This window comes from Epinephelus lanceolatus, chromosome 6 (assembly GCF_041903045.1).
Source record: "Epinephelus lanceolatus isolate andai-2023 chromosome 6, ASM4190304v1, whole genome shotgun sequence".
In the NCBI taxonomy this organism is placed as follows: Eukaryota; Metazoa; Chordata; class Actinopteri; order Perciformes; family Serranidae; genus Epinephelus; species Epinephelus lanceolatus.
In genome coordinates, this window is record NC_135739.1 from 47,482,983 (window position 1) to 48,477,221 (window position 994,239).

Consider the following 994,239-nt stretch of genomic DNA (forward strand, 5'->3'; position numbering starts at 1 on the left):
TAGAATGTAAATTGATGACCTTCAGTTCCTTACAGGACAGTTTCAAAACACCTTAATATGTGACTGAGTCAATTCAGTAAAAATGTCAAATTCCAATAAAATATTCACCCATTATTCATAACAATCTACACCTCCTACGACACACTATTTCTTTGAGTTAGTGGGTATTTGATAACTCCCTCCACTTATTTAAGACATTTTGCATTTTAATAGGCTTTTAACTATGGCAAGAGAGGGTACAATACACCAGTAAAATTAACTTTATTTCACGAATTGCTGCATTTTTAACTGACATAATTAGACCATGTTGTGTACACCATCACTGATGAATACAAACAACAAATACAATACCACAGTGATTTATAATGACTTCATTTTCTGGGACCAGTATGAGCTACTGTACATGTTTCATGTGGGCACTGTACAAAGATTAACCATCTCTTCTAATCATCCAGTAAATTAAAAGACAGTTGTTAAATACAAAACTGAATCAATGTACTCTTACTTAATGTGTATTTAATACACTCAGAACTCAAAGTGCCTTGGATTTCTTACTTCTTGTTTACAATTGTTTGTACTGATATCACATATCTTGTCATGCTTTGATAAGACATCTGGCATCAAGCTGTGTGGTGCCTCTTTGGATCTCTGCATCCTTTCTTACAGAAGAATTAAGCAAGGCTGTGTTCTAAACTCATTTATTATAATTTTTTCAATATCTGTAAAGACCCAGCACCATGTGTGTCTTAGTCCTTTCCTTTGCACTGAAAAGCTAGCTGTGTTTCACTGTGAAAGCCACTCTTAGTAGGTACAGTTTGGGACTCAGAAAGCAGACATGTTGAAACTCCTTCACTCCTTCTGAGGTGAGCGACACTCCATCCACATCTGCCTCTCCTAGTGTCTCACAAGCTCTCTACTCTGGTCCTCTGGAAACTCTGTAATAAAAGAAAATGTTTTGTTAGGTTTAAAACAGATGTTTTACATAAAGACTGCATAAAGAAAATATATGACCGAGGTTCATCTTTCCTCTTTACTTTGATGGTGTTTACTGTACATCCGCAGATGACCAGTGTATTAATTTTAGCTTAAGTTTTTACCAAAGTCCCCCAATTTTAGTGGACCAAAGATCATTTGACCAATTAAAACAAACTTTAATCATGATATCTAATATTTGGTGTCAAATTGTTTTCAGTCATCGACTGTCTGAACTCTGTGATCCCAGAGGACATGTATATCTCCCCTGCCCTGGTGATAAACAGGAAAAAACCATTTACAATAAGAAACAGTGTGTGTAGTATATACAGAATATGCAGAATATTATTGTTTTACCATGGGTGACAGAGCTGTACATTGTGCAGGGTTATATGCACAATTATAGGGACACATGACATTTATTATATTATCTCGAACATTTCTTTACTTTGCAGTCTGCATGCACAAACACTGGTAATATACACATTTGTGAACACAGACCACACTAGAGTTTAATAAATCAAAAATGCATATCAAAACACTCCTATGTCCTTACTTATATGACCAGTAAGGTCTACCATAAATGTAGACATTAAACACAGACTTATGAGCAAATGTTCAAATGAGGTGCAAAACAGCTGATAATAACAAACGAGTAAGTTAAAAGTTGATTATGTAGAATAATTATTAAAAGCTATAATTTTTAAAAAATAATACATGCACAGTGCGTTTAGAGGGGTGCAGAATAAAAGCATAGCATTTCCTTGAAAAATTATATTTTGTCTCAATTTAATAATTTTATAAATTTTGACGGGTTCGACAATGACGTCATGTTTACATCGTACCAGCCAATAGCGGCCGGGCATTGCCGGTTGCCAAGTACGGTCTCTATGCTCGGCATGATGGAGTCTGCCTGTCCAGCAGCTGCTTTCGAGCCCCGGAGAACGGTGCGTTATCCATCCCAGCAACAGAGTGACCGGAGAAGGGCAAAGACGAGAGTTAATATTGGCAAAGCATTTGCTCGATGGACTCAAATAAAGGATTCCCACGGCATAAGAACGCACGCGGAAATGACGACTTTTCTCCTCGATCGGTAAGCTAACTCACTTGCTAACTTAACTAATGTTACCTGTCGGCACTGATGGTCAATTTACTTTTTCAAGATAGATTTACCGCAAGCAGGCTGCGATACTGCTTTATAAACCGTGATTATGTGAGACTGTCTCATATATGTCTCATATATATACATATATAATATGTATACATATTATATATACTTGTGTGTATGTATGTATATATATGTATATATATACAGTACAGGCCAAAAGTTTGGACACACCTTCTCATTCAATGCGTTTTCTTTATTTTCATGACTATTTACATTGTAGATTCTCACTGAAGGCATCAAAACTATGAATGAACACATGTGGAGTTATGTACTTAACAAAAAAAGGTGAAATAACTGAAAACATGTTTTATATTCTAGTTTCTTCAAAATAGCCACCCTTTGCTCTGATTACTGCTTTGCACACTCTTGGCATTCTCTCCATGAGCTTCAAGAGGTAGTCACCTGAAATGGTTTCCACTTCACAGGTGTGCCTTATCAGGGTTAATTAGTGGAATTTCTTGCTTTATCAATGGGGTTGGGACCATCAGTTGTGTTGTGCAGAAGTCAGGTTAATACACAGCCGACAGCCCTATTGGACAACTGTTAAAATTCATATTATGGCAAGAACCAATCAGCTAACTAAAGAAAAACCAGTGGCCATCATTACTTTAAGAAATGAAGGTCAGTCAGTCCGGAAAATTGCAAAAACTTTAAATGTGTCCCCAAGTGGAGTCGCAAAAACCATCAAGCGCTACAACCAAACTGGCGCACATGAGGACCGACCCAGGAAAGGAAGACCAAGAGTCACCTCTGCTTCTGAGGATAAGTTCATCCGAGTCACCAGCCTCAGAAATGGCAAGTTAACAGCAGCTCAGATCAGAGACCAGATGAATGCCACACAGAGTTCTAGCAGCAGACCCATCTCTAGAACAACTGTTAAGAGGAGACTGCGCCAATCAGGCCTTCATGGTCAAATAGCTGCTAGGAAACCACTGCTAAGGAGAGGCAACAAGCAGAAGAGATTTGTTTGGGCCAAGAAACACAAGGAATGGACATTAGACCAGTGGAAATCTGTGCTTTGGTCTGATGAGTCCAAATTTGAGATCTTTGGTTCCAACCGCCGTGTCTTTGTGAGACGCAGAAAAGGTGAACGGATGGATTCCACATGCCTGGTTCCCACTGTGAAGCATGGAGGAGGAGGTGTGATGGTGTGGGGGTGTTTTGCTGGTGACACTGTTGGGGATTTATTCAAAATTGAAGGCACACTGAACCAGCATGGCTACCACAGCATCCTGCAGCGACATGCCATCCCATCCGGTTTGCGTTTAGTTGGACGATCATTTATTTTTCAACAGGACAATGACCCCAAACACACCTCCAGGCTGTGTAAGGGCTATTTGACCAAGAAGGAGAGTGATGGAGTGCTGCGGCAGATGACCTGGCCTCCACAGTCACCGGACCTGAACCCAATCCAGATGGTTTGGGGTGAGCTGGACCGCAGAGTGAAGGCAAAAGGGCCAACAAGTGCTAAACACCTCTGGGAACTCCTTCAAGACTGTTGGAAAACCATTTCAGGTGACTACCTCTTGAAGCTCATGGAGAGAATGCCAAGAGTGTGCAAAGCAGTAATCAGAGCAAAGGGTGGCTATTTTGAAGAAACTAGAATATAAAACATGTTTTCAGTTATTTCACCTTTTTTTGTTAAGTACATAACTCCACATGTGTTCATTCATAGTTTTGATGCCTTCAGTGAGAATCTACAATGTAAATAGTCATGAAAATAAAGAAAACGCATTGAATGAGAAGGTGTGTCCAAACTTTTGGCCTGTACTGTATATATATATATATATATATATATATATATATATATATATGTACGTGTGTATATCTATCTATATCTATCTATCTATCTATCTATCTATCTATATATATATATATATATATATATATATATATATATATATATATATATATGTATGCCTATCACATTTTTCACCGTGACCACATTTCTCTGTTTACACTAATCTGATGTTTGTAAAGTCTATAAACACAATGACTGAACAAACATTATTATTTCTGTGTGCACATTTTTGTAATTATGGTTATTTATTAGGTCTGATGTCGTCCTTTCCTTGGTTATCATAGATTAGCTGGTAGCGGTGTTTGTAATAGGTAACTCAGTAACTCTAAACAGACCGTGAAAAAAAATTCCAGCGGATTTCTTAATTACAACATGATTGAGTTTAATGAAGTAGTCGCCAACCCTACGTGGCCCGCAGCAGAACGGGGGCTTGAGCCCGCTTCATGCAGCCACTGATGCCTTCTAGACATCGTGATTTCCCAAAACTGAATAAATACCACACATAACATCATATATATATATATATATATATATATATATATATATATATATAGACCTATAGCTAGGCTAATGTTAAATACTGTTGTAAAATGAACTGATTAGTCGAAATTAGTCGTTACCCTGTATGATTCATAACTTGACATGGTGCAGGCTGATGGCTTCACACACTTGGCATCGAACCTGGCAACCTGACTGCTGGAATTATTTTTTGTAGTTGCGGCTACGATCTAGACACACTAGATGGCGGTATTCTGCTCATTCTACATAATCAACCTTTAAGGTTAGCATACAACGGCTGTTTATTAGCTACAACAGCTAGCTAGTTTACCTGCAAACAAATTAGCATTGTTAGCGTTGGTTATCTTCTGAAGCTAGCAGTTAGCTACACTGCTGGCAGGTCAACAATTTAAACAGTGTTGGGTTGGAGACGTTTAGTGGATAAGATCAACAACAACAACAAAGTTTGACTTACTTCATGACTGCAGCTGCAGTGCGTCTCAAACACGATGTGTTTACTTTGAAAATCCCCGGTGGTCATCTCTCTCAGTTGTGAGAAAGTGGCAGAAATATCACTGTATAACAGTTATGAATGATGTTAATTATTTAGGCTATTTGTTGTTGTATTTATTTCGTTTCGCTCTCCCTAAATTGACTGCTGCAGCCAACACGCTTAAAAACAACGCGCAACTTTTAATTTGAAGTTTGTTTCCGGCTCTCGACTTCCTTTTTCAATTTTCATTGTAGCCTACAAGTTGGGTAAAGGAACAAGCGGACGCTTTGACGCGCTGAATTGCATTACATGTCTTACGACAATGAAATAAGAAATACCCCCAAAAGTGGGATTTTTCATTATACAGCGTGAACAATGCAGATGAAGTATACTTCATGCACAGACCCTGCAACCGCACAGAACATGGCTTGAACTATTATTATTACTATACATTTTTGTCTCTAAATTTATGTATCAATTATACTACCTGTCTTTTTCAGGACAAAGAACTCACAGCAATATTTACAGTTATCTAGTATAAAAGCCATAGAACAATTAAACATTATAGTTGAGCACTGATTGTTGGATGTTTGTTTTGAAATATAGACTGTGAGTAAGCCGAGAGACAATACATATATCTTTTTTCTTTCTTTGTTTTTTCTTAAAATCATTTATTTATTTATTTATTTATTCTTTTTTTTGGATTACATTAAGACAAGTTAATTCCCTTGGCCTTGGGTGGGCTAAATCTCTGTTCATGTTTCCTTTATTTCTTTATGATGTGTTGACACCCTTTCATTTAAAAAAAAAGTTAAATCTTTAATTTAAAATTAAAGAGAGCGGGTTGGACAAGTGTTTTCTGCTTCCTGTAACAGTAGAAGTAGGGGAGTTGCTATCCTAATTCACTAAAAGTTGAGCATTATGAATCTGACTCAGAGGGTTGCTTTGTTTTTTTGCATGTTTTTATATGATAAATTGATAAGCATTTTAAATGTTTATGCACCCCAAATATTCAGTTGAATCTTTTTACAAAATTAACTTCCCTACTGGTGAAGTATGATTGCCCTAATATAATCACTGGTGGTGACAGGAATTGTGTATTAGATGGAAGATTGGATAGGAATACCACTACTACATCAACTATACCAAGTCCTAAACAAAAAGCTATTCATCAAATGCTAGACTAAGTGGGTCTGATTGATGTTTAACGACTGCTGAATCCAGGCAATAGAGACTATACATTTTATTCTAATGCACATAGGTCTTACTCCAGAATTGACTTTTTTCTGGTCCCACGAATTTCTGTTGAACTAGTTGAGAAATGTTACTATTACTATTACTATTCAGACCACGCTCCTGTTTTCTTAGGTTTAGCCATTTTTAATTATAATTCAAAGAAATGTAACTGGACATGTAATAGTTCTATAATATCTGTTCCAGATTTCTTCTGTTCCATGGCCAAAATAGAACTATTGCTTTTCATTCAGGAGAAAGATAATGAAGATACAGATCCCTCTAAATTATGGGAAACAACCAAAGCCTTTTTAAGGGGTATAATTATATCATACTGTTCAACTAAAAAAAAAAAGAAAGGAGGAACAGAGATGACTTCAAGTACAGCTACAGGAAGCAATATGGACACAAATGTAATGGGTGCAAGGCCAGCTGGGATAAAGTCATAAAAACTAGAACTGCTCTAAATACACTCCTATCTCAGAATGCAGAAATGGTTTTGTTTAAGCAAAAACATAAGATATATGAATATGTTAATAGATCAGGTGATATTTATCTAATTTAATATGTAACAAATCTGAAAATAAATCTTTTATGCTTTAGTGGTAACTCTTGATGTGGAAAAAGCATTAGATTGTATAGAGTGGAAGTAGCTATTTAGGACATTAAGTGACTTTTCTTTTGGAGAGGACTTTATTGATTGGGTCAAATTGTTATATTCTGCACCACAAGCAACAGTTTCTATCAATGGGACAATATATTCTTCCTTCTCATTAAGTAAAGGTACAAAACAAGATGCCTTTTTTCTCCTTTATTATTTGCATTGGTGATGGAGCCTTTAGCAGAAACATCACAACAACACCTGTTCTTTTATTTTTGAGTAATCCCACATCCTCTGTCCCTGCTGTTATTAAGATAATCAATGAGTTTGGAGTGTTTTCTGGTTACAAGATTAACTATGGGAAATCCCTGGCTTTACCACTAGGGAATTTAAGAAGCTCGGATTTACTGAAATCCATTCCATTTCAGTTGTCTTCTAATGGGCATTTTTTTGGTCTCTTTTACTTTTGACAATATGATAAAAATGAATTTAGATCCTGTAGTGAAAGAAATAAGAAAAGATCTTCAAAGATGGAACCCTTTATCAATTTCACTACTTGGACAGGTTGCCATTATATGAATGTTTTACCGAGATTATTATATCCACTGCAAATGTTGCCTAATTATGTTCCACTTGGGTTTTTTAATTCACTACATAATATTATTTCTAAATTTGTATGGAAGTGTAAGCAACACAGGCTTAAGCTGGAGAAATTACAGTTACCTGTGGACAAAGGGGGATTAGCACTTCCCAATATAATGGGGCTTCACAAATTAAATATGTTACAGAATGGATAAAAATGACCCTAATTCCGCATTCCTTGATTTGGAATCTACTGGATGTGAGCCTGTCCTTTCAGACATGCTGTTTAAAAAAAATGTATGCTCACTACAGGAGATGAAGGAAAATGCTATTGTTAGAAATACTCTCAAATCCTGGAACCAGGTACGTAGACATTTTTGGAAAACAAATCAGTAATCTGCTTTGGCACTTCAGAATCAGAATCAGAATCAGAAATACTTTATTGATCCCCGAGGGGAAATTATTTATGTTACAGGTGCTCCTTGCAAGAGAGGAAAGATACATGAAAATATAAGAAATTTAAACAATAGTATTAACAAATATATAGTTAAATAAACAGGAATTATTAACAAACATAAACGTAAATTATATATGTATATATATATATATATATATATATATATATATATATATATATATATATATATATATACACACATACATATATATATATTGTAAACAAAATTTACACAAACAATATATACAGTCAGGGTGAAATGGGGTTATTGCACAAGTTAAATTAAGTTATTGCAGTGTGTGAAAAAGTCTCAGGGCCACTCAGAGGGAGGAGTTGTACAGTTTGATGACCACAGGCAGGAATGATTTCCTGTGGCGCTCAGTGGTACATCTTGGTGGTATGAGTCTCCCACTGAAAGTACTCTTGTGCCTGACCAGCACATGGTGGAGTGGGTGTGAGACATTGTCCAAGACAGTTCGTAGCTTAGACAGCATCCTCCTCTCTGACACCACCATCAGAGAGTCACACTCCGTTCCCACAATGTCACTGGCCTGTCTGTTGGCGTCCGCCACCCTCAGCCTGCTGCCCCAGCACACAACAGCATAGAGGATAGCACTGGCCACCACAGACTCATAGAAAATCCTCAGCATAGTCCGGCAGATATTGAAGGACCTCAGTCGCCTCAGAAAATAGAGACGGCTCTGGCCCTTCCTGTAGAGAGCGTTAGTGTTCTTAACCCAGTCCAGTTTACTGTCAATGTGTACCCCCAGGTTCTCATAGTCCTCCACAATGTCCACACTGACCCCCTGGATGGAAATAGGGGTCACCGGTGTCTTGGTCCTCCTCAGATCCACAGCCAGTTCCTTTGTCTTTGCCACGTTGAGCTGCAGATGGTTCTTATTGTACGTAATCCTGATTTTGCACAGTCTTGTTTAGATCTGGGTTTCAAAACATGGAAGGAAGCTAGTATCTCTAAAATACAGGATCTCTTTTTAGGTGGGACTCTGAAATCATTTTCGCAACGTATGACTGAATTTAATCTTCCTCAAACACAATTTTTCTGCTATTTACAATGGAGAAGTTACATCCAGTCCATACCAGTCTATAAGAGTGGCTTATGTATAAGTTTAAGTTTATTTAATTTATTAATCCCCTGAGGGGAAATTCAGTGTTTTCACTCTTGCTTGTCAATTACACACAGGTCCGAAAGACACACACATGCACAAACAGGACCCATACATGCAAGTGGAGAGATGTCAGAGTGAGGGGGCTGCCCTTGGTGAGGCGCCCAGAGCGGTTGGGGGGTTCGGTGCCTTGCTCAAGGGCACCTCGGAAGTGCCCAGGAGGTGAACTGGCACCTCTCCAGCCACCAGTCCACGATCCATATTTGGTCCGGTCGGGGACTCGAACTGGTGACCCTCTGGTTCCCAACCCAAGTCCCTATGGACTGAGCTACTGCCGCCCCCATATAAAACAATTGGAAAAAATTACTACTGAAAGCTTCTTCTTTAATGAAGAAAATTATGAGTTATGTATATAAACAAATATTTGTCAGTATCCCTACTATCAATAGTAAAACATCTTGTGTGGAAGATTTTGGGTCACACGAGGATGATGAGATGTGGTGAAACATATTAAAATTACATGTTCTAATAAATCCTATGAAACCCAGTACAATATTATCTATAAAATACAAGTAACCCCAGATATTCTATGTAAATATGATCCTATGTGCTCCTCTTTATGTCTGTAATGTAAAAATAGCTGTGGTACATACAGTCATCTTATGTGGACATGCCCCAAAATTGAAAATTATTGGAAGTCAATCCAAGCCAAAATCTATAAAGTATTTGGGATAGACATAGGCCTACCTCTAAATCCATATAATTTTGTGCTGGGATTAGATTTAGGTTTTTAAAGCCCGTCCGTGGAACGCTTGCCTTTTGGATGTCCGTGCAGAAGGACGTCTTGGCCTGTGTGTGTCAGTTAGGGATTCCGACGTGGTTTTGCTCGTTTTCGTCTGCAGATCTGCGCTGGCAGAATCTCCTGACCAGCATCCTGAAGCAGGAAGGCAGAACACAGACGGTAGAGGATTTGGAGTGGGCAGACAGGTGTCAGTTGTTGCGTGGTAACCCGGTTACAGCAGCGAGGATGTTTGATTACAGATGGCATTGTTTTCTGAAAGAGGTTCTCATGTCTCCTTCTCAACCAATTGGCAAAATCATAGATTACTTTTATAGGGTTGAGTTTCAGCAGTGCGGTTTTCCTTATGTTCACTGTCTGTTTTGGATTGAGGGTGCTCCCCAAATTGATAAGAATACAGACGAGGAGGTTGTAGAGTTTATTGATAAGTACGTATCGTGTGAGTTACCCTCAGATGATGACGCATTATTGGACATTGTGTCATCAGTGCAAACACATTCCAAACGACATTCAAAGTCATGCAGGAAGAAGAAGACGGTATGTTGTTTTAATTTCCCAAAACTTGTTTCTGAGCGTACATTTATTTGTAAAATAGAAGGAAAAAAATGCACGTGTGACAAGAAGGAGGCAAAGAAGACAGAGGAGGATCCTCAGTCAGAAGACAAACCAGTCTGCAGGTGTTTTGAACGTAAGAATAACATGAGAAAAGACACAGCGAAATCTATTTTGAAGTCTGTTAAGAAAGCAGTGGAAAGTGAATTGTATGGTAGTGTAGAGAAGTTATTTATGAGTGTGGGCATTAATCAGGAGATCTTTGAAATGGTATATAGGAGTATGGAAAACAAGACCAAGGTAGTTTATAAGAGAGGAGTAAATGAAGTTTGGGTAAATCAGTATAGCAAGCAGTTGCTGAAGTGTTGGAACGCTAATATTGACGTGAGCTTTGTAACTGATGCTTATGCAGTCATTGTGTATATAATATCATATATTACAAAAGTCAGAGAGAGAAATTGGCCTGTTATTGAGTAATGCCCAAAAAGAAGCTAAAAACAAAGGAAATGTCTCTGCTAAAGATGCGTTGAAGAAGTTAGGTAGTGTGTATTTGCATAATAGGGACGTTAGTGCTCAGGAGGCAGTGTATAGGTTAACAAACTTGCATTTTTGAGGGAGTTCTCTAGGAAGGTTGTGTTTGTGCCAACAGGGAGTAATATAGTGAAGATGAGTTTACCCCTCAGTGTTTTGAAGCAGAGGGCATCTGCACATGATCTTAGGACAGAAGATATGTGGATGACGAGCTTCGTGGATAGATATAGGAACAGGCCCGACAGTGATGTGTTTGAAAATATGTGTATGGCGACATTTGCGTCGGAGTATCGTGTTCTTTCCAAAAACGAAAAGTCATGACATGATTCGATTGAAAAATTATTTGGGCTTCATTTTGAGGAGAACATGTACTCAGTTTGCGGTTGTTCGGTACATGCACATTAGTTTGGAAAAACATCCGGAGGCGCATTTTCAGAGTTTGCTGCAGTTGTTCCTTCCTTATAGAACTGACTCAGACCTCAAACCTGAAGGCTTTGAGCTGTTTGAACAGTTCCATGAGGATGGAAGTGTGACATTTAGTGACGGGTCAGTACATGCGGTTAAGGACGTGGTGAAGGATAATAGAGCAGTGTTTGATGTAGATAACCCAGATTTAGAGCGTGCGCAGGAGATTGCAGAGCAGCATGGAGTAGATGAGGAGGATGCCTGGGGGGAGCTGTGTCCTGAACAGGAAGCTGAATGCCTTGAGTGTTTAGAGGAGAGAAGGCAGCAGCAGGGATCTGAGATAGCAGAGGAGCAGTTACAAGAACATCTGGAGAATGTGCCAGATTTGGTTGTTGGTAGTAGACAGGTAGTGCAGTTGGAGAGGAAGAGGAATGTGATGTGTAGAAGTGAGGGCTTAGCTTTAGTTAGGTCTCTGAATGAGACACAGATGGCTGTGTTTCATAAGGTCAGACAGTGGTGTTTGCAGAAGGTGATGGGTAAAAACCCAGAACCTCTGCATGTGTTTGTGACAGGTGGTGCAGGGACGGGGAAAAGTCATTTAATTAGGGCTATTCAGTATGAGGTAGGGAGGTTGTTGTCCACACTTTCTGATCAACCAGACGATATTTGTGTTTTTTTTACCGCACCTACAGGCATAGCTGCATACAGTTTAAATGCAGCAACAATTCATCACACATTCAGTATTGGCACACATGCCAGTTTGCCTTACATCCCTTTGGGTGAGGACAAAGTAAACTCTTTGAGAGCCAAATTTAGTCACCTCCAAATTGTAATCATAGATGAAATCAGTATGGTTGATCACAATCTGTTGGCATATGTTCATGGTAGGTTAAGGCAGGTGAAGCAGACGGGCGACTTTTCCCCATTTGGTAATGTCAGTGTGATAGCTGTTGGAGACTTCTATCAGTTGCCTCCCGTTAAAGGGAAGCCTCTGTATAGTTGTCAGCTTGGTGTGGACCTGTGGTGTGGCTTTAGTGTAGTGGAGTTGAAAACCATAGTTAGGCAGAAGGATAGTGTGTTTGCAGCGTTGCTGAACAGGTTAGGAGTGCGTTCAAAGGCCACCCCCATGTTAGCTAGTGATGTTGGAATATTAAAGGCTCGCGAGACAGGGGAAGAGAGCTCTGCTTTGCATATTTTTCCAACCAATATGCAAGTAAGTGAGCATAATTTTATGCAGTTGATTAACATGTGTCCAGATTATGTTAAGATAGAAGCCAAAGATTTCAAACATAACAGGAAAACAGGCCAATTGGAATGTACAGCAGGGCATCATAGTAATGCGGCGGACACATGTTTACCGGAGAGGTTGTGTTTGGCAAGGAACGCGCGTGTTATGTTATGTAAGAACGTAGATGTTGAGGACGGTCTGGTCAATGGTGCATGTGGCACGGTAACTCAGATAGATTTTGGTGATGATGAAAGTTTTCCTAAAACAGTTTAGGTCAGATTTGATGATGAGAAAATTGGCTCACAGAGGAGGAAAACACGTGCACATGCGGCAGTAGAATGCAGCTATTCTACTGCTATTGATCCCGAGGAGGACAGGGCAACTAAAGCAGGTGGTCTGCAATTTCAGTTTCCTCTTAGGCTAGAATGAGCGTGTACAGTGCATAAAGTGCAGGGATTAACGGTAGATGAGGCTATCGTGTCTTTGAAGACGGTGTTTGCACCTGGGCAGGCGTATGTAGCTCTGAGTCGTGTTAGAGCTTTGTCTGGATTGATCATCAGGGATTTTGAAAAGAAGACCATTTACTGCAAGGATGCCATAAAGGAGGCCTTAGACAGCATGCCTCCATTTTTGATTGAGCAGCCTAAACCTTCATTAAGTGCACACAGTTTCTGTGTGTATTTAATGAACGTTCAAAATTTAAGTCGCCTGGCGGATTTGGTGTCTTGCACACAGCATTTACAGCTCAACGGTATTGCTGTCACAGAAACGTGGCTCACTGCACAGTCCTCGTTAGACAGTGTCCAAATTGATGGATATACTTTCCACAGTCGTCCGCGAGGTTTGTGTTACAGCAGCAGTCACCCCAAATTGTTAGAGCTCCAGGATCTAGAACATGGTGGAGTTGGTTTGTACAATGTAGGCAATTTGGACTGTAGCATCCTGCAGGCACCTGATTTGAATCTGGAGTGTTTGGTGTGCCTGTGTAGCAAATTTAACATTCTGATGGCAGTAATTTATCGTCCACCGTGTTATCCAAATTCTTTATTTAAACAAAATCTGGGGAAATTACTTGATTGGTTGAATCCAATTAGTGACACAACTGTAGTAATGGGAGATTAATGAAAACATTTTGAAAAAATCATCAATTTGTAAATTCATGGGGCAAAAAGGATTTCATCAGCATGTAACACAGGAGACAACAGAAAAGGGGACATTAATTGATCACGTTTATGTTAAAACAGCACAGTATGATGTGGAATGTGCAGTGATGCCCACGTACTTCAGTGATCATGAAGGTATTCTGTGTAGTTTTAGTGTGAGAGATGATCAGGGTGAGCTAGAGGACTTAGACAGGTTGTTTAAGGATGTAGAGGTGGACGTGTAGTGTTAATAGATGTGGATTAGATCAGGTTGGTTTGTGTAGTCTTTGCGATGTAGCTTCATGTGACTCATACAAAGTCCCAGTGCAAATGTAGGTAGTGGTGGTGTTATTGTTGTCATTGTGTTTATCTGTAGGGTTCTAGGAGGAAACTGACTTGTAGTTTGTTGTTGTGTTGACATTATGTAGGTTTGCACTCACGTGAATTTGTGTTAGTATAGAGTCTGTCCCACTCCATCGTGTGAAGATTGTGTATTGTAGGGAGATTTGAGTGTATTGTGTGGAAATGTTTTTAGTATGTGGATATGATTATTGTGTAGAGATGTTAGATGAAACAAATCATCTGTTACAGGTGGAATGAGTGGAGTGTTAGCTGTTGTGAACAGTGTAGTGTGTAGAGAGTTAATTAATATAATCATGGTTTTCACAGCTGTTAGTGATTGTTGATGTGTTGGTCTCTGTCTGTCACATGTTGGTTGTTGGTCTCTGTTACGACTGTGAATGTATGTATTTATGCATGTTAGAGTTTGTGGTTCTTTCACTCATGAAAATATGAAAAGGGTGATTTGAATAAAACACATCTCTAAAGAAAATAGACAGGCTTGATGCATGTTTTCTGTATCCCTCTAGTGTTCAAAATTCTGATCAGTAACTTAGAAAAGATGCAACAGTTAAATTATGATGTTACATATGAACACAACAGGAAATGATTGATTTAATAAGTGAGCAGTTAATATTATGATTGTTGTTATTATTATGTATTCATGTATTTATTTATCAATCAATCAATCAATTTTATTTATAAAGCCCAATATCACAAATCACAATTTGCCTCACAGGGCTTTACAGCATACGACATCCCTCTGTCCTTAGGACCCTCACAGCGGATAAGGAAAAACTCCCCCAAAAACCCCTTTAACGGGGAAAAAAACGGTAGAGACCTCAGGAAGAGCAACTGAGGAGGGATCCCTCTTCCAGGACGGACAGACGTGCAATAGATGTCGTACAGAACAGATCAACGTGATAAATTAACAGTAATCCGTATGACACAATGAGACAGAAAGAGATGCAGGACGGTAACGATTATCGCTTACAACAACATTAATGAAAGTAATAATATTATAATTATGATTCTGGCTATTGTAGTACAGTATGTTCAAAGTATGTATTAATAACTGATAGTATACATATGTGACAATAGTCATATGTGTATAATAACAGTAGAGGTATGACTAATGATAACAGCAGCAGCAGGAGGCATCTGGCAGGACCACGGCAGCAGCATTAGCTTTTAATACAGGAAGTGCAGTCAGTAGTTCAGATAAGAAATGCTCTTGTTTGTGTACATGACCTTACAGCAAATCTGACCTTACAGCAAATCTGTTCTGGCATCACAAGGCACAGACTCTTCATTCTGTACGCTGAGTTGCCGAACAGGACACTTGTAAACAAAAAATGTTGTTGCTGCTGCTGCTGCTGCTGTTGTTGTTGTTGTTGTTGTTGTTGTTGTTGGTTTCCATGATTTCTCCTCTCCCTTTGTTTGTGCGTGTTCTGCCTAAGATGTACTGTAGTCTGAGTAGTCTATGTGAGGGACATGACAAAAGTTCAAAAAGTAATCCTATCTTAATTGTTGTTTGAGAGCATAGACAGGAAGAGAATGTAGGACTGTTAATTGGTAATTTTCTGTACATGAACTATAAAATGAAACAATGAGTTATGTAAATGAATGTCCTATATATGTGCCATATTTTCAACCGATGTATTAACTAAAATGTGATATAAGCATCCACATTGAAATGAAATACACTATAATTATAAATAAATTATATGATAACTACAAAATGGTGTCTGTCATACTGTTAAGAGTTGAAGTATTTCCCATGTATTGTAAAAAAACAAAGGTCTGTGGTGACAGTACTCCTGGTTTGTTATGTAACACATTATGATGTAAATACATGAATATATACATAATTATATAAAATAAATAAATAATAATTTTAACAGGATTAAAAAAAACATCATGGATAAAGCATGAATGATAAAGGAGAGTAAATCATAAAAGAACAGTGAAAGTGGTGATTAAACAAAGGAGCTTGTAATTTTAGAGTAACATTTCCTCAAAGATGTGTATACTTTCCTGATGTTTGTAACACTCAGAAAAGAATTACAGGAAGGTGTAAAGACATTGGATTTGTTCCTGTTACGGGCTTGTACTTGAAATGGGTTAATTGCTCTCAGCCTCCAGGTCATTCAGTTTGGTTTGGAGAAATAAGTGATTTAAAATGTAAAACCTCTTGACTTGTTGAAGAGCTTGTGTGTACAACAAATGAATCCGGTCATTTTCAAGTTCATTTAAAAATAAAGGGTTCTTAAGAAGGTGCTGTGAGCTTATATTTTGAAAGTTGTAGACATAAGCCATGTCACCTGGGGCCTGTATCAGGAAGCAGGATTAATGTCTCAGCGAGGTAACTTCAGGGTTAACCCTGGGTTTTCGGTCTCACGAAGCCGGTTCAGTTCTTATCGGGGTAGATCACCATGGTAACTTACTCTGAACGACTATCCTGCTCCGGAGCAGGGTAAGTTCAGGGTTGAATCTGATCCTATAAAAAGCACCACCCACTGGCCAATCAGCTGTTGATGGCTGACAGAAATGCAGCCCAGTCATGACGGGAAGTTTAATTCATTTGATTGATTTTGATTTGAAAGTTTATTTTGAACATTAAAAAAGAAAAGAAAGCAACAACAACAGACAATGAAAAAAATGTTCAAAAAGGAGTGGAAAGAAGTGGAAATTTCATCCCACGCTTTCATAAGAAAGAAACTGATCATTTGCAGACACTTAATAGCGCCATTAATTAGTGCCAACATTTTGTTTTGTTGGAGGAAATGATCCCTGTTAAAGATAATGGGCCTAATTGCCAGCTTTGCTGCTGGAAATGTGGAAAGTAGCCTATCATGTCTACACTTCATGGTGTTTGAGGGACTTTCCTTTTTGTTTTTTAAAGAGGGACACTAGCTATATTTTTGTGCAGCTGTTAATTTCTAACACAGCTCAATATCAGGATGATTTTATTCAGACTATCAATTTGGTGTTGATATGATTTAATTGTGGCGTCAGCTTTAAGCTTTATTGTAGCATATATAACGTTATGACAAAGAAGACCAATTTATCAGACGCAATGATGTTAGACGATAATTGTAATACACGCAATTCATCTGCGCAGCATTGATTTCATGGGATTCAAGGGTGTGATCAGTGTCAGATGTACAGGTACAGGTACTGTAGCTACTTGAACCAGTGATGAGTCATTTAACCTGCACATCATTTTATTTGCTGCCTTGTTTTGTCTTGATTTTTCCCTCTCTCCTCCTCTATTTCTTCTTTCCTTACCCATTTTTTTTTTCTCTATTATGTGATTTCATTGATGTTTTGACAGGGGAATTTCTTTAGATTAGTTTATTTGCACATAATAACATAAACAGACAGTTAAAAATTTACAAGATTAAAAAAAGAAAAGTGCCTGAGAGGTTAGAAGCCACTAAAAGCTTATCAAACTAAAACTAAACATTATTCATCCCGTTATGTGTTGCCACGCATGTTTCCTCCTCCTGCAGCTGCCACGGTGTTGGCCTTTTCTCTAATGTTGCTTTTCTCCTCCTCATATTTTAGTAGAATTAATCTCTGATCCTCACGAGAAATACTTTTTTCCCCTCACATACGGCGCTCTGTGATGCTCAGTGACGCTGCGCTTCTCTCATGATTGTGATTGGTCCGCTGTGTGCGCGTTCACAGCTCTTGATAAAGCAACTCTGGGTTGAGTTACCGAGTTGATATCCAGCGTCATGATGCCGATTATCCTGATTGCCATTGTTAGGGTTAGTCAACCCAGGATAGGTCTGGGTAACCCAGGAAAGGTTGATCTCGCTTCGTGATACAGGCCCCTGGTGAAACTTTGACGTGGGTGATCAAACAGATCCATATTCATTTGAAATCATGTGACCTAGTGAAAGCTTGATTGATGTGTACTGGCTGCTGTGAGGATATAAGTAACAGCAGGCAGACACAATATGCAAATTAGATGAGTGAATTTACTCCCATCAGATTCCTGTTCCTTTATTTCAAGGATGAGATGACAAAAACAACACAAAACAAAAGACATCTACTGTGTAAATATGTTCAAAATGCTGTTTTACTGAGATTTATGAAATCCAATATGGCCGCCACCTAGTGATGCCACAATATGCAAATTAGATGAGTGAATTTACTCCCATCAGATTCCTGTTCCTTTATTTTGAGGATGAGATGACAAAAACAACATAAAACAAAAGAAATCTACTGTGTAAATATGTTTGAAATGTTGTTTTACTGAGATTTATTAAATCCAATATGGCCGCCGCCTAGTGACGCCACAATATGCAAATTAGATGAGTTAATTTACTCCCATGACAAACTTTGGGTCATGATGAATAGTTTTCTCATTTACAGTATGCCTTTATCTCTCACCACTTTCATGCGAAAGCCTTTTGAAATGTTGAAATGAAAATGGAATATTTTCCTCAAATAACTCTGGCACCTAAAGGGTTAAAATGGAGATTGTGCCCCTGTCATGTCTGCATGTAACATGTAGACACACACACACACACATCATGTTTCTGTGAGTTTGTGTGGCACAGTGGTTGCCATGGTAATAAACTAGGTGCACCTGGCAGAAGAGCAGAGAGAGACAGACAGAACACAGAGAAGAGAGCTCTTTTAGAGGAGATGAATGGTGTGGAGATGGTATAAATTGTGTATGTTCAGCGAAAATTGTGGCCGTATGAGCGAGTTGAATAGAAAATTCAAGTATGAGTACAGAGGGCTGTGTGTGTGTGTGTGTGTGTGTGTCTCTGTGTGTGTGTGTCTGTGTGTGCAGCCGTTGTCATGGCGATTAATGACTTGCCTGCACTTGAGGGGCACACAGAGAGCTCATGAGAGAGCAGATCAGCAAAGGCTGTTTATAAAGGGATTTGAAATTTCTTGAACAAGTTCTTCCCATACCCAAACCGTTGGTCCAATTATGAAAATAAAGTGATGGTGAGAGACAGCCACTTCTCGTGAACACACGTGTCATGTTTTATATCTCTAGAGTCAAAAATGTGGTCACACGACCGAGTTTAAAATGTGTTGCACCTCAGCAGTTTTCCAGAAATTTCTCCTCTCAGTTTACATGGGAGTGAATGAGAAAAAAAATCGGGGCTCCCTTCGCTTTGGAGCCGCTCAGCAAAAATGTGTACGTGTGAGAGATTCCATGTCAACATTTCTGTGACCAGGACAAATTTTCCTACGTTTTGTGGTATAAATTGTGTCTGTACAGTGAAAATTGTGGCCATATGAGCGAGTTGAAGAGAAAATTTCTTGATGAGTTTACAGCTGCTCTCCACTCTAGCGATGACATCACTCACTCTAGCTCACGCAATACACACCCATTATAAAGTCTGAGAAGGGCTGAAAACTTCATGTATTTTAAACTGACTTTGTAGAAAAACTAAAAGAGATATTGAAAATTTGAATTAGTTCCTGAAAGTCAACGACAGCGTCAACGTTTGAGAGTTGGAATGGAGTTTCTACGTCAATGTATGAATTCGTGATGTGTGGGTGAAGATGAGTGAGTTTGAAGGATTTTCTCATTGACTTCCATTATAACAAAGTTCCAGAAAACGCTGAATATTTTTGAAAGTTTGAATGGGATTGAAAAGTTGAATCATATGTAAAATGTCAGCAAAATGATGAATATTTTCCATTTTGAATGGAGTTTCTAGCTGAAAGTATGAATCGGTAGTTACAGTTTGAAAAAATTGAAATTTTTAGATTTTTGAGGATTCCGTAATGCATTCCCAATGGGAAAAGGATTTGGGAAAAATAAGGAATATCTGGGAAAGTATGAATGTTAGGAATGTGAAGAGTCGTTCCTGTCTTGTCCTAATTCAGCTGAACGTTTTCATGTTTGAATGGTTTGAATCGGTTGAAGTTTGTGGAACTAGTAGCGGTCAAACCGTTTTCATTGAATGGGATTTAATGGGAATTGGAATTTTAACGTTGAATTGAAAGTATGAACATTATGGAAAAATTTGGAAGTTTCCGATAATGTCCTAATGAAGCTGAATCAGAAGAAGTTTGAATGGTTTGAATCGGTTGAAGTATGTTGAAGATAATCGATGTTGAAAAACGTGGCGGAAGAATAATAATAAGAAAAATAAAGAATTTTGGTAACAGAAGAACATTGGGTGTGAATGCTTTCAGCATTCACACCCAATAATAAACGCAACAAAAACAATAGGGTCCTCGCCTTTGGTGAGGACTGCTCTGTTAGCAGTCCTCTGCCTTCGGGCTCGGCCCCTAATAATAATAAACGCACCAGAAACAAGAGGGACTTCGTCCTTCGGCCGAGGTCCCTAATAATAATAAACGCAGCAAAAACAGAGGACTCCTCTGCCTTCGGGCTTGGTCCCTAATAAATTCACCAAAAACAAGAGGGTCCTCGCCTTTCAGCCGAGGTCCCTAATAAGGCAGTGTTCAACATAACATTTTTTCCCCACTGGCCCCCCGGGCCAGTAGTTCAGAGTTTTACTGGCCCCTTGTATATTCCTACTGGCCCAAGTAATAAAGAGAGAAAGAGAGAAAAAATGAATATAAAACTTTAAACTTTAATTTAACTTCATTTCATTTAACTCCATTATACCTCACCGTAGTGCGTGATGGTATATACAGCCGTCCTTGCAGAAGCTGATGTATGATGTCACAGCCTCTGTGTACTCATCCACTTCTTAGATGACCTCACAACAGGTTTACAGAGCTTTAACTTCTGCCTGTATGAGGGAATCAGGTGGACGGTGTTGTGGTCAGAGTGGCCCAGTGCAGCGCGGGGGACGGCGTGATAGGCGTTGTGTAACAGTGATCCAGGATATTCTTCTCTTTGGTTGGACATTTTATAAACTGTTTGTATTTGGGGAGTTCATGGGTGAGGTTACCTTTGTTAAAGTCGCCAAGGACAATAACTACGAAGTCTGGGTAAAGTCTGCTCCACACACAGTGCGTGTACAGCGTGCGCTGTAGCCTACATCCTGCACGTTGGCGTGCGGTGGGATGTAAACACCGACCAGAATGAATGAAGCAAACTCACGGGGGGAGTAAAAAGGTTTGCAGTTGATGAAAAAAAGACTCCAGATCAGGAGAGCAGTGCTGCTGGATCACTGTCACGTCATTACACCAGCCACTGTTAATGTAAAAACAGATACCTCCACCTTTAGTTTTGCCGGAGAGTTCCGTGTTACGATCCGCTCAAGAGTTGAAAGCCTGCCAGCTGCAGCGCCGGCATCGATCCACACAGCCATGTCTCCGTGAAGCACAAAACTGCAGATGTAGAAAAGTCTCCGTTTTTCACCATCAGTAGCTGAAGTTCAATCAGTTTACTGGCCAGTGAACGCATTTTGGAGAGAAATATACCTGCATGGCAGCGGTGTGCGGTGTCCGCGTTGGCAGAGACACACGAGCACACCGGCACGTTTCCCCCTCCTCCGGTGTTTCACTGCACGAGCAAAGGTGAGGGCACCTTTAGCCAAAAAGCCCAATAAATCCACTGAAGGCTCGAGAAAAGTGGGATAAAAATCCGCTGGAGTTGTTCCCCTGACAAAAAAAAGCCTTACAGCGTCACTGGCCTGAGCGGGCCTGTGACCTGTCAGTCAACTTGCCCGACATACTTTTTGATTGGCCCCGGGCCATCGGGCCATGGGTTATGTCGAGCCCTGAATAAGGTAAAGAGGAATACAAATTTCTATATCCTCTCCATTAATCCAGTGTCCCTTAGATATTTCATTAGATGCTTAGATGTTTTGCCTTCTGCTTCTGCCCCAATGAGGTTTCCTATGCTGAGTTTAAGCTTAGCTTTTTCCAGTGTTGCTGCCAGTGTCTTCCTCTCCTCCAAATAACCCCTGCAATCAAGCGACACATGTTGCACAGTTTCTGGACAACTACATTTTGCACAGAGACCAGTTGAATGTCTCCCTATCCTCCACAATGACTGGTTAAGCCCAGTGTGCCCTATCCTTAGATAGGTGACGACCGTCTCCTCTTTCCGGCTCCCACTCAGCCTTCTTCCCAAACCAACATGATTTTGGATGCTGAACAAATGCCTCCCAGTTTCCTTCAGTTCCCAGTACTCCTGCCATATTTTGTGCATCTGTTTTTTGATAAATGTTTTGCTTTCAGCTTTACTTAATGGCTATTTTCATGTTGGAATGTAAATGGTAGCTGCTGTCCTTCCGGTCTCAGGGTCTTTTGAGCCGTCAGTGAAAATCATAGTTTTGTCATTAAAATGCTGTTCTGTATACACATCTACAATCCTCTCAGCCTGTGGTTGCTTTGAATTCCTTTTAAGCTCCTGTCGGATATTCAAATCAACAGATGGAGTCACAAATAACCATGGAGGGATGTCTGGATATGAGACTTTTGGGCTATATGTTATGTTGCACAGACCAAGGCTCTCTGCTTTAGCATTTCTTACCCATCCGAAACTGAAACACCTACTTTCATTGTGTTCCCAGCAGTCCTCTAAGATTGCTTTAGCAGGGTGTGAGCTACAGTGTCCCTGAAGATTGACCCAATATGTTAACATTATTGCGGTTCTTCTTATTCTTAATGGTTGTTCTCCGATCTCCACTTGCATGGCAGCCATTGGGGAGGTTCCAAAGGCTCCACTGCAGACCCTTAATGCCTGTGCCTGCTCCACCTCCATTCTATTAAGGTGACTGTCTGCTGCTGACATATATGCTATACATCCATCATCAAATACTGATCTCATTAATGCTTGATATACTTTTAATAGTGCTGTTCTGGTAGCTCCCCAGTCCCTTCCCGACAGACATCTTAATTTCTTACATTTCTCTGTGACTTTGTTATGGGCTGAAATATGTGCCACCAGAAACTGAATTTGAATCATTTATATTTGAATTTGAATTTCTAAACGTGAATAATTGCACTGAAAAACTGAATTTGAATCACATAATTTGAAATTGTATTGTTAATTTGAATCATTGCATTGAAAAACTGAATCTGAATAGTATAATTTGAAATTGAATTTATTTCTATATATCTTCACATTCAGTTCTCACAATTCACATTCAGTTCTCAAAATTCAATTTCAATTTACTGTGACAGACATCCGGGTAGTTACACTACCCTGCACCGCCTGGCTCTCACCTGATCTAACAGCTGATTGGTTTAGATGTCGACTCAGCAATATGACGTTTTAGATAAACTACTCATTTTTGTTGAATTTTAGAGATTAAGATTGTATTTGTCTGATCTGAAGGTTTATTCTGTGAACAGAAAACATGTTGTGTGACTGATGGTGAAGTTTAGTTGTCAAAGACTAAATACATTCATCATAAACTATAATATTGGACGGTTTAATTATTGAAGTATTTAGCAACACAGAGACTTGTGGTCAGTGGGATGTGAGGATTCTTATAATAACATCTGTACAGATGTGAAGCCCTGACTGTATCTGACTGAAAGCTGTTGTCTTGTATTTTTTTTCCTCTGAAAATATTAACCTTATAGTCAAACACAGTGTATTCAGCCTGTGTAGTTGAGGGGACAGGTCAAACTGATATGATGCTGATTTACATGAAAATACATGTAAAATGGAGGATAAACATGAATATGAACCACAGATCACCTGTAAAGCATTTTAATAAATTAATCTATCATAATTAAAACAACTGGAGACTGAAAACAAATTGATATATGGGTCTGATCCCTTTTATTAACGAATTGACATCATTCCAGACAGGATGTTAGTGTGTCTGTGACTTCCTGTACGGACTGAAGGCTGCTGGAAACTGTTGGGAAACTGTCCAACGTCTCCGCAGCTTTTTGTCACCGCCTCCCACTGCAGCCGCCTGCTCTCGTCTACTTTTCAGGCGAGGCGCAGTTCATCTCGAACGAGCCTATTGTCTATGGTCTATGGATCAAGGCGAGCGCTTCTTCCTACGTGCTCAAAAACATAGGTGCTGATTGGCCGAAGAGGAGTCCTGTGTATTTGCGCTTGATTGCTCTTCTTTCTTCCTTAAACTACCCGGATGTCTGTCACAGTAAATTGAAATTGAATTTTGAGAACTGAATTTGAATTGTGAGAACTGAATGTGAAGTTTTTCAATGCAATGATTCAAATTAACAATACACTTTCAAATTATGTGATTCAAATTCAGTTTTTCAGTGCAATTATTCAAATTTAGAAATTCAAATTCAAATATAAATGATTCAAATTCAGTTTCTGGTGGCACATATTTCAGCCCATACTTTGTTAATATGCTGTTTCCAGGTCAGCTTTTCATCAAATATCACCCCTAGGAATTTAACTACCTTGACCTGCTCGAGTGTTTGACCATATAATTTTACAGTCACGTCTTTATGTCTTCTGGAAAAGCATATCACTTGTGGCTTTGCAGCAGACATCATAAAGCCCCAGTCGTTCGTCCACTGCTCCACTGCCATAATTGCATTTTTTTCTGGATAAATGTTAAATTTCGTTCTCTTACCCATAAGGCCCCATCATCTGCATATAAGGACTTCCCTACATTTCTTTCAACTTTTCCAAAGATGTCATTAATCATAATATTGAATAGTACTGGACTGCAAACAATGCCTTGCGGGGTTCAATTTTCAACTTTATATAACTTTGAGTACTGTGTACCCACCCTGACCTCTATTATCCTATCTAACAAGCAGTCCATCACCCAGTTATAGAGCCTACCACCCACACCTAATTTATTTAAATTGATCAGCAGTCCCTCCTTCCACAATTTGTCAATCAAAAAAGACAGCTTTCACCATCTCCCCATTTGTTTGAGCTTTTTTGATTTCTGACTCCAGGCATAACATTGAATCCATGGTGCTCCTCCATTTACGAAAACCCACTTTGATATGGTGAATATAAATTTTTACTTTCAAGAAAGAAAGTTAGTCTGCCTGTCACCATACGCTCCATGGTTTTCCCTAACTGTGATGTGAGTGCTATTGGTCTGAAACTTGATGGGTCCGATGGATCTTTCCCAGGCTTTACTATTGGCACTATGGTTGCTTGTTTCCATGCTACTGGTATTTTGCCAGTTTGCCAGACCCTGTCTTCCACGTGGGCTTGCATACTATAACAGATACTATCCTTTCCTGGAGATGATTGCTGTGTCTTTAAGAGTGCCCTCTTTAACTCAAATAAATTAAACGGTACATCTAAATCATCTATTGTGGTGATTCTCCATACATTCACATCTGGACTCATGGCATGGTGTTGTCACTGCACCGTCTGGCTCTGACTGATAAATTATTTGAATTGTGTACTTTCTGCCAAAAGTTCACTTTTATCCCTATTACTTTATTGCCACTAATTAATACTGGAATTGTATACTGTCTCTTGATTCCGCTCATTCGTCTAAGCATCCCCCTGACGTCTCTCTTCCAATTTTATTACAGTATTGCCTCCAGTATTCATGTTTAGTTGCTCTTATGGTCCTCCGGACAACCGCCTGTAACGTTTTATAGTTATTTAGAGTTTCCAGTGAATTATGCTTTTTTAACTGCCTGAAAGCCCTGTTTCTTCTTTTAACAGCCTCCCCACAGTTTGTATCCCACCATGGCACAGTCTTTTTACCTCAGCTTCCAGCTCCTCTTGGTATAGTTTCCTCTGCTGCTTGTTCTATGACTGCTACCAGCTTGTTATGGAATTCATCCCCATCTGAGAAATCTTCTTTGTTTAACAGCTCACATTTATCCTTACATAGCTTTTGATACACCTCCCAATTTGCTTTATCTAATTTCCATCTTGGTAGTCTTAGATCCTCATCTTGGTGAACTTCTACTCCAATCTTAATTATTACAGGGTAATGATCACTACCTATTGTTGATTTACTTAACATTCCATATGGTAACACCAGCGACTTCTTCTGATACAAATGTTAAATCAATTGCACTTTCTGTGTGTTGCACACTATTATACCTGGTACCACTCCCATCATTCATACATACTAAGCTTTTATCCACAATAAATTCCTCTATGACTTGCCCGTTAAAGTCTGTGTTTTCACTCCCCCATAGTGCACTATGTGCATTAAAGTCCCTGCACCATACCACTTTATCCTGTGTCTCACCACTCACAATGTTCAATGTGTCTGTACTCAATCTATTGCAAGGGTTATAATAATTAATTATTGTTAGTGTATCTCTTTTTGTCCAGATGTTGACTGTTACTGATTCATGTTCTTTTCCAAAACCTATCACACTAAACCTTGTTCCCACCTGCACAAATTGTGCTACCCCACCACCTTTACCATTCACCCAATCGTTTCTAATCTCTGTGTAATCCTGCAGTACAAAATCCCACTGTGGTTTTAACCATGTCTCCTGGATACACAGGATATTAGGTTTGTCTTGTATGCTTGAAATAAACTTTTTAAATTCCTGTCCATTGGCGATTAGACTTCTTGCATTCCACTGTAGTATAGTTATGACCATGAAGAGCCACCACCCCATGATAGCGCTTGTAAACTTGGTGCTCCCCCACTTAACATTTCCTCAACTTCCTCCCAACCTAAATCCTTGATTCCCAGGTACTTCTCAGCTGACTTAACAATTATTTTGATCTTTTCTGTTTTCCTTTCCGTTTGTGCAGAACAGTTTATTACCTCAACCATAAAAATCATTTTTCCCCACAATCAGACTGTTTTCCTTGACCTTGTTACATCCCTCACATGATCTTGGTTTCTTATTCTCTGCCACAATCTGGTTATTGCTTGTTCTGCCTGATCGTAAACTTACTTTCTTGACTGCTTCAGCATACGTGATTCCTTCTGACATTTTGATCCGTTGTACTTCTACTGCTCTCTTACTTGCTTCACACCCCCTGTAAGCAGAGCTGTGTTCCCCTCCACAGTTGCTGCACTTCAGCTTAGCCCCATCTGCACATTTCCCGTACTCATGCTCCCCAGCACACCTTCCACATCTTTGTTTGCCTTTACTGCCTTGACTGCTGCTACAAGTCCATATTTTTGACACTTAAAGCACCTGAAAGGCGGGGGAATGTATGGTCTGACCTCGTAGTAAATGTATACTTTGGATGGAAGTGTTTCCTGGTCAAACACAATCATAACTGCCAAGCTATCACATTTCTTGCCATTACACATTGTCTTTAAGCGTCTTGCCTCAGCAACCCTTGCTCCTACCACATTGTCCTTCACTTGGTGTACCGACATGTTTGTGGGTATTCCCGAAATTACACCTGGAAGTTTCCTTTTGTTATTGATCAGTGACCCTTGCACCCGCTTACCTTCAATCTTGTTAAAGGGATAGTGCACCCAAAAATGAAAATTCAGCCATTATCTACTCATCCTCATGCTGAGGAAGGCCCTGGTGAAGTTTTAGAGTCCTCACATCCCTTGCGGAGATCGGCGGGGAGAGCAGCTAGCACACCTAATGGCTGACGGCGCCCCAGACTAACGTCCAAGAGCACAAAATTGAATCCACAGAGTATCTCCATACTGCTCATCCATAGTGATCCAAGTGTGCTGCAGCTCCGACATAAAAAAGTTGTTTTGAAAAACGTCATATGAACTCTGTTTTTAGCCTCACTGTAGCCTGTAGCTCTGACTGCTTCTCTGTGCTCCGCGCTCATGTGTGCGCGCTCAGGGTGATCGGTGATGCACGGTCTCTGAAGAGCAGCAGTCTCGTCAGTACTGATGTCCAGATTCTCAAGTGCAGGCATCGCCAATTCCCAGTCTGAGCAGCAAAGACTTTCCTCATCCATTGGCATTGCTTTGCATTTGAAACAACTACACGACCAGGTTTCCAGTGCTCAACTCCGGTATTCTGCGGCTGGCTGAGGCTCATGAGCTGCGGCGGCTGCTTCGTCCAGTAGCCCAGGGGCGGACTGGGACTAAAAAACAGCCCTGGACTTTGACTCGGCCCAGCCCACAACAACCGGTGCGCATACAGTATGCGCTTCCTTCTTCTTCAATTTGATTGGCGGCCGGCTGGCTCATAGATATCTATGGGCCGGCTGGCATCCAATTTAAAGGCTGCCACCTAGCGGACTGGACGTGGAACAGTAGATTATCAGGGAGAAAAAAGAAAAAAACAAACAAAAAAAATAACGGTGATGACTGCGTGGCGGCTGCCGGCCGTCCTGGAGTAGTGGCCGTTCTGTGATTCTCCAGAACCTCCAGATGGCCAGTCCGCCCCTGCAGTAGCCTGAGTTCCGTCTGTATACTCGGGCTCAAACAAATACGGCTCAACAAAGAAATGCTGTTCCTCCTCAGTTTCAAAATCTTAAGACATGTTGGGCTGTCCTTTGCTAAAAGACTGTAGTGCAAATTATCTTTTAGCTACTGTGGTTACTGTTGTCTCCCCCTGCGGTGCACGTGTCACGTGATGTAAACACGGGTAAGCAAAGCTCATGCTTTCGCTGGTCTCGTGCAAGCACGCACACATGAGCGCGGAGCACAGAGAAGCAGTCAGAGCTACAGGCTACAGTGAGACTAAAAACAGAGTTCATATGACATTTTTCAATACAACTTTTTAATGTCAGGGCTTCAGCACACTTGGATCACTATGGACGAGCAGTAAGAAGATATTTTATGGATTCAATTTTGTGTTCTTGGACGTTAGTCTGGGGCGCTCCCCCCGCTGATCTCCGTAAGGGATGTGAGGACTCTAAAACTTCACCAGAGCCTTCCTCTGCATGAGGGTGAGTAGGTAATGGCTGAATTTTCATTTTTGGGTGCACTATCCCTTTAAGTTGGATAGCTTTCCCCTGCTGATCAGCGTTCCTGCAAATGACCAACAATGCTCCATTTCTCAATATTCGTACACTTTTCACCTCTCTGATCAACTTGTTTATGGCTTTCGTTAACTGAACTGGGTTCCACTCACCGAATGATGGACCTTCCTGGACCAGTTTAATAATTACTTTGCATTCCTCATCCCCATCACTCTCCATCACACGACGTTGCTTATTCTCAGTTTCCTCAGAGTGAGAAGTTCCGTTATACTGTCTTTGTTTTTTGTGTTTTCGCCTGCTACTACCTTTCTCCACAGCTTCCCAGTTTTCATTTCTCCGGCTACCTGCTACCATTCTTCTTAACTCATTTCCTGATCCATCATGTCCTTCTGCCATCTCTTGTCCATTCACAGCCCGGTCATGCCAATCCTCCACCCACCAGTTCAGTGATGCTCTGCGAAAAACTCACCAACTCCTGCTGTGGGGGAAAGTGTTTGTCAACATCTGATTTTAATCTGACGGTTGGAAACTCATTTGCTACTTACAGACATATGTTTCCTGTGCTCTATTAAACTTTGACCTTGTTGTTGTGCACTACTGCAAGTCTGCATATTCTTCTTCTAACACTACTCAACACTGAAAAGGTATAACAACTTAAACTCAACTCGTTGCTGCATCAAAAGAGGCGGCACATTAATTTTTAATATATATATATATATATATATATATATATATATATATATATATATATATATACATACACACAGTACAGGCCAAAAGTTTGGACACACCTTCTCATTCAATGCATTTTCTTTATTTTCATGACTATTTACATTGTAGATTCTCACTGAAGGCATCAAAACTATGAATGAACACATGTGGAGTTATGTACTTAACAAAAAAAGGTGAAATAACTGAAAACATGTTTTATATTCTAGTTTCTTCAAAATAGCCACCCTTTGCTCTGATTACTGCTTTGCACACTCTTGGCATTCTCTCCATGAGCTTCAAGAGGTAGTCACCTGAAATGGTTTCCACTTCACAGGTGTGCCTTATCAGGGTTAATTAGTGGAATTTCTTGCTTTATCAATGGGGTTGGGACCATCAGTTGTGTTGTGCAGAAGTCAGGTTAATACACAGCCGACAGCCCTATTGGACAACTGTTAAAATTCATATTATGGCAAGAACCAATCAGCTAACTAAAGAAAAACCAGTGGCCATCATTACTTTAAGAAATGAAGGTCAGTCAGTCCGCAAAATTGCAAAAACTTTAAATGTGTCCCCAAGTGGAGTCGCAAAAACCATCAAGCGCTACAACCAAACTGGCACACATGAGGACCGACCCAGGAAAGGAAGACCAAGAGTCACCTCTGCTTCTGAGGATAAGTTCATCCGAGTCACCAGCCTCAGAAATGGCAAGTTAACAGCAGCTCAGATCAGAGACCAGATGAATGCCACACAGAGTTCTAGCAGCAGACCCATCTCTAGAACAACTGTTAAGAGGAGACTGCGCCAATCAGGCCTTCATGGTCAAATAGCTGCTAGGAAACCACTGCTAAGGAGAGGCAACAAGCAGAAGAGATTTGTTTGGGCCAGGAAACACAAGGAATGGACATTAGACCAGTGGAAATCTGTGCTTTGGTCTGATGAGTCCAAATTTGAGATCTTTGGTTCCAACCGCCGTGTCTTTGTGAGACGCAGAAAAGGTGAACGGATGGATTCCACATGCCTGGTTCCCACTGTGAAGCATGGAGGAGGAGGTGTGATGGTGTGGGGGTGTTTTGCTGGTGACACTGTTGGGGATTTATTCAAAATTGAAGGCACACTGAACCAGCATGGCTACCACAGCATCCTGCAGCGACATGCCATCCCATCCGGTTTGCGTTTAGTTGGACCATCATTTATTTTTCAACAGGACAATGACCCCAAACACACCTCCAGGCTGTGTAAGGGCTATTTGACCAAGAAGGAGAGTGATGGAGTGCTGCGGCAGATGACCTGGCCTCCACAGTCACCGGACCTGAACCCAATCCAGATGGTTTGGGGTGAGCTGGACCGCAGAGTGAAGGCAAAGGGGCCAACAAGTGCTAAACACCTCTGGGAACTCCTTCAAGACTGTTGGAAAACCATTTCAGGTGACTACCTCTTGAAGCTCATGGAGAGAATGCCAAGAGTGTGCAAAGCAGTAATCAGAGCAAAGGGTGGCTATTTTGAAGAAACTAGAATATAAAACATGTTTTCAGTTATTTCACCTTTTTTTGTTAAGTACATAACTCCACATGTGTTCATTCATAGTTTTGATGCCTTCAGTGAGAATCTACAATGTAAATAGTCATGAAAATAAAGAAAATGCATTGAATGAGAAGGTGTGTCCAAACTTTTGGCCTGTACTGTGTGTATATATATATATATATATATATATATATATATATATATATATATATACACTTACGACATCAAGCCTGCACTGCTTCATTTTAAATCTTCATTTAAGTGTGGACACACTTTGGGTTTTACACACTTCAGGAAAGGCAGAGTGTAAACTTTGTCACAGACAGTTATATCGAATCGCGATACTTTAAAAATTGAATCGCAATTCTTGTAAAATCGCAATTATTCAGAATCGCAATATAAATGGAAGCGGGACCCAAGAATCGTGATAGAATCGAATCGGGACAAAAGCATATCGTTCCAGCTCTAGTAGAAACCTCAGGAAGAGCAACTGAGGAGGGATCCCTCTTCCAGGACAGACAGACATGCAATAGATGTCGTACAGAACAGATCAACATAATAAATTAACAGTAATCCATATGACACAATGAGACAGAGAGAGAGACAGGACAGATGGTAATGACAGTAGCTTACAACAACATTAATGAAAGTAATAATATTATAATTATAATTACGGCTATTGTGGTACAGTATTAAAACAGCATAAAACACAGACATAAGCACTATTCGGACGGGATTAGTTTTACATGGGCACGTGGGGTAATGTCACTTTACCACAGGACGTCGGTAATATTAATGGCCAATCGCACGGGAAAAGAAATATCAGTAAATCCCCCCCCCCCCCCCCCCCCGTCGTCATGTGCGTATGATAGGACTGTCAAAAGCACCATGAAATTGAGTTCGAATATTTTCGAATTAATTTAGTAGAGTTCGAATGATATTCAAATTTATTATTATTTTAATTTTATTTTTTACGGAAAAAAAAAAAAACACACAAAATAAGATGCTTATTGCTGACTCAATATGAACGTGACACTCGGATGAAAACACCCGTTCTGACCTCACTGAAGTGCCAGGCATGATCAACTTCTGCCTCGCTATCTGAGCAATGTTTGGATACTTCAGTGCGTAGTTTTCCACCACAAGAGTGGATCCTGGTCGGCTCGTAGTGGTGTCTCATTCTGGTAACGTTTCATCTCTTCTTCAAAAAGGGTAGGCAGGGAGGCAGCAGGTGCACCACTCTCCCTGTATGTCTCCCCGAACAGGTCACACATCGCGGACAGCGCAGTGGGTGGTGTTGGTGCAGCGGGCTCCTCCGTCGGCGCCTCTCCCTCCGTCGCTGCGTCCCTCTCTGGCCCGGCTTGTGCGCGAGCCATCTCCGCCCGAACGGGATTCGCCGTGATATACAACATTATTGATAGTATTGATTAATTATTAATGATATTTGAATTATCAAATTTAGGTTCGAACTTATAACAAATATATATATTTGAATATATTTCGAACTTAATTTTTTTTTTTTGACAGCCCTAACGCACATATTTACTGCAGGTCTATTCGCATGGGATTAGTATTACCTGAGGTAATTTTCCGGGACCCTTTTGCAGAAGGTAAAAGTCGTGGTAATCTTTACTGACATCGTGCGGTAATGATTACTGACATGGCACATTCGGACGGGACTAAAATCTCTGGTAATTATTACTTTACCCCACGTCCCTATGTAAATCTAATCCCGTCCGAACAGGGCTATAGACAGGCACTCACAGGCTCACTGATCAGGATTAAAAGCAGAATGAATAAGAACCACTAAAATGCCAATATATAGACCTGTTAAGAGCACGATATAAAAGGACAATAAATAAGTAAGACCAGGTCGGGCTTCTGTTAAATAGAAATAAATAATGAGATAGACCTAAAAGTAAAGTGCACTAAGAGAAACAGCAGCAGGAGCAAAGCTGTTGCTATAGCGTGAGGTCTTAGATTTTAGGACTTCAAATCTCTGTCCAGATGGCAGGAGCTGGAACTCACTCGCTAGGGGATGAGAGTCATCATTAGAAATGGAGCTGGCCAGCCGCTGCAACTGCCTGGTATACAGCAACTGTAGGCACAGCTGTGACTCCCCAATCAGCCAACTAGCCCATATGGTTATCTGGTTGAGAGAGTTCCTTTCTTTTAAGGGAAGGTTTCCAAACCATGACACAAGTGAAAAAGATAAAACAGATTCAGTAAAAGCATGATAAAAAAAAGTGTCATCATGGTTCTGTCAATGTGGAAACGGGACAACTTCTGCAGACAAAACAAACGCTGGTGTCCCTTCCTGCTCACCGCTTCACAGTTTTCTTTAAAATTTAGCGTGGAGTCAATGATAGTCCCGAGATATTTATAAGATTGCACTTGTTCAAAAGTTTGTCCCTTGGTAATAATGGACTCAGGTGTATTGGCATTCTTTCTAAAATCAATGGCCATGTCTTTGTTCTTAGATATGTTGAGTTGTAAGTGTGAGTCCTCACACCACTTGAAAGTTCTCAATGACAGGGCCATGACTATTTTAATTTCCCTGAAGCAGGTTAACGATCACAGAATCATCAGCATACTTTAAAATGAACCGATCTTTAAAAGCGCTCTGACACATATTGGTGTAAGGAATAAATAAGGGTGAGAGCACGCACCCTTGTGGTGAGCCGGTGGAGGAGCACACTTTGTCAGATAAAAACCTATTAACTCTGACCCTCTGTGTCCTGTTTGTTGAAAAATCTAAAATCCAGCCCACAAATTACTCATATTAAAATATTCTAAAAGTCATACAACATTAATAGTGTCCCCCCTTTAGGCCCGGAATTGTTCCCTACACTAATGGTGCTCCTTGGTGAGGCCTAATATTGTTGTTCCCAACATCAGTCATACCCAAGGGAGGGAAAGATGAATTAAATTGTGCAAACTAGAGACCAATTAGTGTCCTTAGTCTGGATTATAAACTGTTTTTTTGTCAAAAGACTTGAAAAACTTTTGCCCATAATAATAAATATGGACCAAACAGGACTTGTTCCCTTACATCAGACTAATGATATCATTAGAAGATCTTTGCAAATTATTTGACATATAAATCAAAATAAAATACAGGCTATGCTACCAGGAACTATGGGCTGTTGCACAAACTAAAACTATCACATGGCATGAGGCGGCTGTGGCTCAGAGGTAGAGCGTCCACTAATTGGAGGATTGGCAGTTCGATCCCCGGCTCCTCCAATCCGCATGTATCCCTGAGCAAGATACTGATCCCCAAATTGCTGTGTGAGTGCATTTGAATGGTTACTTAGTAGCAGGTGGCACCTTGTATGGTAGCCTCAGCAACCAGTGTGTGAATGTGTGTGTGAATATGGGTAAAAGTGTAAAAGCACTTTGAGTGGTTGGAAGACTAGAAAGGTGTTATACAAGTGCAGTCCATTTACCATGACTAGTGTGAGCTGTGACAGCCCTCTTACCTTCCAGCTTGGGCTGTTTTTCCCTTTAAGGAGGGGAGCAGGAAGGGCATCACTTGTAACAGCTGTGACTGAACCCAAATGCAGCACTCAGTGACACTCGGTAATGACCTTTATTCATACATGGAGTAAACAGGAGCATGAGCTGACGGAGATATTCTGGTGACAGTTCATTCTTCAGCCCACACAGTCTGAGTTCAGGGTCCAGGGAATGGACCGGGCCGAACTCGGAAGTGGGACAGAGAACAAGGACGCGAGTCCTTGGACCCGAACAGTTCAGTCTGCCAGTAGGCAGAGGTAACAAAGAGCGGCTTACTGATGGCATGGTCAAGAAGGGGAGGGGTCCGGAACCAGAAGAGCAATCCAGCGATGCAGCAGAGCCGACGAGGGATGAGCAGCAGGGACGTAGAGGCCAGGCGATGAATCGAGGAGCTGACAGGTAGGTGAAAGGAGGACACACACACACAACCACAGGCAGACAGAAACCAGGGATGCTGAGGCAGAACTCGTGATCGGGGACAGAAGGCTGGTGAGTTTACCGGGAAACAGACAATGTAGACAGGCCAGAGGCAGGCAGGGTCGGTAACAGGAGATCCGCCAGGTAAGAAGTGCTGGAAAGTCTTGTATGTGGGTGAAGAACAATCTGACAGAGTGTGTGTGCTGGAGAGCCTTATATACTGTACCAGACTGATTGGGCGATGAGCTGCAGCTGTGGAGGCAGGTAAGTGGAATGGGGTGATCAGGTGGAAGTGGCTAGCAGAGTGGAAAATTACTGGGAGAGCAGGGGAGCAGAATGCAGACTGTGACATCACTGATTAACTCATACCAGGTGTGCTGCTGCTCCTCAGCTATATAAGCTGCTGGAGTCAGTCAGTCTGTCTCTCTCACCCTGGGCATATGGTTTGTTGACTTCCTTAGGTTGTATTCTTTTGTGTTTATTGTTATTTGTTGTTACACTTCACCCTACACTCAAACAACACACAACACACCAATGAAGTTACTGATTTACATATTAAATTTGCATTTTTGTTAAATAAATGTTAAGTTAAAAGTCATGTGTGTCCTCTCCTCTTGTTCCCTCCCTTGAGTCGGACTGTGACAAAGTGGGGGCTTGTCCTAAAGGTTGTGATTTGGTATTTTTTAAGTTCCTAAAAACTGTTTACTCATTTGGTTAATTTGTACAAAATAACAGATTGTTGGAGAGCTTTGGTGTAGTCATTTTTGTTGAACCACTGGGTTTTTGGATCAATTGTTTGTTTGAGTTCTAACCCAACTGTTTGTGGCTTTGTTTAACTGGGGTTTCTCCTGGTAGGCTTAGCAAGAAGTTCTACCAGAGGGCTTGTTGCAGCTTTGTGGGTTTAATGTAGCAGTAAAAGTGAGTAGAGCTATATGCCCGGGATCCCGTCCATGGGATTTTTAGAAGTGGCTACATAGCAGGTGCTTTCCAATCCCACTGATTTACAGTGAATAAATACCCCTCACAGGTAACTGCACGAAGACTAGGGTTGAGTGTACTTAGTCAGGTAGATAGATATATTGGATAGTTTAGGGAGGAGAAACTCCAGTGTGTTGGCCAACTGCAATTGTTTCATTCAGGAGCCCTCGGACACATTGTTGCAACAATGTACTAAAGAACAATTGTTGAAAATTGCTGACGAAGATAACATTCAAATTGGGGCAAATTTTCTGAAGGACACTGTGACAAGTATTCTGAAAGCCAATCTGGTGGAAGACAGGGTTTTGGTAAGTGAAAAACTTAAGCAGTTGCATAGTGTGTCTGTGTGTCTTCAATGACATTCCAACATTTGAGCAGCAAAAATAACTGATGATGCAGATACGGCCTGAAAAATTTATACAGCAGAGAGGGTGTTTCTAAAAGTCAAGGATCCTTCCTTGGGAGGACAGGAAGGATCCTGCAGGGACAAGGCAAGAGTCCTTTTTAGCATTCAGTGAACACACACTGTAGCAGGCTAATGAGTGTCCCAAGGTGTGCGTCATTAACCCTCAGCAGACTGAGGAGGTTTCAGTGTACTGTGATGATTTTGGCACTCTCTAATGCTCAACTTTAAACAAATGCACCAGGCTCGGAGTTTGTTGAGCCTAATTTCTTTTTTAAGATTATTTTTGGGGCTTTTTGCCTTTAATGTACAGGACAGTGTGAGATGGAGAGAGAGAAGGGGGGATGACATGCAGCAAAGGGTTGCAAGCTGGAGTTGAACCCGCGACCGCATCCATGGCCATATGAGCAGTTAAGGATGCCCAACGTGGCATCTGCTAAAAGGCATTAGGTTTTTGACGCAACAAATCAGACAGCATCTTCAGTTTGCACAGTGACAAGGTCCATGACTGCCTCTGTTAGTTAGGTGAAATCTGATATACACAAAGGCAATGTCAAATATGCTTTGTCCTTACCTGCTGACCTTTTGTCTGTATCCCATAAAGAACTAGTGGGGGCACAAAAGTTGGATACCACTTTGGGGCAACTGGTTGACTGTGTGGTGCCAATGTCTGAGTGCTTTTCCAGTGCTAAGGGTACTGGTGACACTATTGTCCAAGGGATGGGTTTGGTCCCTACCCTGGCTCCATTTCACAAAATACAGCTGGTTTCAGGTTTGGTGTACGATGAAGTCGCAGTTGATGTTCGGCCTAAGTTTACAGTTGAGGGGGTTGACATGATCCTAGGAAATGATTTAGCTGAAGGCCATGTGGGTAACAGGGCTAAACATTTTCCAGCCAGTGCAGTTACAGTATCAGTGCCATGACCGGTGCTGACTTTGACATTACTCAGGAAAAAGAGAGAGAGAAAAAAAAAGTCACCTGTTATGTTCATACCTGTACCGGGGTCAGCCCTATGTTCCCACAGCCCAATGGTCCCACAGCCCTATGTTCCCACAGTTCCCAAGATTTTTCTCAAAATTAAACCCTATGTTCCCACATTTCTAGGACATTTTCAAAATTAGGTCTCGTGTTCCTACACTTACCTTCAATTTAAGCCCTATCCTCCCACAAGGGTTAGGTTAAGAGGGTTAGGGGTTAGGGGTTAGGGGGGATAACAGGTTGGGTGTAATTGGCTACCAAATTGGAAGAAAGGGGGATAAAATCTGATACAAATGTATGAAAAAGGAAATGTGGGAACATAGGGCTGTGGGAACATAAGGCTGTTTTCTGAGAGGACCTCTCTGCCGAAGGATGGCTCTAAACTTGACCATGTTGATCTGCTATACATTTCATCTGTTCTTTGTATTGGTATTTTTGCTGGTAGCTTCCTTTCTTCTCCTGGGGGAGAAGGGAGGGATGTCACCTGATGTCAGCGATTTGCAGGACTACCTTGGAAATTTCAAAGAAGTTGGAGCCATGCTGGCCTGTTTATGACATTTGGATGAGGTTGGATGTGTTGGAGTCAGTTAGGTTAAGTTGGTTTCAGTTATCCTGAGGTGACATGTCATTATGCATAGGTTTATGCATTTTTCGTAATTGTACAGTCCTTTCAAAAAGTTAATGCCCTGTTTCTTTCACGCATTTGCTCCCTGCCTTACTATTCTTAAAAAAGCTCCCATGAACCAGGTTGCGGCATGGTGAGTGGGGAGACGCAATCTGGTGAGTTGGAGACTGGGGCATGTTCATTTGTAGTCTGGTCTGCATCAGTATTTCAAATGTTAAACAGCTTACTTATATTGCAGTTGCTCTTTTTCAGTGTATTGTTAATGGGGAAAAAAGATGACGTTTAAACTGGTAAGATCAAAAAATGTTTTGGTATGACTTGGTTGGGGTTTAGTTGGTGTAAAACCATTTGGTAAAGTGAGTCTGTATTCTCCACCCAGTGATGGACGCTTTAACTTTGAGGACTAATGATAGTATATTGAAATATTTTCATGTTTCACGTTGCTGATATATCTATGGTAAAAAGTTGAGTGAAACTGGCGTTGGCAGTACAGGAAAGTTCTTGAAGTACACAGTGCATAATGAAAAGAGGTCATTCTCTGAAAAGCATGAATGCGTTAGTGAATTTGGTGTACTGCCAAGTAGATTTGAATATTTCTTGCGCACTAAGAAATATTTTAGTCTGATAGCAGTACTAGGAGAAGACGAAATGTCAGTCTGTTTGTCTGGCAACTATTTGCAGAAATGTCTTTAAAGCAAAATTAATGCTTTTTTGTTTGCCAACATAAAACAATGTGTGGTTAGATTTCATCCACATTGTGCTGTGAGTCAAAGATGCTTTCAAGCCATCTGTCAGTGGTACCATGAGACATGCTATAATATGTCTAATATTAGCTGCTTTTTTTTTTTTTTTTTTACAAGTGTACATCCCCTTAGTAGATGCATTCAGGGGGGGAGACCATCTGGTCACTTGTTTGTACAATGGGGGGGGGGGCTTGGAGGGATGGAGCAACACTAAGCCTCTATAGCATGCATACTGTGGTGCATACACAATCTAAATTGCCTACTAAAAATCCTTTTCTTCCTAGGGTTTCTGGAGAAAACCAAGCGTATTCTGTTTTTGTCTGCATGTAGGAGAAACTTTATATTTGTTCCTGCATTTGAATCCATTCATCTACATGCTGAGCACTAAATGACATGAGTAATGTGACGGTTACAAAACATCACAGTTTTTGCTCAACAGTCCCAGTCAGGCAAAAGTACACTAAGCGTACAATGTTTTTTTTATTATTTGAATTTTGTCTTACAACCATTTAAAACATTCAGAACAATTAAAGCCCATATTTGTAGGATTTGAATATTTCTGACTTCACTGACACCCTCTAGTGGTAATAGTTTTTTATAAAGTGTCAGAAGGCAATGCAGGCTGACCGACAGACCCCAACAATGAATGGGCACAAAGACTGCAGTATAATCTAATTTTTCTTCAAACAAGAAGTTATGACATCAGAATAATTTGAATGGTACTATAATCACATAAATAATTCTAAAAATTATGTTGCTAAATACCATTTTGAATATTTCATTGTCATGTGTCACATAGGGGAGACTAACCTGTCAGAGTGTTCTTTAAGACTGTGTCAGAGTGTCCTTTAAGACTGTGCAATTTTGTGCTGTCCCAGACGCAAGATAACCAACTTGAAAGAAACGAGGCAATATATCTGATCATGGCTTTAAAACGGTGGTCCTACGTCGCACAGTGAGAGAGGTTCAAGGATGGCCATTGTCACAGTCTTGCGATCAGAGACAGCCTGAGATAAATTTCTGACAATGTCAGAAATTTGGGATGACCATCTCATTGTGTGACTGCTGTTGCGATCTACGCTTACAAACCAACCAACAGAAATGCAGCATGAAGTGGCGCACTGGCACTAAACCCAAACAGACAGCAGCTCGCCATGAAGGCAATCTCGCTGCAACCCGAACTGACAGTCATTGTATCAGCAGAGGATACAATACACATTTGTTTAGCCAATGAGCTCCAAGTGGGCTGCACTCAAAACCCAACTTCACAGAGTCATACTGTAAAATTATAGTTGATAGAGTAATCAGAGTTCTGAGAATACACAAATTTTTCCTGGCAAAACTCACAGTAATTGAACTGACACATATAATTAACATGAGAAACACTACAGTGAGATGTAATGATGAAATCAGTGCACAAATACAAAAAAGAAGTAACAAAGCAAATATTTATTACAGTGCAGTTACAGTATATCTTCAGCTGACTGATCTGACAGCAAAAAAAAAAAAAAAAGTTTTCATGGGCCAACAAAAAAACAACAACCCACAAACAACAACAACTACAACAACAACAAAGGACAATGCTGAATAGAATTCTTCGACTGGATTATGAAACTGGGAATATAGTGGGAGGTAGAGTACTAAAAAATATACGTTGTTAGTTAACCAGTTGTGGACTACAGCAGCCTGGTGGAGACTTACATTATCGCAAGTGTCAATGTAGTTGGGCTGCTCTACTCTCTCTTCCTGTGGGGGCATAAGGATATTGTTTAGTTCATCAAGGGAGGTTAGCAGATGGTCAGTGTTGTAGGGACCAAGTTGGGCATGGTAACAGATGACCCCATGGTGACGAATAGCTGCACACATGGTCACATTTTCTCCATGCTGCCCAGGGACATTGATGTCGGCACAGTTGCCAATGATGTTCCTGCCCTGCCGCCTGGTCCTGGCAAGGTTGAACCCTTTGTCGTCAATGAATGTGTATTGATATGGAGCAGCACTGGCATCGAGTTCAAGCACTCTGAAAAACAGAAAATGACCATATCAGACAACAAGTCTACAGACAAGACCAGCTATAGGCCTACATACAGGAACATCGAGGTGTGACATGACTACAGTATAGAGAGTACTGAAAGCATGTGGTCAGTTACAGTAACCTGCTCTACTCACCTGGGCACACTGGTAATGCAGGTCCTTCAGTCTGTCAGAGGTGAACTCAAATGGTAATTAATATATCTGTTTCATTTAAAGCTTAAGGACAGGATCTAATGTGGACATGCTGACCAGTACTATCAATAATTTCACTGTAAAATAACAGTAAAGAGCTGGCTGCACAGACACCAGCAATATACTGTAGTTTTACAGTATTTATAGTGTGAAATGACTTTACAATGTATTATTATAAAATAGAAATATGGTATATGTCTACAATATACAGTAAAATACTGGTAGTACAGATGGTAATTTTACAGTATCCAGACTATTTAGCTTTTTACACTTTATTACTGTAAACATTAAATGCAGCATATTTCTGACGTAAGACATCCGCTATTCAATCAATATGACCTCATGAGATCGGGAAGACGGTTTACTGTACCTAGGCTACAAGCCCGAGTGCAGAGGTCGTTTGTCCCCACTAGTATTGCGCTCCTGAACAAGCACCTCAGCTCTGCGTGTAAATGTAATTTCTGTTTATTCATTAAATCAGTGTTTTAATAGGACTCACCTAAACAACCCTACTGTGTTCATGATGCTGGCACGATGCTTGATGGTATGTGCTGCTGTGTTGGTTGATGATATGTGTTGCTTTTTGTTTATATTGTATTGTATTGTGTTGTGTTGGTGCTCCTGATGACTGTGGGACGCAAGTCAAATTTCCCCATTGGGGACAAATACACTATCTATCTATCTATCTATCTATCTATATACAGTACACTGAAGAAATCCATGAAAACCCTAAATTACTAAATTACTGTACCGTGATTACTTTAGAGAGTACTGAAAACTACTGAAGCCATTACTGACTAATTCTCATCTCTGAATGATCAGATAACTGAGGTTAATGTGAAGTAGCTCAAATTCAGCTGGACCCGCTGCCCAGCTTCAGTCATTGTTAGGCCATGATTGAGTCAAACAAAATTGCACAGATTATATTGGAAATATTGGCTCGCCTCCCTCTTCCTCTTCCGCCTCCTTCTTCCACTCTCACTCTTCTCTGGTCTCCAAGCCGCTCCATTTTTCACTTAACACAGTAGAAGTCACCTGAGGCCTGTCTTATACTCTAACACATGATTGGCGTGTTTTGCCAAAGTTTAAACTAAGATTAACTAAGTGTGTAAAATGAAGCTCAGCGTAGGTTGAATCAGGAAGACTTTCTTTGTGCTCATTCATTCACAACTCTCTCCATCCCACTCCCACTGCTTCCTGACTATGGGTGTTCACTCTTTTACTTATCCAATCAAACTTTGCCACGATCTTTATCAGCCAATCAGGATGCCACTGCAGAATTTTAAATCTGCTCTCTCTTCTGTTGCTGTCAGCCATCATTTTAGGCAGAATCTTTGCACTGGCAATCGCTCACCTTACCTTTTCTTTCAGTCTCTTGTTGATTTTAACACGCCGATGTGCGGTTCCTCGGCAGAAGCAGAATCATCTCTCACTCATCATGTCCAGGCGATCTTGCCTGTTATAAGTCAGTATAGTCAATACAAATTCAAAATATGGGCCCAAAACTACATGTAACATGATCTGTTTCCTTGGGACACTTTGCATACGTACACCCGGATTGCCACGCGCAGTCCCTGGCTACCAGGGGCGTAGCCATCATTTCAGAAGTGAGGGGGACAAATTGTTCAGAGGTCTATTGAGTGATTTATCATCCTCTCACATTCAATTGCACCTCTCCTTAGCGGCTAAAGAACCACATAACCACAAACAGCCACAGTACCAGCACCAAATTATATACTATCAAAATCTAAAGTTTTAGCTGCCAAACTCTAGTTGAGTTGACACAGAATGACTCTCGAGCATCTACAGGGTAAGTAGCCAGATAATTAAGTGCCAAATGACAACACTGAACATGAAAAGTTCAGTAAAACACCATTCCTGTTAGCAAGTTATTAGCTAGACTCACACATCAATCTTTAGATGCTTTGCTTAACTAAAAATTGATGTCTTTCTCCCTGATTTTGTGTTTAGATGGGCGGATACAATTTCAGAGTTTAAAAAAACTCCCTACGTTGCAGAAACAATAGTAAATCCACAGGGCGGTCCTTTGGTGGCTCGCTGAACTCTTGTGCTCTTAAACATAGTCCGACTGCGTTAAAAGTTTTAAACAACGTCGCTTTAAGTCCTTCATTTCCACAATCTTGTGGACTGGGCACACGTTTGATAAAACAGAGTTAAATCTCTCGGCATCCATTTTCAAGCTCGGACGAGAAAAGGGGGAGTGCACATTTCCGGGAGGGCGTGTCCTTTTAAAAAATGCAAGAGGCGTTGCTTTGTTGCCAGCCGTTTTCTCCGGTGTGTTAAACACACTTTAGAAAGGAGTGTCCCCAGAAAATCAGAATGCAGAGATCTCTGATTGTCTGGTGGTGAGACTACTTATTAGCACACAAAATGGAATGGCAGTGACAAGGTAACAGGGTAATAAGCCACATAATTTAAGATAGACATAGACATAACATAAGCCTGGTCTCTGTCCTGACACGTCCTTCTCCCTGTGCTACCTATTGCAATACAGACAAAAAAAACATTTTAGAGTATAAATAACAGTAGTTCTGAAGTAACTGTGAAAATTAATCTTAGAGTGACTCTTATCCTATAGACTTTTCCTTAGCCAGTTATAATTTCTCCTTACCTGTGAAGCCTTGGGCTAATTGGTGCTGCTGTCAGGTCCCTGTCCTGATACCTGCCTGGTTTCTCCCTGTCCCCAGTGCTTAATTTGAGCCGGAACATGCTGGAACGCATACCAGGATCTTTTCAGAAAAGGGCCTGGTGCGTTCCGGAACTAATTTGCATGGGTCTAGAACTTTTCACATCTAAAAACTACATACACTATTGGCTGATGTCACTAGTGTGCAGGGTGGAGTACCGTAGTACTACGGTGCCTCACGTACCACTACTGTGGGATAAGTTCAAAGTCCAATCGCAAGAGGGTGAGTGTCCATGCGCCGTTCAATAACGGCGTGCACTGGTCAATAACGGCGCGCGCTGGCCATCTGGCACTCAATATGCTGCTGGAGTGGTTTGTTTTCCAGACATATGAGTATCTTTGAGCAGTGAAAGTTATTTATTTCTTTTTACTTGTTGGCAGTGATTTGTTTTCCACAGAGCTCTACGTGCGAGCATTTTACTCGCATTTGCAACTAAAAATAGTTTTGTGCCAGCAAAATAAATCATTCAGCACGCTGTGCGAGTACAGATTTCACCAGCAGCAGAAACGAAAGGCGAGTCCTGCCGGTTGTGGGTTGAACGGGGGTCACAGACAGGAATACAGCGGTCAAATAGCCTACGGCGGCTCCGCGGCGCAAGATAACGGCTTACCGGCGACAAAGAAGTCCGACTCCAGGTCCAGTATCCTAATTTCCTCTTTCGTTGGCGTCATGACTGCCCAGTAGTACCTGGACAACCGAGCCGTGGCGGCACACAGGTATGTGGCGTGTCAGAGGAGAAACGAGCTGTTCACATTTCTCTCTTTGTGGCAGGTAACGGTCCCCTATCCCCCCTATGTTAATCACTTATTGATGCTGTTTTTGAAGTATAAATAAGTCAGTAAGTAATTTACTCCATTGTCTTCATTCATAAAAAAAATTAATTCACGTACGTATCATGCCGTTACCACACACATCATTATCTTACCACACTTCCTGTATCATTTAAAATTAAAAGCCCCTCAGCCACTTTTCGGTGTGGGTCTTATAGGTGAGCGCCATAGAATATACTGTTATCTAGCACAAACAATTAAAACACACTCATTTACAGATTCGTACTAACTCACTTCCTCTACTTTTACGTACCTCAGTGTAGTTTGCATGCGTGTCTATGTATGTGCTCTCACATCAGCTGTTCATCAGGTGGCAGTTCTTTAAATCTGCTAATATTTTATGTTAATTCGCTGAGTTATAGCATTCAGCTAGTCTCTATGAATAAGTAATTAAATGAATGTTTTAAATGGGGAAAAAGGTATACATGTATACTGAAAATAAAATAAGGATTAAAGATAAACATATGAATAGATAATATAACGTGGGCAATAACTGATAATATGTGTATAGTTAAAGCAGAATGAACAGAGTTCACATTCAAGTGAGTCAAGGACAGAGGGATGCTGTGTGCTGGAAGCCCTCTAAAGTAATTGAGATCGTGTTATCTGCATTCATAGATCATAGATCATAGACCTTCTAATTGAATAAACATTACTAATCGTTTAGCCCTTCCTGGATTGCCCTGTAGACCAATCAGTCTACAATGATCTTGTCTGACTAATCTGTAAAGCACTTTGGGTTGCCTTTGGGTCTGAAATGTGCTATAAATAAATTTGCGTTGCCTTCTCTAGACAGGTTCGACAAGTAAATAAAATAAATAAATAAATAAATAAATAGGAAAAATAAGAAGAAAAAAATTTTTAAATTAAAGAAATAAAAATAATAAATAAATAAGTAAATAAACAACAACCTGTTTTACTCCCATAATCCCCTCACAGCAGGGCTTGTATATCTCATGCGGCGTCAGAGAGGGAATTTTCTCAGTTCTCAGTTTCGCAACTATCTGCTTGACTTCAAATTACCCAAAGGATAACTCTCGCAGCCTCTATTGCAGTGTCATCCTACCTCCATCTGCCTGCTGCGTTGTCATTTATCATATGCACAGTAATACAGAAGCAGCTATTGGCTTGGGCTCCCTCCACAATGGTGTATTCAGAATTTAGTCAGAACATTTCAGTCAGTGTCAAGCAATAAACTCAAGAATACGACAATTCATGACCTGCAGATGAAGCCGTCCTTAGTGGTGTGAGACCGGATGCAGGCACATTGTGTTGTGACGGCTGGGACTTGATCATCCTGCTTGCTCTCTTCTATGCCACTGATTGAAGAGGTCCTCGCAATGGCAGCTCTGTCCTGGCGGCACTCTGGGCCTTTTTCTCTGCCCTCACGCTGTTTCATAATTGTCACATTTTCAGACTGACTGCAGTTCAGTGGTAATGACACAACGCTCAGTTCTGGTAATCACAGTTCCCACTTGTAAATAGTTTGATGTAATTTGAGCTGTCTTTCACAATTATATCCATCACAGATTCACTAATTCTATGATGTCATCCATGAATCAGTGCCCGGAACGTGCCGCAATCCGTGTCATGTAGAGTAGACCGTAGGGCAGCCTCTAATCAGCATAACCATTTCCTGATTTGTCACACATTAAGGGCATGTATAGTAGTTGGTAACTCATTTTGAGCTCAGCAAGATGGCCGTGTGGGGCGACCACGCATATGTGGATGGCGCAGTGACCGTAGATGTTCCATTCATTATAGCAGTGATCAAGAGCATCATTTGTCTACTGCCTACAGGGGAAATCCAGCTGGTCAGTATACTCTCGAAGTTGCCATGTTAACTCTAATCCTCTTCGTGACACTTGTCCTGTACAGTGGTAGGGCATTTATCGTAAAAGACCCATTACATGTAATTGGGCAATATACCTGGCAATACATCATATTTGTCTCGGTATTTTCAGTTGCAAGTTGAACCATATCTGTGATGTCACAAGCATTTAAAAAAAACAAAACAGACTGTGATCAAAATGAAATGCAAAGACAGGGATCTTATTCCCATTTGAAAACATGCAGCTGCACAATATTACTCCTCAAAAACACTAGTCAGTGGCAGGGATTTATGGAGTGCTGTAAGTTTAATTCAAAACACACCTAAATTATATTAACCACGGCTTAATAGTGCCAATTTCAAACACAATTACACAATCGTCTTCACTATAACTCGCAGCATTCACAGACAAAGTATCTGTCTTCCACTGGACACATTTTCCCCACAAATACTACATGCTAATGTTTTTGAACAAGCCTATGACATTCTAAATTTTGTATAAATGGCTAGCAGACTCTCCTCTACTCATATGAAGCCAGGGCCAACAACAATATTTAACATAGTCATTTCTACCAAATAAAACTAGTAGCATGGCCATGGCGACCCTATCTCAGTCATCATAAATCTCAACTGCCACAATAATTGCCAGGGCAGCAAAGTACCCACTGTTGGTTTTTGAGGGGAGCCAGGTATGGCCCTATATTAGCACTGGTTCATAAATCAAGTTTCTGTGCCCGTTTTTCTTGCTAAGTCATTCATATTGCTGGCAGTGGTCTTTTGTGGTCTTCTCATCTGCTACCTCTCTATCAAGTCTTGGTCATAGTTGTCCTATTGCTCACCTTAATACACTGCTCAAAAAAAGGGAACACTTAAATCACACATCCCAGATCTCGATGAATGAAATATTCCAGATGAAAGTCTTTATTGATTACATAGTGTAATTCGTTGAGAACAAAATAATGTAAGAACAATCCTTGGAAACCAAAATCATTAACTCATTAGGACTGGATTCAGAATCATACCCAAAATCAAAGTGGAAAAATCAGATCACAGGCTGATCCAACTTCTGTGAATTTCCTCAGGACAACTCATAATGTGGCTCAGTAATGTGTATGGCCTCCATGTGCCTGCACTGTAAACCCTAATAAGTTCACAGAACTCAAAAATTATTTTGTAGTAGATTACACAAAAATATTTTAGTTATGTTTTTAAATGTTTTAAGTTTATATAAAATAAAATTTACATTTACAGTTGACTTAAATTATCTTAATATTATCTTATAAAAATTGATATTCCACAACTTATAATTTGGGAGAAATACACTCAAAATTTTCAATATTCCTCAACTCATACTATGTGGGAAACACACTCAAAATTTCCAATATTCCACAGCTCATAGTCTGTGGGTAATACACTCAAAATTTTTAATATTCCTCAACTCATAATCTGGGGGACATGCACTCAAAATTCATTCTATACTGAAATACTGATGCTGGCCCACTGCACAATTATAAGTTTATTTACTTTACTTTATTAATCCCCCTGAGGGGAAATTCAATGTTTTCACTCTTGCTTGTCAATTACACACAGGTCCGAAAGACACACACATGCACAAACAGGACCTATACATGCACAAAGTGGAGAGATGTCAGAGTGAGGGGGCTGCCCTTGGTGAGATGTCCCGTGCGGTTGGGGGGTTCGGTGCCTTGCTCATAATCAGCTAATAATGTTAGAAAACATGAAAGCGACACCACAGTTACAATTCAACATTTTTTTTTATTCAACACAATGTGGCTTTTAAAAGGCACAAATCAAACCAAAGTGCTTGTCATAAATTAAAACAAATATATAATATTTTATATTAATATATATAATAAATTATATTAAAAAAAGTTTTACTGAAGAGATTGAGACCCAAAATAATGAATCCATCCTCAACAGCAATGACAACTATTAGAATATGGAGCCATTTAACACTGTTTAAAAACGTTTCGGCACTTACTGTACCTTGAAGGGTGCAACTCACTTTTTTAAAATAAAACATTCAAATAAGGTACTGGCTTCTACTGTGCTGTACTTCAACTGGAAACAGGCAACATAACATTACACATGTATAGTGCATGAATTGAACAGTCATTTTCCACAAGTTATTCAGTGCATAAACTTGGGCTGGGCCATACATCGGTGTTGTATTAACAATCAGTGCTACATCTTAAATCTGAGGTAGAAGAGGAAATTGATTACATTTGTAAAGAGGGGAAAAAAACAAAAAACTTCCTCAATACTCGGCTCAACATATAGTCCACTCTGTGTGATTCACTCATTGAACAAATCATTCTTCAGCGTCATTAGATGCCCTTTCAGTGGTTTGTTATCCTCAAGACACATCACAACTTTTTGGATAAATGTGAATGTAAGCTCAAGTTTCTTTGGGTACTGTAGGTCTAGCGCATAGATGTATCCAAAGAGCAGGAGAAATGAGTCAGCCAGATTCGTGGGACCACTCACAAGTATTTCATCCTCCACGACAATAGAGATGCTCTCAGGGCGGAAGAGGGCTGCATAAGTAGTGTCATCCGAGACGACTGTCAGGAGAGCCACTGGAGTGTCTGTGAGGTCTGGACCATCTGCTGACCACAAAACACAAATAATACAAGAATGAGTTTAGCCCCTCAAGGATACAAATCATGCTAATGATGTCTAGAAGTGACATTACTGTCACTTAGCACTTTGCACTTAGACTGCAACTAAGCTACATGTTTAAACTATTTTCTTTACTTATGCTAATATCTTATGTTAGTTTCACACTTACCTGTTAGCATACTTTTTGTTAAATACTTACCTTTTCATTTATGTAATTTCTGCATGTCAGTTTTGCAGTTTTACAAAGAATAACTCAAGTAAACTTCATAAACGGATCCTGGTTCTCCTGGAGTTATTTGAGTGATGTTATATATTTAAGCTGACTGAATAGCTAGGCAAAAGGATTGATAGTAAGGCCAGTACACTTACATTACAGATCTTGAAGAACTTGGAGGCATCTTCACGCAGGTACACAGGAAGCACACGAAGGACGAGGGCCCGTCTCTTATTTACATCACGTTGTTCCTAGATGGACAAAAAATAGCCATTACAATAGTTACTACACAAATACAGTGCAAACACTTTTTTTTTTAAAATCAAAGTGTTAAATAGCGTTATATTCTGATAGTGGTCATTGCTATAGATGGTAGATTCAGTATTTTGGGTCACCATTTCTTCAGTAAAACATTTTTCAAATTAATAACTATTTATTATAAAAACTTTAATAACTCACAAAGGATAAAACTTTATAAAATTGTAAATCTAATTTTACGAAAATAGTAGTTATTTGGACTTCCTCAAATTGAAGCTGATAAAGTATCTTTTTAGGGTACTTCTTTCTGATAGGATACATCTTGTCACGACGTCTATCTCTGATGAGACGACAATGTTGTGTTCGATAGTGATATGACACTTTTTTACTACATACGAGGCAATTCACACTATGGCTTAGTTACAGTTGTCTGCAAATAATCTGTTAATAATCTGTTTCTGAATCATGCTAAGTTACAAATTCACCCGAAGGTCATAAATCCTCATGAGCTTGCCTAGCTCCTCCGCTATCTTGCCAGTCTTGGCGGCCTTCTCTCTGAACAAGGTGATGAGTTTAGGTGTGTGTCTGTCCAGGTCCTTGTAGAATTGATTGCGCAGGTTAACGCTGTTGATTCGGTGGAACTCGGCAAACACCTGTATATGGACAGAATTACACAGAAATGTACAAAGATGAATTAAGAGCAGAAGTGTGCAGGTATTTTAAGAAGTTTTCAGTTGGCAGGTAGCAAAACCAAGGGTAATTCTATTAGGGATGAGTCTGAACCAAGGTCAAAATAGAAAGTTAATTATCATTAATTAATTTAAAAACAGGCTATATAATGTTATCTAAAGGAAATTAAAATAATAAACCTCTGTATACTTTGTTTACTGTGAATGGCAAAAATACGTCACAGTGCGACGTGTTGTCAACTTTTACATCCGCTGTTTGCTTTTTGGGGAATTTTTGAAAATTTAGATTTAGAAAAAAATCATTTAAATATTGGAAAAAATCAAAACAGACATGTTCAAAGTGGGCATGCCAGGGCTAAAGAGTCATGTTGATTAATTGCTCTCAACAGGGAGAACAGTAAAATAATTAAAGTGAATTTGATTCACATCCCTAAATTCTATATACATGACCATTTATGGAGATGTATAGTTCTTTCCCTACCAGTGGTTACACATGTATAAATCAACTGGTGTTATCAACCCAGCAGGAAGGTAGGGGAGAGGAGACTAGTGGAGAAAAGCATGTATATAGATGACTACATGCCATGCCATTTAAAGAACAGGATCTAGGCTGGGATGTTTGTTTTTTTACCTGTGACTCCATAAGTAGGGCTGGCCATCTGTCCACAACGTCTCTCACCCGTGGAGCTACAAGAGCTCCAACGATTTCTTGGCAACGAAGGGCATAGGTTGTGTTCATGAGCTTGCCTATGACCTCTTGCATGATTTCTTCTCTCATCCATTGGGCCAACTTCACCCTGCAATTTAAATAATTTCAATTAAAGTCTAAACCATTTCAGCCCTGTTTTGCACTTTTCGCTATTAAAAAATAGCATTTGTACAAGTTAAAATATGTGTAAAATTTTGAATGGGGGAAAAATGATTATGCCAACCAGTCGACAACACTTTAGTAATTTGATTAAGTCTGTTCTTCTGCTGCAAAAAAATCTTAACACTGTGAATAATTCAGGGTGAAAAATTATAGTTTTTTTATTCAAATTAGTATACAATTTACATAACTCACCTATTGGCACCTGTCTGATGGCGAAACACTAACTCTCTGTAGCACTCTCTGTAGTCCGATATCTGTACACAACATGATCACAAAGATGATTTATTAATGTTCAAAAACATTTTAAAAAATACATAATGATTAATAAAAAAAAAGTGAATATACAGATAAAATTTTTTCTGGGAAACTCTGGGTTTTCAGTTCCAGAAAGAGAGGTAAATCAAACTCTGAGTCAATCACCATGGCAACAGACTCTGTGAACCTAACCTGCTCGCTGACAGGTTTTCTTCAATAAACCCTGAGTGTTTCTCTGTCTCCTCCCTCTTACACGCTGTTTCATTTCCTCATTCATTCAGTCCGTGTCAAAGCTTGTATGGAAGCGCAATAATTAGCGGAGATTTACCGTCTGTCACAGTCTAAATCCTGCTGGATATTAGTTTGTTACTCAGGACTGTCTTAAGTTACTGAATTTATGCACATCAATCATTTCTTTGGACATCAGCTTTTGTCTTAACATTCAAATATTACACAGCGAGAATTCACCCTCAGCTCAGAATCAAACCTCTGTCCTTTTTATATTTATTATTTTTATAACACTGTGCACAAGGATCAGACTGTCAGTCTGTTAGAGCAGCTCCCAAATGTTTATTGCACATAATGTGTAGGTCTAATTATTTAAATGTTAAAATCAGTATGAAGCTTTAGACACGTAGTATCAATGACTAATGATCTCTATCACTGATGTCACTGGTCGCACTGATGGAACATAATTCCTATAGCCTAATATTGGGGATTATATGTTTATATGTTAATATTTCTGAGTGAGCAATGGTGCAGTATTTCAGTATCTAAGTATTTAAGTTTACTACATTTGTAGCTGAAATAAAGTCACTGAATGCTGTTGAGTCAAGATACAAATAGATGTGCAACATTTTAAAATCTACTGTATTTTAACCTCAACGTCTTTTCAAGTGCAAATCACCAAACATATTATTACTGGGTCAGACTGTGAGTTTACAGTCATGTCTTTATGTCTTTGATCTATAGCCTAGCCTATATGTTTTAAATCTTCTGCCTCCTGTGTTTTTCCCCATCAGATTAAATCTGAACAAATATATTATTATATATTATTAATATAATGTAATGTATCTACAGCCTGATACACAGTCAGATTCCACCACTTTATCTTCATTAAGGAAATGTAAGTCTGATAAATGATGAATCAACTTTTTTATTAACTTTATGGTTAACTTATTTACACTTTCCTCGCTCTGACTCAGGCTCTTCTTTTAAAGATAAACGTGCACCATCTGCTACACATGCATTAATATCTCTGCATCCACTGGATTAAAATGGAGGCGCTGTCTTTTATTTACCTGTTGCCATGGTGAATCGTGGAGTCGGAGCTCCATTGATGATGGCTTTTTATTGTCGGCTTAACTCAGAGTGAACATACTCAGAGTTGACTGAACTAACTCAGATCAGCTGTTCTGGAACCGGATACTCAGAGTTTCCCATCTCAGGGTAAATCAACTCAGAGTTCAGGGTTAGACTCAGAGTTTGTTGAACCTCCTACCTGGAATACCCCTCTGGTATTTCTGTTGTTGATGCTTTTGTTTTTAACAAAGTATTAATAAAGGGTTCAAGTGGTCAAACTATTTTTCTGTGGACCCCACAGTTGAGATAAAAACATTAAAAGAAATAGTAATTTGCAAAAGAATAACTGTGGAAACACATAAAATAAAACCACTTATTAATGACACTATTTCATAATACATCCTACCTGTAACTGTTAAAAGGATTTGGAGATGATCTCTGAACCACACACTTGAGCCTACGAAGAAATACATACACAGGCCTGGTTAGCATCATGCTAACACACTCATTATGCTGTTTAGTTTCACGCTAACACACACATACACACAGCAGGTTGGCTATGGTGGTTACCTGACAACGTAAAACACTGACTGTGTGACGCTAACGCTTACTGAAATAAGTATACTCACAGTAAGCACGTGCATAACCGGCAGCCAGGGAAACCTAAACAACCGCCTGGCAGAAACCGGAAAGAAGGGATAACGTTATGCTTTCTGCCTCCGCCACCGTTAACCTGGGAAATGTAGTTCATCCAGGAAATCCGCCAATAACTTACAATTATTTACTTTGACACAAGTTTCGACATTCAGTTTAAAAATGCAACGTCGCCGAAATACATTATCTATAAGATCAGAGAGATGTTTTATCTCTAGCGATGTAAGTTAACGTCACACCATTGTAAGATGAAGTAACGTACATTTGTCACATTCACCAACTTCTAAAGTTACCATTACTTGGATTTGGGTTAAGGGTTAAACTGTTTTACAACAAATCTTCACTGTGCACATTGTACAAATGCATTCCCAGTTCCAAATTTAGAATATGTATCTTAAAAATGTATCTACATTTTAGACTATTTATCGAAATACAATTCAAAACAAAACTGTTAACGTTACTTACCAAATCAGGGCTGATGATAAAACGGCGCTAAAGGAAACGAGGGCAATAAAACTGAGGTGGTGGTGGATTGAAGTCGGGGGATAAAAGTACGCATTGCAAACAAATAAAAACAAATTAAACTGTGTACCATATCCACACCGGCTGGCTTTAGCTGCAGGTCCGCAACTCTGCATCAAGGCAAATTCAAGATGGCTGATTCAGCTTTTGCGAAAGAGAGATGAGACCCACCCACCAGAACGTCGTGACATTGATGATGCCATGACACTACTGTATGGTTCCTAAACCTTTTGAGTGTTCCACACAAATTACCTATAAAATATTGAGCCTTATTCAATTAAAGTGGCATAAATCTTAACAGAGATCAACACTTTATTGTTTGACCAACTGCATACCGACATTTGACTGTTACACCCTTATTAATTATGAGCTAGTACAGCTGTTTGGGATTACAGTGTGTATACATTCCCTACAATGTGTGGGAATGCTCCTGATGAGACGAAGGATGTTCTCCTGGGGGATCTCCTCCCAGACCTGGATCAGGGCATCAGTAAGCTCCTTGACAGTCTGTGGTGCGATGTGGCGGCGGTGGATGCTACGTTATATGATGTCCCAAAGGTGCTTGATTGGATCCAGGTCTGGGGAACGGGAGGGCCAGTCAATAGCATCAATGCCTTCATCATCCAGGAACTGCTGACACACTCCAGCTACATGAGGCATTGTCATGCATCAGAAGGAACCCAGGGCCCACTGCACCAGCATATGGTCTAACAATGGGTCTGAGGATCTCATCCTGGTACCTAACAGCAGTCAGGGTACCTCTGGCTAGCACGTGGAGGTCTCCGCGGCCCTCCAAGCATATGCCTCCCCAGACCATCACTAACCCACCACCAAACCAGTCATGCTGGAGGATGTTGCAGGCAGCAGAACATTCACCATGGCGTCTCCAGACTCTGTCACGTCTGTCACATGTGCTCAGTGTAAACCTGCTCTCATTTGTGAAGAGAACAGGGCGCCAGTGGCGAATTGGTCCTGCTGCTGGGTTGTTGCCCACCTAAGGCCCCCCTCCACCTCTCCTGGTGTACTGGCCTGTCTCCTGGTATCTTCTCCATGCTCTTGACATTGTGCTGGGAGACACAGCAAACCTTCTGGCCACTGTGCGTATGGATGTGCCATCCTGGAGTACCTACACTACCTGACCAACTTCTGTGGGCTGCAGATACTGCCTCATGATACCACTAGTGGTGAGGGACTGGAAAAATGCAAAACTAGCCAAGAATCAATCAGAAAAGGACGCAGAGAGGGAAATGGTCTGTGGCCACCATCTGCAAAACCATTCCTAAATAGGGGTTGTCTTGGTAATTACCTCTCCTTTCCACCTGTTGTCTGTCCAATTTGCATAACAACAGAAACCGATTCACAATCAGTATGGCTTCCTAACTGGACAGGTTGATATCCCAGGACCCAAGACTGACTTTGAGTTACACTGTGATGATTTTGTGTTCCCTTTATTTTTTTGAGCAGTGTGCAGTGTAGATGGACATCATGCTGAGTATAATAAGACATACACTGATGCTTTAAAAGCAGACAATAATAGAGTAGGGATTTCATTCATAACTCCAGATTTCAAGAGTAAGCAACAGCCTATCAGTATTACAGAGGAACTGTTGGCTATTCTTCTTTAGATAGAAAATGAGAAGGGAAAGGAAAAGGACATAGCTATGCCAAGTTCCGGACCAAGGACTCAACTCTATGCTTCTTGCTGTTTTTTTTAGGACAAATAGACTCTTTTGTATTGGATTTCTTTTGACTCCAGACTTTTTCTTCAGAGAGATTTTAAAACTCTAAGGAGTTTTAACAAAGAGCTGATCCGTGTATATTTTTGACCCAGGCTAGGACAATTTGGCCACAACAATGTGGCCAAATCACAATTTGTAATTTTCTGCCTGTATTCCTCTCCCACCTTAACGGAAGAACAGTGTTGCTTTTGTTGGGATTCACTGGATCACAGATGATTTGTCATTTGTTTAAATCTAAACTGGACATGTGAAGGCTTCTTCTCTGGGTCTTGCCATCTGAAATGGTGGCTGAGACTGCATGTTCTTTGTTCTTCAAACAAAGGACACCGATTTCTCTACAGGGTGCCTCATTGTCACACCTAAGTGAGAGACCAGTCTCAAACTTGACTGGGCAGTACTTTCACAGTGACTTGTGACTCTGGGATGCCACCAAGCAAAAAGTTCTGCTCTCCATCACTCACTCTCTCTTGCTCCTGGACCTTGACTGAGGTAGGACGTAGGCAGTAGGACCTGCTATGCCCTTCCCCTTTTTTCTGACCTTTGCATACCTGCAGCAGGACCTGCAGTTTTGCGCTGAATGTGGTCTGCTTACAGCAGAAGCAGAACCTGGAGAACAAAAAAGTTAGTGCGCCAAACACAAGGTTTGCAACTAACTGCCCACTAACAAGGAGAACCAAGTTGAGTTAACTTTGCAAGGACACCGAGCGACTGGCCTTCTCTGACCTGCAACTTCAGAACAAGGACACAGCAAGAACTGCACCTAAAATCACAGCTCTTTCCAGCCTTCATCTGCCGCTAACAAAAGCAGCAGGCCACAAAGCAACTCTTTCCTCCATCCATTCAAGGATTGGTAATGGAAGACTGGCTAAATTTGTCAGTTGTGATCTAATGCTATTATCGAGTTATTGTTGTGATTGTTTGCAGTGAGGTTATTGGTTAGTTGGGTTCACCAAAGCTAAGTGATGTCAGTTTGCCAATGCTTTTCACGGACAGTCTTGCATGCAACTAAACGTCCTCTGGACTAACCCAAACACTTTGCAACACATATTGCATACACATATTCACTCACAAATTGGCTTTCAACATATCTACACCTAAAGAGCGAACTGAAAGTGGTTCTCTGTTGTCTTTCTCTCTGTCTCTCTGTCTCTGTCTCTGTCTCTGTCTCTGTCTCTCTCACACACACACACACACACACACACACACACACACACACGCACATATACACACCCATGCCTGTATATAGTTAGTTAGAATTGTTGTTGTTGTTTTTTTTTTGCTTTGCTTTCTTTATGAATAAATAATTTATATTTGGAATGGTACCTGTTGTCTATTTAATATTGCACAAGAGTGAGTGATCCTTCAGCCTTTACTATTAATATGGTAATTTTGGTTATAGTTATTAATCTAATGATTAATCATAATTCCAATCTATAGTTTAGTGAACTTCATGAGACTGATATCATTAACTGGCTACCATTTTTCCCATTTCAGGAATGATGCCCTATGAGGCAATTTAATGTAAATTAAGTCACATTAGTTAATATCATTAATAATTATGATATTGGATCTAGAATTTTTTAAGAGTCAGCTGACTCTCTTTATGTGAACACGTATAGAGCCTCAGAAAGAAAGCCTGTGTTAACAGAACAAGTTGATAGCCACCTTTGTGGTACTTGTTATCTCTGACTGAGGCTTTATGGTTTATTGAATCAGCTGAGGCTCTGTTAAACTTGCCTCACGGTACACCCCTCAGGTATTTGAACAGTCAGTATTTCTCCTAAGTTTGAGTTCCTAAGGGATATTTTAAGTGTGTGCTTTGTAGAAATCTACTTATGCATCTTTAAACTAAAAGTCGAATACCAATATGAAACCAGTCTTTGAACAGAATAGACCCAACTGAAAGTTTAATATTTAATTGGAAATATAGCCAGAGTCATAAATTATTTACTGTAGTGTGTGAGTGTAACCTAATGATATTTGCCGAATTAATAATCTGTGGGTTGTGTGCAGGTCGGAGGCTGAATGCTGAGGACATCTATCCTGCTCAGATGTTTATTGAGTTAATGTATGAAAGTTCAGAATTTGAGAGTCACGGAGGGCCTATGTAAGAGATTTCATACCTTCAGAGGTACATTTCTCTCAATGACTTAAAATAATAATAATACTGGCCATGTGCAATGTAGGCTGACAATTTCTGGAATGTTCCAGCTGAGATGTTGTTGATAATAAATTGCACCTTCCAAGAACAAAGAGGGTTTTTTTCACTGCATGTTGTCTTGTGCAGGCTCAACAATAAGCAGCAGAGAAGTGAAAGTTATTGATAAAACAACTAGATGTGACTCTTTCTAAGTGGTCACATGTTGAAGGTTGAGTGCTGTATTGCATGTATGAGGTGAGCCTGGGAGCCTGCGGCCTATGTAGGACTCTTCCTGGTCTGGACCGCATGTTCCCAGGGTTTGTACTTAAACATTGCTTACATTAAGTGCAGAAACTAAAAATAATTTCTATTATCAGTTTTAGCAAGTAATTTTTTCCCTACATTTACAAATTCGTAATTTAAAAGTGGGGTAGTGCATGTCTGACTGGCAATCAAATGATGCTCCAAGAGTTTATTCTCTAGTGACATGAAGAGAAGGTCCATCCATCCATCCATCCATGGATGCCACACAGAGACTCAAAATAGGCAGGGTACTCTAGACTGCTGTTTGGTGCATAAACACAAACAACAGTCAGAGATCTCCACTCAGCAACTTGCAGTGGCATATAGGTGACCCTCTTGTTCCTAGGGGAGAAATCCAACACAGCGGCGCTCAGCTAGGGGCCTGTAAGTATGCCCAACACATCTGGCGCCTGTCACACTGGGCAACTCCTGAAAAGTCCAGTCCCTCCAGGAGTTTGGTTCCAAACCTTATGCCATGCTTAGACATAAACCCAACTATATCTAGTTGGTACCACTCTCCCTTCTGTTCCATCAAAGAGGTGATGTTCCACATCCCTAGAACCAGTCTGCTATATCAGGGGTGCATGCCTTGGCCTTCCTGCTAGCTTAAAATCCCCCCAGTCCCAAAACCTATGATGACTAGTGCTCCACAGTGGTTTAGTGACCTACAATCAGCCTGTTTGCTGCGTCCAGTGGAATAACACAGAGAAAATGGAAAACCCTGTCATGATCGAGTGTGATGACGGGGAGAGGATTGCTGTGGTCATGTTACGCCCCTTTCCCACTGCACAAAATCCCACTAACACCTGCTAATGTCTGGCTTTTGTATATAATGGGACAGGTTACAATTGGCATTCACACATGGCTCAAATGACCCTGCAGTAGCATCTGGTATTTATAAGCTCGGGCTCCAATCGGCAGTGATGGAAATACAACGCCATGGTGAGCGTGCTACTTTTATCGGGCGGGAGGCTTATTATATTCTACAGGCAGTTAGTTCAGCACCGATCAGCTCACGAAAACCTAAATCTGCACATTTTACAGAAAACTGCATCCTTACACTGTTCTATCAAGAAAAGTATCGATACTGCTGTGATGGTTGATTTTTCATTCTTGATTGTGCAGGGAAATACATTTGGTTGTAAATGTGGTTCATAAATGGCGCATAAATTAGTGGGTGAACCCATAGCTGCGAGAACATGATTTCAGTTTGAGTTGCTGCGAGAACATGATTTCAGTTTGAGGTGCGGGAGTGCTGACTACTAAACACCCCCTCCCCATAAGATGTTTGAGTTTATTAAATACCTGCAGAGATGCAACCGCAGTAGAAACGATAAGTGCGTCTCCCCACTGAGAGAGACGCTGTGCGCATTTACGCACGAGACACAGCAGCCTAACTTCATTAATTAGCCTATCTGGATCTAATGTATCAGGATCTAATGTTAATTAATGTTCTGTGTTCTTCTACACATCCAAAAGGCCACACACAGTTCAGGTTCATACAGTGAAATTGTTTGGAGTAAAACAGCAGCCTCCTGATAAATCCTGAGCTCTATCAGAGCTGTCTAAATAAATACTTTAGAAGCTAAAAGTTTAATTTCATGTTTCATAATACGGATGGTTGGTTTAAATATCATAGTATAAATGTCCTTTATGAAATTAAGACTGTGTAACGAGTTAGTATACTGTACAGGTCCGGTAGAAAATATAACAGTACTGCTAATTCTCAAACAGTTTCAGTTGGACGCTGCATCTCAACTGCTCACATGTGCCACCTGCTGGTTGTTGTGGCGCACTGCAGCTACACCTGGATCAATTATTTCACCCCCTTCACTGTGGCTGTGGCATTGAAATGAGTAACATCTGTATGTGAAATGGTTAACAAAGGATGACACAAGCTATTTCCACATATGTAATTAATTAGGCTATTAATTGTGTAATTACGAGATCATTTCTCGTAATTACGAGATAAGGTGTCTAATTTTTTTTTATCCAGTGAATGCAATGTGCTTCCGTAGAAAATAGTTCTGGGTCATGCAAGTTGGATCAAATGAAAAATCAAAATCAAATTTTAATTGTGGCCCATTTTTTGATTTGCTATTTTTGATGTGAACATAAAATCAAAAATAAGAAAAACAAACCAAACCGTTTTTTGATTTTTGATTTAAAATTGAAAATGCAAGGAACGAATGATACACGGACCAAACAGTTTTTTGTATTTTTGAATTTGATTATTAAATGAATAATGAAAAGACAAACTGTTTTTTTGTTTTTGCGTTTTTCACGAAAACTCACCTCCTGCAGCTGTGGGGCAAAAACGGGTAAGTTTTTAAATTAAATAAATGTTATTATTAGGAGAATCAGAAGTTACTTTGTGCTATCTATTAATGCAATATATTAAAACATCTATTCATACATTATCTACAGGCTCTAATTTCTTTATAATGTTTCTGTGTTACAGATGACTGCAGTTAAACGTCCGCCAGCATCATCTTTGCAGCCTTGCACAGCTAAGTGTCTCGTCACAAAAAAGGCGATAAGTGTTATTGTGTAGCCTACAAGTGTAAGTCTACATAAGGTAGGCATCCTTGCTTAACTAACCCATGACTCATGACTTATCTCCATTTAAAATTACAGGCAGCTGTTACAAAGGTGGTTCTGCGCTGACGAGCAGTGCGATGATAAGGCCACGGTGGTGCGTTTGGAAAGCCTTCTAGCCCGGAGAACGGCGGAGCTTGCAGCAGAGAAACATCGAGTAGCGCCACTGCTTGCTGAGAAAGAGACACTGCTTGCTGAGAAAGACGCTGAGATTGCAAGTCTGAAAGCTGACCTGGCAGCCATGACAGCGGAGAAGGACAACCTCAGACAGGAGAACCAAAGAGTCAGAGAGACCAGCCACTTGGAGAGCCAGAGAGGGGGACTGGACATTTTGCAAGAGGTGAGAGCTGGGTTGGGAGAACTGCAGGCGGCTCTACGTGAGCAGTGAACTCATTAGAATGTCTCTGCTACGCCTGTGAGACCAATCCCCAGATGCACCTCAACACCTGCACCAGAATGATCTTCTTCAGAAGCGCCGATGTCTCCATTGGCACTTTCCGTCACCCTTAACGACAGCATCCAAATTCCCCGTCAACACACAGACGTGAGCTTGTGTGATGTTGGACCAGAAGACGATGCTAGACTCCACCAACAGAGCTACGGCCAAGTGGGCAGATATGGGGTACGTCCCAAGTCTCTTATTTTATACTGCTAACTCCTAAGTCCTTACTTGAACCGGAAGTCGTTCGAGGTCCGCCATCTTTAAGGCCGTCTCACGTCTCTTACTCCTGCCAGTAAGGAGTTAGCGTTAGGCGTTAGGAGGGATCTGTTAGGTGCGATGAGTAAGGTAACACGAGAGGTTCCTAACAGGAAGTCCTTTTCAGCTTGAGGCCATGACGTATAAATACCCGCCCCCTTCCTCTGTCTCATTTGAACGAGATGGCGGAGAAACAGCTCAAGTGTACCCGTTACATGCATTCTTTGCAATGACACGCTGTAATTCACATGCCTACGTGACTACAAAGAGTAACGTTGATGATATTTTCTGCAAGACTGTCATGTTGTAATTAAGTTTATTTCATTCACAACCCGTTGCGTTGTTCAGCGGACTGTCTGTGATGCGTGGCTGTTAAATGTGCAGCTGCTCGAGTGATATAACACCACGCACACACACATACACAAACACATTTGCCCATCATTAATTGACCTGCATGTCATGTGAGTGGAATGTTTAATAGCTTGTAGGTAATATGAATTAGCCTATTAATATTGATTAATATTATTACTTTCATTAATGTTGTTGTAAGCTACTGTCATTACCGTCTGTCCTGCATCTGTCTCTCTCTCTCTCTCTCTCTCTCTCTGTCTCATTGTGTCATACAGATTACTGTTAATTTATTATGCTGATCTGTTCTGTACGACATCTATTGCACGTCTGTCCGTCCTGGAAGAGGGATCCCTCCTCAGTTGCTCTTCCTGAGGTTTCTACCATTTTTTTTTCCCCGTTAAAGGGTTTTTTTGGGGAGTTTTTCCTGATCAGCTGTGAGGGTCATAAGGACAGAGGGATGTCGTATGCTGTAAAGCCCTGTGAGGCAAATTGTGATTTGTGATATTGGGCTTTATAAATAAAATTGAATTGATTGAGGCAGACTGACAGGTCTGATATGTCTTATTCACTCAGCAGCTGACTTGTTGAATGATGGCGAGTGGATTTAATAATAGCGATAATAATGATGATAATAATAATGTTAATGATGCTCATCACAGTGACAGTGGCAGGGCTACAGGTTCTTTAATTGCACAAACTTCGGCAAATGACTCAATAACAATGGGAATACATGCAAAACTGTGTGACCAAATTCATGACGGCGGGGGGTGAGGGTTGCGGCTTTGATCAGTGAATATAATGTGACTTGGGATGTACGCCAAACGCTGGCTCCTTATGCAGCAGATCCAGCTGTCCTGCCGTCACCAGGAAAGGACGTCGCTTTACGTGACGCTTCAGAGTAAGGCCGTCTCATGTCTCTTATCAGCAATCCTCGCTCCTCACTCCTAACTCCTGACTCCTTAAATGTTTTCCTAAGTGGGAGGGACTAAACAGTTAGGTAAGGTGGCTAGGTTAGGTGGTTAGCAGTAAATTTAAGGGACTTGGGACGTACCCAGAGATGCCTGCTCTTCAGGAAGATCATCTCAGAGGAGAACTACAAAGCCTGGAGCAAAACCACCAACTGGGATGGATCAAGGGGCAAACAAGAACTGCCACAAAATGTGAAAGACTTCGTGGTTGAAACACTTAAGTGAAAATTTCCTGGTATGGAAAGGAAGGACCTGAAAGACTGTATTGATAAGATAAATGAATTCCCGTGTACACCACGCAAATCTTCCCAGGGACTCACTCTGTTTTAAATAGCCTATATAGCCTACTGCTGCTGGATATTCCAACACTATTTTTACATTCACTTTAAGTCATTTACCATATGCCAATAAAGCCTCTTTGAATTGAATTGAAATCCAAATAAAAACGTTTTCTCTGAAGGACTTTCCTGACTTTATCTTTCTCTAGGCCTGTTTAGAAAATGTAAAGAGTAGAAAGTACAAATAGGTTATTTGTGTTAAACTGTAATAAGCATAATATCTGACATCACAACATAGTAATCGTCGCAGATTATGATGTATATATATTTTTGCGGAGCAACAAGACAGTCTGAATTCCATGAGATTCTGATTCTGAATGTGTCAGAAAAATCAGCAAGGAGACTGACTGTGCAGCATAACATCTAACATCATAACAATATCTAATATCAATAAATGAAAACCAGAAAAAAAACAAAACTGCAATCTCACTTTTTCCAAATAACTTTGAGCAAATTACTTGCAATTATTCAGAATTGTATTGTTTTGTTTTTTTGCTGCCTGTAGGCTAATGGTTGTTTACTCTATGTTCCCCCTCCTCGGCTGTATTGAAAGTAATGAGCTTAATAGACACATTAGCACTTCCATTTATCTCTGACTGAACAGGTGTGTTTGTGCATATGTATTTAGATCCATCACTTAAGTAGCCTTCTGTAAACTGTCAGACTAAAGGCGAGCCCTGCCCCCTTCTTTCACAGCAGTTCAGCTTTCTGAATGGGTTGCAAAGAGCCCATTTCGGTTGATTGCGCTGATGACGTGTGAATGTGCTGAAAGAATGTAACATGTCAAGTGCGCTACACAAACAGTATGGACAGAGGAAGAATTGGGAGACAAAAATGTAATTTGTGAGATTGTTTACAATTGTGTAATTAGTTTATAAAAACTTGTTTTGATTTTTTCTAAACTTAAGCTTCTAACCAAGCTGACATAGCAGTATTGAAAAATGCTTCACTAAAGACGTGCCTTTCGGAGCATCTTGAATTAATAACATGACAAAATGCGCAACAAACTGCTGCTGTCACTTGAATAGAATGCTGAAGACTAAACTCAAATGAGAGAACCAAATTATCAATGTCTACACAAATTAGTGCTATAGGCTAGTTATTTTATTATTATTTTTAACTCTGAATCGGTGGAAATATTCTGATCCAATCACTACGACAGCGTACAGTATTAGGGCCACACAAAGAGAATAAAATGAGAGGAGGGAAAAAAAATTAAGTTCCTATTTCAAGAATGAACTCGAAATTTTGTGATTAAAGTCGAAATGTTGAGAATAAAGTCGAAATGTCGAGAATAAAGTCGTATCTTAATGACAAACGTAATAAACCACAGGCCGTGATATATGCTCATTATATCACAGCTAAGGGGCATTGTTCGGCCCGTATGTATTACGGTGTATTATTATAGGCTACTTATTGGTAACTGTTTTCTAAAAGTAATACGTCACTTCAGTCCGTGATATACACTCATTATATCACACTAACCCTTTCATTAAATTATCAGTTTCTACACAATTTTTTTTTTAACTCTGAATCGGTGGAAATATTCTGATCCAATTACAGTAGGCCCTATGTAGGTTATAATTCCTGCTTTTAGTCATTAAAAATGTCGGTATGTTTTTGTTAAATGTGTAAGAATATTATGTGTTTTCACTTGTCTGTTGCACTGATTAGTCTATCATTAATAACAGATTGTTGATTTTAAACAAGATGGAATGCGGCCGCCACTGTGAAAAATATGTAAAACTTGTGTTTAATGACAATCTTATCTGTTAAAAATGCATTTAAAATGACAAACATATCAGTCACCTGTGTGTAATGGTTCATGCAACACAGTATCATCCTAGACGAATATTTTTTTTTTTTAAGATATTTTTTAGGGCATTTTTCGCCTTCAGTTGATAGGATAGTGAAGTGTGAAAGGGGGAGAGGGAGAGACATGCAGCAAGGGGCCACAGGCTGGAGTCTAACCCGGGCCGCTGCGGCGACAGCCTTGTACATGGGGCGCCTGCTCTACCACTAAGCCACCGACGCCCCCTAGACGAATAATCACTGTGTGTCGCTAATGTATTAAAAAGGTATGACTGAGTTTGAACGGCTTTTCTCAACCAGTAAATGGAGCCGTTTCCAGATAAATTACTGTAGCCTACATGAATGACAAGTGATGCCTGTTATCACATATCACTAACACAACACACATACGTACATATGAAACAAGGTTTATGGTTTTACCTTGTAGTTTTTGGTCTTTGTTATCGATGCCTATCGACAGTATCAGTCATCAGGACGGTAGTGGTCCGCCTGCTATCTGTTGAGTTTCTATGTAAAATAATTTAATAATAGCCTATTGGACATTACAGAATAAATGCTGTTTTGATTTTCACAAGCTACTAGGTCAATTTAATAGGTTATCATCTATCATACAGACCATTGTTACAACAGAAACAGATTCAGATCAGATCTATCAGGATGTAAATATTTCTGTGACTTCCTAAATAGTGTATTTTGCTTTGAAGGCTGCTGGAAACTGTCCGACTTGACTGCAGTTTTTTTTATCACTGGTCCGTGCTGCTGCCGTATGGTTATGGTGGCATCCTCCTGCTCACACATGCCTCCCAGTGAACCCCAACACAGTGGCACTAAGCCAGGGGCTTGTGAGTATCCCCACAGCCGCCCGGCGCCTCTCACCATGGGCAACTCCGGACAAAGCGAGAATCCTGCCCCTCTCCAGGAGTTTGGTTCCAAAACCACGTGGAGGTGAGCCCAACTATATCTATAACTATATCTATAACTATATCTATCTATATCTAATGCTCCACCTCCTGCACCAGCTCCGACTCCTTCCCCACCAGAGAGGTGACATTCCACGTTCCCAGAGCCAGTCTGTGACACCAGGGATCAGGGATTAGTTAAAGTATTTTACTGGAAAACCCAAAGAAATATAGTAAGGTATGGAGTGTTTCCGTAGTCAGCTACTCAGAATGTAGCAAACACAGAGAAATAGTCTGACATGCTGTCAGTGATAAGCTGCTAGTCATCACAGTCCATGATATCAACTAATAACAGGAGATGTCAGATTCTGTCCCTACATTGCATGTTATTATTTTATTCTGCTTTATGTTTATATTGTACAGCGTTATGATAAACTTTATTCCAGACTCAAGTCCATATAAGATACATACAAAAACACAGACAATGTGTGATTTTGTTGTTGTTTGTCTTTTTATTTTATTTTTGCCAGTGCCATACAGCAACAATGCTTGGGGATGTGGTCTTTAACAAATTTGAAAATACTGTAAGAACGTCACTTTTATAGAACTGGCTTCTTTATTTTATAATATATGATAATGTCTACATCAACAAATATTAACCGTAGAATCGTATCAAATCATATCGAATCCTAACGTTCCTACACTGTATCGAATGGTATCGAATCGTTCTGTATTAAAAATATATCGTTTTTGAATCGTATCGTAACCCGTGTATCTAGATACGTATCGAATCGTCTATCACAGAGAGATTCCCAACCCTACCATTTTCTGCCATCACTGCGTTCCAAGACACAATCCGGTACTTTTTCAGCATAACCTTTGGCTAACAAGTCAGACACGAAGCTGGTGTAATCAGAGTGAAAAGATGGATCTCTTCTAAATCTTTTCTTTAAGTTTAGTGTGCATTGTTCAGCAACACTTCTGTTGTCAGGCATACATATTTCCTTTTCTTTTAAAGGTAAATGAATGCAATAATTGCCATCAACTAGTGTGGTAGATTGTGAGACCAAATCCTGTTGAAATTGACTGTTGGCTGTTCCTGAGCATCATCATCCCTTTTTCCCAGTGGTCCATTAACTGTCCATCCAAGCATGGTTTTAACAGCATAAGGTCAATTTCCCACCCTCCTTATAACATCAAGTGGCTCCAGAGCCTTTGGTACATCCGAGCCAATCAGCAGTTCTATCTTAGACTCAATTTCAGGCAGATGCACATTATTCAGATGAGACCACTGTTCAATATCTTTCTGATGTGGGATGTTTCCTTGATGAACAGGCATAGTATTCTGGGTGTATACACCTGGAAGATCACAAAAATGGCTATCCAGTCCAGCAACTTCAAGACCTGAAACAATGTTGGTTCCAACGACCTTTCTTTGACCCATGGTTCTCAACAGAATACTTGACCTTCTTCCTTGGAGCCTAAGCTTGGTCATTAGGCCCACTGTACAAAATGATGCAGTGCTACTTGGGTCAAGAAATTCATAAGTATGTACTACTGCACTCTCCTTCTTGGCTTTCACTTGCACAGGCATGATTGAAAGTTTGCAGTTATCCTCACCGGCCCCAGTAAGACCACTGGTTTGAACCGAAGCTACAGCACTCCTTTTAGCTGTGTCCTTCGTCTCTGTTTGTTGTGTGTCCATCTCATTTTTCTTCTGGTGAATATGCAACATCCTGGGATGCTTTAAACCATATATGTCACAGGTGATACGCTTTCTGCAGTCTCTGCTGAGGTGTCCTTTACACAAACAGCCAAAACATATTCTGTTTTCTCTCAAGAAAGCAATTTTCTCGTTGTGTGTCCTCTTTTCCAATTTTGAACACATATCCAAACCACGTCCACCTTCACAAAACAAACAGCTTTTCAAGTCAAACAAACATTCTTTTTCCTTCATGCCTTTTCCATTTTTGTCTTTAAGTGTCACTGTGGTGGCAAAGATACTTCCTTTTATCCTTGGTTGAGGTTGTGACTTGGGCCTCCTTACATCTTTGCTAACTGCTAGAGTGTCTTTGATGTCTCCGAACACTGGGTCTGTCAAAATCCTCACTTGTCTTTCCAGGAAATTCACCACATCCATGAAGGTAACTCTTTGTTTGTATTTTTCCTGGAAATCACAAGCCACAGTTCTCCATTTATCCCTCAGCCGATAGGGCAATTTCTTTACGATGATTCAATTCAGTTCAATTCAATTTTATTTATAAAGCCCAATATCACAAATCACAATTTGCCTCACAGGGCTTTACAGCATACGACATCCCTCTGTCCTTATGACCCTCACAGCTGATCAGGAAAGACTCCCCAAAAAACCCTTTAACAGGGAAAAAAAACAGTAGAAACCTCAGGAAGAGCAACTGAGGAGGGATCCCTCTTCCAGGACGGACAGACATGCAATAGATGTCGTACAGAACAGATCAGCATAATAAATTAACAGTAATCCACATGACACAATGAGACAGAGAGAGAGAGAGACAGAGAGAGAGAGAGAGAGAGACAGAGAGAGAGAGAGAGAGAGAGAGAGAGAGAGAGAGAGATGCAGGTAATGACAGTAGCTTACAACAACATTATTGAAAGTAATAATATTAGAGTTATAGTTCTGGCTACTGTGGTACAATATGTTGAAAGTATGTATTAATATCTGACAGTATACATGTGCGACAATAGTCATATGTGTATAATAACAGTAGAAGTATGACTAATGACTAATGATGGCAGCAGCAGCAGGAGGCATCTGGCAGGACCACGGCAGCAGCACAACCACACACGTCACGCTGTCCAGGCACCGCTGTGATATGAGTTAATCTGAGAGACAGTGGAGCACAAAGGCTCCGGAGAAGAAGCCGAGTTAGTGACATCCAGAATGGCCGAGTTAGCAAGATGCAGTAATAGAATACGAGAGAGAGAGAGAGAGAGAGAGAGAGAGAGAGAGAAGGAGAGAAGGTGCCCGGTGTATTATAGGGGGTCCTCCGGCAGACTAGGCCTAAGTCAGCCTAACTAGGGGCTGGTACAAGGCAAGCCTGAGCCAGCCCTAACTATAAGCTTTATCAAAGAGGAAAGTCTTAAGTCTAGTCTTAAATGTGGAGACGGTGTCTGCCTCCCGGACCGTAACAGGAAGATGATTCCACAGGAGAGGAGCCTGATAGCTGAAGGCTCTGGCTCCTGATCTGCTTTTGGAGACTTTAGGGACCACGAGTAACCCTGCGTTCTCAGAGCGCAGTGTTCTGGTGGGATAATATGGCACTATGAGCTCTCTAAGATATGATGGAGCTTGACCATTTAGAGCTTTATAAGTTAACAGTAGGATTTTAAATTCAATTCTGGATTTTACAGGGAGCCAGTGCAGAGAAGCTAAAACAGGAGAAATATGATCTTGTTTCTTAGTTCCTGTTAGTACACGTGCTGCTGCATTCTGAATTAGCTGGAGAGTTTTTAAGGACTTACTAGAGCTACCTGATAATAGAGAGTTACAGTAATCCAGCCTTGAGGTAACAAAAGCGTGGACCAATTTTTCTGCATCTTTTCGGGTCAGGATAGGCCTAATTTTCACAATATTACGCAGATGAAAAAATGCAGTCCGTGAGGTTTGTTTTAAATGAGAATTAAAAGACAAATCTTGATCAAATATTACTCCGAGGTTTCTTACGGTAGTACTAGAGGCCAGAGCAATGCCATCTAGAGAAACTATGTCATCAGATAAAGAGTCTCTGAGTTGTTTGGGGCCAAGAACAATAACTTCAGTTTTGTCTGAATTTAACATCAGGAAATTGGTGCTCATCCAAGTTTTTATGTCTTTAAGGCGTTTTATGGAGTTTAGTTAATTGATTACTTTCTTCTGGTTTCATCGATAAATACAACTGTGTATCATCCGCATAACAATGGAAATTTACAGAGTGATTTCTAATGATGTTACCTAAAGGAAGCATATATAGAGTAAATAGGATTGGTCCGAACACAGAACCTTGGGGAACTCCAAAACAAACTTTGGTACATAAGGATGATTCATTATGAACGTCAACAAACTGAAAACGATCAGATAAATAAGATTTAAACCAGCTCAGTGCAGAACCTTTTAGGCCAATACTACTGATGAGCATGTTCAAAGGCATGTCAAGCTCCCTCATGTAGTTGACATCCTCCATGGCGTTGCAACATCCTTGAAGAAAGAGAGCGTATGCTTGAAGGGATTTTGTGTCATCAGGTTTTATTGATGGCCATGCACGAGCCTTGTCCATGTAAGCTCTAGCAATTTTATGCTCGTTGCCAAAATGCTCCTGAAGTAAAGACTTAGCCTTCCTGTATCCTCTGTCTGAGTCCATGTGTAGGCAACTCCTTACTATTTCCCTCGGCTGTCCTCTTGTGTATTGCTCCAAGTAATATGAACGGTCTCTGTAGTTTTCATTCTTGCTTTCAATACTGTGTTCAAAGGACTTAATGAACGTTTGGTACTGAAGGGGATCACCCTGAAAAACTTGAATTTCCCTCTTTGGCATAGAAGAATGGCATTGTTGATGAATTAACAGTGCAGTGATTAAACTTTGTTTTTCCATAACTGAGTACCAATATATTGTTCTGTTCACCATTGTTCGAGGTAGGTAAGATGGCTGGAGTTGTCACATGTGCATGATCAACTGCATTCCTGATGCTTGAGTTGAGTGTCTTGGGATCTGTAATGGAAGGTTGGGTGTGAGTTGCAGCTGTGTGTGTGGTTGCAGGTCCTTTAATCGTTTGTGGATTGGTGATGTTTTGCTCTGGGAGACTTTGTCCATGTGGATGATGCATGTTTTGTGAATTTGGCACAAAAGATTTTGTCCTTTCTTTCTTTGTCGCTTTTCAAAATATGACATCATACCATCAGACCTTTTAGTTTGATGACTTCTTACACTGGATCCTTAAGCTCCAAGTACATGCACTTTTGACATAGTAGCAGCAATGCCTGCTTCCAGCTCCTGCTGCGCTTTTTACCTCCTTAACAACTCCTCCTGTTCCTCCAGAGCATGTTTATCTTTCAGCAGTTTTTGTCATACAACAAGAGCAGCTACTTCAGCCTCAGCTTTAATGCATGCAGATGCAGTACTTGATGCTTTAGAGCCTGGCCTGAAACTGTGTTTGCTTCTCCTGCTGCTTGCAATATTAGACACACCGTCACCCGGTTGAATTAGTTCCTGCACGTCAGATGTTGCTTTTGGGTTTGCCTGAGGGGGAGGATTTTCATGTTGAGGAATTTCCTCTTGTGATTCAACAGGTGCTTTCCCAGGTGAGGTGGGAGAAGTGTCTGCGTCTGCAGCAGTTGGTAGGTCCACAGTCACATGACCCGTTTGCAAAGATTGTCTTTCATTCTCAAAAAGCCATTGTTTCACATCCTCCACAAAATCCGTGTTGCATTTGGTTATACGTGCAAACCAGTCACTTCGAGTTCCTTGATCCTCCTTAGGAAGTGTGATGGCCGCTCTTGCAGCCACACAGCTGCATTAAAGTCTGTATCCCAGCTGGCACTCACACTTTGGTTTCTTTTACATTTGTAGTTCATTTTTTCGTCATTTAGCTTTAGAGCTTCTAGTCCCCTCTGTGTTCAAAACTCCCGCCACCACACACAATAAGTAAAAGAAATAACCACACCCCCACAGTGTGTCAATGCAATGATGTCATCAACGCAGTGACGTAAAACCTATGTAAAGAAAACAGGCAAAAATATATTTTGGCTTCTACAGTGGACAAGACACTAAACCTCCCTAACTGGGCAACAACTGTGTGTGGATCTCCCTCTAACATTTGTGTTTAAACTGGCAGTTCTAACAAAACAGAGAAAGAAATGCTGACATCACAGCAGTGAAAGCACAAAACCCATGCAACACTTTGGTTTGTTAATTATTATTTGTAAGTGACTACCTACAAGTGAAAAAAACATCTACAAAAAAAAAAACACTGAAGGGATTCCTAAGGATCCCGGACGAGCCGCCCCCCTCCCCCCCCCCCCCCCCCCCCCCGTTTTTTTTTTTTTAATTTTTTAAATTTTTAATTTTATATACTTTATTAATCCCCGAGGGGAAAATTCAATTTTTTCACTCTGTTGTCAATTACACACAGGTCCGAACACACACACACATGCAGACACAGGACCTATACATGCACTAAGTGGAGAGATGTCAGAGTGGGCTGCCCATGACAGGCGCTCCGAGCGGTGGGGGGGTTCGGTGCCTTGCTCAAGGGCACCTCAGCAGTGCCCAGGAGGTGAACTGGCACTTCTCCAGCTACCAGTCCACGCTCCATATTTTGGTCCGGACGGGGACTTGAACAGGCGACCCTCCGGTTCCCAACCCAAGTCCCTATGGACTAAGCTACTGCCGCCCAAAACTTGTTACAACCTGGCAGAATTGCAACAAATGAAGGAGTCCACACACAATAAAGTCAATAGTTGAAGTATTTTACTGGAAAACCCAAAGAAACAAAGTAAGGTATGGAGTTTTTCTTTAGTCAGTCTTGTAATGCGTGTGTGAGTGACTCAATGTGTATGAATGGTGAGATAGGAGTGCAAACCCAAAACTGAGGTAGTGAGAAGGCCATGAGGAGTAGTTGCAGCACCCCAGCCAGAGAGAGAGCAGCTCTCAGGTGCAACTAGTCCCACTGACGACCCACCCAGTCTCTGGGTAAACAAAGATAGACAACTCATGGATGAGCCGTAACATGGGTAAACGTCCATGTTTGCTATGTTTCATCCTTGTCCCGCCGCGTTTCCCCCTGATGCTGTCAGGCGCCGTTAAACTATAACGGCAACTGCCGATGTTAAAGGATACCTTTTTTCATTGGTTTCTGACCCTGCAAGTCACTGTCCAAGCACCAGATTTTGATGACTTCAGAGTAAGACTGTGCTCTTTTGGTGAGGGAAATGCAAGTCCTGCACTGAGAGCCCTGTAACGTCCACCAAGTGCCACTCCCCAGAAACAAGTGCGGACAGTTATCTCTGCCCCTCTAAAGCCCTCAGTCAGTCACAGAGCTCTCCTCCACAGCTGCAGCTACTTGCTCTAATCAGCTTCCACACTCCTGCCTGGCAAACAGTTCCTCCCTTTACAATACTTAGTGTTACAACTAAGTTCAAATATGATTTCTTAGGACTGAACTAGCTTTACATCTGACTTTATTGATTCATTAACATTTACTTTTTACATAGACCCTCAGTCTCAGTGTTTAAAGCAGTTCATTTTGAAAAATATATGGAGGTTAAGTTTTGTCAGTTTCATTTAGTTGGACTAGTTATGGTATTGGCAGCATTTCTGATACTGGTATCGGAAACGGAACTGCTCAGGCAGACATTTTATATAACATGTACTTTTTGTTTTCTGAATGTTATGAAAACCTCAATTTTTATGGTTTAAAACAGTTCATTTTGCAAAAGATGTGGAGGTAAAATTGTCCACCTTATTTAGTTGGACTGGTTACAATGAAAGCAGTTGGTCTCAACTGCTGTCTGCTCAGACCGACATTTGTCTTAATACAACTTGTATGTTTTGTGAATGTTAAATGCATTTATGCAAATGTTCAGCGCTGTCTCAGGATTTAAAGCAGCTTGTTTTTTTGACTGGGTATCATAAGAGCTGATGAGGCCAGCTTCTGTTTAGGTGGATGATTTACTTTTTTAACGTTTCTGCTGCCTGCTGTACACAAGTAAACAGATGGGTGTGTATGAGTGAGATTGGTTGCATGTATTAATGTTTTCATTTAAAAAAAGGGAGATTTTTGCCTCAAAAATGGTCTTTTGTTATAAATCAAATTTGTAAGTTAAAACAATGCATTCTTGTAGGTTATCATAACTCAAAAAGTATTGCCAAGCATAGGCGTTTCTAGCCCATTTTTGGCGGTGCTGAAGCACCCCTAAATTGAATCCCAGCACCCCTAAAATTTGAGAGATTTTTTTAAATTATTTTTTTACTGTATGTCCTTTTTTAACAAGCCAGAAAAGTGTCAAAACCATACAGTACTTGGTTGAAACGTAATATTTTAACAACACAAAATACCGCATTTTTTCTAGCTAGGAAACGTTACAGGTGGTCAGTATCACTGTCCTCTGTTTGAATTGGAATGAGAGAAGCTAGCTGTTGTGTCATGTGCATGTGTTAATATTAAAGCCAAGGTGCTACTGACTAGCTAACTGACTGGATGCCCATTAACATTATAACTGCTATTGTGTGTGTGTGTGTGTGTGTGTGCGTGCGTGTGCGTGTGTGTACTGACAGACGGACAGCCTCATCATGAATATAAGATTGTTTTTTCAAAAAAAGAGCCAGGTTCAGGTAAGAGTGTAAGATCAAATGGTCTGTCTAGCTAGAATGATGCTGTAAGTTGGATCAATGTATCAGTTTATATCTCTTATTAGATATAAAATGCATTGTTTGGTTATTTGCCTTTTGGTTAATAGTACAAAGAGAGAGAGGACTTTATTTATTAGTATTCTTATTAGTATTTTTGGTATTTTTGGTACTCACTATAGGGGGATGGTTTACTCCAAAAACATACATACTGTTTATGTGTATGTTGAGGAGTTGCTGTATCAAAATGAGTTATCCTCCCCCAGAAATTAGGGTTACGATATGTTTCTTTTATGATTCCAATCCATTCCTCTTTTTCTGTGGCTCAGCATTTAAATAACCTTTATCAGATTTGATGGTTTAGTCACAGACTTTCCCAAAAAGGTGTTGTGCTTTTCTTTCACAAATGTGGGAATGAAATTGCGTTAAAATGTACAAAACAGTAAAATTTTATCTTGCCTGGCCGGGCAGCTCTCTGGGTGCTCAGCACCCCTAAACCTCTGATCCTAGAATTGCCCCTGTTGCCAAGACTTTATAAAACAAATGAAATTAAGTTGACATCACTTATTGGCAGAAGTGAACAAAATGCATGTTAAGAAGTTATCCATATTTTGAACTTGCATTGTTAAATTGAAAAAGCAAGTACGACACAATCAATTTCTGGCAATCAATCCAAAGCTAAACAAAACTCAGCAGAATAAGTTCAAACAACTAATAATGCAAGTTGATTTGACTTAGATATTTAAGGCAGCACTTGAGCTTAGGTATTTAAGTTGAACCACCTGATTTATTTTTGCAGTCTAACAACTTAAGGCTTGTAGGCCTGAAAGAAGGTAGCGGGTAATATTTATACTGTATTGAACGAGATCCTACGTAACATACCAGAATGACTAAGTGAACAGCCAGTATGCACACTGCACCCTAAGACCAATGCCAAATCTGGACCAGCATCCCTGTCCCATCATCCTCTGTCTGCTGAGGTGGAGAGCAAACAAGACATCAGAGCAGTCACCCACCATGCATTTACAGGCATTCCAAGCCAGATGGTCTAGTTTACTTACAACCTAGCTTTACAGCTTTTGTTCTGACTTTGCCTGCCTGGTCCGTGGCCTGACTGTTGGATTGAAGATTCAGTGCATATAGACCCTTCTCCGTTGCCTGTTGTTGCCTGCAGACTACAGTAAATGTGAACTTTTATTTTAACCTGCCTGTCTTTGTGTCATAGTTACGGGTTCAAGCTTCTCTATTCAATCACAGAACAGTTTTGTAAAAGTGAACTCAGTATGGAGAAATGCATGTTACAAACTGTAAAAAACAGCAGACAGCATCCATGATACTTTAACAAAGCCACTGCTATGCTAAAGTTAAATAACAGAAATGGTGAGTAAGACAAGTAAAAGCCACAAAAGAGATCCAACTAAATCAGAAGTTCCTAAAGCTGGATTTCACTTGACACAAGGGCTTGCTGTGATGGTTGCAGCATTCCTACTATGGATACTTACAACACAGGTTTTGATTTCACCTGTTGAAAGCATCACCCCCAATGCCAGAATGTATTGTACGTGATCAGGCTATATCCTGCTTTCATATATTCCCCACAGTGCCAATGATTAATTTCTTTCATTTACTCTGTGATACAGAGTGACATTGGGGTTTGCCCAGTCTCATTACTGAATAGTAGACCACTGTTGTGCAATTGTGTTTCATTTACTGTTATAGAAAGTTATGATTCTGGTGAGCAGGATTGCAATGGAGATGTCTTTGCTTGATGTGTATTACCGGAAAGCAGCAGATTACTATGCTTAACTAAATAACCAATAACTCAAGTAATTTGAAATAAAAAATTGTAGGAGACCGATTACAGTTTGTGCAGTCTTGACATGGCATCTTTGTAGCTGCCTTAGTCACCAAGTACACTGGTTCCTTAGCTACACCATAACCCCTTAACGCACATCTATGAATCCATCTCAGTGTCTGGGCTGTACAAAACAATGACTGAAAAGATGTCTGTAGAGCTGATGATCATTTTCGTAATTTATCACTGCAAACACCACTTTTCATATTACACATAATCATTTGATCCATTGTTCATATACGTGAGGGATAATGTATAATGAGCCGGTGAATACTAGGAAAATAACTGAACTGAACTGAATAGAACTGAACCCTAACCCTGAAGGGTGTTGTTTTCCCAGTATTCACCGGCTCATTATACATTATCCCGCTTATTACATGGCTAATTATCAGTTAAATAAATAATTTGAGACAGAATATTGATTAATTATATGATTTTTATTGATTTGTAAATTAAATCGGGAGGAGAGAAAAAAAACTGCCGGCAACGGCTGAATCTGTGCTACAATAGCTACAGGGAATCAAGATCAATGATCAACCTCCCTGTCATCCACAATCTTGTGTCTCCTCTCTTTCCCGTGCGCCTCTGAGCATCCCTCTTCTCCTGCATTCTTCTCATCTTCAGCCAGTAACCATGTCTCAAGATTTTCATGCTCACCAAATATGTTAAAAGTTATATCATGAAAATAGTCCATCTTTGTATCTTGTAAATTATTATTTTGAAGCGGTAACGGCTATGTTAGCCCGATAAAAAAGTTACTGTTGTCAGGGCAGCGTCCCTAGCAACGCTGGGCTACATAGCAACGGTCATTACACAGTAATATCAGACCTCTGAATGCCTTGACTGACCAATTAGAATACAGCATTTAATAGAGCCGTGTAATAAATATATATATATGTTGGTAACATAAATTTGGGCATCACACGGAGGCACCAAATATGTTGGGATCAACATATATATTTTGGGAACATAATTTTAGGTCTCACACGGCGGCACCAAATATGTTGGGATCAATATATTAGGTCTCACCAAGGGGCACCAAATATGTAGGGATTTAATAGGCTATCGGAAATAATTAATAATTATTAATAACCTTAAAACCTAATATATATTTAGATTGCTTCTCCCCAATTTCTCTTCAAGAATTGACCGCAGTGATTTCTTCATCTAAATCATCAACGTGTCTCTTAGACCCCATCCCAACTAGGCTACTTAAGGAGGTCTTTCCTTTAGTTAACACTCATATATTAGATATGATCAATATATCCTTATTAACAGGCTATGTACCACAGTCTTTTAAGGTAGCTGTAATTAACCCTCTACTAAAAAAGCCCACCCTGGATCCAGAGGTGTTAGCCAACTATAGACCAATATCTAATCTTCCCTTTATGTCAAAGATCCTTGAGAAAGTAGTCGCAGACCAGCTGTGTGATTTTCTCCATGATAATAATTTATTTGATGAATTTCAGTCAGGATTTAGAGTGCATCATAGCACTGAGACAGCACTAGTTAAAATTACAAATGACCTTCTGATTGCTTCAGACAAAGGACTTGTCTCTGTTCTTGTTTTATTAGATCTTAGTGCGGCGTTTGACACAATTGACCATCAAATTCTACTGCAGAGACTGGATCACTTAATTGGCCTAAAAGGTTCTGCACTAAGCTGGTTTAAATCTTATTTATCTGATCGTTTTCAGTTTGTTCACGTTCATAATGAATCATCCTTACGTACCAAAGTTTGTTTTGGAGTTCCCCAAGGTTCTGTGTTCGGACCAATCCTATTTACTCTATATATGCTTCCTTTAGGTAACATCATTAGAAATCACTCTATAAATTTCCATTGTTATGCGGATGATACTCAGTTGTATTTATCGATGAAGCCAGAAGAAAGTAATCAATTAACTAAACTCCATAACTGCCTTAAAGACATAAAAACTTGGATGAGCACCAATTTCCTGATGTTAAATTCAGACAAAACTGAAGTTATTGTTCTTGGCCCCAAACAACTCAGAGACTCTTTATCTGATGACATAGTTTCTCTAGATGGCATTGCTCTGGCCTCTACCACTACCGTAAGAAACCTCGGAATAATATTTGATCAAGATTTGTCTATTAATTCTCATTTAAAACAAAGCTCACAGACTGCATTTTTTCATCTGCGTAATATTGCAAAAATTAGGCCTATCCTGACCCGAAAAGATGCAGAAAAATTGGTCCACGCTTTTGTTACCTCAAGGCTGGATTACTGTAACTCTATTATCAGGTAGCTCTAGTAAGTCCTTAAAAACTCTCCAGCTAATTCAGAATGCAGCAGCACGTGTACTAACAGGAACTAAGAAACGAGATCATATTTCTCCTGTTTTAGCTTCTCTGCACTGGCTCCCTGTAAAATCCAGAATTGAATTTAAAATCCTACTGTTAACTTATAAAGCTCTAAATGGTCAAGCTCCATCATATCTTAGTGAGCTCATAGTGCCATATTATCCCACCAGAACACTGCGCTCTGAGAACGCAGGGTTACTCGTGGTCCCTAAAGTCTCCAAAAGTAGATCAGGAGCCAGAGCCTTCAGCTATCAGGCTCCTCTCCTGTGGAATCATCTTCCTGTTACGGTCCGGGAGGCAGACACCGTCTCCACATTTAAGACTAGACTTAAGACTTTCCTCTTTGATAAAGCTTATAGTTAGGGCTGGCTCAGGCTTGCCCTGTACCAGCCCCTAGTTAGGCTGACTTAGGCCTAGTCTGCCGGGGGACCCCCTATAATACACCGGGCACCTTCTCTCCTTCTCTCTCTCTCACTCTCATCCTATTACTGCATCTTGCTAACTCAGCTATTCTGGATGTCACTAACTCGGCTTCTTCTCCGGAGCCTTTGTGCTCCACTGTCTCTCAGATTAACTCATATCACAGCGGTGCCTGGACAGCGTGACGTGTGTGGTTGTGCTGCTGCCGTGGTCCTGCCAGATGCCTCCTGCTGCTGCTGCCATCATTAGTCATTAGTCATACTTCTACTGTTATTATACACATATGACTATTGTCACACATGTATACTGCCAGATATTAATACATACTTTCAACATATTGTACCACAGTAGCCAGAACTATAATATTATTACATTCAATAATGTTGTTGTAAGCTACTGTCATTGCCTGCATCTCTCTCTCTCTCTCTCTCTCTCTCTCTCTCTCTCTCTCTCTCTCTCTCTCTCTGTCTCATTGTGTCATATGGATTACTGTTAATTTATTATGCTGATCTGTTCTGTACGACATCTATTGCACGTCTGTCCGTCCTGGAAGAGGGATCCCTCCTGAGTTGCTCTTCCTGAGGTTTCTACCGTTTTTTTTTCCCTGTTAAAGGGTTTTTTTGGGGAGTTTTTCCTGATCAGCTGTGAGGGTCATAAGGACAGAGGGATGTTGTATGCTGTAAAGCCCTGTGAGGCAAATTATGATTTGTGATATTGGGCTTTATAAATAAAATTGATTGAACTGATTGATTAATAATAATTAATAATTATGTTAAATAATGTGACTTAATTAACATTAAATCACCTCGTGGGGCACCATTCCCGTAAAGGGAAAAATGATAGCCAGTTAAAGATATCAGTCTCATAAAATATGCTAAACTATTAATTTGGAGTTTTGATTAATAATTAAATTAATGACAACCAAAATTAACAGTAACGCCTGAAGGATCTCGGAGTTCTTGACGCAGCAGAGGCTGACTATTCATTCACTGTTGTACAATCTAGCAAAGCAAACCAAAACAAACAAATTCTAACTAACTATATACAAGCTTGGTGTGTGTGTGTGTGTGTGTGTGTGTGTGCGAGAGAGAGAGAGAGAGAGAGAGAGAGAGAGAGAGAGACAAAGGCGGGTGTGATCATCAAAGAGCCGTTTGGCCTACAAAACAAAATAGCTCACGACAGAGGACTACAAATGGCCGCATCAAGGCTTGCTTCAGGGGAAGGTGTTTGTCTGACCGTGTGGTCAGGACAAAGACAAAGGAAAAGAAGCGGGAACTTTGAGATGCCTGTTTGGATGTAGCTCTGTTGAAAGCCTATTTGTTAATGAGTCTATGTGAATGTGACGTGTGTTGCAAACAGTCTGGATTAGTGCAGAGATTGTTTAGTTGTGTGCAAGAATCTGTTTGTGAACAGTATTAGCAAACTAAACACTTAGCTTTGGTGAAGCCAACTAATCAATGACCTAACTGCAATCAATCACAACAATAACTCAATGACAGCATTAAATCATATACAACAAGTTAAACAGTCTTGCTTAGCCTGTAAAGCTGTGATAAACTATGCCCAGCTGTTACATTACCGATCCTTGAATGGATGAAAGAAAGAGTCACTTGTTGGTGTGCTGCTCTGTTAGCTGGCAGAAGAAGGCTGGGGAGAGTTGTGGTTCCAGATGCAGCCTTTGCTGTGTCCTTGTTACAAAGGTTCTGATCCGAGGAAGCCAGTTGCTCGGGGTCCTTGCAGACTTAGACGCTGGGTGCTAACTCACTTAGTTCCTTGTTGCTGGAAAGCCAGTTGCAAACCTTGTGCTTGCACCTCTACCTTTCTGGTTCAGGTTAGAGAGTCTGTGATCAATTGCCCTCCCTTTGATGGTTCAGGGCAAGAAGCAAGGGTCTGAGCATCTGGGCTGGTCCAGGCCCAGCCAGAAATAAGTGTGTGCTGCTCCACAGTTGGAGCAAGAGCAGGATCTGTTAGAAGGGAGCAGACCTTCTACAGGCCTGTGACATTACAGAGTCACATGTCACTGTAAAAGTCCTGTCCAATCAAGTTGTGAGACTTGTGTCTCACTGAGGTGTGAGGTGAGACCTCCTGTGGAGATGGGTGTCAAATAGCTGTCTTTGTTTGAAGACAAAGAGCATGCAGAGAGGGAAGCCTTTAAATCTCCAGTTTAGACTTTACCAAATGACAAATAATCACATGTGGTTCTGTGAATCACAACATATATATATACATATATATATATATATATATATATATATATATTTATATATATATATATAAATATATATATATATGTATATATATATGTATTTCACATGTCATCTTTACAGGAAGAAATAAACAGTGTTTATATTTATTGAATAGCCTAATTGATTTTATGTCCCTGCCCACAGTAGTGAGTAAGGGGGATCTGCTGCACACAGACAGACTGGGAGCTGATCAATCAGTGCAGATATGGTTTGTAAGTTAAAAACGTATACAGCAGGATATTTTTTTCATTGAAACAGCTGTCTGTCCAGATTATACTTTATTAAAGGTGACACAAATAGACTCAGAGAGTAAAAGAAAACGCAGGTGACTTCTGGTTACCATGGACATTTTTTTTTTTTGCTTAAGCACAGGTTGAAAGTAGTGGACTGTTCTGGAAATTCTGTCAAATGACATGTATTCGAAGTGTTGAGTGCCCATGAATCAGGCTTTAGGCCTAGCTTACACAAAGTAGCTAACTAATGCTAATGTGCACAAATGTTTATGCGTGCCAGGCAACATTTCAGTCCCATCAATGGATTAACTATTTGTGTAGTCGGAGCCAAATAAATGATTATGTAAATAAAATAATATCTAAATGAGCAAACAAATCATAATCTGTAGCTGACTATTACTGTTAAGCACATGGTGCTCGTGGAACTGTTGTGTAAAAACAATATCAAGTTTGAGATTGTGCTATTGTAGTGAATATCAGCACAACTGGGAATACCTGGTGTTTTCCAGATGCATATATACAGTACGCACACACACACACACACACTCGTACATATATACATAAAATAGAATCTCAAATATACATATATATTTATAATTAATTCGTTAAATCCTACATTTCATGTCTGAACATATTTAAGACTTTTGAATGACATTTTAATAACAATTAAGGTCTTACTTTTTAGATTAATGAACTCAGTGCTTTTTAATACTTTTTAAGGATCTGCAGGAACCCTGTGTATTGTTAAAATTAGATAAATAGAAGCATAAATCCCAGGGAAGCTAAATGTAAGACCTCAGTGGGGTGAAAACCCGTTTCTAGGACTTAGCCCAGACCTCTGTTTTTTATGAACAATGAACAAGCTCTATTTTGATGTTGTTGTTGTTGTTGTTTATATAGGCCTACTTTGCCATCTTATTTACCCTTAAAACTGTTTTTTAAATTGTATTTAATGATTAATTATGAATTGTGGCTTTAGTAGTAGTCATTAGTAATTAGTATTAAGTAAGAACAGAATACTTTGCAACTGCTATAATTAAAATTTAGAGGATTTTGAGGTGCTTGTACTTGAGTATTTGTGTATCTATATATACATATATATATATATATATATAGAGAGAGAGAGAGAGAGAGAGGGAGAGAGAGAGAGAGAGAGAGAGAGAGAGAGGCTACATAGGCTACATTTAGATCCGGGGGTATTCATAAAACATTTGGGGCTGAAACCTCAGATGTCCTGAAAAGTTTAACTTGTAGCCTACTCAGTGTCGCAACCTTGTATCTTTATTTGCACCATTTGATCTCATTACAATATTGTTAATCGGATTAGAAATAAGATTTATAGAGACTCGGAAATTTGCAACAGAAGCACGGGCGTCATTGACAGCGTTACACTACGCTTTAGTTTTTCCGGAAACTGCCGAATGTGGCCGATAGCTCTCGAGGGTGTATATGGAGGAAATCTTAGGGATGCTGCGCTGTCAGAGAGGAGCCACCGCGGACTGACAGGGAGCGGACGGATACAGCGATCAGAACGGGAACACTAACCGACACTGAGAGAGAAAAAAACTCCACAGTCCCGGCAGCTGAGAGATATACCGGACGGTCCTCACGGACCGCTTCTCCTTTCCACCTCGGGAGATCAGAGCAAGTGATGTGGGACTGGAGGACCTAGCAGACTCGTTCCTTTACTGTGTCTAATTTGGGGACCTCCTTGATTTTCTTGTCTTCATCATCTTTTCGGAAATGCAAACGTCCAAGAAAGCCTAGAAATGGTGAGTGATGATGTTGAGTGCATCATGTTTCTAAGTGCTCTGCTGTGCAAAGTGTCAGAGATGCAGTTGTGACAGCTGTACGGTCAAAGGAGCGTCCTGCAGACTGGACATGCTGCATGCTAGACTCTGTGACATATTCACACAAGTCCGTCAACACTCACATCTGACATTGCAGCCTCCACTGAGAGAACATAACACCCAAATCTTTTCAAAATCAATACATTAATAGCCCGCAAAAGTATATAGCCATTCCGCTTGGATCCACAGTTCGCCATATAATCCCAGATAGGGATTATGTTTTTTTTTTTTAATAAACTTTTATAGGCTAAATTCGTCACCAGATAAACATTAAGTTGTAAAAGTTTTATTGAAAAATGTGCTCTTTCATACGTTTAAAGAGTTTGTCATAATGAGTTAAACCGGCATGGGACACACACACACACACACACATGAATACATTCATGCTTTCAAAATGCAAGCCTACACCAGCCCACTTTAATGATGTTTTATTGTAGTCCATGTAATAAACTCATAAAGCTAGAATGCATTATTTGTGTATAGAGTGGGCCTCTTGCTGCCATGTAAAATATATGTGTAGTTTCAGGAGTGTCAGGAGTGTTTCTGTCCTGGACTGGAGTCAGGAGTGTTTCTGTCCTGGACTGGAGGTTTTGCTCAGCTCTGTTGTGTTGTCTGTGTGGCAGCCCATTTGTTTGCATGCTTATCATTAGCTAGATATACTGCATGACTTAGCACTCAATATTTAATTCTTTTGGCAGTTTTTTAAGGCAAGAATAAACAAAGCAAGAGCTGCCCCAGATGCAACAATTAAAAAATGTCTCAATAAAGCAGAAGAAGAAGATGAAGAGGAAGAAGAAAGACAGTTTACCTGGATTTGACAGAGCCCTAGTGAGGTAGGCAGACTGAATGAGTGTAACAGATAGAGAGAAAAGAAGTGAGGGCGAAGTTTATTTCTATAGCACATTTCAGCAACAAAGCACTTCCAAGTGCTTTACATAAAACATAAAAAGCATTGAGAAAAATCGCAAAAGAAACAAAATGAAAGGACATTTAAATACAATTAAAAACACCATTAAAGAGCTAGAAAATAGAAAAGAAAAACGAGCTAAAATATGCTAACACAGGTATGATAAAAGCTACAAGGCACTTGTGATTTAATAAAAGGCAGCAACAAACAGATAAGTATTTTGTTCCAGATATGTAGTGCATGGAAACTAAATGCTGCTTCTCCATGTTTAGGGGACACAAAGCAGACCTATCCCTGAAGACCTGAGAGGTCTTGATGGTTCAAAGTGTAGCACAAGGTCAGAAATGTGTTTGGGCCCGACACCATACAGTGCTCTGTAAACCAACCGTAGTATTTTGGAATCGATTCTCTGACAGACAGGAAGTCAGTGCAAAGACCTCAGAACTTTCTTGGTCTTAATGAGGACTCAAACAGCAGTGTTCTAAATCAGCTGCAGCTGTGATCGATCGACAGGATTGGTCTGGAGAGACACTGTTACAGTAGTCGAGTCTACTGAAGATAAGCACACGGACAAGTTTTTCCAAATCCTGCTGACACATGAGTCCTTTTATCCTTGATAATATACCCTTGATGTTCTTAAGGTGATAGTAGGATTTCTGGCTTGGTCTGTACTTTGTAACATTGCCAGTTGAAGCCAAAGCCTTACTTTTAATTGTTCCTCATTGGCTCCAAAAACAAGGCTGGGAGGCTGGAAAGCAGGTGGAATCACGACAAGATGCTGACAGAGGAGGTTGTGTTGTGCATGTTGTAAATCCACTTTCATAAATGCATCAGCTGAATACCAAAACTGGGAACGTATGATGGCAGTTTGTGCATGTGTGTGTTTGTATGTGTGAGTGTACTTGTGTGCATGTTCTGTTCTTCTCATCCTAATTAGTCGGGCAGGAGAAATAGGTTCCCATGCACCCGCATGGCATGTTTTTGTAACCTGTTTTTTTAGGACCCTAATGGTGTCTAGTTAAGAATTTTTCATGTTGCCAAGGTCAACTAATGGCCCATGGGGTTCATTTGGCGGCAATCTTGAATTGATGTCCGCGCCAGTGATGAAAGACGCCGATTTTCATAACTCCTGAACCAGATGACATACAAAGATAAATTAACCCACTTTTTCATAAACCAAGGTTACGAGCCAGGGAAGCTCAGACACCAAGTGTCCTTGTTAGTCTCAAGAGATGTTGTGTCTTAGGAATGTCAAGGCATGTAAAGACAGAAATGACATAAGATAAATAACATAGGCTCTTTAGCTAATATAATGGTAGGGGAAATACTAATGATTCAATAAATGTTAATGTTAATAAACAATGTTTTGGTTTCCATTTTGTTTAAATTGCCTCATTAATCAAATAATGGAAAAATAATGGACAATCGAAAAAATAATCGTTAAATTAATTGAAAAATTAATCGTAGATTAGTCGATTATTCGAAAAAAATAATCGCCAGATTAATCGTTAGAAAAATACTCGTTTGGGACATCCCTACAGTTAACAGTGAAGTCTTGGCATCATCCAGCATAACAGAGACTGTCTCTGGAAAGAGATGCTTTTAATTGTAACACCACAAACAAATAAATAAAAAAAGGAAAAAACAGTACACCCTTACTTACGTGATGGAGGCAGAAATCTGAGAGACAGATATCTCCAAACATGGACAAGTCAAACCAAAACTTTCTACCTGGATACATATAACTAGAGGGAAATGCAAAAACATTTAAGGTTATTCTTTGGGTGAGCCAACCATTTAACTAATGCCAGAATGTCTTAAAATGTTTGTTGAAAGTTTTTGGTGCAGAGATATGACAGAAATATGATGCAAAAGAGTCTTGTCAAAATACTCTGTGTGTGTGTGTGCGTGTGTGTGTGTGTGTGTGTGTGCGTGCGTGTGTGTGTGTGCGCGCGTGCGTGCATGCGTGTGTTGGTGTGGGTGGGCAGTGATGCATTTAGCATTTAGGTCTGAGTCTCATGAAGCCTTCATTTAGTCGGGCAGGAGAAATAGGTTCCCATGCACCCGCATGGCATTTTTTTGTAACCTGTTTTTTAGGACCCTAATGGTGTCTAGTTAAGAATTTTTCATGTTGCCAAGGTCAACTAATGGCCCATGGGGTTCATTTGGCGGCCATCTTGAATTGATGTACGCGCCAGTGGCGAAAGACACTGATTTTCATAACTCCTGAACCAGACGATATACAAAGATAAATTAACCCACTTTTTCATATAATTTTGACACAAGGAATCACATGGAAAGGTCACTGACATGGTACAACCCCTCTTTATTGGTGAAAAACAGGAAAATAACACATTTTAGGCTAATAACAATATAACTTTTGCTTTTTTGTTTTGCAGTAGTTTCCTGCAAAATCCTCTTATCCAATGCAAGGTCATCAAATGGATGGCAATCACACTAACTGACATAGATTGAAATCTGATAATACTAGCTAATTAAAGGCAAAAGTAATCAAAACCCTGTTTCACTGATTATCATCGTCATCAGTCTCATCAGTCTCCACCTCATCCACTTCCCTCTCATCATCATCACTGATGACACCAGCAGCCAACAGGTCAATGAGAGATGGGGGCAGGATTGGTCCACAAGACCAGACAGGCTCCAAAATCCCTCCCTCTTTCTTCTCCCACCCCTGACCCTCATCATATGGCTTAGGCCTCCAAAAGATCGGCTCAGCTGCCTGTCTGTAACAGGCCATAGTTTACTCTCTGAATGTGGGGGATGAGTGAGTCTTGGCAGGGGGGCAGGCGAGCAAAATCGACTCTCGACTTGCAGCTGAGGGTCTCGTCTTCTTCCGCAATCTTCTTGAGCATCTTGCTCCTGACCAGGTTAACTGATGTCTCACGTGCTTGACTGTACATCATGCATGTGAAGCCCTCCAGCAGCTCCTGCACTTTCGGCCTCACCACTGAATACATAATAGCCGACCTCATCGCTGAGCTGACTGTGAAAAGATTGCTGGGATAAGTGCAAAGTTTGCTCTTTCTAAATCTTGCATTTTATTCAATATACATAACATGCCAAATTATCTAAAAATTCATTCACCAACCTGAAAGCCTATTGGAATTTGGGATTCTTCTGGAGCTTTTTGAGTGGTGCCTCCTTGCCCTTGCCCTTGAAGGTGCTGGTACAGTCCTCATCACTGAATACATAATAGCCGAGCAGGGTGCTGCAGTACGGCTGCCCAAGAGAGGTGGCCAACTCTGTGACGTTGACCAGCTGATGGTGCCTGCCTGTGTGTCAAGGTAGATGACAAGGTTGATGGTGTCAGCCTGATGCAGGAGGATGAAGAAGATGTCGGAGTCCGGGGTCCTCACTACTGCCGACTTGAAGCCCAGCTTGACAGCATGATGCAGATAGAGCACAACCCGGCTGTCTGTCTCCTCCTGGTCTGACTGGAGGGCATGGATCTCAATGACCTCAACCTGAAATAGCACAGAACACCTCAAATGTATGGTAGCTTATATTATTGGCAAACAATTTGCTAACACAGGACCTCATTGAAGTTTCCTAGGTATGGATCAATCAACTTACTTCTCCATCTAATGACGTTAGCTGATAAGCTGTTCCCTCCACGATGAGAACAGCTGTCTCGCACTTCGCCAGCCCGGATGTTGCTTCCTCACTCCCCCAGACCTTGAGCATCAACTGGCAGAGCTGCCGATTGTTTTCCTCATTGTCCAGAAAGTCCTGGGGTTTCCTAGTGGCCGTACCCTTCACTATGAATTTCTCAGAGAAGTCACGCCTCAGCCTCTCTTGTGCCTTGATAGAGTCAGGCTGGTAGGAATCAGTAGAGAAGATGAACTGCTTCTTGGCCACCATTTGGTCCAGGACATGCAGGCAGATTGCTCCAAATGTAGGAGGCAGGTTTGTGAGGGAATGAAAGAGGGCGTTCCCATCTTGGATGAAGATGGCATTCTTGGGGTAGGTTACTTCATCTGTCCTGTCATTCAAGAGGAAGTGCAGCATGGTGGCTTTGTTGGTCTTGGCAAAGAACCACCATGCTGCACTTCCTCTTGAATGACAGGACAGATGAAGTAACCATTCCCTCACAAAGGGCGTGGCTGCCATTTTTGATCCATCGCCATGCTTATTCAAGCAGCTCTCTCTCCCACATAATTCATCCAAACTGCTTCAAAATTTCTGTACATGATAAGAGCCCCGCCCTCAACGCCTCCATATGCTCGTAGGCAATCTTGCTCATGGCACTCCCTTGTAGAAACAGGAAATGCCATCTTTTACACTGACAAACGCCAACCTCAAGCTCCTGACCTGATCAACTCCATTTTGTGGCCACATGACGATCAAGTTGATGAATCTCCACAGTGACACACGTGTTCTGTCATGTTGCAGGCTGCCGTGGCGGTGGTGGCGACTTTTCATCCTTCGCCACGGAACATCAACTTGGTATAAATCATTCATGCATTGTCCGATTTCCTCAAAATTTCACATGTGTGATGAGGGTCCACCCCTGAATGCACCTGGCCACATCTGGTTACGCTCGTAGCGCCACCTGGTGGATGAACGAAACATTGCGTTTTTTCGCTCCTGCCAGGTTGTTTCTCCCTTCTTGCTTCGCGCCACAGCCCCCACGTGCCTCAGGCCCCCACGGTTGCATGGGAGAGCGAGGGCCCGATCACAGCTGCTTGCAGCTTTAATTAGGGCCCGAGGGATGACGAAGTCATCCGTGAGGACCTTTTTGTTATTGCGCTGTTTATTATGAGGGCCCGAGCGACGATGAAGTCGTCCGTAGGACCCTATTGTAATCGTGCTGTTTATTATCATTATTATTATTAGGGCCCGAGCGACGACAAAGTCGTCCGTGAGAACCTTTTTGTTATTGCGCTGTTTTATTATTAGGGCCCGAGCGACAATGAAGTCGTCCGTAGGACCCTATTGTAATCGTGCTGTTTATTAGGGCCCGAGCGATGACGAAGTCGTCCGAGGACCCTATTGAAATCGCGCTGTTTATTATTATTATTATTATTCTTGCGACATTTCGTGCCCCAATTTCGCCCCTTTCCCAAATTTGAAAATGCTTTTGGGCGGTTGCACACGGTCGGCGTGAAATGCCAAAATAGCGCCCCCTACAAATTTTCAAAGCTTTTTCAAAAATACCCTCCCCATTGGGGTTAGTTTGTCGTAGGCAAACGAAATTTGGTACTCACATATATCATACCCAGACGCACAAAAAAGTCTCTTGACGTCATGGTAAAATCCCAACAGGAAGTCGGCCATTTTGTTTTGAATTTTTTCGTTGAGGCGATTTCCACAACTTACATTTGAACGAACTTGTCCTAGGGATTTCGTCCGATCGACTTCAAAGTTGGTACAGATCATCCTGAGAACATGCTGATCAAAAGTTATTAAAAGCTTTTCTCTATGTCAAGGGGCGTGGCCGCTAGGGCATGACAAATTTTGGCGACTTTTTGTTTTCTTGCCATCGAATTTCGAACGGCTCTCCCGCCCACATACTTGATCTCAGCAGCTTCAAACTTGCTGGACATGATGATGGCTCCGCCCCGAACACCCCGATATGTTAATATCCCACCTTACTCATAGCGCCCCCCGGTGGTAACAGGAAGTGACCAGTTTTTACTTTAACATGTACTAATGCCACAAACTTGACCACATCAACTTTATTCCACTTCTAATGCATGCAGAACAAGTTGGTGAAGCTACCTTTTGAACGCTGTGAAGCTGTCTAATGGTGTCCATGTGGCGGCGTGGTGACTATCGATCCCTCGTCCGTGAGGACCCTATTATAATCGCGCTGTTTATTAGGGCCCGAGCAGGAGACCTGTGAGGTCCCTATTGTTTTTCTCCTGATTATTTATATATATATATATATATATATATATATTTTTTTTTTTTTTAATTTTTTTTTATTTTTTTTTTCTTCTGCCCATATGATCGCATTTTTCACTGTCTGAACATACCCCAAAACTCACCAAACTTGGAATATAAGTGACACCTGGCGAAAAATTTTATAATCTAATGTCGTCCTGAATTTCCACCACTAGGTGCCGCTATTATTAAGGAAAGTGCGTTTTGGATCATAACTCCCATATACTTTGTCACACATTTAAAAATATACATCCATGCGTTCAGTGAATTGTGCTGAATCTGGTGATATAGGCCACGCCCATTTCCGCCTACAATTTGTTTGCGCAAATTTGCGAAATGTTGCAAACCTACTTTTTCGAACTCCTCCCAGGCAACTTCATCGATTGGCATGAAACTTTGCACACAGCATCTGTGGACCCTCCCGACAAAAAGTTATTAAAAGAATTTTGATATTCCAAAGAATACTCAAGTTATTAAATAGCAACTTCCTGCAGATTTCATTCTAAACAGGAAGTGCTGCATATCTCCACATTGGTGTATCCGAATGACATGAAACTCAGGTTACCACTTCCCCATTAGCCCCTGAGGCTCTGTGCAAAATTTCGGATGATGACCACAAGGTGGCGCTCTTTAAATTGAAGTATTTTATATCTCAACATTGGTTGGGCAGATTAACACAAAACTTGGTATAATTATTGTCAATGCCCTCCTGAGGATATCTGACGAAGGACTTACCAATCCGCCACTAGGTGGCGCTCTGGTGGCAGTCTAATTTAATATTTGGCACTGTGCCAACACCATAACACTTATGGAAATAAAATTGATAGGGGTGGTAAAGACTGGCCCCTGTAACTCACACACCAAAAATGACCAGCAGGTGGTGCTATTTTCAATGCAAAAGCGTTTTTGGCTAGTAACTCCCACATAATATGTCGCACATTGTTAAACCTTCTATTTACGTGTTCTCTGAATTCAGCTGAATTGTGTGGTGTAAGCCAAACCCACTTTCGCGGTAACTTTACATTGGCCAAATCGCGAAAAATGAAAAACATACTTTTTCGAACTCCTCCTAGGCGATTTGACCGATTTGCACCAAACTTTGCATGTAGCATCTGTGGACGCTCCTGACAAAAAGTTATTAAAAGAATTTTGATCATCCATTAAACGGCCAAAATATAAAACAACAAATTCCTGCACATTGTTTTCAAAACAGACAGTCTTTCGTATCTTGACCAAATACAGTCGGATTACCACAACACTTTTACTAACTGTGTTCCATGGCCCGATGAGGGTTTGTGCAAAATTCAGTGCAAATCGGCCAATAGGTGGCGCTCTGGTGGCAGTCTAATTAGTGTGAATGGAAGTAAATTGGAAAATCTTCAAATCCTCTTCAAAACTCATGGACTTTCAACCTCTTCTTGTCCCTCATACTTTGAGCTAGAGACACCATGTCAACTTTTAAAGAGTCAGAAGACCTTGAACTATTGGGCATGTATTCAGCTTCTACTTTTTGGAAAAATACATACGTGGGTTGGGTGCCTACCTGTATACTGGAAATGTAAGTAAGAGATAACGTTTATTTTTTTATTTATTACAGCTGACAAGACCTCTAGGTGCACGCCCCCCGACGGCAGCATGCCCCGACGTGCGTGGACTGCGAGGGCCCGTTCATCGCTGCTTGCAGCTTTAATTATTAGGGGGCCAAGCCCGAGGGGCCGAGGGAACGCGTAGGCAAGCAGACGCGTTTCCTAGGACCAGCGGTGCTAGGAACCCTATTGTTTTTGTAAAGATTTTTATTTTAATTCTTCCATAGGTAAAAGTGGTGCTGCAGGCTAAACCGTGCAAGGGAGGGCGGTGCAATTTGGAGGGGTGGTCCACACCCCTGCACATACCTCAGACGCAAAAAACTATATATATCTGCCTGCAGGGGGCGCGATAACCTAGGCCAATGCGTTTTTGTCTGTAGCTCCCACACTGTATGTCGCACATTCAAAAATCTTGTATCCCCAGCTTCCCTGAATAGAGCTGAATCACTTTGCCATGGGCCACGCCCACTTGCGCCTAGGAAGTTTTTTCGCAAAATCGCGAAAACTGGTAAACCTACTTTTTCAAACTTCTCCTTGGGATTTTGTCCAATCTGCGTGAAACTTGACATATAAACTCTTCTACTGGACCTGATCTAAAGTTATCAAAAGAATGTTATTCGGTCCAAAAATGCGCAAATTATTAACAAACAAACTTCTTTAGCTAGCTATAAAAATGCAAACTGTTGGATATCTTGGTCAAACTAAATGCTATTAACACCAAATTTGAGATCATTGGTTGGCATAAGACTGTGAGGGTATGGGCCGAATTTGGCGAATTTTGGCAACTAGGGGGCGCTACAAATATGGTAAGTTTATATCTCTTGAACGGCTGCACCGATTTCTATGAAATTCTGTTGGTATGATGTAGGGCCAATTCTGAGGTCATATCTTGAAGGTGGTCATGACTGGTCAGTGTGGGCGTGGCTTAATACAAGATAAACAACAAACATTAATTTCAGCCAAGGGTACATAAGGGTACATATAGAATAGGACACAGATCTTCCGTACCAAAAATTGCACACGTACTCCACTAGGTGGCGCTATAACGGATGAAAACGCGTTTTTGCCTGCAACTTACACATTTTAAATGACACTTTCTCAAACATTATATCCATGTGTTCCCTGGATAGACCTGGGTTTTCTGACACAGGCCCCGCCCACTTCTGCTGCACATTCTCTTTGCTAATTCGCCACATGTCCAAAACCTACTTTTTCGAACTCCTCCTACATTTTAAGTACCACCTGCCTGAAACTTTGCACATAGAATCTCCAGATGTGTCTGATGAAAAGTTATCAAAAGAATTTTGGTACTCCAAAAAATGCGCTTGTTACAACCACACAATCTTTTTTGCTAGCTAAAAAACACACATTGTTTCATATTTCGCTCAAAGTAGATGCTTTCAACATCAAACTTAAGTCACTCGTTCCTGAGGTCATCCAGAGGCTTTGTGCCAAATTGCAAATCCGTGTATAGGTGCCGCTATAACGGATGCAAAGGCAGTATTGCCTGTAACTTCCACATTTTAAATGACACACCCCAGAGCCCGCCGTCCTCCGCGGACAGCTTCCATGGGCTCCGCGTGACGCGGGGGCCGAGTCACATGGGGGGGCTTGGCCCCCGTTCATAACTGCTTGCAGTTCTAGTTATTATTATTATTCTTCAGAGAATATAATCCCCAATTTGGCCCCTTTCCCAAATTCAAAAACTCACCAAATTTGGCACACGCGTTTGGTCTGGCGAAAAATTTTATAATCTATTGTCGTCCTGAATTTCCACCACTAGGTGGCACTGTAATCAAGGAAAGTGCGTTTTGGGTCATAACTCCCACATACTTTATGGCACATTCAAAAACCTTATATCCATGCATTCAGTGAATTGTGTTGAATCTCGTGATATAGGCCACGCCCATTTGCACCTCCGTTTTTTTTTTGGCAAATGCACAAAATGACGCAGACCTACTTTTTCGAACTCCTCCTAGGCAATTTCACTGATTTGCATGAAACTTTGCACACATCATCTGTGGACTCTTCTGACAAAAAGTTATTAAAAGAATTTTGATATTCCAAAGAATACTCAAGTTATTAAATAGGAGGTTCCTGCAGATTTGGTACAAAACAGGAAGTGTTGCATATCTCCACAATGGTGTGTCCGAATGACATGAAACTCAGTGAACTACTTCCCCATGAGCCCCTGAGGCTCTGTGCAAAATGTCAGGCGATGATCACAAGGTGGCGCTCTTTAAATTGAAATATTTTATGTCTCCACATTGGTTGTTCGGATTAACACGAAACTTAGAACAGTTATTGTCAATGCCCTCCTGAGGATATCTGAAAAAGAAGTTACCGATCTGCAACTAGGTGGCGCTGTGGTGGCAGTCTAACTTAATATTTGGCACTGTGCCAACACCATAACACTTATGGAAATGAAATTGATAGGGGTGGTATAGACTGGCCCCTGTAACTCACACACCAAAAATGACCAGCAGGTGGCACTATTTTCAATGCAAAAGCATTTCTGGCCCACAACTCCCACATAACATGTCACACGTTTTGAAACTTTACATCTCAGTGTTCCCTGAATTCAGCTGAATTGTGTGATGTAAGCCACGCCCACTTTTACATTAAATTTCCATTTGCAAAATTGCGAAAAATGAAAAACCTATTTTTTCAAACTCCTCCTAGGCGATTTGACTGATTTGCACCAAACTTTGCATGAAGCATCTGTGGACCGTCTTGACCAAAAGTTATTATAAGAATTTTGTTTGTCCAAAAAATACCCAAAATATAAAACAACAAATTCCTGCATATTGTTTTCAAAACAGACAGTCTTTCATATCTGGAGCAAATACAGTCAGATTACCACAACACTTTCGCTAATTATGTTCCATGGCCCGATGAGGGTTTGTGCAAAATTCGGTGCAAATCGGCCAATAGGTGGCGCTCTGGTGGCAGTCTAATTAGTGTGAATGGAAATAAATTGGAAAATCTTCAAATCTTCTTCAAAACTCATCAACTTTCAACCTCTTCTTGTACCTCATACTTTGAGCTACAGACACCATGTCAACTTTTAAAGAGTCAGAAGACCTTGAACGCATTAACTGTACATTATCTATCTTTATCTTTATTTTGGCCATGACCAATATTCTTTTGTTTATAAACGCTGGTAGATAACTATCTTGCCACCAGGTGGTCTTTGGCTGCCCCTGACGCTACCGACATAAAAACAAGAGACTGCACATGCACAGTTGCGCACTCTCAGCTGATTGTAAACAGATAAGATGGCGACAAGACACAACTTCAGTGTTCATTTAAAGGTAGACGTTTTGAAATATTCTGAACAAATGTCGGGGGAATACGCTGCGGGGCATATGACGCCTGGTATGCAGAGGACGGCAACAATACCTTCACAAAAGGAGGGAACATGACAAACGCAAGATAACGGCTTACCGTCTCCAGGTCCAGTAATTTCCTCTTTCGTTGGTGTCATGACTGCCCAGTACCTGGACAACCGAGCCGTGGCGGAACACAGGTATGTGGCGTGTCAGAGAAGAAATGAGCCGTTGACATTTCTCTTTGTGTTAGGTAACGTTAACGGCGTCAGGCTGACCAAACGTCCTCTTTTGCCCGGACATGTCCACTTCTCACATCCCGTCCGGGGCGTCCAGGTTTTTTTTATAAACTGATAATGTCCGGTTTTCCATGTGTTTGTGTGTGTGAGTTAGAGTGTGGCACAGCCGCATATTTCTGTTCAAACCTGAACCGAGCCCGACATAATTTATAACCAAAGCACTGAGTTTGTGACGACGCATAGTCCGTCCAAATTCACACCTGTTCTTCTCTGTGGATTTTCTCCGTGACCGTGTGTCATAGCGAGAAGCCACGCATATCACGTGAAACAGTGGAATCATAGCTTTCCTACAAGACCATAAAGTTACACTAAAATGATGTATAACAGAGCTTTCATACAGCTCTGCACACACATTACTCTTGGATGGATTACTCGCGAATGCAGCATTGCACAGAAATACCACGCATATCACATGAAAGCGCAGGAGCAGAGCTTTCCAATGATACCACACATCATTGTGCTGTCATCCCATCATGCTATAAATATAGATTAATTGTCTACAAAATAAAAACCTGATGAATTTCTTTACAATCCATTATACAGATCTTCTTATCAGTCACTTCATATAGTGAGGAATATTGTATCTTACCACGTCTTAGGGTTGCATGTGTTTCTCCCTGTCTATCCACATTTGTAGTCCAGCTTTCAAGATGCAAATATCTCCATATTGTCCAGTTGACACTCCATTAAACTTTGTATGACAAGACCAGCCACTTCACCTTTGCGCACCCAGACAACTGCAGCCTAATTATGCATGAATGACAGGGCCGTAGTCACCATATACATTGAGGGGGACATGTGCCCCCCCCCCCCCCCCCCCCCCCCGCAAACAAAGTGGCAAATATTATCTTGAAGGACATCATTGCACTTGGTTGACTATTTTTCTATGATCTTAGATGTGAATATTGCATGTTTCTTTCAGATAAAACACATGTTTGACTTGTGAATGAGTCAATGGAATTTCTTGCAATAATGAAAAAATACTGGCAATCATGTCCGCCTGGCACAAACCACATGTTTTGGACAGCTGTGAAGTGACAGAATGTCCCAGCATCATGGTTCTTATATATATATACATTTTTTTTTTTTTTCCTTTTCTACCTGTCTGCATTGGTCTTCGTAGCTTAGCGCCAAAAAAGGGTGTAAGCTTCTTATGAAGACTGATGCACTGTTAATCTTGCAGTCAAGTATTTTATACCTATACTGTGCGTGGTTGTGACCGTCACCCACCCTCCCTGGAGACTAGCCTATCAGCCTTTATTGGAAAAAACTTCCTAATATGAGCCAGAGAAGGCCGTGATACACCAAAGTGTGTCAGGGGGAAAGTAAGGAACAAGCAGGGGGGATTGAGGGGCAGGTGCTTAACTCCTGAGTTATATAGCGACAGTGAATGCGGAGAAGAAGGAAGAAAAACAAACAAACAAACAGAGGAGAAACAGGCAGTGTAGCTGATGTATTGTGGCCTTGAGGTGGTTGTGCTCCATACAGATTATCAAAAATAAAAATAAACATATACATGTCTACTGTACTGTACTGAAAAACAAAAACAAAAGAGAAGTCTATACTGAACACCAAAAATATGAGAGTCTTGGCGGAGGGGGAAAGCCCGATTGCAGAGAAGAGTTGCCAGCGCGGTGTGGTAGGTTTGAGAAGCAAGTGGGCCCCTTTGGAGTGATCCCATCGGTTCTTTGCGATGCGTCACAGAGCTGAAGTATCGAACATGCATGTGTGTATTTGAACCCTCCCAATGTGTTCATGAAAACCATCACCAGGGTCCAGGGCCAGCCCTGCGGGGGAAGGGGGGTGGTATGGCACCCCAAGACCGCAGGAGCGCCCAGACCCCAAGACCAGGGAGCCGCAGAGGCCGCAGGACACCACGCAGGCCCAAGGACCCAGGGCAGCGAAGGCCGGCACCCCCAGAGAGCCAGAGACACACCCCAGACGGGCGGGGCAGGAGGGCCCGCCCACCCACCGCCCGACGCGGACCCCCCCCCGCCCCCCCCAACCACCACCCACCCCCGACCACCAGAGGCAGGCAAGGAGGCCCCAGCGCACCGGGATCCAGGGGACTGCGAAGGGCCCCCCGCCCGAACCCCCCAGGATGGGCCCCCACCAACACACAGGAGAGAGCGGACCGCCACGAGCAGTCAATCCCCCATCGGGACCCCCTAGCAGAGGGCCCAAAAACCACAGCTGATCAGGAGGCAGAACTCTGGCAGGAACCCACAGAGCCCCCAGGGCGCCACCCGGCCCACCCGCCACAGGGCCACGGGACCCCCCAGACACCGGAAACCCAGCCAAACCACCATGATGTAAATGGGCTCCCTGGCTCTGATCCCTGACGGAGAAACATTAACTCTACACCGTGAGTGTGAATGTGAGTGCCCATAAATGTGATGTGGTGCATTAAAATTGAGGGACATAGGAGACAGGTGGGGGCAAGGCTGATGGCTACAGCACACTGCTGTCCTGCAGCCCGTGCAGCCATAAGGCACCTGGAACCTGTTCCCATCTGTCCCACAAGATGTGGGTGTATGTGGTACTTTAAAATTGGAGGACAGATAAGGATGGGCTGGGGGGCAGCATGGAGGGCTACAGGACACCACTGTCCCATAGCCTGCCCCATTATGAAGCCCCCCAATCCATCAGTGGTCTGCACTTCGAAGAGTGATCATGGTTCTTATATTGCCAGATTCCAGAGAGTCTCCCCTCTTCAGATATGGCAGAATATGTCATTTTCCAACTTGCTATGCTGAGATACATGTAAAAATGTAAGAATTTAGTAACACGGATTTGTTTTTTTTTTCATTGATATAAAAATTAATATAAAATACAGGCACATAGAAGGACATGAAATGATGGCAAATCTGGATAGCCCACATTGTCCTGAAAAAAAAACAACAAGATATTGCATGTGTATGTAGCCTTTATAATGACTGTGATATGAGCTTAAAAGTAAAGGCAGTAAAAATACCCCAAAAACTCCTAGGGCCCATAGAGTTAATCACTTATTGATGCTGTTTTTGAAGTATGAATAAGTCAATAAGTAATTTATTCCATTGAAATATCAGTTATGTATTATAGAAAAGTGATTTATCTTTTTATAAATGACAAAAGGCACATCTGCCTCATTCTTACCGTGGTTTCGTGATACTACTCAGAACCGTGATACTTTCACTGGTATCGTACCGTGGGGGGTGGGGAGAGGTGGGGGGTTGGGGAGTTGGGGGGGCGCCGAGGGATGGTTCGCCCAGGGCGTAAAACTAGCCAGGACCGCCTCTGGCACTGATATTTTTACCGTAACCATCTTTTTATCTATGGAAGCCCATTTTTGCCAGTAATGGAAAAAAATCGCCATTCCTAATCAAAAATGTGAGATAGAAGTCATAATTACGAATGTAGCTTAGTTTTCAAATTAATTTGTGGCATGTTGTCTTCTAACATGTGTGGCATCACGGTGGCTGCAGATGGGACAGAGAATGAGATGATTCACTGATTCAAGGCAGGACAACTAGTACACTGTGCTGTAGTAAATAGTAAATAGTGGTGATTTACAAAAACACCAAAAACTATTTTTACTGTTAAAGGAAAGTTTGTTATTGTAAATAATACAGTACTTTATTTGTAATACTAGAAAAAAAAATTACTGTAAAGACAAGTTTACATAAATATTTCTGCTGTTTCAATTTTAAAAAAAATACAGTATTTGTATTTTCAAATTTGGCTGTGATTTTTTTTTTCTTTTATTAAAAGCCTCCTTCAAACAGTAGCCTGCCCCTATTTGTAGCCTGGTCCCAAATTATTTTTTTGTTAATAGTGGAACACTTTTAAATATATTGCACTCCAGTACACCAACACCACCCACTACGACCTAAATAATAAAGTAGAATAATCACCTTTCTGACAAAAGCTGAAAATGTAAAAGCTTTGTAAACGTACAATGTGTGGCAGAGCTGTTGTATTGGATTGTATTAGATTGCACAGGTGTACCTAATAAAGTGGCCAGTAAGCCCCACATTTACACCACCAATGCCTGCTCTGGGTCTCCCCGCAGCCCCTGGTTGCTCAGCAGCCTCAGCCCCTGAGACCATGCTGATCAAAAGTTATTAAAAGCTTTTCTCTATGTCAAGGGGTGTGGCGGCTATGACGCCGCCCTCGCCACCAAATCAGTTGGCTTTTTGATGGCTTCAACGACCTCATATCCTCACGAAATTGATACACAGGTCAAGAATGGCGAGCTCTTACATCTGATAGGGCCGTTGCCCATGGGGGGGACAAAATGCCTCTATAGTCCCCCTTGAAATTTTAGTACGAAGATGAAACGTCACACCACGTCAGGGTTAACTTACTCTGAGTTTTCACATAACCGCTTCAGTGATGCGTGCTGCTGGCCCCCCGTGGTGGCGCGGGAGAGTGAGGGCCCGGTCACAGCTGCTTGCAGCTTTAATTAGGGCCCGAGCGACGACGAAGTCGTCCGAGGACCCTATTGAAATCGTGCTGTTTATTATTATTATTCTTGCGACATTTCGTGTCCCAATTTCGGCCTTTTCCCAAATTTGAAAATGCTTCTAACTTTCCACATTCGTCCGGCCACATCCGAAATTCGATATTTTTGGGCGGTTGCACATGGTCGGCGCGAAATGCCGAAATAGCGCCCCCTACAAATTTTCAAAATACCCTCCCCATTGGGCTTAATTTGTCATAGGCAAACGAAATTTGGTACACACATGTATCATACCGAGACGCACAAAAAAGTCTCTTAACGTCATGGTAAAATCCCAGCAGGAAGTCTGCCATTTTGTTTTGAATTTTTTCATTACGACGATTTCCACAACTTACATTTGAACGAACTCCTCCTAGGGATTTCGTCCAATCGACTTCAAAGTTGGTACAGATCATCCTGAGAACATGCTGATCAAAAGGTATTAAAAGCTTTTCTCTACGTCAAGGGGCGTGGCCGCTAGGGCGTGACAAATTTTGGCAACTTTTCGTTTTCGTACCATCGAATTTCGTACGGGCCTTACGCCCACATACTTGATCTCAGCAGCTTCAGGTGGTAACAGGAAGTGACCAGTTTTTACTTTAACATGTAGTAATGCCACAAACTTGACCACATCAACTTCATTCCACTTCTAATGCATGCAGAACAAGTTGGTGAAGCTACCTTATGAACGCTGTGAAGCTACGTCTAATGGTGTCCATGTGGCAGCGTGGTGACTATCGATCCCTCGCCACTAAATACATTTGGCTTTTTGATGGCTTCAACGACCTCATATCCTCAAGAACATTGATACACAGGTCAAGAATGGCGAGCTGTTACATCTGATAGGGGCGTCGCCCATGGGGGCGACAAAATGCCTTTATAGCTCCCCTTTCAAATTTTCAAAAAACCCTCCCCATAGGGTTTTTTTTGGAGAAGGAAGATGAAAATTTGTATATGTGTAAGTTGCCCAGACACACAAAAAAGTCTGCCACCAATGGTCTACTCCAAACAGGAAGTCGCCCATTTTGATTTTGGCCGCGCTGTTGTGATTTCCACACCTTGTATTTTAACAAACTCCTACAGATTTTGTCCAATCAACTTCTGATTCGGTACAGATCACCCTGAGTCCATGCGGATCAAAAGTTATTGAAAGCTTTTTTTGTACGTCAAGGGGCGTGGCCGCTATGGCGACGCCATATTTGATGCATCGCCATGCATATTCCAGCAACTCTCTCTGCCACATACTTCATCCTAACTGCTTCAAAATTTCTGTACATGGCAAAGAGCCCCGCCCTGCACGCCTCCTAGACTCACTCTAACTCATAGCGCCCCCGTGTGGAAACAGGGAATGCCATATTTTTATATTGATAAACACCAACATCATGGTAACTGACCCAGAGTTTAAGTTAGCTCTCAATCTGGAATGGACAACCCAGAGTGTCCCTCATCTCACGGTTAACTTACTCTAAGTTTTCACATGTCCACTTCAGTTATGCATGCTGCTGGCCCCTGCGGTGGCGCGGGAGAGCGAGGGCCCTATCACAGCTGCTTGCAGCTTTAATTATTGTTATTATTTTTCCGTAAGTAAAAGTATTGCTGCAGGATACACCGTGCAAGGGAGGGAGGTGCAGTTTGGAGGGTTGGTCCAGACCCCTGCAGGGACCTCAGATGCAAAAAACGTACGTATGTTCACCTGCAGGGGGCGCTACAAGCAAGGTCAGTGTGTTTTGGCATGTAAATTATGTCTCACATTCAAATGCCTTATATCCGTGTATTCCGTGAATAGAGCTGCCTCACGTGTCCCTGGCCACGCCCACTTCTGCTTAACTTTTTTCCCACAAAAAATGGCAAAAACTGCAAAATCTATTTTTTCGAACTTCTCCTACAGATTTTGTCCAAACTGCATGAAACTTGGCAGGTCAACTCTCAAGATGGACCTGATGTAAAGTTATCAAAAGTATTTTGCCCGGTCAAAAAATGTGCGAATTATTAATGACAAAAAAAAAGGTAAAATACACATATTGTTGCATATTTTTGTCAGACTAAATTATATTAATATGACACTTAACACACTTGTTCCAGAAGTCGTTTAGAGGCTCTGTGCCAAATGTGGCCCAAATTGGCCACTAGTGGACGCTGTAAACCCAGAAATATCACGTTTCATAAAAGTTGATTGGATTTGTACAAAAATTGGTGAGCATGATGTGGGGACAGTCCTGAAGCCAGCTGCAAAGTTTGGTAATGATTGGTCAAAGTTGGCGTGACTTATTGCAGCAAACGCATTCAGTCTTTAGTACTTCCAATGCACTTCCCATTACGGTGAATACTGCCCTGAGCCCATTGTCCTTTGGGGCCGACTATCATGGGCTCCATGGGGCGTGGAGGCCGAGTTGCGCGGGGTTGATTGGACCCCGTTCATAACTGATTGCAGTTCTAGTTATTATTATACATCTTATTATTATTTTTCCGTAAGTAAAAGTGGTGCTGCAGGCTACATCGTGCAAGGGAGGGTGGTGCAATTTGGAGGGTTGGTCCAGACCCCTGCAGCGACCTCAGACGCAAAAAAAAAGTCTGAGGCAATTTTTTTATATCTTTACAATAATGTACTACACACCATGTGTGCATCTCAGTTGTCCTGTGCAGCTATCAATCATGGACATACAGTATCTCTTTAAATGAAAGGTGTACATAGTGTATATACATTTTAGATTATTTTATTTTTATTTGATCTTATTTGTATTTTTGTAATGTTTTTATCCCTTTTAAGCACTCAGACATTTTTATGGCTTTTTGTATCTTGCCTCTTAAAGGGGATTTATGGTCGTGCATTGACCCTACGCACGTTGCCTACACATGTCGCCTATGCCGTTGTGAGCATTTTTAATTCTGAAGTGGTGTGTCTGCGTCACTCTGCAGTTACACCTCCAAAGCACTAGTCGGCGGCAGAGGTTTCTGTGAAGTGCTGTTAAGTTTGGTTGATTCAAAACATACATTAAACATGGCTTAATAGTAACAATTTGAAAAACGAGTACACAAATTAGCTTCACTACCACTCGCAGCATTCACAGACAAGCACTTGTGTTAATCCGGACGCATTTTCCCCACAAATACAACATGCTAACGTTATTAGCACAAGCCTATGGCATTTTACATTGTATAAATTAGCCTAGCAACTAGCATTCTTTTCCTCTTGTCATATAAAACCAGGGACAACAGCAACATTTAACGAAGGTAACGGCACACAGTTTGGCTCCATAACAACTCACAAGGTTCACCGACAAAACAACTGTCCTGTACTAAACACAGTTTTTAAACAAATACAACATGCTAACGTTATTAGCACAAGCCTATGGCATTTTACATTGTATTGATTAACCTAGCGGCCGGCAATCTTTCCCTCTTCTCATATGAAACCTGGATAAATCCTGAAGTAGAAATCCCTGAAGGATAAATCACACACAAGACTTTAAATGCTATTTTAGTGGAGGTTTTACTGTTTTCACAATTTATTGTTTCTTATCTGTGAACTAAACTGGTGTCAGTATACAGCAACAAACCAGAGGTCTGCGTCACCGCGACGATTCTGGGGAGGTGCCTACACCGTAACCTACGACGTAGCCTCCAAATCGACGTGCAGCCTACGTCGTAGGCTCCAAATCGTCGTACAGCTTACACCGTAACCTACGCATCGATTCAACGCAGAACTATAAATTACGTGTTACTCTTGAGCTACTGCAATGTGTGAATTTTCCTGGTGTGGGATTAATGAAGTCTTATATTATCTTGATATTATTAATGCAATAAAACAAGACACAAAGTACAAAGTGGTGAACAGACTTTCTCCATTTTAAAGCCATACGGTTTAAAAAAAAATTAAGGGACATCAGTACACATAAATAGCCAAATTTACAAAATAAGTGTACCTTGAAGAATTTTCATATTGAATTCTACAGCCCACAATTTATGTCTGTGCCAAAATCAGTGAGTACAATCTGAGGTTTTACAGAGTAATCCAATATTCAGTTTGTCAGTAGGGTTGAATATGATGGCATTATATTTAGTGGCAATCCTTCTCACTGTAATTACTCTTAATGGAATATAAAGTAACTCTACATGCCAGTTACATAATTTCAAATGGTTTTGTGGAAAACTATGTATAAAAATATATTAGTATACAGTAGACAGTGATATGAAAAGTCTTCAGCTATTTGTTGTATGTTAAAGTTCCAACTGTTTAACTCAGATCAATGTTATATGCTCCTCATTTATCAGTTTAGATTATTATACAGAAATACATACACACACAATAATCATACAATATGTTAAAGCAATTATTTTTTATTGTAAAGGATGCTGTATTTACTTTAAAAATAACTCAGTAAATGTGCAAATAGTGGTACGAATTAACTTGTATTTTGATTTAACTTTCCCTCCACACTTTTCAACCTCAGAGTCCTACATCAGTAGGATTTCCATTGTCAGAAGCAGATGAGTTCAATAGGTATAATGTTCTGACTGCAGCTATCTGAATGACTCTGACTGCAAACTTGTGCTTCTTTGTCAGGATCACAGTTCCATCTAACTGTGCATTCACACCAAAAGCGTCATGAGCGTTATAAGCGGCCGGCAGCCATTCATTTTCAATGTACGCTTGCTACGAAGGGCATCAGGGGCGTCGGCTGCAGCGAGTGGCGTGATACCAGTGACCAGAGCGTCAAGTAGAAGTTGAGAGAAGCTGAACTTTATGCAAATGAGCAGCGCCGCTGCCGAAGCAGCAGCCAATTGCAGACCGGGATTCGGGTACGGAGGTCCTGAGCCGGTGAAATTCACTGTGGAGTTGCCGGGTTTGCAGGACTCTGTGGACGCAGACGGCCCGATGTTTCCTCAGCAAATACGCCGATGCAGTACAAAGGAGGCTTCCGAAAGTGCGATCAGTGAGCTCCCGCTTATTTACCACCAATTACATTTCTCAGTGGTCCTACGTGCCAACAGGAGAGTAAAATCATAATTATAAAAGACTCATAAAGGCTATATTGACTGTGTTTATTTGCATTATTTTAATTGTGCAATGAAAGTCATGGATAATACAAAGTGAAGACATATATGATATATTTGTTCATCCTTGTAAAGTGAACAGCCTGGACACATCTGCAGCAGCCGGCCCCGCCCCTTTGGCCGCTACAAGCGCCTGCTGGAGCTGCTGCCAGGCAGCGCGATGCCAGCGACCTGAGCGACAGCTGGCGCTCATGACGCTTTTGGTGTGAATGCACAGTAAGGCTCTGGCTGCTGGCTTCACAGCTGCATGTGGGCTGGCTACCCTCCATCTCTGCTCACACTCAGCAGTCCTTATCACATTGATAAATAGTGTGTAATTTCAGGGAACAAGCATGAAAACATATGGGTGGCCAGTGCTGCTGTATTTTGGCATTCTGCATAAACAGCATTTTCATCCAGGTTATGCTGAGACAAAGGGACTACAGAACCAGTCCCATGCTTAGATGGTTCTAGGCAGAAATGGTTTTTATGGTTTTACAGTTAGCCCTTTTGAATGTATCTACAGTATCACATGGATGGTGTTTTGAGGCTGATACCCACAGCTGAGAAGAATAAAAATCTTATAACAATATATCAGTGAAATTATATTCTTTTTCATGTCAACATAATATAAATACGGAGCCCATAAAGGGACATGGAGAAAAGAAAAAAACCCTTTGGTTTCCTGTGAGCACGAGAAACAGTTCTCGTGAGCACGAGATACTTTCTGGTGAGCACGAGAAATGTTTCTCTTTTCTCCAAACGCGGAATATACCAGATTGTGTCATCAACAAATTAAAAGATGATAAGGTGAAGATAAATGTTAACTTTAGTCACATAGCATGTATAGCCTAATGTTGCTTGTTTCTCTACCTGGTATGTTAATGTATTTTTTTGATGTTTGCCTTGCTTCTTACAGATCGACATCAACGTCATAGGTCTTATGACAGATGAGGAGTTAGGACAGTATATCGTAAGATATGGGGACCGACTTGCACTCAGAGCATTTTGTTGTCAAAGAACTGTAACAAACGAAATGTCAGGGGGAGTGGAGACAGTGAAGTCCACTCTCATGCAGAAAGTAAGAGACAGGCTTGGGGAACAACGAAAAACTCCTGCCAACAGAGACACAGAAGGCCCCGGTATTGGCAATAAACATGCAGTCAAAGTCACCCGGCGGGTTGAAATGGGATGGCTCCACTTTGAGAGCGGCACTTATCACCAAATCAGGACAAGAAATGGAGGTGGAACACGGCACCTGTCGGTCCAGAAATCAGTAACTATGGGTGAACTGCTGGAGACGGGCAAATCCTTGTTTTTTCCAAATGGTATTCATCCAAAGGACCGATGGAAGACTTTGAGTTTGATATTCGTGATTACAGTCACAATGCAGTATCCCCAGAAGTCACAGTGGGCCAGCTGTACGAGCAGACTAAACTACAAATGCTGCGCATCTACACAACCTCCAAGGCTAAAGACGTAATACAAGTTCTCTCTGATGCATCATCTGACTTCGAGCCCACAGATGAGAGGCCAGTTAAGGTAATTTATCTTCTGCCACATGATACGTGATATACTGTAGATACTGAATTCATATTTATTAATATTAAGGGTGAATTCTGGGGATTATGGACTAGCATGCATTTCAGATTTTAAAATAAAAATAACAGATGTGAGGCTCAGAATTGATCCATAAGGTCTGTCTAGATATAATTTAACTGTATAAACCTGGAAACAGTGTGTAACAGCTGACCTCTATAAATGTATAGTGGAACACGGAATATTAATTATAATCAAATCCTGGCTTTGTTTGTGCACACTTCTGCTAATTAAAGACATTCAGTGTATGTATGTATGTAATGCATTTGCACTCTTTGCAGTGTTCATTATTGACCAATCTGTGTTCCTAAATATGGGGGCTGAGGACATCAGTCCTCAGTGATTGTACAGTACACATATTTTATTTTGAGGATATATCTATTGTCTTAATTCAATGTCAAATTTATTAGGATCATGAAGCCTGCAAAAAAACCCAAAACAAAACAAAACAAAAAAAACATCTGCTGAATCACGGGTGATAGTTGAGTTGCAAGAGGTCAAGAGATGTAAATACAATTTCCAAACATATTTGCTGCACTGCTCTCTCCACTTATGTGTATGTTCAGTCACAATATGTTCAGAAAGACTTGTTTTGAACAGCTGGACAATCATGACTGTATAAGCCTATAATTTGCTGATCTGCTGACTTCTTTATAGACTAGGACAACGCAGAGACGATCCTTGAGGAACAAAACCAGGAGACGTCATCACTTGAGGACTGGAACTGATCATCAAGTGGATCATCCAGAGAGCTCCTCTGATTTAGATCCAGCATCCAGTGGCTCAATGCAGGAAAACCATGAAAAAGTAAGCCCCAGTATTGCATTTTTATGGACCCAGTCTGTGATATACAGTATGGAACTTGTATGGAGATTAATTCTAGCCAAAATGTTCAAACAAAACTTTTTAAAATTCAAACAAGAACTGATTAATCAAAAGTTACAGTTTGTAGTGACATTTAGGTTACGTCTGCATGACACAGCAGCTATGTTTAAAATAAATCACAGGTGAAGTCTATGAGGACACAGACATGGAGTTTAAGAGACCGTGATTGTTGCAAAACAAAACAACCAAATGTAAATCCCTCTTAAATTTTAACTGCAGCTAAGATGATGACAGTGGGAAAAGGGTTTTGGGTTTAATGCTACATTAACTCAATATGCATATACCAAAAAAATCTGCTCAGGTGCAAGGTGTTTTAATTGCACAAATGTGATAATATACATGACAGCTTGGATCAGATGATGCAAAAACAAAGATTTTTTATTTTTTTTTATTTAATTATCAACAGAGAGGAGAACCAATCAGCCAATCAAGATTAGCAACTCCTGAGATGAGTAACACAGAGGTCTTGCATCCCCCATCTTCGGATGATGTTGGCAGTCATACTTGGCAATCAACAAGCAGGCATGAATCTGAAGATGACTGTGTCAAATCAAGATGCAGACCAGTTATTAAGTGACGAGTTGGATTCCCCTCTTGCCCTTGCCATCCAAGCATCTCTTGAGGACTTTGAAGTACACTTTGGACCCGTTACTGGTGATGATGGTGATAATCAAGACTCCACCCTTCCCTGGAATCCACATGACTTGAACAGTATTCAGGTATAGTGTAGATCTAAGTTCTGTCAGTGCTGCAAAAACACTATTATTACTGCCATTATTGATTCTTTTAAAAAGTTTTTCCTATTCATTTTTCTGTCTATAAAATATACAAAAACAGTGACAAATTGTCATCCCAAATTCTCTCACCCCAAGCTGATGTTTTTGGATTACTTTTTCATCCAAACATTCCAAAACCAAAAGATATTCCATGTATTGTGATATAAAATAGAAAAGCAGCAAATCTAGAACCACAGCATAATCACTATTTTTTGTGCATATTAATTGATATATTGATTGTCAAAGTTCATTTTCTGTTCACTAAGTGATTAATTGATCAATAATCACACCTAATGATCTTTTTTTTTTTTTTTTTTTTAATCTTTCAGCACTCTATACTGAATGACGGTCCTGTATCATCAAGCAGTCTTCCAGCATCACCAGACCCATTTGAAAAAGAACTCCTCCTTGTGAAATTAAGACGAGTAAACATAATTGATGATGTCCTTAATGTCTTCATGGAACCAAAATTACTGAATGCTAATCTAAAATTTGAGTTTACAAATGAGAAAGCTATGGACAGTGATGGTGTGTCAAGACAGGCATACTCTGCGTTCTGGGAACATTTCTTGGAACAGTGTGAGGGGGAAGATGACAGAGTACCCAGACTACGACCAGACTATTCTGAGAAGAAATGGCAAGCTCTTGGAAGAGTGTGGTTGAAAGGATACCTGGACCACAAAATCATACCAATCAGACTGTCACCAGCTTTTGTTCTTGCCTGTTGTCAAGGAGTTAGTTCAGTGGATGAAGAACTCTTGATGATGTCATTTGCCAGATTTCTTTCAGAGAATGAGTGTGCATCACTTGAAAAAGCACTACAGGGCAACACTGATGAAAATGTTGAGGAGGACTTACTTGATGTCTTCTCAAGAATGGGCTCACACTGCCTGCCCTCCAAAGACAACTTACAGGGTGCCATTTTAACAATGGCACACAAAGCTCTTCTTCAAGAGCCAAAGTTCATAATTGACTGTTTCCACTCCAGTATTCACAATGCTGTGCCAACACTCATAACCAAAGACAGCCTAATGGAGCTGTACGAATCTAAGAGGCCAACTAACAAGAAAGTCACCCAGATGATAAAGCCATCAACTGAAAGCCTAAATCCACAAGAGCAGACAGCTCTTAACCACCTGCTACGGTATGTGAGAAGCATTGACCAAACAAAACTGGAGATCTTCTTGCGCTTCTGCACAGGATCCACTGTACTGTGCAAAGACACAATTGAAGTAACTTTAAATAGATTGTGTGGTTTAAGTCGCAGGCCTGTAGCACACACATGTGGAGCTGTTCTTGAGTTACCATACACCTACAGCTCATACCCCGAGTTTCGTAAAGAGTTTGATAATGTCCTGTCTGGAGACTGCTTTACAATGGATATTGTGTAGTGAATGTAAGGGATCTTACACATGTCCCTCTTCTACTGAGATTGTTATGGCATTTGTCTGAAACAAACAGTTTCTGCAGATTTAAATTTGTTTACATTTAAAACACTTTATTTGTTCATTCATGTATTACAACTAAGAACACATTGCTGCATTACACTTAAAACTGAATCAAACAGTTTTAACATTTTTTGTTTTTCTTATTTTCTTATTGTAAATGATTTGGCTGTAATATGTGTCAGCATACTGAGTTTGAAATTTTGCTTAAGTCCAAAAGACAGTTTAAGTTTAATAATTTTGATAAGTCAGAAAGGTCTGCTTTCATAGGTGAACATCCCTTTTTTCCACATTATCATGTGCATATTTTATGTAATTGTTATTCAGAAACAAAATAATACCTGTTTGATGCACATACAGTACCATTTCAAATGGCTACTCATGGCTGTTTTTGTTGAAGCCTCATATGGTATACTGACAGTTACTGTCAAGAGCACAATATTCTTCAATAATATTCTTCAATAAAGATTCAATTCCTCTTTCATGTCCTGCCTTGTTGTTTTTCTTTGTTGTGGTTTTGTTCGTTTCCTGTTCTATGACAATGCTCCTCCTATATGCTGTACAACAAATTTAAGGGTGTCTACTTCGAGCACAAATTACTGAGAAGACCTAATACCCTGTCATTTACAAAATGTACAGTTCTGTGTTTCATTGAATCTTACCTGAAGAGACAGAAGCAACTGAGACAGCCTAAATCCACATAAGAACTGCTCATATCCATGATAGGCACAACCTATGTGCCAAGTACCTTGAAAAACTACGTGCAGGTGTACCAAGGAGAATGGGTGTTCTTTTAAAGGCAAAGGGTGGACACACTTAATATGAATTTAATTTTGTTTTTTCTCTTTATTGCACTTTTTATGAAGTTAATTAAAAACAATTTATAGCATTATTTTTGTAAGCGTCCTCACTTTACTTTTAGTGCCTAAAAATTTTGTACAGTACTGTTTCTTCTTTCTTGACAAGCAACTACTGGAAGATTTAATTGCCCCTCAATATCACTGCAAACATTCTTAATGTCTGTGACATAGCATTGTTCTAGTGTAGTCAGTGTGCACATAGTGACAGATCAATCCTTTTTCCAAGGAGAAATAATCCAGAGTTCCAAATACAGTGTCTACAGAATTCCTGGGAAAACATTACAACTTAACTGAGAATGTTTGGTGAATTAAGCATGGTGGACTGCAGAAGAACCGTCTAATCACGTGTTCAGTTTAGATGGATAGTAAATGTTGTTCCATCTCAAATTAGAGAGCAGATGTATCTCATTCCTCAAATGCAGGTACAAATTCAATGCTTGATAAGCATCAGCTGGAAGATGCAGCTGTGACTCCACCATCAGAATGTTGCAGATGTTGTAGATGTCTGTGTCACATGGCACCGCTGGTCGAAATGTGCAGTTACTCTGACACAACTGTACATCAGCTCTGTCCACTGGGGAAATGCAGTCATCACTTGCGTAGAGTTCTGGGAACACGTACGTGATTCGGGGTCGACCACTGGGTACCCTGTCATTCTTCGATGGTCTGATGACATGTGAATCCCACACATAGATGGTCTCATCTAATTCGTCCTGGAAAAATGGTATATTAGAAAGTAAGAAAACAAGTTAATTGATGTGCAATTTGTCATTCTCATGTGGGCCTTACAGTGATTAAGACAGGTGGACATGATGAGACACATGAGTCTCACGCAGTATTCACAACCATGCATTCACACCCCATTAGTCTGACCTCCCAAAAATCCGACCGCAGTAAAGTTATATTTCAGGGGGGACCAGGCAACTTTCCCCTTTCAGTAAACACAGAGCAGCGGTACCACTAAACAGCTGCAATGTATCTATGCGCGGACTGTGAGGACAGTTGCGTTTATCTCATCGACGGGAAATCACATCAATCAATCAATCAATTTTATTTATAAAGCCCAATATCACAAATCACAATTTGCCTCACAGGGCTTTACAGCATACAACATCCCTCTGTCCTTAGGACCCTCACAGCTGATCAGGAAAAACTCCCCAAAAAAAAACCTTTAACGGGGGAAAAGAATGGTAGAAACCTCAGGAAGAGCAACTGAGGAGGGATCCCTCTTCCAGGACGGACAGACGTGCAATAGATGTCGTACAGAACAGATCAGCATAATAAATTAACAGTAATCCATATGACACAATGAGACAGAGAGAGAGAGACAGAGAGAGAGATGCAGGATAGACGGTAATGACAGTAGCTTACAACAACATTATTGAAAGTAATAATATTATAGTTATAGTTCTGGCTACTGTGGTACAATATGTTGAAAGTATATATTAATATCTGGCAGTATACATGTGTGACAATAGTCATATGTGTATAATAACAGTAGAAGTATGACTAATGACTAATGATGGCAGCAGCAGCAGCAGGAGGCATCTGGCAGGACCACGGCAGCAGCACAACCACACACGTCACGCTGTCCAGGCACCGCTGTGATATGAGTTAATCTGAGAGACAGTGGAGCACAAAGGCTCCGGAGAAGAAGCCGAGTTAGTGACATCCAGAATGGCCGAGTTAGCAAGATGCAGTAATAGAATACGAGAGAGAGAGAGAAGGAGAGAAGGTGCCCGGTGTATTATAGGGGGTCCTCCGGCAGACTAGGCCTAAGTCAGCCTAACTAGGGGCATCTGCTATATGTGACGTACATGCCCTTATTTGGATAACACATCCTGGTATTCCCCACACACGGGAAGATATTTTAAGTGGGGGGGGGTCTGCCAACTGAATGAATGAATGACATCATTGTATTTTTTTCCTGCTGTATAGTGCATGCACATCGCCACTCACTAGGCTGCTGACTGGCTGCCATAAGCTACACACAAATAAAACATTAAGAAGTTCTAACAAATGCAAATTTTATTACATTTTTTCCATAAGGAGGCCAACAGTAGAATTCACTACATGACAAAAGTAGACGAGAACTACCGTAGTTTGAGCGAAGATGTCCCCGAGCCTGTTACAGGCAGTGGTTATAACAAAATCACTTTAAGCACTGTCCTTGGTGCTGAAGATGCAAAAACAAACAAATGTCTATACTCCAAAACTCACTACTTCTGACATGATGAACCAAGACAGTGTACATAGATACAAAACAACATCAGCAGAAAAACAGAAGTCCTGCAAACCAACAGCAAGCGGCGATCACCATGGCCAAATAACGTCGCATATCTGTAATAAAGAAATAAAAACAAGACAGCTGTTGGCAACTAACACTGTTGCTGCTGCAGCTACTATTAGGCTACTAGGCTACTGTTATCTAAACTAAATTAAAGGAAGCAAAGATTGTTTAACCTATATTTCCACATTGTGTTACCTTCTTTCCACAGCAAATAAATTATTTCCTTTTAACGAATGGCTCAGGGAAATGCCGTCCAGCAAAGTTAAATATTTTCACCACCATTTTAGTTACGAAACAGCCTAACATATGCTATTCAAGGTGCGCGCACACACAAGCAGGATCTCACACACATAAAACATGACTGGAATTAATAGACAAGCAGTAAATGCACAGTGGGGGTTATTTGTTTTCTGTATCGGCGTGATGCGCTGTGTTAATTGAAGTTTAATTTAATTTAATTACACTAAAGTTGTTGAGTTAAACTAACCATATGAGTCCTTTTCGTTTTTATACAATTTATTACTGCATTTTGAAAACAAAAAGAGTTACGTTTTTTGGGGGTTTCATGTTATATCAGGGGTTTCAGCTTGGCACTGTGAACCTGTGCCTTCCGTGACCTGTAAAAGTAGTGCTGTGACATAAGCCTCAGTTTCTGTTGTTGGCGAATTGTTACAAGCTGATGAATTGGCTGGTCAAGGCTAGGCAAAACGTTAGTACAGGTGGGATGACAGACAGATGGATGGTTTGTCTCTAACAAAATACTTTCTGTATATACATTTGTAGCTTACCTGAATTATACTCAAGAAGCAGAACTGAATTAGACTTCTGTCCAAATATGTACCATCGAACAAACCACGGTCCTTCAGGTCAGTAAACAGAGAGATGTAGAATTCCATTAATTCCCTTCTGAGGAAGCCCCACCAACTCTCAATGCGCTGATTTGCTGTGCTTGCCCCTTCGATGTAGCTGTCAATACCAGAGCCGTCGTGAATGTTGCGATGGAGAAAACGCTGAAAGTCTCTGTCTTTAACATTCTCTGTGCCCCGGTTGCCTCTGACAATCCTTGGACAACCAACTAATCTCTGCACTGCCTCCATGTGGTAGCCTCCAATTATTTTTGGGTCACTGCTGGTAGTAAATGCATTCATCCAGATAATTTTCCTGGAAAACCCGTCGATGCAGCCGTTAATACAGATACCAAATGGTTTCAGTTTGTCGTAAGAATCCAAGTGCCAAATATAATTGGGCCCTTTTGCAAAATAGTTTCGGCGATGGAGCCGTCTCCTTCCTCTGAGTTCAACACCCCTTGGGTCAAGTTCTTTTAAAATTAAGCGTACTTCTTCTTTCTTGACGTGTAATCCATTCTCCTTGCATTTTGTGTACATCCACCTATATCCACAGAGCTGGCCAGATGTTTGTAACTGTTCATTAATGAAATCAACTACGTGATCCAAGGTGGTGTATCCCTTGCGCCGAAACAGACCACAAGATTTCAAAATTCGTTTTAAATGTCTTTCAGACACAACATGATGGTGACGACTTGCAAGTAAAGCAGCAATGTCCTTATAATGAAGTCCCATGTCAAAATATAGCCGAACTAACTCCAACTCAAAGGTCGGTTAGCTCCTATATTAGGAAGTGGTTGGGCGCTTCTAGGTGCCTAAGTAGTGTTGCATTGTATGGAAAAGGGATACTTCAGCTGCCAGTATCTAGTTTAACAGAGGAATTTAAATGTACCAAGGTCAGGACAGAGCTCTTGTTATCTGGGAGTAAGGACGTGGTAGTTAGGAGTGTGGTTCCAAATCCAACCAAGGGGAGGAAGTGGAACCCAAGATCGGCAGTTCAGGAGGCAGAGGCAGCTCTTAGACATGCAGAGATTGTAGGTAATGTTCAGTCTTGCCGGGGAGGCCTGGGGCTTGGCTCAGGTAAACTGGTATGGAATACAGCAGGTCTCAAAGATAAAAGAAAGCTGGTTGTGGAACAGATACGCAGACAGAAGGAGATAGTAAGGGGTGCAAAGGTAGTGGCCCAGGCTAAATAGGGACAGTGGTTGAATTGGGAAAGTGTAGAGAAGAGGAAGCTTAGTTGGAGGGACCTGTGCAGTATGGAGGAGAATCGTATTAGATTCCTGGTAGGGGCTACATACGATGTGTTACCAACCCCCCAGAACCTAAAACTGGGGGTAAATGAGGACCCATCATGCCCATTGTGTTCACGTACCGCAACCTTAAAGCATATTTTGTCAGACTGTAAAGTTAGCTTGTCACAAGGCTGATATACATGGCGACATAATCAGGTGTTGAAATGTTTAGCTGCAGGAATCGAAGGGAAATGAAGACAAGTGAATTCAGAAGGTGTTAAGAAGAGGAGTTTAGCAATTCAGTTTGTCCGTGAGGGAGAGAAATACAGAAGGGATAAGTTAGTGAGGAGGCAAGGGTGTGGCCGCCTAGAAGGTGCTTGTGATTGGGAAATGCAAGTAGATTTAGGGGGAAAGCTTGTTGTTCCCCAGGAAATAGTTTGTACCAGGCAGAGGCCTGACTTAGTGTTGTGGTCAGTGAGTCAAGGGATAGTTTATTTCATTGAGCTGACAGTTCCTTGGGAAGACTCAGTGGAAGAAGCCTATGAAAGAAAAATGCTTAGATATGCAGACTTAGGAGCAGAAGCTGAGCAGCGAGGATGGAAGACTAGGATTTGTCCAGTGGAAGTGGGGTGTAGGGGATTCATAGCAAGATCAACTGTCTCACTCCTGGGGGAACTTGGAGTGCAGGGACAGAGTTTGAGGAAGACAGTGAGGGAAATGTCAGATGAAGCAGTAAGAACCAGCCAGTTTATCTATTACAGAAGAAATCATGTCAGTTGGGGGCCAGCAGGGGAACTACTAAGCAGGGTAGTTATGCTATGTAGCGTGTGAAATAGAGTATGGTGAATGTGCTAGGAAAGGTAGTATCAGCACTACTTCTACCTGGAGCTCGCAAGTACGGAGCCTGGGTTTGGTTGAAGGTGGCAGTGCTGTTTGGGCTGAGAAAGCCATGTGTAAGTAAGGTAAAGGAGGTTATTGGGTCGGTGCGGGGAGCAATGAGAGCTGGCATTAGGGGAGTGTCTCTGGGACGTCAGAGTCTAGCCTCCTGGAGGTGTCGTGGGACTAACTAGACGAAACACCGGTGAAAGGAGGTTCCCACCTGATGACCCCAAAGACATGTTAGTTATCACTGCTCACTGGTCTGTATAGTTAAGCCTTGCCATAATAGCTTATCATAGGGCTTAGGAGGTTACTCACTGAGTGCTGATCCTTTTCTAGAGCACAAACTTCTTGTGTTTATTTGAATTCCTGTACTGTCATTCTCACACAAAAACAAAAACTGAAATGCAGGGGATGGTCTTTCAGACATCATGCGCGCATGCAATACTTTCTCATGCTCACAAGATACTTTCTCATGAGCGCGAGAAAAGTTTCTCGTGCTCACGAGAAAGTATCTTGTGCTCACCAGAAAGTTTCTTGTGCTCACGAGAAACTTTTTTTTTTTTTTTCTTTTCTCCATGTCCTTTTACGGGCTCCGTATTTAAACATGATATGATATGATATATAAAAATGTGTATATATATATATATATATGTACAGTTGCAATCAAATTTATTCAACCCCCATTGCATAGTAGGACTATTGGCAAAATATACAATTTCTCAGCTGTTTGCAACAAACAAATTACACAAGAACTGTTTAAGTAGTTCAATGAAACTAATATTACAAGGGTTTTGATCCAAATTCAACACAAAATGCTACTTTTAATAACTACTGTAGTCTCAAAATTATTCAACCCCTTCATGACAAGCATCTTCAGTACTTAGCAGAACACCCTTTTGCTGTTATGACCTGCTGCAAACGTGATGCATAGCCAGACACCAGCTTCAGACAGCGTTCCTGAGGAATCTCAGCCCATTCCTCATGGGCAATGGCCTCCAGTTCAGTAATATTCTTGGGTGTGCGTTTTGCAACCGCCTTCTTCAAATCCCACCAGAGATTTTCTATGGGGTTCAAGTCAGGCGACTGTGACGGCCACTCTAGAATCTTCCATTTCTTCTTCTGAAACCAAGCCTTGGTGGACTTTGACGTATGCTTGGGATCATTATCCTGTTGGAAGGTCCAATGACGCCCAAGCTTCAGCTTCCTCACAGACGGCATGATGTTTTTACCTAAGATTTCCTGATACTTGACTGAATCCATCGTGCCCTCCACACGCTGCAGGCTTCCAGTGCCAGAGGCAGCAAAGCAGCCCCAGAGCATCACTGAGCCACCGCCATGCTTCACTGTAGGCAGGGTGTTCTTTTCAGCATATGCTTCATTCTTCTTCCTCCAGACATACTGCTGTTCCATAGGCCCGAAAAGTTCCAGTTTTGTTTCATCGCTCCACAGAACAGAAATCCAAAACTTCTGTGCTTATTTATATGGTTTTGAGCATATTGGAGCCGACTTTTCTTGTGCTTTTGGGTCAGTAGTGATGTACGTCTTGGAGTCCGGGCATGGAGCCCTTCAGTGTTTAGTATGCACCTTATTGTACAAACTGAAACCTCAGTGCCTGCTGCCACCAAGTCTTGCTGCAGGTATTTTGCAGTCACTCGAGGGTTTTTGACCACTTGCCTCCTCAGGAATCTGGTGGCAGCTGCTGATAGTTTCCTCTTTCTGCCACGTCCAGATAGTGTAGCCACTGTTCCTTTAACTTTGAACTTGCGAACTATGCTACAAACTGTATCTCTAGGAACATTCAAAGCTTTTGCTATTGTTTTGTATCCTTTTCCTTGTTTGTGCAAGGCAATGATTTCTTCTCTGAACTTTTTGGACAATTCTTTTGACTTAGCCATATTTCTAACATGCAATCAAATGTCACTCTCAACAAAACCCTAGCCAGTCCAGGTATTTATGTGTTCTGTCTCAAGCACACCTGAACTAATGAAGCCCTTGATTAGTTGCACCAGGTGTGCTTGAAACAGGGGGTTGAATAATTGTGATTAGTTGCATCAGGTGTGCTTGAGACAGGGGTTGAATAATTTTGAGACTGCAGTAGTGATTAAAAGTAGCATTTTGTGTTGAATTTGGATAAAAACCATGGTAATATTAGTTTTATTAAACTATTTCAACTGTTCTTGTTTACTTTGTTTATTGCAAACAGCTGAAAAATTGTACATTTTGCCAATAAGCCTAATATGCAATGGGGGTTGAATAATTTTGATTGCAACTGTATATATGTGGTGTAGTCTAGTTTTTTGTAGTGGGTATACTGTAGGGCTGTACCCAAATATTCAGATATTCGAATATTCGTTTCTATGGGTAGGTATTCGTTATGAAAATTTGGTATTCAAGACTTCTTGATTGATTGCGGTCATGTTTTTTATCAATCTTGTTCATATATGATAAAATTGTGTCCATCCCAAAATACTGCATATCAAAGTGCTGATACAATCAAAATAAAAAAAGTAGATTCCATGTTATTTTTCACATTATGCAAATTAGCAAGAAAACAAAAATCCATGACAGTTGCCTTAATTGTCCAAGAGGCTTTTTTAGTTGAGGACATTGAGCTGTAAAGGTGTGTCAAATTTCAAGTAATTAAGGGGCGTGGCCTCCAAACTATTCTTTTTTTTTTTGGCTTATCATTATAGTGTCACCATCAGGCCAGTTGGGATCAAATTTGATGTGAGGCATTAGAGCATCATTTCCAGTTATGGTGCTAAGTTACATGTCTATATTTATAGCACAACTGTAACTCTCTGTCCCACTAGGCCGTGTCAGATAGTCTATTTTAATGTGCAAATTACCAAAAAAAAATCCATCTTGGTGGACTTAAATGGTCAAAGACACTATTTGTAGGGTATATTCAGCTGGATATGTGTCTCAAAATTAAAAGTCAATTGGATTTATGGTTTGAGGGGTGTGGCATTTCCGAAGTTGTGTTTTTGGGCTTTAATTACAGCTCCACCATGTTGCTGATTGGGGTCGTATTTCTTGGAATGCATTTGCACATTAATTTCAGTTATTGGGCCAAGTTTAAAATTCTTAGCTCTTTCCGGCTCATGGCAATTCGAGCTACAGTGGAAGACAATGAATAATTATAATAATCCAATCATAATATCAACAGGGTTCTACCCCTTCAGGGCTTAAACCCTAACTAAAGCTGCAAGCAGCAAAGACTGGGCCCTTGAACCTTCTCCAACAGTTGGAGCACAAGAGTTAGATGGTATTCCCTACATGGAGTGCGTGGCTCTGGAAATGACCTATTGCAAATTGTGTACCAGTTCCTGTGTCTACTAAAGGACACATACAGATTATATGTCATGTTGCTGTATATCATGCAGACCACCGGTGCAAATTTCATATATCTGATGACCTTTGTCACATAGGCTTGACTTTCTGTTACCAGTAGATGGCACTACTGACTATCAGTCACAATGGATATTTAGATTCCTTCAGGCATGTGAACTTTGAGATTGGACTGTGTCAATTCAAGTTACAACAGGTTTCTGTGCCAAATCCAAACAACTCTGGCCCAAAAAAACACCAAAGCTTCACAATTTAGTTGTTGTGAAGGTCTTGAGATGGGTCTGTTGAATCCTTTGAGAGAGTTTTATAAAATTCCATACCTGTAAAGTGACTAAAATGCAACGTTCTCACATGAATTATGACAAAATCATCAATCAATACACATGTATGGGGCAGCAATAGCTCAGTCCATAGGGACCTGGATTGGGAACCGGAGGGTCCCCGTCCGAACCAAATATGGAGCGTGAACTGGTGGCTGGAGAGGTGCCAGTTCACCTCCTGGGCACTGCCGAGGTGCCCTTGAGCAAGGCACCAACCCCCCAACCGCTCGGGGCGCCTGACCAAGGCAGCCCCCCTCACCCTGACATCTCTCCACTTTGTGCATGTATAGGTCCTGTTTGTGCATGTGTCGGACCTGTGTGTTAGAGCTTAGATCGGGCCCAAAAAATCCAGCCCGACCCGGCCCGAGCCCGTGCACGTTATGTCCGGGACCGGCCCGGCCCGTCCAATTAACAGTAATTATGGGTCCTAGCCCGATTTAAACTCGACATTTTTCAATAAGTTGGCTGTTATAAGTAAGAGTATTAAACCACAAGTCTTTGTTATTTGCATGACAGAAACATAGGATCTTAATGAATGGCGCAACACGGAAGCATGATTATGTAATAAAACAGGTGTTTATTTTAGGATCCAGGTGGTGAAGGGCTGTGCGCGCACAACGTTGCAACATTGTAACTGATTTGAGGTAATATGCAAATATTACCTTTCTTTCTTTTACCTTTCTATGCAAATGAGCCTCATTGATAAACAACGTCTAATTCACTAACACCAGCGCTAACAGCCAGACGCAGTTTGAGTGAAGTAAATAACGTCTTTAGAAAGCTGGTGCAAACTGGGCGCTCCTCTGTGGAAGCCTCTCGCCCAGACTTTCCAGTGATCGTGGCAGCAGTGATCGTCTGTTAAATCAGTCTGTAAATAATATTTTGACATTATTATTATAATCATTATTACTTTAATGGCATCCGAAGATATTGATGCGTTGAACAGGTGACAGTCTGCGGTCGTTCTCAAAACGTACTTCTGTCACGCACTTCAAAAGCAATTTTCAATAATTTATTTTACGAAACAGGGAAACAAACGTGAACAAAAACGGTTCCATAATTCATATTAAATTCAAAAGATAACGAAAAAACAGCTACAAGTGAGAGGGAATAGTGATAAAGTGGTCAAACTTGGTCAAATCCACAGCCTCAACCCATCCGACACTGTTAGACTGACTCACCAGCAGACATCACTACATGAGGGTACAGTATTCAGTACTTTGCCAAACAAAGTCTGCCATTGTTCTGCCATGGTGTTCTTGGCGCAAAGCCAGCATTTATACTTTGCCATGTGGCTAATTGCAATCAGGGGCAAATCAGGGACAAACTGCACTCAGCTGCCAAACTTTGTGGGCGTGTTTGCGCTGGTATATCATTAGCGCAATATCCTTTGTGAATAGGATGTTAAGACGGAGCAAACTGCGGGTGCAAGTGAAGTGCAATTCAAGGTGCTATCAGCGGCCGCAGTTTATTCTTTGTGAATTCAGCCCTAAGTTTGTTGTAACTTTATGTGTCATACAAAGTGTGGTTTAATTTTATTTTTTATAATACTGTAGCGTCCGCCAGGACGTGTGGAAAGGATGACGCAGTTATTCGGCAAACCACCGTTTATTACTGAACAGTACAGGTTACTGTTGGCCGTAACCACGCCAAAACAACCAACAAACAACAACTTAGCTGTAACTCCATCTGTGCACTCCTGCTCTCTCCTCCAGCTCGCTCATACACACACCAGCACGCGCACTCACACAGCCCTCCTCATCCCCGTCACACTCGCACCTCATTCAATCCCAAATATGCCATTAACTCACAGAACATTGACATTATAACAGAACATTTACTGCAGGGTCACTACAATACATAGCCTATAACATTATCAAATCATAGCTTTAACAAAAAAAAAAAAAAAAAAAGTCATATCTGACCAGGCCCGGCTTGGAAAAAAACTGAATTTCCCCTCACGGGGATTAATAAAAGTATATTCTGTATATAAAAAATGTATATCTCAAGACAGTATTGATAGGGCATTCCATTTTATTTCAATGAATGTACTCTGTGGTTGTCAGTAATGACGAGAATCTGTAGTTTTTGGATAAACAGGCTGTCTCTCTGTGAAGAAGGGAACTAATTTGATAACCCCTTTGTACTGTTTCCTGTGGGCATGATTGGGTGGGAATGTTCAGTTTGTCTGCATGTCGTGGTATTGTTCTTGGGCTGATTGACCGATCTATAAAACGGTCAAGCTCATCTCCTTTCATTCCCACCATGGAACAGGACCACAATAGCCAGGCTTTTCAATGAGACTCTCTTGTCTTCTGTTGAGCTAAAGTGTGACTGGCAGTAGTGTTTCTTCATCCTACCTCAGAGCAAGGCCAAGATCTTATCAGCGCTGACAGGCCTGTAATTTCTCCACTGTGACACAGGACCAATACTGGAATAAAAAATGATCTCAGCATTGGCTGGATTTTTAGTCTGTGCAGGTTTTCATAGTGTCCTACTTGCATAATATAATGTGTTCATGGTTAAAACCAAAAGTTTGGGTGGGAAACAACCTGCTGAGGGACTGTTCAGTAACAGACAGGCATTTGACTGGAACACAGTGCTATTACACAGGTAGTTCAGCCCTGTGTAATCTGGATGCACTTACATAGCAGTCAGAAATGTAATGACTTGGTCATTAAAACTACCTCTATATAGTTAAACTAATGTGACAGGCATGGCTGCATTATCCTGTTAAATTAAGATGAGCTTGAAAATTGAAGTCCAAATGTAATATACATATGTATTCATATATGTTATAGTTTACCTTAAAAGATAAGGAGTACATATTTGAACATTCTACATGGTAGAAATGAATAATAGAAATAAGAATGAGAGGGGTTTTAACAGTTAGAAAATACCACAGTCTGTAAAAATAATTGACGTGACTACCATTGGTTTATGGACTCATGTTTGAAAACCTTCAACATTTCGGCTGTCACCATCTTGTATTTTTGGTGCCAGAAGTGATCATATTTGGACGAGAGGTTGGAGCTGTAGAGGGGCAAGGGAGGCATCTGACAGAGCAATCCAGTCTCACTCTGAAGTTGTTGAATACCAGTGCTTGGTCAGTGACTTTCGCCGTTTGACACAGATGATAAAAGCCATCTTCTCATGTTGGCATGATGTGCGGCTGGTCGCCGCTATTTAGTAATGGTGCCTGGCGGTGTCAGGGGGAATTGTGGTCAGGCAACAACAAGGCAAGTTAAGGGAGAAAAAGTCTGACTAGGACAGGTGGGAGGGGAGATGGGTGGATCCAACGACCACAGACTTTCATCCAGGAGGCTGGTGTTTGCGTTCATGTGTGTGTGCTTGCGCGCGAGACCAGTGAAAGCACATGAACACACATGAACGCGGTGCCCATGTCTCACAGTCTCGCGCAAGTGTGCACACGTGAACGCAGTGCACAGAGAGGCAGTTAGAGCTACAGGCTACAATGAGGCTAAAAACAGAGTTCAAATGACGTTTTTCCAAACAACTTTTTATGTCGGGGCTTCAGGACACTTGGATCACTACGGATGAGCAGCATGCAGATATTTTGTGGTTTCAGTTATGTGTTTTTGGACTTTTAAATTTGGGGCGAGTTGTGATGCTACCTCCTCTCCCCTTGAATCTCCGCAAGTGTTGTGAGGACTCTAAAACTTCACCTGAGCCTCCATTGGCATATGGGTGAGTAGATAATGGGTGAATTTTCATTTTTGGGTGCACTATCCCTTTAACACCACATTCCGTAGTGGTGGCATGTAATGGGTTAAAATTACATGCCAGTGTCACGGAAACAATGCCAATGTAAAGTCAATTAGGATCCTTTGGTGTGGTGGACACACAAATTTCCTGGTTCGACAATGTCCCGCAATGGATGGTGGTTAATTTTGTTTTCTAGTTTAGAAAACTTTATTTTATCGCTATTTTTTATTGTCATTTGACTGAATTTATTATAGTGCATTCGTTATGATTGTTTGTTCTCTAAAAACATTGAATGCGTGTGATATAACTGTCATTTTGTTGTAATGAGGTAGTTAGATTATAGTTATATATATAGAGGATAAATTGGTCCCCTTACGTTATTAAAACGGCAAATATATTCCTCTTTTATAATTTCCCCTCAACAATAATAATAATAATAATAACATGATAGTTCGGCTGTACTAGATATTTGATATATTCAGTAGATTTACTTTTTTACGACCCTATTTGACAACTCTACAACCGGAAGAACTACCATCCCAAAAATGCCATTTCTACAGTACTAGATAAAATATCTGAACAACATCTTTACTATTTCTTAACATAGCTCATCTAGATAGAGTGTAATTATTAGTTGGGCTGTACTAGATATTTGATATATATATTAGATATACCTTTTTACAACCCTATTTTACATCTCTACTTTACGAGCCGGAAGAACTACCATCCTAAAAACGCCATTTCTGGAGTAGTAGCTAAAGTATCTGAAATTAAACAACATCCTTACTTTTTCTTAACATAGTTCATCTAGGTGCAGTGTAATTACTAGTTTGGCTTTACTAGTTATTTGATATATTCAATAGATATATCTATGAATCTATAGATATAACTGTGTTGCTGATATGTATCACGCTGCATGGCATCCTAGGATCCTAGGGAACTGTAGTTTTTAAAAAATCTTAGTGTTTTTCCTAGATTTGGAAGTAGTAAATACTGAATTGAGAATACACTGTGGACTTTAAGGAGATGGTAAACACATTTCTGTAATCAGATTTTAAATATCTATTTTTTAAATGGGTGAAAATTAATTTTAACCATATTTTACCCATATCTGACAGCACCCCCAGTTGTTGACTACACTCACATGATAGTTGAGGTCAAGAGCTTTCTATAACAGTTGTTGCTGAACCATAAGCCTTCACACATGCACTGAGGTCAAGGTTCAAAGGTCAATATTTTAAAGCAGGAGCCATGTAGAATCTTCATACTGACATATGTTACTCTCCAGGTTGAGACCTTTCCAATGATGTATTTGGTTTAGCTCTACGACAAAGTTTTGATTTTCTAGTCTAGTTTCAGAGAGCACTTTGAAGGCCCAGTGTATAAAATGATTTTTTGTTTGTTTGCTTGTTTTTTCTGTTTTACTGTAAATAGTTACTAAAATGAGTCACCCTCAGACAATACAATACTACTGACAATCTAGTACATTACTACAGGCTTGGAGGAAGGTTTAAAGTGCTTGGGTTATGGTTAGGGCTGATAAGACCAACCCGTTCTCATTCACACATAGGTTACTATTTACACAACCCTGGAGATTTTTTGTATCTTTATGATTCTTGGTGCTGCTCTTAGGAAATATTAACCCAATAAGGACTGAGTGAAAAAGAGCATATAATAATGTTGTAGATACTATGTAACTATATATAACCATACTATAAGTATAAGTAAGTATACATATATGTATACATATATGTATATATATATATATATATGTATATATGTATATATATATACATATGTATATATATATACATATATATATATATATATACAGTACAGGCCAAAAGTTTGGACACACCTTCTCATTCAATGCGTTTTCTTTATTTTCATGACTATTTACATTGTAGATTCTCACTGAAGGCATCAAAACTATGAATGAACACATGTGGAGTTATGTACTTAACAAAAAAAGGTGAAATAACTGAAAACATGTTTTATATTCTAGTTTCTTCAAAATAGCCACCCTTTGCTCTGATTACTGCTTTGCACACTCTTGGCATTCTCTCCATGAGCTTCAAGAGGTAGTCACCTGAAATGGTTTTCCAACAGTCTTGAAGGAGTTCCCAGAGGTGTTTAGCACTTGTTGGCCCCTTTGCCTTCACTCTGCGGTCCAGCTCACCCCAAACCATCTGGATTGGGTTCAGGTCCGGTGACTGTGGAGGCCAGGTCATCTGCCGCAGCACTCCATCACTCTCCTTCTTGGTCAAATAGCCCTTACACAGCCTGGAGGTGTGTTTGGGGTCATTGTCCTGTTGAAAAATAAATGATCGTCCAACTAAACGCAAACCGGATGGGATGGCATGTCGCTGCAGGATGCTGTGGTAGCCATGCTGGTTCAGTGTGCCTTCAATTTTGAATAAATCCCCAACAGTGTCACCAGCAAAACACCCCCACACCATCACACCTCCTCCTCCATGCTTCACAGTGGGAACCAGGCATGTGGAATCCATCCGTTCACCTTTTCTGCGTCTCACAAAGACACGGCGGTTGGAACCAAAGATCTCAAATTTGGACTCATCAGACCAAAGCACAGATTTCCACTGGTCTAATGTCCATTCCTTGTGTTTCTTGGCCCAAACAAATCTCTTCTGCTTGTTGCCTCTCCTTAGCAGTGGTTTCCTAGCAGCTATTTGACCATGAAGGCCTGATTGGCGCAGTCTCCTCTTAACAGTTGTTCTAGAGATGGGTCTGCTGCTAGAACTCTGTGTGGCATTCATCTGGTCTCTGATCTGAGCTGCTGTTAACTTGCCATTTCTGAGGCTGGTGACGCGGATGAACTTATCCTCAGAAGCAGAGGTGACTCTTGGTCTTCCTTTCCTGGGTCGGTCCTCATGTGTGCCAGTTTCGTTGTAGCGCTTGATGGTTTTTGCGACTCCACTTGGGGACACATTTAAAGTTTTTGCAATTTTCCGGACTGACTGACCTTCATTTCTTAAAGTAATGATGGCCACTGGTTTTTCTTTAGTTAGCTGATTGGTTCTTGCCATAATATGAATTTTAACAGTTGTCCAATAGGGCTGTCGGCTGTGTATTAACCTGACTTCTGCACAACACAACTGATGGTCCCAACCCCATTGATAAAGCAAGAAATTCCACTAATTAACCCTGATTAGGCACACCTGTGAAGTGGAAACCATTTCAGGTGACTACCTCTTGAAGCTCATGGAGAGAATGCCAAGAGTGTGCAAAGCAGTAATCAGAGCAAAGGGTGGCTATTTTGAAGAAACTAGAATATAAAACATGTTTTCAGTTATTTCACCTTTTTTTGTTAAGTACATAACTCCACATGTGTTCATTCATAGTTTTGATGCCTTCAGTGAGAATCTACAATGTAAATAGTCATGAAAATAAAGAAAACGCATTGAATGAGAAGGTGCGTCCAAACTTTTGGCCTGTACTGTATATATATATATATATATATATATATATATGTATATATATATATATACTGAACAAAAATATGCAATTGGCATGCTGACTGCAGGAATGTCCACCAGAGCTGTTGCCCGTGAATTGAATGTTCATTTCTCTACCATAAGCCGTCTCCAAAGGCGTTTCAGACAGTTTGGCAGTACATCCAACCAGCCTCACAACCGCAGACCACGTGTAACCACACCAGCCCAGGACATCCACATCCAGCATGTTCACCTCCAAGATCGTCTGAGACCAGCCACCCGGACAGCTGCTGCAACAATGGGTTTGCATAACCAAACCCATTGTTCTGCACAAACTGTCAGAAACCGTCTCAGGGAAGCTCATCTGCATGCTCGTCGTCCTCATTGGTGTCTCTAACCTGACTGCAGTTCGTCATCGTAACCGACTTGAGTGGGCAAATGCTCACATTCGATGGCGTCTGGCATGTTGGAGAGGTGTTCTCTTCACGGATGAATCCCAGTTTTCACTGTTCAGGGCAGATGGCAGACAGCGTGTGTGGCGGCGTGTGGGTGAGCGGTTTGCTGATGTCAACGTTGTGGATCGAGTGGCCCATGGTGGCGGTGGGGTTATGGTATGGGTAGGCGTATGTTATGAGGCCCGTTTCCACCGCAGGAACTTCGGGGTAATTTTACGGTGCCGGGGCCGTTGTTGCGTGTCTCCAACGCAGGAACCACCCCCGAAGGACAGAGTTCCGGAACTTTTACGGGGGCTAAACAAGTCCCTGCCTCGGAGTAGGTACTCAGAACGGCCCAGAAAGGTTGGGGCTTGGGGTTTACTTGGTGCTGATTGGATATACTCAAAGAGGGATGTGATGTCAACAGAAAGCAACAAAATAGCCGGCATTTTTAAAACTTAGCGGCCAAGGTTAGCCCGTTCATATAGCTTCCGCCACCATGTAAAAAAAACCTCACTAAATGGCCCGTGAAAAAAATATTTTTTCCAGCGGATATCTTAGTTACAATGTGATTGAGCTAGCAAAGCAGTTTTGTGTTGCTATGTGTAGTATTTATTCAGTTTTGGGAAATCACGATGTCTAGAAAGCATCAGTGGCTGCAGCTGACAACGCGGCTATGATTTAAGGCCCGCCCACTAAATTCAGAACACAGAAACCTAGAAACACAGTTTGTGAAGCCTAGCTCCACAATTCCATTGTAAATGGTTGAAAGGCTTTTTCACACATTTTGAGGAATACTTTTGTGACCTATTTAATGTGTTCAGAAGAAATTAGAAGAATTTGCTTTACACGGACTTCAAAAGTCTGTGGTACATAGCCTGTTAATAGAGATATATTGATCATGTCTAATAAGTGAGTGTTAACTAAAGGTAAGACTTCCTTAAGTAGCCTAGTTGGGATGGGGTCTAAGAGACACGTTGATGATTTAGATGAAGAAATCATTACGGCCAATTGTTGAGGAGAAATCGGGGAGAAGCAACCTAAATATATATATTCATATAAATATATATATATATATATATATATATATATATATATATATATATATATATATATATATAGGTCTTACGGCTGTGTTTGAGGGCAGATAGGTACTATCTGAGGACAGGAGGTCATGAATTTTGCCTCTAATAGTTAGAATTTTATTATTAAAAAAGCTCATAAAATCATTACTGCTAAGGGCTAAAGGAATACAAGGCTCAATAGAGCTGTGACTCTCAGTCAGCCTGGCTACAGTGCTGAAAAGAAATCGGGTTATTCTTATTTTCTTCTATTTAAGCTGAGTAATAGTTTGCTTTGGCATTGCGGAGGCCCCTCTTATACGTTTTGAGACTGTCTGCCCAGTGGTCTGGTGTCTGTGCATGTAATTTAATAAAAGGAAACACAGCGGATGATGGGGCGTAATGCTACTGCACTCTTGTGCGGCACCTCAACTCAGAGGCTGCAGATTTATCAACATACAGTATGTCTGCCTACAGATGGCTGATGGCTGAGCAAATGCTAATGTCATCATGCTAACATACTCGCAATTACAATGCTAACACAGTGATGTCTGGGTTTATCGTTTTCACCAATCCCCATACTACATCTTGTTGCACTGATTGAACAGACTGAGCTGCTCTGTGTCAATAGAAAGCTGGACTGGAGGCTAGATGGCACAGCAGACAACTGCCCCAGCCCCCCAAAGCCTTAGGTTCACTGTCTGTCTGCTAGTTGTACATACAATGTGAATTTTGCACCTCTAACGTACCACTACTACTGAGGTGGATCCTGTATTGTTAACTGATCTTGGGGCCCTGGATTGTAGAAGGGCCCTGTGTCAAAATATAGTTTTAACTTATATATTATTTTAGTTGATATTGTGCTCACATGGCATGTATAACCACAGATTGAGAAATTGTGTTTAATCCCACAGAAAACCAGGGACCAGGCATTACTTCATAGGAGAACTGGTTGGTTCATGGACCAATAACCATGTCAGTTTGTGTTAGAACTTTTTTCTAAATTGCTAAGACTCATTTCTTGAAATTATGCTCTATTTCTCAAAACTCTAAACTCAAATCCATAACTGCATACTCATCTTCACAAACATCAAATTTCAATGTCACAACCAAACTCTTCATAACATAATAATCTTCCATCTAAATCTTCCATCAAGCTTGCCTTCAGACATCACACACAAGCTGTCAGTAACACAGTACATGCCTGTTTGTTACACACTGGTGGGATCAATTTAAAACACTGCTGCCAAAAGGTTTAGAATATGTTTTCGTGTAGCTAATTTGGAACTTCACAGCACAACTCTTTCAGGAACATCTCTGTGAGACAAATTCAAAACAGTACTGTAATATACTGTACAGATCTTACAATGGAGAAGGGACTACTACTATATGCTGCTGACCTTTAAAATGTCATGTCACTATCAATATTTTGATGGAAAGAGAAATGGGATTTTAATATGTGTACTGAAACAAACTAAACACCACAGCCTGGATGTGAGATGAATGTAAATACCAGGTTTATACACTAACTAATGTTTTTGTAGCTGAGCAACAAAGGGATTGATGGATGGATCAGTATCAAAAGCTTTAGTACAATAATTGTTATTTTGTAAAATAAGAGACACACACAAACACACAGTGACAGGGCTAACTGTTAGCATCACATAGCAAATGTTACCCAGCGGTTTTGAACAGATTAATGGAGATTAATGGCTCGGTGTCAGATGTTTACAGCTGCCGTGTGGCTTCTGTCTAAGTGGAAAAATATGTCAAACAGGGACAAGAGCAAGTTGTGATTGTTAGGTCATGCTGACCAGACAGAGAGAACTGGTGGCTCATGGAGATGGTCCTTGAGTGCTGTGTCGAATGGCACCTCCTCTACAATTTTACAATTACAAATTGAAAACACTGAATACTCATGATAGTAAGCTCCGAATCTAGCATTCCAATTGTTTTTGCAATTTTCACTTGCTCCCACAGTTTTGTTGCAAAAAATACACCTAAAAACATCTCAACATGCATTACAATTTGTCAGAAAAGCTGCCATGAAATCGGACATTATGGGTGGCAACAATCCCAAAAACAGTCTGAAAAATCCTAGGGGTGTAGTCATCCAATCCATCAATCTGGATCAATGTATCAATTCAATTCTGCTAGGAGAACGATGTTTACTCAAGAATAAATCAGCATTGTGGAAATATTTTAGATTGCAGAGAAAATGTGGGTCAAAGACAACACACAAACTGAATGTGAGCAATGCCATTACCAGATAAGACATGACATCCCGTTACCTGCCTGGAATCATACTCTGCTAACTTCTTGCAGCAACACAGCAACATTAGCTGCTCAGTTGTAATGATGTTTGGCTGAAAAAAATGTCCATTAAACCAACAGTAAGAAAAAGTATGAATAATACAATTTGTAATTTCTTAAACTGTAAGAAGAGGAAACTCCATTAGCCACATACATTAGCTGCCAGGCTAATTTATGCACCATAAAAGTGCCTAATAATAGTGACTAGCAAAAAACAATTGCTGTATCTATGAACCTTGACAGTTGTTTTTGAGCTGAATTTTATACTTGCTGTCAATCCATGTTTTCTGGCTGATTGGGCTTTCCTGCAAATTTGCACAATTCCTGTCTAAAAGGGCCTTTGTCTCGCGAGCTTATCTCAGTCACCATTGTCTTGTCCCTACTTGTCTTTATTTTGAGGTTTTACAACTTATTTTGTCACATGAGTGATTCCTTTGGTGGGTATGAATCATGCCCATATGTCTAGTACGTGATGTACCCATACAGTCAGCTGTGAGCTGAATAAGGAGAGGACTGGCAGGGTGCTGGCCCTGTTTCTTTGGGAGCATGACGTTCCCGGTGGCAGGAGGTGTGGCATTTGGCTTTGATGGCAGGTTGGGACAGGCTCTGAGGGGATGTGACCCACTGAGCCTGGCAAAGCCACAGTCCCCGGCAATGTGCTGCTCTCCTGGATTCTGCGGAGCAGGGCTGTGGAGCAACACCTTGTTTGTCACAGGGGAATATCATGCCATGAAAACAAAACCCCTGACAAATAAAGCATTAGCCTACATTACAGTTCCCATATTAGTCTAATTCTGAGGTTATTCATATCTTTATTCACATTATATACTGCTCAAAAAAACCCCAAGAGAACACTTAAATCACACATCAGATCTTGATGAATGAATTATTTAAATCAAATCTTTACTAATGTACTATGTTTAATTTGTTGAGAACAAAATGACGTACCAACGGTCAATGGAAACCAAAATCATCAACCCACTGAGGGCTAGATTCAAAATCACATTGAAAAGTAAAACATTAAATCACACGCTGATCCAACTTGTGTGAATTTTATCAAGGCAACCAACAACGTCTGGGTGTGCTCCTGATGAGTTGGTGGATTGTGTCCTGGGGCTATCCTCCCAGACCTGGATTAGGGCATCAGTGAGCTCCTGCAGCAGTATGTGGCAGCATCTGTAGGTGCTCAGTTGGATTTAGGGATGAGAGGGCCATTCGATGAGATCAATGCGTTTGTCATCCAGGAACTGCCTACACACTGTGGCCACATGAGGCTCGGCATTGTCCTGAACCAGGAGGAACCCAGGGCTCACTACACCAGCATAAGGTCTGACAATTGCTCTGAGATTTCATTTTTCCCAGACCATCACTGACCCACCACCAAACCAGTTATGCTGGATTTATTTATTTATTTTTTAATTTTATATACCTTATTAATCCCCCTGCGGGGAAATTCAATGTTTTCACTCTTTTTGTCATTAACACACAGGTCCGAAATACACACACATGCACAAACAGGACCTATACATGCACAAAGTGGAGAGATGTCAGAGTGAGGGGGCTGCCTTGGTCAGGTGCCCCGAACGGTTGGGGGGTTTGGTGCCTTGCTCAAGGGCACCTCGGCAGTGCCCAGGAGGTAAACTGAATGAATGAATTATTTAAGTCAAATCTTTACTGATGTACTATGTTTAATTTGTTGAGAACAAAATGATGTACCAACGGTCAATGGAAACAAAAATCATCAACCCACTGAGGGCTGGATTCAAAATCACACTGTCCACGCTCCATAGTCTGCACTCCATATTTGGTCCAGACGGGTGCCTCAAGACTCTTTCACGCCTGTCACATGTGTTCAGTGTGAACCTGCTCTCATCTGTAAAGAGAACAGGGCGCCAGTAGCGGACCTGCCAATTTTTGGTGTTCTCTGGTGAATGTCAATTAAGATGCATGGTGCTGGGTTGTGAGCACAGGCCCCACAAGAGGACGTTGGACCCTCATTCCTCCCTAATGGAGTCTGTTTCTGACAGTTTGGTCAGAAACATGCTAGGGATGTAACAATATGGAAAATTTGATATCTCGATTATAGTGACCAAATTATCACGGTAAACGATAATATCACAATATTTTTTCAAGTGCTGTAAAATGTTCAAAAAATAGATACTGTATATTGAAATAACTTCACTAAATCTTGTAACTTCCTTATCATACTAAAATGTTAACAGCCAAAATCTTATATTAAAATGAAACTTTCACATTAAAGGGGCAAGGGATTGGCACAGCAACAGAAAATTTTATTTTAAATGAACAAAATATCTAAACAAATTACAGGAACAAAGCTTATTTGTCTGGTGCATTTTAACAGTCAGCAAAATATGTAAACAATTTATATATTATTTATTTATTAGCACAAGAGGAAAAATATATATTAAACAAAACAATGCAAGAGTAGAACAAAAAACATACAATATATAGAACAGATATCACAAATGTGCAGGAGAAACCAAAAAAACCCTAAGGGCAATGGTCATCATTACACAGAATAATTCACACATTAGAAGTGTGCATGTGAGTGAGAGGATTACCTGTATGAGAAAAGGAGTGCATGTTCTCGTGTGTGTGTGTGTGTGTGTGTGTGTGTGTGTGTGTGTTAGGTCAAGACTGGGAGCAGTGAATTTGATTAACCTTTAACCGAGAGCCTCATTAAGGCTCTTGGTTAAAGGTTAACACGGCAGCGTTTTATGTTGTTTCCTTGAGCTTATGTCGAGAAAGCATAACTGGACGTCTATATCGATTCTAGCTCGCCATACAATAACCATAATCATAGTGATTCAATCATATTTGGTCTCAATTAGCGTTACATCTGTTTATATTCTGTCAGCTCCGCTCAGTGTTTTCAGCTCCGTTTCGTTTTGAAACATTTAGCAACATAGCTGCTAATACGGCTATTAGCTACTCAGCTAGTATTAGCTCCTAAGTGTCTTAAATGAAAACAGAAAATCTAGTCGCCGTTTAGGAGGACAGATACTGCTCAAATGTCCCGTATACGTCGAGAGTTACACATTATGACAATCTTAGTAAAACTGAAGTCCCTCACACAATAACTGACGTTTGCATAGCATAACTTGCATTGGCTGTAAAGCTGTGGATGATGGTCACGGAGATGAGCCAGCAGATTTGTAGTGTTGCTACCCTTCGCAGCAACTTTCTTTCTGCATGTTCTGCATACAGGATAGTTGTCCTCCACCAGCTGTTGTAGAAGCGAAAATTGGTGCCTGGAATGGGGCCAGATGGCACCCGACTTCGTCCTCCACTTCTCTTCAAGATAGTCCTCTGTGTTGATTTAGTATCTTAGATTCAGCTGGCTGACACTTAGAGAAACACTGGAGTCAGGTAGAATCAGGTGCAATCGAGTTTAATGTGTTCACAAGCATTAACACATACAACTCATGAGTCAGCTCCGGAGCAAGACTGAAGTTTCACTTTCTGCGCTCTCCCTTTTATGCTGGTGAAGGTTCGACAGAATCTCCACCCTTTTTCTTTAGTCCATCCTACCTGCGTTCGAATTTATTGGTGGCAGGTCTTTTTCTTTTTGGCCCTTTTTCATCTGGTCCAAATCTTTTGGTGGCAGGCCCCTTGGGCCCTTGTCCAATCATGACCTAATGGTGTAATCCCTGGGCCTGGAAATCCCCAAATTCTCCCACCATTAGATTCGAGCCTGGTTTCACTTTATTTTTTAAAAACATATGAAACCTGGGGACTTTCTCTATACAGTCCCCTGTGCTTTTATGCAATATCAACTTTGAAGTGTGTGTCATGCAATACAAACGTAAAGAGTGTGTGTGTCATTATTAAACAGTGCATGGTGTGGTGTATGTGTGCTCTTTAATTGTGAATACATAATCTTGTGTCATGATTACATAGACTTGTATAACAGTGCTTTATCACACATAGATGCATAACAAACAGTTTTATCGGACCTTATACATAAACATGGTTATATAACCTTCACCCTTAATCAACTTATGCAGTATAACACCTTTACGTAATTAAAAATTAAATCTTACACTACACTGTCCCTTGGCATTCTTCAGAAACCCAAAGTACGCCCAGACCTCAGACTTTGTGCGTTTAGTTGGGGGGAAAATGTCTTGAGTGCTGCTATCACCACCTTCTGCCATGTTTTCATTCTTTGTGTTTACACATGCTACGCATTCACGCAGCGCCTGCATCGCGAGACTTGAATGAGGCTGTTATTACATATCCTGATAATCCACCCTGATAATGCAGTTAATTTAAACATAAAAGATAATTCTTACCATGTAAAAATTAACCGAGATTTACCGTAATATTGGTAATAGTTAGATCCCTAAAACATGCACACCAGTAGCCTGTTGGAGGTCATTTTGTAGAGCTCTGGCAGTGCTCCTTCTGTTCCCTCTCACACAAAGGAGCAAATACCAGTGCTGCTGCTGGGTTGATGCCCTTCTACGGCCCTGTCCAGCCCTTCCTGTGTAACAGCCGGTCTTCTGGTATCTCCTCAATGCTCTTGAGACTGTGCTGGAAGACACAGTAAATGTTTTTGTGACTGCAGGTATTGATGTGTCATCCTTGAGTAGCTGGACTACCTGTGAAACCTGACTGGGCTGCATGCACTGCCTCATGCTACCAGTAGTGACAAGTGACAAAAAAAAAAACTGCTCCATAATTAAGTATCTGCAGCAACTGACAGAACTGTATTGTTTCTATGTTTCCCAGAGTAACTTCAAAATCATGGGTATGTTAAACTTTCAAAATTCTGCAGAGAAAGCCTTTGTGAAAGAACATTATATTTCTGTAACACCAAGTCAAGTCAATTTATTTATATAGCACTAAATCATAAGAATCTAAGGACACTTTTCCCAGACCACAGGGAAGGCCATTGAGAGTAATCCCTTCCATACAAGGACGTCCTGATTACAGTACATATAAAACAATAGAAGCACACAAGTTACAGTTTACATCAACACATTATAAAACAATAGAAGAATCCAAAGGTTACATTAATTAAAGACAAATACATTAGCAGAGGGGACAATAGACAGAAAACACATGCATTTGCACTGCTATAAGTCAGTCAAAAGGGATTTAAATTGGTTAAAAAGGATTAGTTTATCTAATTTTACAAGCTTCCACTTGTGTGGTGCATAGTATTTTAGAGCCAGTTTCCTGGTCTCAGTATTAACATGACAACGTTCCGCAGCAGGTGGCCATTCAACATTGGACAGATCCTCTAATAACTTTTGGTCACAAGGTGGTCAGGCTCACATAAACCAAGTTTGGAGCCAAACCGATCAAATCTGTAGGACAAGTTTGTTAAAACACAACACGTGCGAAACGCCAAAAATGACCACGGAATTCAAAATGGCCGACTTCCTGTTGGGTTTAGGCAATGGGTCCAAGAGACTTTTTTGTGCATCTGGGCATTATACAGATATGTACCGATTTTGGTACATGTCGGTGAAACATGCTGCAGGGGCTAATGTTTAAGGGGAATGGCATGTCATTTCGACCTGCCCACCAACAAAAGCAAAATAACACTAAAATTTTCATGGGCTTAAAGCGCACACATAAATTGTTTTTGAGTATGTTAAAGCCCCCAAAGAGGCACTACATTTGTCAAAAAAATAATAACAATAATAATTAAAGCTGCAAGCAGCTGTGATCGGGCCCCCGCTCTCCCGCGGCACCGCGGGGGGCCAGCAGCACGCATAACTGAAGCGGTTATGTGAAAACTCAGAGTAAGTTAACCCTGAGATGAGGGAAACTCTGGGTTGTCCGTTCCAGACTGAAAGCTAACTTAAACTCTGGGTCAGTTACCATGGTGTTGGTGTTTGGCATTTCCTTTTTCCACAAGGGGGCGCTATGAGTTAGAGTGAGTATGAGAATAGGAGGCATGCATGGCGGTGCTCTTGTCATGTACAGAAATTTTGAAACAGTTTGGATGAAGTATGTGGGAGAGAGACTTGCTCTAATATGCATGGCGATGCAATAAATATGGCAACGCTATAGCGGCCACGCCCTTTGACGTAGAGAAAAGCTTTTAATACCTTTTGATAAGCATGGTCTCAGGATGATTTGTACCAAATCTGAAGTTGACTGGACAAAATCTGCAGGAGGAGTGGTTAAAATACAAGGTATGGAAATCACAAAATCGCTGCCAAAACGAAACGTTTAAATCAAAATGGCCGACTTCCTGTTCAGAGTAGACCATTGGTGGCAAAGACTTTTTTGTGCATCTGGGCAACTTACACACATGTACACATTTTCATCTTCCTTCTCCAAAAAAAAAAAAAAAAAAAAAAAACCTATAGGAAGGGTTTTTTGAAAATTTCAAGGGTGGCCCTTTCAGGCATTTTGTCCCCCCCATGGGAAACGCCCCTATCAAATGTAAGAGCTTGCCATTCTTAATCAAAATCAAATCAACTTTATTTATATGGCACTTTTCATACAACAGTAACACAAATTGCCTCACAGAGGTTAAAAACAACAAAGATCCAAACAGAAAACAAAAAGAAAAGAGAAAACCCAACCCTCCCACCCAACAAAAAGCTATTTAGCTCATAAAATTGAGTTAGTAGCTAGGTAAGAATGATCTAAATCAGAGACATAAAATGCATCAAAACTAAAACCTATAGGCTAACTAAAATAACAAAAGATAAAGGTTAAAGAACGATAAGAACGTAAAAAGAGGAAGGGTAAGAATATAAAAAATAAATAAAAAATAGATAATAGATGGATAAATCGGTTATAAGAGGAATTTAAAATAGATAAATGAAGAGATCAGTTAAAAGCCTGATTAAAAAGATGAGTCTTGAGCCTCTTTTTAAAAACATCAACAGTCTCTGCAGCTCTGATGTTCTCCAGCAGGCTGTTCCACAATCGGGGGCCATAATAACTAAATGCCGCCTCCCCGTGTGTTTTAGTCCTAACTTGTGGTATGGTTAGGGCCAGTGCTGGAGGACCTCAGGGTCCGCGATGGTTGATATGATAAAAGCAGGTCAGATAAATAAGTAGGCTCAAGACCGTTAAGACATTTAAAAACTAATAAAAGAACCTTAAAATCGATCCTGAAGCACACAGGGAGCCAATGCAGCAATTTTAAAACTGGTGTAATGTGCTCCTGCCCTCTGGTCCTCATCAGCACACGTGCAGCTGAATTCTGTAATAATTGTAGATTTGAGATACTCTTTTTGGGAAGACCAGAGAGCAGGGCATTACAATAATCTAACCTACAGGAGATAAAAGCATGCATCAGCACCTCCATGCTGGCCTGAGAGAGAAACGGGCGGACTCTGGCTATATTCTTAAGGTGGTAGAAACCTGCCTTTGTTATGTTTTTAATATGTAGAATAAAACAGAGTTCAGAGTCAAAAATCACACCCAGATTTTTTACAGATTGTGTTGGTTTAAAATCCTGTAGCTTTGGTAAAAGTTTCTCTCTCTGGCCTTCAGGACCTCTCAAAAACCTCTGTTTTGTCCTGGTTGAGCTGCAGGAAGTTCGCTGCCATCCATGACTTGATATCTAAAATGCATTTAAGAAGGGCATCAATTGGCCCTGTGTCATCAGGAGACACAGCGATGTACAGTTGCGTATCATCAGCATAACTATGAAAGCTGATGCCGTGCCTCCTGATGACGTCCCCCAGAGGAAGCATGTAGAGATTAAAAAGAGTTGGACCTAAAATTGATCCCTGGGGGACCCCACACTTTATCTCATGTGTTCTGGAGGAACATGTATCCATACTTACAAAGAAGTGTCGATCAGTAAGGTAAGAGACGAACCAGTTAAAAACAGTACCAGAGAGGCCGACCAGGTGCCTCAGTCTATTTAATAAAATGTGATGGTCTACTGTATCGAAGGCGGTGGTTAGATCCAGTAGTACCAAGACTGTGAGTTTATGGTTATCTAAATTGCACCTGATGTCATTTAAAATCTTTAAAAGGGCTGTCTCGGTACTGTGGTTCATCCTAAAACCAGACTGATACTTCTCTAAAGTGTTGTTTGTATTTAAAAAAGCATTTACTTGGTTAAAAACCAGTTTTTCTAAAATTTTGCTTAAAAATGGTAAGTTGGATACAGGTCGATAATTATTAAGAATGTTGGGGTCTAAATTGCTCTTCTTCAGAAGGGGCTTCACCACTGCCGTTTTTAAGGAGGCTGGGAAGACACCTGTCTGAAGAGAGCAATTCACCATGTACAGTAGCTATTCCTCAAAGAATCCATAAAATGTTTTAAAAAATGGTGTGGGACTTGGGTCTGAAGGGCAGGTTGTGGGCTTTACTTGGGAGAAAACTCGACCAAGTGTCCTCGCATCAACCAGGGCAAAACTCTCCAGTGTTTCCTCAGGTAAAAGCAATGATCCAGGTGTGTCGACAGTTAAAATCTGTTGAGATAAGAGACTGGATCTGATGTCATTGATTTTACTTCTGAAGTGGTCTGCAAAGTCCTCACAAAGGGCACTGGTTGTTGTCTTAGGTGATCTGTTAAAATTACTGTTTGTTAAAATATCAATTGTGGAGAAGAGGAATTTGGGATTGTTTTTATTGTCAGAGATTAGTTTTTTGAAGTGGGAAATTCTTGCCTGTTTGACTGCGTTATTGTAGGTTTTGAGATGTTGATGTAATATTTCGTAGTGGACTGTTAGGTTTGATTTTCTCCACCTTCTCTCAGCACTCCTGCAGTATCTTTTCAGTTGTTTGATTTCCTGATTTCTCCACGGGGGTGTAGGTTTTGTTCTAATTGTTTTGATTAAAAGTGGAGCCACTGAGTCCAGCGTTGACTTGAGTTTGTTGTTAAAATTGTCCACAATAAAATCACAGGGTGCTGGAAAATCTCTGCAGGAGTGCTCTGTAAAATCTGGATAAAATTTGCAGCCACTTCAGAAGTTAGGTAGCGTTTCCTCACTGTTCTCACCGGGGCCTCCTGTTGGTTAAAACTGGTGATGTTAAAAAACACACAAAAGTGGTGTGCCGTGATCCCTCCTGGTCTGGGTGGAGGCCGTCCCGTTTAAAAAGGTGGGGTCTGTTTAAAAAAGCTATAAAATTGTCCACAAAAGGGATACTTTTGGACAGGCAGTGTCCCTTCTGCCACAGGTGCAGCTGACGAAGGCGGCTGGTGGTGACGTCACCATAACGAGGTGGGGGAAGCGGGTCGGTAATAATTAGCCGCTTCCCCGTGTCCAGCAAGCGGTCCACCAGGGAGATGAAGTCCTGCTTGAGGACCTCTGACTGCTGGTTCCTGAGGTCATTGATACTGGCCTCCAGGACCAGCGTGGAGGCCGAGCTGTGCCGTGCAGTCAGCTGGAGGGCGGAGGATGCAACCTCATTGACACGGGCACCAGGGTGGCAGAAGGTGCGGCCGTTGTGCACTTCCACGTGCCTGACCATGGAGGTCCCAGTCACCAGCACAGAGGGGGTGCGCTGCTCCCGAGTGTGCGCCTCCGGCTGCCTGGAGGTTCGACAGTGACGGGATGGAGCCCGATGTTTGTGGCGCCGGGCCGCGGTTCCTCCTGAACGGGATGGAGGGGAGGGGTCAGGCTGGACAAGCAGACGCCGATTCCTGGACTGGTGAGAGCCACGGCCAGCTGGATGTAGGCCTACAGGTTCCACAGGTGAGCTAGACGAAGCATCCACGGGAGGGAAGAACTGCAGGCTTAGGATGTCATACCTGTTAAGAGCAGTTCGAAATTTGATGGCGAGAAAACAAAATGATGCCAAAATTTGTCACATCCTAGCGGCCACGCCCCTTGACATAGAGAAAAGCTTTTAATAACTTTTGATCAGCATGTTCTCAGGATGATCTGTACCAACTTTGAAGTTGATAGGACGAAATCCCTAGGAGGAGTTCGTTCAAATGTAAGTTGTGGAAATCGCCGTAACGAAAAAATTCAAAACAAAATGGCTGACTTCCTGTTGGGATTTCACCATAACGTTAAGAGACTTTTTTGTGCGTCTCGGTATGATACATGTGTGTACCAAATTTCATTTGCCTACGGCAAACTAACCCCAATAGGGAGGGTATTTTGAAAATTTGTAGGGGGCGCTATTTCGGCATTTTGCGCCGACCATGTGCAACCGCCCAAAAATATCGAATTTCGGATGTGGCCGGACGAGTGTGGAAAGTTAGAAGCATTTTCAAATTTGGGAAAGGGTCGAAATTGGGACACGAAATGTCTCAAGAATAATAATAATAATAAACAGCACCATTTCAATAGGGTCCTCGGACGACTTCGTCGTCGCTCGGGCCCTAACTAATGCTGCAAGCAGCGATGAGCGGGCCCTCGCACCTTCACGCAACTCAGGGGGGCTGGCAGGACGTCTTCTGACGTGTCAATTCATTTCTGTCAAAGTTAGATATCGCATGCAGGAGTGACTTTGCATATCTTTGATACAGTGCTGGAATGACATATTTCACATTTTGTATCACTTCCTCTTTCCACTAGAGGGAGTTGGAGAGCGCAGTAATTATACATCATGTTTTTATACATCAAATATACACCACAGCATTTAACTTTCAGATAAATCAAAAGATAAGTGTTTGAGACCTACTTCCTGTCACCACTAGTTAACACTATGAGTATCAGGAAATATGGTCATATAAATGTTTTCAGGGCAGAACTAATATGAATCATCTGAAGTTTGATGGAGATCAGAACATTTATGGCAAAAATATATAGCAATTTCCTGTTTCATGGCGAGACCTCAAAATTAAACCCTCTGCAGCACGTATAGACACTAATGATACGTCATGTTTGTGTACATCAAATACACACCACAGCACTGAAATTTCAGGTAAATCCAAAGATAAGTGTCTGGTAAGAAGTACTTCCTTTCACTACTAGGTGGCGCTATGACTATCACGGAATATTGTCATATAAATGTGTTCAGGGTGGGACAAATATGAATCGTGTCAAGTTTGGTGGACAACGGACCATTTACTCCAAATTTATAGCAATTTCCTGTTTCATGGCGAGACATCAAAATTAAACCCTCTGCAGCACACGTAGACACTAATGATATGTCATGTTTGTGAACATCAAATATAGACCACAGCATTGAAATTTCAGGTTAATCCAAAGATAAGTGTCTGATAAGAAGTACTTCCTTTCGACACTAGGTGGCGCTATGATTATCAGGCAATATGGTAATGAAAATGTGTTCAGGGTGGGACTAATATGAATCGTGTGAAGTTTGGTGGAGATTGGACCATTTATGCCAAAGCTACAGCAATTCATGGTGAGACCTCAAGATTCAACGCTCGGCAGCCGGCGCGCCATTCAACATTGGGCAGATCCTGTGATAACTTTTGGTCACAACATAGTCATGCTTACATACACCAAGTTTTATGATTTATGACAGATAGCGACAGATCAATAAGGTGAAGCCATGCTGTGTGCGGCAGGCAGAGCGTGTGCAGAGCGTTGTACAGTCCGAACCTCAAAATACAGTAATAATTAAAAAAGAAAAGATCTATGTAATCATTTCCAATATTCACAAGCTGTTTCATCTAACAAAAGATTCTGCTTCAGTCCATATCTTTTGACACATTTTCGGTGTTTCAGGTTAAAAAAACCTCGTCTCCTGCAAATTCTGTAAACGGAGAGGGGTGGTCTAACAGCGTCACGGGAGATCTCATTAGAGCTACGAGCCCGGCCAGGTGACAACAGGGACCTGTCACGGATCGGTCAGGGCTCCACCACGGACCAAACGGAAATTTGAATTGGCTGCATTTGTATGTGTGTGTCACCATTAAATCAGACTGAGTATGCCACCTTGAAAAGGTGTGTTTTCAGATGAGAGTTGAAAGTGGAAAGGTAGTCAATATTGCAAACGCTGTGGGGGAGAGAATTCCAGGGGCAGAATGGTTGAAGGCTCTAAAACTCAGGGTAGTCAAGCAGGCAGATGGTGATGTGAGTTGGAGTGCAGAAGAGGATCTAAGAGTACAGGAGGGTGTGTAGATATTAAGGAGTTCAGACAGGTAGGAAGGGGCTTGATTATGAAGGGCCTTGAATGTGAGAAGCAGAATCTTGAAATTGATGCGATATGTAACAGGAAGCCAGTTAAATTGCTGCAGAACAGGAGTGATATGATCTGTGGAGGGTGTTCTGGTAATGATACAGGTGGCTGAATTCTGAACCAACTGTAGTTTATGAAGACACTTGAGAGGAAGACCAAAGAGGACAGAGTTGCAATACTCAACCAATCTGTAACCAAAGAATGAACGAGGATGGCTGTGCTCTCAGGTGTGAGTGAGGGGCGAAGACAATTAATGTTTCGTAGATCAAAGTATGCAGACCAAGTAACATTATTGATGTGGGCCTCAAAGGACAATGTACTGTCTAGAATGACACCCAGACTCTTAACCTAAGAGAAGGGATGGACTTTGGAGTTATCAATGGTTAGAGTGAAACTCTGAGATTTAGCCAAAGTAGATTTATTACCCACCAGGAGAACTTAATTTTTATCACTGTTAAGTTTGAGGAAGATGCATGAAAACCAAAATTTAATTTCCAATAAGCAATCAGAAAGGGATTTGGGGGGACGAGTGGAAGTAGGCCTAGTGGAAAGATAGCACTGGGTGTCATCAGGATAACAATGGAACTGAATACCAAATTTTCTGAAGATATGGACAAGAGGTAGAAGGTAGATAATACATAAAAGGGGACCTAGGACAGAGCCCTGAGGAACACCACCAGTAACTGGAAAAGAGTTGCATCTGAAATTTCTAATTTAAACAAAATGAGTGCGGCCAGAGAGATATGACCTAAACCAGTTTAGAGCAGTGATACCAATGGTAACTAATCTTTCTAGGAGGATGATATGTGAAATGCTATCAAAGGCTGCACTTAGATCAAGAAGAACGAGAATAGTAAAAAGCCCAGAGTCAACTGCCATTAGGAGATCATTAGTGATTTTTACCAGATCTGTTTCAGTGCTGTCACAGGAGTGAATACCAGACTGAAATTGTTCAGATTGTTGTGACTAAGGTGAGTGTGGACCTGAGCTGCAACTGATCTTTCGCTTTAGAGAAGAACACTAAATTTGAAATTGGTCGGAAGCTGCTCAAATTGTTAGGATCTTCAACAGGTTTCTTTAGTATTGGAGTTATAGCAGCAGTTTTGAGAGATGTGGGCACAAGACCAGAGGTAAGGGAGGAGGAGAGAGAAGGAAGACAGATTTTAACTAGATGAGTTGGAAGGGGGTCTAACAGGCAGGTAGATGATTTGTATTTACAAATAAGACCAGACTAGATAGGGGAGGCAGGGGGAGCACAGAAAAGCAAATCAGGTGAACTGTAGCTAGTATTGCTAGATGTGGTCAGTTGCTGGTGAATATTTTCAATTTTGGCATTTAAAAAGTTCAGAAATATGTTACACTGGGCAGTAGAAAACAGGTGAGGAGCAAGAGTATCTGGTGGCTGAAGATTGTTAACAGTGGAGAGAAGAGATCGAGTGTTACCTTCACCTGATTCGATTACATGTGCATAATGTATTGATTTAGCTTTAGATAGAGCATCCTTATAATGAAGTAAGTGCCATGTCTTTATGCAACACAAGGCCAGTTTTAGCATGAAGGTATTCCAGGTGACGGCCTTTAGCTTTAAGCTGGCATAATTGGGGTGTAAACCAGGGGCAGAGTGGGTGAAAGAGACAGACCAGGTTTTCAGAGGAGCAATAACATTGAAAAGACTATGAAGTCCATTACTGTAATACGAAACCAGTTCATCAGGGGTGGAGACATTATCTCTGCTGGGGAAGTTAGCAGTTCCACTGGAAAGAGCTGATACATCAGTGTTCTAAGTGTTACAGAAAGGTTTGTTTTTCATAGTGTGAAGTTGACATTGAAATATATTAACATATATAAACAGAAATGGGAAAATTAGATGCTGTGCAGCTGAGGGGAGTTACACCAGAGTCCTTTGTCCAGACAAGTTGTAAAGTCCTGTGTGAGAACACAGTTGACATTGTCCATGTGTATATTAAAATTACCCAGCAGTATTAAATTAGGGGACAGTGAGCATAAAAAGGTTAAAAAAGCAGCAAGTTCATTCAAAAAATCAGTATTGGGCTTGGGTGGTCGGTAAACAGTGGGTTGTATGGTAGGAATGGGACCATTGATTAGTAGGGCAATGGATTCAAATGACACATACACAGGCACAGTAACAGATGACACTTTCCACTTAACCCTGTGGAGTATCACGAGACCACCCTCTCTGCCAGAGGCACAGGGTTGACAGGTGAAAACAAACCCAGGAGGAATAGTTTGGTTGAGCTGAGAAAAGTCATTGGGATGCTGCCACGTCTCAGCCAGACACAGAAAATCAAATTTAGGATCTGACAGAAGATCATAAAGTAGAGGTCCCTTATTAGTCAACGAGGGGACGTTAAACAACCCAAAGGTGAGGTTGTTATTGCTGGGGTTGTTGCTAGCCAACCTGGCTAGGTTAGTTAGCACACTGGGCTAAACAGTCCGCAGGGACTTTCTTGAAGGACGAGAGGTGAAAGACCAGAAAGACCATATTGGTTTTGTGTCATCATCAATTAAGCTCCGTCAGGATCCACGGTGTATGTATTTCCAACGAAAATGAGAAACAATGTCCAGGTGGAGATGTAACACTCATGGTGGGTCAGAGATGTGGAAACATAGCTGGAAAAGTTCCACTGCCATTTACTGAAGGATCAGAGTTCCTGGATGGAAGATTTGAGACAGGTTAATCCAGATTAACACAATCCATACAAGCAGCCTGTTAATCCACATCGTTGCCGGTGATTTGCTGCAGTCTCCGGAATGGAACATAGGCAGCTGGGGGAGGCAGGTGATCTGGCAGCTGGTCGCAAAATTGATGAGTTGTTAAGTCAAAACACATATGTTTATCAGTACAAGGCACATGGGACTATCAATTAATTTAACTAAAAGGACAAGGGAGGCAACGGCAGTGCCCCAATTCAATCAATAAAAGATCCCGGAGAGCAGCGACAGCTAGCGCGCCACTGTACACTCCCAGAAGTGTCCAGAAGTGTTTGCCAGACATCACTGCTTTACCACTGATTGTCACCATCATTTTGGCAAGGTATGAATCAGTCAGATTACTGTAAACATAAATGCTGTGGTGGCACTGTGTGTTACTAATTTACTGTGAAGAACTACACACAGAAAAATACAGGTGCTTACTGGAACCGATAATGGTTCCTCAGAGTGATGCCATGCCAAAAGAACCATCTCTGGTTCCACAAAGAACCTTTCAGGCCAAGGTTCTTTAAAGAACAATTTCCTTACATGGCTCTTTGAAGATCCCATCAAAAACCATCAAAAATGGTTCTTTATGGCACCATTTCTGGTTCTTTGAAGAACTTTAACACTACTAACATGGCACCCCCTGTGGCGGACGTGTTTGCGACGTGCTCCCGACACAGACTTTGTTTACTGTTTATTTTAGTGTTAATGAGTGTAGTTAATATGCAGTGCTTGTACTCAAGGGTCACATACAGCAGAGAAACACTTCTGGACATTGGAAAAGTTTACCATGGGCCCAACCCAGACATTTTGGACTGCAGCCTTCTCCTGTGTTTGGATTCTACCATCTCCAGCCAGCGGGCTCGTGTGGGCACAGCAGCGGACGTCCAGTGCGCCGAAGACAGAGGCGGGCTACATGCTAGGCTAAAGGCTAGAGCTACATGACCACCGCTACGTAGCCTTCCTTTAGCTAATGTCCACTCTCTTGAAAACAAGATGGATGAGCTGAAAACCAGGATAACATTGCAACGTGAAATCAGAGAGTGCTGTGCTCTGATTTTTACGAAAACTTGGACTACTGCAAGTATGCCAGACTCCACCATTCAGCTACAGACCCACTCCGTGCACCACGGAGACCGCACATCTGCATCAGGTAAAAACAAAGCTGGCGGTGTGTGTGTTTATGTCACAACAGATGGTGTGCGGATGTTCAGGTGGTGGAGAAACGCTGCTGCACGGACATCGAAGTACTGATGGTAAAATGCAGACCCTTTTATTTACCGAGGGACTTCAGTGTTGTGTTTATGTTGGCTGTTTACATCCCACAGAGCGCAGATCAGACCACCGCCCTGGGACTACTGCACGACATGACTGGCAGAGACCACACACCCAGATGCCGTGTTTGTTGTTGCTGGGGATTTTAACCACCGTAACCTCAGGACTGTGTTCCCAAAGTTCCATCAACACGTGGGCCTTCTGACAAGGAACAACATCCTGGACCACGTCTACAGCAAGGTGAGGGGCACATACAAGGCTGTGCCCCACCCCCAGTTTGGACAGTCTGACCATATTTCTGTGTTCCTTTACCCAGCATACAGGCAACCCCTCAAACAAGCCCCCCTAGTAAGTAAAATTATAAAATTTTGGAATGGAGAGACTGATTTGGTGCTTCAGGACTGCTTTAATGCTACAAACTGGAATGTGTTTAAGACCGCTGCTTTGAGAGAGGATGGCTCTGTAGGTCTAGAGGAATATGCATCAGTTACTAGCTACATCAGCATGTGCATTGATAATATTGTCCCCACCAAGTGTTGCAGAATGCATCCAAACCAGAAACCATGGATGAATCGTGAGGTATGTTCCATGCTGCGTGTACCCTCCACTGCATTCACCTCCGGTGACGCAGCAGGGGTACAAAAAGGCCAGATATGACCTGTGTCAATCCATCAGGGAAGCCAAGAGGCAGTACAGATTGAGGATGGAGGGATACTACAACAACTCAGATTCCCGATGCATGTGGCAGGGTCTGCATCGCCGACTTCCAGCAGAGGAGCACTAGGGTCACAGCCAGCCACAACGCGCTACCGCTCAGCACCAACCAATGCAGAGGGATTCTACCAGCAGAGACAGCACAGAGCTCTTCGCTAACTGTGACTCAGACTGAGGTGTGTAAGATTCTGAAAAGGACTAACCCCCAGAAAGCAGCTGGCCCCGACATCATCCCCGGCCACCACAATACTGCCCATGCCCAACAAAAACAATATAACCTGTCTGAATGACTATCGCCCCATAGCACTCACTTCAATTGTAATGAAGTGTTTTTAGAGAATAGTTATGTCACACATTAAACAGGTCATCCTGAATACACTAGACCCACTGCAATTTGCATATCGCAAGAACCGTTCCACTGACGACACCCTTAATGCAGCCATTGACACAATCCTTTCACACCTCGAACACAAAAACACTTATGCTCAAATGCTGTTTGTAGATTACAGTTCAGCTTTCAACACAGTCATCCCAGACAGGCTGGCTGACAAGCTCTTCACCCTGGACTGACAACCCCCCTCTGCCGCTGGGTCCTGGACTTCCTTACAGACAGACCCCAGGTAGTCAGAGTTGGTACCAGGACATCAGGTACAAAGACAGTGAGCACAGGGACCCCCCAAGACTGCATGCTGAGTCCACTCCTGTACACCTACGACTGCGTCCCTCCCAGAGCAACACCGCCATCATGAAGTTCGCTGATGACACAACTGTCGTTAGCTGATCACCGATGGAAAAGAGGCAGCCTACAGGGAAGAGGTGGCTCAGCTGGTGTCCTGGTACCAGGAAAATAATCTCTCCTTAAATGCGGAGAAGACTAAGGAGATGATTATTGACCCAAGGAAGAGCAGAGACCAGCATGCCCCACTATGCATCAATGAGACACAGGTGGACAGGGTGAAAACCTTCAAACTCTTTGGCACCCACATCAGCGAGGATCTCGCCCAGACTCACAACACACAGCAGATCATCAAGAAGTCTCAACAGAGACTCTTCTTGAGGAAGCTGAGGAAATTTGGACTATCCTCCAAACTACTTACAGATGCACTCTTACAGATGCACAGTGGAGAGCATCCTGACAAACTCCATCACAGTGTGGTATGGAAACTGCACTGTCCAGGACAGAAAGGCTCCCCAGTCATGAAAATGGCACAATTTGTCTGTGGAGTAACCCTCCCCCCATTACAGGACATCTACGACACCCGGGTCACAAAAACGGCACTCAACATCATTAAGGACCACACCCACCCACAGCACACACTGTTCACACTCCAGCCGTCTGGTAGATGCTACAGAAGTGTGAAAGCAAGGGCAACCAGACTTAAAAATAGTTTCTATCCACAGGCCATCAGACTACTAAACCAGTGATTATCTGTCTCTCTGTACATATACATATTGGACAATGTGACAATACCTTGAATGTTTATACAGTATAAACATTTTTTGCACATTTGAAACTGTGACAATATTAATACTATTTGCACAATAATAGTCAACAAATCTGACTGTACATAATACTTGCTTTTTTTCTAAATTTATTTTTATTTATTTTAGTCAGTGTATTTTTGTGGTGTCAGGGCAACTCACAAAGTAAGAATTTCATTGCCTGTAACCATGTTTATGTTTGCTGTGCACATTATAATAAACCTCTTGAATCTTGAAAAGGAAGCTTCTCGTAAGAACCATTTTCAAGTTCTTTGTGGGTGCAAATAGTTCAATAAAGAACTTTTTTCAAATGGTTCGTCAGCAAAAAATGTTTTTTTCCAAAGAATTAATGGTTTATTGAGTAATAAATATTGGAATATTGAGTACAATGGAGACAAAAATGAAAATAGTAGTTTATTCTCATTTCATTTAATTAAAAATTTGCCTACTACGACTGCTCTTTGTCACATGAAAGCCTTGACATCCTCTAAATTTCAAGGTGGTCACGTTTAAAACATTGCTATTTTTCTCACTTTATGAAACATTTTTGAGTTGCATGGTTCTCACTGGACAATAATTAGACACCAGATTTCTAGGAAACTAAAAAAGGCTATGCATTTAAACAGTGTAACAATGGAATCGTACAAAAAATAAAAAAGTGTTCAGGAGAAAACTGTCCTTCTGTAAAATTGGAACCACAGAGCAACTGGATAATGGCACCTCTGGCCTTCAGACTTTGCTCTTCAGACACTGAGATAACATATTGCTGTTACAGCGAAATACCTTGCAACAGCTTATCTCACATCGGCAACTCTTGATAGGGACGAACTGAAGCAGATGCCGACAGGTGCTGCAGTTGCAGCAGGTGCCACAAATGCGAAGGCAGGGTGGAAAAAGACGCTGGAGGTGGGCTGGGTTAACAGATATTTCATTATAGTGATTTGTGCTTTATAACTGTGGATATTTTTTTTTAGAAACCACAGCAATAAATATGGGAGGAAGCGTTTTTATTGATATTTTTATCTTTGTTTTAATTTTTTGTTTACATCACCTAATGCAAGCCAATCATGACTGACTCGTCCAACCCATTGGTCTGACCACTTTACCCAGATGTTGCTGTATATGTGTATGTGCGCATACGTGTGTGTGCGAGTGAGTATGTCTGTCTCTTGGGGCACATTCTAGAACTCAGTAAACAGTAGTGCACTGATTGTTGCAAGTTTATTTTCTCATTTATATATAAAAGAACAGAAAAAAGTAAATAAAAACAGTTAACACATGCAGGTGGTTAGAAACCTAGAAAGGGCTTATGTTGGTATGTCACCCAAAGGAAAGAGTAAATATACCTAGATTTAAAAATACAACATGATGCACAGTAAAAATGTCAATAAAGATACATGTTTTCCACACAATCCACAGAGAGAAATAACCAGAACATCAAATAAATCAGTACTTTGGAGAAACACGGCAGCCACACAACACAGTAAGGATCCATACAGTACTGTACTCTGTACCATTAACATTAACATTAACATATCGCTGTCTAAAATAAACATAATGACTGGGTCATTTCAGATTAGAAACATGAAATCCCTATCTGTGCAGTTTTACAGGTAATATATCATGGTTGACAGCACCAAACACTTTGTAGAGATTCAGGTAAATACCACATGCAAACTCTTTCTTTTCTAAGGCAGTATTGACCCTATCTCCCAGTTCATAAGGTGCTGTGCTTTGACCACTTATGGCTGAATGTGGGTATGTAGAAGATATGAGGCTTATCCATGTACAAACAATTCCAAGCTGATTTGGGATTTATAAAAGGAAACTACGCACTGGCAGGCGTTTGCATGGTTTTATAAATCAGAATATTTTTTGGGTACATGCCATTTTCAGCTTTTGCCTGCATTCACAGTTTTAGTATGGATCCTACGCACTGTTTTATAGACCTTGGAGACCTCAGGACTATATGGTTGTTTCAACTAGACGCAAATAAAAGTCAGACTATCCTCACATCAGTTCTCTTGTCTCGTTGCAGGTGTCATTCTATAACTGTGTGAGGTTGTAGCCAATCAGCGCAGCGTCAGCACTGGAGGAGAGTGTACCAACAGTCATGGACCTAAGATTCAGATGGCTGTCGCCTCTTGCCACGGGAGGTTTTCATATCCTGCTGCTGGCCAGACTGGTGCTGCCTTCTTACACAGAGAGTGAGTGCTAATATTCCACACACAGCTTAGGGGTCTGCCCATATGTCATGAGTTTTACAGACAGGTAAGATTTCTTAGCTGCCATGGAGTCTGCAGAGACCTTTTGAAACATTTTAACCTTAATACATTATTATTATCATTGCATCAGTTTTAAGATTAAGTATTGTTTACTGATTACAACAGTATTACTACAGAAGCGTCAGGTAATAGCGTAAAAAGATACACTATCAGACATATGCTATGACGTGATAACATAATGTTATAACATAAAGGTCATATTTAAATGAAAAATTGGTGTTGGAAAACAGCTAAATTGAGAAATATAACTCGTCTACACAGCTTGATGAAGTTCTCCTTCATGCTGGGGTTGAGACATGATAAGATTTTGCCGTTATTAAAGGTGGTGGGTGATATGACTACAGTACTCATCCTTATCACAATATCATTCACTGCACTCAAAAGCAAAATCTTGCCATGTCAAAAAGCGCTCTGCAAGTGACACCTTCATATGTGAGTGTTCTGATTAATAAATGTATCCAATCAGTAGACGATTTAAGGGGGAAAGAGCAAGTGTACCCCTCTCAATAACCTGCAACCTTCTCTCAATCCCTTTGTAGCAGAGAGTGCAGGGGCATAGGCCATGACACTGTGGTAATGAAGTGTCTTCCTACTCTCTTTTTCCAGCTGACTGGGAGTAGCCATAGAACTAGTCAGAACTGATGTGCGATAACTAGCCTTCACCTGATGACACCTCTCTTATCCACCACACCCAAAGTCACCATTGAGACAATTGTTTATTCTTCGTCCATAAGGAAAATGTCAGTAGCTTGTTTTTAAGCCTCTTTGCCATTGCAATATTACTGTTGCAAATCAGTTAAAGGGATTAATAGATCAAATATCCAATGGGTAGTTCCAACAGCTGACCATTAAATATGGTCAGACCAAATTTAAATTCAATAAATCTACTCTGAGGTAAAAGATATATTAGTTTCATTTCTCCATACTGAATCTTTTAATTATCACATTTAATCCTCAAATTATGCAGGATGGCAACGGGGAGTATTGTAGTGCATATCGTTCGCACACTTGGCACAAAGTCAAACATGTTTTCAGTGTGTGTTGTCCCCTGCCAGGGTTGTCCCTTGTTACCGATTTTGTTTACAAAATTCATGGACAGGTTGCCAAGGCACAGCCCAGAGATGAAGGGGTCCAGTTTGGTGACCTAAGAATTGCATCTCTGCTCTTTGCAGATGATGTGGTTCCGTTGACTTAATCACACCATGACCTCCAGCATGCACTGGGGATGTTTGCAGCCGAGTGTAAAGCAGCTGCAGTGAGAGTCAGCACCTCCAATTCTGAGGAAATGGTTCTCTCTCAGAAAATGGTATATTGCCACCTCTTGGTTGGGAGAGAGTTACTGCCTGAAGTGAAGGAGTTCAATTATCTCAGGGTTTTGTTCGTGAATGAGGGTAAACATGGAGCATTAGATGGATAGCAGTTTGGTGCTGTGTCAGTGATACAGGTGCTGCGCTGGACTGTCGTGGCGAAGAGGTAGCTGAGCTTTCAATTTACTGGTCCATCTATGTCCCAGCCCCCACTTATGGTTATGAGCTCTGGGTAGTGACTGACAGTATGAGACTACACATACAAGAGGTCAAAATGAGTTTCCTCTGTGGGGTGTCTGGGCTCAGTTATCAATACAGGGTGAGAAGCACAAACAGGAGTAGAGCCACTGATCCTTTGCAGAGAAAGGGGGCAGCTGAGGTGGTCTGGGCATGTGATTTGGATTCCTCCTGGGCGCCTCTTGTTACAGGGGTTCCAACTGGATAGAGGATCCTGGGCAGACCCACAACATGCTGGAGAGATTATATATCTCACTTGCCTGGGAACACCTGTGGATCCCCCAAGAAGAGCTGGAGAGCATTGCTGGGGAGAGGTACATCTGGAGTACACTGCACAGCCTCCTGTCGCTGCAACCTGGCCCCAGATAAGCAGATGAAAATGGATGGATGGATGGATGACAAATCTCTCTGTTTACTCTCATTCTCTCTCAGAAAATGGGCAACATGTACCTTCTTCTGCATTGATGATTCAAAGATGTGTTTAGAAGATTTGTCAAATCCAAAGTGGAAATTCAGAGGTTTACAGAGGTGTTTGTTGCGCCAATAGTGCACATTTTATCTGAAAGGTTTGCAGAGAATTCCTGTGCGTCTCATTGGTTTGTATTGTTCATTAGATTGCAGTGGCTCCAGAGGAATCCCATTCACAGACAAAAGCTCCTCATCACACTGATGTCTTACTGCATTGTCAGTTGTTTGTGTAAGAACACAAGTAAACTTCTATTAAATATTAGATATTGAGATCTTTTTCTGACCATGTCCACTTTACAAGGCTCTTATATAATTGGGGGTGACTTCAATTGCGTTCTAAACCCAGTACAAGATCGATCTACAGGCTGCGATACTTATATTATTTAAACAGTATATTGTGGATTTAAATTTGGTTGAAGTATGGAGAGAACATAATCCTGGTAAGATAGAATACTCCTGTCACTCAAGTGTTTGTAAATCCCGCTCTCTTATTGACTATTTTCTTGTTTCAAGAGAGCTTTTATGAAGGATTAAAAGTTGCTGGTATGATAGTATCGTAATTAGCGATCATGCTGCTATTTAATTAAGTATTCATATAACAAAACTCATTCACAGTCCCCCTAGCTGGAGATTGCAGGTTTGGTGGCTACATAACCCTGACTTTGTTAAACATCTAGGAACTAAAATAGATAGCTACTTTGAATTCAGTACAGATCAAACTAGTGCTAGCACAAGGTGGGAAGCTTTCAAATCATACATTAGGGGGGAAATTATTAGCTACACAAGCTCCAAAGCCAAACAACAAAGAATAGAGATGGAAAATTTGGAAAAACAAATAAAATCTGTAGAGACAGATTTAAATAAAAGAGACAATCCAACAAAACAAGGAGAACTGTTAGTCCTGAGAACCAACTACAATAAATTATCTGCAGATAAAGCTGCAAAAAGCCTATTGTGGCTGAAGCAATCCTACTACGATCAACGAAAAAAGCAGGGAAACCTTTGGCATGGAGAATCAAAAAAATGCAGTCGGATAGAGCAATTAACAGTGATCAGGAAGCCTAACAGTAGATCCAACGGAAATAAGTAACTGTTTTAGAGAATTCTACGAACGTTTATATAGATCAGAATGCTGTCAAGCCTGGGAACAACGGGACAAATTTCTTGATAAGTTACAATTTCAGACACTGACAGAGGATGTAAAAGAAAAGCTAGATAGCAGTCTTACAATTGAAGAGGTATCACAGGCTATCCAAAATATTAACAGTGGTAAAGTATCAGGGCCTGACGGCCTACCAATAGAATTTTACAAGATGTTTCGAGAAAAACTGCTTGTCCCACTCTTAAATATGTTCAACGAGTCCTATCAAAATGAAATTCTTCCACCCTCTTTAAGGTTAGCAATGACAACTCTGATCCTGAAACCAGGCAAGCCATCTACAGAGTGTTCCTCATTTAGACCAATAAGCCGTCTCGGAGTCGATACAAAAATCCTCTGTAAAGCGCTTGCCATGAGATTAGATCCTCATACTCCACACTTGATTCATAATGATCAAAACGGTTTTGTACAAATATGGCAAGGATTCTACAATATTCGAAGAGTTCTTAACATAATACACGAAAATTTGACACTAAGGATGTGGCAGTACTATCACTGGATGCTCAGCAGGCCTTTGACCGAACAGAATGGCCATATCTGTTTAATGTTTTACCTAGGTTTGGATTTGGAAATAACTTTTTGAAATGGATTAAAATTTTATATACTAACCCAACAGCCAGTGTCTTAACAAATGGTATAGTCTCTAAACCAGTTACCTTAGAACGGTCTACTCGCCAGGGATGTCCTTTGTCACCAATGCTATTTGTGTTGGCCATAGAGCCCCTGGCCAGGAACACAGACAGGCCTGTCGGGCATCCAGTTAGGGGGACAAGAACATCGAATTTCCCTGTACACTGACGACGTTATTGTTTTTTTAACAAACCTATCTGTTAGTATCCCAAACTTAATGCAACAGATTGAAATGTTTGGGAGATTCTCCGGTTACACTATTAACCACTCAAAATCATCAATATTATTTCTGAACAGGGAACAAAGATTGAAACCAGTCATAAGAATTTTTTGACAAGATGAATAGCAGTTTTAGTAAATTCATCTGGAATAATAAAAAACCCAGACTGAGACTTAGGCTGCTATACCTACCTTATGAGCGGGGAGGGTTAAGGCTCCCAAACTTGAAACTGTACTATTGGTCGGCTCAATTGCGTTCTGCAATGTTTTACTTTTCAACGGAGGCTTCTCCCTCCTGGATAAATATCGAACAGGCATCAATACTAAATCTCCCATTAAAGCTGTATCTATACTCTGCAGACCCAAAAAGACTGAAAAGAACAATGAAGAACCCTTTCCTCAAAAATACTATTGACATCTGGTATAAAGCGCATCAGCATATTCAAGACACTCCTCCCATATCCTATTTTTCTCCCATATGGGGTAATACATATTTCAGGGCAGGAAGAGCAGATGGCGGTTTTAGAATGTGGGCAGATAAAGGTGTTGGGAAAATAGGGGACCTTTATATGAATGGTAATTTTCTCACATTTGATCAGATGTGTCAGATTTATAACATTCCAAAGAAACATTTCTTCAAACATTTACAATTAAAACATTTCATACAATCAAACTATAAGCAAATGTTATCTAAACCGCCACCGCTATCGCATCTTGAAAATCTTACAATTTCACATTTGTGTGGGAGAGGTCAGATTTCTCTATTCTATACAGCTTTGATGTCATATGATAAGGAGTCTAGTATTGACAGGCTAGAGGCATGGAGACTTGATGTTCAAGAAGATATACATGAAACTGAATGGGAAATGGCATGCTTAAAAGCTCAAAAACAATCAATCAATACTAGAATGAAGTTAGTGCAATACAAGTGGTTAATGAGAACTTACATTACCCCAGTCAAATTGAATCGTTGGTGCCCTGACATTCAAGACACTTGTATTAAATGTTTAGAGGGGAAAGGCACCCTATACCATTGTGTATGGGAGTGTCCAAAATTAAATAACTACTGGGAGGAAGTCGTTGAGAGTATATCTAAGGTTGTAGGAGTGAAGGTGCCCCACCAAGCAAAGCTGTGCATACTAGGTATATATCCAGACAACTTAACAGTCAGGTCAAAACTTTCAACTTTGATTGACTTTGGACTCCTGCAGGCCAGGAGAATGATAGCTCTATTTTGGAAAAAAAATGAAAGAAATGACATCCTGTGTGGTACTGGAAAGACTGACTTATATAACCAGATGAAAGGCAGAAGAATTTGAAAAAGTGTGGAGACTCTTATTGGACTTTCTTGCAAATCAGAGTGCACAATCATCTTGACTTTGTTGTGAGGTGCTGAGTCGTTACTATTTACTTTTACTTTTATTCTTTTTTGTTTTTTTGTCTGTGTCAATTTACTTTTCTAAGTATGTGGAACGTGAAATGTAATGGAGGTTTTTATGAGAAATGTAACTCAGTGATCATATTCCACTTATGTCTGTATGTGTAAAATTCAATAAAAATGTTGTTGAAAAAAAAATTAGATATTGGTGTAAATATTCACATGTAATAGTGGGAGTTTCTTGTATTTAACATTTTGATTTTCAAAATCACATTAACATTCAAAATAACACAAACCACTAAAAATCCAGTCCTACAACATAACCTTATTCAGAACCATGTCTTACAGTTCACTCGATCCACCTAGACCAGGGGTAGGCAACTTGCGGCTCAGGAGCCACATGCAGCTCTTTTTCTTTACCTTTTTCATTTTAAATGATCATTGTTGTAGAACTAAAGTAACTCATTCCCCAGCTGTAAAAATTTGTACCACATACGCCGAATAACAAAAATGTTTTTACATTTCTTCAAGTGTGTGTGTGTGTGTGTGTGTGTGTGATTCCTGACACTGGTAGCTTAGCTCTACATTTTCCAAGTAGCTTGCCCAACACTTCGGGGTTGTCATACTGCTTTCATGTTAAGTAATCCTCTCAGAAAGATGCTTGAGATCCCAAAAGCCTGTTCTTGACCAGGTACCATTCCCTTCGAATAGCACACAGGAGAAGCAAAAAAAGTGCATTCTCTGACAGGCTAGAAGTAGAATAGAAAAGAATAGAATTTGAAAGAACTGTATTAATCCCAGAAGGGAAAGTCAGCTGTCCAGCAGCTCATAATAAAATAGACATAAAATAAAGTACGTTAAAATAAAATAAGTGCACAAATAGACATTAAATTACAATAAAACTGTCCATTACACAGTCCAACCAGTTGTGGATAATGTGATGTTTTTAAGTGTGTGTGACTGGATTCAGGAGGTGTTAAACAGTCTTATTGCCGTTTGGACAAAGGATCTCCTGAAACACTCTGTTCTGCAACGCAGTGAGATGAGCTGACTGCTGCAGCTGCTCCTCTGTTGCTCCAGTAGGCTGTGGAGAGGGTGTCTGCTATTGTCCATTATAGCTTTAAGTTTGTTCAATGTGCCTCTCTCCACCAAAGTTCTTACTGGGTCCAGTCTCCTGCCAAGAACTGAGTCAGCTTTTTTAACCAGCTTGCCCAATCGCTTGGTGTTTTTGTCTGTCAAGCTGCTTCCCCGACGCACTGCAGCGTAAAAAAAAGTGCACTAGCCACTACTGTGTGATAGAACATGGTCAACATCTCCACACTCACATCAAAGCACCTCAGTGTCAGCAGGAAGAACAGGCTGCTCTGCCCTTCCTGTAGAGGGTGTCACTATTTGAGGACCAGTCCAGTTTATCATCCAAGGGGACCCCCAGATATTTGTAAGTGTGCACCACCTCAATGTCCTCCCCCTGTATGGAGACTGGTTGATGGTGTGACCTCTTTCTTCTGAAATCCACCACCATCTGCTTGGTTTTGGCTGTGTTCAGGTTGTTATGCCCAGTCTAGGGGTGTCTGAGACATAACATGAAAGGCCCCATCTTCCCCAAGTCCCAAGTTGCCACAATGACACAAACATGTGGAACGATCAATAGTGTTAATTTATTACAATATTTATATATATAACAGAATTAAGAGAAATAATAATGTCAGGGTGGACTAAGGCCAAAATAACAAACGAAACAATCCTGTCCAGGGAGTAAGTAAATAACCTAACCAAATAATAAGAAACAAATGACAAAAAGCTTACCTCCCTAACTAAATAAACAGGAGAAAAATTGTTAGTAACAAAACTGGCAGTCCACCACTACTATTTAACAATCTATACAAAATGATGGTTCAGGACAATACTACAATACTACAACACTACAACACTACAATGTGTGGCCAGTTGGGAGAGGAGGAAGGTGAGGAATGCCTGCTAGCTCACCGGCAACCGCCATCTTGGCCCTTTAACAGCCGAATGCCCTCGGCTGCAGCCAATCAGGAGCCAGGACCTAACCGATCTGCCAATCACCGCCGGGCTGTGGCACACACCTATTTACATACACACAACAGAACACGCAGAGAGAACACATGCAGGAAAAACACAAACTTACATAAATTACAGTTGTAACAAGGTGGAGACAACAATTACTGCACCAGTCCCTGAAGGCATCCACAAGGTCCCTGTACTCCCGCTCCTGATCGCTCCTGATACAAGCCACAATAGCTGTATTGTCAGAGTATTTTTGTATATAGCAGGACTTTGTACTTAAAGTCGTCTGTGTAGAGTGTGAACAGGAACGGCACTAAAACATTTCCCTGTGGAGCACCAGCGCTGCTCCTGACCATCCCAGAGACACAGCTTCCAAGCCTGACATACTGAGGCCGTTCTGTCAGGTAGTCTGTTATCCAGGAGGTCAGGAAGCAATCTACTCCCATCCCCTCCAACCGGTCTCTCAGTATGGGGGGCTGGATTGTATTAAATGCACTTGAAAAGTCAACAAAAAGGATCCTCACACAAGATCCCGGCTCCTCCAAGTAGATGTAGGTGTAAAGAACCGCATCTTCCACTCCCATGTGCTCCTGATAGGCATACTGGAGGGGTCCACACCATCAGTGACCTCTGACTTCAGGAAACGGAGGACCGGTCCGGTGAGCGGTTGCACAAGATGGCTGCATAGATTTCAGCTCCTCAATCCATCGCTTACAATTTTGTTTATAAAGATCGTTTGAGTGATTTTTTCTTGGACAGCAAGCAATTTTTTGTGTTGAGTAAGGAGCCGTCTTAATACAGGATAGACTTTGCCTGATGGTGATTTTGAGATCGGGGAAGGGCGCAATGGCAGAGTTGGAAGCTAACATGGACACTGTGCTATCGAGGCTAACCAGCGTGGACAGCGTGCTGGGAAAAATAGACACTCGTATTGCTAGTATGGACACCCGTTTGGTTGGCTTTGATGCACGCCTCGACAATCTTCAAGGCGAGGTGTCTGGTATTTGAGCGGACTTTACGTCGCAAAAGCAGGAAATTGGCAAAATCAGAAACGAGGTTAGCACAATGCAAGCTAATGTGGGAGCTAACTCCAGCAAACTGGCTGAGCATGATACCGGTTTGGAAGCAATGCGCGCTAAGTTAGCAGACATGGAGGACCAGAGCAGACGCTGCAATGTGAGGATCAATGGACTGCCGGAAGGGACGGAGGGCTCTAATGCCATCCAGTTTCTCACTCAAAACCTGCCGAAGTGTTTTCCCTCTCTTGGCAACCTCCAGGGAGAGATTATAAGGGCGCAAGATTAAGTCCAAAGCTGGCACTGTGGAAGCCTTTCAATCTCTGAGGAAAGCTGAGGAATATATCACGTCGTGGCTGAGAGGACAGCCGGGGCGGAGGGTGATGATGCGGATAACTAGTTGATAACTATATCCACAGCCAGCTTTAACGGCTACACGTCACTCAGTATCAATCAATCAATCAATTTTACTTATAAAGCCCAATATCACAAATCACAATTTGCCTCACAGGGCTTTACAGCATACGACATCCCTCTGTCCTTATGACCCTCACATGTTTTCACTATGTCTTTACTCCACAACGCTACTTGTTTGTTGACAAGTTGCTAGCCATGGTAGAACTGCAAGCTAATCCTAGCTGCTAATTCCATATCGGCTTCCTTCACTAACGTTATGAGGCAAGTTAACCGGCTCATGGTTACTGATATGTGGACAGTTTTCTTGGATTTGAAGTCTCAAATGATCCACTGGATACATCTTTATTTTATTCCCTGTTTGTCTCATCCACTGACTGAATTACTGCCTCTCATGCAGATTCATAGCCCAATGCCCGGATTGCATTTTTTGTTTTTCGCTATGGATGTGAGATTGGGATGTTCTTTCTCCCTCTGTTTTTGTTTATTTTATTAAGTCAACATTTAGGGGCTGGTCTGATATATTTGATTTTGGTAAGGAAGATTATTGCTGTTTTATTTTTTTTTTTGGTCTATTATATTTACTCAACGGTTTACTGTGTCAGTTAAGTATTGGGTTGGTTCCTGCTCTTTCGCGGCCCTATGTTCATACCAATCGCAGATCAACATAAAAGCGTTTGTTTTCTTTACTGTTTTGTATGTGTTAATATTTTGTTTTTGGGTGTATTTGTTCTGTCATTGGGGTTACGGTGCCACCTTCAGGTTTTTAAGAACATTGTGAGGGATGTGTTTTTTTTATGTTTCGGGGAACATGCACAGAAATTGATGTTGGTTAGTATGAGGAGATCCTGTCTATGCCGACTACTTACCACTCTGTCTAGATCAGTGAGCAGTATTTTGAGTATAATGCAATTTAATGGGTGAATTATCAATCCTAGTGTGGAATTGTGATGGTTTGAATATACCCCACAAACGAGCTAGTGTCCTTACTTTCCTTAAAGGAAGGAGAATAGACATAGCTTTATTTTAAGAAACACACCTATTAAAGAAGGACTCAGCTCGCCTGGCCAACAGATTTTATCACACCATAGCATCTTCCTCAGCGGATTCGAAAAGCAAGGGAGTGGCCATTGTTTATAAATGTAATTTGAAACTTAAAGTTTTGGATACATGGGCAGACAATAATGGGAGGGTGACAATTGCCAAAGTAGAAATGTACGGGAGGAAGATAGCTATTATCTCAGCCTATGCCCCCAACAAATTTGATAGGGAATTGTATAGCACGCTCACTCAGGAAATGTTGCAACTGACTGAATATTCATTTATTATTGGTGTTGATATGAATGCTGTCTGGCAGGCATCTGAAAGGTCTAGTACGACTGCTAATACAGGGCTCGACAGTGCGAGCGTTTCACTTGCATTTGCGACTAAAAATAGCTGTGTGCGAACTGTAAAAAATATTTAGGGGCACATGTGCGCATAAAAAAATCAGCCGAAGCAGCCTATATTTTTGTCAATAAAAAAAACATGATAATCTAACCGCAAACGTTGGATGAACTCCAGCCGCCTTCCCTCTTCCCCGTGTGACACGGTTAAGAACCACACCACCCGCGGAAGCGCCGCGAATAGCCTCGAAGCGCCGAGAAGTGAAGCCAGTTTCCTTTCGGCGCCCATGTTAACCGATTGTGTCATCCACACCGGCCGCGCTGCGCAGCTCCGCCGCTGGCCCTGCAATGATCATTTCGGCATCTGGTCTATTTTCTGCGCGAGCCGCGAGCGAATGTGTCAAGCTGGGTAGTTACCCATAATGGAAAAACAGCCCCAAATGTGACGGAGACAACAGCTGGGAGCAGAACCGCTTGTCGACCAGCGTGGAGAAATGCGCGTCTGATGTGAACGGAAGTGCTCTGGCTCGCGGGAGAATTTCGGTGCGCTGCGCTTCGCAGGCAGGGCAGGCCCTGGCGTTATGGGCGGTTTTCCAAGCCACTGTCGGCACAGTGAATATAAGTCCCACTGTCGGCAGGGTGGAAATAAGTCAAAGTGTGGAGGAGACGGACCGGGAAAAGCGGCGGACCTCCGGGGAGGCCTGCTCCGTTCTCCCCGCAGTTAGGGACCGTTCGCCACTGTACCGCTGCTGGGCAGAGTGGAAGTCCTGCAGAGTCACAGAGGACCTGGAGAATGTTTTAGGATAGTAATAACATCAGTGTTTCCACTACATTCATTTAAATTATTGCCGCCGCTGCCGCAATAATCCTTCAAAACATTTTTGCAAATGCACCACCACTCTGAAACATCTGTGCACTTGCACAGCGCAGCAGCCAGTATAGTGAGGAGAGCAGCAGTGAGGGGAGTGGGGAGTGGGGGAAGGCTCCTATGTAGGGATGCACCGAATATATTCGGCCGAATATTGCAAAAAAAACACACATTCGGTATTCGGTGGAATAAGTGAAAAGCAAGGCCGAATAATAGCGGCGTGTTTTGATAACGCAATCAAACAGCGTACGGTGACGGACAGAGTAAAATGTCGGCAGTGTGGTGATAAACAGTAACGGCGAATCCCGCCGGTTGTGGGTTGAATGGGGGTCACAGACACGGACAGGAATACATGTTCCTGTCAAATACGGCGGCGCATTATAATGGCTTACCAGCGAAGAAGTCCGGCTCCAGGTGAATAACTTGTTGTCATGACTGTCCAAAAGTAGCTGAACAGCTAAGCCATGGCGGCATGTGGCATATCAGAGGAGAAACTTTAGGGACTGTTCGTTACTTATGAAGGGACTTGTCAGGGGAGGAGGGTGGCTGGCTGATTTTTATTTCATTTATTTTGATCCCCCCTATGTTAATCACTTATTGATGCTGTTTTTGAAGTATGAATAAGTCAATAAGTAATTTATACCATTGAAATATCATTGATGTATTATAGAAAAGTGATTTATCTTTTCATAAATGACAAAAGGCACATCTGCCTCAGAACCATGATACTTTCACTGGTATTGTACCATGGGTCCCAACTGAGGGATGCCCCCCCCCCCCAAACACTGAACATTATATAAGATAATCATATTATAAAGATAATATATATAAGACAACATTACAAACACAATTAAATTGCAATACTTTTTCAAAACTTTCTGTATATTTTGTATACAAATTCATTCAATTTTGTTTTTCATTTACAAGCAAAATTAATTAAAATTCATTAAATAATTTTGCTTGTAAATGTCTATTTGCATCACGTTTATTACGGAAAACACATTATTTGATCAGTTTACATTGTGCGCTCCTTACTTTTTCAATTTAGGAGCACATGTGCTCCTTGGGAAAAAAGTTAGCGTCAAGCCCTGTAATAAGGACCAGGAGTTGGCGACTGCAGCCTTACAGGCCTGGGTGGAGTGTTTAGGATTGATGGATGTCTGGCATACTTTTAATCCTACTTTGACAGATTACAGCTTCTTTTCAACCAGGCACAAAACCTCTTCGAGGATAGATTTTCTTTTTTCTTCACCTCAGCTGTTTCAGAATATTAATAATGTCACTCTTCTTCCTATGGCGCTTTCGGATCATAAAGGGATCTTCGGCAATGGTTTAATGGTGGTTTATCTAAAAAAGCAGCTAGATGGCGCTTCAACTCTTCATTATTGGGGAATGAGGCTTATAAATCACAGTTTAAAGCTCAATTACAAGATTTTCTAGATATTAATGTGGGCTCAGTAGAAGATCCCAGAGTTCTCTGGAACGCTGTTAAGGGATTCATCAGAAGTAATGCCATTCTGTTTTCTTCGAACATGTGCAAGGCTAGAGCTGCTACATTACAAAACTTAGAGGCAGACTTTGCTAGATTAGATTCGCAAACAAATTATTCCAGACAGATTGAAACACAACGCAACATTATTAAGAAGGAAATAAATAATATTATAAAACAACAATCAGAGTTCTTAATACACAGGACTAGACAACGATATTATTTTCATGGCTCGAGGCCCAGCCATCTTTTGGCTTCTAGAATCAGAACCAATGAATCCTTTGCAGATATTCCATCCATTAGGTCGTGTACGGGTAATGTCACAACTGACCCTAAACAAATAAATGAAACCTTCAGAACCTTTTATTCTAACCTATATCAGTCAGAGATTCAAGCGGATAGTGATAAGTGTGCTAACTTCCTTGATCAGATAGACCTTCCAAGGCTCTCAGAAGATGATGCTGCAAATCTGGATGCTCCAATCTCTTTAGAAGAACTGAAAGGGGCAGCACTTACTATGCAAAGGAATAAATCTCCAGGTTTTGATGGGATACCTCCCAAGCTTTATGTAACGTTTTGGGACAAACTTGGCCCACTAATGTTAGATATGGTGAGAACATCAATAGACGAAGGAGGTTTTTCAAGAGATGTTAACCTTGCACTAATTTCTTTATTGTTAAAGAAAGATAAGGACCCAGTTGATTGCGCCAGCTATAGACCTCTCAGTTTGCTGAACACTGATCTTAAGATTTATGCAAAAGTGCTTGCCAGACTTATCCAAGACCACATGCCCACGTTAGTTCATTGCGACCAGACAGGGTCTATTAAGGGCAGGATGGCTGCTGATAATGTTAGACGCCTCCTACATATAGTAGATGCAGCAGCAGGTAAGAACACACCATCTGCAGTTCTTTCATTGGATGCCATGAAGGCCTTTGATAGGCTGGAATGGCCTTTTTGTGGGCTGTGTTAGAAAAAATGGGTTTTGGTGGGAATTTTGTACATATGGTCAAGGTTCTGTACTCTAAGCCTTCTGCTCTAGTTCTCACTGGTCAATTGTCATCTGCTTTGTTTCCTGTCTCCAGGTCCTCTCGGGAAGGTTGCCCCTTGAGTCCAGCGTTGTATGCGCTTTCTCTAGAACCCTTAGCCCAGATGATCCGTCAATCTGCTACCATGCAGCCCATTTCAGTTGGCCGTACCTCCCATCATCTGGCGTTATATGCTGATGATGTGCTTGTATTTATGGAGAACGCGGTCCAATCCCTTCATACTCTGCTCTCCATCTGCAGTGAGTTTAGTGATCTATCTGGTTTCAAAATTAATTGGAATAAGTCTGCCTTATTACCCATTAATGACACAGCTAAAGCACTACAATTTCCACGTAATATTCCTGTTGTACAACAATTTAAATATCTTGGAGTACATATTTTCCCAACCCTGAATTGCATTGTTTCCCACAACTACTTAGAAATTTGGAATAAAGTTTAATCAGATTTAGATAGATGGACCAACTCTCTTCAAGCCCATATCTCCATTGTGAAAATGAATATTTTACCTAGAATTAATTTTGTGTGCTCTATGATTCCCCTTGCGCCCCCTGTCAATTATTGGAAGAAAATTCATTCTAGTATTTCACAATTTATTTGGAATAAAAAGCAGCCTCGCTTAAAACTGGTAACCTTGCAGAGAGGTAAAGGAGATGGAGGACTGGCAGTTCCTGATTTTAAGTTGTACTTTTATATATTTGTCCTTAGACCTCTTTTTGTGTGGGCTAATGCTGATATATCTGTTTCTTGGCATGAATTGGAGGAAGATATCGTTCGACCAATGACGTTGCAAGGGGTACTCTTTTCCAACATGTCCAATTCACAATGCAAGCTCCGTTTTGGTCCAATGGTCTCCTTTCTTATCCAGACCTGGCGCACAGTTGAATCTCTGTTTAAAATATCCTGTAAATGGCACACGTTCTCTCCGCTATTTCACAACAAGAATCTTATGATTGCAGGCAGACCCATCACAGCATCTCCTTGGAGTAACAGTAGCATCCGCTATCTAGGTAACATTTTTAATGATTCAGGTTTACGCTCCTTTCAGGATGTGAGAGACACGTTTGCCTTGCTGCCCTTTTCATTCATTTTTATTTACAACTTAGACATGCTCTTAATGCACACAGTATTCCCCTACAGCAAGCTTTATCTATTCACCCTCTTTATAATTTGGTTACTACACAAAGGGATAATAGTGGCTTGGTTTCCAAACTATACTCTTTTTTCCAGAGATCTTCTTATTATGACTTACCACTGGATAGGTTATGGAGAAGGGATCGCCCCGGTCTAGATCCGGATTTTGAGTGGGAGCAGGTGTGGACGAATATCAGGGAGGCTTTCCACAACCCGAATTACCAACAGATTCACTTTAATTATGTCCATAGAACCTATCTCACTCCACGTAGACTACATGCTATGAAACTGATAAACGATCCGTCTTGCAGCCTCTGCAATTTGAATTCTTCAGGTACTTTCATTCATATGATGTGGGAGTATTCACCAGTTGAACAGTTCTGGGCTAAGGTGGCCACTCAACTATCAGACTTGACATCCGTAACTGTCCCAGTGACTGTTCCTGTTCTGTTACTGAATGACTTATCTGCGTTGGGTCTGTCGAGGGCTGCAAGGCGGTTAGTACTTGCTGGTATCACAGCTGCTAAGAAGCTGATTGCGTTGCGGTGGAAGCCTCCCCACTCTCTTGCCTTCAAACACTGGATTTTCACTTTTTTAGATGTTGTATTCATGGAGATGTCGACTACCAGAATCAATGGTGCAATCCACCTTGAACAGTTGCGGCCAACTCACTAAAGGATTTATTAGAATGATCATATCCTGAACCTGTGCAGTTATTTTTGTTCCCTGTGTATGTGAGTGTGTGATTGTAGAGTTTTCCTCTACACTACGGTGTATGATATTTGGGTTTTGGGTGGGTGGGGGGAGGGGAGGTGGCACACCTCGTGCTTATTTTTCTTTCTTGTTTGTTTTTCAGTTAATGTTTTGGCTTATGTTTTTGGTTAATTCAGCAGCTTTTGTGACTAAGGAAATATTGCAGGTCAGAGATTTTATGTAATATATGGTGCTTGTGACGGATACAACTGTAAAGTTGAAGGTGTGGTCTAGCTCCTGAGGGGAGTCGTGGGAAATGCTGAGGCTGGTCCTGGCATTCCTACATGCTCTAGTAAATATGTGCTTGTTTTCACCATGTGCTGCTGAATCCAACACTTTTTGTCTTGCATATGTTTTTGTATCTGCGTTGGTGCCTCTCTTGCTTTTTATTTCTGTGTTATATAAAATATGTGTTGTATTCTGTTAAATCAAGTTAAATCAAGATTCAGTTAATCAATAAATAAAAAATTTGATCACAAAAAAAGGAAACGGAGGACCAGGAGCTCCAGGGTCCTCATAATTCGTGATGTTAAGGCCACCAGTTGGTAGTCATTTAACTCGGCCGGGCATCTCACTTTGGGGACCGGTATGAGACAACAGGCTCTAGTTTTGCAGACCGGGCGAGGTGGGGGCGCAGCGCACCTGCGCTTTGCCAACTGGATGTGGCCAGGCGGATTTTGCAAGCTTGGCACACTGTGCACGCTGGCACAGCTACTCCTCTTTCCCACCACCGTCCCTCCTACCTGCGCAAGTTGGAAAGAGGAAGGAGAGAAGGCGTGCAGTGGGGTTTACACACATCACACCAATCAAATGAGCCCCTCTCCTCGCCCTTAAATGCGCCGCGCGAAGGCGTAATGAGAGTTTACTCAATTCGCCATGGCAGAAGAGAGCAGCAGCGTCAGACGGCCAAACTTCTCCAAGGAGGAAACTGATGTTTTGGTCCGGGAGGTCCAAGCTCGCAGTGTCTGAATATACGGAACTGCGAGCAGACCTCCACGGGCTGGTGATGCAAAGGTAGCCTGGGAGGAGGTCACCACAATTGTAAATCAATGTTGCGTTATTCTCGTGCGCGTGCGCTCTCTTTTTCTCTCTCGCAGTCTCACTGTGTGTCTTTTCTTTTCACTTTTCTAAGATGACAGATGCTGAATATATACTCCCTATCTGAGGCTGTGGCTGTTTGGGGTTGGCTGAGAGGGATGTGAACTCATTAGTTTGCAGCTGTGTTAATCAAATCAGGTTGGGTTTCCATTACACGTGCCAAACGTGCCAAACGGTGCCAATCCTCTTTGATCTGACATCACATGTGACGGGACAGTCGATATAGAGATACATTTATGTACTGATTGCAGATAGCTGCATTGAATAGTGGTTTTTGGGGTATTTATTGCATTATTAATATGCCTGATATTCTGGAAACCTGCCTGTGAGGTTTTGGTGCCGTGTGTGCACTGTCCGCCGGTCAGCCAAACTTCGGCTTACACCGGCTGCACTCTGCCCCCTCCATCAAACCTGTTAAAGAACAGGTTGAATTTGTTGGCTTTGTCCACATCATCCATAGCCTGGCTATTCCTCTTTGAATAGCCTGTGATATTCTTCATTCCCTTCCACACCTCTCTGATGTTTTTGTGCTGCGGCTTACTCTCCACCTTTCTTTTGTAGTTCACCTTTGCCTGTCTCAGTCTCCAGGGTTTTCCCTGGGTTTTTTCGAGACCAAGGTGGCAAAGGCCTGTGGCAGGGGGCATGTTGACAACTGTACTTTTAGATACAGTCCCCCCCTCGATTAAATATGAAAGGAGGCCCCCACATGCTTGAGCTTTACACTGCTGACTTGTATAATCAGAACAGACACGACTTTTCAAAAAATCTTGGAGTGAAATTCAGCGGGGCTGACCACAATTTCGTCATTTTATAAAATTTTTGTTTGTCAACTGATTTGGTAGATGCGATCCTGATCCCCCACATCCGAACGGGTTTTTGGGGCACCTGCTGGAGATGGATAGGGCCTAATACCTTACATACAAATACCATACAGTGGTGGTATAGTAAGGGGTCGGGGGGTCCTCCCCTAGAAAATTTTGGATGTGGTAGAAGTGATTTTCTGCATTCCGGTGGGTTTAGGGGTAGCATTCTGGAGATGGGCAATACCTACATTCATTCAAAGCCACCCTGACTTGCAGGGCCTTCACAAGTGAATCTGCATTAAGCTCAGAGTGACTGAACTAGATAAAACCAGAAAGTAGGACTTGTTTATGTGGCATATAGCCTATTACTTAAAAGACACAAGACCCATTTTGGATTTAAAACAAAATTCATGGTTGAATTGGTTGAATATATTTTGATTAAGATCTAACTAAAATATTATTTTGGGAATAATAATATATTTTGTGTATTATTGTCGTCTAAAGAGGATTTCATGATGTATTTTTAGGCTATGCAAGTCGAAGAGTACCTAGACCTAAGCCATTTCATTTCATTTTTGACATTTACAAAGCTCTCCAAATGCCTTTTGTCATAGCTGTGGAAATTAATTGCAATGTCACTTTTATGCTACAGATATTTTCTCTCAGCCAGTTATAATCTCTCCTCACCTGTGCAGACCCTGCGTGATCATCCTTGCTGGCCTCTCCTCCCTGACCCTGCTCTTTCTATTGTGGCAATAAAGATTAAAAAAATGTGCAAAGCAATAGTGAGCACAAGTTTTGTGCAAAAATTTAGGGTTTATTCCTAGCATGACACTAGCTAGCAAGCGATTTAACATAGGTAACAATAACAAGTATTCTTGTTAACTAGCTTAACTTGACATATTGGCATCTTTGTTTAGGTTAAAATGCTATTAATAAGCTGATGGCACACTAAAATGTAGGTGAATTCCACCAGAAATAAAAACTCATAATTATACCATTCTCATATGGTAGTTTTCTCCTGTCCTGTCTGTCTTCCCCACGTGGAGGCCTCCGAGTGACATAACCGCTCATGTATCCCCAGCCGGCGAAGTAAACACTGTGCAACAAGAAGTAAATTCTTCAGTGCAATACAGTTGCGAGTTTCTAACAGACATTAGAAACCGCTGCAGAGATATAATGCTACAACTGAGAGAGTTCAGGACGTGTAGCAAGCTTGGCCTGGCCTTTTCTTTAAAAAAGAAAAATGTATCAGAGATAAGGAAGGAAGGTATGTTTTTGTAATAGGAGAAATAGAAGAACAACACATAACTCTCATTAATGTATATAATCCACCTGGAAAAGAAGTTGACCTGCTGAAAAGAATTCTAAATCTGCTAATGACCGAAGCGAAGGGAATAACTATAATGGGGGGAGATTTCAACCTGGTGATGAACCAGAAGGTAGACACTCAGAGTAGAATAAAACATAAATCACAACAAGCAGCAGGTTTAATGAGAAAAGCTCAAATAGAGTTGGGGCTTTTAGATGTCTGGCGTTGTCTACACCCGCAGGAGAAGGCCTTCACCTTTTACTCTGATGCACATAAGGTTTATTCTAGATTAGATTTTTTTTTTATGTTCAAAGATGAAATCTCAAAGGTTACAAAATGCGAAATATTACCTATAACTCTAGCTGACCATGCACCAGTTATAATGGAATTAAATTTGAAGAGGGAACGAGAAGAAACGGTATGGAGGTTAAACAACTCCTTACTTGGGGATGAGTGTTTTAAGGAGAAAATAAAAAGTAGTATTTGGAGATAAGTCTTATTTGGAGATAAATGATAATGGGGGAGTAACATCTATAATACTGTGGGAAGCTGCAAAAGCAACATTACGAGGAGAAATAGCATATTCTAACTGGAAAAAGAGGCAAAGAGAAAAAGAAAAGAGAGTGTTGCAAAATAAAGTAAATAAACTACAAGAAGAGCATGAAAAAAGGATGAATAAAGATATATACAAACACAATTACAAGCAGCAAAAAAAGCTTTGGAAACAATAGAAATACAAGAAATTAAAAAGAAACTCATGCTCTGTAGACAAACATACTGTGATGGGGGATGCGCATGCCTGGCGTCACTGGTTTCCCCGTCACTTCGGTCCGGTAAAACACAGCTCTTAATCCAGTTTCTTAGCTTTTTTTTTTTAACGAACCATTTGTTCTTAGTTTTTATTGTATGTACTTTTGACCTTGGACTAAGGTTTTAAGCCATCGGGCCTGTGGTTGTCACGGATCATAGACGAACGCAGAAGTGAATGCAGAAGTCGCCAGGCGCCAACTTTTAAAAAATCTTTTAACTGTGGGAGACCTACAGCTCACCACCTGAAGCGGACTGCCCCCCTTAAAACTGGGGAAGGTCCCCTTGGACATTTCGGCCCTACGACCAAAGGTAAATTTTAACTCACCTCTGTGTGTTGATACTGTGTCCCGGGGAACAGATCTCCAGCACAGGCCGCAGGTATGTTGGCGGTGTGCGAGTCCTGCCTCCCAACCCTGTCAAAACTGAGGGAGAGCATCTCCGGACTGCAGGCCGACCTCAAGGAGAGGGACAAGATCCTCCTGGATTTTACCACCGTCGCCACGACCCAGGCAAAACATATTGCTCACCTGACGGCATCAGGCGCTGGTGACCAGAGCATGACAGCCATGAACAACACCACCCTGCCGTGGACTGGCTCCATCACCACCAGAACTCTGACACCAGCACTAGCCTAGTCCCGCTGGCACCGCCAGGGAGCCAAGCCCAAATCATCGGCACTCTCCACCTCCTGCCTTCGCCCCGCGGAGCCGCAGCGCTTCATCACGGAGGGTGGAGCGGGAGCATCGGTGAGCTCAACTCCACTCAAGCCGAGGGAGCCCTGGTCGGTGGTGGCCAGGGGCTCGTCCATCTCCTCCTCCTCCGCCTCTGGAGCTGCCGCTGGATAACAGGTATGACATCCTAAGCCTGCAGGTCTTCCCTCCCATGGATGCTTCGTCCAGCTCGTCTGTGGAACCTGTAGGCCTACATCCAGCTGGCCGTGGCTCTCACCAGTCCAGGAATTGGCGTCTGCTCATCCAGCCTGACCCCTCCCCTCCATCCCGGTCAGGAGGAACCGCAGCCCGGCGCCACAAACCTTGGGCTCCATCCTGTTACCGTCGTACCTCCAGGCAGTCGGAGGCGCGCACTCAGGAGCAGCGCACCCCCTCTGTGCTGGTGACTGGGACCTCCATGGTCAGGCACGTGGAAGTTCACAACGGCCGCACCTTCTGCAACCCTGGTACCCGTGTCAGTGAGGTTGCATCCTCCGCCCTCCTGCTGATTGCACGGCACAGCTCGGCCTCCACACTGGTCCTGGAGGCCAGTATCAACGACCTCAGGAACCAACAGTCAGAGATCCTCAAGCAGGACTTCATCTCCCTGGTGGACCGCCTGCTGGACACAGGGAAACAGCTAATTATTTCCGGCCCGCTTCCCCCACCTCGTTATGGTGACGTTACCACCAGCCGCCTTCGTCAGCTGCACCTGTGGCTGAAGGGATACTGCTTGGCCAAAAGTATCCCTTTTGTGGACAATTTTATAGCTTTTTTAAACAGACCCCACCTTTTTAAACGGGACGGCCTCCACCCAAACCAGGAGGGATCACAGCTTTTATCATCATTTTTATGACCTGACCATCCAATCCTCCACCACAGCCACCTCCTGACTCACTGCTCACCCACCTCCACCCTCCTCCACTACACACTGCACCACACACACTTCTCCCTCGGTAGCACCTTCTCTGCAACCGGAAACACAGGACATTCACACCATAAAAACCATCATTACACTTAGAAAGTTGAAACCCAGGAATGTTTTTAGACCTAACCGTTGAAAAGTCACGAAGAGTGCACGTTCAGCACAAACATTAAAATGGCAGTGCTGAACATGCGCGCCCTTTTAAACAAATCTTTTATCATAAATGATTTAATTTTAGACAATAACCTTGACAGTATTCTCCTTACAGAGACATGGCTTGGCACCGACACACCTGTTCTCACCGAGGCTTCCCCACCAAATTTTAACTTTTTATATTCTATTAGGGAAGGTAAAAGAGGAGGCGGAACTGCATCAGTAACAAAAACCACAATGTCCTCAAATGAAGTTTCTTTTAGCAGTTACACGTCATTTAAGCATCATGCCTTTGTTTTTAGCAGCCCTCCCATCCTTTGCATAACGGTTTACAGACCACCCCAGTACTCCACTTCTTTTATCAGTGATTTCTCTGAATTATTATCAATCATTCACTCCACCTACAACAGGATTTTAATAACTGGTGATTTTAATCTACACATTAACACCTCGGACCCAGTATCCAGAGAATTTTTAAACCTCTTAAACTGTTTAGATTTTAAACAACATATCACACAGCCGACCCACAGCAGAGGGCACATCCTGGACCTGGTCATAACCTATGGCCTGTCCATGGGTGTGTCCTCTGTTGTGGATCTGGTTGTGTCCGACCACTTTTGTGTGTTTTTTAACATCACCAGTTTTAACTAACAGGAGGCCCCGGTGAGAACAGTGAGGAAATGCTACCTAACTTCTGAAGTGGCTGCAAATTTTATCCAGATTTTACAGAGCACTCCTGCAGAGATTTTACCAGCACCCTGTGATTTTATTGTGGACAATTTTAACAACAAACTCAAGTCAACGCTGGACTCAGTGGCTCCAATTTTAACCAAAACAATTAGAACAAAACCTACACCCCCGTGGAGAAATTAGGAAATCAAACAACTGAAAAGATACTGCAGGAGTGCTGAGAGAAGGTGGAGAAAATCAAACCTAACAGTCCACTACGAAATATTACGTCAACATCTCAAAACCTACAATAACGCAGTCAAACAGGCAAGAATTTCCCACTTCAAAAAACTAATCTCTGACAATAAAAACAATCCCAAATTCCTCTTCTCCACAACTGATATTTTACCAAACAGTAATTTTAACAGATCACTTAAGACAATGCCAATTAACCAATTAGCCAATTAACCAGTGCCCTTTGTGAGGACTTTGCAGACCACTTCAGAAGTAAAATCAATGACATCAGATCCAGTCTTTTATCTCAACAGATTTTAACTGTCGACACACCTGGATCATTGCTTTTACCTGAGGAAACACTGGAGAGTTTTGCCCTGGTTGATGCGAGGACACTTGGTCGAGTTTTCTCCCAAGTAAAGCCCACAACCTGCCCTTCAGACCCAAGTCCCACACCATTTTTTAAAACATTTTATGGATTCTTTGAGGAACAGCTACTGTACATGGTGAATTGCTCTCTTCAGACAGGTGTCTTCCCGGCCTCCTTGAAAATGGTGGTGGTGAGGCCCCTTCTGAAGAAGAGCAATTTAGACCCCAACATTCTTAATAATTATCGACCTGTATCCAAATTACCATTTTTAAGCAAAATTTTAGAAAAACTGGTTTTTACCCAAGTAAGTGATTTTTTAAATACAAACAACACTTTAGAGAAGTATCAGTCTGGTTTTAGGATGAACCACAGTACCGAGACAGCCCTTTTAAAGATTTTAAACGACATCAGGTGCAATTTAGATAACCATAAACTCACAGTCTTGGTAATACTGGATCTAACCACCGCCTTCGATACAGTAGACCATTACATTTTATTAAATAGACTGAGGCACCTGGTCAGCCTCTCTGGTACTGTTTTTAACTGGTTCGTCTCTTACCTTACTGATCGACACTTCTTTGTAAGTATGGATACATGTTCCTCAGGAACCCATGAGATAAAGTGTGGGGTCCCCCAGGGCCAATTTTAGGTCCCGTTCTTTTTAATCTCTACATGTTTCTTCTGGGGGACGTCATCAGGAGGCACGGCATCAGCTTTCATAGTTATGCTGATGATACGCAACTGTACATCGCCGTGTCTCCTGATGACACAGGGCCAATTGATGCCCTTTTTAACTGCATTTTAGACATAAAGTCATGGATGGCAGCGAATTTCCTGCAGCTCAACCAGGACAAAACAGAGGTTTTAGTCATTGGTCCTGGAGGCCAGAGAGAGAAACTTTTACCAAAACTACAAGATTTTAAACCAACACAACGTCGCCTTCTTAAAATAATTGCCTAAGTCATTTTTTCAGATTTTTCAGAAAACACAAAAAACTTATATTTTTGATATATATTTGATATTTTTTTTATAATTCCACTCTAAAGGGTCATGACAAAGGATGACTATTGACATACTAATACCAATTTTTGTCAATTTTGTAACATAAGAGGAATAAATGACTTAGGCACATTTTTGAACATGCCTTTGTTACTTAGGCAATTTTAAACCTTAAACCTGTCAACAATAAAGCACTAAAGAGCTAAGTAAACATAATGCTGAGGTGGCATTTGCATCGCTTTACTTCTCCTTCCACGAGGGGGCCCCAAATATGGATGGAACATTATGTCTGACCACCCATGTTACCCACCCATTTTTCTTTAATTGCATTAATGATTTGAAATCAATCGTGATGACACCAGTTTTGATATCTATGACAACAGTTTTTATTGAAGTATTTTAAGAAGAGAAAAACTTCATGATGTTTTAACAAGAATTCAAACCTTTCCAATACTTTTCTGAATTGTTTTAACAAGAAAAAAATGTATAACTTCCCAAAACTTTCCCACTACTCCGACCCCCCATTCTACTCTGGACCCTGACCCTACTCTGGACACTTTTCCCCCTTCTATGATGCCCCTCCCTTCCAGCTCCCTTCCAGCTCCTATTTGCTGGGTTCTTGACTGATGCCTACTCATGAAGCAAATTGTCAAAGTAGTGATGACACTCAATAGGCATGATGTGTTTCATGGACTGTAGGTCCTGGAACTTCCTCTCCTTGATTGACAGAGCACTCGGGAACATTCTTATCCATGCTATGGGCTTGTTTGGCACCTGAACCCTCTGTGGCAGTTCTTCCCACACAGAGTCCTCCGAAAAGGACAGCTTGAAATGGATGTTGCCTTCACTACTGAACTGAAGAGCCCGCAAGTGATGCACAGTTGGATCTCCAGCTTTTCGGCTTGGTCTAATGCTTGTGAAGTAAGATCCATTCATTTTCAGGAACTCATCATGCTTGAGCACCTTCACATGGTAAGGCGATGGCCTGATTCTTGCTGTCTGTGGTATGATGACGTAATCTCTTGGGGTGAAGACATCCGTTACTATTTTGTGCTCAATAGTGCTATGCATGCTGTCACACTCCATTTGTGTGTGTCCCGCAACAAGGAATTTCTGTGTTATAAGTACCCCATATTTCCTTGCAAGCTCAGAGAATGCATTTGCCACACATGCATTACGGTTCTGGTAACCACAGCTGTCGCCCCACACTATGATCTCCTTCAGTTCTGGATGGTCTCTGATCACACCTTCAAAATGGTGATATTGAAGGTGTGCAAATATGTCACTACTTAGGTCACCCTCCGATTCATCCCAAATGTAGCAGTATCCTTCCTTTGATCTCAAGTCGAAGAGGGTAAAGTTATGGACCTGCAGTTTTGTTTTGTAGTACAGGCTGCTGGCTTGGGTTTTTGGACACAGCAGCACAGGTTGCAAGTCCATTGTCCAAACGGACTTCTCATTATTCGCAGAATCCTTGTCAGCGGATTTCTCGTCTCGCTTTATCTTTCTGGATGATATGTGCATCATATTCAGCCTGACTGATATTCCAGTGTTTGAATGAAACACAAACATCATACTGATCTTTTCGCGGAATGAATACAGAGTAGTTTTCTTCATGGAACACATCTGTGAAATAAGTTATCCCAACAGCCCCCACTCCAGCAGTTGCAGCTGCCTGTAGATATCCCCGATGTAGCATGGAGATGGTTGTGCCTGGGTGAAGGAACTTCTTGTCCTTGTAGGTCTCTGTGCTTCTGCAGTAGTGTGAATCAACAGTAGGCAGGTCCTTCAACCAGTTCTTAAGGAAATCCTTGACATCAATTTCAAGCTTTGCATGTTTGCCACTCTTGGGTCCAGATTTAGATGGAGCTGCTGCTGTTTGGTCCAAGGTGTCTTTGTTCAGCCAATCAGTAATGGTTCTCTCACACTCTAAAAAATGATATGCTGGCTCAACTTAAAAAAATTGAGGTAACAATTTGCATGGATCTTTTTAAGTTATTTCAACTTAGCCATTATTCAGTAAATGCCACAAGACATCTCTAGTAAGGCAAACTCAATTACTTTAGTACAAACAACTTGATTTTCTTTGTCATCTACATGCTTAATTAAGTTAAACCAACTTAATTTAAATTGTGTACAAAGTACTCCATTTAAGTTATTCTAACTTACTAAGTTACTATCATTCTACTCAGAAATGTCCATGCAAATTGTTACCTTAATTTATTTGAGTAGTAGTAACTTATTTATCTTAAGTCAGAATAAATTACACATAGACATTCCAGTTTTACGATCACTGTTTATTAGAACATCAGTCAATGTCTCATTTACTGACAACATTTGAATGGCATACATTGTGCCTGTAGCCTCCATAACATACATAACGCTAAACACCCCTGTATAACTGTCTCAAAAAGACTGAACATTTTGACAGCCACGCTGGTCAGAGTGACTGTGCTGAAGTGCGCTCAAGTGTACTTTAACAAGTGTACTCAATGAACTGTCAACAGTACACCTGCTGTACAGTATGTTACACAACAAAACATTGTAAACAACAGGATAACAACAGTATAACATTTCTTATCCATTTGGATAGCCAAACTCTTCACATTTTTTAGTACAGCAGTTTACTTTTTAGAGACATTACCTTCGGACTGGCTTTCAGATCATCCAGCTGGAGGAATATCTTTTGAAACACTTCAAAAGTGTTTTTCAGTTCTTTTGGGTAGCTGAGGTTGAGTGCGTATATCAGCCCCATTAGCATGGTACAGGCTCTGGGTACATCCAGGTCTGCTAGGACTTCTGTTCCCTCAAGTATGATCCTTGCGCTGGCTGGAACAGACGTTATGGCACCTCTCGTTGTGACAATCTTCATCACTTCATTAGTAACATCCCCGCCATCATCCTGGTAGATCAGAATCAATATTAATGTTTTAAGTAATCATATTTAAATATGAAAGTAATACAAAGGTGGTGTCTGATTTACCTGCTCTTTGAAGAGGTCCTCCTCCTATTCCCTCAGATACACGACTAAGCCACGGATAGCAACCTCTCGCCTTCTCTCCACAGAATCGTCCTGTGAATAAGAAAAAGAATGTTGAACTGCTCTTCCAGGAGGATGGGTTTTTGATAATTACATCCAAAACTGTACCAATTATAGATTTTACAGTGATAATCAAAATAATGAATTGCTCATTTTAAAGAAAACTAATATAACTCGCTTAAGTAGTGTTAGAATTTTCAATTTCAAATATGCATCATAAAAATGCAGATAAAAAATAAAAATAAAAGTAAATAAAAAGAAAAAATGCAAAATCCTACAATTACTCTGCCTATCATGTTCCATCTTACCTGTAATGTATTTTTTTATTTAGTATTTATAGTTCCTATTGATATTTTTGTCTTAGACTAAGCCCTAAACAATAATCTGACATATTATTCCCTTATAAGAATTAGGGTTGTAAACAGCTGCCTTTTAATACATCCTAGAGATAATGGACAATATTATAGTTGATTTTAAATTGCATTTCTGGCCACCTGTAAAATGTAGGTCCGTTATTCACTATCTAGTTACACTGAACAGCACAGCACTACCAATAGCCCGAGATGTATAACGCCCATTTCACACCTGAGGCATGAGCAGCGCATGATGGCAGCGTGGTGTGACTGCTGTGTCTCTCACGCTTGTGTGTTTCAGACTTTTCATTGATATATTTGCTGTGAGCAGCCTCCACCTGCTCGTGGAGAAAATAGGCGAGACTCCTGAGCTCAACAAAAACAGCGCCACTCATGCAGCCGGTCTGAAAGCTCTAACCTGTTAACATGGACGCCTAATTGAAAACCAACACGTTCCACAACACACATGTACTGCTCATGCCACCAGTGTGAAATGGGTAAATCATGATCAAAAACCTAACATCACCTATTGGGAAAAAAAGTAGATTGTCCCATATGAAATTAACTATATTTAATTTATTCATACCTCAAGCAGCATGTTCTGTATGCGCTGGATATTCATTTTTGCAGCCCCTCCCCTTGAGGACAGCAAGGACATTATTTTCGGGGAGAACTGGTCCAGCTTTGCCATGAATGTAGTCTCCAGACTAACAGTGGTGATCCTTCTGAATTCTTGGCTTATCTGTATAAAAACAAAGGCACAGATAGGCACAACATGTTATTGTGTACAGTCTATTCCAAAATAACACATACTGCAAATTATCTTATGCAAAAATATTTACCTGGGCTACGTCAAAAAGAGCAGGCCATCTTTCTTTCAGGTCACTGACTGATGGTTCTTGATTGACTACTTCCTGCCTGCGAATTGAGAATGTCTTTGCCATTTTTGCACTGATGATCTGACAGTTGTCCTTTTTCCTCACTTCATTAAGGAGCTCCCCTCTTTCAGACTCCAAACTTTCTTCTGTTTCTCCTTGCGGGTGAGCGGGTAAATAGTTCACTTCTGACTTTTTTGGCTTTTTGACATTCTTTGCAGGTGCTTTCTCATGTGGTTGCTTCTTTCTGAGAGAGTTGACATCAAGTTCAGGGCATCCAAGCCCTCTCAACTTGTTTCTATAGTTGCCCATTTTGTATTTTAGTCTCTGTTGCCATCCATAGCATCCATTATATGATCCCGGTTCTTTGAGGCAAGGATGCTTCTGAATCAGCGCCTCAGCAACATCCGAAAACTGTGCACTTGTTGGGTAGGCAACATACTGAAAGATGCTTTCAGCCAGTCTCTCAAGGATGTCTGGTAGGATTGAGGTAAAGCTTAGTGGAATTCCATCCTTCTTGAAAGCTTCATTTCCTGAGGCAAGCATAAGCTCTGTGTCATAGGCAAAGCGAGGTACAAGAAATTCAGTTGGCCAACGCTGTGATCGCTGAATCCCATGTTCAGGTGATGAAAGCATCAGTGTATCCTGGGATCCGGAAGAGCAACTGCTTTTGGGAGGATGGATGGAAGTCACTGAAGAACTGACTGAGGTTGCTGAGGTATGGATGGAGGTTTCTGATTCACTTTCAAAGGTATTGTCCACATCAGTTAAGGTCAGAGTAAATGTGTGAGGTTCAACAATGTCAACCACTTTTATTGTGTCCTTGTCCTTGATGTCACTTGTTGAGGTAAGACTGAAATATTCGTCTCCAAAATCAGCATCCTTGTAATCCAAAGTGAAGTTCCTTTGAAGCCCAAATGTCTCTCTAACAAGGGACTCAAGTTCACCCACAGTCCCAGGGAGGCCATGAGGTAAGTCAAGTTTGCGAATGTCATGGTCCTGAAGAATGATCCTAAGTTTGGCTTGATGAGACATTGCAGCATCTGTAAGAGAACCACATCACTTCAGTTTGATTTATAAAACACATCCAGTTTCATTCTCTAAACATTAAGTATCAGAGAATATTGGCAATGATCATTTTAACTATAACTTTGCGATATTAACTTGCATGGAGAGAGGAACTATGCTGGTGATTATGTCTGTAATTATTAGGTTTCACATTACACTGTGGCATTTTATTTCTTCTTTTTGTCAAATCTGGAAAACTGAAAAACTGAGTGTCCATTTATATATCCTCTTTTAGTATGACTGAAAGTTTGAAACATATTTTCTTTTTTCATCTTTTTAATGTTTTCCATTGAAGCCTAATGTACTAAAAGCAAAACTGCAAAGATCAGAAAAGTTTAAAGAAATGTTGTGATTTCACATAAATGCTCCAACAATGACATTGTCAGTTGCATGCCAGTCATATTTACAACCCTTTACTCAGATTTACTTTTTTGCATGTGCATACTGGTGGAGACATCTCCTCTTGCAGTGAGAAATGGCATGATCTGGGATTAAAAGGCATTCCAGGCTTTTTTTTTGGCTAAGCCAGACACTATTATTGTCCAGTGTCTGATGATAGATAAATGCCTTCTAGCAGCAAATTAAAATGATTATTTGAACTCAAGTGTGAGGTACATTAATGTAAAAAGCTTTTTCTACATGAAACCGTAACCTCATATCTAAAGGGGGTGATACCATTTTTGAGTATGCATTTTATTTTATAACAAATGAGAAGGCGCTAATTACCACTACATATCTACACAAATGTAGCGCCTCTGGGTTACCATACGCTTGCCTGCAACAGCGTATGCTGCCATTGGGAGGATGTCAGACAACTGACTTGGCTCAATCACCTTAACACTTCTTGTGTTTTCAAGCTCATAGCTTCTAAGATGTTCAATATACCATGCATTTAAACATTTCACAATGAAGCCAACCTTCCCATTTACAACAGCTGAATCAACTCCACAAAATCTGGAAGACAACCGGTTGAACCATGTGCCAAGATCATTCCAGCGGAGTAACTAGTTCCACTGCAATACACTGTGGTTGCCATCTGGACAAACGACTCGCCAGGAAATTTGATTTGCAGTGCTTTTTTTATGCCTTCCCTTAGCACAGTCAAATCCACCATTGACAGTTTTGTTGCCTGGAGAGCCAGTGAAACAATTGCACCGCCATGGAGATGGTGTGCAACCATTAACTGATGCTTCACTGCAAGAGACAACAGAATGTTTCGGAAGCTGTGGGTATGCCTGACCACACGCTTAAAAAAGCTGTGTTTAGCTTCAAAGCGCATAGTCCACAGAGATACAAATGGACCAAAAGCCTTTATTAGCTGTGGGTAGTGCTCCAGAAAATGATGCTTCGGAATAAGTCTTTCCTGAGGGAAAGTCTCCAGGAATCTGTGTCGATGCTCAGAAATCTTGCTTTCAAGGAAACAAATAGTTAAGTCTGTATGGACAGGAGAAAGGACAAGTTCAACTATGTCCTTAAGGTTCAGAAGGACCAGCCACATTGGTTCACTCTCTGGTATTCTTTCTCCAACTATCAGGGGAAGGAGGCGAAGCAAAGCCCAATTTTCATGGGCATTCCCACCAACAGTTTTTCTCGTAGCAAAAGTCAATGGAACTACTTGTGGTGCGTCAGATTTATCTGCCCATCTGTATGGGAATTCTTTGATTAATATATTTAGTTCATCAAGTGTGAAATATTTCTTTTTGATAAAGGCATTTAGGCACAGTGCTAACTCAAAAGGTACAATGCCTTCAAAGAGGTCGTGGAGCAAATCAGATGGGTAGCCAGATAAAACATCAAAATGTTTTAGTTTTTCAGTCAGTGGGCATTGTCTCTTTACTCCATAACAATGAGACCCACTTTCATGTCCCTGTGCAGTTTGAACATGAGCCCTGTGATCTTGTATTGTCCTAGGATAAAATGCTCCAGTTCTAACTTCTCTTACTTGGAACTGGGATCTTTCTCCAAGACAGAACCTGCAGATGTGTGTACTTGAGAAGCTCTCCACAAATCCTCCAATGGAGTGGGCGCCAAGGTTATCTGCAACAACACAATACACAGTACCTTTGACTCGAATGCCTAATGAAGGAATGTAAAGGCCTTCTTCTTCAAGGCTGGCAAGATCTTTTAGCAGTGGCTCTAACACAGCACTATAGCCAAACTTTTTGATATCATCAGCCTTGCAGAGTATTGCAAGGTATATCGATGTCAGTGATGATCTGAGCAGTGGTGGCACATTCGCTAAAACCCAATACACAGCAGTAATTTTGTGCTTTTTTCTTGAAGTGCCAAGTGGATTACACACTTCAAAATCATCCACATACAGAATGAGAGAAATAGCTGGATTATTTTCTGACAGCAATGTGTTGTTTTTAAAATGTGTGCCATCCTGAAATTACTTGTATTTATGTTCAGAACTGCTGTCTGCTTCACAACTGTGTGTGAGCAAATCTTGGATCTCTTTTTTCTTCAAAACCTCATGCAAGGACTTCAAAATAGGTACATATTGGAAACTTCTCCGATCCCTGGCACTGAGCATATACTCTATGGGTTCCACCACGGAAAAATGCTTCTTGAAATACTCTCTTCTTTTGTAGGAGGTGGAAAGAGAACCATTACACCCTAGAGTTAATGTAATTGGGTTGCACTCACATAGGTCTGTCACCATCTCTGAGATGATCAAATCATCAACCTCACAATCATGCTTCTTTAAGCTTGACTGTAAAATCTCTTTTAAAATAGGACCTGAAGCTGATGAGGAAATAAAGTGTAGTTCTTCAACTAACTCATCAATACATTGTTGTGGTACATTGAATATGCTTTCCAACTTAAGCACCAGGTGGGCTACATGCTCTTCTATTAAATTAGGCAATTCTCTCACTTCATTATCGTCAGGATCTTCACTCACTGCACCTTCAGTATCGTCCTCAACCACAGGATCGTCCCCTGCATTTAGAGGATTGACATACCTCTGCAAAAGCTCAGGCTTGAAGTCATCAAGAGTGTGAGGAGTGTGTTTCCGGCTCCTATGAGAGGCAAAAGTTCCATGAATGTTTGTTTTGAAAGGACAGTTTTCAAAAACACAAGACACCGTTTCCTGTTTCTTTAAATGATGGCCAATGTGCTCAAAGTATTCTCTTTCTGTGGAGATAGTGTTTAAAGAGCAACATGGACATTTAAATGACAGGACAGTGGACAGTGTCACTGTCTCACGGGTCAAGTGACTTCTTGACAGATGGGTTCGCAGGCTGCCCCATGTTTTAAATGAGCAGTAGCATTCCCAATAAAGACAAGGGAGCAATTCTCCACCATGGCCATGTCTAAGTCTGTAATGCTTTAAGAGATCAGTTTTTCTTGGCGTTTCAAATTTGCAGATTTTACAGATCCAATTCATTTTAAATACTAACAAAGGACCTGTTTAAATTACTTGAACTTGGGTGATTCAGAAGGATGTAGTGTCTACAACTTGTGCCACATCAGCATTACAGTAAATTTTATTTTACTGTTTCTGAATATTCAGCATGAAAAACAAGAAGAAAAAGAATGCTTGCAAACTACTACAAAGATATGGGCGAACTACACTGCAATCAATGTTCAAACCTTAACTATACAGTCTTATCATTATCTGATAGAACATCCATTCAAAATGAAATCTATGTATAGATTTTATCAATATAGTTGTCTTTATGTGCAGCTGACCAAGTTATCTTTCCAAATATCTCGCAAATTGTGTTACCAAAAATGTGAAACTCAGGAGAAAAACATCAACAGAAATGTAAACAGAAGTTTTGGTGACTAAAGACTTATTGTACTGATTGCCTGTTGCTTCATGATGCCAAATGTATTAATTATTTTCTCTAAAATGATACAACTGTGCTAATATATCTGCAGTTACCAACACCCAAAATAACAAAATTATATTTTATGTGCTAATACACCCTCTCTGTAATGCCAACAACTAGCTTTGACAGACTGTTCTTCAGCTATGGCTCAAATAACAAACTTTAACTTCACATATAAATAACTCTAGAACTTAAACATCAAAATGCATCAATGTCAAACTGAATGTATGTTCAGTAACCTACATTTGTTACGTGTTTAGTCACGGTCACGGATATAAAACGCCCCAGCCATGCAGCTTTTGCTGGTCAAATCGACATCAACACTGCAACAATTTTAAATTAGGAAGAAGCCAAACGTGTGTTATTTTACCTTTGCAGGGTTAAAACTAATGCTACTAATGCTGCCATTTGGCTTCCACCATAAAACAAAACTTAAAAAAGACTAATGTTGAAGCCGAATTACTACACCAATTAGCTAAAAGTCTCCTTGCTTAAACATTACTAATGTTACTGCTAGCTGAGGAAAAGCCTTTAGTGTTGTGTAAAAACGATTTCTTGCACTGTGTGCTGATGGAGTTATTAACTGTTGTGAATAAAACTAGGCAAAAATTGTACTCACCACGCCTTAAAATTAAGAAAAGTTGCTGCAAAATCGCATGTCTCTTTCTCCTTCTCCTCTCCGTTTCCCTCCGTTTCTTGTTGCTGATGGTCCGGCAGCAAAACGTCTCCGGGCAAGTCAGCCTTGTAGTACTCAGCTTTTAAAGGATGTTTAGGAGATTTTTAAGTTGTACTTACTGAAAACACTTCTATGTTAAGATAAGGCAGAAATGTCTGTTCAAAATCGATATAGTTTTGAGTTAAGTCTGTTTTCTGTATTTTCATTTAGACCAACTTATTAAAATAAGTTATAAACTGATTATAATGTGTATAAGTAACAAACTTAATTTTTAATGCAGAAAAGGCTCTTGATTTTAAGCTTTACTTACTAACCCCATGAATCCTTTTTTAGAGTGCAGGGAGACCAAGTGTAGAGGAAAAAAGTGCCTTGCACACTTTGACACTTGTTCCATCTTCAAGCCTGAGTTGGTAGGACAATGATGAATTGCATCTGGATCCCTCAGCAACTTTCTTATGTTTGATGTTAACCTTTGTAATCAATCAGAGGTTAAATTGGGGGTGGGGGTGGGGGTGGGGGGGGCACAGGAGCTGAGCTCCCCCTCCTGACATTCCCTATAGCCTACTGTCCACGGTCTGGTTCTGACCGAAACAGACAAGGGCTCCCCCTCTTCACCAATCCCAATCTAACCCCTGATAATACTGATTCTCTTACTATTATTATGAATAATGTTATGGTTATGTTCACGTGAGATTCTCTTTAAATGAAACCACTAAAGCATCAAGTACAGAAGAGAGAAGGTAAAGACAGAAAAGAGTTAACAGAAAGCCTTTTGTAGCATCCAGATTGTGAAGCGTTTCCATTCTTTGCTAACGGCTAGCTTCATGAACTTAACTTTTCGGCTAATGTAAATTCTGACTAAAAAGACTCAATAAAAGACGAAATAACTGCACACTATTTATAGCCATGCCATTATTATAGTAAAGCTCATCACTTACCAATAGGGGATGATCCTTGAATCATGGAAATTACTTCATTGGCTGAGTAGATTTTCTGTCTTCTTGATGCTGCTGCCATCTTGCGGAGCTTGTAAAATTGCCTAAGTAACACAATCTTTTGACTTAGGCAAAATAAAACTGCCTAAGTTACACCCTTGACATAGGCAATTGTCTTACAGGGGTAGAATCACATGATCTGTTCAACTGCGAACATAGGTGATCTTGCCAGCGGTGGCCAGCATCATAAGGAGAAGATTTAGACAAAAAAATATTTTTTGTCAAAAAATGACTTAGGCAATTATTTTAAGAAGGTGACGACAATCTGTAAAAAATCTGGGTGTGATTTTTGACTCTGAACTCTGTTTTATTCCACATATTAAAAACATAACAAAGGCAGGTTTCTACCACCTTAAGAATATAGCCAGAGTCCGCCCGTTTCTCTCTCAGGCCAGCATGGAGGTGCTGATGCATGCTTTTATCTCCTGTAGGTTAGATTATTGTAATGCCCTGCTCTCTGGTCTTCCCAAAAAGAGTATCTCAAATCTACAATTATTACAGAATTCAGCTGCACGTGTGCTGATGAGGACCAGAGGGCAGGAGCACATTACAACAGTTTTAAAATCGCTGCATTGGCTCCCCGTGCGCTTCAGGATCGATTTTAAGGTTCTTTTATTAGTTTTTAAATGTCTTAACGGTCTTGGGCCTTCTTATTTATCTGACCTGCTTTTACCATATCAACCCTCGCGGACCCTGAGGTCCTCCAGCACCGGCCTTTTAACCATACCACAACATCAGAGCTGCAGAGACTGTTGATGTTTTTAAAAAGAGGCTCAAGACTCATCTCTTTAATCAGGCTTTTAACTGATCTCTTTATTTATCTATTTTAAATTCCTCTTATAACCGATTTATCCATCTATTATCTATTTTTTATTATTTTATTTATTTATTTTTTATTTTCTTACCCTTCCTCTTTTTCACGTTCTGATCTCATTTAACCTTTATCTTTTGTTATTTTAGTTAGCCTATAGGTTTTAGTTTTGATGCATTTTATGTCTCTGTTTTAGATCATTCTTATCTAGCTACTAACTCAATTTTATGAGCTAAATAGCTTTTTGTTTATTTGGTTCTTTTTATACCTTTTATCCTATCTTCCTGTTTTAGTCCCTCAGTTTTTAGCTCCAGTGTTTCCTCATGGGGGCCTCCCACACTGAGAGTTGTTCCTGGTCTCCCGATGGGGGTGCCGTCGGGAGACCGCTCTGACCTGGGTGGCTGTAGGGCACTGCACCTCGGTGTGGAGCCTCATGTCTGCCCGGGTCGGGGAGGTCTCTATGGCGGCGCTCCCTGTGGCTGTGGACCATGGGCCCTCTCAGTGTGGACGGCCCCCAGAGGTGGCTTTTTCCTTGCCTCGGGTCTCGGTGCTCGGCCATGTCTCTTTAGTGATAGCTAGTGTGTGTGTGTGTGTGTGTGTGTGTGCATATGTGTATATTTATGTATCTCTATGTGGGGTGGGAGGGTTGGGTTTTGTCTTTTCTTTTTGTTTTCTGTTTTGGATCTTTGTTGTTTTTAACCTCTGTGAGGCACTTTGTGTTACTGTCGTATGAAAAGTGCCATATAAATAAAGTTGATTTGATTTGATTTGATTTGATTTGTGGAAATCGCCGTAACGAAAAAATTGAAAACAAAATGGCCGACTTCCTGTTGGGATTTTACCATGACGTGAAGAGACTTTTTTGTGTGTCTCGGTATGATACATGTGTGTACCAAATTTCGTTTGCCTATGACAAACTAACCCCAATGGGGAGGGGTTTTTGAAAATTTGTAGGGGGCGCTATTTCGGCATTTCGCGTCGACAGTGTGCAACTGCCCAAAAATATCGAATTTCAGATGCGACCGGACAGATGTGGAAAGTTAGAAGCATTTTCAAATTTGGGAAAGGGGCGAAATTGGGGCACGAAATGTCACAATAATAATAATCATAATAAACAGCGCAATTTCAATAGGGTCCTCGGACGACTTCGTCGTCGCTTGGGCCCTAATAATAATAAACAGCGCGATTACAATAGGGTCCTACGCGGACGACTCCGTCATCGCTCGGGCCCTAATAATAAACAGCGTGATTACAATAGGGTCCTCACGGACAACTTCTTCGTCCCTCGGGCCCTAATAATAAACAGCGTGATTACAATAGGGTCCTCACGGACAACTTCTTCGTCGCTCGGGCCCTAATAATAAACAGCGCGATTACAATAGGGTCCACACGGACGACTTTGTCGTCGCTTGGGCCCTAATAAACAGCGCAATTACGATAGGGTCCTCACGGACGACTTCGTCATTGCTCGGACCCTAATAATAATAAACAGTGCGATTACAATAGGGTCCTCATGGACGACTTCATTGTCGCTCGGGCCCTAATAAACAGCGCAATTACGATAGGGTCCTCACGGACGACTTCGTCATTGCTCGGACCCTAATAATAATAAACAGCGTGATTACAATAGGGTCCTCATGGACGACTTCATCGTCGCTCGGGCCCTAATAATAATCTTAATAAACAGCGTGATTACAATAGGGTCCTCATGGACGACTTCATCGTCGCTCGGGCCCTAATAAACAGCGCAATTACGATAGGGTCCTCACGGACGACTTCGTCATTGCTCGGACCCTAATAATAATAAACAGCGTGATTACAATAGGGTCCTCATGGACGACTTCATCGTCGCTCGGGCCCTAATAATAATCTTAATAAACAGCGTGATTACAATAGGGTCCTCATGGACGACTTCATCGTCGCTCGGGCCCTAATAAACAGCGCAATTACGATAGGGTCCTCACGGACGACTTTGTTGTCGCTCGGGCCCTAATAAACAGCACAATTACAATAGGGTCCTCACGGACGACTTCGTCATTGCTCGGACCCTAATAATAATAAACAGCGTGATTACAATAGGGTCCTCACGGACGACTTTGTCGTCGCTCGGGCCCTAATAAACAGCACAATTACAATAGGGTCCTCACGGACGACTTCGTCATTGCTCGGGCCCTAATAATAATAAACAGCGCGATTGCAATAGGGTCCTCACGGACGACTTCGTCGTCGCGCGGGCCCTAATAATAATAATAATGATCTTTGTAGTGCAAATTAAAAATGTCAAGCTGTCGCTCAACTTCACAAACGTTAGACATACTGTAGCCTACTTCAAGTACTTTCTTCATCACAAAAGTAAACAGTTTAACCATACATCTTGCTCTCAATAAACCAATGAAAAATGTAATGAATAAATAAATAAATAGCGTATAAAAATATACACTCCATTAATTGTGCAATTTAAATGTGAAAAGTCTGATTGACCGACCGTCAGCTGTGTGTATGCGTAGAAGGAGAGGGGCGGAGGGAGCAGAGCTGTGGAAACATCCTGCAGTCATACCATCATGCATTTAAATAACTTATTAGACGGATAGAAAGGCGACATTTAGAGTCCAAAAGTCCAAATAAGCAACCCCCCAATGGAAACAAGCCCAAAAAAATGAAACCTGCGACTACCAATATTTGTAAGCGAAAAAATAAGCCCACAGTTGCAGTTAATAAGCGGACCTGACAACCCTGCTTGTGTGCTTATATGCTACTGTTACTGTTCTCTTCTCAGTCTTGTTTTTCGTTTCTTCTTCCTCCTGTCGGAAAGTCCGTCTACTTGTTCTCTTGGTGCAAAATCGTTAGGTTGCAGCCACTGACCCGGGGCAAAGACGGCCTGCCCCCTGGCTCCGTGATTGGATAGTAAAGCTATATTCCTGATTCGATAGTCAAATGATATGTTAATCTCAGCGTCCCGATTGGCAATTCCTTCTAATGTGTCAAATGACAGTCGAAACTACTTGTACCGACTTGTACTTGCAGCTCTGATTTGTACCTGTAGGTCTGATCTGTAACTGTGGACTCAGTGCATTGTAAAACTTTTTTGTATTTGTGAAAATTTGTTGTGTAACTGTAAAACTTTTTTGTACTTGTGAAAATTTGATACGTAACTGTAAAACAAAATTGTAAGTGTAAAAAACATTTTTAACTGTGAAACTCAATCAATCAATCAATCAATCAAACAATTTTATTTATAAAGCCCACAATCACAAATCATAATTTGCCTCACAGGGCGTTACAGCATACAACATCCCTCTGTCCTTATGACCCTCACAGCTGATCAGGAAAAACTCCCCAAAAAACCCTTTAACGGGGAAAAACACGGTAGAAACCTCAGAAAGAGCAACTGAGGAGGGATCCCTCTTCCAGGACGGACAGACGTGCAATAGATGTCGTACAGAACAGATAAACACAATAAATTAACAGTAATCCGAATGACACAATGAGACAGAAAGAGAGACAGAGAGAGAGAGACAGAGACAGAGAGAGATGCAGGACAGACGGTGATGACAGTAGCTTACAACAACATTAATGAAAATAATGATATTATAATAATATTATAATTATAATTCTGGTTATTGTGGTACAATATGTTGAAAGTATATATTAATGTCTGATAGTATACATATGTGACAATACTCATATGTGTATAAAAACAGTAGAAGTATGACTAATGACTAATGATGGCAGCAGCAGCAGGAGGCATCTGGCAGGACCACGGCAGCAGCACAACCACACACGTCACACTATCCAGTTAACCTGCGAGACAGTGGAGCACAAAGGCTCCGGAGAAGAAGCTGAGTTAGTGACATGCAGTACGGCCGAGTTAGCAAGATGTAGTAACAGGACATGAGAGAGAGAGAGAGAGAGAGAGAGAGAAGGAGAGAAGGTGCCCGGTGTATTATAGGGGGGTCCTCCGGCAGACTAGGCCTAAGTCAGCCTAACTAGGGGCTGGTACAGGGCAAGCCTGAGCCAGCCCTAACTATAAGCTTTATCAAAGAGGAAAGTCTTAAGTCTAGTCTTAAATGTGGAGACGGTGTCTGCCTCCCGGACCGTAACAGGAAGATGATTCCACAGGAGAGGAGCCTGATAGCTGAAGGCTCTGGCTCCTGATCTACTTTTGGAGACTTTAGGGACCACGAGTAACCCTGCGTTCTCAGAGCGCAGTGTTCTGGTGGGATAATATGGCAGTATGAGCTCACTAAGATATGATGGAGCTTGACCATTTAGAGCTTTATAAGTTAACAGTAGGATTTTAAATTCAATTCTGGATTTTACAGGGAGCCAGTGCAGAGAAGCTAAAACAGGAGAATTATGATGTCAGTTTGTGCACACCCAAGCTGTTGCGAAACTGGTCGGTCAGCCAATCAGGGACTGGAGCTGGTCCTTATGAGGAGTTGGGCATGAGATAGTTGAGTCACGAGCACAATAGCAGACGGACAAAGTTTGGAAACAAGTGAAAAACGGCCTAGTGAAAGAAAACGAGCTCCTTTGTCTGAGGAGGCAAAGAAGAGCAAAGGGGAGAGTGATAGAAGAGGAAAAACAAGAGTAAACCTCAGTCAGGCGTTCAAGAGATGGAGGGAGCTCCGTGAACAAAGAGGCTTCAAACCGATGTCCAGCTAGCTTTCTTTCTAATGGATCAGTAAGTAACATGGCTACATGTTAGCTAGATGAGTGATATCCCCCCCTCCACCTTCAAGGAAACACAAACATTCAGGCCAACATTTGTTACAGCATGGACTGATTTAACTGATGAATTATATTTCAATAATAAAAAAAAAAAAAACTTTAATGGATTTTTTTTTCATATGATTGTGATCATGCATAATTAGGTAAACAGAGTTTAAGTGTTTAAAAAAATAATACTAAAAAAAAAACAAAAAAACAAAATCAACAAAAATGTATAAGATTGCAATGCCCCTACAGGCACATGAGCCTGTGCGAACACACAGCTAGCGAACACATCTGCTTGTTCAGTCAGTCCAGCCAATGTACCTATATTATTACTCTCATGGACTGTATAAAAATAAAAATTGTGACATTGTGAGGTCACCCATTGGTTTGTGGACCTGCATTTTGAAGCTCAAGTTTGCCATTTTGGCCATCATCATCTTGGATTTTTGGAGCCAAAAGAGAACACATTTGGACGAGAGGGTGGAGGTGTGGAGGAGCAAGGGATAGATCTGACTCATAGACTGTGATGACACCTTGCAGACAGCCTGTCATTCAAGTGGCCACAACCTTAATTATGCCATATGTAACTTTAAGCCTTAATAAAATTTAAATGGATACATTAGCAACAGAGACCAAAACAGTTTATTTCTGCTGTAAAGTTGGGCATTTTAACATGGGGATTTGCTGGGACTGACTCTCTTTTGGAACCAGCATCAAGTGGCCAATCAAGAAACTGCAGTTTTTGGCACGTCTGCATTGGTTTCATTTTTCAGCCCCGGAGGTAGGTGCTTGGTTACTCTACACAGTCTTTTTGCTTTACCCTGCATCTGCTAATGTGAAGAGGAGAAACTCTGAAAATGTCAACAACAGCTCTCATTATGAGCACTGACTCAGAAAGTGGGGTCATGGCTGGGTTTAGAGACAAAAAAATTTATCCGAATGCATTGACCAGACCCTGGCTAATGCAGTGATGGTTCTTTGGTTCTCTGATGAGAATCCCAATGAACCAAGTCAGCTCTGTGAAACTCAACATCAACATTAGGAAAATGGATTTTCATGTAAGTCAGCTGTCAGGAGTTAGTAAACCATGTCTGGCCTTGAGACAAAAATTCAAACATGACCAGTGATGCCTGGAAGTCAAAGAAATGTTAGATTACTTCTACTACTCAAATCACATACATTCCATACAGCAACAACACCTGGGCTGGTTGCACCAACAGGGCTTAAGACTTCCTTTTACTAAAGTCTAACGTAAGACTTACAGCTAATCAGGAGCAGGTGTAACTTTGAAAATCAGCCCACATTAGCTTTCCTGATAGAGCCTACTCCGTTTTTTTAATCTAGCTTACTTACAAACATGACATCTTGTCCTTTACCTCAGCTTGTTAAATAAATGACTAAATGTTTAGCGGGGAAATATGCACTGCTAATGTAAGTTATCGATGTAGATAGCTAGCTAATTAGTTGGTCAGCAGCAGCACATTAAACAGCAGCACATGGGGCAGCTGTAAATCAGGAGATAGAGCAGGTCGTCCACTGACCACTAAGACTGGCTGTTCACTTTCCTCGGGAAGACACTGAACCCAGAGCCGTAGCACAGAACAGAGTCGCGACAATGGAAGTCCAAAATGCTTGTGCGTCACGTGACTCATGTAATACTGAGAGACAGAACTCCAATTTTTGGTAAGTAGCTGTCAATAACTGCATTGATTTACAATATATGTGTAGCACGTCATATGCAGTTACATTTTTATGTTGTTTCTAAACAAAAATTTGCTAATATTTGAGGATTAGTGTTAACAACTAGGGTTAGATAAGACTTGATTAATTCCACGCCTGGAAATTCACGTTACAGCAGCTCAGAGCAAAAAAAGGATAAAAGTGATTGATTGCTAAATAAGGATCAAAATATTTTTTAAATACAAATTAGATATAATGAAAATATCGAAAATCTATATACACCTCTCACTGAAACAGATACTGTATGCTCATGATTGATAGTTGCACAGGATGATTGGAGTACACATGATGTGTAGTATTTTTACTGTAAAAATGAAGAAATGTCTAAATATTATTCCACAGGAAGTGGCAAAATATTGCACACTGGAATATTACACAGTATGTACACAGTATAAACATAACAAACATGTGGATAAGGATATGTATTTATTACACAGTATAACTATGTGTAATGTGTATAACATATATGGTTATCTGCCTTGTTGCCTTTCCTTACCCTGTTGAAAGTGCATGTTGCTTTTAATGGTTTAAATTATTTTTTCAATTCTGTCCTTAGTCTTGTATGGTAGTCAAGATCAATCAAATCCTAATATTTATTGATAATGTAATGATTGTAATGATTTAATAACTAATGTTATCTTAATTACTTTCAGTGGGAAAGGAGACCGACAGTGACAGCACAATGGGTCAATGGACTAGCAGCAGCAGCAGTTTATAGACATATATTTATGTATTTGTATATAAATGTACTTATTTAATGCAATGAATTAATTTCTAATAAACTCAGAAACGTGACTAGGATGTCAAGCAGTTTGTCTGTGCCCTTCCTTCCGTGTCATCCTCTCAAAAAAGCTCTACCACAGTGCTGTGTGGGGATGTTCCAATCGTTTAGAGAGAGAGAAACGTATGCACAATTTCTTCATTGTCATGAAGATGAGAATTTTTTTTTTTTTTTTTGGATTAAGTCAGCAGGAGTAACCTTAGACTCGCAACAGACTACAACAACAAAAATATATGAGGTTATCATTCTCAAATACTGCATTAGCACATTTTCCACAAATAAAGACCACAGCATTGGGAAGCTCGGTGTTTGGTTTATTAAAAATTAGGAACAGGGAAAGGCTTGCAAAACCCAGGGAGTTGAGACTCAGGGTAAGGGGGTCATCTCATTGTAGGGTGAGTTCAGGCTTTATTGCATCCCCCTGTTGTTCTTGTGCTGAAAGAGAGAAAGGAAAATTAAAGAGGAGAAATGGTTAGGCCCACCTATATAGGCCTGGGTCTGACGTTGCCTTGTGAGATAAGGTGTGGTCTTTGTTCCCCAACTTAAGGTACTTCATTAGCTGTGAATGTTTAACAAAGTATGACAAGCGGCATCAGTTTGAATTGAATTTGTTTGAAGTTGTCTCATGTATCTGGTTGTCTGTGTATACATGTCCAGTAAGTATAAAGTGTTCCCTAATACTGTATGCATTCAACCACTATGGGATATGTCTGTGGGTAGACAAAAGTGAGTTGTTATGTGTGGGATGTAAACTCAGTCACTGTAGGCACATTTTGGTGCAGACCAGTTTGCCAAGACCAGACCATATTTAATCCCCACCATGTTTGTGCATCACGCCGTGAGTGCCACTGCACCATAATGTACCCCTGGACCTGCAGCATCATTGTTATCGCCACTCCTGGACTGTAACATTAATGGTCCTCAACCTGCAGCATTCCTGACATGAGGCATGCAGCATCACTGCAGTATAATTCCTTGAAATGTTTACTTATATTTCAGTGTTGGGTGCTGTTGTAACTGATCAGCACACCCGAAACCAGCAGGTGGGTCTACCAGCTCTGGTGTATTGGTTTTAGCTTGTCATAGTGACTGACTGGCAAGCCAATTCGCTTTTGTTGTGCTAACCTCAGCATTTGCCTTACTGTGTTTCATATGACAGGCCCTCAAATATTTATCCTCATCTCATCTCTCTTATCAGACTTTGATCCTGTGTCTGCTTGTCCCTGTGTCCACAGCTATCTGTTTATTCAAAAAGGTCTGGACTATTCATTTGTTTTATATCACGCAATTATTGATATGAGCAGGGGATTTTAATACAAAGTTGTAACCACTGTATGTGAATGATCTGCAGCATTCCCCTATCACAGAGTGGTCCTGCAGCATCGCTGCTCCTCCACCACCCAGTGCTCCTACAGTAGGTTACAAATATACAAGATTACATATCTAATACTGTTATAGAATATATGTTTAGCATGATCATTTGTATAATACAGTAATATAGCGCATTTGGTACTTAGAATCATTCCTCATTTAGCCTGGTATGTTTCATTTATCAGAATTACTTAGCTTGTGTTTTAAATCTCATTCAGGTCCTCAAACTTCCCTCTCCCTTCACTATCAATGCAAAATCAGCTGAGCTGTAACATATTATAGTCAGGTATAGTCAACAGAATCACAAAGCCGAAAAAACACACACACATAAGTTATGTTTTTGTTTCATTTCACTTCCACCACAAGATTCCCGTTACAATGTTGTATTTAATTGAGCTAATATTTAAAGAGGCAACAGATAGGATTCGTTTTTTTAGCTTGGCGCCACCTAGCGTCAGTGGTGTTGCGTCGCATTGTCGCAAGGACCAAATTGACCGTCAGAGATAATCAATAATATGATTCTATTAGACTCTCTAAATGAAAGAAAATGTAGGCTGTAAAGCCACCGGTATACCTCTGTGTATACTGTATGTAGAATGAGAAGGTGTGTGGACATTCTACTAAATAAATGAGTAAAGAGACCGAGCAACAATCATCAGATTTATCTGAAGAAGAAACAAATAGTAATGCAAATAATTATACCAGAATGCACAGTACTAGTACAAACAACTCACAGTAAATTATACGAATATGTACAGTATCAGTACAAACAACAGTAGACACAGTGGAATTATACCAATATGCACATGTAAACAGTCCCCATTCTAGAATAAATGGTACCGTATGGAAACGATGCGGCCGGTTGGAGCTCAAATTGAATGGGAAACAAAGTTCAGTGCTCACTTAGCTGGGCGTAACTTAGCTGGGCGATATCCGTCAATAGCTGCCTCCATGAGAAGAGAACAGAAGGAAGGGAGGGGGGTATCACTGTCTGAGGGCTGCCGTAGAATGGCAACCAGGATGTCAGCCGACCAACACTCGCTACCCGCTCCCTGGTTGTGGTGATTTGCGATGCTGACCAGCTAGGAATGAACTAGCAGCCAGTACAGTACAGTCCTCTCTGGTCTAGCTAACATTTAGCCGTGTTACTTACTGATCCATTAGAAAGAAAGCTAGCTGGACATGGGTTTTGAAGCTTCTTTGGTCACGGAGCTCCCTCCATCTCTTGAACACCTGACTGAGGTTTACTCTTGTTTTTCCTCTTCTTTTATCACTCTCCTTTTTACTCTTCATTGCCTCCTCAGACAGAGGAGCTCGTTTTCTTTTGTTAGGCCGTTTTTCACTTGTCTCCAAACTTTGTCCATCTGCCATTGTACTTGTGACTCAACTATCTCATGCTCAATTCCTCATAAGGACCAGCTCCAGTCCCTGATTGGCTGACCGACCAATTTCGTAATACATGACGTGTTTCCTGCCGTAAAGCAGATTTTTTTCCATGAAATTTCGGCACCGGTGGCAGAAGCTTCTTGCAAAGCCACTAAGTAACCTATGTAAACGCTGATAGTCTGATTTTACTGTGGCCACTATCCTGTGCAACCCACATTATTTTCATAATGATATATTTAGGAAAAGATGCTCTCTGTTGCCTCTTTAACACATACTGGCTCGCAAAAAAACAGGACTGGAAGCACTTTTTCCTTTAACTTCCCAATGTTAGATAAAATGGTTTAGGAGAAGACAATTTAAAACTAATAGGCTGTTCATGGTTAGCATTATTATTTTGTTTTTGTTTTTATTTAATCTTTATTTTACCAGGCAGATTTGCTTGAGATCAAATGATCTCTTTTACGAGCAAGGCCTGGGCAAAATGGCAGCATTAGAGAATAAAACACAATAAGACACACATAAAGAAAAAGCACAGACATGAGAAAAAGAGAGAAAGGCCCAGAGTCCTGTGGAGGGGTTATGCCCTACAAATACAGTCCGGTGGGGGAAGGGGGAGGAGGAGAGGGCTGGATGGGGGCATAGAAGGTGGTAACAGGGGATCCTGTGGAGGAAAAGTACATGTTAAACAAAAACAATGAAAAAACAGTGCACCACAATACACACTAAAAGAACACTTATGTGATGATGATAAAATACTGTGCAGTAAAACATTTACACACTCCAAAATTTGCCATTATAAAGCCTGTAAGCCAAGTTTTAAAATCATTAATGGTGATAAGTTCCTGCAATTTTAGTGATTTTTGAAGACTGTTCCAGGCGAAGAGAGGAGAGTACATGAATGCCCTCTTCCCAAACTCAGTACGAGTTCTGGGGACAGAGGCAGATAGAAAGTCCAGAGAGCGCAAATTGTATGATGGATTTGATGTAAAAGTGAGGTAGGTGCAGAGGTATGAGGGGAGTAGTCCAATAATTGCTTTATAGATGAAGGTGTACCAGTGGAGAAGCCTGCGAGCAGACAAGGACAGCCAGCCTACTTTAGAATACAGAGTACAATGATGGGTGAGTGTTTTACAGCTGGTAATGAACCTTAAGGCACAATGATACGTGGCATCCAGCATATGCAATGAGGTAGAGCAAGCATTCATGTACAGTACATCACCATAATCTAATTATGGAATAAAAGTAGCAGCAACAAGCCTTTTTTTTTTTTTTTTTTTTTTAGAAAAGCCCAATCTCACCTTTAGTTTCTTTGCCAGGTTCTCAGTATGGGGTTTAAAAGACAAATTGTCATCAAGGATGATACCTAGGTATTTAAAAGTGGAAACGATCTCCATAAGTGTACCTTGAGATGTATATAGAGTATGACGACAATTAGTTTTGTCTCTGGATTTAGTAAAGATCATCATTTTAGTTTTATCTGCATTAAGCACAAGTCTCAGAAACAGGAGCTGGGTTTCTATTTCTTAAAAAGCAGCTTGCAAGTGATCAACAGCCATCAACACAGTGCCTCCAAAACAATAAATAACAGTATCATCTGCATAAAAAATGGAAATTTGCATTTTGGACATGTTTCCCCAAATCATTGATATAAATGGTAAACAGCAAGGGATCTGATATAGAGCCTTGTGGCACCCCCTTGTGGACAGCCAGGGTATCAGAGGAGCAACCATAAATTTTAACACATTGAGTCCTACCTGAAAGATAGTTAGAAAACCAACCAACAGCAGAATTAGACAGTCCTATATTAGTCAGTCTGTGCCTTAATACATCATGGTCCACCGTATTGAAGGCCTTGGAAAAATCAATAAAAAGAGAAGCACAGTGTTGATTGCTATCCAGGGCCTTAAAAATATCATTCACTACTTTAGTAGCTGCACTGACTGTACTGTGTGATTTTCTAAAGCCAGATTGATAACAGGATAAAATTTCATTAAGACACAAGAAATCCTTCAACTGATCACTTACCAGGCTTTCCAATATCTTGACTAAAGGAGACAGATTTGAAATAGGGCTGTAGCTATTGAGGCTCGACGGTTCACCACCTTTTAAGAAGGGAAGAACGTGAGCCATTTTCCAGATTTTGGGGATTTTCTTTTTTTGTGAACAATTATTTATTGTTGTAAGGAAAGTTCAACAAGTAAAGAAAACAGTAGATCACCTTTTGGAAGCTGCAATCTGAGAGAAATAATTACATCACAAAGAAACAAACACACACAAAATAATAAGAATAACAACAACAACAACAACAACAACAACAGGAAAAAAAAACTAACAAAAACAAAACATACAGAAATATTGCCACTGGCTAGTGTACGTATCAAAAATATATATATATAGATATCATACACAGGAATCATGGCACTGAATTTGCAGTGATGCAATAATAGAGATGGTGGTTGGTACCATATTGGGTTTCCTCCCACAACCCTCTTAAATAGCAGTCCGTAACAATCCAATGTAAGTATAAGCAAACCAAATAAATGAGTAAATAAATGGATAAATATACTCTGTTTATTTTTTAACAGTCAAAAGTCATTCAGAAATTCCTGAATTAACTCAACAGCATTGTTCCAATTGAGTACAGTATCAGCTCTAGCATTGTTAATTCTGGCCGTTGACCTTTCCAGAAGACAAACATTGAAAAAGAAAGTAAGCCAGGTTCTCTTCATGTCTATTGTAGATTCAAGATTCAGTTAGTGCATTTGGTGCACAAATTGCTGTCACTCATTTTTAATTTGAATCTACATTCTGGAGTAAAATAAAATTTATGTATAAATTTATAATGAATAATCTGATGAGCCATATTTTTAGAAGAAGAAAATACCGTGTTCCAAATGACTGACCAGTTCCACTCAAACTTGAGAGATTTAAAATAAAAAAATTCTCCCAACTAGCAGTTATTGGAAGAGCTTTGTAGTCATGTGAGGAGAGTTTTCTATAGATTGAGGCTACCAATTTCGTACTGTTAGTTAGGACTGCTACCAAAGGGTGATGAGGTAGAGATGTACTCCAGGGGACGCCATATGTTTCAAGTACTGTGCAGAGCTTAAGATAAAAAAAACTAAGAAGTGCCTGGAAGTGAAAAAGAATCCTTTAAATCTTGAAAAGAACGAAAGCCTTGATGATTAAAAACGTCACCCAACACATGAATACCTTGTTTAGACCACTGTGAAAAACTTAAGGGTGCTGATCCAGATAACAGGACATTATTATGCCAAATAGGTGAGAAATCATGATACTTGCAATCTATAGAAAAATATCTCTCTATACAACGCCACACAGATAAAGTGTTGGAGATAATAAGGCCCATGTGTAACTCCACATATTTTTGTTTGATAGCAGAAAATGGTAAATCTTGAATTCTGATGGGAGAGGACAAGGCATTTTCTAAAGAGTGTTGATCGCTCTTAGTTGAAATGACCAGTAATAATGTTTAAACTGAGGGAAGTAAAGGCCACCTAAGGATTTCGGACGAGTAAGGGTGGAGAGACTAATCCTAGGAGGTTTGTTATTCCAAATAAATTTTCTACACTCGGACTCAAGTTCTTTAAAGAAATAAGGGGGGGGGGGGGGGGGGGCATGTTTAGACATGTTTATATGTTATACAAATGACACATTAATTAGCCTTAAAACAGACTAACTAGACAGACTACTCAAGTTAGTTTGTAGTTAGGATCAGTATCCACGAGAACTGTGTAGATTCAACATTGGACTGTGAAGAACACACAGAGACATGGATGTATGAAGGAAATAAATCCCTGGGGGGGTCTGGGGGTCCTCCCCCAGAACATTTTCAATTAAGTAGATGCCATTTCCTCTATTCTAGTGCATTTTAACACCATATTAGCACCAGATAATCCAAACTGGTTCTGTGAGATATAGTTCTGGCTCAATATAGATCAAAAAAGGGTCCAACATAAAAATCATTGCAACAGTAATGTTTCATAGTATTTCTTGGTCCTAATAGTCTTCTGGAGGTTAGTGTGTTTTTCCACCCAAGAGAGCAGTTGTGTTTTGGCAACCAGAAGGGCACTTAAGCACGCGTTTTTACCACCCAAGAGGGCAGTTTTGTGTGTTTTTTCCACCCAAGAAGGCAGTTTAGTGTGTTTTGCCAACCAGGAGGGCACTTTAGCACACGTTTTGGCTCCCAAGAGGGCACATCAGCGTGCGTTTTGGCTCCAAAGAGGGCACTTTAGCGTGCGTTTTGGCTGCCTCAAATATATGTAGTAAACGGTGGATGTTATCACATGCCAAACGGCTCTTCACAGAACCAGTCTGGTCAGGGGGGCACTTTAGCGTGCATTTTGGCTCCTGGGAGGGCACTTTAGCGCGCGTTTTGGCTCCCAGGAGGGCACTTTAGCGCTCGTTTTGGCTGCCTCAATTATATGTAGTAAACGACGGACGTTATCACATGCCAAACGGCTCTTCACAAAACCAGTCTGGTTAGGATGAATCAGATAAGTTATACAGGAATCTTACCTCCTTGAAAGTACTTTAGCAAATAGTTTGAGATCACAATTAATAATAGATATAGGACGGTAACTGGAGCACTCAAATGGATTCTTATCCTTTTTTAAAAGAAGAGAGATAAGAGCAATATTTTGATCCCTGTGGAAAGAGCCAATCATAAGAGAGTAATTAATAGACCCAAGGAGGATGGGACCTACTATATGCCATAGCTCAGAAAGCAATTCTGGAGGGATTCCATCCAGACCAGGCGATTTGTTTTTTGGCATTGCATCAAGAGAATCCTTGAGCTCTTTTAAAGTAATTGGAGCATCTAATTGTGAAGATTGCAAAGGTGAGAGGGAGGGTAAATTTAAAGAGTTAAGGAACTCCACCATATCCTGCCTCTCACCATGCTTCGGACGAATATAAATTGGAATAAAAGGATGTGAAAGCATGATTGATGTCTGATGGATTAGTACACAGTACACCATCTTTATCATTAACACACTCCACAGTAGTCTAGTAGGGGGGGGGGGGGGGGGTCCCCATGGTCACGGTGGATTTCTAAATGAAACCTATATTTTTGGAATCGTGAAGGTCTGTAGATAATGAATTTTGATGTTCCCATCGCGAAAAAGGGTAGTCCTCGGAATTCCGGTGGAATTTCAAATTCTTTCAATCGGAATATATGGAAAAAATTAAAAATTAAATGTATCCACAACTTTTGAACCATATATTGTACAGAGACAAATAAACCATCTTTTTTGCATAAATTAGGTATGAGAAATCAATTAAAATGGTTATTTTAATGATTTAAAATGTATGTCTATGCGTAATTGGCTTTTTTCTTTGCAAAATTTAGCAGAAAAAATATGAAAAAAGCTATGACCTATAGAAAATCTTCCCAGTTTGTCGGTATTTGGTGAGAAACATCAGCTTTTTAATAGCTATAGAAAACTGCCCAGCACTCCAAGCTTTCATTTGATTGGTTACATGTTGCTGTAACTAAAACAATAAAGTCTGGGAGACTGTTAGAGCTATGTCTACTCCCAAATTTGTGATAGACAGGTCAAAATGAGGGATAACCATAACTCCAATTAACCATAACCATAACCGACGATCGGCGCACAATGCATGCCGGTTAGTTTTGTGTCCGACTTCATCCCGACTTGCTCTGACATAATACAAAAGTGGATGGCGATAAAACCACGAGAGCGAGGCGGCTGCAGTTTTTAGAGCCAGGTGCTGCAGTTGCTCTCCACCAACTGCATGGCCTGGCTCTCACCTGATCTAACAGCTGATTGGTTCAGATGTCGACTCAACAATATGACGTTTTAGATAAACTACTCATTTTTGTTGAATTTTAGAGATTAAGATTGTATTTGTCTGATCTGAAGGTTTATTCTGTGAACAGAAAACATGTTGTGGTGAAGTTTAGTTGTCAGAGACTGAATACATTCATCATGAACTATACAGAGTCTACTGTACTATACTAATATTGGACGGTTTAATTATTGAAGTATTTAGCAACACAGAGACTTGTGGTCAGCAGGATGTGAGGATTCTTAAAATAACGTCAGATGTGAAGCTCTGACCGCAAAGGGATCCAGAAGGGATCGGTGCTATGTGGATTGGGCAGCAGACCAAGGCGGGGGCCTTGGCGGTCCGATCCTCGGCTACAGAAGTTGGCTCTTGGGACATGGAATGTCACCTCTCTGGCGAGGAAGGAGCCGGAGCTCGTGGAAGAGGTTGAGCACTATCAGCTAGATATAGTCGGCCTCACCTCGACACATAGTTCCGGCTCTGGAACCCAAGTCCTTGAGAGGGGTTGGACTCTTTCCTTTGCTGGAGTTGCTCCGGGTGAGAGGCGGAGGGCCGGGGTGGGCTTTCTGATAGCCCCCAGACTCTCTGCCTGTACATTGGGGTTCAGCCCGGTAGACGAAAGGGTTGCTTCCCTGCGCCTTCAGGTCGGGTAACGGGTCCTGACTGTTGTCTGCGCTTATGCGCCGAACAACAGTTCAGAGTACCCGCCCTTTTTGGAGTCCCTGGGACGAGTGCTGGACAGTGCCCCGACCGGGGACTCCATTGTTCTGCTGGGGGACTTCAACGCTCATGTGGGCAATGACAGCAGGACCTGGAGGGGCATGATTGGGAGGAACGGCCTGCCCGACCTGAACCCGAGTGGTGTTCAGATATTGGACTTCTGTGCAGGTCGCAGTTTGGCCATAACTAACACCATGTTCGAGCATAAGGATGTCCATTGGTGCACGTGGCACCAGGACAGCCTAGGTCGCAGGTCAATGATTGACTTTGTAGTCATATCATTTGACCTGCGGCCATATGTTCTGGACACTCGGGTGAAGAGAGGAGCAGAGCTGTCAGCTGATCACCACTTGGTGGTGAGTTGGATCAGATGGCAGGGGAGGTCGCTGCGCAGACCTGGCAGGCCCAAACGAACAGTGAGGGTCTGCTGGAAACGCCTGGTGGAAGAACCTGTCCAGATGATCTTCAACTCCCACCTCCGGGAGAGCTTCGACCGCGTCCCGAGGGCAGAGGTGGACATTGAGTCCGAATGGGCCTTGTTCCGCTCTGCCATTGTCAAAGCAGCGGCTGCGAGCTGTGGCCGCAAGGCCGCTGGGGCCAGTCGCGGCGGTAATCCCCGAGTCCGCTGGTAGACACCAGAAGTGAGGAGAGCCGTCAGGCTGAAGAAGGAGGCCTACAGGGCATGGTTGGTCTGTGGGTCTCTGGAAGCAGCTGATGGGTACCGGCGGGCCAAGCAGAGCGCAGCAGCAGCAGTCGTGGAGGCAAAAACTCGGGCGTTCGGTGAGGCCATGGAGGAAGACTATCGATCGGCTCCAAAGAGGTTCTGGCAAACCGTCTGCTGCCTCAGGGGGGAAGGCGGCAACTTGCTCACACTGTTTACAGTGGGGGCGGGGAGCTGCTGACGTCAACTGGGGACATTGTCGGGCGGTGGAAGGAATACTTTGAGGAGCTCCTCAATCCCACCAACACATATTCCAGTGAGGAAACAGAGACGGGGGTCTCGGGGGCGGGTCGTCCAATTTCTGGGGCAGAAGTCGCTGAGGTAGTGAAGCAACTCCGAGGCGGCGGAGCCCCGGGGGTGGATGAGATTCGCCCTGGATATATCTCAAGGCTCTGGATGTTGTAGGGCTGTCCTGGCTGACATGCCTCTGCAACACTGCGTGGACATCAAGGGCAGTGCCTCTGGAGTGGCAGACCGGGGTGGTGGTCCCCATTTTCAAGAAAGGGGACCAGAGGGTGTGCTCCAACTACAGGGGGATCACACTCCTCAGCCTACCCGGTAAGGTCTACTCCAGGGTGCTGGAGAAGAGGGTCCGGTCGATAGTTGAACCTCAGATTGAGGAGGAGCAATGTGGTTTTCGTCCTGGACGTGGAACCGTGGACCAGCTCTTTACCCTCGCCAGGATGCTGGAGGGTCATGGGAGTGTGCCCAACCAGTCCACATGTGTTTTGTGGATTTGGAGAAGGCTTACGACCGTGTCCCCAGGGGCATCCTGTGGGGGGTGCTCCGGGAGTATGGGGTTGGTGGCCCCTTGCTAAGAGCCATCCAGTCCCTGTACCAAAGGAGCATGAGTCTGGTTCGTGTGGCCAGCAGTAAGTTGGACCTGTTCCTGGTGAGGGTTGGACTCTGCCAGAGCTGCCCTTTGTCACCGGTTCTGTTCATAACTTTCATGGACAGAATTTCTAGGCGCAGCCGAGTGGTGAAGGGTGTCAGGTTCGGTGACGGGAGGATCTCGTCCCTGCTTTTTGCAGATGACGTGGTCCTCCTAGCTCCAGTGACCTCCGGCTCTTGCTGGGATGGTTCGCAGCCGAGTGTGAAGCGGCTGGGATGAGAATCAGCACCTCCAAGTCTGAGACCATGGTCCTCAGCTGGAAAAGGGTGGATTGCCCACTCCAGGTCGGAGGGGAGGTCCTTCCTCAGGTGGAGGAGTTTAAGTATCTCGGGATCTTGTTCACGAGTGAGGGTAGGATGGAGCGGGAGATTGACAGGCGGATTGGGGCAGCGTCAGCAGTGATGCAGGCGCTTAACCGGTCTGTTGTGGTGAAAAGGGAGCTTAGCCAAAAAGCAAAGCTCTCAATGTACTGGTCAATCTACGTTCCAACCCTCACCTATGGTCACGAGCTCTGGGTAGTGACCGAAAGAACGAGATCGCGAGTACAAGTGGCCGAAATGAGTTTCCTCCGCAGGGTGGCTGGGCTCAGCCTTAGGGATAGGGTGAAGAGCTCAGACATCCGGGAGGGACTCGGAGTAGAGCCGCTGCTCCTCCACATCGAGAGGAGCCAGTTGAGGTGGTTTTGGCATCTGGTAAGGATGCCTTCCGGACGCCTCCCTTGGGAGGTGTTTCGGGCGTGTCCAACCGGGAGGAGACCTCGGGGCTGCCCCAGGACACGCTGGAGGGACTACATCACCCGGCTGGCCTGGGAACGCCTCGGGGTTCCTGCGGAACAGCTGACGGAAGTGGCTGGGGAGAGGACTGTCTGGGCCTTTTTGCTGAGGCTGCTGCCCCCGCAACCCGGACCCGGATAAGCGGAGGACGACGAGACGAGACGAGATAAAGTACAGATCACCTGTAAAGCATTTTAATAAATTAATCTAACATAATTAAAACAACTGAAGACTGAAAACAAATTGATATATGGGTCTGATCCCTTTTATTAACGAATTGACATCATTCCAGGCAGGATGTTAGTGTGTCTGTGACTTCCTGTACGGACTGAAGGCTGCTGGAAACTGTCGGGAAACTGTCCAACGTCTCCGCAGCTTTTTGTCATTGCCCCCCACTGCAGCCGCCTGCTCTCGTCTACTTTTCAGGCGAGGTGCAGTTCATCTCGAACAAGCCTACTGTCTATGGTCTATGGATCAAGGCGAGCGCTTCTTCCTACGTGCTCAAAATCCTCATCAAAGGTGCTGATTGGCCGAAGAGGAGTCCTGTGTATCTGCGCTTGATTGCTCTTCCTTCATCCTTAGACTACCCGGATGTCTGTCACAGTAAATTGAAACTGAATTTTGAGAAATGAATTTGAATTGTGAGAATTGAATGTGAAGATATAGAAATAAATTCAATTTCAAATCATATTATTCAGATTCAGTTTTTCAATGCAATGATTCAAATTAACAATGCAATTTCAAATTATGTGATTTAAATTCAGTTTTTGAATGCAATTATTCAAGTTTAGAAATTCAAATTCAAATATAAATGATTCAAATTCAGTTTCTGGTGGCACATATTTCAGCCCATAGAAATACTATTTGGACTAAATACATAAAAACTATTTCAGTCATCAAGAGAACACCATAATCAATTTGTAAAATTAAAAATTACATTAAAAAATTGGTTCATTTATATATGTATGATGTATGATTCAAGAGTTATGGTTATCCCTCATTTTGACCTGTCTATCACAAATTTGGGAGTAGACATAGCTCTAACAGTCTCCCAGACTTTATTGTTTTAGTTACAGCAACATGTAACCAATCAAATGAAAGTTTGGAGTGCTGGGCAGTTTTCTATAGCTATTAAAAAGCTGATGTTTCTCACCAAATACCGACAAACTGGGAAGATTTTCTATAGGTCATAGCTTTTTTCATATTTTTCCTGCTAAATTTTGCAAAGAAAAGCCAATTACGCATAGACATACATTTTAAATCATTAAAATAACCATTTTAATTGATTTCTCATACTTAATTTATGCAAAAAAGATGGTTTATTTGTCTCTGTACAATATATGGTTCAAAAGTTGTGGATACATTTAATTTTTAATTTCTTCCCATATATTCTGATTGATGGAATTCGAAATTCTGCCGGAATTCCGAGGACTACCCTTTTTCGCAATGGGAACATCAAAATTCATTATCTACGGACCTTCACGATTCCAAAAATATAGGTTTCATTTAGAAATCCACCGTGACCATGGGGACCCTCCCTTCCTCCTAGACTACAGAGGCTAATTGTTCTGATTGTTGCCATCTCTTAAATTTAGCCAAGCCTGAAATATTTTCTAAAGAGAGTATAATTGGAGAATGGTCAGAGAGTAGCATGGGAAGTATGGATACATAGGAGGTGCACTTTAATATAATGGGAGAAATTAAAAAAATAATTGATGCGCGAAAATGAGCGATGTCGTGCAGAAAAAATGTGTAATCCTTAGCTGCAGGGTTTAAAAGATGCCATATATCGACCAAATTTAAGTCCTTTAAAAAAAGATCTTATATAGGCAGATGAGGCTCTTTGTGAATCCTGTTTAGGACTAGAAGAATCAATATCAGGATCAACTAACACATTGAAGTCCCCACCCAAAATTAGAATAGTATCAGGAAACGACAGCAGGGTGGATTTGATAGAGTCAAAAAAAATCAGAGTTTAAGACATTAGGGGCATAAACTGAAGTCAGACAGATCTTAGAATTGTTGAAAGTCACAATCATACAGCAAAATCTTCCTTCACCATCGGAACCAGATAATTTTAGGGATAAATTTAATTTCCTTCTAACTAAAATCAGCACCCCCTTTGTCTTATTTGGGGCAGAAGAAAAAGCTAAGACTTTATATATTTTATTCTGAAATCTATTGACATCTGCAGATTTCAGGTGCGTTTCTTGCATAAGAGCGATATCCACATTGTTCTGCTTTAGATACTGCAGGCACTTCAATCTTTTTACTGGAGAGTTTAAGCCTTGCACATTCAGAGTTAGAAGGTTAAGACCCACCATAATTCTCTTTAAACAATAGAGTTTGCCAGTGCAACCTGATTTCTGAAGGACATGTACACAGATAAGACAAAAAGACAGATCATAAAACACAGAGTGAAGTTCCTAAGCTTCCAACATAAAATAACCTACAGTATACCAACATAATAGAGCCAGTGTGCCAGGGGGCAATCAGATGGACCCTTAAAATATAACCGGCGAGAAAAATCTTATTAGTGCCCCGCGAGCACAGTGACATAAGGTGGGGATGCAGAGCCAGAGCCTACTTTGCATTATATAATTTCAGAACGAGGAAGGGGGGAAAAGGAAGATAAAAAAATAAGTAAATAAAAAAGATTTAAAAAAAAATAATAATAATAAAAAAAATTCAGATAGACTTTCTTAAATTCTTCCTTTATTATTATTGATCACTTGTTTAAATCAAAACTTAATTCATTTTCTTAAATCTGCCCCCCTTTTCCCCTCCTTCCCCTTAAAAATAAATCTATAAGTAAAGATACTCCCTAATATGAAGTGTGGTAAAACCACAAGGGGGGGAAACCACTATTCCACCTATCCATCTGTACATGAGGGCTCACATACAAGTAAGTGCACAGGTACAAAAACATGGAGCGATACCAAAAACAATCAGAACAGGGATCAGGACATGAATGATCAGAGTACCCCAGGGGCCAAAGTGGTTATTTAACCATTTGTTGAAGCTAAAACCTGCTGATTCAGAGGGACCAAATGCATTGCAAATTTTTTCAAGTGCTGTGATCACATTGGTAATGTTATCTGAATTATCTGGAATGATCGTCACACATGCCTCTCCTGTTAAATTTATGTCTTGCATAAACCTCCAGTTTTTGCTAAAATATAATCAAGAGCCATCTCATGCAGCTAAGTACTGAAAACCTTTTATTGTTTCATTTGCAAAAGCAGACATTGAATACGTAATGTTATCTACCTGATCAGCCATGAACGTGACGCCATACCAAGGAAGCAGGCCAATACCCCATTTTTCACCTAAGGAAATGCGCCAGTGGCAAGATTCAAGATTAGGAAACTGTGCCATTTCCCTTTTATGAATGTGGTCATGCTTGGTATTTTGGGTCAGAGTTATAAGGAGTAGTGCCAGATTAGTAATGGTAAGATTAGCAAAATAACAGCAACTAGACCACGTTGGAGGCAAGAAACCAAATAAAAATGACCAAAAGGTGGTATGCCTTTATATGCAGGAGCATTAAGAAACATATTAACTGTGATTGTTTCTCCATTTCTAAAAGTGATCTTAGTGGGGTCAGAAGTTGGTTTAAATTTGAGTAAACAGGCAATAGGGTTTGGGCAATATGACATCCCCATAAATTGACCTGCGCCATTTGAACATAAACAAATGTGGTGTGAAATGCTTCTGTTTATGGGGACCTCAGTTGGCTCTACAGTATCTGAGTTGAAAGGGATGGTTTGTGGAAGCATGTGATCACAGAACCAGTTTAAACAAGACAAATATACCTTTGATTGCTCTGTTGTATGATTATATATATATTCCTAGTAGCATTATACCACATATTTCCATGTGTCATCATTCATGTATGGATTATTTGCAAAATACTGAACTAAATTAACAACTGGATTTAAGCACGGACAATCTTTTACCTCAAGTTGGAATAAGGAATGCCAGTTTGCTGGAGGACTCTGAATGGATACAACAGTGGTATTGGGGCAATACATTCTAGTTTTCATCCACTGGATGAAAGAATACCAACTATTTTGTTGCCTGAAAATATCAATTAGGTTACCATCATCAAGCCCCCAGGGTTTGCAATCATTTTGTCCACTCAACTGTCTTTTGTTTCTGATCAACTGTTGTTCCATAACGGCTCTGCTACTGTCTTCTTCTGGGATGTCTTATGTCCGTGTTGGTGACATGCCAATGCCACGTCTCCTCTCTGTGTCTTCTTGCACCCTCGATGATATCAGTTTATTCTTAAGCATCTTTGACGGATCAGGTGTGAATATTTGAGAATGTTTTAAGCCCAGTTCTTGTCAGGCTTTACCTTTGCCAAGATGCCTGTCATCTTTTTGTCAGTTGCAGACCCTGGTAATCTCAGCTGTGGTTACCAGGCCAACAATGAAAATCACAGTCACAATACTGGGATGCATGGATCCAGGTGTCTCTCTCAGCTATCCAGATGCAGTCATCAACAGTACCTGGTTTGGCCCAATCCACTGTGGCTGCTACCAGTGTTGTCTTCTGAGGTCCTTTATCACCACCCAGTCTCCCGGCTGGAAGTTGTGAAGTTGTTCCGCTGTGGCTCGGGAAGGGCAGTTTTGACCTTAGAAAAGATGTACTTCAAAAAACATGGTTAATTGCACAACAGTGTTAAACAATGCATCAGGTGGATTTGATGCCTTGTCAACCAGTTCCAGACAGAGATGTCGTTCTTCATCTTCAGCTGTTGGGAGTAATGTTGATTAGTTAATGAAATGACACTGCTTTAAGGTAACAGTGGACATGGTCAGTAATATACTTGCCAGTGTAGTCATCCTGCAGTAGTCAGGTGAGCAGTTTTTGTCAGTAGAAGTCAAAGTCAATATGTCAGTCATGGTCAAATGTCTCCCCCCTGAGTGATGTCATACAAGGGTTGGGAGATCTCCACAAAATCACAAATCCATGGATGGCAATAGTCTACTAAGCCCAAAAAGGACATCATTTGTTTGTTCGTTTGTTTTTTTTAGTGCACAGCTTTGGAACATCCAAGATCTTCTGGACGCGGTCCGGACCCAATTTACAACCCTCCAGAGTGATATTATGGTGCTATTACTTTTATGATAACGCGCTGAATGGTACACTAGCTGCAGCTTATTTTTAAAAACTTTGTGACCATTGTCAGCCTAAAAGCCGAGTAGAGACACTGTGTCAGCTTTACAATTCTCTTGTGTGGTGGAACACACCAAGTGATCACCACCATACTGCACAAGTGTACTGCCATGCATTGGCTGCCATGGTGTAATGTTTACCATTGAAAGTGAAAGCAAACCAAAACTGTGAGTCAGGATGAACAGGAATACTAAAATATGCATTTACCAAATCAATGACAGAAAACCAACGGGAGTCTGCTGGCACCTGTGAAAGCAGTGTTGCTACATTTGGGACAGTGGGGGCTGGGTGTTGCAAAGCCTCATTTATTGCCCTGAGGTCTTTAACTGGTCTCCAATCACCATTTGGTTTCTTTACAGGTAGGATGAGGGTGTTACATGATGAATTAGGACATTCCACAATGGAATCTGATTTATGAGTGACTGAATGACAGGAGCAATGCTTTGAATAGCCTCTGGGCTAAGTGGATAATGTCTTTTACATGGTCTAACAGTTGATTTTAGCTGAACAATAACAGAGTCGTCTCCTGTATATTCCCAAAATCAAACTTGCTTCCAGTGCACAAGTTATCAGGCATTGTTGATATTATTGCCTCCCCTTCAACAGTCAATAACATAAATGTAATTGCGTCAGTGTGTGTGCATGTGTGTGTGTGTGTGTGTGTGTGTGTGTGTGTTCTGCTCTATGCTCTGACCTGCCTCCACTGTCTCCTATGGCTGCGTCAATGGTAATCCTGGAGAATAACCAGAGAGCCCCTGAGCTGGTGCATATGTCCAGTAGTCCCCCTTAACTTGTCTTTCATGCTTCTCAGTCCAAGAAGTGGCACAATCATGTGAAATATGCCCAAAGATTTCACATCTGTAGCACCTCAACTTGTGGCTGTCAGTACTGCTGTACATTTCTTGGTGTGTACTGCATCATACAACCTGTCCATCATTGTGAAATCTTTTGATCCAACTGCTGGGCTGGTGGACCAGTTGGCAGGTCGAATGTTGCCCCATCACAGCTTGAAACATCTGGGACAGACAGCCTTCACTTCCTGCAGGGTTGGATTATACATGGCCAATAATTGTTGCATGGCTGTGACTCATTTCTCACCTCCAGTCTTTTGTGGATCAGGCAACTCCTCTGCAACTTCCTTCAGCTGATCTGGCTGCTATGGCCTGTACACAAGCGCTCTGGATCCCAGTGGCTGTGTGCTTGGTCCCCTGTTGGTCGTGGCTGAGGGTTGGGAAAAAACCATCATAGGCATTTCTGGAAGGAGTAAGGTTAGGTTTTGCTTCCTTGGGGGTCAGATGGAGAGCAGAAAGGTCAGGGTACAACGATGCCTCTTCCCCCTCCCTTTCAGAGTCTTTTTCAAGTTGCTCAGCATCAGGGCCATGTGCCTCTTGGGGAGGAGGGGCTGCAGCAGTGGAGGCAGCATATGGAGGAGGTAGAGCCCTCTCTCTTGCCCTACGTTTCTGTTTTTCCTTCCTTTGTCACTTACTCTTATCTTTCATTTCTTGCTTTAACATCAAACCTGCCAAGGATTTAGCTTCCTTTACTTCAGCTTCTCTTTAGGAAAGCTTGCCAATTCATCCTTCTGTACATATATATACATATATATGATATATATATATATATATATATATATATATATATATATATATATATATATAATTATATGCTATTATATACTATTCTAGGATTTGTCCTGCCACAAATACTTATTCCTATGAGGATTATCTAGAACTCCTCCACCCTCTTTCAAACTCCTTTTTTTTTTTTTTTTCTTTGTTTTGCTTTCCCCAAGTCAGTTCTAAAAACCTTTTTTCCAGAATTACATAGACCTGGTCTACAATACCACGAAGGATTTATATGCCAACGAGCTCCACTCTCACAAAGGGAATACCATGGAGATAGGCCTACACACATGCTCATGAGTTGAGTTTCACTACCGCTTGTCTGGAATTATGTGACAACTCGTTTCCAACACCAACCAGTTTAGGATTTACATGGAAACAGGTACCTTACTACAAAATAAATAAATAACTACAGAGAAAAATGATTCATAACACCGTACTCACTTTTTAAAAGTAGATGGAGCGTCCGCTGTCCGCCACCCGTTCCTGACGTCAGGCGGGATCCTGTCCTCTGTTTGTCAGAGCGGAACTTTCCCTGAGTCTCCTAGAGACTCCTGCCGGCAGTTTAACCCTCAGTCAAGGCACAGGTTTGTCGCCAGAAGCTCTGGTATAAATCCTATGGGCCCGTTCCATCTCCATGGAGCCTCTTGCAGCCAAGGTGGGAAACCAGATGGGAATGTGGCACTGGAGGAAACTGACCATGTCACTGTCCTCCTCGCCCTCAGGGAGGAAGATGAGTCAGAGGTTTGATCTGCGGGAGTAATCCTCCTGTTCAGCGAGGTGCTCCTCTATGTTCTGTATCTTCCCTTCATTGCACTGGGTCACATCACGCTGTGCGTGTAGGTCGGACTGGATGATGTTCGTTCTGGATGAGAGCGCAGAAAGCGAGTTGGAGAGCCCAAGAAAATCAGCCTCCATTCTGGAGACAGTGTCCTTTAAACCGCACATATCCGATTGAATAGAATTAACAGCCACCCCAGTGGTGTTTACCTGAAGTCGGATTTCAGTCAGTGAACTTTTTAGGTCAGAAATAGACCGGGAAATGTCAATCAGGAGTGTGGTAACAGGAGTGGAAATGGCATCCGCTGTAAACACCGGCAGGTGTGCGTAATTGGTGGGGAGTCTTTCTCCTACAGCATGATCCAATTCCAGTGGAGAGAACTTTGATTTTTTTATCTTCTTGCACTAATGTAGGAGACGGTGTAGAAGGCTCCATCATATCATTCGACAGATTAAGGGGGATATCCATTAATCTCCGATCAGAAAAAAGTTGAATACAGGAGCACCGTTCAATAATAAAAGTTGCAAAGCGGGAGTTCCAAACTTATGCAGCCATCTGACTCAGTGACCCGGAAGATTTGGGGGATTTTCTTACTAGTTAGAGTTAATTTAAAAATGTAGGTCAGTGCTTCTGCAATAAAGTCTGTGACGAAAGAAACAAAATGCTTGTTAAAACAATTGAGCATCTCAGCTCTGTCATAGATAGTGGCCGACTCTGACACAATGCAAGTTAGTTGACTAGAGGAGTTATTTGGAGATAGGAATTTAATTGTCTGCCAGAATTTCGGAGGGTTATTTAAATTTTCTGCTGTGTAAGGGCAAGATAATAGCTAGATTTGGCCTTCTTAAAGATACTACTGATAAAAACACTGAATAAAAAAGATCCTGGTACGGGTGCAAGGAACAAGTATGTAGACACTAAAACACTTTAAAATGAAACAAACACTCGATAGTCGCCACTGCACACAACAGGCTGCCGCCTCCTAAGATGTATGTATATGTTAAATTTTGTAGTCCTTTTTGTGTCCTGGTTCCTACCTGAACCCTGAAACTGCATAGTGCCAGTGCAAGCAAAACAGACACTCTCATGCAATGACGGAGGTGTCATCCAACCAATTGTGAGTTGATGTACCATCACAAGGATCTTGGATATATATTTTGAAGGCTAAAAAACTCTGTTGTGTTGCTTTAAGACTATTACTTTTATCACAGTTAAATAAATTAAAGTAATGCTCACTCCACAGCTCAGCTATTTTATGTTGACCACATACACCTTCCATATTAGTAGGTAAAGAAGTTCTAGAGTTATTTATGGTTTTAACCTCTTTCCAGAATTCTCTATTATTATTAAATTGAAGCTTTCTAGCGAGGGAGTCAGCCCGCATGGTGTTCTCATGATTTTTAATATAGCGTAGGGCGTATTTGAACCTTGCATTAACATACTTTTTATATTCAAACACTTGACCCTGTTTAGGTTTTCCTGCTTCCAGCCATCTTAAAAATGCCTGTCTGGCTTGAGCATGCAGTTCAGCAACAAATTCATTCCAGCCAGGTTTATACTCTATGTTTCTGAAGAGGAACACTGGAGTCCCTAAGAGATTTAGCAATATTTTCATACATATCACACAGCTCTGTATGATGTACCAAATTATCATAATTCACATCGAGGCACGTCAGAGCATTCTTAGGTAGATGTATCACACTTAAAAGGGAGTCACATACAAAGTTATAATTATTAATTTCATCTATGGATAGCTTAGACCAGTCCAACTTGCCTGTATTGAGTGAGTTAATATTAGAAGTAGTTGTCGGTACATTATCAACATTGACAGAGAGTGCAACTGGTATGTGGTCAGAGGTGGCAAGCCCATAACATATCTCTATATTGCTAAGTGCAGCATGGGCATCGGCTGTACAGATGCAATGGTCTAACCAGGAGGTTGTATGCCATGCTTTGCTTATGTAAGTGAAACTCTTCTCAGGCAAGAGGATTTTATTGGACAGCATAAAGTTGTTTTCATTACAAAACTGCACAAGATGATTATCAAGATAGAATCAGGATCAGACACATCAGCGTTAAAATCCTCTACAACATATACACAAGTTGAATCATTGTCTTCAAGATAGGAGCTGATAAAAGACAGTCTATTCAAAAATTCATCTTCATGCAAATATGACTCATAGGGTGTATAAATATTTTAAATGATGAACTTCTTATCATTGGCCTACATCTCAAGCCCAATAGCGCAGTTAACATTAATTCTCAACACTTTAACCAGAGTCATATTTAATGTTCCACAACACAGCCACACCCCCAGGTATCCTACCACGGACTATCCCAGAGTTTAAGAGCAAAGATGTGCCCGACCCCGGGTAAATCACTGCGTAGAGATACCTGCGGCCAGGAGGCACTTGTGTTGACGTATGCCCGGCAGGACCTGCTAGACCTGGCACAGCACTCAAAACTTGGGACCAGGCACAAAATCCTGGAGGAATTACTACGGAGGAGATGCCGTGGGATCTGCGCAGGGGTGAAGAGAAATAGGAGACAAAGAGAGAGAACATGGAGAGAGACTTTTGGTGTGTTGCCTTGTTCTGTCCCAAGCCCTAACTGTTCCCTCATCCCAGCCCTCCTCCCCCTCCCCCACCAGCATCCCTGCCTATAGCTTTCCACCCAGCTCAGGTGAGGAGGCAACTGGACCACCTGAAGCTGGGGAAGGCAGCTGGGCCAGATGGAATCTGCCCCAGACTGCTGAAGACCTGCTCTGCACAGGTGTGTGGCGTCTTCACAAGGCTTTTCTGTGCCTGCAGAAGGTCCCCAGCATCTGGAAGACATCGTACTTGGTCCCTGTTCCCGAAAGGGACACTCCACCGACCACAATGACTATGGGCCAGTTGCACTCATGTTGCACATCATGAAGACGTTTGAGAGACTGGTCTTAGTCCATATCAGGGAGGGTGTGGCAGCCCATATAGATCTACATGCTGCAGAGGATCCATACACACCTGGACAAGCCCAACACATCAGCAAGGATCACATTCTTCTACTTCTCAAGCGCCTCCAATACCATCCAGCTGCGACAGTTGGGTGAGAAGATGGAGGAGATGGGAGTGGATCCTTTGCTGATTGGGTGGTGCATGGACTATCTGCCCTGTAGACCGCAGTAAGTGCATCTGCAGTACAGCGTGTCTAGCACCCTACTGAGCAGCACAGGGGCGCCCCAGGGTACGGTGCATGATACAGTGCAGTGGGTTGGAGAGAAACGCTCTCTCAAAAAATTGAGAGTGATCATCTCCAACCCCTCACACCCCCTTCATGCCCTGGGGGTTATTAATTAGAACACCTTCTCCCACAGGCTGATGGCGCCGAGGTGCACAGGAGGTCCTTCATTCTGGCTGCCATCAGACTTTTTAATGCCCTGTAATGTACTGTAATTTAGTTATTTATTTATTTATTGATCACCTGGTATGTCTGTGGCTTTAAGATATTTGATCATCAATTACTTTTAACTACCATGCCTGGTATTTTAGTATGTTAGTATTTTCTTAGTGATTTTTTCTGTGGTGCATTGAACAAGTATTGTGTTGTCTTTTTGGTTGCATGTTGTTGTGGCTGTTGTGTCATTGCTGCAGCAACAAATCAGTTTCCCTATTAAGTTGATTCGATTTGATTTGAAAATTTGTCTGCTTTATGGCATATGTCATATCCCCCTCCTCTCTTTAGAGTAGTGTAGCTGAACCAAGGTGAACAAAGTTAGACGTAGTTGTCATGGCTGAAGCGACAAAGAAAAGGAAGAAGGTGAAGGTGTTGTCCGAGGAGACAAAGAAAAGAAAACGGGAGAGCAATAAGACGAGAGATCGAACAAGGATTCATATTGGCCTGGCTTTCACACGCTGGCGAGAGCTGAAAGAGGAGGAGGGATGCCCGACCGATGGTGACCTGGCACTGTTACTGCTGTTACCCTCTACTGAGGACACTCACTGTCTGCAGGTCGGCTGCCTCAGGTACATTTTAAGAGAAAGTGTAGGGGTGACCCCGAATAGTCGATGATTCAGTGATTCGATTCGGAGAAGTCTGATTCGACTGCCAGTCTCGCCGTCGAATCGTGGTTATGAAACAAGACCGTACCATTCTGACTATATGGGGGTGCTCACTGCTGCTGAACATCTTGATTTGACATAGAATGTATTTGTTTTCTAGCAATTCATGATATATAGCCCATTTTTATACAAATTTCAGCCTAATTTCTGTTAATAAAAAATTGAAAATGACGCATGTGTTTAATCAGTAGGCATAATCATTACTACGCATGAATAAATCATCCAGTTGCTCGATCCAAATAAGCTGAGGTGAGTGAGTGCGCTGCAGGACCACCAGAGCAGCATCGAGGCCTACGGTGATTTACGGTGGCGGAGCGCATAAACAAAGACTTTGGAGGAGGTATGTGCTCTCAAATCAAACTTTTTTGAAGGATTATTCGTTTACCTGAAGTGTCTTCGAACGAATTTCACCTCTTGGGAATCAACATATATTTAGCTCACTCGGCAGCACCAAATATGTTGGGAATCAACATATATTTACCTCACGCAGTGGCACCAAATATGTTGGGGTCAACACCTTAGGCTTCACACAGAGGTATCAAATACGTTGGGGTTTAATTGGCTATCGGAAATAATTAATAATTATTATTAATAATTAATAATCATGTTAAATAATGTGACTTAATTAACATTAAATCACCTCATGGGGCACCATTCCCGTAAAGGGAAAAATGATAGCCAGTTAAAGATATCAGTCTCATAAAATATGCTAAACTATTAATTTGGAGTTTGATTAATAATTAAATTAATGACAACAACGGGGCGGCACGGTGGTGTGGTGGTTAGCACTCTCGCCTCACAGCAAGAGGGTTGCCGGTTCGATCCTGGGCGTGGGAGCCCTTCTGTGTGGAGTTTGCATGTTCTCCCCGTGTCAGCCCTGCGACCTTCAAGAGGATGAAGCGGTTAGAAGATGAATGAATGACAACAACCAGAATTAACAGTAACGCCTGAAGGATTTCGGAGTTCTTGACGCAGCAGAGGTTGACTATTCATTCACTCTTGTGCAACATTAAACAGACAGCAGACATGATTCCAAAGAATTATATTTATTCACAAATTAGCAAAGCAAACCAAAACACACAAATTCTAACTAACTATATACAAGCTTGGTGTGTATGTGTGTGTGTGTGTGTGTGTGTGTGTGTGTGCGAGAGAGAAAGAAGAGAAAGACAAAGGCGGGTGTGGCGATCAAGTAGCCGTTTGGCCTACAAAACGAAATGGCTGACAACAGAGAACTACCAAAATGGCCGCATCAAGGCTGGCTTCAGGGGAAGGTGTTTGTCTGACCGTGTGGTCAGGACAAAGACAAAGGAAGAGAACTTTGAGATGCCTGTTTGGATGTAGCTCTGTTGAAAGCCTATTTGTTAATGAGTCTATGTGAATGTGACGTGTGTTGCAAACGGTCTGGATTAGTGCAGAGATTGTTTAGTTGTGTGCAAGAATCTGTTTGTGAACAGTATTAGCAAACTAAACACTTAGCTTTGGTGAAGCCAACTAATCAATGACCCAACTGCAAACTATCATAACAATAACTCAGTAAACAGCATCAAATCACACACAACAAGTTAAACAGTCTTGCTTAGCCTGTAAAGCTGTGATAAGCTATGCCCAGCTGTTACATTACCGATCCTTGAATGGATGAAAGAAAGAGTCACTTGGTGGTGTACTGCTGTTAGCCGGCAGAAGAAGGCTGGGAAGATGATTCCAGGTGCAGTTTTTGTTGTCCTTTGTTCCAAAGGTTCTGATCCGAGGAAGCTGGTCACTCGGGGTCCTTGCAGAGTTAGACGCTGGGTGCTAACTCACTTAGTTCCTTGTTGCTGGAAAGCTAGTTTGCAAACCTTGTGTTTGCCAGAGAGTCTGTGATCAATTGCCCTCCCTTTAGTGGTTTGGGCTATGGAGCAGGGGTTCGGGCCTCTGCTGTCCAGGCCCAAATGGGAAGAGGTGTTAGCTGCTGAAGCAGCTGGAGTAAAAAGAGCTCTGCTCCACGGTTGGAGCAGAGAAGAGTTCTGTGGAAGGGAGCAGATCTGGTACAGATGCCTGTGACATCACAGAGTCACGTGTCACTGTAAAAGGTCTTGTCCAATCAAGTTTTGGGACTTGAGTCTCACTGAGGTGTGAGGTGAGACCTCCTGTGGAGATGGGTGTCACCTAGCTCTCTTTGTTTGAAGACAAAGAGCATGCAGAGGAAAAAGCCTTGAAATCAGTGATGATTTTACCAAATGATAAATCATCTGTGGTCCTGTGAGTCCCAACACACTGCTGATTGTTTTCTTGATAGACTGTTTTTTTATTTGGCTACTTTTTGTCCGACGTGGCCAAACAATTGAGAGCAGTGATGCATGATCCGTGTGGATGAACTTGTGTGAACCTGAGTTGATTAATGAAGTAACTTGAAGTCAGAAAGAAGGAAAACTGTTTCTAAACCTTTTGATAATGTTTTTGGATGTTTATTTGTGAATGAAATGGCAAGTTCTGACGAGTCAGAAACGACTCCTGTTAAAGCCATGGATGAGGCTGCAGCACGTCTGCGCTCATCTAGAGCATCATACCTTGATGAAGTGAAAGGATTAAGATAAAGATAAAATGATAACCCTTTTACTTTTATTATTATTATCTTATTATGCCAACTGAAGAATTAAATTTGTTTATTTGGGTGTTTAGCTCTTTTCTCTGGAGCAGAAACTGATGCAAATGAGTTCATTAATCAATGAGGGGGAAAACAACATGATTCGACGATTAGTCGCCAGCCAAGCCAAATCAGATTTGACTATGAAAATTCTTAGTTGGGGACACCCCTAATAAAGTGTTAACCTACATACAGACAGCTTTCATTTAGTTTGTCTTTAACAGTTTGCTGTTAGCACCGCAAGCGTGATGTGCTTGTGTCGACCATGATTGTAAATCATACTAGCAGTGAATGAGAGACTGGGACAGAGCAGATTGAAATATGGCTTTCTACATGCTGATCACATGTATTGATGAAGTATTGGCTTGGCTGGCAGACTTTTTATCACACTTACATTAACAAGCGTAGTTGTCATCAACTAGAGTAATCTTGAAGTTGTAATGCAAAGAAAAGTAACATCATGATTGTCAGGAGCAAGGACAAGAGATTAATTTTCCCTGTTTTTCGCTTGAGTGGAAATATTCTTAAGGTGTGTAAAGAAACAAAATATCTTGGACATTACATATCTGAGGACATTACATATCTGATGAATGATGATAGAGACATGTATAGACAGTGCTGCAAATTACATGGCCAAGCAGACTTATTGCTGCGTAAATTTAGTATGTACTCTCGCAGTGTTAAATGTTCTCTGTTCAGGGCCTACTGCACTACTATGTATAGTACACATCTGTGGTGGCGATATAAGAACAGTAGCATGCGTAAGCTCACTGTGGCATTCACTGATGCCATGAGACTTTTACTTGGTGTCCCCAGGTGGCACAGTGCAAGCCAGCTGTTTGTGAACTGTGATGTTCCTACTCTTGGAGCTCTACTAAGACAACTGATGTATAAATTCATGTCTCGTCTGGACATGTCCAAGAACGCTATTATAGAGGCTTAAACTAGCCCTAAGCAAAGCTGCTTTCAATATACACCTGGACTTTGTAAACATTGGCATAAGAGCCTCTATAGGAGCTTTTAAAATTGCTTGATTGTATGATTGTTTTTTATTGTATGTTTTTTGTCTTGTCTTGTAGCTCTATGGACCTATACATATATATATATATATATATATATATGTATATATATATATATATATATATATATACATATATATATATATATATATATATACATATATATATATATATATATATATATATATATATACATATATATATATATATATATATGTATATATATATATGTATATATATATATATATATACTTATACATACATACAGTACCAGTCAAAAGTTTGCACACACCTTCTCATTCAGTGGTTTTACTTTATTTTTTTATTTTCTACATTGTAGATTAATACTGAAGACATCCAAACTATGAAAGAACACGCATGGAATTATGTAGCAAACAAAAAAGTGTTAAGCAAACCAGAATATGTATTATATTTTAGAGTCTTCAAAGTAGCCACCTTTTGCTTTGATGACAGCTTTGCACACTCTTGGCATTCTCTCCATGAGCTTCAAGAGGTAGTCACCTGAAATGGTTTTCCAACAGTCTTGAAGGAGTTCCCAGAGGTGTTTAGCACTTGTTGGCCCCTTTGCCTTCACTCTGCGGTCCAGCTCACCCCAAACCATCTGGATTGGGTTCAGGTCCGGTGACTGTGGAGGCCAGGTCATCTGCCGCAGCACTCCATCACTCTCCTTCTTGGTCAAATAGCCCTTACACAGCCTGGAGGTGTGTTTGGGGTCATTGTCCTGTTGAAAAATAAATGATGGTCCAACTAAACGCAAACCGGATGGGATGGCATGTCGCTGCAGGATGCTGTGGTAGCCATGCTGGTTCAGTGTGCCTTCAATTTTGAATAAATCCCCAACAGTGTCACCAGCAAAACACCCCCACACCATCACACCTCCTCCTCCATGCTTCACAGTGGGAACCAGGCATGTGGAATCCATCCGTTCACCTTTTCTGCGTCTCACAAAGACACGGCGGTTGGAACCAAAGATCTCAAATTTGGACTCATCAGACCAAAGCACAGATTTCCACTGGTCTAATGTCCATTCCTTGTGTTTCTTGGCCCAAACAAATCTCTTCTGCTTGTTGCCTCTCCTTAGCAGTGGTTTCCTAGCAGCTATTTGACCATGAAGGCCTGATTGGCGCAGTCTCCTCTTAACAGTTGTTCTAGAGATGGGTCTGCTGCTAGAACTCTGTGTGGCATTCATCTGGTCTCTGATCTGAGGTGCTGTTAACTTGCCATTTCTGAGGCTGGTGACTCTGATGAACTTATCCTCTGCAGCAGAGGTGACTCTTGGTCTTCCTTTCCTGGGTCGGTCCTCATGTGTGCCAGTTTCTTCATAACGTTTGATGGTCTTTGTGACTGCACTTGAGGATACCTTCAAAGTTCTTGAAATTTTCCGGATTGACTGACCTTCATGTCTTAAAGTAATGATGGACTGTTGTTTCTCTTTACTTAGTTGAGTTGTTCTTGCCATAATATGGATAAGAACAGTAGTCAAATAGGGCTATTCACTGTATAGACCTTTGTACCAACCCTACCTCTGCACAACACAACTGATGGTCTCAAACACATTAAGAAGGCAAGACATTCCAGAAATTAACTCTTGACAAGGCACACCTGTTAATTGAAAACCATTCCAGGTGACCTTATGAAGCTGATTGAGAGAATGCCAAGAGTGTGCAAAGCTGTCAAAGCTGTCATCAAAGCAAAAGGTGGCTACTTTGAAGAATCTAAAATATAATACATATTCTGGTTTGTTTAACACTTTTTTGTTTGCTACATAATTCCATGCGTGTTCCTTCATAGTTTGGATGTCCTCGGTATTAATCAACAATGTAGAAAATAAAAAAAATAAAGATAAACCATTGAATGAGAAGGTGTGTGCAAACTTTTGACTGGTACTGATACATATATATTATCAATGGTGCATGGAACACTACATAATGCCAGCCAAGGAGGAGGGATTGATTAAATATCTGACTTGAGTTCCTATGATGTCATTATGCATAATAAGTAGCCATATGTTTCTGTTTGTTTGAGAAGCAATGGAACATACAGTGTTAACAATGGACAGATAAAGAAGGATTAATCTGGCTCTGAGTAGATTCATGTCATTATAATTATTATTTTGAATGCATGTTTAAATTATAGTTAACCTAATATGTTAACTTGTTACTCATAATAATGATCTGAGGACAAAGGATATGATTTATTTCATTTTATTTGTTTAGGATAATTCCTCAGTATTGATTTACTTTTTCTGTTTATCTCCAGCACATTGGAATGACTTGTAAATAAATTGCAATATTATTGGTAAAATAGAAATCTGCCACTGTGCTCAATCAGCCTTCTGACTGTGGCTTACCTGCTCACTATTACTCACAACATGCCTTTGCATTTTTACATAGAACTTAACAACAGCGGCATCAAAGTGTTCCAGTGTATGATTTTAGACAGCATGCCGATCAAAATAGGTATGATGGGTCTGACGTTTGATATGACTGTGTCAGCCTCTGTGACATAAACGTATGTGTCAGCAGTGTTGTATAAACAATAACAGTGGCATGAACATGGCAATAACAATAATTTACTGTCTCTGTTATATGGTGGCTAGGGATGGTTATGTTAAAAATACTACTTCTCTTACTAATACTGCTTATCAGTCCAGTACTTTTACTATACTCTTATTGGTTCTTTTGGGGTTTGTTTTAAGAGAAAAACATGAAACAAATTAAGACCAGCATTAATGTTGCTTTATTTTCTAGGTATGTGTGTACAGTACATAAGTTCAATGGCATCGTTTAGAATTCAATTTCAATTTACAATTTGATTAAGTCCATATCAAAAATCACATTTTGCCATTTTCCCTCACTTTTGTCTTGCTGTCTCTCATCCTTAGGCATGCCCAGCTTCATCAAGTCCCCTGACGATCAGACAGGGATTTCAGGAGGAGCAGCATCGTTTATATGCCAGGCAGTGGGTGAGCCCAAACCTCGTATTACCTGGATGAAGAAGGGGAAGAAAGTCAGTTCTCAGCGCTTTGAGGTATGACTTAGGAGCAGGCCTCCAAGCTTCTTGTCTGATGTGTTAGAATGTGTAGCACTTCCCTGTCCCACATCCTTGCTGATCATTAAGCTCTCTGCATTCATGTGCGTCTAGGACCTGCACAGCAGCTTCCCTGTATGTAGTGCATGTTTGCTGAATGTCAATCAATGTAGTTGCAATATTCTAATGAGAATACCTGAGGCTCAGCATCACAGGGAGTATAAGACTCAGTGTCTGCACATTAAATAGTGGCATTGACAGGTTAGAGAGCAGAACTGTAACCCACTGTAGCTGAGCCAGCACATATGGTGGCCTGTTTATTCAGTGTGTGTGTAATGCCAAAACTATGACACCTCTTACGTCAGACCTTTAAGATTCCAACAGTTATCATTGATATTTAAGATCTGATATATTGACTCATCTGCTAAATGAATAAATTATGATTCGGCAAAATTACCTCAGAGCACCAAATACTTTAGTCTTTTTTTTACTTTTGCTATTTACTCTTTAAACTTTCAATATAGTACCTTTGGAACCAACAGTAAGGCCCAATCCCAATACCCCCCCTTGTCCACTACATCTTAGCCCTTGGCCTTACCCCTAGTCCTTGCCCACTACCCCTTGGCCCTCAAAATGAAGCAACCTTGGCCCTCAAAATGAAGCAACCAGGGGTAGGGGTAGGGGTAGGGGTAGGAATCTTTCCCTAGGAATTGGGACACCACTCACTACGTCACCGCGTCGGTTACATTCACGCATACGTAACTATTTTAAACAGGAAGCTGTGAGCCATCTACATTTCCAACTGGCATCTACAATGGAGTCTCATTCATCCTACCGATCACGTTTGCCGCATTCATCATGCTTTGTTTGATAAACGACAGACGACAGGGGGCTTCTGCTAGCTAGCTAACCAGCTGACATTATGAGGCAGCATAGTTATACTAGCTGACGTGTTATCGTAATATGAAAATATTGGGACGGGCCCTAACCCTTCAGACATGGACCCTAGGTCTGTTTAGGGTTTTCCACTGCAAACAGTAATCTTAAACGTGGGTGGGGTTGTTGTCACTCACTGCTCCGTCCAGCACTCGCTGTATTTCCTCATCACCGGTGACCCAGAGGGAAGTCTGCATTTCAACACATGCCGATATTTTCAGAACAAAATACAATAGGCTGGAGTGAGAGGTTTGTTCATTTTGTCCTTCTCAGGCAAATGCAGGGATTTAGTTTCATAGTAGCCCACAGGAACAACACTCCGTAAACGCTTTTTTGTTTTGTACAAGTGAGGATTAGAATATATGCAATTCACATAATCCGGGCAAAATGAATATATATTTTTAAACACTTGAAGAACCTGTCATGACTAAAAGTGTATGACTTCCTACTATGGAAGTATGGAATGGTCAAACTTGTCATATTAAAATTTAAGCTGTGTTGATGGATTCATGTTGTCAACTTATTAAATGAGAAACATTACAAGTAAATGTTCCACCTTAAAAGTTGCCGGCTGTCGGCCCAGTGAATTAATTAATTTTTTTTCTCAGTCTACAGCTGCTGTGAGAGGTAGCAAAACATCCTTTAATTTTATAGTCATAGTTTACTAATATGTAGGCTTGCCACAGTATGAACAGTGTTACATAAGCCTAGAAAACCAGCCACAACTCAGCCCTGAGCAAGAGTGACCATCCTCTATTGACCAGTCAACAGACTGCCATGTTTTTAGCGTCACCTTTTAGTACCAGATCTGTGTGTTAGGTACCCCAACAGAGGAGGGACAAAAAATGAGGACTTAAAGAGGACATGAAACAATGGAACAGACACCAGCATAGGAGATGTGTGCATTATTAAGACATACTGACGAAATAAAAAGTCAGAAAAGTAAAAATGCATTTACGATATGTTTTGGGCCGTGCTCAGCGCCATCTTTATTTTACGTCACCTCCTACATCATCGGAGTGGTTGGTTGGTTTCACGATACTGTGTCTGTAGGCGAAAGAAGAAGAAGAAGCAGTAGTTTAGGAAATTTACGGAGTGAAAAGATGTCAGAGGACGAAGCTGAAAGATATATTGATCTATCATCAAACCCGATGGCCTATGCTTTTGAGCCAGTGACGAGGAGGAGGGTGGAAAGTCACAATTTTGCGGAGGAGGAGGCAGCTGCAGCTGCTCCGGACGAGGATGGCAGCCAGGAGAGGGTCGGCAAGACTGCATGCTGCATGTGCCAAAATTACTGTCCGAAACTAAAAATGAACCACAATCCATATAAACATCCGGGCCTGAGAGTTTTCACCTAAAACTCATGTTATCCCACACCATACAGTCAGTGGTCATCACAGTTGATGCAAACCACTAAAGAAATACTACTTACCGTGACGCCACGTTTTCCAAAGCAGTCAGTCAGGAATCCAAACGTAATAAAATCCCCATACATTAACTCCAATCCTGTTATCTTCCTCACCGTCATCCTGTTTATTCCTCTTGCCATGCATGCACCAAAGTTTTTTCTAGCTAGCTTTTCCTTCACATGGCTCGGCTGCCGAAAAGCTGTCACATGCGTCTAGTGGCAAATTAAAAAGTAAATATAGGCTACATATACACATACAGTACAGGCCAAAAGTTTGGACACACCTTCTCATTCAATGCATTTTCTTTATTTTCATGACTATTTACATTGTAGATTCTCACTGAAGGCATCAAAACTATGAATGAACACATGTGGAGTTATGTACTTAACAAAAAAAGGTGAAATAACTGAAAACATGTTTTATATTCTAGTTTCTTCAAAATAGCCACCCTTTGCTCTGATTACTGCTTTGCACACTCTTGGCATTCTCTCCATGAGCTTCAAGAGGTAGTCACCTGAAATGGTTTCCACTTCACAGGTGTGCCTTATCAGGGTTAATTAGTGGAATTTCTTGCTTTATCAATGGGGTTGGGACCATCAGTTGTGTTGTGCAGAAGTCAGGTTAATACACAGCCGACAGCCCTATTGGACAACTGTTAAAATTCATATTATGGCAAGAACCAATCAGCTAACTAAAGAAAAACGAGTGGCCATCATTACTTTAAGAAATGAAGGTCAGTCAGTCCGCAAAATTGCAAAAACTTTAAATGTGTCCCCAAGTGGAGTCGCAAAAACCATCAAGCGCTACAACGAAACTGGCACACATGAGGACCGACCCAGGAAAGGAAGACCAAGAGTCACCTCTGCTTCTGAGGATAAGTTCATCCGAGTCACCAGCCTCAGAAATGGCAAGTTAACAGCAGCTCAGATCAGAGACCAGATGAATGCCACACAGAGTTCTAGCAGCAGACCCATCTCTAGAACAACTGTTAAGAGGAGACTGCGCCAATCAGGCCTTCATGGTCAAATAGCTGCTAGGAAACCACTGCTAAGGAGAGGCAACAAGCAGAAGAGATTTGTTTGGGCCAAGAAACACAAGGAATGGACATTAGACCAGTGGAAATCTGTGCTTTGGTCTGATGAGTCCAAATTTGAGATCTTTGGTTCCAACCGCCGTGTCTTTGTGAGACGCAGAAAAGGTGAACGGATGGATTCCACATGCCTGGTTCCCACTGTGAAGCATGGAGGAGGAGGTGTGATGGTGTGGGGGTGTTTTGCTGGTGACACTGTTGGGGATTTATTCAAAATTGAAGGCACACTGAACCAGCATGGCTACCACAGCATCCTGCAGCGACATGCCATCCCATCCGGTTTGCGTTTAGTTGGACCATCATTTATTTTTCAACAGGACAATGACCCCAAACACACCTCCAGGCTGTGTAAGGGCTATTTGACCAAGAAGGAGAGTGATGGAGTGCTGCGGCAGATGACCTGGCCTCCACAGTCACCGGACCTGAACCCAATCCAGATGGTTTGGGGTGAGCTGGACTGCAGAGTGAAGGCAAAGGGGCCAACAAGTGCTAAACACCTCTGGGAACTCCTTCAAGACTGTTGGAAAACCATTTCAGGTGACTACCTCTTGAAGCTCATGGAGAGAATGCCAAGAGTGTGCAAAGCAGTAATCAGAGCAAAGGGTGGCTATTTTGAAGAAACTAGAATATAAAACATGTTTTCAGTTATTTCACCTTTTTTTGTTGAGTACATAACTCCACGTGTCCATTCATAGTTTTGATGCCTTCAGTGAGAATCTACAATGTAAATAGTCATGAAAATAAAGAAAACGCATTGAATGAGAAGGTGTGTCCAAACTTTTGGCCTTTACTGTATATGTCAGAGCCATCACGACACAACGTAAGGCACAATAATTTACCTTTTCAACCCAAAGTGTTGACTGTCCGTCCAGCAACCCGCCTGAGGCCTCACTTGATGTTGTGTTTACCACCGGACTGGAATTGGCTCACAACAAAATTAGCATTTTTGATTGGCCGATGTTAGCGCTATCCGCTCGCCACTGCTAATGTTTAGTCATGACCAACATTACCATAACACTAAAAAGTCAACAAGAATAGTCGCAGTGGCAGGCCTAATAATATATTGATGCATTTGGCAGTTATTCAGCATTTCAATCTAGTCTAGCTTTTACCTTTTACTGAACATACATTGTAGATATTTATGCAAATAGCACTGGAACTTTGTATTGGTCCTGAACTGCAGTGACACACAACAGACACTTCATGACAGATACTATCAGTCTCTAAAAACTAGTACTAGTAACTATTACCTACTACAGCACCTAGTAAAAACACATTGTACATTAGTGCAATCAGGAGGACATTGCTAATGTAGTGAGGTGCATGATTCTCCATGGACATTAGAAATAACTGTATATTGATACTTTTGATAGTCACAAAATAATAATAACTAGTAGAACTGTAGAAAAGAAAATAAGTCAGTGAGGAAAAGAACTGGTGGCATTATGACATATGATTCTGGCTGCTACATTCTGTACCCAGGCTCCTACAAGAAATGCGATATTAACATTGTAATTTTGTTAATTTTGTTTATTGTCCCTCAAAAGCAAAGCAAACATCCCCAGTGTTTACACACATTAATCTTATGATAAAAAAACACCAAATAATTATACTGATTCAACAAGCACTACAGCCAAAACTGGTATGGACATTGAACCAAAACCAATTACACCCAACCATCACTGAAACAAAACAGAGGATACATTGGATAGTTTTCTATGCATGGTTATCGAAAGAATAACAACACAACAAAAAGTGTTTAGGTATATGATTCTTTAATAAATCAGTAGTCAGGATGTAAGTACAAAGTCTTTCATGTTAAGGCTGATAACATCATTTGGGTACCTAAAAAGTGTACATTTGTGTTAACAGGTTAGGCAGGCATGCATGCAACTGGTGGCCAGCAGCAAATTCCCAGAGGCTGACATCAGTGAGAAGATAGAGCAGGTGACAGGCAGTGTGCACACCCTGACAGTCAGTGTCGGCACCCAGACCGATCCATTTCAATAGGATCCAGAAGAGGGAGACAATAAGCAGTACATTTGCACAGGCACTTTGACAGATGACATACTTACCAACCAGGTCATAAACAATGACCACTCATACTGTACATCTGTGGAAGACCTCTCCCCAGCTAGGGCCACATCATCTCTGCAAGATCTTGACCTTATCAGTGAGGGTTGTGAAGAGTCTGAGGAAGAAAGCTCAATGGAAGAGTCAAGATAATGAGTTTGAGTTGGGTTGTGAGGGAAGCATCAGTGATGAGGATCATAGTGATAATAATAATAATAAAATAAATAATTATTTGTTTGATGATAAACTTTTAAACGTGTAGTAGAGCAACATAACTACTACTAAATAGCATTTAAATGCACATCAACCACTTCATTAAATTTAAACAGTAAATCATATTTAATTGCAAACACTGAACAAAAAACTTAAAATTCATCATACATGTCTGCATATTCAAATCCATAGTACTCCGGGGAGGGGAAAACTGCCCTGATGGAGTGGACCACACAGGCTGGAATCGGGACCCGGTTCTTCCTTCCCAATTGGCCCCTGGCCCAGAGCGTAAACTGCCTGTAGGCAGTCAACCTAAAGAGACTGATGGAAAAAAAATGTATTGGTTAGATTTAGTAAACAATATTTGAACATAGGTGATGTACATTCTGACAGGATGATGACTCTGATATAATGTATAAGATTAGATTAGATTAGATAGAACTTTATTAATCCCTCAGGGAAATTAAGAAAGATGATATAAGATGTATGTTTGATATTGTTAAGTATGGCTGTTGTATTACTGCTTTTTCTATATACTTTATTGAATTGTTAATTGTTTTTGGATGTTTATCACCCTGGGCAGTTTGGATGGATAACCACACCTGCCATCATAGAGCTTATCAGCCTTATCATTATTATACTTTTGTGGCTTGGAGTAAGTGTGCAGAAGTTACCTTTTTTCATAGTGTTAATACAACCACATGTTTCCATTAATTTCCTCTCCAGAACTATCTGCTATTCATGCAGTCTCAATTTTTTAAGCTCATAAACAAGTTGTTTGTTGTCAGGAACGATATAACAGGGCGTCTTTTTTCTTTTATATGTGTCCACTTGTTAGAGTGTGAGAGTGGAAATCCATTTGGTAATTTATGTTAACTTGAGCCTTGCTTCATATCCACTTCTATGTATTATTCTATATCACCTACAAAGTACAAAATACTGAATCATTCCTTTCAGATTCCAGAATATACGTCAACTGTGTATTGCTAATCTCACTCAAACGTTATTGAGGATGAACCCGTCTGAATGTCTGACATCAAACTGTCTGTGTCACAATGTTTTGACAGCGGTTTCCCAAACGTTGGTTTCATAACGTGCTGCACAACACGATGTAAACAAACTACATATAGAAAGCATTCATGTGGCATTATATTGTTATGTCAGGCCTCTCAGACATGTTCCGCATCTAACTGGCTCATTCACCAGTAGCAGTATGTAATATAGTCAGCGATGTGAACCGGCGAACTAACGTTAGGTACCAGCATTGATAGCTAATAGCTGTTAGCGTCAACTAGCTAACGCTAAGGGTTAGCTAACAATTAGTACCGGAGAAACGACATAAACAAAGACGTTTCAGTCAGACAACAACTGTATGTAAACAAACAGCACGTGGAAACATTGTTCATATTCCTGGCCAACACCGTAGAGCATGCATTTGTTTTCTTTACTGTATACGGTTAGAGTCATTCGCCCGCGGTTACAGCTAGCTTGACTTACCTGACGCTGCAGCGTCTCAGCTCTGACATCCCTCAGCGAAAGCATCGCTACCTCCAACACGTCCACCTCCCAGCACAGGATGCTGAATGAGCGCACCATGGTGATGCAGGGGTGGTCATGGAGAAGATGGTCCAGACCAGCTTCCTGGCAGCAAATGGACTCTGGCACAGTGGGCATCGCCACACTGACACCACGTAATGTTGCCGACACGCCCTTGACCCCAAATCACCGGCTCAACCACTTCTTCCTCCCGTACCACTGCTCGACTCCCACGCCTTATAGGCTCATATGCGTAGGCAATGGGGCTTGCCACAGACTCAACAGGCCTCTCCAGTTCATCTTCCTCCATTGTCAAAAAGTGTGGCGCTCAACCCGGTTCAGAAATGCTCCACTGTCTTCACTTCACTGTGATCGCTAGCTTGACAACCACTCCGCTGACGTCACGTCCGCCGACACAACAGACATGGCGCCGCCCTTTGTTTTGACAGCTGAACTTAAATGACAGGATTCTGAGATTCCTTTCATTTTCAGTGTTTAAACTAAAATTATCTTTTTAGGGTGAGAGATCCTCTTTAAATTATGATAACTATGTTTAGTGTTTCATGTCCTCTTTAAGGAATGGTACCATTGGTACCATCCACAGTGGAAACATAAATAATGCATACAGAACTGAACTAAACTGTACCATACTGTTGGTGGGAACATGGCTTTGGTAATGCTTGGAAATAGTAAGGCCTCTATAGTTTCGAGGCAATGGGCACTATGGAAACAGCTGTGAATGAATGTGCAGTGTTTAATAAAAGACTGAAAAGGGCTGCAACCAATGGTATTGTTTAATATTGATTTATTTGTTGATTTCTTTTGTTCACTGATGGACCGATTGTTTAGTCTGTAAAATATCTAAATGTAGCTGGGTGGGAAAAAGTAGCTGGTTACTAATGCCACCAGAGGGCACTGTCTCATGTGGGGGAACTGTTTTAGAGAGCGGTCCGGAAAACGGAAGTCGCCATCTTGTTTACTGCGGTGCGGACACGCTATGTTTTCCAATGTTTCTGGACTGTTTTGGAAGATGCTGACAGATAAACAGGCTGTGTCTCATGATAGCCTTGAGAGAAACCACACAATAACCTGAAACTGGCCTGAGTTAGGTAGACATGCTGCTTTTGTTTTTGACAGTACATGTTCTTGTGCAGTGAAACCGGGGAGAGCAGGGGCTATTTTGAAGCTTAAAGGCAAAACCAGGCACTATGTTCTTTTTAATATCAACAGTTTTCCTTGGAAGATCAATGTATTCTATTTATAAGTATCTATCAGAACACATGAATAAAAACACAGACTATTGCTTAAATGTGACATATTCCAGTGGTGTCTGCTTGACAGCTACACTCATGAGATAGAAAAGGCTGCCATAGAATGATGTAGAATAAACTACAGACAATATATATTTCAATCAGAAGAGACTTGTTTTAATAGTAAAAGAATAATTATTAAAATGTGCACATAAGGACAAAAATGTGGATGGTATGATATAAGCTGGGTGATGAATCCATAGTTGAATAGGGAACTCCCCTGGGGCCTGGACAATGGTGGTGGTAGAGGAGGTGAAGACGAGATGAGGAGAAGGAGAAGTGCTGATGATCTGGATGAATAGAGGAATGAGCCTTTATTGAGCTTGTCCTGGACTCTGGATACGATGGCTGGAGATGAACGGGGTGGAGGAGGGTGCAAAGATTCTGCCTAAAATGATGGCTGACAGCCGCAGAAGAGAGAGCAGATTTGATTGATTGTGGCAAAGTTTGGTTGGATAACTAGAGGAGTAAACACCCATAGTAAGCTGATTAGAGGGAGTAGTGAGAGTGGGATGGAGAGAAATGTGAAAGGATGAGCACAAAGAAAGTCTTCCTGATTGAACTTACGCTGAACTTCATTAGTGGCATATATGTATTTTTAGCTTTGTGATGACACCAGCTTTATCTTTTAGATGTACATTGTTGTTGCTTCCAAGAATGAATATCTAATGCTTGTAGAAAAAAAAAAAAATCAGCTGAGCTGTGTGTTTTTCAGGATGCGGAGTAAATAAGATATCCTACAGTGTGGCAGATTATATTTTCTAACCTCCTTCAAAAGAAGCTAATTTTAAAACACTGGATAAAAAACAGAGGCCCCTGCTGTACGTATATGTAAAGAATTGATGGGATATTACTTTACCAGGGAAAAGACACTGCATGATCACAATACAAGTAAGCAATTTAATGAGTAATGGTAGTACATTAAGGACATAAAACTAAAATGGAAAAAAGTGTTTGTGTGTGTGTGTGTGTGTGTGTGTGTGTGTGTGTGTGTGTGTGTGTTGTGTTTGTGGGAGGTGCGGGGGTTCATGTAAGATGAATAAATGTGATATGAATGTAACCTACCTGTATATTGTGTCTCATGTCTTGTGTAGGTGAATGTACTGATGTTTCATGTTAGCATGACACCACCCGTGGATTATATATTGTTTCTTATTTTATACGTCAATACGTAATATATGTTTGTTGGGAAAAAAACCCTCATGGTGGAAAGCATTAAATCAAATACCTCAGCAAAAAAGCCGCAGGAAGAGCAACTGGACAAACAGATGTGCAATGGATGTTGTGTGTACTGAACAGATCAGCATAATACAGTGATCCATATGACGAAATGATGCATAATGAGAGGGAGAGACAGAGAGAAAGTGAGACGGAGAGAGATGCATGGCAAACAGTTATGACAATGGCTACAATAAAATTAGGCTTAGTAATAATAATAATAACAATAATAATAATTAAAGCTGTGATTGGGCCCTCGCTCTCCCGCACCACCACGGGGGCCAACAGCACGCATAACTGAAACGGTTATATGAGTAAGACCAATACATTGCCATGCAGATGTGTTCAGGGGCAGACCATGATCACACATATCAAATTGTGGCCAATCAGAGCAATGCATGATGGAGTTATAAGGACTTGATATTTCATGACGAAGGATCGAAAGTCACCATGGGCAAGCCTGGTATATGACAGCACACGTGTGCCACTGTGGAGATTCATCAAGTTGATAAATACGTGGCCACAAAATGTAGTTGAGTATGGAGTTGGTGTTTATCAATATAAAATTATGGCATTTGCTGTTTCCACAAGGGAGTCGCTATGAGTGAGAGTGAGAATGAGAATAGGAGGTGTGCAGGGTGGTGCTCTTGTCATGTACAGAAACTTTGAAGCAGTTAGGATGAAGTATGTGGGGGAGAGAGTCGCTCGAATATTCATGGCGATGCATCAAATATGGCCGCGCCATAGCGGCCACGCCCCTTGACATAGAGAAAAGCTTTTAATAACTTTTGATCAGCATGGTCTCAGAATGATCTGTACCAAATCTGAAGCTGATTGGACAAAAACTGTAGGAGGAGTTTGTTAAAATACAAGTTGTGGAAATCACCAAATCGACGCCAAAATGAAAAGTTTAAATCAAAATGGGGACTTCCTGTTTAGAGTAGATCGTCCCTCGCTCCCCCTCGCTGCAACCGTGGGGGCCTGAGGCACATGGGGGCTGTGGTGCGAAGCGAGAAGGGAGAAAAAACCTGGCAGGAGTGAAAAAACGCAATGTTTCGTTTATCCACCAGGTGGTGGTACGAGCGTAACCAGATGTGGCCAGGTGCGTTGAGGGGTGGACCCTCATCACACATGTGAAATTTTGAGCAAATTGGACAATGCATGAAGGATTTATACCAAGTTGATGTTCAGTGGCGAACGATGAAAAGTCGCCACCGCCGACGCGGCAGCCTGCAACATGACAGGACACGTGTGTCACTGTGTGGAGATTCATCAGCTTGATCGTCATGTGGCCACAAAATGGAGTTGATCAGGTCAGGAGCTTGAGGTTGGCGTTTGTCAGTGTAAAAGATGGCATTTCCTGTTTCCACAAGGGGGCAGCATGAGCAAGATTGCCTTCGAGCATATGGAGGCGTTGAGGGCGGGGCTCTTATCATGTACAGAAATTTTGAAGCAGTTTGGATGAATTATGTGGGAGAGAGAGCTACTTGAATATGCATGGCGATGGATCAAAAATGGCAGCGCCATAGCAGCCACGCCCTTTGACCTACAGACATGCAGAGCACAACTTTTGATCAGCATGGTCTCTGGATGATCTGTAAAAAATTTGAAGTCGATTGGATGAAATCCCTAGGACTAGTTCGTTAAAGTAAAACATGTGGAAATCACGCCAAAATGACAAGTCAAAATCAAAATGGCCGACAGTTTTTGAAAAATTCAAGGGGGCACTATAGAGGCATTTTGTCCTCCCCATGGGCGATGCCCCTATCAGATGCAAGAGCTCGCCATTCTTGACCTGTGTATCAATTTTCATGAGGATATGAGGTCGCTGAAGCCATCAAAATGCCAAACGTATTTAGTGGTGAGGGATCAATAGTCGTCACGCCGCCACATGGACACCATTAGACGTAGCTTCACAGCGTTCATAAGGTAGCTTCACCAACTTGTTCTGCATGTATTAGAAGTGGAATAAAGTTGATGTGGTCAAGTTTGTGGCATCAGTACATGTTAAAGTAAAAACTGGTCACTTCCTGTTACCACCGGGGGGCTCTATGAGTAAGGTGGGACATTAACACATAGGGGCGTTCGGGGCGGAGCCATCATCATGTCCAGCAAGTTTGAAGCTGCTGAGATCAAGTATGTGGGCAGGAGAGCTGTTCGAAATTCGATGGCAAGAAAACAAAAAGTCGCCAGAATTTGTCACGTCCTAGCGGCCACGCCCCTTGACATAGAGAAAAGCTTTTAATAACTTTTGATCAGCATGTTCTCAGGATGATCTGTACCAACTTTGAAGTCGATAGGACGAAATTCGTAGGAGGAGTTCGTTCAAATGTAAGTTGTGGAAATCATTGAAACGAAAAAATTCAAAACAAAATGGCCGACTTTCTGTTGGGATTTCACCATGACGTTAAGAGACTTTTTTGTGCGTCTCGGTATGATACTTGTGTGTACCAAATTTCATTTACCTACGACAAACTAACCCCAATGGGAAGGGTATTTTGAAAATTTGTAGGGGGCGCTATTTTAGCATTTCGCGCCGACCATGTGCAACCGCCCAAAAATATCGAATTTCGGATGTGGCCGGACGAATGTGGAGAGTTAGAAGCATTTTCAAATTTGGGAAAGGGGCGAAATAGGGACCTGCGAGAGACCGTCCACCGTCACACAGCCGCCACATATACAGACAACATATAAATTAAGAAGACAAATATATACCCCCCGCCCCAACATCCCCAAGTATTGCACATTGCCCCTAAGTTTAAAAAGTTGACCTTCATTTCCTGCTGTTAAGTAGCTTGATTGACAGTGGGATAAATGAAAATTTGTACCTGTTCAACTTATAGTTGGGTAACCTGTACCTTCTGCCTGAGGGCATCAATTCATACTCCTTATGGAGGATATGATTCAGATCTGTAGTAATTTTTTGGCCTTGCTTCATGACTGTCTGCTCAAATATGTCCTGTACTGAAGATGGGGGCAGCATGCCGATTATTTTACCTGCCCTCTTAATCAAGTTTTGAAGTTGTGATCTGGCTTTGACGGTCAGGTTACCAAACCATGTTGTGATGCCATAACGGATAATAGTTTCAATGGATGCTCTATAAAACAATAACAATACATTTTTATCTACTCCATGTACCCTGAGCCTACGCAGAAAATAGAGACGTTGACTGATTCTTGAACACACATCGTCAACATGATAAGCCCACTGTAATTGAAAATCAAAATGAATGCTTAAGTACTTGTGTACTGTAACCTGATCAACTCTTTCCTCATTAATAAAAACTGCACTATGATCACCAATGGACCTGGTCACATGATTTTAATAAAATATTACTGTGTTCCTCAGCACCATCACCCACCGCACAATCAAACCTTTTGTAAAAGTTGTAGAGTTCATTTGCTTTATCCATTTCATTTAATACATGCATAGTCCCTTTGTTGGAATTCAGGTCCATCACTTCTTTCATAGCATCCCATAGTTGCTTAGAGTTTTTGTTTGAAAAGGTTGTTGTTCCCGTACTTCCTTTAATTTAATCTTAAGCTCTTTCTGCACTGCTTTCAGTTCAGTTGTGTTGTTGTCCCGGAAAGCTTGCTTTTTTCGTTTGAGGCAGTGTCTGATGTCAGGTGTAATGTAGTCTTTATTATTTGGGTATATTTTGATGGTTTTCTTAGAGACTACAGTGTCCACACAAAAATGTATATACCCAGTTATTGCCTCTGCAATTTTGTCAATGCAACTGTCCTGAAAGAAGACATCCCAATCTGTGGCCAGGAAACAACCGCTTAATTCCTCCTTATTCCCCTCCTGCCACACACTGACAGTCTTCTCAGTAGGTTTGCTTCTTTTGAGAGCAGACTGAAAGGTGGGAATTAACTGTATGGTGTTATGATCAGAATTTGCAAGGGGTGGTTTGAGTTTAGCGGCATATGCCTCCTTGATATTGCTGTAACATTTGTCTAGCATCTTGTTTTTGCGTGTGCTGTTGTTAACGTACTGATAAAAACCTGGAAGAGCGTGTTCCATATTGCAGTGATTGAAATCCCCCAATACAAATATAGGTGCATCAGGTTTGTTTTCTATTTGCTGGTGGACATAGTCAGCTACACGTGAGGCAGCTTTTTCTGCATTCCCACTAAGTGGAACATAGACAGCACAAATAAAAATGTTCCCATAGTCTCTCGGTAGATAAAAAGGTCGTAAACTCAGACATAAAAGTTCAAGATCAGGGGTACATACAGTCTCTTTAACTGTGATGTTTGTGCACCAGGAGTTCTTAACGTATATGCAAATGCCACCACCCCTCAATTTCCCGTTATTATTCCTGTCCATGCGCACATTAGAGAATCCCTGTACCTGGACCAGGGGGTCGGGAAAGTCTCCTTGAAGCCAGGTTTCTTTGTAAATCATGAGGCAAGACTCACGGTATTCATTGCAGACTTTTGTGTTCAGGCGTAGCTCCTCTATTTTGTTCCTCAGGGACCGAGCGTTGCTGAAGAGTATTGATGGTAGTGGTGGTTTGTTGCACCTTCAGCGGAGTCGCTGTAAAATTCCGCCCCTCTTCCCCCGTTTCCGCGGGTGCCTGCCTCCACGCCGTCTCAATACTCCTCCGGCACGCCGTCCAGCAGGCCCGGCGCTGGTGCAGCTCCTCTCCGTAGGGACAGCAGCTGTTCCCTACTGCTCACCTGCAGCACCTGGTCATATCTCCCAGGGAGCACAGTGTTGGCGTCGTGCTGTGTGTAGACGCTGGATGTAATCAGCACCAGCAATAGTAGCAGTGCAATAGCCTTTGTCTTTCCCATCGTGACACATTCAGCACACTCTGACAAACTTAAACAAACTTGACAAACAAACTTAACAGACTAAGAAAACAAAATACAACAGGACGCCCGTCTCTCATGTCCGTGTTGCAGCCGCATCCTGTCCGCAGTACGCATCCTGTCCGTATACGTCACTCTGCTCCACGTCTCCGGCTTGTAACCGCAATCTTTTACAATACATGTGTTAACCGTGATTTACAACAGCACTCTGTACATTTTTCTCAAACTATCTGCTGCGTCCAGCTGACAATACCGCAAATGCAAGGCTGCAAGCAATAACTACGGCACTGTCTCAGGTACGAACTGTGTCACTCCGCCCAGTGTTTACTGAAAAAAGTAGTTCCGAGTATTTGCTTCATGTGTCGTAATGTTATTTAATCATACATTATTATTCTCTCCGGGCACCCCGGCTTCCTCCCACAGTCCAAAGACATGCAGATTGGGGACTAGGTTAATTGATAACTCTAAATTGTCCATAGGTGTGAATGTGAGTGTGAATGGTTGTCTGTCTCTATGTGTCAGCTCTGCGATAGTCTGGCGACCTGTCCAGGATGTACCCTGCCTCTCGCCCGATGTCAGCTGGGATAGGCTCCAGCCCCCCGCGACCCTCAAGAGGATGAAGCGGTTAGAAGAAGAAGATTATTTCATAGCGTGGGGAATGCGCAAGCCGAGTGTTTTCCACTAGAGCATTTTGGAGTCATTTGATGGTGTAATTGATTAGTTTTGAGGGAGAGAGGTGGCTGTATCACCTCCATTTCAGCTGGCAGCTCTGTCCCACCGATCTAAAAACAGCAGGCACTGACATTTAAAGGTATCAGAATCAAGAGCTCTTCATTCTTGACCTGTGTATCAATTTTCAATCAGATACTCAGATTTCTTCGTCTCTTGTTTTTATGTCGGTAGCGTCAGGAGCAGCCAAAGACCACCTGGTGGCAAGATAGTTATCTACCAGCGTTTATAAACAAAAGAATATTGGTCATGGCCAAAATAAAGATAAAGATAGATAATGTACAGTTAATGCGTTCAAGGTCTTCTGACTCTTTAAAAGTTGACATGGTGTCTCTAGCTCAAAGTATGAGGGACAAGAAGAGGTTGAAAGTCCATGAGTTTTGAAGAGGATTTGAAGATTTTCCAATTTACTTCCATTCACACTAATTAGACTGCCACCAGAGCGCCACCTATTGGCCGATTTGCACTGAATTTTGCACAAACCCTCATCGGGCCATGGAAGACAATTAGCAAAAGTGTTGTGGTAATCCGACTGTATTTGTTCCAGATATGAAAGACTGTCTGTTTTTAAAACAATGTGCAGGAATTTGTTGTTTTATATTTTGGGCGTTTTTTGGATGATCAAAATTTTTTTAATAACTTTTTGTCAGGAGCGTCCACAGATGCTACATGCAAAGTTTGGTGCAAATCAGTCAAATTGCCTAGGAGGAGTTCGAAAAAGTATGTTTTTCATTTGTTGCGATTTAGCAAATGGAAAGTTACCGCAAAAGTGGACGTGGCTTACACCACACAATTCAGCTGAATTCAGAGAACACGAAAATAGAAAGTTTAACAATGTGCGACATATTATGTGGGAGATATTAGCCAAAAACGCTTTTGCATTGAAAATAGCGCCACCTGCTGGTCATTTTTGTGTGTGAGTTACAGGGGTCAGTCTATACCACCCCTATCAATTTTATTTCCATGAGTGTTATGGTGTTGGCACAGTGCCAAATATTAAATTAGACTGCCACCAGAGCGCCACCTAGTGGCGAATCGGTAAGTTGTTCGTCAGATATCCTCAGGAGGGCACTGACAATAATTATACCAAGTTACCAAGTTTCGTGTTAATCCGCCCAACCAATGTTGAGATATAAAATACTTCAATTTAAAGAGCGCCACCTTGTGGTCATCACCCGAAACTTTGCACAGAGCCTCAGGGGCTAATGGGGAAGTGGTAACCTGAGTTTCATGTCATTCGGATACACCAATGTGGAGATATGCAACACTTCCTGTTTAGAACGAAATCTGCAGGAAGTTGTTATTTAATAACTTGAGTATTCTTTGGAATATCAAAATTATTTTAAGAACTTTTTGTCAGGAGAGTCCACAGATGCTGTGTGCAAAGTTTCATGCCAATCAGTGAAATTGCCTGGGAGGAGTTCGAAAAAGTAGGTTTGCGACATTTTGGCAGAAATGGGCGTGGCCTATACCACAAGATTCAGCCCAATTCACTAAACGTGTGGATATAAGATTTTTGAATGTGCGATAAAGTATATGGGAGTTATGACCCAAAAAGCACTTTCCTTAATAATACCGCCACCTAGTGGTGGAAATTCAGGACGACAATAGATTATAAAATTTTTCGCCAGGTGTGACTTATATTCCAAGTTTGGTGAGTTTTGGGGTATGTTCAGACAGTGAAAAATGCGATCATATCGGCGGAAGAAAAAAAAATATATACAGTACAGGCCAAAAGTTTGCACACACCTTCTCATTCAATGCATTTTCTTTATTTTCATGACTATTTACATTGTAGATTCTCACTGAAGGCATCAAAACTATGAATGAACACATGTGGAGTTATGTACTTAACAAAAAAAGGTGAAATAACTGAAAACATGTTTTATATTCTAGTTTCTTCAAAATAGCCACCCTTTGCTCTGATTACTACTTTGCACACTCTTGGCATTCTCTCCATGAGCTTCAAGAGGTAGTCACCTGAAATGGTTTTCCAACAGTCTTGAAGGAGTTCCCAGAGGTGTTTAGCACTTGTTGGCCCCTTTGCCTTCACTCTGCGGTCCAGCTCACCCCAAACCATCTGGATTGGGTTCAGGTCCGGTGACTGTGGAGGCCAGGTCATCTGCCGCAGCACTCCATCACTCTCCTTCTTGGTCAAATAGCCCTTACACAGCCTGGAGGTGTGTTTGGGGTCATTGTCCTGTTGAAAAATAAATGATCGTCCAACTAAACGCAAACCGGATGGGATGGCATGTCGCTGCAGGATGCTGTGGTAGCCATGCTGGTTCAGTGTGCCTTCAATTTTGAATAAATCCCCAACAGTGTCACCAGCAAAACACCCCCACACCATCACACCTCCTCCTCCATGCTTCACAGTGGGAACCAGGCATGTGGAATCCATCCGTTCACCTTTTCTGCGTCTCACAAAGACACGGCGGTTGGAACCAAAGATCTCAAATTTGGACTCATCAGACCAAAGCACAGATTTCCACTGGTCTAATGTCCATTCCTTGTGTTTCTTGGCCCAAACAAATCTCTTCTGCTTGTTGCCTCTCCTTAGCAGTGGTTTCCTAGCAGCTATTTGACCATGAAGGCCTGATTGGCGCAGTCTCCTCTTAACAGTTGTTCTAGAGATGGGTCTGCTGCTAGAACTCTGTGTGGCATTCATCTGGTCTCTGATCTGAGCTGCTGTTAACTTGCCATTTCTGAGGCTGGTGACTCGGATGAACTTATCCTCAGAAGCAGAGGTGACTCTTGGTCTTCCTTTCCTGGGTCGGTCCTCATGTGTGCCAGTTTCGTTGTAGCGCTTGATGGTTTTTGCGACTCCACTTGGGGACACATTTAAAGTTTTTGCAATTTTGCGGACTGACTGACCTTCATTTCTTAAAGTAATGATGGCCACTCGTTTTTCTTTAGTTAGCTGATTGGTTCTTGCCATAATATGAATTTTAACAGTTGTCCAATAGGGCTGTCGGCTGTGTATTAACCTGACTTCTGCACAACACAACTGATGGTCCCAACCCCATTGATAAAGCAAGAAATTCCACTAATTAACCCTGATAAGGCACACCTGTGAAGTGGAAACCATTTCAGGTGACTACCTCTTGAAGCTCATGGAGAGAATGCCAAGAGTGTGCAAAGCAGTAATCAGAGCAAAGGGTGGCTATTTTGAAGAAACTAGAATATAAAACATGTTTTCAGTTATTTCACCTTTTTTTGTTAAGTACATAACTCCACATGTGTTCATTCATAGTTTTGATGCCTTCAGTGAGAATCTACAATATAAATAGTCATGAAAATAAAGAAAACGCATTGAATGAGAAGGTGTGTCCAAACTTTTGGCCTGTACTGTATATATATAAATAATCGGGAGAAAAACAACAGGTCTCCTGCTCGGGCCCTAATAAATCCTTGCATTTCAATAGGGTCCTTGCACCGCTAGGTGCTCGGCCCTAATAATAATAATAATAATAATAATAATAATAATAATAATAATAAACAGCGCGATTTCAATAGGGTCCTCGGATGACTTTGTCGTCACTTGGGCCCTAAGAATAATAATAATAATAATAAACAGTGCGATTTCAATAGGGTCCTTGGACGACTTTGTCGTCGCTCGGGCCCTAATAATAAGAATAATAATAATAATAATAATGAACAGCGCGATTTCAATAGGGTCTTCCGCAGACGAGTTCGTCGTCGCTCAGGCCCTAATAATAAACAGCGTGAATACAATATGGTCCTATGGACGACTTCGTCGTCGTTCGGGCCCTAATAAACAGCGCGATTACAATAGGGTCTTCATGGACGATTTTGTCGTCGCTCGGGCCCTAATAATAATAAATAATCATAATAATAAACAACGCGATTGCAATAGGGTCCTCACGGACGACTCGTCGTCCCTCGTGCCCTATTAAACAGTACGATTACAATAGGGTCCTACGTGGACGACTTCATCGTCGCTCAGGCCCCAATAATAAACAGCGCGATTACAATAGGGTCATACGTGGCCGACTGGCAGTCGCTGCTCAGGCCCTAATAAACAGCGCGATTTCAGTAGGGTCCTACGTGGACGACTTGCAGTCGTCGCTTCGGCCCTGATAATAAACACCTCTGCCTTCAGCTGAGGTTCCTTATAATAATAAACCCACCATAAACAATAGGGACCTCTGTCTTCAACCGAAATCCCTAATAATAAACGCACCAAAAACAATAGGGTCCTCGCCCTTCAGCCGAGGTCCCTAATAATGAAAGTCTAAGTGAGCCTTGATCATTATTGAACTACAATGGTGCAACTGGGCTTTAACCCTTTAATACCGTGGGAGTGCCTGCGATCCCATTTGCATATTGATTTTTAAATGCCGGTAGAATTGAAACCAAATAAGATAGAGCAATAATTCTTTTTGCATTTAAAACCAGAGGAGTTACTCTAACTTACCATGCATTCATCATGTCCCAGCGTGCTGTTTCCTTGCACTGACAGGTTTGTAGAAAAACAGTAAAAAGCGCTAAGAACAAAAACAGTTTAATCCTGATCGCGGGTATTCACAGCACTTGCTATGTTGGACTAAATGTCATCACGTTGTGAGCATGAACTGTCACGTTATTTTCTTGCGTGTCTTTCTCGCGACACTACCCGCGGCAACAACGAGTGACGTCATTTCCCGGGAAATTCCTCTCTTTCATCCGCAGTAAATATTTCTCTCAGCTTGCAGTCACACACTCGTTCTCGCTTCCATTTTGTATTTTACTCTTTCACAACAACACTTAGACACACACAGATACTCACCACACACACACACACACACACACACACACACACCAGACACTCACCACACACTCGCACACATATATTTATGGAACCGCAACAACCTGGACGCGCGAAACGGCTTTTCTCCCGGTGTGAAGCTTTCGAGCTAATTACAGCGTCGGATGAAGATTCAGTCCACTCATCTGGTCCGGATTCTGCCGACAGTGGAGATGAAGCTGACATTATCCAAGGGAGAGATCCCTCCTACTGTTAACTTATAAAGCTCTAAATGGTCAGGCTCCGTCATATCTTAGAGAGCTCATAGTGCCATATTATCCCACCAGAACACTGCGCTCTGAGAACGCAGGGTTACTCGTGGTCCCTAAAGTCTCCAAAAGTAGATCAGGAGCCAGAGCCTTCAGCTATCAGGCTCCTCTCCTGTGGAATCATCTTCCTGTTACGGTCCGGGAGGCAGACACCGTCTCCACATTTAAGACTAGACTTAAGACTTTCCTCTTTGATAAAGCTTATAGTTAGGGCTGGCTCAGGCTTGCCCTGTACCAGCCCCTAGTTAGGCTGACTTAGGCCTAGTCTGCCGGAGGACCCCCTATAATACACCGGGCACCTTCTCTCCTTCTCTCTCTCTCTCACTCTCTCTCTCTTTCTCTCTCTCTCTCACTCTCACTCTCACACTCACTCACTCACTGCATCTTGCTAACTCGGCCATTCTGGATGTCACTAACTCGGCTTCTTCTCCGGAGCCTTTGTGCTCCACTGTCTCTCAGATTAACTCATATCACAGCGGTGCCTGGACAGCGTGACGTGTGTGGTTGTGCTGCTGCCGTGGTCCTGCCAGATGCCTCCTGCTGCTGCTGCCATCATTAGTCATTAGTCATACTTCTACTGTTATTATACACATATGACTATTGTCACACATGTATACTGCCAGATATTAATATATACTTTCAACATATTGTACCACAGTAGCCAGAACTATAACTATAATATTATTACTTTCATTAATGTTGTTGTAAGCTACTGTCATTACCTGCATCTCTCTCTCTCTCTCTCTCTCTCTCTCTCTCTGTCTCATTGTGTCATACGGATTACTGTTAATTTATTATGCTGATCTGTTCTGTACGACATCTATTGCACGTCTGTCCGTCCTGGAAGAGGGATCCCTCCTCAGTTGCTCTTCCTGAGGTTTCTACCGTTTTTTTTTTCCCCGTTAAAGGGGTTTTTTTTGGGGAGTTTTTCCTGATCAGCTGTGAGGGTCTTAAGGACAGAGGGATGTCGTATGCTGTAAAGCCCTGTGAGGCAAATTGTGATTTGTGATATTGGGCTTTATAAATAAAATTGAAAATTGAAATTGAATATTTGATCAAGATTTGTCTTTTAATTCTCATTTAAAACAAACCTCACGGACTGCATTTTTTCATCTGCGTAATATTGCGAAAATTCGGCCTATCCTGACCCGAAAAGATGCAGAAAAATTGGTCCACGCTTTTGTTACCTCAAGGCTGGATTACTGTAACTCTCTATTATCAGGTAGCTCTAGTAAGTCCTTAAAAACTCTCCAGCTAATTCAGAATGCAGCAGCTCGTGTACTAACAGGAACTAAGAAACAAGATCATATTTCTCCTGTTTTAGCTTCTCTGCACTGGCTCCCTGTAAAATCCAGAATTGAATTTAAAATCCTACTGTTAACTTATAAAGCTCTAAATGGTCAAGCTCCGTCATATCTTAGAGAGCTCATAGTGCCATATTATCCCACCAGAACACTGCGCTCTGAGAACGCAGGGTTACTCGTGGTCCCTAAAGTCTCCAAAAGTAGATCAGGAGCCAGAGCCTTCAGCTATCAGGCTCCTCTCCTGTGGAATCATCTTCCTGTTACGGTCCGGGAGGCAGACACCGTCTCCACATTTAAGACTAGACTTAAGACTTTCCTCTTTGATAAAGCTTATAGTTAGGGCTGGCTCAGGCTTGCCTTGCACCTAGTTAGGCTGACTTAGGCCTAGTCTGCCGGAGAACCCCCTATAATACACCGGGCACCTTCTCTCCTTCTCTCTCTCTCTCACTCTCTCTCTCTTTCTCTCTCTCTCTCACTCTCACTCTCACACTCACTCACTCACTGCATCTTGCTAACTCGGCCATTCTGGATGTCACTAACTCGGCTTCTTCTCCGGAGCCTTTGTGCTCCACTGTCTCTCAGATTAACTCATATCACAGCGGTGCCTGGACAGCGTGACGTGTGTGGTTGTGCTGCTGCCGTGGTCCTGCCAGATGCCTCCTGCTGCTGCTGCCATCATTAGTCATTAGTCATACTTCTACTGTTATTATACACATATGACTATTGTCACACATGTATACTGCCAGATATTAATATATACTTTCAACATATTGTACCACAGTAGCCAGAACTATAACTATAATATTATTACTTTCATTAATGTTGTTGTAAGCTACTGTCATTACCTGCATCTCTCTCTCTCTCTCTCTCTCTCTCTCTCTCTCTGTCTCTCTGTCTCATTGTGTCATACGGATTACTGTTAATTTATTATGTTGATCTGTTCTGTACGACATCTATTGCACGTCTGTCCGTCCTGGAAGAGGGATCCCTTCTCAATTGCTCTTCCTGAGGTTTCGACCATTTTTTTGGGGGAGTTTTTCCTGATCAGCTGTGAGGGTCATAAGGACAGAGGAATGTCGTATGCTGTAAAGCCCTGTGAGGCAAATTGTGATTTGTGATATTGGGCTTTATAAATAAAATTGATTGATTGATATGTCCACACATTTTATTAAAATTTGGGATTTAAGGGTTGTATTGATGTGTAGCATATTAAAATACTCCAAAAAATGGCCCTACAGCAGGTTAAATTGTAAAGATATGCTCTGGCAGACTTGTTCTATGGTAGGTCATAAAGGGTTAAATATTGAGTTAGTCCGTCTTTCTTTGGGCCCTCTACAGATAACTCACTCATTAGACTGAATAGTTTTGGACTGTGGTTTATCAATCCATACCTGATATTCCCTGATTCACTTCCAGCAGTGCTAAACCTGGACTAACCTATTTTTTCTCTTGTGAAGTTTCATAAATAGCTTTGTTAAAGCAACATGTTGCTTGCTAACGTAAGCTTGTTATAGGCATCATTTTTATTCTACAAATGAGTGCTGATTTTGTCTGTTCATATACAACTGCTGCTCAGAGGGATTGTTGACCTTGTTCATGTCAAATGTTAAAATGCACATATTGTGATCTGATTCCTCAAACCACTTGCAAAGGTGATCTTGGATACATTACACAGTGTAAACACAAATGCATCCCAATTCTTCCCCAACAAACACTATAACACTATAACATGTCGAATAAACATGCCTACCTTTGAAAATCCCACCACACAGAGCCCTCATGTCTAGAGTGACTTTTTTTAATTACTTACTTCCTGTAGGAGGCAAACTGAAAAGGATTGTTATTTAAAGACACAACAACATCAAGTGTATTTTTTTACATAACATACCTAAACCTAAACTTCACTCAATCAGGTTGACTTAAGTTTAAAACATTTTTATAACGATACAGTGACTAAGAATGTGCTCTACCAAATGGGTGAGCAGAATGCTAAAGGGCTAATCCTCCTCTTTTGTCGTCTGTCCAGGTGATTGAGTTTGATGACGGCTCAGGCTCTGTGCTGCGTATCCAGCCTCTGAGGACCCACCGTGATGAAGCTATCTATGAATGTACAGCAACCAACAGCATGGGAGAGATCAACACCAGTGCCAAGCTCACTGTCTTAGAGGGTAAGACCTGACTACCAGTCTTTTGTCTTCCCTGTGTCACTAATGTTTCATACATGTCATGTCTCCTAGCTGATGTCTCCTACTCATGCCTTCTCTCAGCCTGTCCTCCCTGACTCTGACAATTGACACTGTGTTGCCCTTGTATGCTGGTCATCATGTGTACAGACAACACATTAAGCTCTCATACTGACTCTTTTTCACATGCCTGTTTGTTTTTAGTTTTAACTATTTTGGTCACCTCAATTCAGTTAGAGTGCAAAAGAGACCTTTAACAACCAAATGAAGGGAAAAAGATAAGGTACCTCTGACTGCATCTTTTACGGCAACATGGCTTTTTAGTTTATGATGATAAATTAGGAAAATGAAGGCATCTCGAGAAGAGTGATCTGCGACCAGGAGAGCCCGATAGACACCCTTAATGATGAGCAATGAATTTTGCACTAAAAATTGACTGGAGGTCAATTTATAATTGTCTCAACATCTGAAGTTGGAACACGCAACTTTCCGAAGCTGCCCCCTTCCAGCCCGTTACAATGAATGATTGCTATGCAACAGGATCTTTCCAATCAGTTTATTGTCAAGGCATTTCAAGTACACATGTCAACGGTGTGCTGCGTCATTCACTGAGTTTCAAATGCACTCACCTGTCTGCCTAACACTGTGGTGAAGTTCTCTTCCAAACATTGCAATTCTCTCCCACATTTGTTGCTTCATGTTGACTGTTATTTTTGACTCAAATGTATTTTTCCAGTATGTTCTTAGGTTCACTTAGGTGCGACAACAGGTAGTCTGGGTTATCACAAAGCACACGTTCAAGCAAACACAAGGTCTCTACGGAAACAGTAGAATTTTAATGCTGTAAAATTTCTTCAAGTGTAGTACATGCCTTAGTGTCTTTCTTTGACTCAGGAAACCTTTTAAGAGTTTCTGTCCCTTAAGTAATTTCCTCAGCTGAGTAAAAAGTAAACATTTAGTGTCATACTTTGTCATACTGTGCAACTGGCTGTTGGGGTCAACACATTAGGCTTCACACGAAGGCACAAAAATGTTGGGAACATAAATTCGGGCTTTACACGGTGGCACCAAATATGTTAGGATCAATATATTAGGTCTCACCAAGAGGCACCAAATATGTAGGGATTTAATTGGCTATCAGAAATAATTAATAATTATTGTTAATAATTAATAATCATGTTAAATAATGTGACTTAATTAACATTAAATCACCTCGTGGGGCACCATTCCCGTAAAGGGAAAAATGATAGCCAGTTAAAGATATCAGTCTCATAAAATAGGCTAAACTATTAATTTGGAGTTTGATTAATAATTAAATTAATGACAACAACCAAAATTAACAGTAACGCCTGACGCAGCAGAGGTTGACTATTCATTCACTCTTGTGCAACATTAAACAGACAGCAGGTATGATTCCAAAGAATTATATTTATTCACAAACTAGCAAAGCAAACCAAAACACACAAATTCTAACCAACTATATACAAGCTCGGTGTGTATATGTGTGTGTGTGTGTGTGTGTGTGTGTGCAAGAGAGAAAAGAGAAAGACTAAGGCGGGTGTGGTGATCAAGGAGCCGTTTGGCCTACAAAACAAAATGGCTGACAACAGAGAACTACCAAAATAGCTGAATCAAGGCTGGCTTCCGGTCGGACGAGGTGTTTGTCTGACCGTGTGGTCAGGACAAAGACAAAGGAAGAGAACTTTGAGATGCCTGTTTGGATGTAGCTCTGTTGAAAGCCTATTTGTTAATGAGTCTATGTGACTGTGATTTGTGTTGCAAACAGTCTGGATTAGTGCAGAGATTGTTTAGTTGTGTGCAAGAATCTGTTTGTGAACAGTATTCGCAAACTAAACACTTAGCTTTGGCAAAGCCAACTAATCAGTGACCCAACTGCAATCTATCACAACAATAACTCAGTGAACAGCATCAAATCACGTACAACAAGTTAAACAGTCTTGCTTAGCCTGTAAAGCTGTGATAAGCTATGCCCAGTTGTTACGTTACCGATCCTTGAATGGATGAAAGAAAGAGTCACTTGGTGGTGTGCTGCTTTTAAGCTGACAGAAAAGGCTGGGAAGATGGTTCCAGGTGCAGTCTTTGTTGGGTCCTTTGTTCCAAAGGTGAAACTCTGAGGAAGCTGGTCGCTCAGGGTCCTTGCAGAGTTAGACGCTGGGTGCTAACTCACTTAGTTCCTTGTTGCTGGAAAGCTAGTTGCAAACCTTGTGTTTGCAAGAGAGTCTATGATCAGTTGCCCTCCCTTTAGTGGTTTGGGCTATGGAGCAGGGGTCTGGGCCTCTGCTGTTCCAGGCCCAGCCGGAAAAAAGGTGTCCACTGTTCAACAGCTGGAGCAAGAGAGATCTGTTGGAAGGGAGCAGATCTTTGCAGGCCTGTGACATCACAGAGTCACATGTCACTGTAAAAGGTCTTGTCCAATCAAGTTGTGAGACTTGTGTCTCACTGAGGTGTGAGGTGAGACCTCCTGTGGAGATGGGTGTCACCTAGCTGTCTTTGTTTGGAGAACAAAGAGCATGCAGAGGAAAAAGCCTTTAAATCTCCAGTTTAGATTTTACCAAATGACAAAACATCTGTGGTCCTGTGAATCCCAACATGGCCCAGGTCCTTATGTATATAGAAGATACATTAAGGACTCATCTCCACTCATTCCCACATGCCTGTTTGAACTGACTTGACCTAAGGGGTTTTAATAGAACTCAGTCAGAGTCATGATACATAATTCATTTGATTTAATAACTAATGTAGCTCCCTCAAGTAGTAGACAAGAGGCCCGAGGTCGTGGTTAAAAAACTGGGTTTATTCCAAGAACAGACCAATCAGTGAGAACTGGGTAAAAGGAAAATAAATTAAAATACAATAAACAAAAATACATGTACGTACGTCCTTGCAGCTATAACAGGTGCTATATATCTTTGCATGAGATAACAGACAGACTCACACACATCACAGCACAGCCTGCAGCTTAACCCTGAGTTTTCACTTGTATGACATATCTTTGCACACACACTACATTCACATGACATGTAAATTATATACTTCATTGTATATTGTAGAAAGATGTAGTTGCAACGTTATGCTCATATAATTATCACAGTACTTCATATGAAAATGAACTTAAACCAAAACACACCTCGTAGGCTGCTTACTACTAGCAAGGGGCTAAATCTTGCCTGCTTCTTCCGTATCTTCGTCTTCCTTCTTCTTCTGTACATTTACATATTTAATATTTAAGCTTAAGTAGAGCGCTCATATAATGTTTTGCATCTTTTGGCGCTATGCTGGCAAGATGCGTTGATTAATTATAACATGCGGAGCGCTAGGTCTGCAGTAATTAGTTCCACCCTGGAAATACTGCATACCAAAAAACAGGAGGATAAACAAGCCAGTTATACTCCCACCAAATCACATGTGATTTCTTAGAACACTTAAAGAGACATACATACTGTGTAATAAACATTAATTCAAATGCTAGCTATGAACCAACTAATGAACTGATAATGAGTACAAGATGCTGAGGTCATTAGCCTGCCTCCAGCAATGTAACTATTTGGTGAATAGGCCTCTCCAGATGCACAGGTTTGGAGGTGCGCCTTCCCTTCTCATCTCGGTTGGAGTCTCTGATAAGCAACTTGAGTCTCTTTTCCTGGATAGACTTCGACAACCTTTGCCAACTTCCACTGGTTCCTTGGCATAGATTCATCTTTCAGCAGAACGACATCATTGACCTTTGCGTTTCTGCAGGCTTTGATCCACTTCTGTCTGTACTGGAGATTTAGGAGATACTCCTTCTTCCATCGTAACCAGAAGTTGTTGGCTAGGAGTTGGAGTCTAGCGGAGGAAAAGATCTTCATTTACAAACTTCCTGGGGGGAGGGGATATGATCGTAGACTAATTGGTCAGGATGTGGTCCAGTGTCAAGGGCTCTGGACTGGATGGATCGTTCAGGTGATCAGTGGTCAGGGGTCTGCTATTTACAACTGACATGACTTCGTAAAGGAACATTCGTAGGGAGGAGCAGTGAAGTTGCTTGGCTGACTGTTCTAGGATGGATGTCAAGACACTTCCAATGGTGCGAATTTGTCTCTCCCAGACTCCGTCCATATGACTTGAGGCAGACTTATTGTCCGAGTAGAATCCTCTTAATTGTAGACCAGTCAGTTTCCTGCATGACATGACTGTGTTTCTGGATGCCACTGTGGAAAGCTTTAGCTGGACCAGTTCATTTTTGGTGTATGGAGCCTCTGCTGTTTCTTAAAGGATAAAAGGTTTGTCACTTTGTGTATCAAAGAGAGCGTACACAAGATCTTCATGATCAGGCTGACTTGTGTCTGATACCCACACTGGGAGGACTGTGGACGTAGTGTTGCGTGTCTTTGACATTCTGGACAACTCTATTTGATGTTGCTTCACTGGATGTTCTTGCTGCCTTGTCTTGTGGCCGATTCATCTTCCTGTCTCTCAACCTTTCAGTGTTCTTTGCTCCATCAGACCGTGTTGATATCCTTCCTTCCTTAGTGCGATTATTGTGGAGGCAAGTCGGATGTTTTTTCTCACATGTTTCACAGATCTTTCTGTTTTCACAGTCCTTTGAGCGATGGCCAGACTTCAGACAGAACAAGTAAAAAGCACGCACATCCCAAACAAATTAGTGCTGGGTGCTGGACCAAGAGGCAGGTGCAAAAATGAACATGAAGTCTGCACACCAGGAACTGCTCCTTCAACTCACTTTAATGGTATATCACCACATGTAACGTTTCGGGCACCTGCCCTTCATCAGACATGAAATGAGTGTGGAGACACACCTCCATATATACAACCCCTAGGGTCACCTGACAAATCATGTGATCAACCACAAGTGTAAAAATGTTTAGTCTTTACAGCTGATTATATATGCACACATAACTAAAAGACATCTGTACAAAAGCATAGGAAAATTAAAGCTGCAAGCAGTGTTGGGCAGGACCTCGGACTCACGCAGACGGTAGAATTATTCGTAAGAATCGAAATGTCGATAAAACAAGCAATGTCAAGGGTACGCAAGGTCATTTTTGGCAATAGAGGGACTTTATATTACAGTATGTTACAATATGTATTTAACAGTCATAATCACAAAAGATTCTGCTGCTTCAAGCTGTCCTTTACAGATTGTGAGTCACACACACACACACACACACACACACACAGAGGGCTGGGTGTGTCAGAGTGAATGTGTTGTCATGGTGATTCCTGACTTGCATGCAGCAGAGGGAGAGACAAGCTGTGTGACAGCAGGCAGAATCTGAGCATTCCAGCAGAGAGGTAAACTTGTCCCAAATGCAGCCACATAGTTTTTATGTTTGTGGAGTCAAAAATGCGATCTTGGTCGCGAAATAGCTCACTTACTGTTGGATTTAGCTCAAGGGTGTCACTGCGTGATTTGTAGGTCTTGATGAGATGAACAAGCCAGTTTTGGTTTGATCTTTCTACGACATTCCTACGGGCCACAGTGGCCATTTTAAGGCAGATGGAGATGGCTTTAAAATGTCTCAAACTCCTCCCTTGAATTCCCAAACCGTGGGTCCAATCGTCAATCTGATTACACCAGCAGAGAGATACACTCGTCTCGAACGCAGCCATATAGGCTTTATGTTTGTGGAGTAAAAAATAGGATCATGGTCACAAGTTTCAACGACATTACCACGGACCACAGTGGCCATTTTAGTGTGTCTAGGTGGCTCGAAGATCGTCAGGAGGTTTTTTGGCACGTCACCTTGAAGAGACCATAAAATCCAAACTGTTAGAGTAATGACAAAGTTTTACAGAAGATCAGTTCAGCAGGGGTTGGCGTGGCATGTGTGCGTGTTTGAAGCCAATACGATAAATGGTCTAGGAGAAGATAATTTCCAAAAAAAGGGCATTTTGAGGTATCTTACTTTGAAAGGGCAAATATCTCACTTCCTGTTGGATTTAGGTCAGGGGTGTCAGGACGTGATTTGTAGAGCTCGATGAGACAAACAAGCCAGTTTTGGTTTGATCTTTCTATGGCATTCCTATGGGCCCCGGCAGCCATTTTAGTGTGCCTAGGTAGCACTAGAGAGCCCATTTTGACACTTTTGGGCTTAATCATCATCATTTATGTTTGTGGAGTCAAAAAATGTGATCTTGGTCGCAGGTTTAAGATGTCTAGCTCACAGCTGACAATTTCTCCACATTTGCTCATGTTGCTTTCAGAGGCACTAGCTCATTTTCTGTTGGATTTACATTTTTGACATTTTTCTGTTGGGGTGTCGGTGCGTGATTTGTAGGTCTTGATGAGACGAACAAGCCAGTTTTGGTTTGATGTTTCCACGACATTCCTACGGGCCACAGTGGCCATTTTAGTGTGTCTAGGTGGTGCAAAGATGGTCAGGTTTTGTGTCACGTCACCTTTAACCCTTTATGACCTACCATAGAACAAGTCCGCCAGAGCATATCTTTACAATTTTACCTGCTGTTTGGAGTATTTTAATATGCTATACATCAATACAACCCTTAAATCCCAAATTTTAATATGTGTGGACATATGTCCATACTAATGAAAGAAATTGCTAAAAAGTGCAATAAATCACTAAAAAAAAAGAAAATTGTTTTTGTTTTTACACATATTTTCCTAAATACAGAAATATCATGGCTGTATCTCTCAAAATTGTAAATGTGAAAAAGTTGCACAAAATCCTTTTAAACCACAGAAAATTTATTTTGAATGTTTTCATAACTTAATTTTTGAGATACACTAATTTTTATAAAATGTGACATAAACAAAAGTTAAATGCACATTATACACAATTAGCAAAAATACAACATGTACATCAAAATAAACTATTTACAGTAGAACAACCAAAGTTCCAAGTTCAAAGTCAAACATTACTTTTCAATAGCATCGGGGGAGCTGTGATAGGTCTTGTGACAGTTCCTGTCCACGATGAGCAATATTTTTGCTGCATTTTTATTGGTGTTGGTACACACTGTTTTGATGAAAGTACATCCTGAACAGCTCAGATGGAGAGGGATTGTCCACATACTGTGATAGGGGTGGCTGCACACCTGGCCTCCTTTTGGGCAAAAAATGTGGTAGGGCATGTGGCAAGATGTCAGGCTCCTTTTCGGTTCTCCAGCCAGCTGCATCACCAGGGAGTGTCTCTGACCTGGAGCCTCTGTTTGCTGGAGACCGACTCCTTCCTCCCCCTCTGCCTCCCTCCGGGGTGCAGGGCGAGGAGACCCCCACTTCCTCCTCCTCGTCAGCACTGCCTACAGATGTTACACAGTGTGTTAGATGTGTTCAACATGAGAGTAATACAATAATGGTGCGTTTTTAGTGCAAAATGCTTTCAGTTGTGTTACATATATTTTCTTTACTTTACTATAACTCAAAAACAAACAATATTTCATGAATATATACATACATGTCATAGGAGGGATCTCTCCCTTAGATGAGGTCGGCGTCATCTCCACTGTCAGCAGAATCCGGACCAGATGAGTGGACTGAATCTTCATCCGATGCTGTAATTAGCTCGAAAGCTTCGCGCCAGGAGAAAAGCCATTTCGTGCGTCCGGGTTGTTGCGGTTCCATCAATACATGTTTGCAAGTGTGTGGTGAGTGTCTGGTGTGTGTGTGTGTGTGTGTGTGTGTGTGTGCGGTGAGTATCTGTGTGTGTGTCTCAGTGTTGTTGTGAAAGAGTAAAATACAAAACGGGAGCGAGAACGAGTGTGTGACTGCAAGCTGAGAGAAATATTTACTGCGGAAGAAAGAGAGGAATTTCCCGGGAAATGACGTCACTCCTTATTGCCGCGGGTAGTGTCGCGAGAAAGACACGCAAGAAAATAACGTGACAGTTCATGCTCACAACGTGATGACGTTTAGTCCAACATAGCAAGTGCTGGGAATACCCACAATTAGGATTATAATGTTTTTGTTCTTCGCGCTTTTTACTTTTTTTCTACAAACCTGTCAGTGCAAGAAAACAGCACTCTGGGACATGATGAATGCATGGTAAGTTAGAGTAACTCCTCTGGTTTTAAATGCAAAAAGAATTATTGCTCTGTCTTATTTGGTTGCAATTCTACAGGCATTTAAAAATCAATATGCAAATGGGATCGCGGGCGCTCCCGCCGGTATTAAAGGGTTAAGTGGGCAAAAAATCCAAACCGTGACAAAGTTATTCAGAAGATCTGTTCAGCAGGAGTTGGCCTGTGTGACGTGTGCATGTTTTAAGCCGATATGATAAACGGTGTAGGAGTAGATATTTTTTGAGAAAGAAAATTTTTGAAAAATGACATCTTACTTTGAAAGGGCAAATAGCTCACTTCCTGTTTGATTTAGGTCAGGGGTGTCAGCGTTTACCTAGATGGCTAGGTGGCGCTAGAGAGCCCATTTTTGCACTTTAGGGGTTAATTTTTTCATTTTATGAAATCTTTTGCCAGTCCTGACATGCGTGCAAATTTTGGTGAGTTTTTGAGCATGTTTAGGGGGTCAAATTTCAGCTCAAAGAGGCAGTGAGAGAAAGACTATAGAAAGAAATAAAGAATAATAATAATTAAAGCTGCAAGCAGTAGCGGGAGACACGCTCGTCCCAAATGCAGACATGTAGTTTTTATGTTTGTGGAGTCAAAAATGATATCTTGGTCACAAGCTTATGATGCCTAGCTCACAGCTGACAATTTCTCCACATTTGCTCATGTTACTTTCAGAGGCAATGGCTCACTTCCTGTTGGATTTAGGTCAGGGTTGTCAGCGTGTGATTTGTAGGTCTCGAGGAAATGAACAAGCCAGTTTTGGTTTGATCTTTCTACGACATTCCTATAGGCAGCAGAAAGTCAAAGCCATGGGCAGCCTGTTACATGACAGCACACGTGTGTCACTGTGGAGATTCATCAACTTAAGAAATACGTGGCCACAAAATGTAGTTGAGTATGAGGTTGGTGTTTATCAATATAAAAATATGGCATTTCCTGTTTCCACAAGGGGAGCACTATGGGTTAGAGTGAGGATGAGAATAGGAGGCGTGCAGGGCTGGGCTCTTGCCATGTACAGAAATTTTGAAGCAGTTTGGATGAAGTATGTGGGAGAGAGAGTTGCTCTAATATGCATGGTGATGCAGCAAATATGGCAACGCCATAGCGGCCACGCCCCTTGACATAGAGAAAAGCTTTTAATAACTTTTGATCAGCATGTTCTCAGGATGATCTGTAGCCAATTTGAAGTCGATCAGGCAAAATCCCTAGGACAAGTTCGTTTAAATTTAAGTTGTGGAAATTGCCGAAATGAAAAAATTCAAAACAAAATGGCCGACTTCCTGTTGGGATTTTACCATGATGTCAAGAGACTTTTTTGTGCGTCTGGGTATGATACATGTGTGTACCAAATTTTGTTTGCCTACGACAATCTAACCCCAATGGGGAGGGTATTTTCAAAATTTGTAAGGCGCGCTATTTCTGCATTTCGCGCCAACCATGTGGAACCGCCCAAAAAAATCTAATTTCGGATGTCGCTGGACGAATGTGGAAAGTTTGGAGCATTTTTAAATTTGGGAAAAGGGCGAAATTGGGACAGGAAATGTCGGAAAAATAATAATAATAAACAACGCGATTTCAATAGGGTCCTCCACGGACGACTTCGTCGTCGCTCGGGCCCTAATAATAATTGAAGCTGCAAGCAGCGATGAACGGGCCCTCGCAGTCCACGCGCTTCAGTGCATGCTGCTGTTGGGGGGCGTGCACCTAGAAGTCTTGTCAGCTGTAATAAATAAAAAAAATAAACGTTATCTTTTACTTACATTTCCAGTATGCAGGTAGGCACCCAACCCACGTATGTATTTTTCCAAAAAGTAGAAGCTGAATACATGCCCAATAGTTCAAGGTCTTCTGACTCTTTAAAAGTTGACATGGTGTCTCTAGCTCAAAGTATGAGGGACAAGAAGAGGTTGAAAGTCGATGAGTTTTGAAGAGGATTTGAAGATTTTCTAATTTACTTCCATTCACACTAATTAGACTGCCACCAGAGCGCCACCTATTGGCCGATTTGCACTGAATTTTGCACAAACCCTCATCGGGCCATGGAACACAATTAGCAAAAGTGTTGTGGTAATCCGACTGTATTTGTTCCAGATATGAAAGACTGTCTGTTTTGAAAACAATGTGCAGGAATTTGTTGTTTTATATTTTGGCCGTTTAATGGATGATCAAAATTATTTAATAACTTTTTGTCAGGAGCGTCCACAGATGCTACATGCAAAGTTTGGTGCAAATCGGTCAAATCGCCTGGGAGGAGTTCGAAAAAGTATGTTTTCATTTGTCACGATTTAGCGAATGGAAAGTTACCACAAAAGCGGGCTTGGCTTACACCACACAATTCAGCCGAATTCAGAGAACACGTAAATAGAAGGTTTAATAGTGTGTGACATATTATGTGGGAGTTATGAGCCAAAAACGCTTTTGCATTGAAAATAGCGCCACCTGCTGGTCATTTTTGGTGTGTGAGTTACAGGCACCAGTCTTTACCACCCCTATCAATTTTATTTCCATAAGTGTTATGGTGTTGGCACAGTGCCAAATATTAAATTAGACTGCCACCAGAGCGCCACCTAGTGGCAGATCGGTAAGTCCATCATCAGATATCCTCAGGAGGGCACTGACAATAATTATACGACAATAATTATAAGTTTCGTGTTAATCCGCCCAACCGATGTTGAGATATAAAATACTTCAATTTAAAGAGCGCCACCTTGTGGTCATCACCCAAAATTTTGCACAGAGCCTCAGGGGCTAATGGGGAAGTGGCAACCTGAGTTTCATGTCATTCGGATACACCAATGTGGAGATATGCAGCACTTCCTATTTAGAACAAAATCTGCAGGAAGTTGCTATTTAATAACTTGAGTATTGTTTGGAATATCAAAATTCTTTTAAGAACTTTTTTTCGGGAGGGTCCACAGATGCTGTGTGCAAAGTTTCATGCCAATCGGTGAAATTGCCTTGGAGGATTTCAAAAAAATAGGTTTGCAACATTTTGCGAATTTGCGGAAAAAACCGTAGGCAGAAATGGGCGTGGCCTATATCAGGAGATTCAGCACAATTCACTGAACGCGTGGATATAAGGTTTTTGAATGTGCGACAAAGTATATGGGAATTATGACCCAAAACGCACTGTCCTTGATTATAGCGCCACCTAGTGCTGGAAATTCAGGACGACAATAGGTTATAAAATTTTTCGCCAGGTGTCACTTATATTCCAAGTTTGGTGAGTTTTGGGGTATGTTCAGGCAGTGAAAAATGCGATCATATGGGCGGAAGAAAAAAAAAATTTAAAAAAATAATGGGGAGAAAAACAATAGGGACCTCGCAGGTCTCCTGCTCGGGCCCTAATAATAATAATAATAATAATAATAATAATAATAATAATAAACAGCGCGATTTCAATAGGGTCGTTCGTGGAGGACTTCATCGTCGCTCAGGCCCTAATAATAATAATAAACAGTACGATTTCAATAGGGTCCTCGGACGACCTAATTAAAGCTGCAAGCAGCGATGAACGGGCCCTACACCTTCACGCAACTCGGGGGGGCTGGCAGGACACCTTCTGACGCGTCGGATCATTTCTGTCAAAGTTAGACATCGCATGGCGGAGTGACTTGGCATATCCTTGATACAGCGTTGGAATGACATATTTCGCATATTGGATCACTTCCCTTTTCCACTAGAGGGAGCTGGAGAGCACACTATTATAGATCATGTTTTTGTACATCAAATATACACCACAGCATTAAATTTTCAGATAAATCAAAAGATAAGTGTTTAATTGAGGCCTACTACCTGTTGCCACAAGGTGGTATATAAGTATCAGGAAATACAGTCATATCAATGTTTTCAGGAAAGGACTAATATGAATCATCTGAAGTTTGATGGAGATTGGACCATTTACTCCAAAGTTATAGCAATTTCCTGTTTCATGGCGAGACATCAAAATAAAACCCTCTGCAGCACACGTAGACACTAATGATATGTCATGTTGGTGAACATCATATACACACCACAGCACTGAAATTTCAGGTTAATCCAAAGAAAAGTGTCTCATAAGAAATACTTCCTTTCGACACTAGGTGGCGCTATGATTATCAGGAAATATGGTAATGAAAATGTGTTCAGGGCAGGACTAATATGAATCATGTGAAGTTTGGTGGAGGTTAGACCATTTATGCCAAAGTTATAGCACTTTCGTTTTTCATGGCGAGACCTCAAGATTCAACGCTCGGCAGCGGGTGCACCATTCAACATTGGGCAAATCCTGTGATAACTTTTGGTCACAAAGTAGTCACGCTTACATACACCAAGTTTGGAGCCAATCTGATTAAATCTATAGGACAAGTTCATTAATTTACAAGCCCTGGAAATGGGCAAAAATGCACAAAAGTGGCACAAGTAGATCCAAAATGGCGGACTTCCTGTTGGGTTTGGAGCATGGCTCCAAGAGGCTTTTTTGTACGTGATAGAGTGTTAAAGGTGCCCTCCAAGTTTCATACATGCAGGTCAAACCAGCTTTGGGGGCTGCGTAATTGAAATTTTCTAGGGGGCACTGTTGAGCCATCTTGGTGCATCAAAGCACAAAAATCACATCAGACAACAGGACTTGCGACCTGTGATGTGTATGCTATGTTTGGTGAGTTTTCAAGCATCCCTTGTCCCTTCAAAACAACATCGTGTTTGATGGCGAACAAGGCGGCACCACGGTGACAGCGTTTGATGAAAACTCAAAAGGTCATTTTTAAGAATCATCAAGGTCTAAGGACTTAGACCAGCAAGTTTGAGGTGGGTCTGATTAACCTGCAAGAAGAGGGACATCAAAGAATGTATAAAGTAACTTTCTGTTGCCAGAAGGTGGCGCTATGGCAGTGATTCAAATTTCCTCTGTAGATGTGTTCAGGGCTGGACTGTCATCATATGTGTGAAGTTTTGCCAAGATATTCCCACATGGAGTCAAGTTACAGCAATGTTTATCATCACGGCACAACATCAAAGTTCGCCACCAGGCCGTGGCCACGCCCTTCGATGAAAACTCACAGTTTCCACAATAAAGCATCATCAACGTCTTATGACTTTTTTGACCAAGTTTGAGATGGATCTGGTCAAGTCTGTAGGAGATGTACATTAAAGTCTAAAACATGACATTTCCTGTTGCCAGTAGGGGGCGCTATATTTATCTCTAATTATTGACATGTAGATGTGTTCAGGGCGGGACTGGCATCAATCCTGTGAAGTTTGGCCAAAATTGGACCATGTATGCTGGAGTTATAAACTACTTCCTGTTTAGTGGCGAGACCCCTAACTTTGACGCCATCCCACGGTCACACGCATTGATGAAAACTCAAGCTTTTGATAACTTTTCATCTTCAAGGTCTTGGGATGGGACAGACCAAGGTTTGAAGTCGATTGGATGAAATCTCTAGGACTAGTTCGTTCATTTATGTCCCCTGGAAATGGCCAAAAATGCATCAAAATTGCACAGTAAATTCAAAATGGCCGACTTCCTGTTGGGTTTAGAGCATGCCTCCAAGAGGCTTTTTTGTACGTCTCTGAGCATTACATAAGCCTGCCAAGTTTCATACATGTAGGTTAAACTAGCTTCAGGGGCTGTTACCTCAAACTTTTGTAGGGGGCGCTACTGAGCCATTTTTTGGAACCCACACACGAGACCCGTAAAATATCAAATTTTTCACCAGTTCTGATATATCTGCAAAGTTATATTGAGTTTTCAGGTATGTTAAGCCTCCCAATAAGGCAATTCATTTGGAGGAATAAGGAGAAGAAGAAGAAGAAGAAGAAATTCTTGCATTTCAGTAGGGTCCTCTCACTGCTAGGTGCTCGGGCCCTAATAATAATAATAATAAACAGCGCAATTTCAATAGGGTCCTCCGCGGACAACTTCGTCATCACTCGGGCCCAAATAATAATAATAAACAGCGCGATTTCAATAGGGTCCTCGGACAACTTAGTCGTCGCTCAGGCCCTAATAATAATAATAATAATAATAATAATAATAATAATGAACAGCATGATTAATGAGAGAGTGGGTGTCACGTGACGGGTTGACGAGTATGGCTGCCTGAGTGAGAGTGGAGTCCACACCTGCTCGCTTTTAAATTACTGTCTTAACAAAGAACCCAAGTCTAATCAAGTGACTTTGCAGAAACTTGAAACTAATATGCCGAACGCGACTAGAAGTACCACAAATCTGCCAAAAAATGGCACTAGTGGACCGAGGGCTAATGAACCGGCGACCACGAGCCAAACAAATCAGTGCGACTCACTGCCATCTGAAGTGTCTGCTCTCGGTGAACCCGCTAATGGCAATATCTCCGGTGAAGTGGCTAAAGAATTTGCAAAACTCACGGCACTGATTCTAGAGAAGTCAGAGGCCCACGATAAGAAATTAGAGGCTATAGTGGCGACAACAAGGGCCACAGACAGCAATTAGCCGATATTGCTTACCGTATAACACAAGTTGAGAGTCGCCTGGAATTTCTGGAGGACGCCAATGAGCTGCAACAAGCAAATCCTGCAGCCACAGCTGCTGAAGTGGAGGCCCTCCGACAGAAGCTGGACGATCTGGAGAACCGAGACAGACGGAACAACCTCTGCTTCATTGGGTTTCCAGAGTCCTGCGAAGGCGGCGACACCCTGGCGTTTCTGAGCACAGTTCTGCCGGAGATTCTGAACCTGGACTTCCCAATGGGTCTGGAACTGGAAAGGGCGCATAGGATTGGAACGGCACCAAGTTCAGGTCCTGTCCCCCCATCAAGGAGACCAATCATCGCTAGATTCCTGAGATTCCAGGACCGGAACCGCATCGCAGCAGCGGCACACAAAATGGACAGAGTCACTTGGAAAGATCACCACATCATGGTTTTTGCAGATTACTCCAAACTGGTGACTGATAAACGCATCAAGTTCAATGCGTCCAAGAAGATGCTCCACGAAAAGCGCATTAAATTCTCCTTGGACTATCCAGCAGTGCTCACCATAAGATCGTCGCAAGGTCCCCGCCACTTTGATGACTGTAAAGAGGCACTGTCTTACATTTGCTCCCTAGGCTAACCTGCTTTGGTATGACTTCCCTTTTTTTTTTTTTTTTCATAAACTATTCAGTGCAGGCACCTAGCCTATATTATTTGACTTTTCATTCGGGGTAAGGTTATAAGCCACTACTTTATTTTGATGTTGATGTTTTGGATGAGGAGGGGCAAGCTGCTTTTTGATTGTTGGCATCCCTATCATAAAACATTCTAGTTCTCCTTTTTTATTTTTTTATTTTTCCTTTTAATCTTGCTCAGGATAGTTGATTATCTAATGGATCTGCCTGCTTATTGTATGAGATGATTATTCTAAAGTCTTGGTTTAATAAACTACTGTTAACTCAGTCTATATATTATAGACTAAGGAGTAAACCTATACAAACGGTATATATTCTGGGGAACCTAATGGGTTTTTTTTGTTTTTGTTTTTTTTTTTTGGATGAGATTAAGGGTGTTTTCTCCTCCCCCCCCCCCCCCCTTTTTTTATTTTCTCTTGCCACATAAATTGTGGACTAACAAATTTATTCACAATATGGTATAGTTTATTCACTCAAATGCCAACATGTTATATTCTTAAAAATGGGGGGTTCTTTGTAGGTTAATTGCATTTTCTATGCCTATGCCGGGAGCTAGCTGTGACATCACATGCACTCCTGTGCATTAGGCATCAGCTGGAGGGTTGGGCGAGTGGGTGGTGGGACCCTGTTCTCAGCAGCCTCAAGTTAGAGCGTCACAGACCGAGTTGAGGCTTGTTTAGGCGTCTGGTTCATTGGACGCATGTTTGTAGTTTTTATTTTAATTCTTTGGAGTCTCTTGTTTGTTTATGTTTGTGATTATGTTTCTTATGGGTTGTTGTTGTGCAATACTGGGTCAATATGCAGGGTGCAGCAAGACTTACATAGTACTCAACTTATATTATTTCACTTAGCAGTAACAAAGGATTAAAACTTATGAGCTGGAACGTCAGGGGCCTTAATAATATAGTAAAGAAAAATAAAGTACTGACATTTATTAATTTTAAGAAGTGTGATATAGTATTTATGCAGGAAACTCATTTGTTAGCACAAGATTCCTATAAACTACGCAGAGATTGGGTTGGGTTTGTGGAGGCTTCATGTGGCAGTAACAAAAGCAGAGGAGTAGCAACTTTAATCAATAAACACCTGCAATTTAAATGTCTAAGGAAGAGTACTGATGAAGAGGGGAGAATTTTAATCATGTTATGTGAGATTCAGGGTAGCAGCATTATTCTAGCCAATATATATGCCCCAAATATAGATGACCCTACCTTTTTCGGTTTACTTAAAAAAAAATTAAATGAGATGGGGAATTATCCTGTTATTTAGGGGGGGGGGGGTTTAATGAGGTCATGGACAGTGTACTAGATCGTAGTTCTGCCTCAGCCCGCACTTCAAGAGCACAAATGGTGTTAAAGGACATGTCCAAAGCAGCCGGACTAGTGGATATATGGCATATACAAAACCCAACATTAAAGGACTATACATTTTTTTCTTCACCCCACAGTTCATTTTCCAGGATAGACTTTTTTTTAGTTTGTCACTCCCTTATACCTGCTATTCATACTAGTGACATTGGTAATAGAATTCTCTCAGATCATAGTCCTGTATTTCTCCAAATGATGTTATCTAGTAAGCCAGAAAAGTCGACTAGATGGAGACTTAATTCTAGCCTCTTGCTAAACGTGGCCTTCAAGGAATTTATTAGAATACAAATCAGTCTATATATTGAAACTAATTGGGCTACAGCTCCCTCAGCAGGGGTGGCCTGGGAGGCTTTGAAAGCCTTTTTAAGAGGCCACATAATACAGTACTCTTCATATAAAAAAAGAGAAAATCATGCTAAACTGCAGGAGCTTGAGAAGCAGATTGAAATTGCAGAATCAAATCTTAGAAAGAGCACATCCTCTGAAAATCTCACTAGGCTGACAAGGTTGAAATATGAGTATAATTTAATTATGACCCGGAAGGTGGAGTTTTCTCTCTTCCGTGCAAGACAAAATTATTTTGAGGAAGGTGAGAAGGCGGGGAGATTACTTGCTAGCTACATCAAACAAAAAGAAGCAGTGAGTGCTATCTCTGTAATTAGAAGGGATGATGGACATCTCCTGACTGACCCCAGGGAGATAAATCTAGCCTTTAGAAACTACTATGTTAATCTTTATACTTCTGAATCAAAGGTGGACAGGAGTGACATTTCTGCTTTTTTGTCTGCTCTTAATTTGCCTAAGTTGTCTGTAGACCAACTTGAATGCCTGGATTCACCCATTACTATATGGGAGATAGCTGAGGCCATTAAACAACTTCCCTCAAATAAGGCCCCTGGCTTAGATGGGTTTACGGCAGAATTTTTTAAGGTCTTTGCAGAGGAGATGGCACCATTGCTTCTAGATACCTATAATAAGGCTTTTGTGGAGAAAAGGCTCCCTCCCTCTCTAACTGAGGCTGTTATTACTCTCATTCCAAAAGAAGGAAAGGACCTATTGGACTGCAAAAATTACAGACCTATTAGTTTAACCTCATGCGATAGTAAAATTTTATCAAAAATTTTAGCTAACCGCCTGAACAAGGTTATAACCTCCCTGATCCATCCAGATCAGGTTGGTTTTATAAGGTCTCGTTCATATGTAGATAACATTAGAAGATTCATAAACATTATGTGGGCAGCTCAAAATGAAACGTCTCCTATGGCTGCAATCTCACTAGACGCTGAAAAGGCGTTTGACAGGGTGGAATGGCAGTATCTGCTCTCCACCCTGGAAAGCTTTGGTTTTAGTAAGAAATTTATGCAATGGATTAGCCTTATATATACACATCCTACAGCATCTGTGTTAACTAATGGTATCATATCATCATAGTTTGGCTTGGGAAGAGGGACAAGACAGGGTGATCCAATATCACCATTACTCTTTGCCATTGTACTTGAAGCCTTGGCGGCTGCCATCCATAGGGAGCAAACATTTCCAGGCATTCAAGTTGGTGAAAAATGTCATAAATTGATGTTACATGACATTCTTTTGCTGGTCTCCGACCCTGATCACTCACTTCCTTCCCTATTTAAAATTATTGGTACATTCTCCTCTATCTCTGCAGGCTCTTCCAATCAGAATCCCACCTCATTATTTTAAACAATTTGATCAAATCTGTAATAAATTCATATGGAATAATAAATGCCCCAGGTTGAGCCTGAAAAAACTACAGAGACCAGTAGAAAGAGGTGGCCTTGGTGTGCCTAATCTACTACTTTACCACTATGCATTTACTATTAAACATATGGCACAATGGGCTTTGCCCCCAGAAAGAGCCCCACCATGGTTTCATCTCGAGAGCACCATTTGTGCACCTCTTGAACCTATAAACTGTATATCAGCTGAACTGACCCAGCAAAGTTGTTTACATCCCATTATTTCTTATATCAAATGGGTGTGGAATAAAATAGCCAAGATATTTAAATTTGACCCCTATTTTCACAGGTCTGCTGGGATCTGGCTAAATCCCAAGTTTTGTATAGACAAAAAACCCTTTCTCTGGAAATCTTGGTACCAAAAGGGCATTGTAGTTCTGGGGGACCTATACCAGGAGGACACACTAAAATCCTTTGAAACACTTCAAAAAGAATTCAACCTACCACAGAATCAATATTGGCATTATCTACAGTTAAGACACCTGCTAGGGAAAGTCTTTGGCTCGTCCTCATCAGCACCACCTAGTGTCGAAACTCTTTGAACATCTCTGGTCAGGGTCATGAAGCCTCCTCTTATATGCAATGATTCTCAAGGCCTCTGATTCTAAAATAACTATTAAAATTATGTTGGGAAACTGATTTAAAGGTATCTTATACAGAGGAGGAATGGTTGAAAATTCTCAGCAACGGGAAGAAATTATCAAGAGAATTACGAACAAGATTGATTCAATTCAAAATTTTAAATAGAACTTATTGGACACCAGCCAAGCTCCACAGAGCGGGTTTGGCTGATAGCCCTGAGTGTTGGAGGTGTCATGACAAGGATGGCGGTTTAGTGCACATGCTCTGGAACTGTTCAAAAGTTCAGGAATATTGGTCTGTAATACACACTACAGTGGAAAACATTACTGGCATCAATATTCCATTTTCTCCCAAGTTATTTATTTTGGGAGATCCTTCCGTACTAAAAGATCTGAATCCTCCCTTAGCGGAGTGGATCCAAACTGCCTTTATGTTAGGGAGGAAACTGCTGGTTAAAGACTGGAAAGCATCTGTTGCACCTGCGCCATCCTTGTGGTATACATCTCTTGGGCAGTTGGCTGCTTTTGAGCGCCTATCATACAGACTGTTGGATAAGGTGGAGAAATATGATTTGAAATGGGGAAAGTACCACACCTATACATTGGGGTCTAAAGCGTGTCCAGCTCATAAATAATTGTATATTCTACGGTGTAAACTTTTAAAATGTACACATGAATGATGTATGATATTGCTGCAAACTAATTCACTATGTACTCTGCACAACTTAGCACTAACCTGTTTTTTTTTTTTTAAATTTATTTATTTAGTTTTGTTCTTATTGGCTGTAGTACATTTTTTGCTCTTTTTTTTCCCCGCCTGTGTTTTGTAATGTTTCTTTTAATTTGATTTCTCGGTTTTTATAATATTATTTCAATGGGTAGCAACTTAACTGAAATCTATGCATTACTGCATTAAATGTTAAATGTATGCCCTATAAAAAGAAAATACAATAAAAAAAATTTAAATCATAAAAAAAATAAACAGTGCGATTACAATAGGGTCCTCACGGACGACTTCATCGTCGCTTGGGCCCTAATAATAATCGATAGTCGCCACGCCGCCACATGGACGCCATTAGATGTAGCTTCACAGTGTTCATAAGGTAGCTTCACCAACTTGTTCTGTATGCATTAGAAGTGGAATGAAGTTGATATGGTCAAGTTTGTGGCATCAGTACATGTTAAAGTAAAAACTGGTCACTTCCTGTTTCCAACGGGGGGCGCTATGAGTAAGGTGGGATATTAACATATTGGGGAATTCAGGGCGGAGCCATCATCATCATGTCCAGCAAGTTTGAAGCTGCTACGATCAAGTATGTGGGCGTGAGAGCTGTACTGTTCTCTTCATGTGTTCTACTTCCAAAGCGTTAACATAAATAAACAGCCAGCCAAACTCCTTTTCAAGAGCCAGGAAGTGAGCGCACCTGCTCCTTTAATGACTCCTTTCACAGCAGGTTAAGTCAGGATGACACGTTGAATCGGAATAAAAAGCCATTGCTTTCTGAGGGATTCATACACAGGATTACGTTGGATTCAACATGGGAAATTGTTCAGCTGCTGACATGCTCTTGTCTTTTTACAGTTCATCTCAATACTTCCTACTTCCTGTTACCTGTTTCCTGTTTCCTCTATTTTACAGCCTTCCAAATAAAAGCTCCACAGTCTCATTTTAAGAATAACAATACAAACACATTTTAACAGTAAACTTAGTCTTTTTAACATATTAAACACACTCAGGGCAGAACACTCCCCATCTGGCATTTGCTGGTGCCACTCAACTGTCTATACTTGAACTTTGACTTTCATTTGGCAGGAGCAAGACAACATCAGAGATAGGCCTCAAGAATGTGTTTACTTTGTCTTGTGACATCGTTCTGATCTGAACTTTGCAGACCTGTCCATCACTGCTCGGGAAGGCAGAGGTGATAAGGCCCATTGGCCACTCATTGCAATGTGCTTGGCTCTGTTTAAGCAGCACTATGTCTCCAACTTGCAGATTCTGACGTGCTGTGCGCCACTTGCATCTTGGCTGAAGAGTGTGGAGATACTCATTTCTCCATCGAGACCAGAACTCGTTTGCTAGTGCCTGCACTTGTTTCCACTGACACTTGAAGAGATCCTTTTCATTGAAGCTGCCAGCTGGAGCAGGTACACCTGGTTTTTGGTTAGGAGCATAGCAGGCATCAGCAGCACTGGAGAAGAGGGATCAGAAGACACAGGGACCAAAGGCCTCGCATTGATGATAGCAGATACCTCTGCCATCAAGGTACAAAGCACTTCATGAGTCAGATGAGTATGTCTGGTTTGCAGCAACATGGAGTCGAGAATCCTTTGGGTTATGCCAATCATGCGCTCCCAGACTCCTCCCATGTGAGATGCATGCGGGGGATTGAATTCCCAGGTACAACCGTTCTCGTGAAGGAACTTAAAAATGGGGACTTGGCTTGGATCATCTTGTTTCATGGCCAGTTCAGAGCTGGCTCCCACAAAGTTCGTTCCTCTATCCGATCTCAGCTGTTTAGCCGGCCCTCTTAATGCAAAGAACCTGAGCCCTGGTGCTCATGCATGTAAAAAGTAAGGCCCATCGCTTACTTTGAGCAGCTCCACCTCTTGTGCGTCGGGTGACCACGTTCAAGGGCCCAAAAACATCTAAGCCTACATACGTGAATGGTGGAGATGAGCTCAGACGTTCCGGAGGGAGGTCTGCCATCTTTTTTGTCTCGAGTTTTCCTCTCAGTTTGCGGCATGTGACACAGTGATGAAGAACTGAACCTATCAGTCTCTTGCCAGCAATGATCCACAGGCCAGCAGCCCTGACTGCTCTCTCTGTGAACTGCCATCCTTGGTATTTCACCTTTGCATGGTAATGACTCACCAGCAATCTTGTGACATGACTTTGTTTTGGGAGAATGATTGGGTTTTTTACCTCAGGATTTACTGATGCATGTCTCAGACGTCCTCCTGTCCGCAGGAGACCATCACACATGAAAGGATCGAGATCCAGGATTGCACTTGATCTTGGGATGGTCCTGTTCTCTCGTAGGGCAGCATACTCTTCTGGATAAGCATCCCTCTGGACGGACTTGAGTATGACTAGCTTTGCTGCTCCCAACTCTTCTGGAGTGCGAGGTTTGTTGCACTGATGCCATCCTTTACATATAACTGGTGAGTCTGTCTTGTGTGAACGAATCTGATGGATCAAGAAGGAAACTGCTCTCAGCAGGGACTCCCAGGTCAAGAAGCGCTGGAACCGTTCTGAGGTAAGTTTACCTTCGCTCAGGTAAGTAGCAAGAGTGGTCAGCTGAGGTCTCACATCCACATCTTTTTCAGGATCCACTAGCTCAAAAGACTCGGGTGTTTCAGGCTGGTGTGGTTTGTGAAGGAACTCTGGCCCCGTAAACCACGTGGTGTCAGTGAGCGGTGATGCAGGTACAGACCTGGTGGCCAGATCAGCTGGATTCTGATCTGTAGGCACGTAGTGCCACTGTTGTGGAGAGGTTGTCCAGCGTATATGGTGAACACAATTGTGCACATATACAAAGAATCGCTTGGAGTCGTTGTGAATATATCCAAGGACAACTTTGCTGTCACAGTAAAACTTGACAGCATCTGGCTTGTGGTCAAGCTCGTCGAGAATCAGCTTGGCCATTTCGACAGCCAGCACAGCTCCGCACAGTTCGAGGCATGGGATAGTGGGCCCTGACTGAGGAGCTAGCTTTGCCTTCACTAAGCACTAAGCCAACTTTGCACTGTCCATCTGCGGTGATGACCCTCAGGTAGGCTACTGCTCCGATGGCCCAATTGGAAGTATCAGAGAACAAACACAGCTCAGTGTATGCAGCACTGGAGAGGGACTGATGTATGTAAGAGCAAGGAAGATGGAGGCTGCACAGATCCTGTAGTGATTTTTTCCATATCTCCCACTTGATAAACTTGTCTGCAGGAAGCTCTGTGTCCCAGTCATGAACGTCAGCAGAAAGTTCTCTGAGTAAAGCTCGTCCCTGAATGGTCACTGGTGCGACCAAGCCCAACGGGTCAAAAAGGCTATTGACTGTGGATAACACCCCACGCCGGGTGAACGGCTTGTCACTGACTGCTACTCGGAATGTAAAGGTGTCACAATCTATGTTCCAGCACAAACCAAGGCTTCTTTGCACAGGGAGAGCCTCTTTGTCGAGGCCTAAGACTTTAATGCCTGCAGCCAGGTCACCAGGCGCGAAGGCTTGCATCACTGTGATGCTGTTTGAGGCAATCTTATGCAGTTTCAGGTTTGATTCTGCCAGTGAAGCTTGAGTGCACTTGAGCAGGTCAATTGCCTCGGCCTCAGTTGGGAGGGCGATGAGCCCATCATCTACGTAAAAGTGCCTGTCAATGAACTGGTGTGTGTCAGCTCCATACTTCTGCTCACCTGCTTGGGATGCTCTTCGAAGGCCATATATAGCCACTGCAGGGGAGGGGCTGTTCCCAAACACATGCACTTGCATTCGGCACTCTGTTTTCTCCTTAGTCAAGTCATTATTCTTGTACCAGAGGAATCTTAAGAAGTTTCTGTGGTCCTCTCTCACCAGGAAACCATAGAACATTTGTTGAATGTCAGCTGTTAGTGCAATGACTTCCTTTCTGAACCTAAGCAGTACTCCCAGTAGGGAGTTGTTCAGGTCAGGGCCTGAAAGCAGGACACTGTTGAGAGAGATGCCATCTTCTTGGGCACTCAAGTCGAACACTACGCGTATTGCACCCGGCTTTTGGGGATGGTACACCCCAAATATGGGTAGGTACCAACACTCTTCATTTTCAAGGAGAGGGGGTGCTTCCTCTGCATGTCCGTTGTCGAAGAGTTTCTCCATGAAGGCAACAAACTGTTCTTTCATTGTAGGATTTTTGTTCAATGTACATTGCAAGGAGTGGAGACGGGAGAGGGCTTGAGCACGGTTGTTTGGGAGGCGTGGTCTTGGTGACCTGAATGGTAAAGGAGCAATCCAACTGTTTTGCTCTTCTCTCTGGAACTCTGCCTGCATGATCTCCAGAAAGGTCTCGTCCTCGAAATACAAGGCAGGTTTGTTATCATTCTCCGTTCTCACATCTTGTCCGAGTTTGTCTTTTGCAGGGGCACCAGAAGCAGGATAGTGAGACAGATGTGTGGAGGTACAGTGTCTGTGCTCCCCGCCGTAGCCTACTCTCTCTCTCACACTGATGTGATTCTGACAGGGCGTCAGAAAAGATGGATGTCCATTCTGTAGGACATTGGTCTTGAAAACAGATACAGTGGGCTTGTATGCACTGTCGATGCAAACCTCCCCCACTATCACCCACCCTAAGTCCAAACGCTGGGCAAAGGGGGCGTTGTGGGGCCCATTAATTTGATGTCTCACTTTGTGAACTCATATGAGGTCTCTCCCCAGTAGGATTAAGATCTGGGCTTCAGGGTCAATCTCTGGGATGTAAGGCACCACGGATCTCAAGTGAGCATGGGAGCGAGTGACCTCTGGTGAAGGGATTTCTGATCTGTTGCTCATGATTTCATTACATTCAATGAGTGGAGGTAAGTCCAAACACATTTCACCATTCATTGCTTCGATCTGAAAACCGACTGCCTTTCTTCCAGTTATTTCAGTGGTTCCAGCGCAGGTCCTCATCAGGTAAGGTGCAAGGCTGCCATGGATGTCAAAGAGCTGGAAAAACTCAGATCTGGCCAGCGAGCGATTGCTCTGATCGTCGAGGATGGCATACATCTTGACAGAGCGTTCTCGCTGCCCTTTTGGGAAAACTTGCACCAAACATATCTTTGCGCAAGATCGTGCTGGGAAACCTTCGCCGCAGACCTCGGTGCACCTGGAGGTCACCTCTGGAGGAGAGTTGTTTTGCTGTTCTACGTCTGATTCAGTTGCAGGAGATGATGCGGGTGAGATGGTAGTGTCTGGGTGCATGGCTGTGCAGTGTTGATTACTCTCGCACTCACTGCATTTCAGCTCCACTGGACATTCTCTGGCCACATGAGCAGCAGAACAGCACTTGAAACAACGTCTGTGTTCCTTTAACAGTTTTTTGCGTTCTGTCAGTGGCTTCATTCTAAAGGCTCTACATTTTTCCAGAGGATGAGATTTATTGTGAACTGGACAGTACTTGGCTGGGTCAGCACTATTTTTCTTGTCTATTGATGTTCTGTGCAGCGAGCCTGAATCTGTTGTCGCCAACACATCTGTCTTATGCACAGACACAGCTGTCTTACCACCATCATGCTTGGTTGTGGGCCTTTCACTACGGTAATAACTGCGATTGCTGCTCGTCAAGACAAAGCTGGGGTCATTTCTGGCTTTTGCCTGACTTCTGACAAAGTCAGCAAAGAAGGAGAAAGGAGGAAAGCACACTCTGTATTGTTCTTTGTAGTGTGAGCCAGCAGACAACCATTTCTCTTGTAAGTTTGGTGGCAGCTTTTCAACGATGGGGTTAATTCCTCGAGGGGTGTCAAGGTAGCTCAGTCCTGGTAGGTAGCCATGCTCTTTGGCTGAGAGTAGCTCCAAGAGCAGGTCGCTAAGTTCTCTTAGTTTAATATTATCTTCTGCAGTGAGACAAGGAAAGCCATCCAATCGCTTGAATCGCGCTCTGTATCACTTCAGGGGTAGCATAGCATTCTTGGAGTCTTGTCCAGGCTAACTCGAGTGCAGCTTGAGGGTTGGTTATATGGACAGCGCGTATTCTTTTCACATGTTCAGATGACTCCTTTCCAAGCCATTTTACAAGTAGATCCAACTCCTCACTTGCTGTTAACTCTAAGTCCTGGGTGGCATTAAGGAAGGAAGACTCCCATGCTCTGTAGCTCTCAGGCTGGTCATCAAATTTAGTGAGCCCTGTGGTTACCAACTCCCTGCGGGCGAGGTACTTAGCAAAGTCTATCATGTTAGCAGCTGGAAGAAGAATCCCTTGGGTTGTTCCTTATAAAATGATTCGAATAGCTAGCATGTCTGAGTGAAGGAGAACTCTGCTCCTGATAGGCTTTAAAGGAAGACTGGGGGTTCTGAAGGTGTGAGCTGGGATGCTTAGACAGGTGTGTCCGATGCTCAGTTGCTGGTAAGTACTCACTCTGCTCTGTGTCTCTTGTGGGCGTGGCCTCACAGTCATATGCAGGGGTTAACTCGCCTTTTCCAATTCTAGTGCTTCCAAATCTGCTTCTAATGTAGCTTTTTCCAAATCCAATTTGGCTCTCTGTTTTTTCAGTTCTATCTCCTTTTGTGAAAATGTGACCCTGCTGCGTGCAGCTTCAGCTTTAGCTCTAGTTTTAGCAGCAGTGCTAGCCACTGAAGACTTGGAGGAGGATTTGGAGCTGGACACTAATGCCGCTTTCTCCTCTTTTTCTGTTCTTTGTGCTTCCATAACTGTGGTGGATGAATCCTTCTGATTCACTGGCTTTTTACTGTACTGTTCTCTTCATGTGTTCTACTTCCAAAGTGTTAACATAAATAAACAGCCAGCCAAACTCCTTTTCAAGAGCCAGGAAGTGAGCGCACCTGCTCCTTTAATGACTCCTTTCACAGCAGGTTAAGTCAGGATGACACATTGAATCGGAATAAAAAGCCATTGCTTTCTGAGGGATTCATACACAGGATTACGCTGGATTCAACATGGGAAATTGTTCAGCTGCTGACATGCTCTTCTCTGTTTATAGGTCTTCTCAATACTTCCTACTTACTGTTACCTGTTTCCTCTATTTTACAGTCTTCCAAATAAAAGCTCCACAGTCTTGTTTAATACAAACACATTTTAACAGTAAACTTAGTCTTTTTAACATATTAAACACACTCAGGGCAGAACAAGAGCCGCTCGAAATTCGATGGCGAGAAACTGAAACGTCGCCAAAATTTGTTGCGCCCTAGCAGCCATGCCCTCTGACCTACAGACATGCAGAGCACAACTTTTGATCAGCATTGTCTCTGGATGGTCTGTAGCCAATTTGAAGTCGATCGGACGAAGTCTCTAGGAGGAGTTCATTCAAATTTAAGTTGTGGAAAAAATTCAATTTTACCATGACTTTTTTGTGTGTCTCGGTATGATACATGTGCGTACCAAATTTCATTTGCCTGCGACAAATAAACCCCAATGGGGAGGGTATTTTGAAAATTTGTAGGGGGCGCTATTTTGGCATTTCGCGTCAACCATGTGCAACCGCCAAAAAATATCAAATTTCGGATGTGGTCAGACGAATGTGGAAAGTTAGAAGCATTTTGAAATTTGGGAAAGGGGCAAAATTGGGACACGCAATGTCGGAATAATCATAATAATAATAATGATAACAATAATAATAATAATAATAATAAACAGCGTGATTTCGATAGCGTCCTCCGTGGACGACTTCGTCATCGCTCGGGCCCTAATAAACAGCACGATTTCAATAGGGTTGTCGGATGACTTCGTCGTTGCTCGGGCCCTAATAATAATAATAAACAGCGCAATATCAATAGGGTCCTCCGTGGACGACTTCGTTGTCGCGCGGACCCTAATGATAATAATTATAGCTGCTGCGCAGCGATGGGTCGGGTCCAGGCATTTTTAGGCAATTCTGAGCAACCTCTGGAACCTAAGACGGTCATCTACCGCTCTGAGCTAATTGGCAAGTAGCAACTCAACAGTGGCTTCACAAATTGAGTAAGCCATTCACTGTTGTGTAGGAAAGCAGCCATCCGTGCATGGAAGGGCAGATTTGAAACCACTGTAAAAAATTCAGTTATTAAGACAAAAATCTGAAAATACACATATTGCATCTAGACAGCATGGAGATGTTGGTAATTTGTTTGTAACAATGATTGATTTGCTCCATAACAATTTTTGATAAATAAAAAATCTGAGAAACATAGTTTTTGTACGACAGTCTGAAGATGCTCTGTAGCAAGTTTGGTGTCAATTGAGCAAAAATTGTGGGAGGAGATAGGATTAAGAAGTTTTACAGTTTTTGAAAAAAACAGAGTGATGAACTTCATAATTTTTAATAGGTTTAAATGTACAAAAGTTTGATGAAAGTTGTGAAGTTGTAGCATGTATGGTTGATTTGTTATGAATTTTCAAGATTTTGAAATTTAGATTTAGCTTGCTTTAGCGCCACCATCAGGACTATTAGCTTGAGTTCACAGCTGAGGATATCTGGCATGAGACTGGACCTTTGTGCAAAGTTTGGTGAGTTTTCACCCATGGGAAGTATGATTTCCTTGGAAGAAGAAAGAAGAAAGAAGAATACCTAGGATTACAATAGTGTCCTGGCAGCTTAGCTGCCCGGACCCTAATAATAAATAATAATAAACAGCGCGATTACAATAGGGTCCTCACGGACGACTTCGTCGTCGCTCGGGCCCTAATAATAATAAATAATAATAAAGATTACAATAGGGTCTTCACGGATGACTTCATCGTCCCTAATAATAATAAATAATAATAATAAACAGCACAATTACAATAGGGTCCTCACGGACGACTTCATCGTCGCTCGGGCCCTAATAATAAACAGCACGATTACAATAGGGTCCTCACAGACGACTTCGTTGTTGCGCGGGCCTTAATAAACAGCACAATTACAATAGGGTCCTCACGGACGACTTTGTCGTCGCTCAGGCCCTAATAAACAGCACAATTACAATAGGGTCCTCACAGACGACTTCGTCATCGCACGGGCCCTAATAAATAATAATAATAACCAGCGTGATTACAATAGGGTCCTCACAGACGACTTCGTCTTCGCTCGGGCCCTAATAATTCGCACTGTCTACGTGAGCTGGAGGCCGAGATAGTGAGAGTCTGAGGTCCCGCAAAACGCTGCTCGCAGCTTTAATTATTAGGGACGTCAGCTGAAGGGTGCGGACCCTATTGTTTTTGGTGCGTTTATTATTATTCTTTCTTTCTTTCTTTCTTTCTTTCTTTCTTTCTTTCTTTCTTTCTTCTCTTTGAGGTTGAATTTGACCCCTGAACATGCTCAAAAACTCACCAAAATTGGCATGCATGTCAGGACTGGTGAAAAATTTAATAAAATGAAAAAAGTAACCCCAAAAGTGCCAAAATGGCCTCTCTAGTGTCACCTAGCCACCTAGGCATATTAAAATGGCCGCTGCGGCTTGTAGAAATGACATAGAAAGATCAAACCAAAACTGGTTTGTTCGTCTCATCGAGACCTACAAATCACGCACAGACACCCCTGACCTAAACCCAACAGGAAGTGAGCTATTTGCCCTTTCAAAGTAAGACTTCGCCTCAAAAATTCTCTTTTCCAAAATGTTTCAAAAATCATCTTCTCCTACACCATTTATCGTATTGGCTTGAAATCTTCTGAACAAGTTTTTCATTACTTGAATGGTTGGAATTTTATGGACTCCTAAATATGGCGTTCCAAAAAACCTCCTGACGAATTTTGCGCCACCTAGACACACTAAAATGGCTGATGCAGCCCGTAGGAATCACGTAGAAAGACCAAACCAAAACTATCTTGTTTGTCTCATCAAGACCTACAAATCACGCACTGACACCCCTGGCCTAAATCCAACAGGAAGCGCGGTATTGCCCTTTTAATGTAAGATGTCATTTTTCAAAAATTCTCTCTCTCAAAAAATATTTCCTCCTACACCGTTTATCGTATCGGCTTCAGCTCTACCCACGGTGAACAAAACTTCTGAATGACTTTCTCTGGTGATGTCATCAGATTGACGATCGGACCCACGGTTTGGGAATAGGAAGGACTAGTTCGAGAAATTTGCAACCCATCTTAAAGTGCTTGAGCTGTCACCTTGTCTCACTCAACTACATGCTGCTCATTAATTAGCATAACAATGGCTTCACTCTGACAGACACAACCTTGTGTGTGTGTGTGTGTGTGTGTGTGTGTGTGTGTGTGGTTACAATCTTTAAATGACAGATTACAGCAGCAGAATCTCCATTTGAAGCAGCATCTACACATTATATATCAGTGTTTGCCATCTCCCACATACTACTACTAGTCTTTATTACTGATAATACTGTTGCTACTTTTGTGATTATGACTGTTAAATACATATTGTAACGTTCTGTAATCTATTTGTGTCTGCTGCTGTTACTTATATCCTCACAGCAGCCAGTACACATCAATCAAGCTTTCACTAGGTCACATGATTTCAAATGAATATGGATGTGTCATTTGATCATCACACGTCAAAGTTTCATGATGTCACATGGCTTATGTCTGCAACTTATAAGTATAAGCTCACACCACCTTCATAAGAACCCTTTACTTTTTTAAAAATGAACTTGAAAATGAGCGCATTCGTTTGTTGTAAACCCAAGCTCTTCAACAGGTCAAGAGGTTTTAAATTACTTAAAAAATGACCTTAAAAGTATTTCCATTTATTTTCATCAATATTATTTCTCTGAACCCAACTGAATGACCTGGAGGGTTACAACACATTACCTCATTTCAAGTACAAGTCCATAACAGAGTGTTACAGACATTAGAAAAGTATACACATCTTTGAGGAAATGTTACACTCCAAAACTACAAGCTCCTTTGTTTAATCACCACTTTATTCTTTGTAAAAATCATTTTCTTTTATGATGATTTACTCTCCTTTATAATTCATGTTTTATCCATGTTAATGTTTGTTATCCTGTTAAAATGGATATTATGTATTTATATATTCATGTACTTACACCACAATGTGTTACACAACAAACCTGGAGTACTTTCACCACAGACCTTGTCGCACATTATATAATTTCTTAATCATTACAGTGTATTTCATTTCAGTGTGGATGTTTTGCAGGAGACATTTTGTTTCCATAGCTGACATATCACAGTTAAATTTTAGTTAATACATCGGTTGAAAATTAAATACATATTGTAATGTACTGTAATATAAAGTCCCTCTATTGCCAAAAATGACCTTGCGTTCTATTGACATTGCTTGTTTTATCAACATTTCGACTCTTACGAATAATTCGCACTGTCTACGTGAGCTGGAGGCCAACAGCGAGAGTCCGAGGTCCTGCCCAACGCTGCTCGCAGCTTTAATTATTCTTTCTTTCTTTAGTCTTTCTCCCGCCGCCTCTTTGAGCTGGGATTGGACCCCCTAAACATGCTCAAAAACTCACGAAAAATTTAATAAAATGAAAAAATTAACCCCTAAAGTGCCAAAATTGCCTCTCTAGCACCACCTAGGCACACTAAACTGGCCACTGCTGCTCGTAGGAATGTTGTAGAAAGATCAGACCAAAACTGGCTTGTTCTCCCATCAAGACCTACAAATCACGCCCTCTGAAAGTAACATGAGCAAACGTGTCAGCTGTGAGCTAGACATCTTAAAGTTGCGACCAAGATCGAATTTTTGACTCCACAAACATGAAACCTATATGTCTGCGTTCGGGACAAGTGTATCTCTCTGAAGTAACATGAGCAAATGTGGAGAAATTATCAGCTGTGAGCTAGAGTGGAGAGGGGTCTAAAATCATCTGTCTTTAACTGTCTACATGAGCTGGAGGTCGAAACGGCGTGAGTCCAAGGTCCCGCCCAACGCTGCTTGCAGCTTTAATTTACTATTTTGACAATATGCTATTTTATGTGTGTGCAAAGAAAACTATAATAATAGTAATGTTGGAAATAACAACATGCTCTCATCCTCAGTCATCACATATCACTATGTCAGTGGCCTGTCATGTCTACATATTACGTGCAAGGTATCCTCGCAAACAAAAGCACATGGTTAGGTTTAGAAAAAAATATCATGGTTGAAAAGAGTGAAAGTCTGAGGTTTGTTGGACCCATCTGCCCTATAGAAACTTTCCAGCTCTTTATAGAATGTTGTTACTGGTAGCGTTTCACACTGATGCCATCCAGCAGCGTATCAAACCAATGCGAAAGGTGGCTTTTGGTGTCAGGTGTGACGCCAAATTACTAATAAAATAGTGGTATATGATAACTTTGGAATAAGAATGAGCTGCAAACAATGTTCTTACTATAACATGTTATTCCTGAGATCCAGTGTGGTCACCAGTGTAGGCTAGCATCATGGTACACCCCTCAAGATATTTTCTGACATCATTCCATCATTATATTCTGATTGCCTTAGGCCATCGCCAGTAATGATGAATCCTGAATCAGGGCCATTCCTACTGTGGAGGCCCAAACTCCTTGACAAAAATATTAATTTTATGGAAATCTTGTATTGTATATTTAAATAATATGTCTCTAAAATGCTGAAGAAAGTCATGAATGACATTAATGCTGAAAATGTGATCCTTTAGTTACCCAAAAGTCTGCATGTACTTAACAGATCCATAGCAGCAACAAATACATACAGGCACGTAACTGTAAATAGCACGTCCTGATTTTAATTTAGAGGTAAAATTACTGCCTTGCAGTTGCATGCCTTTGCAAAACAGTCAAGTAGCAGTTAGAGTTTATATCGATGTCTGTCAAAACTCATATGTAGCCATGACAGTTGACAATGCTTCATATATTGTTGTTTCTGCAAAAGCTACAAACCCTAAAACATGGATGCTTCACACACAACTTCAACCAGGCAGCACCCAAGAGTAAAGTCACTAATTCAGTATCTGACCAAATGTCTCCCCTTGTGCTCCTGAGATATGATGTTGAATAATGGCCAGAAACTTATTTTGCAGAACATGATGTCACAGTGAAGTTGACCTTTGACCTTTTGGACATAAAATGTCACTTCATCATTGTATCCTATAAGACATCTGTGTGAAATTAAAAATTCATTTCTGAAGAGGGAAGGTGGATCATAATTGTAGTAAAACAAGACAGTTCTCTTTTCTTAATATGTAACGTATATGGTCAAAATGAGATAGCCCAAGCTAAAACTATGTTTAATCAAATTTATTCCAAATTAAATAGTTTACAGGAAAAATATAAAGATGCACATCTGATCCTTGGAGGGGACTTCAGTGATGCTCCAGATGATACGGTAGACAGAATCCCGGAAAAAGTTTTCTACAATTCACAATTTAAAGCCATTCTTTATCTAAGTGAAAAATTATCAGTTACAGATGCTTGGCGTTTTTTTTAACCCAAATTATGAAGAATTTACCTGGAGTAATTCAAGATGTACACAGCAGTCTAGAATAGATTTGTGGTTAACCTCCCCCTCCTGCCTGCAATACATATCTGAAGTTTCACACTGTTTCGCTCATTTATCAGACCATAAAATGATCACTATACTTCTGGTGGATTCAAAAGAAAATAATAAATTGCGCGGATACTGGAAACGAAATAATAATTTACTTAAAGATAAAACCTTTCAGGATTCAGTTAAATTAATGGCACAAGATATTTTTAATCAAAAGGATTTGAATGGTATCCAGAAATGGGAATATTTCAAATTTAAGATTAGAGAAAAGGCTATTAAACGAAGTAAAGACATAAAAAACGATAGTAATGAACAAGAAAAGGCAATCATGGATAACTTGAATGTTTTATTGAACAAAGAAAATCTTTCAGAAGATGAAAAAGTAAAATTAATGCAACTCCAGAGTGAAATAGATAAACTGTATGTAGATGCTGCTAAAGGAGCCTTTATACGATCCAGGGCCAGATGGTTAGAAAATGGCGAAAAAAAACACCAGCTATTTCTTTGCATTGGAAAAACGTAACTATAAAAGAAACAATATTTCCTCTCTACAAATCAACAACTATGTTAGTACTAATCCCAAGGAAATAGCTGAACATGCACAGTCTTTCTATAAAGAATTGTATACATCCAAATTTGAACCATTATCCTGTAATGAATTCTTAGATAAAGTCAAAGAATATATTCCTACCATCTCTGATTTTATACTGAATCTCTGAATTTAAATCCAATTGTGAAAAACCATTTTTGAATTGTGAAGTTGTGGTGGCTTTGAAACATGAAAATCAGAAAATCCCCTGGGATTGATGGTTTAACTACTGAATTTTACTTATGCTTCTGGGATATTATTGAAGCCCCACTGGAAATGTATAGAGAATGTATCGATAAGGAAGAAATGTCAACAACAATGAAACAAGGAATAATTAGCTTGATACCCAAGTCTAACAAAGATCCTTTATCAATAGAAAACTGGAGACCGATCACCCTTTTAAATGTAGATTATAAGCTGTTTGCACTTGTTTTTGCTAAACGCTTGAAAAGTAATCTAGCGGAAATTATAAATGAAACCCAAACAGGTTTTATGGCTAATCGCCATATTAGTAACAATATAAGACTAGATCTTCTAGATTATTCAGAATATGTAGAATCACAAGCAATTATTGTATTTCTCGACTTCTATAAAGCATTTGATATAGTCAAACACCCATTTATATATAAAGCTTTGAACTTATTTGGCTTTGGGGAAAAATTCATTTCAGTAGTTAAAATGTTATACAAGGACATCAATAGTAACTTAACTAATAGATTTCCTGTTAATAGATCAGTGCGTCAAGGCTGTCCAATTTCTCCTTTTTTATTTTTAACTGTTGTGGAATTATTGTCATTACAGGTTTTGAACAGTCCCAATATACAAGGTCTTTCTATTTTTCAAAAAGAAATTCGAGTTTCACAACTGGCAGATGACACAGCCTTGTTTTTAAGAGACAAAAATCAAATTGGACCAGCTTTACATTTAATTAATGTGCTCTCTAGAGCTTCAGGCTTACATCTCAATATAAGAAAATGTGAAATTTTAAGTCTATTTGATACAGATGATGAACACATTTGCAACATACCAGTAAAGAAAACTGTTAAATATTTGGGTATTGATGTAACTAAAGATATGCTTACCAGACAACAACTTAATTTCCTTCCTAGACTAAAAAAGACAAAAAATATTATGAATATGTGGCTACAACGTGATTTATCCATTTTTGGAAGAATTCTCTTAACTAAAGCTGAAGGCATCTCTAGACTTGTTTATCCCGCCTTGTCTTTGTATGTCCAAGATTCAACAGCTAAAGAAATTAACACCGTACTTTCTAATTTTGCTTGGAAAAACCGACACCATTACCTAAAAAAAGATATACTTTCTGGGCCCAGAAAAGAAGGAGGATTTGAATGACTGAATTTTATTGACTTAAACAATACATTCAAAATAAAGTGGATTAAACATGGTCTTACAACACCAAACTCCATCTGGTATTTTATTCCACATAATATTGCTAAAAAATTGGGAGGCCTTCATTTTCTACTCACCTGTAATTACAAGTATTACCAATAACGTTATCTAAATTTTTTCAACAGGCTCTCCTTGCATGGAAATTATGTTACACACATAACTTTTCCCCACACAAAACTATCATATGGAATAATGGTGATATAACTGTGGGGAAAAAATCTATTTTCAAGCAGAATTGGTTTGACAAAGGTATAACATTTGTAAATGATTTATTCGACACCAGCGGTTTACTGCTTAGTTATGAGCGTTTCCTTCTCATCAAATCCATTCCTGTAACAAGTAAAGAATTTAACTCGGCCTGTCTCACCTAATGAAGTGTCACCTACAATTCCAAGAAGTACTTAGGATAGAATCTCTGTTATTTGTAAATGGTCTAGATTTTATGGATCGTAAGTGTAACAATAAACACAAACGTAATGCACTCTATGAAAAAAGGAAAATTAGTCCCAGAGGGAAAGCTTTTTGGAATAACAACTTAACTGACATTGACTGGCAGAGAGCTTGGCTTTTACCATACAAATTCTGCATTAACAATAAAATTAAACAAGTGCACATCAAAATTTTACACAATATATACGTAACTAACTCTTACCTATCTGAATTTTTAGACATTGAAAACAATTGTACCTTCTGTAATAATGAGGTTGAATCCATATCCCATTTATTTTATCAATGTTCATACTCGCTTAACTTCTGGTCTCAGATTGAGAGATATGTACTGTGTAAAACTAAAAATATTATCAAAATTGACTGTAAAAGTGTCATTGTTTATTTTGACCACAAGAATGATAAAACAGAATTTATTGTTAATGTACTGATTTTGTTTGGTAAATTTCATATCCACAAATGTAGATTCTTGAAAGTAATCCTTAATTTCATCAGATATTTGCTGGAATTTGTTGAATATATTAAAATGCTAGATTTTATTAATGCAACAAAAAGTAACAAAACTGTCAATATATATAGAGAACTTTTTGAAGAAGAATAATGTAACCCTTTTCCTTTTGCAATGATAAAGTTTTGTTTTTAATGCATTTTATATGTGAGTCCCACTTTTTATTTATTTTTGTTCTTAAATTTTACGTTTTTATTACTGCATTCGATCTTGAATTGTTTTCTTGTACCCCTTGATTGAACTGCTTGTTGAGCACTTGTCTGCTTGTTTTGTACATGCAGTTTTCTGAAATAAAGTTTGTTTAAAAAAAAAAAAAACATTTGTGTGAAATTTGATTGTAAATCCATAATTGATCATGCCTCTCGGGGCCTTATCATCTCTCAAAACATTACTTCACTGTCTCAATCATCTACGGATTTCTTTCAAGCGGACTACTGGCAGCCTTGCAGCTGACTAGCCTAGCCCAGTCTGCTTTAGCTTGGTGGCTAAGCTAACAGATCACTTCAACAACAAATAATCATGGCTGTGTGTGGATAATATCAGGAAGCATTCTCACAGCTGAAAGACAAAATCAGTTGGCTGAGGATGGAACTCGCGAAAAAGGATAAACCAATTCAGGGTTTCTCCGCTATTGCCACAGTGCAGGCCAAACATATCTTGGCCTTGGGCTCTTCCTGCTGTGGCAACCACAGTACTGTCTTGCCTCTGTCACCTGAGTGCCCATCCACTATCCCCTACCATGATGAAACCCTTCCATACACAGCTCAGCCAGCCCCATGTCATCACTGCTCCCTATGTCAATCACGATTGAACACTAACTCTGAAACTTTTGTCCATCATCAAAGTTTAGAAACAGGTTCGATTTTCTACGTTTTTTGCATCCATCAGACACATTTAGAGAGCTGTTTGACCAAGAATCAGTGAAGAAAATGTGCCGACATTCATAACAAGACCGAGGAATGGGTCAAACAGTATTGTTTCATAACTCAGATAGCTTATGTTCAACAGCTATATTCAGGTGGATGATGATGACGAGGAGGAGGAGGAAGTGGACCGCACACACAGACAGAGACAAATCAGTGTGGAGACAGAGAGACAGACAGAGGACAGCTCAGCCCCCTCATGCAACTGCGGTACCAAATACCAGACACGGGGAGAGAGAGTGGTGACAGATAAATAACTCCAGGGGAGAGAAGCAAGAGAGAATATTTCGAATTTTTGCAACACATAGAACAATAAAACACATTAGACTCAATGTGCAAGGTTTCTGTGTGTTAGTTAGTGTGTTTCTGATTTAAAAAATGTATCCAAAATAAAGGGACTCAGTGTGCAAAGGCCTTTATAACAAGCCAGGACCCCTCACCAATCAGCTGCAAGGACTTCAAAAAAATTATTTTTAGACAACGCTGAAAATATCAGACTGAATATATTTCCCTCTAATAAGGCTACTGCTGCTCCACACAAGTTCAACAGCATTTGGTATTTTTCTGCCCATTTCTCTGTCCCAACTTGATAAAATCATTATTTATTTATTTATTTATTAATTCTGTTACACTATACTCGGTACACGTACACATAACTTTAAACTGTTGATTATATGAATTTCTGAATTCTCTGTAGGCCATAAACATAGCACAAAGGGAATTTACAGTACAAGAGCCACAAGGAAGGTTGTAGTGGAGAAATAAAATGTAGGTATGTAGATTCTTAGTGGACAGGTATTGTGGTTTCTGTTCATCAAACTTCAATTTTATCTTGACCATCAGTAAATCTATACTGTCTAATCTGGCGATCTGTACCAAATTTCATGGCAATCCATCCCAGTCTCACTACAAAGTCAACGAAAAGTGGTGCTTGGTGAGTGACTTCTCATGTCAGACAGACGAAAAAAGCCCTCTTTTATTTTAGTTTTATTTTTTATTTATTGTTTATTTTTACAGGGACAGCGCACAATTAAAAGTAATTGCACCAGAGTTAGTTGGCAGCTAGTTTACATCTGTTGTCCCTGGGCAGGTAGACAAAAAATACAACAACCTCAAAACAACAAATCCATAAATACAATAACAAAACAATTATGTAAAAATCCATCGGGGTGAGATAAAATCAGTATGATAAATACAATGAATGCATTCAAGGCAACCATTGGTGGTGACATTTTTGTGCTGACTTTAGCCAGAGCTTGATGCCGGTCTTAAACACTGCAAGGCTTCCTGAGTCTTTGATGTTTGTGGGCATGGAATTCCACTTCCTTATTACTTTAACCAAGAAAGCTGATTGACCAAAAGCTGTCCTTCTGAACTGCGGCACCCAGTCATCCCAAGTAGATGCTCTAGTCCTGCTGGCACTGCCACTGCTGGGGTAGGACAGGCATCCTTTTAAGGGCAGGGGGTGCGAGATTATGAATAATTTTAAACATCAGGCATGCGTCAGAGTAAAATAAGAAGTTATCAAAGTCAAGAAAATTATATTATTTCAGGATATTACAGTGATGATAATCCTTTGGTTTTTTTATCTATTACTTTTAGGATTTGTTTATAAAGTGAGTACATGGGCTTCAGTGTAGTCACACCGGTCTGTGACCAAGTTGTTATGCAGTAAGACAGATGGGGAAAGATCATAGTATGTACAAAAAGTTTTGCAGTCGACGGAGACAACTGGTGCCTAATGCTCTTAAAATTATTCAGATTAAACTTAACATTTATGATGACCCTACTAACTTGTTTTTTGAAGGACAAGTTTGTGTCAATTACAATGCCTAGATATTTAACATGTGTCACACATTTGATGACCTCACCATTAATTAAAATATCAGGGTTAACTAAATTATTGATTCTCGCTGTGAAATACATACAAACTGTTTTGCTTACATTGAGGGTTAAGCATGAATTTGCGAGCCAGTCTGACACCTTGCTCATTGCAGCTCTCAGCTTGGTTGCAGCATCCTCTTTAGATCTTGCATGGGTGAAATTCACAGTATCATCAGCATGCATTTGGGTGCTAACATCTGGACATACTTAAGGAAGATCATTAATATATAAACTAAATAAGATTGGTCCTAAAACAGACCCTTGGGGGACCCCTACTGTACAATTAGCAAATGAGGAACACATATCACACACTCTTGTACATTGTTTCCTCTGATTTAAGTAGGACTCCAGCCAGGTCAAGGTACTGACAGACAAATTGAATTTAGAAAGTTTAGAAAGTAAAATGTTATAGTTAACTGTGTCAAATGCCTTCTTAAAATCTAAAAACACGGCTCCAACAACACCACCTTTATCGAGATAACTGATTTGTTCGACAAAAAAAACAATTTTCTGTTTCTGCCGAATGATACTTTTGGAAACCAAATTGCATTGGGTGTAGAGTAAGTTCACCTTCATTTAAATGACAGACTAACTGATCACAAACAACCTTTTCTGCAATTTTAGAAGCTATTGGGAGGATACTAATGGGTCTATAATTTGATGGGATAGTCCTTTCACCAGATTTAAAAACTGGAGTCACTACTGCAGTCTTCCAGGAGGAAGGAAAATATGAATTTGTTATTGATAAATTTATTAGATGAGTTAAAGGCTTACACAGCATTGATTTATAGTTTTTAAAGAACCTTGCATCAATATCAAAGACATCGGTCCGTGTATCATTAGTTCATTTCATTTTCAATTTAAAATCAAAAATCAAAAAACGAAAAAAACTGTTTGTTTTTCATTATTTGTTTAATAATCAAATTCAAAAATACAAAAAAACGGTTTGTTTTTCTTATTTTTGATTTTATGCTCACATCAAAAATAGCAAATCGAAAAATGGGCCACGATTTAAATTTGATTTTGATTTTTCATTTGATCCAACTTGCGTGACCCAGAACTATTTTCTACGGAAGCGCATTGCATTCACTGGATAAAAAAACAAACAAACAAAAAACATCTACAACGTTACAGCAGCCTACAAGCATGCTGTGTCAATAAATCAGCTCAGACACTGTTAGAAATGTAGTATTTAACCTAATAACATCATGCTACAGCAGCAATAACATCAGGGTTAGTCAAATGGCTCTAGCTCTCCCGGTAAATGTCATAAACTCTGGACACATTTTCCCTGTATGTTGGCATGATAATGGCCGCATTTCCCAGATTGCTCTTAGCTTAAGAAGATCTTTCACTAAGAAGGAGTTGTAAGATCGAGCTGACCCACTCCAGACTGTCATATGTAACTTCATTATTTATGCTGCTCAGAAGCACACAAAAAATGCATTTTTGATTAATTTCCGAGAAGTTATGATAAAATAAAAAAATATTACAGACTATAGTATACTAGTGGAAACTTTTTTTATTGATACTCCTCCTCTCTGACATACTAACAACACACACACACACACACACACACACACACACACGCATACACACATTGAACACGCGATTGAATGAATGAACATTGGAAGCGGTTCAGCCGCAGTCCCGCCGGCTGGCGCGGTCACTGTTGAGATTATTGACCGTATGAATGTTTTTTTTTTTTCAAATAAATATTTGGAAATGAAAATGTATGCTTTGGTGTACTTTTACAGAGTTTTGCGATATGTATAGCCTACCTGTATGTATCAAAATGTATAATTTTCAGCAGCAGTCTGTGTGACCGCTGCCGCAGTCAGAAGTCTAGTGTGTTTCATTTTTGTAACTTAAAGGCCTCAGAAAACATACAAGTAGTTACTTTCAAGAAAAGTCATAGGAAGAGAAGCTTATAGGTCTTATCTAAACAGAGGTATTTGCATTATAAAAACCCAAACGGTCTGTCAGACCGTTGTGGCAGTTCTAGTGTTAACAGTCTTCTTAGCACCAAACATTCACAGATCCAGCCGCGGCAGGCACATTAATATTACTAAGCAAGGAGATGTTAAAACAGTGCGCACTGTATATATTTTGATCTATTTTATACTTCAGATTTATATTGTTTGGCATTAATTGGTGACAGAAAAGAACGAATTTCATTCTGCAGGGAAACGCGTGTCCTTACTGTGCAACCTGAATCTTGAATCTATGTTTTATGAAGACCCTGTGTGCGCTCAGAGCTGTGGCACAAGTTACGCACCGAAATCTGGCGGAAGAAAAATAGCCTAATAATAAGACGAAAAATAAGTATGCGTGTGACTTATGCGCTGAGGAAGTGGTGAGTGATCGATATGCCTGACATCGATTGATTTAGTCTCAGCACCGCGGTAGTGGCCAGCTCCTGTTAAGAGCTTCTGAAAGAGAGATCTCAAGTAAAATTTTAAATGGATGCAGAAAGTGAAAAGAAAGCCATAGCCTAATTTAAAAAGTTGAAAATGCATTTAATCTCTGATTCAATTTGAAAGCTATTTCTCAAGACAAGTTCTGTAATTACCTTGTCCGCTTTCATTCTGTGTATATCTTAACAGGAGCTGGCCACTACCGCGGTGCTGAAACTAAATCAATCGATGTTAGGCAAATCAATCGCCCACCACTTAATCAGCGCATAAGTCTTTATAATTATTTTTCTTCCGCCAGATTTCGGTGCATAACTTGTGCCACAGCTCTGAGTGCACATAGGGTCTTCATAAAACATAGATTCAAGATTCAAAATACACAGTAAGGACATGTGTTTCCCTGCAGAATGAAATCTTTTCTGTCACCAATTAATGCTAAACAATATAAATCTGAAGTATGAAATAGATCAAAATATATACGTTGCGCACTGTTGTAACATCTCCTTGTTTAGTGTAAATACTCTGTCGTAATTTACAATATATACACATTATAATAAAGATATATAAGGTGTCTAATTTTTTTTTTATCCAGTGAATGCAATGTGCTTTCATAGAAAATAGTTCCGGGTCACGCAAGTTGGATCAAATGAAAAATCAAAATCAAATTTAAATCGTGGCCCATTTTTCGATTTGCTATTTTTGATGTGAGCATAAAATCAAAAATAAGAAAAACAAACCGTTTTTTGTATTTTTGAATTTGATTATTAAACGAATAGTGAAAAAACAAACCATTTTTTCATTTTTTCATTTTTGATTTTAAATTGAAAACACAGACCGACATCCTTAGACTTTGATGCTTTTAAGCAATCAAGCACTTTACATTACTGAAGATTCTGAGACGTTTTCAATTGTGAAAACAGGAGATTCATTATTTGCAGGTTCAAGAGCTCTTGATCTTACATCAAAATTCTTGGCCAAACACTGTACTGAATTCACAAAGAATGAATTAAAGATTGTAGCTATTTGTTCTTTATCTTCAATCACTTTTGATTGTTCCTTTATTGCCCAATTTTGAATTGATTTTCCCTCCTTTGTGATTTTATTGATATTTTCCCAAATTAATTTACTATTTCCTTTAGACTCATTGATTAGTTTAATAAAATAATCAGCTTTGGCCAGTCTCAGTTTTTTTTACTACTTTGTTTCGCAATTCCTGAAATTTTCTCTTATCATGTGGTAATCCAGATTTAAGGGCTGCCTTTAATTTATCCTCAAATGAGCTAACTAAGTTTTTGGGTATAACAATGAAAAATCTTTTACCCCCTTGTCTGTATAAGAATTGATGTTTTGTCAGTTTTCTTACATTTAAGGTCAGATTATAATCTGACATACCAGTTACCAGATTAAAAGATTTTGTGATTCTTTCAGGTTTGTTACAAAAAATAAGATCTATCTGTGTTTGTGATAACTGAGTAACCCTGGTTGGTCCTTGAATTATTTGTGTGAGATTATACTGATCTAATATACTTTTGAGTTTTTTCCTGTTTGCTTTCTCAGCCCAATTTATATTAAAATCACCTAATACAATTAACTCAGTTTTGGTACCAATTTCCTTTAATAAGGATTTCAGTTTGTCAAAGAAAGTGTTATTAGAGTTAGGGGGTCGGTACAGGCCAGCATCAGTGAAAGACATTTAGGGGACAATATAATAGAGATGGCAATGCTTTCCATGTCTTGTAAAGAATTGAGATATACTTCTTCACATTTAAAATGATCTCAAACATACATGAGGACGACTCCTCCTCTGCCTAATTTCCTATCTTTTCTAAAAACATGATACCGAGATATAGCAAAAGTAGTTCTTGGTGATGACTCAGTTAACCATGATTCTGAAAGGAAAAGAAAGTCCAAGTTCGATTCAGTCAGCAAACTTTCAAGCTGCTCAGTCTTTGACATAATGCTTCTAATATTCAAATGTCCACCAAGCAATCCTTTTGACTTTTTTCTTTTGTCTTTTGACTTTAGCCTGATTTACTGGTTGAAAGAGTTCAAATTTCCTCTTTACTGTTGTTATATGTAGCCTGGTCATAAAATGAGACGACCTGACACAGAAACTACTTTTTGTGGGTCTTTACTCCCCAACTGCCAGAAATCAGCAGCTTTAATTTATTTAATTTTGGAGACAACAGACAAAACAAAAAAAACAGCTTTGGGCTTGTTTTTCTAACATAAAGCAAATATGTCTCACCACACTTTCCCTAACAAGAGCTTAATGCCGTCTCTCAACGCTAAACCATTTTAACAACAGTGTCAGCAACATCAAAAAGTGCTATCAAGGCAACAGTGGTATCCAAAGACAACAGTAGTGGCTCAGTCCTGAGTAAAAGTAAATAAAAAGAATAAACACAAATAAATACTCTTCTTGAACCACATAACACACAGTCACTTTCAATCAGGAACATACACAATACACAGTCGGTTGAAATAATCAGCATACAAGGACATGACCACATCTATCATACATGCGTACATTAACAGCACTCACGCTGTCCCGCTGTTCAGTTTTCCCTAGGCGCAGTGGGGTTCACACACACACATTAAGGACACATTCGGCGGACTACAGACATCGGCAAAAATACAAAATTATCCTCCATCAGTTATAGGCTACAACATAGTTACACTCTTATCCATAGGTACAAGTGACTATTTCTGTATCTTAGCTGTGTTTACCTGGATATTTCCTTATAAAAGTGCAGGAACACACACACACAAACTACCGGTAACCTCCCAATTTTCTTGTTCTAGTCCCGCGACAGCTACGCCAGGTACGAGATCTGCCAGGAAGCAGCTCTTAAAGCAACAGTGAGCATGGTTACATGCGCACAATAATCAGATAACTGGGAATAATCAGGTAATGGTAATAATCTGATCTGACGTGTTTACATGCACTTTAGTAATGCGATAATCAGAAAACCCTGGTTGACATGATTCAGTCCGTTAGTCGGATTTCTGTCCAAGTACATGACGTAAAACTCAAATGTCCTGTTACAGTAGGTGGTCGTAATGCACCTTAACGCTGGTTGCCACTCGCCACAACACCGAAAAGAAGAACAAGAAGAAGAAACTTCCTGTTAATTTCAAAACATCCTGTCTTCTTCACCATGGCAACGCTACAGAAAGAAGAATATGGAGGCGACGCTAACGGCCAGGGTTGTCCTTATGTGGGAGCTGTTAAGCCTGCAAAATAGGCTACACACTGCTGCTCCATGAGGAGAAAACGACGATGGGCTGTCATTCAGCAAGCATCTGCCCTTGGTCTCAGTGTGATGGGTCCTCCACTCCTACCAAAACACCGTGCTTGCTGGATGCGCGTCCAGAGCAAGGACTGGTGGGAGAGAGTGGTCCTCAAGGAATTCTCAGATCCAGAATGGAGAGAGAATTTCAGGATGTCTCGGAGAGCATTTGTGAAACTGTGTGATCTGATGAAGGATGTCATGAGCCCCGATGAGACGACAGTACGTCCCCCTGTACCTCTGGAAATGCGAGTGGCAATTGCTCTGTACAAACTCGGTAGCTGCGGCTGGTGGCGAATCAGTTTGGTGTCCACAAGTCGACCGTCATGAAGTTTGTGTACATGTTTTGTAAAGGCATGGTGACACAACTCATACAACACTTCATCAAAGTCCCAACCCTCGAAGAAGCCTGCGCCATAGCCCAGCGGTTTGAAGACAAGTTCCACATCCCTCAAATAATCGGATGTGTTGATGGAACCCACATCCCTATCCTGGCGCCCAGTGATGGTTACAGGGACTTTGTCAACAGAAAAGGATGGGCATCTTATGTACTGCAGGGCATCGTTGATGACAAGTATTGGTAAGTTTAGATAGTCACTATGCTGTTTTTATGCTTTCATTTTCATTTTCATTTCTATTGGATCTCCATTAGCAGCAGCACAGTAGCATAGCTATACTTCCTGGAGTCCATAAATACAGTTATATTAGCAACACATTCCGAGTCTCATATAAACATAAACACCTATTAATCTAATCACATACATTATATAATCACACACATACTCACAACACCAAAACAAAACAAGACGTACAAAAAATATACATAATTAAATCAAAATCAGTATTAGATGCAAAGGAAGACAATATTTCCTACAGTAACATACAAAGTATTCAAAAATAATATCACACATAAACAGAGGCAAGGCAAGAAAACAGGCAAGTAGTATATTAAATTAAATTACTGCTCCTGCAACATTTGTAAATACTGTTTATGTATTTATATATAGTGGTGTACGAGGTACTCGAATCCTTTACTTAAGTAAAAGGACTGAAAATACTCAATTACAAGTTAAAGTCCAGCATGAAAACATCTACTTAAGTTAAAGTACAGAAGTATTATCAGCAAAATGTACTTAAAGTATCAGATGTAAAAGTACTCATTATGTAGACACAGCAATAAATGTCAATAAATATTGAAGTAGTTTAGTAGGTAATATTATTCTGTGTTGTTCTTATGACAGCTTTTGGAGTGCTAGCTGCAAGGTCCCTGGAAGTGCCCATGATGCTACGGTGCTCAGGGAATCTCAGTTGTTCAAGAAGGCACACCTTCTTCCCAAGGTATGTATGGGCACACAGTGAGTGCATACATCCCACATAATCATGGTTAATGTGCTGGAGTAGAGCTACAAAAGAAAAAATCAATCTGTCCAAATGTTTTGTATTTACTTATCATATCTGTGAAAACAAATCCAAGCCCTGTGGAAAAAAGTAACTGAAACTACCTTGCTCTTTCCGAAAGGAAGCTGTTATAGTTATCCTCAACTCACTGTACTGTGTCTGTCATGCTTTACAGCATGTTCGGGACATCAGTGGAACACCTGTCAATTTTTTTGTGCTTGGTGACCCAGCTTACCCCCTGTTGGAATGGCTCATGAAAGGGTATACCCACACTTCTGCTCTCACCCCTCAGGAAGAGTCCTTCAACATCTACCTCAGTGCTGCTAGGATAGCAGTCGAGATTGCATTTGGGAGGTTGAAGTCAAGATGGCGGGTTCTTCTTAAGTGGAGTGTGCTCTGCACAATTTCTGTGAGAGAGAAGATGAGATTCTCAACCCAACCTGGATGGAAGAGGCAGCTTCCATGGAGAGAACCAGGCCCCAGCCTGCAGCACGGCCACACCTTCCATCACGCAGTGCAGATGAAGCTGTTAGGAGAGTCCTCACACAGTATGATGGCCAGCAATTTCCCACTTCGTATGCAAGAACTATGAGAAGTGACTGGCCTACTGTTTTTGCTTTGACTTGACACTTTTGACACTGCTATTAGTTTGAACACAATTGTGTGTTATTTATTAAAACATATTATTATTATTATTTAGTAAAACAGTAAAACATTTGTTTAGTATTTACAAACATGTGACATGTAATAAACAATGCTCACTGAGCACATGTCTAACTTGAATGAACAAGTGTCATTGGTTTGCAAAACTTTTATTTACCTCTGTAGTACATATTTATACATAATATATAATGAAAACAAAATATACATGCTACCAACTGCTTTCATAATAGTAAAAAAATATATATATGTATAAGAAAACTTCCTGTGCACTCAGTGTAAACAGAGGTTCTCTGTGCAATACGGCTGTCACAGTTTAAACAGTGCTAACAGTAACGCACTGTGCTTTTTAAAGTATGAAAAGTCCTGTGTACTCACAGTGTAAACAAAAGTCATCTGTGCAATAGCACTTTTAGTGTAAACAGAGGTACTGTGTGATGTAGGTAAACAGAAGTATTCATAAAACTGAAACTACAGGGACTGGTAGAACATTGCATCACCTGAGTCGTCATTATTTGGTGGCTTTGGGGTAGATGTGTAGTTTGGAAGACGATATAACGTTGTGTAAGGATGGGGGCTGTACATTTGTGGGGGTATCGGAGGCATCAATCGCTGGAGACCATCCAGCATAAGGGTTACAGCCTGTTCTGTGGTCTGTGCATTGGACTCCATCAGGGATGACATGAACTGGTCGTCCCGCTCTTGTTGTTGTCTCATCTGGTTTGCCATCCACGCTTGGTGCTGGTGCTGCAGCCTCTCAAGGTTCTCACTGTGTTGTTGAGCACTCCTTCTGGGCCTTTTAACCTGTCTGGTTGTCGGACCTGGCACAAGGAAAGTAAGTTAGGCTGGCAGGCTTATTACTATAAGAAAGAAGCATCACACTAACAGTTACACACACTCTCTCTCTCTCTCTCTCTCTCTTTCCCCCTCTCCCCCCCCCCCCCTTTCTCTTCCCTCTCTCTCTGTCTCTCTTTCCCTGTATTTTTAAACTTTGAAACAGGTTAATTTGACCCACAACATAACAGGAGGGTCAATAGCAATTTGTATACCTGGTTGCTGGGGTGCTGAGTGTGGCTGGTCAGCTTCTTGAGTCTTGAATGACTCGCTATTCTCCATTTCATCCTCTGGGTCCTCTGTGACTACTGTATCACTTGTTGCTGAAAGGGAAACACAAACGTTCTTACACTTCTTATGTGCGGATGACACACACACACACATATATATATATATATATATATGTCTTATGACATTAACGTTAACATAATTCAATGTGTGAGTCTGTTCTCTCCATCGAGGGGAGACAAAATTAACCGCGGCTATTCATGCCTACCTGGTGATGATATGGACGAAGCTGCATTGTCCCCTTGGCCTGGAGTAGGGTCGTCAGCAAAGCCCACATCTACTCCACTGTCTGTGGTTGATAAGGGTCTGTGACCCAAAAGTTCGTCCAGAGCATCAAAAAACACGCATGTCCCGGGATCGGACCCACTGCTGCTGTTCTGTCGTATAGCTTTGTAGTAAGATAGCCTGAGTGATTTCCAATGGCAGCGTATTTGTTCAACGGTTCTTGTGAAACCCATCTCTGCCATTTTCGCCGACACCTTCTTTAGTGTGTCACAGTTTTGATATTTTCTCCCGTTGAGGAGTTGGAGAATGTTGGGTTTTGACTTTTGTTAATTTTGCTGATACTCCCATCTCCGCTGCTGCTGCTACTAGCCATTTTTGTTGTCATCTGTTGTACGTCACATCCGTTTTCTACAACTGTTCACACATGCGCAGATGTAAAAGAACGAAAGATACCAGATTAATGGTATACATGCACCGAATAGAACGGATTATTGGGGAAAAAAGATAGGTGTGTTTATCCAATTTCTCATAATCCGATAATGGCTTTTATCTGATAAAGCCTATCGGATTATGCTGTTTACATGACCACTTGCATAATCAGGTAACTCCAGAAATCAGATAATGATTGGTTTATTTGTGTGCATATAAACAGGCTCAGTGTCACCTCAGCAGGATAACCAGTTTCCTACATATGAAATGATGTGACAGATAAAATAGGATGAAAACAAAAATAAACAGTCACTATAACACTTCAGCATCAGTTATGCGACGGGAACAGCTCAAAACACTGTCTGCCTATAGTTCACCTGGCTACATATATTTAAATGTTTTTTGTGTGTATAGTCACTCGGGTTAAGTATTGCATTTTGTGGGGTTTTCACGTAGGCATGATACACGGCCTGTCATCGTTATTGTTTAATGGTGCCCGGCGGTTTCAGGGGAAAAGCAGCAGGACAACAATGAAAGTTAGGGGGCAGAAGTCCAAGTAGGGTGGGCGGGAGTGGTGGTGGATCCACTGACTTACACCCAGGAGGCCGGTGTTTGTTTCCCGTGTGATTGTAAAAAGCCAAACCCTGTTCTTTTTTCCTATACCCAACCACTTGCTTTTGTTGTCTTAACCCAACCACGTGCATGTGTTGGCAAAACGTAACCACACGTTGTTAACGCAAAAAACAAACATCAGTTTCGCAGTTTTGTACTGATGTAGTATTTATTTTGAAAGAGACTGAATGCAAAGTGTACATTTCCTGTGAAAACGGATAAATATGGAAAGTTCATAACCAAACATTGATATGTGACGAAGTCGGAATGAGAATGTTGGGCAATTAGTCCAGCAGTTGTTGAGATATTTCAGTACAAGCCAAAAATGTCAGCCTGCTGCTGGGGTGAGATGAGAATTCAGGGGATCATCTGTATCACATTAGCAGTGATGCTGAATTTACCACAAGTAGTTCCTGTCTGTACTGTAACCAAAGACAGCAATCACTATCAGGATTACCTTTAATGCCAAAAAAAGTCTAAATCTGATGAACATGAGAAGATGTGCGTAAAGCCATGACTGTTGCTGTCTGTCCTTAGCAGCATGGACAGAGGTGTGGAATGGGATTTTTAGCCCATGATTTTATAATTTTTCATATATAATTTGTTAGGACTGGCATTTGACTGCACTAAGTGTTTCAGATTATGTGAGCCTGGTAGGAGCCTTTCTCTTTCAGAATATGTTCCACTAGTTAAATTGCATCGCCCTCGCTCTTGTCCTCACAGAATCATGACAAGTAATTCCATAGATGGATCAGTCATGCAGTGTACTTACATAAGAGGTGGATTTTACTATGTTTGAATTTCAAGGAGGGATCCTCACAAGATCAAGGTTGTTGGATGAGCAGGGGAATCTCACACCGCAGGGTCCAGGCTTAAGAACATATCCAGTGACTGCCTAAGGACTTAACTGGTATCATCCACTTATTGTTTCCTCTCTTTGTCACAGAGGACCAGATCCCTCATGACTTCCCCACCATAGACATGGGGCCCCAGCTTAAGGTCGTAGAGAAAACCCGTACTGCTACGATGCTGTGTGCAGCCAGCGGCAACCCTGACCCAGAGATTTACTGGTTCAAGGACTTCCTGCCTGTAGACATTGGCAGCAGCAACGGGCGCATAAAACAGCTGCGTTCAGGTAAAGTACTCATCTCAACATATTCACACACAGCGTGCAGTTCGCTTTACCTCCAGATGTTGGTAAGTGAAGAAATTGACCTTTGATACCTTGTAGGCTTTGGTCATATATGCAGCTCTTGGAAAAAGGCAAACATAGCAGAGAACATTTAGTGTACAAAATCATGACCCCTACGAAACCCTCATCATGTTTTTATGCTGCACATGAGATCATACACTCACTTGACAGGTTGAGAGGTATCAATTCACAAAAAATGAATGATATCTCTAAGATCAAAATAACAATGATCAGATGAATTGTAAAGGATCTCAAGGTTGGTGTTGCTTTTAATTTTCTGAAAGTAAACCACACAGTAAGCTTATTATGGGCATGAAAGCTGGATATTGTAGACTGCAGTAATTGCCTGAGCGGCACCTGTATTGGATGAGTGGCATGCCAACAGTGCTTAACACTCCACAGACAGTGATAAATGTTCAATCTGAAGCAGCCATGTGACGATGATCTGTAAGGAGGTGGCCAGGATCCAGAGGGGCAGATAGGGCATCTATCCTCATGAAAGCAGCCCCAGCAGCTGGTGGCAGAGCTGGACAGCTGCTGGCTGATTAACTGAGCTCCATACACCCTGTCAGTTGCCCTCTCTCTCACTTTCTGTGAGAAAATAGAAATGCTTGCCCCTTGCCAAAAGTTGCAAGCACCTACACAACACTGGGCAGCTGTCCAAGGCCAAACTATCTTGCCAGGCCTTCTAACAGGAAATAGAGCCAGATTTTTCATCACTAAGGGGCTGGGGCCCCTCCTATGACTGTTCCCATCTCAGCACAGGCAGAGAAGAAAGGCTGAGAGACAGGGTCTAGGATATCATTAACTTTCAAGTCCACTGTGAGGATTTTCCAAGTCACAGTCTGGCCCTTATGTAAGGATAAACACGCCATGTATTATTAACCAAATAGCATGGCAATTTGTTTCAGGGCCACATCGTCACATGCAGTCTAACAGCAGCAATGCACAGATGGCTGACTTCATTTAATGAAAAAGCTGAAGTTGTGAAGTTCTGTGTCACACAAGACAAGTGAAATATATGTGTAAAGTCAGCACTTCATAAGTATTCAATTTATTTATTTCAATAGAACTGATCATATACAGGAGTAATTTGATTTGCTCATGAATTAGTCAGTCCTATTACATGACTTTAACCCATTAAGAAACACTAATAGCTTCATATTCAGTTTGGGACCTTTGCTCTCTTCCTATCACTGACTGAGTAATTACAACTAAAGTTTGTCCATCAAAGAGGGATGTGAACGACACCAGCAATCGACTGTCTGGATGCTGGACCAGTGAGCACTGTGACTGCTGGTTCCGGCATCTCAACGCCAGGGGGGACTTGGAAAGAAGAAGATTAAAGTGACAGGACAAAGCTCTTCTGTGGTAAACAAGACACAAGTGAAACAGATTCTCAAACACAGTGTTTGCTGTGTGTTTGAACTAGCTTAAACACCACCAGTCACTGAAAACTATTCATATTCAAGATTTTTCTTTTTTTTTTCATGCAGAAAGCAGAAAACTTCAGTGTCCAATGTGTGGACAAGGCTAGACAAAAATTCCCCAGCTGAATTATTTTGCAGTCATTGGCTATTTAAGTACTCCACTGATGTAGTATTGCAACTTCAGAATGTTAGGACACTAGCAAGAGATACTATTTAAAAAAAAAAAAAAAAGGTCAAAATAGAAGCAGATATTCCGACTTTTATTTCCTACTTTTTCTTAAGCTTGGTGTTAGATGCAGCCATCCAGAATATTCCCTCCCAACCAAAGACATTTCGGCTACCAGCCGGCAGCCATTGAGTTTCCAGACAGTGAGTCTTTAGTTAACAATAAACATTATATTGTTGAAATGGTGGTTGCTATCAGTGCTACTATATCATCACTTGCTCATTATCTGAATTGGGTGTTTATGTTTACATTGACATGAGTATCCTTGTTTTGAGGCTTATCCTGGTTTTGATCATATTCGGGAGGTGATGTTTACATGGATCATAAAGAAATCGTGTTATTCATATCCATGTATCGACTGACAGATTACTGCATGCTATTTGTGCCGGTGCTGTTATGTTTACAAAAACAAACTGACAATAGGGTATGACAGCAACAGCAACTTCACTGTACATTTCCTACCACTTGACAACTTAGCTAAAAGATGCCAACACTGAGGAAAAAAACATTATGTGGACACAGACCCTTAGAAGGAAACTTTATGAACTTTGTGAAACTGTGTCTACAACATATTTGTTATTAAATGTGCCTTGTTGTAAATTTTGTAAATGTAATACCTTAAGTTATTTTTTTCTTTGTATATAAAACCTTGTGTCAGCTTGTCCTGGTCTGTTAAGGTATCACTGTAGATAAAGTCAGTTGCTAAAATGAACACCACACAGTGAGTTATTTTTTACTGTATATCAATAATTTTCCACCTGTATGGCTTTCACTGACATGCACTCTTATTGAATAACACATCTCTTTTAGCTTTCATTGACAAACTAGAAGGTAATGCATTTAGTAACTCCATTAGCCATCTCACTACCGTAGGTAACTTAACATAAAAACAATCTGTATAAGGCTTTTACTAAATGCTTCAGCATAATATTGTCACAACCTGATCACCATGATATGATCCTGATTTGACAATAATTATGAAATGAATGCTCTGTGTGGAAAGCATGCTCACTCTTCTAAAATAAAATAAAAACAGCAGAATTCTCATCTGATTTTAGGTGCAGTAAACTGCCTCATCTTCCATATCCATACTCAGTACGTTTGCACAGCTACAGTTATAGCTCAACTAGGCCATCAACTGGACTACTGTCCTTGTCCCACTCTACAAGCACGTAAAGGGGAATCAATTTATTGACCAAAGTATGTCAGCCTCTGCTACATTAGGTGGCGATACACCCCCTTTTAGCTTGTAAGTATTGGACCGTTTTCTGGTTGACCTATTACGTTACAGGTCAAACAGTCGACAAATGAGTTAGCTACGGTTAGCTAGCTGCAAACTGGCTCCATGGTAGACAGCTTTACAGCTCTGTACATTTCATCCATCCAAAAATGCACAACTCTGGATGTAGATTTCGCCATGTTGTTACCCACTTCCTGATCTGATACGCATTTAATGATTTTGACTTTTGGGTCAAAGCATGGGGTTGAAACTGTGGCGCATGCGCAGTGCGACGAGGCCAATTTGGGTCCGATTGACTGTTTACATGCATGAGTAATTCAACACCCAATCACATTATCAGGTTGTGTTAGTCAGACTTTGAGAAATTAGATTTAGTATGATTTCAGTTGGACTAACATGTTTACATGTATTTCAAAAGTCTTAGTGAACGCCAATGTTCTTTGGCCTCAGTCTGCTTGATACTGAGTAGGGCCTTTTGTGCAGTGTCACTAAGCAGTTTAATGTTCTCCCCCTGCTGGTTAATAGTGGCCACTACAGCCACAGAGGAGTCAGTTATGAGCTCATCAGTGATGGACATATCAACCTCACACACACAAAGATGATAGCAGGCTAACATGCAAGGTGCTGGCCAACCATCAGGAGTAATTTGGGTATCAGTGTCCTACCTATAGACACTGCAACATGTGGACAGGAAGAGTTGGGTAAAAGCCAACCCTGTGATCCATGTGATGGGATTTTGTTTTGAGTTCCTTTGTTTTTCTTGGTAAAAGGTAAAATGGACAAAAGCTGGATGCAACTGGTGCATTTCACACCATGTTGATACTCATGTTCAAAGTTGCTGTGACTCAACAAACACATGAGGACTGCAAATATATTACTACATTTTTCTTTGATTGACACTACTACAGAAAAAAAATCCTCCCAATTCAGACGTTGTGAAAATATAATAAAATCCTGTTATTCTTCACAATGAAACTCCAAAACCTGTCATGACACCCTGATTTCATGGTGAAATGCTGTGGACTTCTTCTAGCTGTGAGGAAGCCGTGGTGGGAAGTCATGGCAGGTCTAAGTATTGCCTAGCCCAGCCCACTGAAAGCTGCTGATGTCCCCCTCATCAAACCCCAGGGGCCACACAGCTTCATGACCCCCCCCCCCCCCCCCCCACACACACACACACACACACACACACACACACACACACTCTTCTCTATCTTTCATCATCTATCTGACACTTTACTGGCATCTGCATTATAACCATCACTCTCTCTTCGATTTGATGCATATAAACTGACATTCCCAAAAGGTGCCACTCCCTAAAGATTACTTACACCAGGTTTATGATAGATTAAAGAGACCAAGAACTTCCCTCAGCTATAATTACAACTGCTGCCAGTAAATTTACTCAACTGTAGCTAATTAAAGTTAATTCTGTAAGATTATCAAATTATATAGGAACTCCAGGCTGTTGTTTTGAAATATATAATCATAATGTGCTCTCTGAATGCCAGTGTCTGCATCATTTAGATGGAAGCCAACTCTATGTAACTTTAATGTTAAAAACGTAGACTTTTTTTTATTGTAAAAACACCAAAGGGTTGGGTCTTGCTTCTCATAAATGATCAAGGTAATTGCCTCACATTTGAGTTGGTTGTGGAAGTGTTGATTATTTAAACTTTTCTCAGAAAGTCTGTAAAAAATGAAATGATACAATAACCATGAGGCGTTGCAGCTGTTACCATGGAGAAGAGGCCAGTCAGAGTTAGGGTTAAAACACTCGTCTGTGCAATCAAGAGCAAAAACTGGGCTTTAGTTGCTGAATTTATCCAACATTGAACCAGAATTCAAAAGTAAACTGATTTAAGCTGCAGGTTGTCTCATAAATTTCCTCAACACACTCAACCCAAAATGCACCTAGGGAGTCATAGGTCACTTCTTCCCCAAACTATTTATGTACGCAAGCTTGTACCTTGGCTTTTTATAAAAAAAAAAAAAGAAAAAAAACAGAAAGAAATGATAATATCCTGTAGATGTTCATCTTTTGTAAGGACATTTAACAAGGGGAGTTCAATGCCCATCAAGGTTAGAATCTCAAACCTCAGAGAACTAGTAGCAACGAAGGCCCCCTGCTGCACCACCTGACATTGCTGTTTCTCTGCCAGAAAGTTGTACATGAACACACCGCAAAGACTAAAGCTGACTGCAAACCAGCATCTATGTTCTGCAACTGCTTGAGAGAAAATAGCTCTCCACACCAGCAGACGGTGGTAGTCTGTATTCATCATTCAAAAAGGGAAACAGAAAGGCCATCCTTACACTGGTTAGCCAGTTAGCACATTAAATGGTAAATGGACCTGCAGTTGTATAGGCCGTTTCTAGTCATCTGACCACTCAAAGCTGAACCACTTTCCCCCATTCACACACATATTCACACACTGCTGGCTGAGACTGCCATACAAGGTGCCACCTGCTACTCAGATTTTAACACACACACACACACACACACACACACACACACACACACCAATGGTACAGCCATCGGGAGCAACTCAGGGTTCAGTATCTTAATACTTCAACATACGGACTGGAGGAGCCGGGGATCGACCGCTGATCTTCCAATTAGAGGACGACCCGCTCTACCTCCTGAGCCACAGCTGCCTTTTAACAACACAATACAATGTAGAAAGAACAGAGCATATTCACCATGCACCAGTGAACAATAAAACAAACCATCAAGAAACGTTCTTCGAAAGAGATCAGTGGTAATCTGACCTCATGCAACAAGTTTTGGTCTCACTCCCTCTCGACCTTTGCTGTTTTTCTACTTTCCTCTTGTCCGTCATTCTTCTCATGCGCTGAGCTGAAGTGCCAGTCAGTGTGATTTCATTCACCGTCAGACTGTGCTGTTGCCAAGCCAACATGCTCAATCAGCCCAAAAAAAAGCCAACAGGGGCTGACAAGGGGCAACCGTGTGGGACACACAACACCGACTAGGGGCGACAGACGCTCACTGACAGCCCAACATTGACTGACAGCCAACTGTCCACTTGGCCAACCCAGTCTCACTCTGAAGTCATCGAATAGCAGCACTTGGTCAGTGACTTCAGGTGTCAGACACCAACAAAAAAAGCTGTCCATGTTAGCATGATTTGTGGCCGGTTGCCATTATTGTTTAATGGTTCCCTCAGGGGGAAACGCAGCAGGACAACAACATAAATTAAGGGGGCAGAGGTATGAGTAGGGCAGGCAGGAGAGGTGGTGGATGGGTCCAACACCGACTTGCACCTGGGAGGCTGGTGTTTGCTTCCTGTAAGATTGTAAAGCCAAACCCTTTTCTGTTTTTCTGAATCTAATCACATGCAAGGTAAAAAAACATCAATCCTGCTGTACCGACATAGTGCTTTTTTTTTTCAAACAGACTGTATGCAAACATTTACTGTAAACAGAAGTGTATTTTGAAATCAGACAATGCACATCACAAGCTGAAGTTGAAACTGCATTCCAGACGAGAGGCTGCTCACTGCAGACCAGGTCCAGCACCCCCTCTGGACAACTCAACCTCTCTGGACCTAGTGAGTGCCCCGCCCACTCCTCTGTACTTCCATGCTGCCACCAAGATATAGGCTGTTTGTGAATTAATTTCAGTCATATCAGATTAATTAATTTAATCACATTTGACCTAGGTTACCTAGATTTATGTATGGAAAACCACATCTCAACCGAGAAAGTCTGCTAATGCAGAGCTTTCTAAGCTAAGTTTAGATAAAAACTAAGCTAGTAGCAAGGTTAGCATATTATACAAGTCCTTGCTCGCCGGCCTCGAAAAGCCTGCCTGCCTCCTGCCTGCCAACCGAAAAAAGCGAGCAGGGAGCCGGCCTCGGTCCAGCGGGGAGAGGGGCTCAGTCTGTATCCGCGGGGAGAGGGGAGAGGGGAGAGGGACTCGGTCCACAGAGGCTGGCTGAAAAAGTGTGGTCAAGCGGGGAGCCGGCCTCGGTCAAGCAGGGAGAGGGGCTCCGTCCGCAGTGCTGCTGTCCCCCTTGCTTTCTCCCCGCTCCCGCAGCCGACAAGAGAGCCGGGTCTCCCACTCTTTCGGATAAATATTTTAAGCTTATTTGTCTTCAGGATCTCTTCGTCTGTCTGTTCTGCTCTGTGTGTGTGTGTATATATATGTATGTAGCAAAATATACCGCAAAATGGGAAATTGAACCCTGATCTCTCCATTCACAGGCAACTGAATAGACCACTCAGACAACAGTCACAGCGCTTTATAATATATTGCCATGCAGTTATTTATAGAGTCAACAAACGGCGACACGAATGACTTTTGAAATATTTATCCGAAACAAACTAGCAGGATTTATTAACACAGCTGAACAAGATTTGATATTGATTTGATTTGATGATCTTTATTTCGAACATAAAACAACAAAGTTTTAAAAGAAAAAGAAAACATATCAATATAACAGCTGAACAAGAATTTCAGAAAATAATTAATTCATCAGTTCAAACCATGGATGTTTTATAACAGTGGTTCCCAACCTGGTGGACTTGGTCCAGCTTCACCCATTGGACTTGGAGGCCCATTGGCTCTACAGTGAGCACCACTTGTCCCAGACTGCAACAACCAACGCACCATGGGTATCTTGCACCTCATAACTCGAGGTGGAAAGTCCAATCGTCAATATGTGAAGGTTGGAGTGAGAATGTGTTGGCCAATCAGGGTGATTTCTTTCACCGACAGGCTCCACCGCAGTCAATTCAATATGTTGAAACTGACAAAATATAGCCAACGAGGGCTGACAAGGGACAATGGTGCAGAACAAACCGCACAGACTAGGGCAACAGATGCTCATCGACGGCCCAGCATTGACTGACGACCGACCATCAGCTTAGTATGTCAGAGCCTTAAAAGCTATAGTTGGTAATCCAGTTCAGAAACACTTCTTGTTATATTGGGTGAAATGGTCCTTCCATCCTGAGAGTAGTCAATACATAATGTGTTCAGAAAAAGGAATGAAAAAAATCCGACCTCTGTGGCAGCTGCAGGCCTGTAAAAACTCTGACCAATCCCTGCCATTCGGTGCAAATGGAAAGAACCAATCAGATGCCTTCATGTCTTGTCCTGCCCGAGCCCCCCTCTGTCCCTCCCTCCCTCCTCCCTGCGTGCACTCATTCCATGTCATCGTTGCCGGAAATAATCATCACACTCCTTAGTAGAAATACCGAGTTAGCCTGAGTTTGCTGAACAATGGCAGAGAAAATGCAGCCAAAAGTACCACTTCCAGCGTTACTTGTAACGGCTCGCCCCGCTAAACAGGCTGAGAAAAGAAAGTCTGAGGCAGAAAAGGCTGCAACAAAAAAGGCTTCGGATAAAGCGTGAGGACAAACCAGATGTCAACATCGGTGCAGCTTTTGAACAGTAGAGACAACTGAGGGAGCTGAAGGGCCTGAAAAGTGATGCAGAGGTTGCTGTCTTTCTGTTGGACAGGTAATTATTTGTTTGCTTTGGGGGGATTTGTTATTTTACTCAGCTCTCCTCTGCCCTGCTGAGTCTGACTCCTACTGCAGGATGCGCGTTCAAGGTTGTGGGGCCGTGGCTTTGGGTGGAGTACTGACGGGAGGGGGAGGAGGGGTGGAGCTTAGAGGAGGTGCGGCTTTCAAATCTTGCTAGCTCTCCAACATTACCAACTATAGCTTTAAGGGGAAACCAAAAGAGCTCCTCCCAATTCACAACTCCATTTCAGACAAGTTGCATTAAATTTCAAGATTAATTGGTACATTTTTCTGTATAAAAAATGCAATGTGAAATTGAAATATTAGTTTGCAATTAGATATTTTCCGCTAATCGTTGTCCTAAATAGTACACAGGAAAAATGCTGGCAGAAGATCAGATGTCCCAAATGATATGACAGCTGTTATTAAAATACATCTACAGTACACTAATTTTGGAGCTTGATAATTAATTTAATTTAAATTTAATTTTTTAATCTTTAATTTATATACTTTATCAATCCCCCTGTGGGGAAATTAAATTTTTTCACTCCGTTGTCATTAACACACAGGTCCGAAATACACACACATGCACAAACAGGACCTATACATGCACAAGTGGAGAGATGTCAGAGTCAGAGGGCTGCTGTGGACAGGTGCCCCGAGCGGTTGGGGGGTTCGGTGCCTAGCTCAAGGGCACCTCGTCAGTGCCCAGGAGGGGAACTGGCACCTCTGGTCCGGACGGGGACTTGAACAGAGTACAGTTCTCCACTACTGAGGAAGCAACATCACAGTGTAGGTGACACAAGTGCAGGATTCTTTGAACTGCATCAGAGAGTAGGCAGCCTGTGTTCATATCTGCCTTGTCATGACAGGATGTAGGAGGAAAAAAAAAAACACCTTCGGGATAGAACCAAAACAGGCCTGCTGTTAGTGAAAGAGGGTCACATGCTTGATAGTCAGGTGCTGTCAGGAAAAATAGCAGGTATGAAGAATAAGGAGCTTTATGATCATCACAGGATGGCAGCTCTGTGGAGCCAATGGCCAGGTGTATAGCACAAATTAGCAAGAATGACAGACTGGCAGTAGTAGCTGGGGCATAAATGAATACATTATTGAAATAACTCTGTGCTTATCAAGAGCTTGTGAGAAAAATAACACATTACCAAGAGTGCATTTTTCAAAGTTGTCATTTATGAAATTTATTAAGATAGAAAATTATCAGTTAACGTATTTCTCACAAACTGCTTGCACTTTGACAGGGTGAAAATAGCAGTCACTCTTATCTCTGCTGTTTGTCCTCTCTTTGCTCTTCTGCCATTATTGTCTTTCTTTGTTACACCTTTTCTCTTCTCTCTATGCTAATGGTTATCTCTAATCTTATTTGCATTCAAATTACCTCACCAGGTGGTACACCAATCAGAGGTAAGAATGCTGGGTACAGAAAACATCTGCCTTATCCCCTTTTCCTCTTCACTGCCCCATTTTCTCATCGCCTTTGTCCTCCTTACATCTCATTGTGTCCCATTTCCAGCTCTCTGTCCACTATCTTTGCCTTCCAGCATCCTTGCGTGTATGTTCTTGGTAGAGATTAAAACAAGCAACAAGTACACACTTGCTAGTGACTATCTTTTCAAATAAAATCACATATAATGATAATCATCCATGATGGTAGTTTACTTCGACAGCTTACCTACTGATGTTCCTACTGATTTACAGGCAGCAGTGGGCTAACATAGAGTTAGGACTATGCTAACATACCACTTACAATCAAGTCCAAAAATCAATGTGCAAACTTTGGATCATAAAGTCATGTTGGAAAATTATGTCATAAGGAAACCAGGGTGCACAAATGATGTCTACTAGCTAGCCAGTTTTAGTTGTGCTCACACCTGCTGTAAAATGTTTGGTGCAGTTTGTTCAGTCTGTCAAAATCAGCCATCCAATACTGAAACTAACATGATTTTGCTTAATTTCATAGCATTTATTATATCCAACAATACTTACCATACACATACAGTATCTATATAAGTTTACACACACTACAAAGCCTCACTTTGAAATGAAGAGCTTACCATTACAGTGTGAATGCAGCACTGAATACAAAGGGTGCAGCCCATGTTTCTTTATAACCGACATTGCTATGAACAGCTTTGAAAGACAAACTGCTGCTGCATTACGATCAGTGCTGGGCAGTAATGCATTACAGTAATAATATTACTTTTTGCCATTAACAAGTAGTGTAACCTATTACTGATAAAATTTCAGTAATAATACACTGCTCAAAAAATAAAGGGAACAAATAAACATCATAGTGTAACTCAAAGTCAGTCAAACTCCTGGGATATCAACCTGTCCAGTTAGGAAGCAATACTGATTGTGAATCAATCTCACCTGCTGTTGTGCAAATTGGACAGACAACTGGTGGAAAGAAGAGGCAATTACCAAGACAACCCCTATTTAGGAATGGTTTTGCAGGTGGTGGCCACAGACCATTTCCCTCTCTGCGCCCTTTCTGGTTGATTCTTGGCTAGTTTTGCATTTTTCCAGTGCTCTCACCACTAGTGGTATCATGAGGCAGTATCTGCAGCCCACAGAAGTTGGTCAGGTAGTGTAGGTACTCCAGGATGGCACATCCATACGCACAGTGGCCAGAAGGTTTGCTGTGTCTCCCAGCACAATGTCAAGAGCCTGGAGGAGATACCAGGAGACAGGCCAGTACACCAGGAGAGGTCGAGGGGGCTGTGGGAGGGCAACAACCCAGCAGCAGGACCGCTATCTGCTTCTTTGTGCAAGGAGGAACAGGAGAAGCACTGCCAGAGCCCTCCAAAATGACCTCCAGCAGGCCAGTATTGTGCATGTTTCTGCCCAGACTGTCAGAAACAGACTCCATGATGGTAGCATGAGGGCCCGACATCCACAAGTGGTGCTCGATTGACATTTGTAAGAGAACACCAAAATTGGCAGATTTGCCACTGGCACCCTGTTCTCTTCACAGATGAGAGCAGGTTCACACTGAGCACATGTGACAGACGTGACAGAGTCTGGAGACGCCATGGAGAACGTTCTGCTGCCTGCAACATCTTCCAGCATGACTGGTTTGGTGGTGGGTCAGTGATGGTCTGGGGAGGCATATACTTGAAGGGTGGCACAGACCTCCATGTGCTAGCCAGAGGTACCCTGACTGCTGTTAGGTACCAGGATGAGATCCTCAGACCCATTGTTAGACCATATGCTGGTGCAGTGGGCCCTGGGTTCCTTCTGATGCATGACAATGCCTCATGTAGCTGGAGTGTGTCAGCAGTTCCTGGATGATGAAGGCATTGATGCTATTGACTGGCCCTCCCGTTCCCCAGACCTGGATCCAATCAAGCACCTTTGGGACATCATGTATAGTGGCATCCACCGCCGCCACACCGCACCACAGACTGTCCAGGAGCTGACTGATGCCCTGATCCAGGTCTGGGAGGAGATCCCCCAGGAGAACATCCTTCGTCTCATCAGGAGCATTCCCAGACATTGTAGGGAATGTATACAGGCATGTGGAGGCCATACACACTACTGAGCCACATTATGAGTTGTCCTGAGAAAATTCACAGAAGTTGGATCAGCCCGTGATCTGATTTTTCCACTTTGATTTTGGGTATGATTCTGAATCCAGTCCTAAATTAGTTAATGATTTTGGTTTCCAAGGATTATTCTTACATTATTTTGTTCTCAACGAATTACACTATGTAATCAATAAAGATTTTCATCTGGAATATTTCATTCATCGAGATCTGGGATGTGTGATTTAAGTGTTCCCTTTATTTTTTTGAGCAGTGTATTACAGTTGATCCAAAACCAAAGAACTTGTTACAAAATTACTTTTGTTATTACATCACTACTTGAAATACAACATCACATCAGCGATCTCACTGTGCTGCTCAGGTACTCCACAAAGCAGCAAGCTAGTTTGGAAGATGGAAAAACTTGCCTTAGCCGATGGAAATATTCCCATTACTTTGATTTTGTCAGGAGGAAAGATGACAAGAACACTATTGCTGCAGGTAGTAGAACTAAAACTCTTTCCACTGTAAAAACCATGTCCTCAAACCTCTGGTCTGAAACACCTCAGCTACTACGACCAAACGGCACAACAACGTGAAGCTTTTCACCAAAGGTGAACCCTCCTTGACCACAGACGCTGGCTGGCTAAACAACCAGAACTGGATTTTACTCACGGACAATTGCAGGATACAAAAATGTAATGAAGCTTGTGGCAGGATATGTTATGGATGAAATGTTGCTCCACGAGTGACCTACCATCTTTCAGGCAGAACCTTGGGAAAATACCAGTCACAGATAACTGAAGACCCCCAAGTAGAAAAAAATAAATAATTTGCAAATGATCTAGCCTTAGCTACACTTGCCGTCGCATTTTGGGGAGAAGCACAATTACCAATTTCATGGGGTGTAAGGAAAAAGTAATATAACGAGTAGCGTAACAAATTATTGTTGGCAGGGAGTAATAAGTAATAAGTAATATTGTTACTTTTGAAAACAGTAACAAGATGAGTAATATATTACATTTTTAAACTAGCGAGCCCAACACTGAGCCCAAAACTGCTCATATGATATCCTACGAAAAATAATGCACCCAAATTCATAAATATTCCACATATTTTGAAAGGCTGTGATCATGTGACCAATGTGCTGACGAGAATAAATAAGAAAGCTGTCCTGAGCAGTCTTCTTAAGAGGTTGGAGTGGTGGATGGGTCTCAAAAAAGCAGACTTTACCCACAGGACTTTCCCTTGGAGACTCATGCCTGGAACCATGTGAACTTTGAGTGAATTCTGAGTAATTTTAAGGTACATCCTAACCATGTTTCTTTCTTAACCAAACTTCCTTAGCTTTATGTTAATTACATACCTGTACGTTAAGGATGTAATGTCATTTGTGGGGAAGTAATTTGTAGAATATCATACAAACTGTTGTGCATGCATTTTTGTAGGATATCATATGAACTGCTCACTGAGAATATGACCCTTAATGCATGGTATTGGGACAAATGCAACAACTATGGAAGAATGAGACAAGAGCATCTTAGGTTCTACTTGTTTACAAAAAGTGTGTTTTAAGAACGGTATCTAACAGTTATATTAACTCCCCAAAACAATTGAAGGCATGGACCTAGGTCTGGATTCAAGTACTTGGGTCAAGACTGAAATCTGAACTGGGGCAAAATTGACTCTTTATGCAGTTTTGCTTGATGAAGTCAATCAAATCATTGTCTTGCATAATTACATAAGTTGCCTGTACAAATTCCTTTGTCAACAGTTTAAATGATCAGCAGATGAATGGTAGCTTAGCCCTTGAATTCCCTCTAAATCCATGCTTTATAGGGGTCATGGTTTTACATTTCATAGGGAATTCAACCATAGAATTCTGCTACTCGGTCCTGTAGTTGATCTGCTTTGCTTTCACACTGTAAAGGAAATATACCAAGTCTGATGTGAAGTGGCCCCAGACCCAACTTTTCAGGTGGTCTCAGTCCATTTATTTGGTCTGGACCAGAGTTTGATTGATGTTGAACTATCAGTCAGCCTTAACAAATCAAATCAAATGAGCAAACTGCACCAGACAGGTCAGGTGTGAATACACCCTAAACCAAACCATGTAACATGTATTAATGTTTAGCCCAGCATCTTACTGTCAGTTCTCCCAGATTTCACTACCTAGGTCATGCTAGTAAGCCAGGTCATGGAAGTAAGTCTGTTAGCATATGTAATAACTTGCCTTCTGAATAATTAATGATCTGCAAAGTGCCTGTCATTCAGGTATAAAGGTTTGACATCCATCTGCAAAGAGAGGGAACACATATTCCATTGTTGGTGGCTGAAGGACAGAGGACGTTTTATCAGTTTGTAGCATTTTGTAAGGGCTTTATAGGCCTCATCAGTAAGAAGTCACAGCTTCACACTCACATCCATCAGCATCCAATTGCAATCCTCAGGAGAGAATGAAGCAGTGTCTTCTAAAAAGCCTCTGCCATGTAGAGGTGCTGAATCTGCAATGAGATAGACGATCATCACAAATTGAACGTTGGAAATAAATAAATATATTCAGCAGCTCCTGCACATACTGCTTCACACTTCAACACACAGTAGTGTGAGGGTTGGTTTATGGTCTCCTGGACTGAATCTCAGTGGGAGAAAGTTAATATACACAGTTCTTTAATTCTTTAATTCCAATTTTGACATGATGTTCTGTGACATGTAGGGGAAAGACTTACAGCGCACGCGTGCAAAACAGAGAGACAGAGAGAGTAGTTTAAGGACATGCATCCCAGATGAAGGCTGTTGCTCCTCCATCTCTGGGCTCATCGTCTGCACCAGATCCACCAGAAATGTGGCTACATACACATTATTTGAAATGATCCCATCCCATGTTGCATTTCAGGATTATATTCTGAAATATGTACATTTGTAACATTTTGTTTCACACATTTCTTATTGTCCACTGCAAAACTGCATGATGTATGTCACATTCACAGACAATTTATAGTGTTCAGTTGCTAAAAATACATTCATGCTTTCTGTCTCAAACCTAACCTCTCTACTGATAACTGAATGTTTAATATATGTATAAATGCTATGAAATTATTATGAAATGAATGGATTTAAATCAGGGTAATCATCATCATGGTAAATCAGGTAAGTTTCATCATTGACTTCCCAAAAATGAAAGCTGTTAATGAGATCTTTTGTATTCTCTGCTTTTAGAGCAGTCCTAAGACATCTGAGAGTATATATTTAAGCAATATCACACAAGAGGGAGTGATGTTGTACTGTGATATCGTCACGGCTGTGATTCGGTCGAAGGCACAAGGCCGCAGGCCTGCGGCCTCGTGCACAGTTTAACAGTTAAATAAGCAAGGCTGATTAAGAAATGTTGAAAAATGAGGACAAAATAGATAATTTAAACATTTTATTTGTCTTCCGCCAACAAAAATAGTTCCCTCAGGACTCCGCTGTCACCGTTGCTATGTAATGCAGACATGGTGCGCCAGGCACTTACTCTTTATACACATTTATCTGCACATTTCCATTAATTGTGCAGCCAGTGAAATAAGTCTGTGGTGACTGCATGGTGGACTGTGGCTTCACAGGCACAGCCTACTCTGCCTTCTGATCTGACAGTATGTTGCTTTTCTCCAAGTCATTGAGCTCCGCTGATGAAACACTGACAGACCTGGATGTGTGCTCAGATGGATTCAGCTTCTTCTCTCCCTCATCTTCCTCTGATGACCATTCATAGTTCAATTCAAAACTTATTTTAGGACTTTATCTCCATCTTTAATATGGGAAACTGGGAAGGCAGTAATCAGAGGAAAAATTATATCAGACTCCTCCTACAAGAAGAAAAAGGAATTGCAAGCAGAAAAAAACATTGAGGAAAAAATTAAACAACTAACACAGGAATATGCAAACAATCCAAGTGATCAAGTATGGACCCAATTACAGTGTACAAAATCGCAACTGGACAATATTCTATCAAAGAAAACTGAATTTATCATACAGCAACTAAGATATAATAATTTTGAACACAGTAACAAATCAGGAAAATTTTTGGCTAATCAGCTCCAACGCAATAAAGAACAATCTCTGATACCAACAATCCAGGGGCCGTCCGGAAATTATACAAAATCTCCTCAGGAGATCAATCAGATTTTCTATTCTTTCTACCATAACTTATATTCAACAGTAAACAATCCAAACCCAGAAGATATTCAGGCTTTTCTCGATAACCTAAATTTACCTCAGTTATCCACGGAACACAGAAATATGTTAGACGCCCCCCTGACTATTAATGACCTGCAGAGCGCATTAGACAAAATGCCAACAGGTAAGGCTCCAGGTCCAGACGGCTTTCCTGCCGAATTTATAAAACATTTCTGGACAATATTAGCACCACTTTTCTTCAGGACAGTGACAGAGATCAAAAAGAACGGAGGTATAAGACCTCACATGAATACAGCAGCAATCAAATTATTACTAAAGCCAGACAAAGACCCCACACTTCCTTCTAGCTACCGTCCTCTATCACTAATCAACAGCGATATCAAAATTATCTCAAAGGCACTTGCTTCTAGACTGGAGAAAATAATCGCATCAATAATTCATAATGATCAAACGGGCTTCATTAATGGCAGACACTCAAGCAATAATGTCAGAAGAGTTCTTAATCTGATAAGTAAAGCACAACGCGTTAATACAAAAGCAATTATTTTGTCACTTGATGCAGAAAAAGCCTTCGACAAGGTCAACTGGTCCTTCCTATTTGCCACCCTGAGTGGATTTGGCTTTGGAGAGTCATTTATCCAGTGGGTATCAGCCTTATACAATTCCCCTAAGGCCACGGTCACCACCAACGGGATCACATCTAAAAGCTTCATTTTGCAGAGAGGAACCAGACAAGGGTGCCCACTCTCGCCTCTACTGTTTGCAATATTCATTGAACCATTGGCTATGGCAGTCCGTCAGAACAGCAAGATCATAGGTATCCATTCCGCCAATTCAGAGCATAAAATTAATCTATATGCCGACGACATTTTACTTTATCTACAAGAACCGAAATCGTCTTTACATGAAGTATTTAATCTCATAACACATTTTTCTAAACTCTCGGACTACTCCATCAACTGGTCCAAATCGACAATAATGCCAATAACGGAGAACTCTTGGAATCCTGCAGACCAAAAATTTTCTCTCCCTGCGGGCAACATAAGATATCTTGGCATAAATATTTCACCCAAACTATCAGACCTGGTCCACCTGAACTTTAGCCCGCTGCTAGATAAGATCTGTGGTGACCTGAAGCGCTGGAATAATCTTCCCATCTCCCTCCTGGGACGAATAGCCACAGTTAAGATGAAAATTCTACCCCAAATTAACTATTTTTTTTCCATGATTCCATTCACACCCACATCAAAATGGTTCCTGTCATTAGATTCTGCAATTATAAAATTCTACTCAAAGAACAAAAGGACGCTCCTAACTTTAAACATTACTATTTAGCTAACCAGTTACAGTACCTATTGAAATGGTTATATCCTAACGAAGACTACAACTCCTGGCTCGAACTAGAACAGGCGGACTGCAACAATATAAAACTCTCTGACCTCCTGTTTATCACCACTACACTCAGACGTCATAACTGTTTTAAGAACCCAATGATTGCTTCCACCTTATCAGCCTGGTGGAAAACACTAGAAATCACAAACTCTCAGATAGAACCTTGCTTGCTCTCTCCAATTTGGCACAACCCGGATTTTGAAATTAACAAAAGACCTCTCCATTTTAGCACATGGGAGATGAAGGGAGTAACTCATCTCCATCACCTTTTCCAAGACAATATACAAACTTATTTTAAACTTTTGAAATAAGAAATGGCAATTTTCTACAATATTTACAATTGATAAAAACAATCAAGAGGAGAATTCCAGCGCCTCAGGACACTTTGCAGCCACCAGAATTTGCCAAACATATTACAAAGCTTTCTCCGAGTAATAAGAAGAACCTTTCTAAGATTTATAAATTACTGTCAAAGACCAGTTCTATACATTTACCAACTTTAAAATGGGAAAAAGAACTGGTTGTATCACCGGACCCTGACTTCTGGACTCAGATATGCAAAAATACATTTAAGATGACAAGACACACTAATATACAACTTATCCAATTTAAAGTACTCCACAGAACACACATCACCCAACAAAAGATGAATAGAATGGGCTTTAGTCAATCTGACACATGCACTCAGTGTACTCAGAACACTGCAGACACCTACTTTCATGCACTCGGCCGCACACCAACGGGCGGGTCGGATGGGCTGGTCGGGGGGGCGGGTTGGATGGGCTGGGGGTCCGGCTTTGGGTCTGTGGCGGTCTGGGGGGGTACTGGCGGGGTTGCGGGTTGGTCTGTGCTCCTGCGCGTCGGGATTCGGGGGGGCTGGGTGGGGCCCGTCGTCCGTGCACCCTGGTGGCGCGCCTTGTCCTTCTGCTGGGGGCCGATTTGCTGCGGGCGGTGTGGCCCAGGTCGGGACCACTGCGGGGGACCGACGCTGCAGTTGCCAGGGGGGCAGGGTTAGGTGGGGGCCCGTTGGGTTTCCTTGGGGCCCGCCTGGCCCGCTGTCCATGGGTGCTGGGGGCCTCGCGGCGCCGGGGTCTGGTTGGCGCCACCTCCTGGCCCCTCCCATCCATCCCTCCAGCCCTTGGGCCGGGCCTACACTGGCCTGGCCTCCTAAACCACATTTAGTTCACTCACCACACATTACACAGTTTTAATGCACCACATACACTCACTCTTCGGGGTGCAGACCACGGATGGATTGGGGGGCTTCATAATGGGGCAGGCTATGGGACAGTGGTGTCCGGTAGCCCTCCATGCTGCCCCCCAGCCCATCCTCATCTGTTCTCCAATTTTAAAGCACCACATACACCTACATCTTGGGGGACAGATGGGAACAGGTTCCAGGTGCCTTATGGCTGCACGGGCTGCAGGACAGCAGTGTGCTGTAGCCATCAGCCTTGCCCCCACCTGTCTCCTATGTCCCTCAATTTTAATGCACCACATCACACTTATGGGCACTCACATTCCCATTCACGGTGTAGGGTTAATGTTTCTCCGTCAGGGATTGGAGAATCATAGTAAGAGGGGGGGTGGTGGGTTTACACACACTGTAGATACGCATGGCGTGGCTAGTGGGGCCCGGCCCTCCTGGGCTGAGGGTTGGAGCCAGGGAGCCCATTTACATCATGGTGGTTTGGCTGGGTTCCCGGTGTCTGGGGGGTCCCGTGGCCCTGTGGCGGGTGGGCCGGGTGGCGCCCTGGGGGCTCTGTGGGTTCCTGCCAGGGTTCTGCCTCCTGACCGGCTGTGGTTTATGGGCCCTCTGCTATGGGGTCCCGATGGGGGATTGACTGCTCGTGGCGGTCCGCTCTCTCCTGTGTGTTGGTGGGGGCCCGTCCTGGGGGGTTCGGGTGGGTGGCCCTTCGCGGTCCCCTGGTTCCCGATGCGCCGGGGACATATGCCTTGCAGTATCACCGCCTCCTTGCCTCCCTCGTCCGCCCGGGCCTGGGTGGGCTCTCGTTACTGTCCGGTCCGGCATCTGCTGGTGGCCGGCGCCTGGTGCGGGCCCGTCCGGTGCGGTGCTGGTTCTCTCCCCGGGGGCGGTGCCGGGCCCCCGCGCCTGGCTCCTTGGGTTGGGGGCGGTCCCTGGGTGCGTCCGTGGGTGGGGGATGGGGGTGGGGGCGGGCGGGTGGTCGGGGGCGGGTGGTGGTTGGTGGGGGGTGGGGGCGGTCCGCGTCGGGCGGTGGGTGGGCGGGCCCTCCTGCCCCGCCTGTCTGGGGTGTGTCTCTGGCTCTCTGGGGGTGCCGGCCTTCGCTGCCCCGGGTCCTTGGGCCTGCGTGGTGTCCTGCAGCCTCTGTGGCTCCATGGTCTTGGGGTCTGGGCGCTCCTGCGGTCTTGGGGTGCCATACCGCCCCCCTTCCCCCGCAGGGCTGGCCCTGGACCCTGGTGATGGTTTTCATGAACACATTGGGAGGGTTCAAATACACACATGCATGTTCGATACTTCAGCTCCGTGACGCATCGCAAAGAACCGATGGGATCACTCCAAAGGGGCCCACTTGCTTCTCAAACCTACCACACCGCGCTGGCAACTCTTCTCTGCAATCGGGCTTTCCCCCTCCGCCAAGACTCTCACATTTTTGGTGTTCAGTATAGACTTCTCTTTTGTTTTTGTTTTTCAGTACAGTATAGTAGACATGTATATGTTTATTTTCGATAATCTGCATGGAGCACAACCACCTCAAGGCCACAATACATCAGCTACACTGCCTGTTTCTCCCCTGTTTTTTTTCCGTTTGTTTGTTTATTTGTTTGTTTTTCCTCCTTCTTCTCCGCATGCACTGTCGCTATATAACTCAGGACTTAAGCACCTGCCCCTCAATCCCCCCTTGCTTGTTTCCTTACTTTCCCCCTGACACACTTTGGTGTATCACGGCCCTCTCTGACTCATATTAGGAAGTTTTTCCAATAAAGGCTGATAGGCTAGTCTCCAGGGAGGGTGGGTGACGGTCACAACTACGCATTATGGGTATTAAATACTTGACTGCAAGATTAACAGTGCATCAATCTTCACAAGAAGCTTACACCCTTTAGTGGCGCTAAGCTATGAAGACCAATGCAGACAAGTATAAAAAAAAAACAAACAAAAACTTATTTTAGGAAATAAATCCATATTTTTGGCTATTTTACAGTGGATGAATTATTTAGCCTACAACGCAACTGCTGACCTAACTGACACTAACCGTCAGTTTTGATTTGATTGTTGATTGCAATCAGCTGTGAGGTGGAGTGATACATACACAGTGAAATAACCGTGATGTTGTACTCCAATATCATCACAGTTTTACTGTCTCTCGACCAATCAGATTGCAGGGCCGGAACTAACTGTTGTATAAATATATATATATATATATATATACAGTACAGGCCAAAAGTTTGGACACACCTTCTCATTCAATGCGTTTTCTTTATTTTCATGACTATTTACATTGTAGATTCTCACTGAAGGCATCAAAACTATGAATGAACACATGTGGAGTTATGTACTTAACAAAAAAAGGTGAAATAACTGAAAACGTTTTATATTCTAGTTTCTTCAAAATAGCCACCCTTTGCTCTGATTACTGCTTTGCACACTCTTGGCATTCTCTCCATGAGCTTCAAGAGGTAGTCACCTGAAATGGTTTTCCAACAGTCTTGAAGGAGTTCCCAGAGGTGTTTAGCACTTGTTGGCCCCTTTGCCTTCACTCTGCGGTCCAGCTCACCCCAAACCATCTGGATTGGGTTCAGGTCCGGTGACTGTGGAGGCCAGGTCATCTGCCGCAGCACTCCATCACTCTCCTTCTTGGTCAAATAGTCCTTACACAGCCTGGAGGTGTGTTTGGGGTCATTGTCCTGTTGAAAAATAAATGATGGTCCAACTAAACGCAAACCGGATGGGATGGCATGTCGCTGCAGGATGCTGTGGTAGCCATGCTGGTTCAGTGTGCCTTCAATTTTGAATAAATCCCCAACAGTGTCACCAGCAAAACACCCCCACACCATCACACCTCCTCCTCCATGCTTCACAGTGGGAACCAGGCATGTGGAATCCATCCGTTCACCTTTTCTGCGTCTCACAAAGACACGGCGGTTGGAACCAAAGATCTCAAATTTGGACTCATCAGACCAAAGCACAGATTTCCACTGGTCTAATGTCCATACCTTGTGTTTCTTGGCCCAAACAAATCTCTTCTGCTTGTTGCCTCTCCTTAGCAGTGGTTTCCTAGCAGCTATTTGACCATGAAGGCCTGATTGGCGCAGTCTCCTCTTAACAGTTGTTCTAGAGATGGGTCTGCTGCTAGAACTCTGTGTGGCATTCATCTGGTCTCTGATCTGAGCTGCTGTTAACTTGCCATTTCTGAGGCTGGTGACTCGGATGAACTTATCCTCAGAAGCAGAGGTGACTCTTGGTCTTCCTTTCCTGGGTCGGTCCTCATGTGTGCCAGTTTCGTTGTAGCGCTTGATGGTTTTTGCGACTCCACTTGGGGACACATTTAAAGTTTTTGCAATTTTCCGGACTGACTGACCTTCATTTCTTAAAGTAATGATGGCCACTCGTTTTTCTTTAGTTAGCTGATTGGTTCTTGCCATAATATGAATTTTAACAGTTGTCCAATAGGGCTGTCGGCTGTGTATTAACCTGACTTCTGCACAACACAACTGATGGTCCCAACCCCATTGATAAAGCAAGAAATTCCACTAATTAACCCTGATAAGGCACACCTGTGAAGTGGAAACCATTTCAGGTGACTACCTCTTGAAGCTCATGGAGAGAATGCCAAGAGTGTGCAAAGCAGTAATCAGAGCAAAGGGTGGCTATTTTGAAGAAACTAGAATATAAAACATGTTTTCAGTTATTTCACCTTTTTTTGTTAAGTACATAACTCCACATGTGTTCATTCATAGTTTTGATGCCTTCAGTGAGAATCTACAATGTAAATAGTCATGAAAATAAAGAAAACGCATTGAATGAGAAGGTGTGTCCAAACTTTTGGCCTGTACTGTATATTCTGTGCTTCTAGCCTGAAAGGCTGAAACCGTGTTGTTTTTTTCTTTGACTTTTTTTTCTTCAGAAATGTTTTCACAAATTCCTGGGAGATGTCACATTGTAGACACATAAAGTTGCCACTTATGATTGGAAGTTGTGTGCAATGCTGCTCAAGAAATATAACGCCAATCAGCCACATGTGGGTGCTAAAATGAGGGCCCCAAAATTTATTTTGAAAGGCAGCATCTCTCACACTGTAAGTCTTATTGACTTGAAATTCAACACATATGTGCAGCTCAGTGTGCTCTGCCAAAAACACACAAGAACCATGAAAGTCCTACTTGAAATTTTCTGCCATTATGAACACATTTTTTAACATCTCCTCCTGTAATTCCGATTGGTACCAACCTGTCTGATCAAGCTTTATCAAAAACATGGACGTAGCATAACACAAATCAGACTACAAATCAGAAACTGACTGTCCAGTCATTATAAAGCTTGTAGAATAACTTCAACAATAATGTTTAACCATGTGTAACATTTAGATTTTTATGAAAAACACATTTTTGACTTCTGCTCCTAAACTATAGGTCCGGTTTGTACCACATTTACTGTGAATCATTATTGGACCAACCTTATCAAGATTAATTGAAAGCTTGTTGATATCTCACTGGGTTTTGAGGATATTGACAAATGGGCCTCTAGTTTCCTGGCACGGCGCAGGGTGGCTAACCCCGCGCAGAGCTAGTTTCGAGCAGCGCAACCCAGGCGCGCTCAGTTTGGTAGTTTGGCAGACCGAGGTGTGCTGAGACAGGTGTGGCGGCGCAGCAGGGGGAGGTGTCGGCAGATCCAGCTTGGCGCAGTGACAGTTTTGTGCCAAAAGGCTTCGCCGAAGGTGCGCTAAAAGCTCACCAGCTGAAACCAGGTCTACTGTCAGCGCAGGCGGAGCGCAGCCGGTGTAAGTGGAAGTTTGGCTGACCGGCAGACAGTGCGCACGCGTCACCAAAACCTCACAGGCAGGTTTCCAGAATGTCAGGCTCATTAAAAATGCAATAAATACCCCCAAAAAACACTATTCAATGCAACTATCTGCAATCAGCACATAAATGTATCTCTATATCGACTGTCCCGTCACATCTGATGTCAGATCAAAGGGGATTGGCACCGTTTGGCAAGTTTGGCACACATAGTGGAAACCCAACCTGATTTGATTAACACAGCTGCAAAGTAATGAGTTTACATCCCTCTCAGCCAACCACAAACAGCCACAGAATCAGATAGGGAGTATATATTCAGCATCTGTCATCTTAGAAAAGTCAAAAGAAAAGAAACAGAGTGAGACTGCGAGAGAGAAAGCACTGGGCAATGGTTCTCAATGTATCCGGGCAACATTGATTTACAATTGTGGTGACCTCCTCCCAGGCTACCTTTGCATCATCAGCCCGTGGAGGTCTGCTCGCAGTTCCGTATATTCGGACACTGCGAGCTTGGACCTCCCGGACCAAAACATCAGTTTCCTCCTGGGAGAAGTTTGGCCGTCTGACGCTGCTGCTCTCTTCCGCCATGGCGAATTGAATAAACTCTCATTACGCCTTCGCGCAGCATTTTTAAGGGCGAGGAGAGGGGCTCATTTGATTGGTGTGATATGAATTGGCTGTGTAAAACCCAGGTGCGCTGCGCCTCCGCCTCGCCCGGTCTGCGAAACTAGAGGCCCTGAACAAAGGGACCTGGCTAAGCATATAAGTAGACCTAACGCCATAACCATTGGGCCAGTCGTGGTGAAACTTGTAGGCTAAGTCCACATACAGTATATACCTCAAACATACCCTGATAGATTCATCAAAATCAACTACTAGAGGGCACTACAAATGTAAAACATTGGCATGTTATAACACAAATCAGACTATAAATCAGAAACTGTTTGTGTAATCAATCCAAACCTTACAGAATATATATATATATATATATATATATATATATATATATATATTACATACAATAATAATGTTGAATCAAATGTTTAAAATTATTTTGAAATTGCTCAATGGGGGTGTCACCACTTCCAAACACGTTTTTTTTTTTTGCCTGGCATGAAACGACAGTTTGTCCATCATCAAACATTATCATTTAATGGAGATGTTAAAACATGTCTCAAAAATGTTTTTGCAAATGACCAATAGAGGGTCATAACATTGCTAAAGGAGTCGGTGGCTTAGTGGATAGAGCAGACACCCCACGTACAAGGCTGTTGCCGCAGCGGCCCAGGTTCGACTCCAGCCTGTGGCCCTTTGCTGCATGTCACTCCCTCTCTCTCCCCCTTTCATACTTGTCTGTCCTATCAATTGAAGGCTTAAAAATGCCCAAACAAAAAAAGAAGAAGTGCACGACCCAGCACAGATTAAATGAATAACCTTTGTCCAATCAATCTGTTATCTTTAAGCTATCTTTATTTTTTTCAATTCAGTTCATTCATCTTCTAACCGCTTCATCCTCTTGAGGGTCGCGGGAGGGCTGGAGCCTATCCCAGCTGACATCGGGCGAGAGGCAGGGTACACCCTGGACAGGTCACCAGACTATCGCAGGGCTGACACATAGAGACAAACAACCATTCACGCTCACATTCACACCTACGGACAATTTATCAATTAACCTAGTCCCCAATCTGCATGTCTTTGGACTGTGGGAGGAAGCCGGAGTGCCCGGAGAGAACCCACGCTGACACGGGGAGAACATGCAAACTCCGCACAGAAGGGCTCCCACGCCCAGGATCGAACCGGCAACCCTCTTGCTGTGAGGCGACAGTGCTAACCACCACACCACCGTGCCGCCCTCAGTTCAATTCAGTTTTACTTATAAAGCCCAGTATCACAAATCACAATTTGCCTCACAGGGCTTTACAGCATACGACATCCCTCTGTCCTTTGGACCCTCACAGCGAATAAGGAAAAACTCCCCCCAAAAAAAACTTTAACAAGGAAAAAAAATGGTAGAAACCTCAGGAGGAGCAACTGAGGAGGGATCCCTCTTCCAGGACGGACAGATGTGCAATAGATGTCGTACAGAACAGATAAACATAATAAATTAACAGTAATCCGTATACTAAGAGAGACAGAGAGAGATGCAGGACAGGTGTCATAAACTGAGATTAAAGATCTTAATCCTTCACAGCTTTCAAATTCTAATGGTCCATGCTGGCTTGAATCCCGGAACTGTCGCTTACGGCTATATTTTGCATTGTATTCATCATCAAGATTCAAAATATCTTTAATTTCTCAAGTATTTCCAGAAAATATTATGGTGAAAACCTCATGAGATAAAATGCATTATAAGCTGACTGTTTCATAGAAAATCACATCAATCTATGCTTTGGCTGGAGTCAGTAATAATAGATTTAGGCATCCAACTGTAGAAAAGTTAAGTGCATTTGAATGGACGGGGGAACTGAACGAGTTATTCTACTGCTGAAAACAGCCTCACAGAGCCACCTGCAGTGCTGTATAATATTTGTATTGTTGGGCATTATTTATCTTTGTTGGATTTAAGTTGACTTAATATTTGTAAACAGAACCACAGAACCACTGTGCTTGGGGCTGAGAGCCATGGAACGAGTAGGGCAATTGAAGGGTATTGAGACACATACATAGTTGTTGACATGGAAATTGCTGACATTAAGAATAGCACCAGCTATTATCCTTTAATGTGTGATGGAAATGACTGATCTAAGAGCCCGACGTTGTGCTAGACTTTTTCGTCGCCGGTCATTTTGACCGACAGGGTCATAAAAATCCGGTCATAATCTATTTTTACTGGTCATTTTAATTTTCGTTTTTAAATGATAATAAAGATATTCAAAGACATTTAGTTTTCATTCGTTCGTTTTTAATAAATCCAACAAGCAAGTTATAAAGTGTGCATTAATAAGGACATGAACGAAAAGATGAACAGACATCCACACACTCGTGCCATTAGGCTTCGCCCTGGACACACCGGACGGCACTAACGCGTCCAATATGTCCAGGGCGTTATGTAGTTATGCCTGTAGGCTCGGTGACACAAAATTAAAATTGTAATGAAGTGATTAGGGTATTGAAAAATGTGTTTGGTTATGCACTGTTGTGTTTTTTTTAAAATATAAACACGGTATTTTCTCCTCACGTTCCACAGTGCTCGCTGTTGTTATTTTATTGTGAAAATTGGCCGGATTCTCTCGTCTTTTCTGTGTCCGACTTTCTGTTTGGTACGATCTGCTTTATCCAGGTTGACAGAAGCGCTCGCGGCTCGCGTGAAAAATAGACGAGACGCCAAACTGAAGCGCTGCCTCCGCGGGCGCTCTGCTCTGCTCAGCGGCCTGTGTGGACAGTCAGATAGGTTAACATGGGCGCTGATTGAAAACTGCCTCCGCTGCTGGGCGCTGCGCTTCGGTTCTGCGTCCGGTGTATCCAGGGCGTTATGTCAACAACGCTACATAAAGCAGATGAATGACTTTTTCTGTGCAGTGTGAAAACGGCAGCCACTTAAACCACTGACTGTGCACTCTGCCGCCAAGTGGGCAGGGGTGGTAATTGCAACCGGTCAAAATGACCGACGGCCTTCAGATTTTCCAGTCATTGTTGTGAAAAAAACAGTCAATGACCGAGAATATCCGGTTAACGCGACCCCTGCTAAAAGCTCACTGGCTCAAATAAAGCATTGCATTTTATATACACTGTATAAAACAGTTAGGAGTTGCCATATGTGATACTGTGATACAGACATCCAACCCATTCACATTCCCAGAGCATTGTTTGTCACGCCCCTCATTGTTTCATACCAATGCCAGAGGCACTCTTTGGCATCTCTATTGTCCCTTTTCAACACTTTTACGCAGGTTTTTTAAACATGGGTTAAGAATCCTTTCTCATTGGGGTGTCGGTAGCATAGTGGATAGTGCCAGCACCCCATGTACAAAGGCATTGCCTCGCTGCAGCGGTCGCAGGTTCGAGTCCGGCCTGCGACCCTTTGCTGTGTGTCAGTCCCCACCCTCTCTCTGTCTCCCCATTTCACACACTGTCCTATCCATTAGAGGCAAAAGCCCACAAAAATAATCTTTAAAAAAAAAAAAGAATCCTTTCTCATTGTAAATGCCTTTGCATTACACAAGTATGTCTTTCTGTTTTTTTTATTGGTGTGTCATGTTCAGTGTCATGGAACACTCCAGGTAGGAGGTTCAACAAACTCCTAACCCTAATCCTGAACTCTGACTTGACTAACCCTGAGATGGGAAACTCTGAGTATCCGGTTCCAGAACAGCTGATTTGAATTAGTTCAATCAACTCTGAGTAGGTACACCTTGAGTTAAGCGCGTGCACAACCACAATAAAAAGCCATTATCAATGGAGCCCCGATACCCCGATTCACCATGGCAACCGGAGGAAAACAGCGATCAACTTATTTTACACCTGTGGAATTGGAGGTGCTCATGAATGCCTACAACGAATATGAGCATATATTTCATAAAAAAAGTAACACTGCTTAAGCTGCCAAGGAGAGAGAGGCGGCATGGGAGAAAATTGCTGCCCTAGTCAACGTGTAAGTTTGAATGCACTAGTCCATTAATTTAACATTTAACCACACTTAATTAAAATCGTAGCATACAGGTGAAAAAGTGGTGGAGTGGTTTTGAATAAAATCTGATTTTCATGTAGGTACAATCTCACAGGGGAAAAATGCATTTGGAAGCAGCTTAAAATGAAATATAAAAACATAATTCAAACAGGTAAGGCATATTTGACACACTGCAGACGTGCACTCTCATCAGAGCAGCAGATGCTTTTTTGTGAACGGTAGATATGTGTGTAGCTATATATATATATATATATATATATATGTACATATATATATATATACACACACAAATATATATATATATATATATATATATATATATACATACATACACACACACACACACACACACACACATATATATACAGTACAGGCCAAAAGTTTGGACACACCTTCTCCATTCAATGCGTTTTCTTTATTTTCATGACTATTTACATTGTAGATTCTCACTGAAGGCATCAAAACTATGAATGAACACATGTGGAGTTATGTACTTAACAAAAAAAGGTGAAATAACTGAAAACATGTTTTATATTCTAGTTTCTTCAAAATAGCCACCCTTTGCTCTGATTACTGCTTTGCACACTCTTGGCATTCTCTCCATGAGCTTCAAGAGGTAGTCACCTGAAATGGTTTCCACTTCACAGGTGTGCCTTATCAGGGTTAATTAGTGGAATTTCTTGCTTTATCAATGGGGTTGGGACCATCAGTTGTGTTGTGCAGAAGTCAGGTTAATACACAGCCGACAGCCCTATTGGACAACTGTTAAAATTCATATTATGGCAAGAACCAATCAGCTAACTAAAGAAAAACGAGTGGCCATCATTACTTTAAGAAATGAAGGTCAGTCAGTCCGGAAAATTGCAAAAACTTTAAATGTGTCCCCAAGTGGAGTCGCAAAAACCATCAAGCGCTACAACGAAACTGGCACACATGAGGACCGACCCAGGAAAGGAAGACCAAGAGTCACCTCTGCTTCTGAGGATAAGTTCATCCGAGTCACCAGCCTCAGAAATGGCAAGTTAACAGCAGCTCAGATCAGAGACCAGATGAATGCCACACAGAGTTCTAGCAGCAGACCCATCTCTAGAACAACTGTTAAGAGGAGACTGCGCCAATCAGGCCTTCATGGTCAAATAGCTGCTAGGAAACCACTGCTAAGGAGAGGCAACAAGCAGAAGAGATTTGTTTGGGCCAAGAAACACAAGGTATGGACATTAGACCAGTGGAAATCTGTGCTTTGGTCTGATGAGTCCAAATTTGAGATCTTTGGTTCCAACCGCCGTGTCTTTGTGAGACGCAGAAAAGGTGAACGGATGGATTCCACATGCCTGGTTCCCACTGTGAAGCATGGAGGAGGAGGTGTGATGGTGTGGGGGTGTTTTGCTGGTGACACTGTTGGGGATTTATTCAAAATTGAAGGCACACTGAACCAGCATGGCTACCACAGCATCCTGCAGCGACATGCCATCCCATCCGGTTTGCGTTTAGTTGGACGATCATTTATTTTTCAACAGGACAATGACCCCAAACACACCTCCAGGCTGTGTAAGGGCTATTTGACCAAGAAGGAGAGTGATGGAGTGCTGCGGCAGATGACCTGGCCTCCACAGTCACCGGACCTGAACCCAATCGAGATGGTTTGGGGTGAGCTGGACCGCAGAGTGAAGGCAAAGGGGCCAACAAGTGCTAAACACCTCTGGGAACTCCTTCAAGACTGTTGGAAAACCATTTCAGGTGACTACCTCTTGAAGCGCATGGAGAGAATGCCAAGAGTGTGCAAAGCAGTAATCAGAGCAAAGGGTGGCTATTTTGAAGAAACTAGAATATAAAACATGTTTTCAGTTATTTCACCTTTTTTTGTTAAGTACATAACTCCACATGTGTTCATTCATAGTTTTGATGCCTTCAGTGAGAATCTACAATGTAAATAGTCATGAAAATAAAGAAAATGCATTGAATGAGAAGGTGTGTCCAAACTTTTGGCCTGTACTGTACATGCAGTGTGTTTTCAGGTAGGGGTGTCCCCGACTAAGAATTTTCATAGTCGAATCTGATTTGACAGATTTTTCCTTTAGCCGACTAATTGTCGAATCATGTTGTTTTCCCCCTCATTGATTAATGAGCTCATTTGCGTCAGTTTCCACACCAGAGAAAAGAGCTAAAACACCCAAATAAACAAATTTAATTTTTCAGTTGGCATAATAAGATAATAATAATAAAAGTAAAAGGGTTATCATTTTATCTTTATCTTTATTCCTTTCACTTCATCAAGGCATGATGCTCTAGATGAGCGCAGATGCGCTGCAGCCTCATCCATGGCTTTAACAGGAGTCGTTTCTGACTCGTCTGAACTTGCCATTTCATTCACAAATAAACATCCAAAAACATCTTCAAAAGGTTTAGAAACAGTTTTCCTTCTTTCTGACTTTAAGTTACTTCATTAATCAACTCAGGTTCACACAAGTTCATCCACACGGATCATGCGTCACCGCTCTCAATTGTTTGGCCACGTCGGACATAAAGTAGCCAAATAAATAATCAGAGTCTATCAATCAATCAATCAATCAATTTTATTTATAAAGCCCAATATCACAAATCACAATTTGCCTCACAGGGCTTTACAGCATACAACATCCCTCTGTCCTTATGACCCTCACAGCTGATCAGGAAAAACTCCACAAAAAAAAACCCTTTAACGGGGAAAAAAAAAACGGTAGAAACCTCAGGAAGAGCAACTGAGGAGGGATCCCTCTTCCAGGACGGACAGACGTGCAATAGATGTCGTACAGAACAGATCAGCATAATAAATTAACAGTAATCCGTATGACACAATGAGACAGAGAGAGAGAGAGAGAGAGAGAGAGAGAGATGCAGGTAATGACAGTAGGTTACAACAACATTATTGAAAGTAATAATATTATAGTTATAGTTCTGGCTACTGTGGTACAATATGTTGAAAGTATGTATTAATATCTGGCAGTATACATGCGTGACAATAGTCATATGTGTATAATAACAGTAGAAGTATGACTAATGACTAATGATGGCAGCAGCAGCAGGAGGCATCTGGCAGGACCACGGCAGCAGCACAACCACACACGTCACGCTGTCCAGGCACCGCTGTGATATGAGTTAATCTGAGAGACAGTGGAGCACAAAGGCTCCGGAGAAGAAGCCGAGTTAGTGACATCCAGAATGGCCGAGTTAGCAAGATGCAGTAATAGAATACGAGAGAGAGAGAGAGAAAGAGAGAGAGAAGGAGAGAAGGTGCCCGGTGTATTATAGGGGGTCCTCCGGCAGACTAGGCCTAAGTCAGCCTAACTAGGGGCTGGTACAGGGCAAGCCTGAGCCAGCCCTAACTATAAGCTTTATCAAAGAGGAAAGTCTTAAGTCTAGTCTTAAATGTGGAGACGGTGTCTGCCTCCCGGACCGTAACAGGAAGATGATTCCACAGGAGAGGAGCCTGATAGCTGAAGGCTCTGGCTCCTGATCTACTTTTGGAAAAGAAAACAACCAGCAGTGAAATTAGTTTCAAGACACTTCAGGTAAACGAATAATCCTTAAAAAAGTTTGATTTGAGAGCACATACCTCCTCCAAAGTGTTTGTTTATGCGCTCCGCCACCGTAAATCATCACCACATGATTCCCGAGTGCGGCACCACTGCTGCTCACCGCTCCCTCAGGGGATGGGTCAAATGCGGCTCACAAATTTCACACACTACCATAAATTAGTAGCTATACTGTAGGCCTCTGGATTTTTAACAAAAAGAGGAAAAGTTAAGCCTGAATACTTTTTTTATAGGTATGGAATGAAAACATTAGATTATCATATTTGGGTTCATTTGGGCAGGGACATGGCCAGCCAAGGATTAGTGTTTGTGTGTCTGAATCAGATTAATCCACCACCATGTATGTGTGTGTGTGTGTGTGTGCGTGTGTGTGTGTGTGTGTGTGTGTGTGTGGGTGTGTGTGTGTGTGTGTGTGTGTGTTGAAGACCTGAAACATGACATTTGGCCTCCCCTCCTCAGGAGCGCTTCAGATTGAGAACAGCGAGGAGTCGGACCAGGGCAAATACGAGTGCATGGCAGTGAACAACGCCGGGACTCGCTACTCTGCTCCAGCTAACCTTTATGTTCGAGGTAAGATCCCTCTTGACCCTGACTGACCCCTCCCTGCCACTGAGGTCACCACCTTTAACAGTAAGGTCCTCTCTCATCAACATCTGCACCGTTGCTCTGACTGCTGACTGCTAATTGGAAATCTAGCTCCCTTGATTCAGCTGTATTCAGCAGTAAAAGTCAGGCTTGTTGATGCCCGTTCAGTCTCTGCTGTCCCACTGTCATTTCCTGCTCTTTCTGTCTCCCTTTCTGTAATGCCTTTGTCTCTTGGATAGTAATTTGTGTATTTTGCTCCAGTGTCCTGTTAGTTTGCTTGCTTGACCTGCTTAACCTCATAATTTTTGCCATACTACCTTCTATGTTGAACAACACAGACAGGAAATTCCCCAGAAAGCTGGCTCCAGTTGACTGGATGTGCTGCAACAAAAGCCAGCAGAGTGAATTGAAGCCTTCTCATAAGTAGGACCTGTCAATAAACAACTCAATTTCCCTCAACTAATATGAGGTTCTCAAAGGCAGTTATCAAAGCAAAGGGTTTATTAATTACTGCTTTACTCTCTTTATTTGATGTTCAATCATTCCTTATGTCCATACGAGACAAGAAGCATTACCCGTAAGGAGCAATGACGCTTTATAAACAAGGGACAAAATCTGCTTAAGAGATTAATTTTAAATTTGAACCTTTAATTGCTTCAACTATTGGTTGTATACAGTAATGTTCTTCATCCTAGCTGCTGTTAATTGCTGGTCCTGCCACCAGCCTACATGCCATTGGCAACTGGTGAGGCAAGGGAAAATCACATCTAGCACTGAGGCCATCAGCACTGGTGCCCCTCAGTGGTGTGTCCTCTCACCACTGCTCTTCTCCTTCTATACCAATGACTGCACCTCAGGAGACCTGTTTATTTCCTAAAGTTTGCAAATGACATAGTGGTAATTGGCCTCATTCAGGACAGTGACAAGTCTGCACACAGATGGGTGGTTAAACAGCTGGCTTTGTTCTTTTCCTACGAGCAGGTTTAACAAATGCTGAGACTAACCCTGAACTCTGAGTTGATGAACACCTAGATGGAAAACTCTTGAGTTTTCAGTTTCAGAACAGTTGATTAGAATTAGCTCAGTTAACTTTGAGTATGTTCACTCTGAGTTAAGCTCATGCAAGGTGAATGAAAATGCCATCATCAATGAAGCTCCAATACTATGATTGACCATGGCAACAGGCAGTAGCGTAAGGTAGTTGCAACGGACCCCAGTAAATGCTTTTATGATGTGCTCGATAGTGTACGCTGTTGTGCAGGTATTGTCTCACCACATAATCAGAGACTTGACATTGGATAACATTAACATACATGTTACCCAGCAATCGTCATTGTATAACAATATATCACAAAAAATACCAAAGAAAAATTATGAATTTAATTTAACAATTTTAATAGTTTATGATAGTTTATTTGGAGCACATCATTTTGTTATAGATGCTACTGACTTTTTTTTTTACTAAAAAAGAAAAACAACATGACAGAGATGGGTTTGCCTTTTTCAAGGGCATATATAGCAAATGGTACTGTTTTTAATGGAATAAGAGTTGTTCTTTGCTAACAAGCATATTTCCAAGGTGGCAATCACTCATGAGGGCCCATTCTCCACCCAATACATTGCCCACTGCCTGCACTGTCTATATTTATATCTCTGGCAACAGGCAATGAAAAGCAGAGCCTCCATTCTAATCCAGTGGACAAGGAAATGATAATGCATGTACATGCTGGCTGTGAGTCTGAGTCAGAGCTGGGATAAGTGTGATTAAGTTAATCAGTCAATCAATCAATTTTATTTGTAAAGCCCAATATCACAAATAACAATTTGCCTCACAGGGCTTTACAGCATACAACATCCTTCTGTCCTTTGGACCCTCACAGCTGATAAGGAAAAACTCCCCAAAAGAACGCTTTAACGGGGGGAGAAAATGTTAGAAACCTCAGGAAGAGGAGGGATCCCTCTTCCAGGACGGACAGACGTGCAATAGATGTCGTACAGAACAGATCAACATGATAAATTAACAGTAATCCGTATGACAAAATGATACAGAAAAAGAGACAGAGACAGAAAGAGACCGAGAGAGATGCAGGACAGACAGTAATGACAGCTTACAACAACATTAATTTAAGTAATAATATTTTAATAATAATTATGTCAATTGTGGTATAATATGTTGTAGGTATATATATGATAGTATATGTATGTGACAATAATCATATGTGTATAATGACAGTAGAAGTATGACTAATGATAACAGCAGCAGCAGGAGGCATCAGGCAGGACCACGGCAGCAGCACAACCAGGTCACACGATCCAGGCACAGCTGCAATATAAGTTAACCTGCCACACAGTGGCACACAAAAGCTCCTGAGAAGAAGCCGAGTTAGTGACATGCAGTTATAGGCCGTGAATGTTAGCAAAGGAGAGAGAGAGAGAAGGAGAGAAGGTGCTCGATAAATCTATCTAAAAATTTATTGATAAATACAACTGTGTATCATCCGCATAGCAATGGAAATTTACAGAGTGAGCGAGCGAGGGACAATCTTCACTCCACCGCTTCCTCAGCCGCTCGCCTGCCCCCCCCCTCCCTCAGCTCCGCCTATCTTTTCTGAATTTTTTTAAATCAAGCTGTGGGCGGTGTAATGCCCAGAGAGGGGGGGGTTAGTTCCCCTTTAAGAACTAAACTGGATAAAAACAAATTCAGAATACGGGCCAGGAGCACGGTACACTATAACAAATAAATGTGGCTGTGAGGTTTTCCAGGTCGGATGTAAAAGACTAAGAACAAGGCTTTCAAAGGAATTATAATCTAGTTTAGGTTTAGGGCTGATTAACAGACTAGAGTTAAAAATGGCTGCAACTCCCACTCCTCAGCCGCTGCCTCGAGGAATGTGGGTATTATTATGACTGGGAGGAGTGGACTCATTTAGACTAACATATTCATCTTGACACAGCCAGGTTTCAGTGAGACTGAGTAAATCAATATGATTATGTGATATTAATTTGTTTACTAACACTGCTTTAGACGATAGAGACCTGATATTTAACAGTCCGCATTTAATTCTCCTGTTTTGTCTTTCTGTCACAGAAGAGGTTTTAATTTTTATTAGGTTGTTTTGCACAACTCCTCTTTGTTTAATTTTAGATTTAGATAATTTAGATGGTCAGGGGGCAGACACCATTTGTATAACTCTATGGGTGGGTAACTGCACTAGAAGCTGAGAGAAGCATGTAAGACTATGACTCTGATTCCTGGTCTCAACTCTGGGTTGTCAGGGTTTTGAATTACTAATAAACTTGGCCAGGTTTCTAGATATGAGAGTGGCTCCATCCAAAGTGGGATGAATGCCGTCTCTCCTAATCAGACCAGGTTTTCCCCAGAAAGTTTTCCAATTAAGTTAACACAACTGAGTTTCATTCAGTGTTGTCTGTCAATTCATTAATAGGCCATAGCCTACATTACATATTAAAATTTGTTTGGCTTTTATCTGAAGTGGAAAAACACATTCATATCAAAGACAAGGACATGATGAAAAGCTCACAATAATAAGTAATAATGTGTTTGGTGATTTGCACTTGCAAAGGCATCAAGGTTAAAATACAATAGATTTAACAATTTAGATCTATTTCGATCTTTGCTCAACAGGATTCAGTGTTTTTATTTCAGCTACTTCAACAAAAGTGTAACAAGTGCATTTAAACATGATCATTAAAATGTTATTAAAACATGTTCAGACTATGCAGCCTATTTAAAGAACTCACTTTCATTCTGCATCTGCACCACCGTCCTGCTCACTCAGTACTTATATCCGGTATTTAGGACTCAGTCCTGGGGCACTCTATTGCCACCAGCCAACTAACAAGAGTAAGTATCGAAAGTAGAGCATTCAAAAATTAAATTTAAGTTTTTAAAAAGTAAGATAATGATCTTACACTTTGTGGGTTCCCACAATCCATAATTACTTTGTGTCCTTGACTGACCGCTGTTTTCTGCTGTATTGTTTTGGCTTTGTTTTTCTTGAAACAGATATGACGTCACATGACTCTCACTCTCAGAATAAAAGGAGAAACTTTGTTTCACCTCATCATCCTATATTCAATTAATTACAGTACAGAGACAAAAAGTACTTGATATTCAAACTAATAAACCTAATTGTTTTTTGTAAATATACAGTCATTCTGAATTTGGTGCCTTCAGCACATTACAGAAAAGCTGGGACAGGAACACTTTGGAAAACCATTGTCAGTAACTCCAGTTATTGCTGCATTTACAAATACAGGTAAAGACTCGAAAACACAAAGTGAAAGCCATATATTAACAACATCAAGAAACACTGCCCAGTTCTCTGGACCCAAGCTTATCTGGAATGGACTGACACAAAGTAGAAAAGTCTGCTGCGGTCTGAGACTGACCAGTCCATATTTCAAACTGTTTTGGGAAATCATGGACATGGTGTCCTACGGGCTAAGGAGTAAAAGGACCATCCACACAATTACCAGCTCAAAGTTCAAAGCCAGCATCTGTGATGGGATGGAGGTGTGTTTGTGCCCATGGCATCATGGGTAACTTGCACATCTGTGAAGGCACCATGAATGCTGAAAGGTATGTACAGGTTTTGGAGCAACATATGCTGCCCTCCAGACAACGCTTTTTCAGGGACATCCCAGCTTATTCAAGCAAGACAATGAGACACATTCTGCATGTGTTTCAACAGCATGGCTTTGTAGTAAAAGAGCGCAGGCACTAGACTGACCTGCCTGACATCCAGACCTGAAACCTTTTGAACATGTGTGGCACATTTTGAAGCACATAACATGACAACAGATACCCTGGACTGTTGAGCAACTGAAGTTGTATATTAAGCAATAATGGAAGTTATTCAGTTTGTTTATCAGTTTGAACATTAAATAACTTGTCTTTGGACTGTATTCAATTCAACACAGCATCCCAACTGTTTAGAAATTGGGGTTGTTAATTAAATGTATTTGATCAGAATCAGAATCAGAAATACTTCATTGATCCTGAGAGGAAATTCTGATTTATTACAGTTGCTCCAATGTAAAGAATAGTAAAATCATAAGAAGTAAGAATAAAAGTTTGAAATAAAGTATGTAAATATAAAGCAATAAAATAAAATATCCAGTTGAAAAATATATATATATATAAAGGTAATGTGCATTAAAATAAAAAATAAAATGTGCATTATTTTACCATGTTTATAAAAAATTAAAATATTAAATAAATATCATTACTGTGCCAGGGCTGTAACTGTGAAAATTTAACTACTAATATACATCAATAATATTGCACTGCTAAATAATTGCACAGAATATTGTGGCAGTTAAATTATTGCACCCAATAGATAATTATCAATTATAAATGCTGTAGGTTAAAAAGGTCCAAATGCCAGTCTACTGACTCAGAGCTGCTGACACTATGAGGGAGGAAGTTGTACAGGTTGATGGAAACCAGCAGGAATGACTTGTATGTAAATACAGCACAATACTGGCATAGTTAAAGTAGATGACTGCAAGATCACACATGGAATACTTTGATGGCTTTGTTGTCATTAGGTAGTGGGTAAGTGGACCAACAGGACAGTCTCAGTGTTCTACTTTAATGCAGTATTAGCTTACAATGTGTTCTTCCATAGAAATGAATCTGTACTTAGTTAGGACTGGGCACCTGGCAAAAGAATTTCCAAGGTGAGTGTTTGACTAATCCTATCAGGCACCATGTTTATGTGTTCATTGATTACAAGGCTCACAGGCTGAGCTCGCTCAGAGTCAATAGGCAGAATAAATGTAGGCAGTAACACACTGTCACTTTGTGTGCTTAATGAAGTCTGGTTGTCAGCAAGCCTCAGCCTCCTTAATGCTGCCTTAATTCACAGGCTCAGGACAGGAAGGGCAATGTGAATGTATGCAATTTTATGTGTTTGTTTGCTTCTGTGTGTCCATGTGTGAGGGTGCTGACTAGAAAAACTCGAATAGTGCTGTTTTTTTTAGTCAGAGTTAAATTAGCAATGATCTTACTGTGTCTCCTTGCGCTTATTTGAGATACACCTTATGCTTTGTGTGTGATGGGTTCGCATTATGTACCGTGTGTGTGTGTGTGTGTGTGTGTGTGTGTGTGTGCTTGTTACCTCACTGCAAAGGCTTTTGTCTCTACTGTGATTTTCTCACTCATTAAAGGATAAGCAGATATTTGCCTGTTTTACTCTCTGTGTTTCTCCTTGTCTTCCTTCTCCTACTCCTTATTTTGCCCCTCTCGTTTGTTTTTTCTTTTTCACTTTATCTTAAATCCCTTCATCATCATTGCACCCTGCCATCCAAAAATACAATCCAAATCTCACCACTCAGATCAACGGGAAGGTTGGTTTTTTCACTCTTTACCCCCCTAAAGCCAAGGCCTGGCAGACTGGAGCTGTGCTGCGCCAGCATTTTGCTAGGCGCCTCAGGCCCGTCCCGGCCTCCCTCTCAGGATACCAGCCCCACAATGCAACACTCCTGTTACCCCCTCACCCTACTCCTCCACACCACCCTGCCCCCCCAGCCACCCATGCTACAGTTTATGCTGCATTTTACCACATCACATAATGTTCCATGCAGCTTCTTCCTCCAAAATTTTGTGAGATGTGCATCTAGAGCTGCCAATACTGTGCTTTTGCACATAAAAATGACATTTCCCCACCGGGAAAGGATTCCTTGAGGGATTTGGCACTGACATGGCATTGTAGAGAGTAATAACTGTGTGAGGTGAAATATCTTCTTTGCTTTTTTCCCCTCTACCCTTTCTTAACTTAAAGAGTAACCAAACCCAAAATGAGAGGTGGGAAAGAAATTCCAGGTGTCCAGGGTTCCCGTGTAATTCCTCATGTTTTTTTTTTCTATACAGGCAATAGGCCTTTCTCAACACAGACTACAGCATATTTTCAATGAATGATATGAACTTGCAGAAAAGGGAGGACAATTAACGTTTAGTTTCCGATTGGGGCAACAGTGTTTTTGCTGATATCATCAGGTGATCAGACCTCAACACAACCAACTCGGTCTCACTCCGAAGTCATCAAAAAAGGGCAGTTGGTCAGTGTCTTCTGGCATTAGACACCAACAAAAAAAAAAGCTGGCCCTTCACACTGGCATGATATGCAGCCAGTCACCGTTATTATTACAATACAGTGAAGTGAGGTGTTTTTTCCTTCAACAACAAATGCACTTGGTTACGTTTAGCCAACACACGCATGTGGTTGGGTTTCAGTAAAAAGGGCTTGGCTTTACAATCATATGGGAAGCAATCACCGGCATCCTGGGTGAAAGTTGGTTGTTGTTGGACCCATCCACCACCCTCCTGCCCGCCTTACTCACACTTCATAACTACTACTACTTCATAACACTTATTAACTTTCATTTTGTCCGCGTATCATGCCGACATGAAAGGATGGTTTTGTTGTTGGTGTCTCGATGCCAGAAGTCACTGACCAAGTCCTGGTTTTCATTGACTTCACGATGAGACCAGGTTGCCTGGTTCCAGACTTTTTAGTTGTCCTTGCATCAAGCGTGAAGGAGATTGATGCAGCTGCATAGACTATTTTAATTCAACTTGAAGAAACAAATCTTTAATCGGCATATATCTTTATCATCATGAAAAACTGTTAATAGCAATCACAACCACAGCTTCTGTGTTGACTGACAGTGATCTCAGTGGGATAGTTTAGTCACTTGATGCTTGCTACCAGTTAAGGACCTGGATAGGACTGAAAAAAATAGTTCCAAAACCAAATTCTCCTCCAACGTTGCAACATTATAGGCAGCCTCAAGAACCATTATGGTGTGGGCAGTTCAGCATCCTGTTTTGACTGTTATACGTAAGGTCTTCCATGGATTTGTTGAGATGGTTACTCTTTAACAGAACCTTAGCCTAAATTCGACAAAGGCTTTGTTACTTGCTCACAGAAAATCTGTTTACTTACGAGTGACAAAGAAATGTGCCCAGTATGTGCTGTTGTCACACACTTCACCTTTGTTGGTGAAGGAACATAACCATTACATAATTTGTGCCAACAACATAATTTGAATTTGGAGTTTGTTCACTTCACAAAATTTTGTGACTGTCTCCCATAATGTCCTCTCCAGCATGCTGTTTAGGTTTTTATTGTCTTGGCTAATTGAAAAGCATGGCTTGTTGCAGCTCTCATCTGCTGTCTGACCATCACTATGCTGAGCAGTTGCCTCTGAGTTCAAACTGCTTTTACAATGCTCTTCTCTTATCTGTGTCTTCCAGAAAACTAGACTCTGCAAGAGAAAAAATAGCCTCAAACATGCAGCTTACAGCTTTTTTCAAGAATGTCATTGCTGGATCATTAAAATTAAAATGCTGAGGAGCTAAGATATTGAGGGGGAGCGAAATAGTACAAGAGAAAATTGCAGCCCTGGCTGCCAAGTTTGTGTTTGATATGTGTATTGGCAGACTTGTGGTTAGGGTTGGGACTCGTTAGGATTTTAACGATTCCGATTCCTTACCGATTCCTTCTTAACGGTCCGATTCCTTACCGATTCCTCTTACCCATTCCTATATTATATTCATTATACTTGCTATACTTAAACAAGTATATACTAAACACAAATGCAATCATACAAATACAAAAACTTTATTCTAACTGTTGCACAGTACAATGAGATGAAAATACACATTTGTGTGTGGTGTGTATTTCAGATTTAGAGCTTGTATCATCTCCCTGAGAATATATAACAACAAAAAGTGATTCTCTGATTTCTACGGTAACACTATTACCTCAAATTAACCACAGCAATGTAATAAAAAAAAATACTTATATGCATACATGCTTGGGCACTGTTATTTACGTGACAACACCTGAACACAACACACACACACACACATTGGCTGTTTGTTTCTACCGCTCCCCTCGCTGGAAGCGTCGGACCTCCCGCCGCCTGCCTCCGCCTTGATTAAACGCTGAAAATTAAATAAAAGAGGGAGACAGGTTTCTCCTATTTTATCTTATTTTGTTATATATCTCCATCTCCCCTCGCTGGAAGCCGGCTCGAACCTCCCACCGCCCGCTCCCGTCTCAAACATGGAGGTCTCCCTCTCCGCAGAGCACCCACAGTGCACGTCTGGCCTGTTAAATAGCCTGTAACCTGTGCTTTAGTAATTAGATAATGTCGGGCTCGGTCGGGTTCGGACAGAAATATGCGGCCCGTGCCACGCTCTTATGGAAATGCACGTGACGTTGTTTTTTTTGTTTTTTTTTTACAATCTAGGAACCGTTTGCAGGAACCGTTACTCCAAATGTGATGGAACAGGTTTCGGAACCGGAACTTTGGACCCGGTTCCAAAAAAGAACCGGATCCGGATCCCAACCCTACTTGTGCTGCAGCTTTTTGGTCATATTTTGTTCCACAGTAACTATTTTTTTCTTGTTTCTTTGTGGCTTTATGTCTGAGGTCAGAGTAACTGTGTAGCTATGCTGATGACACAGCTTTCCAGTGTGGAGGCATGAGAAATAGAGGTCTAACATTTATTATATATGCGTCTGTCCATGGGCTATTGTTTTCCATCAATCAATCAATCAATTTATTTGTCACAGGAAATCTTAAAAATATGATTTCAGTGAGATGCTATCTGCCATTCCATCACTTTGTATTTATTTATTTATTTATTAAAAGGATCCCCATTAACTGCCACCTAGGTGACGAGCTAGTCTTCCTGGGGTCCAAAACAGATAAAACAAAACATAATTATCAAAAATGCATGTACATTCACGGATTACATTACATATACATTAGCAGATTATTATACATTATACATTATTAAAAATTAGCATACAGTACATTCAAATAATGGAATAATAATAATAAATATAGGTCTATGGGGGGTGGGGTGTCTTAAGCAGTGTCTTTATTTAGGTCCTTGTGTCCTGAGGGTAGAAGCCCTTCCTCACCCTCTCAGTGCTGGCCTGATGTATCCAGTACCTTCTTATCAACATAGAGGAGAAAATGTTAGGTAATTTCCTGCTTTTTCCTAAAGTCCTCTATCAACTCATTAGCCATGCTGATGTTCAAGGGTAGGTTGTTGTCCTGACACCAGCGGGTCAGGTCCTCTACTTCTTTCAGGTAGGAATTTCATTGTTATCTGTGATAAGGCCCACCGCAGCTGTGTCATCAGCAAACTTGATGGTGTTGGAGTCTGAAGTGGCTGCACAATGGTGTGTGTACAGGAAGCAGGAGACTCAAAATGCAGCCCTGGGGTGCTACTGTGTGAGGGGTAAGGGTGAAAGAGGTGTGTCCGCCCACTCTCACCACCTGGGGTCTGCCTGTTAGAAAGTCGAGGATCCAAATGCACAGTGAGGTGTTTAATCCTAGCTCTTTGAGCTTTGTGACCAGTCTGGAGGGAACTATGGTGTTAAACACTGAGCTGTAGTCAATGAACAGTGAACTCACATAGCTCTCTTTCTTTTCTAGGTGAAACAGGGTGTTGTGGAAGATGATTGCTGTGGCGTCCCATCCCTGTAGATCGGTTGGGATGGTAGTCAAACTGTGGTGGGGCCACTGTGCTGGTTAGTGAGGATCAGATGTAATCCTTAACCATCTTTTCAAAGCACTGTCTATCTCTACAGAGCTGAGAGCCACTGGGCGGTCGTCATTCAGGCAGGTTGGTTTTGGCTTTTTAGGCACATGAATGATGGTGAACTTCTTAAAGCTTGTGGGTATGACAGACTGAGCCAGTGACCAGTTGAATATTGTTGTGAACACTGGTCAGCACATAGTTTGAAGATCCACCCACTGATAGCATCTGTTGCTGCTGCTTTTTTGCTGTTCACATGCTTGAAAGCCCTCCTGAAAGCATGCTCAGACAGGGTTATAGGTAATCTGGAAATCCAGATGCCTCGCCCCTAGCAAATTCGAATTTGATCTGCATGGGGATCTGGCCCTGACGAGCAGAGCCCGGTGAATCGCCATGGGACCAATCAGATCAGTCTATCTGACAGAGGCGGGCTCTGGGCGGGCGTAACATGATGAGGACAGCGCTGCGCTGTAGGAGTCGAAAAATAAACAGCCAAGTTGGCAGCTGCCAAAGGACCATGTCCATTTAATTTAGCTTTGGAAGGAACTGTGGGGGCAAAATAACTATTCAATAAACAATTCAAAGAAAAAGTCTTCACACGTCGACTGTCTTTCTTGAGTTTTATTAAACATTCGCGAATGGAGTCTCACACACAATACAAACGGCATGAACAGTCAGTAAAAGTGAGCACTGCTAGATGTCCTCTAGCCCCCTATCTTTATAGTTCCCAAAACACATGCCCATCCATAGTCAAAATATATGGCGCTCAGGAATTTGTCATCCCAAGACCCAAAATCTTTTGAGACTAGCAAGGACACCTCTTTGAAGGCCTCTTTGGAGGTCTCACCTTTGACCTGTTTTGCATTAGGCCTCTGCTATATGTCTTACTGCTGTCACCACAGGGTTGACAGATCACAAAATCATTTGCAAGTCGCCTTGTAAAAGAAAACCCAAACAGGACACGCTATAGGTGAAAGAAGGGTCAGATACCCATAACTGGTCAGATACCCATAATTTTCCATCACAAAACGCTAAGCCAATCTTTTTCCTTGAGAGAGGAACAGAAGACTGTCCTGGAAGCCTTCACTTCCAGGAAGAACGTTTTTGGCTTTTTACCGACGGGATATGGCAACAGCATAATATATCAGTTAGCCCCACTGGTCAGCAAACCAATGGGGCTTACTGCAGTGAATACGTCACCTTGTGTTTTGCTCGGCATATAATATGCCTCAGTTAGTGCCGCCCCTTGGGTAGGAAGGGTGTATCAGTGAGGACCAGACTCAAAATATTTCTAAATTTGAGTCTGGATTTCCAGGCTAGGTTATAGGTGTCAAAGTTGCACTTGTTGACTACTGATGGCCTAAAAGTGAGCATAGAAATAGTTTAGCTCACCTGTTATGGACGCATCAGCACTTGACAAAGAGGGGGTCTTGCATTCTATCGTACTTCTTAAACAATGAGGGCAGTGTCAGGATTAGCGGTCTGTGAGCAGTTCAGGTCTTTGCAGAGATCTGACAGGGCAGTCTCTGTATTGTAGTGGAATGTAGACCACTGCATTAATGATCAGTGTGAAATCCCTCAGTAGAAAGTGTGGACTGCATTTGATTGACAGCAACTCCAGATCAGGTGAGCAGGAAAAGGATAGCATTTTTGCATTCCTACTGTCACACCAGCTCTTATTCACCATAAAGCACACACCTCCTCCATTTATTCCTGGAGTCCTCTGTTCTGTTACATCAAAGCAACCTGATTGAATAGTGCAGTCGGGTGTTTGAGGATGTCACTAAGGTTGGTGAAGCAAAGCAAATTACAGTTCCTGATAACATGCTGGAAACTGATATTGACATCGAGATATTCCAGTTTTTTATCCAACATCTGCACGTTAGCTAGCAGGATGCTCAGCAAAGAGCATTGAGATGGCCATGATTTTAGCTGGTGTTTGATCTCTCCAAGCTACCTCTTCCAATGCTGAGATGATCTTGCTTTTCCATGCAGTTGGGATTGTAGTTGGAGCTCATCCTTTCCACTTTTCCCTTGATGTTGTCTCTGATGTTTACATAAAACCCTCCAACATCCAGTTAGCAGAGTCAGCAGGAGGAGAGTTCAAAAAGTGGTGAGTTGATTTCCTTATCCTGATGAGTGACTTAAAGTAATATGTAAATATTGTTGTCCAATATTAATTAAAAAAGGTATGGCCGATATTTGTTAATCAACTTAAAGAGAATACGGAGCTAGAACAGTCTCAAAATGAATAAATGCAATAAAATATTTCTTGTTTTAAATATGTGCAATTGAAATTCACAAATTTACGCATGTAAAAGTATTTGCAATTTTCATCAAATATATATTTGGAGGTTGTTACATTGATATATGAACTGTCAAACCTGCATTTACAAAGTGATTTTAATTTGTAAACTTCCCTGCATTTTTGTGTGCGAGTTTTGAGACTCCCCTGATGTGACTCGATTCACAAATGCATTTTTTCTAAGAGGGATTGTTTGCAGCCAATCAGATGTCTCACTCCTTTACAGCCAATCACATGAGTGCCTCCCCACGAGGGGCGTTATAGGACGTCATTAAAGCGCACGCAGGTGGCCAGAGGCTGGAGGAGGTTTGTAGCCCGCCAGTATTCAAAGAACAAGAAGGCTGGACTGCAGCAACATGGCATCTGGTACGGGAACTGTGGCAATTTAAGTGTAAGCAGTGTTACCCCTATGTGCAACCAGCAGTGACACAACGCTGCTGCTGAAATATGACCGCCGCTGCTGATTTTTTTTTTTTTTTTTTTCCTGTCTTAGCTCTTTAGAAACTACCGTTATATTATGTGGCGCTACGGATGCTTCATATCCAGGTCAATTCACACACTTGTGAGTAAAGCATATTAGAAGAGAGGAGAGAGCTCCATACTATCTCTTCATAAACTAAAGTTATATTATTTTGCGCGACGGACGCTTCATATAATAACATAACAATATACTATTTTTCATGTTATGTCATCGTGTCATTTCTGTCTCTACATGGTCACGCGTTAACAATTCTCCTCTGCTCTCTGTATCGCGCACAATGGAGTTCCGCCACACACACAGGTGAACTAGCTAGAGCATTTTCCTGACCAAACAGTTTGTTACCTGACGTGGTTATTGTTATGGACAGTGTGTAAATAACCATCACAAGACTGCTGTTATGCACAGACAAACACGCTGCTCGTACAGCAGCGCAGCACGGCACTGTACACACACTCAGTTGGAGCGGAGCCTGTGTTGAGTTCAGGCGTTGTCACGTAAATAACAACTTCCAGCACTTAAATAGGTCATAGCACAAAACAGCAGCATGTCAAGTGACTTTTTACTTTTATTATGTTCAATAAAATTGTATTTTCCTAAACTGTGAGACACCTCATATGTAAGCTAGACAGACATTTCACCTGCTTATTACTGTGCACAAATGTACTGTATGTACTTAGTCCTGCAGAGCCCTTCTGGTGTCAGTAGATACATAGAAACATCCCAGCAGACTGTGCTTTGCAAGCGTACAAATAAGTTTCGGGTATGTGAAAAAAAATTCTGTGCGTGTGCTTCACCTCCGCTGCTACAACTCCATCCTAGGGGGAACGCTGGTCAGTGAAACATAACATGTTTTAATGAATCTTTTGCGTTAAGTCATGTTCTAGGATTATGAATGATTGTTTTTCCTAAATTGTGACGTTAACTCAGGTTGTTAGATTCATCCCATTCATCCAGAGTTCATCCACAGTCTTATGGCCAGTGGAAAAAAAGCTGTTATAGAAGCTGGTGGTCCTGCACTGGATGCTGCAGAACCGCTTTCCGGAGGCCAGCTGGATAATGGAAACGACCTCCAGAGTAGTACCTCGTACCAAAGCTGAGTCAAGTCGAGTCGAGTTGGTACCACATAGTAGAAACGCCGCATTATAATGAAAACATGTTGAAAACCCCTTTGCCTAATAACTGCACAAAAGCCTGCACTATTACACAACACACTTAAACCGTCTGAACAGGTTTCAAATAATTTTCTAACAACCTGAGTTAACGTCACAATTTAGGAAAAACAATCATTCATAATTCTAGAAAATGACTTACGTAAAAGATTCATTAAAACATGTTATGTTTCACTTACACTTAAATTGCCACGGTTCCCGTTACCAGACGCCATGTTGCTGCAGTCCAGCCTTCTTTTTCTTTGAATACTGGCGGGCTACAAACCTCCTCCAGCCTCTGGCCACCTGTGTGCACTTTAATGACCTCATATAACACTCCTCTTGGGGAGGCACTCATGTGATTGGCTGTAAAAGTGAATGAAAAGTTTATTTCAGTTACAATATACAATACTTAAATTGTGTGCAATCAACTGACAAAACATTTACATACATATTTGCACTACACATTTTCTCACAACAAAATTTAACAAGCTCTGCAACCGAAAAAGGAATAGGCTGAAGCCGAGGCTTATTTTTGCCTATCCTGTACAATCCATAAGATAACCCAGAATATCAGTAATACAAAAAAAAAAACACAACAAAATTTACTCTAAATTCTTCTTCTTAATCATTTCACAATTCAGTCATTTCACATTGTAATCCTTAATTATTTTACCTTTCAATGTTTTTTGAAACTCAACAGAGATCTACACAATTTCAACTCATCACTAAGCCCATTCCATAATTTAACTCCCAAAAATGAAACACATCTGTATTTAACATTAGTTCTCACATTACTAATTTCAAAGACACTCAACCCTCTTAAATTATATTTTTTTCTCTTAATTTAAAAAATTGTTGAATACAGGTGGGAAGACTTTTATTCTTTACTCAAAATAGTATTTCTAATGTTTTCAAGTATACAATATCTAAGAATTTTAAGATGCGAGACTCTATAAATAATTTGTTAGTGGTTTCACGATAGGAAGCTTTATTTATTATTCTGATAACTCTTTTCTGGAGTATACGCAGACATTCCTTGTTCAACAAATCCCTAGTTTTATAAATAATACCAATAAATTTAGATATTTTCTGTTTAATATATTCTATATGTGGCTTCCAACTGTTTTCTGTTTAATATATTCTATATGTGGCTTCCAACTGAATTTATGATCTAAAATTACTCCCAGGAATTTAGTTTCATTAACTCTTTCAATTTCAACTCCATTTAGGATTAATTTCATTTCACAATTAGGCCCAACACCACCAAAGACCATAAATTTTGTTTTATTTTCATTTAATGATAACTTATTGATATCAAACCATTCTTTTAACATGATCATCTCCTTTTCTACAGTTGTCAACAATTCTTTAATGTCTGGTCCTGAACAAAATAAATTTGTATCATCCGCAAATGTAATAAATTTCAACTTATTAAATACAGTACAAATATCATTCAAATAAAGTATAAATAACTTAGGTCCCAATACCGAACCTTGTGGAACACCACAAGTTACTTTTCTAAAATGTGATGCAGTATTATTAATTTTTACATACTGAAACCTATTATTTAAATAATTTCTTATCCAATTTAGTGTAACACTTCTTATGCCATAATGCTCCAATTTCTGCAGAAGTAAGGAATGATTAATTGTGTCAAACGCTTTACATAAATCAACAAAAACACCTACAGCATATTGTTTCTTATCCATAGCTGCTGCAATATTTTCTACAAATTCCATCACTGCTAAAGATGTTGATCGGTTGCTCCTAAACCCATATTAATGGTCACTCAATAACTCATATTTATCCATAACATCATCCAGTCTATTTACAAACAATTTTTCAAGTATTTTTGAAAACTGAGGTAGCAATGACACAGGTCTATAATTTGATATAATGTGTTTGTCACCATTTTTATAAATTGGAACCACCTTAGCCATTTTCATCTTATCAGGAAAAATACCTGTTTGAAAGGATTTATTACATATATAGGTAAATGGTTTGAGGACACAGTCCATTACTTCCTTTATAAGTGACATATCAATAGTATTATCATCTGTGGATTTTTTATTCTTAAACTTTCGGACCACTTCTAATACATCACTCTCACAAATTCCACCAAGGAACATTGAATTGTTACTATTGAATGCAAAATCATAATTATGGTCTACATCTCTAATTTCCCTTGCTAAATTTGGGCCCACATTAACAAAAAAATCATTAAACTCACGAGCATTTTCCTCTGCATTTTCAATAATTGAATTGTCATCATTTACAAAACATGTTGGAAAGTCATTTTTACTACGGTTTTTAATCATACAATTGAGCACACTCCAGCCCTAATGGTAGCCTTAATGTTATTTTTGTGTTTTTGCAGCAATTGATCATAATAGTCTTTTTTGCACAATCTCATAATAGATGTCAATTTATTTTTATATTTTTTGTACTTGTCCTCCTTTTCCTTTGTTCTGTATTTGATAAATTCCCTATAGAGCCTATTTTTCTTTTTACAAGCTTTTTCCAACCCTTCTGTAAACCATGGTTTTCCCTTCTTTTTGGGATTTTGTCTATATTCTTTCAATGGACAATGGACAATCATAAAATAACAAAAATGTATCTAGAAATGCATCATATGATTGATTAGTATCGTCTACATAAACCTCCTGCCAATCGTAATTCATAAGGTCTGCCTTGAGTGCCATAATTGCCTCTGGTGATTTTGTTCTAACTAAATTACTAGTCTGTGTATTTGTTCCTACTTTTAACTTGTTGTTCATTTCTAACACAACAAAAACAGGCAAATGATCACTTACATCAGTCAGTAATAATCCACTAACTAGTTTCCCGTCAGTTACATTTATGAAAATATTATCAATCAATGTTGCAGCATCTTTGGTTATTCTGCTAGGTTTTACAATTAACAGATGGAAACTCAAACTCAACATAATGTTAACAAACTCTGCTGTTTTCATCATTAGATTTCAGCAAATCAGTGTTAAAGTCACCACAAACCAAAATAGTCTTACCATTATGTTTTTCATATAATTCAGAAATCTTCTTATTAAATTGATCAATACATGACCCCGGTGTTCTATAAATGCAACTAATTAATATGTTTTTGGATCTTTCAACCTCAGTTTCAATGGTTATACATTCCATCAAATTGTCAATAACAATGGTCATATCCCTAATAACTTTGCATTTAAAAACAGTCATCACAAACAGAGCAACACCCCCTCCCCTTTTATTGCCCCTGTTTTGCCAAAACATTTCATAACCCTCTAATTCATCTTGTTGGTCTTTTTCATCGCTCAACCAAGTCTCTGAAATTGCTATTATACTAAACTTATGTTGAAGCTGTTGAAGGTAATCTTTAATTTTAGAGAAGTTACTGTAGAGACTCATACTATTAAAATGAATCACTGAAAACCCCTCCATCTTCATACTGGAATTAAACTTATCTTCAGAATAATATTCACAGTTCATGTCAATGTTCTGGTAAAAGTGGATCTCTGGATCAATGTCATTATCTAACTCATAAAGCTTATGATCTTGAAAGTCCAAAGACTTAAAATCTGTATATTCACACATTTTTACCATATTTGTCACTCACAAGCAGTATTTCGCCATGTACCTGTATTTCATAACACAAAATAAATGTTTGACATTTCCCCACTATTCCACCTCTCTACCATGTGATTCATCATTTTCATTTGTATCGATCTAGCTCTTTAATGTCTCTGACGGCTATCAATTTAGCCTGTTCCGGTGTGCCATTTAGTCGTATCATTATTTTGCAGTTCCTTGTCCAAGTGTCTTGAATCCGCTTTTCCTTTTTCAGGATTCTAACTTGTCTTGCAATGTCACCATTTCTTTTTGTGAGATGCTCATTTACGTATACCCCTGTGCCCTTTAATTTTTTTGCCTGCTTTTGCACCTCAGTTTTGTGTTTTCTACTCACAAATCGAATGATGATGTTGGACCTGTTGGGCCTGTTGTCTCGTCTTTGTGGTATAGTGTGGCAAGCAGCATTATTTTGACTGTCTATAGGAATGTCTTTGCTGCTGAAGAAGTTGATGACTTGCTGCTCAAGTGTGTGTAGTTCAGCCCTTGGTGCATCCTCACCCTCCTTGTCACCTGCTGTAATCCATGCATAGGTACGATGGGTTGTCTCAAGTCCAGATATCACGAGGTTGTCCATCCTTGTGTACTGCTCCAAGTCATCTATTCTTATTTCAAGCTCTTCAATTTTCTTGTCTTTATCTTTGATCACAGCCTTCAGTTGTTTCACTTCTTCAATTAAGTCCAGTAGGCCCATCTGTTGCTCTGTGACCTTACTTAGCTCCTCTGACATGAAGTTCAAAGATTTTTTAACCTCCTCCATGTCTTCTGCTAATTTCTTTGTAGTCATGTCTTTAGTTGATTAAGACATGACTTAGGAAGGCAAAAGACACACACTCACCAGCTTTCTTGCTGAGATTCCAGGTAGTCCAATTTTGCTGGTATGTCAGCACACTGCGGCCTGCCACCAAAAGCGGCCTTCCTCCAAAAACATCCAAAACTTCAAAAATGGCAAAAGGAGTGAGACACCTGATTGGCTGCAGACAATCCCCTCCTAGTAAAAATGCATTTGTGAATTGAGTCACGTCAGGGGAGTCTCAAAACTCGCACACACAAATGCAAGGAAGTTTACAAATTAAAAGCACTTTGTAATGCAGGTTCAACAGTTCATATATCAATGTAACAACCTCCAAATATGTATTTGATGAAAATTACAAACACTTTTACATGTGTACATATGTGAATTTCAATTGCACATATTTAAAACAAGAAATATTTGTGTGTGCATCACAAGTATGTTTATAAATCTTATTTTTTATCTGTGGATTTTATTTTACTTATATATGGAATGAAACATATTTTTGTGTGCATTGAAAATGTGTTTGTGTTTTGAGTCATATACATACATATAAATCCCCAAATGCATTTGTGAATCCTTTTTTTGTGCATTTATTAATTACTGTGTGCATTTATTCATTTTGAGACTGTTCTAGCTCCACAGAATAGGTTAGAATTGATTAATTAAGAATAAAATTCTGCAGAGCTGACAGAGAGGCTCCTGGAGATTTCATGCCTAGCAACTTTATACCACAGCGCTCTGCTTGGAGCGGCATTGATTCTACTCAGCACTTCTGTACTCTGGATTTGATGTTGCAGCATTTCATGTGGACTTTTTTGTGTCCAGACTTTCTAAAATCAATCTACATACAGTCTGTATATGCCAAAAAATGATCTAAGCTGATGAAACTAAAGAAAAACTTTTTTTTATTAATTTCCAAATTAAAGTCAGTTTCTGTGGAATTGCACTGGAAGGTTTTTTGTTTTGTTTTGTTTTTTTCAACCAAAAGCTACAGTGCAGGATAGGATAAAGGCTCATTCTTTCTCCTGTTGGCTTCAGCATGTAATGTTTCACTCATAAAATAGACATGAAAATTCTCAGAATAAGAAGTCATTCTGAAATTATTTTTGCCTTCAGTGAGTTACAGTATTGTGTTAAAAAATCCTACTTCCTGTGTCTTTTTTACCTGATGACAAAGGGGTGGAAAATAATTAAAATGATGAACTCTTTACTGCCATGATGTATTAATAGCTCAGTGTAAGGTAACACTTGAAATGCTGGCTCAACAACTGCTATGACATAATTACAATATCCCTGGCATGTTCCAAAGCCCCTGTTTGAGGTTACAGGCTGAACTCAGATGCTTTCAGTCTAAGACTCTATCGGCTCAATGCTTTATGTTGATAGCACAATTATCATCACATTTTGTCTTTTCTATTTTTATTGATGCTCTCAATGGCATGAAGTGGCTGGATGTTATGTACAGCAGCAAAATCTGTACATCGGCACATATTTATTCCCATGTCTGCTTTTCAATTTGAGTTGCTTAACAAAGAGATCCTCATTTGTATGGAGCTTTTTTTCTATTTTTATTCAAGAGAGTGGTGTATCAGTTTGAGAGCATTATTCATTTATTTCACATTCAGATTTTGCAATATTATCACTCAAAACTCTGCCCTCGCACTCAAATAGCCTCTGCTTCACTGTTCCCTCTAAAAGCTGTTCTACTGCGCAATTGTGCACTGCTCCCCACCTCTTTGTGCAGATGACAAAAAAGTTGTGCGCTCAAATATGCCCGACCAGTTTTTACTGTTTTTATTTTCATTTTTTTTCTCATATGCGCTGTCCTGTGACTTGAACAGTAAATGCGTACTCCACTGTGGGCGTTTGTCTGTGCAGTGAGTGACAGATGACAGTGAACTGTCAGTCAGTGATGATTAAAAAAACATGCCCACCAGGCGCTGCCCAGCCAATACCTGCAACGGTTGTTTAGCTTGACAGCCAATCAATGGCATTATGTTGGGTATTCGCTGCTGTCGTATTTGTTGTTAGCCGTTAGCCATAGCATCGTAGCTATGGCTAAATGTGTGGACTGTGGCACTTCGTCCTCTGGAAATCTTAAGAAAAAACGCGTGTCGTTTAAGGTGAAGTGGCTGTCAGAGTACATACAAACAGCGAGCGAACGCCACCGGAGAAACTCGGCGATATTTTTTCTTTTTCAAGCGAGAATGGAGTTGTTTGTGAGACATGCAAGACCTGAAGCAAAAGTACAAGGCAAGTTTACACACACACACACACACACACACAGAATATGTATGCACAAACACTTACAACATAAACGTATTCTGATATTTTTCTGCACTACCTGGCCAGGCCAGCAATATGTTTTTGCCAGTAAAAACTTCATCCAGTACAGCACTGTCTGTAGTAGCAGCTCTGCTACAGTTTTTTGTTTACAATGTATGTTTACATGCACTCATTGCACTGCCTGGCTACTAATATTTTTTGCCAGGAAAATGTTTTCATCCAGTACAGCACTGTCTGTAGTAGTACAACTGCAATTTAAGTTTACATTTAGTTTTTGATCTAGCATATTATATTTGTTGCAGTTTAGAGGCCTAAAGTAATTTGGCAATTACTATTTTTTTTGTATTCCAAAGAGTTGTTTGCTCTTTGTGTTGCCATCACTCTTAAAGGAGCTATATGTAAGAAATCTAAAGCAAATAGTCGTAAAGTCTAATATGTCACAGAGACTAAGGAATAATGTTCATATAACATACTAATCTCACCGACAACAATAGCACAGCCAGAATATTCGCATTTAAAAAAAGTTTTTTACGGTCCGCAAATCATGTTTATGTTTTGAATTTGTGTTTCGGCCTGTTGCGCCACCCACCGCCGTCTACCAGTCACGCAGTCAGTAGAGTCTCAGCATCAGTTACGACTGAGTTACAGCAGCATGGCAAGCAGCATTAGCAGTGTCCCAGTACATAGCATTAGCAGTCTCCTCAGCTGTATCCCGGCAGCAGCGTTAGCAGCAGAGAAGCCGGACTTGCTCGAACAGTCCGCTGGAAAACCGAAGATCAAGGACGCGGTGACGCGGCCCTGCCACGGCAACCGCCCGTGGGCAAACAAATCAGTCTCCAGCGTGCCGCTGTCCAGCAACCTCGAATCTGTAGGGGAGTGGGGGCGGACACAACTCGCGGCAGTATTTTGAATTTGAGTGCAGTAACCGTTTTGGCCACATTCTTACATACAGCACCTTTAAATGTTTGTGTATTGTCTCCAAGTGACTTTTATGGAGCACATTTCCTCTTAATTGTTCACATTATGGCAATAAATGCAAAATCTATTTTGCCAAAACAATGTTTTGTTATTGTTAATTGTAACTGACCTAGATATTCAGTAGTTCATGTTGTTAAAATAATCTTATTATTAATATTTATGGTAATATTCACTTGTAATGATATTTGAGGTTGGAGAGGTGATGCCAGGGCACCGCTATGTGGATGTAGTGTGTACGCGTCAGATGTCGCCCACAGTCGCTCAAGTAGGTGATCAGAGGAGTTGAATGTCTGGAGTTTTCAAAATTAGAGGGAACATTGCTCTGCTTGTGCTTAGATCTACTCTGTTTCTGCTCAAACTGTGTGCTTGCACTCAGATACAATGTTGCTTGCACAGATTTCCTGCTCCAGCTTCAGCTCTTCTCCTCACGCTCAAGCTGCTTCTGTGCGCTCATGGAATTTCTGCTCTTAGATCTCTGCCTTGCGCTTGAATTTTTTTGTGTAACAACCCTGTCAAAATCCCCCAACCAATAGAACGACAGGTTTATTGTTGACCAATGAAATGATCCCTGCCTCCTTGTGGGCATGCTCGCTTTAGTTTTGGACTGTCCCATCTGGGCGGGTACTCTGTAACTAGGTTCATCCACTCCCACCCTCCATTGATATGATACTCTTGGTAAAACGGTAAACTAACCATTATAAACTCAGCACAAAAAGTAAGGAAATTTGAGTTTGGTAGATTATTTCTTTGCTGTAACAAGGCTTCTTGGCAATAAGTCTTGGAAAGTCTGTTTATTTTCCTTTTAAATGGTGCCACATTTGTAAGGAACATGCATTTGTGGGATGAGCAGCAGAGCTGCGCCCATGAAAAATTTGCCACATCTACTCTGCCAATGCCAAACAATTTTTTCACTGTTGCTATTGACTCTGGTTTTGAGCTGTGCCATATTGGCACCTGATTGTGAGCACAGGCCCTGCTACAGTGGTCAGTTGGTGTCTGCTCCAAGAATCAGCATGCCACGTTTGACTGATCTGGATAGGGCCCATGCAATAGGGCAACTTCAAGCTGGTGTTCTGCAAAACCAACTTGCGGCATTATTTGGAGTGAGCCCTAATACCATCTGCAAACTGGCGTCCCAAGAAGACGGCACCCTGTCAGCAGAGGAACCATAGGCAGTCTTCTACAGATTTGCAGTTAAGGTTTGCAGGATGATATAGCTGACGGCTCTCTGCCCAAACAATCTGGAACAGACTGCACGCAGCCAATCTGTGGTCTGATAGGGCTGCCAGGAGGGCTGCCATGACTGCCCTTCACCGTCAGGCCCGTTTGTGCTGGTGTCGGCAACACGTGCACTGGAACCTGAACACGTGGAGGAAAGTTATGTTCAGTGATGAGTCCAGATTCTGCCTCGGGCAGTTGGATCATAGGGTCAAACACACAGAAAATGCTTTGCTGATTGCTGCACCAATAGAGTAACATGTTTTGGTGGAGGCAGTGTGATGGTGTGGGACAGCGTCTCCCTCACTGGAAAAACGAGGCTTGTCATAATTGGAGGCAATCTCAATGCGGAGAGATATTGAGATGAAATTCTGCAACCAGTGGCAATCCCATATTGACAGTGGGGTATTTTGCAGTAGCAATAGCAACTTGGAGAGAGTCTGAGAGTCCTGAACGGTCAGCCGTCCTGGTAGGGGATCCTGCAGAGACTCGGCCTACCTGGCGGTTTCTTCCTTTTTTCCTGAATAAGGGTTTTTTAGGGAGTTTTTCCTGACATGCTTTGCAGGTCGAAGGCTGAAGACTCAAAGAACAATGAGATATAGCATAGCAGCACGGCAGCTTGCTCTCCACACCTGACACGTTGCCGATCCAAGAAGCTATTCTCCCTCCAGTGGCACCTATACACCCCTGCCTCCTTATCACAACCCTGCTGGCTCTAACGTTACTGGCTGTTGTCCTATTTCTGCATTTACCCACGCCTTGACTACCGGCACCACCTAGCCGTTAGCTTAGCTCAAGCTAGCCAACGTGCTACATCCACAGCTTAGCTCAAGCTAGCCAACGTGCTATATCCATGGCCTGTGACAACATAGTGCTCACAAAAGCAAATAAACAGATTACAGACCTTAAGGAAGACATCCGCCGACTCTCCCAGGAACTGCAAGATATACAGGCCATGCTGACCTCCTGCCTGGACCTGGCTCACGAACAGTCCTTGCACATTGTCTCCCTCAAAGTGGCCCTCCAGGACACCGTCCCATGGGATACCTCCACTGGTCCGCGGCCTTCCTCCTCCTCCACACCCAGCCTCCAGACATCCTGGGCTGAAGTTGTGATCCGCGACAGAAAGAGACTCCAGGATGCGACTGCCTTTCCTCCTCACCTGAGCCTCTCCAATCGCTTCGAGGCGCTAGCAGACAGCCCAGATCTTCTCCCGGTTAGCATAGCTCAAGCTAGCCAACGTGCTAGCCCCGCCGCTAGCTCTCTGCACACGGCTGCTGGTGGTTGTGCAATGCCTGGCTCTGGAAAAGCCGCTGGGCCCTCTCCGCCTGCGGCTACTGGTGCTTCGCTCTCAGGCTCAGGTAGCTCTACATCTGGGGTAATGTTAGCTAGTCCTACACCTGCGGCTGATGGCGTCCCCACGGCTTCCCACTCCGACGGCCCCACTGTCCCCGGTGCCGTGGCGGTTGCTGGGGCACCGTCTCCCCGCTCCAGCTGCCCTGCCTCTGGGATCATCGTGGCTGGCTCCACACTGGCAGCTGGCGGTGTACCCGCGGCTCGCCGCCCAGGCGGCCCGGTGCCAATGGGTGACGTGGAGCCCTCCTCCCCGCCAGCACCTGCCGGTACCCAGAGTGGCTCTGCTGCGGTCCCAGATCACCAGCTCTCCTCCCGGACAACTACCTCTGCTTCACGTCGCAAATTCCTGAAGGAAGCTGTCCTCAGACGCTCCGGAGGCCTCCTCCACCCCATGCTCCCGGCAGACTCTCCTCCTCCTAGGGCTGTAACGACCGATCCACTGCAACACCTGTCCAACCGTGCCCGGTCACCGATCCCGCAGCCAGCGGATGACCCGGACGCTGGCTCGCCACCATCCAACCCGGCAAAAACCCTTCCTCGCCCGCTCTTCCCTCCAATCACCCTGATCATCAGAGACTCCATCACAAGGAATATCCGCTTCTTCAATGCCACCATCTGTTGTTTCCTCGGAGCCACAGTCCCGGTAATCCTCCATTACCCACATCGTGGTGCATGTAGGGACCAACGACCTGGCTCGGGGTGCCTCTGAGCTGACCAAAAGTGCTTTCACCTCCCTCCTGGACTTCCTACGCACTTGTGGAAAGTTAGTTTTTATCTCCGGTCCCATTCCCACACTTGGTCGCGGGGACGCACGCTTCTCCAGGCTGCTCCTGCTGAATACCTGGCTCAGGCCTGCTAATCTTTTCTGGAACCATCCCTCTTTCTTCAAACATGATGGCATTCACCCTACCTCCCTGGGAAGCCGCACGCTGGCAGCCAATATTCAGCATGCTGAACATCACGCGCCACGTGCATGACTATTTACATCACACGCCCCCCCCCACCGACACACTTCCTCACGCCGTTCCAACTGCAGCTCAAAGCACAGCCCCGCTCACCAGCGCCCCCGTCCGACCATATCAAACATTAACCCTCCCACCTGAGACACTCCCCATACAGTCCATCATAAAGCACAGACCACCCCGCCCTTACTGCACTAAGACTGTGAATTACAAAAACCTATCCCCCATCTTCTGCACTCCTGCTACCCCCTGTACTACTCAAACCCTACAACACCTGAAACTGGCTCTACTCAACACCCGCTCACTGACCAACAAAAGTACCATCCTACATGAACTCATCACTGACAATAAACTGGACTTCCTCTGCCTCACCGAAACCTGGCACAAACCCCTGGATTACTTCTCCCTAAACCAGACCACACCCACTGACTACACCTACACCGACAAACCCCGCCCAGACGGACGGGGTGGTGGCGTTGCTGCCATCTACAAGAAATGCTTTAAAATATCCACAATCTCCATACCTCCTGCTCAGTCCTTCGAACAAGTCACCCTCAAACTGTCTGGTCCCACTTCCCTGGTCATCGCCATCATCTACCACCCTCCCAAACCAAACAACTCCTTCCTCTCAGACCTCGCTGAATTCCTCACCCAGCTATCCGGCGTATCCCCCTCAATTCTCCTGCTGGGGGACTTCAATATCCACATCGATGATCCAAACTGCAAAAGTGCAATAGACCTCCTGGAACTGCTCCACTGCCTTCACTTCACCCAGCATGTCAACTTCCCCACCCACTGTCGCGGCCACATCCTGGACCTAGTCTGCTCCACCGGTCTCACCCTCCACCAACTCTCCAGTACCAACCTCTACATCTCGGATCACCTGGCCATCACTGTGGACTTCAAGATCCCCCTCCCTCCCCCAAAACTCAAATGCATTATATCCTTCAGAAATATCAAGTCCATCTCCCCCTCTGCTTTCTCTGACTCACTGGCAAATACTCTGTCCACATTCATCACCCCGCTGACCCCAAACCCCTCTGACCTGGTCACCCTCTACAACAACACACTGTCCCTCTGCCTCGACAAACTGGCTCCCTTAAACACCAAAACTGTCTCATTTACTCACTCATCTCCCTGGTACACTCCTGAACTCCGTCACATGAAAACCAACTGAAAGCGCCAACTTGAAAGACTTTACAAGAAAACCAGTCTCACAGTCCATCTCCATGCCTATACAGACCACCTTTCAAACTACAAAGACGCCCTCACTGCCGCCCGGTCCAACTACTACTCACAACTCATTCACTCTGGCTCCAATAACCCCAAGACTCTCTTTTCTACCATCAATAAACTCCTCAAACCCTGCGACAACACCCTCTCCTCCATCACAACTGACAAATGCAACTCTTTCCTGGCATTTTTTCAATCAAAGATCGAAAACATCTATACTCAACTCAGCAACCCCCCCCCATCTCAGTCTCTCCGGCGCTCACCGCCTCCACCACCACTCAACCACTGTCGCACTTCACCCCTGTCTCCCCCCTGGAACTCCTCCCCATCATCTCCAAGATGAAAAGCTCCACTTCCGTCCTGGACCCCATACCATCCTCCATCATCAAAGTCTGCCTCCCAACTATCTCCCCACTCATCACTACCATCATTAACTCCTCCCTCACCTCTGGCTCTATCCCGAAATCCCTGAAACTGGCCGCTGTCACCCCCATCCTCAAAAAACCCGGCCTGGACCCTGACGTCATCTCAAATTTCCGTCCCATCTCGAACCCTCCCTTTCTGTCAAAAATTCTGGAACGTGTTGTCACCTCCCAAATCAAAACCTACCTCCGCTCTCATGAACTATATGAACCATTTCAATCCGGATTCCGCCCTCAACACAGTACCGAAACCGCCCTCCTCAAAATCACTAACGACCTCCTCCTCTCTGCCGACTCTGGCCACCTCAACATACTCATCCTCCTCGACCTCACTGCTGCCTTTGACACCATCAACCACACCACTCTGCTGTCCCACCTACAAACTTCCCTCAACATCACTGGCTCTGTTCTCTCCTGGCTCAAATCATACCTCAGCGACAGACATCAGTTCATCCACATCAACAACTGCACCTCTGCCACCGTCCTCCTGCTTCAAGGTGTCCCTCAGGGCTCGGTGCTTGGTCCTCTCCTCTTCATCATCTACCTACTCCCCCTTGGTTCCATCATCCATCGTCATGGTCTCCATTTCCACTGCTACGCTGACGACATCCAAATCTACATCTCCACAAAATCCATCACCCCGGCCACCCGCTCTACCCTCACCAACTGTCTGACTGAACTCCAATCATGGCTGCAAGCCAGCTTCCTCAAACTCAACTGTGACAAACCAGAAATAATACTCATCGGCCCAAAATCCTTCTCTACAGCAACACAAAACTTCACCCTCAGCACTGACAACACTACCCTCTCTCCCTCCCCATTCATCCGCAACCTTGGTATCATCTTCGACAATAACCTCTCATTTGAACATCACATTAGCCGCCTCGCCCAAACTGCCTTCTTTCACCTTAGAAACATTGCCCGTCTCCGTCCATTGCTCTCCTTCTCTGCCACTGAAACTCTCATCCATGCTTTGATCACCTCAAGACAGGACTACTGCAACAGCATCCTCTACAGCTCATCATCCAAAGTCCTCAACAAACTTCAGTACATCCAAAACTCTGCCGCCCACCTCCTCACCCACACCAGCTCCCATGAACATATAACCCCTGTCCTGCAAAACCTTCACTGGCTCCCTGTCCCGTACAGAATCAATTTCAAGATCCTCCTCCTCACCCACAAAGCCCTCCACAGCCAGGCCCCCTCCTACCTCACGGACATGCTCCACCACCACACTCCCTCCCGCAACCTTCGATCATCCGACAAAAAGCTCCTTTTGCCTCCACACAGGACCAAGCACCGAACCTGGGGCGACAGAGCCTTCTCCATAGCCACCCCCTCCCTCTGGAGCACCCTCCCTATACACATCCGTGAATGTCCAAATCCATCCACCTTCAAATAACTCCTCAAAACCCACCTTTTCAAATCCGCTTTTAACCTTTAACATTAGCTTTTCATTCTCGGTTCCTCATGTGCCCTCCTTTTCTTTGTTTTGCACTATGCTTTTGCACCTTGTTGTTTTATATTGTCCTTGTCTTCTGTTTATGTCTGTAAAAGCGCTGTATAAATAAAATGTATTATTATTATTATTATTATTGTTATTATCATCTCCATAGTCTGGAACCGAACTCTATCTTCCAAGATGACAATGCTTGGGGTTTATCAGAGACTACCTCCAGAATTTTTGAGTGGAGAGGATGGAATGGCCTGTGTGACCACGCTGGTGACCAGCATGAGGAGGAGGTGCCAGGCTGTTGTGGCTGTGTGTGGTTCTTCCACACGCTACTGAGGCTCCTGTTTGTTAAATGAATAAAGTGTTAAATTGCTAATATGCCTTGTTTCTTCAGACTTCAATCATCCAATCCACCAAACAACACCTAACTAGAGTCAACAGCAAAAAAAGCTGTTTGGCATTGGCAGAGAAGATTTGGCAAATTTTTCATGGGTGCAACCCATATACTCAGCTCTGCTGCTCATCCCACAAATGCATGTTCCTTACAAATATGGCACCATTTAAAAGGGAAATAAACAGGCTTTCCAATAAGATCTATTGCCAAGAAGCATTGTTACAACAAAGAAATAATATACCAAACACAAACACATCCTTACTTTTTGTGCTTTAGTTATTTAGGTTTACTTTGTGATGAAACAGTGTGGATTATTCATATCAGGTGAATAATTCCTTTAAATTGATTAAATTAAGTTGGGAGGTTGTTCCTCTGTGAGGGAACTTGCACTGCCTAGAGCAAATTTGCATCATCTTGCACCATTCATCTCTTCCCGCTGACTTGCATTCATGATGCCTAAATGTTTACTTTGTCCTTTAGAAATTATTAATTGAAAAAGGTGACGTGAGATTTGGTCCAAATATAACACTCCTAAACACAAATTATGGTATATTCAAATTAGATAAAGTTTGAAATTCCAGCTTGTCAATACAAAATCTAAAATCCTCCTTCAAGTTGGACTTGTATGAGGAAGGGGTCCAAGGAACCACGGATCTTTGTGTGGCAGATCTTTCCCCCAGGAGCCTGATATTCACTTCCTGTGAGCCAAAGCATGATGAATGAGTGACTTCAAACACAGCTATAAACAACCTAGTAAGCAAGCTAATGTGCAAATATTTTAATTACTGGCAAGCTTACATGTTAGCATGACCTGCGTAGTTAATTAGTGAATTGCCTAGCTAACTCGCTAACTCTCTTGTAGCTCATAAGGATTTGGTTCAGTTTTACAGGGGATTCTGTTCAATTGTACTAACTTCAATTTAGCTCTGAGGATGTCAGAGGGCTGTGATTGGTTATTTGTAAAGTTGGTCCAAGAACGCAACGTGGGATGCTGATTCAGGAGTATGTCCTGATTAGCAAAATCACGTTGTGCCTGCTCACAGTAACACCTTGTGTGGCAACTGAGAATGTTGGCAGGAGGATACTTCACTCATTACTGATTGGTTAGGGCAAAACAAAATTACCCTCTCCCACAAACACAAACTTGCTAACACACATATGGTGTCAGACTAAATAAATTAAGTTAAGTGAAATGGCTCCTTAGTCTGATTGTCAGGTATAATGAGTAAAGTGATGTTGCCATCAAATTTATCTTGGTGGCACTTTAAGCACCCCAAGCAAATTGATTCAAACCTCCACAAAATACAACATAACTCTAAAGATGAATATATAAAACACCAGGTAAACAGACCTTATCTGGGTGTTTGGGGGTGCACTTTCCTTTTCGGTTTGGCTTTTGAAATTTCACCAAATCTATCAATAACAGGTACAGTACAAACTTGTCAGATACACTAAAAGAAATGAATTGCATTTCATTTGGCCAAAGAAGAATTTCCAGAACTGTGTGCATCTTCCTGTGTTTTACATCAACACATACTATGTTGAATTTTAACCGACAGTGCCATGTGGGAATGTACATTAGACTTGAAACAGTGATGTCATTAGTCCAGTTTAAGAAAAAAGCAGCTTCTATTTCAAATGCCATTCACAATTTATCAATTCAGTATTCTTAAACCTTATCTGTCAATCCTGCAGTAAGCATGCTGCTGCCTCTCCACCTGCGCTGCTGCATGACTTTTACTGGCAATGCATGTATCTGTTTGTTTCCCCACCTATACATGCTTCTCCAGCCTTTACTATATTTGGACATGACTTCCCAGATCTCTCCTTGTCCTTCATACCCTCCCCCTCCTTCTCCCGTCTTTTTTCTCTGGCATGCCAATAAAGATATGAGTCTGTCCGTATTCTAACAATCAACTGTTCTTAATGTGTATTTGTTACTGTTAATATCATTGTGGTGACTGAGTGATGAATTTAGCCTCAACATATGTTAGTGCATCAGTCATCCACCCTTTAGGCCATTGTCTGGACCAACAGAAGCTGTAATAACATCACTTTAAACTTCTGGATCATTGAACTATTGCTATGACATTGTGACCATCTTTCATGTTCAGGGGTAACATCATAGTTTTTAATTGACTAATAGAAGAACAAAATGATTCCTTGAATGCTGGCCAGCACATTAATACCATCCAGCATCAGAATGCAGAACTGTTGTACTAATCATCAACAATTAAGCATCTCAGTGCTACCTGACTCGAGGCAAGTGCAAATTGATAAATTATCTATATTTGTAATAGCACTGCAGTTACTAATCAGCATAAGTCCCAGTGCCTTGAGATCCCCCAGGAGGAGCTGGAGGACAAGGCTGTGGTGGGAAGAATGCATAAGCTATTTTGGTTAGCCTGTGGCTACTGTGAGCTGGCCCCAAATCAGCAGGACAAAACAAATGTATGGTTAGGTCCAATCAATATGTATGAAACATCATATTTACATACCCCTCTGAGTATTGCCATCTGAATGTGGTGAAGGTTTTCTTTTGTTATCTTTATGACCCTGGGAGTTGTTTTGCTCCTTTGGGGTTGGGAGTAACTCTCTGCATCAAGTGAAGGAGTTGAATATCAGGGAGTGAGGGAACCCCGGCAGGCTAGACGAATATTAACAGATTATCCAGAATTCAAGTTAATTCTAGGGGTCAGATGCATTAACTATGTGTATGCACAAAAACCCCACACATAAACTCTTATTTATAAAGACAGAATGTGCGGTGAGAATGTGCGTACCTCGTGCAGTCTGAAGACCAGGCACACACTTGGTTTTAGCAGAGACAGCTGCAGGTGAAATGATAAGGATGTGATTAAATATAAATTAGACAGATAACACTGTTTTAAGATTGTTTTCCAATTTCACTGATTGTGTTATTATTTTTTCTTACATTTTGTAAAATGTCAATCAAGGGCACATTTATAAAGTTAATCTTTAATTATTCATATGTGATGAATTTCATTATTGTTTTTATTTCATTTATCTCCCTGTTAATGATTGTTTAATGTTATCTTGTGAGGCACTTTGTAAAGTCAGTTTCCATGATGAATTATCAATCAATCAATTTTATTTATAAAGCCCAATATCACAAATCACAATTTGCCTCACAGGGCTTTACAGCATACGACATCCCTCTGTCCTTATGACCCTCACAGCGGATAAGGAAAAACTCCACAAAAAAAACCCCTTTAACGGGAAAAAAAAAACGGTAGAAACCTCAGGAAGAGCAACTTAGGAGGGATCCCTCTTCCAGGACGGACAGACGTGCAATAGATGTCGTACAGAACAGATCAACATAATAAATTAACAGTAATCCATATGACACAATGAGACAGAGACAGAGAGAGAGAGAGAGAGAGAGAGAGACAGAGATGCAGGTAATGACAGTAGCTTACAACAACATTGTTGAAAGTAATAATATTATAGTTATAGTTCTGGCTACTGTGGTACAATATGTTGAAAGTATGTATTAATATCTGACAGTATACATGTGTGACAATAGTCATATGTGTATAATAACAGTAGAAGTATGACTAATGACTAATGATGGCAGCAGCAGCAGGAGGCATCTGGCAGGACCACGGCAGCAGCACAACCACAGACGTCACGCTGTCCAGGCACCGCTGTGATATGAGTTAATCTGAGAGACAGTGGAGCACAAAGGCTCCGGAGAAGAAGCCGAGTTAGTGACATCCAGAATGGCCGAGTTAGCAAGATGCAGTAATAGAATACGAGAGAGAGAGAGAGAAAGAGAGAGAGAAGGAGAGAAGGTGCCCGGTGTATTATAGGGGGTCCTCCGGCAGACTAGGCCTAAGTCAGCCTAACTAGGGGCTGGTACAGGGCAAGCCTGAGCCAGCCCTAACTATAAGCTTTATCAAAGAGGAAAGTCTTAAGTCTAGTCTTAAATGTGGAGACGGTGTCTGCCTCCCGGACCGTAACAGGAAGATGATTCCACAGGAGAGGAGCCTGATAGCTGAAGGCTCTGGCTCCTGATCTACTTTTGGAGACTTTAGGGACCACGAGTAACCCTGCGTTCTCAGAGCGCAGTGTTCTGGTGGGATAATATGGCACTATGAGCTCTCTAAGATATGACGGAGCTTGACCATTTAGAGCTTTATAAGTTAACAGTAGGATTTTAAATTCAGTTCTGGATTTTACAGGCAGCCAGTGCAGCGAAGCTAAAACAGGAGAAATATGATCTCTTTTCTTAGTTCCTGTTAGTACACGTGCTGCTGCATTCTGAATTAGCTGGAGAGTTTTTAAGGACTTACTAGAGCTACCTGATAATAGAGAATTACAGTAATCCAGCCTTGAGGTAACAAAAGCGTGGACCAATTTTTCTGCATCTTTTCGGGTCAGGATAGGCCTAATTTTTGCAATATTACGCAGATGAAAAAACACAGTCCGTGAGGTTTGTTTTAAATGATTTTTTAATTAAAAGACAAATCTTGATCAAATATTACTCCGAGGTTTCTTACGGTAGTGCTAGAGGCCAGAGCAATGCCATCTAGAGAAACTATGTCATCAGATAAAGAGTCTCTGAGTGGTTTGGGGCCAAGAACAATAACTTCAGTTTTGTCTGAATTTAACATCAGGAAATTGGTGCTCATCCAAGTTTTTATGTCTTTAAGGCAGTTATGGAGTTTAGTTAATTGATTACTTTCTTCTGGCTTCATCGATAAATACAACTGAGTATCATCCGCATAACAATGGAAATTTATGGAGTGATTTCTAATGATGTTACCTAAAGGAAGCATATATAGAGTAAATAGGATTGGTCCGAGCACAGAACCTTGCGGAACTCCAAAACAAACTTTGGTACGTAAGGATGATTCATTATGAATGTCAACAAACTGAAAACGATCAGATAAATAAGATTTAAACCAGCTTAGTGCTGAACCTTTTAGGCCAATTAAGTGATCCAGTCTCTGCAGTAGAATTTGATGGTCAATTGTGTCAAACGCCGCACTAAGATCTAATAAAACAAGAACAGAGACAAGTCCTTTGTCTGAAGCAATCAGAAGGTCATTTGTAATTTTAACTAGAGCTGTCTCAGTGCTATGATGCACTCTAAATCCTGACTGAAATTCCTCAAATAAATTATTATCATGGAGAAAATCACACAGCTGGTCTGCGACTACTTTCTCAAGGATCTTTGACATAAAGGGAAGATTAGATATTGGTCTATAGTTGGCTAACACCTCTGGATCCAGGGTGGGCTTTTTTAGTAGAGGTTTAATTACAGCTGCCTTAAAAGACTGTGGTACATAGCCTGTTAATAAGGATATATTGATCATATCTAATATATGAGTGTTAACTAAAGGAAAGACCTCCTTAAGTAGCCTAGTTGGGATGGGGTCTAAGAGACACGTTGATGATTTAGATGAAGAAATCACTGCGGTCAATTCTTGAAGAGAAATTGGGGAGAAGCAATCTAAATATATATTAGGTTTTACAGCTGTGTTTGAGGTTAGATAGGTACTATCTGAGGACAGGAGGTCATGAATTTTGCCTCTAATAGTTAGAATTTTGTCATTAAAAAAGCTCATAAAATCATTACTGCTAAGGGCTAAAGGAATACAAGACTCAATAGAGCTTTGACTCTCAGTCAGCCTGGCTACAGTGCTGAAAAGAAACCTGGGGTTGTTCTTGTTTTCTTCTATTAATGCTGAGTAATAGTTTGCTCTGGCATTGCGGAGGCCCCTCTTATAAGTTTTGAGACTGTCTGTCCAGATTAAACAAGATTCTTCCAGTTTGGTTAATCGCCAATTCCTTTCAAATTTTCGCGATATTTGTTTTAACTTACGGGTTTGAGAGTTACACCAAGGAGCGAACTTTCTTTGCTTTTTTAACTTCTTTTTAAGAGGAGCTACGGAGTCAAGTGTTGTTCGCAGCAAGCCTACGGCGCTATCGACAAAATGATCAAAGTCGGTACAGGAAGTTTTACAGGAAGCCTCTGTTACTGAGGGACTTACTGATCATTATTATACATAATTATTATAATTATAATTACTGATTATTCTTTTTGCATTTAATGATGATGATTGAGATTCTACCACTATGATGGTTTGCAGAAATGTGATGAATTAGTGGTACGGGCGCAACAAATATCCATAGCCGTGCATAATGGCAGCTGCTCTGGCACCATTGGAGAACTCTAATGAATGGTGGAGGACACAGGTATCGATATACAAATGGATGTTTAAGAGCATTTCTACATCCATTTAGACCTATAGCAAACTGTAGGTGTGAAAATGAGGCTCATACCTTTGCATCCAGTGCCACAATTATTTTGTTTTCTAAAACAGAATCAGGAGTGGCTTTAGTCGCATGGCTTTATAAATCTAATGAAAAGAATGCGTGTGCATATTTCTGTCTTGAAGTGTACACACAGTTTTAGTTATGAATCTACACAGAGTTTTATGCATCTGGCCCCACATTTACATGTTTAAGTGTTAAATTACAGACAGTACTCTGACAGAAGCATTAGCTGTAAACATTACCATTATTAGAATCAATCACAAATGTTGTGATCATTGTTAAAGCGACATTTCTAAGCGTACTTGGCTTTGGAATGACTCAGGAGTTTAAGCAAAGGTGACTGGGAAACACTTTGCCGCATTAGAGTCAGGCCACCGGAAGGTCAATGGGGAAATGAAATGTCAAGGCCTGACTTTATACTCTGCACTTGCTGAAAATGTATTACCACCATTAGATTTTTGTCCCTTATACTGCTATGCAGTCAAAGCTTGACATGAGTGATCCAGTTCTCCCCAATGATTTTAGGGTTAAAATCATCCTGAAGAAAAAAAAAATGGGAACCAACCCCCAACTGGCCTCATTCACTAATATGTGCATAGAAACAAAACACAACGGCGCCATACAATGGGCGTCAAAACAGACACCCCCATTATTCTCGATTTACAAACCCACACTGGCAGTGTGTCGCAATAGTGGAAAGCTGCCGTATCGCAGGCTGCAGTTTATGAAAGCATAACAGTTTCATCATCAGTTGAAACTGAATTTATAACACTGAATTTTTTTTTTGTATTGAATTTATAACACTGATTTTTGTTTACATTGAATTAATGTATCAGATTTTTTTGCATTGAATTTCTGTATCTGAATTTTTTTTTTGCACTGAAATTTTGTACCTGATTTTTTTTTTACTTTTGTTTTTCAATGTTCACAAATTCAGAATAAAAAAATTCAAGTCTGAAAAAATTCAAATAATATATTTTCAAACTGCTCATATTCAATGTGCTCAAATTCAGATGCAAAATTCACTGTAAATAATTTCACTGCAAATCTGTTATCCAAGGAAGAGCAATCGATTGTAGATCGAGTCCAACCTACATCCAGCCAATCATGTTACGCTCCATTTGTCATGTGATACCAATGAAGAAAAGGTTGAAGTTCTAACGCGAACCAGAACGCTTCGGTGAGTGTATTTACTCTTATTTGTCATTCGTGTAGTTGTGTAAGATTCAGTATTAGACAATAACAATAATAATATTAATAACTAACAGAGTTTACCGGACAATACATGTGCTGAACGAGGTGGCGTTTGGTAAAACTGTGTTAGTAATGCTACCTAACCATTAGCATCAGCATCAGGACATCATCTGTTAAAAACCTCTGGGGTCAGCAATGTCTCATATGAGATGGCAGTTTTAATTGTTTTATTACAGACATTACTGTCCAAAGGTTACAGTTCTGGGGCAGTGATTTTGATCTGTTAAAACCGCACAGTAACTCGCCTCCAGTCATTTCAATGAGGGAGAGAGCAGCAGAAAAGAATCTGTTTTGGTCACGCCTGGTGGCAACACGGCTTTAAAAACGCATTGCTTTTTGAGGAGCTCCTTGATCTAACAGGTGTGATGGTAGTGAGAGCGGTCTCACTTTTAAAAATGAACGAATGAACGGCCAATAATGTAACTGTAACGAAACTGTTTATGCTAATTTAAGTTTAGTAACATGTAGCTGTTTGAAATGTAATGTTTGTGCTACTGATCTGTAATATTCTTATTGTTTGTGCTGTATTCATGATGACAGGATAGTCACGCTGATATTGTGCAGTCTGCCCGGCACCTGTGAAGCTTGATTACATCATCTGGGACACAACTGGGCACATTCAGTGATGGCACAAATCAAAACACAAGGTTCAGAATTAAACTTGCATTCATGTACATATTTTATTAACCTATCAATTCTAGATTTATTGATGATTAATACATTTTCTTGAAAACAATCCTGCAGAGAACAGAGACATGGAGGTCCCAGTGGCAGCGCAGCGCAGCCCTCACTCCAAATGGAAATGACCAGGTAAACACTTTAAGGACAAATGTGCTATTTTTTAATGATAGCCATATGGATACATATTTGGCATGCTGTTGATTAAATTCCACCGGTTACTGAGAGTAACTAATGATAGTCATCATTGTATTTTGTTGCATGCTCAGCTTCTTATTGTAGATATTACATCAGTCACTAAACCTTCAAAGAAATCATCTGATGTTTTCTGACCAGTGTTTCCCACAGGATTTTGTGAAACTATGGGGGGTGGACCATGGACCCTCTAGGTGGGTCCAGGGTCATGGCCCCCTGGGGAAAAAAGTGTACATTTTCAGAGTTAAATGCATTAATCTGGTTAAACTATGAGAACCAAATTAAGAGGCTGTATCTATAAACTCTCCTTCAGATACAAAACACACCACTCCCATTCCATTTACTCATATGAAACCATATTAAACAGATAATTAGATTATGGGGGCATAAATTAGACTATGGGGGGCCGCCATATTGTATTAATTGTATTACATTTTCTATTCAGAATATTTTGTTATGCTACCAAAAAATGCTGTTGCCTGCCTGCCCTAAACTGTATCTTAAATGATACAATAAATCTTTGATTAGGGAATAAGATATGTATGTTTTCTGTATATCATAAGGAATAATTAGCTTTTTATGTTATGTATAGATAGAATCTATTGATTCAGAGGGAAATTCAGCTTCTCAGGAAAATCACCATTTATCAATTAATCGATAATCGATCGATAAGGTGAATCAACATAATTTGCATCCCTGGTCTAAATGATTGCCTATCGCACTTCACAGTGTTTCCCCTATAATTGGCCAGGACAAAAAATAAATAATCTGCCAAAAATACGCTACATATTCATTCAGAAATCAGTAATCATGTGCGTTTGGAAGCCTCTGTGCAGCGCTGTTTTGCAACATGACGTGAGCATGAACGCGAATCAACCTGGGGCCTATAGCACGAAGCGCGGTCAACTTACCCTGGGCACATCTATCCAGGGTTGACTAACCCCAACAATGGCAATCAGGATAATCGATAGCACGACGCGGGTTATCAACACGGTAACTCAACCCAGGTTTGTCTCATCAAGAGCCGTGAACGCGCGCGTATAAGGGGAGGGCTCAGAGGCAGCTGACCAATCGCAATCATGAACGCCAGACAGACCGAGAAGGGCAGTGCACAGAGTGACAGAGCTCCCTACTTTACATGTGAAGAACAACGGTTGATAATGATGAAATATGAAGAGGAAAAAAGCCACATCATGGAGAAGGGGAACACCGTGGCGGCTGCCAAACGCAGGCAAAATGTGTGGCAACGCATAGCGGACTGTGTAAATGTGTAAGTTACTCATCAATGGCTCAATCTGACACTGATCACACACGTGAATCTCATGAAACAATATACTGTGCAGATGAATTGCGTGTATTTCAATTATCATCTCATTCCCGCAGATGTAATCCCTCAGGGGTGAAAAGGACGTGTGAGCAGATTAAAAATAAGTACAAAAACATCATTGCGTCTGGTAAGTTGGTCTGTTTCATGTCGTAACATCATGCTACAATTAAGCTTAAAGTTGTCGCCACAATGAAATCATGTCAGCATATCGAGTTGATGTCTGACCATAATTAACAATTTACAAACCAGCAGCTAGACTAAAATACACTCTCCCTCTTTAAAGAAAGAAAGCCCTCAAACACAATGAATGAAGTGTAGGAATGACATGATAGAATAATGTGCTGTTTCACATTAGCATTACATCCCTTTTATTTGTGAAGCACTTTGTGTTGCATTTGAATGTATGAAAGGTGCTATATAAATAATGTTTGATTGATTTGATTATCCCTTCCTAGTATATTACCTCTAACTGTATGGTTACGTTTGATGTCATATCATATTGGACAATCACTTCTCTAATTCCACATGGGAGCAGCATCATTGTCACCACATTTCCCCTTCTGATTTACACTGTTACAGCCAACAGGAAGAAGAACTTGAAGAAACAGACGGGGTTCGGTGGTCCCACCCAGGACTACACCCCTGCAGAGGAGCTGGCCCTGTCGACCAACAAGGGTCGTGCCATGATGGACTGGGCGTCTGGGGGGGTCGCCACCAGCCCTGGAACCGAACGGCAGTACAAGTATATGCAAAGTATGTATGTGTCAAACCTTGGCCAACTTACATCAAATCATTGTGACCTCACTAACACAGGCCCATTCACTTTTCCCACAGTTGATTAAAGCACTTTGGTGGTGGTGGTGCCAGAGGAGGCAACCTCTGACACTGTGTCTCAGCCAGAGGTATGTCACACACCAGTCACACACTAGCATATGATTGGCACATGGCCAACAGACCACTTCTATACTATCTCTACAGGTGGTGGTGGACCTTGAGGGGGATGGAGAGACACTGTCTGTCTCCTCGGAGGGAGCTGTGGAGGTACAGTATCACCTCAGTTCTTTACCACACATTGTAGAGTTGAACCTACCCACATCAACACAGATGGTGGGAGTGTATAGATTTGGCTATGACTGAATGGTGATGGTCTGCACATGGAGTTGAAAAACTACTTCAGATGTTCAATACTTAATAACCAATTGCTGCCACTGCTATGTCAATGTTGCAGGTAGAAACACCCCCCCGTCCGCCTCCCCCTGTTGAGCCCCAAGCCTCCACATCTACTGGGGACAGACCCGGTGGCAAATATCTGAGGAAGAGACCACACAAGGTAATATCAACCACAACTGAAACAGGGAGTTTGAAGTCTGTATGTATAGCATAGTGTGAGAATGTTAAAGCAGCACAGGTAGTGTTCCTCACCATACATTTCCTCGCTCAAATGCTGTCCATGCTTTAAACCATGTGCTGCTCCATATTTTACTTGTTACAGAGTGCAACTGCCACCCTGGATGCCCTATATATGAGGAGTCTAGAGAGGGACATGGAGTACAAAGAGCTGAAAATTGAGTACCTAAATCTCAAAATAAAAAAACTAAAGCGAGAATTAGGTGAATGAGTAATGACATTTATTGCACTATAAGTCATTAAATTGCAAGAATCACTAATGTGTGTATATTCTTTCTTACAGGGACGGGTGACTGATAAATAAAAGTGTTAACCACAATACCAGCCTCTGTGTCTACTTCAAGGGTGCTTTATTGGCATGAAATACAAAATATATATTGCCAAAGCAAGACAAAATTAATTGCAATAATCAATAACAATGTCTCTGAGGGAGATAGAAACAAAGAGACAAAAACCCAAAAACTTATCACAAAAAAAAGAGACAAAAACCTAAAACAGTTGTGTGATGGCCTCCCTCACTGCCTGGCCTGTTGGATAGTCAAGGGTGATGGGGTCCACAATGTCCAGGGGCTGAAAAGCAACCTGGGGCACTCTCTCCTTCCTGATGGTTGCTATATTATGTAGCACACAACAAGCGGCTATTATTCTGCATGCCCGGTCTGGGGCCACCCTCAGCTGGTGCAGGCACACAAACCGGGCCTTCAGGATCCCAAAAGTGTTTTCAATCAGGGCCCTGGTTCAATTGTGGGCCCTGTTGTACCTTGCCTGTGGTCCTGGTTCAGTCTCGGGGTAGGGGGTCATCAAAAAGGGTTGTAGGGCATCCCCGAGCAGCACCCACTGAAGTCTCCTGTAGATGAGAGGAATATTGGCAGGATTAGTATTGCAATGTGCAGTTTGTATTTTGTCCTATTTTATTATAACTTCAAAATTGCTTCTGCAGTACTTGTTCCTATTTTTCATCCTTGACATGAGCACCAAAGTGACCCATGTCAGATTCCTTGTATGTGTAAACCTACTTGGCAATGAACTTGATTCTGACTGAAGCTCATATTGTAACACACAATAGCATGTAATGTACAGTTGCCATACCTCGCTGCAGTCTGTGGCAGAGTGTGCTCTCGCTGAACACACGGGAGTCGTGAACAGACCCAGCCCACCCGGCATCAAGGCTGGTGATGATGCGGTTTGAGTCACAGGCATCTGCAGAGACATTTGGTAACAGTGGTCCACAGCATCAATCAAAACAGCATCAATGTACATTTGTAGCCTGTATATGGACATGTGCTGGTGATTTTAAGGCCTCTGCTCAACATGAACTGCAGGGTTCATACATTTTACAAGGTCAAATTTAAGCACCTTTCAGACCTTGAAGAAACATAATTCAACCATCTTCAGGGATTTCAATCACCCGTGTGAACCTTGTAACTGCCTTTGCCCCGCCTTCCTTTTGTAGGAGTAAGCTATAGCAACCAAATGCAATTAAGCATCTCACAAAGTGCAGAGGCACAGTGCAAAGGGTGTATGTATGAATACAATACAGGTGCATCTAGATAAATTAGAATATCTTGAAGGTCAGTTATTTTAGGAAGTGAAAAATAGCATATGAATATGTTTTACTTTCTGAAATAACTGACAAAAAATACAATACTTTTTAAAGATGTTCTGATCCATCAAGATGCACCTATATATCATCTAGGCAGACTGAACATGTGCAGGAGTTGATGCATCCTTTGTCACTGCTGCAGTAAAATGGTGAATAACTTGGGCAGATTAGCCACTGATAATGTGCTCAGTGATTGTGTGTAATACGAATTATAATTGCAGGAATTACCTGGACATTGAGGCTATGCCTGTTGTGCCGGTCCACATAGTCCCCCTCATCCTCACCCAGGGGCCAGGAGATGGGGATGAGGGTGCCGTCAATGCAGCCGAGCACTCTCGGGAAACCTGTGATAACAGTAGGCTGCATTTAATGCACAAAATTACGACAGTAAAATTACAAGTGTAGTGGGGTCTGCATTGTAGATTGAGTGGTCAAATGGCTTACAGTACCTGCAATGTCATAGAAGCCCTGCTTGATGACGTGTGTCGGCAGTTGGCCTGGGAACGCTATGAATTCATTCCTCAAGTGTGTCAGGGCAGTGGCTACTTGATGGACGACCCGGCAGGCTGTGAACTTACTGAGACGCTCTGCATCCCCGACGGAATACATAAAGCTGCCCGTTGCAAAGAACCGCAGGGTGATGCACAATGTCTGCGGGACAGTCAGTGCACCACTCCTGCGGCTCCAATATTTCACAGAGTTGGATGAGTCCAGGCCGCGAGAACCGGTACCTCTCATAGAGCGCATCATCAGGTTAATCCAGTGGGTCAGATCGGTCTCGGAACACCCTTTCACGTCGTAATGCTCGTCTCACTAGTTGTGCGCCTCTGTCTACCGGGTTCGGGAGGAGAGGGCAGGCCATTGTTTTGGAGAAATTGATTGGCTAGTGGGAGGGGCATTTTATAGGATCAGATTCAACCCTGAACTTACCCTGCTCCGGAGCAGGTTAGCCGCTCAAAGTAAGTCACCATGGTGATCTACCCCGATAAGAAATGAACCGGCTTTGTGCTATCGATAACCCAGGGTTAACCCTGAAGTTACCTCGCTAAGACATTAATCCTGCTTCATGATACAGGCCCCTGCTTCGCTGCTGAGAGTGTTATTATGGGATGCTGCAGGTTTGTAGCAAGCTAACGTAACTATGGTGCTGTCAAAAAGAGAAAAACACTGGTTTAATAAAACAGACAGTGAAACAGGACGCTTACATGACCACAAACTTGTGTTGGCCTACCTTAAGATTTGTATAGCGGCCACCCACCATTAACTGGACCCAGTTTTGGATATAAAACTTTGAGGGCATCACATAACTGTAAGACAAAAACAAATAAAAAACAAAATATAAAAATAAAACACGGCCGCTGGCATGTGAGCACAGTGCTGCAGGCTCCGCTGCTTATCTTTTTAAAATAACCACTTTGCAATGATGAACAAGGTCTGGGTCACAAACTAAGGAACGATAAAGCCTTCTTGGTTAAGCTGAGTAAGAGTAAGGAGAAAAAACGGACTTGAATGGTGCTACTTTACAAACATTTCAACCACGTGGATTGCGACCAGCTGACAGAGACTACACAGAAATGGCATCTGACCAGATAACCCTCACACAACTGTGGGGTGCGATCAAAGAAAGTAATGCGGACATCTCCCGACATATCGACTCAAAAATAGGTGATGTACAACTGCCAACTAACGAACATCCAAGTCTCCCTCTCAACGTTGGGTGACCGAATTGAGGAGATCCAACACAGGGTCGGTGCAAACGAAGACAGCATTCAAAGTGTCACAGTCACTGTCACAGCATTAGAGAAAGAAGTGACTATACTTAAACGTAAAAACTAAGAAAGAGAGGATGAAATGAGAAGGGCAAACTTACGTTTGGTGGGGCTTCCTGAGGGAGCGGAGAAACGGGACCTGGTAGCCTTTTTGGGAACGTGGTTGCCGCAGCTGCTTGGCGAACAACAGCTGGCCACACCTTTACCTATCGAGAGGGCTTACAGGATAGCTTCCAAACAACCTAAGCGAGACACACCGAGGATCGTTTTCATACGACTCCAAAGCATGAGAACCAGAGATGAAATTCTTCGTCTGTCCCACGAGAAAAAGGCACTTAACTACAATACATCAAAAATCTTTCTCTTCCTGGATTACAGCCCTGACGTGCTGAGAAAAAGGAAGGAATACGACTGGGTGAAGCTAAAATTGAGGGAAAAGGGAATAATGTACTCCATACTCCATCCTGCAAGACTCCGAGTTCAATATAAAGGTAGGCCTACTACAAAAATATTCGAGACGCCAACTGCAGCAGAGGACTTTATCCAAGAGATGGAGTAACCTGCCGAACATAGAAAACCTGTTGAACATTCTTCTGCTGTAAACCTGCTGGGAGCCCCGGCATGAACTGGAAGTGGCGAAGAGATAGTCTTAAAGCAGCAGATAAGTAAACTAACACAGCATGAGAAACACAGTACTGTATTTACTTGTCAAGTGCTGTAATGACTGAATGAAGAACGATCTGCTTATAAAGCCTGATGAAATTGATTATTATGCTGATCACTCTAACTAAATAGCATCGGCTGAGCAGTAACTTTTAATGAACTACTCACACGTGATGGGAAATGCACTGAGAAGGGGATAAGAAATGATATTGGGCATGGAAAATATTAATGATAGTGGGAGGATTGAGGGAATGCCCTGTTTTGTTTTGTTTTTGTTGTTTTTCTTGCTGTTGTATCTGCGCATGTGGGGTGCCCGTGTAGGTGACAGAACTAGGTAATTGTTTTGTGTTTTGCTTTGTTTTATTTTCCTTTATTTGGCTTTGCCATTAAGACTGTTTAAAAATAACAAAGTTCCAATTAAGTATTTTTTTTCCCTTTTCTGTAATGATTTGCAAAGTCTAAATTTATATTTATAAAAGGTATGGAGCCAAGCAGGGCAAAGGGGATTGTTGCCGTAGTAGAGAGAGCTACTCTCAACGGGGGGGGGGGGGGGGGGGGGTTCCTTTTGTTTTTTCTGTTTTGCAAATATGTTTTCTCTTTTGTCAAACCAGTGTTAGTGTCAAATCAAACCTCTCTACACAAGTGAATGTTAAGTATGATTAAACCATTAAATGTGAAGAACCTGCCAAACTTTGACAACAGAGAGGTATCAAAAGTAACTGCTGCAGAACTCTTATCTGGATTTCTGGGATATTTAATGCTGTAAAATATTAAGTCATATGAAATGAGTAATACTTTGACAGTGATTTCATATAATGTGAAGGGTATTAATAACCCCATTAAAAGAAAAAAAATCTTAAATTATCTAAAAATGAAAGAATGTGGAGTGGCACTCCTACAGGAAACCCATCTCACAGATATTGAACATGACAAACTAAAGAGAGATTGGGTGGGAAAGGTATTTTATTCATCATATAACTCAAAATCTAAAGGAGTCGCCATATTAGTGCACAAACGATTTTTTTTAAAAATCCAGTCTGTAGACAAAGACATGGCCAGAAGATGGATAATGATCAAATGTGAACTTAAGAATGAACCATATACCATTTTTAACATCTATGGACCTAACAATGATGAATCACTTTTTTTTAAGAATATAATGACCCAATTAATTCATCCATATGGTCAATGCATTGTTGGTGGGGACTATAATCTTGTACTGGACCCAACTCTGGATAAATCGATAAAGAAAGCAAGCACCCTAAGCAGCGCAGCCAAAGTACTAAAAGAAGGAATGTATGATTTGGGGCTTATTGACACATGGAGATCCCGTAATCCAATAGAAAAAGATTTTTCATTTTATTCAAATGTACATAATACTTATTCCAGAATCAACTTGATGCTCATAGGCAGATCCTTAAGCTTTAAGATATGTGAATGTGAATATTTGGCAGCCACTCTATCGGATCATTGCCCTCTCAAGATGACAATACAACAAACCCCAAACATTCAGAATCTTATCGATGGAGATTTAAGAATTACCTTTTAAATGATCCTGAATTTATTATATATATAGAGCATGAGATAGATGATTTTCTGCAAATAAATATGAACTCAGCTTCACCTAGTATAATTTGGGAATTGTAAAAGCATTTTTGAGAGGACAAATCTCATATGTGGCAAATAAAAACAAAAAAGACAAAAAAACCTGAATACATTAGAAGAAGAAATTCATAAGCTTGAAAAACAACATGCAAATACTAAAAACACAGAGATAGCTTGTACCCTCACCCAGAAAAGACTGGAATATAATATGTTGACAACCAAAAGGACAGAAGCTGACATGGCAAGAACTCAATATCATTATTATGAGAACGGAGACAAAATGGGCAAACTACTCAGCTGGCAAATTAAGGAGGAGGAAAATGCTAAAATAATTCACTCTATAAAAAATAAAGAGGGGGAAATGGTACATGACCCAGAAGAAATTAATAAGTGCTTTGAATCATTGCATCAATGTATCATTGTATCATTGTAAAAAGGTAAATTAAATGTAACCATGTGCGATCAGTTTTTGAATAAAGCATCTCTGCCCAGATTATCTGAAGATTTAAAAGAAAAACTAGAGGGACATTTTACAGCAATTGAAATTTTAAAGGCAACGGACCATTTACAAATAGGGAAAGCCCCGGGCCCAGATGGCTTCACAATAGAGTTTTTAAAGAAATTTCGGGAAAGGCTTCTCAGCCCATATCTTAATATGCTTAATGACTCCCTCCAAAGAGAACAACTACCCCCAACACTGGAAGGAGCAACAATCAATGTTTTCCACAAACCATCCAAAGATGAAAACTTATGTGGATCATATAGACAGCTATCATTGCTTAATGTTGATTTCAAATTGTATTCTAAAATGTTGTCACTCAGATTGGAATCAGTCATAAACTCACTGATCCATAAGGATCAGACAGGTTTTATTCAACATAGACAAGGAGCAGATAACATCCGCAAAGTATTTCATATAATAGAGAGATCCAAAAGTGTAACGGATCCCAGATTTGTAATGGCGATGGATGCAGAAAAAGCATATGACACTATTGAATGGGACTTTTTTTTAGGACTATGCAGCACAAGAACTTTGGTGAAACATTTGTAAATTATATAAAATTAATATACAGAAACCCCAAAGCACAAATTCTTACAAACGGAATTTTATCAAAACCCTTCTCCCTAGGAAGAGGCACCAGGCAAGGGTGTCCCTTATCACCATTATTATTTGCCCTTGCAATAGAGCCTCTGTCAGCAGTAATTAGAACTAATACAAATATTAATGGAATAAAACTTGGTACGGAAGAGGTGAAAACTTCACTATACGCGGATGATTTATTGCTGTATATTACAAAACCAGACCAGTCGTTACCAGAATTATTTACATTACAGGAATACAGCAAATTAGCGGGTTACAAACTTAACTATGAAAAAACAGAAGTAATGCCTCTAAATGACCACACACAGGTTAACGCTCACCAACTGCTGTCTCAATTCAAATGGCAACCAAAAATACTAAAATATTTAAGGATATTTATTACAAACAATTTGAGCAAAGTCTACCAAGCAAACTATCTGCCATTACTCGAGAAGGTTAAACATGAGTTGCAGAAATGGACAGCTTTATCCATATCATTAATTGGAAGGGTTAACATCATTAAAATGAATGTGTTGCCAAAATTCATGTATTTGTTCCAAACAATCCCAGTAAAATGTCCGTTCAAAATGTTCACAGAAATAAATAAAATTATGTCTAAGTTCTTATGGGCTGGAAAAAAACACCAGAGTGAAGATCACAACATTACAAACCCCATTACATAAAGGAGGTTTAAACCTACCTAATTTTAAAATATATTATTTGGCATTGCAATTACGGGCGGTATGGTTTTGGCTTCAAAGAGATACTGTAAGTCCAACTTGGTTAACCATAGAACAGCAGATTGTCGACCCTATCTCTTTGAGTACAATCCCGTTCATAGGCTCATTAAAGAACCTGCACAAGCTTACTAAAAACCAGATTGTGTGCCATACATTTGAATGTTGGCAGGAAAGCCACAAACTATTGGGACTACGGAATGTTTTATTTAAACATACTCCATTATGGAATAATCCATTAGTCCCAGACAATATTATAGATGGTATCACACTTAGGTGGAAAGAAAAGGGAGTCAAAGAGCTAGGCGATCTCTGTGATAATAATATATTTTGCCGATTTCACTTTTTTGAAAGATCGATATCAACTTCCAGGGACACACTTTTTTAAATTTCTGCAAATAAGGAGTTGGGTCAAATCAAACATCATAATGGACTATCCCAGTATTTCAGATACTCCAATAGAAGAAACTATGTTGAAAGCAAAGGTACAAAAGGGATTAATATCAAGATTGTATAATACTATAAACAATGGAATGAACCATAATTCAGCACGACATAAATATAAGTTGGAAAAAGATGTGGGACACAAATACACGCTGAAGGAATGGGAAGATCTATTGGAGAAGTCACAAAAAAGTTTGGTTAACACCAAACATAGACTTATGCAATTTAACATATTTCACCGTGTGTATTATACTCCCCACAGGCTACAGCAGTTTAGCCCTAATACACCATCTAAATGCCCAAGATGTAATGCAGATAATGGTGATATGATACACATGTTTTGGAGGTGCACACACTTGGATTTTGGAATAAAGTTTATAAATATACATCCAAAATATTACAGAAAAGAATTATCCTGGACCCCAGAATATCAATTTTGGGTGATGTAGAAAGGTGTAAAGACATTAATAATGATGAAAAAAAAATAACATCATTAATAATGACAGCAGCAAAAAAATGCATATTAGTTAATTGGAAATCCAAATATGCACCTCCAATAACACAATGGTGGAGAGAACTACTCTCATACTGCACTCCAGAAAAAATCATGTATAATGTTAAAGGTCAGTCGATGAAATTTGATAAGATATGGGGCAAACTTGTTAATAATATAAAAAAGATAGAAGAGCAGATATTGCTTTAGATTAATTTATGGATATTTCTTGTGTGTATGTAGGTTATGAGAGAATATATTTTTGTTTTTGAATTAAGAATATAATGAAATGATGTTGGTAGGACAAAGACAATGCTGAATATGTACATATGATGGGTGGGGAAGGTATGGGGTAAAGGAATGAGTAAATGTTTTTTTTGTTTGTTTGTTTTTTGTTTGTTCTTTTTTTGTGTGTGTGTAAACGATGATGATTGTATTGACACATGCAAAAAAGAAAAACCCAATAAAATGCATTTTAAAAATATATATATATATAAACAAAGAATACAAGTGTTTATTCCAAAAGGGAGCCAGAACCCATCATTCAAAAACCAGAAAAAATATATTTTTTAATGTATTTAAGCTCCATACTCTGAAACAAGATAGCTTGATAAACCAAATGACAAAACCAAAATCCATGTCCACAGGATATCAGAATATAATATACAATATATGGATCGTCATTGTTTTGTACAGCTAGACTAAATAACTAATTGCGTGTTATTACCTCTTCGTGTGTCTTGGTGTATGCATGCTGCAGGTTCATCCTCATGTAAACGTCCTGTTTCACTCAGTCTGTTTTATTAAACCAGTGTTTTTCTCTTTTTGACGGCACCATAGTTATGTTAGCTTGCTACAAACCTGCAGCATCCCATAATAACACTCTTAGCAGCGGTAACTTACTTGCATCATTTCTAGGCAACGAAGCAGGTTGATTCGCGTTCATGCTCACGTCATGTTGCAAAACAGCGCTGCACAGAGGCTCCCAAACGCACATGATTACTGATTTCTGAATGAATATGTAGCGTATTTTTGGCAGATTATTTATTTTTTTGTCCTGGCCAATTATAGGGGAAACACTGTGAAGTGCGATAGGCAATCATTTAGACCAGGGATGCAAATTATGTTGATTCACCTTATCGATCGATTATCGATTAATTGATAAGCGGTGATTTTCCTGAGAAGCTGAATTTCCCTCTGAATCAATAGATTCTATCTATACATAACATAAAAAGCTAATTATTCTTTATGATATACATAAAACATACATATCATATTCCCTAATCAAAGATTTATTATATAATTTAAGATACAGTTTAGGGCAGGCAGGCAACAGCATTTTTTGGTAGCATAACAAAATATTCTGAATAGAAAATGTAATACAATTAATACAATATGGCGGCCCCCCATAGTCTAATTTATGCCCCCATAATCTAATTATCTGTTTAATATGGTTTCATATGAGTAAATGGAATGGGAGTGGCGTGTTTTGTGTCTGAAGGAGAGTTTATAGATACAGCCTCTTAATTTGGTTCTCATAGTTTAACCAGATTAATGCATTTAACTCTGAAAATGTACACTTTTTTCCCCAGGGGGCCATGACCCTGGACCCACCTAGAGGGTCCATGGTCCACCCCCCATAGTTTCACAAAATCCTGTGGGAAACACTGGTCAGAAAACATCAGATGATTTCTTTGAAGGTTTAGTGACTGATGTAATATCTGCAATAAGAAGCTGAGCATGCAACAAAATACAATGATGACTATCATTAGTTACTCTCAGTAACCAGTGGAATTTAATCAACAGCATGCCAAATATGTATACATATGGCTATCATTAAAAAATAGCACATTTGTCCTTAAAGTGTTTACCTGGTCATTTCCATTTGGAGTGAGGGCTGCGCTGCGCTGCCACTGGGACCTCCATGTCTCTGTTCTCTGCAGAATTGTTTTCAAGAAAATGTGTTAATCATCAATAAATCTAGAATTGATAGGTTAATAAAATATGTACATGAATGCAAGTTTAATTCTGAACCTTGTGTTTTGATTTGTGCCATCACTGGATGTGCCCAGTTGTGTCCCAGATGATGTAATCAAGCTTCACAGGTGCCGGGCAGACTGCACAATATCAGCGTGACTATCCTGTCATCATGAATACAGCACAAACAATAAGAATATTACAGATCAGTAGCACAAACATTACATTTCAAACAGCTACATGTTACTAAACTTAAATTAGTTTCGTTATAGTTACATTAGTGGCCGTTCATTCGTTCATTTTTAAAAGTGAGACCGCTCTCACTACCATCACACCTGTTAGATCAAGGAGCTCCTCAAAAAGCAATGCGTTTTTAAAGCCGTGTTGCCACCAGGCGTGACCAAAACAGATTCTTTTCTGCTGCTCTCCCCCTCATTGAAATGACTGGAGGCGAGTTACTGTGCGGTTTCAACAGGTCAAAATCACTGCCCCAGAACTGTAACCTTTGGACAGTAATGTCTGTGATGAAACAATTAAAACTGTCATCTCATATGAGACATTGCTGACCCCAGAGGTTTTTAACAGATGATGTCCTGATGCTGATGCTAATGGTTAGGTAGCATTACTAACACAGTTTTACCAAACGCCACCTCGTTCAGCACATGTATTGTCCGGTAAACTCTGTTTGTTATTATTATTATTATAATTGTTATTGTCTAAAACTGAATCTTACATAACTACACAAATGACAAATAAGAGTAAATACACTCACCGAAGCGTTCTGGTTCGCGTTAGAACTTCAACCTTTTCTTCGTTGGTGTCACATGACAAATGGAGCGTAACATGATTGGCTGGATGTAGGTTGGACTCGATCTACAATCGATTGCTCTTCCTTGGATAACAGATTTGCAGTGAAATTATTTACAGTGAATTTTGCATCTGAATTTGAGCACATTGAATATGAGCAGTTTGAAAATATATTATTTGAATTTTTTCAGACTTGAATTTTTTTATTCTGAATTTGTGAACATTGAAAAACAAAAGTAAAAAAAAATCAGGTACAAAAGTTCAGTGCAAAAAAAATTCAGATACAGAAATTCAATGCAAAAAATATCTGATACATTAATTCAATGTAAACAAAAATCAGTGTTATAAATTCAGTGCAACAAGAAATTCAGTTTTATAAATTCAATACAAAAAAAAATTCAGTGTTAAAAATTAAATACAAAAAAAATTCAGTGTTATAAATTCAATTTCAACTGATGATGAAACTGTTATGCTTCCATAGCAGTTTCAGGACCGCAGTTTTAGGACCGTTTAATTTTCATCCCAGCGCCACATATCGAGTGGAGGCTGCAGTTTCAGGACCACAGGTTTAGGACCGTTTAATTTTCCGAGCGGAGACTGCAATTTCCTGATATTTATTTAGTTTCAGGACTGCAATTTTAGGACCGTTTAATTTTCGTCATGGTGCCAATTACCAAGCGGAGGCTGCAATACCGGAGGCTGAAGTTTCAGGACCCCGTTGTTATTACTATCGGTTCAAGTATCGCAGTTGTCCAAGTGGAGTTGCCGCAGCAGAATGCCAAGGCTGGTTGCCATGGTTGCCATCAATGTTGTTGCCAGACTGCTGTATGGGTAATGTTCCAGGCAGGCAATGTAAATTTGTCTCTCTATTCACTACTGAATAAAGGTGGAAAACGAGAATGTAGTTTGAGTGTTACGTAGGCTATATTGTAACTGTTTATTGTGATTTTGAAGTGTTATGAAATTTTGATGTTGTGAATGGTTGTTTTGCAATGTTGCACCAAATGTAACCACGTTATAATAGCTAACTGGCTACCTAGATAACTAGCTAGCTAACAACAAGCCTGCATGAAGTTTGAACTTGGAAGTGTCTCTCATAACATTAGCGCTGCATGTGTAATTTCACAGTGAGGTGTCATGAGCAAGAGGAAGGGTAGCAGAGACATTAGGCTTTTTTTGGCCAGTCTCAGAAAAGAAGCAAAGTAAGTTAAGAGCAGTGAGAAAATGAGTAGCGTTACCCTATCAGTCGGATAATATATATATAACGTTAGTTAGCTAGTTATACATATAGTTATATATGATAATATTTCTTCCATGTTCACTTTGGTGTGTTAGACATTAAAAAAAAAGAAACACATCTCATGTGCTATTGAATTTGTACACATTTCAATTTAGAATTTCAATGGCAGGAAGTAAGGGTGTGTGTGTTTTGGGGGGGTGTGGGCGTGCAGATTTGGTCCCCCCCATGGGCGTCGTTAGACCTGGGCATTCCTGGCTATAGCCCCAGATCTTTTGGGCTCAGCCCCGGATCTTTTAAGCCTCCGTTTTTTTTGTTTTTTTTTACTAATAATGCACCTCATTTCCAACTTAAAGTCCACAGCACGACACGGGAGCACCGAGTCGCCACGTTTTACTGAGTCTTGTAGCACAACATGTCGGTCTACCAGGATGTACCGTGTTTTACCGCCAGAATAAACTTTTCACAGCAAAACAACAAAGGTGAGAGACATTTTACAACCATCGTTCGGTGAAACGATTTCTGTTGTTGTTATTCTTTGGCCTCCATCTCTCTGGTGCTTTGGTGTAGCTTGCTTTGGCATGTGTGGAAACAGCAGAGTCTCTGCTTTCATTTGAGATGAATGCTGTGTGTTTTGCAGAAGATGAGTGCTCATTCTTTGTCAAAATTCTTTGTTGAAATACGTTAAAATCACGTGTTTAACAGGGAATTATTCAAATTCCGGTGACATATTTATCTAAATCTTGCCGAGCTCCGCGGGGCAGGTTTCATTGAGGAGGCCCGGAAAAATCCTTGACATTGGAACAGTCATTTGGCGGGGGTCTATGATGTAATGTCCTTCAAATTCTGCCGTTTGAGGATCCTTCCTTGACATTGAGAAACACCTCCTGTGTGTGTTGGGGTTGGCATTTGACTCGCGTCAATGATGCCGCCATCATGTCACGCTGCCAGTGTGTTTTGAACTTTACTCTTTTCATAAAATAGGTGCACACAAGCTCACTATTGGATTCATGAAAAATGTGCGCTGGCTGATTTTATTCTCACACCGTGAGTATGTTAGTGAATCAGAATCATTCTAAATTGACAGGTGCATGCCCGTTATCTACCATCAACATACTGCCATACCCCCGTTTCTCTATATAGGGAAATACGTTCAGAAGTGTATGATGGACAAAGCAGTGAAATTGTTTCTACGCACATATTAAGACCCTGACACACCAGTGTTGAACTGTTGGTGAGCGTCTGTGAATGTAATGTTCTTGATAGTAAACACCAAGACAAAATCTATGTTTCATTTTTGTTGACGATATGAGAAATGATGTTTGTGGTGGACTATCAGACACTGAAAGCTGAGAACAGCTGTGCTTGTAATTATCTTCAAATGCACAACATGCGCAACAGGCCAGAAAACTTCAGTAAATAGTATATGCCAGGATGTTTTGCTCGCCACTGAATGGCAGCAGAGCTGTCAGAAAGAGCTGATAACCCATTCATGACTCTCTTCAAAACATGTTCAAATATGTCGGTCTCTGATGTGCTCTCTCCTGAAGGCATGGACTGCAACATCTTCCAGCAAGGTTAGATAGGACATCATCTCCTGCTTGGCCATTAATAAGAATCTTTCATAAACCCATTCATGCCTATTAATAGATTACAAATTAACCAGTTGGCTACAAATGAACATATGCACAATTTCAATAAAATAAAAACTGGGACACTCCATTTTCATGGTTCTTTTAGTAAGTAATAGCCTAAGTAATGAGGAAAGGGTGTCAATGTCATAGTTATTTGATACATTTGATGAATTCATTGATGAATTAACGGTTTTAAATGTTGTCTATTTAAGCCATATTAAATAATAACAGTTTTAATATGTTAGGCATTTAGTTAAAAGGTGTGTGCTTACATTTCCTGAGACAACCCGTTTGCGCATATTTATGGTCTGAGATAGTCTTAAATTTTTTAGAAGAGTAGGAAAAGTTCAGGAAAGAAAAGATTAATGAATCCCACATTTCTGCTAAAATGCTCATACACACAGTTTAAGCACAGATTTGTGCGTATGCACTGTTTGTGAATGAGGCCCAATGTTTTTTTATTGAAAGGCACCAAGTCATCCATCCACTGACTGAAAGTCTTAATATGTTGTAATACATGTTTGATAATCACATTTAATGTTTAAACTTACATGCAAAATACGTTAAACACAACAAAAAAATCATATAATTTACATTTATTATATAATAAACAGAACATACATAAACTAATCAGTAACTTGTATTAATCTAGTCATATGCTAACTAAATACTGCAGAGATTGAACATAAACTTCTAATTAAGAAGTGGGCTATTTGGTCTCCAGGTTTTTAAAGTTTTTAAAGTGAGAATTCACAGCATGAAGTAAAGCTGTGTCATTGGTATTGATCAGTTGACCTCTCCTCCTCCTCCTCTTCCACATCATGTTCTTCAGCGCTTCAGTGTCCATAGGAATCCATCTTAATGCCAGCCATATGCATTTCAGAGCCTGCTGTTTTCCATGCCAACAGATGCTGTTTTTGAAGAAGCAGCCAAACTGCTTTCTCTCCACTACATTTAGCCCACGCATGCACTCCAAAACTCAATGAATGTTGTCAGTCATCATTAAGCCAAAATACTCTATACTATCAGTGCTACTTCTCAGTTCCCAACTCCAGCATCATCCAACATCAAATGACAGAATTTGTAGCCCTGCTCTTTCCCCTGTGTAGTTAAAGCAAGGCCAAACCCTTAGAAAAGCCTTTGATCCACGTTGTGAGATCCTCACACCCACATTCCAGCCTGCAGCTTTAATTTCACTTTGTGGGCCAGATTTTCACGATCCTATGCTTGGCTAAATCAAGAGAGCAGGGACTTCTTTAATGCTACACAGCTGTGTGTATATTTGGTGCTCACACAGTACTGTTACACTTATTCTGATGTAATGTAATGAGATCCCAGCATTTATGGGAGATTTTTAAGGAAGGGAGCTAATAGAGAAAAAAAACCCTCTGTCTTCTCTCCAGCACACTTAGTGCCTTTGCATTAGGACGGGATGGAAGTGTTTCCCACCAGCAGCAGCGATAACTCCAGGTACATTTAAATCCCTGCAGCCCAGCAGGAAACCCTAGATACCCTAGAAATCCAGCCACACACCCTAGGCACAGACCCTCAGCCAATTTCCAAGTGATCATTGTCTATCCTGATTTAACTGTTACATCTAGTACAGTAGAGCTGGCATAACATCAGGTAATGCTGTATCAATATCACTGGACTGTGAGAGGGTTAATCAAACTTATCTGTTAGTCTCAGACTGTAGTAACGAGGTCCTGCATGAGGGCTTTCACTGGTGAGACCAAGATCCTTCTGAAAGAGCAGGGCTACGGGTGTTACATGAAGTGTAGTCCAAATGCATCTAAAGGCAAAAGTGTTATATATATTTAGTATATCTGTTCTGCATGGCCACAATGGAAGGCAGGGCATTAAGAGAGAGAGGGATGAGACACGATGAATCAAATGGTAATAACAACATTCAAACTTTCAAATTTTTCCTTGATGGCATTCACAGTATGGAGAATATTTTATGCCTGTGAGTGTTAATGCGTTAATCCCAATGTGATTGAGGTCCATTCAATCATTCATTTTCCTGTTGGGGTCGCAGGGGGGCTGGAGCCTATCCCAGCTGACTTTGGGAAAGAGGCGGGGTACACCCTGGACAGGCCCAGACTATCACAGGGCTGACATATAGAGACAGACAGCATTCACGCTCACATTACCACCTTCGGCCAATTTCAGAGTCACCAATTAACCTGCATTTCTTTTGATTGTGGGAGGAAGCTAGAGTACTCAGAGAAAACCCACACTGACACTGGGAAAACATGCAAACTCTACACAGAAGGGCTCCCCTACCTCGAACCAGAGATCCTCTTGCTGTGATGCGACAATGTTTACCACTGCACCACCATGCTGCAAAATATAAAGGTTTTTTTTGTCTCTTCAACACATCCTGTAGTCAAGCTATCAAAATAGCTTCCTGCTGCAGTGACTGAAAATTATGACACCATTGGGCTTTTGAATGGCTACTTTCACTTTAAAAAACTCCCAGACAGCTCAGTTGACACGTCAAAAATAACATACACATTATGTCAAACAGAATTAAAAAATCACCAAAGTACTTAAATACCACATTTGAGCTAAGCATACAGATGCAGCTAACCAGACTGATGTCAGAGGGCAACCACATCACCGAAGCTGGCAAAACACTATTTTGAAGTGTGTGAATTGCCACAGATCTGTGGATGAAACTAAATCAAAGAAGTTAAAAACAGCACTTGTTAAATAGGTAGAAACTGACTGCAGAATAGTCAATATCGTGGAAGACTCTGGTCTAGGGGACGTCCCCAGGTTGGCATGTTGTGGCCAGTGAAATGTCTTAAAGGGCCAGTGTGTAATATTTGGCATGGTTTATTGTCAAATCTGAATCTGAATCTGAATATTCTACCCATTAATATGTTTATACAAGTGTATGATCGCTATAAAATAAAATTCGTTTGGTTTTCATAGCCTTATAATTATGCTTATAAATATATATATTTATATATATATATATATATATATATAGCAAGGCCCTTGATATATATATATATATATACATATATATATATATGTATATATATATATATATATCAAGGGCCTTGCTTTAGAGAGGTCGCCATCTTGCGTCGCCATGTATGTAAGGCAGCCCGAGCGGACAATCCAGCCAGCCAGAGAACGCGTTTCACGTGTATAAATAAACCAACGAAGACAGCAGGAGGAAGGAAGAAGGAGGAGGAAACAGCAGAGTGTTAGTAGTTCGTCGATAGAGAGTAGTGGAAAGTTTTTTTAGTTATAAAGTTTGCGAATGGACCACACTTACCACGCAACAGGAGAGAATGAACCCGAACCGTCATCTGTGAGGAAAAGAAGATGCAACTTCACTCCTTGTGATGCACTTTTACTGCGGCGCTTTTCCTCCTGATGATATATCTCCCCAACGATGGTAGCAGTAGCACCGAATCCCATTCTGTGCAGCAAAATGGAGCGGAGGATTCAGCCTCTCTTCTCGCCCGCTCAGTGTACTCCAGCTCTCATCTGTGTACTCCGGCTCAAACAGGTATGGCTCTGGATCTGTGTCCGCTACAAGAAACTCTTCAAAATCGCGTTCAAAGTCGTCCATTACAGCTACTATAGTCCGGAGATATTGCTAGGCTAAATAAACAGCTGAGCTCTGTTTACAGGCTACGCTGTCAGTCAGTGTGTGGGCTGGAGATTGGCAATGTAAATGAGAATGTGTGTATGAAGTGTGTGTGTTACGCCAGAAGAGTCAGAGTTTGGGACGGAGTCTTTTACACCCTGGAGTGTTACCGGAGTTTTTGGAGTGCTCAAATAAACTGGCCTTTTTCTCGAACGCTCCTCTGGTCTCCTGCTCGTGAGGGATTCATTACAATATCGTAACATGGTTTAGATTTCTAAATAAATATTTACCTCGTTGCTAGATAGACCTACTCCTGAAAAACCTGTGTCTGTGCAAGGCTTTTTGTCCCTATGAGGCCACTGTCATTTACCCGACGGGAGGGGTGAGCGAGTGAGCCCTGCAATCTAGAATTTGACCACTGATGTCACTGTTTTCAACCCATTTTACACACTGGCCCTTTAACGTCATGGGAAACAATAGTTTAACTCAAATAGGACCTGTATGAATCAGAGAAAGAAATTAAACTGGAACTCCTTAAAAGTGCAAACACTGTTGCATTAAGTGGGGATCATTGGACATCAGTAAGTAACCAGACTTATCCTGGAGTAACTGCACTTTCTGAAATGGAACAGTGTAATCCTTTCAAAAGCAAACAAACACTGTATTTGACAGAATATGAACTTTAAAGTTGTCTCCTACCTCTAAGTCCTAGTTTCAGACCACACTGTTGTAGCACTGCAGCACTGATTTAAAAGAAATACATCTTAAAGTCAAAATCATGAGGAAGATGTCTTTGCATTCATTTGATTCCCAATCAAGACACTGTGGTAGGATTGGTTTTACCTCACTAATATGGACTTAAAACCTTTTGAAATGTAAAATAACGAATTTTAAAACATGATAAAAAATGTGATTATTCATGATTAAAATTATTTGTTTGACTGCCCTAGAATTTTCAAAAGGAGTTTGAGAGAGAGATCTAACAAAGGAGTGTTTTATGGCGCCATTTGATGATCCTACAACACACTTAAAGTTCAGGCCTGGTCACTGATAATGAGCTCTGCCTCAAGGTGGATTTATTGTGGATAAAGAGTATACAGACGTAGCTGCTTTACAAAGATACCATGTATCTGCAGTATACGTAATCTGCAAAGTGATTCCCCTATAAATTCTTGGTATCTGTGGAGATTGTTCATAGTGAAGACAACATGAAGCAAGTTTATAAAAAAGACTCCTTTTCGTAAGATGCATCAAAAAAGATGTCTCCACTTTAAACCCTCAGCTTTGCATGATCACCTCCCTCCATCACAGTGAATGAAATAATCTAAATGTAGTGATTGCACAGAAGTAGTCTTCAGTTATGAAAGAAGGAGAACTAGAGGATACCTGCATGTAATTCCAGTACTTTCATTTTATAGTTGTAATCCACTGTCACTTATATCACAAAGTGTATAAAATCCAGTTGGCCACCAATGTCTGAAGACTGAAAACACATAACGTTGATATTTTAGTGGTTTTAAGTTATGTTGTTAAGTAATCAAAATCCAGTGTCTTCCAACTGTCTCATGCCAACATCATCTTGATGTAGAATACCAAAATTTAATCGTAAGGTATGAAGAACAAAACTTGACGTGAACAATGTGAAATTCTAACGTTGTTATACATTTATAATATTGTCAACCCGATTTTCATTGAAACCAAAATTTTATGTTTGTCCAACATCTTTATATGTATCCAAAAGCAAACAAAGAAAAATTACCGAGTGCTCACAGGTGAGAGGTAGTGGACTCCAGATGAGTGCCAGGTGCTCTTGAAGTTGAAAATAGTTGATTGTAGAAAAAAAGCACAAAGCTTGCTTCAGGCACACCAACAGAGCCAAGGATATTATAAAATGCCTTTACTGATTAGGGCATGTCAATATAAAATAACTATGAAACGCCGACCGGTTTCGACCAAGCAGGGTCTTCGTCAGGGCGTGAAAGAGACAAACCGACTCAGGTGTGTTGATTACTTATATAAGTAATCAGGCAATTTGACTCTTAAGACTACATTATACAAGCATATCATATATTCAAATATTTAGAAACAGACAAGGATAAGTAAATATTCCGTGAGCATTAAAGAGAAAATTAGGTCATATATAATGTTCAACACACACAGCATTACAAGGAATACATTTACAGAAAAGGTCTGAAATCTATCTCCTCATTGAGACCAGGATACACCAAGGCATCAAATTTAAAAATCCAAAATGTTTCTCTCTGTAATAATTTATTAAGACGGTCTCCTCCTCTAATTGACTGTTTCACATATTCAATTCCCTCCACTTTTAGTAGGCTGTCATTATTATTATGAACATTATGAAAGTGGCGTGCCATGGGACAGGGCTGCCCCTGACCAAACTGGGGCCCTAAGCGAAATTTTATTTGGAGGCCCCCCCCACCTCTCCCCATCCCAAATGTATCATAGGTACAAAATGACCGTACAACAACACGCCATTTAACTTGACAACCTTTATTAGCAATAACAAATGTAGTACTGCTACCACTACTATTAGTACTGGTCTGGTAGTACTACTACTACTTCTACTAATATTAACAAAAAACTACTACTATTGCTATCTATTATTACATTATTATTATTATTTTTATTACCATTATTGTTGTTGTTGTTGTTGTATTATTATTATTATTATTAATATGTACAGACTACAGTCTTAAGAAAACATACTAATTCAGGATCAAACAGACTGATATTTCAAACTTTACAGTCAAGTTTAGTTTCCTCTGTCAACAAATGCATCAGTTACACACTCATTTCAATCAGTATTTCCCTGTCTCCTCAAAAGCTGACTGTTATGAATCAAATTCACCAACAGATGGCGACATTTACCTCCATATAAATCATTGAAAACTTAAATTAACAACATAAATTGATAGGCTATAAACTTTAGCTAATATATATTGGCTAAAGTTTATAGCCTATCAATATATACGACCACCAACTGGTCATCTTACCACTCCTTTTCATCAGAGGTGAATGCATAGGGCGTTAACAAGACATTCAATAAATGTTAATCAGGGCTGCTGGTAAAAAAAAATTCTCCAGTCTAGACAGAGATTGGACACAGAGATTCCTATCTAATGAGTGGCAGCTTAGGTGTTTGTGCCACAAAGTTTTATTTCAACAACATACCCACCTTCAAGTGAAGCACGAGCTTCCTCTTGTTTTGCTTTTTTTTTCCTCTTGCTCGCTCCTGACTCGTGATGTCTTTTGGACGACATGTCGACAACTCTTCACCTGCTACAGCTCTGCAAGTGATGATTAGTCAGATATCGAGTGCTGTCAATCATTGCAGCGACGCATGCATGCGCGGTCAGATTACAGGTCTCTTCTCTCCTTCCTCGAGCTGATTGTACGGGCGCCTCATGGTAGCGCATATGCACATCCATTGCGCATATGCGCAAATGCGTCCCCTCGCGCAAATGTGGCCCCCCATGGAAGATGAGGCCCTACGCACAGAGCATGTTCTGCGTTTAGGGAGGGGTGGGCCTGCCATGGGATAATCATTATTGTTGATTCTTATAGCATATTTATGTTCTGCCACTCTGTCTTTTACGCGTCTTTTTGTGCGCCCAATGTAAAAACAACCACACGGGCATCTAAGACGGTACACTACATATGTGGAGTTACAGTTGATAAAGTGTGTATTTTTACGTGTTATGTTTTCTTAGTTTTAAAATCTATAAATTCTTTCTGTTGTATGATATTGGAACAGTGATTACAGTTAGTTTGCATACATTTAAAAGTACCCTTAGGCCTCTTGAGCCAGCTGTCTCCCTTCTTTGCTGGGAAATAGCTGTGCATAAGCCTGTCTTTTATAGTAGGGGCTCTTTTATGACAAAATGTAGGAGGAGATTGAAAAACCTCTGAAAGAGAGGGGTCACTTTTGAGAATATCCCAATTTGAAGAAATAATCTTTTTAATCTGCTGAGCTTGTTTGCTGTAACGTGTAACAAAATAAACACCTGATGTATCTTTTTTCTGTCTGTTGGACTGTTGTAGGAGATGGTGACGTCTGATGGAAGCTGCCTTGGTCTGAGCTGTAGAAATAGTAGTCTTGTTATATGATCTATCCAAAAAGCGTTTAGTCATATGTTGGGACTGTGTATGGAAATCTGAATCTAGATCGCATATTCTTCTTAATCTTTGAAATTGACCCAATGGGATATTATTTTTGAAGTGAAAGGGATGAAAAGACCCATAATGCAATACAGAATTACGGTCAGTGGGTTTTCTAAATAGTGTAGTATGTAATTTTTTGTCATCCCCTTTATAAATAGTTAAATCCAAGAGGTTAATATTTTCTCTAGAGTGTTCCATAGACAGCTTGATATTTTTATTTGTGTTATTGAGATAATGGTAAAAATCCATGAGGTCATTATGGCTGCCTTTATAAAGAAGAAAAGTAATCGTGTCATGGCGTAATGTATCCGACACAATAATGCTATTTCCTTGCTCTCTGGAGTATGAAAACACATCAGGCATGTTTCCAACAAAGACGCCTGGTACGGCGGAGCCACTCAGTGAAAAAACAGGTTTCCAAAAGCAAACAAAGAAAAATTACCGAGTGCTCACAGGTGAGCGGTAGTAGACTCCAGATGAGTGCCAGGTGCTCTTGAAGTTGAAAATAGAAGAAAAATGTCATCAACAGTCTAGACTGTTTAGACAATGTAAAGGAACCAGTATGGGAGCTAGTTTTGCCCCTGAATATGCCTGCCTTTATTTAGGTCTCTGGGAGTTGGAATATGTCTTTAATCATGAAAAGAATCCTTACAGTGATAATGTTAAAATGTATTGTAGATTTATTGATGACATTTTTCTTCTTTATAAAGGCAGCCATAATGACCTCATGGATTTTTACCTTTATCTCAATAACACAAATAAAAATATCAAGCTGTCTATGGAACACTCTAGAGAAAATATTAACCTCTTGGATTTAACTATTTATAAAGGGGATGACAAAAAATTACATACTACACTATTTAGAAAACCCACTGACCGTAATTCTGTATTGCATTATGGGTCTTTTCATCCCTTTCACTTCAAAAATAATATCCCATTGGGTCAATTTCAAAGATTAAGAAGAATATGCGATCTAGATTCAGATTTCCATACACAGTCCCAACATATGACTAAACGCTTTTTGGATAGATCATATAACAAGACTACTATTTCTACAGCTCAGACCAAGGCAGCTTCCATCAGACGTCACCATCTCCTACAACAGTCCAACAGACAGAAAAAAGATACATCAGGTGTTTATTTTGTTACACGTTACAGCAAACAAGCTCAGCAGATTAAAAAGATTATTTCTTCAAATTGGGATATTCTCAAAAGTGACCCCTCTCTTTCAGAGGTTTTTCAATCTCCTCCTACATTTTGTCATAAAAGAGCCCCTACTATAAAAGACAGGCTTATGCACAGCTATTTCCCAGCAAAGAAGGGAGACAGCTGGCTCAAGAGGCCTAAGGGTACTTTTAAATGTATGCAAACTAACTGTAATCACTGTTCCAATATCATACAACAGAAAGAATTTATAGATTTTAAAACTAAGAAAACATAACACGTAAAAATACACACTTTATCAACTGTAACTCCACATATGTAGTGTACCGTCTTAGATGCCCGTGTGGTTGTTTTTACATTGGGCGCACAAAAAGACGCGTAAAAGACAGAGTGGCAGAACATAAATATGCTATAAGAATCAACAATAATGATTATCCCATGGCAGGCCCACCCCTCCCTAAACGCAGAACATGCTCTGTGCGTAGGGCCTCATCTTCCATGGGGGGCCACATTTGCGCGAGGGGACGCATTTGCGCATATGCGCAATGGATGTGCATATGCGCTACCATGAGGCGCCCGTACAATCAGCTCGAGGAAGGAGAGAAGAGACCTGTAATCTGACCGCGCATGCATGCGTCGCTGCAATGATTGACAGCACTCGATATCTGACCAATCATCACTTGCAGAGCTGTAGCAGGTGAAGAGTTGTCGACATGTCGTCCAAAAGACATCACGAGTCAGGAGCGAGCAAGAGGAAAAAAAAAGCAAAACAAGAGGAAGCTCGTGCTTCACTTGAAGGTGGGTATGTTGTTGAAATAAAACTTTGTGGCACAAACACCTAAGCTGCCACTCATTAGATAGGAATCTCTGTGTCCAATCTCTGTCTAGACTGGAGAATTTTTTTTTACCAGCAGCCCTGATTAACATTTATTGAATGTCTTGTTAACGCCCTATGCATTCACCTCTGATGAAAAGGAGTGGTAAGATGACCAGTTGGTGGTCGTATATATTGATAGGCTATAAACTTTAGCCAATATATATTAGCTAAAGTTTATAGCCTATCAATTTATGTTGTTAATTTAAGTTTTCAATGATTTATATGGAGGTAAATGTCGCCATCTGTTGGTGAATTTGATTCATAACAGTCAGCTTTTGAGGAGACAGGGAAATACTGATTGAAATGAGTGTGTAACTGATGCATTTGTTGACAGAGGAAACTAAACTTGACTGTAAAGTTTGAAATATCAGTCTGTTTGATCCTGAATTAGTATGTTTTCTTAAGACTGTAGTCTGTACATATTAATAATAATAATAATAATACAACAACAACAACAACAATAATGGTAATAAAAATAATAATAATAATGTAATAATAGATAGCAATAGTAGTAGTTTTTTGTTAATATTAGTAGAAGTAGTAGTAGTACTACCAGACCAGTACTAATAGTAGTGGTAGCAGTACTACATTTGTTATTGCTAATAAAGGTTGTCAAGTTAAATGGCGTGTTGTTGTACGGTCATTTTGTACCTATGATACATTTGGGATGGGGAGAGGTGGGGGGGGCCTCCAAATAAAATTTCGCTTAGGGCCCCAGTTTGGTCAGGGGCAGCCCTGTCCCATGGCACGCCACTTTCATAATGTTCATAATAATAATGACAGCCTACTAAAAGTGGAGGGAATTGAATATGTGGAACAGTCAATTAGAGGAGGAGACCGTCTTAATAAATTATTACAGAGAGAAACATTTTGGATTTTTAAATTTGATGCCTTGGTGTATCCTGGTCTCAATGAGGAGATAGATTTCAGACCTTTTCTGTAAATGTATTCCTTGTAATGCTGTGTGTGTTGAACATTATATATGACCTAATTTTCTCTTTAATGCTCACGGAATATTTACTTATCCTTGTCTGTTTCTAAATATTTGAATATATGATATGCTTGTATAATGTAGTCTTAAGAGTCAAATTGCCTGATTACTTATATAAGTAATCAACACAACTGAGTCGGTTTGTCTCTTTCACGCCCTGACGAAGACCCTGCGTGGTCGAAACCGGTCGGCGTTTCATAGTTATTTTATATTGACATGCCCTAATCAGTAAAGGCATTTTATAATATCCTTGGCTCTGTCGGTGTGCCTGAAGCAAGCTTTGTGCTTTTTTTCTACAATCTTTCTCATGTAATTTTGACGTCCGGTGCCAGCTGGGAAGAATGTCATCAAATGTATGATACAGCCTCATCATTTATATCCGCCTAGTGTTGTGGTGAAGAAAAACTGACAAAGAACTATAAATCAAAACCAACTGGTAGAAATAGAATAAAAGACCTCGTGCAAATAAGCCCTCTGCTTTCATGTACATAAATCTGGCCTAAAACTCTCGATTGTAAGTGTATCAATGTGTTTTTGACTGTTTAATGTTTTTCTACCTTTCAGGCAATGAGGTTATCCAGGGCAGTGAAATTACCGCCTATTGTAGTCTGGGTTATATTATGTTAGCCAGTGTTGGGCAAGTTACTCTCCAAATGGAATATATTACATATTACTAGTTACCTTAATTTGAAAATAATAAGTTGAAAGTCTTTAAAAAGGCCAGCAGCACTCAAGTGTCCATCAAACTTTTTCGTTTATTTTACTCACAGGCAGTTTATTAGTAGCACAGACGGGTTTCGACACTAGGTCTTCATCAGTGTGTGACACAACCTAGTGTCGAAACGCGTAACTGCCTGTGAGTAAAATAAACGAAAAAGTTTGATGGACACTTGAGTGCTGCTGGCCTTTTTAAAGACTTTCATATCGTTAACCGTGCACCTCCACAGTTTTTTATCTCTGAGAGTGCTCGTATTTTCCATTATTTGTTAAAGTAATAAGTTGCTCTACAATAGTATGCCCTGTGTAGAGTAATAAGTTACTTATCACACTACTTTTGTGTTACTTTGACCAAGATGAGCTCAGAAAAAATAATGTTAATTTTAAATGGATAACGGTCATGTTGTTTAACAGCAGGTAATCAAAACACAGAGGCTCCAGTTTATTGCAGTTCATTTCAAATCTAGTGCTGCGCATGTCAGACCCATTCATAAATTTACATACAGATTAAAATCCCCTGCTTATTTTTATAATAGCCTGATGATTTAGAACAATTAAATGGCCTAGATCTTTTAAAATAAAGTAATAGCCTTGGACACAGGGAGGGTCAGGCAGGCATAATTATGAGAAATAGATAAATATTTGTGGGCCTATGATATTAAACACATTAAACAAATGTTGTGGTTAGCACTACAAACAGAATGACGTGCGAGTCAGTCACGATGACAAGTGCAAATTAATACTACAGAGCTGGAGGACCCACCTGCCGGTTCCCAGTGTGCCAGCTACAGCAGCACCGGAGGGAGAGTTCAGCCAGACAACAAGTTTTAAATGTTGATTTCAACAACAGAACATAGAGTTTTGCATCTAGCCTCCTGCCTCATCACTCCCCACAGATATGTTTACATGAGATATTGGGGAGTGATGATTAAATATCCGGCCCCCCTTAGTTGGAGCCTGCAGGTAGATGCTGGGGTGCTGGTGGGGCTGAAAGAGCAAGCAGCAGTACTGATGCATGGCAGCAGTGGCATAGACAGTGCAAAGGAGGAGCTGGGAAGATTTGCAGTTTAAATAGACCGCCATATTGGGATGGTGTGTTTTGTAGATGACATACGAAGAGTGGTGTATGACGTATATGTTAGAATCAGTGCAGCTCAAGTTGACTGCCTGAACTAGCTCGCAGGCATCTCTCCATTTATGCATAACAAGACTGTGTGCCAGTGCTGCTTTGCAGTTGTAGGGGATGTGAATGGAAACATATCCAACATCTACTAACATAATCCAGATGTACCGATCTTCAGGACAAGCAAATAACAAACCGTTGGTCATGTTTTTTTCTGGTGATGCACTGGCAGAAGTGGAGCGACGTGGATCAGTATGAATGAATGAAAAATTAAAATGATTAACAGTTTATTTCAGGTGGTAACACACAGAGTTGGGTATAACAAGTACTTTGATTACTTTTTGCAGTAACGAGTAATCTAACGCGTTAGTTTGCTGTTTGAGTAATCAAATACTTAAGTACATTTTCAAACAAGAAATCAGTTACTTCCGTTACTTTTAGAACGCTGGTCCTTCAGCTCCGAAACAGCAACGGCTGTCGTTTGGTTCTAATAACGGAGATAACGTTAAACCTATCAGTCTGAAAGAAGCCACAGAGCTTGTGGCTCGCTACATGGTCAGAGAAATGCTGCCATTGTCTACAGTGGAGTCTAAATAGGTGGAGTAGGACTCGCTGACAGACATATTTCAGACTCAGGACTTGCATTATGCCTGGTACATGCTACACGCTGGTACTCACCAATTATCCCCGGTCGTCTTTCACAGCGTGTGTGATGTCATCGGGTTATTCTTGTCCTGTTTTTATTACTTTCACTATTATTTGAATCACTGCCAGAACTGTCTGTTCATGTGCCAGCCGACATGTTGTTGTAGTCACCTAAAAGCGTCAGCAGACGGCAGGAGCTACATTTGAAGCGCCATACGTAAACTATCAAGCTACTGTATCTTCCACAGGAAGTTCTGACAAATGTTTCAGAATAAAAGCCTATTTAGAAAATGGAGGGATTCTCTCAGCTGAGGTTATAAGGGGCATTTAATTTGAAACAAGTGTTGAGTTTGAAATGACGGTGTGATATGTTAACTTTGTAAAGACAACGGAGAGGATAAAAAGTAAATACATAAACACACACAGGGATTAATAAATAACGGACCATTTATAATGTAGTTTGTTTCAAATGAAGCTGGGAGTTTCTGCAGTTGTGGTGAGTAAAAGCCCCGCCGCTATTTGTTAATGTTATTACTTTATGTCCGACCGTGAGGATGTACCATTGTTTGCTAGCTTGATGCTAATGACAGTAACATTAACTCAGCGGGTTGACAAAGTGTCTCTGCTGTTTCACACCATCATTTCCCCCTTTTACTCTGTGTGGTAACATCCCTAGAGGAAATATTTAAAATGCTGGGGTGTTGTTGTCATACAGTTGTCTACGGCAGCAGATCGTTCTGTGTTTCTACTGGTCAAAGTGACGGCTGTGATGGGAGAACTGGATCTCAGTGAAGGGCAAGTGGTCCATAACTTTAATTTTGGAGACAAAAAAATGTAGGCTTAGCGCCCTGTGGTCCATTGGCCAATAGGAAATGTAGAATACTCAAAAGTATTTTAAAAGTGCTTGAGTTACTTTTCTCAGGGAGTAACATTGGAAGTACTTTTAAAGTAATAGAGTTACTTTACTCAGGGAGTAACGTTGGAAGTACTTTTAAAGTAATAGAGTTACTTTACTCAGGGAGTAACGCAGTAAAGTAACTGGTTACTTTTTTAAAAAAGTAATACAGTAACGTACTTTGATTACTTTTAAAGTAACCCTTAACCAACACTGGTAACACATCACATGACGTGCAAAAAAATGTACAAAACTTGTGCTGGGAAGGTGTTATATTACCTTGTTACTGCTTAAATGTAACATAAGTTGTTGGCATAATAAGGTAACTCTAAAAGCAGAATAAATTAAAATGTCTGCACTGTAAGCAACCCTGACAAAATGAAAGTTAAACATGATGTTCACTGATGATAGATTGCAGGTCTTTATAAATTCATTTTATGTGATTAAACCACTGACCAACTTAAAAGTAAGATCATTATTGCCTTTTAATATTTTTCTCATAATCCAACCTGACAAAACTCTATTAATTAAAGTGCATTGTCACCAAACACCATAAGTTAAATCAGTGGTAATGGTAACTCAAAAACTCTCCTTAGAAATATTAGACTAATAGATTCATCTGAAAACAGCACTTGACTGCAGACATCAGATGCTATAAATCAACTTACACTGACACAACATGGAAGCAGCAGGACTAAATCTCAACTGAAACCATTCTTATCAAGAGTATTTAGGTAACAGGAGAAAAAACAGCCAATAAACTGGCTTCAAACTGACCTATGAACAGAAAACCACCTTAAGAGTATCATTGGAGAGTAAAACTGTTTTTATTCAGGTTTATCCACCAGTTTTAGGCACACTGATTAACAGGCCAGGCAAACATGATGTCAGCTCAATGGTCCAGTGATCCAACCCCACCCCACCCCACCCCCTCCTCCTCTGTGTCCTCTCACACTCCCTTTCTTTACCCCTGCAGTTCGCCGTGTGCCTCCCCGTTTCTCAATCCCCCCCACCAATCATGAGGTGATGCCCGGTGGCAGCGTTAACCTAACCTGCGTTGCGGTTGGTGCCCCGATGCCTTATGTCAAGTGGATGAGCCACGATGTGGAGCTGGCCCGGGAGGAGGAGATGCCCATTGGCCGCAATGTCCTGGAGCTCACCAACATCCGGCAGTCTGACAACTACACCTGTGTGGCCATCTCCTCCCTGGGCATGATTGAGACCACAGCCCAGATCACTGTCAAAGGTCAGAATCACTCTGCATCTGTGAGGGAAGCTGTGTCTGGGTAGAATGGGATCTCACATAGAGTAGGGGATAAAGTGGAAGAATCAAATCAAACTGAATAAATGAAGTTAAATGAAGTTAAAGATGAAACATGCTTTTCAACATTTGAAGCGGGATTACTGTATTATTTTTGTTTTGTACAATTGCAATCGCGATGAGTGGTGACAAGTCATGTCATGCCGTTTTTCGAGGGGAAAAGTTGAAGGATTGCTCGCGATCTCATGCGGAGCTGTGAGTGGAGACTTAGATCTTTTATAAAAGGTATGGCTGAGATATACCACCTAGAAAGTGGGATCACAACTTTCATGTTTCATATGGCTTTATTTGGTGATATTTTATGGTGTTTCTGTGTCATAAACAACATTAGCTATCATAATCACACCAGATTTCAAGATTCAAGATTCAAGACAACTTTATTAATCCCCTAAAGGGCAATTTCATTTGACAGCTCGCACAACAACACACACACACAACACATAGACATCAATAAGGTACAATGTCTGAAGCTGGCTGAGTGTTGTTTGATCACTGATAGTACTGTTTTGAAGCGGAGTGAGCGCTCTCGTCATTTGGAGCTCCGCCTGGATCTTTCCATGGAAAAAACCCTGTAGAATGGTCATACTTTGAGCAATTTTCTTCAAATTTGAAACAAATGTTCATTGATAGTGTGCCTACAGCCCCACAGTGTCATTTACCTGCTCAGATGAAGCCACGAACAGTTATTAATCCTGAAAATCTTTTTTTTTTTATTTTAGGCAAAATCTTCAACTTTTTACTGACTTCAGAGGCCCATTACTCTGTCTCTGTATCACCTAGAGTGTTTCTGACACTTTCACAAGAAACTTAAGGGAGTTTTCTTTCTGGCAAGACCTGATGCATGCATGTAGTCAGAGCGGTTCAGAGGCTACAGTAATTTTAATTTGCATATGTCATTTTAGGCATTTTCACTACAAATAATAGAGACAATTTCAAACACAAGTACGCAAACTGGCTTCACTATAAATCGCAGAACTGACAGACAAACACTTGTCTTTATCTGGACACATTTCCACCACAAATACAACATGCTAACGTTATTAGCACAAGTCTATGGCGTTTTACATTGTATAAATTAGCCTAGCGTCTAGCGATCTTTCCCTCTTCTCATATAAAACCAGGGACAACAGCAGCATCTAACAAAGGTAACAGCACATAATTTGGCTCCATTACAGCTCACAAGGTTCACCGACAAAACAACTGTCTTATACTAAACACGTTTTCCAAGCAAATACAACATGCTAACGTTATTAGCTGCAGCCTATGGCATATTACATTGTATACATTAGCCTAGCGACGTGCGGAGATTTCCTCTGTTCATAAGAAGCCAGGATAAATCCTGAAGTATAAATCCCTTAAGGGTAAATCACACACAAGACTTAAAATGCTATTTTAGTGGAGGCTTTACTGTCTTCACAATTTATTGTTTCTTATCTATGAAATAGACTAGTCGACCAGGAGACTACAGCCCTACAAAAGAGCAGCGCATGCGAGATAACCAAAGAATCTTACAGAGCTAGAAGCCTTTGCAAGGAGGAATGGGCCAAAATCCCCCAAACAAGAATTGAAAGACTATTTGCTGGTTACAAAAAATGTTAAGAAGCTGTGATACTTGTCAAATGTAGCACTACTAAGTACATACCATGCAGGGTGCCCAAACATTTGCTTCAGGTTCTTTTCCCTGGTTCTAAATACACTTTCGGTGCAGCTTAGACACATCATCAATGTTGTATCCTGGTTTCACTGGGTGTTTCGGGTCTCACAACAGACACCCTCGCCCAGGCGACCCAGCCGGGGTGATCAGTCCCGGCTTGTGTCTAAGTAGCTTTGGTTGTCCACGGATCTCCCCGCTTGATCCACAGCCATCTGGATGCCTTTTCTGCCACGTCAGTGATGGTTTTGATGGCTCTTCTGTTGTGCTGTCCCTTCACTCCCAAAATCCTGAGTGCTCTGATGAGAGACTGGCCTACGAATCCTCTGCACCTGACCTCGATGGGGTTGCATCGGGTCCTCCATCCTCTGCTTCGGCATTCGCCTGCCAGCTCCTCATACTTGGCCCTCTTCCTCTCAAAGGCCTCCTCCATCCGGTCTTCCCAGGGAACAGTCAACTCCAGCAGGACCACTTGCCTAGTTGTTTCTGACACCAGGACCATGTCTGGCCTGAGTGTGGTCACTGTGATGTTCTCCGGGAATTTGAGCTGTCTCCCTAGGTCGACTTTCAGCTGCCAGTCTCGAGCTGTTGCCAACAGCCCCCCTGCTTGACTCCGGCACTGCTGTGGCTTCTCCCCAGCCCTAACAAAGGCGATGGACCGCCTTGTTGGTTGTTGGTGTTTACTGGTGGAGATGCCTGCGCTGATGACCTCTGCGATGACCCGCAACACTTGGTCATGGCGCCAGCGGTAGCGCCCGTCCCCCAGCACCCTTGGGCAACAGCTCAGGATGTGCTCCAGCGATCCAGCACTCTGGCAGAGAGAGCACAGTGGATTCTCAGCCAGGCCCCAGCGGAAGAGGTTGGACGGGCTTGGGAGGACATCGTACACCGACTGGATGAGGAACTTGATCCGGTGTGGCTCAGATCGCCATAGCTCTGTCCACGATATCTTCCGGTCAGCTGCCTCCTCCCATCGGGTCCAAGCCACCTGCTGCCGCATCCCTACTGTCCTAGTGCAGCGGGCTTCCTCCACCCCTGCTCGGACCTCCTCCTGGATCAGCTGACGCCTTTCCTTTCCCTGGACCTTGTTGAAGTGAGGTCTTGGGTTGCTCCTGAGACCTGACCGTCCGGACGCCACTGTTCCCACCAGCTCACTGTGTTGCAAGCGGGACTCAGCCTGGTTGACTGCCTCGTGAGCCTTCCACTTCCTGCCGGTTCTTACTTCTATGCCAGCCGAGGCGACTTTGACGTCACTGGAGTCCCTATACAGCAGCACCTCTCTTGCTCGGGTGACCATAAACTCCTCTGTCAGACTACTGAAGGGCAGTTTCAGCTTGTTGTTCCTCCCGTACAAGGCGATGCTGCTGAGGCTTCGTGGTAACACAACCACTTCCGCAGGAAACAGCTGACCTTCCTCTCGAAGCACTCCACGGTGGTCAGTGGCACATCATAGACCAGCAGTGGCCAGAGAAGTCGTGGCAGGATGCCATGTTGGTAGATCCAGGCTTTAAACTTGCCTGGTAATCCTGACTTATCCACTGCTGTCAGCCAGGTTCCCAACTCCTCTGATGTTGCTTGGAGTGCTGCAGTGTCCTTCACGGTGCAGTCATAGATCTTGCCCAGGCTCTTAACTGGCTTCTCTCCCACAGATGGAATCTGGGTGCCTCCTAGTGAGAAGCGGAACTGGTCTGTGACCTTCCCCTTCTTCACCACCAGGGACCTGGACTTGGCTGGCTTGAAGTTCATCCGGGCCCAGCTAATGAGACGCTCAGGGCCTTGAAGGATCCATCTTCTGCCTGGGACTGATGTTGTAGTCACTGTCAGATCATCCATAAATGCTCTGATGGGGGGCTGCCGCATACCTGAGTTGGTGAGTGGGCCTCTGCACTCCACCTCTGCTGACTTCACCAGCATATTCATGGCCAAGGCAAACAATATCACTGAAATGGTGCATCCAGTGATAATACCCTTCCCAAGCCGATGAAATGTGGATGTTTCTGTTCCGGAAGTGACTCTCAAACTGAAGCAGCTGTAATAGTCCAGTGTGAGGTCCTTGATCTTGCCTGGAACGTGGTGTCGGTCAAGCGAGGTTTCCACCAGCTTGTGTGGGATCGACCCGTAGGCATTGGCAATGTCGAGCCAAAGGACTGCCAGGTCTCCTTTGCCTTCCCGTGCCTCCCGGATCAGCTGGGTGACGACTCCTGTATGCTCGATGCAACCTGGAACCTTTGGGACTCCCCCCTTCTGCACAGAGGTATCGATATAACTGTTCCTCAGGATGAACTCCGTCATGCGCCGGGCAACGATACTAAAGAATATCTTGCCCTCAACACTGAGGAGTGAGATGATCCTGGACTGCTCGATGGTACTTGAGCTCTCCTTCTTTGGAATCCAGACACCCTCTGTGTGTCTCCACTGCTGTGCCACCTTCCCCCTTCTCCAGATGACTTTGAAGATCGTCCATAGTCACTTCAAAAGTCTGGGGCATCTCTTGTAGACAACATATGGCACTCTGCTGGGGCCTGGTACTGAGCTGGATCTAGCTGCTTTGACAACCTCCTCAACTTCTTTCAAAGTTGGCTCCTTGGTGTTAAATGCCCCTAGGCCTCTGGTTGGCTGATGTTCCTTTATGCCAAACCTTTCAGCACCAATGCTGATGATCATTGCAGACATCGTCCGCAATTTCTGGTCTGCATCTCCCCTGGCAGTAGCTTTAAGGACTTGGTCCAGATCTTTGTCAAACTGGAGCCATACTTTTTCCTTGTTGGCGGCAGGCCACATGACCCGGTGATGTTCGGAATGCCTGACACAGGGCGGGGCTTGTGGAGTGTGGAGGGTCTGGGCACTGTGGGTTGACTCCCGGCCGGGCTCCTCCTGCGTCTCACCAGGTACTGGACCTGTGCAGTGCACCACCTGCTTCCCCGTCAAACATTTCAGTTTGGTCTGGTGGATCTTCAGACCACGCTGGTTCTTCCAGACTTTGCCACATGGACAGACTGCACTCATTGTCGTTTTTCCGTTAGCAGGGGTCATTGCCTGTTTGTCCGTCCTGTTGGGGTGCTCATCCTCCCCCCCTCTCGGGCACCCCTGGGGGTATGATTCAGTAGGGTTCTCCGTAGCTTGCTTGTGGGTGCACCCTCACGGGAGCTGCAGCTTGGGTTGCTGGCCCTCACTGCCCCGGTTACTGTCTTTCCAGTTGTCGGCTGTCTCTCCAGCAGTCGCCATACTTTCATGGTCATCATCCGGCCTATTCCCGGACGTCACTGGCTTGGCCAGATCAACTAGTTCTAAATACACTTTCGGTGCAGCTTAGACACATCATCAGTGTTGTATCCTGGGTTCACTGGGTGTTTCGGGTCTCACAACAGACACCCTCGCCCAGGCGACCCAGCCGGGGTGATCAGTGATCCTTTTTGTTATTTTGAAACTGTAAAAGATTGAAATTAAAAAACAACAACAAAAAGTTATCTTGCTTAAAATTTTGAAGAAATGTGTCATCTTTAACTTCATGCCTTTTTGAAGATCAGGTCATCTTTTTCTTACTTATCTACTCACAGTAAATGAAATCTTGACCAGGGGTGCCCAAACCTTTGCAAGCTATTGTATATATACTGAATGAAATTATTTTCAAATCCCTTTTGACCTATATCCAATTAAATACAGTACAAAGACAGGATATTTAATATTCAAACTGAAAAACTTTGTTTTTTGTAAATATACACTTATTATGAATTGATGCCTGCAACACATTCCAAAAATGTCGGGACAGGAGCATGTTTACCACTGTGTGACATCACTTTTTCTTTTAACAACAGTCAGTAAGTGGCTGGGAACTGAGGATACTAACTGTTGAAGTTTTGGAAGTGAAATTCTTTTCCAGTCTTGCCTGATATACAACTTCAGTTGCTCAACAACTCAGGGTCTCTGTTGTCGAACTTTGTGTTTCATCATACGCCACACATTTTTAATAGGAGTCAGATGTCTCACCACCCTTGAAAAAGCACTTCTTTTTCAGAGAAAAGCCTATTTTGTACTTCCCAGCTCCCGTAGTAAAACATAATCTCAATGTTCAGATAATTAATTTAGTGTTTCAATTATTAATTATTTAATTATTAGTCATTAATAACATATAGACAACTATAATAAGCAACTTGCATTGGTACTGTCATTGTCTGGTTGTCGTGGTCATCCTGCGTTGTGTGTTTTCTTTCTCTTCCTGCGTATTCCTCTTTTGTTCTAATTGGCGGTTGGCAACCAGCTAGTCACATTGCTGCCACCTAGCGGAGTGGAGTGTGCAATAGAATTCCGGTTGACATTCCAGTTGACGCCCCGCAGCGTGACGCTCTCTGTGTGTGTTGAGGGCGGCACTTGACTCGCGTCAATGAAGCCGCCATCATGTGATGCTGCCGGTGTGTTTTGGGCTTTAGTGTCTTAGTGGAATAAACATGGACATCCCTGAAAAAGACATTGTCTGCTATGGCAGCATATGTTGCTCCAAAACCTGTATGTGCCTTTCACCATTCATGGTGCCTTCACAGATATACAAGTTACCCATGATGCCATGGGCACTAACACACCTCCATACCATCACAGATGCTGGCTTTGAACTTTTAGCTGGTAACAATCTTTCCTCTTTAGGCTGAAGGACACAACGTTAATGATGGACTCGCCAGACCACAGCACACTTTTCCGCTTTGTTTCAGTCCATCTCAGATGAGCTCAGGTACAGAGAAGTCAGCAATGTTTCTGGATGTTGTTGATATATGGCTTTCACTTTGCATGGTAGAGTCTTAACTTGCACTTGTAGGTGCAGAGATGAACTGTGTTTACTGACAGTGGTTTTCCAAAGTGTTCCTGAGCCCATGTAGTAATATCCTTTATACAGTCGTGTTGGTTTTCAATGCAGTGCAGCCTGAGGGGTCAAAGGTCACATACATGCAATGTTGGTTTTCAACCTTGTCCCTTACATGCAGAGACTTCTCCACACTCTTTTGATGATATTATGGGTTATAGACAGTGAAATCCTAAATTCTTTGCAATTGTGCTTTGAGAAACATTTTTCTTAAACTGTTGGACTATTTACCAACAGTTTTTTTTTTTTTTTACAAAGTGACCATCCCTGCTTGTGAACAGCTGAGCCTTTCAAGGATGTCCCTTTCATACCCAATCATGATTCTATCAACTTTTACCAATGAACCTGTGAAATGTTCCTAACAGGTGTCTTTAAAATATTTCACAACTTTTCAAGCCTTTTGTTGCTCCTGTCCCAACTTTTTTGTAATTTGTTGCAGGCTTTAAATTCAGAATGAGTGTATATTTACAAAAAACAATAAAGTTGGAGCTGAAGGCAAAACAACAGGTGGAGCGTTCCAACAATCAGAATCAGCCATGAAATTGTCAGCCCATTCTACCTCTCCCTACTTCTCATCAGGCAAATCCTGTTCCTGACAGCGCAAACTGAAACTTGAAACCTCTGGAGAGTTTTGCATCAGATCATCTTGGTGCTCAGAAAGAGAAACAGAAGTCACCTCAAGATTAAAAGTGGAGTCTGTGATTCTAATCCAATACACTTTTTTATCAATTTAGTAAATATGCAGTGCTTGACTGTCATGACATGTCAGCTTCATTAAAAGCATAGCTGCAAATTAAAAGCAACAATAGATGTACAAACACACAGAGACAATACATCTGTGATCAGTTCCCTAATTTAATTTTGGCAATTTTTTCAGTCTTCTCCTCTTTTCCAATTTCTCTTTTTATTTTATGGAAGTGATCAATCTAAGTGCACTTGTCCTTTAAACTCAATGAAAAATAAAAGCTAACAAAATAAAAGATGCCAGGTACATTCGTTACAGGCGTAGAACAAGTTTGTAACAGTTTTGAACAGTTAGAACAAGAGGCTGCACTGCAACGTGCAAATCACTCCTTCTAGTGGCTGCATGTGCTTTCCCTGTCCTTGCGGCTGCAGCTTGCACTCTCTTCATCTACCTCATCGCCACTGCTGTACACAATTTAAAAACTACAACACCCATAATTCCTGTAGGAACTGCTGCAGCGAATGTGCAGCTGGTGGGAGCTGCAGGACAACTCAACTGCCATGATCAGTTTTTAATGTTTTATCAGGCAATAACTTCTCCAGACTCTGCTCTAGTGTCATTTCGGGACAATTAGGCCAAGATTTGGGATTCGGGACAACTGCTTGGGTTTCGGGACTGTCCCAAATTTTTCGGGATGTCTGGTCACCCTAGGTGCTAGACAGATGGGTAACACTAGTTTTGCTGTTTCACAGAACTATTACCTGTAGGTCAGCTGTGAGTATTACTGTCTGGAGCTGATGTGCTGGCTCTGGGAAACCTGGGATCTTTTCCTTTCTGCATGAAAGCGTTGCAGCAGCAACTGTAGCAACAGAACAAATGCTAACGCTAACCCACAGCCTAATAAAAATGAGTTACATCACTTGCTGTGTCATTGTTTGCTCTATATGGCGTACAATATTTTCAAAGGAATTTATAGCCACAAAGAGCTAAGAACACAAGTTTGTTATTTGGATTGATGCAGGTAACTTTACCTTTCTTGTTAGCTGAGCTACAAACAGACATCTCTGTTTTATCTCACCTTTGCCTCTCCCTCTTCATCTGCCAGCCAGTGGCGCCCTATAGAGGGGAAAAGTTAGGACAATTCCAAGGCCCCCTGACTGACAGGGGCCCCAAAAATAGGTAAAAATTAATATATAATTAATAAACCATCATCATTAAGAATATTTTTTTTCAAATATAGTAATAACATTAATGATCTCTTTGTTTTTACTTGTTTTTGGCAGTAAAAGTTAAATATCCCCGTTGACCAAAAAGTAAACATCCATATTGACTGACTACCCCCCTGTATCTGCATGAAATGGTTGGGTCCTGCCTTAGCGCATTGACGGTGACGGTGCCTAGTAGCAGTCAGCAGTTGCGCTAGAATGCTACAGTCATCATCATGCTACCTAGTACTAAAAGAAAATCCAGTTTTCACAAAAGGAAAGAGAGAAAGGAGAGAGAGGAGAGGCAAAAGAAAGGGTGTTAATATGTGACCCAGATTTTCTCCAAGAAAGGTGAGTAGCCTATAGTCTGTGAGTGGTAGAAATGAACCTGTTAGCTTAATGTCCACAGTGAAATAAGCTAGCTACAGACTAGTGTTAGCCTACATTTCACTTTTTAACCTACATTTAATCAGTGCAGATAAATATTTAGCAAGACATTCATATTAAATCAGTTGTCCCTGCCCCTTTTACCAGACTCAACAACAGATGAGTCAGAAGCAGCAGCCCTGTTTCCCCATAACTTTACCCCTGCCCGTCCCAGTGAAGAAGGTGAGCAACATTGTGTTGAATGACATGCCAGTTAGCATCATTGCAGGGAGTCTGAGGGAATTTATCTCTCTCTCTTGCTCTTTTTTACCATTACAAAAAAGAAAACAAAGTATTTTTTAATGACAGAAATTCAAACAAAGTATTTTTCCCCATAATGATTATTATGGAACAAAAACAGCCTACAACTGTCTGTACTGGATGCTGGACAGTTGGAAACGTTATGTAGTCTAACTCAGCCTATATTAAAGTTACAGGCAATATTAAAATAATTGTTGCAGCGATCTGCCTGGAGGTGTGACGGTGGCCGCGCTGCTCCGTGTACGTAACGGCGGGCACACGTGCTGCTTCGTGCGTGTGGCGGCGGGGGCGCATGCTGCGCCACGGTGCGCTTCAACAGGTGAGAGTAATCAGACTAATTAGCAGCACATGCCACAAACTCAGGACAATAAGCGACGCATTCGGCTGTGTGCAACTGAGCTGAGGACAGCAGAAACGTTCACCAAAGAAGCACAAATCAAACGCATGGGAAAAGGACTCAAACCAAAAGGGCTACCGGTAAGCTCACGTTGACTGGACTCTGTTGAAATGTGATCTCTGGCTGCGTTGTAGTATTTCTATTTGGGCAAATGAATTGTACTGTCTGTTATTGCTTGAGTTTAACATTGTTTATATGGGTAGAGTTTAAAGTTAGCAGTTGTCGTTGTAATTGGCTAAAATATTAATTAGATATTTAATTTGTGTTTATTTCAGCTCTTTGGGTTACCTACCTTATTTATCATAACATTTGTTTAATTTGTAAAGCAAATAGTAGCCCAATTAGTTTGCTTAAAACCTTGTTTACAAATAGATAAACTGAAGTGTACAAATAGGCTAGTATTATTTAAAATATAGCGAATTTTGCTTTATTAAGATTCAAAGTAAAAATATTTAATTTATATGTAAAAGTAAGAGTATTTCTTTTCAAAAATGGTTATGTTAAAATCTAAAGTAAAATCAGTTTAAAATACTTGATTTCATTTAAGTTAAAAAATGAGTGTTTAGTTTAAAATTGTGATAGAAATACATGTCATATCTAAAGTCTGTATGAAATATAAATCTGTATAAAATTTAGGTTAAAACATAAGGTAAAATGGGTTAATTTAAAAGTAAATAGTTCTAAAAGTTGAACTAGGTTTCTGTTTATTCAAGGCCTAATTTTACACATTACTTACCTGGGTTGAGTGAAACAATAGTTAATGTATGTTTAAAATATACTTACCTTTACCTAATTAAATGCACTTACCTGAAAATGTGTTTACCTTAGCATTACATTAGCATACAACATTTTACAGTCTGTAGACATACATTACTTTTGAACGTGTATCACTTGGTATTTCATGTCACAGTCACACCTTATAACATACTTACCTTCCAAAACAGTCCATAAACATCGGGAAACGTAGCGTGTCCTCACTGCAGTAAACAAGATGGCGACTTCCGTTTTCCGGACCGCTCTCTAAAACAATTCCCCCACATTGTAGTGGTTGCTGGTCTAATACCGGGGTGCCAGTCAGAGGGTCATTCTGACAAAAAACATAGGATCTCTAATTGAACACCAGCAACCCTACAAAGGAGTTGGCAGAGCCTCCAACTCCCTCATCAAACAATTGTACACCAGAAAAATGAGCAGCAAGCCACAAAACACACAACACCATTCAGCTTCCCCGCAGTGTATTATACAAAAGCCCAAGTGCAAACAACAACCAACAACAATGCAAACAATAATATCAACCCGCACAGTTCAAACCCCAGAGTCACTCTCTCAGTCTTCTTACCCCTTCCCCAGTCAGTCAATGTTTATTCAAAACGAGTCTCTCCAAAAGTGTCACGAGTGAGACCTCCTACTTGTCAGGGCATCTTTGCGCATGAAAGCCAAACCAGCGTTACCTCCCCTTCAAACAGTGCTCCGATGCAGAGAAGACGGCAGCAGGCTCCTGGGAATTGTCGTCCAGGGCATTGAAACGGCAGTTTATGGGTGGAACGGCGGGATGAAAGGGTGAATCCGGATGGTGTAAGCAGGCAGACTAAAGAAATGGCGGACTTTACACGCAGGAGAGGTGTGTCCTTAAAGGTGCCGGTCGCCACAACATGAGACAGTGCCCTCTGGTGGCGTTAGTAACCAGCTACTTTTTCCCACCCGGCTACATACACTTGACAATAATCCAGTTACATGCTTTCATTTAGATTGAATTATGGCCGTTAAATGCCATCTATAGATACAGACTTATCAAAAATATGCTGTTTTCATTATTTTGGGATGATGATCTAATTTATCTTTATTGAAAAGTTAGTGTATATTTAAGTTTTTTTTTTTAAGTTTTTCATTAATGTTAAGAGAATTTTCCATTTTGGGATTTTACAATAAAAATTACATTTAGACTATAAAAGATGGCCTGTAGCACATTTTTTATAGCGGCTTTTAATCTTGCATCAAATAGTGAATTGCATACTGTATGCAGACTGTTGTATGTACAACTCACTAGCAGTAAATATTGTACTGTTAGTATTGAACTACAAGAAGCAGGACAGTTGCAAGCCTTCAAAGTTAGAGTTATGTAAAGCTTTTAATGGGTCAGTAAGATTCTAGAGATGTGGTGACAACAGCTGCGCAGGGGGGGCCCAATGTGATTTTTTTTTTTCATGGGGCCCAAAATCCCTGACAGTGCCCCTGCTGCCAGCTACTCTACTGTTCATGAGAAATGGAGCTACACCATTAGTAATGACATCTAAATACAGTCTTACGCATACATTTATTTATTTGTGACTTCCCTGAAAGGACAGTGGATGGCATCTCCAGAGACCTTTTGCTAGCATTGTAACCCCACCATAATTGTTTCCTAAAATGAAAGACACACCTTCCAGTGGAAACTGTGGGCTAACTCCTACTACTAAATGTCCCCTGACTAAATCTGAGTCAAGGTAACTAACATCCCAAGGTAGTCCCACAAACTGTATACCAAACCCTTTGACCAAAACATCAGAATTGACAAAGTAATTTTCTGACGAAGGCAACATTCCTTCCAGGAACTTTGGAGTCTACATCTGTCAGAGAACCACAACCTTTAATAATAAAAGGGGAGCACACATCAAAATCAGACTTGACTGAAATGTCCTGACTGGGCAAAGTGTCTGTTTTCAACAGACCTCTTCCTTTTAACTTCACCGCTCAACCAACCTTACAGTGTGACCATTCCTTTTTCAGTAAAACACTGGCTTCTCCTTAGCCCCTACAGCTTCCTTACCACTCAGCTACACCTCAACATCAGTGCTTGACTACACCGGTAAAACAAAGGATTTGGCTACAGAAACTCTGTGGTCTGAGGATGAATGACATTTTTCAAATGTATCCCTGTGTGTGAGGACATACCCATCTGCAAGAACAGCTGCACCATACACTTTGGATACTGTCTACTCATTGACATAAATAACCCATTTATGAGTCTTATTTTGATTATGATCCTATTCAGGATGTGGTGTTTACATGCACATGCAATTATGCATCCTGCAGAACCATGACCATCTGGGTGAAATACCAAGATTTTAGGGAGTCCCTGCAACAGACTAGGTAAAGCTTGTGTTATAGCCTGGCCACTTTCCAGGAAACTTGTGCCCCTTTTCGGCCAGGTAAAAGAAATGAGAAGTTAGCAGTTAATGACAGTGTAAAACAGTCAACAAAATCATTGCAACCATGAAGGGTTTTTGAGCATACAGTCATAAATGTTACACAAAATATCAGGATAATTAGTCCAGTAGTATACATACACACACACACACACACACACACAAAACCAAATGCATGATCTCCTTCAGGCTTTATGCTTGGCAGCGAAAAAAGCAGATGTCAAGACTGGAGCAGCAGAAGGTGGGAGCAAAAGCCTTGGGGTTCAGCTGGTAATCCTAAATGGCAGGCTGTAAAGATTTGTATACATCCCACTGAACTCTAGCAGCACAAAGTCCAGAACACTGATATTTCTGTATAACCAGAGGTATGACTGTCTGTAGTTTAACATGTAGAGCGAAAAAAACAAACAAACAAACAAACAAAAAAAGTCAATTCAGGATGAATGAATTGTAATTTAGTGAATTTGATGAATCATAATAACTGTCTGAAATCGGTCTCAACTTTGGAAAGCATTTATATTTTTTATCATCTTTTGTTATACAATTAAATTGACACTTCACAATTAAATTATGGGTAATTGTAGATATGGATGGATGGATGGATGGATGGATAGCTAGATAGCTAGATAGATAGATAGATAGACATCACAGTTCTGCTCCTCTGCTCACCTCGTGCAGTACTTTTCCATTTACCCCACCTCTGCTCCACCCTGACTCACACCCATCTCATTAAGGCAACTCTGCTCACCTGCTCACTCAGCCTGCCACCTAATCAGCCCAGCTCCACTCACTTGCTTTCAATCACTAACTGGCTCAGTACAAAGACTCCTGCTCTCCATACACTCACTGCCAGATTGTTCTTCTCTTCTCTGCTTGCAAGACTCTCCAGCACTACTTCCCAGACTGATTTCCTGTTGCCAACCTTGCCTGCCTTTGACCAGCCAACCTTGCCTGAATCCCGGTAATTGTGTCAGTCTTCTGTCCCCGACCACGAGTTCTGCTTTTGCCCTCCTGGTTTCTGTCTGCCTGTTCCTGTGGCTGCTTGGAGATTTCCTGCCTTGTCGCAACAGTGTGAGTTTCTCCCGTACAACCTGTGACTCCCTGTTAAACAGAGACTTTTGCTGTGTTGCCACACTGGTCTCAGTGTGTGTGCTGTGTGGACTTTTACCTGCTGGATTATTCCTCTGCATTTCCCTGTGTCTGCTGCAAGCTTCACTAAAGTTATTACAAACTATACATATGTGTTTGCTGTGCTGCAATTGGGTCTTAAACACACCCGTTACAGTACAATCTGGCCACAACATGGACCCAGCAAACACAGCGTCACCATAGGCATGCCTGGAGAAGGTGGAGATTGTTCTTCAGCAGCACAAGGCTCTGCTTGCGTCCACCGCTGCAGAGGTACATCAGGCTGCCTGATCCTGAGAACTGTAATCCTTTCCTCACAAACTGTTCAATCCTGTTTTCCCTGCGGCCGCATACCTTCCCTTCAGAGGAGGCCCAGGTGCCTTTTACCATTAACCACCTCACCGGAAGAGCCTGTGGGGAACCTCTGAATGGGAGCGTCAGACTCCAGCCTGCGCCTCCTTCCATGCCTTTGCCACTGAGCTTCACAAGGTATTTGGGGCTGCCTCATCGAGCTGATAACACAGGTGGATCGACGTGTCCAGGCCAGACGGGAGGAGAGGCAGCGAGAATGGGTCGACCGGCGTTTTCGGAACCAGCCTTGTTCTTCAGAGGCCACAGCTTCCATGGCCGCACCTCAGGCAGGGGAGCCTGAGTCCATGCAGGTCGGCAGAACCAGTCTCACGCTGGAGGAACTCTACATCGACAGGGTTCCTTTGCCCTGGCCGGTCCCCACCAGGGCCCTGGACGGTCATCTTCTGGGGATCGTCACCCATCAGACGAGACCTGTACAGATGCTCCCCTCCGGAACCATCACGAGACCATCAGTTTTCACATCCTGAGGTCACCCCACATTCCTCTCATTCTGGGGTACCCCTGGCTCCGTTGTCATAACCCCCACATCGACTGGGCAACGGGGTCCATCCTGGGGTGGAGCTCTGCGTGTCATCCAGTCTGCCTGAAGCAAGCCTCAGCTCCTCAGTCTGTGACCAGTACCATCCCATCTCCTGACCTCTCCGGGGTTCCCGCCAGAGTACCATGACTTCTGAGAGGTCTTCAGCAAGGCCAAGACCACCTCCCTTCCTCCTCACCATCCCTTCGACTGCGCCATCAACCTACAACCTGGCACCAGTCCACCTCGAGCTCGTCTGTACTCCCTGTCTGCACCTGAAAGCGAGGCCATGGAGTCATACATTAATGACTCCCTGGCATCATCCTCCCGTCCTCATTCTCTGCTGGTGCTGGATTTTTCTTTGTGGAGAAGAAGGACAAGACCTTGCAAGACCTTGCCCTGCATTGACTATCGGGGCCTAAATGACATCACAGTGAAGAACCGGTACCCCCTCCCTCTCATCTCGTCAGCCTTTGAGCTCCTGGAAGGGGCCACTATCTTCAGCAAGATAGACCTACCACCTGGTCCGCAGCCGTGAGGGGGACAAGTGGAAGACAGCCTTCAACACGCCCACCAGGCACTATGAATACCTTGTCATGCCCTTTGGCCTCACTAACGCCTCTGCTGTCTTCCAAGCCCTTGTCAATGACATGCTCCGTGACACGCTCAACAAAAATGTCTTCATCTACCTGAATGATATCCTCATCTACTCCAGAACCAAGGAGGACCATGTCCACCACGTCCAGGCGGTTCTCCAACGGCTTCTGGAAAACTCCCTCTTGGTGAAGGCCAAGAAGTGCGAGTTCCATGCCTCTTCGGTCGCCTTCCTGGGGAATGTGGTTGGTCAGGGGAGCATCCAGATGGACCCAGCCAAGATCTCCGCTGTCACTGCCTGGCCCATCCCTGAGTCCTGGAAGCAGCTACAGAGGTTCCTTGGCTTCACCAATTTCTACCGCCGCTTCATCCGAGGTTACAGCATGGTAGCAGCCCCTCTCACCACCCTCACCTCCTCCAAGATGCCCTTCTGCTGGTCCTCCGCCCCTGCCGCTGCCTTCCAAGCCCTCAAAGCCCGCTTCACCTCTGCCCCCATCCTTCGCATGCTGGACCCTGAAAGACAGTATATAGTGGAGGTGGACGCCTCGGATGTTGGGGTGGGGGCGGTCCTCTCCCAGCGTGTAGCCGATGACCAGAAGCTCCATCCCTGCACCTTCCTCTCTCGGTGACTCTCCCACGCTGAGATGAACTATGACATTAGGAATCGCGAGCTACTAGCAGTCAAGCTGGCACTGGAGGAGTAGCGCCACTGGTTGAGGGTACCGCACAGCCGTTCCTGGTCTGGACTGACCACAAGAACCTGGAGTACATTCGGTCGGCCAGAAGACTGAACTCCAGGCAGGCTTGGTGGTCCTTATTCCTCACACAGTTCAACTTTACTCTCTCCTATTGCCTGTGGACCTGCAACGTGAAGCCCGACGCCCTGTCTCGCCAGTTCCTGAAGGGGAAGGAGGAGTCAGCTGCAGGTTCAGATACCATCCTTCCTTCCACACGCCTGGTCGCTGCCCTCACCTGGGAAGTAGAGGAGAGAGTTAAGGCGGCCTTGGAGAACCAACCTGGGCCCAGCACCCGCCCTCCCGACTGGCTCTTCGTCCAAGCTTCTCTGCGCTCTGAGGTTCTTCAGTGAGCCCACAGCACACACCTACACACCTGCCACCCGGGGGTCCAGCAGACCAAGGAGGTTCTACAACGGAGGTTCTGGTGGGCCTCTCTGGACCAGGACACCCGGGAGTTTGTCAATGCTTGCCCGGTCTGCAACCAGCACAAACCCTCCCACCAGGCTCCTGCCAGACTCCTGCAACCTCTCCCGGTGCCCCATCATCCTTGGTCCCACATCTCTTTGGACTTTGTCACAGGCCTGCCACCATCTCAGGGCTATACCGCCATCCTGACTGTTGTGGATCGGTTCAGCAAGATGGCTCACTTTATTCCCCTGCCTAAGCTCCCCTCGGCAACAGAGACGGCTGAACTGGTCCTCCAACACATCTTTTGCCTCCATGGCCTTCCTGTTCTCGTCGGTGTTTTGGAGGGAATTCTGCCCTCCTGGTTTCTGTCTGCCTGTTCCTGTGGCTGCTTGGAGATTTCCTGCCTTGTCGCAACAGTGTGAGTTTCTCCCGTACAACCTGTGACTCCCTGATAAGCAGAGACTTTTGCTGTGTTGCCACACTGGTCTCGGTGTGTGTGCTGTGTGGACTTTTACCTGCTGGATTATTCCTCTGCATTTCCCTGTGTCTGCTGCAAGCTTCATTAAAGTCATTACAAACTATATCTGTGTGTCTGCTGTGCTGCAATTGGGTCTTAAAAACACCAGTTATGAGAGATAGATAGATAGATAGATTATTGATGGACTTCTAATGTACATTTAATTAAAAGTCATTAAAATGATTAGGGTACTTTATTTTAGGAATTTTCAATGCCAATGGATGAGGAATCGTAAAACAGTAATCAGCTTCTAGTAAAAATGACAATAAATGGTCTTAACAGACCTTTTTTCATCCAAAAAAACAACAGATTTTTCATTTTTCAAAATGGTTAACTCGTATTAATGAAAAAGTGATGCTTTAAATCCCATTGGGGAAGCGCTTTATTTTAAGGTCCTTGTAATAAGCCTTAGTTAATATGTAATAAGGCGCTTATAAAGTATATATTAATATCTGGCAGTATACATGTGTGACAATGAGTGCGTTTACATGCACACTGATAAACCGATCATTATCTGATTTCTGGAGTTACCTGATTATTCAAGTGGTCATGTAAACAGCATAATCCGATAGGCTTTATCAGATAAAAGCCATTATGTGATTAAGAGAAATCAGATAAACACATCTAGCTTTTTCTCCAATAGTCAGATTATTCGGTGCATGTATACCCTTTAATCTGGTTTCTTTCGGGTTTTGCTATTTTATACTCCCACTCCATACATTTTAGAGGGAAATATTGTACTTTCTACTCCACTACGTTAATCTGACATCTTTTGTTTCCTTTCAGATTACGATTTTACATAAAATAATATATTTTTATATTCTCAGTGTTTAAATTGTCACTTTTATTTTATCTTACTTATATGTTATGCACTTTGTGTGACAAGTTTATATACAATACACTTGTATATTGCACTTTGCAGTACTACGAATACTACGAATCTACCCAAAGTACGTAAAATTGGCTCCACATTGATAAACTACACATTAGAATGCTCTCACATGTATTTGTTAATGATACAAACAAACAGTACTGTAAGAATAAAAGCTGTCAGCATGATGAGTGCTTTATTTTGCAAATATATGACTTGCGTACTTTTCGAGGTTTTTCAAGGATATGAGTACCTACTGTAACAGGAAGTTTGAGTTTTATGTCACGTATTTGGGGAGAAATCCAACTGAAGGCCTGAATCATGTAAACCAGGTTTTTCTGATTGTCAGATTATTGAAGTGCATGTAAACGCGTCAGATCGGATTATTACCATTACCTGATTATTACCAGTTATCTGATTATTGTGCGCATGTAAACGTGCTCAGTAATCATATGTGTATAATAACAGTAGAAGTATGACTAATGATGGCAGCAGCAGCAGGAGGCATCTGGCAGGACCACGGCAGCAGCACAACCACACACGTCACGCTGTCCAGGCACCGCTGTGATATGAGTTAATCTGAGAGACAGTGGAGCACAAAGGCTCCGGAGAAGAAGCCGAGTTAGTGACATCCAGAATGGCCGAGTTAGCAAGATGCAGTAATAGAATACGAGAGAGAGAGAGAGAGAGAGAGAGAGAGAGAAGGAGAGAAGGTGCCCGGTGTATTATAGGGGGTCCTCCGGCAGACTAGCCCTAAGTCGGCCTAACTAGGGGCTGGTACAGGGCAAGCCTGAGCCAGCCCTAAAAGATGCTTATTAACATTAACATAAGAAACTTAACAGTTTATAGACTGCTTAAGAATGTTAATAAAAGCCTTATGAGTTTCTTACAATTGTTTATAATAGCATTACAAACACATTTATTGAGTTTAACTACCTTACATATTATGTCATTATTAAACCTTTACTAAGATTTTTTTGTTGCTTTATTAAGATTAAAACATACTTTATTATGTATTTATTAACAGTTAACTATGCTTTTTTTTGCAGCTACCGGATCTAAAGCAAGAACAGTGCCTTATTAAGCTTAATAAATCCTTTATTATGCATTTATTAACAGTTAACTATGCTTTTTGCAGCTACCGGATCTAAAGCAAGAACAGTGCTTTATTAAGCTTAATAAATCCTTTATTATGCACTTATTAACAGTTAACTATGCTTTTTGCAGCTCCCCATTCTGGAATGAGCACTACATGTGGTCAAGGTTGATAAAATGTGAAAAAAACAATAATAAAAGAAAAAAAAAGGACTATTTTGGACTCACTGCCAGTCTGTAGGTATTTGCCAGGCTACTTAACCTATATAGCATGCTGCCCCACATTGATTCCCATTTTCAGAATGTGTTTTACAATATATAATGTATCTCATTATATTGTTATGCAATTGTTTCTTCACATTTTATCAACCTTGACCACATGTAGTGCTCATTCCAGAATGGGGAGTTGCAAAAAGCATAGTTAACTGTTAATAATTGCATAATAAAAGATTTATTAAGCTTAATAAGGCACTGTTCTCACTTTAGATCCGGTAGCTGCAAAAAAAAAAAAAAAAAAATCATAGTTAACTGTTAATAAGTGCATAGTTGACTATTATTAAATGCATAATAAAGTATGTTTTAATCTTAATAAAGCAACAAAAAAGTAAAGGTTTAACAATAACATAATATGTAAGCTAGTTAAACTCAATAAATGTGTTTGTAATGCTATTATAAACAATTGTAAGAAACTCATAAGGCTTTAATTAATTAACATTGTTAAGCAGTCTATAAACTGTTAACAAGTTTCTTATAAGTGCTTATAAATGTCTTATAATCTAACAATTAACATGTTTATAATGCTATTATTAACACTTATATAGTCTTATGAGAAGTTAAAAGGACCTTATTACATATTAACTAACGCTTATTACAAGGACCTTGGCATATATATCTTGTTAGGGTCCAAGCGACGACTGCAAGTCATCCGTAGGACCCTATTGAAATCGCGCTGTTTATTATTATTTATTTATTATTACTATTAGGGCCCGAGCAATGACTAGTTGTCCGCGTAGGACCCTATTGAAATCGCGTTGTTTATTATTATTAGGGCCCGAGCGATGACTGCAAGTCGTCCGTAGGACCCTATTGAAATCGCACTGTTTATTATTATTTATTTATTATTAGGGCCCGAGCGACGACGAAGTTGTCTGTGAGGACCCTATTGTAATTGCACTGGTCTGTCCCACCCCAAGACCTTAAAGATGAAAAGTTATCAAAAGCTTAAGTTTTCCTCAATGCGTGTGACCTTGGAATGGCGTCAAAGTTAGGGGTCTCGCCACTGAACAGGAAGTAGTTTATAACTCCAGCATACATGGTCCCATTTTGGCCAAACTTCACAGGATTGATGACAGTCCCGCCCTGAACACATCTACATGTCAATAATTAGAGATAAACATAGCGCCCCCTACTGGCAACAGGAAATGTCATGTTTTAGACTTTAATGTACATCTCCTACAGAATTGACCAGATCCATCTCAAACTCAGTCAAAAAAAGTCATAAGACGTTGATGACGGTTTATTGTAGAAACTGTGACTTTTCGTCGAAGGGAATGGCCATGGCCTGGCGGCGAACTTTGATGTTTCGCCGTGATGATAAACGTTGCTGTAACTTGACTCCACGTGGGAATATCTTGCCAAAACTTCACACATATGATGACAATCCAGCCCTGAACACATCTACAGAGGAATTTTGAATCACCGCCATAGCGCCACCTACTGGCAACAGAAAGTTACTTTAAACTTTCTTTGATGTCCCGCTTCTAGCAGGTTAATCAGACCCACCTCAAACTTGCTGATCTAAGTCCTTAGACCTTGATGATGCTTAAAAATGAAGCTTTTGAGTTTTCATCAAACGCTGTCACCGTGGCACCACCTTGTTCGCCATCAAACACAATGTTGTTTTGAAGGGATAAGGGATGCTTGAAAACTCACCAAACGTAGCATACACATCACAGGTCGCAAGTCCTGTTGTCTGATGTGATTTTTGTGTTTTGATGCACCAAGATGGCTCAACAGCGCCCCCTAGAATATTTCAATTAAGCAGCCCCCAAAGCTGGTTTGACTTGCATGTATGAAACTTGGAGGGCACCTTTAACACTCGATCATGTACAAAAAAGCCTCTTGGAGCTATGCTCCAAACCCAACAGGAAATCCGCCATTTTGAATTTACTTGTGCCACTTTTGTGTATTTTTGCCCATTTCCAGGGCTTGTAAATTAACAAACTTGTCCTACAGATTTAATCTGATTGGCTCCAAACTTGGTGTATGTAAGCGTGACTATGTTGTGACCAAAAGTTATCACAGGATTTGCCCAATGTTGAATGGTGCGCCCGCTGCCGAGCGTTGAATCTTGAGGTCTCGCCATGAAAAACGAAATCGCTGTAGCTTTGGCATAAATGGTTGAGGTCTCTGAACACATTTATATGACAATATTCCATGATAGTCATAGCGCCACCTAGTGGTGAAAGGAAGTACTTCTTACCAGACACTTATCTTTGGATTCACCTGAAATTTCAGTGCTGTGGTGTGTATTTGATGTTCACAAACGTGACATATCATTAGTGTCTACGCGCCCTGCAGAGGGTTTACTTTTGATGTCTCGCCATGAAACAGGAAATTGCTATAAATTTGGAGTAAATGGTCCGTTGTCCACCAAACTTGACATGATTTATATTTGTCCCACCCTGAACACATTTATATGACAATATTCCGTGATAGTCATAGCGCCACCTAGTGGTGAAAGGAAGTACTTTTTATCAGACACTTATCTTTGGATTAACCTGAAATTTCAGTGCTGTGGTGTGTATTTGATGTACACAAACATGACATATCATTAGTGTCTATACGTGCTGCAGAGGGTTTAATTTTGAGGTCTCGCCATGAAACAGGAAATTGCTATATTTTTGCCGTAGATGTTCTGATCTCCATCAAACTTAAGATGATTCATATTAGTTCTGCCCTGAAAACATTTATATGACCATATTTCCTGATACTCATAGTGTTAGCTAGTGGTGACAGGAAGTAGGTCTCAAACACTTCTCTTTTGATTTATCTGAAAGTTAAATGCTGTGGTGGATATTTGATGTACAAAAACATGATGTATAATTACTGCACTCTCCAGCTCCGTCTAGTGGAAAGAGGAAGTGATACAAAATGTGAAATATGTCATTCCAGCACTGTATCAAAGATATGCAAAGTCACTCCTGCATGCGATGTCTAACTTTGACAGAAATGAATTGACACATCAGAAGACGTCCTGCCAGCCCCCCCGAGTTGCGTGAAGGTGCGAGGGCCCGTTCATAGCTGCTTGCAGCTTTAATTATTATTGTTGTTATTATTATTATTCCGACATTTCGTGTCCCAATTTCGCCCCTTTCCCAAATTTCAAAATGCTTCTAACGAAGTGGTCAACTAACTGGTTGACGCGAAATGCCGAAATAGCGCCCACTACAAATTTTCAAAAACCCCTCCCCTTGGGGTTAGTTGTCGTAGGCAAACGAAATTTGGTACGCACATGTATCATACCGAGACGCAGAAAAAAGTCTCTTGACGTTATGGTAAAATCCCAACAGGAAGTCAGCCATTTTGTTTTGAATTTTTTCGTTATGCCGATTTCCACAATTTAAATTTGAACGAACTCCTCCTAGGGATTTTGTCCGATCGACTTCAAATTGGCTACAGATCATCCTGAGAACATGCTGATCAAAAGTCATTAAAAGCTTTTCTCTATGTCAAGGGGCGTGGCCGCTAGGGCGTGACAAATTTTGGCGACTTTTTGTTTTCTTGCCATCGAATTTTGAACGGCTCTCCCGCCCACATACTTGATCTCAGCAGCTTCAAACTTGCTGGACATGATGATGGCTCCGCCCCGAACACCCCAATATGTTAATATCCCACCTTACTCATAGCGCCCCCCGGTGGTAACAGGAAGTGACCAGTTTTTACTTTAACATGTACTAATGCCCCAAACTTGACCGCATCAACTTCATTCCACTTCTAATGCATGCAGAACAAGTTGGTGAAGCTACCTTATGAATGCTGTGAAGCTACGTCTAATGGTGTCCATGTGGCGGCGTGGCGACTATCGATCCCTTGCCACCAAATACGTTTGGCTTTTTGATGGCTTCAGCAACCTCATCCCCTCATGAAAATGGATACACAGGTCAAGAATGGCGAGCTCTTACATCTGATAGGGGCGTCGCCCATGGGGAGGACAAAATGCCTCTGTAGCGCCCCCTTGAAATTTTCAAAAAACCCTCCCTTAGGTTTTTTTTGGAGTTGGAACATGAAAATTGGTACACATGTGTATGTTGTCCAGACGCACATAAAAGTCTCTGGCACCAATGGTCTACTCCAAACAGGAAGTCGGCCATTTTGATTTTGACCTGTCATTTTGGCGTGATTTCCACATGTTGTATTTTAACGAACTAGTCCTAGGGATTTCATCCAATCGACTTCAGATTTTTTTAAAGATCATCCAGAGACCATGCTGATCAAAAGTTGTGCTCTGCATGTCTGTAGGTCAAAGGGCGTGGCTGCTATGGTGCTGCCATTTTTGATCCATCGCCATGCATATTCAAGTAGCTCTCTCCCACATAATTCATCCAAACTGCTTCAAAATTTCTGTACATGATAAGAGCCCCGCCCTCAACGCCTCCATATGCTCGTAGGCAATCTTGCTCATGGCGCCCCCTTGTAGAAACAGGAAATGCCTTCTTTTACACTGACAAACGCCAACCTCAAGCTCCTGACCTGATCAACTCCATTTTGTGGCCACATGACGATCAAGTTGATGAATCTCCACAGTGACACACATGTCCTGTCATGCTGCAGGCCGCAGCAGTGGTGACTTTTCATCCTTCGCCACGGAACATCAACTTTATATAAATCCTTCATGTATTGTCCGATTTGCTCGAAATTTCACATGTGTGATGAGGGTCCACCCCTGAACGCACCTGCCCACATCTGGTTTTGCTCATGCCGCCCCCTTGTGGAAACAGGAAATGCCCTGTTATACTTTGACATTATCAGATTTGCTCGAAACTTCACATGTGTGATGACGGTCCACCCCTGAACGCACCTGGCCACATCTGGTTACGCTCGTAGCGCCACCTGGTGGATGAACGAAACATTGCGTTTTTTCGCTCCTGCCAGGTTTTTTCTCCCTTCTCGCTTCACGCCACAGCCCCCACGTGCCTCAGGCCCCTGCGGTTACATGGGGGAGCGAGGGCCTGATCACAGCTGCTTGCAGCTTTAATTATTCTTATTCTTCCTCCAAATGAATTGCCTTTTTGGGAGGCTTAACATACCCGAAAACTCATGAAACTTTGCACACATCTCAGAACTGGTGAAAAATTTGATATTTTAAGGGATTGATGCCAGTCCCGCCCTGAATACATCTACATGTCAATAATTAGAGATAAACATAGCGCCCCCTACTGGCAACAGGAAATGTCATGTTTTAGACTTTAATGTACATCTCCTACAGACTTGACCAGATCCATCTCAAACTTGGTGAAAAAAGTCATAAGACATTGATGATGCTTTATTGTGGAAACTGTGAGTTTTCGTCGAAGGGCGTGGCCACGGCCTGGCGGCGAACTTTGATGTTTCGCCGTGATGATAAACGTTGCTGTAACATGACTCCACGTGGGAATATCTTGCCAAAACTTCACACATATGATGACAGTCCAGCCCTGAACACATCTACAGAGGAATTTTGAATCACCGCCATAGCGCCACCTACTGGCAACAGAAAGTTACTTTATACATTCTTTGATGTCCCTCTTCTTGCAGGTTAATCAGACCCACCTCAAACTTGCTGATCTAAGTCCTTAGACCTTGATGATACTTAGAAATGAAGCTTTTGAGTTTTCATCAAACGCTGTCACTGTGGCGCCGCCTTGTTTGCCATTAAACACAATGTTGTTTTGAAGGGATAAGGGATGCTTGAAAACTCACCAAACGTGGCATACATATCACAGGTCACAAGTCCTGTTGTCTGATGTGGTTTTTGTGCTTTGATGCACTAAGATGGCTCAACAGCGCCCCCTAGAATATTTCAATTAAGCAGCCCCCAAAGCTGGTTTGACTTGCATGTATGAAACTTGGTAGTCATCTGTAACACTCTATGACCTACAAAAAAGCCTCTTGGAGCCATGCTCTAAACCCAACAGGAAGTCCGTCATTTTGAATTTACTTGTGCCACTTTTGTGCATTTTTGCCCATTTCCAGGGCTTGTAAATTAACGAACTTGTCCTACAGATTTAATCAGATTGGCTCCAAACTTGGTGTATGTAAGCTCGACTACGTTGTGACCAAAAGTTATCACAGGATTTGCCCAATGTTGAATGGTGCGCCCACTGCCGAGCGTTGAATTTTGAGGTCTCGCCATGAAAAACGAAATTGCTGTAGCTTTGGCAAAAATGGTCCTGTCTCCACCAAACTTCACATGATTCATATTAGTCCTGCCCTGAACACATTTTCATTACCATATTGGCTGATAATCGTAGACCCACCTAGTGGTGACAGGAAGTAGGTCTCATCAAACACTTATGTTTCGATTTATCTGAAAGTTACATGCTGTGGTGTATATTTGATGTACAAAAACATGATGTATAATTACTGCGCTCTCCAACTCCCTCTAGTGGAAAGAGGAAGTGATACAAAATGTGAAATATGTCATTCCAGCACTGTCTCAAGGATATGCAGAGTCACTCCTGCATGCGATATCTAACTTTGACAGAAATGAACTGACGCGTCAGAAGGCGTCCTGCCAGCCCCCCCGAGTTGCGTGAAGGTGCGAGGGCCCGTTCATTGCTGCTTGCAGCTTTAATTATTATTATTATTATTAATCCGACATTTCGTGCCCCAATTTCGCCCCTTTCCCAAATTTGAAAATGCTTCTAACTTTCCACATTCGTCCGGCCACATCCAAAATTCGATATTTTTGGGCGTTTGCACATGATCGAAGCGAAATGCCGAAATAGCGCCCCCTACAAATTTTCAAAAACCCCTCCCCATTGGGGTTAGTTTGTCCTAGGCAAACGAAATCTGGTACACATATGTATCATACCGAGACGCACAAAAAAGTCTCTTGACATCATGGAGAAATCCCAAAAGGAAGTCAGCCATTTTGTTTTGAATTTTTTCATTACGGCGATTTCCACAACTTAAATTTGAACGAACTTGTCCTAGGGATTTTGTCCGATCGACTTCAAAGTTGGTACAGATCATCCTGAGAACATGCTGATCAAAAGTTATTAAAAGCTTTTCTCTATGTCAAGGGGCGTGGCCGCTAGGGCGTGACAAATTTTGGCGACTTTTCGTTTTCTTGTCATCGAATTTTGAACGGCTCTCCCGCCCACATACTTGATCTCAGCACTTTCAAACTTCCTGGACATGATGATGGCTCCGCCCCGAACGCCCCAACATGTTAATATCCCACCTTACTCATAGCGCCTCGCGGTGATAACAGGAAGTGACCAGTTTTTACTTTAACATGTACTAATGCCACAAACTTGACCGCATCAACTTCATTCCACTTCTAATGCATGCAGAACAAGTTGGTGAAGCTACCTTATGAACGCTGTGAAGCTATGTCTAATGGTGTCCATGTGGCGGCATGGCAACTATCGATCCCTCGCCACTAAATACGTTTGGCATTTTGATGGCTTCAGCAACCTCATCTCCTCATGAAAATGGATACACAGGTCAAGAATAGTGAGCTCTTACATCTGATAGGGGCGTCACCCATGGGGGGGACAAAATGCCTCTATAGCGCCCCCTTGAACTTTTCAAAAACCCCTCCCCATAAGGGTTTTTTTGGAGTAGGAAGATGAAAATTTGTATATGTGTAAGTTGCCCAGATGCACAAAAAAGTCTCTGCCACCAATGGTCTACTCCAAACAGGAAGTCGCCCATTTTGATTCAAATTTTTCATTTTGGCGGTGATTTTGTGATTTCCACAACTTGTATTTTAACAAACTCCTCCTACAGATTGTGTCCAATCAACTTCAGATTTGGTACAGATCATCCTGAGACCATGCTGATCAAAAGTTATTAAAAGCTTTTCTCTTTGTCAAGGGGCCTGGCCGCTATTGCGTTTCCATATTTGATGCATTGCCATGCATATTCGAGCAACTCTCTTTCCCACATACTTCATCCAAACTGCTTCAGAACTTTTGTACATGACAAGAGCCCCGCCCTGCACGCCTCCTATTCTCAAACTCACTCTAACTCATAGCGACCCCCTTGTGGAAACAGGAAATGCCATATTTTTTTATTGATAAACACCAACACCATGGTTACTGATGCAGAGTTTAAGTTAGCTCTCAGTCTGAAACGGACAACCCAGAGTTTCCCTCATCTCAGGGTTAACTTACTCTGAGTTTTCACATAACCACTTCAGTTATGCGTGCTGGTGGTCCCCCGCGGTGGCGTGGAAGAGCAAGGGCCTGATCACAGCTGCTTGCAGCTTTAATATTATATTTGTCATTACAATTTAACACATCCTCAATTTCTGAGGTATCTCCAGAAAACAGTACGCTGAAAACCTCCTGAGATAAATATTCTGTGTGTATAATCAATAAGGTGCATCATAAGCTGATTGTGTCTTTAGAAAATCAAACCAGAACAGTATTTTCCTATTTTAAACTGTATTTCCCCTGTTTATTTTCCAGTGACACTCAGATCTACTATCCATTCCAAAGGGCTAATATTTTTTTTAGAAATACTGAGTAAAGGCGGCAGTAGCTCAGTCCATAGGGACTTGGGTTGGGAACCGGAGGGTCGCCTGTTCGAGTCCCCATCTGGACCAAATATGGAGCGTGGACTGGTGGCTGGAGAGGTGCCAGTTCACCTCCTGGGCACTGCCAAGGTGCCCTTGAGCAAGGCACCGAACCCCCCAACCACTCGGGGCGCCTGACCAAGGCAGCCCCCTCACTCTGACATCTCTCCACTTTGTGCATGTATAGGTCCTGTTTGTGCATGTGTGTGTCTTTCGGAGCTGTGTGTTAATGACAAAAAGAGTGAAAAAATTGAATTTCCCCTCAGGGGGATTAATAAAGTAAATTAATAAAATTAAAGTTCCCCTTATCTGACAACCATTACTGTCTATGTTGAACTGCATCAATGTTAAAACTGAGTGTAAAGTTCCATGTTGTTGTGTCCGCTGAGGTCATGTAAGTGGGAGCACGCAGAGTGTTCACAACGGGCCAGTACCTGTGTTTTGCTGTTGAGATGCCTACAGATACTGAATTAATTCCTTGATTTTAACATCATTTGATTAGCATATTTATGCCATTTGAATGTGTCCCTCTAACAGTATTTTTCATACAATTGTTCTAATTAGTTGATTTTTCTTTGGACATTGGCTCAGCATTGCTGGCCAGCTTTGGCTGCCAGTTAGTGCTACTGTGTAACCTACAGTAGGGTGACCATATTTTGATTTCCAAAAAAGAGGACACTCAGCCCAGCCACGAGATAGCCTACTTAAATGATACTTGCAGTTTACTCAAAGATGCCTTATAATTTTAATATATTTAAAGTTTATATGTATGGATAGAAAATTCAATTATATTACAAAATAATACCTCTCAAAGACAGAAATTTAGATAGGCTTCTCAGAGGTTCCTCAACTTGCTTTTATTATGCCTAAAATAATAATCTTTTTACAAGTTTCAATTGTACAAAAATAAATATAAATGTAAAGTAAATGTAAAATCTCTGGAATGAAATAATGATAGAAATAATGTTTCTTCTGTATTAGAAAAATCAACCTGTAAAATAATAGCTATCTTTTCAAGTCTTACTGGACAAATAAATAAATAAATAAATAATATGAAATAATGTTCTAAATAATACCTCTTCTGTATTAGAAAATCCAACTTTGAGCTCCACGGCACCTTTATTAGACACAGAATCATATGTGCCAGCTTTGCACACGACCGGGTCGGGACGGTAAGTTGGGATTTTTTTCTGCAGTTCATCTGTGAAGCTTAGAATAATGCTGCACCACCAGTGTCTGCTGCTTCCTCGTTGTGAGTGTTGGAGATCCGCCAATAAGGCAGTCTCTCTGGGATTACGCACACACAAGGAAAACCGGACATTATCATCAATTTATAAACACCCCCCGGACGCCCTGGACAGGACGTGAAAAGTGGACATGTCCGGGCAAAAGAGGACGTTTGGTCAGCCTAACCTACAGCAATGAAAAATAAGCAGTGATCGTTTTCAGGCCATGGATAATCTAATGTAATCTAACATAATCTAGTTTAAATGAGCAACTTGGATGTAATGCAGTTTAGATAGATTTATTTTTTCTATTGAAGATTTTGCCCGTTTGGCTTTTAAACAACCCTTAATCACATGTCATTGATTCATTTTATTTTCTGTTAATTTGTGCACACAAATTATATGAGAGCAAACATTAAGTAAAGCATATTCCTAAATTATTCATTTCTGTCCATGAATTAGTAATTATTTTGCTCCATGACACCTGGCATGCTCTGCTGTGTGGCTACAGTAAATACACATCTAATGATCTCCAGCTCTGGTTATGTAGACTACAGATGGACTTACACAGTACATGCACCCACCTGTTTGGCAACATAATACACGGGTTCAGCCTGCTGGCTCTTTGCAGATCAGGTGAGGGCAGAGACAGGCTCCTGAATAATAATAAACTGAGACTGGCATTTTAGAAAAGCTTTGTGTACTCAGAGCTTCGATAGGTGACATGTTTGTCTAACTCTCTCGTCTGTCTCTGCTCTCTAACAGACCTGCCCAAGCCGCCAACTTCCCTCACTGTGACAGAAACCACAGCCACCAGTGTCACCCTTACCTGGGACTCTGGCAACCCAGAATCGGTGTCCTACTACGTTATCCAGTACCATGCCAAAGTGTCTGACAATGGCTTTCAGGAAGTGGATGGAGTAGCCACAACACGATACAGCATTGGCGGCCTCAGCCCCTTCTCAGAATATGAGTTTCGTGTCATGGCCATCAACAACGTTGGCCGGGGGCCTCCCAGCAGTATTGTAAACACCCGTACAAGCGAGCAAGCACCCTCATCACCTCCTCTTCATATCCAGGCACGCATGCTGAGCCCCAGCACTATGCTAGTTCAGTGGGAACCTCCGGAGGAGCCCAATGGCCAAATCCAGGGCTACTGGGTCTATTACACCTCAGAGCATGATGCCCCGCTCAGTAGCTGGCAGAAACACAACACAGATGACAGCCACCTCACCACTATCTCAGGCCTCACCACAGATATCACGTACAGCCTGAGAGTGCTGGGCTTCACCTCTGTGGGAGACGGACCTCCCTCTGATGTCCTGCAGATTAAGACTCAGCAGGGAGGTAAGAACACGCTCACTATAGTCATGTTGCACTCTAAGCACCAGAGGCTAATGGAAGAATTATTCAGACAATTTACTTAAGTAGAAGTAACACTTCCACAATGTAAAAATCTTCTCTTATGTGCAAAATTCCTGTATTCATAAACCTGTATTGATTCTTTTTGGCCTCTTGGATGCAGTTGAAGATGCTTCAAGCACAACAGAGACATATTATCACCCAATAAAGTTATTATAGCAAACATGGTAACAAACAGTTGCCTATTTACACATCCAGTAGACAGAGAAAATGCAACACTCACTTGGAGTCATATTTGTGATGGATGAAACTTTAACATTCACTCTCCTTTTAGCTCTAGTTTGGTTTCCACCAACTCTCTCCCAGTTCAATACTATACACTGATTGTGAGTACGTTTTGAGTATGTAGTGTATCCACAAAGTAAACTCAAAACAGTTAGTATGTATACTCAAAATCACTACAGCAAACTGGAAGCTATTGAGAAAGCAGGTTCAGTTCAGTCTCACACAGGCTCCACTCTCTACCGGACTCTATGGGTAACACTCTCCTCCAATCACAAGCACACATTGGCTCATTGAATTTAGTGCAAATGTCACCAGACAATCAGGACATGCCTACCTAAATTCATACAGACCCGGCTGTATATAAGGCAGCACACACTGCTGTCCCTTTTCTCTTCAGCAATTGCAAATTGCCTCCTGATCAGCTCTCTCCATGGATGGAGTTGCTGCTTCGGGATGCTTCGGAATGCAGGGATGGTGTGGCAAGGATAGTGATGTTGTACACTGGGGCTCTAATCTACCCACAGAGCTACTGGGCACCCTCACAGTGTTACCCTTTTTATGGGAAGGCTAATGGCGATGCATTCACAGACTTCACCACTGGCTCAGCACTTTCTATTTTGGTCCGTCATGGACCGCTATCAGATCATTTTTTAATAACTTTGGATTTCGTTTTACTCGATTACACGCCACTCAGCAACAGTTACTATACTAGATGTTTATCAGATAGTGCTGTCCCAAAATTTAAGGAAATGATTCCTTCGTTGTTACATTTAATACCATGTTCTTCAGTAACAAAGGTTTCCCGTACCGACTTTAAACTCTCCTGAATTGATCATCATATCGATAGCGCCATAGGCTTGCTGCGAACAACACTTGACTCTGTAGCATCCCTTAAAAAGAAGTTAACAAAGCAAAGAAAGTTCGCTCCTTGGTATAACTCTGAAACCCGTAAGTTAAAACAAATATCGCGGAAATTTGAAAGGAATTGGCGATTAACCAACTGGGAAGAATCTCGTTTAATCTGGGCAGACAGTCTCAAAACTTATAAGAGGGGCCTCCGCAATGCCAGAGCAAACTATTACTCAGCATTAATAGAAGACAATAAGAACAACCCCAGGTTTCTTTTCAGCACTGTAGCCAGGCTGACTGAGAGTCAAAGCTCTATTGAGCCTTGTATTCCTTTAGCCCTTAGCAGTAATGATTTTATGAGCTTTTTTAATGACAAAATTCTAACTATTAGAGGCAAAATTCATGAACTCTTGTCATCAGATAGTAACCATCTGCCCTCAAACACAGCTGTAAGACCTAATATATATTTAGATAGCTTCTCCCCGATTTCTCTTCAACAATTGACCCTTCGCTAAGTCCGGCCCCAGATGCAAAGTTGCCAATCATAACGTAGCATTGGGTCGGCTCAGACCAGGGTTCGACAACAACACAGCTGTGCTCCATTGACTCTAATGCAGTCGTTTCAGATTTCCTTCATTTTCAGGCTGGTTTTGTGGATTTGGAGCTAAATGTTGTGCCTGGGGCACGTTGTGTATTAATGATACTCGTTACCTGGAGAGGTTGGAAACAGATATACGTTTCTTCCCTGTTCCAAAACCAAAATCAGACCCTGAACAGTGTAGGGTTAGCTAGCTAGCTACTGAGGATATAGCCTACTGAATGTATACACATGCTGCTTTTGCTTTTTAATGATTTTAACAGTGAAACAAAGACTGACCCTGCTGTACAGGAACCAGTGAAGGGAAGCAGGGAAACTTTGCTGATATTCAACCAGCTGTGTGTCAACGCATTGTGCGCAGATGAACGTTGTTTGACTTCTTCCGCAGCCCCCCGACTGTCCAGCTGCCAGTCCAGGTGCTGAAGCTAAACACTGTTCATCTGCTCACACTGTGATGCCAGACAGATGGAGCAATATCAGCAAAGTTTCCATTTATATTCATTGTCTTCTGTGGCAATCAGCAGTGATGTGGTGGTTCACTTTTACTCTGTGATCTGTAGGCTTTAGCTTCAATCTTTTTTTTGTTACCTTGATTTCATTGCTGTGTCAGTCTGACATCCTTAATATATCCTTCATTTGCATATTGTAGACCCTTCTGTCTGCTTCTGTCTGAAATCACTTTTTTGTTTTTACAAAAATTTGAGAGTATTTCTCCAGGGAGTGCAGTTAGCGACAGTGGGAGCGTCATGCCAGTCTAGCTCCGAAACAGACCTAGCAACAGTAACTAACGGGGGCGGGCCTTAGCGGAGGGTGAATTGACCGCAGTGATTTCTTCATCTAAATCATCAACGTGTCTCTTAGACCCCAACCCAACTAGGCTACTTAAGGAGGTCTTTCCTTTAGTTAACACTCATATATTAGATATGATCAATATATCCTTATTAACAGGCTATGTACCACAGTCTTTTAAGGTAGCTGGAATTAAACCTCCTCTTAAAAAGCCCACCCTGGATCCAGAGGTGTTAGCCAACTATAGACCAATATCTAATCTTCCCTTTATGTCAAAGATCCTTGAGAAAGTAGTCGCAGACCAGCTGTGTGATTTTCTCCATGATAATAATTTATTTGAGGAATTTCAGTCAGGATTTAGAGTGCATCATAGCACTGAGACAGCACTAGTTAAAATTACAAATGACCTTCTGATTGCTTCAGACAAAGGACTCGTCTCTGTTCTTATTTTATTAGATCTTAGTGCGGCGTTTGACACAATTGACCATCAAATTCTACTGCAGAGACTGGATCACTTAATTGGCCTAAAAGGTTCAGCACTAAGCTGGTTTAAATCTTATTTATCTGATCGTTTTCAGTTTGTTCATGTTCATGATGAATCATCTCTAAATACTAAAGTTAATCGATGAAGCCAGAAGAAACTAATCAATTAACTAAACTTCAAAATTGCCTTAAAGACACAAAAACCTGGATGAGCTCCAATTTCCTTATGTTAAATTCAGACAAAACTGAAGTTTTGAAACAACACGGAGACTCTTTATCTGATGACATAGTTTCTGTAGATGGCATTGCTCTGGCCTCTAGCACTACCGTAAGAAACCTTGGAGTAATATTTGATCAAGATTTGTCTTTTAACTCCCATTTTAAACAAACTTCATGGACTGCGTTTTTTCATCTGCATAATATTGCGAAAATTAGGCCTATCCTGATCCGAAAAGATGCAGAAAAATTGGTCCATGCTTTTGTTACCTCTAAGATGGATTACTGTAATTCCCTTTTATCAGGTAGCTCTAATTCAGAATACGGCACGTGTACTGACAGGAACTAAGAGACGAGAACACATTTCTCCTGTTTTAGCTTCTCTGCACTGGCTCCCTGTAAAATCCAGAATTGAATTAAACATCCTACTCCTAACTTATAAAGCTCTAAATGGTCAAGCTCCGTCATATCTTAGTGAGCTCATAGTGCCATATTATCCCACCAGAACACTGCGCTCTGAAAACGCAGGGTTACTCGTGGTCCCTAAAGTCTCCAAAAGTAGATCAGGAGCCAGAGCCTTCAGCTATCAGGCTCCTCTCCTGTGGAATCATCTTCCTGTTACGGTCCGGGAGGCAGACACCATCTCCACATTTAAAACCAGACTAAAGACTTTCCTTTTTGATAAAGCTTATAGTTAGGGCTGGTTCAGGCTTGCCTTGGACCAGCCCCTACTTAGGCTGACAGAGGACTAGTCAGCCGTAATTATTATAATATTCGTAAGTGATAATATCGTAGGCAACTGGACTTGCTTGTGTTTCTTGAAGACGTTTCTCATCCAAGAAGCTTTTTCTGTTATAAATGACTGGTACGAAGTTGCAGGCTATAAACCCTGTGTGGGTGGGAACCCTTGCAGAGTTGTAGGGGTCACGTGAGCTCTTAGTTTCAGAGTCTGTACTGCCCTTGCAGCGCATGTACTTATGCCCAGCTAGACAGCCAGTTAACAGACAAAGTCCCCCAATAAAAACTACAAGGCTTGGCTTTTCTTGTGTTTTACCGGTCTTCTTTGTTTATTTGTTTTTTTCTTTTTTCTTTGTAAAACTGAAAAACATAGCAGAAACAAGAACATAGATTTGCATTACATAAAACACATCACTATGAGTCATTAATCAATCAATAACTGAACAGAGCTACAGCCTGTTGCTAGCTAGCGGAGCACATGTTCTACAAAAATAATCACATTAATCTCCACTCTGACATTTAAAATAAAAACACAAACGTCTCCTAATGTACAGAGTATTACAGAATAATTCACAGAATACTTACAGATAAATATTCTCCAAGGCTGAAGTGCAGAAAACTCTCAGCATAACATGAATGTGGCTGTCTGCCTGGCCTGTGTGTGTGCTCAAGCGAGATGCAGGCCAAACTAACTACAAAGAGTAGCAGAGCTGAAAAGGAAAGTAAGAGCGCTCACTCTGATGCTACTTCTGAAACCAAAAAACAGAGCGCTCACTCTGACGCTTTTTAAAGGCAGCACACTCCCCGCTTGATATACTAACATTATATCACTACAGATACAAACAAATGTACAGGGGAATGTCCTCTGGCAGCAACATACATTAGAGTCTTTCCACTAAGTCTCTGAAAGAAGGACTACAATCTCGGAGACTGGCCTGAGAAACACCTTGGCTGTCCCGTCCTTCACAATCCGCACCTCTACCTTGCGGACCCTGTTGTCACTGCTTGGCAAAGCCTTAACAACTAGTCCCATGGGCCATTCATTTCTGTGGGCCTGGCTGTCTTTCAGTAAGACAACATCTCCTTCTTTGACATTCGGCTTGTCGTGCGTCCACTTCCTGCGGTTCTGTAGAGTAGACAGATACTCTGCCCTCCATCTCTTCCAGAACGTATCAACAAGACACTGGACTTGCTTCCACTGTTTTCCGTACAACTGAGCCGTGTCAAAGTTTCCAGAGGGGGCTGAAACTGCACTCAACTTCTGAGTAAGAAGCATCGCTGGGGTGAGCACTGTAGGCATATCTGGGTCAGTGGATATGGACACAAGAGGCCTTGCTTTCATGATCGCCATCACCTCCGCCATGAAAGTGCTCAGGATTTCATGTGTGAGACGTGTGGGTCCTGTCTGAAGCAGCATTGCATCCAGAATGCGCCTGGCAACTCTGATAAGCCTCTCCCAGGAGCCACCCATGTGGGAAGCATGAGGGGGATTAAACACCCAGGAGCAGCCTTTCTCCTGGAGGTACTTCCTGACTGTTGTGTCGTCTGTGCTTATGTTCAACTCCTTAGAAGCTCCCACAAAGTTAGTCCCTTTGTCAGACTGTAGAAGTTTGGCAGGACCGCGAATCGAGAAAAACCTCCTAAGGGCGTTGATAAAACTGTCTGTTGACATGGTTTCAATTAGCTCAATATGCACTGCTCTAGATGACATGCACGTAAACAGCACAGCCCAGCGTTTGCTGTCTGCGTATCCTCCTCTTGTCCGGCGTGTCATGATGGACCAGGGTCCAAAAGACGTCAAGGCCGACAGTGGTGAATGGAGGCTCAGGACTGAGTCTGTCGGCAGGTAGCTCTGCCATTTTCTGGTCCTCCAACTTCCCTTGCAGTTTGCGGCAGGTAACACACTTGTGGATGACAGAAGAAACAAGACGCTTGTCCCCAGTTATCCAGTATCCAGCAGCTCGGATAGCTCCTTCTGTAATGTGCCGCCCTTGGTGAGCTACTTTTTCATGAAAGTGTCTCACGAGTAGTGTGGTGATGTGATGGGTGCTTTTCTTCTTTTGACAGGTCAGCATAAGAAAGACGACCTCCAACATGAAGCAGACCATCTTTATCCACAATCGGATTGAGCTTTTTGAGCGTATTTTGTGTGGGGAATGTCTGTCTTTGTTCAAGACATTTAAATTCCTCCTTGAAGGCTTCATGCTGCACAGAACGGATGATCACGGCTTTGGCTTGTGAAAGCTCACTCATGCTGGATGTGTCTCTGAAACATTTCCATCCTTTCCTTTTAGCCTTGTCTGACTTCCCTTTGAAAGATGCTGCAACATGAATGAGTCTGGCCATGATTCGATAGAGTGTTCTCCAGCTTGAGCATCGCTCAAAGTGTTGTGAGCCCAACTGGGACTCTGATTCCTTGGTTACCAGATTAGTAACCTCCGGACGAATCTCATCATCAGCTTCAGGTTCAATGAGAGTGAAGAGATTGGATTCAGATGTCTCCGCTGCTTCGTCATGATACAGAAAGGCCAGGCCTGAGAACCAGTTGCTGTGTTGGAGTTGGCATGCTGGTATAGATCTGCAGGATTCAGGTCTGTCGGCACATAGTACCACTGGTCAGGGTGTGTGGACCGTCTGATCTGAGTTACTCGGTTGGACACATATAAATAAAACCTTCTTGTGGAGTTATGTATGTAGCCAAGCACAATCTTGCTGTCAGTGAAGAACTTTACAGTGCCCACCTCAGCATCTATCTCATCTCTGATCAACTCGAATAGTTCGACAGCCAGCACAGCTGCACAGAGCTCCAGACGCGGAATGGTGTGGGCAGGGCGAGGAGCCAATTTTGACTTCCCCATGACAAATCCAACATGATGTTGTCCCTCAGTGTCTGTAGCTCTCACGTAGGCCACAGCTCCTATGGCTACTGTGGAAGCGTCTGAGAAGATGCACAGTTCTTTTCTCTGTGTTGAAGCCAGTGAGACTGGTATGTAGCACCTCTGTATGTGCAGGTCTTCCAAAGCCTTTAAAGAGTCCTTCCATGCGTTCCATTCTGCTTCCTTTTGTGGGAGGAGAGGAGCATCCCATTCGCTCTGTGCAGATGACAGTTCTCGGACGAGTGCTTTCCCTCGCATTGTTATAGGAGCTACAAAGCCCAAGGGGTCATATAAACTGTTGACCGTCGACAACACACCTCTTCGCGTAAGTGGCTTCTCTTCGCAGGACACCCGGTAAGTAAAGCTGTCTGTTTCTAAGTTCCAGAAGAGCCCCAGGCTCCTCTGAAGAGGGAGGGGATCCACTCCAAGGTCCAGATCCTTCAGATCCTTGGCACGGTCCTCTGCTGGGAAGGCTTCCATTACCTGGCTACTGTTTGATGCCACTTTGTGCAGTCGCAGGTTGGATTCTGCTAACATCTCTCTGGTTCGTGTAAGGAGACCTATTGCCTCTTCAGGTGTGGCAACCAAGGTGAGACCATCGTCAACATAAAACTGCCTCTCAACAAACTGTCTTGCATCAGAACCGTGTTCTTACTCACCTTTTTGGGCTGCTCGTCTCATGCAGTAGATGGAAACAGCAGGTGAAGGGCTGTTTCCAAATACGTGGACCTTCATCCTGAACTCTGCCACGTTCTTGCTGATGTCATTGTCCTCATACCAGAGGTATCGGAGATAATCCCTGTTGTCTTCTCGAACGATGAAGCAATAGAACATTTGCTCCACATCCGCTGTGAGAGCTATGGGTTCTTTACGGAACCACAAAAGAACTCCCAACAGGGTATTATTCAAGTCTGGTCCACTGAGGAGGACAGCATTGAGAGACGTTCCATCACACTCGGCGCTTGAGTCGAACACAACCCGTATCTGTTCAGGCTTCTGCGGGTGATAAACACCAAAGGTCGGCAAGTACCAGTGTTCTTTCCCTTTGTCCAAAGGTGGAGCAGGCTCAGCTTGATCATTGTCCAGCATCTTCTGCATGAACTTGATATAGTGATCTTTCATTTCTGGCTTTTTCTCCAGGGTTCTTCGCAGTGAGCATAGACGTTTCAAAGCTTGCTCCCTGTTGCTTGGATGGCGTCTTCTAGGAGAGCAGAAGGGTAAAGGAGCCACCCAGCTGTTCTTTATTTTGATGGACTTCTGCATCCATGATAGCCAGGAACGCTTTGTCATCTACGGATAGTGCTAGTTTATTGTCATCCTTGGACCTGTCAAACAGTGAGCCCCCTAGGTTGTCCGTGCTCACGTGGAGACTTGTGTTCTCCTTAAATGCAGGGAGGGTTTTTCTGTGATGCTGTGTCGTGCCACCGTAGTCTTCCTCCACACGGCTACTGTTCGGACACGAGAAAGGATGCACGACCATTGTGCAGGACATTTGCTTTGTAAACGTTGACCTCTGATGGTTTGTGTACTGTGCCCAAGCACACATCTCCCACAATAACCCAGCCTAGGTCTAGCCGCTGTGCATAAGGTGCGCTGTGAGGCCCGTTGATTTGCTCGCGCACCTTGTGCACCCTTAGGATATCCCTCCCTAAGAGCAGGAGGATGGGAGCATCTCGGTCCACAGGCTGAATCTTGTTCGCAACTGGCCGTAAGTGGGGGTGATGGTGCGCAACCTCTGGGGAGGGGATTTCTGTCCTATCATCTGGCACCATGTCACACTCTATTAAGGGGGGTAAGAAAAGCTTTAGTTTCCCGTCCATGGACTCAATGATGAAATCAGCAGCTCTCCTACCTGAAGTCTCCAATTTCCCGGAGCAAGTTTTCAGCGTGTATGGGGTGGAGCTAGTTGTAACGTCGAATAGGCTAAAAAACTCTGTCTTGGCGAGAGACTTATTACTTTGCTCGTCTAGCACCGCATACATCTTAACTGCCTTCTCCTTTTTTCCCACAGGATATGCTTTCACCAAGCAGATTTTGGAACATGAACGTGAACCATCTGTGTTTCCACAAACCTCCGTACACTTGGAGGTGACTGAAAAAGAGGATGGGCCTTCACTTTGCTCCCCGCTGTCATCTTTGTCAGCCACAGCACTCTGTGTGGTCATGAGAGGAGGACCCGGGTGCAGTGCCGCAATGTGTTTGTCACTGTCGCACTCAAGACACTTGACAGTCAACTTACAATCTTTTGCCATGTGTTGAGTAGACCCACAACATCTATAACAGATGCGATTCTCTCTGAGATATGCTTTGCGCTCATCTAAGGTTTTGTCTCTAAAGAGCTTGCATTTTTTCAGTGGGTGGGGCTTTTTATGTATCGGACACTGACGATCTGGTTCTTCCATTTTCCTTGGAGCAAGGCTGGTTTGAATACTTGATTGCTCTGCAGGGATGTCAGTTTTGTGTATAGTCACAGAGCTTTTATTGCTGTACTTTGCAGGCTTTTCGGTCTTGGAAGAGGCATGACTGCTGGAGGGGGATATAGTGAAGCTCGGATCGTTTTTTATCTTTGCCTGTTGTTGGACAAACTTCGAGAAGACAGAAAAGGGAGGAAAGGCCACTCTGTAATCCTCCTTGTACTTGCTTCCAAGGCTTGTCCATTTTTCTTGGAGGGTCGTTAAGGTCACAATGTGAGTCGTTGACCCACCTGGCCACCATGTCAGTCGTTAGGGTCAGGTGGGACCAGGGGTGAATGGGTGTGAAGTCATCTGGGGAGGGATCCCAAGACTGCATTGTAGGTGGGTGATAAGTAGTGTCGTAAGCCACCCCCTCTGTTTAACGATGGTCGTTCCAGCTTGACGTAGATGGCTTCTTTCACTCCTCTTTCAAACCATCTCTCCTCCCTGACCAAGATGTGCACATTGATGTCCTCAAAGGAGTGTCCCTTCTCCTGTAGATGTAAGTGGACAGCCAAGTCTTGACCCGAGGAGCTGGCTCTCCTGTGTTGTGCCATGCACTTGTAGAGTGGTTGTTTCGTCTCCCCAATGTATAAATCTGTGCATTACTGGTTGCACTGAACTACATACACTACATTACTCTGCTTATGTCTGGGTGTTTTGTCCTTGGGGCGGGCATTATAATATTATTACTTTCATTAGCATTGTTGTAAGCTACTGTCATTACTGCATCTGTCTCTGTCTCTCTTTCTGTCTTATTCTGTCATACGGATTACTGTTAATTTATTATGTTGATCTGTTCTGTATGACATCTATTGCACATCTGTCCTTCCTGGAAAAGGGATCCCTCCTCAGTTGCTCTTCCTGAGGTTTCTACCATTTTTTCCCCCTGTTAAAGGGTTTTTTGGGGAGTTTTTCCTTATCAGCTGTGAGGGTCCAAAGGACAGAGGGATGTCATATGCTGTGAAGCCCTGTGAGGCAAATTGTGATTTGTGATATTGGGCTTTATAAAAAAAAATGTATTGATTGAAAATTGATTGATGGACCAGCCCTCTGTTTATGGGGGGTCAGGCAGTAAAGAAGGCAAAGACAGGATACTGCAGCTTTTGAGGAGTGGCGACACAACTGTGCATTAACAGAATGGAAGCTGAATGAGAGTTCAGACTCATTTGGATCTCCACATCCCAAACAGATGCACTGCAGCAAGATATTAATTTATTCACTCATTTTCATCTCTTTTTCTGAGGCCAAGTCGCAGAGGCAGCAGGCCAAGCAAAGCACCCCAGATGTCCCTCTCCCCAGCAACACTTTCCAGCTCCTCCTGGGGGATCCCAAGGTATTCCCAGGCTAGATGAGATATGTAATCCCTCCAGTGTGTTTGGGGTCTGCCCCAGGGCCCCCTACCAGTGGGACATGTCCAGAACGCCTCCAATGGGAGGCGCCCAGGAGGTATCCTGATCCGATGCCCGAACCACCTCAACTGATCCCTTTCGGTGCAAAGGAGCTGTACTCCGAGCTCCCTCCGGTTGTCTGAGCTCCTTACCCTATCTCCAAGGCTGAGCCCAGCCAACCCACGGAGAAATCACATGTCGGCTGCTGTATCTGCGATCTCATTGTCTTGGTCACTGCCCAGAGCTAATGACCATAGGTGAGCAGCGCCCACACCACTGCAGAAGCAGAACCAAATCGCTGATCCATCTCACGCTCCATTCTACCCTTACTTGTGAGCAAGCCCCCAAAAAACCTAAACTCCCTTGCGTGAGGCAACCTGGAAGGGGCAATCCACCAGTTTCCTGCAGAAAACCATGGCTTCAGATTTGGAGGTGCTGACTCTCATCCTGATTGCTTCACACTCAGTTGCAAACCACCCCAGTGCATACTGGAGGTCACGGTGTGATGAAGCCAATAGAACCACATCATCTGCAAAAAGCAGAGATGCAATTCTGAGGTTCCCAAACCAGCCCATTGCCTCTCCCTGGCTGCACCTCAAGATCCTGTACATAAATATCACAAACAGGATCGATGACAAGGGACAACCCTGGCGGAGGCCAATACCCACAGAGAACATGTTTGACTTGATGCAGAGTATGTGGATGCAGCTGTCACTTTGGTAACACCAGATGGCTTGTAGCAGCAAGTCAGGTACCCTGTAGTTCTGCAGTACCATCCCATAAGACCACCCAAGGCGCGCAGTTGTAAGCCTTCGCCAAGTCCACAAAACACATGTAGACTGGATGGGCAAACTCCCACGACCCCTCTGCCCGCCCCCTTAAGGGTAAAGGGCTGGTCTACTGTTCCAAGGCCAGGATGGAATTCTCATTTCTGCTCCTGAATCTGAGGTTTGACAATTGGTCGGAGCCTCCTTTCCAGCACCCTGGACTAGACTTTTTCTAGGAGGCTGAGCAGTGTGATAACACGATAGTTAGAGCACACCCTCCTGTCCCCTTTTTTGAAAATGGGAACCGATTCCCCGGTCTGCCACTCCGCAGGCACTGTACCCGACCTCCACACCACACTGAAAAGGAGTGTCGGCCAAGACAGCCCAACAGTGTCCAGAGCCTTCTGCATCGAAGGGCAAATCTCATCCACCTTAATCTCTGCCTCCTCCCCGGTGGTTGTGATTGCTGGGTTCAGGAGTTCCTCAAAGTGATCCTTCCACCACTTGATGATAATCCCCAGTTCTTCTCTGCTGATAATCCTTTGACCACAGCTCCTAGCAGCCGCCTCTACAATGGAGGCTTTGAACATGGACCACTCGGATTCTGTGTCCCCAACCTCTCTTGGGATGCACAAGAAATTCTTCCAAAGGGTTGAAGACCGCACGGACAGGGCCTCAGCCAGACAGTACCACAGTTCACCCTCACAACACATTTGGGGTTTTCCAGGTCTGTCTGGCAACCTTCCCCATCCATCTGATGCTATCGCCACCAGGTGGTGATCAGTTGACAGCTCTGCCCCTCTTCACCCGAGTGTCCAAGACACACAGCAGCAGATCTGATGCTATGACCACAAACTCGATCAGCAACAGTCAGAGACTTTCTCTTAGCGACACGCAGTCGCATTGAGGCAACCCTCTCATTCTCCTGGGAGAACCCCAACACAGCAACGCTCAGCTGGGGGCTCGTGAGTATCCCCACACCCACCCGAAGCCTCTCAGTCTGGGCAACTCCAGAAAAAGCAAGAGTCCAGCCCCTCTCCAGGAGTTTAGTTCCAGAACCGGTGATGCACATGGAGGTGAGCCCAACTATATCTAGTTGGTACCGCTCAACCTCCAGCACCAGCTCAGGCTCCTTTCCCACCAGAGAGATGATGCTCCATGTCCCCAGAGCCAATCCACGACTCCAGGGATCAGTATGCCCAGGGCTCCACCCCTGCCTGGAGCCCAGCACACAATGCACCAGACCCTTTCCCTCCGGGTGGTGGGCCCACAGGCTGCAAGATATTCTACACACTTAAAAACAAGCAGTTACTGGAGCTGGTTTGGCTCGACAATTGGTACACTATCATCAATTTAATGGATGCATACTTCATGTTAGTGTGGCTCAGCAACACAAGATATTCTTGCTTTTCACCTTCCAGGGGATGGCCTGAGTACAACTGCCATTCTGGTCATGAATGTGGCATGAGGGTCTTCTTTTATCTTGATGACCTAATAGTCATGGTCAAGTCCAGGGAATGGGCTATGCTCCACACAACCCAGTTGATCTTACCTGACCAGGTTGGGGTTTGGCTACAAGCCATTTTGTCAGAAGTCAGATGGATGGCTATGCAGCAGGCAGTTTGCAGATTGCGGTTGAGTGTGACAGTGATGGTGTTGACTGTCATGCAGGCACTGGCATTCATGGCAGCTGCCCATGTGGTGGTACCACTGAGGATGCTGTACATGTGGCGCCTGTAGAAGTGATTTGCCAGCATTGGCCAGAAAGCCAATAGCATAAACAATGGTTTGCTACCATTCCCCTCTCAGTGCAGGCTGACCTGCGATACTGGGAATCGCAGTTACACCAGCTGTGGGGAACACGGCTGGTATGAGTGAGTAAGACAGTGTGAAGTAACTGCCCTGCTGATGCTCAGTTGCTTGCTGTGTTATAGTGACCACAAAGAGGCTTTACTCTCAGACCCCAAATCCTTCCTTTGTTGTGAAAAACTTTATAAGAACTGAGTTCTTTCAGGGTAAGAGTTATACAATTACATGCTTTTTGTCTTCCACCATGTAGGGGACAGGGAGGCAAAATTGCATCTGCTTTGCCCAGTTTGTGTTGACATGATTGCACCGAACAGTTGTTTAGGTGCCTCTGGAATGGCAGGGCTGGTAAGGCCCTGTCCTTGAAATGCCTTGCCTAATGGCCATGTGAGTGCATCTCCCAAGGCTACAGGCAGGTGGGCAGGGACCCTCTCACTATGATCCATGCACACTTGACATGCAGTGTGACAGTGTCAGTGGCCTTGTTCAGTGGGGTGAGTTTTGAGGACATATACATATGTCCTGTGTTGCTAGGATGTAGAGCTTGTACGTGTACAAGCTTTACATCATGTTCTATCTGTTGGGACATGTTAGGGTGTGCTCATTGGAATGACACTGGAAAGGGTTGGGTGTATGTCACTTGTGTGGAACCTGACTTCTCTATGGGCATGATACACCTACATGTTGCAGTGTTCCTTGATGACCCAGGGTATGTGATGTGCAGGGTGTCTATTCCTTGTCTTTGGACCCCTTTGAGGTTAGGCCATGGCTCTACCAGGTTCAGTTGCATACCTCCTGTGTTGGCTGTGGTCTTGTACTTCTTCTCTTGTATAGAAGTAGGCGGTCTGCAACAACTAACCTTTAGCCAGTCAGGATCAATGTGGCTGGGTTGATGTTATGTTGTGACTGGGAGTTCATTCATCAGGCCCGCCCACTGTACCCATAAGGTCTATTAGAGATAGAACTAAAGTTATGTTATTGTAACCCTACTTCTGTTAGCACAGGCATAGCTCTCTAGGCCATGTCAATTTAACACCACTCACTGAGGAGTGTATAGGAAAGCAGTGGTGTGACAGCGGTGTGTGCTGCCTTTTATACTTTGAGTTCTGCACATATTCAGGTAGGCATGTCCTGATTGGCTGGTGATGTTTATGTGAATTTCAGTGGGTGAATTTGTGTCCGTGATTGTTGATATCACACGCTGAGTCCAGTAGAGGGCTCCACCTGTGCTAGCAGAACATGGGTTGCAATATCATAACCTTCGCGACATTCCATAGTCTTAGTATGATCCATAGGCGCATGTATTTCTTTGTAGATTGATAATGGTAATGGCTTTTTGGTATACTGACTGTCAAAACTGTTTACTATCACAAATAGTTTATAGTTTAGTATAAGTGTACCTCTGGTGCTGGGGTTATTAGAAACATTAACACCAACAGAACCAGCAATATGACATAACCATCAGAGTAAGGCTAACACTTATTTACACTGCAACATGTAGGGCCTCTAAATTACAACTCCATGTCTTTTGTTATTGTGCAATTATTATGCAGTAAGAGTTGTAGCATTTAGATTGATGCCAGGCTTTTTGCATTAAGCTACACATGTACTTAAATGTATGTGTCTGTGTAAAGCACATATGCAAGAACTTATGATTTTAGTTACACTTACATCATTTTAAAATTGCAGAAAAAATAGGGCTGTAAGGTGAAACATTAATCTGTTAGATATTCACCAGCTTGAACACAGTGGGTAAATTATTGTACAAGGATACTCACAAGCAAACAGTGTGTGTGTGTGTGTGTGTGTGTGTGTGTGTGTGTCACACGCTTTATCCTCAAGGACAAAGTGGTCGCCTGCATGTAGAGGAATAATAATGGTATTTCTTCACAGAGAGCCTGTTTTTCAATTTTATCAGTTTATTGTGCTTGACTGGAGGAAACCTGACCTCACAACAGGGCTGCAATGGAAGATAATGCAATCCAAATTCAGCTGACCCACTATATCTATTTTTGGAATAGAATTCAGCATCCCTCCAGGCTGATATAAATCATTCTGACTTAAATGTATATTATAAAGTGTTGTAAATAGTATCAGACTAATAAGGACAGGGTATTTTTATTTGTATTTTTATTTTAATTTTATCAAGTCATGCCATCTACTATGCGGTTGTGTACTGTATCATATAATCAGAAGCAATGGGCTGTTTGCCTGAGCTCAAGCATAGAATCACTGGTTTATTTAGTAGAATAGAATCTGCAAAATGCCGGACATTGCACAAGGCCATTCGCTCCTGTTTTAGCTGGTCTTGAATAAATCCTGAGATCTACAAGACTGTTAGTGGCAAGGTTATTGTGGAGGATGAGCTACTTAGCTTCGTGTCTGTAAAAATAAGGACATTAGGCCAGCCCAATGAGCACAGACCAAATTCTAGCTTAAAACTGGTAAAGCTAAAATATGGTTACAACATCAACGTGTCACAAAAACAAATTTGTTTAATTATCTTGATAATTTGTTGTTAAGATAAACCTTAAAAGAGATATGTTTACAGGTATTTCTCCAAAGTCATATTGCACTGGTGGGTGAAATGTGACGTAAAAAAAGATGTAATTTCAACACATATGTCACATGTTTAATATAAAATGTCATAAATATGGTCTTGCATAGTCCATGTGTCATTTATTTATGGCCAGATTTTTCACCAAGCCAATATATTTGCTTGGGCTGGTGGCACATTGACTTCTCATTTCTTACACATGTGGTTCAACATTGTTGTGAAACATACTGTGAGTTCTATAATAATTGGACAGACAACTTTTTGATTTATCATTTGATTTGTGTAATGCCACACCCATATTTTGTATTTGTAGCACTACCTAGTGGTCAATTTGAATTAGACTTCCAGGTATGTTCCAGGTAATTATATAGACACATCAGGTAAATTTCTTGATGAGTAGCCTAATGGTTATGGAGGAAGGTCTATTTATGTGCTGAGCCACACCCCTTTTAAAGTTCACTGGTCAATAAATACTTCTGATGCCTTTAAATAGCTTGTTCCAATAATTAACCACAAAAATATGGTACAGATGGTACCTATATTTAATGTTGTGAAAAATGTGTTTTATATTTAATCATGGGGATTTCATAATGCCACCGTCAGGCTAGTTGGGATCATATTTCTTGGGCAGTCTTCTCATACAGCTTTCAATCACTGGTGAAAATTTCCTGCATCTACCTTGTACCATCTCATGGGAATTTGCAAAACATTTCTGAAGAAGAGTAATAGTCAGAAAAGTGTTTTATTATGCAGAATATTATGATATCACAGTAAAGTTGACCTTTTTACTTTTGGATATAAAATGTCATCATGTCATCATTATATCCTACTAAACATTCATCATAATTAGTGAGGAAATTCTTGAGTTATGGCCAAAAACATGGTTTGTGAGGTCATACTGACCTTGACCTTTGACTTTTGACCACCAAATTCCAATCACTTTATTCTTCATTTCAAGTGAACTTTTGTGCTAGATTTCAAGAAATTCCCTCAAAGTATTCTTGGATATTGTGTTCACAAGAACGAGACAGACAAGGTCACAGTGACCTTGACCTTTGACCTGCAAGCAGTGATTCCCGGTTTAAAATCAGCATGAACCATTGCAAAAACTGCAAAGAATCAAGACCTGCATGAAAGATAACCAACAGGTTTTATGATGATCAGGCTGGTGGTCATTCATTTACATCCAAATCTCTACAGAGCCATGGTCCTCTTTGCAACACTGTCTCCTCCTATTGGTCAATTGCAGAAACATTTTGGGGGCATGCTTCAATGGCTTAGTTTAAAAAAAATCCACAGAGTTTGATGATGTTTGAACAAACTGTCATTGATTTATGACCAAATTTTGTGAAAGGCCAGTGTACTTGTTTGAAACTGGTGACGCCACCTATTGACCAATTTCAAAATAATTACGCAGTTGTGATTTCACATTGTAATGAAACATATCCTGCAAGTTTTGTAATAACTGAAGAAGCAATTTCTGATATATAGTCAGATTTGTGTTATGCCACGACCATTTCTTGCATTGATAGCACCCCTAGTAGTTTATCTCCATGATACTTTCAGGATATGTTTCAGGTATTTATGGTAACATACCATGCAAGTTTTGTGATGATTGGCAGAACAGTGGTGGAGTTCCATGTATTTATATAGTAAGCCACACCACTTTTGAAGTTAATACCCCTGATTGTCGACTCACAGAACTCCATCATCAATAGCCTACCACTCTTACCCCTCTTGTCTCAGTGGTCAGCTGGACAGAGTTTCTGCCACTTTCACAACCTTTTTGCTTTTAGATTTCATCACTGCTACATTTCACTATAACTTTTTGTTAACTAAGCCCATTTCATGATGGCATCAAAGTTTACTTATGCGGCATTAGCTTCTTCTCTAAACTCTTAACCTGCAGCTTTGGTCTGGCCTTAAGCCATCCACAGATAACCTCATTTCCCAGGGGACATCTCCATCTAGAGCAGCTCAAATCCATGTCATCTTCTCTTACTGTAGACTTACTGTTAGTCTGTTTCCATATCAGCTCTGAAAATAGCATTAGATGCTCTGAATTCATCTTGTCAGCACTTCACTTAGAACCACACTGTTGTGCCTGCATTTCAGATACCTCTTATTTCTGAGTCGACATGATGGTATTCTACTTAAAGGGAAGTGAAACCAAATAATCGAGCCAGCTTACATCATCTGTAGTTAAATTTTTTATTGCTGCCAAATGTTTAAAGACTCTCACAAACTACTTGCAATTTTGCAAATCTCAGAGCATAACATTATCAGATTCTCTCTTTGTTTTTGAACCCAGACAAGTGGCTGCTTGATTCTGGTTCCACCAGTGCTTCTGCCATATACCCTCCATGTCTGGCCTTTCTCCCGATCATTACTCTCTACACTCCTTCAGAATCTGAGCTACTACCTTGGACTCCTGTGATGGGATTGCAGAACAATTAATGCAATCAAATGTCATTGGTCCTCCTAAGAGTATCACCGCTGCATCTGTTCAAATCCCATAGATCTCAGATTTCAATTTCACTCAATCTTGTCTTAAGTAACTGGATATTTGGGATCTTTTTCATGCCCAGGTGCTAAGGCAGATTCCTTACTGAAGCTTTCCCACAACACAGACAGTGCGCCAAAGAACTACAAGCAAGTTTCAGCCACACACACAAATTAATAAATCCTTTGGATACATTTTGTTGATAGTATGGTCCTTGCTCAGGGGAGAGGAGAGTAGGGAGATGCCAGTCAAGCACAGTCTGCTCACATCCATACTGCCCTAAGTGGAACTCTAATCAGGCAAAAGTGAAAACACCTGCATCAGTGTACTGCTAGTGTTGTCGATTTTCAATGAAAACTTGCTTAAATTTTCCTGTGGGGAAAATAAACAGTCATATGAGCATTCTTCTATGTCTTGAAACATTTTTGGAGGGAATCTTTGATATAAAAAAACTGCAGGGTTTTTTTTTGCCTTGTTTATTAAAGGTAGAGTATGTAATGGGTGTATGTATAATTATGTAATGAGTACTACAGCATTTTACCTAATCCCTAAGTTCACTCTTTGCCCGCACTCCCACTTAACAATCTGACTCCCTTACTTTGTATTTCCACCTATGAATACACTCTTTGCTGTCAATGTGCCCATCTTATAGTATCTTCATGTCTTTTTTTCTACTTCCAGTTCCAGCTCAGCCATCTGGTCTTGAGGCTGAGGCCGAGCTGGACTCGCGCATTATGCTGTCATGGCTTTGGCCTGTCCAGGACCCCATCATTAGCTATGAACTGCTCTACTGGGAAGACAACAATCCTGCAGACAAGGTAAATACTATCTTAACACAACCTAACACAGGCTTCAATCAATCAGGTTCATGCTATGGTCACTAAACAACACAAGCATTAGTTCCCTCTGATTTATTTTTTTCAAAATATTTATTATTAGGGACCTCAGCCAAAGAACGAGGACCCTATTGTTTTTGGTGCGTTTATTTGGGACCTCGGCCGAAGGCTCTCTAGCCACCTAGACAAACAAAAAAGGCCACTGCGGCCCGTAGGAATGACGTAGAAAGATCAAACCAAAACTGGCTTGTTCATCTCATCAAGACCTACAAATCACATGCTGACAGCCCTGACCTAAATCCAACACGAAGTGAGCTAGTGCCTCTGAATGTAACATGAGCAAATGTGTCAGCTGTGAGCTAGACATCTTCAACTTGCGACCAAGATCGCATTTTTGACTCCACAAACATGAAACCTATATGTCTGTGTTCGGGACGAGTGTATCTCTCTGTTGGTATGCTCAGATTGATGACTGGACCCATGGTTTGGGAATTAAAGGGAGGAGTTTGACAGATTTTAAAGCCATCTCAATCTGCCTGCTCTCACAACTTGTTTCTCCCTCTCAGTGACAGACTCAGGATGTTTGAAGGGCAGGGGCGAAAAGGAAAAAAAGGGCACCTACTGCATGACATGGGGCCCCATTGGTGAAAAATAAACCCCAAAAATACCAAAATGGGCTCTCTAGCGCCACCTAGACACACAAAAAAGGCCACTGCGGCCCGTAGGAAGGTCGTAGAAAGATTAAACCAAAACTGGCTTGTTTGTCTCATCAACACCTACAAATCATGCACTAACACCCCTGACCTAAATCCAACAGGAAGTGAGCTAGTGCCTCTGAAATTAACATGAGCAAATGTGGAGAAATTGTCAGCTGTGAGCTAGAGTGGAGAGGGGTCTAAAATCATCTGTGCTGTTTATTAGGGCCTGAGCGACGACTGCAAGTCGTCCGCAGAGGACCCTATTGAAATCACGCTGTTTATTATTATTAGGGCCCTAGCGACAACTGCAAGTCATCCGTAGGACCGTATTGAAATCATGGTGTTTATTATTAGTGCCTGAGCACCGACCGAAGGCCGGGCAAAGGCCCTCTTCAAACTGAAGGAATTATTAGGGCCCGAGCACCTAGCGGTGTGAGGACCCTATTGAAATGCAAGAATTTTTTTATTATTAGGGCCCAAGCACTGACTGATTTTTATTATTATTATTAGGGGTCCAAGCCCGCGGGGCCTGGGGAACGCTGAGCAAGCAGACACGTTTCCCAGGATCAGTGGTGCTGGGAACCCTATTGTTGCGCAGACCCATCGCTGCGCAGCAGCTATAATTTTGATTTGAATTTTTGATATGTTTGAACAAACTCCTCCTAGGGATTTCGTCCGATCGACTTCAAATTTGGTGCAGATTTAATTAGGGCCCGAGCGACGACGAAGTCATCCTTGAGGACCCTATTGTAATCGCATTGTTTATTATTAGGGCCCGAGCGACGATGGAGTCATCCGTGAGGACCCTATTGTCATTGCGCTGTTTATTAGGGTCCGAGCAACGACGAAGTCGTCTGTAGGACCCTATTGTAATCACACTGTTTATTATTATTATTTATTAGGGCCCGAGCGACGACAAAGACGTCCGTGAGGACCCTATTGTAATTGCACTGTTTATTAGGGCCCGAGCGACGATGGAGTCGTCCGTGAGGACCCTATTGTCATCGCGCCGTTTATTAGGGTCCGAGCGACGAAGAAGTTGTCCGTAGGACCCTATTGTAATCATACTGTTTATTATTATTATTATTATTATTATTATAGGTATTACCTATTGTTTTTCTTTGGATTTTTATTATTAGGGGTCCAAGCCCACGGGGCCCCGGGAACGCGTATGCAAGCAGACCCATTTCCCAGGACCAGCGGTGCTGGGAACCCTATTGTTTCTGTTTGCATTTTTATTAGAGCCTGAGCAACGACGAAGTCATCCGTGTAGGACCCTATTGTAATTGTGCTGTTTATTATTATTATTAGGGCCCGAGCAATGACGAAGTCGTCCGTAGGATCCTATTGTAATCATGCTGTTTATTAGTGTCCAGGCAGCTAAGCTGCCAGGACACTATTGTAATCCTAGGTATTCTTTTTCTTCTTTCTTCTTTCTTCTTCCAAGGAAATCATACTTCCCATGGGTGAAAACTCACCAAACTTTGCACAAAGGTCCAGTCTCATGCCAGATATCCTCAGCTGTGAACTCAAGCCAATAGTCCTGATGGTGGCGCTACAGCAAGCCTCTAAAGTTCAAAACTTTGAAAATTCAAAACAAATCAACCATACGTGCTACAACTTCACAACTTTCATCAAACTGTATCGCCAATACTGAAGAAACCTTTGTACATTTAAACCTATTAAAAATTATGAAGTTCATCACTCTGTTTTTTCAAAAACTGTAAAACTTCTTAATCCTATCTCCTCCCACAATTTTTGCTCAATTGACACCAAACCTGCTACAGAGCATCTTCAGAATGCCCTACAAAAACTACGTTTCTCAGATTTTTTATTTATCAAAAATTGAGCCTACAGTGCATCAAAATGTTTGACTGTAAACGGTACTGTAAACATATACAAGCAAATTCTTGCTAAATAAATCTTCCATGTTCATGAAAAGAATGACAAAATTCTAGAGTCATGGTAGATGATGTGTGGCAAATTTCAGAATTTTATCTCAAAAACTGAATTTTTGACAGCATTTTGAATTTTGCTCTAAAAATGGCAATTTTAAACATCAGTTTTTCCACTTATGGAGCAAATCAATCATTGTTAAAATAAATTACCAACATCTCCATGCTGTCTAGATGCAATATGTGTATTTTCAGATTTTTGTTTCGATAACTGAATTTTTTTTACAGTGGTTTGAAATCTGCTTTTCCTTGCGTGGACGGCTGCTAAACCTGCACGTCTGGCTTAGTCAATTTGTGAAGCAACACATGAATTGTCACTGACTAATTAGCTCAGTGAGATAGAAATTGATTCTTAGTCTCAGAGGTTGTGCGTTCAAGCCTCAGCTGATGCAAAAGGCAGATTGTGTTGCTAAATTCCTAAATGTCTTCCAATTCTTCTGCTTGTTGCTCAGAATTGCCTAAAAATGCCTGGACCAGACCCATCGCTGCGCAGCAGCTATAATTTTGATTTGAATTTTTGAACGAACTCCTCCTAGGGATTTCGTCCGATCGACTTCAAATTTGGTGCAGATTTAATTAGGGCCCGAGCGACGACGAAGTCGTCCTTGAGGACCCTATTGTAATCGCACTGTTTACTATTAGGGCCCGAGCGACGATGGAGTCGTCCGTGAGGACCCTATTGTAATCGCACTGTTTATTATTAGGGCCCGAGCGACGACGAAGTCGTCCTTGAGGACCCTATTGTAATCGCACTGTTTATTATTAGGGCCCGAGCGACGATGGAGTCGTCCGTGATGACCCTATTGTAATCGCGCTGTTTATGATTAGGGCCCGAGCGACGACGAAGTCGTCCTTGAGGACCCTATTGTAATCGCACTGTTTATTATTAGGGCACGAGCGACGATGGAGTCGTCCGTGAGGACCCTATTGTCATCGCGCTGTTTATTAGGGCCCGAGCGACGACGAAGTCGTCCTTGAGGACCCTATTGTAATCGCACTGTTTATTATTAGGGCCCGAGCGACGATGGAGTCGTCCGTGAGGACCCTATTGTCATCGCGCTGTTTATTAGGGTCCGAGCGACGACGAAGTCGTCCGTAGGACCCTATTGTAATCGTGCTGTTTATTATTATTATTAAGGCCCGGGCATCTAGCGGTGCAAGGACCCTATTGAAATGCAAGGATTTTTTATTGGGTGTGAATGCTGAAAGCATTCAAACCCTATGTTCTTCTGTTACCAAAATTCTTTATTTTTCTTATTATTCTTCTTCCGTCGCATTTTTCAACTTCAGTTATCTTCAACATACTTCAACCGATTCAAACCATTCAAATTTCTTCTGATTCAGCTTCATTAGGACATTATTGGAAACTTTCAGATTTTTCCATAATGTTCATACTTTCCCGGGAATTCAATGTTAAATTTCCAATTCCTATTAGATTCCAATGGAACGAAGATGGTTTGACCGCTATTATTTCCACAAACTTCAACCGATTCAAACCATTCAAACATGAAAACGTTCAGCTGAATTAGGACAAGACCGGAACGACTCTTCGCGTTCCTAACATTCATACTTTCCCAGATATTCCTGATTTTTCCCAAATCCTTTTCCCATCTGGAATGAATTAGGGAATCCTCAAAAATCGAAAAAATCCATCTTTTTTCGAACTGTAACTACAGATTCATACTTTCAGCTAGAAACTCCATTCAAAATGTAAAATATTCACCATTTTGCTGATTTTTACATATGATTCAACTTTTCAATCCCATTCAAACTTTCAAAAATATTCAGCGTTTTCTGAAACTTTGTTATAATGGAAGTCAATGAGAAAATCCTTCAAACTCACTCATCTTCACCCACACATCCCAAATTCATACATTGACGTAGAAACTCCATTCCAACTCTCAAACGTTCCTGCTGCCTTCGACTTTCAGGACCTAATTCAAATTTCTCTCTTCTTTTAGTTTTTCTACAAAGTCAGTTTAAAATACACGAAATTTTCAGCCCTTCTCAGACTTTATAATGGGTGTGTATTGCGTGAGCTAGAGTGGGTGATGTCATCGCTAGAGTGGAGAGCAGCTGTAAACTCATCAAGAAATTTTCTCTTCAACTCGCTCATACGGCCACAATTTTCACTGTACATACACAATTTATACCAAAAAACGTAGGAAAATTTGTCCTGGTCACAGAAATGTTGACATGGAATCTGTCACACGTACACATTTTTGCTGAGCGGCTCCAAAGCGAAGGGAGCGCCGATTTTTTTCTCATTCATTCCCATGTAAACTGAGAGGAGAAATTTCTGGAAACAGCTGAGGTGCAACACATTTGTAACTTGCTCCTGTGACCACATTTTTGACTCTACAAGTATAAAACATGACACGTGTTCACGAGAAGTGGTTAGGGTTTGTTTTGAAGGGACAAGGGTTGCTTGAAAACTCGACAAACGTGGCATACACATCACAGGTTGCAAGTCCTGTTGTCTGATGTGATTTTTGTGCTTTGATGCACCAAGATGGCTCAACCCCCAAGAATATTTCAATTAAGCAGCCCCCAAAGCTGCTTTGACCTGCATGTATGAAACTTGGTAGTCACCTGTAACACTCTATCACGTACAAAAAAGTCTCTTGGAGCCATGCTCCAAACCCAACAGGAAGTCCGCCATTTTGAATTTACTTTTGTGCATTTTTGCCCATTTCCAGGGCTTGTAAATTAACAAACTTGTCCTACAGATTTAATCAGATTGGCTCCAAACTTGGTGTATGTAAGCGTGACTGTGTTGTGACCAAAAGTTATCACAGGATCTGCCCAATGTTGAATGGCGCACTCGCTGCCGAGCATTGAATCTTGAGGTCTCGCCATGAAAAACGAAATCGCTGTAGCTTTGGCATAAATGGTCCAATCTCCACTTCACATGATTCATATTAGTCCCGCCCTGAACACATTCTCATTACCATATTGCCTGATAATCATAGCGCCACCTAGTGTCGAAAGGAAGTACTTCTTATCAAACACTTATCTTTGGATTAACCTGGTATTTCACTGCTGTGGTCTATATTTGATGTACACAAACATGACATATCATTAGTGTCTACGCACGCTGCAGAGGGTTTACTTTTGATGTCTCGCCATGAAACAGGAAATTGCTATAAATTTGGAGTAAATGGTCCGTTGTCCACCAAACTTGACATGATTCATATTTGCCCCACCCTGAACACATTTATATGATAATATTCCGTGATAGTCATAGCGCCACCTAGTGGTGAAAAGAAGTACTTCTTACCAGACACTTATCTTTGGATTAACCTGAAATTTCAGTGCTGTGGTGTGTATTTGATGTACACAAACATGACATATCATTAGTGTCTATACGTGCTGCAGAGGGTTTAATTTTGATGTCTCGCCATGAAACAGGAAATTGCTATATTTTTGGCGTAACTGTTCTGATCTCCATCAAACTTAAGATAATTCATATTAGTCCTGCCCTGAAAACATTTATATGACCATATTTCCTGATACTCATAGTGTTAACTAGTGGTGACAGGAAGTAGGTCTCAAACACTTATCTTTTGATTTATCTGAAAGTTAAATGCTGTGGTGTATATTTGATGTACAAAAACATGATGTATAATTACTGCGCTCTCCAACTCCCTCTAGTGGAAAGAGGAAGTGATACAAAATGTGAAATATGTCATTCCAGCACTGTATCAAATATATGCAGTCACTCCTGCATGCGATGTCTAACTTTGACAGAAATGAACTGACGCGTCAGAAGGCGTCCTGTGAGCCCCCCCGAGTTGTGTGAAGGTGCGAGGGCCCGTTCATCGCTGGTTGCAGCTTTAATTATTATTATTATTATTCTTCCTCCAAATGAATTGCCTTTTTGGGAGGCTTAACATACCCGAAAACTCATGAAACTTTGCACACATCTCAGAACTGGTGAAAAATTTGATATTTTAAGGGTCTCGTGCGCGGGTTCCAAAAGATGGCTCAGTAGCTTCCCCTGCAAAAGTTTGAGGAAACAGCCCCTGAACTTGGCAGGCTCATGTAACCCTCTGAGACATACAAAAAAGCCTCTTGGAGGCATGCTCTTAACCCAACAGGAAGTCGGCCATTTTGAATTTACTGTGCAATTTTGGTGCATTTTTGGCCATTTTCAGGGGTCATAAATGAACGAACTAGTCCTAGAGATTTCATCCGATCGACTTCAAACCTTGGTCTGTCCCACCCCAAGACCTTGAAGATAAAAAGTTATCAAAAGCTTGAGTTTTCATCAATGCGTGTGACCGTGGGATGGCGTCAAAGTTAGGGGTCTCGCCACTAAACAGGAAGTAGTTTATAACTCCAGCATACATGGTCCAATCTTGCCCAAACTTCACAGAATTGATGACAGTCCCGCCCTGAACACATCTACATGTTAATAATTAATGATAAATATAGTGCCCCTGACTGGCAACAGGAAATGTCATGTTTTAGACTTTGATTAATATCTCCTACGAAGTTGATCACATCCACCTCAAACTTGGTCAAAAAACCCATAAGACGTTGATGACGCTATGGCCCTGCCCCCGCCACCAAATACGTTTGGCTTTTTAATGGCTTCAGCGACATCACTTCCTCATGAAAATTGATACACAGGTCAAGAATGGCAGGGTCTTACATCTGATTGAGGCATCGCCCATGGGGAGGGACAAAATGCCTCTATAGCGCCCCCTTGAAATTTTCAAAAACCTCTCCCCATAGGGTTTTTCTGGAGTAAGAAGATGAAAATTTGTACATATGTTTAAGTTGCCCAGACGCAAAAAAAAAAAAAGTCTCTACCACCAATGGTCTACTCCAAACAGGAAGTCGGCCATTTTGATTTAAGCTTTCCATTTTGGCGCTGATTTTGTGATTCCCATTCCTATGGGCCGCAGCTTGTTCAACTGGCTTGTTCGTCTCATCAAGACCTACAAATCACGTACTGACACACCTGACCTAAATCCAACAGGAAATGAGCTAGTGCCTCTGAAATTAACATGAGCAAATGTGGAGAAATTATCAGCTGTGAGCTAGACATCTTAAACTTGCAACTAAGATTACATTTTTTGACTCCACAAACATAAAAACCTATATGTCTGCGTTTGGGGCATCTCTCTGCTGGTATGCACAGATTGACGATTAGACCCATGGTTTGGGAATAAAAGGGAGGAGTTGGAGACATTTTAAAGCCATCTCCATCTGCCTGGTCTCACACAGCGTGTCTCTCCCTCTCAGTGACAGTATGTTTGAAGGGCAGGGGCATAAAAGAAAAAAGGGCACCTACTGCATGACAGTAGTTTTGGTGTGCAAAAAAAAAACAAAATTTGACCCCCTAAACATGCCTAAAAACTCACCAAAATTGGCACCTAGACACACTAAAATGGCCACTACGGCCCGTTGGAATGTCGTACAAAGATCAAACCAAAACTGGCTTGTTCATCTCATCGAGACATACAAATCACGCGCTGACACCCCTGACCTAAATGAGCTCGTGCTTCTGAAAGTAACATGAGCAAATGTGGAGAAATTGTGAGCTGTGAGCTAGAGTGCAGAGGGGTCTAAAATTATCTACAGCTTTTGTCTAAATCTGTCTACGTGAGCTGGAGGCCGAAACGGCGTGAGTCCGAGGTCCCGCCCAACGCTGCTTGCAGCTTTACTTAGATTTATCTCAGGGAAGCACATGAGGACACATTCTATGGAAATAATATCGTCATTTTAATTGTTTGATCATTACTGTTGAGGTAATTCTGTACACAGAAAATGTCTCCTCAGTTGCTCTTCTTGAGGTTTTTGAGTTTTCCTTATTTGAATTGAGGATCTAAGGACAGAGGGTCCTGTATGCTGTACAGATTGTAAAGCACCTTGAGGCAATTTTGAGATTCACAGTACTGGGCTATGTAGATAACACTGACTTGACTTGAGAAGACTTTCGTAAGTTCATTGCATTGATTTTGTACTGAATTCTGGGACCATCAGTGAAACCTCAGATCATAACAGCCAATCAGTGTATACAATAGTTAACAGGGAGGTCATTTGTAAGTCATTTTTATTCATATAATGCTAAATTAAAACAAAAGTTATCTCAGGACACTTTTCATTGAAAGTAGGTCCCTGTGTGTATGTACTGTGGCCATTATGATCTCATGGTTTTTATCTTTCCACAGCATCATGTCACTTTCGACCCAGCAGGCTCCTATGCAGTTGATGGTCTAAAGCCAGATACATTCTACGTATTTTCCCTGGCAGCAAAATCTGAGATGGGTGTAGGAGTCTATACTCAGCCTGTCGAGGCCAGGACTGCCCAGTCCAGTAAGTATTATAGCCTTCTATTGTCATTTTCCAACCAGCCCTCCAACCCATACAACCACAGAAGTCATTTATCCTACCTTGCAATACAACCCACAAGAATGTTTCCTAAAATAGTGCCCCTTGTGGTGTCATACCTAAACAACAGAATAGGTTGTATATGACTGATAACAGCTGCTGTGTTAAACATGTGATTAACATTGTGAAATAGTTGCAGTTGCACCAAGACTACTTTGTTAGGTTTAGGCAACAAAACTATTTGGTTAGGTTTAGAAGAGAGATTATGGTTATGCTTAAAGTAGATACATTTGTTACTTAAAATAATGTAATGCAGTACCAGCCTGCGGCATAGCCAGTATAGGCAAATGCTAGGGGTGCTGTCATCCATAGGGGGCACCACAAATGGGAGAAGGAAAACAAAAATCAAAATGTTTATCTTTAACTATTTTTTTATGAATACCATTACTACTATTATTTTGAAATATTACATAACACCACAACAGCATAACTAGCAAAGCCTACAAAATAATAGTGAGGCCTTTTTTATGGGTTCCTTGGAGCAGGGAGTAGCTGAACCAGCATCTGGGCGGCAGTAGCTCAGTCCATAGGGACTTGGGTTGGGAACCAGAGGGTCGACTGTTCAAGTCCCTGTCCGGACCAAAATATGGAGCGTGGACTGGTAGCTGGAAAGGTGCCAGTTCACCTCCTGGGCACTGCCGAGGTGCCCCTGAGCAAGGCACCGAACCCCCCAACCACTCAGAGCGCCTGTCATGGGCAGCCCACTCTGACATCTCTCCACTTAGTACATGTATAGGTCCAGTTTGTGCATGTGTGTGTTTGGATCTGTGTGTAATTGACAACAGAGTGAAAAATTAAATTTCCCCTTGGTGATTAATAAAGTATATAAAATTAAAAATTAAGGTGGTGAATGTTCAAGGCACACAGAACGTCCTGAGTCTGGAGAGTTAAGGCACACGTCATGTCCGGACACCAGGAGTAAGAACAAGGAATGCTGAGCTCCCACAAACTTTGGATAGTATGCATTAAGCCAATTAAATATGGTTGGGTTATAAATTGATGGCAAGGAAGTATAAATAGTGAATTGAGTGTACCGAAAGGTTATGCCATACAAAACAAGAAAGAAATCGAAAGATCAGTGCCACAACCTGGAGGACTCACCTGAGAGACACACTGGAACAATGGAAAGTAAGTGTGCAAAAGACAAGTGACATTGTGAAAAGTCAAATCTCATCTGCTCCATTATTAGAGAAGAGATTAATGTGGCTGTTGACAAACAGCAGCCTTAACTAAACAACATGGAAGCAGACCTAAATGAATGCAAGATGACACTCATGGAGGTTGAGCAGGCTATGTCCACCATGGAGGAATGGATCATCTCACTGGAGAGATCCAACAAATTCCTCCAAAAAGAGAGCTAAGATTTGAAGGAGAGAGCAGAACACCTGCATCGAGATGTTGAGAAAGGAAATCCCACCGACGTCAGGGCTACTTTTTTCAAAGAGGTTTTAAGGATAAAACCATCCAGGGGAGCCTGAAGTGGAAATTGTGCACAGAGTGGGCGCACCAATGAAAATGAGTGAAAGAGCGGTGATTGTGAGAATGCAAAGATTTGTGGCTAAGGAAGCTCTTTTAAAAATAGAGGAAGGAGGAAGGAGGGTGTGATGAACTTTCATGGAGTGAAGGTCAGGATCTTCCCTGACCTGATAACTGCAGAGGCATGGAGAAGGGCCCAGTTTTAGGAGATCAAAGCGAAATTACGCACAGCAGGGATTAAACACGGAGTAATACATCTGACCACCATCACTGTCAGTGTAGAAACTTTTTTTCAAGGATCATGAGGGTGCAGAATCTTACTTCAACATGATTAAACCCACTTCAACCGTGGGTTAAGATGGGCAGTGAAAAAGGGACAGGCTGGGACAAAGATAACAATCCTTAAGTCAAGAAAAAGACAATGACTGTTGAAATATGGGGTAAAGTGATTCCTATTCAAAATCAAGTCAGTTATTGGCCTATTTATATTTTGTTAAAATGTGGTTATTCTGTTCTACATTTTGTTATAGGCTATTTTTAGTTCTTCAGTACATGTGCGCAGGTTTAATTTAATTTCTAGAAGGGACCCATAAAATTGTAGCTTACGCAGTGGTATTTCCTTCTTTAAAGAAGCGAGATGGCTGAGAATGGTAGTTATTCATTAGGGTTGAAATTATAAAGTCAATTAATGTCTATCTACATTTAACCCAAATTTAATAATAAAAATTGACTAGGATAATAAATATAGAGGTCAGCTTACTCAGGCTTGCAAGCATTGATTGATGAAAATCAAAGTATTTACAAGCTTACTTAATGACAAAGTGCAGCGATTAACCTAATAAGGCTCTAAAGATAGCGCACATAAACATTTGCAGTATTAGGAATAAGTTAACAGATATAACGGAGTTTTGTTTTCTGACAACTTACACTTTTTAGCAATATCTGAAACACATCTCAATTATTCATTCAATAATGCAGCACTAACAATACAAGGGTATACCATTTTCAGGAATGACAGGAGTGCGTTTGGGGGTGGGGTTGCTTTTTTTATATTCAGAGTCACCTACACCTAACCACTTACAATTAGATGGTATCTGATGCCACCTGAGGTTGAAATTCTATGGCTGCAAGTGCATTTGCCACATGTGAAGCCAATGTTGACAGGTTGCTGTAATAGACCACCTAGTACAAATCAAATATTGGGTATCTTGATATAAAATATTAGAAAGAGCATGTGAGTTCAATTGTGAAATTTACCTTTTAAGTGACCTGAATATAGATTGGAACTCAAACAGCTATTCCTTGAAAGTCAGGCTTCAAACTGTAGCTGATGCATGTGGGCTGTCTCAAGTAGTTAAAAAAATCAACGAGAATATGGCAAAAAAAGTGATGGTACTCAAAGCTCTACTTAACCACACTCTCACTAATGAATTCAAATAAACACAAGAAGTTTGTGCTCTAAAAAAAAAAAAAAAAAAAAAAAGGATCAGCACTCAGTGAATAACCTCCTAAGCCCTACGATAAGCTATTATGGCAAGGCTTAACTATACAGACCAGTGAGCAGTGATAACTAACATGTCTTTGGGGTCATCAGGTGGGAACCTCCTTTCACCGGTGTTTTGTCTAGTTGGTCCCACGACACCTCCAGGAGGCTAGACAGTGATCTCTGGCGTCCCAGAGACACTCCCCTAATGCCAGGTCTCACTGCTCCCCACACTAACCGAACAACCTCCTTTACCTTACCTATACTACCACAGAGGAGGTAGACCCAGGGAAGGAAGCCTTGTTAGGCTATCACACTCCCCCGCCGGGTTAGGCTGTACAGTCTACCTCCCCAAGACGAGCCCTCACAACAATGACACCTCCAGGAGGCTGGACAGTGATCTCAGCCCAAACAGCACTGCCACCTTCAACCAAACCCAGGCTCCGTACATGCGAGCTCCAGGTAGAAGCAATGCTGATACTACCTTTCCTGTCACATTCACCATACTCTATTTCACACGCTACATAGCATAACTACAATGTAAGCTAAAGTTAAAGGAGCTAAATAAACTTACAGGATCAGCAAACACACTCACTTTGCAGCATGGTCTCAAACAAAATGGATTCAAATAGGCCACTCCCACACTTAAATAACCTTCCTCTTCCTGGATTTCCTCCTTACTTACACATGGCTTTCTCAGCCCAAACAGCACTGCCATCTTCAACCAAACCCAGGCTCCATACATGCGAGCTCCAGGCAGAAGCAATGCTGATACTAGCTTTCCTGTCACATTCACCATACTCTATTTCACACACTACATAGCATAACTCCAATATAAGCTAAAGTTAAAGGAGCTAACTGGACTTACAGGATCAGCAAACACACTCACCTTGCCGCATGGCCTCAAACAAAATGGATTCCAATAGGCCACTCCCACACTTAAATACTTCCTCTTCCTGGATTTCTCCTGACAGGAAGTGGATCTCTCCACCTGATCTCAAGGAATTATGTGCCCTGTTTAGTAGTTCCCCCTGCTGGCCCCCAGCTGACATTATTTCTTCTGTAATAGATAAACTGGCTGCATTTAATTGCTTCATCTGACATTTCCCTCACTGTCTTCCTCAAATTCTGTCCCCGCACTCCGAGTTCCCCCAGGAGTGAGACAGCTGATCTTGCTATGAATCCCCTACACCCCACTTCCACTGGACAAATCCTAGTCTTCCATCCTCGCTGCTTAGCTTCTGCTCCTAAGTCTGCATATCTAAGCTTTTTTCTTTCATAGGCTTCTTCCACTGAGTCTTCCCAAGGAACTGTCAGCTCAATGAAATAAACTATCTGTTGACTCACTGACCACAACACTAAGTCAGGCCTCTGCCTGGTACAGACTATTTCCTGAGGAACAACAAGCTTTCCCCCTGAATCTACTTGCATTTCCTAATCACAAGCACCTTCTAGGCGGCCACACCCTTGCCTCCTTACTAACTTATCCCTTCTGTATTTCTCTCCCTCACGGACAAACTGAATTACTAAGCTCCTATCCTTAACACCTTCTGAATTCACCTGTCTTCGTTTCCCTTCGATGCCTGCAGCTAAACATTTCAACACCTGATTATGTCGCCATGTATATCGGCCTTGTGACAAGCTAACTTTACAGCCTGACAAAATATGCTTTAAGGTTGCGGTACCTGAACACAATGGGCATGATGGGTCCTCATTTACCCCCAGTTTTAGGTTCTGGGGGGTTGGTAAGACATCGTATGTAGCCCCTACCAGGAATCTAATACGATTCTCCTCCATACTGCACAGGTCCCTCCAACTAAGCTTCCTCTTCTCTACACTTTCCCAATTCAACCACTGTCCCTGTTTAGCCTGGGCCACTACCTTTGCACCCCTTACTATCTCTTCCTGTCTGCGTATCTGTTCTACAACCAGCTTTCTTTTATCTTTGAGGCCTGCTGTATTCCATACCGGTTTACCTGAGCCAAGCCCCAGGCCTCCCCGGCCAAACTGAACATTACCTACAATCTCTGCATGTCTAAGAGCTGCCTCTGCCTCCTGAACTGCCGATCTTGGGTTCCACTTCCTCCCCTTGGTTGGATTTGGAACCACACTCCTAACTACCACGTCCTTACTCCCAGATAACAAGAGCTCTGTCCTGACCTTGGTACATTTAAATTCCTCTGTTAAACTAGATACTGGCAGCTGAAGTATCCCTTTTCCATACAATGCAACACTACTTAGGCACCTAGGAGCACCCAACCACTTCCTAATGTAGGAGCTAACCGACCTTTCAATTCTCTCCACAACAGATATTGGAATTTCATAAATTGACAATGGCCACATTAACCTAGGATATAGCCCAAATTGCAAACACCACAACTTCAACTTTCCTGGAAGCTCTGATTTATCTATTCTATCCAATCCTTCTGCCACATCTTTTCTAAATTTCACCACCTGTTCCTCATCATTCAACTCCACATTGTACCACCTACCTAAGCTCTTTACTGACTTTTCCCTAATTGTTGAGATTTCCTCATCATCTATGACAAACTTCCTATCACTTAACTTCCCTCTACATATCGAGATGCTTCTAGATTTACTAGGCTTGATTTTCATGCTGGCCCACTTGAGGTTCTTATTTACCTTCTCTAGTAGCCTCTTTGTACATGGCATTGTTGTGGTCACCAGTGTCATGTCATCCATGTAAGCCCTAACTGGTGGAAGATGCAAGCCGTTCTGTCGTCTCTCCCCACCTACCACCCACTTAGAAGCCCTGATGATTACTTCCATTGCCATAGTAAATGCTAATGGAGAAATTGTACACCCTGCCATGATGCCTATTTCTAGCCTCTGCCAACCTGTTGTGAAACCTGCTGTACTTAGACACAACCTAATATCCTGAAAATATGCTTTCACTAAGCTAACAACTACCTGTGGCACTCTGAAGTAGTCAAACGCACTCCAAATGAGGCTATGCGGTACTGAACCAAACGCATTTGCAAGATCTAAAAATATTACATGTAGGTCCCTTTTGTTAATCTTCGCTGCCTGAATCTGGTGCCAGATCATGCTAGTATGCTCTAAACACCCTGAAAAACCTGGTATTCCTGCCTTCTGTACCATGGTATCTATTAAGCTATTCCTTTCTAAGTAGCTAGCTAGTCTCTGCGCTACTACACTGAAGAAAATCTTCCCCTCCACATTCAAGAGAGAAATCATCCGGAACTGGCTAAGGTTCACAGACTCCTTCTCCTTAGGAATGAGGACACCCCCTGCCCTACGCCATGCTCTTGGTATAATTTGTTTTTCCCAAACTATTCTTAGGTGTTTCCACAAAAATTTAAGGATATCAGGCGCACTTTTATAAACCCGGTAGGGGACTCCATTAGGCCCTGGGGCCGAAGAAGCCTTTGCACGTCTGACCACCTCCTGAACTTCCTTCCACCTAGGTGGCCTGACATCCATCTCATGCTCTATCCCTCCTAATGGAGGGATATCAGGTGGGAAACCTACTATCATATTCTTCTCCAAATCTGAATACGTGTTTCTCAAATATTCTTCAACCTCTAACCTTTCTGCTTTAAGCTGCCCTCCCTTTTCCTGGCTGAACAATCCTTTAACAAACTTAAAAGGGTCCCTGAAAAAACCTGTCCTAGCATATTCCTTCTTCCTCCTCTTTTTCCTGAGATGCTCCGCCCTTCTAAGAACTGCTAGCCTGCTTCTCAACTCCTCTTGCAACACCTTAATTCCCTCCCTTTCTTCTTCTGTAGCCTTTTTCCACTGCTTTCTTAACTGTCTCCTTTCCTTGACTAACTTCTCTATTTCTCTCTGCCGCCTAGACTTACCTGACTGTACCCTCTCACCCCTCTTTCTCTCATGCACCCCAAACCTCTCTACACCATATGAATACATTATATCTCCCATCTTTTCTAACCTTTCTATTGCATTTCCTCTAAGCCTACTCAAGATTACTGACAAATCTCTATTAACTATCTCCCATTCTTTACTGTCATTTGCTCTAGGCCATCTAACTCTAACCTTTTGCTCCATGGTTCTCTCTCTGGCTAGCATACTGGCCTCAGTGTCACCTGCATCCTCTCTTACTACCCCCTCCTCCTCAGTGGCAGCATTACTGATATCCTGCGAACTGTGGTTTTCTACCTGCCGCTGGACTTCATTCGACTGAGCTGAGCTATCCTCTAAAGTAGTTCAGTCAGGACCACTTTGTCAAAAATAATCTTTATTTACTTGCACAAAAGGCGGTATGGTTCTGTTCTGGGACCCCCTGCTTTCTGCACGCTTGCGTAGAAAGCCTGAGGCAGGAAGAGCACACCTTCCTGCCCTTCATGAGCCATCATGAACAGCTGGAGCAGGGGGCGCAGCAGCAAAAGAAAACCCCCCAAAACGACCATACCAAGCAAAAACTCCCTGGCCCTTCTTGCTACAAGAAGGAGCCAAGAGAGGCTAAACAGAAAGCAGAATTAGTTTGAGCAATTACAATAGAAGTTCCTTTCCTGTCTCTATCAGTTTTGGAATGTTTTAAGTATAGACAAAGGTAGTGGCTGTTAACTGTTACATCGGCTATAGTGAGGTCGTGCGAAGGATCAAAAGATCGTGTGCGTGTGGTGAACTCTCCGCATCTTAAAAAGCCGTAAAAAGCTGTGAGGAAGACAGTTTCTAAAAGTAAGTCTGTATATGAATCGAAGCACCCAACCCTCAAGTGTGTGATTAATTTGTGCAATAATGGTGGAGTGAAAGGGAGACGAATATCATTGCCTTGTGGTTTCTCTCTTTTAAAGCCGTTTAGCAGGAGTTGAATGGATGGATTTCCTAGCAGGCTGTTGGTGGATGGATCCAAACAGCGCAGGTGGAACTGCACACCTGCTAGAAGGCCGAGGACGGCTGCATTTTGCGGGACTCAAAGCAGTGAACCAGGAAGGCACATACAGTGGGAATATTTACAGGCAAAATAACAACTGAGAAAGTGGAACAAAATGAGGTGAAATAGGACCATGCAGAGTCATACAGTTTTAATGTGGATTTTGCTAATCCAGAACGCATATAATGAGCCGCTGACAGCATGTATGACTGCAGAGTCAATCTAGCACCGTTTGGCAGAAAGGAGGGCAAGGCAGGCTGGATGGCGTAGCTTCTGGACACATTCTGTGGAATTTCTGAAATTCAAATCGAGATAATGCATCAGCAATCTTATTATCTAATCCTGGAATATGGACTGCTTGAATAATGAAATTCCCTAGCACAGATGCCCAAGTAAGTCATCTTACGAATCTGTTAATGAATGGTATGGAGGAACGCCCTTTGTTAATAATATGGACAGCTGCTTCGTTGTTGCAGAAAAAGAGGATTTGCTTCCTGGACCAGTATTTCCCCCAAATAAGACATGCTACAACAATAGAGTATATTTCCATTAATGCAGAAGAAAGAACATTGGCTGGTAAAGATGACAGTTCTTTTGGCCACACATCAGCGAACCACTGGTTATTAAAGAACCCCCCAAAACCAACGGAAGGAACTGCGTCGGTGAATAACCTAATGGCCACAGAAGATTCTGGATTATCGTTATAGAAAAAAGAAATGCCGTTCCATTCCTGGAGCAGCAAAGACCAGAACCGGAGCTCTGATCTGCACCCTTCATCCAAATTAACCATGTTGTGTAGATTTTCGACAGTTTTTGAGAGGTCAAGAAGCCTGGATATGAAGGAGCGGCCCTGAGGAATAATGCGCATGGTGAAATTGAGATGACCCAGCAGGGAGAGCAGATCTCTTTTTGAGATGGTTTTTGAACACTGCTCCTTCATAATTTCTCTGATGCGGTTTAATTTTTCGAGTGGCAGGGAATGCCCAGAAATTCAGTGACTTGGAGTGGACCTGAAGTTTTTTCCTCAGATAGGGGGACTCCTAGATTTGTGAAAGTATCTTAAAGCATGGTGATAGCATGATCTGGCTTGGCATGAGGGTAATCTACAAGAAGAAAATCGTCTAACAGGTGAAGCACAAACAGCAGCTTGCAGTTATTTAACAGAATCCAGCAAAGAGCCTCTGACAATGTATCGAATATTTTTGGGCTGCTGCGACACCCGAAGGTGAGTCTAACTGAAAAATACATTTTCTCTCTCCATTTAACGCCAAACAGATGCCACTGAGAAGGGTGTAAAGGCATAACTTTAAATGCGTCAGTGATGTCAGCTTTTGATAACCACGCGCCTCTACCTGCTTGTTTAATGAGCTTAATGGCATCGTCAATAGAGGCATAAAACAGTGAGAACGGCGGCAGCGGAATGAGACTGTTAATGCTTTGGGCTTCGTCATTGTGAGGAGCAGATAAATCGATAATTAAACGCTTTTTGCCAGAATATTTACGGGTAGCAACACCAATGGGGTTAATGCGCGTTAGAGGAAAGGGTGATTTATCGAAAGGTCCGATCATGAAACCCTTCCTGATTTCTTTCTCCAGTAAAGTATCTACTGTCTCAGGCTCTTTCAAAGCAGATTGCAGATTATTACACACATATGACACCTTACGCAACCAAATTAGACCAGCCATGAAACCTTGGATCAGTCCAGTGATCAAATAATTGACAAAACAGCAGTTTGGATGCTTCCTTAAAGCCTTTCCCAGCTCAGGCACATTGACTGGGGTTGAAGGTTTTATTTTTTCTTTTCCGACCTCGAAAGGCGGGTTCGTCTGGAGCACACTGACTTTGGATGCCCGTCCCCACAATAGCTGCAAGCATGGATATATTTACAGTTAACAAATCTGCACACATTCTCATTGAAATTATTGCACATTGGAGTCCAAGATGGTGTCACCTTAGGCTCAGATTTTGAACCCGCCGGCAGATGGACTATAGCCACGGATTTAGGGCACATATTGGAGGAGTGTGAGAAAGAGCCGCAAATGGAACAGGAAAGAGCTTGACGGCCAGTGCAGTGCCTGCTAATTAAAGCCAGATCAACCACGGACCAGTCCAGTCTTTGATTAAACCTTTGAATGAACATGGCAGCTTTTGCAGAGAATGATTTGTGGTATTCATAGAACAGAGTTCCACCGTATGTCATGACAAGATCGGCAATGATGGCAAGATAAGTGTCCAGTTCAGCTCTGCGGGATGGATGGACTTCACAGATTACATCTCTGAACACGCCAAAAGCTACAGTGAATTCTGCTAGAGTCAGAGTCTTTGAAAGTCTAGGATCACTATCTTTTAGCATCACAGACACATCACCACAGTCTACTACGCGCCTATCGCTGAAATCTGAGCACAGCAGGATTTTTACAAGATTAACATCATTACCTGCGAGGATCTGGCTTCTCAGATTGGAGGAGATGGCAGCAGCAGGAGGGTAGAATGGGACACCGGTGGAGATTGGAACTGCACTTCCCAGAGATCTACGGGGGATTGTGATGCCATCGAGGGGTGCTGGAGTGACGTCATCGGTCCGTGACGATGGTCCAGCAGCCAAGGAAGAAGCAGCCTGGTCCCGGGATGAAAACACGGCGGCCTGGAAAGAAGAGCTGGACGATGGAGCGGCACAGGCCTCTAAGGTCTGGATTCTGGAGTTCATGTTTGAAAGAGATGACTGGATGGATGACAGTGCTGACAAGATGGCGTCGTTTGCCGGAGCCGCGGAGCCGACTGCTGAGGCCGGGGCTCTAGCTCTTTTGGGCAGCGGGGCAGCGGCTGGAGTCGGTGCATCTGCTGGGTTTCGGGAGCGGTGTTTGCGTTTTGCTGGAGCTTTCCGAGGGGCGGAGGAAGGAAGGTGATCAGCAGGTGGAGATGGGAACCCAGCGCAGCCCATGAACAGTGTGAACAGTTCCTGGTGCGACGCTCCGACTGGAGCGGTAATGTCGTTGCAAAACAGAAACTCTAAAAGCCTTGGAATCGGCCAGTCATCAATCAATGAAATATTTGCGGCTTTGCTTGTCAGGCGAGAGCTTCGACGGCGAGAAGGAGGCCTCTCGTCGTCACAGATGGCTTCCTCTGCCTCGGAGTTTTGTTGCGACTCCATGATGCAGTCAATTTGCCACGGATCCTCATCGTGGACGGAGGCCAGCGACATCAGGAGCAGCAGGGTGAGTATAACCACGAGTAGTGATCTCTTCTTCATGCGTGAGTTGTCTTGTGCGATTACCAGCAGAGGAAGCAGCAAAAGGGGCCAGGCTAGAGCTGTTTAAATAGCGCGCTCTGAATGCAATTTTCCAATAGGAGCAAAGGGGTAGTCAGCTGAGCCATCACCTGATTGAGGATTGCTTGCTTTCCATTAAAGGCTAATTTAGAGCTTGACGTCGTGGCCTGCCAGAACTAACGCTACGCTTGATTTTCTATACCTATAGGTTGTAGTGACCATAATCTATTGGTTGTGGTTGTGAGGAAAACAAAAGTAGGCTACCTAAGCCTGGACCAAGAGTTATTTTTAAAAGACTTTATAAAAAGTTTAATCAGGAGAAATCTGTTAAAGATAGTAAAAATCTGAGTTGGTCAAATGTATTATCAGAAAAATACGGAAGAGGCACTGGTGGAATTAGGTGAACCCTTTATGCCAGTGGTTGGAAAACATGCTCCATTAAAATGTAAGAACACCGTGGTTACTTGAGGAGCTGAAGCAGCACATGATACAATGCAATCAACCAAATTAATAGCAAACATGCCTGGTTTTAAATAAGACTGGCAATTACATTGTAAACTAAGAAACTTTGTTATTAAGCTAAATAGGAAGAAAAAGAAAGTGTATTATGCACATAGGATAAATAATATAAAAAACATAATAGTAAAAAAAATATGAAACACATTAAATGATTTCATTTTCAGAAAGAGCAAACCCAAGCCATCATTTTTAGAATCAGACAGGCAATTCCTCACCAAATCATAGGTATTGCAAATCATCTCAATAATTATTTCATTAATAAAATAGTTACTTTAGGGAATGCTATGCCAAAAACAGTTAATCAGGTATCTCATTTATTAATAAAGTATCAAATTATGAAAGGAAATCAATACAAATATAAGTTTGACGGTGTAAGTATACGTCAGGTAGAAAATATGTTAAGAACTTGTAAAAATAAACCAGTTGGTGTTGACAGCCTTGATAATAAGCTCCTTCAACTGGTTGCTAATTTAACTTCTCCAGCTATTTGTCATATCATAAACCCAAGTTTTATTAAAGGCATATGCCCGCAAGAATGGAAAACTACTAAAATCATTCCTCTGCCAAAAACATAGGAAATTGTAATTCTCAGGACAAAACAGTTGCCCCATAAGTTTATTGCCTGTGCTGAGTAAAATACTGGAAGGTACTGTGTATGAACAGATTAAAAGATATTTTTCTAGAAATAATTTAATCACTGATTTTCATCATGCATACAGAGAGGGGCATTCCACAGCTACTGCTCTGTGACTGATGATTGGTTGAGAGAAATTGAGGATAGAAAAATAGTGGGTGCTGTACGTCTATACGGTTACTACACAAGTAACTCCAGTAGGAGGGTTATTTGCAGAGGATGTGGGATATATGGATGCTTCGAAACCCAACATCTACACTGAGAAAGGAAACAACTCCTAGCCCAGTGTTCCAACATCCACAAACAGCAACTGGTCTTAGAACTAGAGACTAATGGGGTACAACAAACATGCAACGGCAAGGGGGAGCCAAGACAACAGGTTAAAGTGAATAGAATAGAAACCTTTATTGTCATTGTATGCTTGATGCAACGAAATTGGAGAAGCAACTGTGTATGGTGCAAAAACATATGCAACAATCAATCCTCCATCCACTCTCATCACTCATACAATATAAACACAAAAGGCTACCAAAGACAACATAAGCAGCAATCAATCCTCCATCCACTCCCCTCACTCATACAAAATAAAACACAAAGGCTACCAAAAGACATCATCCAACATCTTACATGCACATATAAAAAAAACATTAAAAAAAACAAGTCCATATAGGGCAATCACGGCCTGTCTGTGATTCAAGTGCAAGTGCTAGTGTGCAAAACAGCAGTGCAAAACGAGTAAATGCACAGAGTAATGAGTCCAGTGTAGTGTGCAGAGTCAGTGTTATTGAGAGTTCAGTTCAGTGATGGCCTGTGGGAAAAAAAACTGTTTCTGAATCTGGATGTGTGTGTTTGGATGGATCTGTAGCATCTGCCTAATGGCAGCAGCTGAAACAGGTAATGTCCAGGTTGTGTGGAGTCTTTTGTAATGTTCGAGGCTCTCTTGATGAAGCAAGAAGTGGCTATGCTGCTGAGGGACGGCAGCGAGCAGCCGATGATTTGTTCCGCTGTGTGGGTCACTCTCTGCAGAGATTTTTTCTCTGCTGCTGTGCTGCCTGCATACCACACTGTTATGTTATATGTGAGAGTGCTTTCAATGGCTGAACGGTAAAAAGCTACCAGCAGCTTTTTGTCCAAGTTGTTCCTACGTAGCAGCCTGAGGAAATAGAGACGTTGCTGTGCCTTTTTGATTGTTGCAGTGGTGTTGATGTTCCAGGAGAGTGTGTCGGACATGTGGAGCCCCAGGTACTTGATGGAGAGAACCTGCTCGACACAAGCTCCGTTGATCCTCAGTGGTGTAGTTTCTCTCCTATGCTTTTTCCTGAAGTCCAGAACAAACTCTTTTGTCTTGGTGATGTTTAGCTCCAGGTTGTTTGTGCTGCACCACTTCGACAGCCGCTGAACCTTGTCTAGTTGGTCTCCTCGTCTCCTGATATGAGCCCAATCACAACAGTATCATTCGCGAATTTGATGATTGTGTTAGTTGAGTGAGTGGGGGTGCAGTCATGAGTGTACAGAGAATACAGTAGTGGACTCAGCACACAACCTTGGGGAGCGCCAGTGCTGAGAGTGATGGAGGAGGAGAGATGTGTGCCAGGTCTGACCGTTTGAGTCCTGTTGGTAAGGAATTCAGTAATCCACATGCAGATGGAAGGGGGGAGGCCCAGGTGGAGCAGCTTGGTGGCCAGAATGTCTGGGAGGATGGTGTTGAAGGCGGAGCTGTAATCAATAAACAGCATCCGTACGTAGCTGTTCCGTTGTTCCAGGTGGTTCAGTGCAGCATGTGTTGCCATGGAAACTGCATCTTCCATGGACCTGTTTGGCCAATAAGCATACTGGTTAGGATCAAAGGAGGGTGGTAGACAGTTTTTGATGAGCTGAGAGACAAGTCTCTCAAAGCACTTCATTATGACTGGTGTTAGTGCCACAGGTCTGTAGTTGTTCAGGTCATCTGCAGGGGCTGACTTTTTAGGCACAGGGACAATGATGGCAGATTTGAAGCAGGGAGGTATGATGTTCTGTGATAGGGAGGTGTTGAAGATCACAGTGAAAACTCCTGTAAGCTGATAAGCACAGGCTTGAAATGCCTTGCTCGGTATCAGGTCCGGTCCAGCAGCTTTCCTACAGTTAATTGATCTCAGTACCCGCCTCACCTCATGTTCCTGTACAGTGGGAGGATGGATGTTGGTGGTTGTGTTGGTGTTGATGGAGGAAGGTGGTGGTGGCAGAGGCAGGGCAGGGCCGTAGCACTTCTCTTAACCTCAAACCAGACAAAGAAGCTGTCCAGCTCCTCTGCTAATGAGGCGTCTGTGCTAACAGTGTTGTTGGAGCTGCCCTTGTAGTTTGTGATGTGTTTTACCCCCTGCCACATTCTGCACGTGTTGTTATCAGCGAGATATCCCTATGATATGTATTTTTCCTTTGCTTTCTTGATGCCTCTCTTTAGTTCAGCCCTGGCCTGGCTGTACTGCTGCTTGTCTCCTGATCGGAATGCAGAGTCACGCTTTTTCAGCAGTCTTTTGACTTCTGCAGATATCCATGGTTTCGATGTGTCTCTTGACAGTAACACTGTCCACATAGTGCTTGATGTACAATAAAACAGTCTCTGTGTGTTCCCCCATATTATTTGATGAAAATAAGTCCCAATTCGTCGGGTGAAAACAGTCTTGGAGTTGAGAGAGACCGTTGTCAGGCCAGGTTGTAATGAGTTTTGTGCATGGTCTGGTTTTCTTTTGGAGGGGGGTGTATGCTGGTGCCAGAAGCAGGGATAGGTGATCTGACTGACCAAGGTGAGGAAGAGGAACAGCTTTGTAAGCGCCCTTGATGTTTGAATACACTCGGTCTAAGATGTTATCTCCTCTGGTTGCACAGTTCACATGCTGGATAAAGCTAGGCAGCACAGTTTTCAAGCACGCACGATTAAAGTCCCCTGCAATGATGTGAACCCCCTCTGGTTGTCTCCATTATTGATCATTTACCATGGTTAGCAAATGAGAGAGCACTGCTAACATTAGCACTGGGGAGGATGTAGACAGCAGTAACAGTCACTGAAGTTATCTCTCGTGGTAGATAAAAAGGTCTATAGAGGACTGACAATGCTTCTAGGTAAGGGGAGCAATGGTTTGCAATAATCCTGCTATTAGTGCACCAGTTGTCATTCACGTATATGCATAGCCCCCCTCCTCTTTTCTTACCGGAGTCCTCATTCCTGTCTTGTCGGTAGCTAGCGCGGCCTGCTAGCTGCACTGCTTCATCGGGGATGAGTGGGTGTAGCCAGGTTTCGGAGATGATCATGACGCTGCTGTTCCGGACGTAGCTGTTATTAGCAATGGTCAGCTCCAGCTTGTCCATTTTGTGCTTGAGTGATCTTATGTTGGTGAGTAAGATGCTTGGTAGTGAAGTTCGATGTGGTAGCTTCCTTAGCCTAGCTAGTAGGCCTGACCTGCAGCCTCTCCTTCGCCTCCGCTCCTTCCGCCATCTCCGCCACCTGTTGGTGCCAGGTACAATCCAGGAAGAGCCCGATGGTCTTGCGATGTCCACAGGAATGGTGTGGGCCGACTGAAATTCTGTCGAAACGGTGCAGCTTTGCCGTGTAGGGATGTGTGAGGGAAATTCTTTTCTCTGAAGAAGTGATGGACTCGGAGTGAGGAATCAAGTTTATTTAATACATGCGCATGGAGAGAAGAGCAGGGTTCTCTGAACATGTTCAGAATGTACAGACCTTTATACCTAATCCAAAGCTCTGAACCCAGGTTGCACCCACCAACTGCACTTGTAAAGGAGATTGCCCCCCCTAATAAAAGGTTTAGCAAAAGAGGAAACTTCCCCCTAAGAGCTGTAAGGTCATGACCTCACAATGTGAAGAATTGCCCTCCAATAAAGATTTCTTTTTTTTTTTTCAAACTTTATTTATAATTTTTTTTCCAAAAATATACAAACAAACATGAAAGCTCACATCCCCCTCCACCCCTGGACACCCCCCCCAAAAAAGAACAACTTAAACAAAGACAAAAAAAAAAAAAAAGCAATAGTAATCCTAATAATAATGGTAATCCCATTAATAACTGTAATAAGTAATATTAAAGAAAGATTAAAATAAAATTAATAACAGCAATAATAATAAAACAAAATAAAGTGAGTAAGTAAGTAAAATAGAATAGATGAATAAAATTATCACGTAGGCATGTATAAAAACAAAGGGACTTCGCTACAGACAGGGCCACTCCATAAACAGGCATGTATTGCAAAGTACATATATGCACATAAACTTGCACACATATACAGTCAGGTCCATAATTATTTGGACAATGATACAGTTGTCATCATTTTGGCTCTGTACACCACCACAATGGGTTTTAAATGAAACAATGAATACCTGCTTAAAGTGCAGACTCTCAGCTTTCATTTAAGGCTTTTTTCAAAAATGTAGTATGAACCGTGTAGGAATTACAACCATTTCTTCACACAGTCCCCCAACTTTAAGGGCTCATAAGTATTTGGACAAACTAACATAATCATCAATTAAACAGTCAGTTTTAATACTTGGTTGCAAATCCTTTACAGTCAATGACTGCCTGAAGTGTTGGACACATAGGCATCACCAGATGCTGGGTTTCTTCCCTGGTGATGCTCTGCCAGCCCTTTACTGCAGCCGCCTGCACTTCCTGCTTGTGTTTTGGGTGTTTTGCCCTCAGTTTTGGCTTCAGCAAGAGAAACGCATGCTCAGTTGGATTCAGGTCAGATGATATGACTTGGCCATTGCAGAACATTCCACTTCTTTGCCTTAAAAATGTCTTTGGTTGCTTTTGCAGTATGCTTCAGGTCAATGTCCATCTGCACTGTGAAGCATCGTCCAATGAGTTTTGAAGCATTTGGTTGAATCTGAGCAGATAATGGTGCCCCAAACACTTCAGCTTTCATCCTGCTGCTCTTGTCAGCAGTCACATCATCAATAAATACAAGAGAACTAGTTCCACTGGCAGCCATACATGGCCATGACATAACAGTACCTCCACCATGCTTCACTGATGAGGTGGTGTGCTTTGGATCATGAGCAGTTCCTTCCCTTCTTCCTTCTCTTGTCTTCCCATCATTCTGGTAGTTGATCTTTGTTTTATCTGTCCATAGTATGCTGTTCCACAACTGTACAGGCTTTTTAGATGGTTTTTGACAAACTCTAATCTGGCCTTCCATTTTTAGGGCTAACCAATGGTTTGCATCTTGTGATAAACCCTCTGTATTTATTCTAGTGAAGTCTTGTCTTGCTTACAAGAGCAGCAGGATGAAAGCTGAAGTGTTTGGGGCACCATTATCTGCTCAGATTCAACCAAATGCTTCAAAACTCATTGGACGATGCTTCACAGTGCAGTTGGACAATGACCTGAAGCATACTGCAAAAGCAACCAAAGACATTTTTAAGGCAAAGAAGTGGAATGTTCTGCAATGGCCAAGTCATATCATCTGACCTGAATCCAATTGAGCATGCGTTTCTCTTGCTGAAGCCAAAACTGAGGGCAAAACACCCAAAACACAAGCAGGAAGTGCAGACGGCTGCAGTAAAGGGCTGGCAGAGCATCACCAGGGAAGAAGCCCAGCATCTGATGATGCCTATGTGTCCAACACTTCAGGCAGTCATTGACTGTAAAGGATTTGCAACCAAGTATTAAAACTGACTGTTTAATTGATGATTATGTTAGTTTGTCCAAATACTTATGAGCCCTTAAAGTTGGGGGACTGTGTGAAGAAATGGTTGTAATTCCTACACGGTTCATACTACATTTTTGAAAACAGCCTTAAATGAAAGCTGAGAGTCTGCACTTTAAGCAGGTATTCATTGTTTCAATTAAAACCCATTGTGGTGGTGTACAGAGCCAAAATGATGACAACTGTATCATTGTCCAAATAATTATGGACCTGACTGTACACACATTAATATGTAAGGCGTGTGCATATACTTATACTCGAACAAATACATAAATCCACATATCTCAACACATATGGAGATATATTTGTGTCTTTATTACATGCGAGAAAATAAATGATATGAGAGGGAAAAAAATGTTTGAGAGGAAAAAAAATATTTGAGAGAAAAAGTTTTCACACTGATAGCAAAAAATAATAATATTTGAGACTAAAAAAAGTTTTGAGAGAAAGTATTTTGTCATAGAATATAAAAAAAATAATTTGAGATTTAAAAAATGATTTCCAAGGAAAAAAAACTCTCTCAAAAACCTTTTTTTTTACTCTCAAATATTATTTTTTTGCTATCAGTGTGAAAACATTTTCTCTCAAAAAAAAATTGTTTCTCTCAAAACATTTTCTTCTCTCTCTCAAAACCTAAGTCTTTGCTCTCGTGTCAGGATTTTGCTCTCGCTGTGTCATGTCATAACAATAATGTCATGGTCTCAATCGAATTGACAGCTAGGTGAGGATCGTCTTGGGAGTTGAATTCAACTGAATCATTCATCCACCATGGTGGATTCACTGGCATAGATGTGCTGCGTTATTTGGGAGCGGAGACTCCAATGTTTGGGTAAGATGGTGACACACACAATTGATGGGTAGCTAGCTGAGCAAGTTGGTTATCAAAATCATTCCTATAATGAATCCCTTTTCTCACCTAACGTTATTTTACCAAGATTGTGTTATTAAACGCACTAGCCAGCTAGTGTTAAAGGGCCAGTGTGTAAAATGGGTTGAAAACAGTGACATCAGTGGTCAAATTCTAGATTGCAGGGCTCACTCGCTCACCCCTCCCGTCAGGTAAATGACTGTGGCCTCGTAGGGACAAAAAGCCTTGCGCACGAGTTTTTCAGGAGTAGGTCTATCTAGCGACGAGGTGAATGTTTACTTAGAAATCTAAGCCATGTTACGATATTGTAATGAATCACTCACGAGCAGGAGACCAGAGGAGCGTTCGGGAAAAAGGCCCGTTTATTTGAGCACTCCAGAAACTCCGGTAACACTCCAGGGGGTAAAAGACTCCGTCCCAAACTCTGACTCTTCTAGCGTAACAGACACACTTCATAACTTCACACACATACTCGTTTACCATACCAAGTGGGGACCCCCCCTCCCCTCTCTGCTCCACCAATCTCCAGCCCGCACACTGACTGACAGCGTAGCCTGTAAACAGAGCTCAGCTGTTTATTTAGCTTAGCAATATCTCCGGACTATAGTAGCTGCAATGGACGACTTTGAACGTGATTTTGAAGAGTTTCTTGTAGCGGACACAGACCCAGAGTCATACCTGTTTGAGCTGGAGCACACAGATGAGGAACTCCATGTGTTTGATGCTGAGCGGGCGAGAAGAGAGGCTGAATGCACAGAATGGGATTTGGTGCTACTGCTACCATTGTTGGGGAGATATATCATCAGGAGGAAAAGCGCCGCAGAGAGTGCATCACAAGGAGTGAAGTTACGTCTTCTTTTCCTCGCAGATGACGGTTCGGGTTCATTCTCTCCTGTTGCGTGGTAAGTGTGGTCCATTCGCAAACTTTATAACTAAAAAAACTTTTCACTACTCTCTATCAACAAACTACTAACACTCTGCTGTTTCCTCCTCCTTCTTCCTTCCTCCTGCTGTCTTCGTTGGTTCATTTATACACGCGAAACCCGTTCTCTGACTGGCTGGATTGTCCGCTCGGGCTGCCTTACATACATGGCGGCCCAAGATGGCGACCTCTCTAAAGCAAGGCCCTTGCTATATATATATATATATATACCGAACAAATTTTATTTTATAGCGATGATACACTTGTATAAACATATTAATGGGTAGAATATTCAGATTCAGATTCAGATTGACAATAAACCATGCCAAATATTACACACTGGCCATTTAACTTTACATCTAGCTAGGTTATCCCATTAACGTTACTTTACTACAGTGCTTTTCTCTTCCAACATTCCATGTGTGGCAGGGTGAGCGCTGCTACACCTCCGCCCTTAATTGGCATCAGCTGGGTCTAATTTCCAGTTGTCAGAGCCTAATTGCGCAGTGGTGGCACCTGCGTTATTTGGGCATCCTGAAGGATGGCTATCCACGGCCGCTATCCACGGCCGCTATCCACGGCCTCCAGCCCTGGTGCGGCCGCTCCGTTTTCCACTGCTGTTCTGCCGGTTTTCCACAGACGGATTAAAGCACACTGTAATGCGGCTGTGCGTTCATGCGGCTTTGGAGCTCTGTGTTATATTTGGAAGTCTGTCTCCTGTCCCCATATTTACCAGTGTACGAATCTGTGTGACCTTCTGTTGTTAAGAGTAGTCTACAGGTTTGAGTGTATTCCCTGGGGTGCAATTCCACAGGTGGTGTTGTCAGTTCATTTCCCTCTCCTCTCCATTTGGCCACACATGCATAACGTTAATGTATGCATATCCGGTCCCAAATAACGCAGCACATCAATGCCGGTGAATCCACCATGGTGGATGAATGATTCAGTTGAATTTGACTCCCAAGATGATCCTCACCTAGCTGTCAATTCGATTGAGACTGGCCAATAGGAACGTGGCCCCGCCCATGACATTATTTTCACAGTGAGAGCAAAATCCTGACACAAGAGCAAAGACTTAGGTTTTGAGAGAGAGAAGAAAAATGTTTTGAGAGAAACAATTTTGTTTTTTTTGAGAGAAAATGTTTTCACACTGATAGCAAAAAAAATAATATTTGAGAGTAAAAAAAAGGTTTTTGAGAGTTTTTTTTCTTGGAAATCATTTTTTAAATCTCAAATTATTTTTTTTTTATATTCTATGACAAAATACTCTCTCAAACATTTTTTTCCCCTCTCATATCATTTATTTTCTCGCATGTAATAAAGACACAAATATATCTCCATACACACACAGATTGAAGTACAGGCGGACGTAGACATGTGTATCTTCCTTCAGTAAACCAAAAAAAGAAAGAAAAGAAAAAAGGCTCTTCAGCAAGAGTACACAAATGAAAACCCTTAGTCTAGCTCAACTGTCCAGATTCGGTGAGGCCTCATCCAGTCCCAGTTTTAATTCTTTGAATGCAATTGCTGTAATTAAGTGGAAAGAGATCTACTCTAATATCTCTGAGAAAGACAAAGTAAGAGTGAATTCTATAAAGGGAGACCAAACATCCACAAATTTCCGACGGGACTTATACCTGTTATATCTGAGTTTTTCTAATGGAATTAAGGATAGCACTTCTTTGATCCAACTTATAAATGATGGGGGCTTATCAGACTTCCAGATACAGAGAATAAGTCTACGGGCTTGAAGTGAGGCGAAAGCTATAAAGTTAGCTTGGGATGTAGTGATATCTATGCCCTCACTGGGATATCTATGCCCTCACTGGAAAAATACCAGTGATTGGGCTGGGTTCGATGGTTTTATGACAAATGTGTGAGAATGTTTCGAAGACATGGCTCCAAAACACAGTCAAAGATGGGCATTCCCAAAACATATGCCCAGCTGTGGCAGGATTCAGGTAGCATCTGACACAAGTAGGATCTATATTGGGATAGAATTTGGATAATTTCTCCCTCGTGTAATGTAAAGATGTAACACTTTAAATTGAATTAGGCAATGCCTAAGACAAAAAGAGGTGGTGTTAATGCGCTGTAAAGAATCTGTCCACAATTCATCACTGAGCTTGATGTTTAAATCCTGCTCCCAGGATGCTTTTGTTTTGTCCAAGGAAGGTAAACTATTGTCTTGGATTAATTTATATATTTTAGAAACATTTCCCTTGGTGTATGGGTCATAGTCCAATATGATATCTAACAAGCTCTTGTCCTGAAGGACAGGAAACGAGTAGTGTTCTTTGGCAAAACTGTGGGCCTGGAAGAACCTAAATCTGTGTGTTGTCTGTAAATTATGGTCCCGTTGGAGCATTTCAAATGAGGCAAAAATGCCATCTATGAATAGGTCGCTAAAAAAGATCAGTCCATTGCTATGCCACACCCGAAATGCGGCATCAGTCTGCGAGGGAGGAAAAAGATGATTATGTGTTAAGGGCATATGGCCGCATGTGCTACTGAAATTAAAGTATTTTCTGAATTGACGACAAATTCTGATAGAGCTTTTTATCACAGGATTAGTGACATGCTTAATGGTTCCCCCGGGTAGTGGAGAGCACAGTATAGATATTGGAGAGACTTTGGAATTGGAGCGGGACTCCATGAGAGCCCAGGTGGGGCCACTTCTATTTTCAAGAGCTGCAATCCAATAATTTAATTTAGCTATGTTAGCAGACCAGTAATAAAACATAAAATTGGGCAGTCCTAGTCCTCCAGTTAGCATTTCCAAAAGGGTTCTTTTTGATCGTGGCCTGGATTTATTCCAAACAAATGCAGAGATGTGTCTATCAAGGTCACGAAACATGGATTTAGGTAAAAAGAAGGGAATCATTTGAAACAGGTACAGGAAACGAGGCAACACTGTCATTTTGATTGCGTTAACCCTGCCAGCCAGGGAGACTGGTAGTGCAGCCCATTTCTCCAGGTCCAGTTTTGTACGGTCTATTAAGCTTTTAAAGTTCTGGCCATATAAATCATTATAGGATTGTGTAACAGTGATTCCCAGATAAATAAATGAATGGTGTTCCAATTTAAACGGAAAGTTATTGTAGTTAAGATTAGATGCTATCTGGTTGATAGGAAAAAGAAGACTTTTGGAAAAGTTCAATTTATAACCTGAGAGACTTCAAACCTGTCTATAAGCCAAGGTAGAGATTCAACTGGATCAGATATGTAAAGGAGGAGGTCATCCGCATAAAGAGAAACCTTATGGGTGGAGCCCCCTCTCACAATGCCAGCTATCTTTTCCTCCGCTCTAAGGGCTATAGCCAGGGGCTCAATAGCAATATTAAATAAATATGGAGACAGGCTGCAGCCTTGTCTGACACCGTGATGGAGAATAAAATAGTCTGAACATATAGAATTGGTTCGCACAGACGCCTTTGGAGTTGCATAAAGTAATTGAATCCATGTGATGAATACAGGGCGAATCCAAATCTTTCCAGCACAGCAAGAAGGTACTTTCAATCGATCCGATCAAACGCCTTCTCGGCATCTAAAGAAAGCACAACTTCTGCCTGCTGGACAGAATGAGAAGAATAAAGCACATTAAACAATCAACGCATGTTGTAAAATGATTGCCTGCCTGGTATAAAACCAGTTTGGTCAGGTGCAATAATGCTGGATATCGCTGCTTCAAGACGTTGGGAGAGGATCTTGGTGAGGATTTTATAATCAGAACACAGAATGCTGATAGGCCAATAGGCACCACAGTCTAATGGGTCTTTGTCTTTTTTTGATAGAACTGAAATGACAACCTGCGTCATTGTCTCTGGTAGTTTTTGTTCTAGAAGTGTTTCTTGATATACTGAGCATAAAATGGGAGATAATTTTGAAGAAAAAGCTTTATAAAATTCTATGGGAAACCCATCGGGCCCTGCTGCTTTGCCACTTCGCATCAAGTTAATAGCTTGAATAACTTCTTGACATGTTATAGTAGCTTCAAGGTTGCTTTGGACTTCTGGGTCAATCTTCGGAATGTTTATTTTGTCGAGAAAGACCTTAACCTCGGAGGAATCCACACTGGCCTGTGTCGCGTACAGATTAACATAAAATTCTTTAAAACTGTCATTAATAGATTGGGAATGTGTGGAAGTCACACCAGGTGCCACTCGGATCTCTGGAATAGCATTGCTAGCTACCGCTTGTTTTAGTCGGTGGGATAACAGTTTACCTGTTTTGTCACCATGCTCATAAAGTGTTTGTTTTGATTTAAATAGAAGCTGTTCAGTATGTCTGATTGACAAGTTATGAAATTCCGTCTGCAGCAGTAGCCTTTCTTTTTATAGCTCAGGTTTCGGGTCAGAAGAGAATATCTTATCTATATCCACAATCTGAATGGATAGTTCTGACAGGTGTTTTGTGTGTTTTCGCTTCTCAAAACCCGAGTAAGAAATAATTTGCCCTCTGAGAAAGGCTTTGAGGGATTCCCAGATAGTAGTGTAAGACATTCCTGGGGTCGAATTAATGTGTAGGTAAGTATCAATTTGATCATTCATAAACTTAATGAATTTATTACTAGACAGCAGCAAAGGATCTAATCGCCAAGTGTGCTGTGGTGCTACACTATTGCTGAAGTGCATATCTAACTGAACTGGGCTATGGTCAGAAATTACAATACTATGGTACTGGCAGTTAATGACTAATGGGAGAGATCTGTTATCAAGCAAGAAAAAATCAATTCGTGAATACGAGTGGTGAACTGGCGAGAAGAATGAATATTGTTTAGTTGTGGGATTTATGTTTCTCCATGGGTCTGCAAGTTTGTATAAATCCATAAATGACAAAAGAACCTTACCAGATTTGGAAATTGCACTCAGATCTAGGTCTGGACTTGTCTAGGCCTGGGTGCAGCACGCAGTTGAAGTCACCTCCCAAAACCAAGTGGTGAGTGTGGAGATCTGGTAGTTTGGATATAAAGCGGGAGAAAAACTGTGGGTTGTCCTAATTAGGACCATAAACATTAGCCAGAACAACCTGTGAACCAAAAAGTTTACCAGCAACAATTATGTATCTGTCATTATCATCAGCAATCACTGAAGTTGGCACAAAAGGGACTCCTTTTTTAACTAGTATGGCTGTGCCTCTGGACCTGTCTCCATAATTGGAACAAAATATCTGCCCAGTCCAGCCCCTCTTGAGTTTAGTGCGTTCAGTAGTGCGGAGGTGAGTCTTTTGTAGAAAAATAATTTCTGAGCCCAAAGATTTCAGGTGTGCAAACACTCGTTTAATCGGATGGTGGATTCCCTTAATATTCCAGCTAATAAGCCGAACAGAGCCTAACATACTGGAACTAGGTGATGCCATAATTTATTAACAGCTGTGCAATGGGATGGTTTAAGTCTAGATAGTGTATGGTCCCCATGTTCAATCTCAACCAAATGAAAAAATATATATGAAAAAAATAAAACAGAGAAAAACACAAAGCACAACAAAAACGAAAAGAAAAAAGGGAGTCCTAAATCCCTATGCTGATCTTCCCCCAACTTGAAGATCGCACTAACCTCCTCTGAACTAAGGAAGTAAAAGCACATGAAAGGTGCTTGTAGTGCGGGAAAACACTAAGCTAATTAAAACCTGCAGAACATGTAGTATCAGACTTTTAAGACACAAAGAGTAATGATAGTCAGAGTGATATTAACCTTATGACAACAGACAGAATAGTATAATCATTAACAGTTCCTATAGCAGCAGCAATGTCAGTAATATAAACATTTAGCAAAAGTAGCCCAAATCAGAGGTAGAAACACTAGTATCAAAATATGTCCCTTAAAATGGGCATCAAACCTATAAAATATTAAAACAAAACACTCCAGGATGAATACTCACACAGCTGATGTGCACACCTTTGGCATCAGAGAGCAGTTGAGTCAGTATCAAGAGGTGAAAAAAAAACTATATATACATATATATATATATATATATATATATATATATTACCTTGGAGTGTCTTTATCAGTTTGAGCTTATTAAATTTGGTGTGAACCTCACCATGAAACTAGGATGACATCAGTCTGTCTGTTTGAGCAGCATGTGGGGTGATGGCCTCCGTGACATAGAACTGGGCTTCACTTGGGTCCAGGAAAATCTTTTACACGCACGCCGTTATAGGTGATGCGAAGATGGGCGGGGTGTGAAATGCTAAACTGGACTCCGTCTAATGCCCTGAGCTGCTGTCTGACGTCATTGAAGGCTGCCCTGGCCTTGGCCACCCATGTGGTGTAGTCGGGGAAAATTGAAATGGTCGTGTCCTTCACCTTAATCCTCTGCTTCTCCCTGGCAAGACGTAGTATATTGGCACAGTCATTGTAGTAGTGAAGGCGCACTACAATGGTCCTCGGGCGCTGCCCCGGCTTTGGTACTGGCTGCAGTGATCTGTGGGACCGGTCAATCAGTGGTGCGTCATCCAGGTTGAACGCTGTCTGCAGCAGATCTGCAACCGTAGTTGTGGAGCAGCTATTAGGGCCCGCCGGTACCTCCACGATCCAAATATTGTTTCACCTGGCTCGTGATTCAAGATCTTCACACGTATCTTGTAAAGAGTCTGTCAGGGTTCCCAGCCATTTCACCTCCCGTTTCAGCACCTCAACATCGTCAGAGCAGGCAGACAGGCCGCGCTCGGCTTCTCCCATAGTGTCGCGCAGAGTGGATAATTCCTTGTTCATGGTCGTTTTTAAGTCCTCAAACCCCGTTCTCATTGCATGAACATCGGCTCTGATTAAGGCCATTTCACTCTCCAACACCACTCTGACCTCCGTTTTCATTATGGAAACAAAGTCAGCGCGCAAGTAGGAAAGCAGCTCACTTTTAAAATCTTCCGCAAGTGCCCCAGTAGGGGCCTCGGCAACCCGCTCTCCTTTCTCGCTCGAGGTCGAGGGCACAGGGGGTGAGCTAGGCCTCGGTGTTGGTGCGGTGTTTTGACGTCCTTTACCGGTCCGTTGCGCTATGATAGAGCGTGGATACTAAACTGGTACCTTGATAATACTATGTCACTGGTTAAACTATGAATAAAATGTCTTAAAATTAGTTATTTGGTTGTCTGTTCTGCAGAGCTAAACGACACACGTCCTACTCCATAGCTTGCTCCACAGCTCCTATCATCTGTACATGAGGGCTCGCATACAAGTAAGTAAGTGCACAGGTACAAAAACATGGAGCGATACCAAAAACAATCAGAACAGGGATCAGGACATGAATGATCAGAGTACCCCAGGGGCCAAAGTGGTTATTTAACCATTTGTTGAAGCTAAAACCTGCTGATTCAGAGGGACCAAATGCATTGCGAATTTTGTCAAGTGCTGTGATCACATTGGTAATGTTATCTGAATTATCCGGAATGATCGTTTCACATGTCTCTCCAGTTTTTGCCAAAACATAATCAAGAGCCATCTCATGTTTTAATAGAGTTAATCTGTGCGACTTATCATTTGCAACTAAGTAATGAAAACCTTTTATTATTTCATTTGCAAAAGCAGACATTGAATACGTAATGTTATCTACCTGATCAGCCACGAACGTGACGCCATACCAAGGAAGCAGGCCAATACCCCATTTTTCACCTAAGGAAATGCGCCAGTGGCAAGATTCAAGATTAGGAAACTGTGCCATTTCCCTTTTATGAATGTGGTCATGCTTGGTATTTTGGGTCAGAGTTATAGGGAGTAGTGCCAGATTAGTAATGGTAAGATTAGCAAAATAACAGCAACTAGACCACGTTGGAGGCAAGAAAAGGAATGTGTTATTGCCACGAAACCAATAAAAATGACCAATAGGTGGTATGCCTTTATATGCAGGAGCATTAAGAAACATATTAACTGTGATTGTTTATTTATTTCTAAAAGTGATCTTAGTGGGGTCAGAAGTTGGTTTGAATTTGAATAAACTAGGGTTTGGGCAATATGACATCCCCACAAAATGACCTGTGCCATTTGAACAAATGTGGTATGAAATGCTTCTGTTTATGGGGACCTCAGTTGGCTCTACAGTATCTGAGTTGAAAGGGATAGTTTGTGGAAGCATGTGATCACAGAACCAGTTTAAACATGACAAATATACCTTTGATTGCTCTGTTGTATGATTATATATATATTCCTAGTAGCATTATACCACATGTGATAGGAAAACTTACAATATTTCCGTGTGTCATCATTCATGTATGGATTATTTGCAAAATACTGAACTAATCTAACAACCGGATCTAAGCACAGACAATCTTTTACCTCAAGTTGGAATAAGGAATTCCAATTTGCTGGAGGAGTTTGAATTGAATAGTATTGGGGCCATACATTCTAGTTTTTAACTACTGGATGAAAAAAATACCACCTATTGTGTTGCCTGAAATTATCAATTAGGTTACCAGCATCAAACCCCCAGGGTTTCCAATCATTCTGTCCACTCAACTGTCTGTGATACTGTCTTCTTCTGGGATGTCTTGTTTTAAGCCCATCTCTTGTCAGGCTTTACAATTGCCAAGATGCCTGTCACCTTGTTGCTCAGCTGCAGACCCTGGTAATCTCAGCTGTGGTTACCAGGCCAACAATGAAACCCGCAGTCACAATACTGGGATGCATGGATCCAGGTGTCTCTCTCAGCTATCCAGATGCAGTTATCAACAGCACCTGGTTTGGCTCAATCCACTGTGGCTGCTACCAGTGTTGTCTTCTGAGGTCCTTTATCACCACCCAGTCTCCCGGCTGGAAGTTGTGAAGTTGTTCCGCTGTGGCTTGGGAAGGGCAGTTTTGACCTTAGAAAAGATGTACTTCAAAAAACATGGTTAATTGCACAACAGTGTCAAACAATGCATCAGGTGGATTTGATGCCTTGTCAACCAGTTCTTCCCCTGAGTGATGATCCCACAAGGGTTGGGAGATCTCCACAAAATCACAAATCCATGGATGGCAATAGCCTACAAAGCCCAAAAAAGGACATCATTTGTTTTTTTGGGGGTTTTTTTGTGCACAGCTTTGGAACATCCAAGATCTTCCTGATGCGGTCCGGACCCAATTTACAACCCTCCAGAGTGATATTATGGCCAAGATAACGCACTGAATGGTACACTGGCTGCAGCTTACCTTTTCAAACTTTGTGTCCAGTTTCAGCCTAAAAGCCGAGCAGAACCACTGTGTCAGCTTTACAATTCTCTTGTGTGGTGGAACACACCAAGTGATCACCACCATACTGCACAAGTGTACTGCCATGCATTGGCTGCCATGGAGTAACGTTTACCATTGAAAGTGAAAGCAAACCAAAACTGTGAGTCAGGATGAACAGGAATACTAAAATATGCATTTACCAAATCAATGACAGAAAACCAACGGAAGTCTGCTGACACCTGTAAAAGCAGTGTTGCTACATTTGGGACAGGGGGGCTGGGTGTTGCAAAGCCTCATTTATTGCCCTGAGGTCTTTAACTGGTCTCCAATCACCATTTGGTTTCTTTACAGGTAGGATGAGGGTGTTACATGATGAATTAGGACATTCCACAATGGAATCTGATTTATGAGTGACTGAATGACAGGAGCAATGCTTTGAATAGCCTCTGGGCTAAGTGGATAATGTCTTTTACATGGTCTAACAGTTGATTTTGGCTGAACAATAACAGAGTCGTCTCCTGTATATTCCCAAAATCAAACTTGCTTCCAGTCCCTCATGCTCTATTTTTGAAAAACATGTGATCTCTAGGGACTCATATGCTACAGTCCCTTGTGATACAATCATTTGAGTGTGTGTGTGACCTTTCCCGTGTTATATAAACTCTTAAGTGCATTTAGGCAGTACAATCAAGTGAGTGTGCTGTCACAGCACGTGGCAACTTGTATGAGTGTCACTATAAGTTCACAACATCATGTGAGTGTAGGTTAATGCATTATATCATTACACAGCGCGTGATAGGTTATGTGTGTCAATAAGAGTTCACAACTGAGATGTCACTAAGAGTTCACACCGTTATATTGCATATTACACATGAATGCAGGATTAGTTTTTGCAAAAGTCTACACACTAACATGGTTATATAGCTATTTGTATCTTATCCAACGTATATGGTCTAACACCTGATGAGGGTTTTGACTTTTACACTACATTCCCCCCTTTGGGGCTCCATAGTCCCACACAACACTTTTAAATCACAGAAAATGGGGTGCAAATATATATATCCCCCCTTTGGGACTATAGTCCCATAACATTAGCTTAAGATTTGTTAGCACCATACATAATTTCGTTTTTCCAGTGATTATGTCAGTAGATCATTAGTAGATATCACACATGTATCACACATAAGTCAGAGAATAAGAGCTAGCCTAATAATGTCATCTTGTCGCATAAGGATATAGAATGACATTTGTATACAGTGATTGTGACTACAGTCAGTACTAACATGTGCTACAAAGAATACCTGATAATTTTCACATATAGAGGTTACAGTTGGCAGGGTTTATAGCTATCGGGGTTGTCAACATTGTCCCCTTACAGTCCCTCGAACCCATAGGCTGGCATCCGCAAGCGTCGGTATGTTGCCAGCTGACTCTTCAGCGCGTCGACCTCTTCTTGTGTGGCCTTATAAGCATTAAGTTGCTGCTGTAAGCTGTCCCTGGCCTGAGTCAGTTCGCGAACTTGGCCTCGCAGATCCAGCACCTGCTGCTCGAGTCGATGCAAGTGCGCCCTGTGCATTCCCTTGTTTTCTCCCTTCCTGATTGCGTAGGTACCGTGGCGGACTCTGCGAAGCTTCTTTCGCAGGTCGAGGGGAAGGCTGCGCACCAGCCGGCGAAAGGGCAACGCGGGAACAAAATGAAGCTGGTTACGCAGCTCGGCTGTCAGTCTCAGATGTTGTGCTGTTACTGGTGCTCCATCTGGCAGACATCGGAGGCTGATTTCTACTGCGTCCGGGTCCACATTGTACTCCTTGTACTCCTCCTAGCCCGTGCACGCTCAGGTGACCCACATTTCGAGGTGGTGGGCTAGCCCAACGTGGCTTAACAGGTGGTGGGGTGGTTGGTGAATAGCTATGTGAATAATCAGCACTGTCCTCTGTCATGGCGGATGAGGCAGGGGAAAATACTGGCAACATATCTTTGTGATCATCGGGTTGAGGGGGTTCATCTTGGGATGGTGCTTGTGAGGTGGAGGGTGTCTGGGGCTGTACTGGGTCAGGCAGCTGGTACGGGGGGGGGGGGGGGGGGGGGGGGGTTGGTAATGTGGGCCTGGAGTAGCAATAGTCCAATCCGGAGTAAGAACAGGCCAATCTGCTCCTTGCCCAGGACCCACCTGGGTTTGACCTCCCTGGCTGGAGGTATTGGCAGTTGGGTTGAGTGATTCAGGACAGGTTCCCGCAAAGCTGGGGCCTGCAACTGGTTCTGGGTTTGGGCGGGACAGTAGATAGCGGATCAGGTTGGTCAATGGAGGGTGGTTCAGTGTCTGGATCGCTGGCTGTGGGGTGTGGAGTTGATTGTAGAGCTCGTCCAGTGGCAACTCAGGGGGATGGGTTGGCGGTGGAAGGCTGGTCCCGGGGTAGGGTGGAGGGTGAGGGGGTCTCATCACACGAGGTCCCTGCTGCTGGTACCAGAACACAGGCTGGTCCCCCTGGTTCTGCTGGTATGGATGTGGTGCTCTCCAAGACCCAGCCATAGTCTGTTTTTATCTTAAAGGTGTAAAGAACATTTTAGTGCACTCTCCCTATAATAGTTTTTTCCTCTTTTCTATTTACTCTTAGGTTTATGTTACACATAAGCCATGCAAGAAGGATTATTATATTAGTGATAATGAAGTTTAAGTGTTGGTGAGTAATAGTAATGGTCTGGTGACAGCGAAGGTATCAGGGTCTTCTTATGCAATTTCATCATACACTTCTTCTGCTGACTTAGATCTCTGACCATATTGAGCAATTCCCAATGCCCTGTTTTGTAGCATTACCTCATACTGATTTCTACATTTTTCACCTGTGCCCTGCTCTTGTTTTTTAAGGAGCTGTCTTTGGGAACCAGTCATGTCTTCATAAGATTCAGCGCCGGTGGGTCGTGGCCCTTGGTCTATTACGACAAATTGTCCTGCAACACTTGTCATTGTCCGCTTGATTACAAGCCGCACCAGGGGAAGAACACAGCAGGCTATTGTGAGAAGGGCCAACACAACAATTCCCAATAACATTCCCATCATTTTTAATATTTTTTCAGGGGATAATGCTGATAACCAGTCCCACATTGAGGGGATCCTGGTGTTCCAGTTTGAGTGCTGTACATGCTGATCTCGTAAGGTACGCATGCCTTCCAAAGCTTTGGTCAAATTGCCACCCTCCCCCGTGTGCATTGGAATAACAGTACAACAGTGTTCCCCTATTATATCGCAGACGCCTTGATCATGGGCTAGCAGGGTCTCGATGACAAGTCTGTTCTGTACCGTCATGTAGGGATGTGGCATGCAATTGCTCGTTTACTCCTTCAAGGGCCCTTATAGTCCAATTCACAAATCTTTGTTGGTTATACCACAAATAATTTACCCAACGACTATTACGGGCTATATATTGTGCATTCACTACGGTTCCCCAAACTGGCCATGAGCCCAATACTCTGCCCGTCTCTATCCATTCGTCTGCTATAGCCTGTTGATCCCTAGGGACTCCTTGTGGTACCTGGTCCCATGTAATGTATACACTAGCATCCTCCTCCCAGGAACGTCCCTGAGGTTCAGATGACCTACGGCGTCTCGCTGGGGTGCTGTTAGTTAAACTGAGTATCGTAATTGGTCCTGTTAACATTGCTGGGGCGCAGAGTCCCGTCCAATTGGCTGGCAGTACTGCTTTTACCTGAAGGTCACTTTCACATATCCAAAATATGTCCGCCAGTGGAGTGGTACCATCGGTCAGGTTTAGTACCCAAATCCAGGTGGTATCATTATAATTTTGGCCTAGAACTATGGAATCATCACCTCCATTGACCACCTGGTGGCATTGGATTTTGGCTTCTCGAGTTGTATTACATACCTTCTGCGCCTCTGAGAGCTGCAGAGTACCTGCTGACGAGGACACATTTCCTATGATCTTTTCATATCTGCATCGGATCAGCCTCTCCGCCTCCAGGGAAGTGTTAGTATGGGTGGCATTGTTTAGCCAATGTTCTATCTTGTTTCCTCATGCTACGCAAAATGGGAATATGAGGTCTGGTGTCAAATGTACTACTGGAGGTACCTGGAATTCTTGTTGGAACTGATCAGAGGCGTTTTTAAGATTTTCTGGACAGATTGCCGTTGTGTTGGTCCATCTCTCTCTACCCGCTGCCATCCACATGACACATGCAGCAAAACATTTATCCTGCTTCCAGCAATTATCTATGTCAGGGAGAGGCCTCACTCTAGGTAGGTCCCTCCTTCTGTGGCATGCTACACACGTAATATTGGTTACCTGTTTAGCAGAGTATTCCAGCCATTGATAGAAGGCATTGGACTTCCAAGTGGAGGTTCTTACCAATTCCACCCGTTGCACTGGCACATCTCTTGGCTTCCTTGGGGATCTGGGGCCTAATTGAAGCCATTGTCGTGCCACTTTTAGGGATATAATGAACCCTACTTCCATATTAGTACAACCTCTCATATTACACCAAACTCTTGCTGTCACCATTCCTTCCACGCTACAGCGTGACCCTGTGGATCGTCCATGCAGTCTAATGTCTCCTGGGCCCTCCACCAATACATCATCGTAAGCATGTGATTTATAGTAGGTTAGTTGTATCGTTTCCCTGTAAGGTAGCTTTCCCTGTTTTGCAGCCAAAGCTCCTAGCGCCAGCAAGCACTCACCTTTCTCTTTCTGGCCTTCTTTACCCTGTGCTGCTCCCTCACTCTAGTGTACTTTTGTTGCGATGAGCAATAGGGTTAGTAATATTACAGCTATTGTTCCTACTTTAGCTCCTCGTTGCATGCTGACTGAACCCTTAGGTCTGCCGGGGGGCTGGTCCCTCTCCGGGGTCTGAGTCTCTTGTGTCTGTGTCTCTTGAGTTTGAGTCTGAGTCTGAGCTTGAGCTCGAGTTTGAGTCTGACCTCTCTGGGTCTCTAGCTTCGCCTGTTTCTGAGCTAAGGCTTTCCTCTCTTTCTTCTCCTTCTGCCTCTGCTCCCACTCCCTCCGATCCTTCTGCCTCTGCTGCCACCTCTCTCTCTGCACTTGTCCCCTCATGATTTGTCCTATCACTAGTAGGTGATGACTCATGAGACTGAGGTTGGCTGCCAGTCCCGGGGGATGAGGAGCCTCCCTCTGAAGAGCTCTCTGTTCCTGTTGATACCCTCTCTGGTAAGGACCCACTGCTCTCACTCTGGGCTGAACCGCTGCTGTCACTCTGGGCTCTCTGTGCCCTGCGTCTCTGTGCCACGCGCGTAGACCTTCTTGCCCCCTGTTCCTGTGGGGAGGCGTCGCTATCCCCTTCTGGTTGATCCCTTATTGCCCTTGGGGCAGCTTCGCCGTCCCCTTGTGGCTCTGGAGTTACTGCCCTCTGTCTGGCTCTAGGTCGGGGAACAGGTGGTCTCTCTGAGGTGTTAGCTCTGCAGCAGTGGTTAAGATGGAACCAAACGTTCTTACCTTCGACTTTCAAGGCAGTTGGTGTAGCTAATATGACCTTGTATGGACCTTCCCTTCGCGGTTGGTCCCACTTTCTTTTGAACACCTTGACGTACACCTGTTCTCCAGGCCGTATTCTCTGGAGGTCTGCAGGAATGTCGACCCCTCTGTCCTCTGTGGCTCCTTTCACCTGCTGGAACACAGCCCTGTGGATACGAGTTAGACTTCGTAAGTATTCAAACATTTCACCTTGCAACTGTTCCAGGGACGGTCCCTCATGGGGACCTCTTAAGTATGGTAGCAGCATGGGCCGGCCCGTAAGCATTTCATGCGGTGTTAGATGCGTGACTTGGCTGGCTTGTGAACGCATAGACATTAGTGCAAGTGGTAAAGCATCCACCCAGTTAAGCTTATTTCTGCTGTCTGCCACTATCTTGGCTATTTTTGTTTTCAAGATGCCATTTGCCCTTTCTACCGCTCCCTGCGATTGGGGATGGTAAACGCAGCCAAATTTTTGTTTGATTCCTAATTGCTTTAGTGTCTCTTGTATGACATTGGACACAAAGTGGCTGCCGTTGTCTGATGATATGGTGTCTGGCATTCCAAATCTCGGGAAAACTTCCTGACACAAAAATTTTGCGACTGTTCTGTGGTCTGATTTTGCAGTGACTTTTGCCTCCACCCACCTACTATATCTACATATGACCACTAAAACATATCTCATCCCCCTAACTCTTGACTGCGGTCCCATGTCTATATAGTCCATCATGAGGTGTCTGAATGATCCGTCTGGGGGTGGTATATGTGCCAATGGGGCCGAAAAAACTTTCGTGATGTTGTATTCTGCACAAACGTCACATTCATTTAGTACTCTGTCCACCGTGGCTGCCATGAATGGCGACCACCATACTGCTTGCAGTTTCCTTAGGATCTCCCCCCTTGCGCAATGGTCACTACCATGCGCCCAAATTATTGCATGTCTTAGTAGTAAGGTTGGTAGTACAAAGCGGCCATGGGCATCTAGCCAAACTCCATGCAATGGACCCCGTGTTGGGCCCGTTTGCATATTCTTAATAGCTCCACGTTTTACCCATAAGCGTTTCTCAGCCTCATCTACTCTATCTTGAGCAGCTATAAGGGAGGGCAAGGATGTGAGAGGTTCGCAATCTTGTATGGTTAATATGGGTGCCATTACTGCCCCTATTGCTGCTTGTTTGGCTGCTTCATCTGCAAGGTTATTGCCTGTAGCTATCAGTGTGTTGGTCTTTTGGTGGGCTGGACATTTAATGACAGCTAGGGCTGTGGGAAGCGACATGGCTTCTAACAGATCGAGGATGGCAGTTGCATGAGTTACAGGGGTGCCATCAGCTCTGCGAAATCCCCTTTGTTTCCAAATGTTAGCGTGAACATGGCACACGCCATAGGCATATGCAGAGTCCGTGTAGACGTTTAGCGACTTTCCTGCAGCTAATTTACATGCTTCTGTCAACGCTTTTATCTCTGCGAGTTGGGCTGAGCAGGGCTGAGCAAGCTTACGTGCCTGTAATGTGTCGAAGGTTTGGTCGTCATTTTTGAGCTGAATAATCCCGTAGCCTGCATGGCTACCAGTGGCGTCACGAAAACATGAGCCATCCACGAACAATGTGAGGTCGGCAGGAATTGGCTGATTATGCAGGTCCTCTCTAGCCCGCATAAACTTCTCTGTGTCATGAATGCAGTCGTGCGGAGTACCTTCTGTTGGTAAAATCAGTTTAGTGGCGGGGTTAATGACAGTGCAGCGCTGAATATTGAGTTCAGGGGCTGATAGGATCACCTCATAGCCCGTGCGTCTGGCTTGTGTTAAGACGAATCGTGGACTAGTCATTAGTGCATGAATTTGGTGGGAAGTATACAGCGTCACAGGATGTCCCATGGTCAGCGATGAAGCTTTCTGAAAGGCAAAAACAGCGGCTGCCAGTCCCTGATAGCAGGGTGGCAGGCCAGCCTCGATGTTGTCCAGTTTAGTACTATAGTACGCCAATGGCTGTTTACCTGTGGGTGTGTCTTGCATCAGGACGGCACAGGCAAAGCCTGATTTTTCTGCAACATAGAGATGAAAAGGTTTAGCATAATTTGGCGTCCCTAGAGCAGGAGCAGACTGCATGTCTATTTTCAGGGCTTGGAACGCACCTTCCGCTTCCTCTGTCCATGTTAACTGTGCTGTGTTATTTGTTTGTCCTGCTGCTCTTATCAGAGCCCTGAGGGGAGCAGTTTTTATAGCATAGTCACAGATCCAAGGTCTGCTGTAGCCTGTCATGCCCAGAAAAGATAGCATTTGGCCCACTGTTTGCGGTTGAGGGGCCTTAATCACTGCCTCTAACTGGGATGGTGCAATACACCTTTTGTCCCCACAGAGTCTTCTCCCCAAGTACTCTACTGACTGTTGGCAGAACTGTAGTTTAGTTTTACTGACTTTGTGTCCGCCTTCTGCTAAGGCCGTGAGCACTGCAATAGAGTCTTTTTCACATTGTTCTTTTGTAGGACTACAAATAAGCAGATCATCTACATATTGCAATACTGTGCTTTGCACATTCAAACTGGCGAGGTCTTGTGTCAACACACGATTAAAGATGGAGGGGGAATCCAAATACCCTTGAGCCAGCCTGGTATAGGTATATTGTTGATTCTCATACGTAAAGGCGAACAAATATTGAGAATCTGGATGTAGTGGTACGCTGAAAAAGGCTGAACACAAATCAATGACTGTGTACCACTGGGTGTCTGGAGGGATGTTTGAAAGCAACGTATGTGGGTCTGGCACAAGTGGTACTTCACCGTCTACTACCGTGTTAACAGCTCGCAGGTCGTGGACTAAACGATAATCTGTTGAATTTGGTTTCTTGATGGGAAAAATGGGTGTTACAGGGGCTTCTAGTTTTAACCAAAACTCCCGCTTCAACCAAGCCTTGGATTGTTGGTCTGATACCGTCAATTGCATGCTGTTTGAGAGGGTACTGTTGCTGATATGGTAAGTTAACGTGTGGTTTTAGCTTAATGTGAACTGGTTGCGCTGATTTTATCAAGCCTACATCAGTCTTGTGTGCTGTCCATAACTGAGATGGAACTTTGCTTAGCATCTCCTCATGTTCTGCGGTGACTGCCATTTGTGTGGGTGTGCCTCCATCTACTACCAGTTTGTCTGCTAAGACCTCATCACCTACTTTGACTGAGATCCTGATGAACTGTTTATCTTTAGAAATGTGAATGTACCTATTGTTTGTGGGCACCCACTCTTGCACCTGCAGGGCACGCCTGACCATAGGACCGAGATGGTGAGACTCATAATCTTTGGCCACTAAAAGCGTGATGTGCGGCATAGACTTTGGTACTTGAAACCATCCAGATAATTCCTCCGGTAGGCGGACAGCCGCTGCCACGCCCTCCGGCCCCAAAAACATGTCTTCACTGGTGATGAGATATGGTTTTTTATTGATCCCTGCATCCCAACACTCCTGGTAATCTACATGAGTCTGATCTCTGTCATACATGAGCGTGCAATGCAGCGGCAGAGTGGGGGTGTGTGCGGTGTCATAGTGCATGCGAATCCACTTCTCCCACTCAGTCCATTTCTGTTTAAGGTGTGAGTCTTCTGGTGTCAGTTGAAGCCAGTAGGCCAGGGCTTGTTGTTTGTCTGTGGTATCTTGGGGTAGTTGTGACATCATGCTTTGTGGGGGTTCATCTGGGAAGTCCAGGTACAGTCCATCTTGGGTACACATGATTTTTGCTTTTAATGGGCATAGAATGTCTCTTCCAAGCAAGTTTACTGGGGTATGGGCTGAGTATAGCAAAGGTGCACATATGACTTTGCCTGCAATGAGCATTGGAACGGGCTCCGTTAGCGGTATGATCTGTGATTTCCCAGAGAAGCCTATGGTCTTTATGGATGACTTAGAGAGGAGGAACCCGGAGCCTTCTTTTCCAATGCATGAATATGTGGCTCCTGTGTCAACCATAAAAGGATACTCACGGTCATGGATGACAACAGGTACGATGGGTTCATCATGTGACTGTAGCGATATAGCTGGTAACATTAGTTCCCCCTCAGGCTCCTCTGGGCACCCCTACCAGGGTTGTGGCTCTTCCATGTTAGGCCAGTTCTGTGCTGGACCTTCCCATGGGTTACTTGGACATTGGGCCCGTATATGGCCTGGTTGACCACACCCCCAGCATTGATTGTCAGGTGGAGCTGGGTTAGCTCCTGGATAGCCTGCTCCTATGTGTGGAGGGCCTGGTTGCTGGTTGGGTGCGTCCTGGAAGACATGGTGGTTCCCTGGTATGTAGTTTCTGCCTCCTTTCCATCCTCCCCTGAAGTTTGTAGACAGTGCATTTCCTCCAGGTCCCCCACAGCCCCGCCCTCTGGGGGTTCGCTGATTGCCACCACCTCTTGGTATTTGCTGGTAATAATAATGATGATGTGTGGCGTTGGCAGAGGTTTCTTTTCCTGTTGCGTTGGGGTCAGTGGGGGGTGGCTGCAGAGGTGCTTGGGGCTGGATGGTTGGAGGAGCTGCTTGAGTCGCTGCCACCACGGGAGCTTGAATTTTAGATTTCTCTTTTTCCTTTTTGACCAGCTTGCTCAGTTCTCCCAGCTGCAGCTGGGTCAATTTGTTGACTAGTTGTTTGTCTTCTTCATCCTTTTTCTTTCTGTCTTTTCTATAGAGTTCAACATGGTGGACGATGTGTTCTGAGAACAGTGGCCAGTCCATTTTCATTAGTCCCACCACGTCTTCCAAACGTCGCTGTACACTCTCTGGCATGGCCTTCTTAACCATCATTTTGAATAAGCTTTGAGTGGTTTTATTGGCATTCCATGCTTCTCCTGTTTCTTCTTTCCACTTCTTTTGGAAGGTTTGTAGGAAATTAGAGGGACATTCGTTTTCTCCCAGAGTTTCCCCTTCCAACTTGGATGGGTCTCTCTTTGCCAGGTAGTGTTTTCTCAATTGGCGCCACACCTTGGAGCGGTACTGCCCAAAGTCCACATCGTCGCTGTAATTGTTTCCAATAGCCGCCCCCACATTGGCTTCTGTGAATATTTCCTGGGTGGTTTGCTTTCCAGCCACATAGGTGAGCAGAGCTTTGATGTCTCCCAAGGCTAGCTGTATTCCAGCTGTTGTGTCTTCTAGTGTCATTATCCATTTATCTGCGCCATCGGTGAGTGCTGGTAGGCGCTCAGCCAGGCCTATCATGTCCATGAAAGGCCAGGGCTCATACTGCCTTTGTCCATTAGGTTGTGTTATAAGGGGACACATGGTGGTTCTGTTACCTTCCTCATCAAACAGATATATGAGATCCTCAGTCTCTCCGAGGACTTTCCCTCCTCTCAATCTCATGCCTCCTTGACTCTGAGCTCTGTTGTCTGTTGTTGGTCGTCTGTTGGTGTCCCGTACCTCTTTGGGCTGTGTTTTGTTCGATTTCATTGTACCTTGGAGAGTCAAGGTGATGTGCTCTGTGGTTGGGCTGGCTTGAGGCTCCTCTGGCTCCTGCTGGAGACCCTCTTCTTTTAACTGCTGTTCTTGTATTGTCTCCAATAGTTGACTCATTTGCTGCAATCTGCCTTCCGTTCTCCGGCTGATCCCTTCCAGCTGTTTGAGCAGCTCCTGTCCTCGGGTGTCGATCAGTGACGCACCTCTGGGAGTGTGTTCTTGGAGACTGTGATCACTTTCATTGTGTGGCTCTCTCTCCGTCGGTGGGTCTGGATATGGTGGTGGGCTAATGGTAGCTGGCCTCTGGAGATCTTCTTCCTCGCGCATCTGGCGGTTCTTTACCTCCCATTCCAACATCTGTTGCCAGTGCTCGTACCCAAAGGTACTCATGGGCCTGGGTTTCAATTCCTCAATCTTTCCTTTTCTCTTACGCAATTCTATTGCGGGGGAGCCAGATCTCTCCGTGGGGAGGCTCGAACAGCTTTTATGGTGAGCTTTGCTTCTGTTTTTCACCTGCTTCTGTCTCCCTCTGTCTTTGCGTCCTGCAGTTGGTGCTTGCCCTTCAGTGGAGCGAGAGCCTTCATCACTGGCGCTGTCTGTCGTATCTCTAGCAGTAGTTCCGGTGCAGTCACTGCTCCTTCTACTACGATGTTTGTATATCATTGGAGGTTGTCCAGTTTCACTCTCAGTGAACTCTCCATCCTCCTCGTCACTTGTTGACCCATCAGTGCTCTCTGTTTCTGAGGACGGTTCTGTTTCCAGTTTTAACTTCTTCCTCGGCCCCTGTAGCCCCCTCCTATTGGGTCTCTCCTCATTATTTTTTGTCAGGGTCACTGTGAATCTCCCTTCTAATTGGCCCTCCATTTCCGTAACTTTTGAGCCTCTTAGTGCGTACTGTCCTATTGCTGGCTGTGTTGGCTCCTGTAGGTATGGGGGCGGTGGCGGTATGGGTGGGGGTGGTGCTGTGGGTGTTACTTCTTCCTGTGTCTGGTGTTCTTTGTCTCTTTCCTCCAGCTGCACCATTATTCTTGTTCCAGTTTGTCTAAACCATCCTAGCACTTCTCTTTCTTTGGCTCTCTTGTTTTTTAGTTTGTAGCTTGCCTTGGTGTCTCGAGCTTCAATGTGTCTTAATTCTGACTCTACTTCATCACAGCATGCCAAATTGAAGGTACCATCCATAGGCCAGCGATTCTTCCCGGATGTTCTTTTGTGCCATTTGGTCACACAGCGCTGAATGCGCTTTGCTCGACTTGGGTGTTGTTTTATTACCATTTCTATCGGGGTCAGAACCCCTTCTTTCATTTTTCCCTGGTTGGCTCCCATGAAGCCTTGTTTTACTGCACTAGCTCTTGGGATTTCTGGTTGTTCGTCTGTTTCTGTTGTGCGTATTAACACCACTATTTTCCCTACTGTTATGGTAGTTTTGTATTTCTTTTCTCTATAAGGGTTGTACTCTAAGTCACAGGACCCGTCCTCTTGGGGTTTCCGTCTACTTAGACACCAAATTTACCTGTTTCCCACTCAACTTTTCTGGGAACTATGACAATTTGCAGCCGCGGGTTGTATATTTCCCCTTCTGCTGGACTTTGTATGCGTATTTGGTGCAGAGGAAGTGTGGCTACTGGTGCGTTCTGGTAATTGTCACACAGACTCTGTAGTAGCGGATTTAGTGAATAAGGAACCCACAGTCTTCGCAAAATCGCTTCCCACGGGGCCCCTGGATACTCTTCCTTTACTCTCTTCAAATTAACAAATTTAGTGATTTGCCAGAGTTTTTGTTGGATCTCTTGTTCGTCTTGCCAATGCTCAGCCCCTTCGCTATCTATGTAGCTCCGTTCTAACCAAAAGTGTGTGCGCACTCCGCTATATTCTACAGGGCCCTCTGTTAGACAGTGTTCTTCTCCCCAAATTTCGTCCTCAATGATTTCCCCTTCTTCCATCTATTTTTAGGTGCAGCTGTGAATTATGTTTGCCCTCACCTTTTTAGCTGTTAGTAGTGACTCTACGTGTTTGCCCTATTGATTTCCCTTTAACACAATGTTGCAACCATGCAGCCTGTTTAGTTGGTTTATTCAACAACTCAATTAGATCTCTATTGCCAACACTTTTCTACATCCACAATTTTACAATTTCCTCTATAGCTTACTATATTTACAACACTATATAGATGACATGCACAACGACTTCAAAGATTATGTTTATACTATTTTTACAGATTACTTTTAGATATATTACAGTTTTTACACTTAGATCGATCAGTTAACTTTTTTCTTTTTCCTTTTTCCTTTTCCTTAGCTACCTGCCCGTTCAGACCTGTTTTCTGAGGTGGTTCCTCTGCTCTCTTGGCTAAGAGGTCTCCCCTAAACAGCGGTATCCACAGGAGCTCTTTAACTTCACATTTTAGCTGTCTGCCCGTTCAGTCCTGTTTAGTCTACGGTGACTCCCCCTTCTTCTTGGCTGGGAGGTCACTTTCCTCAAAACAGCGGTATCCACAGAAGCTTTTTAGGCCTTTTATTCACTTATTCTTCTTTACAGCAAACCGCCCATGCAGTCCTGATGTCTCCCCTAGACACACCCTCCTTCTATAGGCTTAAAGGTGTACTAGGCAAGCCAACAGCGGTATCCGCAGATTTGCTTAGCATTCCGCCCGCGCAAACCTGCCGGCTGGCTTCAACACCCCCGCCCCTACAGGCTAAAGGGAGTGTTGGCAAGTTTCGGCAGTGGTAACCACGTATATGCTTTTGAGTATCTCTGGCTCTTTTCTTCTCTTATTGTGCACTTTTGTCTCTTTAAATACTTTAAATACTCTTACTACCTTATTGCCTGTACCTCATTAGTTATTATTCATCCAACACACACACATTCACTCTTTCCGCTCCACGATCACACCTTATTTCAGCAGAGTTACCCGTCTCCAGTGATGTTAGTTGCTTTTTCAGTGATATCTCTTTAATCAGTACATTATATAACTAGGTTTTTTAGGAGAGGAATTTGTCAAATACCTTTGACCTGGGCGGCTCCCAGCACTGCACCCCAGACACACCCGGTTTTAAACAGAAAAAGGCTCTGCTTACCTTATTTGGTGGCGCCGCCTGTGTGTCTGACGTACAGCCCAGTGCTCCCGATCTCTGGCTTCGACCTTCCTTGCCTCCTGGCTGGCTGCACCACTTGAGGTGACTTAAATCCGTGCCTGGAATTGGGCCTGACGGCTCCCGACTCCGTCCTCCTTGTTTCTTCTAAAATGTCTTTTGTTGTCAATTCAGTATCTTAGGTTCGGCTAGCAGGTACTTAGAAAAACACTGGAGATAGGCAGAATCTGGTGCAATCGAGTTTATTGTGTTCACAGGCAACAACACAGACAAACTCATGAGTCAGCCTCCGGAGGACGACTGAAAACCTGCATTCAGCGCTCTGGTTTATATGCTGGTGGAGGTCAAAGAGATCTCCACCCATTTCTGTAGTCCTTCCCACTTCGATCCGTTTTTACTGGTAGCAGACTTTTGCCTTTATTCCTGCTCAACTGGAATCTGCCACCAGTATTTCCGGAATCGCTCTCACTCTATTTTTTAAAAAATCATGTGATCTCTGGGGACTCACATGCTACAGTCCCTCGTGCTCTATTTTTGAAAAACATGTGATCTCTAGGGACTCACATGCTACAGTCCCTTGTGATACAATCATTTGAGTGTGTGTGTGACCTTTCCCGTGTTATATAAACTCTTAAGTGCATTTAGGCAGTACAATCAAGTGAGTGTTCTGTCACAGCACGTGGCAACTTGTATGAGTGTCACTATAAGTTCACAACATCATGTGAATGTAGGTTAATGCATTATATCATTACACAGCGCGTGATAGGTTATGTGTGTCAATAAGAGTTCACAACTGAGATGTCACTAAGAGTTCACACCGTTATATTGCATATTACACATGAATGCAGGATTAGTTTTTGCAAAAGTCTACACACTAACATGGTTATATAGCTATTTGTATCTTATCCAACTTATATGGTCTAACACCTGATGAGGGTTTTGACTTTTACACTACACCCCTTTGTTCTCCATGTTTGAACTGACTCACAAGGACAGATGTGCTTACACCTCCAATGGGCTTATCATTCACACATAATTCACAATCACACTGATCTTCCCATACACACATTGTCGGATCTTATCAGGCTTACACTACCTTTGAGCAACTCATTCAGCCAGGTGGTTTGTACGACACATTCGTTCCGAGCAACGCACCCCTGTAGTACACAAGTATGTATACTATATCCTGAATGAGCCACCACAAAGTATATATATACATAATTATTTCATTAATTCATACAGTCGGCCATTTTATTATGGTGCACTATAATGTACTCTATATATTTATATGATATACATATATATATATTTGTTGTTGTTCTGCTGGGGGACTTCAACGCTCACGTGGGCAATGACAGCAGGATCTGGAGGGGCGTGATTGGGAGGAATGGCCTGCCTGATCTGAACTCGAGTGGTGTTCAGTTATTGGACTTCTGTGCAGGTCGCAGTTTGGCCATAACGAACACCATGTTCGAACATAAGGATGTCCATCGGTGCACGTGGCACCAGGACAGCCTAGGTTGCAGGTCAGTGATTGACTTTGTAGTCGTATCATTTGACCTGCGGCCATATGTTCTGGACACTCGGATGAAGAGAGGAGCAGAGCTGTCAACTGATCACCACCTGGTGGTGAGTTGGATCACGTGGCAGGGGAGGACGTTGCGCAGACCTGGCAGGCCCAAACGAGCAGTGAGGGTCTGCTGGGAACGCCTGGCGGAAGAACCTGTCAAGATGATCTTCAACTCCCACCTCCGGTCCCACCTCCCCCTCCAGCACCCTACTTAATCCAAAGCTCTGAACCCAGGTTGCACCCACCAACTGCACTTGTAAAGGAGATTGCCCCCCATAATAAAAGGTTTAGCAAAAGAGGAAACTTCCCCCTAAGAACTGTAAGGTCATGACCTCACAGTGTGAAGAACTGCTCCCCAATAAAGATTTCTAAATAATTCCCACAGATGTCATCATCATCCCCATACTGAGATTGAGTACGAAGCCCCAAACCCTTACGACACAGATTCCCTTTCAGCAAGGGCAAATAACCTGAGATTGAGAATAATGAATAAGCTTACAGCTTGCATACACCTACATACGAAAGGACTAGTGAGCGTCAGAGCTACTGTCCAGGACGAAACAACCAAGATCCAGGAATACGTCAGGAAGATGGCTCCCAAAGATGAGCTGCTAAGTGAATACCTCAGGGAGCATAAACCTGAGAATGCAGGAGGGAATGACAAGCCCCTCCACCACGTGTACCATTGACAGATTAAAGAAGTGGCCAACATCAAGAAATCCTACCAGTGGCTGGAAAAGGTTGGACTGAAAGACAGCACAGAAGCACTAATCATGGCAGTACAAGAACAGGCACTTAGTACAGTACAAGATCAATAAAAGCAGGGGTCTACCTCACCAGACAGGACCCCAGGTGCAGGCTGTGCAAAGATGCTCCTGAGACCATTCTGCACATAATAGCAGGGTGTAAGATGCCACAATATCTGGCTGGCATAGTGTACAGGAACATCTTCACTGAGTATGGGCTGGAAATCCCAAGGTCAGAATAGAACCCCTACCTGAGGTGGTTGAGAATGACCGAGCTAAGATCCTGTGGGACTTCCAGATCCAGACTGACAAACTGGTGATGGCTACAAACAACAGAAGGAGGTAGTGGTGATGTAGCAATTCCAAGCGACAGCAACATCAGGTATAAGGAACACGAGAACCTCGGAAAAAAAATACCAAGGGCTGAGGAGTGTAGGGAGTGAAGGCAACAGTGGTGCCAGTGGTAATCAGAGCACTCGGGACTGTGACCTCAAAACTGGGAGAGTGGCTCCAGCTGATTCCAGGTACAACATCGGAGGTCTCTGTCCAGAGAGTGTAGTCCTAGGAACAGCTAAGATACTGTGCAGAACCCTCATACTCCTAGGCCTCTGGTAGAGGACCCGAGCTTGAGGAAGACACACTACCAAACCCCCATGGGAGGGGGGCGAGAGGGGGATTTTTTTTTCTTTCTTTTTTTTTTTTTAATAGTGCCAAATCATAACGAAACATATCCCAGGACTCAGATCAGATGTAGAGTCTCAGAGACTTATTGGAGCAGCCTGATATTAACGAATTACAGCAGCCCAGCCTAGAAGTAACAAATGCGCAGACTAGTTTTTCCTGCATCTTTTTGTGAAGGATTTGCTTGATTTTTGCAGTGTAACTTGGGTGAAAAAAGGCAGTCTTTGAAGTGTATTTTATATTGGCATAAAAGGATGTATTTTGGTCAAACATAACTTTTTACAGTGGTGCTGGAGGCCAGACCAGGCCAGGCCAGGCCATTTAGAGATACTATGTCTTTAGATAATGATTTTTGGATGTGTTTAGGGCCAAGGACAATAAAGAAATTGAGTGCTTCAGAGATTATGTTTTTCTGTAGGCTGACATGGAAGTTAGCATTTGGGCACATCGCAGAAAATAAACCCTGTGGCAAACAGACATTTGTAATACTGATACGTTTTGTTCAGCAAGAAAGTCTTCACAAATGAACACCACTTTTATGATTTTTGAAGCCTAATGCGATCACCAGGACTAAAAAAAACTAATGTTAGGCTATTAACTAACTGCACCACAATCACATGTCTGAATATCTCCCCCACAGTGAGACTGTAAAGCCACATCAGCATGATGACGTTCTGTAGTCTCATTTAGCAACTTGTTAGTGACATAAAAGCTTCAAAATAAATGAGTGGGTATTAACTGACATATTTTATGTTCTAAAACAAAACTTGAAAGAGACGAGGGAACCGGAAGTGCTAAAATGATAACTCATGCCAGGTGTTAGGACTCCTTCCTGGATAACTCTATTGCAGCTCATCCAGGTTTTTATGTCCTTAAGACATGCTTGAAGTTTAGCTTACTAATTGGTTTCTTTTGGCTTGATCAGTAGATAACATTGGGAATCATCTGCATATCAATGGAAATTTATGGTGTTTTCTAATGTTGCTCAAGGGAAGTGTATAGCAGGTGAATAGTACTGGTTCAGGCACAGAACCTTGTGGAACTCTGTGACTAGCTTTAACATGCATGGATGAGCCATCATTAATATGTGCAAACTGTGATAGATCTGGCTAGTGTTTACTTTGTTAACAAAATGTATGATAAAAAAAAGTGTGTTAACAGCCTTTTTTCCATGACCAAGATGGGACATTGACAGGCTTAAAATATATCTTTGATGAAAAAAACTATGACAGTTTTCTATTTTGTTGAGGGAACAACAATGTTAGTGGTGAGCTATTGGATATGAAAAATGAGAGGAGAGAAGAAACATATTAGAGAAAGGTATTAAATTACGAAGCCTAGAACAGCCATGCTTGCAATTGCTTTGTAATGCCAGAGCAGTATGAGATGGAATTGCAGTCGGGGTGGTAAACTCCAGGAAATAGATGGTGCCGGGATGTTTCATTAGCCTGCCAAATACTCACACTGGAGCAGCATAATTCAGCAGTAAAAAGCAGCAGTGTATTTCTGACTGTGGATGGGGAAATTGTTGAATAGATTTGTGGATTTTGTTGGTAGCAGTGGTGGCTGTTAGCTTGACAGTCAGGTACGAGGCTTGATTATCTGTGAGTGTAGCTGCACTGTGCATTAACAGTCTGAACTCAGCAGAGTTTCTCTGACAGGGCTGAAAGTCCAGTTTCAATCACCGACTCTATGAAAGGTACTGAGTTTTCAGTTTTGGAGTTAGTCAGCAGCAGTTGAGCTTGTTACAGGTTTAATATCCTCAGTCATATGAATCCTATTGTTTTTCCTGCTGTAATATTATTTTCAGATTTATCGGCTGTTTTGAAACATTAATATGTGCCAGCCCTCTCACCATAGTGTGGCACTGGTAGCACCATGTCATTCATCTGCACACACTGTGATGACAAAGCTGGTTGAAAATCGGCAAAGTTTTCTCATAACTACCCATATTGCTACAATTCCAGGCTACTGTAGCTGTCATATTTTGCAGAGACATTCAGTGGCTGTAGCACCTTTAATTCAGCCTGCGCAAACCCCAGGGCTGATCTCAGACCGTATGTGGAAGTGGGCATAGTTTTATTTGAAGTCAGCTGAAAAAATGACAGACACATAGAGGTCAGTGGTTGGCGCATGGCTACGTATTTTCATTTAACTCCAATGACAACAGTTCAGTTATCTATGACTACAAGTTACTGAGCTCTATTGGATCGGTTAAGGTTGAGGGAAGGGCACCCATATTTTTCCACCTAGGGATTGAATTTCACGGTCACAAGCTTGCCTCTCTAACCTTTAGGCCACCATTGCCCATTGTTTCCATCCTACTTCCACAGCATCTTTATTCTGTCTTCAGCCTCTCCCACCACATTTAATTTCTGCACAACCACTGAATTTTAATATCACCCCTTTTATTATCTTTCTTCATCTCTCTGCACCCCATTTGACTTTGTGCTCTTATAGCATCTGTTCATTCTTCACAAAGGCTGCAGCAGCTTTCTCTGGGCTCTGTCCACGAATTCTCCTTTTAGCTCTCAACACTGTTCTCTACACATTCTCATTTTGCTCACTTGCACCTACATAAGTTAAGAGCACAGCTCTGAAAGTTACTGACTCACTATTAATATATTTTTGATAAACCGTTATAAAGTTAACACTTTATAATTAGTGAGATTCAACATTTTTTTCAAGTACTGTTATTGTTTTTGATGGGCACTGAGTAGCAGTAATTGTCTGTAGCAGATTTAAAGGTGGAATGTACCAGATTTAGGGGGATGGTGGCATCTAACAGTGAACAGCTGATTGCAACCAGCTAAGACTTCTTCCGGGTAGGATTTCTGAATTGCTGAATTATCCACAGTGGCCTCTTCCTCTCCAAAACAAATGGACCAGCTGATTAAAACTGCTAAAAACACTGAATAAATCTGTTTCATGGTGGGCTTATTACTATGGTGGCTGATGCAAAAACATGAAAGGCCCCATGTAGAGCCAGTGTTTGGTTTGTCTATTCTGGGCTACTGTAGAATCATGGTGGTGCAACTTGGTGATCTCCATAAATGTAGACCTGCTCCCTATACTGCGGCGGCCCATCCACTGGGCCAGGCCCTGCAGCAGACCAGGCCCTGCAGCAGACTATCCACCAAGCCAGGCCCCGCAGCAGCCCATCCACCAAGCCAGGCCCTGCAGCAGCCCATCCACCAAGCCAGGCCCTGCAACAGACCAGTCCAGGAGCAGCCAGCAGCAGCCAGGCCTCGAGCCTCCAGGAGCAGCCACCACCATAGCTCCAGCAGCTGCTGGCTACCACCAGGCCAGGCAAGTGATCTCATAATCCCTGTCTCATTAACATCACTGACTTTGCTTGTTGCAGTACAAAATCACTGCTGTCTTCAGTATCTGTTTTCTTTGCCCAGTGTGGCTCAATTTTAGCCTAGATCTGTGGCAAGAGGTTCAAAACAGCTAAGTTGAGCAACATGGCTATGAAAAAGGAAATTGAGGACATTAGGAAATCACTGGAAATGCTGCATGACAATGTTGGAAAAATCACTGAGCAGCAAGAAAAGATCATGGAGCTGATGGGTGATATCAAAGCCCTAAAACTGCATAACGCAGAAAAGGACAAAAGGATTAGTGACCTTGAATACAGGGTGGCAGAGCTGGAACAGTACTCTAGAGTCAGTGATGTTGTGATTACAGGATTAAAGATGAAACCCAAATCATATGCCAAGTCTGTGGGAAAGGTAACTGAGGAAAACATGACGGAGGAGGACCGGGCAACAGTGGAAGAGCAGGTAGTCTCTTTTCTGGAGACCATGAAGATTGCTGTAGACCACAATTTTATAGAAGCTTGCCACCCTCTCCCACAAAGAAACACCACCCAACCACCGGCCATCATCCTCAGATTCACCAACAGGAAACATAAGATTGGGCTCCTAAAGCAATGGAAGCTATTAAGAGGAACAAATGTGTATCTAAATGAGCATCTGACGAAAAAAAATGCTGATATTGCAAAGAAAGCACGGTTCCTTCACAAACGGAAAAATTCAGTCAACATGGACCTCCAACTGTAAGACATTCATAAAACTCAATGGTTCAACAGAGGAGGTGAAGGTTAAAATCATTAGAGAGCTGAATGAGCTAGATGTGTATCAATGACTCCGAAGTCTAATCTGGATGTTTTCAATTGACTGTGATTTTCATCATAATCATGTGACAAATTGCACATCATGTCGTCCAGTTACCTACCACCCATAAATGTTGGGGTGTCTATCCCCCATGAAATTGATTATTTAGCTTTCAACCAATTTGAGTTATATACTGACAATAGCGGTATCTATGATGAATTTTTCAACCCTGATATAAATCTTTTAAACTCAAACAATATTATACACTCTTGTGAATATTTCTCTGAAGATCAGTTTAATGGTTTCTCTCATACTCTTTCACATGATGATTTTTCAGTACTACATACTTTTTCTTCTTTGCACTTAAATGTTCGCAGTTTGCCAAAAAATTATGATCATCTAAAATTCAATCTATCAAGGTTGATAAAAATCTATCAACCTTGACACATTCCTTCTCAGTTATGGCATTCTCCGAAACCTGGTTAAATGATGGTGTTACAGATCTTTATGCCATATCCCAGTATAATGCTATTCATTTTTGTAGAAAGAACAAAGTGGGAGGAGGCGTCTCCTTATATGTGTCCAAAAATTTCAATTTCACCACCAGAAAGGAACTGAGTGTCCACTTAGAAAGTACCTTAGTGGAGTCTGTGTTTATTGAAATCTCATCTTGCCGTCCCTTTAATGCGAAAACTATTATAATTGGTTGTATCTACAGACCACCTGATACTGACCCCAGCACATTTAATGAGGCTCTTTACTCCACTTTGGAAATTATAATTAAGGAACATAAAATGTGTGTACTTCTGGGTGATTTCAACATTGATCTGCTTAAGAGTGAATTGCCATCTACAGTTGACTTTCTGAACACACTATATTCTACTTATTTTTTCCCACTAATATCTTAAGCCCTCCCGAATCACTAGATCTTCAACTTCACTCATCGACAACATCTTATTCAATTCTCTGGACTTCCAAATTACCTCAGGTTTATTAATGTTGGATATTTCAGACCATCTCCCTGTATTTCAGATAATACATACCAAAGGAAATTATAGATGCAATAACTCTGATCACTCACAAACTAAATATTGCAAATTTACTAAACAGTACATGGAGTCCTTTAAGTCCTCAATCAGTGTCGTGTCCTGGGATGAGGTTCTCAAGTTACAAGATGCTAATGGAGCCTATCAGCTACTTTTAGCTATTTTTAATTTATGACGGTATTAAAAGCAGTCTTATGAAAGAAACAATAGATTACATCATCCATCCCCTAACCCACCTTCTTTCTTTATCTCTTCAGTCTGGTATTGTCCCCCAAGAACTCAAAATTGCCAAAGTCATACCAATATTTAAATCTGGTAAAACAAAGGACTTTGGCAACTATCGACCAATATCCATATTACCCTGTTTCTCAAAGATCTTGGAAAAATGGGTACATGTAAGAATCTCCAAGCACTTAGCTGCTAACAATATCCTGTATTACCATCAGTATGGCTTTTGCAGGAAATATTCCAATGAGCATGCATTGCTGCAACTTGCCAATAACATATCTTCAGCTCTGGACGGAAAAAAAATTGCCCTTTGTGTTTTTCTTGATTTAAGCAAAGCATTTGATACTGTCAACCATAAAATTCTCATTTCAAAGCTCAATAGATATGGAATCCAGAATGTTGCCCTCAATTGGTTGATCTCTTACCTGGAAAATAGAGAGGAGTTTGTTTATTTAAATGGTGTCTCATCTACCAAATCAAGTATTTTCTTTGGGGTTCCACAGGGATCGATCTTGGGCCCTTCATTATTTTTAATTTACATTAATGACTTGCCTAGGTCTTGCAATAACCTTCTCCCCTTATTATTTGCCGATGACACCAGTCTTATAGCTGTTCATGATGACTTCAAGTCTCTCACTGCATGTGTAAATGATGAATTATCAACTGTTTCTAATTGGTTCCTGATCAATAAGCTAACTCTTAATGTAAATAAATGTAACTTCATGATCTTCTGCAACAAAAATAAATCTTATGCAAAAGAAGAAGCCAAAATACTAATTAACGGAACTGAAATCCTTCAAGTACCACACACCACATTTCTGGGTGTTGTTTTGGATGAAGGTCTAAATTGCAATAATCATATTAATCAAGTTTGCAAAAGATCAATGAAGATGCTTGGTATACTGAAAAAGGTTTGTCCCCTGATCAATCCCTCTGCTCATTTGACTTTGTAGTATAGTTTTCTATTTCCATATATGATTTACTGCAATATTGTCTGGTCTGCAACTTATCCAACTTACCTGAACAAATTACTGATAATCCAGAAAAGATTCTTAAGAACGATCTCTCGGTCTAGTAGACACGAACCAACTGCACCTCTTTTTATGAAATACTCAATATTACCCATGCACAAACTTAATGTTTTCCACTTATGCTTGTTTGTGCATAAGTTTATCAACAGCAAACAAGATCTTCCTGACACTTTACAATTTTTTTTTATTTTTTCATCTGACTTTCATTCATATTCAACTAGGCATAGTGGCAGTCTTCATTTACCCTTCTGTCGAACATCTAGTCATCAATTTAATATCACATTTAGAGGTCCAAAACTCTGGAATGACTTGGACGTGTTTCTAAGATCAACATTATCTTTCACATCCTTCAGAAAGTTATTGAAAAAACATCTTATCATGTCATTTTCTTTCATGTAATCCTTATTATGTATCCATCTTCTCTTTTATGTTGTTTATGTTTATAGTTTTTCTGTGTTTGTACATTTTATTGTTTATCTTTTGTTTTACGTATTACTTAGATGATGAGAGTGGAACTCTGTACAAGACCTCTGGGCTTCATTCCCTCCTTGCACTGTTTTTTTAACTTGTGCGAAATCTAAAGTTTGGTAATGATTGGTCAAAGTGGGCGTGACTTATTGCAACAAAACCAATCAGCCTTTAATAATTCCAATGCACTTCCCATTACGTTGAATACTGCCGCTCAGACGTTGGCCTGTGTCCTGACGCTCGCCCTGAGCCTGTCGTCCTTTGGGGCTGATTATCGTGGGCTCCATGGGGCGTGGAGGCTGAGTTGTGCCTGGGGAACATGTATGCAAGCAGACGCGTTTCCCAGGACCAGCGGTGCTGGGAACCCTATTGTAATTGTTCAGATTTTTATTAGGGCCCGAGCGACGATGAAGTTGTCTGAGGATCCTATTGAAATCCTGCTGTTTTTTATTATTAGGGCTCGAGTGACAACGAAGTCATCCCCGGAGGACCCTATTGAAATTCTGCTGTTTATTAGGGCCCAAGCAGATCTCGACCTGCGAGGTCCCTATTGTTTTTCGAATGATTAGGGCCCGAGCGACGACGAAGTCGTCCGTGAGGACCCTATTGTAATCACGCTGTTTATTATGATGATGATTATTATTATTTTTATTAGGGCCCGAGCAATGACGAAGTCGTCCGTGAGGACCCTATTGTAATCGCGCTGTTTATTAGGGCCCGAGTGACGACAAAGTCGTCTGTGAGGACCCTATTGTAATCCTGCTGTTTGTCAGGGCCCGAGCGACGACGAAGTCGTCCGCATAGGACCCTATTGTAATCGTGCTGTTTATTATTAGGGCCTGAGCGATGACGAAGTCGTCCGTGAGGACCCTATTGTAATCGCGCTGTTTATTATTATTAGGGCCCAAGCACCTAGTGGTGCGAGGACCCTATTGAAATGCAAGTATTTTTTATTATTGTTATTATTATTAGGGCCCGAGCACCTAGTGGTGCGAGGACCCTATTGAAATGCAAGGATTTTTAGGGCCCAAGCACCTAGCGGTGCGAGGACCCTATTGAAATGCAAGGATTTTTTATTATTATTATTAGGGCCCGAGCACCTAGCGGTGCAAGGACCCTATTGAAATGCAATGATTTTTTATTATTATTATTATTAGGGCCCGAGCACCTAGCGGTGCGAGGACCCTATTGAAATGCAATGATTTTTTTATTATTGTTATTATTATTATTATTATTATTATTATTATTATTATTCCTCCAAATGAATTGCCTTTTTGGGAGGCTTAACATACCTGAAAACTCACGAAACTTTGCACACATCTCAGAACTGGTGAAAAATTTGATATTTTAAGGGTCTCGTGTGTGGGTTCCAAAAAATGGCTCAGTAGCGCCCCCTACAAAAGTTTGAGGAAACAGCCCCTGAAGCCAGTTTAACCTACGTGTATGAAACTTTGTAGGCTTATGTATCACTCCAGGACGTACAAAAAAGCCTCTTGGAGGCATGCTGTAAACCCAACAGGAAGTCGGCCATTTTGAATTTACTGTGCAATTTTGATGCATTTTTGGCCATTTCCAGGGGTCATAAATGAACAAACTAGTCCTAGAGATTTCATCCGATCGACTTCAAACCTTGGTCTGTCTCACCCCAAGACCTTGAAGATGAAAAGTTATCAAAAGCTTGAGTTTTCGTCAATGCGTGTGACCGTGGGATGGCGTCAAAGTTAGGGGTCTCGCCACTAAACAGGAAGTAGTTTATGACTCCAGCATACATGGTCCAATTTTGGCCAAACTTCACAGGATTGATGCCAGTCCCACCCTGAACACATCTACATGTGAATAATTAGAGATAAACATAGTGCCCCCTACTGGCAACAGGAAATGTCATGTTTTAGACTTTAACCCTCTACGGTCCAGAACCGCGCCGGCGCGTCAAAATCACGTGACCGATTTAAGACGACGTAGCAGCAAGACACAGCCTCACTGAGTCTCCGTTTCAATTTGTGTGGAAAGTGCGAACTTCAAACTTTGTACCACTTTTTAAATTGTGTTGATAGGCCATATAAAACCAGACTTATGATAAATCATAAACACCATGATTTTCCTGAATATTTTTGTCACGTTTGGTGCAGGAAGTAATGGTAAAAACGGGCTTTTCGGCCTGACAGAAGTGCTGAAAGCAACAACAGCAGGGAAAAAAAACCCCACCACACCCCCTTTTCTATTGGTGGAAAAATGCGCCACATCAACCAATCAAAAAATAGTATGGCAACAGCAGCTTTGTTGCTAGGAAAGAGGGGAAGGTTTGTGGGAGTTACGGCAGCAAGAGAGAAACAGCGATAGCGATAGTGAGCGGAGAAATAGTTCTAGATTTGGTGATATTTAGCGTGTTTGGAGCGTATGGTTAGTGTGTAGTCTAGTGTGTTTGGTGTATAGTGCAGTGTGTTTAGTGTGTCGTGCAGTCGTTTTTTTGTTTTGTGTGTCAAAACAATGAGGCGACTCCTGAATGTGGAGCAGGCACTGCATCTCCTCTTTGAGCGGGATGTAGCGGAGGGAAACGCGGATCCGGAGTCGGAGCCAGAGAGTGAGGACTTTGATGATGAAGGGGATGATCCATCGTTTGTGTTGGAAGAGGAGAGAAAGGAAAAGGAGCCACCGACGAGCGCACCGAGTGGCACCCGGAGGTCCGCACAGAGGAGGGGACGGCGTAGCGCGCCCACGCGGTCACGGTCTACACTGACACAGGCGGCAGAGCCAGAGCCACGCCTCCACTCTGAGCCCTGGAAGACAGAGGAGGATGCTGACACTGCCCCAGCAGTAAGCAGGTTCCAGCCACAGAGAACACCAGGAGTCCAGGTAGAGACACTTTCTCCACACAGTCCAAAAGACCTGTTTCTGTTGTTTTTTGCCACTGACACAGTCAAGCAAATCTGCAGCAACACAAACAAAAATGCTGCAAAAAACAAGGAGTTAGGGAAAAAGTACAAATGGACTGACATAGAGACAGATGATCTGTACAAGTTTTTTGGTCTTCTTATGTACATGTCTTTGGTGTCGCTGCCAAGTCTCCAAGACTACTGGAGACAAAATCACGTTTTGTCTGTACACCTTCCAGCCAAAGTGATGACACGAGACAGGTTCAGATCCATATTTTGGAACATCCACCTCAGTGATCCTGAGGAGGATGTTCATAAATTATGAACATCCTCCTCAGGATCAGACAGAAGGGAACACCAGGCCATGACAAATTGTTTAGAGTCAGGCCTCTTTATGATGATATCCTCAGTGCCTGCCAGGCTTATTACCACCCGAGGAGGGAGCTGGCAGTGGATGAAAGGATGGTGGCGACTAAGGCAAAAACTGGCATGACACAATATATGAAGGACAAGCCAACTAAATGGGGGATTAAACTTTTTGTATTGGCTGAGTCAAGCAGTGGCTACACCATCAATTTCAGCATATACACTGGAAAGGCAGTAACTGTGAGTGAACATGGGCTGTCTTATGATGTGGTCATGAAGCTTATTCAGCCATCCTGTCTTGGCACTGGATATCACGTCTACATGGACAATTTTTACACCAGTCCCAAACTATTCATGGACCTGGCCAGCATGAAATTTGGAGCGTGTGGCACCTACAGGGAGAGCAGAAAAGGATGCCCCAGAGGGAGGGAAAATGCTCTCACCAAAAGATGTGAAAGAGGATCAGTGAGATGGATCAGAGAGGGCCCACTTGTCTTTGTGAAGTGGATGGACACACGGGATGTGTCTGTGTGCTCCACCATCCATCCTGCATTTTCAGGTGACACAGTGCGGAGAAGGGTGAAGGACAGAGATGGACGCTGGGCTGTGCGAGACTTTCCCTGTCCCACACCAATCGTGGCCTATAACCAGAGTATGGGTGGGGTTGATCTGTCAGATCAGCTCATACAGTATTACTCCACCCACAGAAAAACTGATCACTGGTACAGGACCATGTTGCTGCACTTCTTGGACATTGCAACAACAAATGCCTTCATCTTGCACCGTGAGATGAGCAATGCCAAGCAGGTGCAGCCCATGACACATAAAGATTTCATGGTGGAGCTGGTGAGTCAGCTTTGTGGCATGGACAAGGAAGGTGTTCCTCAGAGCAGGAGAGCTGATCATGTTCCTGTGCCCATTGTCACAGCCACAGATGCAAGCCAAAAAGCCACAAAAGGCAGACAGAGGTGCAAACATTGCCTCCAGGTGGACAACAGGAGGAGTGACACACCCTGGAAGTGTCAGGCCTGTGATGTGCCCCTCTGTGTTGTGGTGGACAGGAACTGCTTTTCAGAGTGGCACAAATAAGTTGTGTGGCATCTGATTGTTTTATAAATAGTTATAAATAGTTGTTCAAAAAACACCTGAGGCATTGCCTGCATTTTCATGTAAATAGTTATATATAACTTTGTTGTTTGCTAAATTTGTTTATAAGTTTTTGAGTTCACAATTTATATTTCCATTCTAAGTTACAAAAATGGTTCGTTAGACATGTTTGTGGTTTTCACAGTCAAAAATCAAACTTTTTCCTACTCGGATTTTATGTTTTATGTGTGATTTTAGGTCCAGTGTGTTAATACAGTATGCCAAAATGCAAAAATAATTGTAAAGTCTTACAGGTGAGGTTGTGCTGAAAAGAATGATACCAAACAAGGCAAGGTAAACAGTTTTTTAAGGTGAAATTTAAAGGTAAAATGAAAAGTAGTCAAAAACGGCCAATTATCCCCTAGACCCCAAAGGGATTGTACATCTCCTACAGAATTGACCAGATCCATCTCAAACTTGGTGAAAAAAGTCATAAGACGTTGATGACGCTTTATTGTGGAAAATGTGAGTTTTTATCGAAGGGCGTGGCCATGGCCAAACGCTGTCACCGTGGCGCCGCCTTGTTCGCCATCAAACACGATGTTGTTTTGAAGGGACAAGGGATGCTTGAAAACTCACCAAACGTAGCATACACATCACAGGTCGCATGTCCTGTTGTCTGATTTGATTTTTGTGCTTTGATGCACCAAGATGGCTCAACAGCGCCCCCTAGAATATTTCAATTAAGCAGCCCCCAAAGCTGGTTTGACCTGCATGTATGAAACTTGGTGGGCACCTGTAACACTCTATCACGTACAAAAAAGCCTCTTGGAGCCATGCTCCAAACCCAACAGGAAGTCCGCCATTTTGAATTTACTTTTGCCACTTTTGTGCGTTTTTGCCCATTTCCAGGGCTTGTAAATTAACGAACTTGTCCTACAGATTTAATCAGATTGGCTCCAAACTTGGTGTATGTAAGCGTAACTATGTTGTGACCAAAAGTTATCACAGGATTTGCCCAATGTTGAATGGCTCGCCCGCTGCCGAGCGTTGAATCTTGAGGTCTCGCCTTGAAAAACGAAATTGCTGTAGCTCTGGCATAAATGGTCCTGTCTCCACCAAACTTCACATGATTCATATTAGTCCCGCCCTGAACACATTCTCATTACCATATTTCCTGATAATCATAGCGCCACCTATTGTTGAAAGGAAGTACTTTTTATCAGACACTTACCTTTGGATTCAACTGAAATTTCAGTGCTGTGGTCTATATTTGATGTACACAAACATGACGTATCATTAGTGTCTACGCGTGCTGCAGAGGGTTTAATTTTGATGTCTCGACATGAAACAGGAAATTGCTATATTGTTGCCATAAATGTTCTGATCTCCATCAAACTTCAGATGATTTGTATTAGTTCTGCCCTGAAAACATTTTTATGACCATATTTCCTGATACTCATAGTGTTAGCTAGTGGTGACAGGAAGTAGGTCTCAAACACTTATCTTTTGATTTACCTGAAAGTTACATGCTGTGGTGTATATTTGATGTACAAAAACATGATGTATAATTACTGCGCTCTCCAACTCCCTCTAGTGGAAAGAGGAAGTGATACAAAATGTGAAATATGTCATTCCAGCACTGTATCAAATATATGCAAAGTCACTCCTGCATGCAATATCTAACTTTGACAGAAATGAACTGACGCGTCAGAAGGCGTCCTGTTGTGTGAAGGTGCGAGGGCCCGTTCATCGCTGCTTGCAGCTTTAATTATTATTATTATTCTTCTTCCTCCAAATGAATTGCCTTTTTGGGAGGCTTAACATACCCGAAAACTCATGAAACTTTGCACACATCTCAGAACTGGTGAAAAATTTGATATTTTAAGGGTCTCGTGTGCAGGTTCCAAAAAATGGCTTAGTAATGCCCCCTACAAAAGTTTGAGGAAACAGCCCCTGAAGCTAGTTTAACCTACATGTATGAAACTTGGCAGGCTTATGTAACGCTCAGAGATGTAGAAAAAAGCCTCTTGGAGGCATGCTCTAAACCCAACAGGAAGTCAGCCATTTTGAATTTACTGTGCAATTTTGATGCCTTTTTGGCCATTTCCAGGGGTCATAAATGAACAAACTAGTCCTAGAGCTTTCATCCGATCGACTTCAAACCTTGGTCTGTCCCATCCCAAGACCTTGAAGATGAAAAGTTATCAAAAGCTTGAGTTTTCGTCAATGCGTGTGACCGTGGGATGGCGTCAAAGTTAGGGGTGTCGCCACTAAACAGGAAGTAGTTTATAACTCCAGCATACATGGTCCAATTTTGGCCAAACTTGACAGGATTGATGACAGTCCCGCCCTGAACACATCTACATGTCAATAATTAGAGATAAACATAGCACCCCCTACTGGCAACAGGAAATGTCATGTTTTAGACTTTAATGTACATCTCCTACAGAATTGACCAGATCCACTTCAAACTTGGTGAAAAAAGTCATAAGACGTTGATGATGCTTTATTGTGGAAACTGTGAGTTTTCATCGAAGGGCGTGGCCATGGCGTGGCGGCGAACTTTGATGTTTCGCCGTGATGATAAACGTTGCTGTAACTTAACTCCACGTGGGAATATCTTGCAAAAACTTCACACATATGATGACAGTCCAGCCCTGAACACATCTACAGAGGAATTTTGAATCACCGCCATAGCGCCACCTTCTGGCAACAGAAAGTTACTTTATACATTCTTTGATGTCTCGCTTCTAGCAGGTTAATCAGACCCACCTCAAACTTGCTAGTCTAAGTCCTTAGACCTTGATGATGCTTAAATATGAAGCTTTTGAGTTTTCATCAAATGCTGTCACTGCGGCGCCGCCTTGTTCGCCATCAAACACGATGTTGTTTTGAAAGGGACAAGGGATGCTTGAAAACTCACCAAACGTGGCATACACATCACAGGTCACAAGTCCTGTTGTCTGATGTGATTTTTGTGCTTTGATGCACCAAGATGTCTCAACAGTGCCCCCTAGAATATTTCTTTTTTTTTTGTTTTTGTTTTTTTTTTACTCGTCTGCATTGGTCTTCATAGCTTAGCGCCACTAAAGGGTGTAAGCTTCTTGTGAAGATTGATGCACTGTTAATCTTGCAGTCAAGTATTTTATACCCATACTGTGCGTGGTTGTGACCATCACCCACCCTCCCTGGAGACTAGCCTATCAGCCTTTATTGGAAAAACTTCCTAATATGAGTCAGAGAGGGCCGTGATACACCAAAGTGTGTCAGGGGGAAAGTAAGGAAACAAGCAAGGAGGAGGGGGCAGGTGCTTAAGTCCTGAGTTATATAGTGACAGTGCATGCGGAGAAGAAGGAGGAAAAACAAACAAACGAACAAACAAACGGAAAAAAAAACGGGAGAAACAGGCAGTGTCGCTGATGTATTGTGGCCTTGAGGTGGTTGTGCTCCATGCAGATTATCGAAAATAAACATATACATGTCTACTATACTGTACTGAAAAACAAAAACAAAAGAGAAGTCTATACTGAACACCAAAAATGTGAGAGTCTTGGTGGAGGGGGAAAGCCCAATTGCAGAGAAGAGTTGCCAGCGCGGTGTGGTAGGTTTGAGAAGCAAGTGGGCCCCTTTGGAGTGATCCCATCGGTTCTTTGCGATGCGTTACGGAGCTGAAGTATCGAACATGCATGTGTGTATTTGAACCCTCCCAATGTGTTCATGAAAACCATCACCAGGGTCCAGGGCCAGCCCTGCGGGGGAAGGGGGGCGGTATGGCACCCCAAGACTGCAGGAGCGCCCAGACCCCAAGACCAGGGAGCCGCAGAGGCTGCAGGACACCACGCAGGCCCAAGGACCCAGGGCGGTGAAGGCCGGCACCCCCAGAGAGCCAGAGACACACCCCAGACAGGCGGGGCAGGAGGGCCCGCCCACCCACCGCCCGACGTGGGTTAGGAGGCCAGGCCAGTGTAGGCCCGGCCCGAGGGCTGGAGGGATGGATGGGAGGGGCTAGGAGGTGACGCCAACCAGACCCCGGCGCCGCGAGGCCCCCAGCGCCCATGGACAGCGGGCCAGGCGGGCCCCAAGGAAACCCAACGGGCCCCCACCTAACCCCGCCCCCCTGGCAACTGCAGCGTCGGGCCCCCGCAGTGGTCCCGACCTGGGCCACACCGCCTGCAGCAAATCGGCCCCCAGCAGAAGGACAAGGCGCGCCACCAGGGTGCACGGACGACGGGCCCCACCCAGCCCCCCCGAACCCCGACGCGCAGGAGCACAGACCAACCCGCAACCCCGCCAGTACCCCCCCAGACCTCCACAGACCCAAAGCCGGACCCCCAGCCCATCCGACCTGCCCCCCACCGGCGGCCGCACACCAACGGGCAGGCCCACACTGTGCAGCACCAGAACACCCCCCGCGGGCAGCACCCAGCCCCCACGCCAGACCTCGCAACCCAGGGGAGGACCCCGGGCCCACCCGAGGCCGGGAGAGAGGAGCAGGGAGGGACGGGGAGAGGGGGGAGGGAGGAGGGAGGGGGAAGGGCAGGAGCGGAGCGAAGGGGGGGGGAGGAGGAGCCCACCCACCCCGCACCACCAGGGACGGAAACAGCCCCCCAGGGGGGACCGGCCACGCCGCCCCAGGCCCAGGGAGCACGAGGAGACCCCGCCCCCCCCCAGGCACACAGGGCGAGCAGTCCAGACGCACCCGCCCCCAGGGGAAACCGCCCGGCCCCGCGATCCCCCACAGAGCCAGGGAGCAGGCCCGGATTCAAGGGGAAGAAGGTGCACCTAACACATGCTTAAGACCTTGAGCTCTGATGAACCGCTGTGGTGTATTGTGGTGAGAGAGATCAAGGGATTAGGGGTTACATCATTAACAGAAACACGTTACATATTACACAACAGTCTTTCTTGAGTTGTAATATTTATATGTACAGGTGGCATATGCTCACAGGCTAAGTGGCACTATACAGACACGTTTAGTGAGTGAATAAATGGTGACCATTTTTCTGTAAAGTATGTTAATTGGTTTCTGTGGCCAGCAGATATTTTCTACAGCGAAATATGTTCTACAAGGAGATTCAGCCAATGGTTGATGTTGAGGGTCTGTTTATCTTTCCAGTTGACTAGGATTGTTTTCTTGGCGATGGCGAGAGCTACAAGAAGAGAGTTGCAGTGGCTGTTTGGGAGGTCAATTGTCATCAGGTCACCAATTAAGCACAGGCTGGGAGATAATGGGATCCTGCAGTCCAAAATGGAGGAGAGTTTTTGGGTGACTGTAGACCAGAAGTGCTGGACGGGTGAACATAACCAGAGTGCATGAAAGTAGGTGTCTGCAGTGTTCTGAGTACACTGAGTGCATGTGTCAGATTGACTAAAGCCCATTCTATTCATCTTTTGTTGGGTGATGTGTGTTCTGTGGAGTACTTTAAATTGGATAAGTTGTATATTAGTGTGTCTTGTCATCTTAAATGTATTTTTGCATATCTGAGTCCAGAAGTCAGGGTCCGGTGATACACCCAGTTCTTTTTCCCATTTTAAAGTTGGTAAATGTATAGAACTGGTCTTTGATTATTAGTAATTTATAAATCTTAGAAAGGTTCTTCTTATTACTCGGAGAAAGCTTTGTAATATGTTTGGCAAATTCTGGTGGCTGCAAAGTGTCCTGAGGCGCTGGAATTCTCCTCTTGATTGTTTTTATCAATTGTAAATATTGTAGAAAATTGCCATTTCTTATTTCAAAAGTTTAAAATAAGTTTGTATATTGTCTTGGAAAAGGTGATGGAGATGAGTTACTCCCTTCATCTCCCATGTGCTAAAATGGAGAGGTCTTTTGTTAATTTCAAAATCCGGGTTGTGCCAAATTGGAGAGAGCAAGCAAGGTTCTATCTGAGAGTTTGTGATTTCTAGTGTTTTCCACCAGGCTGATAAGGTGGAAGCAATCATTGGGTTCTTAAAACAGTTATGACGTCTGAGTGTAGTGGTGATAAACGGGAGGTCAGAGAGTTTTATATTGTTGCAGTCCGCCTGTTCTAGTTCGAGCCAGGAGTTGTAGTCTTCGTTAGGATATAACCATTTCAATAGGTACTTTAGCTGGTTAGCTAAATAGTAATGTTTAAAGTTAGGAGCGTCCAATCCCCCTTCCAATTTGTTTTTCTGAAGGGTGCTTAAGCTAATTTTTGCTGTTTTGTTCTTTGAGTAGAATTTTATAATTGCAGAATCTAATGACAGGAACCATTTTGATGTGGGTGTGAATGGAATCATGGAAAAAAAATAGTTAATTTGGGGAAGAATTTTCATCTTAACTGTGGCTATTCGTCCCAGGAGGGAGATGGGAAGATTATTCCAGCGCTTCAGGTCACCACAGATCTTATCTAGCAGCGGGCTAAAGTTCAGGTGGACCAGGTCTGATAGTTTGGGTGAAATATTTATGCCAAGATATCTTATGTTGCCCGCAGGGAGAGAAAATTTTTGGTCTGCAGGATTCCAAGAGTTCTCCGTTATTGGCATTATTGTCGATTTGGACCAGTTGATGGAGTAGTCCGAGAGTTTAGAAAAATGTGTTATGAGATTAAATACTTCATGTAAAGACGATTTCGGTTCTTGTAGATAAAGTAAAATGTCGTCGGCATATAGATTAATTTTATGCTCTGAATTGGCGGAATGGATACCTATGATCTTGCTGTTCTGACGGACTGCCATAGCCAATGGTTCGATGAATATTGCAAACAGTAGAGGCGAGAGTGGGCACCCTTGTCTGGTTCCTCTCTGCAAAATGAAGCTTTTAGATGTGATCCCATTGGTGGTGACCGTGGCCTTAGGGGAATTGTATAAGGCTGATACCCACTGGATAAATGACTCTCCAAAGCCAAATCCACTCAGGGTGGCAAATAGGAAGGACCAGTTGACCTTGTCGAAGGCTTTTTCTGTATCAAGTGACAAAATAATTGCTTTTGTATTAACGCGTTGTGCTTCACTTATCAGATTAAGAACTCTTCTGACATTATTGCTTGAGTGTCTGCCATTAATGAAGCCCGTTTGATCATTATGAATTATTGATGCGATTGTTTTCTCCAGTCTAGAAGCAAGTGCCTTTGAGATAATTTTGAGATAATTTATCTCCTGGTGAAGCATACCGAGCACTTCTAGCTTCTTGTTGATGGATTCCAAGATGCTAAATTCGGAGGATAACAAGTCTTGTGTATCGGTGGCTGAGTCGGTCTTCTTCCTCTTATTGGGGTTGTCGGCAGGACCCTCCATGACGCACTCGTAGTAGTATTGATCGATAAACTCTTCTAGGTCCTCCACTCTGGCTGATGGTGCAGGCTGGAGTTGTCACCCATTAGGTAATTATATTTGTTTGGCTAGTTTGTTGATATCTAATCTAGCAGCTAGGTGCCGCCATGTTGAATCTCAAAATCCCACAGTGGTCTCGCGGTCTCACGCTGCCATCCGGTCTCACGCCCTGCCCTTTATATATTTCAATTAAGCAGCCCCTAAAACTGCTTTGACCTGCATGTATGAAACTTGGTAGGCACCTTTAACACTCTTATTACGTACAAAAAAGTCTCTTGGAGCGATGCTCCAAACCCAACAGGAAGTCCGCCATTTTGAATTTACTTTTGCCACTTTTGTGCGTTTTTGCCCATTTCCAGGGCTTGTAAATTAACGAACTTGTCCTACAGATTTAATCAGATTGGCTCCAAACTTGGTGTATGTAAGCGTGATTATGTTGTGACCAAAAGTTATCACAGGATTTGCCCAATGTTGAATGGCGCGCCCGCTGCCGAGCGTTGAATCTTGAGGTCTCGCCATGAAAAACGAAATTGCTGTAGCTTTGGCATAAATGGTCCAATCTCCACCAAACTTCACATGATTCATATTAGTCCCACCCTGAACACATTCTCATTACCATATTGCCTGATAATCATAGCGCCACCTAGTGTCGAAAGGAAGTACTTCTTATCAGACACTTATCTTTGGATTAACCTAAAATTTCAGTGCTGTGGTCTATATTTGATGTTCACAAACATGACATATCATTAGTGTCTACGTGTGCTGCAGAGGGTTTACTTTTGATGTCTCGCCATGAAACAGGAAATTGCTATAACTTTGGAGTAAATGGTCCGTTGTCCACCAAACTTGACATGATTCATATTTGTCCCACCCTGAACACATTTATATGACAATATTCCGTGATAGTCATAGCGCCACCTAGTGGTGAAAGGAAGTACTTCTTACCAGACACTTATCTTTGGATTCACCTGAAATTTCAGTGCTGTGGTGTGTATTTGATGTACACAAACATGACGTATCATTAGTGTCTACGCGCGCTGCAGAGGGTTTACTTTTGATGTCTCGCCATGAAACAGGAAATTGCTATAAATTTGGAGTAAATGGTCTGCTGTCCACCAAATTTGACATGATTCATATTTGTCCTACCCTGAACACATTTATATGACAATATTCCCTGATAATCATAGCGCCACCTAGTGGTGAAAGGAAGTACTTCTTACCAGACACTTATCTTTGGATTCACATGAAATTTCAGTGCTGTGGTCTATATTTGATGTACACAAATGTGACATATAATTAGTGTCTATGCGTGCTGCAGAGGGTTTACTTTTGATGTCTCGCCATGAAACAGGAAATTGCTATAAATTTGGAGTAAATCATGGACGTCGGAACTATTTTCTGAGGGGGGGGCAGGATTTTTGTTGGGAGGGGCGGGGGAAGCACACACACTTATCAGTGATTAAGGATTTGATTTGAAGTTATTTGATCATAACATGCAGTTATAAGAGAACTAGAATGGATGAACACGGCATCTATATTGTTAAGAAAATTAAACTTTAAAACTAAATCAAGCCATTTAAGGAACATAACATTATTTGTAACCTTGAATGAAAAAAAAGAAAAGTCTGCGCTCCTGACTCAGGGCTTTCATGCATTTCCAATCACTTCCAGCAGATGAAACCCCAGAGTGTTATTCCAGACTATTAATAACATTATCAGTCCTCCACTCCCCTCAGTCCCTGTTTCTTCCAATCAGGATTGTAATCATTTTCTGTCTTTTTTTGTGAATAAGGTTGTTGTTGTTAGGGTTAGTATCACCCCCTCCGCTGCCTCCCCTCCAACCTGTCCACCCAGACTGGCTTCTCTTAGCAGTTTCTCCTCTATTACTCTGCTGGATCTGACTGAGCTTGTGAGCACCATTAAATCCTCCTCCAGTCCAACAGACATCTTACTAACATCCTTGCTGAAAGAGGTTTTTAGCTCTGTGGGCCCTAGCTTGGTCTCCATTATTAACACCTCCCTGAAATCAGGCTGTGTTCCATCGTTTTTCAAACAGGCTACTGTGCAGCCGCTTTCCAAAAAGCCAAGCTTAGACCCCTCCATACCCAAAAATTACAGACCTATCTCCAAACTGCCGTTTATATCTAAATCCTTGAGAAAGTAGTAGCAAACCAACTTATCTCCTTCTTGACCACCCAAGGCCTGTTAGATAAATTCCAGTCTGGTTTCCGGCAGCAGCACTCCACAGAAACAGCCTTCCTCAGAGTCTCTAATGACATCATGATGGCTGCCGATGCGGGTAAATGCTCTGTACTGGTGTTATTAGACCTGAGTGCAGCATTCGATACTGTAGACCACCATATGATGCTCGACAGGCTCAGTAGGTGGGTGTCTTGGGGAGTGCCTTGAAGTGGTTCGCCTCCTACCTCAGTGAGAGAAGCTTCTCAGTAGCTGTTACCCTTTTTGTGTCTGATTCTGTCCCACTGTCATGTGGCCTGCCTCAGGGTTCTGTTCTGGCCCCTATACTGTTCTCTCTGTATATGCTTCCCCTTGGCCGTATCATCAATAATTTCAAAGGCGTTTCCTATCATTGTTATGCAGATGACATCCAACTATACCTGTCATTTAAACCAGATAACATAGACGAAATCAACATACTCCATGAATGTCTGTCTGCTATCAAGAATTGGATGGCAAACAACTTCCTCCAACTATTACTGCGGATGACTCTACGGTCTCTAAGGTCATCAACCACATGGGGTCACTGTGTCCACATTTTTAAGATACAATTGAAGACTCACCTTTTTAGGCAGGCATTTGGGCAATTGTAAGTAATTATATAGATTGTATATACAGTAGATCATGTTTCGGTTGCACTGTATTTTTTGCTGTTTGTACTTGCTGTGTTTTCTATTTATTTAACTGTTTGTATATTTATTGTGAAGCACTTTGTGACTTCGAGCTGTGAAAGGTGCTGTATAAATAAAGATTTACTTACTTACTTACTTACTTACTAGTATAATTTACAACATTAATGGTGCCCCTTGGTGAGGCCTATTATTATAATTCCCTACACCCTCATCAACAATAATACAGTGAAAATAAAATAATTGAAAATAAGTGCATTTAAATAGAAATTAAAAATTAAATAAAAAATGCCCATTCCACAGCCCAATCCAGTTGTGGCTAAGCTGATGAGTGAGAGTGTGTGTGTGTGTGTGTGACTGAATCCACTCACAAAGACAAAGGATCGCCTGAAACGCTCTGTTCTGCAACGCAGTGAGATGAGCTGACTGCTGCAGCTGCTCCTCTGTCAATCCAGGAGGCTGTGGAGAGCAGTGGCAGCTGCTGGTCTTTCAAACAGGGGAAGCTCACTTTAAGTTTACATCATAAAATATGTCATGTTGTAGCGAGGCAGTAACTTATCAAAGGAACATTTAATGGAAGCCGTTTTTCAACCACAATCATGCCATAGAAAATGAGCTATATCGCTTATGGAAATTAATTCCTCCAATCATCATGCGAACACTGAGCGTCCTCTCCCACCTACCGCTCCATTAGGTCCCAGGGAAGCTGAGCCTCCCTGGAAGTGCCAATTTTGTCGCATATGTATAAAAAAAACCTGCTCAGTGCTGTCTCATAGGAATGCTTGGAGGCTCCGCGTCTACCGTGCTGACACAAGAATGTATGACAGGGAGGTCGCGTTTGAAAACTGGTGATAAACAGCTGATGTTTGAACATCATAGTCATGATGTTAAACGCATCCTAGCACACGTTTAATGCAATGTAAATTCTTATTTTAATGTAAATTCAATAGTGCATATTGACCATTTCTTCTATGAAATTTTAGGGGAAGTTCAGCCTCCCTTGTTGTCTCAGAGCAATCGCCCCTGGTGGAGAGGGTGTCTACTATTGTCCATTACAGCTTTCAGTTTGTTCAATGTGCCTCTCTCCACCACAGTTCTGGGTCCAGTCTCCTGCCGAGCACTGAGCCAGCTTTTTTAACCAGCTGGTCCAATCGCATGGTGTTTTTGTCCATAAGGCTGCCTCCCCAGCACACTGTAGCAGGGAAGAGTGCACTGGCCATCACCATGTGATAGAACATGGTCAACATCTCCACACACACATCAAAGGACCTCAGTGTTCGCAGGAAGAACAGGTGGCACTGCCCCTTCCTGTAGAGGGCTTTAGTGTTAGAGGACCAGTCCAGCTTATCATCCAAGAGGACTCCAAGATATTTGTAGGTGTGCACCACCGCAATGTCCTCCCCCTGTATGGAGACTGGCCTCTATTTCTGAAATCCACCAACATCTCCATGGTTTTGGCTGTGTTCAGGTAGAGACAGCACTTACTGCACCAGTCCCTGAAGGCATCCACAAGGTCCTTGTACTCCTGCTCCTGATACAAGCCACAATAGCTGTATCTTCAGAGTATTTTTGTTTGTGGCAGGACCCTGAGTTGCACTTAAAGTCTGCTGTGTAGAGTGTGAACAGGAACGGTGCTTAAACAGTTCCCTGTGGAGCACCAGTGCTGCTCCTGACCATCCCAGAGACACAGCTTCCAAGCCTGACATACTGAGGCTGCTGTGTCAGGTAGTATGTTATCCAGGAGGTCAGGAAGAGATCTACTCCCATCCCCTCCAACCGGTCTCTCAGTATGGGGGGCTGGATAGTATTAAATGCACTTGAAAAGACTTCTTTTGTAAAATGAAAAAAAGTATTTTGTGATTTCATTTGGAATAATAGACGCCCCCGGCTTCGTTTATCTCTTTTTATATTTGCCTTATGATAGGGGAGGATTATTGTGCCCTAACATGCTGTACTATTACTGGGCGACTCAATTGAGAACCTTAATGTTTTATCTCACAGAGAAGGGATCACCTACATGGAGAGGTATTGAATCTTGTTCCCTAAAGCTCCCACTACCTAATTACATATAGGGATGTCCCGATCCGATATTCGGATCGGTATCGGCCGCCGATACTAGCAAAAAATGGGCATCGGCATTGGATCGGACTGCATGGAAAAATGCCGATCCAAGAACTCTGATCCAGTTTTTCACGGAATCCGCTCCAGGTTTTCCGGCCAGCCCAGCGCTCCGCGAGTCAAGCAGTCCATTCCAGTGATCCATCCACCTCTTACTATCAATCCACCAGGCCAGCATGCAGACGGCAGACACACACACGGAGGATAGGAAGAGTAGCGGTCATCTTAGTTAACTGACTATTTGTTTTCTGCTCTGGTTTTTTGAGAGTGATATTTTTATTTAGTTTACACTCTTACTGTTTAAGTAAAGAGCACTGATGGCATTGTTTTGGGCACAATTAGTGAAATTGGAGCCATGGATGGACTACAAAAACACTACTAAAATAACTGAAAAGGAAAGGCTGCATTGTTTGTTTAAAGGCCAACAATGTCTTGTGGTGTTAATCTTTCTTTTATTTATTAGGGGGCCAAAGCACAAGTGTGTGGAGTCTTGCTGCTATTTTAATTCCATTGTTAGACATTTTAAAGATTTCTTGTGTTGATCTATTTTCTATTTATTAAGGGGCCAAAGCAAACCAGCTATATTTTTTATTTAATGTTAATGTTCAAATTTAAAGTTAGTTTATTTAACCCTGTTAACAATAAACAGGTCAGTTTCTCATACCAACTGTTGTGGATCATTCTAACTAACCTGATTAAGTAGTTGTTCTTGTTAGAGTAATCTTGCTTGATCAAACCTTTTCTAACATGACTGACAACAAAATAAGTGAATATGTATAATACGCGCTTGGATCAGATCGGTATCAGTATCGGCCAAAACTCAAGGCTGTAATATCGGTATCGGATCAGAAGTGAAAAAGCTGGATCGGGACATCCCTAATTACATATATTCAAATTCATTTAAAAATATCAAAAAATTTACAACTAATCCCATAGTTAAAAATATGATTGGTATCTGACAGCAGGTTAAAAATCATTTAAAAGATACCTCTTCCATCTCTCGCTTTAGCCCAATTTGGGGCAGTGATTATTTCACCCCAGGAAAATCTGATGGGGGCTTTAAGATTTGGGCTGATAAGGGTTTGGGACAGCTAAAGGACATTTTTGATTGCCAAAGTGGGAATTTGTTATCATTTGAAGCACTAGTTGCTCAATTTAACATTCCTCGTAAACATTTTTTTTAAATATATACAACTAAGGAGCTTTATTGGGTCTAACCAGGGTCACTCCATGAAGATCCCTCCTCTGTCTGTGTTGGAGAAAGCTTTAAACAAAAACCCATTTGGAAGAGGTATTATATCTGAATTTTATGATCTTTTGTTAGCAAGTTCTCCAGAATCTTCTAACCACAAACGCAATGCTTGGAAATCTGATTTAAAGGAGGATTTAACAGTGGAACAGTGGAATAAGGCCTGTAAGGTGGCCCAAACCCAGACGAGTAATACACGTCTAAAACTCTTGTAATATAACTGGCTGATGAGGACATGCATAACACCAGAAAAACTTAATAAATTTAATGATAAAATACCAGATTTATGTAATAGATGTGGAAAAGACAAAGGCACTCTGTTCCACTGTCTTTGGTCATGTCCAAAAGTACAGGAATTCTGGGAGGAGGTTAGGCAAGAGGTTCAAAAGATCTCACTGGTCAATGTTGAGTTGGACCCCAAATTATTTATACTGGGCCTCTACCCAGATGGCCATAAGATGAAACGTAATGAACAAATTCTAATAGATAACTGTCTACTAAAAGCTAAAAGAGTTATTGCCTTATCGTGGAAACATACAGACAAACCAAGCATTGCGAAATGGTTAAAGGACCTATCTCTGTGTTTACCCTTTGAAAAAATCACCTATATTCTAAAAGATAAACAAGACGTGTTCCAGAATGTGTGGGGTCATTTTGCTCAATATGTCAAAAATAATGATCTATCTCATCTAGTGAATGACCATGAGATTTGATGAATGAACCCTCTATGGACGCATGGTTGTCGTGCTCTAGGCTTAGAGGGTTACACTATAGCTAAGTGCCTTGTTGTTTGTTTTGTTTTTTTGTTTCCTTTTTGTTGTTTTTGTGTTTGTTTTGTAGGGTGTTGTCAGTCATTTTTGTTTAGATGTAGTTTTGTTTGTGTATTATTTTTGTTATTGTTATATATATATGCCATTGTGTGTATTGTTTGTTGTATTGTCATTTGTCAATGTATGTCTTATTCGTTGTATAAGGGCAAAAAAAATCAATAAATATATTTTTTAAAAAAAAAATGCACTTGAAAAGTCAAGGAAAAGGATCCTCACACAACATCCCGGCTCCTCCAAGTAGGTGTAGGCCTAGTCCCTATATACAGACTCTACATTCAGTGAATGTAGAGTCTGTAGGCAAACCCTGGAGATCTTGCCTCCGGAAGAAGAGCGGAAGAGCCCTGGTTTCCAGTTGTAGGCTGTTTGTAGTCCGCGTGATGTTGACCAATCACGTTTGAGCCAGCTGCAGTTGTTGCCAGATTAAACGGTCCGTGCGGTGAACTAATGAGGCAGAACATAATTGGCATCGCTGCAAACTTTGAATCCATCGCAATGGTTCAGCATGTTTACTTATATATAAACGGAAGTCGGAAACAGAAATTCACCTCCTCCGTCCAAATCAAACCGGAATGCCAAAAAATCGGGGGTCTGCCCCCAGAGGCTGTATCGCCGTCTGCCGGAAGTCAGACGCCGACTGGGTTCCGAGAATGGTGTAGGCCCAATGCAGCATGTAAAGAACCACATCTTCCACTCCAGTGGGCTCCTGATAGGCAAACTGGTGCATCAGTGACCTCTGACCTCAGGAAACGGAGGACCAGGCGCCCCAGGGTCTTCATAATGTGTGATCATAAGGCCAGCGGTCAGTTGTCATTTAACTCGGCTGGGTGCCCCACTTTGGGCACTGGTACGAGACAAGATGTTTACCACTACACTGGGACTTTGTCTGCTCTAAGACTCCTGTTGAAGATCCACTGGGGGCTCCGCTGGCTGGGCTGCACAGTCTTTCAGGAGCCTTGGACACACTCCATCCAGGCTTGCAGCCTTCCCTGTACACAGTCTCCTGAACTCCGCCCTCACCTCATCTGCTGTAAAGGACAGTGGTAGTTGGCCTTGGGTGGTAGATGTTGTAGCTGTAAATAAACTATAGATGTAAAATGTTAACGTCTATGTGCAGCAACTGCTAGGTGCATATAGTATAGATATTCAGGTGTCTTAAAAGTAAGTTAGACAGACATTTCCTCGCTCATTAGTGTGCACAAATGTACTGTATGTATACTAACACCTCAAGGTGCTGGCAAAGAGAATCTTCTCAGCAGGGTGCACTTTGTATGTGCACTTTTTTTTTTGAATGTACAGCACTGATGAACATCCGAAAGTTACTTATATTGTTGTCTTGTATTGTTGTGTTGTTGTCTGTTCCATCGGTCTTTCATTCTTCGGCCACACCACAGTCAGAAGATTTGTATTTACCAGAAGTTTAATAAAGTTTTTTCTCCAACTTGGAGCGTGGTGCTGGAAGCTTGCGGATACTATATGGGGTTAAACAATTCTAATTAGTCTAAAGTGCATAGAACTGACAACAAAATACAGAACTTAGTTTGCTGGCTGTGCGGCTGCTTTACAACTTTCTATGTTTTAATCTTTTAGTACAGGGTGTTTCCTGTAAGACTGCCTTTCCTCTCCTTGTCTGTCTTGAATTAAATTAATATTTGCACAACCTCATTGTTAATGAAGTGAAATTTGTATTCATTTCCAACTCCCTCTGAAGCTGATCAAGCATTCTAGATGAATCTTCATGTGCTCAATTTGATATTCTATAAAGTAGAATAAACCTTGCTCTAGGCACCCTCTTGACATGCTATGTGACATGCTTTGATGTGTGTCACCTGCAAAAATAGCTAGTAACCTTAACATTACCTTGTACCTTCTCTAGGACTAGAACTTTCTTATCAGATCAAATCTGATGTTACTTATCAGATTAGGATAGAGAAATCACATATGTGACAACAGGCTTTACACAAGTTTGCTTCTATCCAGCACATGTTCTGCTGACATGTTGGACATTTAAATTGTTGTTATGATGTGTAATCCTGCTGTGGTAGAAATCTTATAATATATCCACATAAATCTGATTTATTTTGCCCACCTAAAAAAAAAAAAAAATCAAAATCAGTTTAAGTGTGATAGTAAATGAGCAGATACATCACACACAAGAGGGCTGAATTGCTTCTTCTTTTAATCATCATTTGAAACTTTATAAATAAAACAACAAGTTTCGCCGAATAGGATAAGCAGGATAAGCGGTGTTGGATGATTAATGATTGAAGGACCTTCACCTACAGTGCAGCTGTTGAACTGTCAGATCTATCTAAATATTGGCAGATACTCAGTAATCACAGATCAAAATGAGGGCAATTAACATTTAATCAGTACATCTTTGTAGAGACATTGTTCATCAGTACCTTCTGAGCAGGAATTGGACAGTTTACTGTGGCAGTATGAGTGAATGGGAGTTGTGACCAAAAAGTAAATGCAGATACAAAACTAGAATTACCACTTTGTGGTTGTATGCCTCTGTGAACCAGTCAAGTTGCAGCTACAGTTTACATCCATGTCTGTAAAAACATGGATGCTTCACATACCTTACCCCTGGCAGCACAGAAGATCTATACAATCAGCACAGTTTCAAGGTGGACCCCCAAGATTAGTGTCACCAATTCAGTATCTGACCAAATGTCTCCCTTTCTGTTCCTGAGATAAGATGTTGAATAATGGCTAGAAAAGTGTTAATGCAGAACATCACAGTTACGCTGACCTTTGACAATTTGGACATAAAATGTCATCACTTCATTATTTTATTCTATTAGAAATTTGTATAATTAGTGTATGAATTATTGAGTTTTGGCCCAAAACATGTTTTGTGACCAATTTCTAATCAGTGCATCGTTTAGACCAAGTGGACATTTGTTCCAAATTTATGGAATTCCCTGAAGGAGTTCCTGAATTTTGGCATTCACGCAATTAAGACAAATGAGCTCACAGTGACCTTGACCTTGACCTACGACAACCAAAATCTAATCAGGTGTTCTTGAGGTATTGCATTCACAAGAATGGGATGACTGGATAGACAGACAGACCAACAGAAGGACAACCCAAAATCATAATGCCTCCAGCCACAGCTGTTGCCAGTGTGGAGGCATAAAAAGAATATTTCAATCCCCCTTAAGACTCTAAAATGGATGTTGTGTGCTTTGTTGTGCTGTAGTGCCTGGAGCTCCTCCCAGGAAGGTGGAGGCAGATGCGCTCAACTCCACTGCCATCAGGGTGACCTGGAAGCCTCCCCTGTCTGTGAAGCAGCATGGCCAGATCAGAGGCTACCAGCTGGTCTACTCCAGGTTAGAGAATTGGGAGCCTCATGGCCAGCCAGTCATCATGGACGTTTCCCTTCCTCAAGCCCAGGTACTGTCATACTCAGCTGTGGAGAGCACATCAAATAGCATTGACTAATTGTAAAACACAGCATCAACAGTTTTCAATTATATCTTCCAATACTGTAAATACATATAACCAAGTACGATTTAAGTTTTTATAGTTTTTATATCATTTTCGTAAATCCGAGTAAATTGCTGCAGTGAACATGACTGTGCGGGCATAGAGCATATTGGAGACATTGCGGTGACTGCTACACAGTTTGCCCTCTTGAGTCAACTCACTACCACACATTTGATTAAATTCAGTTCAGTTCAATAGAACTTTGTTTATCCTGAAGCAAATTCTTGTGCTGGAGAATGATTCAAATTACAGTAACCCCAATTTCAGAAACAACAATTAACCTTCACAATCCAGTAACCACAAAACCAGAACAATCAGTGGGTTCTCTGGGTCAGGGTTACACACTGAGCCTAGTTTTTAAAACAATAGAGTATTAAATATCAGTAAAATATTCAAAATATAGAAGATAAAGTGTTTAAAGTTATAGTGCGTAACTTCTACAGGTCCGTAAATGTCCGTTTCACCCAAGCCACTATTAGAGGAGACGACACAATGCTGATTAAGCCGATCAGCTCCTCCAACATCTCGCAATATTTTTCAATATATATCATTTTTAGTTTGCATGTCAACCGGCGACATTCCCACGCTGGCACACAGGAAATGCTTCCTCACAACAAGAAGGGAGGGGGAGGAAGAGCGGAGAGTCTCATAGCAAGAGGTAGAGCGCAGGTAGAAAGAGAAAGCAACATGGCGGAGAACCCAAAGAAGCGGCCGGGACACGGTTCAGAAGTGGATCCTACCACAAAGAAAAAGCCTGGACGTTCGGCTGAAGGTCTGTTAGCAAAGAAGGAAAGTGACCGACGGAGAAGGCAAACAAGGATTTGTATTGGTGTCGCTTTTCCTCGGTGGAGAGCCCTGAAGGAAGAAATTGGGCTGAGGGCAGACACGGATGTTGCCTTGCTGCTGTTGGATAAGTAAGTGACTTGGTTTATAATTATATTATGAGTAGTATGAGTTGCTGTCACATGTACTGGACCTAGTACTTTATTATTTTCTTGGAAATGGTGCTATGAACATAATGCAATGTTAGCAGCCTGGTGTTCGCCACGTTGTGTAGCATTGTGTACACGGTGTGAAGCGAGTGTTACTCTGTGTACACGGTGTGTGGCGAATGTTACTCTGTGTACGGTGTGTGGTGACTGGCGAGTGTTACTCTGTGTACACGTTGTGTGGCGGCTGGCGAGTGTTACTCCGTGTACACGGTGTGTTGCAAGTGTTACTCTGTGTACATGGAAGTGCCGCCAGCTTATTAGTTGTAATAACGCATTATCCGCTGGGAGGCGACAGAAGTTAGGCACTATAGCTTTAAGGAGCAAAAAGCAAAAACTAGTGCGTAACAGAGGCGTAACAATGGAATGTCACAGTCTGCTTCTCTCCCTCACCTGCTCCTGGTAAATTTCCATTCACCTGCACCCTGTTAGCCAGCCACGCCCCCTCATCAAGACAGCTCCACTCACCTGTGCACACAGCTGCTCCTCATCAGCACTCCTTGCATATAAGCAGCTGCTGCCTTTCCCTCCCTGCCAGACTGTGCAATGCAAAACCTCATGCAAGACATTCCAGCACTCACTCTTGGCTTGATTCCCCGGTACTGACCCTGCTTGTTCCTGACCTGTCTACGTCATCTGTTTCCGGGTAAACTCACCAGCCTTCTGTCCCTGACCACAAGTTCTGCCTCAGCGTCTCTGGTTTCCATCTGCCTATAGCTGTGCGGTGTTTTCCTGCCACAACGTTTTAAATTGAGTGTTCCAACCTGCTGTCAGTTGCCTGCTGTGAGACACCACACGCTGCCTTGTGTGTGTGTGTGTGTCCTTTTACTTACCTATCGGCTTATTTCCTTGACCCTGAACCCAAAAACTGTGTAAGGGCTCTGAGCCCGAAGAATTAACCGTCTGCTCGAGTTTCTATTACCTTGTGTATCATACAGGTCATTACCAACTGTGTGCCTGCCTCAGAGTGCTGCATTTGGGTTCAGTCACAACACTTACATGGAAGTAAGATAAGTACAAGAGTTTTAAACAATGAACTACGTTCCTGATAATCAATGTTATATTATATATAATATGACAATAACAAGTATTATTGCACATGATTTTAAGAAAATCATATTGCACTAAATTGACAAGTTATCATGTTATTGAAAAGTAAAATTGCATATGATGTCAAGAAAATATTGCACAAGATACTGAAGTAGTAATTTCATGTAAAAGTAATAGTGCACCTAATGTAGGTGAATATTGCTGTCAGAGGATGCGATTACATGATGGCTTCTCATGTGGAGTGAAATAAATCTGAATGTAATCATTCGGAATTAAAGTTTTTCCAGGTAGTTTACATGGGAAATATTCATTCCGAATGAGGGTTTACACGGAAGATCAGTTTAAACGCCTTTTTAATCGCCTTTATTCAGGTCCGCAAGGTTTGGGGCAGGGAAGGTTTCTGATTGGATAGGGGGCGGGGCAGATGTTATGTGTTTATGTTTACCGGAAGAAAAAACTGTAGTCCTCGTTCCGGATAACGAGATGCTTGACGACGGCGTTCTTATTGCCTTTTTCGGGCTTGTTTTGCTTATATTCTTGAAGCAGCAGTACGACAACAACCTTATTCTGCTAACAGGGACTTTAAGCAGCGGCGGATTTTGCCACAGCTACAGCTCCCGGAAATAGATCTGCGCTCACTGATCGAGACTTAAGCCATAGTGCCAGCGTTGCCTGCTGTAGCCCGCTGACTCACTATGAGAAAACAAAGCATCTCAAGTAGTCGCTACAACGCGTGGTTCAGGTGAGTGAATTAAATGATTTTCATTATATTTCTGAAATGAAACGTGTTCTACAATTGATAGTGACACACTATATATTACATGTTTTAGCAATCCTTTCCCACAGACGCAGGATACAATGTGTATTTCACTGTATAAAAACCATAGTGAAGTATTTTCTGCTATAGACTATATTCTCCCCTCATCCTTGCACTGCATACGGTATAATTTCTCAGTATACCCTATAAATACTATGTACATTAGTCTCTGTTCCATTCCTAACTAACTTTGATGTTCATGTTGTTATTCTGCAGGCCCCCAACGGAGTGGACGGAGACCCACAACATCTTTCTGTGCCGGGAAATATTAGTGACAGAGCCATTCAAACATAAGAATGGCAGTGTAGAGAGAGGCAAGATGTGGAACAGGGTGGCAGAGTCCCTTAACAGCTGCCAGGAGGTCCCATATTATTTTCCTTAAATGAATACCAGCTATGGATTTTTGTAAACTGAATAAAAAAGTATGATTCATATCAGGACTTAGAAGACATTTTTTTCTATTCAGTTCTTGTAAACAATGATCACACATAGCAAAAATACACATCCAGAATACAAATAATAATGTTTATTGTGGATCCCCATTACCCATTATAAGTGAAGACTATTCTCTCTGGAATAACCTTGTGTATAACATTACAAATCAAAAGAAGAAAATGAAAAATGAATCACCTCCCACCACCTATTTTATGAAAAGTAGTCCTAAATGTATGGAGGGTCAAGGCCAAAAAAATGTGAGGTTTGATTTCCATACTAACATGTTAATGCATTCCTTAGAAGAGCAGATACTACATAAAGTTTACCCACACTGCTCAACTCAGTCTTCAAGTTCTTTTTGAAATCCATGAATTTGAAATAGTTGGCTATGTCCCCAAATAACCATTCCATGGACACCCTGACTTCATTCATGGCCTTGTTGAAAGCCTGCATTTGTGGCGTGAGCTGGCCATGGGGGAATGGAGCTGGAGAAATGGCATGCTCCTCCAGGACACTTAACAGGTTGGAATCAGCAAGCATCCCAGAGTCGTGTTTCCTCCCCTCTGTAAGGCAAAAACAATAGGTTATATTACATTTAGGCCGATTTAGCGTACACACACACACACACACACACACACACACACACACACACACACACACACACTTACTTCATGGCCTACATAGTAGGGGCTTAAGGACTGATAATATATGATGGCCTATAGCCTATATATTGTGAAAATTAACGTAATAACACATAACGCATGTTTCCATTTTACAGAGCTGCCATACAGTTTAAGTTAATTTCATAATTTTGCGTTTAAACAAATAAGAATATTATGTATGACCATGCGTGAGAGGCAGAGCATCTGTCTGTGTTGACGGTCAGGTGTAAGACAGGACATTTAAGTTACGTTGCTGTATTACATGCAGACTGGAATGAAGTTTCCTTTCACCTTCCCTTAGTTAATGCAGCCAATTATGTACATTTATTTTTATGTTTCACATTGTGCTTTGTTGCTCTCTATGAGAGTGCTCTTTATGTTTCGTGTGTTTTATTTACTCTGTTCTTACCTACTGGACCATAGATGTTGCCAATTAATCCATTGGGAAGTGCTGTGGCCTGGAATTTTAAGGTGTGGACACGCTTGTGGCCGTTATGCAGAGTCCGCTGATCGGTCCCGGGTCTGGCTATGGGTCGCACCGTGCCATCTGTGAACCCAAAGCAGTAATCAGGAGGTGCTCCCATCTGGTGGATCCAATTTGTAGAGCTGCAGGGTTCAATATGCTGTGGTTCCATTGAGTGATTCAGTGGTGGTGTCTGTCATAGGTGTACTCGAGAACACAATTTGTGGCCATGCTCAGGACAGGTACTTGCTGCTGACCAAATCTTGCCATATCACTATGGCAACTATCATATCACTATACCGGCATGGATATGCCAGCCTCTTTAGGAGCATACATAAGCCCTCCATCCCTCCCACGACACTTCTCTGATCACAGATGAACTTGTCTGGAATTCCGAGCACATCTGCCAACACTGGAAGGTCGCACTTTCTCACTCTGAACTCCGCCAGACAGTCATCCTCCTCCATTTCATCCAGGTGAAAACGCGCATACACTCAAAGAAATAAAACATCAGATTTACTTAATGTAGTTATGTCAACCGGTCCCACGAAACTAGGTTGAATAAATGGGGAAAAAGACCACAGATGTAACTATTACGAGATGCTTTTAAGCAGAGCTTACCAAACTGTCTTAATTAAATGCAACAACATACAATGATGTTGAATTTACTTAACGCTGTTACGTTAAATTTATTAAACACAGTTATGTTAAATTTACTAAACACAGTTGCGTTGAATTTATTAAACACAGTTATGTTCAATTTATTAAACACAGTTATGTTAAATTTACCAAACACAGTTGCGTTGAATTTATTAAACACAGTTATGTTCAATTTATTAAACACAGTTACGTTGAATAAATTAAACACAGTTATGTTTAATTTATTAAACACAGTTATGTTCAATTTATTAAACACCACTGAGTTGTTTTTATGTTGTAATATTTTTTTGATCTATCAATATGCCTAGTTCAAATAAATAACACAAATCAACTCGCTTTACCTGACTTTATTAAAAAAAAAAACCTCAGGTCAGACAAAGTGAGGCAGGTGCAAACAAATACAGGCCACAAGCCCCAAGTAAAGCTATTAACAATTCCAAGGATGACAGGAAAACAAACAGAATCTGTTTGGTGCTTAGCACTTAAAGAGATACTTTTTGACATGTGGTTGTATGAGGTACTTATACACAGACAGTGTATTACCTACACTGGTCTCCAGACAGGAGTACCAGCATGGAAGCTAAGCTATAGTAACTGGACGGGGTCAGTAGCTCAACGTATTTTAGACACATTAAAAAAAGGCCCACCTAATAAAATTTATGTCAGTTTAAATGTATGCTATACTAAGAATATGTTTACCACTTTACCTTGCCATCAGACAGATTTTTCTGACAGGAAACTGAAGTTATATCCCGTGCACCAGACTCCCTTGACAAAAACAGCATTTTTATCTCACAGAACACGGGAGTTGCTGGTCTACTGCTGCCTTGATAAGCGAGTTAAATTGTCATTTTCTGACTTGTGGTGTTTGACAGGGTTCATTCAGAGTTACTGAAGTCACACAAATGATCCAATCAAGGCAGCAGTGGACCAGCAACTGCCCCATTCTGCGTGGTATAATTGGGGAGAGTTAAGGAATGATATAACTTAAGTTTCCTGTCAGAAAAGTCGCTGACAGCAAGGTAAAGCAGCGAAAATATTCTTAATATAGCGTACATTTAAACTACTACTGATTTTTTTAGGCGTCTAAAACACGTTTTAGCTGCTGACCCCCTCCACAGCAGTACATAGCTTAGCTTCTCCAAATTGGCGGTGTGCTGACCGCCGTCTACTGTAGGTAATACACTGACTGTGTATAAGTATCTCTTACAACCCCATGTCAAAAACCCTAACTATCCCTTTAACACTTAAAACATCAAATAAAAAGGAGCAAATACTATTTTTTGAAAAGTAAGACAAAAATATAGAAATAATGACTTGCTACTAAAACTGCCCTGTTGCAGGGCAAAGAGCACTGTCAATGCCCAATCTGCCCCCTCACAACATTTTGAACAGGCAGAAATGTGATAACCTTCTGAGACTGACAGGACCCATGAGTGAGGGAAATGAGGGTACTGACAGGCACTACTGATGCCAGTACAGTCAGTGTTCTCTATATAAAGTTTGACTGTCATTTAGAAAACAAGAACAGTCTCAAACTACAGTGTGTGTATATATAATCTGTCATTGGCAAGACAGTCTTCTGAATGGTGGGAGTTTCTGGGGACATTGTCACTTGAACAGTTAATGTATAACCACAGTGCTCAAGGAAATACACTTGGGATGGATGCTCCGGCAAAACTGTATCCCAACAGGCAAGAATCTTGTCGCAGGGGTGAAGAGGCACTACTGGTGCCAGTACAGTTAAGAGTATTTTCTTTATGAGGTTAAACAGTCATTTAGAAAACAAGAACAGCTTCATCACATCGCTATAAACCACAACCTACTGTACTGCTTGTTCTCTCATTGGCAGTCTGGCAAGTCTTCTGAATGTTGGGATTTTTTGGTGACATTGTCTATCAATATATATATGCTGTATCCATGCCACATGCTCATTTAAGAGTCTTATTCTTTGGGCTCTGCATGAGAAGACTTACAGCAGTTCTTTGCATCTTTTGTAATACATCTATATATACAGTATATGTAATGTATAGTGGTAGAGGCACACAATTTGGTATGTCTGTAATAATGTACAAAACAGTTGTAGTTGCACACACTGAACCTGATCCCAAGGTTCGCAGTCTTGTGCACTGCAGGCAAGATTACTCGTGTAATCTGTGTTTAAGGACCTGCACCTTCGTGGAAAGTCTGTTGCCGTCCAACTCCATTATCACTTTCTGAAGAAATTCAAATGTGTGTCTCAGGTCCTTAGGGTAGCTCAAGTTTAAACTGTAGATCAGGCCGAGCAGGACTGCACACCCATTTGCCACATCTCTCAGATCTTGCAGCACTTTAACTCCCTGGATTATGACTCCAACGTCCTCAGGCGCAGTTGCGGGCTCTGCTCTCTCAGGTTGGATGACATAGATTCCCACATCCATGTCCTCCATTCCTCTCCTTGCATCGGGATCAACATCCTCAAAATGGGATGAGAACATAGCATCAATGAAAATCTGTTTCCAGGGTATATGCAGGAATCCTGAGGTTAATTTCAATACCTTTTTAAGACTTTTTAAGACCTTCTAAAAAATCCTTAAGACCTCATCGCCACTTCAAGCTGTCATTAGCAGCAACGCATTTTTAACTTACTAAACAGTTGTAGTTTGCAATTAAATCTATGGAGCACAAACATACAACAGAACTCAGATAAGATGAGGTGGAATAAAGCTTGAAAGAAATAAATTAAACCAAAGGCAGGTTTATTAGAATACACCTTAGGTCATAACAAGTAGCACAGCTCTGAAAACACGCTTTTCTTTCATTGCATTTATGCTCAACTCTGGGCAGCCAATGTTCCTCAGTCTGGTGCGGTAGTTGGCCATTTTGTACTTCAAACTTATTTTCCAACCATAGTAACCGGAGACTGATCCCTGCTCCTTTAAACAAGGATGCTTTGTTATCAAAGCCTGAGCCACATCATCAAACTCTGCACTTGAAGGATACACTTGTATTTAATGCCAACCTATCCAGGATATCTGACTTAAGTTTGGTACTTGGACTCAGAAGAGTGCCACTGATGTGGAAAGCATGGTTGGCCTTTTCCAGCTGAACCTCTACCTCATAAGTGAACTGAGGTATTGGGAAGGTTTGGGGCCATGGCTGTGATCAAAGGGTATCCCTGAAGAGGTAGATTCAGAGGAGGAAAGTACTTCTGTGTCTGCCGTGGATGAAAAGGAAGATGAAAGGTAAGGCACATCATCCAATCCTTGAAGTGTAGCAGGTGGATCATGGTGAGGGCTAATGTCTGACCCATTTGGTAAGTAAATTATTTTAACTGTGCTCTTGTCTTGGAGTTCTGAAGTACATGACAAGTTCACAAACTCATTGTCAAATCAATGTCTCTGTAGTGCAGTCTGAAGTTGTCTTATAATCTCTCCTTTAAGGTCCTCTACTGAATCAGTTACTCCAGTTGGAAGAGTCAATTTGGATGTATTGTCTATTCCAGGTATGACTCTTAGGGTTGCAGCCATCTTGTATTCAATCTGAAAAGAAAAACATGAACACATTTCTATAAGAATAGTGAGTAATTATTAGGGATCAGGTGAGGGTAAATTATTCCTGCATTGACTCAATGCTTCACACTCTACAAAACAATGTTCCTAAATTTGCCAAAATACATTATTTGTCTTAATGGTATAACAGACTGTACAGGACCAAAGTGAGTGACCAATAGGGGTGCAGCAGTATAACAGTTAGAAAAATGGACAGTTACTGTGCCATGGACATTTGCTTTAGGGTATTGATAGCATCTCCATGTTTTAAAATTGCAACATACAAAACACAAATGTGGGACTTTTAAAACTGATCTTAGTCATTTTTAACTGTATCCACACAAATGACATATTTACAGTCTTTAGTTAACTTTTCTGGTGTTTACAGGGAAATCTTTTCAGCTTTATGACTTGTGATTTTGGAGCTGTGTTGAAGTGGTACTCCAACATGGTTCTTTCATCTCATCAGTTCTGCTCTGATACAGTACCTCCAGCAAATTGTTCTGATCAGTGGATTGATGTTCAGGTATTTTTGACAGCTGGGACCATGTGTCCATTTTGATTATAAACTAATTCAAACACTCCACTGTTTCACAATTCAATCCTACCTCTGTCTCACACAAACAACTGAATACAGACTCACAACAAACACAACCACACTGTTACAGCCTCTTCCGCAACAAATAATACTGCAACTACTATTAGTACTCTTACTTCTACAGCTGCTGCATTTACAAAACATTTTTCAGCCTTTTCAGGAAATTTTCATATCTCCCAGCTTTGAAAGTATTAGTTTAGCTTCCAGCTTTTCAAACAATGTATTTCAGCTCTTAGCTTCTTTAGGTAAAGCAGATTATTATATTCACTTCAGTTTTACATTTCAGCTTTTACATTTTTCAGGAGAATTCATTTCATATTTCTGTATTTTTAGTGACATGTTGAAGATAATTGAAAAAAATAAACAGCCATTTATATGTTTAAAATTAACACATTACCTGTCACATGTACAAATGTTTTCAATGTCACCATTCGTATGGATCCAACTTTGTAGTCAGCCAAAGGGTACTGGTCAGCAAGTTCCTTCACATCAAGAAATGCCAGCTCTCTTGTTGGATGCAATTCATAGGCTGGGTAGTGCTCCCTATACCATGAGCACAGTTTCCTGATGATGAGACTCAAACCATCTTGTAAAATACATAGCTGAATTATTTCTGATAATTCTAGCAGACCTCCCCATGACCCATGCACAACTATCATGCCCTTTTTGTAGTTAATGCCATTAATGGTAACACTATGGGCAAGGTTTACAACAGTGACCTCAGGGTACTTCTGAGTGAGGATATTCAAAACATCCTCGTTTAGGACATCAGTGGGGACCTCTGAGACTTGTGCTGCCTCCAAGGCAGACTTTTCACCATCAGGTATGAGCATATCATAGCCCACCATTAACTGATGTTTTTTTGCCAATGACAAAGTTATGTTTCTGAAGTTCTTTGTATGCCTAACAATCTGCTTAAAGAAACTGTGTTTGTCTTCGAATCGCATGGTCCACAATGCTACAAGGGGACCAAAACATTTAATCATCTCTGGATAGTGTTCCAGAAAATGATGTTTTGGCAACAACTTTTGACCAGGAAAGACTTCTTGATAACGTTTTCTGTGCTCTGAGATTTTTCACTCCAAATATCCAATAGATTCTGCACTGTGAACAGGGGCAACAATTAATTCCACAATATCCTTTAAATCCAAAACCACCTGCAGGTTCATCAGTAGGAACAAGTTTTCCGACCATCAAAGGAAGTTTGGAAAGTTTGTGGTAACAAATGAGGGCGGTTTGTCTTATCCCCCCACTTGTATGGAAATAAACAAATGACATTATTGATGTGATCAAGAGTGAAGTACTTCTTAGACAGAAGCACAGCAATGCATCGCGCTAGTTCAACCGGAACTATGCCCTCAAAGAGATCGTGCACAATGTCTGGGGGTAACCACTAATGACATTAAAGTGAGATAGACTGTCAGTCAAAATACAGGATCTTTTAACACCAAAGCAGTTCACCTGTTCTTCCTGAGCTGTTGTAACATGAAGCTGATGACCTTCCTTGCTTCTGAGGTGGAATGCTCCTGATTTCACTTCCTGTGACTGGATGTCACTAAGTTGAGCTGTACAAAATCGACAGAAATACTTCCCTGAGAAACTCTCTACAAACCCGGCTAGCCCACGAGCCCCAAGATTATCAGCAATAACACACTGTATTGTGCCCTTTATAAATGATCCCAACTGTGGAATAAACAACCCTTGCTGCTCCAAGATCACTATATCATACAAACGGGGCTCAAATATTTTCGCATAGCCAAATGATTTGACATAATCACTTTTGCACAACAATGCTAGGTAAATTGAGGACAAGGCTGAACTATTACCAGGAGGTAAATTACCTAAAATCCAGTAAACTGCGCAGAGTTTGAGTTTCTTCCATGACGTTCCCAATGGATTGCACACTTCAAAGTCGTCTATATACAAGCATAAGGAGATTCTTAAATCTTCACCTGAAAGAAACGGATTGTCCATCCTGAAAAGACACATACTTCTGTTGATTTACAGAACAGGCAGCATGACTATCAACAGCCTTATCAACCACATCATTACGACTAACCAGTTGTTGTAGAGATCTGAGTAAGGGAACATATTGAAAGGTTTTGTTGGACCTTGCATCAAGTACATATTCAACAGGTTCTACAACCTTAAAATGCTCCGTGTAATATTGCTTACATTTGAAAGCTGAAGCTAGTGGACCATCTTTAGCTATTGCTTTTACCAAAGGATTGTGAGTAGAAATAGCAATTGTTGGACTAAGAGTCTCATCCTACTCTCTAATGTGCTATGTGTGAGCTTAGTCCTGCGTGTTCTTTAATGAAGCAATAGGAGAAGATATTCGGTCTCAGTGTAGTTTATTAAGCAGTAAAGGAATAAAATTACAGAGCTCTGGGTCTCAACTTCACGTCCCTGACGAACAACAAAGGTGTGTCAGTTCACGAAGTCTGACCTCCTCTCCTTCCCCTGACCCAGTATATTTGAGCGTAACAGAGTGTCATTGTGCACGCAAGGCGTTGTCCTCTTCTCATTGGCAGTTCCACTTCCTCCTTCACCACACCACGCCCCTGCCTCGTGTTAATCTGACTCCTTCCCGCTGGCGGTGGGGGCGTGGTTCCTGTTTTGAAAGACAAGAGAACAACACAACTCCCTACACGTGCTGTACCTTACTATCTGTATATCACTTTCTATTCTTTTTACCATATATGAAACTAATTATCTAAGCATTGCGGTATGTGCTCCTCAGACTTCATGTCTCTTCCTCTCCTGTACTTCTCCACTTCTGCAAAGCAAACACATTCAGATCAGCTGAAATCATCTCAGTATTCTCATTGTTCACACATCTAAAACTTATATAGTGAAACACAACTTATAGTAAAACACATAAAATCATTCTATTCCCAACAGTCCCCCTTTTGGCCTCATAGGACTGAGGCCACTTTTTTTTTCAGTCCCAATGTATCCAGGTCCCCCTTTTTAGGTCTTGTGATTACTGCACTTTTTATTTCTTTTGAAACAAAAAGTTATAACTCCCCCTTTTGGTCTCATACACATGAGACCACTCATACTTTGTCTTCTTCTGAATCTGAATCTGAATCTGAATCTGTCGGCGGTTCCCCCCAATAGGGTGGCCGTCTCCATTTGAGTCATCTGATACGGTGGGGGCTGTGGATGTTTTCTCTCCACAGCTGACACTATGATCCTTTCACAGAGAGGACTGATGCATGGGATGCAACAACAGCCACACAATGCTAACACCCCGAGCATTCCCACCAGAGACAAAAATACCGATACCACTTCTTCCACTTACCAAACCATTGTTTGAACACTCCGCCTATGGGGTTATCGATACCTGAATGCTCATGCATCTCTTCGGACAGTGTACGTAGCCCTTCCAGTGCTTTAGTGACTGACCCATCTGCAGCTGTGTTATTTGGGATGAAGGTGCAGCAGAGACCCTGGAACATAGAGCAGACACCCCCTTTCTCTGCCAAAAGCATATCTAAGGCAATTCGGTTCTGGATTGTCATTAGGGAGGTGGCCGCCAACTGCTCCGAGAGTCCCCCAACTGCATCTCTGGTGCTGTTAGCCAATCTGAGAACATTGTAATGAACATAATTAATTCTGTCAACATTCTTGTTAGGAGTGATGGAGAACAGAGCAGATATTATGGGCAGGTTTTCAAAACCCGCAGTTTATATTGATCTGGAACCCCACAAGGAACGCCTATGGCGTCTATATACGTGGTGGAATCAGAGCCAATGTCAAACGTGTCTCTTTTCTTTTTGCTAGAACTGGCCTGGGAGTCCCTCAGCCCTAAGAGGACCAGAGGCACTGCCAGTTGGACCAGTGCGCACGTGCCGGTCCAGGTAGATGGCGGGGATAAATGGAGGGTTTTATCTCCACAGTTTATCACAGAACACAGGTCAAATTTAAATCCCATGGCTGTTCCCCTCGTATAGTTCAATGTGATGCCACCATACTTATCTATGCAGCTGTCGGAAGGTCTGCCTGTGCCCGCGCTTCTTTTGGTTCGGTTTCGTGGTTGCTCTGTGGCTTTGTCTCTGGGGAAAGACTCAAAATATAAAAAAAGGTAAAACAATAACACAGGTCAATACAAAGCCTCCCAGCCAACACCACTTATGGTGGCGTTGCTCTACTCCCAACAATCTCATCATTTCCTCTATAATGCATAAATGAATGTAAATGTAAAAAGTAAAGGTAAATATGGAGTGTAAATATAAAAATGTGGCAAGCAAACTTTCAGTATATCCTGGCCTGCTATATTCAATCGTACTCTGGGCAAAGTGTTGCTTCAGAGGAGCTTCTAACCTTCACATTGATCACAGGATATCTTTACCGCACTTATGCTGAACTAAGAGTAAATGTAGGTGTGAGTGAGTTGTTTTTTTTCAGTCTTTATTGTCTCTTTATGTCTTCCAGTGTTCGGGCAGGTGTCTCTGCCACTGCACACTGACTCCAGTGATACCATGTGTCACCTTTTCCCTGTAGTTTGACGGCGTGGGACGTCCGTTCCACGACTTTGTAGGGACCAGTCCACCTATGCTCCCACCACTTTCTTTTAATCACCTTGAGCAGGACCCACTGTGATGTTGGGTGCCCCTTTCCTTCTGCTCCCTCCCGAGCTGCTGTCACCTGTTTGGAGAAAGCTGACACCAATGCTGTTAGTTGGTCATAATACGGTTTATATTTTAGAGGACTTTCTTCCTCTTCTGTAGTTTGAATCCCAGCTCCCGGTCCCGGGAACTGTTGCCCTGTTTTCAGCTCATATGGAGTAAAACCTGTCAGTGAGTTAACAGAGCTCCTGATGGATAATAGAGCTAGGGGTAGAGCATCCACCCAAGTCATTTTAGTCTGGGCACAAATCTTGCCTATTTTTCCCTTAATAAACTGATTCATTCTTTCCACCTTGCCCTGTGACTGAGGATGATAGACTGTGCCAAATGTATGTTTTGGCCCCAATGCCTTCTCTACCTGCTGTAGGTCTTTGTTTTTAAAGTGAGTCCCGGTATGCATCCACTGCCACCAGAAGACACCTGTATCCTCCCACTCTCTCTAGCATGTCTGTATAGTCAATAATGACCTCTTGACCTGGGAGTTTAGGGAGGGGAAATCTCCCCCTGATGTGGTTTCACCGCGGGTCTGACATTATATTCTGTACATATCTTACATTCTTAGACGTGATTCTCAATCATTGCTGGCAAAAGCGGGTGCCACAAATGAGTGAGATATCGCGTCATTTGCGTTTTCCGACAGTGAGTCACACCATGAGCTTCTTGAAGGACTGATCTCATCAGCCCTGGGGGCAGTGCAGGTCTCCCATCTGGAGACCCCCACATACCCTCTGTCTTTACTGCTCCTCTTTCTCTCCATACTGTGAGCTCCTCTGGAGAGGCTTTCTGCTGTTCTGCTATTAATATATTTACATCACAGGGCGGCAGGAGGTCATGCACTGTTCTCTCTGTTTGTAGCATTACATACTGCTGACTGTATCCTGCCTTTCTTTTGGCTGCCATGTCTGCAGCCTCATTTCCCCTAGCGATAGCTGTCCCTGCTTTATCACGGCCCTTACACTTAATCACTGCTACCTGTGCCGGCTTCATCAGAGCCCCCCGTAGTCTCCTCATGTCCTTCTCATGCTTAATGGGGGTCTTTGCTGCTGTTAAAAAGCCAGATCTGATCCACTGTGTCATTTCCACATGGATCGCTCCTACGACATAGGCAGAGTCTGTGTAGATGTTCACTCTTTTCCCTTCTGACCATTCTAATGCTGCAATCATTGCTTGGAGTTCAGCCAGTTGAGATGATTCTTTTCCTGTCACACTTTCTGTAATCACTTCCTCAAACCCTGTCTCTGTCTGTCTTACCACTGCATATGCTGCTTTGAGTCCCTCCGTTGGATGTCTAAAACAACATCCATCTGTGAATAATGTTTTTTACACATAGGGCCTAAGTCTTTTGCTTGATGTTTTGCATGTACTGCCAAAGATATGTGAGGGGAGGCTTCCTCCGCCGCCTCATACCACTGCAATTGCTCTGAGGTCAGTTCAACAGCTGCAGCCACTCCCTCATTTCCCACCAGTATGCAGGTGGATGTTATCTCCTACATTTTCCCTTCTATCTCATTATAAAATGCCTGTTGATACAACTCGTTGCCATTCCTGTCATAATAAAGAGTTACATGGAGGGGATCGGGAGGAGGCGTGTAGGGATTTAATGACTGAACCCAGGGACGCCAAGACTGATAGAGAGTGCCAATGCCAGGCGTCTCCATGGTTTCTGGCTCGAGAAGGCCCCAGTAGATATCAGCCCAATGTCCTTCAGCCATGGGGGAGGTATCCGCTGATAACAACATTTGCGAGGAGGAATGCACAGTTGTTAACGAGCAGTTCACAGTGTAGCCATTTGGGAAGGTCACTATCAGCCCATCCGGGTGCAGAGTATGGAAGCTCCACACTTCAGCAGCACATCTCTCCCCAATAGATTCACAGGGCATGACAAAGAAGAAACATATCTGCGTGAAAATGTCTGTTCAGCCTGGAGTATGGTGGTAGTGAGTGGTTTGGTGAGCGGCAGATTTTGTGGTTGTCCCGAGAACGCAGTTAGTTCAACTGCTGAGGATGATATTTGGTGTTTAGACACAGGGAGATTCAAGGTGGCTCCACAAATAAAACACCCTCTACCGCCCTGACCCCCTCTTGGGCTGCCACGACCCCCACCCCTGCCTCTGAATCCTCCTGTACCTCCTCTCGAGCCACTCCAATGGGGAGGGCGAGGATCAACCCACTCTGGGGTCGGAAATAGATCTGGAGTGTGTATGGGGGAGGGCGGAGGCTGCTGAACCATCTGATTGGTTGATTTTTTCTCTGCTTTTTTGCATCGTTGGTTTTACGACATGTATCTTCCAATTGGAGTTTTAACAGCTGAATCTGTGCTGACTCTGTACTGTCCTTCTCTGCCTTTCTCTGATGGCATTGTATATGACTTCATTAATCCTGTAAGCTTCACTGCTCTCTCCTCGTACTCTTTCCCTGAATCTTCTCTATTCCCCCTTATTTGGAACACTGTTTCTGCTAGTGCTCTTGACTCTTCCCCTCCAGAACGCGACCACCGCTTAGGCGCGAAAAGAGTTGGAATTCGAGTCACCTCTAATAGACTCTACACAACTCTTCCGCCCCGTAAAAATAGCTGGTTGTCGGCAAGCCACCCACAAAACAATAACCCCTTAAAAGACTTATTTATTTACACTCCCAATATCAGGGTGGTTCTGCGGACCACTGAATAATGTCTCAACATGAGCGATAGTATTCAGTGTTAGGGATCACATGGAAAACGCTCCCCTGCCCGCAGAACTCTGTAACCTCTTTTTTGTGTTGTAACAATCTACACAAAGGTCTTTCAACCTCAGACAACCCGTGTCTTCAGACTATATTCTCAGCTGTCCAAGGAGCAACCTTATGGGTTCCCCCCCGAGCTTATCCACCTCAGGACACTCGTCTTTTTCTTTTTTAGAGACTAGATGGAAAACCTAGTCTCAGGGCTTTTCACCCGACTATGTTTCATATTTAGGAGTCAAATTTATGATTTGCTCCAGGGCCTTTCACCCTGCCCCGGGGCATTTCACTTTTGTGTTTTGTTTTAATTTTATTCCTTTACGTTTTAGACTAGGAGACTGTAGTAAAATGACAACACAATCTTTTAGCATTTCCAATTGCAGAACTTTGATAAAACAGGCGTCTGCTTACCTTTTTCTCAGGCCGGCCAAGTGTTGTCACGATACTGTCATCCTCCGCTGAATAGTTGTCTTTATTCCGTCATTTCTCCGTCTTCATCACGTCGGGGTCACCAAATTGTTGGACTAAGAGTCTCATCCTACTCTCTAATGTGCTATGTGTGAGCTCAGTCCTGCGTGTTCTTTAATGAAGCAATAGGAGAAGATATTCGGTCTCAGTTAATGTAGTTTATTAAGCAGTAAAGGAATAAAATTACAGAGCTCTGGGTCTCAACTTCACGTCCATGACGAACAACAAAGGTGTGTCAGTTCACGAAGTCTGACCTCCTGTCCTTCCCCTGACCCAGTATATTTGAGCGTAACAGAGTGTCATTGTGCACGCAAGGCGTTGTCCTCTTCTCATTGGCAGTTCCACTTCCTCCTTCACCACACCACGCCCCTGCCTCCTGTTAATCTGACTCCTTCCCGCTGGCGGTGGGGGCGTGGTTCCTGTTTTGAAAGACAAGAGAACAGCACAACTCCCTACACGTCCTGTACCTTACTATCTGTACATCACTTTCTATTCTTTTTACCATATATGAAACTAATTATCTAAGCATTGCGGTATGTGCTCCTCAGACTTCATGTCTCTTCCTCTCCTGTACTTCTCCACTTCTGCAAAGCAAACACATTCAGATCAGCTGAAATCATCTCAGTATTCTCATTGTTCACACATCTAAAACTTATATAGTGAAACACAACTTATAGTAAAACACATAACATCATTCTATTCCCAACACAGTGTTAAGTTAATCAATTATTAATTGATCAACATGAAGATCATGCTTTTTGAAAATATCAACAGCTATACTGTTTGATATGGACACTACAGCAGAGGTGAAAATAAAGTGCAATTCTTCTAGGAACTCATCAATTGCTGAGCTTGGTACATGTGAGTAAATCTCCAATTTCAGAAGAACAGATGCTAGTTTTTAAATAATAGTGTCTTGCAGGTTCTCATTTTCTATGTCTGATTCAATTAAATCTTGACCAGAATCTGTTTCTGCAAGATCAGTGGAAAGTTCTTCAGATGAGTGATCCTCATTTATATCACAACCTTTCACTACTCCAGCTTTAAAGTCTTTTACTGTCCAACTGCCATGTTTCCTGCTCTTATGAGATTTGAAAGTAGCATATATATTAGTTTGAAAAGAACAATTCTGAAACACAAGTGACAGTTTCATAGCTTTTCAAGTGGTTGTTGATATGAGAAAAGTACTCTCTACTAGATGATAGGACACTTCCTGGACACAAAAAGCATGTAAATGTTACAAGCTCTGCACTTGCTTCAGGTAAAGCATCAACATGACATCTACTCAAATGACTTTTAAGAGCATTCCATGTTTTGAATGAACATGGGCAGTCATAGTATGTGCATGGAAATGAGTGTCTCTGACCAAAATGGCCGTGTTTTAATTTGTAATGCTTCAGTAATTGGTACCTTGTAGATACAGTTTCAGCACACTGTTTGCATCTCCACATTCATAACCTTAAGAAAAAGAAATAAGAGTAAAGGATCAATATTGATTGTCATTTCTAAATTACAGCTATTGTTGGATTTGTACACAGTTCCTATACATTTTCACTTCAAAATTCCATACTTTTTCCATACTCAAATTTCCAGACTTCACAATAGATTTTCAGTTATCAAAATAAGTAGCCTAAGTTGGTTGATCCTTCCTTTAAGCAAACAAAGTCAAGTGACTGTCCTGACAATTTTAAACTAACACTAGCTTAGGTCAGGTAAAGAAAAACAGATGAACATTTTTATTAAAAGTAATATACTTCATCAGAATTTTATATTTTAGAAAGCAGCAGGGGCAGTAGTCTGGAAACAGTAATATTTCTCACAGGTAATGAACTCACTCAGACAAGTGAGATACTCACCACTACTGTTGAGCCACTGGCTTTGCATCCATTAACTGAGCCACTCCCAGACATGACCAGCAAATTTGGAATTCACAGTTGATCACAGCTTTGATCACACAATGCACATAATAACAAAAACATTGTTCTTAGAATGCTAGACCAGAATCTGTAAGTCTAGAGTGTTCTAACAATAAGTAAGGGATAATGTAGAGTGAGGCAGTCATTATCGCAGAATAGGCCCCGGCCACCTCGTTCAACATTATCCCACTTATTACACGGCAACCTACTGAAGCAATCAATAATATGACAACAAAATATTGATTTAACAATACTTTTGATACAATGATACGAAATTGATTATCATTTCCGTGAAAAAAATAGTCTGGCAGATTAACCGGTTAACCGGTGTGGAGAAATGCACCTGTGAGCAGCCAGGCTGCTGCTGCTGGCATCCACCTCCTGTCTCTCTGAGCCCGGCGTCACCTATTTTGATCCCGCTACAGCGGAAAGTCTGGTACTCTCCAAAAATATTTAAGTTAATATTGAACACATTTTCCATTGTGCTGGCTAGTTTCTTTGTGTTACAAAGTATTACAGATCAGCTGACTGATACTTTTAACTGATGATTAATTGATCATGAAAATAATTGTTAGTTGCAGCGCCAGACAAATCAAATAGAAAACACAGTTTATGCTGAAAACACATCTTATGCTGTGTTTTGGTAGAGAGAGAGAGAGAGAGAGAGAGAGAGAGAAAGAAAGAAAGAAAAAAAGAAAGAGAGAGAGAGACTCTCCTTATTTGTTCTACTGCAGCTGCTGTCTGGTCAATTAAAAGACAGAGCTTAGATAAGATATTTATAAAATTATTTTACAACCACTATAACTAAACAAAATCTGAAAATAATTTAATGAAATTAATCTGCTCTGAGGCAAATTTATCTTCCTTCATCTATCCATCATTCACACTGAATCCTCCATCGTTTCTCAAACAAACAGAAGCACATGTCTAATTAACATGCAGAATGACGTGACCTAATCTGCTGGACCTCCGACATTTAATCAACATGCAGCACTGATATTCCATTGGTAGTGAGGGCTTAATTCCAGGTGGACTAGTCATAAAACGTGCCTCAGGTGTTATCACTGCTTATAGGTCTACCAGACTGTTCAAATATAAACAGGATACTAGACTTGTTTGGTGTTGCGCCAAGGGTCGACACAAGCTAACGTTTACAGTGCAATGCAAAGTACGTTAAGATATCTGAAACGCTAAATTATTTAATTTAAGCTCTGCTGCTCTTATGTTCACGTAACAGACATTTACACACCTTGTTTTCCTGCTCAGCATGAGAGGATGTCTGTGCCACTGCTTCCCTTCTTTTACCGTAAAAAAAACTCTTCATATATCCATGACTGACTGACTGTGTGAGCTCAGCTCAATTAACGTTAGCTAGTGTTAGCCACACCGCGGGGCTAACGCCGATACCTTTTCAGCTTGGTTGGTAAACAACACACGGAAATTTGACTTCGGTCTTGAGAAACTGTCTGAGTCTGATGTAGTATGCGCACTATTTTGTTTAATATTGTTTAATATTTCCTAAACTTACCAAAAAAACTGGAGGATGGCAGGCAGTGGATTGAACAGAAACCAGCTGACACGCACATGGGAGCTCTGGAAAATGGCGTCCTCCACGGCTTTACTGCGCATGTGCAAGAAAGTAAGGAAATTGCGTTGGGACAGTCTTCATTCAGTTCAACGCCTGCAGTGCGTTTTAATCAGCTTGATTACGTAGATTCATTTCAGCATAGTTTTGTAATTCCAACACCTATTACTGTTATATTAATGTAATGGTACTCTCTTGATTTAATCGTCAAACATGCAATTATTCAGTAATTTTACCTTAAATGATTATTTAATGCCAACATCTATGTTTCATTTCTTAGAGTGAGTGTTGATATGGTAAATCTAAGTTCTTAGATTTGTTCACGTCATATAATAACAAAAACTCTTCCTCTGATATTAACTTGTCATCTAATGCATAGAGCAGCTTCCCTCTGGCCCTTTTGAAAGACATTTTTACCGGACTGAGATAGCTCACTTGAGCTGTGTTTATACCCTCACCCCTGTCACGTGGTGAGCGATCAGCTGTTCTGACCTGACAGCTACTGCAGCAACCTGCTTAATGACTACTGTGGATTTGATGGCTACGGCACCAGCGCCAGGAGAGATTTTTTTCCGGGAGCCTTAGCCGTGGCAAAATCCGCTGCTGCTTAAAGTCCCTAACGCTTCGTCTGTTGAGGAGGAGAAGGGAGGTAGAAGGTCGAAGAAGGGAGATAGAAGACCGTGCTTTGGCGAATGGAAACCGGTTAGTGCAACGAGTAGTGTGTGTGCTATATACATCATCGCGCCAGAAGGGCAAGGAAACGAGCATGCGCAGAAAGACCAGAATGAACTTAAAGAGGAATGAGTGTATACAAGTGCGAGAAATTCTTTCATTCGGAATTAGAAACGGAATATTCCAGCCCCTTACATCGGAAAGAATTTTCAATCGCATTGGCCATTTTCATTCCGAATTAGGTTTTTACAAGATCACTTTTAATAGGAATGAACTTTCATTCCGAATGAAAAGGGAATTAACTGTCCATGTAAACACACTCAGTGTCCTTTGTTTCAGCTCACCCTTCTGTAGGGGGGGAGAGGAAGAATTTGATGGCCACAGGTAGAAAGGATGTCCTGTGGCATTCTGCGGTGCTCCTCTGTGGTCTCAGTCTACAGCTGGATGTGCTCTGATAGGACTCCAGAGTGGCATGCAGGGGGTGAGAGGCGTTGTCCAGAACTCATCCTCCTCTATGACACCTCCTTAGTGGACTCCAATTCCACTCCCAGGACAGAACCAGCTTTCCTGATGAGCTTATTGAGTCTGTTAGCATCAGCTGCCTTCACCCTGCTGCCGCAACACATTGCAGCAGAAAAGATGACACGGCTACTACTAAGTTATAAAACATCTGCAGCATGGTTCTGCAGACGTTGAAAGAGCTGAGTCTCCTGAGAAAATACAAGTGGCTCTGACCTTTCTTATACACAGCATCAGTGTTTTTAGTCCAGTCCAGCTAACTGTCTATGTGAACACCCAGGGGCTGGTTGCATAAAGCACTTTAAGTTAAGATTTTCCTTTAAATCCAGCCTAAGATTTCTTTTAAATAAAATCAATTGCACAAAACATCCTTGAGTCTTAAGGTTTCCTTACCTTTTTTTTTTCCATATCTTGGTCTTATACTTAAGGAATTGCTTAAAGTTTGTTTAACTGTTACACAGAAGGACCTTAGCAACCAAAGTAAGGAAAGAACATAAAGTACCTCTGACTGCATCTGAACTCCAACATGTCTGAGCAATTGATTTTGCACTATAAACTCGACTGGAGGTCGATTTATGATTTGTCTCAACATCTTAAGTTGGAACACTCAACTTTCCGAAGCTGCGCTTTTCCAGCCCTGTTATAATAAATGATTGCTTTGTGGTTTTATGCAATGGGATCTTTCCAATCACTTATTGGTGAGGCATTTCACGTACACGTCAACTGTGTGCCGCATCATTCTGCAAAACACTGTGGTCAAGCTCCTGTCCCAATATGAGGATGAGATAGCGGTGCACTTCTTTGATGTTGCCAGCTTTCCAAAAGTGTGCAGGGTAATAGATGGGACCCACATCAAGATACAAGCGCCCATACAATATGAGGGTCAATTTGTCAACAGGAAAAAAGTTAACACACAATCAATGTTCAGTTAGTTTGCAATCATCAAAACTAATAATCAAACTTCCATTTTCAACTCATCTTCCAGGGTGGGGATATTGCAGGCTTATTTCTATGCATCAACATTTATGAGGTATTTTGCAATGACCATTTGTGGTTGAATTTGGGTGTGTAGGGGACAAGAAATACGGTGAAATAATTTATATACTTTATTAATCCCCCTGAGGGGAAATTCAGTTTTTTCACTCCATTGTCATTAACACACAGGTCTGAAATACACACACATGCACACAAACAGGACCTATACATGCACAGAGTGGAGAGATGTCAGTGTGAGGGGGCTGCTTTGGTCAGGCGCCCCGAGCAGTTGGGGGGTTCAGTGCCTTGCTCAAGGGCACCCCGGCAGTGCCCAGGAGGTGAACTGGCACCTCTCCAGCCACCAGTCCACGCTCCACATTTGGTCTGGACGGGGACTTGAATCGGCAAACCTCCGGTTCCCAACAAATCAAATAAAAGAGCACCTACAATTATGATATAAAGAAAAGAAGTGACAAAAACAAATACAACGACGGGGATCCATGGCAGATGAAGGAGTCCAGGTGAGGAAAGACAACACAACGGGGCTGGGAGAGGCAAGGCTGGGGGCAGGCAGGTGGCAGGGCTAGGAAGCAAAAATATATACAAAGTTAGTTCGAGGCGACAGTATCCAACAAACAATCCAAAAACTAGCATAATCTGAAACCTGTCAAGGATCCAAAAACCACAAGAACACAGAGCAAAGAATAACGAGGCTGAGAGCGTTACCACTGATACCCTGTTTACACGTAGGAAAAACGCACATATTTTCATGCGGTTTGGCCTCTTGTTTACATGCAAACGGAGTTTTTTTTCACGGAAAACGATCATTTGTAAAAACTCCGGCCAAAGTGGAGATTTCTGAAAATGCCGTTTATGTGTTGCTGTCTAAACTGGGTGAAACTGGGTTTTAGGTTCTGAAACGTCACAGCATGCGCCAGCAAATGCTGCACCGCTCCGTACAGCAAATGCAGCCGGTGGGTATTGACGGATGGCGGAACACGCAGCGGATAACCAGCACTTCCGTTCCGCAATGGACACACATCCAGTGGAAATCCGGCGATTAAAGCGATATTTAGGAGTAGCTCCACTTCACTGTCAGTCCACACAAACGAACCTCCCACCATGTTTACTGTTTTGAAAGGAACAGGAAGTCGCACGTCTTATTTGTTGTTGTTGTTGTTGTTGTTGTTGTTGTTGTCGATTCTGAGGATTCTGATTGGCATGCATAGCTTCATCCTTCTCCCTACACTGCCGCCCATAGGTTTGGCATAGTTATGACGGCGCTCGATGGCGTATTTATCCGGGTTCATGTAAATGACAACATTTTTGATAACGATGTTGTATGCACGATGTTATTATTGAAAATGGAGGGGGGGAAATATTCGTTTCTCTAAATACCTGGCTATGTGTAAACGTGGTGTAAGGCTGAAACAATGAACTGGCAAAGAGTGGAACGTGAAGCTGGGTTTTATACTGCATGAAGTTGAGATAAGAAGTAATCAGACTGATGCTTTGCAGGTGTGCAGGAGAGTGAGAGCAGAAGACTGGTGGCCCTGCCCGGTCCTGGGGATGAGAACAAGACAACACAAACACATAACACAAAGGGAGGGAAAAACAGGGAAAAAAAGAGAGGCTCAAACAAATCCTAACACTTACGACACAAAAGCAGAATGGGATACATTTTAGAAGTTGCAGGTGTATGAATGGAGACACATTGAACATCATATTGCACAGATGTGATTGCACATCATATTGCACAGATGTGATGTTATGATGTGCTGATCACCAGCACCTCTCTATAATGTAGTCTGTAATGACATGACAACACACAATAACTTACGGATGATAGGTTTTTTTTTGAGGAGCACAGTGGAGCGGTGTGGATCAATGTGGATACAGAATAAAACAGTTTATTTCTGATGGTAATGCATTACGTGATGTACTTAATTGCTGCTGAAACATGATATATTACTGTAACCCATTACTTTTTACAATGAATTCCCCTCAACAATGCAGAGGAGTAAAAATGTGTAAAGTAGCACAAAAATGGAAATACTCAGGTAAAGCACAGGTACTTTGAAATTGTACTTAAGTATAGTACTTGAGTAAATGTACTTAGTTATGTTCCACCACTGTCTGGTCCACCTTTGACCTACTGTATGTTTAGTCAATGTTGATAGAGCCCACATACCATCTAACAGTACAGTCAAGGACCAAGAACTGTGACCTTCATTGAGAATCTTAAGTAAATGCACTCAAGATTTTCATTCATAACACTCACTTAACTTTTTCCTCAAAGATGAGTTTCCATACCTTGGGAGTGTTGGAAATGCATGTAATGTGCTTGACTTGTCTATTTCCGTGTTCCTAAGTGCCTTGTACTGACTGAAAGTGCACTAGTTAAACTGAGGCCATTGTCTCGACCTGAATTTTTTTGTGTCTTTTCCTTTCTCTTCACCTTCTGTTTCCATTACTCTCTGTGTCCCTCCCTCCTTTCCTCTTTCTTATTCTTCTCTTTTTCTCTCTACCACACAGGAGGCCATTGTAACAGGTCTGCTCCCAGAGACAACCTACTCTGTGACGGTGGCTGCGTATACCACCAAGGGTGATGGAGCTCCCAGCAAGGCCAAGGTGGTCACCACCACAGGAGCAGGTGTGTGCTGTCTGTTCTTGCCTCATCTTCACACTTTTGGCAACAGAAAAAACACACATTCGATGATCAGCTGTGGCAACATTAAATACATTTTGAAAGAAGGAATAACACCCTCTGTCTTCGAAAATGAAAGGTTCATATATAAGCAGTAAAACACAACCTTACTTAATTGAATACCCTCAGGGGTTTTGCTGCTACAGCCTTCCTTGTTCTAGAATATGTTGGCTAATGTTAACAAACTTTCGACTGATATTGCTCATATTACCAGCAAGGCTATCTGATGCCACTGACACCAGGATGACATTATTTGTTACTTTATTCCAAAACTAAAACAAATTACTGTTATTAAAAGGCTTTGTGTGACCTTATATACCCCTGCCATGGGTATCCTTTGGTTAGGTTTAGGCAAAAAAAAAACCTACCCAGGTTTGGATTAAAAACAATACCTTCGTTAAGGTAAGGGAACTTGTCCATCATGCTTTAATGGTTAGGGTTATGCAGAGTGTCCACCAATGTTTTTTCACAGCTGAAAATGCCAGGCACCCCTCAAGGAAATGCCCAGCTGGGAGCACTTGGGAGCACTTTGGAGGCGCAGCATGTTTTAACTAAGATATTTTGGTCACTAATGGTTGCTATGATACGGAATAGCCGTGGAAATAAAAATGCCAGCACTAAGGTAGAGTACTTGATTTGGATGAAGGGAAGGCTGAGGCAGGTAAGGAGAGAGGACAGACCCACCAGTTGTACATGTAAGATATGATGGTTGGTCTTCTTGGTATTTGGCCCTCCTCCACTGTGACTGAATGGCTGGGTAAAAAGTGACAGTGATGAATGCAGTATCTTAGCCATTATTGAACATTTTTCAATTCTTGGCACTTGGAAAAACCAAACATGCAGCACTTAAAGCAGAGTAGACTCAGCACGTCGTCATGCCACTGCCGATTGTAGCGCAGTGTAAAAATGGAGCATTCTCATTGCAAAGCATCAAAAATATATGCTGGCCTCAGGGAAAACACTTCAGTGGACAATGCCCCTTATGGATAAAGAAAATCTTATTGATTTTATTGATTATGGTTGCATTATACTCACCTGACTAATTGCTAAGGTCTCAGAATGCAGCAACATAGCTAACAATAGATCCAACAGTACAAAAAGCATGAGCAGCCAGACTCAGTCAGACTCAGTCAGACTGTACAGAAATCTCCAGGCTTTTCCACATTTGATCCTGGGTTGATGTTTTTTTTTGTTACTTTGCATTCTTGCAAAGCTGCCAGCAATGACACTTGGCTTCTGACACTCACCCTGTGAGCACAGCTTGGGTGAGCCATTTCATTACCCGTGTGCTTTCCATGCCCCACACACCTTTGACTCACAACTTTGACTCACTGTACTTGCCTTAGTTGTTTGCACACATGTTTTTGCTGTGCAGTAATGGATTGTTTGCAGCATTATGGGTGCGTTCACGTTCAGTTTCACCTCCAAATATAGTGGTAGCTATTTTTTTTTTACAACCCGTATGATTGTCTGACTGCTGGTACTTTTAGCCCCATCTGACCTGTTTTGAAAATGTAACTACTTTCAGAGGTCTCAGCAATTACTTACGTGACCATAATGTATGTAGCCAGTGTCATAGTTATTTCTCCACCAAACAGAGAAAGAACTACAATTAGAAAGAACATTTCTGGACAGATATCTGTTGTACAGCAACTAAAATAGGGCATCAATGTGTCTTTCAGTGCCTGGCAAACCCACAATGATGATCAGCACCACCGTAGGGAACACTGCCCTGATCCAGTGGCAGCCTCCTAAGGAGATGGTCGGGGAGCATGTGGGATACCAGCTGCAGTACAAGAGAGCAGAGGAGGAAGCTTTCACTATCAAAGACTTCAGAAAGGCAGATGATCATTTCACAGTCACCGGCCTTCACAAGGGAGCCACCTACATCTTCAAACTGTGCACCAAAAACCAAGCAGGCAATGGGGAGGAATATGTAAAGGAAATCAGCACCCCTGAGGACATTCCAAGCAGCTATCCCCAGAATCTGACTGTGGTAGGCCTGACTGCCACCTCCAATAAGCTGGCCTGGGACCCCCCTCCTCTGGCTGAGAGGAATGGAAAGATTGTCAAGTATGTGGTGGTGTATCGAGATATCAATAGCCAGCACAACAACACCGACAGCACCACAGAAACACAGATGACTGTCCAAGGCTTGCAGCCAGACACTACCTATGACATCAGAGTCCAAGCTTTTACGAGCAAGGGGGGAGGACCAATCAGTCCCAGCATTCAGAGTCGAACAATGTCCACCTCCATGCCAGGTGAGAACCACAGGCTACTTAACAATATTTTATTGTGCTTGTAAACAGCTTACTGTTGCTTCATCTGACAAAACACTCAATCATCAATCAATCAATCGATCAATCAACCAATCAATCAATCAATCAATCAATCCATCAGTCGATAAGTCAATCAATCAATCAGTCAGTCAGTCAGTGAGAACCACAGGCTACTTAAAAATATTTTATTGTGCTTGTAAACAGCTTACTGTTGCTTCATCTGACAAAACACTCAATCATCAATCAATCAATCAATCAATCAGTCAATCAATCAATCAATTTTATTTATAAAGCCCAATATCCCAAATAACAATTTCCCTCAGATGGCTTTACAGCATACGACATCCCTCTGTCCTTAGGACCCTCACAGCGTACCCTTTAACGGGGAAAAAAATGGTAGAAACCTCAGGAAGAGCAACTGAGGAGGGATCCCTCTTCTAGGATGGACAGCTGTGCAATAGATGTCGTACAGAACAGATCAGCATAATAAATTAACAGTAATCCGTATTACAAAATGATACATAAAGAGAGACAGACAGAGAGGGAGACGCAGGACAGACAGTAATGATAATAGCTTACAACAGCATTCATTTAAGTAATAATATTACAATAATAATTATGGCTATTGTGGTACAATATGTTGTAGGTATATATTAATATATGATAGTATATGTATGTGACAATAATTCTCTCTCTAATTCAGAGAGAGAGAAGGAGAGAAAGTGCTTGGTGTATTATAGGGGGTCCTCCGGCAGACTAGGCCTAAGTCAGCCTAACTAGGGGTTGGTACAGGGCAAGCCTGAGCCAGCCCTAACTATAAACTTTATCAAAGAGGAAAGTCTTAAGTCTAGTCTTAAATGTGGAGACGGTGTCTGCCTCCCAGACCAAAACAGGAAGATGATTCCACGGAAGAGGACCCTGCTCCTGATCTACTTTTGGAGACTTTAGGGACCACAAGTAACCCTGCATTCTCAGAGCGCAGTGTTTTAGTGTGATAATATGGTACTATGAGCTCACTAAGATATGACGGAGCTTGACCATTTAAAGAAGAAACACTGAGGTCAATTGTTGAAGAGAAATTGGGGAGAAGCTATCTATCTATCTATATATCTATATATCTATATATATATATATATTTATGTATATTAGGTCTTACAGCTGTATTTGAGGGCAGATTGGTTCTGTTTGAGGGCAGGAGGTCATGAATTTTGCCTCTGAGAGTTAGAATTTTGTCATTAAAAAAGCTCATAAAATCATTACTGCTAAGGGCTAAAGGAATACAAGGCTCAATAGAGCTGTGACTCTCAGTCAGCCTGGCTACAGTGCTGAAAAGAAACCTGGAGTTCTTATTTAATCTAATTTTTGGGTTTGAGAGTTGTACCAAGGAGCAAAGTTTCTTTGCTTTGTTAACTTCTTTTTAAGAAGTGCTACAGAGTCGAGTGTTGTTTGAAGAGAGCCTGCGGCACCATCGACAAGATGATCAATTCGGGAGAGTTAAAAGTCAGTATGGGAAACCTCTGTTTCAGAAGGACACGGTATTAAATTTAATGTCGATGGAATCATTTCCTTAAATTTTGCGACAGCACTATCTGATAAACACTGAGTATAGTAACTGTTGCTGAGTGGTGTGTAACCGAGTAGAAAGAAATCCAAAGTTATTAAATAATGATCTGATAGAGAGAGATTCTGTGGAAAGACTATTAGGCTATCAATTTCAATTCCATACGTCAGAACTAGATCGAGGGTATGGTTAAAACAATGAGTGGGTTCATGTACACCCTGACTGAAGCCAATGGAGTCTAATAACGAGATAAACGCGGTAGCCAGGGAGTCATTATCAACGTCGACATGAATGTTAAAATCACCTCAATAATAACTTTATCTGATTTAAGAACTAAACTGGATAAAAACTCTGAGAATTCAGATACAAATTCAGAATACGGGCCAGGAGCATGGTACACTATAACAAATCAAAGTGGCTGCGAGGTTTTCCAGGTCGGATGTAAAAGACTAAGAACAAGGCTTTCAAATGAATTATAATCTAGTTTAGGTTTAGGGCTGATTAATAGACTAGAGTTAAAAATGGCTGCAACTCCCTCTCCCCGGCCGCTGCCTCGAGGAATGTGGGTATTATTATGACTCGGAGGAGTGAATTCATTTAGACTGACATATTCATCTTGACACAGCCAGGTTTCAGTGAGGCTGAGTAAATCAATATGATTATCTGATATTAATTTGTTTACTAACACTGCTTTAGATGATAGAGACCTGATATTTAACAGTCTGCATTTAATTCTCCTGTTTTGTCTTTCTGTCACAGAAGAGGTTTTAATTTTTATGAGGTTGTTATGCACAACTCCTCTTTGTTTAATTTTAGATTTAGATAATTTAAGTGGTCGGGGGACAGACACCGTTTGTATAATTCTGTGGCTGGGTAACTGCGCTAGAAGCTCAGAGAAGCGTGTAAGACTTTGACTCTGAGTCCTGGTCTCAACTCTGAGTTGTCAGGGTTTTGAATTACTAATAAACTTGGCCAGGTTCCTAGATATGAGAGCAGCTCCATCCAAAGTGGGATGAATGCCATCTCTCCTAATCAGACCAGGTTTTCCCCATAAAGTTTGCCAGTTATTAACAAAACCCACATAACTCCATACATTACTCCATGATTTGGAAATTTGGGGCTTTATTTTCTAAAACTAGGGCACAAACAAAATCTCCGCAAACAAAATCTCCAGGTCCATTTTTTTTTGACCAACACATTTTTTTAAAATTTTGCTGATCATAAAATCAGTGCACCATAGAAGAGAGGTTGAATACATTATCAGTAATCCAATATACAGAATATAGAAGCAGAAGGTGGAGTCAGGTGAGTCATGGTGGTTTCTGATTATATAGACATGCTTTCACACTCATTAGCCACTAAGGGTGTTACAATACACGTACTTGTATGGATCCATTTGGTATGAGGCTTTTGGTTTGGTACGCATTACAAACTGAACATTATGTTGAACTTTACTATTACATATGGTGAGATTGTTTCTGTGATGATCTGAGAATTCAAGTATGAGGCCGATCACAGAGTTCTTTCTTAATGCACGTTTTATTACAAGCTCGGATCAACAGTGGCTACATGCAGAAGCTATGTGATGATTGTGAACAGAGAGAGACAGAGTTTATATAGGATAGTGGCATGTATACTGTTACCTAAAATGGTGCTCTGACACATTTAAATTGACCTTGGGCCAACTAAAATGAGTCTAACTTGCCCATTCATCAGTAAGCCTAGCACTTCTGACGCTATGAGGGACATGATCCCCAGGGGGGTCTTGACCAAGTATCCACTGGTCAGTGGAGATGTAAAAATACATACTAACAATTCCCCCTTTTTCTATTTGATTTTTTTTTTCTATCTGCAACACAGCAAACAATTCCGATTCTTTACACATCATGCTAATAGGGACTAAATATCATCACAACCAATGCAAAACATAATTCCTTCTAGTTTCTAAAACATGGCGTAAGAGGCCCATTCACATTCTATGGATATAAGGCCTGGGGCTTCCCCTATAGTAAATCTAGTCAATCCTTTTGAAAATATGATTAAATAACACGTTGTTGACACGGCATCTCCAGGACACGTCCGGTTCTCCCCTTCCTCCTCTTCAAATAGCAGCACACTTGTTTCTTCAATGCTGGGCTCCGGGGACGAGGGACCTGTTGTTACCCGACCCCCCTTTTCACCCAGTCTTCGCCTCACTGCCGTCGAGAAGGTCGGAGTCCATCCCTCACGTGCTCCATTATACGCCGTTCAATGACCACTTCCTCCGGTGATCAGTTGTTGGGTTCTCCAGAAGACTCAGATGAGATAGAGGTGGAATCACTACTGCTAGACTCTGGTGGGGTCTAGACAGTTACATTCCTGACCGGGTTCTGGATCACGGTCATGTTGGTGACAGAATGGACAGATTTCAAAATTAGTGCACGGAAAATAGGAAAACAACAACCCATTATGATGGCTATGAGTAGAATCATTCCAATAAGAGGGGCACATATGCTCAAAATCCATGCAATGGTGGGGTTTTCTCTAAAGAAAATCGTATCCCATGGCCTTTGATTTAAATAGCCTCCAGTGTTTCGTGCGTCTCTATTGGTATTTACAATGCCTTCTTGGATCTCTTTAAGGTTCTTAATTATAACAGTTAAATTACCCAGCCCTTCGGATTAGGATGGAAGATATGTGCAACACCCCTCTCCCACAATGGTGCACACTCCTCCTTGGGAAGCTGTCAGTGAATCTAATGCAACACAATTATCAATGGCAAATTGACGCAACAAAGCAAGCTCATTATTAATAGATCGAAAGCCTAAAATCGTTGCATTAGCCACTGACGCCAGGTCATGTCGTGTAAGTGCTATGAGATAGTTGTTAGCATTCTGTAACTCTGTATTCCAAAATATAGATTTAAAGACTAGCTGGGAGTGTGTAAAAATCTGATGATCATTTGGTAAGGCATAGTACTGGCTTGACAAATCCACTGAATTCATGTTTTTTTAGATGTATGTATCCCGTGAATTTGTGTGATTTGGAAGAAATTAAACTGGTTCCACCACATAAATGACATCATTTAAGACACACACTGCACATCTTCTTTTAAATGAAGGTGCTACTTCTCTTAATCTGAAATTGATGTTGATACTACACTCTGAGGTGGTGCGGCCTTGACTCTGGTGGCATGAATCCATTGTGGCTGGCCCTTGACCTTGATCGCCATTCTGGTCACCAGTAGGACTTGCGTCGGCGGGCCATAGAACGCGGTTCTCCTTCTAAGGCTTTCAGGCTGAGAACCAAAACGTAGTATCCTGGTTGAAAAACATGTGTGGGCATATCAGCTGGGAAGGGAAGAGAATCTACCACCTGCTGAGAATACTTAGACACAAAGGAAAATAAATGCTGAACATAAGTATGTTGCGTCTCTTGTAATTGGGTTAAGTCCAAGGCCGGTTTCTCGTTCAACTGCACCCTTAAAAGAAAGGGACGGGCCATTAGTACTTCATGTGATGACAAACCGATGGTGGTGTTAGGCATTGCTCTAATTGACAAGAGGGTTAGAGGTAATGCTTCAAGCCATTTCATTTGTTTAGATTGATGAATTTTCATCAGTTTGTCTTTTATCGTCCTATTTGTACGTTCTACTTGTCCTGAGCTCTGCGGGTGATATGGGATGTGAAAAGTCCAGTTGATTCCCAAAGCTAAGGCCGATTGCTTAGTTACTCGATAGAGTCGGGCGGTATCCACATTTTGTTACCGTTAAACCTTCCCCACATTTTCCTGGGGTATACGGTATTGCTGTGACTAATTAAAAATCACTTTGAAGGGCTCAGAGGGAGTCGCCAAAATATTGGCTTGTGCCTATACCGCTCAGAAACAGAATAGCAAACATTACATAGGCCTGAGAAGCTGGTTTTGCCTCCAGCTAACAAACTGATGTCATTGTTATGTCAATCCCTGACCGGGATTTCAAGATGGATAAACTCGCTTTTAAAACCGCTTTTAAAACCAACCAGAGCTATTGCAAGAAGAAAACATTCAGCCCTCTCCTATGGCTGCATGCTTTATCTATTCCTTGCTTGCAGTTTATTTCTGCCTTTGATAAGACATCCACACACAACTGCATCCGACGGCGACGACTTTTTTCCCCTCTCTGCAAGCCAACACCTGCTGTTCTCCTCTTTCCTGGACAATGGCTATGCCTGGACTGCTCCTGCTAAGCAAGAGCAAGCCAACTTAGCTGGCACATCAACCAGGCTCAAATATCTGGCAGTCATTTTGCTCTTGGTAGGCGACGTTGAAATTAATCCCGGTCCACAGCCCCCCGATACTGCTAGCCCTGCTAACAACAACAATCTCTTACCCCTGCTAATACAGCTAACTCTAGCACAACCACCGCAGCTAACATCACCCTGGAGCCCGATGTTAACATGGCAACAGAGTATACAGTTATCCTGGCTGATAACTGCCTCTGAACTGACAACTGCCTCACCTTGTGCAGCGCTGCTCCCCCTCGCTCATTTCACCAGCTGGCTTCGTGATGCAGCGTCAGAGGTCCTGGCTACATGCAGCGATACAGTGCTGCTCCAGCAGCCAGACTGCATCTGCGGTGGGGCCGCGCTGAGGGACCAGGCGGTCCTAGCAGCCCCAGGTGTACTTCCAACACCGGCAACTCCAACCTGGGTGCGGGTTGGATGCCTGCGGCCTACAGCTGACCATCTGGATGACGCCGCCACCGAGCCGCCAACCAGCGGTAGCTTAGCAGCGGCAGATACAGCACCGCTCCAGCAGCCAGAGTTCACCTGCAGCGGGGCTGCGCTGAGGGACCAGGCAGTCCTAGCAGCCCCAGGTGTACTTCCAACACCGGCAACTCCAACCTAGGTGCGGGTTGGATGCCCACGGCCTACAGCCAACCAGCAGTAGCTTAGCAGAGGCAGCTACAGCTGCAGCAGATACAGCACCGCTCCAGCGGTCAGAGTTCACCTGTGGCGGAGCCACGCTGAGGGACCAGGCGGTTCTAGCAGCCCCAGGTGTACTTCCAACACCGGCAGTCCCATCTTCGGTGCCGGATGACGCCTCCATCAGTGCCAAAGGTCCCCGATCCAAAGCTTATTGTCCAGCAAACAATGTATCATTAAGACAAAACAATACACAGTTCTTCCAAACAGTAAATCATGTTAAGGTCCTTTGGGACCCAAAAGATAAACCAAAAGGGGTATTTGGGGGACATATTAATATTAGAAGCATGATGTCTAAAACTGAGCAACTGGAAAAACTTGTGGCAGACTCCAACTTGAACTTTCTGGGTCTATCTGAGACGTGGCTAACACCAGCTATTCCCCAAGGCATCATTAACATTGCAGGCTATAACACCTTCAGAAGAGACTGCTCCCATGGTAAAGGTGGAGGAGTGTTGTTATATGTTAAGAACAGCTTACAATGCAGACAACTCGATCTTCTGAAAAATGCCATAGATGTTGGTGTTAAAATCATGCTCTCCTCTGAAATGATTTTTAATGTTATAGTTCTATACAGACCACCCAAAGAGAAGGATATATTTTTAAACAACTTTGCGGAAATTCTCAAAACCTGTAACAACAAAGAACTCATCCTAATGGGAGACTTTAACCTTGATTGGCTTGATAAATCCAGACGTAAAAAACTGAAGGTCCTGGCAGACAAGTAGAGTATTAAACCCAGACTATTAAAAACCCTACAAGAATCACAAAGTCTTCCAAGACATTAGTGGACTTAATCTTCACTAATAGACCTGATCACGTCTCTAAAAGCTATAATCTGATCACAGGTATCGCCGATCACAATCTGACTTTAGTGTCATGACGGTTAAATAAGATAAGATATAGAGCAGCATTTATCCACAAAAAGGATCTGGATTGCTTAGAAAATGAATTAAAATCAATAAAATGGGAGAGAGTGACTGAAGGTGTAAACTGTGAGCTGGCATGTAAGGAGTTACAAGCTATTCTCTCAGAGCTCCTGCTCAAATTCACTAAAAATTTTTTAAGCATAAACAAAGACAGTCTCTGCCATGGTTCACTGAAGAGCTAGGACAGCTAATAAAAAACAAGGATATGGCTCTGAAAAAATCCTTGAAATCTGGGCTAGAAACCAATCGACTAGCTTTTAAAAGCCTCACAAACAAAGTGACCAGACAGTTCAGAAAGGCCAAAGCAAATTTATTTTTAAATATCATTCAACAAGCCAAGGGAAATAGCAAGATAATCTGGAACTGCGTTGACAAACTATCTGGTAGGTAACAGAAAAAAAACAGCACCCTAGAGCTTAGAACGGCCGCTCACAGTACAGTTAGTGATAGCTATGAGGTGGCAAATATTCTTAACACCTTTTTTGTTACCTCTGTGATTGAGTTGGGTAGATCTTTTCTAAACAATACATCATGTACTGTACAAACAACGGACGACTTGGTACTGTATTTTTCTCGTGTAAATGAATCATGTGTTACCAAAATTCTTGCCTCGATGTCAAACTCCAAAGCTAAAGACATCTGGGGACTTGATCCGGCCTTTCTTAAAAAACATAAAGACATATTAGCCCCACCTCTTATGCATATCACTAATCTCTCATTGGATAAGTGTGTTTTTCCATCAGCCCTTAAGTCAGCCATCATAACTCCAGTTTTTAAATCAGGTGACCGACAAGAAGTGACAAATTACAGACCTATTAGTATACTCCCCGCCATCTCCAAAGTGCTTGAAAAAGTGGTTGCAGAACAGTAGAAGTCTACGGAAGACGAGAACGGCCATGTATTTTTTTTTTTTTTTGTGCACTGTTATCTCGTGATAACGACTTATTATTTTGTTATCTCGATATAACAAAGATTGTTTTCTCGTGATAACAAATTAATTATTCCGTTATCTCGATATAACAAAGATCGTTTTCTCGTGATAACGAATTAATTATCTCGTTATCTCAATATAACAAAGATTGTTTTCTCGTAATAATTGTCAAGTCTGATGATTGCGCACTGCTTAATGTGATCGTCTTGATTTCAGCCTACAAGAGCTGCCATGGTCCTGCCAGATGCCTCCTGCTGCTGCTGTTATCATTAGTCACACTTCTACTGTTATTATACACATATGATTATTGTCACATACCGTATATTTCCAAATGGTCGCCCGGTGGCAAATAGCCGCCGGGCACCTAATAGCCGCCAGGGATTTGACCCCATTTTGCGTATGAAACGCCAGTCCGATTAAACGCCGGGGCGATTATTTCCTCATTCATTGCCTCAAGGAGGGACAGCCCTGCAGGCATGGAGAGAGCAGCTCGCGAGGACTGCTTTCTCCATGCCTGCAGGGCTGTCCCTCCTTGAGGGACTGTTTTTATGCATGGGTCGGTGGTGAAGTGGCACACATGACTCATGCTACAGACGGACGGACGGACAGACAACCACGTATCTAAAACAGGTAATACATCTGGCTACATCTTTCCCACATCAAATATCTGTGATCACCTACACCTGCGTGCGTAAAAGTGCACACAATTCCATGTCCTCTCACCACGGATGCTGTGATTTGATGGCCTGGTGGTACTCATTGTAGCTCACTCTTATAAGACCCAATAATAATAATAATATTAATAATAATAATAATGAGCTACTATGGACCTATATGCCATGCCTTTTAATAAAATTACCAGAGGAGTTCGCTGAAAAGCAGGTAATGTCAGCCTGAATTACTCGCGTGCGTCCCTGGTGAAAATCACTGACATACATGGGAAATACGGCTTCTACAGGCTCGCCATAGCTCACTGTCAGGACTCAGGGACCAGAATTGGAGATGGCGGACCGTCCGAATGGCAATATTTCGGTGTGGCGGCCTGTAACCATTGGTTAAATGGCCCGTTCGGTTGGTATTCGGATAACTGGGGCTTTACTGGTATAATGCAATAGCACCACCCTGCGGTGAAACCTGTGTACATGTGTACATGAAAAAAATGATCCACTCTAAACATTTAGAGATTTTTGTACACAAACTCACCCCTACCTTATACAGTATTTTTGCACTAAAAACATACTGGACAGGAACTGTAACCAAATAACGGCCTGGTGCAGGTCAGTGCAAAAAAAATAAAATAAAAGCCTTGAGCAAATAGCCGCCTGGTTCTTCTCCTCTGGTAATTTTATTAAAACGCATGGCATATAGGTCCACAGTAGCTTATTATTATTATTATTATTATTATTATTACTGGGTCTTATAATATTGGGCTACGAGTACCGGGCCATCAAATCACAGCATCCGCGGTGAGAGGACATGGAATTGTGTGCACTTTTACGCACGCAGGTGTAGGTTATCACGGATATTTGATGTGGGAAAGATGTAGCCAGATGTATTACCTGTTTTAGATACGTGGTTGTCTGTCCATCCGTCTGTCCGTAGCACGAGTCATGTGTGCCACTTCACCACCGACCCGTGCGTAAAAGCGCAAACAGTCCCTCAAGGAGGGACAGCCCTGCGGGCATGGAGAAAGCAGCCCTCGTGAGCTGCTCTCTCCATGCCTGCAGGGCTGTCCCTCCTTGAGGCAATGAATGAGGAAATAATCGCCCCGGCGTTTAATCGGACCGGCGTTTAATACGCAAAATGGGGTCAAACCCCCGGCGGCTATTAGGTGCCCAGCGGCTGTTTGCCACCGGGCGACTATTTGGAAATATACGGTATGTGACAATAATCATATGTGTATAATAACAGTAGAAGTGTGACTAATGATAACAGCAGCAGCAGGAGGCATCTGGCAGGACCATGGCAGCTCTTGTAGTCTGAAATCAAGACGATCACATGAAGCAGTGCGCATTAAGCAGTGCGCAATCATCAGACAGCCCTGCAGGCATGGAGAGAGCAGCCCTCGCGAGCTGCTCTCTCCATGCCTGCAGGGCTGTCCCTCCTTGAGGCAATGAATGAGGAAATAATCGACCGGTGTTTAATACACAAAATGGGGTCAAACCCCCGGCTTGACAACGGTGGGGTAGTAGGAGCTGTCTTTCTGGATCTACATAAGGCATTTGACATTGTGAGTCATTCTGTTCTTCTTTCCAAACTAACCAAATTCAAGCTCTCAGATAACATACTTAAATGGCTGCACTCTTACCTGGCGGATCTCTCTCAGTGTGTTAAAATCAAAAACAAATTATCAGACATCCAACCATGTAGTACGGGGGTGACTCAAGCATCGATTCTCGGTCCTCTTTTATTCTCTATTTACATCAATGACCTCCCCACAGTCTGTGACAAAGTAGAAACAATAATGTACGCGGATGACACAGTCTTACTCACCCATGGAAAAAATCATGCTGAAGTAGCTGCCAAATTATCTGAGGCTATGGACAGAGTAGCAGAATGGCTTGATCAATCTTGCCTTACGTTGAATACAGATAAGACAGTGACCATGTATTTTAATAAACAAAGTAAGAAAAGTGTGTATCCCAATGTATTCGTGAAAGGACAAATGATAAAAAATGCTGATGAAGTTAAATACCTAGGAGTTACTCTTGACTCAAATCTGAGCTTTAAGCAACACATTAAAAAAATGGCTCGTACTCATACTCGACGTCCTCCGCTTATCCGGGTCCGGGTCGCAGGGGCAGCAGCCTCAGCAAAGAAGCCCAGACAGTCCTCTCCCCAGCCACTTCCGTCAGCTCTTCCGCGGGAACCCCAAGGCGTTCCCAGGCCAGCCGGGTGATGTAGTCCCTCCAGCGTGTTCTGGGGCGGCCCCGAGGTCTCCTCCCGGTTGGACGCGCCCGAAACACCTCCCAAGGGAGGCGTCCGGAAGGCATCCTTACCAGATGCCCGAACCACCTCAACTGGCTCCTCTTGATGTGGAGGAGCAGCGGCTCTACTCCGAGTCCCTCCCGGATGTCTGAGCTCCTCACCCTATCTCTAAGGCTGAGCCCAGCCACCCTGCAGAGAAAACTCATTTCGGCCGCTTGTACTCGCGATCTCATTCTTTTGGTCACTACCCAGAGCTCGTGACCATAGATGAGGGTTGGAACGTAGATCGACCGGTAAATCGAGAGCTTCGCTTTCTGGCTAAGCTCCCTCTTCACCACAACGGACCGGTTAAGCACCTGCATCACTGCTGACGCCGCCCCAATCCACCTGTCAATCTCCCGCTCCATCCTACCCTCACTCGTGAACAAGATCCCGAGATACTTAAACTCCTCCACCTGAGGAATGACCTTCCCCCTGACCTGGAGTGGGCAATCCACCCTTTTCCGGCTGAGGACCATGGCCTCAGACTTGGAGGTGCTGATTCTCATCCCAGCCGCTTCACACTCGGCTGCGAACCGCCCCAGCGAGAGCTGGAGGTCACTGTTCAATGGAGCTAGGAGGACCACATCATCTGCAAAAAGCAGGGACGAGATCCTCCCATCACCGAACCTGACACCCTCCACCACTCGGCTGCACCTAGAAATTCTGTCCATAAAAGTTATGAACAGAACCGGTGACAAAGGGCAGCCCTGGCGGAGTCCAACCCTCACCGCGAACAGGTCTGACTTACTGCCAGTCACGCGAACCAGACTTATGCTCCTTCGGTACAGGGACTGGATGGCCCTTAGCAAGGGGCCACCAACCCCATACTCCCGGAGCACCCCCCACAGGATGCCCCTGGGGACATGGTCGTAAGCCCTCTCCAAATCCACAAAACACATGTGGACTGGTTGGGCAAACTCCCATGTCCCCTCCAGCACCCTGGCGAGGGTAAAGAGCTGGTCCAGGGTTCCGCGTCTGGGACGAAAACCACATTGCTCCTTCTCAAACTGAGGTTCAACTATCGACCGGACCCTCTTCTCCAGAACCCTGGAGTAGACCTTACCGGGTAGGCTGAGGAGTGTGATCCCCCCAGTAGTTGGAACACATCCTCTGGTCCCCTTTCTTGAAAATGGGGACCACCACCCCGGTCTGCCACTCCAGAGGCACTGCCCCCGATGTCCACGCAATGTTGCAGAGGCGTGTCAGCCAGGACAGCCCTACAACATCCAGAGCCTTGAGATATCCTGGACGAATCTCATCCACCCCCGGGGCTCCGCCGCCTCGGAGTTGTTTCACTACCCCAGCAACTTCTGCCCCAGAAATTGGACAACCCGCCCCCGAGACCCCCGTCTCTGTTTCCTCATTGGAATACGTGTTGGTGGGATTGAGGAGCTCCTCAAAGTATTCCTTCCACCGCCCGACAATGTCTCCAGTTGACGTCAGCAGCTCCCCGCCCCCACTGTAAACAGTGTGAGCAAGTTGCTGCCTTCCCCCCCTGAGGCGCCAGATGGTTTGCCAGAACCTCTTTGGAGCCAATCGATAGTCTTCCTCCATGGCCTCACCGAACTCCTCCCACGCCCGAGGTTTGGCCTCCACGACTGCCGCCGCTGCGCTCCGCTTGGCCCGCCGGTACCCGTCAGCTGCTTCCGGAGACCCACAGACCAACCATGCCCTGTAGGCCTCCTTCTTCAGCCTGACGGATTACCGCCATGACTGGCCCCAGCGGCCTTGCGGCCACAGCTCGCAACCACCACCTCGACAATGGCAGAGTGGAACAAGGCTCATGTTTTGAAATTTAACATCCTCAATTTCCATCACATTAGGAGCTCTTTAACAACTGAAGCTGCCAAAATGTACCTGAATGCAATGATCCTTCCTTACATGAGTTACTGCATGCCATGCTGGACGCAGGCCAACCAAACCACATTAAAGCCGATCAAATCCCTGTATGGACAGGCCCTAAAAATACTGGACAGGAAACCAAGACAGTACCACCACTGCAACAACCAAATACAACCTACTAAGTTTTGATAATCTGATTACCTCCTCATATATTCGTTTAATAAAATAATTCACAATGTTGCCCCCCCCCCCAATTGAAAAAATATGTTAAAGCCTGTTCTGAGCAGAGAACAAGGGCATTAAGATCTGCATCGAGAGGGGACTGCAAGGTTCCACAAAGAAACTCTGCTTTTGGTCAATCCTTCTTTTCTGTCAAGGCCATCAGAGTATGGAATAGGCTTCCCAGTGACATGAAAATTAATGCAAATCATAAAAGCTTCTGCCTTGTCACAAAAAAATGGCTCCTAAATAATCAGTGTTGCCAACACTAGGTGGTGCTGTCTGATTTCCTGCCAGTGTTTTTTTGTTTTCTGTTCTTTGGTCCTGTATATACTTAGAATGTTACTATTGTTCACTGTTACCTCAGTCCTGCTTTACTAGAACTTTAGCTTCTGTAACTCTTAATTACCATTGCTGGTATTTGATTTCCCTCTGCTACTCCGAACTACCATGGTTGGTACCTAAAAAGAAACTGTAAGATGTCAATATTGTCTTTTCATTGTAAACTTAATACTTTTCATCAGCACTTTACTTTACTTTACTGTTTAAAAAAATAATAATAATAATTAAAGCTGCAAGCAGCTGTGACCGGGCCCTCGCTCTCCTGCGCTATCGGGGGGCCAGCAGCACGCATCACTGAAGCGGTTATGTGAAAACTCAGAGTAACTTAACCCTGACGTGGTGTGACGTTTCATCTTCCTACTCCAAGAAAATCCCTATGGGGAGGGGTTTTTGAAAATTTCAAGGGGGACTATAGAGGCATTTTGTCCCCCCCATGGGCAACGGCCCTATCAGATGTAAGAGCTCGCCATTCTTGACCTGTGTATCAATTTCGTGAGGATATGAGGTCGCTGAAGCCATCAAAAAGCCAACTGATTTGGTGGCGAGGGCGGCGTCATAGCCGCCACACCCCTTGACATAGAGAAAAGCTTTTAATAACTTTTGATCAGCATGGTCTCAGGGGCTGAGGCTGCTGAGCAACCAGGGGCTGCGGGGAGACCCAGAGCAGGCATTGGTGGTGTAAATGTGGTGCTTACTGGCCACTTTATTAGGTACACCTGTGCAATCTAATACAATCCAATACAACAGCTCTGCCACACATTGTACGTTTACAAAGCTTTTACATTTTCAGCTTTTGTCAGAAAGGTGATTATTCTACTTTATTAGTGAGGTCGTAGTGGGTGGTGTTGGTGTACTGGAGTGCAATATATTTAAAAGTGTTCCACTATTAACAAAAAAATAATTTGGGACCAGGCTACAAATAGGGGCAGGCTACTGTTTGAAGGAGGCTTTTAATAAAAGAAAAAAAAAATCACAGCCAAATTTGAAAATACAAATACTGTATTTTTTTTTAAATTGAAACAGCAGAAATATTTATGTAAACTTGTCTTTACAGTAATGTTTTTTTTTTTTCTAGTATTACAAATAAAGTACTGTATTATTTACAGTAACAAACTTTACTTTAACAGTAAAAATAGTTTTTGGTGTTTTTGTAAATCACCACTATTTACTATTTACTACAGCACAGTGTACTAGTTGTCCTGCCTTGAATCAGTGAATCATCTCATCCTCTGCCCCATCTGCAGCCACCGTGATGCCACACATGTTAGAAGACAACATGCCACAAATTAATTTGAAAACTAAGCTACATTCGTAATTATGACTTTTTATCTCACATTTTTGATTAGGAATGGCGATTTTTTTCCATTACTGGCGAAAATGGGCTTCCATAGATAAAAAGATGGTTACGGTAAAAATATCAGTGCCAGAGGCGGTCCTGGCTAGTTTTACGCCCTGGGCGAACCATCCCTCGGCGCCCCCCCCAACTCCCCAACCCCCCACCTCTCCCCACCCCCCACGGTACGATACCAGTGAAAGTATCATGGTTCTGAGTAGTATCACGAAACCACGGTAAGAATGAGGCAGATGTGCCTTTTGTCATTTATAAAAAGATAAATCACTTTTCTATAATACATAACTGATATTTCAATGGAATAAATTACTTATTGACTTATTCATACTTCAAAAACAGCATCAATAAGTGATTAACTCTATGGGCCCTAGGAGTTTTTGGGGTATTTTTACTGCCTTTACTTTTAAGCTCATATCACAGTCATTATAAAGGCTACATACACATGCAATATCTTGTTTTTTTTTTTCAGGACAATGTGGGCTATCCAGATTTGCCATCATTTCATGTCCTTCTATGTGCCTGTATTTTATATAAATTTTTATATCAATGAAAAAAAAAACAAATCCGTGTTACTAAATTCTTACATTTTTACATGTATCTCAGCATAGCAAGTTGGAAAATGACATATTCTGCCATATCTGAAGAGGGGAGACTCTCTGGAATCTGGCAATTAAAAACCATGATCACTCTTCGAAGTGCAGACCACTGATGGATTGGGGGGCTTCATGATGGGGAAGGCTATGGGACAGTGGTGTCCTGTAGCCCTCCATGCTGCCCCCCAGCCCATCCTTATCTGTCCTCCAATTTTAAAGCACCACACACACCTACATCTTTGGGGACAGATGGGAACAGGTTCCAGGTGCCTTATGGCTGCACGGGCTGCAGGACAGCAGTGTGCTGTAGCCATCAGCCTTGCCCCCACCTGTCTCCTATGTCCCTCAATTTTAATGCACCACATCACACTTATGGGCACTCACATTCACATTCACAGTGTAGGGTTAATGTTTCTCCGTCAGGGATTAGAGAATCATAGTAAGAGGGGGCGTGGTGGGTTTACACACACTGTAGATATGCATGGCATGGCTTGTGGGGCCCGGCCCTCCTGGGCTGAGGGTTGGAGCCAGGGAGCCCATTTACATCATGATAGGTGTCGCTGGGTTCCCGGTGTCGGGGGGTCCCGTGGCCCTGTGGCGGGTGGGCCGGGTGGCGCCCTGGGGGCTCTGTGGGTTCCTGCCAGAGTTCTGCCTCCTGACCGGCTGTGGTTTTTGGGCCCTCTGCTAGGGGGGTCCCAATGGGGGATTGACTGCTCGTGATGGGCCGCTCTCTCCTGTGTTTGGTGGGGGCCCATCCTGGGGGGTTCGGGCGGGGGGCCCTTCGCAGTCCCCTGGATCCCGGTGCGCTGGGGGCATATGCCTTGCGGCATTGCTGCCTCCTTGCCTGCCTCTGGTGGTCGGGGGTGGGTGGTGGTTGGGGGGGGGGGGGTCCGCGTCAGGCGGTGGGTGGGCGGGCCCTCCTGCCCCGCCCGTCTGGGGTGGGTCTCTGGCTCTCTGGGGGTGCCGGCCATTGCCGCCCTGGGTCCTTGGGCCTGCGTGGTGTCCTGCGGCCTCTGCGGCTCCCTGGGTGTGGGGTCTAGGCGCTCCTGCGGTCTTGGGGTGCCATACCATACAACACATTGGGAGGGTTCAAATACACGCATGCATGTTCGATACTTCAGCTCTGTGACGCATCGCAAAGAACCGATGGAATCACTTAAAAGGGGCCCACTTGCTTCTCAAACCTACCACACTGCGCGCGCAACTCTTCTCCACAATCGGGCTTTCCTCCTCCACCAGGAGTCTCACATTTTTGGTGTTCAGTATAGACTTCTCTTTTGTTTTTGTTTTTCAGTACAGTACAGTAGACATGTATATGTTTATTTTTATTTTTGATAATCTGTATGGAGCACAACCACCTCAAGGCCACAATACATCAGTTACACTGCCTGTTTCTCCTCTGTTTGTTTGTTTGTTTTTCCTCCTTCTTCTCCGCATGCACTGTCGCTATATAACTCAGGACTTAAGCACCTGCCCCTCAATCCCCCCTGCTTGTTCCTTACTTTCCCCTTGACACACTTTGGTGTATCACAGCCTTCTCTGGCTCATATTAGGAAGTTTTTTCCAATAAAGGCTGATAGGCTAGTCTCCAGGGAGGGTGGGTGACGGTCACAACCACGCATTATGGGTATTAAATACTTGACTGCAAGATTAACAGTGCATCAGTCTTCATAAGAAGCTTACACCCTTTTTTGGCGCTAAGCTACGAAGACCAATGCAGACAGGTAGAAAAGGAAAAAAAAAATATATATATATATATATATATATATATATATATATATATATACATATATATAAGATGATGGCGGACATGATTGCCAGTATTTTTTCATTATTGCAAGAAATTCCATTGACTCATTCACAAGTCAAAAATGTGTTTTATCTGAAAGAAACATGCAATATTCACATCTAAGATCATAGAAAAATAGTCAACCAAGTGCAATGATGTCTTTCAAGATAATATTTGCCACTTTGTTTGCTGGGGGGGGGGGGGGGGGGGGGGGCACATGTCCCCCTCAATGTATATGGTGACTACGGCCCTGTCATTCATGCATAATTAGGCTGCAGTTGTCTGGGTGCGCAAAGGTGAAGTGGCTGGTCTTGTCATACAAAGTTTGATGGAGTGTCAACTGGACAATATGGAGATATTTGCATCTTGAAAGCTGGACTACAAATGTGGATAGACAGGGAGAAACACATGCAACCCTAAGACGTGGTAAGATACAATATTCCTCACTATATGAAGTGACTGATAAGAAGATCTGTATAATGGGTTGTTTTTTAGGGTTTTTTTTCAGGTTTTTATTTTGTAGACAATTAATCTATATTTATAGCATGATGGGATGACAGCACAATGATGTGTGGTATCATTGGAAAGCTCTGCTCCTGCGCTTTCATGTGATATGCGTGGTATTTCTGTGCAATGCTGCATTCGCGAGTAATCCATCCAAGAGTAACGTGTGTGCAGAGCTGTATGAAAGCTCTGTTATACATCATTTTAGTGTAACTTTATGGTCTTGTAGGAAAGCTATGATTCCACTGTTTCACGTGATATGCGTGGCTTCTCGCTATGACACACGGTCACGAAGAAAATCCACAGAGAAGAACAGGTGTGAATTTGGACGGACTATGCATCGTCACAAACTCAGTGCTTTGGTTATAAATTATGTCGGGCTCGGTTCGGGTTTGAACAGAAATATGCGGCTGTGCCACACTCTAACTCACACACACAAACACATGGAAAACCGGACATTATCAGTTTATAAAAAAAACCTGGACGCCCCGGACGGGATGTGAGAAGTGGACATGTCCGGGCAAAAGAGGACGTTTGGTCAGCCTGATGCCGTTAATGTTACCTAACACAAAGAGAAATGTCAACGGCTCATTTCTTCTCTGACACGCCACATACCTGTGTGCCGCCACGGCTCGGTTGTCCAGGTACTGGGCAGTCATGACACCAACGAAAGAGGAAATTACTGGACCTGGAGACGGTAAGCCGTTATCTTGCGTTTGTCATGTTCCCTCCTTTTGTGAAGGTCTTGTTGCCGTCCTCTGCATACCAGGCGTCATATGCCCCGCAGCGTATTCCCCCGACATTTGTTCAGAATATTTCAAAACGTCTACCTTTAAATGAACACTGAAGTTGCGTCTTGTCGCCATCTTATCTGTTTACAATCAGCTGAGAGTGCGCAACTGTGCATGTGCAGTCTCTTGTTTTTATGTCGGTAGCGTCAGGGGCAGCCAAAGACCACCTGGTGGCAAGATAGTTATCTACCAGCGTTTATAAACAAAAGAATATTGATCATGGCCGAAATAAAGATAAAGATAGATAATGTACAGTTAATGCGTTCAAGGTCTTCTGACTCTTTAAAAGTTGACATGGTGTCTGTAGCTCAAAGTATGAGGTACAAGAAGAGGTTGAAAGTTGATGAGTTTTGAAGAGGATTTGAAGATTTTCCAATTTATTTCCATTCACACTAATCAGACTGCCGCCAGAGCGCCACCTATTGGCCGATTTGCACCGAATTTTGCACAAACCCTCATCGGGCCATGGAACATAATTAGCGAAAGTGTTGTGGTAATCCGACTGTATTTGTTCCAGATATGAAAGATTGTCTGTTTTGAAAACAATGTGCAGGAATTTGTTGTTTTATATTTTGGGCGTTTTTTGGACAAACAAAATTCTTATAATAACTTTTGGTCAAGACGGTCCACAGATGCTTCATGCAAAGTTTGGTGCAAATCAGTCAAATCGCCTAGGAGGAGTTCGAAAAAATAGGTTTTTCATTTTTCGCAATTTTGCAAATGGAAATTTAATGTAAAAGTGGGCGTGGCTTACATCACACAATTCAGCTGAATTCAGGGAACACTGAGATGTAAAGTTTCAAAACGTGCGACATGTTATGTGGGAGTTGTGGGCCAGAAATGCTTTTGCATTGAAAATAGCGCCACCTGCTGGTCATTTTTGGTGTGTGAGTTACAGGGGCCAGTCTATACCACCCCTATCAATTTCATTTCCATAAGTGTTATGGTGTTGGCACAGTGCCAAATATTAAGTTAGACTGCCACCACAGCGCCACCTAGTGGCGGATCGGTAACTTCTTTTTCAGATATCCTCAGGAGAGCACTGACAATAATTGTTCTAAGTTTCATGTTAATCCGCCTAACCGATGTGGAGATATAAAATACTTCAATTTAAAGAGCGCCACCTTGTGATCATCGCCTGACATTTTGCACAGAGCCTCAGGGGCTCATGGGGAAGTAGTTCACTGAGTTTCATGTCATTCGGACACACCATTGTGGAGATATGCAACACTTTCTGTTTTGTACCAAATCTGCAGGAACCTCCTATTTAATAACTTCAGTATTCTTTGGAATATCAAAATTCTTTTAATAACTTTTTGTCAGAAGAGTCCACAGATGCTGTGTGCAAAGTTTCATGCAAATCGGTGAAATTGCCTAGGAGGAGTTCGAAAAAGTAGGTTTGCGTCATTTTGCGCATTTGTGAAAAAAAAACATAGGCGGAAATGGGCGTGGCCTATATCACAAGATTCAGCACAATTCACTGAACGCGTGGATATAAGGTTTTTGAATGTGCCATAAAGTATATGGGAGTTATGAGCCAAAACGCACTTTCCTTGATTATAGCGCCACCTAGTGGTGGAAATTCAGGACGACAACAGATTATAAAATTTTTCGCCAGACCAAATATGTGTGCCAAATTTGGTGAGTTTTTGAATTTGGGAAAGGGGACAAATTGGGGATTATATTCTCGGAAGAAGAAGAATAATTAAAGCTGCAAGCAGCGTTGGGCGGGACCTCGCACTCGTGCCCGTTTCGGCCCCCAGCTTATGTCGTCATGATGAATAGTTTTCTCATTAACAGTATGCCTTCATCTCTCACCACTTTCAAGCCACAGTCTTTTGAAATGTTGAAATGAAAATGGAATATTTTCCTCAATAAACTCTGGCACCTAAAGGGTTAAAATGGAGATTGTGCCCCTGTCATGTCTACATGTAAGATTTAGACACACACACACATCATGTTTCTGTGAGTTTGTGTGTGACAGCGGTTGCCATGGTGATGAAGTAGGTGCACCTGGCAGAAGAGCAGAGAGAGACAGACAGAACACAGAGAAGAGAGCTCTTTTAGAGGAGATTTAACTCCTCAAACAAGTTCTTCCCATTCCCAAACCGCTGGTCCAATCATGAAAATAATGTGATGGTGAGACAGATAAAGTTATACAGAAGATCTGTTTAGCAGCAGTTGAGCTGTCATGTGTGCGTCTTTAAAGCCGATACAATAAACGGTGTAGGAGGAGATGTTTTTTTAAGAGCATGTTTGAGGCAAAATCTTACTTTGAAAGGGCAAATAGCTCACTTCCTGTTGGAATTAGGTCATGGGTGTCAGCGCGTGATTTGTACGTCAAACACACCAGTTTTGGTTTGATCTTGATACGACATTCCTACGGGCTGCAGTGGCCAGTTTAGTGCACCTATGTGGCGCTGGAGAGCCCATTTTGGCACTGTAGGGGTTAATAATGTGTGTGTTCTGTTTCAAATGAAGTGTCTGTGTGTGCAGCCGTTGTCATGGCGATTAATGACTTGCCTGCACCTGAGGTGCACACAGAGAGCTCATGAGAGAGCAGATCAGCAAAGGCTGTTTATAATGGGTTTTAACTCCTCAAACAAGTTCTTCCCATACCCAAACCGTTGGTCCAATCAAGAAAATAAAGTGATGGTGAGAGACAGCCACTTCTCGTGAACACACGTGTCGTGTTTTATATTTCTACAGTGAAAAATGTGGTCAGAGGAGCGAGTTTAAAATGTGTTGCACCCCTGCTGTTTCCAGAAATTTCTCCTCTGAGTTTACATGGGAGTGAATGAGAAAAAAATCGGCGCTCTCTTCGCTTTGGAGCCACTCAGCAAAAATGTGTACGTGTGAGAGATTCCATGTCAACATATCTGTGAGCTGGACAAATTTTCCTACGTTTTGTGGTATAAATTGTGTCTGTACAGTGAAAATTGTGGCCATGGCAGCGAGTTAAAGACAAAAGTTTTAGACGATTTTTAGAGCCTCTCCACTCTAGCTCACAGCATTCCGTGCAATACACACCCATTGTAAACTGAGAATTTCTCCACTTTTGCTCATGGTACTTTGAGAGGCACAGATGAAAAATGGTAAAAGATATGAAAAAGATGAAAACATGAGTGAATAGATGAGACCTGTGGCAACATTTGAGAGTTGGAATGGAGTCTGTAGCACAAAGTATGGAGACGCTGTAAAGGCTAGAAAAAGCCCAAAGATTGGTCTCTTTCTCCCTCCCCTGCTGCCATTCATTTACTATGGGACAGCTTTCGAAGATCGTCAGGACGTTTTTCTGACATCTCACCTTTAGGAGGCCATAAAATCCAAACTAAGCGAGTAATGAAAAAGTTATAAATAAGATCTGATTAGAAGGAGTTGATCTGTCATCTGTGCAAGTTTGAAGCCGATAGGATAAACAGTGTATGACAAGAAGATTTTTTAGGAAAGGCAGTTTTAAGGCAAAATCTTACTTTGAAAGGGCAAATAGCTCACTTCCTGTTGGATTTAGGTCAGGGGTGTCAGCGCGTGATTTTTAGGGCCTCATGAGAAGAACACGGCAGTTTTGGTTTCATGTTTCTACGACCTTCCTACAGCCCGTAGCGGCCATTTTTGTGTGCCTAGGTGGCGCTAGAGAGCCCATTATGGCACTTTAGGGGTTGATTTCATGATTTTCTAAAATTTTTCACCGGTTCTGATGTGCGTGCCAATTTTGGTGAGTTTTTCAGCATGTTTAGGGGGTCAAATTCCAGTTCAAAGAGGCGGCGGGAGAAAGAAAGAATAATAAACGCACCAAAAACAATAGGGTCCTCGCCTATGGCGAGGACTGCTCTGTGAGCAGTCCTCTGCCTCTAGGCTCGGTCCCTAATAATTAAAGCTGCAAGCAGCGATGAACGGGCCCTCGCACCTTCACTCAACTCGGGGGGGCTGGCAGGACGTCTTCTGACGTGTCAATTCATTTCTGTCAAAGTTAGACATCGCATGCAGGAGTGACTTTGCATATCTTTGATACAGTGCTGGAATGACATATTTCACATTTTGTATCACTTCCTCTTTCCACTAGAGGGAGTTGGAGAGCGCAGTAATTATACATCATGTTTTTGTACATCAAATATACACCACAGCATTTAACTTTCAGATAAATCAAAAGATAAGTGTTTGAGACCTACTTCCTGTCACCACTAGCTAACACTATGAGTATCAGGAAATATGGTCATATAAATGTTTTCAGGGCAGAACTAATATGAATCATCTGAAGTTTGATGGAGATCAGAACATTTATGGCAAAAATATATAGCAATTTCCTGTTTCATGGCGAGACCTCAAAATTAAACCCTCTACAGCATGTATTGACACTAATGATATGTCATGTTTGTGTACATCAAATACACACCACAGCACTGAAATTTCAGGTTAATCCAAAGATAAGTGTCTGGTAAGAAGTACTTCCTTTCACCACTAGGTGGCGCTATGACTATCACAGAATATTGTCATATAAATGTGTTCAGGGTGGGACAAATATGAATCATGTCAAGTTTGGTGGACAACGGACCATTTACTCCAAATTTATAGCAATTTCCTGTTTCATGGCGAGACATCAAAGGTAAACCCTCTGCAGCACATGTAGACGCTAATGATATGTCACGTTTGTGAACATCAAATATAGACCACAGCATTTTAATTTCAGGTGAATCCAAAGATAAGTGTCTGATAAAAAGTACTTCCTTTCGACACAAGGTGGCGCTATGATTATCAGGCAATATGGTAATGAGAATGTGTTCAGGGCGGGACTAATATGAATCATGTGAAGTTTGGTGGAGATTGGACCATTTATGCCAGAGCTACAGCAATTTCGTTTTTCATGGCGAGACCTCAAGATTCAACGCTCAGCAGCGGGCGCGCCATTCAACATTGGGCAAATCCTGTGATAACTTTTGCTCACGCTTACATACACCAAGTTTGGAGCCAATCTGATTAAATCTGTAGGACAAGTTCGTTAATTTACAAGCCCTGGAAATGGGCAAAAACGCACAAAAGTGGCACAAGTAAATTCAAAATGGCGGACTTCCTGTTGGGTTTGGAGCATGGCTCCAAGAGACTTTTTTGTACGTAATAGAGTGTTACAGGTGCCTACCAAGTTTAATACATGCAGGTCAAACCAGCTTTGGGGGCTGCTTAATTGAAATATTCTCCCTTGTTCCTTCAAAACAACATCGTGTTTGATGGTGAACAAGGCGGCGCCACGGTGACAGGGTTTGATTAAAACTAAAAAGCTTCATTTTTAAGAATCATCAAGGTCTAAGGACTTAGACCAGCAAGTTTGAGGTCAGTCTGATTAACCTGCTAGAAGTGGGACATCAAAGAATGTATAAAGTAGCTTTCTGTTGCCAGAAGGTGGCACTATGGCGGTGATTCAAAATTCCTCTGTTAATGTGTTCAGGGCTGGACTGTCATCATATGTGTGAAGTTTTGCCAAGATATTCCCACGTGGAGTCAAGTTACAGCAACGTTTATCATCATGGCGAAACATCAAAGTTCGCCGCCAGGCCGTGGCCACATCCTTCGACGAAAATTCACAGTTTCCACAATAAAGCATCATCAACGTCTTATGACTTTTTTCACCAAGTTTGAAGTGGATCTGGTCAAGTCTGTAGGAGATGTACATTAAAGTCTAAAACATGACATTTCCCATTGCCAGTAGGGGGCGCTATGTTTATCTCTAATTATTGACATGTAGATGTGTTCAGGGCGGGACTGGCATCAATCCTGTGAAGTTTGGCCAAAATTGGACCATGTATGCTGGAGTTATAAACTACTTCCTGTTTAATGGCGACACCCCTAACTTTGACGCCATCCCACGGTCACACGCATTGATGAAAACTCCAGCTTTTGATAACTTTTCATCTTCAAGGTCTTGGGATGGGACAGACCAAGGTTTGAAGTCGATCGGATGAAATCTCTAGGACTAGTTCGTTCATTTATGACCCCTGGAAATGGCCAAAAATGCACCAAAATTGCACAGTAAATTCAAAATGGCTGACTTCCTGTAGATACATAGAAACATCCCAGCAGGCTGTGCTTTGCAAGCATACAAAAAAGTTTCACGCATGTGAAAATTATTTTTCATGCATGTGTTTCATCTCCGCTGCTACAACTCCATCCTTGGGGAAAAACTGTTGTGCGTTTTGTGCAACAGGTGGATGTAGTAGTCTACTGGTAGAACAGAGAGAGAGCTAAGTAGTAGTAGTAGTTGAAGTACAGTAGAGCAGGGCAGAGAGATGGAAGCAAAATATATTAAACCCAGTGTTAATACAGCAGAACTGGAGAGAGGGGTGAAAATAAATAGAGGTGGGCATGGCTCAAGTAGGGCGCAAAATTATAGACGGAGAATGATTAACAAAGATTGCTGCTGCCCTGACACTGTCATTTTTGTGTAGGAATAAAGCTACAATAGATGACATATGTTGTTTTAATTAATAAATACAGTGTGAATAAAGATTACATAACATAAAAATAACTGCAGTCTTTGTTATTTGATAGCCGCTTAAATTAAACAATTTTTATAGGGCAAGTAAAAACTGACTTCGGGCAAGTAGATCTCTGACCAACTTGCCCGACCGGGCAAGGGAAAAAAAACCTTAGCGTTGAACCCTGCTTACACTTCCAGTATACAGGTAGGCACCCAACCCACGTATGTATTTTTCCAAAAAGTAGAAGCTGAATACATGCCCAATAGTTCAAGGTCTTCTGACTCTTTAAAAGTTGACATGGTGTCTCTAGCTCAAAGTATGAGGGACAAGAAGAGGTTGAGAGTCGATGAGTTCTTAAGAGGATTTGAAGATTTTCCAATTTACTTCCATTCACACTAATTAGACTGCCACCAGAGCGCCACCTATTGGCCGATTTGCACTGAATTTTGCACAAACCCTCATCGGGCCATGGAACACAATTAGTAAAAGTGTTGTGGTAATCCGACTGTATTTGGTCAAGATATGAAAGACTGTCTGTTTTGAAAACAATGTGCAGGAATTTGTTGTTTTATATTTTGGCCGTTTAATGGATGATCAAAATTCTTTTAATAACTTTTTGTCAGGAGCGTCCACAGATGCCACATGCAAAGTTTGGTGCAAATCGGTCAAATCGCCTAGGAGGAGTTCGAAAAAGTATGTTTTTCATTTGTCGCGATTTAGCGAATGGAAAGTTACCGCAAAAGTGGGCGTGGCTTACACCACACAATTCAGCTGACTTCAGAGAACACGTAAATAGAAGGTTTAACAATGTGCGACATATTATGTGGGAGTTATTAGCCAAAAAACGCTTTTGCATTGAAAATAGCACCACCTGCTGGTCATTTTTGGTGTGTGAGTTACAGGCACCAGTCTTTACCACCCCTATCAATTTTATTTCCATAAGTGTTATGGTGTTGGCACAGTGTCAAATATTAAATTAGACTGCCACCAGAGCGCCACCTAGTGGCGGATTGGTAAGTCCTTCGTCAGATATCCTCAGGAGGGCATTGACAATAATTATACCAAGTTTCGTGTTAATCTGCCCAACCGATGTTGAGATATAAAATACTTCAATTTAAAGAGCGTCACCTTGTGGTCATCACCCGAAATTTTGCACAGAGCCTCAGGGGCTAATGGGGAAGTGGCAACCTGAGTTTCATGTCATTTGGATACACCAATGTGGAGATATGCAGCACTTCCTGTTTAGAACGAAATCTGCAGGAAGTTGCTATTTAATAACTTGAGTATTGTTTGGAATATTGAAATTCTTTTAATAACTTTTTGTCAGGAGGGTCCACAGATGCTGTGTGCAAAGTTTCATGCCAATCGGTGAAATTGCCTGGGAGGAGTTCAAAAAAGTAGGTTTGTGATATTTTGTAAATTTGAGGAAAAAAATGGTAGGCGGAAATAGGCGTGGCCTATATCACCAGATTCAGCACAATTCACTGAACGCGTGGATATAAGGTTTTTGAATGTGCGACAAAGTATATGGGAGTTATGAGCCAAAACGCACTTTCCTTAATAATAGCGCCACCTCATGGTGGAAATTCAGGACGACAATAGATACATTGTATTGTGTATATATATATATATATATATATATATAAATAATCGGGAGAAAAACAATAGGGACCTCGCAGGTCTGTGACCTGCTCGGGCCCTAATAAACAGCGCGATTACAATAGGGTCCTCACGGATGACTTCGTCGTCGCTCGGGCCCTAATAATTTCCATAGGCATTACATTGGCACTCTGTAGGCAATGTTGAATATTTATAATAGGTTAAACAGCACTTTATATAAGCACAATAGGTGCATTTTACCTCATTGTAAACTTAATACTTTTCATCAGCACTACACTTTACTGTTTAAAAATAAATAAATAAATAAATGAGAAATTTCATAGGCATTGCATTGGCACTTTATGTAGGCAACATTGAATATTTATAGTAGGCTTAACAGCACTTTATATGGGCACACTAGGTGCATTTTGCCCTGCACTTTACACCAGAAATAAGTTTTTAGATTGTGTACGTATGTATGTATGTATGACACTGTGTGGTGTGCTGTACATATTGTGTGGTATCATATGCCGTATAGCATTATGTAGCATGCAGCGTGTGGGGCATACATGTGCATGTCACGTGAGATTCTTATATATGTATTATGATGTGTCTGTATCTGATGTTGTGTGCTTCTTTGTGTTCATTGTGGATTGTGTATTTTGTTGTGTTTCATGTTTTATCTTAGAGGACTACAGATGGAAATTAGCCTTTCGCTAAATCTGGTGCAAACATATTTTTGTTTGTAAACAACTAATGTATGTGCTTGCTGTTCTTTTTATAAACTAAACTAAACTAAGAATACTGAAAAATAACAACAAAACATGTACAATATTAACAATTTTTATGAACAAATATTTAAAAAAGTGCAAATGCAGCAGTCAACCAAACAGAAGGAAATAACAACAAATTGTCTGTGGGCTACAGTCCACTTCCAAAAAAGTAACAATAAATAACAGCGGTAACGATAATGTGTGCTATACAGCGTACCCTCAGACCGCAACGGGTACTGTCCGATGTTTTATTTTTATAACGTATCAACATAAATCAAATAAATTAATACACAGCTCTACAGCATCCAGTACTAGGGCTTATCAAATAAGAAAAACAGAACAATAAATAACAAGGCATGACTGAAAATGGGCATATATGATCCTATCCTGAGAAGCAACGGGAAATAGCCTACAGTTCGTTGGTTTATTTTTAGAGCCTACCTTTAGTTTGAAAAGCTCACCCTCTCCAAGTCTGAACTTTTCTGTCCGTCACAGCAGGCTACTCCTCATAGAAAATTACATAAAAACAAAGTATAATGATAACTATAGTAGCATCCTACGCTTCAAAACTATTCAAGGTTTTTCGCCAGAAAAAACAGCATGTTTACTTTTTCCAGCTGGAGCAGGGCACGTAGTGGATTGACAACTTTGGCCACGGTGCTGAACATTGGCTCTGATGGAGAGCTTGTGGCACAAACGCACAGGTAATTTCGGGCAGCCCTCGACATCAGAGGAAAACGCCTGGCTCCATCACATTTCCACCAGAGAAGGGGGTCTTCGTCTCCCTGAATAACAGGCTCGTGACAGTAGGCAGTTATCTCTGCTCCTGCTCGCTCCTGTATGGTGCCGACCGGACCTGCCACTGCATCGGCTCTTCTTTGAAGGAGACTACCCAGAGTCATCTTCTTTTGGGTGCTTCAGGTTGCGCTTCTCCCTCCTCCACTCTGATGGCCACTGGACCTGCTGCTGCTTCCAGAAGTTGTGAAGTTGTGTTTTTTTTTTTTTTTTTTGCAACCAACTGGCTTGATGCGCAGCTTGCTATCTTTTCTTCTCTTTCTCACGTCCGAGCTGTCATGTGTCGATGTCACATCCAAACACTTTATCAAATGTCATCTCCCAACAACAGTTAAGGGCAGTTATAAGAGAAACATTATAGCCTACTATTAGTTTTAAATTTTAATTGGTATTAAATTGAAAACTCAACCACACATACATAGGTGCAAGCACTCATTATTTAGGCCTATAGGCCTATATGGGCGGCAGATTGATTGATGAGAAACTGATAGTGTTGCTATTTTTAGATACCGCGGGATACCTTCTTACTGTATTATCGCCCAACCCTATTACTTGAGATGTAAAGGGTGTACCATTATCTGAATCAATGCCTGAAGGTATCCCATATGTTGCAATAATATGTTGTATGTACATCAAGCATTTGACTACTGTTTGTGCATTTTTCTTCCTAGTAGGAAATGCTTTGGGCCATTTGGAAAATCTGTCCACTATTACCAAAAGATATGAATAACATCCGCATTTTGGCATATGCGTAAAATCTATTTGCAATGACTGAAAAGGTCCTGCAGGTATGGGAAAATGGTCATGTTTGGGCGGATTTACATGTGGATTACAACGGGCACAGATTAAACATCTCTGAATAAATCTCCTGACTTGTTTTTCCAACCCTATTGCAAAAAACAATCTCGAAATGTAGTCTGTCACTGCCTTGTAATTAACATGTGTTGCACCATGTACGTAGGAGATAAGAGTATCATATCCCGATTTGGGTAAAACTATGCATTTATCTCTAAATTTCCATAGACCATCAGCATCTTTGTAGCATTCTTTTTTCTGCCACAGTCTTATTTCCACTTCAGGAGCTTGCTTCTGAAAATTACTCAAATCATTTTTTTTTTTCAATTTGTATGGCAACCACCATATTATTAAACCAAGGTGGAAATGGGGCGTTTATGGTAAGTAAGTAAAATTTATTTGTATAGCACTTCTCACAGAGAGGACTCACAAAGTGCTTCACAGGATTAAAATACAAACAAGAATACATACATACAAACATACAGGTCACATACAGAGGCACAAAAATGAAACAGTTGTTGCAAAACTAAATCACTTAAGACAAGTTAAAGAATGTTTACCTATACAGATATGTTTTTTCTTAAAGATATTAACCGATGCTGCGGCTCTCAAATTCTGTGGGAGGGCGTTCCACAATCTGGGCGCAATGGACTCAAAGGCCCGGTCACCTCTAGTTCTAAGCCTAGTGCAAGGAACTGCCAACAGGCCTTGATCGGCCGACCTAAGTGTCCTACTAGGAACATATACATGCAGCAGGTCAGACAGATACTCAGGTGCCTGATCATGAAGGGCTCTGAATGTTAAAACAAGGATTTTGAACTGGATCCTAAAGCTGACAGGAAGCCAGTGTAGGGAGGCCAGGACGGGAGTAATGTGGCAGTTTTTGGGTGATTTGGTGAACAGCCTGGCAGTGGCATTCTGCACCAGTTGGAGGCGATCTACATGAGTTTTACTGAGACACATGAAAAGAGAGTTGCAGTAATCCAGATGTGATGACACAAAGGCGTGAATGATCATTTCCAGTTCAGCATGTGATTTATGGCTGCTTCCTTAGCATATTGATCAGCTAAATTGTTGCCTTTTGCTACATCTGAGTTTGCTTTTGAATGTGCTGTGCATTTTACTATAGCAATTTGGGCTGGTAACATCATGGCTTACAGTAAGTTTTTTTTTATTAGATCAGCATGTTAAATGGGTTTTCCTGCAGTTATAACAAAAACCCTGATTTTCCCATATTTTGCTAAAATCATGCGCAACTGAAAAAGCGTATTTGGAATCTGTATAAATGGTGACGGCCTTATCTTCTGCAATTAAGCATGCCCTGTCAACGCTATCAATTCCGCTGCTTGTGCTGATGATACTGGTAGTCTATAGGCTTTCACACATTGATCTTGGTCATCCATGATTGCATAACCTGATAATGTAGTTTTGTCAATGGGGCGCATGGAGGATCCATCACAATATAAAATAAAGTTACAATTTTCTAACAGCGTTTGTTGTAAATCAGTTCTTACACTTGACATTACATACATTACATTTATCAATTCCATTCAATCATGAGTACAATCTTCATTTTTCTTGAAATCATTATTGCATGGTGGAGACCATGCAATAATGATTTCAAATGAATAGCGGGATTCGTGTGAGTTGTAGTTGAAATAGTGAGATTTTGGGTTCCTGTTAAAGGGATAGTGCACCCAAAACTGTAAATTCAGCCATTATCTACTCACCCATATGCCGAGGGAGGCTCAGGTGATGTTTTAGAGTCCTCACATCCCTTGCGGAGATCCAAGGGGAGAGGAGGTAGCAACACAACTCCACCTAATGAAGGCTGACGACACCCCAGATTAAAACGTCCAAAAAAAAAAACCACATAATTGAAACCACAAAATATCTCCATACAACTCGTCCGTAGTGATCCAAATGTCCTGAAGCCCCAACATAAAAAGTCGTTTGGAAAAACGTCATTTAAAATCTGTTTTTAGCCTCATTGTAGCCTGTAGCTCTAACTCCTTCTCTGTACACTGTGCTCATGTGTGTGCATTTGCGCGCGAGACCGTGAGACATGGGCACCGCCTTCATGTGTGTTCACGTGCTTTCGCAAGCACGCACACGTGAGCTCGTCCCCCATGTCCCCCTGTCGGTATCCCTAATTATTCCATAACATATTCATTGGTCTATTTTCAGTAGGTAATTGAGATTGTTGATCATTACCTAATGTGGCCTGTTGTGCATTATTCTGAGAGGTAAATGAAGCTCTAGGTTGTACAGGAGTATAAGGTTGCCTTTGAGGTCCAGCAGTCATTTGATATTCCTCCTGCCTCTTTATTATACAATTTGTAGCCCAGTGTCCTGCTCTTAAGCAATAGTGACATCTGTCTATGTCTACCATGGGTCTGCGGCTCCTTTTTCTTCGACTGAAACCTCAACCTCTTTGGGAGGGGTAGCTGTAGCCTATTTTAGGTGTAGGAGCCCCACTTTGACCTGGGCCCCCGTATATCCTATTTCTGCCTCTTAGATTTAGATTTGACTGTTGTAAACAATCCAACAGCATCTAATTCTCTTATCTTCTTTAGCAACACATTTGGGCTAAGTGAATACATTTCAGGTGTGGATAACTTTAAAGTATAAGCAGCATTTTGATCTAGACCATTTAAAAAACATTGATATGAAAAAAATAAGCATGGGAATAATTTTGACGATATCTTTACTAGATTTCGTCTCTGCGTGCCCCGTGCCAGAACAAGCCAATAACCAATCATATTCGTCATCTAATTCATATGCAGGAGGGTTAAGTTTGTCTTCTTTTTTTTTTTCTCAAAAATGTAAAATGTTTGTTACTATCTGATTTATATAATACTATTTAGTCAGATTTGGTGTACTGTGTGATTGATCCCTATGTTTGGAGCCATGGGAGGGAAGTTGATTGGTTTGCAAGTAACTAAGGTCCACCTTCAGCTGTGCAGTAACGCCCTTCTTGTGTATAAATAGCTGGATTGATTGTATGTGTCTTCAAACGCTCTGAAGAAGGCCATGTGCCAAAACGCGTTAGCATTTGTTTTTGATGTGAGCCATTAAAAGAAGTCAAATGTGAGTACTTTGTCCGCCTCCTTAACTTGGCAATTTCAGATGTGCTACTATTTTTACATTTTTGATCATATGCAGGAGGCTTAGTGAGTGTAGGGAGAGATGGATACAGAGCAGTATGCTTGACAGCAGTGTGTGTTGGTTCAGGTGTCACTGTCTCTTGTGTCATGAAAGACAACTGTTTACTCTTTTTCTTTTCTATTTCCAGTACATTCCCTGGCCACTGTTGACTCATCAATTTAGCGAAACTTCCATCTCTAGGGTATCTATTGTCTGTCCACTCAGATATATCTGTTAGAAAGAGTTCAATACAATAAAATCCTAGTTTAGTTTGCATCCATTCTCTCGGTGTCATCTGCTCAAATGTTTTCGTTGGGATATTTTTCAAATAAGTGTTCGTCTTTAGTAATTTTTTCATAGCATTACGCTATTTTTGGTAAGTCCTGCTCTGATCTGTTCTTAATTTGTATTGCTTGACATTGTGATGGTTTACTCACTTTATGTCCCATGGTTAAATTTTATACGCTAATAACACAAATATACATGCATCCGCGTATTAAGGAAGAACTCGTTCATAAGTTTTTTTGTAAACAGAAATTAATAATTTATTTATTTTTTAAAGATATTTTTTGGGGCTTTTTAGCCTTTAATGTATAGGACAGACAAGTGTGAAGGGGGAGAGAGAGAGGGAGTGACATGCAGCAAAGGGCCACAGGCTGGAGTCGAACCCGGCCACTGCGGCAACAGCCTTGTACATGGGGCGCCTGCTCTACCACTAAGCCACCAGCACCCCAGGAATTAATAATTTAAACATAAATTAATAATTTGTGTTGTTTTAATTTCATGGACTAGTCTTAAGTCTGCTGCGTCTCAATGCTGCTCGATCAATCAAGACTTACACTTGCCAGTGTCTATCTAATCAATAATAGTTATCCTATCAATGACCACAAGACAACCCCCCTATCGTCCTTACCACACATAAACACCTATCATCCAAAGAAATCAGGGCCGACAAGTGGTCCGTCTGTTCAGGGCAACAGTTATCACAATTAACACCTGCTGCTGAGCATCGGGGCCGTCAAGCGGTCAGTCCGTCCCAGAACAGCAGTGTGCGTATCTCTGATGACGCATTCAATTTAAGACCGTCTATCTTTGTCCTAAAAAAAACTTACAACACACCACCTTATTCACACAATACACAAAACATCACGTATCTGCCTATTTGGTGAGCATGCCCATATAATGTGTGGTAACTTTGATACACAGCAGTACAGAGCCTTTCAGAATAAATCAGTAATAAGTAATGTGAGTAATTCCTCAGAATCATCCACAGAGCTACTCAGGTACTTTTAGGGTGACCATATTTTGATTTCCAAAAAAGAGGACACTCAGCCGGCCACGACATAGCCTACTTAAATGATACTCGCAGTTTACTCAAGATGCCTTAAAAATTTTAATATATTTAAAATCTATATGTATGGGTAGAAGATTCAGTTATATTACAAAATAATATCTCTCAAAGACAGAAATTCAGATAGGCCTCTATAGGGGACACATACACACCCTAGAGTGTGGCGATCCGAGCCCGATGGTACCCGACGGGTCGGGCCGGGGTTGGTCAAAAATGTAGCTATAAATTGTATTCGGGCTCGGATCGGATTCAGTCAGCTTTCAGTGAAAATGTAGTGTAAAAATATATAAAATCCTATTGTCTGTCCTGTTTATTGCTTGGGCACTGTTATTTACGTGACAACACCTGAACATAACACACACACACACACACACATTGGCTGTTTGTTTCTACCTCTCTCCTCTCTGGAAGTCTCGGACCTCCAGCCGCCCGCCTCCGCCTTGATTAAACGCTGAAAATAAAATAAAAGAGGGAGACAGGTTTTTCCTATTTTATCTTATTTTGTTTTATTTCTCCCTCTCCTCTTGCTAGAAGCGTCGGACCTCCCGCCTCCCGCTCCCGTCTCAAACACGGAGGTCTCCCTCTCCGCAGCTGAGCACCCACAGCGCACGCCCGGCCTGTTAAATAGCCTGTAACCACCGTGTGACACAAACTCAGTGCTTTGGTCATTAAATAATGTCGGGCTTGGTTCGGGTTTGGACAGAAATATGCTGCCCGTGCCGCACTTAATAGCTAACACATACACACACACACACACACACACACACACACACAAACACACGGAAAACCGGACATTATCATCACTTTATAAAAACCCCCCGGGCACCCCGGACGGGACGTGAAAAGTGGACATGTCTGGGCAAAAGAGGACGTTTGGTCAGTCTAGGTACTTTTCACGTGCGCCTTGAAGGTAAGCAAAAAAACTTTATGTATGTAGAGATTATTAGATTAGTAGTAGTAGGTGTTTCTGTGATGATCTAGAGAATTCAAGGTTGATCACGGAGTTCTTTCTTAATGCACGTTTTATTACGAGCTCGGATCAACAATGGCTACATGCAGAAGCTATGTGATGATTGTGAGCAGAGAGAGACACAGTTTATATAGGATGGTGGCATGTATATTGTTACCTAAAATGGTGCTCTGACACATTTAACTTGACCTTGGGCCAACTAAAATGAGTCTAACTTGTCTATTCATCAGTAAGCCTAGCACTTCTGACGCTATGAGGAATATGATCCCCTGGGGGGTCTTGACCAAGTATCCATTGGTCAGTGGAGATGTAAAAATACATACTAACAATATGGAAAATAAAATCTACAGCTTAAACTGTATTTAATATAATGTCAGTGCTGTAGCACTCAACAAGGTCGCCCACAGGACAGAACAGGCAACATGCCCTCTTCCCCTCCCACCCCCAAACCAGAACACTCTACTGCAGTGAGACAAACTGGGAGGCAGCTACGCCAAGCTAACTCATAAGAAGATGGTTAGTAACACCATTTTTAGAGCAATAATAGAAGATCTTCTAATAATCTACAGGTCTGCTGTTTGGAGCCACATCAGTTTCACTGTGAATAATGAGGGCAATGGAGAGAGAGAGTGGTGGATTGAAACACACTAAGCCACAAAGCTACAGACTCTCCTTAGCAGCTAACCCGGTGGCAAAGTATCATACTCGACCCCTGAGCCGAAGCACAAGCCGCTGCACAGTGACAGAGTCTCTTTAGTAGCTATGCCAGCAGCACACACAATTATTGCTGTGCAGCAGCAACCTCCCGTTCAGCAGCTAATGTTAGCACAAAGCACAAACCAACAGCAGTGAGCAGTGACTGCTGGCAGGCTGGGTAGGAGATTCTGGCTGATAGACTGAAAGGTATGTTAGTGACAGCCATTTAGCTTGTGTTCAAATGACTGTGGCATTTAACAGAGATGTTTATTCATGTATTTATTAGACTGAGAGAGCTCAGAGAGCTCGTAGGATGTAGGGAACTCGCTGCTCACACACAATAGGCAATAGAAACAACATTGATTCTATATGCTGTAATGTCAGTAGTAGCCTAACATTGTTAACTTCAGGCCAATTTCTAAACTGCCATTTTTGTCCATAATTTTAGAGAAAGTGTTTTTTATTCAGATCCAATCATTCTTAGTGGCTAATGATATCTATGAGAAGTTTCAGTCTGGCTTTAAACCATGCCATAGCACTGAGACAACACTGCTGAAAATTTTTAATGATCTAATGATAACTGTTGACTCAGGAAACCCTGCTATGCTAGCGCTCCTTGATTTGACAGCTGCCTTTGACACTGTGGATCATGGGATCCTCTTAGCACGACTGGAGCAGTGGGTGGGCATTACAGGCTCCGCTCTCTCATGGTCCCAGTCCTATTTGACTGATCAGAGTTTTTCTGTGCAGCTAGGTGATTTCACCTCATCCTCAGCCCCTTTCATCTCTGGGGTCCCCCAAGGCTCCATCCTCGGGCTGATTCTTTTCTTGCTTTATATGTTACCATTAGGGTCAATTTTCAAGAATTATAATCTTTCCTTTCATTGTTATGCCGATGATGTTCAGATCTACCTGCCATTAACATCAAAATCCAATGACTCTGTACAGACATTGCTTGATTGCCTAAACGATGTTAAATCCTGGATGACCGCAAACTTATTGAACCTAAATGAAAACAAGACTGAAATCATAATGTTTGGATGTGGTCCAGCAGATTTTCCTGCTGGCTTTCTGGGCCCCCTTACACCAAACATCCGGTCATCAGTGAAAAATCTTGGTGTAATATTTGATGACAGGCTGAAATTTGATCGCCAGGTTAGTTCGGTCGTGAAAAACAACTTTTTCCATTTGAGGATTTTATCGAAAGTAAAAGGGTACCTGCCACGTAGAGATCTCGAGACTGTAATCCATGCTTTTATTAACATATGACTGGATTACTGTAACTCACTGTATTTTGGCCTGGATCACTCACTCTTGCACCGCCTGCAACTGGTACAAAATGCAGCTGCCTCACTGGCAAACACAAATGTGACCACATATCCCCTGTCCTAGCTTCGCTGCACTGGCTCCTGGTTGCTTTTAGAATAGATTTTAAAATTTTATTGTTTGTTTTCAAAGCTCTTAATGGCCTAGCCCCCCAGTACTTGACTGAGCTCGTTCGTATTCATGCCCCTGCCAGAACACTGAGATCCTCAAATCAGCTGCTACTGGTCACCCCCAAAATGAGGCTAAAAACCAAAGGTGACCGAGGTTTTGTGGCGGCAGCCCCTAGGCTCCGGAACAACCTGCCCTGGCACATCCGCTCTGCAGGATCGATTGAGGTTTTTAAATCCTCCTTAAAAGCTCACCTCTTCTCCCTGGCTTTTAATCGAGCTTAAGCGGACATCTGGCAAAATCTTAATTAAAATTTAATTTGTTTTATTTTATTTTATTCTATTTTATTGCACTCTGTTTATGTATTTTAGTATTTATTTTAGTTGCGGCATAGTATGGGTTACGTTTAACATCCATGCTGCTTTTAATCTGTACAGCACTATAAATAAAGTTTGAGTTGAGTTGAGTTGAGTTTTTATATAGTAGGAAAGGGGTTATGTTAAGGATGGCTCTAGTGCGTAATCAAGCCATGATTTTAGGCTCACCCAAAAAATCCTGGTCACAAAAATGGTGAAAAACAGTTCAAGGGTCTAACTCTACACTTCACTGTTACACAGTTCCTAGTCTTTTCACGTTTTCAATAAGTATTTTGTAACATGTGTTTAGTGTTTAGGAAGAAATCACTGATTTTGCTTTACCCACACTTTAACAAGCCCATTTCAGCTAGACCTTAATTCCTGCTTTGTACAAAAAACCAAAAGCCCAAATTATGTCAGTTTTCATACATTTACAATTTTAAAAATCAAGGGAATTTCTCTGGCATTTCAACTCTTGCTGTATCATAACCAAACCGTGACACCACTGTTTCAAACTGAACTGTAAATATTGTGCATCATTACACCGCCATAAGCCACAACTGTGAATAATTTTAATTTTACTGTAACCAGGTAAACTAAAAATAATCCTCTTGACATGACAGAAACAAAATATTCTGACACTTCAGAGGAGGCAGGGTTTTGACTCAATGAATAGAAAAATCTCTTGACGGATTTGATGGAACTCAAGATTCATCCTGAGAATACTAGCTTTCCTGTCTGATGTTTAGAAAAACAGTTTTTACTGTTAGATCCTGACCAATCCTGCCATTGTGTCAGGGCACAAAGTTGTTGCTGCTTTGTCATCCTGTGAAGTTACGCACAGCCTATCTCCCAAAGTAGTGCCTGTAGATGAAACACCTGTATGATATGTGGTGGTGTATGATGACTGCATGTGTTAAATCAACTGAACAGAAAAGATAAGATGTTTTACAAGTTGTTGTGGGAAACATCAGTACTGGCATTTCTGTGGATCTCCAGGCCACTGGATTACATTCATATGGATAATATTAATGGTAAGACTCTTCCTCTTCCTGATGCACCACCATTTGTTGCTAAAATGCTGTATAGAGGTAAAAGGAATTGTGGAGGAGGCAATCATTATCTGTGGGATCTTGTGACCTCTTGTATTTAATACAACTGTGCACATTTGTAAATGATGCAAAACACTTGCTACCATGGCCTAGCTTATAACTTATTATTAATTAACTGGTTATTATTATTCAGGCATGTGATTGGCAAAGGACAAAAAAGCAGGAAAATATACAGAGTGCAGAGCATGATGAGGTAGCCCCCCCCCACTGAAACCAGCAGACTCAAAAAATCCATTCAACAGCTCCACCATCAACAGTCAGACAAACACAGCTCCTTATTTACTGCCTAATTATAGGTGCAAACTCCTGCTGATGACTGATGCTGCTCCAATGTCAGTATTTTGCAAGCTAGCAAAACATCCAGGCACTGACTATTAACTGGCCTTTACCAACCTGTTGGCACACAGATCTCATACCACATTAGAAAATAATTGCAAGCTCTGCCATTCTTGCCTTCTTAATTTGAAGCATTTATAATACATTTCATAGAAGAAGTTATCATTCTATTGTCTTCTCAATTATATTTAAGTACTTTTTCAAAGACTCAGTTAAAAATGTGTGATTTTCATGTGTTCCAATACTTACATTCCTGAGTGTCAAAGTCAAGGATTTCAAGCACCTTGCACAAACCCTGATATTAGTGTGTAGTGTACAAATTGTTCTCTCACATAAGTTGCCTTCATCCTCTGGCTTTTGTGCATCAACTACTTTCAACTTTGAATCTTCTGTCATATTCACAATCAAATTAACCATCTGATAATCATCTAGACCTTCCCTCAGCATTCACCAAGGACTTCAGTGTGAAGGCTGTGATGAAAACCTCGGTCCTGCTGACCTGGGAAGTACCAGAAACTTACAAATCTCAGGTGCCTCTCAAGGTAAGATCAGCCTGTGCTTCCACTGAGATAGAGGCTGCAGCACTGAGACATTACAACCACTGAATTTAACAACTAAAAGAGGTTTCTTACTGATAATATAAGGCCAAGTAGTATTTTATGTGAACATCAATAAATCTGGTTAGGCAGTAGAGACCAAAGAATTAAAACTAGGGTCAGATTTATATATTCAGGTACCATTTCAAACTGCTTCTGAGACAATGATATCCATCTGTGTAGATGGAAACCAAATGAGAACCAGAAAACAACCAATTAAAGGTGCCTGAACCTGAATTAGCACTGAAAAAACCCCACACCTATTGGTTGTAGATTATAAGTAATAATAATAAAGTACTGTATAAATTGTATATGCAAAAGTTATTGTCATTAACATAATATGCTGTCATGACTACAATAATAGAAAACATGTTTTCCATTAATAGTTCAGTTTAGGACTAGATGTTACAATTCCTTGATGCACATACTTGAGACTATGGAATGGAGTGATAGTGCTGTCTGGGGGTTTCTGAGTGAGAGCCAAAGGGTTAAGGTTAGATGGATAGAAAAGTAGGAAAGTTGTTTTTTGTACTCCTTAACAGAACAGCTGCTGTGCAAATCATCAAGACAGTTTGCACCATGTAAGATTCTGTCTGTAACTAGGGTTGCCACATTCGATTTGTGGAAAACCAGGACATTTGACGCGTGATGCAGGACGTAAAACCATATTTATAAATATACTATGTTATCAATTGTAGGACTCCCTATTGCCTTTCTTACCTCTGTTTGACCTGACTGCAGCCAAGCTGATAACACTCAGCAGTCAGACACAGCTGTTGCTCTCCTTTTTTGACCATTTATGTATATAAGCTTCACTAACTACACCTGACCATTTACTGAAGTCATAAGAAAAGTTACTAATGTAAGAGTAGCATGAGTATGCTGGGTTCATACTATGTACATGACAAAAACAGGAGCACATAACCTCAGTCTTTAATGGGTAAAAGAGACTGGTTGCCATGGACACAGACACACAGATGGAGTACATCAGTGGCTGAAAAGGGTTGGGGTTAGGGTGAAAACATACAGAAACCTATGAATCATTTTTGTCAAGCTGTTTCAGAGCGATCCAGGCTTTTGATGCACGTGGATTTGTCAAAACCTACATTAGACATTTTAATCATCCCAACAGCAACACGAGACACAAGAGTAGCCTAACTGTAACATCCTGTCAGAGGCTTTAAAAAAAAGTAATCTCTGCACTCCAATGTGTCAGCTATGAAGTGTAAAGCGGTCACAGTACAGCCAGGAATACAGTAGCCTACTAACTGCACAAAATAACGTGAAATGACTGGATAGCCTACCTAAGACAGTGACAGCCCATGCAGCAGTTGCTAGGTGATGAGGTAAACTTTCATATTTCTGCTACCAATTAAAAAGAAGTGTAGGCATATGGCCAGTTGTTGCTGTGATCTACTCATTTATACCTTTTTACATGCACGGGATCGGATGTGTAAACATAAAGAGTAAAAAAACAGAACAGTAGAGGGTCCATTTACTTTGGAACAATATGTGTCCCATGAAAGAATAATCATTTTCGCTCAAAAAAACAGAAAAAGAAACAATCCAGGGAAAAACAAAATGTGTGGCAACCCTTCCGTGGAATTCAACTTTATGAATGGCTATTTGTTAAGCGGCCTGACTGTCTTGTCACTCAGCCTTTGGCACTATGTAGCTGTAATAATAAGCAAAAGTGCAGAAAGGATAGTTTATGACCATGAACTGATAAAATTAAGCAGGTAAATAATGCTTTTGTTTATGTATGTACATATATATATATATATATATATATATATATATGTACATATATATATATATATATATATACTGCATTTAGCACCTTGTAAAGCAGGGAACACAGGAGGCAGCAACATCACTAAGTTTAACAGCACTTTAAAACAGACAGAATAATACAGGAAAAGTAAAATAGAGCTACAAATAGAATGAATATTATAGAATATTTTTTGAAATGTGCTTACTCGCTGTCTGGGTGAGAATGATGTTCACCATGTTATGAGCCTTAGGTACAGAGCTGGAGTGCTGACAGGTTATCTTAGCTTATCTTAGCCTAGCAAAAAGGCTGGAAATAGGGAAACAGCTAGCCTGGCACTGTGTAAAGTGAACATATACACCAACCAAAATCTTAAAATACTTATGGGGATTTTGGTGCAGGAACTATTTTTTAGCAAACAACATCAAGGATCAGTTACTGTGTGTAGCTTCCTAAAGTCTTAGAGTGACTTTGCCAGGTAAGTCATCATCTTGCTAGCACTGAGACCTAAACCAAAACCTGTTCTCATAGTATCGGACAACCTGTGCTAAAGCCAGAGGAGCTGCACAGAAGTGCTGGACGTATGTTTAAACTGTTTATTTTATTCTTATGCTTCAAATAGCATAAGCATGGGGGCTCTACTGCAAATAGCAGGCAAATTATTGTTTAACATTTCTGTCTGTGTATGAATTAACCAAACAAGGCAGGTGGTAATCAGTGAGCTTTAGAGGTGTGGGGAGGTATCATTTTTCACTTTTCACCCTGCCAGACTAGCCGTCACCACCTGCTTCCAGCATTTATACTAAACTTAGCAAAACAGCTGCTGACTCCAGCTTCAAATTTAGCATTTGAATATAGGAGCAGTGCCAATCTTATCAACTCGATAAGAAGGGAATTAGCATATTTCCCACAACGCTGAGCAATTCCTATAAGGTCAGAGGATGATGCGTCAAAGGGATGAATCAAAAGTGCAAGGAAGATAAGGGTGAAAGCATTAAACATTAATACATTATGCCGATGCTGAACTTTTACAATACAAGTTTCTAAGGCACAAATATTTTTGAAATAGCTTTAGCTTTGTTTTTATTTGTTTATCTGCTTTTTTTATTACTTACTCCACAATTGTTTTTCATTAGATAATTTAGAAAAGGTATTTTCTTTTTTTGTGTGTGTGTTAAAATCAGTGCTTTACACAACCATAGTAGTAAACATTATGTAACCAATCAAACCTTTATCAGTGTTGGTAAAGAACTTCATCCTGGCTTCAGATCCTGTACAACCAGCACAGTGTGGAGGTTCCAGGCAACCTGAAGAGGAAGCTGATCACACAGCTGCAGCCAGATACAGATTATTCCTTCGTCCTAATGAGCAGGGGGAACAGTGCCGGTGGCCTCCAGCAGCAGGTTTCCATTCGTACAGCTCCAGACCTGCTGAAGATGAAACCAGCTCGATTCCAACACCATGTAGAGGAGGTTGGGAAAGTGACCATCAGTCTGCCCAGGATCCCCGCTGCAGTTTCCGTCAGGTCTGTGCAGTTTGTTTGTCTGAGGGGAAACCTACTGAAAGAATAAGGGATGATTCATGATTTAAGAGATGGCTCTGACATGTGGTCTCTCCTTTTCACATATCAATTCGAAATTAAAGTTGTGGAAAGTAATTAAAGCTTGCATCACCCATTAATGCAATCATTTCCTGAAAACACCCAAAAATGTAATAACATTTGTACTTAACCTTATCAAAAATATAATGAAATCCAATAATATAATAACTTGATCAATCATGTAATAAAATATCCTGAAAGATCTTGACTGATAATGTAATATCATGGCAACAGTTGTGGTATGTCACATGGCTGATACAGGCACCACAGATATTTAAGATTGTGACTTTCGGTCACACAGCATTAAAATCCTTCTAACGTGAACTACTTGCTCATTATTTCTACTTTGCCGGATATTTCTTCGGTCCAGCACCCACTACACTGGAGACTGGGTTTGTGTTTTACTTTTTTTTTTTATATCTGGGTAAAATGGGTCATTTTACTTTCTGAACCAATGATGTAAAAATTTTGAGTTTTTAGAGAGAGAGAGAGAGAGAGCGAGAGTGAGCGAGCGAGAGAGAGAGAGCACAAGAGCGAGAGAGAGAGAGAGAGAGAGAGAGAGAGAGAGAGAGAGAAGGCTGACAACAGAGAACTACAAGATGGGTGAATCAAAGATAGCTTCAGACCCCCTATCTGAGGGTCAGTGTGGTCAGTCAGAAAAAGACAAGGGAGATAAAGCGGAAACTTTGACTCTCCTCTTTGGGTGTAGAAATGTTGAAAGCCAATTTGTGAGTGAGTATATATCTATGCAATATGTGTTGCAAAAGGGTCTGGGTTAGTACAAAGGATGTTTAGTTGCATCCATGACTCTGTCTGTAAAAAGCATTAGCAAACTAACATCAATTAGCTTTGGGAAGCCTACTAACCAATAACCTAACTGAAAACAATCACAACAGTAGCTCAGTGAATAGCATTAAATCATAATCAACGAAGTTAAACAGTCGTGGTTAGTGTGTACAACTGTAATAATGCCATGCCCAGTTGCCACATTACCAATCCTTGAATGGAGGGAAGAGTTGCTCTGTGGTGTGCTGCTTTTGTTAGCCGGCTTTGGAAGGCTGGAAGAATTGTGGTTCCAGATGCAGTCTTTGCTGTGTCCTTGTTCCAAAGGTGCAGATCTGAGGAGACTGGTCACTCGTTGTTCTTGCAGAGTTGAATGTTGGGGTGCTAACTCAACTTTGTTCTCCTTGTCACTGGAAAGTTAGTTGCACACCTTGTGTTTGGCACACTAACTTGTCTAATCTTCAGGTTCTGTGTCTGCTGGGAGCAGGCCACATTGAGAGCAGAGCTGCAGCTCCTGCTGTGGGCATGCAGAGGTGAGAAAACAGGGGAAGGTGCCTCCTCCTGCCTTCATCCCACCTCGGTCAGAGGCTCAGGAGCAAGAAAGCTGAAGAGAGGAAACTTCTCCTCAAGTTTGGTTGGTAACATCACAGAGTGACATGTCACTGTGAAAGTACTGCCCAATCAAGTTTGAAGACAGGTCTCTCACTTAGGTGTGACAGTGATTTATCCTGAGAGAAATGGCTGTCCTTTGTTTGAAGAACAAAGAACATGCAATCTCAGCCACCATTCCAGATAGCAAGACCCTGAGGAAAAACCTTTACACGTCCAGTTTAGATCTTAAAAGGAAATTTCGGTTTATTTCAACCTGTGTCCTATCGTCCTAAATTTGTTTCAAGTGACTAGTGACATAAAAATAATAGTTAGCATGTTAGCCGTTAGCCTAGGTACAGCCAGGGCGCATAGTAGCGTCAGACCTGTTAAAATGTAAGTGAACGGGCAACCTTCAAGTGCAAAGTTAGTCCACTAAACAAGCTTTTTTTCCCACAAAGACCGCCTCATATCGTTAGGATAAATGTCAGAGAACATATAGAAAACGACATGTAAACGTGTTGTCTTACCTTACCGGTGTGCTGCCATGTTTGTTTACCATTTAGCTCTGCTGTCCAAAGCGCGGCCGAAATATCGCGAGAACAAGCAGCGATCTCATACCGTGCCTGAAATCTCGCGAGCTCTAGATAAAGCCCAACTGGATACTACTCCAGGTGGAGGTGTCTCGTCCTCGGTCACATCCAGACCTTGAAAATAAGGCTGCAACCGGTCCCATTCCTTGCAACAGAGGCATTCCTCTTCTGTGGGCACTGGGGCACAGCATTCACAGGTACACCACCAATCTCCAGAGCTACGCAGCCTTGCAGCAGCCATTCCTCCTCTCTCGTCCTCTACCTGTTGCGCCTCACTCTCTCTCCTCCTCCGTTCTTCAGTTTCACGAAGCTCTTCGTCAGTGTATTCTGGCTCAAATAAATAAGGGCGGCCATCAAACTCTGCAAAATCAAATTCCTCCTCCACAAAGTCGAAGTCTGGCAAAAAGTCAGCCATTATTCTATAAATCTTTCATAAAATAAATGAATGAACTTTTCAGGCTACTGTCCGGTTCTGCCTTCCAGCCGTTGCTGCTTGTTCTCACGAGGCCGCTGTGGCAAGGACACAGCCTTTGTATACGGGGCACCTGCTCTTTCAGGTGAGCTAGTGGGCACCCCACAGATAAGTTATTTTCATCCTTCATAGTTTTAGTCTAGTTTTAGTCAACATCTCTCTATGTATACTCTCAAAACCTTTGACACCACAAATGACTAATCTGAGACAACTAGGATTTGTGCAGGTTCATTGTAAACTCTGACTTGTCCATCTCACTGTTAAGAAGCACGAAAAAAAAAAGGAAAACCTGATTTTTTTCTTAATCTGCAACATGTTAGTCTGGAGGTTTAAACTCATGTCCTCTCACAGAGTTGGTGATTAAAACTAAACTTTAATCTCTGTCATAAAAAACTGATCTGAGTTCAGACTGTTTACTTACAGCACAGCTACACTCACAGATAAGTGAGCCTCCTACCTGCTTGTGAAACAGCATCAACCCACAAACCATTTTGAGTCCGGACTGAATGGAGTCCTATGGAGATCAGCTGTGACATCAGACGGCTGGTGGCTGCTTGCTCTGATGCCGTTAAGCGGCTATCGAGCAGAGCTGCTAACACCCACGGCTGTCACTTACAAACTTCAAAAATCCATTTAACAGCTCCACCATCCACAGTCAAAGACACACAGCTCACAACTCGCACCAACAGCTGACGCTGCAGTGTGAGTGTTTTTGCTGGCTAGGGAAACATACTGGTGCAGACTATTTACTGGAGTTTGCCAGCCTGTCGCTCATGCAACATTTGAAGATAACTGCAAGCAAGGCTGTTCTGAGCTTATAATGTCCCATAGTCCACCACTAACATTTTGTCACATCTTGTCAACGAAAATGAAATGTTGATTTTGTTTTAGTTTTTATTATCAAGATATATTTTTAGCTCGTCATTGCCTGTTTCGCCATAAGAAAAAGGTCTGATGAAAAATTTCCTTCATAGTTTTCATCAGCAAAATTAACACTGCTGAAAACACTTTGCTATCTTATAGTTTTCTCCTGCTTTATGGGCATCAATTATTTTAGTTTTCAGAGTGCAAGGCAGCTGTTAAGAGGAGCCCACAGCTGCTGATTGTTGGGACAAGGTTTCAGGAGTCAGAGTATTTATAAATTTGGGACAGACTGGATAATGTTAAAACATTTTTTTGTTTCATGGCAAAGAAACTATACAAGAAGGAAAGTTCATGATGTCAGCGATGGCATGGTAAATGGTAAATGGACCTGCATTTGTGTAGTGCCTTTCTAGTCATCCGAACAACTCATAGCACTCTTTACATTACGAGTCACATTCACCCATTCACACACACATTCATACACTGGTGGCTGAGGCTACGATACAAGGTGCCACCTGCTACCCAGTTTTTAACACACTCACACACCAATGGAAGCATCATTGGGAGCAATTTGGGATTCAGTATCTTGCTCAAGGATACTTCGACATGCAGATTTTGCATTTTGCATTGGAGCCAGACTTTGGTGTCACTTCGTTTGAAGTCAATAGGTTGGGCATGGCAAATCACACTATAACCCATCATATCTGCCTTGTTTCACTTACTGAAAAATGCTTCCATCAAATAAAAAACAACACATATTACATGATTATGTGTTTATATGCACGTTCATTTTCTTTGTTATTGGGCTTAAAACAGATCATGACTCTGTTTTACGGCCGTGTTTTGGTCCAGCTAATGTTACATCATTATACGTGACCAAACGGCACAGGTCCAATGTGGGTTCAACCTGTTAAGATAAGATAAGATGCCTTTATTGTCACTATATACAGTGATACAGTAAAATTTCAAGTGCCCTCACAGTGACATTTAAGACTTTACATACATTACGTGAATTCATACAGTACAGGCCAAAAGTTTGGACACACCTTCTCATTCAATGCGTTTTCTTTATTTTCATGACTATTTATATTGTAGATTCTCACTGAAGGCATCAAAACTATGAATGAACACATGTGGAGTTATGTACTTAACAAAAAAAGGTGAAATAACTGAAAACATGTTTTATATTCTAGTTTCTTCAAAATAGCCACCCTTTGCTCTGATTACTGCTTTGCACACTCTTGGCATTCTCTCCATGAGCTTCAAGAGGTAGTCACCTGAAATGGTTTCCACTTCACAGGTGTGCCTTATCAGGGTTAATTAGTGGAATTTCTTGCTTTATCAATGGGGTTGGGACCATCAGTTGTGTTGTGCAGAAGTCAGGTTAATACACAGCCGACAGCCCTATTGGACAACTGTTAAAATTCATATTATGGCAAGAACCAATCAGCTAACTAAAGAAAAACAAGTGGCCATCATTACTTTAAGAAATGAAGGTCAGTCAGTCCGGAAAATTGCAAAAACTTTAAATGTGTCCCCAAGTGGAGTCGCAAAAACCATCAAGCGCTACAACGAAACTGGCACACATGAGGACCGACCCAGGAAAGGAAGACCAAGAGTCACCTCTGCTTCTGAGGATAAGTTCATCCGAGTCGCCAGCCTCAGAAATCGCAAGTTAACAGCAGCTCAGATCAGAGACCAGATGAATGCCACACAGAGTTCTAGCAGCAGACCCATCTCTAGAACAACTGTTAAGAGGAGACTGCGCCAATCAGGCCTTCATGGTCAAATAGCTGCTAGGAAACCACTGCTAAGGAGAGGCAACAAGCACAAGAGATTTGTTTGGGCCAAGAAACACAAGGAATGGACATTAGACCAGTGGAAATCTGTGCTTTGGTCTGATGAGTCCAAATTTGAGATCTTTGGTTCCAACCGCCGTGTCTTTGTGAGACGCAGAAAAGGTGAACGGATGGATTCCACATGCCTGGTTCCCACTGTGAAGCATGGAGGAGGAGGTGTGATGGTGTGGGGGTATTTTGCTGGTGACACTGTTGGGGATTTATTCAAAATTGAAGGCACACTGAACCAGCATGGCTACCACAGCATCCTGCAGCGACATGCCATCCCATCCAGTTTGCGTTTAGTTGGACGATCATTTATTTTTCAACAGGACAATGACCCCAAACACACCTCCAGGCTGTGTAAGGGCTATTTGACCAAGAAGGAGAGTGATGGAGTGCTGCGGCAGATGACCTGGCCTCCACAGTCACCGGACCTGAACCCAATCGAGATGGTTTGGGGTGAGCTGGACCGCAGAGTGAAGGCAAAGGGGCCAACAAGTGCTAAACACCTCTGGGAACTCCTTCAAGACTGTTGGAAAACCATTTCAGGTGACTACCTCTTGAAGCTCATGGAGAGAATGCCAAGAGTGTGCAAAGCAGTAATCAGAGCAAAGGGTGGCTATTTTGAAGAAACTAGAATATAAAACATGTTTTCAGTTATTTCACCTTTTTTTGTTAAGTACATAACTCCACATGTGTCCATTCATAGTTTTGATGCCTTCAGTGAGAATCTACAATGTAAATAGTCATGAAAATAAAGAAAACGCATTGAATGAGAAGGTGTGTCCAAACTTTTGGCCTGTACTGTATATATATATATATATATATATATATATATATATATATATATATATATATAGCAAGGGCCTTGCTTTAGAGAGGTCGCCATCTTGCGCCGCCATGTATGTAAGGCAGCCCGAGTGGACAATCCAGCCAGCCAGAGAACGTGTTTCGCGTGTATAAATAAACCAACGAAGACAGCGGAAGGAAGGAAGGAGGAGGAGGAAACAGCAGAGAGTGTTAGTAGTTCGTCGACAGAGAGTAGTGAAAAGTTTTTTTAGTTATAAAGTTTGCGAATGGACCACACTTACCATGCAACAGGAGAGAATGAACCCGAACCGTCATCTGTGAGGAAAAGAAGACGCAACTTCACTCCTTGCGATGCACTCTCTGCGGCGCTTTTCCTCCTGGTGATTTATCTCCCCAGCGATGGTAGCAGTAGCACTGAATCCCATTCTGTGCAGCCAAATGGGAGAGGAGGATTCAGCCTCTCGTCTCACCCGCTCAGCATCCAAGTTCCTCATCTGTATTCTCCGGCTCAAACAGGTATGGCTCTGGGTCTGTGTCCGCTACAAGAAACTCTTCAACATCGTGTTCAAAGTCGTCCATTGCAGCTGCTATAGTCCAGAGATATTGCTAGGCTAAACGAGAATGTGTGTATGGAGTGTGTGTGTTACGCTAGAAGAGTCAGAGTTTGGGACAGAGTCTTTTACTCCCTGGAGTGTTACCGGATTTTTTGGAGTGCTCAAATAAACTGGCCTTTTTCCCGAACGTTACTCTGATCTCCTGCTTGTGAGTGATTCATTACAATATCGTAACATGGCTTAGATTTCTAAATAAGCATTCACCTCATCGCTCGATAGACCTACTCCTGAAAAACTCGTGTCTGCGCAAGGCTTTTTGTCCCTACAAGGCCACCATCATTTGCCCGACGGGAGGGGTGAGCGAGTGAGCCCTGCAATCTAGAATTTGACCACTGATGTCATTGTTTTCAGCGGTTTTCAACCCATTTTACACAGTGGCCCTTTAATCATCTAAAGTTGGGAACTGCCCATTGGTTTGACAGCCCATTGGTTCGACATCCCATTGTTCCGACCATATTAAACTCATTGTTCTGAAGTCCGTTCCGAAATCATCATGATGCCCTGTGGTTAAGGTCTGGTTAGGTTTAGGCACAAAAGCCACTTGGTTAGGGTCAGGAAAAGCTCATGGTGTGGGTTAAAATGAAAAAGAAAGTGACAAACTCATAAGCCGTGAGCCTGCTCCGCCTCAAGCCGGTCGTGGCGCACCATACGCCTGCTGCAAGCCGTTCAGCACCGCGGACAGTCGGACTCATGGGATGTCGAACCAATGGGCTGTCGAACCAATGACATGGACCCCTAAACAGCTATGGAGCGCTTCTACCAGCTCCTCTAGTCACTGAGCCTCGCCTCCATCTCAGCAAATATATTACGTTTATTACAGGTACCGTCATCATTGAAGTAGGCAGGGGGATAGCTAAACACAGCAGAGACCGAGACATCACTAACTGCTAGACGAGGCGAGTGGGGGGTGGAGAGCAGAGGTAGAGGGAGGAGTGGCATATGACACACTTTGTTTTGGTCTACAGGCAGTGCACAACAGCAAACCTAGCGGTGAAACGATTTCGCTTTTTGCTCCTTTAAGTTTAGTCAGTGATGAAGGTCCAGATTTATAATAATTTGGCGATCACCACCTCCTGATAATATGAGGAAGCATGATAACGCTGGCTAACATTAGCCCTCTTGAATATTATTAAATATTCATTAACAGATTGCGGACCGTTTAATGTTAGTTACTGATAATCAAATACTTGTAGCCTACAATACTACATTCTAACAATAGGTCACAATAGCTGTCTTGGACACAACAGGGGCTGGATTTGAGCAGCTGCCACTTTAACAAAGAGCTGTGATCTTTTTTGAGACCAATAACAAGCAAAACAGATTTGCATTATTGGATAAAAACCACAAGTCAACATCAGGTAATGTTTTTTTATTTAGTGGAAGCAGTTTTCAGTCAAAGTTAAACCAACAAAGATATGATGAGTTATAGTGTGATTTGCTGTGCCCACCCCATTGACTTAAATAGAAGTGGCACCAAGTTCTGGCTCCATTGCAAAATTCAAACACTGCCACTGATGCCATGACCTTTCCTTCTTTCATAGTTTCCTTGTTTCATGTTGAATAATGCATCGCCATGGCATTGGTGTTCAATGAAGACTTACAATATTCTCGAGGAAGCATCATATAGCCACCCATTCTCACCCCTTTTCCCCACATTTTTCCCTACCCCTCCTACCTTTTAGGTTTGAATCAATGAGAAGCGAGTGAAGTCTTTCGAGAGACAAAAATATGGTGCAGCATTGCTGTGTTTAAGTGTACACAGCTTGAGAAAAAGGATTTGAAGAAAACCACGAACTAAAAGAAAAAAGAAAATGGCATATAAATTTGTAAAAGCAGTTTTAGTAGACACGTTGTCTGACCTGTCGAAACAGTTTTTACACCTTCTTCTCGACCGTATGGATGAGCCAAAGGTTAGACGAAACATAGTGGAGGGTATAGACCATTTGGACATGGCCGATTTCCTGATTACGTTTTGTTCGACGGGCTAATGAGGTGGCTGCGCAGACATTGAATGTGATCAGTTGCAACTATCAATGCTGACAGATGGATGGCTGATTGGGTTGTTGATACCATCAAATCGGCCATTTATCATCTGCTCAACCTGACTATTTGCAACCACCACATCGATCAGTGCTATGGGTATAAGATCAATCATCCTAGCCAGAGACAGCATGAATGCTTGGAGGTGTTGGAGGATGATTTTTTTCCTGGAACACTATCACCATTGATGAAAAGACTCAGCACCCCTCGCTTTATTCCTTCTATTCAGCGTCTGCTGGCTAGTCGCCACATCCTCATGAATGATTTCACAGTCCAGGTCGTGGCAGGGACTCTCCTGCATGAGTTGAGATCGGTCAAGAAAATCTACACCACTCTCTCTGATGTGTACAAAAATCTGACTGGACAGGATCCGGTTAAAATCAACCAGCTGCAGATCGTCGGTGTCTGTTATTCCGGAGCTTGTTAAACCGAAATTAACGGATTTATTATTACCTTGTAAATTATGATTTTGGAAAACAAACAAAAAAATTTTTAAGTTTTTTTTTTAAAAATCATCTAACCAAATGTTTTTTAATCATGTAATCAGTTTGTAACTTCTTTTCTAGAGTTTGTAACTTTTTTGATTTTTTTTAAAAAAAAGTTTTTTTTAATCATGTAACCAAATGTTTTCTTGTCTTTGTAACTTGTTGACATATTCAAATGAGAAAAAATAAAAAAAATAAAAAAAATAAAATGTGTCTGTTTTATGTCTTTTATAAAGGTTTAAAAGTTAGCTCGCAAAGAGCATTAGAGCAGATGGTGTTTGAAGGTTTAGAAGACAGGATGGCTGAGGAAGAGGTTATGAAAAAATGTATTCCAACCCACTTCTCCCGGGTAGTTTCAGAGGGGTAGAATGGCTTCGTAAGGGTGTAGAAGATAAATGGGTGAAAAAGTCAGTGTTGAGGATGTTAAAGATTTTTTATCAGAGCAGGACGCTTATACACTGCATAAACCAGACCGAGTACATTTCAAGAGAAACAGAGTCTTTGTGACAAAACCACTGAAACAATTTCAAGCCGACCTGTATGACATGCAAGCCTTGGCAGAACATGAGGGATTCAATTATTTATTGACCGTTACAGACATATTTTCCAAAAAAGTGTCACACACCAGAAGACTCAAACGCAGAATCACAGGACAGAGACAGAAGTAAGGCAAATCAGTCAATTTACTTAAAGTCTCAGGCAGAACAGAGTACAAACCGTTCTAGAGGTTGAAACCAAAAATACAAATAACCAGGCAAAGGCACAGAGACATCAGGCAAAGGCAAAAGGTCAAAAACAGACACAGGTCAAAAAGGATCCAAAAAGGCAAAGATACAACGGCAGGCAGGAGCACAAGCTACGATCTGGCAACTGCCTGGCATAAATGCTGACAGGTAAATGAGCTAACAAGCAACAGGTGTGGCAGAGTGAGCAGGCTGACAGACACTGCAGGAGGAGTGTCAGTGGGCGTGGTTGGTGTAGTGATGGGAAAAAGCTGGCAGATGCTGACTGGAGACTGAGCAGAGGGGTGTGGGCAGGAGAAGCTGCAGGAGGGCGGGGATTAAGGGATGCGGGCAAAGAATTTTTCAACGACGTGGTTCAGTTTCAAGCCGTCCGCGATAGCTACTCACCGCTGCTGTGCATAGTGAACATGAAAGGCGATTTCAGAGACGTGGCGAGTCTCGGGTATATTACGGCACATTACCTACCTGTATTGAAATATTACATCAAAACCATCCACATTGAAATTAAAACAGACGGCAACAAGTATGTGGACTTTGTTTATGGGAAAAAAATAGTCAAGCTGCACTTCAGACCCATTCAACATTCTCTGCTGCTTCATTAAGGATGGCTACGCTGTCGTTTCGTTAGATATTATCAAGGTCAAGTGGAAGGGACTCTACCCAGTTTTTATGGAGCCCCAGTGATGTATGGTAGAGGTGTAGGTTCTATCTTTTCAAAATTGTTTCATTTCCTATCTCCTACTGAAGACGGGTTTTGCTGTGGCAAAACCTCATCTTAAAAAAGGAAGAAAGAAAAAATGGCTCTTTTACACCAGAAGTCACCCGAGTGCACCCTGGTTGAACTGGATCTATTTTCTGCTCCTATGACACAATTATCCATAGAGGATAAAAAAAATATCAAGAATGTCAACCCCTCTCAGCGCTGAGCGACAATGCTCCCATTGAATTCTTCATGCCCGGACACGGTGAAAAGTATCTTCATCTTAACAATACCTTGCTACATCTCTGGGTGAAAACTACAGAGAAGGATGGAACCGACATCCCAGCCGATACAGGTGTAGGGCTCATTAATTATCCTTTGAATACGATTTTCAGGCAATGCGACGTTATTCTGGAGGATAGATTGATTTCACAGTCCAGCGCCACACATCCTCACAGAGCCATGGTCGAGACTCTGCTCAACTATTCTAAAGATATGTTAAAGAGTCAATTCAGCGCAGGTCTATTTTACAAAGACACTGCAGGTGCTATTCATTCGATAGTCACGATGAACGGGCCTAATAAAGGTCTTACTCAGCAAGCCGTATTCACGACTGAGTCGAAAGAAGTCGACCTGCTGGGCCCACTTCACACCGACATATTTTTCTGCAAGAGACTTTTCAGGTTGGGTCATGAGACAGCCCTGATGAAATGGAAATGCCCTCTACCCCCTCTCATGCGTTACTGTGAAAACCTACTCCATCCCAGAGAATTCCAGGATCTGTAACCACGAGAACCTCTATCTCAGCACCATGCCAAAATATGTGGTTCTCGGCTTGGTTCACCATGACACCTTCACAGGCAGGAGGGACCTGTCACCATTTAATTTCAAACATAATGATGTGGAGTACCTTGCACTCTGTCAGGACGGCCGACAGATTCCCGCTAAAGCCTTTCAACCCCAGTTTGATCGAAGGGAATTCGGTCAGAGAGTTTTACCACATGTTTACCGCCACGGGGAGACACCTCAAAGATTTTTTTTTTTTAATGTTCCCCTTATAAACAAATTCACCTCTCACAGTCCAGTCCACATCACCTTCTGATAATTTCTGCATAATGTACCAAGCATTTTTATGGGAGCGCGGGGGTAGGTTTTTTTATGACCTTGTTCACCGCATCTTGTTATGTATTGTTCCAATACGGGATCCAGTGTCTGGGCAGATGCAGGCACAGTCCTCTCAGATGTCTGGACAAATGTGGAGGTAGATTCAGGCAGGTGATCATGCAGGTGTTCAGGCTGCAGGTGGAGAGTAACCCTATGTTCATCATTCTGATCTTGCCTCATGAGAGTGAGATAGCTGTGCAGCAAAGCTTCATACCTCTTCACTTTTTCATAGGGACTCATCCCCTTCTCATTGACTATCACTCTTATTCTTTCATCCAAATTATCTTCAGCCGTCTGTCTGATGGAGGAGGAGGATTCGGTTCGGGTAAGCCTGTTCATCTCATGGGATGTAATGAGAAACGTTTTGTTCACCTTGGCCATCTTTTCTGTCTATTTTTTCTGAATCAAGCCTCCTAAAAGATTTCCTAAGAGAGGTACGGCTGCTGACAGCAGAGGAAAAATAAATCCCCCTGTCTGTTTCTTCAAAACCTGGGGCCTCACTTATAAAGCTTGCTTACGCACAAAACGGGGCTTGAAAGTGGCTTACGCCACTTCCCATGCAAAGGTTGTGATTTATAAAAATAAACTTGGCGGGGTTTTTCCTTATCCGCTGCGAGGGTCCTAAGGACAGAGGGATGTCGTATGCTGTAAAGCCCTGTGAGGCAAATTGTGATTTGTGATACTGGGCTTTATAAATAAAATTGATTGATTGATGTGCGTACCTGTAAGCAAACTCTGAGTCATGCGTGCGCACATTTTGGAAGACACTGGGAAGTGACGACACAGATGGCGAGGTGGAGAAGTGGAGTCAGATTTTTACTGATGTCTCACAAATTTAATGTCACACTATATCCACCTTAGATCCACGTTATCATTGAAATTAAATCCAGCAGCCTTATTTTGCGCTTGGAGTGAGTGATAATTGTTTCATAAAAACAATGTAAAATCCAACTCAAATCCTGAATTGAAATTCTTTCTAAATACATATTTAATCCGCACTGCCTCTAACGTCTCATTGTCCACTCTGTGAGCGCAGGAGGGGGAGAGGACGGCGCGACTGCATGGAATATATTAAATATTTCCAGTGCATTTATCATGTCTCGAAATACAGCCATAAAGCACAACTGTTACACTCATTTCATCAGCCCTACTTAGACATGTGCTGTTCATGACAAAACCAGCATGAAGAAACGTGTTGGCCTATTACACTTTGAATTGTATTTCAAATTACACGTTGTATTTTGGGACAGGGATATCACTGGTTCATGCTGTAATTCAGGCCGGGAGTCTGATCAGACTAATTGCCATAAACATATAAATACTGCGATGACCCTCGTGCGTAATTGCGCAAGATGGCACTGGCACATACTCCTTTTTGCCTCCACCTTTAATAAATGTGATTCTTTATGTCGCACATCAATGTCAAACATCCTCAAATTTAAAAGCAACACATTAACTACATGTTGGTAAAGGAGTAGAAATATTTGGTCTACCTTTAGATCAGACCACTTTTTTTTTCTCTGTCACTGTCCGTGCAGTCCCACAGACAGCTGACAGCATCAGCAGCGCTGATGTGTTGCCACTTTTTTTGCTTTCTTTTATTAATGATCCCGCTGCTGTGGCCACCAAATAAAATCTTTCTTCAGTCCTCCACCTCCCGTTAAAGGGTCTCTAGCTCAGTCTCGGAGAAATTCCGTTTTTGGGTTCATTTCTTACACCTGTTGCTGTGACTCACACAATGAGAGAACACTTGCATGCCGGCATATTTATATGCAGATCGCATTCATGAGGTGATTTGCATGACCATTTGTGGTTGAACTAGGGCGTGTAGAGGGCGGAATATGAGGCGGATCTGGGTGCGCACAACTCCAGGAGGTCTGTGATTTATAAAGAGAACATTGCGTGCAAGTGTGCGTGTGCACGGTTTTATAAATCAGATTATTTTTTGGCGCACGCCATTTTCAGCTTTTGGGCGCACATCAACTTTTAGTATGAATCCTAAGCACTCTTTTATAAATGAGGCCCCTGGTGTTTACGTTTCAATCTAGTTATCTTATCGGCCAGCAGTCTGATGATCTTATTTTGACGTCTCAGTTTTTTGTATTGAGAAGTATATAGCAGAATGTTTCCCTTTAAAAGATTTAAATGCTAACTCACACAGTGCCTGGAGAAAGTCGAGGGAGCAGTGAGCTATGATATCTTTACGTTTCTGAGGCGTGGTGTGGTACAAAGCTTTTAGTAAGACGGCCTTCCTTTTTATACGCTGTGGCATGATGACCTACTTGGCTTTAGGCAGGTAGACGATGGGCCACTGGTCAGGAAGTAAACCACTCCTCACTTTGTATTGTTCTGGACAGGATGGTGTGAGATCCAGGATTAAATACCCATAGGGGTCTTTGGTGGCATCTTTAAAACTTTCCAATAAAAATGTTTTTGTGAGGGGAAAATTTGACGAGCTAGAATATTCATCTGTAATTTGTCTCTGGGGTTTTTGAACAACACCATATACTTGCCGTTTAAACTGATAGTACAGCTGCAGGGGCTAAGTATATACATTCACTGTATATCCACTTTTCTACATGTGGCTGCTGCTGGCTTGAGTCTTGACTCTCTCGTTATCAATAACTTGCAATGCTGAGATAAATGTTTAAAGTCCAAAAAAAGTAATTTATTACGAACAGGTCAATAAAACGGGTTTCAAAATTCAAAATACCTTGTAAACAAACAAAATATTCAGTATCACACATTTTCTTTGGTTACTTTTCTTTCAAACATTTTTTAAAGTTATGATCTCACTGCCGGTAAAAAAAAAACAAAAAAAAAAGAGGGAGAGAAGGAGAGAGATCGAGTTTTTGTCTTTGATGAAGCCTTATTGTTTTGCTGCTATTAAACAATGAGAGACATGTTTTCTCCGTTTTCTTAAATATTCACACTACTGTGCATGGGGAGACAGAGACCTGCTCTGCTCCAGACACACTCAGCACCTTGGACAGCACGGCGCACCTGACTGTTGTCGATGTGTACATGTTAATTTGATTTCAGTCATTTTGTTTTAAATCTGGACATGTGCAGGTGGACTCAGCCAGTGCTAAGAAAGGTCCTATGCCTGCCTGTTGGAGAGATAGAGAGAAGATTAAAGTGTCAAATTGCGGTAAAAGATGCTGTATAAAAGACAGGCTACAACTTTTTTTCCTTGTCCCCCCTGGAATAATTATCTAAAATTTTACTGTTTATTGTCCCCCCCAACTATGAAATGGGATTTTCGCCCCTGTACAGTTGTATTTACCCTGATGAAATACATTCTAAGTCAACACCATGACCGACATATTTTTATGATGTTGGTATTGTGTAAAAATTTTAACCACCTCTGGATGATCAAAGGCTTGAAAAATAACATCATCCAGGATGACCACAACATCTTCAAATTCCTCAAAAGAATCAGGTAGCCCTTCGATAAATGTAATATTTTTATTCATTTTTTGCAGTTCATCATACATAGGCTGGAATGAAGTAAAAATCCACACAATTTTCTGAGGTACAGTACTTGTTTTCCAGTACAGTTTTTACAAAATAACTTTTCCCACAGTCATTGGGTCCAACTATAAGACATGAAAAAGGCACTTTCAGTCTAGGGTCAAATTCAACCTCCTCCATCACGGCAAAGTGTGACATTTTTCTTTTCTTTTTTCTGTGGGGGGAAAAAAAAAAAATTGAGACTGTTGTTTTGGATTGCCATAATGCCCCTAAGATGATTTCGTCTTTGACAACTCATTGTCGTTTAACTGAATACCCATCCTCTGAGACTTTTCTCGAGGAGGACTCTCACTATGCAGTCTCTTCCCGTTCTCCTCTTCCTCCTCTTTTTCCTCCTCCTCCTCTTCCAACTTTTCCTCCTCTTCCTCTGAATAATACCCTGTCTCAGACGTCATCACATCAGCATCCTCGTTCTCTTTATCAGATGTGTCCTTTTCATCAGGCTTCTCCGCACTCACATCTTTGTTATTCATAGAAACCACCATCCTTAACATCATCTTCATCACTGCCCAATCCTCGGTGGTCAACACCGTCATGTTGGTTGAAGGACTCAGACTTTCCCACTCACCCAGCTGATACAAACACAGTTCGCTCACCTCGTATCTGAACACATAACCCCAAGATCCAGACATCCACGGTTGTAGAGACCATTCTTCATGCAGAGTTCCTGATGGCGGCATCTGGGTACGGCACAGATACATCAGAAACCTCTTCTTTGGAGCGCCTGGTACCTAGGTAGCATCTTGATAGAATGTTACAGTCGTCTGACTGAGCATTGATGAGGACCAGTTGTCAGGCGAGTCTTCTCCTCTCTTCATCTCTTCCTCTTCTTCTTCATCCACCGGTGTAGAAACCGCATTGTCCACTCAAATCGATTCCAACATTTGCAGATCCATGCTGAGTACAAAGTAGAATGAAAGAATTAACAGAACCTGTTTTTTATCCACTTCTCAACATCTCCCACGGTTCTCATAGGCTCATCCTTAACTCCGCCCTCTTCTCTCATTGGTTCATCCTTAAATGGTCCCTGTGGGCAGACCGGACACACCTCTCAGTGTGGAGGCCCCCCATGAGGAAACACTGGAGCAATATGATAAGATAAAACAAGTATGAGATAAAATAATGATAAAATGCATAAAAATTAGAAAAAATTAAAGATTTAAAGATTAAAATAATATTAATAATAGTAAATAAATAAATGAAGATTTAGAAACTAAATAATAATAAAATGCATAAAGATTTAAAAATAAATCATTTAAAAGCATTAAAAAGTAAAAGAATTAAAAGAGTAAAAGAAATCAGTTAAAAGCTAAATTAAAGAAGTGAGTCTTGAGCCTCCTTTTAAAAACATCAACAGTCTCTGCAGTCCTGATGTTCTCCGGCAGGCTGTTCCATAAGTGAGGGCCATAATGGCTGAATGCAGCCTCCCCGTGGGTTTTTGTTCTGACTTTTGGAACAATTAAAAGGCCGGTGCCGGAGGACCTCAGGATCCGCGAGGGTTGATATGATAAAAGCAGGTCAGATAAATAAGATGGCTCAAGACCATTAAGACATTTAAAAACTAATTAATGAACCTTAAAATCGATCCTGAAGTGCACAGGGAGCCGATGCAGCGATTTTAAAACTGGTGTAATGTTCGCCCGCCCTCTGGTCCTCGTCAGCACTCATGCAGCTGAGTTATGGAGTAGCTGCAGGTTAGAGATGGTCTTTTTGGGAAGACCAGAGAGCAGGGCATTACAGTAATCTAAATGACAAGAGATAAAAGCATGCATCAGCACCTCCGTATTAGCCTGAGAGAGAAACGGGTGGACTCTGGCTATATTCTTAAGATGATAAAAAACCTATCTTTGTTACATTTTTGATGTGTGGAATAAAATTAAGCTCAGAGTCAAAAATGACACCCAGGTTCTTCACACATTGTGAAGGTTTAAAATCTTGTAGTTTTGGTAAAAGTTTCTCTCTCTTGTCTTCAGGACCAATAATTAAAACCTCTGTTTTGGTACACTACAACCGCATGGCCAATGCTCTTTCCTGACACTAGACAGCTTTAAAAACACAATTGATCAGCAAAGAGAATCCCAATGAAAAGGCTGCACATCATTACAAGGTTATTTTTTATTATTACGTAGCTCAATCATGAAGACAAGCACTGCAAAGCCTTGGACATAATTGTGTTTGTTTCTCCGAATAAATCATCCAAAAGTAAGCAGTAAAAAGAGAGATGGGGCTGATGTAGAAAAACACAAAAAACTACTACCATCTCTGTATGAATGACCTTTTCACTAGGAAAAAGTTGAAAACAAAAAAGTCCTTCAAGAAACTGTCATAACATTAGCAATAGATGACTAAAATGAAACAATCACATTAACCTGTATTATGTATGTATATGCAGCACATGGATGTGTAATGCAGTTATGTTACTGTTTTGATACAGGTGGTACTACATAGTGGTTGTCCCCCTAACCCTGGGTTCTCTAAGAAGATGGGAGAACCCTGAGGACATGGATATACATGAGGTAAGTAGACATGTACTTGGGAGCCAAGGGACTAATACTTTTTCATACAGTCACTTTTTTGGAACTCACCACTCATTTGGGGTGTTGAGTGACTCAAAGTTTCTCCCAGAAAGACAAACCATTTCATTTTAAGGGTAAGACTTCAGGTTGGACGTCAGGCTGGAGTAAGTAATGTAGTGGTTATGGTTAAAGATCCAGTGTTTCTCATCAAAACACACCGAGACCTCATGGAAGAACCATTTGCACAATCTGAATCTATCTATCCATCTATCTATCTATCTATCTATCTATCTATCTATGATTTGTCACATGGAAATATACAAGGTACGACTCAATGAAATGTGATCCGATCAGCTCCTTTTACTTGTGCTTTGTAATTTACTCCTTTTTTGTGTCTCCTTACATTGTTGGCTGCTGCTTTATAATTGTCCATGTTTTTGGATGGTTCTAGTAATCCACGGTTTCTGATTGTGGAATGATTTAACTGTCCACACAGTCTGACCTTAATAAAACTGCTGTAGGGTAGCTCCTCCTAAACACTACAGCCACTTTTAGCAGAGCTCCACAGCAGGAGCGGCCGGGACAGCACATCCCAGTCCTAGCATCACACCAGTCCTCACCATAAAGCACACTCATCCTCCCTTCTCTCACCAGAGTCCTCTGCTCCGTCAGATTAGCATATTGGAAAAGAATCACCTGGTTGAACGGTGTTGTGCAGAATTTAACAAGGTTTCGTGAATCAAAGGATATTACAGTTCCTGATCTCCTGTTGGTGATTCACTTTATTTTCCAATGCCTGTACGCAGTGGCGGTTCTACGCCAGTTTCAATGGGGGGGCCAAGCTAGGCCCAGTCCTTTTGATACAGGGGCACATACAGGTAGGGTCAAATATCTAAGTCTGAACAATAAGATATATATCAGTGTTTCCCACAGTATTTTTGGAGAGTATGGGGGGGTTGTTCTGAATCCTGTAGGGGGGTCTGCGGGCTAGCTCCCCTGGGAGAAAATTTTGTATATATTTGATTTAAAGGCATCAGTCTGGTGAATTCTGAGAGCCAAGTTATGATGGCAGAATATGCATAGATTTCAACATCTTTGTGCTTTTCATGTGTGAAAAATGTTGTATTTTTACTGATTAAAAACACTAGTGGCATGTTATGGTGAAGGGTTACACTTAAAATACGGCTAAGGATTAGTGGTTAAAGGGCCAGTGTGTAAAATGGGTTGAAAACCGTTGGAAACAGTGACATCAGTGGTCAAATTCTAGATTGCAGGGCTCACTCGCTCACCCCTCCCGTCGGGTAAATGACGGTGGCCTCGTAGGGACAAAAAAGCCTTGCACACGAGTTTTTCAGGAGTAGATCTATCTAGCGATGAGGTGAATGTTTATTTAGAAATCTAAACCATGTTATGATATTGTAATGAATCACTCACGAGCAGGAGACCAGAGGAGCGTTCGGGAAAAAGGCCCGTTTATTTGAGCACTCCAGAAACTCCGGTAACACTCCACTCCGTCCCAAACTCTGACTCTTCTGGCGTAACAGACACACTTCATAACTTTACGTACATACTCGTTTACAATACCAAGTGGGGACCCCCTCCCCTCTCTGCTCCACCAATCTCCAGCCCGCACACTGACTGACAGCGTAGCCTGTAAACAGAGCTCAGCTGTTTATTTAGCCTAGCGATATCTCCGGACTATAGTAGCTGCAATGGATGACTTTGAACGTGATTTTGAAGAGTTTCTTGTAGCGGACACAGACCCAGAGCCATACCTGTTTGAGCCGGAGCATACAGATGAGGAACTCCATGTGTTGGATGCTGAGCGGGCGAGAAGAGAGGCTGAATGCACAGAATGGGATTTGGTGCTACTGCTGCCATTGTTGGGGAGATATATCACCAGGAGGAAAAGCGCCGCAGAGAGTGCATCACAAGGAGTGAAGTTGCGTCTTCTTTTCCTCGCAGATGACGGTTCAGGTTCATTCTCTCCTGTTGCGTGGAAAGTGTGGTCCATTCGCAAACTTTATAACTAAAAAAACTTTTCACTACTCTCTATCAACGAACTACCAACACTCTCTGCTGTTTCCTCCTCCTTCTTCCTTCCTTCCGCTGTCTTTGTTGGTTCATTTATACACACGAAACGTGTTCTCTAGCTGGCTGGATTGTCCACTCGGTCTGCCGTACATACATGGCGGCGCAAGATGGCGATCTCTCTAAAGCAAGGCCCTTGCTATATATATATATAAAAGCATAATTATAAGGCTACGAAAACCGAACAAATTTTATTTTATAGCGATTATACACTTGTATAAAAATATTAATGGGTAGAATATTCAGATTCAGATTCAGATTGACAATAAACCATGCCAAATATTACACACTGGCCCTTTAAACATTTCAGTAATCAAAAGAAAAATGACTGACGTACTGATCTGCCTCTGGAGGGCTATTTTATTATTTTAAATCATGTGCAGACAAAATATTCTTTTAAAATTCTCATACACACAAGTCAATATAAGCTGCTCCACCAGCTGAGGCCTAGAAGCGGCTCGGCGTTCCTCTCCGCTAATAATACGCGCTGGGTCTATTTCTGACGGACGCCTCGTGACAGCACGTCAATTTGCACAGACCAAATGAGTCAAACAGGAAGTCAGGCACAGAGAGTATCCAGTCAATTTTTGAAATAAAACATCCATGAAAACTCCAGATCGTATTTCACATCGCTATATCAACATGATGTGACATGTAACTACCATGAGCCAAATGAGAGAGAAAAAGTTTTCAGAGCTTACTTCAGTGGTGCTGTGTGTTGCCGTGCAGGCTCAGAGTTTCAGTCTTAAATACAGTTTAGTCTTAAATACAGCCACACAATTCTCTACTGATGAAAACGGGTGTTTTCAAGAATGCTTCATGAAGTGGATGTCAGTATTCCTCAGTGTTCCGCTTAGAAATGCATTCTGCTCTATCAACTCAAGCTCACACTAGCACTAGGAGAGCAACGTCTGTGGTGAGGCCAGGGAGGGTGAGGAGGAGGGAGGGGGCAGCCAAAGAATTCTCAGTAGGCGCTCCAGCCAGTGCGCTACAGAGTGACGTTCATTTACCGGAAGAATTTTATATCTGGCTTGGCCTGGCTTTGGAGACTATGGCGGGGCAAATTAGTCAATATATGGAAAACACTGTATATATACACTAGAAAACTTGCGCCCTTTTTCCTCCTTGTGTGGTGTATTCCGCATGATCTGATGGATGCGCCTCTTTAAGTCGTCCGTCTGGCAACCCGTTGAGAAGATTTAGTTCCGCATTCCACGTTGCCCCTCTGACTCTTCGGCGGGGGGGCCACAGGGGGGCCAGACTCAGAGTTACGGGGGCTGTGAAAAAAGCCCATGCCGTAATGCCACGCCTGGGTACCGTTAAGGTTTGGTTAGGTCTCCAAAGAATGAATGAAAAGTTAATCTAATGTCGTTGAAAGGGACACTTAAGGTTTTTTGAATTGGGGCTGCATGAGATCCTTAATTATGGTGTATTACCTACAGTAGATGGGGGTCAGTGTGCACCTTGTTTTGAGGATCAAAATAAGGGCTGTTGGGGTGAGGCCGGCGCTGCATTTAATTTTAGGCAACGGCCTTGCTGGCAGACAGGTTTGAGCGGATGCTCCTTCCACACCTCTCACCGACCCGCCTCCCTCGCCTGTAGTTACACATTTTCTGTCTGAGTCTGTGTCTGGAGAGAGCTCCAGTGCGTTGCTAGATGTTTCTTCGTCGTGCGTGATTATGCGCGCTATGAGCACAGTGGAGCCTGTAGGGCCTGACAGTAACAGTGATGTAGCTCTGAAGGTTCCTTCATTGTCTGAACTTCCTTTATCTTTGTCACACGGGGAGGTTGTACAGGAGCAACGTAGTGATTTGTCCTTGAAAGAGGTGTTTGAGCGTGCCTTGTCTGCCTCGGAAATATCCAGTGCTGCAAATGGTTACTTTGTGCGTAATGATGTGCTTTTCAGAAAATGGGTTCCTGTTGTTGACGAGTGTGTGAAGGGTGATGTTTTCCAGTTGGTGGTGCCAGTGAAGTTTCGCCCTCTTGTCTTGAAGGTTGCACATGACGAGTGTGGACATTTTGGTGTGCGGAAAACATATTTGAACATCTTGAAGCACTTCTTTTGGCCGCATGTTAAGCGTGATGCGTCCGCGTATATTAAAACCTGCCATGTGTGTCAGCTCACTGGAAAGCCTAACCAAAGTCTCAGGCCGGCCCCGCTGCAGCCTATCCCGGTCGTGAGTCAACCTTTTACACACCTCATTGTAGACTGTGTGGGTCCATTGCCACCGTCCAAATCTGGTTGTAAATATCTGTTGACGGTAATGTGTCAGTGCACCCGGTATCCGGCGGCTTATCCTTTGAGGTCGATTACGACCAAGGCTGTGGTTAAGGCATTGTCGCAGTTTATTTCAGTATTTGGTATCCCCAAAGTGGTTCAGAGTGACCAAGGATCAAACTTTTCATCTAACTTGTTTGAGCAAGTGCTGAGGCTGCTGCGTATTAGACAGAATCAGTCAACAGCTTATCATGCACAGAGCCAGGGTGCCCTCGAGCAGTTCCATCAGACGCTTAAGTCTCTCCTGTGTGCCTACTGCACGGAGTTGGATAGAGACTGGGAAGATGGGGTCCCGTGGCTAATGTTGGCTGCGCGAGAGGCAGTACAGGAAAGCACAGGCTTTAGCCCAAATGAGTTGGTCTTTGGGCATGTTGTGCGGGGTCCTTTAGCAGTGCTGAAGGGGGACTGCGTTGACACTAAGCCACTGAGCAGTTTGTTGGATTATGTGAACGGGTTCCGTCATTGATTGTTTGTTGCTGGTTGTATGGCACGGGAAAAATTGTCTGTGTCCCAGGACAAAATGAAAGAGTTGTATGACCATCATTCTGTGTGCCATGACTTTAGTCCAGGCGACCAGGTTCTGGCGCTTTTGCCCATTGTTGGTTCACCTTTACAGGCTAAATATGCAGGTCCATACACTGTTGTTAAAAAAGTCTCTGATTTGAACTATATCATAGCAACACCCGGTCGGCAGAAAGCTGAATGTCTTTGTCATATAAACCTTTTGAAGCCGTACTACACCCGTGTTGAGTCGAGCTTGAGTCAGGAGCTGAATGATGGGGTGCGCCCAGCTCTGGCTGTGGCTTCTGTGGTGGATGAGTGTGACGGGGTGCCAGAGCCGGATGAAAGTTTGCTGTGCAGGTGGTTAAAAAATTCTGAATCGCTTGGTAATTTGGACCAGTTGTTGTGTCATCTGTCAGCGTCGCAGCGCAGTGAACTGACACATTTGGTGCGTAATTATCCCTGTTTGTTTAGTGACATTCCCACGCAGACTGACTGGATCGAGCATGATGTGGATGTAGGAGATGCTTGGCCCATAAAACAGCAGTTTTACCGGGTGGCACCAGGTAAACGTGAGCATTTGGATGCTGAGGTTGAGGTATATGCTCCAAAATAAGATAGCTGCTCCGTTGTCATCCAGCTGGGTTTCGCTGTGTATTTTGGTGCCGAAGCACGATGGCACGCCTCGATTTTGTACAGACTTATGTAAAGTAAATGCTGTTACGAAGTCCGATTTGTTTCCCTTGCCGCGCATGGGTGATTGTATTGTCCAAGTGGGCTCGGCCAAGTTTATTAGCAAGTTTGACCTGCTGAAGGGCTACTGGCAGGTGCCTTTGTCTGAGCGTGCGCAAGAGGTCTGTGCTTTCGTCACTCCATCTGGCCTTTACACTTACAAGGTGATGCCTTTTGGGCTTAAAAATGCCCCTGCAACATTCCAACGTTTGATGAACCGCATAGTGTCGGGTTTGCATGGTTGCTCAGTCTATCTGGATGATTTGATAATTTATAGCGATACATGGCACTCGCATCTCCAGCGCACTCGGGCACTGTTTGACCGGTTAGCTGGAGGGTGCCTTACCATTAACCTTGTCAAGTACGTCTTTGCACGGGCTACAGTAACATACCTTGGCCGTGTGGTGGGACAGGGTTGTGTGGCCCCAGTCCAGGCCAAGATTATGGCAGTGGCCAAATACCCACAACCCACGGCGAAAAAGGAACTGCAAAGGTTCCTGGGTTTAGTTGGTTATTATAGATGTTTTTGCAAAAACTTCTCCACTGTTGTATTCCCATTGACTGAATTGTTAAAGGCCAAGGCTAAATTTGTCTGGTCAGCTGCCTGCCAACATGATAATGTGAAATCTTTACTGTGTTGTTCTCCTGTTCTAACAGCTCCATGTTTTGACCGGGCATTTATGCTCCAAGTGGATGCCAGCCAGGTGGGAGCAGGTCCGGTCCTGCTGCAGGGGGATGATCAGGGTGTTGTGAGACCCGTCAGCTTCTTTTCTAAGAAGTTTAATCATTATCAGTCTAACTACTCTGTAATAGAGAAGGAAGCATTGGCACTCATGTGGGCCTTGCAACATTGCAATGGCCCTGGCCTATATGTTCTTGATGTTGCCTCTCAGTCCCTCTCTCTCTGTTTCCTCTCTGAGGTGTGGCCTGGTTGCCTGATCTGGAGCACCTGGGCTAGGTGCTCCTGCAGAGGATAAAAGGCAGAAGCTTCAGTGCTTCTCCCTCTCTCTTCATCCTGGCAGCACCCTTGTTGGTTTTGTTGAGGCTTTTGCACACACAACACCATGCAGCACATTCTCACACACCCACACGCGCACTACTGATCCTACTGACTTAACAGATCTTATTCTTTATCTCATTAGTTAATATTTGTTTACTTTAATAAATTACTTAATTTACTTGTATTCTGAGTCCTTTCCCTTCTTTGCCATAACCTCTTGAGCCAGGGTTATGACAGTAAGAATGTTGTCAAAAGTAACCAACTCATAGCTCCAGCTCACCAACAGAAAGGCAGCAGGATCTTTTAAACATGGTGCGTACCCAAAATTAAACATGGTCTTGACGTCAACTTCACGTTCCCTATATTTGACACTGAACATCCAAACAAGCAATCAAAACAAGCAGAGTTACCGAAATATTAATTAGACATTACATTTTGCAGTTCCAACTGTACACCTCCTGTCTTTGTGAAAAGGGCCTGACCTGACACTTGGAAAGTCTCATCACAGTACTGTGGTGTGTGGTGGTTTAAATGCTAATGCATGAATAGTCAAGACCCCCCCACCCCACCCCCCCATTATCATATGGGTGAGGAAATACAGAAATAAATGAATAGGGAAATAAATGAAAACAGAAATAAATGTAAAAAGAAATAAATGTAAACATAAAAGAATAAATTAATACAGAAAATAAGTAATTTGTCAAATAAATAAATAAATTGTATTTATTTATTTTTATATTTCTGTGCATATTTATTTATTTTCAAATTAACCTGCACATTTATTTGATAACTGGGCATTTTATCTCTACATTTTTTTGTTTATGATTTCATTTATTTATTTATTGAGCCATTTTGATTTTGGCAGTTTCAGTCCTGAATAGCACTACAGGTTTCCAGCAAAACAAATTGTAGCTACTTTAAAAAGGCGTACCTAAAACAATCAATATCAGTCTAAGTGGGCGCTACTTTTATAATATTTTCATCACTTCACCTGTGAGTCTAGCGAGAAAGTTGGCAACTGTGTGGTGTGTGTGTGTGTGTGTGTGTGTGCGTGTGTGTGTGTGTGTGTGTCCGCAATGGTGCAGACTGAATAGAGCATGTCTTCACCTTCATCCACTGTGTAAGTTTGCCTTACTAACTTCTATCACATTACTACTGGCAACAAACCTCTGCTATTTAAATCCATTGTTTACTTTCCAACCGCAGTGGTTATATCAGAGCAAGCCACTAGCAGGCCTATGCCTATTTGGAAATTAATACCACCATTAATACTTAACCGGTACGTTTTTCAGGGGCAGATTCAGTGACTGGCTGTCCTAGGACAAACGCTGTCTTGCTATGCTTTTCTGGCTTTCTTTCAGTGGAAATGTTGGTATTGGCAGTGAAGGGAAGGGGTAGGTTTACTCAAACGTACCTTTTTTCAAAAATAAAACCATGAGCTATCTGTGTAGTAAAACTAGGCCTATTAATATCACAGTAAAAGTCCTGCATTTAAATTTTAACTTGAAGTGAGGAGTGAAAAGAAGCATTATCAGGACAGTATACTTAAGCCTTCTTAACGTTTGTGGTGGAGAACAAAATTGAGCTTTCAATTCTAATATAATACTAGACAGTTTCATAATAATGCATCATTTTTAATGGTTATATTTTGTGAGCAAAATCTGAATATAACATCTCTGTCAGGTAAATGTAGTAGTAGGCCAACAATGTTTTCTTACAAAGTTAAAGTACACGTTAGTACTATACTGCTGAATTTCATATTTTTTTAACCCTATGGGCCCGAACGACGCATAGTGCATCCAAATTCACATCCGTTCTTCTCTGTGGATTTTCTCCGCGATCGTGCGTCATAGCGAGAAGCCACGCATATCACGTGAAACAGCAGAACGGTAGCTTTCCGAGAAGGCTAAGCACTTGTCGGTAGTCCAATGTTTTCACAGCGAAAAAAAATATAAAGTTTCACTAAAATGATGTATAACAGAGCTTTCATACAGCTTTGCACACACATTACTGTTGGATGGATTACTGACGAACGCAGGCTCGCACAGACATGCCACGCATATCACATGAAAGCACAGGAGCAAAGCTTTCCAGGGATACCACATCATTGTACTGTCATCCCATCACGCTATAAATACAGATTGATTGTCTACAAAATAAAAACCTGACGAATTTCTTTACAATCCATTATACAGATCTTGTTATCAGTCACTTCATATAGTGAGGAATATCGTATCTTACCACGTCTTAAGTGCAACACACACCGCCGCCGGCGCGGCGCTGTGGCCGTCAAGGGCCGCCCCCCAACACACACAGGCAGCGGCGCGCAGCGGCACCGTCAACATGTATTTCCCACCCCAGCCCTCTAGGTGGTTGTACCTACACTAGTTGCCAACGATTGCCAACTGCTAGTAACAGAAGAAGAAGAGGAAAAACTTTGAGGCAACAACAACTTGAATTTCACAGGTGAGTTTCTTATCAAAGTCGTCTTATTAAAAATTTGAAACAACCGGAGTTGATCCTACGAGAGGAGACGTACATAAAAGGCTTTTCTCGCAGCGCCGCCATGAGCGCCGGCCGCGCTGGAAATAGAGCAGTGGGCTGAAGCAGAGCGGCGCAGCGCTTCGCCGGCTTTAGACTTGCGTGTGTTTCTCCCTGTCTATCCACATTTGTAGTCCGGCTTTCAAGATGCAAATATCTCCATATTGTCCAGTTGACACTCCATCAAACTTTGTATGACAAGACCAGCACACTTCACCTTTGCGCACCCAGACAACTGCAGCCTAATTATGCATGCTGACAGGGCCGTAGTCACCATATACATTGAGGGGGACACGTATCCCCCCACCAATGCCCAAAATGTTCCCCCAGTATATAACTGAAACTGAAAAACAAATATTATCTTGGAGGACATCATTGCACTTGGTTGACTATTTTTCTATGATCTTAGATGTAAATATTGCATGTTTCTTTCAGATAAAACACATTTTTGACTTGTGAATGAGTCAATGGAATTTCTTGCAATAATGAAAAAATACTGTCAATCATGTCAGCCTGGCACAAACCACATGTTTTGGACAACTGTGAAGTGACAGAATGTCCCACCATCATGGTTCTTATATTGCCAGATTCCAGAGAGTCTCCCCTCTTCATATATGGCAGAATATGTCTACTTCCAACTTGCTATGGTGAGATACATGTAAAAATGTAAGAATTTAGTCACACGGATTTGTTTTTTTCATTGATATATAAATCTATATAAAATACAGGCACATAGAAGGACATGGAATGATGGCAAACTGGTAAGCCCAGATTGTCCTGAAAAAAACAAGATATAGAATGTGTATGTAGCCTTTATAATGACTGTGATATGAGCTTAAAAGTAAAGGCAGTAAAAATACCCCAAAAACGCCTAGGGCCCAAAGGGTTAAGTGCTTTGGGGGGGTTTGTTGGTTATTTCAGGGCACAATGAGTTACAACAGAAACATCATTTAACATTTTTCATATCTAAATATAATAAATCTATGTTGTTTGGGGCTCTGGTGTATTGCTCAGGACCCAAGCTAGCACAGTGCCGAGGGTGAAGTTGTTTGTATGGGCGGTTCTCAAGAAAGCAGCAAACAGCAATACCACAGTTCCCAACAGACATGTTTTTAAGCAAGCACTGCACTAGTTGTACAGGTGTCAGCACCTCACCTGATAAGCACTCATAAGGATCACCTTGGTGTGCAGTGACAAAATGTCAGGTAAGGACCTGTTGGTTGAAAAACTGTAATAACAGGATCAGAATTAAAAATGAATGAATTTGGATGGGATTGGCATGATGTAAGTCACTGGGCAAGAAGAATAAAAACATAGATTAGACCAAGAGAACAGAAATAATATAGAAAGAACATTCTACATGTTCAGTTGTTGTTTCGTTGTGTTTTAATATGCTTGATCCAAAGTTGCCTGTTGTTTCTTCCATCTGGCAGCTCCTGGAGGCTGGTGCTGACAGCAGTCTGCAGAGGAAGAAGAGACAGAACCAGGATTTCCTGCAGCCCTACATCGCTGCCAAGCTGGACACTCTGTCTGAGATTTTCACACTAGGTGATGAGAAGAAATACAATGGCTACTACAACAAAGCTCTCCTTGACCAGCAGCAGTATCACTGCTTCGTTCTGGCTGAATGGACGGGCCATGAGTCTGTGAGTGACCTCTATGTATTTATAAGTATGAGTGTGTACAACATATTTATTTTTTTTGTGCCTTGTGCAGAGGATAGTGCACTTTGGCCAATCACAAGACTCTTTGGCCAGTTGCTATGCAATCATAAGACAATCATCAAAAATCATCACCATTTTCACCAAACACTTTTGGTATGGTACCTTTGGCACCTAAAGTAACCCTGCAGACGTGGTACCTAGACCCTAGGTCCATTTAGTGCTCTTAAATGTGGGCGGGGTTGTTATCACTTACTGCTCCATCCAGCACTCTCTATCTTTCCTCATCACCGGTGACACGGATAGAAACCTGCACCTATTTATCGTCCACAGATCGAAGTTGCATGCCGACATTTTCAGAACAAAATAGAACAGATAAGAATGAGTGTCTCTCTCTGGGATAGCAGGTTTGTGCATTTAGTCCGCTGCTGCTAGAAACAGCAAAACATCCTTTCATTTTATCTTATTATATAATGATGAAAACTCTGTCTGTGGGTGTGCCTGTGTGCCTGTTCCATGTTTTTATCCTCACTGACTTGGTCAATCCATGTGAAATTTGGCACAGTGGTAGAGGGTAATGGAAGGATGGGAATGAAGCAATATTACATCAATTGGCCAAAGGGGGGCGCTATAGCAACCGATTGAAATCGCAAACTTTGAATGGGCATATCTCAAGGCCCGTATGTCGTAGAGACATGAAACTTTGCACAGAGATGCCTCTCCTCATGCGGAACGAATTTGCCCCAAGAACCCATAACCCATACAAATTTGCCGCATTTTGAATTTTTGAAAAACACTTAAAATCGATCTCTTCCTAGGAAGTTTGACCAATCTGCATAAAACTTGGAAAACATAATCTAGGGACCAGTATCTAAAGTTCCTGTCGAAACAAAAACTAAAGGTCTGGAGCTGGGCCAGAAAGCTCGCGACCTCGTTCCCATCTTCTCGAACAGACTTTCTTTGTTTTCCATTAGATATCAAAAACTCATATACTCAGAGGTAAAAAAAATCACTGGAGACACGTAGAATCAAATGCAACTGAGTTTAATGTGCTCGCAGGCAACAAATACATCACAACTCAATGAGTCAAGCTCTGGAGCAGGACTGAAATTTCTTTGTTTGCGCACTCGTTTTTATTGTGAAGATTTTCTGCTGAGTCGTCTCTTTCTTAATCCTTCCCACTTGTCTCTGATTGTAACGATGTCACATTTCTGCTGAGTTTCCACTTTTTTCCCTTTCATCCTACCACCATAACGGTGTCATATTTCTGCTGAGTCTTCACTTTTTCTCCTTTCATCCTAAACCCCGCCTCTTTACTTGTACTCGTAATGTTTTCTTGGACTATCTAAGACCGCCTCCTCTTACCAGGGTCATATCAGGACAAGCTGTAATTCCCCTAACTTTCCACCAGTGTTTCTGAGCCCATCCTCATGCTATTTTTAGAAATGATGCCTAGGTACTTCTCCACCACAATACTTTAAAGTGTCTTTAAATTTCAACTTAAAGGTACAGTATAAACACTTCAGTAAACATTACACTACATTCCCCCCTTTGGGGCTAACAAGTCCCACTAAATAGTGAGGGAGGAAAATATATATTCCCCCCTTTGGGACCAGAAGGTCCCGTACTACAATCTACATGAATCAGCAAGCTTAACAGAGGGAAAAATATATATATTCCCTCCTCTGGGACTGCAAAGTCTCACTCTACCCAAGTGATTAGTCAAACATCAAACACACTATATTCTACTGATTACAGCTTGGTATAGGCACAAGGGTAAGGCACTCAATGTGTAATATCACTCTGTTACAGTGTTTAATCTAAAACCTAGAAAGGTGATTGTTAAGTACTGCAACACACAAGATAAGTCACAGTGGGATACATCATCACTCCAGTGTATACATAATTATAGAACGATTACAGTGAGTGGAACACCCTAGTGATCCTGCAACTGTTGATACAGCACAGTCACTGGTCAGTAGAGTCAGTGGAAACATAGGCCGACGTCCCGGCCATACAAAGATGGCGGTAAGCTGCAACTTGATCCTTCAGTAACACGATCTCAAGCTCCAACTCTTGATAGGTTGCCAGCTGCTGTTGCAGGTTTTGGTTGTCTCCTGTCAGGATGCAAACTTGAGCATGCAGGGTGATCTTCTCCTGTTGATCCCGTTCATGCTGCTCCTTCAGGCCCCAGCGATTTTCCACCATCCTGCGCTTATAGGTGTAATGGCGCAGCTTGTGCAGGCTGTGTCGCAGCTCTAGAGAGAAGCTGCACACCAGGCGACGGTAGAATGTTGCAGGAACATCATAGAGTTGGGTGCGCAGGTCATCCACGAGCTGCTTGTATCTCTCAGTGGTGGGCATCTTGTTTTGCAGCTCGCGGAGATGCCCTTCCACCGCCTCAGGCCACATGTTATATTGGCGTTGCAACAGGACTCTGGTGGCTCGGGACAATGTTTTTTGTGGCACAGGTGTGCACATGATGGCTGGGGGTTTTGGTTCTTGTGGCACGGGTATGCGTCTACCTGCCGGAGGGGGCTGCAAGGGGATTGATCGTGGAGGGCTAGTGGGAGAATAAGACATGTGTACAGGCATGGGCCCTCCTTCGTCAATCTCTGAGTCCTCCGTTGAAGAAGACATTGCCTCAGGGGCAGGTTTGGGCCGTGGTACCCATTGCCTGCTCTCTGGCACCTCGTATTGCATGGGCTGCATTACTCTGGTGGTTGGCCGGGACCCGAGTGCAGTTGACACCATGCATTGGGATGTGGACGGCATCATACCGTCAGGGCGCATCTCCCATGGGTTCATCATGTGGCTTGGGCCTGGCTGGGCCACGTCGTACACGTTGGTGACACTGGGGGGTTGGTTGAAGATTGTCTGGTCTACCAGTCCTCCTATCACGGTCCTTCCATATTCCGTCGTGGTCATCCCCTGGCCTGGGATCTCAAACTGGGGCTGGTCCTCTGGCATGGCACGTTGTGAGTTGTCAATGGGGCTGAAAGGGTTGATGGGAATCCAGTGCGGGATGTTCGTCAATGGCGGCTGCATAAGCGGTGGCACGTAGGTTTCTGGCGAGGTCATCGGTGCGTACTGGTACCAATGGGCTTCAATGGGGGCTCCTCCTTGGGGCACATATGGGAATGGGGGTCAGTTGGTCAGCCTGGGAGATGGGTTGGGGTGGTCTGGGCGCTCCGGCATGGCTGGGCGCTCTTGGTCGGCCAACCCTGGAGTCTGCTGCTTTGGATACGGGGATCTCCAACTGCTGGCCATGCTCTGCACCTATCTAGGTGTTGTAAGGGACATTGTTTAATTCAATTCACTTCCCTCTTAGTTAAATTCACTTCCCTCTTTTCCTCCTTTTCCTTCTAATTGCCCCGTGGTATAAATAACCTATATATGTTAATCAGTCGATTGTTAGTATGGGTTTGGTAACAGCAAGGTTTTACCTGAATCTACTGCCAATTATTTGGTTATTTCTTACCCTGAATCAGCTCTCCCTCTATACGACCTCGTATTCCCCTTCCAGGTTCCCCTTCATTGGCTCATATAAGTTTATATTGTCAGCCATATTCTCACATACGTATTGTCAATCATGGTCTCATATAAATCATTGTTCAATCTTTTGGGTGCATAGGGTCTTACCCACGGTTCATCTAGTTCCCACAATTCGCCTTTCTCAGGGAGCTTTTCCTGCTGTTGTATCAGCATAACAAATTGTCCTGTGGCTGCTCTCATGGCCCTTCTTACTAGTATCTGTATTAGGGGAATGACGCAACAGATTATCAAGAGAATAGTCAATAGAACAAGTCCAAATATTACTCCTATAGTCCGTAAGATTTTTCCAACAGAGAACTTTTCTAACCAGTCAAGAATTGATGAGGTTTTAGTGTTCCAATTGGAGTGTTTGTACTTGTTGGTCTCTTAGTCTATGTATGTTTTCTAAAGCTTGAGTCAAGTTGCCATCTTCACCTGTATTCATGGGGATAGGACACCTTGGTCTGGGGCTAACGTTGTTTCGATGACAAGTCTGTTCTGCACAGTCATTAGGGATGTAGCATGCAACTGTTCACTCACACCTTCCAGTGCTGCTATAGACCAATTTACGAACCTCTGTTGATTGTACCACAAATAGTTCACCCAGCGGCTATTACGCGCTATGTATTGGGCATTCATTATGGTCCCTACAAATGGCATAGCACCTAATCCTCTACCTTTGCTAAGGTCATAAGTCCAAATCCATGTGGCATGAGTGAGATTGCACCCCATGACGTATGAGGTCTTAGCTGTGCCGCTTACCACCTGGTGACATTGAATCTTAGCTTTCTCTACGGTTTGACACACTTTTGCAATCCAAGTCTGATTAGTTTGCTTATGGGAGGCACTTTCCTACCGGCACTGGATCAATTGTTCCACCTCGAGCATGTTGTTGCTGCTAGTGGAGTTCTCTAACCAATGTTTGATGTGCCCTCGGGCTACACAAAAGGGAAATACAATGTCTTGAGCCAAATGCACTACTGGTGGTACTTGAAATTCCTTTTTAATTTGCTCAGGAGCCCCTTTAAGGCTTATTGGGCAGATTTCACTATTATTGGCGTAATTGGTTTTCCCTGCCGCCATCCACATAGTACACTGTGCAAAACAGGTGTCTCGCCGTTCACATTCCTCTATACCTGGGAGGGGCCTAACTCTGGGTAGGCCTAATTTTCTGTGGCATGCTATGCACGAGCTGTTGGTTACTTGTTTGGTGGAGTACTCTAACCACTGGTATAACATATTAGATCTCCACGTGGTATTTCTAATTAGTTTGGTGTCTCAGTCTGGCACGTTTCTGGTTCTTCTGCGGAGTTCTGGTTTTAGTTTGAGCCATTGCTGAGCCAGTTCTATGGGTACTGTGTGCCCAGTGTCTACGTTGGCACAACTTTCATGATCACACCAGACTCTTGCTGTCACCATCCCCTCTGCACTACATTGTGGTCCTATAGACCAGCCATTCAACCTAATATTTCCTGGATCTTCCACTAACACATCATCATAAGCATGCGACTTATAGTAGGTCAACTGCACTATTTCTCCGCTAGTCATCTGTCCTTGTTTTACAGCCATGGATCCTAGTGCGAGTAAACAATGGTCAATCTGCCCCTGATCCTGACTGCTCTGTTCGGCTCCCTCACTTGGCTTCACCCCTATCATGATAAACAGTAATGTTAGTAGCACTGCCACTATTATCCCTGCCTGAATTCCTCTTCCTATACTAGTCTGGCCTCCTACATCTGAATTTCTCTGGCTATATGGCCTGCTGGTCTGCTGTTCCCTGTTCTTAGCCTGCATGTCCTGTGTCTGCACCCCTTGTGTCTGTGTCTCTTGTGTCTGTGTCTGCACTCTCTTGGCTCTCTGTTGTACCTGTTTCTGTGCTGCGGCCTTTTTTTTCTTCTTCTGCAGCTTCCTCAATTTCCTCTGCTCTTGCTGTCCCTGCGCCCTCATCATCATCCCTGTGGCTGTCAGGTGTCGACTCATGAGACTCATCACTAGCCACTGTGGAGGAGGTGCTCCCCTCCGTGGTACTCTCTGGTGACACCCTCCCTGGCAGCAACCCACTGCTGTCACTCTGCGCCCCGCTCCAACCCCGCCTGGCTGCCAAGCTTAAGAATTGCCTTGTCCCTTGCTCCTGCGGGGAGGCATCGCCTGAAGGTCCTCTGGGATCTCGACTCATCTGTCCTCTGTGGCCCCTTTCACTTGCTGGAAGATGGCCCTATGGATACGAGTTAGACTTCATAAATAGTCAAACATTTCATTTTGCAGTTGCTCCAATGGGGGCCCTTCGTAGGGACCCCTCAAATATGGTATTGGCATGGGTCGACCCGTAAGCATTTCATGCAGTGTTAGATGCGTGATTCTGCTGGCTTGTGAGTGCACTGACATTAGTGCAAGCGGTAAAGCATCCACCCAGTTAAGCTTGTCCCCGCTATCTGCTACTATTTTTGCTATTTTTGTTTTCAGAATCCCATTTGCTCTTTCTACTGCCCCCTGTGATTGAGGGTGGTAGACACAGCCAAACTTTTGTTTGATGCCTAGTTGCTTCAATGTTTCTTCTATTACATTAGATACAAAGTGTTTTCCGTTATCTGATGATATGGTGTCCAGCATCCCAAATCTCGGGAAGACTTCTCAGCAGAGGGATTTTGCAACTGTTCTGTGATCTGATTGGGCTGTGGCTGTTGCTTCTACCCATCGGCTGTATCTGCATATGACTACCAAGACGTATCTCATTCCTCTTACTCTGGATTGTGCTCCCATATCTATATAGTCGAACATGAGGTATCTAAAAGGACCGTCTGGAGGTGGTATATGCGCCAGTGGGCCTGTAAAAACTTTCCTGATGTTGTATCTCGCACAGGTTTTGCATTCGCTTAGTACTCTACTACCGTGGCTGCCATGAATGGTGACCACCATGTTGCTTGCAATTTCCGTAGGATCTCCCCCCTTGCGCAATGGTCATTACCATGCGCCCAAATTATAGCACGTCGTAGCAACAGGGTCGGTAGTACAAAATTGCCATGACTATCTTGCCAGAGACCATTTGTTGGCCCCTGTGCTTGTGTTCTGATGGCGCCACGCTTGATCCACAGTCGTTTTTCAGCCTCACTTACTGAGTTTTGCGCGGCCTCAGTTTTTTTATCTACACACGTATCTACCTCTTACGCTCCCCGTCTTCGTCGAGTCGTAAGTCTATTATGTCCTCAGTCTTTTATCTACACACGTCTATTTATAACAACTTCTATCTTCTCCTATAATATTTACAATTTTTACACTTTGATCGATCTTTATCGCAGTCCTTTTGAGGCTCCTAGCGATTTATTTTCTTTACCTATTGCAGTCCTCTCAAGGCTCCTAGCAACTTATCTCTTTTATCTCTTACCACAGTCCTCTCAAGGCTCCTAGCGATTTATTTTCTTATCTACCGCAGTCCTCTCAAGGCTCCTAGCAGTTTATTTTCTTATCTACCGCAGTCCTCTCAAGGCTCCTAGCGATATCGCAGTCCCCTCACGGCTCCTAGCGATGTTTATCTCTTTATTTCTTCTTTATTGCAGTCCTTTGGAGGCTCCTAGCAATTTATTTCTATCATCGCAGTCCTATCGGCTCCTAGCGACTTTTATGTCTTATCTCTTCATTTCTTATTTTATCTCTTTATCGTGATTTCTCTTCTGCTGTACTGTCTCTTACACACACACATTCTCTCTTTTTCTTCCACACACACACACACACACACCAAGGTCACGCTGTGTTGCACTAGATTCAGTTGTCTCCAGCAATATATCAGCTATAAAACAATGTTGTGTTATTAGTTAGTAATTATTACATCACATTTTAGGTTCTTTAGGAGAAGAATTTGTCAAATACCTCCGACCTGGGCGGCTCCCAACACTGCACCTCAGACGCACCCGGTTTAGGCAGAAAAAAGGCTCTGCTTACCTTATCTGGTGGCCACCTGTACATCTGATGTGCAGCCCAGTGCCCCCGGTCTTAGGATCCGACCTTCTCGCCCTCCTATGCTGAGCTCGCCAAAATGTCGAAACAAAAACTAAAGGTCTGGAGCTGGGCCAGAAAGCTCGTCACCTCGTTCCCATCTTCTCGAACAGACTTTCTTTGTTTTCCATTAGATATCAAAAACTCATATACTCAGAGGTAAAAAAAATCACTGGAGACACGTAGAATCAGATGCAACTGAGTTTAATGTGCTCGCAGGCAACAAACACATCACAGCTCAATGAGTCAAGCTCCGGAGCAGGACTGAAATTTCTTTGTTTGCGCACTCGTTTTTATTGTGAAGATTTTCTGCTGAGTCGTCTCTTTCTTAATCCTTCCCACTTGTCTCTGATCGTAACAATGTCATTTCTGCTGATTTTCCACGTTTTTCCTTTCATCCTACCACCATAACGGTGTCATATTTCTGCTGAGTCTTCACTTTTTCTCCTTTCATCCTAAACCCCGCCTCTTTACTTGTACTCGTAATGTTTTCCTGGACAATCTAAGACCGCCTCCTCTTACCAGGGTCATATCAGGACAAGCTGTAATTCCCCTAACTTTCCACCAGTGTTTCTGAGCCCATCCTCATGCTATTTTTTAGAAATGATGCCTAGGTACTTCTCCACTACAATACTTAAATGCTCAGTGAGTGTGTGTCATAAGAATACAGAAAATAATAAACCAGTGTGTGACTTCGCAGTGCACAGAGTACATTGCTTCAACACGTGTCTTTAAAGTTCAACTTAAAGGTACAGTATAAACACTTAAGTAAACATTACACTACATTCCCTATTGGCAAAAGTTGGAAAACTTACTAAAACTGAGCTTCTATAAGGCAATGAATATTGCAGAGGGCGTGGCTCATCACATAAAGGTGAATAACATCTCAAGGGTTTTGCCGATCATCACGCAAGGCCTAACCTGTTTTTGTTCCAATGCTCCGTGCAAAGTAGAAATACAGCATGAATGGAAACAAGAGATAAAGATGAAGATATAAATAAGACACTAAAATAGACAATGAAATAAATAAAATAAAATATTAAAGTAGACATTAAAATAAAATAAAATAAAATATTAAAGTAGACAATAAAATAAAATAAATAATAAAATAGTAAAGTAGACAATCTGAAATATATACAATATACAATGAAATGTTTGTAGCGTTATAGATGAAATAAGAATGAGTAATTATATTGTGTGTTTTGTTTTATAAATAGCCAAATGAGTCCGATCATCAGAGGGAGGAGTTGTACAGTTTAATGGACACAGCTAAGAATGACTTCCTGTGGCGCTCAGTGGTGCATTTAGGAGCAATCAGTCTCTGGCTGAAGGTGCTCCTCTGTTCGACCAGAGCGTTGTGGAGAGGGTGAGAGCCATGCTGAAGTATCGCCCGCACCTTCGACAGCATCCTCCTGTCTGACACTGCTGTCAAAGGGTCCAGCTCCACCCCCACAACGTCACTGGCCTTTCTGATCAGCTTGTTGAGTCTGTAGGCATCGGCTACTCTCAGTCTGCTGCCCCAGCACACCACAACAAACAGAATAGCACTGCCACCACAGACTCATAAAACATCCTCAGCATAGTCCGGCAGATGTTAAAGGAGCGGAGCCTCCTCAGAAAATAGAGGCGGCTCTGTCCCTTCTTGTACAGGACTTCAGTGTTCTTAGTCCAGTCCAGTTTATTGTCAATGAACACACCCAGATACTTGTAGTGTTCTACGATGTCCACGTTATGCCCCAGAATGGAAACTGGGGTCACTGGTGTCCTCGTTCTCCTCAGATCCACCACCAGCTCTTTTGTCTTTGTTGTGTTGAGCTGCAGGTGGTTCAGCTCACACCATGAGACAAAGTTATTCACCACAGCCCTGTATTCAGCCTCCTCGCCCTTGCTGATACATCCAACTATAGCAGAGTCATCAGAAAACTTCTGAAGATGACAAGACTCTGTCTGGTAGCTGAAGTCCGTGGTGTAAAGGGTGAAGAGGAAAGGAGAGAGGACAGTACCTTGTGGGGCCCCGGTATTGCTGACCACTGTGTCTGACACACAGTGCCGCAAGCGCACGTACTGTGGTCGGCCAGTGAGGTAATCCACAATCCAGGACACAAGGGGGGGATTCACCAGCATCGCCGTCAGCTTGTCATATCAATTTTTACTAAACTTGGTAGTTATGTAGAACAGAACACCTCAAGGTGACTGGAGAAATTTAACTCTAATTGGCAACTGGGTTGCACTATAACAACAGAAAAATGCTTAAAAATGGCTAAAATGCGTCCGATCGCTGTGGCTCCCCCTGTGGCCGAATGTTTTGGTTTTTTTTTCCTAATTTCTGGTATGACAAAGTCATGGTATGGTATGCTGTACTCAATGGGTATGGACTAGTAGTTATAATTCACTAACATATGTAAAACTTGCCACGGTATGAACAGTGGTTACATAAGCCACAACTCAGCCCTAAGTAAGAGTGACTGTCTGCTATTGACCAGTCAACAGACTGCTGTGTTTCTAGCTCCACCTTTTAGTACCAGATCTGTGTCCGAGGTACCCCAACAGAGGGGTGACCAAAAATGGGGACAGTAAGTAACAGTTCCATTGGTACCATCCACAGCTTTTCACAGTGAAAACGGAAAAAATTAGTACTGAACTGACCTGTACCGTACCGTGCCTACCGTACCTACTGCTTGGTAGCAACGGGGCTAAAGAGGTGGATGTAGCAGACACCACATACAGTGTTCAATTTCAATTTGTTCAATTTGTGAATTTTGAATATTTCAGACAGTTCTGGTAAATCATCTGCTGATAAAGGCAGGAATAGTTCTTTAACTATACACTGTATATTGATTCATTCTGTTATTTAGTTTACGCTGTCATACCTGCAGAGAGGCATGCTACACTACTCATGACAGCAAAAAAGTATAAGACCAAACTATTTTGCCATCTTTACAGCTTGAAGGAAAAGCATGATAGCATCAGCATTTGTTGCCAGTGCTGGGTAGTTTAGTCATCACAGGTAGGGATGTTCCTAATGTAACGAGTGTGTCCATGGGACACGAAGGAGGATGACTCGATGAACAGTTTCCTGCATTTATTCGCTCCTGCAGAAGAAATAAAAACATCATTTGCCTTCTGGTCTTTTCTCCTGCACCTCTGCACTCCCAGCAAAGCCAAACAGCACTGTGAGAGCAGAAGGGAGGGGCTACGGAAGCCCAGGCGGTACGGAAAAGGCATAGTGCAGGAAAGTCATTTCCACAGGAAAAATTAATAAAATCATCCATCCATCCATCCATCCATCCATCCATTTTTGTAACCGCTTATCCTCTTGAGGGTCACGGGGGGGCTGGAGCCTATCCCAGCTGACACTGGGCGATACACCCTGGACTGGTCGCCAGACTATCGCAGGGCTGACACATAGAGACAGACAACGATTCACGCTTGCATTCACACCTACAGGGACAATTCAGAATCACCAATTAACCTATCCCCAACCTGCATGTCTTTGGACTATGGAAGGAAGCCGGAGTACCCAGAGAAAACCCACACTGACACAGAGAGAACATGCAAACTCCGCAAAGAAGAGCTCCCTCCTGGAATTGAACCAGGAACCCTCTTGCTGTGAGGCGACAGTGCTAACCAAATAATAATAAATAAAAATAACAAATTCAGATAAAATTCACAAATACTCAAAATCATCATAAAATGATGAATAAAATTCACAAATACAAAGTGGAAATAATAATTAATGAAGCGCTTTTTTTTTTTTTACTTTGTTACACCCACCCCCATTGAATTTTATCAACTATGAGCACCAACTACACAGTAAACACCATAGAAAACACAAGTTCACAAATTACCAGGGCCATCAACAAGAAAACCAACACCAAATGTATCCCATAAGAATGGAGTGGCATGAGAGCAATGCTTTTTCCTCAGTCCAGCAACGGGTAACAGGATGCCTTGTACACTCCACAAGACCCCAAAATATAGTGTAGTGTAGTGCAGGCTTATGACACTGCATAAAATGAAAACAGTGGAGCATTACATCAACACAAAAACTTTTAGACCCAAAAGGGGCATAGGCTATCTGATTAAGGTTTTAGTCAGCAAAATCCTGGAACACAGATTTGCAAACAGCCTTAACACTGAACTTGTCCTGAACAACATCCTGCCTGGATATGGTGTGAATGATGAGCCTTTTCACAGTTTTGACTAGATGACCAAATCTAGACCTGACTTGTGTCTGTGCATTAGAATGGTCACAGTGTATGGTTGAGGTCTGGTCAACAGTGTGCAGAACGTCTGATGCATTGTCTGTCTGTGTTATGGTACTGAGAGCAAGTGCCGGCTGTCTCACACTTGCTGGGACGTACACAGCAGTCACTCTCTCTCAGACAAGGTCTCTCCATCCTCTCTGACGTCAACAGTCCTTGAGGCTGAGAATTCTGTAGCAGGCACAGATGAGGCCGGGTCACACATTTTAACTGTGTCTTCCACAGGGAGGAAATTGGCCAGCATCAGTAGGTTTCTTCTCCTGTCCAGTGATTGTGTCGCAGATCCTGCATGTGTGCGTCTCTGGGATCACATCCACCACAGTGAAGATGGTTGATTCCCACCGGTCGGTGAGCTTCTTTTTACCCCTCTCCTTCCTGATGGCCAAGAGCACACTATCACCGATGTCAGTGTTGGATCCCTTCACTTTCCTGTTGTACAGCTGAGCATGTCTCCTATGCTCTTTTGCAGCATGGACCTGAGCAATCACCATTGCTTCCTTCAGGTCATTGGTAAGACATGTCACATACATGTCATAGCTCATCACAGCAGAGTCATTAAGGACAGTACGAAAGAGGACGTCAACAGGTAGGCAGGGGACCTGGCCAAACATGAGGAAAAAGGGGGATAACCCATTGCCTCATAGGCTGCACAGTTATACATAAAGGTCAGTGTCTGCAAACACTGCGGTCAGTCAGCCTTCTCTCCAGGGGACAACACACGGATCATACCACCCAAGGTTCTATTGAATCACTCCACACTCCCATTTCCCATTGGATGGTAGGGAGTTGTGTATGATTTTCTGACACCTGAGACCCTGAGGAGCTCACCTATCGGCTGACTCTCAAAGTTAGTGCCTTGGTTGCTGTGAATCCTTTCAGGAAAGCCAAAGAGACAGAAATACTCAACATAGTACAAAACACGACAGAGAATTCTGTCCTCCAATTGCTTGTCATGGAAGTCCTTTTCGGTGTAGGCAGGTAAGGTGTCCTGTCCAGGTGGAACCAACTGAGGCAGATAATGCAACACTTCAATAGCACGGGCCCTCGGTCTAGCATCCCACTTAATGTGCGACTGTAGTACAACAGACATATCCTCCACTACAACAGACTAACTGTGCATTTGTAGTGGACTGCATGTCTACTGGGCACTGACACTCACGGGAGAGGGTTTCTTGTGACCACTGGATGACCGGAAGGCATTCTGGACAGAGGAATTTGACACATCTTTGACCTTGGTGAGAAGACCTGCATAGGGTTCAGGGAGCAGCCTGTGGCCAACACTCTCCTTGGCAAATGGCACACGGCTTAGGGCATCAGCCACAATGTCTTGCTGACCAGGGACATACTTAATATCGAAGTTGCAACTCGCCAACTGGGCTACCCAGAGTTGCTCACAACAGTCTAGCTTTGGCTTTGTCAGGATATGAGTCAACGGGTTGTTATCGGTCCAGACTGTGAATTTGTGGCCTTTCAACCAGTGATTGAACTTGTCGCAAACTGCCCATTTCAATGTCAGAAATTCTAGCCCGTGTGCTGGGTAGTTCTTTTGGGACTGAGACAATGACTTGCTGGTGAAAGCAATCTGTCTGGCTTGTGTTTCACCCTCCTGAACCTGAGACAGAAAGCACCTATGCCATCCAGGGATGCATCAGTTGACAGCATGAAGGGATGGGTGAAATCTGGATGAGCCAGGATGACACTGTGAATCAGTGAGGACTTCAGGAGTTCAAAAGCCTGTCCCTGCTCCACTGTCCAGTTAGCAGCACACAATTTCCTGCCTGACAGTTTGGTGTTATGGTGATTGCCTTTCCTTTTCTTACCCTTCAGTAGATCAAAGAGCGGTTTGGCGATGGCGGTCGCACTTGCCTGGGCACAAAGTGCTGATAGTAATTTACCATCACTAAAAAGGACCTTATCCGCTTCTGTGATTGGGTCACGCCATCAGGCTCCATGAGGTCAGTGGTCGTCATGTTTGTGATGTTATCAACCAGAGGCCCTGTGGCAGACGGTTGTACTCATACAAGCCCATGGGAGTGGTGAAGGCTGAGTATTTGCTGTTGTCCTCGTGGAGCGGCATATTATAGAACCCAGAGGTCAAATCCATCGTGCTGAACGGACAGTTTCCCCCCTTAGTGCCGCCAAACAATGTGGAGAAATTGTGAGTTTATAATGGGTGTTTTTGGAAAGAACACGATACTCTGACGCAAATGTCGCCTACACATATTTTCAAACACATCACCGTTGGGCCTGTTCCTATATCTATCCACGAAGCTCGTCATCCACATATCTTCTGTGCTAAGATCGTGTGCAGATGCTCTCTGCCTCAAAACACTGAGGGGTAAACTCATCTTCACTATATTATTCCCTGTCAGCACAAACACAACCTTCCTAGAGCACTCCTTCAAATGCAAGTTCGTTAACCTATACACTGCCTCCTCCTATGCAAATACACACTACCCAACTTCTTCAACGCGTCTTTAGCTGAGACATTTCCTTGGTTTTTGGCTTCTTTTTGGGCATTACTCAATAACAGGCCAATTTCTCTCTCTGCTTTTGTAATATACGATATTATATACACAACAACTGCATACGCATCAGTTACAAAGCTCACATCAATATTAGCGTTCCAACACTTCAACAACTGCTTGCTATACTGATTGACCCAAACTTCATTTACTCCTCTCTCATAAACTACCTTGGTCTTTTTTTGCATTCTCCTATATGCCATTTCAAAAATCTCCTGATTAATGCCCACACTCATAAATAACTCCTCTACACTACCAAACGACTCACTTTCCACTGCTTTCTTAACGGATTCCAATATAGACCTCGCAATCTCTACTCTCATCTTGTTACTCCTGTCAAAACACCTACAGACTGGTTTGTCTTCTGACTGAGGATCCTCCCCTGTCTTCTTTGCCTCCTTCTTGTCACATGTGCATTTTTTTTCTTCTATTTTACAAATAAATGTACGCTCAGACACAGGTTTTGGGAAATTGAAACGACATAGTCTTCTTTTTTCTGCATGACTTTGAATGTCGTTTGGAATGTGTTTGCACTGATGACACAATGTCCAATAATGCGTCATCATCTGAGGGTAACTCACACGATACGTAGTTATCGATAAACTCTACAACCTCCTCGTCTGTATTCTTATCAATTTGGGGAGCACCCTCAATCCAAAACAGACAGTGAACATAAGGAAAACTGCACTGCTGAAACTCAACCCTATAAAAGTAATCTATGATTTTGCCAATTGGTTGAGAAGGAGACATGAGAACCTCTTTCAGAAAACAATGCCATCTGTAATCAAACATCCTCGCTGCTGTAACCGGGTTACCACGCAACAACTGACACCTGTCTGCCCACTCCAAATCCTCTACCGTCTGTGTTCTGCCTTCCTGCTTCAGGATGCTGGTCAGGAGATTCTGCCAGCGCAGATCTGCAGACGAAAACGAGCAAAACCACGTCGGAATCCCTAACTGACGCACACACACCAAGACGTCCTTCTGCACGGACATCCAAAACGCAGGAGTCCCACGAAGAGGCTTTAAAAACCTAAATCCATCATCAAACTGCAACAACTGCTTCAGATACTCCTCATCCTTCAGCATACTCTGACTAATCCTTTGAGACCTCTGACCTCCCTTACCTTTACGCAACGCTACAGCAACACTCGACATCACCTGATCAACCTCTGACATGTACTGAGCAAAAAATATGTACTCTACATCACGTGCAAAACGACCATCGCAGTGCACAATCCTATTGTTGAAATAACGCGACAGACTCAACTGATAACGCCGACTGTCATGGAAGGTCTTCTGACCCACAGGAAACAACACGGGGAAACACTTTGCTTCATTACTCTGGTCAGAAAGCATCCTAACTGGACTATTTCCCTCTGCAGGCGCTATATTCACGATATCATCAAAATACTGATCTAATGCTTCCTGACCAATATCAACAGGCATAAGACAAGTGTCCTGAAACATGCAGTGCTGCTGTCTGTCATGTAACATTTCATCTTGTACTATGTCTGCTGATTCTGCTAAATCATCAACCTCAGCCTTTTCTACAACCTGACCAACAACCTCACTTCCTGTACCAGCTTCCTCACTTCCTCTACCAGCTTCATCCTCACTAGCTGATCCAGCCTCTTCCCTGTCCCCATCTTCCTGTCTACAAAACTCATTAATCCACTCCTCATTAAACTCTGTCTCTTTAATGAATATTGGTCCTCTTTAAATACTCCAGCGCCTGTCTTACATGCAATGGATCCACAAACTGGTACTCGTAATGTCCCTTATATGTCAACTTGCGCTTTAACTTCACCTGCACCAAAGACCCTTCCATACTCGAACGCGGCAACACATTACTAGTTTGCGTAATGTTGGCGGGAACACAGGTCACTGGACCATGTACTCCATTTTGCCCCCCTTTAGGCAATGCCAACATTTTCATAAAAGGAATATGCAAGGTTATCAAATGCTGCTCTATACTACTCAGACATCCCAGTTCTGGTGGAACAGGATCAACATCCAAGTTATTACTCCAACATTTAGCTGGCATCTCACCTGCACTAATCTTACGATGACACATATGACAAATCCACAGCTGACCTCTAGACAACACCAACTGACAAGGCACAACACACTGATCGTTACATCTATGCAAATACTTCTCACTAATGCACTGTTCTGCAATACCCCCTGTAGCTAAACTTGTACCATACACTTCCCTTACACAGCTCTGCACCTGATTTCTAAACAACAACCTATGACAACACACAAAATGTGGACCATCTCTGACCTTTTCCAAAAACTGCTCCATAACAAAACCAAAGTCAACTGACTTCTCCATCCTCTGCTTCCTACTCAACCTGACGCTATCCATAACCCTCTCTCTGTGCTCAACCCTTTCTCTATATTTACTAACACTCATCATTTTAACTCTCTGTCTGTGCTGGGTGTCTTGTCTATATTTACTAACACTCATCATTTTAACTCTCTGTCTGTGCTGGGTGTCCTCTCCATATTTAGTAACACTCAGCGCTTTAACTTTCTCCCTGTGCTCGATGCTTTCTCTATACTTTGCTATACTCTTAGCTTTACTAATCGCTTTAACCCTCTGCCTGTGCTGGATGTTCTCTGTATATTTACTAACAAATCTGCAGTCCAGGCTTATACACACAAACAGTGTTCTCAAAATGCTGTCCCATGACATTCTCTACATAAATACACTCTGCTGACAAACACGTAGTGTTACAGTTGTACTTCAACCAACGCCCATCATAAAAAGTACACACACAAACTCCTAACCAATCTGCTGTGACCTGGATTTCTACCTCTGTAGCCCAACTGTTCACATTTCTCATCTTGGACTGCTGAAGATACTCTGAAACAGATGAATACTCACTTCTCAGAAGACTTGCATACTTATCTGCATTCCTTTCTAACTCCTTACATACAGCTAGCCTAATCTTGCGATGGTGCTTCTGTGTGCCACTCACAGCCTGAGAGATGGCTCTGAAGAAGCAGTTACCATCAGCCACAATCCTTTCATTTAAACACGGGACCCCTAACAGCCCCACCTCTGTGGATACCGAACCACTGACCTTCCCAAAGTCTATGTTCAACTTGCTACACAAAGCTTTACAGACATCTACACTAAGAGGTTGGAAGAGCAGCTCCTCATTTGCCACAGCACAAACAAATTCTACATCTGCATTAACCTCACAAACATCAAATGTCTTTAATTTCTTCAACACACTAGTGCGAGAAGAAATTTTACGCTTTCTACCATCACTAACTGTTGACTCTGCCGCTGAACCACTGCTCGCCTGACTGGCTAAAGTCACAACAGAAATGCCAGACAGTGCTGGACTTACAGTTACACCAACACCACACTCAGACACACAATTTCCTGAGGAAATGTGTTTTACCCTGGCCTCAGAAACATCACTAGACTCTGCCACTGGAGCAGTACTCATCTCAGTAATACAGCTCTCCACAGAAACACAAGACAGCATTGGGCTTGCACCCTCACTGACACTAACGCCACACAGCTCAAAGAGCTTCTGCCTAGAACTGAGACTGTCTGCCAAACAACAGATGAATCCATAGAGATCATCCAGACAATCAAACTGCAACACCACACTTTTACCATCACTATGCACTAACCCAATGTCACAACGCGAGTGACTGTCTACCACAGCAAACCGTCCATCCTCACAAATGATGACAGAACTACTCCCACACAGTGTCATAATACATGTACTATACTGACTGAAGATCCTCTCCAGTCCATTTCTCAGACTGATGAACACACCACTTTCGATGTGTTCACCCTCAGTCATGCCTACTTCACCCAACACTATGTCACCGTGGCTAAAGCTAAACAACTGCTCCCCTACCTCAAACTGCTTTGGCAAATTTCCAACAGACAGCAGATTTGATTTGTGGCTTAAAATGTTCAGGTCACGCAAACTAGTGTACAACTCATCACCTACAACCAACACACTATCAACATCAGACCTGTCCCACGACAACACACTCAACAATGTGTGTTTGGCTAACCTGGCCAAAGCTATAGCCATACACTGCCGCCCTCGATACACAAACCGCTCATCTCCCAGGTGAAACGTTCCCCTCACAACCTTCCCCAGCCTGAACCCTCTGCTACCCTCTGCTGCCACAACATGACTGTCTGACTCTGACACAACTGCACTAACATCAGGAACACTAACAAAATAAACAAAAACATCCTTATCTGTACCGATCCTCTGTGACATCCGGGTTCCCTCCTGGACGGCGGACTTCATCAGCACGGCAAGGCACGCTGCAGCAACCTCCTCCACCACCTCCACGTACGGCTGGGCTGTGACCTGCACCTGGCACAAAAACAAAATATGAGGTTTTACTAAATAATACAACGCAAGACGACATGTTACTGCTTCCTAAAATCATCAATTAGTGACATTATATTTAAAATGAAACACACCTCCTGGACTGCTGGGCCGGGCTTGGAGGCAGACTCGGTCACAGGGGCAGGCACAGGTGTTGCCGGAACCTATCAAGACAGAATAAAAATCAAAAACCATTAAAATGCAGCACTCACTTTGTCGCAGCATATGTTTTAGAAATATAAAAAAAATCCACATCAACATCCTACCAAAAAAGAACAAACAAAAAAAAATAAATAAACACCAACCTGCCGCTTTTGTCCTCTGCGCGTTGTGGCAACACCTCTCGGCTGATGCTTCACACGGAAGGTCTGTAGGAAGGAAAACAAACCTCTTTAAAAACTGTCCTCCTGTTTTGATCTCTACAGTATTGACGCAATGTGTAAACAGCTTACCTGCCCAGCTGGCGGATCAGCAGGGCAGCCAGAGCCAGAAGAAGGGGAAACCTTCTCCATGGCGTCCAACATGCCACTGCTGAACCACACAGGGTTGGACGGGATGACAGACTGTCCCACTGGAGATGTTCCAGCCTTACAAAACAAAAACAACAGAGTTGATTCGATTTCATTTTTGGAACAAAAAACTTTGCGCAGCTTTAAGCCACAAATTGTCTTGAAGCAACACATTACCTTGCCCTGCTGTCCACCCTGCCGTCCAACCACCGCCCACTCGCTGGGGTCACTGTGACGTGGCACGGGAACGTGCCCCGACACGACCAGATTGGGGGACACCCGGCCACCCAGGCGATCTCTGGGGAGACACCGGGGCGCGGGCGGAGGGGGTGCCAGCTGGAAGTAGGCCACGTTCCACAGCAGCTGCACCAGGATGGGCATGCCATCGGAGTTGCTGAGGTGCACCTGAAAGACAGTTTAACACAACCAACATGTTACTCCAAAAACATGAAACTCCACCACGTCTTATATCACACCAACAAAGTATCCTGTACTTACGCCATCATGGCACCACAGCTCCAACCGATGGACTGGGAAGTGTGCCGTCACAGACACGTAGGGGAGACCTGACACATGACAGAAACATAATCAATCATTCTAATATTTACACTTGTATAAATTCTGTTGAATTACACATTACATCAATTATAACTGATGACCACAAATGTAACGTACCCATGCGTGCTGCGACACGGTGGTATTCCTGACGCAGCTGCTCTTGGAAGCTAAGGTCCATGGTTAGACGGGGAGGGAAGTCCAACACAAAGACCTAGAAACAACCATTTCTTCATTAATTCCCTTAAACAAGCACATAACACAACAGTCTGTTCACAACTACCAAATAAATACTGATAACAGTGACTGCAATAACAAAAAAAATGAAAAACAAATAAATAAATACATAAAACACACCTTGGGCCAGCGGCTGCAGACGGTGGTCAGGAGCGCACCAAAGTCCAATGCCACCTCACTGATGGTCCTGCTGGCAGTGAGGTTGTTGTTCGGGGCGAGCACACACACAGCATCCGGGGTCCACGGAACAGCAGCACGCAGCACCTCCGTCCTCAGCTCCCTGGCGTCTGCACCTGGAACAGACAGAAAACCAAAAGACAGACAGCCCTCCGGGATGGCCACGAACCCGTCCACGATGGCGCGCAGGTGGGAGTTTCCAACGACAAACACGTGCTGCGACAACAGAGACATTGCTTTAGAACACAGACACCAGGCGTGACACCATGCAACCATCACTGTCTTTATGAATAAGACAGAAATCATACCTGCTTCTCCGGATGCTGACCTGGAGTGACCAACTTGAAGCTGTGCTGGGTCAGCTCCGAAGTTGGCCATCTCCACACACGATGGTGGTAACCAGTACCGCGCCCTGTTCAGGCAAATCAAAATTCAACAATGTCAACACATGTTTTACACATCTTTAAATTACATATTATTTGTACCATTGAAACATGTAAAAAAACCTATGTGATACATACGAGCACGAAACTCGGGGACAGGTGGCAGGGGGGTCCAAGTCTGCGCCGTCGCCATTCTCCTCTTCATGGCCTGGGCATGCCGGTGGGACTTGGCACGGGGCATCTAAAAACATACACAAACAACTAAAACAAATTAATTCAACATTCACAAAGAAATCATACAAATCACTCTGACTGTATGCTAATCACACTAAAAAGCCACACTACTCTGGCCTCAGCCTTCAAATACATACATATCTCAACTTACCTTGGAAGCAGTAGACAGACACCTACTAAAATAATCAAGAGTGTGTGTGTGTGTGTGTGTGTGTGTGTGTGTGTGTGTGTGAATATGTGTGTGTATATACGGAATCAGAAATGTGTTGATCAGTTGGTTATGTGTGTTCACAATTGGATGAATGTATCTTTGTGTGTAGTGTACAAGTTCTGGATCAGAGAATCACAGATGTAGTGCAGATCGCAGGTCAATCGCAGTTGTCAAAGCAGGAGGGTAGCAGATCACACTGTCAAGTGAGAGGGCTATCTGTAGATGAAAGAAAATGCATTGCTTTATTTAACAATAAGTGTGATGTAGAAAATCAGTACAATTAAATGCCTGCTAGAGACAATGATGTAATAACATACCTATAAGATTTAAATCAACAGCATTTCTCTGTACATATCCTGGATAAACTGCTGCTGTATAATTTTTTATATATTTTTTTTAAGTGTCTAACATGGTAAAATGGCCGACACAGTCATCCATTTTAAGAGATCTTACATTTAAACAATATGCTCATCTAACACAACAGCATCCATATTAAAACATGTTCTCACTCAAAGTAAAATGGCTGACACTACATTACAAATCTCTAAGCTACAGACACACAGCTACACAGAGCTTTCATTTTAACAGTATATGCTCAACTAACACAACTGCATCCATATTAAATGTAATTCAATACATTACACAAATCAATCTGCATTAGCATAAACAAATCAAAATCCATATTAAAAATCCATCTCACATCCACTGCACTGTCTTTAAAATTTCACGGTATTTCTTTAAATCAAGCATCTGTGCCTTAGCAATCGAGTTTACCACAGTAAAGTTACCTACAGTTAGCAGTCATCACCTAAGCACATAAGGCAGCATGTTGTCACCACAAAACACACCGCTAACAGACATTAGCATCAGCATAAATTATGCTACTTCATCAAAATCCACCAACAAATGTTAAACATCCATCCAACATGCATTGCACTGCATTTTACATTTCACAGTATTTCTTTAAATCAACCACTTGTTCATTAGGCGTCGAGTTTAACAAAAGTTAGCTGTAGTTACCCAAAAAGTTAATTCACTCAAGGCTAACATCAAACAAAGCTAACAGCTCAAGGACAATAGCATACACAAAACCAAAGCCATCAATAAATGTTTCAAAGCCATCGCCCACACAGTCACTCATTTTAAGAGATCTTCTATTTAAACAATATGCTCATCTAACATAACAGCATCCATATTATGTTCTTACTGAAAGTAAAATGGCTGACACTACATTACAAATCTCTAAGCTACAGCCACACAGACCTTTAACTTAAACAGTATGCTCAACTAACACAAAAGCATCCATATTAAATGCAATTCAATACATTACACAAATCAATCTGCATTAGCATAAACAAATCAAAATCCATATTAAAAATCCATCTCACATCCACTGCACTGCCTTTAAAATTTCACAGTATTTCTTTCAATCGAGCACCTGTGCCTTAGCAATCGAGTTTACCACAGTAAAGTTACCTACAGTTAGCAGTCATCATCTAAGCTAGCACATAAGGCAGCATGCTGTCAAAACACACCGCTAACAGACATTCGCATCAACATAAATTATGCTACTTCATCAAAATCCACCAACAAATGTTAAACATGCATCCAACATGCATTGCACTGCGTTTTACATTTCACAGTATTTCTTTCAATCAACCACTTGTGCATTAGGCATTTAATTTAACAAAAGTTAGCTGTAGTTACCCAAAAAGTTAATTCACTCAGGGCTAACATCAAACAAAGCTAACAGCTCAGCACAATTAAATACATTACACAAATCAATTTGCATTAGCATAAACAAATCAAAATCCATATTAAAAATCCATCTTACATCCACTGCACTGCCTTTAAAATTTCACAGTATTTCTTTCAATCAAGCATCTGTGCCTTAGCAATCAAGTTTACCACAGTAAAGTTACCTACAGTTAACAGTCATCACCTAAGCTAGCACATAAGGCAGCATGTTGTCACCACAAAACACACCGCTAACAGACATTAGCATCAGCATAAATTATGCTACTTCATCAAAATCCACCAACAAATGTTAAACATCCATCCAACATGCATTGCACTGCATTTTACATTTCACAGTATTTCTTTCAATCAACCACTTGTGCATTAGGCATTAAATTTAACAAAAGTTAGCTGTAGTTACCCAAACAGTTAATTCACTTAAGGCTAACATCAAACAAAGCTAACAGCTCAGCTCAATTAAATACATTACACAAATCAATCTGCATTAGCCAAAATAAATCAAAGTCCTTATTAAAAATCCATCTCACATCCACTGCACTGCCTTTAAAATTTCACAGTATTTCTTTAAATCAAACATCAGTGCCTTAGCAATCGAGTTTACCACAGAAAAGTTACCTACAGTTAACAGTCATCACCTAAGCTAGCACATAAGGCAGCATGCTGTCAAAACACACCGCTAACAGACGTTAGCATCAGCATAAATTATGCCACTTCATCAAAATCCACCAACAAATGTTAAACATCCATCCAACATGCATTGCACTGCGTTTTACATTTCACAGTATTTCTTTAAATTAACCACTTGTTCATTAGGCATCGAGTTTAACAAAAGTTAGCTGTAACGTTAGTTACCCAAAAAGTTATTTCACTCAAGCCTAACATCAAACAAAGCTAACAGCTCAGCTCAATTCAATACATTACACAAATCAATCTGCATTAGCAAAAACAAATCAAAATCCATATTAAAAATCCATCTCACATCCACTGCACTGCCTTTAAAATTTCACAGTATTTCTTTAAATCAAGCATCTGTGCCTTAGCAATCGAGTTTACCACAGTAAAGTTACCTACAGTTAGCAGTCATCACCTAAGCTAGCAAAGGCAGCATGTTGTAAAAACACACCGCTAACAGACATTAGCATCAGCATAAATTATGCTACTTCATCAAAATCCACCAACAAATGTTAAAAATCCATCCAACATGCACTGCACAGTATTTCTTTAAATCAAGCATCTGGTCCTTAGCAATCGAGTTTACCACAGTAAAGTTACCTACAGTTAGCAGTCATCACCTAAGCTAGCAAAGGCAGCATGTTGTAAAAACACACCGCTAACAGACATTAGCATCAGCATAAATTATGCTACTTCATCAAAATCCACCAACAAATGCTAAAAATCCATCCAACATGCATTGCACTACCTTTAAAATTCCACAGTATTTCTTTAAATCACGACAGCCGTCGAGTTAATCAAACAAAAGTTAGCTTCGTTTGATGTTAGCCTTGAGTGAATTAGCTTTTTAGATAATTGTAGCTAACAGCTAACGGACATCAGCATAAGCACAGCCAAAACCATCAATTAATGTTTCAAATCCATCACTCCCATCCACTGCACTGCCTTCAACACTCACTAATATCCGTCCACACCGAGCAGCTGGGTCTTAGGAGTCAGTAAAGTTAGCTACAGTTAACATTAGCAGCACAAAGTCATCACGCAACAAGCTTACAATAAGCTAGCATAAAGCTAACATGATTAACACAGCCACTTACCTCGAAGTCGGTGTGAAAACGCTGACCAACGCCCTGCAGCATGGGGCTTTTATGAGCTCGGATGATGACGCGCAATCATGTGATCGTGAGGTCCAATCAGCTTCTACTGCACGTAGACACTTGATCCATGTGGAGTCAGAGTCATCGTAGCAGGAACCCCTGTTTCTTTTGCGGGGCTTCCCTCAGAAAAAAACAGTGAGATGACGTAGTGGCAGTTCAGGAGTGGAGAGAGCTCTAAAAATCGTCTACAACTTTTGTCTTTACCTGACTCCCCGGCCATGATTTTCACTGTACATACACAATTTATATCGCAAAACGTAGGAAAATTTGTCCTGGTCACAGACATGTTGACATGGAATCTCTCACACGTACACATCTTTGCTGAGTGGCTCCAAAGCTAAGGGAACGCCAACTTTTTTCTCATTCACTCCCATGTAAACTCAGAGGAGAAATTTCTGGAAAACAGATGAGGTGCAACACATTTGTAAATCGCTCCTGTGACCACATTTTTGACTCCACAAATATGAAATATGGCACGTGCATTCATGACAAGTGGATGTCTGTCAAATCAATTTTTGTGGGGATTGGAGCAACGGTTTGGAAAGGAGAAGAAGTTGTTTGAGACACTTCAAACCCATGTTAAACAGCCTTTGCTGATCATGAGCTGTCTGTGTGCCCCTCAGGAGCAGGCAGGTCGTTAATCGCCATGACAACGGCTGCAGGCATAGACACGCACACACGGCTCTATCTGTCTGTGTGTCTCACAATCTTTAAAGGACAGATTACAGCAGCAGAATCTTCATTTGAAACAGCAAATACACATTATTAACCCCTACAGTGCCAAAATGGGCTCTCTAGCGCCACCTAGGTGCACTAAACTGGCCACTGCAGCCTGTAGGTGTGTTGTTTTTGTCATCTCATCCTCAAAATTAAGAAACAGGAATCTGATGGGAGAAAATTCACTCATCTAATTTGCATATTGTGATATCACTTCTACATACCTATAGCTACAGAAAGCATTCAAACATCAAAACATTCACCTCTGTGAGAATTTTCTGATGTTTGTGGCAATATCTGTGATATTTCTAAATAATTCGCTGGAGGCCAAAACGGGCGCGAGGCGAGGTCCCGCCAAACGCTGCTTAATTAGGGACCTCGGCTGAAGGGCGAGGACCCTATTGTTTTTGTAGCGTTTATTAGGGACTGAGCCTAGAGGCAGAGGACTCCTCACAGAGGAGTCTCCTCACAGAGGAGTCCTCGCCAAAGACGAGGACCCTATTGTTTTTGGTGCGTTTATTATTCTTTCTTTCTCCCGCCGCCTCTTTGAACTGGAATTTGACCCCCTAAACATGCTCAAAAACTCACCAAAATTGGCACGCATATCAGAACCAGTGAAAAATTTTAGAAAATCATGAAATTAACCCTTAAAGTGCCAAAATGGGCTCTCTAGCGCCACCTAAGCACACTAAAATGGCCACTGTGGCCTGTAGGAATGTCGTAGAGACATCAAACCAAAACTGACACGTTCGTCTCATCAAGCCCTACAATTCTCACACCCCTGACCTAAATCCAACAGGAAGTGAGCTATTTGCCCTTTCAAAGTAAGATTTTGCCTTAAAACTGCCTTTCCTAAAAAATCTTCTTCTCATACACCATTTATCCTATAGGCTTCAAACTTGCACGGATGACAGATCAACTCCTTCTAATCAGATCGTATTTATAACTTTGTCATTACTCGCTTAGTTTGGATTTTATGGCCTCCTAAAGGTGAGATGTCAGAAAAACGTCCTGACGATCTTTGAAAGCTGTCCCATAGTAAATGAATGGCAGCAGGGGGGAGAAAGAGACCAATCTTTGGGCTTTTTCTAGCCTTTACAGCGTCTCCATACTTTGTGCTACAGACTCCATTCCAACTCTCAAATATTGCCACAGGTCTCATCTATTCAGACCTGTTTTCATCTTTTTCATATCTTTTACCGTTTTTAATCTGTGCCTCTCAAAGTACCATGAGCAAAAGTGGAGAAATTGTCAGTTTATAATGGGTGTGTATTGCACGGAATGCTGCGCGCTAGAGTGGAGAGGCTCTAAAAATCGTCTAAAACTTTTGTCTTTAACTCACTGTCATGGCCACAATTTTCACTGTACATACACAATTTATACCACAAAACGTAGGAAAATTTGTCCTGGTCACAGATATGTTGACATGGAATCTCTCACATGTACACATTTTTGCTGAGTGGCTCCAAAGCAGAGGGAGCGCCGATTTTTTTCACATTCACTCCCATGTAAAGTCAGAGGAGAAATTTCGGGAAAAAGCTGAGGTGCAACACATTTTAAACTCGCTCCTCTGACCACATTTTTGACTCTGGAAATATAAAACACGACACATGCATTCACGAGAAGTAGCTCTCTCTCACCATCACTTTATTTTCTTGATTGGACCAACGGTTTGGGTATGGGAAGAACTTGTTTGAGGAGTTAAAACCCATTATAAACAGCCTTTGCTGATCTGCTCTCTCATGAGCTCTCTGTGTGCACCTCAGGTGCAGGCAAGTCATTAATCGCCATGACAACGGCTGCACACACAGACACAGCCACAGGGTTCTCTGGTCTGTGTGTCTCACAATCTTTAAAGGACAGATTACAGCAGCAGAAACTTCATTTGAAACAGAACACACACATTATTAACCCCTACAGTGCCAAAATGGGCTCTCTAGCGCTACCTAGGTGCACTAAAATGGCCACTGTGGCCCGTAGGAATGTTGTAGAAATATCAAACCAAAACTGCTGTGTGTTCGACATACAAATCACGCGCTGACACCCATGACCTAAATCCAACAGGAAGTGAGCTATTTGCCCTTTCAAAGTAAGATTTCACCTCAAACGTGCTCTTAAAAAAACACATCTCCTCCTACACTGTTTATTTTATCAGCTTTAAAGACGCACACATGACAGCTCAACTGCTGCTAAACAGATCTTCTGTATAACTTTATCTCTCTCACCATCACATTATTTTGATGATTGGACCAACAGTTTGGGAATGGGAAGAACTTGTTCGAGGAGTTAAATCTCCACTAAAAGAGCTCTCTTCTCTGTGTTCTGTCTGTCTCTCTCTCTGCTCTTCTGCCAGATGCACATTTCAACTCTTACGAATAGGCTAACTCACACTGTCTACGTGAGCTGGAGGCCGACAGCGAGAGCCCGAGGTCCCGAACAATGCTGCTTGCAGCTTTATTTTTTATTTTTTTTGTTTTTTTTTTCTCGCATTTAGTTACTCTTTAAATCAGGCATCATCCATCCCAAAGTGTGTGTGTGTGTTCTGTTCTTGACAGTAATTGTCCAGCTTTTTCCAGGTTTTCTATTATTTTGATAATTTCACAAATTTTCACATTTTTTGTCACTTTGCTGATGTTGATTGTAAAACCAGGGAGATAGATTTCAGATAGTGATCTATGTGACAAGTGTTTTTGCTTCAAACTTGGTAGCTTTATGCATATGCTTGGGGGATTGTGTTACTGTGAAATCACTCAGGACCATAGTTGGGTATAAGGCGTTACAAAGTAACACGTTAGAGTACTTTGATTACTTTTTGCAGTAACGAGTAACCTAACGCGTTAATTTGCTGTTTGAGTAATCAAATACTTGAGTACATTTTCTACAAGCCATCACTTACTTCTGTTACTTTTAGAACGCTGGTCCTTCAGCTCCGAAACAGCAACGACTGTCTTTGGTTCTAATAATGGAGATATCATTAAACCTATCAGTCCGAAAGAAGCCACGAAGCTTGTGGCTCGCTACGTGATAGAAGAAATGCTGCCATTGTCTACAGTGGAGTCTAAAAAAAGGTCTCGCTGACAGACAGGTCAGAGTCAGGACTTGCACACTACACGACTTTTCTGCCCGTTCTGAAAGGCACTATGTCACATTACACGATTGTGGAGTCATAAATTCGTGTCGTGACTTGGCTGATAGACATGACACACTACACGATGGTACTCACCAATTGTCCCCGGTCGTCTTTCACGACGTGTGTGATGTCATCAGGTTATTCTTGTCCTATTTTATTAATTTTACTATTATTTGAGTCACTGTGCCTGTTCATGTGCCAGCTGAAATGTTGTAGTCACCTAAAAGCATCAGCAGATGGCAGGAGCTACATTTGAGGTGCCGTACGTAAACATTCAAGCTACTGTATCCTCCACAACCAAGTTCCTACAAATGTTTCACAATAAAAGCCTATTTAGAAAATGGAGGAATTCTCTCAGCCAATGTTATAAGGGGCTTTTAATTTGAAGGAAAATCAGAAAGTATTGAGTTTGAAATGACGACGCAATGTGTTAACTTTATGAAGACAATGTCAGCGGATAAAAAGTAAAAATATAAAAACACAGAGGGATTAATAACTAACGGACCGTCTATAATGTAGTCTGTTTCAAATGAAGCTGGTAGCCTCTGCAGTTAGGGTGAGTAAAAGCCCCGCCGCTATTTGTCAATGTTATTACTTTATGTCCGACTGTGAGGATGTACCATTGTTTGCTAGCTTCGTGCTAATAACAGTGACGTCACTCCCCGGGTTGATAAAGTGCCTCTGCTGTTTCACACCATCATTTCCCCCTTCTACTGGTCAAAGTGACGGCTGTGATGGGAGAATTGGATCTCAGTGAAGGGCAAGTGGTCCATAACTTTAATTTTGGAGACAAAAAAATGTAGGCTTAGCGCCCTGTGGTCCATTGCCCAATAGGAAATGCAGAATACTCAAAAGTACTTTAAAAGTTCTTGAGTTACTTTTCTCAGGGAGTAACATTGGAAGTACTTTAAAAGTACTTGAGTTACTTTACTCAGAGAGTAACGCAGTAAAGTAACTGGTTACTTTTTAAAAGAGTAACACAGTAAAGTACTTTGATTACTTTTAAAGTAAACCTTACCCAACTCTGCTCAGGACTCATGTTGGTGACATTTTAGGTGATTTACTTAAAAAGTAAAGCCAGGGAGATGACAAAAGCACAACCTCGTGAAGTGCAATACAGTTAAACCTCTAGCATTGTGACCTGATTTACTTCTCTCTGTTGTGTATAACCTAGTAAGTGTCAATCTGGAAATCCATCGGTAAAAAAAAAAGAAAAAAAATTTTTTTTTCTTCCTTTACCTCTGGAGGCACAGCCCGGAGTTTTTCGACTAACAGAAGTGCAGAAGCCTCGGCGATCGCTGACACCCTTAACTTCCGGCAGTGCCCCCAGGGAATCACTGTGTTGTTTACAAATACTTCGGGTAGAAAACCAGCAGAATTTAGCTATATATCACATTTTTCACGTCACTATATCACCGACTAATCTGATGTTTGTTAATAGGGATGTCCCGATCCAGCTTTTTCACTTCCGATCCAATACCGATATTACATCCTTGAGTTTTGGCCGATACCGATACCGATCTGATCCAAGCACGTATTATACATATTCACTTATTTTGTTGTCAGTCATGTTAGAAAAGGTTTGATCAAGCAATATTACTCTAACAAGAACAACTACTTCATCAGGTTAGTTAGAATGATCCACAGCAGTTCGTATGAGAAAGTGACCCATTTATTGTTAACAGGGTTAAATAAACAAACTTTAAACTTGAACATTAAATAAAAAATATAGCTGGTTTGCTTTGGGTGCTTTGGCCCCTTAATAAATAGAAAATAAATCAACACAAGAAATCTTTAAAATGTCTAACACTGAAATTAAAATAGCAGCAAGACTCCACACACTTGTGCTTTGGCCCCCTATAAATAAAAAAAAGATTAACACCACAAGACATTGTTGACATTTGACAAGTGTCAGTGCCAGCCTGGTGCACAGGCACACAATATTGTACAACTGTTTGAACAAGCAATAGTCCATCCATGGCTCCAATTTCACTAATTGTGCCCAAAACAATGCCATCAGTGCTCTTTACTTAAACAGTAAAAGTGTAAACCAAATAAAAATATCACTCTCAAAAAACCAGAGCAGAAAACAAATAGTCAGTTAACTAAGTTGACCACTACTCCTCCTACCCTTCCCTCCGTGTGTGTCTGCCGTCTGCATGCTGGCCTGGTGGATTGATAGTAAGTGCTGGAGCGGATCACTGGAATGGACTGCTTGAATCGCGGAGCGCTGGGCTGGCCAGAAAACCTGGATTGGACTCCGTGAAAAACTGGATAGGAGTTCTTGGATCGGCATTTTTCCATGCAGTCCGATCCGATTCCGATGCATGTTTTTTGCTAATATCGGCGACCGATACCGATCCAAATATTGGATCGGGATATCCCTATTTGTTAAGTCTATAAACACAATGACTGAACAAACGTTTTCTGTGTACACATTTTGTAAATAACATGGTTATCATAGATTAGCTGGGCTAACCGTTAGCTGTTAACGTTAGCTGTTAGCAGTGTCTGTAATAACCATAGACTGTATAAGAATAAGGTAATAACTCAATAAACGGTCCGTGAATAAAATATTTTTTCCAGCGGATATCTTAGTCACAACATGAGTGAGCTAGCAAAGCAGTTTTGTGTAGCTTTGTGTGGTATTTACTCAGTTATGGGAAATCACGATGTCTAGAAAGCAGCAGTGGCTGCAGCTGACAGGGACAGTTAGCAAAGCTAACATCAGGACGTCATCTGTTAAAAGCCTCCTGTTGTTGGATACGACATGAAACTGCTCCAGTTTGCTCAACAATGACTACGTTTACATGCAGTCAATAACCCTTTCATAACCGGAATATTAGCAATAACCCGGTTGCGCACGGCCATGTAAACACCATGAAAAACCGGAATATGCTCATATTCCGGTTTTTAAAAACCCGAATATGACCCCTGGGTTACTCCTTTTCTAACCCGAATATTTGGTCATGTATACGCCTGTCGGAATATCCCCATTGAACGGAACATTAATTTGAGTTCTGCGCATGTTCTATTCGCAAGGAATCTTGGTCTTTTGAGTGCAGGAACTACTTGTTGATAACATGGCGAAACGGAGGACACCACATTTTTGGAGCGAGGAGGAGACAAGTCACCTGGTAAATGTGGTGAAATATATGAATATCATGTCATTTGTAGACGGTAGAAAGTACCGGGACAGCGAAATATACAAGAAAGTGAGCGAAAAGTTACGCGAAGCAGGGTTTGTACGAACGCCAGACCAGATCAAGCACCGCTGGAAGACGCTGAAAAAGGCGTACTACAAGGCCAAGAGGCAAAACGCTACTAGCGGGTCCGACCCATCTACCTTCCCCCAGTTCGACATAATGGATGAGATTTTCGGGCAAAGACCCATTACTACTGCCCAAAACAGCGGGGTTGATGTCGGCTTTGAGGATGAACAAGAACAACCTGATGAAAGCGACCAAGGTAGGTCAGCTAACGTTAGCTAGCTCACCTTAGCTGAGTAAGTTAGCTAGCAAACTAACGTCAGTAATAAAAATTGTACACATTAGTTACCACAACTGCTGCCTCTGTCTGTTTTGTAACTGCCTGCCTGCCTAGTACATGCCTCATTGTTCAATCTGTTGCATGTTATGTGTTTAAGTATATGTTACAACATATATCTGGCCAAGGACTGTGAATGAAAACTAGCCTTTTCCGGCATGTTTACAGGTCACTTATTATGCACTGTACCTGACAAATAAACAAATAAGGAAAATAAACATCAAAGTAATATAAATGAATGTTAGGCAGTCTAAACGAGTGTCAAGCCCAAACCCGTGTCCCCCCCACTGTTCTGACTTCTGATTTTTGCTACTTGGCAGAGGGTGATGTAGACCTTGGAGAGCCAGCCACCCCTGTGTCTACAGCAAGCAACGTAACAAGTGGAAGTGGCTCACTTGATCTTGAAGAAGATGATGATAACAAAGGTAAGCTGTTAGCTTTATAGGTAATACCTTGAGCAGATGTGATATACTTAAAGCAATACTCCATTTTGTAAGATTAATCCACTAAATATGTACTCACTCCTATGCTGATGTGATGATGGGTGAAGAGCTTCAGTTCACAAAACAGTCCTGGAGTTTTAGGAGAAAGAGCGTAGCAGCCTCGCCCATTCACTGCCATTGTACTGGATGAGGCTGCTACTCTCTTTCTCCTCAAACGCCATGATTGTTTTGTGAACTGAAGATCTTCACCCATCATCACATCAGCATGAGGTGAGTACATATTTGGTGGATTAATCGATTACAAAGTGGAGTATCGCTTTAAGATTGAAATCACTGCCTGCTTACATATAAGGTGTGTGTGAACAATAACCTTCCCAACTATTCTAACACTATCCAACTTTTGAGATCCCTAAATTAAGCTTCTATGTTTTTGTTTTTTTTGCCCTGATGCAGAGAATGGAGCAAGTGGACTTTCTACACAGCCATCCAATGCCACTGCACCTCCTCAGTCTACACAGCCATCAAATTCCACTGCGGCTACTCCGGGTAAGATTTCAGCATCTTATTATTAAGGCATAACTGGTTAGAGCATAGTATTGTAACATTAAGTTCATCCTCTTCCTTGTGTAATGTCTGAAAATACTTTATAATCCGTTTCTTTAGTGGTCACTTTGATATAGTGATAAAAAAAGCTATATCATGTAGTATAGCTGATGGTGCAAGCTAAGGTCTGTCTTGTCTGCTCTAGGTGGGTCAAGTCGCAGGTCCAGGCCCCGTGGGACTACTTCACTTTCTCAACAACAACAGTTCATGGAGAGAATGCAGCACGCACAGAACCAATGGATTGAGCAGCAGAGGCAGTTGAGCCACGCTAGGGATGACGCACTCATGTCTCGACTGATCACTGAAACAAGCCGCTCAATGGGAATGTTAGTCTCCCAACTACTGACAGGGTTAGGTACCCTATTGCAGCAGCCATTTCAGCCCCAGCCTATGTTTACTCCGTCTCAGCCTCAGCCAATGTATACCCCGTACAACAACACTTACGACAACTATGGGCTTCCCCCTCCTCCCCATCGTAACCCATACCCAAACACACCTCAGTCTGAAGGTGAAGCTGACGATGGTGACCAAGGTTTGAGATTCTGCCAACTCCGGTAGTGCCCCACCTCCACATCGTAACCCATACCCAAACACCTCAGTCTGAAGTGATCGAGGTTTGCTAAAAAATGACCAAGTTTTGAGAAGGTTCGATCTACCTCATTTATGATTGTTGGGACACTAGTTTCACAGTTTTGTTGTTCTGCTGTTATTCCATAATGGCCGTTGCACTTCTCCTTACACTTGAAAGTATCTTTGTACGTTTTTTTACACGTACACTTAAAAGTATTTTTGTAAAATGTTTACATGTTGCACCTTATTGTATTTTTTTTATTAGAAAACATTTTCTGAAGCACTTTGTTCCACACATTTGAAAATATTCTGCAACAAGTTGCTCCATATTTTTACTGCAACTACAAGTTGCCCCTTATTTGTACCTCATTGTAAAAACAAAACCAGAGTTATTTTTATGTGAAAATATTTTATTTGTATTACAAACTTTAAATAAAAGTTACTTGAAACTTTACATGTATTGAACTTCTATTAGAAATTGTAAACAAAACTTTGAGATACTCTCTTCTTCTCCTCTGTCTCTCATAAGTAGTGAGCAACAAACTTTGTAAAGCTAGTTTCATACACACTCCAGAACAGATAAACATTGGAAGACCCTCAAAAAAGCCTACTACAATGCCAAGTAACAAATCAGTAGCTTAGATCCATCTACTTTCCCTTCTCTCTCCCCCCTCATCTCTCCTCTCCCCTCCTCTCTTCCCTCATCTCATCTCTCTTCCCCTCCTCTCTCTCTCTCTCCTCCTCCCTCTCTCTCCTCCTCTCCTATAAGCGCCTACGGAGTGGGACACGTGCAGCAAGGTAAACAGTTAGTGCCCGTCTGATGGCTGTGGCTGCACCAGTGGATGTTGTACTGGCCTGTGGCACAGGCTGTGGAAACTGCCTTCCCACAGATGCTGCATCCTCTGCCCATCTGGGATTCACATGCTCCTTCTCCATCTCACAAAAATTGTGCAGAGCACAACATGTTGCAACCATGTATGGTGTAAATGTGAAATGAAAATCACTGCGCTTCAAGAGAACACGGAAACGAGATTTCAGTCTACCAAATGCTATCTCAATAGAAGTTCTAGCAGAACTCAAATACACATTGAAGGATTCCTCCTGTGGTGTCAGTCTTGGAGATTGCAGATAGCCCTTCATGAGCCAAGGCATCAGCGGGTAAGCAGGATCTCCGAGCAGGAAGAAATCCACATCCTGCCCCTCGATCTGCACAGCTCTCTAAAATGGGATATTGGGATATGAATTTTAAAACCTTATTGGAAATGTTAAGCTTCACCATTAGTGTCCTAAATCCTGTCAAAACACCTTGTCATTTCATGGCATGCATAAAAACTCTGGTTTAACAAGATTAATGTAAAATTAAGTAACATACCAGTAACATTTAGCAACCAGACAAGTTTTCAGATGCTGTCTACATGCATAGCCTACCTTTGGGAGGAGGTGGGCATTCCGGAACAGATCGGACTGCTTGAGGGCACTGGCGTCATGCGCAGAACCAGGCATTTTGCAGCTCACACTCCAGAAGCTGTGGCAGAATGATCAGAGTCAATCAAAGTGTAATTAGGGCTGCTCAATTATGGCAAAAATCATAATCCCAATTCTTTCTGGTCAATATTGAGATCATGATTATTTAACATGATTAATCGTTGACTTTGGAAACATGATGTATGCATGTGATCTTTTTTTAACTGTCTTTTTAACAGTGGATTTCCTTGAACTTTAACTTGAACCTCAAAAACTTCCTCAAACCTTCTCAAGAACCCATAAAACCTCCTCCAGAACCTCTAAAGCTTTCTCCAGAAACCCTAAACCTGGAGCGTGGCGCAATAATCTTTTTATCTCAAATATCTTGTTTTCATAATTGTTGGAAGCCAAAATTGTAATTGAAAATGAAATTTTATTAATTGCCCAGCCCTACGTGTAATACATTCAATAGATGCAAGGGGTTCTATTATAGCTTACAGTGGTAGGAGTATGTCTCTCAGCAGCAATATGATACACCATTTACAGTCATTTACATCATCTTAAGCTTAAATACCTAAGCAAAGCATGGTAAAAGGCTTACCAGTATTTGTCATCACAGACTCCCTGGAGGACATAGGAGGGCCATCCCTTCCTATTTATGAAGTCCCTGTAGCCATCACTGGGAGGCAAACAAGGGATGTGACTCCCGTCCACACAGCCTATAAATAGAAAAAGTGTTTTAATACAGATTCAGGGTCAAGAAGACATACCTACATACATAGTACACAGTAGCCTACACACATAGTACAGTACACTGCACTCAAATTATCAAGACAAAAGATAAATTAAAGCAGCAGAAAATATAAATACCTATGATTTGAGGAATGGAGTGGTCCCGTTCAAACCTCCCTGCGATGGCACATGCCTCCTCCAAAGTGGGTGCTCTGATCAGCGTTTTGATAACAGAATCGACCATTCCGTGGCAGAATAAGTACACCATTTTCTTCACGGTGCTCTTGTGCACTCCGAACTGATTGGCTATCACACGGTACTCTGCACAGCTTGCTAGTTTATATAGCACCATAGCAACACACATCCCTAGAGGCACCGGTGTGCGAACGGTGATTTCACAGGGCTCCATCACTCTCTCCATCATCTGGCAAAGTTTAGTAAAGGATCGACGCGACATACGGAAATTGTCACGCCAGTTGGCATCGGTGAACTCCATCATTACTACCCGTTCCCACCAGTCCTGACTGCGCACCTTCATCCAAAGTGTCCGGGGGGCTCTGGTGGAAACGGGTAGCATGGATATGGATGGCACAGCTCCGGCTCCATTTCCTATTTCTTCACGTTCTCGCCTTCCATTAATGAAGACAGAGAGACAGAATAGTGTCAAGTACTGGTGGTGGGTCAGTACCAGCACCAAAGCGCAAACGACGAAAGCGACTGCTACCGGCCCTGGGCTGTTCATTATCCGCCGTGCTGCCCTCGTTGTTGTTTTTGGATACAGGAAGAAGAAGCTAAAATGACGCGCAGTGCGTCATGACGTTCTCCGTGCGTCGACACGTTGTCCGTGCGTCGCTGTTCTGATTGGGGTATTCCAATTGATTACAATTACCATGTATACAGGAATAACCCTGTTTGCTCACGCATGTAAACGGGTTATTCCGAATGTTTCAGAAACCGGAATATTGACCTTAACCCGAATATTGACTGCATGTAAACGTAGTCAATGTTGTAACTAAGACATCTGCTGGAAAAAAAAAAAAAATCACGTTGATGAGACGGCGTTTTGCGTGGAGCAGTCGCTATGGACGCGGAGCTTGCTGTTTCTGTAGGTACACATTTCCTGGAGACACCTGCACGTCTCGGCCATGCCCCCTCCATTGTGATTGGCTAAAGCGCATCATCGTTCAAACTCAAAGCCCCGCCCTCCCCCCCATCTGTAGTCATCTTTCACACAGGGCTACCGACAGATTCTACAATGTAAATTGCAGAATCTGTCTTGAGAGATTAAGTAAGTGTAGACTGACCCTTTATCCTAATGTGCTCATTTGCAGCAAAGGACTTTTGCGGCCAGCCCTTTTTCTGAACCCATCATGGTGAAGCTCCACAATGGGATGACCCAACAAACTGAGGACCCAGAGATGCTGTGGGTGATGGGTCCAGTGCTGGCAGTCATTCTCATCATTATCATTGTTATTGCTATTCTACTCTTTAAGAGGTGAGTCTAACAGACAAAACAGCAGACAGCTTTTAAAAACAAAGCCCTCCAGTCAAATTCCAGAATGATCAGGGGTAAGGGAAGCAACATCAGGCCACTGCACTCAGTTGTTGATTGCCATTTTTTTGAGTGTTCAAATAAGTAACATTTACATATATTTTATGTATTTACATATAATACTTTTTTTTTTTAAGTCTTCCAAAAGGTACAAAATGAATTAACTGAGGTGAGTGGACACAGGAAAAGGGCTGCAGATGACATCAAATCAATGAACAATTGAAACACAAACTCAAATTTCTATTAACAAAAATGGGAAGGGAAACTAAACCTGCCTATCAAGTCTAAGTGCATGTGTTAGAAAACGAGTACAAATTTTAGGACCACAGTGGTGCTCTACAACCACTGACAACATGTGAGTGCGGAACAGAATATGTTAACTAGAATTACCACCTCACAGTTATGTGTCTCTGCACACCCGTCAAGTTGCAGTTTCAATTTGCATCCATGTCTGTGAAAACATGGATGCTTCACACACATCTTCCGTCGACAACACAGATGATCTATACAATCAGCACAGTTCCAAGGTGGACACCCAAGTTTAGTGTCACCAAGTTACCAGTTCAGTTACCAAATATTTCCCCTTCTGTTGCTGAGATATGACATTGGGTAGTGGCCAGAAGAGTGTTTTTGCAGAACATCATGATGTCACAGTGAAGCTGACCTTTGACCTTTTGGATTTGTAAAGTCACCTCTTCATCATTTTATCCAAGTAGACATTTCTGTACAATTTTGTTATAATTAGTGTATGACTTCTTGCAGTTTGGCCAAAAACATGTTTTGTGAGGTCACAGTGACCTTGACCTTTGACCACCAGATTCTAAGCAGTTTACTGTTGAGTTCCAGTGGATGTTTGTGCCAAATTTAAGGAAATTCCCTCAAGGCCTTCTTCAGATTTCATGTTCACAAGATAGACATAAGGTCTCAGTTACCTTTAAACTTTGACCTATGATAACCATACTTTAATCAGTTCATTGTTAAGTCCAAGTGGACATTTGCGTCAAATTTGAGGAAATTCCCTCAACGTGTGAAGGTGTTTGAATAAAATTAGATGGAGGCAAGGTCACAAATGAACTTGGCCTTTGACCACCAAAATCTGATCACTTCATTGTTGAGTCCAATTGGACAGTTGTGCCAAAATTTCCCTCAAGGCCAATAAATTGTCAGAGTGGAGTATTTTCTTGAGAAGAGACATACATTCATTTTTGTTGAGATGGCCTGAAGGCCTTCATGGCACATTGCAGAAAGTCACTGTGAGTTGCCACACAACCTTGTTCTTCCAAGCTAACAGTTGGCTCTTGCTTCCTGTGCTTGGATCAAACATCTGGAGCTGCTGACTGGGCTGATAGGAGCTTCCATATGGCTACTGCTCTGCTCAAATGGCAACCCTAACTTTGTCTTTTTCTCATTCCTCCTTTTGTCCTTGTTTTCTTTTGATGAGTCTGAATTTGGTAATAATTGTTTGTACTGGTGAGTTTATGAGGAAAGCATCTCCAACAAAAATTGCTTGCTCTACCAAGTCCAAGTTGATGTTTTGCATGTTTTATTCTGATAATCAAATATTTATTGAATCACTGCTCAACATGTTTCTTATAATACTGTATATTGTTGAATGTGTTTTTCCTACCTTTCCATCAGCCAGTGGTTTATTTTTATTTTAGTACACAGTGGAAATAAGTTGAGTTTCAGTTGGGTAATCCATCACAAGAAATGTAAAATAAAAGAAATGTAAAATAAAAAATAAAAGTAGTCCATAATATATCAAGCTGTGTGATCATGCATTTTGGAGGTTACCCAATGGGTCTTGGCTTCATTAGCCTTTGAAAAGAGAAACTTGGCAGATAAAATCTATTTATTTATTTATTTAAGTGTATACCTAAACACTTGATTTTTTTTTTAGAGATTCAGAGATATGTGGTTTTCAAACAACAGCAACATTATGGTTAAATCTGACAGTTATAGGTTCAGTAGGTGATATTTATCATAAAAAAGAAATTGAACTTTTTGTCGTATTTGATGAAACTGTCACTTAATCCTGACAGTAGTACATGACAAGGATCTCCTGTGAAAAAAACACCTGGGGCCGTATTCACAAAGCTTCCTAGCACTAAGAGTTGCTCCTAGTGACGAAATTCTAAGAAAATTCTTGGAATTGTGACGTTTACTTAGAATTTCCCCTTAAAGTTAAGACTAGGTAGATAAAAGTTATTCACAAAGCATCTTAGACCTTAAAAGAGTTCCTAAGGTGTAAGGAGGACTTTTAAGAGGATTAAGAGTTTCCTAAGCAGAGGAGAAAATGGTGGAAACACAAAGAGGTTGGAGAAACAGTCTCTTAACACAAAATAACAGTGAGTAAATGAAATGCTACAGATGAGATTGTGCAGGGATAGTGTTTGTGGTCAATCTCATTTGGGATATGTGTCACACTGCGGTGAGGTTTGTCTTGTCTTGGGATTTTGGTCTTGTCATTTCCTGTTTTATTTTGAAGGCCTTACTCTCCTCTCGTTTCAGAGCACTTGCCGTTCCTTATGGTTCATCTGTGTGTTTACCCTGATTACCAACTGTCTCCACCTGTTCCCCATTACCTCTGTGTGTTTAAATAGTCTGTGTCTCCCTTGTCTTGTGCCAGAGTGTCTTCGTCTGATCACCCGAGCTCATCTCCAAGCCTTGTTCCACAGCCACAGTGTTGCCTCACGTAAGCCGTTGTTCCTCTAAACGAGTGATTCTTGTTTGTAACTTTTATAGCTTAGCTTCTTGCCTTAGCTCAGGATTATTTTTCATAGTTGTTTGTTTTCCTCCTTTGGAGCGACTTTGATTTTGTTCATAGCTTAACTTAGGTCTTCCTTTTTAGGAGAAAGTTTATTTTGAGTTTAATCTGATTTTCCTCCTTTTGGAGCGATATTGATTTTGTTGTTAATGTCCATAGTTTACCTTAGATCCTCCGTTTTTTAGGAGTGAGCTTATATTGAGTCTCGTCTGGTTTTCCTCCTGTCGGAGTGTTATTTTGTTAAAATCTTCACATAGCCTTTTGTTTGCCTCCTCTGGGAGTGACTTTTAATTTATTTTTCTTAGCTGCTGGTATTTCCTCCATTTGGAGGTTTGTTTTTTTTTTTTTTTTTGTTTTTGTTTTTTTTTTGTTACCTTTTTTTTAAAAAAAAACCTCTAGGTAAATTTCATAGTCACTGTTTATTTTGTCACTCGGTTTAGAGAACGTTGGTTTTGAAAATAAAGTCAATTTAAACCAAGTCATCTCTGCGTCTGAGTCCTGCCTGGAGTCCCGGCCTGACAATATGCACACATTTCCCACCCAACAAAATAACACTATAACACAAGAAATAAAATTATCACAATACTAAGATATTTGAAAAACTGGAAAAATACAACAGTGCAGCAGTGATGACTTTTGTCTGTCCAACCTTCAATCAGCAGAGTGATCACACTAACACTATCAATCTCATATTGTGATGCAGTTCATTTCATTTCCACTGGGTGTCCACACTTGCAGGCTCACAAAAGGGTGTGTCTGTGACAACCAATCACATCTGTTAAAAGAAAGCATCACACCTAGCAACAGGGTCAACCTAGGACCCTACAATACCAGAGTGACGACACTTCCATTGACTCCTGTGGTATGCTGAAGTTAAGCCTCGCGCGCCCTCTAGTGGGGCATGAGGGCATTACCTTTCCGACCACAAAACCCATTCACTTACAGTATGTCTGATGCGCACTTGCTTGTAAATTGAAAACGGCCTTGTTTTTACTTTTAGGTGTCTTGGTCATATTAAGTCATACTTATAATTTGTTTATTTCAAAATGTAGAGAGTAACATTATGGTAGACAACTTTTTTTTTTAACCTGTAAACAGGTCACCGATGCTACTGTTAAGGTAGATTATGCTTTTAGATTTGCTTGACTTTTGAAACGCACAAGAATTCCTGGTCAGCAGCAATGCAGCAATACTGAAGTTCAGTCAGTTCTTGGTCAGATATGCAACGCGCTATCCCGCCACTAGAGGCCACGTGACCAACTTTCCACTTGACCAATGTGTGTCGCTACTCTGGTATTGCAGGATCCTAGGTCAACCACACCTCCTCAGTAAGATAAAAGTTTCTGTCCCTTCCTTGCTCAAAGTTGCTCTTAGAACTTTCGTAAATCACTCCTAAGCTAAGACTCCTTACTAAAAGTTTTTAGTCTAAGTTAGGAACTCTTTTAGAGTACAAAATGTTTGTGAATACAGCCCATGGTTTCTGTGGCTCCTCCTAGTGCTCCCAGTGGCATTTGAGAGAATCCACCATACCTTAAAGAAAACAACTATCTAGAGCCAGGAGGAGTCTCTTAGCAGTGTCAATCACTGCTTGTGCACACTCTACACAGCCCCCCTCTCCCATACATGCTCTCACAAAAGCCCCTTTGTACTGCACAAAAAACCCATTAACACCTGCTTTCATCTGGGGCCGTGTTCACAAACATTCTGAGAATACTCTCAGAGGGCTCCTAATTTAGCCTAAAAACATTTAGATTAGATTCAACTTTCTGTGCATAAGCAGTAATTAAATAACATATGTACAGGTTAATATACAGGGTGGAGGGTATGAATGATAAAGAGTCTTAGCTTAAAAGAGAGAGGACATTTCTAAGAGCAACTTTGAGCAAGGAAGGGACAGAAACTTTTATCTTAGTGAGGAGCTGTGGTTGACCCTGTTGCTAGGTATGATGCTTTCTTTTAACAGATGTGATTGGTTGTCACAGACATGCCCTTTTCTGAACCTGCAAGGTGTGGACACCCAGTGGAAATGAAACGAATTGCATCACAATATGAGATTGACAGTTTTGTCATTGTTTGTGTGATCACTCTGCTGATGGAAGGTTTAGAGAGACAAAAGTCATCACTGCTGCACTGTTCATGTGGATCATGTGTAAATATTTGTGTTGAGATAGACTTGGATATGTATAAACCCATCCTTAAAGGCCACATTTCTTGCAAACGTATTTGACTTAAGCTCTTTGCTCCTCTAGGGAGCATAGGGCATTGACCAATGTCCTCCATTTCACTCGGTTGTTGTTTCACTTGGTTGGTTGTCCCTCTAGATCTCCCCAGCTGAGCCCACTCTTAGATGTTTCTGTCTGGACACCTCTTCTCCAGCTATTCTTGGGGATGTTTGTAACAGGTTTTCTGAGAGTGTGTCCAATTCAACTCCACTTTCTCTTTGGAATTTGTGAGTCTGTGGGATCCTGGTTTGTTCTTTTCAACAGGTCTGCATTGCTTACTTTGTATCTCCACCAGATGTTAAGTATTCTCCTGAGGCAAGTGTTCATAAATGTTTGTTGTGTGTTTTGTTGTTTTCCATGTCTCTGATCCATACAACACCTGCCTCACAATGGAATTAAAAATGTGTAATTTGGTGTTTGATATGTGATTTGAGGTCCAGATCTCCCTAAGCATGAAAGTTTAATTTAATTTCTTGCAAATGCTATTGCATATTTTCTTTTCTCCCCTGCTAGTAAATAGAATATATGAAGAGATAAACACCATTTATTATAACTGGAATAGTAGGTTTTCCACCAAACAGGTTTTCTACCAAATATGACCGGGTCACCTGGTCAAAATGGGGGTTAAATTGCAATGTAGAAGCTCATGGATACTGTATTTCCTGTTTCTTCAACAGAAGATACAGGAATAAACCAGTAACAGTAAAATTGTCACTTAGCATTACAATTAAAAAAAGAAATACAATTTACAAAAGACAAAATATGTCTACTGGCTGTCCATGTCTTCCTATGTTTCCATTTGTGTTTTACTGTATCTGCTATATTTGCTGGAAAAGAAGCAAGAGACAGCCCAAAACTGACTCTGCTTACGAAATGCATATTAAGGGTTGAAGTGAACTTTGTTTTTAATTCAGAATTTCAGGAGCATTATGAGCGTCTCTGCTCTCTGGATAAAACAGCCAATTTGTTGATATGATGACAGGGTAAGTAACAGAAATTAATACAGTGATGCAATTTTATATGTCCACTCATCTCTTAATGCTTAACACTTCAACACACATATATACATTTTTATGCCTCCGCGCTAGTGATAGCCACAGCCAGAGGCATTGTGTTTTTCGGGTTGTCCGTCCTATTTTCGTGAAAGTGATATCTCAAGAATGCCTTGAGGTAATTTTTCCAATTTGGTACAAATGTTCACTTGGACTTAGCAATAAAGATTTTGGTGGTCAAAGGTCACTGTGACCTTGAAAATGTCTCATTCTTGTGAATGTGATTTCAATCAGAAGAGACAGAAGAATGAAGAAAGATAATATTTAATACAGCATATGAGTGTACAGATTAACAGATGATTTGTGCTGATTGAGATTTAACATAAGTCTTTGGCACTTTGACACCAGAGGGAGATTTTTGTGATCGAGGGACATCTAAGCGGCAGCAAGATAAATCCTCCCATAGAGTCTAGACACTGGTGGAGGTGGTGGTGGCTGATGACTTTGTGGTTGATGACTGATGAGGTGAATGAGGCTGACTCCTCGAAGACTAGGTGGTGATGGGAAAGTGGAGGGTATGCATGGCTGCAGCATGAAAGGACTGGCAGAAAAAGAACAATATTTAAAATGAGGAGCAGTAAGATGATGGGCTGACAGAGATGCTTTGTTGCTGTGCTACTGGTTGATTGTGGATCAGCTGTAGAACAGCTGATAACTCAATTCACAGCCCCGAACACTGACAGCTAGAGATAAAGAGTGAGCATGCGTGCAAGCAGTGAATGACAGGGTGAGAAAGAAAGTTATAGACTAAGCATAAAAAAGTATTGTCTTCCTGACTGATCTTTCGCTAGAGCGTCATATCTCAAGAACACCTCAAGGGAATTTCTTCAAATTTCACACAAACATCCACTTGGACTGAAGGACAAACTGATTGGAATTTGGTGGTTGAAGTTCAAAGCTCAAGGTAACTGTGACCTTACAAAACATGTTTTTGGCCATCATTCAAGAAGATTTATGGTATTTATGACAAAATTTCACACAAGTGAAAGTGATGACATTTTATATCCAAAAGGTCAACTTCATTGTTACATCATAATATCCTTAATAAAACCCTTCTCTGGCCATTATTCAATGTCGTGTTTCAGGAACAGAAGGGGAGATAGTTGTTCAGATACTGAATTGGTGACACTAATCTTGGGTGTCCACCTTTAAACTGTGCTGATTCTATAGATCTTCTGTGTGTGAAGCATCCATGTTTTCACTGGAATGGGTGTGAACTGTAAGAGAAACTTGGCTGGTGCATGGAGGCATACAACCGCGGTGTGGTAACTCTAGTTATTAATAAGCTACCACTCTGATAATGGCTACAATCTTTGAAACTATTTGTAATTTTTTTTTTTTTTTTGTACAGCAAAGCTATTCAAATACAAATTCAACTGGGCCAGATTTTAAAACCAGAAAATATTGATGGGCCACATTTTCAGCAGCGTGTACATATAAAATATATATACTCAATATTTTTATTATCTGGCACTACACTTCAAAGGTGCACTGACTGAATTTTTCATAGCACCAATTAGCATTTTGCATTTAAATGCATTTATTTGATTATTTTGAATATGTAGCAGGGACAGTGGGAAAATGTAGGGTGGTGTCAAAAGGGGCCCATAGTTTACACCCCTCACTCTTTGTTCATGCAACATTTTAGTATCAGCCAAGGTTAAGAAAAGGATACGAGGTGACCACCATCAAATATTTCTTACAGACCATATAATAAACAGAAAAGTTCCAAAAACTGCAGTTCCTGTAATGGCTACTTGAGACTGGCTCCCAAGAGCGAGTCAATCCCCATAGACCCCCATGTTGAAATGCCCAAATTTACAGCAGAATTAAACATGTTTACAGGCTGGTACAAGAAACAGATTTGGTCTGTATAGCTATTTCAACATTCATGCCAACTGCACAGGGGGTGACTTTTTACGTGTTTACATGTTATTAAGGCTTAAAGTAAGCTGTAATTAAGGGCAGGGTTGCTTTGAGTGACAGGCTGTCTGCTGATAGTGTCCTCGGCTTCTTAGTCAGATCCACCTTTCGCTCCTCTACACTCTTAACAAGAATGTGTCAATATTAACACAACGTGTTGAATTTCTACACATCAATGAGTTGAATTTGGGACAACACGTGTTGTGTTAATTTTGACACATTCAGTGTGTTAATATATCAACACAGTGACTGTGTCACATAGATTAACACAGAGATGTGTATAATGTGTGAGTACTAACACATTCATGTGTTGTTACATAAAACTTATATTAACACATTCATGTGTTACTCAAAATTACACAGTGATCGAACACAAGCTTGTGTTACTCTAAACAAATGGCAGAATACAATGAATAAAAAAGGAAAATGCCACTTGGAATCATTTATTTATTTCAAGAAATATTTTTTAAACATTTTAAAACATTTAGTCAACATGTCTTGTTTCACTCATGAATCTTCAAAGTTTCTTTAAAAACCTTTTACCTAGCATTAAGACATTTGGTCAACAGTTCATTTCATTTTAATTTTAACTTCACAGAAAATAAAGAAAATAAATTAATTACAAGCTCATTTCTAGAAGATAACCAAGGGGTCCGGTGTATGAAACACAGTAAAACAAAGGCCAATTTGGTACAATACTGTAGGCGAATTTATTGGAGTGTCTCCAGAGACCGAAAATACAAGCTCAACATGCCAACATGAAGAAAAAAACCCCACATACAATCAGACGGGCTTCAAGACATCATTTAGACAGGCTGTCTACAGCAGCAGAGCAAAATGCTTTTACAACACACAGATAACTCACATAACTCATAGTGGAGTGAAGTGGCGAACAATTTGATTCAATAACACTCGTATTCACTAACACTCGTATTCATTGATGAGCATATTATTGACCTATTTAAGTGCAATACAATGAAAACAACCAGCCAGTGCGCCTCGGACTATCTAACATATCACATCTGATCACTTGCAACAAATATGAAAGATACTCACAAGTAAGATGACTACAGAACCTCTCATTTTTTTCCTCCCGATTCCAAGGTATGGCAGCTGCCATACCTCGCCATACCTAAATGACACCTATGGTGGTGGTCCAGGGTCATTTCCAGAGAGTTCCATTTTAGCTGCTGCATAAGAAAAAGAAAAATGTTTCAATACAAAATTTAAGGACAAACGTCAATTTTCTACAAATTATAAATGATATCTACAAAATAATTTTATTTGGAGCATACAGGGCATAGGCACTTTTTGCGGTTCCCATTTTGACACGTCATTTGCAGAAAATAACGAGCAATATTATGGACCTGCATATACATAATCATCACTGTTAAAATAATAAAGGCACATGGTCAAAAGCCTTAAAAATTAATCATTCCCATTTTATTTAAGGTAATTATTTCTTTATCTCATTTACTACATAACACACATTAATAATTGTGTCATTAATATTGTAATAAACTTACAAGTCTTTGGCTTGTAAAATCTGTCTAATAGTCCAATATTTTGAAATTTAAAAAAATATATATTATATGGTCAAAATGTCTGGTGGAAATAATCTAAGCACAATCTATCCTGAGTGGAGCACAATGCTTATCTTCGTCTCTAGTGTGTCAGCACTAAATGAGAGGTTTCCAGCCTGAGTACACCTTTATTTTGCCCGGTTAATACTCAAATAACAAGCAAACATATCTGTCTCACCATAAAACACAACTGGCAGATGCCCAAATGACGTTACTTGCAGGTCCCGATTCATGTGTCATTAAATGAATGTACTAAATAAATGTAATTTAAGAAAAAATACAAATGAAAACATGAATTAAGTTAACGTTACCGTAAGTCTCAACGGTTGCCTCTCTCCCCCCAACTCTGCAGTGAAACCAGCAAAATGGTGGTGTTGAATTGCTAAATCAATGAATTACTGTGACATTGACTTCAAACCCAGTTAATTGTTAAAGTAAACTAGATGAGGTTTCTGCGGACTTTATGGAATGAGCGACTGTTTTGCTATACTGTCCTAAACTGCATTTTACTTGGTGCAATTTTTGTAACAAGCACAGTAGAACTTAAGCTAACATTAGCAGCTAACGTTAACGTTAGCTTACTGTTCGACAGCCCTGCTGAACAAAATGGGAAGCTTACTGTATCTGGATTTTCTTAGAGATATGATTTAGCTGGTGGTTTCTACACATGTCGAATTTAACTGACTGATAAACAGTTCGATGAGATAGTTTAAATTAAACTGGTATTGGATACTTACCGAAGAGTCCAACAGCACCCCAGGCAAAGCAGCCTCCATCTTCCTCCCCTTTGTCTGTCTCAGAGTAAAGCACGTGTAAAGAGCGACCCCTTCCCGCCTCTTAAAGTAACACACCCATTGTGTTAAACTGGTTGCCGCCAATTAAAGTAACACACACATTGTGTTAAACTGTCCAGCACATTAAATGTGTTAAGCTTTCTGTGCATTTTGTACACAACTTGTGTTGAAATCCACACAAAATGTGTTATACAAGTAACAACACAGAAAATGAAAATGTGAATTTGAATTACAGTGCAGATCCCTGATTGGCCCCGATTGGATCTTAATTTCTGTATACGAGGCAGGATGGCACTGAGTCCAGACTGATACATAGAGAGAAACAGAATATTGAGCTGACGTCATCAGGATAGTCTTACCAGGCGAAAATAGTCACTTCTAGCTCCATTAAAAAAAAAAAAAACAAAAAAAAAAAGATGGCGACCGCTGTAATGCGGCACTTGAGGATTCAAAACAGGAGCCTTCAAACCAATGGGCAATGTCACAGTAGCTATGTCCCTTATTTTTACAGTCTATGGCTGTAATGTGCTCTTTCGGGTGCACTTCCTGTTCAACACTGTGGCATTTCTGCAGCTGAAATGTGTAAATTAATCTCTTCTCTCTCTGCTCCTGATTTACTGTCTGCCTCTTTTCTGTGGACGCAGCAAACAAGAAAGGTAAGTGCCTCTGTCTGTTCTTGCATTACTTCATCCTCATTACCCTCCTTACCTCCCTCACCTGTGCTTTGTGACAGTGATGACATTAACTGACAGAGGTTCATTGTTTGTTATGCTGCCAGAATCACAGCGCCGTGCCAGCTTCTCTAAGCTGTCTTCGGGCTTCCATGAGAGCTTTATTAACTTAACGTAACACTAGCACTAGGTAGCTTGGTTAATTCACATTGACTGTGATATTGATTGGGATGCTAATTTTGGCTAGTGAAAATCAGACTCAAAACAAAATGCACTTACCATAAAAATGAAGAGCCTACTCCTTAAAGTGTCTTACAGTACACCCGAGAGTAAGGTGACCAGATTTTGAAAACGACAAGTGGGTACATGACCAGTTTGTTGACATTAGTCTTTCCAGGAATTAACACAAATTCAGCCAATCCCTGTGCATTCTGAGCTACCATACATGACTTCAACGGGACGACAATGGACTACAACGGGTCACACGCCGGTGACGTCATAACTGACAGAAACATGGGATTTTGACTGGCGGCAGAGCTCTTCACACACATAAAGTGTAAATAAAAACAAATCAGTTGAGTCTTTCCCCTTCGGAATGAAATGGCCAGTCAGGTTACATGCTACAAATAGAGTTTAAGAGGTCCTGATCACCTTGGGTACGACGAGAAAGTGAAAATGATAGGAGGTGTGTGTCCTTTTCAGCTGCCAGCTTCTGTGTGGACAAATGACCTGTCAATTCAGTCATTCAATTCATGTCCTGTCGATTCATTACTTAACATTCATTAGAATTAACTTCTTGACTTTGAATATCTCATGTTATTGTTGAGATCAACTGACTAGCTAGCTAACGTTAGCCAACTAACCTGTGATGAAGTGCCTGCCACAGACATAGGTGTAGTGACTAGCTGGATCCCACAGCTTTCCGTCTTTACCCTGCCGTTTGATGGTTGAGAGCCACAGATTTCTTCTTTCCCCATTATTCACTCTATCCAGGAGCAAAGAAAATCGCAATTCTGGGTATTTTTTATTGTTTGCTGTGCAGTGAACAACACAGCAACTTTTCGGCATTATGAACTCCTCGCCGCGACTAGCGTCTCTCCCGGGTCGAGTTCAAAACTTTCACCTAAAAGGGGGCGTGGCCATTGTAACAGCAGTGAGTGACATTGCGTTGAAGTCATGTATGCAATTTTGTCCAATCACCGCAACCTTACCACAAATTTGACTATTTAAAACAGGTAAAATATCATTGTTCAGTTCATTGTAGAGCTGCGTGCAGGGTATTGATTTGCTCAGCCCCTCTTTTATCATGAGACTACTGCTGCAGGAGTGTGACCTCTGTGCCTGGAACTGAGTCACATAGGTAGAGTAATGCCTGGTACACACCACATGATATCAGCCCGATTGTAGCCCGACGAAGCATCATATGGTTTTGGCTCGGATCATGAACTTACACAATAATCCATTGTTTCATCTCGTGTAGTGTGTCATAGTAGACAGCAAACGACGCCACATCTGGGACGCCTCATGACATTCCAATAGAAAGTCTAGCTTGTTTGATTTTCTCTTTGTCAGTCATGACTGCTCCCATCAAACCCGTCACTTTGACCAATAGAAAGAGGAAGTGAATTCACTGTAGGACCTACAGTGTCGAACACTTCCTTCAGCAGGCATGTAGGAACAGTGTCCAGGGGGCAAGAACTGGGCTTTGTGTGTGAGACTATATCTTTGATGTGAGCCAGAGACACAGGCTTGAACTTATTTATGACAGCAGAGCATTGAGAGGGAGTGGACGGGCCAAGGACAGGAGGTGAAATGGTAGATCTGATGTTGTCAATTTTGCTTGTGAAAAAGTGCAGAAAGTCTTCACAAGTGGCTGTGGTTTGTACATGGCAGGCAGTGGCAGCTGGGTTAAGGGCTGAGTTTATTGTGTCAAATAGTATTTTTGGAGAGTGAGAATATCTGAAAATAATATCAGCAAAGTATTTTGCTCTCGCTGCTTTGACAGACTGCTGATAGTTGGCAAGAGAGGTTCTCATGAGATCAAAGGACACTTGGAGCCTGTCTTTTCTCCACCTCCGCTCTGCTCTCCTACATAATTGCCTGAGTGCACGGGTGTCATCATTGAGCCATGGTTGAGTTTTAGTTTTCGGTTTTCTTATTTTGAGTGGAGCAACTGAGTCCAAGATGTCTGCACAGGTTGAGTTGAACAGAGTTATCAGCTCATCCGTGCTCAGGTGGGAGAAATGGACCTCAAGCTCGCAGGATATAGACGAGGTGATGTAGGCATCAGAGAATTTGGTGGCTGTGGAGCAGTTTATGGAATGAGAGTGGGAAACAGGTAGCTGAGGTTTGGGTACAGTCTGCAACAAGGAGGAGAACCTGACACACAGGTGATCTGATATTCCCATCTCTTCCAGGGCCAGAGAAGGGACGTTCAGACCATGAAGACCAAGGCCCAATCTCAATTCCTATTTTAACCCTCAATCTAAATTTTCAAGCTCAACCCTCAATCTCACTAGCCCTCAAAACCAAGTGTTAGGGCTATCTTGTGACTTTAAAATGGGACACCCCTCAAAGGCAAATACGTCTTAAGACTGTGGGGGGCAGCAATCAATACGCCAAAACTCCATCCAGTCTGTCAGTTCAAAGAAGAAATATACGTCATCAGTGGTCGTCGATAAAAAGATGCAACATGTTTTTTTTTTTGTTTTTTTTTCAATACTTTATTTCAATTCTTGTACAAAACAAGCAGTGACAGACATGAACAGAACAAATATGCCAGGGTTAAGAAAAAAGAAGAGAAATAAAATAAACAAATAAATAAATTAAAAAGTTCAGCAGCTCAAACAATTAAATTGTTTACATATTTTCAGAGTCTTTATAGCTTTGGAGTTTGTGGAGTGCTGAATGGTTTAAGTATTGCTGCATTTCATTTGTAAAAATTTTGAACAAGGGTTTTCTGTTACAAAATTTACTCTTATGAATATTTCACTGTCATAATAAATAGATTAATGATATAGAATTGTTTTTGTTTTGAAATGCTAACATTATAAAATCCAAACAGCACATCTTTATACAGTAGTGAAAATAGAACATAAATATTGCAACGAATATACTCAACAAAATCTTTCCAAAAAGTGACAGTATAGGGGTAGCTCCAAAACAAATGTACAGTTACTAAAAAATAATCTTCGACAATGCCGTCTGCAGCTGTGCTGATTTCATATTGAAACAGAATGCTTGATCACAAGGGGAACAGTTGCCGTTGTGACCAAGAATTTTGTTATGAATATGAACAGTTCACAAGTTACAAATTACTCATTCCCATAGTTTTTTTGGAGCCTGCTTGCTTTTTGTACACTTGTCTTCATTGTTGGCCCTGAAGTTAATCAGGGCTTGTGTTTTGTCTAGTGGCCCTGAAATGGGACAGCAATAACAGCATTACTTTCTTTTATTTTTTATCTTTTTTGGGCTACCTGTCAGATATTCGTTAAGTTAGTAGTTTAGTTTCATGCAGTATTGCAAGTATTATCACAATGAATACTGTAGTCAACATCCAGCAGAACTGGTGAGGCTGTTTACACGGTCTCACAAGTGTTATCTGGTGACTTTCATCCATGTTAACGTTTCACTCTTTGGGTTATAAATTGATATTCAACCAAATAACCTGTAAGTTACCACAACAACTGACGTAACTTATTCAGCGGAAAGTCACCAGATAATAGGATCACTAACATTAACCTGCAGCTGTGACGTTACCAGCTGCAGACTCTACGGCTACAGGAGATGACACCGTCCGGTCATCTTACAAAAATGTCGATGAAAACATTTTACGTATATTAAAACAACTTAACAACTACATTATCACTGAGAAAAATGACTTTTTATAACTGAATGACAGTATACTCAGTTATCAGAGAACCGGGTTACGTGCGGGGCAGGCAAGCCGTCACCCGCGATGGCTTTGTTAGCTAGCCAAAAAAATACGTGTGTTACACTACAAAGAGGTCTATAGTCCATAAAATGACGTCAAACTAAGATAATGCAATGTTATCATAATTTTAAAACAACTATTAACAAGCAAAATACTCACATTGATAACTCTGCTTCCTTACACTTGTTGCTGCCATCTTGCATTGACTGAATCGCCTGTACTCGGCCGGGTTCAGCTGGGCTCAGTGGATGATACGCAAAGGATTCTGGGATAGCACTCACCACCAAGGGTGGTCCTGGAAAATCTTAAAAGTGAGGGCCATACAGCCCTTATTCTTGACCCTCAACTCAACACTGAGAATGAGAATTTTTGAGACTGAGGGTTAAGATTGAGGGTTAAGATAGGAATTGGGATTGGACCTAAGTCTAGTGTGTGGCTACGGTTGTGGGTTGGGCCAGAAACATGTTGCGTGAAGTTAAAAGAGTCCATGATGCCAAGAAATTCTGTGGCTTTGGTTAACACCAAACCACTGATAGGTCGACATGGAAGTTGAAATCATCAGAAATAAGGATTTTGTCATGATTCACAACAGCAGTGGATAAAAACTCAGAAAATTCAGTGAGGAAGGTGGCATTAAAGACAGTAGAACAAATTATATTCTTTTAGTTCGAGAGTGGTTCAAGAATTGTATGGCACGCAATGATCTCTCATTATTTTTTCTGCCAAACATTTATTTATTTAATTATATTTGACTGGATGCCAGCAGATATGAACTATTTTTACATCAGCATAATTTTGTTACAATTATTGTTTTTTTGCTCTTCAAAACTACATTGTCTTATCAAATCAGATTGGTCAATTTGCCTGCTGACTCAGATGAACTTACCCCTAACCTGGGGCAAATTGAGCCACAGGAACACTTTTTTTCTGAAGTCATATTTTCAGGGCCATGTGTCATAGATGTAGTCTTACAATTTCAACTGATAAGAGACATCTTGAAATAAGGGTAGATGTTTTTTTATTGCTCTTTTGTCTAATTGTCCTAACCAAGAGGACAACATAAGTAAAAATTGGCTCACCTTTCCCCATTCTTCCCTGCACAGTGACAGGGCTAATTATTACATTACACAGCCAACATTACCCATCAGTTATTAACAGGTTTAATGACAGTGTCTAGCCTTTTCGGTGTCAGTGTGAGATGTTGAACGACTTGATGTAGGATGTCAGCCGCTGCTGCTGTATTAGCTTGTGCTAACTGGGCAGGGAGAGCAGGAGGAGAGTGGCTCACGGAGACAGTCCTTTAGCTCTGCTTCGACAGCAGCAACAGCTGACTGCAGACGATCAGCTGTTGCAAAGATAATAGGCTCTAAACTGAATTTAAAAACAAAACAGTGTCTTGTCTTCAAAGTTGAACATTCACCCCAGACATCATATACACCTTGTAGAGTTCACTATTTACAGTGGTGTGAAAATTGCCAGTGTCTATTAAGGATAGATGTCCATAATCTGTTTGGAATTCATATTAAAAACAGTCTCAAAAGTGCATGGTAATGAGTCAGGGGAGCTTTTTTGTCAGTGGTTGTCTAATTTTGTAAAAGTTCAAACAAACTGAACCTCCTCACATTTTAAAAATAATCACACAATATGTTCTAGATTATCACTTCCTGTCAACCTAATCTGGGCAGATAAAACCAATGTTTTTTTCCCACTTTGTGGGAAATATTTCTTTTTATAATTGTCTGTAGTTTGAGATAAAGTACTTGTAGTAATTGTGGCCTGTCCTTGGTTGCATGGTTTGCTTTCTTAGTGCACCGCTTCTTCATTCCCCCAGGAAACAAACCTCTCCAGCCAAGGATGAGCACATGGCCGGGATCAAGGACCCACTGTTGGCCCACTCCTCAGACCCTGTGGAGATGAGGAGACTGAACTATCAGACACAAGGCATGGACACACACACATACACACACACACACACACACACACACACACACACACACACACACACACAAAACTGTCCCCAGCACCTGCAAGTTTTTTTCAGACTGACCCACACATGCACACACAGTAATGACTACAAGTAGAGTCTTATTTAGGGCTGAAATACCTCTCAGTTGTAGCCTCTAAGTGTGCACAGTTCATTGCTGTAATAATTAGGGATGTCCCGATCCAGCTTTTTCACTTCCAATCCGATACCGATATTACAGCCTTGAGTTTTGGCCGATACCGATACTGATCCGATCCAAACGCGTAGTCATGTCATGTCAGTCATGTTAGAAAAGGTTTGATCAAGCAATATTACTCTAACAAGAACAACTACTTAATCAGGTTAGTTAGAATGATCCACAACAGTTGGTATGAGAAACTGACCTGTTTATTGTGAACAGGGTTAAATAAACAAACTTTAAACTTGAACATTAACATTAAATAAAAAATATAGCTGGTTTGCTTTGGCCCCTTAATAAATAGAAAATAAATCAACACAAGAAATCTTTAAAATGTCTAACAATGGAATTAAAATAGCAGCAAGATTCCACACACTTGTGCTTTGGCCCCCTAATAAATAAAAAATAGATTAACACCACAAGACATTGTTGGCATTTAAACAAACAATGCAGCCTTTCCTTTTCAGTTATTTTTGTAGTGTCAGTGCCAGCCTGGTGCTGTTGTTTCCTGTGTGTCTGCATGCTGGCCTGGTGGATTGATAGTAAGTGCTGGAGCGGATCATTGGAATAGACTGCTTGAATTGCGGAGCGCAGGGCTGGCCGGAAAACCTGGATTGGAGTACATGAAAAACTGGATCGGAGTTGTTGGATCGGCATTTTTCCATGCAGTCCGATCCAATGCTGATGCATGTTTTTTGCTAATATCGGCGGTCGATACATCCCTAGTAATAATGCTGACAGATTTCTTATTAGGTTTTTGCCTCTGGCCCTATCACCATATTCTTTATTGTGAATTCTTTTAGTGCAGAGAGAACCACACCATCATTTTGTTTTTTTAAGATTAATTCAAACTTGACAAAATCAAAATAAATCTCACTAAAACCCTCATAGTCGGTTAGGCCACTGTTCCAAAAATCACCAACTCTGGTTTAGCTGAAATAAATCCTTAATTCACTAAGTAAGATGGGAAACGCTCGACACGTATTTCCCCACCGTCTCCCAGCTGACAGCAGAGCAGTAGAACAAAATAAATTGATTCAATAAAATGATGATGTGCTCAGCCAATCATCAAAATGTTTGTCCAATAGTCCAGCCATAGTCTCTAGCACAGGTCTGTCCAAGTGAGCAAAATTTTGATGCATAGTAATGCACAAACAAGCTTTTTCTCGTTTGTACTTGGTGATAGCATCTAACATTAACTGCCCATGCTGAAATTCAGTGCAGTGATTCAGTTTTTGTTGGCATCAGAGGGCAATTTGAGCAGTTGGTGGTGCCCTCATTTACGGCTCAACTGCAGTCTCTGCCACCCTCCACTGCATTCCTACAGGTGGGTCCAAAAAATATGCTGCTTGAATATCTGAGTCGGGAAATATACTGTAAAATATATCTTCCGTAATCATCTGCACTCATAACAAATGATGCCATTTTGGTGAACATGTAGCTCATTTGCAATGCAAGACAAGAAGGAAGATTTGTTTTTGGATGCATCTAGAGCACGCCCCTTGGATACCCAGAGGTGGAGATGAGACTTAAAGGGATAATGGCTGAATTTTCATTTTTGGGTGCACTATCTACTCACCCTCATGCTGAGGAACGCTCTGGTGAAGTTTTAGAGTCCTCACATCCCTTGCGAAGATCGGTGGGGGGAGCGGCTAGCACACCTAATGGCTGACGGCACCCCAGACTAACATCCAAGAACACAAAATTGAAACCACAAATATCTCCAACATGCACATCCGTGGTGATCCAGGTGTCCTGAAGCCCCGACATAAAAAGTTGTTTTGAAAAACATATGAACTCTGTTTTTAGCCTCACCGCAGCCTGTAGCTCTGACTGCTTCTCTGTGCTCCGTGCTCACGTGTGCGCACTTGCGCGAGACCAGCGAAAGCATGAGCTTTGCTTACCCGTGTTTACATCATGTGACATGTGCACCACAGGGAGAGACAACGGTAACCACAGTAGCTAAAAGATAATTTGCACTACGGCCTTTTAGCAAAGGACAGCCCAACATGTCTGAAGACTTTGAAACTGAGGAGGAACAGCATTTCTTTGTTGAGCCGTATTTGTTTGAGCCCGAGTTTACGGACGCGGAACTCAGGCTACTGGACGAAGCAACCGCCGCAGCTCATGAGCCTAACCCTCAGCCAGCCGCAGAATACCGGAGTCGAGCACTGGAAACCTGGTGGTGTAGTTGTTTCAAATGCAAAGCAATGCCAACGGATGAGGAAAGTCTTTGCTGCTCAGACTGGGAATTGGCGATGCCTGCACTTGAGAATCTGGACATCAGTACTGACGAGACTGCTGCTCTTCAGAGACCGTGCATCACCGATCACCCTGAGCGCGCACACATGAGCGCGGAACACAGAGAAGCAGTCAGAGCTACAGGCTACAGTGAGGCTAAAAACAGAGTTCAAATGACGTTTTTCCAAACAACTTTAATGTCGCGGCTTCAGGACACTTGGATCACTACGGATGAGCGTGTTGGAGATAATTTGTGGTTTCAATTTTGTGTTCTTGGATGTAAGTCTGGGGCGTCGTCAGCCATTAGGTGTGCTAGCCGCTCCCCCCGCCGATCTCCGCAAGGGATGTGAGGATTCTAAAACTTCACCAGAGCGTTCCTCAGCATGAGGGTGAGTAGATAATGGCTGAATTTTCATTGTTGGATGCACTATCCCTTTAAGGCCCAAACATACTCGGGTGGAACGTACGCAGAGCGGACTCCACGGAGATCCGCCCAGACTAAAAGCGGACGTCCGCAAGTCCTGTGCGCGCAAAGCTCAGATTTTACAACCGCGCGGACTCCGTTCCACGCACCAGTGTCACACAAAAGACTGCTCGGCATGTATTTTTCACATCGCGGGGATTTTTCATGGACATTTTTAACAGGAAACTACAACGTGGAAGTGCGCTCGACTATGGAAGCCCAAATGACTGCAGACATTCCTCGCGGAGCCCACTCAGCTTATAGTACACCCGAGTCTGTGAGCACCTTTACAAGCCGAAATAGCTTGTAGTTCTTTCGAGCACCACTCATGTCACTGGTTCGCAGAAGAACAGCAATTTTGAAGCAGCCTCCAGAGACACAAAATTTGGGGTATGGTGTGACATGTGTCTTGGCACGCTTTTAATTTGTAGCATCTCTATGAAGTGTTGAGAGTCATTGAGAGTGGCTTAACAATGATTGTAACAAATGAAAAATGGCAACATTAAAGGAGCAGAGATTAGATGGCTTAGAATGAAAACATTTTGTTGTTGAAAAAAGAAGCTCAGAGCAGGTGAATGTAATATGACTCTGTTGTTGTGCTGATGAAATTGGTGCTGTCAAAATGGACGTTATACTGATTTTACCATATAAACTGTTCAAGTACAGGTAACTCCAACCCCCCAGTGCTTGCCATCGGACCTTTATGTGAGACTTAGTCATAATTTGAATACCAGCTTTGAATTAAGAAGTTTCGATGAACACCAACGTGTAGATTTGGCGTACATTTATAAAAAGTCAAGGAAGATTTGTGTTGAATTGCATAGTGGCTTTGAAAAGTTAAGTGTCAAAAATGAGTATTACACACCGTATGATAAAAAGGCCTGTCACAAAAATTTTATTTCAGCAGATCTATCCTAACGCGTGGCAACTGTAGAAACATGAAAATAAATTAATAAATAAATTAATTAATTAATTGAAAAACAGAAGTAAAGTTTTGAATGAAAAACTTTAACTTATAGTGGAGTAGTCTTACAGTGTGGTATTAGTACTTTTACAAAGGATCTGAATACTTATTCAACCCCAGCTCAAATACTGATGTTATTCATATATTTTTTTTAGAAATTTTAAGACTTTCGATTAAAGGAAACATTTTACAGCAAAAAAGTTGTTGTTTTTTTAAATCATCTGTCCTTTGTAGTGGATATCGGGTCTTGTTTGATCACAAAATGTAACGTTAAAATGTAATAATAATGCATTCATTTTTTGTGAATTTTTATCTAAATTTCTTTTCATTTCATAAACATTACAACAGTTAGATGAAGGAAACACATCAAAACACTAAAACATTTTAAGAAGCAACATTTCACAACAGAGCTTTTTGATTAAACTGCATTCTGTGTACTTGATAAGCCTGAAGCTGGATTGTAGATTACATCACACATAACTGGGACCCTCGTGTTTGCTGCCCAGTACATCTGGATCCTTGGGCATCCAAGACATGCCATGTACATAGATATGCCAAAGAAGGTTTTAGCTTCTCTGGAGTGGTTTTCAGGCTGCCTCTAGTGATGAGCACTTGGCCCTCCTCCACATCATCTCCTGAAAGCTCTAAGTCTGAATCTCCTTCCACAATTCTTAGCAAAATCCTTTCCTCACTTAGCCCTCTGCTTCCTGGAGTATGGAAAATGGTTAAAAACAGGGGGTTGTAAGTCCTGCTGTCCACTACAAAGGTCACTGAATAAAAGTTGTGTTTTGAAGGGGTTACAATTACTGTACATTTCTAAAAACCTTACCAAATTGAAGTTAAGAGTCTCATATTGAAGGAACAATTTGATTATTAACAACAGAAACATAATATCTGCAAAGAAAAAAAAGATTACTTACCCCCCTTGATGCCATAAAATGAGGACGCTGCGATGCCTGCCATTTTGGAAAGAAAGTCCATGTACTCTTTTAGCCACACCCTCACAAGTGGGGCCTCACTAGAAAGCCCAGGATGTCCTCTTGACAGTACAGTGGGATTCAAGTAGATAGCATAAATGGTGCTTGACGTAGAGATCTCAGACTCATGTCCCACACAAAGGACAAAAATGAGTTGCCAGGTCTTAGGAGGATTCACAAAAACATGCACAAGTGAGTATCAGTGAATGCCATGAACTGCTCAATTTAAGACAAGAAAGAAGTTTGATTAATAGTTCTTACAGACAGAGAAAGATGGTAGAAAGCAGGCCAAGAAAGGCATACAAGTGTTCAAAATAGCCATTGCATCCCATCCCCCTATTAGCTGGTTTTACAGCAAGTCCCTTTTCACAGGCATACTATACTGAAAAGCAAGACTAGGCTGAAACCCAGATATGGGTCAAGAATTTATACCTCATCCCTGCAGTTTAGCACTCATGCCTGATTGTTCCTCCACCCATGGTCTTCCATCGCTGTTGCTGGTAGTGGAAGATTGCCCAATATAAAAATACAGAGGGAATAATAAATGACGGGCAGTTTATAATGTAGTCTGTTTCAAATGAAGCTGGTAGCCTCTGACGTTGTGGTAAGTAAAAGCCCTGCCACTACGTTTTAATTTTCTTACTTTATGTCCATCTCCATTATAAAGAAGTAAAATTGTTTGCTAGCTTTAAGCTAATGGCAGTACTCAGCGGGATGCTAAAGTGTCTCTGCTGTTTCACACCATCATTTTTCCCTTTTTACTCTGTGTAGTAGTCCCTAGAGGAAATATCAAAAAGGCTGGGGTGCTGTTGTCATAAAGTTGTTTACGGCAGCAGATCACTCTGTGGTCCTATTGGTCAAAGTGACAGCTGTGACAGGAGAAGTCATGAATGGGGGCGGCAGTAGCTCAGTCCATAAGGACTTGGGTTGGGAATCAGAGGGTCGCCTGTTGGACTGGTGGCTGGAGAGGTGCCAGTTCACCTCCTGGGCACTGCCGAGGTGCCCTTGAGCAAGGCACCGAATCCCCCAACCGCTCGGGGTGCCTCACCAAGGGCAGCCCCCTCACTCTGACATCTCTCCACTTTGTGCATGTATAGGTCCTCTTTGTGCATGTGTGTGTCTTTCAGACGTGTGTAATTGACAAGCAAGAGTGAAAACATTGAATTTCCCCTCAGGGGGATTAATAAAGTAAATAAACTTAAACTTAAACTTAAAGACAAAAAGAAAATCAAACGTGCTAGAATTTCTGTTGGAACATCGTGAGCCGTCATTAAATCAACTTACCAGTGAGTGTGCCTCGGAAAACACTGACATTAGTCTACGCCCACAACAACATCACATTTCACATCTCATGTGGTTACATGTGATTTGGCCAACTACAAGTTATGCCCCCCACTTCAAGTTTCTCCCCCTTCAGGATACGCACCTCCCTTGCAGTCCGCACACAGACCCCTCTGATGTGGTGTATTCACTCATCCCTAGCATTCCTGTCAGCTGTTCTACAAATGCAGATGCGCATACATGCATACTCCTTCTGTTGCTATTCCAGCTTTGGCAACAACTGCCTAGACTGCAAAACAACCCCAAAATAGGAAGACGGACTCACTGCTACAACAGAACACTTCTCTGGGAGGACAGCGGGTCATGGCTCCGGAAACTGACCCCCAACCAGGAGATGCAGCAGCTTAAACTCAGCCAGCGTTGGGGGACCAGATAGCCCCAACTCCTCCACTGTTGCTACTGTTAGACAGGTTAGATCTGGCACTGCTGCTGGCCACCATGTCACTGTGACCGCAAAATTTAAGCTGCTTCAGCCGCTGACTAAAGGTCCTTCTCGGAGGCCACCGCCCGACCTACCCTAACCCTACTCTACCCCTGGGAAATCAGTCCACAGTGGTGGGGAATGAGGCAGAGCAAATGTGTGGTTTGGTAGCTAATTAAGTGTTTCATTTGTGGTCTGATAAATGTATGAACTTTGGTTCTTGAACCTGTTCTATTCAGGACTCTTGAAACCTTGGTGCTATCTAGCAAACTGGCTTATGTTTCCACTAGTTTTAAGCAAAACCATTGTAATCAAGGATGTTTCATCAACGGAGGGCTTGTATAATGTACAATGGGAGTAAACAGTAGTAGCAAGATGACAGATCTCGGTGATTACCTGTGAACTTGTGTTTTGGGTAAAATTAAATAACTTTTGTTCTGTAATAAAACAAAAGCATGGGCCAGCTATTAATGAAATCACTGCAAGCTCATTTTTTTTCTGATGTTTTCCCACTTGACTCCTCCATTGTTGCTTTCTCCATCCTCTCTTTCCAACCTGTAGAATATGACATGCCCACTGATGTCATCATGGTTTGTACTTCAGGTCAAGGAAAACCTGCTAGTTTTTGGTTTCGGTTGAGAAACAACTTTCCAGGTTCTGAACCAATTTATTTTTTCGCATAAGGCTCTCAACTGTTAAAAATCTGGTACAAGAACCAGAACAAAACTGGTTCCATGTCGGTGTAAAAGGGGTAAGAAAGAGGTCTACAATGAAATAAGATTCAATAAATCACTGTTAACCCCAATTTGCTCACTCAACTTCAAATTTGCTCACAAACATTTTGCACTTAGGAACATAAGTTTCCAGTACGTGAGACACAAAATAAATGTGTCGCATGACCCTTCTCTCACAGGAATTTTATGTCAGTTTAACATAACTTGATGTTGTTTGAGCATTGAATTCTATGTAACATGAACATAAAAACATTAAATACACATTTTACAATATTTTTGATTCATTTTATTGAATTATAAGAATATATTGGGGAAAAGCGTAGGTGTTTCAATTGCTAGAATAAGGCTACAAGATGTATTCTGAACCAGAAAGTGCTCTTTATTTCAACCGATCACCACCAAAATTTTATCATCTGTTCCTTGTCCCATTATCAACCTTTCCTGAAAATTTCATCAAAATTGGTTCAGAACTTTTCAAGGTATTTTGCAGACAAACAGACCAACGCCGGCGAAAACATAACCTCCTTGGCGGAGGTAATAAATGAGTAAAGAGACTGAGCAACAATTATCAGATTAATCTGAAGAAAAAACAAATAGTTATGGAAATAATTATACCAGAACGTACAGTACCAGTACAAACAACTCACAGTAAATTATACCAATATGTGCAGTATCAGTACAGGCAACAGTAGACACAGTGGAATTATACCAATATGCACATGTAAACAGTCCCGATTCTAGAATAAATGGTACCGTATCAAAACGATGCAGTTGGAGCTCAAATTGAATAGGAAACAAAGTTAAGTGTTCACTTAGCTGGGCGTAAGGGCGATGTCCTTCAATAGCTGCCTCCATGAGAAGAGAACAGAAGGAAGGAAGGGGGGTATCACTGTCCGAGGGCTGCTGTAGAATGGCAACGAGGATGTCAGCCGACCAACATTCGCGACCCGGTCCTTGTTTGGTCACGGAACTCCCTCCATCTCTTGAACGCCTGACTGAGGTTTACTCTTGTTTTTCTCTTCTTTTATCACTCTCCTTTTTGCTCTTCATTGCCTCCTCAGACAGACGAGCTTGTTTTCTTTTGCTAGGCCTTTTTTCACTTGTTTCCAAACTTAGTCCGTCTGCCATTGTGCTCGTGACTCAACTATCTCATGCCCAACTCCTCATAAGGACTCGCTCCAGTCCCTGATTGCCTGACCAACCAATTTCGCAATACATGATGCATTTCCTGCCGTAAACCAGAAAAAAAAAATGGTATTGTGTGTTTTTGCAAACCACAGGTAGATTTGCACACTATGTAGTGGATATCTTAAGTTTCAACAATGCTGTGGTTAATGTGTGTTTAGGTTTAAGCACAAAATCCACTTGGCTATGGTTAGAAGAAGATCATGTTTTGACTTAAAATACCTAGTTGAAGGGACACAATCCCTGCTGAAAAGCAGAAGTGCCTTAACAACCGCTCAACCTCCTGTTATAGTGAGGCGGCATAGCTATAAAATTGTTCATTTTTGTGATAAAAGCACCAAATTTGGCAGACGTGTTGACAAATATATTTAGAACAAATCATGCCAGGGACAAAAAGTACAAATAGCTAATTTTTTTTGTAAAATAGACAGCACAACAGTGCCTTCTACTGCCTTAAGTAGGTAGCTGCCTTATACTGTCTTGAAATGACCGCTTTTTTTGTTGGTGTCTGACACTGGAACTCACTGACCAAGCACCACTATTTGATGACTTTGGAGTGAGACAGGGTTGTGATTTCCATTTGGTATGATAATCAGTTAGAAGACTCTTGAAATGTCTCTTTAAATACATCATGGAAAACATCAAGTGTGGTAAGTAATGCAGTTTACAGACTGACTGAAGCCTGCACTGCATTACCTTTTGACAGTATGATACCTTAATCAAAAATGTATGCAGACTTTTAGTTCACTGTGATGGAGTACACAACTCAAGCAAGTTTCAAGTCAATGGCTGTCTGGAATAGTGGAAAAATACATTCAAATTTCCAAAACATTGTAGCATGGCATAAAAAATGGTTTCTGCCAACATGTTTACATGCTTTAATGCAAACATATGCATTAATCAACTACCCAGCCCACAATCTGACAACTTTATGCATTATAATAGCACAACTGTCAGCACTACATTCCTGTTTTTAAAGATAAACCATGCAGGATTTTTCTAAAAAGAAAAACAATGTATAGACTCATACAGAAGTAATTCCTCTCAATCATCACTTCTGACTCACTCCCAGTGTGTGGTTGTGTATTTTGTCTGCAGAGAGTCTGTCCTCTGCCTGGATTTTCTTATTTTCTTCTTATTTTTGTGTTTGGGACGTTTATGGGCATGTACCCCCACAGCCCTCAGGTGAGGTCAGGCCTTAAAAAAGGTATTGACCAGGTGCCAGACTGTAGGCAGCACCAAAAACATGTAAATGCAGTGAGGCAAACACCAAACATGAGTGAATCTGTGGTTGGCTTTCACTTTCACTTTTGGGGGTGGGTGTGTTTACAAATAGTAACCAGATATCCTGCATAGTATACCTTCCACCTTTTTTTTAATTATGTCTGGTACAGTTGCCTGAAGAAAATGTTGGCATTGTACATTTTCTTAAAACCACAAATAAGATACATTTGCATGTTTCATATGTATCATATCAGTGTTTCTAAAGTGATGTAGTATATGAGCTGACTTTGTTAATAGTGGGGCAGCATAGCTCAATATTTTTCTAGAATCGTTCAATTTTGTGATAAAAGCACCACATTTGTCAGATGTCTTGACAAATATATTTCGAACAAATCTGGATATTGGGGCATCAGAAACCTGCCCCCTGGAGGCCAGAGCAATTGAATCCTTCCGGCCCATGGACCCGTCCCATTAATTGGATCCACTCCAAAATGTAATGGCTTCTAAGTTGGACCATGCTACATGCCTCCACCAAGTTTTGTGAAAATTGGTTGGACAGTTTCACATAATCCTCATCCAAAAAATGAATGGAAGAGAATGGGCAGCCACATGTAGGCGGCCCGTGGACATGCCCTTTGAATTGGATCAACACCAAAATTTAATGTATTCTAAGTTGGCATGTGTTACATCCCTCCACCGAATTTTGTGAAAATCAGTCAGGCAGTTTGTGTATAATTCTGCTAACAAACTAATAAATTCAATTCAATTCAATTCAATTTCAATTTTATTTATAAAGCCCAATATCACAAATCACAATTTGCCTCACAGGGCTTTACAGCATACGACATCCCTCTGTCCTTAGGACCCTCGCAGCGGATAAGGAAAAACTCCCAAAAAAAACACCTTTAACGGGGAAAAAAAACGGTAGAAACCTCAGGAAGAGCAACTGAGGAGGGATCCCTCTTCCAGGACGGACAGACGTGCAATAGATGTCGTACAGAACGGATCAACATAATAAATTAACAGTAATCCGTATGACACAATGAGACAGAGAGAGAGAGACAGAGAGAGAGGCAGAGACAGAGAGAGATGCAGGACAGATGGTAATGACAGTAGCTTACAACAACATTAACATTAATTAAAGTAATAATATTATAGTTATAATTCTGGCTACTGTGGTACAATATGTTGAAAGTATATATTAATATCTGATAGTATACATATGTGACAATAATCATATGTGTATAATAACAGTAGAGGTATGACTAATGAAAACAGCAGCAGCAGGAGGCATCTGGCAGGACCACGGCAGCAGCACAACCACACACGTCACGCTGTCCAGGCACCGCTGCGATATGAGTTAATCTGAGAGACAGTGGAGCACAAAGGCTCCGGAGAAGAAGCCGAGTTAGTAACATGCAGTACGGCCGAGTTAGCAAGATGTAGTAGCAGGACATATGAGAGAGAGAGAGAGAGAGAGGGAGAGAGAGAGAGAGAGAGAGAGAGAGAGAGAGAAGGAGAGAAGGTGCCCGGTGTATTATAGGGGGTCCTCCGGCAGACTAGGCCTAAGTCAGCCTAACTAGGGGCTGGTACAGGGCAAGCCTGAGCCAGCCCTAACTATAAGCTTTATCAAAGAGGAAAGTCTTAAGTCTAGTCTTAAATGTGGAGACGGTGTCTGCCTCCCGGACCGCAACAGGAAGATGATTCCACAGGAGAGGAGCCTGATAGCTGAAGGTTAAGGGGCCAAGAACAATAACTTCAGTTTTGTCTGAATCTAACATAAGGAAATTGGTGCTCATCCAGGTTTTTATGTCTTTTAGGCAACTGAACAATAAATAACAAGGCATAACCGAAAATGGGCATATATAATCCTATCCTGAAAACGCAACGGGAACCACTGAAAAACAGATGACTATGTGTGTTCGCTGGTTTATTTTTAGAGCCTACCTTTAATTTGAAAAGTTCACCTTCTCCGAGTCTGAACTGTTTTGTCCATCAGAACAGGCTACTCCTCATTGAAAATGACATATAAACAAACTTACTATGGCAGCATCATTGCTCACACAAACTATTTAAGTTTTTTCGCCAGAAAATCCAGCATGTTTAGTTTTTCCAGCTGGAGCAGGGCACGTAGTGAATTGACAACTTTGGCCGCGGTGCTGAACACCCACTCTGATTGAGAGTGTGGCACAGGTACTTTCAGGCAGCCCTTAACATCAGAGGAAAACACCTGGCTCCATCACATTTCCACCAGAGAAGGGGGTCTTCGTCTCCCTGAATAACAGGCTCGCAACAACAGGCTGTTACCTCTGCTCCTGCTCGCTCCTGTATGGTGCCGACCGGACCTGCCACCGCATCGGCTCTTCTTTGAAGGAGACGGCCCATAGTCATCTGTTTTTCAGTGGTTCGTTTTGCGCTACTCCCTCCTCCACTCTGATGGCCACTGGACCTGCTGCTGCTGCTGCTTGCAGAAGTTGTGAAGTTGTGTTTTTTTGGGACCAACTCGCTTGATGCGCAGCTTGCTATCTTTTCTTCTCTTTCTCACGTCCAAGCTGTCACGTGACAACGTCACATCCAAAAACTTTATCAAATGTCATCTACCGACAACAGTTTAGGGCAGTTATAAGAGAAACATTATAGCCTACTATTAGTTTTAAATTGTAATCATATTAAATTGAAAACTCAACACATACATAGGTGCTGGACAAGCACTCATTATTAAGGTATTAAATAAATTATATCTTATATTATATCAGGCCCCTATAGGCCTGTATGCGTGGCAGATTTTTTTTAATGACGGTAATGAAACTGATACCATTGCTATTTTTAGATACCTTGCGGAACTCCAAAACAAACTTTAGTACGTAAGGATGATTTATCCTGAACATGAACAAACTGTAAACGATCGTCTGAAGCAATCAGAAGGTCATTTGTAATTGTAACTAGTGCTGTCTCAGTGCTATGATGCACTCTAAATCCTGACTGAAATTCTTTAAATAAATTATTATCATGGAGAAAATCACACAGCTGGTCTGTGACTACTACTTTTCAAAGATCTTTGAAAGAAAGGGAAGATTAGATATCGGTCTATAGTTGGCTAGCACCTCTGGATTGAGGGTGGGCTTTTTTAGGAGAGGTTTAATTACAGCTACCTTAAAAGACTGTGGTACATAGCCTGTTAATACAGATATAGTGATGATGTCTAATAAGTGAGTGTTAACTAAAGGTAAGACTTCCTTAAGTAGCCTAGTTGGGATGGGGTCTAAGGGACACGTTGATGATTTAGATAAAGAAATCACTGCAGTCAATTCTTGAAGAGAAATTGGGAAGAAGCAATCTAAATATATATTAGGTCGCTGTGTTTGAGGGCAGATACGTACTATCTGAGGACAGGAGGTCATGAATTTTGCCTCTAATAGTCATTGTCAGTTGTCATTAAAAAAGCTCATAAAATCATTACTGCTAAGGGCTAAAGGAATACAAGGCTCAATAGAGCTGTGACTCTCAGTCAGCCTGGTTACAGTGCTGAAAAGAAACCTGGAGTTGTTCTTATTTTCTTCTATTAAAGATGAGTAATAGTTTGCTCTGGCATTGCGGAGGCCCCTCTTATAAGTTTTGAGACTGTCTGTCCAGATTAAACGAGATTCTTCCAGTTTGGTTAATCGCCAATTCTGTTCAAATTTTTGTGATATTTGTTTTAACTTACGGGTTTGGGAATTATACCAAGGAGCGAACGTTCTTTGCTTTGTTAACTTCTTTTTAAGAGGCGCTATGGAGTCGAGTGTTGTTCACAGCAAGCCTACGGCGCTATCAACAAGATGATCAATTCGAGAGAGGTTAAAGTCGGTACCGGAAACCTCTGTTACTGAAGGACATGGTATTAAATTTAACGACGGAGAAGATGTCATGTGCCCTTCCAATGTGTCAGGCTGTGACACCGTATCCAGCTTTGCTGGAAGCTCTTTCCACGGAAAAACTCAGTACAGCAGTGAACTGCTGTACTGAGTTTTTCCGTGGAAAGAGCTTCCTTCTTGCGTCATCTACCTTGGTGCAGGTGCTGGTTCTGTCAAAGAGAAGTATGACAAACCTCTCAATAATGCTCATTGCATCATCTGGGATCTCCTTTGGTCCACTTGCCACCGTCAGTAGTACATCTGTCAGTTCTGGAAGCGACATCCATGTTGACCATTCTGCCTTCTTTCCACGTCCAGCAAAGCTGGATACAGTGTCACAGCCTGTCAAAGCATGGAACGTTGGAAGGGCACATGACATCTCTGGTACGAGACATACAGCCATTTGGTGGGCTGCAAGATAGCTAAAGCTCTTGCCTGTTCCGAATGAAACATATTTTTCACTTTAACTGGTCTCTAAATTATATTTGTGGTGCTGAAAACATGGTAACAGCAGCTTGGAGGGTGACCAAAGTGTTCTTTTCCAGTATAATAAGCTATAAATGTACCAAATTTGGCGCTTTTATCGCAAAAATGAACAATTTTTTAGCTGTGCTGGCCAATTTATTCATTTGTTAGCAGAATTATACAAAAACTGCCTGACCAATTTTCACAAAATTCGGTGGAGAGATGTAACACATGCCAACTTAGAATACATTAAATTTTGGTGTTGATCCAACTCAGGGGTCGTGTCCACGGGCCACCTACATGTGGCCGCCCATTCTCTTCCATTCATTTTTTGGATGAGGATTATGTGAAACTGTCCAACCAATTTTTACAAAACTTGGTGGAGGCATGTAGCATGGTCCAACTTAGAAGCCATTACATTTTGGAGTGGATCCAATTAACGGGACGGGTCCATGGGCCGGAAGGATTCAATTGCTCTGGCCACCAGGGGGCAGGTTTCTGATGCCCCAATATCCAGATTTGTTCGAAATATATTTGTCAAGACATCTGACAAATGTGGTGCTTTTATCACAAAATTGAACGATTCTAGAAAAATATTGAGCTATGCCGCCCCACTATTAACAAAGTCAGCTTATATACTACATCACTTTAGAAACACTGATATGATACATATGAAACATGCAAATGTATCTTATTTGTGGTTTTAAGAAAATGTACAATGCCAACATTTTCTTCAGGCAACTGTACCAGACATAATTAAAAAAAAAGGTGGAAGGTATACTATGCAGGATATCTGGTTACTATTTGTAAACACACCCACCCCCAAAAGTGAAAGTGAAAGCCAACCACAGATTCACTCATGTTTGGTGTTTGCCTCACTGCATTTACATTATTTTGGTGCTGCCTACAGTCTGGCACCTGGTCAATACCTTTTTTAAGGCCTGACCTCACCTGAGGGCTGTGGGGGTACATGCCCATAAACGTCCCAAACACAAAAATAAGAAGAAAATAAGAAAATCCAGGCAGAGGACAGACTCTCTGCAGACAAAATACACAACCACACACTGGGAGTGAGTCAGAAGTGATGATTGAGAGGAATTACTTCTGTATGAGTCTATACATTGTTTTTTTTTTTTTTAGAAAAATCCTGCATGGTTTATCTTTAAAAACAGAAATGTAGTGCTGACAGTTGTGCTATTATAATGCATAAAGTTGTCAGATTGTGGGCTGGGTAGTTGATTAATGCATATGTTTGCATTAAAGCATGTAAACATGTTGGCAGAAACCATTTTTTATGCCATGCTACAATGTTTTGGAAATTTGAATGTATTTTTCCACTATTCCAGACAGCCATTGACTTGAAACTTGCTTGAGTTGTGTACTCCATCACAGTGAACTAAAAGTCTGCATACATTTTTGATTAAGGTATCATACTGTCAAAAGGTAATGCAGTGCAGGCTTCAGTCAGTCTGTAAACTGCATTACTTACCACACTTGATGTTTTCCATGACGTATTTAAAGAGACATTTCAAGAGTCTTCTAACTGATTATCATACCAAATGGAAATCACAACCCTGTCTCACTCCAAAGTCATCAAATAGTGGTGCTTGGTCAGTGAGTTCCAGTGTCAGACACCAACAAAAAAAGCGGTCATTTCAAGACAGTATAAGGCAGCTACCTACTTAAGGCAGTAGAAGGCACTGTTGTGCTGTCTATTTTATAAAAAAATTTAGCTTTTTGCACTTTTTGTCCCTGGCATGACGCAGTAGCTTTAAGATTTGCTTTTGTTTTTGGGACGCCATGTTGAGTGTGTTAATGGTCTCTCGTGCTGTACTTTTGAGGATGAGATGCCAGCAGCAGGGATTGCTGGGTTTGCTTTGAAGAATAAAACTGCGGTCCAAGTTGACCACAATCCAGAACCCTGCTTTTGGTGCTGAGTGAAAAAAAAAGTCCAAAAAAGTTCATCACTTAAAAATTATGGCAAAGGTAGTTTCTTGCAACCCTAGAATTAAGATAAAAATATTCACAAATGAAAAAACACTTCTGGTTGCTGATAAGTAGTGTTTAACTTTTGATTTAACACTAAAAATTTTAATCTTCGGCACGCACTGCAGCACAAGCAGACAGATGCGCAACTCAGAGCAGCATGTGTCACTGACACCAGAAAATGTCACCATCAGCATATTATTTTATATCAATAAAATCTATTTTATCATTATTTTGAGTCACATTGTTGAAAGAATTTAGTCGTTCAAGCAGGATAATAGGTCTCCATTCATTGCACGTCAGGCTTTCTATATCCTTGTCGGAGATGGGGTTAGTGTTGCTTTCAAGGTCCCCCCAAAAAAGGGAGAAAAAAAAGGCAGAATATTCTTTTTTTTTTTTTCACAATCGAATCCATGCCATCAAACGAAGCTTCAAAGCTTCAAATTTTTTGGGTCAGCCCTAAAAAACACAATGCAGAGCTCAAGGAGAGGTGCAGAGGGAGTCTGGCGACAGGCGCGCGGAGGCGGCATGTTACATCAGCATGATATGCAGCCGGTCTATGTTATTGTTCAACAGGACCAGGTGGCATCAGGGGGAAAGGTGGCAGGACAATGTTGGGATTTACAGGACCACAGATGATTTATCATTTGGTAAAATCATCACTGATTACAAGGCTTTTTCCTCTGCATGCTCTCTGTCTCCAAACAAAGAGAGCTAAGTGACACCCATCTCCACAGGAGGTCACACCTCACACCTCAGTGAGACTCAAGTCCCAAAACTTGATTGGACAAGACCTTTTACAGTGACATGTGACACTGTGATGTCACAGGCATCTGTACCAGATCTGCTCCCTTCCACAGAACTCTTCTCTGCTCCAACCATGGAGCAGTGCTCTTTTTACTCCAGCTGCTTCAGCAGCTAACACCTCTTCCCATTTGGGCCTGGACAGCAGAGGCCCGAACCCCTGCTCCATAGCCCAAACCACTAAAGGGAGGGCAACTGATCACAGACTCTCTGGCAAACACAAGGTTTGCAAACCAGTTTTCCAGCAACAAGGAACTAAGTGAGTTAGCACCCAGCGTCTAACTCTGCAAGGACCCTGAGCGACCAGCTTCCTCTAATCAGAACCTTTGGAACAAAGGACCCAACAAAGACTGCACCTGGAACCACCTTCCCAGCCTTCTTCTGCTGGCTAACAAAGCAGCACCAAGTGACTCTTTCCTCCATCCATTCAAGGATCGGTAATGTAACAACTGGGCATAGCTTATCACAGCAAGACTGTTTAACTTGTTGTGCGTGATTTGATGCTGTTTACTGAGTTATTGTTGTGATAGATTGCAGTTAGGTCATTGATTAGTTGGCTTCGCCAAAGCTAAGTGTTTAGTTTGCTAATACTGTTCACAAACAGATTCTTGCATGCAACTAAACGATCTCTGCACTAATCAACACACGTCACATTGACATAGACCCATTAACAAATAGGCTTTCAACAGAGCTACACCCAAACAGGCATCTCAAAGTTCCCTCTTCTTTTCCTTTGTCTTTGTCCTGACCACACGGTCAGACGAACACCTCCCCCTTTGGAGCCAGCCTTGATTCGGCCATTTTGGTAGTTCTCTGTTGTCAGCCATTTTGTTTTGTCTTTCTCTTTTCTTTCTCTTTCTCACACTCACACACACACACACACACACACATATACACACCAAGCTTGTATATAGTTAGTTAGAATTTGTGTGTTTTGGTTTGCTTTGCTAGTTTGTGAATAAATATAATTCTTTGGAATCATACCTGCTGTCTGTTTAATGTTGCACAAGAGTGAATGAATAGTCAACCTCTGCTGCGTCAAGAACTCCGAAATCCTTCAGGCGTTACTGTTAATTTTGGTTGTTGTCATTAATTTAATTATTAATAAAACTCCAAATTAATAGTTTAGCGTATTTTATGAGACTGATAATTTTAACTGGCTATCATTTTTCCCTTTACGGGAATGGTGCCCCACGAGGTGATTTAATGTTAAGTCACATTATTTAACATAATTATTAATTATTCATAATAATTATCAATTATTTCCGATAGCCAGTTTAACCCCAACATATTTGGTACCTCTGTGTGAAGCCTAGTGTGTTGACCCCAACATATTTGGTGCCATCGTGTGAGGTAAATATATGTTGATTCCCAACATATTTGGTGCCACCGTGTGAGGTAAATATATGTTGATTCCCAACAACAACAACGAAAGTTAAGGAGGTGGAAGCTCGACTAGGGTGATGGATGAGTTCAACAACCATCAACTTTCACCCAGGAGGCTGGTTTTTGCTATCCATAAGATTGTCAAGCTAAACCCTGTTCTTTTTCCTAAACCAAACCACTTGCGGTGTTGTAGCGATGTAGTGCATTTATTTTGAAAGAAACTATGCAAACTGTACATTTCCTGTGAAAAAGGAGAGGAAGTGTATTTTATATACACCTTACTAGAAAAGTGTTATAATGCCTCAACATCAGCAGAACAATGTTGATGACAGGTTTCTTCAGCCACACACAAACAGTGATGATCTCAGCCATGACACATGTAAGGCATTTTACCAGACAAAGTTGGTGATGCACAAGCAGCTCAACTAGAATTAGAAACGAGAGAGCAAAGTGCATCTGATTTATGGCACAATAGTAGGAAGATCAGACTCACAGCTTGCTCTGCAAAGAAGGTTCCTGTGCATGCAGCCACGAACTCTGACAAATTTATATGTGAGCACATTTATCTCTCCTTTTGTGGCAACTATGCAACTAACTATGGTAAAGAAAATGAAGTTAGAGCTTGCCAACAACTGAAGGAACAGGGCATGAATATTACTCACAAGGGCACTGTTATAAGTGTCCAAGAACCATGGCTCTCTGCTTGTCCTGATGGTGTCATTGACTCGTGTATGCTTCTAGAAATAAAATGCCCTATGCCAACCCAGCGCTCACTCACTGACCAGCCTACTCAGAAATGCAGTTATATCAAACAAATAGATGGAGAGCTGCAGCTTCAGAAAACCTGCAGCAGGGGATTTTACATGCAAGTACAGCTAACAATGTTTTGCATAGGTCTCAAGTCTGCAACACTCCTGATCCGGAAACCCAATAAGCATGTTTCCTTTGCAGTGTAGTATGATGAGGCGTTTGTGAGGGAGCTAGTGAGGCACCTGAGAGGTTTTTACTTCTCCCGTATGCTACCTCAGTTTGTAGAAGAGTATGCTGCAGTACGGTTTAAGCTAAGTGAAAGATACACCGAGATAATGGACAAGGTTTAGAGCACATCTGTATATCAGAATCAGAAATACTTTATTGATCCCCGAGGGGAAATTATTTATGTTACAGGTGCTCCTTGCAAGAGAGGAAAGATATGTGAAAATATAAGAAATTTAAGCAATAGTATTTACAAATATATAGTTCAATAAACAGGAATTATTAACAAACACACGTAAATATATATGTGTGTATATATATATATATATATATTTTGTAAGCTGAACAAGTTTATTTACACAAACAGAATATATATATATATACAGTCAGGGTGAAATGGGGTTATTGCACAAGTTACATTAGATTATTGCAGTGTGTGAAAAAGTCTCAGGGCCACCCAGAGGGAGGAGTTGTACAGTTTGATGACCACAGGCAGGAATGATTTCCTGTGGCGCTCAGTGGTACATCTTGGTGGTATGAGTCTTCCACTGAAAGTACTCTTGTGCCTGACCAGCACATGGTGGAGTGGGTGTGAGACATTGTCCAAGATAGTTCGTAGCTTAGACAGCATCCTCCTCTCTGACACCACCATCAGAGAGTCACACTCCGTTCCCACAATGTCACTGGCCTTGCGGATCAATTTGTTGAGTCTGTTGGTGTCCGCCACCCTCAGCCTGCTGCCCCAGCACACAACAGCATAGAGGATAGCACTGGCCACCACAGACTCATAGAAAATCTTGAGCATAGTCCGGCAGATGTTGAAGGACCTCAGTCGCCTCAGAAAATAGAGACGGCTCTGGCCCTTCCTGTTAGTGTTCTTAGCCCAGACCAGTTTATTGCCAATGTGTACCCCAAGGTACTTAAAATCCTCTACAATGTCCACACTGACCCCTTGGATGGAAACAGGGGTCACCAGTGTCTTGGTCCTCCTCAGATCCACAGCCAGTTCCTTTGTCTTTGCCACATTCAGCTGCAGATGGTTCTGCTCACACCATGTGACAAAGTTATCCACAACAGCCCTGTACTCATCCTCATCACCCTTGGTGATACATCCAACTTTAGCAGAGTCATCAGAAAACTTCTGAAGATGGCAGGTCTCAGTGCAATAGCTGAAGTCCGTGGTGTAGAGGGTGAAGAGGAAGGGAGAGAGGACAGTCCCCTGCGGGGCCCCGGTATTGCTGACCACTCTGTCTGACACACAGCGTTGCAAGCGCACATACTGTGGTCTGCCAGTCAAGTAGTCTACAATCCAGGACACCAGGGGGGCATCCACCTGCATTGCTGTCAGCTTGTCACCCAGTAGAGCTGGACGTATAGACAATATTCATTAGTATTAGTGACATTGACAAGATTCACTGTTTTAAATGATGGTGATGTAAGTTTTAAATGAAATTCAGAAATATTCACATTATGTACATATATAGATTTTAATATCATTACTGCTCCATTTTAACTGATGATCCTGTATAATGTTCTTGATAATCCTGCACTGCAAACAGGCTATACTCCACTCGTGTTGATCACATGCTAAATTAGTCTGCATCACGAATGAGATCCTCCCTTAAGGTGACAAGAGCAGCACATATTCTTAGAATCTTGTCTATTTTAGGAGTCATGGTAATCGAAACAACCTGTGATAGTATTTTGTGAATTTTTAAATTCACTCCGGATCGCTCTTTCGACATGCAGTCTTACATGTGCAATTCTCCTGGTGCCTGTCACCTGTTCGTCAGTTAGATGTCTACGTTTTCTGGAAAAGGAAGCAATCACCAATTTAACTTTTCTCTCAAACAGCAAGTCTTTTATGATGAAGCCTCTGTCTACCATGACCTCATCTCCAGGTACTAAGTAGTCCAATATTCCTGAATCCATGGTTATAAATTTGTCACTGCATCGCCCTCCATACGCTGCAGAAATGAACATGATTAGTCCACATGGGGCATATTCAGGTATTTCACTGTGTTATGTGAATAATAATGGCTGTATGACTCATGTCTTGAATCAGGGTTTCTGGGTTTTTGCAAAAAGCTCTCACTGCAGTCTAGAATACATGTTGTGTTAGGAAAGTTCTTAAATGCTGCAGGCATCGTTGCCTGAATAGTTTGTCTTGGAATCCATGGAATTAGAGGTTGCAAAATTTCCTCCAGTTTGTCGATCCAATATGAGATTATTTTGCTTGCCATGCTGTGTGATATATGAAACTGTCTGCTCAGATCACGTACTACACAGTTGGTGTTTAATTTCATAAGAGTCAAGAGAACTTGATCTTGCACATACAGTACAGGCCAAAAGTTTGGACACACCTTCTCATTCAATGCATTTTCTTTATTTTCATGACTATTTACATTGTAGATTCTCACTGAAGGCATCAAAACTATGAATGAACACATGTGGAGTTATGTACTTAACAAAAAAAGGTGAAATAACTGAAAACATGTTTTATATTCTAGTTTCTTCAAAATAGCCACCCTTTGCTCTGATTACTGCTTTGCACACTCTTGGAATTCTCTCGATGAGCTTCAAGAGGTAGTCTCCTGAAATGGTTTTCCAACAGTCTTGAAGGAGTTCCCAGAGGTGTTTAGCACTTGTTGGCCCCTTTGCCTTCACTCTGCGGTCCAGCTCACCCCAAACCATCTCGATTGGGTTCAGGTCCGGTGACTGTGGAGGCCAGGTCATCTGCCGCAGCACTCCATCACTCTCCTTCTTGGTCAAATAGCCCTTACACAGCCTGGAGGTGTGTTTGGGGTCATTGTCCTGTTGAAAAATAAATGATCGTCCAACTAAACGCAAACCGGATGGGATGGCATGTCGCTGCAGGATGCTGTGGTAGCCATGCTGGTTCAGTGTGCCTTCAATTTTGAATAAATCCCCAACAGTATCACCAGCAAAACACCCCCACACCATCACACCTCCTCCTCCATGCTTCACAGTGGGAACCAGGCATGTGGAATCCATCCGTTCACCTTTTCTGCGTCTCACAAAGACACGGCGGTTGGAACCAAAGATCTCAAATTTGGACTCATCAGACCAAAGCACAGATTTCCACTGGTCTAATGTCCATTCCTTGTGTTTCTTGGCCCAAACAAATCTCTTCTGCTTGTTGCCTCTCCTTAGCAGTGGTTTCCTAGCAGCTATTTGACCATGAAGGCCTGATTGGCGCAGTCTCCTCTTAACAGTTGTTCTAGAGATGGGTCTGCTGCTAGAACTCTGTGTGGCATTCATCTGGTCTCTGATCTGAGCTGCTGTTAACTTGCCATTTCTGAGGCTGGTGACTCGGATGAACTTATCCTCAGAAGCAGAGGTGACTCTTGGTCTTCCTTTCCTGGGTCGGTCCTCATGTGTGCCAGTTTCGTTGTAGCGCTTGATGGTTTTTGCGACTCCACTTGGGGACACATTTAAAGTTTTTGCAATTTTCCGGACTGACTGACCTTCATTTCTTAAAGTAATGATGGCCACTCGTTTTTCTTTAGTTAGCTGATTGGTTCTTGCCATAATATGAATTTTAACAGTTGTCCAATAGGGCTGTCGGCTGTGTATTAACCTGACTTCTGCACAACACAACTGATGGTCCCAACCCCATTGATAAAGCAAGAAATTCCACTAATTAACCCTGATAAGGCACACCTGTGAAGTGGAAACCATTTCAGGTGACTACCTCTTGAAGCTCATGGAGAGAATGCCAAGAGTGTGCAAAGCAGTAATCAGAGCAAAGGGTGGCTATTTTGAAGAAACTAGAATATAAAACATGTTTTCAGTTATTTCACCTTTTTTTGTTAAGTACATAACTCCACATGTGTTCATTCATAGTTTTGATGCCTTCAGTGAGAATCTACAATGTAAATAGTCATGAAAATAAAGAAAATGCATTGAATGAGAAGGTGTGTCCAAACTTTTGGCCTGTACTGTACATCGTAAAGGCATTACTAGCATGTCCTTCCAAGACTGACACAAGGGTGTTAAATATTTCTAGGTGTATAAGAATAAGAATAAGAATAACTTTATTCATCCCCAAGGGGAAATTCAATTATCTGTCAGCTCATTTATTATATGTCAAAGAATTATAAAGCCTGATGGCTGTTGGTATATAGGATCTTCTGTATCTCTCTGTCCTGCATCGAAGAGAGAGGAGCCGTCCACCAGTTTTTTTGGTCCATCAAGGTGTTGTGGAGTGGGTGATCTGGGTTGTTCATGATGGCCTCGAACATCTTCAGTGTGCATCTCTCCACCATCTCCTCCAGTGTGTCCAACCTGACTCCAATCACAGAGCCAGCTCTTTTGACTAGTTTGTCCAGTCGCCTTGCATCTTTGTGTCTGATGCTTCCTCCCCAGCAGACTGCAGCATAAAACAACACACTTGCCACCACAGACTGATAAAACATCTGCAGCATCTTACTACAGATGTCGAGAGATCTGAGCTTCCTCAAGAAAAAGAGGCATCTCTGCCCTTTTTTGTAGAGAGCGTCTGTGTTTAGGGACCAGTCCAACTTATTATCCAGGTGTACACCTAGATACCTATAGCTTGGCACCACCTCGATTTCCACCCCACAGGTATTCACTGGCTGAAGTGGGGGCTTGGACCTGTGGAAATCTATGATCATTTCCTTGGTCATTGAGGTGTTCAGGAGGAAACAGTTCTTGTGACTCCAGTCACTGAAGGCTTTTATCAGGTCCCCATATTCAGACTCCTGCCCATTCCTGATACACGCCACAATAGCAGTGTCGTCCGAGTATTTCTGGATGTGGCAGGACTCAGAGTTGTATTTGAAGTCCGCTGTGTACAGTGTGAACAGGAATGGAGCCAGGACAGTCCCTTGTGGAGCTCCCATGCTGCTCATTAATACCAGTGTAAAGCAAAGCATCTGCGTCATTTTGAACCATGAAGTAGCCAATCTCATCACACTGAGTCATCTTATCCTGCACATCTTTTCCACCGGCCTTCGGGCAATAATTGTGGTCCTGTTGTGTGGGGTCCTCCCACTGTGGATGGACTGAGAGCAGCTGTGCTTCAGGGGGAGATGCAGAACCTGAGAAGCTGGTCTGGTCTGAGACAGGCAAAGTGAAGTCCACTGAGTAGTCTGAGTCTAGATAGCTAAACTGATCACTCAAGTGTATGGCATGTGTTATCACTGTAAATACATGTTTATGCCCCTTATAATCATTGAAATAGCTAACACTAATCACCACCATGATAACATTATCTGCTAGAATAACAATTCCAACATATGATTTTTTTTTTTTTTTTGTTAAGATATTTTTTGGGGCTTTTTTAGCCTTTAATGTATAGGACAGACAAGTGTGAAGGGGGGAGAGAGAGAGGGGGGAGTGACATGCAGCAGAGGGCCACGGGCTGGAGTCTAACCCGGGCCGCTGCGGCAACAGCCTTGTACATGGGGCGCCTGCTCTGCCACTAAGCCACCGGCGCCCCAACATATGATTTTCTAAAACAGGGTAGTACATGACAGTTTGTTTAACATCAGCAAACTTACGGGGTCCATCTTCAACGCTAATGCTGCTGCAGGAATTAGCTGTTTGTTTTGAATGAAGTGGAAGGAGCAAACATACACTCAGCGGTCTCTCGGACTAACGACCGGTGGCACTGACGTCACATATCATGAAGTCCCTGGAGAGACTTGTCCTGGAGCAGCTCAGGCCTATGGTCAGCCCGCACCTGGATCCCCTCCAGTTTGCCTACCAGCCCCAGATTGGAGTTGAGGATGCCCTCATTTACCTGCTGAACTGTGTCTACGCCCACCTGTACAAGCCGGGGAGCACTGTGAGGGTCACGTTCTTTGACTTCTCCAGTGCTTTCAATACCATCAGGCCTGCTCTACTGGGTGACAAGCTGACGGCGATGCTGGTGGATCCCCCCCTTGTGTCCTGGATTGTGGATTACCTCACTGGCCGACCACAGTACGTGCGCTTACGGCACTGTGTGTCAGACACAGTGGTCAGCAATACCGGGGCCCCACAAAGTACTGTCCTCTCTCCTTTCCTCTTCACCCTTTACACCACGGACTTCAGCTACCAGACAGAGTCTTGTCATCTTCAGAAGTTTTCTGATGACTCTGCTATAGTTGGATGTATCAGCAAGGGCGAGGAGGCTGAATACAGGGCTGTGGTGAATAACTTTGTCTCATGGTGTGAGCTGAACCACCTGCAGCTCAACACAACAAAGACAAAAGAGCTGGTGGTGGATCTGAGGAGAACGAGGACACCAGTGACCCCAGTTTCCATCCTGGGGCATAATGTGGACATCGTAGAACACTACAAGTATCTGGGTGTGTTCATTGACAATAAACTGGACTGGACTAAGAACACTGAAGTCCTTTACAAGAGGGGACAGAGCCGCCTCTATTTTCTGAGGAGGCTCCGCTCCTTTAACATCTGCCGGACTATGCTGAGGATGTTTTATGAGTCTGTGGTGGTGTAGAAGCAAAAAAGTCAAGGTCCCGAGCCAGGCCAGTTAGCTCGCGACCTCGCTCTTTTCCTCTCAAACGGACTTTCTTTATCTTCCATTAGATATCAAAAACTCAGATGCTCAGAGGTCAAAAAAAATCACTGGAGACACGTAGAATCAGATGCAACTGAGTTTAATGTGCTCGCAGGCAACAAACACATCACAACCCAAATGAGCCAAGCTCCGGAGCAAGGCTGGAATTTCTTTGTTTGCGCTCGCTCTTTTATCGTAGAATTTCTGCTGAGTCATTTCTTTCCCTTAATCCTTCCCACTTGGCTCTGATCGTAACGATATCCCACCTCTGCTGAGTCACTTTTTCTCCACCATAATGGTGTCATACTTCTGCTGACTCAGCACTTTTTAGTCCTTCCCCCTCTAGGATCATTCTCAGGACAAGCTGTAATTCCCCTAATTTTCCACTAGTGTTTTCTGAACCCATTCTCATGCTATTTTTAGAAATGATTCACAGTGAGTCCTAGGTACTTCTCCACCACAATGCTTAAGTGCTCAATAAGTGTGTGTGTGTGTGTCATAAGAATACATGAAATATTAAACCAGTGTGTAATTTGTCAGTTGCACAGATTATATTGCTTCAACACATATCTTTTAAAGGTCAACTAAAAGGTACAGTATATGTCTTCAGTAAATCAGTACATTACACTACATTCCCCCCTTTGGGGCTCCATAGTCCCATATAATATCTTAAATCACAGCAAGGGGGAGAAAATATATATATCCCCCCTTTGGGACTTTATAGTCCCATACCATTAAGATTTAGATTGGCTATTATCACACACGAATCATTTTCCAGTGATCAACATCAGTAGAGCTGCACATAAGTCATACTTCATTGATTATCAGCAGTATCTGTCACACATTTTGTCATCCGTAGGTATCACACACAATTCATGATTATCACCTCGAATAATTCGTATGTATATAGAGTATAAGAGCTAGCCTAATAATGTCTTTGTTTTTCTTGTTGCATGATTAATCATAATGACATTCTTATACAGTGGTTGTGACTACAGTCGTTACTGGTATTTTCTTCAGTGAATACATGATAACTTCACATATACAGAGTACAGTAAGCAAGGTACATAGTTATCTTTGCTGTTAATACTGCCTAGTTACTGTCCGTCGGGCACATAGGCGGATGTACCAGTCATCCGCAGGCGCCGGTAGGACGCCACCTGATCCCCTCAGCATCTCAATCTTCTGTTGCAGCACGTGGTGGTTGACAGTTGCCGCTGTAGGTCATCCCTAGCCTGGGCTCAAATGGGGGCTGGTCCTCTGACATGGCTGGGCGCTCTTGGTAGGCCAACCCTGGATTCTGCTGCTTTGGATACAGGGATCTCCACATGCTGGCCATGCTCTGCACCAATCTGTGTGTTAGAAAGGACATTGTTTAGTTCAATTCACTTCCCTCCTTTTCCTCCTTATTGCCCCGTGGTATAGATAACCTATATATGTTAATCAGTTGATTGTTAGTATGGATTTGGTAACAGCAAGGTTTTTCCTGAATCTATTGCCAATTATTTGGTTATTTCTTACCCTGAATCGGCTCTCCCTCTCTCTTTCTATACAACCTCGTATTCCCCTTCCAGGTTCCCCTTCATTGGCTCATATAAGTTTATATTGTCAGCCATATTCTCACATATGTCCATATTGTCAATCATGGTTTCATATAAATCGTTGTTCAATCTTTTGGATGCATAGGATCTTACCCACGGTTTATGTAGTTTCCACAATTCGCCTTTCTCGGGGAGCTTTTCCTGCTGTTGTATCAGCATAATAAATTGTCCCGTGGCCGTTCTCATGGCCCTTCTTATCAGGATCTGTACTAGGGGAAGGACGCTGAGTCCAAATATTACTCCTATAGTCTGTAAGATTTTTCCAACAGAGAACTTTTCTAACCAATCAAGAATTGATGAGGTTTTTAGTGTTCCATTTGGAATGTTGTACTTGTTGGTCTCTGTCTACATACGTATGTAAACTTGAGTCAGGTTACCATCTTCACCTGTTTCTGAGCTGCTGCTTTCTTCTCCCTGCTCTCTTTCTGCCTCTGCTCTCTCTCCTCTCTCTGTTCTCTCTGCGCTTGGGCCCTCATCCTCAGCCCTGTGGCTACCAGGTGGCGACTGAGGATGGGGTGTTTTCCTCTGAGGTGCTCTCTGTCGACACCCTCTCTGGGTTGTTAGCTCTGCAGCAGTGGTTAAGATGGAACCAAATGTCCTTACCTTCAACTTTCAAGGCAGTTGGTGTAGCTAATATGACCTTGTATGGACCTTCTCTGCGTGGCTGGTCCCACTTCCTTTTGAACACCTTGACGTACACCCGTTGAAGGTCTTCTGGGATTTCGACCCTTCTGTCCTCTGTGGTGCCTTTCACCTGCTGGGAGATAGCCCTATGGATACGGGTTAGACTTCGTAAATAGTCAAACATTTCGCCTTGTAATTGTTCCAGGGACGGTCCCTCATGGGGACCTCTTAAGTATGGTAGTGGCATGGGTGAACCCGTAAGCATTTCATGCGGTGTTAGATGCGTGATTCTGCTAGCTTGTGAGCGCATTGACATTAGTGCAAGCGGTAAAGCATCCACCCAATTAAGCTTATTTCCACTATCTACTACTATTTTTGCTATTTTGGTTTTTAAAATACCATTTGCTCTTTCTACAGCTCCCTGTGATTGGGGATTGTAAACGCAGCCAAATTTTTGTTTGATCCCTAATTGTTTCAGTGTCTCTTGTATGACGTTAGACACAAAATGGCTACCATTGTCTAATGATATTGTATCTTTTTACCCATAGACGTTTTTCGGCCTCAGTAACTCTGTTTTGAGCTGCTATGAGGGAGGGCATGGTTGTGAGGGATTCACAGTCTTGTATGGTTAGTAAGGGTGTCATTACTGCCCCTATTGCTGCCTGTTCATCTGCAAAGTTATTGCCTTTGGCTATCAATGTATCAGTGTTTTGGTGGGCTGGACATTTTAATTACTGCTAGAGCTGTGGGAAGGAACATGGCTTCTATCAGGTCGAGGATGGCAGCTCCATGTGTTACAGGAGTGCCGTCAGCTCTGCGAATCCTCTTTGTTTCCATATGTTAGCATGGACGTGTCACACACCATAGGTGTGTGCTGAGTCTGTGTATACATTTAGTGATTGTCCCTCTGCCAATTTACATGCTGCTGTTAAAGCTTTTATCTCTGCAAGTTGGGCTGAGCATGGCTGAGCAAGTTTATGTGATTGTAGTGTCTCAAAGGTGTGGTCATTGTTGTGAAGTTGAACAATCCCGTAGCCTGCATGGCTACCAGTGGTGTCATGAAAACATGAGCCATCTACAAACAATGTGAGATCAGCTGGGATTGGTTGATTGTGCAAATCTTCTGTAGTACGCATAAATGTCTCTGTGTCATGAATGCAATCATGTGGCTTACCATCTGTTGGCAGCACCAGTTTAGTGGCGGGGTTGATGGTGGAACAGCATTGAATGTTAAATTCAGGGGCTGATAGGATTACCTCATAGCCCGTACGCCTGGCCTGTGGGCATGTCTTGCATCAGGACGGCACATGCAAAGCCTGATCTTTCTGCTACCTAGAGATGAAAAGGTTTAGCATAGTTAGGAGTCCCTAACGCTGGAGCTGACTGCATGTCTATTTTTTAGATTTGGAACGCACCCTCAGCTTCCTCTGTCCATGTCAATTGTGCTGTGTTGTTTGTCTGTCCTACTGCTCTTAGTAAAGCTCTGAGTGGAGCAGTTTTTATAGCATAGTCACAAATCCATGGCCGACTGTATCCTGTCATGCCGAGAAAAGACAGCATTTGGCCCACCGCCTGCGGTTGAGGTGCCTCACTTACTACCTCTATTTGAGATGGGGCAATGCACTTTTTATCCCCACTCGACTGTCTGCCCAAGTACTCTACAGACTGCTGGCAGAACTGCAATTTGTTTTTACGGACCTTTGTGTCCCCCCCCTTTGCTAATGCTGTGAGCACTGCAATGGAATCTTTTTGACATTGTTCTTTTGAAAAGCTACGGACAAGCAAATCATATGCATGTTGTAATACAGTGCTTGGCACGTTCAAATTAGCTAGGTCATATTGCTGACCTTCATAAGTGAATGCAAACAATTATTGAGGGTCTGGGTGTAGCGGTACACTGAAAAAGGCTGAACACAAATCGATAACTGTGTACCACTGTGTGTCGGATGGTATGTTTGAAAGCAATGTGTGTGAATCTGGCACATGTGGCGTCTCTGTTTCCACCACTGCATTAGCTGCTCTTCTGAGGAATTTGGTTTCTTGATTGGAAAAATGGGCGTGTTGCAGGGACTTCTAGTTTTGACCAGAACTCCGGCTTTTACCAAGCCTTCAATTGTGTGTTGGATACCGTCAATGGCATGCCGCTACAGAGGATACTGCCTCTGGTATGGTAGGCTAGCATGTGGTTTTAGTGTGATATGAATAGGTTGCGCTGATTTTATCAAGCCTACGTCTGTTTTATGTGCTGTCCATAGCTGTGGTGGAACTGTGCGTGTTCTTCTGTGACTGCCATCTGTGTGGGAGTAGTACCATCTACAAGTACCTTATCTGTGACTGCTTTATCACCTGTCTTAGTTGAGATTCTAATGTATTGTTTGTCATCTGAAATGTGGATGTATTTGTTCTTGTTGGGTAACCACTCTCGCACCTGCAGTGCACATCCGACCATTAGACCCAAATGATGAGACTCATAACCTTCTGCTATCATCAGCGTAACGTGTGGTGCAGAATTTGGCACCTGAAACCATCCTGCTAATTCTTGTGGGAGGCGGACGGCTGCCGCCACACCTTGAGGTGCTGAATACATGTCTTCACTAATGATCAGGCATGTTTTTTTTTGTTTTTTTTGTTTTTTTTGTTAGCACTGTGTTCCTGCATTCTTGACAATCTACATGAGTCTGGTCTGCATCATACACGAGTGTGCAATGCAGTGGCAGAGTGGGACTATGTGCTGTGTCCAGACAGACATGGACCCATGGTTCCCACTGAGTCCATGTCCGTTTAAGGTGCGGCTCTTCTGGTGTCAGTTGGAGGCAGTAGCCCAACGCCTATTGTGTCTCTGTGGCGTTCACGGGGCAGCTGTGGCATCATGCTTTGTGGAGGTTCCTCAGGGAAATCTAAATATAGTCCATCTTGAGCACACATGTTCTTAGCTTTGAGAGGGCACAATATATCTCTGCCTAGAAGATTCACTGGCGTATGAGCTGAGTAGAGTAGGAGTGCAAATATGACTTTTCCTGCAATAAGCATTGGAACGGGCTCTGTCAATGGTATGACTTGTGATTTCAAAGAGAAGCCTATGGTCTTGATGGATGACTTAGAGAGGGGGAGTTCAGAGCCCTCTTTTCCTCGGCATGAATAGGCAGCCCCTGTGTCCACCATAAAAGGATATGCTTGTTCGTGGGTGACAACAGGTACAGTTGGTTCGTCGTGTGGCTGTAATGAAATGACTGGTGACATTACTTCCCCCTCAGGCTTCTCCGGGCAACCCTACCATGGGCACCCTGTCTCGTTTTCTGCAAATTTTCTGCTGGACCTTCCCATGGGTTGACCGAACAGTCTTTGTGTCGGTGGCCGGGCTGGTAACAACCCCAGCATAGCTGGTTAGATGCTGCAGGATTCACTCCTGGAAATCCTGTGTTCATTTCCTGGGAGCCTGATTGCTGATAGGGTGCGGCTCGCTGATAGGTTTGCTGTTGCGGTGGCTGGGGTCTTGGAGGAAAGCTCAGTCCCCCTCTCCATCCTCCTCGGCCTGCCGGTCCTCCCCTAGGTCCAACTCGACCCCGCCACCTCGGGGGCCTCTGGAGTGGTAATGAGTGGCACTGGATTGTCAGTGTTCTGCGTGTGGGGAGCGTCTTCTTTCATCTGCTCTCGGCCTTCGTATCTCTGGCCAAGGTCACTGTGAACCTTCCCTCCACTTGGCCTTCCATTGTTGCTGCTGCTCTTGCCTCCCCCACCGAGCGCAGTGGGTATTGTCCCGTCTCTGATGGTGATGTGTCTTGTGGGTATGGTGGTGGTGATGCTGGTAGGGGTGGGGCTATGGGTCTCACATCCATCAGTGCCCGTGGGTCCTGTGGATGCCTGCTGCACTCCCTTGGCTCGGTTAAATCTAGGCTCAAAACATATCTCTTCTCAAAAACATTTGTATTCTTCTGACATGATATTTTAATCTCCTACTCTGTGCTTATTTGTGCCTTGATTTATGTATTTATATATGTTGCTGCTATGGCTTTGGTTTTTTTGTTATTGTGTTTCCTCTGTATTTTTCCTTTTTTAATTTTTTATATGTTCAGCACTTTGGTCAATGTGAGTTGTTTTTTATGTGCTTTATAAATAAAGTTGACTTGACTTGACTTAACTTGACTTGACTACTTGCAACATTCGCTTCCTACCCCCTGCTTATCTAAACCACCCTAATACCTCCCTTTCCTTAACCCTATTGTTCTTTTTTTTATAACTCACCTTAGTGTCTTTTGCCTCAATGTATTTAGTTCTGTATCCACCTCGTCGCAACATGCCAGGTTGAAGGTTCCATCCTTAGGCCAACAATTTTTTATTTTTTTTTTTTCAGATTTTTGAGTTATTTATTTATTTATTTATTTATTTTATTTATTTATTTATTTTTGTTTTTCCTGATGTTCTTTTTGTGCCATTTAGACACACAGCGCTGGATTCAGTTTCTCCTACCTGGATGTTATGTCATCACTATCTCTATGGGTGTCAGACCCTTTTTTCCATCTTTCCTTGAAGCCTTGTTTCACTGTGCCAGCTCTTGGAATTTCTTGTTTCTCGTCTGTTTCTTTTGTGCTTATCAGTGCTAATAATGTCCTCTACTGTAACGGTAGTTTCTTTTTTTTTTATTGTTATTATTATTATTATTATTATTATTATTATTTCTTTTTCAGAGATTATATTCTAATTTATGTGACCTGTCTCCTAGGGGGGGCTTTGGTTAAACAGCCAAATGTTCATGTCTCCCAAATCAACTTTTCTGGGCACAACAACAATCCGCAGCCATGGATTATGTGTCTCTCCTTCGTGACCTCGTATTCTTATCTGGTGTAGAGGGAGTGAAGCTACTGGCGCGTCCTTATGATTATCACACAAATTCTGCAGCAGCGGATTTAATGAGTAAGGAACCCACAGTCTGCGCAAAATCACTTCCCACGGGACACCTGGAAATAACTCTTTTACTCTCTTCAAGTTAACAAATTTGGTGACCTGCCAAAGTTTTTGTTTGATCTCCTGCTCGTCTTGCCAATGTTCTACCCCTTTACTGTCAAAGTATGTTCTTCTCCAGCCAAAAATGCGTTCTTATGCCCCTGAATTCTACTGGACCCTCAGTGACGCAATGACTCTCTGTTATAATCTCATCTCCCCCTTCATTTCCCTCTTCCATCTATTTCAGGTGTTCTGATGTGAGTTATGTATAACCTCACCTCTTAACCTGTCACTGGTGAAATTTATGTGTTTGCCTTATTACTCTCCCTATTTGTGTTATCTCTGGTCCACAATGTTGTACCAGTGAAGTCAGCCTAATTTGATCTCCCAATGTTGCAGCAGCGAGGCCTTATCAGACAGCCTAATGTGATCTCACAATGTTGCAGCAGCGAGCCTGTGTACTTGATTTATTTAACAGCTTAGTTTGATTCTCTCTATCTGCTCACCCCCTTCGCTGTCTATGTAGCTTCTTTCCAACCCAAAATGTGTTTTTTATGCCTCTAGTGTCCACTGAACCATCAGTCATGCAATATTCTTCGGCCCAAATTTCATTACTACTGCTGTCACCCTCTTCCATCCAACTCTTAACAGCTTGATCTCAACTTCTTTTTCTTTATTTTATTACTTATTGTATTTATTATAAAACTATACATATAAACTAAAACTACTTATCATTTATAATTTATTTATAATTTTATTGCTTATTCTATTCATTTATGAGACTATACTTATCACTTATTTTATTTATCTATAAAATTAAATTAAAATAACAGATATTTCTTTTTTATTCTCCCCTTAACAGCCAACCAGTTTGTATGGAGTTCACCCGAGCAACTGGTTCAATCAGTGAAACATGTGGACTTTTTGTTGGCACCGTTAGGTTTCCAGTCCCCAGACAATTTGTTGGCACCGTTAGGTTACCCTTGTCTGGTTTTGTTTCACTGAGACACTGTTAATAACTACCTCATGTAACAAAACTTTGAAACAAATCACATAAAACAAACACACAGATACCAGATTATGATAAAACATTCAGGCCCCAAAATGTCTTTTTTCTTTGTAATGACCTTTAACCCAATAGAGGTCAGAACCAAACTATCAAATTTTAACAAAGCTTTGTTTTTTGTATAAGCCCACTTCTATTGGCTGTGTTCCTCACTCTATGCTGGCTGCATTCCTCACCCCCTCCCTTTGTACTCTCTGTTAAGTCAGTCTCCCAATGATTTGTCAGTCTTTTTACAGTTACATTTTTTTTAACACTTTACTGTATTTACAACACTTTATACAACGCTTCGTGCATTACTCTAAATAGATTATACTGTGTTTACTACAACTTACTTCTAAATATACTACAATGTATGTACAGCAACTTTATAGCTTACAGTTAGGTTTTTACAATTTTTACACTTTGATCGATCTGTTAACTGTTTTGACTTGTTTTTTGTCTTTTTTACTTTTCCTTTATCTCTTTGGTTGCAACATTTTAAGCGTTTTGCCCGTTCAGTCCCGTTCTGTCTACGGTGACTCCCCCTCCTTCTTGGCTGGGAGGTCACTTTCCTCAAAACGGCGGTATCCACAGAAGCTTTTTAGGCCTTTCATTCTTACAGCAAACCACCTATGCAGTCCTGATGTCTCCCCTAGACACACCCTCCTTTTATAGGCTTAAAGGTGTACTAGGCAAGCCAACAGCGGTATCCGCGGATTTGCTCAGCATTCCGTCCGCGCAAACCTGCCAGCTGGCTTCAACACCCCCGCCTCTACAGGCTAAAGGGAGTGCTGGCGAGTTTCGGCAGTGGTAACCACGTATATGCTTTTGAGTATCTCTGACTCTTTTCTTCTCTTATTGTGCACTCTTGTCTCTTTAAATACTTTAAATACTCTTACTACCTTCCTCACTACATTTGTTACCATACATTCAGCACACACACGTTCACTCTTTCCTTTGCCTGCTTGGTTTCTCTAGCTCACTCCCCACATTCCACACACACATACACACACTCACTCACTCCCTCCCACATTCACTCTCCATGTTTATCTCTCTAACTTACACACACACACACACACATACACACTGTGTTGCACTAGATTCAGTTGTCTCCAGCAATATATCAGCTATGTTCCAATGTTGTGTTATTAGTTAGTAATTTTTACATCACATTTTAGGTTCTTTAGGAGAGGAATTTGTCAAATACCTCCGACCTCAGACGCACCCGGTTTAGGCAGAAAAAAGGCTCTGCTTACCTTATCTGGTGGCCACCTGTACGTCTGATGTGCAGCCAAGCGCCCCCCGATCTCAGGATCCGACCTCCTCGTCCTCCTACGCTGGCTCGCCAAATAATGTAGAAGCAAAAAAGTCAAGGTCCCGAGCCGGGCCAGTTAGCTCGCGACCTCGCTCTTCCATTAGATATCAAAAACTCAGATACTCAGAGGTAAAAAAAAAATCACTGGAGACACGTAGAATCAGATGCAACTGAGTTTAATGTGCTCGCAGGCAACAAACACATCACAACCCAAATGAGCCAAGATCCGGAGCAAGGCTGGAATTTCTTTGTTTGCGCTCGCTCTTTTATCGTAGAATTTCTGCTGAGTCATTTCTTTCCCTTAATCCTTCCCACTTGGCTCTGATCGTAACGATATCCCACCTCTGCTGAGTCACTTTTTCTCCATCATAATGGTGTCATACTTCTGCTGACTCAGCACTTTTTAGTCCTTCCCCCTCTAGGATCATTCTCAGGACAAGCTGTAATTCCCCTAATTTTCCACTAGTGTTTTCTGAACCCATCCTCATGCTATTTTTAGAAATGATTCACAGTGAGTCCTAGGTACTTCTCCACCATAATGCTTAAGTGCTCAATAAGTGTGTGTGTGTGTCATAAGAATACATGAAATATTAAACCAGTGTGTAATTTGTCAGTTGCACAGATTATATTGCTTCAACACATATCTTTTTAAAGGTCAGCTAAAAGGTACAGTATATGTCTTCAGTAAATCAGTACATTACACTATAGTGGCCAGTGCTATTCTGTTTGTTGTGGTGTGCTGGGGCAGCAGACTGAGAGTAGCCGATGCCTACAGACTCAACAAGCTGATCAGAAAGGCCAGTGACGTTGTGGGGGTGGAGCTGGACCCTTTGACAGCAGTGTCAGACAGGAGGATGCTGTCGAAGGTGCGGGCGATACTTCAGCATGGCTCTCACCCTCTCCACAACGTTCTGGTCGAACAGAGGAGCACCTTCAGCCAGAGACTGATTGCTCCTAAATGCACCACTGAGCGCCACAGGAAGTCATTCTTACCTGTGGCCATTAAACTGTACAACTCCTCCCTCTGATGATCGGACTCATTTGGCTATTTATAAAACAAAACACACAATATAACTACTCATTCTTATTTCATTTATAACGCTACAACCATTTCATTGTATATTGTATATATTTCAGATTGTCTACTTTACTATTTTATTATTTATTTTATTTTATTGTCTACTTTAATATTTTATTTTATTTTATTTTAATGTCTACTTTAATATTTTATTTATTTTATTTTAATGTCTACTTTAATATTTTATTTTATTTATTTCATTGTCTATTTTAGTATCTTATTTATATCTTCATCTTTATCTCGTTTCCATTCATGTTGTATTTCTATTTCTACTTTGCACGGAGCATTGGAACAAAAACAATTTCCCCCCGGGGACTAATAAAGTATTCTGAATCTGAATCTAAATCTGAATCTTTTCGGAGGATATTTGAGTTTCAAAGCCGCAAGCCATGGTAGTTTCTGTTCCTCTTTCTTCGGCGTGGAATGCAGGCCATAATGCACAAGACATGGACATTTTTGTTGAAGGTGTTGATGCTCTACACAATGGGTTTCTTCAATTCCCTTATTGTGGCAACCAACAATGGCACACGTTGAACCTGAGCTCATTTTCAAAAAGAATTCATTAACTAGTTAATGCTAGCTATGTTTGTTGCTCTCATGGAGGTATTATTAAGGTTGCTCTCATGACGGCAGTCCGTCTTCCTGTTACAAGGCTCCCACCCAGATACAGAAAACTGGTTGGCGGAAGTATTCATCTGTCATGGCAGCACCCAATGGCTTCTGAAGAAACGGGTGGATACAATACTGACGTTTAATAACAAGGACCACTCGTCTGTTCAACAGTTTTTCCCCACAGCAATTAGATCCTAAATCAAAACAGGTGAACACTGAACCATTTCTACTGGCACATTAATTCATATTAATTAATTTCTTTAAGCCCCACAGTTTTAGCTTATTTATCATTGCTCTTATTTATTCAATCTGTTGCTTTTCTTTATATTTATATTGCACTGAAGCACATTTATTGATTGGTGGCATGTGTGAAACACTATTTCATTTTTATGTGGATTATAGAAATGACAAATAAAAAAAATCTGAATCTGTTATTCCATGCCTTTACTAATTCTTGTGTCAGCTGTGCGTACCTGTGCATCCAAATCGCTTTAAAATGAGAGCTCATGGTCATGTCAGATGTGTATGAATGAGTATAAATGAACTGTGTAAATTATTGTTGCGATGAGAGAAATAAAAGTCTGTAGCCTTTGATGTAAAACGCCATCAATGATCGTATCACAAATTAATCTGTGCAGATCACATGTTACCACAGTGAGCTCCACAGTACATGAGAATACTTCTGACTGTATGTGTATCCATCAGGCTGTAGGAAAGCATAAACAGCTCTCAGATCCACTTGATATCAGAAAAATAATGATATATGATAGAGACTGATGACAGGAACATTTTGTAAACAACTTACTGACATTTACAGTATTGTACACAAGCATTAACAGAGACACCTACATTGTCCAGTCCGTTGTCATCGCAGTTCAATGTAAAGATACATAAAATATGTAATAAATCTAGGGTTGTCAAAAGTATCGATACTCAAACGCTGTATCCGGATACAATACTAATTTACAAAAGTATCGATACTAACAGTGCACGCCACCTTAGCGCCTGTCAGGTGGCCAGACGCTGTGCAGGCAGCATCTGGCAGGCACAGAGCCCTCGCTGCAACCCGGCTTGTTGTCGTCGCTGTGCATGCATGCACACATTTCTGTTGCTGTAATATGGCCAGCGCAGCTGCAGGAGGATCAAAGCAGCCAGTTTTCACCAAAAATGAAAAAGGAAAAAGCGATCTTTGGAAATATTTAGTGAAGTGAACACAGCACGCTGCAGACGGCAGGTACAGCCCCTCCCCTCACTAGCAGCTGAGCAGCCGGTGTCGCCAGCATCAAACTAAAATATAACTTCTAACGTTAATGTGGGAGCTAAGCAGAAAACTTTATCAGTCATACCCATCTGTAACATTAATAGTTAGTTTAACAGGACAACACAATTATGTGTGTCTGAAAAGTTATAACTGTAAAGTCACAGATTGAAGCTGAAAAAATGTTTGGTTTCTCCCATAACCCCTGGTTCTCTGATCACATAGTGAGGTAGAAACAGGAGCATCCTGAGCCTAAACTACCAACTCTATTTGATCAGCAACGAAAATATGGTGCCAATTCACCAGAAGCACAGAAAATAAACAGGGCTGTAGATAAATACATTTGTATGGACAGATCTTGTTTCTGGTTGTTTATTTATTTTGGGGGGATTTTTTGTTGTTATCATTGATGTTACTGTTCTGATCTTTATTTAAAAAATGACATGCCTCTTAATTTTTTGCTGCTGTATCAAAAATGGTATTGAGTATTGAATATTTTCCTGGGTATCGATATCGAGTTTGAAATTTTAGTATCGTGACACCCCTAAATAAATCCCACAAAGTTTTAAATCAATCAATCAATCAATCAATTTTTTTCATAAAGCCCAATATCACAATTTGCCTCAGAGGGCTTTACAGCATACGACATCCCTCTGTCCTTTGGACTTTCAGCGGATAAGGAAAAACTCCCCCCAAAAAAACCTTGAATAGGAAAGAAAATGGTAGAAGCCTCAGGAAGAGCAAATGAAGAGGGATCCCTCTTCCAGGACTGAGTGACGTGCAATAGATGTTGTACAAAACAGATCAACATGATAAATTTACAGTGTTTAATTTAATCAACTGGTCGATAGATGTTTGCGTGGGGCTGTGGTTGTGATGCAGATCTCAGGACACTTACAGAGAGGACTATAATGACAAAGTATGTGTCAAAACCAAAACACGGCGAACATTAGCAAATCCTTTAGGCTACATAATGCTCTATGGCAGGGGTGTAGCCATCATTTCAGAAGTGAGGGGGGCAAATTGTTCAGAGGTCTACCGAGTGATTTATCATCCTCTCACATTCAATTGCACCTCTCCTTAGCGACAAAAGAACCACATAACCACAAACAGCCACAGTACAGCACCAGGGGACAGACTTTAGTTCTTCAAAATTATATACTATCAAAATCTCAAGTTTTAGCTGCCAAACTCTGGTTGAGTTGACACAGAATGACCCTTGAGCATCTACAGGGTAAGTAACCAGATAATTAAGTGCCAAATACCTGCCGGGTTTCTCCCTGTCCCTCTTCTATCTATTGCAATAATATAGATAATAAATGTGCAAAGCAAAATTTATAAATAGAATTAAGAATAGTAGTGGTGACATAGCTGTGAAAATTAATCACAAAGTCACATTTATGCTTTAGATATTTTCTGTCAGCCAGTTCTAATCTCTCCTCACCTGTGAAGACCCTGCATGATCATCCTTGCTGGCTTCTGGTCCACTTTCTCCTCCCTGACCCTCCTCTTTCTATTGTGGCAATAAAGACTAAAAAAATATGTGCAAAGCAATAGTGAGCATAAGTTCTGCACAGAAGTTAAGGAGGAATGGGTTTATTCCTGGCATGAAACTTGCTAGCAAGCGATTTAACATAGGTGACAATAACATTAGTATTCTTGTTAACTAGCTTAACTTGATATATTGGCATCTATTAATTAGTCATCATTTAGCTAATATTATCTACATGCAACAGCATTACTCAACTTACAGGGTTTGTTTGGAAGAAACTGTGCAAGGTTTTTTGCTTCTTGCTGGCTGGTTTGCTGAACATAGTCTGTGCAATTGATTCAGATCACAGCATGATAGCATGTGTATGCCGCCTGGTGCCGCCTACTCATGGTGCGTTTAAAGATGGCTCGGAAAAACACATTACCTCATGTTACAAACGAATTGAGCAGTTGTAACGGCTGTAAAAAGTGCGGGGGACAGAGGGCACAGATACAATGTTCCACGCGTACCCCATGTCTGCTATGCCCATGCTCTATGGTCAGTCTTATGTTTGTATGGTGTATAGTTGATCTGAAAACTTTACAAGTAGGCTAACGTTACATACAGCCATGAGTGAAGCACAGTCTGAGCTGGTTACACCCAGCTCAAACTCTGCTGTGGCAAATTGTGATGCGCTGAGATTAACTTGTGATTTAACATCTGTCTCAATTAAATCATAGACATTGAAGGCTACACATTGTTGTCTCTTTTCTCACAACAATATTCAACACATTTCACAAATACTAATTCATACAAATAAGACATGACTGTCAGCTCTTAGTGATGAGGATAACAGTTGGCCTGCTAGTACTATTCTATGCCCCCAATCGTTTTAGTTTAACCTACTACACTTGTACGCACTATTATCCTCATCGCAAAAAAAATGAGAGTCGCCCGTCATGTCTAATCTGCATAAATGAGGATTAATGAATTGTGTAGAATATCTTTGTGATGAGGGAGATAAAAGTGTGCAGCCTTCAATATGTACTGTGATCTAACTGAGACAGGTGTTGAACCACAAGTTAATCTGAGCGCATCACAATATGCCACAGCAGAGTTTGAGCTGGTTCATATCTGGTTCAGACTGTGTATAAAATATATGTATAAAGTTACATATAAAATTCTCAGATGAACTATACACCATACACACCATACACCACCATTAGTAAGTTAGCAAATATAAGACTGACCATGGAACATTATGTAGCCTAAAAAATTTGCTGACGATTGCCGTGTTTTGGTTTTTGAACAGTAATTGACACGTACTTCGTCATTATAGTCCCCGCAGTAAGTTTCTTGAGATCTGCATCACAACCACAGCCTCACACAAACATCTACCAACCATTTAATTACATATTTTATGTATCTTTACATTGAATTGCAATGACAACAGACTTGGTAATGTAGGTGTCTCTATTAATGCCTGTTTACAAAATGGTAAATGTCAGTAAGTCGTTTACAAAATGTTCCTGTCATCAGTTTCTATCATATATCATTATCAATCCAATATCAAATGGATCTAAGAACTGTACTACAGCCTGTAAGTTACACATATAGTCAGAGGTGTTCGCATGTATTGTGGAGCTTGCTGTGGTTACATGTGATCCGCTCAGATTAATTTGTGATACCATCATTGATCATCAAAGGCTACTGACTTTTATTTCTCTCATCACAACAATAAGTTACACAGTTCATTGATACTCATTCATACACATTTGACATGACTGTGAGCTCTCATTTTGAAGGTATTTGGATGCACCGGTGTGTAACGCCCACCAATGTAATAACTGTCCACAAATGTAATAAACCACACACGTAATAAAAATCTGCAGCATTTAATGTAATAAACCCACAAATGTAATAAATTTTCCACAATCGTAATAGCCGCTGCCTACTACAAACGTAACATGTGATTTTCCACAAATGTAATAACTATTACGTTTACAGGGATTTATTACGTTTGTGGGGAAGTGAAAATCTTTATTGTAATAACTTCTCACAGATGTAATAATACAATGAATAATGGTCATTGTGGTTGTTGTTTGTTTATTTGCCTGTTTGCCTATACACCTACTAATACTACTGACCGTGGGTGCAAAATCCAGCTGCTGACTCTCCGCTCCGCTATCACACAACGGATTCCCATTAGTCCGACCTCCCAAAAATCTGACCGCAGTAAAGTTACATTTCAGGGTGGACTAGGCAACTTCCCCCTTTCAGTGAACACAGAGCAGCAGTACCACTAAACAGCTGCAATGTCTCTATGCGCAGACTGTGAGGACAGTTGTGTTTATCTCATCGACAGGAAATCACATTGTCTGCTATATGTGACATACATGCCCTTATTTGGATAACACATCCTGGTATTCCCCACACACAGGAATATGTTTTAAGTAGGGGGGGCTGCCAACTGAATGAATGAATGAATGAGTGACATCATTGTATTTTTTTTCCTGCTGTATAGCACATCACAAATCGCCACTCACTAGGCTGCTGACTGGCTGCCATAAGCTACACACAAATAAAACATTATGAAGTTCTAACAAATGCAAATTTTATGACATTTTTTTCCATGAGGAGGCCAACAGTAGAATTCACCACATGACAAAAGCAGACAAGAACTACCTTAGTTTGAGCGCTGTCCTTGGTGCTGAAGATGTCCCCGAGCCTGTTACAGGCAGCGGTTATAACAAAATCACTTTAAGCACTGTCCTTGGTGCTGAAGATGCAAAAACAAACAAATGTCTATACTCCAAAACTCACTACCTCTGACATGACGAACCAAGACAGTGTACATAGATAAAAAAAAAATCAGCAGAAAAACAGAAGTCCTGCAAACCAACAGCAAGCGACAATCACCATGGCCAAATAACGTTGCATATCTGTAACTAGAAAAGCACTTGGAGAGTGCAGACCTCCGCCAAGCAGCTCGGATTTCCCGCCATTTTATTATTTTATTCACTTCGCTTCAACCGATCACCACCAAAAAAAAATTTTATCATCTGTTCCTTGTCCCATTATCAACCTTTCCTGAAAATTTAATCAAAATCCGTTCAGAACTTTTTGAGTTATTTTGCAGACAAACAGACCAACGCCTGCGCCTCCTTGGCGGAGGTAATAAAGAAATAAAAACAAGACAGCTGTTGGCAACTAACACTGTTGCTGCTGCAGCTACTATTAGGCTACTAGGCTACTGTTATCCAAACTAAATTAAAGGAAGCAAAGACTGTTTAACCTATAATTTCACATTATGTTGCCTTCTTTCCACAGCAAATAAATTATTTCCTTTTAACGAATGGCTCAGAGAAATGCTGTCAAGCAAAGTTTAATATTTTCACCACCATTTTAGTTATGAAATAGCCTCACAATGTGATATTCAAGGTGCAGGCACACACAAGCAGGATCTCACACACATAAAACGTGACTGGAATTAATAAACAAGCAGTAAATGCACAGTGGGGGTTATTTGTTTTCTGTATTGGCGTGACGTGCTGCGTTAATTGAGTGAATCGTCCGAGCCAGATGTGTGTTAATTTGAGTTTGATTTTATTTAATTACACTAAAGTTGTTGAGTTAAATTAACCATACGAGTCCTTTTCGTTTTTATACAATTTATTGCTGCATTTTGAAAGCAAAAAGAGTTACCTTTTTTTGGGGTTTCATGTTATATCAGGGGTTTCAGCTTGGCACTGTGAACCTGTGCCTCCCGTGACCTGTAAAAGTAGTGTTGTGACATAAGCCTCAGTTTCTGTTGTTGGCGAATTGTTACAAGCTGATGAATTCGCTGGTCAAGGCTAGGCAAAACATTAGTACAGGAGAGATGACAAGATTGTCTCTAACAAAATACTTTCTGTAGACGTGCTGCAAGAACGGATTAGTGCTTAATATACATCTGCAGCCAGAGCGCATTATGCTGTCAATTGGCTTTATGTGTGGGGAATACCAGGATGTGTTATCCAAATAAGGGCACGTATGTGACATATAGCAAATGGATGTGATTTCCTGTCGATGAGATAAATGCAGCTGTCCTCACAGTCCATGCAGGCGCAGTGAGGGAGAAATGCACAGACTGCTTCATGTTGGAAGTGCTGTGGTTGGACTAACGGGCGGTCGGACTACTGGGTATGAAATCCGACCGTCGGAATAATGGCATTAAAATGGTGGGATTAATGGGCGGTCAGCATTATGGGACTAAAACGATAAAACTCACCATAGACCTGCATGGTCGGATTAGCGGGTAGTCGGACCTATGGGAGGTTGCACTAATGCCTGGCCAGCAAATTTATAGGGGGGGCTGTGGCCACCCCTGGCCACCCCCTGGTGGCGCCATTGGCCGGCGGGGGATTCCGTTGTGTGATAGCGGAGCGGAGAGTCAGCAGCTGGATTTTGCACCCATGGTCAGTAGTATTAGTAGGTGTATAGGCAAACAAACAAACAACAACCACAACGACCATTATTCATTGTATTATTACATTTGTGGGAAGTTATTACAATAAAGATTTTCACTTCCCCACACATGTAATAAATCCCTGCAAACGTAATAGTTATTACATTTGTGGGAAATCGTGTGTTATGTTTGTAGTAGGCAGCGGCTATTACGTTTGTGGAAAATTTATTACATTTGTTGTTTTATTATATTAAATGCTGCAGATTTTTATTAGATTTGTGGTTTATTATGTTTGTGGACATTATTACATTGGCGAGCGTTACACACCGGTATGCGCAGGTGTAGGAAACGGGAATTATCAGAGGCACGAATAATGCCAGTATTGTATGTAAGGGATAATGTATAATGAGCCGGTGAATAGGACCTACTGGGAAAATAACTCCCGACAGGGGAATAGAATAGTTCTATTCCCCTGAAGGGAGTTGTTTTCCCAGTATTCACCGGCTCATTATACATTATCCTGCTTATTACACGGCTAATTATCAGTTAAATAAATAATTTGAGACAGAATATTGCTTAATTATATGATTTTTATTGATTTATAAATTAAACCATGTTCATGTCTTTCTTCTTCAATGCGATCAACCTCCTTGTCATCCACAATCTTGTGTCTCCTCTCTTTCCCGTGCGCCTCTGAGCATCCCTCTTCTCCTGCATTCTTCTCATCTTCAGCCAGTAACCATGACTCAAGATTTTCATGCTCACCAAATATGTTAAAAGTTATATCATGAAAATACTCCATCTTTGTATCTTGTAAATTATTATTTTGAAACAGTAACGGCTACGTTAGCCCGATAAAAAAGTAACTGTTGTCATGGCAGCGTCCCAACGCTGGGCTACATAGCAACGGTCATTACACAGTAATATCACACCTCTGAATGCCGCGACTGACCAATCAGAATACAGCATTTAATAGAGCCGTGTAATAAATATATATATATATATATATATATATACATTAAAGATATATTCAAGAGTGACTTGGCCAAGAGGGCAGCATAAAACATTGTTATAAGTTACAACAAGGCAAACAGACATGTACAACTGACATACAGTTGCTGCATAGTCATATATCATCCCTCTACTCACCACATAGCACCCTGACTGTCACCCCATATCACTGTGACCTATTAGCTCTAGGCCTTCAACATGTATCTGCACTATGGTAACAGTGTGCGGGTTGCGTGTGAGTGTGTTGGGTCAGAGAGAGAGAGACAGAGAGAGAAAGATGGGGAGAGAGAGAGAGAGAGAGAGAGAGAGAGAGAGATGGACTGTCCTTACCTCTCCACCTCTTGCTGCAGGAATGAGGGAACACCCTCCCATCGCTATCTGTGACCTGGCAGACTACGTAGAAAGACTTAAGGTCAATGACGGTCTGCGCTTCTCCCAGGAATATGAGGTAAGTTCCTGCTCTTTTACATGCTTGACTAATGTTTGACTGTTTTGTTGTTGTTGTTAATTTGTTATTTATAAACACTGGGTTTCTCAAACTTACAATTACTAGTTCTGTCAGTGTCAACTAGTAATAATGTAAATGTTTTGAATTAGATAAACTTTAGAAGTTGAAGTCAACAAATTCAGTTATATTGTCAAGACTTGTTAGACTTTATTTCTTTACATTAACATTGTCCCAGTTTTAGCCACAACAAAGTTTGTATTAGTAAAGTCTTTTTCTGTTTCACATTTCTCACTGCCGTTTCTCTTCTCATGCACTGAGCTGATCTGCCAATCAGAATGATTTAATTCCCTTAAAGGCTCCACTGTGCCAACATGTTGAATCCCTGGAAACAAAGTTGAGTAGCATCAACCAGGGCCAGCTATGCAGGACACACCGCACCAACAAGGGCTGCAGATGCTCACCAACGGCTCAACTTTGACCGAGGGCCGACCGCCAGCTTGGTGTGTCGGGGCCTTTAGAGAAGATTTTTGTTCTAAATGGTCAGTTTAGCTGTGAAGTTTCTAAAATTTTCTCCTTGGTGGAATTCTCCCAAGATCCCGCTAAAGGGGTTGGATCACAGAGGGTGTCAATTGAAGGTGCCCCGGAGTGTTAGGTGATTATGACCTTGTTAGAGTTGCCTTATAGGAGATGCAGGATCCAGCATTTTCTAAATTTGATCCATGTTAGAGATCAAAAATAAGCCTCTGCTGTTTTGATTCTGACTTTTTTGTAATGTGTCTCTTGTAAGTCAAACAACTTTGTGGAAATTGCTTCATGAAATGAGAAGAGATATGGTCTTAGATTCTGGATATTGTGACATTGTAAGTGTTGTCTTTTCCTGGTTTTAAAGGTTGCATTACTGTAAAGTGATGTAATTTTCTGAACTTACTAGACTGTTCTAGCTGTTCTATTGGTTGTCTTTAATGACTCAGTCATTTTCCACTTCAGTCATGAGCGTCGCAACCATTACTCTGGAGGGGGGACATGCCCCCCCCCCCCCCACTTTTAAAAATCATTCATTTGGACCCCCTACCCCCACATTTTCCTTGAAATGTGAAGCCGACCATAGGCTAATCATCTCTAAGCTATCACTCAGTGCTCTTTCCATTGCTTTGCTATGAAATCCATTCCACTTCCTCAACAAGAGAATGCCACTCCGTGTTTTCAATGTATTTTAGGCTACTCCTCACAGCTCACGTGCACACACTCACTCACTAGAGATCGAACAAACTAAAAACTCTCACACACCGCTCATGAGATGGGGTTTGATGGATTAAATTAAATCAGCCATGGACATTCAGAGTTTTTTTTTTTTTTTTACAGAGAAGAGGAAAGTAACAGGGGATTTATGGTTGTGTGTAGACCCTACACATGTTGCCTTCGCCATTGTGAGCATTTTTACCTCTGCGGTGGTGTGTCTGTGTCACTCTGAAGTTACACCTCCAAAACGCTAGTTGGCGGTGGAGGTTTTTGTTAAGTGCTGTAAAGTTTAGTTGATTCAAAACATGAATACACAAATATGGCTTAATAGAGACAATTTCAAACACAAGTATGCAAATTGGCTTTACTATAAATCGCAGCATTGACAAACATTGACTTTATCTGGACACATTTTCCCCACAAATACAATATGCTAATGTTATTAGCACAAGCCTATGGCATTTTACATTGTATAAATTAGCCTAGCAGCAAGCAATCTTTCCCTCTTCTCATTTAAAACCAGGGACAACAGCAGCATTTAACAAAGGCAGCGGCACACAATTTGGCTCCATTACAACTCGCAACATTCACCGACAAAACAACTGTCACACTAAACACGTTTTCCAAACAAATGCAACATGCTAACGTTATTAGCACCAGTCTATGGTATTTTACATTGTATAAATTAGCCTAGCTTCAGCTGTGAGTCCCAGATGTCCATCATGGATTTTTGTGTTGTAGACACATAATGCTATCTATCTATCTATCTATCTATCCACCTCTCTCTCTCTCTCTCTCTCTCTTTATCTTTGTGGATTTATTAACTCTTCCCCTTTGTCTCCCCACTGACAGAGATTTATGCAATATAGTATGCTTTCTCACCTCTGCTGCATACACAAGGTTGTTTAAAATAAAAAAATAATTCAGAATCAGAAATATACTGATAATACTTACATGCAATGGTTATTCCTGGCTCTGCAGCTGCCTCTAAATGTGTCATTGAACTGTTGTCATAGTCTCTTTCCTTTAATGAAACTTTACCATCCTTTAATAGAACTACACATGTGAGAATGCACCAGAATGCAGGAAATGGCATCAGTTTCTTTAAAAATTATTCTGGGGGAGGACCCACAGTCTTATTGTCCCCACCACATTTGGAAAGCTTCTGACACCCCTGATTTCAGTGATGATTATTTATCAAAAATCTCATTGTGCAAGTATCTAGTAAGCATCGACTTATTTGGGCAAAAAAAAATTAATATTTGATCTTCTTCACATAGACCCTAGTCTGGGGCCGTCAGTGGCTGTTTTGGTAAGGAACCGGAACCAGGGCGAGTGAAACAGGATCCGGAATTCGATGGATGTGCCTTTCCGTCAAAAGAAAAGCACCAAGCTAATAAAAATGCGGTGAAACTTTTTAATTTAAAGAATATAATTTACAAGAAAAGCCCCAAGCCATTAAGTTAATCGATTTTCTTACACCCCTCATCGCCCCAAATCGATGGTGCGCCAGAATTTAAACTTTTACTTTGGTGAACACTTTTACTTTGGTGAATTTGGTGAATTCCGGATCCGCTCTCTAGACCGGAACCAGAATCCAGACAAAATATAGAGTGAATAGAAACCAGGCTCTTCACTTTACGTGAAGAGCCTGGTGACACGAGGCTACATAGACCCTTTTAAGGATGTCATGACAACATAATTTTATTGGCTGGAGGCAAAACATGACTTGCCACCATGGGGCTGTGGGCTACATAGGAGCCTTAAAATGTCGTTGTGTTGTGTTATTGGGAGCCAAAATAGAAGGAGTCACGGCTTAAAACTCAAATTTTATAGCATACCACTGCCCGTCAAAAAGAATGAAGACAACTGTGGTTAAATGCAAAGACAAAAGGACTAGTGCTCAGGCACTCGGAATTAATGTTTACTAATGCATCCTATCCAGAGAGACTCCTATCATCTGCCTCCTTTGTCGGAAACAAGCTAACAGAACTTGCTAGCTAGCTTCCTAGCCAATGTCTGTGGAGAATTGTTTTGCCTCCAGCTAAGCCCTGCCCACCAGAAAACATTGTACTCTTTATTAAATGTAAAAGGGTCTATAGCCCAGCCCTTAGTCATTCAGTACAGTACATTTACAGTACAGATGTGTTCACTGTTAATGCACCCCAGGAGGAACAGGGCATATGAATTATGAAAAGACAACTGAATCAACTTTGCTACCTTTGCTGGTTGTTGTTTTTTTTAATTCTTATTATTATTTTTCTAAGGGCGGCACAGTGGTGTGGTGGTTAGCACTGTCGCCTCACAGCAAGAGGGTTGCCGGTTCGATCCCGATATTTGATAACTCTAAATTGTTCGTAGGTGTGAATGTGAGCGTGGATGGTTGTCTGTCTCTATATGTCAGCCCTGCGATAGTCTGGCGACCTGTCCAGGGTGTACCCTGCCTCTCGCCCAATGTCAGCTGGGATAGGCTCCAGCCCCCCCGCGACCCTCGAGAGGATGAAGCGGTTAGAAGATGGATGGATGGAGTATCACACAGGCCTGGAAAGCAGCATATAAATGCAGATGCCCTCAGTAGGCTTCCCTTGCCAGAAACAGTCCCTGCTGAGGAAGAGGAGGATCTGGTGTTTATGCTGGATGGAATGGATGATTCACCAGTGACCACAGAACAAGTGAGACATTGGACAGCTAAAGATGTGACACTGTCACGTGTGTATGGCTATGTGCTACAAGGATGGCCTTCTTCAGTGGAGCCTGAATTCATGCCTTACTTCACTCGACACGTATAGCTCAGTGTGTGAGATAGATGTGTTCTGTGGGGTGCTCGAGTCATTATTCCTCAGCAAGGATGAAAAAAACTGTTATAGTTGCTGCATCAGTCCCACCCAGGGATGTCTAGAATGAAAGGACTGGCCCGGTCATATGTCTGGTGGCCCCAGATGGATCAGGATGTAGAGAGGGAAGTACACCAGTGTGATACATGTCAACAGAATGCCATGTCTCCCTCTACAGCACCCTTACATCCCTGGGAATGGCCAGAGAAGCCCTGGACTCAACTCCATGTGGATTATGCTGGTCCATTTTTGGGCAAGATGTTTCTGGTGCTGGCTGATTCCCATTCTAAATGGATGGATGTTTATCCGGGGAATACAGCAACCACTCATGGAACCTTTGAAAAGCTCAGACAAAGTTTCAGTGTCCATGGACTGCCACAGATGTTGGTGAGTGATAATGCTACCTGCTTTACTAGTGCTGAGTTTGCTGATTTCATGTCTAAAAATGGGATAAAGTGTATAACTTCAGCCCCTTTTCATCCTTTGTTGAACGGATTGGCTGAAAGAGCAGTTCGGACCTTTAAGGAGGGGATGAAGAGGATGCCAGTAGGAAATGAGCGCATGGAAGCAAAAGTGTCTCGATTCCTGTTTAGTTACAGAATCACTCAGCCACAGGCTTGTCCCCGGCTGAAATGCTTATGTCACGGAGGCCAAGGTCTACCTTTGACCTGTTACTCCCAGACTTGAAGCCTAAGGTGGAAAAGAAACAGTGGAAACAAAAAGTTAATAATGATACACACACCAAGCTCAGGAGTTTTTCACCCGGGAATCTAGTTTTTACAAAAAAACTATGGATTTGGTCCCAAATGGATCCCTGGAACAATTGAGAGCTGCACAGGTCCCCTGTCATGCACAGTCCCTATCGGAAATGGATAGGTCGTGAGGAGACATGTTGACCAAATCAGGAGGCAAGAGCTAAGTGGCGTTCCTGATATAGATCCCAGTACACCTCAGGCTGTGAGCACCCCATCTTCTGTGATGCCAGAACAAGTGCAGTCCCCTGAGGTCCGGGCCTCTGACTCTCCAACCCATGTGGAAGACTCTGAGAGTGACCCACCGATGCTGGGGAGTGAGTCCCCACCTGTATTACAGGAACAGTTAACACCACCCTTAAGGCGCTCCATTAGAGAGAGGTGCCCTCCTGATTATTACAGGCCTTAATTAAGCAGTGAAACAGAAAAAAAAAGTGGAAACAAAACAAACAAACAAACAAACAAAAAAACACAACACTGATTTATCGGCTCTGCAGAGAATACTACTGTTGATTAAATTTAGTTGCTAAAAATTATTCTAAGTAGTAAAATATGAATTTTTGTGTATTGCATTTAAAGTTCAGTTAAAGTTTAAAATTTAAAATAAAGTCAAGATTTAAGTTACAATTTAAGCATTAAATTGACTTTGAGTTCGCCTTATAAAGGTGAAGTTAAGTAAAAAGGTGCCAAGTGTGTCTTATGTACAGTGTTGCTTATTTTATCTTAATTTCTCTTGCAGTGAGTGTTGTCTGCAGACCTGAGAGGGGAGGGATGTAGTATCCTGAGACTGTATCTATTTAGTATGTACGTATGTATGTATCTAGAGGGAGCTCTAGTCAGGAAGTTATATCAGGAAGATCCATGTCATGTGATTTCCTCTCTGTCTGTCTGCCTACCATGTGCAAGTAAAAACCCAAGGAAGCTATTTTTGGTGTCCTGCATCCTATTTTGATTTCCCAGGGTCACAATATTATATTACCCAAAAACCTAATAAGTAAAAAAGAGACAAGGCATACTGTTTTACTATGAAACTTTGATTTCATATAAATGATGTGGGGAAACTGTAATACATTGGTACATTGTACATATTGCAGATTACAAACATCAGGTGAAGATGATTATAAAATGTAGTTGCATTTTGGCAGAATGGTTTCAGTACACATCACAGCTAAGACATCTGAATGTACCAGTCATTTTTACTCATTTGTTTTTGTACAATACAGAAATCTGTCATCTCAATCTGCTATGGTAAAATTGATATATTCACGGGTTAAAACTTGTGTGGTTGGTTAGTAGCAGAATTTATAACTTTGGTATTATTACCCAACACAAGCTCCATTAGTCTGATCATAGATAAGCCTGCTTAGGTGAAAAAAAAAAATGCTTTACACCACTGCATATGACAGGTGAGTGCTACTGTCGGTGTTTTCACATTATGTAGTAATTGACTATATTGTTAGAAACCTTTTGTACTCTAGCAAAATAGCAGATATTTTCAACTTCATTCAGTCAGAGGACAGACATACAGTGTTACCATACAACAGATAGGTTACAGTTATCATGTTACAGCTGAAATATAAGACAGCTACAAAATAAAAACTTACCACTGTGAATTGTCCTGCTCCAGTCCTTGTAGCACAGGTGCTTCGGAGTCTATCAGCTCAAGTTTCTTCACTCAAATTAATGAGGGCAAACGGCGGCTGTAGTTAGCTTAGCCACACTGGTGTTTTTAGCAGCCCATGCAGCCTCCAGAGATGAAATTCACTTAAGGTAAGGGGCGTGACGTTTCCGATACTCACTATAAGCGTTTCACCATCATCCAAGATGGCAGTGCCCTGCAGGCGACATGGAGGAGGGCTCTTGCTGCACATTGTGTTTTTGTTCGTAATGTCCCTGTTTAATGTTTGTCTTCAGTGGACTCAAGGTGCACTGCATCTGCTGAATGTGACTCGTGCAGTGAACTGCTTGCTGCTTGTATGTGACACGAAATGGAGAAAAGTGGAGCTACTAGCATTAGTGTGGCTAATCCTGACAAGCCGAGTCGTCCAGTGCTTTGCAGGCGGGCCTGGAGCTTGCTTTGCTTTGCTTGTTGGAGCTTGCTATGAATATTGTGAGTCTGGTCTAATGGCTTTTACTGAAACTTGGTTTGGCGGTGATGTACCGGACAGTCTTATACAAATTGACGGGTTTTCACACATACGTTTGGACAGAGATGCAAACTCAGGCAAAACACGGGGCGGAGGGATGTGTTTTTATATTAGGGACAGTTGTGCCGCAACTTTGCAATAAGAGATAAAATATGTAACCCTGACCTGGAGCTGCTGTGTGTTACCCTGCGACCACACTACCTGCCAAGGGAATTTACCAACATATTTGTGTGTGCTGTATATATTCCACCAAGCGGGAACGCCACTAGAGCAGCTAATCTGATCACAGACTGTGTCCATCGTCATCTACAGAACAAACCTGATGCTCCCATGTTGATACTTGGTGACTGCAGCTTGGATAAAACTCTGCCTGACTTTCATCAGTATGTCAAGTGCATCACTAGAAATAACAACATCATTGACAAGTGCTATGGCAATATCAAGGACGCCTACACAGCCAGAGCCAGACCCCCCCTCAGCAATTCTGACCATAATGTAATCCAACTGCTCCCCACATATCGGTCAGTCTTTAAGTCCAGCAAACCAGAAATCCAGACTGTGAAGGTATGGTCCAGTGATAAAACAGAGGAGCTGAAAGGATGCTTCCTTTGTACAGACTGGGACATTTTCTTTGAGAATGCCGACATTGACAGTGCCACAGAATCAATCACTGCCTACATTTCTTTTTGTGTTGACTCTATTACACCTCAGAAAACTGTAAAGCGATATCCGAACAATAAACCCTTCATCACAAGAGGTATTAAGGAATGCATCAACAGGAAGAAAACAGCTTTTAAATCAGGAGACACTGCAGGAGTCAGAACTGCACAAAAAGACCCCAATCTACAAATGAGAGCAGCTCGGTTGCAGTATAAGGAGCGGGCAGAGTATGGAGCTTTATCCCTATCTTTATTCAAGAGAGTGGTCTATCAGTTTGAGAGCATTATTTATTGATTTCTGTGTGCTCGCACTCAGATACCATGTTGCTCGCACTCAGATACAATGTTGCTTGCACAGATTTCCTGCTCGAGCTTTGGCTTTTCTTCTTGCGCTCAAACTGTTTGTGTGCGCTCGCGGAATTTATGCTCTCAGATTTCTGCCCTGCGCTTGGATTTTTGTGTGTAACAACCCTGTCAAAATTGCACTCGCTTTAGTATTAGAGCGTCCTGTCCGGGCGGGTACTCTTTAACCGGGTTCATCCACTCCCACCCTCTTCCCCTGTCGGGAGTTATTTTTCAACAGTCACCGGCTCACTATACATTATCCCTTACATAAACATATATATATATTTAAGCAATATCTCACGAGAGGGAGTGACGTTGTACTGTATAACGTCACGACCTCAAGTGTGGTATTGCTTTTATACAACAGGTCAACAACAGCTTAAACAGCAATGCTGAGTAAGGAAATGTTAACAAAAGGTGATGAAATAAAGTATGTTATGTAGCTCTGCGAAAATAAACAGTTCCCCCGGTCTGTTGCCAGGCAACGCAGCACACAGGAACTCACAAGCTACTTTGTATATACATTGATCTGCAACTGTGTAACTTCGTCCAGTTCGGCTGATGAAACGTTGGCAAACCTGGATGTTGGCACGGCCAGATTCAAACACACCTGGAGGTCTGCACAGAAGAGTCCTGGCTTTCCTTTTCCTCAGCTCATGAAAAATGGGAGCAAAAACAAAAGTGTTTCGTTTATATTTTTGTTCAGTGTGTGTGTGTGTGTATATATATATATATATATATATATATATATATATACATACACATATATACATATATATATATATATATATATATATATATATGGCGCACGTGTGTAAATTAACAGTCCCTTTATTGCAAAAGTGGTAAAGAAAGCAAGGGAAGAACATTTAATAAAGCCCTGGAGGGTGGGAGTGGATGAACCCGGTGAAAGAGTACCCGCCCGGACGGGACGCTCTAATACTAAAGCGAGTGCGCCCACAAGGAGGCAGGAATCATTTCATTGGTCAACCATAAATCTGGCATTCTATTGGTTGGGGGATTTTGACAGGGTTGTTACACAAAAAAATCCAAGCGCAGGGCAGAAATCTGAGAGCAGAAATTCCACGAGTGCACAGAAACAGTTTGAGCATGAAGAGAAAAGCCGAAGCTCGAGCAGGAAATCTGTGCAAGCAACATTGTATCTGAGTGCAAGCAACATGGTATCTGAGTGCGAGCACAGTTTGAGCTGAAACAGATTAGATCCAAGCACAAGCAGAGGCTATTTGAGTGCAAGGGCAGGGTTTTTGAGCATGAAATCAATAAATAACGCTCTCAAACTGATAGACCACTCTCTTGAATAAAGATAGGGATAAAGCTCCATAGCAGAGCAGGACCTGTTCAAATCCAACACTAAGAAACTGTGGGATTCAATCAGACAAATGACCAACTCGGACACAAGGAAGAAGCCTCTGTTTGCGGACAATGAAACAGCAAGGGCAAATGAACTGAACAATTTTTATATGCACTTTGAAACTGATAACGTTAGGGGGAGTGTGGTTTAGTTTTAGAGAATGTAATTTGTAATATGAATGAGGACAGAATTTTAACTGAAGCACACACTGTTACCAAGGTCTTTAAAAGCATACACACTGACAAAGCAACAGGCCCAGACAACATGTCCGCATTTCTCTTAAAGACTTTTGCAGAGGAACTCACACCAGCTTGGCATCAACTGTTTCAGCTATCCATAGACACACACACAGTGCCAGAGCTCTGGAAAAAATCCATTATTATCCCAGTTCCCAAAAAGGCGTATCCCCAGGTGGACAATGACTATCGGCTGGTGGCGCTCACTTCTAATGTTTTTAAATCACTAGAGAGGCTCATAATAGAGGAACTCCGTACAGAGGTGGAACCACTGCTAGATAAATATCAATTTGCTTATACAAAAAACCATAGCAGAAGTGATGCCATCTCAACAATAATGCATTTCACTATGAAGCACTTTGAAAGTCCTGTTGCATATGCTGGACTGCTTTTTATTGATTTCAGTTCTGCTTTTAATTCAATTTAGCCACACATCCTTCTTAGAAAACTCGCCCAGTTAAAAGTAAGCCCTTTTTTAATTAAGTGGTATTATTCTTTTCTTTCTAACAGACCACAACAAGTGAAGTTTAACTCTTCTCTTTTAGATACAGCAGTAAGCAGCACTGGCGCCCCCCAGGGGTGCGTCAGCTCACCTTTTTTGTTTACACTATGTACTAATGACTGTGTTAGCTCTCAACCAAACCAATATGTTGTGAAATTCTCTGACGATACTGTCATTCTCAGTTTGCTCACAAAGAATTCCAACCTAAGCATCCACCGAGCTGCTGTGGACAGGTTTGTTGACTGGTGTGATGCACATCAACTTCATATCAACACGAGTAAAACCGTTGAAATGCTGTTAGACCCTAGATCAGCTGGAGACCAGAGCCCTGTGGCCATACATGGTCATTACATCAAACAGGTGACCACCTACAAATACTTAGGAGTCTATATTGATAGCGATCTGAGCTGGCGCACACAGGTGGCACAAGCGTTTGTGCCAGAATTCATCAGCTTCTTCATTTTTTGCGCCGACTTCATGTGTTTGGTGTCTGTAAAAATATTATGTTAATTTTCTATAGAGCAACAATAGAGTCAATTCTCCGGTACAGTATCACCAGCTGGTTTGGGAATCTAACAGTCAAATCTAAATCTCAAATCCTCAGCCTGGTCAAGACGGCAGGCAAAATCATGGGAACACCTGCTCCCCTTAATCCGCAGGAACTTTTCGAACAGACAACAATTAGATAGGCAAATAGCATTTTATCTGACAGTTCTCATGTACTGCACTCTGAATATGTATTAATGAACTCAGGGAGGAGGTACAGGGTCCCCCTGTGCAAACACAACAGGTACAAACATTCGTTTATCCCTGTCTCAGTTAAGCTCATTAATGAGAGGAGGTGATTGTATTGTGTATTTATTGTGTATATATAGGTAGCATGTATCGTGTGTGTATGAGTTTACTGTGTACTGGGTGTGCATGTGTCTATGTATCTTGTTTTGTTTTGTTTTTTTGTTTTTGTTTTTTCCCTTCATTTATTGTGTTGTTTTTCTTTTTTTTTTTTTTTTTTGGCCCGCCTCCACCCCCCCCACTTTTGGAGGAGAACATTATTTTTATTTACAGAACCAAAAAAAATCAAACAACATAAGGAAGAAGTAAGGTAAATAATCAAACAGAAAGTAAATATTTACATAGTAATACACCAGGGGGGTATTCCATCAAGCAGGCTAAAGGCAAATCCAGGCTTAAATGGCCAAGTCTGGCTAATGTGAGCCAGAGTTCTGTTCCATCAAAGTGGCTAAGATGAGCCTCACATCGGTAACCATGGAAACCATGGTTCTGGCTAAGCCTGATACATCGAGCTAAACTCCGGTTTCCGTTCCATCAACCTGAGCTACAACTCCATTCCATCAAGGTGGTTAACCTGAATCCCAGCCTAGTAACCATGGTAACTTATGCTGCCGGGCAATCCTGGTCTGTAGCAGGTGTAGCTGGCCCTTGGCATTCGTAATAAAATCGAGAGTCTCGTACTGGTGCTTAAATCTTTATTTCTCCATATGCACCATGAAAACTGTAAGTTGAAATATAAAAAAGGGTTAATTTACACGCTCATGAATTACAAGGCAAATTTACAAACATTTCACACAAAAAAATAAATTTATAAACAAAGCTAATATTATGATTAAAACACCAAATAAACACCCCAAATTGAACAAATACACCAAGCAAAACGTACCTCATTCCACTACCAAGGGGGCTAATTGTTTGAGGAACACCGAGATATCGTCTGTCGGGGCCGTCTACTTCTCTACCAATAAACAAAACAACAGCGGTACATAGAAGGCCTCCAACAGTGGTGATAGTTGCCATAATGGAAATAAAACTCAACACATGGGGTAAACTTACTCTATATTAACCAGGAAATCAGGAATCAGTGGCGGGGAACCGGAGCAGCATAGATGCCACGCCAAACCGAAGCAAACAAAGTGTGTGCAGTGCAGGTGATGAGGAAGCGGCACACAGGTGGAAACTATACAACTTGATTACTTCCTCACCTTCCCGCACTTGCAGTTTCTACTTCAACAATACAGGACTGCCACCTAGTGGCCGGTCCAAATAATTCACTGTCATTCACAGCAGGATTAAGCTGAGGATTAGCTCCATCTATGATCAAAAAATGTTCAATAGACAAGAACAGACACCTAAAAGACAGTTCTGCCAGTGCTTTACACACTCACACCTGTCATGTAATGATAAAGTAATATGTAGATCATAAAATATATAACATAATTAATAAAAAAATTAACTATTAAAAAACAAATTAAAATGTAATAAAAATAAGATAATTTAAAAAACCACAACAGTAAAACCACAATCAATTTAATAAAAACAAAACTATAATAAAATGAAACTGAGGCATTAAAAAAAAAAGATTGTACATGAATATGTGATTGCCCTGACTCCTATCTGTGGAGAGGTACCGGTTCAGCAGGCAGAGCATATGTATCTATGCAGTTTGCTGGAACCACACATTATAAAGGTCACACGCCGCAGCCAGTCTCTGACCACTGTGCAGTCAGTCTGTATTGCACTGAGGTTCTTTGCTAGCAGTACATTCCTGTATAGTGTTGGTGATGCTGAGAGGCTAAGTAAGGCAACTGTTTGCAGAGAGGTAAAAAAGGTGTATTTTCTATTCATTTTGATTATTTCTAGCATCACCATACATCATGCATAGGGCTTGATTTGTTCACATTAACATATGGTTATCTTTTATATTTATGAATTAACCATGACACAAAGCAACCACATTAAAATGGGACACACACCATTGTGGTCTGTCTGTTCCTCATCCTATAGCGCATTCCATACATTTAAGAGGATTTTCCTTATTTTGATATAATAAGGGATAGAGCTTACAATTGACTCCCAAATGATGAGAAATAGATAACTGATTCACTATCACCTGCATTCACTTAATCGTTTTTCTCATCTCCACTGAACTGATGGGCTTGCTAAATGTCATTTTCTACAATCAATAGATAAATGTCATGTGATTATTTCCTATAAACTGATCATTTCGGAAATTCCATAATCTACAATCAATTATGTCATAAATACGATGACTGACATAAAATAGTTTGATTAAATGCATCATCTGAACTTTACATAGGAATCAGTAGATAAATGTGATAAACAGTCTGTCACTAATATTAATTTACACATTTGGTTAATTTCATTAGGCATAATTGAATTGTTAGATTTAATACGTGTTCTTATTTACATATATTTTGTCCCTTTGATGCAGGATTTATAGAACATGATATTATGCTGAAAGCTGAATTTTCTTTGTCACTTACACATTTAGCCTGTGGGCAATATTTCACCACGCCACCTCCTTTGCTTTATTAATTGCTGCAGTATTGCCTTTTTCTTAATCATGTCCTTATAGTCCTCATACACTTCCGTAAGTAGCGTTTGCTCTGCTGCAGAAAAAGCCTCCGTTCGCTCCTTTCCTTTGCTGTTTGACATTTTGCAACATTTTCGGCACTCGACTAGTTTGGGCTTTTTATTTTCCCTGGGCGCGTGCATGAGTTGAGGCTTCACAGGTGAGGCTTGAATTAGCGTCAGTTGGAGCCAGCTGATTTCACTTGATTGAACGAGTTGGAGCTAGATTGGGAGTTGGCGTTTAGTCAAACTTCAAGATTACACCTTAGTCTGGATATTCTTAGCTATGTTGATGGAATACCCCCCAGGTGTTGTTAACATTGATCTTTGATGGTAAACAAGTAGGAGGAGGGTTATTGTGTGGCCTTACATATATACTGACAAACAGACCAGCAGACAGACAGACAAACAGATAGATAGGTAGACAAAACAGACAGACAGACAGACAGATGACGAGACGGACAGACAAATGGATAGACAAGGAGGTAGCCTAACTAACTGGGGATTTTTGTGTATATGCTGCACATATGTATGTGTGTGTGAGTGTGTGTGTGTGTGTAAGTATGTGTGTAATCTGTATTCATAAGTGCTTGTATATATGTGTGGATATTTCAGTGATAATGATGATATTAATAACAACACCAGCAAAAAAAAAAAATAATAATAATAATAGAATAAATAAGAGAAAAAAGAGAGAAAAAAAATAAGAAGGTAAGGTAATAAGAAGAAAAATGAGGTGTGTTATAAGGTTCTGTGGAATTGTTTTTCTATTTGTAACCCCTATGCAGCAATTTTTCCTTTCATCCAAACCAAATTTCTCCCAAGGGAGACCAATAAAGTAACCTTAACCTTACCCTTAACCAATCACAACAGAGCGAGCTGACCAATCAGAGCAGACTGGGCTGCTTGGGGGGCGGAAGATAAGCCCAAACACAGCATTTCAGACAGGGGTGCTGCAGTGTGGGCAGTAAATCTATTCCACTAGACCCCATTATTACTAACATGACCCTGAAAATAAACATAATAGGTCTTCTGTGATGTTTTCACAGTCTGTTAAATTAAATGCAGCGTATTTCTGTGATTATTTGGATTTACAGTAACATTCTGTTAAGGGTGTAACTTAAAATCCTAACAGTTTACAAGAACAGTTGATAACACAGTAACTTAATTTAGCAGTTTAAAGATATCTAAAATATCAGCCTTCAATGTAATTAACATAAGAACGTTATTATTCTGTGGGCTACAAACATCTTAAAATATACATTTCTATGAATATTGTGCAAAATAAGCAAGAAATTAAAATTAAGTACATTTTTCTAAAAGGGCAGTGTCAACATGAATACTGCTACCGTCCTATTGGATGACCCAGAGAGATGAGCCCATGAGATCTGAGAAATAAATAAAAGTAGGGGCGGCTGTGGCTCAGAGGTAGAGTGGGTCGTCCACCAATCGGAAGATCAGCGGTTCCATCCCCGGCTCCTCCAGTCTGCACGTCGAAGCATCCTTGAGTAAGATACCGAACCCCAAATTGCTCCCAATGATGCTTCCATCAGTGTTTGAGTGTGTTAGCAGCAGGTGGCACCTCGGCCACCAACTGTGTGAATGTGACTCATAGTGTTCATTGGACTAGAAAGGCGCTATACAAATGCAGGTCCATTTACCATTCTGTCCAGTATTAATTGTTCTGGCTCTGCTGAAAAATGTTATCTGTAGCTTCACTTATTTGAGTCCAGCGCTGCAAAATCAGACAGGAGGAGAATATGTAGGTGTTTTCACATTTTCACTAGCAGCTTATTGCCTCCTTAGAGTACTTTCTTTGGATAGCCGGTGTTATAAAGATGCATATTTGAATTTTCCAAGATTGTTCTCTCCAAACTAATGAACTTGTGGTTTTCCACACATAGTTGGATAACCAAACAGTGATTTGTTTGACAAAAGTAGTGTGGTTGGACTTGATTAAATTTGGGAGAGCTAAGCTAATTGTTTAGTTTGCTTATGAGTTTCACAGAATCTTGCATGCAATTTAAAATCCTCTGCACTAATCCAGACCCTTTGCAACACATATCACATTCACATAGACTCACTGACAAATTGGCTTTCAACAAAAAAGAAGCAAAGAGGCAGCTCAAAGACCCACTTCTTTTCCTTTGTCTTTGTCCTGACCACAAGGTCAGACAACACCTCCCCCTATCTGAAGCCAGCTTTGATTCGGCCATCTTGTAGTGTCTGTTGTCAGCCATTTTATTGTGTAGGCCAAACGGCCCTTTGTTTCACACACCCACCTCTGTCCTCTCTCTCTCTCACACACACATACACACACACACCCACACACACACACACACTTTGTCACTTTGCTCCCTTTATGAATAAATATATTTTTGGAATCATACCTGCTGTCTGTTAATGTTGCACAAGAGTGAATAGTCAACCTCTGCCATGTCAAGAACCCAAAATCCTTCAGGCTTTACTAGTAATATTAGTCATGGTTATTAATTTAATTGTTAATCAAAAATTCCAAATTGATAGTTCAGTGAACTTTATCAGACTGGTATCTTTAACTGGCTATCATTTTTCCCTTTTTGGGAATGGTGCCCCATGAGGTGATTTAAAGGGATAGTGCACCCAAAAATGAAAATTCAGCCATTATCTACTCACTCACATGCCGAGGGAGGCTCAGGTGAAGTTTTAGAGTCCTCACGTCACTTGCAGAGATCCCAGGGGAGAGGAGGTAGCAACACAACTCCACCTAATGGAGGCTTATGGCGCCCCAGATTCAAACGTCCAAAAACACATAATTGAAACCACAAAATATCTCCATACTGCTCGTCCGTAGTGATCCAAGTGTCCTGAAGCCCCAACATAAAAAGTTGTTTGGAAAAATGTCAATAGCTCTAACTGCTTCTCTGTGCACCACCGCGCTCATGTGTGCGCGCTTGCGCGAGACCGTGAGACATGGGCACCGCGTTCATGTGTGTTCACTGGTCTTGCACGCACACGTGTATATATATATATATATATATATATATATATGTGTGTGTACAGTACAGGCCACAAGTTTGGACACACCTTCTCATTCAATGCGTTTTCTTTATTTTCATGACTATTTACATTGTAGATTCTCACTGAAGGCATCAAAACTATGAATGAACACATGTGGAGTTATGTACTTAACAAAAAAAGGTGAAATAACTGAAAACATGTTTTATATTCTAGTTTCTTCAAAATAGCCACCCTTTGCTCTGATTACTGCTTTGCACACTCTTGGCATTCTCTCGATGAGCTTCAAGAGGTAGTCACCTGAAATGGTTTCCACTTCACAGGTGTGCCTTATCAGGGTTAATTAGTGGAATTTCTTGCTTTATCAATGGGGTTGGGACCATCAGTTGTGTTGTGCAGAAGTCAGGTTAATACACAGCCGACAGCCCTATTGGACAACTGTTAAAATTCATATTATGGCAAGAACCAATCAGCTAACTAAAGAAAAACGAGTGGCCATCATTACTTTAAGAAATGAAGGTCAGTCAGTCCGGAAAATTGCAAAAACTTTAAATGTGTCCCCAAGTGGAGTCGCAAAAACCATCAAGCGCTACAACGAAACTGGCACACATGAGGACCGACCCAGGAAAGGAAGACGAAGAGTCACCTCTGCTTCTGAGGATAAGTTCATCCGAGTCACCAGCCTCAGAAATGGCAAGTTAACAGCAGCTCAGATCAGAGACCAGATGAATGCCACACAGAGTTCTAGCAGCAGACCCATCTCTAGACCAACTGTTAAGAGGAGACTGCGCCAATCAGGCCTTCATGGTCAAATAGCTGCTAGGAAACCACTGCTAAGGAGAGGCAACAAGCAGAAGAGATTTGTTTGGGCCAAGAAACACAAGGAATGGACATTAGACCAGTGGAAATCTGTGCTTTGGTCTGATGAGTCCAAATTTGAGATCTTTGGTTCCAACCGCCGTGTTTTTGTGAGACGCAGAAAAGGTGAACGGATGGATTCCACATGCCTGGTTCCCACTGTGAAGCATGGAGGAGGAGGTGTGATGGTGTGGGGGTGTTTTGCTGGTGACACTGTTGGGGATTTATTCAAAATTGAAGGCACACTGAACCAGCATGGCTACCACAGCATCCTGCAGCGACATACCATCCCATCCGGTTTGCGTTTAGTTGGACGATCATTTATTTTTCAACAGGACAATGACCCCAAACATACCTCCAGGCTGTGTAAGGATTATTTGACCAAGAAGGAGAGTGATGGAGTGCTGCGGCAGATGACCTGGCCTCCACAGTCACCGGACCTGAACCCAATCGAGATGGTTTGGGGTGAGCTGGACCGCAGAGTGAAGGCAAAGGGGCCAACAAGTGCTAAACACCTCTGGGAACTCCTTCAAGACTGTTGGAAAACCATTTCAGGTGACTACCTCTTGAAGCTCATGGAGAGAATGCCAAGAGTGTGCAAAGCAGTAATCAGAGCAAAGGGTGGCTATTTTGAAGAAACTAGAATATAAAACATGTTTTCAGTTATTTCACCTTTTTTTGTTAAGCACATAACTCCACATGTGTTCATTCATAGTTTTGATGCCTTCAGTGAGAATCTACAATGTAAATAGTCATGAAAATAAAGAAAACGTATTGAATGAGAAGGTGTGTCCAAACTTTTGGCCTGTACTGTATATATGCTTTTCCCTTCATCACTAGATCTGTTTTTTGTTAATCAAATCAAATCAAATTTATTTATAAAGCACATTTAAAGACAACCTAGGTTGACCAAAGTGCTGTACAATAAAGGTAAAATCACAGAATAACAAAGTGCAGAGATCAAAATACTTAGCAATACAATCCCATGTACACAAGCACAGGTGTTATGCTGTCTCTTTTCCTTGTGCCAGTTATCAGTCTTGCAGCAGCATTCTGGACAAGCTGCAGGCGTGACAAGGTAGATTTAGGGACACCCAGAAATAATGCATTGCCATAGTCCAGTCAGGAGGTGATCAAGGCATTTGTGATGGTTTTTAAATGGTTTGAAGAAAGAAAAGGTTTGATTTTGGAGATGTTTCGCAGCTGGAAAAAGCACCCTTTGACAATAGTATTGATTTGTCGGTCAAATTTTAAGGCAGAATCGAAGACAACACCAAGGTTTTTGCATAGGGTTAGGTGACAGGTGACATAGGTGATTGGTTAAACCCTGGACGGAGTGGGAGGGACCAAAAAGTATGACCTCGGTTTTGCTTTCGTTAAGTTGGAGGAAGTTTAAGGCCATCCAGCATTTAACTTCATGGAGGCAGTCAAGAAGAGACTTAACTGTGCTGTTATTGTTATTGCCAGGGTTTTAGCGGGGGGTAGAGCTGTGTGTCAATGGCATAGTAATGATAGGAGATATTGTATTTTTGAAAAAATGGAGCCTAGGGGGAGCATGTACAGGGCGAACAGAATGGGTCCTAAAATGGAGCCTTGACGTACTCCACAGGTGATGGGGGCAGATGAGGAGATATGGCCATCGGACTTGACAGAAAACGATCTATTTGTTAAGTAAGATGTAAACCACTGTAGGGCGCAACCTCGAATGCCAACTTGATGCTCCAGACGGTGCAGGAGAGTATTGTGGTCAATCGTGTCGAAGGCAGAGCTAAGGTCTAGTAGCACTAGTAGGGCACAATTACCAGAGTCCATACACAATAAAAGATCGTTTGTGACTCTGAGTAATGCTGACTCAGTGCTGTGATGTGTCCTGAAACCAGACTGAAATTTATCCAAAATGCTATTGTCTTTTAAGAAAGGCAAGAGCTGAGAATAAACCATTTTTTCTAGGATTTTGGAGAGAAAGGGCAGTTTTGAAATAGGCCGGAAGTTATTTAAGATGGAGGGATCAAGGTTGGGCTTCTTGATAATGGGTTGTACAATTGCATGTTTAAAAGGAGAAGGAACAGAGCCATTGGCTAAGCTACTGTTAAGGATGAGAGAGACAGTGGGACCAACAGTGTCATAAACATCCTTTAACAGGCGGGTAGGAACAGTGTCGGGGGGGCAAGTAGATGGCTTGGTGTGTGAAACGATATCTTTAATATGAGTTGGGGGGGGGGGGGGGGCTGGGGGCAGGAGGGTCATAGTCAGGAGATGAAATAGCGGACCGGATGTTAGCAGTTTTACACATGAAGAAATTTAACAGCGGCAGGATGAAGGACTCCATTAATTGTCTCAAAAAGCACTTTGGGGGAGTTTTTTGAGATGATGTCAGAAAAGTATTTCTTCCTACCTGTTCTAACAGAAACCTGATAGATTGTGAAACAGTTTCTCAATATTTCATAGGAGACCTGAAGCCTGTCTTTTTTCCACCTTCTTTCAGCTTTCCTACAGGTTTGTCTGGGAGCGTGAATGTCATCATTGAGCCAGGGTTGAGTTTTTATTTTAGGTTTCCTGATTTTCAGTGGGACAACAGAGCCCAAGATATCAGCACAAGTGGAATTAAACTGGTAGAATAGCTCCTCTGTGCTCAGGGGGGAAGAGGAGGACACAATGTTGCAGAAGAGCGGAGAAGCTATAAAAGAGTCAGTGAACTTTCTGGCTGAGGACAGGTTTAAGGTGCGAGTATAAGAGGCCAGTAGTTTAGGTTTGGGAACGATATGAATCATGGTAGAAAACTGGATGCAGAGATGATCTGAGATCCCTAGATCCTCGACGGCGAGTGAGGGAACAGTCAGACCAAGGGTAAAAACTAAATCTAGTGTATGACCAAGGTTATGGGTTGGGGAAAGAACAAGCTGAGCAAAGTTAAAAGAGTCCATAATATTAATAAATTCAGCAGCTTTGGCATCATTCAGCATGTCAACATGGTAGTTAAAGTCACCAGAGATTAATATTCTGTCATATTTCACCACAGTTGAGGAGATAAACTCAGTAAACTCAGACAGAAAAATAGCATCCAGCCTAGGGGGGCCGATGCACGACCACACAGAGAACTGGGTCATAAGCACTGATTTTAAACATCAGGACCTCAAACCTGGAGAATACATCAGTACTAATAGGAGTACATTTATGGCAGTTCCTGAAGATGACAGCAATGCCTCCCCCACGACCACTAGGCCTAGGGGAGTTAAAGTAGTCATAGTTGGGGGGACATACTTCCACAAGATGGCTGTGTTCACCAGGCTTCTGCCAGGTTTCTGTTAAAAAGAGGAAATCTAAGTTGGAGGAAAGGATAATATCATTTAGGATAAAGGACTTAAAAGGGCCAGATTACACGAGGTGGCGGGGGGCTACTGAGTTTAATGTGGATGAGGTTGTTTTTTATTTACAGCTTTGAAACTGCCCCACACACAGGACAATCTATCTGTCAGGACAGTCTGAATGGGGAGAGCAACAGTAGAAGGTATTGGTGATCCATGGGGCCAGTAGGAGGAGCTCTCACTGGAAACAGTACATTGAGGAGAAGAGGGGGGGCTAGGTGTGTGTGTGACATCAGATGAAAACAGTCATTCACATGGGGCATATTGCACGGCGAGTTGAATGTTGCTTGTTAACAGCTGTGAGTCTTGATTGGGTGAATGCCGCCGGCCTTGAGGAGAGATGTGCGGTTCCAGAAGAGATTAAAGTTTTCAATGAAAGTTACACCGTAAGACCTGCATGCGGATTGTAGCCAGTGGCTGAGATATAAGACTCTGCTGAAATGTTCCTTGCCTTGAGACAGCGGGGCAGTTGGACCAGAGATAAAAATGGATTTGCCAGATTGCCAATTTAAAGAGGTTGGAGAAGTGAACCTTGGTCAGCTCTGAATGCTGCCGAGCGGAATCGTTAATTCCCCCATGTATGATGAAGCGATTTATGGAGGCCGGGAGTGAAGGCAGAATATTCTGGAGGATGTCGGGAATTGTGGCACCAGGAAGACAGAGGGTGGTGGTGTTAAGAAAAACGGACATTTCAAATTGCAGAGTCACTGATTATCAGTGTGGTGGGAGCGAAGAGTGGACGGGGGGGAGGAGGGCGAGTGGTGTCATATCCCGACATTTGCTGTGTTGACCCACAGTGGCAGCAGTGCCAGTTGCAGCCAGCGAGAGGGTCCGGTCAGATGATGCCAGAGCCGCGGGGCCATCCACCGGGGGCACCGGACCCCCAGCGACGACTCCACGTAGCTCCACAGGGGGCTGGATCTGAGGCGGCGCTGACAGAGGCTGAGTTGGAGAGCTGTTTTTAGGGCAGGGAGTGAAGTAAATTTCTGCTGAGGTGTGGCGTTGTGAGCTGACAGCGGGAGAGGCGGAATGACTGGACATGATCGGTGGGAGAAGTGCTGGAGATGGATCGACAGACTCTAAAGCCCAAGAGGATGGGGGTGGAGGGGGGGTCCTGTTCCTCGAGGCTGGAGAACATGTTAAAGGTGGACAGCCCATGGGCTGTAGGTGGTGGAGGGCGATGAAGAAGTTTTCCTCCATGTTTGCCGCTGCCGGCAACAATCCACTGACCGGGGGTGGATTCAAGCACAGGTCAGACCTTCGGCCTGGTTCCCTGGTGAATCCAGGGGTCAGCAGCCTGGACAACATCAATGGGAGCAGCAAAGTGGATATTCTGTCTTCCAACTCGGAGATAATCTGTGATTTATGGAGGCAGTCATCGCATCCAGGTGAAGAGGTGAGTGAAGGCATGATTTGTCCGGGTTCTGTTGGGGAAAAACACTGCTATGGCCAGTAAATAGGTCTTTGATGATACACCGTGGGGAGACAGCGGGAAACTGCGGACTCGCAGTGTTTAGGCTACCGGTAGAGAAGAGATCAACACTTACCGGCAGAGGGCCAATCCTGGGCCTACTGCGTTGGTTTTGCTTCAGTAAGTGGATCGGGTAGATTGGTTGGAGTTCCTCTCAGTGTGTGAAAGCGTGTGAAAGTAAAGATTGTGGGGGGGATGGGGAAGTGCCCATTGGTCCGACCTCCCATTGGTTCGACCACCCATAAGTCCGACTAGGCTGTAGGTCGGACCAATAGAGGGTCCCATTGGTGGGAGGTCCCGTTAGTTTGACCCGTCTTCGCCTGCACACCCCCTCCAGGCTTCTTCTGTTTTCTACTGCGCTGATTTTCTGTTCAGCACCAAGGACAGCCTACACATTCTCGAGTAAAGCCCTGCACGGGCCGAGCGCGACTCCGACAATGATTATTATTATTAATTAATTACTTTCTGCCAAGTGCTTTCATTGATGTGCGCAGCTGCTCTCTCTCTCGATCGCTCCCTCTTTTGCTCTGATAAACAGACACACAAGAATACACACATGCTGGAGAGAGTGAGATATGCCCAACCTGATTTCACAGAAATAGGTGAAATGACCACGACCTCTTAACACCACATTCCGTGGTGGCAGCACGTAATGGGCTGAAATTACGTGCCGGTACCACGGAAACAATGCCAATGTAAAGTCAATTAGGATCCATTGTCGTGGTGTACACACGAATTCCCTGATTCAATAACATCCTGTATACACACAAAAACACGAAAGTGTTCTTGATATTAAAATGGCAAATATATTCCTCTGTTATAATTTTCCACCAATAATAATAGTAACATGATAGTTCGGTTGTACTAGATATTTGATATAGGCCTATTCAAATATTCAGTCCCAAAAACGCCGTTTCTACAGTACTAGCTAAATTATCTGAAATTAACCATCATCCTTACTTTTTCTTAACATAGTTCATCTAGGTGCAATGTCATTAGTAGTTCGGCTTTACTAGACATTTGATATATTCAGTAGATGTATGTTTTTACGACTCTATTTTACAACAAGCCACAAAAAACCTACAGTCCCAAAAATGCCGTTTTAAGAGTACTATCTAAAATATCTGAAATTAGCCAACATCCTTGCTTTTTTTCTTAACGTAGTTCATTTAGGTGCAGTGTCATTACCAGTTCGGCTTTACTAGATATTAGATATATTCAGTAGATCTATCTTTTTACGACCCTATTTTACAAGCCGCAAACAAACCTACCATCCTAAAAACGCCGTTTCTAGCATATTAGCTAAAATATCGAAAATTAGCCGACATCTTTACTTTTTCTTAACATAGTTCATCTAGGTGCAGTGTAATAACTAGTTCGGCTTTACTAGATATTAGATATATTGGGCATATATATCTTTTTACAACCCTATTTAGAACCTTACTTTGCAAATCAGAAGAACTACAACTATGTTGCTGATATGTATCAAGCTGCATGGTGCGGTCCCAGGGAATTTTAGTTTTTAAAAAATATAAGTGTTTTTCCTAGATCTGGAAGTTGTAAATACTGAATTGAGAGTACACTGTGGACTTTAAGCGGATGGTAAACACACTTGTGTCATCAGATTTTAAATATCTAATTTCTAAATGGGTGAAAATTAATTTTATCCATATTTTACCCATATCTGACAGCACCCCCAGTTGTTGACCACACTCACATGATAGTTGAGAGAGAAGATAGGATATAGCTTATGTCAAAATGATGGATGGGGACCTTTGACCTCCACCTCCAAACGACATCCCCCCCCCCCCCCCCCCTCCCCCCCCCCCCCCCCCTTTCCGGACATATAGGGTGTGCTGGATGGGTCAGTGGGTGTTTCCCCGCTGATCCATCCACCCCTCCCTTTTTGGAAACTTGTGTCAAAATGTGATGGCTGGCAGCCTTTTCACCTATTTTAGCTCCCCCTCCCCTCCTTTTTGGAGACTTCTGCTTTTTCACCTATTTTAGCAACCTCATCAAACCCCTCCTAGGATGTAGAACGTCATCAGCCAAACACCAATCACATTTCTGCGGCCCCCGCCCCTCTCCTAAGAAGTTGCCTCGAGCAAATGTGTTTAAAAAGAGAGTGAAAAGACTCTGGATTTTATGCAGGAAAAAAAACAAAAAACTAAAGAGAAAACAAACATGGCCAAGAGAATGTTGGATTCCTCCGAGAATGCTGCGGCGAACGAAAAAGAAACGCTGGGAAGAGGAGGGAAAATTATGTCTGATGATGATGAGAGAAACGTCATCTGCGGCACCGCTGTGACAAGTTTTCGTGAATCTTGGCCAGCACCCCAGAAGCGTGTCAGGCATCTGGGTCGCTTGCAGATGCCTCCGGCCTCCGCTCTTATGCAGGAATGGAGTTTAGATGCTGGAGGTGCATGGGGCTACAACACAACAGACATGAAAGAACCACATTCCTCACACGGCCTGAAAGAAATTCTGCCAGGTGCAAAGAAGAAGAAAACTGTGGCCTGTACCGTGTGGGAGACGAAAAGCTCGGCTTCAGGCAGATGGTTCTATCGAGCCAGCCATCAGGTGTCACTGAAGGACAAACACCTGGACGAATTTGTCTTGGAGTATTTCAATTCTGAATGCAGAGTATTCCAGACGTCATTGCGCATTCCTCTCACAGACTGGTTGTAAATGATGCCGGAAAATGCGGAAAATATTAAGGAACTCTTTGCCAGCAGTCGGAGCTCTAGAGACATTATGCTTGTGAGAAAAGCGCTGTTTAAGAAGACTCCTCCTTTTCAAAAACCCCACCCTCCCTCCCTCCCTCCTTACCAATACGTTTAAAAAGCTACGGCGGGCGGAGGTAGTTAAAAACAACCGACGGACTCACCCGCCGCCATCACCACCGCCTTCATCGCCAGAGGCCGGCCTTATCAGGCCTTCTTCTGCACCACCACCACCACCTCCACCTCCTCTGGCTCAGGCTTTTTGGCCTCCTTCTCCGCCGCTGCAGCCGTCCTAGGGCTTTCCTCCTACTCCTCCATCTTCACCGACAGACCCCGCTCCTCCTCTTCTCGCTCAGGCTTTTGGGCCTTCTTCTCCGTCACTGCGACCGTCCCAGGGCTTTCCTCCTACTCCTCCATCTTCACCGACAGACCCCGCTCCTCCTCCTCCGACTCCAACAATGCCCGATTCACCAGACGGTAGTTCTTCTTCCTCTTCTGCATCTTCACTGCCTGCTGCCGTGCGAACCGGATATCCTTGTGAAGGAAAGCACAATGAAACGGACGTGGTGCTGTCTGTGAGATGTCTGAATATGGTGAGAGCCGTAGTGAGTGAACTGCTGCTGTATGTTTTGGGCGAGTACAAAAAGGAAATCAGCAACGGGTGTCAAATCAACCATCCGAGTCAGTGTCAGCATGAATGTCTGGAAGAGACGTTGGACTATTTTTACGAGGTACACCGCCACCATCTGATGCAAAGACTCTGGACGGATCGTTTTATCCCCGCCATCCAACGAGCTCTTCACGCTCGCTGTCTCTGCGTGTCCAAGTACCGGATCCGGGGAGCTTGTGATTTCCTGCTGCATGACTTTAAAACAATAAGACGCATCGACCACTCGATTGCCAAGATTTACAACACGATGACCGAAGGGGACGAGGAAAAGATTGAAATCGTAGACAGAGCTCTGGAGTTTTGGCTTAATGAGTGAAAATGGGTCACTACTGGAGTAAACTTGTAACGCGTGTAGAGGAACACGTCATTTGTCATTTAATCTGTTTTGGATGAGGTTATTAAAAACTGTGAATTGTGTGGGTTTGAACAGAGACATTAAAGTAACTCAATTGGAATGCATGTTGGACATAGTCAGGTCCCAATCTGTACATACACCCTGGCATGTGTTGGTACGGTGCACATTGCAACTTGTAAAGGATGGTTCGGTGGCTGATGCATTCTACAAAATCATTAAAGAGATGAATGCCTCAAACGTAAGTCATTTGCTTACTCTGTACGCTTTTTTTGTAGACGCAGTGAGTTGTCTTGTACAAGGCAATAACGTACCTGTGGACACCTTGACAGAATTGAGAAGGTTGCATTATTATTTTCGCATTATCCACAGGACCTCTGCCATAAATTTGCTCTCGTCTGCTTTAGCGTAATGCTATGTTGTTGTTGTTGTTGTTGTTTTTTTAACCGTGTATACCTCATATATCTTGTGATTGTTTTTAAATCATGTAAACCTTATATAACTTGTGATTGTTTTTAAATCATGTATACCTCATATATCTTGCGATTGTTTTCATCATGTATCTTTTGATTGTTTGAATCATGTAAACCTCATATATCTTGTATTGTTTTCAACATGTATACTTCATATGTCTTGTAATGTTTTCAACATTACATTCTGCACTGAGCTAGTTTAAATCTCATTTATCTGATCGTTTTCAGTTTGTTGACGTTCATAATGAATCATCCTTACGTACTAAAGTTTGTTTTGGAGTTCCGCAAGGTTCTGTGCTCGGACCAATCCTATTTACTCTATATATGCTTCCTTTAGGTAACATCATTAGAAATCACTATAAATTTCCATTGCTATGCGGATGATACTCAGTTGTATTTATCGATGAAGCCAGAAGAAAGTAATCAATTAACTAAACTCCATAACTGCCTTAAAGACATAAAAACTTGGATGAACACCAATTTCCTGATGTTAAATTCAGACAAAACTGAAGTTATTGTTCTTGGCCCCAAACAACTCAGAGACTCTTTATCTGATGACATAGTTTCTCTAGATGGCATTGCTCTGGCCTCTAGCACTACCGTAAGAAACCTCGGAGTAATATTTGATCAAGATTTGTCTTTTAATTCTCATTTAAAACAAACCTCATGGACTGCGTTTTTTCATCTGCGTAATATTGCAAAAATTAGGCCTATCCTGACCCGAAAAGATGCAGAAAAATTGGTCCACGCTTTTGTTACCTCTAGGCTGGATTACTGTAACTCTCTATTATCAGGTAGCTCTAGTAAGTCCTTAAAAACTCTCCAGCTAATTCAGAATGCAGCAGCACGTGTACTAACAGGAACTAAGAAACGAGATCATATTTCTCCTGTTTTAGCTTCGCTGCACTGGCTCCCTGTAAAATCCAGAATTGAATTTAAAATCCTACTGTTAACTTATAAAGCTCTAAATGGTCAAGCTCCGTCATATCTTAGAGAACTCATAGTGCCATATTATCCCACCAGAACACTGCGGTCTGAGAACGCAGGGTTACTTGTGGTCCCTAAAGTCTCCAAAAGTAGATCAGGAGCCAGAGCCTTCAGCTATCAGGCTCCTCTCCTGTGGAATCATCTTCCTGTTACGGTCCGGGAGGCAGACACTGTCTCCACATTTAAGACTAGACTTAAGACTTTCCTCTTTGATAAAGCTTATAGTTAGGGCTGGCTCAGGCTTGCCCTGTACCAGCCCCTAGTTAGGCTGACTTAGGCCTAGTCTGCTGGAGGACCCCCTATAATACACCGGGCACCTTCTCTCCTTCTCTCTCTCTCTCTCTCTCTCTCTCTCTCTCTCTCTCTCTCTCGTATTCTATTACTGCATCTTGCTAACTCGGCCATTCTGGATGTCACTAATTCAGCTTCTTCTCCGGAGCCTTTGTGCTCCACTGTCTCTCAGATTAACTCATATCACAGCGGTGCCTGGACAGCGTGACGTGTGTGGTTGTGCTGCTGCCGTGGTCCTGCCAGATGCCTCCTGCTGCTGCTGCCATCATTAGTCATTAGTCATACTTCTACTGTTATTATACACATATGACTATTGTCACACATGTATGCTACCAGATATTAATACATACTTTCAACATATTGTACCACAGTAGCCAGAACTATAACTATAATATTATTACTTTAAACAATGTTGTTGTAAGGCAAGGCAAGTTTATTTGTAGAGCACAATTCGTACACAAAGTAATTCAAAGTGCTTTACAGAACAAGAAAATGCATTAAAATCACAATACAAAATAAAAACATAAATAATCATTATAAAATGAACTTTAAAAGAGAAGAGTGCAGATAAGATCCTTTCAGTCATATGCACAGTGAAATAGAGCTGTTTTGAGCCTAGATTTGAACATTGTCAGAGTAGAGGCCTGTCTCACATCTTCAGAAAGACTGTTCCAGATTTTAGCTGCATAAAACTGGAATCGTGATTCCCCATGTTTAGTCCTGACTCTGGGCACCAGCAGGAGGCCGGTCCCTGAGGTCCTCAGAGTCCGAGATGGTTCATATGGCACTAACATGTCAGAGATGTACTTTGGTGCTAGGCCGTGGAGAGACTTGTACACAAGCAGAGCTGCTTTAAAGTCTATTCTCTGAGCCACAGGAAGCCAGTGTAGAGACCTGAGCACAGGACTAATGTGCTCGTACTTCCTGGTTCTGGTCAGGACCCGAGCAGCAGCATTCTGGATGTACTGCAGCTGTCTTACGGCCTGTTTGGAGAGGCCAGTGAGCAGGCCGTTACAGTAGTCTAACCGACTAGAGTCAAATGCTTGGATCAGTCTCTCCAAGTCAGGTTTAGACACTATACCTTTGATTTTGGCAATGTTTTTTAGATGGTAAAAAGCTGCTGATGTTACTGATTTGATGTGGCTGTTAAAGTTCAAGTCTGAGTCCATTATTACCCCGAGATTTCTAACCTGATTTGTAGGTTTTAGAGAGAGAGACTGGAGGTGACTGCTGACACTTTGTCTTTGTTTCTGTGGACCAAATACGATGACTTCAGTCTTGTCTGAATTTAGCTGGAGAAAGTTGTTTTGCATCCACACACTGACCTGTTGGATGCAGTGACAGAGTGAATCCACTGGTCCATATTCACCTGCTGTCAGTGAGACATAGATCTGAGTGTCGTCTGCATAACTGTGGTAGGACACATTATTACTTTGTATTAACTGGCCCAAAGGCAGCATGTAGAGATTGAACAGAAAGGGTCCCAGGATTGACCCTTGGGGCACCCCACAGGTCAAGGCCATGTGGTCTGAGACACAGTTACCAATTTCAACAAAGTACTTCCTGTCTTCTAGATAGGACTTCAACCAATTTAGGGCAGTGCCAGAGATGCCCACCCAGTCCTCTAGTCTCTATTAAAGGATCTCATGATTGACAGTGTCAAAAGCAGCACTCAGATCTAGCAGGACTAAAACTGAGACTTTGCCTGCGTCAGTGTTCAGGCAGATGTCATTTGTCACCTTAATAAGAGCGGTCTCAGTGCTGTGATGGGGTCTAAAACCTGACTGGAAAACATCAAAGGAGTTGTTCTTTAGGAGAAAGTCAGTAAGCTGTTGGTAAACAACTTTCTCAAGGACTTTGCCTAAAAACGGCAGATTTGAAATGGGCCGGTAGTTGTTCAGTACTGTGGCATCGAGACTGCTCTTCTTTAGGAGAGGCTTTATGACCGCAGTTTTCAAGGCCTTTGGGAATGTTCCAGATTGTAGTGACATGTTAACTATGTGAGCAAGTGGTGGTAACAAACTGCTCAGCACAGACTTTAGAAATCTAGTGGGTAACACATCGAGGCAGCATGTAGACGAACTCAGACTGGTGATGATCTCTTGGACAGTTTTGTCAATTACAGGTGCAAAATGAGTCAGCTCTAAGTGTCTAGGTGGCTGCAGGGTTGTTATTGGTGTTGTGGAATTGATGGCATTTTTAATGGTCTGAACCTTGTCGCGAAAGAATACTGCAAACTCATTACATAAGCTACTGTCATTACCTGCATCTCTCTCTCTCTCTCTCTCTCTCTCTCTCTCTCTCTTTGTCTCATTGTGTCATGCGGATTACTGTTAATTTATTATGCTGATCTGTTCTGTACGACATCTATTGCACGTCTGTCCGTCCTGGAAGAGGGATCCCTCCTCAGGTGCTCTTCCTGAGGTTTCTACCGTTTTTTTTCCCCTGTTAAAGGGTTTTTTTGGGGGAGTTTTTCCTTATTCGCTGCGAGGGTCATAAGGACAGAGGGATGTCATATGCTGTAAAGCCCTGTGAGGCAAATTGTGATTTGTGATATTGGGCTTTATAAATAAAATTGATTGAAATTGATTGAACATGTATACCTCATATATCTTGCGATTGTTTGAATCATGTATACCTCATATATCTTGTAATGTTTTCAACATGTGTACCTCATATATCTTGCGATTGTTTGTTCTAAAATAAATGTTTTGGTAAGCGAGCGGTTGTGTTCATTATTGATTCAACATGTCAGAGAAACATGTCATGAAAAAGGTTTATTACGACCCGTCTCACCCGGGTAGTTTAGGAGGAGTGGAACGACTCCGCAGGGCTGTACAAGATGAGACGGGGAAAAGAGTAAACCCTGACCGAGTCAGAGAATTTTTAGCCGAGCAAGACGCATACACTCTGCATAAACCTGCCAGAATACATTTTCCCAGAAATAGGGTTTTTGTACTGCAACCTCTGAACCAATTTCAAGCAGACCTCTGTGACATGCAAGCCTTGGCCAAGCACAACGACGGTTTTAAATATCTGTTGACGGTCATCGATGTGTTTTCAAAAAAAAGCGTACGTGCGAGTGCTAAAGAACAAGACGGCGTCCCAAGTCACCGGGGCATTTGACTCTGTTTTAGATGACAGTCAGACCCCTGAAAAGTTACAAACGGACACGGGTAAAGAATTCTTTAACAGGACTTTTAAGGCGTTGATGGATAAACGTGGTATTAAACATTTCGCCACGGCCAGTGATCTGAAGGCCTCGGTGATTGACAGATTTAACCATACGTTGAAAACTAGAATGTGGAGATATTTCACCGCCGAAAACACCTGCAGGTATGTAGACGTCCTGCAGGACTTGGTTAAAAGCTATATTAATGGCTATCACACGAGTATAAAAATGAAACCTATGCAAGTGACGTCCGAGAATACCCTGCAAGTCAAAGGTCAAAAGTCAAAGGTGAATTTTAAACAGGGAGATCTCCTGAGAATATCTAAAGTGAAAGGCGTGTTTGATAAGAAATATGAGCAGAGTTATACCGACGAGGTGTTTATAGTGGCCAAGTGCGTACCCCAACTACCTCCCGTGTACAAACTGAAAGATTATGACAGAGAACCTATCTGGGGTACGTTTTACGAAGTGGAGCTGCAAAAAGTAACGATACCGCGAGAAAAGAGCTACGCGGTGGAGGAAATTTTGGACCGACGCGTCATCGGCGGAGAAAAACTGGCCCAAGAAATTCAACAGCTGGGTCAAGGCTGATGAGCTGACAAATCTATAAGAACGTGTCGTACATCGGATTCGTATTCATTTCATCATTCTCGGGCGGCGAGGTGTTTTACATTACCCTGCCCTCCAACGCCAGCGCGGACGTATTTAAAAATAATACCGGCTCCAGTTTCTACGTCGACTTGGCGCAACATATCGACTTGGAGGGCCCGTGGCAAGTGGCCCCACACACGTGGCATAGCATTCCTCAAGACGCAGCCTACTTTGAGTGGAGAAAGAAACCTGCGACACCCGACAGGGAGACCGTAGTCAACCGCCGAGGGTTCAGAGGGGGATATTACACCAACTTTGAACAGCTCAAGGCCGAGCTAAACACGCATCTTAGAGTTGTCGACAGCGACATTTTTTTAGCGTTTAACAACATCCAAAATAGATTTGAATTTCAGGCAGGTGGTCAGTATCATCTGCGCCTTTTTCCGCCCGCGTCTTACATATTGGGCATGAAATCGGGAGAATGGTTTACGTTCGATGCCAGGTTGGCGCCCCACCCGGCCGATATAAAAGCAGGGAATTACCACCTTTACGGCTACAGTGACGTGGTGAGTCATCAGCTCGTAGGCGATGCCTACGCTCCGCTCTTGAGGACCATCCTTATACAAGGGACGTACAGCGATGTCATCACGCAGTGTTTTAATCCCACCTCGTATCTACCGGTCATCAAGAAACATTGAAAGAATCCACGTTGAGATTAAGACCGATCAAAATAAGACGGTAAACTTTACCTTTGGCAAGACTATCGTGAAACTCCATTTCAGACCCACAAAGACCTCATTGAAACAATGACCCCTTACCACGATCCTCGTCGTTTTGTGAGCTACTATGAAAACCAAGCGGGCGGAGCCCTCCCCGGTTTTTACAGCTCCCCCGTCATGTACGGGCAAGGGATAGGGTCTGTATTTTCAAGATTATTCCGTTTCGTTTCCCCTATCGTGAAAAAAGGTTTTGCCATTGCTGAGCCTCATCTCAAGGGGGCCGCTAAAAACATAGCCTCGGAGGTCATGAGCCATGCCGTAGGTAAAATAACGGGTCGAAACTCTGATCAGACGTCTCAAGAGGGATCCGGGGGTATTATGGTTTTGGCTAGAAGAGCGAGAAAGAGACCTCCGGGGGAGCGCGTTTCACGAGGATCTAAAAAGCGTCGACGCTCCGCCAAGGGCAAGTCAGTCAGTACAAGAGGCAGTACAGAGCAGAAACAAGTCTACCCAGAGCCTCGCAACTTTGCGCACAGGGATGTGGAATACTTGGCCCTCTGTCAGGACGGCAGACAGGTGCCCGCCAAAGCTTTCCAGCCTCAATTTGACAACGGCCAGTCCGTCAGAGAGTTTTACAACATGTTTACGGCCACGGGAAGACACCTGAAAGATTTGCCACTGGGCATCGACAGGGAGGATTTTAACCAGGGGTACTCGTTGTTTGTGTTTAATCTCAACGTGGCCGAAGACGCAGATGCCTTGTCCCCGGTCTCCAGCAGGTGTTTAAGGTTGGAAATGAGATTCAGAGTTCCCCTGCCGCATACAGCCACTCTGATAACGCGTGTTGTGAGAGTATTTTGGAGATCAACTCCAAACGTCAAGTGCTGGTAGATTATTATTGAGAAAAGAAAGAAAGAAAGAAAGAATATGAATAACCACCATCTGGAAGGTGTCATGCGTCATTTCCTGGGAGATGCGTTTTGCGGCGTGTGGGCTTCGGACCAACTACCGGCGCTGACGCGCTCATTCAGACGTCCCGCCTACATGATCGTCAACACTCACCCTAGTCATAAGCCCGGAGAACACTGGCTAGCGCTCACTCTGGACGAACACGGGAGCACCACTTTTTTCGACTCGTTCGGACTACCGCCCGACTTTGTCTATTACCCGAAAACCATGTTACAATTTTTAAAAAGCCGTTGTAAGAAAAAATTACTGTACCAGAAAAGACAACTTCAAGACGTCGCATCGACCGCCTGCGGACAGCATTGTGTTTATTATTTATGTCACAGGGCCTGCGGGCTACCTTTTGAGAGCGTGCTATCTTTGTATCACGACGACGTCATCGTAAAAAATGATGAAATGGTATCAAAGTTTGTGAAAAAATATCAACATTGTATGAGGATTCAACAAGCAGATTTTTTTTTACCACACCGCCTGTTCTCTAGACATGTTCAAAGATTGTTACAACTTGTTTAAGAAATAAAAAAGACAAGACAAATGTCAATGTTGTTGTTGTACGACTCTTTTATTAAAGTAATTATCACGGCGTATTATTAATCCAACGAGCGGCTGTTTTTCACTTTTTTCTTTCACTCCTTTTTACTGGCGTCACCCATTCCTCCTTCTCCGCAAACAGAATTAAATCTTGTTTTTTCCGCTTTCCTTTCTCCCTGTCGACCGGCGCTGTGGCCCCCTCTTCTCCTTCTTCCTCTTCTTCTTCACCCCACCCTCCGACAGTTTTGAGTCGACGATATTGAGAGCGAGTGCGACGATTGGTCACCAAGGTTATCGGTATGTTGAGATCCGTCAGAGTATTTAAAAACCGTCCATCCCTTAGGCGTTAGAGATTTCTTTTTATAAGAGACTGATAGGTTTTTAAACAAGTCAATCATATGCGAACCTCTCACAATCTTTCCCTTGTGAATAAATTCGCCCTTGGGAGTCCACCCATCCTGGCTCTTGACTAATTTCTTCATAATATACTCGTCATTTTTGTGGTTGCACTGAGGAAGATTTTGCAGCACCTCGTGCGCTGTCTCATCCAGTCCTCCCTCTTTCTCGTCCTTTTCTTCTTCTTCATTTTCATCTCGTTGTTGTTTTTCTCCCAGCATCGACGTTCCTCCTCCCCTTGTTTGATCAGAGTGAGGTATCTTTGTAACAGAGTGTTATGTTTTTTTAATTTTTTCTTAAGGATTAAGCCCCCGTTCGTTTAATATATCCCTCATTTTTGCGTCTAAATCATTTTCAGCCATACGTCTCATGGCATGAGATTCACCGATGTTGTTGTTGTTGTTGTTGCCTAAAGTCTGACTCATACGGCTCAGCTGTTGAGGCGTGAGCAGAAACATCTTTTGAGACATTTTTTTTTATTATTATTGCCTATTAATTAGTCCTCCTAGAAGTTGTCCAAAGATGGGCACAACCGCCGAAAGCAGAGGCAATAGAAACCCTCTGGACTGGGTCATCAGAGCTCGGCACTTGGATTTTAGGCTGGCTTTTTTATTTGCCAGCAATTTGATAATTTTCATTTGTCTTTTGAGTTTTTGATATTGAGCTCTGGTCAGGGGAATGTTTCCTTTTAAAACATTTAAAGAGAGTTCGCACAAAGACTGAAGAAAGTCAGAAGAGCCGTGGTTAAGAATATCTTTACGCCTCTGAGGCGTGGCGTGACACAAAGCACACAGTAAAGGAGCGTTCCTTTTTAAACGCGCAGACATGACGACGACGATGACGATGATTCAGGAAGACCGCGGTTTAGGTATAGACGACGGGCCACTGCTCCGGTAACAACCCCGATCTCAGTCTGTATCATTCTGGGCAATTTGGGGTGAGATCTACAATTAAATAACTGTGAACGTCTCTGGTGGCATCTTCAAAACTTTGTGGAAAAAAAGTTTTTCACAAAGGAAAAATCTGCTGAGCCAATATATTTATCTGTAACCTATCTCTGGGGTTTTTAAACAAGACCAGGTAATTACTGTTTAAGCTGATGGTCCGACTGTGTTTGCCCCGATGAAAAACATTTTGCGTCAGCATCATGACGCTCATGTTCCTGCGGTGTCTGTATTGTGTAAAAATCTTGACTACTTCAGGATGGTCAGAGGCCTGAAAAATGACGTCGTCCAGGATAATCAAATGATTTTGATCGGGCGGAAACAGGTTCTCATCGTCAAAAGAATCAGGCAGGCCTTCAACAAATTTAATCTTTTTATTCATCTTTTGCAGTTCTGCGTACATTTCAGGCACCTGAGACAAAACATTCTGACAGTTTTCCAATACACTTTTTACAAAAAAAGTTTTTCCACAACCGCTGGGTCCCACAATCTGACACGAGAAAGGCACTCGCAGTCTAGGATCAAAGTCAATTGGCCGGTGGTCGGCCAAAAACATTTCAATAGCCAAACGGCCACGTTTCACCCGTGGAAAGCAGCCGTCTTTTGTCAAATACCACACGAAACCTTTTTAAAAATGACGAGTTTTTAAGAAGAAACCCGTTTTTATCCCTCTTTATGCCGTGTTGAAGAGTCTTGATAAACCCCTCCTTCTCCTCCTCCTCCTCCTCCTCCCTCTCCCTCTCCCCCGTACGGTGGTTTTGCAGGTAACCCTCTACCAGCTCCTTGACGCTGTCAAAATTGATTTTTTCACAACACTCGTGCGTCTGAGTAATGCCCTTCATCTGCAGCACGGTTCGTTTGTTTTTGGTCAAGTAAGCATAACTTTTAGGACCCGCGGCCGCAAACTCCTGTATGGTGTCGCCGCCCTACTTGTCCATCAAGCCTCCCAAATAATTACCCAGTTTGAACCTCATCTCTCCCTCTTTTGTGACATAAATTAGAGAGTCGGTGTCGAGGTAAAGCACCCGATTTTGCATTTGTTGCAGATAGTCGTACAACTTTAGACGGCCGTAGCTGTGGTGAATGCCGCGATAAAGATGTTGTCTGTCTTGTTGGGCGCTGCGATATACCGGTCGCCATGGCACCACTGAATCAGAGCCGTGGTCTCATTTAGGAAGGAAAAGTATTTGATTTTGTGTTTTTCTGAAAACACGTAACTGAAAAACTCCTCTGGTTCCCTGACGAGCACGGTCTGGTTCAGGTTACTTCTCTGGGCAAACTTTCCCCATAAGCTATTCAGACAGAGCTTAGCCACCTGTCTTTTAGCCGGGTTCGGTTGAATTTTGTCCGCGTCCAGCAAAATGCCCTGGTTCGCCCCATAGTCCGCGATGTACTTTTCTCTACTCTCCTGATCTGAGGCCTTGGCGGGGTATTCGCGCCGCGGTGGAGGCGTGCAGCTCGTCAAACGGTCTACCCGTCAGAGGGCAGGTGTCGTGGGGCTGAAAGCAGGATGGACAACCGTGATAAAAACAACCCAGAAACTCCCACGCCGTTTTCACACCTCGGATCTCGGCGTAACCGTCTACAAAGTAGCGACCGATCTGTTTTTCACCTGCGTTCAACGCGTGCTGAATAAAGACGCCCTCGGTGTGCGACACCCACTCTAACCACTGAACGCCGGCGTTTGAGTAGGCTTTGCGACGTCTTCGATAGTCGTCGGGAGACGGAACACTTTCATGCAGGCCGAAGCGATGGTTGTGCAACTGAAAGGGTCCACGCCCGTTTCGTCGATGTAACCTTTTCTGAAAATGCCGCAGACTCAGGCGAGAATATCCACGTCATTTTGACAGTAGCGGACGGCTTCTTTTTCAAAATCTAACGTGCCGTGATGTACCATCTCGTACCATGCTTCAAATTCTCTCTTGCCCTCTTTACTCATTTGTTTGACGCCGTGGGCCTCTGGCTCGGGGTAGGGACCTGCATACTTTAAACGATTCTCAGAGCTAAACCGATGGGGGAAAAAACCCTTGTTTTTATCGGGAAAACCTAGGGCTTTAGGCAGAGCAAACAGACGGCACATCAAGAAACTGAGACTGTCGATGTATCGGTGTTGGTAATCGGCGTCTGTGAAACGTACGACTTTGCTTCCCTGCATTATGAGCGTGTCCGGCTTCACGTTCAGAGATAGCATGGCGTTCAGCACTATGTAGCTGTCAAATCCTCTGGCGTTGTGAGCGATAAAGACGGATTTTCTGTACGTGGGTCTTCTGAAATGCATAATAAACTGTTTGCCGCAATCCACACCTCGAACGTTCCACCTTTTGCCGTCGAGCATTTTTGTACACACCAGAAAAGGGACGTGCATTCCCGATGAGTCTACGTACGTCTCAAAATCATAGAAAATCAATTTCTCTGTATGTTTTTTCTCGACCGGTAAACGCTGTATGTAACACAGGTGCTCCTCGCTCTCATCTTTTTCCAGGGTCGCTCCGCAGATTTTACATTTAACTTTTGGACACGCGTGTTGTTTACGTTGCCATTCATAGCGATGTAGTATAGCATGTCGCATTTTTTGCATTTTTTAATCGGTTTGCAATTACAGACATATTTTTTAGCTATGGGCCTCTTTATGGGCTCTTTGTGTTTGGCCAAACACGACGCTGAACTGCACATTCTGTTACAGTCGACGCAAACTACGGGGCGGACCTCTCGCTCGTTACAGGAGGGGTCCAAGCAAACGGAGCAATGACCCTCGCAATAGTGAGACGTGATGGAGGTGTACCCCGTGCAGCAATACTCACACACGTATGGCGAACCTAGGAAGGATTTCAGGCTTGTTATGCCGTAGTAGTGTTTTTCAAACAGAAACATAAAGACCGTCTTTTGTCTTCTCGGTGAATCGGTTGCAAATTTAGAGAGCGTTCGACAGTCGTCGGTTCTGTAGAACACTACAATTTTGCAGTTTGAGACTTTTTCAAATTTCGCTATATCGCCGACCGTTACCACGGTCCGATCGTTCAAACCCGCCTTACTTTGAATGTCTCTGCCGAGCGCAAACGCTTCGCTATCGACGATATCGGGGTAAAGCAGGTGAGCCAAGTTAATAGCAAAACAAAGTTGGTTGTCGGCGCTGTTGATTACGACCCGCAGACAGCGTAGCTTTTTTTAATAATCTCGCTGTCTAAGGTATTAGACAAGAGTCTTTTTTGCCTCTGGGGTTTTTGACCAGTTGGACGGTGAATACCAAATTACCGTCGGTTTCAACGCCCGTGTTAGATTGCACGATTCCGTCTAGGGAAGACTGTAAGTGAGTCAAATCAAAATCCTCTCCGCTCAGGATGGAGGACGCACCGTGAGGCAGAGTATTGCCTCTCAACTCGAGCTGCACCAAATCTTGTCATTCGACTTGCGAAAAGACGTTTGTCACTGCTTGCGCCATCTCTGTAAACACCTTGATGTAAAATTCACCAAAATCGGCCGTACCTCGATGTATCTCAGTAATGTTGATGTTGAGCGGATGGCTAGATTCGACGTTGTTAAATCTAGGTTGCGTCACCACCCTCGACGAGGGTGAATTTTGAGGTGAGCTTTCTCGCTGCGTCGTATTTTGACATTCTAAATTTTCCGAATGAGCATCTGCTACATTACCCCCGCGCTGTTGATTTTGAAAGTCGGACGTCGTACGTCGAGCATTTTCTAAATGATTTACAGCGTGGTCTATGGCGTTAAAGACGCCCGTTTGATTTTGGACACTTTGATCGTTAAGTCGGGTCTCGGTTTGCAAATGCGTGTCGTTTGAGGCCGAGGGTTTGGTGGGTATTTGATTTAGCAAATCTTGACATTGGCTTATCGTGTTTAAAACAGCTTGCATATGATTAAGTTCGGCGATGGCAAATTCAATATTTGAGAACGGGTCTGGGATAAAAGAACTGACGGTGCTTTGTTCTCCGATTAAAGAGTCGGACTGCGCAGGTACGTTGTTTGAGGGGGGCGTGGGTATTTGATTTAAGTCTGACATTGATTTATGGTTATTAAAATGCTTTGAGAATGATTAAGATCTGCAATAGCCATATTGATGTCTGTGAGTGGGTCAGGGATTTCTATATCTTCTTGTTCAGCTTCATTTAATACATTCGTGTTTAATTCATGTATCATCACATCAAGTTTTGAGGGACAGCAGTTGCTTTCATCCATGGTTACAGAAACACAAAATCAAAAACAAATCAAAAACAACACAACAACAACCCAAACTTACACCCAAACACCAAGACCTAGCACAAAGAGGATATCGCTCATGTCCCTTTGCACATTTGTGACGAGAAGATATAATTCTTCCTTAACCCTCACATTTTCTGGGTCTTTTTGTTGAAAAGAGAGAGAGAGAGAGAGAGACAGAGAGAGACATTTCCTGTTAAAAATGTAACACGTATGAAGAACTTGGAACCAGGCTCTTTTCAAAAATGAAACATAACCTCCAAGATTTTAATACCCTCTCTGATCAGGAGAAAATGCAACATCTACTTGGAGAAAACAGCGTCAATGCCATAGAAGCAGTGCGTGTCACAGCATGAGAGAGAGACGCAACAGCGCAGTCTCCTTATAACACTCTGCCTATTTAATGTAAAATTTACGTAATGTATTTGTATCTGCCTATTTAATATGAAATGTATTTAATGTATTGTGTTAATTGTATTGTAATTGAATTGTATGTCTGTATGTACGTTCTGCTTTCAGCAACAACGGTTGATACCATTCATGTCAATAAAGCTAATTTGAATTTGAATTGAGAGAGGATTATTTTATTCATATTGTATTCTAAATTAAATAAAAGCAAGTAATAAATATAAAATATACGTTTGTTGGTTAGGGGTAATGGTTTATGAGCCGACGCGTGTTTCACGTCGGACCAATATCAACAACGGTCTAACTTTCTGTTTGTAGCATTGCAGCGTGAAACCGACACAGATCCTACGTTTTATTTATTTTTTGAAAAAAGAAAATAAAAAGTTTTGACTCACCAGTTTTACCAGTGTTGCGAGAAACACTCGGTTGACCGTCGCTGCTGCTGCTGCTGCTGCTGCTGCCGCCGTTGCTGCCCAGAGGTCTCTTCCTCCTCCCGACCCCGGAAGACTGTGGCGGCGGTGCGGGAAAACGCGTAACCTTCCCTGCCTTCCAATACCCATACTACCATACTATTTAGTATGCCAGAAAAAGAATTAGTGTGTCCCAATACATAGTATGTCAGATGCAGTATGCCAAAAGTACCAGGATGTTCTACTACATCTGGTCATATTTCGCAGTATACATGTAAGCATGCTTCTTTGGCCATTCTGACCCACAATCCTTTGCGCAGCGGAAGTTACGTCACACTGACTGAGCTGCGTGTACAACCAACGCCCACATATAACACGGAAGACAACACGAGAATATAGTGCCAGCAGCTACATAGCTGTAAATATATTTAACAACAAACATCTGCCAGCAACAGAGAGCTATGTGTGAAGGGGGTTAATATGCCTACTGGTGACTAGTTCAATAGACAGGTCACTAATAATAGGCTTGGAACTGTTTACGTGAACACGTCAGTTTATTAGAAACAACAACATACATTACAACATAACAGCAACAGAGCTCTCCAGCACCTCCGACGGTATGCACGACTCTGGCAAGCTCGACGAGAGGAGATTTGCTGCATCTCCGAAGTACAACAACACAAAATATTCAAATGTGGCGCTATGGACGGCGGCGGAAGTGAGCAAGAGGGTCGGAGTTCAGGGAGCGATGTGATGGCGGATGTAGTGTGTCCCAATAGTATGCATACTGCATACTACACTACATACTTTTTAAGGGCAACTGCAGTACATACTAAAAGTATATAGTAGAAGTATGCGATTTGGAACGCAGGGCTTGTTCGGATGCTCCCGACCGGGGTTGACCTCTCTCAGAGTTGCGGCGGCGGTCCGGGGGACTGGCCGCGGGAGCTGACGAGTCCCGGTTGAGGCTTCAGAGATTCTTCTCTCGGACAGTGGCGGCTACGTCAGGGGATCAGCAGTCTGAGGCGATGATGGCACCGGGCCAACTCTTTTACCCACGCCGGCTGGTGAGGGAATCAGCGCCGGAGCAGAGTGCTTAGTTTCTCCGGCCTCTGCTTGACGAATGATTTCACCCAATTCTTCCAGGTTATTGGCCGTGACTGTAAAAAAAAACACAGCGACAGAATATATTGTGTATTAGATGTGTAAATGTGTATGAGATGTGCGTTAACAATGTGTGACATAACAACAACAACAACAACAACAAGACTTACAGTCAGAAAGGGTATTATACTCTGGGCTCATGAAATAATCTTCATCCGTTAGATCGATGGGGTCCATGTCATTGGTTCGACAGCCCATTGGTTCAACATCCCATTAGTCCGACTGTCCGCGGTGCTGAACGGCTCGGGCGGGCATATGGTGCACCGCGACCGGCTTGAGGCAGAGCAGACTCACGGCTTATGTGTTTGTCACTTTTGTTTTCATTTTAACCCACACCATGATCTTTTCCTGACCCTAACCAAGTGGTTTTTGTGCCTAAACCTAACCAGACCTTAACCACAGGGCATCATGATGATTTCGGAACAGACTTCGGAACAATGAGTTTAATATGGTCGGAACAATGGGATGTCGAACCAATGGGCAGTCGAACCAATGGGCAGTTCCCGATCGATGATACCTGTAAATACAAAATAATAATAATAATTAAATACCGGTCGTAGTGTGGTGAAACTTAAATGACAAGAAAATGGTTTAAAAAGATAGTAAAAGTGTTCTTACCAAAGTCCATGATAGGTCCTGGTGCTCTTGTAAACGTTCTCTTTGCTGTGAGTAATGAAGGTGGAAAAAGCTGTATTTAAAGAAAAATGTCCAACGGTAACCTATGCTTTCTTGACCACCATGATTGATGTCTTGTTTGTAGTTTAAAGCTCACCCCATGTGGTCTAGATTAGTAAACAACGGTAAAGATGGAAAATGTTTGTAAAAAGAAATGGTTGTCTTATCTAGTTTTGGTGTACATCTGGTAAGGTGATTGGAGAAACTAATGCAAAGTAAATAGTGTGTGTGTGTGGAGGTCAGGAGGACTTTAGGTTCACGCTTTGGGTTGTTGGGTGAGAATTGTTTGTACTTTTCACACTTTGTACTTTTCGTTAGAACTCATCCTTTCACCCTTTGTAACTAATATAATTAACGTGTTGAAACTTTCATGTCAAAAAATAGTTTTTTGTTTAGATTTCTGTAAAGAAACCTAAATAAACTGAATATTTATTTAATTGCTGTGTGTGTGTGTGTGTGTGTGTGTGTGTGTGAGACAAAGAGACTTTGATGATGTTTCCAATTTAACCTCCTTTCTACATCACCGTATCGTGATATTGTGAATCATGTCTGGCATGTCTCCTTTTCCCCCCTCCCAGCATCCTGGCTCCCACAACATTCACACCGGCGTTCACCCCTGAGGCAGAAGTGGTGTGAATGCCTGAACATCAGACATTGTTATTGTACACTTTTTTGAACCTCCCTGTTTAGTTCATCAACATGCTTGCTGTAGGTTCATGCTGGTCACAGATAGGTGAGACCTTGTGTTCACCCCTGAGGAAGAAGTGGTGTGAATGCCTGAACATCAGACAACGTTATTGTACACTTTTTGTAACCTCCCTGTTTAGTTCATCAACATGTTTGCTGTAGGTCCACGGTGCTCACAGATGGGTGATATCTAAGAACAGACGTTGACGGATCTTAGGTGAGTGGCGGGGAGCTAAAATAGGTGAAAAGGCTACTGGCCATCACATTTTGACACAAGTCTCCAAAAAGGGAGGGGTGGATGGGTCAGCGGGGAAACACCCACTGACCCATCCAGCACACCCTATGATGACGTCACACATCCGGACTCCGGATGTCCGGAAAGGGGGGGGGGGGTCATTTGGAGGTGGAGGTCAAAGGTCCCCATCCATCATTTTCACATAAGCTATATCCTATCTTCTCTGTTGAGGTCAAGAGCTCTCTATAACAGCTAGTCCCATGTCTGTACCCCCTTTAGTTGCTGAGTTATAAGCCCTCAAACGCATGCTGAGGTCAAGGTTCAAAGCTGAATGGCTCAAAGCAGGAGCCATGTAGAATCTTCATACTGACATTTGTTACTCTCCAGGTTGAGACCTTTCCAATGATGTATTTGGTTTAGCTCTACAACAAAGTTTAGATTTTTTCATTTTTTTGGACACAAGCCTGCCAGGTGTAGTTTCAGAGAGCACTTTGAAGGCCCCGTGTATAAAATGAGTTTTGTTTCTTTCTTTTTTACTGTAGATAGTTACTAACATGAGTCATCCTCAGACAATACAATACTACTAAAAAGTAAAACCAATAATAACAATAATGAAATAAGCAAAAATAATATTAAAATTATATTGAAATTTTAAAATCTATTTAGCCTAATAGATAACTTAAACACTATTTATTATTGTTAAGACACTTTATTATTGTTTAATCAATCAATCAATCAATCAATCAATCAATTTTATTTATAAAGCCCAATATCACAAATCACAATTTGCCTCACAGGGCTTTATAGCATACGACATCCCTCTGTCCTTATGACCCTCACAGCTGATCAGGAAAAACTCCCCAAAAAAAACCCTTTGACGGGGGGAAAAAAACAGTAGAAACCTCAGGAAGAGCAACTGAGGAGGGATCCCTCTTCCAGGACGGACAGACGTGCAATAGATGTACAGAACAGATCAGCATAATAAATTAACAGTAATCCATATGACACAATGAGACAGAAAAAGAGAGAGAGAGAGACAGAGACAGAGAGAGATGCAGGACAGACAGTAATGACAGTAGCTTACAACAACATTAATGAAAGTAATAATATTATAATTATAGTTCTGGCTACTGTGATACAGTATGTTGAAAGTATATATTAATATCTGACAGTATACATATGTGACAATAATCATATGTATATAATAACAGAAATATGACTAATGATGACAGCAGCAGCAGGAGGCATCTGGCAGGACCACGGCAGCAGCACAACCACACACGTCACACTGTCCAGGCACCGCTGTGATATGAGTTAATCTGAGAGACAGTGGAGCACAAAGGCTCCGGAGAAGAAGCCGAGTTAGTGACATCCAGAATGGCCGAGTTAGCAAGATGCAGTAATAGAATACGAGAGAGAGAGAGAGAGAGAGAGAGAGAGAGAAGGTGCCCGGTGTATTATAGGGGGGTCCCCCGGCAGACTAGGCCTAAGTCAGCCTAACTAGGGGCTGGTACAGGGCAAGCCTGAGCCAGCCCTAACTATAAGCTTTATCAAAGAGGAAAGTCTTAAGTCTAGTCTTAAATGTGGAGACGGTGTCTGCCTCCCGGACCGTAACAGGAAGATGATTCCACAGGAGAGGAGCCTGATAGCTGAAGGCTCTGGCTCCTGATCTACTTTTGGAGACTTTAGGGACCACGAGTAACCCTGCGTTCTCAGACCGCAGTGTTCTGGTGGGATAATATGGCACTATGAGCTCTCTAAGATATGACAGAGCTTGACCATTTAGAGCTTTATAAGTTAACAGAAGGATTTTAAATTCAATTCTGGATTTTACAGGGAGCCAGTGCAGAGAAGCTAAAACAGGAGAAATATGATCTTGTTTCTTAGTTCCTGTTAGTACACGTGCTGCTGCATTCTGAATTAGCTGGAGACTTTTTAAGGACTTACTAGAGCTACCTGATAATAGAGAGTTACAGTAATCCAGCCTAGAGGTAACAAAAGCGTGGACCAATTTTTCTGCATCTTTTCGGGTCAGGATAGGCCTAATTTTCGCAATATTACGCAGATGAAAAAATGCAGTCCGTGAGGTTTGTTTTAAATGAGAATTAAAAGACAAATCTTGATCAAATGTTACTCTGAGGTTTCTTACGGTAGTGCTAGAGGCCAGAGCAATGCCATCTAGAGAAACTGTGTCATCAGATAAAGAGTCTCTTGAGTTGTTTGGGGCCAAGAACAATAACTTCAGTTTTGTCTGAATTTAACATCAGGAAACTGGTGCTCATCCAGGTTTTTATGTCTTTAAGACAATTATGAAGTTTAGTTAATTGATTACTTTCTTCTGGCTTCATAGATAAATACAACTGTGTATCATCCGCATAACAATGGAAATTTACAGAGTGATTTCTAATGATGTTACCTAAAGGAAGCATATATAGAGTAAATAGGATTGGTCCAAGCACAGAAACTTGCGGAACTCCAAAACAAACTTTAGTACATAAGGATGATTCATTATGAATGTGAACAAACTGAAAACGATCAGATAAATAAGATTTAAACCAGCTTAGTGCAGAACCTTTTAGGCCAATTAAGTGATCCAGTCTCTGCAGTAGAATTTGATGGTCAATTGTGTCAAACGCCGCACTAAGATCTAATAAAACAAGTACAGAGACGAGTCCTTTGTCTGAAGCAATCAGAAGGTCATTTGTAATTTTAACTAGTGCTGTCTCAGTGCTATGATGCACTCTAAATCCTGACTGAAATTCCTCAAATAAATTATTATCATGGAGAAAATCACACAGCTGGTCTGCGACTACTTTCTCAAGGATCTTTGACATAAAGGTAAGATTAGATATTGGTCTATAGTTGGCTAACACCTCTGGATCCAGGGTGGGCTTTTTTAGGAGAGGTTTAATTACAGCTACCTTAAAAGACTGTGGTACATAGCCTGTTAATAAGGATATATTGATCATATCTAATATATGAGTGTTAACTGAAGGTAAGACCTCCTTAAGTAGCCTAGTTGGGGTAGGGGTGGAGACACGCTGATGATTTAGATGGAGAAATCACTGTGGTCAGTTCTTGAAGAGAAATTGGGGAGAAGCAATCTAAATATATATTAGGTCTTATTTCGCTGAGTCCTGTCGCTTGCAGCTCAACGCTGATTGGCTGCCGTAATCCTGGAATCCTGGGGGTTGCTTGACTCTTATGACATGACTGCTTCATTAAAAGTATAGCTGCAAATTAAAAGCAACAACAGATGTAAAAATGCACAGAGACAATACATCTGTGATCAGTTCTCTAATTTAATTTTAATTAATTAATTTTTCAATCTTCCCCAGTTTCTCGATTTATTTTATGGAAGTGATCAATGTAAGTGCACTTGTCCTAGAGCCGCCACGACGGTTTTTATAATGCAAATAACTCTGTTTAGATAAAACCTACAAGCTTCTCTTCCTATGACTTTTCCTAAAAATGTGTCTTGTATGTTTTCTGAAGCCTTTAAGTTACAAAAATGAAACAAACTAGACTTCTGACCATTTATACCTCCGACCACGGCAGACCGCTGCTGAAAATTATACATTTTGATACATAGGTAGGCTATAGATATTGCAAAACTCTGTAAAAGTAGCTACACCAAAGCATACATTTTCGTTTCCAAATATTTTATAACACAAAAGTCGAACAAATTATGATATTTTTTTTACCAATTTTGGCACATACATACAAAATCCTCCCACTCCTCGTTCCAGGCAGCTCCAACTCCACTCACATGCTCTGACTCAGGCATCAAAGCCTCTGAGCTACAGCGATAGATGCATTGGCGCTGTCCATAGTGCTTAACACTAGGACCGCCAGGATTACAGCGCCCCTCCAAGCGCTGCAACAAATGTAACTTCATTGTTTATGCTGCCCGTGTGCTCAGAATCACACCAAAAATGCATTTGAGTAATTTGTTATTGTTATTGTTATTGTTGGCTATATTACGCATTTTAATAAAAAAAAAAAAAAAAAGAATAAAAGAAATAAACACCTAAATAATTAGTGGAAACATTTTTTTATTGATACTCCTCTCTGACATACTAACAACACACACACACACACAAACACACACACACACACACTGAGCACGCAACTGAATGAATGAATGAACATTGGAAGGGGCTCAGCCGCAGTCCCGCCGGCTGGTGCGGTCACTGTTGAGATTCGTTTATTATTATTAACAAAATGTTTTTTTAGTGACCATATGAATGGTTTTGTTTTCAAATAAATATTTGGAAACGAAAATGTATGCTTTGGTATACTTTTACAGAGTTTTGCAATATGTATAGCCACCTGTAGGGCCTATGTATCAAAATGTATAACTTTCAGCAGCGGCCTGCCGTGGTCGGAGGTATAAATGCTCAGAAGTCTAGTGTGTTTCATTTTTGTAACTTAAAGGCTTCAGAAAACATACAAGACACATTTTTAGGAAAAGTCACAGGAAGAGAAGCTTGTAGGTTTTATCTAAACAGAGTTATTTGCATTATAAAAACCATCGTGGCGGCTCTAGGACAAGTGCACTTACATTGATCACTTCCATAAAATAAAACGAGAAATTGGAGATTGAAAGATTGAAAAAATTGTTAAAATTAAATTAGGGAACTGATCACAGATGCATGCAATTGCAATTGCAATGTGGCCAATGCAATAACTGCTCTTCTTCTTGCACATTTGCACCTTTCTTTTAAATTATGTATAGTATTTTTATTTGCATTTAGTTTGTCATATCTGATCCTATTTTATACAGATTTATTTATTATATTGCCTGTTATACTCGACATTGTACCTGCTACAAGAGATTGCTGCCAAACGAAATTGCGTTGTATCTACTGTGCAATGACAATAAAGTTTCTTATCTTATCTTGTCTTATCTTTCTGCCATGCGCTTTCATTGAAGCACGCAGCCGCTCTCTCTCTCTCTCTCTCTCTCTCACTCTGAGAGAGCGAAAAAGCGAGAATTTCTGAGAGAAAGCACTCTCAGAAACACACAGAAACACACATCACACATGCTGCAGACATGCCTGAATGAAAATACTGCTGCGCAGGAAGCTGCTTAGTTACAATGTAACTTAGAGTCAATGAGCCCGAGCCCGACGTATTCATTAAAAAAACGGCCCAGCCTGATTTGACGGTCCAGGCCCGCGGGCCCCTGCAAGCTTGCAGGGCTCTACTCTCGAGAGAGTCCTGCAAGCCCCTCCAGGCTTCTTCTGTTTTCTACTGCGCTGATTTTCTGTTCAGCACCAAGGACAGCGCTACACACTCTAAATAGAGCCCAACAGGAGCCATCAAGTCAAATCAGGATTAAAAACTTCCTGGAAAGGTTATAAATGCCCCGAGCTCAGCTTTGAACAACCAAGGGGTAAGCTACTGAAAACAATTTAACCCATTAAGTTCTGTTGCGTGGTTTTAGAGATATTCTGCAAAATAAGAAAGCTGTGCTCTGAGTTCTGAGGGTTAACTGACTTTTTATTATTTTAAAAACCAATCTTGCTGTCGGGAATTAGGCTATGTGTCACTACAGTACTATAAACTCTCAATAGATCAGATTGCTGGTTGCATAATATGTAACAGCCTGTAGATACGGTGCATGCCTTTCACTCCCGTGGCCCGAATGGAGGTGAACGGTCAGAATGGACAGTCGGACTTATGGGACCTCCCATCAGTTCGACCTCCCATTAGTATGAACAGGTCGGATTGGTCGAACCAATGGGAGGTCGAACTAATGGGAGGTCGGGCCAATGACATGGACCCGGGGGGATGATGTATTAGTTTCTGTGTCATGTTGGTCTCGATTTGTCATTCCAAGCTCGGCAGGCTCGACAGGCTTAAAAACTCTTAGAAATCCGACAGGCCATCTGCGGCCTGTCATCCTTAAATGATTTTTGATGATTTTGATATGTAAAACAACCGCTATATTTGTTGTTGTTGTTTAGGTTGTTCACTCATACAACATATTAATAGAAAGCTATGTTTCAGACGGTGCTGACCATTTAGATAGATAGATAGCTTGATAGATAGTACTTTATTGATCCCAAACTGGGAAATTGATTGTTAGATTGTTATTCACGTCAGCGGCAATGACACCCGGTTACGCCAATCGGAGGTCACTAAAATTATTATTGCCTCGGTGTGTGAATATGCAAAAACGATGTCGGACTCCGTAGTTTTCTCTGAACCCCTCCCAAATCTGCCCAGTGATGACATGTTTAGCCGCATGTCATCATTTAATCGCTGGTTGTCCAGGTGGTGTCCAGCAAACGATGTGGGTTTCGTTAATAATTGGCAAACTTTCTGGGGAAAACCAGGTCTTATTAGAAGAGACGGCATTCATCCCACTTTGGATGGAGCTGCTCTCATTTCTAGGAACCTGGCAAACTTTATTAGTAAATCAAATCCCTGACAACCCAGAGTTGAGACCAGGACTCAGAGTCGCAGTCCTATACGCCTCTCTGAGCTTCTAGTTCAGTTAGCCAGCCATAGTTTTCATAGTTTTATACAAATGGTGTCTGTCCTCCGACCACCTAAATTATTTAAATCTAAAATTAAACAAAGAGGAGTTGTGCATAACAACCTCATAAAAATTAAAACATCTTCTGTGACAGAAAGACAAAACAGGAGAATTAAATGCGGACTGTTAAATATCAGGTCTCTATCGTCTAAAGCAGTGTTAGTAAACGAATTAATATCAGATAATCATATTGATTTACTCAGTCTCACTGAAACCTGGCTGTGTCAAGATGAATATGTTAGTCTTAATAAGTCCACTCCTCCCGGTCATAATAATACCCACATTCCTCGAGGCAGCGGCCGAGGAGGGGGAGTTGCAGCCATTTTTAACTCTAGTCTGTTAATCAGACCTAAACCTAAACTAGATTATAATTCATTTGAAAGCCTCGTTCTTAGTCTTTTACATCCGACCTGGAAAACCTCGCAGCCATTTTTATTTGTTACAGTGTACCGTGCTCCTGGCCCGTATTCTGAATTTGTATCTGAATTTTTATCCAGTTTAGTTCTTAAATCAGATAAAGTTATTATTGTAGACGATTTTAACATTCATGTCGACGTTGATAATGACTCCCTGGCTACCGCGTTTATCTCATTATTAGACTCCATTGGCTTCAGTCAGGGTGTACATGAACCCACTCATTGTTTTAACCCTACCCTCGATCTAGTTCTGACGTATGGAATTAAAATTGATAACCTAAAAGTCTTTCCACAGAATCCCTCGCTATCGGATCATTATCTGATTACTTTTGAATTCTTTTTACTTGATTACACGCCACTCAGCAACAGTTACTATACTAGATGTTTATCAGATAGTGCTGTCACAAAATTTAAGGAAAAGATTACTCCGTCGTTAAATTCAATACCAAGTCCCTCAGTAACACAGGTTTCCTGTACCGACTTTAACCTCTCCCTTGATCATTTTGTCAATAGCGCCATAGGCTCGCTGCAAACAACACTTGACTCTGTAGCTCCTCTTAAAAAGAAGTTAAAAAAGCAAAGAAAGTTCGCTCCTTGGTATAACTCTCAAACCCGTAAGTTAAAACAAATATCGCGAAAATTTGAAAGGAATTGGCGATTAACCAAACTGGAAGAATCTCGTTTAATCTGGACAGACAGTCTCAAAACTTATAAGAGGGGCCTCCGCAATGCTAGAGCAAACTATTACTCAGCATTAATAGAAGACAATAAGAACAACCCCAGGTTTCTTTTCAGCACTGTAGCCAGGCTGACTGAGAGTCACAGCTCTATTGAGCCTTGTATTCCTTTAGCCCTTAGCAGTAATGATTTTATGAGCTTTTTTAATGACAAAATTCTAACTATTAGAGGCAAAATTCATGACCTCCTGTCCTCAGATAGTATCAATCAATCAATCAATCAATTTTATTTATAAAGCCCAATATCACAAATCACAATTTGCCTCACAGGGCTTTACAGCATACGACATCCCTCTGTCCTTATGACCCTCACAGCGGATAAGGAAAAACTCCCCAAAAAAAAGCTTACAACAACATTATTGAAAGTAATAATATTATAGTTATAGTTCTGGCTACTGTGGTAAAATATGTTGAAAGTATATATTAATATCTGGCAGCATACATGTGTGACAATAGTCATATGTGTATAATAACAGTAGAAGTATGCCTAATGACTAATGATGGCAGCAGCAGCAGGAGGCATCTGGCAGGACCACGGCAGCAGCACAACCACACACGTCACGCTGTCCAGGCACCGCTGCAATACGAGTTAACCTGAGAGACAGTGGAGCACAAAGGCTCCGGAGAAGAAGCCGAGTTAGTGACATCCAGAATGGCCAAGTTAGCAAGATGCAGTAATAGAATACGAGAGAGAGAAAGAGAAGGAGAGAAGGTGCCCGGTGTATTATAGGGGGTCCTCCAGCAGACTAGGCCTAAGTCAGCCTAACTAGGGGCTGGTACAGGGCAAGCCTGAGCCAGCCCTAACTAGCTTATAAGCTTATAAGCCTAACTAATAAGCTTTATCAAAGAGGAAAGTCTAGTCTTAAATGTGGAGACGGTGTCTGCCTCCCGGACCGTAACAGGAAGATGATTCCACAGGAGAGGAGCCTGATAGCTGAAGGCTCTAGCTCCTGATCTACTTTTGGAGACTTTAGGGACCACGAGTAACCCTGCGTTCTCAGAGCGCAGTGTTCTGGTGGGATAATATGGCACTATGAGCTCACTAAGATATGATGGAGCTTGACCATTTAGAGCTTTATAAGTTAACAGTAGGATTTTAAATTCAATTCTGGATTTTACAGGGAGCCAGTGCAGAGAAGCTAAAACAGGAGAAATATGAACTTGTTTCTTAGTTCCTGTTAGTACACGTGCTGCTGCATTCTGAATTAGCTGGAGAGTTAGGTAAGGACTTACTAGAGCTACCTGATAATAGAGAGTTACAGTAATCCAGCCTAGAGGTAACAAAAGCGTAGTACCTATCTAACCTCAAACACAGCTGTAAAACCTAATATATATTTAGACTGCTTCTCCCCAATTTCTCTTCAAGAATTGACCGGAGTGATTTCTTCATCTAAATCATCAACGTGTCTCTTAGACCCCATCCCAACTAGGCTACTTAAGGAGGTCTTTCCTTTAGTTAACACTCATATATTAGATATGATCAATACATCCTTATTAACAGGCTATGTACCACAGTCTTTTAAGGTAGCTGTAATTAAACCTCTACTAAAAAAGCCCACCCTGGATCCAGAGGTGTAGAGTGCATCATAGCACTGAGACAGCACTAGTTAAAATTACAAATGACCTTCTGATTGCTTCAAACAAAGGACTTGTCTCTGTACTTGTTTTATTAGATCTTAGTGCAGCGTTTGACACAATTGACCATCAAATTCTACTGCAGAGACTGGAACACTTAATTGGCCTAAAAGGTTCTGCACTAAGGTGGTTTAAATCTTATTTATCTGATCGTTTTCAGTTTGTTCACGTTCATAATGAATCATCCTTACGTACCAAAGTTTGTTTTGGAGTTCCGCAAGGTTCTGTGCTTGGACCAATCCTATTTACTCTATATATACTTCCTTTAGGCAACATCATTAGAAATCACTCTATAAATTTCCATTGCTATGCGGATGATACACAGTTGTATTTATCGATGAAGCCAGAAGAAAGTAATCAATTAACTAAACTCCATAACTGCCTTAAAGACATAAAAACTTGGATGAGCACCAATTTCCTGATGTTAAATTCAGACAAAAATGAATTTTATTGTTCTTGGCCCCAAACAACTCAGAGACTCTTTATCTGATGACATAGTTTCTCTAGATGGCATTGCTCTGGCCTCTAGCACTACCGTAAGAAACCTCAGAGTAATATTTGATCAAGATTTGTCTTTTAATTCTCATTTAAAACAAACCTCACGGACTGCATTTTTTCATCTGCGTAATATTGCGAAAATTAGGCCTATCCTGACCCGAAAAGGTGCTTTTTGAGTGTGCTGAAATTTTTCCATACATTTTGACAATAGAATATCTAAATATAAAATATATAATAAAATAAGTTGTACTAAAATTTAACATATACAAGAGAAATATACAGAAATAAAATAAAAATATCAATATCAAAATTGCAGGAGTAAAGAAAGTGAGGTAGAGGTTGTAGGAAATGTAGAAAATGTGCAGATAGCTACAAAATAGCTACAAGTTTGCAACTGGTTATGAACAGCAGTGCAAACAAATGGTTATGATGAATGGTTTAAAGATACACCACAGCAGGCTCAATAAACACTTCTGTCAGACAGACTACACACAAACAGTTATAACTCACCTATGAAGCATTATCATAATCCACAGATCCACATTTTCCAGACCAAATCACACTCCAATTTCATTTCTCATACACTCCCAAAGGTCCAAACAATCTAAATCCAACAAAAAAAATTCTTCCAAATACATATATCCACGAACTGCCGTTGCATCGTTTCAAATGTTCATACTCCTTTCTCCACATATGATTCACAATATCTCTGTCCTACAAGTAAACAAATATGACCAGGATATCTTAAAATGGAGGTGAGTTTTGGGGCTTTAATTGAGACCTCAGCCAATAGGAGTTTCGCTCCTTGGCTCGGAAGCGATAGTCTCGACAAAATTGCTCAGTCAGTGATTAGTATTATGTTAAAAGAGTGGCAGTTAAGGTTAGGATAAGGTAGGGTGACCATATTTCGATTTCCAAAAAAGAGGACACTCGGGCCAGCCACGAGATAGCCTAAATGATACTCGCAGTTTACTCAAAGATGCCTTATAATTTTAATATATTTAAAGTTTATATGTATGGATAGAATATTCAGTTATATTACAAAATAATATCTCTCAAAGACAGAAATTCAGATAGGCCCCTATAGATAGGACACACACACACACACACACACACACTAGAGTGTGGCTACCCGATCCGAGCCCGACGGGTCCCGACAGGTCGGGCTGGGTTCTGTCAAAAATGTATAAATTGTATTAGGGCTCGGGTCAGATTCGGTCAGCTTTCAGTGAAAATGTAGTGTAAAAATAAATAAAATCCTATTGTCTGTCCTGTTTATTGCTTGGGGACTGTTATTTCAGTGACAACACCTGAACAGAACACATACACACATTGGCTGTTTGTTTCTACCTCTCCCCTTGCTGGAAGCCTCGGACCTCGCGCCGCCCACTCCCATCTCAAACACGGAGGTCTCCCTCTCCGCGGAGCACCCACGGTGCACACCCGGCCTCAGTCCTTTAGTCATTAAATAATGTCGGGCTCAGTTCGGTTTTGGACATAACAAAACAGAATGACTGTCGGGTTCGGACGGGTTCGGACAGAAATATGCGGCCCGTGCCGCACTCTAACACACACACACACACACACTCGGAAAACCGGACATTATCATCAATTTATAAACACAGGACATCAAAAGTGGACATGTCCAGGCAAAAGAGGACTTTTGGTCAGCCTAGATAAGGGCAGTGGAAAGGCAACATCTCTTTACTTTTGCTAATGTTAAGTTAGCAATTAGCTAATGTTAACTATGAAGTATTACATTAAAAGAAAGGCAGTTAAAGCTAGGGTAAGGGTAATGGGAAGTGTTACATGTCATTACTTAGAAAGTGAATTATGTGTTCATGTCTTATGAATTATGAAGTGAATTATCACTATATTTGGTCTCATTTATTCACTACAGTGTAGCATTGTAGCAGGATTGTTACCGTCGTGTTGGTGGGTTTGTCTTGTACTCGTGACAGGCGCAGTTTGTAGGAACGTGTCGTATACCCCACAAACGGAATGCGTCTGCAGCTATGTCTCAACCAGAGCCTGAGCTAAAGGAATGTAAGTCACTGAGATTTCCTCTAGGTTCAAGCCTGTTAAAGTGCCAGCACTTTCCTGTGTCTTTTGGGTCTTGTAGTCAGCGATACTCCTTACCTCCACAAGAGCTTTTAACCTATTATTGTCACCACAGACAACAGACACACACAGACATATATACTGTATGAACAGAAATGATGAACAAAGGCCTTCTATGTTGTCTTAAGGGGAAAAAAATGTTTTTCCTATCAATTTAGGTTTTCTAGAAGTGTTTATATACAGTAAGCTCCTAAATAGACATCTCTGTCTTTGCTGATTAGTTTTTTACTAAGCTTGACAGAATGTGTAAAATGTTTATTTTCTGTGATATTATCAACTGAATTTGGACTGGGTGAGGCTTCATGATATGGTCCCATTGTGTTTTCCAGCTAATACCTCCCAGCTCTAGTCACCTGCAGCATCTTTTTCCTAGGAAATATTCAGGGGGATATACAACATCTTTCATTTCAGTGTATTGAAACTTCAATAATTCAATGACGAAGCACTTACAGTGATTTTGACTGTTGGGGAAAAACTTAAGTGTTACCGTTCAAAGAAGACCATGCATGGACATGTACTAAAGATGGAACAAGAGCAGCTTTCAGTTTACTTTGGTTATGCCTTGGATGTGTGTTTTAGGTCAATTTTACAGGACCTTAAAAGCAGAGAATAGTCACTATTGAAATCATTGATTTGCTGCTCTTTCTCACTCCCACCTTTGCATATCCCCCTCTCCCACTCTCCACCTTCTCCAAATGTCAGTCTATAGATCCAGGACAGCAGTTCACCTGGGAGCACTCCAATCTGGAGGTCAACAAGTCAAAGAACCGCTATGCAAATGTTATTGCCTACGACCACTCCAGGGTCATCCTCACACCTGTGGATGGTGAGAGACACTTATACCCTTTTCCACCAAAATTAGTGCACGTACACAGGTTTTTTTAAACACGGGAATAAAACGGGCAACAGTTTCCTTTCCTATTGCCAGTAGACTAGAGCTGTGTGCACGGCTCTGCAGCAGACAGGTATACCTTTATATGTAATGTGTGGGGTTTTTTTGTTGTTGTTGTTTCTGTTTTTTTTTTATTGTTGTGTCATGTTTGACATCACCGACAGGTCATAAAACAGGTTGGTAAACAGTAGAAAAGAGCATGGAGGCCTGTGAATACTTTACAGTGGTTACTAGCTTTTATATATCTCATACTTATTCAGTCTCTCTTTCAAACTCGGTGCAATCTCATTTGGAACAATGTATGAGCACTGCTAGTGTGGAGATCGACGGTATTTTTTGGTGGCACATCATTGCATCTCACTGGTAAAAGGGCTAAAACTGAACTTGGTCACCTGGGTGTTGCGTTTCCATCAATGCCAATCGGCGCTAGAGTTGATAAATACCCGTGACAACTGCAGAGTCATTGTATCTAGGTGTGAACGCAGATTGTCACCCTTCCATTTACATAAAACAGCCAAATGTTAGCGCAACACATTCTCACTCCGTCCTCCTCACATATCGACAGTTGGTCATGGACTTTCCACATCGAGATATGACATGCAAGGTACCTGGGGTGCACTGGATGTTGACGTTCTGGGATGCTGTATCAAGATCTGTCTGTTATATGCATTGTCTGTTTTCAAAATACACTTCCGTTTTCACAGGAAATGTACAGTTTGCATACGGTGTCTTTCAAAATAAACACACTACATCGATACAACACCATGAATTGATGTTTTTCTACTTTAACAACAAATGCACATGGTTATGTTTAGCAAACAAACACATGTAGTTGGATATAGGCAACAAAACATGTGGTTGGGTGAAAAAATAACAGGGTTTGGCTTTGCATTCATACAGGAAGTGAACACCAACCTCCTGGGTGAAAGTTAGTGTTTGTCGGAACCCATCCACCACCCCTCCCAGCCTCCCTACTCGGACTTTCACCCCCTTAACTTACATTGTTGCCTGGCCATGTCTCCCCCTGATGCCGGCTGCCATAACAGAATAACGGCAACTGGCTATATATCATGCATGAAAGGACAGCTTTTTCATTGGTGTCTGATGTTGAAAGTCACTGATAAAGTGCTGGTATTCAACAGTGGTCAGCAGATGTTAGTGGGTTTTTGCAGCTTTAAATACAGTTTTCCTACAAAGTGGCTGCACCCTTGACTTACCTCAACTGCAGAGAGGACAAACCTTTATTGCTGCTTTTCCCTGATTTCCTCTAAGTGCTTTTTATCATATTTTAGTGAGAAGCCCACTGTTTTCAGATTTACTCTCATTTTAATTTGCTTGCTAACTTTGTCCAATTTGTTACTCACTGCAGGAGTTCCTGGGAGCGACTACATCAATGCCAACTACATTGATGGCTACAGGAAGCAGAATGCTTACATTGCTACACAGGGGCCCCTGCTGGAGACGCTGAGTGACTTCTGGAGGATGGTGTGGGAGCAGAGGACCAGCACCATCATTATGATGACCCGCCTGGAGGAGAGGTCACGGGTGAGCCTCACTTTTGACTTTTGACATTTAACAAGGGCTTTAGTTTACAGTACATTTATCAAAGTAAAAGGTCAAGTGCTTTAAATAGGTGGGTGACAGAAATGAATAAAGCTGCTCAATTTTCTGAAGGGATATAAAGTATGCTCTGTTATATGTACTGTACAGTATTGCCGTTCCTGTGTGTTTTTTTGTTTGTTTGTTTGTTTGTTTTGTTTTTTGTAGTTGTCATCACAACTGCCTAGGGACTACCATTAAAAATTAGCCAAGTTGGCTAAACTTGGCACAGTTACAGAAATGTTCATTAACATGCACTGTCTCTGTAATCTTAAACTGTATAAATGAATAAATAAATGAAACAAAATTCAGCTATTCAACCACCGTCTCTCATTCAAAGAAAGGTCACCTTTGAAAAACACAAACTCAGATCAGACCCCACTGCCATCTTCTTTTAGTGAAGGCAATTTGCCTACAGGGGCAGGCATGGATGGATTACTGAATGGCTCCACCAGTCACAGGCCCAGGGGCCCCAAGTGCCAGGGACCCAGGAAGAAAGTCAAAATGACCATTAAAAAACACAAAAAGACGACATAGAGATGCAATGAAACTGCCATGAGATACACATTTACTACAAAAAAGGGTCAAAACAACCAAGAAAGCACACAAAATCAGGCCTGCAGACAACCAAATGTGGGACAAGGAGTTTGTGGGGGACAATGTGGGACACCCGCCCCTAGCGTAAAGTTTAGTCATCAGAGACTAAATTAAGCAACACAGAGACTTGTGGTCAGTGGGATGTGAGGATTCCTAAAATAACATCTGTAGCCTACAGATGTGAAGCCCTGACTGTATCGGACTGATCTTTAATGAAAGCTGTTGTCTTGTATTTTTTGTCCTTAAAATATTAACCAACAGTTTATTTAGCCTGTGTAGTTGAGGGGACAGGTCAAATTGATATGATGCTGATTTACAGGAGAATTCATGTCAAATGGAGGATAAACCATGAACACAAATTACAGATCACCTCTAAAGCATTTTAATAAATTAATTTATCATAATTAAAACAGCTGGAGACTGAAAACAAACTGACATATGGGTCTGATCACTTTTTTAATGAATTGACATCATTCCAGACAGGATGTGAGTGTGTCTGGGACTTCCTGTACAGACTGAAGGCTACTGGAAACTGTCGGGAAACTGTCCGACTTCACCGCAGCTTTTTGTCACCGGCCCCCGCTGCGGCCGCTTCATCTCGTCTACTTTGCAGGCAAGGCGCAGTGGCGCGAGTGTCATTAACTAACGAGTGTCACCTGTTGCTATCAAGGAGGCTGAAATAGTTGCTATATGGGGCGAGAAGGGCGGGCCCTAGCCCTTAAACGCACAGAGCCCACATGGGCCAGCCGCTGCATGCAGCTTCTTCTCATTGGCCAGGACATGGTTTCAATTTAAAACAATTTAAAACCAGTGGTGGGTGAAGTGAATAACATTGATCATTTTGTTACAATGCAATGTTCTGCTTGGAGACCTTTGGTTATGGCGTTCATGTGGATGCCATTTAATTAGCCCACGTTTGCGTAGGTGAAGGGCATCAAGCAGCATCCACATGAATGCCATGACCAAAGGTCTCCCAGCAGAACATTGCATTGTAACAAAATGATCAATATTGCTCAGTTCACCCATCAGTGGTTTGAATGTTTTGGCTGATCGGTGTATCCCAGCAGATGGCCTGCACAAACTGACTACAGAGAGCCACAAAGCAACCATAAGAAGACACAAAATAACCTCAGAGACACAATCATTACAAGACACAAAATTACTACAAAGACACAAAACAGCAACAAAAAAGAGAGGAAGAGGGAAAAAGAACACCACAAAGTCTGTGTTTCTTGGTCCTCTGTAGAAAAGGTGGTGGGGGCTATTGCATATCTGTGCCAAGGGGCTCACTGTCTAATGATTTACCCATGAGGGAAGGGTGGGACCATCACAGAGGGCAAGGCTTGTTGGGCCATGATGATGTCCAGTGTCTTTCCAACACAGGATGAGGTTGTCTTCTCTATAAGGGGCCCAATGTCATGGTGCTGGGTGGTACTTGTTGTCGTCACGGGCCTTGGGCTTGTTTCTAGTGTTAGTGGAGAAAATCACTTCTGTGTGTTTGTTTGCAGGTGAAGTGTGACCAGTATTGGCCCAGTCGAGGCACAGAGACATATGGGATGATTCAGGTGACCATGCTGGACACTTTGGAATTGGCTACATACAGCATACGCACATTCGCTCTCTATAAGGTGAGAAGTTTACATGCACAGACAGACATACACCTTGCTCTGAAATGTAACCATGTCATGTGACTGAACATGTCTCATATTTCAAGTACCCGTCACTTTTACCGAAGTCAAAAATCTGATCTTATTTCACCAGACATTCCATAAGACTTTAATACAAAACAAGTTTGAATTGAATGCTGTCAGGTTAACGTAAAGGCTGCAGCAGCACAAAGTAAAACATGCACACAATATCAGTTTAATAAAGTAGGAAACATAATAAAAGACACCATTTGAAGTTGTCGAGGAAATTCTTCTCAGTCATATTATAAAATTTTCCCATGGGAAAGCTGCAGCCTCTTTTAATTGTAGCACTACAATGGATACTCCATCTAGCAGCTTTAGTCGACTTTTACATCCAGACATGTTTAAGGGCCAGAATCAAATTCAGAGCTAGAGGACACTAACCTGCCCAATAATCAACCTCATTCTTCTCAGTCTGCAACAGAATGGTTTTAGTTCTTATATAGTTTAGGGGCAGGGCTTGTGCTAAGAGTCGCTCCAGTGCATGCTTTTAGGCCTGCCCAAAAAATCCTGGACACAGAAATGGTGAGAAACAATTTAACGGTCTGTAGAGTTTCCAGTCTTTTCACAGGTTTTTAACAAGTGTTTTCTAACATGTGTATTGTGTTTAGATATAAATCTCATATTTTATTTTGTCCTGTGTAATGGAAATTATTAATATAACCAAAAGGTAATCAACAATGTAATAGGAATTATGTAATTATGTAAAACTTATGCAAATTTTAACACTTATGTAATGGAAACTTTTAGCCCTCTGTACTATTCGCCACAAAGCAGAAAGAATGAGAAGTAACCTTGTATTATATGTCATGTCAGGGTGTCACAAGAACAAGTGCCTTACATGACGTTTACTCTTAGTCAGTGTGTAACAAGTTGTGAGTGCTTCACTTGATGACCAAGGACATAAGGAGAAAAGATGGCCCAAACTGCTCGGTCACCCCGTCTGTTGATGCAAGTTAAAAATAGTAGTAACAGTAACTATAGTCTCGCCACCAGACAATCAGAGATCTCCGCCTTCTGATAGTCTGGGGACACTCCTTTCTAAAGTGTGTTTAACACACTGGAGAAAACGGCCGGCAACAAAGCAACGCCTCTTGCATTTTTGAAAAAGACACGCCCTCCCAGAAATGTGCACTCCCCCTTTTCTCGTCCGCAAGGAAACAAACACACAGAGAGCTTGAAAATGGATGCCAAGAGATTAAACTCTGTTTTATCAAACGTGTGCTCAGTCCACAAGATTGTGGAAATGAAGCACTTACAGCAACTTTGTTTAAAACTTTTAACGCAGTCAGACTATATTCACGAGCACAAGAGTTCAGCGAGCCACCGAAGGACCGCCCTGCAGATTTACTATTGATTCTGCAATGTAGGGAGTTTTTTTAAACTTTGAAATTGTATCTGCCCATCTAAACAAAAAATCAGGGAGAAAGACATCAGTCTTTAGTTAAGCAAAGCGTCTAAACTTGACTTGTGAGTCTACAGTAACTAACCCCCCTCTCTGACCTCAGCAGTTGTCACTCAGTGCGTCTACAAGATATTAGAGAAAACTGATTTATTTTGTTGTAAAATACATGTAAACACGTTAAGGGGGATTTATACTCGTGTGGCAGACCCTACACATGTCGCCTACGCCATGGTGAGCATTTATACTTGTGCGGTAGTGTGTCTGTATTGACCTGCAGTTACACCTCCAAAACACTAGTCGGTGACAGGGTTTCTGTGAAGTGCTTTAAAGTTTACTTGATTCAAAACACGCCCAAAACACACATAAACATGGGTTAATAGAGACAATTTCAAACATAAGTACACAAATTGGCCTCACTATAACACAGCATTCACAGACGAAACACTTGTCTTTATCTGGACACATTTTCCCGACAAATACAACATGCTAATGGTATCTTATTACTACATAATGATGAAAACTCTGTCTGTGGGTGTTTCTGAGTGTCTGTTCCAAATTTTCTCCTCACTGACTTGGTCAATCCATGTGAAATTTGGCACAGTGGTAGAGGGTCATGGGAGGATGCAAATCAAGCAATATTAAATCAATTGGCCAAAGGGGGGCGCTATAGCAACCGATTGAAATTGCAAACTTTGAATGGGCATATCTCATGCCCTGTATGTCGTAGAGACATGAAACTTTGCACAGAGATGCCTCATGACGAACAGATTTGTATCAAGAACCCATAACTTCCGATTATTTAGATTTTCTGCCATTTTGATTTTTTTTTAACTCTATTGGCAACTGGGTGGCGCTATAACAACAGAAAAATGCTTAGAAATGGCTAAAATGCGACCGATCCCTGTGGCCAAATGTTTTGGGGTTTTTTCTAATTTTTGGTATGACTACTTCATGGTATGGTATGCTGTACATAATCACGGAAACTGTCAGTGTGTCATTCTGTCAGTCAGTCATTCTGTCTGTCCCACATTTTTCTACTCACTGACATGGTCAATCTATGTGAAACTGCACATAGGCATTGAGGATTGGCATAGGTAGAAGGTGACAAAGCTACCAATGGGTATGGACTAGTTTGTATATACTTTATTAATCCCCAAGGGGGAAATTCAATCTTTAGCACAAGCCTATGGCATTTTTCATTGTATATATTAGCCTAGCGGCCAGCAAACTTTTCCTCTGCTCATATGAAGCCAGGGAAAACAGCAACATTTGATAAAGGTAATATTACAAAATTTGAGTCTATTACAACTCACAAGGTTCACCGACAAGACAACTGTCTTATACTAAACACATTTTCCAAACAAATAAAACATGCTAAAGTTATTAGCACAAGCCTATGGCATTTTACATCATAGAAATTAGCCTAGCAATAAGCAGAGATTTCCTCTGCTCATATGAAGCCAGAATCAATACCGAAGTATAAATCCCTAAAGGATAAATCACACACAAGACTTAAAATGTTATTTTTGTAGGCTTTATTATCTATACAATTTATTGTGTCTTATCTGTGAAATAAAAGTAAATAAAAGCGAGTTCCGGGGCAGCGCGGAGCAAGATGGCAGCATAGATCATAGCTCTTTTGTCGATTAGACAGTAATCACCCCCCCCAAAACTATGAAAGGACTGAGAACACGAATTTTAAACTGACAAGAAATGAGTGGGGGATGAGGGCAGAGAAGTTTAAAGCCTCAGTGTGTAAAAATGGTGAGTAAAAGTGACATCAGCGGTCAAATTCTAGATTGCAGCGCTCACTCGCGCTCACTCACCCCTCCCGTCAGGTAAGTGATGGTGGCCAAAAAGCCTTGCGCAGACAGCAGAGTTTTTCGAGTTTTTCAGGAGTATCTAGCGACGAGGTGAATATTTATTTAGGAATCTAAACCATGTTACAATATGTTATAGCTTACCAGTGAGATATAGGTTATCTGTGAGATATATGTTAGGAGTGTTTTATTTCTAATTGTTTTGGTAACACAAGCATTAGCACAGTAATGCTAAAATAACACGTTTTATGTGATAGTCACGGCACAGTGCGGCAAATATAGGTTGGTACAATTATAATATATGTGTTTCCAGAGTGTTCTTCCACAGGACACAGGGAGATGAGGAAGAGGGAGAGGGAGAGGAGGAAGACCAGGGAGAGGAAGGGGGCAGGGGGTAGAGGTGGTGCAGGAACGGCCAGGCAAGGAGGTAACGTTAGTATCTCGGCTACCCAGAGGGAAGAGGAGGAGGAGAGGGTGGCAGCCTTCGCAGCAGCGCGAGAGGAATCAACAAATTCGGCTGTAGGCTAGGCTAACCATTTAGCTGTAGCTCTGGGATAACGTTAGCCAAGTGTTGGGAACTAATCCGGGCTTCACATGGTGGCACCAAATATGTTGGGATCAATATATTAGGACTCACCAAGAGGCACCAAATATGTAGGGATTTAATTGGCTATCGGAAAGAATTAATAATTATTATTAATAATTAATAATTATGTTAAATAATGTGACTTAATTAATATTAAATCACCTCGTGGGGCACCATTCCCGTAAAGGGAAAAATGATAGCCAGTTAAAGACATCAGTCTCATAAAATAGGCTAAACTATTAATTTGGAGTTTGATTAATAATTGAATAAAAAATTATTATATTTATTATTTATTATTATATATATATATATATTATTTATATATATATTTATTATTATTATATTTTTTCACAAACTAGCAAAGCAAACCAAAGCACACAAATTCTAACTAACTATATACAAGCTTGGTGTGTATATGTGTGTATGTGTGTGTGTGTATGTGTGCGAGAGATAAAAGAGAAAGACAAAGGCAGGTGTGGTGATCAAGGAGCCGTTTGGCCTACAAAACAAAATGGCTGATGACAGAGAACGACCAAAATGGCTGAATCAAGGCTTGCTTCAGGGGGAGGTGTTTGTCTGACCGTGTGGTCAGGACAAAGACAAAGGAAAAGAAGAGGGAACTTTGAGATGCCTGGTTGGGTGTAGCTCTGTTGAAAGCCTATTTGTTAATGAGTCTATGTGAATGTGACGTGTGTTGCAAACAGTCTGGATTAGTGCAGAGATTGTTTAGTTGCATGCAAGAATCTGTTGTGAACAGTATTAGCAAACTAAACACTTAGCTTTGGCGAAGCCAACTAATCAGTGACCTAACTGCAAACTATCACAACATTAACTCAGTAAACAGCATCAAATCACGCACAACAAGTTAAACAGTCTTGCTTAGCCTGTAAAGCTGTGATAAGCTATGCCCAGTTGTTACGTTACCGATTGAGAGTCTGTGATCAATTGCCCTCCCTTTAGTGGTTTTGGGTCTATGGAGCAAGGGTCTGGGCCTCTGCTGTTCCAGGCCCAGCCGGAAAGAGTTGTGCTGTTCAACAGCTGGAGCAAGAGAGAGAAAAGGCTTGGAGGGAGCAGAACTTCTACATGCCTCTGACATCACAGAGTCACATGTCACTGTAAAAGTCCTGTCCAATCGAGTTGTGAGATTTGTGTCTCACTGAGGTGTGAGGTGAGACCTCCTGTGGAGATGGGTGTCACCTAGCTCTCTTTGTTTGAAGACAAATAGCATACAGAGGACAAAGCCTTTAAATGTCCAGTGATGATTTTACCAAATGATAAATCATCTGTGGTCCTGTGAATCCCAACATCCCCCCTTTGGTCAGAGGATTGCACTTGATGTGTGATCCTGAGGGCAAAAACATCTTCAGACCACAGTTGAAAAAGTTAATTTGACAGTCCATTCACATTGTAACATCTGGGCAGTTTGTTAACCAACCGGGCATTTGTTGGTACTATCTATCTCGGCTAAGCAAGAATAGTCTCTCAGTACAAAACAAAACCTTCAGGTTACAGAACTCCAGACAGACAACAATGACACTGGCATGGAGTAAAATATCTAACTTGTGTTTCTCAGGAGGTGTTAGTGAGAACAGGAGTAAGTTATGTAAAGGTGTTAGGTGAGATGGACAGAGGGTGTCACCTACAATGAGAAGGGCATGTGTATGACTATGTGTGTGAAGTCATAACGTGGTGTCCTAACCTAGTGTTTTGAAACTAGGGGTGTAACTGACAAGAATTTTCAGAAATAATCCAAGTGTACCTGCAAAGTTGGACAGTGGTGTCTCAGTCCAATCAGACTTTAGGCTGCCTAAACTAATAGCAGGGTGTCTGACTATTACTGTTTAGAACTATTGAGATTGCTGTTGTTGCTGGCAACTCAAGTCTGCTTAACTGCAAGAAACAAGGTACTTTGGATTAGCATCTGTGTTACTGTCAGTACAGGGGTGGACTAAACAAGGTGCAAACTCTGGAGTGCCTGTGCTTAGCTGGTGGCTCAGGGCTGTAACGCTCCCGGTAGCTAGAGGCAGAGAGGCAGAGAGGCATTCAGAGGCGCTGTCACTGTCTGAAAGATTTTGACTGTCGTCTGAACTGTGGTCAGACATGTCAGAGATGCTGTGCTCATCTGACTGGTCAATTGGCAGGTCACAGTTCTGGGCCAGGATCTCTGAGTATGGCCTTCTACAGCTTCTGTTCTATAAATGGCCCTCTCGACGCAGTTGGGGGACATAGCGGTTACGCTTCCTGTCTCCCTGCTGTCTTTTCACACCCCCCTTCGAGCTGTTGTGAGGGTGGTGTTTTGGGGCAGAAGACCGGTGTGACACTGCAGGATTTGAACTGACAAGTTCAGTTGGTATCCCTGTGGCTTTGGAAGGGACAGCAGTTTCCCAAGCTACCTGTGTCAGCTTCCTGAGCTCATGCATGGATGGGGTACCTTTATACTAGGGCTGGGCGGTATGACCTAAAATTCATATCACGGTATAAATCGAATCCCTTCACGGTAACGGTATATATCGCGGTATAAATTTAAGTGTAAAAGTTATAATAGAAGTGTTTCTGAATGGGTTTTGTAGTCCCTTAGCAAAGCTAAATTGATAAAAAAAAAAACAACAACAACAAAAGCAAAGATATAATGTATTTTTTAGAGCATTTATTGTGCAGAATGCAGATCTCAAAACTCAAAATTAAAACCCAGTACTCTATGGTGCAAAATGTCCCCTGGGATCTACATCAAAAGGTAATTTCCTTCTTTTAGCAAAATCTTAAATTACTGAGTTGTGTTTTTTCCACTTGGACCTTTATGCTCTGCTATTTCTTCTCCAATCATCACACTGTAACCTGTGACAGGCTGCTATGATACCACAACTATCACACATTCACATATGGAGTTTTTTGTGGAGCCCCTAGCGTCACATAGGTTTACATTACCAAAGGTTTATGACAAACTCTCTTGCCAAAAACCAACTCCTGTGTGCGCACGGCGATAGAGGAGAGGGAGAGACACTGTGCTGCTGCCAGAGGAGACACTGAATGAGTTCCCTCTGAGCGGTAAGTTGCTAAAAGAGTCTGAGAAGTCCGGGGCTGTTCATAAAACATTAACTCACTCACTCACAAGTTCTCCAGCAACACATGTTGCACCTGCTACGCTAAATCACGGACGTGAACCAGCTCCTCTTGCTCCGCTGTCTCTGTGCTCTCAGCCATTTTCACACTGAGGCAGGTGCAATGACGTCATCAACGATAGGACGGTAGAGCGCAAATCTCTACCGTGGGCCAAATTTATATCATTTCTACCGTCTACCGCATATACCGTGCAGCCCTACTTTATACATCATGAGTACAACATGAGTACATACACAAGGATGCAGGTTACCCAAGAACAGGGACTTGAAGCTTGGGTTTTCTTCGAAGCCTGGTGCATTCTTGCCCTGAAAGTATACGTGTCTCTAACGTTTGTAATATTCTCTAGGATTCTCAAGATGTGCATGTTTAATTTGGAGGGCTGCAACCATAAAATCGATCTGGTCAGCAGTAGAAGAAAACTCCTCTGTCACTGCTTGACAGAGTTTTCTGTAGTTACTTCTGACACTGGAACGCTGGCACTGAATAAACTTGTGGACAGCTTTGGAGCTGGTCTTCCACAAAAGTTTAATCTTCTCCCTTTCAGTTGCCTGGGGCAGGTCAACTAGACAGTTGTCAAGCTCTCTCAAATAATCATCAACATGTTGATCACAGTTGTTTGTATCAAACAGTTCAATGTCTTTAGCTAAAGATTCAAGCACTTCAAAGCGAGAGCTGTCAGATGTCCTCTCTGGTGAAGGCAAGACTAAATTAGCATTCAAAGGAAGTGCGAATCACATGCTGCAAGTCTCTGAGGTTGGAAGGCTGAGGTTGAATGGTTTTCAACCCCCCTTTCCCCCTGCGCATGGGTGAAATTATCCAAAATCAGTGTCTGAGGAATACATGGGACAGAATATCCTGAAGATAAACTACATGTTTCCTCAACATCTGTGTTTGGGACATGGGAAATCAGGTCACTGCTACCTCTGTCTGTTGGTTGAGGTTGGGGAGCTGACTTGATTCCCAAAGGCTTAGGGTCTGGTGGGAAAGATTTCCACATGCTGAGCTGAGGAGGTGCTAACTCATTAAGGGAAGAGTGGGAATCAGAAAAGCCGGAATCACACTGGCTGTAAGACTGTGCTGGGGCTAGATGTTCTGATCTAAGCCTAAACAGTTCTTCTTTATGTGATCAGAGTTCTAACTCTGCTGAATGCAAATCATCTAAATAGCGCATGGTTTTCTTGTTAGCCATCTGTGCTTCATGGAGGAGGGAAGCATTTTGCGCTCTTAGAGTTTCTACCTCCTTCTCTAAGGCTGCTTTGCTCTGAAAGGCAAGGGTGGTTTGCCTGTGAAAGATCAGAAGCAAGCATTTTAACACTGTACTACTGGATGCAGTCTGCGCATCACAGTTGTTGTTGAGTAGAGAGTTTATCTCGTCCCTGCATTCCCTGGGACTCAATCTGCTGATGAGTTCTGGACAGCCAGAGTTTAGGCTCTGTGCAATGGAATGAATAAACTGTTCTAAACAGGGATTTGCCATTGTTAGGTCTTAAAAGGAGGGTGAGGATAAAACAGGTTGTCCTAGTACAAGTCAAATGTTAAGTTGGCTGTGGTGTTGCTCGGCAGACACCTTTGAGTGTAACTTGTGAGTACACTAGCCTAACAAAAGAATGTGCTGGCCTTCACTGTGGGGGTAGGATCCTTTGGAGGAGGGGTAGCTACGACACAAACAGGCACCAAAGATAAGGGATAGGAATTTACAACAGTAAATTTGCCTGCAAAGATAACAACATACACCAACTAAAATGCGTGGCAGTATCAGTTAGAGAGTTGTTCTTAAAGTTAACTCAAGCTGGAACTTGGATCGTAACAGCGAGGTACAGAACTTCACAGGGCTGGTAGCACACTGTGGCTGTTATGCTCTATCTTTTACTTAGACTGAAATGCTTGGCAGTAACAGCCAGTTCTCACGTAAACTCTCTGTGTCACAGGGCCGGTGGCACGCTGTGAATTTCAAAGGAAAATAGTAACAATAGAATCAACTGCAAAGTTTGACGGCTTGACCAGACTGCATTGAATACGTGGTATTCAAATGCTGAACCAAAATCTTACAAGTTTCTACAGGGTAGGTCAACTTGAAAAGCTTACAGCGATGGCAACTGTAGTGTAACACTATGAGGCTTAAGATAGTGGTGATCACAATGTCTCTCAAATTGCTTTACCTTTGTGAATAAAATAATTCTCACCACAATGTACTTGTTTGTAAGTACAGCTGAATGTCTACTGCTGTAGCAGACCAGTGGTGAATGTAAAGACTTTTGGGTAGTCCAAGAATGGAATCAAAGATTTTTGGTGTGAACCAAAAATGTATGCTGATATTAATATTGCACAAATATGAATGAATGTCAACAGTACTACACCTCACACGGGGCACCAAAATGTTGGGAACATAAATTCGGGCTTCGCCAAGAGGCACCAAATATGTAGGAATTTAATTGGCTATCGGAAATAATTAATAATTATTAATAATAATTAATAATTATGTTAAATAATGTGACTTAATTAACATTAAATCACCTCGTGGGGCACCATTCCCATAAAGGGAAAAATGATAGCCAGTTAAAGATATCAGTCTCCTAAAATAGGCTAAACTATTAATTTGGAGTTTGATTAATAATTAAATTAATGACAACAACCAAAATTAACAGTAACGCCTGAAGGATTTCGGAGTTCTTGACGCAGCAGAGGTTGACTATTCATTCACTCTTGTCCAACATTAAACAGTGTAGGAAATACTGATTGTTACATAATTTTTAATTTATTCTGTGGCAGCAATTATTAAATAAATGCTCGCTGAAATTCTCCACCATTACATATGTAAATTTTGATTTGATAATAAACAGTTTATTCAGGTGCCTACGTTTTTCACCATGAATACTGTAGGGTTTGATTAGCTCAATATTAAGAAAAAGTGACATTAATAAGAATTATTAAATATAACTTTAACTTTAATTATTCGTCCAGCGATATAATTTCATAGTCAGACTAATAAAACCACACCTCTTGTTGCACAGGAAAATTATGTTGTTTCTCCTGAGTTGTAGCCCAGACCAGAAAGAAGATGCTCTGGATCTGGAGGGGGAAGAGGAAAAAGCAGCGCTGCTCCTGGGTGTGAACCGCTCCTGGTGCTGTCCCACGGGGCAGTCTGCTCAGCTGGTCCTTCTCTTCTCCTCGGTCAAACCTCCTGGAGCCTTTGGGCAATTTTGGACGTTCCTGAGCCCACATGGCAACTTTGGCTAGGGTGAGCTTGGCCCTCCATGTCGGTCATCTTCACACACCCAATGTGGGCATGCAGGAGTCTGCCTTTCTTCAGTCCTGACCTTGGTCCAGGACACAGGAGTTAGGCAGACTTTGTGGCATGAAGTTCTTTCTGTTGGGTTTTAGCATGTTCAGTTCTGCTCAGGATGCCATGAAATTGCCCGGCGGGGCCATGCTGGATGGGGCCAAGCATGGCCCGCCGGCCTCTCAAAAGTACTTCTTCAAGATTCTTTGTCTCTTTCTCTTTTTTTTTCTTTTTCCTACAAGACAAAAGTCTCTTCTCATCTTATAGTTGTTCACAGGGGTTGAGACTGGCAGGCAGGCTCCGGCCTCTGCGCTGTGATTGGCCTTGCCAGCTGTCTGTCTCAGGCTGAGTCCAGTAGGAGCAGTTCACTGGCGGGACATTTCACTCCTCCTCTCCTGTACCTTTGCTAGTTTAAAGTTTAATTTACTTTAATTGCTTCCAAATAGTTAATGAAGCTTGGAACATTTCTAATGCTTCCATATTTACCAACAAGGCGCTGTCTGCTATTGAACGGTACCAAACACACATTGTCTGCAACAGGATATTACCAACTTATAAATAAGTGGTCAACAGACACTACTAATTCAGATTTAAATGTTATACATGGTGATCATGTTATAACATCAGATATATATATACATGTGTATGTATATGCACTGAAATAGACAGAAAGGTGAAACATAAAATTACAATCAACACATGTTGGTTCCTGGAATCCACATTTCTGTCTGTCCTGTTAAAAGACAACCGCAGGGAAAGGTGGGTGTTATCACATTAGCATACAGTACACACAGACGTCTGCACCATAGGGGACCTGGTGTAGAGTGGCATCTCAACTTGAATCTTCTTCCTGGATAACACCAACATGTTAAATAATAAAGTTACGTTTGAAACACCTTTCAGACCATGTGGCTGAGTCTGTCTCTGAAGTGACCCAGTGGTTGGTCGCCGATTCGTCTCTGATGTCAGGAAGCTGAGTGAAAGTCCATTGGTGTGAATCCAAAATAAACAGACTTGATCACCCTACAACAGACAACAGGTATGATTCCAAAGAATTATATTTATTCACAAAATAGCAAAGCAAACCAAAGCACACAAATTCTAACTAACTATATACTATGAGGGGTGAAACGTATCAGCAAACACACACACACTGCATTCACTGCGTACTTGATACGTGTACATTACATGTGCAACCATCACCGTGTACTTGCTTCGCGTGCACTGCGTGTGCATTCACCATGTACTTGTTACACATGCAATGCGCGTGCATTCACTGTGTACTTGTTACACGTGCAACGCACGTGCAATGCCTGCACACACCTAGACGTGTGGTTATTAGACGTGCGTGTGTTGACACGTCATGTGATCGCAGGGGTCAAAAGTGTCAGCTCGAAGCAACAACGCGTCGTGTGACAGGTAGCATGTCATACGAAAACTATTATAAATTTCAATAGAATAAACTTGCCTGATTAACTGAAAACAATTCGACAATAATCGAAAATATAAGTCAACTCAAGTAACTTGATCATCTGAAAAATTTTATTTTACTGCGCTGAGACTCACAGCGAGCAACTGACACTGAAGTGTCCCAAAATGCGTGTGACAGATCTTCTGTTATAATACTTGCAGCTTTATATCAAGGAAAAAATGCGTCTCATGAAATTGTTATATTTTTAATGTAAACTGTAAATGTATGTCTATTTAACATTTAGAGTGATTCCAGCATATGGTAGTCTGAGTAGACTGTTAGCATTGTGACTGAAAATATTTCCCCATAATTTACATGGAGTATTGGATTTTGAAAAGGTATCAAACTATTTAAATGCATTGCAGAGTAGAGAGTTTCACCCTCCCGGTCACAGGCTGAGGTGGATTAAAATGAGGTGTGTTAATTCAGCACCATGGACAGCTCCACGAATTTATCATTAAACAGCGACCTGCTCCACCTCAACCTGTGATATCCACGGATTTGGGTCATTCAATTTTAATTATTAATTAATAGGGTAATAGGGTACGGGCAGATTAAAACCAGCGGACCTCTGTGTTATACTTTCCCAAACTATAGGCTTTATTGTGTGTAGAACTACTTTCTACAGGTGGCGGCTGGCTTAACTCACCAATAATACGCTGAGAAAAATGTTTGAAGTCCAAACAAAGTAATTTATTACAAAAAAAGTTCAACAAAACAAGTTTCAAAATTCAAATTATACTTTGTTTTTTTAAAGTTGTGCACTCCACAGACAGAAAGCACCGCACGGAGCGAGGTTTTTGAGCACGCTCAGCTTTCAGTTATAACTGACAGGACTGCAAATATAACAAAAACACAACATGTCATACTTTAAAACAAACTCTTAACTGGCTGGATCAACGAGACCCTCCACCGGGGTCTAGGCTTGTGGCGCTGGTCTGACCCGGCCGTATGCAGTGGAGGTTCCAGCGCTGGAACACCAAGTGGCTGACAGCGTGACAGACGCCCGCACACACAAAGCTGGAAAGCGGGAGGACACTCCTAATTCCCCGATCCTTAACTAACCTCCACCCTACCCCCAGAACTTCTCCACCTACGCTGGCTGTCTTCGCCCCCCTTCCTGGCCGTGAATGCAATAAAGGTGGCTTCGTCGGGCACTTTACAGCAGCTCCGCTTCCCAGAGCCAAACTGTCGCTCGCTCGGATCTCCTTTCTCAGTTTGTGCCCTGCAATCAAGTCCAGCTGTGTTTGATCAGTCCAGAGTCTCTGTCAGATCCACAGGTGAATGCATTGTCTTTGATTACTTGTCGCCATGGCAACCGGTCTGCTCAACCCCAGTTCATTAGTCTGCAATATGAATAAATATTGGACGGTGATTAGGAATTCCTCCAACATGGTGCAGGGAAACTATTTTTCGGATCGACCCAGGAGCAGTAGCATCGCTATGCTAACTAGCTTGCTATTCTAATCAGACATGCGTGTGTAGACACGTCATGTAATCCCAGGGGTCAAAAGTGTCAGCTCTTGAAGCAACAATGCGTCGTGTTACGGACGTGTGACACGTAGCATCGCTATGCTAACTAGCTTGCTATGCTAATCAGACGTGCGTGCGTAGACACGTCATGTGATCACAGGGGTCAAAAGTGTCAGCTCTTGAAGCAACAACGCGTCGTGTTACGGACGTGTGACACGTAGCATCGCTATGCCAACTAGCTTGCTATGCTAATCAGACGTGTATGCGTAGACACGTCATGTAATCACAGGGGTCAAAAGTGTCAGCTCTTGAAGAAACAACGCGTCGTGTTACGGACGTGTGACACGTGTATACATAGGCTATATATATATATATATATATATATATATATATATATATATATAGGCTATATATATATATATATATATATATATATATATATATATATATATATATAGGCTATATATATACACTGCCTGGCCAAAAAAAAAGTCACCACCAAAAAAAAAGGTCATACACTCTAATATTTCGTTGGACCACCTTTAGCTTTGATTACGGCACGCATTCGCTGTGGCATTGTTTCGATAAGCTTCTGCAATGTCACAAGATTTATATCCATCCAGTGTTGCATTAATTTTTCACCAAGATCTTGCATTGATGATGGTAGAGTCTGACCGCTGCGCAAAGCCTTCTCCAGCACATCCCAAAGATTCTCAATGGGGTTAAGGTCTGGACTCTGTGGTGGCCAATCCATGTGTGAAAATGATGTCTCATGCCGCCTGAACCAGTCTTTCACAATTTGAGCCCGATGAATCCTGGCATTGTCATCTTGGAATATGCCCGTGCCATCAGGGAAGAAAAAATCCATTGATGGAATAACCTGGTCATTCAGTATATTCAGGTAGTCAGCTGACCTCATTCTTTGAGCACATACTGTTGCTGAACCTAGACCTGACCAACTGCAGCAACCCCAGATCATAACACTGCCCCCACAGGCTTGTACAGTAGGCACTAGGCATGATGGGTGCATCACTTCATCTGCCTCTTTTCTTACCCTGATGCGCCCATCACTCTGGAACAGGGTAAATCTGGACTCATCAGACCACATGACCTTCTTCCATTGCTCCAGAGTCCAATCTTTATGCTCCCTAGCAAATTGAAGCCTTTTTTTCCAGTTAGCCTCACTGATTAGTGGTTTTCTTAAGGCTACACAGCTGTTCAGTCCCAATCCCTTGAGTTCCCTTCGCATTGTGCGTGTGGAAATGCTCTTACTTTCACTATTAAACATAGCCCTGAGTTCTACTGTTGTTTTTCTTTGATTTGATCTCACCAAACGTTTAAGTGATCGCCGATCACGATCATTGAGGATTTTTTTCCGGCCACATTTCTTCCTCGAAGACGATGGGTCCCCACTATCCTTCCAGTTTTTAATAATGCGTTGGACAGTTCTTAACCCAATTTTAGTAGTTTCTGCAATCTCCTTAGATGTTTTCTCTGCTTGATGCATGCCAGTGATTTGACCCTTCTCAAACAGACTAACATCTTTTCCACGACCACCTGATGTGTCTTTCGACATGGTTGTTTAGGAAATGAGAAGCAACTCATTGCACCAGTTGGGGTTAAATAACTTGTTGCCAGCTGAAAGATAATCGCCCATGCAGTAATTATCCAATAGGAGGCTCGTACCTATTTGCTTAGTTAAATCCAGGTGGCGACTTTTTTTTTGGCCAGGCAGTGTATATACTGTATATATATATATACAGTAGGTATATATATATATATATATATATATATATATATATATATATATTTTCACAGTTTTTATCTATCTATCTATCTATCTATCTATCTATCTATCTATCTTTTTATTTTCTTTCCTTGTTCAGGCAGTATTTTTAACACTTCTACAACAGATCATTTGTTAGCCTATAATAATAGGATACTTGCAGCTTTATGTTGTTAATGAATTTAAAACATAAATTTTAAGGTCAAGAAAGTCATACTTTGTGGTAAAACTGTTGAGATTTAAGCTTTTTAATTAGAAAGACTACACAGGAGGAGGTCGTGTATGTGACGTCATAGCTTTCACTCGCTTCCTGTAGCTTGGCCTCCCCGCTGAAATTCCACTGTTAAATGATTAATCAATTTCTGATTGAAGATGTCTGTGTGTTTTACGTTGCAATTACTGTTTTTTTTTTTTTTCAAACAAAAAAAAAAAAAGGCTACAGTAGCCTAATTAAGTAGTAAGTAAACAATAATAATGAAGACCATGACCCGTGTGGGGGTCTCAGGGGGGTCTGAGGACTGGGGAGACCCACATGTTGTGGAACAACCACCGTCAGACCCTGCTCATTATTCCTGAGCACTCATCCTGGGTACAGAATCCACCAAAAAAGATCTACAAACTCACCATCCATGGCACATAGTTTGATCGCATATGAATTAATGTATTAATTAAATATCGCCCTTAAATAATGATATATTAAGTGGGTTAAGTCACCTAACCATTAATTAATTAGGCTAATGGTGTGGACCATTAATTAATGATGAGTTAATGGTGAATTAATGTATGAGTTCATCATTAAATGTATAAATGTGAGTTAGGCCTACCTCAGTATCTTAAATCAAATTGTTAACGCTATGAGGCTGATGTGGACAATTGCTCATGAAATAGCCTTCACTGCAAGATAGGGCAGACATTGAAAGAAACTAGAAGAGTTGAACTTTCCATAGCTGTGAGTTGCTTGTTGGAGCGACATCCCAGTGCTGAGAAATACAGCATTGAATTAACGTAACGGAAATCGTGTGCACACACATTGGCCTACACAGGCTAGCCTACTTGTTTACATAACTTATGAACTCGTTTGCACAGATATGAAACAAATTGAGGAAGAACTGAAGCAGCTTTGTGATGATGGTACTCAAATATTTTCACATGTTATGAGGACAGATCAAACTTATTCTGCAAAGTAGCCTATGGTTTACTAATTTCTCATTTAACTGTTATCACAGACTTGTCACTTTGTGACTTGCTGCATATCATAAATAAACAGCAGATCAACCAAAGTATTTTTGAGAGATTCGGCTTTTAATCAACAGCACATTGATACTGACAGATTCCAGACAACCTCAGTTATACAGTTACATTGACTGGAAAGTGGTTTGACTTACTACAAAAATATATAGTCAATAATAAAGGTGGTGATGTTTATTTTAAAGATATACATTTAATTTATCCAACAAAAGAAATTCTTAAAATGTACAGACCTTCTGTCTGAATCCTGTGTATTCTGCAAACTGACACAGAAACTATTATTCATTTATTTTATGAAAGTATTTATGTTCAATTATTTTGGATTGATGTTGACAATTTTATTCTTTATGTGTGATTAAGATTAATTTGCTAAAAAAAAAAAGGACATTACTTTTTATTTGGAGAAAAACAATATATATATATAATATATATATATATATATATATATATATATATATATATATATATATATATATATAATATAAACCATCGTATTTTAGATGGAAAGTTTCATATCCACAAAAGCAAGCGGACAGAAAGGAAACCCAATATACACCAGTTAAAATATGAACTGACCAATGTGAAAGCCATCAGGACTGTTTATGAAGCCTTAAAATCCTCTCTATAACTTGAATGTACTCACGACTTTGTATATTTGTTTTTATTTATTTATATTCATGTTCATGAATTAAAATAAAATTGGAGGGAAAAAAAAACAGGTACACAATAATGAAAAGATATCCCGGCTGCCAGCATTTTCTGGTGAGATAGGCTATGTTAAACAGAAAGTAGTGGGGAAATCAGGCTCTTCTCCTGTGGAATCATCTTCCTGTTGCGGTCCGGGAGGCAGACACCGTCTCCACATTTAAGACTAGACTTAAGACTTTCCTCTTTGATAAAGCTTATAGTTAGGGCTGGCTCAGGCTTGCCCTGTACCAGCCCCTAGTTAGGCTGATTTAGGCCTAGTCTGCCGGAGGACCCCCCTATAATACACCAGACACCTTCTCTCTCTCTCTCTCTCTCGTATCCTATTACTGCATCTTGCTAACTCGGCCATTCTGGATGTCACTAACTCGGCTTCTTCTCCGGAGCCTTTGTGCTCCACTGTCTCTCAGATTAACTCATATCGCAGCAGTGCCTGGATAGCGTGATGTGTGTGGTTGTGTTGCTGCCGTGGTCCTGCCAGATGCCTCCTGCTGCTGCTGCCATCATTAGTCATTAGTCATACTTCTACTGTTATTATACACATATGACTATTGTCACACATGTATACTGCCAGATATTAATACATACTTTCAACATATTGTACCACAGTAGCTAGAACTATAACTCTAATATTATTACTTTCAATAATGTTGTTGTAAGCTACTGTCATTACCTGCATCTCTCTCTCTCTCTCTTTCTGAGGGATCCCTCCTCAGTTGCTCTTCCTGAGGTTTCTACCGTTTTTTTTCCCCGTTAAAGGGTTTTTTTCTGGGGAGTTTTTCCTTAACCGCTGCGAGGGTCATGAGGACAGAGGGATGTCGTATGCTGTAAAGCCCTGTGAGGCAAATTGTGATCTGTGATATTGGGCTTTATAAATAAAATTGAATTGAATTGAATTGAAATGTCTGGAGGAACTCTAGAGGAAAGAGAAGTTGCAGAAGAGCGGGCTTCAATATTAAGCAGCTACAGTGGCAGTGGAATTAATGTAAGTGCATTTTCTAGAAAATAGCTTTTTTAAAATAAGAAAAGTCAAATATGAGGTGTTTTCTCATATTTTACTTTTTAAGAAGGCTCTTATGTTTTTTCTTATTCTACATCAGAATCAAATGAAATTTAATGTGTGACATTCTGAGGTGGTCTACTGTCAATCTGAAGTGAAACCATCTTCTGGAAACGTGAGATTTAATTTTTATTCAAAATAAAAATGAAATCTCTGTACAGTCTGGTATTATGGCACTGACTCACAAACCCCAGACTCTACCTTGTGGCAGGAACAGGCAACAACACACAGCACCCCAACTGCTGTGGAAATAAGTAGGTATAAGTAGGTATAATAAATAATATAACATTTTCATGAGACACAATTTGTTCCCCTTGATTTAAAGCTGCAAGTATCCTATTATTATAGGCTAACAAATGATCTGTTGTAGAAGTGTTAAAAATAGTGCTTGAACAAGGAAAGAAAATAGATAGATAGATAGATAGATAGATAGATAGAAACTGCATAAATATATTTAGGCTACACTTATAGCATATATATGTATATATATATATATATATATATATACACAGTAGGTATATATATATATATATATATATATATATATATATATGTATAAATACATACAGTGTATATGTAAGGGATAATGTATAATGAGCCGGTGAATACTGGGAAAATAACTCCCGACAGGGGAATAGCGGCGGGGTTCTATTCCCCTGAAGGGAGTTGTTTTCCCAGTATTCACCGGCTCATTGTACATGATCCCGCCTATTACACGGCTAATTATCAGTTAACCAATATTCTGTCTCAAATTATTTATTTAATTATACGATTTTTATTGATTTATAAATTAAATCGGGAGGAGAGAAAAAAAACTGCCAGCAACTGCTGAATCTCCTTGTCAGGGCAGCGTCCCTAGCAACGCTGGCCTACATAGCAACAGCCATTACACAGTAATATCAGACCTCTGAATGCCGCAACTGACCAATCAGAATACAGCATTTAATAGAGCCGTGTAATATATATATATATATATATATATATATATATATATATATATATGTGTGTGTGTGTGTATGTACAGTATATATGGACCGTTTCATTGCTATTCTGTTGCTAGGGCAACAACTTTGGTCCCTGTTTACTTCCTGTCAGCTTCTGCATTAACATACATTCAAACAGGAAATACAAAGGGACCCATTTAGAATGTTTATGTTGTCCAGTTTGAAACGGTCTATATAGCCTTTATAGTATATACGTGTCACACGTCCGTAACACGATGCATTGTTGCTTCAAGAGCTGACACTTTTGACACCTGTGATCACATGACGTGTCGACGCACGCACGTTTGATTAGCATAGCAAGCTAGCAGAGATATTGGTGAAGACAGTGGATAAACCAAGATGGTCCACTGTGAGTCAGTTTCCTGTATCAGTGTCACGTGGGGTTCGCAACCACCACGCCCCTTTAGGAGACTAACAGCAGGTCCTGAGTCCATTGACTTCAGTGGGAGAAATGAACGTGATTACAGATTATGGCCGATTCTTTCGCCCCATAGTCACGGAAGCAGATGTTGGACCCATTTAACACAAGCCACATATCTTCAGAACATTGCAAATGTTGTTTTTACTTCATTTATTATTATTTACTTTATTAATCCCTGAGGGGAAATTCAATGTTTTCACTCTTGCTTGTCAATTACACACAGGTCTGAAAGACACACACATGCACAAACAGGACCTATACATGCACAAAGTGGAGAGATGTCAGAGTGAGGGGACTGCCCTTTGGTCAGGCGCCCCGAGCGGTTGCGGGGTTCGGTGCCTTGCTCAAGGGCACCTCGGCAGCACCTCGGCAGTGCCCAGGAGGTGAACTGGCACCTCTCCAGCCACCAGTCCACGCTCCATATTTGGTCCGGACGGGGACTCGAACAGGTGACCCTCTGGTTCCCAACCCAAGTCCCTATGGACTGAGCTATTGCCGCCCCCCCAAAAAGCGAGATACCCCACTCAGCTCACTTCCTGATTCAGTGACGTCAGCGCCACGCCCCTGTAGGAGACTTGCGGCAGCTCTGAATGTATTGTCGTCAATGAGGAAAATGAACGTGATCACAATTTATGGTCAATTCTTTCGCCCTATAGTCACTAAAGTAAATATTGGGGGGTGTTGAGGGAGAACAGGCTCTGATTGGAGGGAGAGCTAACCACGCCCACTTCCAGACAGGAAGAGTAATCGTTTTCTTAACATTGGATAAGCCTACGGTGGGGTATCTCCTTTATCCAAAATCTCTGAAGCTAGTTAGCATAGCCATGCTACGTGACACACGTCCGTAACACGACGTATTGTTGCTTCAAGAGCTGACACTTTTGACCCCTGTGATCACATGACGTGTCTACGCATGCACGTCTGATTAGCATAGCAAGCTAGTTAGCATAGCGATGCTACTGCTCCTGGGTTGATCCGAAAAATAGTTTCCCTGCACCATGTTGGAGGAATTTCTAATCATGGTCCAATATTTATTCATATTGCAGGCTAATGAACTGGGGTTGAGCGGATCGGTTGCCATGGCGACAAGTAATCAAAGACAATGCATTCACCTGTGGATCTGACAGAGACTCTGGACTGATCAAACACAGCTGGACTTGATTGGAGGGCACAAACTGAGAAAGGAGATCCGAGCGAGCGACAGTTTGGCTCTGGGAAGCGGAGCTGCTGTAGAGTGCCCGACGAAGCCACCTTTATTGCATTCACGGCCGGGAAGGGGGGCGAAGACAGCCAGCGTAGGTGGAGAAGTTCTGGGGGTAGGGTGGATGTTAGTTAAGAATTGGGGAATTAGGAGTGTCCTCCCGCTTTCCAGCTTTGTGTGTGCGGGCGTCTGTCACGCTGTCAGCTGCTCAGTGTTCCAGCCAGGGGCGAAAATCCCATTTCATAGTTGGGGGGACAATAAACAGTAAAATTTTAGGGAATAATTCCAGGGGGGGACAAGGAAAAAAAGTTGTATCCTGTCTTTTATACAGCATCTTTTACCGCAATTTGACGCTTTAATCTTCTCTCTGTCTCCCCGTGCGCAGTAGTGTGAATATTTATGTTATTAAGTAAACGGAGAAAACATGTCTGTCATTGTTTAAAAGCAGCAAAACAATAAGGCTTCATTCATCAAAGACAGAAACTCGATCTAGTAACCAAAGAAAATGTGTAATACTGAATATTTCGTTTGTTTACAAGGTATTTTGAATTTTGAAACCTGTTTTATTGACCTGTTTGTAATAAATTACTTTTTTTGGACTTTAAACATTTATCTCAGCACTGCAAGTTATTGATAACGAGAGATATTATCAGCCTGGGCCTGGAACTTGTTGTAACAGTAAATGGGATGTATTGTAACTTATGTAAGTTAAACTGTGTCTGTGTGAGTGTACATCTTACTCTGCGATCATGGACGTCGGAACTATTTTCTGGGGGGGGGGGGCAGAATTTTTGTTGGGGGGGGCGGGGGAAGCACGCACCCTTATCAATGATTAAGGATTTGATTTGAAGTTATTTTATAATAACATGCAGTTATAAGAGAACTAGAATGTTTTGTTCAGAAAATTAAACTTTGATAACTAAATCAAGCCATTTAAGGAACAATATAACCCTGTCTGCAGGAACGAACGGGCCACATGATGGGGACAAACGGATCATGTGCGTAATTAACCACAAAAAATACTTCATCTTAATGACATATAACACTCATTATGCTTCAGCTGAATCCTCTAAGCAAATGACCATGTTGAATTGAAATTAGTTTATCACGTTAAAAGTCTGAAATTGTATGAAATTGCTCCAATGTGTTAAACCAATCTTTGTGCAGAATCACACAGCCTGGTATGCCCTGGCAAACACAGTGGGACTGCTGTACAGACTGTTGGTCTTTCTTCCCCTAACCCTGGTTATTTTCTGAAAGCACACAGCAAAGAAATGTCTGTTTTTTCTCCCTCGGTCTGCTGTCAGCAGCAGCGGGGATTTCAGCACCACGGACAGCGTGTGTACAAAGACCTGACAAGCGTCTCCTTTAAATGTGTTTGCTGCTAGAGAAATTACAGAAATTATACATAGCCTAACAGGGCTCAACAATAACGATTGCCCAATTGCCCGGGGCAAGTAAAACTCAAGGTCAGGCATGTAAACTAACAACTCACTTGCCCGATTGGGCAAGTTGCTAAAAATAGTAAAAGTTAATAACTAATTGATAGAATAAATGTATTTTAAAACGTGCTCCTTCGGCTCTGATGCAGCGGTCTCTCTGCCTGAAGTCACAGGCACACGCTGTGTAACAATGTCCTGCCCACAGCCCCCATTAATATTATTTTGCGCGATGGACGCTTCATATAATAACATAACAATATACTATTTATGGTGTTATGTCATTGTGTCATTTCTGTCTCTACATGGTCACGCGTTAACAATTCTCCTCTGCTCTCTTTATCGCACACGGCGGAGTTCCGCCACACACACAGGTGAGCACGCTAGAGTGTGATTCGGGCCGCATTTTCCTGACCAAACCTGACCCCAAGCCCGGTGCAGTTTGTCAGCTGACAAAGTTATTGAAATGGACAGTGTGTAAATAACCATCAACAGACTGCTGTTACGCACAGACAAACACGCTGCTTGCAGAGCAGTGTAGCACGGCACTCATGCTGAGCTTGTGCTGCGTTCAGGCGTTGTCATGTAAGTAACAACTTCCAGCACTTAAATAGGTCATAGCACAAAACAGCAGCATGTCAATTGACTTTTTACTTTTATTATATTCAATACAATTGTATGTTCCTAAATCTTGAGACACCTCATATGTAAGCCAGAAAGACATTTCACCTGCTCATACTGTGCACACATGTACTGTATGTACTTAGTCCTAAAGAGCCCTTCTGGTGCCAGTAGATACATAGAAACATCCCAGCAGGCTGTGCTTTGCAAGCATACAAAAAAGTTTCACGCATGTGAAAATTATTTTTCATGCGTGTGCTTCACCTCCGCTGCTACAACTCCATCCTAGGGGAAACACTGTTGTGTGCATTTTGTGCAACAGGTGGATGCGGTAGTCTACTAGTAGAGTAGAGAGAGAGCTAAGTAGCGTTGAAATAGAGTAGAGCAGGGCAGAGAGATGGAAGCAAAATATATTAAACCCGGTGTTAATACAGCAGAACTGGAGAGGGGGGTGAAAAATAAATAGAGGTGGGCATGGGCGCAAAATTATAGACGGAGAATGAAATACAGTGTGAATAAAGATTACATAACATAAAAATAACTGCAGTCTTTGTTAATTGATAGCCGCTTAAATTAAACAATTTTTATAGGGCAAGTAAAAACTGACTTCGGGCAAGTAGATCTCTGACCAACTTGCCCGACCGGGCAAGTGAAAAAAAACCTTGGCGTTGAACCCTGCCTAATAAATGAAGACAGTGACATATGTTCAATAAAAAACAATGAGCTGAACGTTCATTTCAAGCTTTTGTAGTACAACAAATTTCAGAATTGTGCGAGTGACGGAGAGCGGGCGACTGTTTTTTATGCAGGAAACACTATATGGACTTGAAAATCAATTTCGGAGTGGGGGTCGTTCAGAGCAGGGTTTCAGAATGGAGAGCTGTCCACTGTTTGGACATTGTGCGCGCACAGCCCTTCACCACCTGGATTCTAAAATAAACACCTGTTTTATTACATAATCATGCTTCCGTGTTGCGCCATTCAAATAACAAGAACTGCGGTTTAATACTCTTAATTATAACAGCCAGCTTATTGAAAAATGTCGGGTTTAAATCGGGCTCGGGCCCATAATTACAGTTAATTGGACGGGCCGGGCCGGGCTGGTCCTGGACATAACGTGCACGGGCTCGGGCCAAGTCGTGCTGGATTTTTTGGGCCCAGTCTAAGCTCTATTAGCCGCTCTCGTGGAAAGGGGGTCAGTTTTGGGGAACCCACATCCACTTGTTTCCCCTGAGCCGCCTCAAGAACTGCCTGCTCTCACCCTGCAGCTACGCAGAGTCTCTCCTGATCAAAACGCAACTCCACCTCTGAGCGCAGCAGGTCCAGGGCCTCTGTATGTAGTCAGGCAGGCTGCATATCACATCAAAAGCATAGGTCTATGCATTAATGATATGAAAGAGATAAATGTAAGTCAGACAAATTGAGTTTAAATTCAGATTCTTTAGTTTTTTTTTTAACCTTTTCTAGGCTGATGGGGTGCGGAGGGGATGGATGGGAGGGTGTGCGGCCGCACCCCCTGCACCCCTAGTTCAGACGTCTATGCCCCGATGCGTGATGTGGGCAGCCGGGTCCAGCCACAGCTGCTACTGCTGCCAAGTACTAACGGCTGCTAGCTGGAAAGAGTGTGGGATATACCACTACTAGGAATGGGAGGGGGGGACTAAATCTTTTAAGATTTTAAGGATGTCTGAAAAGCTGTTTCCATAAACAGTTAAATTCGCTAAAGGGCAAAATGCGAAAAAAATGTTTAGATGGAGGTTTGCAGCATTTAGGATCCAATTCAATGTGAGGGACATAGGCTATACAGTACAGGCCAAAAGTTTGGACACACCTTCTCATTCAATGCGTTTTCTTTATTTTCATGACTATTTACATTGTAGATTCTCACTGAAGGCATCAAAACTATGAATGAACACATGTGGAGTTATGTACTTAACAAAAAAAGGTGAAATAACTGAAAACATGTTTTATATTCTAGTTTCTTCAAAATAGCCACCCTTTGCTCTGATTACTGCTTTGCACACTCTTGGCATTCTCTCCATGAGCTTCAAGAGGTAGTCATCTGAAATGGTTTTCCAACAGTCTTGAAGGAGTTCCCAGAGGTGTTTAGCACTTGTTGGCCCCTTTGACCTAACTGCAAACTATGACAACAATAACTCAGTAAACAGCATCAAATCACATACAACAAGTTAAACTTTCTTGCTTAGCCTGTAAAGCTGTGATAAGCTATGCCCAGCTGTTACGTTACCGATCCTTGAATGGATGGGAGAAAGAGTCACTTGGCAATCTGGAAATCCATCGGTAAAAAAAAAAAAAAAAAAAAAAACCTTCTTTTTTTTTCTTCTTTTACCTCTGGAGGCACAGCCCGGAGTTTTTCGACTAACGGAAGTGCAGGGGCCTCGGTGATAGCTCACGTCCTTCACTTCTGGCGGTGCCCCCAGGGAATCGCCGTGTTGTTTACAAATACTTCGGGTAGAAAACAGCAGAGTTTAGCTATATATCACATTTTTCACGTCACTATATCACCATGTAGACTAATCTGATGTTTGTTAAGTCTAGAAACACAATGATTGAACAAACATTACTATTTCTGTGTGCACGTTTTGTAATTAATAACATGGTCATTGTAGATTAACTGGGCTAACCGTTAGCTGTTAACGTTAGCCGTTAGCGGTGTCTGTAATAACCATAGACTGTATAAAAATAAGGTATTAACTCAATAAACGGTCTGTGAATAAAATTTTTTTTTCCAGCAGATATCTTAGTTACAACATGAGTGAGCTAGCAAAGCAGTTTTGTGTTGCTATGTGTGGTATTTATTCAGTTATGGGAAATCACGATGTCTAGAAGGCAGCAGTGGCTGCAGCTGACAGGGACAGTTAGCAAAGCTTTGTTTGAAGACAAAGAGCATGCAGAGGAAAAAGCCTTTAAATGTCCAGTGATGATTTTACCAAATGATACATCATCTGTGGTCCTGTGAATCCCAACACAAGGCCAGGATAATGTTAGCACGTAAACGTAGCCGTCACTCGAACTTAGACGAGATGGAAAAGTAGTTGCAAACATGAAGCCAAAATGATCAGAAATATCAGATTGAATTACCTGTCTAGCAGAAAGCAGGCAACCTCCGCATTGCTTGTGAAATCCTTCTCCTTCAGGAGTTCTTTCCACCTGGAATAAGCAACGCCGATATTCACTCGCGTTTTGTCCCGTCCTCGCTTATCTGATCTTTTTTTTTTATTTGGTGGCGTGGTTTCCCTCTTACATGGCAACACATATGTGTGGTCCTCCATTTAAAGTGTGACAGAATCATAAAAGAACAAAGCAGGTTCACGCAGAAACACTGGAGTGTTACACTTCTAAGAATGACGCTGTAGCCGATCCTTTGTGTAGCACATTAAATTTTATTCCTGTAGGAACAGTAACAAAAACACGTCAGTATCAGTCCTTAGCGTCTGTGTTGTTTCTGCATCACTCGTACTACCTGACGTCTCACTCTACCAGTGACTGACATATTTCAAAACACACATTCCAAGTCGAACAAATCAAATCAAATTACAGTCCTGTGATCATGTAATGATCCCTCATGTAAACACCCTTTCTTAACCAAAAGTATTTATCCTCAATGAACTTCATTTTAAATCTCCATTTATTCTCAAATGAACTGTTTCACCTTTTTAACTTAATTTATATCTCTTTTTAAATCCTCAGTATTTATTACTGTCTTTGTCTCACGCAATATTCAACAAAAACAACAATGAACTTCAACCCTAACTCTTATTTTGAAATGTAATAACAAAACCCATGTCACAGGAAACTGCCTAGTGCCTACCTGGCCTGCCATTGATCAGAGCCGCAAAGTACGCGGCTTTTATCATGGTTAACATTCATGTCATTAACCTTCGCTTATTCACACACAACCGAAGCTTTTTAAACCTCTTTCACACTGTCCGTTAGCATGAGCTAACTTTGAACTATCATCTCTGTTTGTGGTTGTGTTTACGGTTGCACATTTCTCACTTCAGAAGACAGTTTCACAGTTCATTTTCGATCTCATTAGCATCGTCCGCCATATTGGATTATTATTCATTACTAAGGACTCACTCATCTCCATTCAAAGTCGCTACAGTTGACATGAGGTATTATGAATGTGAGAAACAGCTTCATGTCCTTTGAAACAGTTTTCAATAGCATAGTATGTACTTCTGACAGGTCAAAGACCAAAGTGAAGGTTTATATAAGTTCATATTTTTGAAACTCCATCATCAGTGACTCTCTGTCTCTGTGACGTCATGTCATATTGCCATACCTTAGCTTTTGCTGAAACGACGCCCCTGATCCCTCCCCTCCGAGCTCGTGTCCCACACACCCCCTCCCGCATAGCAACAAGCCGGCCGGCACACAGAAGCCAAATACAGCGCCAACTTTGAGAGAACAATGTCGGTACGATGGATTCACAGGTACGACAACATTTTAAAGTTATTACAATGCATGTTGAAACTAATGTAACTCTTGTTACTCACTACAATGTCCACAGCTGCCAAGCTAGCATAACATTATTAGCACGTTACAGCTAGGTAATAAGTTACTATTTATCAACAGCTAAGCTAGCTCTGGTACTGGGATAACAAAGGAAAAGCTAACAATATCAGTGATGTCTGTCACTACTGCAGTAATTAGGTAATACCGTAAGCATGTGTATCAGGATTACTTGTTATATATAAGTCGTTATTTTTGCCTTTTTAGAGTTTCGTTGTAAGCATGCCTGGGTATCCGGTTCCGGGCCCTTCCACAGGACGAGCTGGAGCTAGGGGAGCGAGACGGTCAGCAACAGGCAGGGGTCGAGGAGGAAGAGGAAGAGGCAGAGGTAGAGGCCGGGGATCTAGCTACAGTATTGCTTTGAATTTGGCACTGGAGGACCTCCAGCAGATGCAGGATCTCCAAGCACAACACATTGCTTATGAAGATGTAAGTACAGTATGTTTATGTTTGTATATTTAGCTATATAGTGCTCTGATGTAAACAACATCTACAACACCAACACACACACAAACAATTGTACTAATTGGTGTGTGTTTTTTTAACAAAAAGTGTATTTTGTGAGTGTTTTCAAATTATGTATTTGATCTATGGTACCTCTCCTCTGCACGGTCAAAAGAGAGGATGTGTATAACACCAAAGAGGCATGACAGTTACATAAAGCTACACCATGTAAATGCTTTGAAAAATATGTATTTGTAATTGTAAAATGTTCTTGTCAAATATAGTAACTTATAATCAAAAAATTCTTCATAATAGTCATGTTTCATTTTGTCCAGTTAGAGGATTCACTACAACAATATCAGTTCGATAACTTTTTAACCTTGAGAATCTCTAATTCATTGCAGGCCTTGACTGGGAGGTTGGACCTGCAGCAATCACAACAGATGGTCAGGGATGTCTTACAAAATGATCCTTCATTGATTTTTTATTTGAGGCTTCGGGCATCAGATGGTGCTCCACCCATCCCACCATCCACAGCTGCTAATCCCTCCTGGTGTGTGTGTACCAGGTGTCGGGAAATGCCGACAGACCTGGAGAGAAAGTGTTGTGGCTCCCGACCTGGAGAGTGCATGTCCATCATGCCACACATGGACATCTACATCCCCATGGAAGGTCATCGCGTATCGCTCCGAGGCTCTGGAATGATTTCAGGGCTCTAGAGGATTCTCAGGACCTGGGGAAACCAATAGGCGGACCAGATACACAGCATACAGGCAGTGGGTAGGGTGACAGTATGGGTCACTGGGAAGTGGACGTTGCGTTGTGATCCCTAGCTGCTGCGTTTGGAAAATAAGAGACAGATTTCCTGATCCAAACTGACAGTATGTAGGCTTCATCCCAAGCAGGGTCTTACACCTGGCCTGATTTTTTGTTGATTTTTGGCTGATGTTTTTATTGAGTTTTTGCTGATTTTTTTGTTCTTGTGTTTTTTTTCTGATACCTGTAAAAATATTTCAACTTTGTATTCAAATTCATGTTCCTGGATGAGTTATTATTGCTGGCATACGTATTATTTATTACATATATAAGTTTCAATAAACAATGAAAATGACTATGGAGTTGTTTGTCTGTTATGTTCAGAAAGATCAATCATTCATAATTGTAAGACCCACAATGTGAGAATTTAAGTTGATTTAAATATTATGCATAATTCATAATTTTATGTAATTGAATGTATATAAGAGATAAATAGTGTTAAAATGTTAAAAACAAACTCATGTTGATTGTACAGTACATATGCTCCCTTCCACAACACTTGCCTATGGCACCTTTAATTTAGTGAGTCATGTGTGCAATTGAGTGAAGATAGAGCTGCGGCAGGCACAGGAGCATGGGAACTGCCCATTGGTTCGACATCCCATTGTTCCGTCCATATTAAACCCATTGTTCCGAAGTCCGTTCCGAAATCATCATGATGCCCTGTGGTTAAGGTCTGGTTAGGTTTAGGCACAAAAACCACTTGGTTAGGAGTAGTATATAAGATACACCTTTTTACACGTCCACGCGTGTGAGGCGCGTGCATGTGATGTGCATGTGACGTGCATGTGATGTGCGTGTGACGTGCGTGTGTGACAAATGGTGCTGAACGTGTGACACGTACGTGTTGGAAGGAACTGGGACAGTGTGTCTGATCCTACCTCATACATTTCAAAAAGAAGGACAGCAGTGTGTGTGTGTGTGTGTGTGTGTGTGTGTGTCAAATGGTGCAAGGACTTTAAACTGTGGGAATGAGGGAAAATGGTTAATGACATGAGATAAATTTAATAAAGAACTTTTATTTAGTTTTTCTCAAATAATAAGGAACACGGTATTGAGTTTTTAACTGCTTAAGTTTGCAGACATAACAAACTGTTTCCTCATTTTTACAAATCATGCTGTTTTGGCGTTTTTTTCACAGACTTACAGAATGTTTTAAAGGCTACAAAAGTCTTTTTCTTTTGAAAAAAAAAACGGTTCAGTAAAATAGCAGTTGAGAATCTCTGTCAAAACTGTTTTTCTTTTGTTTTGTTTTTAAGAATATAAGCTAAGATTTCATACATTTTTTTTTAGACAATAATCCTCATACATTTCACACAGCTTCTTATTGTTGTTGTTTTTTGTTTTTTAACTGCTTAAGTTTGCAGACATAACAAACTGTTTCCTCATTTTACAAATGATGCCGTTTGGTGGTTTTTCACAGAGTGTTTACAGAGTGTTTTAAGTTTTTAAGGGCTACAAAAGTCTTTTTCTTTTGAAAAAAAGGTCTGTTTTTAAGAATATAAGCTAAATTTCACGGTTTCTTATTGTTTTTTGTTTTTTTTTTGTTTTTTTGTTTTTTTGTTTTTTGTTTTAAGATATAAATTAAATTACTAAATTATACACAGTTTTTAAAGAGAAGTAAGTAAAAAGTATTTATCTGAGATTTGCATATTGTGACGCGATCAAAACCCCTCCCAGGGCAGTTTATTGGTGGTCAAATGGTGGGTAGGGGGGTATTTAAGGACATGACCCACGGCAAGCACATCGCATCCCCCCATGTGTGAAGACAACACTTTTCGCTAGACATCAACTTACGCTCACCTCTACATTTGTAGAAATGGCTCTTGTTTCTGGTAAGTAGAAACAAAACTCTTTTTTTCTTTCTTTTTTCTTTTAAATGCTATTTAAGATGTTACAAGAATCTGTGTCTGATTTTTAAATCTACTAGTGTTTCCAAAACAGTTCTGAGATATTTAGAAGAATCCCAGGAGCGGGAAAATTCATCAGCCGCTCTGGAAAAAAGGCCACAGTTCTTAGGTAATACGTTGCACACATTGTCATATACAATTATATATCCCTGTATTGTCCCGGAGAAAAAAGAGGTGTATATATTCTGTATAACACACAAAAGTTTGTGATTTTCTGTAGAGGAACATCATCTATTTGATGAAATCCCGTGCCGAAGGCTGGAAGATTGCTCTCGACCTGTTTCTGAAAAGAGATCTCCCGCCAAAAACCCTGGAAACCATTGTAAGTAATCTTTTTTCTAAAACTGTGTGAAATTAAAACTATTGTCTAAATAATTCTGTTTTAAATTCCAACCTTTATCTATTTTAAATTATTAACATATATTAAACAGGTGAGTCTCTGGCAACGCTGCGGGCATCAAACAATAGACAGCGCCTACATAAAAGGCCGAGAGACGAGTCACTACCAGAGTTGACCTGTCACGAGGACTCTGCTAGCCAGAACTTAACAGATCTGGTGACGCTAATCACCCCAGGGAGCAGATTTGGAAAGCCCACTCAACCATCTGAGAAGGTCTCATGCGGTCAGTATCCCTTCATCTAAAATATGTGAAACAAGATATAAAACGGTTGTTTAAATAATTATGTTTTAATTTCAACTTGTGTATGTGTTTAGTATTTGTCAAACAGGAGAATCTCAGACAATGCCACGAGCACCAAGCAGCAGGAACAGACTGCGTTTGATTAAAAGGCCGAGAGACGAATCAGTACCTGGAAGACCTGTGCAGAACACAACACCTCCTGCATCGCCAATCACAATCACGGACAGTCCGGACATAGGGGACATTGGCCATGAAGATTTGAGAGATGCAACGGGAACAATCACAAACAATTCTTTGAATTCCGCCCCTGCTGCTGAGGAGTCAGACATCGAGAACTGGACGGAGGCGTAAATACAGCGGTACGACGCACACAGCTTCAGCGTGGACGATCCCTAGACAGAGGCAACAACCAGTAAGACAAAATACACCACATCTTTGGTACACAGAGTTGACCCTCCACTTCAAATTAGAACTTTTAATTATGCTCAAAATCAACAGGAAGGTCTGGTGATACGCAGTAAGACTCAGCTACAAATATGCAGATTAACCAAGAGCATGTTAATTAGTGAAACCAGAAAACTAGGCAATATTTCATTAAAACAAATGAGAAAAAGTCACAAAATTGAGAAGGAAGTTGTCCATCTCAGAAGGGAATTAGGGCTATTACAAGCAAAATACGATAGGGATATTGGACTTCTACACACTAAATTTGACGATATTCTTAAAAAGCTGAGCCCCTAGACTCGTCTACTCATTTCATTGTGTCTGATAGTGCCGCTTTATAGTATAGATTAATCATGTCTCGTAAATGCGTAAGCAAATCAAAACATGGCAAGCGATGCGCTATTGTAATCACTGACGACGAAAGCAATAGCGACAATGATTCTACACTTTCCTCTCCTCTCAAGAGCTTGTCAGATATAGAGGATGAAACTGATCAATTGTGTAACGGTTTATACTCAGACAGTGAGGAAAATTGGCTTGAATATGAACCACTCAAAAGCCTATCTGACGTTGAAAATGAGGTTGATGCGATAGAAGAGGAGGATGTAGAATTCACCACAGCACACAGTCTTCATCTTTTGCATGATTTGGGTATACTGAAAGGAAATGTAGCAGACTTTCTGGAGCCTGCTCCTGTAAATCCCACACCTCAGATGGGAGGTAATCAGACACCCCAGAGACATAACAGTCAGGTCACTGGCACTGTAGAGTCAAACCCCCACCATCATACATGCCAAAAGAAGGGCGACGCTATGACACAAAGACAAGACAAATGATTCAGTAGGGAATTGGCTGACCGTATTAGGCGAGCGGGAGGGATGCGGGACTTCAACATCACAGAGAAAAAAAAATTCAACGGGGTCGAAATTAGACAGCATATCAATTTAGGCAGCATAAGGACGAGTGATTTGAAAACAGCATTGGCGACACTAAGATACAAATTATCAGACATTATTGATTCTTCAACAAATTTGGCAGCGCCAGACGGCGTTTTAAATGTTGTACTGAGAGGTCCATCATTGTCCAGCGACGTGTGCGCGGTATTAAACGCCGGTAACGACTATAATGCAGAAACATTTCTGAGCGAGATTGAGCAGGTTATGCAAAGCAATGACCGAACGATATTGGACGATATGCTTGAGTTTGTCATCACAGCCGCTTTAAACAAACGAGGAGGTGTGAGGCGCAAACTAGGTAATATCCAGTATGATCAGATCATTCAAAAAAAAAAGCCTGTCTCTACGCTCCGTCAAACACAGACAATAATCTGTGTTTCTCTGTGTGTGTAGCACGTTATATGTACCCACACATGTCTGAGACCGACATTCAAAAACAGGCGCAGCAAATCCATGCCCAAGTAGGGTTTAATCCAAATCACAAAGTGTCGCTAGCAGACATAACAAAATTTGAGCAGCACATGGGACTTAAAATTCTTGTTTTTCACCACAATTGTGGTACTAAAAAATTGGATCTGTATCAGACACGAGAACAACCTCACCCAAAAACAATTTGGCTCTATCTGTATGAAGACCATTATTATATGATACAGAACAAAACAGGTTTTTTTGGTAGTGCCTACATGTGTGAATATTGCTACAAGGGTTATACGTCTCAGGCATATCACAAATGCAAATATTTCTGCAATGTATGTCTATCTGATGAGTGTCACAAACAACAGGATCTAGCTCCCACGCGCTGTCCAGACTGTCAGTGAATTTGTAGGTCAGCATTTTGTTTGAACAAACAAAAAGATGTGACAGAAACCAAACATCGCAAGAGATTTACACCGTGTGACAGCACTAAATACTGCAACGACTGTGGCCGTCTGTACTCAGTAAGTCACAGAAAAAAATGCTGTGGGGCATAAATGTCAAAAAGGCGTATGTGGTCATTGCGGAGATCTGTTAACATCAGACATACAGCATCAGTGCTTTATACAGCCTGAAAAACCGTCAAAACCACAGACTAAGTATGTCTTTTATGACTTTGAAACGCGATCCGATGACAACAAACACGAAGCCAATTTTGTATGTGCAATTGATTTTGAAAACAAAAAATGGTGGGCCTCCGGTGCAGCATGTGTCGATCTATTTGTGCAAAAATTTAGGCAACCAAAATACAAAAATTATACATTTATAGCACACAACACATCGGGGTTTGACAACTACATAATGCTAGACTACTTCACCAAACAGGGCATCACACCGAGATTAACTATGCGCAGTAGTAGAGTCTTGTTGATGTATGATGCGTTCTACCAACAGAGATGGCTCGATTCTTTCAGCTTTCTACCAATGCGTTTGTCAAAGACTCCTGCAGCATTAGGTTTCGAATATGAAGAAAAGAAGGGCTTCTTTCCACATTTGTTCAACAAAACAGAAAATGAAAAGTACGTAGGCCCATTCCCTGAACCTCACTTTTACGGGTATGACAACATGTCTGACAAAGACAGGACAGATTTCATGCAGTGGTACAATACAGTGCGTGACGGGGTGTTTGATTTCCAGCTTGAATTATGTAGATATGGAATCAATGACGTTGTTGTGCTGCACAAGGCATGTACGGTGTACCGTGAGGCGTTCATAGAGTGTACCGACTTAGACCCTTTTGACTACACCACACTTGCCTCGTGTTGCATGGCTGTGTTTAAAACACGATTCCTACCCCCTGACACACTGGCATTGACATATGACGGCGCATACATCGGCCAGTACAAGACATTCTCCGGTGCGTCTATACAGTGGCTAGAGTTTGAGGCATTCAGAAACAAAATAGAAATTCGACATGCCCTCAATCATGGGGAAGAAAAATTTGGGCCGTATCATGTTGATGGTTTTTGTGACAGTGGAAATGAACGCACAGCATATGAGTTTGCCGGCTGTTTCTGGCACGGCTGTCCAAAGTGCTACAGTCCCGGTCATAAAAATGCTGTAAACAAGATTGCATTCGGCATCCTTTACAGACAATTTAAAGAAAAACTGCATGCTCTCAAACTGACACACAAGCTAAACGTACGGATAATGTGGGAATGTGAGTGGGAACATGCCAAAAAAACAGACCAGATGCTGCAGGACTTTCTGAAAAGTTATGATGCGCCTGAAAGACTCGACCCGCGAAAAGCACTGTTTGGGGGTTGCACCAATGCATACAGACTACACTACAAAGCTGCTGAGGGTGAAAAGATAAGTTATTACGATTTTACAAGCTTGTACCCCACCGTGCAGGCTCGTAAAAACTACCCAGTGGGACACCCCAAAATAATCTTCCGTGACTTTGAGCCCATTGAAAATTACTTTGGTCTGGTGAAGTGTACTGTGTCGCCTCCCCGGGGGTTGTATCATCCGGTGCTTCCATACCGTTGTAACAACAAGCTGATGTTTCCCTTGTGCCGAACATGTGCAGAGGTTCAAAACCAAACCGGTGAGTGTAATCACTCTGCTCCTGAGAGGACCCTCTCAGGAGTCTGGGTCAGTTTTGAACTTCAAAAAGCTGTTGAAAAAGGGTATGTTGTTACCAAAATTGACGAGGTGTGGCATTTCGCTGAAAAGAGCAATGACTTGTTCAAAGAATATGTTAAAGCGTTCCTTCATCGAAAGCAGGAAGCTTCAGGCTATCCAAGTTACGCAAAAGATGAGACGTCAAAAGCCAAATATGTCCAAGACTACTATGACAAAGAGGGGATCCAACTAAACCCTGAAAAAATAGTTGTCAACAAAGCCATGCGAAGTATCAACAAACTGCTGCTCAATTCCTTGTGGGGTCGTTTTTCAATGCGTGAAAATCAGGCTACATGTGAGTTAGTGACAGACCCTGAACAATTTGCCCGATACATGTTTAGCGATCAGTACGATGTCAGACAGTTTTCATTTGTATCTGATCACGTTGCACTTGTTCAGTGGAGATACAGACTGGCGCAGGCTGCTCTAACAAAAAACATAAACATCTTTATTGGGGCAATGACGACAGCGTATGCATGCATGATGTTGTACGACCTCATGGATAAACTGGGGGAGAGATGCCTCTATTCTGACACAGACAGTGTTATTTTTGTGTCAAAGGACGGAGATTGGATCCCAGAAACAGGCCCCTTTTTAGGGGACCTGACTGATGAGGTAAATGGCGATACTGGCAATGATGACTATATTACTGAGTTTGTGTCGGGAGGGCCGAAATGTTATGCCTATCAGACAGCCCATAACAAAACACAATTAAAATGCAAGGGAATCACTCTAAACGCACACAACGCTTCTGTCGTCACACATGATGCCCTCGTCAGTCTTGTTTATGAGTTTGCAAACCATAGCGAGACAACGCAAAATTTAGTGACAAGATCAGACACAATAGTGAGGAATAAAAAGACCTTCGAGCTGAAAAATAGGTCAAACATTAAAAAACTTCAATTGGTGTACACCAAACGCCGCGTCTTCTCGGACTTGACAACTCTGCCATATGGCTATTAACATGGGGGCAAGAGAAATAAATGGTTTTGATTTTAGACTACAACATCCCTTTAGTCTAATTGTGTCAGGACCCTCAAATTGCAGAAAGACCTATTTTGTAAAAATGTTGATTGAGAATGTTGACAGACTGATTTCAGATAATGTTGAAAATATTGTATATATTTATTCTTGTTGGCAACCACTGTATAATGAATTGATGAAAATAAGAAATGTAAATTTTGTTGAAGGATTGCCTTCGTCTTTATGTGATGATTCATTGTTACCTGTAAATAAAAACAATTTGTTAATTATTGATGATTTAATGAACAATGCAAGCAACAATGTCGAGATGCAAAATGTGTTAACGAAATATGTACATCATAGAAATTTAAGCTGTTTGTATCTAGTTCAGAATTTATTTTTCCAAGGTAGAGTCAGCAGGACAATTAGTCTAAACACAAATTATCTTGTTTTGTTTAAAAACCCCCGAGATAAATACCAGGTCATGTTAATGGCTAGACAGATGTTTCCGGGGAAAAGCAAATTTTTTATGGAGTGTTTTGAGGATGCTACAAGTGTTCCTTTTGGGTATTTACTGATTGATTATAAAGCCAGGACACCTGACCACCTCCGTCTCAGAACAGACTTGCTTTCTGACCTGCCTGTGGTGTATGTACCAAAAAAAAAATAAACATGTCTGGGCGCCTGAGGAGAAACCTGTCTTTATTAAAACTCCTGCATGATGCATCACCCGCTCAAAGAAAGCATATCATTCAATATGCATCCAAAGACTTTGTTTTGACATTGTGTGAAATAGCCTTAAATGTTTTAAAGGGCAAGGTACCTTTAAACAAGACACAGTATCAAAAGTTAAAAAAGAGGAAGGCGGAGATTAGATTAATAGCTGATAAAAAGGTCTGCGTGTCAAAGAAAAAGAAGTTTATCAATCAGTCTGGTGGATTTCTCTTACCTCTCCTGAGTATAGCTGTACCCTTCATATCGAGTCTCATTGCCTCAAGAAAATAAGAGAAGTTATGGAGCATGCTCAGAAAATGTTTCTTGTGCCTCAACAACAACTCGATCTTTTAAGAAGACAACCCGGGCGTGAGTCTATTCGAGAGGCTGCGGAAAATGAGTTGGATCGTGCTATTAAAGACATTCTGGATCAGAAAACTGAAGACCTTCATGAAAAAGCAAAAAAATATTCTATGGCGTTGCGGAGATTTCTCACAGTGGTAAAGCAGGGGGAAGGGAGCAGAATACGCTGACTTTGGCTTTCCCGACCAACGAGGATGGTTCAGAACAGGTTTACACGAGCAATGAAAAAAAGAAAGACTCTGTGATTAATGAAATTTTGAAAAACATGCCGAAAAACTGCAAGAATAAGGCACAACATATTTTGGAAAAAATGGATGCCTCAAAACACATTACATCTTGGAACCCACAAGGAGAGTTTATTTTTAATGGAAATGTTGTAAAAGGTTCTCATGTGTATGATTTAATAAAAAATGTCACAGCATCCCACAATGTTCCTGATGATCGACGTCCTATCGGTTGGGAGGATTACTTAAAATCTTTAGCCATGTTGAATATACCTTTATCAGTTGTGCCAAATCAACAAGTCAGGGGAAAAATTCTGGAGTTTAAGGAACAAGCTCTTGCTCCAGCCACTCCTCTTGTGAAAATAAGATGACGATCGGACATTGAAACAACTCCCTTTGTATCTCCTAGACTACGCTTAAGTGACTGGATAGATTTTTGAAATGTGTGATTCTGCTGAGTGTGTGTTTTTTAAATAAAGCAAAAGAAAACATAAATTTATCATTTGTAGAGTCGTTTATTTAGATCTCGCAAAGTAACAAAACTTGTTGTATAGAGAACGTTCACGCAGGCCTTCACATTTATTTGACATGCATTAATAATACACAGTACAATAGTACACACCATGATAAATGTTACTTCACACACTTTTAAAAGAATCTCCTGATTGGACACATTGGATACATCCCAAAAAACTTTTTTTGTGGCATGTAGCAAAAGGTTGAATTTTTTTAACAAATTTACAAACCATTAAGTCGTTTTTAGATAAGTTGTTGCCATATTTTTCAACACATTGTCATATGTTAGACCTTTGTCCATGTGATAAAGAAAAAAAATACAATGTTGCCCGCATACAGTAGAGTATGTGTCTTGGACTTGTCTGGCAGAATGTTTAATAGTTGGACAATTTCTCTTTAGAAAGAAAGAAAGAAATCGATTCTGGAAAACGGAAATATGTAGGGGGGTTTCCAAAACTGTCAAAAAATGACCCCACATCATATTTATTAATGTATATAGCGACCCAATGTTGCCCGCTCATGTAAGAGGGGTCTGTGTTTATGACCATCATAGCTGGTCGCTCCTTCGTAAATGATTTAGGGAGCTGGTCGCTAGCAAATACTCCTAAAAAAAGGGTTTGTCGGGCTAGCTTATCAAGAATTTCTGTCAGTTCTATTGTATTCATGCTGTAATTATTCAAACAATTAGAAGTAGTCTAGAAGAACTTGCCGCCTGGCAGAAATTTCCAAGAGAGAATCGTACACTGTGTAAAGAATTATGTTTGTGGTTCGCTGAAGAAGGTTTCTGAAGCGGGCCTCCAATCTAACACTGCCGTTTTTTATAAGAGACACATGATCGCCACATCCTTCGTCAGGAGACAAGTTGAAACAAAACAGGCTATATCCTCTGCAAAATTCGTCTCGGGTTATTGATCGGGCGTGGTTCTTGAGATACCTTCCAGTTGTTGACACCAGCTGGTGATATTCTCTGATAGCATTACTTCTCGCAAAATTGGGTTGAAAAGGTTTTAAAGGGTATGACTGCCCGTCTGCATATACACATAAAAACTCTATATCATAGTGGTTAAATGCAAACAGATTACGGGCATAACTACCAGTAAAAGCCTCGTTGTCTACAAATCTTACGAGAAATTTAGGTATCTGGCCTAAAAATAGATTTTCTTGATTACAGACCCTTGTGCCTGCTGGAATACTAAAATTTTTGAGGCATACTCTGTCGATAGGGTATTTCACATTGCTATGCATCAGGGCTTTAGCATGGGCTAGTTTAATAGCGGGCGACACTGTAACCTTTTACATACAGGCTTGCTGACATAATATTAACCTTAAAATTATCAACTGTATTACACTCATTCAACACTCGTTTGAGTCAGCGGTAGCAGGAAAAGATCCAATTCTGATTTAATGCATTCTTTCGACATACTGTGGACCAGCGCCATTTTGTTAAAATATATCCTTGGCTTTTGTCTTACGACACTTCGTCTGCTTCCTTCTCCTAGACGGTGTAGTTTTTCTTGCTCTGGTTCCGCTCTTCTTATTTAAAACTTTGCACCGTCTTTTTGGTTGGGAACTCCTCCTTTGTCCGGGAGGACGTTTTATTGGTCTATGCGCCAGTGCCATCATTCCTGATCCCTGCTGCTGATTGTTGCGGTGCGTCAATGTTTTTAGCGGCCATCTTTAAATGCGGGGCGGCTATCGTAATTCCTTTCTTCAGTAATGGAAATGCAAGTCTAAATAACCCGCGAAAAATACCCCCAAGACCTGCCCCATATTGTGCGCTAAGCCCACTGTATCCTGGTAAATCACCACCCGCTTGTGCCGTATAATAGTTAATGTATTTATCAGCATTGTGTATATATGGTTGATACATGATCTTGTCTAAAATTGATTTTTTACAGGTCGAAAGTGTAGTTTTAGAATTGTTTTACCATATGTAAAAGGAATATGTCTATTCTGATCTGTTTTAAGAGATATCTCAATGTCATCAATGTGTGATTTAGAGAGCGGTATGTAATGTGGCTTGTCATACGTTCTTGTGATCATATGATTGTTTGGCCCTGCAATATGTACAATTCTTAAAAGAGGAACGTAGCTGTCGCCTACAGATTGTTGTTCTATTATGTCCGTATAGATAAAGAGATTATACAGGCCTACGTTCAGATCGGCAACATGCTGTGCCATATATAATTCTTCTGGTATGTCATCGTCGCTCAATAAACTATCCTCAGGGGTGTCAAAAGCAATGCCTGGAGTAAATCCAAACATTTGTGCCAGTTTTCCTCTAAACGTTATTTCAATATCTCTTATAGGCAAAATACTGACTCTATTGGTGATGATATTGTACTGAAGTTTGATGTGATTCATATTATTTTTAGACAAGCAGTTATTTATTTCTGTTATTATCTGCTGCATAGTTGTATAGAATCCTGGTGTTGCTGGTAGACACGCCCGCCTTTTTGATTTTTTGTCAAACACGACAAATTCTGCGTCATCTGATGAGAAATTTGTCCATGTTTTTGGATACTGTATTTTGATTAATCCTACTTCATAGGGCACTTTGAAATGCAGAGGTTTGGATAACTTTGTTCTAAAATTAGCTATTGTGTTGTTAGGGTAAAATTTTGAGGAGGAATTGCTAGGCAATGTTATAAAAAAGCCCTCTCCATCCATGTCAAAAGTCGTGTCTTTACCCACTATAATTTTTTGCAACTCTGATCCATAAAACGTTCCTTGTAATGTTTCTCCATTGTAATCTTTTAACCTGTAAACAGGGGGTCTTCTTGGTATGCATTCTGTTACAGTAAAATATTCATCAGTATAGTTTTGCTCATAACCTTTTTTAAAAGGCTGTCTTAATTTTGAAATTCTCACCGTATCACCAACTATAAATTTCCATTGAAGTGGATCACTGCTCCTTGCTTTATATAGATTATTAAAAACAATGTGTTCATTATCGTTTGTTACTTCATCCGGTTTCATTCTAATGCTTCAGTGATAACTCGAGTTGTAGGCCCTTACTAAATCTTGCAAGACGTCCACATAACGTTTAGAATTATTGCTTGATAAATATCTCCACATTTTGGTTTTAAGAGTCCTGTTGAAACGTTCAATAACACTAGCCTTTGTCTCATTTGACATGGTGAAATGGATAATATTATTAGCTTTAGTTAAGCCTTTAAACTCTTTGTTCAAGAACTCTTTTCCTTTGTCTGTCTGTAATTTATTGGGTATTCTGCCTTCATCTAAAATGTCTTTAAAAGCAGCTGTGACATGTTTTCCACTTTTATTTTTTAAACATCGAACCCAAGCGTACTTTGAAAACACATCTATACATGTTAATAAAAAACGTACCCCATTGTTTTCTGAAGAATAAGCAGTCATGTCTACAAGATCTGTCTGAAATTGTTGATCTATTTTATTTACTAGCACCCGATTTCTCTTAAAATGTATTGGGGCCATTTTGTGAAGGGTGTAAACATCCTGTTTTAAGAGCCATTTTTCTATCTCAGAATCTGTTAAACGAGTCCCGGTACTTTCAAACACTGCCTGTTTTAACCTTTGTATACCTCCATATCCTCCAGCACTTTCTGGCGCATAGTATATTCTTTTCATGACCTTCTCCATGGTTGTTGTTATAAGAATGAGTAGCGAATGTTGGTTTTTAGGGTTTTTATTTTCTGACATCCATCATGCATAATAGGACATAATTGTGTCTGAAAAAGTCAGTACACGGATACCCATTTTATAAAATCAAAACATGCATTTGAATTTTTTCTAACCAGCGATTCTACAAGACACTGCATCATACTACTAACATTTACGTTTTGTTTTCTGTTTAACATCAATACACACAGATCAATACTAAAAGCACAAAAACAAGCAACATGACCTTTGTGAAATTCATCATCATTTAGAGGAAAACAATCAAGAATATTGATAAGAGTAGATTTTACGTCAGTATATTTGTCAGCAACCGTATGCACCATAGAGGACCAGTTCTCTGATAGTTCTCTGACACAGTCTATCTGTCTCATAAATCTAGCGCAACATAAACTATTGGCATCAAGCATCGTATTTTTAACAGCATTACACAACAGAGTTTTCATCCTATACACGACATACAGGTTTTTGGTATAGTCCAGTAGGCTACACACGTTTCCCATTATTTCTGCTCCAAATTTTCAGAGATTTTTGAACAGCAGAGTGCAGTCTTTCGTTTCCACTGGATACCTGTTTAAGTCTTGTTGTGAGAAATGGGGAAGTTGTCCACTCCTTTAAAACATCTTCCGCAATGTCTTGTATGTCTTGCTGAGAAGGCGGTGTGTTACCAAGGCAAAACAATACACATGCTTGCGCAACTGTGTAATTTTCGTTAAAAATCTCTTGCTTAATCTCTTCCAAATGTCCTTCAAGATAATGCGGGGGCAGACTGTCAATACATGAGGAGCATTTTCCTCTGTACAGTTCATCCAGATACATACAATATATACAGATTCCTTTAGCACTTTCCTTTAATAAGCTGTGGAGATAATAACCTATTGTTGCCTCTATAATTTTGTGAATAGTGGGTTCTCCTGGAGTACTGCATTTGAAGTAGTCACACTCCTTATCATCCAGAATTCCCAAACAGTCATCAGGACTTGACGGTTGTTGGCAGGTATCTGTTGGCTCCTCTTCGGGCGTGAGGAATGTTAAATTTCTTTTTCCCAGCTCTTTGCCAAAGTCGTCCACCCAGGTGTTATTACTTCCGTCCTCCTGTTGGTCATCCGCCCTGGAGCTGTTGTTTCCGTCACGCTGCCAGATTGTACAAAAATCATTTTTATCCATGTCTGATGACACATCGCACCATGCATAAGGACGGTAACCTGTACAAATAGATGCTGAATATTAGATGAGACATAGCAGATGTTTTCACAGGGTTGGAGTCACGTCAACCTCCTTGGAGGCATTTGTGCCATCGTCCATCTCAAAGATTCTTTTCTTGAGGCTCTCATATTGTCTGTAAACCTTGTACCATCTGAATAGAGAATCAACACGGGAGAAAACTTCTAGTGTTCTCTCCCATTCACACCACTGAACTAAAAACCCTGTGGTAAACTAAGTTTCCCATTCTTTAGGCGTGAGGGGGTAGAGCTTGTCCTCATCCGGAGTACCCTTTCGGGCCTGGTGAATAACAGTATTGTCCATACACTGCCTGAAAAATATGTAGGCCTCTGGATCATAGACCTCTAAGTCTGTTTCCACACGATAGGTCTTTCCAGACACTGAACCGTTCCACTGCGCTGTGTACACGCCTTTCGAGGTACTTAACTCCTTACAAATTTTGTTTCTGAAATGGCACCAGTCTTTGGCAGAAAAACAGACGTGTGGGGTAACTCCTTGTAAAAAAAGTTCATCGGCTTCTCTGGTGTAGAGATACACCATCCCCCGGTCAAACAAGTATCTGGAAACCCTGCAATCTTTTACATCCCACTCATACATGGGTGCCCATGCTTTTTGGTCCAAAAACTGGGTTAAGTGTGTAGGAGCAGTCCTTTTCTTTTTAGGAGCTAAACGTAGTTCAGCATCGCTTATAATTACGCGGCGTGTTGGCGTCATAGAATTAAAAGACGTACCTATATTTTCCATCTTTGTAGAGTGTAGGGTCTCAGACAAGAAATGCAGAAAAACAAGGATCCTCTGTATAAGGTTGTTGTGTTTAAATCACAGATCGTCAGCGTCTTCAGTTGTGGTTTGTTACAAACAGACACATGGTTGGACTATATAGCTGCGGCAAACCACACCCCCACACATCACTTCCTAAAAAAAAAAAAAAACATCCTCAACACGTGGTGGCAACAGCTCCAAAGCTTTGAAGGAATGGTCTCCAGTAAAATCAACAGCTAACGACCATCGACACCCATGCTCAGTACATGTCCAGACATGCCGTAATATATTTGTACAACAATTAAACAACTTACCTTGATCATATAGAGGAATCAAGACAACGATGTGCTATAGTTACTGGGGTTAGAGAGAGCGATGCTGCTTTTGAATACATCCCCCTAGCACTAGCGACCTTGTAGAGTAGTGAATCCTTTATCACGTTTGATTCTTTAAACTTCTCAAACCCTGTTTTGTTAAAATAACCAGCAGGATAAGGCTCCCATTGCATGTCCGTAACATCATCGCTAGCACCGTAGTATTCACTCTGTTTATCAGAAGCCATTGGAATTCATCTGGAATTGTGCCACAAAATATACAACCGCCGCTGTTCGCAATTGGCATCTAGTACATGCCGCCCCAATGGGAGTATATAGACATGTTACAACAAGACCACTCCTCTGATGGCGACATGACACTTCTTCACACCCTCATATCACATGTTACACACACACACACACACACACACACACACACACACACACACACACACTGCTATACCATTTGTCACACACGCAAGTCACATCCACATCACACGCACGTCACATGCACATCACATGCATGCACCTCACGCGCGTGCACGTGTAAAAAGGTGTATCTTATATACTACTACTGTTAGGGTCAGGAAAAGATCATGGTGTGGGTTAAAATGGAAAAGAAAGTGACAAACACATAAGCTGTGAGCCTGCTTCGCCTCAAGCCTTTCTCAGCTGACCCAGAGCCGGTCGTGGCGCACCATCAAGGTAGAAATACGCCCACCGGGAGCCGTTCAGCATCGCGGACAATGGGGTGTCGGACCAATGGGCTGTCGGACCAGTGACACGGACCCCGGGAGCGTATAGATTTTCTACCGTGTGACAGAGTGTAATTTGAACTTTATTTTTTCATTAAACATTTTTAAACTGGATAACATCTCCTGTCATTCGCGTCAGATTGAAGTTACTGTGCCTACAGCTCGTGGAGTGGCTTTTTTGACACCCAGAAGGAACGCCACTACATTTAGTAGAAAAACTGCTCGGAAGGTCTGGGTATCATCGGATAATTCGTAATTCATTCGTAATTCAAAACTCAAAAATGGTAAATCTGTTATTTGATTCAAAACAAAAAAACAAGAGTACTCAAGAAAAATGTTTTTGGTGTCAGAATCAAATAACGAAAAACCAATCAAACCCGGCCCGTTTTTGGTTTTTGCCGATTCGTTTTACCATTATTCCTTTTTGGATTGAATATTGCACAGGTCTGTGGACATTCAGCCAATTCGTTCTTGCGTTTGAAACCAACAACGGAAGTCACGCAGTTTTTTCATTTTAAACCAAAAATGAAAAACGAAATCATGTGATCTATTCCTTTTTTGTTTCCAAAGGAAAAACCAGAAAATGAATTTTGGTTTTTGCAAATTCCTTTTTTCAGTTCTCATTTGGGACAGACAGTAGCGCGGTGGGCAGACAGGAAGCGGAAGTGAAGTGTAAAAACGTCAAAATAAAATCCAAGAGGGTAGAATCATATATATGTATGATATTTATGGGTAGAATTGTTATGATTTGGTTTAAAGCCTGGACCTAAAAGCTCGACTCAGGAAACAGGTACACAGTGAATAACAAGTCTTTAATGTTCAAATGTGCAGATTAGTGCAAGGGGGAGGGGTGGAGCGTGGTCCCAGGATCCCGACATGTTCCATGAAGGCACCGGTGAGGAGGAGAGTGAGAGTGTCCGTGGTGTGGCGTCCGCCACGTGATAATGGCGGCAGTGCCGCAGCACGGCGCAGTAGGTTCCGTCTTCTCGAGCGTACTCACTCCGAGGGGAAACACAGGAGAGCTGACGGCGGCAGGAAGGTCCACAGGCAGGCAGTGAAGTAGCACACACGAGATCACGAGGCAAGCACAGCAATCTGAGTTGAGGCGGAAGAAACACAGTGGCATTAGCTACACAAGCTAGCAAAGCACGAGGGCAAAAACACAGAGGAGCCAGGATACAAACTACCGTGCAGATTGATGAAACGATCTGGCGACGAATAGGGAGGAATCCAGAGGCTTTATGGAGAGGTTGATTACTGGAGTGGATTCGCCTGGCACTGCCTGTGGAAGGAAGCCACGCCCACATACACACACACAGAACAGACAGGGGGAGAAACACAGGAGGAGTAATACAGACAGGGAATGACACACACACACACACATGAGGGAGAGGGAGGGGCTGCCATGATGAGGACCATGACAAGAATGGCCATTCTATTAAAAATGTAACACCCAACATTATGCAAGCACATAATCTAATAAAATAAATAAATAAATAGGCCTACATATTCTATGCATATGAAATATATTTTATCCAAAAAAATGTGTGATATATTATTTAGTTGCGTAGAGTGAATTAATAGCCTAATTAATTACATATGTGGAAATAGCCTGTCATCCTTTGTTAACCATTTCACATACAGATGTTACTCATTTCAATGCCACAGCCACAGTGAAGGGGGTGAAATAATTGATCCAGGTGTAGCTGCAGTGCGCCACAACAACCAGCAGGTGGCACATGTGAGCAGTTGAGATGCAGCGTCCAACTGAAACTGTTTGAGAATTAGCAGTACTGTTATATTTTCTACCGGACCTGTACAGTATACTAACTCGTTACACAGTCTTAATTTCATAAAGGACATTTATACTATGATATTTCCACGAGGGTCAGTGTCAGGTCCCCTATTATTTAGCCTAATGATGGGGGGGTGTTTAATAATCAGCACTCCCGCACCTCCAACTGAAATCATGTTCTCGCAGCTATGGGTTCACCCGCTAATTTATGCACCATTTATGAACCACATTCACAACCAAATGTATTTCTCTGTACAACCAAGAATGAAAATTTAACCATCACAGCAGTATCGATACTTTTCTTGATAGAACAGTGTAAGGATGCAGTTTTCTGTAAAATGTGCAGATTTGTGTTTTCGTGAGCTGATCGGTACTGAACTAACAATGACTGTAGAATATAATAAGCCTCCTGCCCCATGTATGTATATGTGTATAGCTTTGTATTTTGTATGGTGTGTTCTGTGTGTTTTTTGCTTTGTAGCCAATTGTTTGTTGTTGTGCTGTTGTATATTTTGATTGTGGGGGACTGCGGATGTAAATTACCTTTGAGCTAATTCTGGTGCAGTGCATCTTTTATGTTAAAAATTGTACACTGTCCCAATTCTCATGACTAGTATATTTTATAGAAAACAATAGCCTAACCCAAAGATTACAATAAATTAAATGGTATTACAAATTAAGCTATTTTCTAAAAGTTTACTACCTACTAGAATCCCACGTCCTGTGTTAAATAGGCCTACAATGTATCTTAACTATATTTACAATGAAGCTTGATTCTGCACTCCCACATCCCATTAGCCCATACATGAATGTTTACCATTCCTATGGCAACAAGTGACAGCTGACGTTAACGTTAGTTAGCTTAGCTCAATCGTCCAGCAAACTACCCATAAAATTACAATTCAACATATTTTAACAAAATCAACAACAGCTACCAACAGTTACAGTCCTTACAGCCTTAGCTAATGTGTTGTCATAGGTTAGATTGTCAAAATGAAAGTAATAACAGCTTAAATCCCTGAGGAACTACGCTAGCATTACGGCCTATTTCCACCATATGCGTGTTGGTTGTGTCTCCGCTCTGGCACGGCAGCAGAGCCGATAGGATTCAATTCTAGTCAATGTGTGTGCTTCCACTGGCTGCGGCTGTGCTGCGTTCCGGCTCCGTCTCAGCTCCGGCACTCCGGAGCCCTCCGCAACAGATACGCAGGACTTCTATTTTTGCCGGACGCTGGAGCACAATGCAGCAATTCAGCACAGAGCAGATCGTGCGGGGCAGGAAGTCGTGCACAGAAACACAATAAAACATCCGGTTAATTTTCAAAACAAAATACACAGTGTTCATGCGGATCATATTTCCCTGCACTACACCTCGAAAACTACATAATGAACAGAGGCAGGCCTGAAGTCAACAGGTCCAAGGTTTTCAGACGTCATTTCACCCCATTAACACCATGGACGAGGAGATATTAATCATGGCAGTGCACCGAGATGTCTTCCGGCGGAGCTGCACTGCTCTGCACAGCAAACGCAGCCGGTGGGTATTGACGGACGGCGGAGCACGCAGCGGATAACCAGCGCTGCCGTTCCACAACGGACACGCATCCAGTGGAAATCCGGCATCAGTGATGGTTGCATCCACTCGTATGCAGTTACCTTACGTTACAGTTCCCTCAAACAATATCACGAAGCACAATACAAACCATATAAACAAGTTATCTATTAAGGGTACACTAGAAACTGAAAGAATAAATGAAAACATTTTGCTGGTCTTCAGTAGCTTTACTCTAGGTGTAACTGCCAACTCTCGTGCCTTTAGTCAAATCAGTTATGCTTTAAATTGAATGGGGGACATCTGTATGGTATCTGTAAAGATACAAAATCGGTATCATATACATAAAATATTGTCACAATTTAATGGACGATACACATATATACCCTGTATGTCACACATACATTTGCAGTTCTACATCATGACACTTGAGGGAGATCATTAGGCTAAATAATAGGGGACCTGACACTGACCCTCATGGAAATATCATAGTATAAATGTCCTTTATGAAATTAAGAGTATACTGTAAGAGTAAGAGTATACTGTATACTGTACAGGTCCAGCAGAAAATATAACAGTAGCCTACTGCTAATTCTCAAACAGTTTCAGTTGGACGCTGCATCTCAACTGCTCACATGTGCCACCTGCTGGTTGTTGTTGCGCACTGCAGCTACACCTGGATCAATTATTTCACCCCCTTCACTGTGGCTGCGGCATTGAAATGAGTAACATCTGTATGTGAAATGGTTAACAAAGGACGACACAGGCTATTTCCATATATGTAATTAATTAGGCTATTAATTCACACTACGCAACTAAATAATATATCACACATTTTTTGGATAAAATATATTTCATATGCATAGCATATATAGGCCTATTTATTTATTTTATTAGATTCTGTGCTTGCATAATGTTGGGTGTTACATTTTTAATAGAATGGCCATTCTACCCATATATATCATATATATATATATGATTCTACCCTCTTGGATTTTATTTTGACGTTTTTACACTTCACTTCCGCTTCCTGTCTGCCCACCACGCTACTGTCTGTCCCAAATGAGAAATGAAAAAAGGGAATTTGCAAAAACCAAAACTGGTTTTCTGGTTTTCCCTTTGGAAACAAAAAAAGAATAGATCACGTGATTTTGTTTTTCGTTTTTCGTTTAAAATGAAAAAAGGAAAAAACCGTGTGACTTCCGTTTTTGGTTTCAAATGCAGAAACGAATTGGCTGAATGTCCGCAGACCTGTTCAACATTCAATCCAGAAAGGAATAACGGTAAAACAAATCGAATTCTTGGGTACTCGTTTTTTTGTATTGAATCAAATAACAGATTTACCGTTTTTAGTTTTTGAATTATGAATGAATTACGAATTGTCCGGTGATGCCCGGACCTTGGACAATCTTAACGAGCCACGAGGGAGCAGCTGGATGTTAGCTAACGCAACAGGTGATTTCTGATTTAAAGTCCGACGCATCACTAGGAAAAAGTCCTCAGCACTACATGATGGTATGTCGCTGACTGCATGAAAACGTCAGAAAAGGTAAGGAAAGAGCTGAGCAAACTCCAATCTCTGAAGATAGATCGCCAGATGTTCGAAATGAGTGACGAGTGACGAGATTGATTATGCTAATTGGATACAAGGTGCTAACAATAGCTACTCAGTGGATTTGTCTGCATGCACATAAGATAGCTTGCCTTAGTAAAAGCCATTGAAGACCCTGTGTGTTTCAGAAGTTGTGACGCAAACGGCTGATGAGAAAAGTGTTAGTACCTTTTAATCATTTGTATGCAATTTACGCATTGCTTTGTTGATATGGTGGCTGAAGAAAAGGAGGTAATTGATGCTGCAGAAATGGAATCTAAATGTACTGTCAAGCTAACAGAGAGAGCACTGGAGGATAAACTGCACAGGCTCATTGGAGCTAGAAGAGGAGTATTAGCTCAGATAACTGGTAAAAGAAGAGAAGCTGAAAGCTTGAAGAGTGATGCAGGCAACTTGAATAAAGTTAAAGAGTACATGCACAATGATTTTCCCACTTTGGTCGCTTAGTTTAAAGAGCTCCACAAGCAAGTGGGAGATCTTCTGCCTGAAGATGAAAAGACTGCTGATCTAAGTAATTGGTTTGAACCCAAGATTTTGGCTATTACACAGTTTGAAGAAGAAATTGAAAATTGGATGGATGTTTGGAGTGAAAGCAAAACAAACGAAGGAAATGAGAATGAAGGCCCTGAATTGGCCCTGATGATAGTGCATCACAGGTGGCAGTTGGTAACCTGCACAATTAAAGAGCTCAACTGTTGGACGCTCATCTGTCATGTCTGCTAGATCATCAGTTTGCGCTAATGAAGAAGCAAAGCTTACTGGATTAGTTGAACGTGCTGCAGCTTTACAGGCAAAACAGGAGCTTGAAATGGAAAAGGCACGTATTAAAGCCAAACTGGAAAGGCTGGCTTTAGAGTCAGCTATTGCAGAAAAAACAGCTGAAGTGAGAGTACTGAAAGAGTAAGAGAAATCTGAAGATGTATGAACAGCTATCTCTGCTCACACCAGACAGGTAGGGTTCAAGTGAAGGAAGAAGAACAGGGACATCTTCCACCTACTGACATGCCTGTATCTGGAAGTAAGATTTCATCCAAGCTGCTGCAACATACTGAGCCACAAGATGTGAGGCCAAAATATACTGAGCCACAGGTTGTGAGACAAAGACACACAGACAACTTTGACAGGAAACAGCATGACAAAAACAATGATGGCATTCTTCAAGTAATGCAGAAGCAAAATATGATTATAGAGATACTAGTTAATCAACAGAAACAAGCCCAGCTACCAGTTAAAGATGTTACAGTGTTCAAGGGTCACCCAGCTCCATATTTCCACCAAACCCGACTCTACCCTCCCACCTTCCTCCCTCACTGACTGCCTCCTTGAAATAAAATCCTGGTTTTCATCCAACTTCCTCAAATTAAATAGCGACAAAACAGAAATTCTACTCATTGGCACTAAAACCACTCTATCCAAATCCCCCAGTTTCACATTATCTATTGACAACTCTTCCATTTCTCCTTCCCCACAGGTCAAGAGTCTGGGTGTCATCCTCAACAGCACACTTTCTTACACTTCTCATATCAACGACATAACCCAGTCAACTTACTTCCATCTCCGCAACATCAACCGCCTCCACCCCTCTCTCACATCTCACACAGCTGCCATTCTGGTCCACAGTCTCGTCACCTCCCAGCTTGACTACTGCAACTCCCTCCTGCAACTCCCTCCTGTACAAAAAACTCTCCATAAACTACAACTGGTACAGAATTCAGCAGCTCGTAACATCACAAGGACCCCATCCACTCACCACATCACACCCGTCCTGCAGCAGCTCCACTGGCTCCCCATCACACACCGTATCCAATACAAGATTTTACTGCTCACCTTCAAGGCCATTCACAACCTCGCCCCTCCATACCTGTCTGACCTCCTCCACATTGCTACACCCGCACACACACTCAGATCCTCTTCCTCCATCCACCTCTCCGTTCCCCCCGCCCGCCTGGCTACCACGGGGAGCAGAGCATTCAGCCGCTCTGCTTCCCAGCTCTGGAATTCACTCCCCCCTGACCTCCGCAACACCACATCTGTCAATCTGTTCAAATCCAAACTCAAAACACATCTGTTCAGACTTGCCCATTCCATCTGATCAAATGCACTATGTTCTTACACTGTCTTACTGTCTTCCCCTCTATTTTAATGTATTTGTATGATGTTTTGTATGCTGTGTTTCTTGTTTGATGTATGTTTTTTTATCTTTGCTGTAAGGCGACCTTGAGTGGCTTGAAAGGCGCCCTAACAAATAAAATGCATTATTATTATTAAGGGTGATCCACTTACCTACAGATCTATTATCAGAGCTTTCGAACAGGCCATAGAGAAGAGAGCTGATAACGATCAAGACAAGCTGTATTATTTGCAACAGTACACTGCAGGAGAACCACATGAACTTGTGTGTAGCTGCGAACACATGCCACCGCACAGGGGATTCAAGAGGCAAAACAACTGCTTCAGAAGCATTATGGAGATGAGCTCATGATAGCTAGTGCTTACATTGACAAAGCATTGTCATGGCCACAGATCAAATCCGGAGACGGAAAAGCACTGAACACTTGCACTGTATTTTTGACTGGCTGTCGTAATACAATGGAAAATGTGGAGTTTATGGAGGAAATGGATAACCCCACAAATATGAGGATAGTGGTATCCAAATTGCCATACAAAATGAGGGGAAAGTGGCGCAATGCAGCATTTGACATCAAGGAAAGGAGAGGACACAGAGCAAAATTTGCAGACCTTGTTCTCTTCATTGACCGCCAAGCAAAGATAGCTATGGATCCACTTTTTGGAGACCTTCAAGACAGTCGCACATCTGCAGTGGGGAAAACCAAACAAAAGGGAAAACCAACCAAAAGTGGAGTAAAAGGAAGCAGCCAACGTGTCGGTGGAAAGAAAAGGACCAGATATAACAGCGAAGCAGGCTATTCCTGTTAAAGCAGCTAATGCCTTTGAAGCACCTTGTCTTTTCTGTCAGAAGAATCACAAATTGGAGTTTTGCTTCAAGTTTAAGGCACTAGCACACCAATAGCGTGTTGAATTCCTCAAGACAAAAGGCCTATATTTTGGGTGTTTAACACGAGGCCATCTAAGCAAGACCTGCAAGAAGAGAATGGTGTGTAGACAGTGCTCACAGAGACACCCAGACATCCTGCATGAGGAGAAAGAAGTGACTAAAACTACAACTGTGACGATGAAGGATGACAAAACTCTAACTGAAGAGGTTGCCAGTGCTCAAAGGTCTGTTGCACAAGAAGTAGTGGGCTGCACTGGGGCTGGACAGACAGAATGTATGTTGTCAGTTGTGCCAGTGAAAGTGAGAGCTGGTAAAGGTGGAAGGTCTATTGAGACATATGCCTTTATGGACCCCGGAAGCACAGCCACGTTCTGTATGGAGGCGCTACGAAAGAAACTGAATGTGAAAGGGAAGCCTGCTCAGATCATGATAAGCACAATGGGCCAAAATAAATCTGATGGACAGAAGCTGATAAACAGTTATGTGCTCTCAGACCTGGCAGTGTGTAGACTGGAAGAAACAGAGTACATTCAGTTGTCAAAGGTCTTCACACACAGTAACATCCCTGTCCAGAAAGAGAGCATCCCCAGTCAACAGCGTCTCCAAAAGTGGCCGTATCTGAGTGAAGTAAACTTGCCTCACACTGATGCTGAAGTAGGACTTCTCATCGGAGCCAACAACTCTAAGGCAGTGGAACCATGGCACATAATCAATAGTCAAGATGACGGGCCCTATGCTGTGAAGACTATCTTAGGCTGAATGGTGTGCGGACCTGACGACAGCATAAGTTCCACAAGTGAGACAATTCACTACAGCGTCAACCAGATCTCAGTGCTGGAAATTGAATAGCTACTGGTCCAGCAGTACAACACAGACTTTCTAGAGCGTCATTATGATGACAAAGAAGAGATGTCTCAGGAAGACAAACAGTTAATGCTGTCAGTGCAAAAGACGACAAGGTTTGTGGATGGACATTACTGTGTTGGACTCCTGCTGAGAAATGAAGCAGCTAAGTTGCCAAACAACCACTGTGTGGCAGAGCAGTGAGCTGCTAGTCTGAAGAGGAAACTGAGCAAGAATTACACATTCCTTGAAGACTACAAAGCTTTCATGAAGAGCATACTTGATAAAGGCTACGCTGTCGAAATCCCCCAAGAGCAGATTGACTGCTACGACAACAGGGTCTGGTACGTCTCACACTATGGGGTGTACCATCCGAAGAAAAAAGACAATCCGTGTGGTCTTTGACTGCACAGCTACATTTCAGAATGTGTCGCTCAACGGTCAGTTACTTAAGGGACCTGACCTCACCAATACACTCATTGGTGTTTTGGTGAGATTTCGCGAAGACTCTGTAGCAATGATGGCAGACATTGAATCAGTGTTCTACCAGGTAAGAGTTTCAGATGCTGATGCTGATCTTTTGCAATGTTTGTGGTGGCCGGATGGCAACCTAAGTGCACCCCTAAAAGAGTACCTGATGGCAGTGCACCTTTTTGGAGCGACGTCTTCTCCTAGTGTTGCTTCTTATGCCTTGCGGAGAACAGCAGAAGACAGAAAGGATACTGCAGCGCCAGAAACAGTGGAAACAGTTCTGCGTAACTTTTACGTAGATGACTGTTTAAAATCTGCATCTTCAGAAGACGAAGCAGTTGCCTTGGTGAAAAACCTTCGGGACTTGTGTATGGAGGGAGGTTTTAACCTCACAAAATGGGTGAGCAACAACAGGAAAGTTCTATCATCCATTCCTGCAGAGCACAGAGCCAGCGAGCTAAAAGATCTTAATCTCACTCATGATGCCCTACCCATTGAACGAGCTCTTGGTGTGCAGTGGCACACAGAAGATGATACCTTTGCATACAGTATCAAGCTGCAGGACAAGCCAATGACCAGAAGAAGTATCTTATCTGTTGTCAACTTTATCTACAACCCTCTTGGCTTCCTGGCGCCAGTTGTACTTTCTGCTAAGCTTCTGTTGAGGGACCTGTGCAAGGAAAAACAAGGATGGGATGATGAAGTCAGTGGCAGGCAAGCTGATCAATGGTGTAAATGGCTAGAAGATCTCGCTCACCTCTCAGACTTCAGCATAAGGAGATGTGTTAAGCCTGTTGGATTTGGACACACAGTGGAAGCACGTTTGCATCACTTCTCTGATGCAAGCGAGAACGCCTATGGCACAGCATCATATCTTGTGTTGCGGTGTTAATTTTGTCAACTAAAACTTAAACGAAAACTTTTCGTTGACGCTGGCTGGCCAGATAATCTGGATTACAACCATCCTCAATGCCTTGATTGTTTTCCTTTTTAACCAATTAATTATCTTAACTCAAATTCAAACTCTATCTTTCTGATTGGATGACCTCTCCCCGCCCTCTGCGCGGTGGCGGTGCATGTCCAGTTTTGCCACACAGAAGCCTTGGCTCCACAGCGGGAAGCCGGGAACAACAACGCCTGTAAAATTCTGTAAAAGTACACCAAAGCATACATTTTCGTTTCCAAATATTTATTTGAAAACAAAACCATTCATACGGTCAATAAAAAACCATTTTGTTAATAATAAAAAACAAATGTAATCTCAACAGTGACCGTGCCAGCCGGAGGGACTGCAGCTGAACCGCTTCCAATGTTCATTCATTCATTCAATCACGTGTTCAATGTGTGTGTGTGTGTGTGTGTGTGTGTGTTAGTAGGCTATGTCAGAGAGGAGAAGTATCAATAAAAAAAAAGTTTCCACTGATTATTTCGGTGTTTATTTATTTTATTCTTAAGTTTATTTTTTATTAAAATGCGTAATATAGCCAACAATTTTATAGACCAAAAGTTAATCTAATTTAATACTGTAGAATGTATTTAGCAAATCACAACTTTCAACTGGAGACACGGCGCAGCAGCAGCGCTGCAGCAAAAAAAAAAAAAAAAGCATCATCAATGACCGACCAATCACAAGCACATCAGATGATCCATGCGATATTGAACCTTCAACACCTAATCATTTGCTGCTGATGAAAGTACAGCCCAACATGCCACCGGGAACTTTCAGTAAAGATGATCAGTATGCTAGGAGACGCTGAAGGCAAGTACAGTATCTGGCGGATTTATTCTGGACCAGATGGACTCGAGAATACTTGCCCCTCCTCCAAGAGCGCCAGAAATGGTCAAGACTGCAAAGAAACTTAAAGTGTGGAGATGTGGTGCTCCTAGTCGACAGTTCATCCCCACGAAAAACATGGATAATGGGAAGAATAATCCAAACCTTACCTGACTCCAGTGGAACAGTACGCAGATTGAAGCTGCGGACCAAAACCAGCATCCTGGAGAGACCAATAAATAAGCTGCGTCTGCTACAAGAAGCAGTGTGAACACAAGAGGATTACAGCATACAAAGACTGATAAATAAGACTTTAAAATAGTTAATTGCAGTTTATCGATGACTTATAACTCTCGGTATTTCAGTTAATTTGTTAAATGTGTAATATGTAAGAGCCACAATGTGAGAATTTAAGTTGATTTAAATATTATGCATAATTCATAATTTTATGTAATTGAATGTATATAAGAGATAAATAGTGTTAAAAGATTAAAAACAAACTCATGTTGATTGCATGGTACATATGCTCCCTTCCACAAAACTTGCCTATGGCACCTTTAATTTAGTGAGTCATGTGTGCAGTTGAGTAAACATAGAGCTGCGGCAGACATGGGAGCATATAGTTTTTCTACCGTGTGACAGAGTGTAATTTAAACTTTATTTTTTATCTCCTGTCATTCGCGTCAGATTGAAGTTACTGTGCCTACAGCTTGTGAAGCGGCTTTTTTGACACCCAGAAGGAACGCCACTACAATAATAAATCAGTTGACGTTACATGTATCAGGAAAAAACACACAAAAATAGTTATTTAAAACTTACTTTATTATAATGAAATAAATTTACATTTATAAATGTACATATTCGTGTAAGGCAAAAAAGTCAGGTCAAGGCAGTTTCTGGTGGGTTAGGGTTAGGGTTAGGATGTTTCTGTCATCACAGTGATTGACCTACAAGACAAAAAAAAATATGATATACACAATTTATTTAGAATTTAGTACTTCTCACTTCACATATTCCCATCTAACTCACCTAGCCCTCTGCTAACTTGTGTTTCAAGTAGCTCTTCTGTAGTCGGAGCAGGAACACCGGACAATACACCATGCTGCCGTGGATCATCAGGCCTCTTCTTGGACTGCCTTGGCACACTGCTGATTGACAGTCGTCTTTCAAGGATTTCACTGTGAAGGTCCTTTACGTAGGCATGGTCTTTGTCCTCCTTTATGGTGTAGAGGCTCCACTTGTGTGACTTTTTGTTGAAGACCTTCCCGTACCTGCAACAAAAAAGGATTATAAGCTTTTTTTTTGTATTTTTAGGTCATGGAACTCCCAAATATCCAAACCTAGAAAAAGTACCATATATGTAATTTTCTGTTTTGTTGTTGATGGTTTATATGTTGTTTGTAATCAAGACCCTGGAATGAAATAACAAAATGGGATGGAAATAGGTATAAGAACACATACTGTAGAGAGCCGTCAGGTTGTTTCTTCGGGGGTCTGTTGATGTAGTGGTTATAGTCTAGCCCAGCAAGCATGGTTCTGGCAGCATAGACTGGTGGTGTGAAACTGAAGCACTTGCTGGCATACATAAGTATATGATTATGGAATGACTCAAGTTCAACTGTTGATCTGAAAGCACAGTGGAAAGAAATAGGAACTGTTTATGATTTCACATAACTAATAATGACAAAGTATCTGAAATTACTGAATGCAGTCATAATATTTCATAGGGGATACCTTGTTTTTACAAAGTCACAGCAAATTTACCTGAAACTGAGGTACAAAACCCAAAACCAGTGAAGTTGGCACGTTATGTAAATCGTAGATAAAAACAGAATACAATGATTTGCAAATCCTTTTCAACTTATCTTCAATTGAATACACTGCAAAGACAAGATGTTTAATGTTCAAACTGAGAAACTTTATTTTTTTTTTGCAAATAATCATTAACTTAGAATTTAAAGGCAGCAACACATTGCAAAAAAGTTGGCACAGGGGCCTTTTTACCACTGTGTTACATCGCCTTTCCTTTTAACGACACTCAGTAAACGTTTGGGAACTGAGGAGACCAATTTTTGAAGCTTTTCAGGTGGAACTCTTTCCCATTCTTGCTTGATGTACAGCTTAAGTTGTTCAACAGTCCGGGGTCTCCATTGTCGTATTTTACGCTTCATAATGCGCCACACATTTTCAATGGGAGACAGGTCTGGACTACAGGCAGGCCAGTCTAGTACCCACACTCTTTTACTATGGAGCCATGCTGTTGTAACACGTGCAGAATGTGGCTTGGCATTGTCTTGCTGAAATAAGCAGGGGCGTCCATGAAAAAGACGTTGCTTGGATGGCAACATATGTTGCTCCAAAACCTGTATGTACCTTTCAGCATTAATGGTGCCTTCACATATGTGTAAGTTGCCCATGCCTTGGGCACTAATACACCCCCATACCATCACAGATGCTGGCTTTTGAACTTTGCGCCTATAACAGTCCGGATGGTTCTTTTCCTCTTTGGTCCGGAGGACACGACGTCCACAGTTTCCAAAAACAATTTGAAATGTGGACTCGTCAGACCACAGAACACTTTTCCACTTTGCATCAGTCCATCTTAGATGAGCTCGGGCCCAGCGAAGCCGGCGGCGTTTCTGGGTGCTGTTGATGAATGGCTTTCGCTTTGCATTGTAGAGTTTTAACTTGCACTTGCAGATGTAGCGACGAACTGTAGTTACTGACAGTGGTTTTCTGAAGTGTTCCTGAGCCCATGTGGTGATGTCCTTTACACACTGATGTCGGTTTTTGATGCAGTATCGCCTGAGGGATCGAAGGTCACGGGCATTCAATGTTGGTTTTCGGCCTTGTCGCTTACGTGCAGTGATTTCTCCAGATTCTCTGAACCTTTTGACGATATTACGGACCGTAGATGATGAAATCCCTAAATTTCTTGCAATAGCTCGTTGAGGAATGTTGTTCTTAAACTGTTCGACAATCAGCTCACGCATTTGTTCACTAAGTGGTGACCCTCGCCCCATCCTTGTTTGTGAATGACTGAGCATTTCAGGGAAGCTGCTTTTATACCCAATCATGGCACCCACCTGTTCCCAATTAGCCCGTTCACCTGTGGGATGTTCCAAATAAGTGTTTGATGAGCATTCCTCAACTTTCTCAGTCTTTTTTGCCACTTGTGCCAGCTTTTTTGAAACATGTTGCAGGCATCAAATTCCAAATGAGCTAATATTTGCAAAAAATTACAAAGTTTACCTGTTCGAACATTAAGTAACTTGTCTTTGCAGTGTATTCAATTGAATATAGGTTGAAAAGGATTTGCAAATCATTGTATTCTGTTTTTATTTACGGTTTACACAACGTGCCAACGCCATTCTGACAGTCGCACGTGTGCCTCGGATACTTTTTTCATCCAAGCCTTGTCCCTGTCCTGTGGCAATGGACCATGCTGACAGGCACCAAGAGCCCATTCATGCTCTCCTGTTACATGGTGCAAGACACCTGACCACAATTCCTAAGAACAGATAGAACGTTATGACCAAGATAAATCAAATAAATTGAAACAAGTCTAAATGTTTATGTTTAGGCTTCACATCATATATCAATACTTACGAAGAGCTCATCATAGGTATCAGCTGATTTGCAACAATGCCAGAAGTGATTGCAAATGTCTCTTGTCCAGTCCAGGAGTTCTTTACATCCTTTATGCTGTCCTGCCTGAACATTTTAAGAAAGACATGACATGCTGAAAATTCGGTTTTCCAGTAGACAGCTGCTCTTCATGCAGTAGCTCAGTCCATAGGGACTTGGGTTGGGAACCAGAGGGTCGCCTGTTCAAGACAAGAGTGTGGACTGGTAGCTGGAGAGGTGCCAGTTCACCTCTTGGGCACTGCCGAGGTGCCCCTGAGCAAGGCACTGAACCCCCCAACCGCTCGGAGCGCCTGTCATGGGCAGCCCACTCTGACATCTCTCCACTTTGTGCATGTATAGGTCCAGTTTGTGCATGTGTGTGTTTGGACCTGTGTGTAATTGACAAACAGAGTGAAAAATTGAATTTCCCCTCGGGGATTAATGAAGTATATAAAAAAAATTAAATTAAATTAAAATTAAATTAAATTAAATTAAATTACTACTGTACTGTAAAACACGGCAAAGAATCTTTCTGAGAACTTTTCAATTTCAAGCATCTGCCATCCAGCTGAAAGAAGGTGACAGACGACACTGTCCAGGGCCAGTTGTGATACTTTTTAAAGCATCACAACTGGCCCTGGACAGTGTCGTCTGTCACCTTCCAATGTGCACAGTAAGAATAGAGTTTTTATGTGTTTGGCTCAACTTACATTTATTTGTGTTAGTCATGATGTACAAACAGTGATGTGTTTGTGAGTGTGTGTACATGTTTCTATGTCCCACTGTATAAATGCATTTTTTTCAAGAAACTCACCCAAGACCACAACCGGTCCCTTGGACTGAAGCTGGGCGATGATGGCAGCCCTCTTCTCGTTCCAAAAATCCTTTACTGTGTCAACACAGTAAGCATCTTGGATCCGATAGAAGCTGGACCTGTCCACCATCCCCAACTTCATGAAGTTGAATAGAAGTGAAATTTTCCGGTAATTATTTCCAGACAGAAGTATGTTCATGGAGAGCATGTAGTCCCCAGCCAGCATCCCATATTTAGACTGGGGCTGAGATGCCCATTTCCACACAATGTGACCGTGAGGATATATCTGAGAAAAAGGGGGAATAAAATAATTTAAAAAATCATAAACGGCAACATGAATTATTTACCTATACCTCTGGTAAAACTGTCACTGTTCTTTTAATAAGAACTTTTGCCTATTGATGATAAAATTCATCAGACACACTTGCAGATTTTACACCTCATACTATATTGTAAATTATAAGCTGAGTAGGTAACATCTACAATAGAAACAGACTCACACACTCCATCACAGCTGCCGTTCCTCTGCACTTGATGTCGATTTGAAAGGGTCCTGGTGCCTTGCACTCCACTCCTCCTTGTGAGTCTCCTTATGAGGACACACACTGACAGGCAGATGCAGAGTTTGTGCAAGCTGTTTAAGGCTGTCATGGTATGCTATGCTTGCTGGTTTTCCCAGTATATCATCTACGACCACAACTTTTGGGGAATCTGCAAAGTTTGGCAAGTCTATCTGCGGAGTAGCAGAGTCATTGTCTGGTTCGTCATGGACTTTGTCTTCCATGGAAACTATCTAAAGTGTGTCTAGTGAAAATTTTGACTTCAGAGTGCCACCGGTCCTGTCAGAAGAACAACAGTGGTTACTGGTTTTATAATTTCAACCAAAACCTCTATTGAAGTGTATAAAAAGAATTTTTAACACATACTTCACACGAATGGGTGGCCTATAGTCTGGATCGTCTTCATCTTCGTCTTCATCTTCATCTTCATCAACCTCTCCAGAATTCTTTTCCTCTGATGCTGAAAATAACTGTCTGCCATCTCAGGAGTCCAGGTTTCATCATCACTGTCCCAGTCTATTCTGTAAAAGCCAGAGAGAAATGGTGACAACATAAATGTCTGTGAAACTAAGTAAAGTTACAATGACATGCAAATGATTTCTAAACCTAACAAAGGTGCTTACATGGAATTATGGATATCATTGAATTGATTTTCATCAGTATCCACAGATGGATGCTGGGGCACAACAGTGAAGTAAATGAAAAATAAATATGTAAGGTATGCGCAAGAACACAAATGTCTCTTTATGATACTGTATATTTGGTAAGGTATCTTCAACACAGTCAGTTATTGCAACAGATTTAGTTACATTCATGCATACCTCGCATCCAACTCCATCAAAAATGTGTCCTTGGGACTGATGACAGCCAAATCGTGAACACCTTTCTCTGAGAAGTCAGCACCACTGAAATATGAAATATAAATTATTAATTGAATTTTTTTTATTTTGCTAAATCAGTGAAGGACATTTACCACTGCAAATTCAAAAGGACATTTAAAAAAATTGACATACTTCCCCAACACCAAACTTGGAGGTTGACCCTCTTTGCAAACACCCAAAAAAGTTTTTAATACCTCTCAACCTCCAGCCAGGAGGCCCAGGTGTGAAAAGCCAAAAGCAGACACCTTGGTGCCCTGGCGTCTCAAAAACACAAAAGAGGTAATTTATATTTATCCACAGCCTAACAGGCCAATAAGTGTGAGCATTCACAGGTCACCACTGAAACCCCCACTTCTCACAACCACAAAAGAGGTAATTTACATTTATTCACAACCCTAACAAGTAACATGACTCACAACATCCAAAAAGTTGACAACTTTCTACCTTCAACCTCACAAAGAAACAAAAGAGGTGATATCACTTTTTTGAACCCTGGCATTTGTGTGAGTCTCCTGTGGCTTCAGTGGAGTCTGTATACCTTTTATATAAAATAAATAAATTCTACTTTGCAAAGGATAATCAATTCATCCATTTAAAAATCCCCTCACTGCCCATCACTGTTATGTAAATGACATCAAGTCACCATATACACACCAAAATAATATTAACACCATGATGCAACTACAAAGCACGTTTTGTGCTAATAATGTGACTTTTGAGTAACATATTTACATGCCCGTTATTTTGTACTTACCAGTCAGAATCTGACTCAGAAAAAATGGTCTGGAGGCTGGAGGAGCCAGCGGTCCCTGAAATCCTGTCTTCATTGGCGTTGAAGATATAGGACTTTTTTCATAGCTGAAAGAAACATGAACAGAAAATCACTCTTCTTGAACCACAAAACGAAGCAACGAACATACAGTCATTACTTGCTGACAATAACTATAACGTTTCTGTAACATTACACACCGAAATTATTCACTTATCTTAGCCACTTCTAAAAGTTATTGAGGGCAAAGAGGGTAACCGATGCTACCGTAACGTAGCGTATTGATGTGCTGTAACGCACATCAATATATTGATTGTAAGCACAATAAATGTGAGCCTGATACTTCGAAGATTGCCACCGTTTGATAGGGGTTTTTTTGCATAAGGACTACGTTTAGCAGCCACGAGCAAATAAATACGCAGATTTGACACACTATGTAAACATGATAGCAATTTTAGCTTACAATGCTAACACAAAGGCTAACATCTCCGTCAAACAAATAAACAAGTGTAAACATGATAGCTATTTTAGCTTAGCTTAGCTTACATTGTAAAGACGGCAGCATATGTTAGTCTTTTGACCCTCAAAAACTTGTAGATGGACATCAATGATAATGTTATTTACTTTCATAATGACAACATAGTTTAACAGTATCAAGCAAATAAACAGGCTGATGTGACAATGTTTAAACATGATAGCAATTTTAGCTTACAATGCTAAAAATTAGGCTAACGTCTCTGTCGAACAAGTAAACAAGTGTTGACAATATTGCAGACAAAAAATGTTTCAACGCTGTCTAACCACGCAAAAAACTAACGGCAGCCTTCACAGTCAAAAGCCAGCATTGGCATACAGCTATCTATGCCACAACATCCACAATAAAAATGAAATATTACCCGTTCAATAAAAACTCCGCTGTATCAGCATCACTTTTCAGGCCCAGATCTTGCAGCAGCTTTCTCTATCGGTCAAAGGATGACCTGATGTTTACTCGGCTTTGAGCCCTCAATTTGTCTCATATCCTCTTCGTTTCTACCTTTTCAGAGGCAGACTTACGCTTCCTTTCGGCCTTTGCCGGTGGGGCAAGCAGAGGCTGCTTGCTGCTGTCGCTCTCTTTATTTTCCCTATCAAAACTCGTATAGCTGAATCGCTCAGGGCCTTACAAACTGCTCGTACTTTCAAATGCGGAGAGGGGTTGGGACGAGGTGGGAAGAGGAGCAGAGGAGTGTCACGCGAGGGGATTGGATGGAGGGTAAGAGAGAGAGAGGGCCCTATTTAGATGGTCTAAAACGCAAAGCGTCAGGCGTGCAGCACATGGGTGTGTCCCAGTCACTTGCTAGTTAGACAGCGCATTTTTAGACTGTGCGCTATGGCGGAGAGTCTAAAAGGGTTGGACTTACTCTGTCAATTAGTCATGGGTGTGTTTTGGGCGTATCATTCAATAAGCCAATCAGAGTGTCACCTCTCATTCCCTTTAAGAGAGGCGCGATTGGAGCGCATGGCGGAGAGGTAGTTAGATGGCGGACCTACCAACTGGAAAGAGTGAGCGTTTTACAACTGAGGAGACAGGTCTCCTTTGGTTATAACCAAAGCATGACTGAATGACTTCAGGGTTTAAGAAAACGTAGCTGCCAGGCTTTAAACAAAATCACCTAAGCATGATCATATCTCCCCTGTTTAAGCTTCTCATCACTGGTTTCACCTGATCAGTGTAGAATTAATTTATTTGATTTAAAATTTTAGTCTTGACTTTTAAGCATTTTATGGCACTGAACTACATAACCAAGCTTCTGAATCATTACTCACAGTCTCGTAACCTGAGGTCCTTTGATAAGCTATTCCCCAGTTTAGGCTGAAGACTAAGGGTGACAGGCCATTTGCTGTTAAGGCTCCAACCCTGTGGAACAGCTTACTTTAGGTACTTTGACCAGAGAATTCACTGCCCTCTTTTAAATTGTCTCTCAAAACTCACTTCTACCGTGTTTCTTACCTTTTCCTAATTATTTTTTCTATATCATTTTTTATCTCTTTTCTGTGTCACCTGTTTTTGTATGGACACTTTTCTTTGCTGACTTTGAATTTGTATTTTAATGTTTACCGTTATGTTTATGTGAAGCATTTGTAATTGTTATTTTGAAAGGTACTAAATAAATACAGTTGTTATTATTACATGATCAAATCATAGAATTTTTAGCATGCCAAATCACATTTTTTATGAATTACTAAAGATGTTATTGTGTGTATGTGTTCTAACAGAGTGGCTCAAGTGAGAAGAGAGAGGTTCGACAGTTCCAGTTTATGGCCTGGCCTGACCATGGAGTGCCTGAGTATCCCACCCCAACACTCGCCTTTCTATGCAGAGTCAAGGCCTGTAATCCTCCAGAGGCTGGGCCCATGGTGGTCCACTGCAGGTAAGCTACCTTTCTAAGGTGATAGGCTGTGCTAACAAGTAAGCTTGCCAATAGGCTAGATTATTGGTAACTAACAAAGATTGAGGAAATAATCATTTTTCAGTAGAAAATACCTACGGTTAACACATTTTCCCTCCTTTTTTATATCTTTTATTTTATTTTTGCAAGATTGGAGTGCTTATGTTGATCTGGGACCACAAGGTCATGTTGGCCCTGGATAATTTGTTAATGTTGATTCAGGTCAGTCTATGTTGATCATGGCCACATTAATTCTGGATAATGTGTTTATGTCAACTTCAACATGGCAGGTATGGTCCAAGATCAACATATACAAATTATCCAGGGTCAACATGACAGTGATGGTCCTGAAACAGATCCAGCACTGTGATCTTGCAAAAACATTGTTTTGGATGGAAGGAGGAAAAATGTGTCTATTGCAGGTCTTTGCAACTGCAAAATGATATTATCCTGACACAGGGTTGCCAACTCTCACACATCAAACACCAAAAATTGCAACAGCAACAGAGCTGAACAATCTTATCACATCAGGGCTGCCAACTCTCAGACACTGGCTGTGAGGGTTGGCTTATGTATTTAACATTTTTCACATGTTGCACATTAGGGCTGTCAAAAGCACCATGAAATTGAGTTAGAATATTTTCGAATTAATTTAGTAGAGTTCGAATAATATTCGAATTTATTATTATTATTTTTTTTAATTTTACAAAAAAAACCCACAAAAAATAAAATGCTTATTGCTGGCGCAATATGAACGTGACACTCGGATGAAAACACCCGTTCTGACCTCACTGAAATGCCAGGTATGACCAACTTCTGCCTTGCTATCTGAGCAATGTTTGGATACTTCAGTGCATAGTTTTCCACCACAAGAGTGGATCCTGGTCGGCTCGTAGTGGTGTCTCATTCTGGTAACGTTTCATCTCTTCTTCAAAAAGGGTAGGCAGGGAGGCAGCAGGTGCACCACTCTCCCTGTATGTCTCCCTGAACAGGTCACACATCGTGGACAGTGCAGTCGGTGGTGTTGGCACAGCGGACTCCTCTGTCGGCGCCTCTCCCTCCGTCGCTGCGTTCCTCGCTGGCCCGGCTTGTGCGCGAGCCATCTCCGCCCGAAAGGGATTTGCCGTGATATTCAACATTATTAATAGTATTAATTTATTATTAATGATATTTGAATTATCAAATTTAGGTCTGAACTTATAAAAAATATATACATTCGAATATATTTCCTAGTTAGAATTTTTTTGACAGCCCTATTGCGCGCCACATATCCCTTTTTTCAAGCAGAGGAAAAACAAATATGTGTAATCACTGAAATGATCACTGATGAAATGGCTGATCAATCAATCAGAGCAGATTGACGCCACAGTGAGAGAGGCAGACAAAAAGCGGAGCTTTTCCTCACATCACCAAAGTGTCTGAAATAACAAAAGTAGGGCTGGGCGGTATATCAATTTATTACAATATATTGATATATTTTCAAGCAAGATATAGATCTAGACAATACCATTTATATCGATATAGGGTCAAGTTGCGCCACACCAATGTACATCTTTCCTTTCATAGACCTACTCTCCGCATAGCTCCGCCCCGCTCACTCACTCACAGTTTCTCCATCAACACTCAGAGAGATACAGAACTGGTCCTCTGTTTAATCTATCTTTCAATTAGTCTACAGTGTGACACAAGCTGCGCTTAATCAGTCTGATTAGATGGATGAAGTTACCACAGGAGCAATACTGTGGGCCTTTTCCTCTGTAACTTTTAGCCACGTCCAGTCAAGAGTTGATTTGTGTTTCTGTTACCAGCTTAGAGGCGTGGTGCAACACCGAGCTGCGCACCAATTTCTTCTCCGGTGTAGGTCCAAATGCCGGGCCACACTCAAGTGGGTAGCGGTGGGGTCTCGCCAACCGCAGCAGGGTTTCATCCCCTCAAACAAGCCGTGTGTGTTGTGAGACTCTACCCACCTCTGTCTGCCAGAGATCAGAGAGAAAGACATTTTTAAAAGTCTCTGTGTGTTCAGCTCTCAGTACTTTTGTAGCTTCTCACTGAATGGTGAGGTTTGGAGTATATCTCTCCTGCGTCCTGTTTTAACTTCAGATATCTTTATTTTATTGTTTCATGTTCACTATCCGTTGTATTAGAAGTTTTCTAAAGTTTCTGCTTGAAAACTCAACATTTCGGGGCATCGGTGGCTTAGTGGTTAGAGCACACGCCCCATGTACAAGGCTGTTGCCGCAGTGGCCCGGGTTCGACTCCAGCCTGTGGCCCTTTGCTGTATATCATCTCTCTCTCTCTCTCTCTCTCCCCCTTTCACGCTTGTCTGTCCTATCAATTAAAGGCTAAAATGCCCCAAAAAATATCTTTAAAAAAAAAGAAAAAACTCAACATTTCCTTATTTTGCTGCTTCACATTTGAATAGGGTGACCATATTTTGATTTCCAAAAAAAGAGGACACTCGGCCAGCCACGACATAGCCTACTTAAATAATACTCGCAGTTTACTCAAAGATGCCTTATAATTTTAATATATTTAAAATTTATATGTATGGATAGAAAATTCAGTTACATTACAAAATAATATCTCTCAAAGACAGAAATTCAGATAGGCCCCAGTAGGGGACACATACACACACTAGAGTGTGGCGATCCGAGCCCGACGGTACCCAACGGGTCGGGCTGGGTTTGGTCAAAAATGTAGCTATAAATTGTATTCGGGCTTGGGTTGGATTTGGTCAGCTTTCAGTGAAAATGTAGTGTAAAAATAAATAAAATCCTATTGTCTGTCCTGTTTATTGCTTGGGCACTGTTATTTACGTGACAACACCTGAACATAACACACACAGACACACATTGGCTTTTTATTTCTACCTCTCCCCTCGCTGGAAGTCTCGGACCTCCAGCCGCCCGCCTCTGCCTTGATTAAACGCTGAAAATAAAATAAAAGAGGGAGACAGGTTTTTCCTATTTTATCTTATTTTGTTTTATTTCTTCCTCTCCTCTCGCTGGAAGCGTCGGACCTCCCGCCTCCTGCTCCCGTCTAAAACACGGAGGTCTCCCTCTCCGCTGAGCACCCACGGCGCATGCCCGGCCTGTTAAATAGCCTGTAACCATAACAACTGTATGACACAAACTCAGTGCTTTGGTCATTAAATAATGTCGGGTTCGGTTCGGGTTCGGACAGAAATATGCGGCCCGTGCCGCACTCTAACACAAACACACGGAAAACTGGACATTATCATCAGTTTATAAAAAACCCCCGGACGCCCCGGATGCCCCGGATGGGACGTGAAAAGTGGACATGTCGGGGAAAAGAGGACATTTGGTCAGCCTACATTTGAAGCTTGGACAAAGCAAAATAACAAGGGACCTTTATTTTTAAGAATCTATAGGAATTAAAATGTTTATTACAGAATTAGCAAAACTTTATTAGCAGCTTTTCTTCAATTAAGGCAAGTCTAATAATATGGCAGGGAGGAAGAGTACAAGCAGAATCAGCCACAGTGAGATGTTGATGAAGAGCCACAGACAACAGGCTCTTACTGCACCTCTGCAAACAGCGCACCTCTAACAGGTACACTTCTTTTACCTGCCCTGCTGCTGAAAAACACATGCAAGGAAAATAACATGGCACTTCAGCCGTGTAGCCCACGGTAGAAAATACTGGGATGTATATTGTTTATCGTTATTCAGCCTGAAAATATCGGGATATGAATTTTTGTCCATATCACCCAGCCCTAGTGGAAAGGGACTTATTCAGACTTCTACAGCCTACTGTGTTTTAGTTTCCGTTTGAGTCAGACATTGGATGGAATTATTATAAAACGAGGACACATCGCTTTGAATCATGTTGTTTTTCCCCTCATTGATTAATGAGCTCATTTGCGTCAGTTTCCGCTCCAGAGAAAAGAGCTAAAACACCCAAATAAACAAATTTAATTCTTCAGTTGGCATAATAAGATAATAATAATAAAAGTAAAAGTAAAACAGTTTTCCTTCTTTCTGACTTCAAGTTACTTCAACTCAGGTTCATACAAGTTCATCCACACAGACCGTGCGTCACCGCTCTCAATTGTCGGACAAAAAGTAGCCAAATAAAAAATCAGAGTCTATCAAGAAAACAATCAGCGGTGAATTTTGTTTCAAGACACTTCAGGTAAACGAATAATCCTTCAAAAAAGTTTGATTTGAGAGCACATAGCGACACAAGGGAGCCACACCAGTGCACCGGCGTCGCTGTCCTCAATGCCGCAGAAAAGTGCTGAAATGGTGATAAAGGGGAACCCGTTTTTTGCTTATTTTAACTGGCCCATCCAGTTTTCTGGAGGCCCACCCACAATCAAAATCCTGGCACCGCTACTGCTCCAAAGTGTTTGTTTATGCGCTCCGCCACCGTAAATTACCACCACGATTCCCGAGCGTGGCACCACTGCTGCTCACCGCTCCCTCAGGGGATGGGTCAAATGCGGAGAACAAATTTCACACACTCAGGTGTGTGACAATCAGTGGGACTTTAACTTTAGCTTTAAATCACCGTAGGCCTTGATGCTGCTCTGGTGGTCCTGCAGCACACTGACTCACCTCCGCTTATTTGGATCGAGCAACTGGGTGATTTATTCATGTGTAGTAATGATTATGCCTACTGATTAAACGCACGTGTCATTTTCAATTTTTTATTAACAGAAATTAGGCTGATGTTTGTATCAAAATGGGCTATATATCATGAATTACTAGAAAACAAATACAGTCTATGTCAAATCAAGATGTTCAGCAGCAGTGAGCACCCCCATATAGTCAGAATGGTATGGTCTTGTTTCATAACCACATTTTGCGACGATTCGACGGCGAGACTGGCAGTCGAATCAGACTTCTCCGAATCGAATCACCGAATCATCGACTATTCGGGGTCACCCCTAGTTGTCACAGAGGCCATTGATTAGTTTATCTTTCACTTTGTGGAAGTCATCATCATCCACTTGTTTCCTGTTGAGTTTTACACCAGAGAAGGTGTTTCCGGGGAAAGGTCCAACTTCATCCAGGAACTGCTTCAGATGCTGACCTGGGACTGTCTGAAATACAGAAGAAAAAAACTTTCACTGTCACGATTGCTAAACATACACCATAGCATATTAATTCCTCTCTAGGGAGTTCATTTTTGTTTACCTGCATGGCTACAAGAGCCAGGGTCGTCTTCTGCAGTCCATCTGACACCATCTGCAATGTCAACCCATCCCTCTGACAGAGAAGGCTCAGAATTAAACCCATAAACACATTTAATCAAACTTCCCTTGTTTTTAATCCACAGCCTAGTATTGAATTACTCTCACAATGGTTTCACAAGAGTGATAATGAAACACTTACACACTGGGCCTGATACAAACTTCAATTGCCAAAATGTATGTAATGCTCCTTTATCCTTACTGACGGAGAGGAATGAAGTCAGGCTATGGCGTTAACAAATCAGCAGTTAGCAAGAACATGACGCAGCCTATATCCATTAGCCTGCTCAACATAACACACAGCTCCTAACACATTCACTCTGATGTCACTCTTGTATCTCAAGCATATGCATCTTCACACACATTTCACTCACTTTAACTCACACAGAACATCATTAGCGACGCACTTGGCTACCGAAGCTATTTCTAGCGGCACCTTCCACGAGCCGCGACACACTCACACACACACACATACTTAACTCTTAATCGTGGTCAAAGTCAATGTCTCTGAGTGTCACAGTTACACACTAAGGTTCTGCTAAAATATACTGCTGTTATCTGGGTGTTCATTATACTCACCTTAGCTGTAACCCTAACCCTAACCCTAGCTGACTGGCTGCTAGCAGGGGTGGACTGGGACAAAAATTCAGCCCTAGCATTTTCTGACCAGACCAGCCCAGTACATTATCAGCGGACACCACGTAGAAGTCCACAAATTTGGGCAGAGAGTTAGAGAGGAAGTCTATGCAGCCAAAACAGCATGCCACTTTAAATTATAGATAAAAGCTATAATTAAGCCTTGTATAGTGCTCAGGGTCCAATTCTACCCAGTGTTGTTTGTTTTTTTTAACAGTTTTTCTCAGTGGCTTTGGAGCATTTCTCACATCACTATTAACATTTGCACAGCAGTTTGTGGATTTCTCAAAACAATTAGTACAAACTGCAAAACCTTGTTGATAACCTGCAGCAAGCAAGTATTCATGTCAATGAAAGTGTGCTTGTCATAAAAAAAGTCCTGACACCATCATTTATGAAAAAGACAGTCAAATGGCTTTGTCATGTTTTCATTATGACACTTTACTCTCTAAGTGTTTTCCAATGCAAAAAAGTCAGATCTTTGTGACACGACCTGAAAATGCTCAAGGCAGCACTATTTGCACAGCCATTTGAAAACTACAGTAAAAGCTACACATTACTGCATTTAATGATGTAACTGAGTACAAGACACTGAATACATACAATTCACATTTTTACTGCATATGCTCTTTGCAATTTTAATTTCTTCACAGCATTGTTCAAAAGAAAAATACACACTTAGAAAGTCCCTTTGGCTAGAGCTGTGCACAAACAATATTATAGTCCATTGGAATTGTTCAATTTAGGCGACATTGTCTGGAAAAAAAGTGATAAAGAAATGTATAAAATTTGCTTGACAGATTTTGACAACTAGTTGCACATGCTTGTATAATGACTCAAGCAACTAAATGAGGACTATTAGTTTTATAGGGAATGACTATTCAGCATTCATAAGTATAGTTCATTTTGAAATGATGATGTTATAAAACAGCAGAGAATTGTATGAAAGCAATTGATGCATGTCAAAAAGCATTTGCAATTTATTAGAAGGAATGAGAAACTGCTGCTATGATGTGCACAAATGACTCAATGTTGTGGAGGCTGAACTAACAGTTATGAGACTTTTAATTCTGATCAGAGAAATGCACCAAAACTGAGAAAAAATATAATATTTGAGAGCTGTAAAATAGCCTGAGCACTTTTACTGAAGCCTGTACCATCTTACCTCCATCTGCCTGATGCGTTGTCATTTATCATATTTAGAACTCGGCCGCCCGGATCATCACTTGCACCAAATCATCTGACCTCATCACCCCTGTTCTCATCCAACTTCACTGGCTCCCTGTACAATATCGCATCCACTTAAAAAAAAAAAAACTTCTCCTCACCTACAAAGCTCTCCACAATCTAGCCCCCACTTACCTCTGTGACCTCCTTCAGGAATACCGCCCTCCTGCACCCTCCGCCCAACCTCTCCTGGACTCCTCACCATCCCCACCTCATGCCTCAGTACCATGGGTGCCCAAGCCTTCAGCCGCGGCACCCAGACTCTGGAAGTCCCCCCACACACACACATAAGAGAGTCAGACTCCATCACATCATTCAAATCCCAACTCAAAACCCACCTGTTCAAACTGGCATATTCACTCTAACTGGACACTGTGCACTACACTTGTTCTTATGTTGATGTTTTGTTTTAATGATGTCTTACTGATCTTTTTCTTCTATGCTCTGTAAGGTGACCTTGGGTGTCTTGAAAGGCGCCTCCAAATACAATGTATTACAATAATTATTATTATTATTATTATTATTATTATTACATGCACAGTAATACAGAAGCAGCCATTGGCACATCTTGGGCTCCCTCCACAATGGTTGATTAACATGTACATTAAGAAAGGGGCAGTAAGCCCGCACACTGCAGGGCTCCTATTTAGTGAGATTTATTTCACCTAGTAGTGAGGATGTTTTGAACCACCATTCTGACACACATCGTGGTCATGACAGCTGGGGCTCAATCATCTGGTTTGCTCTATTCTATTCTATTAAAGAAGTCCTTGCGATAGCAGCTCCGTCCTGGTGGCACTCCAGGCCATGTTCTCAACCCTTGTGCTATTTTATAATTGTCATGTTTTCAGTCTGTCTGCAGTTCAGTGGTATGCACACTGATCAGTTCTGGTAATCACAGTTCCCAGTCGCAAATGGTCTAATGTAATTCGAGCTGTCTTTCACAGTTATATCCATCACAGATTCACCATTCACATTGTCATCCATGAATCGGGCCCGGAACATGCCTCAATCCCTGTCATACAGAGCAGTATGCAGGGCAGCCTCTAATCAGTCCGATCTTTTCCCGTTTTCACGCATTTTAAGGACATGCAAAGTAGTCGTTAACTCATTTGAGCTCAGCAAGTAGCTGTGTGATCGCCCTGTCATGCACATGGCATCATTGAGGTATGACGCTCTGTTCGTATTTAGCAGTGATCCAGAGCATCATTCGTTGACTGCCTACAGGGGCAATGCAGCCGGTCAGTATACTCTCGAAGATGCCCATGCAGTCTCTAATCCTTTTAGTGACACTCGTCCAGTTCAGTGGTAGGTCTTTTATCATAGGACCCACTACATCTAATTGGGCAATAATCCTGATCCACTTATGTTGAGATAGATGCATCTAGCATTGCATTTCCCACTCAGTGTTGGTAATATCTATTAAGGCTGAGCAATATAGGGAGGAAGAAAATAAATAAATGAATAAATAAATAAATTCATATCTCTTTATTTACAAGGTGACTGGCAATACACCATAATTATTTCGATATCTTCAGTTGCAAGTTGAGCCACGTTCGAGATGTCACAAGCAATAAATTTTTTTTTAAAAAAGTGATCAAAATAACATACAAAGACAGGGATCCTATCCTCTTTTGAAAACATGCAGCAGCACAATGTTACTCCTCACACTAGTCAGCAGCGGGGCCCCTTGGAGTGATGCTAAGCAAGACTGGTTCAAGGCACACCTGAAACATGCGTTGGATATGGCTAAGTGGCGATGATTTCAAATGCAAGCACACAATCAGCTTCACTATCACTCGCAGCATTCACAGACATAGCTTGTCTTTTCTGGACACATTTTCCCCACAAATGCATCAAGCTAATGTTTTAGCACAAGCTATGGCATTTTCAATTGCATAAAATAGCCTTGCGGCTAGCAGACTCTCCCCAACTCACGCTAAACCAGGGCCAACAGCAACACTTAACTATGTCAATTTTACAGAATAAAACCAGTAGCATGGCCAACTGACCTTTTTCAAGCTGTTCTGGCCATTGGTGACCCTATATCAATCATCATAAATCCCAACTGCCACGATAATTGCCAGGGCAGTTGAGCGGGTAGCAGAGTACCCACTGGTTTTTGGGGGGAGCTAGGTATGGCTCCATTTTAGCACTGTTTCATAAATCAAATTTCTGCTCCCCAAATTCTCACTAAGTCATTCATATAGCTGGTGGTGGTCTTTTGTAGTTTTCTCATCTGCTACCTTAAATCAAATCTCAGTTATGGTTTGTCCTATTGCCCACCTTCATATTCGATGGAGCCACAGTCAGCCATTTGCCATTTCTGTTTGGTTATCATATTGCTATTGCATCATTGCTAACCTGAAATTTGCTTGCTGTTCAGTCCTATTTTCCTTGCACTCATTTATATGATTCCAATTCCGTCTGCCTCAGTTCGGTTAGGATGGCTGTCATTTATCACACGTTCCCACAACACCCATGTTCTACATGATCTCATGCCGTTTGCTCAGTCATCCGTGGTTCTCTAACTACATGCTGCATGCACGAACACCCGCTCATCCGCTAATTGCTCACCTCTATCGTTTTATAATCCTCAATCATGCATCTTTCATGAATATTCCATTTTGGTTACCTAATCACAATTTCTATCTGCTGATTCTCTATCTGCTGGTCCTGGGACATATTTTGCTGTACTCATTTATTCAAGTTGACCGTGAATTAATACAGTTCTACTGGTTCATTTCCATTTACCTTGCTTGCCTTATGTTGCTCACTCATTTACATGGTCTTTGGGACCTCACGCAAATGCACAATCACGGTTTGTGGGACCTCATGCTGTATGCACTAACAACCTAGGTCTTCGGACCTCATGCAAATGCCCCATCATGGTCCGTGGGACCTCATGCTGTATGCTCTAACACCCCAAGTCTTCGGGACCTCATGCAAATGCCCCATCATGGTCTGTGGGACCTCATGCTGTATGCTCTAACACCATAGACTGTATAAAATAATGGACGTAGTCACTGTGACGTCATCCATCCGTTTCTGAAGAGTGGATTTGAAGCTCAAAATACTCTGCTCTGGACGTCGCCATCTTGGCAGTGCCTGACTCTGCCCAACTCCCGGACAATCAAAAATGGGCAAAGAGGCGGGCCGAAGGAAGCCTGGTTGCTTAAACACGCCCACCTCACTCGGCGCTGCTAAGTTAGCTAAGGCTAACAAGCTAGGCTAAGAAGCTACAAGGCTAAGAAGCTACGCTACTTTGGCTAGCCCTGTGGTGTTGTCTGCTCCCGCTTGGTGCCAGCTCCCCTGCAGCTCCCTCACGAAACTTGAGGTAAGTTGAGTTTAGCTGAAACTAACGTTATACAACAAACCTTGAAACAATGATTCAGCTGTTATCTTAAAAAAAAAAAACACTTCAACTTTTTTTTAAATATATAACGCTAATTTTTTATTACACTCATTCTACTTTCATATGCACAGTGTGGATCACTGGTGACAGCTATGTCCGGCGTGGTGTCCAGAGAGCTGCAGAGACCTTGGGAATCACCCTCAGCATGCCAGGCGTCCGTGTCTGCTGGTTTGGCTGGTGTGGACTGCAGTGGAGAGGCCTTTTCTCCTTCTTTTCCCACTCCCTGCGAGGAAGAGCAGCACCAGATGTCCTCATCATCCACTGTGGCGGCAGTGACATGAGGAAGGTCAGCAGTGTCAAGCTGGTCAGCATGATGAAGGAGGACCTGCACCAGCTTCACCTCCAGCATCCTGGCATTAAGATAATATTTTCTTCATTGGCCCAAAGGTGCAGGTGGGAGGCTGGTGGCAATCCAGCAAAGATTGATAAGGCCAAGAAATGTGTTTGCAGTTAGAAATTATATGTTTTTAAGTAAATTAGTTAATTGTCTTAAAGACCACTTCCAAACACAGTGAACTGCTTACTGTTGGCGGTGTCACTGCTTTTGAATTTGGCCTTTAGGACACATTTTGTTAGGCCTGATCATAGCCCAGGCTGTCAAGGCTAATGTTGAGTTTTTGATATTCATCTATAACTTGTTTAAAATTTCAATAAATTCTATTCATATTTGAACTCCTTTTGTCTTTGTTACTGACTGAATGTTGTATTTCACAATCAAATCTGACTGTAAATTGAAAGGCCAAAGAAATCATACACTACAGATAAAACATAAAGCATTAATGTTTAACATTGTCACTGACAACAAATTAAGCAGTCCATTTCTGTGTGGGCCTGATTATTTTAACTTTGTACTTGAAGATAACTAAGCACCTTACACCCAGCAGCAGAGCCTGAGAAGATTTTGGAGAGTAACCTTTGTTTGCTGCTCTGTTAGAAGTCTAGTTTTAACACAGAAGAATGTGACTGGATGAAAGGGCTCACAGTGAAAAACAAAGAATTCGCTGGACACAATAGTTTTGAAGCCCCCAAGGAGGTATCACTTCTTGCTATGTTGCCAACTCTGAGAGGGTCTTCCTCAGGCAAAGGTATTGTGACTTTTTTGTAGTGAGGCAAACAGAAAGATAATCAGCCAATTATGTGTTGTTTTTTCTAGCCTCACTATATAAGCCTCAATACCGAGCAATACCCACAGAACCTTCTCATATGTCACAACGTCACAAATAAATAATATCTCCTACGGGGCTTAAAACTATTCAGTGTGCAGATATTTCCTTGTTTTTCACTAAAGGAGAAGAGTTTCTCAGTGAATTTTCTTCATTTGTCTTAAAGAAATGTTAAAACAAAACCAGCACATAACATCAGCTTTTCATTTTTTTTACATTCTGCTAAGACAAATGCAAACTTGGGTAAATGTTAAGACATAAATGAAAACATTAAGATGCCATTAATAACGATTATATTTTGTTAATGGTTTAAATCACCACTATATTTCCAGTCATCACAGGAAACTGATGAATGGCAGCTTTCAGAAAATTTGCTTTTACTCTAAAGTAAATTTTGTCTGATCCATTTTATATAGCAAAAGTTATAACCATTACACAAACAGTTTAACAAAATTAAGTCAAACCTTGCATTCATGAAATCATCACTATTAAAAGGTTACAAAAAGTACACATGAAATAAATGAAAAGATTTATAACAGTACTTATAAACCTATGGATTAGGACCCAGTGTCATAATTTGCAAAATCTTAATTTCTTGTGAGACAGCCTCTTTACTGTGGGGTAAATATCACATTGGTCGAGGCGTTGTAACTTTCCTCAAGTGTCCTACATGAGAGAAAGATGACAGGTTAAAAACACAGGTAGAAAACATTGACAACAGCCTGTCTTGATTAAAAGCCCACTCACCACCAAAATGATCTTATTGCTGAGTAAGTGGCTGTCATTCATAAAATAGTTCTGTGTTTATGTTCTGTAGATATTCGACTTTATATTTGAATGTGATTTTAAATTTAACTGTACTATCAAGACAATTGGAGTATGAATGTACAGTATGCAATTCATCCACATTAAAATAATTGTTGCTATCAAAAGGAAACTGAACTGTTATCAAAGCTCACTGCCACTGTGGAATCATGCTATGTTTGGCTGTCTCATTATGAGAATATTTTTTTCCATTGGTTCTTCACAGACTGTGTGTGGGGAAAAAGGTAGTAATTCTCACTTTGATAAAGGGTCTTTGCATAAAAGGCACTAAAATGTTAAAGTCGGTAAATACATGTCATGTTCCTTGATTGATAAAATCTTCATTTGGCCTTTTGCATCATGGGAACACTAAACTGCACTGGTGTGTCAGTAATTTCACCTTATCAGGAATAGTACGGAGCAAGCTGTGCCCTAATCGAGTACTTAGTAATGTATGACAATTAGTAATTTATGTTATGCATTTAAATGTATTATGGAAAGTAATTCATCATTTTAAACTAATAAGTTTCTTGACTCTTTGTGAGGTACTGTATAAAAAAAGGTGTCTTTATCCTGGAGTCAGTGCTGAAGTGATGACTCTCAAAGTGTTCACTGCACAGATGGGAAGTCTTGTTCGGACTCCATTTCTGTCTCCTCGTGTTGAGTGTCCACTGGTCCAGTCTCTCTGGGTCACCTAGAGGAAAACTTTGCACAGGCAAATAGATATTAAAAGTAATATATGTGTTAACTACCTACTTCACAGACACCTTTACATGCAAACAATACAACTTAAATTACTTCAGTGTTCAACAGATCATAATCAATTTATTTTAGCAAAACAAAAAGGTGGTGGCCATCACAGTCCCCATATTCTGTCTGTGCATTATCTATTGTTGTGTAACTACAGGCCTGTATCATACACTAATCTTCTTAATATTTTATATGTGACAGTCAAATGTCACATTAGTTTTTTTTAATTACGTTACACACCTTATTGTAATTTCACACAGTTCGCCACTTTTTAATTTACATAACGTTACACAAGTATAGCCTTAATGTTACGTTAACGTTACAGTGCTCATATGATAACGTTAACATTGCAACACGTTAGCTAACTAACGCGGTGGACCTTTATTTTCAAACCTCACACAGCCTCAGTCTTTCGTTCAAAATATTCTCTCCCTAAATGCCTACATCCTAACACTTCTCTGTCAGGCTCTGACTTCGATGCATCCTCGGACTGGCGTCTTGCTCGAAGGCTAACCGTTAGCTGGCTGGTTAGCTAGTTAACGAGCTAAGCTTGTGTAGTATCGTGTTGTCTGTGGCTCTGTAACTTGATGTGGATGTTGCTGCTGTGATACAGGTCGCACTTGAAAATGAGACCTCCGGTATCAACGTGATTTTACATGTATTAAATAAAGGCTTAATAATACAACAATAAGCTGACAAGCTAGGTGGTGACCGCAGACACCGATACACGCTGCTGACAAGCTAGGTGGTGACCGTAGTGACCGCAGACACCAATACCCGCTAATTAGTGCTAACATATAAACATAAATAAAATAATACTAGAATTTATGAATTTCACTTACCGAAAAACCTGGAGCACAGACTTCTTGGATGGTCTGTTGGTATAATTAATCGAACAGCAAGCCATATTACTCCAATATTTGCCTGAAAAAATATCCAAAAGGCACAAACACGGCTGAGAGGACAGGTTCAATGCCTTGAACATGGGCACGAATTGGCTGAGTTGACGCCGAGCAGACGGCCAAGTCTGAGCTCAGCTCCGCCGAGCTCCGCACAGCAGAGCCAGCGGCTAGTTAGCATGCTAGTCTATGGTAATTGGGAATTGACTCACTTCCGGAGCCAGCCTCAAGTGGACAGTCAGTGAACTGCAGTTTTTGGCACTTCCGCATTGGTCTCACTCATCTCCCTCGGAGGTTGGGGCTTGTCTAACACCCATGGTTTTCGGGACCTCATGCAAATGCCCCATCATGGTCTGTGGACCTCATGCTGTATACTCTAACACCCCTGGGCCCATATTCCTAAAGATTCTGAGAATCCTCTCAGAGAGCTCCTAACTTAGCCTAAAGTCTTAGCTTAGGAGTGATTTCAGAACATTCTTAGAGAACTCAAGGAGAGCAAGGAATGGACAGAAACTCTTATCTTAGTGAGGAGGTGTGGTTGACCCCGTTGCTAGGTATGAGTCATCATTTCAAAAGATGTGATTGGTTGATCCTAAAAGCTAGATAAAAATACACTTGTGGTGATAATGGGAATAGAATGGACCATCAAATCAATAGACTTAATCATAGAATCTAATCTCTATGAAGACTGTATAATTATAAATAGTATTTTACATAAAAAGAAAATCTCTGTTAAATAAATAGCAAGCTATACTTTAAAATTATCCTACAAAATGTGTGAAAACTCAGGCCCACTTGCACAGTATTCACATGGTGATAGATATATTTATTTGCTTACATTCATCTGCTGGTAATTTTTGCACTTCATCCATTTGGTATTAACGAGGGTAAAATGGCTCAGCTTTCATCAGTTTCTGTGATTGCTAACCGGCATATAAGAAGCAGTGTTGGTTGGCATTCAAATCTTCCACAAACCGAACAGCAATGGAGAAGAAAAGAAGTAGGAAACCCAACTGGACAGAGGAACAGTGTTTGCTTCTGGCTCAATTGGTCAATGAGAATAAAAGTGTTTTGAGAGGTAGATTTGGCCCCAGTGTCACACTACGATTCTAACTAAAATTCTTTAGGAATACCTTTTATCTTTACCAGAATCTATTCTTAACTTTGAGGGGAAATTCTTAGAAAACATCATGGGTCTCATTCATGAAAAGTGAGTAAATCTGTGTGTAGATTTGCACATAAAAGCCTACTCTACTAAAAACCTACTCCGGATTCAGGAACGCCGCGGGAAACTCAGATTTGATCGTAAACACGTGTGTATGATCATGAATGCCAATCCATCGTAAAGTGACAGTGCGCTCCCGGTAATCAGCAATTAGCATAAATCCCCGCCCATAAATAGCCAATGACCACTATATAAGGAGGTGTAGGTGCATCCAGTCGACCTGTCAGTCATGGCGCAAAGAAAGAAAGAGAGAGAAAGAAAAAAGAATTTTTCCGAAGCGAAGATCAAAATAATTTTGGGTGAAGTGGACTTAAGAAAAAACATTTTGTTTTCTTCAGTTAGTAGTGGTGTGACAGGGACAGGCAAAGTGAAGGCCTGGAGGGAGGTAACAGATGCTGTTAATGTTGTCTCCGTACAAAGAACCATGTCAGAGGTGAAGCATAAATGGTTTGATATGAAACTGGAGGCAAAGAAACGCATAAGCACACACAAAAAAAATACAGCGGTCACCAAACAAACGGAAGATTCATTTGTGGGGTTTTGAATGAAGTGGGAACGGGAAATCAGAGATGGGTTGTGCGTAATGGATAAACTCAAAATCAGTGATGGCTGTCGGAATGTAGAGCTATTTAACATTTATTTTAACAAATGATGCGGATAACATATAGCCTACAGCAGTTTGTATGCATCGTCTTCAAATTATTTAAATCTTAATAGCCTAAAGCTCTGTTTTATACAACGTAAATTTAACATTTTTCAAATCAGATTTATTCACTCAAATGATCAAAAAGCCACAAAAGAAAAACCAAAAAAAACCCCAAAACCTTTGTTGTCTCAAATAATTCTTTCAGCTGGCGTGTGCTCCTTCGTGGCTCCACCACCTGCTGCTCCCGCTGCCCCTGCTGAACCCAGGCACCGAGGCCGAAGAGGCTGTGATCCGGTTGTCCTTAAGGATATTTTTATTATCATCATTCAACATGTAGAAAGAACATGTAATCTACTGAGTCGATTTACATAGATAATTCACAATCATGAACCAAAGGCATCTGTGTATTGTGTACATAACAGAGCGCAATACGAATTAAAATTGTAATTTCCAATAGTGAAAAGCAATATTTATGTGCTTTACTAAATTTACACAAGCACTATGAGTGGTCAGGAGCAGGAGTAGATTTTGTTAGTAGCTACGAAAAGATCAGAGCTACTAAAATATTGATGAATGCGGACATGCACGTAAATTTCCGTCTTTAGTTTACACACAAATTCCTTCTGCTCGTTTCATGAATGAGACCTCATGATTCTAAGAATTTTCTTAGAATTTGGCCACTGGGAGCAACTCTTTGCACGAAGAATCTTTAGGAATACGGCCCCTGGTCTTCGGGACCTCATGCAAATGCCCCATCATGGTCTGTGGGACCTCATGCAACACTTAATTTTCTTTGGTCGTGCAACCATTAATTTCTGTTTGTCATGCGGACATAGTTTATGTTTGGTCATCGGACCTTATTTTTAATTTATCCATTTTAATTAAGTTGGTCTTCCGACCTTAGTTTTTGTTTGGACAGTGACCTTTTATTTTGTTGGTCTTCCGACCTTTTATTTTGATCTACTGATGGTCTTTAGGACCCCAGTTTGTGCACCCAGGTCTACGGGACCTCATGCTCATACATGGTAATTTCTTTTCGTCCAACGGGCCATAATTTCTGTTTGGCAATGATGACTTTAAATTTTTTTTTTTGGTCGCTGGACCTTATTTTACTTTCACCATTTTGTTTGAGTTGGTCTTATGATCTTAGTTTTCATTCGGTCTTATGACATTTTATTTATGTTTGGTCCTTACTAACCTTTTATTATTTTCTACACATATAGGCCCAGGTCACTAGCACCTCGCACCAGTCACGTTAATCTCAGTTTGGTCATCAGACCCTTAATTTCTGTTGCTGTCATGCTGAAAATCACTGACTTTAATTTATGTTTTGCCGGACCTTTGCTGTTTTTTGTTTTTTTTTTGCATTATATTAAGTTGGTCTTCTGACCTTAATTTCTGTTTGGTCTTACAATCTTTCATTTCCGTTGGTCCTCGTTGACCTTTTATTTTGTTCAACACATAGACACCCATGGCCTCCAGAATCATGCCCCTTCTCAGCCTCCCTTCCGCCATATTACCCTTATCCTTTGCCACAGCCATTTCACCCTTGGCTCCATTTCGGTGGTTAGACCGCAACAAACCTCCCACTGCCACTTTCCTTTTCAATGCTTATCTCACATCTCTCATTTACTAGATAGCAACTCCCCATTTGTCGTCCCAGTCTCATCCCAACCATACGTTCTCATTAAGGTGAAATTACCCCATTCAGGAATTATGCAGGCTATCCAGTCTGCTCATTCATATTTCACTGCCTCCTCGTTTCAGTTTGTTCATGTTTTTTTTTTCTTTTTTTGCAATGCATTCCCTCCTAATTCTTCTTTGCTGTTTTGTTAGAAGCCTGTTGCCTCCTGGTAAGGTAAGAATTGTCTCACGTCAAACGGTTTGTCGTACCTCTCACTCTTTACACTGTTTTGGGGGGTTCCCTAATTGGCTACGGATCCATCACCCTCCTTATAGCTCACCATCTCGAAGGGGTCTGATCACCAAAGACTTTTCACATTTTCATTCTCATGTGCACTTGTCAATAAAAATGTTCTTTTCCAAAACTAAAAACCAGTCTCTCCTGATTGAAATGAAGCTCAGCATAAGTTCAATCAGGAAGACCTTTCTGTGCTCATTCATTCACAATTCTCCCTCTCCCACTCCCACTGAGTGGAGTTTTCTGACAGAGTGCTGTCCAGAGTTCCTTATTTTCATAAACGATATAGCTCATTTTCACCGTTTGTACAGTACACACACAACACACACTGTAAATAAAGACAAATGTTGCGTTATTGAGTTTGTACCCTGTTTAGTGTTGCCAGGTAGTTCGTTTGTTCATTGACTCACAAAGCTGTAGTTGTGTTGTGTGTGTGCAGTTGGTATGACAGGTTCACAGACCATTTTCTGCAAAAGGAGCGAAGGGCAGAATTCATATAATAAATGTGTGTTTCAGTAATATTTGAGAGTGTTCAGAGAATGTTGCTATATAGCACTGTTTGTTACCTTGGCCAGTGTTAAAGGGGCAAAAAGCGAAATCGTTTCACCGCTAGGTTTGCTGTTGTGCACTGCCTGTAGACCAAAACAAAGTGTGTCATGAGCCACTCCTCCCTCTACCTCTGCTCTACACCGGGACGATAGGAGACGGGTTGAAATAAACCGAAATTTGCCTTTAACCCATCCCGGTGTTTCCGCCACAGCGTCCACTTCACACAGCTTCACTCAGCTGCCCGATAAACCCGCTGCTTCTTCCCACTTTAACCTGAAGTGATGTTTTAACCTAGGCTAAAAACATCGCTCTCACTCACGGAGAAGAGTAGGAACGTTAGCGTTAGCTCCCGGTGTTAGCACTAGCCGGGATCCGAGTTGTCTAGAGCCCGCCAGGCTGCCCGCCTGGCTCACGGGCTGCTCAAGCTCCGGACATTAAAGGGAAATTTCGGTTTATTTCAACCCGTCTCCTATCGTCCTAAATTTGTTTCAAGTGACTAGTGACATAGAAATAATAGTTAGCATGTTAGCCGTTAGCCTAGATACAGCCGTAGCGTCAGACCTGTTAAAACTTAATTGAACGGGCATCCATTCAAGTGCAAAGTTAGTCCACTAAACAAGCTTTTTCTCCACAAAGACCGCCTCATATCGTTAGGATAAATGTCAGAGAACATATAGAAAATGACATGTAAACGTGTTGTCTTACCTTACTGGTGTGGTGCCATGTTTGTTGTTTACCATTTAGCTAAGGCTGCAACTGGTCCCATTCCTTGCAACAGAGGTATTCCTCTTCTGTGGGCAATGGGGTACAGCATTCACAGGTAATGTTACACCACCAATATCCAGAGCTAAAGCCTTCCAGCAGCCATTCCTCCTCTGTCGTCGGTATTAAGTGGGAGAGGCAAGCGGATCTGTGGGGCCGCTGACTGAAGTGGAGCCTGAGGAGGAAGCACCGGTTAGCCCTGGTTTCGTTCCGCTCTCTGCCATTTCATTTCGAAAATATGCGCTGCCATTGTTCACTGGCTGTAGCCTTTTATAGGGAGGGAGGACCAAGGGCTCTGAGAAGGGGGGGGGGGGGGGGATTCACATGAACGTACATGAACGCGCAGCCGGACCGGCTTGTAAACAATGGGCTGGAGATCAACACAGAGAGATGGTGTGTGAGGTCATGCTATACTCCAGATGAAATTACACCTCTAGTTCATACATAGCAATTTTTTAATTCCTTCAATCTAGAAATGATGAATTTCGCTTATTGCTCCTTTAAGGTGCTGCTCCTTTCAGGGAAACTTATTCTGAGAGAAAATCAGCTCTGGTGGTGTAGACACAGTTCAGGTGTTTAAACCCATCTGAAAATCTTTGAGGTGTGTTTTGCTGTGGTTCTATGGCATGAGTGTGGTTCAAAAATGGCTTCAATTAAATGTTACTTTCATAAGTTACTGCCTCTCTACAGTATCCCCTTTTTGAAAGACCAGCAGCCGCCACTGTTGCACAGTTATTGTGTGATACCACCTGAGTTGCCAGACCGAGCTGAATGTACCTCACATGCCAAAATTTTAATGAAGTTATAACCCGGTTGGGTGGAAACAGCACAAAGTGTGTACGCTTCTTGTGAGTAACATACAAGACTTTAACAGTTGTCATTATCAAATTGTTTTCTAATTTTTTTGTGTGTGTGGTTTTAATCAAATCAAATCAACTTTATTTATATGGCACTTTTCATACAACAGTAACACAAAGTGCCTCACAGAGGTTAAAAACAACAAAGATTCAAAACAGAAAACAAAAAGAAAAGAGAAAACCCAACCCTCCCACCCCACATAGAGATACGTAAATATACATATACATATACGTGCACACACACACACACACACACACACACAAGCTATCACTAAAGAGACATGGCCTAGCACTGAGACCCAAGGCAAGGAAAAAGCCACCTCTGGGGGCCGTCCACACCGAGAGGGCCCATGGTCCACGGCCACAGGGAGCGCTGCCATAGAGACACCCCGACCCGGGCAGACATGAGGCCCCACACCGAGGTGCAGTGCCCTACAGCCACCCAGGTCAGAGCGGTCTCCCGATGGGGGTGCCGTCATGAGGTATAAAAAGAACCAAATAAACAAAAAGCTATTTAGCTCATAAAATTGAGTTAGTAGCTCGGTAAGAATGATCTAAAACAGAGACATAAAATGCATCAAAACTAAAACCTATAGGCTAACTAAAATAACAAAAGATAAAGGTTAAATGAGATCAGAATGTGAAAAGAGGAAGGGTAAGAATATAAAAAATAAATAAAAAATAGATAATAGATGGATAAATCGGTTATAAAAGGAATTTAAAATAGATAAATAAAGAGATCAGTTAAAAGCCTGATTAAAAAGATGAGTCTTGAGCCTCTTTTTAAAAACATCAACAGTCTCTGCAGCTCTGATGTTCTCCAGCAGGCTGTTCCACAATCGGGGGCCATAATAATTAAATGCTGCCTCCCCGTGTGTTTTAGTCCTAACTTGTGGTATGGTTAAAAGGCCGGTGCTGGAGGACCTCAGGGTCCGCGAGGGTTGATATGGTAAAAGCAGGTCAGATAAATAAGTAGGCCCAAGACCCTTAAGACATTTAAAAACTAATAAAAGAACCTTAAAATCGATCCTGAAGCACACAGGGAGCCAATGCAGCAATTTTAAAACTGGTGTAATGTGCTCCCGCCCTCTGGTCCTCGTCAGCACTCGTGCAGCTGAATTCTGTAATAATTGTAGATTTGAGATACTCTTTTTGGGAAGACCAGACAGCAGGGCATTACAATAATCTAACCTACAGGAGATAAAAGCATGCATCAGCACCTCCGTGCTGGCCTGAGAGAGAAACGGGCGGACTCTGGCTATATTCTTAAGGTGGTAGAAACCTGCCTTTGTTATGTTTTTAATATGTGGAATAAAACAGAGCTCAGAGTCAAAAATCACACCCAGATTTTTTACAGATTGTGTTGGTTTAAAATCCTGTAGTTTTGGTAAAAGTTTCTCTCTCTTGCCTTCAGGACCTGTTTTGTCCTGGTTGAGCTGCAGGAAATTCACTGCCATCCATGACGTGATATCTAAAATACAGTTAAAAAGGGCATCAATTGGCCCTGTGTCATCAGGAGACACAGCGATGTACAGTTGCGTATCATCAGCATAACTATGAAAGCTGATGCTCAGTCTATTTAATAAAACGTGATGGTCTACTGTATCGAAGGCGGCGGTTAGATCCAGTAGTACCAAGACTGTGAGTTTATGGTTATCTAAATTGCACCTGATATCGTTTAAAATCTTTAAAAGGGCTGTCTCGGTACTGTGGTTCATCCTAAAACCAGACTGATACTTCTCTAAAGTGTTATTTGTATTTAAAAAATCATTTATTTGGTTAAAAACCAGTTTTTCTAAAATTTTTCTTAAAAATGGTAAGTTGGATACAGGTCGATAATTATTAAAAATGTTGGGGTCTAAATTGTTCTTCTTCAGAAGGGGCTTCACCACCGCCGTTTTCAAGGAGGCTGGGAAGACACCAGTCTGAAGAGAGCAATTCACCATGTACAGTAGCTGTTCCTCAAAGAATCCATAAAATGTTTTAAAAAATGGTGTGGGACTTGGGTCTGAAGGGCAGGTTGTGGGCTTTACTTGGGAGAAAACTCGACCAAGTGTCCTTGCATCAACCAGGGCAAAACTCTCCAGTGTTTCCTCAGGTAAAAGCAATGATACAGGTGTGTCGACAGTTAAAATCTGTTGAGATAAGAGACTGGATCTGATGTTATTGATTTTACTTCTGAAGTGGTCTGCAAAGTCCTCACAAAGGGCATTGGTTGTTGTCTTAGGTGATCTGTTAAAATTACTGTTTGTTAAAATATCAATTGTGGAGAAGAGGAATTTGGGATTGTTTTTATTGTCAGAGATTAGTTTTTTGAAGTGGGAAATTCTTGCCTGTTTGACTGCGTTATTGTAGGTTTTGAGATGTTGACGTAATATTTCGTAGTGGACTGTTAGGTTTGATTTTCTCCATCTTCTCTCAGCACTCCTGCAATATCTTTTCAGTTGTTTGATTTCCTGATTTCTCCATGGGGGTGTAGGTTTTTCTTCTAATTGTTTTGATTAAAAGTGGAGCCACTGAATCCAGCGTTGACTTGAGTTTGTTGTTAAAACTGTCCACATAAAATCACAGGGTGCTTGTAAAATCTCTGCAGGAGTGCTCTGTAAAATCTGGATAAAATTTGCGGCCACTTCAGAAGTTAGGTAGCGTTTCCTCACTGTTCTCACCGGGGCCTCCTGTTGGTTAAAACTGGTGATGTTAAAAAACACACAAAAGTGGTCGGACACAGCCAGATCCACAACAGAGGACACACCCACGGACAGGCCATAGGTTATGACCAGGTCCAGGGTGTGCCCTCTGCTGTGGGTCGGCTGCGTGATATGTTGTTTAAAATCCAAACAGTTTAAGAGGTTTAAAAATTCTCTGGATACTGGGTCCGAGGTGTTGTCAATGTGTAGATTAAAATCACCAGTTATTAAAATCTTGTTGTAGGTGGAGTGAATGATTAATAATAATTCAGAGAAATCACTGATAAAAGAAGTGGAGTACTGGGGTGGTCTGTAAACCGCTATGCAAAGGATGGGAGGGCTGCTAAAAACAAAGGCATGATGCTCAAATGATGTGTAACTGTTAAAAGAAACTTCATATGAGGACATTGTGGTTTTTGTTATTGATGCAGTTCCGCCTCCTCTTTTACCTCCCCTAATAGAATATAAAAAGTTAAAATTTGGTGGGGAAGCCTCGGTGAGAACAAAAGGTGCGTCGGTGCCAAGCCATGTCTCTGTGAGGAGAATACTGTCAAGGTTATTGTCTAAAATTAAATCATTTATGATAAAAGATTTGTTTAAAAGGGAGCGCACGTTCAGCACTGCCATTTTAATGTTTGTGCTGAACGTGCGCTCTTCATGACTTTTCAAATGGATGTTAAAAAAACAGTTAGGTCTAAAAACATTCCTGAGTTTCAACTTTCTAAGTGTAATGATAGTTTTTATGGAGTGAATGTCCTGTGTTTCCGGTTGCAGAGAAGGTGCTACCAAGGGAGAAGTGTGTGTGGTGCAATGTGTAGTGGAGGAGGGTGGAGGTGGGTGAGCAGTGAGTCAGGAGGTGGCTGTGGTGCAGGATCGGATGGTCAGGTCAATGTTGACTGATAAAAGCCGTGATCCCTCCTGGTTTGGGTGGAGGCCGTCCCGTTTAACCCTGTAAAACCCAAATATAGAAAAACGCAAAAAAAAAAAAAAAAATTCAACCATTCAGATGTTGTTGTAGGAGGCCTTTGGGGCTGAAAATGGAGTGTTTTTACAGAAATGTTGTAATATTGCACCATTGGGCTTAATGGGGAGCAGAATCTCCTGTATTTCCACTCATTGTCTGAACAACAGTACAGAACTAAGGATTCATTTGCAGGGTTTTGCTTTTCCCAAACCAGTATATAACATGAATAATAATCTCAGTCATGTTGTTATGAAGAGTCAGTTATTCCAACAACAAGAACTTTGACATTTATTTACATTATTTACAGTGATAGTCCCAGAAGCAGATTGTCCTCTGAAAAACAGAGGCAGACATCCAAGCCAGTCTCACAGCATCACACTTGCTTTGGGTATTAGTATACCCTTTACTGCAATGTCTGCAGCGTCCTCTCTTCGTCTTCAGTGGAAAATGTCCAGTGAAGTCCGTGTGCACATCCACATTTATTTACAGTGATAGTCCCAGAAGCAGTTCTTGTTCTCTGAAAAACAGAGGCGGACATCACACTTGCTGCATTGATTATTAGTATACCCTTTACTGCAATGTCTGCAGCGTCCTCTCTTTGTCTTCAGTGGAAAATGTCCAGTGAGGTCCCTGCGCACATCCAGAGGGGGGTGTGCACATGATTTTTTGGAAGAGGGACCGTTTGGACTCCCATCACCTAAGGATGCTCTCTTTCCAGCATTCAAAGGGCTCCCAGCTGCTGCTTGCTTGATTGGGGCTAAAATGTCCACATTGGCTGGGCAATCAGTAGGTTCTTGGTTTTCTTTGTCCACACAGGCATCGCTATCTGATTCTTCGTCACTTGCATCAGTGTCGTCGAAATCCATGTCCACATCACTCTCTCCGTTTTGGATGATAGCATTTACATCCTGCACACTGTACCGAGGATCTCTCCTTGCTGGTGGCATTCTGAAATGGAAAAAATAAAATTGAAACAAATGTACACTGTATATACAAATAGCACACATGCTTACTAGATTCTAGATGACCAACAGGAAAGATGGGGTGGTGGGGAGAATGATTTCATTATGAAGTGTTTACACATTGCACTGAAGTAGCCTATTCACACATTTCACTGGTCACAATACTGTATGGCTGACCTATTGTAGACTGTGATTATCATCCAAATAGGAATGCATGTAGCCTCCAGTTTACAACCACACCTTACAGTCATGAACATTAACACCTGTTCCAGAACAATGCCACAAATGCACCAGGAGCATCCCCCACAACTGCTTTGACTATGAATTGATAGGAACATTTTCTTATCAATAGAGACTAAGACAAAGGGCAGACATGCACAAACAGAATTTCTTTGTTAGAAAGTCCTGCATTCTGTGATAAGGAGAAAATACTGAGTGTTGAAGGTGGTTAGAAATCATTCTAAGTAAATGAAAATGTTTAGATACGGCAATATATCTTTGCACTTTAGTTTCTAATACAATAAAATATGTGAATATGTAATCAAATATAAGGCTAAAGGCTAGAATGTGTAAATCATGTGTAGTTTAAAGTTATATTGTGAAAATTTTAATTGAAGTTCCTCTCAAGACGTTCCTCTCAAAAACAGGACTGCTTTGACTACCACTCTCACCCAACGTTGTAATATTGCAACAATTATAAAACAAGCTCTAAATAAAATGTAGGGCATATTTTCCACAATAACTACATATGTTCATGTTCTAGACACTGTAATAAACACAAAAAAAAATATTCAAAGCATTTTATTTACTTGAATCAGATGAATTCAGTCCAGTAAATCGAAGGGATGTTGCTCGATCAAAATATTGGAGGTTGTGTGACTTCTTGACCTGAGGGCGGGCCTTATATACAAATGTTGGATCCAATCGCATTGTGAGAACAAACAATAGGACCCAATGATCATGTTAATGTGGTTGAACCAAAAAAAAAAAAAAAAAAAATTAGAGGTTTTTTGGGGATAACCAAAATTGTTGTAATTCTGCAACAGTGGGTCTTACGGGGTTAAAAAGGTGGGGTCTGTTTAAAAAAGCTATAAAATTGTCCACAAAAGGGATACTTTTGGACAAGCAGTGTCCCTTCAGCCACAGGTGCAGCTGATGAAGGCGGCTGGTGGTGACGTCACCATAACGAGGTGGGGGAAGCGGGCCAGAAATAATTAGCCGCTTCCCCGTGTCCAGCAGGTGGTCCACCAGGGAGATGAAGTCCTGCTTGAGGACCTCTGACTGCTGGTTCCTGAGGTTGTTGATACCGGCCTCCAGGACCAGCGTGGAGGCTGAGCTTTGCCGTAATGTTACTTGAGTGCTGGTTGTACTGTTAATGCTGTGATTTTTTATTGATTTTTATTGATTTTTTTCAGTGAAAAACAAAACACAGACATATAAATATACGCACAAAACCGGTACATCAGACAGGGTCATCTACAGCAAAACAGAATGGCAGGTTTTGTGAAAAACAAAGGGCTGGCAGAAATCAGGCTGAAGGCTCGGATCTAGGGGCTTTAATGCACCCACAGTTCTCCATTAAAGTCCACAGTGACACAAAATACCTTCCTCTGTGAGGATTTTGTACCATATGTTTAGAGGGGTTACGATCCAATTACTTAGTTTATCTACCGGTAAGTACTTTTTCAAGAGGGTTTTGTCTCCCAACACAGATGGGAGAGGTTCACATATAAAATGTTGTTCTAACTCCTTCCATTTTGCATCACACTCCGGATCACACCAACCAACCAGGAAGCGCAGCTGTGCCGCTCTGTAATAATCTTCCAAACAGGGTAGGGCCCTTCCGCCTTTATCTCTGGGCAACTGTAGTGTCTGAAATCTAATCCGTGGTCTTTGTTTTGCCCAGATAAAAGTAGATATCATCCTATTCCATTCATTAAATTGCTTTGGTGGTATCTCACTTGGTAACGACTGGAAGAGATACAGGAGACGGGGTAGCACGTTCATCTTAATTATGTCTATCCGGTTGTACATATTTTCGGTAATAAGGACCAGCAGCTTAAGTCTGCCTTGATGTCAGCTGTTATAGAAGTGTAACTGTGGTCATAAATGGTAGTTAAATCTTTCGGTATTTGTACTCCAAGGTATTTAATTATACTATCTGCCAGATTAAATTTACATGTTCTATAAATGTTTTCATGTGGTTTCAGATTAAAGGTTAGAGTTTGGGTTTTATGTAGATTAAGTTTATAACCAGAGTATGAGCCAAATTCTTCAAGTAGATGCAGTTAATGTTGTGACTTTAAGTATAAGTTGACTGTATGCATTTTGTTTGAATACGGACCAGCCTGGAAATCCAGACCCAAATCTAGAAAGATTTAGGGTGTGGCTATGAGTAATGAAAATGGCCCAACTCGAGGGGCGGCACCAAGCATGCATTTGAAAATATCACTGCACGCAATTGGATAACACTACGACCAATCAGAACAATACACGGTGTGACGTATCCAGAGCGCTACCAGCGGAGCTAACTGGTAGATTAGACTCTTGCCGTATCCGGTTGGCAAAACAGCAAAAACATCCTTCTTGCAAAGGAAAGATTTGAGCGCCATCTTCTGTTCCTCTTTTAGAGAAAAAAGCCAAGTCTAACTCGTTCATTGTAGCGGCCAAAGCCGTTTTGAACAACTGGTGTTCATCCGTAGCCATCTTGCAATGTTTACTGACTGATTCCGGACTTCATCGTCGCAGCGCTGTCGTCATCTGTTTAGCTCGCTTCTGGCCCCCCTTTATCAGATACACCAATGTGATTGGTGCAGCTCGGCTCCAACGGCATGGGTAATGAGTATCATTACTGATTGCCAGAGTGAGTCGCTGAGTGAATTCAAATTGTGCTCTCGTGAGAACTCTGGATTTCCAGGGTACCAGGAAGAGGGAATCCAAAAAAATGCTAAACAATATAGGCTACAATAGTATCACCCATCTTTTCCCTTTGTGCTTTGTCAGTGCTGGTGTGGGCCGAACAGGCTGCTTCATTGTGATCGAAGCAATGCTGGAGAGGATGAAACACGAAAAGTCTGTGGATATTTACGGTTATGTGACATGCATGCGAGCTCAGAGGAATTACATGGTGCAGACTGAGGATCAGTACATATTCATCCATGAGGCCCTGCTGGAGGCTGCAACATGTGGAAACACAGAAGTCCCTGCCCGAAACCTATACACCCACATCCAGAAGCTCTCCCAGATCCCTCCTGGAGAGACTGTCACCACCATGGAACTGGAGTTTAAGGTTGGTACATTTTGGTTTCTGATCCTTTTGTTTTCAGATGGAGTGTGTGGTGAGTTTGTAGAGCTTGATAGTTCATTTAGAGTGGTTTCACACTTGTCCTTTTCAGCCAGGAGGAGTCAGAATGGTGACTCAGCATTTTTTGCATATACGTGAAAACTCAAGGAGAACTCAAACCCCTCTGAAGCGAGGAGTAGTTTGGCCCACGGAAGATACTGCGCATCTCCAGATTTGGAATGTAGAATATATTAAATGGCAACAGTCTACAGCACACAGAAACGCTAAGATTTTTTTCCTCCAATTTTAAGTTCATCTGAAAGCGAGGGGCTTCATAACTGCACTGTAGTGCCACCTCAAACTAAAAAAAAAAAAAAAAACTCAGTTGATACAGGAATAATGTGAACTGAAACATGACTGAGGCCCCATCAGTGCTTAATTGACCAGAACTGAGACCTCCTTTAAATTAATTGACAATGTGAATAAAAAATAACTGAGTCACTTTTCTGTTAGTCCACTTTTTGGTGCATTTTAAGAGGACTGAGTTGGGTTTGTTTAAAAAAGACTATATGTGACAACACCCTTAAAGCAACACTCCAATCACATTACTGGCTCTGCTGTTTTTGTCACTTTGTGATGCAACATGTCATTCTGATATAAGATAGCTGTTGTAAAAAATGTTAACTAACCCATAAATTAAAAACAGAAGCGTAACCAATCTGAAGCTAACCACAAAACAATGCAAAGATTGGAAAACAGTTGTATTGTGACCAAATTTGCCCTCTCTTGTTAAGACTTGAGCAGTCTTTTTATGCTCAGGAGGGTGCTGAAACAGTCTCAACCCACTGGTTTCCAAACTGTATCTGTCATGGTTCCTCCACCCTGACGCCTAAATTTACTGCATTTTTACCAAACAGTAACTGTGGGAACAAGTTACTGAAGGAACCTGAAGCTGATTTTTTTTTTTTAAATAACATGATTAAAGAAGTATTTCACCACTGGAAAGATGGTCTTTTCATAAAACTGGGCTGTCTATGCAGTAGAGGAATGCAAATACTGTAAAACTTTAATTAAAAGCTCAGTCTCTTTTACTAGCCTGGTGTGGCTACACATTTTGACAAATAAAGGACTGTCTCAATCAGACACCAGGGGCCTCATGTACAAAGACTTGCGTGGATTTCCTACTGAAACATGGCGTACCCTTAAATCCAGAAAACGACGTACGCACAAAAACATCCAGTTGTATGGATCTCTGCATACGCATGAATCCAAGCACATTTCCTTTGTGCATCCCAATCAACATGGAATTGAGCGCACATGTTTGAGATTCCCCCCTCTGCACGATCAACAAACTAAAACAAAAGAATGAGTAAGACGGGAAAAAAAAAACTTCACAGAATGTGAATAGGAGACGCTACTCACTGAAGTGGAGGCGCGCAAAAATTTACCTTTTGGCACGTTGTCCTCTGGCATCAATACTAAACGCAAGAGGAGTGAGTGGGAGAGTGTGTATGAAGCCGCCAATGCTGTGGGGTCAGAAAAGCGTACACACGCAGAATTAAAAAAGAAGTGGTCCGACATTAAGGTGGACGTGAAGCGGAGGAGGGCTGCCCACCGCCAAAGTCAATCAATCAATCAATCAATCAATTTTATTTATAAAGCCCAATATCACAAATCACAATTTGCCTCACAGGGCTTTACAGCATACGACATCCCTCTGTCCTTATGACCCTCACAGCGGATAAGGAAAAACTCCCCCAAAAAAACCTTTTAACGGGGGGAAAAAATGGTAGAAACCTCAGGAAGAGCAACTGAGGAGGGATCCCTCTTCCAGGACGGACAGACATGCAATAGATGTTGTACAGAACAGATCAGCAAAATAAATTAGCAGTAATCTAGCTTACAACAACATTAATGAAAGCAATAATATTATAATTATAGTTCTGGCTACTGTGGTACAATATGTTGAAAGTATATATTAATATCTGACAGTATACATATGTGACAATAATCATATGTGTATAATAACAGTAGAAGTATGACTAATGATAACAGCAGCAGCAGGAGGCATCTGGCAGGACCACGGCAGCAGCACAACCACACACGTCACACTATCCAGGCACTGCTGTGATATGAGTTAACCTGAGAGACAGTGGAGCACAAATTCTCCGGAGAAGAAGCCGAGTTAGTGACATCCAGAATGGCCGAGTTAGCAAGATGCAGTAATAGGATGAGAGTGAGAGAGAGAGAGAGAGAGAGAGAGAGAGAGGGAGAGAGTGTGTGAGAGAGAGAGAGAGAGAGAGAGAGAGAAGGAGAGAAGGTGCCCGGTGTATTATAGGTGGTCCTCCGACAGACTAGGCCTAAGTCAGCCTAACTAGGGGCTGGTACAAGGCAAGCCTGAGCCAGCCCTAACTATAAGCTTTATCAAAGAGGAAAGTCTTAAGTCTAGTCTTAAATGTGGAGACGGTGTCTGCCTCCCGGACCGTAACAGGAAGATGATTCCACAGGAGAGGAGCCTGATAGCTGAAGGCTCTGGCTCCTGATCTACTTTTGGAGACTTTAGGGACCACGAGTAACCCTGCGTTCTCAGAGCGCAGTGTTCTGGTGGGATAATATGGCACTATGAGCTCTCTAAGATATGGCGGAGCTTGACCATTTAGAGCTTTATAAGTTAACAGTAGGATTTTAAATTCAATTCTGGATTTTACAGGGAGCCAGTGCAGAGAAGCTAAAACAGGAGAAATATGATCTCGTTTCTTAGTTCCTGTTAGTACACATGCTGCTGCATTCTAAATTAGCTGGAGAGTTTTTAAGGACTTACTAGAGCTACCTGATAATAGAGAGTTACAGTAATCCAGCCTTGAGGTAACAAAAGCGTGGACCAATTTTTCTGCATCTTTTCGGGTCAGGATAGGCCTAATTTTCGCAATATTACGCAGATGAAAAAATGCAGTCCGTGAGGTTTGTTTTAAATGAGAATTAAAAGACAAATCTTGATCAAATATTACTCTGAGGTTTCTTACGGTAGTGCTAGAGGCCAGAGCAATGCCATCTAGAGAAACTATGTCATCAGATAAAGAGTCTCTGAGTTGTTTGGGGCCAAGAACAATAACTTCAGTTTTGTCTGAATTTAACATCAGGAAATTGGTGCTCATCCAAGTTTTTATGTCTTTAAGACAGTTATGGAGTTTAGTTAATTGATTGCTTTCTTCTATTTTCATTGATAAATACAACTGAGTATCATCTGCATAACAATGGAAATTTATAGAGTGATTTCTAATGATGTTACCTAAAGGAAGCATATATAGAGTAAATAGGATTGGTCAGAGCACAGAACCTTGCAGAACTCCAAAACAAACTTTGGTACGTAAGGATGATTCATTATGAACGTCAACAAACTGAAAACAATCAGATAAATAAGATTTAAACCAGCTTAGTGCAGAACCTTTTAGGCCAATTAAGTGATCCAGTCTCTGCAATAGAATTTGATGGTCAATTGTGTCAAACGCCGCACTAAGATCTAATAAAACAAGTACAGAGACAAGTCCTTTGTCTGAAGCAATCAGAAGGTCATTTGTAATTTTAACTAGAGCTGTCTCAGTGCTATGATGCACTCTAAATCCTGACTGTAATTCCTCAAATAAATTATTATCATGGAGAAAATCACACAGCTGGTCTGCGACTACTTTCTCAAGGATCTTTGACAGAAAGGGAAGATTAGATATTGGTCTATAGTTGGCTAACACCTCTGGATCCAGGGTGGGCTTTTTTAGCAGAGGTTTAATTACAGCTACCTTAAAAGACTGTGGTACATAGCCTGTTAATAAGGATATATTGATCATATCTAATATATGAGTGTTAACTAAAGGAAAGACCTCCTTAAGTAGCCTAGTTGGGATGGGGTCTAAGAGACACATTGATTATTTAGATGAAGAAATCACTGCGGTCAATTCTTGAAGAGAAATTGGAGAGAAGCAATCTAAATATATATTAGGTCTTACAGCTGTGTTTGAGGTTAGATAGGTACTATCTGAGGACAGGAGGTCATGAATTTTGCCTCTAATAGTTAGAATTTTGTCATTAAAAAAGCTCATAAAATCATTACTGCTGAGGGCCAAAGGAATACAAGGCTCAATAGAGCTTTGACTCTCAGTCAGCCTGGCTACAGTGCTGAAAAGAAACCTGGGGTTATTCTTGTTTTCTTCTATTAATGCTGAGTAATAGTTTGCTCTGGCATTGCGGAGGCCCCTCTTATAAGTTTTGAGACTGTCTGTCCAGATTAAACGAGATTCTTCTAGTTTGGTCTATCACCAATTCCTTTCAAATTTTCACGATATTTGTTTTAACTTACGGGTTTGAGAGTTATACCAAGGAGCGAACTTTCTTTGCTTTTTTAACTTCTTTTTAAGAGGAGCTACAGAGTCAAGTGTTGTTCGCAGCGAGCCTACGGTGCTATCAACAAAATGATCAAAGTCGGTACAGGAAACCTCTGTTACTGAGGGACTTGGTATTGAATTTAACATCGGAGTAATCTTTTCCTTAAATTTTGCGACAGCACTATCTGATAAACATCTAGTATAGTAACTGTTGCTGAGTGGCGTGTAATCGAGTAAAAAGAAATCAAAAGTAATCAGATAATGATCCGATAGCGAGGGATTCTGTGGAAAGACTTTTAGGTTATCAATTTCAATTCCATACGTCAGAACTAGATCAAGGGTGTGGTTAAAACAATGAGTGGGTTCATGTACACCCTGACTGAAGCCAATGGATATGAAAGACTGTTTTGAAAACAATGTGCAGGAATTTGTTGTTTTATATTTTGGGCGTTTTAATAACTTTTTGTCAGGAGGGTCCACAGATGCTTCATGCAAACTTTGGTGCAAATCAGTCAAATTGCCTAAGAGGAGTTTGAAAAAGTAAGTTTTTCATTTGTCGCGATTTAGCGAATGGAAAGTTACCGCAAAAGTGGGCGTGGCTTACACAACACAATTCAGCTGAATTCAGAGAACACGTAAATAGAAGGTTTAACAATATGCGACATATTATGTGGGAGTTATTGGCCAAAAACACTTTTGCATTGAAAATAGCACCACCTGCTGGTCATTTTTGGTGTGTGAGTTACAGGGGCCAGTCTATACCACCCCTATCAATTTTATTTCCATGAGTGTTATGGTGTGGTATTAAATTAGACGGCCACCAGAGCGCCACCTAGTGGCGGATTGGTAAGTCCTTCATCAGATATCCTCAGGAGGGCATTGACAATAATTATACCAAGTTTCGTGTTAATCCGCCCAACCGATATTGAGATATAAATTACTTCAATTTAAAGAGCGCCACCTTGTGGTCATCACCCGAAATTTTGCACAGGGCCTCAGGCGCTCATGGGGAAGTGGTAATCTGAGTTTCATGTCATTCGGATACACCAATGTGGAGATACGCAGCACTTCCTGTTTAGAATGAAATCTGCAGGAAGTTGTTATTTAATAACTTGAGTATTGTTTGGACTATCGAAATTCTTTTAATAACTTTTTGTTGGGAGGGTCCACAGATGCTGTGTGCAAAGTTTCATGCCAATCAGTGAAATTGCCTGGGAGGGGTTCGAAAAAGTAGGTTTACGACATTTTGCGAATTTGCGGAAATTTGGCTATAAGGTTTTTGAATGTGCGACAAAGTATATGGGAGAAATGAGCCAAAACGCACTTTCCTTAATAATAGCGCCACCTAGTGGTGGAAATTCAGGAGGACAATAGATTATAAAATTTTTGGCCAGGTGTGACTTCTATTCCAAGTTTGGTGAGTTTTGGGATATGTTCAGGCAGTGAAAAATGCGATCATTTTAGCTGAAGAAAAAAAAAAAGAAAGCTGCAAGCACTTGTGATCGGGCACTCGCTCCCCCATGCAACCGCAGGGGTCTAAGGCATGCGGGGGCTGTGGCGCGAAGTGAGAAAGGAGAAAAAAATCAAGAGTGAAAAAACGCAATGTTTCATTCATCCACCAGGTGGTGCTACGAGCGTAACCAGATGTGGGCAGGTGCGTTCAGGGGTGGACCGTCATTACACGTTAAGTTTCGAGCAAATTGGACAACGTAAATGTATAATAGGGCATTTCCTGTTTCCACAAGGGGGCGGCATGAGCAAGATTGTCTACGAGCATATGGAGGCGTTGAGGGCGGGGCTCTTATCATGTACAGAAATTTATTTTGAAGCAGTTTGGAAGAATTATGTGGGAAAGAGAGCTACTTGAATATGCATGGCGATGCATCAAAAATGGCAGCGCCACAGCAGCCACACCCTTTGACCTACAGACATGCAGAGCACAACTTTTAATCAGAATGGTCTCTGGATGATCTGTAAAAAAATTGAAGTCGATTGGATGAAATCACTAGGACGAATTCGTTAAAATAAAAAAAATCACGCCAAAATGACTTCCTGTTTGGAGTAGACCACTGGTGCCAGAGACTTTTATGTGCGTCTGGACAACATACACATGTGTACCAATTTTCATGTTCCAACTCCAAAAAACCCTATGGGGAGGGTTTTTTGAAAATTTCAAGGGGGCGCTATAGAGGTATTTTGTCCCCCATGGGCAACGCCCCTATCAGATGTAAGAGCTCGACATTCTTGACCAGTGTATCAATTTTCATGAGGATATGAGGTCGCTGAAGCCATCAAAAATCCAAACGTATTTGGTGGCAAGGGAGGCGCCATAGCGGCCACGCCCCTTGACATAGAGAAAAGCTTTTAATAACTTTTGATCAGCATGGTCTCAGGATGATCTGTAAACAAACTGAAGTCAATTGGATGAAATCCCTAGGACTAGTTCGTTAAAATACAACGTGGAAATCACTCCAAAATGACAAGTCAAAATCAAAATGGCCGACTTCCTGTTTGGAGTAGACCATTGGTGCCAGAGACTTTTATGTGCGTCTGGACAACGTACACATGTGTACCAATTTTCATGTTCCAACTCCAAAAAAACCCGTATGGGGAGGGGTTTTTGAAAATTTCAAGGGGGCGCTGTTGAAGCATTTTGTCCCCCCCATGGGCGACGCCCCTATCAGATGTAAGAGCTTCCCATTCTTGAACTGTGTATCAATTTTCATGAAGAGATGAGGTCACTGAAGACATCAAAAAGCCAAACGTATATAATGGCGAGGGATCAATAGTCGCCACGCCGCCACATGGACACCATTAGACATAGGTTCACAGTGTTCATAGGGTAGCTTCACCAAATTGTTCTGCATGCATCAGAAGTGGAATGACGTTGATGCGGTCAAGTTTGTGGCATTAGTACATGTTAAAGTAAAAACTAGTCACTTCCTGTTACCACCGAGGGGCGCTATGAGTAAGGTGGGATATTAACATATCTGGGTGTTCGGGGCGGAGCCATCATCATGTCCAGCAAGTTTGAAGCTGCTGAGATCAAGTATGTGGGCGGGAGAGCCGTTCGAAATTCGATGGCAAGAAAACGAAAAGTCGCCAAAATTTGTCACACGCTAGCGGCCACACCCCTTGACATAGAGAAAAGCTTTTAATAACTTTTGATCAGCATCTTCTCAGGATGATCTGTACCAAATTTGAAGTTGATCGGACGAAATCCCTAGGAGGAGTTTGTTCAAACATGTAAAAAATTCAAATCAAAATGGCCGACTTCCTGTTGGGTTTACGGCATGGCTTCAAGAGGATTTTTTGTGCGTCTTGGCATGTTCTATGAGCCCACCAATTTTCATGCCTGTAGGTGAAACTCACAGGCAGGGCTCGAGGCACAAAAATTTCTAGGGGGCGCTATGTCGCCATTTGGCCCCGTCCACATAGAACACTGCCGAAATATCAAATTTTTCACCCGACCAAAGGCGTGTACCAAATTTGGTGAGTTTTTGAATTTGGGAAAGGGGCGAAATTGGGGATTTAATGTTTGTAAGAATAATAATAATAATAATTATAAAGCTGCAAGCAGTGATGAACGGGCCCTCACACCTTCACGCAACTTGGGGGGGCTGGCAGGACATGTTCTGATGTGTCAGTTCATTTCTGTCAAAGTTAGACATCGCATGCAGGAGTGACTTTGCATATCTTTGATACAGTGCTGGAATGACATATTTCACATTTTGTATCACTTTCTCTTTCCACTAGAGGGAGTTGGAGAGCGCAGTAATTATACATCATGTTTTTATACATCAAATATCCACCACAGCATTTAACTTTCAGATAAATCAAAAGATAAGTGTTTGAGACCTACTTCCTGTCACCACTAGCTAACACTATGAGTATCTGGAAATATGGTCATATAAATGTTTTCAGGGCAGAACTAATATGAATCATCTGAAGTTTGATGGAGATCAGAACATTTACGGCAACAATATAGCAATTTCCTGTTTCATGGCGAGACCTCAAAATTAAAACCTCTGCAGCACGCATAGACACTAATGATATGTCATGTTTGTGTACATCAAATACACACCACAGCACTGAAATTTCAGGTTAATCCAAAGATGAGTGTCTGGTAAGAAGTACTTCCTTTCACCACTAGGTGGCACTATGACTATCACGGAATATTGTCATATAAATGTGTTCAGGGTGGGACAAATATGAATCATGTCAAGTTTGGTGGACAACAGACCATTTACTCCAAATTTATAGCAATTTCCTGTTTCATGGCGAGACATCAAAAGTAAACCCTCTGCAGCGTGCGTAGACACTAATGATACGTCATGTTTGTGTACATCAAATATAGACCACAGCACTGAAATTTCAGGTGAATCCAAAGATAAGTGTCTGATAAGAAGTACTTCCTTTCACCACTAGGTGGCGCTATGACTATCACAGAATATTGTCATATAAATGTGTTCAGGGTGGGACAAATATGAATCATGTGAAGTTTGGTGGACAACGGACCATTTACTCCAAATTTATAGCAATTTCCTGTTTCATGGCGAGACATCAAAAGTAAACCCTCTGCAGCGTGCGTAGACACTAATGATACGTCATGTTTGTGTACATCAAATATAGACCACAGCACTGAAATTTCAGGTGAATCCAAAGATAAGTGTCTGATAAGAAGTACTTCCTTTTCGACACTAGGTGGCGCTATGATTATTAGGAAATATGGTAATGAAAATGTGTTGAGGGCGGGACTAATATGAATCATGTGAAGTTTGGTGTAGATTGGACCATTTATGCCAAAGCTACAGCAATTTCGTTTTTCATGGCGAGACCTCAAGATTCAACGCTCAGCAGCGGGCGCGCCATTCAACATTGGGCAAGTCCTGCGATAACTTTTGGTCACAACATAGTCACGCTTACATACACCAAGTTTGGAGCCAATCAGATTAAATCTGTAGGACAAGTTCTTTAATTCACAAGCCCTGGAAATTGCCAAAAATGCACAAAAGTGGCACAAGTAAATTCAAAATGCCGGACTTCCTGTTGAGTTTGGAGCATGGCTCCAAGAGGCTTTTTTGTACGTAATAGAGTGTTACAGGTGACTACCAAGTTTCATACATGCAGGTCAAACCAGCTTTGGGGGCTGCTGAATTGAAATATTCTAGGGGGCGCTGTTGAGCCATCTTGATGCATCAAAGCACAAAAACCACATCAGACAACAGGACTTGCGACCTGTGATGTGTATGCCACGTTTGGTGAGTTTTCAAGCATCCCTTGTCCCTTCAAAACAACATTGTGTTTGATGGCGAACAAGGTGGTGCCACGGTGACAGCGTTTGATGAAAACTCAAAAGCTTCATTTTTAAGCATCATCAAGGTCTAAAGACTTAGACCAGCAAGTTTGAGGTGGGTCTGATTAACCTGCTAGAAGCGAGACATCAAAGAATGTATAAAGTAGCTTTCTGTTGCCAGAAGGTGGCGCTATGGCGGTGATTCAAAATTCCTCTGTAGATGTGTTCAGGGCTGGACTGTCATCATATGTGTGAAGTTTTGGCAAGATATTCCCATGTGGACTCAAGTTACAGCAACATTTATCATCACGGAGAAACATCAAGGTTCGCCGCCAGGCCATGGCCACGCCCTTTGACAAAAACTCACAGTTTCCACAATAAAGCGTCATCAACGTCTTATGACTTTTTTCACCAAGTTTGAGATGGATCTGGTCAATTCTGTAGGCGCTATATTTATCTCTAATTATTGACATGTAGATGTTTTTCAGGGTGGGACTGTCATCAATCCTGTGACATTTGGGCAAGATTGGACCATGTATGCTGGAGTTATAAACTACTTCCTGTTTAGTGGCGAGACCCCTAACTTTGACGCCATCCCACGGTCACATGCATTGACGAAAACTCAAGCTTTTGATAACTTTTCATCTTTAACATCTTGAGATGGGACAGACCAAGGTTTGAAGTCGATCGGATGAAATCTCTAGGACTAGTTTGTTAATTTATGACCCCTGCAAATGGCCAAAAATGCACCAAAATTGCACAGTAAATTCAAAATGGCCGACTTCCTGTTTGGTTTAGAGCATGCCTCCAAGAGGCTTTTTTGTATGTCTCTGGGCGTTACATAAGCCTGCCAAGTTTCATACATGTAGGTTAAACTAGGTTCAGGAGCTGTTACCTCAAACTTTTGTAGGGGGAGTTACTGAGCCATTTTTTGGAACCCGCACAGGAGACCCTTAAAATATCAAATTTTTCACCAGTTCTGAGGTGTGTGCAAAGTTTCATGAGTTTTCGGATATGTTAAGCCTCCCAAAAAGGCAATTCATTTGGAGGAAGAATAATAATAATAATAAAAAATCCTTGCATTTCAATAGGGTCCTCGCACCGCTAGGTAATAATTAAAGCTGCAAGCAGCTGTGATCGGGCCCTCGCTCCCCCATGTAACAGCGGGGGCCTGAGGCACGTGGGGGCTGTGGCGCGAAGCGAGAAGGGAGAAAAAATCTGGCAGGAGTGAAAAAACGCAATGTTTCGTTCATCCACCAGGTGGTGCTACGAGCGTAACCAGATGTGGGCAGGTGCGTTCAGGGGTGGACCGTCATCACGCATGTGAAATTTCGAGCAAATCGGACAATACATGAAGGATTTATATCAAGTTGATATTCCGTGGCAAAGGATGAAAAGTCGCCACTGCCACGGCCTGCAACATGACAGGACACGTGTGTCACTGTGGAGATTCATCAACTTGATTGTCATGTGGCCACAAAATGTAGTTGATCAGGTCAGGAGCTTGAGGTTGGCATTTGTCAGTGTAAAAGATGTCATTTCCTGTTTCTACAAGGGGGCGCCATGAGCAAGATTGCCTTCGAGCATATGGAGGCGTTGAGGGCAGGGGCTCTTATCATGTACAGAAATTTTGAAGCAGTTTGGCTGAATTATGTGGGAGAGAGAGCTACTTGAATAAGCATGGCGATGGATCAAAAATGGCAGCACCATAGCAGCCACGCCCTTTGACCTACAGACATGCAGAGCACAACTTTTGATCAGCATGGTGTTTGGATGATCTGTAAAAAATTTGAAATGCAACATGTGGAAATCATGCCAAAATGACAAGTCAAAATCAAAATGGCCCCCCCCCCCATGGGAGATGCCCCTATCAGATGCAAGAGCTCGCCATTCTTGATCTGTGTATCAATTTTCATGAGGAGATGAGGTCGCTGAAGCCATCAAAAAGCCAAACGTATTTAGTGGTAAGGGATCAAAAGTCGCTACGCCGCCACATGGACACCATGAGACGTAGCTTCACAGCGTTCATAAGGTAGCTTCACCAACTTGTTCTGCATGCATTAGAAGTGGAATGAAGTTGATGCGGTCAAGTTTGTGGCATCAGTACATGTTAAAGTAAAAACCTGGTCACTTTCTGTTACCACCGAGGGGCGCTATAAGTAAGGTGGGATATTAACACATAGGGGCGTTAGGGGCGGAGCCATCATCATGTCAAGCAAGTTTGAAGCTGCTGAGATCAAGTATGTGGGCGGGAGAGCCGTTCGAAATTCGATGGCAAGAAAACAAAAAGTCGCCAAAATTTGTCACGCCCTAGCGGCCACGCCCCTTGACATAGAGAAAAGCCTTTAATAACTTTTGATCAGCATGTTCTCAGGATGATCTGTACCAACTTTGAAGTCGATAGGACGAAATCCCTAGGAGGAGTTCGTTCAAATGTAAGTTGTGGAAATGGCTGTAACAAAAAAATTCAAAACAAAATGGCCGACTTCCTGTTGGGATTTCACCATGACATTAGGAGACTTTTTTGTGTGTCTAGGTATGATACATGTGTGTACCAAATTTTGTTTACCTACAACAAACTAACCCCAATGGGGAGGGTGTTTTGAAAATTTGTAGGGGACGCTATTTCGGCATTTCGCGCCGACCATGTGCAACCGCCCAAAAATATTGAATTTTGGATGTGGCCAGATGAATGTGGAGAGTTAGAAACATTTTCAAATTTGGGAAAGGGCCGAAATTGGGACACGAAATGTTGCAAGAATAATAAAAATAATAATAAACAGCACGATTTCAATAGGGTCCTCCGCGGACGACTTCATTGTCGCTCAGGCCCTAATACACAGCGCGATTTCAATAGGGTCCTCCGCGGACAACTTCGTCGTCGCTCGGGCCCTAATAATAATAAACAGCGCGATTACAATAGGGTCCTCACGGACGACTTCGTCGTCGCTCGGGCCCTAATAACAAACAGCATGATTACAATAGGGTCCTCACGGATGACTTCGTCATTGCTCGGGCCCTAATAATAATAAACAGCGCGATTACAATAGGGTCCTCACGGACGACTTCGTCGTCGCTCGGGCCCTAATAATAATAAACAGCGCGATTACAATAGGGTCCTCACGGACGACTTCGTCGTCGCTCGGGCCCTAACAATGATAATGATAATAGTAAGCATGATTACAATAGGGTCTTCAGGGCCGACTTCTTCGTTGCTCAGGCCCTAATAATAATAATAATACTAAACAGCGTGATTACAATAGGGTCCTCATGGACGACTTCGTCGTTGCTCGGGCCCTAATAATCAGGAGAAAAATAATAGGGACCTCGCAGGTCTGTGACCTGCTCGAGCCCTAATAATAATAAACAGCGCGATTACAATAGGGTCCTACGCGGATGACTTCGTCGTTGCTCGGGCCCTAATAATAAAAAATCCTTGCATTTCAATAGGGTCCTCGCACCGCTAGGTGCTCGGGCCCTAATAATAATAATAATAATAAAGCAGTTCAGTAAAGCAGAGCAGTTTCAATAGGGACTTCGCCGGCCTTCGGTCGGTGCTCGGGCCCTAATTAAAGCTGCAAGCAGTAATGAACGGGCCCTCGCACCTTCACGCAACTCGGGGGGGCTGGCAGGACGCCTTCTGAATCGTCAACTCATTTCTTTCAAATTTAGACATGGCATGCAGGAGTGACTTGGCATATCTTTGATACAGTGCTGGGATGACATATTTCACATTTTGTATCACTTCCTCTTTCCACTAGAGGGAGTTGGAGAGCACACTAATTATACATCATGTTTTTAAACATCAAATATACACCACAGCATGTAACTTTCGCATAAATCGAAAGATAAGTGTTTGCTGAGACCTATTTCCTGTCACTACTAGGTGGCACTATGAGTATCAGGAAATATGGTTATGTAAATGTGTTCAGGGCAGGACTAATATGAATCATGTGAAGTTTGGTGGATATCGGACCATTTACGCCAAAGCTACAGCAATTTCGTTTTTCATGGCGAGACCTCAAAATTCAACACTCCGCAGCGGGCACACCATTCAACATTGGGCAGATCCTGTAATAACTTTTGGTTGCAACATAGCCAGGCTCACATAAACTAAGTTTGGAGCAAATCTGATTAAATCTGTAGGACAAGTTCGTTAATTTACAAGCCCTGGAAATGGGCAAAAGTGGCACAAGTCAATTCAAAATGGCGGGCTTCCTGTTGGGTTTGGAGCATGGCTCCAAGAGGCTTTTTTGTATGTGATAGAGTGTTACAGGTGCCTACCAAGTTTCATACATGCAGGTCAAACCAGCTTTGGGGGCTGCTGAATTGAAATATTCTAGGGGGCGCTGTTGAGCCATCTTGGTGCATCAAAGAACAAAAATCACATCAGACAACAGGACTTGTGACCTGTGATGTGTATGCCATGTTTGGTGAGTTTTCAAGCATCCCTTGTCCCTTCAAAACAACATCGTGTTTGATGGCGAACAAGGCGGCACCACGGTGACAGCGTTTGATGAAAACTCAGAAGCTTCATTTTTAAACATCATCAAGGTCTAAGGACTTAGACCAGCAAGTTTGAGGTGGGTCTGATTAACCTGCTAGAAGAGGGACATCAAAGAATGTACGCCATCCCACGGTCACACTCATTGACGAAAACTCAAGCTTTTGATAACGTTTCATCTTCAAGGTCTTGGGATGGGACAGACCAAGGTTTGAAGTCGATCAGATGAAATCTCTAGGACTAGTTTGTTCATTTAAGACCCCTGGAAATGGCCAAAAATGCATCAAAATTGCACAGTAAATTCAAAATGGCTGACTTCCTGTTGGGTTTAGAACATGCCTCCAAGAGGCTTTTTTGTACGTCTCTGAGCGTTACATAAGCCTGCCGAGTTTCATACATGTAGGTTAAACTAGCTTCAGGGGCTGTTTTCTCAAACTTTTGTAGGGGGCGCTACTGAGCCATTTTTTGGAACCAGCGCACGAGACCCTTAAAATATCAGATTTTTCACCAGTTCTGAGATGTGTGCAAAGTTTCATGAGTTTTCTGGTATGTTAATCTTCCCAAAAAGGCAATTCATTTGGAGGAAGAAGAATAACAAAAAATCCTTGCATTTCAATAGGGTCCTCGCACCACTAGGTGCTCGGCCCTAATAATAATTCGAAAAACAATAGGGACTTCGCAGGTGTCCTGCTTGGGCCCAAAAAATGCATAAAGATTTAAAATGAATCATTAAAAATAACATATAATAGAAGAATTAAAAAAGTTAAAAAAAATCAGTTAAAAGCCAAATTAAAAAGGTGAGTCTTGAGCCTCCTTTTAAAAACATCAACAGTCTCTGCAGTCCTGATGCTCTCCAGCAGGCTGTTCCATAAGTGTGGGCCGTAATGGCTGAATGCAGCCTCCCCGTAGGTTTTTGTTCTGACTTTTGGAAGAATTAAAAGGCCTGTGCCGGAAAAAAAACTAATAAAAGAACCTTAATCGATCCTGAAGCGCACGGGGAGCCAATACAGCGATTTCAAAACTGGTGTAATGTGCGCCCACCCTCTGGTCCTCGTCAGCACTCGTGCGGCTGAGTTTTGGAGTAACTGCAGGTTAGAGATGGTCTTTTTGGGAAGACCAGAGAGCAGGGCATTACAGTAATCTAAACGACAAGAGATAAAAGCATGCATCAGCACGTCCGTGTTAGCCTGAGAGAGAAATGGGCGGACTCTGGCTATATTCTTAAGATGATAAAAACCTATCTTTGTTACATTTTTGATGTGTGGAATAAAATTAAGCTCAGAGTCAAAAATGACGCCCAGGTTCTTCACACATTGTGAGGATTTAAAATCTTGTAGTTTTGGTAAAAGTTTCTCTCTCTGGCCTTCAGGACCAATGACTAAAACCTCTGTTTTGTCCTGGTTGAGCTGTAGGAAATTCACTGCCATCCATGACGTGATATCTAAAATACAGTTTAAAAGGGTATCATCTGTGTGTCATCTGCGTAACTGTGGAAGCTGATGCCGTGCCTCCTGATGACGTCCCCAAGGGGAAGCATATATAGATTAAAAAGAATTGGACCTAAAATTGACCCTTGGGGCACCCCACACCTAATTTCATGCATTCTGGAGGAACATGTATCCATACTTACAAAGAAACAACGATCTGTGAGATAAGAGCTGAACCAGTTAAAAACAGTACCAGAGAGGCCCACCAGGTTTCTGAGTCTGTTTAATAAAATGTGGTCATCTACTGTATCAAAAGCGGCACTTAGATCCAGTAGTACCAAGACTGTGGGACAATCAGCTTTCCAGTGACCTATACCCTTACAGAAGTGTCAAATTTTTGAACTCGAACTACGACTGAGCCCGTGTAGGATTCTCAGACTTACCGTGGTGTGGACGCTGTTTCTCTTCCCACTTACCCACAGCACGATAGGCACAACCGCCCTCAGGAGCCCTGAACTCATCGCGGTGGGTCAGCACATACTCATCAGCCAGTGCGGCAGGCTCAGCTGCAGTCTTCACTTTGTGCTTGCTGGTGTAAACTGCGTTGTGACTGGGAACAGAACTCATACGCTGTCAACACAGCCTCTTTGACTCTCAACTAAACCTTGCTTTCAGCCACTGACAGGGATGAATAGGCCTCCTGAGCTTTATCTGTTAACACTGTAACAAAAGGGTACGTTCAGAATCAGACCAACCCCTGCTCTCAGGTACACGTTCAAACAAAGAGAAAAAAGTATCTGGGTCCCTTTCACTAAACTGAGGAACTAACCACAGATTACTGGCTACATCAAATGAAAAAAAGGATCCACCAGCAGAGCCAGAGGCATGAACAGGATCACCAGTATGCAGACTCAACCCCCACTCTTCCATCTCAAGCCTCTTAAGCTCTCTCCTCAGCTTCTCCACTGCCAACTTCTCCATCTCTGTCTGCAGGAGCAACAACTCCCTCCTCTGCTCAAAAGACAAACTAGCCTTGACACAGCCAGACACCTCAACACTGTCTACAGGTCCAGCAACATGTGTTTTAAGGCCAAAAAAATCCCGGTCAGCCAGATTAGCTCTGATAATGTTTTTTACGTTTTCTTTCATCCTCTTATTACCAACATCCAAGTTAAAATACATTGCAATCCGGATCAATTGTTCACATGAGCAGCCCTCCAGCAGCCCCTCTGATGGCACTTTCAAAAACTCCTCTACAGTTGCCATGCCCACTAGAACTCACTTACCTACACACAGTCAATCAGTCACAACAAAACACTTGGCACACCGAGCTCACTGCCTGCCCAGATCTAGCTAATCTCCCCCCTAGCCTTCAGGCACTAGTTGCCGTGGGTATTTATGCACTAATTACCGCAAGCCTGGCGAAGCAACCAACAACTAGCAACCTCACCTGCAGCCTCGGCCGTGCTCCCAAGTTAACAGCTCCAACCACATTCACACCACATTAACAACTCCCCCACACGAACTCCAAAAGGGAATCCGTGCTAAGCCTAACAGGGACAGAACCACCGGCAACTACAGCGGCTGTACTGGATCGCTGAACTCACTGCCACAAATTGACCACCAGCACATTAACTCTGGCTCCCAAACAAACAACAGCTTCACTGAAAAGACCAAAAAACATAAACACTTACCCCTGTCACGCTACTCTCTTGCTGCAACAATTAGCTATGGGCTCAATCGCCAAACGCTAGTGTTACACACAACAGCTGTGCGCCGATGTCATGTCATGCTACAATCACAACCAGCTTCATTCATGAAACCGACAAGCCCCCATCTATTACGACCCAGCCCCTGAGGCCGCAACGAGAAACGAGAGCAGAGAGGGGATCAGTGCAAAATAGCGCTTAGTTTATTTATAAAAGTAAAACAAAAGAAGGCAAAAGGTCCATTTCAGCTACCAGCGGTGTAGGAGCACCCTCGTGCCCCACAGATGGAACGTGTGTGTAGGTACAGCGGCAGCCACGCGGTATCTGAGGAAGGAGGGAGATATGGTTGAGACACATCACCAGGCCCAGGTACAGCTCATCAACTGATGACGATGACCCCACCTCGGACCAGAACCTGCCAGGAAGACAACAGCACACAGTACGCCAGCACCACACAGAGAAGTGGAGAAGTGTCGTGACACAAATTACCCTCCTTGTCAGATCACTCTCAAACAAAAGTTTCATTTTAAATGACTTAATTTTAACCCATAACTTAGACTTTATATTTCTTACCGAAACCTGGCAAAGACCTGGTGAAGTCAGTGCCTTTTCTGAATTGTGTCCTCCAAATTACAAATTTCTTACCTCACCACACACCATGGCCGGGGAGGGGATGTTGCTATGATTTTTAAAGATGTTTTTAACTGTAAACTCCTGTCATCTAATGAGTACACAAGTTTTGAATTGTTGTTGTGTAAGATTGAAAGATCAACTCCGGTACTTTGTGCACTCATATACAGGCCCCCTAAATTCAACCCAAAATTTATAGATGAGTTCTCTCATTTCCTATGCTCAGTGCTCATTATTCTGATCATGTGCTGATCCTAGGAGACTTGGACATTCATGTCTGCTGCCCATCTGATGCACTCCCCAGGGACTTTCTGAATTGAATCGATTCTTTCAATCTTACCCAGTCAATCATGGAGCCCACTCACATACATGGTCATACTCTGGACCTTATTTTAACATCTGGCATCCCTGTCCCGTCTGTCTAGATCAACAATTTGGGTTTGTCTGATCACTGGCCTATTATGTTCTCCACCTCACTTCCTTGTAAGGTTCGTAAACCTTGTCAACCACGCAGCTACTCCAGGGGCCTCATGTACAAAGACTTGCATGGATTTCCTACTGAGCGCACATGTTGGAGTACCCGACCCCTCCCTGTCCATGCCCCCATTTAAATATGCAAATCATATTTAAATTAACCCTGCACCTGAGATTCCCGTCTCTGCACAATCAGAAAACTAAAACAAAAGAATGAGTAAGATGTGAAAAAAGAAAAACTTCACAGAATGCGAATTGGAGACGCTACTCACTGAAGTGGAGGTGCGCAAAAATGTACTTTTTGGCACGCTGTCCTCTGGCATCAACACAAAACACAAGAGGAGTAAGTGGGAGAGTGCGTGTGAGGCTGTCAATGCTGTGGGGTCAGAAAAGCGTACACACGCAGAATTAAAAAATAAGTGGTCCGACATTAAGGTGGACGAGGACAGCTGCCCACCACCAAAGGGTGGCTAAAACAGGCGGGGGGACAGGAGAGGAGGAGCTCACCCCATTTGAACAGAGAGTTGCCTGGGGTCAATTGAAAGCAGACAATTAATTATGTGAACTGGATTTACAGTTAATTTTATACACCACTTACATGGATCACACACTATTGTTGGAAATGAATGCAGAAGTGCACTGGGGAAAAGGTGTGGCTGCTCAAGAAATGTCACACTTTACGCACGGGTTTATTGACATGAGTACTTTACACACAGAGTCAATCAGGGGCTTGTTAGAAAGCTCTGAAGCTGTAGTTTAACCAGCAAGAAACAGCAAGTCACTAACTTTAACCACTGACTAGTACTGATGTTGTGAAGACAGGATAATATTTGGGGGCGCACATGCTCAATGCGCAACAGGGGGATTAATATTAGGACAATTAAACAAATAAATTATTTACTCACCAAGAAGCCACCCATCGCGCACACAATGCCAGCTAGTAGTCTGTTCCCAACCATACTGTTACTCAGGGCATTGAACTGGCCCACCTCGCCACAGTGTTGGTTAATTGCATTTGCGCATCACATATGATCTGTACATTGATCGAATGAAAATGCTCCCTGTTGACATAAACAAATTCATCCCGCTTTTATAGCAATGTGTGTGCAGTCGATAGCTCCGATTACATTAAAAGAAAAAACCGGCTCTTGCTGCAAATTGCACTTTAATGTTGGCCTGTTCAGCTGCATATGGGAATTTGATATACCTGGCTGACATGTGGATAATTCCGTCCCACACAGCTGGCATGGCTCGGCTCAGGGTCAACTGGCACAGTCCCAATCGGTCAGCCAGCTCCCTCTGGAATGCCCCTGTTGCCTGAACCCCAGTGTGGTCAGCACCTGTATGGATACAGGCAGCACATGGCTTCTTGCGGTGTCACGCTCCAAGACCGGCCGCATGCGCACAGTTCCAGGAGGATTGCCCTCGGGAACCTAAAGCAGCTGATGAGCCAGTTGTCATCATGTGCCAGTGCCATCTGTCTCGGAATACATGCTCTCTTCGTATTGTGCCATTTACAAATCTTCTAATACTGCTAAAGCAGCCGTTGTTTTTAATGGCATTTTCGGCACCACTTTGCGCATGCTTTTATATCCACTCATCTAATTGCAGACACGTGGGTGTGTTAATTGTTCATCAGTGTTAATTGTTCATGTGCCTCTGATGTGCACATCACTCTGAGGACTAATTGTTTTCACATTTATTTATTATAACAGTTTCCCAGTATCACCTCTAAGTGTTGCCAAAGGATCAACAGCTGTAGAAACGTGTGTATGCCAGCCATGAAGTTGACGTGAGGCACCGCACATTTCCACGGTCATTTCACTCTTGATACATCTGAACTTTGCCGTGGAAAAGGACGTACGCCACGTTTTTGTGCGTATGCACCCTTTGTACATGAGGCCCAGGTCTTTTACTCCCCTCACTATCCATCAGTTCTCTGATACCTTTTCCTCTGCTCTCTTCTCTGAAGCTTCCCCTGGTGACCTAGCAAGTAAATAATTTTAATCGCATGTGCAGCAATATTCTCAATTCAGTTGCCCCTTTTAAAGTTATAAAAGGAAAAACCAAAACTCAGCCCTGGTTTAACTTCACAACTCGGTCACTTAGGCATGCAGAAGAGCAGAGAGGAAATGGAAGAAGGATAAATTTCAAGTGTCCTACCAGCATCTGAGACAGTGTCTTATTAATTATCAGAAATGTGTCAAAGCAGAGAGATCCAAATACTTTTCAGATATTTATCCAAACATGTCCACAGACCCAAAGTTTTATTTGACACAATTAACTCAGTACTTAAACCAGTATTCACAAAGTCTAATGATGCTACACCAGATACCTGCCAACACTTTCTAACATTTTTCATCAACAAAATTGACAATATTCGTTCCCAGATTGTACCTCCTGCTTTTGATCCTTCAGAGCCATCTTCATGTTCCTCCACTTTAAACAATTTCAACACAAGTTCTCTCTCCACCTTGACACACATAATTTCACCTATGAATCTGAGTTCATGTTCTTTGGATATTATCCCCTCTCACCTATTTAAGGAAGTGTTGAACTCTGTTGGGCCCAGTGTTCTCTCAATAATTAATAGCTCTCTAGTGAACGGCTATGTCCCTACATGCTTTAAACATGCCGTCATTCACCCTCTCATCAAAAAAGAAAATCTTGATCCATCTGTTCCCGGTAACTACCGTCCAATATCAAAGCTCTCATTTTTATCAAAAGTCCTGGAAAAAGTTGTTTTCTCTCAACTCATCTCCTACCTTGACAGTTACAGCACTCGGGACAAATTTCAATCAGGCTTTAGAAAACATCATAGCACAGAATCTGCCCTGTAACAAATGACTTAATATTGTCCTTAGACTCAGGATGTTATGTCACTCTGATTCTCTTAGATCTTTCAGTGGCATTTGATACTGTGGATCACTCCATTCTCTTGGGCCACTTGGAGCATGTTGTTGGCATTCAGGGACTGGCCCCTCAGTGGTTTGCTTCCTACCTCCAAGGCCGCTCAGCCTCTGTCCAAATTGGTCATGTGTACTCCTCCTCTGCTTCCATCTCCTGTGGTGTTCCTCAAGGTTCCATTTTAGGCCCAATTTTATCTTCACTATCCATGCCTCCATTGGGCTCTAGTTGTACCTCCCTTTGAAACCATCAGATCCTTGCAGCATTAATTCACTATTACACTGTATTAATGACATAAAATCTTGGATGGCATGAAGCTTTCTCCAGCTGAACCATGACAAAACTGATGTCCTCATTTTTGGCCCTACTCTGCCTCTGTTACCAGTGCTCTTGGTCCTCTGTCTTCACACTCATGTAAAGAATCTTGGTGTCATCTTTGACTCTGGCTTTAAATTTGATAAACAGGTCAACTCAGTTGTCACCTCAAGCTTCTTCCATCTAAGATCCATTGCAAAACTTAAATCATTTCTGTCCGTAAAAGATTTAGAAAGTCTAGTTCATGCTTTCATCTCTCCCAATTAGATTACTGTAATTCCCTCTACACCGGCATCAACCAGTCAGCTCTGTCACGCTTGCAGCTCGTTCAGAATTCAGCAGCAAGACTCATTCCTGGTACCAGGAGAAGTGATCACATTTTCCCTGTATTGGCCTCGCTTCACTGGTTACCTGTACCAGGAGAGGAGCCTGATAGCTGAAGGCTCTAGCTCCTGATCTACTTTTGGAGACTTTAGGGACCACGAGTAACCCTGCGTTCTCAGAGCGCAGTGTTCTGGTGGGATAATATGGCACTATGAGCTCACTAAGATATGATGGAGCTTGACCATTTAGAGCTTTATAAGTTAACAGTAGGGTTTTAAATTCAATTCTGGATTTTACAGGGAGCCAGTGCAGAGAAGCTAAAACAGGAGAAATATGATCTCGTTTCTTAGTTCCTGTTAGTACACGTGCTGCTGCATTCTGAATTAGCTGGAGAGTTTTTAAGGACTTACTAGAGCTACCTGATAATAGAGAGTTACAGTAATCCAGCCTTGAGGTAACAAAAGCGTGGACCAATTTTTCTGCATCTTTTCGGGTCAGGATAGGCCTAATTTTCACAATATTACGCAGATGAAAAAATGCAGTCCGTGAGGTTTGTTTTAAATGAGAATTAAAAGACAAATCTTGATCAAATATTACTCCGAGGTTTCTTACGGTAGTGCTAGAGGCCAGAGCAATGCCATCTAGAGAAACTATGTCATCAGATAAAGAGTCTCTGAGTTGTTTGGGGCCAAGAACAATAACTTCAGTTTTGTCTGAATTTAACATCAGGAAATTGGTGCTCATTCAAGTTTTTATGTCTTTAAGACAGTTATGGAGTTTAGTTAATTGATTACTTTCTTCTGGCTTCATCGATAAATACAACTGAGTATCATCCGCATAACAATGGAAATTTATAGGGTGATTTCTAATGATGTTACCTAAAGGAAGCATATATAGAGTAGTCTCAAGTCTTTTATTTTTTGTCAAGTCAAGTCACAAGTCATCAAAACAGCGACTCGAGTCAACTCGAGTCCAAGTCACAATGACTCAAGTCCCCATCTCTGCTTGGTTGTGCATAATTGTATCCATTGTAAAGCACTTTGATCAATGATTGTTGTTTTTAAATGTGCTCTATAAATAAAGTTGACTTGACTTGAAGAGAAGTTAGGATATGTCAGCCTCTATTGCATCCAGTTTGACCATTTGTTTTTCAATCCGTGTTTCACAAGTCTTCGAAGTTGATGAAAGTGCAATAGGCCTACTAATTGGCTGTAGTGCCAGTTCAACTGCATGATGCAGTGAGAGCTAGGAAGGAGGAAACATTTTCATCTTCAGCCTGTGCAAAAGAGATAAACTTGTTCTCAGAGGAGAAGCTGTGAGAGCTTAACTTTTGAGCTTTAGATGGCAGGCCAAAGGAGACGGAAGAGAGTGCGAGGGCCAGGACAAACTACCCTCTACTGCTCAATCAGCACTCAGTGATTTGGCCAAGTTTAGATTCTGATCCTCAACTCACTGCAAATATTTTTTGCAAGCACTTCTCAAATTGAAATTTGCCTTTGTGATGCAGAGAGTTCACATTAGGGCTCGTCAGGAAAGCCAACAAAAAAAAAAAAAAAAAAAAAAGTTTGCTTTCAAAAGTTTTAGTCTCTGCAGTTTGATAGGCACTGGCACAGCTCACAGTAACTGTCTGAGTTGGTTTTGACTTTTTCAGTGTCTTCAAGATGAATTTTAAGAGACTATGACATCAGGCTTACTTGAGGTCAGAGAACAAAGAGGATCTGCTCAAAATACATATTTTTTATGTAATAACAAGACTGTTACCTCATCATACTCTTACTACACACCACAGTCCACTAGGACTGGTTGTAGTCTCTTCCCACGTACTGTAGACTACTAAAATATCATATTTTTAAATGAACTATGACAGGTAACTACTGTCATAATAAAGCTAAACAAAGTATTGTTGTAATCAATTTAAATAAAATATTGTTATAACAAAGCTAAGTACTGTTATAATTAAATAATTCAAGCTCCTGGCTCGTCTCGAGCAGGAAGTGTTGATGTTTTTGCTGTGAACTTGTAGCTTCAGGTCAACAGTCAGATGTTAGCAGTTAGCACAAAGTTAAACTGTTGCTGCTGCACCTTTTAAAAGTGAGAATTTATTCATTGTGAGCTGAAAACAAACTATCAGCTCTCCAATTCATTTATTAATAATATTTGCAAGTTGCACTGCTGCTTCATGGTCACAAAATATGACTCGTAACGGTCTGAAGCCCTGCAGATGAGAAACACACCCTGGCCTTCTCACACTATACCTCAGGAGAAAGCTATCTGGATGGGCACAGGAGTGTGTATGATGCAAATGTTTGAGAGTCTTTCTTTTTGTGTGTGTGTGTGTGTGTGTGTGTGTGTGTGCGTGCGTGCGTGCGTGTGTGTGTCTCTGTGTCTGTGCGAGTGAGAGAGCCATAGGAAGACCAAAATATCATTCGAGTCTCATGCTGATCACTTAAAAAAAGACAACATGACCGTTAGACTTGATGTTCGTAATGTTGTCATCTTATACATCGCAATTGGAACAAGCTGCGATACATTGAGTATATGCGTTCTTTTGCCCACCCCTTACTAGTTGTATCAAGACCAGAATTAGATGGTGGAGACATTGGGTGTGGTTGTGAAGCTGCAGCGCAGTCACTTCTGGTCTGAAGATCGGGTGTCTGAGCAGAATCAGAGACATATGTGTCCTCTCTGTGTCCACAGAAACTGGCCAACTCTAAACCACATACCTCAAGATTCATTTGTGCCAACCTGCCATGTAACAAATTCAAGAACCGCCTGGTGAACATCATGCCTTTTGAGTCCACCCGCATCTGCCTGCAGCCAATCAGAGGAGTGGAGGGCTCTGACTACATCAATGCCAGCTTTATTGATGGATACAGGTGAGTCCAGAGCTTGCTATTGCATGATTTATGACTTGAACATGAAAGAAAAGAATGTTTAATGGGTTTTTATTACTTCAAATTACTTTAATGAAAAAACTTTTAAAAAGCCTCTGCACTGGCACACCAGTTAAAGCATAAGGACCAGAGATGAGAGTCGTTCAACAGGTTATTGTCTTTGCGTAGGATTTTCACTTTAGTTGACTGGCAGATAATTTAATGGCTAACAGGCAAATAAAAATAATGATCAGTAAACAGAGGAACTTCAATAAATCTTAATCAAAGCACTCATTCACTATTAAACAAATCAACACCAATAACTATCAAATATCCATAACCAGAGGTGATAGTAAGTCACACATGAGCAAGTTACAAGCAAGTCTAAAGTCTTAACTTTCAAGTCTGAAGCAAGTCCCAAGTCACTGTGGTGAAAATTAAGCAAGTCAAGGTGAGGCCCTGCTGTAAGTCGAGCAAGTCACAAGTCAAGTCATACTCACAAACTCATAAAGATAAAATACTATCCACCTTATTCCTCAGGGCACTACTGTAGAAATGATTATGGGTAAAACTTTCAGTGAGATAGCAGAAGTAGTTGGTTGCATTGGCTGTCTATGGTTAGTCTTAGTAGCTAATCTTGGTGGCAAATACTGCTTTGTCTTTTTAACAGATATTTTACTAATGTTAAATTAGCATGTTCTAAAATGTCCTTTGGTCCTTTGAGCTTTGGTGCCTGTTGTGTTGTCCGTGTCTGTCACGTTATAACAACCAGACAAAGCTAAATTTGTGGCTTCAACAATAGTGTTAAACATGCAACCAGAACAAAAAGGAAGTTCCTGTAACCACCACTGCAGTTCACTGCCTACAGAGACGAAAAGGTTGCCACCTGTACCGTACAACATTAATATCAGATCGTCTTGTATATAAAAAATAACATACACTGTCCCTTACTAAATCAATACAGCACAGGATTTTTCCCATATTTTTGTGCACTCCTTACTCTGATGTACTGTATACACTAGGTTTTCACATGCTTGGAATGACATAAGAAAAAATAAAACCAAAATAGTTTTTAGAGCAGAGAAGTATGAATCAGAATTTGCGGGTAAGTGACAGGTCTGTCACTAAACGTCAGTACATGATGTCTGTCTCCCCTGTCTGACTGCATTCTCAACCTACATTAGAATATTGCCTGTTATAAAATAAACTCAGCAGCATAATGTTACCTTGAATTATGTGTTTAGTCATCTCGTCTGAGAGTGTGTTACTGATACACCGTATCCCTTTCATATAGATTTTCACTCTCTTTTTTTAAATTCAGTGAATGCAATGCACTTCTCTACAAATCTGAGTGTTTTCTTCTCATGCCACTTTCTGTTTCTCCTCCACTACTTTCATCCAATAGCTTTGTTACGTGTAATTTTACAAATTAGGATTTTTGCATAGAAAACATATGAAAATGTACAAGTACAGCTGGAACTATCAGTTGATTAATGAATTGACAGAAAATAAACTGGCCACTATTTTGATAATCGATAAAGTTACCTTTAAAGCAAAAACATTCTATGTTTCAAGCTACAAGTGTGCTTTGGGCTTTGATAATTTAATAATTTAAATGTAATTTTTTTTATAATGTTGATGTTTGGACTGTTGGTTGGACAATACAAACAATGGTGTTGTTTTGGGTTTTGGGTCATTTATGCATGTATCAGAATCATCATCTAACAATATTACACCAGACTGTAACAGTCAAAGGGGACATTTTCCTCAGTACAGTATGTACTTTTAATACTTTAAGTATTTTCATTACATCACATTTTGCTGATTATAGTTATATATTTTTACTTAAAGTCTGTGTAAAGCAGCAAAAAATGTCTGTTATACATTTGTCACATCACAGAAATATGTGTCATTAATCACTGAGCCAAATTTGAAAGATTAAAAAAATCACTAAGTATATAAAATTTGCTCTCAAAATCATGGAAAAACAAGCAGCTGTCATATGTCAAATGAACATGTATTTATTTATTCATCTATTTATTTATTATTCATTTGTTTCTTCCTCGTTTTTTTGTTTCATTTTGTTTTTGTGTACACACTGATAAAGTCAAATATATATTATGGAGATAGCCATATGATCATGTTATAATATACTGAGCATAATGCGAACATGATTTGAAGAATTATATTATTATTATTATTATTATTATTATTATCATTATCATTATTATTATTATTAAGATGCAAATAAGATGCAATTATTAAGATGTAAATAAAATGACAACAGGGGTGTTGGGGGTTTCGCCGGGCTGGGTGGGCTTGGTAGGTGCGGGGGTGTCCTCATGCCTGGCTCTCCGGTGGCGCGGCAGGACCCCTGGTTGGGGCAGACGGGCGGCGGGGCTGGCCGGGCCTACTCCTCTCAAACACCACAGAGCCCCTCCATGTTGGGCAGATTCCCTCCCAAGGGGTCTGGGAGTTGCCCAAAAGCGGGACTGCCCTAAATAGATAATATATATATATATATATAAACACAAATAAATACTATATGGAAAAGAACAAAAGTAACAATGAAAAGAAAGAGAGGAGTGGACCCCTGTCAGTCTGCCCTCCAGGCATGCTGCTGGGTCCGGTGGTGGGGGCCCCTGCCCTCCTGGCCTCATCCTGCCCCCCCCTCACAGGGTTGCATTGTTACATTGTTATAAGTGTATATATTACTGTATTGTGCTCTTATATTATATCATATTATATCATACTATATTACTTTATTATACCAAGATATGTCATACTTAATTGTACTAATTGTACAGCCTCCCTCCCGCTCCCCAACAAAGACACAATGAACTATGCTCTCCGTAGAACTGAATATGGACATTTGACCCTTAATAACTACATTTTCATTTCTTGTTTCATTCTATGTTATTGTCTGTAGTTATGTATGTTCCCCCCGTCATGTCTGTTTATGTGTTCACCATGTCATGTCACTGTTTTTGTCATGTAATTTCACGAATAAAAAAAAAAAAAAAGAGAACCATCACCTTATCGTGGTGGAGGAGTTTGAGTGCCCTAATGACCCTAGGAGCTGTGTTGTCAGGGGCATTTCGCCCCTGGTAGGGTTTCCCATGGCAGATTGGTTCTGGGCGAAGGGTCAGACGAAGAATGGTTTAGAAGACCCTTCATGATGGAAGATAACAAGAGTTGGTGTACCTGGCCCGGAGGGTTACCGGGGCGCCGCCCTGGAGCCAGGCCTGGGGCTGGGGCCCGTGGGCGAGCACCTGGTGGACGGGCCTTCGCCCATGGGGTCCGGCCAGGCCCAGCCCGAACCGGCTACATGGGCTCGTCCCCCTGCAGGCCCACCACCCGCAGAGGGATCCAGAAGGGTTCGGTGCAGTGTGGATCGGGCAGCAGACCAAGGCGGGGGCCTTGGCGGTCCGATCCTCTGCTACGAAGGTTGGCTCTTGGGACATGGAATGTCACCTCTCTGGCGGAGGAAGAGCCGGAGCTTGTGGAAGAGGTTGAGCGCTACCGGCTAGATATAATCGGCTTCACCTCAACACATAGTTCCGGCTCTGGAACCCAAGTCCCTGAGAGGGGTTGGACTCTCTCCGTGGCTGGAGTTGCTCCGGGCGAGAGGCAGAAGGCCGGGGTGGGCATTCTGATAGCCCCCAGACTCTCTGTCTGTACATTGGGGTTCACCCAAGTGGATGAAAGGGTTGCGTCCCTGCGCCTTCGGGTCGGGGAACGGGTCCTGACTGTTGTCTGCGCTTATGCGCTGAACAGCAGTTCAGAATACCCACCCTTTTTGGAGTCCCTGGGACGGGTGCTGGACAGTGCCCCAACCGGGGACTCCATTGTTCTGCTGGGGAACTTCAACGCTCACGTGGGCAATGACAGCAGGACCTGGAGGGGTGTGATTGGGAGGAACGGCCTGCCCGATCTGAACCCGAGTGGTGTGCAGTTATTTCTGTGCGGGTCGCAGTTTGGCCATAACTAACACCATGTTCGAGCATAAGGATGTCCGTCGGTGCACGTGGCACCACGACAGCCTAGGTCGCAGGTCAATGATTGACTTTGTAGTCGTGTCATTTGACCTGCGACCATATGTTCTGGACACTCGGGTGAAGAGAGGAGCAGAGCTGTCAACTGATGAGTGAGTTGGATCAGGTGGCAGGGGAGGACGCCGCGCAGACCTGGCAGGCCCAAACGAGCAGTGAGGGTCTGCTGGGAATGCCTGGCAAGATGATCTTCAACTCCCACCTCCGGGAGAGCTTCGACCGCGTCCCGAGGGCAGAGGGGGACATTGAGTCCGAATGGGCCTTGTTCCGCAAGGCTGCGGGGGCCAGTCGCGGCGGTAACCCCCGAACCCACTGGTGGACATCAGAGGTGAGGGGAGCCGTCAGGCTGAAGAAGGAGGCCTACAGGGCATGGTTGGTCTGTGGGTCTCTGGAAGCAGCTGATGGGTACCGGCGGGCCAAGTGGAGCACAACAGCGGCAGTCGCGGAGGCAAAAACTCGGGCATGGGAGGAGTTTGGTGAGGCCATGGAGAAAGACTATTGATCGGCTCCAAAGAGGTTCTGGCAAAATGTCCGGCGCCTCGGGGGGGGAGGCGACAACTTGCTCACACTGTTTACAGTGGGGGCGGGGAGCTGCTGACGTCAACTGGGGACATTGTCAGGCGGTGGAAGGAATACTTTGAGGAGCTCCTCAATCCCACCAACACGTATTCCAGTGAGGAAACAGAGCCGGGGGTCTCGGGGGCGGGTCGTCCAATTTCTGGGGCAGAAGTCGCCGAGGTAGTGAAGGAACTACGTGGCGGTGGGGCCCCGGGGGTGGACGAGATTCGCCCTGGATATCTCAAGGCTCCGGATGTTGTAGGGCTGTCCTGGCTGACACGCCTCTGCAACATTGCGTGGACATCGGGGGCAGTGCCTCTGGAGTGGCAGACCGGGGTGGTGGTCCCCATCTTCAAGAAAGGGGACCAGAGGGTGTGTTCCAACTACAGGGGGATCACATTCCTCAGCCTACCCGGTAAGGTCTACGCCAGGGTGCTGGAGAAGAGGGTCTGGTCGATAGTTGAACCTCGGATTGAGGAGGGGCAATGTGGTTTTCGTCCCGGATGCGGAACCCTGGACCAGCTCTTTACCCTCGCCAGGGTGCTGGAGGGGGCATGGGAGTTCGCCCAACCAGTCCACATGTGTTTTGTGGATTTGGAGAAGGCTTACGACCGTGTCCTCAAGGGCATCCTGTGGGGGGTGCTCCAGTAGTATGGGGTTGGTGGCCCTCTGCTAAGGGCCATCCAGTCCCTGTGCCGAAGGAGCACGAGTCTGGTTCGCGTCGCTGGCAGTAAGTCGGACCTGTTCGCAGTGAGGGTTGGACTCCGCCAGGGCTGCCCTTTGTCACCGGTTCTGTTCATAACTTTCATGGACAGAATTTCTAGGCGCAGCCGAGGGGTGGAGGGTGTAAAGTTCGGTGACGGGAGGATCTCATCCCTGCTATTTGCAGATGATGTGGTCCTCCTAGCTCCATCGAACAGTGACCTCCAGCTCTTGCTGGGACGGTTCGCAGCCAAGTGTGAAGCGGCTAGGATGAGAATCAGCACCTCCAAGTCTGAGGCCATGGTTCTCAGCCGGAAAAGGGTGGATTGCCCACTCCAGGTCGGGGGGGAGGTCCTGCCTCAGGTGGAGGAGTTTAAGTATCTCGGGATCTTGTTCAAGAGTGAGGGTAGGATGACAGGCGGATTGGGGCGGTGTCAGCAGTGATGCAGACGCTTAACCGGTCCGTTGTGGTGAAAAGGGAGCTTAGCCAGAAAGCGAAGCTCTCGATTTACCGGTCGATCTACATTCCAACCCTCACCTATGGTCACAAGCTTTGGGTAGTGACTGAAAGAACGAGATCGCGAGTACAAGCGGCCGAAATGAGTTTCCTCCGCAGGGTGGCTGGGCTCAGTCTTAGTGATAGGGTGAGGAGCTCGGACATCCGGGAGGGAGTCGGAGTAGAGCTGCTGCTCCTCCACATCGAGAGGAGCCAGTTGAGGTGATTCGGGCATCTGGTAAGGATGCCTCCCGGACGCCTCCCTTGGGAGGTATTTCGGGCATGTCCAACCGGGAGGAGACCTCGGGGCCACCCCAGGACACGCTGGAGGGATTACATTGCCCGGCTGGCCTGGGAACGCCTCGGGGTTCCCTCGGAAAAGCTGACGGAGGTGGCTGGGGAGAGGACTGTCTGGGCTTCTTTGCTGAGGCTGCTGCCCCCGCGACCCGGACCCGGATAAGCGGAGGACAACGACACGAGACGAGACGAGATGAAAAAAAAAAAGGAAAAAAAATAAACAAGCACTTCTCTCTGCTGTGAAACGCTGGGGGCGTGTCCGGAGGGGTATGTCTGCAGCCTCTTGTCTCATGACTCCAGGCTGCAGCCATTCAGTCCCCGCCCACTCGCGGGAGGGAAGCCACCTCCGTGTACTGTACAAGGACATGCAGCCGGCGGAACGGAAGGATGTAATCCAGGGAGGGAGAGTGTCGGTTCAGCTTCACTGACTGAAAATATTTTTTCCAGCGGATGTCTTAGTTACAACATGATTGAGCTAACTGGAGTAGTTTCATGTCGTATCCGACAACGGGAGGCTTTTAACAGATGAAGTCCTGATGTTAGCTTTGCTGCTGCTGTTAGCTGTCCCTGTCAGCTGCAGCCACTGATGCTCTCGAGACATCGTGATTTCCCAAAACTGAATAAATACCACACATAGCAACACAAAACTGCTTTGCTAGCTCAATCATGGTATAACTAAGACATCCGCTGGAAAAAATATTTTTTCACGGACCGTTTATTGAGTTACTGAGTTACAGACACCGCTAATGGCTAACGGCTAACAGCTAACGGTTAGCTAGTTATTAATTATAAAATGTGCACACAGAAATAGTAATGTTTGTTCAATCACTGTGTTTATAGACTTTACAAACATCAGATTAGTCTAAACGGTGATATAGTGACATGAAAAATGTGAGATATACAGTACACACACATATATATATATATATATATATATATATATATATATGTATATACAGTACAGGCCAAAAGTTTGGACACACCTTCTCATTCAATGCGTTTTCTTTATTTTCATGACTATTTACATTGTAGATTCTCACTGAAGGCATCAAAACTATGAATGAACACATGTGGAGTTATGTACTTAACAAAAAAAGGTGAAATAACTGAAAACATGTTTTATATTCTAGTTTCTTCAAAATAGCCACCCTTTGCTCTGATTACTGCTTTGCACACTCTTGGCATTCTCTCCATGAGCTTCAAGAGGTAGTCACCTGAAATGGTTTCCACTTCACAGGTGTGCCTTATCAGGGTTAATTAGTGGAATTTCTTGCTTTATCAATGGGGTTGGGACCATCAGTTGTGTTGTGCAGAAGTCAGGTTAATACACAGCCGACAGCCCTATTGGACAACTGTTAAAATTCATATTATGGCAAGAACCAATCAGCTAACTAAAGAAAAACCAGTGGCCATCATTACTTTAAGAAATGAAGGTCAGTCAGTCTGGAAAATTGCAAAAACTTTAAATGTGTCCCCAAGTGGAGTCGCAAAAACCATCAAGCGCTACAACGAAACTGGCACACATGAGGACCGACCCAGGAAAGGAAGACCAAGAGTCACCTCTGCTTCTGAGGATAAGTTCATCCGAGTCACCAGCCTCAGAAATCGCAAGTTAACAGCAGCTCAGATCAGAGACCGGATGAATGCCACACAGAGTTCTAGCAGCAGACCCATCTCTAGAACAACTGTTAAGAGGAGACTGTGCCAATCAGGCCTTCATGGTCAAATAGCTGCTAGGAAACCACTGCTAAGGAGAGGCAACAAGCAGAAGAGATTTGTTTGGGCCAAGAAACACAAGGAATGGACATTAGACCAGTGGAAATCTGTGCTTTGGTCTGATGAGTCCAAATTTGAGATCTTTGGTTCCAACCGCCGTGTCTTTGTGAGACGCAGAAAAGGTGAACGGATGGATTCCACATGCCTGGTTCCCACTGTGAAGCATGGAGGAGGAGGTATGATGGTGTGGGGGTGTTTTGCTGGTGACACTGTTGGGGATTTATTCAAAATTGAAGGCACACTGAACCAGCATGGCTACCACAGCATCCTGCAGCGACATGCCATCCCATCCGGTTTGCGTTTAGTTGGACGATCATTTATTTTTCAACAGGACAATGACCCCAAACACACCTCCAGGCTGTGTAAGGGCTATTTGACCAAGAAGGAGAGTGATGGAGTGCTGCGGCAGATGACCTGGCCTCCACAGTCACCGGACCTGAACCCAATCGAGATGGCTTGGGGTGAGCTAGACCGCAGAGTGAAGGCAAAGGGGCCAACAAGTGCTAAACACCTCTGGGAACTCCTTCAAGACTGTTGGAAAACCATTTCAGGTGACTACCTCTTGAAGCTCATGGAGAGAATGCCATGAGTGTGCAAAGCAGTAATCAGAGCAAAGGGTGGCTATTTTGAAGAAACTAGAATATAAAACATGTTTTCAGTTATTTCACCTTTTTTTGTTAAGTACATAACTCCACGTGTTCATTCATAGTTTTGATGCCTTCAGTGAGAATCTACAATGTAAATAGTCATGAAAATAAAGAAAATGCATTGAATGAGAAGGTGTGTCCAAACTTTTGGCCTGTACTGTATACACACACATATATATATATATATATATATATATATACATACATACATATATATAGCTGAACTCTGTTGGTTTTCTACCCGGAAGTATTTGTAAACAACAAGGCGATTCCCTCTATTTATACTGCTACAGCTTCAGGGGGCGTGTTTGTAGCAGAGATAGCTCTGTTACGTAACACAGCTATGATTTAAGGCCCGCTCACTAAATCCAGAACACAGAAACCTAGAAACAGTTTGTGAAACCTAGCTCCACAATTCAACTGTAAATGGTTGAAAGGCTTTATTACACATTTTGAGGAATACTTTTATGACCTATTTAATGTGTTTAGAAGAAAATTGCAGAATTTGCTTTACACGAACTTTAAGAAACATTTTGAATGCAGGACTTTTACTCGTAAGAGAGTATTTTTTACAGCGTGGTATTAGTTACTTTAATCAGGGTAAAGGATTTAAATGCTTCCTCTTCTGCTCTGAGCCCTGTCTGAGCAGTCAGGGTGTAAGACACTTAACTCACATAACATAACTGCTGCTGGGAGAGAGCAGGGAAGATAATTACACAGTGTTAAAATCCCAAAACTCAAGCAGAGCAGGACCAGGAGGGCAAAATAACTTATGAGAGAAAAATGTCTCATTGTGCATGTGCACACGCAATGGCAGTCCCAAAACCTTGTACACATAAGTTAGAAGAGAGCCTGAGCATATACAGCTAGTATGCATCTATGCTCTACAGTAATGACTGTGTGTGCACAACAGCCCAGAGCTGACAGTGCGACACTGGTTGCCAAGAATGTTCAGTGCTAAATGAGTTACTGAAAACGATTATTCACATGTATCACACATATAAAGCTGAATTAAACCACATAGTGAAGCTCATGATACTGCTATACATACTGCCATTCCTCCAAGCAGAGCTGTGCAGGATGACGGAGTTGTTTTAGCATGGGCATGATGCCAGCCAGCGGGTCCTCCCCCACCATAGCATATGTATAGTTACGTTTCAAAAGCAAAACATAACTTCTCAATATCGAGAAAAATACAAGCACTTATTAAAAAAGCCAAGTCTTTTCAAGTCATCTGTCTACGTTGAGTCTTGAGTCATGATTTCCAAGTCAAAGTCATGTCTTTCATCAGTGTTAGTAAAGCAAGTCTCAAGTCCTCAAATTTGCAACTTGAGTTGGACTTGAGTCATGTCACGTGACTCGAGTCCCCCACCTTTGTTAATAACGTTCTCAAATAGTGCATCAAGTTCACAGTCAACCTGAGAAGATGGGTAACACCACATGCAGACCAACATGCTGCAGCAAACCATCTGAGAGACTGACCAGGCCCTGATCAGGCCTCTTATCAGTTCAGATGTGGCCTGGCAGGGTGAGGCTAAGTCCCGCTTCCCTGGGACTGGGTAATCGAATGCCTTTTTGGCATCAAGGCTTAGAACAATAGATTTATCTTTATTTTTGCTCATATGTGTAAAGCCCGTCTAATGTTATCCTGTGTCTGTCTGTTCTTCAGAAATCCTGTTTGATCTTCATCTATTATGTCTGGAATTATGTTTTCTAATCTTTTTGCAATTATTGAGGCAAATAGTTTATAGTCTAAATTTAGAATAGAGATCTGTAGGAGCTGCACTCAAATTTATCTTTACCCATCTTTGGGATTATAGAAATTATTGCTTGTCTCCAAGATACTGGCATTTCTTCCCCTTTAAGGATAGAGTTGAAACATTTCAATAATACTGGTGATAATATTTCCCTGAATATTTTATACCATTCCGCTGGGTATCCATCCGCACCCAGCATTTTATTTGTCTTGAGTCTCGAAATGGCTTTATCCAATTCCTGTTTTGTTATTTCACTTGTCATTATTTTGTTCTGTTCTGTTCCAATGGATGGCAGATCCAATGAATTCATAAAGTTTATAATGTTTGGGGATCCAGCACCCTCTGGTTGTGTGTACAAGTCCTCATAATAATTTTCAAAGGAACGTTGTATTTCTTCAAGTTTATGACACATTTTACTGGATTGTGGGTCTTTGATTTTGTGGATGGATCTTTCATCTTGTTGTCTTTTTATCCTCCAAGCTAATAATTTCTTAGCTCTTGGCCCATTATCATAATATCTTTGTTTAAGGAATTTAGCTTTCGTCTCCTCTAGACTGTCATATATTTTGTTTAAATTTTGTTTGGTCAGATTTATCTGATCTAATAGTTGTGGGTCATTCAGTTCCATGTGTTTGATTTCCAGGCTTTTTAGTTTATGTAATAACTCATTTAGTTGTTTCTGCTTTTCCTTTTTCTTAATGGAAGACCACATTATTTTCCTTATCCGCTGCGAGGGTCCTAAGGACAGAGGGATGTCGTATGCTCTGTGAGGCAAATTGTGACTTGTGATATTGGGCTTTATAAATAAAATTGATTGATTGATTGATTGATTGATTGTCTTTGACCCCAATTTCACATTTTATAACTCTATATCTGTCTGAGTTAAATATGAAAAATAGTCCATTCTTGAGAATACACTATGAGAGTGGGAGAAAAATGTGAACTGTCTTTTTGTAGGATGAATTTCCCTCCAAATATCCGTCATACCTGCTTCAAGAAGAAGTTTTTTGACAGTAATTGTCTCTGAGTTTATTCTCTTTGTCTCTTTCTCTCTTTATATTCCAGTCCTCAGCACAGATAAGAACCCCAGAGGTCTCTTCAGCAATTATGTTAAATATTCTCTTAATAAAGATTTTATCATTACCTGGGGGTCTATATACGTTCAATAGTGTCACTGGCTTATGATCTATGTATCCTTGTACTAAAACAAATCGTCTCTCTGTATCTGTTATCTGTTTTGTGAGTTGGAATATTACTTTATTTGAGATTAACATTGCAACCCCTCTCGCTTGTCCGTGTTTATAGGATGAATAATAAGTATTCTTAAATCCAAACAGTTTTAGTTTCTCATGTTCCTTAACACAAAGATGCGTTTCCTGCCAAAAAATTATTTGTTGCTTTTCTCTTTTCATTTTAGTTATTAATTTATTCCTTTTGATGGAGTTTAACAGTCCATTAACATTTAAAGTAATTGTGTTTTACTCCTGATTTAACATCCTATCCCTTAAGCCTAATATATAGATTATGCTCCTCTACTGACCTGAAAATGTAAATAGAAAACGTCTGTGCAGCACAATAAAATATTCAAACAAAAGAGACCTCCAATAGTGAAGTATAAACATAACTTGGGAACGGGGAGGGGAAGCCTCCTAGTGAAGGGCCCCTCCAAATGCGCACTGACATCTTCATATGAGTGTTGTCAGAACACATAGTGAGTGGCTGTAAGTGCAATGTCCATCACCCAGATTATGTGGTCCTGGAAATATTTTAATAATAGGCTACTTAAAGCTAAGAACACTTAATTCTATAACCATAATACAAACACAGATGGAAAAACAAGGATATTATTCATACAATATTCAGTCATTGAACGTCTTTTTAAAGTCTCTTACACACTCGTACTCGTACTCGTCGTCCTCCGCTTATCCGGGTCCGTGTCAAGGGGGCAGCAGCCTCAGCAAAGAAGCCCAGACAGTCCTCTCCCCAGCCACTTCCGTCAGCTCTTCCGCGGGAACCCCGAGGCGTTCCCAGGCCAGCCGGGAGATGTAATCCCTCCAGCGTGTCCTGGGGCGGCCCCGAGGTCTCCTCAACATGCCCGAAACACCTCCGAAACACCTCCCAAGGGAGGCATCCGGAAGGCATCCTTACCAGATGCCCGAACTACCTCAACTGGCTCCTCTCGATGTGGAGGAGCAGCAGCCTTACTCTGAGTCCCTCCCGGATGTCCGAGCTCCTCACCCTTTCCCTAAGGCGGAGGAAACTCATTTCAGCTACTTGTACTCGCGATCTTGTTCTTTTGGTCACTACCCAGAGCTCGTGACCATAGGTGAGGGTTGGAACGTAAATTGACCAGTAAATTTAGAGCTTCGCTTTTTGGCTAAGCTCCCTTACTTACTGAGATACTTAAACTCCTCTCCCCCAACCTGGAGTGGGCAATCCACCCTTTTCCGGCTGAGGACCATGGCCTCAGACTTGGAGGTGCTGATTCTCATCCCAGCCGCTTCACACACGGCTGCGAACCATCCCAGCAAGAGCTGGAGGTCACTGTTCGATGGAGCTAGGAGGACCACGTCATCCGCAAAAAAGCAGGGACGAGATCCTCCCGTCACCGAACCTTACACCCTCCACCACTTGGCTGCGCCTAGAAATTCTGTCCATAAAAGTTATGAACAGAACCGGTGACAAAGGGCAGCCCTGGGGGAGTCCAACCCTCACTGGGAAAGGTCCGACTTACTGCCGGCCACGCGAATCAGACTCGTGCTCCTTCGGCACAGGGACTGGATGGCCCTTAGCAGAGGGCCACCAACCCCATACTACTGGAGCACCCCCCACAGGATGCCCCTGGGGACAAGGTCATAAGCCTTCTCCAAATCCACAAAACACATGTGGACTGGTTGGGCGAACTCCCATGCCCCCTCCAGCACCTTGGCGAGGGTAAAGAGTTGGTCCACGTTTCCGCGTCCAGGACGAAAACCACATTGCCCCTCCTCAATCTGAGGTTCAACTATCGACCAGACCCTCTTCTCCAGCACCCTGGAGTAGACCTTACTGGGTAGGCTGAGGAGTGTGATCCCCCTGTAGTTGGAACACACCCTCTGGTCCCCTTTCTTGAAAATGGGGACCACCACCCTGGTCTGCCACTCCAGAGGTACTGCCCCCGATGTCCACGCAATGTAGCAGAGGTGTGTCAGCCAGGACAGCCCTACAACATCCGGAGCCTTGAGATATCCAGGGCGAATCTCATTCACCCCCGGGGCTCCACCGCCTCGGAGTTGCTTCACTACCTCAGCGACTTCTGCCCCAGAAATTGGACGCCCCGCCCCGAGACCCCCGGCTCTGTTTCCTCACTGGAATACGTGTTGGTGGGATTGAGGAGCTCCTCAAAGTATTCCTTCCACCGCCTGACAATGTCCCCAGTTGACGTCAGCAGCTCCCCGCCCCCGCTGTAAACAGTGTGAGCAAGTTGCTGCCTTCGCCCCCTGAGGCGCCAGATGGTTTGCCAGAACCTCTTTAGAGCCGATCGATAGTCTTCCTCCATGGCCTCACCGAACTTCTCCCACGCCCGAGTTTTTGCCTCCGCGACTGCCGCTGCTGCACTCCGCTTGGTGCGCTGGTACCCGTCAGCTCTTTCCGGAGACCCACAGACCAACCATGCCCTGTAGGCCTTCTTCTTCAGCCTGATGGCTCCCCTCACCTCTGGTGTCCACCAGCAGGTTCGGGGATTACCGCCGCGACTGGCCCCAACGGCCTTGGGGCCACAGCTTGCAACCACCACCTCAACAATGGCAGAGCGGAACAAGGCCCATTCGGACTCAATGTCCCCCTCTGCCCTCGGGACACGGTCGAATCTCTCCTGGAGGTGGGAGTTGAAGGTCATCTGGACAGGTTCTTCCACCAGGCATTCCCAGCAGACCCTCACTGTTCGTTTGGGCCTACCAGGTCTGCGCGGCGTCCTCCCCTGCCATCTGATCCAACTCACCACCAGGTGGTGATCAGTTGACAGCTCTGCTCCTCTCTTCACCCGAGTGTCCAGAACATATGGCCACAGGCCAGATGATGCAACTACAAAGTCAATCATTGATCTGCGACCTTGGCTGTCCTGGTGCCACGTGCACCGATGGACATCCTTATGTTTGAACATGGTGCTAATTATGGTCAAACTGCGACCCACACAGAAGTCCAATAACTGAACACCATTCAGGTTCAGATCGGACAGGCCATTCCTCCCAGTCTTGCCCCTCCAGGTCCTGCTGTCATTGCCCACGTGAGCGTTGAAGTCCCCCAGTAGAACAATGAAGTTCCCGGTTGGGGCACTGTCCAGCACCCGTCCCAGGGACTCCAAAAAGGGCGGGTACTCTGAACTGTTGTTCGGCGCATAAGCGCAGACAACAGTCAGGATCTGTTCCCCGACCCGAAGGCACAGAGAAGCAACCCTTTCGTCTACCGGGGTGAACCCCAACGTACAGGCAGAGAGTCTGGGGGCTATCAGAATGCCCACCCCAGCCCTCCGCCTCTCACCCGGAGCAACTCCAGCAAAGGAGAGAGTCCAACCCCTCTCAAGGACTTGGGTTCCAGAGCCGGAACTATGTGTCGAGGTGAGGCTGACTGCATCTAGCCGGTAGCGCTCAACCTCTTCCACAAGCTCCGGCTCCTTCTTCGCCAGAGAGGTGACATTCCATGTCCCAAGAGCCAACTTCTGTAGCTGAGGATCAGACCACCAAGGCCCCCACCTTGGTCTGTTGCCCAATCCACACTGCACCGATCCCTTCTGGATCCCTCTGCGGGTGGTGGGCCTGCAGGGGGATGAGCCCATGTAGCCGGTTCGGGCTGGGCCCGGCCGGACCCCATGGGCCCCAACCACAGTCCTGGCTCCCGGGCGGGGCCCCGGTAACCCTCCGGGCCGGGTACACATGTCCTTGCTTTTGTGCTTGCTTTTGTCTATCATGAAGGGTCTTTTGACACACCTGTATGTCTAATTGTAAGGACTGACGAGTTCTTGTCAACATACTGATCCTCGTTATAATTGTCTCTAGTTGTCTCTCTCTACTCACAGGTGCATCTCAGGCTGTGTTTTCCTCACGTTCAAGAGTATGTTGAAATCTCTGGAGCTTCTCTCAGGCTTGGTCAGTGTCCGCCATTAGGTTCCGATGTCTTGCGGGCCTGCGAATCTCCTAGGTTTTCTCTTCCAATCTCTTGCGGGGTGTCAACTCTCCGCCCGGCCGCAGTGTGCCGACCAGAGTTATGCCCTCATTATTTTCTTCATCAGCTGTTAATATCCCCCTCCTCTGCACGTCCTTCGTCGCTTCTTTTGCTTCACTGTATGTTGCGGGTCCTTCTTCATAAAAGACACTGAAAGCTAATTCCCTTTTCTTTTAACACCTTCCTTAGCGGAGCATATTCCTTTCTGTTCTTCATGATTTCAACGGGGTAATCGTGGTCGAAATAAACTCTCTTTCCACTGAGAATTACTTCTTTTTTTCTCTATGCAGTGTTCAGCACCAGTTCCTTGGTTCTGTAGACGAGGAAGCAGACAATCATGGATCTCGGGGCAGCTTGTTGTGGTGGTTTGGGTCTGAGTGATCTGTGACAGCATTGTATTTTAAGATCAATGTCTGGGAGCGATAACTCAGGCTTGATGAACTTCTCCAGAAACTCTGATTGTCCCCCTCCTCCCCCTCGGGGATCTCAAAGATGCGGAGATTGTTCCTGCGAGAACGTGCTTCTAAGTCTGTTAACTTAAACTGGATGCATTCTTGTTCCTTCAAAGTTTGGAGAATCACGTCTTTTGCAATGGCGTGCCACTCTTCAACTTCGGCCACACGTTTCTCTGCTTCATCCATTCTGGTTTCCGTGTTTTTCAGTTCTGCCCCAATCTCATTCAGTTTCTGGTTGACTTCTTCTTTAAAGTTCCCGAGCTCTTTCTTCATGTCTTGTTTGATTGTCTCGTGAAAAACGTGTAGTTCCCTCTTCATGTCCGTATGTCCTGCCTTTATTTCGGCGTGGATAGCGCTGATGCTAGCGTGCAGGTCGTCCATGGCCGTGTGCTCATTAGCTTCACCTGTGCCGACAACTTTGTTAATGCCTCCTGTCGCCATTTCCTCTTCTTTTTTTGCTATTTTGTTTTTTTTGTGGTCTTAGTCTTCCTTAGATTATATTTCCCCATATGATTTGTAATGAAATAGCCGTGATGAATCCTCTAAAATGGGGAAAAAGTCAGACCTTTCTGGGAGCTTTCAGATTATGCTACTGCTCGTCTAGGCGCCATAACCGGAAGTCCACGAGTCACCCTGTCACACACACATTCATACACTGGTTCATTCAATTTGGACTTCGGTATCTTGCTCAAGGATGCTTTGACATGCAGACTGGAGTCGGGGATCGAGCCACTGATCTTCTGATTGGTGGATGATCCGCTCTACCTCCTGAGCCACAGCAACCCTGGAATTAGCATCATATTATGCATGCATACTCTTATCATAATGGCCCACCAACAGATGGGGACATGAAATGGCATGCTTTTTTTCATGTATGTAATGTTCATTCATTGTGCAAAATAAGAAAAAGCATGATGGCTGAGCTCATACTGGGCGATACCAATGATGTGCCAATAGTATTGTGCATCCCTAATCATGACCTTCTTAAGCCCTATTCAGACGGGATTAATTTTACATAGGTACGTGGGATAAAGTAATAATTACCAGAGATTTTAGTCCCGTCCGAATGTGCCATGTCAGTAATCATTACCGCACGATGTCAGTAAAGATTACTGCGACTTTTACCTTCTGTAAAAGGGTCCCGGAAAATTATCTCAGGTAATACTAATCCCGTGCGAATAGACCTGCAATAAATATGTGTGTTAGGGCTGTCAAAAAAAAAAAAAATTAAGTTTGAAATATATTCAAATATATATATTTGTTATAAGTTCAAACCTAAATTTGATAATTCAAATATCATTAATAATTAATCAATACTATCAATAATGTTGTATATCACGGCGAATCCCGTTCGGGCGGAGATGGCTCGCGCACAAGCCGGGCCAGAGAGGGACGCAGCGACGGAGGGAGAGGCGCCGACGGAGGAGTCCGCTGCGCCAACACCACCCACTGCGCTGTCCGCGATGTGTGACCTGTTCAGGGAGACATACAGGGAGAGTGTTGCACCTGCTGCCTCCCTGCCTACCCTTTTTGAAGAAGAGATGAAACGTTACCAGAATGAGACACCACTACGAGCCGACCAGGATCCATTCTTGTGGTGGAAAACTATGCACTGAAGTATCCAAACATTGCTCAGATGACAAGGCAGAAGTTGGTCATACCTGGCATTTCAGTGAGGTCAGAACGGGTGTTTTCATCCAAGTGTCACGTTCATATTGCGTCAGGAATAAGCATCTTATTTTTTGTGGGTTTTTTTGTAAAAAAAATAAAAAATAAAAACAAAAAAAATAATAATAAATTAGAATATTATTCAAACTCTACTAAATGAATTCAAAAATATTCAAATTCAATTTCATGGTGCTTTTGACAGCCCTAATGTGTGTAGATATTTCGTCATATCCTGTTTACAAGCGGTTTTTCGCAGATTTTCAAGCATGGAGGCTCTGGAAGAAGCACTCAGTTTTGCACTTCACAGTCGGACAAGTCCATGTGAAATCTCAGGTACTGTGGGCCTATGACGAACACGATTCAAGTGTGTTCGAGTGTGGTACGCACAGGAAGCAACGTCATAAGCACATGACGACAGGAGGGGACGGCGGTGCGTGAATGGATTTACCCCTCCCACTTGTGGTAGTTCTACTGATATTTCTTATCCCGTGCGAATTGGCCATTAATATTACCGACATCCTGTGGTAAAGTCACATTAACCCACGTGCCCATTAGGCGGTGGGCCCAAGGTCGCTATCTGCTTTTGTTTTTGAAATGATCGATCCTCAGCGATAGAGTAGCTGCTTTTTTAACATTAACTTAATATATTTTTTCTGAACACGTTTCTGTTTGTTGGCAGTCTCAATTCGATCATATTTTTATGAAAACTAAACTTACGTTTGATAAACTAATCAGTCAAACGCTATGGCGTACTATACCGCAAACCAATCAACAACAAGTTCCAGCGTCACCTGACTTGAAGTGTGCCAATGATATCCGCCCAAATAGGAAGTAAACAAGGCTCAGAGGAGTTGACCAGAGTTAACCGGAGTTAACCGTAAAAAGTATGTAGCCTGTGGATTCATGGTCTTTATGCTATCTAACCGACAGTATTCACCTGGACATTTTCTGCATATCTTCCGTGAGAAACTGAAGACATTTCTAACGTTAGTTGAAGTGTTTTGAACAGTTATTCACGTTGTGTATTAGTTCATTAGCCACCGATGTGTTGTTAGCATTCATCACTAGCAAAGTGAATGGACTTTAAGCTGCAGTACAGCTAACTCAGCTTACTAATGAAGCTGCAGTTCATAGTTTCCGATGAGGAGAACCTGAGGAATAAACGGATTATGCTGTGAGTAACCCAGCTAACGCTCAGAGTATCCTGACTGCACTGCTCGGGCCCCGCTGTCATGGACGACATCGACGGGCCGTCTTCATCTTCGCCACTGACTGAATGACTGAAAGGCTGTTACACATCGTCTGGACACATGTGTGACATCTTGATTCTCGCCTGCTGGTTCGAGAGACCATAGAGTTGACAGGAAATCAGACGCAAACTATCTAACTATCACACTATGTGATGACTATAGTATTAGTACTTTTATTGAACAAAAGGATCTCAATACTTCACCGCTGTATGATATATGAATAACAAAAGGATGTGAATACTTCACCACTGTATGAATATTTATGATATACTGTCCAAAGTCAAAACCACATTGTTGTACAAACCAATCTGCTGTATTGCCCTCTCTTTACTCTTGCGAGCTCTCTCAACGTTTCTTCTGTTGGCATATTGCATATAACATTCTCGGTGGTAGCCAACATTAGCCGGCACACTTGGAGAGACATTTTCCTTTAAATCAGATTTTTCTACAGCTATTGCTGCAACTTGGCTTTCTTTAGTATCAAAACTGACCCACTCCAGAGAACTTCTTACAAATGCTGCCCACCTTTCAGCTGAAAACTATATGATATTAGGAGTTGTGCTGCCTGCTACATGCATACAGCACTCCATATTTTCCAGGATGCATCCTTAGCTGCAGATGTGCTAGCTAAGGTAAACGTGTGTTTGGGTTGATGCAAATGAGATGACATTTAAAAAAAAAAAAAAAAAAATCAAATGGAGAAAACAACTCAGACTCATCACTTGTTGTATATTGTAGTTTATTAGATCATTCATTAGACTCTAGAGGCTTATGAACTAGTCAGTTTAGGGTCTATTATTAATAAATATATACATATATATTAAAATTACTCTTTTGTTTAGTATTAGAACAATATGAGAAGCAGATGTAACATATATTCATATGTTACATTAAATACATCAGTTGAGCTTTAAATGGTCACTAATAACAAAATCTTGTAATATAGAATATAATTTTGCCAGTAATTTCACCTTTATTTAATAGTTGTAAGGTGTACATATTTATGTTATTTTCATATTTTTATGCTGTTATCTTATATTTCAAATTTAATACGTGGCTACACAGTATCCAAGGTAACGATGCAGCTATAAAGCCCATCACCGGGGGAACAAGTCAGACCGGGCTTGTATCCCCCATGTGAGTGTGTGACTGTTAAATGGAAACCTGTAAATATTAATGTATAGCTGATCTGAGAGAGACTTATGACTAATTATAACTATATTGACATTCAGAGTGATTATCTATGTGTACTGGTTCATCTGTATCAATAGTGTCTTTTCTGTAATTTGTAATATAGTAAGTCTTTGATCCTGGTCAAGGTTAGATCGTTGTAATGTAATTTATGTAATGTGATTGTAATTTGTTATTTAACGGTTATTAAGCTTCGTCATGTTGACATCATTTATTAGTATTGTAAGTTTCCTTTTTTTTTTTTATTTATACTTTTATATAGTTTTACTGAGACTGGGCTTGTATCCTGAAGTGCTTGTAAGCAATAAACAGTCATCATTGAATCGACATCGGAGCGTCTGTGTGTCTTTGTTGGAGTCAATTGATGTTACTAACTGTTAGCTGTTAGTCCACCGTCATTATCACAACACAACGCAGAGACTGTAGGCTGTCGCTATTATCAGCAATATAAAAGAAACTTAAAGGGGGCATACATAGAAAAATAAATCAGAACACTGGCCATTTTTATCACCTGCAAAGGGATTTGTGTATACCCTAAGATTATACAATCATGTTACGTACATATATTAATGATGATGGTGATTATATACCATATATTTACATTAAATTGTTCATTTTGACACAATAATAAGTCAAAAAAGACGGAGCTGTCAGTTTTCCCTGTTTACATTTTCGGGTCCTAAGGCAGTCTGCCATTGGTTGTTATTCTCTAAACTACAATCTGATTGGTTCATCAGCTAGAGTTATACCGCAAGTTGCCTGAGCAGAGTGACAATTAAAATACAAGTTTGTGAAAATATATGATAAAACCAGAGCTGCCAACAAATTTTCCCGGACTCTGTAGAATTGTTTAATATCACACACAAAAAACTGTGTACTCTATTGATGGAGATTGATCAACAACACGAAAAACGCGTTTGGCCCACCGTCTACATGTAAAACTAATCCCGTCCGAATAGTGCTTTAGTGTCACATGTTCATGGATAAAATCAGTGCAAACAGGATTTCCTAGTCATGTATGTGATCAATTATTTGTCATATCAAAGTAAGAGGCCTCCTTCTGACTACTAAAAAGTAAAATGGGGATTTTATATTTCTGCCTTTTTGTTAAATTGAAATAAATGAATTGTTGCCGTGTGGCAGCACCATGCAGTAAAGGGATAGAAACCATTTCACTGTGGTGTGTGATGCACACTGAAAAAGGATGGTATTCTGCAAAAAAAAAAAAAAAGTGTTCTGTAGATGGTAGAACTACTGCAAAACAGGATGTGTTCAGCAGCTGCACCTCTAATGAGGTGGAGGTGGAGCTTTTGTCTGGCAGCTGACAGCAGTAAAATACAGGCTGACATGGAGTCCAGTGTTTCACTGCCTCCTATCAGTTATGTTGGTTGTCAAAACGAACTGGTCTTACTGACAGGCCTGTTAATTCTCTCCTGTGTATTCCCTTGTGTAAATGGATAGCCCGTCTAAGATAGGTGACATGTGAGTGAAACAAACTAATAACTCCAATATTTCCACAGTGCTGCTTCTGTCTGTGTCCATAAGACTTTTTCACCCATGGGCTTTAGGGCACAGACGACTGCAAAGTACAGTAATGACTTCTTTTTACCCTAATTACAATTTAATGAGTAAAAACTACTTTACAAAACAAATCAGTATTTACAGATTATTACATAACCCTTTTAACTAGACTTAGCGGGAATAGTTCAACATTTTGGAATTACCCATTTTCACTTTATCTCAAAGAGTGCAATAAGAGGAATATCAAGTTTCTTTTTAATTATCATTATTACTATCATCATTATGAACACCAAGAATGCAGCAGGACCAGATGGTATCAGTGGACTAATCCTCAAATTAATTGCTGACCAGCAAGTGCCAGTGTTCACAACAATATTCAACCAGTCATTGGCTCAGTCTGTCATACCCATGTGCTTCAAGAAGACCACCATCATTCCTATGCCCAAGACATCAAAACCAACCTGCCTGAATGACAACCACCCAGTGGCTTTCACCTCTGTAGTGATATAGTGCTTTGAACAGTTGGTTAAGAATTACCAAGAACTGCCATTACTGCTCCCCACTAACCAGCACCCTGGACCCACTACAGTCTGTCGACTGTCCCAGCCACACATCCCCCACACATCCCCCACACCACTCCGTTGTAGCCACTCCAACACCAACATTATAATCAAGTTTGGTGATGACAGCTGTGGTGGGCCTGATTACAGAAAAAAAGAAACTATGCTCAACGGGTCCTTGGTGGAGAAGATGGTCAGATTCAAGTACCTTGGTGTCCACATCACCGAGAGCCTGACCTGGGCGCTGCATTCTCAGTGGTGAGAAAGGCAAGGCTAAGACTGTTTTACCTGAGATGTCTGAGGAAAGAGAATCCCCTCAAAATACTGAGGAATTTATACTCCTTCAACATCAAGAGTGTCCTGATGGGGAACATCTCTGCCCTGGTGATGAAAAAGAACCTAATAAGACCGCACAGCCCTGCAAAGAGTGTTTTTTTTTTTTTTTTTTGTGCTGCACATATTATTGGCGCTGCTCTACCCTGCCCAAAGAATGCGTTGGGAACATAAATTCAGGGTGTCACACGGAGGCACCAATTATGTTGGGAACAACAATATTAGGCCTCACCAAGGGGACACCATTGATGTAAATTGGCTATCGGAAATAATTAATAATTATTAATAATTATGTTGAAAAATGTGACTTAATTAACATTAAATCACCTCGTGGGGCACCATTCTTGTAAAGGGAAAATGATAGCCAGTTAAAGATATTAGTCTCATAAAATAGGCTAAACTATTAATTTGGAGTTTGATTAATAATTAAATTAATGACAACAACCAAAATTAACAGTAACGCCTGAAGGATTTCAGAGTTGTTGACGCAACAGAATTTGACTATTCGTTCACTCTTGTGCAACATTAAACAGACAGCAGGTATGTTTCCAAAGAATTATATTTATTCATAAAGTAGCAAAGCAAAACCTAACACACAAATTCTAACTAACTATATACAAGCTTCGTGTGTGTGTGTGTGTGTGTGTGTGTGTGTGTGCATGCGGGAGAGAGAGAGAGAGAGAAAGGCAAAGGCGGATGTGGTGATCAAAGAGCTGTTTGGCCTACAAAACAAAATGGCTGACAACAGAGAACTACAAGATGGCCGAATCAAAGCTGGCTTCAGGTCGGACGAGGTGTTTGTCTGACCGTGTGGTCTAGGGTGACCAGACGTCCCGCATTGCGCGGGACTGCACAGCATTTCTGTCTCTTTTCACGTGTCACGCAAATTGAGACCATGTCCTGCATGATTGGTTGTCACCCGCGCTTGCATTCCCCCCCGGCCAATGAGACGAAGCTGCATGCAGTGGCCGGCCCACGTGGGCTCTGTGCATTTAAGTGGTAGGGCCCGCCCCTCCCACCCCATATAGCAACTATTTCAACCTCCTTGATAGCAACAGGTGACACTCTTTAGCTAATGACACTGGCATCGTGCGAGTGTCAACAGGCTCGTTGGAGATGAACTGCGCCTCACCTGCAAAGTAGACGAGAGCAGGCAGCCGCAGCGGGGGGCGGTGACAAAAAGCTGCGGTGAAGTTGGACAGTTTCCCGACAGTTTCCAGTAGCCTTCAGTCCATACAGGAAGTCCCAGACACACTCACATCCTGTCTGGAATGATGTCAGTTCATTAAAAAAGTGATCGGACCCATATGTCAGTTTGTTTTTAGTAGTAGTTTATGTTCATGGTTTAACCTCCATTTGATATGAATTCTCCTGTAAATCAGCATCATATCAGTTTGACCTGTCCCCTCAACTACACAGGCTAAATAAACTGTTGGTTAATATTTTCAGGAAAAAAAATACAAGACAACAGCTTTCATTAAAGATCAGTCCGATACAGTCATGGCTTCACATCTGTAGGCTACAGATGTTATTTTAAGAATCCTCACATCCCACTGACCACAAGTCTCTGTATTGCTAAATACTTAAATTATTAAAACAGTCCAGTGTTAATATACTGTAGACTCTGTATAGTTTATGATGAATGAGTCTCTGATGACTAAACTTCGCACTGGGGGCAGGTGTCCTACATTGTCCTCACAAACCTACTCCTTGTTCCACATTTGGTTTATTGGGACCTGGTCACCCTAGTGTGGTCAGGACAAAGACAAAGGAAAAGAAGCGAGAACTCTGAGATGCCTGTTTGGGTGTAGCTCTGTTGAAAGCCTATTTCTTAATGAGTCTATGTGAATGTGACGTGTGTTGCAAACAGTCTGGATTAGTGCAGAAAATATTTAGTTGTGTGCAAGAATCTGTTTGTGAACATTATTAGCAAACTAAACACTTAGCTTTGGTGAAGCCAACTAATCAATGACCTAACTGCAAACAATCACGACAAATATTCAATTAACATCATTAAATCACATACTAGTTGAACAGTCTTGCTTAGCCTGTAAAGTTTTGATAAAGCTATGCCCAGTTGTTACGTTACCAATCCTTGAGTGGATGGAAGAAAGAGTCACTTGGTGGTGTGCTGCTTTGTTAGCCAGCAGAAGAAGGCTGGAAAGAGCTGTGGTTCCAGATGCAGTCTTTGGTGTGTCCTTTGTTCCAAAGGTGGAACTCTGAGGAAGCTGGTCACTCGAGGTCTTTACAGAGTTAGACGCTGGGTGCTAACTCACTGTTGCTAGAAAGCTAGTTGCAAACCTTGTGCTTACAAATCTAACTTCTCTAGTTCAGGTTTAGAGAGTCTGTGATCAATTGCCCTCCCTTTAGTGGTTTGGGGCAATGGAGCAAGGGTCTGGGCATCTGGGCTGGTCCAGGCCCAGCCGGGAAGAGGCTTGGCAGCTCCCAGAGTAAGAGAAAGAATGTCTGAAGGGAGCAGAACTATGTGCCCAGAATACCTCCAACAGGAGGCTCTCAGGAGGCATCCTGATGAGATGCGCGTACCACCTAAACTGACCCCTTTCAACTCTAAGGAGCAGCAGCTCTACTCCAAGCTCCCTCCAGATGTCCAAGCTCCTTACCCTATCTCTAAGGCTGAGCCCAGCCACCTTTATGTCATTACCCATAGCTCATCACTGTAGGTGAGGGACCAGTAAATCAAAAGCTTTGCCTACCGGCTCAGCTCTCTCCTCACCATCACGGCCCAGTACAGCGATCACTGCAGACGATGTGTCAAACCGCCGATCCATCTCACACTCCATTCTACCCTCACTCGTGAACAAGACCTGAGATACTTGAACTCCCGCATTTGGGGCAGTAACTCACTCCCATCCTGGAGGGAGCAATCCACCATTTTCCAGCAGAGAACCATGGTCTCTGACTTGAAGGTGCTGACCCTCATCCCGACCACTTCACACTCCCCAGTGCATGCTGGAGGTTACAGTGTGATGAAGTCAACAGAACCACATCATCTGCAAAAAGCAGAGATGCAATTCTGAGGTCACCAAACCGGACCCCCTCCATCCCGGGCTGCGCCTTGACATCCTGTCCATGAATAGCACAAACAGAATTGGAGACAGGGGACAACCCTGGTGGAGGCCAAAACCCTCTAAGAACATGTTTGACTTTGTGCTAAGTGTGTGGACACAGCTCTAACTTTGGTTATGCAAGGACCAGATGGCTCATAAAAGTGACCCGGGTACCCCTTATTCCCACAGTAGTTCATTATTACAGTCGTTTATTTAATGCACACATTGAATGAACTGACCGGAATACTTTTCACTGAAAATTTATTGTATACAAAATATCATGTGACAAATTGATTGACTGACAGATTCCTGGACTGCGTTACAGTAAGTTCAAATCTGGAGTCAGGACATTTATAGCCTAGTTTAGCAGAAAGACTGGAAAACTTAACCCTAAGGACATCATACAGTTTAAGACACACACAAACAAGTAAAACAATAGTTCTAACAGATTCTAATGTTTTGGAGCTGCTTTTTGACATTTATTCATTAAACCAGTGTAGTGTCTTGGGCCACAATGTAGGTTGCCAGATTGACTCAGCACAGTTGTTAGTTTTGGTCTTTATACAGACACTAAAGAACCATACCTGAAAAATTCAATGTGACAACCAGAAAGCTGCGCTCAGTCAGAGTTGGATTATTCTTGAATGATGTAGTTGGCTTGATAAAAATTTGGAAACTACTTTCCAGTGTACTAGCAGATTAAAGCAAGGAGTAATGACTCATGACCTCCTCTTTTATTTTCAGGGAGGGTGGGTGTGTCTTGTTCTCAGCTGTCAGCACCAAATGAAGTCCTCCAGGCACCTCCATCTGTAATTCTTTTTGCAGTCATTTATAGTGGAGTGAGATACAGGGAGCTTCAGCACTCTCTGTGCTTGGCCTTAAAAGTGCACAGTGTGGATTAGGAAGGATTGGAGTGAGGGAGGTAGACATGATAATGATGATATGTGGAGGTGTCCAGTGATGTAAAGTTCAAAGTTCATAGTTCATATCAACTGTAGTCATTCACCTCAGTGCCTATCGATGGTAATGTAAGAGACAGTCAAACAGCAGGTTTACTCCACATCATTACCTAGAACAGAGAATGCTTAAGGAAAGTGTATAAGATTTAAGGGGATTTAATGGCATCTATTGGTGAGGATTGCACATGTCTTCAGTGTTCATTGTTGAAGAGAGATTTTCCAGGAGCTGAATTATCCACAGAGGTCCCTTGCTCTCCAAAACAAACAGACTAGGCAATCAGTTTATACACTAAATAAATCTGTTTCATGTCACAGATCAGTGTTTCTCCAATGCTGTTTGGCATGTCAGAATGGGCCATTAGCTCAGCACCTGTTAATTTGTGTTCACCTTTTTTCTCTAACTTTTTTCTATAACTTAAGATCCAAACCTTTTGGAGGTGTTTACCAGGAGCTGAATTATCTGCAGAGGTCTCTTTCTCTCCAAAACAAATGGACCAGGGGCCTCATGTACAAAGGGTGCGTACGCACAAAAACATGGCGTACGTCTTTTTCCACGGCAAAGTTCAGATGTATCAAGAGTGAAATGACCGTGGAAATGTGCGGTGCCTCACGCCAACTTCATGGCTGGCGTACGCACGTTTCTACAGCTGTTGATCCTTTGGTGACACTTAAAGGTGATGCTGGGAAACTGTTATAATAAATAAATGTGAAAACAATTAGTCCTCGGAGTGATGTGCACATCAGAGACACATGAACAATTAACACTGATGAACAATTAACACACCCACATGTCTGCAATTAGATGAGTGGATATAAAAGCATGCGCAAAGTGGTGCCGAAAATGCCATTAACAACAACGGCTTCTTTAGCAGTATTAGAAGATTTGTAAATGGCACAATACGAAGAGAGCGTGTGTTCAGAGACAGATGGCACTGGCACATGATAACAACTGGCTCATCAGCTGCTTTAGGTTCCCAAAGGCAATCCTCCTGGAACTGTGCACAGAGCTGTAGCCGGCAGCGCGACATGGCAAGGAGCCATGCGCTGCCTGTATCCATACAGGTTCTGACCACACTGGGGTTCAGGCAACAGGGGCATTCCAGAGGGAGCTGGCTGACCGATTGGGACTGTGCCAGTCGACCCTGAATTATCCGCATGTCAGCCAGGTATATCAAATTCCCATACAATGCGGCTGAACAGGCCAACGTTAAAGCGCAATTTGCAGCGACAGCCGGTTTTTCTAACGTTATCGGAGCTATCGACTGCACACACATGGCTACAGTATAAAAGCACCATCACAGGATGAATTTGTTTATGTCAACAGGAAGCATTTTCATTTGATCAATGTACAGATCATATGTGATGCGCAAATGCAATTAATCAACATTGTGGCAAGGTGGCCTGGTTCAACGCACGATTCATACATTCTGAGTAACAGCATGGTTGGGAACAGACTACTAGCTGGCACTGTGCGCGATGGGTGGCTTCTTGGTGAGTAAATAATTTATTTGTTTAATTGTCCTAATATTAATCCCCCTGATGCGCAATGAGCATGTGCACCCCCAAATATTATCCTGTCTTCACAGCATCAGTACTAGTCAGTGGTTAAAGTTAGTGACTTGCTGTTTCTTGCTGGTTAAACTACAGCTTCAGAGCTTTCTAACAAGCCCCTGAATGTCTCTGTGTGTAAAGTACTCATGTCAATAAACCCGTGTGTAAAGTGTGACATTTCTTAATCAGCCACACCTTTTCCCCGGTGCACTTCTGCATTAATTTACAACAAAAGTGTGTGATCCGTGTAAGTGGTGTATAAAATTAACAAATGGAAATTGTAAATCCAGTTCACATAATTATTTGTCTGATTTCAACTGACCCCAGGCGACTCTCTGTTCAAACGGGGTGAGTTCCTCCTCTCCTGTCCCCTCGCCTGTTTTGGCCACACTTTGGCGGTGGGCAGCCCTCCTCCTTTTGTGCATAGAACGTTTTCTGGATTTAAGTGTATGCCATGTTTCAGTAGGAAATCCACGTAAGTCTTTGTACATGAAGCTCCTGGTGATTTGAACCAGGAAAAACACAGGATAAAGCAGTTTTTCATTAGAAAAATCAATGTTTTTTCGACACTCTCATCCCGAAGGGGCTGCTAACTACAGTGGCGGGTGCGAAAACATGAATAGCCCTATCTAGAACCAGTGTTTGGTATGGCTGTTCTAGGCTACATGGTGGTGCAAAATACCAATCTCTGTGGACAAGGACCAGCTATAGATATAAATGGCTCATTCTAAAGTAAAAACAGTTATTATTTTAATTTTTAGGTACACTAAAAACATTCTTATTTAATTACATTCTTATTTTATTAACATTCTATTATTACAAGCTGTGTCTTTTTTGTCAGAATTGAAGAGTATCTTGCACTTCAGCCCCTCCACAAGTGGAGGTCGGTGATGACAGAGAGGGCAAATTGCTAAAAACGGTTCAATGGGCTACTTCACAGGGACTGCACTCAAAAAAAAAACTGGAGCACATGATTCACCAATGAAGACACAGTGCGCATCGAAACGGTAGTCGCTTTTGTGCCTTATTAAATATTGAAGTGAATATGTGTGCTCCAATATTTTCTTTGGGTGTAGTCCCTGTGAAGTGGCCCATTGAACTGTTTGCTGTGTTTTTTTGTATTGGTTTGACCATTGTTCATCAGTTATCAGTTTATTCATTCATTCATATATTGTCCATGACTGCTTATCCTGTTAGGGGTTGAGGGTGTGCTGGAGCCCATCCCAGCTGTCATTGGACAAGAGGCAGGTTACACCCTGGACAGGTGGCCAGACTATCACAGAGCTAACACATAAAGACAGACAATCATTCATGTTCACATTCACACCTACGGCCAATTTGAGTCACCAGTTAACCTAACCTGCACGTCTTTGGAGCGTGGGAGGAAAGTGGAGAACCTGGAGAAAACCCATGCTGACAAAGGGGGAACATGCAAACTCCACATCTAAATTATTATTTCAAGGTCAAACTGAATGTCAGTATCCCTACAATATTGCTAAAAATCCCTCTAATCACAGAACAACTGTGTGCACACAACTACAGAAAGTAAAGTGGGTTGAAGTTGTGTCGAAGGGCTTCTCCAAATTATGGTTAACCTGTAAAATGTTGCTGGAAGAGATGCTAAATAACTCCTGGTGCTCTGAAGGGAATGACTTTTTACATACAATTACCTCATAATCACTTCAAAAACATCAGACATCTTACAGTGACGTTGCAGTGGTCATAGAGTTCAGCAATTAACTTTGAGTTCAGTGATTTTATTGCTGATTGGTATTATGGGCAAGACTAGGAAAATAAGACCAAACATGAAATAAACTTTAATTGTACTTTATCCAAGATTTCAGCAATTTGAAAATCAGTATTGATAGCATTAATATGTATCCCTAGTTCCTTATGTGATAGAAGCTTAGCATGGCCACCCACACAGACAAATGTGGAAACAAGTCATATATTCTAGTCCAATGGTTCCCAACCTGGGAACCTATATGTGTGTGTGTGTGTGTGTGTGTGTACCAGTTACTGGTCAATAGAGCAGTCATCCAAGACTGTGAGACCAGGCAGACCAACCTGTGCAGCTGTACAACATAAAGAGGACATTAAAAGCCTTCATCAAGAACTCAGTGGGCTGTGGAAAACGACTCTGGAGGCCAACTCAAAGCCAATTGCACAAGTTACCATCAAGTGCAGCATATACCAAGGTAATGCACTGTCCCTGCTACTGTTCTGCACTGACCTGAACCCCCTCAGCCAACTCATCACAAATAGTGTCTAGGGATACCTGTTCAGATGTGGAGCAACCATAAGTTACCTCCTCTACATGGATGATCAAGCTACATGCCAGGAGTGAGCAAGACATAGACTCACTAATTTACCTCACCAAGATCTACAGCAATGACATCGAGATGTCATTTGGACTAGATAAGTGTGGTCGGATGGTGTCCAAGAGAGGGATCAGAAATGAGGGGGTTGAACTACCAGAAGGCAGCATTGCAGATATTCAGGACAGCTACAAATACCTTGGGGTCCCGCAGGTAAATGGGAACCATGAAGAGCCACAAGGAAGTCAGCCACAGCCAAATACCTACAAAGAGTACGGCAGGTCCGGGAAAGTCAGCTGAACGGAAAGAACAAGGTCCGAGCCATCAACACATACGCCCTGCCAGTCATTAGATACCCTGCTGGTATAATAAGCTGGCCAAAGGAGGACATCAAGGCCACTGATGTCAAGACAAGGAAGCTTCTCACAATGCGGGGGGTTCATCCATAGTACAGCACCCTGAGACTGTACCCTAAGCATAGCAAGAGGGGCCAAGGACTGGTGTCCAGGACGAAACAACCAAGATCCAGGAATACATCAGGAAGATGGCCCCCAAATATGAGCTGCTATGTGAATACCTCAGGTAGCAGAAACACGAGAATGCAGAAGAGGAGAATGAACCATCATGGAAGGACAAGTCCCTGCATGGCATGTACCACCGATGGATTGAAGAAGTGGCAGACATCAAGAAATCCTACCAGTGGTTGGAAAAGGCTGGATTTAAAGACAGCACAGAAGCACTAATCATGGCAGCAGAAGACCAGGCACTGAGTACAAGATCAATAGAAGCAGGCGCTACCACACCAGACAGGACCCCAGGTGCAGGCTGTGTAAAGATGCAGTTGAGACAGTTCAACACAGAAGAGCAGGGTGTAAGATGCAGGCAGGGGGAGCATACATGGAACGCCATAACCAAGTGGCTGGCGTAGTGTACACGAACATCTGCCCCATTATTGCCAATGTCCTCCCAATTTCCAGCCAAATACCATTTCCCCCCACCTTTCTGGGGGTGTGCCTAGATTTCTCTGTAACACGTCCATTTTTTCAATTGCAAGGTGTCACCATGAGATGGCACTTCCCTCACAGAAACACAAAAACTAAGAAAGATTTAGAGGTGCTTGTACTTTACCTAGTAGTATTTCCATTCTATGCTACATTATTAATCTACTCTGCTGATATTACACTTTTATTGCACCAAATTTATTTTAAAGATTTAGTTTGGCCTATTAGTTACAGTACTTTTGTACAATAATATAAATTTGTTGCTAGGTTATATTATTACAGGTTACAATAAGCCACCCAGCAGAAATTTAAGTTATTAAAATGACCACCTTTATCTGCTGCAGCATCAGTGTTATAAACACATTAATTATCAAGGAAAACCTAAAATTTTGTCACAGTTGGTCCAGGTCTCCCCTATCTGAAAATATTGACTTAGTCTCTCAGAATAATGAGAAACATTCTGAAAATAACTTAGTGCCTGAAAATAATTACTTAAATCATTTTGAAAAAGTTGCTCATTAAGAGACTTAAAGCTGCAGTAGGTAGAAAGCCTGAAAACGGTTGATTTTTGAGTCTCTTCTGAGTTAGGTTTCGTTCGTCTCCAGCCTGAGTCCCTCCTACCAGACGAACACGCGAGTATTTTATCCTACTTGGTTCTATTTCTCCCTCTCTGGGAGCCTCGGCTCTCCCTCACCGCACAGTAGCCCTCCCTATCCCTCCCTTGTGGCCCCGCACATACTCCCGAGCGTCGCTCTCCCTCACCACGCAGCAGCCCGCCCCATCCCTCCCTCGTGGCCCCGCACATATACCCCGAGGCTCGGCTCTCCCTCTCCGCGCAGCAGCCCTCCCCATCCCTCCCTCGCGGACCCGCACACACTCCCGAGGCTCGGCTCTCGCACTCCGCAGAGAGAGCCCTCGGCTCTGCTCCCACAGCTGACCCTCATGCCCTCCGGCCGGGCCCGGCCCCACCTCATCCTTCCCCTCCCTCTGGGGCTCCGGGGAATCGAGTTCTGTCTTCCTTTTTTTGGGTTTAGCCATGTAGGCAGTTGTAGCCAATGCTGGAAGAGCTATTTTACCTAGTGCGCTGTTCGCCATTGCCGCTTGCTCTCCCTTTCTGCCGGCGGCACGGGAACGTGCATATGCAGTAGAACAGCCAATAGGAACGCAGTGGTCTGAGCTGACCTTTGATTGGTTGATGCACATCGGCACGATACTGATTCTTTAGAGGCTGAACACAGAGCCATGGTGAGGTGCAGAAACCTATTGTTTGTCTCAGACAACTTGATTTACATTATGCTTAGAGGATATTATAAAATTTTTACTCAATTATACCAAAACAATGTTGCCTACTGGAACTTTAAATTTTAAAATAACATTGACATTAACTAGGAGACAAAATCATTTTTTTAGTTCATAATGTGAAGAATTGTAAAATGTCACTTTCATTTGGTAGTTCAGACATCGACAGTGACAATGTTTTGTTGAATATTCGTTTGCATCAAAAGTCCTACAGTTCACTCAATGTGATGATGTGTGTGATTGGGAAACCTATTCAGATGGCAATGGCCCATTTAGTAGGAACAAAAGAGTACAACATTTTGCTAATCATGTGATAAATAGAAGAGCCGAGGAGTCATTTTCACACCATGTAAAACAGCTGAATGAGTGGTGCTTTGTGAAATATGGCCTCCATGAATCTGTTTAGACAGACAGCGACAGATCAGTGACGTGAAGCCATGCTGCGTGTGGCAGGCAGAGCGTATGCAGAACGTTGTACAGTCCGAACGTCAAAATAATAATTAAAAAAGAAAAGATCTATGTAATCATTTCCAATATTCACAAGCTGTTTTTATCTAACAAAAGGTTCTGCTTCAGTCCATATTTGTTGGCATGTAGTCTTTGAAAAATATTTTCGCTGAGGTTAAAAAAAATCCTCTTTCGCACATTCTTTTTTTTTTTATGCAATATTTTTTATTGGTGAGAGAAAGATGCAAGCAGTACATACAATGCCAGATTTACAAGTCACCATTATTTCATATTTTCTACACCCCAACGTACCCCTACACAAAGACAACACACTTTCAACACTGCAACAATTAGTCGACTACTATACTAGGTACCGACTACCAAATCAATCACCAACTGTCTTGACAAATCAATCATTCTGAATAAACTTTCAGGAAGAAAAAGGGAGAAAGAAAAAAAAAAGAAACATAAAGGTCAATATTCTCTGTTTACTGCCTCAAAACTACGACATTCCCAAGTCACTTCAACTATCCAAGATTGCAGACTAGATGTCCCTGGGCTGTGGACTGCTGGTCGAGACAGAACAAAACATTTTACATACTTTACCGATACCTCATAAACCAAACAACCAATCTATCATTTGAAGAGATAATCGACAGATAAATCGACATTGAAAACGGTTATCAGCTGCAGCCCCACACACATTACAAAAACAAACAACCAAAAAACAGGAAAGCAAATAAAAGAGTACCTACAATGTGGTAACTAAACAGCCCAAAAAAGGCATGGGAGAATGGGAAATTAATACAAAATAAATAAATAAATTGAAAAAAAAGGGTGAAATAAAAAAATTCAAAAAATCTCTGCTTCAACTTGTATCTGGTCATGGAATTGAGGAATGCCTCGCTCTGGGGCTTATTGCGGGCTGATAGTATCAAGCGAGGAAATCAGTCAGGGGGAAGAACAGATAAACCATTTATATACACAAGGAGAGGTTGCCACTTCAATAAAAAACACTTGCTAGAACCTTTTAAATGTAAATTGTATCTTTTCTAAGTGCAAAAACAACAACATGTCCTTCAGCCAAGCAGAGAATAGAGGTGGAGTAGGCGATTTCCAAGTTAAAAGTATTCTTCACCTGGCTAGGAGTGTTGCAATGGCAATCATATCACTCTCATTGGAGTTGCAAGGGAGGGTCTCCGCTGACACGCCAAAGATGGCCAGTAAAGGACAGGGTTGTAAACTATTATTTAACAATGTGGAAAATACATCAAAAATTGAGGACCAATATGATCTGAGTTTGAGCAGGACCAGAACATGTGTGAGAGGTCTGCTTGTAAGTTACTGCAACAATCACATTTGGGATCAGAATCCGAGTAAATTTCATGTAGTTTAGATTTACTTAAGTGAGCTCTGTGCACCACTTTCAGCTGGATCAGGCTAAGTCGAGCACAGGACGATGATCTATCTAGTGCCACCTTCCACCAGTCTTCCGCTAATTTTATTCCCAATTCCACTTCCCATCTGGATTTTGATTTGGAGACTATGCCACTGTTTAAGGACATAGTATTTTGATAAATTACAGACAAGAGCCCCTTCTGGGTGGGAGGTAATTCCAAAAGGCGTTCCCATAACGATACTGGAGGGGTCCTGGGGAAGGAATTAAAATTTATGTGTACAAAATGATGAAATTGAAAATAAAGAAAAAGATTTGAATGCAGCAAATTGAATTTAGAACATAAAGAGTAAAAACTATAAAAATTGTCATCGTCAGAAAGGTCTTTAAAGCAGTTGATACCCAATTGGCTCCAGAGAGTAAAAGTTGGATCTAAAATAGAAGGAGAAATAAGTGATTTTTGTTAACAGGGCCCAGAATTGACGCTGAAATAAACTTAAAATGACGGTGGAACTGTATCCATATTTGTAAAGTGGACAGCACCAGAGGGTTTGAGGAATGACTCCTGAGAGTGTAAGAGGTAGACTGCTCCAACGTTGAAAGTCTGATTTCATATTGGCCACCAGAGGGGCAAAATTGGCCTCAAAAAGAGAGGGTATTGAGCGGGTAATCTTGATGCCCAAATATTTGAAGCCCAGCTCGGACAAACAGAAAGGGATTGAAGACTGTATAATTTTTTTAAGACAGAATGTTAATTGGAAAACATTCGCTTTTCTGAAAATTTTGTTTATAACCTGAAAATAATCCAAAATTCCTTAAAATAGATTCAGTTGGAGGAGTTGAAGACACTGGGTTTGTTATATAGAGCAAAAGATCATCCGCATACTTTATGTTTGACACCATAACATGTAATACCTTGAAAATGTGGTGAGGCTTTTAGTGCTATGGAAAGAGGTTCGATTGCTATGGCAAATAGTAATGGGGATAGAGGGCATCCCTGGCGTGTGCCCCTAGATAGTCCAAAGTATGAGGAGCATGTAGAGTTAGTAGTGATACAAGCCAAGGGGGAGGAGTAAAGCAACCTAATCCATAAAATAAAAGTGTCACCAAAACCAAATTTCTGTAAAACTGTAAATAAATACTCCCACTCCACATGATCAAAGGCCTTCTCTGTGTCCAGGGAAACAATGACCTCTGAAGGGAGAGAAGGGCCAGAGGTGTGTATAATGTCTAAGAGTCTTCGAATGTTGGAAAATGGATGTCGGCCCCTGACGAAGCCAGTCTGATCTTCAGAAATAATCTGAGTAAGAATGTCTTCAAGGCGTCTGGCTATCACCTTAGCTATGATTTTGCTGTCTGTGTTAAGCAAAGAAACTGGACGATATGATCCACATTCTGTGGGATCCTTATCTTTTTTAAGTAAAAGTGAAATAGATGCTTGAGTGAGTGTATGGGGCAGAGATCCATTCTCCAATGACTCGTTAAGCATATCCAGGAGAATTGGAGCAATCTTATCACAAAACATCTTGTAAAACTCTGTCCCATAGCCATCTGGGCCCAGTGTCTTACCACTCTGCATGGATTTGATGGCCTCTGTAATCTCGTTTAATTGCACAGGCCTGTCTGGTTCAGTGGCCAGCTCTGGGTCAATAGTAGGGAACTCTAAATCATTAAGAAAATTGTCCATTATGCTTCTGTCTGATGGAGGTTCAGATTTATATAGGGATGTGTAAAAGGCCTCAAAGACCTTGTTTACTTCTTGTGGATTGGAGACAAGACTGTTTGATCCATTGCTAATCTGAGGGATCAACCGAGACGCTGCTTGACGTTTAAGTTGATGGGCCAATAATCGACTATTTTTGTCTCCGTATTCATATGATAGACCCCGGGAGTGCAAAAGCAAGCGTTCTGCTGTATTGGTGGATTGTAAACTGAACTCAGATTGTAAATTTAATCTCTTTTTATGCAGCTCCGGAGAAGGGCGTGTGGCATAAAGTGCATCAAGCTCAAGAATGGAATTGGTGAGGTCTTGCAACCGTTTTTTCTGCTCTCTATTCTTGTGAGATGTATAAGAAATAATTTCACCACGAAGAACAGCTTTTAACATCTCCCAGATTAAGGAATGAGATACTTCGTCAGATTTATAAGTAAGTATGAAAGTGTCAATAGATTTGGAGATTTTTTCACAAAAATCCTTATCTGAGAGTAACAAAGCATCACATGTCCAGATAGAGTGCTCCTTTCTTTTCTGACTAAATGAAATATCCAATTGTAAAGGAGCCTGGTCTGAAATCATGATAGCTAGGTAATCAACAGATTGGACAGAGCTCATGACAAGTCTGTTAATGAAAAAAATTTAAAAAATCTATTCGAGAAAAATAATGATGAACATGTAAAAAAAAAAGAGAATGATTTAGAAAGTGGGTTTAAGAATCTCCAGGGGTCCACATAACCATTCTCTGTCATGAAAGTCGACAGAGAATTGGACATTTTGGAAGGAGTCAAGGATTTGGGGTTGGAGCGCTCTAGAGCAGGATTGACAACACAATTTAAGTCACCCCTAAAAATAAGGTGGTGCTTGTTAAGATCTGGGAGAGAGGCAAGAAGCTAGTCCATAAACTTGACATCATCCCAACTGGGGGCATAAACATTTACTAAAAGTACTGGGGTCTGATATAGAGTGCCTGTCGCGATAACATACCTGCCATTTTGGTCTGCAATGAAATCTGAGAGCGTTAACTGAATCCTTTTATTCAGCAATATTGCCACCCCTATTTCTCTTGTATTGAAATCAGAGTGAAACACCTGACTGATCCATGGTTTACATAGTCTAATCTGATCTGCTATTTTTAAATGGGTTTCTATACATGCACTAAGTGGAGAGATGTCAGAGTGGGGCTGCCCATGACAGGCGCTCCAAGCCATCTTTGTTAATCAAACAAAGGACAATCATTTGGCACTCATCCCCACAGGATCATTATCACACCTAAGTGAGAGCCCTGCCCATGGATCCAGTTTTCAAATTTGACTGGGCGCTACTATCACGGTGACATGTGAACCAGTGATGTCACCAAGGAACTTAAGGAGAAATTTTAGCTCTCCATTGCTCTTTTTCTGCTGAACCTCAGGAGGGCTCTCTGGCCCCTAAACTGCTGAAGGGGCTTTCTCTCCTGGACCTCTAAAAGGTCTTGCTCTTGATCCTGAACCTCTGAAGGAGCTCTCTTCTCCTGAACCTCCATCAAGGTAGGACGTAAGCAGGAGGACCTCCTATGCCCTTCCCCCTTTGTCTCACCTCTGCCTGCTCACAACAAGAATTGTAGCTTTGCTCTGAATGTGGCCTGCTCCCAGCAGACACAGAACCTGAAGACCAGACAAGTTAGTGTGTGAAACACAAGGTTTGCAACTAACTTTCAAGCAAAAAGGAGAACCAAGTCAAGTTGGCATCAGACGTCTAACTCTGCAAGGATACCAAGCAACCGGCACCTGAGATCTGCACCTTTGGATTAAGAACACAGCCAAGACTGATTTTCCATTCACCGGGCAGATTGAGACACAGAGCTATAGGGGAAGAAAAGTGGTGGAGGTGTGTGTCTCATGATCAGCCGCACCTGGTGCAACTAGAGAAACATTACAACTGTTGACACAGTCTGCTCCCCTAACCTGGAGTGTCTCATGCTGCAGTGCCGTGCTTCGTGGCTTCCACGCGAGTTTACATCAGTCACAGTTGTTGCTGTTTACATCCCACCTCAGGCGCACAAGGACACCACGCTCGAGGAACTCCATAGGGTGGTCAGCAGACAGGAAACTGCATACCCCGACTCTGCCCTTGTCATAGCTGGTGATTTTAATAGAGCAGACTTTCGCAAAACTCTGCCTAAACTACACGAGTTATATCCAGAGCTATATCCAGATCAACACACAATGTGAAGCCACGTTGGACTGTGTTAACACTCTCTTTTGCAATAGCTACAAGGCCCTCCCCCGCCTGTCCTTCAGCAAATCAGACCATTGCTCCATCCTGCTAATCCCCGCCTACAAGCGCTGACTGAAGAGGGAAGCCACGGTCTACAGGACTGTCCATCACTGGTCGGACCAATCAGATGCGGTGCTACAGGTCTATTTTCACCCAACGGACTAGGAGGCGTTCAAGGTGGCTGGGAATTTGAAGGCCTACACTGACAACGTCACCAGCTACATTAGAGGATGTACGGAGGCTATTATCCCCCCCAGGAGAATAAATATCTTCCCAAATCAAACGCCATGGATTAATGGTGACGTACGTGCAGCCTTCCACACATGATCTGTAGCCTATAAATCTGGCTTGGTGGAGGAGTACAAAACAGCACAATATGCACTCAGAACGGCCATTAAACATTCTAAGAGGGAATATTGCCAATGTATGGAGTCAAAACTTGACACAAATAACAGGCACCTATGGCAGGGGCTTGAAGCCATAACTGACTATAGGGGAAAGTCACAACAAACCCCAAATGTCACTTTCACTTTTCCTGAGAATTATAACTCTTTCACTGCCAGGTTTGACCCCACTGCCAGACCTCCTGGCACGCTTGGCTCCACCCCCACCCATAATAACACTGTTGGGCTCATGCCCCCGAATCCCTCCCCTACTGGCATACGGGAAGGGGCACAGATCCCTCCTCACCCACACCCCTCTGGAATATCCGCACGACTTCATCCCACTACCACTGCTGGTCAGGACAGCCCTCTCTCGATCAGCAGGGTTGACACCTACTGCTCTTTTAAGCAAATCAACCCACACGCGGTGCCTGGCCCAGATGGCATCCAGGGACGTGTCCTGGTCTGCGCCTATCAGTTGGCAGGTGCGTTCACAGACATTTTCAACCTGTCTCTTTCCCTCAGGACTGTCCCCACTGCCTTTAAGACCAGCATCATCATCCCCATCCCCAAGCAGCAGCGGGTCACCAGCCTCAACGACTGGCGCCCCATAGCCCTGACTCCCATAGAAAGCAAATGCTTTGAGGGTCTGGTCAAAGGCCTCATATGCCCCATGCTCCCACCCACATTGGTCCCCCCTGCAGTTTGCATACCGCTCCAACAGGAGCACAGATGATGCCATAGCCCATGTTCTCCACACCGCCCTCTCCCACCTGGAGCGGAGGGACACTTATGTGAGAATGCTGTTTGTGGACTATAGCTCAGCATTCAATACCATAGTGCCCTCCAAGCTTGTTAGGAAGCTCTGGGACCTGGGCGTAAATCCATTCCTGTGCGACTGGATCCTGGACTTCCTGACAAACCACCTCTCCCTGAATGTCACAAAGACCTAGGAGGGTATGTTGACTTCAGGAGGAGGAAGGATGCCCTACCATCTGTTACCATCAATGGCTCAGCGGTGGAGAGGGTGGACTTTAAATATCTGGGGGTGAACATCGAGAAGGACCTGACCTGGGACTGCCAGATCACCCCGATCATCAAGAAGGCCCAACAGCGTCTCTTTAGCCTCCAACGCTTGAGAAAATTCAGAATGAGGCCCCAGATCATCAGGGACTTCTACAGAGGCACAATTGAGAGCCTCCTGACAAGCAGCTTCACCTCCTGGTACAGCAACTGTACCATTTAAAATCGGTCCACGCTGAGGAGGGTGCCCAGTCTGGAGGACCTGTACAGCCAGCGCTGCCTCAGCAAAGCCCTGAGAATCATTAAATGACAGGAAAGGGTAGCTGTGCAATAACATGACACTATGCACTTTATTACAGTGCAATAGCACAACATTATGCACTTTACTTCACTTTCCTAGAGTGACGTATTAGTCCTGTTTTTATAGATTATCGATTGGTTTTAGGTAGTAGTGATTGCTTTTAGACTTGGTTTTAAGGTGCTGTCGTTGTTTTGTTTTGTTTTCTTATTAGTGGAGCTTCCCAGAATAAAAATTTCACGTATGTACCCAGTGCTATTAAGTGACTAAAAGCACTGGGTTCTAATAAGAACTGAACTGAGGAGAGAAGGGGCTTGGTGTATTATAGGAGGTCCCCCGGCAGACTAAGACTATGTCAACCTAACCAGGGGCTGGTCCAAAACAGACCTGAGCCAGCCCTAACTATAAGCTTTGTCAAAGAGGAAAGTCTTAAGTCTAGTCTTAAATGTGGAGACGGTGTCTGCCTCCCGGACTGAAACAGGCAGATGATTTCACAGAAGAGGAGCCTGATAGCTGAAGGCTCTGGCTCCCGTTCTACTTTTGGAGACTTTAGAAACCATGAGTAACACTGCATTCTCATAACTCAATGTTCTGGTGGGATAATAAGGCACTATGAGCTCTCTAAGATATGATGAAGCCTGACCATTTAGAGCTTTGTAAGTTAGGAGTAGGATTTTAAAATCAATTCTGGATTTTACAGGGAGCCAGTGCAGAGCAGCTAAAACAGGACAAATGTGGTCTCGTTTCTTAGCTCCAGACAGTACCCGTGCTGCCGCATTCTGGATCAGCTGGAGAGTTTCTAAAGACTTATGAGAGCTACCTAGCTAATTACAATAATCCAGCCTAGAGGTAACAATAACCTGGACCAATTTTTCTGCATCTTTTTGGGACAGGATAGGCCTAATTTTTGCAATATTACGCAGATGAAAGAAGGCAGTCTGTGAAGTTTGATCAAATATTACTCCACGGTTTCTTATGGTAGTGCTAGAGAGCAATGCCATCCAGAGAAGCTATATCATCAGATAAAGAGTTTCTGAGGTGTTTGGGCCCCAGAACAATAACTTCAGTTTTGTCTGAATCTCTTCTGGCTTTATCGATAGATATAATTGCGTATCATCTGCATAACAATGGAAAACAGTGATTTCTAATGATATTACCTAAGGGAAGCATATATAAATTGAAGAGAACTGGTCCTAGCACAGAACCTTGTGGAACTCCAAAACAAACTTTAGTATCAGTAACAGAGGTTTCCCGTACCAACTTTAAACTCTCCCGAATTGATCATCTTATCAGTAGCGCTGTAGGCTCGCTGTGAACAACACTCGACTCTGTAGCTCCTCTTAAAAAGAAGTTAATAAAGCTCACTCCTGGGTACAACTCTCAAACCCCCAAGTTAAAACAAATATCGCAAAAATTTGAAAGGAATTGGCAAAAATAACCAAACGGGAAGACGGTTAGTCTGGGCAGACAGTCTCAAAACGTAAAAGAGGGGCCTCCACAATTCCAGAGCAAACTATTACTCAGCATTAATAGAAGAAAATAAGAACAACCCCAGGTTTCTTTTCAGCACTGTAGCCAGGCTGACTGAGAGTCACAGCCCTATTGAGCCTTGTATTCCATGTATCCATGATACTAATGTATTTGAAGAATTTCAGTCAGGATTTAGAGTGCATCATAGCACTGAGACAGCCCTAGTTAAAATTAAAAATGATCTTCTGATTGCTTCAGACAAAGGACCCATCTCTGTACTTGTTTTATTAGATCTTAGTGCGACGTTTGACACAACTGACCATCAAATTCTGCTACAGAGACTGGAACATTTAATTGGCCGAAAAGGTTCTGCACTAAGCTGGTTTAAATCTTATTTATCTGACCGTTTTCAGTTTGTACACGTTCATGATGAATCATCTCCAAATACTAAAGTTTGTTTTGGAGTTCCACAAGGTTCTGTGCTCGGACCAGTCCTATTCATTCTATACATGCTTCCCTTAGGTAACATCATAAGAAATCACTCTGTAAATTTCCATTGCTATGCGGATGATACACAACTGTATTTATCGATGAAGCCAGAAGAAACTAATCAATTAACTAAACTTTAAATTTCCTGATGTTATATTCAGACAAAATTGAAGTTATTGTTCTTGGCCCCAAATACTTTAGAGACTCTTTATCTGATGACATAGTTTCTCTGGATGGCATTGCTCTTGCCACTACCACTACTTTAAGAAACCTCGGAGTAATATTTGATCAAGATTTGTCTTTTAACTCCCATTTAAAACAAACTTCACGGACTGCATTTTTTCATCTGCGTAATATTGTGAAAATTAGGCCTATCCTGACCAGAAAAGATGCAGAAAAATTGGTCTACGCTTCTGTTACCTCTAGGCTGGATTACTGTAATTCCCTATTATCAGGTAGCTCTAATCAGTCTTTAAAAACTCTCCAGCTAATTCAGAATGCAGTGGCACATGAACTAACAGGAATTAAGCGGCAAGAACACATTTCTCCTGTTTTAGCTTCTCTGCACTGGCTCCCTGTAAAATCCAGAATTGAATTTAAAATCCTACTCCTAATTTATAAAGCTCTATATGGTCAGGCTCCGTCATATCTTAGAGAGCTCATAGTGCCATATTATCCCACCAGAACACTGTGCTCTCAGAACGCAGGGTTACTCGTGGTCCCTAAAGTTACCAAAAGTAGATCAGGAGCCAAAGTCTTAAGCTATCAGGCTCCTCTCCTGTGTAATCATCTTCATGTTGCGATCCGGGAGGCAGACAACGTTTCCACATTTAAGACTAGACTGAAGACTTTCCTCTTTGATAAAGCTAATAGTTAGGGCCGGCTCAGGCTTGCCTTGTACCTAGTTAGGCTGACTTAGGCCTAGTCTGCCGGGGGACCTCCTATAATACACCGGGCACCTTCTCTCCTTCTCTCCTTCTCTCTCTCTCTCTCTCTTTTGCTAACACTCGTGTCCTGTTACTGCATGTCCCTATCTTGGCTTCTTCTCTGGAGCCTTTGTGCTCCACTGTCTCGCAGGTTAACTTATATTGCAGCGATGCCTAGATAGTGTGACGTGTGTGGCTAGGCTGCCGCAGTCCTGTCTGATGCCTCCTGCTGCTGCTGTTATCATTAGTCATACGTCTGCTGTTATTATACACATGGTTATTGGCGCATATGTATAATATCATATATTAATATATACTTTCAACGTATTGTACCACAATAGCCGTAATTATTATTATAATATTATTACTTTCATTAATGTTGTTGTAAGCTACTGTCATTACCATCTGTCATCTCTCTGTCTCTCTTTCTGTCTTATTCTGTCATACGGATTACTGTTAATTTATTATGTTGATCTGTTCTGTACGACATCTATTGCACGTCTGTCTGGCCTGGAAAAGGGATCCCTCCTCAGTTGCTCTTCCTTAGGTTTCTATCATTTTTTTCCCCCATTAAAGGGTTTCTTTTGGGGGAGTTTTTCCTTATCCGCTGTGAGGGTCCAAAGGACCGAGGGATGTTGTATGCTGTAAAGCCCTGTGAGGCAAATTGTGATTTGTGATATTGGGCTTTATAAATAAAATTGATTGATTAATTGATTGATTGATTGATTGATAGTATGTACAGATGATTCATCATGAACGTGAACGAACTGAAATGGATTGGATAAATAGTAGGATTTGATGGTCAATTGTGTCAAATGAGGCACTAAGATCTAGTAGCACAAGTACAGAGACAAGTCCTTTGTCTGAAGCAATCAGAAGGTCATTTGTAATTTTAACTAGTGCTGTCTCAGTGCTATGATGCACTCTAAATCCTGACTGAAATTCCTCAAATAAATTATTAGCATGGAGAAAATCACACAGCTGGTCTGCGACTACTTTCTCAAGGATCTTTGAAAGAAAGGGAAGATTACTTCTTCAACCACATTAAAACCTATAATCTCAATATATAAGCAAGCAATAAAAACCGGAAACCAATGAGATGGCATCACTGCCGCATTTTAAGAAAACACAACTTTCTCACCTTTGAAAATTTTATGAATTTTAGTACTCTTAAATTGTTTTTTAAATGTCTAAATAATCATGTGTCAGTACTGTTTTCTGAACTGGCCAACAGGCGTCAGAGCTCTCACAGAGCGACCACGCGAGCCTCCACCAGTGGTGATTGTCTTGTCCCAAGATACAAGACTTCATTCTGTCAGTCTGCTCTTTCTGTAAAGGGGGCAAAACTTTGGAACTCTCTACCCACTAATCTAAAATTAGAGACCAACAGTAATGCTTTTAACAAAGGACTTAAACAATGGCTAAAATCAAAACAACAGTGCTCACATGAATAGTTTTACCTGGTTGATTGCTTGATCATGTTGCCTTTGCTTTGTAGCTTATGTATGTATTTTATTCTGAAAAATTGCTTCTCTTTTACTGTTGTATGTTATTGTACACTGCATTTTTTTTTCCCTTTTACATTTATTATTTTTATCATTTCAAAAGCCTCCTGTGGACAAGTGTTGCGAATTAGCATGTGTGCTAAAACACTCAAACAATGCATCTGATCTGTCCAATGCAATTGTGATGTCCGCATCAAATAAACAATAAATAAAATAAACATATTGGTCTATAGTTGGCTAACACCTCTGGATCCAGGGTGGGCTTTTTTAGGGGAGGTTTAATTACAGCTACCTTAAAAGACTGTGGTACATAGCCTGTTAATAAGGATATATTGATGATGTCTAATAAGTGAGTGTTAACTAAAGGTGAGACTTCCTTAAGGAGCCTAGTTGGGATGGGGTCTAAGAGACACGTTGATGATTTAGATGAAGAAATCACTGCTGTCAGTTCTTGAAGAGAAATCGGGGAGAAGCAATCTATATATATATTAGGTCTTACAGCTGTGTTTGAGGGCAGATAGGTACTATCAGAGAACAGGAGGTCATGAAGTTTGCCTCTAATAGTTAGAATTTTGTCTTTAAAAAAGCTCATAAAATCATTACTGCAAAGGGCTAAAGGAATACAAGGCTCAATAGAGCTTTGACTCTCAGTCAGCCTGGCTACAGTGCTGAAAAGAAACCTGGGGTTGTTCTTGTTTTCTTCTATTAAAGCTGAGTAATAGTTTGCTCTGGCATTGCGGAGGCCCCTCTTATACGTTTTAAGACTGTCTGCCCAGATTAAACAAAATTCTTCCAGTTTGGTTAATCGCCAATTCCTTTCAAATGTTCACGATATTTGTTTTAACTTACGGGTTTGAGAGTTATACCAAAGAGCGAACTTTCTTTGCTTTGTTAACTTCTTTTTAAGAGGAGCTACAGAGTCGAGTGTTGTTTGCAGTGAGCCTACGGTGCTATCGATAAGATGATCAATTCGGGAGAGTTTAAAGTCGGTATGGGAAACCTCTGTTACTGAAGGACATGGTATTAAATTTAACGATGGAGGAATCATTTCCTTAAATTTTGCGACAGCACTATCTGATAAACATCTAGTATAGTAACTGAGAGTGGCTTGTAATCGAGTAAAAAGAAATCAGAAATAATCAAATAATGATCCAATAGCGAGGGATTCTGTGGAAAGACTTTTAGGTTATCAATTTCAAGTCCATACGTCAGAACTAGATCGAGGGTATGGTTAAAACAGTGAGTTGATTCATGTACACCCTGACTGAAGCCATTGGAATCTAATAATGAGATAAACGCGGTACCCAGGGAGTCATTATCAATGTCAACATGAATGTTAAAATCACCTACAATAATAATTTTATCTGATTTAAGAACTAAACTGGATAAAAACTCTGAGAATTCAGATACAAATTCAGAATACAAGCCAGAAGCACGTTACACTATAATAAATAAAAGTGCCTGCGAGGTTTTCCAGGTCGGATGTAAAAGACTAAGAACAAGGCTTTCAAATGAATTATAATCTAGTTAAGGTTTAGGTTTCTGATTAACAGACTAGAGTTAAAAATCGCTGCCTCGAGGAATGTGGGTATTATTATGACTCGGAGGAGTGGACTCATTTAGACTGACATATTCATCTTGACACAGCCAGGTTTCAGTGAGGCTGAGTAAATCAATATGATTATCTGATATTAATTTGTTTACTAACACTACTTTCGATGATAGAGACCTGATATTTAACAGTCCGCATTTAATTCTCCTGTTTTGTCTTTCTGTCATAGAGGAGGTTTTAATTTTTATGAGGTTATTATGCACAACTCCTCTTTGTTTAATTTTAGATTTAGATAATTTAGGTTGTCGGGGGACAGACACCGTTTGTATAGAACTATGGGTGGGTAACTGCACTAGAAGCTCAGAGAAGCATATAAGACTTCGACTCTGAGTCCTGATCTCAACTCTGGGTTGTCAGGGTTTTGAATTACTAATAAACTTTGCCAGGTTTCTAGATATGAGAGCAGCTCCATCCAAAGTGGGATGAATGCCGTCTCTCCTAATAAGACCAGGTTTTCCCCAGAAAGTTTGCCAATGGTTAATGAAACCCACATTGTTTGATGGACACCACCTGGACAGCCAGCGATTAAATGATGACATGCGGCTAAACATGTGGTGGTCAGATTTGGGAGGGGACCAGAGAAAACTAGACATAGTTTTAGCGTATTCACACACCGAGGCAATATTAATTTTAGTGACCTCCGATTGGTGTAACCGGGTGTCATTGCTGCTGTCGTTAATAACGACCTTACTAAATCTACATTTAGCTTTAGCCAGCAGTTTTAAATTTGATTCAGTGTCGCCCGCTCTAGCCCCAGGGATACCTTTGATTATGGCCGCTGGTGTTGCTAACTTCATGTTCCTCAGAATAGAGCTGCCAATGATCAGAGTTTTCTCCTCAGCGGGTGTGTCGCTGAGTGGGGAAAAGTGGTTAGAAACATGAATAGGCTGGTGGTGAGCCGTGAGCTTCGGCTTGGAGCTATGCTTCTCCCGGACAGTTACCCAGTCTCCCGGCTGCATGGGGTTACCGGGGGACCACTAGCAGAGGCTATGCTATGTGGCTCCGCACCAGCTACAGGGGAGTGGCTAACTAACTAAGTAACTACCGCAGCCGAGTGAGTTTCCATGGTGTGGAGCCGCACTTCTAATTCACTGAGCCTTGCCTCCAACGCAGCAAATAAGCTACACTTGTTACAGTTACCACTGTCGCTAAAGGAGGCAAAGGCATAACTAAACATCTGGCACACCGAGCAAAAAAGAGCAGGAGAAGGAGAAGCCATCGCTAAGCTAGTGTAGCTAACAAGGCTAATAACGCACAAACAACAGCTAAGAGATTAGCAAGAAAGTCGTAAAAAGGAGGAGAGCTTTAACTGCTTAAACAGAACTAGTGTGGTCTAAGACTTGAATTAGATGTTAAGAAACTGAAGTGAGAAAAGCAGAAAGCAGGCTAGTACAATTCACTACAGCAGCACAGAGACGCTGTCACAGAAAACACTGGAAATTACACAACACGCTTACCGCAATACGTCAGGACGTCAGCCCTCCATGCATTGTGAGAAGCTTCCTTGTCTTGATATCAGTGGCCTCTATGTCCTCCTTTGGCCAGCTTATTATACCAGCAGAGTATGTGATGACTGGCAGGGCGTATGTGTTGATGGCTCAGACCTTGTTCTTTCCATTCAGCTGACTTTCCCGGACCTGCCTTACTCTTTGTAGATATTTGGCTGTGGCTGACTTCCTTGTGGCTCTTCATGGTTCCCATTTACCTGCAGGACCCCAAGGTATTTGTAGCTGTCCTGAATATCTGCAATGCTGCCTTCTGGTAGTTCAGCCCCCTCATTTCTGATCATCTTCCCTCTCTTGGACACCATCCGACCACACTTATCTAGTCCGAATGACATCCCAGTGTCATTGCTGTAGATCCTGGAGAGGTGGATCAGTGAGTTGATGTCTTTCTCGCACATGGCATGCAGCTTGATGTCATCCATGTAGAGGAGGTGACTGATGGTTGCACCACTTCGGAAACCAGCATCCATAGCCACTATTTGTGATGAGTTGGCTAGGGCGTTCAGGCCAATAACGAATAGTAGTGGGGACAGTGCATCACCTTGGTATATGCCACAGTTGAAGATAACTTGTGCCAGTTGGCCTCCAGAGACGTTTTCCACAGCCCACTGACTTCTTGATGAAGGCTTTTAGTGTACTGTTGATGTTGTACATTTCCAATTATTCCAGTATCCATGTGTGTGGCACTGAATCGTAGGCTTTCTTCTAGGCAATCCAGGCGATGCACAGGTTGGTCTGCCTTGTCTTGCAGTCTTGGGTGACTGCTCTGTCTATATTACTACCAATTCCTATTCCTATTCTTAATATCTATCTATCTATCTATCTAGTCAATGGTGGGGATCCCAAGTTAATGGCAAACATTAAAGTTTTATGCAATAATTAAGGAAGCAAATGCTGTTATGTAAAAATCTAGTTTTAACATGTATTATTTATTATTTTGGTTTATATTGTGTTTAAATGGTATATATCTATCTATCTATCTATCTATCTATCTTATGTTATGGTAACATAAATAAAATATGATATAACCACCACATAATTATTTATCTGCCATCCCCTTAATTTTTATTCCAGTTAAAAGAAATTCTCCACCAGAGCCATAGCTAGGCCTGAAGAGGTAGAAAGCTGAAATGGAATCCAAAGAAACAGATGTGTCTCTGTTCCGATATACAGGCAGCAGAAAGCGTACATGGCCACCCAGGGCCCCTTAGCCGAGACCACAGAGGACTTCTGGAGAATGCTGTGGGAACACAACTCCACCATTGTAGTCATGCTCACCAACCTGCGCGAGATGGGACAGGTAACACATCATGATCACACCTTTGCATGTCATGTCATGAAGTATAAAGCAGTATTACATCAAACTGACTAAATTAAAGCCTTGAATTATACCAAAAACTTAAGTTGGTTCTAGATATCTTATATTTCTTATATTTTCATGTATCTTTCCTGTCTTGCAAGGAGCACCTGTAACATAAATAATTTCCCCTCAGGGATCAATAAAGTATTTCTGATTCTGATTCTGATTCTGATATACTACATTTATGCTAAAAAGCAAAAGTGCTGATTCTGAATAAAACTGTTAATGGTTCCCAGAGGAGAAAAGAAGGCGGAAAATTTAAGCAAGATTTAAAGTCATTTGAATTTGGTCCAGTTCCTTTAAGCATTATTGATTTTGGAGGGATATGAAATGAATTTTCAGTTTGCTGAATCTGGGTCTTGCAAAGCTCACAGAACTTGCCAATATCTGCACACACTCCGTTGAACACAGGGTTGCCAACTCTCACACATCTGGCGTGACTGTCACTCTTTCACCATCAATGTCACTCTCTCACTCGCAAGTCCTTTTTTTTTTTTTTTTTTTACATCCAGCCCATTGTGTGGCTTGACCGGACCACATACTACTCCGGCGTAACTCAATCCATGTATTCAATCAATCCATACCCCTGAGCTATTGCTAGGAAAAGGAACGAGAAAATTTGGCACAACACAAGCCAAACACCGGCGCGGCAGCGAAAGCCAACCCAATTGGACAACTCCGCATAGTTTCGGTTTCAGCAAAGTTGTTGATTGGGTTAGCCGTCGCCGGCACTCGGCCCATGTTGCACCAAACGTCCTCACTGTTTACTCTATAGACAGCACTCCGTGACCTAAGACAGCAGAGCCGTGGATTGAATAACACCGGAGTATCGCTTTAAGTTCAGTCACTGCCTTCTACAGCCATCTAGTGGATAAACATGGGAACAGCATATAATTTTACACTGATTGGTGAATGCTGAGTTATGGCATGACCTTATAAAATAGACCTATATAGAATTGCATACAATGCATACACTGGGTTGTTTCAAATGAAAACTCCAGGTAATTAACTGCTCATGTATAGTTACAAGCCATGATCATTCCTGGCCTTAAATTACATTCTTTAGCAGAAGAAATAAATGGCAGTTTATATTGGGTTTTCTTTCTTAAACTCATCTGTAGGCCTAAGGCCTACATTTTTCTCCTGGGGATCACAGATGCTAAACATTTATCATGTTTTATGACAGAGTCTCAAAAAGCCACATAAAACATGATAAATCAACAGGGTTACCACGAGTCCTTGGAATCCTTGAAAACATTTCAAGTCCCTGGAAAGTTTTTGAGAATATGCATAAATGTACGCAGGTCATTGAAAGTCCTTGAATTGATCTATTTCTGTATGAAACTGCATGAAAATAGGATTTTGCGGTGTGAATTTTCAACATTTCCTTTGGGGAGAACCCCCCAAAAGCCCCTGAAATCTTTCTTTTTGTCACAACAGGACATATTACTGGATTTTTTAAGCGAATGATCAATACTGGGGCGGCAGTAGCTCAGTCCATAGGGACTTGGGTCGGGAACCGGAGGGTCGCCTGTTCGAGTCCCCGTCCGGACCAAAATATGGAGCATGGACTGGTGGCTGGAGAGGTGCAAGTTCACCTCCTGGGCACTGCCGAGGTGCCCTTGAGCAAGGCACCGAACCCCCCAACTGCTCGGGGCACCTCACCAAGGGCAGCCCCCTCACTCTGACATCTCGCCACTTTGTGCATGTATAGGTCCTGTTTGTGCATGTGTGTGTCTTTCGGACCTGTGTGTTAATGACAAAAGACAAAATTAACCTTGATCTGCGCCATAAAACAAATATTGAGCGTCTATAGACGTATGTGGGGCTTAGGCCTATAGATATGAATATGTAAACGTACACTCATTTCCTCTGTTTGCCACATGTGCATATTAACTCTTTTAAGGTAAAAAAAAACAAAACTTGCCGTGGTGACCACGTATGCTCATGACCACGCACACACAAGCAGATATTACGTCACAAGGTAAAATCTCAATCCAGCCCTCAGACCAAAGTTGGCAACCCTGTTAACATACTTAACTAACATACTTGACTTTGCTTTTTTGAGATATCATTAGCTACATATATTAAAGTACTTTTTTTTTATAGCATGCACTGTGTACACTTAAACAATATTACCCAATTTTATTTTAAGTAAGTATTGATATACATTTAAGAATATTCATTCAGCATACGTTGAATATGTGAATATGAAATCTGAAAGTGAAATTTGAATTAAAGTTATTTTTCAGTAAATCTATCCTAAGTACAAAATTGTTTATTTAATTCCTGCTTATTATAACTAAATGGTGTCTAAGGATACCTTGTGTTTTCAAGTGTATTACTTTCGTACCATTAAAGCAAGATTTATACTTCTGCATCAAATGCCATACCTGGGCGTAGGTATAGGCTCTGTGTTGACGCCGTAGTCTACGGCATAGGCTGACATTCACCTCTCCAGAAATGTAACTACATGTCGCAGTGATGCAAAGCTCCTGTCTATTTTTCCTCGGTGGAAATGAAGCTTTTATTTACTTTCATTTCACATAAGAAACCATTCATTTCTATGACAATAGAGCCCCCACATTTGAAGTCTTGTGTGTGATTTATTCTGGCTTCTTATGAGTAGAGGAAATGTCTGCTAGCTGCTAGGCTACTTTATAGCCATATGCTTGTGCTAATAAAGTTAGCATGTTGTATTTGTTTGGACAACATGTTAAGTATAAGACAGTTGTTTTGTCTGTGAACCTTGTGAGCTGTAATGAAGCCGAATTTTGTAACATTACCTTTGTTAAATGTTGTTGTTCCTGGCATCACATGAGTAAAGGAGATTTCTGCTAGCCGCTAGGCTAATTTATACGACGTAAAACGCCATAGGCTTGTGCTAATAAAGTTAGCATGTTGTATTTGTGGGGAAAATGTGTGAAGCAAAAGACAGGTGCTTTGTCTGTGAGTTGGAATGAAGCCAATTTGTTTACTGGTGTTTGAAATTGTCACTATTAAGCCATATTTAATGTGTGTTTTGAATCAACTAAACCTCACAGATACCCCGCCACCTACTAGGTGTTTTGGAGGTGTAACTGCAAAGCGACACAGACACACCACCGCACAAGTATAAATGCTCACAACGGCATAGGCCATGTGCGTAGGCATAGGCTCAGCAGAGAAATGACAAGTATAAATCCACCAAATAAAACCAAACCACTGATAAATTACCCAATAATAATAAACAATTGCATTGGCTTTTGGCCTCCTTTTCATATTCTCTTTTTATTTTTATTGTTTTTGTTAATGTTCTTTTATGTGATATATTAAATGATTAAAAATGAGGTGTATTGGCTATTTTCTGGGCAACAGGGTGCATATACAATGCACTGAGAAAAGAAGGTGGGGGTGGTCAATAGCGGCCCAACAGCCTATTTTTGCCCGAACATGTGAATCTGACCATGCCTTCACTAATATACCTGCCCCTTGCCCACAAAGTTTTTTCTGTCACCTCTTTATTTACTTCATAACTAAGTGGTAGTATTTTGGTCTCTTTGACTATCCCAGATAAAACTCAAAAAACATCAGATATCCTGATTACATCTTCTCTGTCCATTCTTCAGGAAAAATGCCATCAGTACTGGCCTGCTGAGCGCTCTGCACGCTACCAGTATTTTGTTGTGGACCCCATGGCTGAGTACAACATGCCTCAGTACATCCTGAGAGAGTTCAAAGTCACAGATGCCAGGGTAGGTTCTCCTCAGCAAAGCTTTGCAAAAGGAGGATGGCTTCAGCTTAGCTCATTTTAATTGGAAAAGGACATCAACACAACTAAGGGCGCTATTTTTGCAACAGAATATATTCATGCATTTCCATTGCATGCAGAGGTATTTTGTGAATTTCACTGCACTCAAGTGGATTTGGACAGTAAGTTTTTTCATGCACTTGTCAATTTTAAGATTTTTGGAATATTTTGCTTCCATACCATGTCTTTTTTTCAGAGTAGAAGAAAGAAAACATCTATAATACACATGTAGGTGTTTATTTTAGTTCAGATATATTCTGGAAATTCATGCAAAGAGTACATTTGATTAGTTAATGCATTATTTACATATTAAAACTTATAGTACAAAAAATAATTGCCTTAGTGTAAGCTATCAGCCGGGGAAGTTTCATGATGATATTTATTTGTTTAAAAATTTTACCCCCGTGTCGTATTTTTGGTCTAAATATGAATGGCTTTATACATCTTATAGGCCGTTTTCTCAAAACAACTTTTTTTTTCAGAGTAAGCCAAAAAGCTCCACTTCAACAGCACTTACATATACCAGACTTTCGTGTTTTATTCTTATCAATATTGGGTCAATCAATCAATCGTTTATTTGTCACATGGAATTATACTGTGATGTTGTCCTTTGTTGCATCTTCTGACATTGTTGGCTGCTGCTGTGTAATTGTCCATGTTTCTGGATGGTTCTGGTAATCTGTGATTTATATAGCAGTGATGCACAGCAGGAACAGGACAGCACCTCACATTCCCATTGTCGTACCAGTACTGTAAAGCACACGCCTGCTCTCCTTCTCTCACCATAGCCCTCTGCTCTGTCAGATTAGCAAAATTTTTTTAGAAAAGTCACCTGGTTGAATGCCGCTGTCCAGGATTTAGCCAAGTTTCAGTGAATCAAAGAAAACTCAAGTTCCTGGTAATACCTGATAATACCTCATTTGTATGTTTAAACTTAAAATTTCTGAAATCTTTAGTACAAAAAAATAATTGTTTTAGTGTAAGTAATCAGCTGGGGACCTTTAAAAAAAACTGACCCCAGTGTCTTACTAGTGAGCTTAAAATGTATGGAACTTTACTCTACATATCTTATAGGCCGTTTTCTCAGTAAAATGACTCAGAGGTAAAAGAACACTTTCAATTATGCACTAAAAGATTTAAAGGTGAAGAGTAACAGCAGTGTGATACTTTACTTGTTGGTCATGTGTTACCCCCAACTCTGTTCTCTACTGTATCTAACAGGAGGGAGCTGTAGATCTGTTTGAGTTACTCCCAATTTCTGTGTCCAATTTCCTGTGTGTTCATCAGGATGGTCAGTCAAGGACCATCAGGCAGTTTCAGTTCACTGACTGGCCAGAGCAAGGAGTGCCAAAAACCTTGGAAGGATTCATAGACTTCATCGGCCAAGTCCATAAAACTAAAGAGCAATTTGGACAAGATGGACCAATTACTGTCCACTGCAGGTAAGTGTGCGTGTGTGTGTGCGCGTGTGTGTGTGAGATTGAGAGAAAGAAAGAACATTACACCGTGATTTTTTTTTTTAAATGTATAGGTCGATTTTGTATGGGTTGCCGGTTGTAGTGGCCTCACACTGAAATTAACAGCAACATTTTGACACATTTAGCTTCAAACAACATTTACTTTTTACCGCATTTACAGCAATATTTAAAATATGTGAGATGTGATGTCACAGTTAAATCTAAATATTAAATGTTAAATCTAAATGTTAAATATAAATCTAAATGTTAAATCTAAATCTAAATGTTGAATATAAATCTAAATGTTAATTATGAATCTAAATGTTTAATAATACATCTAAATGTTAAATCTAATCTTCCTAATCTTCTCTAATCTTAAATAAAATGTAAAAACATCAAAAACATCTTGTTATAACATGAAACTTTTCCTGATTTCTAACATTACCTGATATATGTATACATGTATATACATGTATACATATATTAGGTAATGTAATGTGAACCTGTTTCAATTTGTTTTACAGCCTTTTACTCACCTGTCCATGCTTGCATACACAGTGGAAATCACATATAGTGATCACATCTGTCCAGGTCAAATTTATCACAATAAGCAGACGATTATTATAACCTTTTTTTTTTCTTTTTCTTTATTTCTCATGCAGATTACCATCTAACTAACATTTGCATATACACTGATCAGCAACAACATTAAAACCACTGGCAGGTGAAGTCAGTATCATCGTTCATCTTGTTACAATGCTGTATAATGCAATGAGTATGTACTTGGTCTGTAACAGTGTTTGGGTGGGTGGAGTGTTTCATGTGGCATCCACATGAATGCTAGTGTTGCACACTTGAGCACAAAGGAATATTCTCAGGCGTGCATGAGTTTAAGATCCTTTACTTCTTTAAACACAGAAACACAAGCACATCAGCATGACCACATCGCGACATGCAGGCTGGCTGGGGTTTCCATTTACTAATTAGCCATTTAATTAAACTAACCAGTCCTGTTTCCTGACATACTGACATTAAACAAAATGCACTTGTGTTTAAACACTTAGCTAACACACTGATAACATTTGGCACACTCACACAACTCATATTTCAGTAGGTTACCCTTTTGACATTGTAATTCGCCATTTACTCCCGTTAGATGAAGCACATTTTCATCGGACTTTTACTCCACTTGCAAAACGCCGAACAGCACACACATTTGCATTACAGTCTCTTATTGTTACACACTCTGTATGCTCACGTGTCACAACTTCATATTCAACATATTCCCATACTTTTAGCTTACCTGTAAACACAAGCACATCAGCACGACCACATCGCGACATGCAGGCTGGCTGGGGGGGGGGGTCCACTTACTAATTAGTGCTATCTTGCGCCTCACTGAAAGGAACCTTAGGCTGCCTCAAAGTGCCTGTGAAGAGCTTTACTCATCGTATACCCATTTTAACCCACTGCAAATATTAGCTGATCTTGTGCACAAATATCACATTACAAATAAATAAAAATAATGACAACAAAATAATTTGAAAATAGTACACACGTAATACAAACTAAGAATGGGGGGTGTCTGCTTATATTGCCCACATTAATATGAGTCCCACACTAGGACCCAAGTTTTCTGAGCAGTAATAAGATGATCAATGTTACTGACTTCACCCATCAGTGGTTTTATGTGATTAAGTAATCAATTTATCTCTATCTTCATTCTATTGGTGTTTAGTTGTACCTGTGTGTAAGGTGGGTTGGTGTCAAGAAACACCTTATTATATAATGCAATCTAATACAACACCAAGTCAAACTGCAGCCTCATAAATAACTATAGAATTGAATTAACACCTCTTGGACACAAAGTATACCAAAGCTAGCATTTATTATTTGACTGTTGTTTTGGATGGTATTTTCATCTACAGGCGTTTCTATTTGCCAGCCTCACCAGGCATTAGTAACTGCTGGCTGTTAGGTGTCAACATCTATCTCCTAATTCCCATAAGTCCTTGTATTTCGAGCTCACTTCTTTCAAACAGCACTGTAGCTCTTGTGTAAAAGGATTTTCAGACATCTGTGTGTTATTTAGTGATCAGAGTATTTGACAGAATGGAAACATACATTTGCAACCAGATGGGACAGCTTGTCAGTTTCTAATTGTAATCCTGTTCTGATTTTATGGAGCATAGTCAGCTATCAAAGTGGTAACGCCATGTGTTACAGAATGTCAGGTTCCTATTTGATTTGATTTGTCCTGCAGATGTCTATGTGTGTGATGAACTTGTTGATTTGGAATGAGAGTCTAATAATGAGCGTGTCCACCAGTGCTGGTGTTGGGAGGACTGGGGTGTTCATCACCCTGAGCATCATCTTGGAGAGGATGAGGTACGAGGGAGTGGTCGACCTGTTCCAGACTGTCAAAACGCTCCGAACTCAGAGGTCAGCCATGGTGCAGACAGAGGTACGACACACTGCTGCTGGTGTGTGTGTGAGGAACGTAAAAGAATACAGAAGAAAACGTCATGTCAGTATAATTAGTGCAATAGTGGGGTTATTATTGCCTAGCTACAAATTACAGCATGTAAAGGTGCAGTCAGTAATTTTACAGTTTCTCAATTGCTAAAACACTAAAACCCATTGGCTGAACAAAGTTCGCAGTTGCCTGAACTCATTTAGCTAATTGTGCAGTCTGTTGTCAATACCTTAAACCATTTCACATGGTAAAACACAATTTGCAGATCTCACTTAGACTTTTCAGCAGAACTCTAAACACATTTTCATTCTCAAAACACATTCTGCACTCTAATGCACATGTCATCCATACTGGTAAACACAAGTGGTAACAATCAAATACAAATAGAGAACACGTGTCATTGATTAAATACAGTCACTGAAAATTGATTTCACTTGTTTCAAATCATGTGACACAACCAATATGAGCCAGTTCAGAGAGCAAACAGGTTGTTGAAGGTGGGACAGAGAAAGTCAGGAGGGAAAATATTGCTTGTGATGTCGACGAAGTGCTCTGGCCTGACCCAGCCCAAAGACAAGAAGAAGCACATTGATCACATGTTTACTCCTTTGATTTTTGTATTGTAGTATACTTTATACTGTAGTACAGTGCATTGTAGGCTGTATACTGTACAATAAACAAATTGTCTGGCCCTGAACATTGTGCTTTCCATTTGTTTACAGTAATGACTGCTCAATAGATTTTGACTGGTTGCAGGTTCATATCAACAAAGAATGAACGAAGAATTACAGTATCACAGAAACAAAGGACAAGTTTGTGAGATGCAGGGTACAGTACTGTAAAAATAGGGGTACAAGGAGGAGGAAGCGCAAAAAAATTGCAAAGAGCAAAGCAGAGTATAATTTCTGATCAATTTTGAGCTACTATGATAGAACATGTTTTCATTCATCAAAAGACAATGACAAAATGACTTCTCCCTGAGAACTCTATGTTCTGAACATGTTTTCTGTTTTTTGGTGTATTGTTTACTGACTGCTTGATAGTGTATATCATTTTGACTGCTTTGTTTATGATTTGAGAGCAGTGTTTGGTTTTGAGCACAAGTAAATCTGTTTTGAGGCGAAAGTTTCATTTTGCACGAGGAGTCAGAGGTTTTGTAAATAGTGCTTGAAGCGGAGGTTTTGTGTTTAATGTTTTCAGAAAATGGAGCAAGGTTTCAGAAATTGTGTTTTAGCAATTGAGAAAAACTGTAATACATTACAGTTTGTTAAATTCTGAGAACATTTTCTCATGGTTTGCTAGATGTCTGTACTCTGTGTGCACTGAAAAGAAATCCGGTATTCATACACAGCCCTGGCTGTAAATGGAAAGCAAACAACATAATTCCAACCAGTCGGCAACAGGGGATGTTCATGTCTGTGACACATGACAGGGGAGTGAGGTCAGGTCATGTCACATTCATGACTTGAGCAGTACCGGACCTAGCAGATTCAGCACCCTATTCCAGAAAGCAGGTTTAGTGAAAACTCTGAGTATGTTAACCCTGAAATGAGGGAAACTCTGGGTTTTCAGTTCCAGAAACAGAGGGAAATCAAATTCTGAGTCAATCATCATGGCAACTGACTCTCTGAACCTAACCTGCTCGCTGGCAGGTTTTCTATAAGAAACCCTGAGTTCACCCTGTCTCTTCCCTACTGCCGAGTCTGAAGCAAGCTGTCAGACAGCTGTCAAACATGGGTTGTTCATATGTAGGAAATCTGATCGCTATCGAGGGAGAATTAATTCGCAATGCTTTACACCAGGAGAGGATCTTCAGACCCTGTTTAAATGTGCTGTCATTCCCCAATGAATATGTTTGAATGGTACCGTCTTTCATTAGACTCAATCATTTACCTCTACAACATTCTCTGGCCACACATATCAAATCTGACACACCGCAGACCTGCGCTCTCATCAGAGCAAATGTCGTGCATCATGTTTTTTTGTGAACGGTAGCTTTTTATATGGTATTGGTGATGTTTTGCAGGCCTCTGCCTTCTTTCTGTTGGCTGAGTAGAACTCCAGTGTTACTAAGCAGGCCATTAGGCAAGAGGACATAAAAGCTGAAACAATATTTTTTGGGGGGTTTAAATTACTAGTGACCTACAGTACATAATGAAAAAGCCACTGAATGACATGTTATTTAAGCTACTTTGTTTAATAAATCAAATATAAATAAAACTAAAGAAAAGTACAATCATTGCCAAGTAAAACATGCCTTACCTGTTTGAATGATGTTTTTATATTTCATTTTAAGCTGCTTCCAAGTGCGTTTTTCCCCTGTGAGATTGCACCTATATGAAAATTATTTTTTATTCAAAACAACTCCACCACTTTTTCACCTGTATGCTACGATTTTAATTAAGTGTCGTTAAATGTTAAATTAATGGACTAGTGCATTCAAACTTACACACTGACTCTGGCAGCAATTTTCTCGAAATATGTGTTCATATTCGCTGTAGGCATTCATGAGCACCTCCAATTCCACAGGTGTAAAATAAGTTGATCGCTTTTTCTCTCCAGTTGCCATGGTGAATCGAGGTATCGGGGCTAGTTGATGGCTTTTTATTGTGGTTGTGCACACGCTTAACTCAAGGTGTACCTACTCAGAGTTGATTGAACTAATTCAAATCAGCTGTTCTAGAACCGGATACTCAGAGTTTCCCATCTCAGGTTAAGTCAACTTAGAGGCCGTTTACACATTGCCGGCTATTTTCATAAACGGATATTTCACCGTCTCCGTTTTCAAAAAGATCTTCGTTCACACTTACCCGTGTATATATACACACACAAGAGCATGCCAAACCTGTAGGTGGCAGTGTAACGAGAAGCTCAAGCCTTCCACGTATCCATTGTCACCATAGCAACATAGGTCGCACTTTTGACACAGGCGCAAGTTCCGGCGCATACTGTGACGTCGGCTGCCTATAACTCCGTTTATCTCCGTTTATCTCAGTTTACATACAAACGCGCAACTGGAGTTTTCCAAAATCTCCACTCTGGCCGGAGTTTTTAGAAAGACTCGTTTTCAGAGGAGAAATCTCTGTTTGCGTGTAAACGAAGGGCTCAAACGAAGGAAGATGTCTCCGTTTATCAAAATCACCGTGTACGTGTCAACGGCCTCTCAGAATTCAGGATTAACAGGGTTCAACGCTAAGGTTTTTTTTTTTTACTTGCCCGGTCGGGCAAGTTGGTCAGAGATCTACTTGTCCGAAAAATTGTTTAATTTAAGCGGCTATCAAATAACTAAGACTGCAGTTATTTTTATGTTATGTAATCTTTATTCACACTGTATTTATTAATTAAAACAACATAACAACATATGTCATGTATTGTAGCTTAATTCCTACACAAAAATGACAGTGTCAGGGCTTAAAGTAAAAAATTTGTCAATCGTTCTCCGTCTATAATTTTGCGCCCTACTTGAGCCATGCCCACCTCTATGTATTTTTCACCCCTCTCTCCAGTTCTGCTGTATTAACACTGGGTTTAATATATTTTGCTTCCATCTCTCTGCCCTGCTCTACTGTACTTCAACGCTACTTAGCTCTCCCTCTACTCTACCAGTAGACTACCACATCCACCTGTTGCACAAAACGCACAGCAGTGTTTCCCCTAGGATGGAGTTGTAGCAGCGGAGGTGAAGCACACGCATGAAAAATAATTTTCACATGCGTGAAACTTTTTTGTATGCTTGCAAAGCACAGCCTGCTGGGATGTTTCTATGTATCTACTGGCACCAGAAGGGCTCTTTAGGACTAAGTACATACAGTACATGTGTGCACAGTATGAGCAGGTGAAATGTCTGTCTAGCTTACATATGAGGTGTCTCAAGATTTAGGAACAAACAATTTTATTGAATATAATAAAGTAAAAAGTCACTTGAGATGCTGCTGTTTTGTGCTATGACCTATTCAAGTGTTGGAAGTTGTTATTTACGTGACGCCTGAACACAACACAAGCTCAGCATGAGTGCCGTGCTGAGCTGTTGTGCGAGCAGCGTGTTTGTCTGTGCGTAACAGCAGTCTGTTGGTTATTTACACACTGTCCATTTCAATAACTTTGTCAACTGACAAACTGCGCCGGGCTCGGGGTCAGGTTTGGTCAGGAAATGTGGCCTGAGCCGCTCTAGCGTGATCACCTGTGTGTGTGGCGGAACTCCGCCGTGTGCGATACAGAGAGCAGAGGAGAATTGTTAACGCGTGACCATGTAGAGACAGAAATGACACGATGGCATAACACCATAAATAGTATATTGTTATGTTATTATATGAAGCGTCCGTCGCGCAAAATAATATCAATGGGGGCTGTGGGCAGGACATTGTTACACAGCTGTGCCTGTGACTTCAGGCAGAGAGACCGCTGCATCAGAGCAGAAGAGCACGTTTTAAAATACATTTATTTTATCAGTTAGTTATTAACTTTTACTATTTTTAGCAACTTGCCCGATCGGGCAAGTGAGTTGTTAGTTTACATGCCCGACCGTGAGTTTTACTTGCCCCAGGCAAATCGGGCAATCCTTATTGTTGAGCCCTGATTAGACTCAGAGTTTGTTGAACCTCCTACCTGGAATACCCCCCTGGATGTGTAAACTGTTTGCCATATCAAATTAAAAGGTGATAATATGTCAGTGTTGTGTTCACAGCTTGTTTCCGCTGCTCCGAAGTGGCCCAAAAATATGTTTTAAGTAAATGTACTGAAGTTACTGTCCTCTGCTGCATCTGTGGTTGTATCAGTTTGCAACATTTTACATCAGCTGCTGCAGCCCTGATAATGCAGGTCTTACCTGAAATATTTCTGTATATTCTTTATTTGATACTGCTTTTATTCTGGATTTACTATTACAAAATATATTGTTTTTTTGTGTGTGTTTGTTTTGTTTTTTGTCCTTAGGAACAGTACCAACTGTGCTATCGGGCTGCTTTGGAGTACCTGGGAAGCTTTGATCACTATGCAACATAACCCCACCCTGAGAGACACCCTCAAAGGAGTTTTGTCTCCTCTGAGCCATGTCCACTCAGCTCCATCAGTCTCTGAGGCCTGATGAGAAGGCTACAGTACAAGGAGAACTGACAAGGAGGTGACCACACCAGGAAACGGGAGATTAGAGGAAAGGGGAGAGGGACAGGAGGAGCTCTTTCTGCACTGGTGCCATGATTCTGCCACAGACCCGAGACCAAAAACCAACCCTGAGAGACTTGTCGTCATTCCTCATTCCAATTCTTGACTGGATACTCCCGTCCCTCCCCATTTTCTGCCTCCTCCTCCAGCAAAAATAAATGTTCTGCCATTTTCATTTATATTCATCAGAACTGTATTGTTCTGAATATTTAGATTTTTTTGTAATCATTTACACTGGTTATTGTATGTCTTAATAATGTCTTATTAATATGTTTCATTTTTAATTCAATTTTTCCAATCTTTTTATTAATTTCATTAGCACAAGGACATGTTTTCATTATGACTGGAGAGCGTACACTCACAGCTGCTAATAATTTTATTTTGAACCATAGATATGATATTCTAATGCTATCATTACTCATTTGATCTTGTTTGTGGATTTTTATTTTCCTGTCCTGACGTGCAAAAGAACAGTGATGATGACATCTACCCAACCCAGATCAAATAAATCAGTTAATGTTTGTGAACTGAACCGATGGCTAAAGACTTGCTGACTGTTCACATCTGAATAACTGCAAAGATGGCATTTTGAAACTTTCAACAAAAGAAATATGAAGTTGATGAAAAGTCTCTGTACGCCATAGTTTTTACAACCCCTTTTAACATAGTGTCAGGTAGACTAAACACACACAGTTCTTGAGAATCTTGTGAAATAAGTGTGATGTGATTTTAAACACATGCTCCATATGCATGAAAATACATAAGAAATCCATTATGGCACAGAGACCAACAGTGTGTCTCTATTTACATACTTCAACGCTTTATTGAGTGCAGAAGTGAACACTGCATATGCAAATGCGGTGTACGACTGGTGCACTCTAAACGAACCAAAAGTGTACAAAATGTTGGGCACTTCTCACCCTCAACGGTCACCATCTTTGTGATGTAGCAAACTTCTCAATTTTTGACATGGCAGCAGGGGACAACAAGGAGACTGTTAGTCATATTTTTTGCTTTAACTATACTATTGTCGAATAGAGGTCGTCAGTAATGTTTGTTGGGTCTGTTATGATTTGGTACCATGAACAATAATGCGAGTGCTTACGTTAACTAGCATGCTAAATTGAACTTGCTCCTAGCTATAAGGGCACATTTTAATCGGCATTGACACTGTGGCATAAGTTTGGTTTATGTGTGGGCGGAGATAGTGGTTAAATGTTGGTGATAATGCTCCAACATCGTTTACAATTCACCATTTAAAGAGAAGAAGAAATAAACAATCAGTCAATCAATTTTATTTATAAGCCCAATATCACAAATCTCAATTTGCCTCACAGGGCTTTGCAGCATACGACATCCCTCTGTCCTTTGGACACTTGCAGCGGATAAGGAAAAACTCCCCCAAAAGAAACCCTTTAACAGGGGAAAAACAATGGTAGAAACCTCAGGAAGAGCAAATGAGGAGGGATCCCCTGTCCAGGAAGGACAGACATGCAATAGATGTCGTACAGAACAGATCAACATAATAAATGAGACAGAAAGAGAGACAGAGACAGAGAGAGATGCAGGACAGACGGTAATGACAGTAGCTTACAACAACATTAATGAAAGTAATACAATTATAATTAAAGCTGCAAGCAGCTGTCATCGGGCCATTACTCTCCCACGCCACCACGGGGGGCCAGCAGCCCACATAACTGAAACGGTTATGTGAAAACTCAGAGTTAGTTAACCCTGACGTGGTGTGACGTTTCAAGTGTCTACTCCAAAAAGAACCCTAAGGGTTTGTTGAAAAGTTCAAGGGGGCAATATAGAGGCATTTTGTTCCCTCCATGGGCGACGCCCCTATCAGATGCAAGAGCTTGCCATTCTTGACCTGTGTATGAATTTTCATGAGGATGTGATGTCGCTGAAGCCATCAAAAAGCCACACGTATCAGGTGGCGAAGGAGGCACCATATTGGCCACGCCCCTTGACATAGACAAAAGCTTTTAATAACTTTTGATCAGCATGGTCTCAGGGTGATCTGTACCAAATCTGAAGTTGATTGGACAAAATCTGTAGGAGGAGTTCATCAAAATACAAGGTGTCGAAATCACAAAATCGCCACCAAAATGAAAAGTTCAAATCAAAATGACCGACTTCCTGTTTGGAGTAGACCATTGGTGGCAGAGACTTTTGTGCGTCTGGGCAACATACACACATGTCCCAATTTTCATCCTCCTACTCCAAAAAAAACCCCTATGGGGAGGAGTTTTTGAAAATTTTAAGGGGGTGCTATAGACGCATTTTGTCCCCCCCATGGGCGGCGCCCCTATCAGATGCGAGAGTTCGCCATTTTTGACCAGTGTATCAATTTTCATGAGGATATGAGATCGCTGAAGCCATCAAAAAGCCAAACGTATTTAGTGGCGAGGGATCAATAGTCGCCACGCCGCCACATGGACACCATTAGACGTAGCTTCACAGCGTTCATAAGGTAGCTTCACCAGCTTGTTCTGCATGCATTAGAAGTGGAATGAAGTTGATGCGGTCAAGTTTGTGTCATGAGTACATGTTAAAGTAAAAACTGGTCACTTCCTGTTACCACTGGGGGGCGCTATGAGTAAGGTGGGATAATGACACATCGGGGCGTTTGGGGCGGAGCCATCATTATGTTCAATTCATCAAGTATGTGGGCGTGAGGTCTGTTCGAAAATCGATGGCGAGAAAACGAAAAGTCACCAAAGTTTGTCAAACCCTAGCTGCCACACCCCTTGACATAGAGAAAAGCTTTTAATAACGTTTGATCAGCATGTTCTCAGGATGATCTGTACCAACTTTGAAGTCGATCGGACGAAATCCCTAGGAGGAGTTCGATCAAACATGTCAAAAATTCAAATCAAAATGGCCGACTTCCTGTTGGGTTTACGGCATGGGTTCAGGTGGATTTTTTGTGCGTCTTGGCATGTTCTATGAGCCCACCAATTTTCATGCATGTAGGTGAAACTCACAGGCGGGGCTCGAGGCACAAAATTTTCTAGGGGGCGCTATGTCGCCATTTGGCCCCGTCCACATACAACACTGCCGAAATCTCAAATTTTTCGCCAGACCAAATGCATGTGCCAAATTTGGTGCGTTTTTGAATTTGGGAAAGGGGCCAAATTGGGGGTTATATTCTCGCAAGAATAATAATAATAATAACAAATTAAAGCTGCAAGCAGCTGTGATCGGGCCCTCGCTCCCCCATGCAACTGCGGGGGTCTGAGGCATGCGGGGGCTGTGGCGTGAAGCGAGAAGGGAGAAAAAATCTGGCAGGAGTGAAAAAACGCAATGTTTTGTTCATCCACCAGGTGGTGCTACGAGCGTAACCAGATGTGGGCAGGTGCGTTCAGGGGTGGACCGTCATCACACATGTGAAGTTTCAAGCAAATCGGACAATGTCAATGTATAATAAGGCGTTTCCTGTTTCCACAAGGGGGCGGCATGAGCAAGATTGTCTACGATCATATGGAGGCGTTGAGGGCGGGGCTCTTATGTACAGAAATTTTGAAGCAGTTTGGATGAGGTATGTGGGAGAGAGAGCTCCTTGAATATGCATGGCGATGCATCAAAAATAGAGGCGCCATAGCAGCCACGCCCTTTGACCTACAGACATGCAGAGCACAACTTTTAATCAGAATGGTCGCTGGATGATCTGTAAAAAATTTGAAGTCGATTGGATGAAATCCCTAGGACGAGTTTGTTAAAATACAACATGTGGAAATCATGCCAAAATGACAAGTCAAACTCAAAATGGGTGACTTCCTGTTTGGAGTAGACCATTGGTGCCAGAGACTTTTATGTGCATCTGGAAAACATACACATGTGTACCAATTTTCATGTTCCAACTCCATAAAAATCCTATGGGGAGGGTTTTTTGAAAATTTCAAGGGGGCGCTATAGAAGTATTTTATCCCCCCCATGGGCAACGGCCCTATCAGATGTAAGAGCTTGCCATTCTTGACCTGTGTACCAATCGTCGTCGCTCGGGCCCTAAATAATAAACAGCGCGATTATAATAGGGTCCTCACGGACGACTTCGTCGTCGCTCGGGCCCTAATAATCATTCGAAAAACAATAGGGACCTCGCAGGTCTGTGACCTGCTCGGGCCCTAATAATATATATATAATATTTTAGGACTATGTTGTTAAAATACAACATGTGGAAATCATGCCAAAATGACAAGTCAAACTCAAATGACTTCCTGTTTGGAGTAGACCATTGGTGCCAGAGACTTTTATGTGCGTCTGGACAACATACAGATGTGTACTAATTTTCATGTTCAAACTCCAAAAACATGTTATGGGGAGGGTTTTTTGAAAATTTCAAGGGGGCACTATAGAGGCATTTTGTCCCCCTCATGGGTGACGCCCCTATCAGATGCAAGAGCTCGCCATTCTTGACCTGTGTATCAATTTTCATGAGGATATGAAGTCGCTGAAGCCATCAAAAAGCCAAACGTATTTGGTGGCGAGGGATCGATAGTCGCCACGCCGCCACATGGAGACCATTAGACGTAGCTTCACAGCATTCATAAGGTAGCTTCACCAGCTTGTTCTGCATGCATTAGAAGTGGAATGAAGTTGATGCGGTCAAGTTTGTGGCATTAGTACATGTTAAAGTAAAAACTGGTCACTTCCTGTTACCACCGGGGGGCGCTATGAGTAAGGTGGGATATTAACATATCAGGGCATTCGGGGTGGAGCCATCATCATGTCCAGCAAGTTTGAAGCTGCTACGATCAAGTATGTGGGCACGAGAGCCGTTCGAAATTTGATGGCAAGAAAACAAAAAGTCGCCAAAATTTGTCACGCCCTAGCAGCCACGCCCCTTGACAGAGAAAAGCTTTCAATAACTTTTGATCAGCATGTTCTCAGGATGATCTGTACCAACTTTGAAGTCGATAGGACGAAATCCCTAGGACAAGTTCGTTCAAATGTAAGTTGTGGAAATCGCCGTAACGAAAAAATTCAAAACAAAATGGCTGACTTCCTGTTGGGATTTTACCATGACGTCAAGAGACTTTTTTGTGCGTCCAGGTATGATACGTGTGTACCAAATTTCGTTTGCCTACAACAAACTAACCCCAATGGGGAGGGTATTTTGAAAATTTGTAGGGGGTGCTATTTCAGCATTTCGCACCAACCATGTCCAACCGCCCAAAAATATTGAATTTCAGATGTGGCCGGACGAATGTGGAAAGTTAGAAGCATTTTTAAATTTGGTAAAGGGGCAAAATTGGGGCACGAAATTTCGCAATAATAATAATAATAATAATAATAATAATAATAATAATAATAATAATAATAATAAACAGCGCGATTTCAATAGGGTCCTCGGACGACTTCGTCGTCGCTCGGGCCCTAATTAAAGCTGCAAGCAGCGATGAACGGTCCCTCGCACCTCCACGCAACTCGGGGGGGTGGGGGGGGGGGGGGGGGGGTCTGGCAGGATGCCTTGTGATGCTTCAGTTCATTTCTCTCAAAGTTAGACATCGCATGCTGGAGCAACTTGGCCTATCCTTGTTAAAGTGCTGGAATGACATATTTCACATTTTGTATCACTTCCTCTTTCCACTAGGGGGAGTTGGAGTGTGCACTAATTATACATCATGTTTTTATCCATAAAAACACACACCACAACATGTAACTATCAGATAAATCGAATCATAAGTGTTTGATGAGACCTATTTCCTGTCACCACTAGGTGGCGCTATGAGTATCAGGAAATATGGTTATGTTCAGGGCAGGACTAATATGAATCATGTGAAGTTTGGTGGAGATTGGACCATTTATGCCAAAGCTACAGCAATTTCGTTTTTCATGGCGAGACCTCAAGATTCAACGCTCGGCAACGGGCGCATCATTCAACATTGGGCAAATCCTGTGATAAGTTTTGGTCACAACATAGTCACGCTTACATACACCAAGTTTGGAGCCAATCTGATTAAATCTGTAGGATAAGTTTGTTAATTTATAAGCCCTGGAAATGGGCAAAAATGCACAAAAGTGGCACAAGTAAATTCAAAATGACGGACTTCCTGTTGGGTTTGGAGCATGGCTCCAAGAGACTTTTTTTGTACGTGATAGAGTGTTACAGGTGCCTACCAAGTTTCATACATGCAGGTCAAACCAGCTTTGGGGGCTGCTTAATTGAAAGATTCTATGGGGCGCTGTTGAGCCATCTTGGTGCATCAAAGCACAAAAGTCACATCAGACAACAGGACTTGCGACCTGTGATGTGTATGCCACGTTTGGTGAGTTTTCAAGCATCCCTTGTCCCTTCAAAACAACATTGTGTTTGATGGCGAACAAGGCAGCGCCACGGTGACAGTGTTTGATGAAAACTCAAAAGTTTCATTTTTAAGTATCAAAGGTCTAGGGTGACCATATTTTGATTTCCAAAAAAGAGGACACTCGGCCGGCCACGACATAGCCTATTTAAATGATACTCGCAGTTTACTCAAAGATGCCTTATCATTTTAATATATTATAATATATTTAAAATTTATATGTATGGATAGAAAATTCAGTTATTACAAAATAATACCTCTCAAAGACAGAAATTCAGATAGGCCTCTATAGGGGAGACATACACACACTAGAGTGTGGCAATCCGAGGCCGACGGTACCCGACGGGTCGGGCCGGGTTTGGTCAAAAATGTAGCTATAAATTATATTCGGGCTTGGGTTGGATTCGGTCAGCTTTCACTGAAAATGTAGTGTAAAAACTAGATAAAATCCTATTGTCTGTCCTGTTTATTGCTTGGGCACTGTTATTTACGTGACAACATCTGAACATAACACACACAGACAACATTGGCCATTTGTTTCTAACATTTCCTCTCTCCTCTCTGGAAGTCTCGGACCTCCAGCCGCCCGCCTCCGCCTTGATTAAAAGCTGAAAATAAAATAAGAGGGAGACAGGTTTTTCCTATTTTATCTTATTTTGTTTTATTCCTCCCTCTCCTCTCGCTGGAAGCCTCTGACCTCCCGCCTCCCGCTCCCGTGTCAAACACGGAGGTCTCCATCTCCGCTGAGCACCTACGGCCTGTTAAATAGCCTGTAACCACTGTGTGACACAAACTCAGTGCTTTGGTCATTAAATAATGTCGGGCTTGGTTCGGGTTCGGACAGAAATATGCGGCCCGTGCCGCACTCTAACACACACACACAAACACACTGAAAACCGGACATTATCATCAGTTTATAAAAAACCCCCGGACGCCCCGGACGGGACTTGAAAAGTGGACATGTCTGGGCAAAAGAGGACGTTTGGTCAGCCTGTCAAGGTCTAAGGACTTCGACCAGCAAGTTTGAGGTGGGTTTGATTAACCTGCTAGAAGAGGGACATCAAAGAATGTATAAAATAACTTTTAGTTGCCAGCAGATGGTGCTATGGCAGTGATTCAAAATTCCTCTGTAGATGTGTTCAGGGCTGGACTGTCATCATATGTGTGAAGTTTTGGCAAGATATTCCCACGTGGAGTCAAGTTACAGCAACGTTTATCATCATGGCGAAACATCAAAGTTCGCTACCAGGCCATGGCCACGCCCTTTGACGAAAACTCACAGTTTCCCCAATAAAGCGTCATCAACGTCTTATGACTTTTTTCACCAAGTTTGAGATGGATCTGGTCAATTCTGTAGGAGATGTACATTGAAGTCTAAAACATGACATTTCCTGTTGCCAGTAGGGGGCGCTATATTTATCTCTGATTGACATGTAGATGTGTTCAGGGCAGGACTGGCATCAATCCTGTGAAGTCTGAGAAATATTGGACCATGTATGCTGGAGTTATAAACTACTTCCTGTTTAGTGGCGAGACCCCTAACTTTGACGCCATCCCACAGTCACATGCATTGATGAAAACTCAAGCTTTTGATAACTTTTCATCTTCAAGGTCTTGGGATGGGACAGACCAAGGTTTGAAGTCGATCAGATGAAATCTCTAGGACTAGTTTGTTCATTTATGACCCCTGCAAATGGCCAAAAATGCACCAAAATTGCACAGTAAATTCAAAATGGCCAACTTCCTGTTGGGTTTAGAGCATGCCTCCAAGAGGCTTTTTTGCACGTCTCTGAGCGTTACATAAGTCTGCCAAGTTTCATACATGTAGGTTAAACTAGCTTCAGGGGCTGTTTCCTCAAACTTTTGTAGGGGGCGCTACTGAGCCATTTTTTGGAACCCATGAATGAGACCCTTAAAATATCAAGTTTTTCACCAGTTCTGATATATCTGCAAAGTTTCATGAGTTTTCGGGTATATTAAGCCTCCCAAAAAGGCAATACTTTGGAGGAAGAAGAATGATAATAAAAAATCCTTGCATTTCAATAGGGTCCTCGCACCGCTAGGTGCTCTGGCCCTAATAATAAATAAATAATAATAAACAGAGCGATTAAAATAGGGTCCTCACGGACAACTTCATCGTCGCTCGGGCCCTAATCAAAGCTGCAAGAAGCGATGAACGGGCCCTCACAGTCCACATGCGTCGGGGCATGCTGCCGTCGGGGGGCGTGCACCTAGAAGTCTTGTCAGCTATAGTAAATAAAAAAATAAATGTTATCTCTTACTTACATTTCCAGTATACAGGTAGGCACCCAACCCACGTATGTATTTTTCCAAAAAGTAGAAGCTGAATACATGCCCAATAGTTCAAGGTCTTCTGACTCTTTAAAAGTTGACATGGTGTCTCTAGCTCAAAGTATGAGGGACAAGAAGAGGTTGAGAGTCGATGAGTTCTTTAGAGGATTTGAAGATTTTCCCTTTTAATTCCATTCACACTAATCAGACTGCCACCAGAGCGCCAGCTATTGGCCCATTTGCACCAAATTTTACACAAACCCTCATCGGGCAATGAAACACAATTAGCAAAAGTGTTGTGGTAATCGGACTGTATTTGGTGAAGATATGAAAGACTGTCTGTTTTGAACACAATGTGCAGGAATTTGTTGTTCTATATTTTGGCCGTTTGGAAGATCAAAATTCTTTTGATAACTTCTTGTCAGGAGGGTTGACAGATGCTTCATGCAAAGTTTGGTGCAAATCGGTCAAATTGCCTAGGAGGAGTTTGAAAAAGTACGTTTTTCATTCGTCGCGATTTAGCGAATGGAAAGTTACTGCGAAAGTGGGCGTGGCTTACACCACACAATTCAGCTGAATTCAGAGAACATGTAAATAGGTTTAATAATGTGCGACATATTATGTGGGAGTTATTAGCCGAAAAACGCTTTTACATTGAAAATAGCGCCACCTGTTGGTCATTTTTGGTGTGTGAGTTACAGGGGCCAGTCTATACCACCCCTATCAATTTTATTTCCATGAGTGTTATGGTGTTGGCACAGTGCCAAATATTAAATTAGACGGCCACCAGAGCGCCACATAGTGGCGAATCGGTAAGTCCTTCGTCAGATATCCTCAGGAGGGCATTGACAATAATTATACCAAGTTTTGTGTTAATCCGCTCAACCGATGTTGAGATATAAAATACTTCAATTTAAGGAGCGCCACCTTATGGTCATCACCCAAAATTTGGCACAGAGCCTCAGGGGCTCATGGGGAAGTGGTAACCTGAGTTTCATGTCATTCAGATACACCATTGTGGAGATACGCAGCACTTCCTGTTTAGAATGAAATCTGCAGGAAGTTGTTATTTAATAACTTGAGTATTGTTTGGACTATCGAAATTCTTTTAATAACTTTTTGTTGGGAGGGTCCACAGATGCTGTGTGCAAAGTTTCATGCCAATCAGTGAAATTGCCTGGGAGGGGTTCGAAAAAGTATGTTTGCGACATTTTGCGAATTTGCGGGAAAAAACAGTAGGCGGAAATGGGCTTGGCTTATACCACAAGATTCAGCACAATTCACTGAACGCGTGGATATATGGTTTTTGAATGTGCGACAAAGTATATGGGAGTTATGAGCCAAAATGCACTTTCCTTAATAATAGCGCCACCTAGTGGTGGAAATTCAGGACGACAATAGATTATAACATTTTTTGCCAGGTATGACTTATATTTTAAGTTTGGTGAGTTTTGGGGTATGTTCAGGCAGTGAAAAATGCGATCATATGGGCGGAAGAAAAAAAAAAAGAAAAAAGAAATAACTGGGAGAAAAACAACAGGGACCTCGCAGGTCTCCTGCTCGGGCCCTAATTAAAGTTGCAAGCAGCTGTGATTGGGCCCTCGCTCTCCCATGCAACCGTGGGGGCCTGAGGCATGCGGGTGTTGTGATGCAGAGCGAGAAGGGAGAAAAAAATCTGGCAGGAGCAAAAAACGCTATGTTTCGTTCATCCACCAGGTGGTGCTACGAGCGTAACCAGATGTGGGCAGGTGCGTTCAGGGGTGGACCGTCATCACACATGTGAAGCTTCGCGCAAATAGGACAATGTCAATGTATAATAGGGCATTTCCTGTTTCCACAACGGGGCGGCATGAGCAAGATTGCCTTCGAGCATATGGAGGTGTTGAGGGCGGGGCTCTTATCATGTACAGAAATTGTGAAGCAGTTTGGATGAATTATGTGGGAGAGAGAGCTGCTTGAATATGCATGGCGATGCATCAAAAGTGGCAGCGCCATAGCAGCCACGCCCTTTGACCTACAGACATGCAGAGCACAACTTTTAATCAGCATGGTCTCTGGATGATCTGTAAAAAATTTGAAGTCGATTGGATGAAATCCCTAGGACAAGTTTGTTAAAATACAACATGAGGAAATCACGCCAAAATAACAAATCAAAACCAAAATGGGTGACTTCCTGTTTGGAGTAGACCAATGGTGCCAGACACTTTAATGTGCGTCTGGACAACATACACATGTGTACCAATTTCCATGTTCCTACTCCAAAAAAAAACCCATGGGGAGGGTTTTTGAAAATTTCAAGGGGGCACTATCGAGGCATTTTGTCCCCCCCATGGGCGACGCCCCTATCAGATGTAAGAGCTTGCCATTCTTGACCTGTGTACCAATCATTGTTGTTTGGCCCTAAATAATAAACAGCGCGATTACAATAGGGTCCTCACGGACGACTTCGTCGTCGCTCGGGCCCTAATAATCATTCGAAAAACAATAGGGACCTCGCAGGTCTGTGACCTGCTCGGGCAGGCTCCGGAGAAGAAGCCGAGTAAGTGGCATGCAGTACGGCTGAGTTAGCAAGATGCAATAACAGGACATGAGTGTTAGCAAAGGGGAGAGAGAGAGAGAGAGAGAGAATGACAGAGAAGGAGAGAAGGTGCTCAGTGTATTATAGGAGGTCACCCAGCAGACTAGACCTAAGTTAGCCTAACCAGAGGCTGGTACAGGGCAAGCCTGAGCTGGCCCTAACTACAAGCTTTATCAAAGAATAAAGTCTTAAGTCTAGTCTTGAATGTGGAGACACTGTCTGCCTCCCGGACCGTAACAGGGAGTTGATTCCATAGGAGCAGCACAGCAGTGTTCTGGTGGGATAATATGGCACTATGAGCTCTAAGATATGACGGAGCCTGACCATTTAGAGCTTTATAAGTTAACAGTAGGATTTTAAATACAATTCTGGATTTTACAGGGAGCCAGTGCCTAGAAGCTAAAACAGGAGAAATATGATCTTGTTTCTTAGTTCCTGTTAGTACACGTGCCGCTGTGTTCTGAATTAGCTGGAGAGTTTTTAAGGACTTATTAGAGCTACCTGATAATAAGGAGTTACAGTAATCCAGCCTAGAGGTTAACAAAAGCGTGGACCAATTTTTCTGTATCTTTTCGGGTCAGGATAGGCCTAATATTCGCAATATTACACAGATGAAAAAATGCAGTCCCTGAGATTTGTTTTAAATGAGAATTAAAAGACAAATCTTGGTCAAATATTACTCCGAGGTTTCTTACGGTAGTGCTAGAGGCCAGAGCAATGCCATCCAGAGAAACTATGTCATCAGATGAGAGTGGAGAGAATGAGGTGGGTCTCTGAGTTGTTTGGGGCCAAGAACAATAACTTCAGTTTTGTCTGAATTTAACATCAGGAAATTGGTGCTCATCCAGGTTTTTATGTCTTTAAGGCAATTATGAAGTTTAGTTAATTGATTAGTTTCTTCTGGCTTCATCGATAAATACAATTGTGTATCATCCACATCACAATGGAAATTTACAGAGTGATTTCTAATGATGTTACATAAAGAAAGCATATATAGAGTGAATAGGATTGGTCCAAGCACAGAACCTTGTGGAACTCCAAAACAAACTTTAGTACGAAAGGATGATTCACCGTGAATATGAACAAACTGAAAACGATCAGATGAATAAGATTTAAACCAGCTTAGTGCAGAACTTTTTAAGCCAATTAAATGTTCCAGTCTCTGCAGCAGAATTTGATGGTCAACTGTGTCAAATGCCGCACTAAGATCTAATAAAACAAGTACAGAGACGAGTCCTTTGTCTAAAGCAATCAGAAGATCATTTGTAATTTTAACTAGTGCTGTCTCAGTGCTATGATGCACTCTAAATCCTGATTGAAATTCCTCAAATAAATTATTAGCATGGAGAAAATCACACAGCTGGTCTGCGACTACTTTCTCAAGGATCTTTGAAAGAAAGGGAAGATTAGATACTGGTCTATAGTTGGCTAACACCTCTGGATCCAGGGTGAGCTTTTTTAGGAGAGGTTTAATTACAGCTACCTTAAAAGACTGTGGTACATAGCCTGTTAATAAGGATATATTGATGATGTCTAATAAGTGAGTGTTAACTAAAGGAAAGACTTCCTTAAGGAGCCTAGTTGGGATAGGGTCTAAGAGACACGTTGATGATTTAGATGAAGAAATCACTGCTGTCAATTCTTGAAGAGAAATTGGGGAGAAGCAATCTAAATATATATTAGGTCTTACAGCTGTGTTTGAGGTTAGATAGCTACTATCTGAGGACAGGAGATCATGAATTTTGCCTCTAATAGTTAGAATTTTGTCATTAAAAAAGCTCATAAAATCATTACTGCTAAGGGCTAAAGGAATACAAGGCTCAATGGAGCTGTGACTATCAGCCTGGCTACAGTGCTGAAAAGAAACCTGGGGTTGTTCTTATTTTCTTCTATTAAAGCTGAATAATAGTTTGCTCTGGCATTGCAGAGGCCCCTGTCTCATTTTGAGACTGTCTGTCCAGACTAAACGAGATTCTTCCAGTTTGGTCAATCGCCAATTCCTTTCAAATTTTCACTATATTTGTTTTAACTTACGGGTTTGAGAGTTGTACCAAGGAGCAAACTTTCTTTGCTTTGTTAAATTCTTTTTAAGAGGTGCAACAGAGTCCAGTGTTGTTCGCAGCGAGCCTACGGCGCTATTGATAAGATGATCAATTCGGGAGAGTTACGGTACGGTACGGAAAACCTGTCACTGAAGGACATGGTATTAAATTTAACGATGAAGTAATCATTTCCTTAAATTTTGCGACAGCAGTATCTGACAAACGTCATGTACTTTATTTATATAGCACTTTACAATGACCACAGGTGAATCAAAGTGCTTCACAAGAAATTAAAAACACAACACACAACAGATTCATGAATAAAAAACAACAAATAAAAGGATAAAACAGTAAAATAAAATAAAATAAAATAAAATAGGAGTGTCACAACATTACTGAGTGTTAAAAGCCATCCTAAATAAATAAGTTTTAAGTTTGGATTTGAAGAGGCTCAGGTCAGAGGCAAGACGTATGTCAGTGGGGAGTTCATTCCAGAGCCTGGGTGTGGCAACAGAAAAAGGTTGGTCACCCCAGTGTTTGTATTTAGCCCCTTGACGCCCATTGTCGCGAATTCACGACGAACCGCTTCCATTCAGAATGCATCCAAGATAATATATGTGTTCCCCAAATGCCGGTTCATGCATATTTGATACGCACCTAGGAACCTTTTGCAAGCGTTTGTTCCTTGGGGGACCGTTCAAAATCGTAACAACATCCGGTTGAAGGAAGCGGACATTTCCGGTTTCATCGCGATCGCATATGCAAAGCCAAAACAGAGAAATTGTCCTATTTGAGGTAAGTTGCTCTAAGATAAATATACACGCCAGCTTATTGTTTGCTTCTACAGCTAAAATATCTGTATAGACTACCTGTGACGGATATTTTTGAAGTTATTTCAAGTTTTCCACTATAGCCATTAGCTATAGTGGCTAATGCTATATTTAGATGCTATATTTAGCCATCTGCATACTATGTGCTATATTTAGATGGCTTTCAGTGCTTGCACGCATTTTCTATATGAAAAAAAACTATTTCTATAATCATTATATGAATAGTATGCTGGTATATAAATGCAATTTCTGCCCTTTATTTTTATGCAGAAATGCCATAAATGAATCCATCTGTGTTTTACGCAAAACTGAAAACGGGACTTCAAACCAGGGTCCCACCTGAGGAGAGTGAAGACAGCTGTCTCAGTGACAGTGGGGACAGCGATGACGAGTATATCCCAAACCCAGGTGATGAAAATAGCAGCAATAATGCTATAACACTACAATATTATAGTATAGAATTTCAGCTTTTTTGTTGTTGGCCATATATTTGTGAATGTAACCTGAGTACATGTTGTATATATAATATAAATAAAACATTTCTGTAGTATATACACTTTTCAATAGTGATTTCATTGTTTTTTTTTTGTTTGTTTTTACACCAGGTGATGAAAGCAGCAGAGAAAGCAGTAATGAGACTGACAACAGGAGCAGTGCTGATGATGATACAGATGGAGACGAACTTCCTAGCACCAGTGCTACTGCTGCGAGAGAGAAATCAGCTGCTACATCAAAAACAAAGAGACAAAATGCAGTTTGGAAGACGGTGAGGCAACAGAACTCTGCAAAAGAGGTTCCGGAATGGCAAAATGCTCTCCCGGATGCCGATGCAATCAGACTGCCGATTCAGTATTTCAGAGACTTTTTTGATGCAGATCTTTTAGACACAATTGTGGAGCAAAGCAATCTGTATTGCACTCAAACAAATCCAAATTGTTCCCTCAAATTGGAACGCACTGAACTGGAGCAGTTTATTGGCACTTTAGTCTACATGAGTGTTTTTCACTTGCCAAGGTCAAGGATGTACTGGTCCACTGCATGCCGAACATCACAGGTGGCTGATGTCATGTCCCGAGACAGATGGGAACAAATAAAACATTTCATCCATTTCAGTGACAACATGGCACCTGACAACAGTGACAGGCTTTTCAAAATCAGGTCACTTATTGATTCACTTCTCCCCAAATTCCAGGCTCTACCTCAAGATCAAATGTTGTCTGTTGATGAGCAAATGGTGCCTTTCAAAGGCAGATCAAGCCTAAAGCAATATATCCCCAAGAGGCCATACAAATGGGGATATAAAATATTAGTGCTTTGTGACACAAAAGGGCTGGTGCACTCATTTGACATTTTTGCAGGGAAAACTGATCCTGCACCAAGAGAACTAGACATTGGGGGAAGCGGGAACATTGTGCTAAAGCTTGCACAAGTCGTTCATGGTGGTGTCAATCACCTGCTCTACTTTGACAACTGGTTTTTCTCAGTGGATTTGCTTGTTGCACTTGCAAAGAAAGGGATACCAGCCCTTGGGACTGTGCAGCAAAGGCGTCTGAAAGGATGCAGTTTCAGTTCAGACACAGGAATGAAGAAGAAAGGAAGAGGGACATTTGAGGAAAAAGAGGCTGTTGTGGACAATGTGGGAATAAGAGCTGTGAAATGGTTTGACAACAGAGGGGTGATCATTGCCAGCACTTTTGCCAGTGCCCAGCCCGTTTCAACTGTGGAAAGATGGGACAGAAAGTTGAAAAAGAAAGTGCCTGTGGAATGTCCAAGCATCATCAGCCAGTACAACAAGTTCATGGGCGGCGTTGATGCTCTTGATGCGCTGATTGCCTATTACCGCATCCAGATCAGGTCAAAGAAGTACTACCATCGGTTCTTTTTTCACTTCGTGGATATGGTCATCGTCAACAGCTGGTTGTTGTATCAGCGTTACTGTGAATCACTTGGTCTTCCACAGAAGAAGCAGAAGGATTTGCTTTCCTTCAGAACATCCATTGCACAGGCACTCTGCATGCAAGGCAAGGATCTGTCCAAAAGGAAGAGGGGTCGGCCTTCATCAGATGTGGAAAGGGAGTTTGAAAAGAAGAGATATCGAGGACCAGCCAAGCCTATTCCAGCACAGGAAGTCCGCTCAGATGCTGTGGGTCACTGGCCAGAGGTTGAAAGTGTGCGGCAACGCTGCAAACTCCCAAATTGCAAGGGCCAGACAGTGATCAAATGTTCAAAGTGTAATGTTCACCTGTGCCTAAACAAAAATAACTGCTTCCGTGAGTTTCATGAGTGAGACATGAGTGCAAAGGCAACTCAACTGTTTGACAGACACACGCACACACACTGTTCACTAACTCACTCACTCACTCTCTGTTCAAAGTGCAATGTTCAAAGTGCAGTGTTCAAAGTGCAGTGTTCAAAGTGCAATGTTGATGAATGAGACTGCAAAGACAGCTCAGCTGTTTGTTGTGTTACACTTACTTACACACACACTCACTCACTTGCACACACGCACTCACACTGTTCAAAGTGCAATTTTGATGAATGAGACTGCAAAGACAGCTCAACTGTTTGTTTGTTGCAATAAATGCAATGAATCATATACCTGAGATGGGAAAATGTTTTATTACTATCTTACTATCTGTTTATTACTAATGTTAAGGTGGTGCCTGTTGTCGCTAATTTGCATCATACCTAAATTTCTATCTGTTCTGTGTGCTAGAGTCAAATTAACAATCTCCACTTAATTTAGCATCTGCTTGAAGGCAAAAACACAAATTATTTATTTTTTAATATAATTGTATATAAATTCAGGCATCTGGGCTCTTTCAACACGAGCTGGTTAGAGTACCTCAGAGCCCTGCCACGCTCATGGACAGTTAGCATCTCAGATAAATAAGATGGGGCGAGACCATTAAGAGCTTTAAAAACAAACATTAAAAGTTTAAAATCAATTCTAAAACGAACTGGGAGCCAGTGGAGGGAATACAGGACAGGACTAATGTGCTCTCGTCTGTTAGTGTTAGTTAAAAGGTGGGCAGCTGTATCTTGCACAAGTTGAAGGCACCTAAGAGCAGACTGGGAGACGCCAATATACAGTGCATTGCAGTAGTTGAGTCTAGAACTAATAAAAGCATGAATAGCTTTTTCAAGGTCATGACAGCTTAAAAATGTTTTAACTCTAGCTAAAAGACGTAGTTGGAAAAAGCTTGTCTTAACAACATTGTCAATTTGTTTATCAAATTTCAAATGGTTGTCAAAAATTACCCCCACATTTCTGACCATAGGGCTACATGTAGAAGACAAGGCACCCAAGCCGGTCGTCCCAGTATCTCCAAACACAATGCACTCTGTCTTATCCTCATTTAAATGAAGGAAATTCTGAGTTAACCAATTCTTGATATCAACAATACGGTAAAGTAAGGAACTTAGTGCATTATTATCTTTTGGCTTCAATGGCAGATAGATTTGCAAGTCATCTGCATAGCAGTGAAAAGATAGATTGTATCTGGCTATAATTGACCCAAGTGATAACATAATGAAAAAAGCATAGGGCCAAGAATAGAACCTTGTGGGACCCCACAGGAGAGGGAGGCGCTAGAGGAGGACAGGTCACCAACCATTACAGAAAAGCTTCTATCAGATAAATAAGACATAAACCACTTAAGTGCAGTGCCATGAATGCCAACATAGTGGTTCAGGCATGATAAGAGGACTGTATGATCAACCGTGTAAAAGGCTGCCGTGAGATCAAGCAGCACGACAATGGGGCACTTGGCGTCAACAGACAGCGCAATATCATTGTGCACCTTTAACAGAGCAGACTCAGTGTTGTTATGAGACCTAAACCCAGACTGGAATTTTTCAAAAACAGAGTTGTTTTCTAGAAAAGACTGCAAGTGTTTAAAAACAGCATTTTCTAACACTTGAGAAAGAAAAGGCAGATGAGAAACAGGTCTGAAGTTAGATAACACTGAGGGCTCAAGATGAGGTTTTTTTAAGAAGGGGCCTATCTACGGCATGTTTAAAAGCAGTTGGGGCAGTTCCTAAACCAAGGCAGGTGTTTATTAAAACTAAAAGACTAGGCCCCACAGTATTAAAAGTTGATTTCTGCACTCTGGTAGGAACAACATCCAGTGAACAGTTTGTAGGCTTCAGGGATTTCACTATATCAGCAAGGGAGGGAAGAGAGACCAGTTCAAACTGCTCAAACACAACAGAATGAGCTGGGATAGCAGTCAAAACCGTATTACAGCTCTTGCTGGTTACCTGTCTAACAGAATCTACTTTGTCAACAAAAAAGCGAAGAAAGTTCTCACAAGTGGTAGTTGAGGCATTGGTCACAGTAGAAGTAAGTGGGTTTACAACAGAATTGATTGTATGAAATAGCACCCTGGGACAATGACTGCTGGTAGAAATAATATTGGAGAGATACTGAGATTTTGCCTCCCTTACAGCCCTCTGATAATCAGTAAAACAGTCCCTTAATATTTCCAAAGACACATGTAGTTTGTCCTTTTTCCACCTTCATTCTGCCTGACTGCACCTTTGCCTAATGGCACGGGTGGTGTCATTTAGCCAGGGATTCATTTTTGGCTTGGCAGATTTTTGTCGAAAAGGGGCAATAGAATCCAGAATCCCGGAGCAGGTGGTGTGGAAGGAGGAAAGCACGTTATCTGGGTCGAGGGGGGAAACCAATCCAGTCAATGTGGAAAACTGAGAGTCCCTAAATGCAGCAGAAAATTCATCAGCCGTGGAGGAGGTGATGATGCGGTGACAACAGGACGGGGCAAGAGGCTTGCTGGCAGATGGGGGGGCTATAACCTCAAAAATAATAGGGAAATTATCTGAGATAGCTGTCTCAGAAATCTCTTTGAGGGAAATCGAAAGCCCAGAAGAAATAATATCCAAGGTGTGTCCAAGATGGTGAGTAGGTTTATCCACTGATTGCACTAAATTAAAAGTTGCCAAAAGACTCTTAAAATCAGTTGCTAATTGATCAGATGGACAACAAACATGAACATTAAAGTCCCCACAGATCAGGAGATTATCATATTTAGAGAGAATGTCTGCTAGAAACTCAGAAAACTCATGAATGGAGTCCTTATTATATTTGGGAGGGCGATAAACAACAGCACATAACACCAGACTTATGAGCTCCACCACAAACAACTGCAGCTCAAAACAGACGTAAGTATTTGTGGGAAGAAACTGGCATTTAAAACTGTCATTAAACACAGCAGCAAGACCCCCACCCCCCCTCATCCAGAGAGTCGTGGGGAGTTGAAGAACGAACAGCCAGATGGGAGGATCTCTGAGAAGGCGCTGTTTTCACCTGGTTTAAGCCAGGTTTCCGTCAACAGAAGAAAATCCAAAGAATATGAAGTAAAAAAAGTCATTCAGGATGAAAGTTTTGGAAGCGCTTTAAGGTCCTTGTAATAATCGTTAGTAAATATGTAATAAGGTGCTTATAACTCCTTATAAGATGCTTATCAACATTATTAAATGTTTAATAAGACTATTTAAGTGGTAATAATAGCATTATAAACATGTTAATTGTTAGATTATAAGACATTTATAAGTACTTATAAGAAACTTGTTAACAGTTTATAGACTGCTTAAGAACATTAATAAAAGACTTATGAGTTCAATTGTTTATAATAGCATCACAAACACATTTATTGAGTTTAACTAACTTACATATTATGTTATTGTTAAACCTTTACCAAGATTTTTTTGTTGCTTTATTAAGATTAAAACATACTTTATTATGCATTTATTAACAGTTAACTATGCACTTATTAACAGTTAACTATGCTTTTTTGCAGCTACCGGACCTAAAGCGAGAACAGTGCCTTATTAAGCTTAATAAATCTTTTATTATGCACTTATTAACAGTTAACTATGCTTTTTTGCAGCTACCAGATCTAAAGTGAGAACAGTGCCTTATTAAGCTTAATAAATCCTTTATTATGCACTTATTAACAGTTAACTATGCTTTTTGCAACTCCCCATTCTGGAATGAGCACTACATGTGGTCAAGGTTGATAAAATGTGAAGAAACAATTGCATAACAATATAATGTTTCAGCAGTGAAACACACAAACACACTTAACACAGCTCTTTTGAATTTTTTTTTTTTTTTTTTTTAGTTGTCATCTTTATGCATGAATGGCAGCCACAAAGAGAACATTTTATAAAACATTGCCTAAAACAGGCCGTTGAAAATAAAAATATAAAAGTACAATCATTAATACTTTCAACATTGAGGTGCATTAAATATTGTAAAAAACATTCTGAAAATGTAAAATACACGATAAAAGCAGGGTATGTTTTAGGGCGTGGTTACCACTGCAACAACCCTGGTGACATACATTACATATCACAACCCCAGATCAGAACAGGAGCGGGTCACTTCTGGCTCCAAAAATCCAAGATGGCGGCAGCCAAATCACCAAACTCGTGGCTTCCAAACAGGAGTCCACAAACCAGTGGGTGATGTCTCGGTAGTTACGTCCACTTTTTACAGTTTATGTTAGAAAGGAGTACTTGTGTAATTGTTTTGTGTTATTTTTCTTTTATTATAAATGCAATCCAGTCTTTCATGAATGCACACTGGAATCAATGTGGGGCAGCATGCTATATAGGTTAAGTAGCCTGGCAAATACCTACAGACTGGCAGTGAGTCCAAAATATATATATATTTTTTTCTTTTATTATTGTTTTGTTTTTGTTGTTTTTTTAAATTAAAACCTACCTCAGTTTTTATGTTACTGTGGTGGCTGCACCACATGTCACAAAGTGTTAGTACTTTTCTTTTTCCTTGTCTTTTTAACAGTATTTACATTCAAACATTTCAGATAATGACTACACATAGCCTTTTGTTTTCATACAGCACACACTTTTTTTGGACAGTTTGTTTCTGAATGAGTGCATGCATTTTAGTTAACTTTCTGTCATCATGGTTATTTGCTTGTATTAATTCTATTTTACCTTTTTCTTTCTGTTGCATGATCCCTGCGAGGCCTCCCCTGGTTAAAAGGAAGTGGCGCCCCTCAAGATGGCCTTTTCATTGTCCACCTGACAGGAAGTGGGAGAGGTCAACTTGGTGGTGCCAGCAGGGGAGTCTGTCTGTTGGGGATCCTATTTAAGTTAATTAATTATGGACGTTAAGTTTGGTTCTTCTTAGTTTGAGCATTAGTTTGTTCGTAAATGATTTCTTGATTTAAATGTTTATTCATCTGCTATTTATTTTGGTTGGAGTAAATTGTTTGTTCTTGTTTCCCCCCCTTTGTGTGTTGTGAAGGCTAGCCTGTGTCTATATAAGTTCTCCCTTGTGTGTCATTCAGGAGGTCTGTTAAGTTCAGTTCAGTTCGCTGTTTGTTTAAGTTGACCTCAGTTTGAGTTAAAGGGCACTACTTTTCAAATTATTTTTTGCTAGTTTTTTGCAATTTTGAGAAAGTGATTTTGTTGGTGGGATTAATTTGAAAATAAATTATTATTTTTGTCAAACACACCTGGTGTTCTCTGTGCCTTACTGTTTGGTCCCTGACAGTTACAGTTGCACTTTTTTTGTGGATGTGATTACTAATGTTTTAAATCACATTTTCAGAATCTGTTTTACAATATATAATGTACCTCAGTGTTGAAAGTATCAATGATTATACTTTTATATTTTTATTTTCAACAGCCTATTTTAGACAATGTTTTATAAAATGTTCTCTTTGTGGCTGCCATTCATGCATAAAGATGACAACTAAAAAAAAAAACAAATTTTCAAAAGAGCTGTGTTAAAGTGTTTCACCGCTGAAACATTCTATTGTTATGCAATTGTTTCTTCACATTTTATCAACCTTGACCACATGTATTAGTGCTCATTCCAGAATAGGGAGCTGCAAAAAGCATAGTTAACTGTGCATAATAAGGATTTATTAAGCTTAATAAGGCACTGTTCTCACTTTAGATCCGGTAGCTGCAAAAAAACATAGTTAACTGTAAATAAGTGCAGAATAAAGGATTTATTAAGCTTAATAAGGCACTGTTCTCGCTTTAGATCTGGTAGCTGCAAAAAAACATAGTTAATAGGGATGTCCCGATCCGATTCGGATCGGTATTGGCCGCCGATATTAGCAAAAAACGCGCATCAGCATCGGATCAGACTGCATGGAAAACTGCCGATCCAAGAACTCTGATCCAGTTTTTCACGGAGTCTGATCCAGGTTTTTCGGCCAGCCCAACGCTCCTCGATTCAAGCAGTCCATTCCAGTGATCCGCTCCAGCACTTACTATCAATCCACCATGCCAGCATGCAGATGGCAGACACACACGGAGGGTAGGAAGAGTAGCGGTCAATTTAGTTAACTGACTATTTGTTTTCTGCTCTGGTTTTTTGAGAGTGATATTTCTATTTGGTTTACACTCTTACTGTTTAAGTAAAGAGCACTGATGGCATTGTTTTGGGCACAATTAGTGAAATTGGAGTCATGGATGGACTATTGCTTGTTTAAAAAGTTGTACAATATTGTGTGTGGTTTTTTGTCCCCTCTGTTGGTCCCAGGAGACAGCAGCACCAGGCTGGCACTGACACTACTAAAATAACTGAAAAGGAAAGGCTGCATTGTTTGTTAAATGTCATCAATGTCTTGTGGTGTTAATCTTTTTTTATTTATTAGGGGGCCAAAGCACAAGTGTGTGGAGTCTTGCTGGTATTTTAATTTCAGTGTTAGACATTTTAAAGATTTCTTGTGTTGATTTATTTTCTATTTATTAAGGGGCCAAAGCAGCCAAAGCAAACCAGCTATATTTTTTATTTAATGTTAATGTTCAAGTTTAAAGTTTGTTTATTTAACCCTGTTCACAATAAACAGGTCAGTTTCTCATACCAACTGTTGTGGATCATTCTAACTAACCTGATTAAGTAGTTGTTCTTGTTAGAGTAATATTGCTTGATCAAACCTTTTGTAACATGACTGACAACAAAATAAGTGAATATGTATAATACGTGCTTGGATCGTATCGGTATCGGCCAAAACTCAAGGCTGTAATATTGGTATCGGATCGGAAGTGAAAAGGGTCAGGGTCAGGGTTAGGAAAGAAGGGATATACGCAGAGTCTCTCCCTATGTTGACCAACGACAACATAGTTGTGTGGGGAGACAGCGGCAAGGCACTGGCCGGCGCAGGTTAGTCCCCAGCCACCTCCCACTTGCTGTCCTGAGCCATATTAGAAGAGAAAAGAAGAAAGAAGAGGAGAGAGGGGGAGGGGGGAGAGGAGGGGGAGGAAGGGAACGCGAGGTCACCATGGTGCCACTTGGCATGACAGCACATAGCCTAATTCCCTAAAGATATTTGCCAAACAAAAGGTTAGGGACCAAGCGTACCCCCAGAAGAATAGCCAGCTATGACGGGTAAGAATAATTTTAATATGGAAGTGCCATGTACAGCGTAAGTGATATATTGGTAATGTTTTTATGGGAAATTTGAAGTATTTGATATTTTGAATTATTTGACTCAGTTGCACTCAAGTGAGCTTTAAAGTTGAAACAAAGGGAGGGAAAAACTACCAGGTTAGGCATAGCATTAAGAATGATATAAACTACTAAGGGTAGAGTTTGACATTTGCAGCTGAGTGAGCGTGAACAGAGCAGGATGCCACATCCATGCTGACATGTTGTGACAGCAGATGCCCCCATGTGGTCCGCACCAGTGAAGGCCAACTACTGCAACAGACTGGATTTAAGGGCACGAAGGCAGTTTCTGCCTGCGAGGCCCCAAAGGCAAAAAATGGGTGGCGTTGTCCGAATGAGTGTCAGTCTGGAATAAGACACTGCAAAGTACTCACCCACCCCTGGGACACATCGTCAGTTGTGTGCCTTGGGATCAACGAGTGTTTCGACAACTTATCACAAGACACTCTCCCCCAAGGAAGGTCCCGCCGAAGATGCGCCATCTTCGGGGTGTGTCCCAGTCTGACCTACACTACACTAACCACTTGTTTATTTTGAGGCTAAGGTTGGGTTTGTGATTAAAATTAGTAAGTGCGTTTAAGCAGAGGAAATAATTTTAAATGATATTTTGGAGTGGAGGCTAATTTGGTTCTAAATATTTGGAGGATTTTGGTGT

The 994,239-nt window shown here is 41.9% G+C and overlaps 4 protein-coding genes, 3 long non-coding RNA genes and 1 pseudogene across 23 annotated transcripts; 5 read left to right on the plus strand and 3 right to left on the minus strand.

Annotated features, from left to right (window-relative positions):
- The first annotated feature begins 81,945 nt into the window (after positions 1 to 81,945).
- On the plus strand, positions 81,946 to 970,600 carry ptprfa (protein tyrosine phosphatase receptor type Fa). 16 transcript variants are annotated; one of them, XM_078169090.1, is made up of 34 exons: positions 81,946 to 82,584; positions 149,966 to 150,134; positions 222,659 to 222,804; positions 246,546 to 246,687; positions 296,542 to 296,730; positions 306,581 to 306,598; positions 328,951 to 329,061; positions 335,440 to 335,451; positions 398,724 to 398,993; positions 428,749 to 429,330; positions 448,338 to 448,474; positions 457,328 to 457,472; positions 532,205 to 532,398; positions 557,718 to 557,835; positions 559,572 to 560,153; positions 599,206 to 599,315; positions 602,409 to 602,665; positions 620,406 to 620,487; positions 631,064 to 631,276; positions 668,417 to 668,580; positions 679,623 to 679,634; positions 685,415 to 685,524; positions 731,108 to 731,205; positions 786,635 to 786,758; positions 788,194 to 788,369; positions 790,529 to 790,648; positions 855,165 to 855,319; positions 883,026 to 883,311; positions 907,965 to 908,143; positions 956,999 to 957,125; positions 960,794 to 960,919; positions 962,197 to 962,417; positions 964,761 to 964,896; positions 969,841 to 970,600. In XM_078169090.1, exons 2-34 carry the CDS (start codon positions 150,041 to 150,043, stop codon positions 969,907 to 969,909), a joined length of 5,505 nt encoding a protein of 1,834 aa, XP_078025216.1. In that variant the 5' UTR covers positions 81,946 to 82,584; positions 149,966 to 150,040; the 3' UTR covers positions 969,910 to 970,600. The 16 variants fall into 16 exon arrangements, 15 of the variants coding, with proteins under 15 accessions (XP_078025216.1, XP_078025221.1, XP_078025218.1 ...); XM_078169095.1 differs by having other exon boundaries at positions 962,263 to 962,417; XM_078169092.1 differs by having other exon boundaries at positions 599,218 to 599,315.
- LOC144463723 (uncharacterized) lies at positions 174,463 to 177,955 on the minus strand (annotated as a pseudogene).
- Positions 293,401 to 294,907, minus strand: LOC144463768 (uncharacterized). Its single transcript, XM_078169162.1, has 3 exons — positions 294,538 to 294,907; positions 294,257 to 294,364; positions 293,401 to 294,028 (listed from the first exon to the last, which is right to left on the minus strand). Exons 1-3 carry the CDS (start codon positions 294,794 to 294,796, stop codon positions 293,679 to 293,681), a joined length of 717 nt encoding a protein of 238 aa, XP_078025288.1. The 5' UTR covers positions 294,797 to 294,907; the 3' UTR covers positions 293,401 to 293,678.
- On the plus strand, positions 367,159 to 375,482 carry LOC144463712 (uncharacterized). 2 transcript variants are annotated; one of them, XM_078169106.1, is made up of 7 exons: positions 367,159 to 368,026; positions 368,140 to 368,210; positions 368,663 to 368,836; positions 368,918 to 368,985; positions 369,062 to 369,124; positions 369,312 to 369,413; positions 369,576 to 375,482. In XM_078169106.1, the coding sequence occupies exons 1-4, from the start codon at positions 367,836 to 367,838 to the stop codon at positions 368,923 to 368,925; spliced, it is 444 nt and encodes a 147-aa protein (XP_078025232.1). In that variant the 5' UTR covers positions 367,159 to 367,835; the 3' UTR covers positions 368,926 to 368,985; positions 369,062 to 369,124; positions 369,312 to 369,413; positions 369,576 to 375,482. The 2 variants fall into 2 exon arrangements, with proteins under 2 accessions (XP_078025232.1, XP_078025231.1); XM_078169105.1 differs by having other exon boundaries at positions 367,313 to 368,026; positions 368,663 to 368,985.
- On the plus strand, positions 532,410 to 535,969 carry LOC144463715 (uncharacterized). Its single transcript, XR_013491750.1, has 2 exons — positions 532,410 to 535,272; positions 535,564 to 535,969. It is a non-coding gene; the product is annotated as an uncharacterized LOC144463715 (long non-coding RNA).
- On the minus strand, positions 646,217 to 655,887 carry LOC144463724 (uncharacterized). Its single transcript, XM_078169110.1, has 9 exons — positions 651,987 to 655,887; positions 651,774 to 651,877; positions 651,346 to 651,681; positions 651,172 to 651,265; positions 650,995 to 651,062; positions 650,440 to 650,901; positions 650,293 to 650,355; positions 650,083 to 650,151; positions 646,217 to 649,972 (listed from the first exon to the last, which is right to left on the minus strand). The coding sequence occupies exons 1-9, from the start codon at positions 652,087 to 652,089 to the stop codon at positions 648,242 to 648,244; spliced, it is 3,030 nt and encodes a 1,009-aa protein (XP_078025236.1). The 5' UTR covers positions 652,090 to 655,887; the 3' UTR covers positions 646,217 to 648,241.
- On the plus strand, positions 658,945 to 665,338 carry LOC144463713 (uncharacterized). The gene is made up of 3 exons (XR_013491748.1): positions 658,945 to 663,698; positions 664,170 to 664,262; positions 664,465 to 665,338. It is a non-coding gene; the product is annotated as an uncharacterized LOC144463713 (long non-coding RNA).
- Positions 716,162 to 719,765, plus strand: LOC144463714 (uncharacterized). The gene is made up of 2 exons (XR_013491749.1): positions 716,162 to 719,460; positions 719,497 to 719,765. It is a non-coding gene; the product is annotated as an uncharacterized LOC144463714 (long non-coding RNA).
- Positions 970,601 to 994,239: the final 23,639 nt, after the last annotated feature.

What these genes read in the sequence shown, in the direction of transcription:
- ptprfa (XM_078169090.1), top strand. Translation starts at nt 150,041, where the DNA reads ATGGACCTAAGATTCAGATGGCTGTCGCCTCTTGCCACGGGAGGTTTT. An exon ending in GGCCAGGACTGCCCAGTCCA is followed by an intron (nt 457,473 to 532,204) that starts GTAAGTATTATA and finishes GTTGTGCTGTAG; the next exon opens with TGCCTGGAGCTCCTCCCAGG. An exon ending in CCATGGAACTGGAGTTTAAG is followed by an intron (nt 883,312 to 907,964) that starts GTTGGTACATTT and finishes CTGTGTCCACAG; the next exon opens with AAACTGGCCAACTCTAAACC.
- LOC144463768 (XM_078169162.1), bottom strand. Translation starts at nt 294,796, where the DNA reads ATGGCAGAGATGGGTTTCACAAGAACCGTTGAACAAATACGCTGCCAT. An exon ending in TTCGTCCATATCATCACCAG is followed by an intron (nt 294,365 to 294,537) that starts GTAGGCATGAAT and finishes TTTCCCTTTCAG; the next exon opens with CAACAAGTGATACAGTAGTC. An exon ending in CTCAGCACCCCAGCAACCAG is followed by an intron (nt 294,029 to 294,256) that starts GTATACAAATTG and finishes TCCTTGTGCCAG; the next exon opens with GTCCGACAACCAGACAGGTT.
- LOC144463712 (XM_078169105.1), top strand. Translation starts at nt 367,836, where the DNA reads ATGAACGCCAGACAGACCGAGAAGGGCAGTGCACAGAGTGACAGAGCT. An exon ending in ATAGCGGACTGTGTAAATGT is followed by an intron (nt 368,027 to 368,139) that starts GTAAGTTACTCA and finishes TCATTCCCGCAG; the next exon opens with ATGTAATCCCTCAGGGGTGA. An exon ending in CAAAAACATCATTGCGTCTG is followed by an intron (nt 368,211 to 368,662) that starts GTAAGTTGGTCT and finishes ACACTGTTACAG; the next exon opens with CCAACAGGAAGAAGAACTTG.
- LOC144463724 (XM_078169110.1), bottom strand. Translation starts at nt 652,089, where the DNA reads ATGCCCCGTGCCAAGTCCCACCGGCATGCCCAGGCCATGAAGAGGAGA. An exon ending in GTCAGCATCCGGAGAAGCAG is followed by an intron (nt 651,682 to 651,773) that starts GTATGATTTCTG and finishes CTGTTGTCGCAG; the next exon opens with CACGTGTTTGTCGTTGGAAA. An exon ending in AGCTGTGGTGCCATGATGGC is followed by an intron (nt 650,902 to 650,994) that starts GTAAGTACAGGA and finishes ACTGTCTTTCAG; the next exon opens with GTGCACCTCAGCAACTCCGA.